This window comes from Hesperophylax consimilis, chromosome 10 (assembly GCF_061612785.1).
Source record: "Hesperophylax consimilis isolate HC1 chromosome 10, BYU_Hcon_1.0, whole genome shotgun sequence".
In the NCBI taxonomy this organism is placed as follows: Eukaryota; Metazoa; Arthropoda; class Insecta; order Trichoptera; family Limnephilidae; genus Hesperophylax; species Hesperophylax consimilis.
The window spans coordinates 25,908,713-27,036,412 of NC_142845.1; the positions used below are offsets into that span (position 1 = coordinate 25,908,713).

The following is a 1,127,700-nucleotide window of genomic DNA, read 5'->3' on the forward strand; positions in this document are numbered from 1 at the left end:
TTGCTTATTCTGTCTTGCATTTTCATGTTATAATATTTTATTTCATTTTATATTACCTAATCGTAGTCTTTTTATCCATATGTCTAAAAATGTACCGTATTTCTTATTTTTTTACACATTACATACTTTATGGCAACAAGTTTGGGGGTACGATTGATATATTTAGACTTCATTTATAGAATTAAGCGTAATCTATACCAGCACTTCGTTGAATTTTACAAATTACAGTAGCGTTGGTAATATAGTTGTAGTGATTTGTTTTAAATGTAGTATTGTTCCAGTTTCTGTATTATTTTATGTTACTGTTACATGTTGTTCTTAAAATCTATGTAAAAGCCAGGCTGGGCGTAAAATCAAATAAAATAAAAGAAAATTAATTCTTCTCCATAAATATTTATCTAAGTTTAATATTTCCGAAATATGTCAATAACATTGCAAAGAAATATTTTACTGTACACGGAGAAAAAAGAGTATTGCTAATTTGTTAAGAATCAATCAATAAATATCTAATCGGTTAAAAACGGGATTTATACATTTTTAATCTTACAAATCATAAAAAAAAGGTTTCTAATTAGTAGATATTGTGATTAATTATACGTTATCAGCATCACGCTGCAGATAACGACGGTTTTGTTGGCAGTATAAGAGATTATTTATGTTATTAGTGATATCTGATACTATACCCAAAGTTGCGAGATAAATGTAGAATTTCCAATAATCAGTAGTGTAGTGAGTCCGTCGCGTCGTGGGAGAGTTTCCCCAGCTCTGTGCTATTCGGTTCACCCGTGTTCATGTGCGCACTACGGAAATACCACGTTTATAAGTAAGATTTTATTTATTTACCGGTTATTTTTTTTTTAAACGGAAAATACTTTTCTTCATTTTGAAAAAAAAAATCCCAACTAAACGTTTTTTTGTTCTGGAAAATGGTGAAAATCGAAGAGTTGTTTCATGCAACTGATAAATTTGTTATCTTCTTTAAATAAAATGGTGGATAGATAAACCAAAAAACCTTTGTTATAATCTACATTTTGTTAAAACTTTTAATATTAACTGTATTGCTATACGTTAGCTACGACTTTTGCTACGAATCCGTGTAATTCATACTATAGTCCACAGTGTTTAAATGCTTTGGTGTAATTTCCCCAGTTTTCTATGTTATGTCAACTTTACCTTTAACCAGCTTCACCTGTGAATGAATAAGTTTGTTTCAAAGAGATATAGGGTTCTTACTTCTAGAAGACATTGTCACGAATATGTAGGTCTTTTTAACTTTACTTGATGAGTTTGATGCTGAACCTTATAGTTTTTGTTTCCTCGAAGTCATAGTCACGAATCGAGATCGCAAGGAGTTTGATGATGAGACTTATAGTTTTTGTTTTCTGTTAGTCAGGGTTTGATTCTTTGAAGACAATACAGTCACGAATGTAGATTCTGGGGAGTTTCATGATGAGACTCATATTTGGTTCATTCAAGTCATGGTCACGAATCTAGATCCTGGGGTGTTTGGTGAAGAGACTTATAGTGTTTAGTTCACGTAAGTCATGGTCACTAATCTAGATTCTGATGACGATGCGACTTTAAGTGTTTGGTTCATGCAGGTCCATAGTCTCACAAATCTAGATTCTGGTGAGTTTCATGATGGATTGGTTCTAGCAAGTCACGGTATCATGAATCTAGATTCTGACGAGTTTCATGATGAGACTTATGATTGGTTCTAGCAATTCACGGTCTCACGAATCTAGATTCTCATGAGTTTCACGATGAGACTTATATCTGGTTCATGCAAGTCACGGTCTCACGAATCTAGATTCTGACGACTTTCATGATGCGACTCGTATTTGGTTCATTCAGTCATGGTCACGAAACTAGATCCTGAGGTGTCTGGTGAAGAGACGTATACTATTTGGTTCATGTAAGACATGGTCACTAATCAAGATTCTGACGAGGATGAGACTTTAAGTGTTCGGTTCATGCAGGTCATAGCCTCACTAATCTAGATTCTGATGAGTTTCATAATGATACTTATGTTTGGTTCGTGCAAGTAACAGACTCACGAATCTAGATTATGACGAGTTTCATGATGAGACTCGTGTTTGGTTCACTCTAGTCATTGTGTTAGTTAAGAGACGAATCTACAGTTTTTGTTTCCATGAAGACATAGTTGCATAGGAAGATTGCGAGACTTTTAGTTTTGTTTCCTGAAAGTCACATTTGATGATGAGGCTTTCGTGGAAGTCATGGTCAAGAACCGATTTACTAGGAGGTATACGCATAATTGCGTAGGGTATTATCTAAGGAGTAAATTGATGAGACATAATTATGTAATTTATGATTCTAGGATATTCCATAGTAACATAATGGCTTATTCACAATACTTGATATTTACAAGTTCATCACTGATAACTTGATAACAAAGATGTATGTTATCTAGACATAGACACACTTTGTAGAGTTAGGTCATGTGTCATATAATAACATCGATATCCTCAAGTTTGTCATGTACATAGCACTCACGTTATGTTCAATACGGTAATGAATGTCATGTCATGAGTCATGGTGTGATAGTTACTACCCGGTATCCGGTACTACCCAGCTTCGCCCGAGTTTCAATACATTTACCTGTTGAACGATTGACAATGTGATCTAAACTTCTATAGGGTTTTGCCGTATTTGTTGACAGCAGAGCCTGCCCTATGCGGGGGAAATTGGAGCAGTCTGCTCCGGGCGCCAAACTGCCAAGGTCCTGATAACCTAACCTAACCTAACATCTAATTCTACGTGTAAAAAGGATAAAATTTCCGCAAACCGACCCATCATGGTTCATGCAAGCCATGAGTTTCGTGACCACGGCTTGCATAAACTAAACACTTAAATCCTCATCAGAATCTAGATTAGTGACCATGACTTACGTGAACCAAATATGTATGTATATATATTTTTTAATACTAATATTTTTCACTAGAGTTCCTTGTTCTTTAAATGAATTATTATGTAACCTTTTAAATTGAAATGGTTTATTAAATTTTCAATGAGGTATAATTAATAATTTAATTCCAATTGCTGGAGAAATGGATTTCTTAGCTTAGGTAATAGATATTAGAATCGATTTTATATTTATACCTATAAAGCGAAATGTATTGAATAAAATTAAGTTTTAATAAATATATTGTCAGTTGTAACTCTAGACATTATGCATCTATCAAATTGATTCGTATTTCAAATTGACACATCACGGAGTGATGCGTCAATTACCTAATGTAATGATTAAATTATTATTTCTTTTTAATCAATTAACCCGAAAAATATAATTAGGTACAGCACTAAAAACGCAAGGCTATACTTTTCATTAACTATATGTATTATGTAAACTATAAAACAAAAGTCTGTTTGGCAAACAAACTTTTGTTTTTGAGTAAAACTTACTCTCGGACGGTGATATCCGACAACATGGCTTTTGCGTAACTTATTGTGCCTCAAATATATGTCAAATAAGTGACTATTTTAGGCTCACAATTGTTCACAATGACATCACTTTTATCGTGAGCTATGGAAGTTATGTTTTTATTTTATTATTTGAGTATATTATAATAACTAGTTAACTGTAGGTAGGTAAAAGTAGTTAAGTAGCGTTCATTATAACTATTACGAGACTAATTTATTTGTTCCCGTTGAGGTATAATTTTAAGCGAAAAAAAGTGTAAAGATCGGTCAGTGGCTGAGTTGGCATCGCGTTTGGGTCCCACCATCATTCATTTCATCTCCTCGGCTGGTTAAGTCCTCCATCACAACACAAGCAACATTTACGCTTATTATAGTGGTATTAGGAGATTTTCAAATATTGTCAGGTTTTTCGTAACCCGGGAATGTTTGTCTAGTTAAAACAAAAGATACTCGGGTGAAGCCGGGTTATATCTAACGATCAGTTATTACTTAAAACATATTAAGCTAAATTAAAATACAAATTGGATTATTTTTCTATGAATGGTAGTGTTCTAGTGCGAAAGAACTCACGTACATTCGTTACAAATAATAAACTGCTACAAATAGCTTCAGTTAATTTATAACCTTGGGGGAGGTTATAACGTTCCTTGAAGGTATTTATTTATTTATGTATTTACCTGAAAATTTCCTTCAGTTATTATGCCATTGCCGGCAATCCGGGAGTTAATTATTTTAAGACAAGTTTTGTTTTGAAATGTGTTTACAGTTTTATTTTATTTATTTTGATGGGTTTTTTGTTATTCTGTTGGTCTAACTGTTTATTCCAAATTAAAAAATATATATTATATAGTTCACACAATTGTTCGTAAATAAGAAATATTTTACAATAATATAACACGTAGATAAACCGCGGAAATATGTTTACATTCAAGTGCCTAATGAAGCAACATTGACAGTTTGTAACCTTCGATAATAACAAAACTACGTAGAAAGTGACGTACAGTAAATTTTTACGTCTTTTCAGGAAAGAACATTCTTGAACTGCTGTCTGATTTACTATTATTTTATTTGTGTAGGTATATTTCTGTTCAACCAAATCAAACTTTGAAAGTATATTGTCACAGCACATAAAAAAATCGACTATTGAAACTACAGTTCAAATAAAATCAAAACTTAGATGTTTAAAACCTTGGATAACCCAAGGACTATCAGAAAAAAAGAAAAACTGTATAAACCAACATTAAAAAATCCCCTAGATGAAAAAACATACTTTTTTTTACAAAAAAATTAAAAATAAACTAACAACCTGTAATAAAAAAAGTAAAGAGGACTATTTCAAAAGGAAAATACTATCTGCAGACAATAACAATAAACAAATATGGAAAACAGTTAATTTAGCCATGAAAAATACTATAAAAACCCAAAACATAAAGTGCATTGAACATGAAAACAAAATCATTGATGCCAACATTAATGTTGGAAAAAATATTAATAAACCTATTGACCCAAAAAAGCAAATAATTGTAAATTTGCATACTTATAAAAAATTGACAAAGTTTGAAACAACGTCTGAGTGTGAAATCTTAAAAATAATTGAAGGCATGAAAGGAGGTTCGTCTCCCGGATTCGATAATATTACGGTACATTTTCTAAAATCCATGAAAATTCATTTGATAAAACCCATTACTCATATAATAAACTTAAGTTTAATAAAAGGAATTTTTCCAACAAACTACAAGAACACTATAATTTCACCTATTTATAAATCTGGAGATCCACAACAAAAAAACTAATTATCGCCCTATCTGGCTAATCTCAAAAATAAGAAAGATTTTTGAAAAAATCGTGAAAAAACAGTTGGTCAATTTCCTTGAAATCAATAAAATCCTACGCAAAAACCAATTTGGTTTTATAAAATCACTCAGCACACAAGATGCTATTGCTAATATAACTTCACACATTTACGAATCATTAGATAAGGGCGAAAAATGTGCAGGTATTTTTATTGATCTCAGAAAAGCTTTTGAAGAATATCCCACGAAAACTGAAAAAACTAAAAATGAGAAAATTAGAAAATATAGGTATAAAAGAAAATGCGATTAAATGGATAACCAACTATTTAAAAAATCACCCACAAGTCGTAAAAATTAATAAGGTTAATAGTGATAAAGAAATATCTGACTTTGGAATCTCGCAAGGTACGGTGCTTGGACCAATTCTTTTTACAATATACGTTAACGATATTTTCTTTCAACCATTATATGGACATATTATTCATATGCCGACGATACAGTACTAATAATAAAGGAAAAGACTTGGGAAAAAGTAACGCTAAAAGCCACAGAAGAAATAAGAATTTCTTCGACATTAATTTACTGTCACTAAATAGCGATAAAACATTTGTCATTCCATTTGCAATACAATCAAAAGACACCGCTAAACACTTTGACATTATCATATATGACAATTCCAAAACACACGATAAAAATTATTATATCACAAACTGCTCAATATTAAAAACAACAAACACCATCAAATATCTAGGAATAATTATAGATAAAAATCTGAAATGGAAAGACCAAATATGTCAAGTAGTAAAAAAGATTAGAAAACTAATATACACGGTGTCCGGAAACTCGTAGTACAAGCGGGAAACTGGAGAATCTACACCACATGGGGAACCCAAAAAAACATCGACAACAAGTTTTTTGATTTGAGCATTTTCAAAAAAAAAAAAAACCAAAAAAAAAATTTTTTCGGCTATTTTAGGGTTAAAGTTTTTTCTGGTGTTTAGGGTTGAATAACAGATGTTTTAACCCTGCAGAGCAGAAATATTTTATGATTACACCGGGTTAAATGAAGGGTGATTTCAAAATAATGCTTCAAATCCGAGTTTCTTCATTTGTTTTACTTTCAAATAGTTTTAATTAGTTGGGTACTTTGATCTTCAGTAATAATTTATAAGAATTTGATTAAAAAAAAAAAAAAAATCAACTTCAAACTCGATTTACTCGATAACGAAAGCTCAAATAAAAAAAATATATACTACAAAATCGACTCCAAATGTGATGTAGATTCACCAGTTTCCCGCTTGTACTACGAGTTTCCGGACACCCTGTATATTCTTAAGAATCAGAAATTTTTTGTCGATAAAAAACCTATATTTAATATACTATGCTTTGGTTAAATCAACTTGACAATATGCCATCATTAGTTGGGGATCCGCATATAAAACTAACCTCCTTCAAATAGAAGTCGTGCAGAGAATAATTATTAAAATCATATTAAAAAAACCTTCGGACCCCAACAGACCGCTTATTGGAAGAATTTCAAGTACCTCCTTTTAAAGATCTTTACATAAAAATTCATTATTTCAAATCATAAAAGAAAAAGAAAAGTACTAATTTTCAACTGAAAACTGCACTCGACTTAAATACATTTTTCCATGTCCAAAATTGAACACTTCCTTTGCACAAAATTACTATACATACCGAGGAAGAACCCTTTTCAATCAACTCCCTGAGGAAATCAGAATCATAAACGACAAAAGCCAAGCTTTGAGCATTTTGAAAAAATATTTTAAAGATAAATTATCAAAAAAATGAAAAGTAAATATTCTACCGAAGAAGCAACTTCTTCTCCAAATAGAGTATACATATTAATAAAAAAAAATAAAAACAATAATTGTCTGTATCCCAGAAACTAATAACATCATATTTTTATTTATATATTATAGCTACTAGTAGTACATTTTGCTTACAATATTTTTTTCCCACTTCTCTTGATTCTATATATTATGTATATCTACAAGAACATAATGTACACTCCTCTTCCAACCACAAGCGAATGCTTCTCTGGAAGAGTAGTATTAAATATTGTTATTGTAAACCTTATTACTTACATGTACTTTTTCCTTTAATAAATTTTTTTTTTTAAAAAAGCTATTTGTAAATGGGGCCAATTTCAGAAAAAAAAGTTCGCGCATGCTACCTATTCATATTGTTTCTTCTCAGCCAATCGTAGCCGAAATGTACTGTGATCTCCAAGATCACTGAGCTCAGAAAAAGGGTATCATTTCCCTTAGTCTATAGGTACTTATCTATCTATTAGTTCTTACAAGACTACTCAGAAAAAGGGCATAATTTCCCTTAGTCTGAAGCTACTTAGCTACCTATCAGTTCTTACAAGACTACTTAGAAAAAGGGTATAATTTCCCTTAGTCTGTGGGTACTTATCTACCTATCCGTTTTTACAAGACTACTCAGAAAAAGGGTATCATTTCCCTTAGTTTGTAGGTACTTAATTATCTATCAGTTCTTACAAGACTACTCAAGTTTCTGCGGATATCTGATATTTAAACCAAACATACAAAGAAGACATAAATACATTAACTTACTACGAACATTTCACACGCATTGCCTGGCATGTAAATTACATATTTTTCTTAAAATAATATTTCAAATTCAGAGGAAATGACATAACAATGGAAATATATTTACCTACAGTTACAGTAGATATTAGGATTTCATTTAGAGTTTGCAATTTTTATTATAGGTCTATGTTAGCGTTGCTCTTGTTCAAAGATCATCCTTGCAATTATTATACTTTGGCTTAGAGCTGAATGCAATAAATTTTGGGAGATTTACAAAAAATAGACAAATAACTAAAATGGCTTTGGGAAGTAGGTAGGTAATTAAGCTTACTGGTCAATGCAAACCATAAATATATGCAAACTAACCTAAGACTTAAACATAAATTTAGAATACGAAATAATTTTTAAATAAGGTATTGTCGCATTCTGGAATGAACACATTTAATTTTTTTTAAATCATGTGGTCCGTAAATATTGTGTTCAAATATATTACGCATTTTCCCCAATTTACTTAGAATAGGTACCTACCTTTTTATAAAAAAATCTTCGTGCCTACATAATTAAAACTACATAACTACACAATTAAAAATGAAACATTTTATGTCTTTTATAGGTTCTATCTGTTTATTTATTAGCTGAGTATTAAAACAATACAGTATTACATAATGTAATGATTCACAAAGAATTGCGATCGCATTATGTACCTACGCACATCGTATTATTATTTTATCATCATCGTGACAAATGATAAAATCTATCACAAATGAACAACGTCGCAGTTATTTTATCGGAAAAATAGCTATTTCTTGGCGCACGAGGGGATTATCTAAAACAGTGTTTTCCAAACTTACTTACAAAATACATATTTACTTTGTTTCACCATAATGTCCCCAGGGTTGGCCCTGAACTAAATGGCTCCTAACGCTAGTGAAAAACTCAAGTTATGAAAAAACTGAGATTTTTAAAATGTGTAAAACAATACGGTTCCAATATCGATGGTTCCGACACGAACTATGTCGAATGTGCGAAATTGGAAACTTTGCGTAAGAGCTGTTTAAAGTTTCGTTTCTACATGTTTGAAATTTTGTATCTACACTTTTACTATTTTGAGAGCAAGAAAATCGACATTGTTTTTACTTTTTCAAATACCCCCATTTTTTGGTTTTGAATAAAAACTACAGCAACTTAACAGCTTAGGGGCCGTTCAAGTATTACGTAAGCAGATTTATTACAATTATTTACCCCTTCTTCCCCCTTGTCACCAAAAGTAAGCAAAGCTCTTACCCCCCCCCCCCTCTCCCATGCTTACGTAAAAATTGGTACCTATATGCATTTTTCTGTTAATGTATTCTGTTTTTTTTAGATTTATAAGCAGCACTTATAAAATAGACTTAGGATAGAGGACTTTAAGGCACATAATATTCATTTAAACAAACTAAGCGAGTACCTAAACGTATTAATTATTTGTGGGAATCCCCGAATATGTATTCGGTTTTCAAACATATACAATGTGTGGGTTGCCAATGTGTAAAAAAAATAACTACTGCTGAGCAGTGCTGACGTAATCACTATCTCGACCCCCCCCCCACCCCCCCATGTCTTCAAAAATAAGCAAAGCAAAGATCCCCCCGCCCCCCTATAGTGCTTACATAATACTTGAACGGCCCCTTATGTGAAAAGTTGTCAAATTGCACATTTGTTGGGTCGTCGAATTATTTTAACAGCATTGTTTCCAAAATAACTGTGTAAAATATACGTAGGTACTGTTGTGAAAACATTATTTTATTTTACGGTAGGTACGCAAAAAACTCTGCATTCATCCTGATAAGACATACGTACATTTTTGTTATTTTTTTAGGTTCTAGATTTCGCGCCAACTTTACCAGTTTTGTATATCATACACTAACATTAACCATTGCAATAGCTGTCAATAGACAGTGAGCAGTTGCAGCGAGTTCAACGCTCTTTAAATATCTTTTTCCAAGTCACGAACAAAAGCAGTCAATAATAACCAAAATAACGAAAATGGAGATTAAACAAGATAATACCTATCTATGAAGATAATACCATTACTGACAGTCGATGTATTTATGCGCAAAAGATTAGATTGATGGCTGAACGCTGGACATCTATCATCACAAAAGTTCCACCGTATACAGGTGCTAAAGGTGCCACCAAATATAGGTGCCACTCTACGAAAGTACCCCACAAAAGTGCCACCTTATAATATACGTAGGTGCCAGCAAACAAAGGGCCACCCTACGAAGGTACTACCCAAAAAGTACCACCCTACGAAGGTACTACCCCACGAAAGTACCACCTTACAAATGTTCTACCGGTCCTCCAAGGTACTCCGTACAAAGTGGCGTGCAGTGACGATTTTCGCGATTTCTCATAATAAAACGTTTGCAAAACCAGATGCATTTGGCATAAAACTTTTTTTTGTGCATTTGGAAAATTTTGCGTAAATTAGAAAGCAAACATTTTTATAAATAAAATGTACTCAAATTACTTTCATAATAAAAATATTCATCGACTTTACCTGCAAATTATATGCATGTTGTGTACCTGCGGTCACAGTTAATGTTTGTAAAATTGTAATGTACCTATGCGTTAAAAAATAATATATATAAGGTATAAATAAATAAATAAAAACAATCACTTTAACAAATAAGCTAGGTAGGTACTTTCCATGAAGATTTTCCTCAATTTAATTTAAAGTGTTCCATTTTTAAACATTTTTTAAGGAGTTGGTTTTTGACAGATTTCATGGAGGGAAAACACAATTTGAAATGGGCTACTGTACCTTTTTCTTGAGTTCAATGTTTTTAAAATTTCAGGGCAGGGGATAATATGTTGTTAAAATGATGATGTAAAAAATGTAATTTAAGGATAACGAATAAGGGGAACGGAAATTCAGAAATTTAAGAGGATTTTAAATTCGAACCTACCTAAATGAGCAAAAAAAATCTAGAAAATTTTATATAACCACATTATTCGCATAGGTACCTAAGTAATAAGTACAGGATAACATATTATATATTATTATTTGTTGTTAAATTAATGTTTGTTATTTTTCAGGTTCACTGGAGAAGTCCTCAAAAGAGGAGTGTTAATAAAGCACGAAAATGTCAAATAAAATCAGCAATGACTCCTCCCTGTCAAAGGACGTCAAGGGCAAAGGACCCCTAGACGATGTGTAAGGATATTTTGGATATTTTATTGTCACAATGAAAAAATGATCATTTATTTTTCTTGCTAATTAAATACAGACTGTGTGTGCGCATGTTTTAATACGCGATACAAGATAATTTTTTTTTGTATTAAAAGGTGCAACAAATATTTTTAAGATAACAATCCCATCGCCATAAATAAACCACTTATACTCAGTAAACCACCCATCACTCAAATTATTGGATTATAAGATTTCATGCAGATGAAATATTTGTAGGACCATCTATCTACAAACACATATTCCATTAATTTGATTTGCAAGTACCTAATCTATTTTTCACAATTTTATATTATTTTTATATGGCAACTCGCTAAATTAAACTAAACATATAAACTTCAAAACACTAAAAACACTTCAAAATATGCTTCAAAATGTTCAATTCAAAATCGTGCTGTGGTTTATTTATGATCGTACTGTTTACATTTCGGTCGGGAATATCGGGAAAATCCATAATCAAATATAATTATGAGCAATGAAATATTGAAAGTCAGTTGTTTCAATAAATTTAACTATTATTGTATTCAATAAGCAGCAAAAAGTCATTGCAAAAAAAGTTTTTTTTTGCAATGACTTACGTGATACGTGAAATTGACAGAGATGTGCAAAATGGGTACCCAAAACCATTTGAAATGCAAAATGGAAATGGGTCAAAAATTTTCCATTTGAAAATGCAAAATGCAAAATGGTTTTTAGAAAAGCATTTCAAATGCAAAATGCAAAATACCTATTTTCAAAATGCATTGAAAATGCAAAATGGTTTCTCAGGTCAAACAATTAAAATAATTATAGAATTTTTAAACAGTTTTGTCATTTAATGATGGACATCAATGTAGAACAGACATATTACATGATGGTAAATCAAAAAATGCCACGACTACGGTTTATAAACCACAAAAAATTTGCGCGGGACAAATGTTGCCAACGTAAAAACATATAAACTGCTATTTAACATTTAATATTACAGCGTCATGGCCCCATGTTCAGTATTTGAATCAGTATTTTTTGTAATGTTATCACTCAATTGCCAGGGCTTCTACCAGGGAGCAACTTGACAAATGTAAATTATCTCTCATAGTGAGGTTGAGGACCGACTGATATTTGGGGCTTATGAAAAAAAGATGAGTGGAGATTGTAGGAAGAATGTTGCAAAAAGCATTTAAAATGGAAAATGCATTGAGAAAAGCATTTAAAATGCAAAATGCAAAATGGTTTTTAGAAAAGCATTTAAAATGCAAAATGGAAAATACCCATTTTGCATTTTGCATTTCCATTTGAAATGGATTTATTTCAAATAAAGTACATCTCTGGAAATTGAAAGCCTGGATAGCTAAAAATAATCGGTACCTATTAATCTTTTTTTAAATTAATTTCAATTTATATCTAATCTTACCTTAGCATTAATAACATTCCTTAAATTGCATTGGATTAATTGAATATTTCAGAAACAAATTTCAACCACCAAAGACTACTATGAGATCATTTCAATTGAAATCAATCCAAACTTATCGTCAATTCCTTTAATTTAATGTTGAATATTATTATATTCCAGAACATTTGTTCCACCATCTAAAGGCGACAATGGCAGTGATACAAGTTCTAGTGAAATTTCAGAAGTCCCCAGAGATGAACCTCCACCACTTCCGTTCTATAGATTGGTAAATAAATAAATAATAATTAAAAATATTGATAAGTTTACTTAATTACAATGGCATTCCTCACAAACTTTAAAACCTTAATGCGACGAAAAATGCTTTCTTTGAGACTTATAATAAATAAATGTACCCACTGTTACGAATTTCTTATTACAGAATTTAATATCATCGTTGTGTTGCGCCAAAGGATTGATTTTTGTAAAGAAAATCATTATTCTTAGTGCATTATACATTAATTCGTAATATAGCCTGATTTAAATTTGTTAAAATACAGTGTAACTCTGATGCGGAGATATTTTTGCTCTATTTTAAATAATTTGTGTTATATTAAAAATTCTCAAAACAGTTGCTTACGCCAATTCATTATAATCTTTTTTTTACAATACTTTTCTAATTGCAGTTTAGATTCACCACCAGAAAGGATAAGGCGATGTTGTGCGTCGCGTACGCCAGCGCCGTCCTTACAGGGTTCGTGGCTCCGCTGAACACCCTCGTTTTCTCAGATCTGACGGAGTCCTTGATCTACTACGCCCAATCCCTGATCATCCCCGGCGCAGAACCCGTCAACCTGTCCGATGCCATCACCACCTTCGCACTGAGAAATACGGGACTCGGTACCTTGTTCCTTGTCTTCAGCTATTTGGCAACTATGCTGGCTAACTACTGTGCTCATAATCAGGTGAGCTGATTTTTAACTACTTATCAATTTTAAAGTCATTGTGTTTGAAAGAGAGAGTACAAAAACAGTATGCAATTTAGATGTGAACGATGAATACTTGGAGCAGGTGGATCAGTTTATAAGTTATGTTTTTTTTTCTAGTAGGTACATAATTTTTTTGCAGATGTGAGAGAACTTTAACTGTTCAAATATAATGTATTCCTGTTTTAGGACAGTCAAATTGTCAAGCTTATTTTATACTAGCTGTATTCTGTAGTCTGTACAGATAGAGAAAAAATAGCATGAGTTGCTTTTACGTCCAACAGATGGCGCCGTTTTAAAAAAGCATGTTTGCCCAATAGATGATGCTGTTTATCAATACAATCATCTTTTAACTGTTACAGGTGACATATCTATAAAATATAGGTATATAAAAACAAATGAGAATTTGAATGCAAAATTTCAAAGCAATCGGTGAAAAACTTTGGGAGATTGAAGATTTTTAACTATTTACATTTTTATTTATATAGATAGATGGAAAGTATAATACTACGTTACACAATGTGTTATACGGCGTGATATAGTAAATTTTAAGGATAGTGATAATAACAATGAAATATCCACTTAAGAAGTTTTCATTGTTAATAAGTTTTTCAGTCCCTCGAAGATTGAATGTGAAAATGATCCAACTTATCCCCGAAAAGATTTTTTTCCCGTGTGTCGCTGTATTATATTTCACAGTATTTTCTCCAATATTATATTACACAGTATTTTCTCCAAAAACTGAGGCGTTGTATTATATTACACAGTATTTTCTCCAAAAACTGAAGCGTTGTATTATATTACACAGTATTTTCTCCAAAAACTGTCACGCCTGTGTTTAGTTTATTTTATTATCTTATAACCATTTTCTTTTTGTTTTAGATATTCACAATTCGGAAAAGGTTCATGCAGTCTGCATTGAACCAAGACATATCATATTATGATCTGAACGATTCTGGAGATTTCGCATCTAGAATGACCACGTAAGTTTTTCCGCAATCCACTATCCCAATCACAACATTTTATCAATACATACATTAACGAAATAATAAATACCTTCAGGAACGTAATTGACAAGAAAAACATTAAAAATGGATACGTATTATAATTATAATTCAGTGAAATTAACGCTTTTAAAGTGCGTAATCATTGGGTGGGGAGTGGCGTATGAATCCTCTATATACAACCATTTTACTAATCAAAAAATACTTTTGCAGTTGCTGACATTTTAAATGCAGATAAAGCTAATGAAAAAGATGATGATTTATTATGCCATAAAAAAATTCTCGTGAAATTATATCTCTCATTATATTTACATAAAGTAAAAAAGACACATCCTCTAAAAAATCTTACATTTACTTTTATGATATATATACTGATGTATGCCTTTATATTTAGCTTATGTCCCATAATGTTATTATTACATTATTTTTTTATTGAAATTCTAAACCAAATATATGTGAAAAATTTCTTAATCAAATCTATTTATTACCCAGTTAGTAGAGAACTATTCTCGGATCTAACAACTGGGGAGCTAGTCTATTTACTAATGCTTAAAAATAATAAAGGGAACCTGTAATTGCTTAAAAATAGAAGATCTACTTACCAAAACTATATTTAACGATATTGTATATTATAAAAACTATATTCTAGATATTACATAGAATATAGTTTAAAAAAAAAAATGTAAAAAAACTGTTATTAAAATTGTACCACCTACATGTAAAAGCCTGGGCGTTAAATAAATAAATAAATAAATTACAAAAGGGTAAAGTGCGCTAACTTCGGGGGGTGATTCCACATGATTTTAGAAGTAAAAAAAATAAATACTTTTTTCAAAATTCCAATGGACTGCACTACAAACCGTTGCTTTAGCGAACTTTAGTTTTCTGCGCAGGGTCTGGTTATCTCAATGTGTGCTTTTCGTCATTCAACGTACGACTGACGTCAAAAATATGGTCACTTGGTTTACGTTATGAAGTACGAAATGTTACCTGGATTTCATGTGAGGGAAGTATCAATTTGTATGTCTATGTTAATATCCGATTTCTTTTATTCAGTGATCTTGTAAAGCTTGAAGACGGAATTGGTGAGAAGACGACCACCTGTCTCCACTACTGGGTCTCCGCTATTAGTTGCATCGTGCTGGCTTTCACCAGGGGCTGGCAGCTCGCTCTCGTCTGCCTGGCATCTTTTCCTATCACCCTCATATCTGTCGGTACCGTGGGAATTGTAAGTGATCCTTCATATTTCAAATACCATAAACATTAAACAATAATTTATCAAGCTAAAACCCTTCCTCAAATCACAGGACAAATAATATTGATAAATAGGATAACATTGTATAGTTTAATTGGGGTTTTTCTTCCTTTGTATACCACTGAGAGCAACTTTAAATCAATTCAACGAAGCGTATACGAGGCACAAATGGTGCTTAAAAGACTTAGTGTGAAAGTGGACAAATACAAACTACAGAATTTTATCGTAGAAGAAAGTTCTCAGAGGCACAGATGAAGAGGTGCTGAATTAAATGACCCCCGATGCCATTGACTGCCTGAATAACCATCAACTAACTCTCCACATATACGAACAAGAACAAATTAAATATAATATTTCAATATTGCCAGCTAGGTCTTTGAACAATTCACAACCAGCTCTGTACCTACCTTCTATTATTTCTTACCTAAAAAGTACATTTTTATTTTTAATAACTATTATATTATTTAATTTTTAAAGTTTTAATTATCTTTCTTAATTATATTATGTTATTAAATTTATCATCTATGTTTATAACTATTTGTTAATTTTTACCTACATCAATGAATGAAATTTTACATCTTATAAACCATAATGACGCCCACGAGAAATAATTTCTCAATTGAGTTGGGCATTAATTAGGAAGAATTGATTTATTACAAAGTAATTAAGGCCCAGTTGTTTTGTAGAAATTCAAATGTAACATTGTCATCAAATGACCATTCAGTGCCATTTTGTTTTTTGACATTTGAAAGGTCCCTGTTAAATGCCGATTCTATGTGCATTTCACCTTTCTATCAAATTCTAAGAAGCTGAAAATCTTAACAATATGATAATTGCCCTCTTTTGATGATCATAATTTGTTCAAAAGCTAAAATGGACTTAGAATCGGCATTTAAGGGGAACCTTTCAATTGTCAAAAAAAAACAAAATGGCCAAATGGTCATTTGATGACAATGTTACATTTGAATTTGTGTGAAGCAACTGGAAACTGAGCCTTAGTATTCTTCTTCATGAGCCTTCTGGTGTCAAGCCTCGGATACAGGCTTCTCTCAAATGTCTCAAATTTTTCAGATTCTTTCTAGGTTTTTTTTATCTATGACCACTGTTTCTCTTTCCTAACCGGCTCCTCAAAAATTCATGAATAATTGACTTTGCAGCTATCTTCGAGACTCGCAAAGGAAGAGTCAGTTGCTTATGGGTTTGCTGGATCTTTGGCTGAGGAAGTCCTCAGTGGAATTCGAACGGTCATTGCTTTTGGAGGACAAGCGAAGGAAACCAAAAGGTTTGAGGAAAACCTTGTGAAAGCGAAGGACATTAACATCAAAAGAGGTAAATATGTAACTTTATATATTTGTGTTATTATTCCACTTAAACATGAGTTCATATTGCTATTTTAATTTTGTATGAAATATTATTTATGATCAAAAAATAACCACCATCTAATGATTTCTTTGCAATCTGACACCAAGTATAAAATGTTTTGCTTAAATAACAAAAATGTGTAATACAGAAAAAATAACATAGTTTTTAGAAGATATGTCTGGATTGATTTGTTTCTTATAATATATGCAGGTGTGTGTATGTTTATGTATTATTAGTAATAATTTATTGTTTCCTTCATCGCATCAGTAATAAAATGTCCGATTATGTATTGGGCTTTTGAAATATTGAATGTCGATTTACCGAGCTTATGCCTTATGCTGTACCGGTAATAATGATTCCCACAACATCCTTTCTGGGAAGCATTTCTACCCATAGCAAGTAGTTTCTTGAACCGTGTATGGGACTAAAGTGACGAAATATAACCAGAAGAAAGAATTTCTTAGAAGATTGGCCATTTTACCATAAATTATAGTACCTATTTAATTTGTAGGTTTCTTCACTGGATTGGGACTCGGCGTGTTGTGGTTCTGCATCTACTCCACCTATGCTCTCTCCTTCTGGTACGGAGTTGGTCTACTCATTGAAGACAGGGAGTTGTACAGTCCAGCTGTCATGGTTTCCGTAAGTACATCGATGATATCTTTACTATTTGAAAGCCTGGTAATTGAAATGTAGAATAGGTCCATTACAAATATATATTTTTAACTAGATGTACCCCGCCACGCCTTACTGTGACTCAGTCTTATAGCGCGTGTTGCGTTTACGACCAGCAGATGGCGCCGTTTTTAAAAAAAGCATGTTTGCCCAACAGATGATACTGTTTTTCAAAACAATCTTCTTTTAACTGTTACAGGTGACACGTCTATAAAATATAGGTATATAAAAACAAGTGAGAATTTGAATGCAAAATTTCAAAGCAATCGGTGAAGAACTTTGGGAGATTTAAGATTTTGAAAAAATGAATATTTACATTTTTATTTATATAGAAGATTATAATGATTCAATTCAATTTTGTTTATTCATTTCAAAAACATTACAAAATTGTTAATTTCAATGCGTTTTTAAAATATTTTTGTAATAAGAATTCTAAGATTAATATTAACAGTGTGTATATCAACTATACCAGTGATAATAGAGCTTGCCTTGGAATTGATGCTAAAAATGTCGACATCTGAATTGATTCTGTTCAACAGCAAGATTGCTCTCCCCACAGGCATGACCATTGGCAAGTTAGTTCTGCAGGCCAAGAGATAAAATAGTCTATGTTGTCGGTGACGTAGATAACCATCGGGAACATAGTAATGAATGCTCTCCATGATGACCGAGTTTTCAAACCATCCACGAATCAGTCTAAAGAAATGTGTAGCAATGCGCACATCCCTCCTGACCCGTAGATAGTTCATTCCGAGCATACCCAAAAGAAAGTCAGTGGGATAGAGCCACGGGTAGTAGCCATACTCCCTCAAGTAGAGAAATCTCAAGAATTTCTTCTGAACTCTCTCCAACATGAGAGAATACTTTACCTGGTGTGGACTCCAAATCACCGACCCACTTTGATCTACTTGCCACCCAATTCAATTGCTATATATCAAAATATATCGCCCATTCTTTTCTTTTACTTGTAATATTTTTGTTCTGTGATTAAATTTGGCTTTGATTCCCACTAATGCATAAAAGCAAAATTACACAGAATTTTTCATAAGACTGCATTCTGCAACCTTTTTTTTCATTTTTATTTATTGATTAGCCGAAGTCTCGGGCGTTACCCGGGCTTTTCACAGAGTTTTGAAAAATCTGATGTAGACAGTGATCTTCCTCTCGTTTTTTGGAGGTCAAGTGAGCAAAATGTCATCAGTCTCGGAATAAAACTGTAGATTTCAAAATCAAATCCACAGACACTTTTCTTTATACAAATAGACAAAATATCTTGGTATTATCAATTCAATTGAGGAAGAAACTGACTACATTACATGCAATCAATTTATCGCTTTTTATGCTTGTGCTACAAGATACATTTTTCAGTCAAAAAGTGCTTTCTAATTCCTATTTCCTACGGCTACAGTACGTTGTTTATCACAATGATGCTGCAGCTCTTTCTTACACATCAATTGTGAGAGAAACAATGTATGTATGTCTGCTTCTCCCAAAAGGAAAAATGCAATTATTATCATACATCTCCCTCACTCGTATTCATTGCCGTCGCCGTGCCGTTGCTGTGGAAATTTTAAAAGTGCCCATTAGCTGCATCTAAAAGGTATAGACAACACCATACCCCTTTTTAAAGTGTTGCATTTAGAACAATGCCTCGGTTTTAGTGTTTGACATTGACTTTGCCATAAGCTTCTTTAATTCTGACCTGAACGTAGATTATATCTGATCCAGGGTATTAAATTATATTTTATTTTAGGTTTTTTTCGGGGTGCTCACCGGCACGATGAACTTTGGTATTTCAACCCCGTTCTTTGAAGTCTTCGGCATGGCCAAGGGAGCCGGCGCAAAGATCTTTTCACTTATCGACTCCATTCCAGTCATGGATGCCCTCGCCGACAAGGGTGAGAAGCCTGACTCTTGTGAGGGAAACATCACCTTTCAGAACATTTACTTTAACTATCCATCCAGGCCTGAAGTTGATGTAAGTATTACTAACAATCTTATATTCTAAATTTTGTTGTAGATACTTTGGCACAGCCCTGATTAGAGACCACCATTCAGAACTGAAGAAAGGCTTGAAATGGTTTTAACTATGCTTAGTGACAACATCTGAATAGCCAGGTGCTTCCCAATCTTCCTGTTCCATAGTTAAATTGCTTCCCTACGCCCATCAGCCTCACAATATTCGCAAAATTGCAGATGCTATAGTGCATGATAATAAGTTTAAAAAAATACACATAAATTATGTATACATTATATTCATGATAAGGTAATTTGGCTATCTGAAATTCAGTTAATTTTCAATGTCATTAAATAAGATTGTAGCTTGTAACAAATGTTCAAAACACTTTTTATTTGACACTTAAGTCCTTCAATTTATCTGATATTTTTGACATCATATTATAAAATACATATCAACAACCGATGGATGTGTTGAGAACCTATCTATAACAATATATTTTAGCAGACAATAATAGTTGTTTTGTAATAATTGGCAATACCTCTATTAACGTACTCATTTGGCATAATTAAATGGTCCAATACAGATTTAGATAACTTAGAAAGATTAATTAGAACTACGCTAACAAAGTTTAATTGCCATCATCCAAATTCAGCTATAGAACGAATTAATTTACCTAGAAATTTAGGAGGTAGAGGTATAGTCAAAATAACTTCTTTGAAACATAATCAGGTAGAAATGCTAAGAACTTTTTTCCATAGGGAAGCTCATAGCTCAGAAATGCACAAAATAATTTGCAAGGCAGATAGAAATATTACACCTTTAAATTTATACGATGAGAATGCCAACATTTTTATAAATCCCAACCAGGAATTATTAGATTCCTGGTCAAATAAAATTTTACACGCAAAACACTTCAATTATCTCAACCAAATGTATGTTGACAAATTTTCGTCAAACAAATGTTGAGTATTGGAGAGTTGAGCGCAGAAATAGAAGGATTTATGCTTGCCATTCAGGATAGAGTCATTAATACTAAAAATTATAGGAAGCATATAATCAAAGATACAAATCAAATTGTTGATACATATATGTAGAAAATGTTTTAGGCACAATCAATTTTTTAAAATAATTCACCAAAGTTTGGTAATTAAACATAACTTGATTGACTGCCGTAATATACATAATACCATATTATGAATACGAACCAAATTCATTTTTAGAAAACGAATTTTATAAAATATATTATGATAAAACTATACTAACAGACCGAACGATTAGACATAATAGACCCGATATAGTTTTACATGACAAAATTAAAAAAATCACTTATATCATTGATGTCGCTATTCCAAATTCCTGTAATATTCAAAAATCTGTTAATGAAAAAATAAGAAAATACACATTTTAGGAAATGAGATTAAAAGAATTTGGCATTCTCAGACTATAAAAATATTACCGTTCGTTATTTCGGCTACTGGCATTATACCTAGCACTCTCATTAAAAATTTAGGCGTATTAGATCTATCAAAAAATTTATGTATAAAGATGCAAAAGTCGGTCATTTTGAATACATGTAGGATAACGAAAGATTTTTTAAATATTTATACTGAGGTATCAGTAGGATTTATAGGCCCTGTTAGAAGTTCTACCGAGCCGAACCCTCTGATATGAAAATATCTGGAGTCGGTGAATTTTTTTTCCCATTTGATCTCTGGTGAGTTGACGTGTTGTTGTTCTTGTATTGTTTTGTATTTATTTTACTTATATAATGCACTTGCATTGTGTTGATTGACTAGCTGATCATTTGTGGAAAAGTGAGTGGAAGGGTTTAGTTTTTCCTATGGGGAAGATTTAACCCGGACAACAAAATCAGAAGCATAAAAAAATAAAGGTGTTCTGGGGTAAAGTGCACAAATTTCTGGAGGTGATTCTACATAGGTTCTACGTAGAGTGATAATAAAAGTAAAGAAACCTGATAGTACAAGTAAAACAAAGATAAATAACATTTTTCTAAATATGTATCAACTTTTTAATGTAGTTTTTATGGAGAAAATAATGCTCTTCTATTAAAAAATATTTTTGTGTGGGAAAAAAACAATTGAATTTCGAAAAAAGTTATTTATCTTTTTTACTTCTATCATCATGTAGAATCCTCTCCCAAAGTGTGTGTACTTTCCCCCGGACATCCTGTATTTGTAATTTACATGCATTATGGCCTACTTTTGCAGGTCATTTTTAAAAGTAAACCCAAGTTACATTCCACATTTTTTGACGGATGTAACTAGTATTCAAATAATTTTCATGTTGATTTTAAATGGAACTTTTTTCTTCCTCTGTATTATAGATCCTGCAAGGTTTTGACTTGACCATACAACGGGGACAGACTGTGGCGGTTGTGGGTAGTTCTGGCTGTGGAAAGTCTACTTGCATTCAGTTGGTGCAGAGGTTCTACGATCCTTTAGAGGGCAAAGTAAGTACCGTCGCCTTTACCCATCAAGATCCATTCACAATCCATTGTAGCCTATTCATATTAAAGCTTGGAAACTTGGATGTGTGCACTATCATTATGCAAAGTTTGTTTTTGTTTTAATGCAGGTACCAACACAAATTTTTAAAGTACCTTAGCATCGCGTCCTAAAACGAAGCGATGTAAAATGAGCATCGCAAAACAAAGCACTGTGGAACTAAGCACTTCAAAGCATAGCACTGTAAAGAAAAAAAAGCCACAAGGCAAAGCGCTGTAAAGCACGGTACGTGCATTTAACAACTATTGAAATTTAATATTTAAGCGTTTCACAGTATGTTGTAACTTCCTACTACTAATGTACCTTTCTTCTGAACTTCCTACTGAAATGTGAAGTCTAGCAGACACAACATAGATTTTATTTTTACAGATATTAAATATTATATTATTTCTGATGATATTTTAAGCTGAAACTGGGTACGTTTGAAAAATAAAATAAGTAGAAAAAAGTTTTACATTGTTTCAATATGTCAGGATAATGTATTATTTCCTTTCAAGAAAGAACCTTTTTAACCTTTCCTTATCTGTGGTGTGTATTTACTACACATTGCTTCTAATAACTTTAATAACTCTATAAATATAATAAATTCCGGTTTCATATTTTAGGTATTCCTCTGTTATACATTTATGCACTGAATTAAAAAATAATATTTTACATAGTTTTCAAATCAATTAAAAATCAGAGATTTTTGTTAAAAATCGGAAACAAATACACCAATACAATCAACCGTGTGACAATGCTACGCGAAGAGTGTTCGAGGAAATGACACACTATTGATGTCCCGCTTTAGTTTGCAATGCGGGAACATGAGAAATCCACACATCCGCAGTTGTATTTTTATTTAGACCATCGATACTTACGACCGCATAGCTGTGTGTGTGCTAGCACTGCTAGCCGCCAGCCAGTTGGTCGCGGACCGTCGTTAGATGTGGACCCCTCACACGTTTTTTTAGCATCTGCCGATGGTTTTTTCATGTTTTCAGCAATTAAATTACAATTATTATCACTTTTGATATAAAATATAATAAACATAAGCGATTAGCTATGAATATTCATATTTTTCCGATATTAAATCGCTTATTTTGACTACACATACTCAAACTTATGAATAGTGCCTATAAATATTGAATATAAATTAGTTTAGTTTTCTACCTATTGTGAATTTTTACTAATTTAATGGATAGTTATCAAAAGGATAGTGAAATGCCCCCTAAGACGAATAAGTATACAAAGAGCATCGTCTGGCAAAGTGTCTATGAAGGTACCTTGTAACTGGAGACTCATTAATTGGCTGATTGATCTTTAAGGAGCGGGGTTCCATCTTTTATATTGAACCATCCATTGCTCTTAATGCTTTTCTTGCATCAGCAATCTTGGCCATTGCCCATGAATTCGCTGCACTACACACAAGCATCGAATAAAGTTCATCGCTCCCCATAAAAAAATAAATATCAACTTTTGACGTATTTAAGGTGATGCTGGATGGCAGAGACGTGAAGACACTGTCTGTGAACTGGCTGAGGAAGAACATCGGAGTAGTGGGACAGGAGCCAGTCCTATTCAACACGACCATCGCCGAGAACATCAGGTTCGGGCGCGACGATGCCACCAAAGAAGAAATTGAAAAGGCGGCGAGACAGTCTAACGCTCACACCTTCATTAAGACGTTACCTAAAGTATGTAGTTTTCCTTTCTGTTCTCGTTCGTCTGACTTTCAGTACTTTTATTTTAAAGAAATATGCATGTTCTTAGACTACACTATTTTTGTAGTTCCATGATAACTCAACACAATGACAATTCAACATACCTAATAACACAAAAAGTGATATTATAAAGTCTTTAAAAGCGATGAAAAAAATAGTCTTTAAATATGGCCGACATCTCTCGCTCGCTTGCACATAGGAGTTGAATGGGTGCGGAACAGAGATAAAGATTCGAATCGGGTTTCAATGTCATAAAAACCCTCATTCCAGGAATTGAATTATTACAATAACATAATATTTTATCTAATACTATCCTTTTGTTGAAATACCGATAAAAACGAAAGGCACGAAGATAAATATAAAAAGAAGAGCATTACTATTTGATAATTATGTACATATAGTTGGGACCTTTACAAAGAGATTGGCATCTAAAAACACTGAATAATTCCGTCTTTTCTGCCATTGAAATGAGGCCGGCGCAAAAGGTAGAACAACCCTTCCCACCGTTAAACATCAATCGACCGAACGGGAAAAACTACCTTTCCTGGCCGAAGTGTGTTTATTTCACAATACCTGATTTCGAAAAACAATCACACATCCCTTATCTTTAAATATTTACATTTTCTATAGTGCAATTGGCGGGAAAGCACGTGTTGTACTACATACATTAGAATTACATTCTAGAAAATAAAATGACTAATTTAAATAATTGTTATTCTCAGGGTTACGAGACACATGTCGGTGAGAGAGGAACTCAGCTTTCCGGAGGCCAAAAGCAACGCATCGCCATCGCACGAGCCCTCGTCAGAAACCCCAAAGTACTTCTACTGGACGAAGCCACCTCTGCTCTGGATAATGCCAGTGAACACAAGGTGCAGGTTGCACTTGATAAGGTAACATATAAGTTTTTACTATACATTAGAATACCGGTAAAACATCTTTATGTCACATATTCAAAGAAGTACAGTGAAACGTCTATGTATCGTTTACTGGGGAATGTTATTAGACTGAATGTAGTGGGAGGGAAAGGAGATGGAGGAGGATCTGGCTATTCAGATCTGGTCACCAAATTTTCAATTCCGAATGGTGGTCTTACCTCAGGTCGATAATGAGTGTGCGTTCCTCTCTACTGAATACTGTAGAGGAAGTGCTGTTTCCATAGAATAATGATATTTTTACCATTTCCCTGCTGAGTTTTTATTCAACATTTCAGGCCCGCGAAGGTCGCACAACCATAATCGTGGCCCATCGCCTGTCCACCATCCGCGGGGCTGACCTCATTGTGGTCATCGACCAGGGCAAGGTGGTGGAGAAGGGCTCCCACAAAGACCTGATGGCCATCAAGGGGCACTACTTCAAACTAGTAACCGCTCAAATCTACCCCGGTGATGAGGAAAAGCAGGATGAGGATGGTATGTACTTAGCAATTCAATGACAAGACAGAATATTAAAGAAAAGTGATGATTTTTTTTGAAATAACCTAACCTGATCTATTATTGAATCATATTAAACTAATTTTGGTAAGTCGAACTTGTTCCAAAACTTAAATATGTAATTTGAAACTTTTGAGCAAACTTTTATCAACAAACGGTTCTTTTTCATTTGTGACGTTTTTCTCTTGGTTCAGAAATATTATTTTATGCACAGTTAACACATCTAACCCTGTAAGATTTTTATTGAACCCCTAATTACTGTTTTCAGTACCGTGTAAACTGTAAACTTTACATTTTAATTAAAGTTTAATATATATTTTTTTAGAGTCCATTAACAAGATGAAGAGGCCCAGCATTGTCAGTGTCAACAGTTTGGACGAAGATTTAAACATCTCTACTGCTATTTCGGTGAGCTAATCTATGACATTAATATGACTACCGTGACTTATTTGACATATTTATGTAGGAGTTACACGAAGATCTGATAAGGAGTGAAAATGCTAATAGGATATTTATTTATTTATTAAAAAAATAAATAATGGAAGCCGAAATTTAAGCCACTCCTTTCACTGGGGCAGTCCTGTGTCGATTACGTGACCTTTACAATTATAGTACATGAAAAATATAAACCTATAAAATTATAAAATTATTACAAAAATAGACGACACTACGGGTTATATGAAAATGAAATGCGTTGTGTATACCACTTAATCAATAATAATCTACAATTTTCAAAGCTAATGGCTTCTTCGTCAGGATAAATGAAAATTAAGAATTTAAAAATAGACAAGGATTGACAAATAAGTACATGTAGAAAAATAATTATATAATATTATTACATAAAATAAATCAAGGCGAAAATAAATTTAAGAGATGGCTATTTAAATAAATATTTAGTTTTTTAATAATATTTCATTTACTATTAACACTTTTTCTAATTTCAAAGTTATCTAATTATAAACCCACGTATTCATATATGAAAAGAAAGTTAAAAACACAACAGTTATTCAAACTAAAAAATTTACAATTTGGTATTACATTTACATGTAGTTGACAACAATGTCATTTTATTGTAAGCCAAATAAGTATTACAAAGTACCTGTAGTGATTTGATCAGCCACAATCATAGGATGACCATACTGACAATGACAAGAGGGATAGCATGAATAACAACAAAATTAAAGTAATTAATAATAAGTAACTAAAAATAGAAAAAGTTTTTTTTTTATAAATGGAAATTTATTTATGCAAAATATAACAGAGCAATAATTCATATGTATAATAATTTATACAGTGACACTTCATAATCATGTATCGACTTTTTTTATTTAACCTTTTCTATGCGTCATTAATTTGTATCACTTCGTTCACACGCGGGGCTATTTATCATCAATCTAATTTATGACTTTAAACAATAATCACGCATGGATTTTAAAATTTGTTTTAAAAAATACGTCGCTTATGTCTTGAATTATCTTTTCAAGTATAAATAAACAATCCGAACATCAATGGGGCTTGATAAAAATTCGAAGTATATATTCATAATGTAACTGATATGGTATGCCCGGGCGGCCATGTTTATTTCAAGGATAACGATACACATGATTATAAACAAGCCGGAGTAGAGCTCTTCAACTGTGGTGCGATGTAAGTGGTTGATTTATGGGTGCGATGTCGCGTTTGACTGGATACATGAAATATTGACACACTTAAAATGGTTCATATAATAAAAAATAACTACACTTAAATTTACAAAAATAATGAAATAATTTTTCTGTTATTATGTCACCGTAAATATGTATCACTTAATATATTTTTTTATCGTGATTTTGAAACAGTTCTCAACGCATAACGGCAGAATCATGGCTTTCATGTATTTCAGCAGCTTCGCAATTATTATCGACGTCACTGTCACTAATTTCAAAATCTGAATCTATTTCTAAAGTAGCACCAAATATTTCTTCGTCATTAAGACCACGACCCGACATTTTGTATTTTGGCAATAAAAATACTTTCAAAGATTGATAAAAAGTCAAACTTGTACAACTTTACACTTGATTTTTCACTATAAAAAAGTTTTAACCACGTATCTTTATTTGAAAATAATCTAACACTGACGAAATTTTATATTTCTTCAATAGTTTGAATGAATGTATGTAACTGAACTTATTTTAAAATATGATAAATCAGATTAATGTACACTGTAATTAAAATAGTTCACAAACAATAATTCGATAAAACAATGTAATCTACACGGCGAGCGTCTCTGTTTGAGAATCTTATAAAATGCGCCTGCGCAATAACGTGTGTAAAGACGCGGGAAGAATTCAAACTGATTCATTTTTCGCTCTGATTTGGAGATCCCCTCAAATCTTTGTATCGATGATAAGGATACGTATTATGGATAAATATCGTAAGATGTCAGTAGTGTAAAGATGTGAGATTTTTTAGGAGTATAAGTTTTACCGTGCTCAAGCATGTTTCATACCCATAACGCCGAAGAAACTTTGCGTCGCACAGATGTGCCACCCGCGTACAGGGCATGTACAGTGCGTCGCAGGCGTGCGTCTCCCGCAGGGAAAGGGTTAAAGATTTTTTTTGTTTTTATTTATTAAAGGAAAAAGTACATGTAAGTAATAACGTTTACAATTTACAATGACAATCTTTAATACTACTCTTTTAGAGAAGCATTCGCTTGTGGTTGGAAGAGGAGTGTACATTATGTTATTATAGATATACGTATAGAATCAAGAGAAGTAGGGAAAAAAATATTGTAAGTAAAATGTACTACTAGTAGCTATAATATATAAATAAAAATATGATGTTATTAGTTTCTGGGATGAAGACAATTATTATTTTTATTTTATTATTAATATGTATACTATAATTGGAGAAGAAATTGCTTCTTAAGTAGAATATTTACTTTTCATTTTTTTGATAATTTATCTTTAAAATATTTTTTCAAAATGCTCAAAGCTTGGCTTTTGTCGTTTATGATTCTGATTTCCTCAGGGAGTTGATTGACAAAGGTTCTTCCTTGGTATGCATAATAATTTTGTGCAAATGAAGTGTTTAATTTTGGACATATAAAAATGTATTTAAGTCGCTATAAATTCGCCATTTCCCCCATAAAAAGCTATGCTGGTGTGCATAAGAGTGCAATACTGGCACCAGTTTCAGGACACCATACAGGACCACTCAACCTTCCCCCACACCATAGAAGAAGTGGAATCGAGTTCAAGATAAACACGTGCCTGTCTCAGCGTTAAAAGATTAACAATTATGAATAATAATTTGTGTTTGATATTACAGGGGGAATCAGAAGAAGACGCCCTGTTAGATATGCCCCCGGTGCCGATATCCACCATCCTCAGGCTCAACCTTCCCGAGTGGAAGATTCTGGCTGCGGCCATCAGCTGCTCCGTCGTCATGGGTGCCCCCATGCCGGTATTCGGAATTCTCTTTGGTAACATTATCGGCGTAAGTATAACCATAAAGTTAACTTAATTTACTCTTTTTCAAATTCCACATTAATAAAAGCCACTTTAGTTTGAGCAAAAACAAAAGACCATTCTAGATTTTTTTTTTGAATGAACTTCTAATAAATCACGCCATTTTTATGATACGATACATGCGTTGAGCAACTTCTTTTGCTTGTGGTCTAGCTATAGGATAACCACCAAATGCCTATTTTGGAATTATTAACCTACTTGTATTTGTCTGAAGTCTGTATTACGATAATAAACAATGTTTTTCTTTTTTTTCTAGTCTATATCAGACCCCAACGATGACGAAGTACGGAGAAAAACAGACTTTTACTGCATCATGTTCGTGGTAGCTGGGGTTGTAACGGGAATCGTGACCTTCCTTTCGGTAAAAAATTTATTTAGTTAATTATGTGAAATGATATATCGTTAATAAATTGCATATTAACGCTATGTAGCCTTAATAATTACATAGACATTTCAATTGAAACTGGAAATCATATAAAATGCATTTGAATTGAAACTGAAAATCATATAAAATGCAGTTCACTAAACTGATAACATAAAATTATTTTAGTGTTTGAAAATTATACTTACACTATCCATAGTTTATTTTAATGTTTTGAATAGTTATCATGCAAAAACTGTATTTTGTTACTTGTTTTATGATATTATCTATTTCCTTGTAATGTTTATTTTTTTTATAAATATACTAGCTATGGCTCAGTCTGTCTGTGCAGATAGAGAAACAATAGCGCGTCTTGCTTTTATGTCCAACAGATGGCGCTGTTTTTGAAAAAAAGCAAGTACAGATTTGTCACAGGTGACATTTACATAATAAAGGTATACAAAAACACATGCGTATTCAAATTCAATTTGTGTCAAAAAGCAATCAATGAAAAACTTTCGAAGATTTAAGATTTTGAACAAACGAACATTTCCACATTTATTTATATAGATATATGGATTGTGTAGGTACAATTACTAAATCAATAATTAAACATAATGGAACTTAATTGGTCTAGAACATATGAATAATTATTCTTTATTTTCCTATAAAAAAATCAAAATTATTTTTCTATATAGTTATAATGATATGTGATTCGCGGATTTAAATTATTGCTGCAGAAGAGACGATGGAGACTCTGTGTTCTCTAAACCTCAAAGATAACAATCAAAGAGACAATACTCAGATGTCCAACGCCCTTAAATATATTCAATTCATTTTGCACTGCAAACAAATCTCACCATCATCGACTGATTGTAATTAATTGTTAATTCCCGACAGATCTTCTTGTACGGAATAGCTGGTGAGCGGATGACCTTGCGACTGCGTGCGATGACGTTTGCGGCCATGTTGAAGCAGGAGATGGGATGGTTTGATGACAAAGCTAATGCAACCGGCGCCCTCTGCGCTCGACTCTCAGGAGAGGCCAGTGCCGTGCAAGGCGTAAGTTATTTCAAATCAATATTTTCATCGCTCTAATTCTTAAATTACAATAATATTACTATGTACAGCAAAACTCCCACTATATTTTTATATAGATAGTGTCCTGTTTTGAAGGAGATGGAAATGAAAAGGTAAAGTTGTTAATAAGCAATTGTGACAGTAAATCAAGCATGGTCCTTCCTCTGAGAGCTCCGCTGTAACCTCTGTTTCTTTTACATGTTTGTGAGAAAGGGGCAGAAATGTGGTTATGATAAAGCGTAGGTATATAATTTTTGCTTTACTACAATATTTTATTAATAAAATATTTCCTATTTTATAAAGCCTTCAATTATTTGTTTATTATGCTTTTCGATTAGCACTCCGATAATCTTAAAAAAAACTTATAATTATTGCCCTCTTTAATGTCTAATTTAATTATTACCAGGCGACAGGTCAACGTATCGGAACCATCGTGCAGTCCATCGCCACCTTGCTCATCTCCGTTGTCCTGGCCATCTACTACCAGTGGAAGCTTGGTCTGGTGGTCCTCTGTTTCACGCCGTTCACCCTCGGAGCCACCTACATGCACCGCACTGTGGCCATTTCAGAGAGCTTTGGCTCCTCTAAAGCTATGGAGAAGAGTACCAAAGTAAGACAAATCTTAACAATTTAAGATCATGTACTTGTTTCCTTCCCTCCTCTTTTCTTCTTCCTGTTTCTTTAATTACTCAATATTCTCTAAGTGTTGTTGCAATTCAACCTATAATTCTGTTTAACCTTTTGAACGCGTTAATTTGCTCCGTTTTATCTATACCCGTACGCGGTACATATTTTCAAATACCTATGCACGCAATTAAATGTCAAATTATAGCATTCTGGCATTATTTATTGGACTATATAGACAGAACAGATTATTCTCCACAATATGAAAACAAATCCTCGTGTTTCAACACTCTTAGATGTTTATAAAAACAAAAACATAAAATTTCATACAAAGACGTACCGTATCTTTTGAATGTGGTCCCGCCATTCACTCGCCGTGTGTGTACTTAGGCCACTGCGTTGATAGACATAAGTGGGACACCATGATCACTTATCATTTTTAGTTCTGAAAACTTTTTCTCAAACTCTTTTCTAAACTCAACACTTAAAAATAACACATAAATTTTATATCACTTAATAAATATTGTTTTTTAAGCACTTTAGAGGAATCTCTGTCTGTCACATTTTTTTGGAACTATGGTAAACTTTAAAACAGGGTTCGATACATAAAGACACACCACATTCTTTACATACGTATCTCGTTAACTGCATTTTTTTATTTTTCAATCGGCATACACGACATCGTCTACGCGGTTTTTTTATTTTGCCAGTTGATGGAATCAATTCGGCCATATGTTTAGCGGCATATTTAGGCAAAACCCGAAACGGGTTGAGGTGGGCTGATGTATTAGGCTCTGGTATTTGAGAAATCTCTGGTTTATATTTCTCAACTAGTTGCATAATAACCGCCAATTGAAAATCTGCTAGAGATTTTTTTATACCTGTCACTTGGGTGTACAAAATAAATGAATTCAATAAATATAGGTCAAGTATGTGAAAAAATACTTTTTTATACCATTTTATGGTCTTCCTCATACAGGATAAACTGCTCAGCATCATGTCGCTTTTGTCAACAGCTCCCATAGATTTATTGTAATCAATGACACAGGCAGGCTTGCGAATGGGTTGTTTAGTTTGGTGATTTATTTTACTGGTTTCCTTAAATGAGTTATCGTGCAAGGTAGTTAGCATATGTACATCCCTTTGATCACACCATTTTAATGCTAAAAGGGGACCGCGGCTTTTTGACTCAAATTCGCCTTTTTTCAGTTTAATAAATTTTGGCATTTCCTTCCGGTTCTTTTTTACCGTCCCACAGGCATTTGTTTTTTTCGAATGCAAAAAATTGAATAAATTTGGACTTGAGTACCAATTTTATTGTCACACCATAAATTGTGCCCTTTGCCAAAATAATCAGTTAGGAGTGTAGTAACAACAGCGCCGGTTATTCCCAAGTTTTGTTCATCTGTAATTTCCGTGCCTTCTCCGCAGTAAATTATGAAATCTAGAATGTATCCAGTTTTCACATCACACAAAACAAACATTTTGATTCCAAAGCGATGTCGTTTTGATGGAATATATTGCTTAAAAATTAGCCTACCCTTGAAAACAATGATACTTTCATCTATACATAGGTCTTCATAAGGTATCACAGACTCCTTAAATAGTGTTCGGGTGTGATTTAAAATTAACCTTATTTTATAAAGACAATCTATAGGAAGCGAATTTGAGTCACAGAAATGTAAATTTTGCAACAACAATTGATATCGGTCTCTACTCATGAGCTGGCCAAAAATAGGGGAACTTAGAAATATATTTGTACTCCAATACTCTTCAATAGTCAAATGTTCGTTTCTTGTCATAAGCATGGTTATTGCAAAAAATAGATACATTTCTTCAATACTTGTGTCCTTCCACTTATGAATTCGTGACTTCGCACCAAATTCCTTTGAAATGAGAAGAAAAGTATGGTAGTCGTTTGTTTCTCGAACAATTTCATTCATAATCGAGCGATTTAAAAAATGTTCAAAAAAATCACTTTCTGTTGAATTTTCGTTAAATTGTACAGAAACGCCGGATTGAAAATCATCAAATTCGTGTACTATTGGAATATGAGGTCCAGACACCCAGGAGTGTAGCACTTCTTCACTTACAGACTCATTCGCTTGAGTTTCTGTATCTGAATGTTCCGAAGGTTCAAATTCATCTTCGGACATTTCATAATCAGAATCCAAAACGTTCAATATATTTTCAATTTCATCATCTTCCAAACTATGGGCCATTTTTTATCCGAAAAATCAAATGAATTAAAAAACTAAAAACTTGTGAACGTTTCCTAATAAATTTTGAAATAGTATATAAAACACGAAAATAACACGCACTTTAGTAATATATAACTAATACATATATATAACAAAATATATTTAAATTAATAAAGTATATAGTAAAGTCAATAACGCAGTTTTGTAACACAGTAAAATGTTAAAAAATACGCGCAATCGGCACAATATGGTCACTCGTGGATACAGTAAAATTGAATTTGCTAGACGAAACACAAGAAATCAAATAAAAAATTGATTTCTGAAGTGAACAAATTAATTTGAATTTTTCGTAATAATTCAATATTACAGCAGAACACAGAATGTTATCGGCGCAGATTCCACAGATCAACTCGGCGCGCGCAAGCGCAGATAACATACTAGTACTAACGCCATCCGTTGACAAAATTGTGAACTAAAGCACTCAAAGGCGCGAAGAGGCGCACTTGATTATGGATCTTTTTTTATGAAATACAATTTTATTTTTGAGAAATACTTGTAGATGTCAGCATCGTGATAGTTCTACGAATGTCCAAGCGAGCAAGAAATACATTTATGACGAAAGAGCGCTGGAATATCGGCCGTCAAAGTTTCCGTATCAACTGTTGATACGGCCGCGTGTGAGTATAGACTTTTTGCCGTAACAACAGTTGATACGGCCGCGTGCAAAAGATTAAATAAGACCCTATTTGTATTATTCGAAAGCCGTTAACACTTTCCATGGTGAAAAAGTTCTTTGGTTAGTCAAGATCAATAGCTGACCAAAGTTAGATTTTACTGTATCCGAAAAGCCTCACACTATTCTGCAAATTGGGAATTGTGCAGTTCCACTTCATGGTTAAAAATATGTTAATAAAATTGATATAGCCATTATTTTAATATCAACGTTTTTAAAGTCGGTCTTTTTGTCACTGCTGGAAAGGCGCGCAAATATAACTTTCACGGAAATGGAGGTATTAACGATATCATCTTTTTATCTATTCAAAAAAATGAAAGACAAACATTTCCAGGTTATGAATAAATATTTTAAAAAGTAGTACATTATAAGTCATTAAAAGTGGAAAATTTTTCTAATGCAATGATGAACGACTTAACTAGATGGGAGTAGTATAATTTCAAAGGCGGCAATTGGAAGTTTTTGAAAAAAATGGGTATTGAATTTGGCATTTCAAACTCTAAGGACGGGTTGTTTCGGAGTATTTGAACAATTCATCAAATTTCAACGTTCGTTTTTAAGTTCTGTGAAAGATTTTTTCAAGTTCTGTTTTTATTTCAGTTTTGTCAAGCAACCAGCCTATAATGATATAATAACAGAACTTGAATTGGACTTTCACAGATCCCAGAAATGAACGTTGAAATTTGATGAATTGTTCAAATACTCCGAAACAACCCGTCCTAAATATCTGTACTAGAATTCCTAACCAAAAACTGCAGTTCGTCCTACAAATTAAATTTGTTGTTGTCTTTTATTTTATTTTAATTTACATTTGTCTTCTATCAAGTCGTTTTTATTAATATTTAATCACACTTCAAGCTGACATTTTATCATAGCATACCGATCTTTGTATAAATTGCTAGATAAGTCCCAATAAGGAAGATTTACCTCAGTACATAATAGCATGCTCTGTATAATGTTCATGTTATGACTGTACACACATAGGACTACAGGTTCATGCATTCAGTGTTGCTCTACAGCTCTTCGTTCATTCGCCTATATATTACCGTATGCAACTGACGTACACAACCGAGGTATATGTTGCACTATTTCCAACTGAAAGGTTTTTTTTAGCCTGCTGAAAAAATGACATAAAATCAGATTGCCGCCTTTGAAACTATACAATTCATTAGTTCAGTCATCTACTAATCTTTCTTATATGTGTAAAATAATTTTGTTAGTAGTGTGTTGATTATATGTACAATTTATTGATTCAACAATATTTTTACAGCTTGCAGTTGACGTAATAAGCAGCATAAGAACCGTGGCGTCATTGGGACGAGAAAAGCAGTTCCTGGGAGAGTTCACGGCCGAACTGATACCGGCTATGGTCAAGGCCAAGCGCAATACTCACTACCGAGGCCTCATTTACGGCATTGCCAACAGTATCATGTTTTACGCCTTTGCAGCGTCCATGTACTATGGAGGATACCTGATAGAATACGAAGGCGTTGAATTTACTAAAATCCTCAAGTAAGTTCAAAATACATTAACACTCCCATTCCATTAACCTACCCCAAATGACAGTTTTGTGCGATATCTTAGTTGTGTTTTATATGACATACTCTTTGGTTTAGAAATCCTAGAAAAAGTATTCGATTAGTCTGCATTTAAAAAAATTATCCTGTTACTAAGATAATATATAAATAAGATTTAAAATAATATCTATTAAATTTTGACGAAATTACTACTTTAAAAATAATTACCTCGCCGTAAACAAGCCGTGAGTCATAAAAGAGAGGTCATAAAAGATGCATTTTACTGGAAAGGGCTACAATAATATAATAAACTATGTCAGTGTTACGCTCGCTTTCGTACTATGTCAGTTTTACGCTCGCTTTCATACTAGGTGTGCCGGAATAAACCCGAGTCCTTTGCGGGAAGGGAATCCCACTCTTACTCCTTTTTCAAACCAACCACTCCCGTGAACTCGGACTCTGACCCGAATGTCTCTTCGTATGTACCCAGCGCTCGGCAGTGTCGTCCCGTTCTCGGTGAGTGGTGACACGTCGGTCTGGATGCACACTGGTGCGGGTCCTTAGTCCGGGTCGGGGACCTGTTCGGGTCCAGAACCTGCATCATACAGAACGTACCCAAGAACTTGGAACCCAGACCCACTCCTAGAGTTCGAGTTCTTTTAAAAGGAAGCACTCCTAGGAGGTCTCCGGCAAAACGTAGAACATCTATCTCTATTTCATACTATGTCTTTTTCCATTTTGCATTATTTAATGATTGACTGCTGACCGAAGATGGGGAATGTCCGATTACAATAGTAACTAACATCTAAGTATTACTGGAAAGGGCAAAAGGAATATTTTTGAGTCAAGGTAGCTTCGCGATTTTATGGGGGTGACAGTGACCCCCTTTCGCATTCAGGGCCGGACCTATGCGGGCGCAGTTGGTGCAATCCGCTCCGGACACCGAATTGCCAAGGCGCTGATCATACCTAACACCTTACACATCGCCCTTTATTATTGATTATTTGTCATAAAAATGGTGCTACACAAAAATACAAATCATCGGTTCGGTAGAGGTTAAAAAAATGTTTATTACATCATCTTCTGGTGTCATTTCCTATCGAACCTTATCTAGAGCTATCATCAGAGCAAACTTCACCCTGAAGGTAGTAGTCCAGAACTATCTTTGTTTCCGTCACTGTAGATTTCAAAGGTATGAGGTGTCGTATTTTATTCTACTATGTCTTTCATCGATCTTCCACTGATTTATAGTGTATTTATCGCTCCACATTGTGTGAATTGTAGTGTTCGTCTTTTTTCAACAAGTAATATTTTGCAATTATTTCACAAAAATTTCTTCTTCATCTTCCAGGGTGTCCCAGGTTCTCATCATGAGCACCATGTCGATTGCCAATGCCCTGGCTTTTGCACCCAATCTCCAGAAGGGCATGACAGCGGCTACCCGCATCATCTACCTTCTGAACAGAGTTCCCAAAATCAAGGATCCCGTTGAAAACAACTACGACAATTTCGTAAGTGGACATATTATTGCATTGACTTCTTCTCTAGTTGTTGCCTCATACATTGCTGAGTATAACGTTCAGGAAGCCAGAATATTTCAAATTGAAATCATCTCCATGAGGTCTAATTATAAATGACAATCTGAAGCAGCAAAACTACTTGAAAGGTGAGCTCTAGCATTGAAAATTTTCTTAGCAATTTAATTTCTATCAAGAGCTGTGGAGAATATAGTCAAAATATGTTTTTTTGACTTGTGTGACCAGATCTGAATAGCCAAGTATGTCTCCACCTTCCCCTTCCCCTCACCACTACCTTTAGTCTCACAACATACCCCAATTGGGGATGCCATAGTCTCACTGGCTCCAAACGTTTGGGACTCTTGTAAAAATAACAATTAGGTTGAATACAGCTACAAAAACATCTTTTAATGATGGGAGGAGGAAAAATTCAAATATTCCCAGCAACTACATAGATAATATGTATTTGTTTTGTTCTTCATGTTCGCTAAACAATGTTTTATATCCTTTGCAGAGAGCTGACGGAGAGGTAAAGTTTGTGGACGTAAAGTTTTCATACCCGACCAGGCAGCATATCCAGGTGTTGAAAGGGATGGGATTGACGGCTTCTGCAGGAAAAACAGTGGCACTGGTGGGAGCCAGCGGTTGCGGTAAATCCACCTGCATTCAACTGCTGGAGAGGTTCTACGATCCTACCGAGGGGCAAGTGGTAAGCACCATTCATTTATTTTTTAAAGTGTACTCACAACCTAACCTAACCATAGAAGGTAATAATTTATGCTTGAACAAGTAATCAATATAAAAATAGTGGGTTAGATAAGTAATTGAATACTGTGCGATTTTTATTTAAAAATTGGAATGAAAGTGAAATGAAATTTTTATATTAAATTATTGTTAAGCAGAAACCTCATTGTATGAAGCAACAAAAATACCTGAATGATGAGCTCTGGCTTCATGAAATTTGCGCAGATTGTGGGTCGATGAAACTATTTTCAGCACACTACATCATTTGCTATGGAATTTATAAATATTCATATTTAGTCCTTGTAACTTGTAATGCCAACGTCCAAATGGGACAAATTCGGACCGGTTAAGTTCTCAAGGGATTTTGAGCCTTAAAGTATGTTCGTACAGTACTCAAATAAATTTTGTTCCATTGGCAAAGGAATAAAAATACATTTCAAATATTCTCATTTGTCTAAATAAATAATACCTGTCACCAATATCAGTGCTCGCCGCCATTGCTGTAGGTACCTACTTATTTACAGGAAACATTGTAAAAAAAATTCGTAAAACTTCAAAAATGTTTTATTATCTCTTATTCTTTTTTTTTGTAACATGACATAATCACTTCTCTAAAACTTTGAATTTCAAAGTAAATATGATATATCGTCGGTGCATACATAATATGAACAATGTAACGTTTTTGACGAAAATGAACTAAATATACAGTTTTTTTTAGTTTTTTTTTCTCCACCTTCTACAATATGAACCATGTCCTAATAACCAATATTTATGGAGATAGAAAACGAATCATGTGCAGGCAGTCAAAATTTTGCATCTCAATAAGAACCATGTGAACTTATTTTACATGGTTCATATTAAATGTGCGCTTTTTTCCGCATCTATGGTCACATTGTTCATATTCTACATCTATGATTACACTGACAGTTGTCAAGTTGTTCCCGCATATTTTCTACCTTGTACACGCTCTAGCTGTTTTTGAAGTGAATAAATAAATAAATCCGACATAATATTATTGTTTGACGGTTCGTGGCCATTTGGTTTATAAAGTAGCGGTAAGTTATTATGTTTTATTTTATAAATTTCACGTATTTTCCTAAAAACAGTAACAAAATGTCATCCGAGGATTTATGAAAAATGGCTGCCCTTTGAAGCGTCAATAATTTGAGTCCAGTGTTGTGATAAACTTCGAATTTTGACACAATGTGGAAAAATATTAAAGTTATTTTGTTTTTATGTTTCAGGGAAAGTTTAATACTAAAATTTAACTCAAAAATAAGAGAAATACATGATTATTCTAAGCATTACATGTCATTATCATCTGACTGGCATCTGTAAGTATTTGTCTGTCTTTTAACTATATTTTACTATATTGTTGTCATATTTGTGCGTACTATGTAATGTATATTTCAATCTGTGTATCTTCTTTTACAGATAAATATATCTTTGACTATAATAAGAGAAACGTGTAGAGAAATCACTGTTGTTTGCTGACAAGTTCAAAAATTTTTATGTGAGTTCATATTTTTATTACTGTACTAGTACTGTAGCAGGAAAGATGTTGAATTATGTATTTAATTTTGATTTTGTTCCAGAATGTACCGAAACCGCACGAGGGAGATTGTACGTTTAAGTACGATACGTAGTTCTGTATCAGAGGTTATGGATGTTGGAGATCTTGAACCAGTCAATCAAATGGATGTTGAAGATCTTGAACCAGTCAATCAAATGTATGACAACATGATGTTATGTCCTGTGACTGGAGAATTTATTCCAAACCTGTCGAATAACATTGGCTCCACACGGAACGATGTTATCTCTGGAGACAAAAGTCTGTGTGAATTAACTGGAGAGTGGATCCCAGAAAATGATAATACCAATGTTTCTTTACCATTAGATTCTGATTCACTTGTTCAGAAGATTAAAAAAAATAAGAGATGTAGAGTCTTGGGCAAAGAGTATGTCGGATATAAAAAGCATTGCGGGAAATATGAGCAAAGCCAATTGAAGTCAGCAAAGTCTATGGGAATAAGATGTGAACACGAACAACCCAAATTTGCACTTAAAAATTCTTTTTATTGTCATAAAATAACGGAAGAGGATCGCCTGCACACATTCAACAGTTTTTGGAAATTGAAAACTTGGTCGGAGAAGAGAGCTTATTTCCTGGGCTTTGTAGCAGTACGTGCTATAAGACAGCGTCGTCGTGAAAGCGCAGATTGCACGAAAAAGACACAAGGACGTGATGTATATCTGTTTACCAAGGACGGGGATAAATATAAGGTGTGTCACAAAATGTTTATGAATACGTTGAGCATTACAAAAAGCACTTTCAGGAGGTGGAGCTATCATAATCAAGTTGTCAATGACGAGGATAACGTATCCCCTAACACTGTAAGTAAAAAAGTTGCCAAGCATACTAAAGCAGTGGATAGTATTAAAAAATGGCTTAATCTTCTGCCAGTTGTTCCGAGTCACTACTGCAGATCACAAACAAATAGACGATATGTGGAATTGTTCTTTTTATCGAAGCAACACATGCTTTCAGTCTTCAGTATTTGGTGCACTGAAAATAATGTGCCAAAAGTCAACAGAAACTTATTCAGTGACGTTTTAAAAGCTGAAAAGGTTTCCATTCACCACCCACGCAAAGATCAATGTGATATTTGTGTGGGTTTTAAATGCGGTACTATTGGAGGAGAAGTTTATGAGCAGCATATTATACGCAAGGATCAAGCGAAAATTGCTAAGAATGCAGCAAAAGAATCTGCCAGTGAGACTACATTAGTTGTCACTATGGACTTGCAGAGTGTACTGTTATGTCCCAAATTACTAGCGTCTGCTGTATACTACAAGCAGAAACTTCAACTCCACAACTTCACATTATACGTCCTAAACAATGCAGATGTCACTCTCTACACGTGGCATGAAGCAGATGGAGGTGTGACCGCGAATGAATTCACAAGTTGTATAATCAACTACCTGGAGAGCTTACCCCTACAGTATAAGAATGTCATCCTTATTTCCGATGGTTGCAATTACCAAAATCGGAACAGAATACTGGCAAGTGCATTGAGTGATTACTCTAAAAGGTCGTCAGTCACAATAGATCAAATTTTTCTGGAGAAGGGCCATACTATGATGGAAGCCGACAATGTCCATTCGGTGCTGGAGCATTACTTCAAGCCACCAATATATTCTCCAAGTGATTATTTATCTCGCATGCAAATGGCTCGACCCAAACAGCCATACAATATAAAAAAATGTCCACTTCGACTTTTTTTTAAATTACGAATCATTGAATACAAACCTAACATCTTTGAGACCGGGAAAGAAAGTAGGGGATCCCGTTGTCACAGATTTGAGGGCTCTTAAATACTTATCGTCGGGGGATATCCTCTATAAATTAGACCAGTCGAAGGATTGGCTGGAATTGCTCCAACGCCGCAAGACTGGCTATGTTCCCCCATTGCCTCTATACACCAAACCCCTTGCTTTATCAGATTCTAAATTCAGGCATTTGCAAGAGTTAAAACTGGTAATAGATAAGGATCATCACCCATTTTATGATTCTCTAACTTATGTGTAGAATTGTGGGAGAAAAAACAAATAATTTAAGTGTGAATTATGTTTCCTCTTTTTTAGTAATTATATTCCAATAAAAACATCATTAAAAAATATAATATTGTGTTTATTTTACTATTATGTATTTCATTGAAGTATGATTTTATGCTATTAATATTATCGAGTTATTAAATTTATTCTTAAAGAATAAACTTACTAAAACTAGTGTGAAAAATGAGAGCAATGGTCCACTCACTGAACTTGTCAGGAGGTTACTAGTTTTAATTAGCAGAGCTCTAAGAATGTGAATGGTAGAAAAGGCGAGGACGCCCAAGAAAGACATGGCACGACCAAGTGAATCAGATACTTGAGTCGGACCATGTCAAGAGTCAGAATAATAGAAGAGCATGTATGAGACGTTGTATTAATGTGAACGAGACAAGGAATGTGTGCCAAGACCGAGTTGTTTGGCGGTCCGTCCTCTCTGCCTACCCCTGCGGAGAAACGGCGTGATGGTTAGTTAGTTAGTTATCTTTAAGATATTTTAGAGATGGATTTTCTTCTGTGTAAATATGGGTGTTGTGATGACAAAGATGTGTGTCGTTAAAACTTGGGAATCTTAAAATAAAAAGTTTCATTCACATAATTTATACTTTTCCAAAATATTATACAAAAATTGATATAAATAATAAAACAAAATGTCATATCCTTTGCACACCACTACATTCACATAATATATTTTGTGATAATAGTCTCCCATTTTAAATCTCTACTTTAAACACAAGACTTGAATGAAATATTTTGACAGCTGCTATTGAAAATGAACAATGTGACGAAAACCGTGCACAGAATATGAACCATGTGAGCAAAATCGCATTAAAATGTGATTTTCTGATACAAAATAATTAATATTTGCAAATAACATTTTATTTTACTGAATAAAATGTATATTTCCTACTTTGTTCATAAATAGAACTTTCGTTTTCCGTTTCGTTATTTTTTTAAACAGTTTTTATCGATTATCTCAGAATGTACTAAAGCTTACATTGTTCATATTATGTATGCACCGACGAATGTAAAATAAATAGAAAACAATCTGAATCTAAAATATCTGGTAAATCGGTACAATTTATAATGTCAGTAATTACCAAAAACTTTCACCTGGCGCATGGCGCGGCGATTAGAGCAAACGCCCCGGTTTTCAACAATCTGTCGGCCAAAAATCTCAGCTTTCAAGAGGTTAACTGTCAAAATATAAGATAGTGCGTATAATTTTGACAGTTATTGTTCAATAAGAAAAATGTTTTTAAGAAAACGTGTTGAAGCTGGAGGGAGGCCAAGGATAGCTCCATTGTAACCTCCCTCTTTCTCATAAACAACGCAAGTAACAGAAAGAAAGATAACAACAGAGTTGTCAACGACCGGACATTGGTAAAACTGGTTCTTTAGTAAAACTTTATAATAATGTACTTATGTCAATCTAGGAATTGGACAAAGCACCGGTGAACCAACTCCTCATGGCCAACCTGAGAAGTAATTTGGGAATAGTGTCTCAAGAGCCGATACTCTTCGACCGAACCATCGGAGAGAATATCGCATATGGGGACAACAGCAGAGTTCCCACAGAGCAAGATATCATCGACGCAGCGAAGCAAGCCAACATTCACAACTTTATTTCCTCATTACCCCTGGTAAGAAAAAATATATACAAGAAAATTGAAGTCAGTTCTAAACCTGATCTATGTCCCTATCGCATACGTGATACATCGGCGGCTATCGACGTCGAATAGTTCCATGAAGCTTCACTAAAACATTTACGTTGAATGCGTTGTAATTGCTAGTATTTTAAAGGTTAACCTAATCTACACGACTGTCTCATAATATTATGTGATCCATCGGTGGCTATCCCCGTGCGCAGATATTGCATGTGCGATCCATGAACTTTCACTAAAACACCTAACCTCAACATTTCACTTTGACTTCCACCATCTGAAAAAGAAGAAATAATAAAATAATAGCGTAATTTTGAACAGACACTATTTTTAAAGTGATTTATTCTTATTTTTCGTGAGCGCCTCCTTCAAATGAATGTCTCTAGTTTTGTCAATTCATGGCGGCTCTCGCCCATCTAAAGCTGGCACGTCGCCAGATTCTGGCCATCTTATCTGTGGACGACCTATGTTTCTTCTTTTCCACCAAGAATACCATCCAATTAAATTATACATATATTGTCATCTATTAGTCGTGCTACGGAAGCAGGATAGTCCTACTGAGTCAAAGTCATTTAAGCTAAGCTAAGCTCAAGGAAAAATCATTCCATTTTGTGATTATTGTACATCCGACTTTTTACTTGATCATTGGATAATTTAGAATGTCATTTTGAATGTTGTGTTATTTCCCACAGGGCTACAACACTCGCCTAGGAAACAAGGGAGCTCAACTATCTGGTGGCCAGAAGCAGAGAGTAGCCATCGCAAGAGCTCTTCTCAGAAATCCAAGAGTTTTGCTTTTGGACGAAGCAACATCAGCTCTGGATACAGAGAGTGAAAAGGTATATTAGATATTATATATTTCATGATAGATATTATAATGTTACTCCAAAGATTGCTGTTTTCGCTCACTCAAAACTTAACTAAGCTCCAAAAATACATTGTCTCGTAGAATTAAAAGAAAACAAATCTCCCCTGGCAAAGATATTGTGTAAAATCGTTAACAAGAGAAAAAATTAAGCTGTACCCTTTGATGAATGAATGTGCAGTTTATTTAAGAATTCACATATAATATGAATAATATCACTGTGGAGCGGGAATTGTTAAAAGGCAAATGCAGTCACTTTATAACCGATAATAATCCAAGTACCAACTATGCCATATATAATAGAGACAAAAGATGAGACGCATAAGCGTGCAGAATGTCGCCGAGCTACGACAAACTGCACAGACTATAAGAGCGGCGGAGCCAATAAAGGTTATGCCTCTAGTGAGTAGATAGAAACAAAGGAAGGGAATCACTATGCATACATGCAATTTGCAGTAGAATGGGAAAACAATTTTGGCAATTCTTTTTGTTTTCCCATCTCCTTTGTATCTATTATCTATGGACTCCAATATGTACGAGAGTAAAGAAGTGGTATTTTGACTCAATCGTCTCGAAAAGTCTCCCCTAATGTCTCCAGAAAGTGTAGAGCAGGCATTATGGTTTTAAGTGTATATTTTTTTTTTTTTTTTTTTTTTTTTTTTTTTTTTTTTTTTTTTTTTTTTTTTTTTTTTTTTTTTTATGCTTTAATATATTTGTTAAACAATGGTATAGTATATTGTCCTCCACGCTAGGAGTTCACCTGTGTTGTGGAGTTATTAGAATAATTATTTTTATATTCTTTTTATCTTTCTAGGTTGTTCAAGAAGCATTAGACAAGGCCAAGTTGGGCCGTACCTGCATCACGATCGCCCATCGTCTGAGCACCATCAAGGACGCAGATCTGATCTGCGTATTCAACGAGGGAGTTGTGGCCGAATCAGGCACGCACCACGAACTCATGGACATGCGGGGCATCTACTATCGCTTGCAGCATCAAAAATCACATTGATTATCATAGATGTTCGGTAGATCTAATGTTGAGATTTTAAAATGGACGAACCAAACTGAAATTCTGGACAATTTCTTAGTTGTAAAACAAATGTAATACGGTTAAAGAAATATTTTGTGCCATTATTTTCCAGAGTCTGATTCAAATATGAGAGGGTGATAGGTGTTATTTTAGTTCAGTTTTCTGCTACACGTCATATTCGGTAAAATAATGTCTAAATAAGAAATCCATAAAAATCTCTATAGTGTAAAGTTACATTCTTTGGTTTCACGAATGGTCCGTACGTACGTATCTAAGAACTTGAAAAGACGTTTCAACCTGTAAATACTTTTTGCAATACACTTCTTGTTTTATTTTTATCTATGTATTTAAGACAAATCTATTTTTAATTATTTATGTTAGTTATTACTTTTCAAAATAATAAAAACAGTTATGTTGAAAAGATGCATTTTATTTTCTTAGCCTTTTCACTTTACCTTGGAAGACACATGTAGCTGTAGAAAATGTAAAGAGGATGAAGAAAAATAATAAATTTATTAATCTGTTCCGCTTTGATGAAGATACCTTGGATGTTGGTATTTGTGAAATCAGGAGACATTTCAACTGCAACTCTGATGAACTCTTTTAAACTCCTGGCGATTGCGTACCTTCAAATACTTCTGGCGGTCGCAGAGCGTCGAGTTTTCACATTTGACTGCATTGTTTTGTGGAAGGCCTTTTTGAGGAGAGGAAGGGATGAACATGGGTCTTGAAGAGGCTGTAAGCGCAAATCGTTCCACAGCCAAGCTGTTGAACTCAAGAACGAGTGTTAGAAGTCCTGTTCTCATGTGACAAATATTAGGCGCGCGTTTGGCTTATTTCCCGAGGGATCAATGACGCTAGTTCCTCGGAGAATCTTCCATTGTAATATCAGTAGAAAAAGGACAGTATTCCTACCTGACTGTTAAGATAGGGAATCTATCAAATGGACAATGCTTGCTCTATTTAGCGAATCAAGGTTTAACTAACGAATAGCAGGGAGATTGCTATGCTTTTATATTCTTGAAGAGCTGTCCAAACACCGCGGGTGTGCGCGCCAGAAGGATGATGGGACTGGGCTACTGTTAGAAGAATAAGGGAAAACATGGAAGATAGTGCAATGGGCCTGTGGCTCAGTGTTTGACTGGAACGTGGTGGTGATGTGAATTTGTAGCTGCAACCACAGGTATCCGTCACTTTCGTTAATTCTTTACAGAATGCTCCCCTCTAACCTTGTATTTTTGGTTACTAAATCATAGTTCGCAGATGGAAATTCAATTATTGTGAGAGGTTTATTTATGCAATTATTTCTTTAAGGAACTCGACAAGCTCCCCATATGTCTGATTTAATGTTCTTTATTTTCTATCTACTCTTCATTTTCCATAAACTCAAGTGAAAGTGCTTTAAAAACTTTGCCATCGGTAATCAGTCACGGATTGAACACTCTAAACCCAAGGTTAGTAGAAAATCTATTTAACAAGGTTCGCTAATGAAGGCACTTTTCGGAAAAAAACGCAGTGGGCCGCTTGCACGCTTGTGACGTAGCTCGAAGTCCAGTTGGAATCCGAAAGGAATGATCTCTTTCACTTTTCACTAGGTATATAATATTATTTTTTGATTAATCTAAGTTAATTTCCTCACAATTATGTTTGTACACATGACTCGATGAAATGTTTTGAACAGTAACTACATGGTGTACAGTAGTGAAAAGTAGAAAAGTCTGTAGTGAATGAAGAACAGGGTGTAAGGAGAATGTATGACGTGGAAGCGAATGGTAGAAGACGTGGAGGTTTTCCGAGGAAGACATGGCGCGATCAAGTGAAACAAATACATAAAAAAAAAAACTTTTTTCAACTCTTGAGAATAATATTATGTTTTCCACCTTAAAACTACACCCAGTTTTCAGGTACACAATAATTCACAACCACTAAACTTTGCTCCAAACCATTCATTCACGAGCACGTCAGCTATTAATTAATATTATTTTTGGTATATGTTTTCACGCACTTATATAGATTTTACATTCCACTGCATACTTTGAATCCATCACCAAAATAATTTTAATCCCTGTTGAATTTGACAGCCACCTCTGGTCTGGAGCTCCAAAATACCTGAATAAAACCTTTGACTCAGTACAGAAACGGGCGTTCCGTTTGATAGATTCCCTGTCTTGGCAAACAGATCGCATTTTTTAGAGCACAGCATCAGGTGGGAATGCTGTCCTTGTTCTACCGGTATTACAACGAAAGATGCTCCGAGGAACTGATTTCATTTATTCCGTTGGCACCGGTGCACAGTCAGGAAACACGCCAAACAATTATACTTGGTTAACATTATTTTTTCATGAGAATGGGTCGTTTCATCGACTTGTTATTGGTTCAACAGTTCAGCTGTAGAAACATTTTTGTTTTCCTTCCTCCAAAATGGGCCTCTTCAAGACTGTTAGGAAGCTTTGTAGAAGATGCATGCACAGATGGCAGTGCATAGAGCTTGCGGGGAAGTCAGCAAGATGGAGCCAGTGGCCAGTTGTCGCCATGGACTGTGCGAAGGCTCTCAGAGAATCTCACTGGCCCAAATTCCAATTAGCAAGCTTCTAGTTAGGTTGACTATCGAGTCACCATTATAATACGCGAAGTATTAACCCTTAGGAACCGGGAAGGATCTCAATGAATTGGTTGCCTGGACCGGCATGATTTTCTGAAATTTTGTGTCACTGTTTAAAAATTTATACAGCTGCACCAAACAGGTTTTAAGTTATAAATTTTATTTTATGGCATTCTTAAAGGTTGTTTTATTGTATACGTATATCGAAAATTAGGTTTTTAGTCTCTGATTTTGTGTTATGTTAAATGTAAAAGCAAATTTACCTTCAAAATGCAGCCACTCCAAATATAATCACTCATTGTTTATTTATTCATTATAATATCGAAGAATTTTTTCTTCACACATAAATAATGTACCTTTGTCAGTCATCTTATGAAAATTTATCTGCCGTTTTATTAACACATTGATTACAATTATTGATTTCTTACTACGCAGTCGCTTTTTTCCCCCCGGCTACACATACACTTACAAGACATCGTGTTCATATTAGATAGGGTAACCATAAGAGTATTAAGCGCTGCGGACACTTAAATTATTATAACTTCTGTACAGTATGATATGGAGCATAAGCATGAATTTTTAATTTTAAGCAAATTTTAAGCAAAATGGATAAATCCCGATCTCTTGACATGGTTTCTCCAAATATAGGCGATGAAATGAGCTTGTCTAGTGTCCAATATTGACGGATTTTTCCCTTCTTGCTTCTTGCCATTAGCATAGTCAGGGCAATGAACACATACATTTCCTCTGTATCAACATTTTTTCATTTATGTAAACTCGAATTTGGAGCAAATACTTTTTGTGATTTTACAGTATCAAAATATCTGTTGGTTTCGGTTGTAATGCAACCCACGACAGTTTTATTTAGGAAAAGTTCAAAAAATTCAACTTCACTACTCTCCTGATTGAGTTCACAATCTCTTAAACCAGATTGTTGATTAAAATTGTGTTCTTCAGGTTGGAAATTAATTCAATTTTCCCATATTGGCGAGAAATTCATAAAATTTATATCAGGGGAGGATTGTTCGTCCAAACCAGAAATGTCAATTTCATTATCTCCGTTTTCTGATGATTCATCTAAACTCTCCAAATCTTCTGGAATATAGTCTTCATCGTCACTCATGGAAAAGTCCGAATCACAATCTAACACAAAGTTTTCGATGTCTTCGTTATTCATTTTTAAGAATTAAAAACCCAAACTATTTATGTGAAATTATTGGAGATAATAAAAAAATGGACCATGGAAGTATATGCACCGCAACGGAATATTTTTGAAGACACCCGAAGAATAAATGTTCCTAAATAAAATGGTAAATCTAGAGTAATCACTTCACTAATGTAAATATTAACAAGATTATCTTATATTGGACAAAGGATTCCACATTTCTCAAACAGTTTATTATTAGCTATAAAGATAAAAAATTCTAATAAACAATTATGTTCACCGCAAGTAGCAATAACTCAGTCTGTAATGTAAACACACTCGCGGCAACGGGACTTCACGCATACATCGACGCGCGTTACGAGACTGTATGCGAGTGACAAAAAGTTTGATGAATTGTGAAGGGATACATGGATACAAAAAAATTAATTAAAAAATCACTGTAAGTAAAAAGGAGTTCCTCTTTAAATGGTATGATAGAAAACATTCAGTTTTAGAGTATGAAGCTTTTACTTCGAAAATTTACCGGTAAATTAACTCAATATTTGGAGATGAACATGACGAATTCTCGAAACTGCTATTGTAGTGGGTCGGCTTGTAGGAGAATTTTCCTTCAACTACAATTGTAGTTGGTCGGATCCTTCAGGTTAATAAATCCCTGATTAATATTAAAGAACCAATTATTTATAAAACTCCTTCCAAGACGAGTTGGAGACCTGTTTGTGCGAAAACAACAAAGACCTATCTTCTCAGAAAGACCCTCCACACAGCATTCCTAAAGATGACAGGCATTAATCCCTGAGGAATTAATTTTCCTTGGGGCCTCCTGCATGGAGTTGACGTTAAAAAAAATACTTTTACATTTAACCATGTTGAAATTTAGTTTACTTCGGTATAATTATGTGATGTGTACCCGGCATTGCTTGAGGTTGTGAATGATTCGGTGTAAAGTTTTGAGGTTGTGAATTCTATGATAAACATTGACTTTTCTCTACTTTTTATAAATATAATATGCAATTTTCTAAATGATGGTGAAAACCCTAACACAATCTGTTGTGTAGTTCAGAAGAACTAAGCGCCCAAACAGACAGAAGCAGATAGTGACTTTATTTTATACTAGCTGACGTTTACCCGGCGTTGCTTGGAGACTTTTCTCTACTTTCTATAAATATAATATGACTGTATTATATGTATATATAAACCTTTCAGAAGGAATTCTCTAAATGTTAAGTGAAAACCCTATCAAGATCCGTTGCGTAATTTAGAAGAACTAAGCCCACAGACGGATGCGAATAGCGACTTTGTTGTATACTATTTAGATATTATATTGTTCCGTTTATCCGTTATGAAAAGAGTTTGGGCTATTTCTGTATGGGGAAGAGGAAGGAAATGGGAAAGTACCTGGCTATTCCTAGACATTTCAAGCAACACTTAGGTTTTCACGATGTTGAGAGTATCTACCAGCATGTGTGACTCTTTGTATGAATACAATTATTCTTTCACCTTCCCTGCCATCCTTGTCATGATAGTTTGCTAAATGAGACTTACAATTTGAATGTCTTTAAAGGTAATTATATTCAAGGCTCTAATAACCTCGATTCTACATCATCGATACGCCAGTAACACTGCAAATATTCTTGGGATTTTTACCTTTTATTCTGAACATTGGTTTTAATATAATAATTAGCAACGTATTATAAATAAATCACTGCAAATGCATTCACAGTCGCTTGACTCCACTTGTGTTGCAGTAAATTCATATATCTCAGTGGAAAATGGACTTGTAGCTACGTCACGACTTTCTGCCAATAACCCATTCACATACCACCATCATACCACTCAACAACCGCTCGATGTGCTACCCTTGTTAAATACATTTTCTAGGTCTTTTACGGACCTCGCTCCAAACCGACATTTTCAGAATTCAAATAGATATTATTATTATTTTGATATCAGGGACTTAATGCTAGAAGTGCCTATGTCAAAATTGTGAATCGCTCAGGAATGAAGACTGTTTATCATAAATTAACCACTCCTATTTATCGACTTCTTGGCGTAAAAAATGCTGAATAAATAATAAATAAACCGCTCACGGTAGATGACAGACCATAGATAAAAATGTAAAAAGATGCAGGTAATAGTATAAAACATGCACTGGCAAGCGATGGGCACTAGTGATGGGCAGAATCGAAACATTTACATGATCGAAGTATTTTAATCGAAACCTATGATTTTTCACACAGCGCTTTAAAAATTATCACTTGTTATTATTAATAAACTTCTCAACCTATTATAAGTCAGAAGGCAAATTTTTACTCACACTAAATGTATAGGCGTCGTAAATCCCATCCTAAAATGTGAATGAATTTGATATGTCCCTAGGTATCTACGTGACTTGAATTCACAGAACGACCAAATTAAACACGTGCGCCCGCATATGTCTCAATGCCGCATATGTCGGTTCTTTTACATGCATAGTGTTGATATTAACTCCCTTATTTATAGTAATCACAAATTGTTCACATATTCGTAGCTTCTTCGGTTGGTGGATAGTATCTTAATTACACACCTAACATTGCCAACATTTGACAATAATTAGCATTGCTCTTAAGGCTGCTTCGAGAAAAAATAAATAATCTATGGGTAGAAATTATCTCTCAATCTATTATTTACATACTTTATATTTGAACGATTTGAACTTTGTCCGATAACATTTTGACAACCTGTTTTGTAGGTGTTGTGGTGATTATATTGTTATTATAATTATTAAGTGCAAAATGACTAGCGGTCCGGTAACAGGATTAATGCGAAGGTTCTTCGGAACAGCTTCAAGTTCCGCAAAAGCCAGGAAGTATGTCCTTGTGAAGCACTTCCAGGGGGAACCAAAAAGGAGTGACTTCAACATCGTAGAGGAAAACCTTCCCGCCCTTGAGAATGGCGGTATGTTTGAATTATGTGTTCCCTTTCCGAAACCCATTCAATAACAATAATATTTAAATACATTCTGACAAAAAATCGTTTCGTTGTGATTTCCTTTCGAATATAATTTTTTTAGGTTATAGGTACCTACCTCTTACCTTATCTTTAGTTAAAAAATCCATAAAATTACCTATTTGTAAATAATATTTTTTTAAATTATGTTATATAAATAATACATAGCTTTTATAAAAAGTATTTGAATGCGATAAGGTAGTTTATTGAAACTATTTAGTATTTACCTGTGCAATAATAATCTTTTTATTTGGTTCAATCTAACCTTCCCTCTAAATCGGATTTAGATGTTTCCATGTTTTATGCTAAACGAGTTTTTTTTTTCAGAATTCCTTTGCAAAGCCGAATACTTAAGTGTAGATCCATACATGAGGGCTTACATGATAAGATACCCAGTGGGAACTGATATGATAGGTTCCCAAGTTGCAAGGTGAATCAAGTTACGATAACATTTATGATTAATCCTTCATGATTAGGTTACACATGTTTTTAACACTTTTTATAAACATTGGATTAAACTGGATATGTATATGTAACTTCTAGAATCTAATAATCTTATTTGGTGATCATGGTGTATGCATAATGTCTTCAACGCAGGGCCAGCCTTGATCCAAACAGCGCCTGGCTCTAGTAAAAACCTCAAGGGCGCTGTTTTAGGTGTTAGTTATTATCAGCGCCTTGGCTCCTTGGCAAGTCGGCGCCAGGAGCGGACTGCTCCAATTGCGCCTGCACAGGGCCAGCCCTGCCTCCTAAATTTGTACATATTAAAACTACATTATATTGACTTTAATTCTACCCTGTATCTCATTCCAATGCGGAGATTATGTGTAATAACAAAATATACATACCTCCAAATATATTAATTAGATTTTCCGTAAATGATTTTAATAAATTTAGTTGTATTACATCACATCTCATATTAATATTGTTCTAAATCCTCTAGAGATAAACAATCTAAAGAAAATTGTCTGACAACATGATCAGAAAATCCATAATTTTTTGCATACTAATAATGAATTTGCTATAATTTATTATATCTCATAATAAATTCGTCTATACTACATCAAATACCAGCAACAAATATTAGATAAGAAAATTCCACAAGTCACAATGAATAATCACAATGATAATGTATTATTTGTTATAGAATCGTTGAGAGTAAAAACAAAGAATTTCCTGTTGGTAAGTTAGTGGTGGCCAACTATGGTTGGAGAGATTTTACCATTGACGGTGGGAAGAGATTTGAACAGGCATCTTTGACCGCACCCACTTATCTCTTGCCAGAGCTGGGAGATCTCCCTTCTTCACTGGGCCTTGGGGTCCTAGGCATGCCTGGGTAACAAATCAAAACTGTATATCTTAATAAACCATTATTAGTATGAAATTGCCAGCACAAAATTGTTCACCCATACTACTGCAATAGTAACTGCAATCATAGAATAAAGAAGAACACTAAAAATGCCTTCCTTATATTATAGATTTGAATGAAAGCAATGTCACCACTGACTTAGTACTTGATGGTTCTAGCCCACTTAGCATGGATTCTGCCTTTCTTAGGCCCTTCTTCAGCTACTGATATTGTGTATTTACATCGCAAACAACTTGTCGCGCACAGTCTGTACTAAAATCCACGAGATCTGCATCGTCACTGCCTCTCAGAAAGTCAAAACTAACATTCATAACCGCACTCACAACAGATGTAGCTGTCATTTTTTGTTGACTGTTTTGTTCCTTCCATTGATCTAAAATTGTTACAAAATGTTTGACACAAGTGATGGTGGGACTATCGTTTTTGTTCCACAATGCTTTTAGTCTCGACGATGTGAGTGGTAATTACTTTGACCGGCTGATCGTGGGAGACAGGCGTCTCCAACGAATTTACAAAATTTCGGTAACGTGTGCCTGTGTTCAAACCTCCGCACAAATGGTATGGTTGTTGTCACCAAAATACTTGGATTGTCCAGTATCGGATACTTGAATATCCCCGTGGCAGAGAGGCCTTACACTTGCCTGAAATTGTATATGGCTATCCCGTTTGAATTTCATAATGATGACACATTTCTGCTTATGAAATTTAAGCGGAGAATCCGCAGACTTTTGGAACACAAAATACGCCCATGTAACATTTCTTGTGTTCTTCTTTATTCTATGGTTTCTGCCTACATACCAAACACATATCATGCATTGGCTTTTGCCACTTGAAAGTCCATACAGTTTGATCATAGCTCGGCGACAGTCGGCAAACTTCAACGCCATATCTCCCTTTGATTCTATAATCTACGTTTTTGTAGAATTGCTTTTTTATTACATTAACTAAACATGAATACCTCCATGACTGCACGGTAAAAGGCGGACATAAGGCTGCGGGTTGTCCATCACTGGTATAAAGTGATTATGAATTTTCATTTGCAGTAACACCTCATACTTTGGTCTTTTGGAAGTATGCACACCGAAGGAAGGCGAAACAGTTGTCATATCTGGAGCAGCAGGTGCTGTAGGCTCTCATGTTGGGCAGATTGCCAAAATCAAAGGTAACCATCAGTTATAATTAAATAATAAAAATACACAATTCATAATGCAATCATCTCAATGGTGCTACATAGTATTTCCAGGCAGATCTCGTTTGCACGTCATCAAGAAGCATTCGAAAATACTTTGTTAATTGCTTTTTATAAAATTGATGTGTAACGGTGATTCTTCCATATTTAACGGGACCTTTACAATGGAATATATATTATTTTGTATTATAAAGGTAGTATTAATAAATACCTAAATCGATGATTACGATACATTATATTTTATTTGTATGTATTCATCACAGACATAGGAATTAATAGACGAGAAGATAATGGCGAGGGGTAAAATCAACTGTTGAAGAACGAAGGGAGTAAGGCTGACTGTGATTCGTCAATAAATCAATCTGACAGTAAATAGGCATCTCGCATTATAATATCACCATTTAGTTCTTAAAAGTAAAATCTGCTTTTGAATGAATAGACATTTCTACATGGGAGCGCAAATTACTCGCCACGTTATGAACTAATTTGCGAAGTTCAAATTCGGCAAAGTAAGGCAGCTTCTATTTTCAGAGTCGTAGTTAGTTTCAGAGTATTTAGTTAAGACACTTTTACAAATGTCTCATAATTTACTTACCCCAGTAAACAACGATGAGCACACTTGAGAATCGCTACATTGTGATGTGATAGTATATGTTTCTAAAACTGATCCATATAATACGGTGTGAATAAGCTTAAAATAAAGTAAAATAATGCTTACTTATGGAATGTAATACGACAATTGGGTTTATTCTCTTTTTCACATCTATTTTTACAAGTTTTCATATTACAAGTCAACATTTTGCCGTGTTATTTCGTAAAATGAACCGATGATGCCTCGACCATAGTTCGCACAAGAATGATGACGTCACGTTTTCAAATTTCACTTGAGGCCATACGCGAGCCCAGCCGGCTCAATGGAACCGGTATGGGGAGTGGGGATAATACGCTTTTAATCACTTAGGGCAGGTCTACTAATATTCATATGTCTATGGTATTCATTAATAAAATTTATGAAATCGAAATAAAAAAATCAGTCAAAAATATAGAAAGAAATAAATGAAAATATGATATCCAATTCGCATGTCGCCCATTTCATTAAAATGACATTTGAATTCAAAGTGTTACAAATACTGTAACGCCATTGGTTAAAAACTTATTCCTTCGTGGTTACGAATCTAAAAATAAGTCATCTTGGAAAGGAAATTATACACACTATAACTTTGTTACAATAATGTTGTATTAGTTTTACTGTGAAATTATTAATAATATGTAATTAATGTTAAATATCTACCTTATTCTGTGCGAATTTTATAACTACTGTATGCATTTTATGAAATGGAGCTTTTTTGTTTTGTTTATTTTTATAACTGGCAATACCGTAATAGTTATTCAGTTCGAAAGAAACGAATGTTAGCGAAATACCTATAGGAATATAATTAAAGACATTTGACATTCTAGCATCTTCCGTATTTTCTTGTGAGAAGGAGTTTTAAGTCACTAGTTAAAAGTCTTAGGACGGGTTGTTTCGGAGAATTTGAACAATTCATCAAATTTAAACGTTCATTTGCGGGTTCTGTGAAAGATTTTTTCAAGTTCTGTTTTTATTTCAGTTCTGTCAAGCAACTAGCCTATGATGATATAATAACAGAACTTGAATAGGACTTTCACAGAACCCGGAAATGAATGTTGAAATTTGATGAATTGTTCAAATCCTCCGAAACAACCCGTCCTTAGTTGTAAATCATTAGACATTAATCTTAGTTATAAGCCACTAGTTATAAGTCACTAGCTATTAAACTTAGTCTAGGAATAAATTAAATATATAAATTAAGTTTTTAAGAGACCTTGAGGTGATTTTCTCACGAAAACTCTGCCTGGTACTCGTATACATATGTAATATGTGTATGTATGCTTTTGTACTCCTAGCTTAAGCATTTTTGTGTTATCAGATATCTTATTAAAATGTGTGAACTAACCATTACATAATGCATTTCACTGATTAAATCATGCAGACATAAAAATACTAAGTAACGATAGAGACATTATAAAAATGTGTAGTCATGCATAAGCAGATTTTCAGAAATTTAAAAAAAAGCAGCAACTTTCTGTGCTGAAGAAGCTAAATCTCTCGAGCGGTAAGCTCTGACATTATTAAATTTACACAGATTTTTCTTTTTGGAGTTTCTCATTTTCATCGTGATCTTTGTAGCTTTTAAAATATCTCTTGGACTGTAAATAGATGAGTTAAATATTTACAACAAAGCAAGCTGAAACTCAGGACAGGTTGTTTTGCATAATTTGAACAATTCATTAAAATTCAATTTCTGTTATTTTTTCATCGCGGGCTGGTTGTTTCACAGTTCTTGGATAATAACAGAACTTGAATAGGATTTTCACAGAACTTGAAGTTTAACTTTGAAATTTTATGAATTGTTCAAATTCTGTGAAACAGCCCGTTCTAACACATTCTTAGGATTGTGAGTATCGGTAAATATGTATTCGCTTTTCAGTTTCAGTGCCGGCAACCCGGGAGTTTGTTTTGTTTTTTAAAAATTTTATTATTACAAGGTTTTCTTTACCCGTCTCACTAAACGAAGTCTGTTCTGAGGCAGGTTTGACATTAATGTCCTTGCCAAACATCACTGAGAAACAGCATGTTGTCTTGCTCACCTTCCTTATAGTTATCAGCGAGAAAGGGAAGAGTATATATGATTATCGAGTTTGAATACATATTTAATTAAATAAAAAACTGTTTTTTTAATTTTACCAGAATTTTCTTTTCTGACGTCGAATAACAAGTGTGAAATATACTATATGCAAGCAGTGCATCTGTTTTAGTACTGCGTACAACTCAACTTCGGTTGCAATACCTATAACTACTGGCATACGTACTATGTATATTTATTTAAATGAAATTTAATCTAAGTTATAGCGCATTACCTCCTGATTTATTCTATTTGATCTATTTCATAGAATTTATACGTCAGTGAGAACTGGCTTTCTATGCCGTAGAATGCGCGATAAAAATAGAAACCCAATTTTGTATTAACTTTAACTTTCACTCTATTCTGTATTGAATTGACCATAGAAAAGAGATTCAGATAGAGAAAGAATTCAGAAAATCGATAAAGTACCTACTATTGTAAAATATTTTTAATACAATTATTTAAATTGTCATTTTCAAAATTAGAACTGATTTTTCACGGGTCTGCTCCAGTGTATAAAATAAACAGATTTTAAGTGATATATTTTTGAAATTGGAACAGGTTGCAAGGTCATAGGATTTGCAGGGTCTGATGAAAAATGTGAATGGCTAACAAAAGAAATGGGTTTCGATCATGCCTTGAATTACAAAACTGTAAATGCCCGAAAGGCATTGAAGGAAGTTGCTCCCCAAAGAATAGATTGCTACTTCGACAATGTAAGTTTTATTCTCTTATACTTAGGTTATACTTAGTTAACCACATGTTAAAAGCAGAATTGTACAATAGTTGATTAGAGTTTCAATGTCAATAAACTGACAACCAATTTGTTCAATTATGATAAAGAGAAGAAGTAACTTGTAATCTCTGTGTTAGACCTGTAAGCTTCTTAGGTCTTGTACGAGAGGTTGCAAGTTTAAAACCCAGGCAAATAAAATTTGATATATTTTTGCTCCCGAACATTCTCATTATCTCATATTAAAGGATACTCTTATCTCCCTAGTGAGAGATTATTATTAAATAATAATAATAAAAATATCTTTATTTAGGAAAGTTTACACATTACAACTATACATACATATTATGGTGTACATTGATTTGTAACTTTTATTTTTAAGGTTATAAAATTAACAAAAATGAAGAACTATTAATACAAACATAATATTGTGAAGGTAAAAAGATAATAAAAATACAGTTGAGGTTTCTCAAATACCGCCTCACTAGGCTAGCCTGTGTTGAGGCAGAATTGTTCGTGTTAGTTCCTAATACCTTTGAACATACCTATACTTGTATTAAGATGTATTCGCTCAATAATGTGGTGACTTCAATAACTGCGAATTTGGGTGAATGCACCGGTGAAGGCCCTATTCTTATTTTTGATCCAATTTTTTTCATTATCTTTGAAATTTTTTTGTGAATCACATTGTTTGATGCTGTCTGGAAGAATGTTGTAGAGTCTTGTCGCAAAGTATTTAAAGTTTCGTTGACCAAACGTAGTATGTGTTATTGGTATTTGTAGTAAGTTTAGAATTGAAACATTACTTAACCAGTGGACTGCTGATGGGTCTCCGGAGAACATGCGAGCATTCTAATATTATCCTTGTTAGAATAATTTGTAATGCGATTTTGACCTTAATGCTTCGAAAAATGTATGAAAAACAAAATCGGCATCATTTGGGCTAGTAAAACTTTAGGTTACAATTTTGATGTAAGATTGATTTTGAAAAAATATTTTTATATTTTCTGCTCCGGCCTTCAACAGGTTCAGGTAGCTATTTATAGTAAACTAATCATAACCAGTGGAAATTTGGATATTCCATTTTTCATACATACAGGCTCGTGACTTTTGGGTGTACTAGAATGCTAATATTACAAAAAATGGCACTACTGATGTTGTTGTAGCAAAAAGTTTTCTGTTTTTTTTTTTTAAATTCGGTTTTTGTATGAAGATTTTCAAACAAACTGAAATTTCCTGATAATGTTCATATAATAAATCGAATTTTAGAAAAAAATAAACAACATCAATAATGTTGAATCTTTCAAACTTAGCACTTTATCACACTCAAAAGTTCCAAGCCGCCACTGATCATAACCCTGTATTTTGTATTTTCCTTTTATATTTAGAATTAGTAGACCCTGCAATCAATGCTTCATTATTGCTAATGTCTTTCTCGGGCGCCTCCCATTTCTTCCTCCATTCACTACTACATTTCATCGACTTCAATTCGACTCCGTATCTCATTCTGGTAGAGATATTGCGTTAAGTATTCCTCAGGCGTCCCCGACTTCTTCTAACATTCAAAGCACTCTCTAAGCACTCTTGGCTCTAATAAGAAGAGACTTTGAAATTTTCAGCGATATCGGTCGTCTACTTTTCAAGTTTTGCAAGCGCAAACATACGCTGGCTGAATTTTTATTTTTTAAGGTTTTGACAGTTCATGCTTCGCTCGTGGGGAAACTGAAACCAAACTAAAACTGGTTGGCAATTGCAGGTTGCAAAATTGTTAGCAACCAAGCTTCTCTCATGGCGCTACTCATAAATAAACCACTAGCGCTACTCAAATTTACAATTTCACTAATTATCTCAGCTTGTTTAACCTTAGAATGTAAAAGAATACTTCATCTGTCTCTGTCATATGACAGTGTCATATTTTCTTCAAAATGTCAATAGAATCAAGTGATAATAAAGACGCCATCCTTTATTATTTTTATCAACAAAGGCAAAATCCTCTAAAAATAAGATCTTGTGTAATCTAGTACAATCCATGATAACTTCAATATAATACAAATTATATTCAAGACCCAGACAAATAAAAACTGTCACAGATCTTCAAATGACTATGCAATCTTCAGAGATTAACTCAAGAAATTATTTAGCTTTTTCTTTACACTTACACCAGAAGCATCGCTCTCTAAGCTTATCCCGTGATTTGTTTATTTTGTATTTTTATCTTAAAATAGTACTTCTATCTATATAAATAAAAATGTAAATGTTTGTTTGTTCAAAATCTCAAATCTCCGAAAGTTCTTCAATAATTGCTTTGAAATTTTGACATAAGGTCGCATTCGAATATGTGTGTTTTTATATACCTATGTATAGATTTTTTAAAAACAGCGCCAATTGTTGGACGTAAAAGCAACACGCGCTATAGTTTCTCTATCTGCACAGACAGATTGAGCCATAGCAATGCGTGGTGGGGTACAGCTAGTATTATAATATATGTATATATGTCCTAATGTAAAAATCACAATATTTTATACCAATAAAGTTAAAAACTAAGTATAGTAGGTATTTATAATTATAATGTTTAATATATGTCTTTCGTGCATAATTAGGAAGCTTATAGTCATAAATGTATGGTAGATTATAGATTATTATATAGATTATTGTAGATAGATTTTCCCATATATAATTATACTAGCTGACGTGTTCCAGGCGTTGCTGGGGGTTATCCTTAAGAGATAGACATATACCATCCCGGAATTTTCTGTAGACCTTTTTAAGATATATAATTTCGTGGTATATTATTTTGATGTATCTCCTAATAGTCCAGTCAGTGGGGGATAAAAAAGGGCTCCACCTTGCAAAAGGTTAGGTAGTAGCGATTTTCACATATGTTGTTAAGATTGGGACTCTAAATAAAAAAAAAAGTTTTCGACCTTGGGGGGGTCGAGCTCGACCCGCCATCTTGGATTGAAGGTGCCAAAATTTGTTTTTTTCAAAATAATTGTGAAGTGGTCGTTTTTACAACCAAATTGTTGAAGGCAAACTTAAAGACAACTAAATTACCTACATTTTTTGTAGAAAGTTTTTTATGTAAGTCTTATAGGTAACGAGTTACAGCGGTTGAAAGAAGAAAATTTAGACAAAAAATTGTAAAACTCCAGTTTTCTTGATAAATTTTGTACGAACATATTACGCAATATCATTTTAACATATTTCTACGTTACAATATACTTATATAGCATCATCCGTGTGCTCGATGACGTTGATTTGTTATAGTGGGATCCTAGTCTACAGCTGACTTGGCAACACTGATTGAGTCCTGGTTACAGGACGTTGCCTGGATGCTCGGTCACTCAGTGTGCTCGTGCGCAAAGGTACGAAATCATCATTTTATGGTGTTTTCGAACAACTTCCAGAAGGCGTGCAACTTGAAGGTAGCTAAATTAATGTTGTGGATGGAGGATATCTTTTACATAAAGTTGTATGGAACCGGAATGATTATTTTGGGTCAATTTGCGAGAAGTACGTTCACTATGTAAGAAATCACTATGGATCACATTCAGTCATTGTTTTCGATGGATATCCGCTTGATGATAGTGAAAAAAAATACGAAAACCGCCGAAAGACTTCGCCGATCGAAGAAGCACATGTCTGCAGATGTTCTTTTCGATGAAACAATGCCAGTTCAAGTTTCACAAGAACGATTTTTAGCCAATGAAAATAACAAAGTCCGTCTGATTTCGATGCTTACAAAGCAATTTATACAGGATGATTTTACAATTAAGCAGGCTGAAGAAGATGCTGATGAGTTGATTGTCAATACTGCGATTTCCTTGTGTTCATCATATGACGCTGTTTTCATTATGGCGAAGACGTTGATCTCCTAGTTCTGCTGACAGCATTAGCACCACCCAAAAGTAGTATATATCTTCGCAAACCCGGGAGAGGCAAAACTTTTGAAAGGCTGTGTTCCGCGAATAGTGTGAAATACAAAGAGGCGGCTGAGAATATTCTGTTTCTTCATGCCTTTAGCGGCTGCGATACAACATCGTCCTTCTTCAACCAAGGAAAAACAAAATTTTGTTCGCTGGTGCAAAACGACACAAGACTCAATGCCATGATAGGAATCTTCAAACAACATGATGCAACACCAGAAGACATAGCAGTTGCAGGAATACGCTTTCTTGTTGCTTTGTACGGGGGTGACATGAATAAGGAAACCTTGGAAGAAGTCCGCTACAAATGTTTCGCAAATCGACAACAAAAAGCAAATTCAATCTTGCCTCTTTGCCACCAACGAACGACGCTGCACGGTACCATGCATTTAGAACGTACCATCAAGTCCAATAATGGTATGGAATTCAAAAAAATCCAGAAAACTGGGGCTGGAAACGTGACACCAACGGGCTTGTTCCAGTAAGAATGACAAAGAAACCAGCACCCGAGACTTTATTAAAATTTATTTCATGCAATTGTAAAAAAGGATGCGGCGTTGCATGTAGCTGCAGGAAAACTGGATTGAAGTGTTCTATTGTATGTGGGTGCTGTAATGGTCAAACATGCCGAAATTCGCCAGAGGTTCACATCGATGTCGAGGACGAAGAAGAAGAGATTTTGTCAATGGAAGCCCAGAATCTCAGTATCACAGGCAATGAGTTAGATGATGACATTGATGACGAAGACTGTTATTAAGTAACATAATTTATAGTAACATAATTCATAGTAATGTAACATAATTTCTAAATCTACCATCGCTGGTATATCTGTGGAGTAGACCTACTGGGGATACCACAATTAAAAAATGCGCCATGTTCTCTACCTCATGGTGGTGTGGAAATGAGTTTAAAATTAATATAATTATGTAATGAATAACCCGAAAAAATTACAAAGTTGGGAATCTCATCATTTTTTAGAAAAATATTCACATTTCCGCCACTGAAACTCGTTACCTATAAGACTTACATAAAAAAACTTTTTCCAAAAAATGTAGGTAATTTAGTTGTCTTTAAGTTTGCCTTCATCAATTTGGTTGTAAAAACGACCACTTCACAATTATTTTGAAAAAAACAAATTTTGACACCTTCAATCCAAGATGGCGGGTCGAGCTCGACCCTCCCAAGGTCGAAAACTTTTTTTTTTTCTTAGAGCCCCAATCTTAACAACATATATCAAAATCGCTACTACCTAACCTTTTGCAAGGTAAAACTCCCCACTGACTGGACTATAAGGTTTAGCCAGCATTAACAATGCAGTGCTTGAAAAAATATTTTAACGGCTTGATTATAAGACATTGACTTTTCTCTTATTTGTACAAATATAATATGCATGTATTATATATGTAAACCTTTCGGAAGAAATTCTCTAATTGATAGTGAAAACCCTATTAAATTCCGTTCGTTAGTTTAGGATAAATAAGCGCACAAACAGACAGACGCGGATAGCGACTTTATTTTATACTATTTAGAGATTATGTACCTTCCTTGGTGTAAAAACACCTTACATTAGGTTATTATTTCAAGGTTATTTTCATTAGGTTATTATTTTTCTTTTTCAAGGTCGGAGGTGAATTGAGTTCAGTTATCCTTAACCAGATGAATCGCTTTGGAAGAATTGCAGTTTGCGGAGCCATTTCTTCATATAATGATGATCCCTTCAAACTACCACAAGGTCACTATGCGGAAATAATTACATAACTGAAAGAATTGAAAAAAAGATTTGAATTTTAAATTATTATTGCTTGGTAGCAACATTATTTGAATTTTCTTATGAAATCATGAGATAAACTATTCAACTTTTTACCAACCCTTCCCAAAAAAATACGCAAACACTGGCAGCTAAGATGGCCGCCAATCTTGTTCAAAAATATACATAACGTAATTATAATAAAACCTGTGGCAGAACACGCTGTAAGCGCGCTATATTCTCTATTTCAGGATATCACTTGCCATACATTCCCTTTGGAAGTGTATGACGAGCGATATGCTGAAATAGGTAAACCCAATTATTTTAATTTATTTAATTTATCCACAGTTTAAAAACCTGCCCCTCAAATTTGAAGACAAATTATTGTATTTCAGTTGCCATTCTCCAGCCTACCTTTGTCTTCAATGAGCTGAAGATGGAAGGTTTCCTCGTCAACCGATGGGTTCCCCGTTGGAGCGAGGGTATTGAACAGAACCTCAAGTGGATCAGGGAAGGTAAGATCAAGTACCGGGAAACTGTCACCGATGGATTTGAGAATATGTTTGATGGATTCGTCGGAATGCTTCGAGGAGAGAATACCGGCAAAGCTATTGTTAAAGCCTAAAAATAAAATGTATTAATTATTTAACTACGAAGTCTTAAATAAGACTTACTAAGCACAAAGTGCCCTATGGATTCCAGTCGGCATTAAACCCAAAAGGTTATTGCTTAAATAATGTATATTTTCTTAAATCTTTATACCTTTATTAACAATAAAAGATTTATACAAAACACAACATCAAACAGACTGTTTTATTTTGTGTTTCTTTTTGCTGTTTACTAAATTTTTCTTTGTTCAAGGTTTTTTTTTATCTGTTTACATTATCAACACCCACAACTGCAAAAATGTAAGTACTTGTTTTCAGTATTTTTCTATATTATAGCATTGACATTCTGAATTCATGAATTTAAAATTTTTCAAAAATATTCATTTATTTCAGATAAAATTGAAAAATGATCTAAAACTACCATAAGAGTCCAAATTTTTTTTACTTTCGTGACTTTATATAATTGAGCTAGAATTTCCCCACCAAACTCAAGAGCCTCGCCTGTTTGTGGTGAGGAATGGCTATTTTAATTTTCCATTATAACATTGTATATTATAAAATGAATATTTATTGTAAATAATAAAAATATAGAATAAAAAATAACATACTTTCTATAATTATATTATATAATTTATACTTCCTGGCGTCATTCAAGTTTTAGCAAAAAGATTTTTATAAGATTCGCATCAGAATTTTTCGAACATTTTTTCTAGCCAATGGCAGCGACTAAAGAGGTCGCCATTGCTAAATGGCTCCCTTTTTAGTGTCTGTCATTGGCTAGAAAAAAGATGCAATAGTATATTGCTAATTACTATTGGTGAGATAAAAAAGGCACCTATCAAATGATAATTAATGCAGTTTTATCTATCAACAATCAACAGATGTAGGGCTATCGGGGGTGTGGTTTTATTGAATGCCATAAAAATAATTATTTTGAAGAGTCTTTTATTTTATTTTGTTATTATTTATTAACGCCCTTTTTAGGGGCTTTTACATATGAATAATATGTATAATAAATGAATATTATATTATTAATTAGTTTTGTGTAATAAATAATACATGAATGGTTTATTATTAATTTGTTATGTACAGTAAATAATATATGAATAGTATATTATTTATTAGTTACGTATTACACATTAATTACACATTACTACACATTACTACACATTAATATGTCAATAGTATATTATTAATTAGTTTTGAATAAAAAATAATATATGAATAGTTTAATAGTAATTAGTTATGTATAATAAATAATATAAATTCGGATTAAAAAAAAATACAAGTACTCACGACGCGATAGCAAAAATAACCAACTATTTATATACGGCCCTAGATTCTGATAAAAAATGTCTTGGCATATTTATAGACCTTAAAAAAGCTTTCGACAGCATGTCACATAAAAAATTAATAAGTAAATTAAAATCAGTAGGGATTAGTGGAAAAGTCTTAGCATGGATAGCTAGTTATTTCCATAAAAGACCTCAACAAGTAAAATTACTCAATCAAGTCAGCGATTCAAAATATAGCGACTTTTCAATACCCCAAGGCACGGTTTTGGGACCATTGTTATTTATTATACGAGGCATATCCAGAAAGTAAGTGTACTGAGGCTCTCACGACCTAATGAATTTTATTTTCGATATGTTGGCTACACTTACGTGTAGCCTGACTCTTCCCCTCCGCAACGAGACCTGTTCAAGGTCAGTACGTTGAGAAATGTCAACGCGACAACACGTTTCGTGAAAAATGTCAATCTAATCTCCCGCCAAATGCGAAATACGCGGCGTCATCCGTTATCTCGTTTGGAAGGAAAAACCTCCGTTTGAGGTTTATAATGAGGTTAAAACTGCATATGGTGATAAAGCTATGAATTGTACGAGTGTGTACAAGTGGTATCGCGAGTTTAAAAACGGTTCTCACCTCTTCACCCTCCACCAAAAAGTTCAAAACCACAATTTCAGCCAAGAAAATCGTGGCATCCGTGTTTTGGGACTGTCAAGGCATAATTTTGATTGAATATCTGCCTCAAGTGGAGACCATCAACTCTGCAAGATACTGTGAGACCCTAAAAAAATTGCGGAAGGCGATTCATAACAAGAGGAGAGGCATGCTGACAAAGGGAGTCAGCCTGCTGCACGACAATGCCAGACCACACACGGCCAACGCCACGAAGGAACTGCTTGCTTCGTTTAAATGGGATATCCTGAACCACCCCGCGCATTCCCTTAACCTAGCACCTTCTGATTATTATCTCTTTACCTCCCTGAAGCTGTACATGGGTGGAAAAAGGTTTTCAACCGACGAGGAGGTAAAGGAGGAGGTGGAGAAGTGGACGAAGGGGTTGGCGGGAAACTTCTTCGAGGAAGGCATCAAAAATTGATACCCCGCTTCACCACCTGCATTGAGAGGAATGGCGACTATGTCTAAAAATAGCTTACATATGTACTACGGTAATCATGTAATTTTTTTGTTTCAATAAAAAGATTTGTAACCTACAAAAATTCAGTACACTTACTTTCTGGATACGCCTCGTATATGTCAATGATATATTCAATATTTCCAAATACGGAGACTTGTCTCTTACGCTGACGATACAGTCCTACTACTAAAAGCAAACATCTGGTCTGAATTAAATAACATGGCAAATACAGATATCAATGAACTAAAATTATGGTTTGATGAAAACCTGTTAACTTTAAATTCTAAAAAAACTTATTATTTACCATTTTTCATTAAAAAACAAGAAACACCTAAAGAAATAAACATAATTATCCACTCTGTGAAAAATACAGAAAACCACAAATGCAATATTTTATGTACAAACATAGAAAGCAAGACCGATATTAAGTACCTAGGCATAACAATAGACCAGCGTTTAAAATGGTCCCCACATATAAATATTCTGAACAACAGAATAAGGAAACTAACATATATATTTAGATGTTTAAGAGATATTTTAAACGAAAAATTACTTAGAACCACATATTTTTTTATTTTTTTTTTATTATTATTTTATTTTAATTTAATTAAAATCAAATTTAATAATATAATTATTAAGTTGAAATCTATTGTCACAATTATTTTTATCAGTAAATTGGTTTAACCGGTAATAAATCATTTTAACTTGGGAGGGGGTAAAATAGAATCATATTAATAAGTCGTCAAAACGTGGCTTAACCACAGTTTGAAAATGGCCTTGAAAGCCGAAACAGCTGTAACATTAACAAAAACCAAAAAATACTTGCAGAACTTAATAATTATATTATTAAATTTGATTTTAATTAAATTTTTAAAAAATTAAATGGAGTTCTACGAATTAAACACAAAAACAATAAATAGAACCACATACTTCGCTTTCTGTCAATCAATTATACAATACGGCATTATAGGCTGGGGCGGTACATATTCGTCCGAACTTTTATTCAAACAATTTAAGGTCAGAAAATTAAGTGCATTATACTTCTACCATGCAACATTAGAAATTTATAAAAACAATATTCAAAATAAAATTGCACCCTTTAAAAATAACAGAAATCTTAGACAAACGTCAATACTTCCCACTCCTAAATGTAAAAAAACAATAGGACAGTTCAACCATGAATATCTCGGAGTTAAATTTTTTAACTCATTACCAGAAAAAATTAGAAACATGAATGCAAATATAAACGAATTCAAAAGCCAACTTAAAAAGTATTCCGAACAGTTGAACTGAATCATATCAAATATAAACCAATATAACAACACCCCCATACACACAAGTCCTGCTTATTTATGGGGGTACATCAAATACTTATATTATGTAATTAATAACTGTACTATATTTCAATATTGTGTAATGTAATTCGTGTATCTTTTTTTACTAATAAAGAAAAAAAAATGAATAGTATATTATTTATTATACATAACTAAACTGATGTTTTTAACATTACTATTTGTATTTACTACCATTATAGTTTTTGTTTTTACTAATAACCGGGCAATATTTGAAAATCTTCTAGTACCATCACGGTACGTAGAAGATGTTGCTTGTTTCGCAATGGAGGACTGAACTCACAATGCCTGGGTGGGAATCAGACGCGATGCCAACTCATCCACTGACTGGCAGTTATTTTATAGGCCTTATCTAATCTTAGAATCTTGGGAAGATTGATTTTATGATTTATGATACTAAGTTAATGTCTACCTACGTACGTAGGTAGGCAGATAGCAAACTCGAGTCTACCTTTGACTAAGGTTTAAGGATTTTTTAAATGATTTATTTTTGCCTTCACCCATTGGTTAATCTTGGTCATATAAAGTTCAGATTTTCTCTTAAAATTAATTACATTTCTTTTTTACAGGAGAAAAAGTTCAGATTTTCTCTTAAAATTAATTACATTTCTTTTTTACGAAGAAGCCAACTTGGTTATAAAAAATACAGTAAATCCGCAATTTATTATTATGAAGCGTATATGATAACAAAAATGAAGTTCAAGGTTGATAGGTACACAAAACCTACTATGTAGTCCGATAGCAATCATACAAAAACAATGCACAGCTGTGAAGATGTAGGAGGCAAAGATAGATATCTGCCAAATGTATGTAGCAGGGGGAGGCTGCAATAATGTAATTATAAAGAGACATCAGTTTAATAACCCATGTTGACACAACTCTGCAAATGTGAAGTGGTATGGCATGGCTGAAGTGAAGCAGGTGTCATGTGAAGTGGTGTGGTTAGTCATGGGTGGTGTTTTTGTTGTATTGTGTGGTCTAGTGAAATATGGTGTGAAGTAGTGTGGCATGGTACAGAACAGATATTTTCTAGTGAGTCGGATAGTGCACATGATTTGTAAATAACCATTGATGTCAATATAAGCCCGGGTTACTGGCAATAAAATAAAAATAAAATGGTTTGAAGTGGCGTGGTTAGAAATGGATGGTGTTTTTGTTGTATTGTGTTATCTAGTGTGATTCGGTGCGAAACGTGATGTGGTATGGCATTGTTTGAAGTGAAGCAGCTTGGTGTGATGTGGTGTGGTTAGACATGGGTGGTGTTTTTGTAATATTGTGTGGTATAGTGAAATATGGTGTGAAATGTCAAGTAGTGTGGCGTGGTGTGATTTAGCGCAGTTACACATGAGTGGTGTTGCATCTTGTTGCATTGTGTGGTATGGTGTGAAGTGGAGTAACGTGGTGTAGCGTGGTTTGGAGTGAAGTAGCGTGGTATGTTGTGGCATGACATGATGTGATATAAGAAAAATTAAAAATTGCTACCGCCCACACAACCAGTCCGATGGATTAACTATAGCAGGACATGTAGGTTAGCTTTTATAATTTTGTTTAGTTTAAATTTTAATGGAAGAATAACAAGTAGATACACCACTCATTGAAATATGTACGCTTTTTAAACAGTAAAGATAACTAATGAGATATAACCCAACATATTATGTTATCTTCGACAGAATGATAAAAATAAAAGCAATCCAGGGATGTATCAAGACACAAAATATACCTTTTTTTAACAAATGAAAAAAAAAAAAAAACACATGGTTGACATAATTTAGCGACTAAAAATTGACGGTGTTCGTTTTACAATTTAGCAATGCGCAATGCCACTAACGCATTAGTGGTATTGCGCGCTATTTTTTTTACATAGAATTTTAGCTACTCATTCTTACCCATATATATATTTTGAAAAGTGATTTTTGTGTTTAATCTCGACTTCCACAATCTTTAAATTGTTTTGTTTTTTAATGTAAGTTTTCTCATTAATTTTTTCGATTAATAAAGGGGAAAATACTTTAAAAAAATATTTTATTATTATTTTTTATTTAATAATAAATTTGTTACATACATAGACACATTTATTTATAGAATACAAAAAAATATCAAAACAAGCCACAAAAAAAAATTTCTATAAAATTCCCATGATGTGATCAATATTATTGTCTAAATTAATGTCAATATTTTGTCGAGACTGTCCAAAAATCCCAACTGACAAATAAATAATTAAGCTATCAAAAAGGCAAAATAAAGTACATGAAATCAGTTGTGATCTTCGACATTTGCATTAGATTGATATCTGTTGTCTCAATTATCTAGGTCGTTCGTTGTGCCTGAACGAAGTATTAACGATAATATTGACAGTTGACATTGATCGTCTCGTGGGCACTTAATACCTCAGAACTCAAAACCATGGGTCGACTGTACACTATGGAGCATTTTAATGGCATAAACAACCAATTAATTATATTCTAATACAAACCTATTATAATAATTCCTACTAACCCTTACTAATTATTACACCTATTAAGACCAATTTAAGAAATACTTTTAACAATCGATCTAAAAGAAGTATATGAATTTCAAGAAAGGACTGATAAAAATTAATTAACATAAAATATATTATTAAACAAATTTAAAAAATAGTTTCAGCCCTGCCCCTGCTTGTGTTGCCTTGGTCAATCAATATAATTCACACCACGGCTGGCGGGAAGTTTAGTTGCTCTACAGACAGTACAGACTACAGCAGCAATAAACATGGTCAAGGCAAGGAAATACATTCTCGTCAAGCACTTCCAGGGGGAACCCAAGAAGTCCGATCTCAAGATTGTGGAAGAGGAACTCCCCCCGCTACAGGATGGAGGTACTTACCTGGTTTCATTACAATTATTATTATTCATTATTAAAAATTTTGCTGTTAATGGGACATTTTTATGGGGTAAGTATTGTTTTTATTTTTTATAAGTGTGACTCTGACTGTAACTCCGGTTCAATGAACTCTAGAACTTTTGCTTTGAATTTCAGTTCATTTTCACAATTGAAAGTGTTTGTTTGGAGAATTCAACAAGCAATGTAGTACCTACCTATAATATAATATTTTAAACAGAAAATTATTTTAATTGTAATTTTAAAAATTGGAACTTCATGGGTCTGCACTGGTATTATAATATTATCATGCTCATTAACTATTTACCTATGCCCATACCGAACAAAAATAATCTGTGTAATGTAAAAGTGTAAAAATTATTTTTTATGGCTCATAAAAAAATGATATTTTTTAAATTTTATTCAAACCTAACTTTATGAAAAAGTGTTTTCTACTTTAGTTTTAATAAATAAAGTAAAAAAAAAAAAAACAGATCATGCTTATTTTCTCGATGGATGAGATTTTTGTATAGATAAGTATGTACCTACTATTTAAATTTTAATAGTTATTTTCACATTAACTTCACTAATCCTAATGACCCTGAGGAAAATAATTTCCCTAAGGGCCTATGTCATCAAGGGATGCTATGTGAGGGGTATATTTGAGGAGAGGAAGGGGTGATTTTCCTCCCCCCGTGTTGTAGGGGGGAGGAAACACAGAGGCCGGAAAATCGTTCCACAGCCGAGCTGTTAAAACGTCCCTTTCTCATGTGACAAATGTCAACCATTTACATATGTTGAGTGCGCGTTTGGCGTGTTTCCCGACTGTGCACTGGTGGTGAAGGGATCAATGACGCTAATTACCGACGACTTATTGACGTTACCCACGAACTGGCGATGCCTATGTGGGATTTTTTTGCTATCATACATTTATGCATATTATTATTTTTATGTATATGCTGTTTATGAACTCGTGTGTGTGTACGTGTATTGTGTGTGTATGATATGTATGGTGTGTAATACACTATACAGGGTGTATCGGCACTAACCCGACAAACTTTAACCAGCTATTCCTTAGCACATTTGGAGTAAAAAATGTTATGTGCACTTTGCTGTCCGGTAACGTTTTTTTTTAATAAAAAATTAATTAAACATATTTTCACCACATGTCACCACTGTTTTATCCTTTGTCAAAATTTGAAAGCAACATCGCAACTCTCGCGTGTTGCTGCGAACGAAGCCCGTATTACATAATCCAGTACCAGAAAAGAAATATTTTATTTAACAATAATGATTATTCACATTTTTCGTATGCGAATCACTGATTGTCTTCTTGTATTGTACACATCAGTTTTATTTTTGTATCTAAATTGTTTCACCTCTGGAATGCTTTGGTTTCACCTCTTACGCGTTTCACGTATTAAATAGTCTAATTTTGAAACTAAGAAACTAATTAGTAGATTTCCTGAATTTATAATCGAAGTCCAATAATTCTGAGCACTTTTAAAAACAATTTTCCTCACTTAGGTACTTATCAATAATAATAATTGGATTATTTGAACAGCGCCGTTGTTTTTTAAATCACCGTAAGTGCTCTGTCAAAATGTTACTTGCTAGGCTATCCTACAACGTATATTTTTTAATAAATTTAGTTATTTACAACTTCGCGGAATGTGATTTATGAATATTATTGCTTATGTTAAAAGCCTTCCAGAATTACCGGAATATAACGAGCAGCTTGACACACTTAAGTTTATTTCCACTAATTTGAAGGTACAAAGAATGTATAGTTTTAAAAACAATCCCGATGAATCAAAAAACGGTTCATATAAAACTGCTGCGCAACACACTGAGACAAAGGAAAGCACTCACACAAACGTCATGACTGCATTGGATTGACCACCTGCAAATGAATGCTGCCAGATTGCTAATTTATTTAAACAATAATTATTAAATTTTATTTAAAATATCGCAATTTTTTTAAAAAATCGACAATAAATTACAACTATAATTTAAAAAAAATATTCTTAACCCCACGCTTTTTCGTAATTGATTAATTAATTCAGAATTTAAACGTTGCTTGAAATGACTAGCCGTATTTGGTGACCAGATCTGAATATCCAGGTTCAGAATTTAAACGTTGCTTGAAATGACTAGCCGTATTTGGTGACCAGATCTGAATATCCAGGTTTAGAATTTAAACGTTGCTTGAAATGACTAGCCGTATTTGGTGACCAGATCTGAATATCCAGGTTCAGAATTTAAACGTTGCTTGAAATGACTAGCCGTATTTGGTGACCAGATCTGAATATCCAGGTTTAGAATTTAAACGTTGCTTGAAATGACTAGCCGTATTTGGTGACCAGATCTGAATATCCAGGTTCAGAATTTAAACGTTGCTTGAAATGACTAGCCGTATTTGGTGACCAGATCTGAATATCCAGGTTTAGAATTTAAACGTTACTTGAAATGACTAGCCGTATTTGGTGACCAGATCTGAATATCCAGGTTCAGAATTTAAACGTTGCTTGAAATGACTAGCCGTATTTGGTGACCAGATCTGAATATCCAGGTTTAGAATTTAAACGTTGCTTGAAATGACTAGCCGTATTTGGTGACCAGATCTGAATATCCAGGTACTTCCTCACCTTCCACTCCTTCCCTTAGCCATAAAACTTACCCCAATTCAACATAAAAATTGTTTAAATTATCGGATGTAATGAAATGCATAATAATTAGACCCCAAAATACTTAATTATTCAGGGAAATAAACCCCTGAGTCATCAGTTGGAAATACCAACGACATTAAGTGAAATTAACAATGCAATAATCCTATTATTGCATTGTTTAAAATTTCACTTAATTATTAGCATTAGCAAATAATATTGGGATTAGCAAATAATAATTTACGACAATTTACTCGGAAATCAATAAAGCCAGAATAATAAAAAAAGAAAGTTATCACTTACGTCGTCTGTAAGTGGCTTTACCAAAGTTTGATAATGCCGTCAGAAGGTGAAACAGCTGTCACGCGTAATAATAATTACAACTAGCAGAACTTGTTTATAAACACACTGTTTTTATAAATTTTTTAATAAGACTGTTAAAATAAAAAAAATCTCTAAATTGAAATGGAGTTCTACAAACTAAACTTAAAATCAAATAAATTTATTGCGAAGGTTCAAAGTACTGTACTGTAATATTATATTAAATAATTTTTACGTGTTTAATTATTGTTTAAAGTCAGATTAAAGCGATTAAAAAACCCACCTGGCAATTCTTATTCGAGTTTCGTTGTTTTTACGTATTGGCGCGCTTACAAGCATCAGTCGTCTCATTTTTAACCATTAATATTTAGTGTGTAGGAAAGAGAGAAGACGCTTTTCGACACACTTGTCGAAAAACTTGTTGAATGCCGACGGGCATACTCTTCTACAGATTTTATTAAATATTGATATGTAGGTAATATTGATGTGTAAATGAATGACATTGTGAGAATTTTACCAATAAATAATAAATGAAAATGCGGACATGTAGTTTATGTTAATTTTTTTATTGGAGCATTTGTTCGAAGTGACTACCATTATTTTCGATGCAAGCGTGTAGTCTTGTTATATTTTGATTATTTAAGTTTGCAGGATTTGCTTTAATTTCTGCAGCGGCTTCCATCACTCGTTCGAGCAGTTGCTCTCTTGAGGCTATTGGCTTAGCATACACTTTTTCCTTGAGAGCCCCCCACAGGTAGTAATCCAGGGGGGTCAGGTCGGGTGATCTTGGTGGCCAAGCAATGGCCGGACTTCCACGGCCTATCCAACGACCAGGAAACTCGACATCCAAGTAGTTCCGCACGGCAATCGAATAGTGTGGTGGGGCTCCATCGTGCTGGAACCACATTCTCCGTAGTAATTCGAGGTTCACATCTTCCAGAATCTCGCCCAGTTGCACTTGTAAGAACTCCAAATACATCGGTCCATTTAGTCTGGGAGGCAACTCGATTGGACCGAGTATTTGATTTCCCAGGATTCCTGCCCACATGTTGATGGAAAATCTGTCCTGGCTCGACGACTCCCGAACAAGCTTGGGGTTTTGTTCAGCCCAATGGTGCAAGTTGTGCACATTTAGCACTCCTGTTTTAGTGAACTGTGCTTCGTCGGTAAACAATATGTTTTTCATGAAGTCTGCATCTCTTATGACATTATGCAGCATTCTTCTGCAGTACACGACTCTGGAAAAGTGGTCATTCTCCATGAGGCCTTGGCAGCGCCTATAGTGAAAAGGTTTGAGCCCGTGCTTCTTCAGAACTCTCCATACCGCCATGTGTTCCCTGTGTCCTATCATCAGAGCGACCCGACGCACGGACAGCGTGGGGTCTTCGGTAATTAAGTTCAGGATTCTCTCCTCAACTGCCACAGGAACGATGTTGTGTCCTCCGCCGGCGCCTTCAATCCGTCCGATGCCACAGTCACGCAATTGTTGATACATCTGAAACAAAACAACAAATAACAACTGCTTTTATTATTCAGCTCAGTAATAATGTCAAATAAACAATCGCGGGCTTTTTCACTCATTTTATTTTTAAAGAACACTTATTTTAGGCACATATCAGAAAACTTACGTTTTCTCTTCATTTATTTCATTTTTTTATAGTAAAATGTATAACAAAGTGTTTTAAATTATAATTTTCTTAACTAGGTACGGTTGATATCTTGGATTCACAGGGGTGAAATTGAATTCAAGTAATTTAAATAATCCCATGGTGAGAAAGGGAGTGAATTCAATTGCAGTGAATGATGCATTTATTAGAGATTAAAATTAATTAACTTTTTAAAACGCCGTTTAGTGACCACTGAACACAAATCACCTAAAGTACAATTTACATTTTTAAAGTTGGTGGCCCCTTGTTATGTTTTTAATGTTCCCAGTTTAAATTTCAAAAGCGCTTTTTGGCATTATCAATGAATGTAAATAGTTTCAATAAACAATTGATAGGGTACAAACCTGGACAAAGGTAGCATGGTGTGGGACGCGTCTTCCAGGAAACCTCATGCGATACTCCCTTACGGCTGCTCGTGAATTTCCATTGCAAAATCCATAAACAAAAACAATATCTGCTTGCTCGGCAGGTGGATAATTGAGGGGCATATTTCAACAGTAAAAACTTAGATAACAAAACAAAAACGAAACTAGAAACTTGATGACATGCGAACTCCCAAAACAGCACTGACCACTGATACGAGACGGGGTGGCGGGAACCACACGGGACTTGAGACAGAATATGTGTGAAAGAGATGACAGTAGCGCGGCGTTGCCAATTATTTTACCCCTATACTGTGGGCAGTAGCGGAGTGTGGAAATTTTATTTATTTTTTGTTTTTAAAAGAAAAAAAATGTTACCGGACAGCAAAGTGTACATAACATTTTTTACTCCAAATGTGCTAAGGAATAGCTGGTTAAAGTTTGTCGGGTTAGTGCCGATACACCCTGTATATGTATACATATGTGCATGTGTACATATACTTTTCTGTAATTCGCATTGTTTCTTTCTTTTTTTTAATATGTATGTAAAAAACATAATTTGTATTTTAAAACCATGTATGTAACAAAAAAAAAAAAAAAAAAAAAAAAAAAATAAAATAAAAAATTCCTTGTAGCATATTTTGTTATGATACCAGTAGAACAAGGACAGATACCTACCTCACGTCTGTGTTTTAAAGATTGCAATCTGTTTGTCACAATAGGGGAATCTATCAAACAGACCGCCTGTTTCTGAACAGAGTCAGGGGTTTTTTCAGGTATTTTGGTAAATTCAATATTGGGGCGCAATTGCGGTTTGTACAGGGTCAGCAGTTGTTTACTATTTAAGTATCTGCGGGCCCTGTACAATACACCCAGCTTCTGGGAGGCTAACTTGACTCTGGATTCGGTGGAGCCCCCGTGCTTGAGCTGGTCACTTACAAATAATTATAAGCAATAATTAGTCGCCTGAAATATTAATACAAATTGAAATTATCTCCAGAGTAAAAATAAATGCCGCCAACGGGAATTGAACCCGTGCCTTCTGATGTCCGGTCAGGTGCTCTGTATCCACTGAGCTATGTCGGCTTATTTCCAACCCACCAAATGATTCAATATGTACTAGTACCTCAATCAACAATTACTGCTAATTATATTTTTTCACCTGTAAACAACCAACTTTATTTATTTTTTTTTTTTTTTTTTTTTTTTTTTATAGTCGGAGGCGGTTTACTTACGTTCCCCGCGAGCACTTAGGCCATAGGCCCATTGTACTATCTCCCATTTTACCTCATTCCCTTGCCAGTAACCCGGTCCCTTTTATGAAGTTCACCAGGGCTGTCATTGGATATGTGGCGATGTCTTCTGGTTCCACACTGTGTCTTCCCAGGTATCTGAGCCTTATTCCCAGCAGAGCGGGGCATTGGCACCATAGGTGAATTGGAGTCTCTTCCTCCTCTTCACATTTCCTACAGATGTTGGTGTTTTCCACTCCCAACAGTTGCATGTGTCTCCTGAGATGGCAGTGTCCCGTTAATAGTCCTACCAGTTCCCTCAGTGAGTTTCTGTCCATATCGAGTAGTTGCCTGGTTCGGTTAGGGTCCGGTCCGTTTATGAGTACTTTAGATTGCCTCATTCCGGGTGCCTTCTTCCATTCCTTCCAGTGTTGGGATTTGATCCACCTCTTGATATGTAGTTTGGTGTGGCAAGCTGCTACTCCTACGGCCGGCTCAGATCCCACAAGTGGTGCTTTCGCCCCTTTCCTTGCTAGTTCGTCAGCCCGCTCGTTGCCCTCAATACCTTTATGTCCCGGTACCCAGAGCAGGGTTACTTTATTGATGGTCGCCAGTTCTATTAGGATAGTCCTGCATTCCATCACCAGTCTGGAGTCGCATCGGTTACTTTCCAGTGCCATTAAGGCCGCCTGGCTATCAGAACATATGTTTATGTTCTTATTTCTGTACCCGATACTCATATTCTCCTGTGCGCAGACTAAGATGGCTTTCATCTCAGCTTGAAACACAGTGCAGTGCATTCCTAGAGGTATACTGAGTTCCCTCTTAGATCCCTGTAGACAGACCCCGGCCCCTGTTCCTTCCTCCATCTTGGACCCGTCTGTGAACCAGATTAGTTCCTGTTTGGAGTTTGGACCTGGGACCGTGTCCCATTCCTCCCTTGTGGGGTACGTCACTTTAAACAGCTGTCCGAAGAAGTATTCGGCTTGTTTGCCGTCCTGCTTCATCCCAGCCGTCGGACTAATTGCCCTCAGTCTTATTCCTATCTCCGTGTGACTGTTTCTGGGCAACTCTCCTCTCCATTGGCCATTGCAATGTAACCTGTAGGCTGCCGCCATCGCCGCCCCCTCTATTTCTATGTTTAGTGGGGGTAGGTTCAGCAGCACTCCCATGGCTAGTATTGGAGTGGTTCTCATGGCTCCTGTGATGCTTCTGCATGCAAGTCCCTGTATGTGATTGAGTGTGACCATCACTGTTTTCAGTGTTGTTCTCCTCCACCAGACCAGGGCTGCGTGCATGATCCTTGGTTTTACAACGGCTGTGTAAAGCCATTGCATCATTTTAGGTTTGAGACCCCACGTTCTGCCGCAGATTCGCCTAGTTGCCCACATCAGAGCACAGGCCTTTCTGCCTACAGTTTCCACCTGGTTTTTCCAGCTCAGTTTGGCATCTATGATGACTCCGAGGTACTTAACCGTGTCAGAGGGTTCTAATTCCTTTCCATAGAAGGTTGGATTGCTCCATCCTTCTAGTTTCCTTTTACGCGTAAAGATTACTAGTTCTGTCTTGTCTGGGTTGACTGACAGTCCTGTTTCTTCACACCATTCTTCCACTGTTGCCAGTGTTGACTGTATAAGGCCTCGGGTTGTGTCTGCATCCCAACACCTTATTATGGTTGCAATGTCATCCGCATACCCTTGCGTATATAGGCCCCTGTTGTTGAGTTTCCGGATGAGGTTGTCCACCACCAGGCTCCACAGCAAGGGTGATAAGACCCCTCCCTGTGGACACCCTCGTGTCACCAGCACTTTGATGCTTACCTCACCCCTTGTCACCGTAAGTATCCGGCCTGAGAGCATGTTCCTCAGCCACCTTCTGGTGGTTTTGTCGAGTCCATGTCTTTCTGCCGCTTCATCAATGGATTTAATAGTGGTGCAGTTAAATGCTCCCTCTATATCCAGGAATAGCCCTACCGCCAGTTCCCCAGTCGCTTGTGCCTGCTCCAGTTTGTACACCAACCTGTGCAGTGCCGCGTCGACTGACTTACCTGCTTGGTAAGCAAACTGTAACTCGTGGAGGGGCTTCTCTTTCAGTGCCCCGTCCCTTATGTGCCTGTCCATTAGCCTCTCCATTGTCTTCAGAAGAAATGAGGTGAGGCTAATTGGGCGGAATGCACCTGGTTGGTCGTAGTCAGCTCTCCCCGGTTTGGGTATGAACACTACCCTTGTCTTCCGCCATGGTATGGGGATGTATCCGAGGGCACAGCATGCCCTCAGGATCTTCGTCACCGGAAGTAGGATTGTATCTAGGCCCCTCTGTAGAAGTGCCGGAAAGATTCCATCCTCTCCTGCGCTTTTAAAAGGGTCAAACCCTCTGATTGCCCATTTAACTCTGGAGGGAGTAACTATTTTAGCCGCAGTGTCCCAGTCCTTACCTTCCCGTGTAACTCGGGCTGGTGGTGGACCGGTATCATCTGCTTCTAACTTTTTGTAGCCGGGAAAATGTTTCCCCAGCAGTACCTCCAACTCCTCCTCCCAACTGTTGGTATATCCTCCATCAGCTTTTTTGAATGGGCCTTTTGCTGCCCCTGGGTCTTTTGCAAGAATTTTTTGGATTCTTGCAGTCTGTGGGATGGTTTCCACCTCCCCACAGTATTTCTCCCAGGAGCATGTTTTGGCTTTCTGGATTGCCACCTTGTACTCTTTCTGGTATTGCTTGTGGGCATCCCAGTTTCCTGACTTTTTGGCCTTGTTGAAAGCTTGCCTTACTATTTTCCGTAGCTCCTGCAGTCTTCTGCTCCACCACGGTGTTTTGTCCCTGGTACTTGTCTTCAGAGGGCAGCTATTTTCGTATGCCCTTATCATTGAGTCCCTCAGTACTTCTACTGCGTCCTCAATTTCTTCGGGGCAGCCGTATTTAGCTGGGAATCTTGTCATTCCTATATTTAGTTCCTCCGAGTATCTAGTCCAGTCAGTTGCTTTTGGGTTCCTATATGTATCGGTCCCCGTTTTGCTTGTTTCTCCCTCTAGTTTAAATTGTATGTGTCGGTGGTCCGACAGGGATGGTTCGTCCGATACTCTCCATCCTGAGACTCTTAATGTTCCTAGGGTGAGGTCTATCACCTCCTGTCTGTTACTTATAACGAAGGTGGGTTCCCTACCTCTATTAAGAATCTCAAGGTTCACTGTCATCAGGTATTCCAGGAGGTCCTGTCCTCGTTTGTTGATGTCCGTACTCCCCCACACAGTGTGGTGCGAGTTAGCATCTGCTCCGAGTATCAGTTCCCTACCCTTCTCCCTGCAGTCTTGGACGAGTCTCGTTATTTCCCTTGAGGGTGGTGGTTCCACAGAGTCATAGGGCATGTATGCTGATGCCACAACTACTTCCCTGCTTCTTTGGTCCAGCGTGACCTGTAGCTTCACAGCCACTAAGTCCCTACTGCAGTGTTCGGGTAGCAGTGTGCCAGGTATCCCTCTGATGAGAATACAGGCCCTGGGTCTGTCCCCCGACTCGTTATAATAGATTAGACCTTGGTTCATGTTTAGTCCTCTGACCTTCCCCCTATAAGTCCAGGGTTCTTGGATCAGCGCGACGTCCACACTGTCCCGAGTGACTCTACTGCTAAGCACTGCAGTCGCTGCCGGACTGCGGTGCAAGTTTATTTGAATGAACTGTAAGTTTTTAGCCATTACTGCCTAATCCTTAAGTCATTCCTCCTATTTACGCTCCTCGGTGTTAGGAGAGCGCACCGTGAAAGTGGCCTTCCTTATCCCGACATGCGCCGTCATCCCCATCTCCCTCAGCACCTTCACACTTTCCTCGTCCACACTCATGATCAGGCGATACATGTTCTTATCCCTGATCGAGTCGTGGACGATCCATTTTTTTGTGTGTAGCCGGGGAGTCTGGTTCTCCAGCAGTTGTAGCAACCTATCGGTGCTTACTGCTCCATTTTCGGGGATTACTGCCATAACCTTTACGTACTTTGGCAGTTCCTGCAACCCCACCACCTCCAGGTCGCAGCCCTGCCATTTCCGTATGGTCGGCACCATCTCCCTCAGCCATGTCTCTGACTCCTTGTCGGAGCAGGTCATTTTCAGGACGCCCCTCTGAGTGAAGCATTCGTCGAATCTGGGTTTGAACTGCCCCTTTGGGATGCTCAAAATCAGATCCGCGGCCGCCTCACTCACGAGGGCCTCCTGCTCTTTTGTAAATTCTTCCTCTCTGTTCCTATGTACTACAGCCACTCGAATTTTATTTCCAGCGGCTTCCGCATAGGTAGCAGAGGTGAGAATTCCTCGGGGCTTTTTCCTGGAATTTCCCGGTGAAAGCCCCAAGGGTTTAGGTTCTGGTGAGGTTCTTCTCCTCTTCCCAGCCTTCTTTTCCCCGGGCGTTCCAGGTTGCTCCCGGTTACCTTCTGCGGTCCCCGTTAGCTTCCGGTCTGTCCCTGGTTTGCCTTGCCTGGTTCCGGCCTTCGAGGTCCCTGGTTGTCCCCAGCGGACTTTTACAATCCCTGGTTGTTCCCGGTTTCCTTCCTGCCGCCCCTGCTTCTCTCTTTTGAGTTTTCTCCTCGCAGCCCCACTGAGTTTCTTCCCACTGATGTGAATTTTCTTCACATCGTCTGACAGGGACTTTACCTTGTCTTCCTCAGCGGTGGTTGTTGGAGTGAGTCTCTTCTTTAAGTCCCCCCCTCTCCGCTGGTTCCCCGAGGGCCCCAGTTGGAGTCGGGGGTTCTTAAAGAAGTTATTTTCCAGGTCCCCTGATGGTCCCTGCATTTCCACGTCTGGATCTCCTGGGGGATCCCGCCGTGTTGCGTCCGTCGGAGGTCCTTCTTTATGGTTCCCAGAGGGCCCCTCAAGGGAAGAGTCCACTAGGGTGGTCCCATCTCTCCTCTCCACTTCCTCTTGGTTCCTCAAAGGCCCCAAGAGGGATGAGTCCACCGAGGCGGCCTCAACTCCTCCTTCCACTCCCCCTAGGTTCCTTAAAGGTCCCTCGTCAGTGTTGTTTTGGTTTTTGTTTTTACAGTCCATATTTGGTCCCACGAGTATCTAGGGAAATAAAAGGTCCACCCCAGCAGAGCCCCGAATGCTGGGGTAAGGTCTGTATACTCCGAGATGCGACCTTGTGTCTCGGAGGAACCGTTCGTGACACTGTTCCCCAGTGTCATTCAGCCCTGAGCACGGTATCTCACACCTTAGCTTGGGATGGCTATTGCAGGTCGTGTTTCCACTCCCTGAGCGATGGGTTCGCCACACTCCCTACGCTAAACTTTATTTATTACTAATTATTGCTTATCCTTTGTGCTATGCATAAAACCTTGTCTTATAAACATTAGTTTATCATTAAAAAAAATAATGGTCACTTAGAGTTACACCAAGCATCTCAATGGATGATTTCTTCTGTTGAAGGAGACTAGATTATCATTTCGATCCCTTTTAGACGTAATCATACATGATTGGGTATTTGAAACATTAATAATATTTCTAAAATATGTTTAGCCTAAATAATGTTTCGATTCCATCAAAACTGTGAAAAACAACAATGAAATATTTTAAATACAAACATAATCTGAGTTTAATCTCTATAACAAACCAGATTGAAATGTGGATATTGTGAACTGGTTCCGTGGCCCGTTAGAATTAACAGATTTAGAAGTAGATCATTTTAATGTTTTATTAATTTTTTAATGAAGATTTATAAATTCTATTTGTAATAATACAAGAAAATACTTATATATTGAGAATCGGTGTTTGTTAATCTATTATTATGTATATTTATTTTAAGCCATAATACATTTCACTGAAGTTCCTTAGGTCATTTTTATAGTGAATTTTATTTGGAAAAATTGTGTAATAGGGAATTCTCTTCACACCAAAAAATCACTTATTATTAATTATTCATATGTAGAAACACTTCAGACACAAGAGTACATAGTTTTTATAATTTTCAAAAATCATTTATTAAAGTTGTAATGACTTTAAAAACAGGCGCGAACGAAATATTTCAATGCAGCTAAGAACGCCCGGTGATTGGTCAAGCGTTCAAGGGCGAACGATGACGTCGCGGTTGACCGGCCTGAGTAGATCCTGCAAACCTATTCACTTTAGCTGTGTTTCGCCATTAGGAAATCGTACCGTCATCTTCTCGCTTTATTTTCGTTTCCCGTTTTGCTGTTAACAATCAGTCTTTATCAAGACTTCTCTTATTAGTTCCGTGTAGGTCTCTTTTTGTTATTTCATTCGTTATCATTTAGCCTAGTTTATTAGTAGAGACGATTTGTCCCGTATTATTGTTGTGCGTGCTAGCTAGATTTGCGATGCCGAAGGCCGAGCAAGGATTTCAGAATGCTACGTCTGCAAATCTTCCTCGAGTGGATATGATGATGGCGTTGAACTACACGTATTACACGCAACAAAATAGCTGTGCAGTATAGATTGACTTCGTGTTACTTCCAATACAAAACTAGGTCTTTACACACATTCTTTGCTTCATTCACATTCATACATCGTATCTCACGTTTATATGTTTTTTTTATGTAGAGTATTTTGTTCACTTGATTGTGTCATGACTTCCTCAAACGTCCCCGACTTCTTTACCATTCATATTCACGTCATATATTCGCTTTACACTCCTTTCTTTGTTCATTCGCACTACATATCTAAACTATCATATCTAAAGCATCCCTTTTTATATGCTTTCATCATCAGCCTTGCATTCTTTACAAAAAAAGTTATGGTATTTGTTGACGCTAAAATTTGTGCAAATATTCCTATCAAAATAATTACGCGACGAACCACTTTATTTTTAGTTTTAAAATTTTGAAATTTGAACCCAAGTTAATACTGCACATATATATATATATATATATATGGTTATTGGTTATGTAAGAAATTTTTCGTTTTGATAGACTCTGATAGACTTTAATCCACGCTTTCCTTCTCTTGATATCAACTGGCACATGTACAAAGTGTTTCTCTGGAGTAGATACAGTTGTATTTGTACACAATGGTACAAAACACCACCTCTTAGGAATCCGTTTATTAACATCTACATCCATTGCAAATGAATGACAGCTAACGTCATGTAAGGTAGGTTAGGTCACAACACATTTGTTTATTTACTTTTATACATATAATACAATATTTAACTGCAACTTGAGGTCAAAAAGTGGTAAAATAAATAGTAATAACTATGTGGATTGTAAATATACCACAAACACAACGAATAACACTTAAAAGGGAGAATAATGCGAGATGCAATTCATCAATACGTTGATCCCCTTGGTTTAACCAGCAACAAGCAAGACAGGCGGCGATGGCGGCAAAGGTGTGACGTAGCACTTGTGACGTAGCGGTCAAGCTGGCGCATGACCGTTTTCAGAGCCGAAATAGCACGCAATTTTTAAAACAACTACAAATAATTGAAAATGCATTTAGAAAAAAAGAAAAAAAGAGGCACATAATAAAATAATTATCTTTATTGAAATAAATTATTTACAAAATGCACGAGAATTCCCTATTCTTTTTTTGAAAAAAAAATGTTTCGAATAAAAAATGATTTTTAATTGTAGGTAGGTATTTTAGTACCTACTTACAAATGCTATGATTTCAGACGAAATTTTGGTTTTGGTTTATTAAATAAAAGAAAATTAGAAACATGTTTTATAGACGCGATGGTGAGTGGTTTATTTATGACGCGAGGTCTACTGATCACAAAAGTACCAATAACTACTTATCTTAATGTTTTTTACTGTACAGATTACAGATATTATTTAAGTGAACCGAAGCATGTAAAATTAATTATGATTGCAGAACTCTCACTTTTCTTTGGTCACCCATCACAATTCATCTCCAACTAGGTATCTTCCTAATTGTAATTGTATATTTTTCACAGAAAATATACTATTTGTGAATAACCACACTGTTTGTAAGAAGGTTTATAAGTACATTTCATAGTAAACAATGCAATGCACTTTTATTGAAGAATTTTTCATTATCTGTACTCTATATATAACCCACTTTTAATTTGAATATTTTATAGGCGATAATATTATATTTACCAGACTTAAGAGTCTGTAGGTTAACTTAAAAGTCACGAGATTTAAGCACGACATAACAGACAGAAAAAATTAGCAATTATAGATAAGCTATACTTTCTAATCAGATTATGAGAAATTATCACATCATTCACATATCTTTTTATGTAAAAAAAATTAAATCATAGTTATCTGTAATAAAAATCATTGGTAATTATTTACCTACGACTACCGTTTGAGAAAATATTCCGTACACGTTAGGTTAGGTTGGATTAGGTAGAATTAAATCACAAACCAGTCTATACAAACCTAGCGTAGCCCACAAACTACTTGAAAACTGGGATATAGCTTTAAAGGGGACGCGAGCAGGCGTTATTAAAGGGGCAATTTTTTGTAGTAGTAAAAACGGTAGTCGTAGGTAAATATTTACCAAATCATTAATCATATTACATCAAATAAGTATTAATCATAAATAAACCAATCACGTATTAATTAACAATTTGCGAAACTTATGGGTTTTGAGATAGTATTGCCGCAGGCGAACTTGTATTGGATTTTTTTTTTAATTGCTTCAAACTTTCAGTATTAAATTTAAATTTAGGTAAGTACCTACATAAACTTTGTTAAACTTCCTTCAGATCGGACACTGGACAGGGCCAAAATAATTGAATTTGAAAATAGTTAAAGCCATGAAAAAAAAAAAAAAGAATAAAGTGTGAAAATAAACACACATAATTAAATATAACATTTTCGGTTGTTGGTGGACGGGTAAGTCAGTAAGTAATGTAATATATTCCTTCCTAATAAATGTGTAACTTTATTCAAGTTCAAAGTAAATACTTATAATAATTCAAAATTAGAACTACATACTCATAAATAAGTACCAAATTAATTTGTGAATTAATAATTCTTTACTTAAAATGCGTACTTATTTCTTTTGTTCAAATGCTTCACAAAATATGCTTAGATGGATTTATAAAGTGAAAATAACATTACTGAGACAACTCGCGAGGTTTCATACTTTTGCGGCCCGTTCATATACATGTTCTTTGAACGGCTATCCTTTTCATGAAAAGCTTCACAAATCCCGCAATTATAATATCCTGTAATTTTTCACGGGTCTGCGCTAGAGATAAGTAGGTTCTGCGTTTTGCCGGTGACCTCCGAGGACTGCTTCCTTTTAAAAGAACTCGAGTTCTAGGAGTGGATCCGAGTTCTGAGTTCTTGGGTACGAACTGTGTACTGCTACTGGGTGCTGTGACAGGTAACGGGACACACGGCTTAGGCCGCGAACTCAGTCCTGGACCCGGACTAGCTGCACCAGGACTTGGACATATACACCCAAGTATTTATTTTTTAATTAAAAAAAGTATACAAAACATAGCTACACGGATTATATTTCCAAGAGTTAAGAAACTCAATTAAATTAATCAAATATTAACTGACACTGAAGATTAGTTTTTTTACAATCACTCAAATAATTTGTTGCTTGTATTAAATTCTACGTTATTATTATTATTTAACTAATTAACTCATCGGTACCGAAAAAGAAACGCACTATCACATCAATTTTATTGAACAATAAACAATATTTTCACTCACCGTAAAGTCTACCACCACTCACCAAGAACTCGAGAGGATGCGGGGGGACGCTGGTGCCGGGAATGCAGGAAGCGACAGTGCCGAACGCTGGGTACATATGAAGAGGCATTCCGGGTCCTAGTTCTCTTTAGCGGTTGATTTGAAAAAAGAATAGGAGTGAGATCCGCTTCCCGCAAAAGACTCGGGTTCAATTCTCGGAACTCACTTTCCGGCTGAACTTACACACTGCTTTGATTAATTATTTATCAATCAAAACATTTCAAGACTACAGGCTCACCCACACGTACACTTTGGAGAGGCGGTACCACTTGCCGCTCCAGGCTGCCGCGTAGAAAAGTCTCACAACGGACTGGGCTGTAAACCGTTACCTTACTTTTGAACATAACTTGTCTGCGCATCAGCCTGTAGTGGTGCGCAGTACCATCGCTCCAAAGAGGACATGTAATAGCCGCTATTTCAAATCCATAGATTCCATATTGATTAGCGGGCTTTACACATACGGTTAGGAACAAGCGTTCCGTGCGCCGCTCCAGCCCCTGCACAATCTTACAATGGACTGCGCTGTAAGCCGTTAAACCCCCTCCAGGCCACTCAATTTGGTTGGTTCAACCGTGTATCAACCGTTGAGTGTAGCACACAGACAATGTGATGGTTGATTAAATTTCGTCAGTTGCTCCTCTGGGGAAGAAGAGCAGCATGCCTCCTACTTTATAAAAAAAAAAACAAAAATTCAAAGATAAATGATTTAGAGTAAGTAGATAAACAAAATAATTATATTTTGTTTTTCAGAATTCCTTTCCAAAGCCGAGTACTTGAGCGTGGACCCATACATGAGGCCTTACATGAGAAGCTTCCCAGTGGGCGCTGATATGATTGGATCTCAGGTTGCAAGGTGAGTTTAATCAATATGTAGCTATGTTATTATACCATAATATAGTGAGTTATAAACAAATTAGTTTGAAAAAAATAACACACACAAAATGTTCTAGAAGCACCCTACAGTGGAATCTTGTTGATTCGGAACTACATACATATCTAAAACCATATAGTGCTGGATTACTGTAAATAAAAACATCAAAATGTATATGTATTGATTTGGAAAGTGCCAATGTTTAATTATAAAATGGGACGTGTGGGATTGCATCAACCTCTCCACATCCTGGATAAAAAATACAACTTATTACATATTACTATTTTTGCTATGCAATTTTCATGATGTCAAAATTCAAAGTTTGATGGTTTTTGCTTCTATATGTATATATATAAGTCATCAAAATTCTACTATCTGGTTTATGAGGGTTTTTTTCAGCTGTAGAAAGTTACCAGATTTCTGTTACTAGATCTAGTCAAGATTATTATTAGGGTTTCAGCAGCTACAGAAAGTCATAATTTATTTATTTATTTTATTATAAGAACTTGTTATCATGCTATGTAGTTAAGATTATTTTGAGCACAGACTTGAATGATTCATATATTCTGCAAATCATCGTTATGTCATTGCATACATAATTATTACCTACCTTGAAAAGTTTTTGAACAACAGTTTCTTGACTTAAAAAATATGTTTTGTTGGGCAAACGATGTACATATAACCACAAGGTTTGTCAAGAATAATAATTGTTTGTTGTTCTGTCACTAACAAGATCTATAAAACTGTGACGGTTACTACAGGGGATGTAGTAAAGATGGAAGATAGCTAACCACCAAGGCTTCTCTAAATAAGTATTAGTACTAGTACTATAAATGAGTATTAGAAGGTCTAAACTTGGTGGCCGAATGGTGTTGAGACAAACCCCACATCTTTAGGCATAAGTAACAAGAGTGGAGGCATTTCATAACGGTGGCTAGGCCGCTTTAATTTAATGCCAATAGTGATAATAATTTAACTCATTTCATCAACACCATCTGCGAATAAGAATGGTACACGAATGTTTCAAGTAATTTTAAGTAGAACATAAGTTATTGTTACGGCTTATCTGAGATAAGTAGTTATGTACCTGAAATGTCTACACATCAGGAGTTATACTATCATAATCAGTTGAACGATGGCTACCCATATTTAGGTCTCATCACTCTAGGCCTTGAGAGATGGCTGCCTAAATTTAGGTAAAAGATTTTTCAAAGTAATTTTCAATTTATTTAGAAATTCGAAATTTTTATTAAACCTACCATATAGGAAAAATGATGAAAGGTGGATTCATTAGCTTTAAACCACAGTATGGAGTTTATATGTTTCCAATTAATATTCGGAGGTATAACTTTTCGAATGAGCGCGGCCGAATACAAAACCGAATGCACAAACATTTTTTTTTTTTTTTTTAATGATTTATTGTCTTCTTTTCATTGGTAACATATAGATATAATGATATCCTCACTGGGATCTCCCGTGCTGAGGATGTCATTTACATATTATAATTTAATTATAAGAAATTAATATTACAATAAAGTAACATATGAATTTAATTATAAACATATATCATATACTTTTTTTTTTTAAATGATTTGGTTCAATGTTTGTGGTAATTTTTGTGAAAACGCATCACAGGAGACCCGCCTTAATAGGTATGTAAAATGTATGGGTTTATATTACTAAGAAACTTTTAATTTACATGCATTCGCATACCGTTATGTAAATAAAACAGTAAATAAAAAGCGTCTTTATTCAAATCTTTACATTTTGCTTCTCTGTTATGTTGTCGTGCTGTGCCATGCCGATGTCATAGTAATTATAAAAGCGCCCATTTGTCTATATTATTATGACATTCGTGAAAATGGCGTTTATATTGAGGTTAAGGACAATTCCTTATCCTTAAGTAGAACTGGAATCTCCCCTCTTTTATTTGTAAGAGATCTTCCATTAATTTGATAAATTAAACACAATCTTTTCTTTCAACAGAATCATTGAGAGTAGAAATAAAGATTATCCCGTTGGACGGCTGGTGGTGGCAAACTACGGCTGGAGGGACTACACCATCGATGGTGGCAAGCACTTCGACAAGCCTGCCCTTATCTCCCGCACCTACCTCCTTCCGGAGCTGGGGGACCTCCCCTCTTCCCTCGGCCTTGGGGTCCTCGGTATGCCAGGGTAAGATAATATTAATACACATATTCTTCTTTTTTCATAAGGTGGGGGGGCCAGAGAGGGACATCTAGGTCTGTGAGCCAGTCTAGTGCCTCAGGCGTCGCTCAGTTGACTTCATAAATCCTACAGCGGAATGAATGGAGCGGGCATTCGTTGACCGCATGTTTGGTGGTCTAAACCGTACCGGATTAACACATCGCAGACTCTTCAAAGTCTCACCTACGCATCATGAGGGCACAGCGACTGCAGAAGCACCTTATCCTACTGAATGAGGACCAGAGTTTATGAGGCAGTGAGAACGCAGGCTATCCCAGATGGATTATGTCTCAAGCAGATGGGCATTTTCTACGTCGGTCGATTGTCACTCAAGTCCCACCCATTTTCTGGAGTGAGAGATAACCAGAGAAGCCTCTCTCTTTCCGTCCAGAAGGGTTTTCGGAACTTCGGGCGGCATGCAGGGTGAGATCATTGTGCAAAGGTATTGCACTATTTTGCAGCGCCTTCTTGTATTCCCTTCCATTCTTATATACCTATAACAAAAAAACAATAACACTCAGGAACTTGGAGGACATTACACCAAGAAAAAAAACACTTGTTCACCTCAGTTAATAGGTTCTTCGCCCAGTTGTTTGACCTTTCAGTTTTGACATTGTTATCAAATCGGCCATCAGTGCCATTTAGATAATTTTTTTGTTTTCCCTGTGTTTGAGTGTTATTTCTTTATTTGGTATTTTGCCACATAAAAATTATTATTTGCCGTCCGTGAACAAAATTTAAAGTGATTTTTTGTAATAACTAAAATAAGTAAAACCTCAAATTGTAATATTTAATCATTGAAGATAATATTGGCAGGTCTCAAATGAGAATTTAAAACAGAAAAATCATAAAAAGATTCGGTTGCATCTAGGAATTGAACCCAGAACCTCAGCCTTGCTGGAGCTTTACTCTACCACTGAGCTAATTCGACCATATTTCCTTCAGTCATACTTAACTGAATCATACTTCGACTAACAACTAACAACATTAACTTCATTTTCTTAGTGCATATTTTTATTGGCAGCTATCTTTATGTATGATTGCAGGATTCTTCCCGAACTAAATGCAACCTAGAAAGTGTGTTGGATAAATACATCAAATTTTATTTTAATATGTCACATCTATTGACTTTTATACAAGTCTAGGATAAATATTTTTATTTTTGGAATAACCTAATAAGTAACAAAACCAGAAATTGTAATATTTAATCATTGAAGTCAAAATTAGTGACTCTCAAACGAAAATTTAAAACAGAAAACCAAAAAAAGATTCGCTAATATTGTCTTGAATATTACACTTAATTCTGTTTTCTAAATAGAGTAATGTATTGTTTTTGTTTATTTGTAGAAACACTTCCTATTTCGGCCTGCTAGAGCTATGCCAGCCCAAGGAAGGAGAGACTGTTGTAATAACGGGAGCCGCGGGAGCCGTTGGTTCTCACGTTGGACAGATTGCCAAAATCAAAGGTTCGTCATTATTATAGAACTAACCCGAAACCAAAAAGTTCTTATATTTGTTGCTATAATATTATATTTTATCAGTGATGCACGCACAACCCGCAGCCCAAACCTGTTTATCAAACTACAAAATCCAGTCCATACGCACCGATTATCACATTCTAATACTGGAACATGTTTCAACGAACGTAATAGCGCCTCTAATTGTATAGTTCTATGAACAAAAGTATCAACATAAATTAACTGTACTAAATATCTTCTATCATTGAAATACAAATTTAGTCAATTGTTCAAAATTTTAAATCTCCAAAAGTTCTTCACCAATTGCTTTGAAATTTTGACACAATGTTACATTCGAATATGCATGTGTTTTTATATACCTGTATTATATGAATGTCACCTGGGACAGGTAAAAACATGTTTTTTTAAAAGCGCAATCTGCTGGACAAATTATTTTACGAGCAATAATTATTCGCCTGAAACACTCATCCACATTGAAAAATCTCCTGATAAAAGATACATGACGCCAACGGGACTCGAACCCGTGTCCCTTCGATGTTGGACAAACATTATTTTTTTTAGACAGCGCCATCTGTTGGACATAAAAGCAATTATTTTTTTTTCAAATATTTTTTTCTCTATCTACACAGACAGATTAAGCCACAGCAACGCGTGACGGGGCACAGCTAGTATTATAATATTGATGTTCTAAAAAACATCAACAATATCGAAGTATTTGTTTCCGAAATTTTGAATCCGTTTTATAGGAGTATAGCATTTTGACGTTAGAGTAGAATGATTATCACAATAATATGGTTGGTACTGGCTTGTAACTCTCCTGCCGGGTACATGGGAAGAAATTAAATATAGCATTTCAGGGGGATACAACTTCGAAATAATTTTAAACAAACATTAAATCATAAATAATTCTTCATTCAGATAATTTTAATAAATTTAATTACTAAAGTAGGCAGCCGTAATATAGACATTCATAATCTAGAATGTTTACTCCACTAGTTTTCCAGAGACACATCTGTGTTGAATCAAGTGACTTCTGATGTAGTTATGCAGTCTGAATGACTTCAGCTCTCAATCATTCTGTTATGATCTCCATCAACTTTCCTCCACCATTTGAAGAAGAAGACTTTGCTCGGCAGAACTGGTTGGAACTGCAAATAATTGATTTATGTATGTTTTATAATATTTGTTTATGTGATGCAGGTTGCAAAGTCATTGGATTTGCCGGCTCTGATGCCAAATGCAAATGGCTGAAGGAAGAATTGGGTTTCGATCAAGCCTTCAATTACAAGACTGTAAATGCCGCCGCAGCACTGAAGGAGGCCGCCCCCAATGGAGTAGACTGCTACTTTGACAATGTAAACATTTTTATTTTTAAATTTCAAAATAAGATATACATAACACCTAAGATTTATAGTACACTTATATTATATACTTGGGACAGGGTGGCCACAGACCTGGAAAACCGGGAAAACCGGGAATTATCAGGGAATTTTACCTAACCGGGAATTATCAGGGAAATGTCAGGGAATTTTAAAATATTCTTAAAATATCAGGGAATTCCAAAAATAAAACGAAATTCGTTATTTACGATTTGTGAAGTCCCAAAGTTGTGTTTTATTACTTTTACTTGCGGCGTGTGTAACAAAAGATATGCCGACAAAGACAACTAGATAAGTAGGTATTTTATTATTATTATTTTCGTAAATAGCCCTTGCAACACAATCATGTCGTAAACCCCCCGCCTTGGTTTTTCCCCTATAGGTACTATGTAGGTGCGAAATCTGTAAAGAAAAAGCTAGCAAAGTTACGACAAAGTGTCAAAAGGGTCGGACAAAAACGTACGGTCGTAATAAAATTTAAAGATCATCATTATCAACATTTTTACAAAGTGTCAATATAGTAGAACCTCGTTAATTCGAAATCCACGGGACATCAAAAATCAAATTTCGAATTAACGAATTCCCACGTAATTCGAATTTTTATGAAAAAAAAAATACGCCGAAAATCGATTTTCTCGGCCGCCTCTTCAAATCCGGGTGGTATTTTAGTTGTAAATTCGTATTAATACCAATTATTTCTTTATTTTCGCGGCCGATTACCGTAGCGGCGGGCCCTTTAAATTCAGATATTTGCTATAAATTCGTAAAAATGCTATATATTCACGCTTAAATCGAGATTTCGCTGCCGATTTCGGTCGCGGCCTACCCTTTAAATTGAGATATTCGTAAAAATACGATATATTTCCGCGTAAATCGAGATTTCGCGGTAATTTTCCGTCGCAGCCGGCCCATTATTTCAAATATCTGAATTTAAATTCGTAAAAATATGATATATTTCCGCGTTAAACGAGCATTCGCGGTCGTATTACGTCGCGGCCGGCTCTTAAAATTCAGATTCGAAAAAAATTAGCAAAAATACGATATATTTCCGTGTAAATCGAGAATGCGCGGCCGATTTCCGTCGCGGCCGACCCTTTAAATTAAGATATTTGATGTAAATTCGTAAAAATATGAAATATTTCCGCGTAAATCGAATTTTATTGGCAGTTTTTCGTCGCGGCCGGCCTTTTAAGTTCAGATATTTGAAGTAAATTCGTAAAAATATGTCATATTTCGGCGTGAATCGAAATTTTTCGGCCGATTTTTTAACTCGGATATTCGAAGTAAAGTTAGTAAAAATACGATATATTTCCGCGTAAATTGAAATTTCGCGTCCGATTTCCGTCGCGGCGGGCCCTTTAAAAATCAGATATTCGAAATAAATTCGTAAATATACGTTACATTTACGCGTAAATCGAAATTTCGCGGCCGACCCTTTAAATACAGATATTTGGTGTAAACTCGTAAAACTACGACATATATCTGCGTAAAACGTATTTTCTCGGCTCTTCAAACTCGGATATTCGAAATAAATTTGAAAAAATACAACATTCCAGTGTAAATCGATTCAGATTTACAAAATAATAATACTAATTAGGACGATGTATAACTACGCAAAAATACATTTTTCGGCGTTTTACTGCCACGGCTGACTTTTAGATTCAGATTTACGAAATATTATGATTTATTTTCGCAAAAATCAATTTTTTTCGAATTTCACGAACAAATGTTCGTGCGATGACAAAAATAAAATTCCAATTACGAATTAACGAATTTCGAATTAAAAAAAATTTTGTATGAAAAAATTTTTCTGCGGAAATTTTTTTGGCGAAAATTTCGAACTATCGGGGTTCTACTGTACTTAATTTTGTTTATTTGTCTATTTTTGTCTGGTCTTTTCATTTGTACACAAATTGTCTTCAGGCGAAATATCATAAATTTGTAATAAGTGTATTTTGTTTTGAATAGATCATTGTGGTGCAAGGAAATAATAAATGCTTTAGATGAAGGAATTCCCTTTATTTATGTATCTGTTCTAATTTTCTGGCGTAGATGAAAATCGTGTTTCAAAAATAAAATTTTGAACGATATGTCCTTATACCAAATAAAACATATCAGGGAAAAATATAGAAACTGCCCTGGAAAACCTGGAATTATCAGGGAATTTTGAAATCCGTTTTTTGTGGCCACCCTGTTGGGAGGAGTTTTTTTTCTCAGAATTTGAACAATTCATGAAATTTCAAAGTTAATTTTCAAGTTCTGTTATTTCAGTTCTATGAAACAATTAGCCAATGATGAAATAATAACACAACTTGAATAGAACTTTCACAGAACTTGAATTCTAAGTCAATTAACTGCTGTGATTATCATACAATAACCAGATTATTGATAACCTCTCGATAAAAATTACAATTTAAAACCCAATGACACACAATCTTAGAGAAAAACTGAATTCCAACAAAGAAATTGAATGACACGTCTGTATATTAATTTATTCACACTTGACAGTTTTTAAAGCATTTTATATTACTTCAATGTTTACTTATAATTCAATTTCTGTTACAACAGATTTCCAAGATAAAATTATTCGCACAACTAGTTTCTCGTTGGGTTCAATTTATCATAAATTTATCTATGAGCAGTAGAGTAAAGGCATAAAGTGAAGATATCTCTCTCCCTCTTTCTTATAAAAACGATGAATTTAACAGAAAGAGATGTCACAACAGAGCTCTCAGTCACAGAACAAAAGAACAAGTTTGTTGGGGAGTAATAAATTAACTGTCACGGCTCAAATTCTGCGTCGAACGCAAAAACACACTTGAATTTGTTACATCCAAATTTTTTTGATGTAACCTAAATGTAATGGCATAATTCATAAACCGATTTCCGGCGTTTATGAATCTTAGATTCAAAACCGATTTAATGATTACTGAAGGTTTCCAGAAACATGTTGGATGAAAGCACCGGTTGTACTTAATGAATGAACCTTGGTTCTAGGTTGGAGGAGAGCTGAGTTCTATAATCCTCAACAAAATGAACCGCTTTGGAAGAATTTCAGTTTGCGGTTCCATCTCTTCCTACAATGAAGATCCCGCTAAACTACCTCAAGGTAAGAATTTATTATTTCCTATTACTAATTATAACTCCATCTTGAAAACCAATAAATTATTATTTCGACTCGTTGCTACATACTACATATATACATTAGTTTGTAGCAATGAGTCGTTCATACTACTCTATGTTTCAAATGAACTCTGAACTGTGTGAACTATAATAAAATATTATAAAGTACAGTGTGCTACTCTGAATAATACAACTCCTCTTTTGATTTTTTATGTTTTAACTAATATCCAACAAGCTTTGTAAAGGAGACCTATCAATATAATTTTTTTTTTCAGTTGCAATCCTGCAGCCCACCTTTGTCTTCAACGAGCTGAAGATGGAGGGCTTCATCGTCAGTCGTTGGATATCCCGCTGGACCGAGGGAATCCAGCAGAACCTCGAGTGGATACAGGAGGGAAAACTTAAGTACAGGGAAACCATCACCAATGGATTCGAAAACATGTTTGAAGCTTTCGTTGGCATGCTCCGCGGAGAAAACACCGGAAAGGCTATCATCAAGGTGTAATTCTTCCATATAAAGCCACATACTAACAGTGAAACTCTATTATAAGATTTAAAGGATGTATCTATTTATTAAAATCAATTATAAAAATATAAATAAATACTGAATTTGCCTTGTTGTCAATTTAATAGATCCCTACCCATTTATTCGATTAAATGACAACTAAGCAATTTTGTGCCATCAGGGCAGGCGCATCCTGAACACACCTCACCCGAAGAACCCGGGCACCGGGCTACATCACCACACGTAGCGAACAACTAGGGGTGACCTATGGCAGAGATGTTGGTTATCCAATAAATGATTGCGGGGGCAGCGGTACCTAAGCCCGCCTCCCAAATTGAATTGTTTATTTTGTAGATACGTAATATCTCAAGTATGTGACATTTCCTCCTATTGATTAAACATAAGTTGCTTGACTATCCGATTTCATTTCAACAAGACGAAGGAACCACATTGAAAAGATCGGCTGTTTGACCATCCATTCCTTAAGCCAGGGCTATTTTTTGTCTCCTTTCCGCATGCTTCATTCAAATTCACGGAAAAATCAAACAGGTCAGACAAGAAGGGCACCGTCACTATATGTACACATGTTTTTTGTTTAGTTTTTACCAGAGTCCAAATATTATGATCATTAGTTCGGAAGGACCAAATATTTATGCTATATTAATTTATTTTCTTGAAGTCTCTTTGTGGTAGACTTGACTTTATAAGAATGCAAGACAATGACAATGGGATGCTGGTGTAAGTCAGTTAGGCATTAAACTGGCAGAGGAAGGATGAAAGTAGATCTAATGCTCTAAAAATGAGATCCCTGAGGCGTACGTATGGTAAAACCATCTACCAATGACCGTGTTAAAATTGTGGAGATCCAAAAAGAATGCAAGGCTGACGTAATGGATAAAAATAATAATAGTGGCCAACTTTTTAAGCTGTTTAGTGATAAAATCATCTCAAGAGTACTTAATGGATAGGAATGGACACTGATGGATGGGACATGAAAAAGGAGAATAATTGACACGGAAGTGAATGGTAGGAGAATTTAAAGGAAGACTTGACACAATCAAGTTAATCAAATACTTCAATTGGACCATGCTAAGATTTTGAATAACAGAAGTGCAGTTAAATTATTTTAAAGAGCACACGTTATGTATTTGTGCACACCGATAGTGGTTCAAACTGGTACAAACTAGTTTGTAACACCCGCCCGCAGCCCCCTCTTACTCCGCAGTAGTTCTCTGATACAGGAAACTGCTACGCAAGCAGAAATCTATTTGTTCATATATATCTGTATGAGGCAATTGAACGGGAATGAATGTGCCGAAGCGTTCCTCTCATTATGCTTACATTATCCTTGGATTCTTTGCGAATCTATTCCACACAGGATCTAAGTTTTATAGATTATGACATGCATCAGGGTGTCTCGAGACGCCACCCAAGTAGGATAAGACCAAGAAAATGAGATAAGATTTGAGTCCTAAATAATACAGTAATCATTAGGTTAACCTCAGATTTTTTTATGTATGTGCTGGTAATATCTTTTATTGGAAAGAATGTGAGACTGACATCTTGCATGAGAGAAAACTATTTAGGTATATAAGAGCATGCAAAGTTGTCCAGTATCTCTTTGTTATCAAGATAAAAATGATGGCCTACCCTAAAACTCGCTTTCTGATTGTGATCGCAGAATTGTTACCAGATGGGCGATTCAAGTTCTACTTAAGGATAAGAAATTGTCCTTAACTGTCCTTAACCTTAAAATTAACAACTTTTTCGCTGTCATCCGGGAGAACTGGTTATCACAGTTAATGTCAAAGTCAATAATTTTGAGGCTAGCCACTGGACCTTATTTGGCCATATTTTGGCCAATTTGCGAATGCCCGCGAACTTACGCTGTCAAAAATGTGGGCAATTTTAAAGAGATATTTTAAAACATTTATTGGAATTATTTCGTAAGCTCCAGGGCATTGGAATCTTCGATTACATAAATCTAACTTAGTAGTTTCACACTCTAACAAAAGATGTCTCGCATCTCTTCCGACTTATTTGTTATTGACATTCCATGACCGAAATTTTTGATTTTTTTTTTCATTGATCATGTGTTTAAATATTAAAAAAATGAATGTTAGAATTTAAATTTATAGCAGTGCTTATGAACAAGGCCATATACAACAAACAGAAGTCATAATATTTAATATTGCTCCAAGTAAGTACCACAAACGGCAATTTTAAAGTAAATAATAAGCAGAATTCAAGCTTTATAAATTTTAAAATTTTTCATATAACAATACAATCTGCAGATTCTGTGACCGCCGCCCGCCTTGGACCAAAAACCTAATCCATTGTTTTTTTTATGATATCAAAATTGGTACGGTTATTCTGTTTGCTGTCCAGTTAATCTGGTTAATTTTTTTCTCAGAATTTCACTAGCATTTTATTTTATTTTGAGGATCCAATTCCAAAGCAGGTACTTAACTGATTAAAGAACCGGTATAACCGCTGGGATCATCACAGTAAAGTCAGAAGAAGTTTTAAAAATGCCAGAATATGAAATGCTAAGATTTTTTTTATAAACAAATGAAGATCGCCAGTTGAACGGCATTCACGCATTAATAGGCCATATTGAAGTGCGAGACGCAAGGAACGCAAGTGAAATTCGAATGATTCGAGTTTTATCAAATTTTTAAATTATGTTACCATGATTACTAATAGATAGATAAAAATACAATAAGAATAAAACAACTGCATTAAAAACAATATTTATTTATTTAACATCCCAAAAATAATATACAATTTGGATATAGTATAATATTTAAATTACAATACAACAACAATATACATCTATGATAACATACAGTAGCATTCTAGGCATCTGTCGGTCACTCCTGGACACACTGACCCCCAGATTCCTACCGACCCCTCAAACCTTTTTCTTTTCCAGAACTTCCTCCCCAAAGATGACAGGCCCTGAGGGAAATTATTTTTCCTCGGGGCCTCCTGTGTGGAACTAATGTAAAAAGGCAGGAGTACTTCAAATAGAAGATAGGTGCAAGAGGTATTTTCAGACTTTAGTCCCGTAGTGATTTAAAAACCAACATGGCAATATTAATTCCTATAATATTTTTAAATATGGGTAGCTGATATAATTCTACGGTTAAATTGGGTAAAAGAATATGCTGTTTAACTTCGATTCACACATTTTCTTGACTTCCTCTGAAAACATAAGATAAAAAAATTATTGCCAAATTATAAAAAAACTGTTAATTTAATAAATATTATTAGTACCTACCTACTTACATTTAGAAACTTGAAAACACAAGAAATCAATAAAAGTGAATGAATAATAATATTATTATCAAACTAGACCACACAGGTTATTGCTAATATTTTAACAATGAAAATAATAATATTGTAATAAATATAATATTATTTTAGATGCTGGTTTAAATTCAATAACAATATAAATTTTAAAAAGCTGGCAATCTCTTTTATTACACATCAAAGGCAAAAGGTTACAGGTCAGTAAATTATCTTAAAAATTTGAAATGAAAAATAACAGATTTTATAATATTTTTAATAAAATTATCATTCGTAATTTTTATTTATGATATCATTTAAAAACATCTCACCATTAATTTCTTTCAAATTCGCATTCTTGTGTTGAATTATGACATAAAACTCCCTTAGATTTGAAATTTTTCCTATCACCCAAAAGTCATTCATTGCCTTCATGATGATTTCTCCATATTTTTCCAAACTGTAAAGAAAAAAAGGTTATTAATTATATAAGTAATTATTAATCGCTCAATGAATTTATTTATCGAAGAAACCCAAATTTTAATATAGATAAAAATATGACTTTAACAATGACATTGCAATACATCTAGAATCGTTATTGTCTCACAAAATTGAAACAAAACGTGGCAAGTAACAAACACACTTGCGTTTCCAGTAAATTCTTAATTCAAACGTTGTTCATGTATGACAAAGATAGACATTTAAAGAAAATAGTGTGTATGAACGAAATAGGTATAAACCAGGTGGCGTTTTCATATTTAAAATTTGCGACAAATAGTACATCCTATATCACGAATGTGAATGAGATGACCCTGCACTTATTCGCTTATACTAAGACGAACACGGATCACAACATGAGACGACTTACTGCCAGTAGGCTTTTTATACTATGTGTTGCTACTTCCTTCTTCGATATGTAGCTAAATATCTTCGAGAACAATTGAAATAATTGTATTATTTATAATAATTAGTAATTTTCTTGTATTTTCGTATGAAATGTCATTCCTTGGGTGTTTGCCATGTAATAAAAACACTTCATCACACACAAGGTCATTTTGGCGCTCATTTACGCTATTTGGTTAAAGACAGCACACAACCACATGCTACGCGTGACAGTTTTACTATATCGAAATAATCAAAAGAAGAACAATCTTTCACTTGCCACTTCCAAGATCTCTACAACGTGTCTGCAGTTTGTAATGTCACTGAGTTTGACCTTATTTCGTACCACCCATTTTTTATGTGAATACCACACAAGAGTATCAACTACTACTAACCGTTTGAAGCCAGTGAGACTATGGCATCCAGAATTGAGGTACATTGTGGGGCTGAAGGTAGTAGGGAGAGGAAGGAGATGAGAATTGAAACAAAAACAAAAAATGATTGGTCATTATTCATCATAAATACCATTGTCTATCAGAATGAATGTCCGCAACTAATTTCAAAACTTCTGGAGTGACGGCAATGTTGCCAGTGTGTCTATTATCCAGATGAACCTGAAGACAAGAAAAAATATTATTGACAATAATTATGTCATGATTATCATAGGGTGGGGTTTGACCTTTACAAATGTTCTCCACAGGCCCCCATCCCTCACCATTCGTCTCCAGTACTGAGGCCTTCACACTCTGCTCCAATACACTTCTTCCGTGGCCTGCTTCCGAGTCGCTTTCATTGGACCAACCTTCTTTTCTACAAGTCTCATAATAATTTGTATCGAAGATAAAAATGCAATTGCAATTATGTACCGATAGATACAAAGTAAATTATACAGATTATGTAAAATCAGCAACATCATTTGATTTATAGATAATTTATAAATTTATAATGCGAAGATACAAACTGCTTCAATGAGATTAAAAAATGATCAAAATCGTATTAAGGCGATGCCATACATATTAATGCAAAATCATGTGTTTTTGGTTTGAAAATTTGGTCACCTAGAAATGTTTCAGATGCTTTAATTAAATACTGCGAGTAGAATAAATCTTGGCCTATGAAATGATCGAGTATTTTTTACATAAGCCTTTTTATAAGCCCAGAAAAAAATAATGTATAAGGCCTATGAAAACTGCTTTAAAGTTCAAAATCTCCTACTTACGAACCCATTTTCGGTTATGATTTTATTGTATAATGTGGCAAATTAAGTTATTTATAAACTGATCGAAAAAAAATTAAATATTTATGCCTGAACATCCACAAAATAAAATAAAAGGCAATTTTTGGCCATGTTTTTTTCTTGTATAAATCCAAACAGGCGGATGGTGTTAAGCTGGAATTTAAACCTTATCGCCATCTACGTAAGGGTTGTTATTGATACCGGCTCAATTTAAAATATTACACGACGTAGTGCATCGCCTTAATAATGACGTAATGTGGATAAAAATCATTTATGTTTAAAAAAATAATTGGTTTTTGACACTTAACGCAGGTTACAAGATTTGAACTTAAGCCATTGAAAAAGCTTCGTCATTGTCTTTTATGTGATACATCAGAGTTTACGCCAATAGGGACGCTGTGAAATGTTTACCACAGTCCTGGTGCGCCGAGGCCTTGAAAGTTAATGACAATTTCTTACCGTGCTTTTGTATGCCAGATTAAGTTGATTGAAGTAAAGGTATTTGGGACCGGCTAGATCGGACTGGTTTCCGACGGGGCTGCTCTCTTTGTCGCATTGCTCCGCTATCTCAGATGCTATGGACGACAGTTGCGGGCCAACGAATGTGTCTATACTTCGCATCAGTTGCAGAGAGAGCTTTGACTCTGCTGTAATTAAATTTTGTATAATAAATAAAATAAATAGGTGAAAAACAGCCAAACTAAACAAACAAACAAAAAACTGTTAACCTCTCAGACAAAGACATTTATATACTATGTGTTCCTTTGAGAACTGTCAAAACGTGATAATTTTTGTGTTATTTACGAGTTTTGCTAAAAGCATCATAACTCACGTCTTGGGAAACGTAGCCTCATTCTAAAAATTGTTTTGGAAAGATTATGAAATCCACTATCGAATTGTGTTGTTATAAGTAAATATTTGCGTTTCTAAATATATATTTTATGAAAACGTCAAAAATATGTAAGAATCGATAACCATTATTTCAAAGCCGTGAAAAATGTACTTTTTTCTGAGTATCATAAAGAAATAACACTTTATATATTGAAGAAATATAATTAAAAACTATTAGTCACCTCAAAATATTAACCGTCCAAACTAAAATATTTTTAATAAATTATTTAGAAACTCAATAAATTATAAACGAACAAGATGACAGATTCAATTGGCTTAGATAATGCAGTTCTACGTTCCATAGATATTGTTGAATACAGACGCGTAGCGTTATTCATTATCGATACTCTGTTTTTTAAATCATGGCAATCCGTATACTAGTGATGGAAATAAATCGATTTTTGTAATATCTCGGGGATTACGTGAAAAGACGTTCTAATGTCTTGACCGCTATTATCATATTTACGTCTTTTGACGTTCTAATGTTCTGAGTGGTTAAATAGGAAATCAACCAATGCCCCATACATAAAAGGCCTGAATGCTGATAGTCAGATAGATGCCGCCAATCTTGTTCAAACATAAATTCTTAAATTCTGATGAAAAACATATTTTTTACATTAACTCCAGGAGGCCCTAAGGAAAAGAAGTTCCCTCAGGGCCTATGTCATCTTTGGGGATGGAGGGTCTTTTAGAGGAGGGTGCGGAGTGAATATGGATCTTGAAGAGACCCATGTTGTAGGAGGGGGGAACACAGAGGCAGGCAAATTGTTCCACAGACGAGCTGTTGAACTCAAAGTCGTAGAAGCAATCCATTCTCATGTGGCAAATGCCAACCGTGTACATATGTTGGGCGAGCGTTTGGCGTGTTTCCCGACTATGCACCGGTGCCGAAGAAATCAATGACGCTAGTTTCTCAGACCATCGTCCATTGTAATTCCGATAGAACAAACAGGATACCTACCTGACTCCTGTGCTCTAAGGATTGTAAATCTGTCTGTTAAGAGAGGAGAATATATCAAACGGACCACCCTTTTCTGCACAGAGTTAATGGTTTTTTTCAGGTATTTCGGGGCTCCAGACCAGAGGCGGCTTCCAAATTTAACAGTGGAATGCATTTTAGATTTGTACAGGGTGTACAGTGCGCCCAGCTTCTGAGAGGCTAACTTGATTCTGGCTTCGATGGAGCCCCCGTGCCTGAGCTGGTCACTTATAGTTACATAAACATATAAATGAAAGGAATGTTGGGAAGATTTGTTTCCATTGAAGGAGACTAGATTGTCATTTCGGTCCCTTTAAAACATAATCAGACATGGATCATGACATGGGTCTTTGAAGCATTTGACTAGACTAAACATTCACCATTACTCCAGTTTTTATTTCTTATATAATTAATAACTAATAAGTGAAACATGCAAATATGAAAAATCATAGATTGAAAGGAGATCTAAACCTAGATCTACACAAGTCAGTTATATAAAATGAAATACAAAGGTATGAAACGCTCATCGTAACAAGATGCCTATATGCGAGACACTGTCATTGGATATAGGAAGAAGTTTAATTTATTTAATTTGTGAAAATCTCACCATCGATAAAAAAGCAAATGGTAGCCGCCAGAGCTCTATAAACGACCATATAGTAGACCTCCACGGTGGCCTCATAGTTCAGATGGACCTTGGTGACGCGGGCCAGGTCCGAGGGCTCTCTGAACCCCCCCGGTGGGCTAACGTAGCAGCCGTAGTGCTGCGCCGAAATGCGGGGGCCCCCCTGCAGCTCACGCTCCACGTGGGCAGGCAGCAGGGTGCCCACTAGGTATTTGTAGATCACTTGCATGTCATTGGGGGATATGCCGTTCCTGGTGAAAGAAATTATTAATTGAGTAAATGATGGTGATTGGTGAAGTATAATTTTTATGAAAAGGCATTTAACCTGTTGAAGGCCGAAGCATAAAACAGAAAAATATTAGAGGAACCTGAAATTTTATTAGCCCAAACGATGCTGGTTTTGTTTTTTATACATTTTTCGAAACATTAAGGTCAAAATCGCATCGCAAATTATTCTAACAAAGATCATATTAGAATGCTCGCACGTTATCCAGAGACCCATCGGCGTTCCACTGGTTAAATATAAAAAAAAACTGAGACTTTAAAAAAATATATTGTACATACATACATATTTTTTTCTAATTTTCTGTGATTTTTGACGGGTCTGTGCCAGAAACAAATAAAATTTACATTATAGAGGGTAACCCTCTCTAACGCGCAGATAAATGAAAGCATGCTGAGTCTTTTTTACTGATATAACAATGGAACTTGCTTAACCCATTTGAAGTTATTTTTACTAAAACTCCCTACAGAAAGAGATTAATTTTTTTTTGCACTTAATATATTGATCAAGTAAAAATGCCGTAACTTTTTGTTATTGTTTTTATTTTAATATAAATTTTTCACATTATGTTGATATTGAATCACTCTAAAACTCAAGAAAATAAAGTTATTTATGAGGTTTCTATGAATTAAATAATTTTGTTTGTTTTGATTATATTTTTTCGAGTCGCATTTGAAAATTAACACATTGTAAGATAGAGGGGTTAAATTGGCGCCACTTGGACTTAATGGGTTAACTAACAAGAACACCTGTTAACAGTTAATGTGTGCAACTTGAGAACAAGTTGAATTTCCGACTCGTTCTTTCAGAAAACAGGTGCCACAAAATAATTTATGTTGAATAACTCACCATATTAATTGATCATTGTAGAGAAAAGCAGTCTGTTTGATGGCGGGGAAATTAGCTTCGATAAGATTAACAAAACACTGAACTCTGAAGAAGGAGAGGCGATCGAGTGGAAGGTATTGCACTCCTTGGAACATGTCCAGCACATCGCAATGGGGCAGGTCCAGTTGCAATAAGTACTGAAAGACAAATTAAGTTATGTATTATCAAACTATTCAGAACACATTAAGTTGTCTAATTCCTTGTGTACTTTTAAAAAGAATGTTAAATTATTTGTGCTCTATTAATTTCTAGGTATAATTTAATATTGTTGGTAGTTAAACTATTTGTTTATATGATGCAATTCTCAGAATGGCAAAAGACTTTATGATTAACTTACAGGGTGAAAAAAGTTTTCCAGCTTTAGTCGCAATAAATCATTTGGCATATCTGCAAAAGCCCCCATGAATAGTCGAAATAGTCTGTGTGCTGCAGATAATATGGACTGCAACACTTTGGTCTGGACCTAAAAAAAAATAAAAAATTATATATATGAACATACATAAATTTAATCTCAGAAGATGAGAAAATTTATTGATTTTCAAAAGAATTAATGATTATGTACAAGTAACACCAAATGAATTAAACTTTTCCTTTCAAGAATTTCAACAAATAAGTCAACGCAACTATTTTCTGGTTAGGTGGGGAAGTACCTGGCTATTCAGATCTGGTCACCAAATATGTCCAAAACCATTTCAAGCAACGTTTCAATTTTTAATGGTGGTCTTACACCAGGGCAATACTGAGAGTACCTTCTGCTTTAGAATGTGCCTCAAATTTACTATATGTTATTTAAAATGAGTAAATTGTGAAATAATATGAATTAATCACATAAAATTTACTTGAGCACGCCGATATTCGAACCCGCGACCCTCATTCTTAACAGAAGATATTATTAGTGGAAAAGTTTTATATAACTAAAAAAAGTACTTCTTAAGATTATTGCTTTACATTGATGCCGAAAAATTGGAAGTTTAGGTTGGTGTTAGATCTTACCTGGTCTCCGTGATATTCAAAGTAGTGACTTCCATCCGGAGAGGTCTTTTTTATATACGGCACATTTACAGTCTGAAAAAACACAATAAATCCTAAATTATATATTGATACAAAATGGGCTCAGGCCTGTAAATATATTATGTTCTTCATACCCTGATTTTAACATTACAGGATCTTGCAAACACTTAACCAGATGTGCCAGTAATACGGTGCATGGTTAAAAGTATCTTTAAACTAACCATGACCATCCAGTAGTCTTTCTCAGGTTGGAAGAATATCTCCTTAGTCTTCTGAGTGTGCAGTGCTTCGCAATCATCAGGGGAAAAGTTTCTGAAAGAAGGGAGGTTAAATCAATTAGATAACGCATTCAGTTAGATTTGCATCTCCAAGTATGAACCCCGAGAACCGATGATATATGTACATAAATACTTTCAAACATGCTTGAAACTATGCGTAAATTGAAGCCATCAAAAGCAGTGACATTACAACAAGACTTAGGAGTTACCATATCACAGGACTTGAAATGAGAACCACACATCGCTGGAATTGTGAAAAGAGCTAATTCACTAACATATCTAATCAGGAAAACCTTCCTTGACCTAACACCGGACATGATGTTAAAAATATATAAAACATATGTGCGACCTCTCCTGGAATATGCTTTCCAAATATGGAGTCCTTACTTCGCAAAGGATATAAATCTGTTAGAGAGAGTACAGAGACGTTTCACTAAAATACCAAGAGCTCTGAAAGATCTACGATACGAAGATAGACTCAGGGAACTAAGATTACCAACCTTACAAGAAAGAAGAGAAAGGGGTGACTTGATCGAGACTTTCAAAATTTTATCTGGACATTACAGTTGCCCTAGCATCCAAGAAATCTTCACTACTAATAAAAATATAAATCTCCGTGGACACTCAAAAAAATGACCAAAACTCCTTTTGCATCTAATCCTAGAAAACACTTCCTTGCAAATAGAGTAGTGGATGCTTGGAACAAACTCCCACAACATGTCATCGATGCAACAAATATAAATCAATTCAAAGCTCTATTGGATTCACATTTGGAGAGAAGAAAGGACTTAGTTCAAACTTAAAACAACTCAATTACTGTCAAACTTGTTGTGAAATCAGATATGAGCGCATCAGCAGAATGCTGCCTGCTCATTACATAATAATAATAATAATAATCTTGGGAGGCGGAAATGGGTACCGCAGTCTCGGAAACCAGGTTGGAACGAGTCCCGGGTGCATGGGGTGAGGTTTGCCTAGGTCTTGGCGGCGGATTATATTATAGCCAATTGTGTGGTGGGCCAGATCGGGAGAGACTTGTTGAGGGAGACCTTTTCACCTCTCCAGCAGGACTCTCTCAACCCATTGCCTTGCAACACAGTGAGAGGAATGGATTCATATGTCCGTCACTTCTTGACATACAGACCCCCATATTCCTACCCACCCCTCATACCTTTTTCCTTCGTGGAACTTCCTCTCCTTCCTTTCCTTAAAAATACCCACCACACAGCATTTCCAAAGATGTCATAGGCCCTGAGGGAAATTATTTTCCTCAGGGCCTAAGAAGTGTTATTTTCCTGTGTAGCTAATGTAAATTTTTTTTTTTTATTAGATTCAATAAGTCCTTCAATGGACTATTCCAGTGGTCGGCAAACTTATTGGCCAAAGAGCCAAATGTTTTTTAATTTAGTAAACCGTTATTATAATTTTAGACCTACATTAAATTACTGGTACTCTCAAAGATATTAGAAGAACGAGATGTGCTATGAGCAGTTCGTACTGAGTGGAATTGTTTTGCCGAGTGTCGCCGGTTTTGTTCACCAATACTACTGCACACCTTCGCTTGCGCTAAGGTATCCGCACTAATACATAGAACAGATTTCTGTGCGTACACGTCCCGATACCGTTCAAAGTACCCTAATTAGGTAGTACTCCGGCTACGGTCCGGCGGCCAACATAGCATATCTCGTTCTTCTAATATCTTTGGGTACTCTGAATAAACCTTGATTTCACGTTTAATAAAGTTTTATTTGTTGATAAACAATAATATGAAAGTAAGGTATCCATAAATTTAAATCATGACTGACAAACACTTAATGCGAACACTGTCCTTGCATCTCCCTGGAAAGATTTAAGCCAGGTTTGTATGTTGTTGTTTTAATTTTAGGCATGATTCCAGGTTCTCATCAATAAAACAACTTCTCAGTTTAATCTTGATAAAGTTCATGCTTGAAAAAGATTGTTCGCATGAATGTGTAGAACCAAAAAGGGAAAGAACCGCAAACGTGAGTTTTTTCAGCTGATCGTAAGAGTCAGGAATACTATTCCAGACGTTGAAAATGATCATGTCTTCCTTTTCCAGGTCTTTCAAAGCAGACCACTTGGGTTGTGAACTAAGATCACATTTGTTGTTCTCCAATATTTCCAATTCTATACAAAGACGTTGAAATTTAGAGCTCCATGTCTCCTTTTGTCAATGCCAAAAGGAGAAAATTTCAACTCAGTTATGGTAGCATTAAGAGGATTTTTGACGAATGCGAAGGTCGCTCTGCTGTTTTTAAACTCCTGAAACCTGCTGATACCTGCTGCTTGTGGATATTTGTGCCAGAGCCGCACTCAAGGAGCCAAAGAGCCGCACTTTGCCGACCACTGGACTATTCAATCAGAAATAATGCAAGATGACAGAACACAAAATGGAAGACTGTGGAAGAAGACTGAAACATTATGCAAAAGCTCGGTAAATGGAGAAGAATGGAAAGCTTGTAGAAAACGCTTGTGGAAGAGCCGGAATTCCACCCTGGGATGTTATTAGAATTATTGCTCAGAAACAAACAAAATACCAACAGAAATTCTCTGCTCTTCATCCGCTCACCGCTAACCATAAATATATCAATGGGTTTCTCAACTTACACCATAAATTTAACAATAGCCTCACATAATCCGACCCTCATCTTCTTGGCCTCAATGTGGGTGTCATGGGGATAGTAATATAGAATTCTTTCATGTTCCTGAAACATAACAGAAAATATTAGTAGAAACATAACATAAAGTATTTAATTTTGCACTCATTTGACAGTGATTCACACCCAACATTGTTGTTCCTAACAATGTCTAACCTAACCTAACTCAACATTGTTGCTCCTAAAAATGTCTAACCTAACCCAAAATTGTTGTCCCTAAAAATGTCTGCTTTAGAAAGACACTATTTTTTCAATAAATATTTCCTGCCCATACCTAATGTTTGGGGTGTGTTTAATAATACAATACAACAGGGCAATGGCTGAGTTGGCATCGCGTTTGGGTCCGAACCAGGCGTTGTGTTCAATTCCTCAGCTGGCTAAGTCCTCCATCACATCACAAGCAACATTTTCCGCTGCAATGTGGTGGTAGTAGTAGGAAAATTTTAAAAATTGTCAGGTTATTCGTAACTCGGAAATGTTTGTATTTCTTTTTTTTAAGAAAAAAAGCTGACAGATAATTGTCGTAAATTGGGCGTATTCATAGATTGTCATTATTATTTAATATTTTACAGAATTACTCGAAATAAGGCTTTATTGAGTGATATTGTTGTTTTATCTGAGATACTTGTAGAATTGAGAATCAAACAAGAATGGAAAAACATACCTGTCCTTCCTTCGGACCTAACGTAGAATTAAATATAAAAAATCTTTTCAATTCACACTCGTTTTTAATCATATTGACATTATTTTATATCTTCAGCACGAATCAAGAATGATTTTCACAAAAGTAACACAAAGTATCAGTATTTCTATATTAGATACGATAATATATTTGAGATGATTTTATTTATTTACAAAAGATGATTTCGCCAGTTGAGTGACATTTACTTGACACTTGACGTTTCATCCATAGATAAAATAAAAATATTTCAAACCATAGATGAAAAGTGCACACAAATTATTAGTGTCGTGATTGGTATATTTGTGAACGTGTCCCTAGAAAATCGTAGACATCGAAGCCTGAAAATCTAATTGGAAAATGCATATTAGAAAAATAAAGGTTTAGAAATCGTACGATCACTGTTTCTATAACCATATGAGAACGCAATTTGTTTTTCTTTGGTATTATATAGCAATAATTTTGTAGAACCGTAAAAACAATCTATTTATGATTGTAAAAATTAAACATGTTACTTGTATGGAAAGCCCAAATAGACGATTAAAATAATCAATGAAGATTATTTTCGTTTGATATCGACGAATCAAAGGAAACGTTAAAAATAATACTTACGAAAAAACTCAATGTTTTGACTATATTTGTGCAAAATTACTTACGCTTCCGTAATAAAATTTATTCTAAAAACGCTATCGCTACAAATAATATTACAATCAACAAGTTGCGCATTATTTTCTCACGACTTCAGGCGTGGTAATCTTTTTACAGAGGACACAAAAATTGTCAAAAAATGAATTTATCCGCCATATTTGAATGCTCTTTTATTTAGCAAATTATATTATTATGTTGGGCATGATTTGAAATTTTGTTTTTGGGGTATTATACCGTTTTGCGCTACCTCCTTCTTTAGCCAACGTTTCGGACAGCATTGCAGTGACCATCATCAGGGCAAATGTGTAATCTAAGGTCGTGATGAAATGTTGTAATAGTATATAGTTTCAATAATAATATTATTGTAGTTGTGTAGTTGTTGCTTTAATATTATGTATTTTTATTATCTACTCGTGAAATAAATGTTGTGATTAATCCATTTTTTTTCAAATACAAAATTTGGATAAATGTAGTGATTTATCCAAGTTTTGTACGAAAAAAGCCGCGCGACCATTCCTTTTAACTATAATAATATGGAATTGATTTTGTGTTCAGTCCGGTTCATAGACGAACCAATCGTTGCGTCAAATTCGGAAACCGGGGGATGAAAATGAAAGGTTCTAGCTCCATCAATCTAGTCCCGCTGCGCTTTCGTGTTTTCTTCTTCCTTTCCGCAGGCTGCAGGTACGGATGCAGGGTGTGCATTTAGGTAATTATTGTTTGTCTGGGCTGATTGATTGATTTTTAAACCTTTGTGTTGGACATTTTGAACACTTACCTGATGGTATAATTGTAATTTATTGCATATATAAACACTCAACTGTTTTCATGGTATTAAACTCGCGTTTCTTTTTCAACAGGTTTCGGAAAATCGGAGCCCGACTTTTTTCACTTCGAACTTAATGCAGTGCGTAATTAATTTCAAGTGAGTTATTTTTGATTTATTTTATTCAATCTTTTAGCGATTATTATCTTTAGGAGTGGGTAGTTATTATTTGAGTTAGGTACAGCTTTCTTTTTCCTAATATTCGCGGCTTTTCACTTACAATATTAGGAGTTTTCCCACCTTTTTAACGGCGGGTTTCTACTGATTCTAGATTTCGGTCTTTTGAACCTGGGAATAATTTAGTCTATATGCGCCATCCGACATAAAGCTTTGAGAGATGTATAATATTTTTTAAATGTTCGTAATTATTACTGTTAAATATGTTATTTGTGTATCTCCAATTAGGTACGTTATACATTTATTATAATGAATAGAGTCTTTAGTTGACAGTTAGTTGGTAGGTGAGAGAGGCTGGTCTATAAATAAACCACTCACGGGCTGGACCATGGCTGAACTACCTAGTCATAAATAAACAACTCATTCCTACGCCACTACATTATATACTGTCTTCTCAATATCGCCAGAGTTACCATTGTTATTATCCTACAATTACCATTGTAATTCGTAAAGTTCGGAAATTTACGCAATGTTTACGCCCGATTACATCCGTCAGACGGTGGCGAGCAAAAAAATAATAATAATTATTAGGGGTTTTTCTAATAATTATATTTTTCACATTATTATTTTTTCATCTCCACCAACTTGGACATCACGCGCAATATTTTGTATTGCGTGGTTTTTATTATTATTGAAAACAGTTTTTCACGTCACCATTTTTATTTTTCGCGTATTGGCCAATTATGGAAATCAATATTCTGCAAAAAAAATTTTCAATAAAAATAATACTAACATTACATTGTATTATTTTGTTATTCTATTGTTACGTACATTTTACGTATGGCCGCCGAACACGGTTAATAATTTTACAAATATTTTTTCGAATTGACACTAACCCTTCAGTACCTACATTCATCACAATTGTACATTTTGCAATGTTTTCTGTGTATTTCAAATGCACTATATATGTCTTATTTTTTGATTTTCCGTAAAAACAAATACTGTTTTAAAAATTAGATAGAATTATCTTTCCGGTGCATGCATTTAAAATAAACATTACTATTTCTAAATAATTAAATTTTAATATCAAAGTGAAAAATGTTGTAAAAAACGCTAACCACAATTGAACTTAAATTTTTAATCCAATCGTGGAAAAAATTGAGCCATCAATTCCACTCAATATTTCGAAAACACATTAGTTTTGTTTAGGAAATTTGTCAGAAAACTGCAGCTTCACTTTTATCTCGTTCGATGACCGGATAAATCATCACAATGATAATTCATCACATCTTTAAAAAGTTATATAAAGTCATGGAAAGTGATGAAACAAAAACTTTATTAACTGGGTTAAGTAGGTTAGGTAAGGAGAGGTTAAAAAAAAATTGTTTCTAATGACTTTATATAACTTTTTAAAAGTGTGTTGAATTGTCACTGTGTTGAGTTATCATGGAACCATCTCGTTCATATAATAAAAAAAATAATAAAAACTTTTTAAAGTTGTTGTCGTGATAGTGGCACAAAATATGAATTATTAATTTGGCTATTTTTAGGATTTTCTTAGTGGATTTTACACTGGAATCCATTAAGAAAATCCTAAAAATGGCGTATAAATATTTTGAACAATTCTAAAAATTTTGAGGTCATCAGCAAAAAGTAAGATAAATACATCATGAAATATTTTTGCAATATCATTTATAAACTAGATTGGTCCAAGGTGTGAACCCCATGCGAAAAATGTAGGTTATTTAATTTAACTCTTAAACCCTACCACTCTGGGAATGTAATTATTCCTACCACGGGGTACTGAAGTACCCCGGGCAGAAAAAAATTAATAAAATAAAAGTATTTGATATTTTTGAAAATATTATTTGTATTATGGCAAAGTAATAAGAAAAGACAATCAAATTTATTAATAAAAACTAATAGACATTTTTGTCGTCACATGAAGGACAGATTTTGTATTGATGGTCAACACAAATATGGCGGCGACAAGTGTTACAGACAGATCGAGATTTTCTGGCCTTTGTGCGCGGACAAAAACAGCAGCGACCAGGTTTGAGATTATCAGGGACCGGTCTATGATCTTCACTATGAATATTCAAGACTGCACGTATAGTTTCTCTGATATCCCGGGCTAAACTTGGCCATTGAAATTTTGCTCTCATATGAGACTTTATGAGTGCCATTGACAAACTCTTAAGAAATTCAAGCCGCTTAGTTATTTTCTCTTTATCAATGTTAGTTGACAGCTTGAATAAGACCCAAGAGTTGACACCAACGGCATTTAGCAACCCGTAGAAGAGACACATGGGCCACCTTTTGGTCTTCCTGGACGTTGAGTACTTCTTACAAAGTTGGTCGAACACATCCACCAGGCATTTGGTTTTACTATAGAAATGTATTATTTCTGGAAGGTACACTTCATTATCCTTGTCAGGGCTGTCATGCATGGTGAACAGCATGATTACAGCTTTCTTCTTAGCTGACTTCAGAGGACAATACGACAAAAGTGTGAGAGGTTCGTCGTAGGCAAACATTGAGGTGCATCTTTCTCAATTTTTAGTGTCCAAGTAAACAGGAGGAATTTCTCGTTTATTCTTCTTTACAGTTCCAACTAATGTTATCCCTTTTTCCAGTACCTTCTTGGTGGTAGGTATAGACGTGAACCAATTGTTACATGTCAGGTTTCTGTTAAGATCTTGTACGGGAGCAGTCAGTTCCATAACATTATTATGATATTTTCTGTACAGAACTAATGGAGCATCTAGCACACGAACCAAGCGCCTATCTTTTTCATTTATACCAGCCCCATCATTGTCAGGCACTAAATACTCTTCATCTCCTTCCACTTGATCACCGTCTTCATGAGATGCGACTTCAGAATGGTCCCAGAAATCCTCGATAACACCGTCGGGCTCATCTTCTAAATCTTCTCCTAGGTTTAGCTTTTCGTCGTCATAAAAGCCAACAAAGCAGCTGCAATTTTACCCCCCCCCCCCAAGATTTCGAGTCTGGTATGCCATACCTGAAAACAATTCAGACACCTCATTACACGGCATATACTGTCATTACATTCATAACACATTATTAGTCCATGAATGTCGCGTTACTGGGCGCAGGCCCTCTCTATCAACACTGTACTCTAGCCATTATCACAAGTAAAGTAAATAATAAATAATGTGTAAACTTACCAGAGAGATGTCGAAAAACAACTTCAGTAATTCAAGTATAACTGGAAGGAAGAACTAACACTATTCCTACCACGGGGTACTGGGGTACCCCGGAACACCTGTGGACGCGACTGCACTTGCCGGGAGGTCACGGCTTACCGACGTATTTACGCGCCAATTATCGAAAGTAGATTAGCTAGAGCGATTTTTGCAACAGTGCAATATTTTCAAAATTGTGGATATTTTAAACAGCAGAGGGGTACTCCAGTACCCCAGGTAGGGTTTAAGAGTTAACCAGTAAAATTTTTGTTAATTCATATTTTACTAGTAGGTTTTTTTTTTAATAGACTTCTCACTAAATTTAATTGCATTGCACGCAATATGCATTTTTCTGTTAATGTATTCTGTTTTTTAAGCGAATATCTAAACATATTAATTATTTGTGAGAATCCCCGAATATGTATTCGGTTTTCAAACATAGACAATGTGTGGGTTGACAATGTGTAAAAAAAAAATAACTACTGCTGATCAGTGCCGACGTAATCACTATCTCGACCCCCCCACCCCCCCATGTCATCAAAAATAAGCAAAGCAAAGACCCCCCTGCCCCCCTATAGTGCTTACATAATACTTGAACGGCCCCTAGGCTAAAAGGTTTCAGATATATTAAGGTTCTTAATATGTTTCTTCAGTCACAAATCTTCATGAGTTGTATGGTGTTCCATCCTCTAATCTTACTCGCAAGCTTCGTCATAAACAAAATTTTAAGAACAAGCTTAGCTTGTTAAAAACCAGAACATAAAATACATATGTGATGGCTATGAATTTGTCTTTTTGTTATTTATGGTAACTAGTCGACCTGTACTGCTTCACTATTGCATATGTCTTTTTCAGGCGCCTCCGACATGTATACCACATCGTTGCCGTTGAAAAACTACATTACATCGACTTAATTAAACTCCGCATTCAAACTACTCTCTAAAAAACTCCCGGCGATAATTAGAACAAAATTTTCAGCGATATCGGTTGACTGCTTTTCGAATGTTGCGAGCACAAACATACGGAGACTGAATTTTCATACGATGCACTACGTCGTGTAATATTTTAAATTGAGCCGCTATCAATAACAACCCTTACGTAGATGGCGATAAGGTTTAAATTCCTTAATTAACACCTACGCCTGTTTTGATTTATGCAAGAAAAAAACACAGCCAAAAAGTTAATTTTATTTTATTTATTTAATATTTAATTTTCTTCAATCATTTTATAAATAACTTAATTTGCCACATTATACAATAAATTCATAACTGAAAATGGGTTCGTAAGTAGGAGATTTTGAACTTTAAAGCAGTTTTCATAGGCCTTATACATTATTTTTTCTGGGCTTATAAAAAGACTTATCTAAAAAATACTCGATTATTTCAAAGGCCAAGATGTATTCTACTCGCAGTATTTGATTAAAGCATCTGAAACATTTCTAGGCGACCAAATTTTCAAACCAAAAACACATGATTTTGCATTACTACGTATGGCATCGCCTTAAGATTGTTCTTCAGAGAATTAGCATGTTTGAGTTTAATGTTATTTTAATGTGTTACTTGAATCTTTTGTTTTGCTGAATATAATAAGTAGGCTAACAGAAGCAATATTCCTTTATTATGCATTGTGTATCGAATTGTGTGGAGCGAATATTTGGGGTTATGATACTTGATGTTAACATAATGGTTTTAAAACCATTGCATATGGGTATCTACGTACCTAATGTTTTATTTTTACATATATGGACCCTGTGTTCATAATGCGCCTGAGTAGTAGGAATCTCACTTCTACCTCATTAGATTAATATTTTAAAAATATTTTTAAAAATTTAAATAAATTCAGAAGAAGTTATTTTATATAAATTTTTACAGATATGGGCAAGGGTAAAAAACATCACAAGGGAAAGGGGAAAGTTATTCCCGCAGAATCTGATGACCCTCCGAAATCAGGACTTTCTTCAAAATCAGAGTCCTCTCAACCAGAGCTAACTCAACCCGGGACCTCCCAGAGTCTGCCTAGTCCCTCACAATCAGAATCCTCGCACAGCTTGCAGAGTCCCTCACAACCAGAAGCCTGTTTGAAAAGAGAAGAAGAATCTTCACAGGATTCATGGGGGCCCCCATTACAGGCTCCAAGTCGTTCTACCAGGGGTCGAGGCCGTGGGGTGGCTAAAAGCCGCGCTCCTGAACTTCCAAGCCCTTTGGGATCTCAGCACAGCTTGCCCAGTCCTTGCCAGCTGCTGTCGCCCACACAGCCAGGGTCATCGTTGACATGTGGAGCAATTCCCAAGCAGCCTGCAGGACAGAAACCGGTGGCGAGTTTTTCACGAGAGACGCCTCCAAAGCTCGAGGCGAGCTCAAGCCGTGGAACGGGTCCAGCTTCTTCAAGGGGGGGAAAAGCTGCAGATGTTGCCAAGAGAATGGAAACTGTATCCACTGGAAGAGGAAGAGGAGCACCATCATCACGTGGAGGTTAGTAACTCAATTCTATTTATGTTAAATTGTTAGTTTTTTTTTAAATCATATTTTCACACACAGTAGTTGCTGAATGATTGACCGTGACGTAATCTGGAATTGCAATTAAATCAGTGCTATAAAAATAAAATACAAGTTCCATTGGAGCCATTTTATTTTTTTATTAATGTGAATATCACAAAAGAGTCCCAACTGCTCCCCTGGAATAAGTGAAACTATTTAATTCCCAATTTGGAGGGGAAGGAGATGGGGGAGAGGAAGGTGGGGAAGTACCTGGCTATTCAGACCTGGTCACCAAACATGGCTTAAGCCATTTCAAACAATGTTTCAATTCTGAATGGTAATCTTACACCAGGTGAGAGTATCTTCCACAAATTAATCACTTTAAATTTACTCGCGCACACCAGGATTTCTAGTCGAGAGCCTAAACCCTTGACCACGGAACTCGTCAATGTCTCGGTGGTGCCACTATAGTTGGTACATTACAAGATCTACCACTAGTTTCCTTTAAAAAATTTACAACCATTCTGTCATTCGACGATAATTAACTTTTACAAACTCTCATAAGTAAGATCCATCGATAAAGACATTATTAGTCATATGTCCTCCATCCGCTTGCTGTGAGGAGATTTTTATCCATTATCAGATTATTCGTAACTATTATTTAAAAAAGGACCAGAGAGAAGAAAAAAATGCATTTCATTATAAAAGGACAAGGGTAAAAAAATATACATATTGAATCGCTCAATCTTATCTAGACTATTGCTTCAATTTGTTACCGAGCAATCTCTGTTTGTATATTAATTTATTTGTATTTATACTTATATTATACTTTATACCTACATAATGTACAAACTTTGCAATTGAAAAAAAAAAAAAAAATAAATAAAATAATTTTTTTTTTTAAAGTGGGGGCATTCCAAATTTCTACCGATTAAAAACACATCTACTACATCTACTCACCTATAGGTGAGAAAAAAATCCTGGTTTAATTTAAATGCTACTTTAGACATTTGTCGAGTGATTTTTGCTCTACTTTAAATTGACGCACTAATTTAGTGCGCACCCTCTAACATTTGTATTTATATATCTCCCTTTCAAACCATCTTCTTCTTGTTTTTGAACGCTTACTACGGAGCCTTAAGTATAGGTATATTTTGCCTGATCAAAATTGAATAGGATAATAGTTACAGTGTTCATAAATAATATTTTCGAATTGATATTAGGTACCTAAAATTGTTTTACCTGAGTTGTAATACTGTAACCGCAACCCATCTCTGAGTACTAACAAAAATGTCTGTTAACGAGGATGGAATGAGAGTCAATAAATAATAATGTAATTATTATTAAAAAAAAAACACAAAATAGTTTCTAATAAATTCTCGAAATAGCCTAAACTCACTTCGCTGTTCGCTGCAGACATTTTATTATGTAAAATTGTCATTTATCACCTTTTTGTTTTTGTTTTTATCCACTTATTAAATCCTATACGAACCTAAGTTCACACATCTAGTAAGTGGATAACATACAATATACATATTCCTTGCTGGCTTTGTACTGTGTTAAGATTGACCGGGTTGGTTTGGTCCGCCCAAATTATACTGTCAATCTCAGTGATTGGCTCTGAATGATCTAACCTAACTTATATCTATTATCAAAGCTTAGATGTTTTCAAATCCAGTGAGTATATATGTATGTATAAATTAAAATAAACCACTATGAGTGTGGCGATTGCGAGATTTCGACTTGTGACTGAGAAGAATATGGATTTGTTACATATTCAAAGTCACCTGAATGTTTTCCCATCGTAGATAATAGAAACGATGGAGATGGGCCATGAATAAGTGTTGCCAACATCGTTCCCCCAAATTACTTCAAATTGCAAATAAGTACAGCTTTGTTTCTATCCACACACTAAACGGATACCTTTCTTTGGCTCTTTGATATTCCGTGCAGTTTTATCCTAGCTTGGCAGCAGTCAGTGCAACCTCGCTACTAAGGTCAGAGCCCCAGATTTGACAGGCTGTCCAAGCTCAATTATAACTATCACAAATAAAAGTCCGCGCCGTAGTGTTTGATCCTGGAGTTTTATTGGAGAGTTTTAATCAATAGGAGTCACAATGTTTTCTTTTAACAGGAGGTAGACAGGAAAGGGTCGGCCCCGGGAAGGCTGGCAGGAAAAACATCCGAGACGTCAATCCGTACCTCAAGACCCGGTCTGAAACATTAACAACGAAGAAAGGTAACCCACAAATAACATATTACTATGGTCTTGCTACTGATAGCTCCGTTGTAATCTCTCTTTCTACTTCATATAGAAAGTATTTACTTTGGAGAGGTTGCAACACTATCAGTGGTATGCTTTTTTTATATGAGTATCGTACATGAGTCCCAACTGCTCCCAACCATCTGGAGTCAGTGAGGTTATCGTATCCCCAATTGGGGTATGTTGTAAGGCTAAAGATAGTGGGGAATGCATATCTAATCAGGAAAACCTTCCTTGACCTAACACCGGACATGATGTTAAAAATATATAAAATATATGTGCGACCTCTCCTGGAATATGCTTTCCAAATATGGAGTCCTTACTTCGCAAAGGATATAAATCTGTTATATTGCACAGAGACGTTTCACTAAAATACCAAGAGCTCTGAAAGATCTACGATACGAAGATATACTCAAGGAACTAAGATTACCAACCTTACAAGAAAGAAGAGAAAGGGGTGACTTGATCGAGACTTTCAAAATTTTATCTGGACATTACAGTTGCCCTAGCATCCAAGAAATCTTCACTACTAATAAAAATATAAATCTCCGTGGACACTCAAAAAAATGACCAAAACTCCTTTTGCATCTAATCCTAGAAAACACTTCCTTGCAAACAGAGTAGTGGATGCTTGGAACAAACTCCCACAACATGTCATCGATGCAACAAATATAAATCAATTCAAAGCTCTATTGGATTCACATTTGGAGAGAAGAAAGGACTTAGTTCAAACTTAAAACAACTCAATTACTGGCAAACTTGTTGTGAAATCAGATATGAGCGCATCAGCAGAATGCTGCCTGCCCATTACATAATAATAATAATGTTCTAGTGAGTGAAAAATCCTTTCCTTAAGCCACTCCTATATTCCAATCCCTTTCCACATGTTTGTTTCAAATCGAATGACAATAAGATCGTCCATAGACCCTTTAACACTTCAAACCATAGTGCAGCCAAAGTTTAGCCAATTCGTTTGACAATATATATTTTTTTATAATTGCAGGGGCGTTTGGAAAACAGGTCAAAATTTTGGCAAATTATTTTCCCATCACAACCCACCCGAATTGGTGTCTGTACCAGTACCGGGTCGATTGTGTCCCCGATGAGGAACGAACCTGGATGAAGCAGTCACTGATGAAAGTTCATCGGAACAAGATCGGGGGGTAGGTATCGTTGTATTTATTAATAATTTAACTTGATCTACTCAGCTGTTGCATAGGTGTACCATGAAGTTTCACTTAAACAAATAATATATTGTCAGACTGCATGATGGGACAAATGCAAGCCTTGTAAAGGTTAATTTTGACACCATTGAAGATGCTGTATTTAGAATATTATTTATTTATATATATATATATATATAAGCCTAAGAAGACTTTTACATGAAAGTGATACATGATCAGAGATGTTAAAAATGGGTACCCAAAACCATTTGAAATGCAAAATGGAAATGGGTCAAAACTTTTCCATTTGAAAATGCAAAATGCAAAATGGTTTTTAGAAAAGCATTTCAAATGCAAAATGCAAAATACCTATTTTCAAAATGCATTGAAAATGCGAAATGGTTTCTCAGGTCAAACAATTAAAATAGGTAATTATACAATTTTTTCATTTAATAATGGACATCAATGTAGAACAAACATATTACATGATGGTAAATCCAAAAACACCACGACTACAAATTATGAAACCACAAAAAATTTGCGCGGTACTAATTTTGCCAACGTAAAAACATAGAAACTGCTATCTAACATTTAATATTACAGCGTCATGGCCCCATGTTCAGTATTTTTTGTAATGGTATCACTCAATTGCCAGGGCTCCTACCAGGGAGCAACTTGACAAATGTAAATTATCTCTCATAGCGAGGTTGAGGACCGACTATTTGAGGCTTATGAAAAAAAGATTAGTGGAGATAGTAGGAAGAATGTTGCAAAAAGCATTTAAAATGGAAAATGCATTGAGAAAAGTATTTAAAATGCAAAATTCAAAATGGTTTTTAGAAAAGCATTTAAAATGCAAAATGGAAAATACCCATTTTGCATTTCCATTTGAAATGGATTTATTTTAAATAAAGCACATCTCTGTACATGATGCAGTGTACATAGGAAAATATCTGTATTATACAGGAGATACTGACAGTAAATAGATGTAATCCATTGTAAATAAGGTACAAAATACACAATTGAAAATTGTGATTACAAGTATAATGCGAAAATATAAAGAAATATTTTTTTTTTAAACTAAATATGAAGCAATATTAGTAAAACGTAAGAGTAACATAAAGTAAAAAAGAAATTACAACAACACTACATATAAGACAAAACATTAAAACTAATTTACCAATGCTACTCTAATTTGTAGGATTCGACAAAGTGTTGGTATAGATTATGCTTAGTTCTATAAATGGACTCAATAAATAAATCAATAGCACCCCCATACTTGTTGCCCAGATCATGCATCCTATTGGTCAGTGAGTGTGTCTGATAGTGTATGTATTGCAGAAGAATGTTATATTTTTTATGAATGTTATATATTGAATGTTATAATGTTTGAATGTTATATTATCAATTAAGTTGTTAATGACTCTGTGTAACACAACCAGGTCTGAAAGAATTCTCCTGTCAGACAGTGTTATTAGATGCAATCGATTCATCAAACTTAATTAATATAATTAATGTAATCAATATGAATTCTGAGCTTAAAATTTACGTACTTAAGAAATTATAATGTGTTACTTCATGGAGATTGCCACATCAGAAGTCAGAAAGATCATTTGGGTGATCAGATAACCACAGACAAAGGTTCCATGGCAACAAGACAACGGCAACTCAAAATACTTTTGATAAGTGATATAAAGTCATTAAAAGTGATAAAAAATGTCAATCCAACCTACCCAATTTAATTCACAATTTGGGAGGCAGATATGGGTACCGCCGCCCCGGGAACCATTTATTGGATAACCAACACCTCTGCCATAGGTCACCTCAAGTGGTTCGCTACGTTTGGTGAGCAGTAATGCCTGGGTTTATGGGGTGAGGTTTATATATTTGGCGGCGGATGCGTCTATCCATCAACTTAAAGAAACCTCACTCCATCGGTCCTGACAATATTCCAACATTTATACTAAAGGGTTGTTCCGACCTTTTAATACCACCATTATGTCATCTCTTCAATGTATGCCTAAAAAACGGGATTCTCCCAGACATCTGGAGATTAACTAAAATAACCCCTATCTACAAGAAGGGAGACAAACGCGATATCCGGAATTATCGACCAGTCGCCGTTCTATGTTCCATCATGAAAATATTCGAGAAAATTCTACATAAATATATACTTAATCACGTTAATCCAATTCTTGATGACCATCAATATATTCTTATTTTTGTACTATTTACTTGCTGTTATAATATGTCAAATGGATATGGTTATATGTATTTTTACTATTACTTTTGTGAACATGCAATCTTCAGAATATTATTTTTTTATCAACTATGTATGTAAAAGCCCAATGGGCGTATAAATAAATAAATAAAAAATTTAAAAAAAAAATGGTTTTAGACCCCAGATGTCAGTAACATCAAACCTCTTATGCATCTCAGATTTCTTATCACAAACTCTCGACAATCGGAGACAGGTGGATGTTGCTTATTTCGACCTGGAAAAAGCATTCGACGTTGACATCGACATTCTTCTAAATAAGCTAGCTTCATTTGGTTTTTCCAAAAGACTACTCTGTTTTTTTGCTTCATATTTTCGAAATGGTAGACAGTTTGTTTATTATAAGGGTTCCAGTTCTTATGAATTCATAGTTTTTTCTGGAGTTCCTCAGGGGTCTATCCTTGGACCACTTCTGTTTCTGATTTTTATTAACGATATTGGTTCAGTCATCACACATTCGCTGTATTTACTATTTGCAGATGACTTGAAACTATATCGCTCAATAAAAAACCATCTTGACTGTATTCTCCTTCAACGTGACATTGACTGCGTCTCAAACTGGGCCAAAATAAATGGCTTGAACTTCAGTACACCCAAGTGCAATATCGTCTCGTATACAAGATCAAAGAAACCGCATGTATTTGAATATACAATCAATGAAATTATTCTCCAACACCTAAACCAAATCAAAGATCTAGGAGTTATTTACGACAGCAAACTAACTTTTCACCAACACATCGATGATTTAATAAGCAGAGCATACAGGCTTCTCGGCTTCGTAATTAGAAACTCATATCCGTTTCGTAACACAAAAACACTGACGTTATTATATAACACACTAGTCCTAAGTGTACTTAAATCAAACTCGATCATCTGGGCTCCACATGAATTAACTAACACACTTTACGCATTGAAAGAGTCCATAAAAATTTTTTAAGGTTTTTATTCTCGCGGCTCTATGGACGTTACCCTTGGCTCTACCCATCGATTTATATATTAGGCATGACCAATTACCACTCCCTAGAGACACGTAGAGGTATTGCTTTGCTTAAATATTTTTTTCAACTAATAAACGTTCACTTATCTAATAATGAGATACTGGCCCAATTAATTTTTTTTGTACCAGAGTCTCACTCTCGAGGACGTCATCACAATCTTCTATATAGTAGAGCAAGCCGCACTAATTTATTTATGAACTCACCTGTGGGGAGAGCTACGTGCTTTTTATAACTTTTCAAGGGTCTGTTAAATTGCCACTGCCCTAAGTTGTCCGATTACCATCCACAAGACAGTTGTTTACAAGTCAATTGCTTAAAAGCCAATTATTGTACACAAGACAGGTGTAGGTACACGGTAACAAGTAAAACAGTAAACATGCAAAACCTTCACTGTGGAGTAGACGATCTTGGCTTGGTAACCAGTGATCAGGGGTTCGAAAATTGACAAGTGTGAATAAATTTATGTGCTATTTTACATATTATTGAAAGAAAATAATTTGTAGAGTGGTAGGCTCTCAGTATTGCGCTGATTTAAAGAATCAAATCGGAATCAAACTATTGCTTAAAATGGGATTAGCTGTGTTTAGTTTCTTCCCAATCTGCACTTCTCCAACTCCATCCACTTCCCATTTCCAACTTTAGCTACTTGACGTAACCCAAATTTTTGCAGATCTCATAGTCCTACTCAGTGGCACAGGGGGCCCGGGCCCCCCCAAAATATATATATATATATATATATATATATATATTGTCCTCTTCCCGTAGTATGTTGATCCAGTAAGAAGTTGTTAGACTAAGTTGATCCACCTTTAACACCATATAACTTGGCTATTATGGAATACATCTGTATGAACTGACAACAGTGGTACAATAATTATCAATGTTGCCAGTTTGCCAGAAAAACCATTTGATATACTGTTAATAAAATTTTCAAAATTTGTATGGAAATCAGATGCATAATTTATGTTGATCTACCCAAATTGGCATACTTATGTTGATCTCATAGATATTGATCTATTCCCGTAGTATGTTGATCCAGGTAAGAAGTTATTAGACAAAGTTGATCTGTGTCCCTATATATGGTTTTACTAAATGAACCAATCAAGGGGGCAATCGGTGGACTGTTCATCACAAGGTTTTATCTGATTCCGTAATCTTTTGTGATATTGAACTCAAAGTATTAGTCTCTAGAGTCGAATATCGCATGAAATGAGTGTGAGATGGTACCGTTTCAAATAAAAACGACGTGTTCATTCGACTGTTTGTTGCTTGAATTGTTTATAAGAAATGTATGCGTATTTAGATTGAATCGACACTTTCGCAAAAATCAAATCCATAAAAAATACCTACTGCGTGGCGGGCCGGATCGAAAGAGACTGGTTGAGGGATACCTTTTGACCATCAAAATCCAAAATGGCGGCAAAAGGCATAATGTTAAATGGGAAATTTTGAACTTGCATCTATTACCATCTCTCCTGATTACGCTTCGTGACTTAGTAGGGGTGGCCGGGTTCTTGGTTATAATGGGTAATTAATGGATGATTGGACGAGGTTGGAGCTAACAAAAAACTGTCCAAAGAAGCGAAGCTAGCAGTCCACAATGGAGTGCTGGTACCTACCCTAATATATGGAAGTGAGGCATGGAACTGGCAGAAGAAGGCTGAAAGTAGACTGAATTCTGTAGAAATGAGATCCCTGAGGCATATGTACGGTAAAATCATGTATGACGAAATGTGCGTATGCTGTGTCTATTCTACAGATATTTTATTAGAGCCTGTTTAAAGGAGCTAGCAGCATTGATCCCCGGTGCACCGTGCACGTGCTTGATACTCGACGGACACGATCGGAACACAGGTTCACAGTAAAGTTGATGTTATCTATATAAGAACGGGTCGTTTCTCCGACTCGTTTTACCGTAAGTCGGCTCGCATGTGGAACGAGCTATCAGCATCTGTTTTTCCTCCTCCATATAATTCACGCCTCTTTAAGACCAGCATTAATAAATTCATTCCTACAGCCCCTACCTTAACCCGGCTCATAACGCTGCCCAACCGGTTGGCGACATAGTTTCTCTGTATTTAGAGTGTAAAGACAGGGGCGCTCTAGTGAGAGGTGTCACATAAAAAAATCATACCGCTGAATTTGAATATGGAGACTTAGGACGGGTTGTTTCGGAGAATTTGAACAATTCATCAAATTTCAACATTCATTTTCAAGTTCTGCGAAAGATTTTTTCGAGTTCTGTTTTTATTTCAGTTTTGCCAAGCAACTAGCCTATAATGATATAATAACAGAACTTGAATAGGACTTTCACAGAACCCGTAATTGAACGTTGAAATTTGATGAATTGTTCAAATTCTCCGAAACAACCCGTCCCAAAATGATCTATATTATAACCAATGAATCCACCCATCTTTTATCGATTATCACATTTTGTAGGATTTAAAAAAAAATCAACTCAACTCAACTTCAAATATTAATATTCTGTATAAACGATTGTTACATCTTACCGGAGATGACCGGATAAATCATCAAAATGATCATTTTGTATGTCTTTATATTCAAATTCGCAAGTATGATTTTTTTATGTGACACCTATCACAAGAGCGCCCCTGTCTTTACACTTTAAATACAGAGAAACTATGTCGCCACCCAGTTGGGCAGCGTTATAAGGCGGGTTAAGGTAGGGGCTGTAGGGATGAATTTATTAATGCGGATCTGAAAGAGGCCCGTATTATATGGAGGAAAAAACAAACACACGAGCGGACTTACGCAAAAACGAGTTGGAAAAACGACCCGTTCTCATAAAGACAACATCAACTTTATTGTGAACGTGCGTTCCGCTCGTGTCTGTCGAGTATGAAGCACGTGCACGGTGCACCGGGGATCTATGCTGCTAGCTCGTTTTAACAGGCTCTAATAAAATACCTGTAGAATAGATTTCGTCATACATGATTTTACCGTACATATGCCTCAGGGATCTCATTTCTACAGTATTCAGTCTACTTTCAGCCTTCTTCTGCCAGTTCCATGCCTCACTTCCATATATTAGGGTAGGTACCAGCACTCCATTGTGGAGTTTCGCTTCTTTGGACAGTTTTTTGTTATCTCCAACCGCGTTCAATCATTACCCATTGATTACCCATTTTAAATAATTACCCATTATCATCAAGAACCCGGCCACCACTACTAAGTCACGAAGCGTAATCAGGAGAGGTGGTAAGAAGTTCAAAATATACCATATAATATTATTCCTTTTGCCGCCATTTTAGATTTTTATGGCCAAAAGGTATCCCTCAACCAGTCTCTTTCGATCCGGCCCGCCACGTAGTAGCTGAGCAAACGCAACAGTGTACCCCTGCTAAGTTATGATTTTTTAATGGATTTGATTTTTGCGAATGTTTCGAATAGCTCTAAAGATGATTCTTTTAAAATCATCTCATATTTAATATTATAAAACAATATGACCGGAAGTCGGCATCTTTCTATAAAGCATAAACTAAAAAAACAGCTACAAGGTGGTTACAAATGCAATTATATTTAATCAATTTGTTCGATTATATTTTATGTGAAGTTGTTTTCACAGTGGCCCAATGAATATTATATGGGGCCAATTGAACCAATTTGACTTTAAGCATTTTCTACGTCTTGCGATAAAAACTTAGGCTTACGATAAAAATACTCATAATCAACGGCAGAAAACTAGTTGTCTACCAAATTCTTATTTTTTTAATCTCATATAAATTAAGCTATATACTCATAAACCGATCGAGTGAAAAGCTGCAATGATCCCGACCCCGGGGTCATTGCAGCTTTTACGGAATGACGAGGAAAATAATATTTTTTAATTAGTTGAAAAAATTACTTTTCAAAATTTCAATTATGTTTAACGTAATACACTATCTGGCCTCAAGTAAATCAGTTTTATCACGAACCGTAACTATTTAATGTAATAAAATAACAAAACAAATTAATGTTAATATGATAGTTTGCTTTAATCTCAATAAAAAAATAAAGAGAAAAAGTTTTTTTTTTATGATTGAGATAAAACTTTCCCCCAAATAACATGTATATATATTGATTAAAATTATAATAGCACCTTCACATTAGGAAAGAGAGGACAACGAACAAATAAGTACATTGACTAAGTGTTACGGACGGACATGCACTTGAGCTTATAAAACTTGGGAGCTGTACTCACAGAAACTGGAGTTTAGTTGTAATACGGGGTCAATTGTACCGGTATAATCATCCCCCAAAAACATTAACATAGAAACCATATAAACTACTAAATGCGGTTTAAAGCTAACGAATCCACCTAGATTTAATCAATAATCCCGTATTTTTAGATTCCATAAGTACCCACTCTATTGTGTACCTAGAGGTAAAACTAAGATATTGCACAATATTGGCAAAATATGGCAGAAATGGCTCCAGTGGATAAGTAATAAAACGTATTTTATAAGCACTTTTAAAAATAAATTGTCTAAAGAAACAGATAAATTCTTAAAACAATTATGAATAAAGTACATTCTGGAATCGTTAATAAGTCGTTTTGAAATATTTCGTCGTGTTTAGTAATCAATAGTATCGCGGTGGCAAGACGCAGAATTCCATAGCCGTTGATTATCAAAGACAAAACAAATAAAATTATAATTATTATATGGGTTAAATGTATTATAATCAGGGTGTTGTCACATCCCGGCAGCTTAGAGTAATAATATTAATAATAATACTCTAAGCCCGGCAGTCGCAGCTGCATTGTTTTAACAACGAAGTTTTGGTCTGATCACATTTTCAATACAGTATTATTTTGAAACGAAAATAGTTTTCATACAGAGAATATACAAATAAACCTTTTTTGTGTATAAAAACATATCCACCTTTAAGTTAAGATGTAGTGTGATATGATTTGTATTTTTTTATTAAACACTAAAGCATGAAGCATGAAGGAATTATCAAAATTTAAATAAAATATATTGAAGTGTTTTATCTTATCTTTTAGTTGGTATTACTATAAACTGCACGTGCCATTTGTGTGCTAAAAATACTTTATTCAACTTCTCGAAGTTAGCAGCTGTGGCTTTTTGTAGGAAATATGATATCTGATTATAATATTTGTTTCATTTTTTACAAATAAAAACTTGTGTGAATACCGCACCAGAGTCATACAGTCCTAACCGCTCCCGTCTGGAGCCAGTGAGACTATGGCATCCTCAAAGGAGACCTCGAAGGAGATGAGGAGGAGGAAGGTGGGAGAGAACCTGGCTATTCAGATATGGTCACCAAACACTAATTGTAAAATAGTGCAAATTAATTTTAATAAAATTTATTTGAACCCGCGACTTTCGGATTGCTAGTCGAGAGCCACCTCAAGTAGTTTGATATGTTTGGTGACTTAGCAGGAGTGCCCGGGTTTATAGGGTGAGGTTTGTTCGGTTCTTGGCGGCGGATGCGCTTGCCTACCAAATGCGTGGTGGGCCGGATCGATTGATCCTCTTTCAACGCATCGCCTTGCAACGCAGTAGGAAGGAGAGTTGGATTTTTATGTTTATCACTCGAACACACTGACCCCCAGATTACTACCCACCCATCATACCTATTTCCTTCCCAGAACTCACTGTCCTTCCTTTCTTTCAAAATACCCCAACACAGCATTCACAAAGATGACATAGGCCTTGAGAGTTAAGATTTTCATAAGGGCCTCCTGTGTGGAGACGATGTAAAAAAATACAAAAAATAAACAACTATCTCGCTAAATTGTATTGGTTATCTAATAAATGGTTCCCGGGGCGGCGGTATACATAATTGTAATAATTCTCGAGGGCTCTGATGTACAGACATTATGGCTCCTGTTGATTGACGAACATATACTAAAACATCGTTGGTTGGAATCGGTGCTTGAAATGACTTTAGCCATGTTTAATAAAAAACAAATTGGAATAAATTTTTCAGCAATTTTAATTTAAAATTTGAAAAATTAAATTCTCACCAATCTAATCGCCGCAATTTTAATAGGCACAAATTATGGATATTACGCTTTGTTTCAACTTAATCATTACAAGAAACTTACGTTGGGAGAGATGGTAAAAGATACATTAAAATAAAATTTGATTTAATCAATGTTCAAAATTTCTCTTTTAAAATGACTCAATGAACCTCACCCCATGAACCCGGGCACCCCTGCTTAGTCAAGAAACGTAGTAAATGAAGCATTAAAGTTATATTTTTGTTTAATCAAGTTCAAAAGATTTTTTAAGCATGGATTTGACGTTTGCGAAAGTTCCATTTCAATAGAAATATGCGTGAGGCAGTCTATCCTCTTTAAGTACAAAGTCATTTTCATAGAATATGGATGTTCTAACAGAATCTAAAAAGTACCACAACGCGCGCGAAATACAAGTTACAATGCATGCAAGCCGTCAAGTTGGTCAGAAATATATAGATCAACAAAATAAATCGTGTAAAATGTATATGCGACCGAAAAATGGGCGTGGCTTACAGCTAAATCTCGATGACACAAGTTGATCTGTAGGGATTTACATATGTATGCCAGCTCGGGTAATGGATCAACATATCCGGAGTGGATCAACAAATGCAAACGGATCAACATATACCTGGCGTACCGTCGCTCGAGATCAACATAGTACGAGAGGGGATAAATATATATATATATATATATATATATCCCGCTACATTTGTTGCGTCCGACCCCTAAAAACTCCATAGCATTGCAGCGTCCACCGACTTACAGCGTCCGATATACGGACGCTACAATGTTTTGACCTCAAAATTGGCCAGAACGATGCTTACCCCATGTAGAATCGTATGGCAAAAATTTTTGTGGAAGTAAAAAATGTCTCAGAATGTCTGGAAACGAATATTGAACGTTTGACATTTTGCCGACAGGTTCGCTACACGATGTATATATCGAGCAGTGTATGTTTTTATTCATTTCTACGATCTTGCCGCGTCCACGAAGTAATATAATTTTCGATACATAACGACGATCTTGCTGCGTCTACGCATTACATCGTTAGTATTGCGTCCTCGAGACCGATTACGAGTAGATATTATTTTATATACATAACGACGGTCGTGCTGCGTCCACGCATTACGTCGATAGTACTGCGTCCCCGTAGCCGCTCATGAGAATATACTATTTTTAACTCATTATGACAATCATGATGCTTCCATGCATCACGTCGATAGTATTGCGTCCCAGTGAACGATCACGAGTAGATATTATTTTGAATATACAACGACGGTCATGCTGCATCCACGCATTACTTTGATAGTATTGCGTCCCCCTGGCCGATCACGTTGAAATATTATTATGAATACAAAACGACGGTCTTGCTGCGTCTACGCATTACGTCGATAGTACTGCGTCCTCGTGGCCATTCGGAGTACATTGTTAAATATTATTTGAGCGTTTGGTTGAGTAAATCATAAGATTTGGCAACATTTGGTTAATTTACAACGATGCCGCTTGATACTCAGAACTAAGAATCGTCTTGCGTGGTTTTTAATGCATAACGACGATTTTGCTGCGTCCACGCATTACTTCGATAGTACTGCGTCCCCATGGCCATTCACGAGTACATTTTTATAAATTATTTGAGCGTTTGGTTGAGTAAATCATCAGATTTGGCAACGTTGGGTTAATTTACAACGATTCCGCTTGACACTAAGAACTAAGAAGCATCCTGCGTAGTTTTTAATGCATAATGACGATTGTGATGCGTTTACGCATTACGTTGGTAGTATTGCGTCCGTTGTTGTTTTTTTTTAAAGAAAAAGCGTTTTTTTTGGGAGCGAAACCCGGTCGGCACAAAGTATAAAAAATAAAAGTGGTGTTTACAAAGTTATTGTTTTATTTTAAATTAAATATTGTTGTCAATTAAACAAACAATTTATAAGTTCCCGAATATTATCTGAATATAAAATAAATCTTATAGAATAAAATAAAAACCTCAAGATATGAATTGAAATCTAGCAAGAATATCGTAACACAAATTGTGAGGATTATTATTAATATATTCATAGAATTACAACTATATATTTTATCACACCTTCATAAATGCAATGAAAACTTTAACTTAAATGAAATCAACAAAAAATCAAAATATAGAAGAATACGTATGTGAAACATACAGCGAATGCACTAAAATCTAGAACAATATAATAAATCTACTAACAATCTTGTACTTAAACATAAGGAGTATAATTTGAAACATGGACGAACTTCTGGTATACCTATGTATTTAACATTATGTCCACAACCAGATTATTTAATACTATCCGAGGCACACTCGCATGCAATACATAAAAATATACCAAGTATTCCAAACTACAAACAATATGTCACAAATTATCACAAAAATAAAAGTAGTGGAATTGTAGTCTATGCTAAAGAAAAAATTACTGATATCAATGTTAACGAAATACCAATATGTAACGCAAACTGTTTGTCAATTAATGAATCTAAATAATAAGCCATTTAATATAACCGCATGTATCGAATACATAGCTCTATTATACCCTTATAGTCTTTTCCACGCGATTCTCCCATTTATTACTTTTGTTTCCTTTTCATATTATAATAGTATATATTTTATTCTTTTCATTTTCTTATAGTTTACACCTTTCTAAATTTTTTTATTTTATTTTTTACAAACTCTTATTGCCTTTCAGACATTTTATAAGCACTTCATTCTTGCTTATACTACTTTATTGTAGATTATTACATATAATGTCTTACTTTGACTTAATACTATACTACAGATTGCTACTTATATTTTATTTATGTCTCTTTTTTTCATACTTTTAACCTTACTACTATTTACTGATTATACCGTTATACTTACATTTATATTGTTGCATTCCTTATGTTGCTGTACTATTCTCTGTAATTTAGTATGTGAATGGCACATGTTGTGCCGTATATGTGAAAAAAAAAAAAAATAAAAAAAAATAAAAAAAATAATAAATAAAAATAGTCCAGTCAATGAAGGAGGTGTAGAGTGCGTGAGTAGGTACCCAAGCGATTCCTTCAGAAACTTGATCAGGGTTCTTAGGCTGTGAACATCTTGGAATAATTATCGATAATAACATCAAATGGAAAAGTCAAATAAACTCCACAGTAGACAGAATGAGAAAACTCATCTTTATGTTTTTTAGACTAGAAATACTGTATCATTAAAAATACTTAAAGGTATTTATTTTGCACTTGCACATTCTACACTACTACAATATGAAATCGTGGTTTGCGGGGGGGGGGGTGCGTGTTAATCATACCTACGTCCACTTGTGACAATTCAAAAAATATTAATAAAAATCATATTTAAAAAGCCATATAACTATCCAACAATAAATGTTTTCCAAGGTTTCCCGGTTCCCCTTCTCACAAAAATTTATGACAAAAATACTCGTACATTAAGAACTTAAATTACATAAAGATTTATTTGATAAAAATAATATTCCATAATTAATTTTAAGCTAAATAATTATTTATATTGGAGGACTAACCGTACCACTAGTTCGAACTACAACAGCAAAACATCATTATTTATTTAACGGTATAAAATTATTCAATAAATTACTCCTGGATATATCTGAGGAAAATTATGACAGTTACAAAAAAAAACAATTTAAAATTCTCTAATACCACCTAATAAATTTTCTTATTGTTTTAAATTATTTATTTTATTTCAGGGAAATCAACAGTTTACAATGTGGTTCATTTATACACGTGTAATTTACCTAACTGAGAAACCAATTACAGATTTCCGCAATATTCAATTCTATTATGTATGTAAAAATTTAAAAACTATACTTACAAGAACTAAAAAATATTAAATTTATCGAAGAAAGCAAACACTTAGTGGCTTGACATCATACAAAATGAAACAAATACTTTGTTATAAACCACTTTATTTTTATTTATATTTCGTCGACCGGTTTGGATTGAACCCAAATATTGTATAAAATAAATATAAAGTGGTTTAAAACATAGTATTGTTTCATTTTGTAAAAAATATAACGTTATTCAAGAGGGAGATTATTATAACATGAGATTACATTAACTGGAGATTATTATAACAGGAGATTATTAAAACAGAAGATTATTATAACGTAATACTACATAATATATGTCATTACATAATATAATAACATTTTATGCAGTTTGGTACACGTTTAATACATTTTTAATATAGTTTTTATATTTATTTTGGTAACATTGAAGATAGAATCAGAGAGAATGTTATTATACATATGTTGAACATATTCTTCTAAGACAAGAATTTTTATTTTACTAGATTACATGAGCGTGTGTGCCGTGTAGGTACTTTCAAATCAATTCTGCTTAATAAACTCCACATATTATGTTTCTGCTTATCATTCCTTGGTATTATTTATAACTAACCTGTTTTTATTACTTTTATTGTATTTTCTTGTAATGCTATTAATAGTTTTTGTAATAATATTTGAAATATAAATATGTAAAAATATATTGTTGTCCTCTCCTAAGCACAAGCATCTTACTTATCAGAAAAGTGATTTAAATATTATTTAATATTATGTTATAAATATTGTAACACTAAAGATGTTAAGAAATAAAAATAAAAAAATATTTTTATTTTGAACTTAATGGTATTAATAAGTTTAACTCATTAATTAAAATATTGCAATTTGAGGTTGAACTAATTAAGTTAAATATAAAAACAGATATTATTATATTGAATCCGTAACGACAGAAGTTCTGCGTCGATGGTATTGTATCCTCGTGACGAATCACGAGTAGATATTATTGTGTATACATAACGACGGCAGTGCTGCGTCCACGCATTTCGTCGATAGTATTGCGTCCCCATGGCCGTTGGCGAATTTGTACATTTTTATGTATTGTTTGAGTCCTTGGTGAAGCAAAACGCCAGATTTGGCAACATTCAGTTCATTTACAACGTTGCCACTTAGCACTCAGAACTAAAAAGCGCCTTGCGCGGGTGGACATTTTTGTAAGATGGTTTACAGTGGACGGTAAATTGATATCCCGACCTAAAAATGTCCGACCGCCCTCTGCAATGGAGCAAACTGGCGCGTTATGAAATGATACATTTTTACTAAGGATATCGTTGTAAAAAAATTGACGCACGCCTGCGCCCAGTAGGTACGTTTGTATACAAGATGCAACAAGATATTCATTCTAACTATCAATATTCAGTTTGTTGTCAGGTCTGGTGTGTTTCTGGATGTCAAAAAAATAAAACATATATTTTTTATATACCGCACAAGAGTCTCAACCGCTCCCGTCTGGAACAGCGAGACTGGCATCCCTAATCTGAGTACTAGGGTGAAGGTATTGGGGAGGGGAAGAAGATGGAAAAGAGAAATGTAGAAAAGTACCTGGCTATTTATATCTGGTCACCAAACACGGCAAAAGCTTAGAAATAACGTTTCCATTCGGAATGGTGGTCTCACACCAGGGCGATACTGAGAGTATATTTCACTCTGGAACGTGCTGCAAACACACTTTATATTATGTTTAATGTATTAATTGTGAAATAACACAAACAAATAAAAAATTATTTGCGCACGCCGGGTTTGACCGTCAGATTACGGACTTCCTCTCAACCACAGATGCTGTAATTAATTAATTAATTCACTATGAACGTGAAAACTTCACTAGAAAAGTAAGAAATATTTTGTGTTGTTTATTTATTTGTTAATTTATTTATTTCACCTAATAGACGTTTATATTCTAGTTTAATAGTTGAGTATCGCAGTTATTATAAATTCTTCAAAATTAAAACAATAGAGAAAACAAAATACAATGAAAAAAATAAAATGTTACAACATATAATAAAATAAGATACACTGGTAAAAATGGTAAGAAGTCTCAAAAAGTAGATATTCAAAATAAAGAAAAGATTGCAAAAATTATAGATATCTATTTGTCTCGATATATAAAAGAATTAAAATAAACAATATAAATATTGATTATTTTTAAGGTGAAATATATCTCCCATATCAGAATAAGTCATGTAATACTAAGGGGTTTTATAATATAAGGGGCATAACAACGGCCTAAATGTACCTTTTGAAACTCTCAAAACAAATCCAAGATTCTTAAGGGCCTTATATACGGAAGACGTAAAAATTAAATCGACCTTCAAAACGCTATGTAACAAACAAATAATATACACTCGGACGCAAGAATAAATTATTCAGTATGGACGTGAAACCTTTATTAGAATAGTCAGCAATATACGGAAGACGTAACAATTAAATTAGAGTGAACGGACGTGGAACCTATATTAAAAGGAACCTTCAATATACAAAAAATATACACCCGGACGTGAGTATGTACGTGACGCTAGAAATGTATGAAAGTGTAAAAAACATCAAAACCTGCATTATTATGAATATTAAAAAAATATGATACTAGCGATTATCGTGAGTAAAACATAGTGCAATATTCACAAAAACAATCTAAAAAAAAGAACTAGAAGTGCTGGACGCCCAAAGACGGATTTACGCACGGACGCAATAAATGTTGTGGGACCTATATATATATATATATATATATCCCGCTACATTTGTTGCGTCCGACCCCTAAAAACTCCATAGCATTGCAGCGTCCACCGACTTACAGCGTCCGATATACGGACGCTGCAATGTTTTGACCTCAAAATTGGCCAGAACGATGCTTACCCCATGTAGAATCGTATGGCAAAAATTTTTGTGGAAGCAAAAAATGTCTCAGAATGTCTGGAAACGAATATTGAACGTTTGACATTTTGCCGACAGGTTCGCTACACGATGTATATATCGAGCAGTGTATGTTTTTATTCATTTCTACGATCTTGCCGCGTCCACGAAGTAATATAATTTTAGATACATAACGACGATCATGCTGCGTCTATGCATTACATCGTTAGTATTGCGTCCTCAAGACCGATTACGAGTAGATATTATTTTATATACATAACGACGGTCGTGCTGCGTCCACGCATTACGTCGATAGTACTGCGTCCCCGTAGCCGCTCATGAGAATATACTATTTTTAACTCATAATGACAATCATGATGCTTCCATGCATCACGTCGATAGTATTGCGTCCCAGTGAACGATCACGAGTAGATATTATTTTGAATATACAACGACGGTCATGCTGCGTCTACGCATTACGTCGATAGTACTGCGTCCTCGTGGCCATTCGGAGTACATTGTTAAATATTATTTGAGCGTTTGGTTGAGTAAATCATAAGATTTGGCAACATTTGGTTAATTTACAACGATGCCGCTTGATACTCAGAACTAAGAATCGTCTTGCGTGGTTTTTAATGCATAACGACGATTTTGCTGCGTCCACGCATTACTTCGATAGTACTGCGTCCCCATGGCCATTCACGAGTACATTTTTATAAATTATTTGAGCGTTTGGTTGAGTAAATCATCAGATTTGGCAACGTTGGGTTAATTTACAACGATTCCGCTTGACACTAAGAACTAAGAAGCATCCTGCGTAGTTTTTAATGCATAATGACGATTGTGATGCGTTTACGCATTACGTTGGTAGTATTGCGTCCGTTGTTGTTTTTTTTTAAAGAAAAAGCGTTTTTTTTGGGAGCGAAACCCGGTCGGCACAAAGTATAAAAAATAAAAGTGGTGTTTACAAAGTTATTGTTTTATTTTAAATTAAATATTGTTGTCAATTAAACAAACAATTTATAAGTTCCCGAATATTATCTGAATATAAAATAAATCTTATAGAATAAAATAAAAACCTCAAGATATGAATTGAAATCTAGCAAGAATATCGTAACACAAATTGTGAGGATTATTATTAATATATTCATAGAATTACAACTATATATTTTATCACACCTTCATAAATGCAATGAAAACTTTAACTTAAATGAAATCAACAAAAAATCAAAATATAGAAGAATACGTATGTGAAACATACAGCGAATGCACTAAAATCTAGAACAATATAATAAATCTACTAACAATCTTGTACTTAAACATAAGGAGTATAATTTGAAACATGGACGAACTTCTGGTATACCTATGTATTTAACATTATGTCCACAACCAGATTATTTAATACTATCCGAGGCACACTCGCATGCAATACATAAAAATATACCAAGTATTCCAAACTACAAACAATATGTCACAAATTATCACAAAAATAAAAGTAGTGGAATTGTAGTCTATGCTAAAGAAAAAATTACTGATATCAATGTTAACGAAATACCAATATGTAACGCAAACTGTTTGTCAATTAATGAATCTAAATAATTAGCCAATTAATATAATCGCATGTATCGAATACATAGCTCGTTATACCCTTATAATCCAGTAGGTACCCAAGCGATTCCTTCAGAAACTTGATCAGGGTGCTTAGGCTGTGAACATCTTGGAATAATTATCGATAATAACATCAAATGGAAAAGTCAAATAAACTCCACAGTAGACAGAATGAGAAAACTCATCTTTATGTTTTTTATACTTAGAAATACTGTATCATTAAAAATACTTAAAGGTATTTATTTTGCACTTGCACATTCTACACTACTACAATATGTAATCGTGGTTTGCGGGGGGGGGGGTGCGTATAAATCATACCTACGTCCACTTGTGACAATTCAAAAAATATTAATAAAAATCATATTTAAAAAAGCCATATAACTATCCAACAATAAATGTTTTCCAAGGTTTCCCGGTTCCCTTTCTCACAAAAATTTATGACAAAAATACTCGTTTATTAAGAACTTCAATTACATAAAGATTTATTTGATAAAAATAATATTCCATAATTAATTTTAAGCTAAATAATTATTTATATTGGAGGACTAACCGTACCACTAGTTAGAACTACAACAGCAAAACATCATTATTTATTTAACGGTATAAAATTATTCAATAAATTACTCCTGGATATATCTGAGGAAAATTATGACAGTTACAAAAAAAAAACAATTTAAAATTCTCTAATACCACCTAATAAATTTTCTTATTGTTTTAAATTATTTATTTATTTATTTTATTTCAGGGAAATCAACAGTTTACAATGTGGTTCATTTATACACGTGTAATTTACCTAACTGAGAAACCAATTGCAGATTTCCGCAATATTCTATTCTATATGTATGTAAAAATTTAAAAACTATACTTACAAGAACTAAAAAATATTAAATTTATCGAGGAAAGCAAACACTTAGTGGCTTGACATTATACAAAATGAAACAAATACTTTGTTTTAAACCACTTTATTTTTATTTATATTTCGTCGACCGGTTTGGATTGAACCCAAATATTGTATAAAATAAATATAGAGTGGTTTAAAACATAGTATTGTTTCATTTTGTAAAAAATATAACGTTATTCAAGAGGGAGATTATTATAACATGAGATTATTTTAACTGGAGATTATTATAACAGGAGATTATTAAAACAGAAGATTATTATAACGTAATACTACATAATTACATAATATAATAACATTTTATGCAGTTTGGTACACGTTTAATACATTTTTAATATAGTTTTTATATTTATTTTGGTTACATTGAAGATAGAATCAGAGAGAATGTTATTATACATATGTTGAACATATTCTTCTAAGACAAGCATTTTTATTTTACTAGATTACATGAGCGTGTGTGCCGTGTAGGTACTTCCAAATCAATTCTGCTTAATAAACTCCACATATTATGTTTCTGCTTATCATTCCTTGGTATTATTTATAACTAACCTGTTTTTATTACTTTTATTGTATTTTCTTGTAAGGCTATTAATAGTTTTTGTAATAATATTTGCAATATAAATATGTAAAAATATATTGTTGTCCTCTCCTAAGCACAAGCATCTTACTTATCAGAAACGTGATTTAAATATTATTTAATATTATGTTGTAAATATTGTAACACTAAAGATGTTAAGAAATAAAAAAAAATATATATTTTTATTTTGAACTTAATGGTATTAATAAGTTTAACTCATTAATTAAAATATTGCAATTTGAGGTTGAAATAATTAAGTTAAATATAAAAACAGATATTATTATATTGAATACGTAACGACAGAAGTTCTGCGTCGATGGTATTGTATCCTCGTGACCAATCACGAGTAGATATTATTTTGTATACATAACGACGGCCGTGCTGCGTCCACGCATTTCGTCGATAGTATTGCGTCCCCATGGCCGTTGGCGAATTTGTACATTTTTATGTATTGTTTGAGTCCTTGGTGAAGCAAAACCCCAGATTTGGCAACATTCAGTTCATTTACAACGTTGCCACTTAGCACTCAGAACTAAAAAGCGCTTTGCGCGGGTGGACATTTTTGTAAGATGGTTTACAGTGGACGGTAAATTGATATCCCGACCTAAAAATGTCCGACCGCCCTCTGCAATGGAGCGAACTGGCGCGTTATGAAATGATACATTTTTACTAAGGATATTGTTGTAAAAAAAATTGTCGCACGCCTGCGCCCAGTAGGTACGTTTGTATACAAGGTGCAACAAGATATTCATTAAAACTTCTCACTATCAATAGACAGTTTGTTGTCAGGTCTGGTGTGTTTCTGGATGTCAAAAAAATAAAACATAAATATATATACATATATTTTTTATATACCGCACAAGAGTCTCAACCGCTCCCGTCTGGAACAGCGAGACTGTGGCATCCCCAATCTGAGTACTAGGGTGAAGGTATTGGGGAGGGGAAGAAGATGAGGAAGAGAAATGTAGAAAAGTACCTGGCTATTTATATCTGGTCACCAAACACGGCAAAAGCTTGGAAATAACGTTTCTATTCGGAATGGTGGTCACACACCAGGGCGATACTGAGAGTATATTTCACTCTGGAACGTGCTGCAAACACACTTTATATTATGTTTAATGTATTAATTGGGAAATAACACAAACAAATAAAAATTTATTTGCGCACGCCGGGTTTGACCGTCAGATTACGGGCTTCGGATTGCGAGTCGAGAGTCTTATCTCTCAACCACAGATGCTGTAATTAATTAATTAATTCACTATGAACGTGAAAACTTCACTAGAAAAGTAAAAAATATTTTGTGTTGTTTATTTATTTGTTAATTTATTTATTTCACCTAATAGACGTTTACATTCTAGTTTAATAGTTGAGTATCGCAGTTATTATAAATTCTTCAAAATTAAAACAATAGAGAAAACAAAATAGAATGAAAAAAAAAATGTTACAACAAAAGCGTATAATAAAATAAGATACATTGGTAAAAATGATAAGAAGTCTCACATAAGTAGATATTCAAAATAAAGAAAAGATTGCAAAAATTATAGATGTCTATTTGTCTCGATATATAAAAGAATTAAAATAAACAATATTTATATTGATTATTTTTAAGGTGAACTATATCTCCCATATCAGAATAAGTCATGTAATCCTAAGGGGTTTAATAATATAAGGGGCATAACAACGGCCTAAATTTACCTTTTGAAACTCTCAAAACAAATCCAAGAGTCTTAAGGGCCGTATATACGGAAGACGTAAAAATTAAATCGACCTTCAAAACGCCATGTAACAAAAAAATAATATACACTCGGACGCAAGAATATATTATTCAGTATGGACGTGAAACCTTTATTAGAATAGTCAGCAATATACGGCAGACGTAACAATTAAATTAGAGTGAACGGACGTGAAACCTATATTAAAAGGAACCTTCAATATACAAAAAATATACACCCGGACGTGAGTATGTACGTGACGCTAGAAATGTATGAGAGTGTAATAAACACCAAAACCTGCATTATTATGAATATTAAAAAAATATGATATTAGCGATTATCGTGAGTAAAACATAGTGCAATATTCACAAAAACAATCTAAAAAAAAGAACTAGAAGTGCTGGACGCCCAAAGACGGATTTACGCACGGACGCAATAAATGTTGTGGGACCTATATATATATATATATATATATAGGTTTATGATACGGCACTTTGTACATCTTAGCGTCTGCAAATAACCGGAACTATTGGATCATTTCGACTTACTTGATCATTGAGCACTTACTTGATCATCGACAAATTGAGATTTAAATGCCATTTTAATCGTCTCGGCGAGACGAGATCAGTGGCATTTTCAACTCAATTTGATGTGACAAGTGCGATTTTCGTGAGCATTAGATATGCTCCTATATGCGATTTTATCTCAGATATTCAACCTGACTTTGTTAATTATTTCTATCGTATGTTAAACTAACTTCATTGATCTCAAAAAGCGACGTTGCCATCGTTATTTGTGTCAAACGCAGGTGTACAAATAATTTTCTAAAGTAATTAAATGTTTTAACAATTGTATGCAAAAATAGCCTCTAAAGTAATATTATTTAGAGCTTATTATCGTACGACATTGCGTATTGGTCTAAACAATATTCGAAAGGAACTATAAGGCTCAAGAATTGTATGCAAAATTAACCTCTAAAGTTATATTATTTAGAGCCCATTATCGAATGATGTTGTTTGCTAGCACAAGGCTGGTTTGTTTGTATTGGTCCATTTGAAGCTAGCTTCAGGTTAGTTTTCTGAAACACTTAATGACTTGTAACTGGCTAACAGATAATATTAAATATTACCGTTATTCAATGTTCGTATATCACGAATCAGTTGACAGGTTGATTTGTTTTTGCGTTTTATTAGCTTTATTACGAAGGAGATTTAATAAAATCTTTCAGCTTTGCGAAATGGATTTTAAATACGGTAAGCTATTACATATTTCTAAATAGGTAATAACCTAAATTGTAAAATATAGAATTAATATAATAAATATAATATTAACAATTTTAATCTATGCTTATCAAATGAGTACAGAATAATTACCGTATTTTATTATATAGGTCATGATTTTTTTCTTTCTTTTTTGAGAACCCAAGCAGTAAAATTATTTTGAATAATAGATATATATTATGTATTAACAAAATTCAAAAAAGCTAACCTAACAACTTGTGGTAAAAATGTCAAATCAAACTAAAGCCATATTCCTATACTAAAATATGCATTTAAAAGCATGTTTTGTTTTCAAACAGTTGTTTCTTAAAATAATTAAGTTAAAACGAAGTTTTACACGTCGGATAATCACCCATTAATTTGTTCATATTCAAATTAAACAAATTCCTTTGTGGAAATAAAATTTGCAAAAACAGAAAACTGCAGGTACATATATGTATGTTTCAATGTGTTTGTTCTTGATATTTTATAGATGTTCCAAGAACCAGTGATTTACGTACATCAATAAACAGTACTGACGACATGATCTCGTCTTCACCCTTTTCGCTAATTTCCAAAGGACAAAGTTTAATCATCAGCAATATGCAGAGCATACTGGGCGAAGAAATTAACCATGAAACTTCCTCACATTCAGGTAATATTCACTGATAATAATCTGAAATATTACAGAGCTACCTTAGCTTATAGTAAATTGTTATAGGTAATATCAGAAATGCTGCTAATTAAATATTCCGTTGCAAATGCTTAATTAGTCTGTTGTTTTGTCATTATATTAGGTTAGGTTTCATATTTGTGCACATGACTTACTTACTACATTGAGATATTATTATTGGATAAATATATAATATATTATGCTTTATTTTAGAAACCAAAACTGAAGTAATGTTAGAAAGGAGTCCGCCGACGTCCGAAGATGATGATTCACTATACAAACCGAACAACGTTACTTCTTCGATAGAATCAGGTATCTACAGAAAACATGTTTAATACTCTTGAAACAATCAATACGTAACATATAATTTGATTATTATATGGTCAGAGGTGCGGCCCAGAAAGCCGAAGGTCCGGTGCGAGTCCCAGATGTGACCGTATCTTTTCTGTTTCAGATTTTAGATTGAGTGATGCTAATATTGTCTTCATTTAATTAAATAATTTAATTTAATTATAATTATTTTAAAAGCAATAATTATTCGCCTGAAACACTCATCCACATTGAAAAATCTCCTGATAAAAGATATTTTAATTATTTATTTATTTATTTAAACGCCCATAGGGCTTTTACAGATAATAATGTACATCTTTATTTATTTATATATTTTTTTAATTATACAGATCTTATATCTTATATGATAAATATATGTTATACAAAATAATATAAGAAAATATCCGAGTTAACAAAATATAGGTACAAATAATTGAGATTTACATAACGCCAACGGGACTCGAACCCGTGTCCCCTCGATTTCCGGTCGACAGCTCTGACCACTGAGCTATGGCGGCTTATCGCTTATCCGCGAAATAATTCAATATATACTAGTGTTTCATTCAACAATGACTGCTTTCTTATAATTTGAGGTTTTACTAATTAAGTTTAAAGAAAGCTAAATAATGTATTGTTACTTTTTAGATATGAAAATTTCCAACGCCGATGATGAGCAACATCATTTAGAGAAGCAGGAGGCAATCGAAGTGTCATCGACTACAACTCGAAGCACTATTTCTACTAGTAAATGAGCACGAGTGCATGACCGTAAAAACTCATGTCCATATTGTACTAAACTGGTAACGAACATACCTTCAATTTCAACCTTTGATTTAGCGTTTGACCCTGTGCATTTTGATGTTTTTATTAAAGCCGTACAAATAAATAGTGGTTACGATGAAATTACAGGTTCTGTAAAAAATCCTAGCATGTCTCAACGACTTTGTACAATCTTTTATAGCCGTACAAAGTCGTTGAGACATGCTAGGAATTTTTACAGAACCTGTAATTTCATCGTAACCACTATTTATTTGTACGGCTTTAATAAAAACATCAAAATGCACAGGGTCAAACGCTAAATCAAAGGTTGAAATTGAAGGTTTCTGTTCTTTAATAACTATATACACCTTGGCTAAATCCCTCATCTTCGATGTTATATGTGTATTCAAATGGTGTTCCGTGTGATTACTTAATAATAAAGACCCATATGAACATATTAATGGGTCAGACATTGCTATTTTTGCAATATTTTCATTTTTAAATACATGAAATATTTGAGTTTCTTAGAGATTCTGAAATTTCAGAATTGTCTGGGCATAATAATATAGAAGATGATTTTAGTACTCTAACACGATCATGTGGATTTTTCTCAGGTAACGTACTTTTTGTACATTTTAAAGATAATTACCTCTGTTTCTAAAGGATGAGTTGAATTTGCATTTTCTGGCTGTTCTGAAGGATGAGTTGAATTTGCATTTATTGTAGTGTCTGTAAAAGTTGGTTTTCTAAATATTTCAAAAGTATGTTTATTATTATTCTTTCCAATTGTTAGATCTAAAAAAAATATTTTACCTTTGATCTCATGTTCGACTGTGAAGCAGATTTTATTATTAACAGTGTTGGCCCAATTAATAAAGATATCTAATTGACGGTTGGTGCCTTTCCAACATATTAAGATATCGTCTACATATCTGACATAGTATATTATATATTTAGCTAAGGGAGACTTTAGAATAATATTTTCAATATGATCCATAAATATCTCCGCTAGAAGTGGGCTTAAAGGGGATCCCATGGGAAGTCCGTCCAATTGCTCAAAATATGTATCATTAAAAAGAAAATAATTTGTTTGTATGCAAATTTTATGAGCTGGAATAACTCTTTTCTTATTATTGGGTTGACATTAGATTGTTCTAGGATATTTTCAATTATTTTAAGGCATTCTTTAATGGGGATGTTGTTAAATAAGGATTTTACTAAATAAGGAAAATTAATTAGTTGAAAATGAATGCAATTTTTTTTTTAAGTGTGATTTATTTCTCTATTTTGTTAAACTCTGATAATGTCAGTTTGGTATGACGTTTTCCATATTATTTTTAACTGAAATTATGTAAAAATCATTAATTAATTATTTTTTAAGTATGTTTTATTTCAATCGATTTTGCTATTATATATTTTGTTAATATCTGATAATGTCAGTTTGGTATGACGTTTTCCATATTATTTTAAACTGAAATTATGTAAAAATCATTACTTCATTATTTTTTAAGTATGTTTTGTTTCTCTCGATTTTGCTATTATATATTTTGTTAAACTCTGATAATGGCAGTTTTGTATAACGTATTGTATATTTTATATTTTTTAAACTGCAATTATGTAAAAATCATTACTTAATTAGTTTTAAAGTTTGTTTTAGTTCTGTTGAATTTCCTAATGAAAGTTTTTAAAAATGTCTGAAAATAAATAAATTAAAATGTGAATTTTTTCAAATTTGTTTTTATTTTACCAAACAATGAATTTGTGCAAAATTTTATTAAAACACAAGACTTGTGCAATATGTGGCTATGGTAGATTATACTACAGCTACTGCCGGGTACATTCCAGAGTGGAAGACGTGACTGGTAACCCCATGGGGAATGGCGACCATTCAGGAAAGTATCTTCTAATCTATTTACAATTTGGTACTGCCACCCCGGGAACCATTTATTGGATAACTACACCTCTGCCATAGGTCACCCCAAGTGGTTTGGTGACTGTGCCCGGGTTCATGGGGTGAGGTTTGCTCGGGTCTTGGCGGTGGATGTGTCCTCCAGCTACGTGGAAGGCCGGAGAGACAGGTTGAGGGAAACCTTTCAGGCAGAACTCTTTGGGAACATCGTCTTGCACCGCAGTGGGAGGGATGGATTCATACGTCCGTCACTCCTGGACCCACAGACCCCACCCACCCACCCCTTATCCTTCCTCTCCTTCCCTTCCTTTAAAATACCCTCCACACAGCATCTTCAAAGATGACATAGGCCTGAGGGAAAATATTTTCCTCAGGGCTTCCTGTGTGGAGCTATTGTTAAACAAACAAAAAAATGGCTCAGTAACATAACTAGTTCGAAGGTCGCGGGTTCGAACCCGGCGTGCGCAAATAAATTTTATTTGATTAATTTGTGTTATTTCACAATTAATTAATTAAAATAATATATAGTATATTTGCGGCACGTTCCAGAGTGGAAGATACTACCAGTATCGCCCTGGTGTAAGACCACCATTCAGAATTGAAACGTTGCTCCAAATGGGTTTAGCCGTGTTTAGTGACTAGATCTGAATAGCCAGGTACTTCCCCACCTTCCTCTTTCCCTTCCCCACTTACCCTCAGCCACACAACATCCCCCAATTGGGGATGCCATATTCTCACTGGCTCTAGACGGGAGCAGTTGGGACTCTTGTGAGGTATTCACTATAAAACAATTCACTATAAAACAGTTCTGAATATTTCAATTAATTGAGGTTAATGAGGGCGTACTGTACAGGGCCCGCAAATACTTGAATAGTACACAACTGCTAACCCTGTACAAATCACAAGGGCGCCCCACGGTTGGATTTGGCAGCCACCTCTGGTGTGAAGCCCGAAAATACCTGAAAAAACCCTCGACTCTGTGCAGAAACGGGCGGTCTGTTTGATAGATTCTCCCATCTTAACAAACGGATTGCAATTTTTAGAGCATATGCTTGTTCTACCGGTATTTCTATGGAAGATGCTCCGAGGAACTAGCATCATTAATCCCTTCAGCACCGGAGCATAGTCGGGAAACACGCCAAATGCATGCCCAACATATGTACACGGTTAACATTAGTCGCATGAGAACGGGTCGTTTCTACGACTCGTTTCGGTGTTCAACGGCTCGGCTCTGGATCAAATTTCCGGCCTCTGTGTTTCCTCCCTCATATGACATGGGTCTCTTCAAGACACATGTTCACTCCTTCCTCTCCTCAAAAAGACCCTCCACACAGCATCTTCAAAGATGACATAGGCCCTGAGGGAAATTATTATCCTCAGGGCCTCTTGTGTGGAGTAAATGTAAAAAAAAAATCAAAGATTTATTCCACTAAAAAATAATAATAATATCTTTATTTAGGAAAGTTTACACATTACAACTATACATACATATTATGGTGTACATTGATTTGTAACTTTTATATTTAAGGTTATAAAATTAACAAAAATGAAGAACTATTAATACAAAATATGTATTAATAGTTATTATTATACACCAGCACAAATATTGTGTACAAAAATCGTTTTCTGAAAATCATATAATAGGTATTTTATAATAAAAGGAAAGAAAACAACTCAAATAAATCAGATTTTATAAAATATACTTCCAATAATACTGTAAACACAATACTAATATTATTGAACTTTGGTATTTTAATTGTAAATCAATCTACATTTTCAAATAATAAATTAATGCTATTAAAAAGATAGAATATCTTATAAAAGCCTGTTCTAAAAAACTAATTTTAAAATAATTAATTCAACTGTAAACGTAATATAAATAAGTTTTGATTGTATAACTTTACTTTTAAATAAACCCGCAATTTTAAATATTCGCGCCAAACGTTCCAATGCATTACGTATTTTCGAATATTCAACCAACAAATAAATCTGTTCAAGTCCGTCCAAACAGAAGCTCGACAGAAGGACAAAAGATTTGGCAACATTGCATATCAAGTAAGTGCTTTCATAAAAAAGATCAACATGCGTTCATGATTTAATGATGAAAATTTTGTGAGCATATGCATAAAATAGCTGTATATATAATAGCTGACCACATTTTAAATTTATTTCACAAAAAAACATGTTGCCACGTAATTTATAGCGTTATATATCACATGTGAAAGGATGATCAAGAAAGGTGGTTTACTCAAAGATGTTCCAATAAGTGTTGTCCGATATAAATATATATATATATATATATATATATATATATATATATTGTCCTCTTCCCGTATTATGTTGATCCAGTAAGAAGTTGTTAGACTAAGTTGATCCACCTTAAACACCATATAACTTGGCTATTATGGAATACATCTGAATGAATTGACAACAGTGGTACAATACTTATCAATGTTGCCAGTTTGCCAGAAAAACCATTTGATATACTGTTAGTAAAATTTTCAAAATTTGTATGGAAATCGGATGCATAATTTATGTTGATCTACCCAAATTGGCATACTTATGTTGATCTCATATATATTGATCTATTCCCGTAGTATGTTGATCTACCCAAATTGGCATACTTATGTATGTTGATCTCATATATATTGATCTATTCCCGTAGTATGTTGATCCAGGTAAGAAGTTATTAGACAAAGTTGATCTGTGTCCCTATATATGGTTTTACTAAATGAACCAATCAAGGGGCAATCGGTGGACTGTTCATCACAAGGTTTTATGTGATTCCGTAATCTTTTGTGATATTGAACTCAAAGTATTTGTCTCTAGAGTCGAATATCGCATGAAATGACTGTGAAATGGTACTGTTTCAAATCAAAATGACGTGTGTTGCTTGAATTGTTCATGCAATGTAAAATGTATGCGTATTTAGATCGAAACGAAAATTTCGCAAAAACAAATCCATAAAAAAATTATAACTTAGCAGGGGTACACGGGTTCATAGGGTGAGGTTTGTCTAGGTCCTGGCGGCGGATGCGTTTTCCCATCTACTGCGTGGCGGGCCGGATCGAAATAAACTGGTTGAGGGATACCTTTCGACCATAAAAATCCAAAATGGCGGCAAAAGGAATAATGTTATGTAGGAAATTTTGAACCTGTATCTTTTACCATATCTCCTGATTACGCTTCGTGACTTAGTAGGGGAGGCCGGGTTCTTGGTTATAATGGGTAATTAATGGATGATTGGACGCGGTTGGAGCTAACTAAAAACTGTCCAAAGAAGCGAAGCTAGCAGTCCACAATGGAGTGCTGGTACCTACCCTAATATATGTTGCTTGAATTGTTTATAAGAAATGTATGCGTATTTAGATTGAAACGAAACTTTCGCAAAAATCAAATCCATAAAAAATACCTACTGCGTGGCGGGCCGGATCGAAAGAGACTGGTTGAGGGATACCTTTCGACCATCAAAATCCAAAATGGCAGCAAAAGGCATAATCTTATATGGGAAATTTTGAACTTGCATCTATTACCATCTCTCCTGATTACGCTTCGTGACTTAGTAGGGGTGGCCGGGTTCTTGGTTATAATGGGTAATTAATGGATGATTGGACGAGGTTGGAGCTAACAAAAAACTGTCCAAAGAAGCGAAGCTAGCAGTCCACAATGGAGTGCTGGTACCTACCCTAATATACGGAAGTGAGGCATGGAACTGGCAGAAGAAGGCTGAAAGTAGACTGAATACTGTAGAAATGAGATCCCTGAGGCATATGTACGGTAAAATCATGTATGACAAAATGTGCGTATGCTGTGTCTATTCTACAGATATTTTATTAGAGCCTGTTAAAAGGAGCTAGCAGCATTGATCCCCGGTGCACCGTGCACGTGCTTGATACTCGACGGACCGAGCGGAATACACGTTCACAGTTAAGTTGATGTTATCTATACATATATGAACGGGTCGTTTCTCCGACTCGTTTTATCGTAAGTCGGCTCGCATGTGGAACGAGCTATCAATATAATCCGGGCCTTTTAAGACCCGCATTAATAAATTCATTCCTACAGCCCCTACCTTAACCCGCCTCATAACGCTGCCCAACCGGTTGGCGACATAGTTTCTATGTATTTAACGTGTAAAGACAGGGGCGCTCTAGTTAGAGGTGTCACATAAAAAAATCATACCGCCGAATTTGAATATGGAGACTTACAAAAAATTCCGTCTGGAGCCAGTGAGACTATGGCATCCTCAAAGGAGACCTCAAAGGAGATGACGAGGAGGAAGGTGGGAGAGTACCTGGCTATTCAGATATAACCAAACACTAATTGTAAAATAGTGCAAATTAATTTTAATAAAATTTATTTGAACCCGCGACCTACGGATTGCTAGTCGAGAGCCACCTCAAGTAGTTTGATATGTTTGGTGACTTAGCAGGAGTGCCCGGGTTTATGGGGTGAGGTTTGTTCGGTTCATGGCGGCGGATGCGCTTGCCTACCAAATGCGTGGTGGGCCGGATCGATTATTATTATTATTTTATTTTTTTATAGTGAATACCTCACAAGAGTCCCAACTGCTCCCGTCTGGAGCCAGTGAGACTATGGCATCCCCAATTGGGGGATGTTGTGAGGCTGAAGGTAAGTGGGGAAAGGAAAGAGGAAGGTGAGGAAGTACCTGGCTATTCAGATCTAGTCACTAAACACGGCTAAAGCCATTTGGAGCAACGTTTCAATTCTGAATGGTGGTCTTACACCAGGGCGATACTGGTATTATCTTCCACTCTGGAACGTGCCGCAAATATACTATATATTATTTTAATTAATTAATTGTGAAATAACACAAATTAATCAAATAAAATTTATTTGCGCACGCCGGGTTCGAACCCGCGACCTTCGGAATGGCAGTCCAATGCGTTACCACTGGACTATGCCGGCCGTTAAATGAAACGATTAATCCTCTTTCAACGCATCGCCTTGCAACGCAGTAGGAGAGTTGGAATCTTATGTTTATCACTCGAACACACTGACCCCCAGAATACTACCCACCCATCCATACCTATTTCCTTCCCAGAACTCACTGACCTTCCTTTCTTTCAAAATACCCCCAACACAGCATTCACAAAGATGACATAGGCCTTGAGGGTTACGATTTTCCTTAGGGCCTCCTGTGTGGAGACGATGTAAAAAAATACAAAAAATAAACAACTATCTCGCTAAAACGTTGGCGGTGACTAATGGTAGGTGTATTGGTTATCTAATATATTGGCTCCCGGGGCGGCGGTACACATAATTGTAATAATTCTCGAGGGCTCTGATGTACAGACATTATGGCTCCTGTTGATTGACGAACATATACTAAAACATCGTTGGTTGGAATCGGTGCTTGAAATGACTTTAGCCATGTTTAGTAAAAAACAAATTGGAATAAATTTTTCAGCAATTTCAATTTAAAATTTGAAAAATTAAATTCTCACCAATCTAATCACCGCAATTTTAATAGGCACATATTATGGATATTACGCTTTGTTTCAACTTAATCATTACAAGAAACTTACGTCGGGAGAGATGGTAAAAGATACATTAAAATAACATTTTATTCAATCAATGTTCAAAATTTCTCTTATAAAATGACTTAGACAAATCTCACCCCCATGAACCCGGGCAACCCTGCTAAGTCACGAAACGTAGTAAATGATGCATTAAAGTTACATTTTTGTTTAATCAAGTTCAAAAGATTTTGTTGATCTCATATATATTGATCTATTCCCGTAGTATGTTGATCCAGGTAAGAAGTTATTAGACAAAGTTGATCTGTGTCTCTATATATGGTTTTACTAAATGAACCAATCAAGGGGGCAATCGGTGGACTGTTCATCACAAGGTTTTATGTGATTCCGTAATCTTTTGTGATATTGAACTCAAAGTATTAGTCTCTAGAGTCGAATATCGCATGAAATGACTGTGAGATGGTACCGTTTCAAATCAAAATGACGTGTGTTTCTTGAATTGTTTATAAGAAATGTATGCGTATTTAGATTGAAACGAAAATTTCGCAAAAACAAATCCATAAAAAAATCATAACTTAGCAGGGGTACACGGGTTCATAGGGTGAGGTTTGTCTAGGTCCTGGCGGCGGATGCGTTTGCCCATCTACTGCGTGGCGGGCCGGTTCCCTAATATATGGAAATGAGGCATGGAATTGGCAGAAGAAGGCTGAAAGTAGACAGAATACTGTAGAAATGAGATCCCTGAGGCATATGTGCGATAAAATCATGTATGACGAAATGTGCGTATGCTGTGTCTATTCTACAGATATTTTATTAGAGCCTGTTAAAAGGAGCTAGCAGCATTGATCCCCGGTGCACCGTGCACGTGCTTGATACTCGACGGACCGAGCGGAATACACGTTCACAGTTAAGTTGATGTTATCTATACATATATGAACGGGTCGTTTCTCCGACTCGTTTTATCGTAAGTCGGCTCGCATGTGGAACGAGCTATCAATATAATCCGGGCCTTTTAAGACCCGCATTAATAAATTCTTTCCTACAGCCCCTTCCTTAACCCGCCTCATAACGCTGCCCAACCGGTTGGCGACATAGTTTCTATGTATTTAACGTGTAAAGACAGGGGCGCTCTAGTGAGAGGTGTCACATAAAAAAATCATACCGCCGAATTTGAATATGGAGACTTACAAAAAATTCCGTCTGGAGCCAGTGAGACTATGGCATCCTCAAAGGAGACCTCAAAGGAGATGACGAGGAGGAAGGTGGGAGAGTACCTGGCTATTCAGATATAACCAAACACTAATTGTAAAATAGTGCAAATTAATTTTAATAAAATTTATTTGGACCCGCGTCCTACGGATTGCTAGTCGAGAGCCTCCTCAAGTAGTTTGATATGTTTGGTGACTTAGCAGGAGTGCCCGGGTTTATGGGGTGAGGTTTGTTCGGTTCTTGGCGGCGGATGCGCTTGCCTACCAAATGCGTGGTGGGCCGGATCGATTATTATTATTATTTTTTTTTTTTATAGTGAATACCTCACAAGAGTCCCAACTGCTCCCGTCTGGAGCCAGTGAGACTATGGCATCCCCAATTGGGGGATGTTGTGAGGCTGAAGGTAAGTGGGGAAGGGAAAGAGGAAGGTGAGGAAGTACCTGGCTATTCAGATCTAGTCACTAAACACGGCTAAAGCCATTTGGAGCAACGTTTCAATTCTGAATGGTGGTCTTACACCAGGGCGATACTGGTATTATCTTCCACTCTGGAACGTGCCGCAAATATACTATATATTATTTTAATTAATTAATTGTGAAATAACACAAATTAATCAAATAAAATTTATTTGCGCACGCCGGGTTCGAACCCGCGACCTTCGGAATGGCAGTCCAATGCGTTACCACTGGACTATGCCGGCCGTCAAATGAAACGATTAATCCTCTTTCAACGCATCGCCTTGCAACGCAGTAGGAGAGTTGGAATCTTATGTTTATCACTCGAACACACTGACCCCCAGAATACTACCCACCCATCCATACCTATTTCCTTCCCAGAACTCACTGACCTTCCTTTCTTTCAAAATACCCCCAACACAGCATTCACAAAGATGACATAGGCCTTGAGGGTTACGATTTTCCTTAGGGCCTCCTGTGTGGAGACGATGTAAAAAAATACAAAAAATAAACAACTATCTCGCTAAAACGTTGGCGGTGACTAATGGTAGGTGTATTGGTTATCTAATATATTGGCTCCCGGGGCGGCGGTACACATAATTGTAATAATTCTCGAGGGCTCTGATGTACAGACATTATGGCTCCTGTTGATTGACGAACATATACTAAAACATCGTTGGTTGGAATCGGTGCTTGAAATGACTTTAGCCATGTTTAGTAAAAAACAAATTGGAATAAATTTTTCAGCAATTTCAATTTAAAATTTGAAAAATTAAATTCTCACCAATCTAATCACCGCAATTTTAATAGGCACATATTATGGATATTACGCTTTGTTTCAACTTAATCATTACAAGAAACTTACGTCGGGAGAGATGGTAAAAGATACATTAAAATAAAATTTTATTCAATCAATGTTCAAAATTTCTCTTATAAAATGACTTAGACAAATCTCACCCCATGAACCCGGGCACCCCTGCTAAGTCACGAAACGTAGTAAATGATGCATTAAAATTACATTTTTGTTTAATCAAGTTCAAAAGATTTTTTAAGCATGGATTTGACGTTTTTGAAAGTTCCATTTCAATATAAATACGCGTGAGGCAGTCTATCCTCTTTAAGTACAGAGTCATTTTCATAGAATATGGATGTTCTAACGGAATCTAAAAAGTACCACAACGCGCGCGAAATTGGCGGTTACAAGTTACAACACATGCAAGCGGTCAAGTTTGTCAGAAATATATAGATCAACAAAATAAATCGTGTAAAATGTATATGCGACCGAAAAATGGGCGTGGCTTACAGCAAAATCTCGATGACACAAGTTGATCTGTAGGGATTTACATGTGTATGCCAGCTTGGGTAGTGGATCAACATATCCGGGGTGGATCAACAAATGCAAACGGATCAACATATACCTGGCGTACCGTCGCGCGAGATCAACATAGTACGAGAGGGGATAAATATATATATATATATATATTTTTGAATTTTTCTTTATTCAGTGTCTTTTAGTTTTTTTACAATTTTCGGGTGTGTTGAGACCACCAAACTAGGCACATGTCCGTGATGTGGTGGTTGATTATACAAGAATGGTTTGAAAAGTTTCCCACTAAGTCAATATAAGCTAGTGAATGTATTTGTGCATCTTTTGACAGTTACTCACCAAAGTTTCGGCCATTTTGGACGTGCAGTTTTTAGTTGACAGTCGTTTGAGTGAGTCGATGTGTGTGATTTTGTGAAAATGGAAAAAATTGAGTATTGAGCGGTTATTAAATTTTTGTTTTTGAAAGGCAATACGCCTACGCAAATCAAAGATTAGAAGGACTCTGTGTATGGGAACTCTGCACCATCATTTACCACAGTGAAATTTTAGGCAGCTGAATTTAAATGTGGCCGTAAGAGCTTGGGAGACGATGAACGTTCGGGACATCTAAAAACTGCAACTACTGACAATAACATTGCTTAACTTCACCAAGTAGTGTTAGACGTCCGCCAAATTAAAGTGAGGTTATGAAAATGTCCAAAAAACGTGTCAGTCACATATTAAATCAAGATTTAGACATGAAAAAGCTGTCCGCGCGTTTGGTGCCGCGTTTACTCACGTTAGACCAAAACGTGTTTTAATGAACATTTCCAACGCTCTGTTGGCGCAGTTTAGGCGCAATAAATCCGAGTTTTGGCGCCGATTAATTACTGTAGATGAAACTTGGATACACCATTCATTACACGCCCGAAATAAAAATACAGTCAAAACAGGGGACTGCAAAGGGGGAACCGACTCCAAAAAAAGCAAAAACTGTTTTCTAGACTAGGAAAGTGATGGCGACTGTTTTTTTGGGATAGTCATGGAGTTATCTTAATTGATTATCTTCAAAAAGGAAAAACTAATACAGGAGCATACTATGCATCATTACTTGACAAGCTGAAGGCAGAAATTGCGGAAAAACGGCCATACTTGCAGAAAAAGAAAATCCTGTTTCACCGAGACAATGCGCCGTCTCACACCTCAGCGGTTGCCATGGCAAAAATCCACGAATTACGGTTTGAACTGCTTGACCATCCGCCTTACTCACCAGATCTAGCCCCAAGCGACTTCTTTTTGTTCCCTAATCTAAAAACTGCGCTCGGAGAGCAGAGACAGAGGAGGCAATCACCTTTGTGAAATATTATTTTGCAGAGAAAAACGCCGAGTACTATTTGGACGGGTTAGAGAGATGGGAGCATCGCTGGGAGAAGTGTGTAGAGTTACAAGGAGACTGTAGAAAAATAAATAAAAAATTTACATCGGTATTTTAACAAAAGGATAGTATTACATAACATATTCTGTTATTGTAATAATTCAATTCCTGGAATGAGGGTTTTTATGACTGTGAAACCCGATTCGAATCTTTATCTCTGTTCCACATCCACTCAACTCCTATGTGCAAGCGAGTGAGAGATGTCGACCATATGAATCCTATAATTTCTATACCCGCTATATCTGATTTTTTGACAAAATGATCTGAGTATGACATCTTGTTCACATTTTTGCGAGCAACAAGAGGAGCCTAAAATTGAGTTTCAAAACCCTCCTTATCACGACCAAAAAACATGTTAAAACTGCGAGTGAGAAACCAAATCCGCTATATCATACAGAAAGTTACTATCAAAACGCGCTATATCAGATTCAACCAATCACAAGCAGTTATTTTGCAAAAATACAATATGGCCGCCGCTCTGACGCCACGCTCGTGTGTCAAAATGATCTACGCGTGTGTTTCTAAACCCGCCATGTCGGCTCAGTTGACTTTCAAAAGCCTCTATATCACGAAGTGAGTATCAAAATCCGCTTTATCCATTTTATTTATCGAAATTACTTAATTATTGCTAGACATATATAGAAAAATAAATGCTTTTCGAAATTTTATTACTCCAATTCATTATATAAAAAAATTGTAATGCAATTACTTATGTACGCTAGAGATGTGACAGTTTTTTGCGGTTTTCTCCAAATCAATGAAAGTTGATATAGCGGGTATAGAAATTACACGACTCATATGTTTGTGTTGAAATATAAGAGAATTTAAAAAGTATAGAATGTAAGACATAGTAAAATGTAAAGAATTTAAAGAAAGAAAAAAGATTATAAATAAGAAGTTATTAAAATTATTTACATATAGCATCAAAGTGAGTATGTATTTCTAGGTAAGCAAATGTAAAAATATGGTAAACTGTTGAAAAGTATGTGCGAGTTACAGTGACATAATATGTGGATATATTATTCTTCAGCATTTTTAAAATATATATTTCAAGTGGTTGGTCCTGGCTCCAGCACTGCACATTCATGAGCAATCTGCCTCCCAGAATTATTACGGGTGAAGTCACCACCAGTCATTGGACTGCACCTCACAGTAGAAATATTTCGGAAACGGACTGCGCCTTGCAAGGATAAAATAATTTTCTTCTATGCTAATGTTTTCCAATTAAACTATGTCTGAAATATCTCGTAAAATTGGCCTATTCACACGTAACTAAGAACATCTCTAAAACCTATGTTTTATGAAATTAAAAATTACATAATATTATACATAGCATATAGCATCCAACTGGCTCGCAAGGCTCTTTGAAATATTGTGTGGTAATCACATAAAAAAATAACATAAATGTTAGCTTTACCTTGTGTGTACGACAGACAGATTATTAATTCTATGAGATTATGAATGGCAGCTAAAATATTGCTCTGTATCTTCCAGGTACCTCTTTGATGGAACAGTTCTCTATACCTGGAACCGACTCAATCCTGACCCAATGGTCCTCTACTCCCTCCGTGATGACAACGGTACCACAAAATTCACCTTGAAGGTTAGTTATCAGATATGTTGAACACTAGACCCCTAATGTCTCAATACCGCAGCTCTCTCTCTCTCAATAAATAAATAGAGAGAGAATGCAAGACTCGGTCATCAGAACGGATTTATTGGACAAGTGTAACTTTAGTAAAAAAATTCAAACTACAGGGTTTTCCAATAAGAGGTGTTATTTTGAATAGCCCGCTATTTCGGTAAATGTTACTTTTGAAGCTGTCATTTTTTGACATTTGACAAGTAGAAACTACGCCATTAATAAAAATGGAATGATACACGCTTCAACAACGCATTGAAATTATTAGAAATCACTTGAGTGAATCAAATGCAAATCATCTTGAGTGATGAGGCCCATTTCCACCTCGGTGGCTTCGTCAACGAGCAAAATTGTCGCATCTGGGGCTCGGAAAACCCAAGAGTTATTGTTGAAAAGCCTCTCTATCCTCAAAGTGTGACTGTTTGGTGCGGTTTATGGTCCGGTGGAGTCATTGGACCTTACTTTTTCGAAAATGAGGCTGGAGCAACAGTTACGGTGAATGGATTGCGCTATCGAGACATGATTAATAATTTTTTATGGCCAGAATTGGATGGTATTAATCTGGACAACGTTTACTTTCAACAAGACGGTGCTACGTGCCACACAAGCAATGAAACCATTGATCTTTTACGATTAAATATCAAAATAACACCTCTTATTAGAAAACCCTGTATTAAACCTGAGCCGTGGATAATTTTGGCATGGCATATACATATACTCGTTACATGTCGGGGTGACACACCATGCTATAATCTTCCTCAGGAAAGGGGGTCAGATTAATTGGGGAACTGCCGTAGAATATCAATTCTTTGTATGGGATCTGTCACTTTGACAGATGACAGCCGCGTAGTTACGGCGCTCCGTAAATTGTTCTGACCCCCTCTCCTGACTATCGGGGCTCATTTAATTTTCAAATATAGGTCATTTGGGAAGGAGCTGGAGGCGGGGGCGATGTGTCAAGCCACTAACGAATGAACTACTAATAAATCACGCCTTTTCTGCATACAGCAAGAGGAATACATGTGCACACCTTCTTTTGTTTGCCTTCTAATCATATCAGAGTATGTGTTGATCTTTCAGTTGGTGGGAGACGTTGCCCCGGGGGAATACACCTACATCCAGGTGTTCAATATCATCATGCGCAAGTGCTACGCCAACATGAATTTACATTTGGTGGGAAGAGACTTTTATGACCCCAAAATGAAGGTAATATTCATTCAAATAATTTAAGTTACAATTTTTACTATAGTAAAACAATACAGAATATCTCTATCTTGTGAGAGGCCAATATTAAGAACAAAAACATTGCTTGAATAGCTTTAGATATGTTTTGTGATCAGACACGAACAGCCAGGTTGTTGCCAACCTTCCTCTACCCACTTTCCTTCCTTTCAGTCTCACAATATTCCTCGAAATCGGGGATTATATCACTGATTATTTTACTGCCATGAAAGATTTTTTTTTTTTTATTTTTTTTTTTTTTATTTTTTTTTTTTATTGAAACATATAAACAAGATTTACAATTTTATAACAATATAAACACAAATATTTCAATCACTCTCCTAATAAAGCAGCTGCTTGTGTTTAGGAGAGGACAACAAAAATATTTTAACATTTGTTTAAATTAAACAAAAAGTATTAGTAATAAAACAAAAAAATAACAATAAAAAAAAGATCGTCTCGTTGATTTAATTTTTCACTAATCTTTGTTATTTAAGTATACATAACATATTCATAATACGTTTGTACCTCCTCACTTTTCAACCCCATGAACTGCCACTGCAAACTATAATAGTGTGTAAATATTTGTAGGTGGAATTGCATGGATCGAAGCTCCAAATATGGCCAGGCTACATCACCACGATCGGCCAATACGAGAACAGTATTCTCATGGTGGCAGAAATAACAAACAAAGTCATCCGAATTGACACAGTTCTGGATGTCATGCACGAGTTCATGAAGACCGCCCCCACCTGGAAAATCAGCTTTGAAGCTGAAGTCGTAGGTAAGAAAAACTGTCAAATTTAATTTCAATCGATTTATATTTTTCCTAGCATTAATAATTCAGGTAACTATGTAAATACTTACCAGGTTGGTAACCGCCCAATCTTTCTGTTTTCTGTGTAGATGTTAGATTTTATATTCTTAATGTTGTTAACTGAGGTAGAAAAAGAGAATGCATTAAATTGAAATTGACTGAATTATAATCAAGATGACCGGGTGGAGAACACTGATTTTGCAAGAAATATCAAATTTATTTTCCCGAGATTTCAAGCAGGTTCTTAAATTCATACACAATACTTAAAATTACTATTTACTCGCTCGATTCCTCCTCCGAATATTATTGATTATTATTATTAGTGATTACCTTACCTAGGCTTCTACAGGTTTTGAAAAGGGGCGCCAATATTTTACTTGCGCCAGGCAGCGTTTGGCTCAGGGCCAGCCCTGGATTACCAAACTTACTGAGAAAGTTTTTTTTTTGTTTTCTAAATATTTCCTTGACCAAAGAAAATTAAAATATGATAACGGGAAAAATTTTAACATTTATCGATACCTACTCCAACAAACTAATGCTATTATTTTAATTGTTAGGTTATATCGCGACAAGCAATAATAGTAACCTTAGCATTTGGTAAATATTTCATATTATTGGTGACTAATCAAAATTCCTGTGATTAATAAGAAATTAATTTGTGTACACAAATTACTTTGATGTACACAAATTACTTTGATGTACACAAATTACTTTGATGTACACAAATTACTCGGATGTACACAAATTACTTTGATGTACACAAATTACTTTGATGATACATAATTAAACATGTGTTTTAATCTTTCAGGCCTCTGGCATATTAACTTTTACATTTCTTAAAGATCCTGTTAGAAAGTTGAAGAATTTGTATGTATTTCTCACATATCAACAAAATCTAAATAAATAGGATATTTCTAAATGTATCTGAAAACTATTAACTGTTTTTGAAAGGTGATGAAATACGCTCACAAATATTATTGTTAGGAATATACATATAATTTTTTAAATATCAAAATTTTGAAATCAAACATAAAAAGATTTTACAATGGCTTACCTTACGTTTTATCGCCGAAACACTGAACTAAAATTACTGATACGGAAAAAAACACATATTTTGTTCGAAAAATGTATTACAAACCAGACGCGGCCCGTGACTGTAATTACCAGCAGTGCATTTCACTTTTAAAATGTACCTAGTCTGTAATTTAGGTGGAGCAAATTAATGAATGGGAACACCTACTGCAATTCATTCTATCTACTAAGTTATATTTGTAAAATAACTGATTAAATAATACAAAAATACAAAATTATCTCGAAAGTAAAGGACACTCAATTCATCGTTGAAAATATAGCGAAACCGTTTGATTTCACCGCGAACGAGTTCCAATGTGTTAATGTTGTTGCGTTAACATTGAACATTAGTTTTTCTAAGCGAATCCATTCCAGGCGCATTGGATTACACATGATCAAAGTGATGCAAAGTTCACTCGCCGTTAAAGCGTTTCGATAATGCACGGAATGGGTTATGTATCTGCACTGCTCTAACACGTAATTTGACGTTAAGAGTGTAATCTGTCTCGCTCATGTCACCGTTTCGGCTACTTCGGGCTGTCTCGATACCGCCCGATGCTGTTTTAGTAGTATGGTAAAAGTTGGTTCTGTGCATATCGGGGTATGCACGACCGCTTGCTCTTGCGCGGGTTTTTTTACTAAAAAATAGCTCAAATAATGACCTGACGGGAATTACGAATTTCTTACATCGATCACTGGGGCACAGATGTCGTTGTAATTTGTTATGTGGAGACTGAAGACAAGCAGTGCAATGCACCAATGCACGTACCAAGGAACCGCCTCTGTTACAAACATTACTGGGACCTCACTTATTTGTCATCTCTAAATAGTATAAAATAAAGTTGCTATCCGCATCTCTCTGTTTTGTGCGATTATTTCTTCTAAGCTACGCAACGGATTTTGATAGAATTTTCACTATAATTTAGAGAATTTCTTCCGGAAGGTTTATATATATAACATATGCATATTATATTTATAGAAAGTAGAGAAAAGTTGATGTTTTGTAATCAAGACGTAAAAAAAATATTTTTGGGCGCTTACATTGCTAACGCTGGCTAAACCTTATGAGATACATTAAAATAATGTACAACGGAATTGCACATCTTGAAAAGGTCTGCAGAAAAGTCCGGGATGGTATATGTCTGTCTCCTAAGGATAGTTCCCAGCAATGCCAGATACAAGTCAGCTAGTTTCATAAAAAAATAATTAGTAAAAAATTTACTAAATTTCATAAATTTTTCTCAAGTTGCGGTCAGAACCTTTGGTTTCATAGAGGTGTACATTTAAAATATTATTCTGTTAAAAAATTGAACAAATTCAGACTGAGACTCTACGGATAATAGCTGTTTGTTCAAAGAACCTTACAAATTAACCTGAGGAGAAATGTTATCGTTCTAGAGCTCATACATTATTTTTGATACAAATCCAAATATTATGTAGGTGACTGATTTGTGTCATTTATCATTTAAATAGTTTCATAATGTATTTAAGTATTTTTCTTTTTTTATGGTACAGGTTGCGTTGTCTTGACTGATTACAATAACAAGACTTATACAATCAATGATATCGCATGGGACCTAATGCCGACTTCTAAATTTAATACCAAAGGCACGGATATCAGCTTCATGGAATACTACAAAGACGTAAGTTTAAATAAATGCAATACAATTTAATACCAAAGGCACGGATATCACCTTCATGGAATATTACAAAGACGTAAGTTTAAATAAATGTAATACAATTTAATACCAAAGGCACGGAATACTACAAAGACGTAAGTTTAAATAAATGCAATACAATTTTTATAAAATCTTTTGAATGGCAAAAGAGGAATTAATAAAATAATGAGTATAAATTTTATTTACACTGGTAGCCCTTATTTCTGCAGAAATGACTTCACGGATAAATTTTTATATCTCCTTATTAGTGTTAGAATTAGAGACCACACACTTGGATAATTAAATTTGCCACAACAATTTTTATAGTACATCTCTAAATAGTATAAAATAAAGTCATTGTCCGTGTCTGTCTGTTTGTGCGCTTAGTTTTCTTCTAAACTACGTAACGGTTTGTGATAGGGTTTTCACTATCATTTAGAGATTTTTTTCCAGAAGGTTTGTATATATAATACATATAAATTATACTTATGGAAAGTAGAGAAAAGTCAATGTTTTGTAATTTGGGCGCTTACATTGCTAACGCTGGCTATACCTTATGAGATACATTAAAGTAATGTACTACGGAAGGTGGGTTAATGTAGGGGCTGTAGGAAGGGATTTATTAATGCAGGTCTTGAAGGGGGCTGGATTATATGAATTAGGAAAAACAGATGCGACAGCTCGATCCACGTACTCCGACTTATACAAAAACGAGTCGAAGAAATGAGCTGTTCTTGTGAAGCCAAAATTAACTCTGAACAGGTGTTTTGCTTGTGTCTGTCGAGTTTCATGCATATGCACCGGGGATGCAATGCGTGACGCTCCGCAGCTTGCTGTATATAGGAGCGCACACACCTTGTAAAGCCGGGAATGTTCCATGGAGTGCTTTCAAGAAGCTTCTAGATGTAATGCGCGCTGTCCATAATGAAAGTCTGGAATGTTCCGCTAAAAATGCTAACTTTAACTAATTCTCTAGGCACCTTCGGTTAAATAGAGATAAGCTTTAAAAAGGATTAACGTCATACGAACGTTACGCATAAATGCAAACACTACAAAAAAATGAGTACTTGCTTGTGAAATGAAATACCACGATTTAGATGTTTCTTTGATTTTGTTTGGAACACGAAATCACTGAACACAAAACCATTAACACTCAAAATAATAAAATACGAAAGATAACAAATTATTATGAGCAATATTATTTTTACTGGAGAATAATAAAATACGAAAGATAACAAATTTTTATAAGCAATATTATTTTTACTAAGGAGATATATTCAATTTGTATGGATATTTCAAGTGACTAATTATTGCTTATAATAATTTGTTATTCTTTGTGCTTTGCATAAAAAACCTTTGTTTTATAAACATTAGATTATCATTAAAAAAATTATAAAATTTGACAAGTCAAAATATTTCACCAACAAATGTAGATGTATATGTCCCGAAGCCATCTAGTGGGAAATTTGGCACTAACAAAGACTTTCCTACAAAGTTAAGTTGGTTGTTTACAGGTGAAAAAAATATAATAAGCAGTAATTGTTGATTGAAGTACTAGAACATATTGAATTATTTATCGTGTTGGAAATAAGCTCAGCCGCCTCAGAGCACCTGACCGGACATCGGTAGGTGCTGGTTCAATTCCCGTCAGCGTAATTTATTTTTACTCGAGAGATATTTTCAATTTGTATGGATATTTCAAGCGACTAATTATTGCTTATAAAAATAAAATACGAAAGACATCTCGAGCAATCTCTCGTTAAAACGAACTGCAAGTGAATGATGCCTGTGTGAAATATTATTTTATATTACTATATTACACTGTGTTTGATTTTACACTGCATTTTAACGATTTCAATATTCTTTTTTTAATGGAATTTGTTGAGCACGGCGAAACACAACGTAACATTACGTTTACCATAATATAAATAAATTATTGGGCATCTTGTATTGAGTCTTAGTTTTGTGTTTGAACAAACATAAAAGTTTTTTTATTTCCAGTATACTAAGCTGGGAATTATAGTAGTCTTTTGACAAGTCTTTCATAAGATAAACATAAACATTTGGTACATCTGTTACAAGATATCGCTAGATAAAGGTTCAAATTAATTTTAAGCTTCAGCTTTGCCCGTTGTACGAGACAATATACCGTCCGTACAATAACTGTAGATACGAAGGTAGCTGGGTACACTTGTCAGCGTTTTCAGTCTTGGTAGATGTTGCAGAGGTTTGTGGTGGAGTTTGTGATGTTTTGAATATCCACAAAAACAAACGATAAATAATAAACGAACGTGCTCAAAAAAATTTTTTTGTTTAGACAACGACGGAAGATTTATGGACAGACAGGCCTGGAGTAAACAGATTCCCACGGGAAAGGAGAGACCGGAGGGACAGTCGAGTTTTGAACTTGGGTGCATTGACAGCCCCGAGGAATGGATACAAATCAGAAGTGTTGTTTGAAATTACAGTTAATTATTGAATTCAAATGGTATTAGAGAATATTGCGGAATATTGAATTAAGGTGAAAGATTATTGATCCGGTGTTTGTGTGAAGTGAAAGTGGTTCGACTCAGTGGGAAAACAATTAATAATAATGACAATAATAATAATTGGATAATTTGTAGAGCGCCGTTTTGTAAAAACCCACCTCAGGGGCGCCAGGTGTTGTGCAATCGCGATTGTGTTATAAAGTTGTGTTGATTTAAACGTGATTTCGTATACAGTTCGAACTAGATTGCTTGTCTTAAAAACATGAAAATAATAAAAATAATGATTGCGTTTTTAAAATAGAGTGAATGTACTTAAAGGCAGGAAGTGTTTAATCGGGCTAAGTTATTGATTTGGCGAGATGGCATTCTATCCACGGAGACCGAAAACCAGAGAATCAAATAGATTATTAACTGTGGGTTCGAATCTTAACAGATTAGGGAGGTACAATTTTATTTACAGGAATATTTAATTACCCTTTTATAAGCGTAGGGAGGAGGTCGAAAATTAAAGTGATTTAGCTATATAGTGTAACCAGGTAAGCTTCACGCTGAGAATGAGAGGTGCCTAACTGGGTGAGTTTTTTATATTATTTATTAAATTTCAGAGGACCTTTTTAAAAGACGGATACAACCGAGGTACAGGAACTAAGTTTACGACACCTGCCGCCCAAATAATGTTATCATTAACAGGGATGTGCTAGGCGAACCGTCAATCAGCTGTGAGCGAGGGACGAGTCAACGACCTTTTCATATATAGGCCGAGAGGCGCGGAGTACAGTCAGTCAAAGGGGAAGTTTTGCTAGCGTATGCCGTCCCAAATTGAAAGCGATCGGATGCAACCAGACGGAACGAAATGAAAACTTTTCTTCTGTTATTTGACTTTCTAATTTAATACTTTTCATCTATTATTTGACTTTCTAAGTTACGAATTGGGGTGCACAAAAACAAATCTAAAGTCGAAAGAGGGAGATGGTAATCTCCGAAATAAAACTACCAACCGAACAACTTTTCTCAACAGGTATCTTTCGAGAGGTAGGCAGCCTCTTTAAATTAAATGCAAAAAATCAAACCAATTATCCGTTTATACCTTACCTGAGAGGATAGGTATTCAGTAGAAGTTACCCATACCTAATACACGAGGATGCTAGTAACCTCATAAAATAAATACTGGAACCAAATATTAAAATACAGACAGTCCTCATCCCAAATTTGGCATTTCGAGTAGACCTTACATATATCTCACATGATAATTGGCTGAATGGGTAGGCACACAACCTATCGTTAATAAGCAGGCAAAATGTCGACAAGATCGTCGTGTGTTACCTATGTATTGACCTAGAAAGGGATGTAAATCCCCGACGGCGTGGGAGTTACAACGTTTTCTGGAGGTGGCACGTAACTTAGGACCTTGCGTGTCACATTTTCGCGACTAAATTCGTGACAAGGGATGTCATGGTTTTCCCCTTCTACACTCAGTAAAGTAGATTTTCCTGGAGGTGTTTGAGATTGGGGCAATTCTGAAATTGGTGATGAGACCTGGTTTTCTTTATTCTGGCGTGAAGGTTGCCGATTTGGAACAAGGGGAGACCCGGCCGGTTGTGATATCCAGACACGCAGATATCGATCGCCTTGCTCAAATTATCATCCATCAGTTTTGTTTGGTAAGAGGAGGAGTCAATCTTAGCTTGAAAAAAATTCATTTCCTTTCCTCTCCTTCCCCTCCCAAAATATATACATGGATGGCGCCGACAACTAACACCATAAACTTATCGTATGTATATCACATATATAAAATCTAACACTTTATTATATTCACATTACCCTACGATAGGTAGAATCGAGTAGCTAGTGGGGGGGGGGGAGCAGGCGACTTAGAAGATAAGGTTTATAAAATGGTTTTGAAACACAGCGGTAATGGATTCAACTCACTCTATCTCAAAAGAACCAAGGGATACCACACATACATAAATAACTAGGTTTCTAAACCGAGAAACAAAAACCCAACACAACGTTCGGTGAAGCCTTTTTATACTGAACCGTCACGTGAAATGAGTACGTTCAAGGTCGTACGTCACGTAGACAAACTAGGATGTACACTCTTGAAGGGGTGTGTAATAAAGAAAAGACGGCAGGGAGGACCTTCCCTCCCCGGATATATATATATAACCAAAGCCTTATGGAAAAGTTACCTACGGGACTTAAGGAAAATTATCGTAGAAAGAAGAGAAGGAATAATTTGAAGTAGAAAGGGCAGATCATTACAAGTTTAAAGCCACGATCAGAGAGGAATTTATTTCCAGATCTGAGCTGACGAAAAGAATTTATTACTGGCAAAAACTGAATTTAATACTGAATAAAAACATTTGAAAATATTTCTTGAGACTTTGGAGACTTGGAGATGGTTTTTCAGGAGAGAGGATTCCCTTTCAGAGGTAGTTGTTGAACTGACTTTGTATGGAATTCGATTCTCTATTTATAGAACGTTTTCAAATCGAGCCCTCTCGGAAGAGTTCTATCCTCTTTAGTGAGGAGTAAAATGGTTAGGTATTTTTCCTCTCTGCAATTATCTTGTTGAGAGGAAAGTTATATTTTAATATGATACCTTTAACCAAGTCAGTTCTATCTACCAAAACCATCTCCCCCAGTCTCGTTTATTTATTTTATAATAAATTATACAAATTTTCATATTGGGTTTGAAGTTAAATATCTTTGGTTTGAACATTTCCCAAAGAGTAACAAACATATTTAAGTATAATTTTTTATGTCATTATATTAGAATATAATCATTTCTTGATGTTGATATTTATTCCGTGGTTGAATCTTCTATCATTTTCCTGTAAATTGAGTTTGATGTTATCACAAATAGTCGCATTGAATTTCGTTATCATTCTTTGATAAGAATCTCAATGGGATATGCTGTGCTGTGATTGGTCGAAAGTTCGGCGGCCATCATGGAATTCCATCCGGGTAGTATGGAGGGGGGTCCACGTAAATACTGGGTCGCTTCCTTAGCGGGGGTCGTTTCATGGGTTGCTCCGAGTGAGGTGGTGGATGGTTATTTTTAGATGTGTTTCAGGTTCTGATATTATATTGCTATGTAATTATCTTGATTAATCACATATAGCACATCATTTGATTGAGTAATTATGATGTAAAGATTTCCAATTGTGTCGGCGACACGGTATCAAGCGGTTTCGGGGTTTGAGTGTTCTTGCGATTTTTGCGTAAATATGAATTTTCTTGAAAAATTCTGGATGTCTGGATACGTATGATACACCCGTTCTGTCGAAATATCGTAAGACTAATTTTATATCAAGTATGCTGGCATGTGGCAGCGAAAGCTCAGAATCTATCAATCACATATATGTGCACATGGCAGCTAAAGGGTTAAAGGGAGCTTAACATAGGTTACTATAATATATATAAATTGTAGCTCTTTCTAAATAATTGTTTTTTTGGCAGAAATATAACATAAGAATCTTCGATCCGAAACAACCTTTGCTGGTCGTGAAGGCCAAGGCGCGGGACATCCGCGCTGGCATGGCGGCCTTCATCTACCTGGTGCCGGAGCTGTGCCGCATGACGGGCCTGAATAGAACCATGCGGGCGAACCAGGGTCTCATGCGTGAGCTGTCCAAGTACACCTGCCTCGCCCCCAGTCAGCGAGTGGAAAAACTACTCCAGTTCAACGCGCGCTTGAATAATACAAGTCAAGTCGTTACAGTAGGTACTCTCTTATGGTTCCACTACAAAACAGAACATTGAAGAGAACAAAAACAAAACATAACCTTTTAATTTTATTCTGTTTCGTCAACTTTCTGTTTTTTCCGACTACTCTTTCTTTTATACCTACTTCTGCTGAAAACACATTTTTTAATAATTCCTGGGTTATGAATTGACATTTCTTGAATTTTTATTTAATATTTTAATTTACTTGAATTTTCTGTAGTCTTGAAATTTGATGCGAAATATTATGTGTAAAATAAAATAGTTTTACCTACCAATAAAATTTATACATATTATGTACCTAACCTCATTTAAAACCTTTATTGAGAGAAGCATTCTCAAATTCCCTTTCGCGTGGCACTTTCCCGCTCTTTTTCAGCACCTTGTGTTGGTCAAGTGGTCACCAGATGCTACACAATTCAAAGGCATTCTTCTTCATTAGTTCTCACCAGGCAGTGATTGCCTAGGTTTTAAATGAGGTTAGGTACATAATATAAGTTTTATTGGTAGGTAAAACTATTTTATTATGTAGCCTGAACCGTCATTTAAAACCTTTATTGAGATCTATTTGTTATCGACTGGTGACCACTAACGCTAATGATACTATTATAATACGTCAAAAAACTGGAATACCTACTCACGTGTTACAGTGGGTGGAATAGGGAGGCTACAGACAATGCCCTATTTACCTCTAGGGGAGTGTTAACTTCCCTTCTGTAGAATTTGGCAAAGGTGTCCCGGCTCCTCCAGTTCCCTCGAGCCAGGATGTCATCCAGTCTAAAATTATCCAGCCAGTTAAGTGACGCCACTGCTGCCCGTACACTTCCCGGGGCAGCTGTGATCTTAGCTTCTTCTAGAATTGTTTTGACCCAACGGGCGATGACTGTTCTTGAAGCTGCCTTAACTGTTCCCGATGTAGTGATGAAGAGTTCTGTTAAATTCTGCTTTGTTTCCCTCCATTCTTTGGAGGTTTCAATCAGTTTTTTAATCCAGTATGCTGGGTCTATATTTGGCTGATTTCCGTTTCTCAACCTCCAACCTGACTGTTGGTATGTAGCAGAGTCTGTTTTGGATCCGAAAACTGGCCATAACGAGACCCCTTCCTCATTTATGGATAGTTTGTCTGGCGAACACTGTAACAAGGTCAGGTCATGCACTCTTCGTCCCGAAGCTAACAAAAGTAAAGTCGCTGCCCTTCTCGAGACTTCAAAGAGACTCAACTTTTTGGGTGGGTTGGCTTCTAACCAGGTCAACACCATTCTGGGATCCCAGATAGGAGGCTTAGACAGTTTAGGATGCCTTAATGCTGCGGCTTTGAGAACTTGTCTGACTAGAGGGTGTGAGCTTAGGTTTCCTTCTTCAGGGCTACTGAAAGTTGTTACTACCGATTTATGGAGTCGAATTGTGCTGGGAGAGAAATTGTCTTCTAAACTAAGATCTGTTAAAAATCTTGCCAGGTTACTTCCTGTAGGGACATTCGGGTTTACCCCGTGATTTAATGCCCACTTTTGCCACCTAAGCCATGCTGGTTTATATGTTTTAAGTGTGGATTCTCTCCAACCTGACTTCTTTCTGTTTGTCCGACCAATCTGTTAATGACTGACTCCACCCCGGCACTTCCACACCTCCAAAATAAAATCCTCTACTTGTGGAGGAGGTTTCAAGGTTCTGGTGTCTATCAGCACTTCTGTCAGGTTCATTATGGTGAAAGGAGGGCTCGTCGCTCGACTTTTCAAGTCTGGTCTCCAGAATACTTTCTTCCATCTCGGGGCTACAATCAGGCACACCTCAACCGGCCCTTGGCCCGGTTGAGGTGTGCGAGAACTCTCGGCATGAGGCACGGAGGGGGGAACACCCAAGCTAGAGTAAAATCCCACTCTCGAGTCCAAGCGTTGACAAAACTTGCCTCTTTGTCGAATGCATTTAGGGACACATAATCTTCTACAATGTGAACTGTCTCCGATGCAAACAGGTCTATAGTTGGTCTCCCCCATTTTGCAAAAATCAATTTTGTTGCTGCTGGTAAAAGATGCCACTCCGGAGGTTCGCGTTTTCTGGAGAGTTGATCTGCCACCTCGTTGAACCTTCCTGGTAGGTAGTGGGCAGACAGTGAAATGCGATACGTGTCTGTCATCTGAAGGACTTGACGAGTCGCTTCGAGCAATGTCTTGGATCGTGTGCCGCCTTCGTTACGAAGGTACGCGACCACCGATTTGTTGTCTGACTGGATCAGGAGACCCGAGTCTGACAGCTCTGGCCCGTGAGGAGTAAGTGCTGCCAGCACGGCGAGCATTTCCTTGACATTGCTGTGGAGAGGTTGCTGTGTTTGGGACCAAGCTCCACTCAATCTGAGGTCGTCTAGCTGCGCTCCCCATCCCCAGTCCGAGGCGTCGGTCGTGAGGGTGTGACGAATCACTGCTTGATGCATTGGTGACCACGTCTGCAGGGACCTGCTCCACCATCTCAGCTCCTCTATCGCTGTTCGAGGAATGGGATGGAGTCGTCTCGGTTTGAATGCAGGCAGCTTGCGACTGGCACACTGTAACATGAGAAGGTTAAGCCTGCCTCTATGAATGGCGAAACTAGCAAAATGGAGGGTACCCAAGAGGCTCTGGGCCTGCTCAAGTGACCACCTTCCTAGATTAATGTATTGTTTCAGTAAATTTGTTATTTTCCCTATTTTAGTTTGCGGGAGGCCTTTTAAGTCGTCCCTTGAATTCCATGAAATTCCTAAATATTCAATTTTCTGAACTGGACACAGAGTGGATTTACTGAATTGTATTATCCACCCAAGAGTTTGTAACATTGAAATAGTTTCGAATGTATGCATTTTCAATATATTTTCATTTTGATGTACTATCAAAAAATCATCTAAGTAAACAATTATTCTGAGACCTTTGTCTCTTAATTTTTGCGCTATCCAATTGGTAAGTGAAGCAAAAACCTTTGGAGCTGAGGCTAGTCCAAAAGGCAAACATGTCATTTGAAGCAGTTCTCCATTAAAAATCAGTCTCAAAAAACGGAGATGATTCTCATGAATTGGAAGATGAAAGTAGGCTTGAGAAAGGTCCACTTTAACCATCCAGTCGCCTGGTTGAATAAATGTTGCAACCTTATTAACATTAATCAGTCTGAATTTGCTAATAGCTAAGAAATTGTTCAAACGACGAAGGTTGAAAACCGGCCTAAATGACCCGTCTTGCTTCGGAATGAGAAACATCCGTGACAGAAAGGAAGGCGATATTGAAGCTGATTCCAATATCTTTTCCTTTTTCATTTTGTCTATTTGTCGTGTCATTTCTTCTGTGATTTGGGTTTTATAAGTTGAGCTTACCGTGTCTGCCACTATACTTAGAGGGGGTTTCTGCCGAAAGGGTAGCTTGTACCCTCGCAACATGGTTAGCAGTGTTGGTGGTGCTTCTAATTCTTCCCATTTGCTTATAATGTGCTGTAATTGCCCCCCCTGAAACGCCTTCCCCGGATAGTCATAGCCTATCCTTGTTGCCAAAATTCCTCTTGCATCTTGATTAGTTCGCCCTCCGCGGGGGGCTTTGTTGTCTCGGAAGGGCTTGTTGTCCCGAAACGTCCTGCTTTCCCGAAAGGGCCTGCTCTCACGAAAAGGCTTCCTCACTGGCACTTTCTTGGGCATCTGCGAGCTGGTTGATGGCTGAGGGTCGAAGCTCGAATGTGGGAAGCATTTATCAAGTCCTCCCATCCGCTGAATCTGGGATTCTAGCTTCATTGGTTCAAAAAGATAACCCGCTGCTGGAGGAATATTTTTGACTGCCTCCCGTACGTAGCGGCTCTTTATCTCGTTAAGGATTGCGTCCCTACGATGCTGGATCGCATTTGCTCTCCTTCCACAGACCATCTGCAGGACATCTTTGGTCACTGTCTGATATTGTGTATCCGGGGCAAATAGCGACTCCACTTTCTTGAAGAGGGAACCTGCTGACAATTCCTTGCCTTCCTCTGCACTCCAGTTTACCAGTTCCTGAAGAGATTTCTTGAGGCACTCATTTTGCTGCAACAGGGCATGGCTTAGTGACCCGCAAAATTTGTCAAGTGACCCCGCGTATTGCTCTGCCTTATTCAAATGCAGAAACTCTCCATTAACCTCCAACTGGTTGAACATGGGGTTGGCCAGGTATTTCCTTACGACATCCCCATACCTTACTTCGTTCCATTCAGGCGAACCGAAGTGTTGTAAATCTTCGATCTTCTTTACGCGGTTTGCGTCAGCCTTAGGAACTGTAGGTTCCTTACACGTGGTTTCCGCCATCGATAGGTTTAATTCCTTGAATTCATGATTAGGATTTACTAATCCCATCCCTAGCGAAGATGGTAAATTTCTCTCCACGTGCATCTCTTAATCTTCCGATGATGCGTCCTCGTCGGAATCCAAGTTTCTCCTATCTTCGTATGTTTTAGACGCCATAAAATCCTGAATAAACGAGCTAATGTGCTCCACTTGAGCCGTGAGTTTATCAATGCGATCTTTTTTCGTAGATTTCGTAGATTTCGACAACTTTCGTTTCGGCTCATTTTGTTTTGGCAAAATAATTTTGTTCACTTCTTCTACCGTCATCTCTACCGAATCGGATGATGACATCTCGGATCCACTCATTGTTAATTGGAAAAGAAACCAAAACACAAAACACAAGGTACACAAAACACAATGTAAATAAACAAACAACACAAAATGGCCGACGAACTTTTCCATCGTGTTCACCACGTGTTTTATCCGTTTTTAAACAGTTAAAAATTGTTTCTGTTTTAAAAAATACTTCGAACAGTCTCGCTCTTATAATATAATGTATTATTTTGAAATAATTATACACTTAAAATAATTATATACGGGAAAAATCGTTATAAATTCGGAGCTACTTCGCAACGACAACGCCAGCGACTGAATTTAAAACGCTAATGATGAAGAATGCCGTAAACAAAAGTCGCAAAGGTGGCGCTTTACTTTTGTGTAGCATCTGGTGACCACTTGACCAACACAAGGTGCTGAAAAAGAGCGGGAAGGGCCACACGAAAGGGAATTTGAGAATGCTTCTCTCAATAAAGGTTTTAAATGACGGTTCAGGCTACATAATAAGTAAGTTTTTCCATGAAATGGACTAAACTTACTTATTGAGAATCCAATACATTGGACCTTGATTAATATCCGTGCGACAATTATTCAGATAATTTGTTGTGTGAATCAGCATTCATGAGTTGTTAGTTGTAATTTTACTGTGGGTTATGCATTTGCAGGTACTATAATTTTTTCCATATTATTTCGTTAACAGTTTCCATTCTTATTTTTAAGTTCTACCTCCCTTGGCTGCATATATTTATATTTTGGAAAAGTCTTCAGTTATTTCTGGCTATTTTCAGGATTTAAAAGAATGGGATATGGGGGTTGGCAAAAATCTTGTGACAATAACGGGCAGAGAGTTACCGACGGAAACAATTCTTCAGGGCCCCAGCGGGTCTTACAAATACGCCGCGGGAATTAGCACCGAAGGATGGACCAAGGAGTTAAGGACTCGCAGCATGCTCAGCTGTGTAAAGTTGACGCGGTGGGCGGTAATAGTGCCCCAGCGGATGCGGAAAGAAATGGACGCATTTAAAGCTATCATTTTGCGTAGTGGGGCACGCATGGGTTTCATGCTGCCGCAGCCCATTGTTGTAGAAATACCCTCTGATCAAATACCCATCTATGTTGAGAAACTGGAACAGGTCATTGCTCAGCTTAACCCCGCCATTATAGTCTGCGCTGTGACCAACGACAGACCTGATAGATATGCCGCTATAAAGAAGAAATGTTACGTGGACCGTGCAGTACCCACTCAAGTGGTTACGGCCCGATCTCTAGCCCACAAGAGTGCCGAATCCATAGCCACGAAGATCGCCATTCAAATTAACTGCAAGGTGGGTGGGGCCCCCTGGAGTCTCCCCATGCCGCTATCCAACCTTATGGTAGTAGGGTATGATGTTTGCCACGATGGAAGCAATAAAAGCAAGAGCTTCGGTTCTATGGTAGCTTCTCTGGACAAGGGCATCACGCGTTTCTTTAGCACTGTCTCCCCGCACGTTAACGGCGAAGAACTGTCTAATGAATTTAGCTTGAATATGAAAAAAGCACTGCGAAGATATAAGGAAGTAAATGGAACCCTCCCAGAGCACATTATCATTTATAGGGACGGTGTAGGAGAAGGACAAATACCTCACGTGTACAATCATGAGGTAGGATTATTTATTTATCTTCCGTCGTTTTTTTATGTAAAACGCATGAATATGTTGCATAATTGAGGTACAGGTAAAATGAGGTTTAATGACGAAATTCTTGCATTCATGAATGTATGGTCATATTTTCGTCTTGGCAGTATAGACGAAGATCTGCAGAGCCACCCCAAAAAGCTTGCATTCATGAATGTATGGTCATACATTCGTCTTGGCAGTATAGATGAAGATCTGTAGAACTACCTCAAAAAGCTTGCATTCATGAATGTATGGTCATACATTCGTCTTGGCAGTATAGATGAAGATCTGTAGAACTACCTCAAAAAGCTTGCATTCATGAATGTATGGTCATACATTCGTCTTGACAGTATAGATGAAGATCTGCAGAGCCACCCCAAAAAGCTTGCATTCATGAATGTATGGTCATACATTCGTCTTGGCAGTATAGATGAAGATCTGCAGAGCCACCCCAAAAAGCTTGCATTCATGAATGTATGGTCATACATTCGTCTTGGCAGTATAGATGAAGATCTGTAGAACTACCTCAAAAAGCTTGCATTCATGAATGTATGGTCATACATTCGTCTTGGCAGTATAGATGAAGATCTGTAGAACTACCTCAAAAAGCTTGCATTCATGAATGTATGGTCATACATTCGTCTTGACAGTATAGATGAAGATCTGTAGAACTACCTCAAAAAGCTTGCATTCATGAATGTATGGTTATACATTCGTCTTGGCAGTATAGATGAAGATCTGTAGAACTACCTAAAAAGCTTGCATTCATGAATGTATGGTCATACATTCGTCTTGGCAGTATAGATGAAGATCTGTAGAACTACCTACCTCAAAAAGCTTGCATTCATGAATGTATGGTCATACATTCGTCTTGGCAGTATAGATGAAGATCTGTAGAACTACCTACCTCAAAAAGCTTGCATTCATGAATGTATGGTCATACATTCGTCTTGGCAGTATAGATGAAGATCTGTAGAACTACCTACCTCAAAAAGCTTGCATTCATGAATGTATGGTCATACATTCGTCTTGGCAGTATAGATGAAGATCTGTAGAACTACCTACCTCAAAAAGCTTGCATTCATGAATGTATGGTCATACATTCGTCTTGGCAGTATAGATGAAGATCTGTAGAACTACCTACCTCAAAAAGCTTGCATTCATGAATGTATGGTCATACATTCGTCTTGGCAGTATAGATGAAGATCTGTAGAACTACCTACCTCAAAAAGCTTGCATTCATGAATGTATGGTCATACATTCGTCTTGGCAGTATAGATGAAGATCTGTAGAACTACCTACCTCAAAAAGCTTGCATTCATGAATGTATGGTCATACATTCGTCTTGGCAGTATAGATGAAGATCTGTAGAACTACCTACCTCAAAAAGCTTGCATTCATGAATGTATGGTCATACATTCGTCTTGGCAGTATAGATGAAGATCTGTAGATCGACCCCAAAAAGTGGAAGAACCCACCTTCAGGGAGAGGGGCATTGTTTACCTACTATATTTTTACTTCTTACTGAATCGAATTAGACCAGTCCCAAGTCGATAGAATCAATATTGGGTGAGATAAGACAAGTTTTTAGTAAAGAAGTGTAAAAAGGAAATAAAATAACAAAGGAACCCCTTGGATAGATGTTTCTTCACTTTGTTTTGGGTGGACTGTGCAGATTTTCATTTATTCTGCCAAAATGAATGTTATACCAAAGTTTCATTAATGCACGAATTTTGTCATTTATTTTGTGCATTTTGATGCTATTTACGTAATATTGTTATTGAGAGACTGCCTTAACCCATGTAATACGTCTATAAATAGCATATCGTAGAATATGTAAATTAACTGAAGACCAGATATGTAAGTGATTTAGCATTGGTGTTACTTTAGAAATGGGTGAACCATTTTTTTTTATATGGCATTCTATACACGGTGTCCGGAAACTCGTAGTACAAGCGGGAAACTGGAGAATCTACACCACATGGGGAACCCAAAAAAACATAAAGTTTTTTGATTTGAGCATTTTCAAAAAAAAAAAAAAAAAAACCAAAAAAAAATATTTTTCGGCTATTTTAGGGTTAAAGTTTTTTCTGGTGTTTAGGGTTGAATAACAGATGTTTTAACCCTGCAGAGCAGAAATATTTTATGATTACACCGGGTTAAATGAAGGGTGATTTCAAAATAATGCTTCAAATCCGAGTTTCTTCATTTGTTTTACTTTCAAATAGTTTTAATTAGTTGGGTACTTTGATCTTCAGTAATAATTTATAAGAATTTGATTAAAAAAAAAAAAAACAAAAAAAAAAAATCAACTTCAAACTCGATTTACTCGATAACGAAAGCTCAAATAAAAAAAAAATATACTACAAAATCGACTCCAAATGTGATGTAGATTCACCAGTTTCCCGCTTGTACTACGAGTTTCCGGACACCCTGTATATATATTTTTTGTGTCACCAGGTGGAGGTAATAAAGGATGCCCTGGCTCAAATTTACAATGGGGCTAGAATCAAAATGGGTTTCATTATAGTTTCCAAAAGACTCAATACACGTTTCATCTTAGCGGACACGCGTTGCAACCCGCAGCCAGGAACTGTCATCGATGATGTCGTAACGAACCCCGAGCGGTAACTATTCACAAATACATACTAAACTTCTTCCCCCTTTTTCAATTCCTAGCACAAGCAACATCTTCTGCTTATAATGATGGTAGAGAGAGATTTTGAAATATTGCTAGGCTATGTATATATTGACTATAAAGAGTACAAATAAAAAGCGGGAGTCCAGAATACTATGGAATTCATTAGAATGGTTCACCTATCTAACCCTATTGAAATAGTTTTGCTTTAAGTTAGATTTTTATCTGATTTTTTTATTCAATTTAGCCGAAAAACACATCAACTCAAAAGCTCGAAAATTTTGCAAAAAAATTCGAACTCAGGTGTCATGGAATTTCCACGGCTTTTGTACTTGATATCTCTAGGCAAACGCAACTATATTAAGCTTGCAATATCATTTTCATCATTAGCAATGACACTTTGTAAATGCCATTTTACTGGAACTTGAGATACAGAATAATTTTTAAAACATTCGTTGTCTCGATAGCTCATGATTATATATATATATATATAAGGTTGATGTAATTACCTCTTATCTCATGTGCTTCTTTATAATTTTTTATGATTATTATATATGTTACAATATTTTCTATTAAACACTGCGGGCGGGAAGGGTTGTTCTACCTTTTACGCCGGTCGTACATGAACGGCGGAAATGAATTGCTGTCCAATAATTTCATATAACCATTTTATATCAATCTCTTTGTAAGGGTTACAACAATATGTACATGTATTTAAAATGTGATCAAGCCTTCCCCATTTTCTAATTCTTATCTTTTGTGTGGAAGAATATTTTATCAAAAGGAAACTGTATTTAAACCAGTAGAACAGGTAATACATCCTTATAGTTTATGGGGGTAGTATTACAAAAGTGGGTTTTAATTTCAGACAATAATTTTATAGTACTATGTAAAAAAATTATTAAAATATATGTATTGTTTTCAAAGATTTAACTGTTTTACATGTGTTAATATGAATTTATTTATTTGTTTACAGTTACGACTTCTTCCTAGTTTCTCAAGCCGTGAGAGTTGGTACCGTGGCTCCGACCTCATACAACATTATTCATGACACTCTGGGCTTGAGCCCCGACCAGATTCAACGATTGTCGTACAAATTGTGTCATTTGTACTTCAATTTCGCTGGTCAAGTACGAGTGCCCGCCCCATGCCAATACGCCCACAAGCTGGCCTTCCTAGCTGGTCAGCATCTCAAAGTTGCTCCGAACCCTGGAATGGGAGACCTGCTGTACTTTTTGTAGTCTTCTAAATCTACAGCACTTCGTTACTGATTTTTTTTAATCTGCGGTTAATCTTAATATATAAAAATCACTAAGGACGGGTTGTTTCGGAGTATTTGAACAATTCATCAAATTTCAACGTTCATTTCTGGGATCTGTGAAAGTCCAATTTAAGTTCTGTTATTATATCATTGTAGGCTAGTTGCTTGACAGAACTGAAATAAAAACAGAACTTGAAAAAATCTTTCACAGAACTTGAAAATGAACGTTGAAATTTGATGAATTTTTCAAATGCTCCGAAACAACCCGTCCTAAGTGTCACTGTGTTGGTACACGCTAATCTACGAAACCGCTCAACAAATTTAAATGAAATTTTGTGGATATGTTTGGTTGGTTCCAGCTGGAAAGATAGGATAGTTTTACTTCAAAAAAATATAAATAACACATAGATATTCTTATGTCTTTAAAGTGTATTTAAGCATAGATTTTTAGAGATATTGGTGTTTTTTCAGGTCCGTTTGTTTACTGTAGAATCCGTATTAGTAAAATATGTAACTTTTGCAATCAACCGTCTGACCTTGCTATGCGAGATATGCATTCTGCAGAAAACAGCCAAAGTTAGGAAAAACACTAAACATATGTAATTACGAGCGCCGTAATTTTTTTTCGCTGATTTGGTAAATGTCATTGTTCAAATGTTGGGTATTATGCTGAAATCAAAAGAGTGCAGTGAGCGCTTTCTGCACATTTTAAAATGATGTTTTTCGAGATCAGTAAATATTTCGAAAGACGATTACTATGAATTTTTGTAATTTTTGAACGTAGAATTGACCTTACTCTATCAGATAACAACGATCTTATTTTTGCCAAAATTGTTTACTGGCTGCTTTCTGCATAACTACGTTCAATTGTAGTCTTCTCATAATAAGAGTCAAATTAAATACGTAATGGTTAAGCGTGAACCAAACTAATATCTTACCTATTTAAATATTTAATGTATTTGGCCCAGACAGTTTTATGATCCGAGCTTTGAGACTGATATTAAAAAACAATTCCGTGACAAGTCTGACCGTAATTTGAAAAGACAGTGAGAGAAGCTCGTCCAAGTTAACGTATTCTCAATATCTTTTGTTTACATTCTATTGTGTAATATAATATTTGTTATCTTTGTGACATTGAGAGCCAAGGAACATTAACTTATAGATGTGTTTGAAATATGGTGCTAACAATGATTGTTCCGCAATGGCGGTTCACAGGGAGACGTTGGAGTATATCCAATTACCAAGGCCTACTTAAAGAAAAAAATAGTTGAAACTTTGTCTTCATCAAAATTAAAGCAATTAAAATTTGCAGAAATATAATTAAAAAATTATTTTGGATTTTTTCAAGCTTGAAATTAGAATATTTCCTACGGACGAACTGTCGTTCGCTCTGTGACCTTTCTTGTAGTTTACTAAAGCATACGTAAACCTCACCGAGCTTTTTCACTTGAAATTCGTATTAAGTGGATTGCCAAATTCCCTAACAATTATTGCGAGTTTTGTATGAAATGAAAGAGGATTGGAAGAAATAAATGACAAATGCGGGAAAACGGATATTCAAGGTACCATAATGAGGTTTCGCTGTTATACACAGGGTGACCGGGGGTAAAGTGCACAAATTTCGGGAGGTGATTCCACATGATGGTAGTAGTAAAAAAGATAAATAACTTTAATCAAAATTCTGATTTTTTTCGATTGTGTGAGAAATGTGGAAATCTGCAAATAATGCAAGGCTGATGTAAGCGTAATGAGTAAGATTAAGAAAGAAATGCTTAGATGGTTTTTGCAAGTAGAGCGAATGAACGAAGAAAGGAGTGTAAGGAGAACAGATGCTTGAGTCGGGCCATATCAAGAGTCAGAATAATAGATGAGTATATATGAAACAGTGTATGAATGTGAATGAGGCAAGGAGTGTGTGCCAAGACCGAGTTGTATGGCGGTCTGACCTCTCTGCCTACCCCTGCGGAGAAACGGCGTGATGGTTAGTTAGTTATTACAAGCAAATTACAAAAAAAAATATTTATTTTTTAATTGTACTATTATGTAGAATCACCTCCTGAAGTTTGTGAACTTTTCCCCAGGACATCCTGTACAATGATTGATGAGATTTTGCATACTTGACCTTGAAAATAAGAGGCAGGTCAGTGTCTACATGAGATTTCGGAAAACCACCATCCTCTTTTACTACCTCTTAACTTCTCGATCGTCAACAATAAATATTCGCGGTGAGCCAGCTGATCGTATTTCCGTAATAACATACTTAGTTTTTGCAAAAATATGTTGTTGTAAATTATACCGTCTTACCAGATAATGTGTTATTATATACTTAAATAAAATTGTATATAATCTACCATCGGTAGTTTCCCCAGAATGGCTTGTCATATTCAGACAAATGATTTTTTAATTTATCCTTAGAGATAAGTTGGTGAACAAGAGGTTGAAGCAGAATTATGATACTTTTTAGTAAAATTTTTAACAAATGACATTCAAAATAAGAAGAAAATTATAACTGTCCACACCTGACTTGGAAAAACTCTGCGGAAAGCCCGGTTAAACTCCGGGGAATTCACTTCAGCTAGTTATAAAATAAAATCAACATTGCAAATGTTCGTGAATAGTGTTGAACGTTAATGGCATCTAGCTATTATTTCTAATGACTAGTCATATTTTGATTCAATACTAGTGCTAGGCCACCCCTGTGAAGTCTTCCCTCATGGAGAATTCAAGGAACCAAGGGGGAGGAAAGGAGAGCTGAGGCCACCTCTGTGGATGCTCTGGGGGCTTTACAAAAAGAAACCCAAAAAAGTTGGACTTTTTATGGAAAAACCCTTACCGCTGCAGGAATCTCCAGGAGATCCATGTGCGGGAAAACATGGCCCCTCATGGGACCTGAAAACAAACTCAAAGGAATGAGGTATAATGGGAGATAGCAATATGGCTTGATTGCTCACGGGAACTATACGTATACCGTCTATGCTTTAATTAAATTAAATAAGTGCAAGCACGCAGATAAAAAAATATGCATTGCAATTGTGCTGTTTAAGTTGGTTTGGCAACCGTGTATTGTGCTCTTTTAATGAGGTTTACGGAGTGTGGATGAGAACCACAAATGCCTACAAAAAGAGCTGCACGCGGTCTGCCGACCACATCACTAGACTAATGCATTTAATGTGCCATGCTGAGGACAACTATTTATAACGTAATAAGTGCCAAAGAAAATAAGCCAAGAAAAAGACCTTCCACACAGCTTTAAATGATGAAGGGAAACATAGGGCCTACTGTGTGGAATTTATAATTTTTTTTAATTAAAAAAATACAATTTATTTTGTAATAATATTTGTCCCACTTCGAAGGCCTATAAATTTTACATTGTAACTAAATTTGTTAATTTAAAACTTTAGAATTTTATACACCCTTTTGTAGAAAATATATACATGTTTAATGTACAAATAGGTGTTACGTACTAATTTACGATTTCTGATTTAACACATTATTTAATATGAAAATTAAAATTTTACAAAATTACACATTATTTTAAATTCAAAATAATATTATTATATTTACTGTTAAAAACAGGTTGTAATATTAAACATTAGATACTTATTAATTTTTACATTGTTGCTTTTACCTGAATAGGAATTATACTCGTATATGAATGTAAAATAAAATTACATAATTAGTGTTTATAAAAAAAAGTAATGTGATATAAAAACAGGTTCAACCTTTTAATGCGAATATCGCACAAGAGTCCCAACTACCTGGATTCAGTGGGATTAAAGCATTCCCTAATGGGGTACCTGTGAAATGAATATTGTTATACCCAAGTAGAAGTTAAATATTTATTTTTTTTGGTTTTTCTTAAATTGAATTAGGTATTCCAAAAAATATGTTTGTAGAAGAACTGAGTTTACATTAATATTTTTTGTATAAACTGTTGTAAATTATAAAGGGCACAGATTAATAGGGTGATCTTTGATGTATTTACATTATTTGTGTATTTTATTATTATACAATTTTATAAGAAAACATAACCAAAAAAGTATTAGCATAAATTTTAATGTTTGTACGTAAAACTGGAAAAAAACATTTTCTGTAACTACAATAAAATATATTATTGTTCTCGGTGGTAATCTGTAACTACAATAAAATATATTATTGTTCTCGGTGGTAATCTGTAACTACAATAAAATATATTATTCTTCTCGGTGGTAATCTGTAACTAACTAACTAACTAACTAACTAACCATCACGCCGTTTCCCCGCAGGGGTAGGCAGAGAGGACGGACCGCCAAACAACTCGGTCTTGGCACACACTTCTTGCCTCATTCACATTCATACATCGTCTCATACATACTCTTCTATTATTCTGACTCTTGACATGGCCCGACTCTAGTATCTGATTCACTTGATCGTGCCATGTCTTCCTCGGGCGTCCCCGACTTCTGCTACCATTCGCATTTGCATCATATATCCTCCTTACACTCCTATCTTCGCTCATTCGCTCTACATGCCCAAACCATCTAAGCGTCCCTTTCTTAATCTTACTCATTACGCTTACATCAGCCTTGCACTCTTTGCGGATCTCCACATTCCTCACACGATCAAACATGGTTTTACCACACATACGCCTCAGGGATCTCATTTCAACAGCATTCAATCTACTTTCATCCTTTCTTTGCCAGTTCCATGCCTCACTTCCATACATCAAGGTAGGTACCAGCACTCCGTTGTGGACTGCTAACTTCGCTTCTTTGGACAGTTTTTTGTTAGCGCCAACGGCGTTCAGTCCTCCATTAACGGAATTACAATAAAATATATTATTCTTCTCGGTGGTAATCTGTAACTGCAATAAAATATATTATTGTTCTCGGTGGTAATCTGTAACTACAATAAAATATATTATTGTTCTCGGTGGTAATCTGTAACTACAATAAAATATATTATTGTTCTCGGTGGTAATCTGTAACTACAATAAAATATATTATTGTTCTCGGTGGTAATCTGTAACTACAATAAAATATATTATTCTTCTCGGTGGTAATCTGTAACTGCAATAAAATATATTATTGTTCTCGGTGGTAATCTGTAACTACAATAAAATATATTATTGTTCTCCGTGGTAATCTGTAACTACAATAAAATATATTATTGTTCTCGGTGGTAATCTGTAACTACAATAAAATATATTATTGTTCTCGGTGGTAATCTGTAACTACAATAAAATATATTATTGTTCTCGGTGGTAATCTGTAACTACAATAAAATATATTATTGTTCTCGGTGGTAATCTGTAACTAAAATAAAATATATTATTGTTCTCGGTGGTAATCTGTAACTACAATAAAATATATTATTGTTCTTCGTGGTAATCTGTAACTACAATAAAATATATTATTGTTCTCGGTGGTAATCTGTAACTACAATAAAATATATTAATATTCTCGGTGGTAATCTGTAACTACAATAAAATATATTATTGTTCTCGTTGGTAATCAGGGTTCTTTTGAAGCTTTACAATTTAAAAAATTTTCATAACTCCTATATTTTTAGTAAACTATGAGTTTCTTACGGTTGATTATTATTATTATCATAATAAAATTTTGGGTCATTATGCCGTGTTGCGCTTCCTCCTTCATTAGCAAACATTGTAGTCAGCGTTATAGCGTCCATCATCAGGCTAAATGCGTAGGTTGTGTTTATGGGTGTATAAATGATACCGTGTCGGGCACGTTAATCCCCTTATTGCTGGTATTCCAGTATAATAATTAGTGATGATCTCAAATCATATCAGTATTATTATTCATTATTTATTCTTAAGATATGTCAACGACTAAATAAAATACCCTATGTATTTTCAGTGACAAAGTTTGTCAATCTGATTTTCAAAGCAATGTAAATATTATTATGTGTAAGTATAGGCAACTCATTTTAAAGAGTGCACATTTTTATGTATTTGTGCATACCGATAGTAGTTCAAATTGGTTTGAAATAGTTTGGAATACCCACCTTCAGTCCTCTCTTACCTTGCAATAGTTGTATGATACCGTTCACCCACTACACAATCAACAAGCCCTTTAAAATGATTCTACTGTAACAGGCTGTAAATTTGTAGAACACTCCTGTATTATAATAATGTATTTATTTTGATTGTTAAAAACAATTGAATTATTTAGAAAAATATATTTGATTTGAAAAATTATATAACAGTTCTTTGGCAGATCTTGTCGAAAAATGTTTTGAAAAAACAGTGAGTGTAATTTATAAGTAAATGCAACTATTTTCCGCTCACAGCGTCATTTTTCACCGTGAGCTTTGAAATATACATTTAATTGACCAAAAATATGACCACATGCCATTTTGTTTGTTCATCATCTTTCAATTGTTCAGTAAGAAAAAATGGTAAAGTTGTCGAATACCGCCTCACGTACACTACACTTGATTTCAACTTAATTACTAATGGAAACAATAACAAAATATGATTGGGGGATATGTAAACACGAACAAAATATGTTTTTAGGTTGTTAGTTTGGGTGGTTATTTTAATAATTTATCATAGACATATGAATATTAGTAGACCTGCCCTAAGTGATTAAAAGCGTATTATCCCCACTCCCCATACCGGTTCCATTGGAGCCGGCTGTGCTCGCGTATGGCCTCAAGTGAAATTTGAAAACGTGACGTCATCATTCTTGTGCGAACTATGGTCGAGGCATCATCGGTTCATTTTACGAAATAACACGGCAAAATGTTGACTTGTACTATGAAAACTTGTAAAAATAGATGTGAAAAAGAGAATAAACCCAATTGTCGTATTACATTCCATATATAAGCATTATTTTACTTTATTTTAAGCATATTCACATCGTATAATATGAATCAGTTGTTACTATCACATCGAGAAACGTCTGGACGCGAAACACAAAGCTGGTTGGTTGCTGGGAAGTAAATTATGAACATTTATAAAAGTGTCTTAACTAAATACTTGAACGAAATATTCGACTCTGAAAATAGAAGAACTTTTTTGACGAATTTGGACTTCGCAAATTTGTTCATAACGTGGCGAATAATTTGCGCTCCCATGTAAAAATGTCTATTCATTCAAAAGCAGATTTTACTTTTAAGAAGTAAATGGTGATATTATAATGCGAGATGCCTATTTACTGTCAGATTGATTTATTGACGAATCACAGTCAGCTTCACTCCCTTCGTTCTTCAACAGTTGATTTTACCCCTCGCCATTATCTTCTCGTCTATTAATTCCTATGTCTGTGTAATTTATGCATATTTCCTAACCTTCAAACATAACATTGATTGAAAAAAAAGGAACTTTAATACATCTTTTACTATCTTCCCTGACATAAATAGTTGTTTCTTGTAGTAATTAATTCGAAACCAAGTGCTATTTATTTTGCGTATTAAGTGTGAGGCAGAATTCGAGTGAACTAGAACTTAAAAACTGTTGTTTAGTTACAATATTATGAAGAGTGATAAGTACTTCAGTGTGTGAATTATTATAAGACAATAATACTTTTCATCCAAATGTTTGAGTTTGGACGTATTTTTGGTATAAATTTTCCTGACCAACCTCTATTTTCTAAATTCATATTATATTCAATGTCAATTATACCTACCATGTACAAAAATGTTATAGGTTCGTTATACTTCAAATTCACCACACACATATTTCTTTACTACGGGAGTCAACTAGGCGACAATGGTCTTTCATCAAAAGAAGGAAAATCGGTATGGGAAACGGTATTTTATTCTTCTGGAAAGTGGCCAAATATGACTTGTGCATAGACTAATTTCCATATAGTATTGTGTATACAGTGTGTCCTTGTGTATCGAAAAAGGACTGTCAATTAGGTACTTTTGTGTTCTTTGAATAAGTGTGAAAGTTTGATGTTTCTCCATCCTGTCAGTAGAAAAGTTTACTAAGTTAAATGTTATTAAAGACCAATAATACTACATAAAGGTCTGTTAGGTATAAAAACCAAAGATCTATTCTGTGACAGACAGAGAGTTGGTATGGTAAAAATACAATCATTGAAGCACATTTTATTTGGGGATATGCTCAAAGAAGGTACTCTTTACCGGCAGTTTCTGGGGCAAGAATTGCACTGTATCCTATGCATGATCTAGACAGTAAATAATAATTGTTGTGTGTAGTAAAAAAATCGTAATCTTATTATTTTGTGAATTAATTCAAAGGGTTGTCCAAAGATAACCCAGGGATGACCAGCTGATATGCAGCAGCCCTGTAATTCTAAATAAAATAAAATTTTCATGGAGCAACTATTTTCAATTTTCGGGGACGTAACATTTTCTTCTAAAAAAATTAAAACTTCACTCCCCTTTATTAATAAAAAGATGATTGCAACGAAATAAGCATGGTTTGGCATGGCATGGTTTTTGTAGGACCGTTTACACCCACCTTTACCCAGTCGGTATGCCAAGCATTGGGCTGGAGAAGTCATCCTTTTAGTGACGGTTGTTTTCTGTGTTCGTCATTTTTGCGATGCCTGATTTTTGTGAATAGCGGGACGCAGTGAAGTTTTGCTTCCTGCTCGGGAAAACTGGCACAGGTAAAAACAGGCTACAAGAATGATGTTATGGGAAAAACTCAAATGTTTGAATGGTTTTCCTGTTTCAAAAGAGGTGAAATGTAAATTGATGTCCAACCTCACTCTAGTTATCCTTCGACTCCGTCCAAGTGCTTGAACCAATTTGCAATATGTCACCAAGTCAAAGGGAAAGCTGCAATTGCAAATTTTATTTAGTTTAACTTAACAATCAACCTAAAACCATCTCCAAACATATCAGACTCACCCCCCTTTTTAAGAAAACATGTGGGAAGGGATCGAACAATGGGTTTAACTTCACCAAGTACCAAGAAATCCACTTTTCTTTCCGAAGATTGTACCCGTCGTGTGCCGGCGAATCCACTGTGGATTGGCTAGTAGCTTACAGCAATAGCCTCAATACTATGGCATTTTTAAGCTTAAAAAAAACCCGTGTCAGCACAAGGGTTTCGTTTGAGAAAAAGCACTTTTGTTTAAAACCGCTGTCTTTGAAAATAATATAATTTTTTACATAGCAACGCACCCCAGTTAAAAAATTATTGTTTGAAATTAAAACCTACTTTGTAATACGACTTCATAAACTGAAGTTAATGCCAGTGTTGGGCCATTTGTGTAAAAATGTATGTATTTTATTACATTACAAAAAAATTGGTTTTCACTTTGGCACGAATCATTTATTACCTTACCCGCCGGAAGTGTGTTAGTACAGTAAAACTCTTACAAGATTTTCCAAGGGACTGGAAAACAACTTCTAATGTGTGAAAACCTCATATGTGGAATAAATTAGGCCATTTTTAAAATTCAGTCAAGGGACTGAAAAAATTAAACTTCTTAAGCATGAAAACTTCTGTGAGAAGTTTCAATGTTTCAGGTTGGAGCAGAATGGGATTTCAACATCTCCACTCAAATTCCTAATTGCTTTGGTACAGATTCAGTCTTTTGAACCTCTTTCTTATGAAGAAATAATGTTTTCACATCACAGGTACGGGAAAATATAACTAAAAAATGCATGTATCAGTTTTTTATACAAAAGCAATGTTTTGCATACAGAAATGTCATGGTCAGCATCATAAATTACAATTTAACTGAAATTCGTCACCATTCCTTCGCTGTCTGAATTATTTACGAAATGAAACTGAATTATAAATTGTAAACGGGCTAGCTGTATGCTGGTCATTCCTAACTAACAAATTAAATATATTGGTGTCTATTTTTATCTCATTCTATATTATAAAATCTGATAAATATAAGAATAAATTGATGTGTTTTAAACAATGTATTTTTCATTTTTCTGATCCCAAAATATGTTTTATTGATCAGGAGTATTTAGCATGGTCGATCGATAATGTCGGTAACTTGTCATCATTACCGAGCATGACTGCGGATCGCCAATGAACAAACAACAGTTCACAACCACTAAAGATGGGTTGTATCATAGAATTTGAACAATTCATCAAATTTAATAGTTCATTTTCGGGTTCTGTGAAAGTCCTATGGAAGTTCTGTTATTATGTATATCTTTATAGGTCAGTTACGTGACAGAACTAAAATAATAACAGAACTTGAAATTTGAAGAATTATTCAAATTCTCTGAAACAACCTGTCCATAGTGTTCTTAATTATTCAACGTGAACAGTCGTGCTCGGGAACGATGACAAGTTATCGATGTACCGTGCTAGATACCCAGAGCGAACAAGCTCACAGCTCTGTCACGGAGATCTTCAGAAAAGAATCACGGAGGTAACTAAATATGAAAAGTCAGAATTTTGTGAAAAATATCCACTTACATAAGGCTGGGAATACATGCATTGCTGCAAAGAGTCGTTATCAACAGCTTCAAGCGGTGACTGCATAGTTCTCCAAGAAAAAAAAGCATGGCCATATGTGTATGTATGTATTTATAATATTGTATTCCTTGCTAATTAATAATTCCTTACTAATATGCAATGTCAATCCAAAATAGATTATGTTTTATATTCATGCAAGAACACAAAATACCAAGTTGACAAGATTCAATGGTAAGTGAAGGTGGTTCATTGATACAATACTAGAAATGCAGCGGCTTCATAATAGTATGTAATATTCCCCAAAAATCGGGTTTTTTTGATTAAGGCGATGCACTACGTCATGTAATATTTTAAATTGAGCCGCTATCAATAACAACCCTTACGTAGATGGCGATAAGGTTTAAATTCCCGCTTAACACCATCCGCCTGTTTTGATTTATGCAAGAAAATAACATGGCCAAAAAGTGCCTTTTATTTTATTTTGTGGATGTTCAGGTATAAATATTTAATTTTTTCGATCATTTTATAAATAACTTAATTTGCCACATTATACAATAAAATCATAACCGAAAATGGGTTCGTAAGTAGGAGATTTTGAACTTTAAAGCAGTTTTCATAGGCCTTATACATTATTTTTTTCTGGGCTTATCTAAAAAATACTCGATTATTTCAAAGGCCAAGATGTATTCCACTCGCAGTATTTAATTAAAGCATCTGAAAGATTTCTAGGCGACCAAATTTTCAAACCAAAAACACATGATTTTGCATTACTACGTATGGCATCGCCTTAAGAAAGTTTTTCTTAATGAGGTTTTTTTTTTATGAAAAAGTATTATACATATTTGGTAATAATGACAGTAGAATAAGTTTTTCGATATCTCCAAAAATGACAAAGTTGAGCTTACAATGTGGACTTGGGTAAAACTTATACAATCAATACAATTCATCATTCAAATGGCTGCAGTACTGTTCTGCCAGTTATGGTGTGTACCTTGACACCATACGCTTATTTGCCAGATGTCATATTATCGTTTTGACGGCTTATATCTTCGTTACAATTCGGTATTTTCCGAAAATTCTAAAACTTATCTCCTCAGCATGCGGAAATTAATATGATACATTTGTAAATAACATTAAATTTGTTGTAAGAGAAAAACCCCGTGGAGATTTCATCAATTATTCCCAATTTCAGGAAGATTCTACAAAATAAATTTCATAAATTTTTCCCCATCTCAGCAAGATTCTACAAAATAAATTTCCAGGAATTTAGCCATCACTACCTCTACCTACTAACAGAGATTGCCTGTAGTAACCTTCTAACACTCCCAGAGTCGATAAATAAAACCTTAAAAATTCACATTAATATTTAATGTTCACCTGTATTTTGCGGGGGAATCAAACTGGCAATATCCCTCCACAAAGATAAATGCATAGACCACTACTCTATGGAGGCCATGACTAAACTAGCGAGCGCCTCAGTACCCCTCGTATATGTTATATGCCTATTGTACATATAGGCCAGTAAAATACTGCAGTGTGAAACAACGCTATGCTGAAAAAACAAAATCAGAGACTAGGAGCTAAACAGAGCAGAAAACATCATTGAAATATATGTTTTTCAGATTTTAAAAGGCACCAGAATATGAACTACTCTAGATTAAATCCCGGGCAGAGCAATAAGTTCTGTGGCTCAAGATTGATAATTCTTAACGGGGCGGTACTACCCCTGAGGGTATTGGTAAGATCCAGGGGGGCGGTGGTTACCTCTAGGGCTAATGGGAGGTGGTGAAAGGCTACAAGGGGGCGGTGAAGTGGATAAATGGCAGTCAGAGGAATTTAAACAAAAACAGTTTCTTAATAAATTAAGTCGTAGGCAAACCATTGCAAGAATCTTGCATTTGAACTGTTCAATTAGTCATTAGATATTATTTTTGTTATTTTGATATTGTTTTAAAAAAGAGTTTTTAAATGTAGAAAGCAACATTTACATGTTACAAATAATCTCAGAATATTGAAAATCCACCCTCTTCCATTATTATATGTGGAAAATGTGGCTTGTGCAATGATGGAGTGTCGAAACCACAACTTCCGAGTGGTAACCAATAACCAACCGGTTGGTAGCGTGATATTTGGCAACACATTGTCTTCGCTTTAAAAATTTTTTTCGTGCTTTTTCCGTATAACATGTTGTCACACTTTTTTAATAGAAAGGTGGGGGTGGGAGGGGGTGTTGAGAAAAATATACCGTGGAAGTTGGAAAACCATTGGTAAACCTTGTGAACCAGATAGGGTTGAGAACCTCTGCTCTAGACCCAGAGGATGCAGGTTCGAACCCAGGCAATGGTAAATAGAATTTTATTTATATGGGTTATATCCAGAGGCGGCTCTAGTGATCCAGGGGTGGTAGGTCATTTGAAAAAAATGTGTGACTAATCTTTATTTGATATTGTGAAAAATGCCCATACATTATTATGTACAGGTTTTTCCAATAAGAGGTGTTATTTTGATATTCAATCGTAAAAGATCAATGGTTTCGTTGCTTGTGTGGCACGTAGCGCCGTCTTGTTGAAAGTAAACGTTGTCCAGATCAATACCATCCAATTCCGGCCATAAAAAATCATTAACCATCTCTCGATAGCGCAATCCATTCACCGTAACTGTTGCTCCAGCCTCATTTTCGAAAAAGTAAGGTCCAATGAATCCGCCGGACCATAAACCGCACCAAACAGTCACACGTTGAGGATAGAGAGGCTTTTCAACAATAACTCTTGGGTTTTCCGAGCCCCAGATGTGACAATTTTGATTGTTGACGAAGCCACCGAGGTGGAAATGGGCCTCATCACTCAAGATGATTTGAATTTGATTCACTCAAGTGAATTTTAATAATTTCAATGCGTTGTTGAAGCGTGTATCGTTCCATTTTTATTAATGGCGTAGTTTCTACTTGTCAAATGTCAAAAAATGACAGCTTCAAAAGTAACATCTACCGAAATAGCGGGCTATTCAAAATAACCTCTTATTGGAAAACCCTGTATATCAATTTGTAAGTCCGCTACTCTAAATACAAAAGTAAATTGGAAATAACTGAACAATCCATTTACTTATTAAAAGCAAATTATTTTAAAGAGATTACATTTTAATGTAGTTGTGCACAACATTAAAGTAAATAAAATAACAAACGCCCGTCCGCGGTGCAAAGCAATTGAAAAACAACTAACGTCCCACACACAAGCGTGTAAAATGAAAAGCGACATATATTTATGTCACCATCTCTTTAAAATATGTAATATTCATCGTACTGTCTCCCTCACGGCCATGACCAAAGCTTTCTTCGGTACCTAATTTTTACTTCGGCGAAAGACAGTGCCGGCTCGTTTATTCTATGGCGCGCATAGGGACAGAAGATACCAAAGGGGACATTCTTTAAATTGATCCAGCGAATCGTGTGGACTTGTGAATGAAAGCTTCTATTAGAGACAACAGATGTCACTGCTCATCACTCGCCGCCGCCGTTCGTAGTTGTTTCGCGGTACATTTCAAATAAATTAAGAATGAGACCAGTTGTTTAGATGCACATAATTTATTATTATTGTTGTCTTATAATTTTGGAGGGTCAAACAATAATTGACCTAAGGAAAGAACCGCTACTGATTATATCACATGCATATACACGGTGTCTGGAAACTCGTATCACAAGCGGGAAATTGGTGGATCTTCATCATATAGAGCCCAAATTTGGATTTTTTTAATCTTTTTTTTTGGCAACTAAAGAGTTAAAAAAAACTTTTGGAGCCGGATCTATGCATTTTAATAAATTTCAGAATAATTTGTTTACTTTTGGGAACAAATTATAGGGTCTCATATCGGTATATTTCCCTTACTGTCATGGTGAGATCCACAATGACAGTAAGGGAAATCCAATCTAAATGGTGTTAAAAAGATAAAACGCCAAACTTTATATTCAAATCTAGAAGTAAACCGCAGAATAATTAAAATATGCACATTTACGAAAGCAATTTACGAAAAAAAATTTAAAAGATTGTGAATTTTTTATTTATATGTATGTAATCAGTAATTCTAGTTACAAAACAGTAGAGCAAGAGCCATTTAATTTTTTTCTTGTTTGAATTAAAAATTTTAATATGTATATCAAAAAATTCTAATAATGAAATTTGAAAGAGCATTTTAACACCTTTCCAAAAGAGTTAACTTCATCGCCGGTGCTAAATTTTAAAGTGCGCTAGCGCTAGTTTATATTTTCGTAATAACTTACTTGTTTTTTTCAAAATGATATTTTCACAAATTGCATCGTCTTACCAGATGATGTGTTTATATATTTATAAAAAAAATAAAGTTCACCTTAAGTAGTTTCCCCAGAAAAGCCAATTATATTCATAGAAATGATTTTTTAATAATACCCTCAATACGATACGCTTGTGAACAAGAGGTTAAACGGTTGATATTAAATCCCTGGTGACAGCTTTTTTGAAATTTGACCTAGAAAATACCAACTAACTTGATTTACTCGAAAACGAAAACTCAAATAAAAAAAATTGTACCACAAAATCGGCTGCAATTGTAATTCACTATTTCAAAGATAGTTTTCAAGTTCTGTGAAATATTTTTTCAAGTTCTGTTATTATTTCAGTTCTGTCACGCAACTAGCCTATACTGATAAAATAACAGAACTTGCACAGGATTTACACAGAACCCGAAAATGAACGTTGAAATTTGATGAATTGTTCAAATACCCGTCCTAAGGGTGGGTTGTTTCGGAGAATCTGAACAATTCATCAAATTTCAACGTTCATTTTCAAGTTCTGTGAAAGATTTTTTCAAGTTCTGTTTTTATTTCAGTTTTGTCAAGCAACTAGCCTACACTGATATAATAATAGAACTTGAATAGGACTTTCACAGAACCCGAAAATGAACGTTGAAATTTGATGAATTGTTCAGATTCTCCGAAACAACCCGTCCTTAGTATGTATATGTGCCTCTCATTCCAGACTGAAAAGTGCCTCTCACCGGTGAGATCACTATTCATAAAATGAAAAAGCTCAAAATGGCTTTACCTATGTTTAGTGACCAGGTCTGAATAAGGATGCCCTAGTTCCACTGATTTACCGTTTTATCCGTCAATCTCACAAGAATCCAATTATTTGCATATTGTAAATAAGGGTTATGTTAAAATAAAACAAGACCCTAGTTTTAATGTCACATATATTAGTAAGAACCTTTACACAAAAGCACTAAGACATCAAATAAATCTTATTGTCTAAATAATCTTTATCAATACACGAAAGTGTCTATAAAATGATTTTTGTTATAATATAAATGTCACTTTGATTTTAAACATAATCAAAATTTGATGGGACCTATTATTTGACTAATTCCCAACATATACTCGTTCAAAAAATAAATTACATCGCATAATTCTAGCACACATAATAATATTACCTAACCATTTCCGATCTTTGTCTCACTACTGATTTACAGGCCGGTAAGCTAATCGGTGGACCTAATCACTCGTCCATCTCAGCTCCACTAATCGGGGGAACTGTCTTTCCCGGGATTATGTTCCAAGGCTGGTCAGATCCTCAAATTAAATTATTTAGTTCGATATTCCTTTAAATACAACCGAGATATAACTAAACATGTGATTCATTTCAGTATATTCGTAAAATATGAAGGGTACAGAGGAAAAACTTATTTTATCATTTGATTAAAATGAATTTGAGTTAAACTGCCTTACTATAAGTACCTTCTCTCAAAAGATATCTCTACATAAATGAAAACCCGCTGGTAAGGTGCCGAGATAAGTAAAGCCGTTTTAAACTTGAAAAGTTTTTTTTTCGGTCACTGGTCACGGTTATTATTATTTTGTTGTTATTTTATTGGTCAACAATATAATCTTCCCAACACTGTCAAATATGAATTTATATAGACTGTTTATAATGCAATAAAATAAAATAAAATTCCACATACAAGGTTTTCTCAATTTTTTTCCCGGTCCTGTGAAAAACCTTATAAGAGAGTTTCACTATACAGACAGGTGTTATATATACATATATCATATAGATTTTAAAAACTTCAAGGTAATTATTACATTGCAGCGAAAACATGTAGTGTTACCAAGGAAAAACCATTATTGTTCCTTAGTTTCAGTGGAAAAAACATGATTTTTCCTTAGTTACAGTGAAAAAATGCATGTGGTATTAAAATGGTTAGGGGAAATTTTGAAATTAGATTTTTACATGACAATTCGTGTTTTTCCCCTGTACCCTTCCTCTGTACTTTAAATTCAAGAAAAATATATTAAAACCTAATTTATTTCAATATTAAAATAAAATTCTTACAAAATAAAATCGTAAAATACAAAGGAAAATCGACGATTTTGAAGAAGCCCACATCACACTACGTCTATATTACCATGAATGCCTTGTTATATTACGGCTGTTTCTTTATAAAATCGTGCTTACTTTCTAACCCTTGTCTTTAATATATTTAACTATGAACAAAATGTACAATTATTATTATTATTATTTTGAATCCGTGGTTATATTTATTGTGACCATATTCTATACAAATAAGAAGTGAGACCTCGCATCACTTATAAAGATAGAAGAAACTTGCAGGTATCACCAAATAAAATATTAATACTATGTATCTTACGGTGAACACAATAAAAAAACACATATATATATCATTCATGGAACTGAAATATCCAATGCAAATTAAGTAAATACTCTAATGGTAGCTTTTGTAATTTAACTAATTGAACCAGATGAAAAGAATCCTTACTTTTTAAATAAAGAACACTTGGGTTTTCATCACCTGACATCCATAAAAGTAGTCCTGTTGGATTCCAACCACCACGGGGGTATAACTCTGAACGTCTATGGAATAAACTTTCAGAGTTTTCATTGGTGTATATATTATAATAAGTAGGCTCCAAATGAGAATTTTACTGTCTATATGTTGGCATATCTATGGTTTTTTAGGACCAATTTGTTTCAAACAAAAAGCTCGAAGATATCGATCTAGTGAGTGGTTTATTTATGTCAACCACTTTGAATTGAATTATGCTAACTCAACTCAAGTTAGTCAAATATTTAGGAGACAATATTCATTTTGACTTGACTTACTACATCTAATAATCAAATTGATAACGTGTCTATAACAGCACTATCAATGTAATTATTAAATTTAGACTTAGGGTAGATAACAGATTATATGACTTATATCTCGAATTAGCGTAATTCAATTTAAAGCAGTCGATTTATAAAAATAACTCACAATGGTCAGCCGACAGTAAAATATAAGCAGTATAATGCAGTCGGTAACAAAACAAAACGGCATTTTAGATTTGATTATGAACTTTGTGCGGTTGGCAAGTTTATAAAATTACATAATGAATTCCATTTTCTGTTTAGGAAATAATAATTTAAGTTTGTAAGATAACTTTAATAAATAAGAAGATTCAAAGTAATTACAACCACAAAATATGACAAACCACATGAAAAAGATAGAATGAATGATCATAAATATAAAATACGACAAACTGTTGTGAGATTGAATTATTAGAAGGGTATACATTTGGTAATAATACATATCAATTAAAAAATTGAATTTGACTACAAAAACAATAATTGATAGCGAAATAGGGTATTTCCACTGTATTTTTTATTAAAAGTAAAAAATTACGATGGTGAAGGTATATGTTGACGAATAAACTTCTTATGATTTGAAATGTGCCATTATCAATTTGCCGCCAAAACGACATGTTCGTTTTTATTCATGAATTAGGTGGCGTTGACGTCACGCCGGGCGATGTTGGTGACAGCCGTCTTACCAGCCAGTGGCATTTTTATGTCATAATGACGTTGTAGCCAATTAGAACTGTTTCAGAATGTGCGATTCTAGATTAATAATTACATATTTTTAGTATGATAATCGTAATCAGAACTTAACTATAAACTTTAAATCTTCCACACATTTTTAACAATATTCAAAATTAGTGAAAATACCCCATTATCGAAAAATCAATTTCTATTCCGTCTTTGTAGGCTACTGGTTTTGTGCAGAAACAAAAACAATGCAATCTAAACACAATTAATATTACAAATTTAAAGTAACCCAATTAATATAGTATTATGTATTCTATGATTAGTGATTCCAAATATTACAAAAGTGGTACAAAATGTGAAATAAGCATGTGGGCTACCAAAAATAACCATCTTCCATACAGATTTAGATTTTTTTTAAATACATATAGAGATATCATTGATGGTTTGCCACTGTTTCTTCAATAAACTCTGATGTCCAATATAATTTTAGATTTGAAATAACCCTAGTGGGCCAAATAATAATCCATTGTATTCTTTGCCAAAGAATAAATAGTTTATCTCCAACAGCAGCAGATAAAATCAAATTCAAAATCAATTCGCCAGATCGGAAAACAAATGAAGGCTCAATAGCTTAGATAATTTTTTCTAAAAGAAGCGGGAGTGTACAATTATTAATATTGAACATACATACTTTCCTTAAAATATTATTGCATTATGTATGATGGAGATCACAGCGGATTATGCGTGAAATATACATGTGGATCAATACAGAGTTCACATTTCTACTAGAATCGTTTGTTGTAACTCTGAATAATTACGGTACCTTTAGTTGTATCCCAAAACAATAATTAGAGTATCATTTTGTCTGCATCTCCCAAACAATTATTTCTGCATCTACCAAACAATTATTAAAATACCATTTTTTCTGCACCTCCCAAACAATTATAATACCATTTTTGTACAATATTACCAAATTTGCTTTATGTTCTTATTCTGAATAGATAATTCTCTTCTACTTGTGTTGCCAAACTTGGGTGAATTTTCAATTAAATTGTTGAAATACTTTAAATCTACAGGAATAAACTGAGCATATTTAACCCCTCAGGCCTCTGGCATATTCTGTCAGAAGGTGGAAAAAGATGGAATATTTCTAAATGTATCCGAAAACTAAAAAACTGTTTTCGAAAGATAATGAAATAAGCTTTCAAATTGTATTATTAGAAATAAACACATATTGTTCGAAATATTAAAATTTGGAAGGAAAACATTGAAAAATAAATTAAAATGGCTCACTTTACGTTTTTTGTAACTTAAATTACTGATAGTGAAAAAATTTATAAAAACACACACTTTAGTATGACAAATGTATTACAAAACGTTATTGTCACCTCATTTTTTTTTCATCATTTTATACAAAAACAATTAGGACGAGTTGTTTCGGAGAATATGAACAAATCATCAAATTTCAACGTTCATTTTTGGGTTCTGTGAAAGTTCTATTCAAGTTCTGTTATTTTATCATTATAGGCTAGTTGCTTGACAGAACTGAAATAAAAACAGAACTCGAAAAAAATCTTTCACAGAACTTGAAAATGAACGTTGAAATTTGATGAATTGTTCAAATTCTCCGAAACAACTCGTCCTTAATGAAAAATTACAGTCGGAACCTTTGGTTTCATAAAGTGGCACATTTTAATTCTTCTGTGGTTAACTTCTAGATTTGAATATACAGTGTTATAAACAGTTGATACAAAGATTCCTATGAGACTATAAGAGATGTTCTCGAAAGCTAACAAATTAGCTTGAGGGGTTAAAAAAATTAGAGCTAATTAATTTAATTCTGTGACTTCATTGAGGTTTTTCAAAAAAACAAAATTTTGAATTGAAATGGACTTTTGATAGATATTTCAAATTAAAAAATCGAATGTAGGTACCTACTGCACATAATGGAAATATGGTGTTTATGCATATGCATGTATTGAAAAAGAATAATCCTTATTTAGACATTATAAAAAGGCAGGCCTTGAGATTTAATAATTATCAGATAGATTGTTTCCAATTGACAGATCGAGGAATCACTAATAATAATGTTGATTTATCTTATTCTCGGTTCAAATCACTAACTTTGTGAAAACATTTTGAGCAATGAGAAAAATATGTAAAACAAAGAATACATAGACTGTTTGTGTTGTGTGTAATTTCTTAGTTGTTATTGAACACCTTTGGTGTAGTACCATTTTATTTTACTTCCGTATATAAATATGGCATTCCCGAGCACAAGAATGCCGAAATTGGGTAACTTTTCTCGGGAAGGCTCGCAAACAACCTGTTTGACCTGCATTACGATAATATCATTTCAAAGGTTTAATGATCACAAATCTTCATTGTTTATTTCAAATATGTAACCGTTGAGTTTGGGTTTTCAAATTCACAATTATTTTTGCATACATAAAAATGTTCTGTAAAAAACAAAAGCAAATAAAAATAAATACACAAATCTTAAATAATTATTATTCACGATTCTATTCATACTAATGTAAAGTAATGAGCCATAAGTGTTGTTAGTTGGATAACTAGGGGCGGGCTGCTCGAGCTGCCTCCTCGAGGGCGCGCACCTTCAGTTCCCGCTCCCGCTGCTGGTGACGCAGGTAGTCCTCGGGCGGGGGCGGGTGGTGCGGATGGTGCGCCCCATGGTGGCGCTCCAGCAGCAGGTGGCGTTGCAGCTGGTCGTGTGCGGCGGCCTGGTGTGCCAGCTGTTCCGCGTACGGCCGTGCCAGCAGCTCGGGGTGCGCTAGGCGCCGTTCCCAGCTCTCCTGCTGTGCCTGCGCTGCGGCCGCCTGCTGCCCCGGGTGCAAGTGCAGGTGTGTGTGCGAGTGCGCGTGCGTGTGGGCATGCGTGTGCGCGTGGTACTCGGGGCTGATGCCCGCCATCTGCAGGCGTACCATGGGGTCGGTAGCCAGCGCCAGGCGCTCCGCTGCCTCCAGCTGGTGGTGGGGGTGGTGCGGATGGTGTGGGTGCTGGGGGCCCCCTCCCGGCCCCTGCTGCGGAGGAGGGATGCCCAGGCGCTCCAGACGTTCCCGCTCCAGCTGGGACAGGGCGGCCTGCCCGGGACCTGCTCCGTACAGCCCGAACTGGTGCAGCGGAATGCCTCCCTGCGGTGGAGGGACCCCGTACCTGCGGTGCATCTCCAGCCAGTGTGGGTCCATGCGGGCCCCTACATTGGTGTTTTTCATCAATTCCTCTTTGAGCCTGTCGTTAAGTTCTCTCTCTCTTAGTTCTCTGATTTCTCGGTCTCTTTTCTCTCTCTCTAAATGCTCTAGTTCCATCCTCTCGCGTGCCCCTCCAGGGCCATACATGGAGGTCAATTGATACTGTAGCATAGGGTCCATGCAATGCCTGGGAATGTTGCCAGGACTGAAGCCTGCATGCGGTCGTGCATACTCTGATAACTGTCTGAGAGCGGGTGTATCAGGATACCCCTGTCTCGAAAACCCATAAGGAGATGGAACATTTTCTAAGGGGCCTCTTGAAGGAGGTTTGGTGTCAGGTTTTTCAGGTGTAGATATCTTTCTAGCGTGGGCTTGCTGAGCAATCTTTTCTCTTTCTTCTCGATCTCTCTCGGCTTGTTTTCTTAACCTTTCTTCTCTTTTACGAGCTAATTTCGAATCAGGTACAGGTTTAAATATTAAGTCTGTTCGTGTACATGAATTATAATCTCCCCGGTTCCAGTGGCGTAAGAATATAGCGGATTGCGATCTATGGCACTCGGTATCTTCTACTTTAGGTTCAGGAGACGGTCCGTGGGGGATATGTGCGGGGCTGGGTATTTCTTCCTCTTCAGGGGGTTGACTAGGAGTTTCCAGCTTAAGTATTGGACCATCCATGGCGTCTTCCTGCATGGGACGACCCTGGCGATGAAGGGAGTGTCCCATGGGCAGGGAATGTGGGGAGCCCGGCTTGGGATGTTGCTGGAGACCAGCCGCCGCTTGAGCGTGCATCCTTAAGTTTTCCAAGGAGCTAGAGCCCCCGCTTGGGGGCATTCCCAAAGCCATATGATGCCCCAACGTGGGTGGTTGAATCATAAGGTGGTGTGAATTGCCCGGGTTTCCAGGCAATAGCTTAGGATGGTGTCGAACCAACATTTGGTCTGCAGGTGATAATCGTTCATGATGATGAGAATGCAGGTGGGAATGGTGATGGGCATGTTGGTTGGCCAGGTTGATACTGGAAGAAGTGCTGGTTGTTTGGGATAAGCTGGCAGATAAGTGGCCGTGAGGGGAACTGGTATGGATATTTGGCTTCTGCTGAGTAGATTGCTGTATCTTATGCTGTATAGATTGAGAAGAACTACTGGAAGTTGAATGTGATATTGTAAGAGAATGATTGGCCCCAGCTTGATTCGGTAACTTCTCTGAACTAGCATGAACTGAACTATGGTGACTTGTTGAATGGTGTTGAGTCATGGTAGTTTCGTGCATCTGATGTCTTTCTATGGAATTACTGGGATTTCGTAGGTCTTCGGTAGTTTCAGATATTTCCCTTAAGGATCTCGAGGTAACTGACGAACTGGAACTGTGGTGAGAGTGCATCATGGTGGCCGATTCCAAGGCGGATGGTTTGCTGAGTGCCATCGGAGATTCGTGTCTGCCGGGAGTGCTCACTGGGGGATTGTGAGGGTTGTGCATGGGAGGAATGGGGTGGGGCTGAGGCATAGGCCCGTAGGCATACGGATACGGAATGCCATAACCGGCATGGGGGTGTGGGTAGTAAGGGTGCATGGCGTGAGCCGCCGCAGCTGCAGCAAACAGGGAGTGCTGCAGCAGGGGGTGGTGGGGGTGGTGCAGTGGGGAGGAGAAAGAGTGGGGGTGAGGCCCGTGTTGAGAGGAGTGCATCACGGGCCCGGGTATTGTTGTAGGCAAAGACATGGGAGTAGGGTTCATCAAGTTCAAAGCAGAATGTGACACAGGAGGTTGTTGTAAGGGAGAAGGTGAAATCTGACGGGATTGGGATGGACTAGTTAGGTGTCTGGAGAATGGAGGAGTTGTGGATAGTGGATTGGAATTCATATGCAGACCAGGTTGCATTTTGATTGGAGTGGGAGTGTGAGGACTTTTGATGGGAGCGGGTGCAATGGGAGCATCCATGTTACCCTGGTTAGGCATACTTTGGTGGACATAATCAGGTTCCTTCTTGATATTATCTATTCTTGGCCCTAAGAAGGTTCCTCCATTATTGCTATGGGGCCTGCTAGGAGGTCTATTGCTGCCAGACTCATTAGCAGAGGGATTATCTGGGTTTTGAGGATTAAGAGATAATGCATTTGGTCCTCCAGAATACCCCGGCACTTTGACTTCTTTTAAAGACTGCAGAGGATCTGATAAGTTTTGGTTTGTCTCGGGAGATATCTGCGCACCCACAGCGTCCGGAACTTCCAGTTTTATTTTCAAATCTTGCGGAATCATAGTGTCTGCTGAGTTGGCTCGAGCCAAACCTGGGGAAGACCTCAGTGGAGGGATGCTAGAGTGCGATGGCCCCATAGGTTGAGATAGGGAGCCAGGATGTTTATCCATTATATGACCTGGCGGGGGGGGTCCATGGTGTCCGTACATATGACCGGGCATATATCCGTAAGGCGGAGCACCCATGGCCGCCAAAGGGCCTTGCTGCATTAGGCCTGAGAGGGACGATTGCGCCATTGACATGGGTGGCAGATGTTGGGCCAGTCCAGCGCCGGACGGGGAGCCATCCATAGCCAGCGGATGTCTGTGTTGTGATCCTTCGCCTCGAGGGGGAAGCGGTGGGGGTGCTCCTCGTGGACTGCTGCCCACCATTTCAAGTTTTTTAACTTGGCTCATATCTGGAGGCTTTGTATCCATGGAATCCAAATCTTTTACAGTATTAGGATCAGAATCCTGACACAGACTAGGAGAGGAAGGGTCAGGATTACAGCTTCTGATGCCGGGATGGCTGGCTATGGGTCCTTGCACGGGTGGAGGGGTTCTCATCTGCAGGTTGGGACTGGGGACCCTGGCGTTACCCTGCTCAGTCATCCCGCTACTGATGGTAGCAGTGTACACCGTCTCGGAGGGGGTAGGCCCTTTGGCATCAGGAGTGTCATCCCTGGGCTCTAGTTTGATGACTGTGCTCATAGTGTGTGGGATCATCTGCTTGTTCTGGTCGCTATTTAGAAGCATGCCAGAAGGACCATAAGTGTAAGGATTCAGTCCTCCAGAATAATCTTTTCCCGGTTTAAGAATGTTTTCCTTTCCGTAATGCTGACTACTTAAAGTGTTCTCAATCTTAATATTAGCTTTAGGATTAAAGAGCCCCATATCAGGATGGTAACCTGGAGGCATGTCTGGCAAGTTAGGTTTATCATTCATAGATTGGGGATGATATATTTGTGCCAGGGGATCATGGATAAATTCATCTTTAGGAATTGTGCAAATTGATTCATCTATTTCTTCCTTGATTTTAATTTTTTCTAGTGGTTCTGTACTCAATGGGGTTATTTTAGGAATGACCAATTCCACCTTATGGTCAATAGTCAGTTTCTTCGTTTCGGCACTTATTTCTTGTATATCTAATAATTCATCTGACAAAGGATCGGCTTTAACATCTTCCATTGGTGATTTAGCTTCTTTTTCGAAAAAGAAGTCGTGTCTGGAAGCACTATCTACATCTGTGTGGTTCAAGAACTCTAATTTATTATCATCCAATTTAGGAATGCTGGCTACATCCAAACTTTCACTTTTGTCACTACTATCCACTTTCACAAGTTCTACACTCTCGGGAACTGTACTCTTTACTAAACCAAACTCAGGTATGTCCACTTCAATTTCATTGTTTTCGGTATCGTCCACTAGCGAACCACTGTCATTTGTTAAGCTCTCAGTCGGACTTTCCGAACGATCGGTAGTTTTCTTCTTGAAAATTCCTACGTCATTATCAACGAGGACATTCATTTCTGTTTCATCCGGTATACGCTTCTTTACTTTGCTGGCATCTACTTTACCATTAGTTGAACCTTTCTTTTTGTCTTTCTCAGTGGAGGTGGCACTAGATGATTTGTCAGCATTGGCAGGGGTTTTGGGGGTCTTGACTTTGGCTTTAGTAGTATCATCCTGATCACTTCCTTCACGTGTGCGCTTAGAATTGGGAGTCGTCTGTTCCTTAGCTTTATTTCTCGTTCTCATTCTGGCAGGAGATCCATCTGGACTCTCGGGTGGAACGCGAACTTCAGATTTGTTCAAATCACCAGCATCACGGGAATCACTATCTTCCTCAGAGTTGTCATCTTCCGTAACTGAACTGGTCTCTCCAAGTTCTTTCTGCGGGGTGGGGGAGGGCCGCGCATCTTGTGGGGGAGCTTCGGGGGGTTCTCGCGCTCCGCCTCGAGCAGCCCTGGTGTTTCTGATTCTCCGCAGAGAACCACCTCCCTGCCTTCTTCTTCTGTGTGGTCTATTATTACTAGCGCCTGGAGTTTTCTTCCAAAGGTAATAAAACTCAACGAGTTCAGAAGTTTCTTTGTGCGGGAGCAGATCTTTTCTTATTCTAAAAAAGTTCTTTCCAAACTGTCGGATGCCTTTGACAAAGCGTTTGGTTTCCTCTTCTGACCACTTCTTGTCGATGCCCTTGGGTACGGGGCACTTGACAAGCGCCTGCAAGGCCCGGCTGGGGTCGTACCCCGAGTCGTGTAGGATGTCCAGGGCGTTGATGGTGGTGTCATCCCTGCTAGCCGCGACACAGCCGTCGTCCGGGGAGCCACCGTCACACATGCCCGCGAAGGCTGCCATGGAGCGCGCCGCTCGCAGGTACATGACGAGGTCGCGGTCGCTAGCCTGGGCTGGCATCCAGCGTAGCTCCTCGCCACCGGGGCTGGCCTCGTCCACGCCTGGCCCCCTCATGTCTGGAAGGCGGGCATATATATCTTTAGGCGGTTGATTGGGCCCGCTCACGCGGACCTCACCTTGATTTTGGGCCATTGCGGCTTCCGGCACTACATGTGAAGAGAAGAGCCAGCGAAATCGTTCACTTTATCACTTCAAATGTATATAATGTTTGCTCATTGGTAATAAAACTAACGAAAGTCACCGATTTACCAAAATCCCATCATCTTTAATCACTAAGATAAAATGTAAATGCCAAACTACAGATTTACTAATGGCCACCCCTACACCGCGACTTAATGATTCATTCATTGTTTAAAACTATATTAAAACACAACACGGAACTTGGGTCACAATTAAAATAAAGCCGAAACACAAAGTAAATAAAACATCGGATATGTTTTGTGCAATCCAATATAAACTAGACGAAATGGACTCCGACAGCCTTTTGTTTAGCTTGATTGAGTTACAAGATCATAGACAATTTACTATTTTATAAGCATAGACAACTATTGTAAGCATTGTACCAATTCAGAAAAAGATGCCAACGAATTTTGACTGGAAAATGACGTTTTCATTTCGGAAAATATTGGAGGGGGATGATTTCTATCGTTGACTTAAGTAATTAACAGATTTTTCTTCATAAATAAGATTCATATCACAACTAATAAACTATTTTTACCTATCTTTAGCCCTACAGGTAAATAAAAAGCTATTGTTTTTTATTCTGAAATTAAAAACCTCCGATACCTTTTTAATACCTGAGATACCACTCACTAACAAAATTACTGTTTTACTGCAATATTACTTTATTTTTCTCATGTTAATTATTTACTGGAAGGAGGTCAAGTTCAAACAACAATATCAGGACTGAGTCATTTAGATACTCACTTGAACCTAGAGTACATGCAGTTGGCAATAATTACTCAGAATTTGTAACGATTGCACGTAATATAGTTACAAGAAGGCTTTAGTCACATACCTTAATAATATTAATAATAAAGCTAAGCATAATAATATTCTTTTAAGTTGAATATTTATATAACTTTTAAAAAAAAATTATAAGTTTCAACTGCAAAATTTGCACATGATGTCGGTATAAAGTTTTTTTTTCACAATCCTCCTCACTAGGGTTTCCTGTTTTGATGAGGCCTGTAGTTTTTAAACTTTTGCATTTGGTTCCAAGATGTCTTTACATCGTCTTCATAATGTTTGTAAATATTACTTTGTTCTCTCGGCAATGTTTTTACTTTTGTTTTAAATATATTAATTTTCGTTATTTTTTGTTTAATTTGGTAGAGCATCGTATAATTTCGTAGCATGTAATTTAATATTTCTCTGTCCAGAAGCTGTATTCAAACTGGTAGTAACCAGTAACAAATAGAAAACTTTTATTTCTTGGTTGCACTAAACTATTATGTATTTCCAATGTTTTTAAAAACCAGAAAATATAAATATGAAATAAGGTTAAAAAGTATAGAAGGAAATTCGCAAACTTAAAAATACAAATTGAAAAAAGTGTAAGTTGATAATTTAGGTAAACGAAAAAATTAGGATTGCACGTATTATTATTTGCATTGATATAATAATATTGACGACTACATTTCTGAAATTGATTTCAGACTATCGGAAATAAGTTTGCTTACCTCATCCGGGCTTAGTTCCCTTTATGGCATTCTGGAAAGTAATTCTTTTGAAAAAATATATTGGTAGATAGTTGGACGTTCTACAAAGTTTTTTGTAAATAATGTAAGATATTAAGTCTTTAAAATTTAGAAAAGATAGCTCTATCAAAAATAAGACGATTATTTTTGTTTTTACTACTGAGCAAATTGGTTTTTGTAATTTTTGTGTTGTAAAAAGAGCGTCCGATTTTTAATTTTAAAATGTTATTTTTCACATGTATAATCAATGATTGAGTAAAGTTTATTAAAATTGACCATTCGGTAGTTACTAGTACCTACAGTACTGTCAGAATTTTATTATCGATTAGTATTTTAATATTTTCTACGGTACTGTGGTTGTCTATGAAGAACGTTTGACAGATGATGTTTATTTGTCGGATTATCATTTTGTGATAATACAATAATAGAGATAAATAATAATAATAGCGTGAATAAATTACTACACAAATGGAGGATCCTCTGAGTAACTCAAGATGCAGAGGACAAACAAATAAATTATTAACGATGTCATAGTGAATATGGGCTTGCTCTAAAATGAGTTACATTTAAATTTGATAAATTGCCATCTCAATAATGGATCCACCTTCTTTGGCCGAGTCGGAAGACTCCGACAATGAGCCTCTGTCTTTACTGGCAGAAGATAAGAATACAAAGATTTCAACAAATCATCGTGTCGAAGATAATTTACTGGAATTAAAAACTCGCCCCCTAATCACCAAAATATATGAGAAGAAGAAATTTTGGCGTAAATCTGAAGCCGTTCTTGAAAAAATTGACAACGACCGTCCTCACCCTATTATCACAGATACACATATACCTGATAGGGAAGATGTGGGATATACTAACATGTTTATATCTTACGTTTTACCACCTTTGAAGTTAGATGAGCAGTTGTCAGATGTTTGGTTGGATGTCAAAACAATAAACCAGACCGGCCCGATGTCCTGTATTCTGTGCTTCGAGTGCTTTATTAATAAAAACAAATTAATAATGCACTACGTACTTAATCATAACAAACCCTTCTGCGGCACTTGCAGGTAACTCCAACATGATTTTATTTTTGCTTTATATTAAATAATTACCAATGCAATGCAAAGCTATTTCTTTAGAGCCAACCTTAGTTATAAAAGTCTTTCCATGAATGTTTATCCCAGGGCCATGCATAACATTATTTGCACTCACTCACTTGCATCAAATAAGTACCGTATGCGAACCCAAGACACTTTTCACGATAATCATTTATTATTACATCTCTGTTAAATAGTTCAGTGGGCGTTGAAATGGCGTCTTACTGAGTTAGAAGTATTGTAATGTGGTATGATTGATTGGTTGTAGATATCTGGTAGGAGACAAGCAAGCCTGGGACATCCACTGGCGCTGCCACCTGCCACTGCGCTGCTCGCATTGCACTGATGAGTTCCTGGACGAGCCCAGCCTGCGGCTGCACTACAGCGCCATCCATCGCCTCGCACACTGTCGCATGTGCAACCTTATGCTGCCTGCCGGGGACCCCTTCAGCACCCATCTCTTCAACAAGCACGCAGTCACCATCAATCAGGACGAGGAACAAGACGAAGTCTGGACTATTGTATACCCCCAATCCTGGATATTCGCCTGTCTCCTCTGCAACAAAGACAACCTTCAAAACTTCGATTTTCTTCGTCATTTCCTCTACCATCACAAATTCTCTTTGAAATGCTTAACCACCCTGGTAAACGGAAAGAATTTAGGATTCTCTGTTCTCGGAGCGAACGTCAACACATTTACTCAGTCGGCGGAAACAGATCAGAAGACAAATTACGATGTGGAGAGTACAAATAATTACACCAATTCGGGAAAAGAGTCTAACAATCACGATGACGAGAGTTATCCGTTTATGGAAGCCTTGATTCCAGAAATCAAACAAGAGATTGTAAGCGACGATGAAAACTCAAAAGATGACGAGTTCCTCAGTGAAATAAAAAGCAAGCAAGAAGTGGAAACTCTAGATCCTGGGAATGATCTGTCACTGGCCACGGAGGATTTCCTCGTCAAGTGGTCGGGGAGAGAAGATCTTGACGTTACCTTTGTGCAGTTTATTCCCATCAGAAAAAGCGAAACCGATTACATCACCCAAAACTTTATAGATCTCAATTCGGGAGTGGTGACTTCCAACAGCTTCTTGAATTACGAGAATGATAAAAAGTATGAACCGGGAAAACTGACTTGCCCAATATGCTATCCATTAAAGTCCATGCCATCGTTTTTTGAATTGGTAGAGCATGTCACGAAGCATCACGCTTTGAGATCGACTCCCAGCTATACGTGTCGACTATGTTCGATTCATTCTCAAACCCATACTGATATGCAGAAGCATGCCAGTTTTGAGGCGAACCTTTTTGCTAAGATGTACATTTGCCAGTTTTGTGATGAAGAGTTTTCATCGAGAGAGGAGGCGCGAGGCCACCTGACAGTCCACTGGAAGGAACTGAAGGTCGTGGAATGCACCAGTCCTCAAGTGGGACTGAAGTGCAGGTATTGTTCTCTGTTGTTTTGGCACGAGATAGATCGAGAACGCCACCACTGTGAGGAGCATTATGCATCATACAAAGAACACTTCTTCAGATGCAGTTCTTGCCACATGATCTTCAGTGACAAGGTACCTATTTAAATCAATAATGCAATAATTTCTTATATTATTCATTTGAGCGCCGATGTATTCTCAAGAATACGGCATCAAAATAAAAAAAAATAAAAATTTCTCTGAAGAAACTACTTATAGTAGGTTTATACTACATATCTCTACAAATATTTATGTGTCGATGATATCAAACGTAGATAAGTCCATTGAATGACTATATAAATAATAATAAAAATTTATGCTAATATAACATAACATAACGTAATAAACATTTATTATTATATCAGTATTTAGTTACTTTAGTGGTTATAAAATCTTATTATCACTGTTTATTTCATGATAAATTTAAAAATATGTATTATTTTGAACTAAGGAATTTTGATAAAATACCTATGAACTTTCGTACATTTGTTAAAACAGTGGGCCCCCACGAAAAATAAATTAAATTTTTTCTTTCCTTTAGTTTATTAAACAACAAAGTACAATTTTTTTATAACATCTCAAAAGTTATTAGAATATACTTTAACCGTTTGAGTGCCAATCGTTGATTTTCGTCGATTCGTGTTTTAACGAAGATTGCCGATTGTCGATTTCCGTCGATTGCGTCAGTCGTGTTCTGATTCGCGCGTACGTCTGTACGTAAAATTCTCATTTTTTCGAAACGCCTGGACTTCGGGATCCTCCTCCGCGTGATTCTAAACCTAATTCTTTAATAAAACACCGAAAAAATCATCGAAATCCTTGAAAATTCAAAGAATTTATGGGGTTTTAAAAAAATATATAGTTTCATAAAAAATAATCTTTTTTTGGTGGCATTTTACACGCAACTGTATGAATTTTTTTGGCACTCAAACGGTTAGTATTTAAAAATTGCAATATATTAATTTCAAACATGAAAAAAAGCTTACCACAACATTTTCAATCAAAATTTTAAATAAATCAAAATTCAAAAGACACAATGCTTTTATTTGTTTTTATAAGAAATGTACAAGAAAGCTGTCACATCACTTATTTTATCTAGTTCATGCAATAATCAAGATATAATAATAATTCCCAGAGAATACCAAAAAATCAAACGTTTTGGATTCATTTTTGCACAATGTGATTATTTCTTGGAATTGTATTTACTTACGCATACATAAGGCATTTATTAAAAAAACATTTGTGGAATTCTTATAAAATTCATTCGGTAACAGTCACAAATAATATTTATTTATTTATTTATTGACGCCCTATTGGGCTTTTAAGTACATAAAAATTACAAATTTCATTTTTAGCAACAGTATAAAAATATAATATTATATAATATGTCCGAAATAACCTGGTTTTTTCCGATAACATGAAACTAAATTAATAATACATACTAAATTATTAACCCTTCAGTACATACATCACAATTGTACAGTTTGCAATGTTTTCTGAGTATTTCAAATGCTCTATACAGTAGTCCAGAGCACCTGACCGTACATCAGAAGGTGCGGGTTCAATTCCCGTCAGCGGCATTTATTTTTACTCGGGAGATATTTTCAATTTGTATGGATATTTCAGGCCACTAATTATTGCTTACAATAATTTGTTATCCTTTGTGCTATGCAAACCTAATATAACCTAATATAATAAAAAAACCTTGTCTTATAAACATTACTTTATCATTAAAAAATAATGTAGAATTATATTGATAAAATAAATTGTTTTTGAGGTGATAAAACTAGAAACGTAATGCAAAAACACCTAATGAATTGTGATTTTAAATATAATAGATATAATGTATTTGTTGGGGGAAAAATATAATGTTTAGTTAAATTATTTTGACTGGGCAGTTTTTTTAGGCCAATGTAGAGTTTTTAAAATATTAATTTCTTACCAAACGTTTTAAACATCAATATGTTTTTTTTTATTAAAAAAATGATAGTTGCAAAATTAGAAATAAAAATAAAAAGTGCAAACACAGCGATGGAATTCCACCACAAGTTAAGAAATGTAAAAATTACTTTAGTGAAAAGAAAACTTTATTCTCAAAAAAAAATTTTTTGCAATGTCTAACAGTCTGATTTTTGGTTCTGACCCTAAAGCTCTGTTGTAACCTCTTAACCTTTTGTGTATTAGAAAGTGAGGTTATAGATGTCAATAAGAGAATTTGCTTTCTATGTCAATCTTACCAGAAATTAGAATTGTTTGTTTCATCATTACGGTGCTACATCCCTGTGTGGGATTTGGCCTCCTTGACAAATGTTCTTCACTGGCTGCCGCTCCTTGCCATTTGCTTTCAGGCCTCCGGTCCTCCGTCCTTCCCATCCTTGTTTACTATAAAAACATCAGGAAGTAAATGTGTTTCAATTTACAGATTTGGTGGGCTTCCCACGAAAAAGACGAGCACAGTTGCGCGAGTTCGGTGGAAAAAGCGGACATGTGGTTCGCCTTCAAGTGTGTGCTCTGCTGTCGCGTGTATAGCGATCTGGTCGCCCTGAGGGAACATTTCCTGGACCTGCACCCCACGTCACGGCGGCTGTACTGCGCCGTGGCGGGCTGCGTATCGCGCCCCTTCAGAATGCCCAGATACCTGAAGCAACACTGTGAGGTAAGTTTGCCAAGTGAGCAGACATGTGGTTTGGTTTCAAGCAACATCATGAGGTAAATTTACTGACAGAGTAAACACGTGGTTTGGCTTCAACCAACATCGTGAAGTAAGTTTACTGACAGAGCAAACATGTGGTTTGGCTTCAAGCAAGATCATGAGATAGTTTACTGACAGCAAATATGTGGTTTGTCTTCGAGCAACATCTTGAGGTAAGTTTACTGACAGAGCAAACACGTGGTTTGGCTTCAAACAACATTGTGAGGTAAGTTTACCGAGAGAGCAGTATTGTGGTCTGCCTCCAAGCAACATTGTGAGATAAATTTGCTGACACAGCAGACTTGTGGTACCTTCACGGAACACTGAAGAAAGTTTACTGAAGATGCAGACATTTGAAATTATTTTTTTTTACTTTAACTCCACACAGGATGCCTGAGGAAAATAATTTCCTTCTGGGCCTGCCTCATCTTTGGGGATTCTGTGTGGAGGATCTCTTTGGGGAGTGGAAAGAGTGAATGGATGAACATGGGTCTTGAAGAGATCCAAGTTGTAGGAGGGAGGAAAGATAGAGGCTGGCAAATTGTTCCATAGCTGTGCTGTAGATCTCAAGAACGAGTTGTAGAAATAACCCGTTTTCATAGGACAAATTTCAACTATGTATAAACGTTGGGAGCGCGTTTGGCATGTTTTCCGACTATATACACTATACTACACCGATGCCAAAGGGATCAATGGCGCTAGTTCCTCGAAGCATCTTCCATTGAAATATCTTCCATCTTACAAGGACAGCATTCCCACCCGACGCCTGTGCTTTAAAGATTGCAAACCGTTTGTTACGATAGGGGAATCTATCAAACGGACCGGCCGTTTCTGTACAGAGTCAAGAACTTTTTTTTAGTATTTTGGGGCTCCAGACCAGAGGTGGCTGCTAAATTCAAGAGTAGTATGTACTTACGATTTGTACAGGGTCAGCAGTTGTATACTATTACAACATGTGGGTAACTTTCAAGCATCATTGTGAGTGTATTGTAAAAATACAAATCTAACAAACAATTGTGAATTTCCAGGTGGTGCATAATTCAGAGCGCAGCACTGAGGTCCCCGGTCTGGAGGGGCTCCGCTGCGTGGAGTGCGGGAAACAGATGAGGACCGCACGCGCAGCGGCCACCCATCGCACTGTCGCACACGGCGACAAATCCACGTCCAGATTTAAATGCAGGATATGCGGTCATGGGCTGCCTTCCATACAGGACAGGTGGGTTATTTTTAATTTTTATAAATTTTTCTAAAATTAAGAAAAAGTATAATGCAACAAAGGTGGCCAAAAGAAGATGAACTAAAGAATAAATTTTCAGTTGATTTCATAAAAGATTTTTGTGTTTATATATGGAAGATGGGGACCTCACTAAACCGCGTCCAGTGCAGTCGCAGTCGCTGGGCATGTAACGTGCACGAATGGGGCCTACAGTGTTCGGAATTATGTGAATGTAGACATTCAAATAATGGAAAACTGTCGCTTTCATCAGTTTTTTTACGGCACACATGTGCTGAACCGAGTGACTCCCGATGATGTCGACTGGCGGGATAACCTCAAGACCCCACTTTGATCTCCGCCAACTCTCCTCCATAGTACGAAGAAGAAAGACTGGGGGCTCCGTTGTAACCTTTCTCTAACTCGTAAACAATGCATGTTTAATATTGAAACGGCTTTCCGACTTATTTCCTACCCCGAGGTCCTTTCTATACTATTTTTATCTCTATCGTTACCTACACTTCTTTCCTTATTGAAGCCTTCCCCACATTCAGCAAGAAGGAAGAAGATGTCACTATACTTAATTGTGTGGTCAGAGTCAAACGACTTACTGGAAATCATATTGTCTCCAAACTCGGATCCTTGTTGTCAATCTCGCAATTTCGACATTGAAATTGAATCAAACTAGTCAAATAGTGTGGCAACCGTGATATTGTGGTGTTGTGCAATTATAAAAAATAAATTGTGGTTATATGGGGTGTACACCATAGACTAAATTAGACTAGACACGGCATATTCATGTAAAAATAACCCCAACACAATTTTGGTTTGGTTCATATGCACATTTATGAAAAGGCCCACGCATTATGTCGCAATGCGAAATGGGCACTGTGCATTGCGTTTTACCTTTTGTTGGTCTATTTTGCTTCTCAGCTATGCTGGGCAAGTTCATTTTTTCAATCACAAAAATAACCGAATTCCAAATATTTAAATTTGAATTATGTCCATATTACAACACCTCTGACAACAAATTCTCCGTGGTTTCGCTTACGAGTTTGAACGCTTGTACAAGGAGTTTAAACAGAGTTGGGTTGTTAATTTCATCTCCATATTTGTGACGTACGCTACGTGGCGTTATTTTTAAAATGAATTTAACTAGACAGGGCTAATCTAGTATAATACATCAATGGTGTACACCCATGAACTGAGAATATTTTTGACAGATACTTCACAAGAGACGGGCGGTACATATGGTAAGGTTTCAAACCCTCTACCATTTAATCCCTTTAAAAACACGTTTGAATACGCTTCATCAATTGTACGTAATTTACAGTCCGTACATCGCTGTTGAATCGCCATCGGGCATTGACAATGCATGTAGCATTTTGATGAGAAAGAGGTTGCAACGAGGCTATCAGCGGTGTGCCTATAATTAGTTTATAGTTTCTGAATGAGTCAGCATTTGAGCGTCATTAAATATTTCAGGAAACTGCATTACCTAGTGGTGCACCCGGGTGTGCCGCCCTTCAGCTGCTCCGTGTGCGGGAAGGGCTACAACAACAAGTCCGCCCTCTACACGCACCGCACACAGAGTCATTCCGTCAACGTCATCACCTACACCTGCAACTTCTGCAAGAAGATCTTTAATGTGAGTTATAATCGCGGGCATACTGGCAAAAAAAGTTAACTCTTAAATCGCTGTTTTCAGAAAACAAGCTTTTAAGTTATGTACCAACTTAAAACTTTGTTTTATCAAATTAAATTAAAGTTTGTTTTGATAAAAAATAGATATGTGTTCATTTACAAATATCTGTTTCATTTGTGTCTGTTTGAATATTAATTATAAATAGTCAGTTTTTTAGTTTATTTCCAAAACATTTTTGTCATGGCAAAAGCACTAAGTTACTAGTGCTTTTTGTTTGTCACCTGACAAACAACAATTTGAAACAAGTACCTACTTGTTTCAAACTTGACTCCTTCACTTTCTTTTCAATGCACCACACATTTACATCTCGCTATTAACAATAAGGCTGTTTCTCAGTGATGTTTGGCATTGATATCACTGTCGGAAGTGTATACAGATACTTATACACACAGTTCTACAATTGTGTTGTTTGAGTCATCTTTGCTAAACTATTAATTTTATACGAAAATACATTTTAAATTTGTTTTATGATCCTCGTTGCAGAAGCGCGACTCTTACAAGGAACACCTGCTGATCCACGTGGGCCCTAGGCACGCTTGCCCGCACTGCTCGCGTGTTTTTGTGCAGCGCTCCAATATGCTGCGCCACATCCGCCTGCACACAGGGGAGAAGCCCTACTCCTGCATCCACTGCGATAAGACCTTCAGCGACAAAGGTGCATGCAATGCTCACATAAGGTTTGTTCCATCTTCTTTTTTTATGATACTTAAATAATCAATGAACAACTACTATTGAGAGTGAGAATCTTTATTTATTTATTTATTCAAGCCTTGAAGGCTTTTAAATGTACATACACATTATTATAGGTAAGTTGTACGAAGGAGTATAATAATACGTGTATAGTACGTAACATAATAAAACTGAGTATGAATGATATACATGTGTACAATACAAGCATGTAGCAATGCAAGCATATAAAGTTGTACAAAGGAGTTCAACAAGTGTATATAATAACAAGAATACAAAAATTATGTATGTAGTTACAATGAAAGTAATTACAGAGCAATGTGTAGTAAGTTTGTTGTTATTATTATAAATATAAACATGAACAGTTTGTTGTAAAGCATGTTTGTAATTAGCAAACCTTTATTATTTCCGATTGGGTTTTTTATAGAACATAGCTAAATTAATACAACAATAAAAGGTACACACAAAAAAATTTTTAGATCTGTTACAAACATTCAAATAGACTTAATTAGGACACAGTGTTGTGGCGGTAAACATCGATTGAACTACAGCCATACATCTATCCACGTTCACAGTAAAAACCGTTTTAATATCTCAACCACAGACGGCGGCACAAGGCCTATAGTGACGGACGGTAGTACGATCTTTTCCGTACAACAGTAACGTCAAGACAAATCGGCCATTACATTGAAACTGACTCGGTGTTTGGCATATTTATCATTATTATGGTGATAAAGTTTTATATCTGCATTGCGTTACTTGCTAAACGTTGTAACACTTCTGGAATTTAAAATTTAATTTTGAAAAAATATTTAAATACGGAAAAATGGTATTTTTATTTCCATTTTACGTTTTTTGTACCCCAAAATTATGAACAAATTGATTATAATATGTAATTGTGTTTTCTGTTGAAATATCTTTTTACTTATAATCTTTTAATTTCAATGTGTATAATATTCTCACAACAGCCCATATATAAAAACTCACTTTTCACACGATGTTGTTTTTTCGCATAAGGGTTCAATTAGTGTCATTCTTCTCAACCATCTCCTTCTCCCCCTCAATTCTTTCAACCTCACAATATTCCCCCATTTGGGATGCCAAGTGGCTCTGAGCAGTTGGGAATTTTTAGCCCGTCGTCCCACAGATTGGTAAGTTTTGGGAAGTAAGAGCTTCATAGATGCACGCACAGATGGCAGTGCATAGAGCTTGCGTAGAAGTCGGCAAGGCCAGTGGGAAGGCTCCCAGAGAAACTTACTGTTTCAGATTCCAATTAGCCAGCTTCTAGTTAGGTCGACTATCGAGTCACCATTATAACATGTGGATAATATGTGGAGTATTAATAAATCCCTGATTTATCTGAAAGAACCTATTATTTATAAACTCCTTTCAAGATGAGTTGGAGATCTGTTTGTACAAACACAACAGTAAGCAATTGACATAAACTGAGTGTTGTAGGATCTTGTGCCGAAAATGAAGTTCGTTATAGTAAGGTAATGGTCTACAGCACGGTTCAGTGTGGAACTTTTCTGTACAGGATCTTACAGCACTTGTTTATGTCGTTTGCTTACTGACCCGTGGGACGATGGGCTTAGTCACATTAATTTTTTAAAAATACTATACAAATAGTTATTATTGTCTGTTTTGTGATTCAGAAGTTGATGTTTGATTGTTTTTAAGGACACATACCCGGCAAGATATCAACGCTTGTGTTTACTGTGGACAAGAGTTCCTACAAAAGCAGAAGCTAAAGTACCACATGAGGAAACACACTGGACAAGGTATGAATTGCAATCAATACATTAAACAATACCTTCCACCCTCATCATCTCCCTTAGTCAATACACTTCAAGATGAAGACCTCCTAATTTCATGTCGTTTATTTTTTATTGGCAATTTTTTTTTTGTATTTTAGTTCTCCTGTACATGGTGTTCATAGGTCAAGTGTAGTAACTTCAAAAGGTATCTACATGGTAATTCTAAATAAGTAAAAAATATAAATAACTTTTTTGAAATTACATTGCTTTTTTCCCACACAAAAAGTCATACCTACCTACTAAAAATCTGTAGTGTAAGGTTGAACTTACCCGATAAATACGCCAGGAGCAAGGTTCTTAGAAAATATATATTTAACGAGGCTTGCTCATACAGTACTTTTCTTTAAAAAGAAATCTGGCTCGTGACGTAGCTCGAAATCTTGAAACTGGAGATGGTTGGTACCCGAAATAGGTTGTCACTGCGGTACAGTTACCCAAGATCGATGGGGAGGTCGGTTAGAGTGAAGGTAAAAAAAACACTGGGTCGACGTACGCGATACACGCATTACTAAGTTCCCAGGTCAACGTGCATACTGGCTCTACGTATGCTACGTGTGTGACCACGTGACGGGTGGTCTCTTGACCAGATTTGGCAGTTTTTTTTAGGTTATATTTCACTTGTCAGTATACGCAATTCGTAGCTTTGTCATGTGTTGCAATTCAGAGAGCGAATTTGAGGATGATTTACTTAGTTTATTATTTTTAAATGAATATTGTTGTAAAAAGAAAAATAAAAAAGTGAGAAGATCACTTTGGGTTCACGAAGTAAATAAACAAAGACAAACGTTCGTAGAGTTCCATTTTCTGGTAAAGGAAATAGAATCTAATCACGAACGATTCTTCATGTACTTTCGTATGAGCAAAGTGAAATTTGACGAGCTTCACAGCATCATTGAATGTAACATAACAGAAGTAAATACACGTCTTCTGAAGTCAATTCTTGGTACCAGAGAAAGACTGGCAGTTATCTACGGTACAATTGCCGTATATTCTATGGGTACAATGGGAATAATATTGAAAATAATTATATTATAGAATTTGACGGCCACCCCCTCCATCTTACACGTCCCACGCCGATCTGCACAGCGATGGAAACGTGGGTTTGCGTTGCGTGTGACAAGTGTGTTTCTAAAGCATCTATTTCCATAGAAAATGTATGGATTGTAATTAGTCCAGATATCGTAATGCGTTGCTTATGTAGCCCACTTCGACCCAGTATGATCCTACCTTGATTCTGTAAAAAAAATTGAACAGGTTTCTCAAAATTAAAAATAATTTGTTGTTTTCCAATATAATTTTATTTTTGCAAGTATTCCACAAAGATCTGGTTCCTCGGAGAAATAATATCTACAGTTCTAGACAGCAAAGGAACCGGTTCCATGTAACCGGGACAGTAATATCGACCATCTCTACCCAAAACAAAAGTTCACTTGACAGTCGGCCATTATATATATGTATATCTGCGTCTGATAATTGTTCGTTATGATTATTATTTGATTGTTCTCAACACCCTGTTTAATCTTGGCTATGATAGTTTGTCAAATGAGACTTTCAATTTGGAAAATTGACGTTATTTGTTAGACAACAAATATTTTGATATTCAACACTACGCAAGGCGCTAATAATATCATATCAACGTTGACGCCACTCGTATGGCAGTAAATTCAAATGGCTCAAATATTTTAATGTTTAAATAATGTATTTTTAGATTTGGAGACTTGTGTGATTTGTGCAAAGAAGTTTACAAATCTTACAAATTTGCGAGAACACATGAAAACTCACGATGATTCCTCTCCCACTGGCTGTCCACAGTGCGGTAAGTTGTATTTATTGTTTGTATTTAATTAAGTTCATATTTTGAGAGTCCTTGGATTGGCTTACTGTTTCATCATCACCATCATTGAAATGTTATTTCACTTTGGACGGGTTGTTTCAGAGAATATGAACAATTCTTCAAATTTCAAAGTTAATTTTCAAATTCTGTGAAAGATTTTTTCTGTTTTATTTCAGATCTGTTAAACAACTAGCCTATAATGATATAATAACAGAACTTAAATAGGACTATCAAGGACTAGAACTGTTCAAGTTCTGTCGTTATTTCAGTTTTGTGAAATAACTGGCCAATAATGATATAATAACAGAACTTAATTAGAACTTTCACAGAACCCAAAAATTTACGTTGAAATTTGATGAATTGTTCAAATTTTGTTAAACAACCCATCCTTAGTAATAATAAAGAGCCTACTATATAATTTTTTTTATATTTCCATATTGACGGCCGGCATAGTCCAGTGGTAACGCATTGGACTGCCATTCCGAAGGTCGCGGGTTCGAACCCGGCGTGCGCAAATAAATTTTATTTGATTAATTTGTGTTATTTCACAATTAATTAATTAAAATAATATATAGTATATTTGCGGCACGTTCCAGAGTGGAAGATACTACCAGTATCGCCCTGGTGTAAGACCATCATTCAGAATTGAAATGTTGCTCCAAATGGCTTTAGCCGTGTTTAGTGACTAGATCTGAATAGCCAGGTACTTCCCCACCTTCCTCTTTCCCTTCCCCACTTACCTTCAGCCTCACAACATCCCCCAATTGGGGATGCCATAGTCTCACTGGCTCCAGACGGGAGCAGTTGGGACTCTTGTGAGGTATTCACTATAAAAAAAATAAATAAAAAATAACATTTTAACATCTTCAGTGCATATTTTAAAATGCTGGAGTTTGAGGTTTTGTGTTTATATTATTTAACTGTATGAAAGAGTGTTTTTTTAAATGTGTTATAATGTTTCCATTAAAATTGTTAGGTAAAATGTTTACGTCGAAGCGCTACATGGAGCGACACCTAAGGGACAACCACAGCGACACGGCCGAGGTACACACCTGCCCTCTCTGTGGCAGGTCGTGTCCCCGCCTCACCGCCCTCAGGAACCACCTCCTCACACATTCCCCTATCAAACATATACAGGTATGTACATACTTATTCAATAAATAGTAATTAGGGTTGTTACCCGTGAAACATCACAGGATGCAACGTAACCAGGTAGGTGATTTTTATGAAAGTGAATTTATTTTGAACTTCCACACTCAGCTAATATGTTTAGTCACTAGCTTGATTAAGCTTCTATCGAATACCAAAAGATGTCACTAATGTTTCTGTAATCTGTTTACATGTTAAAAATTGCAATTTTTAATGACTGTGACTACATATGGACATTTCCAGTAGACCAAAAATACCACACAGGAATAGAAATATTCAATATTGAACGAAATAAGTACAAGGTTTAGTGCACCCTACTGTCGAATTTGGCAGCCATCTCTGGTCCGGAGCCTAAAATACCTGAAAAAAACCCTTGACTCTGTGCAGAAACGGGCGGTCCGTTTGATAGATTCCCCAATCTTAACAAACGGACTGCAATCTTTAGAGCACAGTCGTCAGGTAGGTATGCTGTCCTTGTTCTATCGGTATTACAATGGAAGATGCTCTGAGGAACTAGCGTCACTGATCCCTTCAGCACCGGTGCGTAGTTGGGATACACGCCAAACGCGCGCCCAACATTTGTACACGGTTGACATTTGTCACATGAGAACGGGTCGCTTCTACGATTCGTTCTTAGGTTCAACAGCTCGGCTGTGGAACGAACTGCCGGCCTCTGTGTTTCCTCCCTCCTACAACTTGGGACTCTTCAAGACCCATGTTCACTCCTTCCTCTCCACAAAAAGACCCTCCACACAGCATCCCCAAAGATGACATAGGCCCTGAGGGAAATTATTTTCCTGAGGACATCCTGTGTGGGGTTAATGTAAAAGAGGCAATGTTTGTATTTAGATTTTGTGGATTTTATTTTTCTTCCTTCGTCATAATATATTATAAGAAAGAATTAAATTTGTATTAACTCAATTTTTTTTTTATGAAACAATATAATTCTTAAATTTGTTTTGTTTTCAGTGTTGCGTTTGTGGAAAGCGCTACAACGGTAAGAAGAGTGTAAACAGGCATCTGCAAAAGCGACACGGTGTACAGCTGACCGACGACGCATACAGCTCCAGCTTCCACCAACTCGACCCGCGGCAATGCAGCCTTGGGCTGGACGAAGACACGCTACTGAGAATCTTCGGCCCGGAAAAAAATGTTAAACCCTTACCTTTCCAAGTCACCAACCTCGGTACACTCAAGATTAAAATTAAAACCCCACAACCGTACGCGCCGTCCAATAACGATGATTCCGACGGGGATTATAGACCCGCGCAGAAGATTAAAATTGAAAACACGGATCACAGCACTGACGAAGCAGACGTCCCTATTTCTGGACTCGATCTCGCTTCTCTCAAGACAAGGGTCAAACGAGAGACTTCCAGAAATGTCAAATATGATTTTGACTCTGCCGACGATGATATACCATTCGGCAAAATGGCCAAGAAGAAAGGAAAAATAAAATTTAAGAGGAAATTTAAAGTGAAAAGTTTACTTGTTCAACAAAGTCAGGAGAACAGATCGGACGAGGATTATGATGAGATGCCATTGTTTCCGCTTGTGGAAATCAAAAGTGAGCCAGTAGATTATGATTAAGTAGTTATTACGTTGTAATTATTATTCGGCCCCTGTCAGCAAAAAGGCAGCTATTCAACGAAAATCACAAATTTAACAAAATTTGAACAAATGTTGTCTGATAAATTTTTAATTCATCAAGAAAATGTGAATACCTATTTCAAAATAAAAATAACATTCATTTTTTACAGCGCAGTTTTGTGATATATCAAGTTTTATTGTTAGTTATTGACAGTACTACAATACAAAATACATAAACATAGGGTGATTAAGCATAATAAACATTATAATACCAACAGGTTTTTCCTTGAACAATGAAAAACGTCATAATAAATCTTTCCTCGAATGTCTCAAAATATAATAGCTGTCTTTGCTTATGATCGTGGTATAGTGCAATTATTATTATTATAATTCTCTTTGAAAAATCAATTAATTATTTTATTATTGTTGATTTGCATATTTTATTTCGTTATTTCAATCTTGTTTATAATGTTTATTAGTTGGATGTATGTATTATAAAGCGAAATGATAATAAAAATTTGATTTTTACTATCATTTCACTAAGTAATGAGGTTGTCTCCTACACTTAAATTTCATGATATTTACAAATGTATCATATTAATTAGAGAATGCTGAAGTCCGAGCTTTTAGAATTTTTTTGGAATATACCGACTTTGTATATAGTACTAAACAAACAAACAATGCGGATTTGTACAGAAAAGATCCATAATTACCAATCTTATTCTTAATAAAGATTACTTAATTTGTTCAGTGATCATAATAAAATGGGACAGATGGATTCCTACTGACATAATGTATCTTGACTTTGAGAAAGCCTGCAATACTGTTCCAACCTGGCTGTTGGCTAAACTTAAATTTCTAAGCATGAGAGAACGACTTCTCGAATGGATCAAATCCTTCCTCACTGAGAGAAAATTACAAGGTAAAATTGGCAACCAACTATCAACTGAGCAATATGTCACCAGTGGTTTCCCTCAAGGATCAGTTCTGGGTCCAGTTCTGTTTATTTTGTACATCACAGATCTGCATACCATAATGAAATCAGCTGTTTCACAGATCAGCTCACAAATACTACTAATAATAATTATGACCAATTGCAAAGCAACTTAAATGAAATATATCAATAGACAAAGGATAGGAATTCATTGAAGAAAAATGCTCTGTCCTACACCCTAAGCTTGCATACAAACATAACAGAACGCTTAAAAGCAGTGACGTTACAACAAGATCTAGGAATTATTACAAGACTTGAAAAGGGAACTGCATAATATTTGGATTGTAAAAAGGGCAAATTCAATGACATACTTAATCAAGAAAGCATTCCTTGATCTAACACTGGATATGATGTTAAAAATATGTGCGACCTCTCCTGTAATATGTTTTCTGAATATGGAGTCCATATTTTGCGAAGGATATAGATCTAATAGAGAGTGTACAGAGACGATTTACAAAAATACCAAGAGGTTTGAAAGATCGGAATATGAAGATAGACTCAAGGAACTAAAAATACCAACGTTAAAAGATAGCAGAGAAAGAGGTGGCTTGATTGAGACTTTCAAAATTGTATCTGGAAATTATTATTGGCATTCAAGAAATCTTCACCACCAAGCAAAAAGTAAGTCTCCATGGACACTCAAAAAAAAATTAACTTACAACTTTTGCATCCAATCCTAGGAAACACTTCCTTTCAAATAGAGTAGTGTATGCATGGAACAAACTTAGACAACATGTTAACAATGCTACTAATATAAACCAATTTAAAGGTCAATTGGATGCTTATTTGGACAGAAGAAAAGATTAACCACCTTTAACTTAAATTCACTCAATTTCTGTTAAACTTATTATGAAATCAGATATGAGCGCATCAGCAGAATGCTGCCTGCTCATTAAATAATACTAGTAATAATATAAACCATCAAAATACTTGCGGCCGGCCCAAAAGCGTGTGACATCACAGTGCATGCGCGGCTGTACTGCAACATTGCCATTCGAATTATGAATTGTACTACGTGTGATATCACGAGACACTATTGCATCCATTTTACCAATGTGAAAGCTCAAAAATTTTAAATTTTTTGGAGGTATTGGAAAACTAATATTACTGATGTATTAACTCTTTGAATATAATACATTTTCATCCAAATAATAAATGAGGAGACAACCTCATTTTATAGAAAAAATAAATACATGTACCTTTATGAGATAGAAGTTAACCGTACCATTTAAAATACATCATAATATATGATATTTAATATTGTAAATAAAAACTTTTCTTCAGTTCATACACAATTTTGCTACCAAGATTGCCTATTGTACATTTATACTATTTATGCCTATTAAAAATGCTAACTACATAAACCTTTCCTAATCGATAATTCCGACAGAAAGTTATAAAAATAATTTTTAATACTATAATAGGTACAAAAAATACTTACAATAAAACTTTTATATAAAACCATTATTCGAAGTAAAAATTCACTAATGTCGGTTTTTAATAATATTTTGTACCTACGCACCAAACCAAATGTTGCCTTTATTACATAATAGAGTCGTTTTGTCCAATAATAGCCAATAAACCAAATAATATTATGGAATGTGCGGTATATGGAAGTATGCAAAATGTGTATGGAATAATGAAATTTGTATGTATGTACAAACAATTTAATTCACATAAGTGATTGGCAGTAAATGTTATAAAAAAAGTAAAGTGTACATTCCACGTTTTTAACATAAGCTACTAATAAAATACGTAGAAAGTTTGTGAATCTTTATATCCACTCGAGCGATTTTTGGCGTATTATGGCAAGTTTGTAAAAACTTTTGAGCAATCGCTTGTCATAATAATGTGCCAAATTTATAGAACCTAAAAATATGCGATAAACCGTGACATCTAGGTTGATTCATTGGCTTCGAAACCGCAGAAAGCAGTTCATATGTTTCCATATTAATATTTTGAGGAATGACATTAATTAAATAATATGGTAAATGTATGCATATATACATGGTGTCCGGAAACTCGTAGTACAAGCGGGAAACTGGTGAATCTACATCACATTTGGAGTCGATTTTGTAGTATAATTTTTTTTGATTTGAGCTTTCGTTTTCGAGTAAATCGAGTCAGAAGTTGATTTTTTTTTGATCAAATTCTTATAAATTATTACTGAAGATCAAAGTACCCAACTAATTAAAACTATTTAAAAATTTGAAAGTAAAACAAATAATGACGAAAAAATTTGAACCCTGAAATAGCCGAAAAATATATTTTTTTGTTTTTTTTTTTTTTATAAAAATGCTCAAATCAAAAAACTTTATGTTTATTTGGGTTCCCCGTGTGGTATACATTCTCCAGTTTCCGGTTTGTACTACGAGTTTCCGGACACCATGTATATATACAACCAATCGCTTGAGTGGATATACATAATATCGGTGTTTTTATGGAATAATTTTTTTGTTCTAAATAATGTTAACCCATTTTTAGGTATGTGAAAAATAAAAATCAATTTATTATATTTAACATTTATTTTAGTAAAGGAATTGTATTGATGTATTAATATTTAAATTAAATATATAGATAAATTTTTCATAGTTCGTAAAAAGTTATATTTTCTATTTGAATTATTGTAATAGTATAAAAAAGAGTTTAAATGTAAGATTTATAAATGTTAACTTAGATAAGTACCTATGGAGTTAGGTTTGTCTTTTTGCCAGTATATTTTTTAATGCAATAATCATATTATATTATTTGATATTGTTAAAGGAAATCAAAATTATTTGTGGCTGTATAAAAAGTTACCAAAAGTATATAAAAAACTCTTTTGCACTAAGTTGAGTCATTGACATTATTATTTTGTAATAGTTTTGTATAATGTTTTTTGTTAAACATACAAATTATTTGATTACGTATTATTGTACATATGTAATATTATTATTGTAGAGTGATGAAATTAATTTATTAGTAATTATTGTAATTTTTTTTAACTGTTATAAAACGGATTTTTCATATCCAATACTGCACAATGATATCTTATTTGTATAATTTCAGTAAATAGTTATATAATTTATTTCTATAACTACCTATTTGTTCAGAAATTTCTCCTAGAAAATTTTATATAGCAGAATCTCTCGGACGGGTTAGTATACACTAAACGTAGTAAAAAATAATAGCCTCACAACATTCTCCAAACTGAGGATGCCATAGTCCCACCAGCTTAGGGATGTTGGGAATCTTGTGTGGTGATCACGTAAAATACTAATTGTTTACCAGGACTGAGATCTGTGGCCTCGTGAAAGGTGCATAAATATTATGCAATGACGTTTATATTTATTTTGAATCGTTAATATTTGTACCATTAGTAATGACCCCCATTTGCCCGTAATATTCTTCCAGTGCATGCTGTAGTTACAAATAGCATATTTTTAACTGTACATGTATTTAATGTTATATTATACCCACATCCCATACATTATTCAAAATATTGAGCAACACATGTTTAAGACAACAACAGATTTCTATAAATCTTTATTTTTGAACAAAAGGTTTCCGGAAACCTTTGTAATTTCTCGTGACTTCTGTCTACTAAGTACTTTATCTTGTGTCCTTAAATGGTGTTATATATACAGGGTGTATCGGCAAGTACCTGACAAACTTTAACCAGCTATTCCTCAGCACATTTGGAGTAAAAAATGTTATGGGCGCATTGCTGTCCGGTAATATTTTTTTTCCATTAAAAACAAAAAATAAATAAAAAATCCACACTCCGTCACTGTCATTTGCATTGTTTCTCGTGTTCAACAGCTGTTATTAGCAAGTGTGTCCTCGCTCTTTCGTACACACTAAATAATAATAGTTAAAAATGAGACGAATGGTGCCGTGCCATTTCGTTGTGATTGTAAAAGCGCGCCAACGTAGGTATGTACGTACTTTATTCAACGAAACTCGAACAAAATATTGCCAGATGGGTTTTCAAACTTTGAAAAAGGATAAAACATTGGTGACATGTGGTGAAAATATGAATAATAATTGTTTTATTAAAAAAAAATATTACCGGACAGCAAAGTGCCCATAACATTTTTTACTCCAAATGTGCTAAGGAATAGCTGGTTAAAGTTTGTCGGGTACGTGCCGATACACCCTGTATATATAAATATTTTTTTTGATTCAACACAAAATTGAACAAACGTTCAGATTTTATTGAAAAATCTCAGACGAGAAAAATGATTTGATATATATTTTTTTTAAATATATTATTTTATCTTATTTAAATTTAACTAGAAATAGGGCAATGCATAATAAAGCCTTAGATAGTTACCTAATGTTCGTTACCAATTTATTCCATAATTTATTTTCTTTACAGTTATTCAATTATTACATTTGGATTAAATACTAATTATTTGTTCAGTGACATAGTTTGAAAATAAATATTTTTGTGTTTATTTTCCCTAGTCTTAAAAATCTCATAAAGAAAATAAGAATTAACCAATATTGCCAGTACCTACTACTACATATTCTATTATTTATTTATTTTTGAAGAATGTGTTTAAAATGTAATTTACATCAATTTTTCAATACCCTTGAAAGGTTGATTAGATAATAATTTATATTGTTATTCTTAATGTTGTAAAAAAAAAAAAGTACTATCACAAAATTTTCGATCAATTATTACGAGTTTACAGAATTAAAATATAGTTTTTTTTATATAAATGAAACAAGATAACTTTGTTTGAACAACTATGAATGTATTTTTCAATCAACGCCGACCGGTTTCGGAATAACTGTTCCTTCCTCAGGGCAAAATATATACTGAGGAAGGAACGGTTGTTCCGAAAATCAGTATATATTTTGCCCTGAGGAAGGAACTGTTGTTCCGAAACCAGCTAGCGTTTATTAACCTCTCAGAAAAGGACTTTTATTTACTTTGTGTTCCTTTGCGAACTGTCAAAACGCGAAAATTTTTGTGTTATTCACGAGTTTTGTTAAAAGCTTCATAACTCACGTTTTGGGAAACGTAGCCTCATTCTAAAAAATGTTTTGGAAAGATTATGAAATTCACTATCGTATTGTTTTGTTATACGTAAATATTTGCGTTTCTAAATATACATTTTCTGAAAACGTCAAAAATATGTAAAAATCGCTGACCATTATTTCAAAGCTGTGAAAAATGTACTATTTTCTGAGTATCATAAAGAAATAACACTTTATATATTGAAGAAATATAATTAAAAACTATTAGTCACCTCAAAACATTAACCGTCCAAACTAAAATATTTTTAATAAATTATTTAAAAACGCAATAAATTATGAACGAACAAGATGACAAGTCCAATCGACTTAGATAATGCACCTCGAAATTCCATAGATATTCTTGAATGCAGACGCGTAGCGTTATTCATTATCAATACTTTGTTTTTTAAATCATGGCAATCCGTATACTAGTGATGGAAATAAATCGATTTTTGTAAAATCTCGCGCGTTTACGTGAAAAGACGTACTAATGTCTTGACCGCTATTATCATATTTACGTCTTTTGACGTTCTAATGTTCCGAGTGGTTAAAATATAAATATACAGTGGTACAAACATATTTAACTTGTTTCATTTTTTATGATGGATAACCACAAAGTTATAGATATTTTCAAAAGTATTTTTTATTTATTTAATTCAATAAATTTTTATAATAAAAGTAATGATAACATAATATTTGTTTAGTGCAGTTTTGCGTTGTTTCACTTCATGGGCATGCGTAACGTTATTGGTTAAGATGCTTGGCTTCGAATCTGGAGGTAGCATTATTTTATTTGATTTATTTATGTTATTTCACAATTGAGTCGTTTAGAATCAAAGACAGAAGTATCCAGAATCAACGGAAATCTAACAGATCTGCATTTGATTCTAAATTTAAAGGCAGAAGTATCCAGAATCAGAAGAAATCTAACAGATCTGCATTTGATTCTAAATTCAAAGGCAGAAGTATACAGAATCAAAGGAATCTAACAGATCTGCATTTGATTCTAAATTTAAAGGCAGAAGTATCCAGAATCAAAAGAAATCTAACAGATCTGCATTTGATTCTAAATTCAAAGGCAGAAGTATACAGAATCAAAGGAATCTAACAGATCTGCATTTGATTCTAAATTTAAAGGCAGAAGTATCCAGAATCAAAAGAAATCTAACAGATCTGCATTTGATTCTAAATTCAAAGGCAGAAGTATACAGAATCAAAGGAATCTAACAGATCTGCATTTGATTCTAAATTTAAAGGCAGAAGTATCCAGAATCAAAAGAAATCTAACAGATCTGCATTTGATTCTAAATTCAAAGGCAGAAGTATACAGAATCAAAGGAATCTAACAGATCTGCATTTGATTCTAAATTTAAAGGCAGAAGTATCCAGAATCAAAAGAAATCTAACAGATCTGCATTTGATTCTAAATTCAAAGGCAGAAGTATACAGAATCAAAGGAATCTAACAGATCTGCATTTGATTCTAAATTTAAAGGCAGAAGTATCCAGAATCAAAAGAAATCTAACAGATCTGCATTTGATTCTAAATTCAAAGGCAGAAGTATACAGAATCAAAGGAATCTAACAGATCTGCATTTGATTCTAAATTTAAAGGCAGAAGTATCCAGAATCAAAAGAAATCTAACAGATCTGCATTTGATTCTAAATTCAAAGGCAGAAGTATACAGAATCAAAGGAATCTAACAGATCTGCATTTGATTCTAAATTTAAAGGCAGAAGTATCCAGAATCAAAAGAAATCTAACAGATCTGCATTTGATTCTAAATTCAAAGGCAGAAGTATACAGAATCAAAGGAATCTAACAGATCTGCATTTGATTCTAAATTCAAAGGCAGAAGTATCCTGAATCAAAGGAATCTAACATGTCTGCTTTTGATTCTAAATTCAAAGGCAGAAGTATTCAGAATCAAAGGAAATCTAACAGATCTGCATTTGATTCTAAATTCATACATACCCTAATCGGGGATGTCGTAGTATCTCTAGCTCCAGACTGTTGGGATCAGTTGGGACTCTTGTGTGGTACTTGCGTAAATAAAATTATTGTAATGGGTGTATAGAAATTAATTAATGTACTGATTAACCATAGTGAATTATGCATATTTTTGCACTTGGGTTCATTTGGCATAGTATTTATTCTTGCTCGGTCAATATATGTATATATTTTTCAGATATATATCGATGCTAGAAAGGACAAATGACTGAAGTTCCACACTGTTAATGGCGATTTAGCCATTTACCCTTTCCAGCATGGATATGTAATTTCTCGATTGCTCTGTTTCTTTTTTACTCCTGTAATGTATGAATAGCAAATTTAATGTTTTTGTTTCACGGTGACATATTATTGATTTCTATTTTTATGAACTGTGATGGATATAGTATATATACATTATAATAGAAATATTTAGATGTTAGGTAAGTAATAAATACTATTGTTTAGAAGAAACAATTAAAGGTTACAACGGCACCCTTGTAATTATTTATATCTGCCATCGTTATGTCATATTTTCAATAGTTTTATTATGATTTGTGATTTATAAAAAGTGATAAAAAAGTAAAGCCGACATATTAATACAAATGGAATATTTTATAATTTGTTTAATAAAAATGGTTACAAATATAATGTATGTATATAAAATAACAGAATCTTATAGAAAAAAATAATGAGTAATTTTTTTGAATTCTTTTGAAATAAATTGTCTAAACTTAAAGGTATTTTTATTGATTTAATCCCTCCAGAAACGGATCAAAAGTCTATGATAGACTTGCGTGCTAAAGGCCGGTATTTCAGTTGCTTTTTAAGCTTACTTTGAGAGGTCTTTATGTCCTTCGAGTTGCTCTCTGGAAAAAAACCCTGACAAGATAAGCTGAATGTTAACATTCCTGATTATACTGAATTACCGGCTCTCGGTCAATAATTTGATAATTTATACAGAAAACATAAGCAACTCATGAACTGTTGCCTCAATCTGTCAACTCTTTCAGTGCCGTAAGTGTCTGGAATCAGCCACGAAAAATCTGTAGCAGTTGAATGCCGCCGTGGCCAATAATTCAAAACATACTTTTTTTTCACAGAATTTCGGCGATCATAAAAAATGATTGTAGCTTACGAATCTTTGAATCTTTTTCGATTGATAAAAACAAGATTTCAAAAACAAAATAAACAATCAGACAAGAGTTTTTACTGTTCGTTTCGTTAAGAGTAGCCATTTTAAAATAATAAAAAGGTATTAATGCATCATTGTTCAAAGCGTTGTTCGCATAGTTTCTTGTATGTTTTCTTTACTGTGAAAAATGTTTTTTTTAGCTTTATGGCAAATATAAAATGAAAAGAATTATTCATCATAACTTTCAAAAAAGTATTTTTCCTAAATAAATAAAATTAGCCCAATCGGTGCAACGAACATGCAGTTTATGAACAATTTTAAGATTTCCCAAATATATGAAAGAAAACCAAGCCTCAACATGTGTCGCTAGGAGGAGCTAGTGTAGCATACAGCCATCAGAATGTATAAAAAATGTCAGAAGTTGGAGTTGGAGATATTATAAATATTATAAGTTATTTAGTATTAGGTATCGGAAGCTCGGCGTATCAAATGTTAAAAGGTTTTAAATGTACCAGAAACGTCATCCATGAATAAATGCAGGAAAAATGCTCCTTTTCTCGAAACTCCCCCCAAAAGAATCTCTATCAACGCTTTAATTCTGTGTCCATTTATGAACACACAAACGTCAAAGTAACGTGACAATTTTGACAGTCTAGTTTGACAGGTCAGACTTTGAACTTGAGAAGATAGTGGTGTTTGCTATTTATTGCAAAAATAGAAAATATGAGGGTTGTTCAGTTTGATTTTTAAATATAGTGTTATTCCATTTCTCGACCCAAGATGCAATTCAACAGAAGTTCTGTAAGAAGGTTAGACATGCTGATAAGAGTGCTGGGCAGGAAAAACATAAACATTGCTCCTAACGTGTTACGAGCTTATTCCAATGGAAAAACAGTTACCATTGGCGAAATATCCAAGGATATCGAAGATCCCACGAATGTACAATATGTCCCGAGAAAATATCGTAAGTTGTCATTTTATTCATTCCTAACCTATTTCATCTATAAAATATATGTTTTCCTCAGAAAGAAAAGTGAAAATTTTAATTAAAATAAAATTAATAAAAGTGTAATTATTTCTAGGTTAAATTTCAGATTCATTTGTAAGATTTTAAAAAAGAAATTCGAAAAACCATTACAAAAATGACATTATCATAATTATTGTGATTGATAATTATTATTTGTTTGCGTTTTGATATCATTTAATCTTCAACATAAACACTAATTAGTAGATAACATATTTTAATATGCATCCCTGCTCTCCCGAAAGTATAGAGCAGGGATGCATATTAAAATATGTTAATAATCAATAATATATAAATATGTTAACACAATGTTTGCGGGGGGTTTTTTAATCAATCTACGCCGTAAAGCGGGCAATTTTTATCATGTTCGCGTGCAAAATTCCGTTTCATGTAAAATAGCTATAACTTCTGAACTATTGATCAAATTTAAATTTCAGTATTTTACCTTATTCAAATTTTTTTATTTTGATCTGGTCACAAATTTTTATATTTTTGAAGAAACAATTACGATATATAAGTTTAAATTAAAAAAAAATTGAAAAAACTGCACTTTTGTCGTATTGTCTATTTAGTCATTTTATGCACATTCAACATAGTATATATATTTTTTTAAATACACACCACTAAACACTAATATTGTTTGAAAGTATGAAATCGTTGGAAACAATTCCCTTCATGTAAAGGTACATCATAGAATTTACACATGTACCGGGTTTCGCTAAGTATTTTGTGTACCGTGCACACACAACATCGCTTTCGCAGATTCTTATTTTTACCAGGGCCTTCAATCTTTTCCAATATATGTTTTCGCATATCCATCGATAGTCTTCCTGGAGGATCAGATTTTGAAGATTTTTTTCGGATACCAGATGTTGATGGTGTTGGTTCCGGGTCTTGACTATTATCTGACGAAATCTGATCAGCCACCCAGTGCTCTGCGATTTCCTTAAAAAATTGTTTATATTTTATTTTCCTTTCTTTTACGGAGTTGTACATAACAAATGAGTTGAATAATGCACAATTTATTATATACATCGCTAGCCTTTTTGTCCATTTGGTGGTTTGTCGTAAAATAGAATAATACGAAAGATATTGGTCTGCTAGGTCAATGCCTTTCATATATTTATTGTAATCGATTATCATTACCGTAGTCCATTTTATAGGGTATTTTTTATGAAAAAATATCCCTTTATTATGTAACAAATATGTAACAAATAAATTTTCGAGCACAGCACATGAATACTTTGTACGAAACTTTTAAAGCGGAATGTAGACAGAAAAGAAAATAGAGAACGTCTTGAACGAAACAATATCGCTTTCACTGAAGAAATATAAAGATTTAAAAAAAAAAGAAACATTTATCTTACAGTTATTTTATTTCAAGTGCATGTTTTATGACCACAGTCGGCCGGTCACCCGACCCTAATTCCACGAATTGCCTGGTACCTAGTACACGTGTCACGAGAGCTGACGCATAATTTTTACTTCACAGAGTAACCAACATCATACGTTACTCGTAATATATTGTTACTCTAAGTGTACCTACAACGCATTTTGGCGTCTCCCGCGCTTTACCAATAGTGCACAAATACGAAAAACGCTTTTAAGCTTCTCCCGCTCTCTACCAACAGTACGCAAAAGACGCTTTTAAGCGTCTCCCGCAAACAATGTGTTAATATAATATGCATCCCTGCTCTCCCGAAAGTATAATAATTGCTTTTGTAGGATTTTCAGAAGACTTTTTTGATAAATGATTTTAATGCTTTATTGCAGTGGTTCTTGACCTTTTTGGAGGTACCGAACCTCACCAGTTACATATGCGCATTCACCGAACCCCTCCTAATTTGAAAAATAAAATTAGATTTTTACAAATTCAAAACATGGTATATATTTATATACAGGTGTACAAAATGAAAAAAAAAAAATAAAAAAAAACAAAGATCAAAACATTAAATTTTAATGGTTAAATCAAAACATGAAACATATTAATTATTATTTACTTTAAATCAGTGTGAATTCTGCTGTTGCCTTTCAGAAACCAATTCAGAAATTCGCGGCTTTACCTTGGCAAGTGCCACTCTCATGTCATTTTCACAACAAAGTCTATTCCTCTTCTTCGTTTTTATATCCAGCATCTTCGATAAGGATTGCTCGCAAACATATATGTTGTAACAAACGGTACAAAAATCTCCAGAGCTGTCTTGGCAATAACAGGGTATGTTTCCATTTGTTGACACCAAAACGTTGAGAGCGATGTTGTTCTGAAGAGTTGCTGTTAAACCCATGCTGGATATGACTCTCTTGTAGGGAAGTATCCATCGAGAGAGTTTGAAAGCTCATCTAAGTGCGTGGCGCTGCGTGATCACCTGCAGCCAATGATGGACAAGCGGGGCGTGTCACCACGAATCATATAAGTCGGGGGTCTTGACCTCCACCGAACCCCCGAGACTGACTCACCGAACCCCTGGGGTTCGATCAAACCCAGGTTAAGAACCACTGCTTTATTGTGTTCACTTTTACTATGACTTTGGAACTTTCAATATCAACAATAACACTGTCGATATTAGTGTCTCGACTATGTTTAAAATTAATGGTATACTGTTTGTTTGAGTGTTGTATTTATCTTTCAGTGAACTTAAACGAGGAAACCACCGATGAACTCCCCCAGAGCAGACTGCGTCACTTGCGATGGATGCTGCAAAAGGATTTTCTTGGTCAGGATATGTTTCTTCTGGGACCCCCTGGACCCATGAGGTACTGCTATTTTAAAACAATAATATACATACAGGGTGTCCCGGGGTAAAGTGAACAAACTTCGGGAGTGGTACCACATGATGTTAGAAGTAAAAATGATACATACATTTTTTGAAATTCCAACGTTTTAAGGTAGTTTTCAGGTAAAAAAACTTGAATTGTTTGTATGGAAAAATAAATGTTCTTCTTTGGAAAAAAAATTTATGTATGGGAAAAAGAACAAGTTTGTGCACTTTACCCCCAGACATCCCTGTATATTTATTTATAAGTGTGAATTAAATTCTATGTCAGCTTATCTTTCTTTGAAAGCACGTTATTCGATTTTGTCCCTAATCTTAAATATAAATTAGAAAATATGTTTGTGTGGCTAATCTAAACCAGCAAGAACTTTTGAATGGTAAGCTCAGGTGTTATGAAAGATATACACTTTTTCTGTCTGAAATTTCTAGTCAACACACTTATTTTCACCTTCCCTCTCTCTCACATTTCCAAATGAAATTATATTAAAATCAAACATAACATATTGTAAATCTGGCAAAACTGCATAATACTGTTAGTGAAATTTATAAATTACGAACACTAAAATAAAGTTTTGATATTTTTTCAGACGCCAAGTGGCAATGCAATTTTTGGAGTTGACCCAGAGGGAAGTAGAATACGTGGCTTTGTCACGTGACACCACTGAAGCTGACCTCAAACAGAGGAGAGAAATTACTAACGGAACTGCAAAATATTTTGACCAGGTAAAATTCCTTCTTTCTCATAATAGTACTTAGTAGTGTAGGGAGTGTAGTGAACCCATTGTTCAGGGAGTGGAAACACAACCTGCAATAGATAGTAATATATTACCCCAAGCCAAGATGCAAGTTACCATGCTCAGGCGGAATGACTCTGGAGAACAGTGTCACCACGAACGGCGCCTCTGAAATTCAGGGTCGTAACTTGGAGTATTTAGACCTTACCCCACTTACTAACACTCAGGGCTCTGCTGGGGTGGATCTTCTATTTCCCTAGATACTCGTGGGACCAAAAATGAACTCTTCAAACAAAAAAACCAGGGGCCTTTGATATCCTTGGGGGAGTGGAGAGGCCACCTTGGTGGACTCTTCCCTCGTGGTTCCTTCGGGGATTCTAAGCAAAGGAGATTTCCGATTGGAAAATCCTCCAGGGGATCCATACGCAGAAAAACCAGTACCCTCACGGGACCTGAAAATAAACCCAAAGGAATGAGGTGAAAAGGGAGATCGCACAATGGGCCCATGACCTGAGTGCTCACTGGAACTATAAGTATACTCTCTCCGCTTTAATAAGTAAATAAAATAATAGTGTCTGTTGAGCACTCAAATGAGTCTATAAAACAACCATCTATGTTTGAAAAGTTATCCCAATTTTTAAAGTTCTTCTTCATAGGCTTTCCTGTTCCATCTTTGAACATAAACCTTTTGACCTTTGCAGCTCTCATCCATCCAAAGCTGACAGTTACCTCTAGGCTGTCAGCCTATTTCCCTTTATTTTTCATTCTCAGCCAAGGATGGATTTTTAATGATTTTGGAATTCCAACAGTCATCTGTTAGCTGTGCTTCAACCTAATATATGAAAATATTTAAAAAATCTAATTTTATTCTTTGTTTCCATAGAGCGCTGTTCGGGCTGCCATAGAAGGGAGGGTCTTGGTCCTAGAGGGAATGGAAAAAGCTGAAAGAAATGTCCTTCCAGTACTGAACAACCTTTTGGAAAATCGAGAAATGCACTTGGAAGATGGACGCTTCCTCATTCCCGCTGAGAGATACGATAAATTACTTAAGGTAATTATTACATTGGAGAAAAATATTGGCCCCCATAATTATCGCTCCAATATACCAATAAGCTTACAAGAAATGTAAATGTTTTATGATATCACTCTCCATTCAATATATTTCCTTTTACTTTTTCTTATGTTTTATTTGCTTTATCAAACTTACATTTTATATTTTATTTTATTTGTACTTACTTGAATATCTGTATAACATTGTAGTTATATTTTATGGAATGTGTGGGATTGCACTCACCTCCCCACATTCTGGAATAAACAATTTTTATATTTCTACTTCCGATTTTATGTCCGGGTTAAATCTTCCCAATAGGAAAAACTAAACCCTTCCACACACTTTTCCACAAATGATCATCTAGTCAATCAACACTATGCAAGTGCATTATATAAGCAAAATAAATACAAAACAATACAAGAACAACACGTCAACTCACCAGAGATCAAATTGGAAAATAATTCACCGACTCCAGATATTTACATATCAGAGGGTTCGGCTCGGTAGAACTTCTAACAGGGCCTATAAATCCTATCTTTCGTTATCCTACATGTATTCAAAATGACCGACTTTTGCATCTTTATATTTAAATTTTTTGATAGATCTAATACGCCTAAATTTTTAATTTTATTTTATTATTATTATTATTACTTTAAGAGCTTTCATTTTCGAGTAAATCGAGCATAAACTTGAAATTTTTTAGATCAAATTTGAAAAATCTAGGGTGTTAATATCAAGTGTTTAATGTCTTTTAAAATGCATCGAAGCATAGACCCGGCTCATAAAATTCTTTTAGCCCTTAAGGTGCGGGAAAAATTGGAAAAAAAAAGTTTTTTTCCGTTCTCTATGTGATGTAGATTCACTGGTTTCCCTCTTATACTATGACGACCCCTTGTACAGCTCTTAATAAGTGTAATAGAGACATAATTAGTATGAAATCATGTTATATATATTTTTTAATGTCTTACACCCACTATATTCGGGTAACAGTTGATGGATGTTCCATACCCGAATACATAAGTTTATATAGAATTTTATATTCATACATGAGTTTATATAGACTTTTGCAGATCAAGATATGCTCAGTAAAAGTCTGTATTATAAATCAGGGTCATTTTGTTTTTTTTTACATTGAAAATTCCCTGTTAAACGCTTATTTTAAGTCTTTCTTTTCAACAAATTTTGATAAGCAGAAAAGCACAACTGCTATATTGTTATGCTTGTCAACAGACCACAATTTATTCAAAAACTGAAATGGACCTAGAATCAGTGTATAAGGGTCCGTTCAAATAAAAATAAATTAGCGTTGGTTGGCTATTCGACATTGTTACATTTGAATTTCTGTGAAACACCCCAACCTTAGGACGGGTTGTTTCGGAGAATTTGAACAATTCAACAAAATTCAATGTTCATTTTCGGGTTCTGTTCGGTTCGAAATTTGAAGAATTGTTCAAATTCTCCGAAAGAACCCGTCCTTAATATCATTTTATTCAAATGCTTTCACAATATTATTTATCTTGTGGACTTACCAATACCATTACAGAAAAATATGGTTTTTGTGGTTATTTTACATTCATTTGCTGTGCGTATTCAGTAATCAGAGGGTTATATTACAACCCCCTTAAAACGCAATGTAAAATCAATGCGGCGCATAAGGTCGGAACAGTGAAAAACTTGACTTATTACCACGGCGTTCGTATGATTAAAATGGCCTTAAACCAGACTTAAAGCCAGCTTTACCATACCAACGTTAAACCGGCATATAAATTTAATTATTTAAATCATGTATTTTATAAGTAAAATGATGCAATTACCTTCAAATAGCTCAAATAATTTATGATTAACATCAATTTACCAAAAAAAGTACCTAATAAAATAAATTATCTCTCCACAGCTCCATGGTGAGGCAGAAGTGAAGAAGTGGCGTCTGGAGCGCGTTGGCGAGGGTTTCCGAGTGGTGGCGCTAGGGCTGCCGGTGCCCCACTATGCCGGCAGCTCTCTTGACCCGCCCCTGAGGTCACGTTTCCAGGCCAGACATATTCCTTCACTAACTTACGAGGTTAGACAATAAATGAATAAATATTTAATTATTGAAGATAATATTAACGATTTTTAAACGAAAATTTGAAACAGAAAATATACCTTTTTTGTTGTTTGTTTTTGGGGTGTTATGCCGTGTTGCGCTAACTCCTTCTTTAGCCAACGTTTCGGACAGCGAAGCAGCGTTGCAGTGTCCATCATGATGGACACTGCAACGCTGTCCGAAACGTAGGCTAAAGAGGGAGTTAGCGCAACACGGCATAACACCCCAAAAACAAACAACAAAAATGCTTTTGGCCGTGAGAATCTAAAAACTTACCAGAAAATATACCGTCGTATCTGGGACTTGAACCCAAGACCTTGGCCTTGCCGGGGCACCGCTCTTCCAACTGAGCTAATTAGACCCTATTTCCTTCGGTCATATTTAACTGTATCATACTTCTAATAAGAACTACCAACATTATCTTCATTTTTCTCACCGCACATTTTTATTAGATGCTTTTATGTAACAAAAATAATTTATCGATTTTGTTTTCTTGATTGAATGAATAAATAAATAAATGAAGGAAGTGGAAACTAACCAACTTCCGACATCAAGTTGAAACTCGCCAGATGGACTCATTGTTGATGATAATGCATTCTAGCAACCTTAGGCGGCATTTCCCTGAAATTGGATGACGTTATAAAAATTTACAGCAATTGAAAATTGAAATAAACCTCAGTACAATCCAATCAAGTTATGGCTTAAGTGAGAGCGCTGTTCACTCATTTTTGTCAGTCCCAGTGTAGGAGCTCAATCCTCAGTCAAACCAATTTAATTTTTAAATTTTAACCCCTCTAGTGCGGCTGGCTACATTTGCAGTCCAGTGAAATTATGACTACCTTAAGGCGATGCCATACGTAGTAATGCAAAATCATGTATTTTTGGTTTGAAAATTTGGTCGCCTAAAAATGTTTCAGATGCTTTAATTAAATACTGCGAGTAGAATACATCTTGGCCTTTGAAATAATCGACTATTTTTTATATAAGTCTTTTTATAAGCCCAGAAAAAAATAATGTATAGGCCTATGAAAACTGCTTTAAAGTTCAAAATCTCCTACTAACGAACCCATTTTCAGTTATGATTTTATTGTATAATGTGGCAAATTAAGTTATTTATAAAATGATCGGAAAAAAATTAAATATTTATGCCTGAACATCCACAAAATAAAATAAAAGGCACTTTTTGGCCATGTTTTTTTCTTGCATAAATCAAAACAGGCGGATGGTGTTAACTCCTTGAGGTACGAACTTTTTTTTCTTATTTTTTACCTTTTTTTTTTTTTAATCAATTGATGTAACTTATAATAACGAGGAAAAAATATTTAAAAAAAAATTGGACTGAAGGCTTTTCAGGAATGAGGTGGTCAAAATTTTATACCACAGTACACATGGGAAAAAAATATTAGGTTCAAATCAAAAGTTTATTAGAAATAAAAAAGGCCATTTTATATGACTAATTGTGGAAATTTTCAAAACAGTTTTTATCTTTTTTTACGCAAAAGGGTACTTTGCAAACACAACATATCCAGTTGGAACGTATGGGCCTGTCTTTTGTACTACAATTCGCACAACGACGTGAAGTAGTATGTTCTGGCCGGTGGGCGCTATTTTTCAGACGTATTTCAGGGTCCACGTAAGGCTTATGTCTCTTAATTTCCACCACCTCCGATGTGGACCCACGCTTTTTGGTGCATTTCAGCTCCTCTTCAGCCAAAAGTCCTCTGTAAACTTGCCTCCTGAAATCTTTGAGCCTCAATGGATTGTCTTTGTCAGCCTTACCCAACTTGCAGAGCTCTGTGTAAACAATGTAAGAATTTACAATTGTTGCATCTAAAAAGTGGAAAAATAAACGATGCCACCATTTTTTAGACTTTCTGTTTATCGAGTAAACCGCCTTCTTTTGATCAAACTTGTCCACATAATTCATGCAGTTGTTATAATTATTTAGAGCCAACGGACATGGCACCCTTGTGATCTCACCAGTTTTCTCTTTACGGTTGACATGCATGGCATCCTTTGGGTTGTGAAAGTTTGAAAGGAGGTGTACAGCTCTTCTATCTCTCCATTTTATCATGGAAATTCCTGTATCACTCACGTACCAGTCATATTCACCTCTTTTTAGGTTTTTATCATCCTTCATCTTAGGCAAATATTTTCTGGTTGATTGGACAGTTCCACATGAGCGAATATTCATATCTTTCAGCTGTTTTTGTAGGGGGTAGCAATTAAAATAATTATCAAAGTAAACTGTGTAGTTACGACCTTGAATAGATTGACAAAAATTTAAGACAACTCTTGGCCCTAAGTTAGACTCAGCGTAGTCACCAATTTTTCCTGTGTATATTTCAAATTTTAAGTTGTATCCATTTTCTGCACACATCATCCAGATCTTATAGCCTCTTTTAATGTGTTTTTTGGGCATGTATTGCTTCAATGTGCTGCGGCCTTTGAATTTGACCATGCTCTCGTGAATTGCCAAAGTAGGTGATGGCTTGTAATTTCGATCAAAGGTGTCTGACAAGCAGTTCAACAAAGGCCTTATTTTATATAATTTATCGAAATTAAGTTGACCTCTAGCAGGCATCAATGAATTGTCGTTGAGATGAAGGTTTGACAACAGCCAGCCAAACCTATGGACTGTCATAAATCTTGAAATATAGGGGTCGTGTAAATCAGGGGACGATAACCAATAGTCTCTATAACTGGGGGATTTTTTAATTCCCATTACTAAATTTAGTGCAATGAATTTTTTAATTTCCTGAACGGTTGTGGGTTGGTGATTTTTCCCGACTTGTTGTGCGTATAGATTGGTCTGGAAGCAGATATTTTCAATCAAACTAGGAGTCCAAAATTTCAGAAAAATTTCCAAAGGTGTGGGATTTTCCATCGTAAGAAAGTCATTATGTAGTCCTGTTTCTTCACGGAATTCACCAGGGAGGGCGGTATTGAACGTACGGCTCCATTTAGGCACGACTATAATCGCAGGTATGACAGGTGTAGATGCAGTTGTGCCTGGAACAGCAGCGGTGGATGACAAAACGGACATTGAGATATTAGGACTATACTGGGCAGATGGAGAAGACGATACTGGTCGGTTACGCGTACGCGAAAGATGAACATCAAAAGTAGATGGTGATTGTGAACCAGAAGGGCTGGATGTGCCTGCTATAGGGTGATCGAGTGTGGTAGATGAAGAAGACGCCTCGATTTGATTCCTCACACAAGATAGAGGCAGTTCATCATCATCATCGTCCGAAGAGGCGCTAACTGTGACATTTGCTAGATGCTCCTCCTATAGATCCTCTTCCTCATTGTCTGAGCACCCATAACAACTGTCATCATCAGAAGGTATCTCTTCTAAAAGTATTCCTGCGATTTCTTCTTGGCGAAGACCTTTCTTCGGCATGGTGTATCTGTAAAATTATAAAATCAGAATAACCATGTTGTAAGACTAAAAAAATTACCTCAAGTACGGTGGTCGAAAAGCAAAACCACCAAAAAATTTCGATTTTACAAAAAAATACTATATTTATAGACATTTCTTATTGATAATTCAACAAATGAAATACAAGGGCACTAGAATTCATAAGAAATGGACAAAAATTCGAAATACATACCGTTATATTTCACTTTAAAGTCGGAGATCACAAAAAACCACAATCCGCTGGCAATTGTCAAACACATAACCAAACCGTGCAAAGCCACCTATTATCGCTATTGGAAACTAAATAGTAAAGAATCTATGTCTCACATGGCATTTAAAAAACTTGTCAATAGATGGCCGTTTTAGCATAATTATTTATTTTCAAGGTGGCCGAATTTTGAAACCACAGTACTTCAAAGAGTTAAGCGGGAATTTAAACCTTATCGCCATCTACGTAAGGGGTGTTATTGATAGCGGCTCAATTTAAAATATTACACGACGTAGTGCATCGCCTTAAGGTGCACTGTAGTGTGCAGTGTGTAAAGCTAAATTTAAAATGTTTTGGGTGTTCGTTACTGTCAATGAAAATTCCAAAACTAAAAAAGTTAACACTGTAGAAGTGTGTATATTATTTCTATTAACAAAGAGCCAGTCCCCGGGGAGGAAGGCTCAATTCTCAGTCCAACCAAAAATGTATACATACACATGTATAAATATGTTCATTAATAAAAATAGAGGTATTATAAAAAGAAAATTTTTTTTTTACTGGTTGATTTTTTCCTGCGAAATCAAAAAAATATAAATTTTCAAATTAAATTATTAAAGTAAATAATAAAATTGCCCAATGAATAATACTAATAATTTTTTTCTGAAAGGTGAAAATGTATTTATTTTTTATAAGAATGAATTGATTATTTAAAAATACTTAATGATATTATTGAGAATTATTATTATAATGTCAAGCGTCATCAATCGTTAGAATACTACTTTCTTTACTATCGCAGACAACTTTAGGTAGCGACGGTATGAATATATGCAGTTGTCTTTTAGCGGTCTTTATATTGTAGTTGGCTTCACTCATCTTCTTTCTAATCATTTCGATATATTGCGACTCGAGGGAACCTTTCACAACGGTAGACTGCTTTTCGGGTTTGAAGTTATTATTATTTACCTCGTTGAGTTCATCTTCTGTACTAAATTTGTTCCTAAGAGCGAGGCTCAACGATGAAGTCGTCGAAATTCTCCTAGAATTTTTTTTACTTTTACTTGCTTTTTCGTAACTTTCTGTTGAATGATTAGAATCATCTTGGAAAGAAATGATGTTAGCCGATAATGACATCCTTGCCGGGTAATGTGCATCCATGTTTTCGTTATTCACCGAGTGTTTTGCGTAGTTTTGAAGGTTATCCGATACGTATGACGCCGGGTAGACTTGTGACTGAGAATCCTCGCTATGTTTTCCATCTTCTTCGCTATCAGTTCTGAAAGTTTTGTGAGTTCTCATTTGTTTTCTGCTAGACCGGTTTTGAAGCCTTCGTTCGTTACTTTTAGAAGTTTGTTCGATGTATTTATAATTCTTCGTTTCTTCGTCTGCAACATGACTTGTTGTATAAAGTCTTGCATCGTCTATTCCTAGATATATATGATCTCTTCCTGCGAGATCTAACCATTGCAATACCCTCTCTGACAACGGGTTTCGATCGATGATTATATCTTCAGTTTTACCAGCAGTAAAACAGTTTCTTTCTATTCTGTAGCCATCTTGGTATCCTGTGTTCATTTTTTGTTTTTCCCAATTTCTTAAATACAATGGGTTGGCGTTAAGAACTAATTTTGGAGATTCGACAGGGGAAGATGCTGGACTAGTGTGTTTGGAAGTTCGGTTGTGTATTGAGCTTGTTGAATTGATGATCTTTGCAGTAGGATCGTCTTTAGATAAAATGGCGTGCCGTCTTCCGTCAATCCAAACGGTTTTTACATAAAGTGGTTTTAAAGATGTTTCCCAATGCACAACCATTTTATTTTCTAGTGGTTATGATGTCTCTGGTAGCAGTTCTGGAAGAAAAATTACAAACTTAATATATAATTGCATATATTATTATTATTACTTTATATTACCAAAAAGACAAACTTAACCATCATACTATACAACACAATTACGAAACAAGAAACAGACATCAACACATGACCCCGAAGATAAATACCACCTATGGACAAAGACATTTTCATAATCTGGCCCCAAAAATTTTCAATTTAATGGAAAAAGATATTAAATACCTGGCAACAAGTATAAATATAAGACACAAAATCCACACATGGACAGTCAACAAAGGCATTGTATACTGCGGACAGATAACATCTACAATGCTATAAATTATAACACACTCCACGTCTGAATTTTTCTCTTTTGTTCTCATTCATTTATTTGTATTTTCATTATTTCTTATGTTTTTATCTTTTTTATTTATCTTTTCCATATATCTTTTTATTTATATCTTTGATTCTATGTAAATTCGCATTATCTAAAATTATATCAAACTCCCGCCACCTCGGAACAGGCTCAGACTATTGAAGTGGATTATACCAAAAAAAAATTATGTTAATTTATTGGTCAATAAATAATAATAAAAAAAAATTACATAGGAAGCAATCTCCGTAGTTGACAAAACATTATTTTAGAAGAGCTGAAGTTAGCAGTCTGAAAAAAACATTTAGTTAGTGTGTTTAAATATATATTTTTAAGTCAATGGGAATACTGAATATTGTGGAATTTCTAAAAAAATATAATTAAATTTTAATTCATAAAAAATATTTATTACCTATTTAAATTTTAAAAAATAATATGGATATAAAAAAATAAAGATTTAAATAAATTTATATAATGTTGCATTGACCTATTTTTATAGCATAATATCGAATTCCAACAAAATAATTTTTGCTTTTGAATATGGCAGCCTCCGTAGCGCTGGTTAACGCATTTGACCCGCATAAATGCAGAACGTATAATAGGTAAATATTTACGCCTTACGAAAACGATTCAGCAATGGTAAACATTCAACCGATTTGCATAGAACAGGAGTCCCTATTTATGTGTATTAAGGTCCTGTCGGTGGTCGAGTTGACATCGCGCTTGGGTCTCACTCGGGCGTAGTATGTTCAATTCCTCGGCTGGCTAAGTCTTCCATCACAACACAAGCAACATTTTCAGCTTACTGTGGTGGTAGTAGGAGATTTTCAAATATTGTCAGGTTATTCGTAACCCGAGAATGTTTGTCTTTCTTTTTAATTAAAAAAATAATAATACCAATTAAATACTAATTTTATTTCAAAATTTCACAATATTTTTAAAGGGTTGAGGTTTGTTCTAAAAATATTAAAATCATGTACAGCTTGGCATAATATTCTAGATATTTATTCAATTAGCACAATTATTTTTCATTACTATGGCATATCAAGCTACTCGCGTTGTATTTGAAATTTGTTCTTCACATTCGAGTTTGACACTTAAGGCTTCGTAGTAAGCGTTCAAATATGGTTTGAAAGGAAGATGTGTAAATACGAATGTTAGAGGGAGCGCGCTAATATTAAAAAAAGATAATAATTAAGCGAAAATGGTGAAAACTTCTTTAGTTGCATATAAAAATACACTGTGAATTTTTTCATGACTATAAAATATTAAATAACAGAACAAAACGTGTTTTTAATAATTTTTGGAGCTTATTTTGCGATTTTTTTTCTATCAAGGGAATTTCATATAATTAACGTTTCGGCGTAACAAATGTATAGATATTATCTTTAAAAATAAGATTGTTTTTGGAACTTAAAGATTTAAGGAGAAACTTGTTATAAATCGGTAGAAATTGGGTATGCTTTTTGGAATAAAAAACAACTCGATTTTTTTAAACTTTTTTTTTTAAATTTGTAATTTTGTTCTGTGAATTAGATTTTGTTTTATTTTGATTTAACGTCTAATAATTTGAAATTTTGAATAAAAAACATCGCCGTTCAATGTAATAATGTATTGTGTTCCTTGCAAAAAAGTTTGAACACAAAATTGTCTTAGAATATGAAGTGAATCATCTCTTTTCAGAAAGTTCCAAAGACCGTTTGCTTAAAGTCAAAAATATGCACTTGGATTGTTATGATTTTTAAAACTTACATTCATTTTTTATGACCCAACTTTGTGTCGCTATTTAATACCTTTTAAGTACCGCAGCTCCATCAATTTCTGTCTACTATATTTTCAAAATGCATTGGATGATTGTCAAATGCAAAAATGGATTGACCAAAGCTTTTTCAAATGGGGATGTAATAATGATCCCATGATCAGAACGACAAAAAATAAGAATTTTTCCATAATATATATTTTTGCCATCCCTGTTAGTCTGATCGAATTTTCGCCATTAGGTTAGCGGAGTATCGACTCCTTTTGTCCCATGGAAATGTGACCTTTTTATGTCTCTGTTGCTTTGAGTTCGCCGCCCGCGCGATGTGCACGTGGCCTGACAGTCTGACAGCCTGACACTATGAAACTGTGTATTATTTTCCGATTCGATATTTTCTCTGAGACAAGCCTGTCTCGCAACAATTTTCCTATTTCCAGTTACAAATATGCGTTCCTTTTGATTAAACTTGGGTTAAATAGGTACATTACGCGGCAAACAAAACAGTAGTATTTTTTGTAATTTATTGACTAATGTCCTAATGTATAATTTGATGACCCGATAACTTAACAAAATGACAATTCAACACACGTTTAAAGAGTGATATATAGTCACGAAAAGTGATGAAACAAAAACTATGTTGAATAGGTTAGTTATCACGGAACCGTATAATTCATTTGTTACACGCCCCAGTTGGTTTAAAATTATATTTTACAAGTTGTTTGCATTCCTGAACTAGAGTAAATACTTAAAAAAATAATAAATATAAACATAATTGAACAAAAGTAAACAACAAAAACATTGTTAAAAATACTTTGGGAAAAATGTGAACAGAAACTAGGAGTGAAAAAAAAACCTAAGAGATTACGCCGATATCACATAAGCAACACCAAATATGATTTACTTGATAACTCGTTCTGATGTTAAATATAACAAAAATAGTGGAAGGTATATACATAGGTCTATTTGTATCTAGAAATAGAGGAAAGTATATACGAGTACATAGGTCTATTTGTATCTAGAAAAGTAAAATTAATGAACGATATTTATATTGATTAGTTTTAAGGTGAAATATATCTCCCAGATCAGAATATTCAATTCCGGTACTCTGATGTCTCCGAATCGTGAAATTTTGATAAGCCAGTGTCCTGGTGTTATAGAAAAAGGATAACAAATATGGGAATATGGATATTGATTAATTTAAGCAATTCAGGACAGTTAATAACACATCTTAGCAGTGCTACAATTACGGCACACGATTCCATATATTTATTTAAGTATAAAAAATAATATTCGGACATATATAAAGTTTAAAAAACCACCCTTAACATTTTTTAATAGAAAATCGTCAGCAAATAATAGTTTATTAAATGAATAAAATGGTATTATTTACGGAAAAAATAAAAAAATATATATTTAGAACTTCAAAAACCAACATCTAAGCTTTAACAAAAAACTCAACTTTCTTGATAATAGTCAAATAAAATATCCATACGTGGTAATCAAATCAACAGGTTTATATGCGAGCAATTAAATCATGACGCTGCAATTTTCTTAAAGCAAACACCGACAAAATAACTCAACGTAAATAACGTTAACGTGGTTCTAACGCACTTAGGACAAAATCACGTCATGTTTAAATTTAAAAAAAATAAAATAATTAACAGTTACAAGCAAGACGACTAATATTTTGAATGGATACATTAAACAATCACAATAACAATAGCATAAAATACTAATCAGTTTAAAAAATGTATTTCAAAGCTTACTATTTTTATTGTTGAATTATGAAAAATACCCATTTAATTTGGTCCTTTGTGACAGTTCCTATAAACTTATCGATCTCAGAAAATTTCACGTAAAAGAGATACAGCATGCAAACCTAAATTTCCATCGCCTTGTTCGCCCGAAGCTCTCATATAATTTACATAATGCAAATCTTTTATATCGACACGACAAAACTGCATCAATGAATTCAATTTTTTTATAACAAAGACAACTGGCGTGCTTTAAAAATGGCTTCTTTACAGTTGAGATAAATTTCACGTTATTGTTTACAATTTACATCAACCATGATAGAATTGTCTATTGCCTATGGATTATTTGATCCGATTTGGCGACATCCGCCCGGTCACGTCGTCGCGGATGACTGAAGGCAGTTCCCGCTTTGCTTCCCTTATATACCTAATTTCAATACCTACAGTATGGCCGCAAAAAACTTCCTCGAATCCGAAGGCATAATGCCACCCATTCCCGATAATATATATTCCACGAGACACGCACACTGGCAATTCTAAATATAAGACAGTTTATTTTTACATCGAGGCTCGATTGTTTCTTATTAAATGGCCAAGTGATGCGTAATTTCGCGATATAGAAACAGAACAATTTATTCGCCAACTAAATTTTATTGTTTATTTTACAATATTGCAATATTTAACATAATGTGTAAACCTTGTCTGTAAATCTAAGAGTTGAATTATTGTTTACTAGTTGACTTGTACCCAGCGTTGCTCGGGGACTTATAAATGGTTTGGATGTAAGGTGTTTTGGTTGTGAGTGTTGTGAGGCTTATTGAAGATATTCAATTCCGTAGTACATTATTATGATGTATCTTATAAGGTTTATCCAGCGTTAGCAATGAAAACGCCCGAAAATATTTTTTTACGACTTGATTATAAAACATCGACTTTTCTGTACTTTCTATAAATATAATATGCATGTATTATAAACATAAACCTTTCGGAAAAAAATCTCCAAATGATAGTGAAAACCCTATTAAAATCAATTGCGTAGTTAGAAGAAAAAAGCGCACAAACAGACAGACGCGGATAGCGACTTTATTTTATACTATTTAAATATAAGAGATGAGTAATTTTTCACCACGCAATAAAAGTAATTTTTAAAAATAAAATAATTTATGAAGCCAATTCACATAAAGTAATAAAATTGATATAGGGAATTATTATAATCGCCTACTCGCAATATGCCGTGTAATATTATAATCGCCCACTCGCAATATGCCATGTAATATTATAATCGCCCACTCGCAATATGCCATGTAATATTATAATCGCCCGCTCGCAATATGCCATGTAATATTTTAATCGCCTACTCGCAATATGTCATGTAATATTATAATCGTCCGCTCGCAATATGCCATGTAATATTATAATCGCCTGCTCGCAATATGTCATGTAATATTATAATCGCCCACTCGCAATATGCCATGTAATATTATAATCGCCCGCTCGCAATATGCCATGTAATATTTTAATCGCCTACTCGCAATATGTCATGTAATATTATAATCGTCCGCTCGCAATATGCCATGTAATATTATAATCGCCTGCTCGCAATATGTCATGTAATATTATAATCGCCTACTCGCAATATGCCATGTAATATTGTAATCGCCTACTCGCAATATGCCATGTAATAGTATATTGCCTACTCGTAATATGCCATATAATAACTTATTCCATATTATGCTGTCTCAGTTAAAGTCACAAGGAGGAAATCCACAGTTGGTTTTATTTTACTATTTAATACTTACGTACAAACTGATTAAATGTAAACTGTCGATTTCCCAAAAATGAATAAATAAATAACGTTTAGTTTAAAAGCAGTTTGTCAGCAGTTAATTGGAAATTCCATATCTTTATGAGCTGAAAATATAATGCGTGAATTTCATGACGCTAGAGTTTTTCTTTGCTGAAACAAACAAATGGCTAAATTCATCTTAGAATTGTGTTCATCAGTATTCACAACTGTTCCTTACGAAAGCTGTGGAGCGATTTTTTAACGTCCATCAAACTTTACAATCCATATCAATGGCAGGTTCTGTATAAAAAGTGAAAAAATCATCTTTTAACTTCACTTGTCGTTATTTATTGTTAATAATTAATTCGAAGAAATCCATTTCATTTTAAGTGATTTGCAAATCCTGAACTATTTTAAGGAATTATATTATTTAGGATTCTTGAAAATACTTGGAGAAAATATCATTTTTCTTTGATCTTGTTAAGGTTATTTTGAATTATTATTTTTTTTGCTGTACATTTAATCTAAAAACCATTTATTTTTATAACTAATGGTTTAGGCTCGTTGTCAAACGGGACATTCATATCCGGACATATCATATCCGGGTAATAACGAATGACAAATTAACTATGGTTTTCACGTCATTACAAAATAATTAAGACAAACCTGCCACCATCAGATAATGATTGGGTGAACAATTTTTATTGGCAAGTGCCTCATGGAATAAATAATTTCAACTACCACATTTATTTTTCACTAGCTGTGCCCCGCCACGCGTTGCTATGGCTTTGTATGCCTGTGCAGATAAAGAAACAATTACGCGTTTTACTTTAAACAGATGGTGCTAAAAAAAGTATGTTTGTCCAACAGATGGCGCTGTTTTAGAAAAAGCATATTTTTATCTGTCGCAGATGACAAAAAATCATGTTTTTATATGTCATAGGCGACATCTATACAATATATGTATATAAAAACACAATTCTATTCGAATACAACGTTTTGTCAAAATGTCAAAGTAATCGTTGAAAAACTTTCGGAGATTTAAGATTTTGAACAAATGAACATTTAAAATGTTATTTTAATAGATATTAAACGTAATACAAATTAAAATGAGGAAAGGATAAATGAAATCGTACAAATACGTCGTCTTTTTTTAATGGCTCTGAACGTCGAAACAGTTGTCAAATAAAAAAAGTACAGGTAAAATACGGTTTGATAGATGACAAAATTCGTGCATTTATCAAACTTAAATAATATTTAAAAAATAATAATGTTTGATAGGTTTTGAAACAAGTAAGTACTTAAAACAAAGATCATGGTTCCCATAAAACTGGTGTCTGTTTTCATGGTCATAAGTCCTTATTTTTAAAAATACGAGTACCTACCTCCAGTACAGAAAATGTTTCTGTCGTCTTTAGTTATTGTTTTTAAACATGAAACAGTTTTTATTTGCTTTTAATACAAGACCACCTTAGTAAAATATAAGTAATTTGCTTTAAAAACGCAAGTTAAATGAATGGAAATAATTCAGAACAGAGGTATGAGGTCTACATTGTGCTGTAGCAGGTTTACTAGGATAAAAACAATGCAACGTCAACTCAATATTCTAAGCGTGTCACAACGTTTGGTCTATAATACCCTAGTATTTATATACAAGTTAAAAAATAAAATGTTACCCGACTATATGTTAAAAAGTGTTAGTATTAATAGTACAGTCCATGGTTATCGTACGAGATAAACGATTTTAGTCTTCCTAAGACAATTTTATCGGCAACACAAAACAATGTTTATTATAAAGGTTTCGAAATGTTCAATGAACACCTTTAAATGTTAAGGAAGCCAAAAGTCTTGCAGTTTTTCGTGGGTTATTCATTTATTTATTATTTACGCCCCTTTTCGGGGCTTTTACATTAGAATATTAATAACTATACATTATTTATTGAACATAACTGAATTGACAATAAAAACACGTAAATTTGTTTTTGACCACTATAGTGGTACTAGTACTATACTTTTTGACCACTATAGTGGTCAAAAACAAATTTACGTGTTTTTATTGTTAATTATGATGTGCCACAAAGTGAATGCTTTTTACAATTACATAACTGAATTGCTTCATTAACAATATTTTATATTTGTTTAAGGATAAATTGAAGATGTCCACTGACTTGGTATAATTGTTTCACTCCATTAGTATTCCGGGCAAAGAAGAATACAAAAGGTAGTTAGTCCCAGAATTTCTGCATTGAAATAGATCCTGACTTCTAGTATTACGTAGTGGAATCCGAAAGCCGTTGGGATTTATAACTAGGCTAACCAGAAATTTTAACAACATAAAATGTATTAAATTGTTATACTTTGCCTATGTAAGAAGTCAATTTGAGTAAAATTCTCCTGTGATCAGATCTGTGTGTTATTTCACAATTTACTCGTTAAAACTAATATGTAGTATATTTTAGAGTGGAAGATATTCTCAGTATCGCCCTGGTGTGAGACTAACTTCTTGAATTGAAACGTTGCTTGAAATAGCTTTGGCCGCGTTTGGTGATCAGATCTGACGAATAGCCAGGTACTTCCCCACCTTCCTCTTCCCTAATCTTACTTTCCTCCCCGCTACCTTCAGCCTCACAAAATACGCCAATTGGAGATGGCGTAGTCTCACTGGCTCCAGACGGTAGACGGCAGTTGGGACTCTTGTGCGGTTTCGCGGTAGCCTGTCTCGATACAGGATATCCCTAGTGAGACAGACGTAGTAAAATACGCGTAAACCCTACTTATGTAGATGTGCAATAAACAATAAACATTAATAAAATATAATAGGAAAGCCGGTTTTTCTCCGGAGATTTTCAGGCAATTTCAGGTTCATGAAAATTCTTACAAAATATATTTTCCTATTTGAAACAATTCAAAAACGTTATTTTGTAATGAAATACTTTTACAGAATGCAAAACTACATTTCCAAATTACTGTTGAAATTTATACGACAAGGTTAAATTCGTTAATTTCACATATTTTCTCATTACTACTGCGCTACGCCAAATGATTCCGTGTCTAGGCTACATTATCCTCTACGAAAATAATTAACACGAAATAAGTTACATCCAACGTAATGGGCTAAATGCGGCCGTTATCATCTGGCCATCTTAAATGCTTCATTTCAATTCCCAGGTTTAATTTAACTTTACAGAATTGGAATAGTTAACCGCCGCGCAGTCACCATTTGCTTTAAGCTCTGTAGCAAGCGTTGGCAGTTCGCATTTGCTAAACTTGTAGATAATTCTATAATGATATGCGTTGGTTTCCGTGGCTAAACGGCGTAATCGACATTTATTCACATTTACTCACGAAAACTAAAGGCATTATTACGTTTTCGAGCGTATTTCGCTAATGTCAAATAAATTATTCGCATTTACTCGAGGTATTTTGTATTACAATGATTGCGAACAAGATAATTAAATTATAATAAATAATAATATAAATATATCTTTTGTGTCTCTAATCTCTAAATAGTATAAAACGCTCTCCGCGTCTGTCTGTTTGTGCTCTTAGTTCTTCTAAACTCCGCAACTGATTTGGCTAGGGTTTTCACTAGCATTTAGAGAATTTATTCCGGGAAGTTTATATATAATACGTGCATATTGTATTTATAGAAAGTAGAGAAAAGTTGATTTTTTGTAATCAAGTCGTAAAAAACTTTTTTTCGGGCGCTTACATTGCTAACGCTGGCTAAACCTTATAAGATACATCAAAATAATGTAAAATACCCATTTAATTTGGTCCTTTGTGACAGTTCCTATAAACTTATCGATCTCAGAAAATTTCACGTAAAAGAGATACAGCATGCAAACCTAAATTTCCATCGCCTTGTTCGCCCGAAGCTCTCATATAATTTACATAATGCAAATCTTTTATATCGACACGACAAAACTGCATCAATGAATTCAATTTTTTTATAACAAAGACAACTGGCGTGCTTTAAAAATGGCTTCTTTACAGTTGAGATAAATTTCACGTTATTGTTTACAATTTACATCAACCATGATAGAATTGTCTATTGCCTATGGATTATTTGATCCGATTTGGCGACATCCGCCCGGTCACGTCGTCGCGGATGACTGAAGGCAGTTCCCGCTTTGCTTCCCTTATATACCTAATTTCAATACCTACAGTATGGCCGCAAAAAACTTCCTCGAATCCGAAGGCATAATGCCACCCATTCCCGATAATATATATTCCACGAGACACGCACACTGGCAATTCTAAATATAAGACAGTTTATTTTTACATCGAGGCTCGATTGTTTCTTATTAAATGGCCAAGTGATGCGTAATTTCGCGATATAGAAACAGAACAATTTATTCGCCAACTAAATTTTATTGTTTATTTTACAATATTGCAATATTTAACATAATGTGTAAACCTTGTCTGTAAATCTAAGAGTTGAATTATTGTTTACTAGTTGACTTGTACCCAGCGTTGCTCGGGGACTTATAAATGGTTTGGATGTAAGGTGTTTTGGTTGTGAGTGTTGTGAGGCTTATTGAAGATATTCAATTCCGTAGTACATTATTATGATGTATCTTATAAGGTTTATCCAGCGTTAGCAATGAAAACGCCCGAAAATATTTTTTTACGACTTGATTATAAAACATCGACTTTTCTGTACTTTCTATAAATATAATATGCATGTATTATAAACATAAACCTTTCGGAAAAAAATCTCCAAATGATAGTGAAAACCCTATTAAAATCAATTGCGTAGTTAGAAGAAAAAAGCGCACAAACAGACAGACGCGGATAGCGACTTTATTTTATACTATTTAAATATAAGAGATGAGTAATTTTTCACCACGCAATAAAAGTAATTTTTAAAAATAAAATAATTTATGAAGCCAATTCACATAAAGTAATAAAATTGATATAGGGAATTATTATAATCGCCTACTCGCAATATGCCGTGTAATATTATAATCGCCCACTCGCAATATGCCATGTAATATTATAATCGCCCACTCGCAATATGCCATGTAATATTATAATCGCCCGCTCGCAATATGCCATGTAATATTTTAATCGCCTACTCGCAATATGTCATGTAATATTATAATCGTCCGCTCGCAATATGCCATGTAATATTATAATCGCCTGCTCGCAATATGTCATGTAATATTATAATCGCCCACTCGCAATATGCCATGTAATATTATAATCGCCCGCTCGCAATATGCCATGTAATATTTTAATCGCCTACTCGCAATATGTCATGTAATATTATAATCGTCCGCTCGCAATATGCCATGTAATATTATAATCGCCTGCTCGCAATATGTCATGTAATATTATAATCGCCTACTCGCAATATGCCATGTAATATTGTAATCGCCTACTCGCAATATGCCATGTAATAGTATATTGCCTACTCGTAATATGCCATATAATAACTTATTCCATATTATGCTGTCTCAGTTAAAGTCACAAGGAGGAAATCCACAGTTGGTTTTATTTTACTATTTAATACTTACGTACAAACTGATTAAATGTAAACTGTCGATTTCCCAAAAATGAATAAATAAATAACGTTTAGTTTAAAAGCAGTTTGTCAGCAGTTAATTGGAAATTCCATATCTTTATGAGCTGAAAATATAATGCGTGAATTTCATGACGCTAGAGTTTTTCTTTGCTGAAACAAACAAATGGCTAAATTCATCTTAGAATTGTGTTCATCAGTATTCACAACTGTTCCTTACGAAAGCTGTGGAGCGATTTTTTAACGTCCATCAAACTTTACAATCCATATCAATGGCAGGTTCTGTATAAAAAGTGAAAAAATCATCTTTTAACTTCACTTGTCGTTATTTATTGTTAATAATTAATTCGAAGAAATCCATTTCATTTTAAGTGATTTGCAAATCCTGAACTATTTTAAGGAATTATATTATTTAGGATTCTTGAAAATACTTGGAGAAAATATCATTTTTCTTTGATCTTGTTAAGGTTATTTTGAATTATTATTTTTTTTGCTGTACATTTAATCTAAAAACCATTTATTTTTATAACTAATGGTTTAGGCTCGTTGTCAAACGGGACATTCATATCCGGACATATCATATCCGGGTAATAACGAATGACAAATTAACTATGGTTTTCACGTCATTACAAAATAATTAAGACAAACCTGCCACCATCAGATAATGATTGGGTGAACAATTTTTATTGGCAAGTGCCTCATGGAATAAATAATTTCAACTACCACATTTATTTTTCACTAGCTGTGCCCCGCCACGCGTTGCTATGGCTTTGTATGCCTGTGCAGATAAAGAAACAATTACGCGTTTTACTTTAAACAGATGGTGCTAAAAAAAGTATGTTTGTCCAACAGATGGCGCTGTTTTAGAAAAAGCATATTTTTATCTGTCGCAGATGACAAAAAATCATGTTTTTATATGTCATAGGCGACATCTATACAATATATGTATATAAAAACACAATTCTATTCGAATACAACGTTTTGTCAAAATGTCAAAGTAATCGTTGAAAAACTTTCGGAGATTTAAGATTTTGAACAAATGAACATTTAAAATGTTATTTTAATAGATATTAAACGTAATACAAATTAAAATGAGGAAAGGATAAATGAAATCGTACAAATACGTCGTCTTTTTTTAATGGCTCTGAACGTCGAAACAGTTGTCAAATAAAAAAAGTACAGGTAAAATACGGTTTGATAGATGACAAAATTCGTGCATTTATCAAACTTAAATAATATTTAAAAAATAATAATGTTTGATAGGTTTTGAAACAAGTAAGTACTTAAAACAAAGATCATGGTTCCCATAAAACTGGTGTCTGTTTTCATGGTCATAAGTCCTTATTTTTAAAAATACGAGTACCTACCTCCAGTACAGAAAATGTTTCTGTCGTCTTTAGTTATTGTTTTTAAACATGAAACAGTTTTTATTTGCTTTTAATACAAGACCACCTTAGTAAAATATAAGTAATTTGCTTTAAAAACGCAAGTTAAATGAATGGAAATAATTCAGAACAGAGGTATGAGGTCTACATTGTGCTGTAGCAGGTTTACTAGGATAAAAACAATGCAACGTCAACTCAATATTCTAAGCGTGTCACAACGTTTGGTCTATAATACCCTAGTATTTATATACAAGTTAAAAAATAAAATGTTACCCGACTATATGTTAAAAAGTGTTAGTATTAATAGTACAGTCCATGGTTATCGTACGAGATAAACGATTTTAGTCTTCCTAAGACAATTTTATCGGCAACACAAAACAATGTTTATTATAAAGGTTTCGAAATGTTCAATGAACACCTTTAAATGTTAAGGAAGCCAAAAGTCTTGCAGTTTTTCGTGGGTTATTCATTTATTTATTATTTACGCCCCTTTTCGGGGCTTTTACATTAGAATATTAATAACTATACATTATTTATTGAACATAACTGAATTGACAATAAAAACACGTAAATTTGTTTTTGACCACTATAGTGGTACTAGTACTATACTTTTTGACCACTATAGTGGTCAAAAACAAATTTACGTGTTTTTATTGTTAATTATGATGTGCCACAAAGTGAATGCTTTTTACAATTACATAACTGAATTGCTTCATTAACAATATTTTATATTTGTTTAAGGATAAATTGAAGATGTCCACTGACTTGGTATAATTGTTTCACTCCATTAGTATTCCGGGCAAAGAAGAATACAAAAGGTAGTTAGTCCCAGAATTTCTGCATTGAAATAGATCCTGACTTCTAGTATTACGTAGTGGAATCCGAAAGCCGTTGGGATTTATAACTAGGCTAACCAGAAATTTTAACAACATAAAATGTATTAAATTGTTATACTTTGCCTATGTAAGAAGTCAATTTGAGTAAAATTCTCCTGTGATCAGATCTGTGTGTTATTTCACAATTTACTCGTTAAAACTAATATGTAGTATATTTTAGAGTGGAAGATATTCTCAGTATCGCCCTGGTGTGAGACTAACTTCTTGAATTGAAACGTTGCTTGAAATAGCTTTGGCCGCGTTTGGTGATCAGATCTGACGAATAGCCAGGTACTTCCCCACCTTCCTCTTCCCTAATCTTACTTTCCTCCCCGCTACCTTCAGCCTCACAAAATACGCCAATTGGAGATGGCGTAGTCTCACTGGCTCCAGACGGTAGACGGCAGTTGGGACTCTTGTGCGGTTTCGCGGTAGCCTGTCTCGATACAGGATATCCCTAGTGAGACAGACGTAGTAAAATACGCGTAAACCCTACTTATGTAGATGTGCAATAAACAATAAACATTAATAAAATATAATAGGAAAGCCGGTTTTTCTCCGGAGATTTTCAGGCAATTTCAGGTTCATGAAAATTCTTACAAAATATATTTTCCTATTTGAAACAATTCAAAAACGTTATTTTGTAATGAAATACTTTTACAGAATGCAAAACTACATTTCCAAATTACTGTTGAAATTTATACGACAAGGTTAAATTCGTTAATTTCACATATTTTCTCATTACTACTGCGCTACGCCAAATGATTCCGTGTCTAGGCTACATTATCCTCTACGAAAATAATTAACACGAAATAAGTTACATCCAACGTAATGGGCTAAATGCGGCCGTTATCATCTGGCCATCTTAAATGCTTCATTTCAATTCCCAGGTTTAATTTAACTTTACAGAATTGGAATAGTTAACCGCCGCGCAGTCACCATTTGCTTTAAGCTCTGTAGCAAGCGTTGGCAGTTCGCATTTGCTAAACTTGTAGATAATTCTATAATGATATGCGTTGGTTTCCGTGGCTAAACGGCGTAATCGACATTTATTCACATTTACTCACGAAAACTAAAGGCATTATTACGTTTTCGAGCGTATTTCGCTAATGTCAAATAAATTATTCGCATTTACTCGAGGTATTTTGTATTACAATGATTGCGAACAAGATAATTAAATTATAATAAATAATAATATAAATATATCTTTTGTGTCTCTAATCTCTAAATAGTATAAAACGCTCTCCGCGTCTGTCTGTTTGTGCTCTTAGTTCTTCTAAACTCCGCAACTGATTTGGCTAGGGTTTTCACTAGCATTTAGAGAATTTATTCCGGGAAGTTTATATATAATACGTGCATATTGTATTTATAGAAAGTAGAGAAAAGTTGATTTTTTGTAATCAAGTCGTAAAAAACTTTTTTTCGGGCGCTTACATTGCTAACGCTGGCTAAACCTTATAAGATACATCAAAATAATGTACTACGGAATTGTATATTAAACAACTGGCCAATTAAAAAATATTAATGAGTTCGATAATCTTAAGCTCGCTAAAAAGAAAAACGCCATCTCATAAACCATTGCAAATAGAAGGAAAAAACCTACAAATTTCATATGGTGAAAAATATCTGGTACTTCATATTGATAAACATTTTTCATTTAAGCAGCACATACAAAAATACTACTACGTACTTAGATTTAGAATCATTTCCCGAAGTTAGCGCACTCTACCTCTGGACACCTTGTATATTCTTGTAAATTTTTGCTTTGTACCATTTGACCAGGGCGTATTTTACAAATTCACCAATAAACATTAATATTGTGCTAAATTTCCTACCCGGCATCGCCAGAGATTTGTAGACATTTTTATCGAAATATTTTTTCTTATATCGATGTGGGCAGCGTAATTTCAAATATGGCGCATTTTTTAATTGTTAAATGAATATCACAAAGCTCCATGGATCATGATGAACATTGTATGCGAGCTACAAATAGTTGCGTTAGCACAGAAATTTTACGCTAAAAACAGAAAAAAATTACGCTAAAGCTGTTTATTACCGTTTGAAAAATTTTGCTGCTTTTTTCAACTTTGTTAGAAAATTTGAGTATTAATTTCTCTTTATGACTGTACACGTTTTGAACGCAATATTTGCACTATTCCTGTCTTGTCTCTAGTGATTAGTTTCACGCGTGACTGACTAAAGCCCGGGGTCGACAAAACACTTGGAGTTGATACCAACTTAATGCGGTATTATTGTATTGTATTAACTCAAAATGATTAATAAATCAATCCAGTGTCGTGTGAGCACACTAATGTATTAATTTCAGTCACGCAATAAAGGGGAATCAGGAAATGAACTTTGTTTGTGGAAACATTTCATGTTTATCATTGAAAGATGTTTTGCGTGTTTTGAAACTTAGATACTCAAATTCATTTCTGAAGTTCTTTGAATCCTGCTTAAAATCAGGGGCGCTGCACTCTTATATGCATTAAATGCTATGCACGCGGGCGACCGAACCGAGGGGCGGCCTCTTTAATAAAAATATGATGTTATTGATGTACAAGAGCTAAGAATAAAGTTTTAAATGCGAAGTACTTTGTTGAAGATCTTGGAAATCAAATGAAATCATACCTCTTTGCGAAGATGACGATGAGGTTGAAATAACCACTTAAGCTGACCGCCTCTTTCGACTTATGCAAACATAAAACTTCCTCAAAATTCATGCGTAGGTACATGGACCAATTTGGACATATTTCCCGATGTATTCCAAAGAACTTAATTTACTACATTATACAACAAAACCACATCCGAAAAAAGTAGGATATTTAACAGTTTACAGTATATTTACAGCCATAGTGCTTTATTTTTGCTACCTATGCTTATACAAAATCTGGTTAAGTCGCCTTAGCTTGATGGGAAGTCACTGTTTTCGGTTAATCTTTTCTTAGAATCGGTTTTTTAAATATTTATTTATTTATTCATTTTTTTCCTCCGCTGCTCATCTCTCTAGGGAATTCCCGTGTCGTGATGAGCAGCTTTACAATTAAATTAATTTAATAATATTCTTTGTATAAATTTAAGCTTTTCCTATCGTTTCGCATGAGTAGAATTAAAATAAAATTGTCAATTAGTTCATTAAAAATATAATCATAAACTACTAAAAATGTATTTTTTCATTATAATTTATGAATTTAAGAAACATCTTTTAAAAAAAATTTATGGCTAAGATTTTCTGCGATAGTTTCCCTTGATTAACTTTCAAATTCTTGTAAAATTATTCACAGAATTAGTAAAAACCACTTTTGCCATGCAATTTTTATGCATGCTGTCTATTATTTATTTATTTATTTTACGCCTATTAAGGCTTTTACATACATATATAACAATATTTAAGAAATTATTCTAGTAAATAGTGCAGGAAATGACTTTAAAACACATATATAAATAAAAATTCTGTTGAATTTGATCCACACGGTATGTAGGTACAAAATATAAAAATAAAAAATCCTAAATATTTTTTTTTCTTTCAGCTGACAAAATACTGTTAACGTGCAAAATTCTGTACTACTGTCAATTTAAATAGCTTTATCAAAATGAAATTGATGTACTAAATATATCATGTATTGTTTCATAGTGCTTTCACACAAACGAAGTATTGAATTCCGTCTAATATCAGAGTATTTGTTTCCTAGCTGTTGAATCCGTCGCATAGGAGTGTGATATTGGGACTTTGATTTAGAATTGCTACAATAATATGGTAGGTACTGTCTTTTAACCGACCTGCTTGGAGTATAAAAAGAGATTACTTATAATAAATCAGGGGTATCAACAATATTCATGTTTTTCACAATCACAAAAGATAGTGTTTTCACTAGCATTTAGAGAATTTCTTCCGGAAGGCTTATATATATGCGATACCAGGACTAGATAAATATTGTTTTATTAGTAGACTATTTATCGAGGCGGCCCTGTATAAAACCCTTGGGTAAATCTTAGTTTTTTTACCCATTTGATATACTTTATTTGAACTAACTTTAATGATTTTGTGCAACCAAGTTTTTGAATTCATCGCTTATTTTATTTTAGGTAAAAACTTGCCGATGAACTTATCAAGTTCATGTTGTGGAGTCGCCCAGAATGTCGCTGGTATTTTTTGCTGAACTACTTGTCAAATTTTAGTTTATTTTTTCTAATTATCTTACATCATTTCCTAATTTAACTTATTGAAACTTTTATGATTATGTGCCTGTTTTTTAATATTCTGATTTATTTTAGATACAAACTTATCTAATTCATGTTGCGGATTTACTCATATTTTTCCTGAAGTTTTCTTTTAGACTTATCGTGTCATCTTGAAGTTTTTTTTTCAAATCTTACATGGTTACTAAAGTTAAATTATCAAACATGAACCTTTTACTAAAATTTATATAAAATTTTATACTCGCAGTTATTAGTTATAAGTTATAATTAATATTACCGATAACAGTATAAAAAGAGTGATCATATGAGTATTTACATTTATTTTTATTATCTAAGAACACGTAAAACGTATCGATTTTTGATATTCAATTATTTTTACAGACGAAACAAAATGTTATATTGTGTAAGGTATTTAAATTTATTGTTAAATGAACTACCACGGACCCGTTAAAAATCACGGGATATTGTAATTAAAATTTTTAAAGATAATAAAAAATATTTTCTATTAAAATACGTTATTTATAGGTAGGTACCTATTTTATTCCTAGTCTGAATTTTTTCTCACAATCAGTTCCAATTTTGTAAATGACACTTAAATTCAAAGTAAATCTGAGTTCTAAAGTTCATTGAACCAGACTTACAGACAGACACACAATCGAAATTAGCATTTTTTATAAAGAATGCTTCTCACTCAAGCGTCCATCAATCAATTTTACAAATCTATTTAGTTTAAAAAACAAATCAGTCAAAACAACACAATGCCTTAATTAAATAATTCCTAGGTTGATTTTCTTTATATACGTTATAAAATAAAGTGAGATTGGAAATCAGGTCGGAAGAATACAGGCGGCTGCTTTCATTGGGAATTAGGGAAAAAGGGGAAACGTTAACGTTAAGCAAGAGAAGGAAGTTGGTTCGTAGGCCGCAGCGTTGTGGCCTCTCCAATTATCAGTTTAATTATTGCGGGAAAGCTGGGGGAAGTTGCACGCACAGCCACTTGGGGGAGATTAGGCCTTGGGAGGGCGATGCATCATACCAAGTGAATTGTATACCTACGTGTGTCTAATTCCTTCACGTGCAGTCAGTTTGAGTTTTCTTTGTTTTGTTAGTTTTATGACTGAAAATTACAACCCCTGAATAGCTATTTAGTGTAAATGCAAATGGATTCAAATTTACTTGCGCAGTTGTTTTTTATTTAATTAACATGAATTTTCACTTTAAATACTTTCTCCCTCTTATGGTACGTATACATTTGCGAAACGAAACACGAACCGGGCCACGAATTACGGGAAAGGAACGAAGCAACTGCAAGCGGCGTTTCGCACCATTTGCGGTTTCATAGTTTTTTCCCCATATTATTAAGTTGAGGTTCAGTTTGGCAGTTCAGTTATATTGGGAAGTTTGAACCCCATCAAATCGAAAATTAGCGACACTTTCACGGTCCCCGTTAACCGCCAATTTTTGACCCGTTTCAGCTTTTGATCAGATTGTGATCAGCCGACAATCATTACAGTTTTGCTTTATTTTATCTAAATACACCTCAACCTTTTAAGATATGGTTGATGGTCTTTCGGTTTTTCCTGGTTTCGCTCGTGATTTTTACTTCTTGTAAAGTAATCTGACATTTAATACTTGGTAGGCAAAAATTGAGGGCGCTGCGATCGTTAAAAAGTTTTTCAATGGCAACACCAAAATGACAACGAAAATGAATGTAAGTTAAAAAAAGCATAAGTGCATATTTTTTACTTAAATCAAACGTTGTTCAGGAATTAGTGGTACTTTCTGAAAGGAAATAATTATACATCATATTCTAAGACAATTTTATGCCTAAACATTTTTAATTATTTAACGCTCTGCAAGGAAGATAATTTATATGAAACTTCGATTTTTTGTTTCTTAAATTTATGTTTAATCAAAATAAAACAACATCTTATATAGGACTCGCTTTTCAATTCGACGATGTTCTTGTTATGTTTTAAACCTGCTTTTCAATTTGACAATGTTCTTGTTATGCTTTAGACTCGCTTTTCAATTCGACAATGCTCTTGTCATATTTAGACTCGCTTTTTAACTCGACAGTGTTCTCTTTATAGACTTGCTTTTAAATTCGACGATGTTCTTGTTATGTTTTAGACTCGCTTTTCAATTCGACAGTGTTCTCTATTATAGACTTGATTTTCAATTCGACAATGTTCTTGTTATGTTTTAGACTCGCTTTTCAATATGACGATATTCTTGTTGTATTTTAGACTCGCTTTTCAATTCGACAATGTTCTCGTTATGTTTTCAATTCGACCTAGTTCTTGTTATGTTTTAGACTCGCTTTTCTTTACAACATAACAGTCTAAATTTAAATGAAATTTATAAGCGTCGTTTTGCGACCAGTGACTTTTTTTGGCATTTTCGGCCTAAGAGGGGACTACGGGCGGTTGTTGCGACTAGTTCGAAAAACTTTTTTGAAACTATCGGTATGCGCAAAGCGTCCCCTTTAAAATGGTTTGTCTGTAAATGAATACATTTTATTAAAATTAGCTAAAAAATCACTTAGGACGGGTTGTTTCACAGAATTTGAATATTTAATCAAATTTCAATGTTGATTTTCAAGTTCTTTGAAGGTTCTATTCAAATTCTGTTATTATATCATTACTGGCCAGTTGCTTCATAAAAATGAAATAATAACAGAACTTGAATAAAACCTTCTCAGAACTTGAAAATCAACTTCGATGAACAAAATTGATGAATTGTTCTAATTCTGTGAAACAACCCGTCCTTAGTTTTATCCATTTTTTATTGTTTAGGAAACCTGCTGTGTTTTAAAAAGAGAATACATTTTAAATTGAACATTAAATTGCAAAGTAAAAGCTGTGAACTTAAACGAGTTAATAGTTAATGTTTTTTATGAATTCTGTTTTTATGTGCCATAACCATATTTAATACCCGGTCGATTTTGCAACGAATACACTATTCCGGAAGTTACGACCGCGCCAAAGTGAAGATGTCACGGTTTTTAGCTCGAAATTACTTTTGTCCGTGCTCGCGTGACCGGCGCTGCAGACGGTAAAACTATATTTCACACATTTCCATACTCGGCTATAAGGATATTACAGTAATCTCTCGATTTTCGGGATGGTGTAATCTTTTCCGGTTAAACGAATTTCCCGGTTGATCTCCGCAGGAGTGGGCAGATAGGACAGACCACCACACAAAGAGACTAAACTTGGGTATTATTATATGGAACCGGATTATCCACGGTGCTTAATATGTCAAATTAAATACATTAAGAGGAAACGCGTGCGCTAAGAAATTTGAATAAAAGGTTTATTACAAAACTGTTGTTGTCGCTGTTATCATTCCCCCTCGAATACTGAACGAAAGAGACAACTGTTTTGTATTCCCCTCTTTTCTCCTCCAAAACCTCCTGAACCGATTTTTAAGATTTTTTCATGTCTTCTACGTCCATATTATTTACTTCTATGTAAATATTCTAGGTCTGAATGTCTGTTGATGGCGTTCAAACTATTTTTTTTTTTGGATGTTGTCAGGCAAAACATAACCTAAGCTAACTTAACCTAACCTAACCCAACCTTACCTTACCTGACTTCTATATAAGTAACTTTAAATAACGCAAAACTTAGGAATATGTCAGTAGTCGATATCTGTTATATATCTGCTTACTCGCAGATTTCTGTGTGTTGGGAACTCTTGATAAAGTAAAAGGTTCTTTACAATAATTACGTTTATTTACATTACAATAAATTAAGTCTGGATTTATCTACACTGTTCATTACCCGAGGGTTGGTAATTCTCTAGTTCTAGAAGCTCGAAGTCTGACAAGGATACCCCACAGGCAATTGCTACACTCTAGCGATATCTGTCGGACTCTGGAGTAAGCTTTCTGACTGGTGCCATGTATCGTTTGAATACCCAACTTATTACCATACATCACAATATCTATATTATAATTTAAAAATATTTGCAATTGTTGAAAAAATCCAGAGATGAAATAGGGGAATACGTTTGTATGGATAAAATGCCGCCCGCGTGTCCTCTTAAGACAAAAATAACTAAATTAAATTATGCACTGTATAATTTTCCCTACTGGCCACAATCAAAATCAATGTCACTTTCCATTTACGTGACGAGTCTGATTCTAAACTTCGTTGTTCTGATTGTTTATCACATCGGCACAAACCCTTCAATCGAGAGATTGCTGTATTTCATTACTCGGGCGGAAGGATAATACAAAACAGTTTTCTTTACTCATAAATTCTTATGTTACATTCTCTATGCTGTAACTTTCTTAATGTTTTTTTTTATGGCAAACATCGTGTCATATATACGTGGCAGTATCTACTTTTATTGGTGGCTAAAATATTAAAATAATGCCATCAATAAAGTGGAATAAAGAATTGTTTTTAGTAAACAATGCATATTATCTACCCAGGCAGGGCAGGTTTTTCATGACCATATATCATTTTCAAAATACAGGTTTCATAATTTAAAAAAAGTTTCTATGACTATTTTGTTTAAAATCCGTCTGTAGTCACTTCAAGCAAAGAAGATCCTATCAATTCCATTTAACTTTATACTCGCGATTCAATTCTACAGATGTTATCTTTATGTTATTTTTTGTTTCATTCTTCAACTTCCTAATAAAACTAAAATAATTATTAATTTCAACCATTTTTTGATCTATCCAGTACACAAGCTAAGGGTTCCTTTTAAATGATTTTCATGTACCACCTAACTAACATTTCGTACCACATAACCTAACGTTTGAAAACGTTAGAATATGTGACAAGTAAATTTACACAACGTATCCGTACCTAAACTTACCTTTTTCCCCCTAAAAGTACCGACTCGTGTCTTCATACATTTATTTATTTATAATATTTTGTTCCAAAGCTTTATTCCATGCTTTTTGGTTGTTTCAAATATTTTTGTTGTACCTACGAACATTCTCATTATATAACTTGTTCTTAACCCTGTAAGAAAGTCGGACAATTTGTGTGTATTTCGGCTCAGTAAAATCCAAATAAATGGGACATTTCTAAATGTATCCAAAAACTAAAAACTGTTTTTGAAAGGTGATGAAATACTCGTATGCTTTAAAATTAGAAATAAACATATAATTTATCAAATATTATATTTTTTTAAATCAAACATAAAAATGTATTATAATATTATTATGAACATTACTGCCACCTCACTTTTTTGTCGTTTCATATAAAAATGATTACCAAAAAATTCACAAAGTTTTTTTTTCAAATTGCGGCCGGAAATTTTGGTTTCATAGATATCTACATTTTAATTCTTCTGTGGTTAAAATTTAGATTTGAATACAAAGCGTGGTGTTTTCTTTTTCTAACTCCATTTATATCGTATTTCGCACCATGATAGTAAGGGAGACAGAACAATTTCTATGAGACTTATGTGAGTTGTTCCCAAAAGCGAACAAATTTAACTGAGTGGTTAAAAGGTAGTATATTGTTCCCCCGTCTGTACACGACTGCTTGCTGAGTGTTCTGTCCACCGGGCTATTGACCACCTCAACATATAATCTAACGATTATAATAGATAAAAAAATATATACAACAAACATTTTGTAAATATTATTGTGGCAGGATCGTGCGTAAAACTATGACGATTTATCAGCCCTTCTATGGGAATGTTTGCTATTAGTTCGCATGCCTTGGTGACAATCTACATATTTCCATGACTCGATATCTACCATCGGCCACTTTCAGAAGTAGGAACCCTGTCGCCGCAGCATTTCCCGCTAGATAACTATCGCCAACTTCCTGTGCGGAACAGGACATGGCAATAACTCCCAGACAATCGGAAGTTGTACAAATGTCGAGCGGCATGCACCGGCGAACTAGGGGTGGTGGTACTGTAATCCAGAACTAACCTGAGAATGAAGCTAACAGCGCCGGATTTATTTATTTTATTTTATATATATATAAATTACAAACAATACAAAAAAAAATTAACCTTTGTCTGTCCAACTGGGAAGGATTCCCGTTTCAGGACAGCCAAATTGTGTATTTAGTACACAATATTCTTACAATGGAATGGCGATGCTGTTAAAACAAATTTTGAGAACATTGTTGATTGCATTCGAAGTGACAGGATGGTTTCTTTATCCTTGTAAGAATCGCAAAGATGTAATTTATTACCAGGGTCAATTTGGATAACATTAGTAATTGCATTCAGAACAGATGAATGGTTTCATTCGGGACATCACAAGTCTGAGATTATTTCCAGGGCATTTTGGAGAACATTTAAAATTGTATAGTTAGAATTTCCACATTTATAAATCAGTATAAGACATATGAATCCTACAGTACTATATTTTTAGAATTTCTTAGGTGATGGACATTACACATTACTAGACCAGAATATATGCCGTATGACATATGAATTTCCAATTTTAAAATTTCGAATCTTTATTTATTAAATGGCTAGTCATTATTATACAGTAATCGAAATAAAACCGCGCAAAAGATTCGCAAATTTAAATTTAAATAATAACAATAATGAAGATCAAGTATTAGGAACAAAAAATGTATTAATAATTTTGTTAGATTTTTTTGTACCCTCTTATATGGCATCCATTTTTTTAAATATGTGAAACCACACAAGAGTTCCAATTGCTCCCAACCGTCTGCAGCTAGTGAGACCATGGTATCCCCAATTGGGGTATATTGTGACGCTGAAAGCAGTGGGGATGGAAAGGAGGTGGGAAAAAAAGGTAGGAAGTACCTAGCTATTTGTATCTGGTCAGCAAACACCTTCAAAACCATTTCAACGTTTCAATTCTGAATCGTGATCTTACACCAGGGTGACACTGAGAGTATCTTCCAGTCTGAAACGTTCCGCAAATATACTACAGGGTTTTCCAATAAGAGGTGTTAATTTGAATAGCCCACTATTTCGGTAGATGTTACTTTTAAAGCTGTCATTTTTTTTACATTTGACAAGTAGAAACTACGCCATTGATAAAAAATGGAACGATACACGCTTCAACAACGCATTGAAATTATTAAAATTCACTTGAGTGAATCAAATGCAAATCATCTTGAGTGATGAGGCCCATTTCCACCTCGGTGGCTTCGTCAACAAGCAAAATTGTCGCATCTGGGGCTCGGAAAACCCAAGAGTTATTGTTGAAAAGCCTCTCTATCCTCAACGTGTGACTGTTTGGTGCGGTTTATGGTCCGGCGGAGTCATTGAACCTTACTTTTTCGAAAATGAGGCTGGAGCAACAGTTACGGTGAATGGATTGCGCTATCGAGAGATGATTAATGATTTTTTATGGCCGGAATTGGATGGTATTGATCTGGACAACGTTTACTTTCAACAAGACGGCGCTATGTGCCACACAAGCAACAAAACCATTGATGTTTTACGGGAAAAGTTTCAAAATAACACCTCTTATTGGAAAACCCTGTACATATATATTATTTTTAATTAATAATTTGTGAAATTAGATAAATTAGAAAAATTTACTTGCGCGCTCCGTAATTGGAACCCTTGACCTCCAGAATGCTAGTCGAAAGCTTTACCCTCGACCACGGAAGCCGTACAATAGACTTCCGAGATATATCATTATATAGCTGTTGGTGACGACGATAAACAAACAAACGTCTACAAATAGCGCCTATTTTTTCTATGCAGTTATTTGTTTTGTGCACTTATTTTCAGTAGTATATTATATTTGTATAAAGGTACTATATTCATTATTTAAAGTGCAAGTTGAATACATACAATATCTTAATTTACATTGAATACCGACTACCTATTTCTAGTTTTCAGATATCCATCAATATGTGTATGTACTTGGTCAATGCATCTATCTTATGAAATTGGTACAAATCGATTAGTTTTTTTCGACGTTTCAGCTAACTTGATTTTTTTAGTAACGCATCAGGCTGTAGTTTACACCACTCCTCTATTTTTTAATACCCGGCTTCACCCGAGTTTTAATAACCTTTTTTAATTTGAATTCAACACCTTTAAGAAGCCCTGCAGCGAATGGTTGCTGACTGCACAGCCAAAACCGCACAATATCATAATTGATATAATTTACAATGAAAGGGATACCTACTTGTGATTGTGATTATATTGTTTAATTTACTTTAATTGGAATTTTTGTTATTTCATTTACTTTAATTTAATTTGAATTATTTATTATATTAGAGGGATTGCTGCATTCCGGAAGAAATTCAGAATGTAGCGGGATTTCTGGATACATGATTTTAGATGAATCTACGGCATTTTTTGCGAGTTAATTATAATTTAAAAAAAATAATATTGCCCTCCTTACTGCGTTAATATAACGAAAAATAAAATAAAACATTGTAAAAAAGACGTTTTTTGGGTAGAAATATTAAATTATTCATAGTAAATATGTGTTTCGGTCGTTTGAAATTTAAATTTACTCACATAAAAAAAATTTTTTTTTTTTAATACAGGGTTTTCCAATAAGAGGTGTTATTTTGATATTCAATCGTAAAAGATCAATGGTTTTGTTGCTTGTGTGGCACGTAGCGCCATCTTGTTGAAAGTAAACGTTGTCCAGATCAATACCATCCAATTCCGGCCATAAAAATCCATTCACCGTAACTGTTGCTCCAGCCTCATTTTCGAAAAAGTAAGGTCCAATGACTCCGCCGGGCCATAAACCGCACCAAACAGTCACACGTTGAGGATAGAGAGGCTTTTCAACAATAACTCTTTGGTTTTCCGAGCCCCAGATGCGACAATTTTGCTTGTTGACGAAGCCATCGAGGTGGAAATGGGTCTCATCACTCAAGATGATTTGCATTTGATTCACTCAAGTGAATTTTAATAATTTCAATGCGTTGTTGAAGCGTGTATAGTTCCATTTTTATTAATGGCGTAGTTTCTACTTGTCAAATGTCAAAAAATGACAGCTTCAAAAGTGAAATCTACCGTAATAGCGGGCTATTCAAAATAACACCTTTTATTGGAAAACCCTGTAGCTTCTGAATATATAAATTTAAAAAAATATGTTCGTTTATTTAAAATCTTAAATCTCCGAAAGTTCTTCACGATTGCTTTTAAATTTTCACACAACGTTACTTTCCAATACGCGTGTGTTTTTATATATATCTATATTATATAGATGACACCTGTGACAGGAAAAACGTGCTTTTTCGAAAAACAGCGCCATCTGTTGGACTGTTTCTCTATCTGCACAGACAGACTGAACCACATCAACGCGTGGCGGGGTATAGCTAGTATACTGAATAAACCTAAATTATTTTTAAACTATCATAATTTCACAAATAATTGCCAATTTCTAAAATCATTAAAAAATTGAATTTTCAATCCCCTATATTTAATAATTTAAAACACTTATTAATAAAGCACTACATATCACATATTAGATATTTGCTATAACTTTAGATTTAAAAAATTATAATTATTGGTTTTTTGGCCTTAAGGCGATGCACTACATCCTGTAATATTTTAAATTGAGCCGCTATCAATAACAACCCTTACGTAGATAGCGATAAGGTTTAAATTCCCGCTTAACACCATCCGCATGTTTTGATTTATGCAAGAAAAAAACATAGCCAAAAAGTGCCTTTTATTTTATTTTGTGGATGTTCAGGCATAATTTTTTTTCTATTATTTTATAAATAACTTAATTTGCCACATTATACAATAAAATCATAACCGAAAATGGGTTCGTATGTAAGAGATTTTGAACTTTAAAGCAATTTTCATAGGCCTTATACATTATTTTTTTCTGGACTTATAAAAAAGACTTATCTAAAAAATACTGAATTATTTCAAAGGCCAAGATGTATTCTACTCGCAGTATTTAATTCAAGCATCTGAAACATTTCTAGGCGACCAAATTTTCAAACCAAAAACATTATAGATTTTCATTACTACGTATGGCATCGCCTTAAATCCAAATTTATGTTTTGTATTACAGAGAACGTGCATTCGTTCCTCTTGATGTCGTAGATCCATTCCGTTGTCGTAGATTAATTCAACTCTTCATGACTCTGGTCTAAACGGGGAGGTTTACAATGTGTAATCTGGAATACATTTAGAATTGTTTCCGCCGCGTCATCCCTCGAGCGTTGCGGTACATCGCTGCTAGACAAATTAAATACACATTACAGTACATATTGTGTTCTCCGACAAAAGCCTACAGCGATTTGAAATTCCTTTGATCAACTTTGTTGACTCGGATCTACACGAAGTCGAATTGTTTTCGCAGTTTCTAGGAATTGTGTAGATCTTTTAACGATATGAATTCAACCCGGATTAGAATTATTGTTTTACTTGAATGGTAATGTAATCGAGTTAAACTGACTAACTAACTAACCGTCACGCCATTACCATCAGGGATACGCCAAAAAATCGTATTGGAAACATATTTTGCTATTCATTCATATTTATAAGATTTTTACAAAAACTTCTAACAAATTTGTAGGACGTATCAAAAGTTGTACCAAATATATTTTTGGTATGTCTACTAAACATTTTAATCTATTTATTTAAAGAAAGGTGTTTATATGTTTTTTCCGGGCAGCGTGGATTGATTTTTATACAAATCTTATTCCGATTGATAAAATTTTGCACACTTGACCTTTAAAACAAGACGAAGGTCACTGTCTAGATTAGATTTCGATAAAATCTGTCTAAAGCCCGGGCAACCCCGGGGGCTTCAGACAGCTTAACATAAAACCGACTCATGAAACCTGACTCAATTATTTGATTCACTTGATCTTGCCATGTATCCACACAGCGTCCCCAGAGATGACAGGCCCTGAGCAAAATTATTTTTCTCAGGGCCTCCTGTGTGGAGTTAATTTTAAAATATATGTTTGGGGCCTCTTCAGTTTTGTTTTTTCATTCTCTTACCCGTAGTGATGTGATTCCAAAACCTGTCACAATTTCCCCATCAGGATTTATATTTTATTTATTTAGAAAGTTATGTATTCTGATTGACATTGTCTCCTCTATTTGTTTTTGATAAAAATGTATTATAATCTGTATAATTAGTTTTCCGATATTTCCAAAAATGACCAAGTTATGAGCTTTCAAAGAGAACTTGGGTAAAACATATAGAATTATGTCTCGTGACGTGACATGAATTCAGTTACAATTATAATACGAATGAATGTGCTGCAGTAATGCTGCGTTAGTCATTTTATACGAACCATGACATCTTCGGTATTTTCAAAATTCACAAATTTCTATCCTCAGCATGCTCTAATTAAAAATACGATATATTTGTAAAGAAGGATCTGGGTATCATTTTATTTTGATGAAAATACCTCTCTTGTCTTAGTTAGACTGGTCCTTACTAACGTCTCCACGTCCCAAATTAAACATGTTGACCCGTCGGTAGCTGAGTTGATACCGCGGTTGGGTCCCACCCAGGAATAATGTGTTCAATTCCTCTTCTGGCTAAATCCTCCATCACAACACAAGAAACATTTTCCGCTTACTGCGGTGGTAGTAGGAGATTTTCAAATATTGTCAGGTTATTCGTAAACCCAGGAATGATTGTCTTTCTTTAATAATAAGATGTTTAATAATTGAATCATAATAAGAGTACGCAAGTAGGTATAGGTAGATACGTAGAAATATATTTCAGTGAATTCGGCGTTTGAAGATATTTTTTTGTTTGTTTGTTGCGTGCAAAATGGTAATATAATGCTTTATTTGGTTTTATGGGGTCTATAACACGGCTAAAGAAATGTCACAGAAACTGCGCAAATTTCCCCTTTGTTCTCACCTTTTCAATGTTCTGTTTGCAATTTGCGACAAAAGATTTCAATTTTCTTTATTTTTAGGTTTTAACAATTACGTCACACGCCAAAAGGTCGTTTTTAAAAAATCACGTAAGGAATTATCCACAAGAGCGTAGCGGCCAGTTGGGCGATTTGGGCAACGGGTGGTCCTCGAGAAAAAGAAAAAAATAATCATTGGTTATTTATCAGTTGTGTAAAATTTAATACACGTTTATTATTAAGGCCCTAACTGTACATTTTCGCTTAAATAATAAATATGTTTTAAATTTTACACAACTGATAAAAAACCATTTACCATATTTACCAAAAATACAAAAATTAAAAAAAAAACTTATTCTCTTAGAGTTTCTCGTCGGATAAGTCAGCTGAAATGAATGGTTTACATTATTTAGTTACCTATATTAATGTAACAAAACGAGGGATTAACTTTTTTTATATTTTGTTTCGCTGTGTAGGGAATGTGCCCCATTTGTAAGGGTGCCAAGGAACTGCAAGTTTTTTGTTACGCCACTAAATGAGTGATCATTATGAATCTGGTACTGTTGTGGCTTTTAAGAACATGTGTTTTTGATATTAATGTTTCGCCAATGCATATTTGTTTATAAAATAATGAGGTAATGTTTTCAGTTCTTATTTCAGAACTAATCTTTTAGATGAATATTTTGATCGGATAGGTAACAGAAGTTTAACATATTTTTTAATGAGAGGTCCTAATAGAAGTCCTAATAAGCACCTAGAAAGTATTTTTGCTCTTCCCACACTATATACTAAAACGATGCGAATAATTGTGAAATGTTGAGAATCAAACCTGCAGTTATCGATATACAATAAATTAGAAATTGTGCTGACAAAATTATTTGTACGGTATTTGAGTGAATCGTCCTCATTATAACACCCAATAACTGTACACATATAAATCTGCACTAATATATCAAAGCAGGCGAAATAACTGACTGCCTCTGTGGCCGAGGTGTAAATAACTGACAGCCTCTGTGATCGAGGTGTAAATTACTGACAGCCTCTGTGGTCGAGGTGTAAATAACTGACGGCCTCTGTGATCGAGGTGTAAATTACTGACAGCCTCTGTGGTCGAGGTGTAAATAACTGACGGCCTCTGTGGTCGAGGTGTAAATTACTGACAGCCTCTGTGGTCGAGGTGTAAATAACTAACGGCCTCTGTGGTCGAGGTGTAAATAACTGACGGCCTCTGTGGTCGAGGTGTAAATAACTGACCGCCTCTGTGGTCGAGGTGTAAATAACTAACGGCCTCTGTGGTCGAGGTGTAAATAACTGACGGCCTCTGTGGTCGAGGTGTAAATTACTAACGGCCTCTGTGGTCGAGGTGTAAATAACTAACGGCCTCTGTGGTCGAGGTGTAAATAACTGACCGCCTCTGTGGTCGAGGTGTAAATAACTAACGGCCTCTGTGGTCAAGGTGTAAATAACTGACGGCCTCTGTGGTCGAGGTGTAAATAACTGACGACCTCTGTGGTCGAGGTGTAAATAACTAACGGCCTCTGTGGTCGAGGTGTAAATAACTAACGGCCTCTGTGGTCGAGGTGTAAATAACTGACGGCCTCTGTGGTCGAGGTGTAAATAACTAACGGCCTCTGTGGTCGAGGTGTAAATAACTAACGGCCTCTGTGGTCGAGGTGTAAATAACTGACGGCCTCTGTGGTCGAGGTGTAAAGCTTTCGACTGCCAATCCGTAAGTCGCTGGTTCGAATCCCGGCGTGCGCAAGTAAATTATAATATTTGATGTACCTATCTGTATTATTTCACGATTAAATCATTTAGACTTATGTAGGGTATATTTGCAGCACGTTACAGAGTCGAATATACAATCAGTATCGCCCTGGTGTGAGACCACCATTTCGAAATTACGACCACGTTGCTTGAAATGGCTTTGACTGTGTTTGGTTACCAGATCTAAATAGCCAGATACATCTCCACCTTCCTCTTACTCATATACTTCTCTCCCCACAATCTTCAGCCGCAACATACCAGATGCTACAGTCTCACTAACTTCTGACAGTTGCGAGCAGTTGAGACTCTTGTGCGGTTTCATTATAATATATCACTGAAGAAGAAGAAGAAGAATATGAGATCTACAAATATGACGTTTAATAAATAGATCCCAATGGTCAAGTTGGTTAAGACAAGAAATCCTGGGTTCGATTCCTAGTTGTGACCATTATCTTTTTGTTTTTCCATGTCTTGTTCTGTATCATGTTTCGTTTAGATTTATTATTATTATCTTCTTCTTCAATGATATTTAGTAAAAAAACATCAATAAATATTTATCATTATTAACGGTTTTTCAACAAAAGTATTTATTTATTTGATATTATATAAACAAACAGTACATTAGTTACAGTGAAGAAACATACAAATATACAGGAATTAAATATTTCATATTGGGTACCTATGATATGTTTCCTTGTAATGCCTTAGTGTTGTGTATATTCCTTAATTACCAGGTGACGTATGTAGTGTATAGTTGTATGTGTGAGTGAGTGTACGTGTGAGTGAGTGTACGTGTTAGAGGGTGTGTGTGTGTGTGTGTGTGTGTGTGTGAGGGTGTGTGTGTGTGTGTGTGTGTGTGTGTGTGTGTGTGTGTGTGTGTGTGTGTGTGTGTGTGTGAGGGTGTGAGGGTGTGTGTGTATATGTATGTGCATTGAACAGTTTATATTATTGACATGTTGCCACGTTTGAATTTGGGCATTGAATGTTTGAGTTCAGACAAGTATTATTTACACGATGAAGAGCACGGTTAATTGGTGATTATCTGTATATTATAATAAAGTCCTGAAAGCGAAAGATAAATTACACAACATCAAAGTATACTCTACTACCTGGACATGAAAACGTTTCGTAACTCGTCCGAGGTGTGTTTTTTCGAGGACGCCATCTCCAGTTTGCATGTTTTTTGGCAAATTGAATGATTGCATGCTATAACGCAGCTTTGTTAATAGCGCGAGTACGTTAGCTATTTTGGTTCAAGGCAGAGTTAATCTATAAACGTTTATTTTGGAACTCCAGAAATGAAACCCATTTATAAAATGAACGTACTGTTAATTGAAATATCTAAAATTATATTTCTTGTGCCTACCTACTTAGTATTGTCTATGTTAGTGTTTCTGTATATACGCTTTCGGCAGTGATATCTTTGCGAAGCGTTCCTGAGAAACAGCTTTTTGTCTTACTTGGGACTGGATTTAGAAAAAATAATGACAACGTACATGCTCTAATATTACGTGTTGATTTTTTTTTTTTTTTTTTTTTTTCTTTATTCATGAAATATTAATGTGTACAGTTTTTACATGCTTTTCGACTACCACACTAGACACACGCCCGTATTATGGTAGTCGAAATTTAGATTTTAAAAAAACCAACAAAAGAAATTATAGTGATTTATTTTTGGGGTATTATGCCGTGTTGCGATACCTCCTTCTTTAGCCAACGTTTCGAACTGCAGTGTCCATCATCAGGGCGGATGTGTAATCGAAAATTGTGTACTTATTTATGTAGATGCGAAATTGTGTTTCTTGCTCCAATCCTCTATGGCAGTACAGTATAATTTTAAATGTTTTTCTGCGTTTAGTTTTGGTGTAGCCGTCAATTACCAGATACCAAGAACTATAGAGCTTAGCCCTGTCGTCTTTATTAATGTTAATGAGATTTTTGTTAATTTCAATTGCCTCCGTAATCAGTAAATAGTCGTGCTCTGTGCGTTTTGGGTGTTCCCAGGACTTCGGGAATAAATCAAAATTAATGGCCAGTTACAATTAAATGCTCTGCAATTGCAGATTTGTCAAGATGGCCGAGTTTACCTGCAAATGTAAAGAGGGAAGTTGCGCAACACGGCATAATACCCCCAAAAATAAATAACCATAATACTTTTGGCCGTGAAAATCCCAAGTCATACCCAACAAAAGAAACTTTGTTTTTTAACATAATTTTTTTTGTCAATGTTGACGATATTTTATATAATCCAATTATTATTTCAATTTTCAATTTCCTCGTGTAATGTAAATTGCCTACTAGCCGGGAGCCATTTCAACGGAAATTTCTGAAAGCATATTTCTTCATTATTTCGACTTACAAGCTAATTTTCTCCGTCCAATTAGTCTGAAAAATAAATTGCAGGTGGGCGGTTCGTTAAATTCCGAGTTAAATTACTACCTACTATAAATATTACATATTTTTTTTATTCTAGAAAAAGAAAATTACATTTACACTTATTTAACTACAGTGGTTACCTAAATAACTACATACAATTGAATACGCATCACAAGTGTGGAACCCAGGCTATGCAATACATAAAAATAGAATTGAAAGTGTTCAAAATAGATTTTTAAGGTACCTTAATTTCCGCTCTTTTCGATCTCATATCAGTAATGAAGACTCTGCAAAGTTCTTCAATATACAGACGTTAACTTTCCGAAGAAATATAGCAGATTCGGTAATGTTATTCAAAATTACACACAATTTAATCGATAGTCCTGATCTTCTTCAACGCCTATTATTCCATGTTCCCAATCGCAACAGCAGACAGTCGCTTACTTTTAATCTCCCTCATTGTAAGACGAATTCCAAACAAAACTCATTTATCTACAGATCCACACACTCTTTTAACTTAAATTATAACCATATTGACATATTTAACTCGACTTTACGCGACATAAAACAAAAACTCAACAAAACTCAAACTAGAAGTTCAATTCCTATATATTCCCGTCCTTTGCCTCTTAATCCTTATCCTATATTTCCCCCTCCTCCCCCCCACCCTCCTTTATTTTAATATTTTTAATATTTTCTAACTAAACAAGAAATTAATTTAAGAGAACATCTCTATGCCATTGTACACCATTGTAACACCATTAACTATTCATCAGTGGAAAGTTCATAATTGGCATAATTAATAATATTATTATTGTATCATTATATAATTAAAGATTTGCTGTCAACTTTTCCAAATAAATAAATAAATACAACTTGTGCCGTAAAGTTTACAAAAAATCCTCGTGGTTAATTGTTAGGATGTTCGTTTTTAGGCAACTGCTAATTTTATTTAAGCAACTACTTGACAAGTTTTCAGTATCTGTCATCAAGTTTTCAGGATCTGTCAGTGTATAATATGTTTGTTTATTTGCTACCATTAGGAGCAACTCTCCCTTCTGACCATGACGACCTCTGCGTCCCCGGAGCGCTTGAAGGGCCTGCTGTCAGCCGCCTACTCGCTGTCCAGCCCCGAGCTGGTAGCACAGTCAGGAAGCCTGAGACTCCCTGACTTTCCGCTTGACTCCTTGCCCAAAGCCGCACAAATTATGGTGAGTCACTTCAATTAATATATGCTCGTATACTTCTTTTTTGTATCATTTGAGAGTTGATTTTGGCCATATCTTAATGCTGAGTTGAAGCCATTGAAGTGATACTTATATTATATACTGGGTATTCTTCAACAGTATCTATGTGATATCTAAGATGCCTTCCTATCTGGAGCGAATAAAAATTGGCGGTTTTCATTTTCAAATTACTGGTATTACTGGTTTTGCGCGTTATTTTTTCATTGGATTTTCGCTTCGCGGTCTATCGCTAGCCAAGTTTCTACGTACTTCCGATGGTTATTTTTGTGTTTAATCTTGGCTTCTTGTTTAACCAGGTTATTTTGTGTTTAATCTTGGTTTCCGATTTAATCGGGTTATTTTTGTATTTAATCTTGGCTTCCGGTTTAATTAGGTTATTTTGTGTTTAATCTTGGTTTCTGGTTTAATCGTGTAATTTTTGTGTTTAATCTTGGCTTCCGGTTTAATCAGATTATTTTAGTGTTTAATCTTGGCTTCCGGTTTAATCAGGTTATTTTTGTGCTTAATCTTGGCGCCCGGGTTAGTCAGGTTATTTTTGTGTTTAATACATAGGCGCGGAAACCTTTTGAAAAAATTTGATGTACATTTTCTTTATTTATTTTTTTGTAATTAATAAAATGTTGATTTTTTTGTAAACTGCCTCCGTGGTCGAAGGGTAAGCCTCTCGATTAGCGAGCTGAAAGTCGCGGGTTCTAATCTCGTAAAATTATGATTAATTTGTGTTATTTTACAATTTATTAATTTAAAATATTATATTGTATACTTGCGACAGTTTCCCAAGTGGAAAATACTCTCAGTATCACCCTGGTGTAAGGCCACCATTCAGAATGCGTTGCCTGAAATGGCTTTAGCCGTGTTTTGTGACCAGATCTATATAGCCAGGTACTTCCCCATCTTCCTCTTTCCCATACCCTTCCCCTCCCTACTCCATTCAGCCTCACAACATACCCCAATTACGGATGCCATAGTCTCGCTGGCTCCAGACATTTGGGAGCAGTTCGTCCTCTTCTTCGGTATTCACATAAAAATAAAACGTTTTGTGATTTTAAATGAAGCACGCCCCTAGAGACCTAAAGTTCTTTCAAATGATTGTAGTAATTAATAACTTCAAAAATATTCAGAAAAAAATATCCACCAAAATATTTTCTAATTATTCTACAAGATCAAAAAATATATTATGGTTTTAATTCAGGTCTAAAAGAGTTAGATGACCATAAATTATTATAAAAATATATCTATAATATATACACGAGTATATAGCTATAATAATAGACGTTGCGAACTAAAAAAAATGGTATGCAAATATCACCATTCCGGGCTCTCCCCATTTTAGTGCTTCAATCAAAGTAGGATTAATTTATCACAGAGTTCTTACTTTTGCCCTTCACTTCTTCGACTTATAAAAAGTATTTTTCCGAATCTAACTACTTATATTAACGGGTGTATTACTGAAGCTGATATAATTTCTTATATTAATATTCAAAGTACACATTGTTGACTCGGAGTGTCCTTGACGTGTGAACATATACCTATTTAAAATGTAGCCCCAAACAATCATCCTGTAATACTTCCTTTGATGAATCGTATTGTAATGTCTTTATGGCCGGTATATCAGTTTTAAGCTCGGCTTGTTTGGAATGTCTAGCCTAGCGCGGTTTGAAGCACAATACGTACACAGGTCGTTAGCCTAGATATCAGCAATCTTACACGTATTGTCTATGAATTTAATAGAGGAATGTGCTTCAGTTTTCTATGTAAAACCAAATTACTGTCTACGTGAGTGGTATATCTATGCTCTCTACCGTCACCGAGAGAACGAAAGCTTTCAAAATATCATATGCTTTTGGCGGGTTTAATCAATATCCAAAGAGGGTTTAATAGACGAGTTATTTTTTTATGTTTTCCACTTTAATAAGCATGGTACAGAGGATACTAATTTTAAATCGTATTTTTTCGCTGGAATCAATGCATTATTCATAAAATTATGACGACCAAACCGTATAAAACATTGAACTGACGTTGAAAAATTTCCTTACCATGCTATTTGTCTATTTTAGATTGATTATCAATTAATACCATCAACATCCCTCATCGCTCGATGAATGTAATAGTCGATTCTGATAATATGAAGCAATTTACGTACATTTCAGTGAGATGGAATCACATAATTACTCACGTAAACGTCATATTTGACATTTATTACTGCTAGCTCCTCGTCGTCTAAGAATTGAACTATTCTGCGGCTTACCAAGGCGCATAGCGAGGATATGGATCGACTGATATACCGGGCTTAAATAAGTTGATTAATTAAACCCGAACCTTGATATACAAAATATAGGGTTCAAAATGCATTGAAACTTTTTCGATCAAATCTGCCACAAAACGCGTACATATATTTTTATTCAATCGTGTTCGAAAATAGGAAAAAGAGATAGATAGATCCAATAATGGTCTATTTTGGGCATCGCTTATACATAGATCCGTCGCAACCTCTTTCTCGTGAGCGACGCGTGTAAGAGAGAAAGGGAGGTTAGAATGGAGTTCTCGTTGGCAGGACGGTATTAATGGATATTGTAAACGAAATTGTCTGCTGGAAATAGCACCAAGGTTTTGCATGGTGTGTTTTTCTAAAATTGGTTTCTCGATTGAGGCAATCTAGAATGGTGATACCAAATTGCAGGTACTGAAACTTCTTTCTGAAACGTGCGTTCCATTTGTAGGGAATATTTATTTTTCTTTAAAAATATAACTGTCTTCTGATCCAGGGGATTTAAATAGCCCTGAAATTAAAAAAATAACAACTATTCTAGTTAAATAAATAAAAATGTATTCATTAAATAAATGTGAACAGTAGACCTCGCATACAAAAGAGTATGTTAAATAATTAGATTTGTGAGTAGGTATTTAAATACCTACCTACCTAATTAAAAACCACGACGATTTCTCATTTAAAAAAAATATTTTTAATGAAACATTAAAACGCCCACCATCTTGAAACCTGTACAGGAACGTAAAAAAAATTACAGCCAGATGAAATGCTAAATGGTCAAGTTGAAACAAAAGTAAAATTAAAATAAATATATTTCAAAAAAATTCGTGATGTGAGTCAATTTTATAAATAAATCGGAATTAAGGATTATTTCCCTTGCAATTAAATAAAATGAAAATTCTTTGCTAGAGTCGTTGAGTTTTACATTCTTCCCTTCAAGGACATCAAGGTCACAGCAACTTAGTATAAATAGTAATCATTCTTAAGCGCCCTCCTACTGAGAACGTTTAAAAGTATACCTATTTATGTTTATTCATCCTTTTTGAACTCCCTGATATTAATATTAATTTCACTCCGTATCTCCCTGGGGTTCCCCTTTCTTACAGGTTGAAGGCCGCCATTCATTTTTATGTTGACTTCCAAACTTTTCCGATTAGTATAGCTATAGAGTATAATAAAACATTTTCTGAAAAATGATTCCTTTATGAAAACATGCCATTTCTTGATTTACCAATTAATCTGGTTGCATTTGCCCTTGCTTAGAACTAAATCGTCATCAATTATAAATTACTATGTTGTAGTTTTCTTATTGAAACTTATGACGATTTGATATTGATGTACAATGTTTAAATAATTCAAACGCGTCTGTGCAAGAATTTGATTTCGGAACTTTCGTTATTTTATCTGGCTTCTATGTTTCCTCCCTCCTACAACACGGGTCTCTTATCTCCACTCCTTTTTTTCATTAAAAAGATCCCCCACATGGCACCACGAAAGGTGACCTAGACCCCGAATGAAAATATTTCTTCAGGGCCTCCTGCACGGATAAAAATGGGTATTGCTTATTTATTAAAATCCGTTTAAATTGCAGAATTGAAGACGTGTTCCTGCGTTTGTCTTAATAATATATAATGACGAAATACGAAAATGTTAGGATATTTATGTTCACTTGTCCCGACATCATGACAATTCATTGGTATTTTACTAATAATTTCAGGAAACCTATCAATTCATTCATTAAGGGTCTGAAATCCCGTTTTTAACCGGATAACAAATATTTTGATTAAGAGATTCTTAATAAATCTCTAAATAGTATAAAATAAAGTCGCTTTTCCCGTTAGTCTGTGCGCTTGGTTCTTCTAAGCTACGCAACGTATTTTGATAGGATCTTCACTATAATTTGGAGAGTTTCTCCAGGAAGGTTTATATATATAATACATGCATGTTATATTTATAAAAAGTAGAGAAAAGTCGATTTTTTCGGGAGCTTACATTGCTATAGCTGGCTTAACCTTATGAGATATATCAAAATGATGTACTACAAAAATTATATATCTTAAAAAGGTCTACGGAAAAGTTAGCCATGATATATGTCTATCTCCTAAAGATAACCCCCAGCAACGCCGTGTACACTGTACATGTCAGCTAATTATCAATATTTTATATCAGTAAATTTTCTCCCTCTATGTGGTTTTATTTAAAAAATTCATTAATTGATCAATATTAAAATTAAAGCTTCTCCCCTTTTACACTATTTCTTCGTCGGACCTTTTAACAACTGTATACGTTATTATTTTCAAGAAAATGTGAATAAGGCATATCTTAACTTTACGCCAATAAGAAAATGTGAATAAGGCATGCCTATAATTTACGCCAGTAAGAAATACACGGGGTTCAGTATTCGTCATGTTTTATTTGGTTTCTGCAAAGAATTGGAAGACGCTTCTTGGAATGTCCTAGTGACTTGGAGTTATAATAAAATGGGAGTCTGACTTCTTAGATATATTTTTAATGAATTTTGCCAACGTGTGTATGTGTTTATATCATTTTTGTTCATTCCATATCCGTTACTTTTACGTTTTACTTAAAAGATTCCACCGATACCAGATTACTACGAATCGTGATTTTTTTCAGTGTGGAAATTCTGGGACTAACTACCATTATATGTACTTCCCATTGCCCAGAATATTAATTCAGGATAATAATAATGTCGAGTCTGTGGACATCTTCAATTTATCACTTAATAAATACAAAAGATTGTTGCTGGGGCAGTTTAGTTACCCATAAAAAGAAAATAAAAACTGCATCTGTGCGGTGACGCATTACGTACGGGTTGGAAACATGGAAGTCCTTGGTTCAAATTTAGTGTGCAGTATATTTGAACATCGTTTCGTTAAAGATACTTTCAGTATCACCCTTCAGAATCGAAACCTTTCCTTGAAATGGCTGTAGGCAGGGTTAGTAACCATTCATGAATAGTCAGTACTTCTTCTTTCTAGGGTTTTCCAATGAGAGGTGTTATTTTGAAACTTTTCCCGTAAAAGATCAATGGTTCCGTTGCTTGTGTGGCACGTAGCGCCGTCTTCTTGAAAGTAAACGTTGTCCAGATCAATACCATCCAATTCTGGCCATAAAAAATCATCAATCATCTCTCGATAGCGCAATCCATTCACCGTAACTGTTGCTCCAGCCTCATTTTCGAAAAAGTAAGGTCCAATGACTCCGCCGGGCCATAAACTGCACCAAACAGTCACACGTTGAGGATAGAGGGGCTTTTCAACAATAACTCTTGGGTTTTCCGAGCCTCAGATGCGACAATTTTGCTTGTTGACGAAGCCATCGAGGTGGAAATGGGCCTCATCACTCAAGATGATTTGCATTTGATTCACTCAAGTGAATTTTAATCATTTCAATGCGTTGTTGAAGCGTGTATCGTTCCATTTTTATTAATGACGTAGTTTCTACTTGTCAAATGACAAAAAATGACAGCTCTAAAAGTAACATCTACCGAAAAAGCGGGCTATTCAAAATAACACCTCTTATTGGAAAACCCTGTGTATTTCCTCTTTTCCATTTGGCCTTACAACCTTGTCAAAAAGGCATGCGATAGTTCTATCGGTTCCGGGCAGTCGGAACTCTTGTATGGTATGGTATTACATTAATTTAAAAACCGCACCATTTGAATAAATAAATGTAAACAATGAAGGTGTCCACCTTCATCTTGCATCCCTGCATGGCGTCATCGCGTGCCATTGTGGAAGATTGAAAAAAGTTTCCCGTTTTACGGCAAATTCTTTTTACCGGTGGCAATTTTCGACTTGGATGAAATTAATAATGTTCATTGTTCATTCAACGATGTTTTTGCCGTCAAACTTTCACGCTCGCCTCAAATAATAACAATTATTTAAACTCAGATTATTTGTCAAGTTCGTAAAATAATTGCTTTTATTTTGCATGTTTTTTTAGAGGGTACCTTCTTTGGTAATTTCTTAAATCTGTTATTACGTCCAAAAGAGACATGCCATAAATTTCAAATTGCTGATTTATTAATTATTCTGTACTTAGTTCGAAACAAAGTATAAAAATAGCAGGTTTTGAAATAATCAATATTGTTTCCCGTTTCGGAAAATTATATATTTAGTTTCTCGTGGTTAGAAAGAAGATAGAAAGACACGCAATATGACATTTTTAATTTATTATAAAACAAAACATTCGCAGAACTCTCTTACAAGTAGCAGAGCTGGTAGCTAATTTCTTTCATTTTGACATTTCAATGACAACGTTATGATTTGCGATCTGTGGCTTGGTGACTTTCAATGACCTGAAGTAGCGATGGGTCATGACTAGGGCTGCCACCTCTCCGGGTTTGACCCGGAGTCTACGGGTTTGCACGGTGCATGTCCGGGCTACGGGTTTAACATCGATATCTCCGGGTCAGACCGGGCGGTGGCAGCGAAGCGACAGACGACCATCACGGCGCGAAACGCATGACTGTCTGACCGAGTGAATTTTACGGTGCCAAAATAATGAGAAACAAAGTTTTTTAGGCCTTCTGAACAGGATCAATAAAAAAAGAAGCCAATGAGGTTTACAGGAGAACTCTTGAATACATACAGAAATATTATGATTTTAAAGATTCTGTATTCAACATCTTTTCCAAATTCGATCTAACAAGTGCACTAAGAAAAATGTTGACGAAGATAAACTTTATGACGAGACCCGAAAATCAAACCAAGTATTTCCCCAGTTCGTACAATCTAGTGATTCAACATTGCCTGTTGATTTACGATGGGTTCAGTTGTTCAAAGTCTCCTCAAACTTCACCGAACTGCCAAGAATAATTGGAAAAAAAAAATCAATCCCTATAAGCAATGCTTTTGTTGAACGCCTCTTTTCTTTAATGGGAAATTTGTGGACAGACGAGCGGAAACAGCTTGTCAGTGGACATGGTGAAGGCAGAGTTAATTGTGAAGATTAATTACAATACCAATTGCCAAGAATTTTTGAAGTTTTTGAAGAAACCCGAGCAAGAAAAGATGCTTAAACAATCCCTTCAGAATGAAATATATATTTTTAAGTATCAAGCTGGTCCAAGTCAGCTTAGCACTAGCTAGGTCATTTATAATGATAATAAAAAAACACAACCAACTGTAATTTACCATAACATTTTGCCTTAATTAAATAATTCATACTAAAAAAGTTTTATTTTAATAAAAAAAACTATATTTCTAAAATCTCCGGGTCTACTGTTTTCGAAAGGTGGCAGCCCTAGTCTTGACTCATTTTTATTAAGAGCGGGAGTCACGGTACAAACCACAGCTCAGTATTTTATGGTTCAAAGATTCGACTCAATTGAACGAAGGCTTCTCTATTGAATCAGAGCTTATGAGCTATGAGAATACTGTGCTCGCCCGATACGGCTCCCCCCCTACGACTCTAATTAGTAGTTGGTAGGTACATAACATGTCCTAGTCCAGATGTCGGACTGACAAACGCCGTTCACGTATCTGGGTATGTAATTACAAGTAATAATTGAATCATTTTAATAGCGCTATTTTTCGAAAATATATTCCTGATAAAAATGAGTAACCGTTTGATTGTGCCGTGGTACGGTTTACCGGGAGTCGTACGAATGCGGCTCTTCAAAAAGAGCTAGCTCAAATTGTGCGGCTCGTTCACGAACGACTCATCGATACGTAAAGATACTTTATAGTAAAATATCTTCGAAACTATTATTATTCTATTTTTTCATTGATAACGGGGTATTTTCACAAACTATAAATACCGTTGAAAAAAAGTTAATTTTTCTGACTATGATTATCGTACTAAAAATATGTAATTTTCATTCCTAATTATTTATTTCAAAAGCGATCTAAAACCGCACATTCTTCAACGGTTCCAACTGGCTACAACCTCATTATGACATAGAAAGCGCCAATGTCTGGTACATTTTGATACACAAGAGAAAATTTATTCTTCAGCATAAAAATACCTTAGCTTTCGTTCTTTTTATTCGACAGTCAAAAAAAAGTGAAATTACATTATGAAAACCTATAATACCGACCTAGAATAAATTGATTTATTTCACAGTTCGGTATTTTTTTAACTTACGACTACCGTTTTTAATACGCATTTAAATTTAAAAAAAAAACGAACTTCTGATCCAACTTTCTGACATTAAAAAACAACTTTTTGCATTTACGATTATGGAAAAATAGCTATTTTCTTCAATTTTAAATTAATATTTTACGGATTTAGTATAGCAGCCATCTGTCATGTTGATAGAACTAAAACCTATAATTAGTAATAAAATACTTTTCTTTTATCTTTAATTATTCAAACTAAGAATCTATTTTTCAAATAAGGTTTTTATGTTCTTAGGTTAACTATCCCAAAAAGAAATATTGTCTTTGTTAATTATGCTTATTATGTGTGGTAGTCTTAAGTAAAAATTTACCCAAATTTCAAACAGTATATAGTAAAATAATCAATAAAAAATATTGATTAGTGTTTCTATAATCAAAAGTATTAATTAGTAATTATATAGTCAAAATATTACTTAGTAATTATTTAATCAAAATATTGATTAGTAATTTTTTAATCAAAATAATTTAACCGGTCGGTGAATGAGTTGACATCGCGTTTGGGTCCCATCCAGACTTAGTGTGTTCAATCCCTCGACTGGCTAAGTCCTCCATCACAACACAAGCAACATTTTTCGCTTACTGTGGTGGTAGTAGGAGATTTTCAAATATTGTCAGGGTATTCGTAACTCGGAAATGTTTGTCTTAAAAAAATATATATTTAATTAAAATATTGAATACTATAATATAGTAGTTGAATAATTAATTACCTTTGTAGCATTTAGCCTCTAATTGCTTGCCAGTTGTGAGCATGACAAGATTTTAATTTCTGTATGAAAGGATTGTTATCCTTACTGTGCTGTGGTGCCTACCAGGATTCAAAAGTTTAACTCAACATTTTAGAACAAGTTTTTTCCAGTGATACTTATCACGGTGAATTTATTTTATTTTTATTATTGTTTGTATTTCATCAAAATATATCGTTTATTTATTGAGACTGTATACTTGCCTCCACGCTAGGAGTTCACCTTTTTTGTGGAGGACACTTTGCAAGGGTAATTGGATTCAGTATAGTGGAAGACTTTATAATAATACTAAATAAAATTCCCGGCATTGCCCATGCTTTAGTTATTTTAACTCAGATATAGACAGTAACCTTCTTCTTGTTTAGAAGGTCCAGTGTGCAAAATTTCTTCAGGCTTGATATAAAACTGTTGATATGCATAAAAATCAAATCCACCCCGCCCGCCCAGCGTCCAACCTCCCGCCACAGATACTCTTCTTTACATAAAGAGACTTGTGGATGTCTTTCTCGGGCGCCTATGACATCTTCCACCATTCATTACTGTATACCACAATGTTTCTGTTAACCACTCGTACATTACATCGACTGTAATTCGACTACGTATTCCCAATCTTCTTCTACCATTTAAACATCTCTAAACACTCCTGGCACTAATAACAAATTTTAAATTTTCATCGTTGTTGGTCGACTACTTTTCGAGGTTTTTGAAGCACTCACATAATCGGGCTGAATTTTTTATGTATAACAAAAGAACTTTCCAGATTATTCCCGAACATTCCACAACATTCCAGAATGTTTCGGGATGTTCTGGAATGTTGTGGAATGTTCTCGAATACTCTTGAATGTTCTGGATTGTTCTAGAAATTTCTATAGGGCCAAACTTTCAGCCCTTATACTTTCAAAAGCACGTCCTTCAGGTAAAAACCTCCTTCATGGATGGGGGATATAGGGCTACTACATCATATAACTCGCTAGATCGTTCCGGGACTCATTTCTGAGTTTTAGCGGCACGCACATTGTACACTTACTTTTATAATATATATTGATTATAAAAGATAATAATATTAAAACAGTTATGGAGTTGCAAACAAATAATTCACATTTATAACATGTTTCTCTTTAACTCTTTTTTAAGTTCCAAAAAAAGGTTATTTTTGAAGATAATATCTATACATTGGTAACCGGATAAATCATCACAATGATAATTCATCACATCTTTAAAAAGTTATATAAAGTCATGGAAAGTCACTAAACAAAAACTTTATTAACTGGGTTATGTAAGTTAAGTTAGGTAAGGTTAGGTTAAAAAAATTTCCTCGTTTCTAATGACTTTATATCACTTTTTAAAAGTGTGTTGAATTGTCACTGTGTTGAGTTATCATGGAACCGTCTACATGTGTTATGCCGAAACGGTCATTATATGAAATTCCCTCGATAGAAAAAAATCACCAAGTAAGTTCCGAAAATTATTCAAAACAATTTTTTTTCTGTTATTTGATATGTTGTAGACATGAAAAATTTCACAGTGTATCTTTAAATGCAACTAAAGCATTTGTCGCGAGATTTTTGCTCTCTTTCAAAGGAATCGTGTTTTATTAAATATTTTCACCATTTTCGTTAATTAATTATTATTTTTTTATATATATTAGCGCACTCCCTCTAACATTCGTATATACATATATCCTATATTGAAGTTAATTATTATTCAATATTATCATATTGAAGTCACCACATTATTGAGCGAATACATCTTAATACAAGTTTAGGTATGTTCAAAGGTATTAGGAACTAACACGAAAATTTTTGCCTCAACACAGGCTAGCCTAGTGAGGCGGTATTTGAGAAACATCTACTAACTGCACTTTTATTTTCTTTTCACCTTCATAATATTATATTTGTATTTTTCTGTTAATTTTATAACCTTAAAAATAAAAGTTACAAATCAATGTACACCATAATATGTATGTATAGTTGTAATGTGTAAACTTTCCTAAATAAAGATATTATTATTATTATTATTATCCTCTTCAAATCATCTTTTAACGCTTACTACGGGACTTTAAATAAAGTTTAGAAACATTTAATTTCTCCGTCAAGTTCGTCATCATTGCAATTTTTAACGTTTTTTATATTCGCGTTTACAACAATCGAAATAGACTTTGTTTACATGGAATTGCATATTAAAAATATTATGATTGTAACCTTTTCCACCTCTGAGAACTAAATCTCTTCAGTTTATCAATAGAGTTACTTATTACTGTTCTCATAGTCGCAAAGTAATATGTCGCAATAGAGTTACTCATGTTGAAGAATCAAACAGAATTTCTTTGTTCCAGGAAAACAACCCCCACCTCCCTCTCCACACCATCCTATTCATGCTGTACCCCTACACCGCCTTCCTCTCCAAAGAGATTATCAAGAACATCATCCCCATCCTGGAGACCTTTGACGTGAGTCCAGCCGGCTCCGAGAACTGCACCCTCGCCATCCGAAGCATCGTCCCCTCTGAGGCTACCTCCACGGCCACTGTGTCCTTTACCACCAATGGGATGGACAGCAGCGCGCAGGTTCCTTGCGGGAATGTCAAGAACCGTTTCCAAGAGGCGTTTGTGGAGAACGACTATCAGACGAGGGTTCTTGCGGAGCTGATGCATTCTCACGCGGTTTCCGATGTTTGCATTATAGGTAATATATCCATTATGTTTCGCTATTTTTTCAATTGCTGATTTATTCATCTGTTTACCCCAAGATATTTTATCTTTGGTTTACCCTGTAAATTTCATTGAGCTATCTCTACGGCGTCATAAAATTTGTTCAAAAGCATAATAAGAACAAAAAAACTGTTTAAAAGGGTGAGCTAAATAAAACTAAATAATATTTGTCATTAATTGTTTATTATTAAATTACTAAAAGTTTTCTAAATGTTGACCTTCATGCTCAATACAAACACCACATCTTTTAAATTGTTTCAGTTGCATGAACGCCACTCTGTTAGTTTTTATTGTGTCTTCTGTCTGTCTCAATTTTGTTCGTAATTCCGCTAAGTTTCTAATTTCTTTGGCGTAAACTAACTACCAGACGAACCCCAAGCCCCGCACCCCCTTATGCTCCATAATGTTGCTCCATGCTATTAAAAGGGTGAGCTAAATAAGCTTCTAGCACAAGGGAATGGGGGGCGTAGGGGCGTTTCTTCATCTGGGGTTATTACAAAAAATCGTAGAACATACATGGGGTGATTTGGGTACCCCTAGGGGTGCTCTACCTCTGGACTTCCGCTTGACACTATGTTTTGGGACACCCTGCATTTACAAAGCATGGTGATGACTGTAATAGATTAGCTTTGATTTGTGCAAAATCATTTACAAATCCTATTACCATTTCAGTCAATACAAGCTTACAATACAATTTCAGAAGTACTTTCCTTGCGTTAAATAATAAAAAAGTTTAAATATAAAATTGCCTTATAATATGATGTATAATCATCTCCTTTCGAAAAAACCACTAATTTATGAACCCCGTTTGGTTAAAGTAAAAAACTTGAACCATTGTGCTCTATGAGCCATATCCAACACGAAAGTGTTGCCATTTAAAGCCTTTTAAACGATTGCAGCCCCATCAATTTTTGTCTGCTATTAAATGGAAGACTGTACTGACATTTAATAGTAGACAATAATTTTATGTTTGGTTGGTAGGTACCTACCTACCCCAAGACTCCTACGCTTCTTTATGCAATGGTCTCAAGTCTGAACTCTTATAAATTAGTATAATAATAATATTTGATTGATTGTGTGTAGGTCCCAAGGGCTGCGGCAAGAGTCGCGTCGCCTCCTCGCTAGCCCACGCTCTGGGTTATCGTGCCGAGTCACTGGCACTCTACCGAGACATGCCGGCCCGCGAGCTGCTGCAGCGCCGCGCCACGCTGCCCGGCGGCGATACGGTGTGGCTGGCCGCACCCCTGGTAAAGGCGGCACAGGCCGGCAGATTGCTTCTGCTGGACGGTCTGCACAGGCTGCACCCTTCCGCTGGAGCCGTGCTTCACAGGTTGGAATATGTCACCCTATATTCGTTAGCAGTGGCGGCTTGAACTCACTAAAATGGGTAGTGCGCTAAAAATATTGCCAATCTATCCCTATGTCAGGTCAGGTAAATCTTCAGCGGTGAAGTATACTAGCAATTATTAATTTTGAAGCTTGTAGCGACCTACTGAAATGATCGGCATGCGAACTGTAAACTAAAGTGGTGCCATCTCACCGAAGAGTTTACGAGGCATTGGCGAGCTCCTTTCATGTTTCGGAGAAATTTCAATACTATGGTCGACATACACGCTCTCGCGTATAGTTAATTGATGTTCTCGAGTGATGTTTCTCCATTTGAGATATGGAATTTGCTCGCACCATGTGACTTACGACACGTGATACAAAGAAGGAAAATTCGAGTCGTTTGAATTTAACTTAATACTTTTATTGTATTCATTTTATTACTCTTATTTGCTTTGATTTTCGATGATTTTATTGTCGGTTGATAATTATTATTTTTAGATTGAATGAAATTTTGAGAGTGCGTTGCTCCAACGCTTCTTAGAGCTATCCGCTGTTCGTTAGGGTTTCTTCTTTTTTTCTTATGGTGGTGGGTCAGAGGGGAACATCTAGGTCTGCGAGCCAGTCTAGGGCCTCAGGAGTTGCCGGGGATTCGTTGACCATGTGATGGACTCGCCCTGGGATAAATTTTTTTTATTGTTGATTTATTATGGTGGGAAAGAAATTTTCAGTTGGTCTCACGACATAGGAGATTACCAGATGTTGGACAACTGATTTTAAAACAAGTGTTTAGATTTATTAGGGTAGAGAAAAAAAAAAAGGAACATGCACTGTATCGGCAGAGACCTCCGTGATGGTGGTTGATAATAGTAAGCCGAGCTAAAATGCTGGTGGGCCAACACGCCACTGGACTGGGGGTAGTCAAGTTTCATCCTTTGAACAAAGAGTTAGACATTTCACTGGAGGAGTAACAATTTATTGGTTTTGAGACGATTTAAAATTAATGTGACAGGTTCTAGGGCCATAATTGATGTGTTCCTTTAGTGCATTTCTGTCTTTTGAAAACAAAAAGCATTCAGAATTCAAAAGAACATAAATTAGAAATCGCATATGGTGATTTGGGGGGTTGGTTTGAGAAGGGGGAGTCTGGATTTGAAAGCGCGGGGAGACGGTCAAGGCAGTCAGCGTTGAAGGGCGGAAGAAGCAAGTCGATAGTCGTGGTTAAGGAGCGCGGGCGGGTAGTCAGTTTTGATAGTCAGGTTTTGAAAACGGTGGGAGACGGTCAGGAATAATCAGGATCGGTCAGCGTTTTAAGATAGTCGAGTTAGTAAAAAACTAGGAAGCGCGTCAACAAGAATTAATCGTCGGGACGCGAACACGGCTAAAATCATTTAGTGTAGAAGGTGCGGTTTTCTAACAGCATGAGTTTTCTGCATGTGACTGTGTTTGTTTTTTTTATAATTATTTGGATTGTTGACACTAAGATGTATCGGTAAGTCTATTATAATCTAATTATTAACACTTATTTCCTTAATGTAAACCAAATAATCCAATTGTATTTTGAAGTAAGGGTATTCAACTTGAGCACTATAGGTACCCGTTAGCGAAGGAGGTCATAAATTACGAGACCTGGCCATTAAAAAAAAGGGACGAAGAACGGTTACCCTGAAACCGCTTTAGATCATCCAACAATAGACATTGTTTATGAGTTTAAAATGATTTAATAATTCTCTAGTAGTTATATTTAGCGCCAAAATTTAAAGAACACAAACCATTGTATTTATGCAGTGTTTTTATAGTAACGGATAGAACGGTAAATTAAATCTTCAATGCCTGTTATTTGAAAATGAGTTGTCGTATCCTCCTTGGGAATTCAACTTATTCTATACGGAATTCATAAAATATATTTAATTAAATATAATTTATTCAAACATCACTCTTTTAATTCATTTTTGAATCGGAATAACGCAGCGGATCGAGGCTAGTCGCCGAGAGAGTGCATCTGTCTGGCATTCCTATTCTATCAAGCGAGATTTTAATTTTTCATGGGTTTGACGGGGACGAAGTATACGAATTTTCCGTAGGCTGTCCTATCTTACCAAAGCGACAAAAGCGAAGGGAACGAAATTTGTAATTTGGCTTGCCTAATAGGGACTCTTGTGTTAGCAAAGTCGATAACCCTGGATACCGAGAACGGGGAAAACATTACAGTGATGCCGTTGGACCAGGAGGTGAGGTATCAAAATGTTTTACATTCTGTTTGGTTCAAGACAATGAAAAAAAAATATATAAAAAGCTAGGGCTAACAGTTCAGTATTTTAAATACAAAACTGCGAAAAGTAGTGAATTTCTACAATAATAGTTGAGCTATACGTGAATTTATCACTAGGGTAAAAATCAGTTTATTTAAATTCCAAATAAAAATATACGACCGAAATTTTATGATGTTATCCAACCTCCGATAGGACATAGTGAGTAAAGGTATTACATTGTGGAGGGAGAAAATAGTTCCTTCAGTAATAGACCTAAACCAGCGCATTAGTTTATTTGCTTTAAATGCTAAATATCCGAAATAAAAATATCCGTGAATTTATCAGCAGGGAATAAATTAGATTATTTAAATTTTAAATAAAATTGTAAAACAAAATTTTGTATTGTCATCCAACCTCCGATAAGACATAGCTATTAAAGGTATTACATTGTGGAGGGAGAAAATAGTTTCTTCAAGTAGTAGACACAAACCCAGTTCATTCTAGAGGCTGATGTCCAACCTCCGATAAGGACTGAATTAACAGATAAAACTTTTTTTTTATGTTTCCTTATTCATTGAAATTATTTATTAAATGCATTTAGGATTTTGTCGACCACTATGCTAGGCACATGCCCGTGTTACTTTGGGGGTAGAAAACCAGGGACAACAAAAAAAAAAAAATCACTTATGATAACAGTTTTTTTTGAAGTTCAACTTTGAAATGAGACGGAAGGGAGAGTGCAATTTAAACAAAACATTTTAAAGTCAATAATAGAAGTACGGTGAGAAAGTTAAGACGGTTCTAAAATCTAAACAAAGATGTATTGTACTACTAGACCGGAGCCTCTTCCCGGGGGGGACAAAACCAAATAATAGCTTATTACGTAACTTATTATGAACTTGACCATTTATAAGTGGTCGACGGAACAGATTTATATTATCTTGAAATGTTAGAAAAAATTCAGTGAACAATAAAAGTGTGCACTGGTAGAGTATTTATGTTTCGTTACCTAACGGGTATTCTTCCGTGAGAAGAAGGCCGTGTCCTTGTGCAGTGAATATCTACAATAAATTGATTCAATTTTGATATAACCTAACTTGCTAATTGAATAAAGTGATGATGAGGACATTACGGCGTGAATCAGTGATTAAGTTTTGTGATTAAAACAATTAAATTCTTTTCAAATTAAACAAAAAATATGTACTACAATAATAAACGGAGGGATCAACATAATTTAATAATAAAAAAATAATCTAACTCATCTTAAGCACAGTTCGAATGTAAAATCGATCGGGGCCTTCAATTCAAAACGGTTGAATAATAATAGGATTCCTGAAACGTAATAGAAACACGAGTGTTAAGATTTTAATAAAAGTTGCGTATTGAAATAAAGGGTTCGATAAAAAAAAATATGTATACATATAAACATATTTATACCTAGGGTTTCCCTGATAATTTTCAGACTCCCCATCGAATCAACATTAATTACCTCGGTAGTGTCATCAACATTACTAAACCTTTCCCTGTCCCGATTTTCGACCAACGATTAAACTTCATAATTGGAGAATTAGATAGTTTCGCTGTAATAATATCACACAAATATTAGCAAGCCGAAATGGGTTTTTTTTCCTGCGCTATCGCGTGGACGAAGACGCCAGCGTGAACTGAGCGGATCAGCGCGGCATACTGAAGGCTTCACTCTTTCGCGGTTTTATGCAATGAAAAGGGGAATGACAGACAGGGTGAGAAGACATGAGTGACTCTGGGATGAAAAGAGCGTAATTCGCTGTTGAAGGCGTCTAGCTGAAGGTAACCTGCGAGGTTCCTGCAAGGTTATGTGGAAGAGATGTTCGCGCGATATTCCGTAGGAATAAACCCGTTAAAGTTCTATCAAATACTCCAATGGCGTCGACCTGGAACCTGATGTAAGCCAACGCAATCTTGGCTTAATTACAACAGATTCTAAGAGGTGAAGTGTAGGTCTGACAGCACGTGGAAGGAGGGCTTCATCAGACGAAACTTACATGACACATTTTCGCGTCAGCATCGTGATATGGGATGCAATTACTTTCCCCATTTAGAGACAGTAAAGTAGGTTCACAGAAGTGAATACGCTGGAACAGTATCTGGAAGTGTTGGGAAGTCTCAATTCGTTTTCCTTCAGGCGTGGTGGGTTCTGGTAGGTCACGGTACCTTTGAGAAGTGGGTCGCCAGCTATTAGAGTATAGCCTAAGACACGCTGAGGTCAATGTTTGAGTTCTGATCACCATTCACCGTTATTGTTTGGCTAATGTAAGACAGCGTAGTTTGAAAGAGATTTCATTTGTATAGTTTACCCCTTTTTCCTTCCCCTCCCCCTCCACACTTCTTTTTCCTATAATACGACATAGTTGTTCAACAAAACTCTTATCAAAATATTAGTAGCTACTACAATATTAGGTTCCTTGAGTTAGCTTTTCACGAAAGCGGCGCTATATAAATTATTCAATAATAATAATTATTATTATCAGGCGTCCTGTAAGGAGGAATAGGAAATAAGGCACACGGTTTTACGAGAAATAATTTATCAAATAAATTGGTAAAGAGATTATCCACTCTAATTAGACGGAACTGAATTACCGTAAAACATATAGGTACACTAATAGATTTTTCATATAGAAGGAGTCCTATTCACATGAATTAAAACATCAAAACAAATTACCCAACGCTTAAAAATGCGAAATAACTCTCAAGATCTCGGTTACTGTATGCTCAGTCATAAAACAATTAACAACGGCAGGAACACACAAAAAGTTAACAAAAGGGCCCCATAACGGACCTACCAGAGGTTTAACTGATAGCGTGCGGCCAAGGAAAAAAAAAAAAATAAGAACGTCAAGTGAGACAGGGGCGGATTGGGAAATCTTTCGTAGAAAAAAATATATATAAAAAAATAAAATAAAAAGTAAAAGGGATTAGGAATTTTAACAATTTTAGCAACAAGAACAGGGCAGTGGGGAGCAAGTGAAACCTAGGAAGGTTTGGAAAAAAAAAAGTATTATTGGCGAGTTCAAACGTGTTCTGCTGCTAAGTTGATGGAACAATAATAGCTGACAATAGCTTATCTCCGTATCTACTCCCACTATTATTTTTCCAGAAGGGAGCTGTGATGGACTCGCCCTGGGATAAATTTTTTTTATTGTTGATTTATTATGGTGGGAAAGAAATTTTCAGTTGGTCTCACGACATAGGAGATTACCAGATGTTGGACAACTGATTTTAAAACAAGTGTTTAGATTTATTAGGGTAGAGAAAAAAAAAAAGGAACATGCACTGTATCGGCAGAGACCTCCGTGATGGTGGTTGATAATAGTAAGCCGAGCTAAAATGCTGGTGGGCCAACACGCCACTGGACTGGGGGTAGTCAAGTTTCATCCTTTGAACAAAGAGTTAGACATTTCACTGGAGGAGTAACAATTTATTGGTTTTGAGACGATTTAAAATTAATGTGACAGGTTCTAGGGCCATAATTGATGTGTTCCTTTAGTGCATTTCTGTCTTTTGAAAACAAAAAGCATTCAGAATTCAAAAGAACATAAATTAGAAATCGCATATGGTGATTTGGGGGGTTGGTTTGAGAAGGGGGAGTCTGGATTTGAAAGCGCGGGGAGACGGTCAAGGCAGTCAGCGTTGAAGGGCGGAAGAAGCAAGTCGATAGTCGTGGTTAAGGAGCGCGGGCGGGTAGTCAGTTTTGATAGTCAGGTTTTGAAAACGGTGGGAGACGGTCAGGAATAATCAGGATCGGTCAGCGTTTTAAGATAGTCGAGTTAGTAAAAAACTAGGAAGCGCGTCAACAAGAATTAATCGTCGGGACGCGAACACGGCTAAAATCATTTAGTGTAGAAGGTGCGGTTTTCTAACAGCATGAGTTTTCTGCATGTGACTGTGTTTGTTTTTTTTATAATTATTTGGATTGTTGACACTAAGATGTATCGGTAAGTCTATTATAATCTAATTATTAACACTTATTTCCTTAATGTAAACCAAATAATCCAATTGTATTTTGAAGTAAGGGTATTCAACTTGAGCACTATAGGTACCCGTTAGCGAAGGAGGTCATAAATTACGAGACCTGGCCATTAAAAAAAAGGGACGAAGAACGGTTACCCTGAAACCGCTTTAGATCATCCAACAATAGACATTGTTTATGAGTTTAAAATGATTTAATAATTCTCTAGTAGTTATATTTAGCGCCAAAATTTAAAGAACACAAACCATTGTATTTATGCAGTGTTTTTATAGTAACGGATAGAACGGTAAATTAAATCTTCAATGCCTGTTATTTGAAAATGAGTTGTCGTATCCTCCTTGGGAATTCAACTTATTCTATACGGAATTCATAAAATATATTTAATTAAATATAATTTATTCAAACATCACTCTTTTAATTCATTTTTGAATCGGAATAACGCAGCGGATCGAGGCTAGTCGCCGAGAGAGTGCATCTGTCTGGCATTCCTATTCTATCAAGCGAGATTTTAATTTTTCATGGGTTTGACGGGGACGAAGTATACGAATTTTCCGTAGGCTGTCCTATCTTACCAAAGCGACAAAAGCGAAGGGAACGAAATTTGTAATTTGGCTTGCCTAATAGGGACTCTTGTGTTAGCAAAGTCGATAACCCTGGATACCGATATAACGTCTATTTTAGTATAGCAGCGCCGGCTTTTTCCCCTGCTATTGGTGTGGTTGAGTTATTCCCGTACAAGCACCGGTTTCTGTCGAAGGTGTTGGCGGACCAACCTTAGATAGTCACCTGGAATAGACCTCTGTTTCGAGTATTTTCAGCTGGTGAGAGGACGCTTTCACTGAGTTCAGATCGAAGGGAACGAAAATTGCTAGTGGGCTTTCCTACTTGAGTTAGCTGGTAGACGAAGGAACAAAGCGGATAAGGGCTATGCTATTCTTGGCTGGCGTGTGAGGAGGATTTTCTCGCTGACAGAACGAAGGGATCGTGACGAATATGAAGTTGTCTCGGCGATTTCTGACGTCCTTCCTGTCAAATCCAATAAGTACTTACCCCACTATAGGAGGAGAAGTCATCCAGAATTAGGTTGGAAATTGACTCCGACTGAAACCGTTTGAGCTGACGGAGATCGGATGATTTCAGATTCACGACCTGATGATTCCAGTATCCCTGATCCTTAGCGCCGGAAGTCGAGGATATCAATTTCTACCATTCTTTGATATTTGAAGCGAACGGAGGGTAACAAACGATAGAGCGAATGACCATGACTTTGAAGTGGGGTAAAATCTCCCGTCTAGGAAACATTCGTTATGTCGGATGGACGCCCCGTTCAAATTAAATATTGACATGACTATTTTGAGTGTGGACGAAAGACTTGAAGTATGTTCTGTATTGTACATATGATAAATATGTGTCATTACCTCTACTGGAACGGGAAGCTGTATAGACTGGAGCCAGGAGCTATTTGGAGTAGCGTGACTGCAGAGGCGAAGTCGAACAAACTGAAGCTGAATTCATCATTATCCTTACGAGCGTAAACCAGAGGGGTGTTCACGGGACTCCCGAACTCCTGACGTTGCTGATGCAAACCACTTCAGTATATGTTTATGTTTGAGGTTAGTAGAGTGGACTCCTAATTTTCGGCATGCTGGCGAAGCTCAACTCATCATCGATTTGGGGGAGGTTGACGCGACCTAAACCTCGCGCTACCCACGTGACCCATATGGTTCCTGACACCAGGCTATCATGCCACCGGACCGGAGCAGTCCCTTGTACCTAACGGTATAAGATGAATCTTCATCATTCATCATCAACATCAACATCAACAGCTACCACCAAGGACCCACATTCCACCTTCATCACCCTCCGGCAGGAGGCAAAACATGTCATTATCTCATCTGTCGCTGAGCGATATTCAATTCATTTCTGGAGGTGTTGGGATTGGACCATCAACTTGGCTGCTCTCGAGCTGGTCACGTTGATGGGTGGGATTTGGACGGAGACCAATCGAAAGCAACACATGTTTTGTCTCTAGCTATTCCCGAAAATACCTACTCATAGAAATAACTCACAAAACTAACAATCCATAGTCAAATCATTAACTTAGAATCTTGTGCATCTTGAATTGAATTGTCTATAGTGAATTTTATGTACTTAATTTGTAATTAATTGTCTCATTATATTAGCACATTATCAACTGCAGCAACCGGAAACGTTTGGGCGAGCAAACAAGGTAGGAAAAGGTAGTTAAAATCAGGGTAGTCGGTCATTGTCTTATTTTCAAACCATACAGAATGTAACACGCCTCATCTAAAAAGAACCAAAGTTACCACAACCAATTAACAGGATCCTTCAATGAATTAATCCCTGTCGAAACAAAAAATTGACACAACGTGACATATTAATTCGTTAAGATTGAAGGGTTGATAAACCGCGAGAAGAGCCAAATCAAACGAGCAAAATGTTAATCCGTTAGTAAGAAAATAGGGGGGACGGGGAAAACATTACAACCACATGTTTGGTGGTCTGCACCTCACCGCCGACTTATCCTGTTGACGGAGGACCAAGGTTTACAAGGTAGTGAGAACCCAGACTGTCTCTCAGTGAGGTTGGATATGAGACGGGCATTTCTCACATCATCCGATTGCCACTTAAATTTCCACCTTAATTATTTAAACAGAATCGTGTCAAAGTTTTATTAATTGAAGTTAGAATATTTCACCATTTTATCCGTTGAATCTAGATATCTGTCATATTTTAGTTTAAATGATTCTTTATAAGTTTAAATGAATGTTTTGTTATCTGTTTCTAGATTGGTGCACGACCGTGAAGTTCAATTATACGATGGCACGAGACTCCTCCGCCATGACCGATACGAGGATCTGCTTAAAACTGGCCTCACTGAGCAGCAACTGACTGACTGTGGAGTGCTGAAGATACACCCGGCCTTTAGGTACCTACCTACATCAAATAGAATAAATAAATTAAAAATCTATGACCAACATACTTTTATTTGTAAATTTTAAAACCATGTGTCAATTTACAATTTTCTGAAGAATAAATTCTGATAACATATTTTTTTCAGAATAATAGCCCTAGCAGAACCTCCTTCTACTGGTCACGGCCCTGGCTGGCTTACTCCAGAACTGCTCAGTGTCTTTGCATTCCACAATATGCGGAACTTTACCAAGGCAGAGGAATCTTACTTAATTAAATCTCTGGTAATATACTATTTTTTTTATATACATAATATGCAAATAACATTATCTTGTGATTCTGATATGAAACAGACCTTAACTAGCAGAAAAGTGTTGGTTATTATGTGAAACTTTTATAATTTTACAGCACGGCGAAATATCTCAACCCCTTGCATCAATCATCGATTTGGCTCACGTCCTCCGAACATCGCAAGACTCTACCCTCAACAACCTTTCAGCATCTTTATCTACGAGACAACTCCTACGCATCTCCAACCGCATGGCCAAATACACTTCTGCATCAGCTTATGACACAGTACAAAGAACCTTCCTCGCCAAATTCTTACCAAACTTGGCCAGAAATGCACTAGAAGAAGTTTGCAAGAAACTATCAATCGTCCCAGCGGAACAAAAACGATCAATTTTTGGAACAAAACCTCACAAAGTCGATATGACCTGTAACGTTAATAATGGTATCTTAACCATCGGCAAAACTAGCGTACCAATTTACAAAACCAACGCAATCACGAAAGTACCAGATATTTTATTCTATAACGTGCCTCAACATATAGAGTTGCTAGAATGGCTGCTCCAAGATTTCATTTTAGGAAACCATTTATTGCTGGTCGGTAATCAAGGCGTTGGAAAGAATAAAATAGCCGATAGATTGCTACAATTGCTTAACAGGCCTAGAGAATACATACAACTGCACAGAGATACGACAGTTCAATCTTTGACAGTTCAACCGACCGTGAAAGATGGTCTCGTAGTTTACGAGGATTCTCCGTTAGTAAATGCTGTGAAGTTCGGTCATGTTTTGGTGGTGGATGAGGCTGATAAGGCCCCAACTCATGTGACCTGCATTTTGAAGACCCTCGTTGAAAGCGGGGAAATGATTCTCAGTGATGGACGAAGGATAGTGCCTAAACATTTGGTGGAGTCGTCGTCTTATGAAGATAATGTGTTGATCCCAATGCATGAGGACTTTAGAATGATCGTTTTGGCTAATAGGCCCGGGTTCCCTTTCTTGGGAAATGATTTCTTTGCAGCCTTAGGTTAGTTTGAAATACAATACATATTTTTCTAACTCATATTAAAATAAAATTACTATTAAACCCAACAAAACCTGAACATGAGGATCTCACGTAAGACATTTTGACTTCAGCATTTTAAATCATAAAATCGTTATTATATTGATGTATTTTTACATTTATCTTTAGGATAGTAGGTTTAGAAGACACAATATTTGAACCCAAAAAAATAATATATAGGCTATCTTTAGTACATTTCAAACTCTTTGTTGATTTTATAACTCCCACGGCAACAGCACGGCAATGATTTGGCAGTTTTGTAATTTATTTACTCATTTTCAACATTTCTTTCTTACACACTATTATTTAGTGTGTAAAAAAGAGCTGCAACATTATTATGGTAAAGAACATACGTTTATGTTTTTTTTTGTACCATTGCCGTGCCGTAGCCATAAGAAATATGAAAGCGCCCGTTTTCAACCAAAATTGGGGATACAATATTGTAACTCTAAGCCATCCAAATTAGATAATTTCTTTAATTCACTTTTAAGGGAACCAAAAAAGTACGTATGATTCTTAGGTATGGGTATTACTGTATATTTTTCATTAATATTTATTGAACTGTATTAATTTTTAGGTGATCTTTTCTCTTGCCACGCTGTTGACAATCCATCTATCGAATCGGAGCTATCTTTGCTGCGTCAGTATGGCCCCGACGTTCCTCAAGAAACAGCTGATAAGTTGGTTCGAGCCTTCGCTACCCTGAGGTCCATGGCTGATCAGGGTCTGGTGACTTACCCATACTCCACAAGGGAGGTGGTCAACATAGTCAAACATTTACAGGTAAATAATCTTATGTATATTATTGATAAACTTGTTATTAAGAGTATACTTAACATAATTCATAATCTGCTCTTTCATAGATAAGTTTTGTCCATTTGAAAAGTCAATTCTTTCAAGAAAAGCATACAAATACAATATTGGATTGAATCATCGGTACAATATTATATTAGTATGCCTTTCTCAAAAGAATTGACTTTTTAAATGGACAAAACTATTTATTCTATCATATAATTTATATTCAAAAAATTCTACTTAATATTGTAAAGCGATAACTTGCAAAAATCGTATTTTAATAAAATAAAATAATTAACGCCATGCGTGAACGCATAGATTATAACGAGCTTCGCGTTTAACCTTAATAATGAACTGCGGTCTAAAAAACTAAAATCCATGTTAAATTGTATTTGTTTGCAAAAGGTGTCAAAAAATATATTTTATCCCAATAACCATGTTAATAATTTTACATGTTTGGTAATCTTGACTTATAATCATGATTTAACCCTTGGTGTGGAAAAGCTATATTTTCGCCGTCCACCAACTGATTCTATTTTCCTAATAACTTGTTTGTTTTTTGCAAAGCAATGTTTTTGTAAATTTTACTGTCTACCAGATAATGTGCTGATATATCTGTAAAAATAGTATTTAATCTACCATAATTAGTTTCTCTAGAATAGGTAGTTATGTTCGAAGACATGATTTTTTTAACATATCCTTTTCTTTACCAATTGAGTTCTTTCCGAGAGGTAGTCATCAAACCATGCGAGTGGAATGCTTCTCACACCCATCATTTCTAATTTCCTTAATAGAATTTTTTGTGAAATTGAGTCAAACGGATAAGTCGTCACTCGAGAGGTTAATCATGATTTCTGGCTAGCCAAGTAATGGGACTTTTTATTACTTGAAGTTGGGCCGAACTATCCAATAAATGCTAATACATTCCTCGCTGCATTATTGAGGGTAGATGTAATTAACCCATCCTAGCAAAAAAAAATACAGAAAATATGTTAATTTAATAAATTTATAATTTAGGCACAAATTGCAAATTTCTCTCAAAAAAAAAAAAACAAATCATATGGTCTCATGGAAATCGTTGTCTCCCTTACTGTAATTGTTAGGAACAAGAACTAAACGGTGTTAAAAAGAGAAAACACCAAGATTTACATTCAGAAATAGAAGTTAACCATAGAATAGTTAAAATTACACCTTTATCAAACCAAAGGTTTCAACCGCAATTTATAAAAATTTATGAAATATTTTTCTAATTATTTTTATATGAAATGACAAAAAGTGAGGTTGCTATAATGTTTAGAATAATCTGTATATTAAAATATGTGTTTTTTGTTGTTGTTATCAGTAGTTTTGGTTCAATGTTTAGATGAAAAAACCTAAGGCGAGCCATTTTTAAAACATTTTTTTATGTAAACATTCAAAATTTGAAAGTGTATTTTATCACCTTTCAAAAACATTTTTTTAGTTTTCGGATACATTCAGAAATATCCCATTTATTTGGATTTTATTGAGAAGCGGAAATACACACAAATTCACCGACTTTCTGACAACTTCTTTAAGAAAAATAAAACGGACAATATATCAGAGGCCTGAAGAGTTAATGATAAAAAATATAATGTTTATTTTAGAAATATCCCGATGAAGATTTGGGCAGTGCAATCAGCAACGTGTTTGACTTTGACAAGTACAGCGCGGAGGTGGGAGAGACCCTCGTGAGGGTACTGAAGGAGAGTGGCTTGCCCGCTGCTGGAATCCTTCAAGTCAAGGACCCCCTTGCCAGCAAGATACTGCAGATGACCATCAACAGGAAAAGTGGGTAGGTAACAAAACAAAACGTGCGGTTTTGCCATCGAATTAATGTAGAAATTAAAAAAAATGGAATTTTTTTTATAATTTTACTATGTCAACACCGACTAATGATAACAAATAAATTTTAGAATATTCAGAGGTGAGGTAATGTATATTTTAATTCTTTTTAAATTCAGATGTGGTTCTAATAAAGATTTTGACGAAGCTACATTTATTTCACAGATTGGACGTGTCGAGTCCAAAGCACGGGAAAGTAGACCCTAAGGGGGACCCCCATGTGGGGGGCAACACCTGGGCCGGAGGTACCGGGGGGCGAGACACCGCAGGGCTCGGGGGCAAAGGAGGCCCCTACCGCCTTGACGCTGGGCATGCGGTGCACCAGGTTTGTTGTATTATCAAAAAAATATATATATTTCTTACTAGCTGACTTGTACCCGGCCGGTATATAAACCTTCAGGAAGAAATTCTCTAAATGATAGTGAAAACCCAATCAAAATCCGTTGTGTAGTTTAGAAGAACTAAGCACACACACACACACAAACGTGGATAGCTACTTTGTTTTATAATATTTAGAGATAATATTATAAATCTTGTTGTTTGTCTGGGTTTGCTAATCCCAGGAATTATTAACTCCATATACGTAGTGCCGCCGGCTACATTTGCAGTCCGGTGAAATAATGACTACCTTGAGGTGCACTGCAGTGTGCAGTGTGTAGAACAGGTTTTAGAAGTTGAACGTATTTCATTATTGTCTATGAAAATTCTAAAGTAAAAATGTTGATACTACAAAGTGTATCTATTATTTCAAATATAATTTTCAGTATTATATTTGGCTTTGAGATATTTACTAAATTTTACCCTTCCTACATGGATTAAAAGTCCATACACAAGGCTGTCCAATACAATATAATACGTCATAAATGAACAAGTAATCAAATATCACAATAAGTATTAATTTATTATATTTAAATATTGCAGACAATATTAGTGATTTCTAAACGAAAATCTGAAACAGAAAAATCAGAAAAGGAAACGGTCACATCTGGGACTCGAACCCAGGACCCTTGTCTTTCCGGGACAGTGCTCTACCGACTGAGCTAATGGGACCCTATTCCCTATTCTATAATGGGACCCTATTCGAGTCCCAGATGTGACCGTTTCCTTTTCTGATTTTTCTGTTTCAGATTTTCGTTTAGAAATCACTAATATTGTCTGCAATATTTAAATATTACAATTTGAGGTTTTACTCAATAAAGTTATTCCGAAAAATAAATTTACTATATTGTTTTATCTCATTCCAGTTATCTGATGCAGAGAAAGATGATATACCGGAGCACATAAAGAAGGCTGCGCGTGAAATGAACAGACGCACCTTTGAAGAACGACTAAAGGAAATCAGAATGAGCGAATATGATGCCTCGTTGTATGAACAATTCCTTGGGGCTGTGAGAACACAGGTTTGTTATATTATACATATACATTACATCTTCGTACAAACTTATTCTCTGCGTTTAACAGGGACCGTTCAAATATCACAAATAAAAATTGTGCTGATTTTCGATTTGATAAAATGATACGAGAATTTGAAACAACTAACTTTAGTGAAATTCATCATCGTCCTGCAATGTCTTCAATTTATTTTACTGCTTTGAATAGGAAACGAGTAAATCTAATCATTTTAAAGATATTTATATTTTATTATTATTATTTACTAAAGCGGAGGCGGTCTATAAATAGTTCCCGTGAGCACTCAAGCCATCGGCCCATTGTGCTATTTCTCATTTCACATCATTCCTTTGAGTTTGTTTCCAGGTCCCGTGAGGGTTCTTGTTTTCCCGCATATTCCTATCAGAAGTTACTCTTTGTTTGGGTTCCCTGAAGGCCCCACGACGGAAGAGTCCACCGAGGTGGTCTCTGTTCTCGTCTCCACTCCCCCTAGGTTCCCCAAAGGCCCCTAATCGATGTTAGTTATTTGTTGGAATGGTCCATTTTTGGTTCCTCGAGTATCTAGGGGATTAAAAGGTACACCCTAGCATTGCCCTGTGTACTGGGGTAAGGTCTAAATACTCCGAAATGGGATCCTGTATATCGGGAGCACCATTTGTGACATTGTTCTCCATTGTCATCCATCCTGAGCACAGTAGCTCACACCTTGGCTGGCGATGGCTATTATAGGTTGTGCTTTCCCTCCCTGTGCGATGGGTTCGCCACACTCCCTACACTAAGTTACCCTTTATAATAATACATTAATTTTCTAGGTCGGTTCGTTGCGAGGAGTGCTCAGTTCCTTGCAAGCTAGGGCCACGGAGCGCCACTGGGAGAGTCACCAGACATCCGGCGATTTAGATGACACTAAAATTGTTGAAGGTACAAATAATTTATATGTAATACTCAATATTTCATGTAGGCGCATCATCAAATATTATTCTTATCACCATGGTTCCACTAGCTTTGTTTCTAAAATCATCATTGATCTTTTGCATCATGAAATCAAAATGCAAAATTTTGCAGGTCTTACTGGAGAGGAGGCTATTTATAGACGCCGAATGGATCGAGCCCCTTTGCCCGGATCAACCCAAGAAAAACCCAAACTGCTGCGATTGCTTGTAGATGTTTCAGGCAGTATGTATAGGTAATGCCAACCACTATTATCATCTCGAAAAACTGACCATTTAAAATAATATCCTATTTATATTTATAGGCGTCCAGAAAACTCCCTCAAATTTATTATTTCATTTTTTCATTTATTAATTTTTTTAAAAACATGACATATTACATATTACAGTGATCTTTGGCTGTCCAACTAGGAGATTGCCTGTTTTAGGACAGTCATAAATAGGCATATTTATTAAAAGCGATTCATGTTTAGTCTAGTGTATTGACTTTTACTTAGTTATTGCACTTATATAAATAATATGAAAAGTTTTCTTGGTTGATATAAAAAGTTGCTAACTTGTATTTTAAATAATATAAACGTAGAGAATATACTTAAAGAATATTCAAATATGATAATACAAAAATAGCAATATAGTACAAAATTACTGACATATGAGTTTATAAAATTGAAATTTTACTTTTTATTTAGATGAAATTAATATTTAAAATTTAAAAGAGAGTTGAAAAATTAAAAAAAGTAAAAATAAAATAAAAAGATGTAAAGAAAGGTTAGAAGCAGATTTTAAATTTACAATGGTAACACATAAATTTACTGTAATACATATATATGTATATATATATATATATAAAATAAAATACAGGGTAGTTCGAAAAAACGACATTTAAGAAAACCAAGTTAATGACTGTTAATTAGCATATTTTCGCATTCATCTCTCCCCAAGATCAGAAGCCAATTATTTACCAGATTTCGGGGAATGTTAGCACTTTTTGATTTCCATGCATCGGGAATAAGATTAAGCAATTTAGGGCCTAAGTACGAGAATTGAGCTAAGGATGAAGAAGTGGTGGGAGGAACAACTGGGTTCCTCTTAGCATGTCTAGTATCGTGATAATGGAGTACGGAAGTGTATTGGTGACGCGTTCTTTGGGTATGTAATATGATTTTCCTCATGTATGTATAATTAATTGCCTTACATCTAGAACACCAAATTCTTCAAACAATGAATCACTAGGGTATCTGAACGGTTTTTTTAAGTATAACTTTAAGAAGTGATTTCTGCGCTTTTGCTAATGTCTTCAGTTTTGCCGATTCTCGTTTTAGGTTTCAGTCTAGCTTATATGTGACCTGTTTTGTTTTCCTCAAAGGATCCCATTCAATGATATTTCAATTCCAATGGTCATCTATTGGTCTTGCCACATGCCCAGCATGGACCTATAGTGGTTCCAGAAAGAGGCCGTATGTGACATTATCGTTCTAGTATCTTCTGTCTTTTTCGTTTTCATACAAGACGTGTGACAAAAAGATTTTTCATCAATGACGTACAAACGACCTCTCTCTAGGACTACTATATTTGAAGTTGGGTGCTGTGATGGTAATAACGGAAATATTTTACTTGCTTCTAACTACTTGATTGTCTTTCTATCTCACTAGAAGATATTTAACCCCTCAGGCATCTGGCATATTGACCATTACATTTCTTAAAGACGCTGTCAGAAGGTCAACTGTTTTCAAGTAAATGGAATATTTCTGAACATATCCGAAAATTGAAAACTGCTGAAAGATAATGAAATAAATTTCAGATTTTATTATTAGAAACAAATGTATATTTTTTTTTAATAAAAAAATTTAAGGCATACATCAAAAAGTTTATAATATTGCTAACCTTACGTTTTTTTGTCTAAACACTGAACCAAAATGACTAGTAACCAATTTTTTTAATAACATTTTTTTACAACAAATGTATTATTACTTTTGTGTTGTTTCATATAAAAATACTTAATAAAAAATTCTCTCAAATTACGTTCGCAACCTTTGGTTTCATAGAGGTGTACATTTTAATTGTTTTGTGGTTTACTTGTAGATTTGAATATAAAGCTTGGTATTTTCTCTTTCTAACACTGTTTAGTTCATATTTCTAACTACGACAGTAAGGGAGACACAACGATTTCTATGAGACCATAATATATAAGCTGTTCCTAAAACCGAACACATTAGCCTGAAGGGTTAACATGCTTCTTTCTAAAGTGGTTATGTTGTCACAAAGTTCTTAACCTTTCCTTATCTGTGGTGTGTATCTACTACACCTTGCTTCTAATAACTTTAATAACTCTATAAATATAATAAATTCTGGGTTCAGATTTTAGGTATTCCTCCGTTATACATTTATGCGCTGAATTAAAAAATAATATTTAACATAGTTTTCAAATTCAATTAAAAATCAGAGATTTTTGTTAAAAATCGGGAACAAATACACCAATACAATCAACCGTGTGATACTAATACGCGAAGAGTGTGCGAGGAAATGACACGCTTTGATGTCCCGCTTTAATTCGCTATGCGGGAACATGAGACATCCACACGTCTGCAGTTGTATTTTGATTTAGACCATCGATACCTATGACTGCACAGCTGTGTTTGTGCCAGCCGCCAGCCGCTAGCCAGTCGGCCACGAACCGTCGTTAGATGTGGACCCCTCACACGTTTCTTTAGCATCTGTCGATGGTTTTTTCATGTTTTCAGCAATTAAATTACAATTATTATCACTTTTGATATAAAATATAATGAACATATTCGATTAGCTATGAATATTCATATTTTTCCGATATTAAATCGTTTATTTTGAGATGTGTATTGACTACACAGCCTCGGAACGTGTGGATTTTTTTAGCACAGTAAGGGAAAGGTTAATGAGAGTCCTTGTTTATCCCACAAACATAAACACCTATGCTTTTATATACATACATTCATTTCTATGTATGCTTTTCTATACACATCTTTACTGTAGTTTATACATTACCAAAGCTACATATCAATTTTGTTAATTATTATTCTAGGTTCAACTCATTTGATGGGCGATTAGACCGATCTTTGGAGGCCGTGGTACTGGTGATGGAGGCCCTGCGCGGGTTTGAGTCTCGGCTAAAGTACGACATCTGGGGGCACTCGGGCGAGTCGCACAACCTAGAACTGGTTTCTCTTGACAAACCGCCACAAAATGAGAAGGAGAGACTTCAGGTATCAGACATTTTCATTAAATCATTGATTTTATTACTAGGGCAGCTTGTATGGGTTTGCTATAAATATAGCCACTAGCTTTCCATTCTAAATGCATGATAATTTTTTACTAGTGGCCATTTTGCAATCATTGATTTTCTAACGTTTATGGCTAATCACATCAAAATATACAGGCCAGTACCTACCCAGATGTGAATATTTAAAAAAGTTATTGGGTGCAATAAGGAACTCTAGTCTATTTAATTTTTTTTTATCAATAATGATCTTTTAACTTAAATACCGGTATTTTTTATTGTTATATTTAGTTTTAATAGTTAAAATAATTTTGAAAGTTTTAATTTTGCGGGTCTCCTGAAAACGCATCAAATCTATGGACGTGACCCGTAAAATGTTAGCATCTCGTCACTAATGTTATCTTATTGAACCCGAGTGCAAAAATGCGTTCATGACCGCACCTGTGGAACAATTTACCGGTGTTTAAAAACCTGCATTAAAGCATTCATTCTATCCATTCAAGGGGACCAGAGTTGCCAATGCATATGTTCTAAAATACCCACAAGAGATGAATTTGATATTTCAAATTCCCGCAAAATCCTCACAAATTCCCTTACGTCCATAATGAAACAAATTTCTATTGAAATTAGCATTTATTTTTTATTATATAGTAATTTTCTATTTAGTTCAGGCTTTAAAAATATACTTTTTATGAAAATTTTCTGCAAACAAAAACGAAATATAGTGCATTCTCACAATTATTGTAAATATTATTTTTCAATATGGTTGGAAAATCAAGAAATGACCAGAATCCCCACATTTTCCCCACAAAAAGTTTCTCCCTGCATAAAACCGGATTCCTGAAAAATCTTAAAAATTCCCCGCAATTTGGGGAACTCTCCACGAATTGGCAACTTTGGTGTGGACATTGTAGACCATAGATAATTACTCACATAGACTAGATGTAATGAATCAGCAGTTCAGTCCTACCAACCAATGGTGTGCTTTAATGGGATGGTGTTTTATTAGGTTTTAAGTGACGATTTATAAATTCTAAATATATTAAAACTAATGTATTCAGAATCAGCGTTTGTTGATCTATATAAATATATATTTTTTTAAGCCTTAATATTTTTCACTGGAGTTTCTTATTTAACAAAACGGAAACAAGTGATTTTTTTAAGTACATAATATGTGACTTAGGGCCGGTTTTATAAACGAAGTACCAAATTTCGGTTACGTAACGAACCGTTTTTCTTTAACGGGCCGCTATCCGTTTGTTATCTTATTTTGCGTTCTATAAACATATTTGAATTACTAGCGGTCATCGGTTACATTTAGTCCGAAAGTTTTTTTACTGGCAATGTTTTTTGTAAATAATTGTCTCTGATATTGTTTTCATCTATGGGTTTTAGCTTTAGCTGTCAAAATTAATTCTTTTTTTAAATGCCTGCGAGTGCTTGCTGATACGATTTTCAACGTATTTCTAAAAAATACTTAAAAAATATGTAAGTTTATATTTAATAATTATATAAATCATTATTAATCATATAAATTATCAGTGGATTGGTCACGATTATTATGTATTTTATTTTATCATACGCGTTGTGTCTTCACATAACCTAAGTTATTTTGATGAGGTTTTAATGTAATTATTGTCATTTTTCAGATACCAAAATGAACAAAAGAATTAAAAGCAAGAATTTCTCCCCAGAGGAATTATATGGATTAATATCTCTAGTTGAGAAAATACCAGGTCTGACTTCAAAAAAAACGGACGCAATAACAAATGCTTCGAAGGAAGCAACTTGGAGCCAAGTGGCGGAGAAGTTTAATTCGGAAAACGGGGGCATCCACAGGGATGTAACGAACACAATAACAAATGCTTCGAAGGAAGCAACTTGGAGCCAAGTGGCGGAGAAGTTTAATTCGGAAAACGGGGGCATCCACAGGGATGTAACGAACACAATAACAAATGCTTCGAAGGAAGCAACTTGGAGCCAAGTGGCGGAGAAGTTTAATTCGGAAAACGGGGGCATCCACAGGGATGTAACGAACACAATAACAAATGCTTCGAAGGAAGCAACTTGGAGCCAAGTGGCGGAGAAGTTTAATTCGGAAAACGGGGGCATCCACAGGGATGTAACGAACACAATAACAAATGCTTCGAAGGAAGCAACTTGGAGCCAAGTGGCGGAGAAGTTTAATTCGGAAAACGGGGGCATCCACAGGGATGTAACGAACACAATAACAAATGCTTCGAAGGAAGCAACTTGGAGCCAAGCGGCGGAGAAGTTTAATTCGGAAAACGGGGGCATCCACAGGGATGTAACGAACACAATAACAAATGCTTCGAAGGAAGCAACTTGGAGCCAAATGGCGGAGAAGTTTAATTCGGAAAACGGGGGCATCCACAGGGATGTAACGAACACAATAACAAATGCTTCGAAGGAAGCAACTTGGAGCCAAGTGGCGGAGAAGTTTAATTCGGAAAACGGGGGCATCCACAGGGATGTAACGAACACAATAACAAATACTTCGAAGGAAGCAACTTGGAGCCAAGTGGCGGAGAAGTTTAATTCGGAAAACGGGGGCATCCACAGGGATGTAACGAACACAATAACAAATGCTTCGAAGGAAGCAACTTGGAGCCAAGTGGCGGAGAAGTTTAATTCGGAAAACGGGGGCATCCACAGGGATGTAACGAACACAATAACAAATGCTTCGAAGGAAGCAACTTGGAGCCAAGTGGCGGAGAAGTTTAATTCGGAAAATGGGGGCATCCACAGGGATGTAACGAACACAATAACAAATGCTTCGAAGGAAGCAACTTGGAGCCAAGTGGCGGAGAAGTTTAATTCGGAAAACGGGGGCATCCACAGGGATGTAACGAACACAATAACAAATGCTTCGAAGGAAGCAACTTGGAGCCAAGTGGCGGAGAAGTTTAATTCGGAAAACGGGGGCATCCACAGGGATGTAACGAACACAATAACAAATGCTTCGAAGGAAGCAACTTGGAGCCAAGTGGCGGAGAAGTTTAATTCGGAAAACGGGGGCATCCACAGGGATGTAACGAACACAATAACAAATGCTTCGAAGGAAGCAACTTGGAGCCAAGTGGCGGAGAAGTTTAATTCGGAAAACGGGGGCATCCACAGGGATGTAACGAACACAATAACAAATGCTACATATATATTATGTGAGAAGTGTTTGTTATCGCCTTGGTGACAGAACTGATGTCAATAAGGAAGTTGAGTCCATTTTTTTTATTTTTTTTTATCAATGTTCGCATTCAAACTTAAATACTGGTATTTTTTTTTTTTTTTTTAAAGTTTGTTTTCATAGTTAAATTAATTCTCAAAGTTTAAATTTTATTAAGCCCGCCAAAACGAGCGGAATCCGAGCGGTAACAGGCGGGGTGTAGTGTGACGTCATTAGAACTGTGAAAACCACGTCGCTTAAGCATTATGTATGGAAAAAAAATTAATTCTTCAACAAGGAATTCCAGTAATTTTTTTACCAATGTTAACCGTCTATTATAATTGATGTTATTAAAAAAAAAAAAGAAAATTGATTAAGATTTCATAGTTAAATTAATATTTTAAGTTAGAATATTTGCTTTTCACGCCCGATACGGTACTTGTACGGTATCGCCGTCGCTACTTGTTGACGTTCCCCGCGCGAATTCAGGACCACCGCGCAGAAAAGTAAAGACCAAAAGTAAAATAACGGTTTACAGCCCAGTTCACTGTGAGACTTTTCTGAGCGGCCGGCGGCCTGAAGTGTATCACATGCTTTGTGACATGTATAATAATAAAAACATCTAAGTTATGCAATAAACAACATATTATTATAAAGCACTATACGAATATGTATCTTTAGAAATCCATTTCATATAATAATAATAACAAATACGTACATATATTTGACAAACCCAAATAAACCTTTGGCCTATACACCTCTCTCGTCTAAATCGACCATCTCTCATGTAATAGAAAGAGATGCACCATAGGTGTTCCGTTGTACGTACAAGTCACGACACATGTGACGACAGAATTCTTTCGACCAATCGTGGAGCGTATACAGTATATTGCTATTGAATGCTTTTTCAAGAACGTTTAACTAATTGTAAGAATAATAATATAGAAATATATTTATATATTTAGAATCGATATTTTTTGATCTACATGAACATATTTTTTATAAGTCAAAATATTTTTCACTCAACTTCCTTATTGTGAGAGGTTATAGGTTCAAACAGATTTGTGAGAGATGGCAATGTCAAAGAGTTACCTCCTTCCATTACCTCCCTTCTGTAATGTTTTGCAAAAGTGTTCTCGCTCTTCCAATTTCCTCTTTCCAGGATCTTTTCAATGGGGCAATTTTCTAACCAGCTCAGTGATGCTACAGCAGACCTTGTACTCCCTGCTGATTTATCAATGCCAGCACTTTTTTGTACTGTTTTCACCCATCCTCCAATTATTGTTCTTGAGGCAGGTTTTGGCGGGCCCGTTGTTGAAATAAATAAATTTGGTATGGAATTTGATTCTTGTCTTCTTACTCTAGATAAGGTGCATACTTTACGGAGCCAATATACTGGATCTGTAGCTCGGTCTGAGGAAGCTTTAAGCTTCCATCCCGACTGCTGACGAGTAGTAGAATCTGTTTTAGATCTAAAAGCTGGCCAAAGTATAATATGGTCCCCATTGTCCACGAAACTGTCTGGTGTGTATCGTAACAGAGTAAGATCGTGCACTCTTCGTCCAGATGCGAGTAAAAGAATGACAGCGCATCTTCGAGAAGCCTCAAACAGAGTAACTGTTTCTGTAAGGTTTTCTTTCAACCATACAGTAACTTGTCTAGGGTCCCAGATAGGCAATGCTTTCTTCTTTCTGGAAGTATTAACTATACCTTTCATCACTTGTTTAACTAAGGTATGGCTGCTTAGCGATTCACACTCTGGGTTGGTTAATGTTGAAATGGCTGACTTATGAAGAGCAATGGTACTAGGAGCCAAGCCTTCTTTAAGTTTTAAATTGGCTAAAAATCTTGCCAACTGGGAACCTGAAGGATCAGCTATATCCACCTTATTCTTGACACACCATTGGCCCCACCTCTTCCATGCTAATTTATATGCGGTGACCGTTGAAGATCGCCATCCAGCATTGAGGAAGCCTCTCTCGTGTTCTGACCATTCATTGAGCGCTCCTCTCCAGCCCCAATCTTCCATACTTCCATCTCCAGTTTTTGAATCTGAGGAGGATGAAGACCTGTCGAGATATCCACCAGGTTGTCGAGTAGGTTGGTTATTTGTAAAGGTGGAGCTAGTGCTCTCGACTGGAGATCTGGCAGCCAGAACACCTTGGGCCACCTCGGTACTACCAATAGGTAAATACCGACACACTTGTTTAGATGTTCCAGGACTCTCGGTATCAAGCAAGGCGGTGGAAATACCCATGCCAGTGGGAAGCACCAAATCCTGCTGAAAGCATTGTGATATAGGGCTGCTGTGTCGGTGGGGTCTATGCATACATAACTGTTTACAACATGAGCTCTCTTGGATGCAAATAGGTCCACCATGGGTCTGCCCCAAAGGCAGAATATCTGGTCGGTCGCTGTAGGTAGAAGGTGCCATTCTGGTAACAAGGTCCCTCGGGAAAGATGATTGGCGAGTCCATTGTATCGTCCCGGGAGGTAATACACTTCCATCCTTATGTTGTGCGCGTCCGCTAATTCCAGAATCTGATACGTTAACTGAAGGAGGTTCACTGATTTCGTACCTCCTTCGTTGCGTAGATATGCTAGTACCGTTCTGTTGTCCGATTGAATGAGACAAGTAAAATTGCTCAAACTGGCTCTCTGGTACTTCAATGCATGGAGAATAGCAAACATTTCTTTTAGGTTGCTGTGCCATTTGGTTTGTTGTTGTGTCCAACAGCCTGAGAGTGGGATGTCGTCTACCTGCGCCCCCCACCCACTGTCTGCTGCGTCTGTCACAATGAAGTGGCATGCTTTGGGGAAATGGATAAGGGAATGCGTACTCACGTTGTGCCTCCACCAATCTAGATCCTCCAGTACTGCAAGGTTTACAGGTACCTTCTTCCGGAGTGGGAGCTTTGTCATGGCAAGTGACTGGAGCTGCATCTGCCTGCAGTGCAAGCGACCCCTGGGAACCACAAACGCTGCAAAGTTCAGCTGTCCTAGGATGCTCTGCGCCTCCCTCAGGGACCATTCCTTCCTTGTCGTAACCTTTTGCAACGACTTCCATATTGCCCGGCACTTGTTCCTGGTTAGCATCTTCTGATTGAGGCCAGTGTTCCATAACACTCCCAGATATTCTATCGCCTGTGTCGGTAGGTGAACACATTTCTTTATGTTGATGGTCCAGCCGAGCGACTGTAAGAAATCCAACGCTACTAGTGTCTGCAGTCGGAGAGTTTCTTGACTCTGATGAGCCAGGAGAAAATCGTCCAAGTACACAATAACTCGAATGCCCTTTTTTCGAAGGATCTCTGCGATCCAATTGGTTATTGCTGCGAAAATTTGAGGGGAACTGCTCAAGCCCTGGGGCAAACATGTCATCTGCAGACATTGACCTCTGTACACGACACGCAGAAAACGTCGATGGGTCTTTGCCACTGGTATATGAAAGTACGCATGCGCCAGATCTACTTTTGTCATATAGTCTCCGGGTTGCAAAAAGTCGGGTACTTTGAAGTGGGAGATCAGGGAAAACTTTTTCCCTCGCACAAAATCGTTCAACACTTTCAGATTGATGATGGGACGATTGGTCCCGTCGCTCTTCTGCACCAGAAACATCTGGGAGAGAAAACCCCGATTCATGGGTGCTGGTTCCAGCACTCCCATCTTCAGCAACTCCTTTATTTGTATGTCCATTTCGGGTGTGTGTCTTGTGGTGAAATTGTGCAACCTCACCTGAGTGGGTCTGGACAATGGAGGTCTCAACCAAAATGGGATCCGATAGCCATTGAGGATTTTTAGGGCGAAGTCGGGGGCATTTGCGATACGCCATTGTTCTAAAGAACTTCGCAATTGCCCTCCCTGAAATCGCCTGGGCTTATTGTCAATTGTTTCGGGGACGACGGTGCGAGGTCTGCCCACGCCCCGTCGGCCTCCGAAATTTCCGTCCTCTGCTGGAAGAGGAGGAAGGGCCAGAGTGGTGACCGGGGTCTGCCCGCCGGTACTGATATGGAAATTGGGTGAAACCCAGATTTCCTGCAGAAGCACATTGAGTCTGTGTTCTGTTATTTGGCCTTGACACAGATTCCAAGTCAGATCTCGCAGACCCCAAGGGTTGCCTCGCAACCCTTGGGGTCTGCGAGATCTGAGCCCTGAAGACTTTGCTTGCCCCACCAAGTCTCTGCAACTGGGAGACAAGCTTGTCTTCATTAAAAAGGTGCGATACCGTTGGAGGAATTTTATCCAGGGCTGATTTCTCCGATGGAGTTTTGCACAACTCCAGGATACGATGGCGTCGCCGCTCAACGATTTCCGCCCGCTTCCCACAAGCTATCTGAAGGATTGCATCGTTTTTTGCAATACTTCCCCCAAGGACATCCTGAAATTTCTCCGCTAGGGTCTTCGGCGAAAGTTCGGTGTCAGGCTGACAGCTCCAGGTTAGGACGCTCTGTATAGAGTCCTGGATGACCTGCCTTTGTTGGAGCGCCACGTGAGTGATTGCTGCAAAGGCCCTTTCCATTCCTGTGAGTTGAGCGCATGCCGGCGTGAGGGAATTGAGCTCGCAATTTACTTCCAACTCTTTGAATCCCGGGTCTGCTGCATATTCTTTTAATGCCTTTGCGTAGCGTACGTTACACCAACCGGGAGTATCAAAATTTTGCAGGCGCTCCACCATCTTTAACATAGCATCTGTCGGTGCTCCCATTAACGGTTCCTTTAATGCAACTGTGGGATCCGGCACACGAAAAATCGGAGCAGCGGATGTACCACAAGCACTGGTGCCTGGCGCGTCTATAGGGTTTGACAAAGACTCGCCGTCAATTTCGGAACCCTCAAACTCACTCGCGTCAGAATTGCCGACGGCCGCGGCATCTCGCCTGAACACGAAACGCTGCAGATCGCTTAACTGGCGCGTCAATTTCTTGAGCATCTTCTTTTGCGATCTCTTTTTGCGCCTTTTGTTTTTAGGCCGCGAACAACTCGAACTCGAAGACGAATCCGAATTCTCGCTGCGACGTCTGTGTGTAGAGGAGGAATCGATATCCTCGCTACGGCGTTTGTGCGTAGATTTCGTCGGAACTACGGTAGACATTATGACGCAACAAATCTGACCGCTATACTGCGTTCTTCCCGCCAAATGCACAACGCGTAATCTACACAAAGCACTATTTTTTTTTTTTTCTTTTCACGAAAAGGAAACACTCTCAAGGAAGTTATTTCACTCGTTTTTGAGTTATCTCAGCACTTATGTATTAGAAAAAACTTAGCGCGAGATAATTCGACCACATTCGAAAGAATTTCGATGTCAATTGACAAATTAAACGACGCGAGACGCCAACTGCCGGTGACAAAACAAACAACCAATCACAGAGCGAGTAGATGATGTCATCCCAGGATTACCAAAACAGGAAAAAGGAAGTAGGATCAGACCACTATGACAAGAATCGACATGTCGTCTCTCACATAATATATATGTTCTGGATGAGGAACGGCAGTACATAATAACAAATGCTTCGAAGGAAGCAACTTGGAGCCAAGTGGCGGAGAAGTTTAATTCGGAAAATGGGGGCATCCACAGGGATGTAACGAACACAATAACAAATGCTTCGAAGGAAGCAACTTGGAGCCAAGTGGCGGAGAAGTTTAATTCGGAAAACGGGGGCATCCACAGGGATGTAACGAACACAATAACAAATGCTTCGAAGGAAGCAACTTGGAGCCAAGTGGCGGAGAAGTTTAATTCGGAAAACGGGGGCATCCACAGGGATGTAACGAACACAATAACAAATGCTTCGAAGGAAGCAACTTGGAGCCAAGTGGCGGAGAAGTTTAATTCGGAAAACGGGGGCATCCACAGGGATGTAACGAACACAATAACAAATGCTTCGAAGGAAGCAACTTGGAGCCAAGCGGCGGAGAAATTTAATTCGGAAAACGGGGGCATCCACAGGGATGTCTCCCAATTAAAATTAAAATGGGACAATCTAAAGAAGGCGGCCAAAAAACGGGCAACTTTAATAAATTCCAATAACAGGTGTGTATGTTATTTTTATATGATTTTCTTTGAATAATGTATTCAGTTTCAGTGCCGATAAACGGACTGTTTATTTTATTTAGTGTTATGTGCTCACCCACCTAAGTACGTGGTACAGATGCAGTAGAGGTGTTAGTAGATGTGAGATACACCTCGAAAGCGACCCTCTAATCCCGGGCGAGGACAATCGCTGTAAGCGGAGGGAGCGTGCCGCTTACCTGTAAAACTAGCCAGTGCGCTGACTGAATCTAGTTAATACTAGGAAAAATGGATCGGACTGCTAGTAAAAAACTCTAATACGCGGGAGAGATGTCTACGTAGACGACATCTCGATCCTCGACTTGTAAAGGATGCGTATGCTAACACAAGTACTGCGGGAGAATGGACCCCTACCGGTAACCGTATCGCTCGACATACGGTATGGCTGCTATGTAAGGCGGATAATTAACATATTGTGGAAGAAATTATGCACAAACTGTTCATTCTGTTTCCGTCTATCACATAATACCTTCTCTTCTTTCATGACTGCTAATAACAATAATTACTTTTTACCCGCCTCGCTAGACAAAGTCTGTTCCAAGGCGGATAATTAACATATTGTGGAAGAAACTATGTACAAACTGTTCATTCTGTTTCCGTCAATCACATAATACCTTCTTTTCTTTCATGACTGCTAATAACAATAATAACTTTTCCCACTATTTACATCGTCATTGTTATGCGTAGGGTTTTTTGGATCATTTAAAAGTCTCCTTTGTATTATTTATATGTTTGTTTTATTTTCTAGAGCTACTGGCGGGGGGGAAGGGGGCAAAATCGTCCCAGATCCAATACTGGATAGGGTTATTGGCATGATTAAACTATTTAATTGTGTTGGCCCTAGGAGTTAGTTGGATGACGACGCCGGCCATGTGGTGGTGGAATTAAGCGAAGATCAAGGACTTGTGTTAGATGCAGGAGTTGCATTAGACACACAACATAAAACTAAGGTAGAAACGATTCCAGTAGAAACTCTCCAGGTGGACAAACATCAAATGACGAAGCAACAACAGCAATAGCAGCGGTGGAATCGGTTGTTGGAAACAGTAAGTGGGATTGTTGGAATCCTACACTTTTAAAGACTCCGGTAAATACAAAATTGAAGTCAAAAAAGAGGAAAACCTTACAAGAACAATTAGTAGAATCTAAAATCAGAAAAAATAATTCCATTGCTTCAAAAAATAATGCCATCGCTTCATACTATCAAGATAAATTAAAGAATAAGGGTTCCAATGTATGTAATTGTAACAAACCAACAATCCCATTTAACTGTCTTGAACAAGTGCAGTCACCCCCTGTTGCTCTTGATGACTTTTCTGATGAATGAGGATCATCTTCTACTTGAAGAGTTTCTACCTTAGTTTTATGTTGTGCGTCTAATAATAGGCAATAACCCTATCCAGTATTGGATCTTGAGTTTGGTATTGCGCGTCTAATGTAACATAATCTGAATCCAACATAAGTCCATGACTTTCTGTATGATATGTAGAATTCCACCTTACTTTAGATTTATCTTGAGATTATATTTAATTTTTTTATTAGTTTCAATGACAAAGTTTTTACACATTGTAAGTATAATATACATATAAATTTTTTTTTTCGTCATCACTAAGGTTCCCTATTTTGAGGCGGTAGTTTCTTAACATTAAATTATTAATAATTAACATTTAACGTTAAGATAACTTGATACTAAGTACTAAACTAAATACAGTAGTTTTTTTAACATTTGTATTTAGTTTCAAGTTATCTTTACACCATCTTCACAATGTGTGTAATCAATATTTATATCAATTCGTTGTCTCAGCCATGTTTTTACTTTTGTTTTATATAATTATTAATTTCTGTTAATTTTTTTGTTTGAATTGGTAGAGCATTGTATAGTATTATTGCTTGCACACCTGTATTTTAAAAATAAAAATATGTTTATTGAAATGATTTATTTTAATACATAAAAATATTAGTACCTACCTCCACGAGAAGATGGGTTTGAAGTAAGTTTCAAATATAATATGTCCAATTTTTTTAAGGTTATCGACAGGGGTACTTGAGGTAGAGAATTAATAATGAATGTAGTAATGAGAAGTAATAATGTATTTTTTAAATAAAAACATGGGCTGCATAATAGTTTGCAACATGTATGTAGAGAATTTTCCTTTATGTTCTGTAATAATGTATTTTTTAAATAAAAACATGGGCTGCATAATAATTTGCAACATGTATGTAGATAAATTTTCTTTCAATAAAACTATGTTCTGTAATAATGTATTTTTTTAATAATAACATGGGATGCATAATAATTTGAAGCATGTATTGTCAAAATGAGTGGTAATAGGTAAGTATAAAATAAGATCCCTGTTATTATTGGCAGTGTTACAGCAAGTGCGAGTACACCAGTTTCAGTGCTTCGGTGTTTGGAAACATTTGGTGTCATTCATACCAACGAGACTCTCCCAGTAGTACAGGTACAGATGCACTACTAAAGTAGACTCCCAAAATATGTATTAATGAAGTTGTGTAGTTCGTTATCAACAGTCTGTGCAATGTCCTCCTCAACAATATTGACAGGAACTTGTTGGTCCGGAGGTTGGGGTGCTTCCATGGGGTAATCATCTTCATTCTCCTTCCTTGCAATGTTATGTAGTACTGCAGTAGCCACGACAACCCCCTCAACGCGGCATAAGGAAAGCCTTATTGGCAAGAATAGCACAGGGAACCTACGTTTCCACACACCAAAGCAACGCTCAATGCAATTTCGGGTTCTAATTTGGGACTCATTATACAATCGTTCCACTTCTGTAACGGGATTGCTCAATGGTTTCCTTAGATTCGTGGATAGCCGCTGTCACCTACTAAGGTCTTGTCACCAAATTCTCCTGCTTCAAATCTGCTGAAGCAGGAGAATTTGAAGTGAAGAGTTATTAAATATAGTCGAATCATGAGCAGCATGAACCTGGCCATCACATTCTTAAGTACGAGTTTAGCATCACACACAGCTTGGACATTCAAAGAAAAATAACCTTTGCGGTTGCGGTAAGTTTCTGCTTGGTCTCCTCCGGGTGACTGAATCTGACATGGGTGCAGTCAATGGCACCGATGACCTTTGGGAATCTAGCAATTCTGTAAAAGTCCTGAACTCCGTCACTGTTCATGCTTATGTAATCGTTTCTCAAGGAAGCGATTATTTTGGTAACTCTCCATACAACGATGCATGCCGTCGACTTGGAGACTCCCGTGAAGTCGCCAGCAGCTTGCAGCATTGATCCCAAAGCGTAGAATCGCAGTGTCAGTAACAACTGCTGTGCGGGCGTAACTGGTTGGTTTCGATGTGTCGCCGGCACTAATTGAGCTTCAATTCTATTTAAAATTTGAGCCACGGTTCTCTTTGACAACCGAAATCTCATTTTAAAATCGATGTCCGCATAATAATTAAAATAATCCGGTCTATGCATAAAAACACGTGGACGTCTGCGTATTCCCGCAGCTTCGTCTTCACTGCTGCTGCTATTAGATGACGACGATGGCGTGTCATCTTCAAGCATTGCCAAACGCCCATCCTCACTTTCACTGCTCGATGATGAATCCATATCACAAATGCAAATAATATAATACGGTATCTTAATTAAAATAGTGCACGGTTCCAAATAAGCGATCGTCGGGCAACAACCAAATGCAACTAACTTACTGACAGCTGTCAAAAAACATTTGAGCGCCAACAAAACGGATCGTTAACCATTAACTGGCCAAAATCACTCGGTTAAGCATTAACCGAAACTTGGCCTACGGATAACCTGACGAACGTTTATAAAACGGAAAAATCAGGCGGTTAACCAAATATTCGTTACGGTAAACCAAAAACGGTATCAAGCGTAACGAACAGACGTTTATAAAACCGGCCCTTAGTTAACTTTTGCACTACCACCCAATTATTCCTAAAGAGTGTTTTCTTAACCTAGCCTTACAAGAGGTTCTAAGGTTAATGTCTTATCACAGCTAAATTTGTAGACATGTACCCAAATACAAACATACAAAAAATTATATGTGGTAATCCTATAACTGTATGTAATAATTTTAGGTAATCCGCACGATGCACGCCCACTCCCAATTCTGCTGGTCAGGCGACACCACCGTGCAGGCCGTGCAGCACGCAGTGGAGGGGCTGTCGAGCCAACTGCAGGGGCCGAACTCGCAGTGGGATGAGGCCATACTGGTGGCGCTGTCGGACGCCAACCTTTCCCGCTACGGAGTGCCGCCCTCCAGGCTCGCAACAGCGCTGACCTGCTGCCCAGAGGTGCATGCGCACATGGTGTTCATAGGCAGTCTGGGCGATCAGGCGGAACAGTAAGTCTTTATTTTTTAATTTGAAGATAACATACCAAATGAAGCACTTTCATATAATATCAAATAATATGTATTTTTAAAAATATATACTGTAAGGACGGTTTGTTTCACAGAATTCTATTCAAGTTCTGTTATTATTTCAGTTCCGTGAAGCAAATGGCTTGTAATAATATAATAATAGAACTTAAATAGGACTTTCACAGAACTTGAAAATTAACATTGTAATTTGATTAATTGTTCAAATTCTGTAAAACAACCCATTCTAAGGTTGCGGTGTTTCACAGAAATTCAAATGTAACAATGCATCGAATAGCCGACCAACGCTATTTTATTTTTATTTGAACGGTCCCTTAAACGCTGATTCTAGGTACGTTTCAGTTTTTAACCAAATTGTGGTCTGTTAACAAGCATAACAACATAGCAGTTGTGCTTTTCTACTTATCAATATTTGTTGAGAAGTTGAGACAGACTTAGAATAGGCGTTTAACGGGGACCTTTAAGTGTAAAAAACAAAATGGCCCTGATTTATAATACAGACTTTTACTGAGCATATCTTGATCTGCAAAGTGTGTATAAACTCTAATCGGTATGGAACATCCATCCAACTGCTAACTGGACATATTATCCACCAGGCTTACTCAATATTGTTTTTTAAGAAGTATTTTTCTTTATAATAAATACATAGTGAATTATTAGTTAATATTCATGCTATATTTCAACCCTTTAACTTCTCAAGTGCCAAAAGTACCCTTCGGATATTAAAAAATTGTATCCATTGAGTGCCGGCTTATCTGATAGGTAATCTGACATTAATACAAATGTGGGATTTTTACCCTCGGCACACTAGAGGTGGTCGCGGGAGCTCGGCGTTCCAAAGGTTAAAATGTATTTCACATTATTTTGTAACTCTAAATAAATTGTTGGTACCTACCTACAATTTATTATTGTTTATGATGGCAACCCTATTTGGTGCTTATCTTGAAATTTGGATTAGAAAAGTTGGTCAATTGAAAAATGTAATTTTGACAGACTGATAATAATATTTATTATTCACAGCTATGTGGTCAGTAATTTTTACTAAAATTTTGTTTGTAAATTTCAAGATTAGTGAAAATCAAGAGAACAAGTTGGGGTTTTTAGTTTGTTAGTTTGGGTTATTTTAATAATTTATGCATATTTCCTAACCTTCAAACTTAACTTTGATTGAGAAAAAATGGAACTTTAATGCATCTTCTACCATCTCCCCCGGCATAAATAGTTGTTTCTTGTAGTAATTAAATTGAAACTAAGTGTTATAAATTTTTTGCATAGTGTGTGTAGAATTCGGAGTTTATCCAAGTTGGTGTTTTTGACAAAATGGCGGGAAAATTGTTTTCAAGAAAAGTTAATATACCTATATTATATTATTATGGAAAGCATAATCTTAATAATGTACAATTAAAATGTTTCCAGATTACTGACGTGTTTACCTGCAGGGAGGGCATTCACTTGTATGGAAGTATCAACACTGCCACAGATTCTTCAACAGATATTTGCATCTTCCATAAGCTCAACGCCAATTGAATCTTAAAATTTATCTTTTAGTATTAAAACTAGGACAATTATTTTATACACAATAATAAGGGTCATTTTTTAAACACATTCACATTATAATAATTTTAAGTAAATAAAAATGTACATAGAATTGTGAATATATGTATTTTTGTATATGTATAAATGTAATTACAATAAAACTCCAACTTACATAGATCCTTACGTGACTTGAATTTTACTAAGTCGAATGTGTTATAGTAATTGCAGACCTCCATTTTGAGGTTTATTACCGGTAAATAAATAAATAACAAATTAAACTAACCAAACATGAACACTGTAAATACTGATGGACATATAATGTATCACAGCGACACCCCCGAACGATCTTCACGGCGCTTCATTAGAGTAGCTAAATAACCCCAAACGTGGTTTAAAGTTGTCAACGAAATAATATTATATGTACATACATTATCATTCTCTATGCATACCAAGTGTAGAATTTTAAATTGAATGTAATTATTCTCATTCAGTTTATTTTTTTTGATTATCGAGATTTCCTTTTTACTTCCCTGCGAATTTACGAAAGTCGCGTGTTACGTAACTTGGAGTGTTTCTGTATGTGAAAATTGATGTTGTAGCTGAAAACGATTGTTTATTTTTTTTCGAAAATTCGATTTTTTGTGTGAAGATTTACAGGAAATTTCAGTTTGGCCGTGCGCCGCACGGCCGCTCTTTTTGTGGCAAAAGTGCTGTTATTAGTGTCTGTCATGTATTTGAATACATGACAATGTGATCAGTGGATCGAATGACGTCAGAAACTTTGCTTGCAATAAATGTAATAGTTAAATTTTTTTACATTTGTTAATACATACGCTGTCCTCAAACTTTCTGGATAGTATATAATATATATATTATGTTTTTGTTGTTTGTTTTTGGGGTGTTATGCCGTGTTGCGCTAACTCCTTCTTTAGCCGACGTTTAAACAACAAAAATGCTTTTGGCCGTGAGAATCTAAAAACTTACCTATATATTATGTTATATATATATATTTTTTTTAATTCTAATTCAGGTGATTACATTTTCAAAAAGTCCGTGATTTGCATGTACCCATCTTTTCATTATTTGGTCGATGGTTTTACCATATTATTTATCAATTTAAATAAAATTGTAACAAACTCATATTATAAGAATTATGTGTGTGTGTTTTACTTTCACATAAAAACCAAAGCACCTGTACATTATACCTCAAAGCACGGGATGTAATATTCTTATATGTATGTATGTACATATTATTTATGGAATTTTATAAATATTGTATTTTTAACTTACCGCAAAATACAGGACCGAATAATATAATTATTTATTTGCCTTCGTCATATTTTTGTAAGGTTATTTCCATTCACACCTGTAAAATGTACCATAAATGAGGTTGTTTCCTAATTTTTTTTATTTTGATGAAAATGTTACTATATTAAAGAGTTAATAATGTGGGCAAATTAGTTTTTCGATATCAAAAAATGACAAAGTTATAAGCTTTTGATACCGATGTTTTGATGGCTTATAACTTCGTTACTATTTGGAATTTTCCAAAAATTATAAATGTTCTGTTCTAAGCACGCTCTAATTAATATGATATTTATATTTTTGAATAATACGAAGTTTCCTTGTAGGAGACAACCTCATTTTGCTTGTTTGATATGTATTATGACCTGATTATTTACAACAATATTTTACACAAGTATAATAAAATTAAACGAAAAATTATATTGTATAATATATTTATTTTTTTAATAAAAATATTAGAATACTTTTTGATCTTTTTTCAGTTTTATTATGTAGGTATGTTGTGCTATAGTATATTTATTTGTATAAAATCTACAATAAATTCTAAAATGCATAAAAAATATTAACATATTTTTAAAAACACTGGTTTTGAGGAAGTTGAGACAATTATTTATGGTGTTGGGTTATCAACAAAATGGATACATGCATTTCTTCTGTATTTTTTGCTTCTATTGAGATGGAGTGAAACAACAGGTATATTATTTATCTTCCAGCACATGTTGTGTCATGCTTATTTCTCTCATTTTCAAAAGTAATCACAATATAGGTGAGAACACACTGGGCCGACGTACGCAATTAAGACTACTTAGAGTGTGTACATTTTTTATGAAAATATATACTTCAGAAAAACTCCCATCGCATCGCTGATGTGGGCTGTCCAGAAAGCGTGGGACATTTGAAAGGTGGAGGGGGGCGCACCATGCCTCCGAAGATGTTAAATTGACATCTGTCAGTGGTATAATCTACGCTTCTAAGGTTATGTTTGTTTTGATGTATTGATTTAACGGTTGATTGAATTGTAGTTGGTTTGAAATTAACTTGTGCATTTTATAGATCAAATACAAATATAAATAAATTTGCATTCAGTCATAAATGAATCGGAGCTTTTAAGCAGCTCACTATACTCACTAACTCACTATGCCTCCTACGTATTATGTTGATATTGAATTATTATTATTATGTAATGAGCAGGCAGCATTCTGCTAATGCGCTCATATCTGATTTCACAACAAGTTTGACAGTAATTGAGTTGTTTTAAGTTTGAACTAAGTCCTTTCTTCTCTCCAAATGTGAATCCAATAGAGCTTTGAATTAATTTATATTTGTTGCATCGATGACATGTTGTGGGAGTTTGTTCCAAGCATCCACTACTCTATTTGCAAGGAAGTGTTTTCTACCATACCGTCAAAAAATAAAAATAATAATTTTTTTTTTCAATATTATATCCATAGAATGAATGGCAATTGTATCATAGACAAACTGGCATTCTTTCTCTGGTACCAATTGATTCTAGTTAGAGTATGGAACTCTCCAAACATTTGTCTTTGTTTATTTATTTCGTGAATCCATAGTGTTCTTCTCACTTTTTTTATTTTTCTTTTGTAAAAATATTCCTTTAAAAAAAGAATCTTAGTAAGTTGTTCTCAAATTCACTTTCAGAATCACAAGACATGAAAAAGTTACAAATTGCATTTGCTGAGAAGTGAAACACATAAACAATATAAAAAATAAACGTCAAATCATCTGACGCGCCTGCGCGCCACGTACATAACAACTAGACACCACTTGTCACTTCAGGTCACACGCATTGCGTTCGACGGCCCAGTGTATTCTTACCTTAATTTATTCAAACACATTGGCACACACCGTCACATACATAAATATATGTTAACAAAATTAAAATTGTACATATTTTCAGTACAAAGAAAGCATTCCAATGTCATAGAGTCATCAAGATTTTTAGTTTGGATCGATTTTAAATGCTTTACCTATGCTATATAATATTTTTCATGATGCTATTATTAAAACCTCCCCCATTTAATCAGTATTCTGTAAATTTATAAATATTTTACACTTTAACAAAATAATTGAAAAGAAATACATATTACTTACACTTAGGACGGGTTGTTTCGAAGAATTTGAATAATTCATCAAATTTCAACGTTCATTTTCGGGTTCTGTGAAAGACCTATTCAAGTTCTGTTATTATATCATCAAAGGCTAGTTGCTTGACAGAACTGAAATAATAACAGAACTTAGAAATATCTTTCACAGAATTTGAAAATAAACATTGAAATTTGAACTGTTCAAATTTCAACGTTCATTTCCGGGTTCTGCGAAAGTCCTATTCAAGTTCTGTTATTATATCGTTATAGGCTAGTTGCTTGACAAAACTGAAATAAAAACAGAACTTGAAAAAATATTTCACAGAACTTGAAAATGAACTTTGAAATTTGATGAATTGTTCAAATTCTCCGAAACAACCCGTCCTTAATGTTTGTAAAGTCATTCAATCGACTTCTGCTAATTTAACTGTCATAGATTTAAATGCTAGACACAATTTCACACAGACATAATACTCTCCTAGATAGGTACTTAATAATATTATATATACACAGGTACATATTTAGAAGGCATAGTACAAATCGCTGAATCGATAGATAGATTACTCTTCTAATATTTAGAGGTTTTGGAAGACCACGATTTAATAATTAAAGAAATTGTCATAAATCGTTTAGAAAAATTTAAATATGTAGGTTCTACAAAATATGTATTTGTACTCTAGTACAAGATTTTTCATAATATGGAAATATGAAGACCACGGAGAGGGGTTATCAAATACATAATTTGAAATTGACACATCTTCTATCCAGGTATTAAAGTAGATGTTTACAGTAGAAGAATATTTCAAATGTCCATAAATAATAATAAAATCATCATAAAATAAACATGTGTACAGGGTGCCCAGGGGTAAATGCACAAACTTCAGGGGGTGATTATAACAGTACGAGTAAAATAGGTAAATAACCTTTTGTTTGTATGGAGAAAATAATATTTTTGTAAGGTAAAAAAACAATATAATTTCGAAAAAAGTTTACCTACATAGGCACTGGTGATACATATTATTTTATTGTTTTTTACACAACATAACATAGTTATTTGCAAAACATGAGACCAACATTTTCATTAATGTCATCAGAAAAGCTGCCATGATTATTACAAAAAGGGCTTAATTATAAATTTCTGAAAACATCTCTTAACATAATGTTATTGAACTTATTTATTATTATTGCACATAAATAGTGATTCCAATAGTTATGTCATGATATCTAGATATGGGAATTGATATACAGTAGAACCCCGATAATTCGAAAGAACGCGTAATTCGAAATTTTCCCCAAAAAAATTTCCGCAGAATTTTTTTTTCATACAAAATGGTTTTTTAATTCGAAATTCGTTAATTCGTAATTCAAAATTTATTTCTGTCCGCGCACGAAAATTTGTTGCGAAAATAAATCATAATATTTCGTAAATCTGAATCTAAAAGTCAGCCGTGGCGGTAAAACGCCGAAAAATGTATTTTTACGTGGTTATACATCGTCCTAATTAGTATTATTATTTTGTAAATCTGAATCGATTTACACTGGAATGTCGTATTTTTTCAAATTTATTTCGAATATCCGAGTTTAAAGGGCCGAGAAAATACGTTTTACGCGGATATGTGTCGTAGTTTTACGAGTTTACACCAAATATCTGAATTTAAAGTGTCGGCCGCGACGAAACTCGGCCGCGAAATTTCGATTTACGCGTAAATGTATCGTATATTTACGAATTTATTTCGAATATTTGAATTACAAATATCCCGCCCCGACGGAAATCAGCCGCGAAATCTCGATTTACGTGGAAATATATCGTATTTTTACTAATTTTACTTTGAATATCCGAGTTAAAAATACGGCGCGACGGAAATCGGCCGAAAAATTACGATTCACGCCGAAATATGACATATTTTTACGAATTTACTTCAAATATCTGAACTTAAAAGGCCGGCCGCGACGAAAAACTGCCGATAAAATTCGATTTACGCAGAAATATATCATATTTTTACGAATTTACATCAAATATCTGAATTTAAAGGGTCGGCCGCGACGGAAATCGGCCGCGTATTCTCGATTTACACGGAAATATATCGTATTTTTGCGAATTTATTTCGAATATCAGACGTTAAAGATCCGGCTGCGACGGAATATGGCCGCGAATTCTCGATTTACGCTGAAATATATCGTATTTTTACGAATTTAAATTCAGATATTCGAAATAAAGAGCCGACCGCGACGGAAATCTACCGCGAAATCTCGATTTACGCGAAAATATATCGTATTTTTACGAATATCTCAATTTAAAGGGTAGGCCGCGACCGAAATCGGCCGCGAAATCTCGATTTAAGCGTAAATATATAGCATTTTTACGAATTTATTGCGAATATCTGAATTTAAAGGGCCGGCCGCTAAGGTAATCGGCCGCGAAAATGAAGAAATAATTGGTAGTAATACGAATTTACTCCTAAAATACCACCCGGATTTGAAGAGGCGGCCGAGAAAATCGATTTTCGGCGTTTTTTTTTTTTTTTCATAAAATTTCGAATTACGTGGGAATTCGTTAATTCGAAATTTGATTTTTGATGTCCCGCGGATTTCGAATTAACGAGGTTTTACTGTATCCACTCCTATACATATCAAGAATTGTAAAACACTTGGTTTTACTTTATGACCAATAGTGGTGGTCATGTTATCATAAACAAAATGTTACAAAGGGCTGCCTTATGCTGCTATTTATTTATGTACAAAAATATCTTTCATTGACACCCCTTAACCCATAAATAAACCACTCACTAGATTGATATCTTCGGGCTTTTTGTATGAAACAAATTGGTCCTAAAAAACCATAGATATGCCAATATATAGACAGTACAATTCTCATTTGGAGCCTACTTATTATACTATACACCAATGAAATAGTCTGAACGTTTATTCCATAGACTTTCAGAGTTTTTCATTGGTGGATATAGTTAGGCAATCATATGACGTCACAATATTTCGGTTCTAATTTTCGATCGGCGTTATACCCTCCTGGCTTAACCTAGCAGCCAACATAACAACATGTTAACCTCTCAGGCTAATTTGTTCAGTTTTGCGAACAAACAGCTATTACATGTTGAGTCAATTTGTTCGCTTTTGGGAACAGCTCATAGAAATCATTTTATCTCCCTCACTGTCATGGTGAGAAATGTGAACTAAACTGTGTTCGAAAGAGAAAACACCACGCTTAATATTCAAATCCAGAAATAAACTACGGAAGAATTCAAATGTATACCTCTATGCAAACAATGGTTCCAACTGCAACTTGAGAAAATATTATGAAATTTTTACTAATTATTTTCATATCAACAACAAAAAGCGAGGTGGCAATAATGTTTTTAAAAAATTTATCTATTAAAATGTGTTTTTTCATTATCAGTTAGTTGAGTGTTTAGGCAAAAGAATTTAAGATGAGCCATTTTTTACATTTGATTTAAAAAATTTACATTTTGAAAATTATATGTTTATTTCTAATAAAGTGTGAAAGTGAATTTCATCAGCTTTCCAAAACAGATTTTAGTTTTCGGATACGTTCAGAAATATTCCATTTATTTGGATTTTTTTGCGAAATATACACAAATTCACCGACTTTCTGACAGCGTCTTTAAGAAATATAACGGTCAATATGCCAGAGGCCTTAGGGGTTAGTGAAAAAAAATGTATGCTTAATTTGTCCTTCTCATCCAAATCAAGGTCAAATATAAAGACAGTTACAGGCAATCTTTATGAATTTTAGTTACAAAAGAATTCTTATTGGTTTCATGTTTACCACAGTAGATGTCCAACTTAAAGTTATAACTGAATGATGAATACTTAGGAAGGGTTGTTACACAGAATTTGAATAATTCATCAAATTTCGATGTTAAAATTCAATTTCTGTGAAAGTTCTACATATTAAAGTTCTGTTATTATTTCATCATAGGCCGGTTGTTTCACAGTAATTGGACAACAACAAAACTTGATTAGAACTTTCACAGAACTTGAATATTATTTCGAAATTTTATGAATTGTTCAAATTTCATAGTTGATTTTCAAGTTCTATTCAAGTTCTACTATGATTTCAGTTTTGTGAAACAACTGGCCAATAATGATATAATAAATAGATCTTGAATAGAATCTTCACAGAACTTGAAAATTATCAATGAAATTTGATGAATTTTTTCAAATTCTCTGAAACAACCCATCCTAAGTCTTCATTGAACTTTTATGTATTTTTAATTATGTGTATATAAATATAACATGTCATAACAATAATAATATTTGCATTACGTACACACTTTATAAAATAACACTTAACCTATTGCATGGCTTATGTTGCCATATATTCATGCTAACGTATATTATTTAACTTATTTATCAACGCTGCAAAAGATAAAATGCTAAGGTACCATAGTAAACAAAACAACAACAAAAAATAGCATTACATAGTTTGAAATATTTACATTAAAAAAATCCGTTATCCTATATACGTGAATAAGGTTTAGTCGATTTTTGCATATTATTCAATTGAATTTAATTGTATTCTTAGTTGTTTTTGATCGATCTTGGTAGATTGAATTAGTTAACAATTCATAAATAATTGACATAGCTAGCAGAAGAATTGAACCCACGACGCTTGGGTTGGGTTGAACCCGATGCGTTTGTCCACTCAGATACTTACCGGTGGTGACCGGATAAATCATCACATTGATAATTCATCACATCTTTAAAAAGTTATATAAAGTCATGGAAAGTTATGAAACAAAAACTTTATTAACTGGGTTAAGTAGGTTAGGTTAAAAAAATATTTTTTTCATCGTTTCTAATGACTTCATATCACTTTTTAAAAGAGTGTTGAATTGTCACTGTGTTGAGTTATCATGGAACCCTTACCGGTATATACAATGTCGTGCACAATTTTTTTTACCGTACTTAAATTTGTTTGTACACATTATAGAAATCTGTCGCAGAATACACAAAGTCTTCCATCACACTGATAAGTTGTCCTTGGAACACATGGAAGTGCTTCCGTTTATTATACCATACAATTCTTTTCCAACGGAAGAGGTTCCAAGCGTTGGCACGGGATGCTTGATGGTGTCCCACCAGCTGTAGTGCATGATGAACTGCAGGAGTCTATTCCAGTCTTTAAACAATTTAAAGGTTTTCATAAGGCTCAATTCTTCCGGAACTTCCCTGGCATTGTGTCTATCAAATACCACATTAACGATGGGGCAGCCAATTTGGTCATTCCGCACTTTTTCTAGGAAGATCTTATGAAAGTTTCTGTAGATATCGTCACCAACGTATAATTCGGGTCTTTGGGTGATGGAGAAAGGATTTACAATGTACAGAATGATGTCAGCCCTCTTGCAGGCCTGTAAACACAACATGTAAGGATCATTGTGTTCAGTCTCCCTGATGTTCTTCTTTCCCAAAACCTTCCAGTTGAGTTCCAGCTTGAAGTATTGGCTAAGACAGTCCACAACTCTGTTGTCCAACGCGTTTCCAGGAGGGTGGACAATAAAGATAGTTGGACGAATCTTTTTGTCTGGACCTGAAATTAATGCAAAGGGTCTCAAACACACTACATGTATATTTTTTACTAATTTTGATTTCTTTGATGCGTGTTTGGGATTATTTAATTTACTTATTAAATATATTTCGCAACACGAGTGTAAAAAATAGCCAGAAATCATATGCAATTAAAATAATACTGACTTTATAAAACCCTTGAAGATGAAACTTACCTCGATATATCATCCAAAGTATGATAGGGATCCAGAATATGATGAAAATTAACCCAATCCATAGGATTGAATAGACAATTCTGTCTTTTTCTGAAAATACAAAAAAATATTTACTATACAGATTCCGGTTGACAAAGTTTGAATTCAATCAGTCTATGCACCATCTTTGGAATTTTTATTTTGAAATGTCACTGTGACTCAACACATATTCGAATGAGTATTTATACTAGAGATGCAACGGATATCCGGTTACTATCCGGTATTCAGTTGGAGGCCAGATAGTGACCTAATTTCCGGCCAAAGCCGAATACATAGTTGAAAATTAAATAAAACAGTTGGACAAAATCAAAACATTAATGAAAAATCAAGACCGGTTAGGTTCTTAGTAGGTACTTAAAAATTCTTTACATTCTATTAACACTAATAATGAATATGATGACCGAACACGGATGATTGTCATTTCGTGCCGTCAACTGTGCCATGCTGTCCGCCTCCCAAGACGCGCCGTGCGTGCACTTTCTAACGAGTTTGATCTTGAACATATCATTTCTTGTACGCATAATTCAAGCTTAGTACTGGCCAGATATCCGGTCACGGCATATGCTGGATATCCGGTGTCCGGCCAATACACTATCCGTTGCATCTCTAATTTGTACATATGTATTAATTACTTCAATTTCTTACCTTCTGGTGGTATTTTCTTGATGGGTGGACCGAAGGCCTGACCTTTACAAGGTTCTTCCAAGCACTTTTCTGGAGTAATACGGAAAGTATATAATCCAGGTTCGGACATGTGATAGTTTGAATGGACGGCTTCTTGTTCCCCGGTTCGATTCCAATCTAATTCATAGCATGGCAAGTCCGAGTTGCAAATCTCTATCTTGTAATAGTCAAAAACAACATTATCCGGAATGACTATGTGGATGTCAAAGTATTCAGGTTTTAGGAAGTTCAGATAGACAAACGGAATCCAGTTGTTATTTGTGTTTTCTGAGAATAAAAAAAAAATATATCATTAAGACAATTTTTATTTTATTTCTACCACTCTGTAATAAAATATATTTGCTGTGCGGGATTCAAATCCACTACATTTTAACTTAGTCAAATGCCTCGACCACTATACAATGGAGGTCATCAAGTTTTGTTTTTAATTTATGAGTTTAAATTATCTAGGAAAAGCATTGAAAAATGTTGATGATATCAATGTAATGTGTAATAACAAGTTTTAAATTATGATAATGAGATAAATCTCTACTTCTGAAGATACAAAATGCATTATTTATAATAATATGATAGAATATTACTCTAGCCTCAAGTCGTGATGCAATGTTAAGGTTTATTTGTGAGAACTAAGGATCACAGAGGCCTATCTCAGGTTAAATGCGTACGAGGTAGGCCACTGAGATTCAAGTCCACATTGCTTTGATGTTGAGATGTAAACACATAATTTACAATGCAACAGGCATGCAAATATAACTACAGGCAGATAATGTACATAGTAACTGGTGCTCTTTTTAGGCTGACCTTTGATTTGAACTATTCTTAAACATTTCGAGGGAATTTGGCGTAAGAAATTTCTTCATTATTTTGGGTTCCTTACTCATATTCCAATATCATTGTTGGGACCAATGACAATGGCAGTACATCTAGACCCGTTATTGTCTAGTAAATTCTTAATTTACATATTGTTTATATGTGATAAAGCAGGGCTTCCCTAACTGTGAGTCGCGACGCCCCGGGGCGCCGCGGGATCATCCCAGGGGCGTCGTGAGGCAATCTTTATAGCGAGAATATCGTTTCCATCAGCACTGCAGCGTTAAGGGTTTTATTACCGTTTGCGACATCATACTTGTGTGAGACAGGTTTCTCTGCAGTTGGAGTAATTAAGAATAAGTACAGATCTAAAATAAATTTAGAGGCAGAGACTAGAGTGGCGATTTCGAAACTTCAACCTCGTTTTGAGAAACTATGCTCAGAAAAGCAAGCACATCCTTCTCATTAATACCAAAGAAAATTCTTTTTTATCTTTTTTTGTTTGCTTCCATTTTTGTTTTTATGTTGTTTTCTTTATTTTCTAATAAAAAAATTAGATACTATTTGGAGTTTTTCTGACAAATTGTTATTAGGTAACGTACCCATACTACGTGACCCGTTCAGGGGGGGGCTTCAAAATACTACGCTTGGTACAAATGAGCGGCGGGGGGCTTAGATGCTTAGATTTTTAGTCGCCTGGGGGGGGGGGGGGGGGGGGGGGGGCGTCGCAAAAATATGGCAACTTCCCAAGGCCGTCACAGTTGAAAAAAATTTGGGAAGCCCTGTGATAAAGAATGTGTGTGTATAAAATATGCGACGAATACTACATTCTACATCACAGGTGTGATTGAGATGACAACAAACGCTTACTCGCTTACACTAAGACGAATACGGAACACTATGAGACGACCAACTGTAGGTAGGTAGTCCTTCCTATACTTATGTGTAGCTAGGTTCGCTATCTCTAATTGCGCTTAAAATCTTTGGGATACAATCGAAATAAATGCATTATTTATAATATATATATTTTTTTTAACCTTGGAGACAGTTTACACGTAGTTCCCGTGAGCACTTAGGCCATAGGCCCATTGTGCTATCTCCCATTATACCTTAATCCTTTAACAACCCAGTCCCTTTAGTAAAGTTCACCAGGGTTGTTATTGGCTTTGTCTTCTGGTTCTAGTGTATGTCTCCCCAGGTATCTGAGCCTAGTTCCCACCAGGGCGGGACATTGGCACCATAGGTGAATTGGAGTCTCTTCATCCTCTTCACATTTCCTGCATCTATTGGTGTTTTTCACTCCCAATATCTGCATGTGTCTCCTGAGATGGCAGTGTTTCGTTAGTAGTCCTACCAGTTCCCTCAGTGAGTTCTGTCCATATCGAGTAGTTTCTTGGTTCGTCAGGGTCTGGTCCTTTTATAAGTACTTTGGATTGTCTTATGCCAGGTGCCCTCTCCCATTCTTTGCAGTGCTATTTATAATAATAAGTACTTTGAAAATGAATTATTCCTTGTTTTGACTAGTGTTTGCCATGTAATGGAAACGCTTGGGAATCACACACAAGGACATTTTGGCACTCATTTACGCAATTTGGTTAGAGATAGCACACAACCTCACGTGACAGTTACAAAACAGTATAAATATATAACAGTACTAAACCCACTAAATCCAAAGTACGACAATAACCGTATCTTTCACTTGCCACTTTTGAGATTTCTACAACATGTCTATAGTTTGTAATGTCATTTGTTTGGACACAATGTTTGCATGCTTAATATTTATACATTTTCTGATAGCTAGGAAGGAAACAAAAGGAAAATAAATAGTCGGATACTTAAAAAATTAATACTTACGCAGCATTTCAAGGGGAGGAACAATAAAGAAATATTGTCCCCTGGCGACACCACCAAAATTATTTTTCGCTTCATAGTCAAAGAAATAAGTGACATTTTGATATCTAGGAGCTTGGTCCGTCCAATAGCAATCGTAGTTCAGGGCTGATGTGATGTTTAAAGGCGCGTCCGAGTGGATTGAGATTCTCCGGCAATGATTTTTTGGTTCAGTTTTGTTGTCTCTTGCCTGAAAGCGGAACTTCAAGTCTGCAATAAAAGGACATTCACGGAATTAAACAACAATTAAATATATTTTTTAAATACATTCATTCACATAATTGCTTTTTAAATAACAATTTTTTAACTTTCTGTACATATCCTGTGTTTTTTCGGGTCCAGCTAGCGTTACAGTATTTCAAAAATATGTATTTCAAACAGGGTCCAAAAATATTAGGATATTCACATTATTTTTTATTAAAACACAAATAACATTGTTTACATCACTTTATTTCGATACAAAATCTCAACATGTTTCATGAACCAAGTTCACTTCATCAGGAGCACAAGTATACTAAAGTTATAATTAAAATTAGGTCTAGAAAGAAGAGGTAGAAGGAGTGGGGAGGGGTAAGAGTGGGGGAGGGTTATTCAAAGTAGGAATTAAAATGTCATTAGACGGGAAAGACCGGGTAATTGGGAAAATATTTAAAATGGGGTTTATAAAAATTTTTTGTTTATTAATAATATCTGCTTTCATATTCACGTGTTTTCTTATTTCTAGGATTTCAAAATTATTGATTTGAGATACCTTGTAACCAGAATGCAGTATTTTAAAACCTGAATTAATATCGAAAGTATGGTCGTTATTTAATAAATGATCCGCAAATTCTGATTCACAGTTTCCCTTTAAAGCCCTAAGATGTTCTTTAATTCTGATCTCAAAGTTTCTATTAGTTTTTCCTATATATATGTGTATTTTATTTAAATTATTTAAATTATTTATTTAAATTATTTAAATTATTTATTTAAATTATTTAAAATACACAAAAATATTCAATTTACATTAGAAATAGGTATAGATAAGAGTTTAAATTTCTTAGATTTAAATTTAACAATAAAAGGTAATAAAATAGATTTTAATATTTTCCGTAAAGATACGTACACTGATATTGTCATTCATAATTCATCAAATCATCCCTTTTCTCAAAAAGTCGCAGCTTTCCATTCTATGCTTAATAGATTAATTTCGATTCCTTTGTCGGATCCTAATTATATCTCAGAATTAAATATCATAAAACAAATAGCATCTAATAACGGCTATCCTAATAAATTGACGAAATACTAAATAAAAAAATTAAACATAAATTCTTTAAACTTTATATTTATCCTATTTATAAAGATACAAACAAACAATGGCGTAGAATTCTATTTGTAGATAATGATACTTCCAAAATTATAAATAAAAACATCCCCTTCACTATTCAACCGGCGTTTTATACGAATAACAAATTAAAAAAATATATTCTTAATAATAAAGATATTGATAGTCAAACTAAAAAATCAGGTGTTTATAAACTCAACTGTAATGATTGTAATTCCTTTTATATAGGAAAAACTAATAGAAACTTTGAGATCAGAATTAAAGAACATCTTAGGGCTTTAAAGGGAAACTGTGAATCAGAATTTGCGGATCATTTATTAAATAACGACCATACTTTCGATATTAATTCAGGTTTTAAAATACTACATTCTGGTTACAAGGTATCTCAAATCAATAATTTTGAAATCCTAGAAATAAGAAAACACGTGAATATGAAAGCAGATATTATTAATAAACAAAAAATTTTTATAAACCCCATTTTAAATATTTTCCCAATTACCCGGTCTTTCCCGTCTAATGACATTTTAATTCCTACTTTGAATAACCCTCCCCCACTCTTACCCCTCCCCACTCCTTCTACCTCTTCTTTCTAGACCTAATTTTAATTATAACTTTAGTATACTTGTGCTCCTGATGAAGTGAACTTGGTTCATGAAACATGTTGAGATTTTGTATCGAAATAAAGTGATGTAAACAATGTTATTTGTGTTTTAATAAAAAATAAATAATGCCATCACAAAGTGAAAAGCAGTTAGAAGAAGTTTTCTTCGAAAAATTATTCACATTATCTTTAAATATCTCATTTATAACAATAATAAACAAAACAAAATCTCAGTGATATTTATTTTTATTTTAAAATACAGTTTTACCTGTTTTGTTTACCATCGCATCCTATTAAAGGATAATATTAAAAAAACCTTTGAATATAAGTAGCTATTCAGGGAAAACTACTTGTGATAGATTATTTACTATTTTTTTTTAAATATATAGACACATCATCTGGTAAGATGCAATACAAATTTACAAAAAGATAATTTTGCAAACAACAAGTAAGTTATTATGAAAATAGAATCAGCTTGAAATTTTGAAAAAAATTTTGCGTCGGCAATCGAGAAGTTAAGAGGTGGGAAAAAGGTATGGGGTTCAAGAAGTCCAATAAGGATGAAAAATATTTATTCAGAGTGAAACCGAGGTGGTTTTTTTCTGATGACCAACAGTTGTTTTCAATGGTCAGAGATTTCCACCATACCAAGGGCAATATATGTTTAAAATGAGTTTCTAGTTGGGATGTGGTAAGTAACTATGCAATTTTTTTTATTAAAATCGTGTATTACTTTCAAAGATATAGCTGTTTGAAACAAAGTCCATTTTCTCGAATGTAAACCTTGTTTTCGCCTGCATGAAGTGTGTAAATAAATCATGTAATATATAATGTAAATTTGAATATTTTTAAATAACCAATTATACAATTTGTCCAAAGAAACGACACTAACTCAATGACAATTCCTCTATCAAACTTTTTTCAGGCAGGTAGGTACCATAATATTGAAAAACTCAATTGAAGTTAGCCTTAAGTAGGTGCAGCAGATTTTCGAAAACGGAAACAACACTTGCAAACAAATTTACAGACAGACGAAATTCCAAACAGTGGAGTCGAAACAGGACTTCGCTACACTCAGTCAATTAAGTGAGTGTTAAGGTGCATGTTGGAGAAACCGCAATTTTACTCTATGTGTTTATTATTAACCTTTTGAACGCGTTAATTTGCTCCGTTTTATCTATACCCGTACGCGGTACATATTTTCAAATACCTATGCATGCAATTAAATGTCAAATTATAGCATTCTGGCATGATTTATTGGACCATATAGACAGAACAGATTATTCTCCACAATATGAAAACAAATCCTCGTGTGTCAACACTCTTAGATGTTTATAAAAACAAAAACATAAAATTTCATACAAAGACGTACCGTATCTTTTGAATGTGGTCCCGCCATTCACTCGGCGTCATAAATAAACCACTCTCGGTGTGTGTGTACTTAGGCCACTGTGTTTATAGACACAAGTGGGACACCATGATCACTTATCATTCTTAGTTATGAAAAGTTGTGAATGACAAACTAGTACTAACGCCATCCGTTGAAAAAAATGTAAACAAAAGGACTAAAAGGCGCGAAGAGGCGCACTTGGTTATCGATCTTTTTTTATGAAATACAATTTTATTTTTGAGAAATTCTTGTAGATGTCAGCATCGTGATAGTTCTACAAATGTCCAAGTGAGCAAGAAATGCATTTATGACGAAAGAGAGCGGGAATATCGGCCGTCAAAGTTGCCGTATCAACTGTTGATACAGCCGCGTGTGAGTATAGACTTTTTGCCGTAACAACAGTTGATACGGCCGCGTGCAAAGAGTTAAAATTGATACATTTGCCATTGAATTTCCATTTCATAAATAGAACAAAAATTATCATTTATTTGTCATATCCCGACTTAGTCACTCTAATTCTAACGCGTATATTTAATTGAGTTATCACTTTATATTATTTATTGCAGAATAAGATATTTGTTAGTTCATGAAATTCTTTAAACAAAATTCATTTAATACATATACAAAACCTTAAGAGGAACAGCTATGTGGTCTTTGTCATACAAAACATAAATTTAGATTTGAGGCCAAATATCCAAGAAAACTGAATAATAATTTTTTTTAATCAAAAGTGGAAGATACTCTGAATGGTGTAAGACCACCATCCAAAATTGAAATGTTGCTTGAAATGATTTTGGCCGTGTTTGGTGACCAGATCTGAATAGACAGGTACTTCGCAACCTTTATCATTCCCATCTCCTTCCTCTCCCCATTACCTCCATCCTCAAAACATACCCCAATTCGGGATCGGTTGGAGACAGTTGAGAGCAGTTGGGACTCTTGTGCAGTTTGATTTTTTTTAAAGGTGTAGCAATATCTAGTACGGAAATGCACTACTTTATTTTATTTTTTTTTCAAATTATAAAGTGTAGGCCATTAAAGAAATCGATTTTTCACGGTTTTAGAGGCAATTTGGCAATTATTTGCGAGTTAATGATAATTATTTAAGAAAATAATTTTGCCCTACCTTCTATGTAAATATATTAAAATATTAACTATTAAAAAAAGCTTAAAAATGGGCTTTTAATTTTAAATTACAAACTGATTTACGTTGGAAAGTTTATTGTACATAAATTTAAAATTTAGAGCCAAAAATCGTGTAGGGTAAATTATAGGTAGTTTACATCTCTCGAAAATAAGGACAACATTATTTTTACCCACATTCTTGTGAGGCTGGCATCACTGTAAGCCTGCGTGCGATACCTCGCGCGGAAAATATTTTATTCTGTCTCTAGCAGTCTAGTCGTCGGTTTAGCCCTAAAGCTCCTCTAGCGTACGCGATTTATTTGTTCATAAATTATTGTAACGTGAGTTTTGTTAAAATAAAAAACTAAATTGGATTTATCCGAATTCTCATTATTACACACCGAGAGTAATCAAGCAACCTTGGATTCTGCAGATTGGAGAACCACAGAATCATTTAGCCAACAACCCATTTAAATTGGCGATGATCACAATCCTCCAAAAACGCTTCTATTACAATGTTTTATTTTATATTTCATTATTTTACAAAGTAGGTTGGGCAAGAATGGTCTGCATTTTATAATTTATAACACAATGAAATGAAAAGTAACAAAGTACTAGACATTTGCTACCTTTTGATTAAAAAAATAATTATTCAGTTAGGTCAAGTATTTTGCATCAAATCTAAATTTACTTTAGTATGAAAAAGGTCGTGCAGCCATTCCTATTAAGTATGCGTGCAAGCGTTTGTATGGTGACAAGCATTTTAATTAGAACCGTTGGAGTAATGCCTAAGAATATTTGGCTGGACGGTAAATAGATTAGTAGGTGATAAGGTTAAGCAGGTATACGAGACAATTTATGAATGTGAATGAAGAAAAGAAGTGTGCCAAGACCGAGTTGTGTAGAAGTCAATTCTCTCTGCCTACTTGTGGGGAAATTGCGTGATAGTTACATAATTTAAATAGTGAAAATAAAAATTATTATGTCAGAGCTTCTTGATAGAAATGTATGACTCGGGCATTCCTAACTTGTGTTGTCACTTTGTTTGAATTAACTGATATGTATAAAAAGATTTTAATGATAGCATCAAGTGATATATTTTTGCCACACATTTCTCGGAACACATTGAAGTTAGCCACTACAAAAACATGTTCAAATAGGTGAAATTATGAATTAATGAGCAACATTAATGTCACCATTGAAAATATAAAAGGTGTTTACCACATTACAACCACAACCGATGGGCTTAAAAATACATACATGCATGTCACAAGTTATCTTGCAGTCATTAATAATTTACATTTGATAGTTTTGTTATGAATTACTTTTGCTGACTACTAATAGCAAGGAAACATAGTTTCGATACATTATAGATACTTCAAGTCACTATAACAGAAGGAAATGCGTGAGACAGTATGTATGAATGTTAATGAAGTTAATTAGCAAGGAACCTACTCCTGAAGAAAATGCGCACAATTTCATTTCGTTGTATCTTAGTGAAAAATAACAGTAACATTTTCATTAATTAAATTTTTATAAATTTATGCAGTTACTACCAATATACTGTTAAAAAAAGGGTGAAAATATTTTATCTAAGAAAACAATAACAGAATTGATGCATCATATTTCCTCCCTCTTTCAACCTGGGTATCTTTAAGACTCGTGTTCACTCTTCCTTTTCAGCGGACCCAAAGATAACATCAGCCCTAAGGGGAATAATTTCCCTCAGAGCCCCCCTTTTGTGGAGTTTACAATTTTTAAATCAGTCAATACTAATTAATACAAAACACCAATGTGATGTGAAAGAATGTATTAAAGATGTTGCATGAAATATGAACAACAAAGAATGATAATATTGATGACCTCATAATGAATTAAGCATAATCTATACCAACACTTTGTCAAATCCTACAAATTAGAGTAGCGTTGGTAAATTAGTTTTAATGTTTTAACCTGGTTGTGTTACACAGAGTCATTAACAAATTAATTGATAGACCTGCCATCGTTGCCACTATTAAACTCTATGTGCCGACTAGGAATACAAGACAAAATATAACATTCTTCTGCAATACATACACGACCAACTATCAGACACACTCACTAACCAATATGATGCATGATCTGGGCAACAAGTATGGGGGTGCTATTGATTTATTTATTGACTTCATTTATAGAATTAAGCATAATCTATACCAACAATTTGTCGAATCCTACAAATTAGAGTAGCGTTGATAAATTAGTTTCAATGATTTGTCTTATATGTAGTGTTGTTGTAATTTCTTTTTTACTTTATGTTACTCTTACGTTTTACTAATATTGCTTCATATTTTTTTTTTTTTAAATTATTTCTTAATATTTTCTCATTATACTTGTAATCACAATTTTACAATTGTGTATTTTGTACCTACTTTACAATGGATTACATCTATTTACTGTAAGTATCTCCTGTATAATACAGATATTCTCCTATGTACACTGCATCATGTATCACTTTTATGTAAAAACCTTTTTAGGCGTATATATACATATAAATAAATAAATAAATATTAAGAATAATCATTGGTTAGATCATGTAAATGGGAAAATATTTGAAAGTCTATTCTTACATAAAGTACTGCATTCTTTTTAAAGATAGTATAAAGACAATGTATTAAATATTCTAATTTAAAAACAGAAGACGCAAAAAAATATTTAAAACAATAAATTTGAAAGAAATATCATAGTTGCAATAATTTTGACAGAGCTCACAGTATTCAATTTTACCTACATAGTTCAAAGGAGTTTAATATAATATATTTAAATATTTACACATTATCTAGATAAGACAAGCTTATCTGGCACTTGAAACATCATGACAAATATGCAAGGATTACTGATAACATTTAGACATTTATTGATAATGACATCATGCAGCAACAACAATCTTTGTCAATAAAATTTTTTTTTTTTTGCTTATTTCGACTAGTACAAATGCATGTGTCTTGAACCCCTGGTGCCCATGTCCAGCTTTGCACACACGTTTACTATCCTCATTCTTGTGGAAAATTAAAATTTATTTATTTCATTGCAAACAAATCAGGTTCAGCCATACTTAACTTGCAGATTGATAACCAAAAGAAACACAAATTTTTATTGACATTGTTGATTATTATCAAATGAAAGATCTTAAGAAGGAATGTGGTTTGATTAATACCTGATACAAATTTTATCCTTACACTTTAACCTGACTTGTCAAATGGTGACAAGGAATAATAAATTATTAATATTATAACAATTTTACTGTAACGAAATCAGCGACCATTTTTTACTATGTGAATTAACACTACAAATACATGGTGAAAAAAGCAGTAAGTATTGTATTTTGTTTTTTTTTTAATTATTTATATCCACCCAGATGTTCGGCGTCAGTGACGGGTAGGGCTATTAAGCGGAGTTAGTTTGCAAAATACCCTTTCCACCCCGCATAACAACCAGATCTGAATATCCAGGTACTTCACCTCTGTATCCCCACCCCCTTCCCCTTCCCGCTAATTGGGAATGCCATAAATAATGGCCGAAACATCTGAATTTTTCCATTAATTAAAAAAAAATAATATATTTAGTGAGTTAATTTTTATAACATTTTACCTATGTAAACTAGTGTACATTTTTTTAAAATTTATTGTTACAGCTGTTTCGACTTTCAAGGCCATTTTCAAACTGTGCTTAGAACCACGTGTATCTTCCAGAATGCGACTATTACATATTGCTCAGTAAAATTTAACCTTCAAGCCAGTTCCCACAGTTCGTATTTTCAAGTTTAGTGTAGTTTCCCACATTTGCAGATTCGACCCTACAATAAAACAATTCATTGGCCTGGTATTTTTATAAAGATATTGTCTTGTTTGTGTATCATTTATGATTTAAGAATTAGTGACATTTTACTGCAAGCGGCGGCAGCTTTCAAATAGGGCTGTTCGCTTTATATTTTATGATCACCCTAGTTAAACCATTATGCCTAAAAATATTTGCCAATACCTTTCCCACCCCTGTCCCATAGTAATAAAAACCCCAAATAAAGTTTCATGTCCCTTAAAATAATCCCTTTAAAATATTTGTATTGTTTAAGTCACGTTTGTATCATTAAGAATAGTTTAGTGCATTTTATTTTATGTTAAGAATGTTGTTTGCCAACGAGCGGGTGGAACATCTTTATTTTGGTAAAATGTCCTTCAGAATTTAGTTTAAATACAGATACCTCCCAGAAAAAGGACAGTATTGCAGTGTTGCTATAACTGGTAGGTACAGACGTACCTACGCAGGAGCGAGTGTTGAAATAACTGGTAGGTACATGCGTACCTAGGCAGTCAGTCGTGAGATAATTACTAGGTTTATGTAAACCTAGGGAAAACTGAAGAATAGAGGAAACTAGACCTTTATTTCTTTCAGTTTAAGTTTTAGCAGAGGAAAATAAGATCCTCTGCAATTATATATTGTGAATTAATAAATTTATATGTCAAGAAGAAGAAGTGTTTTCCTGCATTCCATCTGACGGCGTGTTCTCGTACCACGATAGCAGAAACACCACGTTTAGAGGACTTATTAATATGATTCAATTTTACCCACTTCCAATTTAAAATGATTTATTTACCGATTAAACTGATTTACTAATAAAATAAATGTGACAATAGATTTCATATTCTGTGGGGGTATTTTGAAGTCTGTTTTCCGCACATTAATGTTATCTTAATTGTTTAATAATGATGTAGCAGCTATTAATTTATTTAAATGTGATATATTGTTTAGGTTTTGTGAACATACTTAGAAGCGGGAAGAAATAATTTTCCTTACTTTATTAATTAATATTATATTAGGGTCATTGGTTGTTTTATTGATTTCTAATTGTTCAAGTAAATTTAATCTAAGGCCCTTTCTTTCTATATGTAAGGGTTTAAGTTCATTATAGTCAAGAGGGACGTGATTATTCTCTAAGAGATGTTCTGCGAATTTTGAAAAAGAGTTTTTATTATTATAACAACTTATATGTTCTTTGAATCTCGTTGAGAAAGCTCTTCCCGTCTGTCCGATGTAAGTAGCATTGCAGTCGGCGTGGTCACATTTTAATTCATATATGCCACTATTATTAAGTTTAGGATTTCTACTTTTAGAGTTTTTCAGGTTTGTTCCTATGTTATTATTGGTTTTGAAAGCTATATTTAGACCGAATTTTTTGATTTCTTTTGCTATGTTTATGGATTTGAAGACATGCAAATTTTTCTATGTTTTTATTATTTGAAATCATAAAGGTTTAAAAAATCATGGTTTTCAGATCCGGTCATTAAACATAGCTAAGCCCATTTCAAACGTTCAACTCTGGCAGAGTTTCACCAAGCAATACTGAAAGAATCTTATATCATTGTATGTTTGTATTTATATTCAAAATAAAAATTAACTAAATGCAGAGAGGATATTAAATGCACAGATCTCATATTTATCATAAAGCCTAATATGATAATTGCAAAAGCAATGACCATGCAAAATATTTATATTAAATATTCCCTTTCAAGGTTTATGAAATAATATTTTCCTTATAATTTTGTTTTCCCCAAACATTTGTAAATATGTACATAGATTTTCTGTCATTTTACATCGATAATTACGAACTTGAGATAAATCAACTTTATACTGGTGAAGTCTTGAATACAAAACTGATGCATCGTAACAGCAGGTTATAAGAACCTATTAGGTTACCGTAATCGCTCATCATTAGCTGATAAATTTAACCCAAGACATTAGTCATTGTTGAAGTCAAAGATTGATTTTGATTTCATCAAGACAACATCAAACAGAAATAAATCACTCTTATTATCTTTTGACGTGGAATACATGCGCGCGGCTAGATGTTAGCAAAGTATTTTGTACTTGTAAATCTATTTAAACTACTCATAAGTACAGGGTCACGTTAATATACGTCTTAAGACTTTCATACGTATGTAATTGCAATGTATAATAGAATAGCGAATCTACGTTGGGCATTCTTTTTGACCCACACAGATCAGATCGAGATTATTTGTGCATTATACTATGCAAATTGGTTTAGAAAATTGTTAGATTGTCAATAAGGTCTTTGAAACTAACACCGGTGGTATTTGGAAGCGTATTATTAACAACTAGTTGACGAGTACCCGGCCTTGCTGGGGGTTTTCCTTAGAAAATAGACATGTACCATCGCGTACTTTTCTGTAGGCCTTTTTAAGATGTACAATTCTATAGTACATCATTTTAATGTATCTCATAAGGTTTAGCCAGCGTTAGCAATGTAAGCGCCAGAAAAAATATTTTTTACGATGATTACAAAATGTCAACTTTTCTCTACATTCTATAATCATAATAAACCTTCTCGAATAAAATTCTAGAAGAAGAACTAAGCGCACAAACAGACAGATGCAGATAGCGACTTTGTTTTATACTATTTAGAGATGATAATTGTTGGGAACGGAAAAGCACCGAGAAGAATGAAGAATGGAAAGTTCGGATATGCCGACTTACCTTTTTCTATTCTTCCACGTTTTCTATCCTTTGCGCTGGTTCATACACAATATAACAAAATTTTTTCATCAAAATGAGCGAGCTCACGATGGCGTTTAAGTTTCGACACGGTCGATAAAGGGGGCTCAGTAATCAAACTTTGTTGACAGGACGATTTTTTCAACTCAACTAAAGTTCAACTAAGTCGGCATAGGAAAGGTAGGAATTGGGTCGGTGGGCAACAATAATATTCATAAAGGAGATCAAAAGGAAAGGTGTAGGTAATACGATGCCAGGTACTAACATTTGGTAGAATGAAAATAGGAATAGATGAAGGTGTTAAGTTACATTTTATCAAAAACTGCAATTTTTTTTTACATTTCTTAATTAGAACCATCGAAAATTTCAGATATTACCTTTCATAACTTTAATCTATTCCCAATGTATCATAGAATAGCGAATTTACATTCGGCATTCTTTTTAACCTACGACCAGACCGAGATTATTCGTGCATGATATTATGCAAATTGGTTTATAAAATTGTTACAATATCAATAACATCTTTGAAATGTAACACCGATGATATTAGGAAACGTATTATGTATTAGTAATGATACTTGAAGATTTGAGTAGATGAAGGTGTTGTTAGTTAAGTTACAATTTATCAAAAACTGCTATTTTTTTACATTTCTCAATTAGCACCATCAAAAATTTCAGATATTGTTTGTATGACCATGAATAACCACTTTGAATAACTATTGGATATACATGTATTTTATGACAGAAAAACATCAATTTAACCATAACATTGATTTTGTAACATAACACCTTCATTAATCTTTTGCACGCGGCCGTATCAACTGTTGTTACGGCAAAAAGTCTATACTCACACGCGGCCGTATCAACAGTTGATACGGAAACTTTGACGGCCGATATTCCAGCGCTCTTTCGTCATAAATGTATTTCTTGCTCGCTTGGACATTCGTAGAACTATCACGATGCTGACATCTACAAGTATTTCTCAAAAATAAAATTGTATTTCATAAAAAAAGATCCATAATCAAGTGCGCCTCTTCGCGCCTTTGAGTGCTTTAGTTCACAATTTTGTCACCGGATGGCGTTAGTACTAGTATGTTATCTGCGCTTGCGCGCGCCGAGTTGATTTTATGGAATCTGCGCCGATAACATTCTGTGTTCTGCTGTAATATTGAATTATTACGAAAAATTCAAATTAATTTGTTCACTTCAGAAATCAATTTTTTTTTTGATTTCTTGTGTTTCGTCTAGCAAATTCAATTTTACTGTATCCACGAGTGACCATATTGTGCCGATTGCGCATATTTTTTAACATTTTACTGTGTTACAAAACTGAGTTATTGACTTTACTATATACTTTATTAATTTAAATATATTTTGTTATATATATGTATTAGTTATATATTACTAAAGTGCGTGTTATTTTCGTGTTTTATATACTATTTCAAAATTTATTAGGAAACGTTCACAAGTTTTTAGTTTTTTTAATTCATTTGATTTTTCGGATAAAAAATGGCCCATAGTTTGGAAGATGATGAAATTGAAAATATATTGAACGTTTTGGATTCTGATTATGAAATGTCTGAAGATGAATTTGAACCTTCGGAACTTTCAGATACAGAAACTCAAGCGAATGAGTCTGTAAGTGAAGAAGTGCTACACTCCTGGGTGTCTGGACCTCATATTCCAATAGTACACGAATTTGATGATTTTCAATCCGGCGTTTCTGTACAATTTAAAGAAAATTCAACAATGGCGGTTAGTTGAGAAATATAAACCAGAGATTTCTCAAATACCAGAGCCTAATACATCAGCCCACCTCAACCCGTTTCGGGTTTTGCCTAAATATGCCGCTAAGCATATGGCCGAATTGATTCCATCAACTGGCAAAATAAAAAAACCGCGTAGACGATGTCGTGTATGCCGATTGAAAAATAAAAAAATGCAGTTAACGAGATACGTATGTAAAGAATGTGGTGTGTCTTTATGTATCGAACCCTGTTTTAAAGTTTACCATAGTTCCAAAAAAATGTGACAGACAGAGATTCCTCTAAAGTGCTTAAAAAACAATATTTATTAAGTGATATAAAATTTATGTGTAATTTTTAAGTGTTGAGTTTAGAAAAGAGTTTGAGAAAAAGTTTTCAGAACTAAAAATGATAAGTGATCATGGTGTTCCACTTATGTCTATCAACGCAGTGGCCTAATTACACACACGGCGAGTGAATGGCGGGACCACATTCAAAAGATACGGTACGTCTTTGTATGAAATTTTATGTTTTTGTTTTTATAAACATCTAAGAGTGTTGACACACGAGGATTTGTTTTCATATTGTGGAGAATAATCTGTTCTGTCTATATAGTCCAATAAATAATGCCAGAATGCTATAATTTGACATTTAATTGCGTGCATAGGTATTTGAAAATATGTACCGCGTACGGGTATAGATAAAACGGAGCAAATTAACGCGTTCAAAAGGTTAAATTGAATAATAATATCTTTAAACAGTATATAACAAAGTGACTATCCGCGTCTGTCTGTTTATGCGCTTAATTCTTCTAAACTATGCAACGGAGTATGATGGGGTTTAGAGAATTTCTTCCAGAAGGTTTATATATATAATACATGGATTTTATATTTATTGAAAGTAGAGAAACGCCGGGTACATGTCAGCTAATTGTAACATAAAATATTATTGATTCATTCATCAAATTTCTTTTATGTTCTGCCTAAAGTTTTATTCAATAATTGCAATTGTACAAATTTATTTGCACAATTAAATAATAATTAAATAACGATTATGATATTAATTATTGATTGGATAATCAAACAATAAATATTGATTGATTAATTTTACTGCAATCATACACTTATGGATTGAAGATGTAATTGTAATCATACAATAATTTATTGAATAATTGTGATCATACAATTATTGATTGTCCCCAGCATTGCCCGGGCAGATGTATACAGTGACCTTTCTCTTGTTTTGAAGGTCAAGTGTGCAAAATTTCATCAAAAATTGTAGATTTGGGTAGTCTGCCACTCTTCTTTATATAATTTTATTTTATTTTATAAATATTAAAATTTCGGTGATGATCTCAACTACCATACTAGGCTCATGCCCGTATTAGAAAGAAGATTATTAAAGTTAACTTACCATTCCAACGAATGTCAGCGAAAGTAACATTGAAGACGGTGTATTGTCTATGGCCTTGGTAGGTCCACACAAATGGTTTGATTTGTACATTTCCCAGGTCAACTAAGGCGTCCACTGTATCATTGAATGTCCAGTTGAAGCATTCCTCCGTGCTTGATGGGTAGAATTTTACTTCGCATCCACCTCCATTTTGGTAGCCTTGCCACAACTAAAATTTAAAAAATTCGAAAATGATTCTTTCATATAACGGAAATGTGGTAAATAGAAGGTACCTACCTATCTGCATATTTTTAAATAAAATCAAACCAATAATAAAATTTGAAAGAAGAATCTTTAGTATGTAGGGTATCACCGACATGGGGGTATAATTCCAATCGAAATTTGAAACCATGAATGTTGTGATGTCATATTATTGCCTAATCCACCAATGAAAAACTCTGAAAGTCTATGGAATAAACTGTTGAAAGGTGAGTGCTGGCTGAGTGGAACATTTATGGTTGTTTGTGATTTTGATCTCGAACTATGCCGTTGTCGTTTAGCTTTGACGGATTTGAATATATTGTTTATCGAATATTAGTGAGATGTCCGTCAGTTTGTGGCTCTTATTTCTCAATCGGAAGCAAAAGGTCAAGTAGTTCATTATGAAATTACGCACTGCACAACGCTTAATCTTGACATCTCAAACACAAAATAGAACACGTGTTTGTATATCTATGGATAAATAGAGGACCAATTTGTTTCATACAAAAAGCCTGAAGATATCCATCTAGTGAGTGGTTCATTTATGGTATAGGCTATTTTTAGTACCTACCTAAACCTACTGTAAAAATCCGAAAACAGGTCTCTTTCTATCAGTTCATTTTCTACACCACGGCCTGTATGAGTAAAGATGGCGGTGAGGGTATACATAAAGCCAAGGTACCTACTTATCCACATTTATGATTTAACTGCTCAACAAACTTTATATGGGAATATTGACTTGTTAAAATTCAACACAAAATGTCTTCTTTACTTCTATAAATACCATAAAATTTTTGAAGAATTGAAACAAATTTAATAATGATGTACCGCTAATCATTGCACAATTCTTCACCAAATAAAAATAGATTATTTATTAATGCTAATCATTTTCATACATATTGTTTCGACTATTTAGCACTCAAAGTGTTAAAATTCATGACAATGCTTCTGCTTCTGCACAAGGTCAATATATATGGCTAACATAAGCTGTCTATTTGGTTAAAAATTATCATATATTATCAATAAGCTTGCAAAATTTTACAATATTTTAACATGAAAATATCGTAAAATTCTGATTTTATCACCCTGTTTTTTATAGTAACTTTTCTCTAGGTCTGCCTGTTATGAGTAGCCAATAGGCAAATTCAATGGCAAATACTAAATACATAATATAAACCATAGACAAATGAATATTAGTAGACCTGCCCTAAGTGATTAAAAGCGTATTATTCCCCACTCCCCATACCGGTTCCATTGGAGCCGGCTGGGCTCGCGTATGGCCTCCCGTGAGTCTAGAATATGTGACGTCATCACTCTTGTTCGAACTAGCGTCGAGCTATGGTCGAGGCATTTTACGAAATAACACGGCAAAATGGTGGCTTGCATCTGGACGCAAAATACAAAGCCGTTTGCATAAGAATCAGGGATGTGCCTTCGCCTTTTGCGCTTTGATAAAATCTATAATCGTATCATTTGGAACTTATATTTTTTCATTTGTTATATCTTGCTGGAACTCCGTTGTATTAATAAAGGATAATAAACCAATCATTTTTAAATTTATTCCATTTTAATGGCGTTATTACTAAACGAGTTTTGAATTTTACACAACTCATAAACAACACTTAACGTAGGATAAATGGTTGGTTATCAATTGTGAAAAATTGGTATGTTTGGAAGTAAAATGTAGATACAGTGAGCATGTTTGGAATGAAAAATGTATGTGTCATTTTGCTGTCCGATGATATTTTTTTATTAAAATTATTATATTTTTCTATCGCACGTCGCCACCGATCACATATTATCTTTACTCGCAACGGACCACGTGTTAGGTACGCGCTTGTTTCGTATGTACGGTACTGCTGGAACGAGAAGGAGTGCATATCACGTAATGCGCTAGGTTATACCGAGGGGCGATGTGTGATAGAAAAACATGTTTTTTGTTTTTAATTGAAAAATTGTCATCGGAAGGCAAAATGATGTCCAAATTTTTACTCCAAATACTCTTAGGAATCGCTGGTAAAAGCTGTGTGTATATAATTTCATTTGTTTTTTTAGTTGTTTTACTTTTCTATTATCTTCTTAAAGGTGAAATGTTATATATTTTCTTAAAGATTTCAATAATTTATTATTAATAGGTACAGAGCGGTTGTGACAACCCTCCAACATTGGTCGAATGTAGCGATTCTCAAGTGTGCGCATCGTTGTTACTGGGAAGTAAATTATGAACATTTATAGAAGTGTCTTAACTAAATACGTAAACAAAATATTCGACTCTGAAAATAGAAGAAATTTTTTTTGCCGAATTTGGAATTCGCAAATTTGTTTATAACGTGGCGAGTAATTTGCGCTCCCATGTAAAAATGTCTATTCATTCAAAAGCAGATTTTACTTTTAAGAACTAAATGGTGATATTATAATGCGAGATGCCTATATACTGTCAGATTGATTTATTGACAAATCACAGTCAGCTTTACCCTCTTCGTTCTTCAACAGTTGATTTTACCCCTCACCCTTAAGTTCTAGTCTTATTAATATTCATATGTCTGTGATATAAACTAACTATGTAACTAACCATTGCGCCATTTCCTAGGAGAGATAGGCAGCAAATGGACCGCCCACCACACGACTGTCTCCGCCTTAACATTTACTTTTTGTTTCATTTTCATTCATACATCGTCTCATAATACTCTACTGTTATTCTTACTATTCACATGGTCGTGCTATGTTTTCCTCGGGCGTCCTCAACTTCTTTCACTTTCCTGACAATCCATGTTTAAACTAAGTGTCGATTTCTTAATCTTGTTCATTGTGCCTAAATTAGCTTTGCATTCTTTCCTGATTTCCACCTTTGTAATATGGTCATACATAGTTCTACCACACATATGCCTCAGTTTACAGCATTACAAGTGTACATATTCAATAAATATATATTGTATAAAAATAAGTGTACAATGTGCGTGTCGCTAAAACTCAGAAACGAGTCCCGGTACTATCAAGGGAGTCATATGGTGTGGAAGCCCTCTATCCCCCATCCATGAAAAAGGATCCTGTTTTTAACCGACGGGCGTGCTTTTGAAGATATAAGGGCTGAAAGTTTCGCCATTAGAAATTTCTAGAACAGTCCAGAACATTCAAGAGTATTCTAGAGTATACCACAACATTCCAGAACATACCGGAACATTCTGGAATGTTGTGGAATGACAATACATTGGTATCTCTAAATAGTATAAAATAAAGTCACTATTCGTGTCTGTCTGTTTGTACGCTTATTTCTTCTAAACTATGCAACAGAGTTTGATAGGGGTTTCACTCTCATTTAGAGAATTTATTTTGGAAGGTTTATATATATAATACATGGATATTAAATTTATTGAAAGTAGAGAAAAGTCGAGCAACACTGGGTAAACGTCAGCTATTATATAATAAATATCAAAATTTTCAAATATCACCAACTAATAAAGTGAGTATAATAAGCATTTATATTATACCTTTTTATCACTCTTCGGTATTTACAATTGAACATAATCAACTGTAAACAAGTGCATATTATAGATGATATAAATCAGTCTTTTGGATTTGCGGGTTATCAATTTAATCAATTTATAACTACGCAATTAATTTACTATCCAAAATAATAACTTTTAATAGTCAACAGTCACTGGTGGCTCGTGAAATTTGAATGTGCTAGAATGTTAACCTTTATGTAGCACGCCAGGTTAATGGCTGGGTTGGCATCGCGTTTGGGTCCCACCCAGACGTCGTGCGTTCAATTCCTCGGCTGGCTAAGTCCTCCATCACTACACAAACCACAAGCAACATTTTCCGCTTACTGTGGTGGTAGTAGGAGATTTTCAAATATTGTCAGGTTATTCGTAACCTGGGAATGTTTGTGTTTCTTTACAAAAAAACAAAAAAAACTTTTTGACACAATGTATGTGTTTTAGCGAAACATAATGGATTACATACGCGAGAGCCGCAAGAATCAGGTAAAGATTTAAAAATATGAAATTATTGGTAATGTAGCTAAAAAGGAATCTATTTTTGTGAATTAAAAAAAAAATCAGCAAAATTTGGGTAGGGTTGCCCAAGATTCCTGAAAAAACATTTTTGACTCTGGCATACTCAAAAGTCATGAGTCACCACTGTCTTTAACTCGTAAGTAAGTTTAACCCTTGAGACTGTGTAAATTACATGAAGTCGTCTGATTTTCTTTCGATGAGTAAATCAACTATTATCCACAGTCAGTATTAACACAATTACCGTTTTATGCATAAATTTATTTAAGTTATCCAAGACTAAACTAGAAGAGTTGGGGGGATTTAGTTTTAGTTCAATCCAATTTTGCATGTACCGGAATGGTGATGAATTGATATGATTTAAACAAAATCTGAGATGATTTTTAGCATAAGCTCATGTGCATAAAACGCAATTGTCACAAGTAGACCGTATTTTCCTTGCCAAATTTGGTTTTTTACCTTGTATATATTCATGTAAAAATCAATTGTGTAGTCGGTCAAATTCAACGAAAACAGTTGGAAGGAAAAATGCTAAACTTGTTTATTATTCAGGTATATCAGAAAGGTTCAGTGAGAAACTAAGGTCAAGGGGACAGTGGGGACATTCACACTAAAATTATTTCATTAAACCAATGACACTACTGAATATTAAAAAAGAAACTAAAAATTCTATAAACAAAACCATATAATCGTCTTATTAGACGTTATTAAGGCGTAATAGACGAATAAAATGATTATTTATTGCAGTTAAATCATCAAACTGGAAGGAAAGAAATATTTATATTTACATTGTTACAACTTTTTATGTTCAGTTCAATTGGGCAGGTTGTTAAGACATGTAAAATCTTGTCTAAAGTTATACTAAAGCAAAAAGCAACAGAATAAAACGTATTGACAAACCTGTTTACTGCAATTAACATCTCTAACATGGTTTTTTAGATTTGCACAATTCTCATTGAGGGATTCAACGTAACATAAGTACAGAAGCAGAATATAACTTAAGTTAATTAAACTCATTTTGATGAATGCACTGTGTTTGTAATATCGAACTTAAAACATTTCTTTATAGGCACACCATCTCGTACACACAAATATTATCTGTCCATAAAAGGCGTTGAATGACATTATCATAAATAAACCACTCGCATTGACATTATTTTGTCAACAAGAACTCGCCAAAGATTTCTGCGTGTTTCTGCGTAAAAATGACGTAAATATAACAACCATAAACTATAGTCATAGACAATAGTATTACGACAACACAAAATATATTCCTGGAGTTCAGCCATTAAAATTTTCCTCTTTCATGGGCTAAAAATGTTTCGCCGATCTAATAGACACTACTTAGAATAGGAAGAAAAATGATCACTCCACTATTTCCCCGGAACTAAATCTGTGTTGAACCAAGTGACTCTCGATGTAGTCGATTACTTAAATAACCTCAGGACATCTTAGTACCTTGACCTGTGCTAAAGTTCTGTCACCGTACGCTAGAAAAAGTATATTTTATATTAAGTAGTGATTATGGCAAAGCAATGCAAATAATGCGAAGACATTTTGTGTTTTTGGTTTTAGAATTTGTTTGCTTAGATATGATCTAAGTAGATGCTTTCATACATTATAAATACATTTTGCTTTTTGTTAACCGGTTATTTTTAAATATAGTTTTTCTTCTCAGATCTTCTAGCGAAATTCCCTCCACTCAATATGTAACTGAAAGAGTTTTGAAATACATGGGTACATTGATGTTTAATTTAGTCTATGCATGGGAAGTATATTTTTTCTTCCTCTTTATTATCTCTATACTAATAGCAAGTAGCAACACTATGGCAACACTTTTCTTAAGAATTTTATTGTCTATTGTTTGAAAATATTTGAAATTTCGAAACTTACAACGGATATGTGACAATGGAATATTTCATCGGCTTGAGTTTAGTGTTTTGACTTTGTTATTCGTACATATTTTTTGACAATGACGGATTTTGAGTTCGTAATACCTTTACAAAAGGACGAACTTCTGGAATCTCATGTCGGCCAGTATCACGTGGAAGATGTTGTCCAACAGAGAGTTTTAGCTGCTAAACTTCAAGGTTGTTTATCTTATGCATTATAATATTTTGTTAATTTCATGACAACTAAAATGTTTTCAATTTTTATTACTGTATTCCCCATAATTATTTAACTAAACATTACAATATCGGATGTTTTATTATAAAAATTGTCAGTTTTGTGCAATCCATACAGGCCCAAATGACAATATTTTGTTATGATGTTATTATTATGAACGATCGTTATTGAGACGAACAGCAAGTAAAATGTTACCAAAACTTATTTCAGAGGGAGTTCGAGCATACACTAACCAAGGAGTTGACTTTATATTTGAACATTTCGACACTTACTTTTCAATTCTGGTTCATGGAAACAAACTTGAATGGATCTCCATAAATAAAGGTAAGAGAAATCTCTTGGTTATGTGAAATATTTTTAATGACTTATTTTGAACTCACAGATTGCGTGGTTTCATAAAGATTTCCTCATATCTGTGATCGAAAGGCTGATATTACAGGAAACTCCAAATGGAGGCTGATTGGCGATAACAAATAATTGTCCAAAGGAGCGAAACTATCAGTCCACAATGGAGTGCTGGTACCTACCCTAATGTATGGCAGTGTGGCATGGAACTAGCAGAGGAAGTATGACTGATGAAATGAGATCCCTGAAGCATATGTGTGATAAAACCAAGTATGATCGTGTGAGAAATGTGAAAATTCGCAAATAATTCGCAAAGCTGAGCGTAAAGAGTAAGATTAAGGAAAAGGACGCTTAGATGGTTTGGGCATATAGAGCAAATGAATGAAGAAAGGAGTTAAATGAGAATATATGATGCGAATGTGAATAGTAGAAGAAGTCAGGGACACCCGACAAAGACATGGCACGATCAAGTGACCCAAATACTTTAGTCGGGGCATGTCAAGAGTCGGAATAACAGAAGAGTATGTATGAATGTGAATGAGGTAAGGAGTGTATGCCAAGAACGAGTTGTTTGGCAGTCTGTCCTCTCTGCCTACCCCTGCTGATAGGGCATAATGGTTAGTTAGTGAGATCAGCAAACAGTTATATAGAATGAATTTGTAGTATATTATCTAACGTCAAATGAATATTTTCTGATTTTTTATGTAATTTTGGGTGGCAGGATTTGAGTATGTAGAGAGAGCGTGCCAGCAGCTATGCGGCACTTTGGAAGCCATCTTCCAGGAGAAGGATATAGACCCGGAGACGAGGGCCCGAACCCTCAACTGCCTCAAAATGCTCCTGTATCTCCACACGAGCCTGATGAAGGTTAAAGACTCCAAACTTCAGGCAGAGGTATTTATATATTTTACTATATGCATGAAATTAAGGAAGTTTTTTACACCCGTCATGTTGGGGATATTCATTTTATGAAACAAGATTCAAATCTTGAGATAGTTTTAATATGGATACAATCTTGAAATTCTGAGAATGAAGTAGCGCTTAGAATTCAGGTCTGGAAGTTCTTTGCCGAAGTGATGGGTCCCCGATCCAAATAGAACTAGGGGAAGAAGAGGATGGTGTTTCGAACTTTTTGAAAATTCAAATTTGATGATCGTCTAGCTAACAATAAGAAGGTGTAATAAAAAAAAGGCTCTTTCTCAAAGACGTTTGGCTCGGATATCACTATCGGAAATGCAAACATAATTATATGTACACATAATCCTAAAGGCAAGACCAAACCGCCGCGATCATTTTGCGTCCGCGATGGCGTGCACGGTGAGCGTCCTGTGTGCGTGCAGAACCATTCACACCAAACTAGCGATCAACTAGCGATCAGCTGGCGTCCGTGGCACTCGTACGTTCGTGTCGGTTGTGTGGTAGGTATAGCTCGGAGCGGGAACCATTTAAATCAAGTCTGATGCGTCCATTTCCATACAGGCAATCAAGAGATAACCCGAGATTATCTAATTACAATTATAGATTATGTAAAGCAAGGCGTGTGGTGGAAAATGCTTTCGGCATATTGGCTCAAAAATGGCGATTTTTTTTAGACCCTCGGAGGCAAAACCATCTACTATTACATCGATAGTAAAAGCTTCATGTGTGTTACATAATTTTTTGAGGTCGAATAGCAGAAATGTGCATTACGATAATATACTACCACCGTTGGATGAGAGCGCAAATGGTTTTCACAATATGGAAAACAATAATCGTAGAAGTACAAACTATGCATTCAGTGTACGTGAACACTTTGTTAATTACCTTAATTTGTATAATAAAACTGTAAATTAAATCTAATATATAAAAATTAATGTTTGTTTGTTCGTATGTTATGCGCGGCCATACCGTTCATCCTATTTTTATTTTTATTTTTTTTTTATTACTTTATTTATTTTCATTTCTTTACACATATTAATAGATAGTATATAATAACACAATATATAATACCAAATAGTATACACAAGAAATGAAAACCCACTAAGGCACTGCCTGAGTGTGGGTAATATAAAACGATTACTATATTTCAAGTACCTAAAGTATAATATACATTAGTAGAAAAGTTTTTTTTTGTTTATAGTTATTATAAAAAGTAAAGAGAAAACATTATGTACAATAGTTTATAAAGTTTCAGCAAGTGAGTTGTAGAAAGGATCAATAAATTTATAGTAAAAGCGTTTCAATATCTGCCTCATTTAGCCATAATTTTACCTCTTTATTATATTCTATCTTTTTATTTATCATTTGAGTTTGTAGTGGTAGAAGGTTAAATGTACGAGGACCAATGAAACTGCTATGTGTCTGCATTAATTTAGTATTGGTTTGGGGGGTGTAAAATATATTATTTGTTCTTTTGCTCATTCTGTTTTCATTTATTTTGAAATTACTTTTGTTTTTAAATAAATATTTCATAGTTTGTAATATAAATAATTTACGAATGTTAAATAATTTAAATTCCTTGTATAATAGGTCGGTTGAGAATGTTTTATTTTTGTTATATATGACTTTAATTATGTGTTTTTGAATTATTTGTAGAGGCTTAATAAATGTATCAGGTGCACCACCCCATCCTATTATGCCATAAGTGATTGCAGATTGCACCAGAGAGAAGTAGATCATTTTCAATTTTTCAGCGTTTAAAATTTCCTTGAGTCTATAAAATATGTAGGTAAGATATCTTAGTTTAGAAGTGGTTTGATTAATATGTGATTTCCAATTAAGATTAATATCTATTGATACTCCTAAATATTTCATATTTTTGACATTAGCGAGTTCGTTGCACAGGAAGCACAATTCTTGATTGCAAGTTGTATTATGGATTCTAATTTTAAGGTTGTCTTTTGGTTTGTTTTTCATGTTTTTATAAAAAGGTAAGTAAAATGTGATGAAACTTTGGGAATATGATGTGCGCATACCCGGGATTATAGGATAGTGAGCTCTGGCATTTTGAAATTATTTCATAGTACCTATTCATACGATTGCGATTAAAATTTCATCCGACTATGAAAAAATTACTGATACAATTTTTTAAGAGAAAATAATTTCTAAAAGAGGCGTGTTTTTAATGTTTTTTGTAGTTTTGTTCACTGATATAATATTGATATTTACTCAAGTATAAACAAATATCGCTAGGTGATAACAGAAGATGTTAATTCGTGAAAATATTAATTCATAAAAATGTATGTCCTATAAAAATAAATATATTTTTTCTAAAACTTACCACTTAATCCCAATAATTCTCCTATTTATTTCCAACCTTGATACTTCTTTCTATTATTTTTATATTCTGGATGCGAAGTGTCATAAAGTAAACGATGCTTGCTAATTTCGTTGATCATTCTCTCTGTATTTGTATCCGACATCATGAGAAATACCACAAACTCAGAGATAATTAGGTTGCGTGCAGCGTGCAGATCCTGCAAGCAGCAACTGATCGCGGACGCGAGCGATCTCCGCGTCCAGACGCTGCACAGGACGCCGCGGCCAATCAGAGAACGCTTCGATGTGAACACGTTGCTACAAGTTCATACACAACATCTGATCGCCACCGTGCACGGGATCGCGGACGCGCTTTGATCGCGGCGGTTTGTTCGGGCCTTAAGTGTGCATTATTTGGGCTAACTCTAAAGCCCTTTGCTCACGAGGAAACCAAAACCAAACTAAAATTAGTTTAATTTTTCATTTGTAGCAAACACTTTGTGGGTATAAAATAATTATAATAATTAAAATAAAATAACTTTGTTTGAATACCACTTTATTATATAAATTTCTAACCAACCGGTTTCAGTTCAACCCGAACCTTCATCAGGGTTTATAAAAACATACTGTATGTATGGTACATACAGTTTATGCGGTATATACAGTAGCATACATACAGTATGTTTTTATAAACCCTAATGAAGGTTCGCATAAACTGTATGTACCATACATATAGTATGTTTTTATAAACCCTGATGAAGGTTCGGGTTGAACTGAAACCGGTTAGTTAGAAATATATATATATAAATATAATAAAGTGGTATTCAAACAAAGTTATTTTATTTTAATTATTATAAAATTAGTTTTACTGACTCTCACAATGCTATTCAAGTTTACGATTTCAACCATTAACACTTCATATGTAGTCTGTCATTGTCATATTGCATTAAAAAATGTCTACATAAACAAGTGGTGATGAAGACACCATTCTTTATTATTATTATTATCAAAGAAAGTGGAATTGTCTAAAAAGAAGATCCTGGGTTATCCAGTACAATCCACTACAATTTCAATACACAAATTGTAGTTCAGACCCAGGACACATTACCACCTCACAAGATCATCAAATAACTATGCAATCTTCAGCGATTTAACTACATAATTACAGTGGTACCTCAACATACGAGTTTTTCGAGATAAGAGCCGGCGAGCGAGTGATTTTTTGCTTTGAGTTACGAGCGAAATTCGAGATACGAGTTCGGTTTAGCAGGTCGGCCGGTAGCGCGCGTGCGCGGCCTGGGGAAATCCATGGATATAGAGGTTGAAGAGAGAGACGTGAACGAACTCGTCGAGGAGCACACCCAGGAACTGACGACTGAGGAGATACAAGAGTTACAGTCACAGCAGCATACGGATGTTATGCAAGAAATTGATTTCGAGGAGTCAGAGGAGGAGGTTATTTCTAAAGCGAGAAAAATGTAGCGAAAAAGGCAAAGACCAGTAAGGATATCTAATTTATTTATTTACATTCTCTTTTTTGTTTATGTACAATAAATATTTGTCATTTATAAATACGTTTTTATTATTCAAAACCACGTAACAAAAATAACTGGGGTGACATTTTGGGGGTTGGAACGGATTAATGGTAGTCTAATTGCAGGGTGGCCACAGACCTGGAAAACCGGGAAAACCGGGAATTATCAGGGAATTTTACCGAACCGGGAATTATCAGGGAAATGTCAGGGAATTTTAAAATATTCTTAAAATATCAGGGAATTCCAAAAATAAAACGAAATTCGTTATTTACGATTTGTGAAGTCCCAAAGTTGTGTTTTATTACTTTTACTTGCGGCGTGTGTAACAAAAGATATGCCGACAAAGACAAACTAGATAAGTAGGTATTTTATTATTATTTTCTTAAATAGCCCTTGCAACGCAATCATGTCGTAAGCCACCCGCCTTGGTTTTTCCCCTATAGGTAGGTGCGAAATCTGTAAAGAAAAAGCTAGCAAAGTTACAACAAAGTGTCAAAAGGGTCGGACACCCAGTACGGTCGTAATAAAATTTAAAGATCATCATTATCAACATTTTTACAAAGCGTCAATACAGTAGAACCTCGTAAATTCGAAATCCACGGGACATCAAAAATCAAATTTCGAATTAACGAATTCCCACGTAATTCGAATTTTTATGAAAAAAAAAAAAAAAAATACGCCGAAAATCGATTTTCTCGGCCGCCTCTTCAAATCCGGGTGGTATTTTAGCTGTAAATTCGTATTAATACCAATTATTTCTTTATTTTCGCGGCCGATTACCGTAGCGGCGGGCCCTATAAATTCAGATATTCGCAATAAATTCGTAAAAATGCTATATATTTACGCGTAAATCGAGATTTCGCTGCCGATTTCGGTCGCGGCCTACCCTTTAAATTGAGATATTCGTAAAAATACGATATATTTCCGCGTAAATCGAGATTTCGCGCTAATTTTCCGTCGCAGCCGGCTCATTATTTCAAATATCTGAATTTAAATTCGTAAAAATACGATATATTTCTGCGTTAAACGAGAATTCGCGGCCGTATTACGTCGCGGCCGGCTCTTAAAATTCAGATTCGAAAAAAATTCGCAAAAATACGATATATTTCCGTGTAAATCGAGAATGCGCGGCTGATTTCCGTCGCGGCCGACCCTTTAAATTAAGATATTTGATGTAAATTCGTAAAAATATGAAATATTTCCGCGTAAATCGAATTTTATCGGCAGTTTTTCGTCGCGGACGGCCTTTTAAGTTCAAATATTTGAAGTAAATTCATAAAAATATGTCATATTTCGGCGTGAATCGAAATTTTTCGGCCGATTTCCGTCGCGCCGTATTTTGTAACTCGGATATTCGAAGTAACGTTAGTAAAAATACGATATATTTCCGCGTAAATTGAAATTTCGCGTCCGATTTCCGTCGCGGCGGGCCCTTTAAAATTCAGATATTCGAAATCAATTCGTAAAAATACGATATATTTACGCGTAAATCGAGATTTCGCGGCCGATTTCCGTAGCAGCGGGCCATTTAAATTCAAATATTCGAAATAAATTCGTAAATTTACGATACATTTACGCGTAAATCGAAATTTCGCGGCCGAGTTTCGTCGCGGCCGACCCTTTAAATACAGATATTTGGTCTAAACTCGTAAAAATACGACATATATCCGCGTAAAACGTATTTTCTCGGCCCTTCAAACTCGGATATTCGAAATAAATTTGAAAAAATACAACATTCCAGTGTAAATCGATTCAGATTTACAAAATAATAATACTAATTAGGACGATGTATAACCACGTAAAAATATATTTTCGGCGTTTTACCGCCACGGCTGACTTTTAGATTCAGATTTACGAAATATTATGATTTATTTTCGCAAAAATCAAATTTTTTCGAATTTCACGAACAAATTTTCGTGCGCGGACAAAAATAATTTTCGAATTACGAATTAACGAAATCGAATTTAAAAAAATTTTCTGCGGAAATTTTTTTGGCGAAAATTTCGAATTACGCGTTTTTTCGAATTATCGGGGTTCTACTGTACTTAATTTTGTTTATTTGTCTATTTTTGTCTGGTCTTTTCATTTGTACACAAATTGTCTTCAGGCGAAATATCATAAAATTGTAATAAGTGTATTTTGTTTTGAATAGATCATTGTGGTGCAAGGAAATAATAAATGTTTTAGATGACGGAATTCCCTTTATTTATGTATCTGTTCTAATTTTCTGGCGTAGATGAAAATCGTGTTTCAAAAATAAAATTTTGAACGATATGTCCTTCTACCAAATAAAACATATCAGGGAAAAATATAGAAACTGCCCTGGAAAACCTGGAATTATCAGGGAATTTTGAAATCCGTTTTTTGTGGCCACCCTGAATTGTTTTGTATGGGGAAATCTGCATCGATATACGAGTAATTCAAGATACGAGCAAGGTTGCGGAACGAATTAAACTCGTATGTCGAGGTACCACTGTACTTTATAACACCACAAGCAACACTTTCTTGGCAGTGGAATCATAATGTACAATAATAATATAAAAATAAACATGTAGATTTATAATAATGTAATGTATAATCAGGAAGTCTTTGGTCAGACATATTGCAAATTTCCTGAAAACTGACGGCTTGTGAGGTGTAACTGGCGATTTGCACGGCGAGCTGTGAGAGACTGGTTGCGTCGGCGTTGAAAACTGGTCTATGAGAAGTTGTGTAGTGTGCAGCCCGCTATTCAAGTGAACAGAACAGGGACTTGAGTTGCCAAATGATTTCTTTTCAGTTGCCCCGTGAGCAGAGTTTTAATACGGGCTTCACTAATTTATCCAACAGATGGCAGCCACGCTGACTTTGGGCAAGCGGGCGAGGAAGGGGGTTAATGCTGACAACCTGGAAAAGGAAGGGGAGTGGAGGGAGGGGGATAGACGGACGGCACTCGACGTTATATACAACCTTCTTCAGCTGCCATTGCACAGGCTTTGGGACCCTCCACTCGCAGATGACACTTTTGTCGAGTGAGTACATACGTCATTTAATTATATTGTATTATATGTTTGTACAGCGCCCTTGAAGTGATTTATCGCAAAAACGGCGCTATACAAATCATCCAAATATTATTAATATGTATTTTAATTTTCTCTATTCAGCATACAGAGTTTATTACAGGTGTATTTGGAATTTACAACCACCAGTCATGTACATGCTCTTGTTGTGGCGGTCGATTCATTCCAACTGGATAGGTAAACCGATACATGCATGTTGTGTGCCAGAAGTCAATTTCTCTTTGTGAACATCTGCAAGGCGCTGCATTGCCAAGGGAGGTTGAACAGTGCTCTTTATGCTTGGATAACCAAAAACAGTATAAACTGTACTCTGAGTGTATTCATGATGCCTTGTGTGTACCTTGTCCATAGTTCGCTATTCTAAAAGCTCATGCAGTGGACTCTCCTGGTGAGTATGTTGGCTCGCACGCTCAGTACTCTTCTTTGGCGTTCTATGTCATTTTTATCATTTAGGTCATCAGCGACGACATGGCTAAAATGTTTTATTTCTCTGCAGTTTTTGAGGTTGGCTCCGCCGAGACGTATGGGCCAAATGACAGCAGGACCAGTATTTGCCTTAATATCAGCAGCGATGAGTTTTTAGCATTGTACATAATATAACTGATTTTATAATATAGTTTATTTTCAGCATGGTGGCTCAGCCTTGCTACCGTGCAATGGAGGATGCCTCCATAAAGAACAAGACCACCCGAGAGACAGTCTTCCAGGTCCTGGGAGTGCTCAACAAGAAGTACAATCATGGTCTGTCTTGCACTATCAAATTGGTTCAGGTTGGTATTATTTGTGTTGTTAAATAAGTTCTTCTTCTTCCTCTGGTGCGTCTCCTGTGGAAGGCTGGCTATCACCAGGGCAATCTTCACAACTATGTGGAACTGCACTCGTGCCATGTACTGATACAAATGTCACTTTAACCATTCTGATTTATCCCCTATGAGACAGCAAAGTTTGTAAATATCTCAAAGCCAAATAAAATATTGAACATTATAATTGTATTAACACACTTCGGACGGGAAAGGTATTTCTACCCCTTCGGTCGATTGTTGCTTAAGGACGGGAAGGGTATTTTTACCTTTTGCGCCGGCTTCATTTCAATGGTAGAAAAGAATAAATTATCCAATGTTTTTGTTTGAATATTATTTGCTAATCTCTTTCTAAAGGTCCCAACTATATGTACATAATTATCAAATTGTAATACAATTCTTCTTCTTGTATTTATATTCGAGTCTTTCGTGAACATCGGTATTTCAACAAAGGGACCTTTTATTATTGAATGCCTGACGCTTGATAAGCAATGCGTTTGAAGATTTGTGGTGCGGATAGCATTTCTAGGGTTCAACTGTTACAGGCTACAATTTAGCCGTAGACAGCTGGTTAGTAGCTGGATTGACAAATGCATAAGGTTCCCACCCAGACGTCGTGGGTTCAATTCCTCTGCTGGCTAAGTCCTTTATCATTACACAAGCAACATCTTCCGCTTATAATGTTGGTAGTAGGAGGTTTTTAAATATTATTATTATTCCTAATCCGGGAATGATTGTCTTTCTTTTAGACATTGTAATGATAACGACAAACTACAAATCATTATTACATATTTAACTCTTCCAGATGGTCCAACTGTACGAGCATTCCGTGGTAGCAATCTGCGCCGGCATCACGCAGCTGGTGACTTCGTGGGGCCTGGTGGGGCTGGTAGCGCGCCTGGTGCGCGAGGTGGGCGACGCACTGGGGGCGGGCGGTGCCGGCGAGGGGGCTGACTCGGCGCCAGCGCAGCGAAACTGTGCCGCGCTGCTGGCTGAGCTAACGCAACTGATGCCGGCGCACATGATTCCGGCAGCGCAGGCCATGCGCGGCTATCTGGACAACGATGAGGTAAATTTTATTGTTCAGGCTCACAAGTAGTTAGATTTCTAATAATTTAGTGATTAAATCACATTTATGCTTTGAAAACTTTACAGAGGACAAAATCAGAATATCTTGCGTTAATGTCACTGTAGATTCTACTATTTATTTCATTAATTTAGCCTCTATGACCGCTTTCGAAATACTTTATTTGTGAGTGTCATAGTTCGTTTACGTAAAAAGGCTTCGCAAAAATGAAATTATTTGAGTTTTCAAAGTTGTATAAAGTTTTTTTTTTTTTAAAACACCCTTTGATTGTTGTTTTTCATGTAGGGTATAATATTCTGGTTTAGGTAAAAATAATATAATATCCAAATAAATATATATTTTGGACAGTTGTCTATTTTTTTTTTTTAGATAAATTTAGCTTTTCTGGGGAAATGTCTTTCGATATAAACATGAAATATATATTTACAAATAATACGGTACATTATCTGGTAAACAGAAAACAATTGCAAAAAAACATAAATAATAGCTTTTATTCCTACATTTGATCAAAACTCATCAAGGTAATTTCTGGAGATTCTACTCTAATTTTTGTTGATCCACGTAAAATGTCATTGTTTTCCAGTGCTACCCACTCCGCTGCAGCGTGCTGGGTATGATGACGGAGATCCTGTGCAAGGAACTGAAGGGGGAAGGGCAGTCGGATGAGAGGCGCGCCATGAGGGATGACTTTCTGGATGACCTGGAGGAACACTTGCATGACCTCTCAGCTTACGTCCGCTCCAGGGTGAGTTGTCATTTAAGCTAGTATTGTATGAAATATTTTCTATTTTATGCAATTCTTGTTTACAGCATATATCGTCGGTGCATACATAATATGAACAATGTAAGCTTTAGTACATTCTGAGATAATCGATAAAAACTGTTTAAAAAAATAACGAAACGGAAAACGAAAGTTCTATTTATGAACAAAGTAGGAAATATACATTTTATTCAGTAAAATAAAATGTTATTTGCAAATATTAATTATTTTGTATCAGAAAATCACATTTTAATGCGATTTTGCTCACATGGTTCATATTCTGTGCACGGTTTTCGTCACATTGTTCATTTTCAATAGCAGCTGTCAAAATATTTCATTCAAGTCTTGTGTTTAAAGTAGAGATTTAAAATGGGAGACTATTATCACAAAATATATTATGTGAATGTAGTGGTGTGCAAAGGATATGACATTTTGTTTTATTATTTATATCAATTTTTGTATAATATTTTGGAAAAGTATAAATTATGTGAATGAAACTTTTTATTTTAAGATTCCCAAGTTTTAACGACACACATCTTTGTCATCACAACACCCATATTTACACAGAAGAAAATCCATCTCTAAAATATCTTAAAGATAACTAACTAACTAACCATCTCGCCGTTTCTCCGCAGGGGTAGGCAGAGAGGACGGACCGCCAAACAACTCGGTCTTGGCACACATTCCTTGCCTCGTTCACATTAATACAACGTCTCATACATGCTCTTCTATTATTCTGACTCTTGACATGGTCCGACTCAAGTATCTGATTCACTTGGTCGTGCCATGTCTTTCTTGGGCGTCCTCGCCTTCTTCTACCATTCACATTCTTAGAGCTCTGCTAATTAAAACTAGTAACCTCCTGACAAGTTCAGTGAGTGGACCATTGCTCTCATTTTTCACACTAGTTTTAGTAAGTTTATTCTTTAAGAATAAATTTAATAACTCGATAATATTAATAGCATAAAATCATACTTCAATGAAATACATAATAGTAAAATAAACACAATATTATATTTTTTAATGATGTTTTTATTGGAATATAATTACTAAAAAAGAGGAAACATAATTCACACTTAAATTATTTGTTTTTTCTCCCACAATTCTACACATAAGTTAGAGAATCATAAAATGGGTGATGATCCTTATCTATTACCAGTTTTAACTCTTGCAAATGCCTGAATTTAGAATCTGATAAAGCAAGGGGTTTGGTGTATAGAGGCAATGGGGGAACATAGCCAGTCTTGCGGCGTTGGAGCAATTCCAGCCAATCCTTCGACTGGTCTAATTTATAGAGGATATCCCCCGACGATAAGTATTTAAGAGCCCTCAAATCTGTGACAACGGGATCCCCTACTTTCTTTCCCGGTCTCAAAGATGTTAGGTTTGTATTCAATGATTCGTAATTTAAAAAAAAGTCGAAGTGGACATTTTTTATATTGTATGGCTGTTTGGGTCGAGCCATTTGCATGCGAGATAAATAATCACTTGGAGAATATATTGGTGGCTTGAAGTAATGCTCCAGCACCGAATGGACATTGTCGGCTTCCATCATAGTATGGCCCTTCTCCAGAAAAATTTGATCTATTGTGACTGACGACCTTTTAGAGTAATCACTCAATGCACTTGCCAGTATTCTGTTCCGATTTTGGTAATTGCAACCATCGGAAATAAGGATGACATTCTTATACTGTAGGGGTAAGCTCTCCAGGTAGTTGATTATACAACTTGTGAATTCATTCGCGGTCACACCTCCATCTGCTTCATGCCACGTGTAGAGAGTGACATCTGCATTGTTTAGGACGTATAATGTGAAGTTGTGGAGTTGAAGTTTCTGCTTGTAGTATACAGCAGACGCTAGTAATTTGGGACATAACAGTACACTCTGCAAGTCCATAGTGACAACTAATGTAGTCTCACTGGCAGATTCTTTTGCTGCATTCTTAGCAATTTTCGCTTGATCCTTGCGTATAATATGCTGCTCATAAACTTCTCCTCCAATAGTACCGCATTTAAAACCCACACAAATATCACATTGATCTTTGCGTGGGTGGTGAATGGAAACCTTTTCAGCTTTTAAAACGTCACTGAATAAGTTTCTGTTGACTTTTGGCACATTATTTTCAGTGCACCAAATACTGAAGACTGAAAGCATGTGTTGCTTCGATAAAAAGAACGATTCCACATATCGTCTATTTGTTTGTGATCTGCAGTAGTGACTCGGAACAACTGGCAGAAGATTAAGCCATTTTTTAATACTATCCACTGCTTTAGTATGCTTGGCAACTTTTTTACTTACAGTGTTAGGGGATACGTTATCCTCGTCATTGACAACTTGATTATGATAGCTCCACCTCCTGAAAGTGCTTTTTGTAATGCTCAACGTATTCATAAACATTTTGTGACACACCTTATATTTATCCCCGTCCTTGGTAAACAGATATACATCACGTCCTTGTGTCTTTTTCGTGCAATCTGCGCTTTCACGACGACGCTGTCTTATAGCACGTACTGCTACAAAGCCCAGGAAATAAGCTCTCTTCTCCGACCAAGTTTTCAATTTCCAAAAACTGTTGAATGTGTGCAGGCGATCCTCTTCTGTTATTTTATGACAATAAAAAGAATTTTTAAGTGCAAATTTGGGTTGTTCGTGTTCACATCTTATTCCCATAGACTTTGCTGACTTCAATTGGCTTTGCTCATATTTCCCGCAATGCTTTTTATATCCGACATACTCTTTGCCCAAGACTCTACATCTCTTATTTTTTTTAATCTTCTGAACAAGTGAATCAGAATCTAATGGTAAAGAAACATTTGTATTATCATTTTCTGGGATCCACTCTCCAGTTAATTCACACAGACTTTTGTCTCCAGAGATAACATCGTTCCGTGTGGAGCCAATGTTATTCGACAGGTTTGGAATAAATTCTCCAGTCACAGGACATAACATCATGTTGTCATACATTTGATTGACTGGTTCAAGATCTTCAACATCCATTTGATTGACTGGTTCAAGATCTCCAACATCCATAACCTCTGATACAGAACTACGTATCGTACTTAAACGTACAATCTCCCTCGTGCGGTTTCGGTACATTCTGGAACAAAATCTAAATTAAATACATAATTCAACATCTTTCCTGCTACAGTACTAGTACAGTAATAAAAATATGAACTCACATAAAAATTTTTGAACTGGTCAGCAAACAACAGTGATTTCTCTACACGTTTCTCTTATTATAGTCAAAGATATATTTATCTGTAAAAGAAGATACACAGATTAAAATATACATTACATAGTACGCACAAATATGACAACAATATAGTAAAATATAGTTAAAAGACAGACAAATACTTACAGATGCCAGTCAGATGATAATGACATGTAATGCTTAGAATAATCATGTATTTCTCTTATTTTTGAGTTAAATTTTAGTATTAAACTTTCCCTGAAACATAAAAACAAAATAACTTTAATATTTTTCCACATTGTGTCAAAATTCGAAGTTTATCACAACACTGGACTCAAATTATTGACGCTTCAAAGGGCAGCCATTTTTCATAAATCCTCGGATGACATTTTGTTACTGTTTTTAGGAAAATACGTGAAATTTATAAAATAAAACATAATAACTTACCGCTACTTTATAAACCAAATGGCCACGAACCGTCAAACAATAATATTATGTCGGATTTATTTATTTATTCACTTCAAAAACAGCTAGAGCGTGTACAAGGTAGAAAATATGCGGGAACAACTTGACAACTGTCAGTGTAATCATAGATGTAGAATATGAACAATGTGACCATAGATGCGGAAAAAAGCGCACATTTAATATGAACCATGTAAAATAAGTTCACATGGTTCTTATTGAGATGCAAAATTTTGACTGCCTGCACATGATTCGTTTTCTATCTCCATAAATATTGGTTATTAGGACATGGTTCATATTGTAGAAGGTGGAGAAAAAAAAACTAAAAAAAACTGTATATTTAGTTCATTTTCGTCAAAAACGTTACATTGTTCATATTATGTATGCACCGACGATATGCATAATTTATTAAATTTACTCTAATTTAGAAGATGGTTTATTAGGCATGTAATCGTTACAGTCCAATACCACATTATTTATGTTGTATCATAAATAGATTTTTTTGTTTTAAATTTCAAGTTTTTGTGAAGATTTTTTTTTTATTTTGGGGAGGCTGTGCTATCAATCATGTTGTATTTTTTAATCTTAGCATTGTAGTTCACTGAAAAGTCACGGACCATCCCTGGTATGTATAATACATTACATTTACCAATTCAAGCGCCCGGAGAAGGTCAATATACATTTCAATACAGTGAAAACAGTTGTTTAACAATTTCTACACAAAAAAAAAAGTTTTTTGTAGACGAAGCTTGGTAAATTTATTTCAGATGATATGTGAGAAGGGACTCCTGTTTTGATAAAGTACATTGTTGAACAGGTGCTTCAGAACTGGTGTCGTCTCCATCGCGAGGGTTGCGTCCCAATCACCCGGCAGCAGCGAGTCCTGGCTCGAGCCATTGGAAGGCTGCAGGACAGAGCTACTCTGGTGCGAAAGAATGCAGTACAGCTGGTTAAGGTTTGTCTAACATTGTTCTCCAAGCATCTTTATAATTGCCGACTCAAAAATAGGAACTAACTATATACATCCAAATTACCATATACATCCAAATTGATAAGCGTGGTGTTTTGCCTTTCTAACACCATTAAGATCAGATTGCTCACCATGAGAGTAAGGGAGACATAACGATTTCTATGAGACCATACAAGCTGTTCACAATAGCCAACAAATTGACTCTGGCTTGTTTCTAGCTGTTTGTTTGCAAAAACAAAAAGAAAATAAAAAAATTTAAATATTGAAGACAATATTAGTGATTTTTAAACGAAAATCTGAAACAGAAAAATCAGAAAAGGAAACGGTCACATCTGGGACACGAACCCAGGGCCCTTGTCTTTCCGGAACAATGCTCTACCAACTGCGCTAATGGGACCCTATCCTACTCGGTCACTTTTAACTGTATCATACTTCGAATAAGAACTACCAACATTGTCTTCCTTTTTTTTTCACCGCACATTTTTATTGGCAACTATCTTTATGTATGATCGCAAGATTCAACCCGAACTAAATGCAATCCAGACAGCGTCTTTTTAGATAAACCTATCTTATTTTTTTATTTTTAATGTGCGACATCTGTTGACTTTTCTGCAAGTCTAGAATGAATATTAAGTTTTTCGGAATAACTTTATTGAGTAAAACCTCAAATTGTAATATTTAAATATTGAAGACAATATTAGTGATTTTTAAACGAAAATCTGAAACAGAAAAATCAGAAAAGGAAACGGTCACATCTGGGACCGATGTGACCGTTTCCTTTTCTGATTTTTCTGTTTCAGATTTTCGTTTAAAAATCACTAATATTGTCTTCAATATTTAAATATTACAATTTGAGGTTTTACTCAATAAAGTTATTCCGAAAAACTTAAAAAGAAAATAGCCTGGGGTGTTGACAGTTTACATATTATATGTAGAATTGTATCTGATTTTCGTGAATTGATTATTAGAATCCCTTTGTGCATAATTAAATTTTCAAATTTAGCATCAGTTATGTAATTATATACTAAAATCTACTTTTTTTCCACAGGTCTTCATCGAACACAATCCCTTCGCTGCTCAGATAAAAAATAACCTTCTCGAGGAAGAATTAAAGAAGGAAAAAGCTGCACTGGAGACACTTCACCAAAAGCTGAATCCTGGACCAAACACGGAGTTAGAAAAGGCTTGGGACGCCATTAAAGACGAACTGAAAAATGTTGTTCAGGACAAAATTGACCAGTTGACCCAGGACGACCCTCCACTGTCACAAGGAACTGTTAATGATGCCTACGCAAACATAAGAAGACTGCTTCATGATGGACAGTATTTTGAAGCATTCATGGTCATCAGACATGCAGAGAGAATGTATCCAGAGGCCAAGCTGCTCAGGACCGAAATGGACAAAAAAAATCAGGTAAGGTCTTTTAACCCTCATGTATGTATGGAGTGGTTCCATGAAAAACAAACAACAAACCTAACCTAACCTAAGCCTAACTTCTATTCTATGTTCTGTTTTATCCATTTACTATATGGGATGTGACAGTATGACGTATGGGATTGACGGAGGAAGGATAGAGGTTATTGGTCAGGGGAAGCAATATGTTAAGTTAAGGTTTAGGAGCATGGGTAGAGCATGAGACAGGCCCCGCTTTGGGCACCAAAAGTAATTATAAGAGATGAGGGCTTGGTACAGATTGTTTAGGTATTTTATAATCTCAGGTGTGGACCTTATGTAGGCGGCAGGAATACTTTGAATGCTGGATTGAATAAAATATTGAATAAAACAAGGGTGTGCAACATTGAGAAGTTACACTAACAACACTGAGAACTTAGTTAACTATTGAAATTACTGGGCATTCATAATGGAGCGGTTTTACCATGAACGTAGTTTTGTGGATCTGGTGAGTTGATCGATCACGTGAACTAAATAAGCTATCCAGGTTGCCTTCGAAGGTGCTGCAAGAGCATACAGCTCCTTCTGCTGGGGTATTTTGACTTTTTCCTACTCCGATGTTTTATAGGAAAAAAATACAAAAAATCATGCCCCAAAAATTCAATATAGATTTATAAACAAAACACAAAATGGTTTTACGGAGTGGTTTGATATCACAAAAGGTGTTAAACAAGACTGCGTAATGTCACCGTGGTTATTCAATCTGTATATGGATAATTGTATGCAAGAATTGAAATAGTATGGAAGATCTATAGATCTATAGTGAAACAACCCATCCTAATGTCTGAATTACACCTGCCGAGTGCTCGGCCGAGACAGTACATTCGGCTGATGTGAACAGACAGTCGGTACTCAGCATAGTAGCGGGAGAGTGATTCAGGCGAGAATGTGGATAGAAGCAAGGCCCCGTCCACCTGCATAATACTAACTCAGTCATTGTAATCAGTCAGTGAAAGAAACAAAATTCAACATTTTAAATTTTTTAGGATGGTGACGTTTGTTGTTGTAAAACTCTTTTAATTTTATCTTTTTCCTCCATCGCGAAACCATGTCAACAGCACTTAAAACTAATCTCAATGAACTGACTCACCCACCGTCTGTCTCTTCTGCATGTGATCACCTCTACTTTCCAATAAGTTTTTCTGTCGGTTACAAAGCGAGTGACTCGGCTCGGCAGGTGTAATTCGTCTTTAAGAGAAAGATAAAATTATCGGCAAAACTAATAATAATTTTTCATTTCAGATCTCCTACTTCATTGCACTTCTTCACAATGTATATGTCACCGAGAACAAGGGAATATCCTCAGACATAGAGGAGGCGGAGCTGATCACCGCCCACCAGGAGAAGGAGAACATAGTGGCCTTCCTGGAGGAGTCGGTGGCCTTCAGCAACCTGATCCAGCAGGCAGTCCCTCTCGTTTACACGCTGCTCATGTCCAAGCAGGCCACCGACGTCTATGAGGCCATCGACTTCTTCACCACGGCGCACTTTTTTAATATCGAGTCGGCCAGTTTGGGCATCATGGGAATGCTGCAGTTGGTTTGGTCTCCGGATCAGGTATTTTAAAATTTTATTTTTATTGTATGTATCTTGGTACATGGCAATCCCAATGTTATAAAATATATTATGATTGATACAGTCTGTCAAGACGTGTAGAGTTTAAAAAAGGGCCTCTTGTGTACATTTCAAAACTACAAAAAAAAACTTTACCACGCAATTATCTCGCTAAGATTTCTAGTCTCGCGATTGTGCAGTTGCAAAAATAAAACTCATTGTTTTAAATACACGTGCGACTAAACAACTCGCACTAGATTTTTTGTCGCAATGATTAAAAGCACAACTAGAAATCCAAGTGGAGTCCTAGCCCAGGTGTTAAATAATAAAATGTTTGAATATTAAATTTCCTCAGAATATGATACAGAATCATCTCCTCTCATAACACAGTTGATATTGATGTGTAAAATATTTACGTTAAGCGTAGTGCTTTTTAAAAGTTGCGATATTTTTCCTTTGAACCATCTCGGTGCCACTGTTTAAAACCATTGAAACGATCACTGCGCCCTTCATTTTTGTCTACTATTTTTTGATAGACTGATCACTTTCGGAGTTCAATCATAATCTTACATTTGAATAACAGTTTTTGACAACGTCCAAAGTTTTCGTGATACTATGTAGAACCAAAGGGCATAATCTCTTTCGCTAAAACAACTTTTGGCCAAAGAAATTTTAGAATTTTAAATTTTATTTTGCAACAAAGCGATTCAATGCACTCCCACTGGCCATTAGATATCTGCACAGACAGACCGAGCCACAACTACGCATGGCGGGGTACAGCTAGTTATTCTAAATATAAATTATAATTTTTCCAAAGTAAAAAATTTTTTTTGTCCATTTTATAAATTTCTACTCTTTCTTGACCGTGTAGGGTACAGGTACTATCATATTACAAGATTAATTTCTTAATAATATGTTATAAATATTTGCAGGAAAAGAAAGATGCTGTGGAAAAGGCTTACCGCCAGATGTACCTGACCTGCGAGGGGGCCACAGAGCGCGCCAGGGCGGGGGCATCTGCCAGCCGGCTGCTGCGCCTAGTGCGCGGGGCCAACCGGGGCCATGCCGCCGCGCTGCAGGCTCTGCTGGCGCGATGGCTGACGCAGGGAGACGTGGGGCCCGCTATCATACAGGTGACTTATAACATGTGATTTTTTTTTATGTTTCTCTTGGTTTGTTATTTTTAGAAATTTTGATTTATTTTTCATCAGTTGCTAAGCAGTTTGTTACTTTTACGTTGAACGTTATTTTGGATTATTGTAAGTCAGGTTTATTTTGTAGTTGCAATATTTACCATTACATATTATATTTTATTTTTAAACGTGGGATACGCTTCACAGATTAATATGTAAAAAAAAATAGCTGACACAAGACGTCTGGCAGAAGTGAGACATCGAAATTGATTTTTACTGAAGGAAGTTAAAATGGAAGTAACAATTCTTTTATTATTATTAAAATATGCACAAATAAAAAATTCATCATCATTTAGAATAGATCCATTGCCAATTTTAGTAAGAATAGGAGCAAATATACCGCACAGAGTTTTAGCGGTCGGGCGGAAAGAGTCACAAGGCTGGCCGAATAAGGCGTCGTTTTGTGTAAAAGCGTTGTCCCGTCTTGCTACACAAGAGTCGGATTGACACACAAAGATAATTCACATAAAAAAAAAACATGTTAAATATTTCAGTACATTTTGTACAGTGAAACTTGCATAACAACTATTCAAGAAATCTGCCGTGGATTTGCTAGTAAGTCACCGCACTTGCCTCGATATTATGGTATTTTCAACCTCAAAAAATTCTCCTGGCATACTTAAATAAATTTTATTCGCTTAGCAAGGAAATAATGAATCTTAATATTATTTCATATAGCTTTCATCATTTGTAAATATGTTTATTTAATATGTGAAAACGCATTTTGCCAAATTCCATGTCAAATGTCGTAATTCCAATTTTCAAGACATGGTACTGAATTTTCTTACATGAATGCCTCATATGACTTATTTTTATTACTACTACAGCTGGAAAATATATTAAAAGTCAAGAGTATATTCGTATGTCATTATATTATATTAATATTAATATAGAGAGGAAAAACATTTTTCTGAATATACCAAACCAGAAATATAACTAAACGACACTACAATGTACCTAAACCTCATACTATATCAGTACACACCAGTACAGCAGACCTACCTAGCTCCCAAAACCTTCAACCTTCTCCCTGATATCCTAATAAAAGAAACTTTACTCCATACTTTCAAAACCCAAATAACTTTATGGATCCTAACATCTGCAATATATTTCAACTACAACACCCACACATTCTACACTTTAACCCCCTAATCTCCCCCCACACATCTTTCACATTCCTCAATTGACTTAATTTATATAAAAAAATAGCACTTGTCAATGTTTAATTTATCACATAAAATATTGACTGAATCGGAATTGTATAATTTACTAACTGTTATGAATATTATTAAATTCTTCAATCTGTAAACATCACCCGCCATAACACAGAGGAATCCCTATCATAACAGTTGAAATAACATTCAAAATGTATCATCCAATGTAAATTTTTTTTTAAATAAAAAAAAAATTAGCTAACCTGGGGAAAACCGATATGACAGATATATTTAATTTTTATAAATATGTAAACACATTATAATATTTATGTACTTTCAGGTCCTTTGGGAAATGTTCACTAAGAAGCATGAGGAAGCTACTGATGAAGACAGTGTTGCCGCCCTCAGCCTCCTGGTGATGATGGCAAAGGCTAAACCTTCCGTAGCCACCGCCAACATTGAGGTCATCCAAACCATCGGCCTCAAGGGAAGCTACAGAATCAGAGTCCTCTCCTTGAGAATGCTCCTCACCATAGGACAGGCTCAAAAACGAATGTCCGTAGAAGCTCCTCTTCTCCAAAGCATCCTTGAAACAGTCACCAGTTCCTTCTTCAAGATGGAGGACTTTGCATCGCTCGGAACTACCGCCGTGGACGTTTTCTACGTTCTCTGCGATACTCCAGATTTGATCTGCATTGATCTTTTGAAAGACATCACTAACAAGATGGACGAAATGGTCGGTGGAGTCGATGATGATCTAGTTTCGTATCCTGTGGAGTATCTGAGCAGATTGATTGTGCTTCTTGGACATATCGCACTTCAACAACTTATTTACTTAGACGTTACGGTCTACGGAGAGTTGCGACGAAGGAATGAGGTAAAGAAGTGTCCCTAATAACCTCGGAGTTCATAGTTTTTTTACTGGTGCAATTATTAGATATTGATAGTTTTTGTTGTATTTTTTTAGATTCGTGATCAGCGGAAGGTGGCCGGTGTGAAGAACATAGCTGCTGTGTTGAATCGCAAGAGTGGACGCATTGGGGAAATAACCCTCAACAGCAGTTCTGCAAGTGCTTCTAGCAGACTGCGCGCACACAACATGTCACAACAGGTAACAATTACATCACAAGTGAAGTAGCAATGTGTGTCTGATGTGAGACTCAAAAACACTTCAAGACTGTCTAAAACATTGGCTAAAGGATGAACACGGCATAATGCCACAAAACATCAATCACAATAGGTAAATTTACAGAAAAGTGAGGTACGGTTCATACGCACTTTAAAAAACACAGTTAGATCATAATGAGAAGTAAGTATTTGAGTTAGGTATTTCATTCAAATTAAAATTGATTGTTGGTGGCCATTGTTATTGAAGTGAAAGAACCTAAAATAGGCTTTTAGTTTGGGTTTAGTTAAAAAATAAATTTTAAAAACTATTTTAACCCTTAGCACCCGCTATGGCAGCAAGAAAATAAAGTCTTATTTCTCAATATTTTTAATATGTTTTTATTTAATTTTTAATATAATTTAACCAGAATCATATTATGTACTACAATTAAATATTAATAAGTTTTTTTTATTTCTATTTTACTAAAACAAATAATTTTTTTTTTTTTTTTAATTTAAAATTTAATTACAATTAAAATCATTTATTTTCTGAAAAAATGCTTGGAGTTGGCGGTATGCACATACCAAAAAACTTTGCAGTGCAAAGGGTTAGTATTATTATGTCTAACCAGGCGTGAAGAAAAGACGTTAAATTATGGTTTTATTTTTTAACAAAATAGCTATCAAAATTAATTATTTTCCGTTTTCGGTAACTGAAATAGTTGTTTCTCATTGTTATCCAACTGATTCAAAGTGTTAATAAAATAAATAAAATGTGCCTATTTACCGTGTCCCACTTTTCTATATATTTACCTCACAATAATACTTTGAACCATGAAAATCATTGTTTCCAACCTTAAACTAAGTCTAACTTCTTGGCAGGACGGAGCCGAAGGGGCAGAAGAAGACGAAGCAGGCCTCGAGGGTGCAGTGGCCGACGACGCCGACGCAGAGCTAGTTCGCGCCGTCTGCGAGGCGGAGGTGGTGGGTGGGGGTGCCGGGGGCTCCATGGCGCAGGACGCGCTGCTGGCCGGCGTGGCGCCCCTGCTGCGTGCCCTGCTCGCCCCCAACACCACCAACACCACGCCCGAGAAGCTGCGAGCGGCGGCTTGTCTGGCCCTTGGCAGGTAACAATACTAAAATTAACTTCAATTAGCGAGGTTAGCTTAACCCTTGGGATGCTAGGGGTAAAATGCCAATCGCCCACCCTATGCCCGCTGACCAACTCTCCCCCGGAGAGCTACTTATATTTGGAGTAGTGTTTTTTCTCTGATCATAAAAAAAAATTACATTTTGAAGACATATTCATTCTCGAGTTCTATTATATTTTCCAGCTTAATAAGCGTTCTTCACAATAAAATAAGTCTTATGAGGACTTTCTGTAAATAAATACAGTACTATGATTTTGAAAATCGGAATTATGACATTTTACATAGGAATTTTTTCACAGATAAAATAACATATAACATATTTGCAAGTGACGAAACGACAAGCTAGAATAATTTATCATTATTATTAGTAGATGCATTATATCCTTGCAAAGTGAATAAAATATATTTTAGTGGTTCAAAATATCATAAAATCGAGGCAAGTGCCGTGAGCTCCTAGTCAATCCACCAATTTCTTTGAACACTAGGGGTTAATTTGAATCAGTCTGTTAGCTACCTGTGGAAGAATATAAAGCTATGAAAACGTTAATCGATGGACAAGTGCACTCGTTTAGAGCATGTCTTGTGAAAGTAATTAGTTTTTTTTAAATCTGTAACTATACTATTGGCTATGAGTTTTTGCTTTTAATAAATGTAAATAAATTTATAAAATGTTGAGTATGAAATGAACATGTATCATGTATTATAAGTTTGATGTAAGACCTAGTGGGTATCATTGCTTTAGTGCTGGTTTAGAATGCAAGCAGTTTTACGAATTACTTTTGAATTCTGAACTTTGAATTATGAACTCTTTACAATGGTGGCTTTGTCTGTTGGATAAGGCAACTCGAAATCCTAAACAAATATGGATAAGAATGATTGTCTGATGTGATTGCCACGGGAGGAATTAATTGTTTATATTTGATTTTGTAACAATATATCGTCACCTTAAAGCAATAGTGGGATATCTTCGAAAAATACACTTTTGAGATAAGTATGCAGTTCGATGTAAAATTTTGAGTTCTACATGATGCATTACTGGGATATTTTGTAAAAAAAAAATTGCCAGTGTTACAAGTAAAATCTCAGTATTGAAATGTTCGGTCACTTAGAGCAACACTGAGATATTGATGTTGTCCCACTGTTGCTTTCAAATGGTCGTTTAAAATACTGAAATAAATTTATTGTCTCATTGTAGCTCTATAGTTTTCAACATGTTGGGTGATCTTGGAAGAGAAACATAAATAAACTGAAGGTGAATACTGGTCGGGAGTATGTAGCAAAGTCAGGAAAAATACGCAGAGCAAAACAAATTAAGCCTGTACTGTGTACTAATTGTAAATACAAATGTTCTGAATCTGTTTTGGAAGTTGATCGATTAAAATATTTTAATATTTATGATTCCATGAATCCTAGCTAATAGTGGTTATTATTTTGAGAGAGATGGACATAACATACGTATGTGTAAGATTTTTTTATGGCAACCTTAGATATAAGCAATAATACCATAAGCACTGCATTAAAAAAGAAAACAGACAGCTTCCTGCAAAAGGATGATTTAGTTGATGGTGTTATGAATCACATCAACAGCTTTAGTAGAGTGTAATCGCACTATTATCGTGCAGGATCATCTTGGATCTCCAAATATCCAAAAGATGTACAATTTGTACAAATAGAAGTGTGTCTCGGTAGGTAATCTCTATGTTACACACTACATACAATTCAATACCAAATTCAATATATTTTTAACCAAAAAAGAACCTTTGTGGATTTTGTGTATAATACAACTATAGTACTGCAAATGAGATATTAGAAAAAATAATAATATTCTGAACAAATTCAGAATGTAAAGCTATCTCGACAAGAAAAAGATAAAAACATTACCAAGACCACTGATGATACTGTAGTTGCCATTTATGACTTTCGAGCTGTTATGCCGTTGCCAAATGGCAATATATCTATTTTTTTATAAGAGCAAGTTAAACGTTATAACTTCTGTATTTACAATACCAAACACGACAGGGCCATTGTTACATGCGGCATGAGGGTGTAGCTAAGAGATGCGCAATTGAAATATCTACCTGCGTGTACACATTTTTAAAAGACCTTTGCCAAGGGAAACGGGAAGTGATCTTTTATTCTGATAACTGTGTGGCACAGAATGAAAACAATTTTATTTATTTTCTATGTACATGCATGCACTATGGACACTTGATATTCAAATCATTACCCATATATACCTAATTGTTGGGCACTCAGAGAACAAAGGAGACTCCATTCATTATTGCATCGACAGAGAAAAGGTCAGGGTTTTAAAAAAAGGCCTAATATTTATTCCAACGGAGTTAGCGATGATCATAAAGTGTTCCAAGAAGAATGAACCTCGTTATAAGTTAACAGAAATGGAAACAACGGACTTCATTGACTGGAAGAAGGTATGTGAGAAGACTGGAAAAAAATTCTCAATAAACATGGATTAAAATAAATGTATTTGGAATAAAGTTAAGATTTTACAGATCACTAAAGACGAATCGTTAGTTATCAAATACAAAAGCACCTACACCGACGATCCATTTAATCAGAGCATTAATGTGAGAGAGCGACTAAAGAATGTTCGGAATGAGAATAGTATAATTCTAGGACCAGCTTATACAGTTCCACCTACAATTCCACCGAATAAAAATCGTGATTTCTTATTTGTTTGCCAAAGTGGTGTTATACCAAAAAAACCTCATAATTTGTTTTGAATTAATTAATACTGCTAATACATACTGCGATGTACAAGAAGAAAATAACGATGAAGGTTCATTGTAGGTTTCCAGGGAATCAACACATATTTGTTTTATTTTTTTGTTCTTAAAGTTTTCTGTAAAAAAAATTACATACTTTTTATTCTAAAGGTTTTCTGTTATTTTTGATACATACCTACTTTTTATTCTTGGTTTTCTGTTAATTTTGTTACATACTTTTATCCTTAAGGTTTTTCTGTTATTTTTGTTACATACATTACATTACATACATACATTACATACATTATAACGCTTCTCATAAATAAATTTATAAGCACAAATATATATTTTTTCATTTTTATTCCACCTTACTATCGTCAATTGTCGTATTGACAAACTATAGGAGTGAGTGGAAGTGTACTGTTGAAAATGTATTTATGATTATAAACATCATGGAAAAACATGCAGAAATAAGAATTATTAATTATTTTGAGCAATTATTAATTATTTAAAGCAATTATTAGCCTGAAACAGTCGTACACATTGAAAAAATCTCCCGAGGAACAATTATTAATTCAATTATCCATCTAAACTCGTAATATTATTACTATGCTACACTGAGATAATTTGAGATGATTACCAAACACTCCACGCAACAGTGAGATATTTCCAGATTTACGTATACTTTGTCAAAATTAGTATTTTTTTTTTTTTTTTTTTACAGTATTACCGCACAAGAGTCCCAACTGCTCCCGTCTGGAGCCAGTGAGACTATGGCATCCCCAATTGGGGTATGATGTGAGGCTGAGGGTATTGGGGAGGGGAGGGAGATGGGGAAGAGGAAGGTGGGGAAGTACCTGGCTATTCAGATCTGGTCACCAAACACGGCTAAAGCCATTTCAAGCAACGTTTCAATTCTGAATGGTGGTCTTACACCAGGGCGATACTGAGAGTATCTTCCACTCTGGAACGTGCCGCAAATATACTATATATTATTTTTAAATTAATTAATTGTGAAATAACACAAATTAATCAAATAAAATTTATTTGCGCACGCCGGGTTCGAACCCGCGACCTTCGGATCTGTAGTCAAAAGCGTATACCACTAGACCACGCCGGCCGTATGAAAAAATTAATTATTTTTCTATTATTACAATTTTGTGTTGATGTTAAATAATTTACCTCTCTTATACTATATCATTAATCTGCAAGATTAGTTAATTTGATGCTGCTAGAGCTCACGCAAACCTAAAAGTCCTATTATCTCAGAACAGCATTTTTCAAGATATCCCACTATTGCTTTAAGGTGACGATATTTTTGTCCACAGGTTCATGCTGGTGTCATCCACCTTCTGTGAAGACAACATGCAGCTGTTGATGACCACCTTGAAGAACTCTACCAGCAGTAGTGTGCGCTGCAACATCGTCATGACGTTGGCCGACCTCACGCTGCGCTTTCCCAACGTTATTCAGCCATGGACACATTATATTTACGAAAGGTAAATAAACATCTTCAATTTATAAAATATGTAGAGCAAAAGTCCCAAAAAACTGAAAAACAACACATTTTTCACAGTAAGTTGTTTAAAGTTTGGTATTATTAGTATGTATTTGCTTAGTAATGTGTTTTACTTAGTTTTGGTGTTTCTTGAAATCTTTTAATATGTTACGATTCAATATACGTAACGTAATGTACGTCAAACTTTTTTGAAAAAAAAAAAAATTTTGCTTACTTTTTGTTCTCACAACAATAAAAAAATATATTTCCTCATTTTGTTCCAACTGTGGCATTGCAGGTACAATCCTCTGCTAACTAATTACTTCACCATTGCACAAGCAACATTTTCCGCTTATAATGTAGAAGTACGAGAAATTCAAATATTGTGATGTTATTCGTTAACCCAGAATGTTTGTGTCTTTTTTAAACAAACAAAAAAGTGTCTATAAAAATATCAAAATTTGTGAAAAGGAGTGGGAGAGGTGTGTCTATTTATCATCATATACAATTGATGACATTTTAACTGTATTTAAGGTTGGAAGACTCGTGCGTGGAGGTCCGCCAATGCACGGTGAAGATGCTCTCCTATCTCATCCTGCAGGAGATGGTGCGCGTGCGCGGTCAGGTGGCCACACTGGCACGCCGTTGCGTGGACCCCGACCCCAGTACGCGCACCATGGCGCGACTCTTCTTCAAACAGCTGGCACAGAAAGGCAACTCGCTCTACAACGTCATACCGGATATCATATCGCGGCTGAGCGACCCCGACTTAGAGCTACCTGAAGATGATTTTAGGACTATTATCAAGTGAGTTGCCTATTCCATGTTATATACACATCTTCAAAAACAGGCCCAGTTGTTTCCCTGAAATTTACATGTTACAAAGTCATCAAATGGCCATTCAACGCCTTTTTGTTTTATTGGCAGTTGAAAGGTTCCCGCTAAATGCCGACTCTGTGTCTGTTTCAACTTTTGAACAAATTGTGATCAGCAGAAGAGGGCAACAACTATCATGTTGTTAAGCTTTTCAGCTTATTATAATGTGATTGAACGCTGAAACACACCTAGAATCAGCGTTTAACAGGGTCTTTTCGAATGACAAAAAACAATGGATAATAACTGTGGTAAAGGGGGCGATTCTTTCAATACGGTTGAGAAACACTGGTATAAAACAATGTCGCTATCCGCGTCTGTCTTTTTCTCATTCCTCCAAAGGTTTCAGATTCAAACCAACTCTAATATAATATATCGTATATGTAAGTTTAATTCCGCTTATGACCCAATAATTTCAAAATACATTTTTTTGGCGCTTTGAGTTGAACAGCACAAGCCGCATTGATTTCAAATTTTTAAATTGACCAATAGACTACCTGTACTGATTAAAGTCAATACCGTGAATGAACCATCCCCAGTACATAATCAAGCAAAGCACTTATACCCCTAGAAAGTTTTTTGTCCCTCCTGAACATTTTTGCAAATGGTTCTTCCACGGTATTGGATTTAACTGATGAAATTGTTTTTAGAAATTATTTAAACTACCTAGCACAATTTTCAAAGACCATCATTCAGAATTAAAACTTAGTAATGCTTAGTAACTAGGTCTGAATAATAAAAAAAATTCTCTGTATGTCCTTTCCGTATCAATTCTTCAGGTTGTGATAATCTGCTTTTTCACATCTGCTCAGTTAAACTAGCTGAAACTATTTTAACACTGACTGCTCGGCGAGAGTTCAGTGTGGTGTATAATCATATCAAGTAAAATGTCCATAGTGAGCGCGTGTGCCCGGAATCCGCGGGCCTTTCTCTGGCCGAGCTCTCAATGGTGATGTTTCTGGTCTAGTTATACCTAATTTTATTATTATGTAATAAGAAATGTTTGCTTTCTTTGTCCTATTTTTTTGCAACATAATATTCGCCTAGAACAAATAAAGCAAAAAATATATGTAAAACCCTCTACATTACAGATACGTCATGTCATTGATTCAAAAAGACCGTCAGATGGAAGCGCTTGTGGAGAAGCTCTGCCTGCGCTTCAAGCTGTCCAGCATAGAACGGCAGTGGCGCGACCTCGCCTACTGCCTCTCCATCTTCACGTACAACGAGCGCTCCGTCAAGAAGCTCATTGAGAACATAGACTGCTACAAGGACAAGCTCTTCCATAAGGAAGTGTACGAGTGCTTCAAGACCATCATTGCTAATGCGGGCAAGATGGCCAAGGCTGACGTCAAGGTATACTTACTTCTATTATTCCACTGTCTCATGAATTGGTGAAGAGAATCAGAGGTCATCCACAGGTCATGACAAAGCCGATGCGGAAAAACTAGAGAGACCTGCCCTATACTGGATGCCACAATAACATTGTGGATACAAAACTACCATCATCTTTATGTATCACATCTTTTTCAAGTATAAAATTAAACCTTTACATGATAATTTATTGTAAAGAGATTATTATTTATGATTGATTGCTAAAAGTAAAAAATTTGAGATAGATAAAGGACTTACCAATGCTATTACTTATTACCAGTTGATTTTTTGTCAATAACATATTATGTTAGGAATGAAGGATTTTTTTTTTGTACTTTTGCAGCTTCTAATAACTCGAGTTGGTGTTGTCTGCGGACCATTCTTCCCTCTCGTGTGCTATCATATGCTCTGCGGTCGGAGACGGCCACGCGCTGTTTATCCTCTCTTTCGGCGTATGAATGCACTTTGGCCCCAAGTATTTTTGGAGAGATTTTCCATATCAGTTGATTGTAGCTCTCATTGTTGTTTTGGGTGAAACCACCCACACATCTTTTTAATAATTTCTCATTGCTGAGATTTGTATAAATGGGAAGTATAGTCTCAACAAAATCTTGTGGTAATGACGGATTACCATGCTTGAAAGTGGGTAATTCATTGGCAGTTACTGCCCGTTGCCAACTGCACCATGACTCTGGTCTGATGGGGCACTTCTCGTGTTGAGGTTTTTGTCCGATGAGCAATAATGATAATATGTGGCCCAGATAACATTATACATTTTTTCGACGGGATCCCAATTTCTCCTAATTGCTAAGCCATAATAAAATGTCAACTTGTCGATAATTTTACCACAAAGTTTTCCTTTTCCACCAAAAGTTTTTTTTTTGTATTTTTTTCATTTTTATTATCAACTGTTTCCACATTTTTATTTGCACAATCTCGGTGTCACGTGCCCATTCTCTTCTGTACGTGTCCAATACATTCTTTCATCATAACATCTTGATCGCCGTCAGGTGCAACTTTTAAAACCCCCGAATACGTTTTGGAGTCACCGTCTCCGCTCTGACACATATTTACAAATATGCGTGTATATTTTTTCAACATTTTTATTTTGTCCCCAAAATGGCAGGTAGCAAAAAATTTTTCCTTAGCTCGGGGGTTAAGGGAACCAAGGAGGATTTGAGAGGAGTAACGGGCCCTCTTCCCTCGTGGGGCCCTCAGGGAACCAAGGGGGAGTGGACTCTTCCCCCATGGGGCCTTCGGGGAACCAAGGAGGAATGGAGAAGAGAGATGAGACCCTCTTCCCTCGTGAACTTTTAGGAAACCAAGGAGGAGTGGAGAGGGGAGATGAGGCCACCTCCGTGAACTCTTCCCTCGTGGGGCCTTCACGGAACCAAGGGGGGTTGGAGAGGAGAGATGAGACCTGGGAAGACACATTGTGGAACCAGAAGACATAGCCACATATCCAATAACAACCCTGGTGAACTTTACAAAAGGGACCGGGAGACTGTTAAAGGAATGAGGTAAAATAGGAGATGGGCCTATGGCCTAAGTCCTCACGGGAACTATATGTAAACCGTCTCCGCTCTATAAATAAATAAATAACCCCTTGTATGCGGATGTCACTGCAGTTGGTTTGCGAGTAGCCGTGCCTGTAGGCGGACGTCACAACAGTTGTCTTGCAAACACTACAAATGGAATGCTTTTTACAGGGACTCCCTAGCGTTGACACATCACATGTTTAAAGATATACAAGTCTATATCAATTTTTAATATTTTCAGGCCGTAGTTGCTGAGCTCAGCGACAAGATCGAGGAGTGTTTCTCTGTGCAGGAAGCGGGAGCCGTGTGCCCCACTGAGAATGGAGAGGGAGAGGGCGGGGAAGGGTCTCAGGGGGCGGAGCCTCCCACCCCTCGCAGGAAGGCCAGGAGCAAGCCTAACAACAGGCGCCCTCGACAGAAGAAGCAGTTCAGCGATAGTGAGGATGATATGTCCAGTGATCCAGAGGTAAAATAATCATGGGAAGGGTTCCATCATATTTTCAAAACGATCCATGAATTTTCACTAAAACATATTCACTGTGTCAAAACATGCTGCATTATGGGATAGATTGCATTGAAATGGCTAGTATCATTCCTTTTAGACCCAAAGACGAAAAAAAGGTTTTTTTTCCAGAATTTTAATATTTTTAAAATAATTAGATCCCATAAATGCACAGAAAAATTGGTTAAATTCAATTTTCCGAGTTAACTCACCCGCACGATCGTGATGGTCGGGACTATCTTCATAAAAACCAAAATTAATTTATTCGTAAAAATTACATAAAAATATTAATATTTATTAATTTTTTTTTCATTTAATATAGATATAAGTGGGTAGGTACAGTGAAATAAATAAAAATATTTATCTATGCAAAATTAAAATTTATTATGGAAGAGTACCAAAACATTTAAAAAGTACTCAGATTTAGTGTGAAATAATTAAAACTGTGTTTTTTTCGTGAAAGATACATGTGGGTTTTACATTTTTCACACAAAATTTTCATTCTGATTTCACAATTTTCCATTGCCAAATGGTCATAACCGTCATATCTCTTATCTGTTATGGCAGATTCACAGCCTGTTCACACTCTTCTACGTTCTGATTTTAGATGATTTTCCTTTTCATTTTGGAGTTATGGTAAGCGCTTCACCAACCATCAAATGAAATCTGATCAAAGAGATAAGATCCAAAGGCTTTTTATTTGCAGTTTTTTTTTTGCTTTTTCACGGTACAGCATGTATTATGGTTTTTAGGGTCCATTTTTTTGTATTTGATCCAAACGCAATCCAAAGTGCTCCATTTGCTGGTCACAAATATCTATACCTATCAGCAACAGGGTCCTAATCTTCAACTCGAATATTCTTCTATTCCCGAAACGTTTCCGTTTCTAATAGAATTATTGTCGCATCCTTCATCATCTGGTGATATTTCAGTAACCTTTAAAAATTGACAAATTAATATAAGCAATAATTAGTCACCCGAAATATCCATACAAATTTCAAATATCTCCCGAGTAAAAATAAATGCTGCCGACAGGAATTGAACCCGCGCCTTCTGATATCCGGTCAGGTGCTCTGGACCACTGAGCTAAGTCGGCTTATTCCCAACACACCAAATAATTCAATATGTACTAGTACTTCAATCGACAATTACTGCTTATTATATTTTTTTACCTGTAAACAACCAACTTTATTTTGTAGGAAAAGCTTTGTTAGTGCTAAATTTCCCACTAGATGGTGTCGAGACATATTATATCTACATTTGTTGGTGAAATATTTTGACTTGTTAAATATTTTTTTTTTTTTTCAATTTGTATGGATATTTCAGGCGACTAATTATTGCTTATAATAATTTGTTATCCTTTGTGCTATGCATAAAAAACCATGTCTTATAAACATTAGTTTATCATAAAAAATATCAAAATTGTTTAAAAACTTTTACATGTACTCCAACACAATTTCATTACTTGCTCAGACGTATCACATAAAATTGGTATGAAACGTGCAGTGTATAGAGCTAGGTATTAGAAGTTTTGAACGCATTTCAATATTGTCCATGAAAATTCCCAAGTAAAACGTTGACATTGTAGATATGCCTGTGAATTATTTCAAATATAATTTTCAATATTATATATGGCTTTGAGATATTTACAAAATGTTAGCCATCTTCTAAGGGTTAAAGCTCCATTGGATTCTTATTTGGAGAGAAGAAAGGATTAACTAATTTTAAATTTAAAACAACTCGGTTACCTGCTCAATTAAATAAAAATAATTATAAATGTCAATTCAAAATGGCGCTAATTATCGATCGAAAGCGGTGAGAAATGAAACATCCCAAACTGAGTTGCTTTTCAATTTTGTTATTTTTTTTTGATGACTTGTTTGTTTCCTATGGGAAATTTATTTTTACATGTTTTTGTTTTTACAGAGTCGAACTCCAGTTAAGAGTAAGGGTAGATCAGATGATAATGTGCGTTCCTCTGCAAGAAAACGTGCCACACAGAAATACCTACAGGAAGAAGATTCGGAGGAGTCAGGTAAATAAAAAAGACTATTTGAGTATCGAGATAATTCAAAATTCTTATATTAATTTTTTTTTTGTTTTTAACACAGATAAAGAGAATATTGCATGATAATACTCTCTTTTACGGTTTTTTTTACAAGGGACAGGAACAAAAACTTGTGGCAAATCCTTGTTTGTTATTGTGGTTTCCAAACAAGTAAATTTTTAATTTCGGTTTCAAATGTCCATCAAAACAAAATTTCTTACTTATAAATAAGTGAGAAACGGTTCCATATCAAAATAGAGAAGTGAAGAAAAAGAAAAAACATATCTTACCTATTCTTTTTCATGTTCAGGAGAAACTTATGCATGCATTTACTTACTTTAACCTCTCAGACAAACACTTTTATTTACTTTGTGTTCCTTTGCGAATTGTCAAAACGTGAAAATTTTTGTGTTATTCACGAGTTTTGTTAAAAGCTTCATAACTCACGTTTTGGGAAACGTAGCCTCATTCTAAAAAATGTTTTGGAAAGATTATGAAATTCACTATCGTATTGTTTTGTTATACGTAAATATTTGCGTTTCTAAATATACATTTTCTGAAAACGTCAAAAATATGTAAAAATCGCTGACCATTATTTCAAAGCTGTGAAAAATGTACTTTTTTCTGAGTATCATAAAGAAATAACACTTTATATATTGAAGAAACATAATTAAAAACTATTAGTCACCTCAAAATATTAACCGTCGAATAAAATAATTATTTTCTAAATAATTTATTAAAATATTTTTAATAAATTATTTAGAAACGCAATAAATTATGAACGAACAAGATGACAGATCCAATCGACTTAGATAATGCACCTCTACATTCCATAGATATTCTTGAATACAGACGCGTAGCGTTATTCATTATCGATACTCTGTTTTTTAAATCATGGCAATCCGTATACTAGTGATGGAAATAAATCGATTTTTGTAAAATCTCGCGCGTTTACGTGAAAAGACATTCTAATGTCTTGACCGCTATTATCATATTTACGTCTTTTGACGTTCTAATGTTCTGAGTGGTTAATGATATCTTTTTTGTTTGTTTTCAGATGATGATGATTTTCAAGAGAAAAAAGCCCCCGAAAAGAAAGAATTATTTAAAAAGCCTGTTGCCAGGCCCGGACGTAGGCGAAAATGATTTTTATATTTGCCTTGTACATAACATGTACCTCATTAGCAAAGCTTTTATTTAATTTTTAAGTTCTAATTGTTAGCAGATTGTTAGCAGTCCATAAGATGAATGCTGATATAAAATTTTATTTATTGTATTACGGACAAAGCTAATCCAAAATAATAATAGTATTGTGACAATTCTATGAACTTGTCTTACCTGATATGCCCATGTAATATTGTATTAAAAATTTGAATAAATTCCTACCTACAAATTATTTTATAAGTTTTTCCCCTTTTTTATTTCCAACTCCTAAAATAGTACTATGTACCTATATTTAAAGCTCAAATAATATTCCAAATAAAGCAGTTCTATATCAATTATTTTACAAGCAATAATTATTAGCCTGAAACACTCATCCACATTGAAAAATCTCCTGATAAAAGATACATGACGCCAACGGGACTCGAACCCGTGTCCCTTCGATTTCCGGTCGACAGCTCTGACCACTGAGCTATGGCGGCTTATCTCTTATCCGCGAAATAATTCAATATATACTAGTGTTTCATTCAACAATTACTGCTTGTTACATTTTTTCACCTGAAACAACCAACTTTATTTTATTTGACACAGTTCTATATCATTTGACGTTACAATACAGAGTGTCCCGAAAAATAATGTCACAGAGAAGTTCAGAGGTAGACCACCTTAGGGCTACCCGATTTACCCCCATGTATGTTCCGTGATTTTTTATAGTTTTCGAGATATTATTTTTTTTCCTATTTTTTTTTGTGATACCTTGACTTACAATAGATTATTGGTCAGAGACATGAATTATTGAGATAAATGCTTGATTTTTTTTTCTAATTGTAGATACAAAAACAATTGTGGGCAAAACTGAGATAATTGCGCCGTAAAAAATGTTGAATCACAAAGTTAGTTGAAATTCTAAATATTTAAAAATTTTCGAGGCGTCATATTTAAAAATTGTTTGAAAGCATACAAGTCCAATAAAAAGGTGAGATAAATAAATTTCAATCATTGTTCACAGACATACTAGTTTATTGTCATTATGTGCCAGACCGAACAGGAAAGAAACAAAGGATTTCTCGATTTCATTTGATTCTAGGTAAAAATGAAATATATAAAGGAGAGGGCCGAGGAAGTCAGGGAGAGGGCGGAGGGAGAATTCTTCGATTCGAAAGAGGTTCAAAAATCTAAGCCGCTTCGCCTACTTGACGGCTTCAGACTTTTCAATTTCAGTTGATCAACTCGGCACTTGAAAGCATATTGACAAGTGTGAACAACAACCAAGTTTTTAGTTAGAAATCTTGTCATTCAATAAAAGTTGATCAACTGAAATTGACTGCTGTTGTGGAAGTTGATCGATATGAGATTTGATAAGTAGGTACTATGTACCTACATAAAAAAAAAAATTAAATTAACCAGGGGCTGTAAACGCAGAGACCCTACTTCGAAATTGGGTACGAAAATCTAAAAATAATTGATTGTTAAATTAGCAAACTCTAAGCAAAATCACTGTCAAATTATGTAAATAAAAAACTGGACGAAATCAATAGATTATACATAAATATTACATATAATGAAAAAAAACCCTGGCTTTTGTTATCTTAAGACCATTCCTTAAAATATTAATATGGAAACATGAAACTGCTTTTTTTATTATTTTTTTGATTTTTTTTTTATAGTGAATACCTCACAAGAGTCCCAACTGCTCCCGTCTGGAGCCAGTGAGACTATGGCATCCCCAATTGGGGGATGTTGTGAGGCTGAAGGTAAGTGGGGAAGGGAAAGAGGAAGGTGGGGAAGTACCTGGCTATTCAGATCTAGTCACTAAACACGGCTAAAGCCATTTGGAGCAACGTTTCAATTCTGAATGGTGGTCTTACACCAGGGCGATACTGGTAGTATCTTCCACTCTGGCTTACTGTGGTTTAAAGCCAATGAATCCACATTTCACCGTTTCTCCCATATTTTTAGGTTCTTTAAATTTGGCACATTATGACGAGCGATTTGCAAAACATTTTTGCAAACTTGGCATAATATGCCAAACATATTAAAATCTCGACTTTGTATTATTTATACATTATATGAAATAGCCGTTTCATATAATTGTCATTAGGTTGAATCAAAGGTTTGTTTTTAAAAAAATGCATATTAAAAATGATAGTTGTAGCTAGAAGTATTTCAAATTACCCAAGCCAGAAAAAAAAGAGCAATGTGGGCTTGCTAAGTCTGTTCTACATATATTTTAATGAAGCCTGCTCTAAGAAGCTAGCTCCCCGGTGCACGTGTGTGAAACTCGACATGTTCGAGTGGAACACCTGTTCACGATTGATGTTCATGAGAATGGGTTTTTGTTTAAGACGGCTTGTATGTTTAACGAGTAACAGGCATTTGTTTTTCCTCTTTCATATAATTCAGACTTCTTCAAGACCAGCATTAATAAATTCCTTCCTACAGCCCATATATTAACCCACCTCACAACGCTGCTCAACATGCTCCCCTGCCTTTACACTTACAGCCAAGGGCGCTTTTGTGAAGTGTCACATAAAAAAGCAATTCTGCTCATAAATTATTTCATTGTTTCGGAATAAGGAAGTTGAGTGAAAAATATTTTGACTTATAAAAAATATGTTCATGTAGATCAAAAAATATCGATTCTAAATATATAAATATATTTCTATATTATTATTCTTAGAATTAGTTAAACGTTCTTGAAAAAGCATTCAATAGCAATAGACTGTAGACGCTCCACGATTGGTCGAAAGAATTCTGACGTCACATGTGTCGTGACTAGTACGTACAACGGAACACCTATGGTGCATCTCTTTCTATTACATGAGAGATGGTCGGTTTAGATGAGAGAGGTGTATAGGCCAAAGGTTTATTTGGGTTTGTCAAATATATGTACGTATTTGTTATTATTATTATATGAAATGGATTTCTAAAGATACATATTCGTATAGTGCTTTATAATAATATGTTGTTTATTGCATAACTTAGATGTTTTTATTATTATACATGTCACATAGCATGTGATACACTTCAGGCCGCCGGCCGCTCAGTAAAGTCTCACAGTGAACTGGTCTGTAAACCGTTATTTTACTTTTGGTCTCTACTTTTCTGCGCGGTGGTCCTGAATTCGCGCGGGGAACGTCAACAAGTAGCGACGGCAATACCGTACCGGGCGTGAAAAGCAAATATTCTAACTTAAAATATTAATTTAACTATGAAATCTTAATCAATTTTCTTTTTTTTTAATAACATCAATTATAATAGACGGTTAACATTGGTAAAAAAATTACTGGAATTCCTTGTTGAAGAATTAAAATTTTTTCCATACATAATGCTTAAGCGACGTGGTTTTCACAGTTCTAATGACGTCACACTACACCCCGCCTGTTACCGCTCGGATTCCGCTCGTTTTGGCGGGCTTAATAAAATTTAAACTTTGAGAATTAATTTAACTATGAAAACAAACTTTAAAAAAAAAAAAAAAATACCAGTATTTAAGTTTGAATGCGAACATTGATAAAAAAAAATAAAAAAAATGGACTCAACTTCCTTATTGGATATTTCGATTATGAACAACACTACTTAAATAAGTACCGATAAAATTTTATTCGTGGCAACTTGAAACTGGTGTGGAAACTGGCAACATCGAAAGTAGATGTCATGTAATACGTCAAAATTCAAACAAAATACTATGTACTGACATAATATTCGTGTTATTTTGTTTATATTTTTTGTGATACGGTAAACAAGACTTTCTATTACTTCAATTTCTAGTCAAGAGTCAGTGAACTGTTCAAAAATCACTCTTTATCAAATATCTTATGTGCCAATGCGGCCAATGTCAATTAAATGACCTTTTCTTGTTTATCAATAATTTAATTCGTAATAGGTGTTAATTAATCGAATGATGTTTAGATATAGGTCTCAACTCAGTTAAATTGACCATATGCTTCGAATCTCCAATATTTATAAATTTAAAATGGTCAACAATTTAGTATGCTTGTCTTTGATTTTTATGAGTTTTGTTTTATTTTGGGGTGCAGATTCGTGTAATTTTTATATGCGGGCAGTGATGAAAGCGCACTCCATTTGTCGAGGAGGGCTATATCCTCGCTCGCAAGTGCAGAGGTTCGACGTTCCTGACACTAAGGTAGCCTGGAAAGTAGACTTCCCGGAATATAAGCCGCCCTTTTACAGCTCGCTTACATTAGAGGGTAAATCATACGCAGACCCAAAATTAGGTAAGTTTACAATAATTATTGATAAAGTTGCCAAATTCCGCATCATGCTTAATATGCAAAAACATAAAAAAATAACACTTGGTTTCAACCTAATTACTACAATAAGAAACTACTAATTATGTCTATTTTTCCTCAATCAATGTTATGTTTGAAGGTTAGGAATACGCATAAATTATTAAAATAACCCAAACTATCAACATAAAAACCTATTTTGTGCATGTTTTCCATCTCCCCGACTTAAATAGTTATTTCCAGAAGTGGTAAATATTCAGGATCGCTGGCCACGCTTTATACGAATTTAAAAAAAAAAAACCTTTTGATTCAACTTAATTACTATAAAAGACAACTATCTGCATTTGGGAAATTTTTAATTTTATCAATCTAATTTTTAATTACTTAATTGTATGGGATGACAACCAAAATAATTTCTGTTGCCGACATTCTCTTATGTTGGTATTCTTGATACTATACAAGTGGCTATAAGAGATGTTATGTATTACCATTTACTCTATGCAAATTAAGTAGGTACTATTTTGGCAGTTTTATTTAAAAAAAAGTGGTATGGCCAGTGATCCCGAATAATTACCCCAAAAGTAATTAACATATTTCTGGCAGGTATTTTTTGCACTGGCGCTACGCTGTCTCCGGGCGAAAATAAAGGTCCCGCGTAAATTTCTTTAATTTGTTTTAAATCGCTATATCTTCGTAAATAATCAAAATATTTCAGTAAAAATTTCTACGTAGTAACTCAGCATTCCCAAACTATAAAAATACTAAACGAAAATCGAATATTATTTGAAATGCAACTCAATTAACCTTGTAATATGTTTATTACGGTCCGCCTATCGTTATTTGCCCATACCTGCTTTCTTTAAATACGCCCGATATCTCTCACTCGCATGCACATAGGAGTTTAGTGGGGTGGAACAGAGATAGAGATTTGAATATTACAATAACAAATGATATGCTATCCTTTTATTGAAATACCGATGTAAACGAAAAGCTTGAAGATAAATATAAAAAGAAGACTTGCATTACGATTCGATAATTGTGTACATATAGCTGCGACCTTTACAAAGAGATTGTTAAATAATATTCATATAAAAACATTGACTAATTCCGTCTTTTCTGCTATTGAAATGAAGCCGGCGCGAAAGGTAGAACTACCCTTCCCGGCGTTAAACATCAATCGACCGAACGGGTAGAACTACCTTTCCTGGCCGAAGTGGGTTAAGTGTTATGTATTTAAGAAAATGCATGCATGAGGTGGAATTCGGAAACTTAACACCCGCTGACACTGTTTTATTAATTATGTTTTTGTAAATTGTACTGTCATACCAGATAATGTGTTCATATATTTGTAAAAATTAAATATATCTATCTTATGTAGTTTCCCCAGGATAGTTAATTATATTCAGAGAAAATTATAAAAAAATATAATATAACGAAGAAATAACAAAACATTCTTAGGTTTTATTATATTTTTTGGCTAAATAAGCATTCTTCACAGTAAAGATAAGTCATATGAGGCTTTCCTGTAAATATATATTCAGTACTATGACTTTTTAAAATCGTAAACATAATATTTGACATGGAATTTGCAATACGCTTTTTTACAGGTAAAATAAATATGTTTGCAAGTGACGAAACGACAAGCTTGAATAATATTAAGATACATTATTTCCTTGTCAAGTCAATTGCTAGCAGACTGCGGCCGATTTGTTTAGTCATTCAATCACTTTATTCATCTTAACGCTTCCGTTGCCAACAGGCGTACCCAAATTCTCTAATATCACTATCCTTCAAGCATAAATATTTGTAGGTATCATTCCTTGCCGCAAATAATACTCATTGCTCGCTGGAACCGTACCCACTGCAGATTACGTAGTCAAAAAATTCTCCATCTCACTCGCGTATTAGTTCGCTTATGCGCTAATCTACTTGCACAGTATCTTTTGGGTGACTCGTGCCTTCTCACTCGCTTGAGAGGCTTAAATTATGGCACTTTTAAAAATTGTAATCACCTGTAATAATACCATCAGGCACACCCGGATTCACCCCGAAATGGAACAGCCTGGACAATGACGTGAACAGGGCCAGCTATGAGGGGGTGTACTCCTTGGACACAGAGGGTTACCCGCTGAACCCACAGGGCCGCACGGGACTGCGGGGTCACGGGCTGCTGGGGCGATGGGGGCCCAATCACGCTGCGGACCCCATTGTCACTCGCTGGAAGAGGAACAAGGAAGGAGAGATCATGAATAATTCTACTTCTAATAAGTATGATGCTATTGAATTGCTTTTTATTAACTTCATGTTTACTACTTACTTTATTTTTGATGGGTCATGAACCGTTAATAGTATGACACCACGCTCAACCTCTACTGGCTGTGCCCTGATTTTGTTTCTAACTATACACCAAATGCATAACTTTAGTTGACTCCATCGCTTTGATAGTACGTGCAGTTTGGTCGTAGCTCGGTGATAGTCTGAACTCTTTCATGTTATATCTCCTTTTGTTTCTAAAATCTATGTGTCGACCTCTTTAGATCTGGCTATCATGAATGGTAGAGATTATCAATAGCCCAGTGAATAGGATGCTCGAAGTTTCTGCAAATGTTGCCATCTTACCAGATAATGTGTTATCACAATGTATATCTAAATGATAATCTAGTCTCCTTCAGCGGAAGCAATCTTCCAAACAGGCCTTCCATTGATATGCTTGGTGTAACTATAAGTGACCAGCTCAGGTACGGGGGCTCCATCGAAGCCAGAGTAAAGTTGGCCTCTCAGAAGCTGGGCGTACTGTACAGGGCCCGCAGATACTTTAATAGTACACAACTGCTGACCCTGTACAAATCGCAAGTGCGGCCTACTGTCGAATTTGGCAGCCATCTCTGGTCCGGAGCCCCTAAATACCTGAAAAAAACCCTTGACTCTGTGCAAAAACGGGCGGTCCGTTTGATAGATTCCCCAATCTTTAGAGCACAGGCGTCAGGTAGGTATGCTGTCCTTGTTCTATCGGTATTACAATGGAAGATGCTCTGAGGAACTAGCGTCATTGATCCCTTCGGCACCGGTGCGTAGTCGGGAAACAGGCCAAACGCGCGCCCAACATTTGTACACGGTTGACATTTGTCACATGAGAACGGGTCGCTTCTACGATTTGTTCTTAAGTTCAACAGCTCGGCTGTGGAACGAACTGCCGGCCTCTGTGTTTCCTCCCTCCTACAACATGGGACTCTTCAAGACCCATGTTCACTCCTTCCTCTCCACAAAAAAACCCTCCACACAGCATCCTCAAAGATGACATAGGCCCTGAGGGAAATTATTTTCTTCAGGGCCTCCTGTGTGGAGTTAATATAAAAAAAAAAATATATATATATATATAAAATGTTTCCTATCCCACGCATGCTATAATTATTAGGTTATGTTTATAGGTTTTCAATAAGTTCACTATTTCTGCAGGATATAATTTGAGAGTTTGGTTACCTCTGTTGGCAACGGAAAGATTAATGTTGTAAATCTTTTTTACTACAGGCCAATCCTGCAGCTGGTTGTGGTACAGAGGAGGGACAACAAGGAGTGGGCTCTGCCAGGGGGCATGGTGGACCCCGGAGAGAAGGTGTCTGCCACGGCTGTCCGGGAGTTCCTGGAGGAAGCCACCAACTCTCTGCACATGACTGATGGTATTACCTAACTAACAGTGACAGCATTAAATCTCTAAGGTCCAGGGGAGGGACTACAAGGAGTGGGCTCTGCCGGGGGGGATGCTGGACCCCGGGGAGAATGTGTCTGCCACATCTCTCCGGGAAGCCACCAGGAAACTCTCAACTCTCTGCACATGACTGATGGTATTACCTAACTAACAGTGACAGTAACAGCATTAAATCTTACACACTTTAAAATAGATGGGAAAGAAATTATAATTAACTTTTTTTTTCATAATGCATCATGCATTTTCAATAACATTTTTATTTCCAGATGAAAAACTGATGGCGGACCTCTCCCTCAAGGAATTCTTCTCCAAAGGTGAAGAGGTCCTCTGCACTTATGTTGACGACCCCAGGAACACAGACAACTCCTGGATGGAGACGACAGCATTCAGTTTTCACGACGAGACGGGCGACACTTTAAAGTATGTGGCTCTCAACGCAGGCGACGATGCAGTCGGCGTTAAGTGGATTGACATTCACCGGGAGTTGGCGCTCTACGCTACTCATAGAGATTTTGTTGAAAAAGTGGCTCAGGTTAAATATTGCCACTGGTAAAAATATAATGGATATAAACAAAAACACCTGAAAAATATACCGAACAGATAATCCCGAGAAGTGTAATCTATACAGATTTCAACCTTCCACTGCCAACAGGGATAATCTAAATCTCTATCTTCCTTGCATAAACAATAGTGAATTTATTACATATGTATTGGTATTTTGTATTCCTACAAAACCTACGAACAATAACCCTCGTGGTAACAAAATTTTTGTTTTGCATCTTAGCGTGGCGAAGGTCAAAGAATACTAATGTACCCATTTAACAAAAGACCGTTCACATACTGAAATGGTTTGTGTGTGCAAGAAGGAATTTCAATCATATTTTTTGTAAAATACTTAAACAATTTCAGTAGATGTTGGGAAAAGCTGAGTTGAGTCGGGGAACAGCCCACAATACATTTCTATTGGTTTATCTCTTCAGTGTTCTTTACCCGTGCTACCAATAATTAAACTAAAAAATACCAATAATTAAACTAAATAATAATTTGTTAGATTTTTTTGTAGTTTCTCAATTTATTGCACATTTGAAAGGATCACTAAAAGTAAGTTTTTAAATTGTATTGATCAATAAGACACATTACACGCATTAGGAAATATCACTGAAACTGAGTTTTTAGATGGTGTTGATCAATAAGACACATTGCACACATTTGAAATAATCACTAAAAAGTGATTTTTCAGATTGTATTGATAAGATGCATTACACACATTTTGAAAGAATCACTAAAAAGTTAGTTTTTAGATTGTATTGATCAATAAGACACATTACACGCATTTTGAAAGAATCACTAAAAAAATAGTTTTTGTATTGTATTGATCAATAAGACGCATTACACACATTTTATAAGAATCACTAAAAAGTTAGTTTTTAGATTGTATTGATCAATAAGACACATTAAACACGTTTTGTAAGAATCACTGAAACTGAGTTTTTAGATGGTGTTGATCAATAAGACGTATTACACACATTTTGAAAGAATCACTAAAAAGTTAGTTTTTAGATTGTATTGATCAATAAGACGCATTACACACATTTTGAAAAAATCACTAAAAAGTTATTTTTTAGATTGTATTGATCAATAAGACGCATTATACTCATTTTGAAAGAATCACTAAAAAAATAGTTTTTATATTGTATTGATCAATAAGACGCATTACACACATTTTGAAAGAATCACTAAAAAAATAGTTTTTGTATTGTATTGATCAATAAGACGCATTACACACATTTTATAAGAATCACTAAAAAGTTAGTTTTTAGATTGTATTGATCAATAAGACACATTAAACACATTTTGTAAGAATCACTGAAACTGAGTTTTTAGATGGTGTTGATCAATAAGACGCATTACACACATTTTGAAAGAATCACTAAAAAGTTAGTTTTTAGATTGTATTGATCAATAAGACGCATTACGGCACAATCTCGTTGGATGACCTGTGCAAACAAAGTATACTTGGCAATAAAGTTCCCATATCTCAAGTTGAGTTTGCTACGTACGCGATAAAAGTGTACACGCCAACATGGTTTAGCATAAAATCGAAACCTTCACGCAAATATGGTCCAAAACTTGTATTAAGGTGATGCAAATATGCCCCTAATGATATTTAAAAGCTGAGCTGATAACAATTTAGTAGCTTCTTCCTTCTCGCATTCCGAAATAATGTTATTAATATATAATTACGTACAGTTTGATATGCTTAACCTTGCAGTTTAATTTTGGGATGCCCTAGGAAAATACTTAAGTCAGTGCCTGGGCATGTCAAGAGTCAGACTAACTGAAGAGTGTTTATGAGACGGTGGATTAATGTGAACTAACACTTTTGCAAACACTACTTTCTTATGCTGTGTTAACACTTGCGAGCCGAACCCAAACCGTTTGATTCGTTCCTTTACCATGATTCATGGTTCGGCGCACGCTTCTCCTTCCATCCTCCTCATTTTCTATATCAATGAAGAAATGTTAATTGCCGTCGTAGAGTAAAGAAGAAAACTAGAATTTCCTTTCATACAAATTTGAGTGGAAACAAATATGTTCCATTTTGCCCAGAAGTTTTAGATCTCCATCACAATTATTTTGAAATATGTCCACAAACATTTCTTGTGTTCTTCTTTATTCTATGCTTAATGCTTTCTGCAAATATGTCGGGCATAGTTTTTCATCACTGCCGTGGCCGCCGTAATATTCTCTTACTTATAAAATGCTATAACTGTCGAAGATATGTAAATAACTAATAAAAGAATATGTAAGTATTTTTATTTGAATTTTTATAATATAAAAATGAAAATTATGATCCAATTTTTATTTCTGTTTGTTATCCATGTATTACACCTTATGGCAGTTAGCAAGTCAGTATTAGTTGTGATTATTGGACTGCCCACACTTTATAACTATTACCACTTTTCCCATGGAAACTTATAATAGAATTTATAAAATGAAATAAACAAGTAAATCATGGGTTTGACAATAATTAGTGCCTGTATAACAATCTTCCACAAAACAGTAAAGACTCATCCAATGATAGTCCTGACTAGTTCCGCACAGGATCCACCATCTCAGATCTTGTTTTAGATTCAGTCGATAAGCTATTAAAACATGGCAATATTTGTTCAAAGCGGCGTCCGTACATTGAACGACCAAACACTGGGTGGTAATATAATTGACGAGTGGAAAATAGCAGCTGAATGGTTGGGCAATTTATTTGGCCGTGTAGCAAACACAGTCTCGAATATTTGCAAATGTACTGTCAGTTTCGTTTCAGTTTGATTAGTTGTCTCATAATCAAGTGACGGATTACTGAGCAAGTAATGTAGTTCATTCGTCAGTTCCTCTTTTGGATGGGAGAAAAGTTAACAGCTTTACACTGTAATGTTATAGGCGGTTCCCTCATGAAGTCATGAGCCACTAAGGAATCGGCGTAAAGCGAGGACCTCCTATAGCAAGTAATTTGCATAGCGAGCAAAATAGATTGTGAAAAAAATGCTCTCTTAATGAGCAACATTTCGCATAACGAGTGGCGCAGAGCCCAATCTTCATGTCACTCACTTGTGAGCCGGGACTTCCGCGCCAGTGCGTTAGTCTCTGATCAGCACTCGTTCCGCTAGCACGTTAGTGTTGCATGACACACGTTTTCCCGAACTTGTGTTCGGGAAAACACATGTTCGCAAAACAAGCAAAATTTCATCAACCTCTGGATAAAACTGTAGATTTGAATAAAAACCAAATCACAATATTTGCCCGCCACAGACATTCTCTTCATCTTTTGGTCGCTTGCAGAGATGTACTGGTCCCAGTGAGAAATTGTATGCGATGTCATCATTCTAGTATCTTCTGTCTTTTTCGTTTTCAAATAAGACAAGTGAGAAGGAAGAGGACAAACATTCATATAAGCATTCGCTGGGACTAGTTTAGAGTACAACTGCTTCATTGCTTGGATTTCTTTTATTTTATGTTAATATTTTCCGAGGAAGGACATACAAAATAAATAATTCCATTTTAAATAGTTTAAATGTTAATTTATTATCAATACAGACATATTAATATTCATGTAATAAAAATGCATCTTCTCTTAGTTTAATGAGTTGTGTAGATTTGATTACGCTATTATAATAATATAAATCTATGTACAAATAAAACGACTAACATCCATTGTGCAACAATACGGTAAAACTATTAAATAAATTAAGGAGAACACAATCAATAACACATCCTCGCAGAATGCATAAGTCTTTATAATACACAATACATATTTATAGAATAATATAAAGTAGGTATATGTACGAGCTAATCATTATTATTCTACTTTACTGTCACAGTAACTTTAATATAAAATCACATAAAATTCAAACATCTATAACGCTATCGTGCTTCTTATCGGAGGCTTTCAGCTTTTGCTGCATCTGCGTCAGCATATCTTGCATTCTTCGAATCTGAAAAGGATAAATACATTATTAATCTCTTCTAAAATGAAAGAGCGAGCGAGAAGAAAGGATTATAGAGTGTGAACGGTTGTCCAATATCTCTTCATATAAATATGCTGTTAATGTTTTCTAGTGTAAAAGAGAGAGTGGCTTGTGAGAGAGAGATGAAATGACTATAATACAAAGTGTGAATGATTGGCCAATGTTTCTTCTTCATCACCTGTAACTCTAATATATGATCGGTCTGTGGCTGAGTTGGCATTTTGTCTGGATCCCACCCATGCAAAGTGAGTTCAATTCCTCGGCTGACTAAGTCCTCCATCACGACGCAAGCAACATTTTCCGCTTATTGTGATGGTAGTATCAGATTTTTAAATATTGTCAGGTTATTCATAACCTAGGAAAGTTTCTCTTTCTTTAAAAAAAATTAAATATGCTATTAATCTCTTCTGGAAAATCCACGGCTTTCATAAATATAACTTCCACGCAATTGTAGTATGGTATGAAAGAGACAGCATGAGAGAGTGAGAACAAAGGGTTATAAAAGAGTATGAATGGTTGTCAAGATTATACATTGTGTTAATTAATTAAAGTCTATTGACTATTATTCTGCCATCCCAATTCGTAGTATAATTTTCGAGCGGCGTTACACTACATGTCTTACCTCTTCATCCTTCTGTAGCAAAAGTCGGTCTGTTTCTGTGATATTACTAACATCGCCGTTGTTGCCCATGGAGTCGCGTTTTAGTTTTCTGTTAAACAAAATAAATAAAAAGTCAGGTTAAAAGAACACGTTATGTTGACGATTCTGCAGAGCTACACCAAATATAATATACTGGCGGACCCCACAATGCTTCGCTTTTGCTAATATCTTCCTCGGACATCTCCTACTTCTTCCACCATTCAGTATTGTATACCACAATGTTACTGTTAAAAAACTACATTACATCGACTTTAATTCCACTCTGTATCTCAATTCAGTCCAGAGATATTGCGTTAAGTATTCAAACGGTAACCGACATTTTGATCGTAAGCAAAAGATCGTATTCTTAAGATCAAATGTAAAAAGATCGTAATTTTCATTTGATCATAAATGATAGTGAATTACCATTTGATCTTAAACAGTACATTAACTTATAAAATTAATGATTACACGTAAATTACATCGAATCTTTTTACTTTAACATGACACATAGATCTATTATTTGCTTATTATTTGCCTACAATCATTTTCCTTACGATCATTTGATTACAATTTATTTATTTATTTATTTATTTATTTATTTATTTATTAAACGCCATAAAAGGCTTTTACAGTAATGTGATACATTATATTATAAGTTCACAGTGATACGTAGGCGAATATTAGTATTAAATTGAAGAACACAACAATATGTATATAAAACGACATTGAATGTGATACAGCTGAAATTTTCTTAAGGCATAGAATGCTACAATAATAGAAAACACTTCATTTACACAGGATAAAATATACAGTAAAGGTGACTTGCCAACAGATATAATCTAGCAAAGTATTATAGTAGCGCAAATAGTAGTGAGTTTATTGTTACAATCAAATTTATATCTCAACTTGGCCACTATGGCCGGAGTGTATGGCAAAGTAGCTTCAACAATTCAGGGCTGTCAGAGACTTGACAATTAAAAATATTTTTTTATTATTAAAATAATACATCCGTTAGCCAACACTGTAAGAAATCTCAAGCAGTTTATATTGATGCTATACATATACATTTCACATATATGTATATATGTGGAATGTATATGTATAAGAACACCATACATATGTTACACATAAAGAAGAACATGTCAGTATGATGCAGTACAAACAGACATTTAACATTTCACAAACATATCAGTTACATTCACAACCAAGTATTTTTGCCTTGATGCAAGACGGTGAGGTTTTGAAAATATCAAAAAGGTCTATTTATTGTTATTAAGTTTAATTTGTAGAACTCCATTTTATTTTTTTATTTTTTATATATACAATAATATTATTATTGGGTTTATAAAAACAGTTTATTTTTAAACAAGTTCTGCTGTGTAATTATTATTACGCGTGACAGCTGTTTCGCCCTCTGAAGGCATTATCAAACTGTGGGTAGCCCACTTACAGACGATAAATTTATATTATTTCTAGGTAGGTATTTTAATTTCATTTACTGATTTCTTAATTGATTTCTAAGTAAAATATCAAAAATTATTAATGGTTATTACCCCAGCAAAGTTTCCCCAATTAGTGTAATGTTTAAATTTGACTGAATGTCTTTATGTTAGTTATTCCCAAACGATGACTCATAGGGTTATTTTAATAGCATAATTAAGTACTTCATAGTGCACTCATATTTGCATTAGGTTTGAAGATATCTAGTAGGGGTGAACGAATTATATTTGTTTGTTCATTAATTAGAATAGCTTTTGGATTATTAGAGTTTTTGTTAATTTCTAACTGCTCTAAAAGATTCAGTTTACGGCCTTTATTTTGTATGTGTAACGGAGTTGGTTTATTATTATCATTAAGTGAGTGATTTTCATCTAGGAGATGTTTGGCAAATTGAGATTGTATTTTATTATTATTTTTAAAAGATCTTATATGTTCTTTAAACCTAGTGTTAAAGGACCGGCCCGTTTGTCCAACATAAACAGCGTTGCATTCGTCACACTGGAGTTTATAAATGCCACTATTTTGTAATTTGAGTACCTTACTTTTTGAGTTTTTAAGAGATGATCCTAAGTTGTTATTTGTGCGGAAGGCAACATCTAAACCACACTTTTTGAGGACTTTGGCAATTTTATTAGATGTCTGTCCGATGAATTCTAAACACCCGAATTTATTATTCGTCTTATTATTAGTCGTTGGGTAAATTAATTTAAGGTTATTTTTGTGTTTGTTATTATTAATTATTTTTTCAATGTCTCTACCCTTGAAGCCATTATTTTTAGCAATAGTTAGGATTGTATTTTTTTCCTTCTCGTATGCTTTCTTGTCAAGTGGGATATTAGTAAGCCTATGTACCATTGAGTGGTAGGCAGATAATTTATGTGACCATGGGTGTAAAGATTTATAATTAATGGTCGTATCTGTAAACGTAGGCTTACGGAAAATTTCAAACGTATGTTTATTATTTTCTCTACCGATAGTTAGGTCTAAAAAATTAATTTTATTATTACACTCTCTTTCAACCGTAAAGCAGATTTTACGGTTGATGGAGTTAGCAAATGTGACAAAAAGATCTAATTGTCTGTTGGTACCTTTCCAACAGACCAAAATGTCGTCAACATAACGAACATAGTATATTATGTGTTTGCTAAAGATTGAATTTAAAATTTGTTTTTCAATGTAATCCATGAATATTTCTGCAAGAAGTGGACTGAGGGGCGATCCCATTGGTAATCCGTCGTTTTGTTGATAGAATTTATCATTAAACTCAAAGTAGTTAGTTTCAACACAAATTTTAAATAGATCGAATAAGTCTTTTTTAGTAACTGGGTTTATATTAGATTCGTCTAAAATATCTTCAATGATTTTAAGGCATTCTTGAATAGGGATATTGCTAAAGAGACTGACCACGTCTAAAGATATGAACTGGCAATTGTGCGGTAGATTAATGTTTTTTATTTTATTTACAAGTTCGAGAGAATTTTTAACGCTATGTTTTGGGTAGAATTTAGTATGTTGTTTGAAAAGAAAGTTAAGTTTTTTGGCGAGTATTGTCGTTGGGGCGTTTATAAAAGAAACCACGGGACGTATGGGGATATTATCCTTGTGAATTTTAGGTTGTCCGTATAATGCAGGAGCCCTTGGATTCATCACCATTGCACTTCTTCTAGCGAATTTATTTGGGAATATTGATTGGCAATTATTTATTAGGTTGCGCACGTTTACTGAAATTTTGTCCGTTGGGTCCTTTTTTAAGATTTCAAAGTCTTCTGGTTTTAGGAATGCTTCTACTTTATTTAAGTAATCAATTTTGTTTAATATAACGACGGAATTTCCCTTATCCGCTTTAGTAATTGTGAGGTCGCTATTTTTAATTTTGGCTTTAATATCATTTAAAATTTCCGTTTCTTTTATATTGAATTTATTTTTATTTTTACTGGTTGATTTCAAAGTTTTTCTCAATATATCCGCTGTTATTTGTTTAGGTAAGCCGTTATTTTTTATTTTAGACAGAGAAATTTCTGTGTCGATTGCCAAACATTCAATTTGTTTTTTAGTGATATCTGAATTTATTTTATATTTGAAGCCTTTATCTAGTAAATTTATTTCATCTTCTTCAAAAGTTTCACCTGATAGGTTAATAGTTTTTATATAAAACTCCGTGTTTGTATTACTTTGATATTCATTGACTTTTACATTTTTATTTTTAGATTCGACAAGTTTTTTAAGTTTATTTTCCTGAGTTTTGAATTTATCAGATATAATTCCGCCGATGTGTTCACGAGTATCGTAATCCAGGGTATCAAATTCCCATGGATGCAGTTTAAAAGTTAATTCCGAATGCAATACCTTGATGTAGTGAAGTATTGTGTCCCTTTTCCGACAACATTCCTTAGTCTCCTCCTTCAACCATATCCTCTGCGCTCGATGCACAGTTTTTATGGCTGCCGAGGATTTGCTTTTGGTAGAAATATGCACGTACTTGGGGATCACGTTTAACTTCAAACACTCTTGGTTAAACCAAAGGTTTTGCACTATTTTCCGATGTTTTAATTTTAATCGTCTGTAAAAAATCACTTGGGTAGCTATATCAGCAACCTTCAATTTATTTATTGTTATTAAGTTTAATTTGTAGAACTCCATTTTATTTTTTTATTTTTTATATATACAATAATATTATTATTGGGTTTATAAAAACAGTTTATTTTTAAACAAGTTCTGCTGTGTAATTATTATTACGCGTGACAGCTGTTTCGCCCTCTGAAGGCATTATCAAACTGTGGGTAGCCCACTTACAGACGATAAATTTATATTATTTCTAGGTAGGTATTTTAATTTCATTTACTGATTTCTTAATTGATTTCTAAGTAAAATATCAAAAATTATTAATGGTTATTACCCCAGCAAAGTTTCCCCAATTAGTGTAATGTTTAAATTTGACTGAATGTCTTTATGTTAGTTATTCCCAAACGATGACTCATAGGGTTATTTTAATAGCATAATTAAGTACTTCATAGTGCACTCATATTTGCATTAGGTTTGAAGATATCTAGTAGGGGTGAACGAATTATATTTGTTTGTTCATTAATTAGAATAGCTTTTGGATTATTAGAGTTTTTGTTAATTTCTAACTGCTCTAAAAGATTCAGTTTACGGCCTTTATTTTGTATGTGTAACGGAGTTGGTTTATTATTATCATTAAGTGAGTGATTTTCATCTAGGAGATGTTTGGCAAATTGAGATTGTATTTTATTATTATTTTTAAAAGATCTTATATGTTCTTTAAACCTAGTGTTAAAGGACCGGCCCGTTTGTCCAACATAAACAGCGTTGCATTCGTCACACTGGAGTTTATAAATGCCACTATTTTGTAATTTGAGTACCTTACTTTTTGAGTTTTTAAGAGATGATCCTAAGTTGTTATTTGTGCGGAAGGCAACATCTAAACCACACTTTTTGAGGACTTTGGCAATTTTATTAGATGTCTGTCCGATGAATTCTAAACACCCGAATTTATTATTCGTCTTATTATTAGTCGTTGGGTAAATTAATTTAAGGTTATTTTTGTGTTTGTTATTATTAATTATTTTTTCAATGTCTCTACCCTTGAAGCCATTATTTTTAGCAATAGTTAGGATTGTATTTTTTTCCTTCTCGTATGCTTTCTTGTCAAGTGGGATATTAGTAAGCCTATGTACCATTGAGTGGTAGGCAGATAATTTATGTGACCATGGGTGTAAAGATTTATAATTAATGGTCGTATCTGTAAACGTAGGCTTACGGAAAATTTCAAACGTATGTTTATTATTTTCTCTACCGATAGTTAGGTCTAAAAAATTAATTTTATTATTACACTCTCTTTCAACCGTAAAGCAGATTTTACGGTTGATGGAGTTAGCAAATGTGACAAAAAGATCTAATTGTCTGTTGGTACCTTTCCAACAGACCAAAATGTCGTCAACATAACGAACATAGTATATTATGTGTTTGCTAAAGATTGAATTTAAAATTTGTTTTTCAATGTAATCCATGAATATTTCTGCAAGAAGTGGACTGAGGGGCGATCCCATTGGTAATCCGTCGTTTTGTTGATAGAATTTATCATTAAACTCAAAGTAGTTAGTTTCAACACAAATTTTAAATAGATCGAATAAGTCTTTTTTAGTAACTGGGTTTATATTAGATTCGTCTAAAATATCTTCAATGATTTTAAGGCATTCTTGAATAGGGATATTGCTAAAGAGACTGACCACGTCTAAAGATATGAACTGGCAATTGTGCGGTAGATTAATGTTTTTTATTTTATTTACAAGTTCGAGAGAATTTTTAACGCTATGTTTTGGGTAGAATTTAGTATGTTGTTTGAAAAGAAAGTTAAGTTTTTTGGCGAGTATTGTCGTTGGGGCGTTTATAAAAGAAACCACGGGACGTATGGGGATATTATCCTTGTGAATTTTAGGTTGTCCGTATAATGCAGGAGCCCTTGGATTCATCACCATTGCACTTCTTCTAGCGAATTTATTTGGGAATATTGATTGGCAATTATTTATTAGGTTGCGCACGTTTACTGAAATTTTGTCCGTTGGGTCCTTTTTTAAGATTTCAAAGTCTTCTGGTTTTAGGAATGCTTCTACTTTATTTAAGTAATCAATTTTGTTTAATATAACGACGGAATTTCCCTTATCCGCTTTAGTAATTGTGAGGTCGCTATTTTTAATTTTGGCTTTAATATCATTTAAAATTTCCGTTTCTTTTATATTGAATTTATTTTTATTTTTACTGGTTGATTTCAAAGTTTTTCTCAATATATCCGCTGTTATTTGTTTAGGTAAGCCGTTATTTTTTATTTTAGACAGAGAAATTTCTGTGTCGATTGCCAAACATTCAATTTGTTTTTTAGTGATATCTGAATTTATTTTATATTTGAAGCCTTTATCTAGTAAATTTATTTCATCTTCTTCAAAAGTTTCACCTGATAGGTTAATAGTTTTTATATAAAACTCCGTGTTTGTATTACTTTGATATTCATTGACTTTTACATTTTTATTTTTAGATTCGACAAGTTTTTTAAGTTTATTTTCCTGAGTTTTGAATTTATCAGATATAATTCCGCCGATGTGTTCACTAGTATCGTAATCCAGGGTATCAAATTCCCATGGATGCAGTTTAAAAGTTAATTCCGAATGCAATACCTTGATGTAGTGAAGTATTGTGTCCCTTTTCCGACAACATTCCTTAGTCTCCTCCTTCAACCATATCCTCTGCGCTCGATGCACAGTTTTTATGGCTGCCGAGGATTTGCTTTTGGTAGAAATATGCACGTACTTGGGGATCACGTTTAACTTCAAACACTCTTGGTTAAACCAAAGGTTTTGCACTATTTTCCGATGTTTTAATTTTAATCGTCTGTAAAAAATCACTTGGGTAGCTATATCAGCAACCTTCAATTTATTTATTGTTATTAAGTTTAATTTGTAGAACTCCATTTTATTTTTTTATTTTTTATATATACAATAATATTATTATTGGGTTTATAAAAACAGTTTATTTTTAAACAAGTTCTGCTGTGTAATTATTATTACGCGTGACAGCTGTTTCGCCCTCTGAAGGCATTATCAAACTGTGGGTAGCCCACTTACAGACGATAAATTTATATTATTTCTAGGTAGGTATTTTAATTTCATTTACTGATTTCTTAATTGATTTCTAAGTAAAATATCAAAAATTATTAATGGTTATTACCCCAGCAAAGTTTCCCCAATTAGTGTAATGTTTAAATTTGACTGAATGTCTTTATGTTAGTTATTCCCAAACGATGACTCATAGGGTTATTTTAATAGCATAATTAAGTACTTCATAGTGCACTCATATTTGCATTAGGTTTGAAGATATCTAGTAGGGGTGAACGAATTATATTTGTTTGTTCATTAATTAGAATAGCTTTTGGATTATTAGAGTTTTTGTTAATTTCTAACTGCTCTAAAAGATTCAGTTTACGGCCTTTATTTTGTATGTGTAACGGAGTTGGTTTATTATTATCATTAAGTGAGTGATTTTCATCTAGGAGATGTTTGGCAAATTGAGATTGTATTTTATTATTATTTTTAAAAGATCTTATATGTTCTTTAAACCTAGTGTTAAAGGACCGGCCCGTTTGTCCAACATAAACAGCGTTGCATTCGTCACACTGGAGTTTATAAATGCCACTATTTTGTAATTTGAGTACCTTACTTTTTGAGTTTTTAAGAGATGATCCTAAGTTGTTATTTGTGCGGAAGGCAACATCTAAACCACACTTTTTGAGGACTTTGGCAATTTTATTAGATGTCTGTCCGATGAATTCTAAACACCCGAATTTATTATTCGTCTTATTATTAGTCGTTGGGTAAATTAATTTAAGGTTATTTTTGTGTTTGTTATTATTAATTATTTTTTCAATGTCTCTACCCTTGAAGCCATTATTTTTAGCAATAGTTAGGATTGTATTTTTTTCCTTCTCGTATGCTTTCTTGTCAAGTGGGATATTAGTAAGCCTATGTACCATTGAGTGGTAGGCAGATAATTTATGTGACCATGGGTGTAAAGATTTATAATTAATGGTCGTATCTGTAAACGTAGGCTTACGGAAAATTTCAAACGTATGTTTATTATTTTCTCTACCGATAGTTAGGTCTAAAAAATTAATTTTATTATTACACTCTCTTTCAACCGTAAAGCAGATTTTACGGTTGATGGAGTTAGCAAATGTGACAAAAAGATCTAATTGTCTGTTGGTACCTTTCCAACAGACCAAAATGTCGTCAACATAACGAACATAGTATATTATGTGTTTGCTAAAGATTGAATTTAAAATTTGTTTTTCAATGTAATCCATGAATATTTCTGCAAGAAGTGGACTGAGGGGCGATCCCATTGGTAATCCGTCGTTTTGTTGATAGAATTTATCATTAAACTCAAAGTAGTTAGTTTCAACACAAATTTTAAATAGATCGAATAAGTCTTTTTTAGTAACTGGGTTTATATTAGATTCGTCTAAAATATCTTCAATGATTTTAAGGCATTCTTGAATAGGGATATTGCTAAAGAGACTGACCACGTCTAAAGATATGAACTGGCAATTGTGCGGTAGATTAATGTTTTTTATTTTATTTACAAGTTCGAGAGAATTTTTAACGCTATGTTTTGGGTAGAATTTAGTATGTTGTTTGAAAAGAAAGTTAAGTTTTTTGGCGAGTATTGTCGTTGGGGCGTTTATAAAAGAAACCACGGGACGTATGGGGATATTATCCTTGTGAATTTTAGGTTGTCCGTATAATGCAGGAGCCCTTGGATTCATCACCATTGCACTTCTTCTAGCGAATTTATTTGGGAATATTGATTGGCAATTATTTATTAGGTTGCGCACGTTTACTGAAATTTTGTCCGTTGGGTCCTTTTTTAAGATTTCAAAGTCTTCTGGTTTTAGGAATGCTTCTACTTTATTTAAGTAATCAATTTTGTTTAATATAACGACGGAATTTCCCTTATCCGCTTTAGTAATTGTGAGGTCGCTATTTTTAATTTTGGCTTTAATATCATTTAAAATTTCCGTTTCTTTTATATTGAATTTATTTTTATTTTTACTGGTTGATTTCAAAGTTTTTCTCAATATATCCGCTGTTATTTGTTTAGGTAAGCCGTTATTTTTTATTTTAGACAGAGAAATTTCTGTGTCGATTGCCAAACATTCAATTTGTTTTTTAGTGATATCTGAATTTATTTTATATCCATGGGAATTTGATACCCTGGATTACGATACTCGTGAACACATCGGCGGAATTATATCTGATAAATTCAAAACTCAGGAAAATAAACTTAAAAAACTTGTCGAATCTAAAAATAAAAATGTAAAAGTCAATGAATATCAAAGTAATACAAACACGGAGTTTTATATAAAAACTATTAACCTATCAGGTGAAACTTTTGAAGAAGATGAAATAAATTTACTAGATAAAGGCTTCAAATATAAAATAAATTCAGATATCACTAAAAAACAAATTGAATGTTTGGCAATCGACACAGAAATTTCTCTGTCTAAAATAAAAAATAACGGCTTACCTAAACAAATAACAGCGGATATATTGAGAAAAACTTTGAAATCAACCAGTAAAAATAAAAATAAATTCAATATAAAAGAAACGGAAATTTTAAATGATATTAAAGCCAAAATTAAAAATAGCGACCTCACAATTACTAAAGCGGATAAGGGAAATTCCGTCGTTATATTAAACAAAATTGATTACTTAAATAAAGTAGAAGCATTCCTAAAACCAGAAGACTTTGAAATCTTAAAAAAGGACCCAACGGACAAAATTTCAGTAAACGTGCGCAACCTAATAAATAATTGCCAATCAATATTCCCAAATAAATTCGCTAGAAGAAGTGCAATGGTGATGAATCCAAGGGCTCCTGCATTATACGGACAACCTAAAATTCACAAGGATAATATCCCCATACGTCCCGTGGTTTCTTTTATAAACGCCCCAACGACAATACTCGCCAAAAAACTTAACTTTCTTTTCAAACAACATACTAAATTCTACCCAAAACATAGCGTTAAAAATTCTCTCGAACTTGTAAATAAAATAAAAAACATTAATCTACCGCACAATTGCCAGTTCATATCTTTAGACGTGGTCAGTCTCTTTAGCAATATCCCTATTCAAGAATGCCTTAAAATCATTGAAGATATTTTAGACGAATCTAATATAAACCCAGTTACTAAAAAAGACTTATTCGATCTATTTAAAATTTGTGTTGAAACTAACTACTTTGAGTTTAATGATAAATTCTATCAACAAAACGACGGATTACCAATGGGATCGCCCCTCAGTCCACTTCTTGCAGAAATATTCATGGATTACATTGAAAAACAAATTTTAAATTCAATCTTTAGCAAACACATAATATACTATGTTCGTTATGTTGACGACATTTTGGTCTGTTGGAAAGGTACCAACAGACAATTAGATCTTTTTGTCACATTTGCTAACTCCATCAACCGTAAAATCTGCTTTACGGTTGAAAGAGAGTGTAATAATAAAATTAATTTTTTAGACCTAACTATCGGTAGAGAAAATAATAAACATACGTTTGAAATTTTCCGTAAGCCTACGTTTACAGATACGACCATTAATTATAAATCTTTACACCCATGGTCACATAAATTATCTGCCTACCACTCAATGGTACATAGGCTTACTAATATCCCACTTGACAAGAAAGCATACGAGAAGGAAAAAAATACAATCCTAACTATTGCTAAAAATAATGGCTTCAAGGGTAGAGACATTGAAAAAATAATTAATAATAACAAACACAAAAATAACCTTAAATTAATTTACCCAACGACTAATAATAAGACGAATAATAAATTCGGGTGTTTAGAATTCATCGGACAGACATCTAATAAAATTGCCAAAGTCCTCAAAAAGTGTGGTTTAGATGTTGCCTTCCGCACAAATAACAACTTAGGATCATCTCTTAAAAACTCAAAAAGTAAGGTACTCAAATTACAAAATAGTGGCATTTATAAACTCCAGTGTGACGAATGCAACGCTGTTTATGTTGGACAAACGGGCCGGTCCTTTAACACTAGGTTTAAAGAACATATAAGATCTTTTAAAAATAATAATAAAATACAATCTCAATTTGCCAAACATCTCCTAGATGAAAATCACTCACTTAATGATAATAATAAACCAACTCCGTTACACATACAAAATAAAGGCCGTAAACTGAATCTTTTAGAGCAGTTAGAAATTAACAAAAACTCTAATAATCCAAAAGCTATTCTAATTAATGAACAAACAAATATAATTCGTTCACCCCTACTAGATATCTTCAAACCTAATGCAAATATGAGTGCACTATGAAGTACTTAATTATGCTATTAAAATAACCCTATGAGTCATCGTTTGGGAATAACTAACATAAAGACATTCAGTCAAATTTAAACATTACACTAATTGGGGAAACTTTGCTGGGGTAATAACCATTAATAATTTTTGATATTTTACTTAGAAATCAATTAAGAAATCAGTAAATGAAATTAAAATACCTACCTAGAAATAATATAAATTTATCGTCTGTAAGTGGGCTACCCACAGTTTGATAATGCCTTCAGAGGGCGAAACAGCTGTCACGCGTAATAATAATTACACAGCAGAACTTGTTTAAAAATAAACTGTTTTTATAAACCCAATAATAATATTATTGTATATATAAAAAATAAAAAAATAAAATGGAGTTCTACAAATTAAACTTAATAACAATAAATAAATTGAAGGTTGCTGATATAGCTACCCAAGTGATTTTTTACAGACGATTAAAATTAAAACATCGGAAAATAGTGCAAAACCTTTGGTTTAACCAAGAGTGTTTGAAGTTAAACGTGATCCCCAAGTACGTGCATATTTCTACCAAAAGCAAATCCTCGGCAGCCATAAAAACTGTGCATCGAGCGCAGAGGATATGGTTGAAGGAGGAGACTAAGGAATGTTGTCGGAAAAGGGACACAATACTTCACTACATCAAGGTATTGCATTCGGAATTAACTTTTAAACTGCATCCATGGGAATTTGATACCCTGGATTACGATACTAGTGAACACATCGGCGGAATTATATCTGATAAATTCAAAACTCAGGAAAATAAACTTAAAAAACTTGTCGAATCTAAAAATAAAAATGTAAAAGTCAATGAATATCAAAGTAATACAAACACGGAGTTTTATATAAAAACTATTAACCTATCAGGTGAAACTTTTGAAGAAGATGAAATAAATTTACTAGATAAAGGCTTCAAATATAAAATAAATTCAGATATCACTAAAAAACAAATTGAATGTTTGGCAATCGACACAGAAATTTCTCTGTCTAAAATAAAAAATAACGGCTTACCTAAACAAATAACAGCGGATATATTGAGAAAAACTTTGAAATCAACCAGTAAAAATAAAAATAAATTCAATATAAAAGAAACGGAAATTTTAAATGATATTAAAGCCAAAATTAAAAATAGCGACCTCACAATTACTAAAGCGGATAAGGGAAATTCCGTCGTTATATTAAACAAAATTGATTACTTAAATAAAGTAGAAGCATTCCTAAAACCAGAAGACTTTGAAATCTTAAAAAAGGACCCAACGGACAAAATTTCAGTAAACGTGCGCAACCTAATAAATAATTGCCAATCAATATTCCCAAATAAATTCGCTAGAAGAAGTGCAATGGTGATGAATCCAAGGGCTCCTGCATTATACGGACAACCTAAAATTCACAAGGATAATATCCCCATACGTCCCGTGGTTTCTTTTATAAACGCCCCAACGACAATACTCGCCAAAAAACTTAACTTTCTTTTCAAACAACATACTAAATTCTACCCAAAACATAGCGTTAAAAATTCTCTCGAACTTGTAAATAAAATAAAAAACATTAATCTACCGCACAATTGCCAGTTCATATCTTTAGACGTGGTCAGTCTCTTTAGCAATATCCCTATTCAAGAATGCCTTAAAATCATTGAAGATATTTTAGACGAATCTAATATAAACCCAGTTACTAAAAAAGACTTATTCGATCTATTTAAAATTTGTGTTGAAACTAACTACTTTGAGTTTAATGATAAATTCTATCAACAAAACGACGGATTACCAATGGGATCGCCCCTCAGTCCACTTCTTGCAGAAATATTCATGGATTACATTGAAAAACAAATTTTAAATTCAATCTTTAGCAAACACATAATATACTATGTTCGTTATGTTGACGACATTTTGGTCTGTTGGAAAGGTACCAACAGACAATTAGATCTTTTTGTCACATTTGCTAACTCCATCAACCGTAAAATCTGCTTTACGGTTGAAAGAGAGTGTAATAATAAAATTAATTTTTTAGACCTAACTATCGGTAGAGAAAATAATAAACATACGTTTGAAATTTTCCGTAAGCCTACGTTTACAGATACGACCATTAATTATAAATCTTTACACCCATGGTCACATAAATTATCTGCCTACCACTCAATGGTACATAGGCTTACTAATATCCCACTTGACAAGAAAGCATACGAGAAGGAAAAAAATACAATCCTAACTATTGCTAAAAATAATGGCTTCAAGGGTAGAGACATTGAAAAAATAATTAATAATAACAAACACAAAAATAACCTTAAATTAATTTACCCAACGACTAATAATAAGACGAATAATAAATTCGGGTGTTTAGAATTCATCGGACAGACATCTAATAAAATTGCCAAAGTCCTCAAAAAGTGTGGTTTAGATGTTGCCTTCCGCACAAATAACAACTTAGGATCATCTCTTAAAAACTCAAAAAGTAAGGTACTCAAATTACAAAATAGTGGCATTTATAAACTCCAGTGTGACGAATGCAACGCTGTTTATGTTGGACAAACGGACCGGTCCTTTAACACTAGGTTTAAAGAACATATAAGATCTTTTAAAAATAATAATAAAATACAATCTCAATTTGCCAAACATCTCCTAGATGAAAATCACTCACTTAATGATAATAATAAACCAACTCCGTTACACATACAAAATAAAGGCCGTAAACTGAATCTTTTAGAGCAGTTAGAAATTAACAAAAACTCTAATAATCCAAAAGCTATTCTAATTAATGAACAAACAAATATAATTCGTTCACCCCTACTAGATATCTTCAAACCTAATGCAAATATGAGTGCACTATGAAGTACTTAATTATGCTATTAAAATAACCCTATGAGTCATCGTTTGGGAATAACTAACATAAAGACATTCAGTCAAATTTAAACATTACACTAATTGGGGAAACTTTGCTGGGGTAATAACCATTAATAATTTTTGATATTTTACTTAGAAATCAATTAAGAAATCAGTAAATGAAATTAAAATACCTACCTAGAAATAATATAAATTTATCGTCTGTAAGTGGGCTACCCACAGTTTGATAATGCCTTCAGAGGGCGAAACAGCTGTCACGCGTAATAATAATTACACAGCAGAACTTGTTTAAAAATAAACTGTTTTTATAAACCCAATAATAATATTATTGTATATATAAAAAATAAAAAAAAAAAAAAAAAAAAAAAAAAAAAAAAAAAAAAAAAAAAAAAAAAAAAAAAAAAAAAATCAAAAAGGTCTGTATACGTGTTGGCAGTGCGGTGAAAACGCGCCAACGGTGAATGATACAAATAGTTAGTGCTATGATTGTCACTGTGGAAAAGATGGTGGAGTCTAGTTGATTTAACAGGGACACGAAAATTTATCAGACTTAACATTTGAGGGCAGTCTATGAGATTGTTCAGTAATTTAAAAAGTATAAGAATATCATTAATAGTTCGCCGGGTAGAAAGAAGTGGTAGATTTAGACCAGACATTAATGTTTTGTAGCAGATTTTCTTTGTACTTTCTCCAAGCGGTGTAAGTTACAGGTATAAATCGGAGACCATACAGGAGATGCATATTCTAGGTGTGATCTCACAAGAGAGCAGTAGAGTAATTTAAGTGACTCAATGTTTTGAAAAGTCCTTGTGTTACGCATTACAAAACCTAGAATTTGCATGGCCTTATTGGAAATTGTTTCACAGTGACGATCAAAGGTAAGTTTACTGTCAAAAATAACACCAAGGTCTTTGATAAATGGTACTAATGCAATTTCATTATTGTTAATTGAATACGATATGGTTATTGGAGTCCGTGAACGGTAAAAACACATGTGGAAACACTTTTTCACGTTTAGGAATAATTTGTTTATTTCACACCAGCTAGCAAGTCTATCTATATTATGCTGAAGGATAAGTGCATCATTTAAACATTTTATAATCTTAAAAAGCTTTAGGTCATCTGCAAATAGAATGAAATTGACATTTTCGAAACATAAAGATAAATCATTTATAAACAATACGAAGAGAAGTGGGCCCAGATGAGAGCCTTGAGGAACTCCCGATGTTACTTTAAATTTATATGAGACTTTATTATTTAATTTTACCATCAGTTCGCGGTTACAGAGGTAACTATTCAACCATTTTAGGAATGATCCATGTATACCAAGGGCTTGCAGTTTCGCGAGAAGGATACTAATATTTACTTTATCAAAGGCTTTTGAAAAGTCAGTATATATTGAATCTACTTGTGCACGAGACGTGAAAGCTTCACAGATATAGTGTTCATACAATAGAAGATTGGTTGTGGTAGACCGACCGGTAACAAAACCATGCTGTTCTGGAGTAATAATATGTCTAAACTTAACAGCAATTTTATCTAAGACAATACTTTCAAAAATTTTCGGGGTGGCAGACAGTATGCAAATTGGTCTATAATTTAAAACACAATTTTTATCACCTGATTTAAATACAGGTGTCAAGTGATTAAGTTTCCAAGGATCAGGATATATTCCAGTTTGAAGTGACAGATTGAATATGTGTTGAAGTGGAGCTGCTATAAACTGAGCGCATTTCTTTATGAATACCGGTGGAATTTTGTCAGAACCTGACCCCTTCTTACAATCTAGAGATCTGATCTTGGTATTAACATCATCCAGAGAAATGTGGCATGTTAATATGTCAGTTACATTGGTGTATTTAAATTCAGGTATAGTTACATTATCATAATTGTTTTAACAATTGTTTGATTACGATCATTTGATTACGATCATTTGATTACAATTATTTGAATACGATCATTTGATTATGATCATTTTGTTTACAATCATTTTGTTGACAATAATTTAAAATATAACCGTTTTACACACATGCACCGGTGCACAGGGGATCAATTCTGCTAGCTCCTTAGAGCAGGTCCCATTAAAACACCCGTAGAATAAACTCAGCATGCCCACATTGCGTCTGTGTTTAGGGAAGGCACAACTTGTTAATCAAACAAACTGCCCTCCTTTGTACTGAATCAAGTAGTTTTATCAAGTATTTTGGGGATAGAGCCCAGAGGTGACTCCCAGCTTCCAGATACTGAGAATATCTATGGTTAATATTTAAAATGGACTACAAAATAACACTGAATTGTTATATGGTTGATGGAATGGAAATGACACTAATGACTAATGAAAAATCAATATTAAGAGAAACGGTTGCATGGGCTTTTTCAAACAAAACTTAAATTTGGATTTGAAGCTAAAATTCCCAACCAAACTGAAAAAAAAAAAATGATCAAAGGGTGTAGCAAAACTCTAGTACGAATATGTGCTATTTTATTTATTTGTGTTTTAAATTATACAATATGGGCAATTAAAGAAATTGATTTTTCACGATTTTAGAGACAAGTTTTAAAATTATTTGTGATTATGGTAATTACTAAAATTAAATTATTGACTTTTTTATTATTCAAATAAAATAAAATAAAAAATATGAACTATGAAAAAACTATTTTGATGGGTTTAAATTTATTTTTCAAACAACCGATTTACGTTGAAACACACATTTGTTTTACATAAATTTTTAATTCCGACACAAAAAACCTAATTTTTAAGATGTTTTAATTTATATACATTGTATTAGATTGGGAGTGATGGCCTATTTATTATAATTTAAAACACAAATAAATAAAGCAGCACATATAGATACTAGATATTTGCTATACCTTTAGATTAAAAAAAAATATTTATTAAGTTTTGTATGAAGAAGGCCGCACAACCGTTCCTCTTAACAAAAAGACACATAACAAAATAATAGGAAAGATGATTAATTTAATGTATGAAAATGATGTTGATGGTTGTTAAGATATCATCATTACTAACGTACCCTCGTTCTCTGAGTGCGTGCTGAGATATCTGCGAGATGCACTGCGCCCTGAAATTTTCATAGTGCACGTCCTGCGTCACGTCTTTCAGGTCCTGCATGTGCGTGGAGATCAGCATTGTGCGCAGCTTCACAAAGTCACTGTGGCGAGGGTTTTCCACTGTAGATCAGAAAGTAAATGTTATTTTGAATAAAATTGTTTATTCGTAGAAGATAAAATTTAAGTATTATTTTATCCAATAACAATATTATTCCCCCCCTGTGGTGGCCATGCCTGTCGTCTGTCATCGGCACTCATCTTCAGCTTTATATTTACACAGATTTTTATATTTTAAAACCCATGGGTAGGATATTTAAATGAAACGTAATCAATCGCTTGTCGCACGGATAAGCCACCCAGTGAGGCCAACATTACTGGATAACTATGAAATGTAAAAAATATTGTACCAAAATAAAAAATAAATAATCTGATGATGGGTTTTCTTTTGCTTGAATTTCGGCCCAAGTTAGAACGGCGGGTCAAAGGTCAGCACAATTGAACTCTTCTCTATCGCTATTACATTCCGGGCATTGCCTGATGATTAATTAAGAAGTAATATGGCAACACTAACCATCCACAATCCCCCATGGGTACTGGCGCCCCCGCACCCTCTTCCCCGCCACCTCCAGCATGGTGTTGCTGCCCACCACAGCGAAGGGGACGCACGCCTTCAGCTCCCGGTCCTGCTGCTTAAACTCTTCGTCTTCGTCGCTGTCGCATTCTGGGAATTGGTAGATCTGGAAACATTGTGAGATATTTTTTAGTCATTGATTGAGAAATCAAGTTGGTTCATTCTTTAGATGCCGTTCAATCAGTTTCAGCTGCGTGCTCTTTTTCTCTATCTAAAAATGAAAAAGCTTTTGGACAATGGGTGCTAAAATGATTTTTTGGATGGCAGGAAAATTAAATGATTAATTTACCTAATCTGTCATTATTCTTAGAGTGTCAGTTATTAACCACTTAAGTGTCATTAATCTTTGAAAGTGTCAGCTATTAACCACATAAGCCTGGTTCCCGTCTCATACTGGTGAGGGAATCTCAAACCTGCACTCATAAGGATTCGGGATTTCATAAGAAGGCTTCCAACTGTTGGATGTAAATGTGATTTGGGATTGTAAAGTCGGCTGTGAGGACCTAAATCTCCCTCTTCTCTCTTCCCTGAGTTTGGTTGCAACGGATCATGACATGATTTTGTAGTGTAAATTAAAAAAGTATCTATTTAGGTTGTGAAATGGTTAATGACTTTAATTTTATACAAAGGGTAAGGAGAACTAAATGTAACTTTGTATTGGCTCACACTCCTTGCTTGATTTAAATTTATACATTATATTCTGATAATGACACTTGCCATGATCCAATTCAAGTATTTTATACACTATACGAAGCCATGTCTTCCTTTCATCCTCTCGACAAAATAAAACAAACCACTGACTAATAATAATAATAAATTAAATAGATGTTTTAAATATTTATGTTGAGGGATCAGTAGGATTTATAGGCCCTGTTAGGAGTTCTACCGAGCCGAACCCTCTGATATGAAAATATCTGGAGTTGGTGAATTATTTTCCCATTTGATGGTGAGTTGACGTGTTTTTTTTGTATTGTTTTGTATTTATTTTGCTTGCATAATGCACTTGCATAATGTTGATTGACTAGATGATCATTTGTGGAAAAGTGTGTGGAAGGGTTTAGTTTTTCCTATGGGGAAGATTTAACCTGGACATAAAATCGGAAGTTTTAAAAATATTTGGCTAATTTGTATAGCTCCATTTTCGTGAAAAATCACATCAAGTGCGCTGTACAAATATATTTATTAAACAATAAATACAGCTTGCTTACAACTACCATTCATAATAACTAGTGACTTACATCTAGGTCCTATATCTAGTGACTTATGACCAAGGTTCATAACTAATCGCTTAAAGTTGGTGACTTAAATCTAAGAGATTTATATCTAGTGACTTACGGCTAAGGCAGTATTTCACCACATCTGAATAAACTGTTGAGTAACTATATACGTATCAGGTAAAATTAATCGTAGAATTAAGATGACGGTAGAAACAAGAAACTAACGTTACTCAGTGGTAGCGAAATAGGTAATATGCACTATTCTTGGAGGAGCACTAATCGACAGTTTGATCAGAGATGGTGGAATACCTTAGGTAGATTATAATACTAACCAATATTTGATTGTCATCTATGTCTTTCAGTATTCGTTGTTTCAATTTCCTCACTTCGGCTGTGGTAAGAGTATCGGCTTTCGCTATGACGACAACAATGTTAACTTTTCTATGAAGCCGCCTCATTAATTCCAGGTCCATTTGCCGCAAACTAAAACAAATGGAATAAAACTAAATTTGTTAATAGTACAACAGATTTTAATACACTGGGTGATCATGAAACATTTGTATACAAAATCAGAAACCTGTTTAACCCTTTCAACACAGTTGGATGGATTGTACGTTCAGGAAAAAATATTTGCAAAGGTATAACACAGCCCTAAAGCTGAAAAGAAAGGGTCATTAATTTTTTAATTTTCCCGGTCCCATAGAAATTCAAAAGTAAGGCCTGACCAATGAATGTAAAATTTTGATTTCAAATTCAAGTAAACGAGCCACTTGCAAGCATTTTTTATTGGCTTAGAAAAATTCATGTGAATAGATTTTAGAAGATGTTAAGGGCTCTGCTCCCAGTTCAACTATGCCAATGCTGAACCGGTGCGTAAAAATTTAATAAATAATATAATATTTCCTTAAAAAAAAAGGAAAATTCCTTATAATTTCCCCGAAGTGTGTTTTTGTGCACTTTCTCTGGAATGAATTTCACAACGTTTGATTTTAAGGTAAAATAATTTTTTTGAGTCACTTTAGATTGGGATTTAATCATGCCAAGAAATAGATCATTACTTATATTCATCGTGGCTTATATATATAGACAAAACGACCTTACCCCCTAGTTTAACTATACCAACGCTGAACTGGCTCTTATGAATCTAAAAAGTAGACATACCTGTGTCCGTAGGGCGGCACAAAGTACAGACAGCAGTGAACCCTGTTGTCCTGTATGTTACGCCTGTTGAGGCCACTCTCGTCGGTGAAGTACTGGCGGAACTGCTCATCGATGTAGGCGGTGCACACGCGCCACGAGTCCTCGCAGTTGATTGCGTCTCCGAAGCCGGGCGTGTCCACAACGGTTAGACGCAGCTTCACGCCGCGCTCCTCGATGTCCATCGTCTTCTTCTCGATGGTGGTGGTCTTCTCTAGGCGGTCTGGAATTATTATACATCAATAAGTTGATTGGTAATCTAACGGCATATCCGCTTATATCTGCTTCATTGCAACCAACCTTTTCGCCTTTCTGATTCAATTTTTTTTTACGTTAGCTCCACTTGCCCTGAGGAATATAATTTCCCTCATGGTCTAAGTCATCTTTGGGGAGATGAAGGAGTGAACATGAGCCTTGTAAAGCTCATGTTGTAGGAGGGAGGAAACACAGAAGCGGACAAATCATTCCACGGCCGAGCTGTAGTCATAGAAATGACCCTTTCTGATGCGACAAACGTCAACAGTCTTCTTTCGTATGGTGGGGGGTCAGAGGGGGACATCTAGATCTGCGAGCCATTTTAGGGCCTCAGGCGTCGCCATGTGGACCTCATCAATCCCGCCGGGGAATGAATGGAGCGGGCATTCGTTGACCACATGTTCGGTAGTCTGCACCGCACCACATTCACACATCGCCGACTCTTTAAGGCCCCATCTGTGCATCATGTGGGCACAGCGGCTATGGGAGCACCTTAACCTATTGATGGCGGACCAGGTTTTGCGAGGCAGTGAGAACCCAGGCTGTCTCTCGGTGGGGTCCTGTATGAGATGGGCATTTCCCACGTTAACAGTGTACAAATGTTAACGACCATGTGGCGGAAAGAGAGCTTATAACGTAGCTATCATTGCCACCATCATGGTGAAGTTGACGTACATGTAGGAGTGGAACTCACCACAGACTTCCGCCATCTTCCTATTCTTGTAGAGGTCCCCAAGGAAGAGACTGTTGATGAGCGTGGACTTGCCGAGTCCTGACTCGCCGACCACCATCATGGTGAAGTCGAAGCCTCTCTTCACAGACTTGCGGTGCATCTGCTCGGGAAGGGTAGCGAACCCGATGTAGTCTCGCTCCCTGTCCTTGTCTGGGGACAAAACAAAATGTCGTTAAAATATGCAATCAGATAAAAAAGAAACATTATTTTACATAATATTTTTGGATAATTTTAATTTCACTAAATTCAGCTATTTTTAACACCGAAGCGACCTTTGAATTTTACATTACTTAAGCATTGCACTTGCACACACTGCAATCTTCCATGTTCCACTGAATTAAACAAAAATAATATTAATCATCGATGCTGTGTTGACTGTTGACATTTTTAACGACACTCACCTACACACAGTTTAGCTACTATCTTTTGACCCGTATCACAAAATAGTTATTGTAAAACTGTTCCCATGATCTTTACATCTCTACTTTGTTGAATTTTGTCAGATTCCAATAATAATAAAATTGAATATTTATTTCCTTTAAAATCAACTTACAATCATTGAGTTTTATTTGCAATATCGGTGAGAAATATTGTTCTCGTGCGGGTAGTAGGAACGGGGGTGTGACGACTGTCGATGTCGACTGTCGCCCGAATCCTTACGACCACACTTTCACTCTCGAGGACATCATCACAATCTTCTATACAGGGTGTCCGGAAACTCGTAGTACAAGCGGGAAACTGGTGAATCTACATCACATTTGGAGTCGATTTTGTAGTATATTTTTTTTTTATTTGAGCTTTCGTTATCGAGTAAATCGAGTTTGAAGTTGATTTTTTTTTTTTTTTTTAATCAAATTCTTATAAATTATTACTGAAGATCAAAGTACCCAACTAATTAAAACTATTTGAAAGTAAAACAAATGAAGAAACTCGGATTTGAAGCATTATTTTGAAATCACCCTTCATTTAACCCGGTGTAATCATAAAATATTTCTGCTCTGCAGGGTTAAAACATCTGTTATTCAACCCTAAACACCAGAAAAAACTTTAACCCTAAAATAGCCGAAAAATATTTTTTTTTGGTTTTTTTTTTTTTTTTTTTGAAAATGCTCAAATCAAAAAACTTTATGTTTTTTTGGGTTCCCCATGTGGTGTAGATTCTCCAGTTTCCCGCTTGTACTACGAGTTTCCGGACACCGTGTATAGTAGAGCAAGCCGCACTAATTTATTTTTGAACTCACCTGTGGGGAGAGCTACGTGCTTTTTGAATGCAGTAGATAAAAAAATAGATTTATTTTTTGTGTCCTATAGCGCATTTGCGAGATTTTTGGCATTGCATATACACTGCATAAATGGTACAATTATAACGTCTTAGGCTATATTACCTGTAATTGTTATAAATAAATGTACAAATTATATATATATATATATAAATAAACATGTGTCGAATGCTCCACGAGTGTTTAACAATAATAAGTCAATTAACACGACTACCGATTATGGTAAAACCCTACTTACAGATGAAAGGTATTGCTTTCTCCATATTTTCCAGTATGACTTGTGCAATATCTCAGCGTGCATGTCGGCATTTTGAAGTTATCACCGGATACCTGTTCCCGGCGAGCACTTGTAACCGATGATGCCTGTGATATCTCCATTGGACAATGATCCGATATGCGTGGACCATACTTCGAACGCCAAAGCTGACTCTATTTATATACCACATTGGTTGTATGAGATGATATGAATGATAGACCAAGTTTACCACCATAGCTTATTGTCTACAAAAAAGTAAGTCATACGAAATTGACAGTTAAAATTTTGAAATCTATTAAGAAAAATTACAACAGTTTTAGTATTAAGATCTAAATAAATAAAATACATATAATGAAACCTCGTAGTTAAGTGATAGTTTTTGTATTCAAGCTATATACCTAAACTAGAAGATATAAACCCGCTACAGCCCCCTTGAGGTGATTTTCACAAAAATGGCGCCATACAATTATTATTTTTTTCGAAATTTTCCGTGTTGGGAAATTAATGATCCATGAAAATTTTTCTTTCATGAAAAAATTTCTTTTGGGAGAATGTCGGGATTTTTTTTAAAGGACATTTATCTTTTCGATACTATGTGGGAATTTTCCATATTGGGAAATTTTTATTTTTTTGAAAAAAAATCTTCCGGAAAAAGGTAAAATTTTAGATCGGAAAATGGATCGGGTAATTTTTTTGAAAGAAGAAAGTCTTCTAATAAATTGGAAAAAAATTTCTTGGTCGGGAAATTTTAATAAAATCTTTTATCTTTTTGATTTTGGTATGCGAAGTTTGGATATTTTTTTTAATGTTGGAAAATTTGAAAGCAGAAAAATATTTTCTGATTTTTTTTTCCTAAAACATTGGAAATAGCCCGGAAAATGGGTACGGAAATTGTGTAAAGTTTTTGAAACTGAGAAATTCCAAGTTATGTAAATTTCCTTTTTGACAGTTTTTTTTTTTAATAACGAGGGCGCTTTACAGCAACCCTCAACTGTCTACTGTCAGATGGTCTGTCTAAACGTGGTTAGAACACAGTCCTAGTAAAGGTTTTGATACGATATCATCATTTCAGGAACTAATCCAATTATTGCGAAATTGAAAGTAGCATAGCTAACCACAAATTACATTAAAAATGAATTATTTCAAGTCAAATTATAACATATCAATTTTAGATCTATTATTATTTAGATTGTTTTAGAATGGTAATGAACGTTTGCGGTTGCAGAATGTTGCGGGAAAATAAAACCCGATAGAAGTGTCTTGGGGCGTGTTCGTGTGCCCGAATAAAGCTCATATGTGAAATACAGTGCTTATCTAAAGAGCGGAAAAATACAACGAAAAAAATCAAGAAATGTGCTGAATTCGAAAAAATAATTAATATCTATGTTATTTTAGAAATTGTGAGTTTTAGCGAAGGTAATTTCAATAAAGGAAACATTCATTGCATTTTAAAAAGTAGTTTATTCATTTAAATTATACCTTTATTTTTATTATAAAACTAGCTGGACCCCGCCACGCGTATCGGCTGCTCAGGCTGTCTGTGCAGATAGATAAATAAATAGCGCGTGTTGTTTTTACGTCCAACAGATGGCACTGTTTAAAAAAAGCATGTTTGTCCAACAGATGGCACTGTTTAAAAAAAGCATGTTTGTCCAACAGATAGCGCTGTTTCTTAAAAAAATGTTTTCACCCGTCACAGGTTTAAAATTTCCAAAATTGGAACTGATTTGTCGAGAATTCAGACTATCCGTGATTATTCACGGGTCTGCGCTAGGTATAAATAATAAACGTCATAACGTGAACCTATCGACAGGAACAAAATACCATGAGCACAGAAATGTTATAAGGTAATTTGTGTTAATTATACATAAATATACAAAATAATAAAGGCCACAAGGTGAATCTGCCGCCAAGAACAAAATACCAGGATTACCTACAGATATTTGATTGGGTATTTCCATGTAGTTATCATTATAATGTGAAAAAAATTATTGCTCAGTGACAGTAGTTAAAAAAAACGTTTATTTTATTTTGAATTTCTCTTGGTTTTTTACGTGTCCTACATAATAACTTTGATTGAAATAATAAAACCAAGTACTTACCTACCACTTGTTTGCGAATCTACATAAACTATTTATTAATTTAATTAAAAAATATTTTCTAACCCCACTGCTAGCTTACTCATCTTTCATCCAAAAGGTTGTTTTCCCTCTAATAAAGTAAAATTAATTTCTTTACTTTGGTTCGTTACTCATTATACTTTAAAAATGATCACGATAATCTACAAAAAAAAGTACCTACCTCAATAATTTATTCTTACTACCCATATTAATTTAAAAGTGCGTACTGATAGGTAGATAGTTATCTGCCTACTTACTAATGATATTAAATGGTTATAAAATGGAACAAATGTTTTCATAATATTGACAAAAAATTCAAAAGTATCTATCTGCCTACAGTACCTACCCCAATTTAATTTTACGAACAAAATGTACTATTATTGTTAATAATTAATAACTACATTAACTAACAGCATTAATTAACTCAGTTATTTAATATTATAGTAGTGTTATTTCACTTCAAGTGCGCTTTATGATATATTCTAAAAGTGCGTACTGTGTAGGTACCTATTGCACCCATGTGACTAATTGATTTCAATTTCTGTCCGGGCAATGCTTCGAATTTGATTGAGGAAAACTAACATCCTGCAGTCAGCTCCTAGATAATAAAAATAGAGGGCGCTGCAATCGTTTTAGGGTCATATTATATGACCGGGCGTCCAGATTTTATAAATATATTTTAATATATTTTCTATCATGCGGAAATACGTAATTCTTTTGATGTTATAAATATAAATAATAATTATTTCCAGTTTGCTTCATTTATACTGAATAATTCATATTTCACGCCGCAGTCGTAACAATCGGTTTATCTTTAAAAATTATTTCTTATTTTTTATTATACTAACGAGATAATAGTGAAGTTATAGTTTTCTTACAAATTCCAAGTAAAAATGTGATTACTATTTTTGAAAACATTTTTCATTTTTGATATAATTGAAAAAAAAAAAAATTATCAAACGCTGGAAGGGTTAAGTGAAAGCTTTTAAAATCAATATCATACGGCGTTTGTTTCGAAATTAGTGGTAATTCCTGAAAGGTGATGTTCCTACATTATCATATTCTATGTAACTTTAATACACGAACTTGGGGTTATCTTTTAAGACTTTTGAGACATTGGTTCGATTTTTTTTAATGTTTTTGAACTGTTTCATTTCATTTCATTTTTTGGACTTTATTAATATCCTGTACTCGATAATTTAGTATGTACATCGAAAAAAGTGCATTCGCAGAATCAAAGCACTGAAAAGTAATGGCGGATGTTTAACTGCTTACAAAGGAGTAAAGAGTTACATAAAAATAAATACATTTTCAAGCAAAAATCGTTTCACCAAAATTTGACACCCTATTCTTCTAAGGTTACCTAAATATTTAGTCAAATGTGCCTGAAAACAAAAATAATACCGTTTTCTCGCAAGTAGTAAATGTTTATCAAAACTTGAATCCCAACTTATTCTGAAATGTTATTTAAATATGACCTTTTTGTTACTCTAATAAAATATTTGCTTCTAAAAAAAAATTGCTTTCCTCAAAAAAAGTTCAGTTGCCTAAATTTTTTATAGCATTTTGTATCAATTCATTTGATATCACGAATAGGGGCCATTGTATTTTTTTTTCCATCGAACTGAACACAAGAGTTTGGCGGTTTTGGCAAAGCGCATTACTCTGGTGCTATTTTACACACGGATTTGCTCGGCGGATTTGTCCACCGAGCCGATCCGCTGATGGCAACACACACAGATAGTATGTTTAGGGAAAAGGGAAAAGCACAAAATCTAGGGAAAATTTCAAAATATTCTGGGGACATTTCTGGAATCATTGAAATTCTCTAGAACCTGAAACTAACCGCCCCTGGGATATAGATAAATATTCAGGGGAAATTCAGTACTTGAGTACCACTAACAAAATCATTCTGAAATGTAGGTAAATTTTGATTTTTAATAAACACAACCACTCTGCAGAACAACCAATTTCGAAGGCATGATCGGCTCGCCGATCTGTCCCTCCCAGGAATACATGGATGTATGTCCGCCGAGTCCATGAGTGAAATCTGCGCAGGGCCGGCCCTAAGCCAAACGGCGCCTGGCGCCAGTAAAATGTTGGCGCCCCCTGTCAAAACCAGTGAACGCCTAGATAGATGATCACTGTAATCAATAATATTCGGATGATTTGTATGTTTGTGTAGCGCCGTTTTTATGACAAATAATCGGCAAGGGCGATATGTTAGGACTGTTGTGTGTTAGGTATTATCAGCGCCTTGGCAATTCGGCGCCCAGGGCGGACTGCTCCAATTGCGCCTGCGTAGGGCCGGCCCTGAATCTGGGCATACGATGGAAAGATGTCGCAACAACTGTTTTCGACCCATTCGGCTTCAGTTTCCAATTGAGGAAATATTGTTCCACAGCCCTTAGGTCAGAATTAATTAATTTATATTATGAGTTTTTGTGTACGAAGAGCGTATCATTTCATACCAGACCTCAAACCTTCGTATTTTATAAATGCCTATGGAGAAGCAGTAAACTAAAACTTAGCTAACTTAAAATTTGAAACTTAAAATTAAAAATAGTGGACAGGATAGACCTCTCTAGGAATTCTCGCATAGATTTTGCTCTGCAGGTAAAGTGATAATGAATTACAGTCATCTTTGCATTAATCAGCTGGATTCATCCGAATTATATTGTTTGACAAAAGAGGGCACCACTATTCCTGTTTGGTCGATTTAAGACTAAAGGATTAAAATATTTTTTTCACAATAAATTGGCAGTACTTTAGAATTACAATGTGTTAATTTTTTTTGATTCTAAATTCTACTCTCTTGAGAGCTTGTCGTGACAGATCATAATTTCATGCTGCGAATGCTGTGCTGATTGCCGTCCGCTGCCGAATTTGGAGATTAAGGAATCGCTGCTAAACTCAATGCGAGTGATATATTCGGTGAGTCCTCTGTTTTTATGTGTTTGGTGACTGGATGATTTGTTACATCTCCTGCAGAGTGAATTTTGTAATCAACCCATTTTTTCATAGGGAATTAATTATTCCCTGATGGTCTGTGTGGCTTACAAGCCAGATCATCATCAACCTACAAGTGTTTTTGAGTTGAGCACGTTCTCGTGGTATCAAATTAATAATAATGATCGTTGTGGAGGATTAGATTATAAAACTGCACAATCTGCAGGATGAAGAACTATGACGAGTGTAAATATTACGTATGCTAAATCGGCAAAGTAAACTCTTCAGTCGAAGACGTCGCTGGTGTAGATATTGGAGATACCTACCAGTGCAAATAAATCTCTGGACTTTGGACATTCTATTAAAAAAATAATAATTATGTTCTGAATAGGTACCTTCTCTAATTACATCATAATTTTAAAAGCCTAGTAATTTTAAATAAGTGAGTTTATTCATCATAGACCAAAAATGTGTTCTACATTTTTTACTCCAAATAAGCTCTGGAATAACTGAATAAAGGTTTTCGGGTACATCATGATACGCCCTGTGTATGTATATATATTTCTGTTTATGTGAATACTGCAAATGCCCCAGTGGAACGGAGCCAGTGGAACTATTGCATAGGGAATCGGGGTATATTGTGAAGCTGAAGAGATTAGAAAGGGGAAAGAGATGTGGAAGAGGCCGGTTGGGAATAACCGGCTATTCAGATCTGGTTACCAGACAAAGTTAAAGCCATTTCAAGCAACTTTTTGATTATGAATTGTGGTATTTCACCAAAGCGATGCTGAGAGTAAGTATCTACCTCTCTACCAAATCCTCTTTTATTCAAATATCACTGACGGACGCACAGCAATGGCATTCTGACTTCTGACGAATGCTTGTGAAGGAATGCTCTGAATGGTGGGTATAATACTACACCACACTATACACAAAAGAAGTATACCATACGTGTCAATATTCTTTCACCTGAATACAACACATAGAAATTAATTTTATTAACATTCCCGGCGCATTACAAACACGTGGATATTTTTTTAATGATAACATAATAGTTAACGCATATTTTGGTTACTGACGTGAGCTATTTATAAATACTTGTCCCATGGTTCTAAACAAAGGTAAGTACAGATTATGACAAAGATCAATGAATCATTTGAAAATTATGCGATGTGTGATTCTGGCAATGCAACACTTGACGGTCGAGTTCGAGGGATAAAGCTCTCGACTAGCAATCCGAAGGTCGCGGGTGCAAATACCAAGTAAATTAATTATTTAAGTGATTTCTGGTATTTTACAATTTAATCATTTAAATATTTATTTATTTTTCATTAACGGCCTATCGGGCTTTTACAGAGGAAATTGACAATTTATGAATGCAAGTGTAACATAATACATCGATAATAGCATAACTATACACAAACATAAAAATCAAATGCTAATACTAAGATTAACATCAAATCCAAATAATAACACCTGATATTGTAGATAAAGCAAAGTTTCAAATATAAAGTAAGTATGTACATTGTACATTGTGCATTCGTATATGCATACAATTATTCATGTTTGTTGCAATCCAGTAAGACTGAAAACAGGAAAATAATTTACTCGTAAGGTATATAAAAAATAAATATAAATATAATATTCTGATATGTATTATAAAACAGAAGATTTAAAAAAAGAAGAAAAATAATGTCTATTTATAGAAAAAAAAAACTAATAAGTAATATACCAACAAAGGCAAAATACCAACATAATTTAAATAGGTAGGTAAAAGTACTTGAAATGGTAACTAAATCAAAGTATAATATACATATCAAGTGTGTCCATCCATACAGTCATGCATGTACATGTGTATAGGTATATTTGCAGCACGTTCCAGAGTGTGGTATTTCGTCATATACTGCGTTTAAAAACGTACGAAAAAAAATCGCGAGCCGAGACACTAATTATGGGAAAGGAACGAAGCAACCGAGAGCGGAGTTTCGCGCCGATACCTTTGTATTTGATTGTACCTTTCCCGTAATTCGTGGCTCGCCTCATGATTTTTCGTACGTGTATAAGCAGCATACTACAGATTAAATATATAAATACCCGGTAAGTAAGCACCCAATTATTAAATCATCACCACACTGTCAGTCTATTGTAAGCCCTGAAAAGATAACTACTTAAAAAAAGCAAAGAGAAACTAAAATTTTCCCGGAAGCGAGAGTAGATACTTACGCTAACCGGCGCAGGAAATGAGCTTCAAATTAACAGGAAACTGTATTTATTGTAGAGAAGGACATACGTTTTAATAACAGCCAGTAAACATTAACTTAGGAACGTTACAATGTGTTACACAATGTATCTAATAGCATGATATCATTTTTTTTAGAAATAATTTTTGTTCTGGTGTTATTTTTGTCAGAGAAAATATTATTTCACACAGGTTTGTTCAATCTTCAATCCAAATTCTAGCATAAATAATAGCAGATTGACAAACTTATCTGTAGAAAGCGATTAAAAGAGCATCCAACGATTGAAATTTCGAAATTATCGTCTTAAAATATTATCCACACACAAGCGGGAAAAAATCTACAACTTATATACATGAAGTTGGAAGATTTTTAGGGTTTTAAAAAAAATGATCGCTAGTTGTTAATATTGGGTATTTAATTTCTTTTAAAATACTTCGAAGCGTAAACCCGGCTTCAAAAGTTTTTTTTTATCCCTTTAGCTGCCGAAAAATAGGAAAAAAGCAAAAAAATATATTTTTGTCGAAATGCTTAGATCGATTTAAAGTTTTTTTGGGTTCTCCATTACGATGTAGATTTACCAGTTTACCACTTGTACTACGGACACCGTGTTTAGGTAAGCGGTAGATAAGTAATGACAGTATCAATCACACTGAAATATCACCATTAATAATATAAATGTTTCTTGAAATGGATTTAGCCGTGTTTCGTGAACAGATCTAAATATCCAGTTACTTTCAAACCGTCATTCAGCCTGCAATATACCCCCTACTAGGGATACCATAGACCCACTGGCTTCGGAGAAAGGTGAGTGACGCTATCGTTGCTATAGATAACTGCATAGGTCTGTATTTGCCTTTAAAAAACTATTCTTTTATCAATTTTCTTAACTAATCAAATGTATAAAAATATTTTTAGTACGTCTTAGAAAACGAGTTTAAAAAATATTGTTTTTCGTTTGTTACTCTTACCACCAGCCTGGGCAAGTTCGTAAATCTTTACCATACTTTTACCATGATCAGGTTTGAAAAAACCTATTCTTACCTTACTAAGGACGGGTTGTTTCGGAGAATTTGAACAATTCATCAAATTTCAACGTTCATTTCCGGGTTCTGTGAAAGTCCTATTCAAGTTCTGTTATTATATCATTATAGGCTAGTTGCTTGACAGAACTGAAATAAAAATAGAACTTGAAAAAATCTTCCACAGAACCTGAAAATGAACGTTGAAATTTGATGAATTGTTCAAATTCTCCGAAACAACCCGTCCTAACAGTTTTTAGTTTTTTTTATATCGTATAATATACATAATCTAGAAAATTTGGGTCTTGAATTTCTGATCGGAAAATGTTTGAATTTGACTGAGGCTAAAAAAGTCAACACAACGAAACTATTTCAAAATTATCGCAACCACCTATTTGTTATTTATTTATTAACGCCCTTTTTAGGTAATTTTACATGTGAACAGTGTTTATTATACATAACAAAATTGTCTCAGTAACAATATTTTGTATTTGTTAAGTGATAAATTGAAGATATCCACTGACTCGGTATAACAAATTCCCTCCATAAGTATTCTAGACAATGAAGAATACAAATGGTAGTTAGTCCCAGAATTTCTGCACTGATTTAAATCCCGACTTCTAGTATTACGTAGCGGAATCCGTAAGCTTATCAATGCAAACTATCAAATGCATCATTTACAATTTTACATAGAAATACCACGTTACTGAAAATCATTCTGTCAAATTAAATAGTGTTGTAGTTCAACAAAATTGCTGGAATACCCAACGATATCAACAAAAATATAATGACCTATTTAATAATGATCATTCCAAAAAATCAAGGTCATTTTAGAAATATTATAAATTAATTCTATTTTCATATTTATGTACATAAGTTACATTGCAATTGACTCGCAATGCATCTGATACGAATGATGTCATTACTGCAAATATAATGTACGAATGCCATCTGTACAAATATGGAGACGCATTGGATTGTGGATTGATATTATGTGACTGTAATATTGTGATCCGCTTCGTTTTAGCATGCATTTAAGGATAGAAAAAAATATTCTGCAGTCATGAAGATTCACCAGTGGAGTACGATGAAAGCGCTAAAGAGAATTAGTTCGAAATAAATCAATTTACATATCTAGGTGAGTACAGGATTTTCCAATAAGAGGTGTTATTTTGAATAGCCCGCTATTTTAGTAGATGCTACTTTTGAAGCTGTCATTTTTTGACATTTGACAAGTAAAAACTACGCCATTAATAAAAATGGAACGATACACGCTTCAAAAACGCATTAAAATTATTAAAATTCACTTGAGTGAATCAAATGCAAATCATCTTGAGTGATGAGGCCCATTTCCACCTCGGTGGCTTCGTCAACAAGCAAAATTGTCACATCTGCGGCTCGGAAAACCCAAGAGTTATTGTTGAAAAGCCTCTCTATTCTCAACGTGTGACTGTTTGGTGCGGTTTATGGTCAAGCGGAGTCACTGGACCTTACTTTTTCGAAAATGAGGCTGGAGCAACAGTTACCGTGAATGGATTGCGCTATCGAGAGATGATTAATGATTTTTCATGGCCGGAATTGGATGGTATTGATCTGGACAACGTTTACTTTCAACAAGACGGCGCTACGTGCCACACAAGCAACGAAACCATTGATCTTTTACGATAGAATATCAAAATAACACCTCTTATTGGAAAACACTGTACATACGCGTATCTTATAGACTATTTTTTTTAAAGTTTTACGACGTTTCAATTCGGTACGGGCAAACTCTTTAAAGAACGCATGTTCGAATGTATTTGTGCACACCCACAGTGGTTCAAATTCGTTCGAAATAGTTGAAACACACGCCCGCAGTCACACCCTCTTGCCCGAAGCAGTTCTTTAATCTAAAATGATTCTAGTACCTTATCTACCTACTTAACGAAGTACATTCTGACATTTAATAGTAGACGCAAATTGAAGGTTCTACAATAATTTAAAATGTTTTTAATGGAAACATCAAGATGGCTGATAGGAAAAGGAATGTAAGTTAAACCCATCGGCGCACAGTGGGCTGAAAATCGCCTTTCATAGACATAGAGACTTGAATTTTCAAGGGTATTTTTTTTGGCTAGAAATGGATTCTGCTGATCATTACTATGCTATAAAATTTCGTACGAAGCAATTGCGTGTACAAATGAAGGAGTTATCATTTTTTTAAGAAAAAATTGTATGGCACTGACATTAAAAATGAGGCTATCTCTGATATCATAGGGTTGGCCATTCTATCCTTACACACAGAAGATATACTACTATTTAATTGTATTTTTTTGACATACTTGCGATTTTTTTTTTAAATCCTCAAAGTTGAAAAAAACACTTTTTAATGTTGATGATTCATTTTAATGCTTAAATGCTTTACATATTTTTTATATCATGCTTTATGATCAGCAGAATCCATTTCTAGCCAAAAATAATACCCTTGAAAATTCAAGTCTCTATGTCTATGAAAGGCGATTTTTAGCCCACTGTGCGGCATACTAACTTTTATTTGTGACATCATTGGTGTATACTTGAAAAAGATTCTTACTGTGAAGTATTGCACCCCATATTACTCCAAATGAAACACTTTTTGTGCATTTATATAGCCTACTAGTTGGCCCAGCCACAGGTCTTGCCACAGACCGCCATCTATGTAGGGAGGTTAAAATTTGTGGTTGTATGTATTTTTAGATGAGATCTCGACAACACCTATCGGGTCCAAAACTATACTATATTTTAAGCTAGAAACAACCATACATATTCACAAAATTTCATTGAATTCGATTAGGAGGTTTAGAGTGTACGAACACAGTGACACGCATAGACATATGAATATTAGTAGACCTGCCCTAAGTGATTAAAAGCGTATTATCCCCACTCCCCATACCGGTTCCATTGGAGCCGGCTGTGCTCGCGTATGGCCTCAAGTGAAATTTGAAAACGTGACGTCATCATTCTTGTGCGAACTATGGTCGAGGCATCATCGGTTCATTTTACGAAATAACACGGCAAAATGTTGACCTATAATGCTATGAAAACTTGTAAAAATAGATGTGAAAAAGAGAATAAACCCAATTGTCGTATTACATTCCATATATAAGCATTATTTTACTTTATTTTAAGCATATTCACATTGTATAATATGGATTAGATGTAGAAACATGTCTGGACGCGAAACACAAAGCTGGTTGGTTGTTGGGAAGTAAATTATGAACATTTATAAAAGTGTCTTAACTAAATACTTAAATGAAATATTCGACTCTGAAAAGAGAACCGAATTTTTTGGCCGAATTTGGACTTCGCAAATTAGTTCATAACGTGGCGAGTAATTTGCGCTCCCATGTAAAAATGTCTATTCATTCAAAAGCAGATTTTACTTTTAAGAAGTAAAGGGTGATATTATAATGCGAGATGCCTATTTACTGTCAGATTGATTTATTGACGAATCACAGTCAGCTTCACTCCCTTCGTTCTTCAACAGTTGATTTTACCCCTCGCCATTATCTTCTCGTCTATTAATTCCTATGTCTGTGGTGACACGTGATTTGTATATTTTATTGGCCGATGTGTACCCGGCGTTGCTAGGGGTTATCCTTAGGAGATAGACACGTATTTAGACTTGATTAAAAAACATCGACTTTTCTCTACGTTCTATAAATAAAAATCGGATATGATTCCACATCATATTTGAAGACAAATTTTATGTTTTAAAAATTTTATATTTTTTTATTATTTAACGTTTTGCAAGCAAGGTGATACAGTGAGCCAATTTTTTATATTTTTATGAAATTTACGTATTAAAATACCAATTTATTAAATGCTAAATCAAAATCTGATAAACAGGATCGAAATCAAAAATTTAAAAAAAATGGGAATATTTACCTCTGCTGTTTTCCCTCGTTTGTTTAAAACGAACTGTCGAATATGAAGAAATTTGAATGTGAAGAACAACATCTCAAAGACAAAGTGAGTAGCTCAGTGTTGCAATGGTACTTAAGAGGAAGCTACAAGCCAAAAATGTGTATATTCTTGGTATACCTTATATCGTAGGTAATAGGCATTAAAATCGCTTGACAAACGGAGTTTAGAAACGTTCAATTTCAAGCAAAAAACTGGTTTTTATTTATTTTGTAAATAATTTTATAAGAAAGCAAAAAGTTAATCAAGTGAAACTGTCACAGATAATCTTAGCTATACTACTATATTTTTTAAAAGTTGTTTCCTTTATGCGTTCATACATTTCTATTGAAAAAAATATTTTTTAGTAGTTTGCATTTATATTTTTTATTGAGTAATTTAGTTTTGTATTTTTTATTCTACTCAAGCGAAGCGATAGGAATACTTTCAATTTATCTAAAGCATATTTTTTGGTATTCATAATGTACACCAATTCGTTATAAAGATTAATCAAAATATTGATTGGGCATTAAGCTTCGCCTTAATGAAAGTTTTTAGCAACAATTTAATACATTTCTACATTTTATTGCCAAACTGTATGTTGTCATGTTTCCGATTTACGTGAAAATTCTGTATTTACCTGCGCTGTAAAATTAAAGTATTATAAGATACGGTAACAGTTAAAGCATATCATTATTTATACAATAGGTAAATAATGATTTAACAAAAGTTTATACTTTATATACAATTTAGTAGATACCCAGTTAAAAAAATCAACTTTTGAAGTGAAACTTCTTTAGGCGCGTAATGGATTTTCGGGGACGGAGTAAAACCGAGTCAGGATCGACACGAAAATGCGGGTACCCCCACCACCGCTCACCGTTCACTGTCCCTCTCTCACCATATGCGCTTGTTGAGGTGGGGGAGCCGCTCACGAACGTTCTCTCTCTTCTCTTCTTTCCTCTCTCTCAGACACCAGCGAACTGCGCCACGCCAAGCATCAGCTGCTTGGTTAGTATACTGCGTCGTGAGTGTAATACGAGTGAAATACGTAATTGATTGTGGTTCATACGGTTTGGTACAGAATTTCAGTGTTAAAAATGAGTAGTGACGAGATAGAGGTGATGAACACATCAGTGGCACAAGAGGAAATATCCCCTGAGAATCACCAAAGAAGAGGAGAGTCTGATTCACACAGTGATGACATTAACATAAGGTAAATATAACCTATAAGAGTTGATAAATATTTCACAATATAGTAGTATTGTTGGAATAGGATTGTTTAATATATTGGCGAGATTATATTAACAGTGAAATATGATGTAGGAATGTCGTTACAATCAAAGCAATGGCCAACAGGCGGTACAGACAGCGGAAAAAAGAATTAAAGCCTCCCAAACCTCAAGCTAAAACGGCAGCAGAACGTTGTAAAGCATACAGAGACCGTCAAAAACTTCGGCAATCTGCGGTAGCTGAAGCTATAACACCTGCTCCAGTTCCATCAAAAAAACGGAAAATCGTTCCAAATTCTACGTGTACTGCGAATTTATTGAGTCCCAATGATGGTCCAGAATACGTCCTACATGCAGCACAAATACATAACCAACATTCCATGCCAAAACCCGACAATATTCACCAGAATTCAATAAGGCAGCAGCAAAATAAAAATTTGCAAAAAAAAACTAATGCCTCCGAAATTGTAAGTTGATATGCCATGATTACATTGTTCGAATAAATTTATTTATTAATTAACATTGAATTAAATTTGGAAATTTACATTCAATATGTATTAATTTTTCCAGGATTTTGATGAGATACAAGAGGCTCCTGTCCAAGAAGCCATAACTACACAACCGAATGATGATGATGCGAATAATGCCAATATTGTACGTATCAATTTCTGAAAAATTGCATTATAGATGAAAAAATTGATTTCGAATGAGTTTTCCAGTAAATTATATTTTCTGTTAACAGAATGTACACGATGACCATGAACTCCCGAATAGAGAATCACTGAGTGATGTTGATTCCGACATGGATATTGGAGAGCATTTCGATGGGCCACCGATAGAATTTGATAATGACTTTGTGCCTCCCTATAGTGGCTATGTGAATCACAAATTTGCACATAAACAATTTCAAAAAATGTTTGTGGAAAATCCTTTCGGCTATGCTTGTAGCGTTTGCGATCGGCTTTGGTTCGAAAAGGATTTAAAAAAGGCGACATCCGCTGATGAAACGATGCTTAAAAAAATAACGGTATGTTTAAAGCATAATGTGGATATTATCATAATTTTCTTAATGTCGTAACTCTTATCAATGTTTGAAATTAATGGTTAACATATTTTCCAGGCTCTTGCGAACATTGCTGATGCAAAACTATGTACTACATGCAAAAGGAGTATGCAGAATAAGAAAATTCCAACGCTAGCGACCTTCAATGGCTTCAAATATCCGGAAAGACCAGCCTATTTGCCTCAACTCAACCTCATTGCTGAAAGATTAATTTCGCCTAGACTACCATTCATGCAAATACGGCGAATAAGACACGTTAACGGTCAGTTCTGCATAAGTGGCCAGATCATCAATGTTCCTGTCTCGGTAGATAATATGGTGAGCGTTTTGCCAAGACATGTGGATGACGATTTTTGCATCAACGTACACATTAAAAAGAAATTAATCCATAAGTCGAGTTATTTGCAAGGGTTGGTGAAAAAAGGTGAAATTAAAGCTTGGTTACGGTATCTAGTTGATCAACCAATGTATAAATTTTATAAAATATCCATAAATAACTCTTTTCTCGGGAATATTGAGCAAGATATTCAAATAGACTACACGCCTGTACGAGAATCTAGCAATACAACGTTTAACAGTGATGAGAATGTCTCTCCTCAGATGTTTGATCATAGGAATGCTCCTCAAGTGGTTAACATTGAGGAATTGAGCGAACATATCCCAATCGAAGAAAGTCTTGTCGCGCAGCAGCATACTTTGCTCTGGAACGAAGACAAATTCTTACAAATCGCACCGGGTGAAAGAAACGTACCGAAAAGTTTGTTATTCGATAAACACGCAGAAGAACTTTCTTTCCCTTCGATCTACCTCGGACAATTTAGAGAGTTCAACCCAGAGATTAGTGTTACGCCTTTCATGATTGCCACGAGTGAATTACGGCGTTCTGACAGGAGAGGAGTTACGCCTAATAAACTTCTTTACGTTGCGGCAAAAATTATGCGTTTGAGGGTCAGCGAGTCTCTAAAGATTACTTTCAAACACATTGGGACAAATACAAATATAAGTAAAGAGACTATTATGTCTCCGGACTACATTAACAACTGCTTAGATAAGAACTTAGCTTTTTTAAAACCGATTCCAAATTCAGCTGCATATTGGTCTGAGCGCAAGCGGAATCTATTTGCAATGATGCGTCAGTTAGGGAGACCTACAATGTTTTTAACAATGAGTGCAAATGAAATCGGTTGGAAAAAATTGTTACAGACTTTGCATTTCTTGAAAGAACGTGTAAAATTGACAGAAGAGCAACTAGAAAATTTAAATTACTTTGATAAAACAACTTTGATTAATGAAGATGCAGTTAGTTGCGCACTCCATTTCGATAAATTAATTAACGTTATCTTTTCAATTTTACAATCGAAAAAATGTAGTCCATTTGGAAAATATAGAGTCATCAATTTCTTCAAGCGCATCGAATTTCAGCACCGAGGTAGTCCACATGTTCATTCACTTATATGGTTAGACAATGCTCCGAACGATCCACTAGGCGCAGATTACGAGGCTACTGTATCCCTCATAGATACTCTAATGTCAGTCTCTCCAGCTGAAGCTTCAGAAAATATTAGACTTCAAACTCACAAACATACATTTACGTGCTACAAAAATAACCAACCGAATCACTCTCCCACTTGCCGCTTTGATGCACCTTTTATGCCCATGCGTAAAACTGTCATTCTCACACCATTGGAGATAGATCATCCACAAATTCGAGAGCTAAAGAATCGTTATAAATTAATCAGGAAAAATCTAGAAGACATTGATTATGACAGCATTAATCATTTTTATGACTGCAACTTAATTACTTCGGATGAAGAGTACATTAACATTATACGAGCCGGCATAATGAGACCACGAGTATTTGTTAAACGACTTCCTTCGGAAAAATGGTATAATTTCTTCAATCCTTTCTTGTTAAATGTATTAGGATCTAACATGGACTTTCAATATATTATTGAAGAGTATTCGTGCGCACAATACGTTGTAGAATATGTCAACAAAACTAATAGAGGCATCAGCAATTTGCAGCGACAAATTGTAGAGGTTATTGACGAAAATCCGGACTTTGATATCGTTGAGGCACTCAGAAAACTTAGTGTTAACGTGCTCAATAGTGTTGAAATGACAAGTCAAGAGGCCGCTTGGTTTTTATTGCGGTTGCCAATGTCTAAAACGTCAGTAGCAGTCGTTTACATACCAACACTCTGGCCACAAGAGCGTGAACGAATTAGGAAAACAAATAAAGAACTTGAAGAACTTGGTTACGATTGCACTGACATTTGGAAACAAAATTGGTTTGACAAATATGAGAAGAGGCCGGAAGAACTCGAAGACGTAACGTTAGCACAATTTGTTTCGAAATATAATGTAGGTCCCAAAGGAAAAATTTCTGAAAGGAGAATACCACGAATAATTAGGTATAGAAATTACGACATGGGAAAAGACTTGGCAGACTATAAGAGGGAGATGGTTACTTTACACCTCAAGTTTAGAGTTAAAGAAACAGATGTTTTAGCAGACATGCAATTTCTACAATTATTTGAACAGAATGAGGCATTAATAATGGAACGTAGAAAAGAATTCGAGTCAAATTTAGACATTGCTAAAACTATGGAAATATGCGCTCAGTTATGTCGTGAAGAACTTCTTTATGATGACGACCGAAATCAAGTGAATGTCCATCAAGAGCCTGATTCGTATGAACAACTCCTGAATGATCCCCATTCAATTGCCAATCTTGATTTGCGGCAAGCATCATTGAACAAACTTGGTGCAATTGCCAGGAAAAAAGATAACATTATGGAGAATGACAAGTTTAATGATTTAATGAGATTAACAAATGAGAAGCAATTCGAATTGTTACAACACTGTATACATTTAAATCAAACAGAAAACGCATTACCCTTACACTTATTCTTAACCGGGCCAGCAGGATGTGGAAAAACATTCACCATCAAATTATTAATGGAGATTTTCAACCGATTTTCTAATACTGATGGGTATTTAAACGCTTATATTGCTTGCGCATCAACAGGAAAGGCAGCAGTAGCTATTGGGGGCACAACAGTTCATACGGCTTTCAAAATATCACCGGCGAATCGAATTCCACTATCAAATGAACTGAAATTTTTATATCGAACACTTTTCAAGTACGTGAAAGTAATAGTTATCGATGAAGTGAGTATGATTGGTGCTGAGATGTTAGAACGAATAGATTTAAGACTGAGAGAGATAACAGGTCATTATGATTCCTTATTCGGTGGTATGAATATGATCTTTATCGGAGATTTGAGACAATTGCCACCAGTGAGAGCAACTCCTATTTATAAGCAAAAAATACAAAGAATAGGTGGTAATCAGTTATGGAGGAGTATTAAATTTTATGAACTGACAGAGGTTATGAGACAAGAAAATGAATGTTTCTCATCAGCCTTAACGAAAATTGGTAACGGGGAAATTTTGACCAGACAACAACTGGAACTCATTGAATCAAGGTTCGTTACGAATGAGGATGCCCATAATCTTTGTCCCAATGGAGTTAGATTATACTATGATAATTATTCTGCCGATACTTACAATCTTTCTGTATTGAACTCATGTGAGAATAAGAAAGATTCTATCGCTGACGACGAAATAATCGGTTGGGGTAATGATTTTCAAAAAGAACGAGATGCAAGACTCAAACTACATCAACTGTCATCAATTGATACTGGTGGCCTCCCGTACCAAATCGTTTTTGCTTTGAACAAACCATATTTAATCACAACGAATATCGATGTAACAGATGGATTAGCAAATGGAGCAGTCGGTAAATTGGTCTATGTTGAGTTAGATGATCAAAGCCACAAAATTATCAGAGTTTGGCTAATTTTTCCAAAAGGTGTAGGAAGACGGACACGTAGTAAAACAGCTCAATATGCTACTCGACTAGGAATAAGTAATGACGCAACTCCGATAAGTCGTAGGTCAGCGACTTTCCCATTATACAAAACTAAATCACACAGTAAAATCCAAGCAAAGAGAAACCATTTTCCACTTAAGCCAGCATGCGCAATGACTATTCACAAGTCGCAAGGAGGAACGTACGATAGTGTTGTGTATACGTATAGCAAGAAACATTCGCAATCCTTGGTTTATGTAGCTTTATCAAGAGTTACAAGTCCTCAAGGTCTCTATATTGTGCCTGCAGAAAATCAGGTTTTATTCCATCACGGACGACGCGAAGACACATCAGTAGCTCAATTGAGAAGAGAATTTGACAGACTTTCTACGGTTCGTTTAAAAACTCTCGATCTAGTACTGTTAGAAAATATTGAGAAAGGAGATATGACGATATTCTCATTCAATTGTCAAAGTATTAACAAACATGCAACAGATTTACGAGGTAATGTTCTAAAAAATTCGGACATATTGATGCTTTCCGAAACTTGGCTTGACGATGACAGGCATGTTAATGTTGAAAATTTTGATTGCATTGTACAATACAAGAGACCCAGTGTTAGAGCGGGTGGTGTCGGTATATATCAAAATGTAAATAGACTCCAACATGTTGTGGTAAAACATAATGACGTTCATGCCCGTAACCATGAATTCGTTTCTAGTCATACATCCTCCGTTGGGGATTTGTGTGCTGCAGAATGCTCTCTGGCTAATGGGGAAAAAATTATTATGGTGTCAATTTATATCTCACCAGGTAAATCGATTACTGATATCAAAGATTTTATCCACCATGTGCTTCTGCCATACACAGAGGGTGGTTCGAGGCTATTGAATAAGAATTATCACGAAATTCCTATGATCATTTCGGGAGATTTTAATGTTAATTTTGCGAGGGAAGAATCTGTAGAGTTATTGAACTTTTTCAAAAACACCCTCAATTTGGATATTGTTAATGATAGGAACACTAGCACGACTAGACACGGGACAACAATCGATGCAGTTTTTGCACGATTCATTAAGGATTTAAGTGCTCATGTATATATCTCGCACTTTAGTTACCATAACCCAATTATCACGACATTAGGAAATGATATTCATGAAATTGACAATGAAAATGGCACATGATTGGTAAATTGTCATTGTAATTTCTTTGTAATTTTTAATTGTAATATTGTTATTTATGTAATATTGTATACTTGTGAATAAATTGAAAATTTTTGGAACTATACATTAATCGAACGTCATTCATCTATAAGAAAATATTAGAAAAAGCAAATCCATGCTTCGTCGTTGAATTATTTAACCTCTAATTTTCAAACTAACCTAAGAGAGAAAATAGAGATGATGAAATGAAAATAGAGAGAGAGGAATACTAGAAGTTTCACTTCTGTCTTGCGTAGGCTTGACACACCCACTTTTTTTTACCTGATTCCGAAGTAATATGGCTATATAAGGGATTAAAAATGGAATAATATTTAGTCACTTTAAAGTTACATCATAAAAGATAAGTTATTTTTAGAAAAAACTTCATATCTTGTTTTGCGTATACATAAAGTGTAATATTAAACCACTCCTTAACCACTTAGAGATTTTGTCCATAATAATAACGATAATACCCAGTTTAAGGCGAAGCACTACAAAGTAATGCAAAATCATGTGTTTTTGGTTTGAAAATTTGATTGCTTAGAAATATTTTTTCAGTAGAACCCATATTTTGTCAAAAAAAGATTCAGGCCTCTAAAACTGCTTTAAAGTTCAAATCTCCTACTTACGAACCCATTTTCGGTTATGGTTTTATTGTATAATGTGGCAAATTATGTTCTTTACAAAATAATATTAAAATACATATTCTAAAAATAAAATCAAACTCGTTTTTTGTCAGTGTTTTTTTTAGAAAACGGGGAGCTGGTGTTATCCACTCGAGAGTTTTAGGTATATTATGCCGAGTTTGAAAAACATCTTGAGTGATCACACGCCATAATATGCCATTTTTCGAATTCGAATTCGAAAATTACGATTTTTTTTTTGTAAATCCTAAAAATATACGAAAAACGGTAAAATATAGCTGAATTCATTGGCTATATAGCACTATAATCAGTTTATATGTCTCCGTAATAAAATTCGATTGAATGATTTTTTTTTAAATGAGGGTGAGAAATGTCCAACTTGAAAGCCAAACACTCAACTCATATTCCAGTTGTTGACGCGAGCAATCGAGTGGTTTAAGCGGGAATTTAAACCTTATCGCCATCTACATAAGAAGTGTTATTGTTAGCGGCCAGATTCCTAATGTTTATTTATTTATTTATATATATATATATAATATATATACGCCTAAAAAGGCTTTTACATAGAAGTGATACATGATGCAGTACAATAAGAGAATATGTATTATACAGGAGATATTGACAGTAAATAGATGTAATCCATTTTAAAGAAGGTAAAAAATACACACTTGTAAAATTGTGATTACAAGTATAATGAGAAAATATTAAAAAATATAAAGCAATATTAGTAAAACGTAAGAGTAACATAAAGTAAAAAAGAAATTACAACAACACTACATATAAAACAAATCATTAAAACTAATTTACCAAAGCTACTCTAATTTGTAGGATTCAACAAAGTGTTGGTGTAGATTATGCTTAATTCTATATATGGAGTCAATAAATAAATCAATAACACCCCCATACTTGTTGCCCAGATCATGCATTCTATTGGTCAGTGAGTGTGTCTGATAGTTGGTCGAGTATGTATTACAGAAGAATGTTATATTTTGTCTTGTATTCCTAGTCGGCACATGTAGTTTAATAGTGGCAAGGATGGCAGGACTATCAATTAAGTTGTTAATGACTCTGTGTAACACAACCAGGTCTGAAATAATTCTCCTGTCAGACAGTGTTATTAGATGCAATTGATTCATCAAACTGACATAATTAATGTAATCAATAGGAATTCCGAGCTTAAAATTTACGTACTTAAGAAATTTGTGCTGAACTCTTTCTATATTATTGGAGTGAACTTTATATAAAGGGGACCAAATAGGTGAATTATACTCCAATTGACTTCTGACTAATGAAATATAGAGGGTTCTCATACAATCTATGGACTTAAAATCGGTTAAAGTTCTGCAAAGGAAGCCAAGCATCTTTAAAGCCTTATTTTATTAGTTATATAGTTGATGTGTTCAATGAATGACAAGTTTTCAACGAATATTACACCCAAGTCACGAATATGTGATACTGGTATTAATTTAATATTATTTAATGTATATTCATGTAATATATTATAACGAGTTTTGGAAAATCGTATTACTTGACATTTCTGAATGTTCAAAAATAAAGCATTTTGATCACACCATTGATGAAGTTGTTCTAAATTGCTCTGTAAAATTTGACAATCGTATACATTTCGTATTCTTTTATATTTTTTAAGTCGTCAGCAAATAGCAGAATTTCTACATCATTAAATTGGTCAACAATGTCATTGATGAATAATAAGAAAAATATTGGGCCGAGGTGGGACCCTTGAGGAACCCCACTTGTGGCCTCGAATATATAAGATTGTACAGAATTAATCTTTACACTAAGCACCCTATGGCTAAGATAACTAACAATCCAACTCAATAATTTACCTTTGATGCCCAACAATCGAAGTTTATAAATAAGTATGTGATGTCGAACCTTATCAAAAGCTTTACTAAAGTCAGTGTATATACTGTCCACTTGTTGTTTGAGACCCAGTGATTCAGATATGTAATTTTCATAAATCATTAAATTACTTAAGGTAGAGCGACCTGTGATGAAGCCATGTTGGTTAGGAACAATAATGTTGTTGATAGGTTTTACAATGATATCTAGGACTAATTTCTCAAAAACTTTCGGTAAAGCAGACATTATACAAATTGGTCTATAGTTTGATATATCGCTTTTATCTCCTTTTTTATGGATAGGGGTTAAATAACTCTTTTTCCACTGAGCTGGAAAAGAACCAGAACTTAAAGAATTGTTAAAGAGTTTATAAAGAGGATATATCAGACTACTAACACAGGTTTTGAAAAATATTGGAGGAATACCATCCGGTCCAGCAGATTTATTGCTATCTAATTCTTTTATGACTTTTTCTATAGATTCTTTTTTGATGAAACATTGGCTTAGATTTAATACCTCTTCCACTGAAATATCGGGAATCGTATTGACACGAATATCTGTGTCGTAAACACTTTTAAATGAATCAGCAAATAGATTAACTATACCTTCGATACTGTCGGCACATTTTTCTTTTAAGTACATGTTATTGGGAAATCCACAATCATTTTTTTGTTGACTTTTAGAAAAACTCCATAATTTTTTAACATTTTGGTGAACCTCTTTTTCAATTAGGCTTACATAATCACTATAGCATTTTATTGATAATTCCTTACACTGCTTACGTAATTTAGTAAAAGTTATGTAATCATTAGGATTTCTGGTATGTTTATATATTCTATGGATATGTTTTTTTATAATTAATATGTTTTTTTAATTCCCTCGTAAACCATTTGGGATAGTTAGATGGTGTGAAGTTGACCCTAGGAACAAAGCGCTCTATCGAGGTATTTAAAATTGAGTAAAATTGTTCTAATGTTACAGGACATTTAAAAAGGTAATCATGTCGTTGCACGGGTGCGTGATTTGAAATTGTAGTTAAAATTATCCAAGTTTGTAAGTATAAACCATAAGCGTTAAAGTAGGTAGCAAAATAGTTCTCTATTCGGAATGTGTATTTCTTTTGTATAAATGTTTGAAAGATGCGGTAGATGTCGTAATTTTTCAAGTTTAATAACATGCAAAAGCTTAATTCTTCATTTGAAAGGCAATCAATGAGGCAAATACTTTTTTCAATAAATACTTTCACAAATCCTAAAATTATAAGATCATTTTATAATTACATTGGGCCTTAAATTATGCGAACGATTCAGTTTACAAAGGTTTGTACGTACGGGATTCAGGTGGTCACAAGTCAGTATAATATCCTCTATATTTTTGAAGAGTACCCAGTGTTCAGTAGACACGGTCCGCAGATGCTAAACAGACGTGATAACCAGTTTTCTACACACCTGTTAATTTGTCCAGATGGAAATCTTTGTTGCTTCACGCCTTTGTATTTGGGTAAACTAGGCAACTGGGCAATGCAGCGAATTATCTACTCCAGAGGTACCCAACCTTTCTGGGCCCATTGCTCACATTTAAGTTACGTTTTATTCAAGCCCCCCCCACCCTATATACACACATTATTAGAAGCACATGAGACGAATAAAATAAATCAAATAAGACGTCCATTTAGAAAAAAACCCTGAGTCAAAATCATCGAAGCACTGAAGATATTTAGCGAATTACCAGAGGAAATGAAATTAAACGAAAACTTCTAGTTTAATTACGAAAACGTGTGATTAATCTACAGTAAAAAAATGTTTTTTAAATAATGTACAAAGTGTGTATTAGGACATGGGTAACGATGTAACTATTAAAAAAAATCAGAAATAAATAAATAAAATAGAAACAACATTTGGTCGCGTTTCCTTATAAAGGAACTCAAAAGGAAGCGCCGCAGGTGAAAATTTTAATAGGCTGAACAAACCAATAAATGATGTTGATTCTTATCATTCGGAAAACCACAATCTAAAGAAAAATTTTGTGAAGAAATCTTTCAGAATTATATTAAAAAGAAACCACCAAACTCAGACCTCAACTATATCTCCACAGTATTTTTAACAAAGTAAGTGAATAAAATATGCTTATCGCCCAAATCATATTGAAATCACCCCCAAAACACTTAATCGCCCTAAAAGCGACATAAGCTTGTGACAGACCACGCTATATTCTCGTGGCTTGGCATATTTCAGTATTTCGCTCGCCATACATTCCTGTTGGATTGTATGGCGAGCAATATGATGAAATAGACCAAGCCATGATGCGTATAGCGTTATCTGTCAGCCGCTTTAATCGCCCACTGGTTGGCTTGGTATAGCCCATGTTGGGAATCGCTGATCCACGCATTTGAATGGTGAATGATCCTACTAATATATGATTTAATTTAAGCTATAAATCGACAAAAATGTTATATGCAGTCTAAAATTTTTTTTTTAAATTTCGAATAATTTTCACATTGGATACATTTTTAATGTTGTTTAAACCGCCACACTATGACCCTGGATACACCTGTGGTATGACGGGTGAAGTGAAAATTGGTATGGACTTTTCTATACATAGGCACTTGGGTATGGATCGATCAGGAAGTTTCGATGTTCGATGGATTGTGATTTTGTAATGAAATCACAAAAAAATAGAATAATTTATTTTGATATATAAAGTGACTGGCAGGACGGGCACCGGGCGAGACGCGTGTATTTGATGTTTATACAAATCTACAGTTTTATTCCGATATTGATGAAATTTTGCATAGTTCACCTTCAAAACAAGAGGAAGGTCACTGCCTACATGCGAATGTATTTTTGTAATTTTTCCATGTAAAATTAATTAATTACATAATTATTTAATTGCATTGAACAAGATGTTTCTGAAATTACTAAAAGTTGGAGTAAAGTGTATATATATATATATATAATTTATACAGGTCAATAATTGTCTGAAAAGATAACATTTTCGAAATAGAAAATGTTTGACTATGGATTTATTTATTAATATTTCTCATTGTTATCCAACTGATATAAAGTGTTTTCAAAATAAAATGTGCCTATGAACCTTGTCTAACTTTTTTGTATATTTACCGATAATTTTTTACCACTACGCATAAAAAAACCTAGTATTCTATGTAAGTTATAATAGGAGTCTCCAATGCAACAACAAAACAAACATATTATTATAAATGAAAGTTGGATTACCCAGAGAATCTTTATAAAGAAACAAAATTGTTAAATTGCATTTTAAAATAAGAATCTAACCAATAAAGAATGGAATGTTCCCTGATTGAGTGATTAACAATTACCTACATATAAACAGTTTTTTTCATAAATTGAGCTTGATTGTTAGATTCAAATATTTGTTAGATAATCAAATTAAGGAAAACACTCAAGATATAATTGCACTTATCAACGGAACTAATCCACTGATAATTGGATTTCGTGTTGTGTTATTATGATTTTACATTTTAATGTTATGTTATTAACGAGAAAATTTATCAGAATGGTAGGTACCTACCTGATATATTGTTGAACCATCGCCTTGTAACGCTATAGCCCTTTTCCGTTTCCGTTAGACTTTCCATGTTAGCGGGGAAAACGCCAAAACACCAAAAAAATTACACGCCAAACATGTATAAATCAAAAATCGAAACCACTAATATTCAAAATGGGAAAACATGAGGAGTGAATTTTCTTCGACGAACTGAACGAACGACTTATAAGCATTTTCCAAGAACATGTTACGTTTTGTGACCTAATTTCCCACCAAAAACGATAGCCCGTTCAAAGTTAGGCTCCATTACTTTTCGATCAAGAGTTGTTAAAAAAGTAACTGCTCAAATCGTGTTCGATTTTAGAATAACAACTCAAATAATGGAGATAGTTTTTTTTTTACAAACACTGGCTCACATAAAATATAGTTCGTTACTTTCAAACACTGCTAAAATAAAATGGTTCTTTTTTCAAACACTGATCAGATAACGGGGTTCGTTATTTCAAACACTACTCAAATAGAAGAGATCGATGAAACTTTTCATATAATCGAGTTCGAATTTCAAATAAACACGGCTCGTTTGTTTATGAAATACCGCGCGCTCTACGTTCCTTTTTCAAATGATCGCGTCAAAGAGCTCGAGCGGAATGATGGACCGCCAGAGCCGGTGGGTGCTCGGCGCAGCGTTTAACCATTTGTTGGTCGAGTGCGTCTATTAGCGCGTGTGTTCGTCTAATTTTACACGCGTCTTCTTCCGGAGTCGGTTTTGAAGTGCAGTGATGCACCGACTCATTGACTATGCTATGCCACAAAGCGGTCCAGTCTTGGCGGCAAACCGTTTCACACTATTCGCAATCGCCTTCTGATTGGAAATTACACAACGGATGATTAGCACGCGACACGCTGTTATCTTTACGATAATGGCAAAGAAAACATAGATTTGTTTACGTTTGTACCAATCGTACCTCAGGTCAGGTATTTTTTTGTATCAACATTCCTCAAGTGAAAAAAAAACAAAGATGGTGGAGTCGTTTTCTTGCGGTTTTAGGCTGTGGTACGATTGGATTATAATGATCAAAGAATTAACTCCCAAGTCGGATTATCTTGTCAAGGCTTCTATCAGATATCAACTTCTTTCAAGGCGAAGACATCAGTGAAATCGCGGTTTTCGATTAAGGCGATGCACTACGTCGTGTAATATTTTGAATCGAGCCGCTATCAATAACACACCTTATGTAGATGGCGATAAGGCTTAAATTCCCGCTTCACACCATCCACCTGTTTTGATTTATGCAAGAAAAAAACATGGCCAAAAAGTGCCTTTTATTTTATTTTGTGGATTTTCAGGCACAAATATTTAATATATTTTATAAATAACTTAATTTTCCATATTATACAATAAAACCATAACCGAAAATGGGTTTGTAAGTAGGAGATTTTGAACTTTAAAGCAGTTTTCATAGGCCTATACATTATTTTTTTCTGGGCTTATAAAAATACTTATAAAAAATACTCGATTATTTCAAAGGCCAGGATGTATTCTACTCGCAGTATTTAATTAAAGCATCTGAAACATTTCTAGGCGACCAAATTTTCAAACCAATAACACATGATTTTAAATTACTACGTAGTGCATCGCCTTAACCTTTGTTACGAATCGGTTTAACTAAGTTTTCCGACAGTTTTGCTTGAGTAGAAATACAAACAAAAATTATTATAAATAAAATAATTAAATAAATATTATAAAAAACAAAATATTATTAACTTATTTTTTAATTAGAATTTTTTAAAGAAACAACTTAAATTAATACTATTTTATGCAATCACGTTACAATATACGACTCGTTCTTGTCTCACAAACGCAGTATTAAATGTGGAAAGCAAGAAACACTCTAAAATTTTTTAATTCAAACGTTGTTCATGTATGAAAAAGGTAAACATCCAAAGAATATGTGAGCGTATATATGGCGAAAATATAAATAGCGGGCGGCGTTTTCGTATTTGCGTCGAACCATTCTACATCACGGGTGTTACTCGCTTACACTATAAGACAAACACGGAATACTGTATGAGACGACCTACTGCTATTAAGTTGTTTTTCTTATACTTATGCTGTGTTCACTTTCAATCTTCGAGAAACAATCGAAATAATTGTATTTTATATAATGATGAAATAATTTGTGTATTTTTACGAATGAAAACTTATTTCTTGGCTTTTACTAGCATTTTCCAAGCAATGAAAACAAAATGGGTTATTTTTTTAGAGGTAGCACACGATCTTACGTGACGCCTGGTTTACAAAATCTGAGTATAGATTTGAGATTTCTACAGCACGTCTATAATATATTTTAACGTCATCGATTTTATGGTTCAGATTATTTGTGACAGTTTTTCTTGATTAACTTTATTTTGGTTATATAACATTATTCACAAAATAAATAAAAAAAACCCATTTGAGCTCAAAACGGCCATTTTTAGTTCGGGTTGCAAATAGAGCAACTGAAATTTCTGGCATATGTGCATTTAACCAATTTATGGCAATTTCAAATCAAATAAATTTTAAGTACCTATGAATATTATATATATTCACAGGTCAATAATTTATAATGAAAAACATAAAGCTCATAGGATTTATAAAATGTTGTAATAAAGCCGAACATTATTATTTATTATTATAGCTGGAATACGAATCCTTAAATATAATATTTTTTTAATTAAATAAACGACAGTGGCGTCGTTAGCTTCCAAGCTATAGCAGCTCATTTTTGTGTATAGAGCTTACAGAGAAGAAACAAGTAGTCATAATAAACATGAAATATTTACATAGAAGCTGACTTGTACCCGGGTTCGCTCGATTTTTTTCCATGGTATCCCCAAATGGAGTAGGTACCTGGTGTGAGCGGAACATGAATTTGCATTCACAAACACACGGAAAAAGCGCCGCAGTTTCAAACCAATGCCAGGGAAATCCTCCATCATTGCACAAGCAACATTTTCCAAAAAATGTGAAATATATTTTTTTAAGTTCTGTGTTCTCAATGTGTATCATTTTTGGAACCTAGCCGGGCCCTCTTCAATGTTGGGCTTCATTGGAAAATTTGATGTATTATTTTCCAATTCTATTTTCATAGTATCGCCAAAGATGATTTTTGCCTTAAAATGAACTTATTTCTTATCAAGATCTCCTGTGTGGAGATCTTGTTCAAAATATAATTAAAATTGGACCCTGGGCGGTTCCCCAACTCCAGGTTGGAACCCTAGAATGGAACTGGAACTCAAAATGTGTCATAAAATTTGTAAATTTATTATAAAAAAAACAAAATTTTGTGGTTTTGGCTCCGGTTATAAATGTCCTTTTTTTTAGGTACTTGGTACATAATATTATGTCAGTAGATCAATGACTAAATAAAAGTTTATTCTCTAATCACTGAAGTAGAAGAAACATATTAAAAAAAATGCAGATATATTCGGATTTTTTTGTGTTTTTCTAGATGTTCATAGTTATTATTAATTTAATTCATTGTCAAAACATTTGATATTAACTGTAATAATGCCTCCCATTCTTTTAGCTATCCATTTTAATGATGGGAATTACATAATTCTTGGAATGGGTGACCCTTCAATTACGGCATCGTTAATCTAAATCGTGGTAATCGTCAGACTACATTTTTAATTTGTTCTGAAAACGCAATCTTTAATTAAAAACTGATATTTTGTAGATAATGGCTACTGGTTAGTGACACGAAGGCCTATAGCGCACGCCGTGCTAACGACCTACCCTTATGTTATAATATTTAGAAATTTTATCGTAATTAGTAGAGTATTAAGAATCTCAGGAATCATTACTCTGAAAATGGAATGTCACAAAAAGACGGAAAGCTAAAAGTTCCATAAATATTATTTTGAGAAATTACGAAACACGGAATGTTAATAAAAAGAAAAAAAAGCTAAAATCCAATTAATATTTATTACTTAATAGTCAACACGCCATTCGCAGGGGTAAGAAGAGAGGGTTAAACGCTACATAACTTTGCCTTGGCACATTCCATGCTTCATTAATTTCCGGCCGCACAACGCACTTGGACCGCTCACAACTAGCACGTAAGTTAACTCTTAGGACAATATTGGGTGATATTCTTTACAGACAACAAACAACCGTAGAGTCTTTAGAAGATAATTATGCAGAGGCAGCTACATACTTTAAAATTGATTCACTGAGTGTACGGATGCATCATAAGGATGCACTATTCCCGTATAAAGTAGTTAACGATAATATTCAATGCCCAGAGTTGCTAAATAAGATTCAATTCAATGTACTTGCGCGTTCAACACGTTCTTCTGTCCTGTTCAGGGTGGATCAGTGCAAACCGAACTCTAAGCAGAATTCTCGCCTGAACAGACTATGCAATAATTATAATAGCGTATTATCCAAGGTGGATACTTTCAGTTGCGATGTTACCAAATGCAAGAGGTCCATAAAATAATATTTCTCTGATGGTTTGTGAATAATGTTTTGTCTCTATTGTTTATATTTCTATTATGATTTATCTACAACCTCTCTCCATGGCTATAAATGTATTTTCAAATCAAATCAAATCAAAAATTATTTATTGTAAAATTAAAATTACAAAAGGTATAGCTTATGGGTAGACCCCATTTCTTCCAGCTAACCAAATTTATTTAATTACAATGTTTATACAGAAAAAATAACAATATACCAATGTAAAAATAAAAAAATACAAATATATATACCAATAAAAATAGGTGTTTCATTTACGTGAGGTATTCACTCAACGTGTAGTGACATTTATTAACAAGGAAAGTGTTTAGTAACGATTTGAATTTGTGTGTATCTTGTATTTGTTTAATGTTATGTGGAAGGTTGTTATATACTTTAATGGCCATGTAGTATGGTCCTTTTTGGAATATTGTTTTGTTTGCTTTTGGTATTAGTAAGTTTTCTGTGAGCCTTGTAGCGTATTTATGTGTTGAGTTTTTTAGTGGGAACTTGTCTGTAGATGATCGCACTAACATGCATAACTCCAATATATATATGTCTGTGACTGTCAGAATTTTCAGATTTTTAAACATAGGTCTACATGAATCTAAACGATCAGAGTTTGTAATTTTTCTTATGCATCTCTTTTGTATGATGAAAACATCTTTAGCGTTTACCGAGTTTCCCCAAAAAATAATACCGTATTTTATTATTGAGTATACATAACCATAGTATGCGGCTATTACTGATTCGGTGTTTAATATTTTTCTTAAGGTACCCAGAACATAAGAAAAACTACTGATTTTTGCTACAATTTTTGAGACATGTTCTTTCCAGTTTATGTTTATATCTAATTCCATTCCCAGTAGTGAACAGGTTTGGGAAGGTTCGATAATATTATTATTAATGTTTACATTTATATTTATAGGTGTAGCTTGCACTGGACAAAATTTTAAAATTTGGGTTTTGTTTGTGTTGAGTGATAGATGTTGCGATAACAGCCAGTTTGCTATTAATTGGCAAGTCTCGTTAACTTGTTTGTTAAATTCGTCAACGTCTCCATTACATTCAAACAACAAAGCGGTGTCATCAGCAAACATTGAACATTCTGTGCCAGCAATTATTGGAAGTTCGTTTATATAGATAAGGAAGAGGAGAGGCCCAAGAATGCTTCCTTGTGGCACACCCTTGTTTATTGTTCTCCATTTGGATTCTACCATGTACTGGACCATTTTTTCATTGATATTTGAAATTTGAACTTTCTGCTGACGATTTTTTAAGTACGATTCAAACCATTTTAATGCTAGACCTCTAATACCCACATGTTCAAGTTTAGTTAGAAGAAGCTCATGATCAACATTGTCGAATGCTTTTGAGAGGTCGAGAAAGATACCTACAGTTTTTTTACTAATATTAATATTTTCTAGAATTTTGTTCAAAAAATTGAAAACTGCCTGTGTTGTTGAACGGCCTTTACGGAATCCAAATTGTTGTGGACATATTATCTCAAAGTTTTCGAGAAAGTTATAAATGCGATTGTACATGGCTCTTTCAAATATTTTTGAAAAGTTTGGTAATAAGGATATCGGTCTGTAGTTTGAGATTTCCTGTTTAGGACCCTTCTTATACAAAGGTACAATAATAGATTGTTTTAATTGTTCTGGGAAGGTTCCTGATTCAAAAGATTTGTTAATTAATATTTCCAACGGGTAACTTAACGCTTCTGCACATGCTTTTATAATTTTTATAGGGATTTTGTCAGTGCCGACACTGCTTTTATTTTTCAGTTTTACGATGATTTTAATAATTTCCTCCCTGTTTACAGGCGTTATAAAGAATGATCGCGACTGTTTGTTTTTGACTGTTTTGGCAGATTGTGGATGTAGAGATGTATTTTGTGGTGGTGGCGGTGGTGCAAAGAAAATGTTAAATTCATTTGCAATGTTTTTTGGTTCTGATACCAGGTTATCATTTATTTTAAGACAGATTTTTGGTTTAATTTTAGAATTAGAATTATTTGAGTTCTCTTTTATTATGTTCCACGATGTTTTGGTTTTATTTTGCGCGTTTTGAATTCGTTTACTATTGTAATTCCGTTTAGCTACCTGTTTTACTTTACTGAGAATTTTTTTGTATTGTTTGTAATTGTTTATGATTGTGAGGTCATTTGTGTTTTTTTGTTTCATGTATAGATGTCGTTTTTGTTTAATAGATATCTTAATACCAGTCGTTACCCAATTTATTTTGCGTTTTTGGGGATATTTATACTGTTTAAAGGGGAAACAAAGCTTCATACCATTATTTATTTCATTAATGAAGTATTCGTAGCTGTCATTAATGGATTCAAAGGATTTCAGTGGTTCCCAACATATACACGATATGTAATTGTTAAAAATGTTTGTGTTTTCTGTGTTAAATAATTGTTTTTTTGTATACCACGTTTGGTTTATATTATATTCTGTTTTTACGTGCATTAACTGTGCCATATGATCTGATACAGCTAATTCTGTGACTTCCCATGTGTAAGAGCTTTTTGATATATTTGTACCTATATGATCAATTATACTTTTTTTATTTCCTTGTATACGAGTAGGCTTATCAATAATCAAGCGTATGTTGTGAGATTTTAGTGTGTTTTTGAGTGAATCTGCGTTTTTGTTCTTGTAGCTTGTATCAATATTTAAGTCACCGCAGAGTATTATTTGTTTTTTGTTGTTTTTGCAAATTTTGTTTAATAATAGTTCAAGTTGTTCAAAAAAAAATATTTATATCAGAGTCATTATAGTAAACTGTACAAATTATCATTTTAAGCTTTGGGATTTCAATACCAACACATTCAAATACAAATTCTTTCGTTATTTGTTTAACACTTTCTAGTTCTGTAAAAGCAATGTTTTCGTTTAGGTAAATGCAGACACCTCCATGAATATGGCTCTGTCGACAAAAAATTGAACCTAATTTATAGCCCTTAAAATTGATAGATGTCGCTTCACCCTTTTGTAACCAGTGTTCGCTAGCACAAAAAACGTCGATATTTTTTTCACACAAAATATTTTCTAATTCTAAGATTTTATTTCGAATGCATTGTACATTTTGATGCATTATATTGATGGTTTTTCCGGCTCTGGCGGATAACTCTTCATGGTGAGCAGGCGAACTTTGTATGTTATGGATGTAAAAACTCTCTTCGTTATCTGATTGGTTGTCCGAAGATAATTTTATGTTACTGTTTACCATAGAGCAGGTCTTTAGTGACATAAAAAATCAATTTTCTTTTTTTCCGCTTCAATTTTTCTCATGTGCACAGAACATTCATCACTCCAAGCAAAATGTTCAGTTGGCAGTTGTAATTTTAGTCGATCATTCATTTTCTTGCAGTTAATGCATTGGATGTCGTTTTGACAGTTTTCATTGTCGTCGTCATGTGTTCCGGAACAACGAGTGCATGCTTTTTCATTTCTGCAATCTTGTGATTTGTGCATGTAGCCATTGCACTTGTAACACTTTAAAAGTGAAATGTTGTCGAATACTCGACATCTATCCCATCCAATATTTACTCTGCCTTCTTGTAACATTCTATGGTATGTTTTTCCGTCAACTTCCGCGAAAATGATGTAGTTAACGTCACCTCGTTTCGTTTTGACTTCTTTTATAAATTTTATTTCAATTTTTGATTCAATTGTTTCGAGGTAATCATTTTGCATTTTAATTTTCGATACAATTTCTTCCGGAGTGAATTTATCTGTTAAACCAATGATTTTTAGTTTAGGATTCTTAGGTTTAGGTGTATTCACGACATATTTTCCTCCCATCTTTGAGATTATTTGCTCCTCCATCTTCTTTGTTGCAGCTGTATTTTTGCATTCTACGATTACTGCTCCTTGTTTAAAATTTCTTATTCCGGTGACACCGAAATTAACTGGATCTATATTTTGTTTTATTTCATCCTTTGTAACTGTATTTTTTTGTTGTTTATCTTTCGGCTTAACAATGACTATTGGTTCATGTTTTTTGCAGTTTGGTGGTTCCACATTATTTTTGTCATTTCTTGTTATTTCCGCATACGATTTTATTTCCGCATTTATTTTAATATCTTCAATGTTTTTGTCAATTTTAGTTGTGACAGCTTTATTTTCTTTAATAATTAATTCTTTGATCTCACAAATATGCTTGGCCAGTGGTCGTAAATTTTTTAACTCTCCCCTCATTTCAGACATTTCCGTGTTCATATGGCCGACCAAATCAAATAAGTTTTCCATAACAAGATAAATAGTTTCTTTTTGTATTACAGATATCTTTCCTTTACATTCAATAATCGTTGTTTTTATTGTATTAAGATATTTTCTTACTGTTGTCATTGCATTTCTGTTGTTAGTAAATATAGGATCCAATTGTAATGAATCATCACTAATTTCCCCTGATTTGTTCGGGCTTGTAGTGTAATCTTCAGGATCAGACGCAACCTCAGATGTTGTGCGTACGGCACGATTCCTTCTTTTACTTTGATTAGGCGATCTTGGCGTTAGACTAGATGTCCCAAATGGGTTGGCTTCATTCATTGGAGAATCGACGTTAGGCATTTTTTTGGTGTGAAATATTCAAATTTAAAATAAAAATAGTCTTTGCCGGTCTGCACCTCCCATAGAAATATGTTTCTCAATAATTATTATTGAATGGCACTAGGATTAATTGACAGATGGCGTAAGTATGATTATTGTTGTTAGCTTTGAGTTTGTGTCAATAGATGTCACTGGAGTGCTTTTATTTTTATTTTTTTAAAGTTTTTATTATTTCAAAGTTATAAATGATAATAATTTCTTTTTATTTTTTATTATAGTTTTATTTAAGTTTGGTTTAAGTTTAATTGTTTTTTCACAGTAACTTTCGTTTCCGTTGGTGTTGTTGGTATCAATGATTTGACAATTTAATCTGGCAAAAAGACACAGCGTAACGGCGATTTGCACTAATCTAACTGTGTTTAGTTATTTAAAACTTTTGCGCACTGTATTTAGACGATAGTTGTTATTTAAATTTGATTTTTACGTGGGATTTCACAGATATCACATTTAACACCTAGTTTTTTCACGATATCGAAGTGTCACGGCGATTACCAGAAGTGGTGTTTATTTTAGTTTTTTATCACTTTTAGGCACTGTTTTAGGCAAAATTATCCATGAAACTGATATTGTATGTTCAAATTTGATATTAGAAGTCGGATTTCGCTAATATCACGCTTTACACATAGTTTTCTGGGTTTTTATAGGAGCTAAAATTTTGACATATTCACTGTTTGACGTTTAAGTAGTATTCTAAATTTTTATTGTTTTCTAAATTTTTCGTTTTATATAATCTTTGTTTTGTATAAATTTTTGATTTCATATTCCTTTCTTAGAAATTTAAATTTCTTATTCCTTATTATGCTGTCTCGATAGAGGTAAAGTCACAAGGAGGAAATCCATAATTGGTTTTATTTTGGCCATATAATACTTATGTACAAACTGAAATAAATGTAAACTGTCGATTTCCCGAAAATTAATAAATAAGATATTTATATCCCAGCCTGACACAGTCTCATACAAGTTATTCTGTCTCATTTTGTATTATGGTGAGAAATAATATTTAAACAGTATTAGAAAGAGAGAATACTGTGCTTTCCACTCCCGAAAAATTATAAATAATTCTCAGAACTAACATTTAGCACTTGAAAAATGTTTGGTAAGGTTAAATTTTAAAATACAATTCTCTCATTAAAGATATATTTTTTTTTTTTTTTAATTTTGAGAAAACTTAGTTTACCTTAAAAACTTGCGTTAAAATTTTTAATACCAAAGTTTTATTTGCTTTCAAAAAAAGTATTTTATTTTGAAATACGTTCAGAAACAGTGAATTTATCTGGAATCAAAAAATATAATGCGAAAATATATTATATACACGTCTTATTATACGATGCAAAATGTCAGAGGCTTAAGGGTTAATACATACTTGAATAGTGATGGGAAGGCCCGAATTCACTAATATAGTGAAATTGATTTCATGCACTTTTTTTTGCCTTTTTATTTTTATTTTTTTTTTATTTATTTTTTTAGTTAGTTACATTTTTTTTTTGATCGCTTAATATCTTTTTTGTTAGCTGCGAGCGGCACTCGTGCGTTGTGCGGCCCGTCTGAAGACAACTATTTAAGTATCTATCCGTACACACATATCTTGTACATTTCAATTGGTTGTTTTTCTTTTGACGTCCCCGAATCAAAGAATCATATAATATTCGACTGCCACAACTTTCTCTGTCCATCAGCTCTACAAGTTCAAACTCCGTCTTATTCATTAAGCCTTCATCCCCTTGCATGATTTTCTGATCTCTTCATTCACCATACGGTCGTAAATGATTTTATTCCAATGTACCTAATTTCTACTGCATACCACTCGAGCGACTGGTGTCATATGTATACATTTACCATATTATTTAATTAATACTATTCCTCAAAATATTAATACGAAACACATATAACTGCTTACTGCGGTTTAAATCCAAAGAATCCAACTAGAATTCACCGTTTATCCCATATTATTAGGTTCTTTAAATTTGGCACATTATGGCAAGTGATTTCTCAAAATGTTTTTTGCAAACTTGTCATAACATGCCAAGTATAAATAAACCACTCACTAGATCGTTATCTTCGGGCTTTTTGAGTGAAACAAATTGGCCCTAAAAAACATAGATATGCCAATATAGACAGTAAAATTCTCATTCAGAGCCTACTTATTATATTATACACCAATGAAAGACTCTGAAAGTTTATTCCATAGACTTTCAGAGTTTTTCATTGGTGGATATAGTTAGGCAATCATATGACGTCACAATATTTCGGTACCCATTTTCGAATATGATGCCAAGTGAGTGGTCAATATACTTTTTTATATGAATCTTCCAAAACAAATACGCGTATATTCATAAGTATATGAAGTTTGAGTAGAATTCTTTTGTTTAGCCGATATATCATCCACTTAGTATTCGATAACAATAACTTTACCCTATTGTTTGATAACAGAGCGGCCTGTTAGTGTAGATAGATAGACAGACACACCTAACACCTGCCCAAAGTAAATACATTATCTTGTAATGTAGGTTCACAGGAAGTGTTGTCTTTAATTTCTACAATACATACTCGAATACCCCAATGACTAAAATGCTCAGGCCACCGCACAGAGGTCTGGATCGCTATACTTCAAAATACGACAGCCACTCGAGCAATGGCTATTCAAATTTAGGTAAGTGATTTTTATGAATTATACTCTATAAATATCTCGATGTATTTTTCTATAAACCCTAAACATGTGATATAAACGGTGAAATCTATGTCGATTCATTGGTTTTGAATATTTCATACGTTTCCGTATTAATATTTGGAGGTTTGTTTGGCTTAATCGAAAACCGAACACAAATTTCCATCGCTCGAGTGGTTTAGACAAGAGTCATGATTATACCTTGAGAAAAGGAGACATACGGCCGTTGTTCCCAACTTTTCAAACAATCAATCTCTGGCTCCGATCAGTGAAGTGATTTGTTCAATGACGTTCGATTAACCTGTTTCCAAACATCTTCACCATTGATTATCTTAAGTGGCCTCACTCACTTTCATAGACAAAAAAATAACATCAAAGTAAAAACATTCAATGTTAAATGAACATTGACGAAATAATAATAGTAATTATTTTTAATTCATTTGTATTTTTTTAAATACTGTTATACATACACTGATATTTTATATTTCTTAAACAAACGTGTGTAATATGCTAAAAATAAAGTGTTAGCTTGACTTTAATGCCACCGCGTCTTGGCGTCGCAAATATATTTCACTCTGTTGACACTTTTTATAAATAGTCATTTACTGAGTCAAGCTTAATCCAGTAGTTTGGCTTCCTTAAATTGATCGATTGCTCAGTCGTCACCTTTTGTTGGAAAGAGCGTGGTTGTGCGTTTGAGCAGTGTTGAGCCAAAATTACGGTTCAATAGTTGATCAGTGGGTTTGGGAACAACGGCCTTCACTCTTCGGCCACAGACGGCCTCCGTAGTCGAGGGGTAAGGCTATCGACTAGCAATCCGAAGGTCGCGGGTTCAAATCCCGGTTTGCGCAAATTTTATTCTATTTTTTCAAAATTTATTAATTAAAAATAATATATAGTATACTTGCGGCACGTTCCAAAGTGGAAGATACCCCCAGTATCACCCTGGTGTAATACCACCATTCAGAGAGAAGTTGCTTGATTGGCTTTAGCTGAGCTGGTGACCAGACCTGAATAGCCAAGTACTACCCAACTTCCTCTTCCACATCTCCTTCCCCTCTCCACTACCTCCAGCCTCACAACATAACCCAATTGGTGATTGAGAAAAATGAGAATGGCTTTTTAATAAAAAAAATTGTCATTCGAAATATATGTTCAACGCAGGTGGCCTTGTCCGAATAAATATAATGGACGAGATGCGAAAATATTATTATTTTGAAGAACACGTGTTCCGACTTCCTTATAACATATTCGTGTTTTACTGATAAATTGTCATTAAATTTGTCAAATAAATTGTTATAGGCCTCTAGTCCCGTTTTTAACAGGAAAAAAAATAAATTGACTAGATTTTTAATAAATCAACAATATTTCATATCAGTAAGTAGTATCCGTGTATGTGTGGCTCCAGATTGTTGGGACCAGTTGGGATATTTGTGCGGTATTGAAATTTAAAAAAAGCACTACAAAAACACATCATAATGTATTTTTGTCCAGCTAAAGATTCTCTTCGGACCTATGTGCACCGCCGAAATAATATGTTGATTGGTGGCCTACTAGCACATAAGGGGGTCAATGGACAACTTGTAAACCTAATATTCGTGGTTCGTGATTCGTGCCTACTGGCCAATGGGACCGTAGGCATGTACTATGTAATTAAGTAACATGAATAATAATCACATACATTTCCTCTAAACAACGTAGTAAGCCTGGAAGCTGGTAGAAAAAAAGGAGTTTTTACAACACGATATTAAGATATAATTCAATCTCCATATATTACAGTCATGTTTGGTTGGATTGGTAAAATACAGGGTTTTCCAATAAGAGGTGTTATTTTGAATAGCCCGCTATTTCTGTAGATGTTACTGTTGAAGTTGTCATTTTTCGACATTTGACAAGTAGAAACTACGCCATTAATAAAAAATGGAACGATACACGCTTCAAAAACGCATTGAAATTATTAAAATTCACTTGAGTGAATCAAATGCAAATCATCTTGAGTGATGAGGCCCATTTCCACCTCGGTGGCTTCGTCAACAAGCAAAATTGTCGCATCTGGGGCTCGGAAAACCCAAGAATTATTGTTGAAAAGCCTCTCTATCCTCAACGTGTGACTGTTTGGTGCGCTTTATGGTCCGACGGAGTCATTGGATCTTACTTTTTCGAAAATGAGGCTGGAGCAACTGTTACGGTGAATGGATTGCGCTATCGAGAGATGATTAATGATTTTTTTATGGTCAAAATTGGATGGTATTGATTTGGACAACGTTTACTTTCATCGAGACGGCGCTACGTGCTACACAAGCAACGATACCATTGATCTTTTACGATTAAATATCAAAATAACACGTCTTATTGGAAAACCCTGTACAATGATTGCGATGACAACAAACACAATTATGAATTTTTGGTTAGAGTAGAAAAGGGGAAATTAGGGTGAGGAGAATGGGATAGTGGGGAAGTGACGAGGGTGGAACATCTGGTATTAAACATCCTTTTCGTTTCAGAAAGCAACAAAATCGACCGGTTGGTAGCCGAGTGGATGAGTGCGTCGGGTTCCCACCCAGGGGTCGAAAGTTCAATAGGTTTGTTAAAAAATAACTAATTTTAAGAAAAATCTGTTTTAGTAAATTCATGGCCAAGTTCGCCCTTAAGAGGAACAGCTGCGCGGCCTTTTCATGCAAAACTTAAATTTTATTTGTGGACAAAATACCGAACCAAACTGAATAATAATGTTATTAATCAACACGTATAGAAAATATCTAGTGCGGTTGTTAGCTTTTGTTTTATTTGTTTGTGTTGTAACTTATAAAATATCGGCCATTAAATAATGCGATTATTCGTGATTTTTGAGATAACTTTAGCAATTTTTTGATTAGTAATTAACTAATTAGTGATTATTAAAAAAAATCTTACCCAACCAATTTAGGTAATATAATCAAATTAAATAAAAAGATTAATAAAACATTTAAGAAATTTATACACAACAAATTTGTGTTGCAACGTAAATCGTTCTAATTAAAATTTATACCTATCAAAATGCTATTTTAAATAGACGTACAGACGTCTCTCTTAATGGGTGAAAGCTAAAAAGTAATAAAAAACAATGTCAAGAAAATGTTAAGCTTTCTAGTATTGAAGTTATATTTTACTGTATTTTTTTACAACTTAATGTACTCATGAATGGAGAAACATTAATAGCTAATGTTAATGTACGGCACAACGATGAAAATCAATATAAAAAAATAAAAATATTATATGTATTTAATAATTTATATTTTTACTTAAATATATGATACGATCATTAGATATCGTTTATTCCCACGATATACTTTTGTACTGATACGGGAATCTAACTTGCAACCTATAAATCATCGATCAGATACCTATCATTTCAACCTCAGATACGTAGATCACTCGTACATATCGGTAATAGAATGACACTTAAAATAAATCTTCGTAATTATTTAATTTAGTCAAAGTGTATGAGTTTTTTGGATAATAACATACACTATAGGTTTTTTGAAATTCGATACAACAGTGATCAAAATGTACCTACCATTAGAATAAATGTAATAACAAAACTTGTTTTAAACTTGTAACATCGTCATTGTATTTTCACCTTCCGAAAGCGATTTAGGCATTCGGGAATAAAACAAAAATAATCGTTGAATAACTCCCAAATCAAAAACGTGAAACAGAAATAGATGCGATCACAACATTTTTGAACTTTCTTTTTCACATTTTTCAGTGAGATCTTATATATATATATTTTATTTTTATTTTTTTTTATTATTTTTATTTTTTATATATTCAATAATATTGTTATTGGGTTTATAAAAACAGTTTATTTTTAAACAAGTTCTGCTGTGTAATTATTATTATGCGTGACAGCTGTTTCGCCCTCTGAAGGCATTATCAAACTGCTTGATTAGCAAACATTAGCAAATAGTTTGATAATGCCTTCAGAGGGCGAAACAGCTGTCACGCGTAATAATAATTACACAGCAGAACTTGTTTAAAAATAAACTGTTTTTATAAACCCAATAACAATATTATTGAATATATAAAAAATTAAAATTAAAATGGAGTTCAACAAATTAAACTTAATAACAATAAATAGATCGTATATTTATATTTAAATGAGAAATTATAATATTTAATCTTCCATTATATCAGGCTGTATTGGGCAGAACGGACATGTAACATAGCTCCACTATGGTGGCCAGTGTTAGGAATATGTTTTATAGTTAAAAAAATGTCTGAAAAATAATATACAGCATCCGCAGCGAAATGATAAAGCCCTGAAGAGGAAGGTGGGGAAGCACCTGGCTATTTAAATCTAGTCACAAAACATGGCCAAAGAATGATTAAATATTATAATTTTGGGGTTTAACTCAATAATTTACTCCACTATAAAAAGAAAAAGAAAATAATCCTGGTTTAAATGTTAAAAACCTTATCGTTGGCCTTATTTACTGACCTAAATTTCTTGGTCTATGGTAGCAACTCTGTCACGATTATTTAGTAAATGTTCTACTGGCCCTCTTTACGAAGAATGGAATCCACCAGCAGGGAACAGGGCCACAGAAGTCAGAAGTGGGCGAGTGTAATTTGTTCAATTAACCTCCAGCGGCCAGTGACTAGTCGGTACTCACTGCTCGATGCGCCACTATAAATTACTATCATTGTTATGGTCCATCCGATGTCATCGCCGCAGCCAATTGCTTTCACGGCCGGTTACGTGGTATTCTGACCAGTGTCAGATTGAGAGTAGAATAAGGAAAATTTAGCCATCAACAAAAGTAAGAATAGTGAAAGTACAAAAACTCAAACAAAAGTATTAAGTAACAAGCATAAAATGTAAAAGTTCAACAACTCAAAGAAAGGTATAAAATGTAAAAGTACAACAACTCAAAGAAAAGTATAAAATGTAAAAGTTCAACAACTCAAAGAAAGGTATACAATGTAAAAGTTCAACAACTCAAAGAAAAGTATAAAATGTAAAAGTACAACAACTCAAAGAAAAGTATAAAATGTAAAAGTACAACAACTCAAAGAAAAGTATAAAGTAACAAATATAAAATGTAAAAGTGCAACAACTGAAAGTAAAGTATAAAATGTAAATGTAGAACAACTGAAAGAAAAGTATAAAATTTAAAAGAACAACAACTCAAAGAAAAGTAGCAAGTATAAAATGTTAAAATAATAAAATATCTAAAAGTATAAAATGTAAAAAAAAATTAAAAAGGTTTTAATAAGTGAGTACTGCTAAGTATGAGCAATGAAGAAGAAAATAATTAACAGGAGAAGAAAATCTTCGATAAATATAACTATTTATTGAAAAAGTTCAATATCAAGTATCCAGTTGTGAAATTTTCTAGGCCATTTAAGTTCTAGATTAGGCAAGAAACGGGTAAGTATTTGAGCGATCAATGAGAGAAAATATTTTTTTTGACGAGATTCGATGTCCTCGCCGTGGAACAAATTACGATAATCCATTACGAATTACGTGGTACACTAATCAATAGCAGATCTTAGCCAAGTAGCATTTATTCTCCAGTAACCAGGCGTAGATTAAAAGGAGGGTAAGACAAATTTAAGCTGTATTGAGAGAAATGGATTGATGGATTGATTCCATCTGTCAAACAATTCATATTCCAGTTGCTTGCAGGGCAATTCACATAAAATTTGTACAGGGCAGTTGGGCGGTTTTTTACTTCATATACAAGTCACTTCATATAATATAGTAGTGAGTGTGTACGTCCTCGTGAAGGTGAAAATGGCAAAGTGAGGCCTCAGATAGAGAGTAGAAGAAGGACAATTTACAACGAGAGGAAAGAAATTGACTCTAAGAAAGTTTATGCCAGCTATCAAACATTTCGTATTTTAGTTGCCTTAAATAATTTCCGGGCCGTTCAAATTTTATCGACTATGTAATGGGAAAAACGATTCAGGTAAGGTACCATGGCATTAGCGACGAGTCGTTCGTGAACGAGCCGCACAATTGAGCTGACTCTTTTTGACGAGCCATATTCGTACGACTCCCGGGAAACCACGGCTCAATTGAACGGTTACTCTTTTTAACACAAAAATATTTTTTTAAAATTAAAACTTAAATGCATTTATCAAGATACAATACATACTCAATTAATATCAATTAATAAATTAAAGTTAATTATTAGAAAAAAAAAAAATAATGATAATATCTTTAATATTGAAAAATTGTAAAAATGAGAGATTTCTTACAATCAAAGTGAATACTACTCAGTTTTGTAAAACACTATGTAAAATAAAAATGTAAACAACGGAATAAATAAATCATTTAAAAAATTAAAAAAAAAAATAAAAATCAGGAGATATTTTTGAAAAATAGCGTCAATAAAATTATCCCATTATTCATTTTACTCAGACATGAACCGCGTCTGACAGCTGACATCTGGACTTGGACATATGTACCTAAACCTACTAAATACCTTGCAACTTATTTTTCTTGTGGTACGTGGCGACGCAGGTACCTGTACCAATGGTCGTACGATCATTCATACGCTTACGCTAGGAGCTGAAATACAAATCGGGGGAGCCGTAACGGGCGAGTCATATTGGAGTACTCTCATACGCTCTGAGCTCGACTCCCGTTCAATTGAGTCAACTCTTTGAGCCGTACGAAAATATTGAGCGGGTACCGTGGCCTCCTCTCTAAAATGAGTCTTTATCGCTACATCGCTACGTGGCATGTTGTTATCGTTTTCTTTGATGGCGCATGGAGCACGTTGCATGTATTTTCAGAGTTTGTTGAAAAGCTGAAAATTTGTAATGAAATTAATCGACAAAAAGCATATTTCTAACTAGCAGGATAGGAGAAATAATAAATGCTCACTGACGTCAGAATAATCAGTGTAAATGCTATAAATTAATAAATTGCATACTTTGAAGGCCAGGTAGAAGTCCCAACTGTCTGAAACCAGCGGGACTATGTAATCCTCAATTACTGTGACATGTTCATTTCAAATAAGGAGATGAGGGATAAGGAGGTGTAGAAAAGGAAGGTTGAAAGTATCTGCTTATTCAGATTTTGTCGCTATACATGGCAATAGCCATTTCAAGCAACGTTTTGATTCTTATGGGGGTTCTGGCAATACTGAAAGTTTCCACCATAAAGTAAACATTTAACTAAAATGACTAATACCGACATACAATTCATAATATAATAACACTTGTACTTATTTTTATTATACTTATACAGTTATTGAAATATTATAATCTTTTTCCATATATATGTATCTAATGCAATGTAATAATTAAAAATAAAATAACTAAGTGCCTACTGAGTGGCGGTTAATGAATACTCTATATCTATACTACAGTACTAATATTTAACAAAAAACGTAGTTACGTATATTATTAAAACAGAATAAAGTTTATTTATCCAAGTCAAAATTCTGTGAAGATTTTTTGGAATTTGGTGCGGTGCTTAAAATATCAAATAGCAAATGCCAATCCAGCGCCCTTGAGGTGATTTTGCACAAAAATGGCGCTATAGAAATCATTCAAATAGTATTATTATTCTTGATGTCCAGTGTTTTTAATATAGTGTCATACAGCTTAAGGCGATGCACTACGTCGTGTAATATTTTAAATTGAGCCGCTATCAATAACAAACCTTACGTAGATGGCGATAAGGTTTAAATTCCCGCTTAACACCATCCGTCTGTTTTGATTTATGCAAGAAAAAAACTTGGCCAAAAAGTGTCTTATTTTATTCTGTAGATGTTCAGGCATAAATATATTTTATTTTCGATCATTTTATAAATAACTTAATTTGCCACATTGTACAATAAAATAATAACCGAAAATTGGTTCGTAAGTAGATTTTGAACTTTAAAGCAGTTTTCATAGGCCGTTACATTACTTTTTCTGGGCTTATAAAAAGACTTATCTAAAAAATACTAGATTATTTCAAAGACCAAGATGTATTCTACTCGCAGTATTTAATTAAAGCATCTGAAACATTTCTAGGCGACCAAATTTTCAAACCAAAAACCCATGATTTTGCATTACTACGTATGGCATCGCCTTAAGATAGCTATAAAGATAAGAGTAAAAAATGTAATTTGGTCATTTTGTAATCATCCGAGTGGAACTAGAAGTCCATTAAACTGGAACAACAGACAGAATATAAGTTGACCTTAAAATGACGTTGCCGACGGTGGAAATAATTTATTTTCGTTGGAAAAACTATTAAATTTGTTATAAAAGCTTAGATTTTTAACTTACCAGCAAATTTATCACCTTTGTGTGACGAAGCAATAAATAGATGATTCATTTATTTGTGTCGAAAGATTTTAAAACCGATTTCATCTAAAACTACAATGCAGAAAATCTATTTGCGCGACATCAGAAGCAGAAAAACACTGGAAAGTTGAGATCTGGTATTATTAAACTTGGATAAATACAAAAATGTCTCGTTCAGAACGAAAATCGCATCTTTATCAATTAAATTTAAAAATATTAAATTGTACAAAATAATAACTAGTTCAGCCTAGAGCTCTTTGTCTCAAAAGATCATATCTAGTTTGTTGTTAAGATTATTTCAGACTAGATTCTAATAAGAAAATCAAAAGATTATAATAAGAATCTGACTTAACTGTTATATTTTTAAAGGTTCGGTTAGAGCGTTCATAGATAATATTTTAATTGGAATGATGAAAGATTTACTAAGCCGAATAAATCTAAGAATAAAGAATATGATCAAATCAACGCTAAGATGTAGAAATGCAGTAAAACATTGTCGTTTTCCTTCTGTATATTCAAATTAAATAGCTACATTTTAAAAGAAAGAATGAGTGCATTTCTTTCACATCGCTCACATTATTTACTTTGTAAAATGAAACAACTCTGTTTAAATAAAATGAGTATTGTATAAAAACATTGTTTTCAAACAAGCGACCGTGACATGTGAACTTTACATTTCATGAAGCTGAAGTTTCATAAGTGCAATAGCATCTCATTCCCGACAATGCAACGCGAAGAGCTATTGTTATATTGCACCATTGTGCAAAAGCACCGAGGCATCAGGCAGGAAAATTCAAAGAACTATCTGCATCGAATTAGGCTTACTTAGGATCTTTTAGGTTTTATCTCGGTGGCAAGCTTTCTCATTGATGAAATGTTGAAATGAAATTTGAAAATAAGTGCGAAAAATGGAACAAAATGAATTTTAACTGCCTTGATTATAATGATGTTACATTTTAAATTTAGAATTTTATCACAGTTTGTTTTGATTATACTCGTAAATATGTTGCTTTTTAAATTTAGAATTTCATCACCTCATTATAATGATATTGTATATTAAATTTAGAATGTTTTCAGTTTTGTTTTACATTCCACTTAATATAGATGACAAACATAGATTAAGGTTTGTTTTGATTATGTTGAATTTTAAATTAATAAATTTTAGGTTTTTTTCACGTAAAAACCTTATTTGAAACGTTTTTGAATACAGAAAGATGAAAACTCAACATAAAGGATTAAGAGAATATAGAGAAAAAAATGTTTTAATTAGCTATTAAAATGATTTATTTTGGGGGTATTATGCCGTGTTGCCTCCTTCTTTAGCTTAAGTTTCGGACAGCATTTCAGTGTCTATTATCAGGGCAGATGTGTAAAAGTTAAATCACTATATTTGGCCGTGAAAATCTCAAATCATTTCGATTTTCATTAGGTTTAGGTATAAGTATACAAAATTACATAGAATAAAGCAGAAAACTAGAAGTGCCTTCCATACATATTTGAATGGAAATAAATATCGCCACTGACTAAGTATATTTTTATTCTAGATAATTTAGCATGCATTCTGTCTCTCTTATACTTGCCTGACATTGTATATCGCCATTTAAATTTTGTAATCATGGTGAAACACAGTTGTGTATTGAAGATTTATGCCTCGATTAGGCAAATAATTGGATCACAAAACAAGGCCTCAAGGCACTTCTTGATAATATTATAATGATGTTGCATTTTATTTTATTTGTTTCTTTTATTAGTGAGTATTATTTATTACTGAGAAATTTACGAAAAGAAAATTAAAAAATAATAATACAAATCTTGGATCTCCATTATTTTGCTTGTTTAGCAGACCAGACTTTTATCAGTTTTCTTTGTGAGGGGTTTACCTCTCTACTATTTTATGATATAATGTCAAGACGATCCCTAAGGAAAATTTTAACGAAGTAACTCTTGTGATATTTAAAGATTTTTGTTTTCGGAGGTCACAGCACGCTACGAAGAAAATCAATCCATTCTCCTAAAAATAGACACACCAAGTATTGGAAATTCTAAATTAATATCTTAGAACAAATCTTCCAGTAAAAGTATTGAAATTAGCATTAACTACGTAAAAAAATATAATTTTTATGATACAATATAAAGTAGGTAAGTAAGTACTATCACCGATATAAAATATGATATATACCTGGGTTTGTAGATATACATTTATGGAACATGTTATCTATGAATACTTAATAAAAATAAATCCATAATTCACTGAGTGTTCTTGCCTTTGCTTTTCAGAACAAGCATGCTTACTAACAGTACCTACTTTCCCAGAAATGATTTTGATACTTAGGCCTTAGCAAACAAATTTTCTAAATAGGTACTATACCACGGAACGTAGGTACTGGAAAAAATATTAAATGATTTATTATTTAGTGGTATAAATTCCTTGGGCATACTTAAATTATATTTTAAAAATTGGAACTCATGCATGAGTTAATAAAATGATTAAATTACAGAAATAATATTTCCTAACCATATAACAACACATTTTACCAAACGATTATTTGTATTCTTTTTTTTAAATGTGTAATATTTTTTTTCTGTTAAAATATGTATATCTAAGTTTTCTACTTGGCAAGACAAGTTGTTCAGTAATTTTTCACGAATAACAACACGCTAATAGTAGTATGAAATAATTACATATTTGACAAAATTATCGTCTTTAATTTGTATTTTTTGAAACACTCTTTTTTTATGCCGTAAAAAAGTTTTGCGTTTTTCAAGTAGGTAAACACGGTGGGAGCTGATAAAAAAGAATTAACGCCTATTTGATACGAGATAACCAAAACAAATAGTGTGGGAGACCTAGTCATTTACGTGATATCACGGAATATTAAAAACAGGCACGGTTTTTCACATAACTAAATATATCAATGTTATTGTATATTAGCAAAACCACGTCTGACTTACCGATAGACATTTTGTTTGATAGTCCCGTTCGATAATCACAAATCTTCACAATTGATAAAGAATGGAGGGCAGAATCGGCGTATCCTCGCCGTCATCTATTTGAATTACCTCACTGAATCAAACATTCACTCACTTCTCGATGCTCAATGTCTCGACAAATAACAATTACAATAAAATTCTGCTAATACGACAAACGTTTGACAGATAAAACAACACAATTTCCCGCCCAACGAACCGATCGCCACTAGTTATTTTTCAAATGATTCGTTCGCAAATGCCTGTGGTTCGTTTAAATTTGGAATCACACCCTCGCTCCAACAAGATGTCTGCATAGAGAAATAGTTTGACCACAACGAACAATGAAACAGAACAATGCACCGAGTAAAAGGAGCCATACACAATGCACAAAATTCACAAAAAATTCTGTGACTTTCGAAATTTTCTTGTGCGGTGCCGTTTTTTTGCTTGCTGTAATTCGACGTGGGTAGTTCGCTGGTCCTGAGAGGGAGTCATCCCTCCCCTGTTGGTTGAGAGGATCGATATTTTCGTGGTGGTTCCGCGTAACGTTGCACGGACGTCAACCAAAGGGGAACATAAAATTCATACTAACGTGCAATGTTGACTATCAAATAAATAAAAGATAGAGGGGGATTATAGATGATCAAATGTTGCGATTGCGCAAACTCATATTCGATAAATTATTTTGTGTCAACCCTAAAACGTATATAATACATATTATATGCTGAACTTTTCTACTTGTTATTAAGTGCCTACCACATTTTTGCATGTTTTTAATTTATGCTAACTCTGTAATCTCCGCTGTCCGCCATTTATAGTTAGTTTTATTTATGGGTATGCATTTCGTATTTGGCAATGCAACTAGCAGTAAAGTTAGGTTAAATAATAATTGAATGGAATCCGTGCAACAAAGCCACGTTTTGATGCTATTGATATTATTTATGTGGCTTGCTTCTTAAAGGGCCAATGTCATTTTATCGATATATGTATATAATTTTGGGATTTCGCCTCAAATTTGTGTTTTCTTCTGAGCACTAAAATTACCTCTTGATTTGGAGATCTGATTTTTCGTTTTTCGGGGGCCAATGTTACACTAGAAATTCGTTTTTCTTAAAATTAAATCTTGCTAAAAAGAGCAACTACATAGGCCACGTGAAATTTAAAAAACTGGCATTTCAACAAGCAAGCCACAAAATTTCAGTGCCAAAATTCCGAATCTATCCTACATTCCTGCTTCTATCGTGTGTAGTATCTTTACGTAGAAATGTCTTCATTGCGACAGTAAAATTTGAATGATAGGCAAGTTTCTACTTGAAGTTGTGTCTTCGTTTGCCATTGTAAAAGCCCAGCTACACTACTCGCGAAGTTGAACGAAGTTGACCGAATACGATAGTGTGGGCACGAACTTCACTTCGCTTCGGGCAACTTCGCTTCGCTTCGCCCGACTTCCGATTGTTGTCGGTAAATGCGCCCGAGTCAAAGGACTCGAATGAGTTGGACTGAGTTACTCGCGAAGTTGCACGAGTGTGTGGGCACGCACTTCGAACTTCGGCTAACTTCGTCGAGGACTTCGTCGAAGCGTCGAAGCGAGTAGTGTAGCTGACACTTAAGAAAATAGGTGCGAGTGGCATCAGTCATCGTCATTAATTAAGACCAATTTCCGGAGATAACGACCAAAATTCATGGGCCCCAAATTATAAAAAAAATAAAGCCCATTCTTTACTTATGATTTTTGTTTCCTGTTTTAAGTACTTATTTATTTAATTATTGTATAATAGTTTTAACCACTAACACAGTACATAGTTACTTTGTAAAACCCTCACGTAAATTCGTCTCATCTTGAAATATGAGTATTTTACGTGCAGCGAAAAAATATTGTTCGTTATTATTTTACCGCCAAATGAATGATTATGAAATGAATATTTGAAAATCTCCTACTACCACCATAGTAAGCGGAAAATGTTGCTTGTGTTGTTTTGAGGGACTTAGCCAGCCGAGAAATTGAACACACTACACCTGGGTGGGACCCAAACGTGATGCCAACTCAGCCACTGACCGAAGCTTGAAGCGCGCTTTCAAGAAGTTGCAAGCTGCTAACAATTTGACCACGTATTTTATTTAAGTTTTATTTTTTATAGATACATAATTACCTATGTCACAATTCAATCAATCGATATCAATATATTTTACAATAACATTTTTTTAAATAAATTTAAATTTAATGTCTTCATTGCTCCGCATATCAATGAATTTTGATTGAGGTTTTTTTTTTCAAAAGAGTCTTATTAATTTGTTTTATTTTCCTTGTCTCAATTGTGTGGTTGTGCTGCAGGTTTTCATTTTTTTCTTAGAAATTAAATTGATTTATGGCCATTGTTTGAATTATTTACTATTGTGATCAACACGTTTTATTAAAAATAGCATGTAAAAGATTTGTTATAAGTAATCGCTCACTATTGGCGCACGCCATTTGATAAAATAAGGCCAAGTCATTGTTGTTTCCGCGTTCCGCCCCTTGCATAATCTTTTTTTTTATATCAGTGTAAAAGTGCGCCAGTTTTTTCATCCCTGTTGTAGTATGGACTCCCTCTTTCCATGCCTATCTAGGGTACCTACATACCCGGGAGTACCTACATACCTCGGGGTACCTACTCGTGTCTAATTCAGTAGGAATAAGGGCGAGTGGCGCCTGTAGCCATCTTATATATTACAGAAAATAGGCGCCCTTCTATCCCCCTCAATATTTTATTCAATCCACTAAGCAAAAAAACTCCACTCGACTGGTAGACTTTTACCAACTATGGTTGAATTACAAATGTCCCTTTTTAATGTGTGCATTTTCTGGGGTATTATGCATTATCTACATCTGTTATTGCAATGTTGGTATATGTTTGGGGGAAACTGGGAATTTTAATAATATTATGTTTAGTACCTACCTGTTTGTTGTTGTTTTTATCATCAACTTGCAAACGAAGAGGTTTTTAAAAGGGGTGGTTAAAATTGGAAGAAACCCATTTGGATTGGAAATTGGAAAAAATATATAAAAATACCATTATGCCATATGATAAATGAAAACTTGAAAAATCACGGGATATTATAATAAGAAAATCTAGTCAATATTTTTATTATGAAAGTTTACCTTCATAACCTTCTAACTTAAATACGAGTATTTTTTTTTACAAATGCAAATTTCATAGTTAAAATATTTAAAGCCCGCAAAAACGATCAACATCCGATGGGGTACGCGTGACGTCGGTTGGTATGAAAAAAAACAGTTTTAATATTTAGCTAGAATTCCAAAAAAAAAAAGTGGGTGTGTCAAGCCTACGCAAGACAGAAGTGAAACTTCTAGTATTCCTCTCTCTCTATTTTCATTTCATCATCTCTATTTTCTCTCTTAGGTTAGTTTGAAAATTAGAGGTTAAATAATTCAACGACGAAGCATGGATTTGCTTTTTCTAATATTTTCTTATAGATGAATGACGTTCGATTAATGTATAGTTCCAAAAATTTTCAATTTATTCACAAGTATACAATATTACATAAATAACAATATTACAATTAAAAATTACAAAGAAATTACAATGACAATTTACCAATCATGTGCCATTTTCATTGTCAATTTCATGAATATCATTTCCTAATGTCGTGATAATTGGGTTATGGTAACTAAAGTGCGAGATATATACATGAGCACTTAAATCCTTAATGAATCGTGCAAAAACTGCATCGATTGTTGTCCCGTGTCGGGAGAGAACGTTCGTGAGCGGCTCCCCCACCTCAACAAGCGCATATGGTGAGAGAGGGACAGTGAACGGTGAGCGGTGGTGGGGGTACCCGCATTTTCGTGTCGATCCTGACTCGGTTTTACTCCGTCCCCGAATTACGCGCCTAAAGAAGTTTCACTTCAAAAAAATTTTGAAGTAATTTATGTGAGAGTCGACGCAGCGCAGCTTGACACAAAATTGTCCGCATTATTAATACACTCGGCCGGCCGACCCGCGAGGTAGCCACTTATAATACTACTCATAGTTTATAGCTTAATAGTTTTTAAATGACGATTTGTTGATTCTACGTGTATATATAATAAAACTTGTACAAGCATATTCAGAATTACGTTTGTTGATTTATACCTATATGCAGGGCTTTTTTTTTTAAAAAAAGGTGCCGGAACTCACTTCATGTCAAGCTTTTTACTAAATAAAATTATATTCAAATGTCACTTAAATGAAATAAAGGAGCCATGCCACGAAGCGAACAAAAAAAGGTTGATTTTTACGATAATTTTTTATTTTAGTCAAGACTAAGCTACAGAAACAATAAAATACATACATTATATTTGAAATATATTGTACAAATAAGACTAAATTTAAAATATAATTGTAAATACACATATGTAATGTATTTATTTATGAACTTGAATAAAAGTTTAGAGTGATTTCCAAAGTTTTTTCCAATTCTCGTCTGATACATCATCTCGATTCCTTTTCTTAGTGTTAGAGTCTAAGGCCGAATGTCTTCCTTTAAGTAACCACCTATCAACATATTTTGAAGGATCGAAAAGTGTCAAGGGTGGTCCCACGAGTTTGATGAACAAGAGTGCCGAAACTGTTTTAGTGTTTAACGAAGCTCTTGTTGGGGTAATAATAAGATTCATTTGCGAAAACCCCCGTTCACATTCACTTGAAGAAATGGGAATAGAATTCAGAGCATATACCAAACGCAAGAGTTTTTCAGAATATGTCTTTTCGAGAATGTATTCGCGAAATCCACGAATCATTTCTCGTTCATCTAGTTGTAGCCTGATCGAAATGTTTCTAATTTCCATCTCTCCAAATGTCAACCGATTATCAATGTCTTCAGGCCAATATTTTTGGTCAAGTACGTGAGCCCAAAGTGCAAACTCGACATCTTTATTATCTAGCAGCCTTTTTTCAATTGACGTTTTCAACGTGGAATAAAATATTTTCGGATCAATAGGAGGATCATTTTTAGAAACTTTTTCGTGAAGTAAAACTCCACGAAAATGCAGATTGCTTATAGCAGCTGCAGCACATTTATAATAGGGTCCAAAATTCTGTTTTCTTTCTTCAAAAACTTGAACGAGTTCATTTATTTTTCGATTTGCAATGTAAAGGTTCACATTGCGATTTTGTAGGTCCAAACTAAGTTCCGACAATTCTTGGAGAGCGTCGCACATCAATGCTAGATCCAATAAAAATGCTGTTGATGTTATTTTGTTCTTTAAGCCACTGTAAGTACACTTGTCATTTTTATCTCTTGTAGGGTCATTCATCGCTTCTTCAAAAAGACGCACAAGGGATTCATAATTATTCCACACAGCCGAAACTGAACGAAAACTAGATGCCACCCATCGGGTACTCAAAACTCTTCCGATTTTCAGTACCTCAACGCCTAGTGATTCTGCACATAAATGCAACTCTCTATTATTTTTCGGCGACGATAAAACATAAAGTTTATCAATAAATGATTTGAATCTATTGATCCCTGAAATTTTCTTTACAACATCACTTACTGATAATTCTAATCTGTGATTAGCACAATGCCAAACTATAATTGAAGGAAATTTTTCCGTCAGCAATTTTTTCACTCCATTTTTAGAACCTAACATCACAGCAGCGCCGTCGCATGCAACCGAAACTAAATATTTTTTTAAATATTCTTCTGTCATCCCATATAAATCAAGAGATTGGAGTAATGATTCAAATATTCCTTTTGCCGTTACGTCTTTAAGTTCAATCAAATCCAAAAACAAATTAATTGGTGAATTCATTCCAACACTTTCGACACAGCATCGAACATACACAATGAGGGTGGTTTTTTGGCTTATGGTGGTAGACTCATCAATTATCAAAGAAATTATATTTTTCGATTGAACAATTTCTTTGAAAACATTTTTTCTCATTTCATCACATATATGATTTACAATGTTGATACATGCGTTAGTGGAATGGAGAATATGACCCATTTCGATCCCATTTAGCTCTTGGAGATTAATTTCACTTTCAAACATATTGAATGATTGATTTTCCTTAGCTACTTTATAAATATGCAGTTCGAAAATTTTTTGGAGTTATTACTTTTTCGCGAGATAACGATTTTATAAAAGTATTTTCAATCCGCTTATTTTTGGCTTCAGAAATGATTTTTAACGCTGCTTTGTGTGCAATAGATCCTCTGTGATCGAAATTTTTTTTTCGAAGTGACCCCAATTGTAGCTTCCTCTCTTTCCCAGAATACGTAATTTCATTATTGGCCCATTCTTTGGATATTTTCATTCCCATTGTCGTTTCAGTTCCAAGAGTTCCAACGTTTCTGCAAATTGTGCAGCCAAGTTTCATTTTGTGTACGTTCAACCATTCGTTTTTTGAGCAAAAATCGTTTTTTTGATCTAATGACCAGCAGTCTGGCCAATCGTTTTGAGTTCAACCTTGATCCCCGAGATCAGCTCGAGATAATTCAGGAACATCTACATGTACCGATAATTCCATATCTTCTGTCATCGTTTCTGTTACTGTTTTGAGCTTTTTATTTACGGAATCGGCGCCGCTGCCGGTGGTTGAGAAGTAATAGGAAATTTTTTTCATACTTAAACTTGGAGTTGCACTAAATAATATATAAAATAGTTGCACAACACGTAATCGTAACACAAACTGACTAAACAAACGTAAATAACAATATACGCAGATGCCGCCATGCGATAAACGTCAAACTGTCAAAATCATAATACGCAAAGACATACGTATGAAGCTAGTTACATACGCAGGTTTGCTATTTAAACTATACGGTTACTTCACTAACACTAACACGCCAACATTCAAAATGGCTTCCACCTGTACCTTATTTTATCATTTTAGCGAATTATTATTGTAATTACTTAAGCGCAAATATTTTTTCGTTTAATAGATTTTGAAATAAAACCGTGAAAAAAGGTGCCGGAACGCCGTTCCACCGCGTTAAATGGAAAAAAAGCACTGCCTATATGAATATATCGTGGGGTTACTGCCAAAAGTGGCTAATTTCGATAAACATATTTTTGTAGTAAACCCAATTTTAAAGTTTGATCTTCATTATACAATCAAAGTTTTGGGAAATAATGTTAATTTTATTTAAAAAAATATCTTTTTAATGTTTTTTTTAAACAAACATTCTTATTTTTAAATTAAAAAATTGCTTTTATAATATTTTTCTTGATTATCACCTAATTGTAAAAAAAAAATAAGTTACAAAGTTATGAAAAAAAGTTCTAGCTAAGCACCTACGTACCAACATAAGGGGCCCACACTTATTTCATACGTTGATTCTAATGCATAAACATTAAAATCATCGCTAACTTAAAAAAACAAAATATTTAATTTTGGCAGTAACCCCACGATATGTCACTTTAGTTTCTTATTGTAGGATTTGTGAAGCTGAATTCATTTAATTTGCCTCAGGATTACAGCAAAAATCAAAACATGATACGAATAATCAGAAATTTATCATTGGAATGAACACTATTGTTAAACTTTATTGTAGAATTAGTACAATTATCACTATAAAAAAATATAGGTAGGTACTGCATCGCTTCTCTGATATGATATAATACTTATCAGTTCCATCCATTTTTGAAGTTCATTGAACTTGAATAATTTTACGCATTATCCAAAAATATTTAAAATCACGCGCGCAAGCACACATCTCCAACCGAAATTAGTATGTCTAGTTGCTCTAGCAGATTGGTTTCTGAGAAGTGAAATATTTGTTTTTTCCTCCATTTTTTTTTGGTTTTACTTTCTTACGCGGCTACCCACCTATACATAACCTCAATAGTGGTTCTTTATCCCGTTCATTTAACGGAAGATAGACTTTATTCGATCAATCACAGTGCGTGGGAAGTAGAAATTTCGACGCGGGTTCAAAATCATTGTGATTGAGTTTGTTCGGAATCGAAATCAATCTACCTTGCACCGATTTTCCGGTTAATTAACTTTTATAACGTCAACCAAGAAGAAATTAGACCTTGCAAGCTGGAAGGTACCTGTAATCAAAGTAAAATAATAAATTTAACAGGTAACTAAGGTACTATGTATAGTCGGATAGTATAAATATTATGTAAATAGAATTTAAGAAATTGCGGTTTTTTTTGTATTGCAATGGTAAACTGAAGGTTTATTACAAGATATTGAACAATTATATTTTATGGTATATTAAATAGTATGTTAAAAAAACAAATCACAAGTCGTACAACAAACTTATCTATGATTACCATTTTACAATTTATCCACCACGTTGAGTAAAATTCCCCGTTATAAATTGCGATGCCAGCGCCATCTACATAAATAACTTCAAGTTGTAACGTGATATTGATTTATTTTTATTACAAAGATGGCGTTATAGCAAATATTCAGTTGGAAACTGATAAGAATTATTTTACAACTAATAAACTTACGACAAGATTCCACTTAGATAAACACAAATTAGACACAAAATTAATAAAAGTAGGTGATGTGTTTGTTTCGTCGTTGAAGAATCACTCGATTTGTTTATCACAGTTACGTCATCCAGCAGGTTTTGCTTAGAAACTTTTAATTTAAGTACCTAATTTAATTTAATTTTTTTTTATTAAAAAAAACTTGTAAATAGCAAAATGTGTTCAAAAATAAACTAGCAATGAAGCTCTTGTAAAGAAAAATGCTAGAATAGTTGCATGTTCTTCGACAAAATCTGGATAATGATTATTCACTTGTTCATTATTCATATCAGCTTATGCTGTGGCAATATTTTATATAAATCCCTAATAAATAATAAACTAATGAGAGAATTTAACCCCGTGACCAGCGGTTAGATGCCTACCACCACGTGACACCACTGCTTCTCTTATAACATTTTTAATTTTTTTTCTTTATTCAGTGCATTGTTTTTTGCAGTCATTGAGAATGTTTAGACCACCAAGCCAGGATCATGCCCGTGTTGTGGTGGTTGATTTTATAACTAACTAACCATCACGCCGTTTTCCGCAGGGGTAGGCAGAGAGGACGGACCGCCAAACAACTCGGTCTTGAAACACACTCTAGCCTCATTCACATTTATACATCGTCTCATTTATACTCTTCTATTATTCTGACTCTTGACATGACTCTGATTCACTTGATCATGCCATGTCTTCCTCGAGCGTCCCCGACTTCTGCTACCAGTACATTAAAAGAATATATGAAGTTTGAAATATAAAAGAAATTAAAAGAAATATAGAAAGTATACAATATAAAAGAAAAGAAAATAAAATAATATAACAACATCAAATTAATATTTTTCTTATGGGAGTACCGATTTGGAGAGGTTATAAAATTATTTATTTATTTATTCAAACGCCCATTGGTCTTTAACGTATTACGTATAAAAATATATGTAAATATCTGCATACTAATATGGTCTAATAATCTTATAATCATAATAAATAATAATATTATATACACAGATTTAGGAAATGAAATTAAAATAATTTGGCATTCTCAGACTATGAAAATATTAGGACCATTTGTTATTGCATTCTCTCTTATTCAAAATTTAGGCGTATTAAATCTGTCAACGAATTTATACATAAAAATGCAAAAATCAGTCATTTTAAATACATGTAGGATTACGAAAGTTTTTTAAATATTTATATTGAGTGATCGGTAGGATTTATAGGTCCAATTAGAAGTTCTACCGAGCCGAACCCTCTGATATGAAAATATCTGGAGTCGATGAATTATTTTCCCATTTGATCTCTGGTGATTTGACGTGTTGTTTTTGTATTTATTATGCTTATATAATGCACTTACATTATGTGGATTGAATATGATGATCATTTGTGGCAAAGTGTGTGGAAGGGTTTAGTTTTTCCTGTGGGGAAGATTTAACCTGGACAAAAAGTCGGAAAAAATAAAAAGTTAAGGATTACTGCATATATGCTTGTATATTTGTTTTTTTTTTTAAAAACAACGTTTTTAAATATATTTTTTTTTTATTATTTTAATTTCTAGCTAGAGCAATCCCGGTGAGTTACAAAACTCATTGTAAGACAAGAGGAACTTACAATACATAAGTGGGAGTTAATAGGTGCAGTTTTACATGTGTATTTTGATATCAAAATTAAAAGTTTCGTCCTAATAATTTATTTTTTTTTCGTTCATTATACATTATAAGTAATTATATGTCGACAGAGTGTGTTTAATTCCTCACGCTATGCAATCTCAAGGAACTACTTAAATCAAATGTAGTATATTCTATTGTTGTATTTTTAATTTATCATAATAATGTTTGTCTTAATTTTTCACGAGAAAAAGTGTCGTATAAGATGTATTATAAAATAATGAATCAATGGATGAATTCGAAATACAAAAAAGTATAAAGATGGCGTCGATGAGACTACGTAGTACAAGTTATTCAGGCATGCTAAAGAAAATATGTAATGATTGATTCGTGTGATCGAGGGATGCGGTTTAGGATGAAGATGGATGAACCTGTCATCTCCTTATCCCTTCTCAAATATAGGACAGGGCTCATTTGTACTGAATAATATACCACAACCTTCATCTACTCATCCCTCTTTATCTCTATCGACAAACAATATTGGTACTCTTTCTTACCGGGGAAATATAAAGGAATTTCTATGGAATATTATATACCTACTTACTGTAGTGATTTTCTTTGAAATAGCTTAAAATTATTTTATTTATTTATTAACACTCCTTTTAGGTGCTTCTATTAAATCATACATTATTTATCACACACAACTAAACTGCCTCAGAAACAATCTTTTGTATTTGTGAAATTGAAGAATTTGAAAAAGTGACTTGAAGATGTCAACTGACTCGGTATAATTATTTTTCTGCGTAAGTATTTTGGGCAATGACGAATATATATTAGATGGAGTGAATTAGAAATCGGCATAGTTGGAAAAGATGCTCTGTATATTAACAATTATAACTGTATAATTTTCATTTTGATATTTTCTAATCTTGTAGGTACTCCCACAAGAGTTCTATTTTTTAATCTTAGTTTGTGCAATTTTATCTATGGCCCATGAATGCGAATGCGCATTTTGTATTTGTGTTTACCATTTATTTTACAGATAATACATTTATTGACTGTGAAGAGGATGAAGAGACTTCAATTCACATATGGTGCCAATGTCCTGCCCTGGTGGGAACTAGGCTCAGATACCTGGGGTGACACAGTAGAACAAGAAGAAGATACAGTAGAACAAGAAGACATAGCCACATACCCAATAACAATCCTGGTGAACTTTATTAAAGGGACTGGGTTGTTGTTAAAGGATTAAGGTATAATGGGAGATAGCACAATGGGCCTATGGCCTAAGTGCTCACGGAAACTACGTGTAAACCGTCTCCGCCCTTAAATAAAAGATAAAATAGAACCAAAGTGAGAAAAAAACTTGTCGGTAATAATATTAACGACTTCTGTGCAATGAAAACAACATCTTGTAGTAAGTACATAGACTAATTACATCAATGAGTAAGTACCTATAGAAGTAACGATGGCAGTTCTTGTTTTATCCGAAATATTTCGTGTGGAGTACACAGGAGGCCCTGAGGAGACGAATTTCTCTCAGGGCCTGCTGTGTGGAGAGTTATTTTACTAGAGTAAGGTCTCTTCAAGACCCATCTTGTAGGAGGGAGGAAACACAGAAACCGGCAAATCGTTCCACAGTCGAGCTTTTGAACTCAAGAACGAGTCGTAGAAACGTTCAGCATATTTTTTTCACTTGGTATTGCTTCTTGAACAATTGCATATGAAGTACATTTTTCGGTCGTTTTTGTGTTTAAAGTATAAACTTCACGAAGGAATAGCTTCAGTTAGTCTGTTTTTAATATTTTTTATTTGAAATAATTAAATAACAGAGCAACAATCCAGCGCATGCCAAATTCGATATCACTAAAAAAATCTCCACACGAGACCGCTCCACCCTAAAACACATGGTAGTTAGTCCCAGAACTGCTGCACTGAAAGTATATCTAGTATAACGAAGTGGAACCAGGGGCGTCACTAGCCTTCAAGCCAGGGGGGGGAGCGAAGGGAGTAGAAAAAAATATTTAACTAATATTATACGAGTATATGGTATTCACATTTTTATTAATTTTTTAAAATATATTTTATTTAACCCACGAAAAACTGAAAGATTTTTGGCTTCCTTAACATTTAAAGGAAGTTCATTGAACATTTTGAAACCTTTCTAACAAATATTATTTTGTGTTGCTGAAATTTGTCTTAGGAAGCCTACAATAGTTGCATACCGACATACTGTACTATTAATATTAACACTTTTTAACTACAGTACATACTAGTCCATACTGTACTATTAATACTAACATTTTTACACCTGGTAACGTTTTATTTTTTTATATTATATATAAATACTAAGGTATTATATACTAAACGTTGCCATACACTTGAATGACTATTGAATTATTTTTTATCCTAGTATATCTGCTACAGCCCAATATAGACCTCATACCTCTGTTCTGAATTATTTCTATTCTTTTAACTTGCGTTTAGCTTTAACTTTTGCGTTTGCTTTTAACTTGGAGGTAAAGGAAGTGAAATATGTATTATAACATTTACAATGGTAGGAACGTCGAAAAAGCGCCGCAGGCGAGACATTTCTAGGTTGAAGCGCAGACAAATAAATATTTCAATTTTTAATTTACGGATAGTCAGTACCTCCGTAAATTTTGAGCTGAATGTATGTTTGATATTTCTGAATACACGTACCTACCGATTAGGTGTGTACATATAAATTGACAACCATAAAATTACTGAAACAGTATCAGCAGTCAGAACTACGCAGACCTAAAATTATTTTATTAATTCAGTACGGCATTCCGGTAAGAATTAAGCATATTGTCATTTCAAAACCAAACAATCTACATATTATTAATTTATTACTCGTTAGATTATTTTCAACTTTGAATCTGGCAACACCCGCCTTCTATGTTGAGCGAAATGGTAACAATAATATTGATGTAAATTTTGGACAAGGTGTTGAAATTATTTGCATGCATTCATTATTTTTACTACATAACCAGTCAACATGATACAAAAATTCTAAGAAATGACAGACGTAAAGAATAATGAGTATACAAATTACGTATCTGTAAGATCTACCTACATATATAATCACTGTCGATTATATTAATGAAATATTGCTCGAGCAAGACTATGTTGTTTCCAGTTTATATTATTATGATGGCGTCTCATTATAATCATATCATTATTAATGCTTCTGAGAATGTCACAGCTGGTTTATTAATAATAATATGGTAATTATAATGATTGAATAATTTTATATTATGGCGATTGATCTCAAGAGGGCTTTGCGTGGTTATTATTTTGCATTGTAGTTTGTTTTCTTCATAAACGAGTTATTTTTTTAGAACATCTTCATTGGCGTGTGGCCACGTGCATATATCAAATGCTATGTGTACACTTGGCGGTTTGCGTTTGCGGTTGGTTTGTTCCTTTCCCTCGATTCGTGGTTCGGCTCGCAAGTGTATACGCGCCATAAAGTGACTTAGATCACATGGCAGTTCATTTCGCTAATGTGTAGATGTGAAACTAACACGTCAACCACAAACCAAACTCTTGTAAAGTGCTGGGAAATAAAAGATTCTATCGAAGATGCAATGGAGGCAAAAAATAAAATAATAAAAAACCCACACAGCTCTGCTACACTCATTTAATACTTATATTATTTTTATGTGAGAACCGCACTAGGTCTCAACCGCACCCAATCGTCTAGAGCCAGTGAGACTATGGCATCCAATATTGAGGAATGTTGTGGGGCCGAAGGTGGTGGGAAGGGATGGGAGATGGGGAAGACGAATGTGAGGAAGTAGCGGGCTATACATACCTGGCCACCAAACACGGCTAAAGCCATTCCAAGCAAGTTTCGATTATGAATTGTGACTCTGGAATGTGTCGCAAATATACTATATAATATTATTTTCAATTAATGACATTGTGAAATAATACAAATTCATCAAATAAAATTTGATGAATTTGACACCCCGACTTTCATGTTTTAATTTATCATTTATACAAAGATACCTAAAAAATAATATCTTAATTCTGTCGGCTGTCCGGTAGGTGGGAGATAAATTCGATAAAATACAAGGTGTAGGTATTAGGTATATAAATAATAATTAGATATTTACACGCCGGTTCAACGTCGGCGAGGTAAAGCCGGCCTTGAGCCTGAATTAAGACCGTTATTCACAAGACGTCGATATTGGTCAAATCTACAATATTATTCTATGTAATGGTGACGTAAAAATATGGCAGACTGTATTGTAAATTTCCAATCAAAGGCGTCAAAATACATTCCGCTCCAGGTGCCATTTGGATGGAGCCTGGGACTGGCGCCAACAAATTAATGTGACATAATATGACTCTAATAGCGGGAGTTTGATTGACGCTGACATCTCAACTATTTCTGATGAACGTATTAATAAAATCTTAAATGTTTCTAGAGGAATCCGTCGGGAAGTTACTGATTCACCGTCTAGAAAAATGTACGCCAATGAATGTACGCAAATGTGCGTCTATGCAAAATGTAGCAACGTACGCCACTGCTCGTCATTTTTGATTGTTCTAGTTCTAGTGGACTATCCGGCCCGTTTCAAATTATGATCAAATTTTCATCAACAGTCGAGCATAGCGGTCATTGTTGCCATTCTGAGAGCGTTCAAATGTTAGTGATTCAAAATGGCGCAAATCGTCGTACCATCAAACGTGTCGGAGGTTGAATCAACCCAACCAAAGCAATGTACGTTCGCACCTAATGGATTATAATTATATTTGATTACTGGGTTATGTAATGTGAATATAGCACTGACATGCAACAATTTAATAAGACTCGAACAAACTTTCTATATCATTAATGTTATTAGTTATTAGAACCTCTAAAGGTACGTCCACACCGGTAACGAAATAGCAAAGTTGTATAACAATTGTTTTAAAACATGTATATATGTTGTATAAACTTTGTTGTACAACTTTTATAATTTTGTTATATAACAAGTTACAACTAGCAAACGCGTCCACACCTCATGAAACAAGAAATGCAACACTTTCAATCATTTGAGGATTCAGTAGTAATCATGGCTTCGGAGGAAGAGGTTTTGCTGGCCGCCGCGGCCTGTGTAATTATATCAACTCACCGTCAACCAACTCAGCGCAGATGGTGGGTGCGACCTTCGCTGGAAGCTCGACATCGTTACAGTGGAACTCACCTGATGGAGGATCTGATGGAAGACGGTAGAGATCCCCTTAGTGGGGAAATCAGGGATGATGGGAGTTTTCGGAATTTCGCTCGAATGAGCAGTTCTGACTTTGAATATCTCTTGATCAATGTTGCCCCAACTATTGCAAAGCAGGACACCAATTATCGATGGGCTATACCTGCAAGAGAAAGGCTTGCAGTTACTCTGAGATTTTTGGCGAGTGGTGATTCCTATCAAAGCTTGAGTTACTTATTCAAGATCTCAAAGCAGAGTATTTCCAAGATTGTTCCTGAAGTCTGTAGGGCCCTTATTGTCTTCTTGAAGGATGTAATCAAGGTATGTATATCAATAATTATATTCAAACAAATATTTTATTATGCAAACTTTAATATATATTATGCAAACTTATATACTATTACTTTCAATAATGCTAAATAAAATGAAGAAAAAAAAAACAATTAAAAAGCCAATTACATATCCAGTAAATTCAACGAGTCAGTCGTTGCTTGGTCAACGGGGCTAGGTTCGGCAGATGTGCTAGCTGCAGAGTAAGCATCTGGGCTGATAGCAGAGTAGACTTGCTGGGTACTAGGGTGCAACTGTGGGCTTACGTCACCGTAGAATTGTGGGCTTCCTTGACCGTAGACTTGTGGGCTTCCTTGACCGTAGACTTGTGGGCTTCCATGACCGTAGACTTGTGGTCTTCCGCGTAGATCTTGCCTTTCTGCGTGGTACAAAATGTTAGTAAGTTGATGTTTCGTGTCCACCACCAACATTTTATCTTTCAAATTTCTCAGGGCAATAGCTACTTGTTCCCCAAATACATCAAACTCGTCCCTGGTCCTGGCGCTAAGCTTTTTCATTACATCGTATGCTTCCCTGGCCATACTGTCGTTGTGGGATCTCTTTTTGCTGGGTCTTTTCATTTGAGATGGCGGAAGGAAAGTAGACTGTTCTTGCTCTGTCTGTGTCTCTTCTGGCCCCTATAAAGAAAAACAAATTTCATTAATTCAAAGAAATGAAGTGGGTTGTCAACAATAAGTATATGATGAAATATTTTCTTTTTTTGCAGACCCCAAGCAGTCAAGGAGAATGGCTTGATTTAGCTGCTGACTTTGACCAAAAATGGAATTATCCTCACTGCTGTGGCAGCATTGATGGGAAACATATTACGTTGCAAGCTCCCAAACACAGCGGTAGTGATTATTTCAACTACAAAGGGTATTTCAGTATTGTACTTATGGCCATCGTCAACGCAAACTACTGTTTTACTTATGTCAGCATTGGATGCCAAGGGCGAATATCTGATGGTGGCGTGTTTGGCAGTACAGAGTTCAAGAGGCTTCTTGAAACATCACATTTACATTTGCCAGCGGCAACACCTCTGCCTGGGAGAACACTGCCAACTCCTTACGTTTTTGTGTGTGACGACGCTTTTCAGTTACTGCCAAACATGATGAAACCGTATCCGGGGGCACAAGCAAAAGGTTCGCCACAGAGAATATATAATGGCAGACATAGCAGAGCAAGGCGCACTGTGGAAAATGTATTTGGTATAATGTCAGCTGTATTCAGAGTCCTCAGAAAACCCCTGCTTCTTGAGCCCCTAACTGCAGAAAATGTTGTCCTAACTTGTTGCCTCCTCCACAACTTTCTTCGAAAAAGTCAATCAGCATCATCGTACACCCCCCCTGGGACCTTCGATGATGAAGATACCTCCTCCGGTGAAGTTACACCTGGACATTGGAGAATCGTGGGTGAACCAACAGATACCTTTCTGCGGCTCAGAAGGATCCCGAGAAAACCCTCCGACGTCGGCAGAATGGTTCGTAATGAAATCAGCGCTTTTTTTCAATCTGAAGAGGGATCAGTGCCGTGGCAAAACAGATACTGAATGCGAGGGATTAAGTAGGTACCTACCTACATTGTTTTTCTCCTCCCACTTTCTTCTTAGTGACAAATAATTATTATGTAGGTACCTACTAAATAGGTAGTTAACTACTAAATTAAAGTTGAAAAATTAAACTGTATAAAATGTAATTAAAATTAATTAAAGTTTAATTAAAACTGAAGTGTGTTTACCTGTGCCTGATCTGACGCCTGTGTGGACTCATCTGGTTGCTGCAGTTCACCCGTGAGCTGCTGTCCGACTTCTTGTTGGTGCCTCGGTGTGTTTTTATCTTTTAGAAAAAGCAGAGAGTGGAAATATATCCATTTGGTCTTGTAAGGGGCATCAGCTCCGTCTCCACTCTTCCCTTTTTTCAATTCGCGCTGGAATTGTCCAATTAGCATCCGAACTTTCTTCTCCACCTCATCCACGTTTCCTTCAAAATCGGAAGCTAGATCAGCCCAACCATCTTGCTTTTTATTACGGTTTTTGTATTCATTGTGTTGTGGATCCCAAAGTACTGCTTTCTCACGATACTGCTCAATCAATCTTTCGGTATTCTCCTTCGTCCACTCCATCTCCAAAAGACCTCAAAAAATACCTCACAAAATACACAAAACAAAGAACGCCAGTCAAATTAAAAAAAACTCCACGCACTCAGACACACTCACTTACAGATAGTTCTCCATCAACTGATGGGAGGACACTGAAAGGTGGGTTGTTTGTTTTTTGTGTTTTTTTTTTTTGTTTTGTTGTGTGTGTGGACGAGCTTGCAACTTGTTATACAACCAAGTTATCTAATTCCTTTGATCTTTACCGACAACCTCTGGGTAACATGTAACCTGCTATAAAAACAGAAAAAAAGTTACACAACATCGTGTTATACAACATTTTTCAGTTGAATTTCTAACAAGTTACATAACATTGGTTATATAACTCTTTGTAACACGTTTTGTTACTGGTGTGGACGCACCTTAAAAGCGTAGTCAATGTATATGGTGGGTAGCCGTCAAAAATTATACCTGTCAAATCTGAGGTTGATCAGCTTTGATTATCTGCACAATGGTGCACCAGCAGTTGATGTCGGCAGCATGAGAACGAATAGTTTTTTTTCGAATCTCAGGTAATCCAACAAGCAATTCATTGTTACAGTTCATCCCCTAAGGCCCCGTAGTAAACGTTCAAAAATGGTTTGAAAGGGAGATATGTTAATTACGAATGTTAGATTGAGTGCGCTAATATTGAAAAACAAAAAAATATTTAAGCGAAAATTTTGAAAATATTTAATAAAACACGACTCGTTTGAAATAAAGTAAAAATCTCTAGAAAAAATTTTAAGTTGCATTTAAAGATACAGTGTGAAACGTGTTTTTAATAATGGAAAAAAAATCGGTTTTCGGAGTCACTCGAATAACCGAAATTGAACTTGATTTAGACTAATTTAGGGCTGGGGAATCCGAATCTGTAAGAATTATTATTAACTGAGTTATAGGGTTTTGAAATTTCGTACGCGATACATAGAAACCATGTTTTATTTATCAATTATGACATAAGAAAATCAAATTAGTGACTATTTATTAGTCTCACATTTCAGAAGTGCCAACCAAAAAATAAAAAGTGTTGCCATATAATAATAATATCAATGCATGGAAAATTCAGAAAATTAAATATCATTTGCCAGATTTGTAGTTTATTATTTAAAATCTTGTAAATATTAAATTTATATATATATAACCTAACCTAACTGTGATTTTCTATAACAAAAAAATGACCCTTTAATAACGCCCACTCGCGTCCCCTTTAGAGTTATATCCCAGTTTTCAAGTAGTTTGTGGGCTACGCTAGGTTTGTATAGACTGGTTTGTGATTTGATTCTAATACCCTTTTTCCATGTTATTTCCTGTTACAAAAAATTGCCCCTTTAATAACGCCTGCTCGCGTCCCCTTTAGAGTTACATCCCAGTTTTCAAATAGTTTGTGGGCTACGCTAGGTTTGTATAGACTGGTTTGTGATTTAATTCTAATACCTTTTTTCCATGTTATTTCCTGTTACAAAAAATTGCCCCTTTAATAACGCCTGCTCGCGTCCCCTTTAGAGTTACATCCCAGTTTTCAAATAGTTTGTGGGCTACGCTAGGTTTGTATAGACTGGTTTGTGATTTAATTCTAATACCTTTTTCCCATGTTCTTCTGCCTACTCTAACCCAAACTAAAAACCTAACCTATTTTGTAAAAAAATATTATTATTATATGGCAACACTTTTTATTTTTTGGTTGGCACTTCTGAAATGTGAGACTAATAAATAGTCACTAATTTGATTTTCTTATGTCATAATTGATAAATAAAACATGGCTTCTATGTATCGCGTACGAAATTTCAAAACCCTATAACTCAGTTAATAGTGCCGACTCCCACCTAATTCTTACAGATTCCGATTCCCCAGCCCTAAATTAGTCTAAATCAAGTTCAATTTCGGTTATTCGAGTGACTCCCATAAACCGAATTTTACCCTTAATAATTTTCGGAGATTACTTTGCGAATTTTTTGTATCAAGGGAATTTCAAATAATTAACGTTTCAATATAAAATGTTTATTATTATTAAAATCTCTAAATCATGGTGAAAACCCTATCAAGCTCCTTTGAATAGTTTAGAAGAACTAAGCGCACAAACATACAGACTTTGTTTTATACTATTTAGAGATACCAATGTATTGCCACGATTACGAATTTACCGGCCTGATAACCCGTTTTTTTTTCACTATGTTCTGGAGTGTTCCCAAACATTCCAGTCTATTCCCGAACATTCCAGAATGTTCCTGGATATTCTGGGAATGCTCTCGAATGTTCTGGGCTGTTCTAGAAATCTTTTAGAGGGTGAAACTTCCAGTCCTTATATCTTCAAAAGCGCGCCCTTCAGGTAAAAACGGGAAACTTCTTCATGGATGAGGGATAGAGGGCTACCACACCATATAACTCCCTTGATCATACCAGGACTCGTTTCTGAGTTTTAACAGCACGTACATTGTACACTTACTTTTATAATATATATTGATGATTATAAGTCATTTATAAGAATAGTAATTAGTCGAGAATTTTATTTATTTATTTACGCCTTGAAGGCTTAAATGTATACAGTGTTATAGGTAAGTTGTTCATTAGTACAATAATAAGTGTATAGTTCAAATCATAATAAACACAATATGAATGATATAAGCAAGTACAATACAAGTTTAATAGAGTTCTGTTGTACAAAATAGTTCAATTAGCAATATGTAAAAACAAGAATACAAATTAAAGTAGTTACAAAGCAATGTGTTGTAACTTTCTTGATATTTATTAAAATTAACATGAACAGTTTGTTGTTAAGCATGTTTGTATTTAGAAAACCTTTATTAGTTGATTTACAGAACATGGCTAAATTAATACGGATATAAAAGGTGCACATGAAGAAGTATGGAAGATAATATAATGATATTAGATCTAAAATTGTGCATACAACGTTTATAAAAAATATTCTATGTGTACCCAAGTAATATTATTAAAACGATGATCGTTTTCCCACTAGATTCTAAATAGATTGTCGTTTTGAACTATTTAACTCTTTTTTTTATATATTTAATTTATTTTAACCCCATTCATCTCTCACTATAAAATAAAATACTAATATCTACTAAAGAATAAAAATAAAATACTATATAAAAATATCTCATCCTGCAAAAAGGTTTCACTTTAAAAATCACCCGAAATAGCTGGTGTTGCCATGCAAACATTTCCCACCCAATCGCAGTACGTAGGTACCTATTTACTTCTATTTGTGTTCGTCCCATAAACTTGCACAGCGGTGGTACTGGAGCAAAAGGCTTGTGCCATTTGCGAGATAATGGCTTTGAACTTCAGTAGGGTTCATCTGCCAACAGAAGTAAAGGGTACCCACACACAGGTGATCTCCATCTGCGTCATCGGGAGATATTGGCGTCACGGGGAGAAATTATTCAGCACACCTCCAAGTCTTGGTATCCGTTACAGTATAAGTTACAATCAAGTGGCACAAGGGAATATCACCTCTACGACCTGTGCCTAGAGGTCTCTTTGCTGAAACAATGGCGGGAGAAAGTTCTTTCTGTGCGCATCGGTGAGATGCTCTAGATACGCAGTGAAAGGGGGGGCTGCGAAAGTAAGCACCTTTATAGAAAAGTTTAAATGTTTTCATTTTTATTTTTGAGAAAAATTTGTCATGGTTAGTAATTTTGTTCCAACGAAACAAAGCGCACAAAGGAAAATTAAAATTATGTTTGCATGGTAAAAGATTATAAAATTACCCTCATTCATAATGTTGTCATTGCGCTTTATTTTTATGTTCCGTGTATTTATGTAATTGATTTTCGTAGAAAGCAACACTTTTAAGAAATGTAGCACAGTTTGACACAATTAACTTTGCAGACCGCGAAAGGAGGAACGGATGAACTATATTTTTATTCCATTAATTTTTTGTATCCGTAAATTTTCAAACCAGCTTTACATCAATTGCACAGTTAAGTGTGTCGATTTGTGACTCTGTTTAACCTCTTTTCCGCCAGCATATAATATCCTTAAGGATAAACACTTTACAAAAAAATCACTTCTCTGAATCTACCTCGCTTTTCTGGGGAAACTACTTATGGTAGAATATAATATCTTAAAATTTATTTAAATGTTTCAATTTTTTTTACATATTCAAAAACAAAAAAACAATTCACAAACAAATTAAGAAAGGGATTAAAGAATAAAGAGGCTATATTGCAAAAAAAATATCTTAAAGATTAAAAATATACCTACATATTATACAAAACCGGACCAGTTATTATGAAAACAGAATCAGCTGTAGCACGGCAAAAATGTAGCATCGGCGATCAAGAAGTTAAAAAACCATATATAATTATTGTGAAAAATAGAGGCACTCCATTAAAAAAATCATATATAATTATTTTATGCTTTCTTAGGTAAATATTTTAAGTCGTCCAGTCTGCAATAAGAAAAGGCTAAAAAAACAAAATCAGTATTTCTCAATAAAATACTTCTCTATATTTTCGTTACTAAGCAGAATTCTTGCCTGAACAGACTATGCAATAATTACAGTAGCGTATTATCCATGGTTGATATTTTCAGTTGCGAACTTACCAAATACAAGAGGTCCATAAAATAATATTTCTCTGATGGTTTGTGAATAATGTTTATGTCTCTATTGTGATTTGATTTATATGTACAACCTCTCTCCATGGCTATAAATGTATTATTTAAAAAAAAATCGCTTTACATAATCTTTTGTTTCGTATAAATTTTTAAATTCATATTCCTTTCTCACAAATTCAATTTACTTATTCCATATTATGCTGTCTCAGTAGAGCTAAAGTCACAAGGAGGAAATCCATAATTGGTTTTTACTATACATGGTATCCGGAAACTCGTAGTACAAACGGGAAACTGGTGAATATACATCACATTTGGAGTCGATTTTGTGGTATAATTTTTTTTGATTTGAGCTTTCGTTTTCGAGTAAATCGAGTCAGAAGTTGATTTTTTTTGATCAAATTCTTATAAATTATTACTGAAGATCAAAGTACCCAACTAATTAAAACTATTTAAAAATTTAAAAGTAAAACAAATAATGACGAAAAAATTTGAACCCTGAAATAGCCGAAAAATATATTTTTTTTTGTTTTTTTTTTTTTTTTTTAAATGCTCAAATCAAAAAACTTTATGTTAATTTGGGTTCCCCGTGTGGTATACATTCTCCAGTTTCCGGCTTGTACTACGAGTTTCCGGACACCATGTATAACAAGATATTACTATATATATACGTATGTACAAACTGATTAAATGTAAACTGTCGATTTTCCGAAAATGAATAAATAAATAAATTATCAGATTTTTTTTCATTTTCAAAAAAAATAATTTTCCTGCACCAATAAAAACAAATTTGACATTCCATTACAGAAAATCTTTTTTACTATGTAGGAAATTACTATGTTTTTGTTGTTATATTTCTTTCATACAGTTATTTTAATTCGTCGATCATTTTACCCTTTTGAGATGCCCCCCGTTTGCTTATCAAGTGCATCTGTAGACGGGGTGGCTGCCACCTCCCGCTCCTCGTACATTATTTGTCTCTGGTCTCATGAGGTTCGAGAGTACGAGCTCAGCGCGGCCAGTGAGGTTCAGTTCGCGCCTGAAAGAGCGCGCGTGCGGGCAACACCAGAAGCGCGTGAATGTCAAAGCTGCTCTTTGACAAGAATGGAACACTTTTCAAATAATAATTATTTTTAATTTAACCAAAGACAAACAATATAACATAATATAAGGCAGTGGGTGCGAGACGTTTTCAGCCAGAATTTTCTTGATTTGATGGGGATTTGAGCGAGGATTTTTGACAAATTCGCCGTGCAATTTTTGAAGGTGAGATTCTCTTTTACTAATAACTTATCTTTGCACATTTGGTGACCTTCAGAAGTTACCCCTTTGTTATTTAAAAATGTTTCAGAATGCAACTCTGATATTGTGTATTTTTTGCAATATGTCATTCATTTATTTTTATGTCAGGTTAACAAGTTTACAGATGTACCTACTAACAAATTTTTCCAGCGCTATACCTGTTGGTAACAAACTATTTTAATTATTTGCTTAACTGTAAGCTTTAAAATATAGTTATTTATTAAATACCCGTACGATTTTCCATATTCGTATGTAATTTTTTTCAGTCAAATTTCGTCCCTGTAATACAAAAATACATAGATCCCAAATTTATAAATTTTATAATTCTTTAACCGACAACTACCTACTGTAATTTGAAAGTATTTTGATTTGAATAGCTGAACAGCATATTGTATTATTAAATACGGCTTTTATTTACATTACGTAGGTATATCACTTTCTTTTGAAACTTTTGAACGTCATCGTCACTTTTGAAAGTTTTTTTTTTTAAAAAGCTACTTTCACGAAAAATCTCAGCTCATCTCAATCCGAGATAAAATACAATATATTGTATCGTTTAAACACTCAAGAGAGGCAAATATAACGAACAAAGAGATTCACCCAGTTTCCGAAAGCTCCAAAGGGTGTGAGATTTGAAACGTGCCGTATAGTCAGTCTCCTGCGCAAACCCCCATTGTTTCGTTTCTGAACTTTGCCATTTGTGTGTTAACTTCTAGCCGTGGAATAGCAAATGTCAGAGGGCATCCAAAAATATAAATGTATCTCTCCTTTAACGTTTTGACTTCTCTGAGAAGACATATTTTTCGATTTAGACTCTGTATTATGAGAGTTATTAACTGAAGATATTAGAAGGTTGTCGGGGGAAAACAAAGAGATTAAAAAAGAAATTGTTGAGATAATCGGGTTTCAAAGTTTAGAATATAATAAATAGATTGGGATTAATTTAAAAATCACGTGTCACTGTGTTTGCACACGCTAATCTCCGAAACCGCCCAGCCGATTTCAATGAAATTTGTTAATGTGTATGGTTGGTTTCAGCTTGAAACATAGGATAGTTGGACCCGATAGTTGGCGCTGCTGTCGATATAATATTTTTTTTCAACGAATTTTTTGTAAATTTTTATGATCCACACATTTTAACTTCTCCTCACCCCTCCCCCCTTTATGTATTCATATTGGCAAAAGACGGATTGACAAAAAAAATTGTTCACAAAATAAAATTAAATAAAAATTCATTACTTTAATTTAAAACAACATTATTGTTAGTGTTTTTTTTTTTTGAAAAAAAAAGTTACCGGACAGCAAAGTGCACTTAACATTTTTACTCCAAATGTGCTAAGGAATAGCTGGTTAAAGTTTGTCGGGTACGTGCCGATACACCCTGTATATTTCAGATTATTAAACAAATTATAATTAAAGTATTTAAATATTTGGGAGAAAACAGTGAAAAGGTTTTGCTGGTACAAATTTTTTCACCTTTGGATTTCCTTTGCTTTTTCTTTCCATGAGAAATTACAGCATATTACATAAATATTTCAATATATTTTGTAGCTAGAGCCTTTCAATGTCACTCCAGTACAAATTTATTTCACTGTAAACGCATGCAGTAACAAAAAAATCTAAAACCGTGAGACTGCAGTCTCAATTTCTTATTATTAAACTAATTTTTATTGATAACAAACATAGAACAATAGACGCATTCGTATTCACCATTCAAAGTAAAAAAAAACGACAAGTTATTGTGTCGGATAAAAACTAAAGCAGTACTGAGAATGTGCGTACATTGTTCTTTCCCACAATGCATTAGGCAATTAGTGTTTTCTGATAATGGTAATTTTTGTATTAACATTTAAATGCACATCTCATCGTTTTCACCCAGTCTATAATGCACAACAAAACTATATATCTATGGCTAAAAGATTGCATAGATAAATCAATAATGAAAAACGTGTAACTTTCATTGTTTTCTTCCGATATCCTTTATCTAGTGTGTGCATTATAAATTATTTTATTTTATTTATTTTAATTGAAATAGTACCACTTTATGAGACCTAATATAAAAAATCATTTCAATTTTTTAATTTACACTTCGCTGATTTTTAATATGTATTCTAAATGAATATGTTACGTGACTGTTATTAAATGACGCAAAATAGAATAGAAAAAAATTTAGTTTTTGCGTGACTGTGTTGACATGCTAACGTTCGCGTTGTGCATGCCCTTTTCTGACCCAATAACGTTCACCTTATGTTTGTATTGCTTCAATTGACTGATCCCCACATACGCTCTATTTGTTGGGATAGGTTAGATTAGGTTAAGAAGGGTATGCACAATGCGATCGTGAACATGTCGATAAGGTCACATGGCAACTCAGGACGGTGGCGATTCAACACACTCTTGAAGAATGATATAAACTCATGAACAGTGATGGAAATCATTTTTCAAAAGTGCGTTTAATTGCCACTATCCTGAGTTGCCAAGGGAACAACCACGCAAAAATCTAACGTTCATTGAATTTTTAGCATAACTTTACAACGAGTCATGTACCTTAATTATTATCACATAATTACTAATTGAAATTGTATAGTTTTGTATACATCTCTAAATAGTATAAAACATAGTCGCTATCCGCGTCTGTCTGTTTGTGTGCTTAGTTCTTCTAAACTACTCAACGGATTTTGATAGGGTTTTCACTATCATTTATAGATTTTCTTCCGGAAGGTTTATATATATATAAAATATTCACATTATATTTATAGAAAGTAGAGAAAAGTCGAAAATTTTTTTTTTGCAATCAAGACGTAAAGCTTACGTCTTCTGGAGCTTATATTGCTAACTCTGGCTAAACCTTATGAGATACATCAAAATAATGAACTACGGAACGGAAAGTTCGCGTTGGTATATGTCTATCTCCTAAGGATAATCCCCAGCCACAGACATAGGAATTAATAGACGAGAAGCTAATGGCGAGGGGTAAAATCAACTGTTGAAGAACGAAGGGAGTAAGGCTGACTGTGATTCGTCAATAAATCAATCTGACAGTAAATAGGCATCTCGCATTATAATATCACCATTTAGTTCTTAAAAGTAAAATCTGCTTTTGAATGAATAGACATTTCTACATAGGAGCGCAAATTACTCGCCACGTTATGAACTAATTTGCGAAGTCCAAATTCGGCAAAGTAAGGCAGCTTCTATTTTCAGAGTCGTAGTTAGTTTCAGAGTATTTAGTTAAGACACTTTTATAAATGTTCATAATTTACTTCCCAGCAACCAACCAGCTTTGTGTTTCGCGTCCAGACGTTTCTCGATGTGATAGTATAATATGTTTCTAAAACTGATCTATATTATACGATGTGAATATGCTTAAAATAAAGTAAAATAATGCGTATATATGGAATGTAATACGACAATTGGGTTTATTCTCTTTTTCACATCTATTTTTACAAGTTTTCATATCACAAGTCAACATTTTGCCGTTTTATTTCGTAAAATGAACCGATGATGCCTCGACCATAGTTCGCACAAGAATGATGACGTCACGTTTTCAAATTTCACTTGAGGCCATATGCGAGCCTAGCCGGCTCAATGGAACCGGTATGGGGAGTGGGGATAATGCGCTTTTAATCACTTAGGGCAGGTCTACTAATATTCATATGTCTATGTCCCCAGCAAATAATGCAGCACAATATTGGTGTTATATACCTATGTTGCATTACGTGTATTATACCTCTGTTATATTCCATCACAAAATGAAGTTATTAATTTAATAAAATGATATTAGTTTAGTGACAAATTTTCCTTGTTCTTAGAAGCAGCAGAGAAAATTAGAAATTGAGAATGCGCCGTATCCATGTTGCATAACGGGTGTTATTAAGTTTTGAATTGTTTGAGTCAGAATTGAATATAATTGCTTCAGAGTAGTCCTATTAGAAAGTTCTATTCAATATTGTTCTAAGAAAAATAATTTATGGTCGGTGTGGTGAGGAATATACATTAATTTGTTGAGAACTAGCTTCATTTTGAAATGTTATCAGATTATTTGAGGATAATTATAGAGGATAATTACACAGTATAATTTTTGGAAATGGTTACTTTTTTCTTTGCTTGGCCGCCTGCAAAGTTATCTATGTCAAGGAGTTAAAAAGATTTCTGATAATTTGGGCTTTATATGAGAATTATAGTGTAATATATAAGTTGTAAACAACAGGAAAAGTAAAGTAAATTGTATTTTATCTTCTTACATGAATAATACTATTGATTGACATTACGTACATACATCATATATACTTATGTCTTACGTTTATGTACAAAGGAAAACATTACAAATTTAAAAATGTTATTAAACAATAAAATTCCAGCTGTGCATACGTCGAATTCTAAAATGTTTATGTAATTCTAAAATTTTTATGTATTTTTAAAATGTTTATGTAATTTTGAAATGTTTATGTAAAACTAAAATGTTTATATAATTATAAAATGTTTACGTAAATTTAAAATGTTTATGTAATTCTAAAATGTTCTAAAATTCAAATATATAGAATTCTTATATTTTCAGTAGGTACATGCACGATGAATTTATTCCACCGGTCTATTTTTAATTTTAGAGTACTTATTACTTATTTTATTTTAATTTTGAAAATACTTTTTTAAAAATTTTTATGTCCTGTTGTTTTTGAATGTTGGGGTCGATTTTATTTGCTTTTTAAAAATGGTTAATTTTTAAATGCTAAAAATGTCGACAAATTAACCGATTAATTCCATAGCCGATGAATTCTGATGACTAATAAATACAGTAATTGGATATACTACTACATCACATAGCATAACCGAGAAACTCTCGTATCTATATTAAATTAATAATAAGAATAAGTCAGCTAAGAGCTCCTTTGTAATCCTACTTTCTTTTACAATGGTCGTTTTTGGGTTTGAGAAAGTCAACAATGTCAAGCCTTTATTTCCTCTGCGTAAGAATAATTTATTATCAAGAATACCTGTTTCTCTGTATGACTATTCCTACTGATAGTGTCGCCAGGTGTAAGTTAATCACACAAATAATGAGGATTCGTTGAAAAAATCAATTGGTGTCTCTGATAAAAGATACAGAATTCACGCAACATTTCAAGGAAATATTTGTATTTCTAGTCACTGCATGCCAAAGTCTGCATTATTTATATACTGTGTGAGGATTCATCATTGCGACACAAGTCGGTTTTCTCGTTATGACGACCATAACTTGTGAATAAGCCAAATAATATTGTCAGCAGTAGCAAGATAAGCACACATGTGATACTGATTCATTGAACTGATGACAAATATTTGTAAATATTTGAACGGAACGAACTCACCTAAAAATTCGAATACACATAATACGTGTAGGTAATAGGCACTTATACTGTTTCATGAAATTACTAATTGTACGAACCAATCTTTAGATATTGTTGAGTTATTAACTAAAAAATAAAATAAAATACGTCGTTTTCTACGATTTAAACACGGAGAAAAATGACTATTGTTAATTTATAAAAAATCTCTTAATTTTTTTTTGTAATTCCGGTTAAAAACGGGACCTCACGAATAAATTAACAGGTTTCCTGATAAAATTTTAGTAAATTACGAATATATTAGTATGATATCAGAACGCGTTCATGAAAATCCAATTATTTTTAAATTACAACTAAAATTATTTGTATCGTCGTGATGTCGTTTGATCAAGGCAAATATATTCTGAAATTAATGATTTATTAATAATGCCTGTTAATTTTTAGTGAGGGCAAAAATAGATTTCTCTCCGTGGACAGCCTGTTATTTGACAACTTTATTAAAATTATAAAACTCAAAATATGGAGATATTTGGCCAAGTTGTTAAGGCAACAACGGATGCCATGGGCATAAAATATTCGAAATTAGTTAGTTGTATATGTACAAACTTAAAGATTTTAAAAAGTTAATGTTTAAAAAAATTATATCTAAAACAGATTTAAAAATTATATTAGAGATGGGATTTCCATGCCTTGATATATGAAACTGTAGACACTCATTATCAAAGTATCTTTCGAAAACAGGATCATCAAGGAGTTCACAAAGTGCCAATACAAACGCTCACAACCGGATTTTAACTTATCTGAGACACGTAGTATGTGAATGAAATAATCCAAACAGGTTTCGCAGGCCAAGCGCAAGGATCTCGAAAACTTGAAAATACCTTGGATTATATTTTATAGTTAAATTTAACCACGAGGTGAATGTAATACATAATAACTTAACTACGAAGTTCTAGTATTTATGAGCAATTACATAAATTATGTTATGCATATTTGAACTCTTGTAAGCCTAATAACAAATAGTAACATTATCTACAGTGTTATCAATGTTGTCTTTCTTCAAACTTCATAAATTATTATTATTATTATTATTACTACGCGTGACAACTCTTTCGCCTTTCGAAGATAATTTATTTATGTTTATTTTATTTTATTAAATTGAATTTTTGAACTTTTCCATTTTTAAGACTGTTCAAATATTCATCTTCCCTCCGGGGAAAAGGAAAGTCGGGAATTACCTGGAATACCTAGTCACTAAACGTAGCTAAAGCCGTTTTAAACTGTACCTATATTCAGAATTGTGTTCACTCACCAGGGTGGTATTGATAGTAGGTCTTCTTCTCTTTGCTTGAAAAAATAAATTCATTCCAACTTGAATAGAATTTCTAATGAGAAAAACTGAAGAAATCTTATCTTACTTTTTACATTCTGGAAAACACTTGCATGTTTGATAAAATAATCTAATTTCTGAGAAACTCCTGATGAGAAAGAATCTATCTTTTTCTCAAGATAATTCTTTGATAATACAATAAAACCTAAAAGGGTTTGGATTGTTTAAAAGTAGTGTTTCTAAAAATGTATTGTTTCAGAGTGTTTAACATTCCATCAGTTACCATCCAGTGATTTATACAATGTTAAATGTTAACAAAAACTTTAAATATTGGCATTGAGTTTGGTGTTTCGGCCATCAAACCCCTCATTCGTATTCAAATTAGCGTCCTTTTATGTGTCTGGCATTCCGTGGGAAACATTGTCATTGTAAAATGCTACATACTAATGATATGTTATAAGCATTGGGTAGGTAATGTAGGTATCCAACAACCTTATCACGTAAATCTCTGTTCGTGTATTTAGTATTTACTTGATTTTGATATATTTTTGTGTGCTGATTGGGTATTTCAATGCCATTTCAAACTAAACTAAGTAACAATTTGTTTACTTCTTATTTTGGTGTGCTCAAATTTTTAATTTAATCCATCAATTATCGTTAACTATTATTATTGGTATTGATCGATAGAATACTGTCGGCGTAGCTTCTGTCTTGCTCAGAGCATAGGCAAATTAAATGTTACGTCTTATTCTCTTGACGGTAGCCTAGTCCCTATAACCTTAGATAGCTAACGATGGTTTTGTACCCTACTGAAGCCAATCAATCTGTTTACTGTTATTATTAGTATTAATTGGTTGACTGTCTGCATAGTTTCTGTATTACTCAGGACACAATTGTTTCGTCTTATTCTCTTAACGCCCAGTCCCTTTAACCGTAGATACCTAACGTTGTTTTTGTAGCTCAAAAAACTAACCATTCGACTTTTTGACAAAGATTTTTTGAAGTCCCCTTTTTCTAAATTAGATTTGATTCAGACACACAAACACTCACACATACATTACTTACGTCACACACACACCTATATACTACACACGTCACCTGGTAATTAAGGAATAAACATACCACTTAGAAGACATTACAAGGAAACATATCACAGGTACACAACATGAAGTATCTAATTCCTGTGTATTGTTTCATCACTGTAAATCATGTACCGTTTGTTTGTATAATATAAAATAAAATAAATAAATTAAATATCCTTTTAAGAAAAACATATCTTTATTCAAGTTTTAAGTACATGCTAAAGCACGTATCTAAAATGACACTATTTTTTTTTAGATAAATTTCACCTTTTAACCTAACTTTACTTTTCATCATTATGTAAATACAGAACTATAGTTTGTTTAGTTTAAGTTAGTTCTCGTTTTCTTTGACATCACTGAGAGAAAATATATATACGTTTTTGGCACAAGTTGGACAAAACTATTAAAACCACCAAAATAATTGATCAAACCATTTGACAAAATGACGAGTAGTCGGTAGGTTATCTCAATAACAAAATAACTTACTAAGTTGACACATGAAGGCTATATTCTCGGTAGAAACATTCAAAAGAGATTAGATTAGACGAGGTAGGTTTGAATTTGATACTCGTCATTTTGATGAACGTTATCTATGTAGGGTTAATGACGCTCACCAGGGTTGTCGTTGGGTGTTTTGCGATGACAACCAAATTTTTTCCACAACTTAAATGGTACTTAACTCATGTCTGAGCTTTCTACCCACCAAGGCTGGACATTAACACCCGCTTCCAGGTAATAATGTTCCATCGTTCCCTGTCAAAATGTTCCCAGTAAAAATGTCCCAAGTTAAAATTTTCCCGGTCAAAATGTTCCCAATTAGAAACAAGTAAATTGTCACTATATTGGCAAAATCATTCTACAGACTTACCATGTCCTAAAACCTAACCTAACCGACTGTGCGACTATTCACTATATTGGAGCATTACGACAAGGAACGTTTTGACCGGGAATATTTTGAATGGATACATTTTTATAAGGAACATTTGACAGGAAACATTATTACCAGGAAGTGTTTCTTGCTGTTTTCAATCTTCATCATTTTCACATTTCTCAGAGCTATTGGTGCTTTCCTTTCCACTTCCAACAACCGCTTATTTGTCCTGACTATAGTTAATAATAAGTTCAAGCAACCAGTGGGTTCTTACAAATTTCGCTATAACTTCAGATTTCTGCATCTGACTACCCTAAAATAAAAGGCATATTATAAAGAACCCACAACGCTGTAGACCCCTATCTTAAGTTGTTCATAGAAACAGATAATACATGAGCATTTAATTGCAAAGTGTATTTTTGGGAGACCATACAGGGCAGGAGTTCTAGAGGCTTTTACAAAAAGCTTAGACCAATCCTCTTTCCTGATGCTAGAAGCTTTCACTAGTTCCCTTGTCTTTATGTCAATCTTGTTGGTGGGGTTGTTTTTAATCTTCTTATAGGTGCCTGAATCGCACAAGAGGTCTTCCATCTTCTTTGTGTAGTCTGCCGTATTAATCACGACAGTGGCATTTCCTTTATCGGCTGGCAGAACCAAGATTTCCTCATTGGCGCGTAATTCTTTTAGGGCCGTAAACTCTCCTTTCGTGATATTGGGGCGGGGTATTTCAGCCCTTTTCAAAATATGGCAAGTCTCTTGCCGGATGTCCTCTGCTTGCACCTCTGACATTTTGTGTACTTTCATCATTGTATGTAGTGCAGTCTCTACACCACATACGATGGATTCCACAGGTATCTTTTTGGGGGCCACTGCAAAATTCATCCCCTTTGCCAGTACAGAAGTTGCGTCTGGGCTCAACGAAAGGGTCAACGAAAGGGATTACGGAGGCCATTGAAATTCATAAAAATCCCGTAAACATTAATAGAGACGATGGAGCTAAGCTTAATAGTTCTTGGTATCCGGTAATTGACGGATACACCAGAACTAAACGAAGAAAACCACTTTAAATAAAAAATGATACGTTAATGTTAGCTCAGAGGGTTGGAGCTGGCAACACGGTATCACAACCTCATACTTAAGCTCACATTTTAACACAACCTCAAATAAGACATCTGCCCTGATGATGGACACTGCAATGCTGTCCGAAACGTTGGCTAAAGAAGGAGTTAGCGCAACACGGCATAATACCCCAAAAACAAATAACAAAAATACTTTTGGCCGTGAAAATCTTAAATCATAAAGAACACCCTATTTAAAAATACAAAATATTTCATATACACCTTAATAATTACATATTTAAATTGAATTGAATATCCTGAAAACCCAGCAATGTTTGGAGATCTCCACTTTACTGACAAAATAAATCTTTTCTGTCATTTCAATGGATCCTTTTTATGATTTTTATTTGTTTATGGCTAATGATAATACTCATTAGCGGAAAAAATGCGCTACACAAATAGAGCTCAATATTTGGGAATACCTAAATTAGATAAACACTTTTTTACTACCATAAACCTTTGTTCTTCTCTTCAAACATTACGCAGTTTCAATTCTTGTTCAAACAATAAGCAGTTCATGCAAATATTTTTCTACACAAAGTAGAATACGCAGTCAATCAGTGTTAAAAATAGCATTAATACTAGCGCTGAACCGTGAAAATCACGGGATATTATAATTTAAATTTTGAAATAGACAATTAAGATAATTTTTTTAAAAATATTTTGTTTGGTAGCTTGTCTGAATAATAATTATTCTTCGCAGAAGCCGTTCCATATTGAGTTCATTGAACGTGAATAGTTTCACGTAGGAATAATAATTATGGTATATACCAATACTTACATGGAATTGGTACAGGTAGATACGTATTGGGGATATATTATATTATGTCTTCCACAAATTATTAACTATCTCAATAGAATATCATATATACATATAAAGTCATTTTATTACGGTCATAAAAATTAGTAATTTATATGTAATAGAGACGTATTGTAAGAATTAGCGTCAAGACTAAAAATGTAAATTTTTACACGTGCGGAGAGAGAAGTTATCCAATAATTATGTAAATAAAATTATGTATTAATTAATTCATATTTAATTAATCGACAATATTATATTTTACGATCTCTACGTAATTTATTATTAAAATACTGAAAAATATTCGTAAAAAGAAAAAAACAACAGCAAAAATAGGCGGGAATCTAAATCAGATTAGCACAAAGCTAATTTTAAGATAGATTGTGTGATTTTTTTTATATATATATCTATTTGAATTTTGATTTTGGTTTCTTGGTGAATGAATGATTGATTGAAGTGGAATTTTGGAATCTGAAATTATTAATTAAAAATTAGTGTCAGCGAGTTCATGTGTAACATTGCGAAACAACCGACTGCGAATATTCGAAATTAGATCGTCATTTAATTAGTTACCACGAGACTTGTCGCACAACGCACGTGAGCCGCTCCCAACTTGCAAATATGTGTATTAATTGGTAGGTACTTGAACATTGATGGGAAAGTCCAAATACACTATTATAGTCCCTATCGAATTCAAACATTGAAGAAGAAGATAATACTAATTAATGTAGACGAAACACGAAACAGAATAAGACACAGAAAAATTTAAACGTAATCTTCGAAACTGGGAAGTGAACCCAGGAGTCCTGTCTTACTGGGACAAAGCCTCAACTAATTGGGCCATAGAGACGTAATTAACAATGGTGAACCTGGGTTCGATTCCCTGTAGCGACAGTTACCTTTTTATTTTTCTGTGTTTTGTTCTGTTTCATGTTCCGTTTATATTTGTTGGTATTATGTTCTACTTCAATGATAAATTAGATTGATGTATGTAACATTAAAAAAATATTGCAATAACATTTAATTCTTACAATTTATTATTTATTTATTTACAAGCTGGAAGCGGATCACGTGCGTTGTATGGCCCGTCTGTAGGCAACTATTTAGAATATACTGTGTTGTACTATAATGTATAATACATTTAATGTCAATATTGGAATTCCCTCCGAGCATATTAAAAACAGGTTTAAATAAAACCTGAAATAATTGTTTTTTTATTGCAAATTAATATCTTCTTCATAAATTAAATGTGTCTTAAAATAATAACAAGAATAAGTTTTTTTTCCTTACTTCTGGTGAATTTGATGAAATTTATTTTTTAACGATTTATTTCATAAAATTTTAATTATTCATCAAATTTCAAAGTTAATTTTCAAGTTCTGTGAAAATAAAATATAATGATATAACAACACAACTTGAATAGAACTTTCACAGAACTTGAAAATTAATTTTGAAACTAATGATTTTAGATTTTTGCTAAGTAATTTTAAATAAAACAAAAAAAATTATATTGTTTTATAGTTCGTATGATAATTATAATATTGTGTTTTAGTGTAACAAAATCAAATTTAACAAAAATTTCCTATTGTACAAAAACCAAACAATTCAATATCAGAAGACAAAAAGTTTTTCTCCACTGTCACATAAAATAATATTTTTTTACTGGTCTTATGTCCGTCTCGTTAATCCTTCTGGTAACTCACCAAGTAACGGGATTCTTCCCACATCACCACACCAAACTACCGTTTTCAATTAGTGAGAAATAAAATAACTACACCTCCTCAAGAAGGTTGCACCATATCCTTTCTGGTCTATTAATCACCTCTCCCAGATGTTACATTTTTACTTATTGCCTATTTACTTTGGCTTTACTGTTACCGTGAGAAGTATCAAGTGATCTGATAAGAAACTGGTTGGGGAACAAAATCAAAGGTTCTCGTATGTATTAAATTACTGTAAAATTTACAGTAAACCTTTCTCACTTCTTGTCTTAGGCTCAACGAACGTTTCCTAAACTTTTTTATAATCTGGCTATTTTTTTATTTCTCTTTACGTAACTCACTCATTTTTGCATCGCGTATTTCTGGCTTATGTGTAAAATAAAATAGATTTATATATTGTCAACTAGCTTAAGTCCCCGTCATTACCCGGGCTTTATGCAGAGTTTTTCGAAATCAGATGTAGACAATAATTTTCCTCTTATTTTGAACATCAAGTGTGCAAAATTTCATCAATAAGTATCAACATTTTTCTATATAAGGGGTTGGGAAAAGGGGGGTGGGGTGGTTTTTCGAAATCTCGTGTAGACAGTGATGTTTCTTTTATTTTGAAGGTCAAGTGTGCACAATTTCATCAATCTTGGAATAAAACTCAGATCCCGCTACAGACATTCTTCTTTACATAAATACATATATTTAGACAGAAGAAGAATACATGTTTTTCCCACGAAGAGATAAAGCAGAAAAAGCGTGTTGTGGGTGTATCCGTGTGCCAAAGAAAGCTCAATCTTCTAGACTAAAATTATTTCTTGCTGTTATTGATTAAATATTACAAATGTCGAAATTCTATCTTTGGCAGTTGAACAATTTCAATGGCCTGTCTGGGGCCTAGGAGAAGTCTCGAGAGGTCTATGTAAAATTTTGATAGAAGAATCAAGAAGAGAAATGAAGAGACAAGAAGAGCTAAGAAGGGTCAAGAATAACCAAGAAAAGGGAAGAAGAAACATAAAGAGTCATGAAGAACCAGCAAGAATTATGAAGAGCCAAGAAGAGCGAGAAGATTCAAGAAGAGCCAAGACGATTCAAGAAGAGCCAAGACGATCCAAGAGAGTCAAGAAGAGCCATAAAGAGACTATAAGAGCCAAGAAAAGAAAATAAGAACCACGAAGAGCCAAGAAGAGCGAGAAGATGAAAGAAGAGACAAGACGATCCGAGAAGAGTCAAGAAGAGCCATAAAGAGACTATAAGAGCCAAGAAGAGAAAAGAAGGACCAAGAAGAACCGTGAAGAGCCAAGAAGAGGCAAGAAGAAGAAAGATATGAAGAAAAAAACAAGGCTCAATCAAATCCTTTCTACCTGCCTGTCCTAAATTCCAATATTGGCTTATTAGGTTGCCATTTATACGTACCGGTAAATTGAACTCGAACCTCCTGCCCATCCTCAGAGCACGTATTAAGTCATATCTTAACAAATCATTGCCCCCCGGAGTACCGGTCTCATAGGGACAGGAGTACGTACGAGTAAGTGTGATATTGTTAACAAGTGAAAGCCTACAATGAACATTTAAAAAAATAAACTTCACGTATAGAGAAGACATTTCGTACCGTATGTATGAGATACAACATGAGATATCGTATAATGAAGTCTCTATCACGAGATACAATTCTTTTCTTGTATTTCATAGTTTTATGAAAAAATAACAACCCTAACCGAAACACTAAGTTTTCAAGGAGCCCGCTGCCGGGTAGGGAACCACCGTTTATGAAATGCTGGTCTAAAACATTGGACTATTGGGTCAATTCGTCAACTGTCATTATTTTTTATTGGTTCAAAATATAATCAAATTTACATAATATATTATACTATATGTCGGCGTGGTTCCTAAAAAAGATTTTATCGGTTTTTCTGCATCACCATTTTGAGGCCACTTTTCAAAGATTTATATGATTAATGACGGAGGGTATAGATTCACTTCTAGCACCGAGGGCTTCTCAGTCGGAATGATAAAAACACCGTGCTATGTGTTGACATTTGGTACCAAATGAAGTAATTATTTTATTATTTTTAACAACAGATATCATGACGATAAAAAACGGCAGTTCCACAGATCCGTGTATTATCTATATATTTTAAACGAAAAAAATCGTTTAAAATAATTTTTAACGCTTTAAACTATAGATTTAGTTGTAAATGTGGGTTTTACTGTATAATAGTGTTTTGTTTATTATGGTCGTATGTCTACATTCATAACAAATAGTCCATTATTATTTTATTTGTATTCCATAATCCGCGTACAGAAGTACACTGGAATATGCTTCGCCAATTTGGAATCCACATTATAAACTTTACATAGATAGTATAGAACGTATCGAAAACAAATTTATAAAATATATTACCTACAGATTCAACAATAACATTGAATGTACATTTGAAACTTTGCAGCGAAGACGAGCAGTAGCTGACTCAATATTTATACACAGAATTTTAAACAATAACATCGACTCTACCGAACTTATGTCCCTTATTAACTTTAACATATCTTCGAGACGTAAACGACATACAGTGCTATTCCACACGCTTAATTATAAAACAAATGCAGCATCTAATTCTTCATATAAATAATATTTGGATTCACTGCCCAAATTCAAACGTGGCATCATGTCAATAATTTAAACTGTTCAATGCGCATACATACAGACACACACACGCAAACACTCACACATACTTTACACACACACCTATATACTACACACGTCACTTGGTAAAAGGAATAAACACACCACTTAGCAGACATTACAAAGAAACATATCATAGGTACCCAACATGAAGTGTCTTATTCCTGTATAATGTTTCATCTCTGTAAATCATGTACTGTTTGTTTCTATAGTAAAAAAATGGTAATAAAAAATATTCAGCCTAGGAATGGCATACGAAAGGTAGTTTTAGACGTGTTTGTTAGCATTTTTCCGTCAAATCACACCATTTTGCCTATCATAATATGATACTGTTAAGGTATGAAGATAAAATGCAGCACGAAATTCCAACATATTGAGGTTATTACCAAAAAGTCAAAGAAACTTTCATCTGCGATTATTTTTCCAAGGTCAGTTCGCTGAGTAAGTGTGTCAGAAAATGTCAACATTATACATTTATAAACTTTCGATTCGATTCACAACAATGCACAGTAATGAATAAACGGAATGCTAAATAATAGATACATTTCTATGTTGTCACGATCACAGTGGTGGTATACCATAACATTTATTTTTGACAGGTTTTCGAAAAAATGAAAGAAAACTATTTTTCTTTTGTAATTTTTAGTTGTTTTTTTTTTGTTTCACGTTAAAACTCTTTAATAACTCTTTAACTCTTTTGGTTTCTCCATCTAAATGAAAAAAACTTTTTGATTTTTATGCTTACACATATTTAGAGCCTAAAGCTAGACCTACGAGAGATACATGGTGTCCGGGGGTAAAGTGCGCTAATTTCGGGAGGTGATTCTACATAATGGTAGAAGTAATAAAAATAAAAAAAACTTGTTTCGAAATTTCAATGTTTATTTTCTTATTTACTAGGCAAATTTTTTTTCAATGGAAGAATATTTATTTTATCATATAAACAATCAACGTATTAACCTAAAAACCACATTAAAACCTTGGAATTTCGAAAAAAAGTTGTTTTTATTTTTTACTTGTACTATCATGTAGAATCACCCCCCGAAGGACACCTTGTATCATACAATCCTAGATTAATCATTAACGCCATCTATGAACGCGAAGATTATAACCTACGTTACGTTCAACCTTAAGGCGACACACTAACGGGGTTCGCTTGAAGCTCACATTACATAACAACATAAAAATATTTTTTGTAAAACGGTTTGAAAATTTTATAAAATGTTTTTCAACTATAAAATTAGCTTTAAGATCACTCTAGAAACATTTGAGATTTTAGTAATACGTTCATCAGAAATAATTAAAATAAACCCCACGGAAAGATCGATTTCTAGGCCTGCCAGGGCAAAGTCGACCGTAGGTCCGTTCATTACACCGGGCCGCCAGCTGAATATTGTTTTTACACTCCTTTATCACTTATGTCGTTTAGATTCCCACTTTATTTTAGAGAAGTACCAAGGTAAATTCAACCGTAGGTCTGTCGAATACATCAGGGCGCGCGTAGCATATTTCTGTGCATGGCTTCTTCAATACGTCGTTTTATTTTAAAGTATTGTCTCGTCTTTAGTCAAATCAAAAAAACATAATTAGTGTTTCTTGCAGTTTTATTGCAATGAACACATGCAACTGCCATTGAACATGATATAACCTACAATTACAGAAATATAATAATATAATCATTCATTCAGACACTTTACATGCAGCATCCGGAGCGTATCGACTCTTCGGTCCGCTGCCTCCGTATCGATTGACTGTACGTGCAGTGTTTTCAGGGTCAGTGTGTCACACGGCCGCGCGGGTACAGTAGCTAGAATCGGCGGTGCCGTACCGCTTTGGTTTTTCGAGTTTAGTTCAATATCAAATTTGCAATGTGTACTTAATGCTATGAAACAAAGCAATAATTTAATATTAAATTCAATACAGAATAAACAAAAAGTCTTATTTAAAATTGCATCACTATTAATTTGTTAAAATTGCTATATTATTGTGATAATTTATCTCACAGCACATCGCCTATTGATAAATAAAAGGCATAAAAATAAAATTACCCCTTCCAGCGTTTTAGGGTCATATTTTAAAAAAGTGTCCATATTTTATTTTTAAGTATTTTTTATCTTTTTTTTTGTATCATGCGGAAATACGTATTTTTTAAGTTAGAAAGGGAAATAATAATTCTTTCCAGTTTGCCTCAAACATTTATACTGGATGCCATTAAAATCCTTAAAATAGCCAAATTGAATGAATTACATTTCGATCCGCTATTGTAACAATCGGCTTAAATTAAAAAATAATCTTATTTTTTATTATATGAACGAGATAAAAGTGAAGTTACAGTTTTATTACAAATTTCCCAAACAAAACGAATGTGTTTTCGAAATATCGAGATATTAAGTAAAAACGTGATTTGCGTTTTTGACAACATTTTCACGTTTGATATTAAAATTTTATTATTTAGAAATAGTGAAGTTTATTTTAAATACATATACCGGAAAGATAATTTTATTTAGTATATAAAACAGTATTTGTTTTCACGGAAAATTAATTAATCAAGATGTATATAGCGCATTTGAAATACTCAGAAAATATTGCAAACTTAACAAATGTATCGAAAGTACTTGAGGGTTTAGGCAAAACACTAAAAAGTAATTAATGCAAAATCAGGATTTTCGGTTTGAAAGTTTAATCGTTTAGACATATTTTTGATGCTTTAACTAAAAACTGCGAATAAAACACATCTTAACCCTATATAATAGAGTTTTATTTTTAAACAAAAAAAAGTTTTATTCCAATAAGAGGTGTTATTTTGATATTCAATCGTAAAAGATCAATGGTTTCGTTGCTTGTATGGCACGTAGCGCCGCCGTCTTATTGAAAGTAAACGTTGTCCAGATCAATACCATCCAATTCCGGCCATAAAAAATCATTAATCATCTCTCCATAGCGCAATCCATTCACCGTAACTGTTGCTCTAGCCTCATTTTCGAAAACGTAAGGTCCAATGAATTCGCCGGACCATAAACCGCACCAAACAGTCACACGTTGAGGATAGAGAGGCTTTTCAACAATAACTCTTGGGTTTTTCGAGCCCCAGATGCGACAATTTTGCTTGTTGACGAAGCCACCGAGGTGGAAATGGGCCTCATCACTCAAGATGATTTGCATTTGATTCACTCAAGTGAATTTTAATAATTTCAATGCATTGTTGAAGCGTGTATCGTTCCATTTTTATTAATGGCGTAGTTTCTACTTGTTAAATGTCAAAAAATGACAGCTACAAAAGTAACATCTACCGAAATAGCGGGCTATTCGAAATAACACCTCTTATTGGAAAACCCTGTATAAAACCTGCTTTAAAGATAAAAATATCCTACTTAGGAACCTCTTTTCATTTTTGGTTTTATTTTGTAATGTGGCAAATTAAGTTATTTAAAAAATGATCGGAAAACATTTTCATGTTTTTTGTCGATGTTTTTTTTGCATTAATCAATACAAACGGCTTGTGTTAAGCGAAAAAAACTCGATCATTTTCGTATGAGTTCAAAATGGATAGTAAACCGCAGAAATTTCTCGTAAACTAAATGATTGGCGTGGGTCACAGACATATGGCGTGGGTATTGTTTTATAAAAGAAAAATACCTTGTGAAACAGGTTTCATAAACTTACGTGACAATAATATCTCAGAGAAGGCACGATTAAACTTATCGTCATACCGTCATAACTCAGAAAGTAAACATATAATTCCTCCTAAACCTTATCTATTTTAATGAAGGTTCACATTATTTAATAATTAACAGGTATCTGCACCTTCCGTGTATTGTATGAAGGTATGGTATGTAAGCATGTACCTACATATGTAACAATAAAGTGGGTTCTCCGGAAAACATCCATTTCCACAGTTTATTAAATCAGATAAACAGTTGTGCTTTTTGGGTACAGATGGTGTCAAGTTTATCGAGCGTGACCAACATTTACAACGTAATATCATTTTAAATAGATCTTTGCAGGGCCGCCACAAGAGGTGCCCCCGTCTGAGTGCAAAAGTAAATAAATCTAATTAATTTTTTATACTAAACTATATATAGAAGATTAACTAAAAATGTTAATCGTATCGTTATGAAAACTGGGGGTTAATAATGCATCGCAGGGAAACCTAAAAAAAATAATTATATTTTGGTAAAAAGCAGTCACTTTGTGGTTTGACATATTATTAAATAAAAATAAAATAATTTGTTTAAAAACCACGAATTTTTGTAAATTATATTAAGACCGACCGGTTTTGCTTCGTAGAAGCATCTTCAGGGTTCAAAATTTAACAAAATAAATTTTAGGGTTATGTATGTATATTATTTTTACGAAGCGAAACCGGTCGGTCTTAATAAAATTTACAATAATTCGTGTTCTTTAAACAGAGTGTTATATGTTTATTTACAAAATAATTATTTGAAGAGTAAGAATTAAATTACCTTTTTAAAATTGGTATTGACGGGCAAACATAATACATATTATGCAACTTACAGAATTTTCCGTATAACATTTATTTACATTTGACAGATTTGTCGGGTTTCGTTATTTTGCAGTTAATTTGCTTTCGCAATTATTAAGGACAATTACTAAGGCAACAACTATTTCGCTTTTTCATTATGGGATAAGGGATAACAACCCCTTAGGCTAATTTGTTTGCTTTTGGGAAGAGATCATATTGATTTCATAGAAATTCTTACTGTCATGGTGAGAAATATGATATTAGAACGGTATTAGAAATGAAAACACCATGCTTTATATTAAAATCTATTAGTTAACCACAGAAGAATTAAAATGTTCACTCCCATGTGACAAAAACTTCCGATCGCAATTTGAGAAAAACTTATGAAACTTCGTAAATTTGTTTTTAAAAAAAGAGTGAGGTGACAATAAAGTTTTAATAATACATTTGTCTAATAAAATGTGTTGTGGGTTTTTTCTTTTTTTTTTCGTTATACGTATTATAAGTTAGAAAAATAGTAAGGTGAACCATTTTTACAACTTTTTAAGATTGAATTAAATAATAATAATACATATGTATATTTCTAATAATAAAATTTGAAAGCCTATTTTAAAAACATTCTTTAGTTTTCGGAGATGTTCAGAAATCTTCCGTTTATTTGGTTTTTATTGTTCTATTGTACAAAAATATGTATATCTATATGGGACGTGTGGGATTGCACTAACCTCCTCACATCCTGGGATAAAAATTATTATTATAAGAAGAAATTATTATTACAAATTAATACAAGAACAACACGTCAAATCACCAGAGATCAAATGGGAAAATAATTCACCGACTCCAGATATTTTCAAATCAGAGGGTTCGGCTCGGTAGAACATCTAATTGGACCTATAAATCCTACTGATCCCTACGTATAAATATTTAACATGTATTTTAAATATCTGACTTTTGCATTTTTATGTATAAATTCTTTGACGGATCTAATATAAGATTTATTTAGACAGATTTATTATTATTATTATTGCAAAGCGGAAATACACTGACCATCTCGCCCCTAAGATTGGCCGCCCGAGTGCGCCGCGCACACTGCTCTTGTGAATACTGCGGCCCTTGTGTGTTTATTTGCTATCTTTTTAAACACGTAAACAGTGTTGTTAAAACCATCAACCTCATCCGTGACACTTGGTTCGTGTGGAGGCAATACCTACGTATTATTTTATCTGTTTTTAGTATTTTTCCCGAAATCACGTTTCCGGTTAGAAGACCGCCATTGTGGTTGATGATCACGATGTGTTAAATTTCGAAACTTCGTGCATTTAGTTCCAGATACTTGCGTCTCTATTGTAATTTACTTTCCGTGCGATAATGGGGTCAATCACAGGAAAAAGTAGATTAATGTTTCCACTAATTTGCAAATTTCTCCACGATTTAGCTATTTTTAAATAGGGAGGCTCATTTTTATTGTAGTTCTAATTCAAATCCATAAAAAATTCTATGAATAATAAATTGATGGTCAAAGAATATTATACATTTTTTAATAATCAAACATTTATATTAAAGCGAAGCTTAATGCCAAATCACTATTTTGATTAATCTTTATAACGAATTGGTGTACATTATGAACATGCTTTCGATAAATTGAAGGTTTTCCTATCGTTTCGCTTGAGTAGAATACAAATAAAAAAATAAATTTCTCAGTAAAAAATATATATGTAAACTACTAATTTTTTTTTTCAATAGAAATGTATGAACGCGTAAAGGAAACCACTTTAAAAAATACAGTATTATAGCTAAGATTATCTGTGATAGTTTAACTTGACTAACTTTTTTGCTTTCTTATAAAATTATTTACAAATTAAATAAAAACCAGTTTTGTAGTTGAAATCGAACGTTTATAGACTCCGTTTGTCAAGCAACTTTAATGCCTATTACCTACAATATAAGGTTTACCAAAAATATACACATGTTTGGCTTGTAGCTTCCTCTTAAATGAAAAAAAAAATACACCTTTAATTTGAATTAATAATGACAGCCAACCGGGTTTCGCTTATCTCAAGCTTCGTCAGGGCTTATTATATTAACTAAAAGACTTGTTTTCACAAAGTGTGTTTTTTTATTTAATATATAATGTCACACACCAAAGTGTTTGCTTCCTTCGAAAAAAAATTAAACATTTAGCTAAAAGTGTTAAGTACCTACCTAGCTAACTTTTTAACTATATTAAACTGAAACCTTTTTACTTTGGTACCTTTTTTTCTTCAGAAAAGAACTGTTGCAATTCCCACGGGGATCAAAAGTAATCTCTGACAAGCACTCTTCCTTCGGCAGTCGAATCCCACTTCAAAAGTCGTAATATTATGTTTGCCCACGACTCGGAAACTCAATATCTTTCTTTATATGAACCCCTAAAACCTTTGACATTTTGCAATATACTTATCACATGAGAACTGTCAGATGCAGATTGCGCGGAAAATATTTTCATATTACATACGATTTCAGATAAATTCGCTGTTTTTGAACGTATTTCAAATTATTATACAGTTCTTTAAACCAATGAGACTTTAGTGTTACAAATCGACGTATACAATAAAAATATTAACATTTTGAACACTAACAAAGGTAATGTTTTTAAATTCACTTACCGATGGTTTTTATACCACATAACCTAATAAGGTATTATGAAAATGATTACCACACATTTTTTATCGTTTAATTAAAAAATAAATAAATTTGCAAACCTTCACAAATATTTTTCAAATTCTAAATGTTGTTTCATAGAATTACTTAATTTTTTCGGAATCGTCTGTGGTAAACTTTTAAATGATAATGCAAAGCGTGGTGTTCTCTCTTTCTAACACATTGGGAAATCATATTTTTCGGTAAAAGCAAGGATACGCCGGTAGGTAGGTGTACAGCGAAAACTAAAATTTACAGGCTTTTATCATACTCCAAAAAGTTGGCAAATTAAAATTACCTAAGGAAAAACCCACTTAGTGCCTTTCGCAGGAGATTTTCGCTTCTAATGTTCCTCCATCGTTGCATTAGCAACATTTTCTGCTTGTTATAATAGCAGTAGGAGTAATTAAAATACGTTATTTAGAAAAAAACATGAATTATTCTTAAAAAATGAGAACATTCTGTACCTAAAAATGATTAAAAAGCTTACAATATTATTGAAGTTTTTTTGAGATTTCTATAAGTTATGTTTTAACTCGACCGTTTTGCATTTCGTCTGTCTGTAAATTTTTTTGTACGTTCCGTTTCCGTTTCAAGATGGTGGTCGTTTTAATCATTAAGTAAAGATTCTCTATTCAAATGTGAAATTGTCGTGTTAATTTGGTCTTCTTATTCTCTGTTTTTCAATATAACTGTAGGTACCTGCTTGAAGAAAGTTGAAAAAGGAATTGTCATTGAGATAGTGACGTTTCGTTGGACTAATTAATTGAACAATTTCTTATAAGAAATTTTAAAAATGTCACATAGGTAGGTAAGCATTTAATTACCTACTTACAAATTTCATGATTTTAGAGGAAATTTTGGTTTTAATTTATTAAACAAGAGAACATTATAGATATTCACTTTTGGACGCGAGGTCCACTATTGTTCACAAAACTACTAGGTAAATACATTTTTCCTCTTAGGAGCTCACAAATACTTCCAAGCACCGGAATTTACAAGCTAAAACCAACGCATCTAACTGTAAAATTCGGCCCGACCGTGACCCAGTGACTGTTCTAGATAACTAGAAGATATAATACGTATGTAAAGAAACCCACACTGCACAGTTCACGGCTTACAGCAGAGCTTATCCTTGCTCTGAATTCCAAAATACAATATCCACTTCAGTGGAGAAGATCGGAGAGAGGAATAACCACGAAAACGAACGACTTGTTTTTTTTCCTTTCTTCCTTGTCTTGTTATTTTTCGTGTTTATGTTTAAAACCCCGAGTCTTTTTGGGAGATATTTCTTCCAGTCGGACAAAGAAATCATGGTATCTCATTTTGTATTACTTCGTACGGTGATAAATATGATTTAAGCAGTGTTAAAAAGAGAGAACACCACGCTTTGTATTTGCATTATAAAAGTACATGAAAGTTAACCATAGACGCTCCTGAAATTTTTTAAATAATTCTACGAAACAACATTTGAAAAATGTTTGTCATTTGAAAATTTTATAATAAATATTTTTAAATAAAACGAAAATAGAAGTTATAATCACTCTTATAATAACTTTATCTAATTAAATGTACACATATATTAATTCATTTTATGTAAGGTGAATTACGGTTTACATAATAAAAATGGGTCTTTAATATCTTTATCTATGTTTGGGTTCAAAATTTTAATATTTTTAATTACATATGTCGATTAATAATACTATTATCTGAAAGAATCTTTTATATGCTTTCAAAAATAATATTTCATTTTGAAATTCGTTCAAAAACATCGAATCTATTTGAAATTGAATGATAATATTGTTTTGTCGAGGCCCGAGGGGTTACACAGTGAAAGCAGATGAGATAATCGAATGAGACAAGAGTACACTTTCAACAGATTCTAGATTTCCCTTTGTCGGTTTATCCGGGACCTTTCAAAGACCCGTTAAGAGTTATTTGTTTGTGTTAGTTGAAGTACGTTAGCTTTGTACTAAATGTTGTGTGAGGTGTTATTTAAAATAATCTGTCAATTTTTATTTGTCTAATTTTAGGTTGGGTGGTTTGATCGGCCGTTAAGCTTAACAGTTATCAACTAAACGCCGATAAACAGGGACTGTTAAAATTAAATAAAAAATCTTAATGGTTTTGATAACCGATATGTCAAATATGACGACAATTCAAACAACTACCGAAGAAAATCACGAAATCATACTTAAATAAGTCGAAAAATGGTTTATGTATTAAGGCGATGCACTACGTCGTGTAATATTTTAAATTGAGCCGCTATCAATAACAACCCTTACGTAGATGGCGATAAGGTTTAAATTCCCGCTTAACACCATCCGCATGTTTTGATTTATGCAAGAAAAAAACATGGCCAAAAAGTGCCTTTTATTTTATTTTGTGGATGTTCAGGCATAAATATTTAATTTTTTTCGATAATTTTATAAATAATTTAATTTGAAACATTATACAATAAAATCGTAACCGAAAATGAGTTCGTAAGTAGGAGATTTTGAACTTTAAAGCAGTTTTCATAGGCCTTATACATTATTTTTTTCTGGGCTTATAAAAAGACTTATCTAAAAAATACTCGATTATTTCAAAGGCCAAGATGTATTCTACTCGCAGTATTTAATTAAAGTATCTGAAACATTTCAAGGCGATCAAATTTTCAAACCAAAACCACATGATTTTGCATTACTGCGTATGGCATGGTACCTTTTTTATGTGAAATTTTAAATTGGTGAACTTACTGAAGACTTGGCTTACTGAAAGAATCAATTTGTATTAGCTTACAATGATATATTATTCTAAAGACTTTTAAAATTGTTATTTTTGTTTTTCATAATTTTCTTATGCTAAATTTCTGTAATTTTTTAAATTTTTTGTTTTATACATATAATTGTAAAAATGTAACTTTAAATTCAATATAATTAGATTTATAATGTAAAGAATCCGTTAGACAAACTGCTAAAAAGCAGGATTTTTTGCCTTATATTTGTAAAGTGTGTAATACATATATAATAGTAAAAAAATGTTCGTAATCAAAATACATGTGTATTATATTCATTATACATTTGTTTAGATTACATATATATTGTATACACTGTGCCCAGAAACTCGTAGTGTAAGCGGAAAATTGGTGAATGTACTTTGATTTAATTTGAAGTCGATTTTGTAGTATAGCTTTTTTTTATTTGAGCTTTCGTTTTTGAGTAAATCGAACCCGAAGTTGGAATTTTTTACGTTAAATTTAAAAAAAATAATCCGCTGCTAAGGGGTAAATATTAGCGGTCTAATATCTTTGAAAAAAAAAACGGAAAAATGTTTTGAAAAAAAATAATCGAAATGCTCAAATTGAAAAAAAAAATTTTTTTTGGTTTCTCGGACACCGTCTTATATTTATTTATTTATTTATTTTATTTTATTAACGCCTAGAAGGCTTTTACATATACATGTTATGGGTTTTGTTGTTCAGTAGCATTATAAAATATTTTAATTACATAGCATAATAAATTGAGTATGAACTTACATAACAATGTGTAGGGTTATTGTTATGGTGTTATTATTTTATAAACATAAGCAAGCAAAGTTTATTGTACAAAGTACGTCGGTTGAATATTTTACAGAACATAGGTTAAACTAATACATAAACTTGAGAAAAATATAACAGATATAGGTAGGTAGTTAAGTAGATACAATTCAAGTATATAGTTACGGTGTTATTGGAATTTGGACAATGAGTTCGATAAGTTTATATAAATATAGTGTAGTTACAAGAGTACAATAATGTAAGTAGGTAATACACACAAGACAAGTAAGTTTGTTATTATTATTATAAAGATAAACACTACAGTTTGTTGTAAACCATCTTTGTAATCATCAATCTTTATTTTGCCCGATTGGGAATTTTACAAAACAAAGCTTAGTTAATGAAACAATAAAATATGCGTTTGAAAAAAAAATATGAATCTGTTACAAACATTCTAGTATACTGTATTTTAGTTTGTATACTGATTGGTGATGATAAACATCAATTGAGCTATACTTATTACCGAGTATTTGAAGTCTTTGAATAGGTGAGTTTTGAAAATAATTGTTAGCAGATATGGGAACATTATATAGAGCGGTCTGTCGAGTGTCGCGCGTAGGTACACGGAGCGATATAAGACTCGTCAAATCAATGGCGTCCAGTCTGCCATTCGAAATTTTGAAAAGAGATACTAAGTCGCACACTGTGCGTCTCAATGATAAATCGGTTAAATTTAGTAAGTTCATGAGGAAAGTGTAATTAAGATATTCGTTTGGAATTCCTAATTTATAATTAATAAATCGCAGAAATTTATGTTGCACTCTTTCAATTTTTAATTGGTGAATCTTATAAAATGGAGACCAGATTGTTGAGTTATACTCTAGATTACTTCTAACTAAACCAGTGAATAGCAGTTTGAAGGAATTTATTAATTTAAAATCTTTCGTTGTCCTTAATATAAAACCCAAACATTTCATGGCCTTGTTGGTTATTTCGTTTATATGAGGAACAAATGTTAGTTGCCTGTCAAAAATAATATCAAGATCCTTAATATTCTCAACTCTTTTTAGGAAAATGTTGTTGATGCTATATTGATGCGTAATGGGATTTTTGATTCGGGAAAAAGTTATCGTTTGACATTTATCAATATTGAGAAATAGTTCATTGTGGGTGCACCACTCTTGTAGCCTCACAAGATTAAATTGTAGTACGTAACAGTCATGAATATTTGTAATGGTTTTATAAATTTTGAGATCATCTGCAAATAAGAGAATCATGACTCCATCAAAAACCGTAGTTATATCATTGATAAACAATAAAAATAGTACTGGTCCTAAATGAGACCCCTGTGGGACGCCGGTAAAGACTTCGAACTGGTGTGAATAGTGTGAGTTGAGTTTAACACATATTTTTCTTTTATGCAGATAACTCTCAAACCATCTCAAAATATTCCCTGTTATTCCAAGGGCACTAAGTTTATGTATGAGAATTTTATGTGAGACTTTGTCGAATGCCTTACTAAAGTCAGTATACACTACGTCTGTTTGAAGACGCTTTTGCATTGTATTAAATAGGTATTCCTGATAGATCATCAAGTTTGTAAAAGTAGATCTTTTTGCCATGAAACCATGTTGACGATGTGAAATAACTTTGTTAATCTCAGGCGAGAGTTTAGAAAGCAGAGCAGATTCAAATAGTTTAGGGATTGACGATTGGATACATATAGGTCTATAGTTAGAGATATCTGATCTATTTCCTTTCTTAAAGATTGGAAATAGAAAACTGGTTTTCCATTTTTGTGGAAAGGTACCAATTTTTAGAGACAAGTTAAAAAGTTTAGTTAGAGGTAATGTTAAAACTGATAAGCATTTTGATAAGAAAATTGGAGGAATGTTATCGGGACCAGCCGATTTATTAATATCAAGGGATTTTAATTTAGTTCTAATATCGCTTTCTTTGAATATACATTGGCTAAAATCGATCTTGTTGTCATTGTTAGCTGTAGTTGTATCGAATAATGGAGAGTTGTTTGCAGTATCATAGACTTTGCTGAAAAATTCAGCAAACAGATTGACGACTTCTTGGGGGGTATCGGCCATTTTATTATCTAAGTACATGTTTGACGGAATACTAGAGTCATTATTATTGAGCATGTTCGCAAATTTATAAATATTCTGAGGATTAGCTGCTGCCAATTCTTCGCAGTTTTCGATACACCTTTTGTAACATAACTTGGACATATTTTTAGTTGTCTTTCTTAGTTCACAAAATTTAACATAATCTTTAGGATCACGTGACGATTTATAAACTTTATGAGCAATTTTTTTGTCTCTAATTATTTTAATAAGGTCGTTGCTAAACCATTTTGGGTAGTTGTGCACAGTGATTTTAGTGACGGGTACAAACAATTCAATTGCATTATTTAAAATTAAGTAAAATTTGTCTACCATTACATTTAGGTTTTCTTCAAAGTCAAGAAAGTTCCAGTCAGTAGACAATAGAAGATTTGTGATTTGCTTAAAATCAGCTTTGAAAAAGTTTAATTTTGTTGATGGAGATGGATTTTTTTCTATTTTTGAACTGTAGCATTCGATCGTTAAAGGAGGGTGATACTTGTCGATTGGGAGAATATCTTCAGCAGATGCGGATACTTTTACAGAAGAAGAATTGGAAAACACTAGATCGAGAAGACGAGCGTTAACATTGTAGACATAGTTTAACTGCCGGAGACTTAAAAAATTTGACATCTCGATTATATCATGGGAACCATGATTGATGTTGTCCGTGCATGAAGTTTTATTGTTTTCTGTGTCCCACGTTACATTAGGTAGATTGTAGTCTCCTGTTAATATCAAAGTGGCATCTGGAAATTTTCTTCGTATTGTTTCAGCTTCGAGGTAGTGGTCTTTGTATAATTGAGCATCAGAAGAAGGGGGTATATATAAGCAGCCAACAATAATTTTTTCCTTATTGGTAGACACCATGATGAATAGTTGTTCCAGATGAGTGTAGATGCATTTGAGTTTTCTTGAGTTGAATTTCTTATTTACGGATATTAACACACCACCTCCTCTAGTTTTATTGCTATTGCTTCTATCTTGTCTGTACACTGTGTGTTCAAAGAAACCCAATTCCGTAGTATCAATGTTTTTGTTCAGCCATGTCTCAGTGAAAGCGTAAGAATCGTAATCCAGAGTAGGTAAGGTTGATTTCAGGTCCTGTAATTTTGTTCTTAGTCCACGTACGTTTTGATAAAATATTTTTATTTTAGAATTTAGTTTTTTGGGTTCGATTTGACTATCGACGGATTATTATTTATGTATTTTATCGTGATATCCGTTTCACCAGAAGATTTTCTATTTTCCAATTCTTTTCTTAGGTCACTCAATTGTTTCCGCTGCATAAATGACTGATCTTGGTAAATACGTATATTATTTTTTAATGCGTGTTTCTTGCTTAATAGTATTTTCGGCCATTTAGCTTCCGGAAACTCGATTTTAATTCCTCTTGGTTTATCGGCACGCCTTTGACCCAATCTGTAGATTTTCAAGTCAAGATTTAATGTTGACATATCTAAATCTGAAATTATTTTTTTCACTGACACTATGTCGCTATTTATTGATTCAGTCTGAGATAACGATGAATTCTCCGGAATATTATGAATAATCAAATTTTTATCTCTGTAACTTTGTTCTTTGATTTCGGCGAGGATATCACAGACACTCTGAGTTTGTGAAACTGAGGGGGTGCACACATTAGGGGTTGCAGTTTTAAGAGCTGTTAATTCACCCTCAAGATTCGCCATTTTAACAGCCATTTGGCCAATTGTTCCTAATATGTCATTGGTTCTAGGAATAATTTTAGCGATATGTTCTTTCGTGAATTTATTATTGGGATCCATAATCATGTTGGTCAGTAAGTTCACTGCGTCCTTTGCGAGACAAATATATGCCTGAGCATCCATATTAAGAATGGTTTTTGGAAAGAAAAAGTTGTAATTATTTACTTGCAGATGTGGCTAATGGGACAGCCTAGATATCTCAGCGCACTCGGAACCAATATGTTAGTAGGTACTATACTGGCCAATACACTACTCACTGCGGCTTCGGTATAGGTAGATACCCACAAAGTTAACAATAAAAATACTAAATTGTTTGACACTTGGCGTATTCAAATATTAGTTTTGGATTATTATGAGTTGGTTAAGTGTGAATTAAATAATGCACAATGCAAGCTCTTACACTTCGCCACTTCGAGGTACCAAAATTTTACAGTGAATTTCGGTAAAACTCTTTAAATTTAAATATCTTTGTAATGACATTTTTTTGCGTCTGAACAGCAATAATAAAAACTATAAAAAATTATATGTCTTGTGGACAATTATTTAATATTTTCTGACTAACCGGAAAATTTGTTTTTCTTCGATTATATCTCCCGGTGAATCGAGTGTCTACTATATTTTCAAACAGTAAACAGCGGCTTAAAGATTAATATAGCAAAAACAATAGAAAACTTAAATGACTGGAGAGTGGAGAGTTGGAGAGCTACCATCCGCGAAATTAAACTTTTCCCGAGGATTATGATAACTTTTATCGGTTCACGTTTACGCTGCTTTCATATTTTGTTTTCATTTTCTTTTGTACACGCATCTGATGATCTCTTGAGGAAAATTATACAATTTTAAAACGCCTGTGAGAATAATTTCATTATATCTTAACTGGAGAAAATTGTACTTTTCTATTCTTGTTTTAAAGAAATACAAACATTTTTAAGTTACGAATAATATATTTTTTTAAATTCATCCTACGACCATTAATCAAAGGAAACCCAACGTTATGATGTGTATTACCGTTTGGAATTTCATCTGTCCGTAAATTTGTTTGTGTGTTCCGTTTCCATTTCAAGATGGTGGCCGTGTTAGATACTACCTTTTTATCACGCCGGAGTTCGCATGAGCGTCGATCCTGCTACGATCTGTCAAATTGGAATAATGAATATGATGGTACCTACCTCTTTGAAGAATATTTAAAAAAAACATTTGTAATAACTAATGTTTATGAAATAAAGTTTTTTATACACAACACAAAGGATAAAAAATAATTATAAGCAATAAACATTCACCTGAAATACCCATACCCGTAAAAATATGTTTTAAAATGAAACATTTATCTTTACTTGGGAGATATTTTTAATTTGAATAATTATTGCTTTTATTTGTTACTGTGGTAAAGGATAACAAATAATTATAAGCAATAAACATTCACCTGAAATACCCATACCCGTAAAAATAAATGTTTTAAAATTAAACATTTATCTTTACTTGGGAGATATTTTTAATTTGAATAATTATTGCTTTTAATTGTTATTGTGGTAGTGAAATTTCTTTGAACAAATTGTTTAATTACTTATTTGAAATAAAACAAGTTAAATACACGTATTCAACTATCGAGGGACAGAAATACAGTTTAATATCCGGATCAAAATAGTTACACAGGTACCTACAAACATCCATAGGATAATGAAATAGAGTAACAATGGAACCTCTTAAATGTAACAATGTCTCAAGACCTGCTACTCTACTTTCCACCACTAATGGCGGTTAACAAGATGTTTTTTCCGTACCGATCCCTACGGACTATATTGGGACTCAAATAAATAAATAAACGAACTGAAATAAAATTTATTTCGATTTTGTTATCTTGAATGACTGAATTAATGTCTATGGAATGAATTAATGAAGTTGAATCTTGGAAGTGGAAATTAACAAACTTCCCGACATCCGATCGAGCTGCAACTTGGAAGTCATACTCGTTGTCGATGATGATGTATTCTATATGTAATGGGACTCGTTACTGTTACAGCGGTACCATTCTACCAGGAATGCGCTTAAGTGATTAACTCCCCTTAGACATTGGGAGGCAGGTTAAATCCTCAAAGAAACCATTTTTTTTAAGTTTTAAAAGACATTTTAAAAGTTCACAGCAGTTGAGAAGCAGCAGGGAAGAAGGATCATACCAAAGGAGTCAAAAATACATAAAAAATAGATGTATTATGGTAAAAAAAAATTTTTTTACACTAAACAATTATAAAACCATCATAAAATTAATGATGTCCGCTATCTTATACGATACGAAAATCGGAACCAAAATAGAACTTGTTTTTTCATCACGATAAGTCGTCCCAATGGAAACTGAACGGAAAGAAGCGTCGTGTAAAACGCCTACTACGATGACAATAATGAACTATTTATATTAACTGTACAAATGATAAAAAAAACAGAAATGTTGTTTTCTTATCTCTGCTACTTCCTCAACGTAATTTTTTTGTTGGTAATACATTTTTTCTTTATAATATGATATCCTAGAGAAGGGTAGGTACTACCTACCGAATAAGTTAACTGATGTATTTCTAGCAATGTACGTATGTAATAAAACTATATATTATTCTTTTAGTGTTAGTTTAGTGGTTGAAGCGTCGGGTTCTCACGAAGGCGGCGATGATTCAATACTCTGCTAACGAAGTACTCCATTATTGCAAAAGCAGCATTTTCCACTGTAATTACATACAGGGTTTTCCAATAAGAGGTGTTATTTTTAATAGCCCGCTATTTCGGTAGACGTTACTTTTGAAGCTGTCATTTTTTGACATTTGACAAGTAGAAATACGCTTCAACAACGCATTGAAATTATTAAAATTCACTTGAGTGAATCAAATGCAAATCATCTTGAGTGATGAGGCCCATTTCCACCTCGGTGGCTTCGTCAACAAGCAAAATTGTCGCATCTCGGGTTTCCGAAAACCCGAGAGTTATTGTTGAAAAGCTTCTCTATCCTCAACGTGTGACTGTTTGGTGCTGTTTATGGACCGGTGGAGTCATTGGACCTTACTTTTTCGAAAATTAGGCTGGAGCAACAGTTACGGTGAATGGATTGGGCTATCGAGAGATGATTAATGATTTTTTATGGCCGGAATTGGATGGTATTGATCTGGACAACGTTTACTTTCAACAAGACGGCGCTACGTGCCACACAAGCAACGAAACCATTGATCTTTTACGATCGAATATCAAAATAACACCTCTTATTGGAAAACCCTGTAGAACTTGAACTTTTCAGGTTATTCATAATTAGGGAATTTGATTATCATTTTAACGGTAACCGGGCAAATCAGAACACTTTTGAAAATTGATAATATGTGTATTAAAATATTTTAGATTTTTTTTCACCACGCTTTAAAATATTCGGATGAATAATTGTTTGTTTGCGTAATTTGAATTAGAATAAATAGTTTTGCTCGTATAAAACTGTTTTCTTAAGAAACATACAAAAATACATACTTTATTATGCAATAAAATATTGCAATTTTATAAATAATTTAAAGTTTACCCGGTGGTTAGGTTTTTAGGCTAGTTTTTTTCATCGCTTTTATTGACTAGGTTAACTATGTTAGGTTAGGTTTTTTGACTACTTTTTATCCATACTTTTATCGACTAGGTTAACTAGATTAGATTATCATTTCTTTTAACGACTAGGTTAACTAGGTTAGATTCTACCTTTTTATCCATAATTTTAACGACTAGGTTAACTAGATTAAATTATCATTACTTTTGTCGACTAGGTTAACTAGATTAGATTATCATTACTTTTAACGACTCGGTAAACTAGGTTAGATTAGGTTAGGTTTTCAGGCCGTTTTTTTTCATTTTGAATGACTGAATATACCAAGGTACATTACTTTCATTAACTCTACAAAAGTTGTCCTAGTATTATAATTTCCCTCTTTGGGGGTGCTGTGTGGAGGGTGTTTTTAATGATATGAATGAGAGTTCTGGGAAAAAAAGTATGGGGGGTGGATAGGAATCTGAGGTAAGTGAATCCAGGTTTGATGGACGTATGAATGCACATCTCTCACTGTGGAGTAAGGCAATGGATCAGGAGAGTCCAGCTGAAGAGGCCAAAGAGCCTCCCTCAACCGACCTTTGTCATCGAACCCTCTTTAATAAATACGAACTTCTGAGTCTGGTCAATTTAAGATTACCTACTCGACACACTAGGCATAAGGACCTATTTCAATGTCATCATTTACGAACAAATTGTGTAGCAAATTCGCCAATTCCTCTCCTGCATAGTTTAGCAAATAAATATACAAATGTTAAACCACATTTTTAACGCAAATAATTCGATGTTTTAAATAGTTTTTATGCCAAGACATTACTTTTTCAAAAATTTCAGTTTATACCTAATTGTTATTTTTTTAATGTAGCCAATTGTAAACCTCTGTAATGTAACACATTATTTTTTGCAACATAAATCTACCTAGTTTGATTATATAATATGTGATTTGTTCCAAACTGATGGTTCGATGTTCATGCTAATTTGTCCTTCAATTATTTGTTCCAGCTAGCCATGATAGGCGGCAGCAGAAGGACGCCCTGGCTGGGCCTGGGTGTGATGAGTCTGGTGGTATTCCTGTGTAGGGCCCAGGAGTACCCGGTGTCCTCCAGGGGAGACCTTCCCTCGTCGAGGATTGGATCTGGTAAGTTCATTTGATAATATCTTTATTAAATCTGCGTTTGTCTGTGTTCAACTAGTACTTCTTTTACTTAAAAATCTTCAATAAATTTGGTTACTTATCAAAAAACTTCTGCGTGAAATTATTCACGTTCAATGAACTGTTTTAATTTTTTTACAAATTGGAACTGATTATTTGAATGCAGACAGGTGATATAGTAGGTATCTACCTATGATAAGAAAATTATTTTATTTTTATTAATTAATGGTTCTATATTTAAAATGTGTATTTATTTTGTTTATATTTTTGACAGATTTCGTGTGATTTTAAGTTTACTGAGGATGTTAATTTGGAAGATAAATTTCTGATCGATTCTGACAATATTTGAGGCAAATATTTTATAAATACTTTCAGCTTCACAAATCCTACAATTATATTATATCCCATGATTTTTCACGTGTCCGCGCTAGTCAAATATGAACTTATGTGATAAATGAAAGAAAATTAGTTTTATCTCTGAAAATAATTACCTTTTTTGATGCATTAATTCATTTTAAAAACTAAAAAAAAAGAAATTTGCTTGTTCAGCGGAAGCAGCAAATACTCTTGAACAACGTGCTCTAGCGTCATGAAATTTTCACAGCTTTTTCTGTATAGAGTTTACAGGTCACTGGAAATATTTTCAGCTTGCAACGTCATTTAAATCATGAGTTATTGAGCTATCTAATATCACTTTTAAATTTATATAAAATGACACAGCATAATCAAAGTGTTATACATTTTTTAGTAATTTACGTAATTACAAAACAACATACGACTAAATCTTAATTGTCATAGAATAAAGAATAAGACAAGATGTGCCTCGTGGGCGTGTTCCGTGATCCAAATATTTGCGAGGCTCAAATTTCCAATACGTTAACTTCCACTGGGTTAACGGAATTCAAATGCGATGGAGATCTACGATGTCAGGCGAGTGTAAGGGAGAAGGAAGAATAGATGGAAGGCAATTCTAGTGTTATTCTATATTCTATGTTAATAATTTACTATTGTTTGGCTCTGTTCAAAATCCATAGAAAGTAAGTTCTCAGTGAACGAACTCAAAATGTCCCTAAACATCACTTTGTATCCTGTTAACCCAAGCTATATTACAACAATTCATCTGTAAATTGTGTGAGATATAACCATAAAATATGTTAAAGGTTTAAAATGACAAAATCCTCAAACTGAAATATATTAAATTCTCTGAAAAAAATTGTGTACTAAAAGTCTCAGTAAAAGGTGCAGTTTTGGAAAGCAGTGAATGCATTTTCGAAGTATTATCTAATATGCCAGTGTGTATTTCTTATAGAACATTGTGGCGGACTTTCGTGTAGGCCTTTTTAAGATACAAAATTACCTAGTACATTATTTGTATGTATCTGATATGGTTTCAACAGCGTTAGCAATGTGAGCGCCCGAATTTTTTTTTACGATTTTTTACAAAATATTGATTTTTTTATACTTTCTATAAACATTATATGCATGCATTATAAATAAACCTTTCAGAAGAAATTATCTAAATGATAGTGAAAACCCTATCAAAATTCGTTGCGTAGTTTAGAAGAACTAAGCGCACAAACAGACAGACGCGGATAGCAACTTTGTTTTATATATATATATATTTTTGATTTTATGGATTCTTTCGTAATCCTCTAACTAGCTAGGGCTTATAACAATACCCTTCATGTTTCTAACTAACTAGTACTGCGGCTGATTGGCCTTATTACTATCACCATCTGATGGTTGTATTTACTTGACTGATTTTATATTACCTACATTAATGAGTTTTATGAGGAAAAATTCTTAACTGGATAAAAAACCTCATACAAATTATAGTATGTAGAGATTAGGGATATTATATACGCTCACTGTCTTAACTTATTCACTTTCGTAACTAAGAATTGTGACTTTAGAATCACATACAAATCATTTGTAGTATTTATTGCGTTAGCAGAATACAAAGTATCAATTTTAGGTAATGACCAAATCACGGCGCATTTAGAAATTATTTTTTACTAGCTAAGTGTACCCGTCGTTACTGGGGGTTATCCTTAGTAGATAGACATATACCTTCCCGGACTTTTCTGTAGGCTTGTTCAAGATATATAATTCCGTAGTACATTATTGAAGTGAAACTTCTTTACGCGCGTCATGCAATTTCGAGGACCGGAGTAAAACCGACTCATGACCGAAACGAAAATGCGGGTACCCCCACCACCGATTAAAGTTCATTTGATCTAGTCAAAGTTTTGAAGTAACATATAAATGCTTCTTAGCTCATCCCGACAACTGGCGTTGGTGGTGTAATGGTCAGCATAGTTGCCTTCCAAGCAGTTGATCCGAGTTCGATTCTCGGCCATCGCACATTATTTTTTTGTTTTTAACGCCTTTTTCATTCAATATCTTATTTTTTAGTAGGTCAGAACATTTTTTAAAAGAAAATAATATTGCAAAATAATAAAAACACTTATCTCACTGTGATAAAACATTACTCCGCTAGAGCGCGCTTTGCGTTATTGTGTTGGATTAAAATTATTATCTAATCCGTATATTATGATAATTGTATTACATTTATTTAATTAATTTATTTATTTTGATAATATGTAATAATTTACAGAAAAAAAAATTAAAACTATCTCCCTCTGATAAAATATCCGTTCGCTAGAGCGCACTACGCGATCTTGTGTGGGATTCTATTTCTGTACATTGTACATTATTTTTAAAAATATATTATATTTTGGGTGTGATGTAGGTAACATTATAAAACATAACAAGCTCTCATATTTTCAGAACCTACATAATATAATCAATTTATGCGGCTTTGCTTACAGTTGGTGCTCAGCGTGGTTGGCTTTCAATCAGTTAAGCGAGGTTCGATTCTCGGCTGTGGCATTTTTGAAGTGAAACCTTGTTGAGGTGGGGGAGCCGCTCACGAACGTTCTCTCTCTTCTCTTCTTTCCTCTCTCTCAGACACCAGCGAACTGCGCCACGCCAAGCATCAGCTGAAACTAGAAGTTTCACTTCTGTCTTGCGTAGGCTTGACACACCCACTTTTTTTTGATGTATCTCGTAAGGTTAAGCCAGCGTTAGCGATGTAAACGCCCGAAAATATTTTGTTTACGACTTGATTACAAAACATCGACTTTTCTGTATTTTCTATAAATATAATTTACATGAATTATATATATAACCTTCCGGAAAAAATTCTCTAAATGATAATGAAAACTCCATCAAAATCCGTTGCGTAGTTTAGAAGAACTAAGCGCAGAAACAGACTTTATATTTAGAGATTTAACGCAACTTTACTGCCTGTCATTCAAGGTAGTCAATCACGAGATTAAAAAAATAAAATTATCGTCATCCTTCACGACTCGATAAATAAATAATTATACTTCTTATTGTCTCCATTTCACGAAGGAATAATGTAATTACTAACTATTACAGTAAATGACCCACGCAATAAGATTATTATTTACATTCATATGTAATTTATCTATTGTTTTATCTGCCCACGTCTACTGAAACATGAAATTTGTATTCTTTTTCAAGTCACATAATTTTTATTCCAGTTCACAACGTCATTTTTGTATTGATCTATCATAGGACCTTCGATATATTCACATTTAGATCAGCGAAGATCTACACAAAACATGAAATAATAATAACACATTTTATACAAAATTCTAAGGTTGTTTAAACCTCAGTCTTATTTGATTCAAAATATCGATGATTTTGCTTTTTTGTCAGTTGAACGGTTCCTATAAAACGTCAATTCTTGAAACGTTACAGCGATTGAAATGTATTTTTTAATCAGCTTAAACTGCTGTTATACATGCATGCTGGTTACAAATTGATCGAAAGCTAAAACGGGTTGAGAATCAAGAGTCAACGGGAGTCATTCAAATGAGAGAATAATCAAAATGGCACTTATTTGTTTGTACGCTCCGTTGATGGTGGCCGTTTGAATGGTTCAGTAATTTATTGTTTCATCGAAATTTTCGTATTTATTTGGTACCTGTCTGCCTGAAAAAAATTTGAAATAAAAATAATTCTCTTTGAGCTAGTGACGTGCTTTAGCCAAATTGTATAATTCCTTATTTAAAATATTAAAAAAAATGGTTTCTTAATAATTAAGAAGGTAGGTATTTAAGTACCTACTTACAAATTAGCTGTCAGAGGAGATTTTGGTTTTGATGTACAGTGTTTTCTAATAAGAGTTGTTATTTTGAATAGCCCGCTATTTCGGTAGATGTTACTTTTGTAGCTGTCATTTTTTGACATTTCACAAGTAGAAACTACGCCATTGATAAAAATGGAACGAGACACGCTTCAACAACGCATTAAAATTATTAAAATTCACTTGAGTGAATCAAATGCAAATCATCTTGAGTAATGAGGCCCATTTCCACCTCGGTGGCTTCGTCAACAAACAAAATTGTCGCATCTGGGGCTCGGAAAACCCAAGAATTATTGTTGAAAAGCCTCTCTATCCTCAACGTGTGACTGTTTGGTGCGGTTTATGGTCCGGCGGAGTCATTGGACCTTACTTTTTATTAAATGAGGCTGGAGCAACAGTTACGGTGAATGGATTGCGCTATCGAGAGATGATTAATGATTTTTTATGTCCGGAATTGGATGGTATTGATGTGGACAACGTTTACTTTCAACTAGACGGCGGCGCTACATGCCACACAAGCAACGAAACCATTGATCTTTTACGATTGAATATCAAAATAACACCTCTTATTGGAAAACCCTGTATTATATAATTATTTAGAAACAGACGGTTTTAGACGCAAGGTCTAATGCTCACGTAATTACTAGGTAGACACTAACTGAATTATTCGCAGTTAGCTAAGCACCCAATATGTAGAACTAGTAATTAGTATTCCAACGATGCAATGAAGGACTGCTTAGTTGTCAATGGTTCATCCGTTTGACTATAAGGAAGATCGTTTATAAGGATAAGTGTGCATTAATGTCAATGTCCTGCAAGCAATAAAAAGAGGTAAATAGATTCAATGTCACATCCCACAAGTTGAAATGATCGGCAAATCAAGGATTTTTTATGATCACATTAGCGCAGACCCTTGAAAAATTACGGGATATTATAATAATTGTAGTATGTTTATGAGAGATCGAATGATGATAGGTAACTCCATTAATGGAGGAGTGAACGCTGTTTGCGGTAATCCACCGTTTAGCTAAAAGAAGCGAAATTAGCAGTCCACAATGGAGTGCTGATACCTACCCTGATATGTGGCAGAGGGGTACAGAATCGGCAGAGGAAGGATGGAAGTAGAATAAATGCTGTGGACCGATCAAGTGAACCAAATACTTGAGTCGGGCTATGTCAAGAGTCAGAATAAAATAAGATTATGTATGAGACTATGTATGAATGTAAATGAGGCAAGGAGTGTGTGCCAAGACCCAGTTGTTTGGCGGTCTGTACTTCCTGCCTACCCCTCAAGGAAATGGAGTGATGATTAGTATTATTACCTTTTAAAATAAATGTTGACACAAAACACATCTGCCCTGATGATGGACACGATGAAATACTACCCGAAAAGTTGGTTAAAGAATGAGGTAAACACACAACACGGCATAATACCCGAAAAATAAATCACTGCAAAATAAAAACGCGTTTCAGATACAGAATTATTAATTCAAATGAAATAATTTTGGTACCCAGTTTATCGCTTGCTTGAATTGTTCTCATAATCAGTTCCAATTTTGAAAATGAATAGTTCGTTAAGTGTGAATAATTTCGAGCAGGAATAAGTTAAATCACAAACAACCGAAATTATTAGGTTTGATTTCTGCGCCTTAGATAACAAAAATATTCTAAATATCCGAAAAACATTCAAGTGTAGTTATTCTACCCCAAAAATATAAAATTGCGATGCAAAAAAGCTAGACAACATACCATTAGCATTATTTTATTATTACTGTAAAATAATAAGCAAATTATTGTAAGCAAAAAATACGATCAAATGGTAAATTAGGATCAATTACAATTAAATTCACTTACGATCATATGATAATTACGATCTTTTGCATACGATATTTTTGCTTACGATCATTTCATCAGATACCAGCTTTAAGTTAGGCAATACATATTTTAAAAATACAGTAAAACGTTTGAAAATGCCTTCACTGGTTTTCAAACTGCACCTTTAAAAAATATTTTTGTTTGTATTTTATCACAGAATATAAAATGTTACAGTTTGAAGATATTTGTCATTGGAAACCTTAACATTTTCCTAACTACTCGTACAGAATTTACAAATAAATCATTTATATTATCGCTTGAGTTGACAGACTACAAAATGATGCAGATATTGCAGATGCATAATGTCCTTCAATATTTTGAAATAAGTGCTATTTGTATTTCACAAAGAGTATGTCTCGATGACTAAAGCGATACTTAAAAATACATATACTTATGTATATTTGAACAGTCAGTGTCACCAATGAGTAAACATAATGCTCAACTACCTCTGTTCTTCTCTTTTTGTTCTAAATGTACATCGATGTTTAAGTAGGTTCTTGTACGAGTTTTAGTCATCGTTAGACCAACTGTTTGTTTAGATTTCACAAAAGAAAAAGGTTTTCATTTTTCTTCTCTAAACTCTTTCTTGATAGGAATCTCATCTGTGAATCTCATTCAATCTACTTTTGTCCTTTTTGTCTCCATCTTAAGCTAGATTTATAATTAGGACATTGGCTAGATTTATTATTATGATGAAATGTGCTAATTCAATTAATGCAGTAGTCGTTGATAAAAAGTTGTCAAAGGATGCCAAGCTAGTCGTTCACAATAGAGTTTTGGTACCAATACTGCTGCATGATAGTACAGTTTCTGTCAACTGTGTATTGTATTCAGACCTCCATTAATTAAGTATGTATTGCATTTCAGTGTCAATTTCCTAATTAGTCTTTCAAGTCTCTCTTTACCGAGACAACTAATCATATTATCAAGAATCTATACACACCGGTTACAATATGTATAATTTGTGTCTACCACCAATTAAAAATCTTGTTATAATGACGTTAGAGTGTTTTGTTTGACCGCTCAAAAGGTCAATGTTTACTCAAAGCTTATTAAATTTCTATCATCGATAATGACAGTGAAAGTAGTGAAAATAATCACAACGTCGATTGCGGATAAACTGGTAATTTTATAATGTCTAGTTATTGCCCGTTCATTAATAAGCCGGTTTGCATTTCTCGTGAAACTTCGATAAACTATTTACAAAAATGCATTCTTACATTAACTATGAGTCCGTCTATTATTAGCCCAGTCAATGAAGGTTTTGTGTCGGAACTAATTCCCCGGAAGCTGAATTTTTCACAGATGTTAGAAGACCTTTAGACATGTATTTTTACAAAAGTCCCCGACTTTCCCCCTTGTGCTTCCTTCCCCACCCCCCCTTGAATATATTTTTCAAAGCCTTTCGGAATACGCTAATATCTCCTTAATGGTTTTATAAAATCAGATTATTTATTTTTTGTTTAGTTTCTTATTAGTTAGTCTAAAAAATTGTATTCTTTCATTTTTGCAAGAAAAGCTATACAATCTCTACAAATTATTAGTAGAGGAAAAATATCAGTTTTTAAAATAGTATTTCAGAATATATTTGGACATAACTTTTTTCTGAGCCTGTTAACGAAAAAAAAAAGTCAACAAAACTTGTAGACAATATTTCTAGCTATAAAATAATGTATATAATGATGGGTTTTAATTTATAATAAGGCACGTAGGCTGTTAATAAGGAGCACGGCGCGCGGCGGCTCGAACGCGCAGCGGTTCGCGGCGCAGCGAGAAATTACAAAAACCTTAGGAAAGTAATGATTAATTCATGTGTTTGCTTTTTTTATAACAAATTCATCTAACGTTGAAGAGTTTTATTGTTATTTACCAGTTTTAGTTCGGAGGGGAGGGGGGGAATATAAATATTTCCCCCTGCCCAATGAAGCGCTTTCATTATCAGCCAACCGCCGTGCCCCGGTCTGGCTAAACGGTCATATTATGTTGTATGATTGTTTGTAACTTATTATTTAAATAAGCCAAAAATACCTACAACAGCGTAGGACTATCATTTTCAGCCAACCGCCGTGCCCCGGTCTGGCTAAACGGTCATATTATGTTGTATGATTGTTTGTAACTTATTATTTAAATAAGCCAAAAATACCTACAACAGCGGTATCTTAATACTACAACATTAAAATATTGCAGACCTTATATTATTGCGAAGTTCTGAAAAATCTTTTGTGGAGATTCTCACTTGTTTTATTATGTGCACCTATCAACAATAAAATACCGAAACAACAAATCACTTAAAATAGTGCATAGATCTAAAATGGTTTACTTTCAAACAAGCTTTTTAAAATATACCTCAAAAATATTATAATGAAAAAACGGTTTGTAAATTATATTATATACTTATAAATATTATCTATGACAAAATTAGGCAAATATTTAAATAATTTTCTAGTCAAGAGAGTCTACCATTTATTCGTCATACTGGGGTGTGTTCAGACATGATAATCCGTTACGGTTGTAGCACATGGCAGAGCAGGTAAATCCAGATTTTCTGCAGCCACAGTAATTTCCACATCCAGACTTGCAGGAACAGTACACCATAGAAAGAAGGTCAACAGGAGCAAATTATTTCAAAAATTTCTTCTTTCCACCATTTTCATTTACATTTTCATACCTCCATCCCCAGTTTATAGGGTTTAGTTTGTTTCCTAACCAAAACTGTACTTGCAAATAAACTCTCAACAAATGTTGATGACACGATTCTGAAGTCGGTGGTAGTTTTGCCAAGTCAAATTTAGTTTTAAAAGCTGATTTTGTCGTTAGTCTGGTAAACTTATAGTATCGAGCTTCGTTTCAATTACAGTAGCTACCGAGACCATACATGGCGAGAGCGAATTTTTCTCCATTTTGCAACAAGTTCTCTTCAGTTGCATCTTTTTCCAGAAATGCCTCAGCTGCGTGTTTTGCTTCGGGATTGTTTTTCATCATGTCAACAACTTTTATCTTTCCTAACCCATATAAAGATAGGGTCGTATCACAGCCCGTAATGGCATGGGTAAATAGCATGTGTTTTCGAATATCTTTATGTAACATTATAGGTTTCTCTATGACGTAGAAAGTTCTGGAAGGGAGCTTTCCACCAACATCTTTACAGAAAAAAATAGATTTTCCTTCAGGAGCAAGACTTACAAGTAATACCAAAAGATCACTATCCGTGCCAACAACAATCACTTTTGAGAAGATGTTGAGTTGTTCGATGCCGGTTAGTACAATGTCAATATCGGCATCACCTGCGGCCGTGACTGTTTACAAACCAGATTCACTAAATTCATGGCACAGTGCTTCAATCATTATTTTTGTTGTTTTTCTTATTAGATAAGAAAGCTTCCTTCTTAGTCAAACAACGTGTAGTGCAGTTTAATTCAATATCGCACGATGAGTTGTTAGCCGACCTTCGTCTTTGCTCTTCATATTTTACAGTTGGTTCTTCAGGGTATCCATCGAAAACGACAATAGAATGTTTGCCAAATTTAGCATGGACGAAACGTGAGTATGATTTAATGATGTCTCCGTAAGTAGTTTAAGTTTGCCAAATAACAGAGTGTAGGAGGTATCCCCCATCGATGACTATTGCAGCATTTTCCAAATCAACTTCGTCATGAATACTTTTGATAAATACTTTCGCCATACATGATTTTGTTCCTTTACGAAGGGAGACTTCATCAAAAATAGAAGGGGTCTTGAAGCCAATTCATTTCCTAAGTAGGTCTAAAGCTTGCTAGGACTATCACTAATGCACAGTATTCTGTTAAATAGCTGCTGGGGGTTTACTGCAACTTGTCTCGTCCTAACAGTTGCGGATTTGAATCTTGCTGGGTAGTCACCATGTCTTTCCTTTTCAGTCGTTTATCTCCAAAATTACATTCTTTGCATAGCTGCCAGGCCCACCTCATAAGCGTTATCACAATTGACACTATTATCCGAAATAAACCCTGAAGATAAAGACACCAGCTCCCCCAAGAGCTTGGTGAACGGGCTGTGCTGTCTTAGCCATTATATATATTTTCCTATATCTAGCTAATCCCTTATCTTTCGCGATTCGCGCAGGTCAACATGCTGTTCAGTAGAATGAAATTCTATACCAATGAATTCTTCGATGCTCTCTTGCACTTTCACGCAGTAAGTGGTTCCAAGTTTCCACTTTGACAAAGCGCTATCAGTGATTCCGCGCCCAAGTGTCAAACCTCCTACTGACTTCATTGGTCACATGAGACACTGCTCGATGATCATGTCCGTCCACGTACCGGACCAATATCTGTCGCTTCTTCTTAATGTAAAGTACCCATTTTCAGTGAATAGTTTATATTCTTCTTTAGTTATTCTTGATTCGAGTTGCAACATACTTTGAACGTACATATGTGCTGATTTTGCGTATGGTAAATGTCCTGCCGGGTGGAAAAATGGAAGCATATCAACAATAGTATTTAAGTGCATTTTCCGAATCTCGGACTTCTCTGCAAATATAAATCTAAGCATGAGGTCGATACAATGTAGAAGGTAAAGCCACAACTTGGCAGTCCTACTCGATGATTCCTTAATCTTGTCTTCACTTGCTTCAGTATATGAAATCGTCTCTTTTAGATTGTTATCATTATTAACCTCCTCCATATCTTTTTTCTACGTAACACGTAAAATCTTGATACATATTTTCTATTTGTCTTAATTTCCCATCAATATCTCGGTATTCCTCTCTGATTACGTGGACAAGAGACGCTGCTGTTAAAGTGTAGGCTCTGTTTGCCCGAGAATATTCATGTCCCTGGAGCATCTGGGTTACTGTTGAGGACGCGTAAACTGATTCCCATAAATTTCCCACATACCTTTATTTAAATAATAAGTTACAAACAATCATACAACATAATACGACTGTTTAGCCAGACCGGGGCACGGCGGTTGGCTGATAATGAAAGCGCTTCATTGGGCAGGGGAAAATATTTATATTCCCCCCCTCCCCTCCGAACTAAAACTGGTAAATAACAATAAAACTCTTCAAAGTTAGATGAATTTGTTATAAAAAAAGCAAACACATGAATTAATCATGACTTTCCTAAGGTATTTGTAATTTCTCGCTGCGCCGCGAACCGCTGCGCGTTCGAGCCGCCGCGCGCCGTGCTCCTTATTAACAGCCTACGTGCCTTATTATAAATTAAAACCCATCATTATATACATTATTTTATAGCTAGAAATATTGTCTACAAGTTTTGTTGATTTATTTTTTTTCGTTAACAGGCTCAGAAAAAAGTTATGTGCAAATATATTCTGAAATACTATTTTAAAAACTGATATTTTTCCTTTACTAATAAATAGTAGAGATTGTATAGCTTTTCTTGCAAAAATGAAAGAATACAATTTTTTAGATTAACTAATAAGAAACTAAACAAAAAATAAATAATCTGATTTTATAAAACCATTAAGGAAATATTAGCGTATTCCGAAAGGCTTTGAAGAATATATTCAAGGGGGGGTGGGGAAGGAAGCACAAGGGGGAAAGTCGGGGACTTTTGTAAAAATACATTTCTAAAGGTCTTCTAACATCTGTGAAAAATTCAGCTTCCGGGGAATTAGTTCCGACATTGGGTCTTTTTTTCCCTTCATTGACTGGGCTATATTGAGAAAATTGCAAATAACATTGTTGCTCAGATTCTGTGCAAACCGAGCTCGCCTAATAACTGCAAATAATACTCGTATATAAACAAGTACTAAATGCTAATAACACGTTCAAAGATAAAAGTAGTTGATCGTATAAATTAACACAAGACTGGAATCGATTTTCTTCTCTAAATACAGGGTTTTCCAATAAGAGGTGTTATTTTGATATTCAATCGTAAAAGATCAATGGTTTTGTTGCTTGTGTGGCACGTAGCGCCGTCTTGTTGAAAGTAAACGCCGTCCAGATCAATACCATCCAATTCCGGCCATAAAAAATCATTATTCATCTCTCGATAGGGCAATCCATTCACCGTAACTGTTGCTCCAGCCTCATTTTCGAAAAAGTAACGTCCAATGACTCCGCCGGACCATAAACCGCACTAAACAGTCACATGTGTTGAGGATAGAGAGGCTTTTCAACAATAACTCTTGGGTTTTCCGAGCCCCAGATGCGACAATTTTGCTTGTTGACGAAGCCAAGAGGTGGAAATGGGCCTCATCACTCAAGATGATTTGCATTTGATTCACTCAAGTGAATTTTAATAATTTCAATGCGTTGTTGAAGCGTGTATCGTTCCGTTTTTATTAATGGCGTAGTTTCTACTTAAGTAACATCTACCGAAATAGCGGGCTATTCAAAATAACACCTCTTATTGGAAAACACTGTAGTATAAAATAAAGTCGCCATCCGTGTCTGGCTGTTTGTGAGCTGAGTTTTTCTAAACTACGAAACGGATTTTGATGGAGTTTTCACTGTCATTTACAGATTTTTTCCATAGATAGAAAGTAGACAAAAGTCAATGCTTATCCTAGAATTTAAAAACCTTACTTCAAATCATTTATAACCACAACCCCGTGCAGCGTCGGGTGCACGTCAGCTAGTCTATTATAATTTGCAGCAGTTTCAAAGGTGTTTACGAAGTAGACTGGTAATTATAGATTTTTCACGACAGAAGACTTCGAAGGGACTTTCACGGCGCTTTCACTGGCTTCGGTAAATGATTATGTCGAGGTATCGTCAGCAGTTAGCAGCATAGTTATTTATTATACAAATTCTTTGATGTTTTGGGTGTGCTAATTATATTATTGAATATTTACACGAAACTCCTAGCCAAATTTGTGGTGTAAACAAAAACATCAATGAAAAATAATAGTGATGGCAGTTGGGCATTATCGAAGCGCGTTTACAATCGATGTTTCGAATTATTTGCTCATTTTTAAAAATGATATATCTCACCGTATAGCATTAGCATATATTTTAATTATTAATTTAATAATACGCTTTTTAACATTTTTAAAACTTTTTTCTATTCAAATTTTATATTCCCGAATTGTATAAAGTTAAAATCAGGATTTCGGAATCTACGAAAAATCTACATTTATTAAAATAGTACGTACTTATTTAGGCCCATAATACTGATGTATAGGTACAATAATAAAATCCATAAAGAATTTAAAGTATTCAATATATCCGTGGAGAACTTAGGATTTCAGATGCGCGGAATATATCCAGTATAACCGGTTAGTGGATGAGTTGAAAAATGCGTCGGGTTCCTAACCTAACGTCATGGGTTCAATTCCTCTGCTTGTCTTCCATCATTGCGCAAGCAGCATTTTCTGCTTTTAACTGATGGCAGTAGGAGTGTTTCAAATATTGTCAGGTTATTCGTCTTCCTCTGATAAAAAAACAACAGTTCCTAAATATTTTGTTATTTTTGCCGAAAATTCAAAGAAAATAAAATGGCCAAATTAATGAAAATTACTAAACCAAATGTGGATATTTTATGGCTCCGTTATAAGCATTCAAAAAGAAGAAGAAGATTACTGAAGATACGAATGATAAAGGGAGCGCGCTAATATTTAAAAAATATAATAATTAATAGGCGTAAGGGACTGTTGCAAAAATATTTAATTAAATACGACTTTTAAAAAATAGAGCAAAGACATTTGAGTTGAGTAGCATTTAAAGAAACAGTGTTTTTTATACCTATAGCATGTTAAATAACAGAACTGCTGTGTTTTCACAATTTTCTGAGCATGCTTTGCATGTTTTTTGAAGAGCTTAAAACATAGAAGTGTTCAAGGAAGTATGTCGGTAGAAATTTGGAATGCGGTTATGTTAACTAATTTATTTTGTTGTTTTTGTTTCCAGGACCCGTAGTGCCTTTCAACGCAGACTTTAAGGACCAAAAGACTGGGCTGGAGTTCGTTTATCATGACCACGAGGAGATGACGAGGTTCCTCAGGGCCACCAGCGCCAGGTATCCCAACCTGACTGCCCTCTACTCCATCGGGAAATCTGTGCAGGGTACGTTATTGACTTCATATTTTAGGAATTAATAAAAATAACGCTTTTTAGAGTCCTATTATGTTTTAAAAAAAAAAAATTTAATTATGATGAACGACCAAATTCGAAAAATGTTTCGAAGTTCATTTAGTTGTGCCCATCACTAAAATGGATAAAACAGAGTCATGGATAAAACACAATCCTTCTGTTCTGATTAATATATAATAAAAGATATTACTTAACGAAAAATTCTCGTCATGTAACTTATGAATTTAATATTATAAATCAATTAAATTTATTTAAAAAAAACATTGACCTTTCTCTTACATAGGTATTTATAAAAAAGAATCATGCTAAAAGTTCGACAGTCTGAGAAAAATCGACTAAAATTGTTTAAAGGATAGAGATTTTAAAATATTTGTAAATATATTGTTGTCCGATGACCTTCATTTAGCAGAGTAATGATTGACGCGTTTGACCTTTAATTTTTGGTTCCGGAATCGATTACACCCGAAGCGCAAATATATATTGACACAGATTTCATTGGAACGTGGTATTCTGTGGGTAATTTGTGTGTGTTATTATATTGAAATGTCGAGTTTGTTGAACCTCACAAAAGAAAGTTATTTTTATATACAAGGTTAAATAAATTATACTGTAGGTAAGTTATCTATATTCAATTTTTATGTTGACAAATCGCGAGTGTCAAAATCAATCTATCGGGGATTAGCAAATATGTGACAAATTTAAAAGTGATTTAGAAATCAATCATAAAATTTTATGGGTTTCAATAACATAAATATCACAATTACCAAGTTGCACATTATCGTTGATAGAAATAATGGCATCCTATAATACTTGCGCGTTAACCTGTAGGCAGGGCCAGCTCTTACTCAAACGGCGCCTGGCGCAAGTAAAATTTTGGCGCCCCTTGTAAAAACCACACGGAGAAAAATTACTGACATAAAATACTAGTTGACCCCGCAATTCTCGGCTATTGCTAATGTCTTTCTTTGGCGTATCCGACTTCTTCCAGCATTCACTACTTCATTCACTAATTCCTATTCCTCGGACGTCCCCGATTTCTCCTTTCAATCAAACCACTCTCTAAACACTCCAGGCACTAATAAGAACAAACTTGGAAATTTTCATCGACATCGATCGATTACTTTTCGAATTTTGCGAGAAAATACAAATGCTGGCTGAATTTTCAAATATTAAGATTGCTGATTTATTAAAAATCTGGACATAATTATTCATATTCCTGTTGAAAATGAATTAATTGACAGATTTACTAACAAAGTACCTATCAGTAAAGCGCGAATGTGTTATAAGTACGGAGGAACACGTGTTCGTAAAAAACCTAATATTGTGGGATTTTGTCTTAATATTTATCACGAAAATGACACCTGCATGAATATGTGTTTTGATATATTCTGAATGGACTGATGTTTTATCAGGAAATGGATTAGCATCACGTTTTTAACAGGATTTAAATAAATCAGCTATGCTCATTTTTCTCCGTGCAGTTGACGCCTAGCTAGGTAGGTGATTACTCTAATCAATAAGATTTGGAAGATTTGTATTTTTGTGTACTGCCGTTTTAATGAAAAATAATCTTAAGGGAGATATGTTAGGACTGTTAGGTGTTAGGGTAGGTTATCATCAGTAGCTTGGGGCCTTGGCAATTCGGCGCCCGGAGCGGACTGCTCCAATTGCTCCCGCATTGGGCCGGCCTTTCCTGCAGGTTGGTGTGTTCAACCAAACATCTCCTAGATCACGCAGCCGTCACTCATTTAAAAAAGCCTTCTAAGTTGTATGGAATTTTACAAAAAAAAAAAAATCAATTTATTCTTATTTATTAAAACATCTTAAAATGTTTTAGTTAATTGAAAAAAAATATATATATACATTTTTAGAGGTTCCCATACAAGTTAGGAGGCTGATTTTCATTGATTCAGTGTCCCGGACTTGTGATCTAGGAGGTTTTGGTTCAACTCCAAAAATGGATACCTTTATTAATTATCAGTGGAGTTGCGATTGTCAGTGCGATTTGGGCAGCCATCTGAAAAACCGTCTTCAAGACATTCATAGTACAGAAATAATATAATTCCACGACGACTCGACGCCCAAAGTTTAGTTCTGCGAAGAAAATCTTAATACTTTTCTCGGTTAAAAAAATGTATAAATTGCGAATTTTCGCATTGCATTATTTGCCAATAAAACCCGAAATTGTCATTTGTAGTGCATCATCGTTATTCAACTGTTAAAAATCTATACCTATAAATAAAAATATGAATGTTCGTTAGTTCAAAATCTTAAATCTTCGAAAGTTCTTTACCAATTGCTTTGAAATTTTGACACAACGTTGCATTCGGATAAGCGTGTGTTTTAATATATTTTTTTGTTGGACGTAAAGGCAACACTCTCATCTGTTTCTCTATCTGCATAGATAGACTGAGCCACAACAACGCGTGGCGGGGTACAGCTAGTAAACCAATAAGTAGACACAGTAAATACCATAGACATATGAATATTAGTAGACCTGCCCTAAGTGATTAAAAGCGTATTATCCCCACTCCCCATACCGGTTCCATTGGAGCCGGCTGGGCTCGCGTATGGCCTCAAGTGAAATTTGAAAACGTGACGTCATCATTCTTGTGCGAACTATGGTCGAGGCATCATCGGTTCATTTTACGAAATAACACGGCAAAATGTTGACTTGTGATATGAAAACTTGTAAAAATAGGTGTGAAAAAGAGAATAAACCCAATTGTCGTATTACATTCCATAAGTAAGCATTATTTTACTCTATTTTAAGCTTATTCACACCGTATTATATGGATCAGTTTTAGAAACATATACTATCACATCACAATGTAGCGATTCTCAAGTGTGCTCATCGTTGTTTACTGGGGTAAGTAAATTATGAAACATTTGTAAAAGTGTCTTAACTAAATACTCTGAAACTAACTACGACTCTGCAAACAGAAGAAATTTACTTTGCCGAATTTGGACTTCGCAAATTAGTTCATAACGTGGCGAGTAATTTGCGCTCCCATGTAAAAATGTCTACTCATTCAAAAGCAGATTTTACTTTTAAGAAGTAAATGGTGATATTATAATGCGAGATGCCTATTTACTGTCAGATTGATTTATTGACGAATCACAGTCAGCTTCACCCCCTTCGTTCTTCAACAGTTGATTTTACCCCTCGCCATTATCTTCTCGTCTATTAATTCCTATGTCTGTGGTAAATACCTATTTTTTTCCGGTCTTCTGTTATATTTTGCGGAGTAATATATGGACATACGAGTGATATATCGTCAATTATCGGTACGATTAGATTTACGATTTGGACTTTAGTAATTAGTTATTAGACATATTTTTATTTTTATTTCATCAAGCGGACTCCTTATTTTTACTAGTCGCAAAATTGTACAGTTTTAGGCATGTTTTTGGGGAGATTAAAAGTTGTCCGCTAATCAATTATACATTTGAAACAAGGTGTTTCATATATTTTTATTTGATAAATTTAACCCTTAAATGCATGACTTTTTTAATTTAAAAAAAATATATATTTTTGCAATCTTTTTATAAATTAAAAATAGGGAAAAATAATAAAAAAAATATTTTTCTATAAATTCTGTTTATTTTGAGAAAAACGTTATTAAATCATATGTGAAACACTATGCATCCATGCCTTAAAAATGTTCTTACCTAATGTTACAACAATAATTATCAGTGAATAAAGCAAACTAATTTATGACTTATACGTAAAAATTAAGACAAATAAAAACAGGGGAAAGTATTAATTTAAATGAAATGCCGTAAAACAGTTTTTGTTCTTATTAAAACATAGAGGGACTTTGCATTTTTGGCAGTGGCAGTACGTCAGACCATTGCAGGTAGGAAGTCGACACCTCTGCCTCTTCAAGGGCGGATCCAGCTTTGGCGCCAGGGGGGGGTCACGTAGTCGTGGTCAAGTTTTTTTTTTTTTTTTTTAAAGAAAGACAAACATTCCCGGGTTACGAATAACCCAACAATAACTCCTACCACCACCACAGAAAGCCGAAAATGCTTGCTTGTGTTGTGATGGAGGACTTAGGTCCGGTCAGTTACAGTTACAAGAAGTTATAATTTAATTTTGATAATAATATATACAAGTAAAAAGTAGGTATTGTTGGATATGGTAACACTAGGTATATCATTAAGATTGTCTTTTGCTCCGCAAGCCCGGGCGGCGTAGGCTGGTGTAATGTCAATTGTCAACCAATTCAGTACAGATTACAATAATAAATCGTGTTCTTATTTCACCACAATATAACATGTTGTCAGGTGTGTCTTCAACATAGTATTGTGTGTAGGAATCTTGCAACTTTTTGAATTTCCTTTTCCTCGTTGTAGTTATTCGCCATCATATATAAAAGAAATGATTGCTTAAAACGTTTCCACTCGCCAACCATATCCGTAGCATTCTGCATTTGCAGAATTTGACTCGACATTATTATTGTAACACTTTGCTTGTCACGACAAAATAGACAAATAATAACAGCTTGTTGACCGTTATTTCTTTGCTTCCTGGTAAAGAATTTGAATCGTTCCACTGTAATATTCACTGTAGGTATGAAGTGTCTATCCAGTCTATCGAAGAGTAGAATAAAAAGGGTAATTAACTAGCCGAAAGTCATTTAAAAAAGAACGTTTTCAACACGAATGTCACAAAAATGGCATGAAATTGTACGGAGTTCTGTTCATAACATCTGTCAAAACACCGCCATCTTTAGCAAAAAGCATAAATATACCAAACCACCTACTCATGCAAAAAGTCAAATCAAAGGTTAAGTGGTTAAGTTCGCAGAGAACAAACAATAAATCTAGTGAACGTTAAACGTCAAATTCAAAAATTCGCCGGATATCAAAGTGTTGCCGTATAAAAAAAATAATCAGTGTGGAATTTTACAAAATTAAGGGAACATAATCGGAGACGGAACATTTTCATGTAAATCATTCAAAATCCATCATTAAAAATAATACTATGCATTTCTAAAAAAAATTACTAACGTTTTCGTAATCTTAGTAAAAAAATCTATCCACACTTTTAGCCTTCATTTTAATTGATTCTGAAGAATTTGTTACAAATATTAAAAATGTGTCCACTTCCGAAGTTATTAATTCATCATCTAGAAAAATAAAATCTGGTACTTACCGCTAAGTCCGCTAACTTTATAGTTATACACGGGTTATAAAGTTTTAAAATCGTTGAACGTAAAATATATTAATTGTAAGGTATTGTTTTATTAATCTAAAATATAAATAACTTGCATCCCTCGTGCGGCATAATTTTATTTTTTTTAAATTCAATTATAATTTCGCCGAAATAAATTAAAATGTTAGCCTTGGGCAAAACCTCGATGAACGAGGTTGTGTCTCGCCTTAAGAATTGCTTTAGGAAGTATAGGAAGGCTGGTAATTCGCGCGGGCGCGTTAGACCTGTCCAGACCTGTCAAAAAACTTCCGAAAGAATAAGTTCTGTAACTTACTAAAATTACGTTAAGTGACTTTTGGTGTCGTTTACATTGGGAATTTGGCCAAACTCGCCTTCAAGAGCGATTTACAGGAAAAAAACTTACGAGTCTAACCCCAGCCTTAGAACATTAACAAATAACATTTGAGTTTAAACACACATACACTGGCATAATGAAGAAACTGATTAGATTACTTACCATTTCTTGTAATGAATTGAATTTGCAGCAACAATTTTTAAGAACACTATTACTTATATTGGAACTTATTTTTTTTAACTTAGTAAACAAATAAAAGTAAACACTTTATTAATAAAGTTTAGTCGTTCCGATTGAGGTTAGGTTTTGCTAGACGCTAGACGTTAGTCGAAACAAAGCGCGCGCAAGCGTCACACGTGGTTACACGAAATGTGTCATAATAATATGAAAGGTGGCGGCCGAAGCGCGCGCCGGTGGCGGTGCGCGGTGACGCGGTAACATTCGAATTTTCGATGCGTTCGTTCCCGAATAATGCTTTTGCCGTCAAACAAAGTATTATATTAAATTAATTAAATATTGAAAGTACTTAAATAAAATTTATATTGTGACAAAAAATATATAAAAACATTATGTTTAACAATTTTAATTAGTGGTCCACCTAGGTCCTGGATGGGCCCAGGACATAGGTAGTCATGACCCCCCCCTGGGCTGGGGCCCAGGGGGGGGGTCATGACCACCGTGACCCCCCCCCTGGATCCGCCACTGTGCCTCTTTTCGTGCCATGTTGGCCAATGAGATACCTCATCTCTCCTTATGTCTTTTGGGGGGACATTTACTTTTGGGCCTTTTTTCTTCTTTTGTAAAACGGGCTCTAAACTTCCACTTGGCCGACCAGTTCGTTTGTTGGTACACTTAGAGTCAACGGTGCATAAAGAGTCAGACCATTGCAGGTAGGAAGTCGACACCTCTGCCTCTTTTCGTGCCATGTTGGCCAATGAGATACCTCATCTCTCCTTATGTCTTTTGGTGGGACATTTACTTTTGGGCCTTTTTTCTTCTTTTGTGAAACGGGTCTAAACTTCCACTTGGCCGACCAGTTCGTTTGTTGGTACACTTAGAGTCAACGGTGCATAAAGATCGAGCAATTAGGGTTTTAAATTGGGCAAGGCGCATAGTATTTTTTGTATGGCATTTTTTTGATCTTGTACTTTATAGAAACCAATAATTTACTATAGTCATATCAACTAAGTGGTATAGCACCCTCATATACCATCTATTGCTTCTCATCGCAATTTTATATCTTCCCATGACACTGTCTAGTAAGTCAACTCCTCCCATATGTCTGTTGTACTCTGTTATAGCAAATGGGCAGTTAACTGTGACCTTAGTTTTCTTTTTTTTTTGTCATAACGTTCAACAGTTTTCATTGGAAGTTCCCCTGCAAAAGACAATATTAATGTGACCACCTTGTTATTCTTCCAAACAACATTAGACATTTCAACGCCTTGATAATTCCATTAAATTCCGAGCTTGTTCCTCGTGGAGCATTTTTCATTATTTTTTCATCTGGTAGCTTACATCCAGGAATTCTATTCCTCCTATTTGTCCCAAAACATTGAATGCCTGAGCAAGCCAAATAGGAATCATCTGAATCGTAATTTGATGGCGCAATAATTTTCATCATCCGTAAAATCCATTAGATCGTCACTGTTAGATGAGCGATTAATTATTTCGTCCAACTCCTTTTCGGATAAACCCCTCTTTGCCATTCTCAAACAACATTATGCTATGATTAGTAATGACTAAATACAAATGTCAAAATATGGTCTCAGTGCATAGTGTTACATATATGATATAATAACGTTTTGTCAAATTTAGAATGTCAAAATACATAATACACATTAAATTTATATTTAAAACACATAAACCTACCTTATTATTTGTGAAATAATATAATTACGATCCAACACGTAGAAAAAACACTATATTTTGATATAATACTGGACATCAAAATGCAAACAATCTGTAACCTCCAACTGTCAAGTTTAAAATCAAAATTTCAAATTGTTGTGTTTCATCTATTCTAATTTTTCGACAACATTATTATGCAGAAATAATGTAAAAACAATACTGTAATACCAAAACCCACCAACAGATGTCAAAATGAATAAGAAATAAAAAAAGCAAATTATATCAGATGTGTTACACTATGCAGTTAAGGGTTAAAAAATTATAATTTCGGTGATTTTCTCAACTACCATACTAGACTTATGCCCGTATTATGGTAGTCGTACATGATGTATGTAAGAATAACAATAATAAAACAAAGGAAAAAGATATTTTTATGGTAAAATAAAAACATTAAAAAAATTATTATAGAAACCGTATTAGAAATAAAAATAAACATAAAACTGATTGATAAAAAGATATTTTAAAGAAAATAGAAATAAAAATATTGAAAGTAAATACATGCAAAATTTTACCAAATTATTTTAATATCATAATTTTTTTTAAACTTGTTAATCTTGGTACGTACTTATCTAGAAATGTACCTATTTACGGTCACATAGTCACATTGAATTTAGCGATACAAAAAATAAATAAATGATAAGAGTTAAAACTTTTTTTTAAACAGTGTTAGGAACTCATGTATTCTTTAAAGAAAGCTCGTCTCCTGTCAAATAGCCAATGTTGAACACGGATAGTAAAAGGGATATAGATTTAATTGACTTTATATCGGTGTTTAAGGCATTGTATATTTTAGGAGCGATGAACCAGAATTGTCGTTGATCGAATGTAGTTCTAGTTTTAGGGAGCACGCGTCACAGGTTTGATAAAAATCGGGTGTGTGCTTGATGTTGTGGAGGCACCAGCAAGTTATTATTTAATATGTAGCACAAGCTTGTCTTAGTAAATAACTGGCGAATATCTAAGACCCTAATTTTAGCCAATAGTTCGTTACCATAATATAATATACAGGGTTTTCCAATAAGAGGTGTTATTTTGATATTCAATCGTAAAAGATCAATGGTTTCGTTGCTTGTGTGGCAAGTAGAGCCGTCTTGTTGAAAGTAAACGTTGTCCAGATCAATACCATCCAATTCCGGCCATAAAAAATCATTTATCATCTTTCGATAGCGCAATCCATTCACCGTAACTGTTGCTCCAGCCTCATTTTCGAAAAAGTAAGGTCCAATGACTCCGCCGGACCATAAAACGCACCAAACAGTCACACCTTGAGGATAGAGAGGCTTTTCAACAATATCTCTTGGGTTTTCCGAGCCCCAGATGCGACAATTTTGCTTGTTGACGAAGCCACCGAGGTAGAAATGGGCCTCATCGCTCAAGATGATTTGCATTTGATTCACTCAAGTGAATTTTAATAATTTCAATGCGTTTTTGAAGCGTGTATCGTTCCATTTTTATTAATGGCGTAGTTTCTACTTGTCAAATGTCAAAAAATGACAGCTTCAAAAGTAACATCTACCGAAATAGCGGGCTATTCAAAATAACACCACTTATTGGGAAACCCTTTACAACATATAATACTGCTATAAATATGTCGTAATGACAATGCGGAAAAATTTTATCACAGATAAAATGAACGAAACGTGACAAAACTTTATAAAACGTCACACAAATCACAAAACTACCATTTTTGCACTCATCGATACTAACCACAGAATACATCAAGTATCACTATGTAATATTTGTTATGATTAATGAATAATCGTAATTGTCCACATAATCGTTACATCATAAGTGAAATGATGTATCCGGGAGTTTTTAAATATTGTTTTTTTTTTTTAAACCCGCCTCTCAAATTGCCTGCCTGTATAAAATATATATCGGAAACATTAGGTTTTGCTCATTCTTTTGATTGGATGTTCCTCCGGCTAGTGTGCAATAAGTCGGTGGTATTTTAAAGTTTGTGTAAGTAATGTAATGTGTAACTGTAATTATTGTGTTGTGTTTGTTTGAGCAGGTCGCGAGTTGTGGGTCATGGTAGTGTCGGCATCCCCGTACGAGCACATGATCGGCAAACCTGACGTGAAGTATGTGGGGAACATACATGGAAATGAGGCCGTCGGAAAAGAACTGCTTCTTCACATGATTCAGGTACCTACTAACTACCATTCTTTACTTGCTCCCATTATAGTTTAGTACCTATTGTTAATTTATGTACACGGTATCAGAAAACTCGTAGTTCAAGAGGAAAACTGATGAATCTACATCAAAATTGGAGTCGATTTTCTAATAAAACATTTTTTGATTTAAGCTATCGTTTTCGAGTAAATCGAGTTAAAAGTTGGAATTTTTTAGGTAAAATTAAAAAAAAAACAGTCGCTGGGGGGCTAATTTCAGCTGTTTACAATGCGTCGAAGCGTAGACCTGGCTCCAGTTTTTTTTAACCCTTTAGTTGCCGAAAATAAAGAAAAAAAGTTTAAAAAAAAACGAAATGAAAAAGTTTTTTTTTGGATTACATTGGAGTTTCATTGTGTACCTACTTTGTACAAAGCGCTCATGAGTTTTTATGCTAAACACAGATTGCCTAATAATTCGTTTGCTAGTAAGCAATTTGCAATTTGATAATATAATAACCTGTTTTATGTTGACAATTTACGTATTTTTGAATAAGTCTTCAATTAATTTTACGTTACGTAAAAAAACCGAAAATTTAATCTTTAAAAATGTGCATCTAAACAGGCTAATTTAATGTCGCGGAGTGCGAGACATGGAACCTTTTAGTGGAAATATATTTGTCTCGCATTGTGCGCCATTGGAGCGGTAAGGGTTAATTATTAAAATTAAAATATATATATAATACTCACTGTCTGTTTCCAGTATTTGGTGACTTCATATGAGACAGACAGCTATATCAAGTGGCTGCTGGATAACACTCGCATTCACATTCTACCGTCTCTTAACCCTGATGGATATGCTGTCAGCAAGGAGGGCCAGTGCGACGGAGGACTTGGAAGGTTAAACTACAAATTAATCATAATATTATGTTTCTCATTAAAACAAATAAAGCATTTGATGTAGAAATTCTAGATAACCTTTGAGTAGGTACGCAATTCCATTGAGTAGGTATGTAGCGTCAAGAGAACATCCAGAATGTCTCATTAATAATAGACAGCTCGACGCTACTTAGGTACGTACTTGCAGGTACGTACTTGCAGCCGAAATAAAAAAAAGCAACCTACCTACGTCGCAGTCGGTCTGGCACACTACGACAACTCGCCAGAAGGTTCGAGTCTACCGCCTGTGCATAATTGCCGCGCCGCCGAAACTTCGCGAAAGGCCCAGACTGAGCGAGTGGCTTCGATTTAGTTGCCATTCATCTACCTACTGTTGCCACCGGCCGAACAGTATAAATAAGCCCGACGCAGCGAGTCAGGCAGTCAGTCATCAACCTGCCGTCAACGATTTACAAATCTTGCGAGTGACGATCGGAGCGTCCCGCGCCCCTCGCGAAGGACAATATACCCGGCTTCGCACGTACACATCACGGACTCCATCGGGACATCATCATAGCGCTTTGGCCCAGATCGCCGTCCCTGGCCAGCGCTACACGGATTACAGCGCCCTGGTTCCAGCGTCTCTGACCAGCGCTTCATCCACGCCACCATGACCTTCACCGACACCGCCTTTTCATTTCGTGCCTTTCACTACCTGATCCCCAAAGTGGTGACCCCGACGTGATTGTGTTACCCCGACTCACCGGTAACCCCGTCTCAAAATGGGTGATCAGTTAAGGCACCACGGAGAAAATAATTACTTTGTATAAAAACGTTAAAGAAGCGGTAACTTTAAGTGATTTTTTAAAAAGATTATCAATGTTTTGAATACCGATTAAGTACGGTCACACCAAGTGGTTTGCTACGTTTGGTGACTGAGCAGGGGTGCCCGGGTACGTTTCCTGCTGGACTCTCTAGACCCATTGCAAAGAAAAGAGTTCTCATGTTACGTTGTTCTTGAGACCGTTAGGTGATATTTCCTGAATACACCTTTACATCTTTGTTGTTTGGTGACCAGATCTGAATACTTTCACCTTCCTATTCCCCATCTAATTCCCCTTCCTACTATCTTCAGCCTCACAACATAGCCCAATTGGGGATGCCATAGTCTTACTGGCTTCAGAGGCTTGGGACTCTTGTGTGTTTTCACATTAAAAAAAAAATCTTACAGCTACACAATAAAATCAGAAAGGTTGCAATAAATTTGGGTGTCGTATTGTCTAGTCAAGTTTAGTTGAGTAGGTCGGCACATAATGGTACGTATACATTATTAGTAAACCTGAACGTGAACCGAGCCACAAATTACGGGAAATGAACGAAGCAACCGCAAGCAGCGTTTCGCGCCCTTTACAGTTGCTTTGTTCCTTTCCCATAAGTTGAGTTTCAGTTCGGCAGTTCGGCTCGCGTATGTATACGTAGCATCACACACTAACAGAGTTATAATGTTTCCTACAGATACAATGCCCGAGGGTTCGACCTGAACCGCAACTTCCCCGACTACTTCAAGCAGAACAACAAGCGAGCCCAACCAGAGACAGAGGCCGTCAAGGAGTGGATCAGTAAGATACAGTTCGTGCTGTCGGGTTCTCTGCATGGAGGCGCGCTGGTGGCCAGCTACCCATTCGACAACACCCCCAACTCCAGTAGGTTTAAATTCCGCCATTACTCGATCATTATATTCACTAACTAACTATGTATATCTAGAACACGCTGCCAATGAATGCAAGCTCCATTAATTTCTTGTTGGAATACATTGATTAGTTCCACAGGGCGATGTCTGACGACCTAGACTGCCTCATAGACCTTGATTTATTGATTAGCTCCACAGGGAACAGTCTGAGGACCTAGACTGCCTCATAGACCTTGTTTTATTGATTAGTTCCACAGGGTGATGTCTGACGACCTAGACTGCCTCATAGACCTTGATTTATTGATTAGTTCCACAGGGTGATGTCTGACGACCTAGACTGCCTCATAGACCTTGATTTATTGATTAGTTCCACAGGGTGATGTATGAGGACCTAGGCTGCCTCATAGACCTTGATTTATTATACTACTTAGAAAAATGTATAAAGAACAAAATCAACATCATTTGGGCTAATAAAACTTCAGGTTCCACTTTAGATTTTTATCAATGGCGTCGCTCTGAAAGCTGAAAAAATATTTTTCTGTTCTATGCTCTGGCCTTCAACAGGTTAAATGCCGATTCCAAGTCCGTTTCAGCTTCTGAACAAATTGTAATCAGCAGAAGTGGATAACTATCATGTTGTTAAGCTTGTCAGCTTATTAAAATTTGACAGAAAGATGAAATGTACGTTATATTTGAATTTCTGCAAAACAACTGGGCCTTAATGAGCATATATTTAACAATAATCTTTAAACATGTATTATAATATGAATTTTACGATGGCTTGCCATTTCATTATAATTTGCTAACACATAATAATTATTATTATAAAATATTTATGTATTAACCTCTTGAACGCCAGCATATCCTTGAGAAAATCATTTCTCTGAATATAACTAGCTATTCCGGGGAGACTACAATAGTCGAATATAATATACTAGTTTTGTAAATATACAAACACATTCTCTGGTAAGACAGTACAATCTAAAATAACATTTTGCAAAACACAAATGAACTATAATGAAAATAGAATCAGCTGGCGCGCGGTGAAAATTTAGTGTTTGAGAAGTTATTATTATTTTCTGGTACTTATATAAAATAAAAATCTTTATTACTTTCCATGCAACTCTTTATCAAAGGGATTTGTCGTTCGTCTGCATTATGCTCGGGTAAGTTGGTATTTAAATCGTGTTTCTATAAATTTAAATACTTTTAAAAAAATACAATTATCGCGTATGTCGCGCATAATTTCTTTAGTTTCATGCCAAATGTACTTTTAATTATTCATTTAGAACACATAAACAGCCATATTATGTAAATTCAAATAAATGGAGTTGGAGTAGAACAATTCTATTGTATTTAGAAAAAACGTTATTAGATTGTTTTCCTTTACTTGTCCCCTCGGTGCAGTCTTCCAAAGCTACTCTTCGTCTCCCTCCCTAACCCCGGACGATGATATCTTCAAGCACCTGTCCCTCATCTACTCCAACAACCACGCCAAGATGTCACGCGGCGTATCCTGCAAGTCCGGCTCGCAGAACTTCGAACACGGCATCACAAATGGGGCGGCTTGGTATCCTCTGACAGGTAAAAACATTTAGGGGGTATTTCACTATCTCTGATTATGTTCTGACTAAGCACTAATCCGCGGATTAGTCATTTTTTCGTTTTCACTATATCTGAATAACGCTAACGCTCGGGTTAAAGTTCGATTTGACTAATCAGTGCTCGAACCTCACGTTAGGCGCTATTCCTCGAATCAAAGATGGCGTCAAAACATTCCGAGTTTGACAGCGGAGAAGTGAGTCGAATTTTGTTGCGAATTATTATGGATACCGAGGTTTTTGATTTACAGAAGCAGGTGAAAGGGCGGCGATGCGAAGGCCGCGAGTTTTAAGAGCTCGAATGAATTTGAATGCTTGTATGATCCATCCTGAATTATTTGATTGTGTTCAAAATAAGAAACAATGTATTAATTCGACACGAATCTATCTAAAATGACCTGATAATCAACATAACATAATCAAAAAATGCACACTTTGCGGTGTGCGGAATGTAGCGGGAAACTTGTCAACTGGCGTTGACGTTAGCATTCCATAGACATTGCAGCAAAACATGACAGCCGTTAGTAGATTGGGTAACTGCAAACATTTTGCGATGTTGCCAGACTATTTCGAGTGTTATCTATCCGGAAGCTCGGCAACAATGGTGAAACGGTCGCTGTTGAATAACGAAGTTATTCTGATCTTTAAAGCCAGCCAATGGCTAGCTAGTCAGATATTTAGCCCGACATAGTGAAATACCCCCTTAGTATGTATCAGTTACGATTATTCAATAACTTTATTTGGTTTTGTCACCGAGAGCTCTTTCTATGACATCGCCATTTAAGATAAAGAAGGGGAGTTTACAATGGATCTATCAACCATATTACCCTTTAAGAATCTAGTACAAACTTCTAACAGTTGTGAGTAGTCACTTAAAAATAGGAACAAAGAACTTTAAAAAGTCTCAAACTCCAAGTCTCTTCATTTGCACAGCTTCTCTTTAGAATTTCTCGGTTGACACAAATATGTTTTGCTCACAACATTGTCTCAATTTGAAATTGACATTTAACACAATGAAGGCAAGACAGAAACTTTGGGTCAACAGAATTACAAATACCCAGGAACAAAAAAATATAAATTTCCTCAAAAGAATTCAAAACAAAATAAAAGAATTAACTGAAAACTTAAACTAAAAAAATATATCATTAAAGAAGAAGATAATACTTGTAAATCTAAACGTAACATGAATCAACAAGACAAACAAAAATAAGAAGGTAACATTCTCAACTGGGAATCGAACCCAGGATCTCTGTCTTACCGGGACAATGCTTCTAACCACTCAGCCATTAGGATCTAATTATTTTACGCCATATTTGTCAATCTCATCTTTCAAATTCATAATTAAGGCGATGCACTACGTCATGTAATATTTTAAATTGAGCCGCTATCAATAACACCCCTTACGTAGATGGCGATAAGGTTTAAATTCCCGCTTAACACCATCCGCCTATTTTGATTTATGCAAGAAAAAAACATGGCCGAAAAGTGCCTTTTATTTTATTTTGTGGATGTTCAGGCATAAATATTTAATCTTTTTCCGATCATTTTATAAATAACTTAATTTGCCACATTATACAATAAAATCATAACCGAAAATAGGTACGCAAGTAGGAGATTTTGAACTTTAAAGCAGTTTTCATAGGCCGTATACATTATTTTTTTCTGGGCTTATAAAAACACTTATCTAAAAAATACTCGATTATTTCAAAGGCCAAGATGTATTCTACTCGCAGTATTTAATTAAAGCATCTGAAACATTTTTAAGTGACCAAATTTTCAAACCAAAAACACAGGATTTTGCATTATTACGTAGTGCATCGTCTTAACAATACTATTTCAACTAATTTTTCCCATATATTTGGCTGCTATCTTATTACGATTACAAAGCTTTAAAGAATTTATTTGTAATGTAGATAGTGTCTCCGATAATCATATCCGATTTTTATTTATATGGGACACCTATGATATAAAAAAGACAATAAGGAAGAAAGGAAAAAAGAAATTTAATAAGAATAAAATGTATTTTTCTGCTCCAAACATTACGATTGCATTATTATCAGCATTTTGGTGTTTCAGGTGGAATGCAAGACTACAATTACGTATGGTATGGGTGTATGGAAGTCACTTTGGAATTATCGTGCTGCAAATTCCCGCCAGCGCATGAACTGCCTAAATATTGGCAAGATAATAAAGCAGTAAGTATTGTCATTCTAAAAACTTCAATATGTTTCAATAGAGCATTAGTTTACTATGGTCAACCATGACAATAATTATTTTCTCATTACCTTTTGTAAACATAGTACTTATGTACTTCCTATTTACAATAGTAAGTAGAAAAGTTTGTTTTAATTTATGGAATAAAATAGCAATTACATTTTATTGAATTTTAGTAGAACATTTTTTAGAAAGTTTTTTGGGATATCTACTTAACTCAATTAATTATTTGCATCACATTGGTAAGATATAAGGGCAAATAATTTTAAAAAATACTAATTTCGATTGTGGGTCTGTCTGTCCGGTTCAATGAACTCGAATGTGGTTTGAATTTAAGTCTCATTTTCTAAATAGGTACTGATTGTGTCAAGTACCTACCTACAATGTAATGTTTTAATAGAAAATTATTTCCATTGCCACATTAAAAATTGGAACTGATATATAGAATTCGGACTATCCAGTGATTTTTCACAGGTCTGCTCTAACATTATTGTATTTTCAAGGAATGTAATCTACTAGTAGGTACTATTGTCTTTTTCCAAAGGAATGTGAAGCCAATGGGGGGTGTTTGAATCCCCCAAACCCCTCTAATATACATCATTGTCCACTCCGATGGAGAAACGGTGTGATGGTTAGTTATTAAAAATATATTTTTGTTTTCAGTCCCTCATCAAGTTTCTGTCGGAGGCACATAGAGGTGCCCATGGATTTGTGATGGACGAAAATGGCAACCCCATTGAGAAAGCCTACCTGAACATCAAGGGAAGGGATGTCAGATTTCAGACCACCAAGTACGGAGAATTCTGGAGGATCCTGTTGCCAGGAGTGTATAAATTAGAGGTAGGAAGTTTGCATAAAAACAGAATTTTTTTTGGCATCTTGAATTTTGCACAAAAATTTTATGTCTTGAATTTCTAGATTAATGCAATTTCATTTTACATTTAGCAATGGTATTTTTATCATGTGCTGTGGAGCTTTAAAATATATCCATATATCTGTCGAAAAATAAGGTAAGACACCACGCTGTTCTGTATTTTTGAATAGTTCAATTAACTAACCAGTGGAGAGCTAGTCGCCCACAAAGGGGTTAGATAGCTTTCACACTTGTACACCAGGCGATCACAATGTGGGCGCTTACTTTTCAAAATTAATTACAATATATTTGAACCTTCCCACAGCTCTCGTTTTCCAGTTGTAAGCTGAGAGAATGCTTTCACTGATAGTCAAGAGTTGGCAGAAATCAATTTTCAATGAAATTAGATATAATTTTATAAAGGTAGAGATGTCAACAGTAATGAGATACTTTTATTATGGTGGTGTATTGTCATGTCAAAAATGAGAATTTATGTGTATTTCCGCTTTGCAATGAAATCCAAATAAATGGAATATTTCTGAATGTATCCGAAAACTAAAAACTGTTTTTGAAAGATGATAAAATACGTTTTCAAATTTTATTATTACAAATAAACATATAATTTTTTTTATATATTAAATCTTGTAAAAAACATAAAAGTTTTTAAATCAAACATGAAAAATGGCCCACCTTAACTGATAATGAAAATAAACACATATCTAAACAAATAAACATCTGCCACCTTACTTTTTTGTCATCTCTAAATAGTATAAAATAATGTCGCTATCCGCATCTGTCTGTTTGTGCGCTTTGTTATTATAAATTATGCAACAGATTTTTAAAGGGTTTTCATTACCATTTAGAGAATTTATTCCACAAGGTTTATATCAGAGATGTGCAAAATGGGTACCCAAAACCATTTGAAATGCAAAATGCAAATGGGTCAAAAATTTTCCATTTGAAAATGCAAAATGCAAAATGGTTTTTAGAAAAGCATTTCAAATGCAAAATGCAAAATACCTATTTTCAAAATGCATTGAAAATGCAAAATGGTTTCTCAGGTCAAGCAATTAAAATAATTATAGAATTTTTAAACAATTTTGTCATTTAATAATGGACATCAATGTAGAACAAACATATTAATTACATGATGGTAAATCCAAAAACACCACGACTACATATTATGAAATCACAACAAATTTGCGCGGGACTAATTTTGCCAACGTAAAAACATAGAAACTTTTTATTTTTTTTTATTTTTTTTTTATTTTTTATTTTAGCGACTATATAAAATAATTGTTACATACAAAATATAATGGTGAAATTAAGTATAAAATATTGTATTTCTTAGTCCTCCTCACTAGGGGGTCCTGTGCCGAGGCGGACTAAAGTTATTTAAATATGGTTTATTTGTCTTCTATGTCGTTTTTAGTGTCTTCTATGTCGTTTTTAGTGTCTTCTATATCGTTTTTAGTGTTTTCATTAGGGTTTTTTCATTGACCTCTTTCAGCCATATTTTTATTAATGATTTGTATTCATTAGGATTTTTTATTAGTTTTATGTCTTGGGGAAGGATGTTATGGAGTTTTGTTGCAAAGTATGTATAGTTTCTTTGTCCGAATGTGGTTTTATAACTTGGAATATTTTTTATATCATTTTTGTTCGATGCATACACAGTCTAGTAGAGGATTTGTTATTTTTGAAGAGCTTCAATAATATATTTTTGGCATATATTTGCTGTACATTTGGTACGTCAAAGGAATTGAATATTTCAATTGAAGGCGTTCTAATTGGTACTTTCAATATGGTCTTTATGATTCCTTTTTGAATCGTATTCAGGTTATGTAGGTACGTATGTGTAGCAGATCCCCATCCTATGATTCCATATTCAATTCGAGAATGACATAATGCGTAGTAGACCTTTTTCATATCCTTTTTATTTTATACGTTTCTTAGATTTTTAAAGAAATATATAAGGCTTGTGAGTTTTTCCGTAATACCTTTGATGTGTAGGTCCCATCTAAGATTTTCGTCGATTATTACTCCGAGATATTCTATGAATAAAGCCAAACACTTTTTCCCTTCATCTATGTTTTTTATGGCTATGCTTGTTAGATTTTCTATGGCATCATTGGTGCTTAGATTTTCCCTAAAGCCATATTGGGATGGTGATAATAATTTGTTTTGTTCAAGAAAATGAACAATTTGCTTCTTCATTACAGTTTCCAAGATTTTTGAAAAGGAGCTTAAGAGACTTATGGGTCGGTAGTTATATATATCCTTTTTGTTACCACTTTTATGTATAGGTATAACTGTTGCTTTTTTAAGGCATGAGGGGAATACATTTGTAGATATAGACAGATTGACCAAGTATGTCAAAGGGAAGGTCAGTTCATTTTGGAGTTGTTTTATTGTTTTATTTGAGATTATATCATTTCCCGATGATTTATTAACATTGAGGGATACAATTGCGTTTCTGATTTCAGTATTGGTTACATTAGTTAACTTTAATTTATCTATCTGGTTCATATTTTCCTTTTCTTCTGGTAAAATGCTAGTTTTTGGATGTCTGATTTGCTTTGCCAAATTTGACCCTATATTTGTAAAAAATTCGTTTACGTATTCGAGAATTTTGTCCGGATGCTTTTCGAAAGAGATTTGGGTATTTTCAATTGTTAGTTCATCTATGCTTTTGTTATGGGATGATTTTGCACTTGTAATTTCATTAATGATCTTCCATAATTTGCGTGGGTCATTGTTACATTCGTCTATTTTTTTCTTATAATAATTTTCTTTGACATTGCGTACAACATTATTGCAAATATTTCTGTATCTTTTATAATATCGTTGTATAAAAATATCACAAGGATTTAAACTAACTTTCCTGTGTAGTTCATCTCTTTTTCTAATGCAATTTATAACGCTTTGGGTTATCCATGGTTTAAGATGTTGATTTTTATGTGAAATCTTTTTTTCTATTGATTTGGTATTTGACATGATGGTATGAGTTATATATTCAATGAATTTACTCCAGGCACTATTTGTATCAAGGTTCTCCAGTAGGTTTATCCAGTTTGTATTTAGTAATTACTACTACTATCTAACTACTATCTAACATTTAATATTACAGCGTCATGGCCCCATGTTCAGTATTTGAATCAGTATTTTTTGTAATGGTATCACTCAATTGCCAGGGCTTCTACCGGGGAGCAACTTGACAAATGTAAATTATCTCTCATAGCGAGGTTGAGGACCGACTGATATTTGGGGCTTATGAAAAAAAGATGAGTGGAGATAGTAGGAAGAATGTTGCAAAAAAGCATTTAAAATGGAAAATGCATTGAGAAAAGCATTTAAAATGCAAAATGGAAAATACCCATTTTGCATTTCCATTTGAAATGGATTTATTTGAAATAAAGCACATCTCTGGTTTATATATATATATATAATACATGCATATTATATTTATAGAAAGTAGAGAAACGTCGATTTTTATTCTAGAATTCACAACCTCAAAAGATTACTCCAAATCATTCACAATTCACAGCTAGTTTCACATAAAAATAATTAATAAAAAATTCCCAAACCTAATAATTTTTTCTCAATTTGCTTTCGGAACTTTTGGTTTCATAGAGGTGTACATTGTAAATTATCTGTGGTTAACTTCAGGATTTGAATATAATGCTTAGTGTTATCTTTTGTAACTGCGTCAATTGGGCTAATAATAATTTAGACACGATTGGTCGCCAGTGTAATGCAATAATCTCTCAACCACTCTAAGGCCATTGTAACATGATTAGTAAAAGACAATGAGGATTGCTTTGTTATTGAATAAAAGAGGTACGATGATTAATATTATATTTATTCAAATAACAAATAGAGCTAGAGACTCTCAAATAACAAGATTAGCATGAACTCAAGGGGTGTGCGACAATTCGAAGAATTGATCGCATGGAAGAAATTTTAAAGTAGCAATAATAGTTAAAAGTGTGACAATGTGTTTAACATAAATATCTGACCTGATTCACCGAAATAGGCGCCATACAACTCTTAGGAAAGAATTGTAAATAAGAGAGAGATTGACATGATGACCAGCGTTTAAATATATCCAGCTATGTCCGCCATCAGCGTCTCCTGTGAAACACGTCGACTGGAGCAGTTGCCCGTATCACATCTGTTGGCGCGACCTCTCCGTAAGGCTGTCCGATTGGTACTTGCTTTAGGAAATTATCTCTTGTGCTTCCTTCTAGAAAAGCCCATAGAGCACGAGTCCCATAGACGAAGGCGGTCTTGGATGAAGTTTGTTAAAACGGTAGCGGGGAAAAAGTGAACTGCTACACTCTTTCTAAAGCCGTTTAGTTCATATTTCTCACCATGACCGTAAGGAGATAGAATGATTTCTACGAGACCATATTAACTGATCCTAAAAGCGAACAAATTAACTCTACAGGTAATAGCTATTTGTTCGCAAGACTGAATAAATTAGCCCGAGGGGTTAAAGAGCCAATTTTACATTTTAGAATATTACTAATGGTTATATTTGTTTTTCTTTATAGATTAATGCCAATGGTTTTGCACCAAAGGAAGTGGAGTTTATGGTTGTTGAATCTCACCCAACACTATTGAATGTCACTCTTCACTCCGCTAAGGTAAGAAACGTGAGACAAATGTTTTCTTTTTTTAGGTGTGTGGGAATAAATTATTGCATTGTGTTTATCCGTTTAAAAAATAAATAAATTGTGAATTCTTATGTATTTGCAAGTTCACTGTAAGATATGTGATGCAAGGGTATGGTATCGCATAGAAAAATAAAACAATATGAACTTAATAAATTATTTCTTCCTGTACAAATAATGTGCGGCTGTACATAAATATTTCGGAATAAAAATGCATCCTTTCTTTAGACTCACTTTTCAGTAATTTGTGAACTCCTTTTCAACTAAGTTAAACCCCTCATATTTCTTAACTTATACGCCACTACACTTGCACACATAAATGCCCGAACAAAACATGCCTCCAGCACTATGTGCATATATTAAAGCGTTCGAATTTAGCGGCTGTATACTATATAAATATGTGACGAATTTAGCAGATAAATGAACAAAAAAATAGTTTGAAACTTTATCTTACAGACACCAGGCATTCACAGGTTAAAATATTCATATATGTTTACATAAAATCGTTTGAGGGCAATAATGGTGTAACAATATGGTAGTGTGCGTGAGCGACGCTGAGGTGATGCATGATGTTTATTATGCCTCACTGTTTATAATATTATAGCAGTATTGTGCGTCTTATTCTCTATTTATGTTTAACATAATTCAGGAAAATTAATAAACCTTTTAAGGCGATGCCATATGTAGTAATGCAAAATCATGTGTTTTTGGTTTGAAAATTTGGTCGCCTAGAAATGATTCAGATGCTTTAATTAAATACTGCGAGTAGAATACATCTTGGCCTTTGAAATAATCTTTTAATAAGTCTTTTTATAAGCCCAGAAAAAATAATGTATAAGGCCTATGAAAACTCCTTTAAAGTTCAAAATCTCCTACTTATGAACCCATTTTCGGTTATGATTTTATTGTATAATGTGGCAAATTAAGTTATTTATAAAATGATCGAAAATTTTTTTAATATTTATGCCCGAACATCCACAAAATAAAATAAAAGGCACTTTGTGGCCATGTTTTTTTCTTGCATAAATCAAAACAGGCGGATGGTGTTAAGCAGGAATTTAAACCTTATCGCCATCTACGTAAGAGTTGTTATTGATAGCGTCTCAATTTAAAATATTACACGATGTAGTGCATCGCCTTAAGATAAGCAGTTTATAAATCTGTCGAGAAATAAGAGGGTTGTATCAGTTTAATAAAAGAGCTATTATTATCAAAAAGAGTGCCACGTATGAGTGATATTTTATGTACATCAATAAAGCGTAAAAATATTAAGAAGGGGTTTTGACCGCTAACATAGGCATAATAAAGTTATGTAAATTTTTCACACCTCCCTTTTTTGTAACAGCCTCAACTTAGGAATATTGGGAAGCAGAAAAGTGGGTAGGGGAAGGAAATATTCACAGATATTAAATTGCTAAAGCTATTTCAAGCAACATTTTTGTACCGAATGGTGCAATATTACGAGTATGTTCCACACTTTACAAAGTGGAAATATAATATGTCATTGTTATTTGCACTTCAACCGATTCCAACCTACAAACTTACTTCCTAGAGTCAGTGCTCTCACATCTCTATCACGGAGATATGCTTCGATCCAAAGCTTTTTTGATATATATATTATTATCCCCATATTATCTATGCATGCCGACCATAGACAACATAACAATTCCCCTCAATATGTACATATATATTATATTTGTTTTACATGTAAATGTTGCCTGTTATTACCTGCAGGGTTACTTCGTGAAACATAACTCCCGAACAAGGAAGCCCTACCAGCCCAGCAGGAAAACCTCTTACTCGGCGGCTGGCACCGGAGACATCCTGTTCCCCAGTAACTAACTATCCTTCCAACATTCCTCATCCATCAATATACTCTTATTTCTGATGTTTGTTTTCTGTGCAACACAATTATTATTGCTACATAAATTCCTGGCACGGTAAATATTTATTACTTAACTTGCTTGTAAAAATAAATGAACGAATCTAGTGATCTATGAATTGCACAACATCAACAATTGAAAGGTTTCAAAACCCATTGAGTTTGAATCACGTCTGATTAGATTTGAAGTAATTTTAAAATGTTAACATATTTTGTGCCGTTCTATAGCTCTAAGACAAATTTATCTTGTTCTATGAGTGGTTGTAGCAAAATTCTAAGTAATTCTTTACTTTTAGCATACACCACAACAGAATTAATTCGGTATTTACTATTTGGTATTATTTCTAAACAATACAGTGGGGTTACTCAATGGGTTAAGTGAGACAATGTAGCGATGGGCGCGATTACAATATGTCAATATTGAGATTATTGTGAACTAGATGTATTTCTTATTTCATATAAATAATGCCAGTGCTATTAAATGCAAGGCACGACGTACATAAATATTACACATGGAATAAAGAAGAGCGCAAGAAATGCCCTGTGGACGTGTTTCGTGATCCAAATATTCGCCCAATCAGAGCTTAAATTTCCAATACAACACTGGGCTTACGAAATTCAAATGGGATGGATTTCAGGCAAGTGTAAGTGAGACAGCGCTAATGGATAATGAATCATTTGTTTCAATTCAAATTTGTATGGAAGGCACTTCTAGTTCTATGATATTGCAAGTAAAGCAAATCAATGATCCCGATTCCATTTCAAATGTTGGAATTTACCGATTCAATTTCTTGCCATTATTTATGTTAACATTGCTTTTGTCATATATTATTTTTCATAGTTTAATATTAAATTGAATTTTTAATCACATGGGTATTTATTCAAATCTGCTAGTTTTTTTGCTATATTATCTTGCATAGCAGCCATTTTGCCTCTTACAGGCATTATCAGTATTAACTAAACATGTTTTATGGTACCAGCATAATACATACTCAGCATAAATAAACCACTCACTAGATCGATATCTTCGGGCTTTTTGTATGAAACAAATTGGTCCTTAAAAACCATAGATATGCCAATATATAGACAGAAAAACTTTCATTCGGAGCCTTCTTATTATATTATACACCAATGAAAAACTCTGAAAGTGTATTCCATAGATTTTCAGAGTTTTTCATTGGTGGATATATTATGACGACACAATATTTTGGTTCCAATTTTTGATAAGAGTTATACCCCCCTGATACTCAGTAATGCATTAGTTTTGGTGTTTCAATTAAATCTGTTGTTATGGTGTTGGAACAATAAAATATAAAATTTATTTATAAAACGAAACTACTGTAAAGGGCGAAATAGCTGTCAAGATAAATAATACATTGAAAAAACTAGTGGAACTTGATAAAATTACGAAATCAAAATTTGTTGAATTATAAAAAAAAGATGGAGTTTCATAAATTGATATATTAAATTATTTATTATTTTTACATTTGAAAATATTAAGGGGAGTGTTTGTAGAAGCTGGTAAAGATTGGAATAGGTAAAGTAAAGAAAATAGCTCAGATAATAAAAGTAGTTTGTAAACGAGTAATTTAGAAAAAGATTAGTAATTTATTAATTATATTCAAGTCAACATCACACAGTACCTACTTAAAAAATATTTCTTAAATGTGAGAGTAGTTTAGGAATAGAAAACTTGATAAAAAATTCATCACAGAAATACCTCGAAAAATATAATATCAACATAGTATTTTTGTGCAAATAACATATTACGTAGAGAAACATTATTTATATTTAAATAACAAGTCAGAGAATGAAAATGGTTGGTGTTCTCCAACACGTGGAATTATGTAAGCTTATTAAATCTACAGTAGTTATGTTATAATATATTTAGAATGTAGATAACATTATATTGTACTAATTAGTAAGTTATGTAATTATGTATTCTGTAATTCACCTAACATCCCACCCATCCCTAAGTGTACAAAGAACAACTATATTGGTGGCAGGTCTACTTATGTATCTCTTGATGTGAGTATTCAAACCTTTGTATTTATATATATATTATTATCCTTTCAATGTTTATTACCTATATATTGTATTATGGTTTTAATAAGATTTTGTTTGCCAATTTGTTTTTATATGTAAGTACAATTAACAATACTGTATCATATTATGTTAATTTTCCAAATTTTGTACGGCTACCCTAGTAAAGCTCGTAGTTATGATCCCATAGGACCGGGCGACTTACTGGTTGAAAAAGGTGCGCGTAAAGGTACCCTATACAAGCACGTTCTATCGACACCAGTTCCGTTCCCTAAAACAGATTTATTTGCAGTTCAAACGCTTGTATGATACCGGTTGTAAAGGGATATACACCATGTTCTTACTGCGAAATTCCAGGGGCGATTTCATTTATGATAAAACATTAAAATATCCCTATAAAGTTTTTGAAACAGAGTCGCTTTTGAGAGAATGTCAAAAAAAGTAATGTTTGTTTAGCTTTTACTTTTTATTTACTAAGTTTATGCCTGTCAACCTTAGGGGTATGATTTTCTTTTACAAAACAACCACTTTATATAACAGCGGTTAGGAATTTCTCAAAACTTTTGTATTTGGACCTTAACTTCCTGATTGCCAATGCTAAATTTTCGCCATCCGCCACTTGATTCTGTTTTCATAATAACTTTAAAAAAAATTTATATATTTACAAAAATAGTATGTAATTTACCAAGAGTAGTTTCCCCAGAATGACAAAAAGATTAACATTTTTTCCTTAAATTCATATAAATAATCACCCCTCAAAGTTTCCAAGAACATAAAACATGGTGTATAAATCAGAAATCAGTATTCGTTAGCCGAATTGTCCAATGTTTTTCAGAGTTAGAATGAGAGTGTTAAAAAAATTGTATTATAGTACCGGTGAAGGAAAGACTATCAAATTGTAACTTTGAACTGGTTTTGATTATTGTTTTAACTTTCCAGCGCGTTGACGGAGGCCCATTCTACCGACCGATTTCACCTTCTCAGTACTTGCCCCGTCCCCAGCAGGTCAACGCCCCCGAGTCTAGCGGGATACTGTCTTCATTCACCAATGGCCTCAACAATCTCGTTAACAATATCTTCGGTTAGGCTGGACTTATCACTCACCCGATAATTACTTTAAGGAATGCTTAAACTCTTTTAAGATGCTAACTAAAAGTACAAAATATGAAAGAAAAGAGATTTATTGTTATCGTCAAATATCAGATTATTATTCATTGAAATTTTTTTATGGCAATAGACTGCCAATTATTTATGTCAATGTTTTTATGCCAAAAATACTCTTTCGACATTATTAGTACACTCAGTTTAAAGCACAAAACTTTGTTCTGGCGTGACATCAGAGACTTATTATCTTTAGCTCAGGGTTCTCAAAATGCATATACATATTATACTTCGATGACAGATAATCATATTATAGTTTGGAATATTCTACAACTTGAATGAAGCATTGCTGAGATGAGAAATCTTAAAAGAGTTCGCAATATGTTAACAAATGTAGGATAATTAACGTAGGCATAGAAGATAAAAATTGCTTAATTTTAATATTTCAGAAGTACCTACTTATTAATTAACTTGACTTCTCATATTATTTATAGGCAGACATATTTGCATTAACACAAACAAATTCTATGTGGTTCGAAATTATAAACACTGTGAATATTCAGGGTTGCCGTGTTTAAAAAAAAAAACAGTGTTTGCGACTTATAAAAGAGACCGAGCAGGTACCTAAGAAAGTACTTAACCACTTAATAAAGATGATTTATTAATTGCTGATAAAATATCCCTTTTTGAGACTTGTATCATCACACTGTTCATAACCTGTTGACTGTAATGACGCCTGTGATGTTGAGAAAAAATAACATGCTGAAAAATCATTTATTCTAAAGCCGTCAGAGAAGCTGCATACATCAAATAAAAAGCATTCTCTAAAGCAATATTTGGCGTAAGCCATTCTGAACTTATTCTTCATACAGTTCCTCTGTAGGCTTAAAATCGCTTAGTTTTTTTTATGGAGGACACCGGTGTCCCATTCACAGTAAACAGGTCAACAAAGCAATTTATTTAATTTATAGTACCACTCCCCATAAAATGTTTGTATTCTAGACAAAAATAAAAGACACCAATCCTACAAACGTACAATGCTTAATGTGATAGTTATTTTTAGACGAGAATCAAAATGGTTGTTTTAATCTGAATTATCAAATTGTTTCCATCCACAGGTGATAAGCAAACATCACATAGCTTTACTAGTGTTAAGGATATATTTTCTGAAACCACATTTTATATTATTTTAATTGTTCTTTTAAGATTGACAAAATAACATACATTATTAGTTAAGAATGATAATATGTTTTATTTTGAAGTACTGATTGTATTAGCTAATTAAGAGTATTATTTTAAGTTCATTAAATGAGTGAACGTCTCGCAAAGGCTATTAAAAGACTTGATTATAATTTTTGAGTAAATTTGTTTTTTGGATCTCATAATAAAAGATTTAAACAATTCTTGAGATTATAATGCTTGTTATTTGAATTTTAAAATGGGTTTATTGTAGCGTTTGACCATGCCTGACAAATAAATTATATTTAAATCTTCAATAATAATATTTATCTAATAAATTCAAAATTAGATTAGGTGTTGTGTAAAATGTGGTAGTTTAGTGTTTCAAATTTAATTTGTTTATATTGTTAGAATGAATTTTGAATTGGATATTGTATTGTGATAATTGGTCATTGTCTTCCCATCATATTTTTGTAATTATCGAAGATGATAATAATACGCAGGCGGGTTCTTTCGAAAAATCGGAATAAAATGTTGGACGAAATAAAGTATTACATAATATCGGCAATAAATTTATTAAGATAGCTGCAATATCATCAGTAATATTCCTATTTGTGAGTAACGTAGTGATCTGTCATTTTAATTCTAAGAATATGTCAGACAGTGTAAATTGTAGACGCAATAGAAAGACGGCGAATTAATATTGCCGCTGATCATTGTTTCAATAAAAATATTTATTTTATTATTTGTGTTTTACTACCTTCCAAGATTCGTAGAAAATTCCTGTTACATATGAAACAATCCAAATTTTACAACTTTAAATGAACTTGTAAAGTGGACTGTAAATAATAATTTAACGACAATGATGTTTGTTGGAATTGGGTGACAGTGAATGCAGGATAAAAAACAGGGAATGCAAGGAAAAGGATAACCTTACCACTTCTTACATACAAGAACATCTGCTGTAGGAATTCAGGAACAAAAAACAATCACAATACACTTATCAGAAACAGTTGCGAGGCAATAATTCCGAGACTGGTACCTCGAGGTAATTACCATGAAATTAAAAAGAAAAAGATATTTTTTTCACAACAAACAACACCAGCTTCGAAGACAATTGAAGAAAATTGGAACAGTAGAAAAGACAAGTAATCTCCTTGGCTTGTGACGTCATATTATTGCCTAACTATATCCACCAATGAAAAACTCTGAATGTCAAAGACATTTTTGACACATTGTTGACAGCTGAGTATCTGAGTACTGGCTGAGTGGTACATCTATAGTTGTTTGATATTTTGATCTCAAACTACGCCGTTGTTGTATACTTTTGGCATATTTTAATATATTGTTTATCCAATATTAGCAAGATGTCCGTCAGTTTGTGGCTCTCATTTCTCAAGCTGAAGCAAAAGGCTGAGTGGTTTCTTATGAAATTACGGGTTGCCAACGCTTAATCTTGACATCTCGAACACAAAATAGAACACGTGATTGTAACCAAAAAACAGATGAGAATCTCTCTTCGTTTTGTTCCTAATTTGATAAATTATAATAGTCTTAATTTAACTTCACCGCAGAAATGAATCTGTTTTCTTTTAAATGAAAATGCGTGTTTTGGTGAAGAACATGGTGAAAAAATCTAAACAATACAGTGTGAATGACTAGTTATTAACACCAAACTACAGAAGGGGGGATTCTCAGTGTTACAACTTGATAAAAATACAATTGCTTAAAAATGATGACAGTGAATTTTAGGTTTTGTTCCTACTTTCCACATTCAAGATAAACTCGTTTTAAGCTTTATTAATTTCTTATGCTAACCTCTTGAGTGCCGCCGTATCCACATGGATCAATCAAAAGAATTATTTCTCCGAGCTATTCTGGAGAAACTACTTATGGTAGATTATATACTATTCTTACAAAAATATGAACACATTATCTGGTAAGACGGTGCAATTTACAAAAATACCATTTTGCAAACAATAAATAAGTTATTGTGAAGACGGAAGCAGCTGGCGGGCGGCGAAAATTTTGCATCAGCACTCCAAGAGTTTAAGGCTAGGTCACACAGCGATTACAACACTGTATTTTACCAAGGTGGTGATCGCTACTGGTTGTATCTGTTAGTAGACAGTCAGACGGAGCAACTGTTTCCTTGTTCTATCGGTATTACAATGGAAGATGCTCTGAGGAACTAGCGTCATTGATCCCTTCGGCACCGGTGCGTAGTCGGGATACACGCCTAACGCGCGCTCAACATTTGTACACAGTTGACACTTGTCACATGAGAACGGGTCGCTTCTACGATTCGTTCTTAAGTTCAACAGCTCGGCTGTGGAACGAACTGCCGGCCTCTATGTTTCCTCCCTCCTACAACATGGGACTCTTCAAGACCCATGTTCACTCCTTCCTCTCCACAAAAAGACCCTCCACACAGCATCCCCAAAGATGACATAGGCCCTGAGGGAAATTATTTTCTTCAGGGCCTCCTGTGTGGAGTAAATATAAAAAAAAAAAAAAACTGACTGCAAAGTGAGTGAAATGTCTTATATGTCGAAAAATACATGAAACAAACCAAATTCAACAACTAGCGACTAGCAATTTGAAATATCACGACGATGAGATGCAATGCCGCATAGCAGCGAAGACAGGCAAGTAGGCCATGTGACCGCCAAATCACACGTTTATCATAGTCAGAATTAAACATGTCCTAATTGAATGTTTAAAAGCTTCCATTCGAGTAGTTACTCGTCAAATATTGTCAAGCTATTCGTAACCCGGGAATATTTGTATTTCTTTAGAAAAAAACAAAACCATTTTTATAGAAAATACTTTAATCATACAAACTAATTATAATTATATTAAGAGCGAGGAGTTTACAAGAGATTCAATCAATGGTGATGTTATTCATTATCCTCTGGCCGCACAAGGTCTCTGGCTATCTGGAAGGCGGCAATTAGCGAGGCCAGCTGGATGTTCTCATTGCACCCGGTGGAAAGGTACATCTCCATATCCGACATCTTCATCAGCAGGGTGACTAGCACGTTGGAGGGGAGTTCGGCTGGAAGAAAAACCAACCCATTAAAGCTGATATTTGAAAAATTTATTTGTACTGGGTTTTACAGATGTTCTCACTGATGTGAGTTATAAAAACTCACTTAATATACAAACAGATACACAAAATTACAAAAATCTACTCAGTTAAAGGATACACAGTATCTAATTAAAAATACAAAATTATATAAAGGCTCACTCAAATGACAAATAAAATAAAAAGGGAGGCAAGATACACAATTGACACAAAGAGAGACACAAGTGATATGTGTAATATAATTAGCTCAACACGTTTTTGAGCAATAGCAGAACATTTTTTCTCAATCCATATAAATTGTCGGCGAAAATGTCTAGTTCAGCACACTCTACCTTATTATATTATAAACGACACATTTGGGTTAGAGGGCTGAAATAGGCGACATTACCTTTAATGTATTCATCTTAATTCTTCAGGTCTCAGCCACATTTTGTCAGAGGGTTGGAGTATTTCCGCTTTGCAATAAAATCCAAATAAATAGAATATTACTGAACATATCCGAAAACTAAAAACTGTTTTTGAAATGTTATGAAATATGCTCTCAAATTTTATTATTAGAAATAAACATATATGTTTTGAAATATAAATTTTTTTAATGCGAAATTAAAAAAATATTAAAATAGATCACTTTACGTTTTTTGTAACTAAAATTACTGATAACGAAAAAATATATTAAAAAAACATTTTTTTATAAGACAAACGTATTACTAACGTTATTTTTGCTTCACTTTTTTTGTCGTTTCATATAAAAATAATTAATAAAAAAATTCACTAAGTTTCATAACTTTTTTTCAAATTGCAGTTGGTTTCAAAAACCTTTGGTTTTGTAAAGTTGCACATATGAATTATTCTGTAGTTAACTTCTAGATTTGAATATAAAGGTATTTTCTCTTTCTAACACTCTCTTTCAGTATAAATAAATAAATAAAAATAATAATGGTTCATTCATTTGCATAACGCCGTTTTTGTGAAATTATTATTATCGATGGTAAATATTGTGTGTATGTGTGTATTATATGTCTATTGGGAAAGAGGGAATAAATTATTAATCTTTGATAAATTAAAAAGTATAATTAATGAAGAGGTACTTACTGCGTTGAATGAAGTGATGGATTTCTGTCAAGATATCACCGAGAGCCAAGCCTTTGGCATTTTTTAGATCTCTTATTTCTGTTGGTAATTTGCATTAAGGAAAACATAACCCACAATAAAAGTTATGGACTAGAAATCTTGGGATTTATAGAATCTTAAAAAAAAAAAAGGTAGTTTCTAATCAATGTAATAATTCGGTCATACACGGTTTGGGCATACAAACGCCTCAGGGATCTCTTTTATATTCCTCATGGTAGAGGGTTGAGGCTATCGACTAACACTTCAAAATCCCAGTGTGCGCAAGTAAATTTTACTTGATCGATTTGTGTAATTTCACAAATTAAAAATAATATTTAGTATATTTGAGGCATATTCTAGTGTCGAAAATACTCTCAGTATCACCTGCCTCTTCCCCATCTCCTTCCCCTCCCCATTACCTCGAGCCTCACAACGTAACCCAATCGGGCATGCCATAGTCTCACTGGCTACAGGTGGTTGGTACTCTTATACGGTATTCATATGAAAATCAATTCATATCAAAAAAAATCTACTTCACCAATGGCAGGTATTCTGAAACATCAATCAAAAAATCCTTGTTTATTTCTATGCAGTTGCTACTCTCATAGTTTTCTAAAAGTTAATTATTAATTATAATTAAAATGAAACATTCCAACCACCTTCTTTATCTTTATTGCATGATGTGAACATTGGTTATTGGGTTGTAACCTAATTCTTTTACTTATTTTTTCTCTCTCTCTATGCATGTTATTTTATAAACCTGTTAATGTTCCTAATAAAATAAAATAAAATAAAAACCATATTTATGAACCATTTTTTAAATCCTTTTACATTCTAAAAATCTATTAAATATCTTTTAATGTATATCACAGCTGTCAAATGATTGTTAACCACACTAGCGCCATCTGCTTCGAGCTTTCCAGATTACCTGCCGTTCATGCCTGACTGTCACAAATTAGGGATGGTACTAGATCTCTGACGTTGAATGCTGTTCATATCAAGATATTACTTGTCTAGTTTAGCCCATACAATCACCCCAGGAAGTCAATGCACCTCTTATATTGACATTTTTAAAAGGATACTTTTATTGCACAAGGCGAAATCATCTTCATTGAGGAGCCAATTGACAATGCTTGAGATATCGTTCCTCAGAGGATGTCCCACGCAGGTGTAGACATTATCTTCAGTGACGTCTTTGTAAGCCATCCAGGTGCTCTGGAGCGTGTTCAGCACCTTTCTCATGTCACCTCCAGATAGGGTTAGTAATGCCTTTAAGCCATCTTCAGACACCTTTAAACTGAAAGATGTTACATTATTATTAATTATTGTTAGTGCACTTTTTAGTAAATAAGTCATCAATAGGATTGTTTCCAACCATACTTTTATTTGAAAAATTATTTATGATATTTTAGACAGCCCTAATTTACTTAGCGTAATTGCCTAGTTGTAACAATAATATCAGGAGTAAGTCATTTGGATATTTGGTTATATATACATACATACGTACTTTTCTGTTATTCTGACTCTTCACAAGGCCCGACTCAAGTATTTGTTTCACTTGATCGTGCCATGTCTTCCTCAGGCGTCCCCGACTTCTTCTACAATTCACATTTGCATCATATATTCTCCTTAAACTCCTTTCTCTCAAGCTGCATAATCAGCTCTTTTTAATCAACCATTACGCTTAAATCAACCTTGCATTGATTGCACATGATTCTACCACACATAAGCCTCGGGGATCTAATTTTTACAGTATTATATTATAATAACATACTCATTGGTTGGATAATGATACACAACAACAATAGCAAGTGTCACAGTGAACACATACTTTTTTTGCTCCACAAAATTTAACAGTAAACATTAATTTAAGGACTCTATGTAGTGATTTTTATTACGAAAACTCAATTAAAATCTAAACTTAAACAGTGTAATAATAGTTGCAGCTGCCTAACTGGTAACTCTTTATTTATAACTTAATATCTCAAAACTCAACTGTCACCAGAGCGCATTAGACACACACAAACAAACACCATACAGAAGGAAGTACTACTGACATACACATTCAGAGTATCGAAGTGTGCAAGTGAATAGCCCATCTAACTTGTCACAGACAACTCAAGTGCAGGGTTGTCACCGCATATTATATAAAATAAAATAAAAATAATTTTATAAATTCCAACTTACAAGATGAGTGCCACAGATGCTCTTTCTTATATCAATAAAGCGAAAGAAGAAATTAGTGCTCTATACAGTAACATAACGGATCCCGCTTTAAAACTAACTAAAGATCAGATGACCAAACTACTCAATAAACTGTCCAACCTCTCTGGCACTATGTTGGATGTAGGTGTAAAAGTTGGAATTCTCGAGGGACAGATCAAGTCGTACGAGCACATGGTCTCTTCAAAATTGATAGATTCAAACTCATCACAAGAATCCACAAACTCATCAACTGTATCAATGTGTGAAGCTGCCGATGAGCTCGAAGAGAGGAAAAAACAGTCAAAAAACATAATTATTTTTAACTTCCCTGAAAGCTCAGCCAGTTCCCAAATAGAAAAAAATACTGATGATACAACGAGAATCTTAACCACACTAACAACTCTTAACTCATCCATCACCCGAGCCAACATAACAACTTTTCGTCTGGGAATCACAAAACCTGACAAACCTCGACCTCTTAAAGTCATCCTTGACAGTTCCATCCAAGCCATAGACATACTGAAGAAAAAGAACAACATAACCGAATACCCCGGTATTAAAATTTATTCAGACCAAACCCCAGGTCAAAGAAACTATCTCACCAAGCTACGTTTAACACTAGACCAAAGAACCAAAGACGGTGAGATTGGACTCACAATAAAATACAAAAATAATAAACCTGTTATTGTAAATAGTAACCCAAAAAGCTAAAACCTATCATGGCTTACTATCAGAATATCAGAGGCTGCCGCACAAAACTTAATGAGCTAAGATCATCGATTCCAATCCATCCCTTTCATATATATTTCCTGACTGAAACTTGGTTGGATCCGTCCTTTAACACAGAAGAACTAGGCTTCACTTCACACAACACCTACCGCTTAGATAGAAGTACCGCCACCAGCACCAAATCAAGAGGAGGAGGTGTATTAATATCAGTCACCAAATCTATAACTTCATCCAGGCTAAAATGCAAACACAAAAATATAGAACAAATTTTCCTACTACTCAAGACGAACCTAGGAAAAATCATTCTTGGATGTGTTTATATTCCTCCCGGATCAATTACACAAATTTACGTAAACCACATTGAAGATGTAGAGGCCCTCAAGCTCAAATATCCGGAAGCTAGAATGCTGCTAATCGGCGACTACATTACTCCCAATACAGACTGGATTACCCATAGTGATAACTCAACAACTCATTTTAATACATCTGCTAATGCTCGTGAAATTATAAATATGTCAAATTTCCTAGGTCTTAAACAAATTAATAACGTATACAATTCTAATCACCACTTACTAGATCTTGCATTTAGTAGCGATCCTTCAGTAAAATTATGTAAATCCATAGACCCCCTTCTTCCCGAAGATTCCCACCATCCTCCCTTAAACATCACCATTACTAACAACTTCCTAAACATTTACTCTAATAGTGTTCCTAAATATTCATACAATTTTGCAAGGGCAGATTATACACTGATAACAAAATACTTAGAAAGTACAGACTGGTCCTTTTTATACAAAACACAAATGTTAACCAAAATCTTGAATCTTTTTACTCCATCATCAACACGGCTATTGAAAAATATGTTCCCTTAATTCAATTCAAACCATCAAAGTTCCCCAAATGGTTTAATAATGACTTAAAACACTTAATAATTAACAAAAAAATCTGGCACAAAAATTTCAAAGAGAACAACTCTATCTCAGACTACAAAATATTTCATAAATATAGAACTGACTGTAAAAAGCTCTCCAAAAAATTATATGAATCATAGATACTCAACACAGAAAAGTCTATTCCTTCAAATACCAAAAACTTTTTTACACATGTAAACTCACTAAGAAAAAACAAACCTAGCCTACCAACATACATGTATTTCAAGGGGAAAAGTAGTAGTGATACTAATGACATCGTTAATTTGTTTGCCGACTTCTTCAAAAATGTTTACGATAATGATATCCCAAATGTTCAACTTCCACCCTTTCATCCAAAGGAATCGGTCCACATTCCCGCTTTACATATAAATGTTCCTGATGTTATACACAAAATAAAAACACTCGACTTAAAGAAAAAAGCGGGTCCTGACAAAATTAGTCCTGCCTTTCTAATTAACTGTGCATCAATAATAGCCAATCCACTATGTCATATATTTAACCAATCATTAAATTCTGGCTGCTTCCCCGACCTATGGAAAAATTGCTATCTAACACCTGTATTTAAAAAAGGCGATATTCATGATGTCACTAATTACCGACCCATTTGCATGCTCTCAACTATCCCCAAACTGTTTGAAAAACTTATCCTCGATAAAATCTCCATACATATTAACAACATCATTGTAACTAATCAACATGGATTTATGCCAGGCAGATCCACACTAACAAATCTCTCCTTATATGAAAATTTTATAGTATGTTCACTCGAAAACAAAACCCAAGTCGAATCAATATATACAGACTTTGTAAAAGCGTTTGACAAAGTTAACCACAAAATTCTTCTCAATAAACTTAGTCAAATCGGAATTGAGGGTAAACTATTGGAATGGATAAATAGCTACTTAACAAATAGAAATCTTCAAGTAAAAAATAATTCTAACCTTTCACACAAATTCATAGCTACTAGCGGTGTACCCCAAGGGTCACATATAGGCCCAATACTGTTTCTCCTTTTCATAAACGATATTGTTACGGTATTTGATAAAAATGTTGAAGTGCTACTTTTTGCCGATGACCTTAAACTATTTAAAATTATAAAAACAATAAATGACTGTATTCACATTCAAATAAATTTAAATAAACTTCAAGATTGGTGCAAAACTAACAAACTTTATCTCAATATTAGTAAATGCCACATTATAAGATTTTTCAGAACAAAACAACCCCTTAACTATCAATACAAAATTAACAATGTTTCTCTCGCCTCTGTAAGTGAAATTAAAGATCTCGGCATAATTTTCGATTCAAAATTTAACTTTCTTTCACATGTAGAAACAGTCACCAACAAAGGATTAAAAATGCTCGGCTTCATTCTCCGAAATGGCAGAGACTTTAAAAATATTTCTACACTAAAAATCTTATATTCCTCACTTGTTCGAAGTCAAATCGAATATAATTCTCCTATTTGGTGTCCTTACTTTAAAATCCACTCCGATTCTATTGAAAAAATTCAGCATAAATTCCTAAGATACATTAACTATAAACTCGGTCTACCTATAGAATCAATAAATTACAATCACTTGATGAAAGAATTAAACTTACTTAAACTATCAGATAGAAGACTTATTTCCGATTTGACTTTTATTTTTAAAATTGTCAATGGTATTATAGACAGCCCTGATATATTAAGCCTAATTACCTTCCATATACCCACTAGAACCACTCGATCCAAAATTCTTTTTAATTTTAATAACAATATCAGGACTGCGTCATTTAGAAACTCGCTTACACCTAGATTGCATGCAGTTGGCAATGCTTTCTCAGAAGTAGTAGATGTGTTCAACTGCACGGAATATAGTTATAAGAAGGCTATAATAACATACCTCTGTCGTAATTATCAATGTTATTAGGCATAATACCATTCTATTCATAAGTTATCACAGAACCTAAACTATGCACTTACATCAGATAGCAGACAGAAGAGTGTTATCTAATAATTTTATATACTTAATCAAAACTATAATTTTTCCCAAAATTGTTATGAGATGTCTTACTGACAGCCCTGATTCAATAGAGCTAACTCTTAGTTCTCAGCAAATTCAACCAAATTCAATATTGAAGGTAACAATAACCTCAATACTAAACTACTGTACGGATTGAAAATAAAAATGCTAATGTACCTATGTATACCAGATGTTATTTTTGTTTAATTTTCAACATAATTTCTCAGTAATTATTCTGTTTAACATAATACTGTTTCGCTCCTGTGAACCACTGTAAACATAAATCATGTATATTGTAAAAGCCTTTTACGGCGTCTAAATAAATAAATAAATAATTAAGAAATACCCAGAATACCCGCATTTTCCCCACAAAAAGTTTATCTAGAAAAACTCTCAATAGTTGAAAAATCTTTGAAATTCCCTGCAATTTGGAGAATTCTCCAAGAATTGGCAACACTGATGCAGAAAATTTATGCCATAGATTATTACTGACGTAGACTGGTTGTTATTATTGAGCAGATTAGTCATACCAACCAAACGGTGTTTGGTTGGTTGCTTTAATGACATTAGTTTTTAAATGACGATTTATAAATTCTACATATATATTTATAAAAAACTCTGTTAATCTACATGAACACATATTTTTTACTGTAGTCCCTGATTGCAAATGATGAGGTCAGTAAATGGAACGGATTAATCATACCCGTCATGCTTTGTGACATGCTCCACTCCAGGCACGATTTGGCTGGGCTGCAGGGGGGCGTACCTAAAGCGGGTGCAGCGACACTGCAAGGCGGGGATGATCTTGCTGAGGTAATTGCAAATGATGCAGTCAGTAAGTAGAATGGATTAATCATACCCTTCCTGCTTTATGACATGCTCCACTCTGGGCACGATCTGGCTGGGCTGCAGGGGGGCGTACCTAAAGCGGGTGCAGCGACACTGCAAGGCGGGGATGATCTTGCTGAGGTAATTGCAAATGATGCAGTCAGTAAGTAGAATGGATTAATCATACCCTTCCTGCTTTATGACATGCTCCACTCTGGGCACGATCTGGCTGGGCTGCAGGGGGGCGAACCTAAAACGGGTGCAGCGGGACTGCAAGGCGGGGATGATCTTGCTGAGGTAATTGCAGATGATGCAGAATCGTACATTCTCCGTGTACTTTTCTATGACTGGAAGAAAATGATATGTAAATCGTGTTAGAAATGTTTGATGCTTATTTACATTTTTACAAATGTGATTAACAGAATAGTTTCAATAATTATAGACCGGTCGGTGGCCGAGTTGACATCGCGCTTGGGTCCCACTCGGGCGTAGTGTGTTCAATTCCTCGGCTGGCTAAGTCCTCCATCACAATACAAGCAACATTTTCAGCTTACTGTGGTGGTAGTAGGAGATTTTCAAATATTGTCAGGTTATTCGTAACCCGGGAATATTTGTCTTTCTTTTTAAAAAAAAAAAAAAATAAAAAATTTATATTTAACAGAAAATGCTTTATGATGAAAATTATTATCATAAGCAATAATTAGTCGCCTGAAATATCAATACAAATTGAAAATATCTCCAGAGTAAAAATAAATGCCGCCAACGGGAAATGAACCCGCGCCTTCTGATGTCCGGTCAGGTGCTCTGGACCACTGAGCACTTCGGTCATTTTTACTTGGGAGATATTTTCAATTTGTATTGATATTTCGGGTGACTAATTAAATCTTATAATAATTTGTTATCCTTTGTGCTATGCATAAAATCTTGTCTTATAAACATTAGTTTACCATTAAAAAAATAATATTGTTATCATTTGGTTTTATTTGTGAATACAACGTTTGGTTGAGGTGCCTACTATTACCAAGGCTAATCAAAATAATAATTTTTGATTAAAAATAAGTAGTTACAAATGGAAAAGGATAGTCAGGAATGAAGTTAAACACTCTCATACAACGTACATTTGGATTACTGAAAGCACCCTACCCAATAAAGACTCAATTGAAATGGTTGGAGCAAGTATATCAGACCGGTTCAAGTACCAGGGCTCTATAGAAACCCAAGTAAATCTGGCTTCTAAGAAACTGGACGTCTTGTATAGGGCTAGCAGGTTCTTCAATAGTAACCAGCTTCTAACCCTGTATAAACCTCAAGAACGCCCAGCAATTAAAGTTGGGAGCACCTCTGGGCTGGAACCCCACAATACTTGATAAATCTATTTGATTCTGTGCAAAGGAGGGCGGCCAGTCTGGTTGACAATTCATTGTTAACAGACCGATTGCCATCTCTAATGCACAGACGCAATGTGGGCATGCTGAGTCTGTTCTACAGGTATTTTAATGGAGCCTGTTTTAAGGAGCTAGCAGCATTGATCCCCGGTGCACGTGCGTGAAACTCGACATACTCAAGCGGAACACCTGTTCACAGTTGATTTAGGCTTCATGAGAACGGGCCGCTTCTTCGACTCATTTTTGTGTGGGGGCTTAACTTCTGGCATCTGTTTTTCCTCCATCATATAAACTGGGCCTTTTCAAGACCCGCATTAATCAATCCCTTTCTACAGCCCTTATCTTAATCCGCCTCACGACATAGCTCCCCTAACTTTACACTGTACAGACAGGGGCGTTCTTGTGAGGTGTCATATAAAAAATTAAAATAACAAAAAAAAACACATCCCCGTTTCGTAGGAGCTTTTATGAATATCTTCTATCTTTCATCCTAATAAGAAATGAATATAAAATTGTTGATTTTTCTTTTATTTGTGAATGGAGGTTTGCGATATTTTGTATTTATTATTTGGATTACGTACAAGTTTTGTGTAACATAGTTCTAAAAATGGGAATTGTATATTGTGACACTATAAACATAAGTGTCACATCATCTTTCTTAAAAGAAACGGCGTAGTTATAATAAAACACACATGAAAATCAAGTAAATAGTTTATTATTTGTACAAAATATACCCCACATGTCACAATGAACTTCTGTGTAAATAATCTTTTCAATCACACACCTCTTTGTGCAAAAAATCTCTGAAAATGATCAAAACACAAACCAAATCAGGGGTCTAGCACAGTGAAATCGATAACTTTACAATATACTTTTTAATTTTTACTTCAATAACACCAGGACACTAGCTTACCAAAATTCTCCGATTCCGAGACTTCACAATCTCGGAAACAAATATTCTGATCTGGGTGATATATTTCATTTGAAAACTAATCAGTATAAATGTTTTATATTCTATCACTTTTATTCTTCTAGACACAAATAGACCTATGTACCCATATAACTTCTCCGCTTCTACTATTTTGTTTTGTTGAATCTTTTAAATTCAATTATATGCGTGAGGATTCATTTTTGCCATTATGTTTACATTCTTCTTTATTGTATTAATTTTTAAGTGTTTACTCTGATACAAAATGCTTGTATTTTTTTTAAAGAAAAGCCCACTAGGGCGTGTAATAAATAAATAAATATCAGATTGATAGGCGTAACTACCAATGATTTTATAACAATTTCCCGAGCATGGTGTCGCACTGTTGATACCCAGACCCATGTTGATAATGCAATAAATCAGAATTCGATAAATACGCTGGAAAACTGGCGCATTTGTATATGAATTGACATTCCTAAACATCAAACGGCTACGTAAAAGTTGAAAATACTAATAAATTGACAATGTTGAATTGAAATATGAACATCGGCAGTCCGCGTGTACTTTTAGACACTAAAAATGGAGTTCATTAGTTCATGAGGTCATTATTCATAACTAACAACTTTTATTTCTCGAAGCTGGAACGAATCAATTGATTACGTCTTAGATAAATCAATTACGTCTATGGATCATGTAAACAATTTTTTTCTAAGAGCTTAGTTAGTTCACCCCCATTCATTAATAAGCCAGTTATTTTGCATAAAAATTGAAATCATTTTCTGACAATGATGACGGATTTTGTCAATATCGTCCATACTAGACCTCCAGACTCTGTAAACACAATGAAATACAATAATGACATACATAGAGTCCTTTGAAGAAACTGTCAAATCCTTTAAAAATACATAAAACACTCATATTAAATTGTTACATATTATTATTGTAAATTGCAAACTGCAGAAGTTGCTTTCCATTTAAGTTCCTTCAGGACTTTTTTATTGTGTTTGATTGTATCTTTTTTTATCCTTTTTGATTTTTGTTTTCCGCGAACTATTTTGTCATTCTCGTTGGTTTGTTTGTCGGTTTCTTTGATTTTATCGCTGATGAGTTGTGTGTTGTTGGGTACATTCCTCAATGGCCGGTTGTGGGGCGCTAATTCAGCCTTCAGTATTGAAGAGTTCACAAGGTGTGACTTGTTGATAGGCACCCCCAGGACGTGCGATACCAGTGATATGATTGTTGCATTAATCTGAAATGAAGAAATTAGTATAAAGGTTGTTTCAGCATTGAATTGCTGATTTCAGTGGATTGAAAGTTAAATGTGAAATCTGTGATCCTATCCATGATTGTCAGTTGGGTACTCTTGAATGTGATGAAGTGACAAATATATTGGTAACTAAAGGCTTATCGCTGATACCACTGTTGTAACTTCTCCCCCATTTTTTAAAAACGATGTACGTAACGGCAACCTCTCCAACCATAGATATAAAAACAAAGATATAAAAAATAGTGAAAAATAATATAATAGAATAATATCCAATACCTTGCATACATTATTTCGCCTAGTACTGCAACTTATAATTTTTCTGTATCAGATGTACAACTAACTAACAAACTAACTAACCATCATTCCGTTTCATGCCTCATTCACATACATACTCTTCTATTATTCTGAATCTTGACATGACCCGACTCGAGTATCTGATTCACTCGATCGTGCCATGTCTTACTCGGGCGTCCCCGACTTCTGCTACCATTCGCATGTGCATCATATAACCTCCTTACATTCCTTTCTTCGCTCATTCGCTCTACATGCCCAAACCATCAAAGCGTCCCTTTCTTAATCTTACTCATTACGCTTACATTAGCCTTGCACTCTTTGGGATCTCCACATTTCTCACACGATCATACATGGTTTTACATATATATAAACAAAATAAATTATTACGTTTTCTAAGGTTTAAAATGGGAATTCCAGCAACTTTGTTGAACTACAACACTCTTGTAAATGATCTGAATATGTTTAAATTGTCAGACAGGAGGATTTTCACTGACTTGGCATTTCTATATAAAATTCTAAATTATGCATTTGGTGTTCCAGAATTGCTTGGTAAGCTTTTGGATTCCACTAAATAATAACAGCAGTTGGGATTTATTTCAGGGTAGAAATTCTGGGATTAACTACCATATGTATCCCTCATTGCCCAGAATACTTGTGAAGGGAAATAATTATACCGAGTCAGTGGACATCTTTAATTTATCACTTAACACATTGTAATCGGATCACGTATTAATACGTTTTTAGCAAATTAATGCTAGAGAGCGGATCACGTATTTATACGTTTTTGATAGATTGTTAGTGGAGCGCGGGTCACATTAAAATACGGGTTGCAATATACTTGAGTTTTCGCTATATAGCGTCTGTAGGGTTGTAGCCATGCAATAATAATTTTTATTTTAGATTTAGAAATAATTTTTGTGTATAATTTGTAAAATAAAGGATGTTATGTAAAAAAAAATATTATTTTTTTCAAAACTTTCCTACTTTATGTGAAATTCTGCACTAGTTTAACGATGAAGAATACATTTCTAAATATAATAAAATAAAATGAAATAAAATAAATAATTTGCAAAAAGAATTATTGAAATCAAACAAATATTTTTGAAGTTATCGCAATTTTTCTAGAGGGCTATGTTAGCGCGAAATTACGCGAAAAATCACCCGTTACCAGCACTAGTACGCGGCCGAAAACTGCCCGATCAAAATGTGTTAACAAATACAAAAGATTGACACTGACGCAGTTTAGTTATGTATAATAAATATGGTATGGAGGCGTGCCGACAGTTGCCGAGTTACGAAGCGGCTAAGCCAATGAAAACTATGCACTTGATGTGTAGGTAGAAACAAAAGCGGGGCGCCACTGTGTTTAGATGTGATTTGTATGGGTTGAAACCAACGATGTTGGCGACACTTTTGTGCATGTGATTTCATACCCTTGTGTCCTTGTACATCTCCCTTGTGTCTGTTATCAATGTCAAAAAGTTATTAATCGTTCTTTCCATGTACATGCTTTGTTTTTGAGAGAGAGGGAGAGGTTACAACGGAGTGTTAAGCGGAATGACCATTCTAATACGCTGTAAAAAAGATTGTAAGATTTTATGTTTCAAACATATAAAACTAACATTCTCCCCGGTCCTGGCAGACCCGCTGAAGTTCAGGCACCCGAACTCGGTGGCAAAGTCATTGACACATCCGAGCCGCACAGCGCGCTGGTGCTCCAGGTCGCTTTTGTTTCCAAACACGGCCAGCAGCGGCACGGGCTCCGATCCCGCCAGGATGTCCGAGACGCTCTCCAGCCAGAGTCCAAGGCGCTCAAAGGTCTGCAGATTGGTGATATCGTACACTAGGAGTATTATCTGGAAGCAAAATGCATTGGATTTTTTTGTATGAAAATGTTAAATAATAGAGAAATATCTATGATTTATTTCATTCACTATCAGTTAGATTGTGAATGAAATAAATCGTCCCGGAGGGTCTGATGTCTGTCGGCTTAAAAACGAAAAAGGGATACATTATTGACATCTGTGTTTAAAATTTTAAATGCCAATCGCTCTGTAGATAATTAAGCATTCGTTTCGTAGTCATTGTCAGGACTCCTTTGGTACAGTTTTTTCCTGAAATTTACGATTGAAATTTTGTTATATTTCAGCATAATTGAATTTTTTCAAAATGGCGTGTGGTTCGGGAATTGACAAGCTTGTTCGTAAAACGCGTGGTGGGCGGCTAACATCAGCCCAAATTGAAAAAATATATATTATGGTAATAAGTATGATTAATGTACAACGTTTCTTAATCCGATTATAAAAAAAAGAAAAAAAAAAAGGTTTTTATAAAAAAAATATTTTTATATCCTCGTTTAATCATGTTATTATTATTTTTTTAAACACTGCATATATTTTTTACATACCTTGATTCAATGCACAAGGAAATGAAAAAAAATTGTTTCGTTTGCATGTTTAGTTTAAAAGTTATGTAAGATTTAGTACACCACTGCAGATTTAAAACTTTTGGTACAAAATTAATTCGGATGTGAAGGACAAGTTTTTAGCTAAACAATTCGGAGGCCAATGGGTTAAATGACGATTTATTAATTCTATGTGTAATTATACTAATTATATACAATAAAACTTGTATATTCAGAATCAGCGTTCCACACAGAATTACTCAAGTCCCTTTTAGTGACAGACAAAATCCCACTAACCACAGGAAACTAAAACCCAAAATGAATGGAGAGAGGCATAAGATACCAGGAGTACATCTTGGCAAAGAGTGAAAGTTCACTCCCGATTTTTCCTTTTGACGAGTTAAAATGAATACTAACGTGCGATGCGTATATATAGTTAGCCAGCATGGGCGAGTCTCGGCCCGTGCCGGCCACGTCGCACAGCTTGAGAGGCACGGGGGGGCGTGCGGGGCGTGGGGGGGGACACTCCCCCAACAACACATCGGCCCCCTGCGTTAGCCCGCCCCACTGGAGGCCTAGGTAACGCGCGCATAGCATACTCTGGAAACAAATCATTGATGACAGTTTTGTTAATTAATTGAATTTTGTAAGGAAAAAAGTTTAATAAAAATATTAATCCTCTGAGAAACTATTATTTTTTTATTGTAGTTGATGCATCTCAATAATTAGTGGAATAAGAAATTAACCCTTTCAAAGGAAATGTTAACTAAATTAAGATTGGATAAGTTCTTTTTCAAATACAGGGTGCAGCAAAACAGACGGTGCAGTTTTGAAGGGCCGGTACATCCTGTTTGGTGGGGGTAGAAAGCTGGGATTGGTCTCATCGCGAGTTTGGTCCGGACAATACCGGGGGTTCGCCGTCCTCACGTTTCTTGAAAATGGCCGTTCTTTCTTCGCCACCCAGCGAGCCTTACAGATGCACTTCGGTTAAAAAATTTCCGTACTGGGCTGAAAATAACCCATGACCTCTTCAATCCCGAAAAGTGACCGTTTGGTGTGCAATTTCCAAATTTGGGGTGATTGGGCCTTATTTTTTCGAAGGAGAATGGACGAACCCTGACTGTCGATCAATACTATGTTTCCATCTTGGATTTTTTTTTGATCATCTTTGAAACAGATCTGGGAGGCTTCTGGTTTCAACAGGACGGTGCTGCGGCCCATACTGCTTGAGTTTCAATGACGAAACTGCGACAGATGTTCCCTGCGCGCCTCATCTCTCTGAGGGTTGATGTGGGTGGCCCGTGTGCTCTCCTGATTTGAGCATTTGCGACTTCTTCCTGTGGAGCTACCTGAAAATGTTTTTAAACATCGGCCTCATACCTTGGAAGAACTCAAGGATCGATTCGGGAGTACCATACCCGTCGAGATGTGCAAAAATGCGGCCAAAAACTTCAGAAATCGAATGTATCGCCGCTGATGGGGGCCATCATTTTTCTGATCCATCATCTTCAGGACTTGAATAACACAAATTAAAGTTCATTTTAAAAGTTGCACTTTTTTTTTTTTAATAGTCCTTCAAAACTGCATTAAAGTTTTGCTGCATCCTGTAATTCTCTGAAGCATAATTTTTTTAAATCTATTTTGAATTTTTTAGATTAAATCCACACAGGAGGCCAATAAAAAAATATCTTTCAGGTCCTAGACCATCTTTGGGGATGCTGTGTGGAGGGTATTTTAGCATTATTGGTGTCGAATTTATTCAAGACATGACAGAAACAGACATGTTAATAATCACAAGGAATCGTCGCTCGATAATGATTACGATGGCGCAATGCAATAATTCAGTTTAATATTTGGGATGGATTTATATACATCACCGGACTGAAATGATTCATTGAATTCATTCGGTCTTAGTCGCACTTATGGATGATTCAATATTAATGATTAGATATTTAGGGAATTTTTTTTTTTTGAAAATAAATAATATAAATGCAAGAATAACTATAAGAAAAGCCACCAGTCTACTTAAACATGCATGAATTTGTAAAAAAAAAAAATATTATTAACTTACTTTTCCTGTGGACGGCTCGCCAACCAGCGAAATTTTAATTTGTCTCTCCAAATCAACATCTTCTTCCGAATCAGACATTGTCCATCATACTTGATCACCTTCTCCAAACTCATCTGGCACCCAGTTCTAGCCCAGGGGGCGGTGCGCAATACTTTTACCCTTCTGCCAACCTAAACACTTGTCACGCCACTGGACGAATTTATGTATCAGTATGAATAAATTAAGCGATTCTGATTTTATCACTTGTTCAATGTTGTGGGTATTTTGATGTGATTTTATGAGCTCCGCATTTGGGTATTTTTAATTATATCGCAGTTGATTTCGATCGCGAAATACTTTGTAATATAATATGTGGCGAAGTTTCATGTGAAAGTTGAGAGCAAAATGATAAAATCTGTTATGAAATTATTACGACTTATATTTCAGTTGATTTGGAAGATGTGGAATTAACAAAGGGTTAAATTATATTGCAGTAGATTACGAAAAGCAATTATTCAGTATTATATTGCAGTAGATTATTTATTTATTTATTTAATATCAACGGTATAAATATACCATAAACAATGATAACATGTCACAGTTAAAATCGTAGAAATATTTTAAAAAAAGAATTACAAATATATGTGGCATTTGATTGTGAAATGACATTAGAGAGTAAGTAAGTAAGTAAACAAGAGATACAAGTACATAAGTTAATTAGATTACGAAAAGCAATTATTCAATATATTGAATATATTGCAGTAGATTACGAAAAGCAATTATTCAATATTATATTGCAGTAGATTAGGAAAAGCAATTATTCAATAATTTACTGCAGTTGATTACGAAAATGTGAAGTTAAGTATAGTAATTGTTCAATTTACATTGCAGTAGATTACTAAAAGCAATCATGCAATATTATATTGCAGTCATTGACTAATTATTACAACAATGATTGCAATAGATTACGAAAAGCAATAATTATTCAATATTATATTGCAGTTGATTACGAAGAGCAATTATGCAATATTATATTGCAGTCATTGACTAATTATTCCAACAATGATTACAGTAGATTACGAAAAGCAATTATTCAATATTATATTGCAGTTGATTACGAAAAGCAATTATGCAATATTATATTGCAGTTGATTACGAAAAGCAATTATGCAATATTATATTGCAGTCATTGACTAATTATTACATCAATGATTGTAGTAGATTACGAAAAGCAATAATTCAATATTATATTGCAGTTGATTACAGTTTGAAAATGTAAAGTCAAGTTTAGTAAATTATTCAATATTATATAGCCGTTGATTAGGAAAATGCATAGTTAAGTAGAGCAATTATTCAATATTATATTGCAGTTGATTTCGAAAATGTCGAGTTGTGTAATTAGAATGTGGAGTTTAGAATTTGATTGCAAAATATTATTAATATTATGACGAAATTTTAATTTCGATTTATCGCACTTAATTTTTTTAATGTGAAACCGCACAAGAATTTCTAACTGCTTTCGACCGTCTGGAGCCAGTGAGACTATGGCATCTCCAATTGAGGCTCCAATGTTGTGAGGCTGAAGGTAGTGGGGAGAAGGAGATGGAGAAGAGGAAGGTGGAAGTACCTGGCTATTCAGATATGGTCACCAAACACGGCCAAAGCCATTTCAAGAAATATTTCAAATCTGAATGGTGGTCTTACACCGGGGTACAAGAGTAATTTGTGAAATAACACGAAAGAATCAAATAAAATTTAGTTGTGCACGCCGGGATTTGAACCCACGACCTCCAACTTGCAAGTCTAAAGCCTTACCCCTCAACCACGGAGGTCGTCGAATTTATTTGCAGGATTATCATGGATCGTCATTTTGAGGATAATTGAGGTTATGGAGAAGTCAACCACACAATACTAATATGCGGAGAAAATATTATAAATTATATTACAGTTGATTTTTACCCGAAATTCTAAAAATCAATGGCAAAAATATTTTGAATTCTTCATACAGATTATCTGTGGTTGCATAATGGAGAGTTAAAAAAACACATAACAACATTGTAAAATTTCAAAACCGTATTAATCAATTTCAATCAAAGGCGCCCGTTATGGATTAACCGTCCGACGACTAACTGAACTGTATAATTTACTAACTGTAAGGTTACTAGAAAAACTTTTTTATGAAAAATATAATAAGAAATATAAAAAACTAAAGTGGTAAATTCTAAAACGCCAGTAGTCGCTATATTTAAGTGATACAAGAATTTTCTCTTTTTTTGTAATGAACGTAGCAAAGTTCTGTTTTAACTCGACCGTTTTGCATTTCGTCTGTCTGTAATTTTTTTTTGTATGCACCGTTTTCGTTTCAGAATGATGGCCGTTTTAACGGCTCAGTAAAGATTATTTTTTCAAAAGTGAGATCGTCGTGTTTATTTTGACTTTCTTTTCGCATTTATTCAATATTACGGTTTCTACCTGCCTGTAGAAAGTATGAAAACAAAAGAATTGTCATTGATATAGTGACGTTTCTTTGGATAAATTGTATAACATAGGTATTTAACTACTTACAAATCTTATGATTTCAGAGGAAATTTTGTTGTGATTTATTAAATAAGAGAAATCAGAAACATACATTTTTCATGATCGTCAAGAAGTATTTCAAGGAATATCACAAATTAAAATTGAAATTCTAAATTAGTTAAAACACACAAATTATTTTATTTAATTTAGCCAGTTTGAAAGGGTAAAACGGCTGTCATGTGATTTTTATTTAATCTGTAAGAACTTGTTACGAAAAGCGAAAAAAAAATTTAAATAATTTATTTTTAAAAAAACTGCCCAAATACTTGAATTACGAAAATTACGAAGGAATGAAAAAATAACAACATATTCACACAACTTTAAATAAAAAATAAAATAATTTTAAAATATTATAATGTTTTTTTTGGGGTATTATGCCGTCTACCTCCTTCTTTAGTCAACGTTTCGAACAGCATTACAGTGTCCATCGTCATCGTCACCTGATGATGGTAACTGTAATGCTGTACGAAAAGTTAAATACCCCAAAAATAAACCACTATAATTCTATTGACTATAAAAATCTCAAATCAAATTTGTAAGTACATGGGCAAAATGAGTACGGTTTTTTTTATCAAGATAAAAATTTTACTGCATGACCATGAACACGTGTTCACGCAGATGGCCTTGTCCGAATGGGCGAGATGCGATAGTATTATTATGTTTAAGAACACGTGTTCCGACATCCTTATAACATATTCATATTTTACTGATATTTTTTTATGAAATTTATCAAATCTTTCGTTGTATGCCTCCAATCATATTTTTAACAGGAAAACGAATAATTTGACTAGATTTTTAATAAATTAACAATATTTCACATCTGGGAGAATGGGTTAATATTTAGCACCACCGTTTATGGAATCAAACTCCGTTAATTGTGTCACAATTTTCATGAATTAGGAATCTAATAAACAATTAAAATCAAATTTTATTGTTTTCGAATATAAGTCCGAATAAAACGCAATACCGAGCTTAAAATAACCACAAGTCTCTAAATTATAGCAAATTTTTTTGGTTACAGTTGAATCTATTCAGGGAGCTTTTAAATATCACAAGAAAATCAACGCTGACAACACTTTTTGAAGATAATTCTTTACCGTCACAGTCAAGTTATAAAAGAGCTATTGCTTGGGACTGAATGAAGTGTAAGTTATTTTCTCTTATCGAAAGTTTGGTGAGAACCGTAGCGCAACTTTTCATAGGAACGACTGAAAAAGGACGGGCTCTACGGTCACTTCCATTACTAACGGTCCGTCCTCACTGTGTTCTTTAAAAGTAAACACTTTTTGACGATAAATAAAACAATAAAATGAAAATATCAGTATATCACTTTGTTGGCTGATTGAGAATAACAGACAAAGTTGATGTTAGAATTCCTTATACATGGTGTCTGGAAACATGGTAGTGGAACAAGCGGGAATCTATATCATTTTTGGAGTCGTTTTTGTGTTTAATAGCTTTTGGGAATAGCTTTTTTTTATTTGAGCTTTCGTTTTCGAATAAATCGAGTTCGGAGATCAAATTAACTATCAGCGGTTTACTGTCTTTTAAAATGCCGAAATTAGGACGTCAGTATCGCCTTGGTGAAAGACCGACAATCGAAACGATGCTTGAAATGACTTTAGCCGTGTTTGGTGACCTGTATAGCCTAGTAATTCCCCACCTTCCTCTTTCGATCTCATTTCACTCCCCACAATCTTCAGTCTCACAACAATTGGATATGCCATGGTGTCACTGACTCCAGACGGTTGGGAGCAATTGGGACTCTTGTGCGGTTCTCACATCAAAAACCTACAGATAAACTGAAGGTAACTAAGCAGATTATCTGAGCCGTGTTTGAAACAGTAAAAACTCTTCACGGTAAGCTCTGCACGGAATGAAATCGAATCTTGCCCTCATGACAAATTAACAGGCCTCATTAATAAAACATCAATTGAAGAATGTTTAATCGATTTGCCTTGATAATATCATAACGAAACAAATAACTTTCGTTGTAACGCAAAAATATTCGGAATTTCGTGAACACACGAACATCATGATAAAATATTCGTAATTTACTAAAAGTTTATCAGGAAAACAATAATTTGAAAGTATTACTAATAAATCAGCAATAGTAATTTTTCTCCGTGTGCTTCATGAAACTTGCACAGTTTTTTCTTCTGTGGAATTTGCGTCAACGTGACTATTTCCAAGACAACGCGACTATTTCCATGTCAACGCGACTATTTCTAAGTCAACGTGACTATTTCCAATTCAATGTGACTATTTCCAAGTCATCGCGAATATTTCCAAGTCAACGTGAATATTTCCAAATCAAAGCGACTATTTCCAAATCAAAAGTATAATGAAACGAAAATAAAATTGCCGGTGATAAAAAGGCAAGGAGAAGGAAATTTTCTTGTGTGAAGGAGCCCTAACCCGGCGACCGCGGGGTTTACGATATATTATCAGATAGATATCCACAACTACAGCCCTATACTATGGAATAGGTATATTCAAGTGGAGCAATACAAACGTAACTAAGGTTAATTTATTCAGAAGCCTCGCAGAACGTTCTTGAATTATAATTATAATTAAAAATAAGTGAAATTGCCAGAAAACAGTGGCCGAAAATTAAATCAATAAAAGTTTACACTTACCGTCTATAAGGTGTAGTTTTTAGCTTAAAAATATATATACCTACCTTCTAGAAGGTGTAGTTTTTAGCTTATAAATATACATATATATACGTACCTTCTACAAGGTGTAGTTTTTAGCTTATAAATATTTATAACTACCTTCAAGAAGGTGTAGTTTTTAGTATATTAATATTTATACCTACCTTCTAGAAAGTGTAGTTTTAGCTAATAAATATTTATACCTACCTTCTAGAAGGTGTAGTTTTTAACTTATAAATATATATACCTGCCTCCTAGAAGGTGTAGTTTTTAGCTTATAAATATATATATACCTACTTAGTTGAAATTTGAATGGAGTACAAAAAATAACAAAAATAAAATACAGTGATTAATAACACGGTAAAAATGTATGTTTTCGAAATAATTTAGTTCACAACCAGAGATGTGCAAAATGGGTACCCAAAACCATTTGAAATGCAAAATGGAAATGGGTAAAAACTTTTCCATTTGAAAATGCAAAATGCAAAATGGTTTTTAGAAAAGCATTTGAAATGCAAAATGCAAAATACCTATTTTCAAAATGCATTGAAAATGCAAAATGGTTTCTCAGGTCAAACAATTAGAATAATTATAGAATTTTTAAACAATTTTGTCATTTAATGGACATCAATGTAGAACAAACATATTACATGATGGTAAATCCAATAACACCACGACTACAGATTATAAAACCATAAAAAATTTGCGCGGGATTAATGTTGCCAACGTAAAAACATAGAAACTAATATCTAACATTTAATATTACATCGTCATGGCCCCATTTTCAGTATTTGAATCAGTATTTTTTTAATGGTATCACTCAATTGTCAGGGCTCCTACCAGGGAGCAACTTGACAAATGTAAATTATCTCTCATAGCGAGGTTGAGGACCGAGTGATATTTGGGGCTTATGAAAAACAGATGAATGGAGATAGTAGGAAGAATGTTGCAAAAAAGCATTTAAAATGGAAATGCATTGAGAAAAGCATTTAAAATGCAAAATGCAAAATGGTTTTTAGAAAAGCATTTAAAATGCAAAATGGAAAATACCCATTTTGCATTTCCATTTGAAATGGATTTATTTGAAATAAAGCACATCTCTGTTCACAACAAAATGACCCCTTACTGAAAATGATACAAATTTAGGAAGGCACAATGAGAAAAATGAGTATTGATAATTTATTAAGAATCTCTTCAAATTATTCGTAATCTGTTTAAAAAGGGATTGCAGGCCTTAATAAATGAATGAATAGATTTCCTGTTAAACTTTATTATATTATCATATATATACTATATATAATGTCGGAACACGTGTTAGTGAAAATCCTAATATTTTCGCATTTCGTCATTATATATTTTCAAGACAATGCACCTGCATGAACACGTGTTCAGATATATTAGGGATTTATTAAGAGTTTATCAACAATTTGACAAAATTCGAAATACTGATTTTGCAGTATTAATTGCGAAACGTACGTAAGTCTCATATTAGTAAAGATCCCTAAGAATGGATATCTGAAGTACTGGTGTGCAACTCTCGAATCTCTCAACAAATATCTAACAGGAATACTCGTTATACTCGACCTACTCGAAATACTCGAAATTTCCAACCGCTATTTGTATTATTACTGTAATCCGTCGTAGAATAGAACTAGTAGTTCTGTGAACTGTGAAAGTATAATATTCATGTAACATTTAAAAAAAAAATTAAATGAGGCATTCAATTTGTCACAAGAAAAGTCATTATCTCAATAAAAATTCGTTGTATTGTCGACTAGCTTATCACATAAGGCATCAACGTATAATATACAAGAGTCTTGTTCTGTACATGTACAAGGATTCAATACCAATAACATAAGTTCAATAACAATAACGTAATGACCAAATTGAACCAATCGTTGTATTGTCGACTAGCTTATCACATAAGGCATCAACGTATAATATACAAGAGTCTTGTTCTGTACATGTACAAGGATTCAATACCAATAACATAAGTTCAATAACAATAACGTAAGGACCACATTGAACCATTCGTTGTATTGTCGACTAGCAAAATACAAGAATCTTGTACGCTTTTTGCAAAAAGCGTATACGAATTAAACTAATTGTCTTTCAAGAATAGACGCCAAAACTTTTAAGGCTATATATAATATAACTCAATGGGGCCTCTACCTACCACTTGCATCGAGTTCATATAATATGTGCTTTATAAACGGCTGATAAAGCCTTAAACACATTACGCTATATTATGCGCGCATAAATTGGGCGTGGCATAAACGTATTATTGTTGGGGTGACACACTACTCTATAATCTTACTCAAAGGAGGGGGTGAAATCAATTGGGGAACTGCCGTCGAATATCATTTCTTTGTATGGGATTTTTCACTTTGACAGATAACAGCCGCGTAATTACGGCGCTCCGTAAATTGTTCTGACCTCTTCTCCTGCCGTAGGTAGGAGAGGGGGTCGCATAATTTTCAAATATAGCCTGGCTAGCAGATCACAGCGCATGCCACGCCCACACTTATAACACATCGTCTTTTTAGGTGTGACAGGTCTGTATGGGATTGTATGGCGAGCAATAAGGAGTTATACATATAAAACGCTTTGAAGTTATAGCGTAATCTGTCAGCCCTTTTTATGAACAACGTGCACTATTTAACATGAACTAGGTTATACAAACACTAGATACATATTTATCTTTCTGTTTGGTTTTCGCTTTGTATTTCCAGTAGCACGTAAGTAATTATTGCAACGTAGATGTTGAATTTGTATCTGACAATGTTGTTTTTGTCACGTCATGTTTTGGAAAGGCCGTTGTTTGTCTTTTAAGCCGATGTTTGTTTATATGCCCGTAAAAGACAACTGAAAACAAAGGATATTATTCGACGCATCGGAATACAAAACACCGCGGTTTAACGTAATTGGATCACTGTAAAATACGCGGCTTTCAAAGAAATCAAATTCAAAGTTGGGATTGACCCAAAAAATATTCCACCGCGAAAACTTTCCCAATAATGTGTAGAGTTCGGTACAGGAGAAAAATGTCAATAATGTGAAGCAAATCGATTTATTGGCTAACGAAACATTTTACAAATTATTGTTTTTTCTTCATGCTAATACGGCACAAGTGTCTCAACTGTTTGCAGCCAGACAGACCATGGCATCACCAATTCGGGTTGTTGTGTTGTGAGACGGAAGGAAGTACACGGAGAAAAATCAATAGCTGATATATATATATCCCGCTACATTTGTTGCGTCCGACCCCTAAAAACTCCATAGCATTGCAGCGTCCACCGACTTACAGCGTCCGATATACGGACGCTACAATGTTTTGACCTCAAAATTGGCCAGAACGATGCTTACCCCATGTAGAATCGTATGGCAAAAATTTTTGTGGAAGCAAAAAATGTCTCAGAATGTCTGGAAACGAATATTGAACGTTTGACATTTTGCCGACAGGTTTGCTACACGATGTATATATCGAGCAGTGTATGTTTTTATTCATTTCTACGATCTTGCCGCGTCCAAGAAGTAATATAATTTTCGATACATAACGACGATCATGCTGCGTCTACGCATTACATCGTTAGTATTGCGTCCTCAAGACCGATTGCGAGTAGATATTATTTTATATACATAACGACGGTCGTGCTGCGTCCACGCATTACGTCGATAGTACTGCGTCCCCGTAGCCGCTCATGAGAATATACTATTTTTAACTCATAATGACAATCATGATGCTTCCATGCATCACGTCGATAGTATTGCGTCCCAGTGAACGATCACGAGTAGATATTATTTTGAATATACAACGACAGTTATGCTGCATCCACGCATTACTTTGATAGTATTGCGTCCCCTGGCCGATCACGTTGAAATATTATTATGAAAACATAACGACGGTCTTGCTGCGTCTACGCATTACGTCGATAGTACTGCGTCCTCGTGGCCATTCGGAGTACATTGTTAAATATTATTTGAGCGTTTGGTTGAGTAAATCATCAGATTTGGCAACATTTGGTTAATTTACAACGATGCCGCTTGATACTCAGAACTAAGAATCGTCTTGCGTGGTTTTTAATGCATAACGACGATTTTGCTGCGTCCACGCATTACTTCGATAGTACTGCGTCCCCATGGCCATTCACGAGTACATTTTTATAAATTATTTGAGCGTTTGGTTGAGTAAATCATCAGATTTGGCAACGTTGGGTTAATTTACAACGATGCCGCTTGACACTAAGAACTAAGAAGCATCCTGCGTAGTTTTTAATGCATAACGACGATCGTGATGCGTTTACGCATTACGTTGGTAGTATTGCGTCCGTTGTTGTTTATTTTTAAAGAAAAAGCGTTTTTTTTTGGGAGCGAAACCCGGTCGGCACAAAGTATAAAAAATAAAAGTGGTGTTTACAAAGTTATTGTTTTATTTTAAATTAAATATTGTTGTTAATTAAACAAACAATTTATAAGTTCCCGAATATTATCTGAATATAAAATAAATCTTATAGAATAAAATAAAAACCTCAAGATATGAATTGAAATCTAGCAAGAATATCGTAACACAAATTGTGAGGATTATTATTAATATATTTATAGAATTATAACTATATATTTTATCACACCTTCATAAATGCAATGAAAACTTTAACTTAAATGAAATCAACAAAAAATCAAAATATAGAAGAATACGTATGTGAAACATACAGCGAATGCACTAAAATCTAGAACAATATAATAAATCTACTAACAATCTTGCACTTAAACATAAGGAGTATAATTTGAAACATGGACGAACTTCTGGTATACCTATGTATTTAACATTATGTCCACAACCAGATTTTTTAATACTATCCGAGGCACACTCGCATGCAATACATAAAAATATACCAAGTATTCCAAACTACAAACAATATGTCACAAATTATCACAAAAATAAAAGTAGTGGAATTGTAGTCTATGCTAAAGAAAAATTTACTGATATCAATGTTAACGAAATACCAATATGTAACGCAAACTGTTTGTCAATTAATGAATCTAAATAATTAGCCAATTAATATAATCGCATGTATCGAATACATAGCTCTATTATACCCTTATAGTCCAGTAGGTACCCAAGCGATTCTTTCAGAAACTTGATCAGGGTGCTTAGGCTGTGAACATCTTGGAATAATTATCGATAATAACATCAAATGGAAAAGTCAAATAAACTCCACAGTAGACAGAATGAGAAAACTCATCTTTGTGTTTTTTAGACTTAGAAATACTGTATCATTAAAAATACTTAAAGGTATTTATTTTGCACTTGCACATTCTACACTACTACAATATGAAATCGTGGTTTGCGGGGGGGGTGCGTATAAATCATACCTACGTCCACTTGTGACAATTCAAAAAATATTAATAAAAATCATATTTAAAAAACTATCCAACAATAAATGTTTTCCAAGGTTTCCCGGTTCCCCTTCTCACAAAAATTTATGACAAAAATACTCGTACATTAAGAACTTCAATTACATAAAGATTTATTTGATAAAAATAATATTCCATAATTAATTTTAAGCTAAATAATTATTTATATTGGAGGACTAACCGTACCACTTGTTCGAACTACAACAGCAAAACATCATTATTTATTTAACGGTATAAAATTATTCAATAAATTACTCCTGGATATATCTGAGGAAAATTATGACAGTTACAAAAAAAAAACAATTTAAAATTCTCTAATACCACCTAATAAATTTTCTTATTGTTTTAAATTATTTATTTATTTATTTTATTTCAGGGAAATCAATAGTTTATAATGTGGTTCATTTATACACGTGTAATTTACCTAACTGAGAAACCAATTGCAGATTTCCGCAATATTCTATTCTATTATGTATGTAAAAATTTAAAAACTATACTTACAAGAACTAAAAAATATTAAATTTATCGAAGAAAGCAAACACTTAGTGGCTTGACATTATACAAAATGAAACAAATACTTTGTTTTAAACCACTTTATTTTAATTTATATTTCGTCGACCGGTTTGGATTGAACCCAAATATTGTATAAAATAAATATAAAGTGGTTTAAAACATAGTATTGTTTCATTTTGTAAAAAATATAACGTTATTCAAGAGGGAGATTATTATAACATGAGATTATTTTAACTGGAGATTATTATAACAGGAGATTATTAAAACAGAAAATTATTATAACGTAATACTACATAATATATGTCATTACATAATATAATAACATTTTATGCAGTTTGGTACACGTTTAATACATTTTTAATATAGTTTTTATATTTATTTTGGTTACATTGAAGATAGAATCAGAGAGAATGTTATTATACATATGTTGAACATATTCTTCTAAGAAAAGCATTTTTATTTTACTAGATTACATGAGCGTGTGTGCCGTGTAGGTACTTTCAAATCAATTCTGCTTAATAAACTCCACATATTATGTTTCTGCTTATCATTCCTTGGTATTATTTATAACTAACCTGTTTTTATTACTTTTATTGTATTTTCTTGTAACGCTATTAATAGTTTTTGTAATAATATTTGCAATATAAATATGTAAAAATATATTGTTGTCCTCTCCTAAGCACAAGCATCTTACTTATCAGAAAAGTGATTTAAATATTATTTAATATTATGTTGTAAATATTGTAACACTAAGATGTTAAGAAATAAAAATAAAAAAAATATTTTTATTTTGAACTTAATGGTATTAATATGTTTAACTCATTAGTTAAAATATTGCAATTTGAGGTTGAACTAATTAAGTTAAATATAAAAACAGATATTATTATATTGAATACGTAACGACAGAAGTTCTGCGTCGATGGTATTGTATCCTCGTGACCAATCACGAGTAGATATTATTTTGTATACATAACGACGGCCGTGCTGCGTCCACGCATTTCGTCGATAGTATTGCGTCCTCATGGCCGTTGGCAAATTTGTACATTTTTATGTATTGTTTGAGTCCTTGGTGAAGCAAAACGCCAGATTTGGCAACATTCAGTTCATTTACAACGTTGCCACTTAGCACTCAGAACTAAAAAGCGCCTTGCGCGGGTGGACATTTTTGTAAGATGGTTTACAGTGGACGGTAAATTGATATCCCGACCTAAAAATGTCCAACCGCCCTCTGCAATGGAGCGAACTGGCGCGTTATGAAATGATACATTTTTACTAAGGATATCGTTGTAAAAAAATTGTCGCACGCCTGCGCCCAGTAGGTACGTTTGTATACAAGGTGCAACAAGATATTCATTCAAACTTCTCACTATCAATAGACAGTTTGTTGTCAGGTCTGGTGTGTTTCTGGATGTCAAAAAAATAAAACATAAATATATATATACATATATTTTTTATATACCGCACAAGAGTCTCAACCGCTCCCGTCTGGAACAGCGAGACTGTGGCATCCCCAATCTGAGTACTAGGGTGAAGGTATTGGGGAGGGGAAGAAGATGAGGAAGAGAAATGTAGAAAAGTACCTGGCTATTTATATCTGGTCACCAAACACGGCAAAAGCTTGGAAATAACGTTTCCATTCGGAATGGTGGTCACACACCAGGGCGATACTGAGAGTATATTTCACTCTGGAACGTGCTGCAAACACACTTTATATTATGTTTAATGTATTAATTGTGAAATAACACAAACAAATAAAAATTTATTTGCGCACGCCGGGTTTGACCGTCAGATTACGGGCTTCGGATTGCGAGTCGAGAGTCTTATCTCTAAACCACAGATGCTGTAATTAATTAATTAATTCACTATGAACGTAGAAACTTCACTAGAAAAGTAAGAAATATTTTGTGTTGTTTATTTATTTGTTAATTTATTTATTACACCTAATAGACGTTTACATTCTAGTTTAATAGTTGAGTATCGCAGTTATTATAAATTCTTCAAAATTAAAACAATAGAAAAAACAAAATAGAATGAAAAAAAATAAAATGTTACAACAAAAGCGTATAATAAAATAAGATACATTGGTAAAAATGATAAGAAGTCTCACATAAGTAGATATTCAAAATAAACAAAAGATTGCAAAAATTATAGATGTCTATTTGTGTCGATATATAAAAGAATTAAAATAAACAATATTTATATTGATTATTTTTAAGGTGAAATATATCTCCCATATCAGAATAAGTTATGTAATCCTAAGGGGTTTAATAATATAAGGGGCATAACAACGGCCTAAATTTACCTTTTGAAACTCTCAAAACAAATCCAAGAGTCTTAAGGGCTTTATATACGGAAGACGTAAAAATTAAATCGACCTTCAAAACGCCATGTAACAAACAAATAATATACACTCGGACGCAAGAATATATTATTCAGTATGGACGTGAAACCTTTATTAGAATAGTCAGCAATATACGGCAGACGTAACAAATAAATTAGAGTGAACGGACGTGAAATCTATATTAAACGGAACCTTCAATATACAAAAAATATACACCCGGACGTGAGTATGTACGTGACGCTAGAAATGTATGAAAGTGTAATAAACATCAAAACCTGCATTATTATGAATATTAAAAAAATATGATATTAGCGATTATCGTGAGTAAAACATAGTGCAATATTCACAAAAACAATCTAAAAAAAAGAACTAGAAGTGCTGGACGCCCAAAGACGGATTTACGCACGGACGCAATAAATGTTGTGGGACCTATATATATATATTTTAAACTTTTTTTATATACATACATATGACAGATTTACAGAAGAAAAACATATGGTTCTAAAAACTTGTTACAATAAAATGTTTTCTTTTTAACGTAACTACCCAATTCAATACAGAAAAACGTTTCTCGTATTTGAGTTGGGGAGTAGTGCCATCACAATATATTATATTGGGTAAAGAAAAGAAAGAAAGTTTTTATTTATAAAGTAAGAATGTTAAACAATCTCTTCAAATTATTGGTAATCCGGTTAAAAATGGGACTGGAACTTTTAATAAATTCCCAATAATATCAGAACACGTGTTCATACACCTGCGTATAATGACGAAATCGAAATTGTTAGGATTTTTATCAACATTCTGTTCTGACATCGTGATATTCATTGGTTATTAATTTGTTAATTCATGCGTTAACGGCCTGCAATCCAGTTTTTAACCGGATAATGAATAATTTTAAGAGATTCTTAATAAATTAGCGGTATTTTTATCACCATTGTCTTATATCTATCTGTCTATATATTGTATGTCTTTGTATTTTAGTCCCTTAAAATGTTATTCTTCTGTGTCTATTTGATTGTGGCTTCTCGGTATATAATAAATATTGTGAACATGACCTGCTGACATTATTGAAGAATAAAAAAATAAACAAGTTTTCTCCTTGTGGGATGGGATGGGGTTGGGGAGAGGATGGTTGGGACGTACCTGGCTATTCAGATTTGGTCACTAAACACGTCTATTACCATTTAAAGCAAAGTTTCGATACGGAATGGTGGTCTTTTACAGGGCGTGAGGGTAGGTATGCGATGTAAAGCGTAAGAACGTAATGTGAATAGGGCGTCCAAAAATAATGTAATGCTGAACAAAAAGGAACTTTAGAGAAAAATGGTATGGATAAAAAAAAACATATTTTCATATAGATCAAGAACGAACGCAGATTCTGTATTTATATATATTTAAATGTATTATTATTATATGGCGCGAAGAATTAATAAATCGTCATTTAAAAACGATTGAAACCGTAAGAGACACAAACGCTCTGTGATTGGTCGACAGTTCTTAGACAGATACCTCACGGGTCGGTCGGCCGCGCGCATTATAATGCAGACAATTTTTGTACAAAGTAGCACTGCGTAGACTCGCACACGGGTTACCACTGTGGCATACAAATTATTTCAAAAGTATTCATATTTTTTGGAAATCTCTTTGTTATTTGTTGATTTCACACCGATTCGAGTGGGATTGTCCTTACTGTCAATCGACAAGACCGAGGTAAACATGACGTCACGCGAATCCTGTCAGATTTTGATCTCGATTCTTTTGCGAAAACATGAGAAGTGGGGCATATCTGTACACAATTTTGTATGCAGACCAGTGGCGGCCAGCTAATATGTGCTCCCGAGCGCCGAACAACCAGAAGATTTCCGACATGACTAATCACAATACGAAACTCGGTTCGGTTATAATATCTCATTCAAAAGGTACCTACTTATTAAGCGCGCTTAACTTGCAGACCGACTTTGACTTGTGCCTATGTTCGTAGCAGTTCGTTTTCGATTGCGATCCAAAATTTAACTGCTTTGTCGCATATTCTGTGGAACAGTCGAAAGCGTGGGTCCATACCATTACATACTATTCTTTGCAAATAATACCATATCAAGAACGGCGTTCGGAGTTTTACCACCACATCAGAAGGAACGGTTTATTCAGTAGAAAGTTAAACTAAAACGCGTATGTTTAATGTTATTGTCGATATCGTGGTTTCAATTTACCATCTGCTATTTTCAGCGAATGTTTCGCTTCTTGGATACAAGCATTTAAGATAAAATTTGTCATTAAGAGATGAGTGATGGTCAGATTACTTATTATCAGTTTAGTCAGTACTCGCCGTTGCCGGGCACGGTCTGTTGAATTAAAAAATGTTCTTACTCTGCGAAAGTTTTAAAGTTTAATTGCAGGTTATATCGATCTTGTATATCAATTATTAATAGGGTTATCAATTGCAGGTTATACTAATTTATGATTACTTTTGTGTTTGTTCAAAGTATAAATTAAGAATGAGTTTGAATGTGGAATACATTAAGAACAATAGGTCGAGTTTTGAAAACAAAGTGATAATAAAAAATGCCTGTCCACCTAAAATCTGAACTGATAATAAAACAAGAGTGAAAATCTGGATCGAAGAAGTTTACTCGATCATTTAACAAAACAATGTATAACAAAGCTTCGTAGCTCTGTGCATGTGATCAATTGAATAGTTTATTTTGTTTTACGTGTTTAATTTACGATGTTGATTCAGTTTGGACAATCAGCGGTGTTACTGATGTAACTCACCTTTCTGAAAAAATCAAAAAACATAATTCTTGTCATTTACATTTACAAAAAGTTTTGAGCTTAAAGGTTTTAGGAAAAGTTGACATCAGAATGCAATTGGATTCTGGCTACCGTGCCTAAGTTAAACACCATAATGAGCTATTTAATAAAAATCGATACAGGTCAAATTTCCCAGAACATGATTTCAATGTTACGTTTAAAACGTATGACTTCCTAAATAAAGTTCAGAAAAAGTGAACTCTGTAGAATTTACGCCCGCGACGATTTTTCAAAAGCTAACGGCCCTTTATCAATTTTACAAATTTTTTATAGTACTTGTTTATTAGAAGACTTTCCCGAGACTGTGAAATTACTAAAACTTTTGTGCACCATTCATGACCTTTGGAATGACCTCAGTTGAAAGCTAAAGATGTTTCTCAACGTTAAAAAGAATAAAATCTTTTTAAACACGTTGAGCCAGGACAGACTGAACGCACTATCAGTGTTGCATTGATAGAGGTCTTCGCTAAACAAAAGGAGCAGAGAATAGAACTTCTTTATAAATAGGTATGTACCTTTATTTAATTTATTTTATGACTTAATGTTGTAATCCGGTGAACCCCCATATATTTTGACCACCGGCCGCCACTGATGCAGACGCAATTTGGTTCAATGTTTGCGGTGTTTGTGGAAACGCTTCGCAAGAGACCCGCCTTTAGGAGAACATAATATGACGAACAAGTAGATGGAATAAGAAGTTGATGACACGGGAAGAAATGGCATGATCCATTGAATCAAATACTTAAGCATGACACTTTGATATTTAGCACAAAGCATGTGAATAATACAACGAGGACACTACGAGTGCACCTTCTTGCTACACGACACGAATTCGAATCCTGTACTTGCAATTTACAATGCAACAAAAAATCTTCTCCTTTTCAAGTGTGGGTAAGGCTGTTTTTAAGGAAGGAAATGGATAGTAGGTATGACAGTAGGTATATGATGGGAAAAATGGTAGATATTATAATAACAATACTAAACAAAGCTATTTATAATCTAAAGGAATTGGATAAATCAATACATCCTACAAATTATTAATATGGCATTATTTATTCAAATCAATTTGTAGACGAGGAAAATTACAGAGTAGAAATATTGCTTAAAGACTTATGTACTGATCGTTTGGGATTCTTGTGAGAATACCACACAAGAGTCCCAATTGTTCACACTGTCCGGTGCTTGAGGTGTTGTGAGGCTGTTGGGTGTATTTTTTTTAAGGGCGGAGACGGTTTACACATAGTTCCCGTGAGCACTTAGGCCATAGACCCATTGTTCTATCTCCCATTTTACCTCAATCCTTTAACAACAACCCAGTCCCTTTAATAAAGTTCACCAGGGTTGTCATTAGGTATGTGGCTATGTCTTCTGGTTCTACTGTATGTCTTCCCAGGTATCTGAGCCTAGTTCCCACCAGGGCAGGACATTGGCACCATAGGTGAATTGGAGTCTCTTCATCCTCTTCACATTTCCTGTATCTATTGGTGTTTTCCACTCCCAATATCTGAATGTGTCTCCTGAGATGACAGTGTCCCGTTAGTAGTCCTACCAGTTCCCTCAGTGAGTTTCTGTCCATATCGAGTAGTTTCTTGGTTCGTCTAGGGTCTTGTCCCTGTTGGGTATAGGTAGGGGAGAAGGAGAAGGAGATGGAAAAGAGAAAGGTTGGGAAAAAGTTGATTGTTCAGATCTGGTCGTCAAATTAACATTTCAAGCAATGTTTCGATTCTGAATGGCGGTATTTTTCCAGGGCAATACTGATAGTATAAACCACTCTGATATATATGATGCACGCCGGCGACCTCTGGATTCGTAGTCGGTCGTCAAATCTGGTGAAGTATTTTAAATCTTTTATATATTACGAACATACATTTATGCTTTTAATATAAAGCTTTGGTATTGATACAAAGAAAACTCGTGAAAGCACATTTCCATCAAATCGATTTGTTGGTTAGTATACGTGTATTATATTATTTTTGTGATGTTCCACAAAAACAACGCTATACAAATCATCCAAATATACTGAAAATTGTAGATTAGGATTATCGCTAAGTGACTCATACTAATCAGGTAAAGGAGATTAAAAAGCTACTATTTTATACACGGTGTCCGGAAACATGTTTACACAGGGTGTTAAGGTACGTACTTGACTTACATTAACCAATTATTCCTGACATTATTTGTAATGAAAAAATTAAATAAATTTTGGTCTCCGGTGACATTTTTTTTTTCTCTTCGAAACCGGACAGCAAAAAATGTGGTATATATTGTGTTGACGCAACTATTAATCTTCCATTAACATTGTCCTTGCAAGTTTTCCCATCCTATTTTACCTACAAGTTCCTGTCATTATCTGACTATACCCACGTGTGTGTTTGACATTTTACAACAATATAAGCGACTGTCAAACCAGTTTATTGATGGAGCCGGTTTCATAAACATCAATTTGTTATTAATATCAACTCATGGTAGAAGGCCTGTGCAGTGAACATATTCGGATCCCTCAGTGTGTTTCGTAGCCAACTTGGATGTTATGGAAGCTTGTGCGTGAAATAAATCATATCAAAACATTCATAATGAAACCAACCATCAACATCTTTGAAGAACATCAAAGGGGTAAATCGGATTCCTTCCTTACTCCATGTTCACCATCTCCATCCATAGTTGTGTCAACTTCCAAGTTCACAATTAATATTTTACAGTCCACTCTTGATTCGCGTATTGCGATCACATGGTGGTTCAAACAATTTTATCTACAGGGTTTTCCAATAAGAGGTGTTATTTTGAATAGCCCGCTATTTCGGTAGATGTTACTTTTGAAGCTGTCATTTTTTGACATTTGACAAGTAGAAACTACTGAAAATGGATCGATACACGCTTCAACAACGCATTAAAATTATTAAAATTCACTTGAGTGAATCAAATGCAAATCATCTTGAGTGATGAGGCCCATTTCCACCTCGGTGGCTTTGTCAACAAGCAAAATTGTCGCATCTGGGGCTCTGAAAACCCAAGAGTTATTGTTGAAAAGCCTCTATATCTTCAACGTGTGACTGTTTGGTGCGGTTTATGGTCCGGCGGAGTCATTGGACCTTACTTTTTCGAAAATGAGGCTGGAGCAACAGTTACGATGAATGGATTGCGCTATCGAGAGATGATTAATGATTTTTATGGCCGGAATTGGATGGTATTGATCTGGACAACGTTTACTTTCAACAAGACGGCGCTATGTGCCACACAAGCAACGAAACCATTGATATTTTACGATTGAATATCAAAATAACACCTCTTATTGGAAAACCCTGTAGTTTCATTTTTAAAAAATTTCTTCCACATGGCATCACTGGCAACTTAGCCGAGAAACCACCCAAACCCTCACCCCGCCCCTAACTGTCCAATACCTACAGATTATTTATGTGTTTCAAATTTTTTTAAATCAAAAAAGTCACCGGAAATCAAAATTTTGTTAAATTTTTTTTTACTCCAAAAATCATCAGGAATCACTGGTTAAAGTAAGTCAAGAACGTCCCTTAACACCCTGTATATTTGGAGAACAAAAAACACAATTTTGTCCTCTTTTATAAACATTGATCATCAGAAATTCTCAATATTCCAAACATTTACTTTAAAGTTTCCATGTTTTATATACATTAGTGAATATACAACACAATTGTAGTCGAATTTGTGGTATGACTTTTTTTGATTTGAGCTTTCGTTTTCGAGTAAATCCAGTCAAATTTTAAAAAAAAGGGTCGCTAGGGGGAATATCAGAATTTGTCATTTAAATTTCCGGACACCGTGTATATACGAATCTAAGCTTATGTTATGAAGCTTTGGCCTTTAGTGCTAAGGTGGGTAAAGCTCGCGAAGCACTCAACTGATTGGTCATTTCGATCGAAATAATACTACATGCTGCAGCGAAAAGTCTGAAATATTAAATAAGTCCATGTTTAGACGGCTTACGTGCTTGGGAAAAGTTACAATATAGGATTGGCTTTGCTTCTAACTTGGTTGTTTGCATTATGCAAATGGTGCAGGGTTCAATCTTATAAAATTAAAACAGTTTTGATTTATTGACAACTTTATGGATGACTGTGTATGATAACAAATTATTATAAGCAATAATTAGTCGCATGAAATATAAATACAAATTGAAAATATCTCCCGAGTAAAAATAAATGCAGCCGACGGGAATTGAACCCTCACCTTCTGATGTCCGGTCAGGTGCTCTGGACCACTTAGCTACGTCGGCTTATTTCCCACAAACCAAATAATTCAATATGTACTAGTCATAGACTAAATAAGACTAGACACGGCATAACCATTGAAAAATAACCCCAACACAATTTTGGTTTGGTTCACGTGCACATTTATGAAAAGGCGCACGCATTGTGTCGCAATGCGAAATGGGCACTGTGCATTGCGTTTTACCTTTTGTTGGTCTAGAGTTAAGCTATTTTGCTTGTCAGCTATTTTTGCTGGTAAAATTCCTGACGTCACATGAATAACACACCCACAAGGAATCCACCAATAGGGTGATTCATGTTAATTATTACCACGTGCGGATATACAAATATCACGCAACCAATGCGTGATAATTATTGATGTATTAGGGCCCGTTCCCACTTCCGTTTTCAAATCGGAGGCGGGTCCCGTTTTAAAAACGGATGCCCTAGTGGCTGTAGTGGATGTATGGAGCTGTTCACACTTGTCCGACACGATTTGAAAACGGATCCGACATTTTTTGTCGGATGGCTCGCCTACGCAGCGCGTCCGTTTTCAAATCGTGTCGGAACACGCTCGCTCATAGTGTTGTATGGAGCTGTTCACACTTGTCGTCCAGTCGTTCCGACAGAGTCCCCGCCAAACCCCGACCCCTCCCCGCCCGCTCCCTGTCGCAAGGAAGCAGGCACGCTGCGTGCTTGTATTTGGTTATTTTGTTAAGTAAATAAATCAAAACTACAATAATGGATAAGGAAATAAATCCCGAAAATTTAATACCACTGGTCGAAGAAAGATTATGGTAATATTTTATCTTTAACCAAATAAAAACAAAACACTTGGTGTACACAACTTTTGTACATCAAAATTTTTATTTTTATTTTTTTAAGTTTACTTTTTTTAAATTTTAAAGCTTTAATGAGATGCACGGAAGAGCTTATTATTTTAATAAACACATAATAAAAAATATTTGAGTTGTTATTGTTTTCTTACTTTAAAATATCGATAGCCTTTCTTCAGGACAAATGCACTTTCTCAATTTTGTATTTTGATATGTTAAGTTCTCTGAAACTCATTCCAGTAGATGGTTAAAGGAAGTGATAGACATTCTCTTAAGCCATTAAGCGCCCTTGAGGTGATTTTTCATGGTGGAAACGGCGCTATATAAATAATCCAATCATTATTATTCTAAAATAATTAAAGAACTTTAGTTCATCACTTCTCAACTCACCAATTAACACTTGGAAAATTCCTACAGAAAATCATTCGGCTATGATTGGGTGTACCCAAAATTTTCTTTTCACTTTTTTCCTTCTTTTTAATAAGTACAACATGACAACAAGAGCTTCGTCGTCGTCCATTGCGCACCATTACTGAAGAATGAGCAAATAACATGTTTTTGTTGAATCGACAATTATTTTTTTTCGTAGAGTATGGTCCGTTTTTAAAACGGTAGTGTGAACAGGGCCATTGGCCATCCGTTTTTAAAACGGGACCCGCCTCCGATTTGAAAACGGAAGTGGGAACGGGCCCTCATAGTGTTGTATGGAGCTGTTCACACTTGTCGTCCAGTCGTTCCGGCAGAGTCCCCGCCAAACCCCGACCTCTCCCCGCCCGCTCCCTGTCGCAAGGAAGCAGGCACGCAGCGTGCTTGTATTTGGTTATTTTGTTAAGTAAATAAATCAAAACTACAATAATGGATAAGGAAATAAATCCCGAAAATTTAATAAATACCACTGGTCGACGAAAGAGTATGGTAATATTTTATCTTTAACTAAATAAAAAACAAAACACTCGGTGTACACAACTTTTTTACATCAAAATTTTTATTTTTATTTTTTTAAGTTAACTTTTTTAAAATTTTAAAGCTTTAATGAGATGCACGGAAGAGCGTATTAGTAAAATAAACACATAATAAAAAATATTTGAGTGTTTATTGTTTTCTTACTTTAAAATATCGATAGCCTTTCTTCAGGACAAATGCACTTTCTCAATTTTGTATTTTGATATGTTAAGCTCTCTGAAACTCATTCCAGTAGATGGTTAAAGGAAGTGATAGACATTCTCTTAATCCATTAAGCGCCCTTGAGGTGATTTTTCATGGTGAAAACGGCGCTATATAAATAATCCAATCATTATTATTCTAAAATAATTAAAGAAAAGTTCTTTAATTATTTTTCATCAATTAGTTCATCACTTCTCAACTCACCAATTAACACTTGGAAAATTCCTACAGAAAATCATTCGGCTATGATTGAGTGTACCCAAAATTTTCTTTTCACTTTTTTCCTTCTATTTAATAAGTACCACATGACAACAAGAGCTTCATCGTCGTCCATTGCCCACCATTACTGAATAATGAGCAAATAACATGTTTTTGTTGAATCGACAATTATTTTTTTTCGTAGAGTATGGTCCGTTTTTAAAACGGTAGTGTGAACAGGGCCATTGGGCCCTTAGGGCCCGTTCCCACTTCCGTTTTCAAATCGGAGGCGTGTCCCGTTTTAAAAACGGATGGCCAATGGCCCTGTTCACACTACCGTTTTAAAAACGGACCATACTCTACGAAAAAAAATAATTGTCGATTCAACAAAAACATGTTATTTGCTCATTCTTCAGCAATGGTGCGCAATGAACGACGATGAAGCTCTTGTTGTCATGTTGTACTTATTAAAAAGAAGGAAAAAAGTGAAAAGAAAATTTTGGGTACACCCAATCATAGCCGAATGATTTTCTGTAGGAATTTTCCAAGTGTTAATTGGTGAGTTGAGAAGTGATGAACTAAAGTTCTTTAATTATTTTAGAATAATAATGATTGGATTATTTATATAGCGCCGTTTTCACCATGAAAAATCACCTCAAGGGCGCTTAATGGCTTAAGAGAATGTCTATCACTTCCTTTAACCATCTACTGGAATGAGTTTCAGAGAACTTAACATATCAAAATACAAAATTGAGAAAGTGCATTTGTCCTGAAGAAAGGCTATCGATATTTTAAAGTAAGAAAACAATAACAACTCAAATATTTTTTATTATGTGTTTATTAAAATAATAAGCTCTTCCGTGCATCTCATTAAAGCTTTAAAATTTAAAAAAATAAAAATAAAAATTTTGATGTACAAAAGTTGTGTACACCAAGTGTTTTGTTTTTATTTGGTTAAAGATAAAATATTACCATACTCTTTCTTCGACCAGTGGTATTAAATTTTCGGGATTTATTTCCTTATCCATTATTGTAGTTTTGATTTATTTACTTAACAAAATAACCAAATACAAGCACGCAGCGTGCCTGCTTCCTTGCGACAGGGAGCGGGCGGGGAGGGGTCGGGGTTTGGCGGGGACTCTGCCGGAACGACTGGACGACAAGTGTGAACAGCTCCATACAACACTATGAGCGAGCGTGTTCCGACACGATTTGAAAACGGACGCGCTGCGTAGGCGAGCCATCCGACAAAAAATGTCGGATCCGTTTTCAAATCGTGTCGGACAAGTGTGAACAGCTCCATACATCCACTACAGCCACTAGGGCATCCGTTTTTAAAACGGGACCCGCCTCCGATTTGAAAACGGAAGTGGGAACGGGCCCTTAGTCGTCTAGCGTTGACACGCGTGACAGCTCAAGTGTGTGTGAATTATTTGGTCCGTGCATTTTGCCAATCAGGGTTGTATTAAGTCGTTATTGCCTTTCGGGTAATATCTGCTTCGCCTTTTCGATTTTTTGTAGAAGAATTGATAGAAATAAATTTGCGTCATTTAATGAATTCATTTTTTTAATGGGTATTTTCGCTTAGCTTTCCTCACAAAACCGGAAAAAATGGAGAAATGGTTAGAAATAATCCGAATTCAATTATGTGACAATAACTGGGTACCATCAGCAGGAAACCGCGTTTGCTCTAATAATTTTCAAACATATTTATCTCACTGCAAGCGGCCTCCGACGTGTAGACTGCAAAACTTTGCCTGTTTTTCCGGTAATTATAAAAAACTTTATAAAGTTTATTATGGATTGATCAGGTTTTAATTGATAATGTCGGTGTTTTCAGGCTGATATCGGACAGTCGCTGTCCACTATGGGCACAGGTCCTGCGAAAAGAGATACCGTCATTGTTTTTTCTCGAACAGGACTGGTTCTCGATCCAGCTGAAACTTTTTTTGTAATCGAAAAGCCGGTTGTTCCTCTATCAGAATTGCAACAACCGATGTGCGTGAATGCCGTAAATAATACGTAAAATCCTATTTAACGGGCGTAAATAAATAAATAAGTATATATTGTAATCATGTAATCTCCACCCCCCTTAACCCTTACCCATACGCTCTCTGAAGCTCTGTCATAATCATTGTTGCTTATTCAATTAGGTTGCTTCGTTCCTTTCCCATAATTCGTGGTTCAGCTCGCTTGTGAACCCGCAATATTTTATGATTTATCTCTCTCTTTAGGTTAATCTTACATTATGTTTAATGTAAAGTCGTTAGGTTAGTTTTAGTACTTAGGTTAGTTTTCAATAATGCTATCTTGAAGAAGGTTGAGAAACTAGCTGACCAAAACTAGTTGACACAATGTCTTAATTCTAACAAAGTGGTTGAAGACAAAATAACTTTTAATTGAATGATAGTAGTATAATTATTAAATGATACGTAGTGTTGTTCTAGTCTCTATAATTTTATGTTACTGTTAAATTTTTAACTAATATTATTTTATATTCATCAGTTTTAATTATTTTGTATCACTTTCGACAGCTTACAAGATATATTCTGTTTTAAAATGCATGCAAAAGCCAGACTGGGCATAAAACCAAATTAAATTAAATGATTTCAAGTCACAAAGTGATTGCTTTCTTCAATAATTATATATCATTCTTTATAAATACTGTGGTAAATTAAAAAAAAACCTATTCACAATAGTAAAAATATATACGTTTTTGGTTCTATAGGACCTGTATAGAATTCAAAAACAAAATATAAATTAAATTAAAATCATTTTGTATTATTTATCAATTCTTTCCTGATTCAGCCCTTATTCAGCACATAAAATTTGCTGTAAGTGTTAGTTTCTTTTTGGCTTTATGTCCATATTACAACACCTCTGACAACAAATTCTCCGTGGTTTTGCTTACGAGTTTGAACGCTTGTACAAGGAGTTTAAACAGAGTTGGGTTGTTAAGTTCATCTCCATATTTTTGACGTACGCTAAAGTCATTTTAAAAATGAATTTAGCTAGACAGGGCTAATCTAGTATAATACATCAATGGTACTAGTACTTCAATCAACAATTTCTGCTTATACTATTTTTTTCACCTGTAAACAACCAACTTTATTTTTGTAGGAAAGGCTTTGTTAGTGCTAAATTTTCCACTAGATGGCGTCGAGACATATTATATCTACATTTGTTAGTGAAGACTGATCAAATATTATTATTTTTTAAATGATAAACTAATGTTTATAAGACAAGGTTTTTTTATGCATAGCACAAAGGATAATGGTAAATATTTATCTACGACTACCGTTTTTACTACTACAAAAAATTGCCCCTTTAATAACGCCTGCTCGCGTCCCCTTTAGAGTTATATCCCAGTTTTCAAGTAGTTTGTGGGCTACGCTAGGTTTGTATAGACTGGTTTGTGATTTAATTCTACCTAATCCAACCTAACCCAACATGTACGGAATATTTTCTCAAACGGTAGTCGTAGGTAAATAATTACCAGGATAATTTATTCGTAGTCCGATTAAAAACGGGATTGCAGGTACGTAACGAATGAATTTATAGGTTTCCTGATAAACTTTGAATAAAACACGGATGTATTATCACGATATAAGAACACGTGTTCATAAAAATCCTAATATTTTTGCATTTCGTCATCATATATTATCAAGGAAAATGTAGCTGCATGAACACGTGTTCCGATGTATTACGAATTTACTAAAAGTTTATCAAGAAATGGCCTGCATTCCAGTTTTGAACCGAATTACCAACAATTTTAGGAGATTCTTAATAAATTAGCAATATTAATTTTCCTCCTTATGGATGTGCTTAATATCAATTTATTTCTAGAATAAATAAAGTTGACTTAATTACGAAGTTTTTCCAACATAAATTAGTAAAAGCAGCATTATTACGCCGATAATAATCGAATTCCTGATAAGAATTCCAACACTAAGCGCTTCAGGGTTATAGGGGCAAACGTTTGGAAATGTGTCATGGTTTTTTCAGTACAATTTCAATTGAACCTATTGTATACCCACAACCCCAAATATACATATTGTATATCACGTCCTGGTTAATCGGAAGTAAAAGAAAGTTCCTACAAGCCACGTGAACTGTTTTACGTTTTCATATTTTGCTAGCCCCAATGAAATATTCCGCTTTATTATATAGCTTCCCGTTAGGCGGCCTGAAAAAGTGAATAGAGAATTGTATGAACAGAAATTGACATGATTAAATTAATAATTCCTTCAAAACGTAGGTTAATATTGCATAGAATGAGGTCATGTCCTAATTTTTTTTTATGATAATGTGTTAGGTTTTAGAAATAGCTTCATTAAAATTAGTTTTCCGATATCTCCAAAAATGGCGAAGTTAAGAGGAAGCTACAAGTCAAAAATGTGGCATTAAAATCGCTTGACAAACTGACAAACGTTCGATCTCAAGAACAATTTTATACTAAATCAAAAAAGTTAATCAAGTGAAACTGTCACAGATAATCTTAGCTAGTGTATTTTTTTAAAGTTGTTTCTTTTACGCGTTCATACATTTCTATTGAAATTTTTTTTTTTTTGTAGTTTACATTTTTTTTTGTGTAATTTATTATTTTATTTGTATTCTACTCAAGCGAAACGATAGGAAAAACTTCAATTTATCTAAAAAATATTTTTTGGTATTCATAATGTACACCAATTCGTTATAAAGATTAATCAAAATAGTGATTTAGCATTAAGCTTCGCCTTAAGAGTTTTCAAAGAGAACATTGGTAAAATGTTTCCAATATTGTGCCCTGAAAGCACAAGCAGTAAAGTGACTAAGTTATTTGCTTTAAAGTGAACATTGATGTAATGCATGCAATAGTGTCCGGTGAAGTCACAAGCAGTAAAATAACGAAGTTACGATCTATCAAGTTACGAGCTTTCAAAATGAACATTGGTGAAATGAATGCAATAGTGTCCCGTGAAGTCACACGTAGTAAAATAACGAAGTTATGTAGCCAGCATGCTATAATTGATATGATACAATTGTAAAAAAACTGAATTTTTGGTGTAGGTGACGACCTCATTTTTCAAAATATATTTTCATATTATATCATGATATTTTTAGTACTGTTGATAGAACGCCAATTATGTGCAGTAGGTACAGCAGCACTCATAAACAAACAAAAAAATATCTATCTATATAAATAAAAATGTTCGTTTGTTCAAAATTCTTCGAAAGTTCTTCGCCGATTGCTTTGATATTTTGACACAACATTGCATTCGAATACATATACAAAACAGTGCCATCTATTGGACAAACGTGCTTTTTTGAAAAACAACGCCATCTGTTGGACGTAAAAGCAACACGCGCTATTGTTTCTCTATATGCACAGACAAGCTGGGCCTCAGCAACGCGTGGGGGGGTACCTCCCCCCCCACGCGTTGCTGGTAAATAGATAAATATTGTGATTGTTACACATATAGGAAAAATTCGTCATAGCAAGGAATATAGGCACCGATTGGGTAAACCTTCACCTAGAAGTGGATTAACAAAAGATGATATTTTTTTAAATACTAAATAGCAACCAATATTATGCAGAATAAGCATGACAAAGCAAAAAAGCTCGTAAAAGAATTTGATACCTTCATAAAACAACGCGACACATGACCAGCATTTAAATAACGTATAATATTCCTAATGGTTAGCGTGTCGTATATTTTTGTGACTTGTGTTGTTTCGTGATTCTAAAATAATAAATCCCAGAAATTAAAACGTAATTTGTTGACGTACAATTAAATTGAGGGAAGGGGATTCGCCGACCGGACTCGTCGGTAATTTGGTATTGACCGAGAGATATTATAAAACGCTTAGCGGCGCACCCCAAAAAGAAAATAGTTGTTTCGACGCTCCCAAATTTATGTTCTATGTAAAACGTACATAACAATTAACTGAGAGAAAATACGGGCAAAGGTTAAACGAACGCGTAACTTTATGTTCTATGTAATAGGTACATAACAATTAACTGATAGGAAATACAGGCAAGGGTTAAACGAACGCGTAACTTTATGTTCTATGTAATAGGTACATAACGATTAACTGGTAGAAAATACAGGCAAGGGTGAAACGAAAACGTAACTTTATGTTCTATGTAATAGGTACATAACGATTAACTGGTAGAAAATACAGGCAAGGGTGAAACGAAAACGTAACTTTATGTTCTATGTAATAGGTACATAACGATTAACTGATAGAAAATACAGGCAAGGGTGAAACGAAAACGTAACTTTATGTTGTATGTATTAGGTACATAATGATCAACTGATAGAAAATACAGGCAAGGGTGAAACGAAAAAGTAACTTTATGTTCTACGATTAAGGTACACAATGATTAACTGGTAGAAAATACAGGCAAGGGTGAAACGAAAACGTAACTTTATGTTCTATGTAATAGGTACATAACGATTAACTGATAAAAAATACAGGCAAGGGTTAAACGAAAACGTAACTTTATGTTCTACGATTAAGGTACACAATGATTAACTGGTAGAAAATACAGGCAAGGGTGAAACGAAAACGTAACTTTATGTTCTATGTAATAGGTACATAACGATTAACTGATAAAAAATACAGGCAAGGGTTAAACGAAAACGTAAATTTATGTTCTATGAATTAGGTACATAATGATTAACTGATGGAAAATACAGGCAAGGGTTAAATAACTTTATGTTCTATGTAATAGGTACATAACAATTAACTGATAGAAAATACAGACAAGGGTTAGACAAAAACTTTTAAAGTTTATCGGACCAGTAAATAATAGATATGTATTGTGTCTATCATGTATGACGTAATAGGAATACGCCAATTATACATTAAAAAAACATTTGCGATCAAAAAAAAATTCAACAAACATAAACTATCATTAATAGACCAATAAGATAAGCCTTGTCTAAAGCGTGCAAAAAAACTCCGACGGCAAACACAAGCTTTGGACAAAGACACCACAAATGCCAGGCAATAAAAGTATTCAACAATCTTTCACTCGATACAAAAAAATAAGAGAAACAAAAAAAAACATGTCAGTTTCAAAATTATAAGATGGATCAAAAAATCGATATTTCAAAAAATTTATAACGTTAAAGTATAAAATGTATATTTGTAATACACACTACCATTACAATACAGACATCATTATATATATACATCCGGGTTCCATGATAACTCAACACAGTGAAAATTCAACACACTTTTAAAAAGTGATATAAAGTCATTAGAAACGATGATTTTTTTTTAACCTAACCTAACCTAACCTACATAACCAAGTTAATAAAGTTTTTGTTTCATCACTTTCCATGACTTTATATAACTTTTTAAAGATATGATGAATTATCATTGTGATGATTTATCCGGTTACCATACAACCGTACCTCATAATGTGTGCCTATTTAAAAAAAAATCATTACCATTATTGAATATTATTAAATTTTAAAATGGGAGCCTCAGCACGAGTTAAGTACCCAGTGAGGCCCACATTTTAATGTATACACGGTGTCTGGAAACGAAGATCCACACACACAATTGAAAAACTTTTTTTTCCATCTGAGAATTTTGATTTTGTTTTTTTTTTGAAGGGTTATAAAATTTTGGAGCTGGATTCTTCGACGCATTTTAAAAGACATTAAACAGCAGGTATTAACCCCCTGGTTACGGTAATTTTTCAAATTCGACCTAAAAAATCTAAATTCGGACTCCATTCACTCGAAAACGAGACCTCGGATAAAAAAAGTTGTACCACAAATTCCACTTTAAAATGTGATAACACGAGTTTCCGGACACCGTGTAAAATATATACGATGTCCGTAAACTCGTGTAGAGAAAAAAAATGATTCAATATCAGCAGCACAGAGAACCAAAATAAACACAAATTATTTGATTTGAGCATTATACTTAAAAAAAAAAAAATTTTCAATTTTTTTCAATTTTGGGTTACAGCCGGGTCTAAGTTTCGACGCATTTTAAAAGACAATAATTAACATGTGATACTGACATTTTTAAATCTGAACGAACAACTTCGGATTCGAATTACAAAGATAGAAATCAATTTTTGCCTTCACGATAAATTTACAGGCATTATTAATAAAAATAATTTTAAGAATGTTTTATCGATTTGCCGTTCCATCGTTGTAATGCAAAAAGCTGCCTATTTTCAAGAACACGTGTTCCGAAAACATATATTCGTAATTTACTAAAAGTTTATCAGGAAACCTGTTAATTCATTCGTAAGGCTTGCAATCCCGTTATTAACCGGAATTACCAATGATTTGAAGAGATTATTAATAAATTAGAAATAGTAGTTTTTCTCTGTGTATAAAAAAAAGATTAAAAAAAACAATATCGACTCCAAATGTGATAAAGATTCACCAATTTCCCGTTTGTACCACAATATTTTGAACACCGTGTATATTTATTGAATAAAGAGAACGGTTTTCCGAGATTTCTGTATTTTACAAATGTTACTGACTTTTGGAAAAAAATAAGAGTTGATATGCATGGAAAAAATTGTAATTGAATAGTGATAGAAATTTGCAAGACAAATCAGTTTTTTGTTGTTTGTTTTTGGGGTGTTATGCCGTGTTGCGCTAACTCCTTTAGCCGACGTTTCGGACAGCGTTGCAGTGTCCATCATCAGGGCAGATCCGGTAGATCCGAAGATGTGTGATGATCTACCGGATCTGCCCTGATGATGGACACTGCAACGCTGTCCGAAACGTCGGCTAAAGAAGGAGTTAGCGCAACACGGCATAACACCCCAAAAACAAACAACAAAAATGCTTTTGGCCGTGAGAATCTAAAAACTTACAAGACAAATCAGGTTTCAATTTACCCTCATTCCGGAGTAGAAAATACACTCGGTACCGGGTTTGCGAGGAGCCACTATTAAAGATTGAAAAATTCGCTGAAACGGCTTGAAGTATGTTTAGTGACAAGATCTAAAAATCCAGATACTTCCCAATCTTCCCCGTTTAAACGAGCATTATAATATTCATAAATTGGGAATGTCACAATCCCTCTAGCTCCGGGCAGGGACTCGACATAAAACAGGCAAAACAAAAATGAATCTCATGTATGTTGCTGTAGTGCTAATAAAATGCGAGACATTTCACCTGAAACATTCAGGTGTTTAATCTAAGATTGGCGCACGCTCGTTGTCAAGAGTTTCCTTGAACCCAGCGCGGAGAAGGCTGTGGAAATATACAGGTAATATACGGTATTATAGAAAGCGGCCAAAGATGCGAGACCCTTTTGTACGACTTCCTTGAGGTGATTTTCCACGAAAATGGTGCAATACAAATTATCCAAATATAATTATTACTGGTGAACAGTACAAGTAGACCTTGCGTATAAAATGTTTATTATTACTAGTTAACAGCACAAGAAGACCTTGCGTCCAAAAATTTTATTATTACTAGTGAACAGTACAAGTAGACCTTGCGTCCAAAATGTTTATTATTACTATTGAATAGTACAAGTAGACCTTGCGTCCAAAATGTTTATTATTACTAGTGAACAGTAGAAGTAGACCTTGCGTACAAAATGTTTATTATTACTAGTGAACAGTACAAGTAGACCTTGCGTCTAAAATGTTTATTATTACTATTGAATAGTACAAGTAGACCTTGCGTCCAAAATGTTTATTATTACTAGTGAACAGTAGAAGTAGACCTTGCGTACAAAATGTTTATTATTACTATTGAATAGTACAAGTAGACCTTGCGTCCAAAATGTTTATAATTACTAGTGAAAAGTACAGGTAGACCTTGCGTACAAAATGTTTATTATTACTAGTGAACAGTACAAGTAGACCTTGCGTCCAAAATGTTTATTATTACTAGTGAACAGTACAAGTAGACCTTGCGTCCAAAATGTTTATTATTACTAGTGAACAGTACAAGAGACCTTGCTTCCAAAATGTTTATTATTACTAGTGAAAAGTAAAAGTAGACTTTGCGCACAAAATGTTTATTATTACTAGTGAACAGTACAAGTAGACCTTGCGTACAAAATGTTTATTATTACTAGTGAAAAGTAAAAGTAGACCTTGCGCCCAAAATGTTTAATAAATTAAAAATCTAAATTTCCTCTGAAATCATAAGATTTGTAAGTAAGTACCTACTTAAATACCCACTGTATAGATATATTTAGCAGTTATGTAGGTACGCATTTAGTAATTAAACAATACACGTTTTAATGTTGTCCAATCAAAGAGCTTGTTAAATAAATCCCCTGATGATGGCATGATACCCAAAATATAATAAAAAATAAATTTATTTATATTTTCTTATTCTCAGGGCTGTTTGAATAAATGAAAGAGTTGTCTCTCTTCCGACCATGGTGAGAAATATGATCTTGATCTTTATAGCGTTAGAAAGAGAAAACCTCACGCTTTATATTCAAATCTAAAAGATAACCACAGAAGATTGAAATGTACATCTCTATGAAACCAAAGGTTCCAACCGCAATTTGAGAAAACATTAAGAAACTTGATGAATTATTTTAATATAAAACGAAAAAAAATGAGATGACAATAATGTTTATAATATATATGTATATTTCTCTCATAAAACGTTTGTTCTTGAAATATCAGTATTTTTAGTTAAGCGTTTAGACGAAAAAACGTAAGGTGAACCATTTTATGTTTGCATTCAAAATTTTAATATTTGAAAAAATAGTTACGTTTATTTTTAATGATAAAGTCTATGTAAACAAAAATGTAAATGTTCGTTTGTTTAAATTCTTAAATCTCCGAAAGTATTTCACCAATTGCTTTGAAATTTTGACACAACGTTGAATTCAAATACGCGTGTGTTTTTATATACCTTATTATATGGATGTCACCTATGAGAGGTAAAAACATTATTATTTTGAACAGCGGCATCTGTTGGACAAACATGTTTTTTTTTAAACAGCGCCATCTGTTGGATGTAAAAGCAACACGTGTTATTGTTTCTCTGTCTGCACAAACAGACTGAGCTACAGCAACGCGTGGCGGGGTACAGCTAGTTTATAAGAAAATTTCATGACCTTTCAAGGGCAGTTTTTAGTCTTCGCATACTTTCAGAATGATTCAATTTATTTGGATTTTGTTGCAAATCGGAAATATTACGACCTTCGGATAGAATATAAAATTTTAAGTCAGGGGCCAACAAATAATGGTCGTACCACCTACGGTTAATACGGCATACCATAAAACCATATTGGCCACAAATTTCCATTCCATTGTCCGCCGCTTATTGATTGGCCGTTGAGGGGGATGTTAATGAGGGAGGTATGTCGGGTCATGTTGGTGGTCGCAGGTTGCCACGGTGACCAGCCCGACAACAAGCATGGTGTGACGTCAGACCAAACCACCACGGGTCAGCTGGTCACGTAGTAATGACCACTGACCGGATAAATTCTAGAACTGCATTTTTTTGTAACGGCTCTTGTTCCGTCACGCCGATTTGCTTTTGACAGGCCGTGTGCTGACCAATAGTACGGTCAGATTTTGAACTGTACAGTTTGAAATCACACACGTCAACTATAATCACGGAGGGCCGTGAGCCGAACAATCGCATCAAAACGTTCATCTTGTCAAAACCAATGTGTGTACTATCGCCGGTTATTTATCGGAATAATTCCTTAAACCTATTTTATCGCAATCCAATTCAACATAACGAGTGCTACCGTACAACGATCACCGTTCCAGTGCTGACAGATGATTCTCGAAAATAAGCTGACTGTGAATTAACCTTACAAATTGTGAAATCGCATTCGCATGTCATAAGCCATAGGCGTTATCCATGCTTTATCTGTGTGGAATAGCCCATTAAAATACGGCTATCCCAACCCTTGTTCGTTCCTCGAACAGCTCTTTATACTACGTTCGAACATGGACTCGATATACTACGAAAGCTCAAACAAATGTTTTGTAGATTCACCAGTTTCCTTGTTCTTACTTCTTAGCTTGTACTACGAGTTTCCGGACACGGTGTATAGATATTAATATAACATTTTTTAGTTCAATTATCTGTCGGCTAAGTCCTTTGTCATTAATTTCTCCGCTTATAATAATGGTAGAGTAGGAGGAATTAAAATATTGTAAGGTTTTCGTAAACTGAGAATGTTTATCTTTCTTTTTAAAAACAAAAATAAACCTCTCAATAGTCCTAACTGCCCAATGGGACTGACATCCGCAATTGGAGTATGTTGTGAGGCTGGAGGTGGCTGAAGAAGATGGGAAAGATGAAGAAATGTCTTTTAAAATCTTTGACGTGATTACGGCAGAATAGTCCCAACTGCCATTGGGAATATGATATCCCTAATGTCGATGTCGTGAGGCTGAAGGTGGAGAGGGGGGAAGGAGATGACGGAGAGTAAGATTGGTAATTGCCGGGAAATGGTGATACTGAGAGTATCTACCTCTCTATAGATTTGAAAGAAACTGATGTTGTTTACTCAAGTAAGACCTCACGAATCCTATACCCAGACAGTAAATTAATTTAATTATCTGTTCAAAAACGGATTTCGATTTGGACTTTGAGTAAGGAAGATTGAGTTTACTTTGGGAACACGGACACGCCCACAACATACTTCTTTGGTTTATGTCTTCAGTGGTCCTGCCACTGAGAGCTCGTTTGTAAGCTCTCTTTCTGTTACATGCGGCGTTTAGGAGCAAGAGTGAGAGATTCGAACGAAGCTATCAACGGTACGCCTTCAGCGCTGGTCACGGAGAAATATTTACCGTTCTGGCGAAATTAGTTCGATTGGGAAAACCAGCCTATCGTAGATTTAATTTACAATTTGGGGGACGGTTCGGGTACCGCCGTCCCTAGAACCATTCATTGGATAACCAAAACCTATGTAATACTTTTGGTGACTTCGCAAGTATGCCCGGGTTTGTGGGGTGAGGTTTTTCCAGTGGCGGTGGATGCGTCTGTCCACTGACTGCGTGGCGGGCCGGATCGGGAGACTCTGATTGAGGGAGACCCTTTTCCCTCTCCAGCCGGATTCTCTCGACCCATCGCCTTGCACCGCAGCTGGAGGGATGGGTCGAGAGAGTAATTGAGTAGATTCATACGTCTGTCACTGCTGGACACACTGACCCCCAGATTCGTACCACTCCTTCTCAGAAACCTTTTCCTCAAAATGACCATCCCCAAAGATGACTTAGGCCTCAAGGGAAATTATTATTCTCTGGGCTTACCAGAGGCCTCCCCTAGCTATGAAAAAAATTACGACACGGAAATTGACATTTAAGATATTTTTTTCCGATTTACAATAGAGATAGTCGATATTCCTGTCCCGGTTATCTGGAACCGATTCCTTTGCTGTCACTGGAACTGTATATATTATTTTGGTTCCTTTTGAAAAATTTATCAAAAATCAAAAGATATTAGAAAAAATTCAAAAAGCAACAAAATATAAAAAAATTCGGGAATCTGTTCTTTTTTCTTGGAAAATCTCTAGCCACCCACCACAGGATACGAAATGTTCTGAGGAACCGGTTACTTTTTTATCAGAATTTCTCTAACCACCCTACCCCCCAGGGGAGGGAATTTTTCTGTTCTCCAAAATTCTTTAACAACCCTCCCCCCCCTCAATGCTTTATTTTTTTGAGGAACCAGTTCCAAATGTAACTGGATAAATAACCAGTTCCATATTGGTCACCGAACGCAACCGCGGTGACAACTCAATTCAGGTATCAACCATCTTTTATTTATAGCTTAAATTTAATATATCGCGCAATAATTTTACGTGGATTTCGTAGCCAGTAAGGTAAAATAAATTATTGAATAATTAAAAAATAACATTAATTTAGAAATTGGCCAAAAAACATCATTAAAATATCGAGTTAAAAAGAGCTACATAATACTGGGTTTTCCAATAAGAGGTGTTATTTTGAATAGCCCGCTATTTCGGTAGATGTTACTTTTGAAGCTGTCATTTTTTGACATTTGACAAGTAGAAACTACGCCATGAATAAAAATGGAACGATACACGCTTCGACAACGCAATAAAATTATTAAAATTCACTTGAGTGAATCAAATGCAAATCATCTTGAGTGATGAAGCCCATTTCCACCTCGGTGGCTTCGTCAAAAAGCAAAATTGTCGCATCTGGGGCTCGGAAAACCAAAGAGTTATTGTTGAAAAGCCTCTCTATCTTCAACGTGTGACTGTTTGGTACAGTTTATGGTCCGGCGGAGTCATTGGACCTTACTTTTTCGAAAATGAGGCTGGAGCAACAGTTACGGTGAATGGATTGCGCTACCGAGAGATGATTAATGATTTTTTATGGCCGGAATTGGATGGTATTGATCTGGATAACGTTTACTTTCAACAAGACGGCGCTACATGCCACACAAGCAACGAAACAATTGATCTTTTACGATTGAATATCAAAATAACACCTCTTATTGGAAAACCCTATAAATGGCGTATTGGTTCTGCAGCAAGGCATTGTTTCGTAATGCGATTCAAGATTCAAATAATAATATTATTGAACCTAGAAAGTACCTCTTGCAGGTCACGAGAGCCGTGAACACAGGTAATACTTATATAAGTCAGAACTCGGAATGGCAATGGACTGGACGAAAATAGACCATAAAGCAAAAGTAAAGTACCTACTCAACGAGATTAAATGATTTTCTAGATTGAATTTCAGAAATTCGTGTAGCATTTACCAGTTAATACCATTAAACAATATTTATAGATTTGAACAGTTAATACCATTAAACCTTATTAATAAATTTTAACAGTTAATACAATTAAACCATATTAATACATTTTAACAGTTAATAGGTACCATTAAACCATATTAATACATTTTAACAGTTAATACCATTAAACCATAATAATACAATTTAACAGTTAATACCATTAAATCATATTAATACATTTTAACAGTTAAATACCACTAAAACATGTTAATACATTTTAACAGTTAAATACCATTAAAACATATTAATACATTTTAACAGTTAAATATCATTAAAACATATTAAGGCGATGCACTACGTCGTGTAATATTTTAAATTGAGCCGCTATCAATAACAACCCTTACGTAGATCGCGATAAGGTTTAAATTCCCGCTTAACACCATCCGCCCGTTTTGATTTATGCAACAAAAAAACATGGCCAAAAAGTGCTTTTTATTTTATTTTGTGGATGTTCAGACAAAAATATTTAATTTTTTTCCGATCATTTTATAAAAAACTTAATTTTCCACATTATACAATAAAATCATAACCGAAAATGGGTTCGTAAGTAGGAGATTTTGAACTTTAAAGCAGTTTTCATAGGCCTTATACATTATTTTTTTCTGGGCTTATAAAAAGACTTATCTAAAAAATACTCGATTATTTCAAAGGCCAAGATGTATTCTACTCGCAGTATTTAATTCAAGCATCTGAAGCATTTCTAGGCGGCCACATTTTCAAATCAAAATCACATGATTTTGCATTACTATGTATGGCATCGCCTTAATACATTTTAATAGTTAATACCATTAAATAAATTGACCTAGCTTTAAAGTCGTTTACATTCAAAACTTTAGAGCATCAATCAGGTTTCTTAGTTTCCAGTTATTTAAAGATTTTCATAACCTTTCTCTGTCCCATCCCCTTCCATTCCCCACTCTATTTACCCACACAACATACCCGAATTTGGGATGCCGAAATCCCACTGGCTCCGGACAATGAGAACTCTTGTGTGGTATTTATAAAAAAAAAAATATATATATATATATATATATATACAGGATGTCCGGAAACTCGTAGTACAAGCGGGAAACTGGTGAATCTACATCACATTTGGAGTCGATTTTGTAGTATTTTTTTTTTTATTTGAGCTTTCGTTATCGAGTAAATCGAGTTAGAAGTTGATTTTTTTTTTTTGTTTTTAATCAAATTCTTATAAATTATTACTGAAGATCAAAGTACCCAACTAATTAAAACTATTTGAAAGTAAAACAAATGAAGAAACTCGGATTTGAAGCATTATTTTGAAATCACCCTTCATTTAACCCGGTGTAATCATAAAATATTTCTGCTCTGCAGAGTTAAAACATCTGTTGTTCAATCCTAAACACCAGAAAAAACTTTAACCCTAAAATAGCCGAAAAATATTTTTTTTTGGTTTTTTTTTTTTGTGAAAATGCTCAAAAAAAAACTTTATGTTTTTTTGGGTTTTCCATGTGGTGTAGATTCTCCAGTTTCTCGCTTGTACTACGAGTTTCCGGACACCGTGTATATATATATCACCTTTCCATTTTTTTATAGTTAAGTGGATATTACAAAGGTAATATATATAGCTTATGACGAAAATGATAATATTAAATAGTTAGGTTGACATTAATATTCCAGGCATAAAAAGCTGCGAAACTTTCATAATACCAGAGCTCACCATTCGAGATAAGTGGATATTTCAAAGCTCATGATAGAAATGATGATTTTTATTCAAACAGTTGCGTTGATATAAATATTTTAGACAGAAAGAGCTGCGAAAGTTTCATAACGCCTGAACTCACTATTCTAGATAAGTGGATATTTTAAAGCTGCATATCTCGTGATGGAAATTATGTTAAATACTTGCGTTGACATAAATGTTCCAAACAGAAAAGCTGCGAAAATTTCACAATGCCAGAGCTCACCCAACAGAGAGTTTTGCTGCTAAACATGGATTATCTGACATAATGGTTAAGAGTGTATTTGAAAGCATTCATAATCTGTTCGTACAAATACAATATTGAATTGAATCGACGACACAATATTGTATTTGTATGCCTTTTTTGAAAAAATTGTAGGGACAATTCTATTTATTCATATTCATTTACTCGTGTGTATGTACGGGTGAAAAAAAAAATTCATCTTAACACTTAAAAACTTACTTGCTAAAAGTGTTTTTTTTCTATGCATGCAAAAGAAAATAAGTCAGTGGCAAAATTGGTTTCCATTCAAATCTACATGAAAAGCATTTCTGATATGTATTATCTATTCTGTTCGCACACGAAAATACAGACTTTTAGTAAATTCATAGTTATGGGTTATTTCTCATAATTTTTAATAATATGTGGACCTGGGAGGCATATGACATTTTTATTATTTAATTTTACAGGAGAGCAGAAAGTTTTGTTGTAATGGAATTTTAGGATTATTTCAACAACCAAAAACATTTTTATTATTTGTTGTTTCTTAGAGTAGAAACAAAATGACAAAAAAAAAACATTTATTTGACTATCCCAATAATTTTTTAAGGGACAAAGTGTTGTTTTCATCTCAATATTTTTTTCCAATTAGGGGATATGGTGTTGGTATATTACTGATATTTGAATGTTATTTTATTCATTTGGGAGGCGGGTATGTAACCAATCTTTTAGCCTCTGCCATAGGTCACAAAATACTCTCAGTATCGCCCTTGTGGAAGACCACCATTCAGATTTTAAACGTTGCTTGAAATGGCTTTAGTCGTGTTTGGTGACCAGATCTGAATAGCCAGATACTTCCCCACCTTCCTCCTCTCCATCTCCTTCCCCTTCTAACTAATTTCACATAGTTGTTTTGTGGACATAGTGTTGTATGCTTCGTGCTCATAGATATATGGGATATGGTGTTTTTGAAATCACTGCTTTTTTATTTATTGCGTAAAATTTTTATTTTTGTCTTATGGTCCATATCGGAAACAACTGCAGATGATTTTATATTCTACCCAGGTTCAGATATATATATGTAGTACTTATCAATAATTTCCACGTCATTCTAAAGTCGAGTATAATTATTGCCATCTATGGTTTGTTTGAGGAAGTTTTCGACCCATATTAGGAGTAATCTCCTATGCAGAATCCTGCCTTACTAACAAACAACACAATATTATTTCTTTATTTTCATATATCGAAGGTATGTTTTATCTATTCAGTGCATAGAAGCAAAAGTAAATAAAACATTGTTGTGGCTGCCAATGTAAATATCCGTTGATATAAAAACAAGCACAAATTTTAATAACACATCCTGTTTTGAAACCAAACAATAAACATCAGAGAATTATAAAGAATAACAATAACATTATTATTGTTTTACAAAATAATGTTTTTGTTGTTTTATAAACAACAGAGCATACTTAAATATACAGGGTGTAACAGCACATACCAGCGATTTGTGAGAATATTTGTTCGATGCAATTTTTTTTGCAATTAAAAACAAAAAGTATATTTTTCTATCACATGTCGCAACTGAGTAGTTGGGTTCAGCCTAGCAGGTCATGTGATACGCACTCCGTCTCGTTCCGGCAGCACGGTAACAGGGAGAGAATGCGTATCACATGGTCCCGTCGTGACGCTAACAGTGTGGACGTGTGATAGAAACATATTATATTAGTTTTAAATTGGAAAGAAATATAATCAGACAGTAAAACGACATATACGATTTTTACTCCAAATATGATCAGCAATCGCTGGTTAAAAATCGTACATACTGTTACACCTGTATACAGATAAAGAGCAATACAAGTGTTGCGGGAGACGGTACCGCTAACGAGTTTCCAAATGTCGGCAACATGTTGCTGTCTACGAACTTACGTGCAGATGTATGGCAATAGTCGCCAAGATACTCGAGACATCGCGTAACTGATACTTGCATATCCCTGTGGAAGGGCCTGATACAAGTATCACTTGCCAATGACGAAATGATGATCTTTCGTAAAGTTATATAGGAAAAATAATTACATACACAATAATTGTAAATACCATTTCATGATAGTAGATTCAGCAATATTTTTAAAAGATTTTGATAAAACCCGGAACACAGTCAACTAAGCGTAATCCATTCTTATTAGAATTTCAGATTTTTTGTACTCCAGCCCATCGAATAAAATACCCAGTAACAGTACACGAATAACAATAATGTGTTGTTTTCGACATACTGGTGTCACTTTTATACACTAGAACCTATCTCCCAATTAAACATTTTATTACGTGGCATTCTGTGGAACATATCCCCCGTATAAAAAGAATTAAGTGTATTATTTAAAGAAAGGACTTACTTCTTCGCAGAGCATTCTGTGCATCATTAGTCATGGCATCTGCTTCGTCGAGGATGACAAGTTTGAAGCCGGCCTTGAAGATGGTTCGGGTGGAAGCAAAATTCAAAATCTGGCCTCGTACTATGCCAATACCTCGGTCATCTGAGGCGTTCAGTTCTAGAACCTGAAAATAAATATTAGTTAGGATTTGGTGGAAAATTACAATTGATTTTGTTATATAATACCCAAACCATTTTACTATCTTCTTACATATTGAAAGAATTAAAACAATGATAAAAACAATGCAACACCAACTAAATATTTTGGTGTGGCAACATTTTTTGTTCTGTAATACCCTAGTAGTTACATACAAGTTAAAAAATAAAATGTTACCAGATTATATGTTGAAAAGTGTTAGTATTAATACAGTCCATGGCTATCCTACGAGAAGCTGCAACGATTTTAAGCTTCCTAAGACAAATTAATCGGCAACACAAAGCAATATTTATTGTAAAGGTTTCAAAATGTTCAATTAACTTTCTTTAAATGTTAAGGAAGCCAAAAGTCTTGCAGTTTTTCGTGGGTTATGTCTCAATGTTGTGAAGTCCAAATATTAATACGTAGGTAACAGAATATTTTTAAAGTAGTTTTAAAATAGATTTACACTAGATATAAAATGTAAAATTTTATAACTAAATAATATATACTGAAATTTTTATTTTTTATATTTGGGGATGCTGTGTGGAGGATCTTTTTGGGTAAAGGAAGAGCTAAATCTGGGTATTCAAGAGGCTCGTGTTACAGGAGGAAGGAAATACAGAAGCCAATATACCACAGCCGAGCTGTTTGACATAAGAACAAGTCGTATAAACGAACCTTCTTAAGTGGTAATTGTATGATCCTCGTTCAGAACAAGTTATGCTCAGTGAAAAGGTCTGTATTGTAAGTATTTGCATTTATAGCTTATCAGTTGGCAGTTGAATTAAAGTACTTACAATAATAAACATTCTTACCATAGAATTGAACTGCTGCGGAGTATACATCTGTCTGGCACAAGCGAGGATTGTCGAGGTTTTACCAGTTCCGGGCGGTCCATAGAACAACAAGTGAGGTAGCTGGTCTTCCTTCATGAACTTGCTGACTAAATAAAATAAGAGAAAAATACATTAAAAAAAATAAGGTTATTTAAAAAAACATATATTAGGATATCAAATACTTATATAGTTAAATATGATGCATTCTTACTTGTTTTAATGATATCATCATGCGATACAAGCTCGTCTAATTTCGCCGGACGATATTTCTCGACCCTGTAAACATAACCTATAATTCATAATCCGCACACAAATTAAATACAGTTAGATTAATAATACAAAACATTTAATTGTGTTTGAAGAATTATTTCTTACCATGGGAGATTACTTTTTACTTCGCCTAAAATCATGATTACTTATGAAGTGTTTACGAAATTAAATGCAAACTGGGATAGTATTCCTAACAAATTTGACAACTGACATAAGAAATGGCGCCAATATAATTGTTGCCAGTAAATAAATTGTTTCGCTATAGTTCGAATTCTCGATACAACAGGCAGATTTTTTTTACAAATGCTGTTTTCTGCAAAAAATTAAAGTATTGGTACAATGGGTGGTACTTATATATATATTGTCCAATAATGGTCCAATTTGGGTACAACTTACCACAAAATGAATATTGTGTCAAAAATTTAAGAACGAAACGAAAATATTTGAACATATTTTATTTATCTATAAAGATATATATTTGTTTATATCATCTCCCCACAAGGAAACCTGAGTAAAATAATTTACCTCAGGGCTTATGTCACTTTTAGGATTGCAATGGTCTTTTCGAGGAAAGGAAGGAGTGAGCACGGGTCTCTTCAAAACTCATGTTGCTGGAGGGAGTTTATCAAATGAAAAATCCATCAATTGGACCGCCCTTTTCTGCACAGATGGTAGGCTCTTTCCAACTATTTTGGAGTTCCAGACTGGAAGTGACTGCCAATTTTAACAGTGGGGCGCACTTGAAATTTGTACAGGGTTAGCTGTTGTGCATTTTTAAAGTATCTGCGGGCCCTGTACAGTATGTTCAGCTTCTTGTGATTAACCGTTGAAGTAAAATTTATTTGATTAGTTTGTGTTATTTTACAATTAAAATAATATTAGCTGATGTACACATACACCGTTTCTGTACTTTTTAAATGATATGCATGTATTATAATTGGCCAATTTCAAAATGCAACTCATCATCGTTTGTTAATATGGTTAATTCTTTGTCGAATTGGCAAATTCCAAATTGCAACTCATCGTCATTTGTCCATTTGGATAATTATTTTTTATACTTTTGTTTGTAGTTAGTACATGGAGCATGTGTACAACAGACCATGAACAGATCTTTGGGGAGCATGGACGGCAGACATTAGGGTAATAATTAATAATTAGAATAGAATAGATAGATCTATAGATAGCTAGATAGCAGGGAAAATGGAATTAAAGTAAGAAAGACAAATATTTACTATTCTGCCACACTCTTAATATGCATAATTACCAAAAATGATTCTTCGTTTGACGTTTCAGCAATTGCTGTAAAAAAAAAATTAAATCACCTGAAATTGAAAATAATGCATTTAAGCTGCAAACGATCCATTACTATTGATTATACTAGCTGAAGAAGATTTTCGCAGAGTATTTCAAAATATAGTAATTATCCTCTCATTTATAACATCATGTGTGCAACATTTCATCAAGAAGTGTCAAAATTCCACTTTAACCTGTTGAAGGCCGGAGCAAAAAACAGAAAAATATTTGTGGAACTTAAAGTTAATTTTATTAGCCTAAATGAGGCTGATTTTGTTTTTCATACATTTTTCGAAGCATTAAGATCAAAACCAATCATTCTAACAAGAATCAAATTGGAAGTGATTCATCGGCCTTCCACTGGTTAAGGGTTGGGAAAAGGGGATGGATGTTATTGGAAATCTCGTGTAGACTGTGACCTTTCTCTTGTTTTGAAGTTCAAGTCTGCAAATTTTCAACAATTTCAGAATAAAACTGAGGGTACATTTGTATAAAAATCAAACCCACGCCGCCTGCCACAGTCATTTTTCTTTTTAATTGATTATGATTTTTTCTTTATAAATTACATTTTATTATCATCACCAGGCAGTGGGGCACAACTTTATTGATGCTCGAACTTCGGTGGTTTGGGCAAGGGCAGATTGATTTCTTTTTTGGATAGTTAGTCATAACTGCTGAGCCAATGAGACTATAGCATCCTCAATTGGAATATGTTGTGAGCAGTGGCAGTTCTTCCCTTAGGTCAATTGGTGTTTGACCCCACAAAATTATAAGTCAATAATAATAATAAATTATGTGCATCAAAACAACTGGTCTTATTCTTAATTTAACTGAAATGTACTGCGAAACAGCCGAGCTGCGAGCGGCGACAGTGAATTGCGAGTAGTGACATCTGTTGTCTCTAATAGAAGCTTTCATTCTCAAGTCCACACGATTCGCTGGATCAATTTAAAGACTGTCGCAACTTTGGCATCTTCCGTCCCTATGCGCGTCATAGAATAAACGAAATGGCACTATGTCTTTCATCGAAGTAAATATTAGGTGCCGAAGAAAGCTTAGGGACGTTTAGGTTATGGCCATGTGGGAGACAGCACGATGAATATTATATGTTTTAAAGAGATGGCGACATAAACATTATGTCAGTTTTTCATTTTACACCCTTGTTATGTGTGTAACATTGGTTATTTTTGAATTGCTTCGCACTCAGTATCTTTGGATACTGCGGACAGACATTTCAAACTTTTATTTTATTTACTTTAATGTTGTGAACAACTACATTAAAACATAATCTCTTAAAAATAGTTTGCCATAAGTATATGCATTGTGTAATTATTTCCAATTACCTATATTAACATAATATGTGTTTAGAGTCGCAGACTTACAAATTGATACATTGATATATGGGCATTTTTCACAATATCTTATAAAGATTAGTCACACATTTTTTTCAAATGATCTACCACGCCTGGAACCCTAGAGCCGCCTCTGATTGTGAGGTTGAAGAGTACGGAAAGGGGGAGGAAATGGGTAACAGTGGAGTGGGGAGGTACCTGACCAGGTGGTGACCTGGTCATGGCTAAAATGTTCAGAAAGGTCTTAATCTTAAAATAATAAAAATTTCAGGTACTTTTCTAAATGGTTTGTATTTAATATTTGTACACATTTATCTTCTACAACAAACAAAATAAAGCAAAGCTTAAATAACTGTTATTTCTTATGGCATGATTAGGTTAGCTTAAACCTACGACAACAACATTTGAATAAAAGTTATCTGATTTTGTAAAAGAAAAATAAAGGGAGTCTCAGAATGTTTTACCAATGAAAGGAAAGTTTTCAATCAGTTACCACCCAACTTGAATAAAGAATTACTGACAAAATCAATCCAATTAAAAAAGTAATGCTCCAGCGAGTAATTAAAAATTTTAGTCCCAGGCTAAATCAGAACTTAGAAGTGGATGATGCTTATTTACAAATTGTTGTTCATAAATAAAAATTAAAAAACTTCTCTGTAATTTAACAGTAACTAACCTTTTGAATGCGTATCGTCGATATTTCACTTCTTTAGTGCGCGTTGGGAGTTCGGTGTGCGAGGTAGTGCGTGTGGTGTGCGTTATTTAAAAAAAATCGCTTTTTTCAATTACAAAAAACAGTGAATTGTGAGCTGCGATTTCACAGCAAAAATACGTTCACCAAGAATACTTAGGATTGTAATAATTCTTTCCCTGTTTTTTAACACGCAATTTTAGTACATACATATTATGAAAAAAGACCCAGCACACAAACGGTTAAAACGAGTTTGAACCCATTATGGTGTTTTGTTTTTAAGTTTCAAAAACGAAAAACATTCTGAGACACCCTTTAATTTCTTGAGATAGTTCCTAATACATACATCTTATTAATGTTGAACCATAGAATACATAACTAGAAGTGCCTTCCATACAAATTAGAATGGAAACAAATGAATTTCGTCACTCACTTAGTACCTCTTGGTTCTAGATCATTTAGCATGCGATCTGTCTCACTTACACTCGCCTAACATCATAGATCTCCATCCCATTTGATTTTCATAATCATAGGGAAACACAGTTTTGTATTGGAAATTGAAGGCCAGATTGGCCAAATATTTGGATCACAAAACACATGCACATGGCATTTCATATGTTCTTTTTAATTCTATGTGTTGAACCTACGTTATACATAATATTCAGTTAGAAATATCTTTTTTACCTAAGTTAAATTGATTTCAGCACACTTTTTAATCATGTGCCTTCATAGATGATGGAAACAATGGGAGATATAACGACATTGAAGAGTGCAATTCCGATCTGATAGCTCGTAGGATCCATTCACATGTGAATTGAATGGTAGTATCAAACACGGCCAACATTTTGAGCCGGAAATGGAACCAATCCACAAATTTACAGGCAGATAAAATGCCAAAGGGTCGAGTTAAAACCATACTTTGCTACCCTCAGTCAATAAATATTGAGGTTCCCACCTTATCAATTTTATGATCTATTTCTTAGAATCTATGAAATAGATCTACGAGAACAGGCTTTCTATGAGGTGGACTTCAACTTTCATTCTATGAAATAGTCCATAAAATAATTGATTAAGTTGGAACCCATCATTACAAATTGTTATTTTCTTCACATTTTTGTTCACTTTGTGCAAGTACCTACTTCCTTATGAAAATATTTTTCCAAAATATTATAGCTATAGTGCGTTGGTGGGTACCTAAATACCGGCATGCAATGACTAATGTAAAGCTGATAAAATTAAAAATAATTAATATTAAGGTTGTATCATTCACTTAGTTTGTTTTTTGATTCAATAAATAATAATAGGAAACATTTTATGAACCTACCCTAAATCACTTTTCTCTTCATTCGAGGCTTGGGTCACTTAATATCACATTCACTACATATAAAATAATATAATAATAATAATAATTAGTCAAAATCTAGTTATAAATAGTCTCCAGATAATTTATTCCGTTGAAAAAATTTATGAAACCAAACGCCAACGGTCCGATAATCGTTATTTGATGTGGCTAATTTAAAAAAAATCAAAATGGCGTTGATTGCCGATTTGTGGCGAACGTGAAATAAATTAAATTGGCTTTGATTGCCGATCTGTAGCAAATTTAATGTCAAAGAAAACAAAATAGTGTTGATTGCCGATTTGTGGCAAATGTCAATGAAATCAAATTGGCTTTGATTGCCGATCTGTGACAAATTTAATGTCAAAGAAAACAAAATGGTGTTGATTGCCGATTTATGGCAAATGTCAATGAAATCAAAATGGCTTTTATTGTCGATTTGTGGCAAATGTTAAAATAATCAAAATAGCTTTGATAACCAATTTGATGACGATGGCAAATTAATGTGACGGGGGTTTGAAATACTATGAATGGGTTGTTTGGAGAATATGAGCAATTCATCAAATTTCAACATTCATTTTCAGGTTCTGTTGTATTCAAGTTCTGTTATTATATCATTACAGGCTAGTTGCTTGATAGAACTGAAATAAAAACAGAACTTGAAAAAATCTTTCACAGAACTTGAAAATGAACGTTGAAATTGGATGAATTGTTCAAATACTCCTAAACAACCCGTCCTAATGTAAAAACATACATCTAAAGCTTAAATTATCGATTCTTGGTTTAAATTTCAGATTTCTAGGTAAAAGGATTTAATATTTTTGTATTGCATATCAGAATGAAAAATTTGAAGTCCTTTTATAAAATATCTGCATTATTATCAAACTGTACTTGCCGGAACTGTCTAGGTCGATAAATTAAATACAAAGTATCCTAAAATTTGGTCATTTGCTTAGCGTCTGGTGTTGCCGTATTCTCATTTTCTGCAGAATACGAATAGTCAGGCAGAGGCGTTGTAGCCGCACTGTTGTTGGCCGCTTTCTTGGAATCAGAAGCTGATTTGTCGCACTCCTTCCGGTAAGCCCCCTCCGAACTGTTTCGTATTCCGTAGGTGAAGTAAATCAGGTATCCTGTAAAGAAAAACAAAATAATACTATGTAGCATACATTACATACTGCGTTTAATTTTGTAGAACTCCATTTAATTTTTGAAATAAAATTTAATAATGTTATTATTAAGTTCTGCAAGCATTTTAGTTTTTATAATTGTAACAGCCTGCTGTTTGGGCCTTCAGGGCTGTTATCAAATTACGGCTAAGCCACGTTGAGACGACTTATGATTTATATAATTTTATTTACATCAACATCATCAAATAAACATCATGCAAAAATAGTGTAGTGGTAAATAAAAATCAAACACATAATAATGACCTTGAATGCCAAAATAGCTGTTATAATAATAAATACTGAAAGACTTGCAGAACTTAACAATAAACATTACTAAATTAGATTTAGTTTATATCTCAACCACCACAACACGCGCACGTGCCTAGCTTGGTGGTCTTAAGAGGAAGCTACAAGCCAAAAATGTGTATATTCTTGGTATACCTTTTTTTAAATTTTTTTTTTTTATTTACAAAATTTTTGATACATATACAATTCAGGTACATACATAGTAATATAGAATGAAAGAGTAACAAAAAAATCCCACAAAGGCGAAGCCTGAGCGTGGGTATTATAGTGTAAGGATAAAACAGTGGTGTAAATATATATTTTTTTAAACTTGTTAAATGTATCTATAGAGATTAATGTGATTGGTTTTTTTTTTTAGGGAAGTTTTTATTTTTTCTTATTTTTTTTAAATTTACAAACATATACACACACACACACAGCCACACACCCTCACACACACACACATCCACACACACACATAAGACATAGATGCATGTATATATTTCTTTGATTTAAAGAAATTAATCTTTAATTTACAGAAAGACATGTGGTTGTTTAGTTATTTAGAAACAGATGGCTTAAATTATAGAAAAAAGTTACTCGCTTCGAAATTATTTCTTATCCAACTTTTAACATTTTTCTTATATAAGTTCAGGTTTTGACACATGTTGATGGAATTGGGTAAAGAATTGAACAATTTTGGGGCAATATAGTTGATGTGCCTTTGGCCCAGCCTAGTTTTGCAGTGAGGGACTGTGAAAACGCATGTGGTATGTCTCTGGCTCGAGCGATTTGTGTTTTTGGTGAAATTGATAGGACGCGTAAATATAAATTTGAGACATTGAATACAATAGATCCGTCTTAGTTCCATGATTTCTGTTTCTTGAAATAACTGGTTGGTGGGATATGTCTTGGTCCTTTGGTACATTATTTTAATGATGGATTTCTGAGCGATTTCTAAGGGTTTTACGTGATTATTGTAAGTTCCTCCCCAGGCAATTATTCCATAGGAAATAGATGAAAGCACTAACGCATCATAAACAAGTTTCATGGTTCTTATATTGACAATCTTGCTCATTATATCTTAGGTAATAGGCATTAAAATCGCGTGACAAATGGAGTCTAGAAACGTTCGATTTCAAGCAAAAAACTGGTTTTTACTTATTTTGTAAATAATTTTATAAGAAAGCAAAAAAGTTAATCAAGTGAAACTGTCACAGATAATCTTAGCTATAAAACTGTATTTTTTAAAAGTTGTTCCCTTTATGCTTTCATACATTTCTATTGAAAAAATATTTTTTGTAGTAGTTTGCATTTATATTTTTTATTGGGTAATTTATTTTTTTATTTGTATTATACTCAAGGGAATTTAACTAATTAAATTTAACCAAAGCATATTTTTTTGTTTTTATAGTATACACCAATTCGTTATAAAGATTAATCAAAATAGTAATTTGGCATTAAGCTTCGCCTTAACATACCCAATAATTGTAATAAGCAAAAAAACACTGAAAAAAAAAAATTAATAAAAATGACAACACTGTATCCAGTAGCTAAGTCCTTTTGGTTGTTAAAACAAACATAACTAGTGTTAAGAACGTTGATCGGAGATTATTATTATTATATTATTGTTAAAAGAAAGACAAACATTCCCGGGTTATGGATAACCTGACAGTATTTGAAAATCTCCTACTACCACCACAGAAAGCGGAAAATCTTTGCTTGTGTTGTGATGGAGTATTTAGCCAGCTGAGGAATTGACCACACTACGCCTGGGTGGCACCCAAACGCGATGTAAAGTCATCCACCGACCGGTAGACTATCGAATAACAGTGAAACCAAGTCTATGATGAATGTACGACGTGAATGGAGGGTATAAAAGGCTCGTTTGCGTGTCAGTTTGACCGTCATACCTACATAAAATATAATATACTTATAATATAGAATCTACAAAAACAATCATTTTAGATACCAGCTGTCTTTCAAACTCCACTAGTCTAACTGCTAGCCACTTATCTACAGGGCTACCGGCCACTTCAATGAGAAGTTCTACTATTTTATAGGTTCTCATATTTTTATTTAAGCTCACAGTTTTTTAAGCATGCTTTCATGGAATCTTCGACATGGCAAGATGCGAAAAAAAATTTATATTACCTTGTGGACACCCAAGTATTTATTGTCATCAATTTCAATTTGTAAAACTCCATTTTAATGTTTATTTTATTATATTATTCAAATTCAATTTATTAAAAAAAACAGTTAAGAGCATGGTCTGCTAAATAATAAAACTTTTAATATAATAGATCTGCGATTGGTTTAAGTTTAAATGTTCCAGTGTACCACACTACGCTTTTTCACAGAGAAGCCAACAAAACTTATGTAGCAAATAACTCACTAATTACTTGAGCAATCTCAACTTATACCCACTACAAAAAATGACTACACTACTAACAAACATAACTTAAATTTCTTAGCGTGATTAATCATTTTAAAACTATTTTCACTCATAGTCAGTTACAATTTATGAACTTTGTATACTTATTGACTTAATTTTTTTTTTTTTTATCTCTCGACCCAAATTCTTTCTGATTTAAAATTTTTCTCTTCACACACTTTCTTCCTATTTTGTATTTTATTGCATTTTAAGGTTATACCTAATAGGTACATTAACTATGTGTAATTTAAAATCAAGTACCTCATAACTTGTAGTAAAATGTTTTGTGAATGAACAAATAAAAAAAATAATAAAAATTCGGGCATCTTGTGAGACTGCATAAAGGAAGGGAGTTGCAAAAAAAACATCTAAAACAAATCTTTATGTTTAAAAATTTCAGGTTTGATAGGAATACAAAAAATACTTCAGGGAATAGTTTTTTGAGATTTAGGTTGACAACGAGAAAGTTAAACAATTTTTTAAAGGTAGTTTTTAACATCTGTCCAAACGGCTCAATTTTCCCAAGGAGGGTCCAAATGCAACCTGGTCAGCACTGAAACTATGTCGAAAACAATTTACTGTTTTATTTTTATATTTATAGGTTATGTCACCAGAAGGCGTTTGTTTGCCTCACACGAAAGTATGATAAAAGTTTTTTTCACTAGAAGTAAAGAAAATGTTATAATTTGTTTTCTAACCTAAAACCAGCCAAATGATGAAACGAATCCACGTAGGGCTGTCCAATTGAGCCATTAAGTACATGTTCATGAAGATGCTGACGCAGGGCAAAAGGGGCACCAAAGGTACCTGCAATTTAAACATTTTGGTTAATCATCACAATTCCTTTTTTTCAAGATTCTGAGATCCCAAGATTCCTGGATTTTAAAATTTGTAGATTCAAGATTAAATGATTCTACAATTGCAAGATTCTGAGATTCTAAGATTCCTGGATTTTAAAATTTGTAGATTCAAGATTAAATGATTCTACAATTGCAAGATTCTGAGATTCTAAGATTCCTGGATTTTAAAATTTGTAGATTCAAGATTAAATGATTCTACAATTGCAAGATTCTGAGATTCTAAGATTCCTGGATTTTAAAATTTGTAGATTCAAGATTCAATGATTCCACAATTGCAAGATTCTGAGATTCCAAGATTCCTGGATTTTAAAATTTGTAGATTCAAGATTAAATGATTCTACAATTGCAAGATTCTGAGATTCTAAGATTCCTGGATTTTAAAATTTGTAGATTCAAGATTCAATGATTCCACAATTGCAAGATTCTGAGATTCTAAGATTACTGGATTTTAAAATTTGTAGATTCAAGATTCAATGATTCCACAATTGCAAGATTCTGAGATTCCAAGATTCCTGGATTTTAAAATTTGTCGATTCAAGATTGAATGATTTCACGATTGCAAGATTCCAAGATTCCAAAATAATCCAAGTCTCCAATATTACAAGTTTCTAAGATTCCAAAATTCCGAAATTCCAGGATTCCAAGATATCAATGTTCTGAAATTATAAAAAGCGTAAATTTAAGTTTGCAAGATTCCACGAATGCAAGAATTCATGTTTCCAAGTATTCAAGATTACAAGTTTACAACATTCCAAAATTCAAGAATTCCAGGATTCCAAGATTTTAGATTCCTAAATAACTAGATTACAAGTTAACTAGATACCTCAATTTATATATCCTTAGATTCCTCGTTTTCTAGACCCCAATTTTCTCAGATTCTTAGAGAAATTTGTAGTCACCGGGAAAAAATAGTAATTTATCAGGGTGAGTGTATATTATTTTTAAAAACAATTAGAAAACTTTACCTTAAATGTCAATTCGACTTCTTGCATTGGCTGGCGAAATATAACAATGAAGCAAAGCAGAAGAAGTGTACTAAACAGGGCAATGGTTACAGTCCAGGCGGGTCCAGTAGCGAAGTTGAGGCAGATGCAGAAAAATGTGGCGAACACGACTGAAAAGAGTTAAAAAAGAGTTCCATGTCAAAACAGAAGAGTGGGTAAACAGAACATTAAAGATCCGTGTTAGTATAAACTCCGTCACATTTGATAACAATTAAATCGGCGTTCAGAGGAATTGTGAATTTTTGACACTTGAATAGTTCGTTTAAAACATCCGTTCTCAGTCAGTTTTAACTTTTGATGAAATTATAATCGGTGATCAGTTGACAAGTGTAACAACATGAGCGTTATACTTGATAGCTGATCACGATTTGATCAAACTCTCAGCTGTTTGAACACCCTTCGCATTTGACATCGTCATAAAATTAACTTCTAATGCCATTTTCACATTTGCCACTTCAAATATAGCAAAGGACCGGTACTCATCGATTCGGTCAGTCATCGTGCATAAAGTTCCTATGAAGTATTTCAATAGGAATTGAAGTATTAATACCACGCTATGGCATTTAGCAAACGCATGATAAAACACCAGAACCCCTGCACAAAGTGAAGTGTATCCCTCATGTTGGAGAAGGTTCAGAAGAAGTTTCTGCCTTTGGGAGTATGGCTACTACCCTGACTATCTCCGTCACTGATAGCATACAAGGCTAACTTGCCAATGGTCATGTCGGTGGGGAGAACTGTCTTGTAGTTAAATAGAATCACTATGGATAGTGAAGAACATAAATGAAGCAAAGTTTAAACGACAAACTTTAATGCGACTTTCCCGAGAACCTGATTTTTATGTCTTAAATATTATATAATCGGCCACAGTGGTCGAGGAAAAAGTATTTCAACTAGCCCAAGCCAGAGGTTGCGGGTTCCAATCCCGACGTGCGAAATTAAATTTTATTTGATTAATTTGGTTATGGCTTTGGTCGTGTTTGGTGACTAGATCTGAAAAGCCAGGTACTTCTCCACCTTCCTCTTCCCCATCTCATTCCCCTACTCTTCCTCACTATCTTTAGCATCATAATATACCACAATTGCAGATGCCATAGTCTCACTGGCTCCAGATGGTTGGTCGCAGTTGGGACATTTGTGCGGTTTTAGATTTAAAAAAAGTATATATTATCTTTAAAAACTAATTAAAAATGTAATTTAGTAATATTTTTATAATTAATATTAGTGAATTGAAAAAAAATACTTAAGGTGAACTATTTAAAAACCGAACTGCGTAAATAATTCATTGTTATTATGATACTTACAGAAACACAGAATAGTGACTTTGGTAATGGCATATGACAGAACAGTTGGGTGTTTTATTCCGTTGAGGTTCCAGCTCTGCTTGCAGACACTCCACAAGGATTCGTTATAGAAGTTCGATTCACCGGTGGGAGAAATGTATTTTCCGCTCTCGTCCTCTTTAAATCTAAAACCAATTTTTGTTATGCAATTAGTTCGGTTAAGTTCTTCTTGAATCGTTGCGTTGCTTTATTGCTAAGGATTGTGACTTGCGACCCCCACTCTATTTACCCTGATGAACCATAACTTACCAACTAACTAATCATAGTGCCGTTTCTCCGTAGGGTTAGCCAGAGAGGACGGACCGCCAAACAACTCAGTCTTGGCACACACTCCTTGCCTCATTCACATTCACACATCGTCTCATGCATACTCTTCTATTATTCTGGCTGTATCTTCTGAAGCATCTTATTCACTTGAGCGTGCCATGTCTTCCTCGGGCGTCCCCGATTTCTGCTACCATTCACATTTGCGTCATATATTCCCCTTACACATTTACAATCGCTCTACATGCCCAAACCATCTAAGCTTCTCTTTCTTAATCTTACTCACTACGCTTATATTAGCCTCGCATTCTCTATGGATCTCTATATTTCTCACACATGGTTTCATGGTTTGTTTATCTCACACACGATCATACATGGTTTTACCACACATACGCCTCAGGGATCTCATTTCTACAGCATTCAGTCTACTTTCATCCTTCCTCTGCCAGTTCTATAGCCTCAATGCCATACATCAGGTTAGGTACCAGCACTCCATTGTGGACTGCTAGCTTTGCTTCTTTGGAAATGTTTTGTCCATTAATGGAATTATCTTCGCTGGAAGGGAGGGGTTAGGGGGTGAGGTGAGAGAAGTCTAAGAATAAAAAATACGACATTATTGTTATTTGTATCGTTATGTTGTTGAAGCTGAAAATGATTTTTTTTCAAAATTTCAAGTTTTTGTATGTGGATTTTATTTTGGGGAGGCCGTGCCTTCCCATCAATGGTCATATTTTGCAATCTTAGTACTCTGGCTCAATGAAAAGTCTGCCCCCGGTTAGACGGGTTGTCTTATTATTTATGTTGGTTGAGTGAAATCTTACCTCAGAAGAAGCACACTGATTGCAACTATGGTATATGCCATGAGGGTTCCAATAGACATCATGTCGATGAGTTGGGACAGATTAAAAACAGTCGCCATGACACCTGTAAATATTATTAACATATAAGATCTATATCTAGCGATATATAGCGATGCTACTAGAATATTCAGAAACGTTCGCCAATGCAAAACGTATCGTAGCTAGAACTTTCTAGACATAATGCTAGAATTCGGCGCACGCCTACCTACAATATTCTCGATGTCCCGGCGGCTATAAAAATGGGGCGCATCACGACGTACTCAGTCAGTAATTAATTAGCAGTTTTTCAGTGACCAACCTGCGAGCCCTGCGAACGCCCGCTACCTATTGAGCGGCAATTTGGCCGGTGCCCCCCGCTTTGCGCCCTGCCGTTACTCCACCGCGCCGCTACAGGATCTTACCTACGACGCCCAGCTTTATACGGACTTTTAAGAGATTAATCCTCGGGATTACATCAGCGCCCTGGCCCCGGATATCATCCAGTTCGAGTTTCAATCAAGTATACGTACCCTTAGGTTTTAAACAAACCCGGTATTTTCTACAAATTACACCAAAAAGGGGAAGTTTTCAAATGGACCAGTTTGCAAGCAAGGGCAGTTTTCAAGATGACGGTTCCATATGCATAGATAAATTAAAATCCATTAACCTTGGGAACACCAGACCCCTTTTGAGGGAAATCTAAAATAGAATAAAAAATGAACCCTGAAGTGTTTCAAGTGCAAGCGATTCTGTTAAAAAGTTGTATGCACTTTCTCATGGTATACAGGTTTAAATCGCACATTAAAAATTCCAGCTAGGGCGAAATTCAAATACCAATAGTGCATGAAAAAAATCTTGTCACTGGTGCACGAACGGTTTCCCAGAGGTTAAAAACATGCGAGTTTTCTAATAAATCAGAGAACTTAGTAAATAAAAACAGAATACATAGAAAGAATTCAGAATTACAAAGCTTATAATAAAAACAGACATAGGTATCATCAGTGAAAATTTTGAGAAAAACCTAAAATTCTGTAATTTGTGCTGTTTGATAATCGGCGAAGGCATTTATGAACTTTGCACCTTTAGTTTTAATTTGTATTAAATTTCATACAGAATTTAAAAACTTTACGGAATTTGCCTGCTTAGAAAATATTGATAAATCATTTATAGTAAGTTTGTAGTATTGCATGTATTAGCAATTCACAAAGTGTGTATTTTTGTGTGCTGACCCTGAGGAGAGGGCATAATTGTTCTACTATGAAAATTTTCTGTAAAATTAGTCTGGTGTAAATTGAGGAAACTGTTAGTTTTACCTGCCAGTAATCCCGCGATTACCGTGCCAATGAGGGGTGTTAAAGTCCATGGGTTGACAATGGCGAGGAAGCGGAACAGAACCCCGTCGAATCCCATGGCGTACAAGACCCTGGGCAGGGGGAATAGCGCCCCCAAGAGGGTGGTGCACAGGGCAAAAATGGCACCTATCGTCACCACCCACTTGATCACATACATGTGGACCATTTCGAACACATGGGGGAAAGGCGCATCGGCATCCTGAAAAAAACACATATTAATTTTTTCACCAACTGAAAATACTAACTTCGCTTGTGTTTATAACTCCAGTTCAAGGAATTGTAGAACTCGAATTTGTTTTAAATTTAAGTGTTACCATTTTCAAAATATTAAGGACGGGTTGTTTCGGAGAATTTCAACAATTCATCAAATTTAAACGTTAATTTTCGGGTTCTGTGAAAGACTTATTCGAGTTCTGTTATTATATCATTGTAGGCTAGTTTCTTGACAAAACTGAAATAAAAACAAAACTTGAAAAAATCTTTCACAGAGCTTGAAAATGAATGTTGAAATTTGATGAATTGTTCAAATTCTCCGAAACAACCCGTCTTAAGTGTTTGTTTGGAGGATTCAAATCACACAACTATTATTACTATCTATGATTTTTCACTAGTTAAACATATTTTCACTATGTAGTAAAATAATGTTGTTGGTACACAGCATTGACTATAGTTAGGTGGTAGGTATTTTTGGCTACTGGTACTGTAAATTTATGTTCTGAAGAAAATTATAGATGGCAACACCACCGTTCGTGGACTGCAGCAACGCCTCACTCGGAGACTATAGGAAGTGTATACAGTAGATTAACAAAAAATTAAGTAACCTGCAAATAGTAGGGCCACATTAGCGTCAACACAGTCGAGATGCTGAAGTACGCTATGAAGATGATGATCAGCGAGATGACGATGGACCGGGGGATGTTCTTCTTGGGGTTCTTGGCCTCCTCACCAGTGGTGGCAACGCAGTCGAAGCCAACGAAACCGAAAAAGCACTTGGACGCCCCTGCCATGACCCCGGCCATGCCGAATGGAAGGAAGCCGCCCGTTCCAGCGTACGGCTTGTATTCTTCTGGGATCTCATCTTCGGTGATGTACCAATTCTTGATGTCGGCTGAGAATTAAATTAAATAAAAAATTAAAGTCAAGTTGATAAGTAAATGTAGCGTACAAGGAAACTAAAAAGGCAGTGGTTCATAGACAATAAATGAGTAAGTACATATTATTGTTCGCTTATTCGAAAACCGATGAAAGCGTGCATTGGATGTTTCTCTGGAAGTAGGAATACTAATTAAAGAGTTCATGTATCAGTTAAATAAATCAATTATTTTATTTTTTATTAATTAAAGTACTGAACATAATTTTACAATTCAGGTTTTACATAGCTTCTGTTTTCTATTTATACTACTCTTCCATTAAAAGCATTTGTTTGTGGATGGATAAATAATGCATTATTTGGTGAAATAATTAACCTATTTTAAATTAAAGATTTATATTACATTAAGGTTATGGTCTAAGTAAAAAATAATTACGAAATGAAATTCCAAACAAATTTTTGTATTTGGAAAGAAGAAAAATAAAATATTGTAGGATAATTTTTGAAATTTTCAAGTGAAACTAGGTGAAGCAGTTTTTTTGTTAACAATTTCCCTAAAATAGTTTTTATCGAGTTCAATATTTGTTTTTTTTATCATTAATGCTTCTGATTTTTTCTGGTAATTTATTAAAATAAAATATATAAGTTAGTTTTTATCAAACGCAACAGAAAAAAATGATTTGTCGAAAATTCGGCGAAAATTTTTAATTTATGTATGTCTGTGTGCTTTGATGGGAATAGGGTGGTACATAGTTTCGCTCGCTCATCAGTAGTAGCCGGCGATCTGCCGGCTGTAATGGATGTATAGTGCGTTTCGAATGTGATTTTTCCTTGTTTTCAGCACTAATAAATTATATATTACTTATATTCATGTGCCCATGTATACTATGAATGAAATGATTAACATAAGTAATGAAATAATAAATCTATTCATTTTTATCCGGCTTAAAAATGACAAGATTTTAACCGTCCACTAATTGTAAGAAATACACTATTTATAAATTTGAATATTTTTATTTCAAACATGAAAAAGTTGAAAAACCAAAAAAACACAAATATTTTTACTCAAAGTGTCGAAAAATTGTAGAGATATACAGTGAAACCTCTATCTATTGGTTTTAAAGGGACCTATTGAAATAAACGATGAATGCGGGAAAACAATGAATGCGGGATTAAGAGGACAGAACACAAGGAGATACGATCCAGTAAAGATACCTTCCTCCCAATCTGCATAACCGTTGGTAGATTAAAATTATAAGAAGAAAATAAGTTTTAGATGTAAATAAATGTATTTATTTAAAAAAATACAAAGCTAAACAGAACCAAATTTTTTTTGAGTTTATTGCATTGTAAATACATAATTTTTCATCGACATTTGTTTTTTTACAGTTTTATTTCCGCAAGTCAACAGTATATTTTCAGCTTTGCAAATGATATTATTTTCGGCATCAATTATTGAGTGTGGTAGTAGAAAGTTTTCAATCTTTCAAAGAGTGTTCATGCTTCTGAAAATGAAGGTACAGGCAGCGGCTCCTCTTCATCAATATCGACCTCTTTTGTTGTCTCCGTCAATCTTGCGTCACACAAGCTTTCGATAGTTTCTATCCCACAAGTTGGAATAATGTCGTCGAAAGTAACAAAATTGTTAAAATTTGTCAAATTTGGTACCAAGAGATAAGAATTTTCTCCAGTTCGCTAAACTTTGATTCTTTACTGGTTTTTCTAGTTTTCGAAGATTTTCCGCACTTTTGAATTTGCTCCCGAATTTCGTTTTTTTTTTCAAGAAAATAGAATTTAACGTGGATGCCGCGATTCCTAAACGCTTGGCTATATCGACGCGTTTTTCAGCGGGGTTTTTTTCCACCTCTTCGATAATTTTCAATCTTTCTTGAAGAGTACGTACTTTTTTCATCGAACGGCTCATTTTGAAGATAGTTTAAAAGCTCAAAAAATGGATAACTCTAAACACTCCACTAAGTTCGGGTATCTAGCGACAACTGACGACAACTGTTATTCTTTCTCTTTCTCTCTCAAAAGTTTCGCGCATCGTAACGAGTGCCGTCTGGCGCCGTTTTAACACAGACAAAATATATCAAATACATGACGTAATTTCTACGATGAATGCGGGAAAATAGTGGACATAGAAACGATCGATGCGATCTATTTTTGTATGAAATGAATTCGGACTAGAAGAAATAAATGATACATCCGGGAAAACGATTATTCGAGGAACGATAGATAGAGGTTTCACTGTAAATTAAAATAAATTGTAATAATAAGTCTCAGAGAATAAGAAAAAAATGGCACTTTGAATTCATTGTTTGCGCAACATAAACATTGATTTCTCGGATTTATATTTACTTACACATGCATAAGGAATTTATGTTATTAAAAAATGTCACTTTCAAGGAGTTCTTATTAAATTCAAGCGATAACAGTCAATTAAAATATAATATGTCAGAAACAACTTTACTTTTTCAAGGCGGAAATCTCGTGCGTCAGTCTGCCAAAATGCGACATTGCCAGCTCTTTCGGAGCTGTCAAAGAATGTCAAAGACATTTTTTATTAGTTAGAATTCAAATCAGAGCTTGTACACATTTGATTCAATGTTTAATTAAAACACAGTTTAACGGTTGTGAAGTGTTCTTATTTATCAGTAAGGCTGTTAATGAATACATTGTACCACTATTGCACCACATTGCAGCACCGCAGCTCAAGGGATTTTTTGGACAATAAGAGAAGGGTTAACCTTTCTGAATTATTGAAATTGAAAAGTGTTATGTTGACGGCCTCTGCGGTGGAGAGGTAAGGCTCTCGACTAGCAAGCCGGAGGTCGCGAGTTACATAATTTACTCATTAAAAATAATAAGTTGTATATTTGCGGCACGTTCCGGAGTGGAAGATACTCTCAGTATCGCCCTTGTGTAAGACCACCGTTCAGAATTGAAACGTTGCTTGAAATAGATTTTACCAGGTTTGGTGACAAAATCTGAATAACCAGGTACTTTCATACCTTCCGCTTCCCCATCTCCTTTCCTTCCTCACTACCTTCCCCTTCACAACATACCCCAATTGGTAATACCATAGTCCCACTGGCTCCAGACAGATGGGAGCAGTTGGGACTCTTGTGCAGTTTCACATTAAATAGACGACATGAGTTTAAAATCGTCATAGATCGCATTTACAAGGATTATCCGTTTATTGGTTTAAGGCGATGCACTACGTCGTGTAATATTTTAAATTGAGCCGCTATCAATAACAGCCCTTACATAGATGGCGATAAGGTTTAAATTCCCGCTTAACACCATCCGTCTGTTTTGATTTATGCAAGAAAAAATCATGGCCAAAAAGTGCCTTTTATTTTATTTTGTGTATGTTCAGGCATAAATATTTAATTCTTTTTCCATAATTTTATAAATAACTTAATTTTCCACATTATACAATAAAATCATAACCGAAAATGGGTTCGTAAGTAGGAGATTTTTAACTTTAAAGCAGTTTTCATAGGCCTTTACATTATTTTTTTCTGGGCTTATAAAAAGACTTATCTAAAAAATACTCGATTATTTCAAAGGTCAAGATGTATTCTACTCGCAGTATTTAATTAAAGCATCTGAAACATTTCTAGGCGACCAAATTTTCGTACCAAAAACACATGATTTTGCATTACTACGTATGGCATCGCCTTAATAAGAAAATTTATAAAAAGCAATGGTTCACACACTCTTCATGTACGCCTTAAAAGGCGGTAGTGTAGTTTAGCATAGCAGTGCCAACAGCAAGATATTAGCTTGACAGTGATTGGTTTATTTATGCTTGACAGGCTGCCAATGGTGGAACAAAAAAGTACCTAGGAACCTACATTTTTTTGTATCTACAGATTTTTGTATTCACGAAATCCACAGTAGAGACGACAGCGACTCAATGTATGACAATCTGTATTCACGAAATCCACAGTAGAGACGTCAGCGACTCAATGTATGACAATCTGTATTCACGAAATCCACAGTAGAGACGTCAGCGACTCAATGTATGACAATCTGTAAAACTTTGTTATGAAAACATTTTACCTTTTAATGATCCCGCTACGACCACAACGACAACTGTAACAATATTCAGAGCCGTCAACCCGTTGTTCATGGTTGTTGACTCCTTCACACCGTATGCTAGCAGAGCTGAAACAATAAAATAAATATATTATTATTGGGCAAGATATCAAAGCAATGACCTATTTCTAAACGGGGTAAAGTTGTCGAATTCCGCCTCATGCAAAGGCTCTTTAAAAAACTAACACATAATTTCAGCAAAAATATCTAAAAGTGATAACAATTTAAGCCTGGGATTTAAGTAAACATACACAAAATAGGTATTTAATAGGTAGGTATACTTATTTCCTAACTATTTTTTGAATGTTAAACTAATGTTTATAATACAAGGTTTTTTATGCATAGCACAAAGGATAACAAATTATTATAAGCAATAATTAGTCGCTTGAAATATCCGTACAAATTGACAATAAATCCCGAGTAAAAATAAATGCATTTCAATTTGTATGGATATTTCAAGCGACTAATTATGGCTTATAATAATTTGTTATCCTTTTTGTTATCCACAAAAAACCTTGTCTTATAAACATTAGTTTATCATTAACAAATAATAATATTTGACAAGTCAAAATATTTCACCAACAAATGTAGATATAATTTGTCTCGACGCCATCTAGTGGGAAATCTAGCACTAACAAAGCCTTTCCTACAAAAATAAATTTTGTTGTTTACAGGTGAAAAAATATAATAAGGAATAATTGTTGATTGAAGTACTAGTAAATATTGAATTATTTGGCGTGTTGGGAATAAACCGACGTAGCTCAATGGTCTCATAGCACCTGACTGGACATCAGAAGGCGCGGGTTCAATACCCGTCGGCGGCATTTATGTTTACTGAATTGCTATGGATATTTCAAGCGACTAATTATTGCTTATAATAATTTGTTATTTCTTAATCTTAAAATATATTGTTGATTGAGAAAAAATTAAATTAAAAACTTTAATGCATCTTTTACCACTTACATAAATGGTTGTTTTTGTATTAATTAAGTTGAAACCAAATGCTATTACAGAATACTACGGAAATATATAAAATAATGTTATCCGATTAAACTTTATTTTATTAAAAAACAAATAACTTTGTAAACATCACTTTATTCTATACAACCTCTACATGTTTCATGAACGAAGTTCACCTCATCAGGAGTATACACTGAAGTCAAAAATTAAATATAGATTACAATTGGAAAGAAGAAGTGGTAGGAGGGAGGAATTACCCTCCTTTTATTCATAAACACGGGCACAATTAATCAATATGCAATAATCTATTATTTCTGTCAAATTTGTTATAATTATCTTTAATTGTTGTGACAAACTGTACGATATTGATTCAACATATAGATATTGACGGTTGTAACACATATTTAAGCACTGCAAGTCTCCTATGAACAAATTATATTAGATACGATAACAGTTAATATCAGTTGTAGACATGTAGTCAATAATAGCGTTTCATTTGAAATAATCCACCACAAAAACGTAAAATTTCATTTATTCAAACAACTGTCATTCTTATTATGCCTAAGTTGAGCATGTTATTATTCATTAACTCCTCCCTGTTACGTGTTTTAACAATATATACTCACCCTCTCTCTGTGAATGACCTAATATCTACCTATTAAATGTAACTGTTGTTAATATCACTTAAACTGGGCGAAGCCCAACCAAGTGTCGCCCGCAGGGCCTAGCAGAAAAAACCCGCGGAACCCTTGTGTATTATAATCTTCGTGCAACATATTTGAAATCTCCGTGAAGTTTGTTACCAATGTTTTATGAGACAAACTTGATATGTTTATGTTTACAATGAAATCCATACCGTCTAAACTAACTTAGTCGTAAATGGAAAGGTGAGATTTCCCCCTTCAATAATGCATTACGTTTACTCCGTGTGCAATTCCACGTGTCGAATCTATTAGGATAAGTGGTGCATATATTTACTATGCAATTGTAATAAAATCGGTTGATAAACAATAAGTAAACTACATATTTATTACTTTCTACGAAAAATAGAAGCAAACTGTCTTGTAAAGATAAAACTGATCAATATTTGTTTTATAAGGATAATTGACATACAGGATGTTAAGGGACGTACTTAAATTATTTCAACCAGTGATTTCTAAAATATGAAATTTTGGAATGTGGTAACATTTTTGATGTTTTTTTTAAAACATCAAATTTTTTTTAACTTAAAACATAAAAAACAGCAGGTATTGGACAGTTAGGGTTCAGTGGTTAGTCGGTTACTAGATTGAGACGACATGTGAAGAGATTCTTATTGCTTGGTTTTGAAAAAAAAAAACAAAAATAGCCACCGTATAAAAAAAATCCATTTTGCACTCCAAATAATGTCACGAATCGCTGGTTAAAGTAAGTCAAATACATCTCTTAACATCCTGTATGATATCAGCAGTTTGAAAACGACTCCTTTTTCCAACTGGTTCGTATGAAAAATGATAGGCAAGTAAATTGATTTATTTTTAATACCTAAATCACCATTATTGTAGCAATCAAGGAACGTCCGAAAAAAAATATTTTTGTCTTGTGAATGCCAAATTTTAAATTGAAATAATTGGTAGGTAGGTAACTATATAATACGGCCACTGATAATACCTAATAATTAAGGTTAAACGCATATTACACCTACGGATTTATTTCCGGGTTTTCAATCTGTAGGTATGATAATTATAATCTATGAAAGGGCTTCCAAGGTAAGGCCAGGGCCCCAAGGGCAAATAAAGTTAAATCCCTACATCATAATGTATTACTTATTAACCGGTTAGATAATATTCATTTGAACACAATACGGTCATGGCCATATTTAATGGCATAAGAGTTATTATTTATCTTTGCTGTATCTGGGACTTCGCCTCAAAGAACCTGCAGGTGGTCCAAAACCGAGCTCTCAGAATTGTTCTTGATCTTCCATGGGACACACATGTCAAGGACACCTATTTAATTGTCGGTATCCTTCCAATCACAAAGTCCTTCCCAAACATGAAATCACGACCACCATCCTACAAATTACACAACAATCAACCCACACTAACATCAAGCTATTTTACAATCAAGACATCCACAACCACAATACTCGGAATAAAAACAAAATCCGCATTCTTCCGACACACACTACGAAATATGGAATAAAATCTCCTAACTTTATTGCCTAAACACTCTATAACTCTTTTCCAGAAATGTATAAAAACAGCCAGCATAATCTAAAAATTCAAAGTAAGGCTTTAAAATAATATTTTTTTTAAAACATATAAAAACGAAAATACGTCATTCTTGTCGTATTGCACTTTGTTTTGTTTTTCGTTCTCTCTCCTTATCTATCCCCTGTATTTGTAATCGAGCCTAATCTATTTTTACCAATGCATTAGTGGGTAAGTACCTTATTCTAAATTTCTACCATGGCTCTGTGCTTATTTATTTATTTATTATTAATTAACTGACTTCGTTCAATATATGTATAACAAAGCGACGCGAGATTTAGGACAATGTACAATGCAAGAGTAAAGGATGGTATATAAAAGCAGAGACAAACAGGGAAAACATAAGAAAATAGAAATGAAATAGAAGTCAATTCAATTCAAGGCCTTGCTAAAACTAAAGTGATACAAAATATAGTGAGAGAGTGACAGTGAGCGACAAAAAACATTCTGACTTATACGAAAAAATCAAGGTCTTGACGTGAGTTGACCATTCTACATATTCTGGACAATTGTGAATTATAAGCATAATTAGTCAAGTGTTGATTGAGGAAGAGCAGTTCGAGTACGAGTAGGTATATTGTGTATATGTGTATATCCCTGTCTTTTTCCTATTTTGTTTCTTCTTGTTTGTTCTACTTAACCTCCCCTTTTCTATTTGTGTACTGTTTTGCATGTGAAACTTATAATATTGTGATATTTTTTCTATTTTTGTACTGTTTGTGAACTTATAATTTTGATATCAAAATTACAATGTAAAATTGTACCTATTAACTCCCATCTATGTATTGTAAGTTTCTCTAGTCCTACATTGAGTGTTGTAACTCATCGGGATTGCTCTAGCAAGAAATAAAAATAATTTTAAAAAAGCCATACTATATTTTAGGTAGAGATCATATTTGTATACTTACAAGTAACACACATCACCAAGAGGAATGCGAAAAAGTCAGGATAGTCGGATAAGAAGCTGACGTCGATTGGCATATGTTCGGTGAAGTAATCTCTCATCGTGTAATTGGTCAAGGCGTCTATGTAGTTGCTCATTCCTTTGGCAACGCTCGCCGTTCCTGAAAATAATATTTAATATTTAGATAAAAACAATAAATTGCATGACCACTCTAAAATTACACCCCTGTTAAAAACGGGACTACAGGCCTTTAACGAATGAATTGACAGGCTTCCTAAGAAAGTAAAACACGAATGGATTATGGGGATGTCAGAACATGAACAGAACAGAACAGAACAGAAGTGTATATAAAATTTCTAATATTTTCGCATTTCGTCATTATATTTATAAATATAAACCCAGCTGCATGAACACGTGTTCCAATATATTTTGAATGTACTAATAATTTGTTAGGAAATAACCTGCCATCACGTTTTTAACAGGATTTTAATAAATCAACAAAACTTCATTTTCCGTGAATTTGCTGTTTTATTTCATAAATATGTTAAGTCACAAAGCGAGTGCTTTCCACCAAAAAATAAATTAAATGTTTTTTTTATGGTACGTATACATTTTCGAACCGAAACGCGAGCCGAGCCACGAATTACGGGAAAGCAACGAAACAACTGCCAGCGGCGATTCGCGCCATTTACGGTTGCATTGTTCCTTTCCTATAAGTCGCGGTTTAGCCCGCCAGTTCGGCTCGCGTATTTATACGTAGCATTGTTAAAAAAATAATAAACAAAAAAGGAAACGAACGTTTTTGTATTCATAAAAAGTACCTATCAAACTTTTAAGGCATTGGGGTACGTAAGATTTCGTGAACAAACTGTTATTCAAAGTTACCTTTATTTTCTTTTTCGTTTATGGTGGTATCATTTATAGGCAGATCGGGTAACGCCGCCCGTTTGCTACGTTTGCTGACTTAGCAGGGGTGCCCAGCTACACGGGCTTAGGTTTGTCTAGATCTTGTCGGATGCGTCTGCCCGCCAACTGCGTGGAGGGTCAAATTGCGAGAGGCCAGTTGACGGAGACCCTTTGACCTCTCCACCTCCTTCTCGACCCCAGTAGATGGGATGGATACATACGTCTGTCATTCTTGGACACGTTAACCTCCAAATTCGTACTTAAGTCTCACACCTTTTTCCTACAATACCCTATACATGCAGCACCCCGAAGATGACATAGACCCACTAATCACATGAATGCCCAGATGTCACGTAAGTTAAAAAATAAAAAATCATTCATCATCTCTCGATAGCGCAATCCATTCACCGTAACTGTTGCTCCAGCCTCATTTTCGAAGAAGTAAGGTCCAATGACTCCGCCGGACCATAAACACCACCAAACAGTCACACGTTGAGGATAGAGAGACTTTTCAACAATAACTCTTGGGTTTTCCGAGCCCCAGATGCGACAATTTTACTTGTTGACGAAGCCACCTAGGTGGAAATGGGCCTCATCACTCAAGATGATTTGCATTTGATTCACTCAAGTGAATTTTAATAATTTCAATGCGTTGTTGAAGCGTGTATTGTTCCATTTTTATTCATGGCGTAGTTTCTACTTGTCAAATGTTAAAAAATTACAGCTTCAAAAGTAACATTTACCGAAATAGCGGGCTATTCAAAATAACACCTCTTATTAGAAAACCCTGTACAAAAAGAAGGCTCAATGAAAAACTCTGATAGTTTATTCCATAGACTCTCAGAGTTTTTCATTGGTGAATATATTTAGGCAATCATATGAGGTCACAATATTTCGTTCTTATTTTCGATGCGAGTTAACTCCCAACTTGTATTGCACATAAATTGCAAATTGTATAAAGAATTACACAAACTGTACAGTTTTGTTAATTATTTATTGTCTCCAAGGTCGTATATAAAGGGGGTTTTAGAGAAAGAAGAAAAAGAGAATAGTACCTACATTCATGGAAAAAGCAACAATACTATTTTCACTATTTCTTTTATCAATGTGATATGAATAACAAGTAGTGAAAGTCTCTAAGATTCATAACATTAAAGTTGTCTCTATCAAATGAAACACTTTATTTTTACGATTTTTTTCTTGTAATAATTGTCGCTCTTGAACATGATTATACTATTTGCTCAGCTAATAAGAATGTTATCATGAACGAAAATACTAATTTAAAATTTGTTTTTTTTTTCGTACAAAAATGGTTTTCTAATGAACATATCTCTACGACTTACCTATGACATATTCCAATATTAAGTTCCATCCAATGGTGAATGCAATGAATTCTCCAACACTGACGTAGCTGTAAATGTAGGCTGAACCTGCTTTAGGGACTCTGGCAGCAAATTCCGCGTAGCATGCCCCTGGAACAATGGAGTTATGCCTGTTAGTTCGATCATCTCCAGAAAAGTTCCCATAAAAAAACTCAACACATAAACACGCTACAAGGTTCAAACTTATTAATCCCAAAAGCAAACAAAACTATATTTCAAAAAGAACCACACTAAATGGCCATTAAAGTATATAACAACCTTCCACGTAGCATCAAACAAATAACCGACATACTCAAATTTAAATCATCACTAAAAACATTTATTTTAAACAAATGTCACTACACTTTAAATGAATACCTTACATAAATTAAATATCTCTGCTTTTTAAAAATATTTTATTTATATATATTTGTTAACATGTAATTGTTGGGTTTTATAATATAATGTGTATTTGTTGGGTTAGCTGGAAGAAATAGGATTAAAACCTATAATCCATACCCTTTGTACTCTGTATTTTTGTGCAATAAATGTTTTTTGAATTTGAATTTGAATTGCAAAATAACATCGGAATAGTTTTTATATTAGATCAATGGCAATTATTATTAAACATGCTATTTTCGGTAATTGATGGTGAGTAAGTTAGTAATGTGAAATACTCCGTAATTAGCAACATGATTTAAGTTCAATAAACTATTACAAACTTGAAATACTAAATAAATCGATAATACGAATAATATGGTACGAATTAATGATTATTTACTATAATCAATAGTTATCAGTCTGAAATAACATGTGAATTGAAAATTCTTCCGAGAAAAAATCGATGCCGCCGACAGGACTCGAACCCGCAGCCTTCTGATTGCAGGCTAATAAGCTTTTAACACGTTGTTTTCCTTTGTGATTTGTATAAAAACCTTGTCGTGTTGTCATAAGTTTGTCATACCTTGTCATAAGTTTTTCTTTAACAAAATCTTTATTCGAAATGCATATTTGTTTTGTAAAAATGCTTGACAGATCTGATGCTAAGATAAATTTCTTGGTTCATTGAATTTGAACAATTCATCAAATTTCAACGTTCATTTGCGGGTTTTGTTAATGACCTATTCAAGTTCGGTTATAATATTATTATAGGGCAGTTACTTGACAGAACTGAAATAATAAGAGAACTTGAAAAGAATTTTTACAGAACTTGAAAATTAACTTCGAAATTTGAAGAATTGTTCTAATTCTCTGAAACAGCCCGTCCTGAGCATGCGCGTGGTTTCACTGCAGTGGCTTATTCATATTATACATATAATTTGCTTGGCTTTTTTATTCATAAGCGGTGCAACATGTTTTGTTCGATTACTATCGATGTAACGTGTTTGTATTTTTATAATGTCATTGGGCAGATGTCGTAACTTTTCAGGTTTACGAACATTTGCTGGTTTTGTTTATAAAATCTAATCTTTATTTTTTTATCTGTATGTAAAACGAAAATCTAAACGTAATTTTCTTTTTTTCATGTTTTTCAAAGGTTATTCTATGCACCTATGCAAAAATTATGTTTCCAGAAAACAGTGACCAGAATTTTTCTGAAAAGTTATCGAGTTACAGGAAAGATAAAGATGTTTTTAGGAGTAAAAAATATATTGATGGCCCAGTGTTAAACTGCAACAAGTCCAAATCCGGTGTTTTGAGATGAACAATATTTTGTTTTTCGCAGGTCTCTAAATATGTATGCAAAAATGTCAAATGTCAACAGCTATCACTGAAATTTCTACATTTTAATGAAATATACAGACACAATCTCAGTTTTAAATGGAAACAATTTGAAATAAATTTGTATAAAACTGGGTACCTACTTCTAAATATTGGGATATTTACAAAAAGTTTTTTCGTCTTTTAAGGAGTCAACCATTTTTATTGATTTTGTTGCTGTTTAAAACTGGGAAGAGCTCCTTTTGGCAAATCTTTTGATACCCCATATCGTAATTAATTGTTTTCCCGTCTTGTTTCCGCTTAATACTGGGCCATCGAATAAGTTTATTATATATTTATCTTATTTATTTATTACACACCCTAGTGGGCTTTTCTTTAAAAAAAAATACAAGCCTTTTGTATCAGAGTAAACACTTAAAAATTAATACAATAAAAAATAATGTAAACATAATGGCAAAAATGAATCCTCACGCATATAATTGAATTTAAAAGATTCAACAAAACAAAATAGTAGAAGCGGAGAAGTTATATGGGTACATAGGTCTATTTGTGTCTAGAAGAATAAAAGTGATAGAATATACAACATTTATACTGATTAGTTTTCAAATGAAATATATCACCCAGATCAGAATATTTGTTTCCGAGATTGTGAAGTCTCGGAATCGGAGAATTTTGGTAAGCTAGTGTCCTGGTGTTATTGAAGTAAAAAGGTAAGAAATGTCGGCATGATTTTTTGGGAACATGGATATTGATACATTGAAGTAATTCGGGACAGTCAATTTTAAAATTTAGTATTCTTTGTAACAGTATTAAATCTGTGCTTATTCTTCTTTCTGAAAGTTTCAATAGAGACATTTTATCCAAGAGGTAATTGTAATTTATGTTTTGTATAGGAATATGCAATTTATAATTTATAAACCTTAGAAACTTCCGTTGAATCTTTTTAATGTTAACTGAATGAATATTACTTATAGTAGCTATCTTATACAGGTTGTTTAATTTCATGTAGTATTGAATAAGTGCACTTTCTATAAATAGATTATGCATCTTAATGATATATATTTTATAAATACACTGTGAAATGAAAGATTTATAACTAGGAAACGAATGTGAGTTTTCGAAGATTATGCAATTAATGCAGAATACACTGCAACTGGTATTTTTATGCAAAATTTATACTCCGGTGCGTAGGTACTAGTATTTTGATTAATGTAAGAAATATATTAAGAAAGCTGAAAAATATAATATTGCTGATCTGAACGTATGTAAAATTTTAAACTGATCTTGAACTTATGTAATTATGTAAAAAAACAGTTGGGTAAATAACTTCTTACCTTCTATAATTACATAATTTCAGGAAGCAAACAATTTGTTGTTCCAAACAAACAATGAAACAGCTGAACATTAAAAATATGAAGACAAATCAAATTGACCCAGGTGTGCGATTTCTTTATTAACCCCCGAGCATTTTAGGGTCATTTATGACCGGGCGTCCATATTTTATAAAATTATTTTTACGTAATTTTTTCGACGTTAGAAAGAGAAATAATAATAATCCTTCTCAGTAAAGATCAAATCTATAAACTGGATGTCATGAATAAAATACTGAAAATAGTCAAAGTGGATAATTCATATTTCGCGACGATAACACAACATTCTGTTTTTCTTTAAAACAAATTTTATATTTTATAGTATGAACAAGATAAAAGTTAAATTACAATTTAATTTAATTTCAATTAATTTTCTTAGAAACTATGGCGTTCTTACATCACTAAAAAAAATAATGTTTAAAAAAAATCTACATTTGGAGTAAAAAATAAAGTGAAAATGTGGTATATAATCGTTTTCGAAAAAAAAATCGTTTTCGATATTTTAATTTTATCATTTGTAATTAGTTATGTTTATTTTAAATAAATACACCAGAAAGATAATTTTATCTAGTCCCAAAATAATATCTATTTGTTTTTACGGGAAAAAAACAACATGTTTGTAAAATATCGAAAAGCCTGAAGGGTTAAAAAAACTGTACAGCAAAAAAAAATTGCTCCATGAGCCTCTTGCGTGAGTTTTTTTTTTGTTCTGGAAGGATTCCTAAGGCATTCAATATCTTTAAAACTATTCATTTAACAATTCTTATTAAAAAATCTTAATCTGTAAGTGAAGCATTTTGTATTAACTTTGTGTTCTTTATTGTCGTTTGATCAGATAAAATGGAGTTCACATGATCACAGCTGATGTCAGATACTCGTGAAATTATGTAACTTAAATCGAGAATATAACCTAAAAAAACCGCATTCTGAATTTCTACCGACATATTATAACATACTTCCCTTGAAAGCTTTGTTTGAATCTCTAATTTTTATTTATTTTTAAGATAATCTCTGTTCGGATGCAGCTGAAAAAGTAATTATTTTGAAATTCCCTCTACAGAAAAAATCGTAAAGTGTGCTCCGAAAATTATAAAAAAATACAACTTGTTGTTTAACGCGTAATTAGGTAGAAAAAAAACACAGTGTTTCAAGAGGTTTTTACTCTATTTTACATATGTCATGTTTTATTTAATATTTTTTGTTAATGCCTATTAATAATAATTGCTTTTAATATTTCACATTTAATTGATTTATTAAATCACATTTACTTATATCCCTATCGAAACATCTTCAGTAATCAATGTACTACTTTAGAAAAGTACGCAATTTACTAAATAAAAATAATCTATATAAAGTCTACTATGCTCTTTGCCAATCACGCATAGAATATGGAATTTTTGGATGGGTATCTGCCTTAAACCTTCACATGAAGCAGCTCGTTAAAACACAAAAAGTAATAATAAAAATAATCCTGATAGTACCCATAAAAACTCCACCAAAAGAAATTTAAAAAAAATTTAACGTGTTCAGCATTATAAAACTGTACTAAAAAAATGAAATACTCAATCAGAAAACCCACTATTTATAAAATTATATAATGCCCTTCCTATTGAAATTAAAAAAACCGTGGATATTGAAAAGTTTAAAAAAGACATCAAATTATGGCTAACTAAACATGAAGATGAGGAAATCATTAAATTTCTGAAGTAACCCCAACGCAACCTACAGACAACAAACATAAATACTTTTTGCTTAATTTATTTTATATTTTGTGGGAACCAACAAATTAGAAGATGAGGAAATCATAATCAACACAAATACAACAACCTATAGTCCGCCTCGGAACAGGAATACCTAGTGAGGAGGACTGAGAACAAACTACAACACTTTATATTTTTATTTTACTTAATATTGTATCTTTTTTACTTTACTTTCTATTGCCGTTAAATAAAAAAAATCTTCTTCTTTTTGAACGTTTATAACTGAATGATGATTTGTTATTAATATCATTCAAAAATTTTGCTGAACTTTAAATTTACTAGCGTATACAAAATTTTATGTCATATTTCATTAGATATTTTCGCTTACGTCTATTAATTATAATCTGTTTTTGTTTTGTTTTTTATACTATCGCGCTCCTTTTATAATTCATATTTACATATCTCCGTTTCAAATCATCTTCAGTAATATTCTTCTTCCTTTTATAAGAAATGTACCTGCGAAAGCCGAAGCAATGGCGGCGACAAGGAAAGAGAGGCACACGGCCGGGCCCGCCACTGTCTTGGCTACGGCACCGGCCAGCACGTACACTCCCAGGCCGAGCGTGCTGCCCACGCCCAGCGCGGTCAGGTCCATCAGCGTCAGCACCCGCGCCAGCTTGGGCTCGCCCTCTGTCAGTTCCTCGTCAAGGTGTGTCTTCGTGCGCCCGAGCGCGTTGAAGAATGACCTTAACGCCATTTTGGGTAGCTGCAAAAATATTACAAAAAATTCAATTAGTACAGTTCAGTGACAAATGGTTACTCCTCCATGGCGCATTACAAGGACTTTACAGGTTGTCCGGGGTAAAGTGCGCTAATTTCTGGAGGTGATTCTACATGATGGTAGAAGTAAAGAAGTTAAATAATCTAATACAAACAATTGTACTCGTTTACTTAAAAACTATAAAAGTTGGGTTTTAGAAAAAAAATTCTTTGTCATTTTTACTTGTACTATCACGTAGAATCACCCCCCCCCCCCGAAGCTAGCACACTTTACCCCATGATACCCTGTATATAATTAATCCTTGACTCTGTGCAAAAACGGGCGGTACGTTTGATAGATTCCCCAATCTTAACAAACGGACTGCAATCTTTAGAGAACAGGCGTCAAGTAGGTATGCTGTCCTTGTTCTATCGGTATTACAATGGAAGATGCTCTGAGGAACTAGCGTCATTGATCCCTTCGGCCCCGGTGCGTAGTCGGGATACACGCCAAACGCGCGCCCAACATTTGTACACAGTTGACATTTGTCACATGAGAACGGTTCGCTTCTACGATTCGTTCTTAAGTTCAACAGCTCGGCTGTGGAACGAACTGCCGGCCTCTGTGTTTCCTCCCTCCTACAACATGGGACTCTTCAAGACCCATGTTCACTCCTTCCTCCCCCCAAAAATACCCTCCACACAGCATCCCCAAAGATGACATAGGCCCTGAGGGAAATTATTTTCTTCAGGGCCTCCTGTGTGGAGTTAATATAAAAAAAAATAATTATATATATAAATAAAATATTGAAGACAATATTAGAGATTTTTAAACGAAAATGTGAAACAGAAAAATCAGAAAAGGAAACGGTCACATCTGGGACTCGAACCCAGGACCCTTGTCTTTCCGGGACAATGCTCTACCAACTGCGCTAATGGGACCCTATTCCCCTCGGTCACTTTTAACTGTATCATACTTCGAATAAGAACTACCAACATTGTCTTCATTTTTTTCACCGCACATTTTTATTGGCAACTATCTTTATGTAGACAATGTTGGTAGTTCTTATTCGAAGTATGATACAGTTAAAAGTGACCGAGGGGAATAGGGTCCCATTAGCGCAGTTGGTAGAGCATTGTCCCGGAAAGACAAGGGTCCTGGGTTCGAGTCCCAGATGTGACCGTTTCCTTTTCTGATTTTTCTGTTTCAGATTTTCGTTTAAAAATCTCTAATATTGTCTTCAATATTTAAATATTACAATTTGAGGTTTTACTCAATAAAGTTATTCCGAAAAATAAATTATATATATATTTTTAAAATTAAACGTAGCTACATTTATTAAAAAAAACGACTCTAAATCCTCAAGTGTCCTTGCAAAGCATGAATATTTAATATTATGTTTATGTATGTGGCTGGCAGATTAGTATTTATATATTAGTGAAAAGTAACGAAATTTCTGCAGATAAAATTTATTTTTAACAAAATCACATCAATACTCATAGTTGGAATATGGTACAAAAACGAAAGCATCGATATTTTATAAATTTAAAGTAAAACGTAAAGTCGCCTGTGTTGGAGCAGAGACGAGGTCTAACCACCCCCCTTTTGAGGGGGAGGTTGATCACGCTGAAAATAGTTCATCAAGGTAACTGTCAAAATTCTTACAAATGAAAACCCGATACATTATTAGTAACTGTATGAACATTGGAGGATTGAACCTCAATTAGTTCACTAAGGCAATCAACTGTCTGCTTAAAAGGGTGCAAAATATGAACACACACGACGGAGTCAACGAGGCAAATGGCCCCGCTCTGAGCCGAAACACATTGTTTGTGGGGAAAATCAGATGACTCGGTGTGGGTCGGCAGGATCCGCTTGATTTTCACTTAAATAATACAATACCAATATTTACCATCAATACCGTATTTATCAATATTATTTTATTAATTAATAAATGTGTATTTGAAATGTGTATTTGTTCTCTTGTTTGTTTTTTTATAGATGTAGTGATGTTTTCAAGTTTACTAACGGTTCATTCGAAATGTCTGATATCTCTAAAAATTAACAATGTTTGTTTTTGAAAGACAATGAGGCAAATATTTTTTTGTAAATTCTTTCAGCTTATATCCTTTAAAGAATTCACATCGCATTAAAACAATATGTCCTATCAACTGTTTTTGGCATATACTCGTACAGACTAAACGGGTAAAGTAATTTGAAAATGGCCTTGAACGCCGAAACAGCGCGGCGGTCACAATAATAAAAACCTAAAATACTCGCAGAACTTAATAATAACATTATTAAATTTGATTAACATTACATTTTTGTAAAAATTAAATGGAGTTCTACGAATTAAACACAAACACAATCAATAAAACAATAAATTAAAATAATGACTGGTTATGTTAGAAAATTCGTGATCAAATAATTATACGAACTGAAATCTGCATTATAACAACAAAACTCAAATCTGCATTGAAAAACAAAATGACGTTTTCTTGATAATTGAATTGAGACCAGGGAGCTAAAATGGTGCATGTTTTACAGTACGATAGGCATAACCAACAAAAATTGGTTATATACTAAACCTCATGTAAAAAAAACTGTTACCATTTTATGTACCCAATGCACTTTCTTTAGTACCTTCTGTTGTTATTGAAATCATTTTTTTCAGAATTGGGATGTATCGTTTAGATCAGGGATGAGCAACATGAGCCTATTTCGCACGGACCGCTTGACCTTTTGCACGTCCTCCATCTTCGCTAAATAAATATCGTTAACGGTTTTTTGTTTTGTAAAACGGTTTAGCGAAAAACTTTAGTCATCACTTCTTTATATTTTGCGTGGGTTCCATTTTATTAAGGTAGGTAGGTACACTTCCAACTTATATTTCTGTAAATATAAACAACAGAAGAGCGTTTTGATATTTCTTATTCAATATCAACTTGGCAAGTTTTGTGGATCATTTAACACATTTATTTCAACAATACTCCTAAACACATCATGTAAACCAACAAATAGCTGTAATTTTCTGTTTTTGTTTCTTGTGTTTGTATAACTTGTTACATAGCTTTTATCAAATGTAATTTTATTCTTATTTTTTATGTTTGAAAGTATTTGTCAAATTAAAATTATACTACCAACCATGTAAAAGCCCTCTGGGCGTTAAATAAATAAGTAAATAAATAATAGCAATCACTGGGATTTCCGGGTGCTATGATAAAATAGTTTTCAATTTCCTATTGTAACTGTTGATTTTGAATCAGCCGTCCAAAATAGCATTTAGTTTTTACCTTGCGACACCACCGACTGTAAAGTTAACCACTTAAGAAGTATGTACCCTATTTCCTGCGGCCGACGAATACATTGAAAATTATGATGGTATGTAGTAATTAGTCAATGTTGAAAATGGATAAATTGGTCCGTTTACTTATAAATTGATGAAATATTTATTGCTTATTAATTATTGCTTATAATTATTTGTTATCCTTTATGCTATGCATAAAACCTTGTCTTACAAACATTACTTTATCATTAAAAAATAATAATATTTGACGAGTCAAAAAATATTTCACCGATAAATGAAGATATCATATGTCTCGACGCCATCTAGTGAGAAATTTAGCACTAACAAAGCCTTTCCTACAAAAATAAAGTTGTTTGTTTACAGGTGGAAAAATATAATTAGCAGTAATTGTTGATTGAGGTACTAGTACATATTGAATCATTTGGTGGGTTGGAAATAAGCCGAGATAGCTCAGTGGATACAGAGACCGGACATCAGAAGGCACGGGTTCAATTCCCGTTGGCGGCATTTATTTTTACTCGGGAGATGTTTTCAATATGTATTAGTATTTCGGATGATTAATTATTGCTTATAATTATTTGTTATCCTTTATGCTATGCATTAAACCTTGTCTTATAAACGTTAGTTTATCATTAAAAAATAATAATATAATCCAATATTGAAATTTTCATCGATATCGGTCGAATACTTGAATACTCGAGTTTTTTCGAGAACAAACATACGCAAGCTGATATATATTTAGATTAGAAACCAGTTAGAATTTAACTCAACCATTTGGAATGCATTTCATAATATAAGACGAATTACTTAAATAAAACACGGTCTTTTATACAAGGAGACAGAATGAACTGGCGTTTATTTAATAAATACCGTACACACTGATGGCGTTAGTAGTATTTTGATGTAACTAAAACAACAAGACGTTGTCCTGCCACAGACAACCTTCTATGTAGGGAAGTTAAAATTTGAGGTCGTATGTATTTTTGATGAGAAATGTGTAAAAAATTATTATTTAAAAAAAAAAATCCAAAATTTTGTTTGTTCAAAACTATCCTATTATTCAAGCAGGAACCAACCATACACATTCACAAAATTTCACTGAAATCGGTTAGGCGGTTTCGGAGATTGTCGTGTACGAACGCAGTGACACGTGATTTTTATATTTTAAGATTATCAGAAAAGATATTAAACAGAAAGGAAAAACAGGTAACAAGTTTTTAAATTGCAGCTAGCATAAAATATAATACAAAATAGTAATTTGTAAGATCGTAATACATGATTTAGAAGTGTATAATACATAAGAAAGTGGGTAGGTACCTAATTTATCTTTGATAAGAGCACCTCTAACAAAAATGCCAACGTTTTATTAAACACACTTAACTTATTTACACACGTGTCTGTGTGATTATATTTTATCAAGTTATGCTAATTTACGCCGAGTCGCTTGCACATAAGTTTCCTTGATACTAAAGTTGGTATTTTAGATCGTTAGGAGAAAAATCTACATTATATATATTTATTAGCGGTGTGGTATTTATTAACATTATACATGCTTTTTACTCATATTGGCCAAAGGGTAGGATTTTATTTGATTAATGATCTATTTCTAAGCCGGGCGGTATGTCAGTTGTTTTATAATATATCCTAGCTTTGTTGTTATGATGAGCTTAGCACGTAATCCGTATTTAGCATAGAAATCACCAATATTATAAGTTTGTCTTTAATTTTATTATAGGAAAGTATTTCTTTGCAAAACCAAACTGTCATCGGGGTGTTTCAAAGTGTCAACGACCGCCATTTTTATATCTAAGGATTAAGAGTAATTTACGAATTGATTTTTTATTAAGTCTCCTACAGTCATTGAAGCGTGGTGTTAGGTATATGCGAGAAAACTAATTTTAAATAGTCTTTCATTATAGGAAGCCATAGTGGTCAAGACTTTTGGCGACTTAGCAAACTTGTCCCCAAGATTCCCATCCACCCCTCATTCCTTATTCTTTTCCAGAATTTCCTCTCCTTCCATCCAAAAACCCCCCACTTGGCATGCTCTGAGGGAAATTTTCCTCAGGGCCTCTTGTAATTCCAGCAATAATTGTTTTGCTGGAGTCAGTGCATTAATCATGAACTTATTATGACGTACTAACCGTTGAAAACACGTTGTTTATCATACTGAAACTTTTAACATCCCTTTTATGCTTACCAGATTTTTTAAGATGAATATCAACCTTTTTATCAATGAACCCTTCAGTATTTTCTTCACGTTTGTTCAGTTTGCAATGTTTTCTGTGTATTTCAAATGCGCTATATCACATCTTATTTTTTAATTTTCCGTAAAAAAAATACTGTTTTAGAAACTGCATAAAATTATCTTTCCGATATATACATTTAAAATAAACATTACTATTTCTAAATTATTAAATTTTAATTTAAAACTTACTTATTTTTTTACTCCAATCATAGAAAAATTGAGACCATTCGATATTTAGAAAACAAATTCGCTTTGTTTGGGGAATTTTTATTAAAACTGTAACTTCACTTTTGACTCGTTCGTATAGTAAAATCACAGAAATAATTAAGTTAAGGCGATGCCATACGTAGTAATGCAAAATCATGTGTTTTTGGTTTGAAAATTTGATCGCCTTGAAATGTTTCAGATGCTTTAATTAAATACTGCGAGTAGAATACATCTTGGACTTTGAAATAATCGAGTATTTTTTAGATAAGTCTTTTTATAAGCCCAGAAAAAATAATGTAAAGGCTTATGAAAACTGCTTTAAAGTTCAAAATCTCCTACTTACGAACTAATTTTCGGTTATGATTTTATTGTATAATGTGGAAAATTAAGTTATTTATAAAATTATGGAAAAAGAATTAAATATTTATGCCTGAACATCCACAAAATAAAATAAAAGGCACTTTTTGGCCATGATTTTTTCTTGCATAAATCAAAACAGGCGGATGGTGTTAAGCGGGAATTTAAACCTTATCGCCATCTACGTAAGGGTTGTTATTGATAGCGGCTCAATTTAAAATATTACACGACGTAGTGCGTCGCCTTAAACCGATTGTTCCGATATCGGCGTAAAATATGAATTATTCATTTTGGCAATTTTATGATTTTATTAATGGATTTCAGTATAAATTGTAAAGAATTTTCATTTTAAAATTATGTATTTCCGCATGACAGAAAAAAATATAAAAAATACTTTTATAAAATATGGACGTCCGGTCATTTATGACCCTCAAACGCTGAAGGGGTTAACATCATTTACTTAACTAATCGCTCGAATTATCGAACTTAAAAGTAGCCAATTATTTAACTAAATTTTGCTAGACAAAAATGTGCAATTATTAACGTGTGCAAATTTATCTTTTAAATTCTTCTATATAAATAATTATCTGTGCCTTATTTGTTTGTGCAAATTTATCTTGTCCACCTATTAGCCGGTATTCTCATAATGTACAATTTCTCCCTCGATTACTTCTTCCCCATAACTTACACTAAATTATTGGTGATGCCATGGGCCCACTCGCTCAGGGCAGTAAGGAGTCTCGTGCATTAAACATACTGTACCTATTTCCAGCACAAGTCACCATGAATATAATTACCATCATCTATCTATCTATCTATATAAATAAAAATGTTCGTTTGTTCAAAATCTTAAGTCTCCGAAAGTTCTTCAACGATTGCTTTGAAATTTTGACACAACGCGTGTGTTTTGATATATCTATATTATTTAGATGTCATCTGTTGGATGTAAAAGCAACAAGCGTTATTTTTCCTCTATCTGCACAGACAGACTGATCCACAGCAACGGGTGGTGGGGTACAGCTAGTATTATAATAATATTTATTTTTCCAATCAGTAAATTATGGAGTTATTATATAATCATTTTAAATCGCACAATTACTCCCACACAGGTAACATGTTGGGAAAGCTAAATCGCTAAATGCTGTGTTATATAGGTATTATTGAAAATTAGATAACGGAGGTCGATGCATTCATATAGGGGGAAACCCACACTCAGTTACCTTACTGATTATATGATACACTTTTTAGAAATGCGCATTAAATGCTAAACCGACCAATAATTATGAAAGTATAATTAATGTAAATATAAATTTAAAAAATGTACATGTGAGTCCATGTGAATAGTCAGGTATCTCCCAAACATCATTTACACTACCTTCTTCATTTCTTCACTCCCCTTCAGCCTCGCAAGGTACCTATCCCTAATTGGGATGCTACTCCCCCCATCGTCATCTTCCCCATCTCCTGCCTCTCCCAACTACCAAGAGCCTAACAGCATACCCCAATTGGGGATGCCATAGGCTCACTGGCTCCAGACTGTTTGGGGGCAGTTGGGACTCTTGTGCGGTATTCACATTTAAAAAAATATGTACAATATATTCGTCCTAAGCAGTATGGGAAGAAATCTAAATATTTATTATTTTTATTTATTATTATTATTACACGCCCTAATGGGCTTTTACACACTACAAAGTTTAATAGTAGAGTATCACAGTTATTATAGATTCTACAAAATTAAAACAATAATAATAATAATACTTGGATGACTTGTATAGCGCCGTTTAACAATAAAGGAAACATAATACAACGAAAAAAGAAAAATATTAAATGTTACAACAAAAGCATATAATAAAATAAGATACATTAGTAAAAATGACACATAAATAGATATTCAAAATAAAAATATATATATTGCGGAAATTATAGATGTCTGTTTGTGTCTCGATCTATAAAAGAATTGAAATAAACAATATTTATATTGATTATTTTTAAGATGAAATATATCTCCCAGATCAGAGTATTTATTTCCGAGACTGTGAAGTCTTGGAATTGGGGAATTTTGATAAGACAGTGTCCTGGTGTTGTAAAAATAAAAGGGTAGTAAATTTCGGCAAGATATTTTGGGTATGTGGATGCTGATTAATTGGAGTAACTCAGGACAGTCAATTTTGTAATGAAGTATTTTATGTAGTACTATTAAATCTGTGTATATGAAATGTGAAAATAAAAACAAAATAAAAATAATTTAAATATTTAATATGAAACATTCAGAAATTGTATTTATGTTGTCATTGTATTCAACTGTTTATGTTGGCAGTTTTGAATAAATATGTATGAGGAAAAGCTTACACAGAAACCTGTTGGCATTATTGATAGTCACTGATGGGGAATCCCTACCACACAGATTTACCAATGAGACATTAAGCGATACTCAAACAATCTCTTCACCTAGTCATTACATAGTTCTAACGTTTTAATGAAAATGTTACAGATATTTGTTGAATTATGTCGTGTATGTCACGTAGGCACCTTCGTTGGTGTAATTGGTAAATCTTAATTAGTAATAATTAACTTCTAAATAGCATAAATATTAACAAAAGAAAAAAGTCAAAATTAAGACTTTTTAGAGGTTTGAACATTCGAAAAGGAATTAATCTTATACAGGCATGCCCATTCGGGGTCATTGAGTTACCCCAAATACACGTCTAGTAGAATTAAGGCAAAAATCTGGGTTTTTTTGTATTCCCTGCGGAAATCGGACTCGTACCTCTAAACCCAAATATTAATCTCTATACCACTACGTTATACGCATCCTGAAAAAACAGGCAGCCGCACTATCGAGCACCTCAGCGCTTTTCGTATATACTGAATATGCGAAAAGAATACGAATAATTGGACAACGATAGAGTCATATCAGTATTCAGATGCCACCTTACCCAGGTTTTGCCAAATTTACCCATTATGAGATACACATGTCCTTACAAATTTTTTTAGTAGTTTGAGTTATAAAGATATTTGTGATGGTGAGGTAAGTGGGGTTACAAATACACCCCTCGTGGATACGAGAGAGTTAAGTTTCAGAATGTTAATTTACATCCCATGAAGAATTTTTTTGAAAAGAGTGATTTTTTTGTGAGCAAAGTTTACCTACGATTTAAGCTGGTAGGTTAAGTTAAATCACCTTGAATAAATGTCAGTTTGATCAGCCGAGTAAAGAAGGAACTCTTGGCCTTTTACAGGACAAAAACAAGGATAATCCGTGTCCTGTCGTAGTCACCTAACCTTTATACAGAATTATTATATTATTATAGAAAAGTCACGATTATTCATTTTTTACATTGGAATTTTGCGGTTATGACCTCAAGTGAAATTTATGCAAATACTTGTGTTCTATAATAATGTTGAACTTAAAAATAATAAAATGAGGCGTAGTAAATGAAGACGCCGCATTTCGACTGGTACGAGTGCAGTTCCAGGCTGCAGCCTATATGGTGAAGATTGGGCTATCGATAAACCATTTCTGAAAGGAGGGACACCAAAATGAAAATTCAATATGTTAAATAATTTATTATTTCAAATCTGAGATGCTCTGACCTTCTGATAGAATATGCCACAAGCCTGACAGGAAAACTTGTAATTGCAAAAGGTCATACAACAAAATATAAATACGGGGTGTCCGGGGGTAAAGTGCGCTAACTTCGGGGGTGATTTTACATGATACCTAGTTCTAATAAAAAAATTTAAAAAAACTTTTTCCAAATTCCAAGGTTAAGAAGCTGAACAGTTTGTATGGGAAAATAAATATTATTCTATACTAAAAATATATTTGTATGGGAAAATAAACATTGGAATTTTGAAAAATCTTTTTTTTTTTTACTTCTACCATCATGTAGAATCGCCTTTCAAAGTTAGCGCACTTTACCCCCGGAAACCCTGTATATAATATTGTTGTAACACCATTATCATGAAGGTATTCAGTAATCAAGTTGTTTTATTAAAGTATTATCTGAGATCTAATAAAAATGTGAAATAGATTTGAAAGTTATTTTAATGTAAATATTTACTAATAGATTAAAGATTAATATCTTTTATAAAATGCAGTTGCTTTGTAATAATAATAATAATATAAATACGGCATAAAAGATTAAAAATAAACACGAGTGTTAATAAAATATGTGATATTATCAATTTATGGCGGAAATCTGATGTAATACTGTCACATAACTTATATGTGAAAAATGGAGGTATCAGGTAAGTTACACCGGTATTAAGTACACGATAATAATGATTATTGTTTTCAAGAAACTATGTGCAGTAATTAACGATCCACGTGCATCAGAATTACAAAATTGTAAAATTTACATACAAAGGCTTCAAGTAGAATTTCTTCTATGAAACTTATCAGGAGAAATAGAGTGTTGTAATACTTTTATTACATAAAAATTCATCCTGCGTATGTTTAAACTAACTAACTAACCATCACGCCGTTTCCCCGCAGGGGTAGGCAGAGAGGACGGACCGCCAAACAACTCGGTCTTGGCGCACACTTCTTGCCTCATTCACATTCATAAATCGTCTCATACATATATTTATTTTTCTTATATTATTCTGACTCTTATATATACTCTTCTATTATTCTTAATCTTGACATGGCCCGAATCGAGTATCTGATTCACTTGATCGAATTTACACCGATTCGTTATAAAGATTATTCAAAATAGTGTTTTAGCATTAAGCTTCGCCTTAACTAAAACATATTTCTAAACAAAGGTATTATAAAAATTATCGTCACTTCACATATTATTAAAAACAGTAACAAAACTAAAATAGTAATAAAACTAAAATAGTGAAAAAGTTAAAATATTGACAAAACTAAAACAGTAACAAAACTAAAATATTAAAAAAACTAAAATGGTAAAAAAACTAAAATTCGCATAACTAGGTTCGCGTGCGAATAGCATGTTGAGATAATCAATCAGGACAGGTACATAGAAATATACAATGTTACTATCTTTTGACAGAACTACATTAATCATAATTTGTATCATTTTTAATCCACCATGCAAAAAAATTACAGCATTTTTTGCACACAACATTATATATAATTAGAAATGGCAACCAACTACTTGGAGAATGGAGAATGTATGTCAGAAAAGATGCAGGTCAGAGATTTTATATTTTGATTTTTGAAGAGGAGAATGATTAGCCTGTTTGATGCTCAGTACGTTGTATGTGACCTCATCACAGTTATTATTTGCAGTCATGAGTGACTTGTGTTATTTTAATCATCTGTTGATATGTTTTTCACAATTATGGTGAAGCCACATTATACAGAGCCAAAACGAGTTTGTTTGTATTATATTTCTCCTACGTTGAATGTGCTATTTTATAGTACCATCTACAGTATTTTTTGCCGGGTTTTTATCAATTTTTATCCTACATATAGTCTTTAAAACTATTACAGTTAGTATAGTTCCTATAATTCTAACAATTAAATCCAAGCCTGTTTTTAGATTGCTGGAATCTACAAATATTTTAGAGTGTGGCATTTTGCGAGACTTTTCGGTTGAAAAAGTTTTTTTTTAACCTTTTATGTTCCCTCGCTAACTTCGTACAACTTTCTTTACATTCAATATTCTTAAAAATTACACATATTCATCAATGGTTTTCGTCTCGTGTATTCCGCCCACCCACCCGCTACCGTCACTAAATGGTTTGGATTATTTTGGTTACAGAGACCGTAAATACTGTGGTTGATATGTTTTTCTAAAAATGTGAATACCTCCAAATAGATCAAAATGCTACCAAATGTACAGAGCCTGTGTGACATCCCCAGTTGGCCAGTTATATATTTTGAGGATGAAGAGAATGGGGAACGAAAGGAAATGGGAAACATGACGGTTAGGAAGTAATAATAATATTGGACAATTTGCATATCGCCGCTTTTGTGAGATATCACCTCAGGGGCGCCTTAAAAAGAAGCGAAGTTAAGTTAAGTAAAATGAAGAACAGGAACAGGTGACATGAAGATAGAAGATGGAGACTCTGCAGTAAGAATCCTAGGTGATGAAGAAACTGGACCAGCTGCTGCAGCGAGAGAGTCCACCAACAGTGCCAACACGAGGTTCGTCATCCGCCCAGGTATGTGCCTGCTGCTAATAAAGCGCTTACACAATATCCTCACATAGATACCAGACTTTGGCAGCACCGCTGTGACGTTCAATAAAGATAGAAGATGGAGACTCTGCAGCAGAGTCTACCGCGTCTACCAATAGTACCAGAACGAGGTTCATCATCCGTCCAGGTATGTGTCACAATATCCTCACATAGATAACAGAACTTGGAAGCACCGCTGTAACGTTTGACGAAGATAGAAGATGGAGACTCTGCAGCAGAGTCTACCGCGTCCACCAATAGTACCAGCACGAGGTTCATCATCCGTCCAGGTATGTGTCACAATATCCTCACATAGATAACAGAACTTGGAAGCACCGCTGTAACGTTTGACGAAGATAGAAGATGGAGACTCTGCAGCAGAGTCTACCGCGTCCACCAATAGTACCAGCCCGAGGTTCATCATCCGTCCAGGTATGTGTCACAATATCCTCACATAGATAACAGAACTTGGAAGCACCGCTGTAACGTTTGACGAAGATAGAAGATGGAGACTCTGCAGCAGAGTCTACCGCGTCCACCAATAGTACCAGCCCGAGGTTCATCATCCGTCCAGGTATGTGTCACAATATCCTCACATAGATAACAGAACTTGGAAGCACCGCTGTAACGTTTGACGAAGATAGAAGATGGAGACTCTGCAGCAGAGTCTACCGCGTCCACCAATAGTACCAGCCCGAGGTTCATCATCCGTCCAGGTATGTGTCACAATATCCTCACATAGATAACAGAACTTGGAAGCACCGCTGTAACGTTTGACGAAGATAGAAGATGGAGACTCTGCAGCAGAGTCTACCGCGTCCACCAATAGTACCAGCCCGAGGTTCATCATCCGTCCAGGTATGTGTCACAATATCCTCACATAGATAACAGAACTTGGAAGCACCGCTGTAACGTTTGACGAAGATAGAAGATGGAGACTCTGCAGCAGAGTCTACCGCGTCCACCAATAGTACCAGCACGAGGTTCATCATCCGTCCAGGTATGTGTCACAATATCCTCACATAGATAACAGAACTTGGAAGCACCGCTGTAACGTTTGACGAAGATAGAAGATGGAGACTCTGCAGCAAGAATCCTAGGTGGTTCCTCGCTATTCAGATGTACTTCCTAAACACGGCTAAAGACATTTTAAGAAACTTTTCGCTTTTGAGTGGTGGTCTATTTCCAATGTGATTCTGACAGTATCTAACACTTGAACTGACAAAAAAACATATTTTGTGAAATACCTACCATAAGTACGTTCTGTGTGTCTTTTTATTACAATCCCGTTGAAATAGAAAGTATTCACAATTGCTGATTGACGCTTACCCACTTCGAGAAAAACACAATATATCAATTCCATCATTAATAATTGACATTAATCCTTTTAGCAATGAGCTACGGAATTACTAATAATATTTGTTTACAACAATTTTATGTACAAAGATTTTTTAGGATTAGGTAACTGTAAAACTAGTTCTCGAGAGTTCGTTTTTTGCAAGCACGTTTGATTTCAACGCACCTAATCATTCATCAACATACATTTATTTATTTGTGTTAGTTAGTTTTTGATAGTACTTATAATCTTTGAAGTAATTAATCATGATCTATGACAAGAGAAAACAAATCGGCAACGAAGAAATTGAAGGTGGCGAAATCAGGAACTAAAATTTATTTTGGTACTAAATTTGCACTAACATCATATTTGTACTTTCTGATATAATCACAACGGTTCCATGATAATAATAATAATAACATGGAATTTATATAGCGCAGTTTAGTGTCATTTCACTTCAAGATAACTTAACACAATTACAATTCAACACACCTTTAAAGTGATATAAATAAAAATAATGATAGTAACCTATTGAACCTAGTTTTTGTTTCATCACTTATCACGACTTTATATAATTTTTTAAATGTGTGTTGAATTGTCATTTTGATAATTTATCCGGTCACCAATCATGACCAATCTCAAGTTTGTGGTAACATCATATCAAATACTTGGGGATTCATCTCATTATTTCTCCATTCTTGAAATTATCATTGAAAAAGAAGACTTTGTCGAACTCGTATATCAAATGCAGAATCATCTTCAATTATTTTTTTCTCATATTGTTTGCTGCTATCTTTTCAAATGATTACAAAATTTCTAGTGAATTTATCTGTAACCTAGATAGTGTATGAGATAAACTATTAGATTTTTATTTATTAACTTTTTCTTAAAGTCTAAATGAATATTGAACTCTAATGAGGAATAACTTTTGAAGATTATACCCACTAAAGTAACGAAAAGGAAAATAACGAATTTAGGATTAATTTCGAATTTTCGTTTGATTCTCAAATATTGTCTTCAATGATTAAATATTACAATTTATGGTTTTACAAAGAAAATGTTATTTAAAAAAATAAATATATTTTTTTTTTTAAATCTATGTTAGGCAAATACAACGTAACTGCCTAAATACTAAACAACTAACTTATTGTCCCTAAAGCCGCGTTTACACCAAAGTTGACAAAAGATTGTTTGGTCAACTTAAAAGTTGTCAACTAAAAGTTGCTCTTCTCAAATTTAGAACAACAAATGGAAAAATTGTTGCCAAAGAATTGGCGCGAAAGGCAGTAATGTCAAGAATTAGGCATTATCTCCGAGAAGATGGCGTAGATCCGTTGAGTGGTGAGCTGAGGTGCGACGGGAGAGGCAAAAACTTTCTGAGAATGTCCAGTAGTGACTTTGATTTCAAGAAACTCAAGAAACGTGACACAAACTACAGGAAATCAGTACCTGTCCAAGAAAAGCTAGCAGTTACATTACGTTTTTTGGCTACTGGTGATTCGTACACAAGTCGCGGTTATTTGTTTAAAATCTCAAAATCAACAATTTCACTGTTTGTTATTGAAGTTTGTAAGTTTGCGTGGAGGGGGAACAGTTATCCACTAGTTTCCTACAAGTTGCTAGCGCAAAGCGCGCAGCAACAAATCTTCCACTTTTAGTTGTCAACTTTCTTTGATCTTTACCGACACTCCACGAGAAACCAAAATTTAGTGGAAGATTTGTCTCTCAACCAGTGGAAGACAGACAAAGTTTCTGATTTTGTAGAAAAAGCAACAAATTGCCGCAACTTGTGGAAAACTTAGTGGAAGACTTTGTTGTAAACGCAGCTTTAGGATTGCAACAAAAAGTTATTTTGCATAATGATTTATTAGAAGGTAAAACCACAATACTTTCGATTAACAATGTTGTGGCTAATTAGCTTCTGTGCACGCCACACACCTCGTTGGAAGTATCAAATATAATCTCTAAATATAGGTAAACCTAACGTTTAGTAAAAATAAACATAGCTTAAAAAAATTATTTTTATTTACATTTTGGGAGGCGGGTATAGGTACCGTCGCCTGGGGTACCATTAATTGTATAACCCCTCTGCTACAGGTTATCCCAAGTTGTTCTCTACGTTTGGTGAGTTAGCTGGGTTAATTTACGTAATTTTTGTCCATGTTTTGGTGGCGGATGCGTCTGCCCACCAACTGGGTGGCGGGCCGGACCGAGGGAGGACTAACCTCTCTAGCCGGACTCTCTACTCCAACGAATCGCAGTGGGAGGAATGGTTTCATACAGCACTCCTGGTCACACTGATCCCACTTTTTTCCTTCCAAGAACTTCCTCCCTTCCTTCACTCAAAAATACCATTCGTACAGCATCCCGAAAGATGACATAACCTTCGAAGGAAATAAATTTCCTTACGGCCTCCTGTGTGAAGTTGATGTAAAAAAAATAAAATAAATAAAAAGAACCCTCCATAACACCGAACAACGCCGGATAGACGACAGTTAATACGGTTCCTTGATTACTCAATACAATACAATAACAATTCAATTCAATACCATAACAATTCAATTCATCTTTTAAAAAGTAATATAAAGTCATTAAAAGCCATGAAAAAAATTAACCTATTTAACCTGGTTTTGTTTCATCACTTTTCATGACTGTATTTGTATAACTTTTTGAAGGTGTGTTGTAGAGGTGAGGCGTATTTATCTTAACCAGTTTAACTACCGGGTATTTTCATGCGATACTTTGTACTTGTGACAAATCTCCAAAATACCTGGTTCCAAAACACTAGGCTAAATATTTTTAATAGGTACTTTTTTTTACCAGGTATTTATGAAAGGTATTTTTGATGGGTATTTTGAATTGGTAGCTTTGATATGTATTTTGAATCGGTATTTTTGATGGGTATTTTGAATAGGTATTTTTAATGGGTTTTTTTAATAGGTACTTTTGATGGGTATTTTTAATAGGTACTTTTAGGAGGTATTTGTACTAAGTATTTGTAACAGCTACTTTTATGTATTTTGAAGAGAAATTTACTTTTGATCGGAAAAATGTGGATCATCCCCCCGTGGATTTGAAAAATTACTCTTGTGAGGAATATGTGGGCAGATTTTATTTGAGTATAGTTTAGAAATAACTTATTCTTATTCAATCCTAAGGTAGGTATTAAATACTTTTGAGTATTTTATCACCGGTATTTTTACCAGGTATTTCTTTGTACGTGTACTCATTGTAGCCAGTAACGAAAAGTACTCACAGGACCCAACTCTAGTGTGTTGAGTTTTCCGGTTACTAGTTAATCAATATATATCATAAAAGTAATTGTACAATGTGCGTACCGGTAAAACTCAGAAACGAGTCCAGGTACGATCAAAGGAGTTATATGGTGTGGTAGCCCTCTATCCCCCATCCATGAAGAAGGTCATGCTTTTAAAAATATAAGGACTGGAAGTTTCGCCCTCTTGAAATTTCTAGAACAGTCCAGAACATTTGAGAGTATTCGAAAGCATTACATAACATTTCGGAAAATTCCGGAATATTGTGGAATGTTCGGGAATAGTCTGAAACGTTCGGGAACATCCCAGGATCATAATGAACTAAACAAATAAATTTGTAATTGTAACAATACATAGGTATCACTAAATAGTATAAATACAAAGCCGCTATCCGCGTCTGTCTGTTTGTGTGCTTAGTTCTTCTAAACTATGCAACGTAGTTTGATAGGGTTTTCAGTATCATTTAGAGCAGGGGTCTCCAAACTTTTCAGCCGGAGGGCCACATTGACTACTCCAGTGAGTTCAGATGGTCAAAACCGTTTTAATTTCTAGACACCCATATTTTCTGTCCTATGGAGGGGGGGGGGGGTAGACAATAGAATTTTCAGGGATGAAAATATAGCTTTAGATAACGTAGCTTTGAAGATTATTTATTGATACTCGTTTCTCAGACCTTGATATCATTGCGAATCAAATAAAGATTTTTCAAAAAAATCCTCTCGATATATTCGCGCGATACTTGTGGACGCAATGTATTGGTGCCAAGTACCTCGCCAACGAGCATATTTATTTATTCGCACGAAAAAATTCGCGGAGTTTTCGCCCCTTCTGAGCAAGGTCTTAGCCATTAGCTGTCGCGGGTCCTTGATGACACTGGTCATAAGATGTCGCGGGCCGGATGGATGACACTGGCGGGCCGGATACGGCCCGCGGGCCGTAGTTTGGAGACCCCTGATTTAGAGAATTTCTTCCGAAAGATTAATATATATAATACATGGTTATTATATTTATTTAAAGTGGAGAAAAGTCGAGAAACGCCGGGTACCCGTCAGCTAGTGCATAATAAAAGAGATCCATATTTTCAATGACACAACCATAACTATAAAAACAGAAAATATTATTGAATAAAATAATCCAGTTACGGTATGAAAACCTTTGCCTGGCTGACCTCAAGCTATTTTATTACCTAACATTTAGCGATCTCAATCTCATTGGAGGCCATACACGAGAGTTGACCTGAAATCCAAAAGTTATCATTCCATAGTATAATTTTTGATATCTCTGCATATAATAATATATTATTATCACGGAGAACAACGGAATTCATAATGGAATATCTGCATTATTGCAAAATAGTTATTTCTCACTGAACAGATTAATTGATAGAAGTGTGTTGTGGGCGTGTCCGTATGTTTCCAATTAAGCTCCATTTTCATTTATTTAATTTATATTTTATTTTCCACAACTCTGGACAAAAACGATATAATTTATGTATTAATTTAAACGCCCTGATGGGCTTTACATTATACATATTTTACATAATTTATTGCATAATACAGTGACAACAGAAGGTTTTTATTTTTAAAACATCAACACAAAAGTAACAATTTTTTTAAACTTCACAACATGTCTAAAAGAAAACAACAAATATACACGATCGCCCTTAAAATATGCTATATAAAAATGTCATTCAGGTATCTCTTGAACACAGGCTAACTTATATTAAATATGTCGACATTTGAGGTGAATTTGTTTCCAAGTGTGTGAAAACGAGAAATAGGTGCATGTATGTGATAGTTGGTACTAAAGTTATTGTTGCAGAATAATATATTTTGCCCAGTTGCTTGAGTAGGTACTCTAAAATCTACGAATTGCAGGAGTTCACAACAGTCTAGTTTGGAGTTAATAATCTTAAATAAAAAAGTTAGGTCATTTTTTATTTTTCTGTTTTCTAGGGAATGTATTTTAAGTCTATTTAGTAAGAATGTATAGTTTGTTTGTTAAATAGGTATGTGTAATTTGAAGTTCATAAATAATACATAGTATAAATCAAAGTCACTATTCGAGTCTGTCTATGCGCTTAGTTCTACTAAACTACACAGCAGATTTTGATAGGGTTTATATTTCCATTTAGAAAATTTCTTTCGGACGGTTAATATATATATAATATATGCATATTATTTATGGAAAGTAGAGAAAAGCCTCCGAGCAAAGCCGGGTAAATGTCAGCTAGTTATAAATAACACAACATCTCGTTTGGTTATGAAACAATTCAGAAATAAATTAGCTTCAGTTTTCTTTCGTATTAAAATAGATCACCGTTCTAGGCATTTTTTGTTCAGTGTTGTCCTCAAACACCTTACGACTGTTAATTTCCGATCATTGCCCTGGCGGCCTTGACACAGTTAACTAAACAGCTATCATTCCAACAAGCTACCACATCACGCCCGCACACTCTTACATACTTAATTAATTATCTGCTTGCTTGTTTTAAATCCATTTTTTGCTATTGAATATTATGAAATTATGCAAATTTGGATGAAATGTGCACATTATGTGTCGCCATTTTCCGTTAACGTTTGATGCAATTTCGTTATATATAAATAATATAATAAAACAACAATAAATATCATATAGAAAAAGGTGTGCAAGATAACAACTCATGAGCTCATCGTTTGAGTGTTATTGCTGCTTTAGACCAGAGGTTCCCAAACTTATTTGCCCCGAAGACCACTTGTCATTTTTTTTTGTAGACCCATTCCTGCCGAAAATTTAATTTTTCTAAAACTATTAACGTCCCATGTGATAATCATTTATTTTTTTCGTAAAAAGATTCCCTTCCCTCGCCTGTCTAACAACCGGGTGACGGTATAGTTCCTCTCTCTTTACACTGTGCAGACGGGCGCCCTTGTGAGGTATTACACTAAATGAAAATGAAGCAGGATAAGCAACGGGATTTTTTTTGTGTAGCTGGCCCTACAGAACTACCCCTTAAGTTCTTTCTCAGTGCTTATTCCGGTCAGCTCTTCTTGTCACATGATATCCGATTCTTCAACGTTCCATTTCCATAGTCAAAATATCCTCAAACTTAGTTTTGAAGTCTGTGTGAAGTGCATTTAAATTTAAACGTCATTATTACCCTGGACGTTTTTCAAAATCAAGTTGGGGAACTAGGAAAATTCGCAATGTGCAATGTTTTGCTTGAATATATTAATTCTGACGAGAAAAAGAACGTAGACTCTATTTATATACATCAATTAATAACTTTACGAAATATAAAAATACAAATATCAAATAAGTAATTTCTCAGTCTATTATATTTGTGTTAGGTCTATTGTGTCATTTACGGAACTCCTAAATGTTGACTTGAGGTAAATGGGGGTCCGCTCGTATGTACCCCGACATAGACCCCCAGTAAGCCGATATCGACCCCTGGGGGTCCATATAGACCACTTTGGGAACCTTTGCTTTAGACAAACAAAGAGATTTCTTTTTCATAGCTCAGATAATTCGGCGGGGATAAGGACAGGTTGTTTTACAGAATTTTAACAATTTATCAAGACCTTGAAACAATTATATTTAATGTGTGCATCTAAAATGAAATAGTAAAAGATAAGGTATTTTACCGTTTACCATAACATAGGACAGGAAAACAGAGGCTATGTAGTACCTATATTTTCTAACCTTCATGCATTATTTAAAATTACTTAAAATTACTTAAAATTACTAGTATGTGTTACATGTTGACTCAACATAGAACTAATTATAAATAATATGTTGTACTAGTAGCTAGTACAAGATAAACATCAGATTAGTCACAATAATTTATAAAAAGATAATGTTTTCTCATTATAAACTTATTATCTGCTCAGTTATTATAATGAGTCTAACAACGAGATAAATAAAATGTTTCGTTGTGCATTGTTCGCGTATAATTCGGAAATAAAGTGATTAGTTATGGTACGTGGTACAATACCGATATTAGCACATGAGCTGAATCTTTTGTTGACAGAATTGACAGGTTTATAATCTAACCTAACCGAATGGGTTCATATCCTAACCGTGTGATAAAAAAAATGTTCCGACGTGTCCACAAAAAAATCAATAATAAATTAATAAGCTATTTATGTAACTTTCAGAGGGTTATTACATAAATATAGATCTGTAGTATGACATTAATGTGAGAAATAATTTTGAATATTAGAAAGAAATAATAAAATAAGCATGAATACAATAAAGAAAAATTTTAAAAAAATACAGTGATTTGATAGGTTTACAACGAGACAACACAAGGTTTAAGAATTGCGTTGGAAATTATTTACAATAAAAATTGTAGACATAATCGACGGGATTATAGTCTAACCTAACCTAATCTAATAGGTTCATATCCTAAACGTATGATAAAAAAATGTTCTAACGTTTATTTTACTTTCAGAGGGCTATTACATAAAAAATAGATATGTTGGAAAACTTTAATATTATAAATAATTTTGAATATGAGAAAGAAATAGTAAAAATATAAATAATTTGGAATATGAGAAAGAAATAAAAAAAATATAAATAATTTTGAATATGAAAAACAAAAAAATAAAAATATAAAATAATTTTGAATATGAGAAAGAAATAATAAAAATATAAAATATTTTTGAATACGAGAAAGAAAAAATAATAATAATTAAATACGCATGAATACAATGAACAGAATTGAAAAAAAATTCAGTGATCGGAGAGATTTACAAAGAGACAACACAAGATGTAAGAATTGGGATGAATATGATTTACAAAAAAAAAATTGTAGACAGAATCGTCGGGTTTATAATCTAACCTAACCCTGTGATAAATAAATTAGTTTAATGTACATTGTCAGGAAATAAAATTCGGTAATAAAGTAAAAAGCTCAGGTACATTACGACATTAGCACCTGATAATGAGTTAGGTTTTTTGTTGACAGATTCGACAAGCAATCTGGCAGTTCACAAGCGTGGGTAATCAATGTTCAGAATGACATCAGTCAAACAATCATTTTTTATCAGTAGAATTAGATAAAGCATTTTTGCGTTGTCCACTAGTCAATAATGTTGCCATTTTTATTAGACGGTTACTCGTAAATAAACTAATAACCATATTTCGATTTATATGTTTTTGTAAAACATTACCTCAAATGCGTTGAAAAACGCTAGAAAGTTATTTAAAAGCATTTAGAAATCTTATATTTATGAATATATAAAGAATAGTTTATACAAGTCATAGAGCCGTATAGAGTTTATAGAGCCGTACGGAATATATATATATATATATATATATATATATATATTCGGAATATATAATCTACCATGGGATACACATGTAAAAGATATATACTCACAGATACAAATATTTCCTTTTACGATTCTACCAGTCTTTAATTCCGACATACACCAGAACAAAACACGATCACAAAATCAAATACACTTATCGTCATCTACTTACACGACTAAATTTGGAATTAACTCCTTACAATACATTGCACATAAGCAATATAACGCATTAAATAGTTCTAAAACTTCCGACAATGAACAAAAAAACATTGGCAAAAGCTTTCAAAGGCTGTTTCCTCAGCAGTTTTATTAATGAATGAAACATTCTTTGGAACTCCAAAATGACTTCTGCGTTTATTTATTCTAATGTACGAGTATTTATGTTGTCTTGTCTTTAATCTAATGTTGTTTTTCCCGAATTGAGTTTTGTAAACTCACTTGGACTAATGTATTATAAAGTTTTTATCATTTTGTAATGTATTATCTTGTAATAAAAAAAAAAAAAAGTTATTCAAAATAGAGCAATGAGATGTATACCAAGGAAAGGCAAATATGAAAAGGATAAACAAATGAGAGATTGCAAGCTGATTTGGATTCCAATAAAAAAAGACTTCAATATAATGTGTGAATTTTCATACATAAAATTATGAATAGCCAAATGCCTAAAAACTTACGATGAAATAGTATTTAGTATAAATATACATATTTGTGAAACCAGATATGTTAATATAATTACTTTGCCGCATACGAGAAAAAAAAAACAAAATTCCTTTGTAACACCAGACCTTTTTGAGGGAAATCAAATAAAATAAAATGGAATTAAAAATGAATCAACTCTAAAGTGTTGCAAATGCAAGCGATTCTGTTAAAAAAATGTATGCACTTTCTCATAGCATACAAGTTTAAATCGCATATCAAAAAACTCCAGCTAGGGCGAAATTCCAATGCCAATAGGAAAAAAAACTGTCACTGGTGCACGAACGGTTTTTCAGAGGTTAATGTATAAGGGATTAAAGATGTATGATAAGATGCCTGAATGTGTTAAAAAAAAGTTACATAAAAAATAAATTTTAATAAATAACGAACAAAAAAAAATCCCGCTTTAAATAATATAGTTTTTCAAATATAGTCTGGTTATTTGTAATCCAATAATGTTTGTCTTTCTTTATTAAAAAATGTTTAAAACTTTGATACTAGTTACACATTAGTTAAACGAGACGATATTAGATAAACAAAGACAGGTTTATTGTTTGTATGGTGCATATTTAACAACACAAAGTTTGCAGCGTTTTTGGTTGGTTTGGAAAGACATTTTGTTGGTGTAAATATGTCAATGTCATTTTAATGCCATAGTTTTGCTTCATTGAATGCTTTTTGAATTTGGAAAAGGTTAAGTTGATTGTTGGCTAAGGAAAAGAGTGTCATGTGCATTCAAAACATCTCTTTATGTCGCCTACCTTAACTTGGGAATGAAGGCATCAGAGGTCACTAAAACAATTTGCATCATTTATGGGGAGAACGTCAACAGGCAGCAAAGTTGCTTCTATAGTGAGAAGTTACCCAACACCGCATTTTTCATTTTCCGATCTACATAATAATATTCAACAATATCTTTTAAGGCCCCGTAGTAAGCGTTCAAAAATGGTTTGAAAGAGAGATATGTAAATACGAATGTTAGAGGGAGCGCGATAATATAAAAAAAGATAACATTTAAGCGAAAATTGTTAAAATATTTAATAAATATAATGGATAATTTAATAAAACACGACTGGTTTAAAATAGAGCAAAGACTTCTCGACAAATGCTTTAGTTGCATTCAAAGATACACTGTGCATTTTTTCATGCCTACCTTTAACATATAAAATAACAACAAAACATGAAGAATATTATACTACCGGAGATAAGTTTAAGGTCAATTTTTGCATAGAATTTGAACAATTCACCAAATTTCAAAGTGAATATTCCAGTTCTGTGGAAGTTCTTTACAAGTACTTTAAAACAAGTGGCACATGATGTAATAATAACAGAATTTGGATATTTACTTAAATTCAATATACATACTCAATTAATAATGAATTGTTGAAGTTATGTGAAACAACTGGCCCTAAATGTTTGAAATTAGTGTTATTTATAAAAAATGTACCTATTTAGGTAAAATTAAAACCGATTCGTACGTATGCATCATCAATCAACTATGTAAATATTTTCGGAATTTAATTGACGTAATTGAATAGAGGAAGATAATCAAAATTTGCCTAAGAGTGGAAATTTTGAGTGTAGCTAAGTCTTGCTTTAACTCGACTATTTTGAATTTCTTCTCTCCTTTTAAATAGTTCAGTAAAGATATTTTTTTCAAATGTGAAAATACATGTTTATTTGGACTTACTTATTCGCATTTTTGCAATATTACCTACTTGGCTGCAGAAAGTTTGAAAAAAGAATTCATCATAGTGACGTTTCTTTGCAAAAAATTGTGTAGTTCTATATTTGAAATAATAAAATATGTAACCTTAAATAAACAGTTTATTATTAAGTAGGTAGGTATTTAAGACCCTACTTACAAATCCTATGATTTCACGGGAAATTATCGTTTTGATTTATCAATGAGAGAAAATTATAGGCATATTTTTATGGATGTGAGTTCTATTGTCCACGTTATAACTACTAGACCAAATACGAAAGCAAACAGGACTGGTAGATCTACGGAATTAAATTACTAAAACTGTGCAGTGCTGGAAATAAAACCACAATGTATGCAATTATTTACCTTCCCATGTTTAAGGCGATGCCATACGTAGTAATGCAAAATCATGTGTTTTTGGTTTGAAAATTTGGTGGCCTAGAAATGTTTCAGATGCTTTAATTAAATTGTTAGTAGAATACATCATTGGCCTTTGAAACAATCGAGTATTTTTTAGATAAGTTTTTTTATAAGCCAAGAAAAAAATAGTGTAAAGGCCTATGAAAACTGCTTTAATGTTCAAAATCTCCTACTTACGAACCCATTCTCGGTTATTATTTTATTGTATAATGTGGATAATTAAGTCATTTATAAAATGATCGAAAAAAAATTAAATATTTATGCCTGAACATCCACAAAATAAATTAAAAGGCACTTTTTGGCCATGTTTTTTTTCTTGCATAAATCAAAACAGGCGGATGATGTTAAGCGGGAATTCAAACCTTATCGCCATCTACGTAAGGGTTGTTATTGATAGCGGCTCAATTTAAAATATTACACGACGTAGTGCATCGCCTTAAGAGAGTAACACTAACGAATGGTACTGGTGTTATAAATATTATTCTGTGATAAACGAGGAAATAACCTCCAGATAAGATGTGTTCAAGCAAGTAAGTGCAGATAAGTGTAATAGATTGTAAATTATTCGGTTAACTGAGTGCAATTGTCTACTGTCACAGTAAAGTGCAGTGATTCAAACTGCTTTGTACTGAATATATTCATTTCTAGTCTCCTACTTGACTAATTACGTAAATACATTAAATCCTTTGGCTTTATTAACAGTTAAAACTGATTCAAATGATTTATATTATTCCAGGAATCAACCTGATTTAATTACAGGTACCAATTTTAAAACGGAAAACTTTTTTTAACAGGGCGTCTCTTATTAAGTACCTGGATAAAGTCATAGTTATCGACGGCATTCAGTGGTATTTACAAAAAAAAACACAAATCTACGCATATAATACGGGTTGTTAAGGGATGTACTTGACTTACTACCAGTGATTCATGACATGATTTGAAGAAAAAAATGTCAATGATATTTTAGTCTACGGTGATTTAAAAAAAAAAAAATTTATATCGGCCAAGTAAGCGCTCAACCCGTCACATCAACCCCAGCAGTCCAATTCCTACTGATTTTCTATATTTAAAAAAAAAAATACATGAAAAATGTCACCGGAGACCAAAATTTAATGTACATTTTTTACTCCAAATAATGTCAGGAATCACTGCTTAAAGTAAGTTAATGAACACCCTGTGTATGTTTATACGGTTATGGTTTGGCGTCTACTCTCACGTTAACATATTTGTATTTTTGACAATTTTGAAATAAATAACACTTCTAATTTATGCGGCAAATCACAGGAAACACATGAAACAGTTGGAAAGGTGGGTGTGGCGTTATTTAAAAAAAAAAACATATATATGCTTGCATAACCCGTTCGCGGTGCGGCAATTTTCTTAGAAATAATAATAAAATTATAGTGATTTAATACTTTTGGCCGTGAAAATCTCAAATCATAAGCAATCATAAAATTAATTAAATGTATTTGTTTATATTATAAAGAAGATTGTTGAGTGTTCATTTAATTTTTGTACAAATCTACAGTTTTATTCCGAGATTGAAGACATTTTGCACACTTGATTTTCAAAATAAGAGAAAGGCCAATTAATAATTTTAATGTTTATAAGACAAGGTTTTATGCATAGGATAAAGGATAACAAATAATTATAGGCAATAATTAGTCGCCTGAAATATCAATACAAATTGAAAATATCTCCCGAGTAAAAATAAATGCCTCCAACGGGAATTGAACCCTCACCATCTGATGTTCGGTCAGGTGCTCTGAACCACTAAGATATGTCGACTTATTTCCAACCCGCCAAATAATTCAATATGTACCTACTAGTATCTCAATCACCAATTACTGCTTATCATATTTTTATATTTATTTTCCGGATATTTCAGGAGACTAATCATTGCTTATAATTATTTAGAAAGGCCACTGTTTAAAGCCTGAGACAGACCGCGCTATATACTGAAATAGGCCAAGCCATAATGGGTATAGCGTAATCTGTCAGCCCCATAAGTCTGACTTAAAAAAATACTTTATGAAAAGCATGGACAACGCCAGGGATTGAATCTAGTTAAAATATTAAATATTTGTAAAATTAATTAAAACCCATTTTTTATTATATTTTTAAAGTCAAATATTCGCAGGATACGAATAATCTGACAATATTTGATAATCTCTTACTACCACTATATTACACTAAGCAGTTATTTTGTTAAGCTGGTCAGTTGTAATGGAGGCTTAGTCCGCCGAGGAAATGAACTTACAACGGCCTTGGTGGGAACTGAGAATTCAGCCACCAATAAGTGTAAAGTTTCAATTTCCTTTTAAATTCTCTATAAACCAAACGTTATGTCACGATGGCGGACAATAAATACCTACTCTGCACTGCAATATCATCAATAGCATAGTGACACGGATGGCTATGTCCATTGCAAAAGGATAATAACTCTCAACGTAATCCAATTATTATTCAATTACCGGTCCATTTGCTATCACGTTTTATGCCATCGGACAGGACGCCAGAGAGGTGCCATGACGTAATAATAATATACTCAAAAAAATATTACTGCCATGTTATTTTAAATTTTATTCCTAAAAGGTATATAACATTGATTTATGACATCATTCATGTCCTTTGGTACATAATAATACTAACATTTTACTGTTATTTTAAATAGTAATAATTAAAAGGATAATAACACTCAACGTAATCCAATTATTATTCAATTACCGGTCCATTCGCTATCACGTTTTATGCCATCGGACAGGACGCCAGAGAGGTGCCATGACGTAATAGTAATATACTCAAAAAAATATTACTTATTACATAATTATAATACTAACATTTTACTGTTATTTTAAATTGTAATAATCATTTTACCTATTCATTTATTTCAAACAATAATAGGCAGGTAATAGACAGTGACGGTTTGTGGCTTATCTCATTGGGAGTTCAATCGTAGAATAAAAGAGGGAGAAAAAAATTCTGTGTTATCTTTTCGATGAAATATTATATTTTTCCCTAGATCTGATGGAATCTCATCATACCAATGCATAATAGATTAGCGACCTACAATACTGATATATTTCTGCGATTCTTTGTGGCTAAATAATAACATAATTTTGTAGATGACAAAATATGTTTATGCAATTTACGGAAAAGTCTGTCGTTGGAAAAAAAGAAACAAGAATTGAAAATGGAAGACCGACGCTATTAATAGTGTTGTTAATTTGTCATTAATACACATTATGTCACTTGTTTACGATTAGAATTGTCGTCACAGTTGAGAGTGGTATTATTTCGCTGCTCGTATCAACAATCTCGTGAAAAGTGCATTAAATAGTGAAAAAAGCATCCCCGAGTTCATTATTGTCGTGCAGTGAATGTAAACAGAGTTCGTGTTGTGAAAATCTAATAAAATATTTGAATGGCAAGGTCGTGTTTTTATTAATATTAAATATAAATAACTTACATCCATAGGGATCCCTCTAGAAACATTTGAGATTTTAGTATAAAGGTTCAACAGAAATAATCAACACGTGAGCGTCGAGCAAACCCTCGTTATTAGAGTCATTATGTAGTTTTCAGCGTGTGTTGTAGTTGTTTGTTTAGGTGTTTTTAAAGGTATTCAATGCCAATTACGGACCACAGATTATGCATGTGTCAATTTATTCCAAGAATGTGGACCCAATTATATTTTTTTAAAGAAACGCAAACATCCCCGAGTAGAAAAACTCATACTACCATCTTGATATACATACCAACGAAAAAATTTTTTTTTGAAATTTTGATGATTTATATGCCAAACGGCAGAACAACTAGCTAGTTCTAGCACAATATTGTGTTACAAGAAGATGTGGGTATATTTAATTACTCTTTAAATACCCTTAAAACTATTTTGTGTATGTTTCTTCCCAAATGATAATAATTTTAAAATAAGAAATCTTGTACTGTAAATGAATAAATAATCTGTCCTACAATAACAAAAAAATAAAGCGAGACATCCGACTCATTTGCCCAGTCAGCTACTAACCAGCACGTTACTTTAAATGCAAGATGTGACGAATTCATTATATATGTACTTGACTAGATTTATCGGCCGTTTAAAAAAAGCTTTACTTTCGTAGACTGCTGAATTACTAGATGATAGGTAAATATGCTTTAAAGGTAAGAATCACACTGATTCAACTCTAATTAAAAGGAGGGGTTCTAAAAATAATGGTCGGTGAAACGCAAAAGGCAGAAATAAAATTAATTTAGTTAAAAAATATAGTTATCACTTCTTCAATAATAGCAAAATCACCGTGTGACGTCATTTTAATGAATAAATAACGAACTTTTCATCAATGTGTTTGAAAGCCAATATTTAAAAAAGTTTGTTCTTATTTTAGCATAATTGTTTCAGATGTGACAAAGTCATCAAATGACAAGTCAGTGCAATTTTGTTTTTTGATAGTCGAAGGGTTACCGTCAAATTCCGATTCTAAGTTCGTTTGAGATTTTGGACAAATTGTGATCAGTCGAAAAAACAAAATGGCGCTGTATGGACATTTGATGACAATGTTAAATTTGCATTTCTGCGATACAACTGGAAATTTCTAAGTGGAAAGAATAGTTATTTTTTCAACATTTCAACAATATTTTACTGGTTTATTGGTTTATTTATGGTATTGGTACCATAAATGAATACATTTGATCAAAATAACATTATCTGTGTCTCTTCGTCTTAGCTTTATTAGTTGTTATGTTCTACCAATCTGTTTTTCTGCATATATTATTATATTAAACGGTGGAACATTTCAAATAAAGACAAAATGCTATAGTCCGACCGAAACAGGTTATTCTTATTTTCAGCCGAAACGGAAAAAAATTTCTCGTTAAAATGTTCAAATCCTGATATGGCAAATGATCCTAGTTTTAAAACAGGTTATGAATAGATACTGTATTAGTATTACTGGGTAGACAATCAACATTGAAGACACGGATGTGTGGATTTAATTCCCGTTGAAGAGGTAACATTTTCTACGGTCATTTCAATAGATAAATAAACTTTAATGACCACACAACAAGGTGTTGGCTACCTAAGTACTGTAATCTATATATAGTTAGGTATCTACATACAGTGTTATCGTCACTTTACATAAGTATGTTCCATAAAAAACTCTTTAACGCGAAAACAATTTAAAAAAACGTCGCATACTAAGGGTCAGAGTAAGCGATGAACAGCTTTTGCTGTAGCCAAATATTTAAACATATCTCGTGGCCCAAGGGTTGTGGTGCAGAGCGGCGTATTTATTCTAAAAATAGACCATGCATCGTCATATAGATCTCGGGGTGTTCTAAAAAGAACTATAAGCAGAAAAGCATAAATTACACTAATCACCCATGGGCGCCCGCAGAAAATCTTCTAGGGGGGGGGGGGGGGGAACAAAATATTTTTAGTAACGCTTGACGCTCACGTCACACTGGTGCGTCGCCAACCTGGCGATGATGTTGCTCCAGACTGGCCAACGTTCTGGCAATGTGATCGATGCAATTTCACATTTACCAGAGTCAGATCTAACATATTGTATATGAAGGTTCAGATGTAAATAGATTTTTGGTTTAACGCCCAGCCGGGCTTTTACATGGATTTTAAGAACAGAATATATCTATTGATCTATCAAATATTATACGCCATCTTTTTAAAGCATGAAAAGATAACGTTAACCCTAAACTGAATGTGAAGCAATATTAGTAAGACCTGCAACATTAATATTAAAATAAAATAATGTACGTGCAGGTGCAATTTCTACCGATTTATAACAAGTTTCTCTTTAAGTTGTTAAGTCCCAAAAAATATTATTAAAGGCGAAGCTTAGTGCTAAATCACTATTTTGAGGAAGCTACAAGCCAAAAAATGTGTATATTCTTGGTATACATTATATTGTAGGTAATAGGCATTAAAATCGCTTGACAAACAGAGTATAGAAACGTTCGATTTCAAGCACAAAACTGGTTTTTATTTATTTTGTAAAAAAATGTATAAGAAAGTAAAAAAAGTTAATCAAATAATCAAGTGAAACTGTCACAAATAAATTTAGCTATAATATTGTATTTTTTTAAAGTTGTTTCTTTTATGCTATCATATATTTCTATTGAAAAAACATATATTTTAGTGTATTATATTTTTTATTGAGTTATTTTTTATTATTATTATTCCAATTATTTTTATAAGCAATAATTATTAGCCTGAAACACTCATCCACATTGAAAAATCTCCTGATAAAAGATAAATGACGCCAACGGGACTTGAACCCGTGTCCTTTCGATTTCCGGTCGACAGCTCTGACCACTGAGCTATGACGGCTTATCTCTTATCCGCGAAATAATTCAATATATCTATACTAGTGATTCATTCAACAATTACTGCTTATTACATTTTTTCACCTGAAAACAACCACCACCAAAAAATGTGGACAATTTGTCTCGACGCCATCTAGTGAGAGAGTTAGCACTTACAATGCCTTTCTCATATAAAATAAATTCGTTATAAAGATTAATCAAAATAGTACTTTGAAAATTATTGGCAATTATCTGTTTGCAATCGTTACATATTCTACTTTATTTTTATTTTTTGCAAAAATAATATACATCAGTAAACTTACAATCGGCAATATTTTTTTAAATATAATCCGTTGTATTATTTTTTTAATGAAGAGTTGAAATGTGACAATTTGTATCAACTTATATCTTGAAAAATAGCACGGTGCTCTATAAATGGCAATAATATTAATGAAACGCGGTAGTGCTTTCAATTTTAACTGCAAACCAAACTTAAAAACCAAAACAGATTATTCGATCTAATTCTACTAAATAAGTATTTGAACAAACGATGTGTAGCCAACCAGATTGTTCGTTAATTATCGAATTTGCTATGCAAAGAAAAAAACATGTCTTCAAATAATACATCATGTTCAAGCATTGCAATAATAATGTATGCATTATTAAATGAATATTAACCATTTTTATATTAGCATATTTTTTCAACCATATTTTTGTATTTTGTTAGATATATACCTACCTACCTACGTGGTTTTTTGCTGTTAGGTAAGTTAGTGTTATACGAATTTTATAAAGGTAAAAAAAATCTCGTTGTACTTATGGAGGATTAAATACAGGGTTTTCCAATAAGAGGTGTTATTTTGAATAGCCTACTTTTTCGGTAGATGTTACTTTTAAAGCTGTCATTTTTTGACATTTCACAAGTAGAAACTACGCCATTAATAAAAATGGAACAATACACGCTTCAACAACGCATTGAAATTATTAAAATTCACTTGAGTGAATCAAATGCAAATCATCTTTAGTGATGAGGCCCATTTCCACCTCGGTGGCTTCGTCAACAAGTAAAATTGTAGCATCTGGGGCTCGGAAAAATCCAAGAGTTATTGTTGAAAAGCCTTTCTATCCTCAACGTGTGACTGTATGGTGCGGTTTATGGTCCGGCGGAGTCATTGGACCTTAATTTTTCGAAAATGAGGCTGGAGCAACAGTTACGGTGAATGGATTGCGCTATCGAGAGATGATTAATGATTTTTATGGCTGGAATTGGATGGTTTTGATCTAGACAACGTTTATTTTCAACAAAACGGCGCTACGTGCCACACAAGCAACGAAACCATTGATCTTTTACGATTGAATATCAAAATTACACCTCTTATTGCAAAACCCTGTACATATTGATTTAGAATATGTTTTATTTAAACCGGTAACGCAACAAATCTAACAATGTTTTTATAGATACAAATTGGTTCACATTTTTTTATTTAAACTTTGAAGAATTATAAAAGTAATTTATAAAAATAAGATTTTTTTGCCTAAAAGTAGGCATATTTAGATTAGTTTTTTTTTTTTAATTTTTCTCTATATCCGCACTCAAAATAAATTGAAATATACGAAAATACCAACAAGGCACATAATGAAGCATATTCTTATAATTATTTATTTTTTATGTGAACACCACACAATAGTCCCAACTGCTCCCAACCGTCTGGAGCCAGTGAGAGCATGGCATCAGCAAATAGGGTATGTTGTGTGGCTAAATTGGGGAGGGGGAGGAGATGGGGAAGAGGAAGATGGGGGTGTACCTGGCTATTCAAATCTGGTCACCAAACACAGCTAAAGCCATTCAAGCAACGTTTCAGTTGTGAATGGTAGACTTACACTATGGCGATACTGAAAGTATCTTCCACTCTGGAACGTGCCACAAGTATACTATATATTATTATACATGAATTAATTGTATTGTGAGAAAACTTATTGATATATAATTAATTATAATTTTTATTCTTTGTCTCCTTTTCGTTTCTTTGAACTTGAGAATTGATGAAAATATGTTTGTCAGTTTATCTAAATTTTTCCTGTTCTAAAATTGGATTTTCTCTTAGTTGGACAGACAAAACCTCTTTAAAATGTATGCATCTATTAACCGTACTAAATGAAATAAATAAATATTGCTAATTTATTAATAATCCCTTAAAATTATTCGTAATAATAGTTTAGTACTTTAATACATATCAGTATATTGTATTTATATATATTTATTTTTTATTTACGTTACGAATAAATTATTTTCCTGTCTTACTGGTTTGCAACAAACATGAATAATTATATGCATATACGAATGTACAATGTAGATACTTTGCTTTATTTACAATATCAGGTGTTATTATTTGGATTTGATATTAACCTGTTAACCGGGCGGGACGTATAAATACGTCAAACGTAAACAGTATCGGGTACGGGTAGGACGTATAAATACGTCCTTGAAATGTATGTTGCGCCCTGGAACGAGCGGGACGTATATTTCTGAACATATCACACGGAAATTGAGTTTTTAATGTTTACATATTTTATTTTTTTAAACTCAATGCTTCTCTTTTATCTGCGTGCTTTTATTTATTGTTCTGTAATTATAACCTTTTTTATATTTTTTGTAATCTTTATGATTTTTGTAAATATTCTATTTTTTAATTCGATGTTTTCACTATTTTGATGCATAAATAAAAAAAAAATAAAAATAAAATTAACGTCCACCGGGCGTGACGTATTGATACGTCGTAGTGAAGGAGTTCGCGCCCGTTATATGCTGCGTAATTCAAAACTGAACTCCCCGGTTAACAGGTTAATCTTAGTATTAGCGTTTGATTTTTTTTGTATATAGTTATGCTATTATCCACTTACACTTGTTACACTTACATACATAAATTGTCAATTTCCTCTGTAAAAGCCCTATAGGGCGAAGGAATAATAAATAAATAAGTAATGCAGGCCCTTAACAAATGAATTGATAAGTGTCATGTTAAACTTTTAAAAAAAAAAGTTTAATTATTGAAGACAATATTAGCGATTTCTAAACGAAAATCTGAAACAGAAAAATCAGAAAAGGATACGGTCACATCTAGGACTCGAACCCAGGACCCTTGTCTTTCCAGGACACCGCTCTTGTTTCAGATTTTCATTTAGAAATCGCTAATATTGTCTTCAATAATTAAATATTACAATTTGAGGTTTTACTCAATAAAGTTTTTCCGAAAAATAAATATTCATTCTAGACTTGCAGAAAAGTCAATAGATGTCGCACATTAAAAGTAAAAAATAAAAATAAGATAGGTTTATCTAAAAAGACGCTGTCTAGATTGCATTTAGTTCGGGTTGAATCTTGCGATCATACATAAAGATAGTTGCCAATAAAAATGTGCGGTGAAAAAATGATGACAGTGTTGGTAGTTCTTATTCGAAGTATGATACCGTTAAAAAAGTGACCGAGGGGGATAGGGTCCCATTAGCTCAGTTGGTAGAGCGGTGTCCCGGAAAGACAAGGGTCCTGGGTTCGAGTCCTAGATGTGACCGTATCCTTTTCTGATTTTTCTGTTTCAGATTTTCGTTTAGAAATCGCTAATATTGTCTTCAATAGTTAAATATTACCTACAATTTGAGGTTTTATTCAATAAAGTTATTCCAAAAATTAAAAATAATGTATTATCGCGAAGTCGGAACACGTTTTCATAAATATCATATATCATATATTATCAGGGCAAATGGAGGTACTTGAAAAAATGTTCCGATATATTAGGAATGTGCTAAAAGTTCAACAGGAAACGTTGTGCAATCCCGTTTTTAACAGGATTTTAACAACTCAGCAATGTGAAATAACACAAATTCATCAAGTAAAAATTAATTGCGTACGCCGGGATTTGAACTGGACCATGGAGGTCGTCATGCAATGAACAGAAACTCGTATTCCCTAGAAACCTTTTTCGTCGATTTACACAAAATCTTTCGACTGGACCCTTTGAATGACCTGTTAAATTGTTCGAAATTTATAATTTTGATCGATTTCACCAGAAGTAAGGAAAAATTGAGCTAACTTTAGTCTTACGTACACGCCCACACCACATTTCTATCTGTTTATCTCTTACGTGAATTAGTAGGGTACCTATTATTGAATCAGGTAATTCCATAATACTAAAGTAAAATTGTTTACATTAATATTTTAAATGGCATGTGAATTTAGAATTGAATGTATCAGTTACGGAAGTTGTTGGGATAATTATTTCGAAATCAAAATTACACTTCAATACTTAACTAGTAGGTACTTCAAACAATGGTTAGCATTAATCTCTTTATAATTTTATAATATGAGTTTGTCACATTTTTAATCTTGTATCACAGCACAATTTCGTTCAGACGCGGTGAGTCGAATAAATGGCAAATTTATTATTGTTATTTTACGACATTATAAGCTGTGCGAATTAAGTCAGATATTTGATTTGTTTGTAGTTTAGTATTTTTTTTCTTTTATATTTATTCTAGAACATTAAGAGGATAAGTAATAAGGTTTATTAAACTATGATAAAATACTTTGTTACACTAACTAACCTTCCAGGAGGGGTAGGCAGTGAGGATAGACCTCCACATAGAGAAAAATGAGTATTGCTAATTTAATAAGAATCTACTAACACTATTGGTTATCCGGTTAAAATTAATTCTGAAAATAGCGTAAACATCATGCACCATGGAAGTAAGAAGATTCTTATTTCCATGTCATGTATCAATTAATAACGGTCACATAATACAGAATGTTAAAATGACGTAAACATCGTGCACCATGGAAGTAAGAAGATTCTTTATTTCCCTGTAATGTATCAATTAATAACGGTCACATAATACAGAATGTGAAAATAACGTAAACATCATGCACCATGGAAGTAAGAAGATTCTTTATTTCCATGTCATTCATCAATTAATAACGGTCACATAATACAGAATGTGAAAATAACGTAAACATCATGCACCATGGAAGTAAGAAGATTCTTTATTTCAATGTCATGTATCAATTAATAACGGTCACATAATACATAATGTTAAAATTTCGTAAACATCACGCACCATGGAAGTAAGAAGATTCTTTATTTCCATGTAATGTATCAATTAATAACGGTCACATAATACAAAATGTGAAAACCCAAAATAGTAGTTCTGTGAACATTACACGCCAGTGGTGTAGCTATAGAATTCACATGGGGGGGTGGGATCGATCCTAGGGGGAAACTTGTACCACTTACTACTTACATCATAAGGATAAAAAGAGATGTTGCAAATAATATGGTTTTTTTCAAGAATCTAATTTGCGAGTACTATTTTATTTTTATCCAACAAAATACTGCGGTATAATGAAGGGAGAGGGGAGTTAAACCCCCTAAACCCATTCCTTATATATTTTTGTAGTTTTCTCTTATTTAATAAATTAATATTAATTAGCCATGATTTTAATATTAAAGAGAATTTACTAATGGAGCAATTTTCTTTTAATTCATATGGCAATTTGTTAAAAATTAAAGGTATTGTGTATTCAAGAGTTCTTTGACCATATTTGTTTTGAAACACAGGTACTTTCATTCCTTTATTTTGTATGAAACGTGTATTGTGTACATGATCCACCATTGTTTTATACGGACTGTCAGATATATGCTGTAATACAATTTTTTGCCACATAAGGGCACGAATCGGTAATACATTTATTGATTTATACATAATACTAATGTCTCTCCTCTAAGGAGTAACCTCATGTATTAAGACTGTTTTTTTCCCCACAAAACTGTTTCTGTATTTTCAAATTTAAGGTATTACACAATTTTTTATTTATTTTTTTGTTTTTTTTTTTGTAGAAATGTATGTATTACTACGCTAAAGCGTTGATGATTATTTTAATTGTATGTACTATACTATTATTATAGGTGCAACTAATCTCCTGCTGACAAGCTACTTGCAGTAGCTTAGCGGGTATAAATAATATTGTATGTAATCTTTATACAAATAAAAAAAAAAAAAATAATAAATAAAAAAATAAAATAAAAAAAAAATCCAAAATTCTCTGAAATCACAAGATTTGCAAGTAGGTAATAAAATACCCACCTACTTGATTATAATATTTTACGTAACCTACAAAGAAATGTCACCAACTCAAGGACAATTCCTTTAAAAATACTCTTCGGGCCGGTAGGTACCATAATATTGATTATTCCGATTTAACAACTCATAGTAGATCGTGAGTCTGGTGGGAAGTCTTGAACCAGAACCAGAACATAAAAAATACACACAGATGAAATTCCAAATGGTGGAGTCAAAACAGGACTACGCCCAGTCGATGATCATTGAGAGAGCCCAGTAGCAAGCATTCTGAGGTCTCTTTTAATCATGTTTTATAGAAATTAAATCTTAAATTTGTTGTGAATAGGGAATTTTTAATTGGCTAATGACAACGCATTGCTACAAGAATATACTTCAGATGTCAACGACTTTAGTAATCGTCAACGAGGCGCGCAATCATGAGCAAACTGGTTATTATCGCAAATATTGACACATTGTACAAACAGATAAAAAATAGACCCTCGAATTAAAGTCGTTACAGTCGTTACAGGCATAAGTCAGAATGGTATAAACCTAAACAGTATGTGCGGAGGAAAATTCAATGGCTTTATCCAGCCATTGAATTTTCTCCTTTTGCAGAAGCATTTACGAGTAGTTGCGAATTTTAACTGACGGAAACATACTTGTTGACTAAATCAATGAAATTTTAATTGCAGGTGTTTTTTTTATTGTACGTAACTGGCTTCACTAGATCTGTTCTGAGTAAAGTATTTGGTAAACCTTTATATCTAGGTGATCTACATTTGATTACCACGGCCACATCACATATCCTTAGCAGTGAATGACACTTCAAGGCTGCCCGAAACGTACACTTAAGAAGAAGGAAGAAGCGCTATATAAGTTTTCTAGTATATCGAGTCTGAAGTTGAAATCATTTAGGTCTCAATTTAAAATAAAATCGGCTACATGGAACTTAATTTTTTTTTATTATCAATATAAAATTGTTTTACAGGTTTTTTCGATATCTTTCTCACCAGGATATACATGTGTCGAGACAGACGTATTGGATGCATAAATTAGTATTCAAATATTAATTTATACATGCATAAATATAAATAAAATATAAATTATAAAGTTGTTTATATTTTAAACCGTGAAGACATAATAGAACATGTTGGTTATTCTATTATTATACATGTACAAGGAAAAGTTAAGATAAAATAGTCAATGAAAAAATAAATGGTAGTTAATATAAGCAGTATAAACAAAGATAACATATATCGTTTACACGAAAAAGGCCGAAGTGTCAATAAAATTACTATCAGCGGTATACCTATAAATGTGTACTATTCTAGACGGCAAGGACTTGTACTTGAAGGTCATACACCTAAAGACAAGTGAAGTTTCAAAGGTAAAGCAAACAGTCAACTTCCTAGTAATAGTCAGAGGTACGTGAACGGAATCCGTGTAGCAAGTACACCCATCACTACTTGCTCGGGGTAACCCCGTTTACAAATAGAAAGATTTATGCAAGTGCGGTGTTTGTCCTTCATACCGGATGACTGGAACTGGTAATTACTATAATAAACAGTGATACATTACACTTTTTTTTTTCAATTAAATTTTTCAAAGGCGTTTTTATAAGATATTAAAAAAGTATGTCTGTCCTATACGCCTAGTATTTGCTAGAGCAAATTCGACGGTAGCTCACATTAAAAATTTAAAAAAAAATTGACTGTATTTTACGTCTACATAAGAGTTAAGTGTAAAATAAACTATTAACCTTAAGTTGACCATTCGCCTATCGAAAGAGAATACGTCGGTTTTCTGTAAGAATCACACTCGATCCGTTCGATTGATAGCTGAGCGTCTTACCCAAAAAGCTATAGAATACTTAAGTTATACTTGAATATAATATATGTCTTATTATTTACAAAATAAATAATAAACTCATACATACAAATACAGAACTCATTAAAACGTCCCAAGTACACACACACTTTACACGGCAACACGATAAAATACATTTAAACACCATACATACTCATTATGGCAAGCAATCCATTGGTTACGAGGGAAGCAACATATACAATTGCCTCCGAGACGAAATTAAAAATGAAAAAAGTATAGGTACATTTAAAAAAAAATTGTTCAGTTTTATGCTCAATCAACAAAACAATGAAAGTGAATAATATCAGTGTGTAATATATTTATTTGTAATATATATATATATATATATATGTTATTTCTAGTTAAATAAGTGAAAAATGTTATTTTATTTTATCTAGAATAAAAATATTAAAAAAAAAAAAAAAAAAAAGTTCATTCAAAAATGATGACTAACAAACATGAATGAAAGTAAGATCTATTTACTTTCTTTGCGCTAGTTAGTTCCGTAGAATACTAATAATTTTGAATTTAGCCTCATTATAATTTATTTAATATCAACGGTATAAATATACCATAAACAATGATAACATGTCACAGTTAAAAACGTAGAAATATTAAAAAAAAAGAATTACAAATATATGTGGCATTTGATTGTGAAATGACATTAGAGAGTAAGTAAGTAAACAAGAGATACAAGTACATAAGTTTCTATAGTGCAAATAAGGTAGAATTAGATTAAATTAATATTGATTGAAAAGATTTGATAGCATAGCCCTCTTGTACCTACCTTGCGTGCAGTTAAATAGATCTGCCACATCTGCGTATCTATTAATAATCGATTATATTAGTGGTGAATGGTAGATACTCTAACGGCCGTTGTTCCCAACTTTTCGAACGATCAATCTCAGACTCCGGATCAACCAAATGATTTGTTTAGTAACGTGCGATTCGCCTCTTTCCAAACATGTTTACCGTTGATTATCTTCAGTGGCCTCGCCCACTTTCATACACAATAAAATGACATCAAAGTAAAAACTTTCAATGTTAAATTAATATTGACGAAATAATTATTGTATTTATTATTAATGCATATTTTTTTTAAATACTGCAATACATAAACCGATATTTTATAGTTTTATAAATACACTTATGTAACATGTTAAAAATAAAGCGTTAGATTGACTTTAATGCCACCGTGTCATTTACTGAGGCAAGCATAATCCAGTAGTTTGACTCCCTTAAATTGGTTGATCGCTCAGTCCGTCACCTTTCCGTTTTAGAAGTGTTGAGCCAAAATTTCAGCTCAACAGTTGATTAGTAGGATTGGGAACAACGGCCGTCAGTGTCGCCTGGTGAGAGATGATCGAAGGATAAAGCTCTCGAGTAGCAAGTCAGAGATCGCGGATTCAAATCCCGGTATTCATAAGTAAATTTTATTTCACAATTTACTAATTTAAAATAATACTTGTCGTATATTTGCGGCACGTTGTAGAGTGCAAGATACTCTCAGATTCGCCCTGGTGTAAGACAGCCATTCACAATTTAAACGTTACTTAAAATGGCTTTGGTCGTGTATGGTGACCAGATTCAAACAGCCAGGTACTTCCTCATCTACTTCTCTTGCTTCCTCTCTACACTACCCACCTTCAGCCTCACAGCATGCACAAATTAGGGATGCCATAGTCTCACTGATTCCAGACAGTTGGGAGCAGTTGGGACTCTTATCCGATTTCACATTGAACAAGAAATAAAGACATATCTCTTTTGAGCTGCAGGGAGTGGAATCCGATCTTTCCAAATCTTTCATTAGCCATTCCAAAACACTAACAACATTCCAAAAAAGAAGGTTCCATTTGCTTTGAACAGTTCAAATTCATGGCTTTTGCTGTGGTTAGTGACTGGAATCTTTCTTCCCCCTTCTGCCCAGTAAAATTCTTCAAATTAGGTTACCATTGCTCCACTGACAGCACGAGATATTGAATGATTTGAATAGTCGGGTATTTCCCAACAATTCTTTACCTCCCCAACTATTTATAAGTTCAACAACATTTTGTAAATGAGGATGTTATTGTGCAACTAGTTCCACGAAGTTGATTTTTAGAATAAAGAATATCAGCGACCAGTGTTGTCCGACATCACAAAAATATATTCACAAAATAAAAGTATTGGCGGGTTTTCTCCATATAACAAGCCTAAAAAATCAGATTCTAAGTTATTGCTTCTCATGTTAAATAATTATTGTCTGGGACAAGCAAATTAATATAAATTATTGTAATTAAAATAAGACAGGCAAAATAACTTTAGATTTTATTATAGTAAGTAACTACATAGAATACACTTGAACCATTTTTGGCATATTATGGCAAGTTTGCAAAACGTCTTGAGTGATCGTTTGCCATAATGTGCCAAAATTGCCAGGGTGAAATCTAAGTGGATGTTGTGTTCGTACAAACATGTCTCCAACTCGTCTTGGAAGGAGTTTATAAATAATAGATTCTTTTAGATTAATCAGGGATTTATTATTACTCCGCGTATTATAAAGGTGACTCGATAGTCGACCTAACTAGTAGCTGGCTAATTGGAATCTGAAGCAGTAAGTTTCTCTGGGAGCCTTCCCACTGGCCCTGGCGACTACTGCTACTGACTCCATCTTGCGGACTTCCACGCAAGCTCTATGCACTGCCATCTGTGCGTGCATCTATGAAGCTCTTACTTCTCAACAGCGGATTAGTTGGCTTTAAGCCGCAGTAAGCAGTTCTTATGTTCCCATATTAATATTTTGAGGAATTATATCAATTACCAAATCGAAAACCAACCCAGGGCCGGTCTTATTCGGCCGCAATTACACGGAGAAAACTTACTGAAATAAAATATTGCTAATTTATTAAGAATCTTTTCAAATTATTTGCATTCCGGTTAAAAACGGGATTTCAGGCCATTAACAAATGAATTGGTAGGTTTCTGTCATGATGTCGGAACATGTGTTCCTAATCCTAACATCCTGACAAATACGATAATATGTGATTGCCCTTATTTAGAACAGGTAACTAAAATTAAATACTTAGGTATTATTTTTGACAGCAATTTAAAGTGGAAACAACATATAACCACTACAGCAAACAAACTTAGAAAATTCATTTACTTTTTTAGACAAACTCGCAACTTTCTCAACCTAAGCCAGCTCAAAACAATCTACTATGCACTTTGTCAATCTTTAATAGAATATTGTATCATAGCATGGGGAGAAGCAAACGCTGCCGCCATTGATCCAATATCTAAAGCTCAGAAACTTATAATAAAGATTATCCTCAAACTACCAATCACAAGCAGTTCGGATGAAATCTTTAGGAAAATCTGTGTTATGGACATTAGGCAACTTTATGCCAAAAACATACTAACATACCTCTTCAAACACAAAACTACTTTTGACAATATCCAAACTGCTCGTGATACTAGAACCAAAGGACATAATTTCTTACAAATCCCTTTCGCTAAAACAACTTTTGGCCAGAGAAATTTTAGATATTTTGCAACAAGGCTATATAATGCTCTCCCACTAGCCATTAGACTGAACGATTTTTTTTTGAAATATGAAACAGACATCAAGTCTTGGATCATCAGCCAAGACAGATCCATGATCAAAAATTTTATAAAAATCCCAACATAAGTATGTACTCCAACTAGATGCTGATTAACAAATTTATCATTTATTATTTTTTTTATTATTTTGTATCTTTTTCACAATGTCATTTAATGTAATGAAATATTTTATGTATCAAAAAATATGTAAACATTAATTCATGTATCAAATACGTCTGTCTCGACACAGGTTTATCGTAGTGAGACAGACATCGAAAAAAAAAATTTGTAAAAAAACTTTTTATTGATAATAAAAATAAAAAAATTTCGCATTTCGTCACTATGCAAACGGCCTGCATTCCCGATTTTAACCGGATTATCAATATTTTGAAGAGATTCTTAATATATTAACGATATTCATTTTTCTCCGTGTGGAGCAGTCCACTCCGAGCGGCGAATTGTCAGGAGCCAAAGCGCTGATACACACAACAGTCGATTGTAGTAACACATAGAAGCATTATAAATAGATCCTCTATAAGTGTCCTCACCACAGTTTTATAACGAAACAGCTGTCGCTTGTAGTAATAATTACACAGCCAACAGAACCTGTTTTGTAAACTAAATGGTTTTTTTCATAAATTTAATAATAATATTATTGAATACATTAAATAAAAATAAAATGGAATTCTACATTAACTGTATTTTGTTAATATTATTTTTATGGACATTTGAAATGCTTTTTGAAATGTTTGAAATACCACCGCAGAGTTAAAATAAAAGCAATTATACTATGAGTATTGTCACGAATATCGAACAATAAATAACACTATCCCAATGAAAATTTCCATCGTTATTTTTTAATGAGACATATTAATTTCTGTTAATACGTCGCCGACGTGCTAAGGAGCATGTAATTTCACTATTTTTCCACCAACGACATAGAGTAATTGTCTCAAAAACAATTATATTATGTCCGTCTTGGAATTATTCATTTTTGGGTATTTAATACATTCTAATAAATTAATTTACAGTGGATCTCCAAATTATCAGTTACAGGTGTAAAAAATTATTTATTCATTAGTTTGAAGCTGTATAAAATTTTTAAAAGCTGATAATTTAAACTTTTTAGATAAATTAGACATTTCTTATACAATCTATCTATATAAAATATTGTACCAAATAAAAATAAAAAATAAAAATAAATAAAAAAATTAATGTTCGTCTGTTCAATATCTTTGGACGGGTTGTTTCGGAGAATTTGAACAATTCATCAAATTTCAACGTTTATTTTCGGGTTCTGTGAGAGTCTTAATCGAGTTCTGTTATTATATCATTATGGGCTAGTTACTTAACAGAACTGAAATAAAAACAAAACATGAAAAAATCTTTCACAGAACGTGAAAATGAACTTTGAAATTTGATGAATTGTTCAAATTCTCTGACAAACCCGTCCTTAAATTTCCGAAACTTCTTCACCGATTTCTTTGAAATTTTGATACAACTTTGCATTTGAATTTGTGTGTGTTTTTAAATACCTATATTATATAGATGTCACCCGTTACAGGGGAAAACATGGTATTTTTGAAAATCAGCGCAATCTGTTAGACAAACATGCCTTTTTTTAAACAGCGCTTTATGTTGGACAAAAAGGGTTTTTTTTTAAACGGCTCCATATTTTGAACGTAAAAGCAACACGCGCTACTGTTTCTCTATCTTCACAGACAGACTGATACACAGCAACGTGTGGCGGGGTACAGCTAGTTAAAAATAAATTATAAGCATTTCATAAAATCACAATACAGGATGATCAGAAATATCTCTTAATATTTAGTGGGATTTCCCTTGGCGTCTCTATCAATTAATTCTAGCGGAAATATAACTCCGGCTTTATTTGTAATTTTCGTCCGTCACACTCCTAACTAGCGTAACTCCTTCAAGCATTTTCTCATGTTTTCCAGGCATATGTCACGAATGTTTCTTTCACTTCAAGCGTAGTGAATCGCTTTCCTCCTTGTTTTCCGGTTTTCTGACTTACTATTTGTATTTTTCTATCAAATTCATTAATAAAATTAGCATTTGTGCATTAAAAGAAAATTCTTAAATAATAATAAAAAACTCTAGTGAAACTGATTATTTGGACACCCACTGTATGTTTAGCGCTACAGAATACATATTTTTGTTATACAGGATACAGATATCTAGTGTGATAAAAAAGGGTTAAGAAATACCTGGATATTCCGATCTAGTCACTAAACACGACAACCACCGATTATTGCAACGCTTTGATGCTGACTGGCGGTCTGTCAACAGGCCAATATTGAAAGTTTTCAAGTGTTTTTCCTCATCACATGAGTTAGTTTGTTAAGTACTATAATCTTTAAATATGCACTTTAAGTCAATTTACACTTCGATTAGTAGTAACAAGTAATTAGTGATTAGAGAGACACCACCATTAAACCAATCGTGTATTTGTGATAATTGAGTGACGTTACTCCTGGTTTTACCCTAACACTAATCAAAGTGTAATTCGGGTCCGATTATCGTCCGTGGTAATAGGGTATTATCACTGTTTTTTTAATTTTTTTTTAATTCTGATAAATTATGATAATGAAGGTATTTTTATTTTTTGTAAACGTATAAATTTTCTATAACGATTTAAAATGTGAGATTTTCGTTTAGCCGCCAAAATGACATGTTCGTTTTAATTCGCGAATTCAGCGGGGTTGACGTCACGCCGGGCGACGTTGGTGACAGTCGTCTACCAGACATTGGCGGTTTCTTCATCTTTCATCATAATGACGTTGTAGCCAGTTGGAACCATTTCAGAATATGCGGTTTTAGATCGCTTTTAAATCAATAAATTAGGAATGAAAATATTAAAAAATAACATATTTTTAGCGACAATCATAATCAGAAAAATAAACTTTGAATCTTGCACGCATTTTTCGACCGTATTCATAGTTTGTGAAAATAATTTTTTAAATATATTTTTTACTAGTTTTAACCCTATGTAGGTACTAGTTACACAAGTAGATTAGGTACCTACCCACCTCCAATCACTTTTTTTCAATTTGCTCTTAATGAATATTACGTTACCTAAGATTCAAAGCTGGCCTATTTTCAATAAAAATAAAAATAATAATTGTAATGCTTGTAACTTTCGAATCTCCTTTCGAAGTCGCATTGCTTATTTGATTGACGTGTGTATTCATTCATGCCTGTTTGGAAATTAGCTCCTAAAGTAGAAAGTCATGAATGTAAAAAATTCGCACTACCATTGGTATTCCACGTAAGTACCTACCTACCAATTAAATATGGCGTGAAGTGAAATAAATGTGTTTGTGGCGTGTTGAAATTTTTTCCTCATTTTTCAGAAGAAGAAAAATATCCTCCGTTGACTTCTGTTTTTTTTTCTAGAATTATAAATGGCGGAAATGAAAGAAAAAAAAATCTATACAGGCGATTTTGTTACGTATAAAGGTATCAATCTTTAAATTGTTTTGCTATAAATTTCACTGTAGGTTTTCCTTCTTTCGAGTTAGTTCGGATTCATGTCACTGTAATGTGTATTACAAATGTCATTTGACATTTCACGCAGTCAATGTAATGTGTATTACAAACGTCATTTAACATTTCACGCAGTCAATGTAATGTGTGTTACAAACGTCATTTAACATTTCACGCAGTCAATGTAATGTGTATTACAAACGTCATTTAAAATTTCACGCAGTCAATGTAATGTGTATTACAAACGTCATTTAACATTTCACGCAGTCAATGTAATGTTTATTACAAACGTCATTTAACATTTCACGCAAGGGTAATTTAGTTGAAATATGTATTTTGTATTTTTCTCCCGACCAATTCAAGTAAACAGAGCAATAATTGCTGAGCTATAATTGCTGAGCAAGATAATAATATAATAAGAATGGTAGATAATTTCTCGCTTGAAATGGCTGTCTGACATTGGAGATCAGATCTGCATAGTCAGGTAATTCCTCGTCATCCTCTTCCCCCCCCCCTCACTACTATACTCCTCACAACATACCACAATGAGGGATACCATAGTATCACTGGCTCATGTAGCAGTTGGGACTCATGTAAAAAATTACAATGAGGTATAGATCTGACATACGATGTATAAAAGGCAGATTTCTGTAGAAATGAGTAAAAAATAATTAAATTAACACTATCTATGAACGCACAGATTATAACGTTTACGTAATTGCGTATCTTATGCTACGTATACATATGCGAGCCGCACTGCCGAACTTGAACCACAACTTATTGGAAAGAAACGAAGCAACCGCAAATGGCTCGAAACGCCGCTTCCAGTTGATTCGTTCCTTTCCCGTAATTCGTGGTACGGTTCGCGTTTCGGTTCGCAAATGTATACGTACCCCTATACCAGCTGCGTAACCACTAAATATGTATTAGCCACCTAATTATATATTATCTAATAGGAAAAACCATCATGTATCATTGGCTTTTTTATTATCATTCGAAACTGCTACGAATATAGGGTTTTCCAATAAGAGGTGTTATTTTATTATGTATATAAATTGAATTTTTATTTATTTTATATACATAAACACACACTTGCCACAAACTACACATCAGTTCTTATCACCTATTACTTTCTTATCACTTATTTTATTTTATTATGTATATAAATTAAAAATGACAGCTTCAAAAGTAACATCTACCGAAATAGCGGGATATTCAAAATAACACCTCTTATTGGAAAACCCTTTACATTACGTATTACCTATCTATTATTTGTTAAAAAGAGAAAACACCGCACTTAAACATCTAGAAATTAACCAGAAAAATATTATAATATACACCACTAACATAACAAATTTTCGATATATCCCTCCCTAAAAACGAGTTATTCTCAATTCTCTAGGTGTTAATTAAATTTAATGAATTCCTATATATTCTGTAAATTATATTAATTTCTGTAAGTTATGTTACATTATTTTTTGTGCATAAATAATTATAAAATATATTTATATAAATTTATTTGATTTAATATAGTTATTTTTATGTGAAACAAAAAAAGTGAGGTAACGATAATATTTCTAATACTTCTAATACATTACGATAATATTTCTAATACATCTAATACATGTCTAATGTCTAGTAAAACGTCTGTATTTTTCGTTATCAGTAATTTTAGTAGAATTCTTACACGAAAAAAACATAAGGTGAGCCATTTAAAAAATATATATTTTTGCGTTCGAAATTTTTATGTTTAAAAAATTATATGTTTATTTTTAATAATAAAATTTGAAAGCGTATTTCAACACCTTTTTGCTGTAGGATACGGTCAGATTCAATTCAATTTACTTGTTTTTTTATTATTTCAAAGCTGAGATACTCAGACCTTCAAGTCATGCCATAAGCCTGAAGGGAAAATTTGTACTTTCAAAAGGTCATTCAGATTGCAATATTAACGCGTAATACTAAAGAAAACTGCTAATGTACCTACTAACTTATGTTACTGAGAAACTTTCAAGAAACAGCCAAAAACTAAGTGCAGTTTCTGGATAAGGCTTTGATACATAGGTACTGGCTTTCAGGCTTAAATGAAAACAACTGTATAAGGACAAGAATTTTATTAATACTACAGGGTTTTCCAATAAGAGGTGTTATTTTGATATTCAATGAAACTTTTCCCGTAAAAGATCAATGGTTTCGTTGCTTGTGTGGCACGTAGCGCCGTCTTGTTGAAAGTAAACGTTGTCCAGATCAATACCATCCAATTCCGGCCATTCATTAATCATCCCTCGATAGCGCAATCCATTCACCGTAACTGTTGCTCCAGCCTCATTTTCGAAAAAGTAAGGTCCAATGACTCCGCCGGACCATAAACCGCACCAAACAGTCACACGTTGAGGATAAAGAGGCTTTTCAACAATAACTCTCGGGTTTTCCGAGCCCTGGATGCGACAATTTTACTTGTTGACGAAGCCACCGAGGTGGAAATGGGCCTCATCACTAAAGATGATTTTTCGATGGAATTCTAATAATTAATAATAGTGAATTTTAATAATTTCAATGCGTTGTTGAAGCGTGTATCGTTCCATTTTTTATTAATGGCGTAGCTTCTACTTGTCAAATGTCAAAAATGACAGCTTCAAAAGTAACGTCTACCGAAATAGCGGGCTATTCAAAATAACACCTCTTATTGGAAAACCCTATAGTTTCAGACTTTCAAGTAATGAACAGTTTTCTGAACAAGATTTCGATACATGACTACTGGCTACAGGTTTTCGAGAAAACAATACTTTCTGAACTAGCCTGACTCATTCTTCTTCAGACTTCATTGGGAAACTTCCAAGAAAACAATTGTCTATATTTTAGGCGCTATCTGTATATACAAAAATGAATGTTTCTTTGTTTGTCTTAAAAACTACTAAATTTAAGCAGCTTATTTTTATTAATGCCATGAGTGTTTAGAGAATGGTAGATAAATTCGCGGACGATCGAGAAAGACCTAAAGAATTATCTATGCAATGGAATGAGATACGCAGTCGAATTAAAGTCGATATAATGTAAATTTTCAAAAATAACAATGAAGTATACAGTAGTAGAAAATGTCAGGGACGCCCGAGGAAGAGTTAACTCTTATTGTTGCACTGGAATGAGGTCAAATTATAGCCAATATTTAATATAGTTTTTAACACTAAAAATGTGAACTTCATCATATTACATGGAGTGAATCGGAGAAAGACACGAATCAAATAATTATTTGTAAAACAATCAAATAATCATTTGTAGAAAAAGCAAAAAAATCAATTGTAAAAAAAATAAAAAAAATCATTTGTAAAAATATCAATTGTAAAAAAAAATCATTTGTAAAAAAATCAATTGTAAAAAAAAAATCGTTTGCAAAAGAATCAAATAATCATTTGTAAAAAATAGAGAGGAATGAAGACAATATATTACTTGAAATCGAATGGTTGAAGAAGACGAGGACAAAGTGAAACAAATACTTATTTTAGCACAATAATAGCATTTCCACATTTAAAATGCACCCAGTTGACAGGTACACTAGAATACACAACCTCAAAACTTTACGCCAAGCCATACATAAGTTTCCGAGCAACGCCGGGTGAACGTCATTTAGTCATTTTATAAATTAGAAACTGCATTCTTTAAGTTAAGCAATAATTGCATATCGACAGCGACGTAAATAACATTTTAAAAGTTATTTAGATAAGAAACCATAAACTTTGCTACATTTGCACATAAATATTTCAAGTAAAACACGAACGAAGAAAAACACCATTCTAAAAAGGTAATTTAGTAATAACTTTACGATGTTTTGTTTAAATTACTGACAAATTTAATAGTTTCGGTGTTTACACAACTAAAAACCACCAAAACAGTAGTTGCGAATGCGATATAATATTTTAAGTAAACCCACAAAACTGAATGAGCAATTAAAAACATATATTTTTATCAGTCGAAAGGATTATCAGAAGAATGTTAAATAACAAAAAATGTTAAACATCACACACTTAAAAATAAAATCAACATAACCAAATTGGCGTTATTCAAAATAAACATAATGTTTTAAAACGAATTGATTAAATTTATGGGAAGCCACAATGTAATTCTATCTAAGTATCTATTAAAATATTTGAAGTAACTTACATTTCAGTTGTACTTTTTCCCTTTCACTGAACTTTCGGGTTCACTTGGGAAAAGTTTGTAAAAATCAGTGAAGTTAGAATTGAAAACTCTTCACGAGTCGGAGCGCGGTGACGAGCGACACTGGCCGATATTTACATTCGACTGACGAGGTAGGATTTCCTGCAGGCCTGCCGGCCATATATCAACTGAAGGCTGTATAGCTGTGTACCCACATAATGCATATTAAATTGTAATGAAAAGACTTGTAATACCGGCCTGAATCTTTTTGTAGTTTTCATCTTGTGACGAGCGTTGAAATCAGCTGTTCGCAACGTATTTAACAGCTAAATATTTGCGTCGTGATTTTAACGTTCCGCAGGAAAAGTTTTCGTATCTACACGAACATACTCTTTCCATTGATATTTCTGAGATTTCAGGTTTATAAGAGTGGCTGTAATGTCTTAATTTTCACGCTGGGTATATCTTACAGGTAATTATAATTACGTGAGGACAATTAACGCGACGCAAGCAAAGTTTTTATATCGAACCTTCAAATTCGGAATTGTATCAAATATTCGTTATGAGGGTTTTTTTACATTAACCCTACAAAGGAGCTGTGTGGAGGTCTTTTTTAAGGAAAGGAAGGATAGGAAGTTCTGGGAAGGAAAAGGGTATGACAGGTAGGTAGGAATCCAAGGATCAGTGTGTCTAGGAGTGACGGACGTTAGAATATATCCTTCCCGCTAGGCGCAAGGTCAAAAGACCAGTTGGAGAGGTCAAAGGGTCTTCCCAAACTAGCTTCTCCTATGGCAAAGGTGTTGGTTATCTAATAAATGGTTCCCGGCCCCATTCCCAAATTTAAAAAAGGTAACGATAAGTCTAGTGCGCAGTCAATATATTTTATTTTATTCACTTGCCAAAAGTATCCATCTGTAAAGTCAAGAAATGAAATCGCGCCGCAAGCGAATTCTTTTTCTCCGGGTCTTAACAAATGCGTTTGTGATTCCATCGAAGTTTTTTCTTACATTTCTGGAGAAGTAGGCAGGGATAACAGAATGTTTGAGAGATTTTCACACCAATGGCAATGTTTCTTGTACGGGTAAGTGTAATGAGCACCCTTGTGCGAAAGTCTTTTGTAAAGTCCACAATCCACTGGAATCTCCCGGGATGTAAGACGATACGAAAATAATAAGTTTTGTATCATTGAAGAAGCAGATAATTCTAATAAATCTTAACGAAACATGAAATAGAACAAGACACAGAAAAATAAAAAGATAACGGTCACCACAAGGAATCGAACCCATGATCTATTGTCTATTGTCTTACCGGGACAGGCGTCTTAAAACGACTCGACCATTGGGACCTATTTACTAAACGTCATATTTGTCGATATCATATTTCAAATTCAGAATTGACAATATCATCTTGCAACTAATTTTTCCCATATTTATAGCAGCCATTTTCCCATTTTTAAATGATTATGAAGTCAATGTAATTGGTCTGTAACCTAGATAGTGTCTCGCATAGACATATTCGACTTTTATTTATATAGTTATGTAAGTTTTGATTTTTTCTTTAATGTTCACATTTCTCGTGTTGACGTTTTCCAAAGTAGGTACGTTGGCTTTCAGTAAACAATGAAGCAGGTACGTTGGCTTGCAGTAAACAATGAAGACAAAATAATTTAAAAAAAAAACATGTTCTCTTTTTAACAATGTTTATTGGAATATCACGGTGGGTCTGAAGTTGCCTCAAAAGGTCAGCGATTTAAAACTAAGGTCGGGTTGTTTTGGAGAATTTGAACAATTCATCAAATTTCAACGTTCTTTTTCGGGTTCTGTGAAAATCCTATTCAAGTTCTGTTACTATATCATTGTAGGCTAGTTGCTTGACAAAACTGAAACAAAAACAGAACTTAAAAAATCTTTCACAGAACTTGAAAATGAACGTTGAAGATCGCCTAATAAAGAAAATGATTTGAGAAGAGTATGAGGACCTTGTTTTTCAGATCAGTAGGTACTGGCATTATGGTGAGTAATAACAGCACCTATTTACACTCAGGAACTTTGGATAAGTTAATTCAAGTTGTAACGCCTACTCAGCTATTCCGAGTACAATTAATTTTGTGGGTAACAATAAACTCACTACTGACTATACAGACAGGTCTTTTACAAACCAAGTATAAAGTAGTTCAACTATTGTTACACTGGTTTTTCTTTTGAATTATGCATTGTCTTACTGCACTTATATTAATAACTGCATCACTTGCAATAGTGTTTTTGTTCACACATTAATTGTTCTTTAATTAATTGCTATTATTATCCTGTTTATCACTGTACGCTTGTAATTCGATTATCACTGTTTTGTAAAAGCCATTACATGGCGTTTGAATAAAAAGATAAATAATTGCTTTATACTAGTCCCAGCAATAAATCGTAGGTGACATCACCGTTCTAGTATCTTCCGTCTTTTTCAAACAAGACGCGAGAAGGAAGAGAAGAATGTCTATGATGTCCGTACGAGCTCTTGCTGGGACTATTTTAGCACCTAGTTACACTTAGGAACTTAGGATAATTGCGATAGCACCTAGTGAATATTGAAAGCACATAGTTACACTCAGGAGCATTTACCTACATACATTTTAAGATCAATCCTATTCAGCTACGGATGCTGTAGGTAAACATTCAGCTAGATTGTAAATAAATGCCATATATTATTGACATGTGAGTTAGTTTATTGAGAAATTCGAGAATTTGTATTAGGAATGCAGTGGACGTGTATGTACTCAGCACTGGCGGAAATGTTCAACAGCAGACGTCCTATAAGTCCATTCAATGATTGGGACGTGCTGATCTTAACTGGTCGGAAGATACTACACTAGTTTATCCAGTGCTTCGATTCAACAATGTTAACAACCGGAACGCTGCAATATAACCTAACTGCCGTCGTACCCCTAATGTAAACACTTCCCCTTTTTCGTAATCGCAGGGCTGGTCCTCTGCAGGGGAAAATTGGAGCAGATAACCCCGCTCGCCGACTTGCTAAGGGAGCCCTGATAATAACCTAAGAAGCACTGATAATAACCTCACACAATACAGCTTGACGTTTTTACTAGCGCCAGGCCCCGTTTGGCTTACGACGATGTAACTGAAATAAATGGTTCACTAGACCTCTCAGTGGCAGGACCATGGAACTCTCAATGCCAATTTAACAGCAAGACATAAAATACATTTTAATACGAAACATCGTGAACCAAAAAAGATACTTACGCCAAATTAGGACGATATTTTTTATAATTTTACAATGCCCTGTTCACCTTTAAGGTGGAGAATTTCTCGGGATCTTTTTGTAGCCAATTCGCAAATTCCTCAATCTTCTAACCAATTTCTCATAAGGCTAGGGTCACCAACAATTAATATTGTTGCCATTGACGAGAAAAATAACCCGGGAACTTTTTAGATCCAAATTGAACAGAAAATTATAGTTTTCAGGTAGGTGACAACCCGTGATTTAAAAAAAAAAAAATTACGACATGAACAACGTTTTAGAACTGGAGTGGATTTTTTGTTAATTTTCACGGATTTTCAATGATCAGTGGGGTCAATAGATTTCATGATCCGGAACCGCGTTCCGGTATGCCCCTGTTAAAAGCTTGCACTGATTTTACTTGCACATAAAAACAACAAATAAACATGATTACACACAAAAACGCGACCTTGGCGGAGTACCGGTAAACCATGACCTTGGATCCGAAGGTGTTAGTTTACATCCAGTCGAGGTGCGTTATTATGAATGCAAAGTATACCATAGACAAACTTATTGCTATTTACCCAGGTATGTGAATTCATCTAGAAAATGTAGTTATACCTGTTAAGCCGGTTGTGTTTGTTGTCAGTTTTTTTTTTATATATTATTAATAGAGTTAACATATTATAAAATTATCAACCAGTTTGATGCATAAATCAATCCACAGTGTCTTCAATAAATAGATAATAATTAGAATTTAGAATAAGTTTCGCATTTCGCAAATACAGGTTTTATATTTTAAGACATGGTAGAGCACAGGGCGTACTGTAACGTGGCCCATCCTTTCACCATCTATAAACAATAATTAAAAATAATACTTTCGGTGGAGTGTCTTTGCAACTACGGTTCAATGACCAGAACCTAGAACTGGAATTTTGCTTTTGATTTTCAACTGGAACTAATTGTGGGAACGATTCAGAGAAGTGATGAAATGGGTACAATTTTTTTTTTATTAATTAATAATTCTGTATTTGAAATGTGTATTTTTTGTTTAAATTTTTGGTACATGTCGTAATTTTTCATGTTTACTAACGGTGTAATTCGAAAGGTAAATTTCTGGTTGTCTTTTGAAAGACGATGATCTTGAGGCAAATATGTTTCATATAAATGCTTTCAACTTCACAAATCGAAGAATTATGATATCCCGTGATTTTTCAGGGGTCTGCTCTAGTAAAAAAAAATCACAATGAGTATCAGCTAATTCAAAAATAGAAGCCAATGACAATGTCCAAAACCGTTTCTTGGGATTATTTAAAATACAATATAGGTAAATCATGTTATACTATCATATAAATGTATACGTGATAAAAACACAACGTAACCTATCGTTGATATTTAAAAAAATATATAGATATAAAAAGGTATTATATTATTAAATCCAAAATTAGTAAATATTTAAAATAATTTTAAAACAAAACTGATTAATATAATTAAATTATTGTTTACCACCCCTGATTCCCACTCCCAAAAGTTGTGTTAACCCTAGTTTAAAGTCATTAAATAAATGAAAATGGAAAAAGTTTCAATAATATCAGAATTATGTATTTATCAGATTCATCTTATGGCTTCTTACGCGGTGTCCGGAAACTCGTAGTACAAACGAAAAACTGGTGAATTTACATTACATTTGCAGTCGATTTTGTAGTAGGTAAAACTTTTTTGAATTGAACTTTCGTTTTCGTGTAAATCGAGTAGGGTTTTTTTTAGTCAAATTTGACCAGGATCTAAAAGTTTTTTTAACCCTTTAGCTCCCGAAAAAATAGAAAAATTTAAAAAAAGAAAAATCAATATTTTTTTTGGGTTCTCTTTGCTTTGTAGATTCATCAGTTTCCCGCTTGTATTATGAGTTTCCAGAAAACGTGTATTTATACCGCAAGAAAAGAATGAGGAAAAAATCTTAAAACTTAAAAAATTCTTTATAAAACTTAAACAGTAATTTTTTCCCCCTTTTCTTGAGGCATTCACTGTACCTACAGTATTAATTAACAGCTTGGAAAATTGATTATATACTTACCCTTATGCAGATCATTTGAAATAACATATTGTTGTACGCAGTTATTGGACTGGTATATATACTTTGTAATTTTCTTAATATTATCCCTCTGTCTGCTGTAAACTTACTGATGTTCTTACTTACTTCTATCAATATGTATTATTCGTTATCAGAATAAAATATTCTGTGGATAAAATATTTTTTTTAAAACATAGTGAAAAAAAAGAGCACTCAAGTGCTCAAAAAATAGTAATATATACATAATATTCAATAATTATGCAAAGCTCTATTGTCGTTAATTTTTAAATGGTTGGAATTCATGGATAATTTTACAGTGTCTGTCTGTAGATAAAATACCAGAATTGATAAAAAATATTTTATGATGATACCTTTTCATCAGAAGAAACTTCTTGTATTTAATAAAAATGTGTATTAGAATCATTTCAATGAGATTCTTGTTTGTGTAATGGTATACTGTACTTGTAGGACTACTGCGGGGTAAAAGGGTACTGCATGCAGATATTCCAAACAATTTCGAATCACTATCGATGTGTACACACAGGTTTAAACTTGTACTCTTTAAAACTATTTACCTGTCCCAATTTAATGTTTATTGTACTAATAAAGAAATCATTTTACCTTGGATTACCTTACTTCATATATCCTGTTTAATTAAGAGTGGGTTATAAGGCAGAATGGTGATTTGCTGGAAAACGGCTTAATACTACCTTTCGTATGTCATTCTCAGACTTCATATTTTTTGATACCAATTAATGGACTCTTATTTTTCAGTCTGCCTATTTTTGTTTGTAGTTGTTGTAGGCATTCGACTATAAAAAATAAAAACATTGATACACCATACAACCCACTTTTAAAACATCAATCCATGATTATCGCATTAATAACGGTTTTACACAATATTTGAAATTTAAAATATGTATATAATACACACATCTGTAGAAGTACGGCCTCTTATTATCGTTATGATATCTGTGGATATTAACAATTAAATAAATACTTCATCTTGCACCAAATTTTCAACAAATTTCACAGTCTTTTACTTATTACGGGAGAGAAGCCCCCGAGAACGGTGGTGAAACTATCGCTCCCTGTTTCACGGCGTATATATTTCTAAAATGCCATCAAAATGTTTCATTTCTGGGTCTAAAAGTAGAATACCGACTCACTTGAAGCATTGCAATAATTTTAGGAAGCTACAAAAACGCTAAGTACTCACAAATATTCTTTTTTCACGTAAATTTGTCGCATTGTATTTTTTGAACTGTCATATTCTTTGAAACGAATAAAATACAATATTCAATGTGCGTTGTGCGTTCCTTTTCCTAACGGTTAGCACTAACGTCACGATGTTGATTTGCGTGCCATTTATGCAAGTGTGTGTGAGAGAATTCATTGTCGCTCCGACTCAGTTGTGAGCGCGTTTGGTAATCAAACCAAAAATTACCATCTCACGCCAAATCATTTTTAGTTTGGTAAAATCGGCAATTTTAAGTGATAACAAGTCAAGTTTTTCACTATTCCGACCTTACATGGTAAGGCGTATTCATATAAGGAGTAAACAAGTTTATTACCGTTTTTTTATCTTTAGATTAAACAGACAAAAAAAACTTTTTAAGTCAATTTACGATTATATCACCTTTCTGCGTATACACACGTAACCATTCACACTTTGTCAAATCAAAGATATTCTATCTATGTATTGTGTTGTAAAGTTCCAAATAATAAGGGTTTTTTAGGAAACAATTTTTTCCCTACCGAGAAAACACAAGGCCTCTAAGTCTATAATAGCCAGGTAACATTTTAAACACCCAAATGAGGCAAAAATTGTGAGGCGCATATGTCGCCGTTCTATTTGTATAAAGAACAGTAACTTTAAATTCAGTAAATTTAAATGATTCACCATTTCATATATTTATTACGCGTCAATACATCTTAAACAATAGGTCGAATCGTGGATTCGTTGAATAATATTTGTATTTAGGTATTATATTTCAACCCATTGACGTAATTTTTTTCAATAGCTTTGGTCGTTAAATGAATATAACTATTATTTCCAACGGCTAGTTATATTTTGATACAGTACTAGTATGCCTTGCACGATAGCTACTGCCATGGTTAAAACAGATTATTGTTCAGCTAACACTGAATAATTTAACAAATATATAAATTTAAAAAAAACTTTCTTTTATTTTTCGAGGTCAATATTATTAATATGTATAGATATTCTATCAAATATAAAATTTTTCAATCTACCAAATAAATCCGCCTTCGATTTTCTCGAAAACGAAAGCTCAAATAAAAAAAAATCATAACCCAAAATTGACTTTAAATGAAAGGTAGATTCATTCACAAGTTATACCGTTTATACCGCGAGTTTCCGAATACCGTGCAAAACAACCTTTCTTTGTATTGGAAATGTTTCTGAAATGCGATTCGTAAAGCCAAAAGCCGTTCAAATCTAATTAGATTTAACAACAGCAAGTGAATGATAAACATTTATAAAAAATGTCAAAGTAAATGCTTTACCAAAATAGTAGGTTCTGCAAATAAGTCATACCTTTTTACTAAGCTGTTTGTTTTACTTAATATTTCCGATTTCCGATTGCGTACGTGATGATGCGCGACATGATCATAACGCACATTTGACGTTGTATTTTGACAAGTTCATTAATGTACAACTACCGCCCTCTAGCGACAAAAAAATGAAGAGATTTTGACAGTTTGAGAAAATCCGCTGGCATATAACAAGCGCTTAAGTTTAAAAATCATTTATCCGATGCATCAATCTTTAGTACTAGATGTCAAATGAGATTAAAAAAGTTTTAAAAAACATCTATAAATGTGATAAAAAATATTACAATTTTATAAGGACTGTAATCAAACGTTAAACCACACTATTAAAAATATAATTAAAAAATTCCCCACTAGTAACACATTTCTCAGATAATAAAATACAACTTTTTTACTATAACTAGTAACTACACAATGCAATCATCAATTTTATGAGTAACCAACCAGTTATTACTGTGCACTTCTAACCTGAAGTCGTCCAAGATTCAAGAATATTTTTTTCTTTTTCAACGATTGAAAAATACAGAAAAAATAATTTATTATAGGTACATCGCCTTGTCTTATTTTTGGCAGTTAAATGGATATTCCAGAGCTCCGTATCTGTGGATAATGAATATAATATTGTAGGTTATAAAAAGTTTGTTTTAAATTCGAAAGATCTAAATTTTCACAAGAAACTGTTAGATTTTTAATATAAAAAATCTAACAATACTTAACTTATTATTTTTAAAACACAATAATTAAAGAAAAGAAAATGATTATAGTAAAACACTATTCTCTTCAAATTTGGTGTTAACCAATCTCATATTCACCCGTGCAGCTTCCTAAGGTTTGCACACTCGCAAAGTTTACCTCTGAAGCGCCACGAGCATAGAATAAATGTATTTCTTCTTTATTCTGTGGCCATGACTATGGTTTGTGTGAACTATTTCTTCGAACTATAGAAGAGTTATTTTTGACCGGTCGGTGGCCGAGTTGACATAGCGCTTGGGTCTCACCCAGGCATAGTGTGTTCAATACCTCGGCCGGTAAGTCCTCCATCACAACACAAGCAACATTTTCCGCTTACTGTGGTGGTAGTAGGAGATTTTCAAATATTCTCAGGTTATTCCTAACCCGGGAATGTTTGTCTTTCTTTAAAAAAAAAATAAAAAACATTTCCAACTCCCAATAATTTAAAATTTGCTTGAAATGGTGGGGTGAAAAATAAAATAAATGCTCCATACTCACTTGTGTGTTTATTGATCTCTAAACTATCAAGTTAACAACATAAATAATAATGCAACTTTAGCTGGTCTGAGGCTTGTCAAGAAGTGACGCTCCGCCCCGCATCTTTCCCCACCTTTGGTCGCCTAGATGGTGGCAGTATCAACACTCCACAGAGCAGAAAGTCCCATAGTCGCTGATTTTGAAAAGCAGTATTAATACAGACAGGTGGATTTTTTAGCATGAAATTTAAAGAACATGCTGATTAAGCCCGTCATCCCGCCAATCAACAAACACCAGAGACACTGCGCAGAAAAGTCCCACAATCACTGCGCTGCAAACCGTACTTTACTTTTCTGCACTGGGTAACCTTTTATGTCGATTCTGTACCGACTCAGTGGGATGACGGGCTAAGTGTGGTAAAATTATAATACTACCTAGTTTGTCTTTACAGAAAACCGCCAGTGCCTACCTACATACAAAATATTTAACAGACAATTATTTTAATTCTTCATTTTTAGAAATGTGTGTTCATACAGCATACTTTTGTAAGCCATTTTTAAAGTGGAACTACGCAAGTCAAGTTACATCCTGTGATTTTTCATGGATATAAATTAGTATAGTAAAGGTGGCATATAGTATAGCAACATGTCACAATTACAATAATTAATAATGAAAATAAATTAAGTAAACACTCAGCTCGTTAGCATCAACATGAGTTATTAATTAAAAATTTATAAAGCCTAGCCACAAAGTGATGGATTTCTAAGAAAAAAATATGAATCAAATTGACAACGAAGCCTATGTATTATGTACATATTTATATTAATTACAGTACTCAGAATTTTTAATAAGGCAGTTCCGTCAAGGGTCGGTAAGAAATCAACAATGAATGCGTGCAACAAAATGCAGGTTATATTCAGTGGCGGCTTGTACTCATAAAAATGGGTGGTGCACTAAAAATATTATATTATCTATCCGTACGTCAGGTCAGGTAAACCATCAGCGGTGAAGGACAAATAGCAAAACGTATCTATTGGTTTTTTTAGCAAGTTACAGGGGTAACTTAACCCCTTTGTCTTGCAAACTGTAGTAATGTAATCTGATGGATTTTTTTACCAGATGCACTTGGGAAAGATGAAAGGAATTATTGCGAATAGCAATTTTAAACTTATAAGCTTGCTTAGACCTGCTGGAGTGATCAGTGAACGAGCTGGAAACTAAAGTGGCGCCATCTAGCCGAAGAGTTCGAGGCATTGGCTAGCGCCGTTCATGTTTCGGAGAAATTTCAATACAAAGGTCAGCATCCACGCTCTGCGCGTATAAATAATTGTTTCTCAATGAGCGATTGGAATTTGCTCGCACCTCGTGACTTACGACACATGATCATGGCGGGTCCTGAGACGTAGACGTCCAGATAGGTAATCAATGTAATCAATAATATTTGGATGATATGATATATTTACGTGTTGCACCGTTTATTTGAAAAATGATCTCACGGGCAGTGTGTTGAAACTGTTAGGTGTCAAGTATTATAAGCGCCTTGACAATCCGGAGCAGACTGCACCAATTGCGTCCACACAGTGCCGGTCCTGCACGTAATACAAAGAACGAGAAACCACAGCCTGTTGAATTTAACTTAATTCTTATGTTATTCTTAGAGTAACAATATAGTATTACTGTTATTTGATTTGATTGTCGGTGATATTATTATCGGTTGATAATTATTATTTTTAGATTGACCGATATGTTGGGAGTGCGTTGCTCCAACGCTCCTTAGAGCTAGCAGCCGCCACTGGTTATGTTGCACAATGTCTCATTGCATGGACTCGCACACGGGTCTACGGATATCAGTATATTTTTCTTACGCCCGACATAAAGAAGATTTCACTAATTATTATTATTGTTTTTTTTAAGATCGTCACATTCTTCTGGTATGACATCTGAATCTTGCTATTCCAAATTGCTCTGTCCCATAATAATAATAATGTGAAATTTTATAGGGCCGTTTTTGTGAAAAATCACCAACTATACAAATAGATATATACGCCTTATAACCATGTTCTGTAACTATATAGTGACTTACAACTAAGTAAGCAATAAGAGTAATTTTGGTTATACATACTGTATTTAATTAAAAGGGATTTAAAAACAGAGAATTGTAATTAACAATAATTTATTTTCTAGTTATTCTACAAAATATTTAAAAAATTGATAACAATCTCAAAAGTGAATATTTTGAATAAATACATGAAATAAAAGAGAAAGAAACGGAAAAGAGAAAAAAAAAATAGCGTTTAGTTATGTACATTTTGACTAAAATCTTTCAAATCATGATTTTGCGGATACATGATTTAATCGGTACCATTCAGGAATTTGGAAAGGAAGTCGGTTGGTTTGGGTTCGTGGGTTTCCTTGAAGTATGACATAATGTGACCCTTCTGCTTCCAGATTTTGGCTGTTTCCTTCAGTTCCATTTGCCCCTGTAATAAACACAAAATTAAAATTAATACTCTATACACATTATAAAGCAAGCAACTGGTACATCAAGACTCATTGACGGAAGTATCGAATCCGTAGACAAGGGAAATTATGAACCATTAATAGTATGAAATTATACAGACAAAAGTGTCGCCAACATCGTTCACCCAAACTACTGCAATTCACATCTACGCACAGCGGCGCTCCATCTTTGTTTCTACCTACACACCAAATGCATAGTTTTAATTGGTTCCGCCACTTAGATAATCCATGTAGTTTGATTGTAGGTCAGCAACAGTGGGCATGCTTAAATGCCATATCTCTCCATTCGTTTCTATTATCTATGAGCGAGCCAATGATAAACAATGGACTAAAGTGAGTTATGATCATGTTAATTTATTAATTTAGTTAAATCACATCATTGTGAGCTATAATTTACAATCTTACACGCACGTAAATTGATGTTTATTACTTAAAAATTATTGCGATGATTCTGGTTGTAATGAATCCCTTCACAACAAGCACTGTGTCATTTTATTAGAATGAAATATTCCTTATATAATGGTGACGAGTATTTTGGATAGCCAGAAGGCTAATGTCTCATCTCTAGTAATGTAAAAGTCTATCTGACCTTGAGATAGCACCGTATGCCTATTTCAACTGAAGAACTAGCAATTTACTTTACCGACCAGTTACTTACTACGTCACCAGAGCCATCTATGCACAATGACGGAAACTATGATCTCAAATACCACAAAAAAAATATCACTTCTTTTTAAATCTGATAGTATTATTGTCCCAGCGTCTGGACGGTGTAGGCCCTCTGATTGGTCAAATTAAAATTGTCTGTTTCGGGTAACTTGAATATTAAGACACTATTCCATACTAAAATAGGATCGCCTCATAATAATACGAGATTTCTTCAAAAGCATCGTTTCTGCTCATATAATTTTTGGATAATATCGAAGAAAATATGTTTTAGAAAGTTCATAATCCATTGGATTAATTACATTACAGTGAAAATTCTCCACAGTTACGTGATTATGTTTGACGTTTATAAAAATTCACGCGTTTCTTCAAGATGGCCGACAGAGCGCACCTCTGGCGGTTTAAAAACGAACCAAATGCCTGGCGCGAATATTTAAATATGCAGCTCACAATACTTGCCTTGCTTGACTACTTACCATTAACAAGCGTTTTATAAGAAGATTTCTTCTGGAAGCTTATCACTTTGTAATGGCATTTATCATTATTTTTTATATTTTTTTTTCTTATTAATTATATCTGATTTTATATTGGCATGTTTTCTTATTTCTAAAATTTCAAAATTATTTATTTGCGATGCTTTATATCCTGAGTGAAGTATTTTAAGACCTGAATTTTTATCGAAAGTGTGATCATTATTTAAAAGATTATTTGCAAACTCAGATTCACTATTTCCATTTATAGACCTGCGATATTTTTTAGTTCTGACTTCAAAGTTTCTATTGGTTCTACCTTTGTAAAAGAAATTACAATCATCTCAATTGAGTTTTAAAACTACTGATTTTTTTGTTTGAATTTTGCTACCATTATTATTAAGAATATATTTCTTTATTGTTATTAGTGTAAAACGCCAGTTGAATGGTACCAGGATTGTTTATATATATAATTTTAGAAGTATCGTTATCCACAAACAGAATTCTACGCCATTGTTTATTTCTATCTTTAGAAAGACCGTTTGAAGAGAATGTGTTTAATTTTTTTATTTGGTATTTCAACTATCAATTTATTAGAATAACCGTTATTAAATGCTATTTGTCTTATGAATATATTGTTTTATGGTTATATGCTATTTGTTTTTTTCAGGTCTTAAAATACTTCACTATAAATAATTTTGAAATTTTAGAAATGAGGAAACATATTAATATAAAAGCAGATATAATTAACAAGAATTTTTTTATAAACTCTCTTTTAAATATTTTCCCACTCAACTGGTCTTTCCCGTCTAACGATATTGTAATTCCTAATTATTATAAACTCAGCCTACTCTTACCCCTCCCCCCTCCTTCCACTTCTTCTTTCCCAATTGCAATCTATACATAATTTTTGACTTCGGTGTATACACAATAAAATGTAAACATTATATTTATTTATTTATTGGACAATTTGCATAGCGCCGCTTTTGTGAGATATCACCTCAGGGGCGCTATATTGTAATAATCTACCTTTATATATAGATTTTTACTCTCCTGATGAAGGTGTATATATAATCTAGCTTTAAACTTTATTAGATACAGTAACAGTTGTAGGTAAAGAATTACCACCAGTTGGAGTAAAATTAACACCTTTTAATTAAACCGACTGCTAATGTCATCGCACAATTACCCTCCTTTTATTCATAAACACGGGTACAATTAATCAATATGTAATAATCTATTATTTAAGTCAACTTTGTTAAAACTATCTTTAATTGTGACAAACTAAACGATATTGATTCAACTTATAGACATTGACGGTTGTAACACATATTTAAGCACTGCAAGTCTCCTATGAGCTAATTATATTAGGTACGATAACAGTTAATATCAGTTGTAGACATGTAGTCAATAAAAGTGTTTCATTTGAAATAATCCATCACAAATACGTAAAATTTCATTTATTCAAACAACTGTCATTCTTATTATGCGTAAATTTAGAATGTTATTATTAATTAACTCCTTCCTGTTCCGTGTTTTAACAATATATATACTCACCCTCTCTCTGTGAATGTTCTAATATATATCTATTAAATGTAACTGTTGTTAATATCACTTAAAATGGGCGAAGCCCAAGTATGAGCCGCCCGAAGGGCCTAGCAGAAAAAAACCCGCGGAGCGGGTTTTTAACTGCTAGTCTATAATAATTATGGGATCGAGTGAGAAACCAGATGATCCAAGATCACCATTGAACTCCTGCTACTCTTCACAGAAAAGATCAGGTAGCTTGGACACGTTCTCAGAATGCCAAAAAAGAGACATTCTTAAAAAATACTGGCGGATATTCCATAGGGAAGATGTCTAGTTGGCTGCCCCAAACAAGTTGGGGAAAGCAACTCCAGAGACTGTATGAGAGACTGGGCCAGCTAATGACCGAAGCCACTAAAACTTTCCAGTGTAATTAACCTCTTACGACCACACTCGCAGCTTGTTTGCATTGAGGATTTTTTCTTTACCCCCTCCGGTGGGGGATAGTTAAGAAGAAATAACGGTGCCAGGAAAATGACGAACAACCACGAGCTATACCAACTTTTTATAGAGCCTTCCAAAACTATATTTCAAAAATCAGAACATCCTTACAAGGTAGAACATGTAGGAAGGATGAAAGATAGCTGGCAGCTGCAAAGGATTCTTTGTAATGATTCTGCAGGACAAAGGAGTGTTGGGATATCTAAAAGTTTAAAGCGTCTACAGACGGCCGGCCGGCCCAGGTACTTAATAACTGAAGCCACCGCCTAGAAAGTCAAACCTTTTGTTCGTTACCTACACATATATCTTTAGCGGCCTTTAGAAAGTGTTGCTATCTTGACGGATTTTCCGTCATATCTGGTGGATTGGAGTGCTCTCGAAATGGGAGAATTTTGTGTACGGGATTTATACATGACAGATTTCCTGACGGAATCGAATAAAAGCACAAAGTGATTCCCGAAGCAGTAATTATTGAAGAGGAGAACAAAGTTACTGCCAGAATTACTGAAGAATCCGTAGTTGGATAATTTTATCGGCTAAAATAGCCTATATCTCTTAGGAACTAACGATACCAAAATATTCTAGGGAAATTTGGCCATCGAGTGCTTGATGGATTTCACTACTTTCAGTACTGACGAAAATTAATTAAGTAATGTAAAGGTTGGAATTAGTTGTAAATGAAAGGATTAATCAAATATTTTACAAAATTAAATCTATTCAAGGTTTTGATATTGAATAAGACAAAGTGAACTTTCAAAATATCCAAATAGTAAGTACGATAGCCTTTCCAAATAGATTTATCTTGAAAATTAATTTCAGATGGTTTCAGAAAATATAATAGGAAGTGAGGCTGTTTGCCTTTTTGACATAAAATTCAAAGTATTAATTCTTATCAATATCTTCTTCTTACTTCAATGATATTTTACACAGGTATAACCTTCAAAATAAGTTGTTCCTAAATAATTAAATATGTCAATTTGAATCATAGTAAATAAAAAAGGGCACCAAAAGTAATATATACTTGCTTCCGGCTGTCCACCTAATGTGAAATAAATGCTAAATGCAGCCATGTTTGAAATGAGAATGTTCAATTTTATCAGAAATGGCGGCAATCCACAATACAATACTATCTTTGTTCTATTTAGAATCACAACAGTGGGAAATACCAACATAATGAACAATTTAAGAGCAGTAATTATGAATAAACAAATGGTTTAAAGTACCTTGATGACAAGCATGTCAATTACTCTGATGTCTGATACATCTTTGTTCTTATAAAACATCTCTCGGAGTTTTTCATGCACTTGCTTCTCATTCTTGGGGATGGCATATTGCATCACTAGAAAATAAAAACATTTTATACATTTTTATTGAAATGCTTTAAGTTCAAGGCAGATAGGGATACTTGATATGGTACAATTTTCAGTAGATACAAATACAACACTAATTTGGGTAATGTTTCCTTTCTCCGCTTACTTCTGAATATGTACAAATTATTTTAATAACACTTCGATTCAACTTCATTGAAACAAGAAATTTACGGTCGCAAAGATGCATTAAAGTTCCATTTTTTTCAATCAAAGTTAAAAATTTACAATACAAGATCTATGACATCCGCCATATTTGATTTTATAAGTATGATGTGACATTTGCCGAAATGTTCCGCGTCAATCTAAATACACTCTAATTATTTAAATAACCCAAACTAAGAACTAAATAACCTATTTTGTCAGTGTTATTCATCTCCCTGAAGTAAATAGTTGGTTCTTGTACTAATTAAGTTGAAATGAAGGGTAAACTTGTTAATTTTGCTACATGCAAAAGCTCTTTAAAAAACAACACTTGATTTCAACATAAATATCTAATGGAGTAAATAGGTTATTAGGGTGTTAGTCTGGGATATTTTAATTTTAATAATTTATATGTGTTACCTAACCTTCTAACTAAACTTTAATGCATCTTTTACCATCTCCCACGACATAAATAGTTATTTTCTGTAGTAAGTAACTTGAAACCAAGTGTTATTTATATATTTTTTGATTCGAAAAATTTATCAAAATAAGAATTTTACTTTCATGTAAAACGGTATTAAAGTAGGAGAAAGTACAAAAACAGATTAGGTACTACTGATGAAGAATAACTAATGAGTACAATTTTCATATTTTCGACAAAACAACAATTTATAAAATAACCTAAGCAGCGACCTCTGAAACGAATTGGCTAACCTAAGGATTTGAACAATATTTTAAGTTTAGTAAGCTTTCAAATGGCGATTTATTTCTTGTGTTTACTAATTTGACATTAGCCTATAAACTTAAATGACATTTGATGTTATTACATCTCTTCAAAATACTTTTAACAGAATGAAAATGCAACGAAACAGGGTAATCATAAGTGGTTATTCATTTTATACTGATATTTAATCGTTTATAAGGTAAAAACTTATTTTGATGACATAACCATAACACAACTAAGAATTTAATAATGAAGATATGTACATACTAACCTATGTAAGGAATTTGCCTGTACCATACTCGATACAAACTCAAAACTCTTCGGCGAGCCTCTGCGGCATTTAAAGATAAAACTGGCTTTACAGTTTTTTGGGCCAATTTCATAGCCTCCCGAGCCGCCATGTTTTTCGATTTTTGTCTAAATGTGAAGTGTTGCCAGTACGCCCGGACCAGACGTCAACACAAAAAAATAATCAAATGTAGCGAAAAATAATATTACAAAAGAGTAGGTACTATCAAAATGTTACAAGTCTTTGAATAATTAAAAGAGTGAGGTTTTCTTTTAGTTTAGGTAGTTTATGGCGTTTTATTCATATTTCCATAGCAATGGATGTTTGCCGAAAAGTTACTGTTGTTAATACTTACATACAAAGTACTTACAGATAATATTTCAGAACTTAATCTTTGAACTTACGAAAAACCATGATGCGGATGATTTTCATTTGTCATGTAATGAGACAGCGTTTGTTAAATCCTTTAGATTATAACTTTGCTAGGAATATTCAGAGATCAATAAAAATGAACCGACAAGTTCACAATCATAAATCATTTAAACTTTTGTTGACTAAGCGTAGCGAAACCCTCCTTGTTTTGCATTTCGTCTCTCTGTAAATTTGTTTGTAGGCTCCGTTTCCGTTTCAATATGGTTGTCGTTTTAATGGTTCATTAAAGTTTTCTTTTTTTAAATGCGAAATCGTCGTGTTTATTTGGATATTTTTTAGCTTTTTTTTAAATATTTCTTATACCTTCTTGCCTGAAGAAAGTTTACAAATTGTGGTTATTCATGTTTGGTAGGTACACGCCTAGATATGGTGTGTAGCTACTTATTATTGTTGAAATATATTTTGTATACTAACCATATATTAACCCACTTATGACAGTGTGAAAAGAATAACGTCGGTGTAGCGCAATAAGTCATTAAGTCACATTTTTGATAAAACCGAGACAGAAAACATTATGAAGTATTTTTTCTATTAAAACTATAAGGTCAAGAAGACATCAATTCGCTTTTTTCTAAATAACGGCTACTTGGGGGGGGGTAATTAATTGTATAAAATGTACTTTTATTAAAAAGGGAAAACAGCAGGTCGCTTAATGACTTCATATTTTCTTTGATTGTTATTTAATGTCTTCTTGCCCTTCACCGACGATAAATTTGCAGTCAGTGGGTCGCTGATGTGGACAAACAAATAAAAAAAAATAGATTGCGTTAGTTCCCACTGTTCCTCCTTTGGCCACCAGCAAAGTATTCTAAATAAAAAAATAACAATTTTTATTTAATTTTCTATACCTACTGTTCTTTTTCATTATTTTGGAAAGTTTGTGGTAGATGAAAAGAACTGCCAGAAAAAAAACATTTTCATTTCATCAATAATTTATAAATTTGTTTGGATTAGATTCTAGGTCCCTGCATAAATATTCCTTCATATTTTTTCCTCGAAATAATAATTGAATATTATTCTAGGTGGCAAGAGTGCTCTGAATCATTATTCATTCTATCTCAGTCGTTCAAGTAAAGTTGCCACGTATATCGGTATTTTTTGTAATGGTATCACTTGCCAGGGCTCCTACCAGGCAGCGTTGCCAGGTCTAGGGAAATTTCCCTAGATCTAGGGTAGAAAAAAAATCCTAGGGAAAAGGGAAATTTTCACGAAATCAGCACAAATCTAGGGAAATTTCGTACTTTTTGGCAAAACATTTTTTTTACATGACAATATTATTGGGATTGCCAGTGAACATAAATGTATTTTCATTTTTTTATTTTTGGGATTTCCAGGAATCTTAAATAATGTTGATGTACATAAATGAAGCAATGTTATTTTTAACACTGACAACTCAAAATTATATGTATGTTCCTAAAAATATTAAAACCGGGGACTTCTTAAAAGTTTCAGATTACGACTTTGTCTATGATCATTACAATAAGAAATTATCTTCTCTCAGCTTTTCACTTTTGGCTTTCCACTTTTGGCAATTTCGGTTGGTTTACAGTGATTTTTATTAAGATTTCTGTTTTGAATTCAGTGGTAAGTACTTTGAAATTATTATTATCTCTTTCCAATTAATTAACATGTAAAACAGGGTTAGTGTAACACAAAGTTCAGCGTTCAGCTACTAAGGACGGGTTGTTTCGGAGAACTTGAACAATTCTTCAAATTTCAAAGTTAATTTTCAAGTTCTGTGAAAGATATTTTTAAGTTCTGTTTTTATTTCAGTTCTTTCAAGCAACTAGCCTATAATGATATAATAACAGAATTTGAATAGGACTTACACAGAACCCGTAAATGAACGTTGAAATTTGATGAATTGTTCAAATTCTCCGAAACAACCCGTCCTAAGTTTAAAATTTTTATAAGCTACTTTCCAATATATTCAGTGTTTAGTTTAACACAACTTATACTATTATGTGTTTGGTATAAGTACACCCTGAATTTATAATATTTATTATAGATCAACACGATGGAATATCAATGAATACAGCCCATCGATGCCTTAATCTGCAAAGCGTACATTTCCAAAGTTTGGAGGTGTTTTTTCACAAAAGCAGCGCCTTACAAATATTATTATCATTAAAATATGTTATTTGACAAATTATTATTAACGTTGTAATCTTCTACTTACCCGGTAAAACACAAAATTTCAGATTAAGGCATCGCTATGTTATGTATTGCTATTATTTGACCTTAACAATTTACTCCATGCACATGTATTTTCGTAAATATTGCCTTTTCCGTCACACTTATCGAAAACAATACTTCGATTCAATTGAATCAAGAAATAATGAATATGTGAATGGGATAATAAATAAATTCATGTTAAATAGTATGTATTTTGTGTGTCGGAATAGTTCATAATTACCTGATCTTTGTAAATATCATGTAAATGTTATGTATTTTATAATCATCATTTGAAATGATAAGTATTTTATAATTATCATTTGAAATGTCAATGTCAAATTTCTTGTGTCAGTGTTGCCACTGTCGGCCACTGTTGCCATATAAGAAAAATAATTGCCATATAAGAAAGAGTATAAAAAAAAACAGTGACTACGTACTGGTGTATAAGTGGCGTATTTGGGTATTCGTGTATTATTATTACTACAAATAATATATGAAAGTTATCAACAAAAACCAAGTACTTTTTTTTCAAAACGAAATTTGAAAACGTGACGTCATCATTCTTGTGCGAACTATGGTCGAGGCATCATCGGTTCATTTTACGAAATAACACGGCAAAATGTTGACTTGTACTATGAAAACTTGTAAAAATAGATGTGAAAAAGAGAATAAACCCAATTGTCGTATTACATTCCATATATAAGCATTATTTTACTTTATTTTAAGCATATTCACATCGTTTAATATGAATCAGTTGTTACTATCACATCGAGAAACGTCTGGACGCGAAACACAAAGCTGGTTGGTTGCTGGGAAGTAAATTATGAACATTTATAAAAGTGTCTTAACTAAATACTTAAACGAAATATTCGACTCTGAAAATGGAACCGAATTTTTTTGCCGAATTTGGACTTCGCAAATTTGTTCATAATGTGGCGAGTAATTTGCGCTCCCATGTAAAAATGTCTATTCATTCAAAAGCAGATTTTACTTTTAAGAAGTAATTGGTGATATTATAATGCGAGATGCCTATTTACTGTCAGATTGATTTATTGACGAATCACAGTCAGCTTCACTCCCTTCGTTCTTCAACAGTTGATTTTACCCCTCGCCATTATCTTCTCGTCTATTAATTCCTATGTCTGTGGGTCTACCAGACAAGCAAAAATAACATAAAGGAAGGAATAAATATCTATATAAATAAAAATGAAAAGTCCGTGTGTGCCCTATTTATCAAATAAACTACGGTAGGTTTGGTCTGATTAGTGCCAGGAGTGTTTAAGAAGTTGTTTGAATGGTAGAAAGTGTCGGTGATACTCGAGAAAGACTTAACGCTATATCTCTGCACTTAATTGAGATACGATTAAGTATTAAAGTCGAAATATTGTATTTTTTAACAGCAATAATATGATAAGTTATGTACAAGAAATAAAATCAGATATCCTACACAGTTACTTTATAAGGAATGTAATATCTTATTTATCACACAAACGCTTTGCAGATTTTTTAACAATATTAGTTTTGCGAAAAGAACGCAGCAAATTTGTACTACAAGAATTGGCTCTGGTCTGAACTTAATGGCAATTCACACTAATCTTGATGTGGGCAAAGAGATTATTTGTACCAGTCTGCACTTCTATTTAATGGCCTCCCAGAACACCTTAAGTCGTCAAATTCCTTGTGTACTTTTAAAAAGAATGTTAAATTATTTGTGCTAGCCGAGGATTTCCAACATTTTTTCATCTTTGTCCTTTTTATGGCATAATGTGTATATTTTTTCATCCTTTTCCTTTTATAATGTAATTTTTTTCTTCTCTCCTTTTTAAAATAATAGTTTATTATATTTTTCTTGCAATTAAATATCAATGTCATGGTCACCCTACATGTTTACTACATTATACTGTAATGATATTGGCTGGAATTAGATTAATCATTAGTACCATGTGGCATGTAGGTACCCAATTCGACGTTCAACGTTAATGTAACAATATTGTTCTCTTAAGGCAATGCACTACGTCGTGTAATATTTTAAATTGAGCCGCTATCAACAATTACGTAAATGGCGATAAGGTTTAAACATGAAACATGGCCAAAAAGTGCCTTTTATTTTATTTTGTGGATGTTCAGGCATAAATATTTATTTTTTTCGATCATTTTATAAATAACTTAATTTTCCACATTATACAATAAAATCATAACCGAAAATGGGTTCGTAAGTAGGAGATTTTGAACTTTAAAGCAGTTTTCATAGGCATTTACATTATTTTTTTCTGGGCTTATAAAAAGACTTATCTAAAAAATACTCGATTATTTCAAAGGCCGAGATGTATTCTACTCGCAGTATTTAATTAAAGCATCTGAAACATTTCTAGACGACCAAATTATCAAACCAAAAACACATGATTTTGCATCGCCTTAATGTATAATATTTGTGTTATTTTTATTATTTTGATAAAATTATTAACCTCAACATAAGCTTGTCCTAGTGAGGTTAAAAATTCTAACATAAAAAAGATACAATGTAAAGAAACAATATACAGTAAAAAAAAATAATGATATACGTCCAATGATGACGCCCAATGAATCAAATTCTTAAGTGTGATAAAATGTGGCGTATGTTATGAACGAAGAAAGGGTTGTAAGGAGAATGAAGTATGACGTGAAAGTGAATGGTAGATAAAATCACGGATTCCCGAGGAAGACATGACATGATCTTGTGAAACAAATTTTGTGAAAAGTTATCTTTTTAAATTCTTTGCAATAATTTTATTTGTACCTTAAAATGCAGCCATTAGTAAAAACTTGTCATAACCCCAACAAACATAAATAAAATATCAATGTTTATTTTATAATATATTTTATTTTATTCAACAATCAATACAAATAATATTGTGATCAATGTTAGAATTAAAACTAGATAAATAAGTACTGACTTCCTTAGACAGGTATGCCTGCAATACGTGTTAGTCAATAATGCAGAACATTATTAAAATATGTTTTTCACAGTAAAGAAAAAATAACCATTTATAATAAAATGTTTTTAATACTATTGACTAGTTCTGCTTTACAAACTTTTTAAAAATTCGCTGTCTTAGCGCAATGTTTATCAGTTTTACAATAAAAAGAAACAGTTTTGTAGATGTTTATTATTAATTTGCGATTTAAAATAACAAAATAGTTGTGACAATTTTGCAGATCTTTTCAACATGTTATTTATATTTTTGCTAATCGTCATCAATAAAAATTATTTGTGATTTTTTTGTTTTTCATACTTATATATTAACAATAATTTTCCTTACCAATAATAATTATTGGCGATAAAATTATTCGAACATGACTTGAAAGCGCCATATTTTAAAAGCGTTATTTCGCTCAGTTATTATTTGATAACTACGCTTTAAAATATTGAAAAATTATCACACATTATACAAAACAACATATTAATTACATTATATTCATTTTAAATACATAAATTATGTCTGAAACATATAATTTTATATTTACAAAAAAAATTATCTGGACAAAATATGTTTACAAAATCATTTTTTACGTACAAATCTAACAGGAACTAATAATTTGCTCGAAGCAAAAACTTTAAAATTTGATATAGAAAAATATGTAAAATATCAGTACTTACTGAAAAAAAGTGTCCACGTCTTTTACAAAAATATCATATTATTATTTTTTAATTATATAAATTCAACCGTTTTTCGACTAATTGTTACAATTAAAATATGGGTAAAACAACCACAATAATCTCTTTGATATTACAAATTATTTATATTAATGTTTTCTATATTTGTCTTTATAAAAAGCTCATACGATTAAATTGATAGCGTGGCATGAAAATATATTCTATATCTTCTAGTCTACCAAATTAATGTGCGCCTTCCGATATATGTAGATAAAGGTAGGTTTACACACAAGAAACTGTGGATAGTGTAATCTTTATAAAATTACTATAAACATAATATGTAGGTAGATATAATTCACTTCTGGGATAAACTAACAGCGGGAGGCGGGAAGACGTCTAGAGAAGCAGCCTAACGAACTCTGAAAGAACAAAACAATAATTTAATTAATTCATTATTTTTATCAACACTGAAACTGGTCTCAATAAATAAACTTTTTTCATGGAAATTTTGATACATAGATTCGTATTTTTTGTTTTCGCACACAGGCAGTGGTACCCCTCGCAGCGCCCCACAGTGGGCTGAAAATTGCCATTCATAGACATAGAGACTTGAATTTTGCGCCACAATACGAAGTATGTCAAAAAAATACAAATAAATAGTAGTATATCTGTGTGTAAGGATATAATGGCCAACCTTATGATTCCAGATATAACCTCATTTTTAATGTCAGTCCCATACAAATTTTTCTTTAAAAAATGATAACTCCGTCATTTGTACACGCAATTGCTTCATACGAAATTTTATAGCATAGTAATAATCAGCAGAATCCATTTCTAGCCAAAAAAATACCCTTGAAAATTCAAGTCTCTATGTCTATGAATGGCGATTTTCAGCCCACTGTGCGTCCCCATAAATGCGCACAGAAATGTACCTGCGTTAGTAGTTAATTAGTTTTTCTAAAAGTGGGAAATTGTTGTTTCTTATTTCATTTAAATTAATTTTTATTGAATAACCTAGTGAGTACCTCAAATTGTAATATTTAATTATTGAAGATAATATTAGCGATTCCTACACGAAAATCTGAAACAGAAAAAGATAAGGGCACATCCAGGACTCGAACCCAGAACCCTTCCCTTGCTAACTAAAGATAGTTGCCAATAAAAATGTGCGGTGAGAAAATGAAGACAATGTTTGTAGTTCTTATTCGTAGTAATCATACAGTTAAATAAGACCGAATGAGATAGGGTCCCATTAGCTCAATAGTAGAGCGGTGCCCCGGTGAGGTAAGGGTCCGAATCCTAGATGTGGCAGTATCTTTTTATGTTTCAGATTTTCGTGTTGGAATCGCTAATACTGTCTTCAATAATTAAAAATTATTATTATTCTACCCTCATTATAGACACTTCAACAGCGCCGGATCTACGGCAGATGCAGAGGGAATGTAAAACCAGTGCCGAACACTAAAAAAAGGCCCTGGAATATTTTTAAAAGTAAATAATTGCCATTTGAGGTTAACATATGTTGTATTAATTAACGCTTCAATCAATTTGAGAGGCAGGTATGGTTACTGCCGCCTCGAGAATCATTTATTGGATTACCCAAATTGTTTCGCTACGTTTGGTGACTTAGCAGGGATGCCAGGGTTAATGGGGTAAGGTTTATTCTGGTCTTGGCGGTGGATGAGTCTGTCCTAATGCGTGGCGGGCCTGATCGGGAGAGGCTATTTGAGGGTGAGGCCTATGTTGACTTTGGGGATGCTGTGTGGAGGATCTTTTCGATAAAAGACCCTCCACACGGCAAAACCTGTAGGGGGATAAATGGGAGTAAATAGGCACTGAGGGTAGTTGTTTTTCTCATGGCCTCATGTGTGTTAAAGGATCTAGCGCAGTGGACTTCTAGCCGACTGATATTGCGTGTGTTGAATTTCTTTACATCTCCATCTCAAGGTCTTATTTTTCTCTTAGTTTAAGGCGATGCCATACGTCGTGTAATATTTTGAATCGAGCCGCCATCGATAACACTCCTTAATTAGATGGCAATAAGGCTTAAATTCCCGCTTAACACCATCCAGCTGCGTTGATTTAGGCAAGAAAACAACATGGCCAAAAAATGCCTTTTATTTTATTTTGTGGATGTTCAGGCATAAATATTTTTTTTTCGATCTTTTTATAAATAAATTCATTTGCCAAATTATACAATAAAACCATAACCGAAAATGGGTTCGTAATTAGGAAATTTTTGAACTTTAGAGCAGTTTTCATAGGCCTTATAAATTATTTTTTTCTGGGCTTATAAAAAGACGTATGTAAAAAAATACTCGATTATTTCAAAGGCCAAGATGTATTATACCCGCGGTATTTATTTAAAGCATCTGAAATATTTCTAGGCGACCTAATTTTCAAACCAAAAACACATGATTTTGCATTACTACGTATGGCATCGCCTTAATAATCATTTTTGTAATATCCTTGATATTAGTGTAAGCGCGCACCCATAGATGGAGCTAGACGTTAGTCTTAGGTTGCCACAGATGGCGTTTAGCTGTCGAGTATTGTAGAGACCGAGTGTATTATAAATAATGCGGGAATCTCAAGGTCGGGGTCCATATTATTCCAACCGCCTGCTTATTCATAAATCAGAGCCCATTGTCAATCTATATCAGATTAATGTTCAGTTTGTACGGTCCCCATTCCTATTTTAAAGCGAGCACCTAACTAAATTGGAAGCCTGCCATCTTGAAGACCTGAAGAATTGCCTCCACGGGAAATTAGCCTTTAAAGACATTGGAGATTCAATAGCCAGCTAGTACCTTCGTAGTTGATTTTGCCATCTTTGTCCACATCCCCCAGAGTGAGAACCTGGGAGAGCTGCGCATCTGTCACAGGTTCTCCGATCATCTCCAGTGCGCTGCGGAGCTCGTCCTTGGTGATATAGCCATTGCAGTCCCTGTCGAACACCCTGCAACGGAAAAAATACTATTAACTAAATAAATACATAAATATCATATTTTTTGATGAGTAAATAAGTAAAGTTGATGATAAGTAGTCCGTGGAATCACAACCGGAATTAGTTTTTAATGATGATTTACTTTTACGTTTTACACAGATTACCTGCTTAATAACAACCCTTACAGTTTATTGATTATTCCACATTCCAGTTCCTACTCAAGTTCTTTTTATTCTTTTTTAAAAGTCTTATAAAAGAGTCTTCTCTAAAAGTCTTATCTTGAAAGAAAGAAGATTTGAAAAAATAAGACAGACTTTTCGTCGTCGAATTAACTAACTAACTAACTAACCATCACACCGTTTCTCCGAGGGGTAGGCAGAGAGGACGGACCCTCAAAAAACTCGGTATTGGCACACACTCCTTGCCTCATTCACATTCATACATTTTATACGTTGCATATAATCTCGTGAGAAGTCATTGAAATAGTGCAACTTATCATCCCCAATTAAAAAAATTTTTCGTTGTGGAAATCTCTAACATTGACGGTGCTTATAAGATGTGAATTGTAATTGACTACCGAATCTTCCAGGAACCAGCAGAATAACCATCGTCCACATGTAAAGGCTTTCTTTCCTCACTCCTAGTATTGCTAGTGATAAATAAACACGATCGCTTGAACTTTTGTTCTTGTTAAAATACAGTACATTTCAAGTACCAATCATCGGTATTAAACACTTAGGAAGGGTTGATTAAGAGAATTCAAACAATTCTTCAAATTTCAACGTTCATTTTCGGGTCCCTGTGAAAGTCCCATTCAAGTTCTGTTATTATATCATCATGGGCTAGCTGTTTGACAACACTGAAAAAAATCTCTCACAGAACTTTAAAATTGAAATTTGAAGAGTCGTTCAAATTCTCCGAAACAATTAATAGTAATTTAAACGACACAATCAAAGGATTTTCTTTGAAATTCAGTAGTTCAATGTATTTATCAACCTGTGCCAACTTCGCAAGTTAATTTACGTTCGCTGATAATATCTAGAACAACCCAATTACGTGTAATATATTGTGCTGTAATCATGCCGTGAGGTCGAAGGGATTAATGATTTCGCGATAAATCCATCGCTGTATTGTGTGTCGTGACGATGCGGGTATAAATTAGGTTAATCGAGTTGTTTATTCTGATTCTTGGTCATGATCACTGACCTTCGCAATTTATTCCACTTTGAAAAGAAAAAAACTGCACTCCACTGAACAAGACGTATTCGCAACAATTCTTAGCTTTACTTTTCATTCTTACCTTCAATCGATCTTCACCATTTAATTCTTAATTCGATTACACAAGAAATAGAATTCACAAACAGGTTTTAAACAGATTTTTATTGAACTTTGTTCAATAAAGTAGCTTCGTCCAGTTATTTTATCAACAATTTTTTTTTCAAGTACTATTAATATTTTCCTAATATTAGCGCTGTTCTCTGTCATCATAAATCGTTTACAGTTAAAATACGAAACCTGGTAATTTTTAATGAAAATTAAAATAAATACACAGTGTCCTAAAACGCATAGTAGGTACCTATGTACAATCGGGAAACTGGTAAATCGACATCACATTTGGAATCGATTGTGTAGCATATTTTTTTTACTTGAGCTTTTTGTTTTCGAGTAAATCGAATCAGAAGTTGGAATTTTTTTGCTATTTTTTTTAAATCGGTAGCTGGAGGGTTAATGTCAGCCTTTTAATGTATTTTATAATGTGTCGAAGCGTAAACCTGGGTTCAAAAGTTTATTTAACCGTTTAGTTATCGAAAGAAAAAATAAAAAAACGAATTGCTGTGTGATGTAGATTCACCAGTTTTCCGGTTGTACTACTTGTTGTACTTGTACTAGTTTCAAGACACCTCCCAGGCGTGGCAAGTTCAATTCTTCTGCTAGATAAGTCCTCGATCACGACACGATTGTGTTAATATGGGAATTATCATCGTTCTTTAAAAAAACACTTTTTTAACAGAGCTGTTTTCAAATTTAGATTAAATTTAAATTAACACAGGTGCAACTACAGGTTTTCCAATAAGAGGTGTTATTTTGATATTCAATCGTAAAAGATCAATGGTTTTGTTGCTTGTGTGGCACGTAGCGTCGTCTTGTTGAAAGTAAACGTTGTCCAGATCAATATAATCCAATTCCAGCCATAAAAAATCATTAATCATTTCTCGATAGCGCAATCCATTCACCGTAACTGTTGCTCCAGCCTCATTTTCAAAAAAGTAAGGTCCAATGACTCCGCCGGACCATAAACCGCACCAAACAGTCACACGTTGAGGAAAGAGAGGCTTTTCAACAATTTTCATGTATTTTCCGGCATGCGACAATTTTGATTGTTGACGAAGCCACCGAGGTGGAAATGGGCCTCATCACTCAAGATGATTTGCATTTGATTCACTCAAGTGAATTTTAATAATTTCAATGCGTTGTTGAAGCGTGTATCGTTCCATTTTTATTAATAGCGTAGTTTCTACTGGTCAAATGTCAAAAAACGACAGCTTCAAAAGTAACATCTACCGAAATAGCGGGCTATTCAAAATAACTCCTCTTATTGGAAAACCCTGTAGTTAATTTATACTAGCATTTGTATTTTATATTTTAATTGATTGTTTTAAAATATAATGTAGTTGTAGCATTTTGTACCTAAAAGCGGCCAGGAGATCTCTGGTGATCTCGTCCTCTGTATCCCCCGCCTCTCCCGTCAAGGTGCCCTGCAAGGCCTGTATCTTCGTCACCCACTGCAAGAACTCCGCTTCGTCTATCAGACCGTTACCTGGAACACAAAACAAAATCATGTTGTAGCACAAAACGCAATAAAGTTTATTACATGTTAATTAATTGTTCTGTGAACATCTAATTTACTAACCCAAAATTTTGTCTTAAGATTTGTAAATGGATACTTAAATTTCTACCTACTTATAAACCAAACATTTTGAATAAATCAAATTTCTAATAAGGAATTACAAAATAAATTTGTCCGTAGAAACGTATCTCATTGAAAATTATTTTTTTAAACTTTTTTTCAGGCAGGTAAGTACCATAATATTGAAAAAAAATACAAATAAGAAAGTCGGAAGATTTCACATTTAAAAAAATAATCTTTTCTGAATAATAGTCAAAGTTAGCCACCTAACCAAAGTTAGCCATCAAGTCAAAGTAAGGATTGCTTTAATAATAGACAGGATGCAGCAGATTTTAGAAATTAGATTTACAGATAGATGAAATTCGAAATGGTCGAGATAACTTAATTATTGCACATTGTCTCTCAATTGGAAATGCTACTTTGCAGAGAAGGCTAGGTGGATTTAGGAGGTGATTGAAGAAATGTGGAATGCTGCCTGCTGATTCATCGCAAATATGTGTTTTGTGGATAATACAATCTACTTTAAGCCACTAATTTATTTTATTTACCCTACCACAAAACCATAAAAGTGATTTCTTAAAATTTTTGATGTATATATGATATTAGTATATGAGCTCGCCCATAAATGACACTTGAAAATTCTATTAGGTTATCCATAGATGGCGTTAGCTGTCGAGAATAAAAGGATAATAAATAAGGGAAGAAACTCAAGGTAGGGGTCCAGATTATTCCAACAGCCTGCTTGGAACCATTGTTAATCTATCAAAATAGGGGTGTTGGAAATAAGCCGACGTAACTCAGTGGTCTCAAAACACTTGACCGGACATCAGAAGGTGCGGGTTCAATTCCCGTCGGCGGAATTTATTTTTACTCGGGAGATATTTTAAATTTGTATGGATATTTCGGGCGACTAATTATTGCTTATAATCATTTGTTATCCTTTGTGCTATGCATTAAAAACCTTGTCTTATGAACATTAGTTTATCATAAAAAAAATAATACTATTTTTGGTAGCTAAATAAAAGACTTTTTCAGATTTTCTTATTACAAAATCTATTATCTTTCTAAATCTACTTATATTATATGTCTGACCACAAGGGAAAAGGAGATAGAACGAGTTTTATGAGGACGTATCATTTTGTGACAGATATAGCACTGTGTGGTCCAAGTGGAAGTGTAAGTAGGTACGATTCGATTATTTTATTGCTCGCTACAGCTGCTATTTACTTCCTACATTTCTAGAAATTTAATCTATCAAATCGGTTTTGTAGGATACGGGTGCTTTTGAAGTCAATAAAACTAGTAATCTTCCTGGAAACTCTATGCGCTCGGGCATCGTAAATTTAAGCACCTACAAGAAATTTTTTATTTTTCCAATACCTTTATAAACCTGCAAAGAACTTACAATCTATGAACTGTACAGGTGCAATTGGAGTAGTCCGCTCCGGGCGCCGACTAGCCAAGGCGTCAAGCAACTTATAATATCTAACACCACAGCGCCCTTTCAATACTCTACAAGAATGTCGGAATGTTAATGACGTAAGTGCAGAAGGCGTGTATAAAAATATGCGACGCACGGCCCGGCGTATTGCACGGACCTACGGTCGAATTTACCCTAACAGGCCTATAAAATCCGTCTCCGTTGATTGTAATTAATTCTGATAAGCGTATTACTAAAATCTCAGATGTTTCTATTTTAATGCCTTGGAAAATTTAATTCATTTTCTAGAAAAATAAAATCTGGTGCTTACCGTTAATGTTTTAGTATGAAAAACGTTTCATTAAATTTTCAAATCGTTTTACATATAATATTTAAATGGTAACGTACTGTGTTATTAATCTTACATATAAATAACTTAAATGTGTGGGTATCTGTCTGAAAAAACTTATAATAATAAGGAATTAAATAAAATGTGAACCTCAGGCAAACCATCATTATTAGAGTAATTGGTTTTTGGCAGCGTCAGGCGCTGTTTGGCTCAGAACCGGCCCTGCTTATTAGAAGAGAGGCAAATTTATCGTACGCAGTAAAAGTACCGGGTATTTTCATGCGGTACTTTGTACCTGTGACAAGTCTCTAAAATAACTGGTTCCAAAATACCCACAAGTATTTTATACTGGGACTGAGTATTTATTACTTTCTATCCCCAGTTCCCAGATAGGTATAAAATACTTCTGAGTATTTTGTAACCGGTGTTTTGGATAGGTTGTGCGATAATCGCGTAGACCATCGACACATGGGTTAGATTGTAATGGTTATAATTTAGGCAGGTATGTGCCTATGTAAATTAACGCTCCGTTCGCTGAACCAAAAATATAGGTATTCGCAAATGTGACTTACGGAAGAGTTGGTTATGATGTTGATGATATGGTTCTTATGGTAGCGCTCGTATGGTGGAGGAATTCACCGGCACTCGTATAAGATTGAACTAATTATAACTCCGGCTAAAAATCAAATTAACACATCGGTTGTTTTCTCGGTACGGTGTTTTTGTCAACTGTCATTAGATGAAGTTTTCGCTACGGAGCGGGCGGCTTGATTCAAATCAAAGCAACACTGCGCAGATTCAAACAAGTAAAATTTGAATCCTAGCCTCCTTGTTGGTTGGAGCGGAAAAAGCGTTAAAACAATGCAGCGTCACGAAACACAGGTATTTTCTGTACCTGTACACACTGTACCTAGTAACGACCAGAAAACACACACACACAGAAATCACCTCTAATATGCAATTCTCGGCAACCGCTAGCCGCTAGTGTTCCTCCAATCCAATTACGGATAATCCGCAAAAGCAAAAATACCAGAGGACACGAATAAAAGATTACAAAATTTGTGGGGAATCGTTGTAGGCAGAAATTATCTGAGTACAGTTACAAAAAAATACCTGTTAAAAATAGCCGTTACAAAATACTCAAGTGTTTATTACTTTCTGTCCCCAGATACTATAATCTTCAGGTCGGTATAGAAAACATATTAAATAAAATATTTTCTTGTACCTGTACTCAGTGTACCCAGTATCAAAAAGTACTCACAGAACCTCTACTGCCTATGCATTCAAAGGATGATAAGCTTTTAGGTATATCTAAAGGGTTTTCCAATAAGAGGTGTTACTTTGAATAGCCCGCTATTTGGGTAGATATTACTTTTGAAGCTGTCATTTTTTGACATTTGACAATTAAAAACTACGCCATTAATAAAAATGAAACGATACACGCTTCAACAATGCATTGAAATTATTAAAATTCACTTGAGTGAATCAAATGCAAATCATCTTGAGTGATGAGGCCTATTTCCACCTCGGTGGCTTTGTCGACAAGCAAAATTGTCGCATCTGGGGCTCGGAAAACCCAGTTTAGGGGATTTATTATTGAAAAGCCTCTCTATTCTCAACGTGTGATTGTTTTGTGCGGTTTATGGTCCGACGGAGTCATTGGACCTTACTTTTTCGAAAATGAGGCTGGAGCAACAGTTACGGTAAATGGATTGGGCTATCAAGAGATGATTAATGATTTTTTATGGCCAAAATTGGATGGTATTAATTTAGACAACGTTTACTTTCAACAAAACCACACTACGTGCCACACAAGCAACGAAACCATTGATCTTTTACGATTGAATATCAAAATAACACCTCTTATTGGAAAACCCGTACAATAATTATAATACAACATACGTTTACTAATTACTACCCTGTGCTGTTTGAAAGTCAACATACTTTTGAACGAATGAATAAAATGTAATATTAAAACTGGTTAGCGGAACTAATTTTTTTGGCATTGCAATGAAAATTCAATGAAATCTCAATATAATAAATTATTATAAACAGAAATAGGGTTTGCATTGAGCTAAAGATTAGAAAAATAAAATGCTGTGCATATTTAATGACGCCAGAGCTCACCGTTTTGTAATTTTAGTTGGGTAAAAAATATATAGCCACTGAACAAAAAGTATGATTATACTTTTGCTCAAAATCGGTAGATTTCGTACCCTTTTCCAAAAAATTCCCTTTCTCCCTTTAAAATTCAAAACCCCCCGATCTGGGGACTTCTTCTAGCCACCTACAAGAAAATTTTTATCATCGGTATCCGTGATCGATGGGTAAGGCTCTCGACTAGCAATCCGAAGGTCTAGATTTTAAATCCTGGCGTGCGCAATAAAATTTTATTTAATGATTTTTTGTTATTTCGCAATTTATTTACTCCCCACCTTCCTCTTCCCTATTTACTTTCCCTCCACACTACCTTCAGCGTGACAACATAACTCAATTCTTACTGGCTTCTGAGGGTTGGAAGCAGTTGGGACTCTTGTGCGGTATGCACATTAAAAAAAATCAAACCTTCCTATGTTACCTTTCTTCTTTCCCCGTTTAAAGCTTAGCAAATAGAAAATAGAAAGATAATAAAATGTATTATGCATGAATTAAAAATTAAAATAAAAAGCCATGTTTCTGAGAAACTAACTAACTAACGTAAATGATTAAACGAATCAACACCACGACATTATTTCGCGAATTTTTTATTCTAGATAAATTAACAAAATTTGTTTAATCAAAACCAAATAAATTAGCATGCTAACGAGGTATTATGCCGCATGACCTGATTTTCTTTGAAAGGTAGTTCACACCTTTCCGCCGCAGACCCAATCGCCCAATATCTCAAGGTAAGAAAAACCCAACCACTAAAGCAGCCAAGCATGGCGGAATATGAAATTATTGTCATTTCAATGACCCAAATACTGTGAAAAGGGTTGTTTTATAGAGAGAATACAAAATACAGTATAACAAAGGGCTGGTCAACGAACGGCCCGTGGGTTATAATGGAAACTAGTTGGCTCTCTATGCGAATTCACGGTATCGCATATTACGGTCAGTTTGTTATAACTATCAGTTTTTCTCAACTCTTAAATAAAAACTCTGGAATCAACGACAAATTTCAGACTTTCATTAGTGATAGTTTACAATCAGTAATCAGTACACCTAACTATACCTAAAAAATGCCAAATATTTCCTACGTCAAACTATAATAATTATAAAAACAATGTGCACACTTGAACAAGTTTATTACTAGACAGAAACTTAATTGATCCAAACATTGCCTTACTCCGTAGACACTGCCGCGTACATCACAAAACGAAACAAATATTTGATACTAAAACTAATCGTAAATGATCGGTTCTACTTCGGAAGGGATCGTTATTTGAGTCGCGCCTCAAATTAAACAACGCGCGACCACGTCAGCTACCATTCCATGTGACTTCCCCACCCCTTCCGCCTACTTGAAATCGGCGGTGCTCAGAGGCGGGCCTTACCTCTACCTCACTATTATATTATTGTACACAGTTAAATAATACGCTAGTGATCGGAAATCAAATAATATTTATTGCGCACATCGGGATTTGAACCCGCTACCTATGGCTTGCTAGTTGTGAGCCTTACCCTCCACCATGAAGGCTGTCAATTGATATGAGAAAAATATATTAAGAGGTAATGTTTTCATTTATTTAATGCTTAGGTATACATTCTACAAAATATATAAATTGATCATTTATATATTGTGTAGAATCCAACCGGTCAGTGGCTAAGTTGATATCGCGTTTGGGTCCCACCCAAGCATAGATTTAGAGCATTTCACCCAGGCATTTTTAGATTCTCAACAGTTATTTAAGAACTTTTCTGTACTGAACAAACAGGAATATAAACTATTTTTTTACATATAACAATTACGAAACAAGACTAGACATCAACACGTGACTCCCAAGACAAATAACACGTACGAAAACATTACCATAATCTAGCTCCAAGTTGGTTTAAATTTAATTGATAAAGACATTATAAATAAATAATATACATCTCAAACACAACATTCTTACATGCATAGCCAGCAAATGCATTATCTAATTCGGACAGATATTCAGAATTTCTACAATATAACAACAAGTTTTAGGCATATATTTTTCATTTTTTCTCATTTAATTCAACTATTCTTTTTTTATGTAATGACAGAGAACAAAATACGTTGCAAATTCTCCAAAATAGATAATAAATAGGCGAAACATATTTTTAAAAGTAACTATATACACAGGACATTCACAGACACGTAATACAAGAACGTGCAATTAAAGTAGGCTACCAAAAAAAGCCATTAAAAAATTGTTTTCTTTACAAAGGAAGGCATTGTTATAATGCACTGCCGGAAATCATAACAATATCTACACCATTTGATAGATTCAAGCTGGATTGTAGAAATCATATCATTTAATCGAAATAATAAAAATGAAAAATTTCTGTATATAATTATTAATAAATTAGACATTTGTAAACTTGGATGTACAATGGATAAAATAAAATTTATAAATCAAAATAAAATTTGTCAATTTGTCCAAAAATCTTAATTAGGGGAATATAATCTTACTCAATAGGCCTAGTTAACAAAGTGTGATTAAGAATTCCTTTAAAAATAGCGAGTGGGTGTATTATGCTCACAGCGAACTGTTCAAATCATCCCACCAACCAATCATGTTTGAAACCCCTGGTATAGTCGAAGCGATGCCTCCTCAACGTGGGAGGCACTAGGCTCTACAAAGTAAGCTCAAGGCCTTACCCGAATGCCATTCATTCGGCAAAGTTCGCTTGAATGCTGCCCCTATACTTGATTATAAGCCCCCTTATACATATAGGCAATATCAGAAAAGGTTCCATGACAAAACAGAACATTGAAGAAAAGTGAAGGAAAAAAATCTAACCTAATATAACTCAACCATCTTGTATTCGAAATACTTAAACCAGCGCTTCCCTATCTTATTTGGGGTACCTAGTAAAAGTAAATGGCATTTTTCTACACGATAACATTTAAAAAAAAATTATTTATTTATTTATTTAGAGATAATATAGCATGAAAGCGTGTTGACTGTCGCCGAGCTGTAGTAGTTAGGAAATTGGTGGGACCCTCCAAAATGTTCTTCTTTAATCAATGCTTGTACTAGACTGGATGTGTCAATCAAAGTTGCTTTGGGTTAGGTTAGGTTTTTTTCTCTTCCTTTGATGTTCTGTTTTATCACTGCGCTATTTTGTCATGGATCCATAAACACATCTCCTGGCCCTGATTGTCCTTACACTGACTGGATGTGTCAAATAAAATTGCTCCGAGTTAGGTTTGATCAGTTTGGGATTGGTTAGGTGAGATTTTTTAAATTCACTTTTCTTCAATGTTATGTTTTATCACTATTCTGTTATGTCACGAAACTACCCTAAATAACCGTCACACTCCGGCCCCGGAGCATGCTTGTACTAGACTGGATGTTTCAACTAATAAATAAGAATATAAGAACCTCATCTTTTCAGTTTTTCAACGAAATGAGTATGTTCGAATCGAGAAGTTGTTGGCTTCGTTGTTTTATAACTAGCTAACATTTACCCGGCGTTGCTCGACGTTATGAATGGTTTGGAGTGAAGTTTTGAGGTTGCTAATTATAGTGTATTTCTTAAAAATATTTTTAAGGTGGAAATAATATTCTCTTAAAGAATTCAAAAGTTAACTTTTCATTTCACTTTATCGTCCCACGTCTTCCTCAGCTGTGCCCGACTTACACCATTTACTACGGTATACCACATTATTACTACAAAAAAGCTGCATTATATCGACTTTTATTCTACTCCGTATCTCATTCCATTGCAGAGATAATGGGTTAAGTCTTCCTCGGACGTGCCCGATTTTTTTCTACCATTTAAACCACTATCTAAATACGCCTAATGAAGAAACAAACTTTTAAATCTTCAGTAAAATCGGTCCAGTAGTTTTTGGGTCTATAGGGGACAAACAAAAAAACAAACATTCATTTTTATAATATACTACGGTTAAAAAGATTGTTTTCTTTTAAAATTATGGTGTTTTTTATCGGTTCTGTTTATCAACAAAATAAATCAAAATAACAAGCATGTGAAAATTTAAATACATAATGGATATACCAATTTGAACATAGAAGTCCTAAAAATAGAGACAATTGATAATTATGACTCGCTGTTGCAATAAGCGTTTAAAATCTAAATAAAACTAAAATAATATACATTTTTCTAGAGCGTAACTACTTCAAATTATCACTTTTGTCTTATTTGGAGGCTAATTATTCATTTTTCAGAGAAAAACCATGCCAGTTTCAAACGGCTAGAACGGGTCAAGTATCCAGTAAAAAGAATGTTTTCAAATAAAGTTACTGTATCAAATAATAAAAAAAGATAACCTAACCTAAACTAACCTGACTGCGGCAGTAGCAAAATTTGTGAATGTTTCAGTATACATTTAAAAATAAGTTAGTGCACAGTAAAATTACCATAAAACAATACATGTATTTATTTATTGCATCTCACTATACATAAATCTTGTTTTTTCTCTTAGAAATCAACCTCATTGAGACTAAGCTTGTATCGAGGTTTAAAATTTACATTTAAGTGAAGCAAACATAGAGTAATCACAAACATAAATTAATACTACATACAACAATAAAATATTTCAAAAATAAAGAAAAAACATAATGTATTTGATGGGTTACCAGATGGGTAATTTAACAGTATATTATAACAATATTTGAACCATAACTACTTATTAATCATTATTCCCAAGAAGAAACAAATAGATAATAAAGACAGCTAGGGTGACATTTAATTTTAAGCTAATGGGACTTATATACATATTTATATATTTAACATAACATGACATTTGCATGTGGAGAGTATAAGTTTTTGACACAATATTGTTTTTGTGATCAAAACTTACACCGTGAAAGCTCAACAAAGTTTCCCGTTTATGAGGTGCCTTCTCCGCGATAAGACCGGGTTATGTGTGTCAGGGAAGGGGGAAAGAGATGGGGTGTTAATAGCCCCCCAGGAGATAGCGGGAAGCCTGCAGGAAGTGGTGGCGGAAGGAAGAATGGAGAGAGGAAAGAGGAAGGGAATCCCAGTGCTCCAGTTTTAACAAAGCTCCTGTCATTGATATGTGAAGATTCTGACGATGAAAGAACTAGAAACTACCGAGTAAATAAGTGGAAACTAATTATTATATCTAACTTCTGTTATTATAGGTAAAAATTGTCAGGAAATAGTTAAAATTAGATAGATAGGTACCTACTGTTTATAACTAGTTTAAAATATTGCAACTTTTCTTAAATTTAACAACAACAAAAATCTTTTTAATAATTCTTAGCTTACGTGGATGTCATTTATTTATGTACTGGCTGACTTGTACCCGGATTGCTGGAGGTTATCCTTAGGAGATAGATATATAGGTATCACTCTTTTCTGTAGACCTTTTTAAGATATACATTTCTGTACTACATTATTTTAACGTATAAGGTTTAGCCAGCGTTAGCAATGGAAGCGTCCGAAAATATTTTTTTACGACTTAATTTCAACGCATCGACTTTTCTCTACTTTCAGTAAATATAATATGCACGGATTATATATATAAAACTTCCGGAAGAAATTTTCTAAATGATAGTAAAACTCCTATCAAAATTAGTTTATGAGAACTAAGCGCACAAACAGACAGACACGGATGGCGACTAAAGAAAGAAGAAAAAAAATAATAATATGTGTAAACAAACAAAAGGAAAAAGAATAGTCGTGTTAGTAAAGAAGAAACAAAAAGAAAAAACATAGGTACCTCGTTAAATACGCATTGCTAAAATGTTTAATTATTTCAGCTATGCACTTCAATAGAGCCATATTAAAAACAACAGCTAACAAAGCATAAGAGTTACCAATGGTTTGTAATCTATTTATAAGAGAATTGTAGCCTGAAACTACAGTACATTTGTCACAAAGATACATACTAGGGAGCTTTGATCTAATGGCAGGAACATTATTATTATTATTAGAACAAATTCAAAAAAAAATCTAAGGACGGGTTGTTTCGGAGAATTTGAACAATTCATCAAATTTCAACGTTCATTTACGGGTTCTGTGAAAGTCCTATTCAAATTCTGTTATTATATAATTATAGGCTAGTTTCTTGACAGAACTGAAATAATAACAGAACTTAAAAATATCTTTCACAGAACTTGAAAATTAACTTTGAAATTTGAAGAATTATTCAAGTTCTCCGAAACAACCCGTCCTTAGACATCTTTATATGAGAACGCGTGGTGAATACCCACGATTTATGCATCACATAGATTTGCTCTCTGAAACGCACTACGAATGTCTCCAATCTAGGAGAAAAGGGACGCTTAAAGTAACAGTTTTTAAAATCATGAACTATTAAATTGACAGCTGTAATGATCTGCCCTTTCTACTTCAAACTTTTCCTTCAGTCCCGTAGGTAACTTTTCCATAAGGCTTTGGTTATATATATATCCGGGGTAGGAAGGTCCTCCCTGCCGTCTTTTCTTTATTACACACCCCTTCAAGTGTGTACATCCTAGTTTGTCTACGTGACGTACGACCTTGAACGTACTCATTTCACGTGACGGTTCAGTATAAAAAGGCTTCACCGAACGTTGTGTTGGGTTTTTGTTTCTCGGTTTAGAAACCTAGTTATTTATGTATGTGTGGTATCCCTTGGTTCTTTTGAGATAGAGTGAGTTGAATCCATTACCGCTGTGTTTTAAAACCATTTTATAAACCTTATCTTCTAAGTCGCCTGCTCCCCCCCCACTAGCTACTCGATTCTACCTATCGTAGGGTAATGTGAATATAATAAAGTGTTAGATTTTATATATGTGATATACATACGATAAGTTTATGGTGTTAGTTGTCGGCGCCATCCATGTATATATTTTGGGAGGGGAAGGAGAGGAAAGGAAATGAATTTTTTTCAAGTTAAGATTGACTCCTCCTCTTACCAAACAAAACTGATGGATGATAATTTGAGCAAGGCGATCGATATCTGCGTGTCTGGATATCACAACCGGCCGGGTCTCCCCTTGTTCCAAATCGGCAACCTTCACGCCAGAATAAAGAAAACCAGGTCTCATCACCAATTTCAGAATTGCCCCAATCTCAAACACCTCCAGGAAAATCTACTTTACTGAGTGTAGAAGGGGAAAACCATGACATCCCTTGTCACGAATCTAGTCGCGAAAATGTGACACGCAAGGTCCTAAGTTACGTGCCACCTCCAGAAAACGTTGTAACTCCCACGCCGTCGGGGATTTACATCCCTTTCTAGGTCAATACATAGGTAACACACGACGATCTTGTCGACATTTTGCCTGCTTATTAACGATAGGTTGTGTGCCTACCCATTCAGCCAATTATCATGTGAGATATATGTAAGGTCTACTCGAAATGCCAAATTTGGGATGAGGACTGTCTGTATTTTAATATTTGGTTCCAGTATTTATTTTATGAGGTTACTAGCATCCTCGTGTATTAGGTATGGGTAACTTCTACTGAATACCTATCCTCTCAGGTAAGGTATAAACGGATAATTGGTTTGATTTTTTGCATTTAATTTAAAGAGGCTGCCTACCTCTCGAAAGATACCTGTTGAGAAAAGTTGTTCGGTTGGTAGTTTTATTTCGGAGATTACCATCTCCCTCTTTCGACTTTAGATTTGTTTTTGTGCATCCCAATTCGTAACTTAGAAAGTCAAATAATAGATGAAAAGTATTAAATTAGAAAGTCAAATAACAGAAGAAAAGTTTTCATTTCGTTCCGTCTGGTTGCATCCGATCGCTTTCAATTTGGGACGGCATACGCTAGCAAAACTTCCCCTTTGACTGACTGTACTCCGCGCCTCTCGGCCTATATATGAAAAGGTCGTTGACTCGTCTCTCACTCACAGCTGATTGACGGTTCGCCTAGCACATCCCTGTTAATGATAACATTATTTGGGCGGCAGGTGTCGTAAACTTAATTCCTGTACCTCGGTTGTATCCGTCTTTTAAAAAGGTCCTCTGAAATTTAATAAATAATATAAAAAACTCACCCAGTTAGGCACCTCTCATTCTCAGCGTGAAGCTTACCTGGTTACACTATATAGCTAAATCACTTTAATTTTCGACCTCCTCCCTACGCTTATAAAAGGGTAATTAAATATTCCTGTAAATAAAATTGTACCTCCCTAATCTGTTAGGATTCGAACCCACAGTTAATAATCTATTTGATTCTCTGGTTTTCGGTCTCCGTGGATAGAATGCCATCTCGCCAAATCAACAACTTAGCCCGATTAAACACTTCCTGCCTTTAAGTACATTCACTCTATTTTAAAAACGCAATCATTATTTTTATTATTTTCATGTTTTTAAGACAAGCAATCTAGTTCGAACTGTATACGAAATCGCGTTTAAATCAACACAACTTTATAACACAATCGCGATTGCACAACACCTGGCGCCCCTGAGGTGGGTTTTTACAAAACGGCGCTCTACAAATTATCCAATTATTATTATTGTCATTATTATTAATTGTTCTCTCACTGAGTCGAACCACTTTCACTTCACACAAACACCGGATCAATAATCTTTCACTTTAATTCAATATTCCGCAATATTCTCTAATACCATTTGAATTCAATAATTAACTGCAATTTCAAACAACACTTCTGATTTGTATCTATTTCTCGGGGCTGTCAATCCACCCAAGTTCAAAACTCGACTGTCGCTCCGGTCTCTCCTTTCCCGTGGGAATCTGTTTACTCCAGGCCTGTCTGTCCATAAATCTTCCGTCGTTGTCTAAACAAAAAATTTTTTTGAGCACGTTCGTTTATTATTTATCGTTTATTTTCGTGGATATTCAAAACATCACACAGCCCATACCTCTTGGAATGCTATAAATTGTTTGAACCGAACAACTACCGTCAGGGTCGACGCCACGACTTGCTCTGTATTCCACACGGAAGAACGTACGTTATGGCCCAGCATAGCATGACAAGAGGTATGGTGCTGCTAAATGATACCTCTAGGTCTCTTGACATTTTCAACATTGGCCTTGAAGATTTCAAAAGTCATTTTAGGCAAGAACTCTAAAATATCGGTTATTGGAAAATGTTTCATTTAGAGCTTTGTATATTTCATGTGTATTGTAATAGGATAACATCAATCACAAAATGCACAAAAAAAATCAAAAAACATGAAAGTGAATCTACGTCATGGCTGTGCGACCTTTTTCATATAAAACTTAAATTTGGATTTGATGCCAAAATACCGAACAAAATGCTTTTTGTAATCAATGATTGTAGGTATAGATACAATAAGCTTTGAATAGTGTCATCAATGTCTCGAATTCCATACAGCTTCGGTGGATTCATGCAATGCCGCTTTTGCCTGCTTTGCCCCCTTTATCGCCTCCAAGCCCAACCCGAGAGGTGGAAGGGGGTTCGGCATCCGAAGACTGCCTCTTTCTTTTCTGCCTCAAAGCGGGAATGTCTACTTCCGCTGAATCGGACACATCGGATCAGTCAAAAGAACAAATTGTATAACAACAACCACGCCAGGCGTACAGCGCCATTTCAGTCGAGAAGCTTTTAAAAATGTATTCATCGGATAACATGCAAATCTTTCATGTGATGGTAAACATAACTGAAGAAGAAAGAAACATGGATGAGTCGGTAGAAATAAGAACTTGTCTACAAAGGATGTTAACGTCATATTAGAAAATATTCGTTTCTGGTCAATTTTTATATTTTTAACGCTCTAATAAATATCCTTGATGCAAAGAGAGGAATAGCTTCAAACGTATGTCTGTCCTGAACACACTGTTCCCCGTATTCCTTCCCACCCATCATACCTCTTTACTTACCAAAACTTCCTTCTTTACTTAAAAATACATTCCACGCAGCATTTCCGAAGATGACATAGGAGCTGCAAATTATTTTTCTCAAGGCCTATTGTGTGGAGTTAGTCTTTATTTATATTGAACTATTCGTATTGTATTGGCCGTGTGTATCTTATTTAATACTACATTGAGCTGATTGAGCTGCCAACTGCATGTACCGGAGTAAACATATCATTTTTACTATATATTATTTTATTTTTGTTACAAACTAGGTACTTACCTACCTACATTTTTTTAACGTCAACCTTACAAAAGAGGCTCTGAGAAAAATAATTTCCCTCGAGACTCTCAGTTATCTTTGAGGATGCTGTGTTGAGGGTCCTTTTTAAAGAAAGGAAGGATAGGAAATTATGGTTCCCGGGGCAGTGGTACCCAAACCCGCCTCCCAAATTACCTGTAATATAATATTTGATTAAGGACGGGTTGTTTCACAGAATTTTAAAATCCTTACCATTAGATTTACCGTCAATTTTATTAAATCCCTTATTTTAAAATGCATTTGGATCTTCTACAGATAAAGTAACACGTCAGAAAATCAATCAAGTAAATCAAAAAAATTCATGTTACCAATATTATTTTAAGAATGATTTCATATGACATAAAAATAAAGGAGATTTGTAATATGGCTTTATATCGTTCCATTAGGCAAATTTTCCTCAAAATATGCGGTATGAGAGCCGAAATGCTCTCCGTAATGGATTTTCAATGAAATCTAGCTTCCGGTGTGCCTATCTAACTTTCGAAGCACAACTTACGTAACATATCGGTTGTTGACTTTCACGCTTATTTGAAGGTTGATTTTTCACTTTAAAATTCGCTATTTGCAACACAGAAAATATCGAGTATACATTCAAAACGTATCTAAAAACCTAACTGACTATTTAAAATACCGAATAAAAACGTATTTAAAACTAGCTATTTAATATTCGCGGTGAGTAGAAACCTACTGCAGTGGTGGGAGGGGATGAAAAGCATACAACTCGCACACTTGTAAGAGGAATGGCTGCGCGGCCTTTTTCATACAAAACTTAAATTTGGATTTGAGGTATAAATACATATTTTCTAAATCAATAGGCATAGCAAGTATCTACATTCCACTTGAACATAATATTATTTTCTCCCAACATATTTTTCTCCGTCCACCTGCTCTACACGCTCAAGCCATCTAAGCGTCACTGTCTATTTTATTTTACATTATAGAAACGAACAGTTCATGATTTACAGAGATAAAACAATATACAGGAATAAGATACTTCATGTTGGGTACCTATTATATGTTTCCTTGTAATGTCTGCTAAGTGGTATGTTTATTCCTTAATTACCAGGTGGCGTGTGTGGTATATAGGAGTGTGAGTGACGTTTGTAATGTATGTATGAGTGTTTGTGTGCGTGTGTGTGTCTGTATGTATGCGCATTGAACAGTTTACATTATTGACATGATGCCACGTTTGAATTTGGGCAGTGAATCCGAAAAAATGTTAATTTTAAAACAAATATTTTTTAGAGTAGGAAGAGCTCGGTTAATTGTCAAATTAGATGCTGCATTTGTTTTATAATTAAGCGTGTGGAATAGCACTGTATGTCGTGTATGTCTCAAAGGTATATTAAAGTTAATAAGAAACAGAAGTTCGGTACAGTCATTGTAATTGTTTAAAATTCTGTGTATATTTATTGAGTCAGCTACTGCTCTTCTTTGCTGCAAAGTTTCAAATGTACAATCAAAGTTATTGTTGAATTTGGAGGTAATATATTGTATAAATTTGTTTTGGATATGTTCTATACTACCTATGTAAATTTTATATTGTGGATTCCAAATTGGCAATGCATATTCCAGTGTACTTCTGACTAATGCGAAATATAACAATATTATTTAAAATGTACGAAATACGGTTCCATGGCATCTCAGTGGCAAGTGAAAAGTGATACAAAGTCATTTAAAGTGATGAAAAAGGGCCTTTACACCTAACCAAAGTAACCTATTTAATGTAGTTTTTCGTTCATCCCTTTTCATGACTTTACTTCACTTTAAAGAGTGTGAGGAATTTTCACTGTCCTGAGTTGTTCGGTTACTCCAAATAAAGAGGGTTGGTATAAAACAGGAGAAGAAATTATATAGAATAAATACCAACCCTCCGAGAAAGGTATAAATAATATGTAAAATTTAAAACATGTTGATTTAGGTCATAAGTAGTAAGACAACAACAACATAAACAAGAGACAACACAGTTTGGGTCAAGTGAAGTCGAGTGAAGTCGAGTGAAAACAAGAGATTCGAGACATTTAAAGACAATCGCTTAATATGTCCATAATCTTGCCACTACAGTTCGTGTTACATAGTCGACACATTCAAACAAAAGATTTTGGTTCTTTGGAAAGGAATATGGAAAGTTTCAGCAATATTTGAAGAAATTGTGTTACGTGAACGGGCAAGGAATGTGCGCCCAGACAGAGTAGCTTCGCGACACATTATATACGCCTACCTCTGCGGGGAAACGGCTTAATAGTTATTCAGGTTATTAAAATGAAATGCTGAAATTCATCCGGAACCTATGTTTAATAATAACCCTTCACGTGCCATGCTTTATACCGAGGCTTTAGCCGGTTGTTAGTTTGTTATGCGTAATGTCAATGTGTGGGTTGAATACATGCCCTGTATTGACATATTTTGTAAATAAAAAAAATAAGTGCACTAGTCGCGATAACTACGTTCAAAAATCAACTTTTATACGAAATAAAAGTTTTACACCCACGCTTAATATGGATAGACACACAAGATACACTCCGTATATGCACAGCGTGGGAGTACACATTTGATTTCTTTTCTAAAATTAGCAATGCAATCTATTGCGCTTCATTTAATTATAAAAAGCTCTAAAAGAGATAAATTAAATTAAAAAAATTTGTGAGAAGTTTTTGAATTGTAACAACCTCCATTTATTCATACAGTTTGCTCAATTTGATGTATAACACGTAATATTAAATTCCTAACATATCCATGTATGAAAACGAGCTACGGGTGTTCAGTTATCGATTTGGCAATTCGACTTAATTAATATCATTCCATTTGAATTGCTTACTGCGGTTTAAAGTCAATGAATCCACCTAGATTTGAGCGGATATCCCATATTTTTAGGTTATATTTAAATTTGGCATATTAAAACGTTTCGCAAACTTGCCATAATAGGCCAAAAATCGTTTGAGGAGCTAAAGAAAATCTATTTACGCCGCGTAGTGGTAAAATTGTATGAATCTCGATCCAAAGATTGTGGGGTTGATCTGTATTAGGAATTCTTTGATTTGCCTTTAAATGTTGTCATTATTTCAATGGGATTTCATGTTTTGTGCTAACTTATCTCTTTATTACCGCGAATTCTTAATACTGTTTTACTTTTTAGTAAAAAGGTTTCCGTAAATCACTTGTTTTCCACCATACAGTTTCATGAAACCTACTGTTAAAAATGTCTTCGTAAATAAATTTTCTATTTTTAGGTTTTGTTTTATGTTATGTGATGAAAATACTGCATAATTTATGTATAATGACGAAAATATTTACTAAAACGCATAAATTAGGTTATTAAAAACGTAGAATGGTTGGTAAATTCATCAATTTTACTAACATAAAGAAAGATTTTCTTTTGGGAAACCCGTTTTTGCATAAATTGGATACCACACTATATCTATACCTACACTGGTGCTAAGAAAAACATTGTTTTAATCGTTAAGTTAGATGTAAAAATATAGACTAACAGAGTAAGTAACACGATGGAAGAATATTAAATTTATTTGGATACCCGTTGTTGCATAAATTGGATGCCACACTGTATCTATACCCACACTGTATCTATACCCACACTGTATCTATACCCAAACTGTATCTACACCCACACTGTATCTATAGACACACTGTATCTATACCCACACTCTAAATGAAGAAAAACATTGTTATAATCGTTGAGTTAGATGTAATAATATAGACTTACAGAGTGACACGATGGAAGATTATTTATTCGGATACCCGTTGTTGCATAAATTGGTTGACACCACTCTATACATTAATGCAAATTAAAGGCACCGTTGTTATAATGACTAATTGAGTAAGATAAAGTAAATATATTAAGTTCTTAGCTCGGATTACCATCCGAAGGGTGAGAATTTAGCAGCCGGTTTGGTCTCACTCCATTTTGATACGATCTGAAATATAGAATTTTCAACCCAACATCGGAAAATTATACAAAAAATGGAATTGATCGTGACAACAACTTGTTTTGTAAAAAGTGAACGGAAAGCACTTAGCGGTCATTTCCGGACTACAACTGTTCTGACATTGATTTGTGACTCGTTTCTCTGAAAAACAAAATGTCGATTGCTTTGATAAAAAAAAGAAGAAAAAAACATTAGTCAGTGACAGTTATATTTGTAGAAATTCACACTCGTAAATACCAATAATAACATATAGGTGGTGTTCTAAATAACTGTAGGAGTTTGATATTTCAAACTATTATTATTATAACAGTGTTATTTTATATCTATTTAGGTGAGTACTACACTTAGATGATACAAGTAGGTTAAGAATAATACCACAGGGGATGACAGTTGATAGATACTAATGGTATTTTAATATGAAAAACGAGAAAAATTGGATTTTTATGAGTCATGTTGTGGTAATAAGGAACACGTGAAAATGTTTTGCGAAGAATAAAGAGTTTCGGATGAATCAAAAATCGTTTTCTGAGAAATTATCTTTTCGTGTTACAGCTAAATAGTCCCAACTGCTCCTAACCCTGGAGCTAGAGCGACTGCGACATCCCCAACGGTGGATGTTGTGAAACTGAAGGGATGCAGAGGGGGAAGAGACGGGAAGAGGATATAGGTGGGGAAGTACTCTAATTTGAGTTTTTTTAAGATAATAACGGTTTATTCAAATCATTTTCCCACTTTGAATTTTGGGTTTTTCGAAATGGATATCTCTTAATAAATATATATAACAACACAAAAAAGGCTACTTAATCATGAATTCTAAATCTTCAATCATAATTGTACAGAAAACATCTGGGTACAATGATAAAACAATCACGTTGAATATTTTTAATTCGTGAAATGCTTTTTTTTATGCGACTACATTTTTATGTAAACAGGTCAACAAAATACCTCTCGCAAGATTTAATTAAATCAATGTTTTATTATTATTTCTTGACCTTTTTTATAAATGTGTGCTAAGAAAGGGTTTTGTCTACGCGGCATAAAGTGAAATAATCATGGTATTTTTCCTTCTATGTACCTACACATTTATCGGTAAGGTGGGGTGACTGATTCTGAGCTTATAACTAAACACCCTGGTAAGGTAGAATGACTAATTCTGAGCTTATTACTAAACAATATTAAATTACTAAACATCCTGGTAAGGTAAGGTGGCTGATTCTGGTACCCAGGTAAGGTAGGGTGACTGATTCTGAGCTTATAACTAAACACCCTGGTAAAGTAACGTGACTGATTCTGAGCTAATTACTAAATACTCTGTTAAGGTAGAGTGACTGATTCTGAGCTTATAACTAAACACCCCGGTAAAATAGCGTGACTGATTCTGAGCTAATTACTAAATACTCTGGTAAGGTAGGGTGACTGATTCTGAGCTTATAACTAAATACCCTGGTAAAGTAGTGTGACTGATTCTGAGCTAATTACTAAATACTCTGGTAAGGTAGGGTGACTGATTTTGAGCTTATAACTCAACACCCAGGTAAAGTAGGGTGACTAATTCTGAGCTAATTACTAAATACCCTGGTAAGGTAGGGTGACTGATTCTGAGTTTATAACTAAACACCCTGGTAAAGTAGGGTGACTGATTCTGAGCTAATTAATAAATAACATGGTAAGGTAGGGTGACTGATTCTGAGCTTATTACTTAACACCCTGGTAAGGTAGGATGACTGATTCTGAGCTTATTACTAAACACCCTGGTAAGTTAGGGTGAATGATTCTGAGCTTATTACTAAATACCCTGGTAAGGTAGGGTGACTGATTATGAACTTAATACTAAAAATGTATAAGATACTACGAAAATAAGACAACTCCAATATCTAAATTAAATTATTTAAGATTCGAACTAGTTTGTTATATTATAAAAGTTATTTTTCGTGTCCTCCAACGTGTATTATACAGAATCACGTACCTAGCAATAAACCCCAGTAGACCTGTGTTAATCCATCGATCTCGCGTGCTCTAGAAACATTCAAGTTAATTTCTCGAAGGCGAAGTGTTCAATATAAGGGTGGGCTTACTGATTTTGAGATCTCGACTGATTTATGCTTTCAGAAAATAATATTGCTCATTTATACACCTTGTACATTCTTCACTACCATTTTTTATCCCTTTTATAAGTTTTGTCGGGCCAAACCATTTGATAGGAACCACGGAGTCTAGCACAGTGAAATCGATATAACTACTAATGATTTTGTACCGATTTCTCGAGCACGGTCGCGCTGTTGATAGCCAGACCGATATTGATAATGCAATAAATTAGAAATCGACATACGCTGACAAAACTATATGTATTTTCAACAAATTGGCATTCTCAAGCATCGTTATTTAAGTTACGTAAAAGTTCAAAATACTAATAAATTGACAGTGTCGAATTGAAATAACATAACTTTAATGTGCATTGGCAGTTTGCATGTACTTTTTGACACTATAAAGGGAGTCAATTGGTTCAAGAGTTCTTCAGTAATAACTAACAGAATCTGAATTACTGGAATTGATCGCGTCTTAGATGAATTAATTAAGTCTATGGATAATAATAATTAAGTCTATGGATGGTGTTTACGATTTATTTGATTTCTAAGAAATTAAAATATAAGTTTTAGTTCTCCTGCGTTCATTAATAAGCCAGTCATTTTGCGTAATGAACGACGTTATTAAAAAAGTTGTGCATATTGAAAACTTATCCGACTCCCTTGAGGCTGCGCTAAAGGCAGCGGCTTTTGTGTACCGACTGTCGGAATTATATTCTTGCCGTGCTCGCAAATATCGCTAATTGACCATGATGACGAGTAACTGAGATTACGGATTTTTTCAATATATTAAGGCGACATAAGTCTCTAATAACGGGGGTTTGCTCGACGCTCACAATTTAATCATTTTTAATAAACGTTTATTAATATCTCAAATGTTTCTAGAGGGATTTCTCCGGGTGATATATTTAAGATTAATAAAAACACTACCTTACCATTAAAATATTTTATTTAAAAAGGTTTTAAAATTTTATTAAACGATTTTAAACTATTAAATTAGTTTAAAGCATCAGATTTTATTTTTCTAGACGATGACTTAGTAACTTTCCGAGAGATTCCTCTAGAAACATCTGAGATTTTAGTAATACGTTCATCAGAAATAATTAAAAGTAAACCCCCCGGAAAGATCGATTTTCTAGGCCTGCTAGAGTAAAGTCGACCTTAGGTCCGTCCATTACCCCTTACGTCTTATGTTTCCTACTTTATTTTAGAGATTTGATGGGAATGTTTTTGTGCACGGCTTCTTCACTTACGTCGTTATGATTCTGGCTTTATTTTAGAGTATTTTCTCGTCTTAATAAAGAGATTTATTGATCGTCCATGCTAGAACTCCACTCCATATGTTATTCATCCGATATACATTTGCTCACATCTGGATTAACAGAGTAAGGACGGGTTGTTTCGGAGAATTTGAACAATTCATCAAATTTCACCGTTCATTTTCGGGTTCTGTGAAAGTCTTATTCATGTTCTGTTATTGTGTCATTATAGGCTAGTTGCTTGACAGAACTGAAATAAAAACAAAACTTGAAAAAATCTTTCACAGAACTTGAAAATGAACGTTGAAATTTGACGAATTGTTCAAATTCTCCGAAACAACCCGTCCTAAGTCTAAAATGCACAATTTGAACAAGCAAATCGGTTGGTTGGACAAATGCCCCATAGCAGGAAATTGATGATGATAAATATGTAATTATTAAATACTTGCCTGTTGTTGTATTTAAAATACATTTATTTTAATTTCACTTTTAACCCACTTCCCGACATCCGATCGAGATGAACTCGGTAGATAGAATTTTATCAACTTTTTGTAGCAACCATGCACACGCACACATTTCTCAGAAATGTGTGCGTGTGCATGTATGCGTGAAATACATGCAATAATTTTCATTTTTATCCAATCGGTATGTGGCTCGATTGGTAGAGTTTTCGACTCCAGTTTTAGTTGAATCCTCATACAAACCAAATTTTACTTTCGTTTTTAAAATTTTTAAAGACTTTAGAAAATGGATGTATTTTAGTAAAAAAACTTAGTTTTATGGGTTAATTTAAAAAATATATTAAATCATGATTTATGCATATTATTTACTATTTACTATTATCAATATATTTAATTTGTATTTTAGCCTAACTACTTTAACTCTATTTATAGGTAGGTATATTAACTCGTATAATTATTATAACTTAAAAACTTATAATTCCAACAACTTGCTAATGTTGATAAAAAATACTTCTACCCATGCAGCGCCTTTGTAGGTTCCCATTACTTGATTTTACTATATATTTTTATGTCCGTGTCAAAAAAACTACATTAATTATATTCATAAATGACCTTGGCTCGAAATTAAACTGTGATTATGCTTTTTTCGCCGATGATCTTAAAATTATTCGTAAAATTTTAGTCTGTTACCGATCATCTAGTCACTAGATGATCGGTCTTGCACTAGATTCTAGTGCAAGGCTGCCCAACCTTTTTAACAGTTGGGCCAAATTGACGATTTTGAATCACTGGCGGGCCACTGAATACCTGACGGTTCCTATTTCCATGGGGGGGGGGGGGGTTGTTAGAGAATTTCTATAAAACATAATTCCTCACAAAAAAAAATCAAAATTATTGCTCCCCACAAAATCCATGGGGGGGTTGTTACGGAACTTCGCTGGGCCTGGGGTTGGGCAGCCTTGATCTACAGTCTCTCGTATCTAGGATGAACGAAGTATGCATGAATAATGAATTAATGATGAATGTAAGTCTAAAGTAATGGTGTTTGAAAGAGAGTATGAAAACAGTGTGCAATGCAGTTGTGAATGAGGAATACTTGGAATAGGTGGATGAGTTTGCGTATTTAGGAAGTATGTTTACGAGAGATGGGAAGGTTGACATTGAAAGAAGGGTAAATGCAGGTAACTTCATTAATGGAGGACTGAACGCAGTTGGCGCTAGCAAAAATTGTTAGAGAATTTCTATAAAACATAATTCCTCACAAAAAAAATTCAAAATGAGTGCTCCCCACCAAATATTTGAAATCCATGGGGGGGGTGGGGTTGTTACGGAACTTCGCTGAGAAAAAATTCCGCGCACCCAAAAACATCATATGTGATTCCCCACAGCAATTTTTCGAATTCCATGGGGGGGGGGGGTGGCTACAAGATTCCATTTCGGACGCAAAAAATACTATATCAGAACCGGTGTATTTTTGTTCAAAAAGTAAGTTCAACAGGTTAGATTTTTTCGTCACTGATTCTCGTTCTGAGTAGCCTAAATAGCGATAAATCGCCTTCGTCGGCAACACTGGTAACCGCGCGCAAGCGGCATTGTTTGTTTTACCGCAGGCCCGCGACACTTTTTCAAATTGGCGGATTGGCGGGTTTTTTGAAAATGGTTCACGCGGGCCACTTATAATTCGTTCGCGGGCCACATTATGGCCCGCGGGCCTGGGGTTGGGCAGCCTTGATCTAGTGCTTCAAAAGGATCTAGATACACTAAATAACTGGTGTGCTGTCAATGATATGAACTTAAATGTTACATTTTAAACTTTACTCGAAATAAGGTTATAAAGAATTTTTCCAATTTCATTAATAAGATTATTCTTAAGAAAGTGTATTCTATAAGAGATCTTGAAATTACTCTTGATTCTAAATTCATATTTGATTTACACATTAATGACATTAAGTCCAGATCACTTAAAATGATGAGATTTATTCACAGAATAACTAAACCTTTCAAAGATCTTCAATCAATTCTAACCCTTTACTATGCCTTAATTAGAAGTAAACTTAAATATGGAAGCACGATTTGGAATCCACATTATTGCAAGTATGAAAACATTATAGAATCGGTTAAAAAAAATGCTTAGACTATTATTTTTCAAATATTATGGACTTCATGACCATCTTAGATCATACGACGCACGTCGTGAATACTTTAAGATTAATACACTTTAAATAAGAAGGCAATTGACTGACCTAATATGTTTGCATAAAATTATCCACGGCCATCTTGATACCTCATTATGTCTTAGCAATATTGAAATAAATGTCCCCAATTCCCATTGTTTAAAACATCATAGCATTTTTACTTGAATATTTAAAAAAATAATATCGCCTATTTTAGCCCTCTGACCCAAATGTGTAGACTGTACAATAAGATTGAGTGTGCTGAAGTAGATATTTTTGTCAATAATTTATATGGATTCAGAAAAAAACTGCTATTGTTAAATAATATCTTGCACTGATTATATTATGTTATACTTGCGTCTCTTACTTTTCTGCAATATTTGTATTTCATATTTATTTTTGAATTTTTATTTTTATTTGTTTTATATTTTAATCTTTATTTAGGTATATGAAAATTAATGTGCCTTTGTATGTGTGTTTGTATGTTAACTGAGTTTTTATACCTGGATTTTTCTCACGTAAGTGAGATCGTCTGTAAAAACCCAGTATAAATAAATAAAAAAGGAATGGGAAAATTAAAGACTTTGTTAAAAGTTAGGACTTGTGAACAAAGGGGTAGATTCCTCATTTAAAATAAAAACACTTTGGAGAAGAAGAATTCCACCGATTTATTGTTATGTTTTTTCCAAAGTTTATATTACTACCGACACTCTGAAGAGATCACTAAACCAACGGACAGCGAATATAATAATTACTTTGTGTTTATTTAGCTAGAAATATCGAAGAGAAGTGAGGTTCTTTAATTAAATTCAGACCTAAAATAACACAGTTTCACTGCCTGTAGTAAAGGGATAAACTAGCGCCATTTAGGATCTAAATCAGCTAATCTAAATTAACTCAGAGCAAATTTCAACAGACTTAAAAAAATCGAATAAATAAATTTGAGAGAACCTATGTTCACCTAAAATGTGAACTGTGTATTTAATCAATTTACGGAAATTTTTAAATAATTAGAGACCGTGTCTACCCACTTTACAGCACCGTGAGTAAAGGCTAAAATTGAGTAATCGTTAGGGTGCGTATAAAAAGCAAAAGAATTGCGATAGCCGAACCACGTACTATGGGAAAGGAACGAAGCAACAATGCGCCATTTGCGGTTGCTTCGTTTCTTTTCCATAATTTGTGGTTTGGCTCCCGCAATTTTTGTCACCATACAAGCAATAAATATTAAATATTAGGGTTTAAGTTCATTGTTGTCAAGCGGTTGAACTTAAACCCTTGCACATAGAAAGAAAGTGCCTTAGATTAAATTTACATGAACAATTAAAAATCAATAAAAGAACCAATGACCCTAATATAACATTAATTAATAAAGTAAGGAAAATTATTTATTCCCCGCTTCTAAGTGTGTTAACAAAACTTAAACAATATAACACATTTAAATAAATTAATAACTGCTACATCATTATTAAACAATTAAGATAACATTAATGTGGGGAAAACAGACTTCAAAATACCCCCACAGAATAAATTGGTTTAACATGTAATAAATCATTTTAAATTGGGAGGGGGTAAAATAGAATCATATTAATAAGTCGTCTAAACGTGGCTAAAACCACAGTTTGAAAATGGCCTTGAAAGCCGAAACAGCTGTAACAATAACAAAAACCAAAAATACTTTCATAACTTAATAATTATATTATTAAATTTGATTTTAATTAAATAAAATAAAAAATAATAATAATTACTTTTGGCTTATAACTAAGTTTCATAGCTAGAGACTCCTACTGATCCCAACCATCTGGAGCTAGTGAGATTAAGGCAAACTCAATAATTGTGGTATGTTGTGAGGCTGCAGGTAGTGGGGAAGGGAAGGAGATGGGGAAGAGAAGTGTAGGGGAAGCATCAATACCATGTGATCAATATTTGACTGAATTGCCCAGCGCAGTAGCTCCGTAAAAATATTTTCGCAATAAACCTGTTTTACGATCACAATAACTCCACAGAAGTATATAGTTTTAGATTGAATGCATACACATTGACGTCAAATATCAGTAAATTTCCTGGGGAACATAAATTATTTTAACTGCGATTTTGATGAATTTAAAAGTGTGGGTTTTATTATTTTTCAGACCAGCTGCGAAAATGTTCATATAAAATGTTCACATAAAATTTTCACAAATTTAAAACAGAAACAAGGGTGGAACGTGTCATATTTTATTCGTAAAAAGTTAACCGAATCGCATCCAAGATGCAGTGTCATGAAACTATTGACAATTTTTGTAATTAAGGCGATGCCATACGTAGTAATGCAAAATCATGTGTTTTTGGTTTAAAATTTTGGTCGCCTAGAAATGTTTCAGATGATTTCATTAAATACTGCGAGTAGAATACATCTTGGCCTTTGAAATAATCGAGTATTTTTCACATAGGTATTTTTATAAGCCCAGAAAAAATAATGTATAAGGCCTATAAAAACTGCTTTGAAGTTCAAAATCTCTTACTTACAAACCCATTTTCGGTTATAATTTTATTGTATAATGTGGCAAATTAAGTTATTCATAAAATGATCGAAAAAAATTTAAATATTTATTCCTGAACATCCACAAAATAAAATAAAAGCCAATTTTTGGCCATGTTTTTTTCTTGCATAAATCAAAACAGGCGGATGGTGTTAAGCGAGAATTTAAACCTTATCGCCATCTACGTAAGGGTTGTTATTGATAGCGGCTCAATTTAAAATATTACACGACGTAGTGCATCGCCTTAATAATACACAACACAACCCATTTATGACCAAGTTTCAACTAAACAACACGACGTACGACTATACCTCATCTACATAACTTTATTTTCTGACTTAATGTCCGGGTTAAATCTTCCCCACAGGAAAAACTAAAGCCTTCCACACACTTTTCCACAAATGATCATCTAGTCAATCCACATAAAATTAATCTATTATTATTTTTATTATGATTCTAAAAACAACTGTGCTACTCAATATGCATTATTTTTCGAACCTTAGAAGCAAAAAATTTAAAAAAATACTAATACTAAGCAGCACAATAAAATATATTAATGTTTTTGGTACATGGGTAAGTAATGCGAGATATTGCTGCGTATAACGTGTTCTATTACACGGACGTGAACTGTAAATCAAATCCACAAAAAACGACAATGTAAAGCTCATTCAATTGGTTTTGAAAAATCACGGGAAAAGTGGAATGAAGGAACAGCCTACCTTGAATTCCCATGAATCCGAGAAGTAGGGCTCTAGACGAAACTTGCACTGTTCACAGGATGAAATTTCCTCCAAAACGAGATAATCTTTATATGATTTCGATATTTGCAAACACAGCACAAAGCATGTGAATATACGACGAGGACGCGACGATTACACCTTCTTGCTACACGACACGAATACGAATGCTGTACTTGTGACAATTTACAATGCAACAAATCATTTTCTTCTCTCCAAGTGTGGGTAAGGCTGTTTTTAAGGAAGAAAATGCATAGTAGGTATGATAGAAAAATGGTAGATATTATCCAAAACTGTTTCAATACTAAACACTGCGTATTGCGTATTTCTTATCAGATTATTATTTATATAAGTATTATACAATCATCATTCTTTAATCGAAGTGCGTATTTTAATCATTATTTTTTATAATTAAATAAATATACATAAATATATTTCGCTTTCTAACTAACTACATGAATAAAAGCTATACATATAATCGGAAAGGAAATTGTAAATGTGTATACCTATGGTCTATGCTTTTTTATCACTTTCAGTCATTAGTGTATTAGTGAACAATTTATTATGTTGTTGTTGTTTATTTTGTTCAAATCTTTAACAGATGCTTAAATGATTATAAATTAGTATATTTAGTTACATTACTGAGATAATTCGCATAGTTTCTGTCCAGTGGACATACTTTAGCGGTCCGTTCATGTACATATTCGGTGAATTGCTATAATTTTTAATTTAATATAACGCGTCTTGTATTTTTATAATTTCCATGGATATAAATATGTCTTAATTTTTTCTATTAATACATCAAATATTTTTGTTTTATAAATTCTTTCAACTTCGCGAATTACAATATCCAATGAATTTGCGGGAAGTTTATCACTCCATAAAAACTTCTAAGTTGTTCACCTCAAAACTACTATACTACGAGTACACTAATATAGGTAAACTATGCAATTCCTAATAATTTACCGGGAATATCTCAGAAATTAGAACCATGTTTTTGGACGACAAAGGACAGTTTGGGTGGCATAAACCAGTAGTAAAAATACCATTCTTAGGCATTGATGAATTATATTTAGATGAGACATGAAGCGAAAAAATGGTTTCTACTCTTTTACCTCCAACGCTGAACTCAAACTACCAAATTCAATCTACGCGCACTGCTTATCGCGTTCTATTAGTGGAACACAATAGCGCCTCTCATTGTATAGCTCTATGTTCGTAGGCGTTAGAAACTAGAGATATAATAGTCATTAATACTCGTAAATATCTTCAACTACTTGGCTATATCAATATAATTCTCCTCTTAACCTCTGACTTGTTTAATATAATAACCCTAAAAACTCTTCACTGTTCGTTGGTTAGCCCTGGTCTAGAATATATCTGCGTTATTTGGTCTCCATTGTATGATGTTCACTTTAATCATAACGAATCCGTATAACATCACTTCTTAAAGGGAATTGCGTGGAGGTTAGGGCTATAAAGAGGCGATTACTCATACGATGAACTTTAAGTCAAATCAATTCTATCTTATAAAACGCAGGAAGGACTTTGATGTCATCTTCATTTTAAAAATTATCAACAATATGATTGAATCGCCCACTTTTTTCAACTCATCCCTTTCCGTAGACTCTGAAATAATTAATTGCTTTTCCTCAATCACCCCTCCACTAAGTATCAATACCACCAATGTCCAGAATGGCCAGACTTGTCAACTCAAGTCAGGACCTTGATTTTTTTGGTGTAAATCTTAATGATTTTTGTCAGTGATGCAAGTAATATTTTATTTCTCTTGATGTGGCAGAAGTCGTGAACTCCATCAAAACCTTGTTCCTATCTTGACTTGACATTTTTAAGTTTTTTTTTTTTAATTCATTTATTTATTCAAAAAACAGTTTTTAACATAAAAAACATACTATGCACATCTCACTAGGGCATTCCTGTATCAATATGTGAGCTTTACAATTACATCATTTAAAAAAATACATATATGTAAACTTAATATAATAATAATAACATTAAATTTAAACCTAAAAAAGAAAATTTAATGACACGGTTGTTTTGAGACCGGTAGACAAAAATAAACAAAATTTTAGTAACAAATGTACGAAAAATAAAACAAAAATGTCAACAATAGAAGCATTGGGCAGTACGTTTATAGTAAGTTGGCAACAATAATATTCTTCTGTTAACTAAAGTACAAGGTACCTGTGCTGGCTTATCAGACACATTATCTTTATTGTTTTTGTGCCCTATTTTTGTTATAGCTGTAATTTTTTTAATTAACCCGTATTGTAATTTCTTCTTGTAATCTTTCCTTTTCTTCGTGGAAAAGTGGTAATTGGGCATGGTCCGTTAATAAATATTATTTGTTGATTTATTGACGTCATAGGTAGGAGATATAGTTAATCCTGGTATGAGCAGTACATGGCCATCAACGTATTTACCCATCAGCCTAACAGGAACACCAGCAACAGCTTTTTTTCATTGATTTATAAGTTTCTGTTTTCAAGTTCGCCCGTCAGCGAAACACGGCCATTTGTTCCCAGCATTTCTTCCGAATGTTTCAACTTATTTATTTATGTTTCTTCGTCATAATATCAACTTTAAACTTTATTGGCTAATTCTTTAATCTTAAATTCCTCAACTTATCCATACACAGATTTTAAATCTTTCAATAACTAACTAACGAAGTATTGGAAGTATATGACACATGGGTTCACAGCTTTGATAGGCAGCCACAACACTCTTGTTCAGGTTGTAGTCCAGTGGTCGAGGGGTAAGGCTCTCGTATAGCAAGCTGGTGGTCGCAGGTTCTAATCCTGGCGTGCGCAAGTAAATTTTATTTCATTAATTTGTGTTACTTCACACATTATTCGAATCAAATAATATACGGTATGTTTGCGGCTCATTCAGGAGCGGAATATACTCTCAGTATCGCCCTGTTGTAAGACCACCATTCAGAATTGAAATGGCTTACTACTTCCCTACCTTCCTCTTTCCCAACTCCTTCTCCTCCCCACTACCTTCAGCCTCACAGCATACCCGATTGGGGATGTCATGGTATCAATGGTTCCAGACGGTCGTGCTAAATGTTCAGTACACGTACATGCAATTTCCTTATTTCTGTTACTATTTTATGTCATGATATTATTTTTTAGAAACTAAAAAATACAATGACAGAATAGTCAAAATGACTGTCCAACTGAGAAGGTTTCCCGTTTCAGGACATTCAATTTTTTTTTTTATGATTTTTTTATTTAGTTGTTTTTACATTTGTATTTTACAATGTCTTGCATAACTGAGTAGTATTCAGTTTAATTGTAAGAAATCTCTCATTTTTAGAATTTTTCAATATATAAAGGTATAATCATTGATTTTTTTTCTAACTAATTTAATTATAATCTTTTTTAAGCAGGTACCTCTTTCCCGTATTCGCATTTCCCGCGGTTACGTATTGCAATATGATCAATGCATGATTTAACATTATTTCCATTCAATATTTCTTCACGAGTCACATCTAATATTACAATTTCTAAAACATTTTCACTGAGTGGATTTTGATTTTCTGTAATTATACTATTTTTACTATCCAATATGATTATGTTAATGTCACCATAGTACAAGAAATTGGGTTCAGTCGAGGTCAATTGCTTGATGTATCCATTTATCAAAATTTGATAATTGTAACTAACTAAGTAACAAACCATCACGCCGTTTCTCCGCAGGGGAAGCAGAGAGGACGGACCGCAAAACAACTCGGTCTTAGCACACACTCTTTGCCTCATTCACATTCATACATACTCTTCTATTATTCTGACTCTTGACATGGCCCGACTCGAGTATCTGATTCACTCGATCGTGCCATGTCTTCCTCGGGCGTCCCCGACTTCTGCTACTATTCGCATTAGCATCATATATCCTCCTTACACCCCTTTTTTCGCTCATTCGCTCTACATGCCCAAACCATCAAAGCGTCCCTTTCTTAATCTTACTAATTACGCTTACATCAGCCTTGCACTCTTTTTTCGGATTTCCACATTCCTCACACGATCATACATGGTTTTACCACACATACGCCTCAGAGATTTCATTTCAACAACATTCAATCTACTTTCATCCTTTCTTTGCCAGTTCCATGCCTGACTTCCATACATCAGGGTAGGTACCAGCACTCCATTGTGGACTGCTAACTTCGCTTCTTTGGACAATTTTTGCTAGCGCCAACTGCGTTCAGTCCTCCATTAATGAAGTTACCTGCATTTACCCTTCTTTCAATGTCAACCTTCCCATCTCTCGTAAACATACTTCCTAAATACGCAAACTCATCCACCTATTCCAAGTATTCCTCATTCACAACTGCATTGCACACTGTTTTCATACTCTCTTTCAAACACCATTACTTTAGACTTACATTCATCATTAATTCATTATTCATGCATACTTCGTTCATCCTAGATACGAGAGACTGTAGATCAAGGCTGCCCAACCCCAGGCCCAGCGAAGTTCCGTAACAACCCCCCCATGGATTTTGTGGGGAGCAATAATTTTGATTTTTTTTTGTGGGGAATTATGTTTTATAGAAATTCTCTAACAACCCCCCCCCCCCCCATGGAAATAGGAACCGTCAGGTATTCAGTGGCCCGCCAGTGATTCGAAATCGTCAATTTCGCCCAACTGTTAAAAAGGTTGGGCAGCCTTGCTGTAGATCATCCATACTATTAGCAATCAGCACCGCATCATCAGCATACAACAGGCAACATACTTTCAGATTATTCAAATTCGTGCCCAATCCCACCTCTTTCAATAATTGCATACAATTATCCACGTATAGATTGAATAACCACGGTGATATTTTGGAGCCTTGTTTAACACCTTTTGTGATATCAAACCAACCCGTAAAACCACCGTTCACCCTAACACATGCAACGCTTCCCTCATACAGAGACGCAATTGCCTGAGTCAGATTTGTATTCACTCCATACTTGGACAACACCTTCCATGGCTTAATCCTGTCGACTCGGTCGTGTGCTTTTCGTAGATCTACAAAGGCACAGAGAAGTTGAATAGATAATTGTATGTGTTTCAAATAATGATGAATCTTCCTTGGCGTGGATTTAATAACTGATAAAATAAATTCTTGATAGGCTTAGTTCATGTGAAGTAGTTAATGTAACACAAGAACATAACAATAAATTCAATCATTGGAGAAATAAATTTTTACATAACATTGTGGAAATTACTTTCATGTTTACAATATAAGAGATAAGTTAGGTAAGCATCTTGTTTTTTTCATTGTTTCTATGATGTGTTATAATATATGTGTAAGAATTATTATTTTAAATTGTACATATTATTTGAGTTTGTGAAGTGTGGTGAGAATGATATATCTCAATTCTTTCATTTTGTATTTCTTATAATAATTTTCATTGTTCTTTTTATGACAGACAGAGTAATGCACACATCGCTCTGTTTCACTGAATTAAACAAAAAAATAACACATCTACATATATAATGATATCAGATAAGTAAGCATTTAAATAAATTAAAGTATAAATAGGTATATAACTGAAAAAAAGATAACATATTTTTGATAAGCAAGTAAAAATTATCAAAGCACTGATCGATCTATTTTTAATCGAGAAGTATTTAAAAACCTCGAATCGTCATCTGCCTTTATCGCCGATTATTTATAAGTACGAAAAAATTATAAGCAATAATCAAACGATTTGTTTTAATCTTTATGTTTATTGTTTGTTACAATGACATCATTTTAATTGCAAAACACGTTATCAGTTCATTGCTAAAATACAATTATCTCTTTGTCTACTAATTTGTTATCGTTGGAATTAGTATAAGGAGAACATGAGAGCATAGAAGTATTTTAGAGTTATTGATCATTCAAGCGTAAAATTCGTAATGACGCATGATGTAGGTATGCATTGTGTACATCAGTGGCGGTTTTCTCTGGTGCGTTTGTGCAGTGAACCCCCAATAAGGAGATGAGAAAATAATATAAACTTGCATTACAATAATATTATAACACTATAAACGGCGCGTCATTAAAATTCCGCTTTTTTTAAATCCACGCGACGGAAAAATACGGTCGAAAAATACCCAATATTCCCATGTTGTGCGTTATAGAATCAGAACAAAATACTTTATAGTAAAAACAAACAATGCAATACTCCTGATGGTAGAATCCAATAACTTATGCTAAAACAAGACTATCTTTGTGCGCCGCGATTGGTATATTGATGGCAGCGATAAAGTAGTAGAATGTTTGATGCTACTTGATGTCTGGAGTTTGACGAGGGTCACGGATATTGGCCGATCCCTCCTAGTTAGTACATTTTTTGACGTTTTAATTTTCTTGTTCCTGCATTTCTACAACTTGCTTGCTTTTAAAGACATTTGTATATCTTGCAACTGCTCCAAACCGTCTGCAGCCAGTGAGACTATGGCATCCCCATTGGGGTATGTTGTGAGGCTGAAAGCAGTGGAGACGGGAAGGAGATGGGAAAAGGAATGTGGGGATTACCTGGCTATTCAGAGCTGGTCACCAAATACGACTAAAGCCCGTTCTGAATGGTGATTTACTTGCGCACGCTGGGGTTTGAACCCACGACCTTCGGATTGCTAGTCGAAAGTCTTATCCCTCGACCTCTGAGGCCGTCAAATCTACTAGAAAACGGATCTTAACGTAGTATGCTTTCGTTTTCGTAATCGAAATTCAATTATTTTTAAGATTAAAGATAATCTTCTTTAACTGTGGAAGTTTTGGCAAACGCCATATTGTCTGTATTGCGCGTTCTCTAATTTCTTTTCTGATTTCAACTAGATTGCTAGATATTGTATTTTTTTGGTTTGTCACAGTTATTTTCGTTAGGTATACCTACTACTGTATAATAGATAAATATAGTGTTGTTTACATAAAAAAACAAAAAAAAAAATCAGTAAAATTTGATGAAATAGGTATATAAATAATATATAATCCATCAATTTTCTGAACCCCCAGTGAAAAATACCATGCGCCGCCACTGATTGTATGTACTTTGTATAAAAATATAATGCATGAATGGAATTATTGTTCGAACCGAAGCACTGCTCTGAAATATAAATTCATTTCAGGATATCTTTGTTTTCAGCAATAAATTATGGGTTTGCGCTTAATTCCTCTGAAGCATTCATTGCAATAAATTAAATGATTATCACATAATTTATTGCTCATAAATGTTTGCTCATAAAAAGAAATTCCCAATTAGCGATATCAATTATAATAATCTAATCATCATAAATTGAATTGAGAAAAACGCCCTGGGGATGACCTAAATTTAGACTTCGACTTTGCTATATTTAGTAACCGAGTATATAGTTTCTATATTTTTTCTAACGCATATTCTTAAAAAAAACGAGTAAGTCACAATCCTATTTAGACCTGTCACACCTATGTGTTCTATATAAGTGTGAGCGTGACGAGGATATGCGCTGTGATCTGCTATCCAGGCTATATTTGAAAATTATGCTACCTTCTCTCCTTTCTACGGCATTAGAAGCGGTCAGAAAAAATTACGGAGCGCCGCAATTACGCGGTTGTCATCTGTCAAAGTGACAGATCCCCTACATAGAAATGATATTCCGCGGCAGTCCCCCAATTGATCTGACCTCCTCTCCTGAGGACGATTATAGCGTAATGTGTCAACCCATCATATAATACGTACATGCCACCCCCAATTTATGCGCGAATAATAATAGAAGACACATTTTTAAGTGGTTTACACATATATTTTTATTTTATAAGCAATAATTATAAGCCTGAAACACTCATCCACATTGAAAAATCTCCTGATAAAAGATACATGACGCCAACGGGACATGAACCCGTGTCCTTTCGATTTCCGGTCGACAGCTCTGACCACTGAGCTATGGCGGCTTATCTCTTATCCTCGAAATAATTCAATATATACTAGTGTTTCATTCAACAATTACTGCTTGTTACATTTTTTCACCTGAAACAACCAACTTTATTTTATATGAGAAAGGCATTGTAAGTGCTAACTCTCTCACTAGATGGCGTCGAGACAAATTGTCTACATTTTTTGGTGAAAATACTAGAACTTGTGAAATATTAATTATAAAATAATTGTTACCCTTTGTGCTATGCATAAAAAATCTTGTCTTAAACATTAGTTTACCAAAAAAATAACTTATATTTTTGCTAAAACATTTAACAAGTTTATTTAATTATTTGTGAAAGTTTCCCGTGATCAAACTTTTCCTTGTGGAATTATTCACAAAATAAATAAAAACCAATATTATGCTGAAATCTAGCGTTTTTAAAGCTCGTTTGCCAAGCGATTTGTAAGCCCATTATCAATATTCGTGGTGATATAAGGCACACTCACGTGTTCCTCTTAAATCTTCATTTCTTATACTTCTCCGCATTGGTTCCATCTCGAAGTTTTATCCCTACCTCACTTGAAACTTTGTTCTACTTGCCAACTGTTCGGTTATATTTACAGCCATCATAAAATTTCCGTACTTAGTTGTTTGTAAACAAGAAGAACATTCTCTTCAAATGCTTTACTGTTGCTCTTCACAACTTTGAACGTGAATAAACATGTGGTTTTGATAAGTTGCCCCACTGTAATCTGCAGTGCCCACTCCATTTAAGTTTAAAATATCGTATTACGTACTTTCATGTGTTATTATTTATCTTAATTCTTTGAAAGTTATCATAATCTTTAAGCAAAATATAAGTTTTACTCTATCAGTTGATTTTAAGCTTGGCTTGGTTGGAATGTCGAGCTAATGGCGGCTTAGAGCGTAATCCGTATAGGTCGAGAGCCTCAGATATCCATGATTTTAATCGAGGAATGTTCTTCATTTTCTATGTGAAACAAATGACTCTTTACGTGAGTGGTATATCTGTGCTCTCTACTGTCGTCTACTGGATCGAAAGCTCTCAAAATGTCAAATGTCTTAGGCGGGTTTAATTTACAAATTGATTTTTTGATAAGGTTACCCACTTCACTCGGCGTGGATACGAAGATACTAATTTTAAATAGTATTTGTTTTGCTAGAGTCAATGCACTATTCATGAAATTATTACGAACAAACCACTGAAATCACTATCCTGACATTAAAAAATCACTCTTATAGACTATTTATCTACTTTAGATTGATTGTCAATTAATAATATCAACATCCTTCATCGATCCATGAATATATTCGTCCATACTGATAAAATTTGACAATTTGCAGACATTTTAGTAAGATAATTTTTACTGCTAGCACCTCGACGTCTAAAAGGAAACTATTCTGCAATTTACCATGGCTTGAGCAGCCGATTGAGCCAGATTAAATTTTAACTAGGAATTTCGCACATCTACTGATACACCTGGCCTATCAAGCATAAAATTAAATTAAAAAATAAATAAACAAAACATAAATTACAACTACCTGATGAAAGAATTAAATTTATTAAAACCCTCACATCGAAAAATTATATCCAACTTGTTGTAAATGGTTGTATAGACATTAGGGCGGAACGAATTTTTTTTTTCAAATATTTATTTGGAATAGTTGTATTAAGTTGCCAATTGCCATCAATTACCTCAATTAAAAATATAAAAAAATATCTGACAACGGTAAGAGCCCCCGCCAAGACATCGAACATTTTCAAAAACGACAGCTTAGGGGCTATTTGCGAGGCCTACAAAATAGTACAGAATTTATTAAAATAGGTTTATTTTATTTTATAACATATTCAAATATAGTTAACTAGCTATTGCAATCAAATATTTCTTTTTTAATATACTTTGGCCCTGTTACCCACTCGTCCCAAAATCTTGTTTAAATGTAACAATACCAGTTCTGAGCACGAACAAGTATGACGTATTAAAACATGCACGTGTGGTTGATAATTTTTTGTTTTGTTGTTTTTAATTGAAAGAAATCATTATAGAACAGTAAAATCATTTTACTTGCTGGTTTTTGGTTTTTCTTGGTTTTTGACTACAAATTTGCTAAAAATCGATTGTTAAAATTCTCCTGGTACGTGCTGTTACACCAATGGGGCTCTTTACCAAACCACAAAATACTTATACACTATGAACTAACAGTATAAACATACGTAAAAAGAGATTTCAATTAGTGGGTAAAAATAACAGTGAAAAAAGAGAGTTACTTTTGTTAAGAGATAATCATATTTCATTCTATATTACGAAAGAGCTGATCTTTCCGGAGTTTTCATTTAAATTTTTTAGTTATTTTCAGACATATTTTTATGCACGGGTGAGTGAATCCGATCATGGGTGAGTGAATCCGCTAGGAGGGTTTCTTCAAGAATTATATAATAATATAATTTATTTACTTATTCCACAAATATAATACTACAATAAAAATCATAAGCCCATCAACTCACTAGTGTATCTAGATGTGCGTCTTTACAACTATAGAAATAAAAAGAAACATGTAAACTCAAAAATATGTATCTAGATGTGCGTCTTTACAACTATAGAAATAAAAAGAAACATGTAAACTCAAAAATATATAAATTACAAAATTAAACACTAAATAAAATCATTTAAAAAACATTATAGTTGGAAACAATAACATTCTACTGTAAACTAAATAAGTATTACAAAGTACCTGTGGTGGCTTGTCAGCCACAATAATAGGGTGACCATACTTAAAATGACAAGAGGGATGGTTCGAATTATTATTAGCAAACTTAACAATAAGTAAATTAAAATTAAAATACGTAAATTCTATCTGGTAAGTAATAAAACATGAATATACATAGTAATTTAAAGAAAATTAAGTTTATAATATTACCTAAATTTAGTATTGTAAGTTAATATTAAAATCAAAATTAAATTGATTGAAAAGTAAGTTTTTCTTTAAAATATTGGCGCTTCTTGGATTATCCGGGAAGTGTGGGCACGTGCTTGGGACTTAGTTAGTTTATATTAGTTTGGTTTATTGTTGGATTTAAAGACTAACTACGAACATAACATTACTTTCGTTGTATGAACATACTAAATATATTGAAATGTAAGTGATGGTGCAGAGTCCAACTCATCTTTGATTTGCGTAGGCGTATTGCATTTCAAAAAGAAAAATTTAATAACAGCTCGATACTAACTTTTTTTTTCCTTCTCACAAAAACACATACATCGACTAACTCAAACGACTGTCAACTAAAAACTGCGCTTCCGAAATGGCCGAAACTTTGGTGAGTAACTGTCAAAAGATGCAAAACTATTCACTAGCTTTTATTGACAAGTACCGCCATCTTTGCGTTGAGCTCGGAAACTTTTCAGACAAAACTCGTATATTCAAAGCAGCAAAGACGGAACAAAAAAGTGCCCACTTAAGCTTCGCTCCCTGCCATCATGAAATTGTATTGTCTGGTGTCTTGAAATTTGCACAACTCTTTCTATCTGGAATTTCTTTGTTACCCCCGTGAGGCCATTTTCTGTGTAATATCTTTGCATACATCGTTGAAATTGAAGAAAATCATCGTTTTTAAACGAAATATAAAGAAATTTTAAATTAATATATTCATAAATCCAAATCACGAACGAAGCCGGGTGTTAAACTAGCAGATATAACATAAAATATAAGTATGTTAGAAGAAGAATCACGTCAAAAGTAAGAAACTCAATTTAAAAATGCAAATATGAAACCTTTTCAAATATGAAACCTTTTAAAAATAAATTGCTAATTACGAGACTTCCTCCATTTGCAATTTATTGAAAACCATAAAATAAAGACATTAATTTGATCGTTAAAATTTTCCATCAAAAATTAATGGAAGTCTTATTTTTCACATTGTTTCTCATCCCTTTAAAATTTCCTAATCACCATAAATCAATGACCAAAACTTACAAGAAAAGGTTCTCTAAATGCCCTTTGACCCTTCGGAAAAATGAAAAAGATAAATGAATACCTAATTTATTTTAATTTTCATGTCAATGTCATTTTGTAAGTCCTAACGAAGTTACCCGGCAGACAGGGAAGCGATGAAAATGTAAAAGTTGATAAAGTTAAAATGTTACAGACCATTCAACGCGGAGTGGATTGGACGGATAATTTACAGTGGTAGCAGCGGTTTTACGCTACTTTCATAATATCATTACATTTTTCACTTGCTGCGTTAAATTTATAAAATAGAATTTTCTTCCATCAGAATGTTACCGCACATGAGTCACAACTAATCCCAACCGTTTAAAGCCAGTGAGTCTATGCCCTATGGCAACCCAAAATATTGGGGAATTTTCTAAGATTGAAGTAGGGGAAGTTGGGAAATGTCACCTGTCTGTTTGCGTGTTATGTTTCAATTATATAAAATCTTCTGTATCGACTTTATTGTTCAAGCATGTTTTACTTTCACTTTAAAATTCATCAAATTTCAAAGTTGATTTTCAAGTTCTATGAAGGTTCTATTCAAGTTCTGTTATTTTATCATTATTGGCCAATTGCTTCACAAAACTGAAACAATAACACAAATTAAAAATTAACTTTGAAATTTCAAGAATTGTTCAAATTCTCTGAAACAACCCGTCCTCAGGGCTTCGAATTTCAAAATTAATTTTCAAGTTCTGTGAAAGGTTTTTTTCGAGTTCTGTTATTGTTTCAGTTTTTTCAAGCTACTAGCCTATAATGATATAATAACAAATCTTGAATAGGACTGTCGAGAAACCCGAAATTGAACGTTGAAAATTGATGAATTGTTCACATTCTCTGAAACAACCCGAGCAGCGTCTAACATAACTGTCGATCAGTAAAGATTCTTTTTCAAATTTTAAATCGTCGTGATTACTTTAACTTTCTTATTTGTATTGTTTTTTTCAATAAAATGGTAGGTACCTACCTGCCTGAAGAAAGCTTAAAAAAACAATATATAATTCCTTATTTGAAATTTAAAATATGTTTCGTAAAATACAGGGTTTTCCAATAAGAGGTGTTATATTGAATAGCCCGCTATTTCGGTAGATGTTACTTTTGAAGCTGACATTTTTTAACATTTGACAAGTAGAAACTACGTCATTAATAAAAATGGAACAATTTATGCTTCAACAATGCATTAAAATTATTAAAATTCACTTGAGTGAATCAAATGCAAATCAGCTTGAGTGATGAGGCCCATTTCCACCTCGGTGGCTTCGTCAACAAGCAAAATTGTCGCATCTGGGGCTCGGAAAACCCATAAATTATTGTTTGAAAGCCTTTTTATCCTCAACTTGTTACTGTTTGGTGCGGTTTATGGTCTGGCGGAGTCATTGGACCTTACTTTTTTGAAAATGAGGCTAGAGCAACAGTTACTGTGAATGGATTGCGCTATCGAGAGATGATTAATGATTTTTCATAGCCAGAATTGGATGGTATTAATTTGGACAACGTTTACTTTCAACAAGACGGCGCTACGTGCCACACAAACAACGAAACCATTGATTTTTTACGATTGAATATGAAAATAACACCTCTTATTGGAAAACCCTGTACTATGACCATTATAAATAATCTTGAAATAGTTATATAGTTTGGACTCATGTTAAATACTGAACATATGTGGATGAGTTATGCCATGAAGTGGTTGCACAAAGTAGGTTTGTGTATAGAGAATAAGTAATGGAGTGGGTGGGTGGGTGGTGGCTTAGGACGTTAGGGTGGACATGACAGGGTCTCAAATAATGAAAGATGCCAGACAGCACTGGCATTTGAATATTTTATTCTGCCCATCTTGGACTTTTCTTCACGTAAATTTCCATGGTTAACAATTTCTTAAAAGCTAACACTGCTTTATTCAAAACTTTCAAATAATACAAGCTTAATACTGGTAAATTCGGAGTTCTAAGTTAATAGATTAATGTATTGATGTATAAAAATAAAATAATTTCGGTTGTCGGAGCGTGAAGTAAACATGAAAGTTTTTTACACGAAACAATTCATCTCGTGGATTCCTTTAACATAAACGTTTTTTTACACGTAATAATTCATCCCAGCATACGTGGATTCACAGTGGAAAAAAATCACAGTGTATTTGTGGAGAGATTTTTGCTCTATTTCAAACGAATGTTTTATTAAATATTTTCACCATTTTCGCTTAATTATTATCGATTTTTTTATATTAAGGCGATGCACTACGTCGTGTAATATTTTAAATTGAGCCGCTATCAATAACAACCCATACGTAGATGGCGAGAAGGTTTAAATTCCCGCTAAACATCATCCGCCTGTTTTGATTTATGCAAGAAAAAAACATGGCCAAAAAGTGCCTTTTATTTTTTTTTGTGGATGTTCAGGCATAAATATTTAATTTTTTTCGATCATTTTATAAATAACTTAATTTTCCACATTATACAATAAAATCATAACCGAAAATGGGTTCGTAAGTAGGAGATTTTGAACTTTAAAGCAGTTTTCATAGGCCTTTACATTATTTTTTTCTGGGCTTATAAAAAGACTAATCTAAAAAATACTCGAATTTTTCAAAGGCCAAGATGTATTCTACTCGCAATATTTAATTAAAGCATCTGAAACATTTCTAGGGGACCAAATTTTCAAACCAAAAACACATGATTTTGCATTACTACGTATGGCATCGCCTTAACGCACTTTCTCTAACATTCACATTTACATATCTCCCTTTCAAACCATCTTTGAACGCTTACTACGGGGCGTTCACGAACATATAAGTAAAAATATTCGTCGATCAGCGGAAATGACAAGATTCATTCAACAACAAAAAATATATATATTAACATGCTTTGTGAAATGATAAAAACGGTGATCAAAATATAAAATATTAGAGTGAACAATAAATATATACAGATTCCTAATTCTAGAAATTAAATATAAATAGCTGAAACGCAATAACAAGAACATTAATGTTATAACACCTGTATATTTAACGAAATAATCACAGTGACATGTTTTAGAGCTTTTCTACTGTCAATTAAAAATGAAATATTTACAGTGGAAATCAAAATCATTTCTTTGGTTGCAACGAAATTTCGGGAAAATCGGTACATGTTTTCACGATTAAAAAAAATCCTGTTGGTAATTTTTACCGTACTTGATTATTAAGGGGATTGCAAGAATAATAGTTTAAAATTATAATATATTATTTTACAATATTATGTAGGTGTAATGAACGGTTCCATGATAACTCAACACAGTGACAATTCAACACACCTTTAAAAAGTGATATAAAGTCATTAACCTAACCTAACTTACTTAACCCAGTTAATAAAGTTTTTGTTTCATCACTTTCCATGACTTTATATAACTTTTTAAAGATGTGATGAATTATCATTGTGATAATTTATCCGGTCACCGTAATTAACGTATGGATTCATGTATGAAATATATTCCGTAGAAAGAGCGAGACAAAAGTAAGTATAAAAGACTTGTTCACTGAGAAAACTAACTTAAGCCTATTAAAAACGAAAAAAATTACATATTTCTTAGTAAATGACCAGAAGCTAATGTTTTATGAGGACGTCGGAACACGTGTTCATATAAATATCTATATACTGTTATTGTCGCAACACGTGTTCTCGATAATCTCGATATATGTATATTTTTTACATTAACCCTATTCAGAAGGCCCTGAGGAAGATAATTTCCCTTCAGGGATATCATCTTTGGGGATGCTGTGTGGAGTATTTTTTTAAGGAAATGAAGGAGGGTAAGTTCTGAAAAGGAAAAAAAAGCTGATGGGTAGGCGCATCCTGATTACGTCTTATCCGATGAATCCGGGCATCTCTACTAAGTCACCAAACGTAGCGAACCACTTGGGGTGTCTTACGGCAAAGGTTTGGTTTTCCAATAAACGGTACCCAAACCCGCCTCCCAAATTGTAATATATTCAGAATTACTAATATTTAATCAGGATATTGGCATGCTATCACTTTGTAACATGATCATTTGTTTTCCATTCCAGCCAGTAATCTCTACGTCTGATACTAAATTAATGCGATCCTTTCGATTTCATCATAGCCATTTAAACTGTAATTAAAAATAGAAGAATTTCTCATATTAAATCTGTCATGTTGGTCATACACCACAAGCTGTTAAGCATTTCGGAGTCCGACGGTAGCGCCACGCGGCGGGAAACGGCGGAGACTTGGAGCTAGAAAAGGTCATTGCGGGAATAAATCAAGATGGCTTTTGGCAATGGTCCATTCGCAGTTTGAACGAGATTGCAACGGCCCCCACGTCGTAGTGAAATTACTGAAAAATATTTTATTTTAATTTCAGGGATATGTTTAACACATTTAACACGGAAATGAACCAGAGTTTGCAACAATATTTAATAATGTAGATATTTAGTGGAGGCTAATTTCCTTTACATTGATCTTTTAGCTAGTCTTTGAGCTAAAAATAAACATAACCGAAAAATGTACAAGCTAGTTATCACTATAATTGTGTGTAACTGCGTTTTTTTGTTTTCTTTACAAAGCTTTAGAATTTGAGAATACATTTATCGCATTTTGTTTTGGAAATGTAAACTGAAGGCTGTAACTTTATATTTTTGATGAATCAAAAATGACTAGTAATTCTGTAAACAGTAGACATCGCGTCAAAAAGTATGTTTCTAATTTTCTCATGTTTAATAATTCAAAACCAAAATTTCCTCAATCGTAAGTAGGTACTTAAATACCTACCTAATCAATCAATAAACTTGATTCAATAAACTTGAAATTGAACGTGACAAATTTACAGAAAGACGAAATGCAAAACGCTCAAGTAGTCCCAGTTTAAATAAGGCTTCGCTTTCACGTAGGTACTGTTTATTTCGTAAAAATTTTAGCAAAAAGGTTCGCCATTATTTTCCCTGAAAAAACTATTCTTTGATAATACCATAAACAGATTTTATCATCCAAGTCTTCAATATTTGGACAGCAGTTTACCCATGGTGCAAACTGTAATCGCTTTGTTTCGTTGTACTTCTAGAATCTAGGCCATACAGCGAGTTCCTCAGTGTTACCCCGTTATAGCGCTACTGTACTGCCCTACTACAGTGGTACCCGCCTATTACGCGATGTTTATGATAATGTTTCTCGCTGTCCCGCGTCGCGCCCTGCAGAAAACATGGCAACAGAAAGTGCTTCTTTGTTGGATACACTCTTATTTTTATGCTTGATAAACATCACGATTAAAGCACCCAGTGAGGCCCAAATCAAATAATGTGCAAAAATTTATTGTATTAAAAAAATCATAATTACTAACTGAAAGGACTGAATTTAAAAAACATAAACAAAACACTGAATGTCTATTGTAATAAAGAAAGTTTAAATTAAACTCGGAAGCATCTTTATAAGTGATAAATACAATACAAAAGTGGAACACGGTTAATAAGCACGTTTTGTTTTAAAAAAAATTTGTATCAGTTAGATGACAATGTGAAACAAATACATTTTAGTAACTTAAATTCGTTAAAACGCTATGTTTGTTAGGGTGACCGGATAAATCATCAAAATAGAGTCATGGAAAGTGATGAAACAAAAACTTTATTAACTGGGTTAAGTAGGTTAGGTTAGGTTTAAATTTTTTTTCATCGTTTCTAATGACTTTATATAACTTTTTAAAGGTGTGTTGAATTGTCACTGTGTTGAGTTATCATGCAACCGTTTGTTAGGGTTAATCTAGGGTCTGTAGGAAGGGATTGATTAATGGGGGTCTTAAAAAGGCTCGAATTATATGGAGGAGGAAAAACAGATGCCGTTAGCTTGTTCCACATACAGCCGACTTTCACAAAAACGAGTCAAAGAAACGACTCATTATCATGAAGTCTCAACTGTTCCACTCGTGGCCGAGTTTCATACTGGTGCACTTGGGATCAATGCTGCTAGCTCCTTAGAGCAGGCTCCACTAAAATACTCGTAGAACAGACTCAGCATGCACAAATGGCGTCAGTGAATTAGAGATGGTAATCGGTCTGTTAACAATGGATTGTCAATCCAAGCCAGCTTTACTCGGGCTTCTTGTAGTCCCGATACCAGAGCCGGTGTGATATACTTAGTCCAAGCATCTCAATGGAGTCTTTATTGTGGTTAAATAAGAGAAAGAAATTAACCTTAAAACATAATAACTATTGAAATGCATTATTCTCCAAAATTGTATTCGAATAGGGTCTCGTTAATTCAGTTGGTAGAGCAGTGTCCCGGCAAGGCGAAGGTCCTGGGTTCCAGTCCTAGATGCGACCGTACCCTTTTCTGTTTCAAATTTTTGTTTAAAAGTCACTAATATTGTCTTCAATAATTAAGCATTACATTCCATTTATGGACACTGGAAACTTATTACAATCTGAAACAAATGTTTTTTTCTTAAGTGCGTATTTATCCTTGTCCCACCTTTGTGTACCTCTACCTAATTATACGTTTTATTAAACTAATTAATTACACAATTTACATGAATTTTATGTGGGTAATTATGCTAATATAGGATTTCAAGAGAGCGGGAAAGTGCCTTGTAATAGGAGCCCACTCGGTGGAGAAATGCCACGAGCTGTCCACTCGCAGTTTTTAAAGTATCGTTTTAGGTAAATAATGACATTAAATTGTGCTTTTAGTTGAGGTTACACAATATTTTTATGCGATAAAAAATATTGAGACGAAAATGTGTGTTTATAATAAAAGTGTCGGTAAAGCGTGCGTTTATTTGAAACATTGGAAATAAAAAGAACAAGGATTATGAAAAATAGTTTTGACACGCCAAATATGTAGCGTGACCGCTGAGCGTTATAACTTTCTTTTCTGAAAACATTAAATGAATTTAAGAAAGTAAAATGGTGAATGTCGATTGCCAAATTCTATTACTTTGAACACGTTTACGAAACTTCAATAATATATATATTATATATATATTACATAATATTAGCTATAGTATTATTTTTTTTTTGTACTTTATTTACTACGTTCTTTACATAAGTATTGGACAGTAAAATAGCAGTTGTAAATTGTACAAAATAATATTGATGGAAGGCTAAAACATTCCCAATACGTTTGTTTAGATTATTCAACTGTAAAGGTCAGGCGACGAGATCACTTACCTGAATTTTGTCCTTTCATATGCACCCACAGATATTGAATGGCGGAAGCATATTTTACCCAAATTTAATTTCATTTATATTTTATATCACAAGGCTAAGAAGGCTTTTTAAGGCTAATAGCTGCTTCTGCTTATTTTTTCTTGAATGGAATGAAAATTTATTTTGCATTTCAAAAGGTCAGGTTAATTAGCCGAAAAATATAAAAAAATACTTATGAAATTGCGCATACCGCAAATTAGTCCCAGTTCCTCAATAATCTCGAAGCTAGTGGGAACTATGGCATCCCCAACTGGAATATGTAAGCGATAAAAGCAAAGAGAGTGGAAAACTTGCTATAATTTTCACAAAAACACGGAAAAGCGCCGCAGGTGAAAATGTTTACATGGTGTCCCCAAGAGAAGGGAGTGAAATATGAATTATTAAATTCACAAAGAAACAGAAAAAGCGAAGCAGACACATTTTTTTCTGGGTCGAAGGGCAAGACCAAAAATGCTTTCAATTTTCGTTCGGAAAGTCAGTATACCAACAATATTTCGATGCAAATGTTTCAGTATTTTCTCAAATGGAAATCTTTCAGTACTGCTTTAAACGGAAGCCTTTCAAACATGTCAGCTTAACTGACTAGCAGCCGAGTGAACAAATGTGTCTAAATACGAATATATTCCACACATAACGTTGTCATTTTAAACGTCTGGTAAAAAATATTCGTGAACTTGTTTCTTTAGCTTGCTTTTCTCGGTAGTTCTTTCACCCCTCATAAGTATAACCTTTTCTAAGTTAGAAGGGTTCGTGTAACATTGTAAGGGGTGTACAATCTTCACTTCAATCACTTATACGTGTATTCAGTGAAACCAAATTATCGGTTTCTTTGGGTGATAAATTCGTTTTCACGTAACATGAAAGGTAGACTTTGACCTTTTGGGAGGAATTCGGTATAATGAAATAATACTAAATAATATTTGGTTGAACGCTTCAATATTTACGCTGGGAAATCAGAAATATATCTCAGTATTTCGTAGGTATTATGTAATTTATCACGAAAACAAAATGCTTTAAAAATTTCAATATTTGTTATAGTTCCCTTAGCATGTGCGCCTACTCAGATAAACAAAGTTTTTATGTGAATATTTGCACTAATGTTGTGAATAAAACTTAACTCCTAGAGACTTTTTGGGAGACATTTCTCCCAGCCTGATTCGAACTCATAAAATTCATGAAAGAACATTTAGAATATCAGAAATATTTGTCAAGGTTTGCAAATTTTTTAGTAAATATTTTTATGTGAAATGAAAAATGTGAAGTAACAATAATACCTTTGACTAATTAATATTTTTCCAGTTTTGTGTAAAGTAGCCAATAAGAGTTTACACGATAAAAACCATTGGTAGATGACTTTAAACACTTTATCTATGTTTGCGTACTAAAATTTAATATTGTTTATTATAACCTAATATTTTTTGTCAATTGGTAATACTAAAATCTGAAAGAGTCTTTCATCTGCTTTAAATACAGTATTTTATTTTGATATTAGTCAAAAGACGGATTTTATCTGGAATCGCATGCAATGCGAAAAACAGGGAATTTATCTGGAATCGAATGCATTGCTAAAAACAGGGAATTTATCTGGAATCGAATGCAATGCGAAGAACATGCAAATTCCTATCCTAAAACTACGTAGGATAGGAATACTGAAAAAGGACTTATTTTTTACTTGAAACCATGGAGTTAATCGGAGAAGTGTGAGGAAGAGAGGAGTGTTGTAGCCAATAACAACATCTGGTCAATAACAATATCTACAGCCATTTCAAACAACTTTACAATTTACAATGCTATTTTCTCATCGGGGCTATATAAAGACAGCATATTCCACTTTGGTATGAGTTGCAAATACACATTATATTGACGGGTTAGTGTCTGATTTGTCCAAAGCGTTGGGATTCCACCCAGGCGTTGCAGGTAAAAACAATTTTAGCTAAGTCTTCCATCATTGCACATGCAACATTTGCGCCTTTATACAAAGTGAGTTGGAAGAAATGGAAATGTTGTCAAACCATTTATAACCCCGAAATGTTTGACTTTCGTATTTTGATATCATCACAATCTAAATTGTGAAAAAGTCCCCATGGTATCCGCAAACACCGAAGGTACGAGTTGGCAAAATCTACATCATATTTGGGATCGATTTTGTGGTATAACTTTTTTTGATTTGAGCTTTCGTTTACGAGTAAATCGAATCCAAAGTTGAAATTTTTATGTCATATTTGAAAAAAAAAATGGTTGTCAAGGGGTTAATATCAGCTGTTTATTGTATATTAAAATGCGTCAAATTCCAGACCCAGCTCCAGAAAATGTTTAACTCTGCAGTTGCCGAAAAAAATTGAAAAAAAAGTTTGAATAAAAATCGGAATGTTACATCGAAAAAAAATGTTCTTTTGAGTTCTTTATGACATGTAGGTTCACAAGTTTCCCATTTGTATTACAAGTTTCCGGACACCGTGTATTGGTTAATTTTTTTATTTGCTAGTATCAGATTTTTAACCTGCTATCTATGGTATCAAAGACAACGATTTTACTACTCTGTCACTGCGTTTATATTTCTTAATATAACTGTTATATTCTAGTACACGTTTTCTCAACATGCTTTTTCAGTTTCGTCCCGTGAAAGTACTCTAAGCGCTGTGAATTCGGTGTGCATAAAATTGGCTAGCCCTTTTGCAGTACTGCTGTGAATAAAACATTTAACGTAAATAAAACTTTACAGAGAATAAAAAAGTTGAGTTCCTGACATCCACAGTTGAGTGCCAATATACTTGTATGCCAATCAGACTTGACAATAACAGACAATGTCAAAGCTCCAAGAACAAGGAAAGTCTGCTATGAAAAATTCCGTAGAAACAACAATACGTTGTTCTTTGAATCAGAATTACAGTATTTGAATTTAGAACTAGTAGACATTTTTTTTTCACTTCGCATTTCTTTTAATAGTGTTCATGGATTCCATACAAATGTTAATTTGTGATAGCCCAATTATTTTTAAGACTTTTAGTACGTATAGACAAGCATTTCCCAAAGTGGTCTATGATAATGAAAAAATTATGCGTGTAGATGAGATGTAAATGATGGTCCACGAGAGTTGATCCCATTTAGGCACAGCAAAAATAAAAACGATTCGGCTGAGAATTGAACCACCCTTCCCAGGGACCGAAATCAACTACGTTATCGAGCTTGCCAGATGCCGATCGTGTAAAACTGGCATGTAAGTCGTATATTAAATGCTGTAATCCGATTTCAAAGAAATGATTGTAAGTCCCCGTATATACACGCGATTGACACCAAAAGTTGACAGAATACATTGTCATTGACAGCGAGCCTATCCGCCGAGTTTCAGTTCGGTCAGATATTGGGAAGTAGGTAAATTTTCCCTCCCAAGATTCCACTTCATTCAATTAAGAAAACGAAACCGAAATTCAAATGGACGCAATGTAAAAATAGGAGCATATCTCTCATTACCCACTACAATAAAAAAATATTGTCAAATTAAGTTATTAATACCAATCATGAATGTAGAAAACGTTAAGTCCATATTTTCCCAAATCTCACGCAAATACGAAAATCTTTTTTTATTATGCGAAACTTTACTGAAACTCATTTAGTTAATAATATTTAATGGGTCCGCTGTCGCCGCTGTAATCCCAGAAGTGGCAACGAACACGCGCGACATAATCTCCATCTAGAAATTTTATCGTTCATGTTATGTGCGGAACATTTTACATATAACTAAATATTAAAAAGCATACTTATTTCAGTTGTTGGTGCGTGGGTAAGTTATAGTAATGTGAAATATTCCTGCGTAATGCGTAACATTGTTCGAGTTCCATAAACTTTTAATTCATAATAGGAACTATTTATCATATCAGAAAAGCGATAAAGTAGATACCAAAATTATTTTGTGAATTAATATTTTTTCATTCTTATCAGATGCTTAGATTTATGCTTAGATATATTTTATTGCTTGTAATGCTTTGTCTGCTAATTCACTTTTTAAGATGTCTTCTTTAAAAACTAGTATTTACCTTATTTTTTGTGTTATTTTAAAACTTTTACATATTTCATGATTTAGTTACGTGTATTGCAAAGATATTAGAAGAACGAGATATGCTATGTTGGCCGCCGGACCGTAGGCGGAGTACTACCTAATTAGGGTACTTTGAATACTATCGGGACGTGTACGCACAGAAATCTGTTATATGTATTAGTGCGGATACCTTAGCGTAAGCGAAGGTGTGCAGTAGTATTGGTGAACAAAACCGGCGACACTGGGCAAAACAATTCCACACAGTATGAACTGCTCATAGCACATCTCGTTCTTCTAATATCTTTGGTGTAATGCATCTCTACAGTAACTCTTTTAAAATAACTTAAATTTATATTAGATATTGTATCTCCACTTAAACCATGGAAATAAGATAAAAATACTTATAATACCCACACTCAGGCTTCGCCTTCGTGGGATTTTTTTTTTTTAATTATGTACATTTATTTCAATATTTTATGTAACTATCCATGTATGTATAAAAAAATCAATAAATAAAAAAATTTTAAAATTTAAATTATTTAGAAAAAATAATAATAATATAATTTGACAATTCCAAATATTTAACCAACAAATGTAGATATACTATGTCTCGACGCCATCTAGTGGGAAATTTAGCACTAACAAAGCCTTCCCTACAAAAATAAAGTTGGTTGTTTACAGGTGAAAAAAATATAATAATCAGTAATTGTTGATTGAAGTACTAGTACATATTGGATTATTTGGCGTGTTGGAAATAAGCCGATGTGGCTCAGTGGTAAAGAGCGTATGACCGGACATCAGAAGCACGCTGTCAAAATCACACATAATGTATTACATCAACCACGATAATTCTATCTTTTATCTATTGCGTTTTATGTTGTCTTCGGCCAGCGTTTGTTACAAAAGCTAATTCATTTAACAACCCTCAAGTGTTGGCATTAAATTATGTGTCCAAGCGACTGCAAGCCTCCACTACAGAAGTATAAATCAGCAGTTTACTTAATACTGTGGTAATCTTCTGGAATCCATTTAATCCAATTTCACCAAATTCGAGCCGGGCTTGGTCGCTAAGCTTAAATTCAGAATTATATACTGCGCAGTTGGAAGACATGAACACTTGGACACGTGACAAATTAACAATTATTCTAGTATTGGTTTCTAGTTTGAAAAGCATTTATAATACCTTCGTTATAAATGAATCGCGTATTTATCAAACTACGTCAAATCACAATGATATAAAAAATATTCCAAGTCACAAAACCACGTTCGGACAAAGGAATTATATTTATTTTGTGACAAAATTCCACAACATCCTTCCCCTTGATATAAAGCGAATGGAAAATTTGAATGATTACAAATCTAGAATAAAAATTTGGCTGAAAGATATTAATGAAAATACGTTAAAAATGACATAGAAAACTAATAAAACAGAAATGAATAACTTTAGTCCGCCTCAGCACAGGTCACCCTAGTGAGGAAGACTAAGAAATACAATTTACTATACATATATTTAATTTCATATTTTGAATGTACAATGTTTAAATAGTGACTAACGAACTATCTCAATAAGGAGGCAGGTATGGGTACCGCCGCCCCGGGAACCATTCCCATATTCCAATCTCCCATATTCCAATCTCATACATCTTTCCTTCTCAGAACTTCAAAAAAAACCCTCCTCACAGCTTCCCCTGAGGGAAATTTATCTTCCTCGTGGCCGTGTGGAGTCAATGTAAAAAATACGATAAAGCCATTTCTCCCTCGGAGCAGGCGAGATGGTTGTACCGCCATAACTCACCCTGGGACAAAACCTTGATTCATTCTCATCCACACAAACAATTTTTTTGTACTGACTCTTGACATGACCCGAGCTGAAGTATTTAATTCACTTGATCATGTAACATCATTTTCTCTATCCGGCTACCCTAGATGTCCAAATCAAGTCTCTTTATTAACGTAGATGTCCAAATCAAGTCTCACTATTAACCTAGATGTCCAAATCAAGTATCTTTATTAACCTAGATGTACAAATCAATCTCTTTATTAACCTAGATGTCCAAATCAAGTCTCATTATTAACCTAGATGTCCAAATCAAGTCTCATTATTAACCTAGATGTCCAAATCAAGTCTCTTTATTAACCTAGATGTACAAATCAATCTCTTTATTAACCTAGATGTCCAATTCAAGTCTCTTTATTTACCTTTTTTATTATGCTTACTACAGTCTATCGATAACGTGTTTATTTTAATAGTCCCCAAAATCAAAATAAGCGGCCGCAACCAGTAGTTATTAAATTCAAGTACAAGTAATACTTTAATGCATAAATGTATAATATGACGATGGAGCCTGTGAAACAGACGTAAACATGAAAATTTCCATGACAAAAGACGTTACTGGCAAAATGAAAAAGTTGAGAGTGACAGGAGCATAGCGAATCATATATTAGACCTGTCCGAGCGCTGGTCTCCTGAATATTTATGTACGGCGCGTGGAAACTTGAACTAGCTCTGAATACAAATGGAAAGAAAATGAAAGATGCAAAACAATAAGGATGGAAAATGATTCCTTTTTAAACATGTTTAATTTATTTATTTTACTCAATTTATGTCATTTATTGTATTTGTTTAAATAATTTAATTTTTTTAAATATATATATTTTTTTATTTCGACGTTTCCGAAGAACAATGTCGGAAGTGCACATTTTTACTGTGTTTGAGATCAAGAAATATATCGTTGTTTGATATCGTGCATTAAGCCCTATTTATTTGATTGGAAAATGTATCACCAAAAACATTAAAAATGTAGAAACTAAACTTTTAACAGCTCTACTGCAAAACCAAAAATTTGCACATCTGACATTGTTCTTCAGGACCGTTGATTTATTTAATTTATTTTCACCCTTTGGGCTTTTACAAATATAGATATAAAAGTAAGTAAAGAATGTAAGCAGTTACATAATAATTACAATAAATAATAACATAAATTGCATATCCGTATGTGTAGGTATTTGCCTTTTAAAGGGAGCAATTTTATTGAAATGAAATGTGTTGACAGAGCAAGTATCATTCCCTACACTGTGAATGAAATTGAATAAATAATAAAATAAAAATCTGTGAACATGAATTAGTATACGAATTTTGGACAAACGAACAGTTTTATTTATATAGATTACACAAACTTTGTTTTTTTCGCGTATTTTGGAAGTATACAGTGTTAGAACGCAGACTTTATACTTTCTAAAAAAAATATTTTTTCATACTTCTTTAGTAAACTTTGGGTGCGTTTTGCCACTGTATACATTCAATATATGAACGCACTAATCGAGGGTGGGAAGTAAACGTAATTACTACGCAAAATTTGTGTGTACTTTTAAATAATTTATTTCTTAACACTTCTGACACCTTACAGCGTAACTACACTATGGGTGCGTTATTGGCATTTTATACATTCGAAATACGCGTCCTAGCCAGCAGTGATCAAAACCCGTGGCTACTAACCAGAAATCTGCACTGTACTTTTAAATTGACAGAATTCAGTAGATATAGCGTAGGATGGATTATTTCATAAAAATTACTTATTTTTATGAGCTCTAAGTAATATGAGATTAATTAATTAATACAACGTGGTATATTATGAAACAACAAGATCATTTTCCGACCTTTCATATCTACATAATCTTACAAATAATCCAAAATACATTATGTGCAAATCTCCACGATAAAATGTAAATTCCTTTTGTACATAAATATGTTCTAACTCTGATCGAGATCTGCCAGATTAAAGAAAGCCGTTTGAAACTTAACGTTCCCCGTTTCCATCGATATTATTATTGGGAACTTAATCCAATTACCAACAATACAAACACAGCGATATCCGCTTCTCGAGCGATAGCCGCCTATATTGGTGCTTCGTGTCATACTAATTGGTTTTAGTTAAAGCGACAACTTAACCCAACAAAATACTAACCCCACTAAGCCTGACTTATTTTACAAAAATGTAAACGAAAAAAAAAATAATACAAAAGGATAAAATAATGTATTTCCTTAAACTACATTAATATTGGATATGATTTGAGATTTTCACGGCCAAAAGTATTTTAGTGATTTATTTTATCATCAGGGCAGATGTGTATGACGGACACTATAATGCTGTACGAAACGTTGATAAAAGAAGGAGGTAGCGAAACAGGGCATAATACCTCAAACATAAATCACTATAATGCATTATTATTACTTACGCTGTTGTATTTTTCTCACAACCCACTGATAATGTGCGAAAAGTTTGTTTGTTTGTTTGTCTGCTTTTATAAGAGGCCCCGTAGTAAACGTTCAAAGATGGTTTTAAAGGGAAATATGTAAATACGAATGTTAGAGGGAGCGCGCTGATATTAAAAAACGATAATAATTAACCGAAAATGGTGAATATATGTAATAAAACACGACTCTTTTGAAATGATGTGATATTCCCTTGATACAAAAAAATTGCATAGCATGCTCCGAAATTATAAAAAAACATATATTAAAAATGTTAATTGTAATAGGTATGAAAACATTCACGGCGTTGGCCAGCGCCACACTTGACGGAAATTCCGTCGCGGAACTTCCGCGGGAGTCAATCCGTTACCATACGTTGCAGCCACACTGAATATTCAGTGGCGGATTATCAGTCGACTCTATTTTGCACTTCGATAATAAATCGTTCTGTGTCGAACATCCTGTGCGTGCTTCATCGCCGCGTGTTATCCGCCGAATGTGGCGCGATGCATACAAATACTTGAAATGCGACGTTGCCGATCTTCCGCCGACGGAAGATCGGTGCGCGGAGGACGGAGCAGACGCGAGAGTCGGCGGTCCGACACGGAGCGACCGATCGTCCGCGACGGAACGACCGATCGTCCGCGTAGTGTGCCCGCTATTTGTAATTTATATGCAATTACATGTATTGGCGTTCCGTCGCGAAAGATCCGCGACGGAATTTCCGTCAAGTGTGGCGCTGGCCTATTACGACTATTCATTTTTGCTCTCTACGATTCATATTAATATGTGTATCTATCTACCTTTCAAATTATCTTCAGTAATCTTATTCTTCTTTGAAACCCTAAGGATAAATTTTTTTTTTTTTTTTTATATATTTACTCCACACAGGAGGCCCTGAAGAAAATAATTTCCCTTAGGGCCTATGTCATCTTTGGGGATGCTGTGTGGAGGGTCTTTTTGTGGAGAGGAAGGAGTGAACATGGGTCTTGAAGAGTCCCATGTTGTAGGAGGGAGGAAACACAGAGGCCGGCAGTTCGTTCCACAGCCGAGCTGTTGAACTTAAGAACGAATCGTAGAAGCGACCCGTTCTCATGTGACAAGTGTCAACTGTGTACAAATGTTGGGCGCGCGTTTGGCGTGTATCCCGACTACGCACCGGTGCCGAAGGGATCAATGACGCTAGTTCCTCAGAGCATCTTCCATTGTAATACCGATAGAACAAGGACAGCATACTAGCAAAACGGCAATAACATTTTACTATCAAAATGTACGTGGTTTAAAAAGCAAATTAAATGATTTGCACTGCGAAGTGCTCAGTTGCAATTATGATTTAATTTGTCTTACAGAAACATGGTTAGACTCCTCAATCTATGACCATGAAATAGTAGATGATCGATATAATATTTACAGACGAGATAGGGACACATCGAGTTCTTTTAAAAAATCAGGTGGTGGAGTTCTAATAGCCATAAAAAAAGAAATGACATCTATCACAGTCCCAACACACAACTCAAAATTTACAGAAGATTTATGGATTAAATTTAAATTGTATGAAACATCTAGGCAAACCATCAACTTATGTTTGGCGTATTTGCCTCCAGATATTCCAATCGAAAATCTCAGAGATTTTTTCGAAAAGTGTCAAACAACATATAATAATTTATCATCAGAGGATGTAACAATAATAATGGGCGATTTTAATGTACCATCTATTCAATGCCCACTAAATGTCAATGAAATTCACACCAGACCAGTCATATATAATAGCCAAAAATCAATATCCCTACTAGAATTTCAAAATTTGACTGGACTTAATCAGTTCAATCACGTCTCTAATAATATAGATCGAATTTTAGATTTAGTGTTTTCCAACAATCACCTTGAAATTCAAATTGCTTCACATGTGCTATCTAAAGTTGACTCCTATCATCCTCCCATTGAATTCGAGTTTCTAATGTCTAAATACAGACTCCTACCCACCAACCCAGATCACATCAAATATAACTTCAATAAAACGGACTACACTAAATGCAATGAAATGCTATCACTAAATAACTGGAACGATCTTAATACTCTGAATTGTAATGACTCCCTACTACATTTTTATAACCTATTATGGCTATCAATTGAAAAACATACTCCGCGCTTAAGAAACAGCAACAAAAGGTTTCCAATTTGGTTCAGCAGTGCTTTGATCCACCAACTCAGAGAAAAAGAAAAGTTTAGAAAAAAGTGGAAAAAATACAAAAATCAATGTGACTATGACAGTTTTTCCATCTTGAGGGCTAGAGTAAAATTATCCATACGTTCTTGCCTTAAAGCTTATGTAGATTCCATAGAAAATTCTCTCCCTAACAGTATCAAAAATCTGTCAACCCTCATTAAATCGAAAAGAGTTTCTAATTCTCTCCCAAAAATCATGCATCTCCACGACAAATCAGCAACAAATGGCAAAGAAACATGCGAACTCTTTTCTACTTACTTCTCTTCTGTATTTAGCTCACCATCTAATTCTAAAAGTGACTCTAAACATTCTTTCCCACTCTATAATTATCCACTATCTCATATCAAAATAACCCTAGACGAGGTCAAGGTGAAGTTGAACACTCTCGATATCAATAAAGGTTCCGGTCCAGATGGTATTCCTCCACTATTCATTCGAAATTGTGCAGATCAACTTGCAGCACCTTTACACAAATTATTTGTCAAAAGTCTGAACGACGGGGTATTTCCAGATCTGTGGAAAGTTGCCCACGTCATTCCGATCCATAAGTCTGGCAGTAAAAACGATGTAAAGAACTACCGTCCTATCAGCCTTTTATCTTGTTTTGGCAAAATATTTGAGTCCATTGTATATAAAGAAATATTTAATCATGTAACACACATACTTAGCCCTTTTCAACATGGCTTTGTAGCTAAACGATCCACAAACACTAATTTAATCGAGTATATGGAATTTCTGTGTAAATCAATGAATAAAAAAACACAAGTAGATGCCGTATACACCGATTTCAGTAAGGCTTTCGACAAAGTTAGTCACCCTATCTTAATGAATAAACTGGATAAAATCGGCATACACGGAAATCTGCTTCGTTGGTTAGAATCATATTTATCAAATAGAAGTCAATTGGTAACTGTTAACGGTTTTAACTCTTCCCCAATTTTAGTCACGTCGGGCGTTCCACAAGGATCACACCTTGGACCCTTGCTTTTCTTAATCTTCATCAACGACCTTACATGTAAACTCCACTGTAATTTTTCTCTATACGCTGACGACCTCAAGATATATAAAGCAATTAAATCTATGGAAGATTGTGAACTCTTACAACAAGACCTTAACACATTATCTGCCTGGTGTATTGACAATGAAATGGAATTGAATATAGCTAAGTGCAAAGTTATAAATTTCACCAAGAACACCAACAAAACTCTATACTCATATAGCATATGTGGTCACAATCTGGAAACAGTTGAATCGATCAAAGATTTAGGAATTATATTCGACAACAAACTAACGTTCAACCAACACATAGAATACATTGTAAATAAATCAAATAAAGTACTAGGTTTTATTGTAAGATCAACTAAACTGTTCAAGAACTCTAATAGCCTAATAATTCTATTCAATTCGTTAATCCGCAGTGTTCTTGAGTACGGGTCAACAGTCTGGAATCCACATTACATTACACAAGTATCCAGACTTGAATCTGTCCAAAGAAAATTTACACGGATTTTGTCTTATCGATCAGGTGTCTACCATCTTCTAAATGGGTATGAACAAAGACTTACATATTTCAAATTAGAGAGTTTAGTTAAAAGACGAAATATAAATGACCTCTTAATGCTTTACAAAATTCTGAATAATCGTGTTAATAGTAACTTAGTCAATCAAATCAATTTTTACGCCAGGCCCAAATATACTAGAAATATGAACATATTTTGGACCGAAATTTTTGCCAATAACACTGGATATTTTAATCCTATGTCTAGAATGTCTCGATCATACAATGATCTTGCTAAAATACACACTGTCATAGATATTTTTGCAAATAATATAACGTGTTTCAAGAAATATCTCCACGATTTCTGTACTTAAAAAAAAAGAAAAATAAATAAATAAAAAAAATGTTTAGTGGTTTAGAATTTTTTTTAATATGTACTCTTTAAATTTTTCTACTTATTATGTGCTTAAATCTTTGTAATTAAGTTTTAAGTTTTGTATTTAAATACTGTCATTATTTTACATGTTTGCTTATGTGAATGTGCAAATGTGATTGCTGCAGACACATTAGTCTAGGGATATTTATAATTGTACTTTTTTATTTTGTAATCCATTATTAATGTTTTTATAAATATCCTGTTTGTGTCTCGAATAAATAAATAAATACCTACCTGACGCCTGTGCTCTAAAGATTGCAGTCCGTTTGTTAAGATTGGGGAATCTATCAAACGGACCGCCCGTTTCTGCACAGAGTCAAGGGTTTTTTTCAGGTATTTTGGGGCTCCAGACCAGAGATGGCTGCCAAATTCGACAGTAGGGCGCACTTGCGATTTGTACAGGGTGAGCAGTTGTGTACTATTAAAGTATCTGCGGGCCCTGTACAGTACGCCCAGCTTCTGAGAGGCCAACTTTACTCTGGCTTCGATGGAGCCCCCGTACCTGAGCTGGTCACTTATAGTTACACCAAGCATATCAATGGAAGGCCTGTTCGGAAGATTGCTTCCGTTGAAGGAGACTAGATTATCATTTGGATCCCTTTTAGACGTAATCAGACAGGATTGGGTCTTTGAAACATTAAATTCGACGAGATTATTTTTACCCCAGGAGGAAATACTCTCGAGATAACCGTCCATTCTCTGCTTCAAAGCCCTCCGAGCCGTTGGAGTTTGTGTGCCCTTTGGGGGCTTGTCAAACAAAAAGTTATCATGAACTGTACTGTCATCCGCGTAACAATGAATCGGTGCACATGTCAAAAGGTCATTGATGTGCAACAAAAACAAAGTCGGAGACAGAACCGATCCCTGTGAGACGCCAGCATTTATGGAGTGCGAGGAAGAGGTGAAACCGTCAGCAACCGCCTGAATCGACCTATCCCTTAAAAAGTCAGCAATCCACGTACACAGGGATGCGGGAAGTCCGTAAGAATGCAATTTGTTGACAAGTCCTCGGTGCCAGACCCGGTCAAAGGCCTTGGATATGTCTAGTGCGACCGTTTGGGTCTCACCGTGACGTTCCAGGCACCGCCCCCAAACATGCGTCACATACGCGAGAAGATCACCGCACGAGCGGTTCCGCCGGAATCCGTATTGACGGTCGTTGATAATTTTGTTCTTCTCGAGGTATGTGAGCAGTTTGTCGTTGATCACTCGTTCCATCACTTTGGACAGAACTGATGTGATCGCTATGGGGCGGTAGTTGGCCGGGTTGGAGCGGTCACCTTTCTTGGGAATAGGGTGAATTACCGCTTTTTTCCAACCAGAGGGCACAGTGCCACACTTCAGGGACATTTTGAAGAGCTTTGTCAAAACTGGAACTATTTCCGCAGCACACCTCTGCAATACCAGGGCAGGTATTCCATCAGGTCCACTAGCTTTGTTAACGTCGAGCCCCCGTATGACGTGGAGTACATCCCGATGCCGGATCCTCAGCTTTTTCATATAGAAGCCGCAGTGAGGAACCGACGGCGGAACAGCACCCCCGTCGTCGAGGGTCGAGTTTTCCGCAAACATTTTCCCTAATAAGTTAGCCTTTTCGGTGGCGGTGTTTGCTAGTGAGCCGTCAGGTCTGGTAAGAGGTGGCAAACTGGGTTTGCAAAAATTTCGACCTATTGAGCCCGCAAGCGACCAGAATGCTCTGCTGCCATGCGGGCAGGCAGCCAGCTTTTTGCTGATCTGCAGGTCGTGTTCGAATTTTGACCTATTGATGATTCTCTTGCATTCCTTTGCCGATTTGTTGTATGCTGATCTGCTTTCGGGCGTTCGAGATGTGTTGTAGGCTCGGTAAGCCGCGTTTTTTCGTCGAACTGCTTCGGAGCATTGTCGACTGAACCACGGCTTTGAGCCCACACCAGTTTCTTTAGTAGTCGATTGTATGAAGCCATCCATCGCCGAATTGATGACTTCACCAATCTCCTGGGCACATCTTGAAGGGTCCGAAGTCCGAAAACAAACAGCTGACCACGGAAAAGCATTGAAATGGGCCCGCATACCGAACCAATCTGCTGACCTATAGTGCCACACTTTTCTCCTCAGCCTCTCATTGGTTGGTCTGAGGCTAACGGGGATTGATGTCGTCACTAGGCAGTGGTCAGATGATCCCAGAGGCGCTGTGACGTCAATCTTATAACCGTGTGGCACAGTAGTTAAGAATAGGTCTAACAGATTGGAGCGGTGAGTCTGGACATCAGGAAACCTTGTGGGCTCCTGAACCAATTGCTCTAATCCGTAGCAAATGGCAAAGGATTCCGCCTGTCGGCCAGCCGAGTCCGTTGGGCCTGAGAACTTCAACCATGGTTCGTTATGAACGTTGAAGTCCCCCAGAACAACAAACTCGGCCGAAGGGTAGCGGGGCAAGAGATCATCAATAGTATCGCTCAAATGTTTGAAGAGCTCGGAAGTGTCTGATTCGCTATGGTTCGGTGAGCGGTATAGACATGCGTAGAATCTTGCCGTACTGGCAAGATTGACGCGCACCCACATTACGTCGAATCTGGAGTTTTCCAGACTCAATAGTCGCACACAGTTGACGTCAGCTCGACTATAGAGGCAGACTCCTCCTTTCAGTCGGAATTTGCTTGCCAGGGTAAAGCCCGGGCAGTCCAGATAGGAGGAGTCTGGCGGCTCGGATATCTGAGTTTCGGATAGTGTGATGTTTTGGACATCCACAAAAAAAAACGATAAATAATAAAATAACGTGCTCTAAAAATTTTTTGTTTAAACAACGACGGAAGATTTATTGACAGACAGGCCTTGAGTAAACAGATTCCCACGGGAAAGGAGAGACCGGAGGACAGTCGAGTTTGGAACTTGGGTGGATTGACAGCCCCGAGAAAGGGATACAAATCAGAAGTGTTGTTTGAAATTGCAGTTAATTATTGAATTCAAATGGTATTAGAGAATATTGCGGAATATTGAATTAAAGTGAAAGATTATTGATCCGGTGTTTGTGTGAAGTGAAAGTGATTCGACTCAGTGGGAAAACAATTAATAATAATGACAATAAGGAATAATTGGATAATTTGTAGAGCGCCGTTTTGTAAATACCCACCTCAGGGGCGCCCGGTGTTGTGCAATCGCGATTGTGTTATAAAGTTGTGTTGATTTAAATGTGTAGTTCAAACTAAATTACTTGTCTTAAAAACATGAAAATAATAATAATAATGATCGCGTTTTTAAAACAGAGTGACCGTATATAAAGGCAGCAAGTTTTAATCGGGCTAGGTTATTGATTTGGCGAGATGGCATTCTATCCACGGAGACCGAAAAACCAGAGAATCAAATAGATTATTAACTGTGGGTTCGAATCCTAACAGATTAGGGAGGTACAATTTTATTTACAGGAATATTTAATTACCCTTTTATAAGCGTAGGGAGGAGGTCGAAAATTAAAGTGATTTAGCTATATAGTGTAACCAGGTAAGCTTCACGCTGAGAATGAGAGGTGCCTAACTGGGTGAGTTTTTTATATTATTTATTAAATTCCAGAGGACCCCCTTTAAAAGACGGATACAACTAAGTTTACGACACCTGCCGCCCAAATAATGTTATCATTAAAAGGAATACCCTAGACGGATTGTCAATCAGCTGTGAGTGAGAGACAGGCCAATGACTTTTCATATATAGGCCGAGAGGCGCGGAGTACAGTCAGTCAAAGGGGAAGTTTTGCTAGCGTATGCCGTCCCAAATTGAAAGCGTTCGGATGCAACCAGACGGAACAAAATGAAAACTTTTCTTCTGTTATTTGACTTTTCTAATTTAATACTTTTCATCTATTGTTTGACTTTCTAAGTTACGAATTGGGATGCACAAAAACAAATCTAAAGTCGGAAGAGGGAGATGGTAATCTCCGAAATAAAACTACCAACCGAACAACTTTTCTCAACAGGTACCTTTCGAGAGGTAGGCAGCCTCTTTAAATTAAATGCAAAAATCAAACCAATTATCCGTTTATACCTTACCTGAGAGGATAGGTATTCAGTAGGAGTTACCCATACCTAATACACGAGGATGCTAGTAACCTCATAAAATAAATACTGGAACCAAATACTAAAATACAGACAGTCCTCATCCCAAATTTGGCATATCGAGTAGACCTTACATATATCTCACATGATAATTGGCTGAATGGGTAGGCACACAACCTATCGTTAATAAGCGGGCAAAATGTCGACAAGATCGTCGTGTGTTATATATGTATTGACCTAGAAAGGGATGTAAATCCCCGACGACGTGGGAGTTACAACGTTTTCTAGAGGTGGCACGTAACTTAGGACCTTACGTGTCACATTTTCGCGACTAGATTCGTGATAAAGGGATGTTATGGTTTTCCCCTTCTACACTCAGTAAAGTAGTTTATCCTGGAGGTGTTTGAGATTGGGGCAATTCTGAAATTGGTGAAGAGACCTGGTTTTCTTTATTCTGGCATGAAGGTTGCCGATTTGGAACAAGGGGAGACCCGGCCGGTTGTGATATCCAGACACGCAGATATCGATTGCCTTGTTCGAATTATCATCCATCAGTTTTGTTTGGTAAGCGGAGGAGCCAATCTTAACTTGAAAAAAATTCATTTCCTTTCCTCTCCTTCCCCTCCCAAAATATATACATGGATGGCGCCGACAACTAACACCATAAATTTATCGTATGTATATCACATATATAAAATCTAACACTTTATTATATTCACATTACCCTACGATAGGTAGAATCGAGTAGCTAGGGGGGGGTGAGCAGGCGACTTAGAAGATAAGGTTTATGAAATGGTTTTGAAAAACAGCGGTAATGGATTCAACTCACTCTATCTCAAAAGAACCAAGGGATACCACACAAAACATAAATAACTAGGTTTCTAAACCGAGAAACAAAAACCCAACACAACGTTCGGTGAAGCCTTTTTATACTGAACCGTCACGTGAAATGAGTACGTTCAAGGTCGTACGTCACGTAGACAAACTAGGATGTACACACTTGAAGGGGTGTGTAATAAAGAAAAGACGGCAGGGAGGACCTTCCTACCCCGGATATATATATAACCAAAGCCTTATGGAAAAGTTACCTACGGGACTTAAGGAAAATGTATCGTAGAAAGAAGAGAAGGAAAAGTTTGAAGTAGAAAGGGCAGATCATTACAATAGGAAAAGAAGGTTGGGACGTTGGGACAAAAGATGGTGATGGACGGAATTTAAATTTGTGTGCAGGCCGCGAATGTTGGCAAAATTTACCAACAGTTTTGGCCCGCACCGGGGACGCCTGCTACTCGCCGCTGTAAAGATGTTAAGTTTGTTTTTATGTATATTCATGATTTTAATTTTTTTTTTTTTTGTTTTTTTTTTTTTTTAAGGGTATGAAGTGAAAGGAAGGTCTGGAATGGAAAGGTATGAGGGGTGGGTAGGAATATGGGGTTCAGGCTGTCCAGGAGTGATGAGCGTTTGGTTCCAGCCCACCCACTGCGGTGCTAGGCGATAGGCTGGGAGAGTCCGGCTGGAGAGGGCATCCAATGCGCCCCAAACGCTGCTGCTGGGTCCCCTCCGGTCACGAACCGGCACAACAGCAGTGGCGGGGTTTTTTCACTCGCTGATGGGGCAGCCCACCCTTAGTCGTGAGCCTGAGGGTCGGGCCCCTGTACTATCGAGCGGCCCGGACAGCGGTAACCGGTTGTAAAGGGTCTCCCTCAACCAGCATCTCCCAACCGGCCCGCCACGCAGAAGGTGGGCCGACGCACCCGCCACCAAGACCTGGGCAAACCTTAACCCATGAACCCGGGCACCCCTGCTAAGTCACCAAACGTAGCGAACCACTTGGGGTGACCTGTGGCAGAGGTGTTGGTCATCCAATAAATGGTTCCCAGGGCGGCGGTACCCATTCCCGCCTACCAAATTGATAATAATTTATCTATGGCTATAAGGGCTACTATATAGAGACATACTTAACATTGCGATCTGTGGCATCCTTAAGATTGATTTTGAGAAATCAAAAATTCTACTGATTTACAGAACAGTTCCTAGCTTGTTAGTTATTCATTTGCCGCCTGCATTTTTGTTTTGTGACGAAGTGAGCACCAGTTGTTTTGGGGTAAAATGAAGTATATAATTTGAATCATAGACGAAATTCAACATAGATATATAGAATAGGAATAGAAAAGAATGAACAGAAAAAGGAATAAATTAATTACACATACTCGGATTTTACAATAAGAGGTGTTATTTTGAAATTCAATTGTAAAATATCAATGGTTTCGTTGCTTGTGTGGCACGTAGCGCCGTCTTGTCGAAAAAAACGTTGTCCAAATCAATACCATCCAATTCTGGCCATAAAAAATCATTAATCATCTCTCGATAGCGCAATCCATTCACCGTAACTGTTGCTCCAGCCTCATTTTCAAAAAAGTAAGGTCCAATGACTCCGCTGGACTATAAACTGCACCAAACAGTACACGTCGAGAAAAGAGAGGCTTTTCAACAATAACTCTTGGGTTTTCCGAGCTCCAGATGCGACAATTTTGCTTGTGGACGAAGCCACCGAGGTGGAAATGGGCCTTATCACTCAAGATGATTTGCATTTGATTCACTCAAGTGAATTTTAATAATTTCAATGCGTTTTTGAACGTGTATCGTTCCATTTTTATTAATGGCGTAGTTTTTACTTGTCAAATGTCAAAAAATTACAGCTTTAAAAGTAACATCTACCGAAATATCGTACTATTCAAAATAACACCTCTTATTGGAAAACCCTGTATATAACATACTCTTCCTCATAGTTATAACCTACATATTTATAGAGATATGTCGCAACTGGGATTTCAATGGAAGAACATCAATTCGTAGCACTTTTATTCAAAAACAATTCTTTATATTAGGTATAACAAATGCATCACACATAAAATACGATAAGCTTCTAGAGTGGGAATATACGCCTAGAAAGCGTACTATCTCTGGAAGGGTTAAATTCAGATTTTCTGGCTGACAGCAATCTGATATGAAAGTAACGCACGAATTCGACAGTCGGAATCTCCGCATACTTGGTGAAATTTATCAATACAGTAGTTTCCAGATTTATGGGATGAATGTGCTAAAAAATCCGGCTAATCGAACATACCGGTTAAGCCAAATATATTTTTAAATGCTTTAAAATAAGGTGAAATATTTATAAACATATAAATAGTTCAACATACCCAAAAATACATCCATAACACTAATGTATCGCGTATTGATTAGTTACCAACATTAAAACGCTTAATTAATTTAACAAATGATAACTTAATAGTCGTCGATGACTCTGGACTGCAGAGATGAGAGGTCGCAGATTCGAAACCCGATGTCCTTTCAGTATCATCCTAAAGAGAGACCACCATTCTGCATTGAAACCTTGTTTGAAAAGCTAGTTTAGTGACCAGAAATGTACAGCTAGGTACTACACAATCTTCCTTTTAAAATCTTCCACCTTAATCGTATACCTTAACCTCAATACATATGTCAGATTCCCACTGGCCCCGAGCCTTTGAGACTACTTTGCGCGGTAATCACACAAATTAAAAATTATAACTGTGTTGGCTTATTTTTTTTACTTTTGTGTCTTTGAAACGTTCACGTCAAGCGGAATTTAAACCGAAAATCGAAAGTCTGCTGTATGCGATTTGCCGCCAAAACAGCGTCCTCAAACATTGAAATGTGTTCCTAGAAATAAATTGAACTGTCAACTTTGTTTTGAAATAACCCATCAATAATGTTTGTGATTGTTGTTTTTGACACCCTAAACTTTAAATTATTAAACAGATGACAGCACCAGATGAGTACAGACATATCAGAATAGAATAATTTAAAATATATAATATAATATAATCATTTAAGGATGTGACTAAGGGGGTGCGGGTGGTTTTTATCCTTTGATTAGAGCGCGTGCTAATTTGATGTTTAGTACAGCTGAGCGACCGATCGAAAAACTTGAATCCTTTGAGATGAATAGTGTAGAATCACTTTAAGATGGTTTATTAGATTTTGAAAGGTCACAAAAATTACGTTTGGACTAGAGATGATTTTATTTTTTTTTAATACATATATTAAATTTTCACGTACTAAATTTTTTGTCATAATTTAACTCCGGTAACTTACACGGAGAAAATAAGTTTTGCCAATTTAATAAGAATCTCTTCAAAGTATTGTTAATCAGGTTAAAAACGGGATTGAAGGCCCTAAAGAATGAATTCACGGGTTTCCTGATGATAAACTTTTAGTAAATTACGAATATATTTTTACGATGTGGAATATCCGTGTTCATTAATATCCGGATATTTTTGCATTTCGTCATGATATTTATTATAAAAGTACGCGCACAAATTCTGTGAAAGAACCCGTCCTTAATAAATTAGCAAAACTTTTTTTTTCTCCGTATACTTGAGTAATGATAAATACTTAAAAAATAAAGAGAACTATTCCCGGGTTACAAATAATATGAAAACATTAGAAAAACTCCCATTATTTTTATTAAAAGTGGAAAATATTGCTTATGCAATGATGGAGGACGAAACTTGCAGAATAATTTAACTGAAAACCCGAAGCACTTGTTAACTCAGCCACTAACTGGTATAAACTAACTGACAATAAATTAGGAATTTGCTTTTTGAAGAAAAAAAACAATTTGTGATATCTACAGGGTTTTCCAATAAGAGGTGTTATTTTGATATTCAATCGTAAAAAATCAATGGTTTCGTTGCTTGTGTGGCACGTAGCGCCGTTTTATTGAAATTAAACGTTGTTCAGATTAATACCATCCAATTCCGGCCATAAAAAATCATTAATCATCTCTCGATAGCGCAATTCATTCACCGTAACTGTTGCTCCAGCCTCATTTTCGAAAAAGTAAGGTCCAATGACTCCGCCGGACCATAAACCGCACCAAACAGTCACACGTTGAGGATAGAAAGACTTTTCAACAATAATTCTTGGGTTTTCCGAGCCCCAGATGCAACAATTTTGCTTGTTGACGAAGCCACCGAGGTGGAAATGGGCCTCATCACTCAAGATGATTTGCATTTGATTCACTCAAGTGAATTTTAATAATTTCATTGCGTTGTTAAAGCGTGTATCGTTTCATTTTTATTAATGACGTAGATTCTACTTGTCAAATGTCAAAAAATGACAGCTTCAAAAGTAACATCTACCGAAATAGCGAGCTATTTAAAATAACACCTCTTATTGGAAAAATCCTATAGCATAACGAAACATGCACAGTTTTTTGTTTGAATTTTCAAGTCAACGCAAGTAATTTTAGCACGTTACATCATTTCCATAATTATTTATGTAGGTATATTTTGTATTGTTTGCTCCATAATCTTATTTCTAGTAACCAATATAAAAAAAAATCAACAATGTTTTATGAAACCTCAACAAGGCAATGTAAAGCGTTAGATTAACTTGAAATATGATGAACTTTTGGAAAGCATTTCACGTTAAAAAATTGAGTACATTAACAGATATGTAGGTAATATTTAACGATGAGCAAAAACAACGAATTCCGACATTTATTTGTAGATAAGATTAAATCATAACTATCGATATACGAATCGTCTACTATAGGCACGCTTTTTAACCAGTTGGAACCAGTTTACTTTTGTGAAATACTTTTTGTAATCTTAATATTTATAAATATAATCTAATCGATACATATAATCTAATTTATTAAGTGGTGGACACCGGGCGGGTGGTATGGATTCGATTCTTATTAAATCTGTAGTTTTATCCAGAGATTGATGTAATTTCGCACACTTAACTTTCAAAACAAGAGGAGTTCACGGTCTACAAGAGAAACCACCCACCTCCCATCCTGTTTTCCCACCCCTTAAAGTAAAATTTTGGTACCTCCTGAATTGTGATTCTTCCTAAATTACGATACTTCCTAAATTGTGATATTACCAAATTGTGATGCTTCCTAAATTTTGATACTTCCTAAATTGTAATACTTCCTAAATTACGATATTTCCTAAATTGAGATACTTCCTACATTGTAATACTTCCTAAATTGTGATATTTCCTAAATTGTGATATTTCCTAAATTGTGATACTTTCTAAATTGTGATTCTTCCTAAATTGTAATACTTCCTGAATTGTGATACTTCCTAAATTGTGATACTTCCTAAATTGTGATACTTCCGAAATTGTGATACTTCCTAAATTGTGATACTCTCTAAATTTTGTACTTTGACATTCTGATTTTGAAAAACTCTGCGTAAAGCAAGGTCACTGCAATGAACAAATTGAACAAATAAATCTCTAGACCTTATAAATAGTTGTTTGAACCCCTTCATATAAACGGCCATTGGAATAATTCATAGCGTTTTTTTACATTTTTTATTTCGAACGATAATCCCTATTCTTGGCCCGTCAGCTTTTATTCAATTTGTTAGTTGCATTTTAAAAAATGCGTTAATTTGATTTTGTATTTAAATACAATAATATTTCTGAGTACTACAAAGTAATGTGCCTTACAGACTTCTCAATTTGGTTGGTTCAACCGTTAAATAGTGCAGATGTATTGAACTTACCGGCTCTACTGGCATCTTTCATCAGATCCTGCAGCAGCTCGTCCTTGACCTCGATGCCCAGATTCCTCAGCATGAACTGCAGCTCGCTGAAGGTCACCTGGCCGTCGCTATCGCGGTCCAGCAGACCAAAGGCTGTGCGGAGGTCTGGAACAAAACATAACAGATTAGGAGCTGACCTTTGAGTCTGTGACACACCCTGTTCATCGAGAAGGTTATTCCTGGCTGGGCCTCCACATAATACAATGTGTTATTACTAATGGTAAATGGTTGACTAAAGAGCTGTGTTGAGATCTGGAACAAGGTATTCGCGATTATAAATTGACCTACAAGTCAGTAAGACCCCCTGTTCACTGTGAAGATTATTCCTGGTTTGACCTGTACCTAATACGTGCTCATGAATTACAATACAATAATGGTATATTATGTTTGAGCAATGAGGTTTGGACCAAGGTATACCCGATTTAAACCTAATCTATGTTCATATGAAGCAGATACTTTGTGATTTAATTCGAGTGCATCTAAGTTTTACTGGATAATTACGGAAGTTACGTAATTACGGAATGCCGTAAACATCAATAGCAAAGTCATCATCAACCAAATCAACATAAATAAATCAAAGTCCAATACTTAGGATGTTTCCCATTGACAAAGAACACTCTCTTCCTAATCCTCTGCCTTGCAACCCAATGTGAATGCTTTATATATTTGTTCCACATGCCACTTGTTGATTTTAGATTTTAGTATTGTGCTGCCCTGAAGAAGCTACGGTTTCAGCAGTGAAACCCGGTCGGCATTAAGTATGAAAAATAAAAGTACTGTTTATCAATTTATTGTTTTATTTTAAATCCCTATCTTTGTATTTGTGGAAAATCCGACGTTAACTGATAATATATTTCCTGTCTTCCCAATATATGTTTATATTGAATACTTGGTTGTAGATTACAATGATTGTTTGATTATTTCGTCCAATAGACCGAAGGCTGTGCGGAAGTTTGATACGATTATGTATTATACTGTCTTTCACTCGATACTCTTTTTTAGGACCTGACCTATGTGTCTGTGAGACACCCAATGTTCATCAAGAAGGTTATTCCTGACAACCAAATAGATCCATTTACTAAAATTTTGATTGTACTGTTTATATAATTGTGTCAGAGTGGTTGGCACTAAATGTAATTCCTTGAAGGTAACCTGACCGTCACTGCTACGGTTCAGAAAACCAAAGACTGTGCAGAGGGTTGGAACAAAGCATAGCGCATTAGGCATTAGTACCCGACCGCTGTGTCTGCTGGATGCCCAATGTTTATTGGTTAGGCTATTTCTGACTGTATACACGCTTATATTGACATATTGTTTGTAACGTCATGAAAATGGTCAAGGTTATACCTTATTCCTTTTATTGGAAAGGTCGAGGAACCGTAAGATGACTGAAAATCGTTTAAGATTAAAATAAATTCTTGAAATTATATATTTTAATAAGTATAAAGAGATGACCCAATGTAAACGTGCTCATTTTTCCAAGTAGGTCGTCAATATAAGTTAAATTATGTTATAATAACAAAGACATAACTGTACATCATATTATTAGATCAATACTTTTAGTATACAACTCAGCATACAACAAATCGGCAAAGGAATGCAAGAGAATCATCAATAGGTCAAAATTCGAACACGACCTGCAGATCAGCAAAAAGCTGGCTGCCTGCCCGCATGGCAGCAGAGCATTCTGGTCGCTTGCGGGCTCAATAGGTCGAAATTTTTGCAAACCCAGTTTGCCACCTCTTACCAGACCTGACGGCTCACTAGCAAACACCGCCACCGAAAAGACAAACCTTTTAGGGATAATGTTTGCGGAAAACTCGACCCTCGACGACGGGGGTGCTGTTCCGCCGTCGGTTCCTCACTGCGGCTTCTATATGAAAAAGCTGAGGATCCGGCATCGGGATGTACTCCACGTCATACGGGGGCTCGATGTTAACAAAGCTAGTGGACCTGATGGAATACCTGCCCTGGTATTGCAGAGGTGTGCTGCGGAAATAGTTCCAGTTTTGACAAAGCTCTTCAAAATGTCCCTGAAGTGTGGCACTGTGCCCTCTGGTTGGAAAAAAGCGGTAATTCACCCTATTCCCAAGAAAGGTGACCGCTCCAACCCGGCCAACTACCGCCCCATAGCGATCACATCAGTTCTGTCCAAAGTGATGGAACGTGTGATCAACGACAAACTGCTCACATACCTCGAGAAGAACAAAATTATCAACGACCGTCAATACGGATTCCGGCGGAACCGCTCGTGCGGTGATCTTCTCGCGTATGTGACGCATGTTTGGGGGCGGTGCCTGGAACGTCACGGTGAGACCCAAACGGTCGCACTAGACATATCCAAGGCCTTTGACCGGGTCTGGCACCGAGGACTTGTCAACAAATTGCATTCTTACGGACTTCCCGCATCCCTGTGTACGTGGATTGCTGACTTTTTAAGGGATAGGTCGATTCAGGCGGTTGCTGACGGTTTCACCTCTTCCTCGCACTCCATAAATGCTGGCGTCCCACAGGGATCGGTTCTGTCTCCGACTTTGTTTTTGTTGCACATCAATGACCTTTTGACATGTGCACCGATTCATTGTTACGCGGATGACAGTACAGTTCATGATAGCTTTTTGTTTGACAAGCCCCCAAACGGCACACAAACTCCAACGGCTCGGAGGGCTTTGAAGCAGAGAATGGACGGTTATCTCGAGAGTATTTCCTCCTGGGGTAAAAATAATCTCATTGAATTTAATGTTTCAAAGACCCAATCCTGTCTGATTACGTCTAAAAGGGATCCAAATGATAATCTAGTCTCCTTCAACGGAAGCAATCTTCCGAACAGGCCTTCCATTGATATGCTTGGTGTAACTATAAGTGACCAGCTCAGGTACGGGGGCTCCATCGAAGCCAGAGTAAAGTTGGCCTCTCAGAAGCTGGGCGTACTTTACAGGGCCCGCAGATACTTTAATAGTACACAACTGCTCACCCTGTACAAATCGCAAGTGCGCCCTACTGTCGAATTTGGCAGCCGTCTCTGGTCTGGAGCCCCAAAATACCTGAAAAAAACCCTTGACTCTGTGCAGAAACGGGCGGTCCGTTTGATAGATTCCCCAATCTTAACAAACGGACTGCAATCTTTAGAGCACAGGCGTCAGGTAGGTATGCTGTCCTTGTTCTATCGGTATTACAATGGAAGATGCTCTGAGGAACTAGCGTCATTGATCCCTTCGGCACCGGTGCGTAGTCGGGATACACGCCAAACGCGCGCCCAACATTTGTACACAGTTGACACTTGTCACATGAGAACGGGTCGCTTCTACGATTCGTTCTTAAGTTCAACAGCTCGGCTGTGGAACGAACTGCCGGCCTCTGTGTTTCCTCCCTCCTACAACATGGGACTCTTCAAGACCCATGTTCACTCCTTCCTCTCCACAAAAAGACCCTCCTCACAGCATCCCCAAAGATGACATAGGCCCTGAGGGAAATTATTTTCTTCAGGGCCTCCTGTGTGGAGTAAATATAAAAAAATTAAAAAAAAGTAGCATGGAGAAAGCTAGCAACTATGTATATGGTAAGAAAAAAGCTGGCAACTATGTGCATGGTATGGAAAAAGCTAGCAACTATGTACATAGTATGGAAAAATCTAGAAACTATGTAGGTATATAGTATGGAAAAAGCTAGCAACTATGTACATACGTGTTATCGAGCCGTCAAAAACAAACCTTATAAAAATTGAACGACGACGCTAATGGGTAATGCGTATTTCATTTGGTAAAGACGGAGTAGACATTCTTAAAGAAAAATCAGGAAGATGAAAGAATATTAATAGACCTAAACTTAAGTTATTAAAAGAGCTAAACATCACAGCTTTGAGCATAAGGAATTAAATGGAAGCATTTTGTAGAGATAAGGTGGCCAAAATTCTCTGAAGATCTCCAAGAAAAGAAACTAATAATAAACTAGCGCAATACCGAATATCTATGTTCTATGTGTCTATTTTTATAAAGGAGAGGATTATGTCTGTGCCCTGTGGTGGGTGAGCGGGCGGCATGAATTTGATTTGTATACAAATCTACAGTTTTATTCCGAGACTGACGAAATTTTGCAAAATTGACCTTCAAAACTAGAGGAAGGTCACCGTCTACATTAGATTTCGAAAAACTCGTAAAATCCAGCCAACGCCAGAGACTTCAGCTAGTACTTAATTAAAATAATATTTCCACTCCTTAACTTAACATCCTGACAATCTGATTAATTAATAAGGCATTGATTAGGTAATCTCTCCCAATTGACCTAAATCGAAGTAGTTAGGTACTAGGAACACGATACAACGTGAAATTGATAACATGTGAAAATAATTTAAATTATTACTAATAAACAGATGACTTTTTTTTCTTTGATCGTGATATTATTATTTTGACGAACTGTTTGTTACTCAAAATATTTGTAAGGTATTGGTCAAGAATCATTGATTGCAATTATTTACAGTGACCTTCTGAAAGAGCTGGTGCTAAAACAATTAAATCGGAATAATTACCGATTCGCTGAATTTAATTCTAATTGTATTTTTAATGATAAAAGTATTCAAAGAACCAACATTCGTTTAGCAAATTAAAATCAGAATCAAATGCATTAAAATAAACTACAATTATTTTTGAAAACACTTCAAGAATAAAATTTATAACAGTAGTGGCTAAAAATTACAAAATATAAAATATTTAAAAAAACACGCACTAATTATTTAAAAATTAAAATTTCTCGACATGCGTCAGGCTCAACGTGTAAGAATAGTATATCTCGTTCTATTTGTGTTGGAACAAACTGTTTTCATAAGAATATAAATTTTTGTTTTTTTCTTCGGACCCTGTAATACCAAAACTCCTAGATGTCCCAGATTCCGGGACACTGAATCAAATTAGCCTCGGAAGTTGTATGGGAACCTCCAAAAATGTATTTTTATTTATTTTTTGAATTAATCAAAACATTTTAAATAATAATTTTTTTTTTAAATTGAATGTAATTTTTTGTGAAATCCTATACAAGTTAGGAGGCTGCTTTGAATGAGTGTCCCGGCCTTGTGATCTAGGAGGTTTTGGTTATACCCTGTTGTCATTCCAGACTCCTTTGAGAGGTTTCCCTGGTTAAAATAAGAATCGCCCTCAATTTTTCAAAAGTTATGTTCAAAACACCGAAAACGAGTGGACCTCGAGTTCGAAAGAGGAATTTCAATTGAGTTGCTCTCAGAATTAATCTTACTTTGTGATTCTTAGGACGTTGAATGAGAAATAAAAAGGAAATATAATTAATTTCATGTCCTAAAAGACAAGAAGAGATCCTTGATACGAAAAAGGATGAGTTGAGATAGCATATATATTTAAAACAACGAAGCCAACAACTTCTCGATTCGAATACTATCAGACTTCTGTCGTTGAAAAACTGAAAAGGTGAGATTCTTATTGGTTATTAACTCAGTTATCAACTGGTTTAGCAAAAATTTTCATAACAGGAATTTAACTAATCCAGAGCAACTAATGTAGTTTTTTACAATAAAAATAAAGTGTACCGCAGTGAATGGTCTTGTTGTATTGTTCAGTCATTGCCTACGAATTAAAAAAAAATACTTACAAAAACTATTCTTCCTTACAGTATTCGGAGGGGGTGAATTATTCATGATTAATTCAATAAAAGCACTTCAGTTCTCAACATTAAACTAATCAATTCACATTATTACTACGAATTATTAATCACTACAATAACTTCACATTAAACAATCAATACATTTTTTCACATTGAAAAAATCAGTACCACGAACTTTTAACTTATTTAAATAATTTTAACATCAAATTCATTAAAATTAATTCTTCTTTTAAAATTACTTTGATAAACATGTATTAAAAATTTATTACACGTGTTAACAAGTCGATTAGAATCAGACAACCGGCGTTCCGGAGCGGATCAAATGGTACTGAATTGAATATAAGAAAACAGTCTCAATAATCAGGTGTTTTTTGTTCGTGTCAATGTTGACTGCCTCAATTAATTCATCAGAGATAATGAGAAAATAAGGTGCAATTTTATTATTATTTCCATTACTAAACCAACAATTCCAGATTAGATAATAGCGTTTCGTTGTTTCGACAGTGTACAGTACTTTTATCAGAGTAATTATTGTATTAATTTGTTTTATGCTTGGCTAATGCAATTACTCTGCCTGTTTTTAATCATAAAAAAACCTTGTAAAAAGTTAGCAAAGGCTTTAAATTACTGGTTGGAAAGCCAAGGTCTTGCCTAGCAAATATTGGTTTTGCAATAAAATAATTTATTTACTTACCTGATAGTGAAATAGAATTCTTAAATGTAAGTTATACTGCGGAAATCTGTTTGTCTTGGAAAAACTATCAATCTGTCAGCTCTGGAGTCATTGAATTATGACAGTTTTTTTTACAAAATATTCAAATTTTTGTTGAAATTGATAGTCGAAGTTCAATATTTCATAAACGTAATGACGTTGTGGTATGAAAACGGTCTGTCCAGAAATCTATTCAGAAATTGCGATGCAATTTTCATGATGCTAGAGCTCACAGTTTGAAAGTGTTTATTGCTTCAGCACACGTATTTTCTGCTTCACATCATGAGGACGACATTGTTTTCACTGAATAGGATATTTGTAACAAACTGTAATCTACATAATCAGGGCCGGCTTTGTGTAAAAAATATCTCATACATACCTAACACCACTATTTTCGCGAACAAAAAAAAATATTCGTCTCATTCATATCTAACATCACTACTATCGCAAAAGTATTAAAAAATATATTCGTCTCATACATAACTAACACCAACTCTTTTGTATCTCTTCTGGCGCCTTGAGGGAGCTAAATCTGTACCTTTCGGGTTAAGGCGAAGCTTAATGCTAAATCACTATTTTGATTAATCTTTATAACGAATTGGTGCACATTATGAATACCAAAAATTATGCTTTAGATAAATTGAAGGTTTTCCTATCGTTTCGTTTGAGTAAAATACAAATAAAAATATAAATTACTTAGTAAAAAATATAAATGTAAGCTACTAAATTTTTTTTTTCAATAGAAATGTATGAACGCGTAAAGGAAACAATTTTTTAAAAATACATTATTATAGCTAAGATTATCTGTGACAGTTTAATTTGATTAACTTTTTTGCTTTCTTTTAAAATTATTTTCAAAATAAATAAAAATAAGTTTTGTGGTTGAAATCGAACGTTTCTAGACTCCGTTTGTCAAGCGATTTTAATGCCTATTACCTACAATACAAGGTATACCAAGAATATACACATTTTTGGCTTGTAGCTTCCTCTTAACAAACCAGTAAGTTCGTGGTTCAATACGGGTACACTACAGCTAAACCCGCGGTACGTATATTTTGAAAGGTAAAAAGATAAACCGACTAACGTATTAGATTTACGTCAACAACTTCTTCTAGCGTTCACTTTTGCAAAATTATAATAAAAAATAAACAACTTTAGTTTACCTTATTTTAAGGCATGTTTCGTGCGTCTTTAAGAATGTTGTCAACGAATAATAAATAATATTTCTTATAAGTAAGTATGAATGATTTGAGTCAATATTGAAACAACTGCTTATATGTTGCTTGGTACGAATAAGACAAACACAACCATAAAATGATAAAATATTCTGCGTCTGTGACTTTGTAAAACGCGTCATTATAAATAATATAGACCGCACTATGTGTATATCATGACATATATTTTTAAAACAGATTTTATGATATATTTAATGAAAAGTGCGTTAATCATATTTGCCTTTTGTTTATTGTTGCTGGACAAAGTGTCATAAAAATAGTGCAAATAATATATAATATTATCTGTATGATTTTGAAAAGCAAGTAGACGGCCTCCATGCTCGAGGGGTAAGTCTCTCATCTGCATATCCGCAGCTCGCGGGTTCTAAACCCGGCGTGCGCAAGTAAATTTTATTTTATTAATTTGTAGTAATAATATGTAGTATATTTGAGGCATGTTCCAAAGTGGAAAATACTGCCTGTATCGCCCAAGAATGTGTACTACTGAACTGGCTTTAGACGTGTTTGGTGACCAGATCTAAATATCCAAGTACTACCCCACCTTCCTCTTTCTATCTCGTTCACTCTCTCACTACCTTTAGCCTAACCATATCGCAATAGGAGATGCCATAGTCGCACTGGCTCCAACAGTTGGGACTCTTATGTGGTATTCACCTAAAAAAAAACTTTGCTTCCAGAGCTTCCAGAGTTTTCTAGAGTTATGCGTTTTGTAATACCTGCTTTTTTAAAGAAACAATCCATTTATGTAAAGAAGGGTGTCTGTGATGTTTTTGATTTGTATACAAATCTACTGTTTTATTCCTAAACTGATGCCACTTTTCACAATTTACCTTCAAAACAAGAGTAAGCTCACTGTCTTCATTAGAGTTCAAAAAACTATGTGTGAAAAGCCCTAGCAACACCGGGGACTTCGGGAAGTTAAGCTTAGGTTAAGCAATTGCTACCGATTTATAACAAGTTCCATAAAAAATATCTCATTATCTCTTCAAGATTTTAAGTTCCATAAAAAATATATGTTATTTTTTACGATAATATCTGTACATTTTTTATGCCCAAACGTTAATTGTATGAAATTCCCTCGATAGAAAAAAACGCATAGTAAGTTGTAAAATTATCAAAAACACGTTTTTTTCTGTTGTTTAATATTTTATAGACATGAATAAATTTACAGCGTAACTTTAGATGCAACTAAAGCATTTGTCGAAAGATTTTGGCTTAATTTTTTTAACTGTCGTAAATAAAGTGATGATAATTTGATGTTAAATCTTTCTTTTTACATCTTTTGAGAGTAAAATATACTGCTTCAAGTCTCCTCATCATAAAATCTTCATAAATTTTCCATTAGTTACTGCGTTATTGCTGCTTTGCGAGAAAAATGCATAATGCAAATATAATGGGTTTTCTTCACGTCCTACGCCCAAGTTTTAACCTTCGGACGATCGCGTCTTTCGGGATACCACTGGCGCTCGCGCAGCGGTGTTTACACCGCACTTCAATTTGACTTGATTTTTGTAGAAATTGTCCGGTCAGTGGTTGAGTTGGCATCGCGCCTGGAGTTTAATTCCTAGGCTGGCTCCACCTTCTCCACCACGATGCAGGATACATTTTCCTCTTACTCTATTAGTAATAGGAGATTTTCAAATATTATAGGTTATTCGCAACCCGGGAATGTTTGTCTTTATTTTTAAAAAAATTAACATTTCTTATGTAAATTTTGGAATTCAATAAAACGTCGTTACATTTTTAACCCATAATTTCATTAGTAAACCCAGAAATTAAGCTATCGGCTATTAAAATAACAAAGCCAATGCGCAAAATAGTTACAAAAATACAAAAGAATAAAATATTTTAATTCGCTGCCGGGAGCTATTAAATCTTCACCAATCGGTTAATTCAAAACAAAATGTTTAAGTGATAATAAATTAGTAATTTTTAAACATAAATGTGCAAATAACTAAAATAAGCTTGAGATAATAATACTACTAATTCATACAAATTACGCTAAAAATACTGAAGTCGATGAAGGCGAAATTCTTTATAGTCAATTAATTACAGGGGTCTCTGTCTTCGCCTTCATCAATTTGGTGATAGATTTTCCTGCAATTTTCACAGATAACAGACGAAAAAAATTCTTAATAACAAAACTTGATGGCTGCCATTTTACGACTGAATACCGACGTACGCTACGCTAATAGCGTACGCTAATTAACGAATAGCAGTCTTAAATATTAAAGGTGTTTTTAACAAGTATTTATGTATCGTTAACTGTTGTTTATCAGTTGTGTAAAATTTAAAACACGTTTATTAGTGTGTAAATAACTATAAGCAGAGAGACTGAGTTCGATAATGATTTCTTATAGATCGATATGCTTGTGTATTCTAGTGCTGTCCAAACACCGCAGATGCGATCCCTAAAAGGTTAAACAAGGCTTCCTACAGGCGAACATTGTTATGTCAGGATCTACAAGGCAAAGAGATAAGGTCTTTAGCTCTGGGTCCTTGTGAGAAAAGGGCCAACAGGAAATAAAATCAGATCTAATTTTTTAATCGATAATGTGGTTACATATAGGCAAGGAAATTTAATTTTATTAATTTGTGCCATTTTACAATTTATTAATCACTAATGATATGGTTCCACACTTATGAAAAGTGATGTAGTCATTAAAAGCGATGAAGTGAAAAAATAGATTTTAAATCTAACCTAACGTAACCTGTTTTTTTTCATGACTTTATATCACTTTAAAGAGTGCGTTGAATTGCCACTGTCCTGGGTTGCATGGTTACCAAATAATATGTATTATATATTTGCGGCACGTTCCAGAGAGGTAGATACTTTCAGTATTGCCCTGATGAAAGACAACCACTAATAATCGAAGTATTGCTTGAAATGACTTTAACCGTGTTTGGTGACCAGATCTGAATTGCCAGGTACTTACCTACCTCCTCCTTTTTCAATCTCATTCCCCTTCTCACTACGTTCAGCCTCACAACATACCACAATTGGGGATCCCATACTCACCGACTTCAGATGGTGGGGAGCAGTTGGGACTCTTGTGTGGTACTCACATAAAAATAGGTTATTGAACGAATGAAGTCAGAGTGTGTGTGAGTCGATATATGAATGTGGATGAAACAAGGAGTCTGTACCGATACAGAGTTGTGCGAGTGTCTATCATCTCTGCCTACCCATGCCACGAAACAGGGTGATGATACCGCACGCAGGAGTCCCAACTGCTCGCAAGACCAAGGGAGTGAAGAGGGGAAGGAGACTGGAAAAAGGTACCTGGCTTTTCAGGTCTGGTCGCCAAACTCAGCTAAAGTCATTTCAATCAATGCGGGCGACGTTGGTGACAACTGCAGTCCTACCAGACATTGCCGTTTTATATGTCATAATTACGTTGTAGCCAGTTGGAACCGTTTCGGAATGTACGGTTTTAGATGGTTTTTGAAATCAATAATTATGAATGAACAAATTAAAATGACATGTTTTTAGTACGATTATCAGAATCAGAAACATAAACTTTAACACATATTTAACGGTATTCATGGTTTATGAAAATAAGCTACATCACTCGCTGTATATTATTAGCACTTTGCATTAATATGTTTATAATAGTCAACAATAATAGATAACACAGATCCAACATTGTTTTATAACACAACTCGTGTTTCTGTACAAAATATATGGATTATAATATGTAGCATACTAAAAACAAATGGTTTACGCGACGCCATGACACATAGCTTTAATGATTTTATATGCTGTGAGCTTATGATGTTATTTGTGACACACGATAGACTTTATACAGCGCTATATATCATGTTTTCCAGAGAATTAACAGTGCAAATGGCGTATGTGTGTGTATTTTATTAATTATCCGGATGTTCTGACAATATTCAGAAACGTGAGATTAAGCCAGGTGTAAATATTCTGTCATACCGTAATCCCAAGTTAATTTGCTCCATTTTCTCAAGCCCGTTTAATAAATGAAAAAAAAATATTACCGGAGTTTTTTTAAATACTTTTTAGTGGAATTTTATATTTAAATATTTGGTTAGGAAAAATGAAGATAAAAAATAAAGCGAAGCAAATAAAGATAAAAAAATATAATGATAAAAAATAAAGATATAAAGTGAAGATAAAAATAAAGATGAAAACATTAAGATTAAAAAAATAACGATAAATAAATTAAAAAAGATAAAATAAAGACAAAAAATTAAGATAAAAAATAAAGATATAAAAATAATTAAAAAAAATAATTTAAAAAATAAAATTTTTAATATTTTTTAGCATATTTTGCTCCTAAGGCATCTCTACTATTTAAATAGTGTAATTTCACATTTAAATTCCTATTTGCAGATTACTTTGCACCAAAATTTAAAAAAATCATAATTTTCAATGAAAACCGGTGATATCACACTATATTACTGTGGTGAACGTATGTCTGTCGGTATGAAAGAGACAGGCATATCTAAGTGAGACAGCATGACCAAGACGTATAAAAAGGCATGTCTGTTGTAACTCATCCTCTTTTCAATATCAAGCTCTTAAATTGTTCACTTGTACCAATACTTGTAGCTACCTGAATAAAAACGTATAGTAACGGAGTACCCACATTATTTTATTACGAAGAAATCTGGATGATCGGCACGGAAGATCACCACAATTACATAGCAACAGTTAAATGTATTATTTGAAACAAAATGACATGAATTATCATAGACAAAATGTTTGGAAAATGTAAAACTATATTCAAATTTTGAATATTTCCAGTGATGAAATAAAAATTGATGCGAAAATGTTGCAAAGCTTTAAAATACATTTGTTTAAATTTAAACACTTTCTGTTTTTGGAACAAAGTAATTTATTCGGGAGCAGAGTAACCGTGGATTACGGCAAAGTATTCTAATTGACTAAGTTGTTTCGGAAAATATAAAACTGGATTTAAATAAAATAAAACAAATCAAAAAAACTTTTTCCACCCCAAAAGCGTTTGAATAAAATCAAAAGTAACTATTTAGTAATAATTTTTTTTTAATAGTTATATCCCTACTTTGAAGAAAGATAATTTAAAAGCCGCGATTTTCATAATAATATTTTTATGTTTTTTTTGTACCTTTATTTTTCACGTGAACACAATACAAGGGTTTCAACTGCTTGGATCTAATGGGATTATGTCATTCCCAATTTGGAGTACGCTGTGGGTCAGGAGGGATGGGGGGAAAGGAATTAGATCGGTAAGAGGAAGGTTGTGATGTGCCTGGCTGTTCAGATCTGGTCACTTAACACGGATGACGCCGTTGCAATCAACTTTTCGATTCTCAATGACGGTCTTTCACCATAGCGATACTGAGAGTATCTACACCCTGAATTTTAAATAAAATGCAATTCGGTCAGGTATTGTATATAAGTCGAGAGGTTACGATTTTACAGATTTGGGCAAAAAAAAGCTTCTTATACTATGGTACTAAACTCTTACAAAAGCTTAATACAAATACAGACTCAAACTAAAACCACTCGATTGAAAAAAAAAACACCATGCAATATATTTAAAATCATTTCAGAAAAAATACTACTTAATATTTTTACAATTACTTCATATTATCCATGCTATTAAATTTGAATAATACGTAGAAGTCCTCAGCACGGGAGATCCCTGTGAGGAAACCATAATTTAACTTCTTAACACTCATTAATACAATTTTACTGATTTTCAAGAAAAATAAGTTTTTGTTGGCATAAAGAGTTTATCAAAAACTATATTTGGTTTTGAAAAAACTTTAAATGTACTGTAGTTAGAAGAATAAGTCATAATTAATAGCAATATTTGAAAAGTATGCTCGTATTTTTAGGTATGTAAATTAGAGATAAATAATATAACACGGTCAAGCTTAAATATTCAAATTATTTCTGGAACTAACGCGGAGATAAAAAAAATATGGGCTAAAATTTACATAACAGTGGATTCTTCCATGAATATTAATTTTATAAGATTGTCTTTAGCGATTCCGGAATATATAGCGGATATATGTAGTCCAATATAGGCCAAAGTCAATTTCCTATCTTTACAGCCTTTCCATGTAGATATGTAAATCGTGAACATAATATCATGTAATAAGCTATGGAAATAAAAATTTATTAAAATAAATTAGTTTGTTTGAAAAGCAAGTTCCTACAGGTACCTAAAATACTTACATACACCTCATGGGATTTATCATCATTATCGTGACTCTCGGAGTAGCTTACCCGTTTACCTCTAGGTAAATATCTCGATCCATTTTGCTGTCCTCCAAACTTCTGTTCACACTAGGACAATAGATCCGAAGCTGGGACAATACAATATTGTCCTATCCTCGTGTGAACTTGGCATTAGGTGTACTTATTGTTATTGGGGAAAAGGGGACAGCGAGCGTGTTTATACATTAACCAAAGATTAAAATACCGAAATATTTAATATTTTATTAATATGTTTTACTTGTGGATTTTTACTCAAATTAAAACAATAAATTTTACAATTTCTCTAGTATTTTTTTTCTGTCATCATTTGCAAACAATGCAAAGTATGCTCAGAAAATTATTAAATACACATGTTGTTCTCTTATTTAATATGTAGTAGGTATGAACAAATTCACAGTGTATCTTAAAATGCAACTTTGACAACGAATCCTGTTTCATTAAATATTTTTTCTTAATTATTATTGCACTCCCTCAAACCATCATCTTTTTCTTTTTGAACGCTTACTACGGAGCCTTAAATAAAGTTTTCCAATAAGAGAATTCACAAACAACCATTTTTTCAATAATGTGACTCAATGTATATGCATAATCTATTAAAAACTATTTGTTACATAAAATTGTCCGATGTACATAATTTTCTTCAGGTAGGGAATTAGAGAACCGAGACGCAGTGCACCACGTGACGCGTGATATAAAAATATTTCTTAATTTTTAATTGAAAAAATGTCACCGAACAGCAAAAGAATATCTGCATTTTTAACTCCGAAAAAGTTCATGATTTAAATGGAACAATAACCTCAATACTAACTTCTCTATTTACTCACCAAATCCAAGAATTCTTCAACTTCCAAACAAACGCTGTGAACTTATTGATATATTTAGTGGTAATAATTTTGTGGGTTTCAAAAGGTAACTAATTTCAGACCTATTTGCTCGTTATTAATTTTTATCATTTCTTGTCTTTTGTTTTAAATCGTATCTCGGTTTTTTGTTTTAACTCATATATTTTTGACTGTATGCATGTAAGAACATATTTGATTTATATATTATACTTTGATCGATTTACCATTTCAGGTCCCATTATTTATAATCGATATTAATTACAGCATTGGTATTTTGCCATTACTTATTAGTTTTTTCTATAGATACAACTGATATTATTTTTCTTTTTTTTTAATTCTTCTCTTTTATAATATCAGTATATACCTTAGTCGGAAATTATTTTCATGATTTCAGTTTTACTGGTTTGCAACAAACATGAATAATTGTATGCCTATACGAATTGTACAATGTACGTATTTGATTTATATTAGAATCTTTGCTTTATTTAATCATTGCCTCCATCACAACACAAGCAACATTTTCAGCTTACTGTGGTGGTAGTAGGAGATTTTCAAATAATGTCAGGTTATTCATAACCTGGGAAGTTTGACTTTGTTTTTAAAAAAAATTAAAATTAATTTACAATATCAGGTGTTATTATTTTGATTTGATGTTTATCATAGTATTATTAATATTTGATATTTTTTATGTATTTATGCTATTATCCATGTATTCTGTTACACTTACATATCTACATAAATTGTCATTTTTACTTGTTAAAGCCCGATAAGGCATTAATGAATAATAAAAAAAAAATATAAGGTCTGCCGGGTACGTCCTGATAAAGTAATATAGATTATGTGCATCAGCGCCCTTTGGAATACGGATTACATTGATGTTGTGTTCGTACAAACAGGTCTCCAACTCGTCTTGGAAGGAGTTAATAAATAAGTGGTTCTTTTAGATTAACCAGGGATTTATTGATACTCCGCGTATTATAAAGGTCACTCGATAGTCGACCTAACTAGTAGCTGGCTAATTGGAATCTGAAACAGTAAGTTTCTCTGAGAGCCTTACCACTGGCCCTGGCGACTACTGGCCACTGGCTCCATCCTGCGGACTTCCACGCAAGCTCTATGCACTGCCATCTGTGCGTCCATCTATGAAGCTCTTACTTCCCAATAATTGATATGTAGCCTTCGTGGCCTTCTAGTTCTGTAATGAGCAAACCCTAGATCTAAAAGATCAATTGGCTCTCTTCTTATATCTCCAACCGTAGTCAAATAGTAGTGGTTGCTGGATTTAAATCCGACTCTGTTGCTGTAACATCGGGAGTTCCTCAAGGCAGCCTGTTAGGACCGTTACTATTTAATATCTATATCAATGATATTGGTCACTGCTTTTTACACTCGCAGACCATCCTATATGCAGATGACATGAAAATCTTCTCACCTATAAAATCAATCGAAGACTGTCACAAGCTGCAAAAGGATTTACAACGTTTAAACGCGTATGTTAATGCCCATTGTCTGGAATTAAATATATCCAAATGCTTCATCGTACGCTTTACTAGAAACAAAAACATATTTATACACGAATACTCAATTAATCATCAACCTTTATCTACCAAATCAGAAATTAAGGACCTTGGGGTTATACTTGATAGTAAACTGAATTTCAATAAACATATTGACCACGTAGTCACTAACGCATCTTCTATGCTGGGTTTCATAATCCGTTCCTGTAAACAATTCAAAGACATTGCTACTTTCAAAACACTGTATTTCTCATACGCTCGTAGTATCCTTGAATACGCATCACAAGTGTGGAACCCAGGCTATGCAATACATAAAAATAGAATTGAAAGTGTTCAAAATAGATTTTTAAGGTACCTTAATTTCCGCTCTTTTCGATCTCATATCAGTAATGAAGACTCTGCAAAGTTCTTCAATATACAGACGTTAACTTTCCGAAGAAATGTAGCAGATTTGGTAATGTTATTCAAAATTACACACAATTTAATCGATAGTCCTGATCTTCTTCAACGCCTATTATTCCATGTTCCCAATCGCAACAGCAGACAGTCGCTTACTTTTAATCTCCCTCATTGTAAGACAAATTCCAAACAAAACTCATTTATCTACAGATCCACACACTTTTTTAACTTAAATTATAACCATATTGACATATTTAACTCGACTTTACGCGACATAAAACAAAAACTCAATAATCAACAAAACTCAAACTAGTTCAATTCCTATATATTCCCGTCCTTTGCCTCTTAATCCTTATCCTATATTTCCCCCTCCTCCCCCCACCCTCCTTTATTTTAATATTTTTAATATTTCCTAACTAAACAAGAAATTAATTTAAGAGAACATCTCTATGCCATTGTACACCATTGTAACACCATTAACTATTCATCAGTGGAAAGTTCATAATTGGCATAATTAATAATATTATTATTGTATCATTATATAATTACAGATTTGCTGTCAACTTTTCCAAATAAATAAATAAATGTTCAATTTATCATCAATTTAACAAGATTTATATTAAATCTTTAAAAATATCTTATATTCAAATGTTTAAGGACCTTTTGTCCTTTATTTCCACAGATTCCTTTGTCTCCCACCGCACGTCTGACACGATACAATAATAAAGGTCTCCTTAGCGGAAGATCTGGCTTGGTTCATAATAATTCTTGCGACGTGTTCTGACTGCAGAGTACCTACTTTACCGGTAACAAATGAATATCCAAGATTCTAAAAGCTGGAACTATGAAGCTACTCCCGAAATGAATATACTGCAAGCTTTCAGAAAAACAAGAAATTACTTGAAATTCCGAATTATTATGAAATAATTTTTTTAAAGATTTTGTTGTAAAAGCGGTTAGATCTATGTCATTGTAGAATCATGATGTATAAATTAGACGTTTTACACAATGCTAAACCAAGTAATGCACTTAAATGCAGGGCCGGATTAAGATCTTTACTAACCCGATTTCGGTTTCCACAAATGGACCAAATTTACGTATTACGGACAGATGAAATACAAAACGGTCGAGTTAAAACACGACTTCTCAATAAGCTTGGTTGTGTACATGGATGGTGCCACTGAGCCTTTGAGATAAATTGTATTAGTTTAGCCTGCAGGACAAAGAAGTTTGGAGAGACTTGAACTTACGCAAGATGCATAAGATGGAAAACGAACATAAGAAGATAAAGGGAGAAGATAATAGGAGCCCGGAAGGATTCGAGGAATCTCCTAAGTAGGTTAGAACTATTCAAGGATTGTAACACTAATAGCTTTTTTATACACCTCATCAATAATGCTCTACTTATATGTATGTTTAAATTTCAATGGCGCAACGTTTTAAAATGTTCTTCTAACTGTGAAAGATCTAAGGTTTGGTTTTTAAAAGTTGTTTGAAGGATTAAAAACATACTACATAATCTAAGGTAGGTACTTTATTTAGACATTGGTAGGTAACACCCGAAACACAATCATGAACGAGATTGACAACTATGAGACGTCAAGCTGATTTGAAAAAAACAAAAATCAAAGAAAAAAAATATGCCGGATTTATTCCTCATTACATTTCATATTGTTCATTTCTTCATTCATATAACGAAACCTCACAAACAGATGAAAACGGTGTCCGGAAACTCATAGTACCTACCTACAAGCAGGGAAATTGGTGAATCACATATAGAACTCAAAAAAAATTGTCAAAGCACATTGATTTTTTTCTGTTTTTTTCGACAGCTAAAGTATTAAAAAAAACTTTTAGAGATACGATTCGACGCATTTTAAATGACATTAAACAGCTGATATCAACTCCTTAGAGATTTTTTTCCAAAATCAACCTAAAAAATACAACTTTTGACTGGATTTCCTCGAAAAAGAAATTCAAATCAAAAAAAATTATTCATGAAAATTGACTCCAAATATAATGTAGATCAATCTCCCGCTTGCACTACAAGTTTCCGGACACCGTGTATAATTTTGTAACAATAATTATTTTTAATTATTCCAAAATCATAAAGGGGTAAGTAACATTGACCTTAATAGAAAATAAAAAAAATAACTGTAGAGGATACAGCAAGACAAATGAAATACATATAAGTTTCACACCTACCTAAAAAAAATTATAAGAGTAGTTCTTTTCCTAGTTCTATAATTTTTTTCTAAGTTTAAATATATTTGTGCTACCATAATTACATTAATGTATTAAAATAGCTTTTTTATAATTAATCTTCCGAAACACATTACCTGTACTATAAATTCTATTAACTTTCTTGTCACTGCTGTATAGACTTGCTCAGTGAAGTTATACAAGATATAAATTAGTTATTCCTTTTTATTGATGGCTTTATTTCTTATAAATTTACTGCTACCAACGATGTACCCCAAGGGTCATATTTGGGACCAATTTTATTTTTGATATTTGTGAACAATGTGCTCACTATATTCAACAATGTCGTGTTTGCCGACGATATGAAAATATAAAAAGCTATAAGAAATATGAATGACTGTCGAACATTGTCAAATAACTTGTTTAAACTATTTGTTTGGTGCCAAGATATACAACTAAATATAAACAAATGTCTAATTATGAGATTTCATAGTATAAAAAATCTAATTATTTATGATTTCTCGATAAATGATGTAGTTCTAACCGATGTAACCGAGGTGAATGATTTAGGTGTAAACTTTGGCCAAAAACTGAATTTTATAAACCATATTGAAATAACATCAAATAAAGCTTTGAAAATGTTGGGTTTTGTTATAAGAATTTGCAGCCAATTTAAAAATATTCAAACCTATAAAAAAAATTATATGTCATTGGTTAGGAGTCAAATTTAGTACAACTCGACAGTGTGGGCACCTAGTTACGCTAGTCATTCACTGGGAATGTGTCAACTATGATTATCTACTATGTCAACTCAATTTATTAAAATGATCTAAACGTAGAATAGTTAATGACCTAAAATTTTTATATAAAATCATAAATTCAATCATTGACATCCCTGAACTATTTTATTTCTTTACATATTTCTCGCAAACCAACATCGAGGCATTATCTACCGTTCTATTGTGATAACTCCAACATAGAATCTCAATTCTATACCCCCGTTCGCCGTATACAAAATTTGGGTAGTGACTATAAAGATGTTGTTGATATATTCAACACATCATTCACCAAATATAAACAAGTCATTACCCAATTTGTTTCAGAAAGAAGAATATCAAATATAATATAATTTAACTATAGAAACTACGTAGCTCTGTTTATCTTACCAAAGTTTTGTAATTTTCCTAGTATTATACTTTTTCCATCTTGCATGGTGGAGTGTCTAGTTTCCACTTTATTTCGTTTTGACGTTGTTTTTGTTTTAGAGGTTGTGTTTTAATGTCTTCTTTTTGATTTTGTTTTTTGATTTTGTTTTTTTTCTATTTTGTTGTTTATTTAGATGTTCTTTGTAAAAAAATAAGAAAATAACATGTAAAGGCCCAGCCGGGGGTGAATTTATAAATAAATCAATTAACATAGAAATAAAACAGAAAAACCATCTTCTGAACGATTAATTAAAAAACTTAGAAAAACAATAACGCGTCTCTTCTTATTTTTGACAGCAGAATATACATTTCAAAACCCCTCTGTTTGCTTAAAAGAGTTATGCTGTCCAGAATTTCCTTACGAAAAAAACGAGAGGTGGAGAGCTTTTGCTGCTTCAGCAAATATATATTTTGCTTCATAGTAAAAATCCGAGAAGTAGTGACGTGGAGTAATTCTTTCCGAGAAGGTTCGTATTTTAAATGCACGATAATTTCTCGGTTTTTATTTTTAAAAGGGTTGGCATCTACTATTCCACTTTCTATAAAATATCTTTACTGACTTAATAAACAAAATCAAATTTAAAAAAAAAAACAGTGTTCGACAATTAACAGTAGACAATACTGATCGTAGATGATAGAGAAAGAACGGTAATATACGGTATGGAAGGGTGAAGAGTGTATATACCACCAAACTGCATGAACTAAAAGCGGTGTAGCTAATGATAATTATACGTTTGGTTTTTAGGTAGAAGCAAAGGCGAGGCATCGCTGTGCGTAGATGCGATTAGCAGTGGTATGGAAGAACGATATTGGTGACACTTTTTATGCATGCGGTTTCATTCTAATATCTACACGGAGAAAAATAATCCTGTTAAAAAAGTGATACCATGCCTATTTCCTAAAATTATTCATTCAGAATATATCGAGAACACGTGCTCTTTTCCTAATATATATCATGACGGAATGCGATAACATCAGTATGTTAATATCAATATCAGTATTTGTATGAACACGTGTTCTTCCGTCCTCATGATACTTTGTTATGAATTCTTTCAATTCATTCGTTAAAAGCCTGCAGTCCCAATGAGTTTTTAATGAGAAAACTAATAATTTTACCAGACTTTTAATAATTTAACAGAAAGTAATCTCCTCGTACGCCCAAATTGAAGTTCTTTTGCCCTTTGACCAATGTCCTTTTTCCTTAAAATCTGCTTTTATTCATTTGGTTGTCACCAAGCGTTTCTCAACGTTCGGCGTAATTTTGGAAGCCTCGAAGTGAGGCATGGAACAAATAAGGTTGAGAAGCACTGCTCTAAAGGTCAGATTTCACAGAGGTCGGGTAAAAACACTTTGTAGACCCGACTTGTGGGTGTTCGGTCTGCGAACTTTCTCACTTATACGAGTACACAAACTTACACACAAACTATTACATAAATATACAAAGTGAACTCTCGATGTTTCGGGACAGATGGTGGAAAAAAAGTGTTTTTTACCAGATAATACAAATGCATACATTGAGATATTTTCCTTATAATAGGCAGATAAAAAAAATCAAGACAAACTTTCGTAATACCAAATTATTGTGTCTAAAAAATTTTTTATTTATACTCTCACTATCGTCCAGGTGAAACATAAAGAAGGAAAACGTCGACCATTTCACTTGAAATTACTTAATTATATTTAGTGACCATATCTGAAACTAATTTACCAATCTTTACCTAATTTTACAATATCTTTTCCCTCACCATTGACTCAGCCTTGAAATGGCTTTAGCTATATTTATGTTAAGTAACTAGATAATAGGCAATATATTCGCAACCTTCTTCTGCACCATTTCCTCCCTGGTTGAGAGGTTAGACTCTCGACTAGCAATCTGGTGGTCACGAGTTCAAATGTCGGTGTGCGAAAGTAAATTTAATTTCAATAAATGAAACGAAAATACTTGTTTTAATTCACTTTATTGATATATTTTATTGTCTACCGGTTTCGGTACCTCCGTTCCATCATCAGGACTGTTATAAAAAATATGCTATTACATACAGAAGTACACATATATATATAAACATATTATCTAAAAACAAAGAGACAGTATACTAGAGTGGGACAGTGCGTCAGTTGTGGGTGAGAGAGAGAGTATATCAATAGAGTATTTAAGGCGATGCCATACGTAGTAATTCAAAATCATGTGTTTTTGGTTTGAAAATTTGGTCGCCTAGAAATGTTTCAGATGCTTTAATTAAATACTCCGAGTAGAATACATCTTGGCCTTTGAAATAATCGAATATTTTTTAGATAAGTCTTTTTATAAGCCCAGAAAAAATAATGTAAGGGCCTATGAAAACTGCTTTAAAGTTCAAAATCTCCTACTTACGAAACCATGTTCGATTATAATTTTATTGTATAATGTGGCAAATTAAGTTATTTATAAAATGATCGAAAAAATTTATAATATATATGCCTGAACATCCACAAAATAAAATAAAAGGCACTTTTTGGCCATGTTTTTTTCTTGCATCAATCAAAACAGGCGGATGGTGTTAAGCGGAAATTTAAACCTTATCGCCATCTACGTAAGGGTTGTTATTGATAGCGGCTCAAATTAAAATATTGCATGACGTAGTGCATCGCCTTAAAATGTCAAGTCACAATGTGTTTGCTTTTTTTGAAAAATGAATTTTATATTTTGATTTATGTTATTTAATCGTATAAAATAATATTGCGTCACGTTCTGGGGTGGAAAATACTCTCAGTATCGCCCTGGTGGTACTCTCAGACCACCATTGAGAATTGAAAAGTTGCTTGAAATGGTTTTGTTCGTATTTTGTGACCGATCTGAATAGTCAGGTCTTAACTTTCCCTCATTCCTCTTCCCTATATCCTTTCCCTCCAAACTACCTTCAGCTTCACAACATACCACAATTGGAGATGCCATGGTCTCAATGGCTCCAGGCGGTTGGGAGCAGTTGTTGACTCTGGTGAGGTATTCACATAAAAAATAAATAATTTAAACAAATTCTTCAATATAACCTGTTTTCGTTAGTCCAGTGTTTATACTGACTTTACATGACACTTATTTTCATATAGATTCCATACGGATCGCGTTTCCATATTATGGATTCGATCTGAAAAATAGAGAGTACTCTATTTTAGTACCGATTTTCGTCCAGTTTAAACGCGGTTAAGGAAAAGGTTAAGGAAAATAATGGCTGTCATTATTTTGCGGAAATGTTGAATGATATTTCGGTATGTATTTAAATATATATTTTTTTAAACTACAGGTAGACTGAACTATTTTTTACTGATTGTGAACAAGCATTTTAGTAATATTATGAATTTTACGCGTGATTATTATTTGTTTTTTTACATTTTGCGACAGAAACTTTCATATGATATATTATGGTTACGTTAAAGGTGTTGCTATTGGTTGTCTATTGAGTACCTACCGTTTCAAAATATTATTGTTAATATGGCAAATATAAATATTTATATAAAATACCTGGGAGTCGTGATTTATCAACATCTTCGTTGAGATAAGTACATAGTGAGCCATACTCCCCGCATTCGCAAGATATCTTATGTGTTTCTATCTCTCAGAACTCCTTACTCCTGCAACACGTAAATCTGTATACTATGCTCTCTTCCATTTCATATTAGCATACGGTATCATCATTTGGAGTGACTGTGCTCAAACCATTATTTCTCCTCTGCAAAAAGCTCAAAAATGGTAATACGTCTTATCAATAAGCGACCGACAAGATATTAAAAGTGTAAAGATTTTTGTTTAATACGATTCCCGAAATGGTTTCCCTATAGGAATTGGTACGGAAATAAATAATATTGTGTATAGCTAGATTTAATCTGGTACGGAAACATGTCCATATGCTTTAAAAAACGGTTATAATTCCATTATCAATTCTTTTGCAATTAGTTCATCTACCTAATTATTATTAACGGAAAATAATGTTTTATGTCTTCTTTTTATCGATAAACGTTCCGATTTTTTATCGGATTCCCGGTTAAATCAAACCAGAAAATCGAGTGTGTGTTCTATAGTAATATATTAAAAGCCTTATTGGTATTGTTGTATGTGAAGAGTGTCCCAATTAATGGCTGGCTGACTTTAATTAACTTACTAGGCATTCAAACGGACAGCCAATAATATTTATGATTCTGATTACCTTCAAACTGTCCATTGAGGATCATAATGGTAAATTCACTAGATTTTCGAGCTGGAATTACTCGATTTAATCTCTAGTCCGGAGTGTAAGGTTCTAGGCGGGTGCATTGATCATTCACGATTTCTTTATCAGATCAGTTAGCTCCTTATCTTGGGTAAGAAACCGGGCGTAAGTAAATCAACATTCGTTCACCATTATTACTCAAATATTTTGTACGGATTCTAAATGAAAAACTTTTGTTTATCTTTTAGAGGAAGTTTCTCCCAGAATCCCGCTGAGGTAGATTATAACTACACTCTTAAACGATAAACCACCTCTCTTCTGAGGTAGACATGATCGTGCCTTCGTATGACTACACTCTTAAACGATAAACCACCTCTCTTCTGAGGTAGACATGATCGTGCCTTCGAATGACTACACTCTTAAACGATAAACCTCCTCGCTTCTGAGGTAGACATGATCGTGCCTTCGAATGACTACACTCTTAAACGATAAACCTCCTCGCTTCTGAGGTAGACATGATCGTGCCTTCGAATGACTACACTCTTAAACGATAAACCACCTCTCTTCTGAGGTAGACATGATCAATATGCCTTCGAATGACTACACTGTCTTCGGATATAGACATTTTTCTCTTAATCTTCAGTGACTTCAAGATTGCAATAATTATGTTTTGTAACACGAAACTGCGTCTCAGCTAATGTATTTAATGTAATGTTATTAATTTCAAATTGTGTGAAAGATGTATTTAATGTAATGTTATTAATTTCAAATTGTGTGAAAGATGTATTTAATGTAATGTTATTAATTGCAAATTGTGTGAAAGATGTATTTAATTTAATGTTATTAATTGCAAATTGTGTGAAAGATGTATTTAATGTAATGTTATTAATTCCAAATTGTGTGAAAGATGTATTCAATGTAATCTTATCAATTGCAAATTGTGTGAATTTTAATTGGATTAACTGTTTTCATTGTTTATTGTTTCACAAAAAATAAACAAAAATACATCTATTGCACTATTTGTGTTAAAAATAAAATCACCAATCCGAGAATCTTTTCGTCGTATTCTTTGATGGGATGAACACAGGGATATTTATTCTACTCAGCACACGCGAAACACAAACACAAACCAACTTTTTTTCATTTTGACATCTTAATATTATTTGTTTTCCATTTGGTAAAGAGACATTTATATGTTTTTTCTCAGAGTTCACGATGTGTTTTTTATGAAACGTCAACATAAGTCGGTTCAGAAAGAAGAATGAAATTGAATATTTATTCAGCTTCAGGCTGGAGCAAAGATATTAGAAGAACGAGATGTGCTATGCGCAGTTCGTACTGAGTGGAATTGTTTTGCCGAGTGTCGCCGGTTTTGTTCACCAATACTACTGCACACTTTCGCTTCCGCTAAGGTATCCGCACTAATACATAGAACAGATTTCTGTGCGTACACGTCCCGATACCGTTCAAAGTACCCTAATTAGGTAGTACTCCGGCTACGGTCCGGCGGCCAACATAGCATATCTCGTTCTTCTAATATCTTTAGGCTGGAGCTTTATTAAATCGGTTTGCCTAGTAAATATGTTACCTTCAAAATTATTTTCGATACTGAGAGATTTATTTCGCGGATTTTAATTTCTTTCTTCTATTCATAGAAAAATAAAACTTTGTCAATATTAAGAAAATTCTTTAGTTTCAGATATATTTTTTACAATATTTTGTGACTGTTTGAACAAAGGTATATTTGTTTAAGGTCAAAGTTCGTTGATCTGTTTTTTTTTATTTTATAAGCCCGTAAATCGGACAAATGTGGCATTTTCTTGGAGAGGAATAATTTGACTCTAAATCTTCAACTGCGTGAACTTTTTGAATTAAGGGAAATAAAAAGTTAGTTGGGTACTCGCTTTCCGAATTTCTATCGACATACAATATACTTCCCTTGAAGAATGATTTTTAAAATATTCAAAAATATATGTTATTTTTTTAAATAATTTCTATATATTTTCCGAGTTGAAAAGTAATTATGTGAAATTCCCTCGGTAGAAAAAATTGCATAGTATGCTGCAAAAATTATACAAAACACATCTGGTTCTGTTATTTAATACGCCAAATGTACGAAAAAATTCTGTGTTTTTTTAAACACTATTTAACTCAGAAGTCGAAAGATTTTTGCTACAATTTAAATAACACGTGTTTTATTAAATATTATTACGACTGTCGCTTACGCCTCTCTTAAGAACCCGTAGTATGCATTCAAATTTGGTTTGAAAGGGAGATATGTAATTACGAATGTTAGAGGGAGCGCGCTAATATTAAAAAACGATAATAATTAAGCGAAGATGGTGAAAATATTTAATAAACCACGACTAGTTTGAAATAGAGCAAAAATCTCTTGAAAAATACTTTAGTTGCATTTAAAGAAACACTGCGATTTTTTTCATGCCTATAACATATTAAATAAAATAACAAAACGTGTTTTTAATAATTTTTGCATCTTCTTTTGTGATTTTTTTCTATCGAAGGAATTTAATATACTCGCTTTACGTTTCGTCAAAAAAAATCTATACATATTATCTTGTAATGTTTTTTGGAAATTAAAGACTTTAAGGACGGGTTGTTTCGGAGAATTTGAACAATTCATCAAATTTCTACGTTCATTTTCAAGTTCTGTGAAAAAAATTTTCAAGTTCTGTTTTTATTTCAGTTTTGTCAAGCAACTAGCCTACAATGATATTATAATAACAGAACTTGAATAGGACTTTCACAGAACCCGAAAATGAACGTTGAAATTTGATGAATTGTTCAAATTCTCCGAAACAACCGGTCCTAAGAGTTATAGACAAACTTACTATAAATCGGTGGAAATTGGAAATGCTTAATTATAAGTGTCTTTTAATATTACCTCTAAAATTCGTATTTACATTGCTTTTTTTATATTATTGTTTTTTAATATTATCTCTAACATTTTTTTTATATTAGTGTCTTTTAATATTACCTCTAACATTCGTATTTACAGTGTTTTTTATAGTAGTGTTTTTTTTTAATATTACCTTTAACATTCGTATCTACAATGTTTTTTTGTGTTTTTTTTATATTACCTCTAACATTCGTATTTACAATGTTTTTTTTTATATTGGTGTTTTTTTATAAATATTATTTCTAACATTCTTACTTCTATATCTCCCTTTCACAACAGGTTATTCTTCTTTGTGAACGCTTACTACGGTGCCTTATGAATTCCTTTCGAAATAATTCGAGTTAAATGTATTAAAACTCTCAGATAGAAGACATATTTCCAATGGATCTTTATTGGGGACGGCCTCCGTGGTCGAGGGGTAAGGCTCTCGACTAGTAAGCCAAAGGTCGCGGGTTCAAATCCTGGCGTGCGCAAGTAAATTTTATTCGATTAATTTGTGTTATTTCACAATATATTCATTTAAAATAATATATAGTATACTTGCGGCACGTTCCAGAATGGAAGATACTCTCAGTATCGTCCTGGTGTAAGACGACCATTCAGTATTGTGACGTTGCTTGAAATGGCTTCACCCGTGTTTGGTGACAAGATCTGAATAGCCAGGTACTCCCCCACCTTCCTCTTACCCATCTGCTTCCCCTCCCCACTACCTTCAGCCTCACAACATACACCAGTTGGGAATGCCATAGTCTCACTGGCTTCAGACGGTTCGGAGCAGTTGAGACATTTAGGGAAAAAAAATAGGAACTAGAGGTAAACAGTTCCTACCGGCAGAAGTTGATTCATTTCCTAGAGAATGCCAGAAGACGCGTGGGTTATATTATAGTAATACTATTAACACACTTTAATCGGGAAGAGTAGTTCTACCCGTTCGGTCGATTGATGCTTAACGTCGGGAAGGGTAGTTCTACCTTCTGCGCCCGCCTCATTTCAATGGCAGAAAAGAAGAAATTATCCGATGTTTTTATATGAATATTATATACCAATCTCTTTGTAAAGGTCCCAACTATACGTACATAATTATCAAATTGTAATGCAAGTCTTTATTTAGTATTTATCTTGGAGTCTTTTGTGTACATCGATATTTCAACTAAAATGACCTATATTTTATGAAAACCTGACACTTGATAGGTATTGCTTTGAAGATCAACGAAATAAGTAATTTAGATAACATATTCTGTTATTCTAATAATTCAATTCTTGGAATGAGGGTTTTTATGACCATGAAACCCGAAACAAATCTCTCTATCTCTGTTCCGCACCCACTCAACTCCTAGGTGCGAGCGAGCGCAGAGTGTCTGACGCGTCTAACAAAAGCAGGTATCGGCAAACACAGTTAGGCGGACCATAATAAATATTTACAAGTGCATGGCAGTTTTTAAAACGCAAATTGTCGTACGGTTGTGTTCTGAGGAGATAATATTTATATTAGCCTTTTCAAACCTTTCAAAATGGATTCTGAAAATTACGAAAGTGATGACGAAATCGTTGCAGATAATTTATCTGCCTGTTCTAGTAATTATTTGCCTGAATTCGATAGTGAAAGTGAAGAATCTAGTGAAAGTGAAGAAATTTCTTGTAGGAGAAGAATGTCAGTGATGCCATTACAGTTCAGTGATTCTGAAAAAAGTGATATGGAGGAAGAAGGAGAAGAGTGGTCTCGAATAGACAATCCGCCAAATATCGAATCATTTTTAGGTCATCCTGGTGTTTGCGTAACACCAGCTGATTCCAAAAGTATTATGCAAGTAGTAGAACTATTTATTGGAAATGATTTGTTTGAAATGATGGTAGAAGAAAGCAATCGTTACCATGCTCAAAATGAATCAAGATTCAAACAAACGAACAAATCCATCAAGTGGAAGCCTATAAATATTCCAGATATGAAAAAAATGTTAGGATTGATTCTGCTTATGGGTCAAGTGCAAAAAACTACGAGACAAGATTATTGGTCTTCAGACCAATGTATCGAGACGCCCATATTTTCAAAAACAATGAGCCGTGATCGTTTCAATCAAATTTGGAGATCTTGGCACTTTTCAAATAACCAAAACATTACCGATTCCAGCGACCGCCTTGAAAAAATTCGACCTGTTTTGACATATCTCATCCCAAAATTTAATTCTGTTTACAAGACTCAAAGGGAGCTTTCTCTAGATGAAAGCATCATACCGTGGCGGGGAAGGCTAGCATTTAAAGTATACAATGCGTCAAAAATAATTAGATATGGTATTCTCGTGCGAATGGTTAGTGAAGCCCCTACGGGATACATTTGCAATTTAGAAATATACTGTGGGCAAGGAAAGCGACTAATAGATACAGTTGAAACATTGCTTAATCCATACCTAAATTTGTGGCATCATGTATATATGGACAATTACTATAATAGCGTTAAAACTAGTGAAGTGTTGTTGAAACATAAAATAAGAACGTGCGGAACAATGCGAATTAATCGAGGTTTTCCCGAATGCCTTAAAAACGTAAAGCTCAATCCAGGCCAAAGTATTTTCCGTCGAAAAAATGATGTGTTATTGCAAATTTGGAAATCTAAGAGGGACGTCAGAATGATTTCAACTATACATTCTTCGATCATACTTGAAAGCGGCAATATCGATTGGAAGACGAAACTACGAATCTGGAAACCACAGAGTATTATTGAGTATAACAAATATATGAAAGGAGTTGATCGTGCAGATCAGTATCTTTCGTATTACTCAATAATAAGAAGAACCAAAAAATGGACTAAGAGAGCTGTGATGTATTTATTGAATTGTGCTCTGTTTAATTCCTACAAAGTTTACAAGGCCTTGAATGCAACCAAAAGACTGACTTATAAACAATTTTTACTCAATGTTGCCAAATATTGGATAATGACCGAGATTTCTGAAACTGATGCAAATTTTGAGGAACCGAGACCATCCACATCACAATTACAAAGGAAAGTCTTGAAAAAAGATCCTCCAGGGAGATTATCAATGGACACAAAAAAACATAAAGCGATAAAAATTGTCACCGGCGGTAAAAAGAAATATCCCCAGAGACAATGTCGCGTGTGTTCTGCGCACAAAACGAAAGGTCTGACGAGTTATATGTGTCAATTTTGCGACGTCCCTCTTCATAGGGGGGAATGTTTCACTAAGTATCACACTGTATCCAAATATTAGATGAACAATTTTTAGACGTGAACTGAAACTGATTACATAAAAGTGGTTAGAAACTAAAACCTAATTGTGTATGGTGAAAAACAATAAACAATATTACGTGAGCAATACGAGAAGCATTCTACCGTAAGTGATTATTTTAAATTTCATTTGAAAAAATAACCAATATTATTAGCACGTTCCGATGGTTTTGGTCCGCTGTACCGTGCGAGGAGCAATTGCACACGTGGTATTTCAATGGGTAATAATGTGTTACTCTGACGATACTAGAGAAGTCGCAATTGTTTTTGTTTTTATAATGATTTGGGCTTGGTGAAAATATAATAATTTGTAATTTTATAAAATTGAAACCTAGTTTATACTTAAAAAATTTAGCCCTAATGACTCAACAATGACTTTGTTTTCGATTTATTATGTTGCATTAAAAATAATACTTGGTTTTCGGCTAGAAATTTTATAGCTTGGGTATGCTGAATTAGTATGTAGAAAATTTTATTGAAATATTTCCATTATTTTCGAAGATATAGCGATTTAAAACAAATTAAACAAATTCGCGCGGGACCTTTATTTTCGCCCGTTTTCAGCGGTCAGCCGGCGAAAAAATAACCCGATCAAAGTGTGTTAAGAAATGTGTTAATATTTCTCTTGCAGTAGTAATCAAATCGAAAACAGAATCCACAGAAAATTCTCTTTTCAATAATTGTGTAATAACGTCTTTGAAAAGTTGCTTACACGTGGAACTGAAGCGGAATTTGATTATTACTGGGGAATTAGATTCGCGGGGGATGGGAAGGCTGCTAAGAACAACACAAGAGAGAATGGTTCACTTGAAAATAATATTAAAATTGCACCTTTATTGGTTTAGTGTGCCGTAGAAGTAATTTTTCTGAGAAGAGCGAATTGCACGAGTTTGCCTTTTTTTATGTGAATACCGCATAAGAGTCCTAATAGCTCCCACACGTCTGAGCAATTTGAGAATTTGTGCGGTATTCACATAAAAAAGAAAAAGAAGTGTAAGATAACCAATGTTAAGTTAAGACCCAATTTTCATAATGGTGCATTGCTTGTATACAGCATTTAATATTCGACTTCAGAAATGAAAATTCCAGTGAAAATGATAAGTTTTTTTTCTATAACAAAAACACACACTTTTGAAACAACTGTAGTTATTGACCCAACAAGTTATCAAGTATTCAAATTAGATGATCGTGTATAATCAATTTCCCTTTCTCGCTAAAAATACCCAATTGATAGACGTAAGCAAGACAAAAGAGTTGCTGACTTGCATAACCCGCTCCGGAAATATCTGCTGATTCATATACATCCACAAAAAGTGATTGAAGTAAATAATTTATTAATTTTAAAAGAATAATCTATAATAAGGAAGTTGAGTGAAAAATATTTTGACTTATAAAAAATATGTTCATGTAGATCAAAAAATATCGATTCTAAATATATAAATATATTTCTATATTATTATTCTTAGAATTAGTTAAACTTTCTTGAAAAAGCATTCAATAGCAATAGACTGTCACATGTGTCGTGACTTGTACGTACAACGGATCACCTATGGTGCATCTCTTTCTATTACATGAGAGATGGTCGGTTTAGATGAGAGAGGTGTATAGGCCAAAGGTTTATTTGGATTTGTCAAATATATGTACGTATTTGTTGTTATTATTATATGAAATGGATTTCTAAAGATACATATTCGTATAGTGCTTTATAATAATATGTTGTTTATTGCATAACTTAGAAGTTTTTATTATTATACATGTCACATAGCATGTGATACACTTCAGGCCGCCGGCCGCCCAGAAAAGTCTCACAGTGAACTGGGCTGTAAACCGTTATTTTACTTTTGGTCTTTACTTTTCTGCGCGGTGGTCCTGAATTCGCGCGGGGAACGTCAACAAGTAGCGACGGCAATACCGTACAAGTACCGTAACGGGCGGGAAAAGCAAATATTCTAACTTAAAATATTAATTTAACTATGAAATCTTAATCAATTTTCTTTTTTATTAATAACATCAATTCTCATAGACGGTTAACATTGGTAAAAAATTTACTGGAATTCCTTGTTGAAGAATTAAAAAATTTTCCATACAAAATGCTTAAGCGACGTGGTTTTCACGGTTCGAATGACGTCACACCACACCCCGCCTCTTACCGCTCGGATTCCGCTCGTTTTGGCGGGCTTAATAAAATTTAAACTTTCAGAATTAATATTATGAAAACAAACTTAAAAAAAAAAAAAAAATACCAGTATTTAAGTTTGAATGCGAACATTGATAAAAAAAAATAAAAAAAATGGACTCAACTTCCTTATTGTGTTGATAATTACTATAAGGGAAATATTATTTTTATATTACGTGACATCTACAGATTTCCGAAAAATTCCGAAGCTTGTTTTGCAAGTCGACGACTCAAAAGGCTGTTTCTTAGGCAAAGAAATTAATTGTGCAACAATATACTCAATTCTATGTTTGTGTTATTTGCATCAACACCTATAATCTACTCTCTTCGATTACAAATACGTTTGGGGACAGACACGACCCCCTGATTTAGCTGATCAATCCTATACTTCACACATCATAAATACAAAACTAAAATAATTGATAGTGTTTACGGATTAGATGCTGCAATTCAAGTATTTTACAGATTTTTCACTGATTGCCAACTACGTAGTACATACTTAAATGCCGATGATTTTGGCAATCACCCTCGAATAGCTTGATAATCAGGTGTGCTTTGCGCTGTCAACAGCTCTGGCAGAGTTATGAGCGCTGATTGAAGAGATTCTTACTCAGGTCGCTAATGAGAGCCGCGGGAAGATATATCCACATTCAATATTTATTTTCAACTACTAATAACTTTATTTCAGTGCTGAACTTTAAATTTTACTATAATTCCAAGAATAATTTGTTCAAATATTGTATTTATAGCTTATCTAGATTTTGGTTCGAACAACAGTTACATTTTTTAAAATGAGGTTTGAATTCAAAGTAAATCTAGAGTTCATTGAACCGGAGTTACAAACACACATCTGAAATTAATATGTTTAATCGTGTTTTTAATGTTGTTTCCGACCTAACTAAACTAACATGTTATGTAGGTACTATGGTCACTAGAGGATTAGAGACCAGCTGTTAAGGCGAAGCTTAATGCTGAATCACTATTTTGATTTATCTTTTATATTTATATAACGAATTGGTGTACATTATGATTACCAAAAAATATGCTTTAGATAAATTGAAGGTTTTCCTATCGTTTCGTTAGAGTAGAATACAAATAAAATAATAAAATACTAAAAAAAAAAAAAAAATTCAATAGAAATGTATGAACGCGTAAAGGAAACAACTTCAAAAAAATACAGTTCTATATCTAAGATTATCTGTAACAGTTTCACTTGATTAACTTTTTTGATTTCTTATAAAATTATTTACAAAATAAATAAAAACCAGTTTTTTGCTTGAAATCGAACGCTTCTAGACTCCGTTTTTCAAGCGAATTTAATGCCTATTACCTACAGTATAAGGTATACCAAGAATAAACACATTTTTGGCTTGTAGCTTCCTCTTAAGGTGAACGATTACATACCAGTAACATGGTGTTCAACTTGACCTAAACTAACCTAACTTATACAAACTTACCTTACCCATCTTACCTAATTTAACTTAACCTTTCCAAATAACAAGATACCTATATATTTGTAAAATTATTTCATGTTGGTGAAATGTATATTTGTAGAAAAACAATAAAACTGTTTCAATCACAATATTAAATGGAAGTCAATGAAGTCTTATCGATTTAGAAAATATACATATTTGTAAAACGTCTAGAACATTACTATATTTAATTCCGGTAAGTTGGTACTGAACTCTACAAAAAAATCCCACTATCATTCAAAAATGACAACCATATACGTGACATTTAAATCTTAAATGAAAAACTCGATACAAAAGATAGGGAGACCATGAATAAAAAATATTTGCACTACAAAACACCATGACATATATTTATAATTATTTCAGAAAAAACACTAAATAATATATTTCTAACTACTTCATGCTATCCATACTACTAAATTTTAATAATATGTAAATGTAATCCTCACCACGGGATATCCCAGTGAGGTTATCATTATCTCCATTTGTTCCAAAAAAGGATGAAAATAAAACACTCACTATTTATTTATTAGTAAAAAATAAAAATTCGACTTTTATCTATTATAATTTTTCAATGTTCAAACTGAATCACCAATGACTCATTTATAATTGTTTACTCTGAAGGTTGAAATGTTGATATAAATTGACTATAATTGTCATAATCATGAAATGATATTGACCTCCTACAATTACTCATTGTTACGTTTTATGGTGAGTGTTCTTGTGTAATAATTTATTATCATCTATTATATAAATAAAAAAATAATATTTAAATTTTTTTAAATAACTAAATGAGTAAAACCTCAAATTGTAATATTTAATTATTGAAGACAATATGAGTAATTTCTAAACGAATATTTCAAACAGAAAAAGATAGGTCACATCTAGGACTCGAACCCATGACCCTTGCCTTGCCGGGGCGACCCTCTACCAATTGAGCTAATGGGACCCTATCTCCTTCTGTAATATTTAACATGTATGATACAGTTAAATATGACTGAAGGAGATAGGGTCACATAAGCTCAGTTGGTAGAACGGTGCCCCTGGAAGGCAAGGGTCCTGGGGTCGACTCCGAGATGTGACCTATCTTTTTCTGTTCCAAATATTCGTTTATAAATTACTAATATTGTCTTCAATAATTAAAAGTGTAAGAGTTCGTTTGTACAAAATCTTAAATCTCCGATAGTTCTTCACCGGTTGCTTTGAAATTTTGACACAACTTTGCATTGGAATACGCGTGTGTTTTCATATACTTAGATTTTATAGATCTTACCCGTGACAAGTATAAACATGTTATTTTTATGAACAGCGCAATCTCTTGGACAAATATGCTTTTTTTTAAAAACAGCGCCATCTGTTGGACTTAGAAGCAACACGCGTAGTTATTTATCTATCTGCACAGATAGACTGAGTCACAGCAATTCGTGACTACATTTAACATACATTTTTTCAACAACCTTAAACATTAGTTTACCAAAAAATAATGATTAATATTTGACAAGTTCAAGTATCTCCACCAAAAAAATGTAGACAATTTGTCTCGACGCCATCTAGTGAGAGAGTTAGCAATGCCTTTCTCATATAAAATAAAGTTGGTTGTTTCAGATGAAAAAATGTAATAAGCAGTAATTGTTGAATGAAACACTAGTACATATTGAATTATTTTGCGGATAAGAGATAAGCCGCCATAGCTCAGTGGTCAGAGCTGTCGACCGAAAATCGAAAGGACACGGGTTCAAGTCTCGTTGGCGTCATGTATCTTTTATCAGGAGATTTTTCAATGTGGATGAGTGTTTCAGGCTAATAATTATTGCTTATAAAAATAATTGAAATATTTAATAATCTGTTAACTAGTTGGATAAACTAATATTACGGTAACATTTATCAATACAATCATTTTGTTTCCCAATACTGAAAATAATCAGAGGATAGCTAAAAATAGTTAAGAGCCAATATATATAATGAAATAAGCAGTGTATTGTTATTTTCGGATACGTCCTAAAAATAAATACACGTTTAATATGCATCCAATAATAAAAAAATATCCATTTCTTTCTGAATGTTTGTATGCAGGTTGAAATATACCTACAATGTGTGCAAATAAGTTTTAATACAATATGGAATAGCAATATGAGAAGTTACTTTTCTAAAGTATTTTATCGTATTTTTGCCAGTCTTCATGGTCGAAGGCTAAAGCTCTCGACTATCAAGCTGGAGGTCGCGAGTTCAAATCCCGGCGTGCGCAAGTAAATTTTATTTGATTAACTTGTGTTATTTCACAAATAAAAAAATGTATGGTTGTGGATATACTCTCAGTATTGCCGTGGTGTAAGACCACCATTTAGAATTGAGAATGGCTTTGGTCATGTTTGGTGACCAGATCTGAATAGTCAGGTACTTCCTCACCTTCATCTACACCATCTCCTCACTTCCCATTAACTTCACCCTCACAACATACCTCAATTGAGAATGCCATAGTCTCACTAGCTCCAGACGGTTTGGAGTAGTATAGACTATAATATACATCTACTTTCAAAATGAATAATATAATATGTGATGACGTCATTATTAATTTTATCTTTGGTATGATCAAAATGAGTTGCGTTATTTTTATTTTTACTATAAGGTTACACACTCTTAAACCTACTTCACTTCTTCTAATTCTTTGTACTTAATACTTTGTAAATAATACTTAATTCATAGAACTTAATAGTTAGTACATAATATTTTGTAATTAATACAAAGTACTTTATATTTAGTACATAATACTTTATACAATAGTTAATTCATTGTTCTTAAAATGTAATACTTTGTACTTAATAGTTAGTACATAATACAGGGTTTTCCAATAAGAGGTGTTATTTTGAATAGCACACTATTTCGGTAGATGTTACTTTTGAAGCTGTTATTTTTTGACATTTAGAAACACAAGTAGAAACTACGCCATTAATAAAAATTGAACGATTCACACTTCAACAACGCATTGAAATTATTAAAATTTACTTGAATGAATCAAATCTTCTTGAGTGATGAGGCCCATTTCCACCTCGGTGCCTTCGTCAACAAGCAAAATTGTCGCATCTGGGGCTCGGAAAACCCAAGAGTTATTGTTGAAAAGCCTCTCTATCCTCAACGTGTGACTGTTTGGTGCGGTTTATGGTCCGGCAAGTAGAGCAACAGTTACGGTGAATAGATTGCGCTATCGAGAAATGATAATGATTTTTTTTATGTCCGGAATTGAATGGTATTGATCGAGACAACGTTTAATTTCAACAAGATGACGCTACTTGCCACACAAGTAACGAAACCATTGATCTTTTACGATTGAATATCAAAATAACACCTCTTATTGAAAAACCCTGTACTTTGTTCTCAATACATTGTTCCTGTAGATAAGGTAAATACTTAGACATAATTTGAATGCTGTACAAATATCACCTCTGCTCAAAGTCAAATAAAACTTCGTAGTTATTAGTAATTCGTTCACGGTGGAGGTAAAAAAACTACGATGCCAAGCTATATTCATAAGATGGACTTTTAGCTACACTTGATCTTTACGTTTTTTTAACTAACAGGCGAAAAGTTGCCTAGTACAAGTTCAAAAAGACTATTTTTATAGTTGCGGTATGTCAAATAAGTTTGAGAAACTTCGTGGAATCCCATTTCCCACAACTGTCAGAAATGTTGGTACAGATCAGGGCCAAAGTTATGCTGTAATTCCCTGAAAGTTCTTGGTAAGGATTTATGAATTACAGCTTCTTCTCATGCTGTACGTTTCACATCACGGTCATAAATATGTATACTTGCAGGGGCGAATTTAACACGGCGGTAACCTGAGTGTGCGGGAGTAGGGTTCCAGACTGAGAAGCTGGCCCGAATTATAAGATTAAGGTACTTTGTAAATCTGATGAATTATTCAAAATGCCAGGCCTTCATTTGATATAAATACCGCAGGGTAAATACTACAACTAAGTAACTTCGAAATCAGATTTTTAGAATTGTGCACTGACACAGCGCCAATTATCATCAAAAACTAAGTTAAAATTACATACGAAATATGGAAAGGCACATCGTTGACTGCTTCAATATAATCTCTCCCTATCTGTAAGAATATACGACGCAAGTAACAAATATAAGTTCTAACAGAGCTCTCAGCAGCAGGACCGTACACTTAAAAAATTCTGTTTCCATTTTTTTAGGAAAGAAGTGTGTGAAGATTTAAAAAATCATAGTTTATATATTAATTTTTCCATTTACTATTATTATTATAAATCTCCAAATTTCGACTCAAGAATTCCCTAGTAAGATGAGCGGCTTATTTAATTGTGCTATACTATTTTTTTAATAAATAAATATATTACCTATTGATCATTCTGATTGGATCAATATAGTATGCTGAGATAGACGCTTACCTCATCGTTCTCGCATACTATTGGGGTGTCATGTTGAATGAAGTAAAGGTGGTTATGTTTCACGGAATCTATTGTTTATTGAATTTATTGTAACATTATTAACACGACACTAAGTCAGAAGATATATAGGCGAATCAGCTAGCCGAACCAGTTCCCAGCAGTGAATGGCGGCCGGTCAAAACTCCGCTCAGAAGGTACGTAGAACGCTGCTTTCGTTGGGGATACCATACGGGAAAAATATTGTGACTACAGAATGCGCGCGTGGTGACTGCTTGTACATTATTATTTAAATGCTATTTTCGTTTAATTTTATGTAAAAACCGCACAACCGTCCCAATTGCTCCCGACGGGGCCAGCGGGGCTATAAATTCCCCAATGGGGTATTTTGTAAGACTGGAAGGGGGTAGGGGAGGATGTAATTGAAGAGAATGGTAGAGGAGTTCCTTGCTATTCAAATCTGTTCATTAAACCGGCTTTTGCCATTTCAAGAAGGACTTTCAAAAAGGTAATACTGAGAGAACCTACCATTCTTCATTAATAACTTCATTCATAATTTAGAGTAACTAAGTAACCATTACGCTGTTTCGCCGCAGGGGTAGGCAGAGAGGTCGGACCGAAAAACAACTCGGTCTTGGCACACACTCCTTGCCTCATTCACATTCATACATCGTCTCATACATACTTTTATATTATTCTGACTCGCTTTCTTAATTTATCGAAGGAAGCAAACACTTTGTGGCTTGACATTATTACACAAATTAAAGAATAACTTTGTTTTAAACCACTTTATTACATTTATAGACGTCGACCGGTTTCGGTTGAACTCAACCTTCATCAGGACAGTACAAATATAAACTAAAATATAATACAGAGGAAGATTATTAGGTAAACAATAAAGAAAGAGAAAGTATATAAATGTGAGGGAGAGAGCATCAGGGCAGCGGAGTAGGTAGTGGGGTCGGGGAGGGGTAGGGATTACCCAGGGAGAAAGGAAACATCTTTAAAATAGGGCTTTTAGTGAGTTCTATCTGTTTGTTTAAAATTGGGTAATTATTTTTATTTTTACTTGCTCTTGAGATTTCCAATGATTCTAGATTATTGAGACGTATTCCTATTTTATTTTTATGTAGTATTTGAACTCCTGTCGTTCTATTAAATGTATGATTAGTGTTAATTAGGTGTTCGGCGAATTCTGAAAAACCGGTATTGTTTAAACACCTGACATGTTCTTTTACTCGAATATTTACATTACGCGCGGTTTTACCAATATATATTGCCGGGCAATCGTTGCAATTAAGTTTGTAGATCCCAGAGTGGCTAAACGTATCTTCTTTATCTTTACAATTATTTAAAAATTTGGCTAAGTTATTATTAGTATAGAAGGCCGGCCTAATTTCTGATGGAAGTTTAGATGTGCAAAGGGAAGAGAATTTACTTATGAACAAAATTCTACGCCATTGGGTAGTTAAATTATTATTATTAATAGTTGGTAGAGCATTATATAGAAATTTATTTGTTGCGATTCGGCGAAGTTTTTTTGAAAGGATTTTATCAATAAGATCAGAGTGATAACCGTTGTTATTAGCTATTTGTTTTATTGTAAGGAGTTCGTTAGAAAAATTATTATTAGATAATGGGATGGTGACTAGCCGGTGGATCATGCTGTGAAAGGAGGAATGTTTATGTGAGATAGGGTGGTTGGAGGTGTTATGGATTACGGTGTCCGTAAATGTAGGTTTTCTAAAAATGTTGAAGTTAATTCTATTTTTAACGATAGACAAAGAAAGATCTTTCGTCCACACAGTTTCACCCACAGGAGATGTCTCTCTTGGCAAAGGGATTGAAATACAACCTTCACTATACCAAACGTGACTATAATGACGCCATTGAAAATGTTGCAATAGATGTTGAAACCACGCTACATAAGGCTCCAAGTACATTCCTATACAAAAGTGCAGAAAGGCTAAAGGAATTGATACCCACAAATCTCCCTTCTTTTAATTCGGAAACCCTCCACGCAAGAGCTGTTCGAAATAAGTTAAAGAATGATAACCTAGTGATAACAAGGGCAGATAAAGGCAATACTGTAATAATTATGCCCAGAGCAGAATATAACTGCAAAATTGAAGATTTTTTAAATAATGATGCTTTTGAAATATTGCCTTCTGACCCCACTAATAAATTCCAACAAAATGTGAAAAATGCTTTAAAAGACTGTAAAAACCCAATATTCGTGGATTCATCATATGATCAAGTTAAATTTCAGACTAAAAATCCTAAAATACCTAGACTATATGGATTCCTAAAAATTCATAAACACAATAGCCCCATTAGACCCGTTGTTTCCTGCTGTAATTCCCCTACTTTTAAATTAGCCTCATTTGTAACCAATGTATTCAATAATGCCAATGTGTTTTTCCCCACATACACAATTAAGAACTGTATGGAACTAGTGAACGATTTGAAGGATCTAGTACTCCCAGCTAATTCTAAACTTATTTCTTTTGATGTTGTCAATTTGTTCCCTAATATACCTATAATAGAATGTAAATCTTTAATAGCTAACTTACTAAATAGTTCCAATTTACCTAATGACTTCTCTAACGATCTTACTCGCCTTTTTAACCTGTGTTTAAACCAAAATTACTTTAAATTTAATGATGTTGTTTTCCAACAACGATCTGGTCTACCAATGGGCGCTCCTACTAGCCCTGTACTAGCTGATATCTTTATGGATAATATAGAAAATAAAATATTTGCATGTAAATCCCCATTATTAAAAAATATTCGCTTGTGGAAACGTTATGTGGATGACATTTTTTGTATTTGGACGGGCACAGAGCGCCAGTTAAACACTTTCCTGACACTCCTTAATTCCTTCCACTCACAAATCCAGTTCACATTAGAGATGGGCATAAATTCCAGCTTAAACTTTCTAGATCTTTCTTTGTCTATCGTTAAAAATAGAATTAACTTCAACATTTTTAGAAAACCTACATTTACGGACACCGTAATCCATAACACCTCCAACCACCCTATCTCACATAAACATTCCTCCTTTCACAGCATGATCCACCGGCTAGTCACCATCCCATTATCTAATAATAATTTTTCTAACGAACTCCTTACAATAAAACAAATAGCTAATAACAACGGTTATCACTCTGATCTTATTGATAAAATCCTTTCAAAAAAACTTCGCCGAATCGCAACAAATAAATTTCTATATAATGCTCTACCAACTATTAATAATAATAATTTAACTACCCAATGGCGTAGAATTTTGTTCATAAGTAAATTCTCTTCCCTTTGCACATCTAAACTTCCATCAGAAATTAGGCCGGCCTTCTATACTAATAATAACTTAGCCAAATTTTTAAATAATTGTAAAGATAAAGAAGATACGTTTAGCCACTCTGGGATCTACAAACTTAATTGCAACGATTGCCCGGCAATATATATTGGTAAAACCGCGCGTAATGTAAATATTCGAGTAAAAGAACATGTCAGGTGTTTAAAAAATACCGGTTTTTCAGAATTCGCCGAACACCTAATTAACACTAATCATACATTTAATAGAACGACAGGAGTTCAAATACTACATAAAAATAAAATAGGAATACGTCTCAATAATCTAGAATCATTGGAAATCTCAAAAGCAAGTAAAAATAAAAATAATAACCCAATTTTAAACAAACAGATAGAACTCACTAAAAGCCCTATTTTAAAGATGTTTCCTTTCTCCCTGGGTAATCCCTACCCCTCCCCGACCCCACTACCTACTCCGCTGCCCTGATGCTGTCTCCCTCACATTTATATACTTTCTCTTTCTTTATTGTTTACCTAATAATCTTCCTCTGTATTATATTTTAGTTTATATTTGTACTGTCCTGATGAAGGTTGAGTTCAACCGAAACCGGTCGACGTCTATAAATGTAATAAAGTGGTTTAAAACAAAGTTATTCTTTAATTTGTGCGCTTTCTTAATTTTACGCTTACATCAGCCTTGTATTATTTGCGGACCTCCACGTATTATCACGGATTTACCACACATACGCATCAGGGATCTCATTTCTACAGCATTCAGTCTAGTTTCCTACCTTCCTCTGCCAGTCAAAAAAAACAAAAACCAAAAAAATATGGATATGAATTCAAACAGTCTTACATATAAAGATTCCATAATACGCCGCTGCAGCGCTGGTATAGCAATACGCTGACGAGGGCCGTATACTGCTCTGGTTAAAATATTAAATTTTTTTTAGACTGGCACCACTTTGTTTCAATCCTCAAAAACACTATCATTTTTACATTTCGCGTTTAATTGCTAACTTAACGTTTATTCAGATGATATTTGCGATGTCATTGACCCGGTCTGCTTTGAATTGCTTCGTAATTTGATAAATTTGATTATGCTTTCCATATTTGCTTTGGTAAATCGATATTTCGATTTAAAATATTCCTCTGATAGTGCTGCTAATGGGTATAACTGCTTTTTTACATTTTCTATTGCGCGACCGATCAAATCGATGTCAAAAATCAACCAGATTTTTAACATAGTCCGCGATCTCCATTTTAAAACCATAGTAATACGTCCCTAATCCGGGGGTCGGACAGTACATATACTATACATACTGCAGTATACGTAGTACGCTTGCGTGTGATTATATGTAACGTTTTATATTAACCTGTTCTTAACCCTCCGTATGATCTAATATGATGGGAAAAACTTTAAATCCACCCCTGCTGGTTATTGCACAATACATTGTTACCAACTACGTATATGAAATCTCTACATCTCGGATTATAAGGGATCCCACGCGCTGTGAAGCTGTATGTACACAATGCATCCCACACCTATATGGAAGATCTCAGATTAATATTTGCTACTCTGAGCGGATTTCATACTCCGGTGTGCGCTAAGCCGACGCGACGGCTGAGAGATGAGAGCCCCGTGCTTGCTCAGCGATATGGATTAAAAAATTTCTTGCTTAGTTGGAGATGCGACACTTACATGAAGATGATAACAAAATAAAGGGTCGGTTATTATACGTAGTAAAAAAAATCAACATTTATGTTAAATACGAGTTTTATACGTATTTATATATATAATTCAAATGAATAGACCAACAAATTAGGGAAAAGTGAACAAACCAAGTTCACAGAGCGCGGGAGGTGGCGTGACTGTCTCCCTTTCTGTGATTTTTCAATAAATAAATCTAACAGTATACAGGCAACTCGCATTGTAATATCATTCAGTCCTCGAAAATAAAATCTGATTACAAATTACGACTCCTTTTTACAATAGCGCGCAAATTGCTGGCTGCGTTAAACTACAAATTCCAAATCGGGTAAACAAAAGTTTGGTCTTTTTTTTTTCATTTATTAACTTTCAAAATACATTTTTTTACTATTGAGTCCCGTTAAACTGATTGATATCAGTTTGTCAACGGGTTCTTTTAACAATTACTTTTTAAATACATATACAATTTTAACAAGTACATAAAATATACAAATAATTACATTAGTACAAAAAAATTCTTTCACATAACCATTTTTTTAACATACATTTCCTTCTGTGAGTCAATTCACAGCTTTTTAATGAGTTTGGTAACATGTTGTAAATTATTGGAACGAGGTATTCTAGAGTTCTTTGACCGTATTTATTCAGGTATCTGGGAACTACAAGTCCATCGTTTGCAATTAGTCTTGTATTATGAACATGTGTCACTATTTTATTATTTTCAGATTGAGATGTATGCTGACTCGCAATTTTAAGCCAAAATATAGCACGAACAGATAATAAATTTACAGAATTGTATAGTAATGACTTTGGTACGTCATTTCTTTGTTCGTATTTAGTTCTGTTTAATAATAATTTTACCAAAGAATATTTTACATTTTGGACTGAAAGAAGATTTGTTTTTGTTGAATGTCCCCATGAAGTTATTCCATATCTTATTAGGGATTCCGCCAATGACAGGTATACTATTCTAAGGGTATTTGGTGGAACAAAAAACTTCAATCTATAAAGTTTGCTCACTATAGCTCTAAGCCGTGTGCAGACTTTTTGTATATGTATATCCCATTTAAAATTACAATCAATTGTTAAGCCTAGATATACGTATTTTGAAACAAGTTCAATATTTTTACATGAGCATGGTTGTATTACAAAGTTATGGAAGCAATTAAAATCATAAGAAATAATTTTAGGAGTTATGGGGATGTTATTATGAGGAGATCTGATGTGCATAAGCTTAGTTTTTTTAGCATTGATTATTAAACCTACATCATGTGACCATTTTTGAAGAGTGACAAAGTCAATTTACAGTAAAGTACTCGCTATTAATAAATTCTCATGTGAAATAACTAATGCAGTGTCGTCAGCATAAACATAATGTTTTATATGAGAAAAAATATATTTCATTGCAGTAACATATATTATATACAAGGTAGGGCCTAGTACGGACCCTTGTGGTACGCCTGCGAAAACAATTTTTTTTTTTTGCTAAAATGACCAAAAATTTTTACACAAATCTTTCTATTTTGAAAGTAGTTAACAAATAATTTATGTAGGTTTCTTGTAATTCCAATTGTTTCTAGAGTTTTAAGTAATTTACTATGATCAATCGTATCAAAAGCCTTTGAATTATCAATAAATAATACAAGTACATGTTTTCTTTTGTTAAGATCATTATTAATTTTATTTGAAAATTCTTGAAGTTGTAGATCTGTGCTTTTTTTTTGGAAACCATATTGATGGGTATCAATAATAGAAAAATTTTCAAGGTACTTTATTAGTTTTACAGATATATATTTTTTCTAGGATCTTTTCAATTGCAGGTAAAATACTGATCGGTCTATAGTTTTCAATTTCACTGTGTTTACCACCTTTGTAGATGGGTCGGATTATGCTACATTTGAGATCTTCGGGTATAATTGCCTCCGATAAAATCATATTAATTAATAGAGTTAAAATAGGTCCTAAGATATTAAAGTGTTTTTTAATGTCAGACATTCTAATTTTATCTCTCCCCGGCGATTGACTATTTTTTAAACTTCTGACTACTTTTTCGATTGTCTTGTTTCCAGAATTGAATATTTTATTACACTATTTAGTTTGACAGAATTGAATATTTTATTACTTTTACAAAAGTGTTATAATTTACCCAACTCACTCATGTTTAGCGTCGATACGCCATTAGGAATAGGAGTTGTAACAAAAGTGTTATTTTTCATGGATTAGGTAACATTGATTAGTAACTAAATTCCAATTATATACGTATATTAAAGTATCAACACAAAAGAACAAAAAAAAAATACGTAATGCAATAAAAATCTGATATTTTGAAACTTCAAATGCGGCCTCAGATTCGTATATATTTGCGTACCGAAGTGCGAGCTGAGCCACGAATTGCAATAGAAGCAACTGCAAACGGCGTTTGCGCCATTTACGGTTGCTATTTTCCCACCATCCCAAACAAACCGCCCGGATTCCACGATACTGATCTTAAAACCTCGTAGAAATCCCCTAGATTTACTCAGCGCTGCCTTTCGAATTCTAAATTTGCCAGCTCCTAATAATAGTTTATGTATCTCCTACTGGAATTAAGTCCTCGATCAATAGTTCGACAGTAGACAGACATCTTTTCTTCGACTGATTTTGACATGTCAGCAACCATTGAGATTATTGTCATTTTGTTCAAAAACCCAAAATTCAACAGTAAGTCTAAATTGATTTCTGCCTAATCTTGATTTCTTGTGTGCAAAAAATGGAACAAAGAAGATACACGAATCTGACGTTCATTCATTAGAGTGAATAATCTTTCAAATCTACCTAACTCTCTCTCTTATTAAAATTGATTAAAAGGGAAGTTTTATTTAAAATCTGGAGATTTTCTGCTCAGCAATAAGAATATACATTATCGATCGCTCTCACTAACTGAATCTGAGCGAACGCTAAGTTACTTAGTTAGTTAAGTACAAAATTACGAAGGATGACCGCAAACAATTTCAAAACGGTCAAATCTTAATTTAGCATTCACTCAGTTTGATTGGTGAAATCCACTGTGAGATTCAGGAATAGCGCTCACCATTTAAGCTGGCGTCTGAAGGGTCGGGCACCCTGGCCAGTTCCTCGGGCTGTGGAGCTGGGGGGCTTCCCGCCTTCCTCTTGGACTTCTTCTCGTCATCCTGGAACCATAAACACAAGTCTAAGTGCTAGAAGGGTTTTGTATACACATATTTGAGGAAAATAAAATACTTTAGGTCTGTAGAAGCCATAGATAGTGGAAACAATGGAAGCGTGCCAGCTGTAGCAGATCTACGACCAGAATGCACGGACTATCAAAGCGGCGGATCTAATGAAAGTTAAGCATTTGGTGTGTAGTTGTAAGAAAGGGAAGTGCGATTTGCAGTACTATTTTGTGAACGATGTTGGCGACACTTTCGTGTGCGGTTTCATACTAATAATGGTTAATGGCTCCCTTTTTAAATACATCCATTTCAATTTCACTTTTGTTTTCGTGAATAAATTAATGCAAATCTTGGAAATGGTAACTAACCCACTTCCCGATATCCGATCGGGCTGAAAATTAGCAAAAAGACTTGTTGTCGACAGCAATGCATTTTATCAAATTTTGGTGACAATCACGCATACACACGTGAACATATACGCATTTCTTTGAAATTGGATAACATTAGAGCAGTTAATATACGAAATAAATGTCATTCCTACCCGATTGATAATATACGCAGAGTCAAGGCAGTTCGTTAAATCTGCAGGACGAATAGAGTATTGGGATCCTTTAGCTTAGATGGTTGGATGTTGTTTAAACTCAACCGTTTTGCATTTCGTCTGTCTGTAAATTTGTTTTGTACGCTCCGTTTCCGTTTTAAGATGGTGGCCATTTTAATGGTTCAGTAAAGATTATTTATACAAAACAATGTGAAATCGTCGTGTATATTTGGACTTTTTCCTGCCTGAAGAAAGTTTGAAAAAAGAATGATCATTGACATAGTGACGGTTCTATGTACAAATCATGTAGCTCTTTATTTGAAATAAAACAACGTTCCATAAAAATATGATTTCAGTAGGTATTTAAGTACTTACTTACAAATCTTATGATTTCAGATGAAACTTTGGTTTAAATTTAAAAGAAGAGAAAAATGCAAACATACTTTTTGGACGGGAGTTCTAATGTTAACAGATATCTTAGTATATTCTATATTGATTACCGATGTGTATAAAAATAGTACGTACCTATCCCATTGAAATGTATTGTACAACCTGACAAAAGCTTGGGTACAAAGTGAAGCATGGTAGATGTTTTTTTTAAGGCCGTTTATTAAAACACGTTTTTCTCCTTTCGTGCACGTTTTAAAAAATGTTTTTTTCATAAAATGTCGTCTATAAATAAATCGATCAATGTTATTTACGGCTTCGATTACACAATGGTGCTTTTATTTTACAAATTTGACTTACTTTCAGATATAGATACAATAATTATAAAGTCATAATTTTAATTAACTATACCCAAAACTATATATTACAAATAATTAAAAAAAGTTTATATCACTGAAAATAAAAAATCGCATTAAACTTGTACATTGAAAAATGAGTACTGCTAATTTATTAAGAATCTCTTCAAATTGGTAATCCGGTTAAAAACAGGATTGCGTGCAACTTTAACAAATGAATTAACGGATTTCCTGATAAATTTTTAGTTCATTTCGAATATATTATTACGATAGTAAATAATGTTGGAACATGAACATGAACATCTTCCATTAATGCACAACAGATAACCCAACACAGTGACAATTCAGCACACGTTTAAAAAGTTATATAAAGTCATTAGAAACGATGAAAAAAATTTTTTAACCTAACCTACTTAACCCAGTTAACAAAGTTTTTGTTTCATCACTTTCCATGACTTTATATAACTTTTTAAAGATGTGATGATTTATCCGGTCACCACTGGAGTGGTGTGGTTTAATCAACTAACGACAGAGATAAGGTAGAACCGGACAGTAATAAATTCAAAAATAAAATAAACTTCAGTACCTTAAATAATTTAGCGAATTAGAATGACGATAACATCTCACTATATTACTTTATATATTATTATATAAAAAAAAAAACAAAAATCTTTTCACTTTATATGATTTACGATTTTTTTTTCTTCTATTTACATTTTTTTTTTATTAGTATAAAAAAGATACACGAATTAAATAATATAACAATTACATAATATAATTACACAATATAGTTCAGTTATTAATTACATAATATTAGTATTTGATGTACCCCCATAAATAAGCAGGGCTTGTGTGTATGGGGGTGTTGTTATATTGGTTTATATTTGGTACGATTCAGTTCAACTGTTCGGAATACTTTTTAAGGTGGCTTTTGAATTCGTTTATATTTGCATTCATGTTTCTAATTTTTTCTGGTAATGAGTTAAAAAATTTAACTTATATGTTTGTTAAGTTTTGATTTTGTTCCCTTTACACACGAGTTTTTGACTCTTGTAAAGGAAAACATGTTAACTTTTATTTGAAATATGTTCTTATTATGTAAATTTAAATAAATAAAAATAAAAAAAAATTAAAAATGTGTTCTGACATTGTGACATGTTGGGAGCAGTGTGGACTCTATTGCAGTATTCAAAAATGCTTTTTTTAGGAGGTTTTATATATTTAATAATATATTTCATTATATTTACATAATAGGTTGGCAAGATTATTTTTGAATAATTACAATAAACTCATAAAAAGTTGCCCCCAAAAACATGAAAAAAGTAATTCTTTAATGTTTTATAATTTAAAGCACAAATAAATAAAATAGCTTATGGCCGCTATACATATTTCGATTCCTTTTGATTAAAAAACTAATTTTCAGTTTGGTCAAGAATCCTCAAATCTAAATATGAGTTTTGTATGAAAAGGGCTGTTCTTCTCCGTTTCTCTTAAACGACACCCCTTAAAAATATATCAGACAAATAACAAGAAAAAGGAACGACTGGTTCTCATGTCAAAAGAACACAGAACTATTTCCCAGGTAGCAAAAATGTGGCGAATGTCAAGGTAAATTAAAGTCGAAATAAATTTTCTTCTTCATTGGTCTTCCCAGGGATTGTTGTGCACGCGACCATTCATAAACTGTTTTGACTCTGATAAGTTAGAATTTGTAATTTGTATTCGTGTTACGTCTCAGACAATCACGGTTACTTCATTTGTGCTACCTCTCAGACAAAAACCTTTTCTTCATTCGCGATATTTTCAAAAAGAAACGGGTGTAATTTAATCACCGCACAAATTAATTCACAGACTTGAGAAATATCTTCGAAATGAAAGCTGACAGAGTTTTTTTTAGTAAAATGTCTATAATATTAGACAACAATTTGGTACACGCAATGTAAAAATAAGCTTGTTGATCGTACATTAGCATTCCCAGAAAGTTGCAAACATTTTTACGTTTCAGTTTAACTGTTTCGCCCTGGTGAGAACCACCGAGACATATTATATCTACATTTGTTGGTGAAATATTTTATGAGAAAAAGTTTAAAGACAAGGTTTTAATGTATAGCACAAAAGATAACAAATTATAAGCAATAATTTTTTGCCTGAAATACCCAAACAAATTGAAAATATCTCCGGAGTAAAAATAAACGCCGCCGACGGGAATTAAACCCGCACCCTTCTGATTTTTATTTTTACTTGGGAGATATTTTTATTTTTTAGGGGTACTTCAGGCGAATAATTATTGCTTGTAATAATTTGCTGAAGATTTTTCTCTTACTTATATAATATAAAATTAAAAATATAGGTATAAGAAAGAGTATTTTTGTTTAGCTTCTGGATTGCATCCATTTGTCAAAACGCCTGACCGAAATGCCGAAGTGTGTTGGAACACTGGCCAAGAGAAACAAAATGTCACAACGTGTTAACTTGGACAGGATAATATCTCTCATTGTTCGTGAAATGCGCTGCCAGAAAATTACATTTATTTTATATATTATTCCGACCGCTGATTCATCTTAGACATGTGTACAAATATTTCTAGCGTAGATAATTTGTTTAAAGCGACTATAAAACATACAAAATTTTATGGTTGAGATAAGTTTAGAATTTGTTTTTCTTAGTCGACCTCACTAGGGCTTGTTCTGAAGCGGACTAAAGTTATTTTATTAATTTATTTAATCTATGTATTTTTACTGATTTATATCGGGGTGAAGGATGTTGTTGAGTTTTGTGGCCAAATATATATGCTTTCTTTATCCGAATGCGATTCTAATTTTTTTTTATATAATTTTGATTCGATCATGTTTGATGGGTATGCGGTTAAGTAGAGGGTTTTAATAGTTTCAATAGTATATTTTGGCATTTATTTGTTATACATTTGATACGTCAAACTAAAAACCATTAATTACATTAACTAATGATTGATTACCAGAATATTTGAAATTGTTCAGTTGGCTTCTAAAGGTATTTTGAGTTTTAGCAGTTTTCTCCTAACAGGTGGCGCCGGGAGTTATTTAGTACGGAATCTCTCATTTTTCATATTTACAACTCCCATCACTTCCGACGGGCCAAATCTTTGGCAAGTCTTTCAAGTTTTTCACGCTGAAATAATAAGACACGCCGAAAGAAATCACGCTGAAAGATCATATGCGTACATCCTACTGGTACAAAACTGTTTGATTTACAGACTAACATAACGCTTTGAAATTCTGTTTGGTTGAAATTATGTAAAAACTTTTAATTTATGCTTTCAATGGGGTCGTAGCGTTGGTTTTAAAAACCTCTGCACAGACTATTCTATTACGTAAGTTTACGTGGGCGATGTTGCACAGAAGACCGTGTAGAACAAGCAAACACGACAAATATTTACACGATATTTACAAATCGATTATTGAAACACATTAAAGCCTCGCAGTAAGCGTTCAAGGATGATTTTAAAAGGAGATTTGCAAAACGAATTTTAAAGGAAGCGCGCTAATATTTAAAAACTTTAATAAGCAAAAATGATGAAAATATTTAATAAAACACGCTTCGTTTGAAAAAGAACAAAAATCGCTCGAAAAATACTTTAATTGCATTAAAAGATACACTGTGATTTTTTTCATGCCTATAACATATTAAATAACAAAACAAAACATGTTTGTAATAATTTCGGAGCTTACTTTGCGACTTTTTTCTATCGAGGGAATTTCATATAATTAACGTTTCTCCATAAAAATTTATAGATATTACCTTAAAAAATAACATTTATTTTTATGATATTTTGATTCACTTAGAATTTCACATTTGATACACTTAGAGCTATTTAAATAATAACATTAAAAAACTAAATTATTTCTTCAAAACCATCAGGAATTTCTTTAGTAAAAATGACTTAATAAAGATCTACATGGCTCTTTGCCAATCGCTCTTAGATATTATATTATCGGATGGCGAAGTGCAAATGACAATATCCTAAAATCACTCATTAAAACTCAAAAAGCACATTGAAAATTATTATGAAAGTCTCTGAAATAACTAGCACTGATGAAATTTTGAACAAACTTAACATAGTGTCACTTAAACAAATATACTAAAAAACAATACTCCTTTACGTTCGTAAATACAAAACATAAGAAATAAACTAACACCCTATATTAGAAACACTAGATCTCAAGGTCAAAAACATATCCAACAAGCAACTACTAAAAAAATATTTAATAAAATATTTCAACATTTAAATCTCAAATAATTATAATAACATTATAATTATTTGAGATTATTATTGTTATTGTTATTATTATAACAATTTTTATATTATTATTGTTATTGTTATTATTATTATAACCCATAATTTTCAAAGCAGTATTTGTTGTATAACCTAACAATGGGGAAATAAAGGCCAGAGAACAATAAAATCAACTGGCTCAACACTTCTCCTAACCTTGGTTTATAATTATTATTCTAGCAAAGTCAAACTCATGTTTATTTTGGTGAAAATTAAAATATCAGCTGAACGCCCACTGTTCTGGTTTGGCCGCCATTATTTAATGATCCGCGACAAACAAAATTAATGTGCCACTTTTCTGCCACTGACACTTCTTTTCAGTTTTCTTGGCGATGCGCGATGCGCTGAGAATGCGGGGAAATTTTACAAAAAATACTTTTGATCGCCCACATTCGTAATGCCAACTTGAATAAAGGAACTGAAAAAATGTGAATCAAACGAAGATTAAAAATCTGCATTTTTTATATCTTCCCACTGTTTTTTAAATAGCAAAATTATCGATGCATGTTGACGAGACGATTTTTTTTAAATTACTTTACAGCTTTCATTATAAACATTTTTTTATAATTTTTTTATTCCAGTTGAAAGAAAATTACATTTTCACTTATTTAATTAAAAATAACAATAGTAAATACAATTTTAAAATTACATTACACATAAATACATAACAATATTATTCACTTTTAGTGTTTTGCTTTAAATGTATTTACACTTTTTCATTTTTAATGTTGTCTGGAAGGCAATTATATATGTTGCCCTCCTCGTAACCAATGGATTGCTTGCCATAATGAGTATGTATGGTGTTTAAATGTATGTTATAGTGTTGCAAAGTGTGTGTGTGCTTGGGACGTTCTATGAATTCTGTATTTGTAAGTATGAGTTTATTATTTATTTTGTATATAAGGAGACGTGTATTACATTCGTATAGTTTTCTTAATGTTAACAGTTTTGTTTTCATATATCTGTACCTCAGAAGTCAAAGGTCGGTTGTCCAGTTTTTTTTGTAAAAATGAGTTATGCATGAGACCTTTTTAGTTTTTTTCACAATGTTCAAAGGAAAAATTTTACTATTTCCTCTCTGCTGAACAATTTAAAAAATGTGACAAACGACCTTTGACTTCTGAGGTACAGATATAATTTTTTTGTGGATATTCTGGGTTTGGTGTGAAATAGCTTTTTGATTAAACTAAGTTAAATTAAAAACCAACCTAATGTAAATTTTTACTGTTTGTCGATAATAGTATTAATTATTTGAGCATATTTTCAAAAATACTAATTTCAATTGTGTGTCTGTGCGATAGAAACTATAGTTCCATAAACTTGAATTATTTTTGAATTAAAGTGTCATTAGTACCTATAATATAATATCTTAACATGAAATTATTTTAAATGTCATATTTTTATATAGAAACAGTCATATTTTTAAATAGAAACTTTGTCAAAAATTCAGATAAGCGCTTAAGTACAAACTTCTAATATAATATTTTTTACCAGAAAATTAATTTTATTCTAAATTTAAAATGTTTTTTTCTTTTGTTTAAATTTCTTGGTGTTAATCTTGACAAGAAAAGTGTATGTTTCAGGTTTCCATTTTCAATAAAGCGGTATTACTAACACAATATACCGTGATTTTTTACGGGTCTACGGTATTCAAACATACAAATTAAGATTGTAAGTCTGTCTGTGAGTGATTGTAACTCTGGTTCAGTGTTCTTAAATTTTCTTTGTATTTAAGTATTATTTTCAAAATTGCAACTGATAGTTTGAAGAATTAACACATGCTATTTAGTACTTACCTATAATATAATATTGAATCAAATTATTTCCAACGTACAGAATGCCTATATATAAAATATATTTAAGTTATAGATGTTTACTTTATGTTACTCTATCTAACTTCTCTAGACATTATGAATAATGTCTGCATTTTTAACAGTCGGATCATATTATATTTTTATTTTTTCGATTCTGTTATATTAACTTAACCGCGTTATATTAACTTAACCGTGTTATATTAACTTAACCGTGTTATATTAACTTAACCGTGTTATATTAACTTAACCGCGTTATATTAACTTAACCGCGTTATATTAACTTAACCGCGTTATATTAACTTAACCGCGTTATATTAACTTAACCGTGTTATATTAACTTAACCGTGTTATATTAATTTAACTGTGTTATATTAACTTAACCGTGTTATATTAACTTAACCGTGTAATATTAACTTAACCGTGTTGTATTCACTTAACCGTGTTATATTAACTTAACCGCGTCATATTAACTTAACTGTGTTATATTAACTTAACCGCGTTATATTAACTTAACCGTGTTGTATTAACTAAACCGTGTTATATTAACTTAACCGCGTCATATTAACTTAACCGTGTTATATTAACTTAACCGTGTTATATTAACTTAACCGTGTTTTATTAACTTAACCGTGTCATTGTATGTAATATTGTCTGTATTTACCTGCTGACACACTGCAAAAGCAGTTTAGCAGGTTTAAGTTGTAAAATAAAAAATTTAAAAAATACTAAACAAATAAAAATTACATGTAAATTCAATGTTTAATATTACTGGACTTGAAAGTTCACAATTAAGAAAATAACAAACCTAACCAATTGAATTGTACGATTTTGGATCAGTTTCCTAGAAAATATTAGAAATAAATAATCAAATTGTAAACACACAGTTTCAGAGAATCACGGGGCAAGTTACAAACATAATGCAAAAGTATTATACATACATTCCTGTGACGAACCGCATTGTTTGTTATGCAATTCGATCAGGGAGTTCCGACTCACCCCGTTTTCTCCACAGTCCTGGCTGATCCTAACCTTGGTGCGGAGTTGCCCCACTTTCCTCGCTCCTCTGACTATCGATTCAAACACTTCACTTCTACACACCCCACTCTCCCCCGCTGATAGACAGAACACAGAAAATTTTGATTTTAAAATCTCATTTTTGTTCTTGCGTGTTGTGGGGGGGTCAGGGGGAGGGACATCCAGCTCTGCGGGCCACTCTAAGGCCTCAATTATCACCCTGTAGGCTTCATCTAATCCGCCGGGGAATTAATGTAGCGGGCATTCCTTGACCAGTGGTCTGCACCCCACTGTATTCACTCATCGCGGTCTCTATGTATCATTCGGACACAACGGCTGTTCGAGCACCTTATTCTTATTGATGGACGACTAGAGTTTACTAAACACTGAGCGAATGCAACACCCTAACACCCAACATAAATGAAAAGTTAGTGTATAACATCTTACATTGGATTATTAATTTTTTTTTAGTGCCCAGTAAAAATGACTTTTTTAATTGGAGTTCGAAACCCGGCGTTTAAAAAATTGTATATTTTTACTTCGTTCAGTAGTTGAAGTTGAAGATATTACCCTCAGTATTGTCCAAATAACACGTCATCATTAAGAATTGATTAGTGACTAGATCGTAAGAGTTTTGGTGTACTTTTTTATGTTAACCCCTGAGGAAAATAATTTCCCTCAGAGCCATGTCATCTTTTGGGATACCATATGGAGGGTCTTTTTTAAGGAAAGTAGGAGAGGAAATTCTAGGAAGGTAAAATGTATGCATAGAAATCTAAGGATTAGTGTGTCCAGGAGTGACGGATATATGAATATATCTCTCCCACAGTGGGGCAAGGCGATGGGTCGAGAGACCAGTTCGATAGATCAAAAGGTCTCCACAAATCAGCCCGATTTGGCACGCCACGCATCTGGAGGGTAGACGCATCCTGAACACACCTCACCCGATGCACCCGGGCACCCCTGCTAAATCAAAAAACGTATCGAAACACTTGGGATGACCTATGGCAGAGGTGTTGAGTATCCACTAAACAGTACCAAAGCCCGCCTCCCAAATTAACTGTATGAATAAAAAAATAACACGTCATTTTGTTTTTGTTATGAAGCTGAAATAAAACAAAAAACATGAAATGAACATTGTAGAATTAAATCGCGAGTCTAAATTTGAACAGAATAGATTAACGTTACTACGCATCAGTGGCGTAGATATAGCATTCACATGGGAGGGGGTTGGCCCTAAGGGGTGGAGGGATTCGACGCTGGTGGGTGGGTAAGGGAAAAAGGGGTTGACAAATTTATCACAAAGTTTTTTGGGAAATCTATTTCACATAACTTATTATTTAAATGACATTGATAATAAAAGATGGCGCTATTAAAATTGTTGTATGTAACATAATCTATGACTACTATTCAATTTTTTCCTACGCAATACTAAGGCCGATGGGGGGAGGGAGTTTTGACCCCCGATTTCCCCCTCCCCACTTATATACGCATTTGCGACGCATTAAGTATCTTTGGGCATTTGCGGTTAAAAGGGGGCTGCAAGCGGGTTTTATAAATTCAAAAGTATCCTCTTGAAAAATATTTCCCTGTACTATAGGTGCCACGAAGGACTTCCGTCAACATACGCAAAAAGGTTCGAGATAGGTTCGCGATTTTCCATTCAAAGAGATATTGGTTAAATTTTGCATTTTCGAAAAAAATATATTTTTCAATAGGAAATGCCAAAAAGAGGTATTGTTAGATAAAACATGTCACTATTTGAATATAATTAATGTTTATGAAATTTTCGAATTTTTATGATCGAGTTGCTTCGATTTTTAAGGCGCTTATGTATGAGATATATGTATAATTCGTTTTAATAATTGGGAATAATTTTACACAGATAAAACAGAAAATGATTTGGTCGCGTATAGAAATTGAGTGACTACTGAGCTGGATTCAATTTCTAGATGCGACCAAATCATTTTCTGATTTTTTGATTTCACATTTTTTCATTTGATAGTTTTGTTAATACAAACATCAATGATTATATACATTAAAGGTAAACATTTGTTTGCAAGACAAGGTTTTATGCAAAGCACAAAGGATAACAAATTATAAAAAGCAATAATTGATAGCCTGACACATTAATATGAATTGAAAAAATAAATACCGCCGACGGGAATTGGACCCGCACCTTCTAATTGCCGGTCAGATGCACAGAAACACTGTGCTACGTCTGCTCATTTTTAACAGCCAAATAATTAAACAAATACTAATATTTCATTAAAAAATTATTGCTTTTTGATTTTTTTCACCTGAAAACAAGCAACTTTTTGTTTGCATGAAAGGTATTCTTAAAATCTTAAATTTTCAGTAGGTGCTGTCGAGATATACTATATCTTTATTTAATGTTGAAATATTATGACTTTTATTAAATACTGAATAAGTTAAGGCAAATAATTATTGCTTATAAAAATTGATTATGTATTTTTTGCAATTTGAGGTTTTACTCGATAATTTATTCCACTACTAATATATTGATTGTTCGTTTTGTTCTTGTGAAAATATAAGGATTTAAAATAATCCTACAAAAAACTCACTTTGTAAACCTTTTGTGGAAATTTTTAATCTAACATTCGTTTGACTTTAACTCTTAAGCATTCTGAGCTATCAAAGAAATCCCTCTGCTTATTGCACTGAATTCTCCATTCCTTCTTGTCTTACTTCTCCCACGCAAAAGAACATAATAATATCGTGTTAAAACGTTCCTTTTAAAAATAATTTATCTTGATAGCCTCTCACTGAAAAACCGAGAAAAATATAAATAACTTCGTAATGGTTATTTTAAATGCTTAGTGCAAATTCTTATGGCATTTCCACCAGATGTTCTATGTTGGACACTATCGATGGCCTAGCGAACACATGTGTTAAGTGCAGTTTTAAGAGAAAACGTATGATTGCGTGCATTGCAAATAGATGTTTCGTGTAGAGTTTACACGACTTATATCATCTAGAAGCGGATATTCACTTTAGTTTTGTTGCAATATGGAGTATTTTTTATTATTTAAATTTGCAAATTGCACTTAACACACGTGTGCGCTAGACCATCGACTTATAAAACTGTGGATAGTGTGTCAAATTTAGATCGCTTTGTCGGGCTTTTAAATACCCAAATTTTAAAAATTATTTTAACTATAAAATCGACATTAAAAAAATATCCTTTTTTAATTTAGAAAGTAAACTTTCAAACAAAAAAAATCACTGGAATTCCATATTATTTTTTCGAAATGAGTATTCACTTTTTTCAAATGATTATTAACAGTGATTATTTATCAGCCTAAATGAATTAACAGAATTAAAATACGTGAGACAACGTTCATGGTTTCACTGAACTAGGGGCCCAGTGGACATTATATAGCCTCCCGTTCATATACATATTATTTCAATTTCTATCCTTTTCAAAAGCGGTGTTTCATTTGTTGTTCGATTGGTATGAATATGACGTGTCTTGTACATTTTCGATTGGTATGAATATAACGTGTCTTGTACATTTTCGATTGGTATGAATATAACGTGTCTTGTACATTTTCGATTGGTATGAATATAACGTGTCTTGTACATTTTCGATTGGTATGAATATAACGTGTCTTGTACATTTTCGATTGGTATGAATATAACGTGTCTTGTACATTTTCGATTGGTATGAATATAACGTGTCTTGTACATTTTCGATTGGTATGAATATAACGTGTCTTGTACATTTTCGATTGGTATGAATATAACGTGTCTTGTACATTTTCGATTGGTATGAATATAACGTGTCTTGTACATTTTCGATTGGTATGAATATAACGTGTCTTGTACATTTTCGATTGGTATGAATATAACGTGTCTTGTATATTTTTCATTGGTATGAATATAACGTGTCTTGTACATTTTTCATTGGTACGAATAAAACATGTCTTATACATTTTCGATTGATATGAAAATAACGTATGTTGTACATTTTTGATAGGTAAATTTCTTCTTTTGAAAGACATGATTCTGAGACTTTTTTTTAATAAATGTTTTCAGCTTCATAAATCGTAAAATTATAATATCCCATGATTTTTCACGGGTCTGCTTTAGTGGGATATAAAACAGGGAAGTCGTTGATCAAAGTCTGCACGCGGATACACATCCAAATAATTCAAACTCAGACATTACTATTATGTATCATCATTAAAAGTTGATGGGATGCGAATTTACAATTGAATACCGATATATGCATTGGAGAGTATAGAATGAATTGTGTACTTAAGGTTTAATTAATGATCGAAATTGATTTGTAGATTAGCGTTCTCAAGAATTTAACTGCAGGTATTTAGCGTAATGTGTGTTTAATTGGTACCCACTTAAAAAAATGTTTAAATAAGTTATTATTAGTGTTTCGGGTTTTGATCTTAAGATAAAAAATACTATTTCTGTCTTTTACTTATATTTTTAATATGATTTTCAGTTGTAAACAGTTTTAATTCAAGAAAATCGCTTGCCAAATGTACTCTAATCAGTTTTATTATAAGAAAATTGATTGTATACTGAAAAATAAACCATTAATTATCAAATATCATCATTTGGTGGTACCAAAGGCTTAATACCTCTATAAAAGCTTATCAGAGAGAAAAAATTGGGAAATACATTAATCCATAGGAGGTACATCTTTATAACTAAGATTACTTATAACATAGGACATATACAGGAGCTGACGTAGATCACTAAAACTCCGAAGGCGAACTTCATTAGATTCTAGGGACGGGTTTTTTCACAGAATTTGAACAATTCATCATATTTCAAAGTTAATTTCCAAGCTAAAAGTTAAGTTCTATCATTATGGGCCAATTGCGTCACAAAACTGAAATAATAACAGAATTTGAACAGATCTTAGACAGAACTCAATAGATCTTAGACAAAATGGAAAGCTTTTTTGAATTTTTGTTTGTAAGTCAGTCAAACAATAGTGTGAATACCCTTAATGTGAATAAAAATGGCTTTTTGACTAATGGTTCTGTTGACGATCTGTAAAATATTTTATCGCTAAGAAATAGATTTCATAAACTTTATTATCTCTTTTAACTGCTTAATTATTTATTTGCTAGATGGGATCGACTCAATGCGTTGTGCGAGTGACAGTGGACGGAACTATTCAAAGAAATCAGTCTAATCCAGCTATGATTTTACGCGCACCAAAAAAATGTCACGGTCACGAAAAAATATTGATTGTGACCTGATTATGAGGTTATTCGAAAAATTCTGCATTCTTCAGAAATACTTGAAGAAAATGTATATTTCCTTGCCTCCAACCAAATGACTTTATGATTTACACCGCAGCGAATCAAATATACATAAGTACAATGTATATTGTGCGTGCCAGAAATAAGTATTCAAGGGTACGATAAATGTGTCAGGCACTAGTTACGTAAATAACATATCTTGGATTGAAAAACGGTCACATGACTTATCGTCTGGTCGTTTCATAAATGTTTATCGCTGTTGCAGACAAACTTGACACTTGTCAGATCACGACTTGTAATTGAATTTAAAAAGAATTGGAGACTTGTAATTGTAAATTAAGATTTGTTTATATTTTCGATATCTTGATAGACGCGTACAGGTATTTTTCACTGGCATCAATATGTTCAATGGTAATTTAATTAGATATAATAATAATAAGAGTTTATTCCACAATGTATGTAGGGGTAGTGCAATGCAATACATTCCAAATTATAAAATAGCATACAAATAAAAAGAATACACAGATGGGCAACGCGGAATATAAATGAAAAATGTGTGCAAGCAGCCGTTTATGGAGGATATTTGAACATCTCCCATCTCCAGAAAGCCATCAGGGGACTCCATCCCGGCAACCATTGCAGTGGTGATAGTGTTATTTGATTGGAGAAGTCTGCGCCATAAGCTTCCCATGTGGTGGCGGAGATATAAATAGAAGATTATAAATAAGTGTTTTTCTTATAGAAATAGTTTGTTATTTTGTGGTATACACATATGTATACGTACATATGATGTCCTCCGTGATCGAGGGGTAAGGCTCTCCACTAGCAATCCGGAGGTCGCGCGTTCAAATCCTTGCGTGCGCAAGTAAATTTTATTTTTTTATTCATTTAAAATAAAATACAGTGAACTTGCAGCACGTTCCGGAATAGAAGATACTCTCAGTATCGCCCTGATGAAAGACCACCACTCAGAATTGAAATGTTGCTTTCAATGGCTGTAGCCGTATTCGGTGACCAAATCTGAATATCAAGGTACATCTCTAATTTCCGCTTTCCCATTTATTTTCTCTCCCTACTACTTTCAGCCTCACAACTTACCCCAATTGGTGATGCCATAGTCTCACTGGCTCCAGACGGTTGGTAGCAGTTGGGTCTCACATAAAAAATGTTAAAAATAGATGCATATTAAAAAATCTCGTATCTTTCGTGTTGACGCCAAGATTTAGTACAATAACAATAACAATCTGACAAATATTGTCCTGTTTTTACTCGACCAATTTGTCAAATTCGGTTTCAATTCAAGATGGTGGCCTTGTTGAATACCACTTTTTTATCCAGCCAGAGTTCGCACGATCGTGATTTCTACGACTGTCAAATTTGAATAATCAATATTATGGTACTTACCGGCCTGAAGAAAGTTTGAAAAAAGAATTGTCATTGAGATGGTTGCCATTTCTTTGGACAAATTGTATAATTCCTTTTTTGAAATAAAAAAAATATTACGTTAAAAATATTTATGGTTTATTTACGTGGGTAGATATTTGGGTACCTATTTACATATCTTATGATTTCAGAAGAAATGTTGGTTTTGATTTATTAAATAAGAGAAAATAAGAAACATGATTTTTCGGACTGAGGTCTGCTGTTCACAGAACTACTCGTTTTAATAACCTATAAATATTCCATGAATACCAATCATTTATGTAATACTTAACAACAAACGAGTGAAAAGGATTGTTTAGAATAAAACAGTTTCAGAGTTGCAATATCTAATAAATTACAAAAGTATTTTTGCTAGGAAAGCAATGACAATAATTCCATCTCGCGAGTCTTAGCTTTTGCAGAAAGCAGGTGGTTATGACAATCTTCTTGTGAACAATTGAATAAATAACTTCATAGTGAATTTAAAACAATGTTGGCAACACGCTTTAGTAGCTATTTTATTGTTATTACATTAAGTAAACTGTCAACGACTACCATTATTTATTATGTTTTACCAAACATAATAGAACACAAGGACGGCATCTTCTCTACACCTTCTTCATCAATCTTGATTTAGATTAACATTTGGGTGGACACAATTTGGGTTAAGAAGGTGTGGTTAAGAATTTGTAATAATCGGAAATAGCAGCAGGAAAATTGCTTAGGTACAAATGTACATCACATCACGATATTACATCATTACCAGAAATTGCCGATTTTTTAGCGTGTGTAAATACGGGGTGTAAGAGGTGTTATTTTGATATTCAATCGTATAATAACCAATAAGAGGTGTTATTTTGATATTCAATCGTATAATAACCAATAAGAGGTGTTATTTTGATATTCAATCGTATAATAACCAATAAGAGGTGTTATTTTGATATTCAATCGTATAATAACCAATAAGAGGTGTTATTTTGATATTCAATCGTAAAAGATCAATGGTTTCGTTGCTTGAGTTGCATGTAGTGCCGTCTTGTTGAAAGTCAACGTTGTCCAGATCAATATCATCCAATTCCGGCCATAAAAAATCATTAATCATCTCTCGATAGCGCAATCCATTCACCGTAACTGTTGCTTCAGCCTCATTTTCAAAAAAGTAAGGTCCAATAACCCCACCGGACCATAAACCGCACCAAACAGCCACACGTTGAGGATAAAGAAGCTTTTTTAACAATAACTCTTGGGTTTTCCGAGCCCCAGATGCGACAATTTTGCTTGTTGACGAAGTCACCGAGGTGGAAATGGGCCCCATCACTCAAGATGATTTGCATTTGATTCACTCAAGTCAATTTTAATAATTTCAATGCATTGTTGAAGCATGTATCGTTCTATTTTTATTAATGGCGTAGTTTCTACTTGTCAAATGTCAAAAAATAACAGCTTCAAAAGTAACATCTACCGAAAAAACGGGCTATTCAAAATAACACCTCTTATTGGAAAACCCTGTATATGCCAAAATCGATAAATAATTATTTCTCAGGAAGGTTGTAAAAAAACTCCAAGTAGTTAGGTGTTTGTTAGATCAGGTTTCTTTTATAAATTCATTACATCATACAGGGTATCTCAAAATTCTCCAATTCTCATCTATTTTGTAGGACATTTCTCAGCATACAATAAAAAAATATGGGAGGATTGCAACTTTCGAGCTCAGGCGTTGGGTGGGAATTCTGTCCTTGTTCTATCAGAAGATGCTCCTAGGAACTAGCTTCATTGATCACTTGGGCACCGGTGCACAATGGGAAACACACCAAATGCATGCCCAACATGTTTACAAGTGTCACATGAGAACACGTCGTTTCTACGAGTCGTTTTTGAGTTCAACACCTTGCCTGTTGAATGATTTTCCGGCCTCTGAGTTTTCTCGTTAATCTCTTCAAGACCCAAGTTTATTCTTTCATTTTCTCAATAAGACCCTCCACACATAAATCAAATACTTGGGGCATCTCATCAATCACCTATCGGACGATGGCGATATTGAACGATATAGGAGAAATATCACCATAGTGTCTAATATGTTTGCCCAAAGATTATTTATAAGTACATGTTACATGATTAATACATTTATTTAGAGAAGATACATTAGAGCCCCATACTAGGCAGCTGCCTGTTTGCTGAGGAATGGTTAGTTTGAATTTAAGTCTAGTGTAAACATATTTTGGTAGAATTATAAAAAAAAATTGAAAATTGGTAAATAGATGTTTTCAATAACTCACAAAAATTGCCAAAGTTTTCCATAAAATAAACACAAATATATAAAGTAGTATACATATGTACATACATACATACACATACAAACGCAAATATATACATACACACAACATACATGTATATTCTTCTTCACACATGTAAACAATATATACCCCTCTATCTGAGTACGACAAGCAGGTTACCAACAATATCCCTCTCACTCATCAAGAAATCCCCAAGCGCCTTCCTGAAACTGTCGTATTTGGGAATTGACTTTATTTTTATTGGTAAATTATTGAAGATTTTAGGAGCAAGAAAATCAAATTGTGACTGAGCCATTTTGGTTCTTGTTGTCGGAATAGTGTAGTTGGGTTGGTTGGAATATCTCGTGTTATAGGTTGTTTCAAAAATGTTTTTTTTCACATGTTTGAATATTTGCAATGATTTTTAAAAAACTTTGTTCAATGCATTTTCTACTAGCTTATATACGTGTAAGACATGAAGTCACTACCGAACTTGCTCGACACGGAAGATACTGCAGCGCATCGACAATGTTAACGGAACTAGGACTGAATGGATTCGCCAGCCTGATGAGACACCGGGTCACTGGAGCCAGGATGCGGCTAATGGCCTCCGACAACACGGTGGTGACCGTATCCTACCAGCACCAGAGTGAGCGCTGCGCCCGAGCTTACTCAAGACCACGCCCGTCATAATCTTCTTAAAATATAAAAATTCAGCAAATTCGCAAAACTCAAAAAGTGGTCGATTTATATCGCTGAAAATTTCACAGTATGTTCTTATTAGTTCCAGGAATGTTAAGAGTAGTTTTAATGGTAACTTTAACGTAATATCTGTGCACTGGATTGAGATAAGGTGTCGAATTAAAGTCGTAGTAATACAGTTTTTTAATAGTAGTGTGGTATACAGTAGTGAATGGTGGAAGAAGTCAGAGACGCCCGAGAAGGACATTAGCAATAGCTAAGCTTTGCGGGGTCAATTAGTTATTCATAAATGTTTATTTTTAGATTTACTAGCTTATCTCTTAAAATTCATTGCTTTTATATTTCTTAAAAATTAATTATATCACTATGTAAAACTTACCGTTGGCCGGGTGGTTATAGCGCAATACATTGGTCCTAGGGCCTGGACCGACATAGCTTCTCCCACCCTCGCTTCTCATACCTCCACGCGGTGACCAACGGGCAACGGACTGGAGGGTGAAGTTGATGGTAACCAATCCGTCGGGGGACCCCAAAAGTACGGCTAAAGTGAGAAGCAGTGAGCGTCTGTTCCGCATGTTAGTGGCGGCTCACAAATGGTGGGTGCGGCAACTCGACATATTCGGGTACTAGTCGCATACACCATATCTAATGGGTATCCAGGCTCATTAGTTTAATCCGATAATTGACCGTAAACGGGCAATGATAGCGGATCCAGCCCTAGTTAGTTGGGTCACTCTGGTTCCACGTCTGACGACCATCGGTGGATAAAAACCATAGTCAATCAACCAAAGCTTCATGGATAAATTAAAAGCTCACGCATTCGTGGTAGCCTGGGTGTCACTGACATAAACAGTAAGCTATAGGAACGACAGTTAAGATGGTATGGGCACATAAGACGGAGACCACCAGACCACACAGTGAAGCAGGCAATGTATATAGAGCTTCAACGACAGTCATCCAGAGGTAGACCAAAGAACTCCTGGATGACCCAATGCTCCAAAATCCTACAAAGAAACGGCCTAGATGAAAGCGACACTCAGAACCGAAGAAGCTATAACCTGAGAACGAGAAGAGCCGACCCCAACAGCCTACCTAGGCAATGAGTTGGGATAGTGCTAGGAAGAAGAAGAAGAAGACTATGTAAAACTTATATATATATCATTATATCACCATCTAAAAGTCGCTTACAATAATGCTTATCGCCAACTATTCCGCCTACCGAGATACTGCAGCGCCCCGGAAATGTTCCTGGAGGGACGAGTACACGCGCTTCTCCACCATCACATGGGAAGCTTATGGTACAGACTACGCCAATCAAGTAACAAAATCATCACTGCCATGGTTGCCTGGATGGAGTTCCCTCAAATATCCCCCATAAACTGCTGTTCACACTCATATTTGTGTTTATAGTTTATCTTTTTTCACTTAAATTCCGCTTTTTTGTGCCTGCCGGAATCACCTATGTTATTAACTACCTTATTATTATTTTTTATTACGTATTTTGTATATTATTTCAAATATGGAATGTATTGTATTACACTACCCCTGCATACATTCTGGAATAAGTTCTTATTATTATTATTAAAACTACATGGGATTACACTAACCTCCCTTCAGGAAGGGAAGATTCTCTCAATCCTCGAATTAAAAATTATTATTATTTAAATTTCACCTTCTGTACAGTATACTTTATCCAAATTTCAAAAATAGCCACTAAAACTGCGATAAGTGAACTGTAAATGTGAAGAAGTACATAGTACGTATTACCTACATATATGTAATATCGACAAAGAACATGTTTTAAACTACAAAGCAATTTCCCACAGACTAGATAGATCTGTCAGTGGGGTTTTGATCCTGTAAAAACATTGGCCAGACTCTGGAGTCGGAAAAGATAAATATTCGGTCTTTGGCACGATCCAAATGTTATTTACACTGAAATCTCATTTCTGCTAATCGACGGGAGACGTGGGCATTGACTGACAATAGTCTGTAAACAAACAGCTTATCGATTATTGATCGCCCTGTTTACAAAATGCTTGCATTACTTCTGCGAACCGCTTCAAAATAGCGCGGACAAATATATAAATTTATTTATTTTACATTTAGAAAAGATTTAATAAATAATCGATATAAGCGGAACTCTTCCCAAAAAATCGTTAAAGATACTTCAATATCCCAGAAACGAAACATTGCAATCCAAGAATTAAACTATGCTTCTTCTTTATGGTATGATTTAGAAGAATTCGTGAAGGTGAAAGTTGTATGGTGAGGTCACTTAATTCAACACAGATGTGCCACCGATGAGCTAGTGAGGAGGACATTATTCTACAATAAGTTTTGTAGTTTTTATTTGTACAATTAACTAACTATCAATCCGTTTTCCGCAGGGGTAGGCAGAGAGGACGGACCGCCAAACAACTCGGTCTTGAGACATACTCTTGCCTCATTCACATTCATAGAACGTCTCATTCTTCGCTCATTCACTCTACATGTCGAAACCATTTAAGCGTCCCTTTCTAAAAAAAGGCATGGAACTGACAAAGGAAGGATAAAAGTAGACTGAATGCAGTAGAAATGAGGCGTACGTACGGTTAAACCGTGTATGATTGTGTGGAAAATGTAAAAATCCTCAAAGTATGCGAATGCAAAGAAAGACGACTGATGTGAAGCGTAATGAGTAAGTTATTCATTACGCTTCACATCAGTCTTGCATTCATTACGGATTTTTACATTTCTCACACGATCATACATGTTTTTAACACACGTATGCCTCAGGGATCTCATTTCTACTGCATTCAGTTTACTTTTATCCTTCAACTGACATTTCCATGCCTCACTGCTATACATCAGGGTATTGGTTGACATTCGCATTTTGTATTTGTCGACATTCATAAAGTCATTAGGGCCCCATATATGCACCGTACTCGCACAGCTCTATGACTGCCCGATACATATTAGTGAGGTTCACGTAAAGTACCTACACGTAAAATATGGTTTGATGAATGAAAAAATTCATGGATCCATGAAACATTGCTCATACCAGTACATCCTTCCTGGCAGTATAAATGGAGATTTGCCTAGAATGAAATCCGTCCAAAACAAGTACGTGACGTCATCTTTCTAGTATCTTCTGTCTTTTGACGAACAACTGCCATAGTTGTTCGTCATGATCGTACCAGCTATCGATGGAACCAGTTTATCAATATTTGGTGATATAAGACAAGTTTTTAGTATAGAAACATAAATGATGGATGATAATAAATAATAATAAAATTTAACTAATTTTTGTAGAGCGGTTTTCGTGAAAAATCACCTTAAGTGCGCTGTACAAATATACTTATTAAATAATTAAAACTAGAACTACTAAAATCTAGTGACTTACGACCAAGGCCTATAACTACTATATTAATGACATATATATTTACATGTGTAGAAACTTACAACTAACATTAACAATCTAATTTTACTAGCGCTAGAAGAAGAAGGAAGTTCTATTATATTAGGGTATTTTTATAATTAATTTTATAACAAAATTTAGGTTCAAAATGCGCCGAACGGGTTAGCTGGATATATATCACAAATGAAATTAATCGTTGATCTTTGCCGCATTTGGATGATTCATCTGACAACAATTAAACCGATCGACGTGTTATGTTCCCACTGATATTTTCCATTATCCATTGGTAGGCAAGTCAATAGCATTTTGACTTTATCATAAGTAGTTGAAAGGAATCGCTAGAGAATTTATGTGTGTGCATCAACAATTACAGTATATCAAAAAGGAAAAAAAATGCAATTTTTGGATAGAATGGCGGATTTACGGAAATGAGTGTCTGAAAAAGTAAGTTTTTAGTTTGGATCTAAATTCTGTTGGGCTGGTTATACAAAAGGGATAAGTCTGCATGTCTAATAGTAATCTATTCGCGGAGAGACGCATGAATAAAAGTATTCATTTAAAGGCATTTAGGAAATATAAATGATAAATGTAATTAAAAATGTAAGCCTTGTCAAATGTGTATTTTACTATCACACTGTCCGAAGTAGCGAAGCATCAATTTAATATTTATCCATAAAAAATCGCTCAAGAGGAGTAGTTTACTGCTGAAAGCTTTGTCGATGGTAATATCACCCATTTTTATAGATTTAACACCTTTTCACACATAAAATTACTCTCCTCTTGTATATTTGTCATTAAAAAGTGAATCGTTAAAATCATCATTCAAAAGACCATAAAAATCTCATCAAATTGATAATAAATAATAAGAAAATGGTATTATCAAAATTCATTCTGTAGTTGCAGGCTTGAAAATTCGGGGGAAAGAAGGAGATGGGGAAGATGAAGTTTGGGAAGTATCCTCTATTCTTGTTGATCTGGTCACTAAGAACGGGTTGTTTCGGAAAATTTGAACAATTCATTAATTTCAACGTTCATTTTCGGGTTCTGTAAAAGTCCTATTCAGGTTTTGTTACTATACCATTATAGAGTAGGTACTGGACGTAACTGAAATAAAAACAGAACTTCAAAAAATCTTTCGCAGAACAGAAAATTCTTCGAAACGACCCGTCCGTGTAAGCAAAGGCATTTTAACGTATCATATCCGAATGGTCGTATCTCTCCAGTCCACCAGGGCAACAACGATAGAGTAAAGAGCTCATTTATGACCACATCATTTAAGAAAAGAGGTAAAGGTTACAGTGGAGCTATCAATTGAATGTATACAGTATCTTCTTCTCTGGAACAAGATGGAAATACGTATCATTTTTGGGATTGTTTTCTTTCGGAATTCGAACCTGCAACCTCTAATTAAGAAAGCTTTGAAATTACAGTCACATTGTGTTCAACCTAAACAAACCATCTCTAATATTCACAATCTCATCGTGTCGGAATAAAACATTAAATTTTATGCTATGTGGAAACTGGCAAAGACTTTGATAAGCGGCCAAAAATGTGTCCATTATTAAGCGAACCGTTCATTTAACATGTTTCCTGGCAAAATTTACCTCGCATCATTCCCGAGTTTATTTCGGTGTCATTAAATCACGCGAAAGTTATTTTACTCGTGTTTTGATTCGTTTTTTGTGTCATCGAGCCTAACCAATTTCTGACCAGAATTTAGAATAAATGGGAGAAACAACAGTGCGACAAAGATTTTAAATTAGTTTTCGTGTTATTCGGCTTATGCATATCTTAGAACCTGTCATAATAAATCGAGATTTATGATTTGACAGAAGTTTTGAAGCTCCTCTCACATTAATTATGAGACAGAAATAGTTGGAATGAAGACATGTGATTTTTTCATGTGTAAATAGTGTGTTCTTGCCTTGTACCACTGATTGACAAAGTAGAGAACATAATTGTAAGAATTTAAGATGGTAAAAACTGTACCAATGTTTTCGTCTATTGTTCAAAAATCTGATCTCTTTCTCTAGCCTATTTTGCTGGTCTGAACTAACTTACTTCTACTTCTCCTGGTACCCTCTCCTTTCCATGTTAAGCTATCATCAAGACTATAGATTATTCCTTTTTCTACGATCAGGACTATCTTCTACCTTCTTGCAGTCTGAACAAATATTTTCAAATGCTTTTTGGGCTTTTTGTGTACCGTTACCAAGGTGGAGGTTTTCTACGTAGGTTACTCGCATGTATGCAATACAAAAGACTTTTATAGTATCAGATCATATTGTTTCAATAACTTTGTGTGCAACTGTAATCTTGATATAGTTTAGATTTGTAGCGTCGAGAGAACAATCCAGAATTGTCTCATTAATAATAAACAGCTCGACCTACGTAGGTACTTTCAAAATACCGAGAACCAAGAACCACAGATTTATATCGAAACGAAATGAGGTGTTGCTCTGTAGGAGCCCTTATTAAGAGATCTCACTTCTTTGTTGCAATTTAATTATATTGCAAGAGGGTGGTTTTCTGAAATTAACCATTACGAAGTCCAAATCTCTGGTTCGTCGTCGGTAATACAGTAAGTTAATTAATATCTGTTGTAAAAATCTGTATTTTGGTAAAACTGCTAAATTAAAGATCATCTGGTACTTAAAAAATAGCATAATTTCTTACCGTACTTTATTTAATTTATTGCCGATATTTGAAGACTACTGTGGAATATGTTGTTCCGCTTAGAACTTTGTAGGTTCTTTTTAATTTTATATTTAACTTGATGACTGCTTTAATGGTAACTAACCATGGGGAAATAATGGGTCAATGACATTGAAGATTGTTGTGATTAAAATTCAAACTAGTAGGAGAAAGAAGATCAAACCTAGCTGTTCATATATAGTTACTAAACAAACTAATGACATTTCAGGCAACTGATAACAAGTGATACTGAGTAGAAATTTTCTAAAATGTATTTTACGAAATATATTACTTTTAATTAATTTTACGATCATATTTTCAAAATAATTACGAAGGTCAAACAAGTACAATTATGTATTACCGATGGACCTCTAGACACGAATACGTTCTTTGTACTCTACCGCTAAGCTCTTTAAGTTAAATACGTCGCTTATAAGAAATAGCTTATAAAGGAGCTACCAGCGGTACGACCTACCGGTACATAATATACATACATCCCCTTCGTCTCCTTGATATGTCCTTAAAGGTTAAGTTCAAGCTCGACCGTGCGAAATGCAATACGATGCCATACCATGCATTCCATTGTGAATCTAAAATGTAAAGGCTTCTTCTTTCACCGATAAATTCCATGGCATTTAAGCCCGTCGGAACGTTTAGCTACGTCGCACCGTTTAGAAGGGTCTACGCCATATTACAATCGAACCAAATCGCCCGTTAAAGGGCGCAGTAAGTCTTTCGGCGCTACGGCGTAGTACCGTAGAACTACGACGTATTAAATATCAGTTGGTACCCACACTCTGTACCAATAAAAAGTTTAGACTGTGCAAAAAAAGTGTTTTTTAAACTATGATACTAGGAAAATTTTTACACAATATACATATCAAATAACACGATTTTTAACAGATATAGACAAAAACAATAGACTTTACTCCCACAGACATACCAAAATGTAAAACGCAATTTATCGAATTTTTTGCGTAGCAGTATTTAAACACTTTCAGTAAAATAATTGTAAATTAGTTAGTTGTGGTTTTTAAATATATTCGTGATATTAAACGTTTTAATGTAATATCGTACATTAGTCTCAACTCCCTGGAACCAGTGGAACTACGGCAACCCCAATTTTGACGAACTTTAGCGAGACCGAAGGATGTGCAATGGGAACAATTAGAGAATATTTTGGAAGATGTACCTGGCTATTCAATTATTGATACTTGACATAGCTGTATCCATATAAAGGGCAAAGCATTATTTGTCTCTCATCAAAGACTAGCTAATAGTGCAAGTGCTTTTCTTGATATAGATCGATTCTGCAATTTTTTTTTAAATACATTCGTACATTTTATTTGCCCTCACCAGAATTATAACCAGCGACCTCTGGGCTCACAGCCAAGGTTCTTATTGCTTCACCATTGCCAAATGAATCACATAAGTGTTTATTTTTTTTTTCTAAATTAAACTAATACTTGCAAACAATTCAATAACATAGAAGCAATGACCGCCATGTTCAACGGAGTGGTCAGAAGCAAGCTGGAGTACGCCAGTACTGTCTGGATACCTTATCAACTTAAATACATAAATATGATTAAACAAATTCAAAAAAAATTCCTAAGGTATGTTTACATGCGATCATACGGAATATATCCGAAATTCATGCATTACATGGAACTGCTAAAGGAGACAAATTACCATAGCCTGGAGACCAGGCGTAATGCCGGACTCATGGTATTTTATTGTCCATATCTCCTGTCATGCTGTGGCTTATTCGTTCCAGATAAATACTGTTGAAATCGTAGCCACGACCAATTTTGCATACCGCAGGGTCGGACAGATGTCATTGCCCAACATAGCATGACAAGAGATATGACCTTGCTAAATGCCCTACCAACGGAAATGGATGTGTTTAATATCACTATACCATGTTTAAAAAAAATTATGTACATGTATTATTAGTTATAATAAAATTGTACCATAATTGGACTTACCTGTCTATCATCTATGTACAATGCATAAAAAAAATAATCCATTTCCAGGCGAAAACTTAAATACTTTTCAAAATCATATATTTACTTTATTATCACATCTAATTACAACGAATAATAATATTTTTTACTCTGCAGCAAATAATTATAGGCGTCCTTATGCCTACATGTAATTTGTAAAATCATTTCTTCCCAACTAATCTTCATCGGTTCCAAAATTAGTTCCAAAATAAGATTAGATGAATTTATATGTCGGCCCCCGCTATACGGTTTTCAACTAATCTATAGGATTAAAGGTAGGCACTATGTTGTAGGTAGTTCCACCAATAAGGTTTGATAATAAAGCAAGTCGGAGAATACTAAAACCCGTAGTAACGACGAATTATTGGAAATTCTCGATAACTCTCCGCTTGGGAAATCTTAAGAAAGATCTCTGGGTTTCTCAATAAATACGGAGACTTAATCAACTAATTAAACACTTCACACATTAATTATTATCTAATGAACTTACACTCCCAGCAGCAAAATTAATACGCTTTAAAAGAATATCAAAAAAGGAAGGCTAAAAACATTTTAATCGTATATTATGTTAACTAACTAACTAACTAACCACATGCAGTTTCCTTGCAGGAGTGGGCAGAGGAGACGGACCGCCCAACAACTCGGTCTTGGCACACACTTCTTGCCTCATTCACATTCACATCTCGCACATACTCTTCTATTATTCTGACTCTTGACATGGCCCGACTCAAGTATCTGATTCACTTGATCGTGCCAAGTGTTCCTCAGGCGTCCCCTACTTCTACTACCATTCACTTTTATTCCCCTTGCACTCCTTTCTTCGCTCATTCGCTCTACATGCCCAAACCTTCTAAGCGTTCCTTTCTTAATCTTACTCATTACACTTACATCAGCCTTTCACTTCTTGGTATAATTATTTAAATGAAGTATTCTGGGAAATACATATGTAGTTAGTCTAAGAATTTCTGCACTCAAATAAATCCAGATTTCTAGAATTTCATAGTGGAATCGGAAAGTTTATAAATGCCAACAAATTCTGTACTGTCAAATGTATAATTTATAATCTTTCTTAGAAATACAAAGTCAACAAAGAAAATCCTTCTGCCCAACAATTTTAGCATATTCATGTAATTTAAAAGAGTGTTGTAGTTCAACAAAATTGCTGGAATACCCATTTCAAAACATAGAATATGTAAGCATTTGTTTTGTGGTCTTTCAATGGCTTGTACATGAATATTGTAATGTGGTTTCCTGACGGGAGAATTGTACTCCAGTTGACTTCTAACGAAGGCAAAATATAAAGTTGAGAGCTTATACTTGATTAATTGGAAACGAACTTATGGCGTCTTGCGTTAATTATGTCAGTTTTATGTTAATCTCGAGCCGAAGACGCCAAAACTCACCACTCTTATATTTTTGATGCGACAACATCAACCATCTTAGATCATACGACGCACGTCGTGAATACTTTAAGATTAATACACTTAAAATAAGAAAGCTATTGCCTGACCTAATATGTCAGCATAAAATTATTCACGGCCATCTTGATACCTCATTATATCTCAGCAATATTGAAATAAATGTCCCCAATTCCCATTGTTTTAGTCACCATAGCATTTTTCACCTGAATATTTTCAAAAATAATATCGCCTATTTTAGCCCTCTGACCCAAATGTATCGACTGTATAATAAGATTGAGTGTGTTGAAGTAGATATTTTTGTCGATAATTTATATGGATTCAGAAAAAAAAATTCTGCTATTGTTAAAAAATATGTTGCACTGATTATATTATGTTTTACTTGCGTCTCTTACTTTTCTGAAATATTTGTGTTTCATATATATTTTTAATTTAGAATTTTTATTTTATTTTTTTATATTTTAATCTTTATTTAGGTATATGAAAATTAATGAATGCTATGGCTGAGTAGATTTTGGTAATTGTTTTACCTATCTGGATTGTTCTCACGTAAGTGAGATCGTCTGTAAAAACCCAGTATAAATAAATAAATAAACAAAAAGACACTAAAATTAATGCCACGTTATAAACTGACTTCAAAATGTTGTTTGTTATAAGTAAACACATTTATTTGCAAATTCTAGATCGTACTATCAAAAGATCTGCGTGGTGTAATTTACCACAATATTATGAGATTATTTTTAACAAGTTCAAAAATACCTAAATATTTTTAGAATGCCAGATCGTAATTCTAATAAAAGACATGATATCTACGGTTCACATATTTGGCAGACGTTTTGACATGCATTTAGATCATAAACGGTTATGAGGAGCCATTCGGAAAATATTCGAAGTGTCGTGAATGTCGGATATAACTTCAACAAATACGACTTTTGAGACGCCTATTTAATATAACGTTCATAATATTATCGTTAATAATATTCAAGAACATACATATTTGAATCTGAGTGATTGATGCGACTCAGTTAAAATTGTTGCATATTTCTCCAAGTATTTATGATTTATCGGGCGAATTGGTGTCCCGAATCATCGCGTAATTAGCAAACATTTGCATTTCACATTTCGCGGTAGGTATGGTAGTAATCAAAATAATAATTTCGGTTGTGTGTTTCTGTGTAACTACGGCACTGGGATTTGCTCTGATTTTCAAAATTGGAACTGATTGTGAGTACGATTCAGACAAGCGTTAAAGTAGTTTCAAATTATGTTATTAATCAATAATTTCATGTTTCAAATGTGTACTTAATTTGTTTAAAACACGAAATTTTAATAATACTGTCATAATTATTATTTATGATGATCTTCTCTCAAAACGCACACTACATTATTTCTTACGTAGGTATTGGACATAAGAAATTATAGATCCTGTTTTCATGTCATCGTGTCATCAAGTCATCATGTCATCATGTCATCATGTCATCATGTCATCATGTCATCATGTCATCATGTCATCATGTCATTATTTCAGCATGTCATCATGTCACCATTAATATTAAAGATTTTTCATATAATTAGGGAGGTATGAGAAATACAAAAAACTATTGCTAAACCCAAGTCAGAATATTCTTATCTTCTTCCAAAAGAGGCACAAATTTTCAGAATATGGAAACTTTTAACTTGTTAAAATTAACCCTTCTTATCTCTTACCAAACGCAAAAATGAGTTTAGATAATGAGCATACCGCTCATAAATATATTCGTTGTAACCTCTCCCTCTTTCTCATAAATGGAAGATGTAAAAATAAAGGAAAAAAATGAGCTTACATAATATTATTTTTGCAAGCAGCGCCACAGTGAAAAAAACTACAAAAAATAAAATGTATTTATATTTTATTATTTTTAATATCTACTACGCTTTACGAATGTCCAGCATGCACCACTATACCTTTTCTCGAATAGAATTTTGATAAATTATTTTGTTAGCTTATTTATTACCGTCGCGAATTCCATTGAAATCTTTATGATTTCCATTCGCATGAATTGATCACCTGTTGGTTCATAATTATTTTGTTTACAAATATAATATGAAGAAAAATTGCTTTAATAATTTTCTTAACGAGAGTAATATATTTATGGAGTCATCTTTGTTAGGTTCATCAATCTTTTGAAATCAGCATGACCTTGCAAAGGTCTTCTATACCTACAAATAAATATTTTATTTTATCAAATGAAAAATTGATGTTAAGGTACAAGGTACAAGTGAACGGCTGCGCGGCCTTTTTGGTAGAATACAAATAAATAAATAAATTACTCCATAAAAAATAATAATGTAAACTTCTAAAAAAAAAAATTTTTAATTGAAATTTATGAACGCTTAAAGGAAACCACTTTTAAAAAATACAGTATTATAGCTAAGATTATCTGTGATAGTTACATTTGATTTATTTTTTTGCTTTCTCATAAAATTATTTACAAAATAAATAATAACCAGTTTTGTACTTGAAATCAAACGTTTCTAGACTCCGTTTGTGAAGCGATTTTACTGCGTTTAATATATAAAATTTATTGGTAAAAACATGGTAAAAAAACATGGTATTTACATGGTAAAAACACGTTTTTGGGGAAAAATTTTAAATTATGTTTCCCAAACGTAAATCGGTTGTTTGTAATTTAATTTGCGTTCATCAAAATGCTTATTTCAACAGTTTTTATTTTATATTTATAGATTAAAAGAGCAAAATTACTTGTTTTTATAATTATCATTTTTTTTTTTTTTTTTTTTATTGAAACATATAAACAAGGTTACAATTTTTTTAACAATATAAACACCAATATATCAATCACTCTCCTAATAAAGCAGCTGCTTGTGTTTAGGAGAGGACAACAAAAATATTTTTACATTTGTTTAAATCAAACAAAAAATATTAGTAATAAAACAAAAAATAACACAAAAAATAACAATAAAAGTAATAAAAATATAGGTTAGTTAATAAATGATTCAAAGAATTTAAAAGGCAAAAACATATTTCTAAACAATAAGTAAAGTTATGAGGTGGTACAAGAGTATTTTAATTTAATTTTTTTTTATATTTTTCGTAGTTTTCTTCCGATCGTATATCAAGGGGTAATTTATTAAATAATTTTACACCCTTGAATATATAGTGATGTTGTGCTGTTGTGGTTCGTGCTAGTGGCACGGTTAGTCCTCCAACAGATATTATTCTTTTGCTAATATTCAATTGTGGTAAATTATTTTTACTAAAGAAATCTTTATGTATTTGTAGAAGTGCAATTTTGTCATAAATTTTTGTAAGTGGGGGAACCGGGAAATCTTGAAAAACATTTATAGTTGGGTAGTAATATGGCTTTTTTAAGATGATTTTTATTAGTATTTTTTTAATTTAACTCATTAACTCAATACTAATAATAATAGTAATATTAATACTCATGATTTCACGATCAAAAATACTTTTCTTTGTTATGTTATCTGGGAAATAGAAAAAGTTTTCCTGTGAGTCAATAAAACTAACTGCCGACTCTGAGTTCTTTCTCAAAATCGTTTTTTCTTTTGGCATGAGGCACAATGCTAATCGCCAACGACCACACTTACTGAAAGAAAACTAATAATGAATATCTCTGATAAAAATAGTTAATTTCCTGAATAACTTAAAATATCTCGGGAAAGAAAGAAACAAAGACATGACGAGATACAAAACCTAGTATCCACCTATGTGCTGTTTTTCTATGTATTTTCCTTTTTCCTATTACTCGTATGTGTACAACTTTTTTATAGAAATAGAAAGATATAATATTACATTTATTATTGAACTTATTAAATACTATCATTCGTTCTTCATTATCATACGAGAAAGCTTAAGTTCTTGAATTTATTTTCGGGTTTGAAATATGGCCATATTGACTTACGATCGGGTTGAAAATTCAATAGTGTATAATGCATCCCTGTGTGTGATAAGATTATGCAATTTATCGAAATTGAAATAATCTTATCTATCTAATCTTTTAAATTATCTAGATAAATAATATCACTTACTTTAGCCCAAGTGTGTCGACTATATAATAAATCAGATTGTGCTGAAGTAGACATTTTTGTCGATAATTTATACAGATTCAGAAAAAATGTGCAACTATTGCTAAAAAATATGACAGATAGGCATATTATTTTTTCATTTTTACGTCAAATGATCAGAAGTTGTGATTTATAAAGTGGTAGTCGTAAAGGCCACAGTCATCACCATGTCTTGTTCAAGATAACACACGACAGAACAGATGTTCTAGCAAAGCATAGCACAACAAGACAAATTGGTGCATTTGAATGAAATTTCTAAATAAGTAAATATATTTAACCAACTAACTAACTAACTAGCCATCACGCCGTTTCCCCGCAGGGGTAGGCAGAGAGGACGGACCGCCAAACAACTCGGTCTTTGCACACACTCCTTGCCTCATTCACATTCATAAATCATCTTATACATACTCTTCTATTGTTCTGACTCTTGACATGGCCCGACTCAAGTATCTGATTCACTTGGTCGTGCCATGTCTTCCTCGGGCATCCCCGACTTCTGCTACCATTCACATTTGCATCGTATATTCTCCTTACACTCCTTTCTTCACTCATTCGCTCTACATGCCCAAACCATCTAAGCGTCCCTTTCTTGATCTTACTCATTACGCTTACATCAGCCTTGCACTCTTTGCGGATATCCACATTCCTCACACGATCATACATGGTTTTACCACACATACGCCTCAGGGATCTCATTTCAACAGCATTCAATCTACTTTCATCCTTTCTTTGCCAGTTCCATGCCTCACTTCCATACATCAGGGTAGGTACCAGCACTCCATTGTGGACTGCTAACTTCGCTTCTTTGGACAATTTTTTGTTAGCGCCAACTGCGTTCAGTCCTCCATTAATGGAGTTACCTGCATTTACTCTTCTTTCAATATCTCTGTCAGCCTTCCCATCTCTTGTAAACATGCTTCCTAAATACACAAACTCATCCACCTGCTCCAAGTATTCCTCATTCACAGCTATATTGCACACTGTTTTTGTAGTCTCCCTTTCAAACACCATTACTTTAGACTTAATAACTATTTAAATAAATTCCCTATTAAATAGTTATTAAATATATTTACTTCATTATTTATTTATTAACAAAATGTATACTTATCTTTCGATATAAAGGTTTTTAATATAAGAAATCTTGTACTGTAAATTGGTGATTAATCTGTCATATTTAAATAAAAATAATAAACTCAAATATCTCTGGCATATGATTAACGACAAATAATACCACATTACCAATCTGATAATCTATTTTAGGAGAAGATTGATTGAAAACATTCTAGAAAAAACATCGTAATTCACGTTTCGGGCTGTAACCAGAGGGGTGAATATTGCCCTGATTATAGCCAACCTCCGATGGGAAAAGCCACCAAAAGAAGAAGACTATTTAAACTAAAACGTACGAGACGTTATTTACGCTATCAATCACACGAGCACTCACAGTGAAAACAGATATACACAGTAATTGTCCATTTATTTTGAACGTCAAAAGTGAAATTTTTCATCACGGAGCATCAATATTCTGCTTTTAGGGGTAGGAAAATGGGGCAGGTTTTTCGAAAAGCTCATTCAGAATATCTGAATAAAACCACTGATTTGTGTAAAAATAGACAATTATATTGTGTTACTGATCCCGAACTTTAACGCCTGAATTTGCTTTGTTACATTTTCCTATGCCAAATTTCCTGAATGCGCTAGTTTTCTTTTTAAAAATAATGATTTTATGTAATATAATATAATTCAAATCGCCATACCTACCTACGGTTGAAATTGTTTTTTAAGTATCCCGTTTCTTTCTTCGTATTGGCAAAAAGACAAGAATAATATTTATTAGCTTCGCAAGAATTTTTAAGCGTATTTTTCAACCAATGTTTATTTATTTCCTAGAAGTATTACGAATCCAATTAAGTAATTCAATATTCTTTTAAAATTGTGTGAATCTATTATTACAGTTAAATCGTATATTATCAAGGTTACTTACTATTTGGTAAAAGATTAAAATATGATAGTGGACTTCTCGTTTTATATTAAAATACACAAAACAGTATTCTGTATATCCAAAAATATATGTGAATGAGAAGATAAGTGATTGTTTGCACTTACAACAGCAACTTACATTTAAAATATTACATCGCCTTGCAAACAAAATTACTTAAATACACAAATTATATTTAAGAAATGTTTTCACACTTTCAATTTATTACCTTACTTACAAAATAAATCGTTAAAACTGTATAAAAGTCCATTTTATATATTAGTTTTAAATATTTATCTTTCTAGTATTCTATAGTCTTTAGTCTACTTGTACGTATAGGTAATATAAATAAGTCCACTCTTATTGTTAAGTAATTTACCATTGAAAATGTCCTCTACAACACTCCTAGCGTGGAGAACAATATAAAACATCTTTGTATTATTGATAATATATTAAGAATAACAAATGTAATTTCAGTCGATGTCAATACACATCAATAGGAAATACAAGATGCAATACGGTGTGATACACATCGATATTAAAAAAGACAAGATGCAATGCAGATAATAAAATATAACTTTTTTTCGTTGCTACTTATCAATAAATTTACCGGTAATAGGTATTCAAACTCTTAGCCAAAATATTAATAATAAATTTAATTATTGAAGACAATATTAGCGATTTCTAAACAACAATCTGAGACAGAAAAATCAGAAAAGGATACGATCACATCTAGAACTCAAACCCAGGACCCTTGTCTTTCCGGGACACCGCTCTACCAACTGAGCTAATGGGACCCTATCCCCCTCGGTCACTTTTAATTGTATCATACTTCGAATAAAAACTACCAACATTATCTTAATTTTTTCACCGCACATTTTTATTGGCAACTTTATGTATGATCGCAAGATCCTTTTCTGATTTTTCTGTATCCGATTTTCTGATTTCCGATTTTCTGATTTTTCTGTATCCTTTTCTGATTTTTCTGTTTCAGATTTTCGTTTAGAAATCGCTAATATTGTCTTCAATAATTAAATATTACAATTTTGAGGTTTTACTCGATAAAGCTATTCCGAAAAATAAATATTCATTCTAGACTTGCAGAAAAGTCAATAGATGTCGCACATTAAAAATAAAAAAAAATAAGATAGGTTTATCTAAAAAAGACGCTGTAAAAGATTGCATTTAGTTCGGGTTGGATCTTGCGATCATACATAAAGATAGTTGCCAATAAAAATGTGCGGTGAAAAAATGAAGACAATGTTGGTAGTTCTTATTCGAAGTATGATACAGTTAAAAGTGACCGAGGGGGATAGGGTCCCATTAGCTCAGTTGGTAGAGCGGTGTCCCGGAAAGACAAGGGTCCTGGGTTCGAGTCCTAGATGTGACCGCATCCTTTTCTGATTTTTCTGTTTCAGATATTCGTTTAGAAATCGCTAATTATGATCGATATTGTCTTCAAAAATTAAATATTAAAATTTTGAGGTTTTACTCAATAAAGTTATTCCGAAAAATAAAAATTAATAATAAATCTTCGAATCCACAATCTATTATTACACAACTTATACCACGAGTAGTGTCGAATAATAACTTAATAAAGAACAGCGTGTAGAATATTCTCGTATCATTTCGATTACAGCATTAAGTGGGTTGTTCAAGGATGAGGAAAACAAGCCTCCCTGGAGGATTGGGAGAGGGAAATAGTAGTGGTCAACTTTTTCAGAGCCGGATTTACCCTTTATGAGACTAGAAGGTAAGTTTTACCTTTCGTGAGACCGAAAACAATTTGAGCTGTTTTTTACCTTTCAAGATACTCGAAGCCATTTGAGGTATTTTTTAGTTTCATGAGACCTGAAGCTATTTGGGGTGCTTTTTACCTTTCATGAGACCGGAAGCTATCTGAGTTATTTTACTTTTCATGATACCGGAAGCTTATTAAGGTGTTTTCTTTTAACTTTTATCATACCGGAAGTTATTTCAGGAGTTTTTTTACCTTTCGTGAGACAGAAAGCTTTTTAAGGTGTTTTTTTTTTACTTTTATCATACCGGAAGTTATTTCGGGAGTTTTTTACCTTTCATGAGACAGAAAGTTTTTTAAGGTATTTTGTTTTTACTTTTACCAAACCGGAAGTTAATTAATGTATTTTTTACCTTTCATGAGACCGGAAACTATATGAGCTATTTTATTTTTCATGATACCGAAAGCTATTTGGGGTATTTTTTACCTTTCATGAGAGCGGAAGTTATTTGAGGTGTTTTACCTTGCATGATACCGAAAGGTACTTGGGGTGTTTTTTACCTTTCATGAGAGCGGAAGTTATTTGAGGTGTTTTACCTTTCATGATACCGGAAGGTATTTGGGGTATTTTTTACCTTTTGTGAGACGCTATTTGAGGTATTTTACCATTTATGAGATTGGAAGCATTTAGCGTTTTATAAGGTTTGAAACCAAAGAGTATGGATACTATTTTGAAACACTTGTTACGAGTATAAGGACGGAAAGGTCAATGACAAAACTATGGTGATAACAGTGTAAATAATTTCACTGAGACGTCAGTGTGATAAAACTGTAAACGAACGAATTACCAATGAAAATATTGGATATGACAACCAACAACAAAATACAAAATGTTTGATATTGTATAGCGGAGAGCGTCAGTAGGACATTTGAAAAGCAATAGAATGGAAGACGAAGTCCCCCAAGACGCCCCAGAACGACTCGTGATGACATAATGTACAAAATGCACAGTTAATTGTGGGGCGATACATCCTATCTGGTTACTCCTGAGGGGATATGGCATGACAGTGACTTCATATTTTAAATTTTTTCCGTTGGAAAAAAAGAATCATAAAGAATTTGCCATTTTTACTTTTTTATACAGTGACTTAATTTTAAAACTTTTTCAAAACATTATTTTTTAATGTGGGCCACACTGGGTGCCATGCCCGGATCTGTGGCCCCCATTTCACAATTTTATAAAATCCAAAAAAATATATACTATCAAATGAAATATAATAGAGGTTATAAAATATTAGGCAAACTATAATCAGATACCTTTGTTTATATTTTTATATTGTGTACATGTATTATTCTTAAAATACAATATTTGTGTAATATCGCCTAGTTCTTAATTTAGTAGTATAAGTGTATACTGTTTTCTCAATTTTTTGTATCGAGTGTAGTATTGATAATTTCTTGTATTGCCTAGTATTTATGGTGTCTTTTTCAACGGAATTTTAATGTTTTTTTAGTAGGTTTGTGTAAATGGACTGATTTTAAATGGCTTTAATCACAATACCGAAAACTGAAAAGTCAGGTTCTCTCCAGATTTCTCGTTCCCCTACCACCAACCCCTTATCACTTCCTATCAACTTACAGTCTCTAAACATTCCCCAGGAAAAGATACCATCTTTCCACTGGTACACCATTTTTTTGAGTGAAAAATGAACTTACATATTTTCCAAAAGAGTAACCTTCAGACAGCTGTTTCCATGCTCAAAGTATAAAAACAGAAGAAAAAAAAAAACAAACAAAAAATATTTCTCTAGTTTATTAGTAAATTCGGCACTGATTCCTCCGTCCCTTGAATAGCAATTTTGATGAAAGAGCGGAATAAAGGAGACGACTTACAAAAGTAACCATGGAAACAACCCTTAGCTTAGATTATAAGGCGGCCGAAAATTGGAGCCCAGCTTTGGGATAATTGCTACAACAGGGAAATTTTGAAAAGAAAAACTATGGTTTGTAATAAACGTGCAACTGAAGTATTATATGGGAGAGACTTCACGAAAGCTAATCAACTGTAGGTATTTAAAGAATATTCATGGTTGTTTATCCGTTACGGTCTATTGACTATTAATGCTTCGGGCTTATTATAGGCGGGGCGCCGCTATGCGTAGACGCGACATGAAGTAGTGTGGGTGTATTATCTATATATGTTATGTATGTGGCGCTCAACGAAAGAGTTGCCCCACTAACAAAAAATTTAATCTGCGAATGACATCAGATTGTTAAAGATTTTTGTTATATCTATGAAACCACAGTGGCTCAATTTTAGTTTTCACTGAAGAATGGTGCTATATATATATATTTTTTTATATATACAATAATATTGTTATTGGGTTTATAAAAACAGTTTATTTTTAAACATGTTCTGCTGTGTAATTATTATTACGCGTGACAGCATTAGGCATTATCAAACAGTTTGATAATGCCTTCAGAGGGCGAAACAGCTGTCACGCGTAGTAATAATTACACAGCAGAACTTGTTTAAAAATAAACTGTTTTTATAAACCCAATAACAGTATTACTGAATATATAAAAAATTAAAATTAAAATGGAGTTCTACAAATTAAACTTAATAACAATAAAAAATAAAAATAAAAACTATATAATTTCGTTTATCCATTGCTAAATTTGGTACTTATCCTTGACAATCTGATGTTTTCGCCGAGTACGTTTTTTTGTTGGTTGGGTCACTCTTTCGCTGAGCTCTTCGTATATGCTTTCTCAACTAGATTCAAAGAACATATAAGATGTTAAAATAATAAAGGTACTTTTTCAAAATTCGCAGAACATCTCTAAGTGAATAGTCACGTTCCGCATGACAAAAACGAGCTTAAACCCTTACATACAGAAAAAAGTGCCTTGGATTAAATTTATTTGAACAATTGGAAATCAATTTAATGACTCAAATATAACATTAATTAATTAATTAATTAATTAAGGAAAATAATTTATTCCCCACCTCTAAGCATATTCACAAAACCTAAGCAATATAACACATTTAAATAAGTTAATAACAATCACCTCATTATTAAACAATGAAGATTACATTATGTGGGAAAACAGACTTCAAAATACTCCACAGAAAATCTATCGTCACAATTATCAGTAAATCGGTTTAACTGGCAATAAATCATTTTATACACCATCAAATTTAAATTGGGAGGGGGTAAAATAGAATCATATAAATAAGTCGTCTAAACGTGGTATGACCACAGTTTCAAAATGGCCTTGGAAACCGAATCAGCTGTAACAATAATAAAAATCAAAATACTAGGAGAACTTCATAATAATAATATTATTGAATTTGATTAACGTTAATTTGTTTTAAATTAAATGGAGTTCTACGAATTAAACACAAAACATTATCCATAGACGACAAAATAAATAACGTGCGACTTGTCACGTTTACCATCCATCGCCGTTCACTCTAATATCCTCGCATTTTGATAATCCCAAGCATTGCGTGGCTGGAATTCAATTGTTTCCACATTTTCGTGATTGAAGAAGCCGAAAAAGGCTGTAGGGGAGAACTCTCCCAACCACGTGCAAGAAATATAAAGTATGTTGTATTACGTAAGAGTCGGAGATTGAAAAGGGTCTAGCCTTTGTTTAAACAATATTATAATACGGAATATAGTATTTTGTCAAGACAATCAATAAATTAACGAGGAAAAATAAAATCATTTCAAACAACGCAGTGCGTTTTTATTTTTTATTTGAATCCAATACATCAGTTACGCTGATCAGATTACGCTTCAATGGAACTATTTCAACCCTATTACATGATGTGATGATGCTTATGAAGCTTAAAAAGTAAAACGCGACGTTCGTTATAATCTACGTGTTCATCATAGATGGTGTTAACTTATTTATTGTATTAAAATATGCTTTTTGCAAGTAATGCTTTACAATATTAAAATGATAAGGCATACAAATAAAATAATGAATCAGTGATTTAATCCAATATTGTATTTGTATGCATCTCTTGAAAGAACTAACTAGCCATCACACCGTTTCTCCGCAGGGGTAGGCAGAGAGGACGGACCGCCAAACGACTCAGTCTTGGCACACACTCCTTGCCTCATTCACATTCATACATCGTCTCAAATATACTATTCTATTATTCTGACTCTTGACATGGCCCGACTCAAGTATCTGATTTACTTGGTCGTGCCATGTCTTTCTCGGACGTCCCCGACTTCTGCTACCTTGCAGACTACCCTGTACTTGAAAGAACTGAGTTTTTATATGGATAAAACTATTTATTCATATTCATATTGCATATGTACGGGCGCACGCAAAAAAAAACATCTTATTATTGTAAAACATAAATTAAAAATGGCGTATTTTAATAAAATAATTAAAGTAATGCCATCTATGAACGCGTAGATTAAAACGAACCTTAAGAAAAGTTTAGTAAAAACAAGTTAAAATGTTTAAAGCTCTGTGTGAAGCTTCCATGTAATGATTTTGCTCTGAATAGTGTGTTAATTAGAGCGATAAAAAAAGTAAAATAATAATTCAGGGAAAGATTTATATGAATCAAAATGTTTTCATGTAACATTTTAATTGCTCAATTCCAATAGATATAAAAATGGTGTCAGCAATTTAGTTGGTATTTATTTAGCAAAAATGATCTGCGAGAAATGTGGTAATTGTAAACAAGTATTACTTTTTACACTTTGAAATGCTTAAACAATTTTTAATGCGCGTGGTAATAATGTGCAAAATAAATCCCAGCGAATGCGCCAATTTCTGAAAAAATCCGAGACGTTGTGCAGCTATTTACTTTTGTATTACTGTTCTAATTTACATTTTCAATCATGTACTTTAAATATTCATGTAATAATAATCTCAGATCATCAGAAGTAATAAACCGTTCATTTATTAGTCAATTACATATCAATGGATTTGGTAGCCAACCAATTTCCAGGGTTAGCAGGTATTCCCCAGGGTTCAAACCTTGGTCCTCTGTTGTTCGTCATAAATTTGTAGACGACATACAGTTCAAGGTTCCACGCGGCATAGAACAGAAGTTCTAGCACAGCACAGCGTGATAAGAGTAACGGTTCTATTGAATGAAATTTCTCCAAACAGTAGACGCCCATATTTAATTACTCTATAAATAACCAAAAAACTTTTTTTAATACTTATCTAGAGTGTTAAAACAATAAAACTTGTGCTGTAAATGGAAGATTAATCAATCAAATAGTTTTTTTTTTTAATACCTCTAATAAAAATGTGAAAAATTGTAAGCTCACAACAAGGTCGAAGGAATGTGTTACTTTTTTTTCATAGATTTCTGTCGAATCACATTAGGAAATAATCCAAAACCACGAAATTACCTTTAAAATATTTCTTATTTCTAAAAGTGGGTAAATCGGAAATGTTAATGCGATTTTAATGTGTATACCGTTTTCAACCAAATAAAGTTAATTCCAATTCAGAATCACTCACGCATCATGATTTAGCTAATTAAGTATCCCTAATAAGCGGTTACGGTGGACTGAGCATTTTGTTGGTAGAAACCCAAAAATGGAGTTTGTACTCTCACATAAATACATACATATAAATGGGTATACAAGATAGTAGATCAGTCTGATTTATGTGAATTACACTCATTGATATATTATATTTAGATGAGACAGGAAGCGAAAAAACGGATTTCATCTTTTCACCTCAAATTGGCCTCCAACCCTCTTAACGCATTAACTAAAACTACCGACTTAGGTTTATTTTGTAGTGGAACACGTTTCGACGAGATATTATTACATAATAGCTCCACTAATTGTACAAGGTGTCCGGGGATAAAGTGCGCTAACTCCAGGGGGTAATTCTACATGATAGTATCGTAAACAAGATAAATAACTTCTTTCGAAATTCCGACGTTTCAAGGTTAAAAAGTTGAATTTTTTGTATGGGAAAATAAGTATTCTTCTATGGAATAATATTTTTGTATGGGAAAATAAAAATTGTTTTTTTTTTACTTCCACCATCATGTAGAATCAACTCCCGAAGTTAGCGCACTTTACCCCCGGTCTCTCCGAATAGCTCTATGGATACAAGCTGTTTTTACTAGGTTATAATAATGTCGAACAACTAGTCTTGTGATACTATTATTCGTTTGTACTGAATATTTTTTGCCATTGCACTCACAACAATGTTTCAATTTTAACCAAAACTCACCGTCGTGAATGAAACTTGTTAATTACTAATGGGCTCCTATCTAAGCCAAGATTAATTCTAAATTAATGTTGAAAAAAACAATCACTGTGTTATTTGTGGAGGTAATTTCTTTAAATGATACATTTTTTTTACCTGTTTCAAGTTTTTGTTAATTAATCATATTCTCATCTACCATCCCTAAGAATAATATGTTTGTGCAACAATAAGCACCTACACTAGACTTTTTTGTACAAAATTAAAATACTTTCCAAAGTTACGAACAACCTGGCAATGTTTGAATAAATCCTTCTACGATCATAATAAGTTGAAAATGTTGTTTTTTAAAAAATGATGCAGGATTTAACTGGGAGATAAATTAACCTGCAATGCATGGGTGGCAACCCGACGCTTTGGATCGCTCGATTAACTAACGATCATCATTTTTTTTAAATAAAGGGTATAACCTCCGTACACCGACACGTGTAACACGTTAAATGCACACTGTCAGTAGGTACTTTCCTAACCACTCACGTTTGCAGCGCGGATAATACTGACCCAATAATGTTGTGACAAAAATTTCCTTGCACAAAAGCAATGCTACATTCTCTTTACGAGATAGAAATGCTATTTACATATTTATTTATTTACTAACGGGACATGCCCAATTACAACACATTACATATTACACGAAGTTAATACAATGAGAAATGTTATGATACAGGTTAATTTAAAAAAATACAGCTAAGACAAAAATACAAGAGTACATGTCAAGTCAAGACAGGAACAAGGTTTTGATGGAGTTTACGACTTCTGCCATATCCATAAAAAATATTACTTGAGTAAGGACTGGCAAAAATCATTTAGGCTCACGCCAAAACATTCAAGGTCCTGACTTGAGTTGACAAGTCTGGCCATTCTGGACATTGGTGAATGGTATCCATAATTTTTCGAGTATTAAATGAGGAAAAGCAAACCTTTATTTATGAGTTTACGGGAAGGGATATTGAAAGAGATGAGTTGCAACAAAGTAGATGAGTCAATCATACTATTAATAATTTTGAAAATGCAGATGAGATCAAAGTCCTTCCTACGTTTTTTTCTAAAGAATAAAGATTTACTTTTACTTCAAGTTCGTCATATGAGTGATTGCATCTTTCTAGCCCCAACCTCCAAGCAATTCCTCTTAAGAAGCAATGCTGTCCGGATTCGATATGATTTAAGGCGGCGATACACATGCCTGTAAAATGGAACAGTAGCTTGCATGCATGTTAATGGCATGTACAAGTTACTGGCGCAATGAGAATACACATGCAAGTTAAACTTGCATGCAAGTTAAACTTGCATGCAAGTTAAACTTGCATGCAAGTTGCGTCCTTGCATGCCTGTATTTGCAAGACGTATACACATGCCAGTCACTAGACAGTACGTGTCTCAAATCACTCTGAGACTCAGTAGTCTCAAGCTTTTTGGCAATGGAAAACATTCGAAGTGAATTAAATATCATCGTATTGCAATTGGCAGTACAATGTGTGGCTAATTTAATGAGAGACTGAGCTACTGGCATGCCCGTACCTGTCGCGACGTTCACACATGCCGGTTTCATAGCCCCCCTCGTCCCCTCCCTCAACTTGCATGCCAGTAAATCAAATGTTGTGCAATCTACTTGCAAGGCAGGTACAGGCATGCAAGTTAGCGTATACACATGATAGTAGCTGGCATGTGCAAGGAGCTTGCATGCAAGTGTGCCAGCTACAGGCATGTGTATTCCCGGCTTAATGCGAACATCAGAGAATGGAGACCAAATTAACGCAGGCATATTCTAGATTAGAGCGAACCAACAAACAGTAAAGAGTTTTTAGGGTATTATTTACATTGTTATCAAGTTTAATTTGTTAAGTTTTTCTTTTAATTGCGTTCATGAATATTATTAATCCTTTTTTAAGTTTATTAAAAACACAAGTTCTGTTGTGTAAGTATTACTACAAATGACAGCTGTTTCGCCTTCTGAAGGAATTATCAAGAGTTAGATATGATGATTGGATTAGGATAAAAAGGAACCGTTGTTGATTGTACTAACACAAACATATGTGAGATAATCCATAAAACGACTAAGCCCCAGTTGTTTGAAACCCAGTCACATTATACTTTATCATTATATCGTTTAAGGTGAGGTTATTTCAACTTCTGTAATACTTGACCATTGGCGTCATTTTGATTTTTTTTAATTTCTATCAGCCATCAAGCATCACAGTCATGCCTGTATGCCCTACGTGTGTTCTAAACTTGATCTCACACTGACGGGCCGAGAGTAGAGGGTTAACATGGGCCATTTTTGAAGTAGCAAAATGCAGATTACCGTAAGGATTTCATTTCGATTTTCTGTTAAAAATATCGTAGGTGGGTACTTTAACACTAGCAGATCATATATTGAAAAAACCGAGTTCTAGCGTTCATTGAACCAGAGTTACAGACACACAACCGAATTTGGTAATTTAAATTATTTACTTAAACTTTATTTGTAATTATAATTATTCAGTACAAGATTTCTTATTTCTTATTCTTAACATAAAGGAAGATAAGGATACAAAATAATTTAAGGTTATTTAAAGAGTTATTAAATATATCTACCGTTTAAGAAATTAATTTTGATAGCACAATTCTTCTTGTCATGATATGATGCTGTGCTGGAATATCTGTTCGGCGGGGTGGTATCTTTAACAAGTCGTGGTGATGACTACGGTAAAGTTTTCAGGCACTAAAATTCAACTTGTCCTTCAAAACGTATTACATCATGCTTTTATAACATTATTTGATTTTAAAAATATTGCTGAACGATCCGCGAAAGATTGCAACTCTTTTGGCTTCATCGGATTGTTTTGGATTGGTATCCGTTCTGTTAATAGGGACTATTAATTCCTTACCTATTATATTTTCAGTCATTGGTAGAATATAAAAATAAAATCCATTGTTTTCTATATCCCCGTAACCTGTAGGCAAACTTTCCGTGGCGTTACCCAACCCGCAACGTGATGCGTTATGGCAATCTGACCTTTCAGCCAGCCTCATTCCATCCGAATTAACTAACAACGTGTGCCAGGTAAATACCTCATTAAACTTTACCACAATAAATAACCCTAAAATAGTTTTTAAAAAAATACTTAAAAGGATTTCGTTGCATTTAGGGAAGTTTTTTTTTTTCCATTATTTCTGGCTTTCACCCTTCAAGGGTGTTCTTGGCCATCATTTAAAATTATTGAGAAAGGTGTATTGAAAGGTGAATTTAAATATTAATTTTATTTAAATAGGCAAATTTCAAAATTATAATGAAAATTGGAGTCGAGTTCAGACTTAAAAGAGATGAAATGTTGAATGGAGGGGAGGCAATTTTAGTTAAGGCTTGATAGAAGAGAGGATATTTGTTTAGAGAGGGACAACCAAAAAATATGTGATCTAAAGTTCCCACTTCTAGACCACAGAATGTACAATCTGGGGAGTCAAGGACGTGAATTTTAAAAAGATGGGAAGGAACGGAACAATGACCGATCCTCATTCGAATGAGTGAAGAAATTTCTTTTTTGGAAAAATGAGGGAATTGCTGAAACCACGGTTTTGATGGTATAGTCCTTTGTATTGAGGCATAGCAGGCTCCCTTGGATTGACTAGCAATGTGCCAATACTCTGACCAAACATTGCGGGATCTTTCTTTGATGATGGAAAAAATGTCAGATAAGGGAATGTGGTTTACGAGGGTAACAACAGGGTTGGACGCTCCTTGTTTTGCCAAGGCATCCGCAATATCATTACCCATGATACCAACATGTCCAGGAATCCAAATCAGAGTTACAGATTTACCAGAGCTTTGAATGGATGCTATCATCACTCGAATAAGGCATACAAAATGATCATCAGGATGAAGAAGAGGACTGGATTTAAGTTTTTGGAGGGAACTGAGAGAGTCAGAGAGAACGAGGGAATGTTCAAAATTATTTTTGATTATATATTTGAGAGATTCTATTATTGCAATGCACTCAGCTGAAAATATTGAAAATTGATTTGAAATTGAATGAAATATTCTATCATTAGAATTATTGTGGTAAACGTTAATACCTATACCACAGTTAGGAGAGTCGGGAGATTTGGATCCATCAGTAAATAAAAGAGAAAAGTTGGGCCATTTAGATAAAATAATGTCATTGAACATATTATTGACAGTTCGGGCCGGGAGATTGGAATGACTTTTAAAGATTCCGATCCCTTCTAATATTGTTGGGGATAGGGTGACGTGACTATATTTTAGTTTGTATAAGGGAAGTAGATCATTTTGGATGATTTGGAGCTCTGAGAGAGACTTAAAATTTTTACAGATGTCAGGAATAGGTTTAGTTGAAGCTCTGATTGTAGATGAATGGTTTGAGTCAATGAACAACGAGACGCTGGGGATAACCTGATGACATTTAGAATTTAAACATTTAAGAACAAATTTGTCAGCAAATATTTGACGCCTTAAATAAAGAGGAGGATCAGAACATTCTACTTGAAGGGAATTGATGGGTGACGATTGCATCGCTCCAGTTATTATTCGCAAAGATTTAGATTGAATTTTGTCTAATTTATTAAGTACATTTTTTGAGGCAGTACTAAAAAGTGGGCAGGCATAGTCGAGATGGCTTCGAATAAGTGCATTGTAAAGCAACTTAATGCAAGTAGGGTGAGCTCCCCACCAAACGCCAGATAATGATCTGATGGTATTTAAATTTTTTTCGCATTTAGTAACTAAATTATTAATATGGGAAGACCATTTAAGTTTCCTATCAAATGTTACTCCCAAAAATTTTACTTCAGAAGCGTTGGAGATTGGAGAATTTTTAAATAAAATTTGAACGGGGGGGTTTTTATGGCGGTTTGAGAAGGTGACACACTGAGTCTTTTGGATTGAAAGTTCAAGACCATGTAACGTGAGCCATGTGCAAAGGGCATTCATGGCTTCGTTAAGATATTTGACGGCAAGAGGGATGATTTTGGATGATAAGAAGAAAGCTATGTCATCTGCGAATTCGATAATTTTTATTTGTGGAGGAATAGTGGCATGCATATCATATGTGTATATATTATACAGTAAGGGGGACAATACATCGCCTTGTGGTAAACCCTTCCAAATAGACCTACTTTGAGGAGAAATATCTGGAAGTTCAATGAAAATTTTTCTATCTAGAAATAGATTAATAATTGATTGGACAAACATGGGGGGAAGGCCAAGGCCTAGAAGTTTTTTTTTCAGGATTGGGATGGAAACATTGTCAAAGGCGCCTTCTATATCTATAAAGACGGCAAGACAAACTTCCTGTTTGGAAATTGATAAATTAATATCAGTGCTGATGATGGCAAGGTTATCCTGAGTGGATTTTTTTTTCCTAAACCCAAATTGAGATGGAGAGAGAAGCTGTTTACTCTCGACAAAAAATTCTAATCGGTTTTTAATTAATTTTTCATAAAGTTTACTGAGGGTGGATGAAAGAGCGATTGGCCTGTAGTTGGATCCAAAATTTGGAGATTTGTTTGTTTTTAAAATAGGGATGATTATTTGAGAACTCCAGTCATCAGGCATTATACCAGTCTGGAAGATTTTATTTAAGATGCTTAAGAAGTGGTTTAGAACATTATCATTACTATTTTTGATTATGCTGTAAGGTATACCATCTCTGCCTGGAGATGAGTCCTTGACTGTTGATAAACCATTTTTTAGCTCAATTAAGGTGAATGGAGAGTCTAGCCAATGATTAGACATGGGAGTATTATAGATGGGCGTTATTTCATCTAAGTTAGGAACAGAAGGGGGGGCAATTTTGTCCAAGAATTCATCTATCCATTTAGAATGGGACGCTCGAGGAGATGGTGAACTGAAGGAGGATCGAAATCTTCGGATCATAGACCAAACTTCCGAAATTGGAGTGTTCGGAGATACTGAACTGCAAAAGTTGTACCACCCGGATCTTTTTTTTGACCTCAATACCCTTTTGGCATTGGATTCAGCGTTTTTGTATATAAGATAGTTCTCCATAGTCATATTGTAACGATAGGAAAGAGATTTAGCTTTCCGAATTCTTACTACTTTGGAACATTCCTCATCCCACCAGGGAGTTGGAGGGAGTTTTTTGAGAGATTTAGTTTTAGGGGGAGGATTTGATTTATTTATTGCAGTTATGAGCATTGATTTGAAGTTATTATAATCATCTTTGACGGAAAATATATCGGTGGCGGGTGAATTTAGTAGGAACTTGTCCATATGAGAGTTAAATTCATCCCATTTGGTGTGTTTCGTTTTAATCTTTGTCGAAATATGAGACTTGTCCGATTGGAAAGAAGTTTGATAAGTAATGATGATCGGGAAATGATCACTGGAGCAAGGGTCGGGGGACACCACCCACGAGGAGAGAGAAGCCAGACTAGTAGAACATATCGAGAGATCCACTGCACTGGGGTTTGTGCTGGGGCGTGAGATCCTAGTAGGAGATCCGTCATTCAAAAGGAAAAGGTTGGATTGATCTAGGAAATCCATCACACTTCGACCATCTCGGTCAGAGAAAGCAGAACCCCAGACGGGGGAATGGGCATTAAAATCGCCTAATATAAAGAAAGGAGGGCTTAGTTGACTTACAATTTGCAACCAAGTTTGTTTATTGAAGTGGGCTGTTGGGGGAAGATAGACTGAAATAAAGGATGTGTCCTTTATTTTAGCTGCAACCATTTGGAAGTCAGCATTGGGGGGTTTGATATTATTTATTGGGGAAAATGATATGGATTTTTTAATAAAAAGGGCAGCACCGCCGCCCGAACCTTCCGGGCGATCGTCGCGGAGACAGGAATACCCTCCCACATTAAAGTGGGTGGATGGAGTAAACCAAGTCTCCGAGATAGCAGCCAAAGAAATAAAGTTGGAATTTAATAGGTTAAGGAGATCAGATTTGTTAGAAATAGCACTTCGGCTATTCCACTGAAGTATTCTGACATCCTGAAGAGCCATTTTGAATAAATGATTTTAATGTGGAAATAATAGTAGCAGCGTTGGACGGTAGATTAGTTTGAGAAGAAATAAGGTCAATTAGAAGAATAATAAGAGTTTGGATAAATGAAGAATTGTCTTGGGAGAGTTTTTCAGAAAGTTTAAGAGAGTTCATTGAGGACGGATTATAATTATTTGCACACCCATTTGTGGCATTTGAAAGAGGTGAACCATTGGGATTTAAGAGCAGTGAGTTGTGTTGTTGCTGATCGTATCCAGGAGCCGGTTTAGAGATAGCGTTTTTGTATGTGAATTTAGTTGAACGAGAAGAAGTTGTTGTAGTGGAGGGAAGAGGGTTGGATGAGGAGTTGCTGGATAAAGCCTCAGCAAATGATTTTTTGACAGGCGGGAATAATTTAGAAGCCTGCAGAAAAGACAAGTTCTGAGAGGCCATAGAAATTTTAATATTTTTTTGGCGAGATTGTTCTGGGCAAGATGTGTTGATAGCTGTATGTGAGCCTGAGCAGTTAAAACATTTAGGTGAGGAGGAAGAAGGACATTGGTCAGCTGCGTGGTTTTCTCCACATTTAAAACATCTGGGTTGAGATCTGCATGCAGCTTTGGTATGACCAAAACGGCAGCAATTGAAACATTGAGTGGTGGGATATGTATACATTTCAACTGGTAATGAGTTGAAGAATAAATATATATGGGAGGGAAGAGATTGACCTTCAAAGGTGATAACAACAGATTGGGAGGGCTTCCAGGTAATTATACCCTCAGAGGAGTCCTTGTAATTTAGCCTCCTGGCTTTTATGGGATTGCCAATGTGTTGGGGGGTTGAAAGTGAAGACAGAATTTCTTCGATGGACAGATCGGTCGAGATACCTCTGACCAGGCCCATGCGAGTGACATTGGAAGTAGGGATATATGCCTTGAACTTTGAATTAGATGAAATGAAGATATTTTTGATGAAACTGTTGGCAGCTGGCCCTGAGAGGAATTCGACGGAGATTCGGAAGCGACCCTCGGCTTTTACACCTCCAGGTTTGATTGAAAGATTCTTGCTATTTGATAGGAATTTGCCAAATTCAAGAGGGTGGATGGTTTTTCCTTGCTCAGTTTTTTGGGCTTATGCTATGAATGGGCCACGGGAATGAGGAGAATAAAAGTTTGTTGGAGGAAGTTGAGAAAGTGCTGGTGGGGACAGTGAAGTCGAAGGCGAGTCAAGTTTTATTGGGGAAGAAGGAGTAAATTTCCTTTTTTTGGTAGAAGTCAAGATGACAGAATCACTGTCAGAAATTTCTACATTTTCCCCGTCTGGGGGGTCTGGAGAGGGATCTGGGGGCTTTGTAGGGGGTCCAGGAGGGAAATCTTCCTCCATTATTCACAACAGTAAACAACTACAATAATAGTATGAAAAATGACAGAAGTAAAAAAGTTTATAAATATCTGGAAATCAGCAGCGAAAAGTGACTCCTGGAAGATCAGGAGGGAGAAGAAACCTCAAGGCACAACACACTAGACTTTTTTTTTGCCAGAAAACAAAAAAGAATGGTAAAAAATTAATTTTAGATGGAGCAAAACAAAACAACTGATGACAGCCAAATGTTATTGTTGCAATCATTTAGGGAAGTTCGATCTTTAAAAAATTTTTAGTCATAACTTATCATAAATTTGTTCAAATTACTTTATTTCATAAATAAATTGACTAATGTCTCTTGGCTCTTTTTTTCCTTTGAGCACCGGAAATTTTTGCACCTTTCTTGTTTGTCTTTTTAAAATTTTGTTTCTACAGCTCCACAGAGAGTGATGAAAATAGCTTATCTAGATGAAATTTGGGTAAGATTATCAAGTCTAAAATTTTAGATTTTTTTCTAATAGGTACTATTTTCAAAATACCAATACATGTTTTGGTAAATTACCGATGTTTTACATTGACCACCTAAAATCGTTTTATTTATTCAATGGTACTATAAAAGAATACCACCCATTTCACATGAAAATATTTTCAAATCAAAACAAAACTTTGAAACTTATTTTTCTCACCCTTATAAAGAACGCTGAAAACATATTATGTATTTTTTCAGCGAACTTTCTTTTGTAGAAGGCTTCCCTTATATAGTAATAGTGAGGTGAATAGGTTTATTGTAATATGAAGCAATTGTAGGATTTGTAAAACTCATTGCCTTTCAAAATATAATACAATTATGTTGATCAATAGTAGTGGAGGACAAAAAAGTAACTCTAAATCATGCTATGTGCATATTCTTTGTATAGTGTCCTCTTCAAGTCTATCTTCTCCAAGCCTTAACTTTCTTATAAAAGTGCGTTTAAATCTGTCAAATATTTAAACAACACAAATGCACATTTCAAATACAGAAGTATTATCATTTACTAAAAAAATAAAATAAATATAATTAGGAACTTATCTTATCGATTGTCTAAATTTTACAATTTTGAAAATTATCGTTGAATTTAAAAAAAAAAATTAGTGCAATCATCGGGATTTTTTCATATAATGCACAACGTTACAGACAACCTAAATTAATACGTTGGGATAAAGGAAGTTTTTATTTCAAATACAATTTATTGCACCTAGATTTTTTTTTATCTTTTTCGTTTTGAGTTTTTATTTTTTTGTGTAAGAGAAATCTCTAGGTCATGAACTTTGAACATCACTCTATTAGGGAGAAGATTGATGGGTTGTACGCTGTACTTATATTGTGATGGAATTTTCAAAGATCTTGATTATATACCAACGTTAGTTGGAACAAACAATTTCGGATGGGAGAAACGAGAATATTATACTAAAATAAAACAGATTTTTTTTATAACCTGAAAAGATGAACGACTTGAGTGTGGTCGATAATCGAACTTACAATCTCCCGTTAGACGGACAGATGTGACAAAGAAGCAATCTAGGGTGAAATTCATCACTGCCCGATATTCACTTCGATTGCAGGAGGGAGGTATTTAAGTTTCTAATTTAGTTTGGGTTAGAATCAGACCTTTCAAAATAAAGCTAGAGGAAGGAGTTAACATGGGTCTTGAAGAAACCCATGTTGTAGGAGGGAGGATATACAGAGGCCGGCAAATCGTTCCTCGACTCAAGAATGAATCGTACAAGCGACCCGTTCTCATGTGAAAAATGTCAACCATGTACATTTATGTTTGGCGTTATACGCGCGTTTGGCGTGTTTCCCGATATGCACCGGTACCGAAAGGATCAATGACGCTAGTTCTTTGGAGCATCTCCATTGAAATACCGTTAGAACAATGGCAGCATTCCTACCTGACGCCTGTGCTCTAAAAATTGCAATCCATTTGTTACGATAAGGGAGTCAGGGTTTTTGTTCAGGTATTTTGGGGCTCCGGACCAGAGGTGGCTGCCAAACAGTGGGGCGCAATTTCAATTTGTACAGGGTCAGTAGTTGTGTACCATTAAAGTATCTGTGAGGCTAACTTGGCTCTGGCTTCGAAGGAGCCTCCGTGGCGGTGGATTAAAACGGCAGTTTTGGACGGGGTTTGGTAGCAGAATTGGTAACATTTCACTCACGTTTCGTGCAGTTGTTACTTAGATTTTTATTGGTTCTTAGAAATGTCTAGCGTTATTGGGACTGCAATGTTTGTGAACAGATTAAAGGATATAACTTTAATGGTAGAGTGATAAAAACAAACGATATAATTCTACTTGTCTACACGTTTTCAACACAGAAATAAAATAATATCTTCATTGGAAATGCTAAAATGGAGGGTTAAATATTTATGAAAAGAGTTGTTCTAAGCACATATAACTCTAGAGAAGAAAGGTGTGTCTGATTTATTTAAAAAAATTAAAGTTATGTAGTCGGCTTTGCGATATTATAAATATGCGTTAAAATTTAATTTAGTACATACCTACTTTTAAAATACTTTGTGGCTTTATAGGATGTTGGACAATGTATATAAATATGTATTATTCGCATGACAGCCGTTACCTGTGGACAGTGTAATAGGTGTATACAAATATGTATTAATCGCATGACAGCCATTTTCCGTGAACAATTTAATAAGGTGTATACAAATATGTAATATTCGCATGACAGCGTTTCCCGCGGATAATGTAATCGGTGTATACAAATATGTATTATTCGCACGACAGCCGTTTACCGTGGACAATGTAATAGGTGTATACAAATATGTATTAATCGCATGACAGCCATTTCCCTTGAACAATTTAATAAGGTGTACACAAATATGTAATATTCGCACGACAGCCGTTTCCCGCGTATAATGTAATCGGTGTATACAAATATGTATTATTCGCATGACAGGGCCGATTCGCTATTTGTAAACTTTAAACAAAATGAAAAATGTATTTATTTACAGAAAAACTTTTACAATTTAACCAAAACGAAATAAATTATTTCTATTGTACATAATTTTGCGTATTTCTCGATAGTTCATTCGTACTACGCACGTGATTCGCCCCCAACAATGTTCAATTAATTTACTTGTTAGTTTGGAGCGGGTTAACCTGTATGTAAAAATAACTAATTAAATAAAAAATAAATTATTTTTTATGTTTTTTTTTAAATAAAATCACGCTTGTAAATAAAGAAAACGTTTGATTTACTTTGAGTAAAAAAGCTTAGTGGTATTTTAAATTGTTTTTCATTAACTTGAAGCGAGAAATTTCCATTTTTAGTGGGAAGAAATGATTTTAGGATGGTGGTTTCTTTCATCTCTAAATCTTTTCACCCCTCCCCCTTCCCTAGTCCACCCTTCACCAAAACCACCCTTACTTTACTTCATCCCCGTCCCCTACCTAATCATTACCATTCTAGTTCCGGCGTTCAGAGGTTTTACTTCTATTTTACAGTGCAAGAAAAATTTAAAACCAGTCAAAAAATCGTTTGAAGTTCGTCGTATTTGGCCTCCGTGGGTGAGGAATACAGAGGTCTCCGGTTCAAATATAATTAATAATATGTGTTATTTCACAACTTAATAATGTAAAATAATACTGGAAGATACTTTTAGTATCGCCCTAGTGTAAGACTATCATATCCGTGTTTGGTGACCAGCTCTGAATAGCCAGGTACTTCGCCACCTTTTTCTGCTCCATCCTCTTCCCCTCTTCATTACATTCAGCCTCACAACATACTTCAATCAGGGATGCCATAGCCTGACTGGCTTCAGACGGTTGGAAGCAGTTGGGGTATTCAAATGTGTATATATGAATCAATATCGTCGTTCAGACGAGCCGCACAACGCACGTGGGCCTCTGTCAACTTGAAAATAAATAAATAAATACTTTTACATTGATGAGAATGCCTAAATACACTATTATAGTAACAATAGATTTTATACACTTAATTTTGCCTTTTTGACTGCATTATTAATAACTTGCTAGTTAGGAGCGGCTCACGTGCATTGTGCGGGCAGTCTGTACGAAGCTAATTACTACATGTATTTGTTGCGTAATTACGAATTGTGCATATTTCTATTGATAACATCTCTTACTGGAGGTTGACTATTATCAGGGCGGTCAGGTTACTCAGACTGTGTGCATTTATTAGGGTAAGATATTGGGGAAACACATGTGAAAAATACATAATTCGTTACTTATATTTTGACCGTCTGTTCAGATATGTTTGTAGATATAGATTTTTGTTCATAACTATCATTTTGACGTACATAAGTAAAAAATATTCTAAAATTGTCCTTATGTGAAATTATAGTTATTAACTTACCATTTTAACAAAGCGGCTTCTATTAATAAACAATATCACAAAAAAATATATAAAAAATCAAGAAGCCAAAAAATTTAAAAAAGCATTGCATGCAAATCAAAAAACCATAATTTAATTTAAAACAGTCATAAAAACAATAAAATTGGTGAGAAGCTTTCATATCATTTTACGGCTCATTTATACAAAATCATTTAGGAAAGTTTTTTTATTTATAAACACCATTATTTAACACGTGAATGTATCACTTTTTTTAAATTATTTTCGTTTCTTCTTCTATTGTAATTCCAGCTTAAGAATATTATTTATATAACTGTGAGGTGGCAACATTCAACATTCCGTTTGTAAAATCACTGTATTTATTTGTAATAAAACGTCCCCGGCAGCCAAATTTATCACAAAATTTATGTTGTTCAAATTACGTAAGATTTACACTTTGTAAAAATGTCACATTTAATAATTATTTGGAGATATTTATGGCGATTTTTGAATGATTCTCTTGATTTAAGTTGACATCTATAAAACGAAAAAAGACCCCGTGTTAAAGCGTGATATTAATTTCCATGAAATAATTCAAGAGTAATAATCAGATAATAATATTTCAAGGCGTTTATTATCAACAAAGATTCAAGAAACGGTATAAAATTGATTTATCGACTGCCGACGAGCAATTTTAAAATACGGCTTTATAAACAAGACATCCCGTAATGAATTTCTTTTTGGCACTATTTTTAACATTAAGTATGAAATTGCTTATTTTTTTACATAATTTATGTCCGTAATCCTGAAAAGGTGTAATTTTAATATGTGTTGTGCTTGCGCTATACAATTATAATACTCAAGGTGTCCGGGGGTAAAGGACGCTAACTTCGGGAGGTGATCCTACCATATTTAAGGAAAAGTATTTATGTAAAATATAGATAAGTTTAGACTTTTTTGTAAAAAAATGTCTACAATCATTGTTCCTTGTCGTTTTATTCAAATACTGAATCAAATAACGTGATATATATTGGCGTCGTGAAAGCAATATACATGTTTTTAATAATTGCATAATTACTTTGTAGTGGGCTTATACTTAAAATATAAAATGATGAGTTTGTTCTCAGTCCTCCTCACTAGGTATTCCTGTTCCGAGGCGGACTGTAGGTTGAAGTATGTGTGTTGATCATGATTTCCTCAATATAAAAAATAAATTAAGCAAAAAGTATTTATGTTTGTTTTCTGTAGGTTGCGTTGGGGTTACTTCATAATTCTATAGATTTCTTCATCTTCATGATTAGTTAGCAATAATTTGATGTCTTTTTTAAACTTTTCTATTTCCATGGTGTTTTTAATTTCAATAGGAAGGGCATTATATAATTTTACAGTATGGAAATACTGGTTTTTCTGGCCGAAAGATGTATTTAATTTTGGAGTGTTTAGTAGATTTGAGGATTTCGTCCTTATACTATTTGATATCTTTGAGAGAAATTAACGAAATTTTGCGTGAAAGGAAAAAGATTTGAGTCGAAATTGTAACAATGTTTCGTGTTCGTGTTTTCTATATATATATTGTATATAGCGACACGGATATGCAATTTCTTTTTGCAAATTTCTTTAAAGATTTGTAATTAAGAGGCATTTATGAACACTTTATGATTCGACTCATCTCTTTATTTTCCTTTCGCACACAGAAATATAGTATGATGATTACTAACCTTCCGCCTACTCCTGGAGGTGGTGGCCATTTTCTGAAAATTATCAAATAATTATTTGTCACGTCCCCGGCTAAATATTTACACATCTGAATGTCCTGGCTTCAAGATTCTTCAAAATTCTTCTGGATTCTTTTATCACACAATATGCTGGCTCCGTCACGTTTCTCAGGACAAAAGAATCTACGCGAAAAAATGCCGATTCATAAAATAATCCGGAATATCTTAAATATGTCTGAATCGAAAGAATTTGAATAAGAACGTAATAAAAATAAAAACTAATACCACTCAACTATATTATGATTACGTTTGGGGGGTCAAATTGTTTTAAGTCCATAAGTTTTTAAAGTTCGGTGGCAAAGTATAAAAAGCCGATGGAGTATGTTTTCAGAGCACCATTTAATACCCCGATGATGAAAAATCTAGGTGCAACCTCGCCAAGTCTGACAACCTGAGACAGGTCAACACGATTAAATTTACAATGATGTTGCCATTGAAGACATTAGGGATATCAGTGTTAAATAAATCCCTAGACTTTTATGCGAATACCGCAAAAGAGTCCCAACTGCTCTCGACTATCCGTAGTCAGTGATGTCAATCCATCCCCAATTGGGGAATGATGTGAGGATGACCGGAGTAGAGAAAGGGAGGAGATAAAGGTGGTGAGGTACCTGGCTGTGGTTTTTTTAATAAACACACGCAGAGTTTGGTAACGCCTTGAGAAGGTGAAAAGCTGTCACACGAAGTAATAATAACACAACAGAACTTTTTTATAAATAAACTCGGTAATTTTTGTAAATTGAATAATATTATTATTGAATGCATAAAAGAAGAGTACAAATTAAACATGAAAAAAAAAACCGAATGGTAATTTTCACTAGAGCGATACTAAAAGTATTACTCCTTGGACCAAGTAATTGTATTCTTAATTATAGTAAGCAATAATTTTTAGCCGGAAACACCTCTAAAAATTGAAAAAATCTTACGATAATAAATACATGTCGCCGGCGGGAATTGAACCCGCAGTCTTCTGATATCCTGTCAGTTGCTCTACCATTAAGCTACGTCGGCTTCTAAACCTGCCAAATAATAATTGAATATTTATAATAATTTGTTATCCTTTGTGTAACGCATAAAGAGCTTGTCTTGTAAACATTAGTTTATCATTAAAAATATTTTTCTTATTTATATTGAGAATCATTTTGACTACAAAATTCATTCATATTGTAACCAATCAACCATGGGTCATCATGGGTACAATTCTTCGGCTGGCTAAGTCCTCCATTACGACACAAGCAACGTTTTCCGCTTACTGTGGTGGTAGTAGAAGATTTTCAAATATTGTCAGGTTATTCATAATCCGGGAAAGTTTGTCTTTTTTTGAAAAAAAATATTGGTTTTCTTTGTGTTTTTTATAATATTATAATTTAACCTTTAGAATAATGCTTCGTGGATCACTTTTTATAGATTATCCCAATTTCATCGAGTTATAACCATAAAAAAAAAAAAAAAAACTTTGGTGAAACCAATTTTACATGAAAATAATTTTACAGTTCAAACGCGTTTTCATCTTTTGACGGCGTAATTATATCAAGTTGTGTAATCAACTTAACATTCCCAGTTTTATTTTAAAAGGTTAAAAGAAGTCTGCGCTTGAAAGGTGGTTTTCTGTTTAGTTTTAAATTGTAGTTCTGTCTTTGTTCGTGATTCTCTCATCACCATTTTTGATTGAGATTTGTTCCGTTATGAGGTCTTGTATTTGAAATGAGTTCAAAAATTAGCATTTTTTAAGAAATACCTAACATTTTCTGGTTAGAAAAGATCCTAAAAACCAGTATTTTATTTCATTAAACAGTATTTTAACATACGTATTTCTACAGGTGTCCTGGGGTATAGTGCGCTAACTTCGGGGTGATTCTACACGATAGTACAAATAAAAGTAAAAACATTTTTTTTAAATTCCAACGATTTGTGGTAGTTTCTAGGTTAAAAAGTTGAATTGTTTCTATGGAATTTCTAAAAAGTAACTATACATTTTTACTGCTATCAACATGTAGATCTCCTCTCGAATTTAGCACCCCCGGAAACCCTGTGTAATATCATATTATATTATACCGAGGTATTCCGATAGTTTTATTCTTTTTGCGATTGTTGAGCATAATTTTTTTGAATTTGCACACGAAATTTAACGGTTGTCACCCGGCTTTGCCCTAGTTTCCAAACCTTTTAGTTTTTGTTCAAAAACATAGATCAAATAAAATGGTTTGACTTAAAAGTTTTGTTCAAAAAATAAATACAAAATAAACGGTAACAAACGGAGTCAAACTCTGAAATTAACTGTGTTTTCCTACATGAATGAGTATCTCGGTTTCATAATGAGAATTGCCAAAGACTCTTGTAATATATATCTACTTGTTTGTATACTTCATTAGTTCGGAGCCAAAATAGTATAACTCACATTTGGTCACCGTATTATAAGGTTCACTCAGATTCTATTGAAAAAAATACAGCACAAATTTTACGACATAAATTACAAACTTTCTACTCCTATCAAAAATGTAAACTGTGTAATGAAAAAACTAAAATTAATAAATTTTCCAGATCTGATATCATTTTTCTTTTTAATATCATTAAGTCCCTGCATTATTACAATTGATTTCATTTCGTGTTCCTAATAGAGTCACTCGAACTAAAACCATATTTCACTGCAAAAATAATGTCAATACCAATTTGTTTACATACTCCCTTAAACCGCACATACACAGCTTAGATATCCAATTTGCATATGTAGTAAATATTTTTAATAGCACCGAAAACTTATAAAAAAGCATTTTACATATCTTTTGCGAAATGTTTTAATTTTGGAAATAAATGTACTTTTCTATAAATAAAAAAATAATTTGTTTACATACACAATTTGTCTTACTCGTAAACAAAATTGTTTTAGCAAAGTATTATAAGCAATAATTATAAGATGAAACACAAATATAAATTGAAAAAATCTTCCGAGAAAAAATAAATGCCGCGGACGGGAATTGAACCCGCACCTTCTGACTGCCGGTCAGGTGCACAGAACTACTGTTTTTTTCCATTTATATTTGTTTTTATTGTTTATAATACTTTGTTATCCTTTGATAAACTTTGTCTTGTAAAAATAATATTTATTTTACTTTTCGGGCACAAAAATAAATAGTGAATACACATATTAATGTTTAAAAGTAAGTTTTAAGTTTTCATAAAGGTTACGACAATATTTTAACTATACTAAATCAAAGAAATAATTGTTTTGGTCAAGCCAACGAGGAAAACAGTAGTAAAAAAACTTTCAGACACCGGATTATATTGTAAGTACAAGTAATTTAGGATTTATAACTATTTGTGTTATTCTAGTTATAAATATAACGAGCGTATTAATTGGCACGTGGTAATTTATCGGATAGAAAGGTGACAAAGAACATTAAGCAAGTTGTTTCAGCGGCCAAATAAAACTTTTAAAAGCAGCTTTTGGCGTAGAGATGTGATGTTAAAAAGCGGCGGTTGGCGTAGTATTTATTGTAGTCATTGTGTATTCTGGGCCACAGCCAACAACAACTTCAGTAATACTTGTCTGCTTCGTATCATGGTCGAGCTTTGGTTGAAATGTGGATGGTGTACTTCTGAACTTGGAAATTGGCTCACAGAATTAGTATATTGTATTAGATATGTAACAGGCTGGGGTGTCGGAGGCTTGTGAGATATGCGTGCGGTGTACACGGGCGGCAGAAACAGAGGGCGGCCTGATTGATTCTACCTCAGCACAAGTAGTAAAACGTACACATATCTTCGAAAACAGTATCAATTGTAGCGATGGTTGCAACTTATACCTGCATTCTCGAAGACTAATTTATTCGTTCCTGTTTCTTTCAAGTAAATAATAGATCGAAATACATTCAATCGTGTTTATCTTATGTAATATAATAGGCATCGGTAGTTATGCAAGTATTATTAATTTAAATCAGAAAAATATTTTTTTATCATTCGTTTTCAGTTTTATTTTTCTTTTATTATTATAGTTGTTACATGACATAACCATTCTACGACTACTATGATATAGGCAAGAGAATACAAATAAGTTGTAATATATAAAAAAAAATACTATATCTTAAATAAAAATAGAAATAAATTCAAAAAACATAGCCGAATTACAACATACATAACAATGTAGCGAGTAAGAAAAAAACGCATGCTTCAGTAAACTTTTAGAAGTTGACGTTCATATTTGATTCAAATTAAAAATGAAAAATCGTATCATATTGTTGGTAGGTATGTACCTCTTTCAAATAAAGGCATTGTTACAGTGAAATTGATAACTTTATAATATCAGATAGATAGGCGTAAATACCGATAAGATTTTCCGAACACGGTCGCGTTGTTGATAGCCAGACCGTCATTGGTAATGCAAAATATGAGAAATCTAAATGGGCTATACTGGCGCACTTGTCTAAGAATTGACATTCCTAAACGTCAAACCGCTACGTAAAATTAATAATACCAATAAATTGACAATTTCGAATTAAAATATGTACTTTAATGTATATTAGCGGTCAGCATGCACTTTTTGACACTAAAAAGGGAATAAATTATCTAATGACGTCTTTAATCAAAACTAACAACTTTTGTTTCTACATGCTTGAACATAATTAATTGATTGCGTCTTAGATGAATTAATTGCGTGTATCGATCGTGTATACGATTTCTTTCAATTCTAAGAGCTTATTTAGTTCATCTTCATTCGTTAATAAGCCAGTTATTTTGCATAACGAACGACACTGTTCCAAAAGATGTGTATATTGACATCTTATATCCTTGGGGGCCGCGCTAAATACAGCGGCTTTTGTCTACCGACTGTCAAAATCATATTCTGACCGTGCTCGCAAATATCACTAAATAACCATAGATGAATTTACGCAATGAATGGTATTTTATTCATTTATGGATTCCCGATAAAGCGGCGCGTCGCGGTCCCTTTGAAAGGTCGAAATAACGTTTGGACGCTTTAATATCCACATAGTATATTTCTCAATATTGTTTACTAACTAACCAACTACTTTACAGAGATACTAGACTGGCACATAGCTCACATACTTCATCTTGGCACAGACTTCTTGTTTCATTCACATTCATAGATTGTCTCACTTCATCGTGCCATGTCTATTACTAAATTTGAAAAACAGGAACAAAACTTATTTTTATTAATAAAAATATTTGGAGCAAAGTAGATATGTGACACTTTAGAATTTTTCGTGAAATATCGTAAAACAAAATAAATTGGGGGCCTAAATGGCAAAGGCAAATATTTGTGCTAATGATAAGAAATGGATTATTTTTTTAATGATAAACTAATGTTTATAAGACAAGGTTTTATGCATAGCACGTCTCGATGCCATCTAGTGAGAAATTTAGCACTAACAAAGCCTTTCCTACGAAAATATAATTGGTTGTTTACAGATGGAAAAAATATAATAAGCAGTAATTGTTGATTGAGGTACTAGTACATATTGAATCATTTGGAGGGTTGGAAATAAGCCGACATAGCTCAGTGGTTTCAGAGCACCTGACCGGACATCAGAAGGCACGGGTTCAATTCCCGTTGGCGGCACTTATTTTTACTTAGGAGATATTTTCAATTTGTATTTATATTTCAGGCGACTAATTATTGCTTATAATTATTTGTTATAAGAAATTGTGTTGAGAAATATCAACTAATGGAGGTTTTCGAAGAATTGAAGAACAAAATAATAACTTGGTGAAGTCCCCGAAGTTGCCCAGGCTTCACGCAGAGTTTTTCAAAATCAGATGTAGACAGTAATTTTCCTATTTTTTGTGCAAAAAAAGTGTGCAAAATTTCATCAAAAGTACCGAAATTCTGCCTTAAGGAATGAGAAAGAGGGGGTGGGTGGTTTTTAGAAATCTCATAAAAACATTAATCTCTTCTTTTGAAGGTCAAATGTGCAAAATTTCATTAATCTCAGAATAAAACTCTAGGTTCGTATAAATATTAAATTCACGCCGCTCGCCACAAACACTCTTCTTTATATAAATAGATAATTTATAAAATGCAAAATTTGATCTGCGTTGGTCTTGAATATGGTCTCCGTAATAAAACCTCAATTTCAAAATATTCTAGCAAGACATATAAAAAGATTTTTTTTTTAAAACACACAAAAACTATACGATTCTGCGATTTAAAAAAATGGTACACGGGTAAGACTTCTACTCTTAGTATTTGCTGCCGTCAGACGGTCGATCGATAATTTCGGTAATTTACCATCGTTCCCGAGCATGACTGCAGATCGCCAACGAACGAACAACATTTCACAACGGCTAAGTGCACTCAATTTATTCGATGTGAACTATGTTTGTACGATAACGTTTGAAGTTGTGCTCGGGAGCGAGTTAACGAGGAACAAGTTATCGACATTTAATTCTTTATCCCCGATTTATACCCGATTTCGCTTACCCAACCCAGAAGTCTAATTCATTTCTATTTTTTTCTGTACTAACGACTAATTGTAGTTTTACGATTAAGAAGACTATCAAACATCGTATGCCCCGATACAAAATACCTAAGCTTATCAATTAGTAGAAAACGATGAAAATTGAAGCACCGTGAGCAAGCGATATCCCCTATTCATAAGGTGTACATTTAACTGAGTATTTATTCATGCAAATTGAAAATGTTAATTCTTCGTTAGCGGAATAAATAAAGCCATTGAATGTGTTCAAATACAAATAACGTCAATACTAATTTATGTTTACGTTGAAATTTGTAATTGTGCTGAATTGTGAGGAATTTCAACAAACAATGTAGTTGAATGTTATTGAACTTTCTTGTTACAGACACGAAAAATATACGCATTTCATGGTGCTTTCGACAACTACGAAGTAAACTTTATAGTCGCTATCAAATTTACAATAACAATCAACATTACAACACGCAGACTGGCAACAAATTTATCTTTATATTTTCATGTTACATCGACCTGGCCCGAAATCAATAACTTTACAATAACGAATCGAGAGGCGTAACTACCGATGATTTTATACAGATTTTCCGAGCCAAGTGGCGATTATTGATATTCAGAACAATGTTGGTAATGCAATAAATCAGAATTAATATCGACTGGCAACTCTATGCATTGACATTCCTAAAGGTCTGACGTTTAAATTGTTTTCCTGCGTAATGCGTAAAATTATTTAAGTTAGATGAACTTTAAATTTTAAAATTTCTAACTGATACGCATAAATAACATCAGACAAGCGATAAAAAAGGTACCAAAATTTTTTTATTAATTAACACGTGGATTTATTTCCGAAATGTGTATTTCCTTCGTTTAAATATTTAACAGGTGCTTAGATAAATTAATAATGTGAATTAAGAAGTGGTTTCTCTGAACTAGGTCCAGTGGGCGTACTTTAATGGCCCGTTCATTAAAAGTTCCTTTTAAAGAAAGACAAACATTCCCGGGTTACGAATAACCTGACAATATTTAAAAGTCTCTTACTACCACAACATTAAGCGGAAAATTTTGCTTGTGTTGTGATGGAGGACTTAGCCAACCGAGGAATTGAACACACTACGCCTGGGTGAGACCCAAACGCGGTGTTAACTCAGCAATGAATACATATATTCTATTCTATAGTTCATATTCTATGAAAAGTTATCTTTTTCATAAGCGGTGCTACATTTTTTTTTGATTATTACGAATATAACGTGTCTTGTATTTTTGTAGTGTCATTGGAGAGATGTCATAATTTTTCAAGTTTGCTAGCATACAAAAGGACAATTTCTTCTTTCGAAAGGCAATGATTCTGAAGAAAATATTTTTTTATAAATGTGTACTTTCAGCTTCACAAATCCTACATTTATAATATCCATTTATTTAAGTAATAAATATATTAAATTTTCTGAATTGAAATTATAATTGAAAAGGTAGTATTATTACACTTTTTTGATAAATACAGAATAATTATAAACTAACTTATGGATATTCTGAAAGGAGTGAGATCATTTTATTAAATTAAATCAGAAGTAGATATTTACTAGCCATATTTTAAATAAATATAACTTTATTCCTATTTCAAATATGGGTTGTTAAAATAAATACGACAGTAAGTATATATTTCTACATGAATTTGTTTTTATTAATTTATTTTTAGCACTCTCAGGTTTTATATTTGCTTATATTTTAACAATAAAACTCTTTTTTTTTATTTTCTACACGCTAAAATATAAAAATATTCAAATATTATAACAAAATTTGGACACCTGGAAGAACTCGTTCAAAAAGAGTTCAATATTCCTTTCTACTCGCTAAATGATAAAAAATATATATTTATTATAATATAGGAATATTCACGTGTTAATTCTCTTAGGACGAGTTTTTCTTATAATTTGAACAAATCTTCAAATTTCAAAGTTAATTTTCAAGTTCTGTGAAATATTTTTTCAAGTTTCTTTCATCTCAGTTCTGTCAAGCAACTAGCCAATAATGATATAAAACAGAACTTTCACAGAACCCGAAAACGAAGGTTGAATTTTGATGAATTATTCAAATTCTCTGAAACAACCCGTCCTTAGTGTCCTTTGAAAACAATATCCGTACAAAAAGTATCATTTTTGAATATCAGGCTGATGAATGCTCCAAAGGCTTTAGGTTTAGACCTGGTATAGTTGAACAATGCTATAGAAATGTAATTTGACCTTTGAGTTACAGACGCGTTTTTTTCAGACGGAATATTGAAATGACGAAAGCGATTAAAGAGTTACAACGCTTTGATATTTAAAGTTCAACGAATAAAGAAAGAAATTCAAACAGTTGTGATAAATTAAACACAAAACAAATCGGTTTTTAAGAAAAACAGTTCCGCGACCTTCTTCATGCAAAACTTAGTTTTGGAAATGAGGCCAAAATACTTAAACAAACTGAATTTTTTTTTTTTATTAAAATATCTAACAGGTTTGTGAGCTATTTTTATTTAATCGTATTTTTTATTATTATCTATTGGTAAATTAATAATTCCTACTTTAAGGACAGTTTATATTTTAAAAAAAATATTTTTTACCATAGAAATCTGATGAATATAAAATTAAAAATAAAATGTATTGAAAACATCATTTACTTTGGAACACTTTTAGTTCATAAAAATTTTAATTTGGACCCAAAAAAATGGACGCAAAATTATTTTTCTAATAATTACCACTAACATAAAATTTTCCAAATTAGCCTACAAAATCATGAAATATCGACTTATTTAATGGCCTGCATATTAAAATTTAAAAATAGATATTTGCAAAACCTTATGATTTAAAAAATAACTTTTCGGTTTGGTTAAGTGCTTTGGTTTCAAATCTAAATTTAAGTTTTGTATCAAAAAAGCCGATCAACCATTCCTCTTAATACTGATCGAATGTTAAAAATTAATGTTTGTTTTGCAAAACATTTTTTTTCTATGGTAGAAAGCGCTCCAATAATTAAGCACCTTTGGCGTGTTTCTCGACTATGCACCGGTGACGAAGGATTCAATGGCGCTAATTCCTCGGAATATCTTCAATTGAAATAGTGGTAGAACAATGACAGCTTTCCCACCTGACGCCAGTGCTCGAAAAATTGCAATCCATTTATTAAGTTAGAGGAATTTATCAATCTATCGTTTATGCATAGAGTCAAGGGTTAGGTTACATTTTTTACGCCTAATTCCAGTAGGTGCACAGGTAATTCTCTCCATGTGTAATTTAATCCATGAATAATTCTGGCAATGTGTGTAATTTCGTCCTAACGTAATAACATACTGCCGGAAGGTATATAATAAGTTATTAGTTTCAATCTATTTGAAATGTGACAGAACTTAATTACATTGGCAGCTTCTATGTATTAGGGAGTCATGGTTAAAATTAGACGTGTTTTAAGTTCGAAAACAAGACGACATAATGTCATTTTCTGGGCAGAAGGTCTCGGGTGCGCCGCTTTCCCGCCAATCAGCCGGAAACGGAAATCAAGGTCGCCCAAAACGGAAGTCCGGCCGTTTAAACCGAGCTCGGATACATATTTTGCAATTAGCAATAAGCCTCTTGCATCGTGATTTATTTTATCTTCAATTTTTTTAATCAGGTTGGTACTCAATACCTTTAAAATGCTTTGCCAAGGTTTTTACACTTTTTGATCGCATTGTTTATTGTTTCGTAAATATACATATTTTAATCTCCTGATATTATTTGAATATTTCATTAACAAAACGGCATTAGAAAGAGTCACAGAAATGAGAGAGCTTGGTATCATTTTAGATGAAAACTAAACTTTGATAGTCACATCCACCGACTTGCGACCAATAACTTTAATTCCGTACAATCCATAAAACTGTTAGACGTGTCTCTAGTCAAAAGCTTAATCGAATAAAACTCAGTAGTTTCCCTTTTACATAATTCATATTAATTACATTGAACGAATACAAAAAAGAATTACGTTTCATAAATTTTAAAATAAATACCCGCTAGAATACAAAAATTATCCTTTCCTCCAAAAATTCATACATTAGAAGACAGAGGCAAAATAAATGATTTAACTTTCTTATTTGAAATACTTAACGCTAAACTAAACGTTCCGAACTCTTGCGACTTATAATCTTACACATACCTGCAAAAACAACTGCATTGCTAATTTTCCGATACAGAGGTTTCACAGAGTGGGAAATCAATAAATTCTTAGATGATATTGATATGTTTAATGGTAACTTTGTGAATTTTTTGGATCATTTAAAAAACCTTTTCTTGAACCTTTGCTTGTCTCTTTGTAATTCTATCTGATTACTTAAACCTTTGCTTGTCTCTTTGTTAACCCATCTGATTACTTGAATCTTTGCTTGTCTCTTTGTAAACCTATCTGATTACTTGAACCTTTGCTTGTCTCTTTGTAAACCTATCTGATTAATTGAACCTTTACTTGTCTCTTAATTAAAAGCTATCCAAATACAGCGTGGCAGACACTTTCAGAATCTGAAAGTTGCTTGAAATGGATTTAGCCGTATGTAAGTGACCAAATCTGAACAACCAGGTACTTTTCAACCTTCCTCTTCCACAACATACCCCGATTAATCAGTCTCACTGGCTCTAAGCATTTGAGCCTCAAAAAAAATTTATGTAAAAAAATTTTATAATAAGTAATTTTATAATTCGTGCAAGTGGCTCATTAGCAATTAGCAATTACAGCCCCGTCGACAGATAAGGGAAAATATATTACCTCGAAGGGTGTTTCAATTTGTCATTCGTCGATTAGATCAACATCGCGGGGGTTGGAAAGGTGAAGGTGTTATTGTGGTTCGTTCAAATGCATCACTTATCGATTTTTGTAAAACCCGTGGACTTTCACGTGAATACTTATCGTAAACAACTGTATTTGGAATATTCTGTGTAAATAAAATAGTGTAGGTAAATTAAATAACTTACAGTTTAATATATCAGCCAGATATCAGAATAATATTAAAATCCCAAAACTGAATATTAAGCACCTTAAAAATACCCGCCTATATCGAAGAATAACTTATTTACAATTCACTTTAATCCAAAAAAATGTCGACATTTTTCATGAATTTCAGCATAATTTATAGAAAAATTCATTAATTTCAGCATAATGTATAAAAATATTCATGAATTTCAGCATAATTCATTAAAAAAATTCATGAATTTCAGAATAATTTATAAAAATATTCAAGAAATTCAGCTAAATTTATAAAAATTACCTAAAACTACTGAGTGCAATTTGTTATTTTTTTTAAATCTAATTTTTCTATTATTGGAAAATCTCGCGTTCTTTTTATGTTTTTTTTATTATTTATTTACGAAAACTTTTAAAATATTATGTTATTATTGACTTACATGTCTTTATATAACTGAGCTAGATGAAAATAAAACTTATTTTCCTCCATAACACTATATAACATGTAAAAATTTTACATCTATTATAAAAAATACAATATCAAATAATAATAAAAACTTAGTTTGAAAATTTTTATCATTTCCCTACAACCCACGCTTTTTGAATTCACCTTTACATACTGTGCTTTCGTCGTCTGCTTTATTACGCAGTCTGTTTTGAGACAAGTAACTACTTTCTACTACGGATACAACTTTATAGAATTGATATTTCACATGTTATTTAGATTATATACCTAAATGCGCACTTTAGGTGAAATATCACAAAACTACGCAGTAGAAAGCAGGACGATTATAATTATTTAGAAGTTTTACATGTAATTATTTTATATTCTACTTATACGTGTAATTTACGTTGCCAATATGGCTACATTATCTTCGATGGAAATTACCTACTTTAAAGTTCAATATAAATTGAAAATAGTTTGATTGATACAAAAAAAATAATTAAGAAAAGCTGTGCATATTTCATTTTTTGCTTATTTTAATCTTACACTTTGCAAGAGCGTCCCTGTCAGCACGGTGTTAGGAAAGGGGAACTACATCGCCACCCGGTTGGGCTGCTTTGTGAGACGGGTTAAGGTAGGGGCTATGGGAAGGGATTTATTAATGCAGGTATTGAAGAGGCCCGGATTATACGAAGGTGGAAAAACAGATGCCGGTAGCACTTTACTGCCTTAAACATCAATAAACGGTGTTTCTGTAGCCGTTTGACCGATAATTATAATTGTTTCCAATAAGTACAAATATTCACATTAATCTATTAGATTTCTTTAATACACAACCTAGCGATGTTTTAACAATATAATTGAGCAGGCACAATGGGTTCAAACCAATTCCACTATGAATATTTGTGTAAAAACTAGACTGAAACGTTATTATGAATATTTAATTCACTAAATTCCACCCAATATTCTTAGATCAATTAATATAAATATATGTGTGCATCTCAATTTATTTTTACCTTAATTTAAATTTACCTTCATTTATAGTTTTACAATATTACATTTGTAAATGATTTTAATTTCTGATAAAGCTAAAACACGTGAATGTATTTCTAACGAAATCATAAGAAGAATGTCAACAAGAAAAAATAATATACTCATAAGTAAAATGTACATTGTTTATTTTCATAAAAGATAACATAAATTTAAGACGATACCCTAATATAAATTTACGGGTCTTTTATAACAAGGCCAAATTCAAGTAATTAACAATCATGACAGAAACATTGTATATGGCGCTACTGTTTGTCTAGTTAATTAATTAATGTATTATGTGTAGATGAAACATGAAGCTAAAAAATAGGTTCCGCATTTTTATCTCCGACTGACCTCCAAATATCCCAACGTTCTAACTAAAACTACTGGGTCTACGCGCGCCGCTTATATCGCGTTCTAATAGTGGAACAAGATTCGACGACATATTAGTACGCAGTATGGCCTCTAATTGCAGCTCTATGGTCCTGTTAACATATTACATTGTACACTCTCGTATAACCGGGACGGTGATATTTTAAATTGCACGTGATGATATATAAATGAGAAGTCCCGTGTTACTTTTCTAGGGTGATTCATCTAAAAAATTTGTAGCGGATTAAATCTGGTTTCCAATAAACAAAAAACTTGGGATGGAACCAAATATTCAACACGTTTTATATCATTTCCTTGACCTCCCGACTCTCCTTGAATGAAAATTAGTGTCGGGAAATCTAGCAATATCTTCCGTATTGGCGCCTTCGTATTTTGAACACTGTACGCGACGTATATAATTAAATAAAACTGGATTATTATTAGTTTTGTTACAATATCTATGCATTTAATCAACACCTTCTTATATAAATGTTAGCACGCTGTCAGCTAAGATGGCTGCAGATCTTGTTGATTATTAAATTCGTACATTCCTACAACCTTGTGGGTGCCACCATAGTGAGATATTATTTATTTATTTATTCGTTTTCGGGAAATCGACAGTTTACATTTAATCAGTTTGTACATGAGTATTATATAGTAAAAAAAACAATTATGGCTTTTCTCCTTGTGATTTTACCTCTACTGAGACAGCATAATAAAGAATAAGTAAATTAAATTTTAATTTTTGAAAAGAAATATGAATTAAAAAATGTATGTAAAACACAAGATTATATAAAATGAAACATTTACAAAACAATACATTTATTACCATGGAGAGAGGTTGTAGATATAAATCAAATCATAATAGAGATATAAACAATAGAGATATAAACATTATTCACAAACCATCAGAGAAATATTCTTTCATGGACCTCTTGTATTTGGTAAGTTTGCAACTAAAAATATCAACCTTGGATAATACGCTACTGTAATTATTGCATAGTCTGTTCAGAGTTATTTTATTTATAGAACCAAAAAAAATCATAGTAAAAAAAAAATCAAAGTTTTTGGTGTGGCAGCCTGCGTACCTATATATACCTTGGAATGACGATCTTTATTTATCAAAAAAAATCTTTCAAATACGAAATTTCAGAAAATAATTACACTTTTGACATGACTGACGATTGAACCTTCCTACCCAGGAACTGAACTCGACACCTCTACCGACTTTGCCAGAAGTACGATCGCGTAGGACCGAAATTTATTTAGTATAATAATTGCTGTGATGTCATCACAGAAAAATGCGTATATGTGGTTGTGTGGTTGATAGAATGTGGTTGTGTGGTTGATAGAATGTGGTTGTCTGGTTGATAGAATGTGGTTGTGTGGTTGATAGAATGTGGTTGTGTGGTTGATAGAATGTGGTTGTGTGGTTGATAGAATGTGGTTGTGTGGTTGATAGAATGTGGTTGTGTGATTGATAGAATGCATTGTCATTGTCAACGAGTCTACTTGCCGAGTTTCAGCTAGATGATGATAAAAAGATGTATTTTTACAAAAATTTTGTAAAAAAATAATATGTGTATGTATGCATCTACCGCTGTCAGCGTACGAACATTTTTGTAAGAATGTTTTACCTATTTAAATCTGTCTTCATAATCGAGCAGATTATTTCATTGAAAACTTCTCAAGAGATTTTAGGGATTAACAGTATTTTTTAATTTGACCTTAAGATGTAAACAACATCTATGAGTATTATAAAATATGTTTAAAAAAATTAATTTACGATCAAGAAATTTAAAACAATGTTCATAACAACTTTTAAAAGTACAAAATTGTCAAAATACAAGATTCGATCATAAACGTATAGATTTGTAGCTACATTTAATTGAGTTGTGAACATGCAAATAGGCATTTTTCCAAGATTGTTTTTAAGAAATTTATATTTTGAAACGTGTTATTTTAATGCAATGGAGTTGTTTTCATAGTTGAATTGGCGCTATTAAACTTTCAGACGGTCGCGAAAACAATTCTGATCAGCATTAAAGTAATGGATTTTTCTCCGATATTTTACCAATAAATCCATTTTAGAAGCAAACAAAAGCTTTGAAAGTATTTCTGTCAGAAACACTGCTACGCGTATTGCCTATATTCAGGGGCTTACCGGCTTTAAAAAGGTTTCACATAACAAAAAACATATTGTTGGAAACGAGCTTTGAAGTATTGACATTAAAAAAAGAAGATTAAAAGCACAAATATTTATGTTTATAGGAAAAAGAATTCTTGTAATTCTACTACGTATTTGCGAACAATTTAAGGGAATTTTTGTGTTTTGAACAACGTTAAATTTATAACGCAACATTTTCAATCTGTTGTTATTTAGGCTACGAATTAGAAAGATAAATTTTATCGCTGTTATTGAATTTTCCTACTTAAACATAAATTTTGAGCGAGGCCGGGAAACGAATGAGAAATAATGATATATAAAATTTTCGTTCATAAAGATAAAATTAACAAATCTATTAATATATAATGTATATTCCTTTCAAAAATCGTGAAAAACTTAGCCAAGACTTAGTTATATGAGAGAATTGGTCGTAAATATTTTTAAAGAACCTTTAATAAATTTTATTTTAGACATTAAAATGTGCATTCATCGAATATTTTCAAAACTCTACCCTAATATTGTTTATCTCGTCCTCTACCAAAAAAATCCTCAATAATTTCAATATTTGTTGTGTGACCGAGCCAAAATATTGTTGATTATCAATACCCTAACTTTTTCTATATTTAAAAATTTGAAAAAAAAAATTCGGAAGTTAAAAATAACGAGTTTAAAATGTGTATTATCTACTTTCAGTGGAGAAAAATCAAGCTTTTAAAAATTATTTTGTTTCACGTTATCACGTGTTCATTTAATAATAAACATTTAAAAATCCAGAATTTAATTTAATTAAAATAAGGCAAACTAAACAATACTCACTCTCAAACTATGCACAAAATTCACTGAACCGGTACAAGAACAAAGCGCACTGAAAAACTTGGAAATTTTCTGGTTCGAAATTTTAAATTCGAATTACGCACCACGGTTAAATCCCGCCTCAGGAAACTAGCTGACTGCAGAGCGCTCTGGCGGCACTCCGCGCACTGACTAGTTACTCGTTACTCGAGCAGAGTCGAAGCCCTTCCCGCGGGGCTTCCCACGTAGCGACCGTTGCGCCTGCCGGGGGAAACTGGAAGCTTTCCACAAAGCAAACAGGAGCATGTTGGGGCATGCGCTTTTCACTGGTTTATGTATTTTGATGGGGGCTCGGCCTATAATAACCTTGTTTACATCATTATAAAAAGACGCTCTGTGATGACAGTTAAGTCAACGTTTCTATTATGAGATTTTAGAAATATCTCTTATTTAAGAAAGTTATAAAGGAGTTTTAATACACAAAAAGTCATATTCGAAATATCTGTTAAATTTTAAAATAATAGAAAGATGTTAGACCATTTTGTAAACTTCAAAATGAGAAAAATTCCATTAAAAAGGTATTGAAATCAGGGTTGATTAGTCCCTAGTGTCCCAAGAATAACTCGAATAGAAGTCATCATTCCAGTGAGACGTATGTCGTATCTGGATTTGTGTAATACTGATGGGTGACAGTAACCACTTTTGTACAATTAACGGAACCATTACAATAGGAAAATATTAAGATATTTTTATAGTGCAATTTGTCTTTAATAAAAGCATCTATAACTAAAGTAATAACTTCGATTTCAAATTCATTCCGTGGATTATTGTTTCAATAAATACGTAAAATACAAGAATCTTGGACAGGAACCTTAAAAAATATTATTTCTTTAGACGAGAACTCTTGATATTAACATGGTCACACCACAGCTAGAAATAAATTCATTATATTACTGCATTGGGTGCCCAAACAGATGTGCATCGATGAATCAAATCAGATAATTGACTTATCATGCACATATGTATCTATGACACGATTTCTGTCAAATACTTTGCCAATTGGCATTTAATTTAGGCACTTGAATTATCTATCTTTATGTTTTCGGTAATAAATTAATACAAGCACTCCATTTGATCAAAAATAATCTAATATAGGTTCACAGATAATATATCCAATATGATTTCGCAATATTTATTTATGGGGGACACAGCTCTAAAGAGAACCAACCCCATTAAAATTAATTTTCAGATAATGATATCTAAAGATATATCTGCTTTACCAAATACTCAGATCATGAAATATAATAATATAAATTAGGTGAAAAGAGTTTTGATCAAATCGTGAAAATCTTTAATACTTGCGAAGCTTTGATGATTTTAAAATAGATTTCACCAATGATATTATTAGACTAGGATCACTTTAAAAATGAATATTATGATTTCCTCGACAATAATAATCTAACTTTATGTAACACGGACTTATTTCAATCTTTTTTTTTTAAATTACTAACTGAATTAGTCTTGGAATAGTACAGAAACTTCTACTTTTGAAGTCCCATGAAGAAAAATATGGTAGACTTAGATGTACCAGGCCGTATTACTTATAGAAATATTTATTTATTTATTTTACGTTTATTAAGGCTTTAACATACATTTATAACAATATTCAAGAAATTATACTGGTATATAACAGTGCAGGAAATGACTTTTTAAAACACATATATAAAAAAAATATTGTTGAATTTGATCCACACAGTATGTAGGTACAAAATATAAATATAAAATATCCAAAATATTTTTTTTTTCACCCGACAAAATACTGTTAACGTGCAAAAACTGTAATACTGTCAATTTAAATAGCTTCATCAAAATATTCCCCTGCTTGAGGAAAAAAACTTCAATAAGGTATGCTTATATAAAGAAATTGATGTACTAAATATATCAACAATATCGTAGTATTTGTTTCCTAGCTGTTGAATCCGTCGCATAGGAGTGTGATATTGGGACGTTGATATAGAATTGCTACAATAATATGGTAGTTCTTGTAACTGACCTGCTTGGAGTATGAAAAGAGATTACATATAATAAATCAGGGGTATCAAACATTGAATTAATGATTTTATACAAACAGGTTAAATCGGAAATGATTCTACGATCAGATAATTTTATTAAATTTAATTAACAAAGTACGTTGTCGTAATTTAAGTTTTCTCTAGGAATGCCCATTTTAAAATTTACATATCTTAAAAATTTATTTTGGATTCTTTCAATCGCATGTTACTTATATTATTATTATACTAGGTACCTACATATATATAACATTTATGGTATGATTGCTGATGTTGAGGGCATCTCTACGAATATATATTATGAACGTGATGCTAAAATGCTTTATTTCCCATATATAAAAACATATGCAATAGGTTCGTTTACTTCTTGTAATGCAACATTACTATTTCAATTCAAACGGAACTGGCGCCCTCGCATTTTTTCTCTAGTAAGTATTAATCATAAAAAATACTAATTTCAGTTGTGTGACTGTAATCCTGGTTCTATTGGAGTTATAATATCCAGTGATTTTTTGACGCGTCTGCACTAGGAATTTTATAAATAAAATAAACGTCAAAACGTGAACGTGCACGGAGAAAAATGAGTATTACTGATTTATCAAAAATCTCTTCAAATTATTATAATAAACGGGACTGCAGGCCGTTTCCTGATAAACTTTTAATAAATTCGTAATTATATCGGAACACGTGTTCATGCACCTGTGGAGAAGCAGTCGATTTAAATTTTAAAATTAGTGTTAATTAATTTTTAAAATATAAACATATGAATTAATTAATTTTTAATATATATAATGGACAAAAGAGACATCTCTGATCAGTTTTGAATAGATTTTGCTCTGCAGGTGAGTGATAAACGAATTACCGACACCTTTTCATTGATCAGATGGATTCATCCAGTTTGTATCATTTGTCAAAAGAGGTCTATTGAAGACTAAAATGTTTGAAATATTTTTTGACAATAATGTGCAGTGCGTATTATTACAATGTGCTGATTCATCTTCATTAATAATTCTACTCTCTTGAGAGCTGGTTGATCTTATAATCTCATAGTGCGAATTCAAATATATTTTGTGCTGAGTTGCCGTTTGCCGCAGAATTGAAGATCAAGGAACAAAACTCATTGCAAGTGGGATTCTCTGGTGAGTCTTTCTGTTTATATGTATTTGGTGGCTGGTTATAAGTTGTCTTCTCCTGCAGAGTGAATTCATTGATCAATCCATTTTTTTATAGGGGATTAAAATATTCCCTGATGATCTGTGCTATTTACAAGCCAGATTATCACCAGCCTGCGTTTGATTTAGAAATATATAATGACGAATTGCGAAAATGTTAGGATTTTTATGGGCACGTGTTATATCGTGACAATACAATGATATTCTACTAAAAGTTTATCAGGAAACCCATCAATTTATTCGTTAATGGTCTACAATCCTGTTTTTAACAGAATAACGAATAATTTGAAGAGGTTCTTAATAAATTGACAGTATTTTTTATCAGTAAGTTTTCTCCGTGTGTCGACGGGAACAAAATACCAGGAGCACATATAAGTCATAAGGTAATTTGTGTTAATTTTCGCAGTGTGATTGGCACTAATGTCACACATAAAACATTTATAAAATAATGATAAAAATCAAAACGTGAACCTGCCAACAAGAACAAAATACCAGTAGCACTGAATAATATGATTGGTATTTCCATTTGGTTATTATTTTAAACATTTATTATGCCCAGTGATAGCAGTTGTTAAAAAACGAGGGGATCATATATATTTAAAAAAAACAAACTTTTTTTTCCCGTGTATTTTTACTGGTATGCGCTATTATTAAATCAATTGTTTTCTTTCTAACAGTGTTTTCATGGTATGACCCATAATATTTACAAAATGTTAGGGGTCCCTACCGTAATTTAAAGTTGTGCAATGCACGTAGGACATGTAGGTAATGAAGGTTCATGGAATAATGCAACACCGCTAAAATTTACAGGTGCCACCGAATATTGACATACAGGAATACCATTGCATTTTGATATTCTCGTCAGAAACTAATCAGTGCAAATAGCGGCGTGCGGTAAAATAGGTCAAAAAATTTGCGGACAAAGATATATTTATAACAGATTTTACTTTACACATTTTTTTTTATCACAGCCCCGCTTTGGGCTTTTATGTAACACTTATAACTTATATAACACACTTCGCGGAAGAAGCAACATGGCGCGCTATCTCCGGTGTATGTAAAAGGTAAAGAAATCCTCTAGGCTATCTTTAACCACACTGAAAGGGATCTCTTTATCAGTATCAAATATTCGGCCTAGAACTTATTCAAAACTTTGCTGGAAGGGACGACACATCTCTATACCAGTATCAGATCTTGAGCCTTCGGCCAGCTCAGGATCTCTGTAAGGTTCAAGGCCTTGCGCTCGCTTTTATAGGCTGCCTGCACTACATTCTTTGATAGGTAGCGGAAGGGCAACTGATTGGTAAACTGAGCTGCATGTCCAATGGGACATCTACGGTGATCTCTTGTAGGTAAGAATGATGTGTTAAATGAGAGTGTGAAATTATTCGAGCTCGCGCGGTTTCTTCTAGTTATGTATTTTATATATTTTAACTGACATTCATATTTTTGTTTTCTACATGAGGAAATGTTGTATTTCCAGTTAAACGATTTTACTGATAAAATTAAAACAATTCATATAAAAATAATCTTACTGCATGCCACTGGAAAATACTTACCGGAAAACCTTGAAGCGTTTGTATGCTTTTCAATAATCGTCAACAGTAGACATGTCAGTAATGGATAGGAAATGCCTATTTTTTGTACAAAACTACATTACGTTATGTATGAAAGTACAGGTAAATTTCATACTTTCTGTCAAAAAAATCTAGATCATTCTTAACATAAAATTAATACCGTGATTCAAAGTAACTAGCAACTGCCATTTAACATTTTTTAGGTTCTTTTATTGTGTACAAACTTGAACCAATACAAAAATCAATCGTCTATAAAAAGTAAGTTTGTGAATATTTAGAAAAAAACATTACTGACCAAATGCACTTAACAGAGAAAACTTTTTAATTTAATTGGTTACATGCAATATATTATGTAGATAGGAACTATTATATTTACATTAAGGCGATGCCATACGTAGTAATGCAAAATCATGTGGTTTTGGTTTGAAAATTTAGTGGCCTAGAAATGTTTCAGATGCTTTAACTTTTACTGCGAGTAGAATACATCTTGGACTTTGAAATAATCGAGTATTTTTTACATAAGTCTTTTTATAATCCCAGAAAAAAATAATGTATAAGGCCTATGAAAACTGTTTTAAAGTTCGAAATCTCCTACTTCAGTTATTTATAAAATGATCGGAATAAAATTAAATATTTTTGCCTGAACATCCACAAAATAAAATAAAAGGCACTTTTTGGCCATGTTTTTTTCTTGCATAAATCAAAACAGGCGGATGGTGTTAAGCGGGAATTTAAACCTTATCGCCATCTACGTAAGGGTTGTTATTGATAGCGGCTCAATTTAAAATATTACACGACGTAGTGCATCGCCTTAATCTGATCTACATTGTATTAATTGGTTACATGCAATATGTTATGTGGATAGATACTCTTATATTTATATTAATCTGATCTACATTGTATTAGTTGGTTACATGCAATATGTTATGTAGGGAGGTACTTTTAATATTTATATTAATCTGATCTACATTGTATTCATTGGTTATATGCAATATGTTATTTAGAGAATGACTCTTATATTTATATTAATCCGATCTACATTGTATTAAGTTTAGAGCCAGCGCAGGAACCACATATTGTTTACATACGATGTACTTAATCCCATAGTTCTAAAATTAAACTTTAAGTGCACAGTTTACACCCGCGCACAGCAATGAACGCTACCTATAAAATGGGAATCTAAACTGGGTAACTTTATTTCATGGGAAACCGGACAAGAGTCTCAACTACTCTCAACAGTTCTGTTATTATTTCATCATCGGCCGGTTGCTTCACAGTACTATTATTTTTTTTATATAAAGCCGCGCAAGAGTCCCAACTGCTCCCAACCGTCAGGTGCCAGTGAGTCTACGTCATTCCCAATAAGGGTACGTTGTGAGGCTGAAGATAATAGGGACGGGAAGAAAATGTGGAAGGGGGAGGTCGGGGAGTATCGGGCTATTCAGATTTGGTCACCAAACACGATCAAAGTAATTTCAAGCAACTTTTCAATTCTGAATTGTTGTATATATTACACCGGAGTGATTCTGAGAGTATCTGCCACTCTGGAACGTGCCGCAAATATACTATACATTATTTTAAGTGAGTAAATTGTGAAATAATTACTCAAATAAAATTTACTAGCGAACGCCGGGATTTTAACCCGCGAACTCTGGATTGCTAGACAAGAGCCTTGCCCTTCGACCTCGGAGGCCTATTCACACTATATTATTTATTTACTACCCGTGAAAAATCATAACACATTTTATTTTTAGGATTTGTGAAGGATTTTGGAATTGTTAAAAAAATATATATGCATTTCAAAAGATGATCAGAAAATTACCTTTCGAATGAACACCTAGTTACCGTTAGTAAAATTGAAAAAATACGATATCTCTGTCAAAAATTTAAACAAAAGAAAAACACATTTAAAATACAGAATAACTGATTAAATCAAACTTTTTTTCAAAAAAAACTTATATTAAAAAAATATATGGATATATTATATTTATATTTTACACATAACATTGAATCACTGAAGTAAGAATCGTGGCTCCCTTATCAGGCACAAGAGCTCCTCTTTTCTGATAAGGTATACATGACCAATTATGTACCTAAATATTATATTTTGCAAAAAAATGTATGTATTAATGTAACTATGATCTATATTAAAATAATAAAAAAATAAATAAAAAAAAAAAAATAATAAAAATAAAATATTTTTGGTGCCTACTTTTGAACTTGTCTCATTCGTTCTTACAATAAATTTTGAAAATCAAAGCATATCCCAGTTGTTAAGTTCGTTGAACACATAGAAACAGAGACACAACACCTAAATTATTATTTTAATGACGTTGATGTTGACCCTTTTTGAACTGAGTTATATTTGTTACATTATTAAATTTTATTTTGTTTTATTTGGAAAACCAACAGTTATAATATTTTATAAAGTGTAGCAGTATAAGTAATATAAAATACAACCAATAATAGGTTTCCATTGATGGATCTTAATTATTTAGTGAACATAAGAGAAAAGTTACATTGGCCTATGGGGATGGGATGGGATGGAGGAAGGGAAGGGTATGGGATAGATCTAGTCTATGTGATGAGTAACATGCTAATGTAAATGTTATTTTATGATTTTACATTTAAAAATGCGAGGTGTTGTGTCCATATCCATAGTACCTAATGAGGAAAATCTCAAATTGTAATATTTAATTGTTGAAGACAAATTAGCTATTTTTAAACGAAAAATTGAAACAGAATAAGACACGGTCGCATCTCGGACTTGAACCTAGGACCTGCGCCTTGCTGGGGCGCTGCCCTACCTCCTGCATCCCGCATAAAGATAGCAGCCAATAAAATGTGCGACAAGAAAATGAATGCAGTCAAATATGACCCAAGGAAATAGGGTCCCATTAGCTCAGTTGGCAGAGCAGTTACGTTCGAACTACGATTCTCAACGATTTTTCTGAATTCAAGTAATCATTTAGTTTTTCAAATGTGTTTAAAAATATTCAATGTTTTTGTTTAATGTATTAGACGTACGATCTTTAAGAGGGAAGTCATATTTATATTTTTATTTTGTGTATCCTTCATGTAGGATGTAGGTATTATGTAGGCCTTTGATTTCCTTAAATAAATTAATTGTTAAACCTGAATATAATTATTCAAATGGTTTAGGGTCATCAGTGAAACCACACCATTAAAATATCAGACGGCTGCAAAAACACTTCGGTTAGCAATATATTGGTTTATTTTTCTTACAACAAAGAAAATTTACCAATATAATTCATTATAGACGTAAACAAAATCTCTGGGGATAATTCAAACAGAAAATTCACTACGTGTATTGTATCTATCCTGTATTATTTAAGTTTTTCGTGGTTTTCTGAGATGTCAATATTTTTCTAACGAAGATTAGATCGCAGATTGAGATCGAATTGGACTAATCGAAGGTAAAAATAGTGGAACCAATTTTTTCGCTTACTATCTCATTAAAACATAAATATTAATGGGAATATTCTGAATTCTCGACAAATCAGTTCCAATTTTAAAAATAGTCAATTAAATAATTTCCTGTTAAAAATATTAAAGTGTCCTCATAGAGTTTTAGGTCTTAAACATACGACAACTCCACCTAAAATTTTCGCTAGTATATTTCCTGTTCAAATATAAAAACAAAACTCTCTTACAACACAACTACAACACCAGAACAATAACCAACGGTCACTACAAAGTACCTTCACTACATACCACGTCAGCTCAAAGACTTCTTCCTAGCTCCTAAAATCTTTAACCTTATCCCTGAAAACCTAAAAACCGTGAGTCAACCCCATTCCTTTAAAAAACAAATTACGAAATGGATCCTTACACACGGAATACATTACAACTACAATACCCATTCATTCTACACTCTATCAATTTAATCACCTTTCAGACAAAACATAATATATCCTTATTCCCTTAGTTAGCGGTTTAGTATGTACATAATTGATTAGTATAATCGATTTACTAATAATTTCTCAAATTTTTCATCTTCTTATAATTCTCTAACTTCTCCATCCTCTTCTTGCAACCCAAACTAGCTATACATCATTTTTCTTTTTCATATTATAGTAATGTATAGATTCTATGTCCGCACACTGTAAAATTCACCCGCCATAACACAAGGTCATCCCTAGCATGGAGGGTGAAATATCACAAAAAAACCTCATGTACTCTCTAAATCATGTATCAATAAAAAAAAAAAAATAGGTCCGAAGTTTATCGCTCGTCTGAACTCTCCAAACAAACACTTCGCAATTTTATTTATACTTTCAAATTGTGATGCACATCATGTTTGGAGCATCTTTATACAACCGTACATTTATAGGTACATGCATAGAATAAAAAAAAGCTAGAAGTGCCTTCTATGCAAATTTGAATGGAATCAAAGGTTCCATTTAGACCAACAGCTAAGCGCTCCGTCTCACTTACACTCGTCTGACATCGTAGATCTCCATCCCATTGAAGGCAAATATTTGGAACATGGAACAAATCACAAGGCACTCCTTGTGTAATTCATTATTCCATGAGTACAAAGTAAAGAATCAATTTCAGTAACGTTTTCTCAATTTGACATGTTTTGTTTTAAGTCAGTTTATTTGCTGTTAATGTGTATTTATATAAGTGGAACTATAGCGGAGTTCTCATTGGCTTATTTCCTAATGTATTCTTAAAGAGTACGGCAAAGGGAATGCATAAATTTAATGCAATATTTAATTAATTTTCACAACGCAGTAAAATTATCATAATCTTTTCTAATCTAAAAATATACTTTAATTTGTCATGTTGAAAATATGAAAGGTTAGCAATTGTTATTTACTATTTATTGAATTTTAATCCAACAAAACACTTCACATTACAACGATTAAAAATAGTAAAACAGGGAAACACAAGATGCATTAATTTATACATAATGCAGGAATAAAATAATATTTATCTAAAATTTATCAACAACAACACTTGCATAATAAGGTGGTTCGCTAAACTATGTATTGACTTAAGTGATGTATTTATTTACCATATCGCTATCTCCCTTTAGGGGTAAGCAGAAAAAAGCACCCATCATCGCGTTAACCATTACAGCATGGCCAGACATGACTGATTACGTTGCGTCAACTGCATGGTAGTTCATATTAGAGGAATGAGAGTGAGTGTGGAAGTTGAAAACCTAGAAAGCAAAAATAAAACGAATGACAAACTCATAAAACTAGCAAACCTTATTAATGTACGGAATTTAAAAGTAAAAATTTTGAGGTATTATTCAGTATTGTACTACATCCTTCTTTAGCAAACGTTTCGGATAGCATTACAAAGTCTATAATCAAGGCAGATGTGTAATCGAAAGTTATTTTTTAAATTTTCTGTATTCTTATTTGCCAAATGGTGAATCGTTTAAATTTATTGAATTCTAAGCTCGTGTTCTTTATACAAATAGAACGGCGTCATATGCGCCTCACAATAATAGTGAGTTTATGTATGTACATGCGATACCGTGCTGCCAGCTCCAACCTCTAATAGTATAGTATAATTAAATTGGTTTTCTGCGTTTAGTTTTGATGTAGCCAATAATTTCCGGCTGGCAATAACTGATAGCTTATCATCGTCGTCTTTAATAATTCATTAATATTAATGAATTTCAATTGCCTAATTAGATGTGTTCTATGTTTTTTGGGTCTAATGAAAAAAAAATGCCCGGTTTAAATTAAATGATCGGCAATTGCTGATTTGTCAGAATGACTGAGTTTACATGCTGACATATTTTTGAAGATCGTTCATTATGTCTGGCCTACATAAACCTTTTCACATCCAGAACAGCCGAGTTTATAAATTCCATCTGTCTCGGTTTTTAAACTTGTTTTTTTCAGGCCTCGATAATTCTTGTATTTTTTATCGTGGTTCCGACAGTTAAGACACTTTCACTGTTTAGAACGTTGGCTTAAAATGGAGGCAGCACGGCATAATACCCCAAAAATAAATCACTGTAATACTTTTTGCCGTGAAAATCTCAAATCATATCAGTTAAGCTCTGTTCACATTGGGTGTCAAAAGTTCTGAATCCGAATTCCCATGTTCGTAAATTCACAATCTGACTCGGGGATAAATGCTCAGACAGGTGTCATTTGTGACGGTTAGAAACAAATCCGAAATCTCAGTTTTTTATTCTAAGTAAATGACTACATAATATAATATACTCTCAAAGTTTAACGTATCAAAGTATTACAAATTTTACAGATTTTCATATGAAAACCCGATTTAATTTAACCCGTATGTTAGATTTCTTTCAGACATTTCCCTAGAGAATTCTGATATATTGATAATTAATACACAAGTATTTTCATGCACTTCTCATATCAACAAAATTAACACATCTGAGATTGATTCGAGTATGAAATTTACAGTAGGTAATCACGACACCTTAGTCGTGGATGTAATGAATTTTGACGTTTGCAAATTATTTGAGAAAATTCATGTTTGCAAATATTACATACGTTAATTATTTTTCATTTTCAACCATTAGTATTAAATAATATGAACAATGACATACGTTGAAGTAGCAACTAAATTTGATTGCATTTAACTGGTTTCTGCAACTTGTGCTTTTTATTCCAGATCAGAAATTTGCCGGGCTGCAACTCTTATAACAACACTCTTGTCAGATTACATCTAAAACGTATTTTGAAGAGTCCCAATGTGATCAGCGCTTTATTGCGCTTCCAAAACAACATATTCAGTGTCTATTTACATCTTGTCGATGCAGCGCAATAAAAACTATTTACGAAGACGTTCTAGCTGTCCTATGCCCGCCCGCCGTCAAATCTAATTCGGTTTCATTGTGTCCAAAAGATTAATATTCCTCCGTTTCTATTTGTAAACACGAAAACGTAGCAGAACACTGGACCCGAATGGCGCATTTCATGTCAAACTCCCGTCGAGCTTCGGGAAAACCCCGCTAGATGGTGGTGACACCTCGAATATTAGTACATTTTCATGGTGATAAATGAAATTATTTATCAACAAACAAAAAAATGTTTTTTCGACAGTTTCTAACAACATATTAGTTGTTAAAGACAGCAATCAATTGATCCACCATGATATTCGTTCAATTAATCATGTTCCATCATTGTAATTAGACTGATTTGTACATTTGATTATTACATAAATAAATTTACTTAGTATTTACTTTAATTTCACTGTTATAACGTCCTACATTTACTGTGGGCATAATGAAATGATTTCATAAAATAATATTGCATAATTAGTCGTATATATAAGTAAATGCAGTAGTAACTGTCAAGGTAACTTAACTTCCAGGGTATATTAGAATATTTTACATTTGATTTATGTTGAAACACTTTTCTTGGAGTACCATGACCTGTTGCTTTGTAGTTCGATGGTGAAATCACTTCCCAACACGCAAACTGTACCTCAGTCACTTTAATGCCGGTAATTTTAACATAAAATTATGATATTTGTATTATGATAATAAATATTAATGTAGACTTCTCAATCGGCGAGTTGACACTCGACAGATGTACCTATAAATTAATTAATAATTAAATCTTGCAAAAAAAACTCGCCTAAAACTACCGTTAACTACAGAGGCAGAGCGATGATGATAGTGAAATCTACATAAATATATACATGAAATAGTAATTAATAAATCATTAGGTTGTACGGCTATTAAGATGAGAATAAGCAAAGCCTTACTTTGGGCTTGTACAGATGAAAGCACCAGCATACGCACATGCTAGCCGACACTAGATCAGAACATGTTCAAGTCGCACGTGCTAAATACAATCGGAAAAGCACACACAGTTAACTGTTACGTACTTCGAACTTGGAGAAGAGCGCGGAATAGATCATTCGTGACGGAAAAGCAGATATTACTGCAGGAACAGAACTGGGAACAAACGACGGAAAGCGCGTGTAAGTAACCGGCGAGCGGGTCTGGGCGCTGACTGAGGACTAGCAAGCACAAATCGTGTTTGGCAACAACATTGAAACGCCTCCCACGCAGCTCGTTCAGTCCGTACGAACTCTCCGTACGCTCAGTATAGTCCGTGTAATCCGTTTTCACCATTGTTCCTCTTCTTCCCTCATCGCCCATTCTCTGTCCCTCCTTGTTGTCGTCATGTGACCGGGGCCAGCTCGCAGCGTGCCTCTATATTCTATTATTGATAGGACTGCCGCCGAACTGGGTCTAATTCGGATGCGACGATTGAGCGGCATCGAGTTGATTGCGTTCAAAATAGTTTCGACGCAATCCGCAAGAGAGCCAAATATAACTCGCATTCTCTCCAAGCACATTTGGCAAATCTGCGATGAGAGAAAGCGTATCGATAAGTTGTTAAAACATGAGAACCGGAGTGGGAAGGGCATCGAATTAACTCTTTATAAACTACTAAACGGTTGTCAGTTTCTTTCTCGTACACGACCCCACTGAGAGACTGTCTGGATTCTCCCTGCCTCGTAAACTCCATAACAAAATAAGGTGCTCCAACAGCCGCTGTGCCTGCATGATGCATAGATGGGGGCAGAGTCGGTGATGTGTGAATGCGGTGCTGTGCAGACCACCAAATGTAAGGTCAACGAATACCCGCTTCATTCATTCACCACAGGAATTTATGATGTCCACAGGGCAAAGCTTGAGGCCCTAGATTGGCACTCAGACTCCCCATCCATGAGTGCCCACCATCTATCACTTTGTCACCTTGTCAGCTTTGAGGACATTCCTCTAAAAATCACTTGTCAGCATCTATATATCTCTTCACAGTTTTATAAATAAACACACCAATATTTCACACTTTCATACTAACGAGAATCTAGTCGATGCGTTGGGATGACTTGTCCGCCAAGCTAAAAATACTGGGTTAAATCCGGTCTTATATTTTGTCATTTGCTTTGTTTGCAAGTCGTTAAAGACCACGATCGGTGACCCGAACTAGCAGAGTGCAGTGGGCAGCTGTTTATTATTTACTTATATTATTTTTTGGCAACTGTATGACATTCCTAATCCATTACAACGGTTTTTCACAACTTTGAGAATACAATAAATATAGTATTTTTTTACTACCGTTATTCAGAATTTTTACACTTCGTACTTGAAAAAAAAAATTAATACGTGGTATCTTGTATGACATCGTAATGATGACTAAGGGTGGGTTGTTTCACAGAATTTGAAAAATGTATGAAATTTTAAAGTTAACGTTCAAGTCCTATGAAAGTTGTTTTCAAGTTCTGTTATTATTTCATCATGGTCCTGTTTGTTTCACCATACTTGGTTGGTAACAGAACTGTAATAGGACTTTCACAGAACTTGAATATTAACTTCGGTGACTGAGTTGATATCGCGTTTGGGTCTCACCTAGGCTTAATGTGTTCAATTCCTCGGCTGGCTAAGTCCTCTATCACAACACAAGCAACATTTTCCGCTTACTGTGGTGGTAGTAGAAGATTTTCAAATATTGTTAGGTTATTTGTAATCCGGGAATGTTTGTCTTTCTTTAAAAAAAAATGTTAAACAATCTGTCCTAAAAACATATATACAACAGTAAAGTTATAGTTTTTTTTCAAAACCAAGTTTACCAAGTTCACGTATACTGTATTTTTTTACGTTTTTGCGTTCGAACTGTACGTTAAAATTATCACGCTTCTTGTATTTATGTTCGATTAAAATTTGTATTAATTTTTATTATTTTTACTTAGATACAAAGCAATTTAAAAGTGACAAATGCTCCCAGAAAATTTTAACCTCGAATAATGTTGAGTTTTTAAAAAAATACCTATAAAACGTAGTCTCATTTATTTAGATTTCATAGCCCTGTATTTCTACATAATGCTGCAAATTAAAAATGGCTGTGTTTACTATGAAATTCCAGAAAAAACCTTGTGAAAAATTCATGACGCTAGAGCTCACTATTCTGAGTTTTCGCTGCTTCAGCCCGAGCACTCCGGTTTTCTGTTAGATTATTAAAACAACATGTATTAAAATGTACTTACTGCAACCCGTGAGTATTATTAATTAAAATAATATAGTATATTGAGTAAGTAGGTATAATGCAAATCTGGTAATAATAATCCCTACATCCGTGGTCGAGGGAAAAGACTCTCGACTAATAAACTAAAGGTCACAGGTTCGAATTCCGGCGTGCGCCAGTAAATTTTATGTTTAATTATTGATTAATTTGCGTTATTTCACCGTTTATTCATTTGAAATAATATATAGTATAGTTGCGTTACATTCCGAGTTCAAATTCCGGCGTGCGCAAGAAAATTTTATTTGATTAATATGTATTATCTAACAAATTACTGTTTTCGGCACGTTTCAGCGTGGAAGATACTCTCAGTATCGCCATGGTGTAAGACCACCATTCAGAATTTAAACGTTGCTTAAATGGCTTTAGCCGTGTTTTTTGACCAAATATGAAGAGCCAGGTATTCCCCACCTCGCTCTTCTCCGTTTCCTTCCATCTTGCTACATTCAGCTTCACAACCAGAGATGTGCAAAATGGGTACCGAAAACCATTTGAAATGCAAAATGGAAATGGGTCAAAACTTTTCCATTTGAAAATACAAAATGCAAAATGGTTTTTAGAAAAGCATTTCAAATGCAAAATGCAAAATACCTATTTTCAAAATGCATTGAAAATGCAAAATGGTTTCTCAGATCAAACAATTAAAATAATTATAGAATTTTTATACTATTTTGTCATTTAGTAATGGACATCAATGTAGAACAAACATATTACATGATGGTAAATCCAAAAACACCACGACTACAGATTATGAAAAAATTTGCGCGGGACTAATGTTGCCAACGTAAAAACATAGAAACTGCTATCTAACATTTAATATTACAGCGCCATGGCCCCATGTTCAGTATTTAAATCAGTATTTTTTGTAATGGTATCACTCGATTGCCAGGGCTCCTACAAGGGAGCAACTTGACAAATGTAAATTTTCTCTCATAGCGAGCTTGAGGACCGACTGATATTTGGGGCTTATGAAAAAAAGATGAATGGAGATAGTAGGAAGAATGTTGCAAATAAGCATTTAAAATGCAAAATGGAAAATAACCATTTTGCATTTCGATTTGAAATAAGGCACATCTCTGCTCACAACATACCCCAATTGGGGATGCCATATTTCAAGGCTGCATAGTTCATGACTCAGATGAAATTACGCGCCGAAAATAGTTAATTCCAGTCGGAAAAAACTGAGAATTGATAATACCTATAATATTTGTATTATGTTAATAAATTGTTTGCAGAAATATGCTATATAATTTGCCTATACGCTAGGAGACAATAAATCTAACATATTAAAAAATAGTATTATTATCGCATCAAATTATTTTTTCTCATATTGCTCATATAGATTGAGCACTCGTAGCCATATCATTTATAAATGATGTGAAGGGTATTTTTATCAACCACTCGTGCATTCGATTGAATGAGTTACTTGAAAACTAATTACTGAGGTGATCAACCCATATTTCGTAATATTAGATTATAAAATAAATTATCACATTTTTACTAACATACGTTTTTTCAGACTCGTGTTTCCAAAAATACACAAATGGGTATGACGTTTTGAAGATGTCAATATTATGTTTATGATAAATTGATGCTAAGTCAGTTATTTTTATACACCTAGACTGTCGACTGTTTAATAGTTATCTAGGTAGGTTATTATATGATTGGGGACAGAGCAAGCGCAGTCTTGCCAAGACGCTGATGATACAGTCATAATGCCTTACACATCACCCTTTGAGATTATTTTTCATAAAAACGGCGCTATCCAAAAATACAAATCATTCGAGTATAATTGATTACAATGATCACCTACCTACTACCTACTACCTACTACCTACTACCTACTACCTACTACCTACTACCTACTACCTACTACCTACTACCTACTACCTACTACCTACTACCTACTACCTACTACCTACTACCTACTACCTACTACCTACTACCTACTACCTACTACCTACTACCTACTACCTACTATCTACTACCTACTTCCTACTCCCTACTATCTACTACCTACTACCTACTACCTACTACCTACTCCCTACTATCTACTACCTACTTCCTACTACCTACTACCTACTACCTACTACCTACTACCTACTACCTACTACCTACTACCTACTACCTACTACCTACTACCTACTACCTACTACCTACTACCTACTACCTACTACCTACTACCTACTACCTACTACCTACTACCTACTACCTACTACCTACTACCTACTACCTACTACCTACTACCTACTACCTACTACCTACTACCTACTACCTACTCCCTACTATCTACTACCTACTTCCTACTCCCTACTACCTACTACCTACTACCTACTACCTACTACCTACTACCTACTACCTACTACCTACTACCTACTACCTACTACCTACTACCTACTACCTACTACCTACTACCTACTACCTACTACCTACTACCTACTACCTACTACCTACTACCTACTACCTACTACCTACTACCTACTACCTACTACCTACTACCTACTACCTACTCCCTACTATCTACTACCTACTTCCTACTCCCTACTACCTACTACCTACTACCTACTACCTACTACCTACTACCTACTACCTACTATCTACTACCTACTACCTACTACCTACTACCTACTACCTACTACCTACTATCTACTACCTACTACCTACTACCTACTACCTACTACCTACTACCTACTATCTACTATCTACTACCTACTACCTACTACCTACTATCTACTATCTACTACCTACTACCTATTGATTATTTAGATTTGACAGCTCGCAATTCTCATGCGCTCTGGCCTAGTAAAAAAGTAGTATTAAACATGGCTCCCATCTCGATAGGATTGACTGGAAACGGAACACACAAAGAAATATACAAACAGAAAATCTACTTTATATCGACTTTAGTATCTCACTCCCGTGCAGAGATAATGAGTAATGTCTTCCTCGGGCGTCCCCGACTTCTCCTACAATTCAAACTTCTCTCTAAACACTCCTGGCGCTAATAAGAACATTTTTTTAAATATTCAGAGAAATCGGTCCAGTAGTTTTGGTAATAGGGGACAAATAAAGAAATGTTAATTTTTGTATTTAAAAATGTTGTGTTGTAAATGGGTGAAAACTCTGTAATACGCCCTAAACAAAATAATGCAAGGGCTGTCTGAGTTTTCTTTGAGAATATGTGCCATTTAAGTTTTCTGCGCCAGTTTCCAAATGTTATAAGTCCGACCCTGTCGTCTCTAAATGGCGTAATAAAATAAAACAATTTTCCTTAAAGTAAGTAGGTACCTAAGCAATTGGCTGTCTGGGTAGATAATTCGTTAATAGCTTATTCGTTTAGCTGACCCTGGATAATTTTCACGGGCAATTAGGTATGTATCTTACACATATTATAACTATTATGAAGTATAAACCGATTGTGATTAAAATACATCATCAATATTATCGATGTACTTTTTTGCTTGATTATAAAAACAATGCGAACCTACTTCAAATATAAACCGTATGCACTGCATAAATGAACCGCACGGTTAGATAAGGATTATGTGGATCCCGGTTGTACACAACAAACAAAGCACGATTATCGCACCAATTTCAACAAAAATATAAATTAAGATTGTAACAATAGGTGCGTTTATTTTTTGTTCATAAGAAGTGTCAATAATTCATGGAAACATAGTAATAATATTAATTATTTTTACAAAACTGATTCCCGTAATGTTTGGACAAAATTATGCTAAATAAAAAAAAACAATAATTGCTAATATTTCCAAATTTCAAATATCAAATTAGCATGTGACAGATGCGCATGATCTCTTGGAGGAACTATATACACATGTTCCATGTGTTGTGACCAAGTTAAAGGAAGACATTTTAAATGACCCAGCCTCTACAGGGTGTCCGGAAACTCGTACTACAAGCGTTATATCACGGAGATTAAAAAAAACATTATCAGCTATTTATTTATTTTTTTTAATTCGTCGAAGCGCAAATCCGGCTCCAAAAGTTTTTTTAACCCTTTATTTACCGAAAAAAATGGAAAGACAGTTTTAAAAAATATGTGTACTATAGATTCTTAATTAATAAATAATGGAAAATTGTTAGCAAAATGACTAGAGTTCCCTATTGTCCATAAATACATCACGAAAAGTTTATTATACGTAAAGATTATTTATCATGGAAAGACTCCATTTTCTGTTCAATTTCTCTGCAGGAAAAGCTCGTTCTCGAAAGAGTTAATGTCTACAATTCAACCATTTTTGTAGGCAACGGTAAAATAGCATAATGCTTCATATTACACAATATGTCATACAATTAGTTAAATGGCGAACGTGGGAGTCATGAAATTGGGCCAACAATAAAATCTTACATCAAAACTTGGTAGAAGAGTCATTATATTACATTTCTAACTACATAACCCACCTTCATGACATTACATCCACAGGTGTAGGTAGAGAGGATGGAATGCTACGCAACTAGACTTTTACTAATTCTGACTCTTGGTCAGTAGCGACTCATGAAATTAAAGTGTACTCGATTGCTAAGATTGAAATGTAAAATCATTTTCTTGCCTGAACAGACTATGCAATAATTACAATAGCGTATTATCCAAGGTTGATATTTTCAGTTGCGAACTTACAAAATAGAAGAGGTCCATAAAAGAATATTTCTCTGATGGTTTGTGAATAATGTTATGTCTCTATTGTTTATATTTCGATTATGATTTGATTTATATCTACAACCTCTCTCCATGGCTATAAATGTATTGTTTTGTAAATTTTTCGTTTTATGTTTTATATAATTTTTTAATTCATATTCCTTTCTTACAAATTTAATTTACTTATTCCATATTATGCTGTCTCAGTAGAGGTAAAGTCACAAGGAGGAAATCCATAATTGGTTTTATTTTGACTATATAATATTTATGTACAAACTGATTAAATGTAAACTGTCGATTTCCCGAAAATTAATAAATAAATCATTTTGTTTATGGTTATCGTTTAGTACTTCTTCGATAAGCGGATAACTTTTTTAAACTGGCCTGGTAATTTATGTGATAGGAACCCTATGGAGAATTTTTGAGCCATATGTAAGGATAGGATACGTAAATTAGATTACACGACCAGGAGAAAGATGATAGAATGAGAAATTCAGGTCTGGTTTAAGGATGAGAAGATCAAGAAAAATCGCCAAAAATTAATAGATTCTACGCCGAAACGAGTGCAAGCTGTCATTGAAGTCAAGGGAAGATAATACCTATTAAATTCAAAATGAAAATTCAACACACCTTTAAAAAATGATATAGAATCATTTAAAGTGATGAAACAAAAACTAGGTTTAATAGTTACGTATGTAACCTATTTAACCTAGTTTTTGTTTCATCACTTTTCATGACTTTATATCACTTTTTGTAGGTGTGTTGAATTGTCATTTTGATGAGATACCCGGTCGCCGTTTGGACGTTATTTGTGACTTAATGGTAATTATTGAAAAAATAATCTGGCTATTTTTACTATGCATATATAAAATAAATATATAATAAAAAAATGTTAAAGTTTTAAAAAACTATTTCAATAGATTTAAATTTAATTTTTAAACAACCGATTTACGCTGGAACACAAATTTGTCACATATAAATTTTAAATTCATACCAAAAAACGCCTCTTTTATGTTTTATTTTTTAATTATATTTCATTGTGTTTACATAGTAGGTTGAAAAAGATTTTAGTTTAATAATTACCATTCTCACAAAAAATTGTTAAAAGTTTCCTATAAAATTGTGAAAAATTGAATTCTTTAATGGCCTATAGTAAGTTAAAACACAAATATATAAAACAGAAGATATCTGTACTAGATATTTAATACACCCTTTTGATTGAAAATATTATTATTTAGTTTGGTCAAGTATTTTGACCTCAAATCCAAATTTAAGTTTTGTATGAAGAAGGCCGCGCTGCCATTCCTCTTAAATATCATTTTTAACTGTATAATGTATATATCTCTAAATAGTATAAAACAAAGTCGCTATCCGCGTCTGTCTGTTTGTGCGCTTAGTTCTTCTAAACTAAACAACGGAGTTTGATAGGCTTTTCACTATCATTTAGAGAATTTCTTCCAGAAGGTTTATATATACATATAATGCATGCATACTTTATTTATAGAAAGTAGAGAAAAGATGTTTTGTTTTCAAGTCGTAAAAATATATTGTTGGGCGTTTACATTGCTAACGCTGGCTGGACCTTATGAGATACCTACATCAAAATAATATACTACGGAATTGTATATCTTAAAAAGGCCTCACAAACTCAAAACTTTACCCCTAAATATTTATAAGTCCTCGAGTAACACAGGGTACGCGTCAGCTAGTTGATAATAATTGAGCTCTTACGCGAAAAATGGTGTTACATTGATAAAATTGTTTTTCTAACACAAATTCCATTAAAATTACATGCTATTTATGTTCACAACAGATGGCAATACAAGTCCTAGAATTTTCAGCACATCAGTCAAGTCATTTTGAAACCGACGGCTTGTGCAGCGGAGTTTGAAATGTATGTCATTATTTGAACTTTTTTGGAAGCCTAATATGTAGTGCTGATTATGTATTGCAGGTTTGTCCAATGACTAATTAAAACGATTCTGATAAACCCAGCAGTAAAACTGACACTGAATAAAGCGATCTTATTTAAACACAAGATTAAAAAATCGCAAATTAATGTTGGTTTATGGAAATATGGCTTTTTTTTTCTTTTACATTTAATGTACTCTATTTATTGTCTATTAATTGAAATACTTTATTGCATATAAATTTATTTGACTTTCAATGTGTATATGCGCACTGTAGTCAAATGATATATTCAACAGCCAATATCTCAGAAGACACTTTTTCACATAAAGACCTATTCAGATATAAGTGATATTCACCACCGCTGAGTAGAGAAAACATCAAGCGGGATTCCGTCATACCGTCTGGGTGGGCAATATCTTTTCGCTTGTTTTGCGAAACAGGCACTATCGCTGTCCATTATTCCAAAAACAAGTTGCTTTTATTCACTGGTCACGCACAATTACAGTGTATGTATTTATTAAAGGATGGCACGAACATGACTGACCCGAGAGGTGAAAACCGACAACGTTTTGTTACCTATATCAGAAGCGAAATCCCCCTAGGGTTGAACAGCGAGAATACCGTCTACCACCCGATTTTCATTACCCACAGCTGCAGCGAATATCACCTATATGTGAATGGACCTTAATGCTGTTTTTCCGCAAAAGGGCTCAATGAATATTTATAACTAAATGATGTGTATTCACATTAATTAGTCCAATACAGTATATTCTTCTTACAATCCTTTCTACATCAATTAATTCCTTCAATCAATTTAAAAGGAGTGAAGAAATAGTTATCTTGTGGGGGTGTAATACTAAGGAAAATACAAAACACAAATAATTTTTTAAATCTTATTTTAACTAAAAATATTTAATCCATGTAACATACATAATTTAAAAGACACAAAATAAGGACAATAATCATAGGGCATAATACTTTTGACATTTTAACCAAAAATAAAATATTAATCTCATATTATCTTAATTAATTTTTCATAAATCACATAATTTTCACGTATAAATTTTGGATTCATCCACAGAACTTTATAAAAGTATTACATATTGAGAAAACCAAAATATGTGACTTCTAACAGTTTCTGCGCATTAATAGAATCCATAGATTAGCCCTGTTACTAACCGATGCAATGGTATAAAAATATGCCACTTGTATACACATTTTCAGAAAGTTCACTCTAGCTTGGCACTGTGAGAACCAATTAATGGAATCCAAGTACACTTTTCTATTCTGATTTTAGAAAGAAATACAATGCAATATTAGCAGAAGAAAAAATAAGAAAAATATCAAATTTAAAAAAAAAAAAAAATTAACCCCTAGAGCCTTTTTGGGAGATAATTCTCCCAGCCCGACACGGACTCAAAAGTCATGCTATCTCATCTTGTATTACAGTGAGAAATATGATTTCAACAGTGTCAGAAAGAGAGAACACCAGACTTTGTATAGGCATTTAAAAGTTTATCTTATGATAAACTTCCATACGCTCCCGAAAAAAAATTATAATTATATATGAAACAAAATTTAGTATTTAAAAATATTTGTCAAGATTTGCAAAATTTTTTAATAAATATTTTTATATAAAACGAAAAAAGTGATTTAGTATAACTTTTAAAATACCTTTGTCTAATTATATGTTTTTAGTTTTGTGTAAGTGGTAGTTACAGTTTACACGATAAAAACAGTATGCGGTTTTAAAAACTTTATAGATGTTTGCATTCAAAATTTTTATATTTTTAATCGCTTATGTCGAATTTCAATTTCAATGTTAATTTTCAAGTTCAGAGAAAGATTTTTTCAAGTTCTGTTATTATTTCAGTTCTGTCAAGCAACTAGCCTATAATGATATAATAACAGAACTTGAATAGGACTTTCAAAGAAACCCAAAAAAGAATGTTTAAATTTGATGAATTGTTCATTTTCAAGTTGTGTGAAAGATTTTTCAAATTCTGTTTTTATTTCAGTTCTGTCAAACAACTAGCCTACAATTATATAATAACAGAACTTGAATAGGACTTTCACAGAACCTGAAAATGAATGTTGAAATTTTATGAATTGTCAAATTCTCCGAAACAACCCGTCCTAAGAGACTGCTTTCAAAGAGTATTTTATTTTGAAATATGTTCAAAAACAGCTAATGTATTTGAAATTGAATGTGAAGCGGGAATATTTGATAACAAAATATTATTTTGTCGTGGCACAAGGGGTCAAAGTAAAGATGTGAAGCTAAGACGCTTCTTAGCTTCAGACTTTGACTGCTTTGGTATTTTTCTGTAGAATATACACAGAACATTGCAGTGCACCGTAAGATGCGTGTAATTTACTTGTATGTACTACTCTTTGAAATGCACTGTAATATGGGTACAATATATTTGCACAACGCCAGGGGGATATAAATCCGATCGAAAATTGGAACCGAAAAAAAGACAGTAATCTCTGTGGTCTGAAACGTCACCATTTCAGCTATCCAACGTAAAACTCCGAATTTCAACAGCCGAGTACTGGCTGATTGGATATCTGTGGTGGTTTTATGCCTTGAAATTGAAGCATGCCATTGTAGAGATTTGGCAGATTTGAGACTCGGAATAAAAATTATACCGTCTACGATTGCGGCATTTTTTTTGAGTTTCCTCTATCAATCTAGTTAGTGGTTTATTTATACACAATACGTTGCAATAAACTGTAAGGTTGTTTTCTTGAATTACCCATGTAATTGACCTCAGTACAGGGGTTTAAGCATGCACGTCGAAAGATATTAAAGCTACGATTTAACAGTGCGACCAAGAAAAATATTTCTTACGTGGGAAAACCTTACTTTGCTATCAATTAGGCCAATTTTATATATCACTGTTCAAGAGATCGAAATAAATCAAACTTCTTTTCTTGATCTACACGGCTGTCATCGACAGTTACACCTCAACGCAAATGTCACATATGTGATTCATGAAGTATCACTTAAACATGTACATATTGTCAAAGCATACTGCGTGATGGGGTAGATTGTGTTGTAACGGTCAGCATTGTAAAGGTTTAGTGTGAAAACTACCAATGTGGAAATCTTGTGTGCAGGTTTACTGTATCAATAAATAGCTATGTAACACCTCACAAGAGCACCCCTGTTGGTAGAGTGCATAAAGACAAAGGGAACTATGTCGCCAACTGCATGGGCAGCGTTGTGAGGCAAGGCTTACGGTACGGGCTGTAGGGATTTATTAATGCGGGGGAGAGGCTAGATTATATGAAGGAGGAAAAACAGTTGCCGGTAACTCGTTCCACGTACGAGCTGACTTACACAAAAACGAGTCGAAGAAACAACCCATTCTCATGAAGCCAACGTCAACTTTGAACAAGTGTTCCGCTCGTGTAGAGCAGGCTCCATTAAGATAACTGTAGAAAAATCTCAGCGTGTCTACATCGCATCTGCTTTAGAGATAGCAATCAGTCTGTTAATAACGGATTGTCAATCAGACGGACCCCCCTCCTTCAAAGTAAAACTGAATGGAACTTAGAACTATATTAAAAATTTTACATGTTTCCGTTAGCGAGGGCTGATCTATGAATTCTCCATTAACGCTGAAATGGTTTGGCTTTCGAGATCGATCAAAGTGAATCATCTTCATCCTCGTCGGCTTTCCGTTTGCTAGCGCCGTGCCTCTTCTGGCCGTGTGCGCACGGCGGCAGGTACTTCTCCCACTTCTTGTGGTTGAGCTCGTCGAAGTCCCCACAGTGGCGGGCGATGTCCCGCAGGTAGGTGGCGAGGTAAAGCAGCTCTCGGTCCTTATCCCGGTTGAGGTGAGCCTGGCGGAAGGGCCTGATCTTGAGGCCCGTCTTGGGGTTCATGATGAAATTGCGCCGGATGTCGTCGAACATGATAGTGTTGCTAGGACTGTACTGATCGAATTTGCCCCAGATTACGCCTAAAGGTTTTACCTGAAAGAAAAACAACCAATATTATATTAATAGAAATATATTTTTAAAAGAAATTTTTCTTGTGTTACAAATAAAATTCCTTTATAAAAAGCAGAAATTGTAGTTTGTGCAATGATGGGGGACACCAGTGAGTGAGCCGTCTTACAACACTACATTTTACTGATCGGCACGCATAGTTTACAAAGAAATGCCCCAGTAATGCCTGGAACAATGAATTCGATGCTTTGGACCACTTGGCTGGAAACTGGGCTTATGGTTTCGACGGTGGGGATAGTGAAACTGTTGCTCAGTAAAATCATTTCTGATATCAATATATTGTACATCAGTGAGGAGAGATTGAAATGGCAAACCTATTCGATTTTTTTAAGAATCTCTCCTCATTTAAGCAAACTCCACCATTTATTTTTTTACATACTATGTACTATGTAGAATTAATAACATATATTGCCCATGATTGATGCATTATCATTACAATCAAAGAAAGAAATTTCGATTCATTAAAGGAAACATGCCTTCCAATCACATTAACACATTTTCAAACTTTTCTCTTATCCTAACTTTTCAACGTTTCTCTGATTGGTGATGCTAATTCCACTGGCTCCAGACAGTGCGACTCATACTATCTGCGTATGTGGATAGCTGCTGATGGATCATACTGCGACATTTGCATTAGGAGAAAGCCACTGACGTCGGCATCCGCATACGGCGAGAACTGCCATATTCATAGTTCACTTACATCAATGGTGCCGTATTTGGGAGTGTGAACGGTGATCATGGCTAGGTTGTCCAGGTAAAACATTATCTTGTAGTCTTGGTGTGTGGATATCCCCAGTAATTTCATCTTCTCCTCAATCCACTTCATGCCGGTGGCGGACCAGATGACGATATCATAGTCTCTGTATGCAGACGTCAGGAATTCGTGGAGGAAGGGGCGCATCAGTTCATATCCTGGAATTAAATATTTTATAGTTCTATTAAATAAGTCATCATAATAATAAAATGTTATTTATTAGACTAGGTCGACTAGTAGGCAGGAAGCAGTAAACATTCATAGACAAGTAAGGCATTGACAATATACAGAGTAATCAACTCATAGACACTCATACCAACAATCATGAATCAAATTTACGTGAGTTTAAATTTACGTTTTTAGTTATGTAACTCAGATCATGCATAAATTAAATTTGTAGATTGCATAAGCGTAACTTTAACAGTTAAACTGTTTCACGGCTCAACCATGTGCAACTTTCGTATGGGGTCTACCATAGCCCTGTGTGAACTTAGCCTAAGACTATCACATGGAGGTATCTGGCATCAGAAAAGAGGGCAGAGGGAGCGGCTCAGAAAGAATCACAATTGAAACATCCACAACTGCAAACTGTCAACGATAAACAAGCATCGCATTGTGTCATATCACCGTGTATCAGTCATCCCGAAATACGATTCGACAGGGGCAATAAACATACATTGGTAGAATTTTTTTCAATGTAAGTGAAATGTCATATCTGTCAATCTCAAATGCCTTACATTTGCTTAAAATTACTGCCAGTTTTGTCTGTCCAATAAAATGGCCAAATATGATTAATGCAGCAATAGAATGCAGTCGAAAATATTATAATGGCGAAGGGGGGGGGGGGGGGGGGTTAGAAAATCGAGTGACTCAGGACAATTTCTCTGAGACCCTGGTCTCATCTCGCTATGATAAAGAGGAATGTAGGTCCTCACCAGTTTCTGCGGCTGACCGGTGATCAAAGAGAGTGTAGTCGATATCCAGAACTAGAAGGTGCTTATTTTGTCTGGGTTCATTCAACATATTGATTTTATATTCCTTTATTCTCTTCTCAATCTTTTGGAGGTATACCTGGAAATGTATAAACAAACATTATCTATGTTCACAAAGATATCATAAGCCCGGAGGGAAATTATTTTCCTCAAGGCCTCCTGTGTGGATATAACCTTTCCTTATCTGTGGTGTGAATTTACTACACATTGCTTCTAATAACTTTAATAACTCTATAAATATCATAAATTCTGGGTTCAGATTTTAGGTATTCCTCGGTTATACATTTATGCACTGAATTAAAAAATAAAATTTTACATAGTTTTCAAATTCAATTAAAAATCAGAGATTTTTGTTAAAATACGGAAACAAATACACCAATACAATCAACCGTGTGACACTGCTACGCGAAGAGTGTGCGAGGAAATGATACGCAATTGATGTTCCGCTTTAGTTCGCTATGAGGGAACATGAGAAATCCACACGTCCACAGTTTTATTTTGATTTAGACCATCGATACCTACGACCGCATGGCTGTGTCTGTGCTAGCCGCCAGCCGGCACAGTCGGTCGCGGACCGTCGTTAGATGTGGACCACTCTCACGTTTTTTTAGCATCTGCCGATGGTTTTTTCATGTTTTCAGCAATTAAATTACAATTATTATCACTTTTGATATAAAATATAATAAACATAAGCGATCAGCTATGAATATTCATATTTTTCCGATATTAAATCGCTTATTTTGAAATGTGTATTGACTACACAGCACCGGAACGCGTGGATTTTTTTAGCACAGTAAGGGAAAGGTTAATGTAAAAAAAAATTACATATGTGATTAAAATTAACAACATTAATATGTAAGATGCGTTAACACTTAACACTTTTTGGTCAGGCTTTGGAGGGAATTTCCAGAAGAAACTGCCGTTGTCCATATTAACTACCGTGACACGGTATGACAGTAAAATAAGCTAACATTTTTCTATACTCTACACATTATCTCCACTGATAATGAACACTGCAAGGTGGTTCAAAACATTGGCTGAAGACGGAGAAAGAAGCGCAGCACAGTTCAATACCCCAAAAGTGAAATAAAATTAAAAGATCTTAAAACCTCAAAACGGTCTTTTCTGTCAAAATTGGAATGACAGAATCACAAGTGATCTCGTATCTAGTTATTTTGCGGAGAGTAAAAACCATAACACATTAATTGTAGTAAGAAAAGCGGAGTTTAAAAAATAAAACATTTTTACAGCCTCCGATTTAAAGTGTGTACTGAGAGCTAGGCACTTACCAAGCCCGACCCAGATGTTAAAATGTTACATTAGACAGAAGTTCATTGAATTTTCAATGTAAATATGCTGGTGGCCAACATAATGAATCAGACAAGCTAATAAAATCCAAATTGCTTATGACAAGTATTTGAAAGTGTATTCACGAGTGTTTAGACAGGTTGTTTCAAAGAATTTGAATAATTCATCAAACTTCAAATTTAATATTCAAGTTCTGTTACTATCCAACTACTGTCCAACAATCGGCTCATGATGAAATAGTAACAGAACTTCAATAGAACTTTCACAGAACTTGAAATTTAAAAATTTGTTGAATTTCAAAGTTAAAATTCACATTTTGTTATTATAAAGGGGTTTGGTTATTATTTAACGAGCTCCGTGGTCGAGAGGTAAGGCTTTCGACTAGCAAGCTGGAGGCGAGGGATTCAAATCTTGGCATGCGCATGTAAATTTTATTTGATTAATTTTACAAATTACTCATTTGAAATAATATATAGTATATGTGAGGCATATTCTAGAGGGGAAGACACTCCCTGGTAGAAGGCCATTCAGAATTGAAACTTTACTTGAAATGGCTTTAGCCATGTTTGGTGACCAGATCCGAATAGCCAGGTACTTCCCCATCTCCTTCTCCTCCCCACTACCTTCAGCCTCACAACATATCCCAATTAGGGATACGAGTCTCACTTGCTCCAGACAGTTGGGAGTAGTTTGAACTCTTGTGTGATATAATAACAGAACTTGAATCGAACTTTCACAGAACATAAGTTTTAACTTTGAAATATGTTGAAATGTTCAAATTCTGTGAAACAACCTGTCGTTAGTCTTCCAGGTAGAATTCAAAAAAATGATTACGTGGGCATTCTCAATGGCTATTTCTTCATCTTCGATATCCAGATCGTTGATGACATCCTCAGATCCAGTCGGCTTACTGCAGGCGTCCTGTATGGCCTCCTCCAGGGATCCCATCATCATTATCTTAAAGTTTGGCTTCAGGTTTATATCTCCCAGAGTGCAATCGTCTTCGGCAGATTTACCTAAGAGACAAAAATTATTATTTCAGAATTTAATTTAAATCTGATAGTAGGTATTCAGATTGAGTCAATGTTATAATGAGCGTATCAGTCGGGGTTTGTATTTTTCTTGGCATAGAGAACACGTGCAGCTAGCTAATATGAAAGCAAAAATTGACATACGATATTAAGTTCCCCTTGTGTCATTGTACTCTATGAAATAACCAGGCACAGCTGGGATAAATGAAACATAAAAATATTGCGTATTTACCTTTAAATTTTAGATTTAGTAATTTCTGCCTGGCACACCGGACTCCAGTCTGAACTTCTATTAATTCTTTGAGCTTGATGACGGTGTCATTAGTACTCAACTCTTGGATTTCGTACTCCTTCCCACTCCATTTCACCACAACGTTAATTTTATCAGTTATGTTAGGTTCCATCTCGTTATGTTTTATATTATTTCAGACAACCGTACAAACAACAAAGCTAACAATGGATGCTGATGACAACAACGTTTTTTGTATATGTCAAACTTCAGTTACGGCAACTTGACGACAAAAAGAGTGTCAATAAACCATTACTATTGAGAAAAGGTAGGAACTGAGCAGCATGCTGCAAGTAGGTACGCGTTGACGTTTGCCAAATTGTAGTATTTTTCTACAGCAACATTGTATTTATGTCACTATGGCAGACGAAAATTCTCCTGTTGACAAACGAGATACTGTTTCGAAAAGGAATACAAAATCACCTCCTAGAGATTACTCCTTAAAAAAGAGAGTACCATCTAAACCGATTAATAGAGAAAATGATATATACATTACCAAGAAAACCAGTTTTAAGGTAAAGTTTGTATCCTCCATACCTTTTTTGTCACATGTTCGCACATTTGAAATACCTGCGACTTATTTTTATTATTGTTCAATTTACAGATCCAGTTAGAAAAATGTTCAAGCCTACTGCTGGCAGGAGAGAAAGAAATTATTCTACATGGTTTAGGTGCTGCGATATGCCAGTGTGTTAATTTGGCATTGCAATTACAAACGGCCTTTCATGGAACTTGCCAAATAGAAGTCAACACTTCTACTGTAGATCTTATAGGTAAATACGGACTCATATTAACAAAATCTGTTCATTGTGCTCAATTAGGTAATGAGTGATCAATTTTTTACCCCTGTGTGTGTGTTTCTCCATGTGTTTTGTAGTTCCAATAACGATACATTATTTTTCAATTATTGCTTTGGTGAAAAATGAGTGCACGAGTTTTTAACCACAACATATGATACTAATTGATATTTAATATTCCTTAAATATTCACCATGTTTCTTAAATTATTTCAGATGATTTGGAACCAAATACAGATGAAGGGGACTTTGGATCTCAAATAAGACAAAACTCTGCTGTTCACATAAGGGTTTATCGAACAGCCTGCTTAGAAACCCAATAGAACTCACTCACATCGAAATGTTTTTTACGTTGAAAGAAATTGTTTCATGGATTGGACTGACTGTGTTTGAAATATGGATAAATTTGTTTTCCATAACAATTTTCTCAGTTTTATTTGCTTTAAAAGTGGACGGAGTACTGTCAGAATCATGGTGGATAATATTTGCACCGCTTTTCATCAGTGATGGTTTAAATGCCTATTTCTGTGTAATTATTTTCATTCGTTTGAATCTTTACACAACATTAAAAGCGTCTCTCTATCGGGCTTCCTGGAGTGCAATATTCCTGGGATTGACGTTTGTTTTTAAATTCCTCCTGTGTAAGAAATTGACTGGACAGTCTTTGATAGAATACAGTGAAGTGTTTGCTCCCCTGTTTATATTGCTGCAATTAATCGCCGTCCGGGCTTGCCAACTGCATCAGTGACCATTTCTGGAAGAGTCCAAATGATCGGAAAATCTGTGTACATTACTCTATTTTAAGTCAGCTCTGTTAAATCCTCTACGTATGTTATCATTAAATGAAAAAACCATTTCCTGTATAAAATAAAAATGTAATTTAATGTTTAGAATTTGCATAATACTAATGAATTTATGTGTTTATATGTCTTGTGTCGATGATTGATGAAGAATATTTTTTGGGAAAATGTAATGGAGATGGGTTATACAGTTAAAACATTATGAGCAGCAAAATTCCTTTTAATAACAATAATAATATGACAACTATCAAGTACCTATTAAAAATATAAAAAAATCTAACTGTCAATTTGAAATAATAATTTGGCAAGAACATTAAAGATCTATTAAAAATAAGGACTTATAATATTTTCAGTAGGCACCCTTGAAAATATACCTATTAAAAATAAAAAATAAATCTAATTATCCATTTGAAATAATAATTTGGCTAGAACATCAAAGATCTAATTAATTAATTCCACTAAAATATTATAATTATAAGTTATCTATTTATATTTTGTCTTAAAACCAGACCAGTTTCACCGTGCTACAAGCATATCTGAATCACTCTGAAAATGCCTGTAAAAGGGTGAAACCATCCAGTCTAAAATGTACTAATGGAAAAAAAAAATTGTACATTGTTTAATTTTTTTATGGCAAAATTGAATGCCTAAACAGCTGTTACAATAATATCAACTAAAATATGTACTTGAACTTTTTATTTAAATTGAGATGAATTAACACTAACAATAAACTACACTCGGCGGGACAAAAATCGCACAATCTTATGAGACAATAAAGCGATCGTCTCTTTTGGATATGCAGCGTCATCGCCCTGATCCACGCCTCCGGATGAAGCCACCAGTCTCTTGAAACCGTTAGAAAACCCGTATCGGAAAATTTGTATCGTTTATGAAATTAAAGTGCTGTCTGATAGAGGTTGTTAAAATGTACTTTCAATTGAAATCAATATTGTTTGGGTAATATGTATTGGCTTAGGGCTCCGGGAAACTTACGTTTGAAACTTATTGTCGAAGATGTGCAACTTTTGTGACACCGAGTAGGTAGTTTTTACATTTTATACTTAATGGTAATTGTGGCGCTTTCAGTCGAATAAATTGAAGAAGCTGCCTTTGTTTGTTTTGCCTGAAGACTTCCTGCCAAACAAGAAACTAAAGCCACTTCCTTGAGGCTTTTCTTCAACTGGGCTTTTATCTTTTTCAGTGCTTTTTCCTTCAGCAAATAGATTAAAAGCCTTATTTTCCGAATCTCCTGGGTCAGCAAACAAAAACACATCCTTTTATCCATCATAAAAAGAAACTTCTCTTAAAAAATATTAAGTTTGATCCAACAAAGCAGCTTTTGTTTTAACTAGTAATGTGCAAAATGGAGAAAACCAATGCCAAATATGTAAGCATTCAAATTAGTAACTGAAATATTGTTTCAAAGTAAATTGTTGGGTGAAGTACAATGGCCAGTATTTTGGAAAGCGGTAGATTTGTGACATTGCAACATTATTAAAAATAATGGAAACGATAGATTATGTTTTAAATTCATTGTTCTAGTTATATATACAACTGAGATTTTATTTTGTACTAGCTGTACCCCGCCACGCGTTACTCAGTCTGTTTGTGCAGATAAAGAAACAATAGCGCATATTGCTTTTACGTCCAACAGAAAGCGCTGTTTTAGAAAATAAAACTATTTTTGTGGCCTCTATACATGGTGTCCGGAAACTCGTAGTACAAGCGGGAAACTGGTGAATCTACATTACATTTGGAGTCGATTTTGTAGTATAATTTTTTTTGATTTGAGCTTTCGTTTTCGAGTAAATCGAATCAGAAGTTGATTTTTTTTTCGATCAAATTCTTATAAATTATTACTGAAGATCAAAGTACCCAACTAATTAAAACTATTTAAAAATTTAAAAGTAAAACAAATAATGACGAAAAAATTTGAACCCTGAAATAGCCGAAAAATATATTTTTTTGGTTTTTTTTTATTATAAAAATGTTCAAATCAAAAAACTTTATGTTTATTTGGGTTCCCCGTGTGGTATACATTCTCCAGTTTCCGGCTTGTACTACGAGTTTCCGGACACCATGTATAATGTAGGAATATAAAAACACACGCGTATTAGAATGCACCGTAGTGTCAAACTTTCAAAGCAATCGGTGAAGAAATTTCGGATATTTAAGATTTTGAACAAACAAACATTTTTATTTATATAGATCATATTACACCCTTTTTGGGAGACAAAAAGTAACTTTAAAAAAAAATAGGGCACATTCAAATCAGTGTTATCTGTACCCAAGCGAATTATTTCATAAACGCCATTCGTCTAACGGTGCTTTTACCTTTAAATTCCACAACTCAGTAACTTGACTATGAATACATACATTGACTTCTTAATCGCTGATTTTCAAAAATATTTATTCTATTCGCCTATTTATTCTATTTTCATGATAACTTTGCTTGTTTTTTTGTAAATTATACCGTCTTACCAGATAATCTGTTTATATATCTTAAAAAAACGCATATAAAATCTACCATAAGTAGTTACAACAAAAGAGCTAGTTGTATTCTGAGAAATGATTTTAGAATAGTATCCATAAGGATTTGCTGGCGAACAAGAGGTTAATCACGCCATAATGGATTTATTATATTAGACTTACCAAAAGCATCAGGATCAGGGGGGGAGTGGAATTGTTTATCAACGATGTGGCCTCCTTCCAGACAATCCATGAATTTGTATTTGGTTGAAGTTGGGAAATTCATTCCTGTATCTAAATGTTTAAGTATTTGTGAGTTAAGGCATAAAATGAATATTTTAGGTTTTTCTTTTAGAAATGATTTCTGGATTTGTGCTTGGAGTACAACTAATAGTTTTAAAAAATATATTATAGTCAGATTTCCTAGTTTTATAATAATAATAAAGAGAATCAATTCTTACTCGACAAGCTGCAATCATCATCAGAGTGCGAGTCGGAAAACCTCATCATCGAGGAAGAGTAATCGCTAGTAAATGTGTTTTGGGTACCATAATGTTTAGTCGACGTTTCCATCCTATGTTGGGCTAAACTGCCATACTGCTTAAAAATACCCAGTAAAGCAAAAAAAAAAAATCAAATACTATCCAAATAAGCCATAAAATATATTTTTAGTACATATTTTTGTATTTCGTCAAATTACCAGTAAAATCTTCTCAGATTTGGGCCAGCGCCACACTTGACGGAAATTCCGTTGCGGATCTTTCGCGACGGAACGCCAATACATGTAATTGCATATAAATTACAAATAGCGGGCACACTACGCGGAAGATCGGTCGTTCCGTCGCGGACGATCGGTCGCTCCGTGTCGGACCGCCGACTCTCACGTCTGCTCCGTCCTCCGCGCACCGATCTTCCGTCGGCGGAAGTTCGGTATCGTCGCATTCCAAGTATTTGTATGCATCGCGCCACATTCGGCGGATAACACGCGGCGACGACGCACGCACAGGATGTTCGACACTGAACGATTTATTATGGAAGTGCAAAATAAAGTCGACTGATAATCCGCCATTGAATATTCAATGTGGCTGCAACGTATGGTAACGGATTGACTCCTGCGGAAGTTACGCGACGGAATTTCCATCAAGTGTGGCGCTGGCCTTAGAGTGAAAAATTTATATCACCAAAATAAAATGACAAAACATATTTTGCAAGCAACTGAACATATTTTCATGAAGTGCACATTCGGAACAATTTTTTTGAGTTAATATATAGGGTATTAAGGGACGTACTTGACTTACTCCAGTGATTCCTGACATTATTTGTAGTAAAAAATGTAAAAGGAATTTTGGTCTCCGGTGACTTTTTGGAAGTAATTTTTTTACAAAAACATTTTTTTTTAAATTCTTCCACATGGTCCCTCAACTGAGTAACAGCTCAACCCCTCGCATCAAACCTAGCTGTCCAATTCCTACTAGTCACCCAAGACCAAAATTTCATTTATCTTTTTTACTGTATGAAAGTACAGTTTCATATAGGTTATATGAAAGCAAAATCACATTTACATTATATGATATGTTTTACATTACTTGTTCCTACCGGCATAACAATAGAAAAAAAATTAAAAGCATTCAAATGAGCAAAATTTCCTAACATTCAACTTTCCACACCACCAAGCCTGTGTGTGATACAATGACTTGCCTGGACGTGAGAGATAATATAATTCTATAGCGACAATAATTGTTTCCCAATAAGTTAAAATGGCCTTACATTATCGATTTGCATTGCGAAAATCCCGCCATCAACAGGTTTTAGAAATCCTTGAGTTTGTTTATTCGGAGCATCTGCCGGTTCGGGTGTCGCATTATCAGTCTCCTTGTTAGTTGGACCCTCGATTAACCCCGTACAAATACTATCACCCTGGCCGATTTCAAGATTCGAAAAAAACTTCGATACTGATGTATTTCCACTTTGGGAGAAATTCTGAAAACAAAAATAACAAACAAAATGAAAAGTCATGTTTTTTGGTAGTCTAATGTGTAGTATTTTGAGCAAATCTGAATATAAATGTCCTAAAACTCCGTGCAACACTGGAGTAATGGAGTGATTTAAGATGGCTTTGAAGGGTTTTTTTTATTTTCTGTATTAGTTTGAAAGATAGTAACCTGCTTCGGTTTCACAGTCAATCCATGTGTAAATTCTGGCGACTCTAAAAGGTTATACTTTTCGTCAAGTTCCTTCAATAGTGTATTATTTTCTTGAACATATTTAGTTCTCTTGGCTTCAGTTGCAATATTTTCCGAATTATCAACCTTATCAGGGAAAAGTTTAGTTGGTAACATTTTTAATGTAGTAATCTCTTCCTTCTCAACAGTTCTTTGCACAGTACATTGTGGATTAACATCATTTTTAATAATAAGATCGTCGTCTAGTTTGGCCTTCTGAAAATAATGATTATTTGCAAAATAATATATTTTTTTTTTTAAATTGCCGGAAACCCGGGCGTTTATTGCAATTACATGTTTAATATAAGAAATGTGAAAGTAACCCGCCTCACTAGAAGGTTTCTGTTCTGAGGCGGGTACATATATTTGTTTACACATACACATACATTTTTTATACAAATATAGACATATATCAATATATACATGGAGCATTCCATAAATAGTTACATTCATATATAATTTAAAAAAAAGAAAACAGGAGTTTCGTAGGAACTCTAAATCTTAATCTCATAATAATAACATATCAAAGAATAGTTTTAAACAACAGTATTAGGTATTAGGCATGCGTAAAACATAAGCAGTTTATAAGAAAGAGTAAATCACTATAAATGTACATAACACATGTTTGTAAATAAGGAATGAGAATTAGACGAAGAAGGGATTGCTAGTAATTTGCTGATGCAAATACATATAAAGTGTTAATAAAACCGATTTTTGAGTTAATTAATCGAGGGGGGTTTCCTCCACCCACAGCCAACGTTCCAAACAGTCTTGCATTGTCCATCATCGAGGCAGACGTGCATTGAAATAATATAAAAGTGTTTATTCGTGTAGGTGATATTATCCAGTTGCCTTCCTTATTCTTCAGCAAATGGATAAGTACATATAATTAGCATATAAATATATTATGAATTTATGTTACAATACCTTTGCTTTTTGTTGACAACTTTCTATTTCTTCAACCTCACTAATGCTTTTATCCTCCACTGGGATGGTTTCCAGCATCAAAGGAACATTTGTATTTTTATCTCCAGCAACATTAGGTTGAACCTGGAATCAAAAATGCCTTTGATCATCAATGCACTTATATTTTAACAAGAAAGAATCTCAGGAAGCGACCAGCTTCCAGAGGCAAACCAAGGTGTGGATGAGGATTGGAACGGGACGGGAGGTGAATGGCGAGGGATTGAAGGCTGTGGAGAACATTTTTAAAGGAGGCAAAATCCCACCTGCAGTTGTAGAGCCATAATATTGAAATAGCGTAGGACACTGCTTGAGAGAAGATATTACAATCGGCTATGGTCAGGACTCGCAGCAGCCCGTCTATTCTAATTATCCACAAGTTAATCGAAAAATTAAACAAACAAATTGAGCACCTACCATTGAAGAACCAGACATTTGCTGAATGACGACTAAACCATCTCCCTCATTATTTTTACTGTCCATCTTTACAGAATTTCCATCAAATGGCTTATTCATTTGCATATTGTTCAAAATTACAGATGTTTCCTCAGAGTTAAGAACAATTGATTGCAATATTTTTATTTTTTTTTCCTTACTAATACCAGTTTCTTTTGGCTGAGTGAGTTTCTTCGACTTTTCACCCCCACTGGACAGTTTTAGTTGCGAAATAAATGAATCTTTCTTGGGAATAGTTTGGCTGGATGGTTTATCAAGCTGACTCTCTTTATGACATGCAAATTTGTCATTACGGATGTTTGCTGGCTGTGGCTCGGGCATAACATTCTTACAAACAGTATTATTTGAACTCAAATTCTTTGTTTGACCTTCTAGAACTTCCAGAGGAGGTATCTGATATTTCTAGAATGTAAAAAAAAAATATATTTATATTATCATATTTATTTATTTTCGGCAAATAGTTGCCACTAACAGTGTAATTTTAATATTTTATACACATAAGACATGACATAACCGATTATAAAGAAGGTAAGTAAGGATAGATAGTAACGCTGATTAGAGTATCGAAGATCTACAGTCTCAAATCTAGAATGAACCAAGTATGTGTGAAGAATGAGTTGATGATGAATGTATTTAAGTCTGAAGTCACGGTGTTTGAAATGGGAGAGGATGTAGGAAGAAATGTAATGAGAATATATAACATGGAACTTAATGGTAGAAGCCAGGGATGTCCAAGTAGGACGTCTCACAATCAAGTTAAGCAAAACCTTGAGTCAGGTCAAGACAAACACATGAGATGATATATGAATGAGATTAAAACGCGCAGTGTGTGCTTAGACAGTTGTGTTGCAGACTATAATCCCTGCCGGCGTGATTGTGAGTTAGTTAAAAAGATTGCATATTGTTAATAATGTGCATAAAAATGGTGTCTTACCTGTGGGTCAGAGAGATTATACTCTGTGAATTTCAATTTTACTGGTAAGTTACAGTCTGGCTTTTTCTCTTCTGTGGATGGTGTCTTCATTTCGACATTTATCAGTTTCATTTTCAGCTTTTCTGATAAAACTTTGTACTTCAATTTATTTTCCTCAATACTCTCCTGCAGAGAGTCAATATCATTCTGATTTTTCGCAGAATTAACCATCTTCTGAGCAAAACCAATAATAATATTTTGACACCTTTGAATGTTAATACTGTGGTATTGTTGAGCAGCCATTTTGAGGTCATTAAGAGTATGAGTCGCTTGCATTTCTTTGAATTCTAAGACCTTTAATTCGGCTTTCGCCTTTGTTCGTTCAACGGCAAGTTCCGAAGAGTCATACTCTAATTTACATTGAATCCATTTATCTTCATATTTTTTCATAATCTTTTCAGTATACTCTTGATATCTCCTGTTCTTCTCTTTCTGCTCATTAAGAGATCTATTCTTTTCAATCACGTTATTCTCCAAAGAGCGATTCATGGAGCGCAGACTTAAAATGAAGAAAAAAACTGTTATTAGTTCGCTTAATAATTTTAAGAGATTTGATTTGAGAAATTTAAAATTAAATGTTCAAGTCTTGTACAGATATACATAACACAACGTGCAATTCAACAAATACGCTTTTTGTGCGCACAGCAATGTACACACTATGGTTATTTGTTGCATTGATTATTGTATTTCTTAATATCTGTAGGTACGCGACTTCATGTTCCGAGTTTAATAAAAAAATTCAAACTTTTAAATGTTTAAAAAACTGTTGAATAATTTACTCTTCCAAGTGTTTCATCAGTTGAATTCGCTTTTCTTTTCGTTGAACGATTGCTTCTTGAGCAGCAATATTTTCTTGTTCTTTCTTTTCGCATACAGATCGGTAATGGTTGATTAATTTCATTTTAACTGAAAGAAAAAAGTCTATAATTTTTCTGTTACCGTTTTTGTTAGAAAATCATTACAGGTTTTGAAAACTGCTTACCTTTGAAAGAAGCTGTCTTGAAGATTATTTCTAGTTTCGACGCGTTTATCTCTTCAGAAATAGATTGTAATACTTGATCCTCATTTTGTTCATCCATATTGTGGTCCATTGTGATCGGAAAGAAAAATTTAGAAAAAGCAAGTGAATTTGTAATGGCGGGCATAATATTAATATTATCGTTTTGTTGTACATCCTGCAGTGCGTTTTCAGAGGGATGTAGCATTCAATCGTTATTTTCAATGAACGTAAGAACTTTTAACATTGGGCAACTCAAATGAAAAACAAGTTGCATACGGGCTTTGATTATATAAATGTCAAAGCATACGGGCCGGTACTTCATTAAACTCAGGAACGCCATCAGTCGACTTTTCTGCTCAGGACAATAGAAAACAACTTGACGTACGTCAATATCTTTCAAGCCGATATTAAAATGCAATTTAATTTCCGGCCAAGAATAAAACAGGGATGAACATTGAACATACTGTAAGGCCTGAACAGTGTGCACTGCATGTACAGCCCGTTTGAAAACGATGTCAATTTTAAATCCCGCCAGAGTTCACACGAGCGCGGGATCTTTTTATCTATGTACTAAATCACAATTACATCGCATAAGAAAGCAGAGCTGCCGAGTTTGATGATTTATTTACGACTACGTATGTTGCTGTCAATCACAATTTATTGACAGGTATACATTCCCAAAGCAGCAAATTCTAAAACGATACAACTTGCATTAAAGTTGAGTCGCTACCACTTTTGGAAACCACCCCCCACCATTCATCGCTTTAAATTTTAAGAAATGACAGTTTATGGAAAAAAAAATATTTATCAATCTGGTGCTAGTTGTAGATAAAATGAATATTATTGATAATAAAATATTTGAATATCACAATTAATGAGTGAAGATAGGAGTGTAAGGAGGATATATGATGCAAATGCGAATGGTAGCAGAAGTCGGGGACGCCCGAGGAAGACATGTCACGATTAAGTGAATCAGATACTCGAGTCGGGCCATGTCAAGAGTCAGAATAATAGAAGAGTATGTATGAATGTGAATGAGGCAAGAAGTGTGTGCTAAGACCGAGTTGTTTGGCGGTCCGTCCTCTCTGCCTACCCCTGCGGAAAACGGCGTGATGGTTAGTTAGTTAGTTAATTATTTGAAATTGCCAGTATCCTCAGTTGCGAGTCGTCATGTTGGTAAATTGACAATTTTGACACCACTAGTACCAGAGAGTGGTTTATTTATGACTAATACCAACTACCAACATACCAACTAGTACATATACTACATAAATATATCTATGGCAGGGGGGTATAACTCCGATACTTTTTTGGTTTTTGATGACGTCAGTTCCAGACTATCCAATGAAAAGCCATCCTGGTTTGATCTCTCACTCTCTCCCGTGTAACAGAGAGAGAGAGGCTACGCTCCATTTCCCCCGGAAACAATGTGACCAATGTGACGCCATTATTGCGTCATGGTTGCGTCCTTCTGACAGATTCAGATTGTATGCGTGGTTTATTTATGTTGTTTGCTTTCGTGAATTCATGAGTTGTTGTTGTGTGAAAATGTCTAAAATTATGAAGCTGTGTTGTGTGTACAGACAGACAGACCACTCGTCATAAATACCCGAAATACGGAAGTTACAAAAGTACAAAAGAAACAAAAATGCCAAATGGATCCCTTCGAAGATGCGCACTGCTGACTTTAAATCTACCCGGCATCGGTAGTTATGCAGATTTAAGACAGTATCGGACCCGTTATGACGAAAATACAGGTGTGAATATCCCTTTGTTTGTCTTCAGTGTTCCATGTAATGTGTAACTTAATTTCACCTAAGAATTGAATAACTTCATGACTAAATCCTCAAATTGAAATATTTAATAATTTAAAACAATATTAGCGACTCAAATGAATATTTAAACCAGAAAAAGCTTCAGTCGCAGACTTCGTAAACATTTAAAATGTGTTTTGTGCTTATAAATTTATTTGTTTCTTTCTGTTATCTTACTGAAATAAAATAAAAAATACTTTACAACATCTAACAAAGTTTTTCATTTTTCTGATTAACAGAGAAATGTTAACATTCAATGCTGTCGTAGAAAAACACAATCATTGTTTGAAAATGTTTTTCCTTAGTGGAATTCAAATTTCAAGTAATTTTGAGTTATTTTACGACGGCCTCGGGACGACAGATTTTCAACTTACAAAGCGCCGTCCTGAGAAAATGTGCCGTAAGGAAAGATACCTTATAAGTTTTTAGATTCTCACGGCCAAAAGCATTTTTGTTGTTTGTTTTTGGGGTGTTATGCCGTGTTGCGCTAACTCCTTCTTTAGCCGACGTTTCGGACAGCGTTGCAGTGTCCATCATCAGGGCAGATCCGGTAGATCCGAAGATGTGTAAATTTTGGTTGTCGAGTTTGTGCTTATTTATTTGTGGCCTGGGCCCGTCCAAGTGCGAAATGCCAACGGAAGTGGCGACATCTTGTGGCGAATTCTGAAAGCACAGTATTTATGATAGCCTGGGGCCCATCCAAGTGCGAAATGCCAACGGAAGTGGCGTTTGCGTTTCAGGGTGAACTTTTTGAGCAAGTGGAGGGAGTTGCAATGGGCAGTCCGTTATCGCCAGTAATAGCCAACTTCTTTATGGAGAAGTTTGAGGAAGCGGCACTTGATACAGCTTCAGCTGTCCCTAAAGTATGGTGGCGCTACGTCGACGATGTCTTCGCCATTTGGCCTCATGGAACGGAGAAACTTAACGAATTCCTGGACCATCTTAATTCTCTCCACAGCAAAATTAAGTTCACAATGGAGCTGGAAAACCAAGATAAAATCCTGCCTTTTCTAGATGTGGAGGTGATGCGAAAACACGATGGTAGCCTAGGACATACCGTATATAGGAAAGCAACTCATACGAATCGATACTTACACGCTGATTCGCACCACCACCCAGCGCAGAAGAGAGGACTTATCCGTACGTTGGTGACCCGAGCGACCAGAATATGTGAAGAAACAAAACTTGGAGCAGAACTTATAAAACTGACCGATGCACTGGAGCGCAACGGTTACCCGGCAAGTCAGACTAGGCAAATTTTAAGAGCCAAAATCTACAACAAACGAAGACAGAGTTGAACAAGACTCAAAAGGCTGTGCTTTCCTGCCTTTCGTTCACAATGTGACAGACAGAATTGCCAGGCTGTTGAGAAAAGAAAACATCAAAACTGTCTTCGGAACCACCACCAAAATCCAAGACCTACTGAGGTCTGCAAAGACTAAGTTTCCTCTGGAAGCAGATGGAGTGTACAAACTCAGCTGCTCTGGTTGTGACAAAGTTTATATAGGCCAGACAGAGCGGACGATTTCCAAAAGGATAGCAGAACATTTTCGTGCTTGTAAACTTGGCCACCCTGATAAATCGGCAATCGCCGAACACTTAATTGAAACCGGCCATTACTTTGGATTTGCTCCCGAGGTCCTGGGAAGACCCAAAACTTATAGATCACGCCTGATTATGGAGGCAATTGAAATCTACAAAAATCCATTTAATATCAATAGAGACGACGGAGCTAAGCTCAACAGCTCTTGATATCCGGTAATTGACGGCTACACCAAAGCTAAACGCAAATAACATGTCTAAGTCTACTCCAATACCATATAATAATACAATATAAAACCATTGCATTTATACCTTGATACTGGGTACATCTACTCTAGCCGCTGTCAATCGGTTTTCTAATTCTAGAATTCACCACAAGATGGCGCCACTTCCGTTGGCATTTCGCACTTGGATGGGCCCCAGGCTATCATAAATACTGTGCTTTCAGAATTCACCACAAGATGTCGCCACTTCCGTTGGCATTTCGCACTTGGACGGGCCCAGGCCACAAATAAATAAGCACAAACTCGACAACCAAAATTTACACATCTTCGGATCTACCGGATCTGCCCTGATGATGGACACTGCAACGCTGTCCGAAACGTCGGCTAAAGAAGGAGTTAGCGCAACACGGCATAACACCCCAAAAACAAACAACAAAAAAGATACCTTATAGCTCATTTTCGCAGGACCGCACTTTGTGAGTTAGAGCCTTGTCGTCCTGAGAGAATCTGTTAACATTTCTAAAATTTATTTTTAAAATAATATTTTAGGCTGATTAATAGCACAATATTATCTATCCTAGGTGCCTACCTAGGGAAGATCATATTGTCTATGGCCGCGCTTTTTTTTTTTGTTTCCTCTACTTTGCTGAGTGGTTTGTTTATGCCTCAATTCTGGATGTGACGTCATTAGTGGACAAAATTTCTCCCTACTAAAGGCCGAAGTTATCAATCTAGTGATTGGTTTATTTATGATCTATGGTGACAAACTTCAATCTTCAATATGAGAGTGGTTTATTTATGATTTAAATCGAGCAATCAAAATAATAATAATTGTTTAGCTGTATTATTCATAGTAACATCACATCTGTAAATAATCAGTTTATCGGCCTAAGAATCATTGAATCAATAGAATGCCAAAAAAACGAAGAAATCTAAACACAAGCTCCGATATGTATTATAGCCCCGATAAAAAGAATAAGGACAATGTCAAAGACAGTAAGCGACCATTGTATTGGATTAACGGAAATATTGTTTCAGTAATTATATTCTAATACAGGATTTAATGTTTAGATGATGTGGTCTGGATGGCACGGGGGAGGCTTAAAGGAGCCCTTCAGGATGCACTGGATCCTAACCTCGATGCAGACTCTTCAAATGAAAACATTCCAGTAAAAATAGAGAAGTGTGTTTGTTTTTTACCATTGAGATTTGTTTATATAAATTTTTGTAATGTTCTGGTGGCCTTTGCAATTTATTTTATTTTAAATGTTTATCTCTGTTACCAGGAATACGGATTTGAGGGATGGGAAACTATCGAGTGTCAAGAAAGATTTTAGTGAATTTTCTGGAGATAACGATGATGATGTATCAGACAAGAGTGACAAAAAAGTCTCATGCAGGAAAAGGCTATTATCCCCAAACAGATCAAATTCTTATGTGATGAAATTGTTTGACCGAAGTGTGGATCTCGCTCAGTTCAAGGAAGACACCCCTCTATATCCTATCTGTCGAGCTTGGATGGCTAATCAACCCAGGAATTCTTTTAGGTTTGTAATCAACTTCTATTTTGCTTGGCGTTGCACTCCTTTTCTTTACTTTCAATAAATATAACATCCATAGACCTTCTGGGAGAAATTCTCTAAATGATAATGAAAACCCATTGCATAGATATTAATGGCGAATTTTCACAAATGAATTTCGGTTCTGTATCGTGCCTGTACGCATATACAGCGAGGTCTCAAACAGAGAAATAATTATAGTTGGCTCCCGCGTGAGAGGGAAGCGTGATGAAATGACTATAGATGCTTCTCGCCGGTTTTTGAGTTGAAAAAAAATCATTAAAATACAAACATTATTTTCAAAGACAAAGCGGTTTAAAGCAAGAAAACATTATTTTCAAAGGCAAAGCGGTTTAAAGCAAGAAAACATTATTTTCAAATACAAAGCGGTTTAAAGCAAAAAAACATTATTTTCAAGACAAAGCGGTTTAAAGCAAAATAATTTTTTTTGAACTGTACTCTAATTCGCCTAATTAATAAAGTTTGAAGCTTATATGTCTACCAAGCAGAGGCGGCTCTAGGGATCCATTCGTGGTAGGTCATTAGAAAAAAATGTGTGACTAATCTTTATTTGATATTGTGAAAAATGCCCATATATTATTATCTATATCAATTTGTTATAGTATCAGAGTCCGCGACTCTAAATACATATTATGTTAAAATAGTAAATTGGAAATAAATACACAATCCATGTACTTACGGCAAATTATTTTTAAGATATTAAATTTTAATGTAGCTGTGCACAACATTAAAGTAAATAAAATAAGTAGAGATGTGCCGATTATGACTTTCGCCGACTAGCCGACTAGCCGATTAGTCGGTTGTAATAAGACCGACTAGTCGGCCGACTAGTCGGCTAAGCCGATTACGGTTTCGGGGATAGTTCTAGGTACCCTGAAATGTCGCGCATGGCCAAAGTGTACCTCTGCTGTCCCGCAAGTTCTGTTTACAGTGAGAAGCTGTTCTCAGAGGCCGGAAACATATATGAAACAAAAAGAAATCGATTGCTACCAGAAAGGCAGAAGCTTTAGTCTCCTTACATCATAATTTACCCTTAATTAAAAAATATAAGTTATAAAAAATATAAGGAGATTATTATATTTTTGGTTGTCACAATTGTGACTTTGATTTGATTAGATTATGTAGGTATGGTTATAAGAAATGTGTTTTTTTCATTTTTTTTTTGTTTTTATCAAACAGTTCATGTTTAGAATTTTTGGATATGTATATATAATATATATACATACATTACTGTGCATCTTGTACATACAATCTTGATTTAATACATATAACTGAGTTTGTTAATTGAAAAAATCTACTTTTTATTTTAATAATAAGAAATACTTATAAATGTTCATTGAAGATAAGAAGATATTATGTTGTTTTTTATGTTAATTAGGATATATACTAATTTTGTTCAATAAATGTCATAATTATGTTTTCTTTACAAGCAAGTAATTTTAAAAAGTGATTACCAAAGGAAAGATTGCTTTACATTTTTTTAATGTATAAGACTGATTATAAAAGAAAATATATATAATCAAGGTTTTTATTTCATGTAGTTCCCCCGCATTCATATTATTGAGAAATACATACAACGTAAGAAGCCGGATAGTCGGCGCTCTTTGCCGATTAGTCGCCGACTAATCGCCGACTACAATAGTGGCCGGATAGTCGGCTTTACCGACTAGTCGCCGACTAGTCGGAACATCTCTAAAAATAAGAGTTTGATTCTATTTTTTTATTTTTTTTATTTATTGTTTTTATTTTAGTAATTTGTACATTTAAGTTTACAAATGACTAATTAATTATTACATACAAATATACTATGTTTTTTTTTTCTTGCTTGATGTGGCTCCTACACAACATCTTGAACTTTTCAATTGGGGCAGACTTAAGGTTTTCCGGCAGTGCGTTATAGTATTTCATCCCTTTATATAATATACTATTCTGGGTATTCGCTTTGTCCTTCTTTGGTAGCCTAATTTGATTGTACGTCCTAGTTTTATGTTTGTGTATGTCCTTGTTGTATACAATTTTATTCGAAAAATATTTGGGTAGCAGGTTGTTTACAATTTTGTGTAAAAATATCATCGTGTTCAAGACAATGTTGTTGTGTTATTTGACAATGATCTTTTACTTTTTTGTTTTGTTTCATTCTTCAGCTTCATTCCAAATCGATAAAAACATAAATAATTATTTCAAACCTTTCCCGAACTATCCAATTGAAAAACAACCATTGTTACACACACTACAAGCGTGTAAAATGAAAAACCGACATTTGTTTATGTCACCATCTCTGTAAAACATATAATATTCATCGTGTTGTCTCCCCCACGGTCATAACCTAAGCGTCCCTAAGCTTTCTTTGGTACCTAATTTTTACTTCTACGAAAAATATAGTGCCATCTCGTTTATTCTATGGCGCGCATAGGGACAGAAGATGCCAGAGTGGACATTCTTTAAATTGACCCAGCGAATCGTGTACAATGTACAATGGCTGATCAAAGTTTCAACACAATATACAGACAGCCAACCTAAATTTACACTTATCTTTTTTTCAGACCCAAATCTCCAGAACCCGAGTTTGATGACAACTCTTTCTGTAAAATAGACCTCCCGCCTCCGGAGGGCCCCCTCGTCCCCCGAGTGCCGCCTCTTCTACCTGACCAACTCCACTGTGGAAAACTCAATATCAACTTCAATTATGTAAGTATATTTAACTAGTTAATGAAGTTAAAAAATTGACCCTCACCTCCGAATTAATTTTGTAACAAATAATTTGTTCATCTGCTGTGGTGTACTAAATCTAATGTAACTGCTAAACCATAGGCATAAAAAAAAAATAATCATCTGCTTGAATACAAAAATATGCATCTAAAACTGCGCGTCAAAAATGGCCTTAACTTTGGTGAGTAACTGTCAAAAGATGCACAGCTACATTCACTAGTTTTCACTGACGAGTACCGCCATCTTTGCGTTGAGGTCGGAAACTTTTCAGACCACCCTCGTATATACTTAGATACAGCAGTTCCCCATCCTATAATTCCATATTCAATACGAGAATTACGTAAAGCGTAATAGATTTTTTTCATGTCCTTTTTATTTACAACATTTCTAAGATTTTTAAAGAAATATATAAGTTTTGTAATTTTTCCATGATACCTTTGATATGTAGGTCCCATCTAAGATTTTCATCTATTACTATCCCGATATATTTTATGCTTTGTGATTTTTCTATAATTGGACATTTACATTGAACATTGTTTTTATGGTATTCGTGTAATTTTAGTTTGAGTGATTTTACTAGTTGGACCCTTGAGTTCATTGAAAATGTTAAATACTTAGTTTTGCTTATATTAACTCTTAAACCCTACCTGGGGTACTGGAGTACCCCCCTGGTGTTTAAAATATCAACAATTTTAACAATATTGCACTGTTGCAAAAATTGCTCTAGCTAATCTACTCTCAATAATTGGCGCGTAAGTTCATCAGTAAGCCGTGACCGCCTGGCAAGTGCAGTCGCGTCCACAGGTGTTCCGGGGTACCCCAGTACCCCGTGGTAGGAATAGTGTTAGTGTGAAATCGAGGATTTCCGGGACCATTCTGAAGTCGCATCTCACGAAGACGGTGATCTAGATAGTGTGAAAGGAGATGAAGAGTATTTAGGTGGGCGCTTGGTTTGTGTGCTAGATTCTCCATTAGTTCTGTACGGAAAAGGTCATAATAATCGACATAAGTGGACTGCTGTTAAGCCTTCTCGCTCAAGAATGCCTCGCCGCAATATTTTGTTGCACCCAACTGGTAACGTTTTAACAGAAACTTGAAATGTGACAATTGGTTCACGTCTATACCCACAGCCAAGAAGTTACTGGAAAAAGGTATAACATTAGTTGGAACTGTAAAGAAGAATAAACGACAAATTCCTCCTGTTTTCATGGACACTAAAAATCGAGAAAGATGCACATCACACTTTTGTCGTATTGTCCTCTGAAGCCAGCTAAGAAGAAAGTTGTAACCATGCTGTCCACCATGCATGACAGCCCTGATAAGTATAATGAAGTGTACCTTCCAGAAATAATACATTTCTATAATAAAACCAAATGCGGGGTGGATTTGTTCGACCAACTTTGTAAGAAGTACTCGACGTCCAGGAAGATCAAAAGGTGGCCCATGTGTCTCTTCTACGGGATGCTAAATGCCGTTGGTGTCAACTCTTGGGTCTTATTTAAGCTGTCAACTAAGATTGATAAACAGAAAATAACCAAGCGGCGTGAATTTTTTTAAGAGTTTGTCAATGGCACTCATAAACCCTCATATGAGAGCAAAATTACAATGGCCAATTTTACCCCGGGATGTCAGAGAAACTATACGTGCAGTCTTGAATATTCATAGTGAAGATCATAGGCCGGTTCCTGATAATCCCAAACCTGGTCGCTGCTGCTTTTGTCCGCGCACAAAGGACAGAAAATCTCGATCTGTCTGTAACACTTGTCGCCGCCATATTTGTGTTGACCATCAATACAAAATCTCTCCTCCATGTAACGACAAAAATGTCTATTACTTTTTATTAATAAATTTTATTGTCTTTTCTTATTACTTTGCCATAATAAAACAATATTTAAAAATATATCTAAGGCTTTTATTTTATTCAATTTTTTTGTGCGGGGTACTTCAGTACCCCGTGGTAAGAATAATTACATTCCCAGAGTGGTAGGGTTTAAGAGTTAAGGGTAAGTGAGATAATTCTCAGCCAAATTACTAAGCCCCTGTTCAGCCACATAAAATGTTTCCGTCTAGTTTTCTTCTTGAAATAATAAAACGGTATTTTGAAGCCCCCCCCCCCCCTGAACGGGTCACCTAGTATGGGTACGTTACCTAATAACAATTTTTCAGAAAAACTCCAAATAGTATCTAAATTTTTTATTAGAAAATAAAGAACACAACATAAACACACAAATGGAAGCAAACAAAAAAGATAAAAAAACAAATTTTTTCTTTGGTATTAATGAGAAGGATGTGCTTGCTTTTCTGAGCATAGTTTCTCAAAACGAGGTTGAAGTTTCGAAATCGCCACTCTCGTCTCTGCCTCTAGATTTATTTTTGATCTATTCTTAATTACTGCAACTGCAGAGAAACCTGTCTCACACAAGTATGATGTCGCAAACGTTAATAAAACCCTTAACGCTGCAGTGCTGATGGAACGATATTCTCGCTATAAAGATTGCCTCACGACGCCCCTGGAATGATCCCGCGGCGCACCGGGGCGTCGCGACTCACAGTTAGGGAAGCCCTGATATAGATATTAAATAGAATCGGTCCCAGTGCGCTTCCTTGGGGGATGCCATAGTTTGATGGCAATAGTTTACACTTTTGTTTGCCAATCTGTACTTGTTGTTCTCGCTCTGTTATACACGGTGTCCGGAAACTCGTAGTACAAGCGGGAAACTGGAGAATCTACACCACATGGGGAACCCAAAAAATCATAAAGTTTTTTGATTTAAGCATTTTCAAAAAAAAAAAAAAAACCAAAAAAAAATATTTTTCGGCTATTTTAGGGTTAAAGTTTTTTCTGGTGTTTAGAGTTGAATAACGGATGTTTTAACCCTGCAGAGCAGAAATATTTTATGATTACACCGGGTTAAATGAAGGGTGATTTCAAAATAATGCTTCAAATCCGAGTTTCTTCATTTGTTTTACTTTCAAATAGTTTTAATTAGTTGGGTACTTTGATCTTCAGTAATAATTTATAAGAATTTGATTAAAAAAAAAAAAAAAAAAAAAAAATCAACTTCAAACTCGATTTACTCGATAACGAAAGCTCAAATAAAAAAAAAATATACTACAAAATCGACTCCAAATGTGATGTAGATTCACCAGTTTCCCGCTTGTACTACGAGTTTCCGGACACCCTGTATATTGAAACAGGTTTATTGGTTTCGGTCATTCCTATTTTTTTTAGCTTAGATAGTAATATTTATGGTCTATTGTGTCAAAAGCTTTCTGGAGATCTATGAATAAAGCCAAACATTTTTTCCCATCATCTATATTCCTTATGGCTATTCTTGTTAAATTTTCTATGGCATCAGTGGTACTTAGATTTTCCCGAAAGCTATAAAGTAAGGCAAAGGTTTGCAGAGCTGGCTATAAATTTTTTGCAAAGGATCTGTAGCGGTAATAACTAGAAGGTTAGGGAACATTCATACGTGCAACCCGCATCGCCTTAGAACCTACAAGCGAAACATGGTAGGTGCTGCCCATCTACCTACTTGTGATTGCACAGATTACTCTCGAATGCATTTGCGCCGATATAAACGGCCATGTCAAAGTACTTTGCTCAGTCAATAGTCAGTCAGTCTTACAAGTGAATACGCAGCAAGAGCGCTCGTCGCTTACTTTTTGGCCGCTCTCGCGTCGCACCCCACCATTACCTCACCGCGCCGCAGTCCTACTACGCCGAGCTTTACACAACCATAATTGAGAGGCTACTAAATATCACTCCTGGACACATTGACTCTCAGAATCCTACCCACCTTTTTCTTTCCCGAACTTCCTTTCCCTAAAAAGACTCTCCACACAGCATCCCCAAAGATGACATATGCCCTGAGGGAACATTTTTGCCCTCAGGGTCTCACATTATAATATTGGTATGAAGAAGATACAAAGTTTCATGATTAAATGTTTTTTTTTTTTTTTAGATACAATAACAAGTAAAATGTACGCATAATATTAAATAATCGATTTAATATAAATTTTGAAGTTATAGTAATACTATGTAATGCTCTGTTTGAATTTTCGAATCAATTTAAACAATAATGTTTGAAATGTGTGCATTCTAGAATGAAATGACTCCACCATCCATCGATGTGCTGCTCGACATGCACAAGACTCGCTGGTCGGCCATCCGGAGGAACTGGTTTGAGCAGTCTGTTAAATACGAGGGGAGGTATGCCGAGACCCAGGAGATGCTGAAAGAAATGGACACCAAGTGAGTTAAACAATCATTTAGAGTGAATCCAATGACAATAATGTTAATAGACATCGGATTATGAAATGTTTGTTTGTTGTTTCAGAGAATTTGAACAATTCTTCAAATTTCCAAGGTTTATTTTATTTTTCATTGTAATATTAGGAATATAGATACATAAATATTTAACAATATTACATTTTAGATCATCATTGGATATGTATACCTTATCAGAAATGAGGAGTTCTTGTGCCTGATAAGGGAGCCACGATTCTTACACAAGTTTTATGTTAAAATAATATTTTTGTATACAAAATTGACTTTTCAATGTAATGTTTAATTTAAGTTTTTTTTATTTAATTTATTTGTTCTGATTGGTTGACAATACAGCGCAGTTCAGAAGGGAGATTATTGTAGTTTTTTATGACTTCAATAATTAATTAGTTAATTTTCAAGTTCTGTTATTACTTGAATTCTGTCAAGTAACTACCTATAACGATAATACCGGAACTTTAATAAGACTTTAACAACAAAATCAACATTTAAATAATGAATTGTTCAAATTCTATGAAACAACCCATCCTTAGTGTGCCAAGAAATCTGTAGCAGATTTCTAAAATTTGTACCTGTCATGTGCCAGCGATTTGTTAGTAGCTCACCGCACTTGCCCTGATTTTATGGTATTTTGAGCCTTTAAAAAGCGACTAGCATACGAAAATATATTTTATTCGCTTGGCAAGAAAATAATGTATCTTAATATTATTCTAGCTTGTCGTTTCGTCACTTGCAAATATATTTATTTTATCAGAGAAAGAGGGCGTAACAAAATTCCTTCTCAAATATCATAATTCTGATTTTCAAGAGTCTTATTACTTACTGTATTTATTTTCAAAAAAGCCTTCTATGACTTACTCTTATTGTAAAGAATGCTTGTTTAACTGGAAAATATAATAAAACCTTTTTACTGTTTTCGTATATCTTCATTATGCATTTAATATTTTTTTATTGTACCGCTGCATCATAAAATTTTAATAGAGTTTTCTGTCTTGATTTTCTAGACCACGCAAATATTCTCATAATGAGCTGTGTAGTTTTAAAATATCCATACTATATATGTCAAAAAATAGAAGACATTTAATAAGAGTGTAGAGAAACTAGAACGAAGCCAGGTAGTAACTACTAGTTAGGACAGAAAAATTCAAAAGTAGAATGTTATTTTCCATCTTTGATATAAATTACTCATGTTTATATAAATTAAATCATAAATTAATTAAATTAATAAATTACTCATGTTTGATATAAATTACTCATGTTATCTTTGATATAATTTACTCATGTTTTGCCATGATTTTCTTTTATTTTGACTATTCTTTACGTTATTTTTAATTTATTTTTCAGTTCCTGATCGCTGAGTGATGGTAAACAGTGTGAAATCATTCATTTACATTTATTTTTTATTGTTATATAAGTATAATATGGAATAATTATATTATAAAATAATTATAGTTTGGGATGGATTCTTAATTTTTCTGAACTCGATATACGAGGGAACCTTTTAAAGTTCGCTGAATGGGGGGTAAGGAGTGGAAATAAAAATCCAAATTTATTTTTCCTTTTCAATATATTCACCAGCTACCCTAATGCATTTTTAGGATCTTTCAATTAACTTATGTACACCCTCAAAAAAAAGATTTGTCTTTGTCTAAAAAATACGCCGAAACTACATCCTTCACTTTTTCATCACTTGAGAATTTTTTCCCACGAAGTTCTTTTTTCAAGTTTGGAAAAAGATAATAATCACTGGGAGCCAGGTCAGGACTGTAGGGTGGATGTGGCAAAATTTCGAAGCCCATCTTCTGCAGGGCAGCCATCTTAACACGGCTTTTGTGAACAGGCGCGTTGTCGTGCAGAAGGAGGACACCTTTGGTCAATTTTCCCTTTCTTTTCTCCTTGATGGCTTCCTTTAATTGCTCTAGAATTGAAGCTTAGTAAACTCCGGTTATGGAAACACCTTTATCTTTGTAATCGATCAACAGGATTCCTTCTGAGTTCCTAAAGACTATCGCCATGATTTTCCCAGCCGATTGTGACACCTTAAACTTTTTGGGTGGTGGTGTGCCTTTCTTAGTGCCACTGCATAGAGTCCTGTTTAGACTCAGGTTCATAATGATGAACCCAAGTTTCATCACCAGTAACAATTTTGAGCCAACACTCCATCTTTGTATTCCCTACAGAGGACCAAAAATGCACGACAACACTCCATCTTGCGCTGACTTTAGTCATGCCAAGATGGTCGTGAAAAATTTTGAAAATGGTTGTATCTGATACTCCAACCATTTCTGCGAGCTGTTTCTTCTTTAGTCGGGCATCTTCTATTATTAATATTTCGACTTTTTGAATAATTTCCGGAGTGGTCACCTCGATAGGCCTTCCTGGCCGTGGGTCGTCTTCAAGCGACTTCCTTTGTTTAAAGAGGGTATGCCACTTGTAACCCATAGTTTTACTTGGACAAGAGTCCCGTAAATGGATGACATCTCTTCCAGTATGATCTGAACTGATTTTCCTTGCTTGGTAAGGAATTTTATAACGGCGGGGAACTCGATTTTCTCTATATTCACAATTCTCCCATTGATTGACTTGTTTGGTCGACGACAGCTCATAGACTATTGACCTAATTACGATAAACCCGGTATTTATACTAATAATGAGTTGCTCAATTAGTACCCAATTCAGCGACACCCCCACTAATCACCTACCTACCCATTCCGCGAACTTAATGACGCCCCCTCGTAGTTTCTACCTCATGAAATCTGTAGAACATCTTATGACGCGTATACCAAGCCGAACCGCTGATCAAACCTGTAAACTGTTTTATGAAATTATGTTTTCCTTCCCATGGATCGTGGTTCATTGAAAAAATAATTTCAAAGAATGGTTCACAGCTTCGGCTCGGCAGTGTATGCGCACCGTTAGGTTAGAGTGTTTAGCAGAAATTCAAATGTTCAAAATCTGAAACGGATCTAAATCGAAGATCTTTTAAATGTCAAAAAAACAGAATGGCGCTGATTGGTCATTTGATGACAATGTTACATTTGTATTTATTTCCTTAAAAAACCCCAACGTAATAGACTCAGAATCATTGAATTTTCAATTTAATGTTAAATCATTTTAACACTTAGGACGGGTTGTTTCGGAGAATTTGAACAATTCATCAAATTTCAACGTTCATTTTCGGGTTCTGTGAAAGACTTATTCAAGTTCTGTTTTTATATCATTGTAGGCTAGTTGCTCGACAAAACTGAAATAAAAACAGAACTTGAAAAAATCTTTCACAGAACTTGAAAATGAACGTTGAAATTTGATGAATTGTTCAGATTCTCCGAAACAACCCGTCCTTAGTCAATAAAAATACATAATATATATTATTTATCAACTTTCTATATTGTAAATGAAATTGTGTTATTTTCAAAAGATCTATACATATAAACGAAATAAATAAATCAAGGAAAATGATCAAGAATTTTTATGTAGGTATACATTCAGAAATCATTTTATCAATTATGTTTGTTTAAAATTTCTACGTCATTTTGAAAATCACGAATAAATATATTTTTCCTAAACCTTCAGTACATTTCTCTTTACTTATATTAATGTAAAGGTTTCTTTTTGAAGTTTTTTTGTTTGTGTAAGTTATAATTTATATTTTAAGCATACATTTAAATCACTTTCTACTATATCAATCATTTACTATTTTATGTTATATTTTGTTTTATTGTCCTTTTTGTGAAGTCTCCACAAATAATTTGCATTAAAAACTTGTTATGAATTTTTCTGTACAATTAATTATGTAAGAATATATTAATAAAGTATATACCAATCAATCCAATTTATTGTTATTACTGAAACTTAAGATATCATTATAATAATTAAAAATAGGGTTGTATCTTAAATTTCTTTTAAACAAATATCACTACACCTTAAATGAATACCTTACATAAATTAAATACCTCTGTTTTTTATTTACATACATTTGTCAACATGTAATTGTTGGGTTATGTAATATAATGTGTATTTGGTGGGTTAGCTGGAAGAAATAGGATGTAACCTATAAGCTATACCCTTTTTACTCTGTATTTTTGTGTAATAAATATATTTTTGAATTTTGCTATGTACGGTGTGACCTGTGTATATTTTTCTTTACATAAGTTTTGCATGAGTTTTTAGTTGAATTGTGAGATCTGCCTTAAATTCGAGTTAATGTAAAGCCTAAAGTTAAGCAACAAAGTTGAATCAACATCGGGCGAGAGCTTGTCAACATGCCATTACCCCCCCCCATGTTGCGGGGTTGCTGTCAACATGTTGCGGAGTTGATAATGGCATGTTGACAAGCTCTCGCCCGACGAGCGTAAACATCAGTTTAGCAACAAATGTTGACGTGTGTGAACGTGTTTGCAACAGTTTATAAACATGGCAGTAGTGTAGAGCAATGATAAAATAATGCAATTAATAGAATTGTTTCAATCTATACCATTATTATGGGATTCTTCTATAAAAGAATATAAAGATAGAAACAAAAAGAACGATGCATTTGAAGGAATTTCTCAAGCCCTAAATGTACCCAAAAAAGACGTGGAAACTAAAATACATGTACTGCATACTCGTACTGGCTGACGAATATTTGTTTCCCTTTTGGCTATTGACGAACCAATCATTTCCAGAAGATGTTCGAAATCACTTTACGACATTCTCGTAAATAAAGACGTAAATAAATCTCGACATTCAAGTTAATAAATGATCCATCTGTCATTCTGAGGTCACTCATCAAATTTTGTATTTGCAGAAGATAGTTTCGAATCCACCATCTTTTTCTCTTTTTTTAATTGAAATCCTATTAATCAGATACAGAGAACCAACAACACTACTTCCTCGGGCAACATTTTAACGCAGACTGGTGTGTGGACAACCTGTATTTATTTCAACAAAGTTTCCAGCAACATTCTCTCCGCTCATCAACAATGTAGATCAAATGTTGCTAAACTAATGTTTACCATGAATACGGGGCTTTAGAGATCTGAATGAATACATATTGAATTTATTTAAAAGAACTGCATCACAATTGAGTTAATGTAAGAAAACTGCATGAATTTTGAGTTGATGTAAGAGATCTGCATGAATATTGAATTTATGTAATAGAACTGCATCACTATTCAATTAATGTAAGAAAACTGCATGAATTTTGAGTTGATATAAAAGACCTGCATGAATATTGAGTTATGTGAGAGATCTGCATGAATACATGTTGGGTTTGTGTATCTGCTTTTAACATAGTTAATCTAGGAAATAACAAATTCTGTTTATATAAGTTTAATATTCTTTAATGTTCTGTGTATCATTTAATTACATAGATTATTTATGTACTGACTACACTTGCAGTTTTCCTATTCAACTTCAATCTGGCTTTCCGTTCCTTCTTTTTATTCCTCTTCGGTTTAGCAGGTTCAGGTTTGCCGGTATCCTTTTGGAAATCAACCGGTTTCTTTTTTTCCATGCGTGCCATTTTTTTGGGACTCTCCGCTTTTATTCCTTTTTCATGCTTTCTCTTCTTGGGTTGTACCACCTCCGCTTTGGGACAATCTGCCTTCTTGTGTCCAACTTCCTTGCAGTTGAAACAAGCCTACAACAAAATATTACATAATTGTAAACAGTACTTTTTTAAATGTTTTTCTTCCAAACCAGCGATATGTGTATACATACAACACATTGGGTTCTTCACAAAAAAAAACTTATATGTTTTCAAATTTGTTGGCACTACACAAATGTTGTGAAACGATTTGATATTACTTGGATTCAGAGCAAAATAAACCACATTGCTAATTAGGCAAAGCAATGTCGAAATGGCCATGGAGGGGATTAGTTAGGTACTTTTTCCACAAGGATACGCTAGTATCCGATACTCGACGATTCAAATATCCTAACGACTACCGCTGATGTTACTGACATTTTGTAAACTATTTTGTAAACTCCCGCGACAAGCTTAGCGAGGTTGTTCCGACTCGCATCGTCTAAACATGGTGTCACTTGTGGCAAACATTTTGTAATAATGCATGAGCTTTAGATCAATGCTATGAACAAAACAGTCAACAAAGAATGACAGGATATAAAAATGACAGCTGCAGCAACTGTTTGGTTGTGAATGAGGTTATGTAAGCATCCATAGTTTGATGTTTAGAGAATTCAACAATGATTGATGACTCTGCGGACAAGTTGTTTACGAGGTAAGTACACAACAACAGTATTGGATACTTGAGTATCCCTGTAGACAAAGAGCCTCGCATACACACTATGGTAATTACTAAAGTTTGTTACCTGTGAAAAATCACAGGTGGTAATGTGATTTGCATAGTTCCACTTTTAAATGGCCTTCTAAAATTTTTTATTAACTATATTTAAAAAAACATTACAGAGGTAGGTACCTACTTAATTGCTTGTCCAGATTTAAAAAAAAATAATCTTTTTTTAAATTTTATGATAATAATTCTCTCAACACATCCATCAGTTCCAAAGGAAATAATGCTGTTTAAGGGTTACGAGAAAATCCAGACAATAAAACGCACCTGTTCTTTCAATACGACTCCACAATAATGGGCCTTCAAAGTGCATCTGTTACAGTATTCGCAATGCTCCCACGAAGGTTTAACACATCGCTGACACATGTTACAGTGGACATAAGTACTCCCATTCTTGCTGGTGCAGCTCTTGCATTTGTTACAATGGATGTTCCAGTCACCAATCCATTTCAGACAGGGCCTGCAGAATGTATATCCGTCTTCGGTGGGCAGCTTGAAGTTCTTAAGGGGGATGTTGGTGAACAGTCTCACGGGTGAGCCGTGCTTTGACACTTTTTGCTCTTTGAAGTTGAGGTGAGAGTCGTAGGTGATCTAAAAATATTACATAATATATTTATTTTGAGGCAAGAGTAGCCAAAATCACCAAAATTTGAGACATTTGGAAGAGGCCTATATCCAAAGATGAATGCCAGAAGGCTTATGATGAGATATGTATTGATTTTCACATTAACAAACAAACAAATTAAACCAACATTTTTCATATGACATAGCAGTATCAGAACGATATTATGAAGTTCTGCATTTTCTAAGACACCACTGACGATCTGATGGTGAGAAAATTGTAGGATTCTCATAATAATGTGTGTAAATTGTCACCACACTGTGACCACAAAAACCAATATTTTGACAAAACTTTAAATTTGTTCAATTAGGTACCTGATAATCGCACATCTCTAGGAACGGAGCATGATTTTTTATCTGTGGCTCCATGAAGTACGGCAACACCAGTATCATAGGGACGAGTGCATCATCTTTTCTACCATTTTTGATTTTATTTACTTCCCTGTGACGTTTAGAAATCTCACGCAATGTCTGTGCCAATGGCTCAACGCGACCACCAAATGGAGGATCCATGATAAGTACCATGTTTTTTCCGCTAAAAGAAAAAAACAAAACATGATCATAATAATAATAATGATTTATTGTCTTCTTTTCTTAGTAACATAAAGAGATAATGATATTCTCACTGGGATCTCCCGTGGTGAGGATGTCATTTACATATTATAATTTAACTATAAGAAATTAATATTACAACAAAGTAACATATGAATTTAATTATAAACATATTTCATGTAGTATAATTTTTTTTAAATAATTTTAAAATAAGTAAGATAGTGTTTTTTTGTATGGTTCAGTTTAGTAGATTCAGTTTTAGTCTGTGTTTGATATCAGTATATTTTAAATTTTATATATACATATATATATTTTTTTTATTATAAAACAATATTTTCTATTTAATTACTAGCTGTACCCCGCCACGCGTTTCTGTGGCTCAGTCGGTCTGTGCAGATAGAGAAACAATGATGAGTGTTGCTTTTACGTCCAACAGATAACACAATGTTTTTCTAAAAAAGCATATTTGTCCAACAGATGGCGCTGTTTTTAAAAAATAAGTATTTTTTACCTGTCACATGTGACATCTATATAATATAGGTTTATAAAAACACACACGTATTCAAATGAAACATTGTGTCAAAATTTCAAAGCAATGGGTGAAGAACTTTCAGAGATTTAAGATTTTTAACAAACAAACATTAACATTTTTATTTATAGAGATATACATAGTATGAACGGGGCTGATTTGCTCAATGGGGTAATTAAATATAAAATGTTTTAACCCACCCATTTTGCTGTAGGAACTCATCAAAAATTGTTGTAGCCTGCTCGCCATTGAAAAAGTAGTTGTTGAAAATATTGTAATGGCAAAACTTATTGGCTTTGTAGAAAGCTCCATGGCGACTGTCAATATCCAGCAATAAGGATGTCATTCCATCTCCTAGACAATTCTCCTGGATGTGTTCATGAATGCTTGGTGTCCCGAGACATACAACATTTCTAAAAGAAAAAGAAATTGATTAACTTTGGCCAGATATACTATGTACATTAATTCAGGCATGGTTTGTATACAATTCTGTTAGATATATGTAATACAGTTTGGTTGAATTTATGTAGACGGGAATACAACCTATCTTGATAGCAACCATGATCATCTAAATAGGTGGTCGATAGTACGGTGGGGGGATGCTCGGCTAACAATTGGTGTGATCGAGTTTGTACTCGAAGTGATGTGTTTACTGAAAAAGTCTGTACTATATATCTTATCTGATCCAAGTATCACAGGTGCCAGTTGACAGTGCAGGACCCTGGAGAGTCTGGTTCAGGACTATTGGAGAGGGGGTCACGCTCCTTAGCAATGACTCCAGAAGAAACTTATGGTTTATAGCTATTATTTTCGATTAGAAATGCCGGTGGTAGTGACCTATTAGTAGTTCAACTAGAAAGAAAGTGTAATGTCTCACGTGAGTTTATTGTACGTCAGTACATCAATCATGGTGCTGATGGCTTGAGGAGAGAAGAGGTACTGAGCTTCTTTCTTATCATTCTCCAGAGTCTTGAGTATCCTGGACGGCTTTGAAAGTAAAGTTGAATCGATGTTGGGCTTAACATCGTGTTTGTGATGCTTTTCACTGGTCTCGGATATCAGGAACAGCGTGGAGCAAGTGTGACAGTACGCCCTATCAAGTTGCGGCGCAAGCTTCACCTGTTCACAAAAAAATCAATCTTAAATACAAATTTGTATAAATAAAAATGTTCCAGAACTCACATCGATGTGATGGACTCTGTAAGTGAACTGAGGGGATGGGGTAAAAAGTTGAGGTAAATATTTACTTTTCAGCTCATCGTCCCATGGTTCGGTAAGTGTAAGGAAAGGGTAAGGAATCGACATAAATCATAAGACCCTACGCAGAAAAGTCTTACAATGGCTGCGCTGCGAACCGTTACCTCACTTAGCAAACTTTACCTTCCTGCACAGCATCATAAGACCCATTCTAATCTATTACGTCGATACCTTACAGGACCGTGAGACAGCAGGCTTAGATAAAATCATTTCAGCTAAATTACTGTAGGAAAAAATTATTAAAATTACCGGAAAAGGAATATTTTTAATAGCAATTTTCTTCAAATTTATTTGGATAATTTTCCTTAAAGTTTGCGGCCATCTTGAATTTTTAAAATTAGTACTATTCCTTTCCTTAAACAAAAAAACCCTCCACGATATAGGCATAGGACCAGAGGGAAATTATTTTCTTCGGGGCAACCTGTGTGGAGTGGTAATATTAGTTGAAGTGAAGTATTGTTTTTGGTAATTAGGAGTAAGAATGTCTAAATAGTAAACATTTCCTAAAGTTGATAACCAACGAAATGCCTAAATCTAAATTTATTGCAATTAACTCGAAACTGTCTCGTAGGTTACCTTCTATTATGTAACACCCCTCATATAGTGAAGTGATTAAAACCTGAAGCAAATTAATATATGTGCTATCGTAATATTAAAATCAATGGTAAATATGCAGAGGTGCGCCTCATCCAAAATGTATAAATTATTTTTAAAAAAACACCCACTAAAACATATAAATATTATTTTTTAATTAAACTGAAACTAAGACCTACGTTAGAAAGTAGGTTCTTAATTTCGGTTTTTTTTTTGTATGGTAAAGAGTGACATTTGCGAAAGGTTTCGTGGTAAATATTCGGGATCACTGGCAACCATAGTTAAATGATTGTAAATGGTTGCCATCCCATACAACGAAAGCGAATTTTCATTTTACTAAATTGAAAATTAGAATGTTAAAATTAAAATTTCCCAAATGCAGATAGTTGCCTTTTATAGTAATTAAGGTGGGTCAAAAGTTTTTATTAAAAAAATCCCAATTAATTACCGGTTTCGTTTTAATCTAATAAACTAAGAACTTATTTTTACCACCTCTTCCGATGTAGGTAAATAGTTGTTTCATAAAGTAATTAAGTTGAAACGAAACGTGAACCCCACAATTGGTGCCCATTCAAATTGCGGCCGTTAGGTGAATATTTAACATAACATATATCAAAATTCATTCAGTTTATTATACCTTTTCAACCGTTTGTGCCGATAGTATCAAATCCTCTTTGGGAATCGTGAATGTATATCTGTTGGGTCTGGAAAGATCTTCAGCCGCACTGGTACTCTTCTTCTTGCGTATCCATTCATCTTCGTGCATGAAGAACTGACAATCCTTTCGATTCCGGCAGGCTGAGCATGCAAAGAAACGAGTGCTTTGACGACGGAATAAAAGAGCAGGTCCATGAGGACATGAAGGATGACCGGAGAGATCTTCCATAATAACCTCCACGCCACTTCCCAAATTATTCTTCGCCATGATTAATCAATAAAACCAAAACGTACTTTTGGTTAAATCAGAACACGCTGGTAAAATATTGACAATCCGAAAGCACATGAATGTGACGTTCAGACCATAGATATAGTTCAGACGTTTATCATTTTCTGTGGAACAATCGTATCTGCCATATGTGCTGTTGACCCTAATTTCAGACATGGCGATTTTAGTTGATCAACCCTCTGTTGAATGACACTTGAATCGACAAGTGTGAACACCCTTTGAACTGATTTGATCAAGTTTTTAGTTGAGCGACTAAAGTTGAAAGCCTTTTACTAACTTAAGTTGATTACTTTTGCGACTAAAGTTGAAAACCATTTTAGTGACTAAAGTTAATTACTTTTGCTGTTCAAGTGTGAGTCATCGTTCAAGTTTGACACCGAATCGATACGTCCGAACATATGTTCCTACTCACTTGAGATTTTTATTTCCTTGCGTCCTCTAGCGAAAGAAGACGTTTACATTTAGGAACATTGCATCTTCGTGGAAAAAATGTCTGTGATGGTCGGATGACGTAATGTGCAGGATTATTGATCTCAACCAAAGCGATGGGATCAAAAACAAGAAATATTTAAAAATAAAAGTGCAAATAATGTAATATTATTATAATTTGCAATTTTTATAAAAATAACACTTGGTTTCAACTTAATTACCTACAAACAGATATTTATTTAGGGTGAGATGGTAAAGATGCATTAAAATTCCATTTTTCCTCAATCGCGTTCCGAGTTAATTTTGAAGGTTATGAAATACGCATAAATGCGTTCAATAAACCAAACAAATAACCGAATAACCTATTTCGTTCATGTATTTCCATCTCCTCCGACTTAAATTGCTGTTTCCACTAATAATTAAGTTGAAATTAAATTATGTTATTTTTATATAAATGCGTATTATGCGTGCAGCGGAATTCGGCAACTTTACCAAATTGTTTATCCGATTTTCGTTAACGATTTCGATACCCTTCAATATATTTTAACATTGTAATTCTATCTTTGCCAAAATAGTATAACATGCACCTTATTCAATTCTTCTTAGAATCTATTTTCTAACCCAAATATGACGTTTTTGTGCTTTTTCGACGACATGTTCTCAAGTTCATTTCTAAAAATGTCAGAAATTATAGAGATGCAAGCAAGAATAATTTCAGTTGACGCCATCTTGATTATCAATATTGGTTCAAGTTAAACTGAAACGTCTGAACTAAATCTTGTTCAATTTTTGTCGTTCAATAAAAGTCGTTCAACTAAAATCGCACCGTATGAATCGCCATGAGAAGTTGAGCATGGCGAAGCATAGATAAAGACACAAGTAGAGATGGTGATACCTGAAATTGGTTGTCATTGCAATTCCAGTTAACGGAGACCGATGTGAAACCCGCTTACTCCAGTTACTCTTTGAGCCGGTTCCTCAAAAATAAAGACACGGAGGGGTGACTAGAAAAAATTGAAAAATATCGAACCGGTTCCTCAAAATTTTTAAAATAGTGTGTGTCCTTTTTTTCAATTTTTCTAATACCCTTTTTCATTTTTTTATAACTCAAGGGAGTTCTAAATCTTATTTATGAATTAAAAAATAAACACATTATGTAGTTAATAAAAACAAAGATACAAAGTTGAGAGGTTCATTCTAAAGTTTGTGATAATCTTAACTTGGTACTTAAGTCATAAATTCTTAAAATCAGACTCTCATTTCAATTCTACAAAATAGTCCTTACTATATTAAAAGTCTTGAATCACTATCGATGGTTACGGAGTTAAAATTTCTTAAGGCATTTCTCTTTTTGATTCTATTGTTCGGCAAAGTAAGTTATTGTTGTTGTAAGTCAACAGTCTTCACGTTCACATTAATTCACTGTACGTCTTGATCGGATCACTGACGTTGCATTAATAAGAAACTATGGCAATCTCTTGCCTTTGTTGAACTTCTGTTGACTTTAAATTAATGTAAATATTCTAGCTTTCATATTTTTGTTAGGGTTTTCGCCCCATTCGTAAAAACTAACTTTTTACATCATTTTTTACGTAAGCTTCACACAGTACGCCCTGAAGAAAATAATTCCCTGTGGCCCTATATCATCTTTGAGGATGCTGTGTAAAGACTCTTTTTAGGGAAAAGAAGGAGAAAAAGTTATGGGAAGGAAAAGGTATCAGGGGTGGGCAGGAATCTCAGAGTCAATCTGTCCAGGAGTGACGGACATATGAATCCATCCCTCCCACTGCGGTGCAAGGCGACGGGTAGAGTGTCCAGCTGGAGAGGTCAAAAGGTCTCCCTCAAACAATTTCTTCTAATCTGGCCCACCAATCAGTAGGTGGCAAACGCTTCCACCGCCAAGATCTAGACAAACCTCACCCATGAACCCTGGCACTCCTGCTAAGTCACCAAACGTAGCTTACCTTTTGGTGTGACCTATGGCAGGAGTGTTGGTTATCCAATAAATGGTTCCCGGGGCGGTAGTACCCACACCCACCTTTCAAATACATATGGTCATTGATAGCCACCGCATTCCTCTGCTGCCAAATTTACTAGGAAATAAGATAGCACATGTTTTAAGTAAGGTTGTTCTGTGAATTTTAGCCACTGTCAATACCTAAGGGCGTGTCAATTTTTTTATAAATATCCCACAAGGAAATTGTTCCCCGGAGACATAATATCGACGGTTCCAGCGACCGCAAAGGAACCGGTTCCATGTAATCGGGACAGGAATATGAATATCGAACATCTCCACATTTCTAGACACACGGATTATTTTTTTTCTCTGGTATAAAGAAAGTGATTTCAATTTGCACAGTCGGGAAAACGTGAGATTTTGGGATTTGTCTAAATATTAAGAGATTTGAAACGGTTTTGTGTACATATTAAAGTCAGAACAAATTAGAATTTTCAAAATGAACGGAATCGTGAGAACTACTTTCCGTCAGGTCCCAACCATCAAGAACTTCATTATTAATCCCTTGGTAAACCGGCCTCTTATCCCGGTGAAACGTGATTTCACTAGGAGTTTCTGGCACATGTGCGCTGGAACCAAGGGAGGAAATCTTGCTTCACTGTCGATGCTCCACAAAAATTCCACTGCGTGCTCTTGCGGCTGTGGAATCAAACGCATTCACACCAAAGGTATATTTAAATTTATCCATTCAACAAGTGAGGTTATGTAATTTCCTAAACCGCCCAAATGTTCATCTCATTTGTTTTACCCTTTTCAAATAATATTCTTTTATTGACAAAATTATACAACTTTTCACCAAATTTCATACAACAAATGTGTAGAGAAATTCTGATTAGAATCGTGCAAGAATATATATTTTTACGACAATCCATTCTAAAATTTTATACCTTATTTTTCCTGAAGATAGTGAGGTTTCATCATCCAAAATCCTGGTTCTCCCCGGTAAGACCACCTTCCTTATTCCATTCCCCATTTCCTTACTACCTACCTGCTAACTTGTTAATACTATTGAGTTCCTTGTTCCTTAAAGATGGTCTCTTGTATATTTATCTCTACTTTTAGTATATATGCATAAAAAAGCTCTGTCAAGAAGATATATGTTGTAGCCAGGTACACTTATTGACTATTAGGTTTCACAGAAAAATTAGTGACGGCTTGTATGATATGAATAATTGTGTATCGATGGCTACGACTGATACTTTTTTCACAGCGCGTTCGTGACCTTATATGTACTCTCAGTAAACTGCCACTCTATTATCTGACAATTACTGTAATCTGCTGTAATTTTTTTTAATTAATTTGAGTAGTTATGAGTTGGCAACATAATGCATGAGAGCCCATATTAATCAGTTTCCTAATCCTAAACTTAAGTTTTGCCCGGGAGGGAATAATTGTCACCATTGTTTTTGTCACAATTTTAATATTTTTTTTGTAATATAGGTGAAAGGGAACTGGTAGAATTCTTAACTGAAGAAATCTTGGCAGAGAAAAAGGCCCAAAAAATCAAGACCATTCCTAGCGTATTTGAGGGATTCAGTGTTAAACTTAATGGAGCTGAAGTCTCACTCTCAAAAAAAGCTGGAGATGAAATGTAAGCATTCTTTTCAGTACTAGTTATTACCTGTAATAACTTGACGAACCTTCGAATGTAACTTGCGTAGCTCCACTTTTAACTGATTCATTTGTGAATCCTGATAATAGTTGGATTATGTATCTTTACCGTAAGTGTGTGTCCGAAACAAAGCCGTTGTTCATCATTATAGCACTGTACAGACATGTAAAATCCATTCTGCAATCACAGTATAAATATTTTAGGAAAGAGGTATTTTATGGATTGGTGTATTTAAATCATTTCATATTAGTAGTTATTATTACTTAGTATAACACTTAATTCAACAGAACTGTACACGCTGATTATAATATAGTTAAAGTAATTAAATTGAATGCTGGATGGAGCGAGGAGAAAGAAGTTAGACATTACTGATCAGTACATGAGAAAATTAATTCATTTCTCAGTATGTAAGAGTGACATTGACTTTCTTATGTTTCCTGACTTGTGGAGAATCTTTTGAATTATTTGTTAGCGGTTGCCTGGCTGAAGTGGCTGGTAGGTACTGTGGTAGGCAGCTGCATTAAAATCAAGTGAACAGGTTAAAAATGGCTTACAAAAGTAAGTCTACGCAAGCGTATTTTTCAAATATAGTATTAAAATAATTGTCGCCTAAAATATATATGTATTACAGGTAGGTAGGTACTTTTAAAAAGACCATTCTTGGGTAACAAATAATCTAACAATATTTTAAAACTCCTACTGCCATCTTCATAAGCAGAAAATTTTGGTTGGATAATGATGGGGGGTTTAACTAGCAGAGGAATTGAAACCACAAAACCTGACGCATTTGTTCACTCAGCCACTAACCAGTCTAATTCAGACTAATTGTAATTAATAGTTAATTGAATTACCAAACAGAAAATCAGTAATATTTAACTCTTTAAATTTACAATTTTTTTTATTTATTTATTTTATTTTATTGATACATGATTTAGAGAGTACATGTGGTTTTTTGTAATATTTACACCCTCAATGCTAGGGATGACCGTGTGTTATGGTGGGTGAATTTTACAGTTTGCGGACATAGAATCTATACATTACAATAATATAAAAAACAAAAATGATGTAAAGTTAGTTTGGATTGCAAGAAGAGGATGATATAACTTCAAATTGACTCGTTACTTAAGAATTTCATCACGGTTTTAAAACCGCCAGTCATAAATGACTATATTGGCATTTTAATAATAGAAAATTCTCGAGATGCTAAACTTAATTTATTTTAATTTTTCAGAATTAATATTTCTTTCAATGTCAACCACACAGTTGACTCTGAGCCCACAGACGTGGATGAGGGAAACAGCGAGAAGCAAGAGTTCACGGAGATGAGGTCTAAACCCCAGTTTGAGGTGGATATTGTCCGCGGAACGTCTACTCTTAGCTTCACCTGCAGCTTCCTCCAAGACTCGGAGCCAGGACAAGATGGTAATGGTTACAGTATGTACATGAAGAACTAATCCCACTGCATGCATTCGTAGACGCATTTACTAACAAATAGATGTTGTGAGATGACTCCGAAAATGCTAGTGGAAATTGAAATACTGTACGTAATTCTGTTTTTACACGGGGGATGCGTTCCATTGAATACCGTGTAAAAAATACAGTACAATCACAAATTAAAGAAACAACAGATGGCCATTAAGGGTGAGGAGGGGAACAAACTAACATGAGCGGGGGACTGTTGGGTGGTCATAGGCGTCTACCTTTTTGTGATTTGAGAATATATGTTTCTGGCAGTCTGCAGGCAACTCACAATGTATTTAAAGTATTTTTGTCTTCGATAATGAATTCTGTTTACGGACAAGACACTCTTTTTTGTTATGGTGCACGAATTCTAATTAAATCCCAGATCTCGTGGAAAAGGTTTTTAAAAAATTGAATATTTTGTGAGAGTAGTTTTCTCTTTTGCAATTGTTGTATACATAATTTACTCACTGCACCAAACTTTCACTTTGTATTTTGTGTCGCTATACTTACAACATTTAAAAATGTTGTAGTTTGTAGTTAGTTACACAGCCAAGCATTTATTTGCGCGCCATTGTCAAAAGGACTAGTAATTTATAAGCAAATTTTATTCTGAAGGACTAAATATTGATATTATTTACAATGCGCGTTGGCTGTATATACTGTCAGATTCATGTATTGAGAAATCACAGAAAGGGAGGTGGTCACGCTGCCTTCCCACTTTGCGCAATTTGGTTTATTCCCCTTTCTCTGATGGGCTGATCTATCGATTTGGATGTCTGTGATGTTCCTACCCCATTTTTGGGCAACATATGCATGGGGATGGGAAAAATGTAGGATTCTAGAAAGGAATATTTCCACTACATTATGTTGCGTTTATATCAAAACCTGTAAAAACAGAAATTACCGCAAATCTGTCACTGTTAGGAATTTAACTTAAAAGTTGATGGACCAGATCTTCTCATTGCGTATGCTCACTGAGAAGTTTCTGGCAAAAAACCAGAAACTTTTCTGTGCTGTTTTAGATCTACAAAAAGCATATAACCGAGTCGAAAGGAAAAAGCTATGGAGGGTGTTGTCCAAGTATGGAGTGAATACGAATCTCACTTAGGGATTTGCGTCTCTGTATGAGGGAAGCGTTGCATGTGTTAGGGTGAACGGTGGTTTGATATCACAAAAGGTGTTAAACAAGGCTGCGTAATGTCACGGTGGTTATTCAATCTATATTTGGATAATTGTATGCAAGAATTGAAAGAGGTGGGATTGGGTGTGAATTTGAGTAATCTGGAAGTATGTTGCCTGTTGCATGCTGATTGCTATCAGTATGGAAAATCTACAGTTTCTTGTGTCTAGGATGAACGAAGTATGTATGAAGAATGAGTTAATGATGAATGTAAGTAAGTCTAAAATAATAGTGTTTGAAAGAGAGAGTTAGAAAACAGTGTGCAATGTAGTTGTGAATGAAGAATACTTGGAGCAGGTGGATGAGTTTGTATATTTAGGATGTATGTTTACGAGAGATGAGAATGCTGACAGAGATATTGAAAGAAGGGTAAATGCAGGTAACTCCATTAATGGAGGACTGAACGCAGTTGGCGCTAACAGTTGTCCAAAGAAGCAAAGTTAGCAGTCCACAATCGAGTGCTGGTCCCTACCCTGATGTATGGAAGTAAGGCATGGAACTGGCAGAGAATGGATGAAAGTAGACTGAATGCTGTTGAAATGAGTTCCCTGAGGCGTATGTGTGGTAAAACCTTGTATAATTGTGTGAGAAATGTGGAGATCCACAAAGAGTGCAAGGCTGATGTATACTCTTCAGTAATGAGTAAGATTAAGAAAAGGACCCTTAGATGGTTTGGACATGTAGAGCGAATGAGCGAAGAAAGGAGTGTAAGGAGAATATGACGCGAATGCGAAAGGTAGTAGAAGTCGGGGACGCCCGAGGAAGACATGGCACGATCAAGTGAATCAGATACTTGAGTCAGGCCATGTCGAGTTAGAATAATATGTATGAATGTGAATGAGGCAAGGAGTGTGTGCCAAGACTGAGTTGTTTGGTAGTCCATCCTCTCTGCATACCCCTGCGGAGAAACGTGATGTTTAGTTACTATGTAGATACAATAAATATGTAGATATAATCTTCTTCAGAAGGTTTTGTAATTTCTGGACATTAGTTTTGTGCTTTTTTTGGTTGCATCTTGCCAAATAGAGTAGATTATTTTTAGTTCCAAATAGAGTAGATTTTTTTTTGTTCAAAATAGAGATATGTATCATTAACTCAATTTATTTTAGTATGTGTCTACTTTGGTTAAGATTAATGAAAAAATATTGTTAAGAAAACACTGAATGAAAAGTTGTTTAACTATTATCTTAATCTGCCATTATCGAGAGATATTTTATTACCGACTCGCTAAATAATTTTACTGCAAATTTCGGGGTCATTTGCATAATACGCAATAATAAATAAATCTTTTCTATTTCAGATGATGTCTTTGGAATTGATGAGATCACCATGTACGAAGGAGAATGGAATGATAAGATTTACGCCGTTGCCGGAGACGTTCTTGATGGGGTAATTAATTTGCTTAGGCCCGGAATGCACTAACCTGCTAGACGCGTGCTTTTCCTATTTACATTAAGTTGTCTCACAAGTCATACCCAAGTCACTGGATATTGTTAAATGTAACTTCATTTAAATAGAAATTGCGCGCATCTAGCAGGTTAGGGAATCAGAGTCCTACTTTTATCAAATCACAGTAAAATAAAAAACCAATTTTGATCTTGCATAAATATCTGAGCTCCAAACCTCACCGTTGAAAATGAATTAGGAAGGGTTGTTTCAAAGAATTTGAACAATTCATCAAATTTCGATGTTGATTTTCAAGTTCTGTGAAGGTTCTACTCAAGTTTTGTTATTATATCATTATTGGCCAATTGTTTCACAAAACTGAAAAATAACATAACTTGAATAGAACCTTCACAGAACTTTGAAAATCAACTTGAAATTTGATGAATTGTTTAAACTCGGTGAAACAACTCATCCTCATTCTTTATGCATGATGGGGATACATATACAGGATGTATCAGCAGGGCATACCCAACAAACTTTAACCAGAGATCGTGAGTTATTTGGAGTAAAAATGTAGATGGCATTTTGGACTCCTGAGAACTTTTTTGATTAAAAAAAAAAAATTCTTTGACATGTTGCCACAGGTCACTCAGCCCAGTAAAGCGTCCACGAGATGATAAATCTTATTGTCAATATCTCGTCCAGACAGTCTAAAGAAAGCAAAACACACCTTTCCAACTAGGAAATAAATAATGAAGTCATCAAAAGGGCAAAATAGAGCCTGGACGAAATATTGACAATGATTGTCTTGTGGGCACTTAACCTTCCGACCCGACCCTAACTATCCAATACTGTAATAATAAATGGAAAAAAAAATCATCGCAAACAAATAGACATCTAGTTTTTTCTAAAAATAAATTCAGGAATCACTGCTTAAAGCTTATCGGGTACATCCTGAACATTCTGCATAAGTGCCACCGCCAACATTGTAGTAAAGTCTCTTCTCAATGGGATTCAATCAACAGCCATCTTCATTTCCAGCTTAACTTGATGCTATTGTCTTCAATCTTGTGGAATATTTAAAGTTTTAGGGAGTAAATAGAACCTCCTTATGATAAGAGAATGACCAGAATCTTAACTATTAACTTTGATTAAGCATCCGTTACTAAATCCTAATGAATGTATTTACTTTCTAGTATCTGTACGACCTGCTGATGAACCTGCTCGAGGAGAAGGGTATCAGCAATGACTTTGCAGAGAAACTGTCAGACTTTAGTACTGGCTACGAGCACTCGGCTTACATCGGCCTTTTGGAAAGTGTATCAAAGTTCACCGTAGGAAAGGCGTGAATCTCCTAATAATAATCTGTTGTTAAAGGATTCCACAATAAAGTAAAGTTGGTAGTTGGTAGTAAAGCTGTAATTTTAAATTAGTTGATTATTCTATGTTAATTTTTTCTGTTATGCAAAATGAAGGTGTTGTTATTATTATAGACTTATAAAATGGGTGAGAAAATAAATATGAATGTATGATTGCTTAGTTTACGCGCTTTATTTCATTATTTAACCTCATCTATGCTGCTGTCGCATATGTGATCCATTTACTAAAATACATACATTGCGCCATTTATATGTGCTGTGTGTTGTGATAGATTGCGTTAAAACAGTTAACGTTGTAAACTACCATAATACGGGCATGAGCCTAGTATGGTAGTTGAGAAAATCACCAAAAATGTAAATTTTTAAAATTTATAAAATAAAAAAAAGGTAAAGGCAAAATGCGAAAGTGCAACACTTTGTCGCTGTGTTCCTACAAACTGTGTTATGGTGAAATTTTAATTTTGCAGGAGTGTGAAAACTTTAGTGTTTTTATGATAGTTGATCTATATAAATAAAAATGTAAATGTTCGTTTGTTCAAAGACTTAAATCTCCAAAAGTTCTTCAACTATTGCTTTGAAATTTCGACAGAATGTTGCATTCTAATATGCGTGTTTTTATATACCTATATTATGTATATGTCACCCGCAACTGATGAAACTTTTTTAAAAACAGCGCCATCTGTTGGACGTAAAAGCATCACGCGCTATGTTTCTCTATCTGCACACAGACTGAGCCACAGCAATGCGTGGCGGGGTGCAGCTAGTTTTAAAGTATTTTGAATTTTTGAATATAGTATAAAAAAACAAACTAGCTATCCGCGTCTGTCTGTTTGTGCGCTTAGATCTTCTAAACTACGCGACGGATTTTGATGGGGGTTTCACTGTCATTTGAAGAATTTCTTTCGGAATGTTTATATATATATGTATAACGTGCATTTTATATTTATAGAAAGTAGAGAAAAGTTGATGTTTGGTAATTAAGTTGTAAAAAAAAAACGCTGGCCAAACCTTATGAGATAAATCAAAATTTCGACATATCTAATGAATTGTATATATGTATCTACGAAATTGTATATTGCCTACAGAGGAGTCCGTGATGATATATGTCTATCTCCCAAGAATAACTCCACAGCAACGCTGGGTCACTATGTATCTGCATCTGCCTGTTGGTGCGCTTAGTTCTTCTAAACTATTTCACTATTCCACGCCATCTAGTGGGAAATTCAGCACTAACAAAGCCTTTCCTACAAAAATAAAGTTGGTTGTTTACAGGTGTAAAAATATAATAAGCAGTAATTGTTGATTGAAGTATTAGTACAATTGAATTATTTGGCGGGTTGGGAATAAGCCGACGTAGCTCTGTGGTCCACAACACCTGACCGGACATACCGCAGAAGGTGCGGGCTCAATTCCCGTCGGCGGCATTTATTTTTACTCTGGAGATATTCATATTCATTTTGTATGGATATTTCAGGCGAGTAATTATTGCTTTTAATAATTTGTTATGCAACAGAGTTTGATAGGGTTTTCACTATCATTTAGAGAATTTATTCCGGAAGGTTTATATATATATAATAAATGCATATTATATTTATAGAAAAGTCAAGCAACACCGGGTACACGTCAGCTCACACATAACATATATTCACTGGATTGTATTTGGCCATATCTTGGCCAATTAGCAACCTCCATGAATATCACATCTTAAAACCTGTGGGTGTTTATTTTAGGCAAATTATGTCATGTGTTATACAGGGTGCCGGGGTTAAAGTGCACAAACTTTGGGAGGTGATTCTCTAAGATGGTAGAAGTAAAAAATACATATAACTTTTTCGAAATTCCATCGTTTTTTTTCATGCAAAAATTCAATTTTTTTACCTGAAAACTGTATTTCGAAAAAAGTTATTATCTTTTTACTTCTACCATCATGTAGAATCACCTCCCGAAGTTGTGCACTTTACCTCCGTACACCCTCCCTATCGATGGGTTCCGTATTGATATCTCTGCTTATTAAAGTTATTCAAAGTCCTGGAATTAAAAATAAGGTGCGAAAGTAAAGTTTATACCTGTCGGAGAATTGCCGTTTTCAGGGTGGCATGTACTTTATCATTAAAATCAGAGGTATAAAATCATAATCTGTGTGTTTTTTAAATATTTCAGTTAACACGTTGGGTGCTGAAAACGCGCCTAGCGCGTATTACGTAATTTCGCGTGGTGCTGAGAACGCGCCTAGCGCGTACGGATTACATAATACGGTAAATGATAAGAAAACTTCATGAGCATCGTTAGTTAGTTAGGAAAAGATGAATTTGTATCAGTTTTATACTTTATTTAAATTTGGTGTAATTTGCAGCATCCAGTGAATGTTTTAGAAAATACGTCGCAGTGAATGTGTTAAGAGTGATTCATAACAAAGAAATATCGTTTTTATTATTCAAGGATAATTTTAAGTCTGATTTGAAAATTGGTATGTCAAGTGAAGTTGTAAAATTTTCTATGTGAAAATAGTAATGTTTAATTTTATATACAGGGTGTCCGGAAACTCGTAGTACAAGCGGGAAACTGGTGAATCTACATCACATTTGGAGTCGATTTTGTAGTATATTTTTTTTTTATTTGAGCTTTCGTTATCGAGTAAATCGAGTTTGAAGTTGATTTTATTTTTATTTTTTTTTAATCAAATTCTTATAAATTATTACTGAAGATCAAAGTACCCAACTAATTAAAACTATTTGAAAGTAAAACAAATGAAGAAACTCGGATTTGAAGCATTATTTTGAAATCACCCTTCATTTAACCCGGTGTAATCATAAAATATTTCTGCTCTGCAGGGTTAAAACATCTGTTATTCAACCCTAAACACCAGAAAAAACTTTAACCCTAAAATAGCCGAAAAATATATTTTTTTGGTTTTTTTTTTTTTTTGAAAATGCTCAAATCAAAAAACTTTGTTTTTTTGGGTTCCCCATGTGGTGTAGATTCTCCAGTTTCCCGCTTGTACTACGAGTTTCCGGACACCGTGTATATATATCATTTTAAACCTTGTTTTGTGTTCTATTACGAACTGTAAAAACACGTTACGATATTGTGTAATAAGTGCAATTTGAAATGATTTCTGATAAGAAACACAAATTTCACATATTAACCTTTTAAATGCCATTAGGTAGAAGTGTAGCTGTGCACAGCAGGCCGTGAATTTTTAATCAAAATAAATCATTTTAAAATCTTATTTTTAAAAATTAAAAACATTACACCTTGAAAGGATATTTAAATGACTTACCAAATTTATTCAATATTCGACGTTTTTGCTTCCCTTCACTTAGATAAACATATTTTTAAAAAAAAACGGGACATATGTATGATACAGAGGCTCAAAAAAGAGCGAGTTAACTCGCTCTTTTTTTATGGCTGGCCTGCTGGGCACGGACAAGGATGCGAGTTAACTCGCTCTTGGCACAGAAGCGGTTAATAAATTTACCGATTTTTATTTTTTTATAAACCTACAAACATAAGATAAACGATCATATATAAGTAAATTCATTAGCTTTAAATGACAAAATAAAAACCAAATGTTTGGTAATCTCCAGCTCTCGAGGTATTTTTCGTGCAAACGTTGTGTCACTCCAGTGGATAAAATATATGTGGTTGGCATTAGTGACTTGGCAATTAAAATTATGAATGAGACGAATTTTAACATCATACATAGATTTATTCCAATATATTTAAGACAAGTAATAAAATAAGAGTAGAAATTCACTAAATAAAATCAACAAATAATAATAAAGATTTGAAAGATAATTTTGATGATAAAACAATAATTATTATTATTTTAAGTGTTATCCAATACATGAAGTGGGCCTCTAAAAACTATCGCAGCCAGTTGAACATCAGCTAACTGCACAGCGGGTATAAATGTGAGGTAAGATGGCAGTGTCTTAAGTCTCATTACGTCAATAAATTTATAACGAGCGCTACAGAATTGAAAATATGAATACAGTAATTATTATTCACAATACTCCTCAAATTCATGAATGTAAAATCACAATTTTTCTCTCCGTATTTACATACAAAAGAATGAATATCAAGGAAGATGGTTGTGTCCATCTTTGTTTATACTACGTTATCGTGGTAAATTAAAACCCTATAACAAAAAAATATTGAATATCGAAAGGAATTTAAAGTTCCCGGGAACATAAGTTAATCGTCTTCTTGTCCAGCCTTGCTCATTTGCCACATCTCTTCAAACTCGTCCCTAAGGCCAGCATGACGAACATTCCTTTCATTGACCTTGGCAGAACGTGAAGGCTTCTTGTCATAATTAGTTTCGTAATCTTTAGAGGATCTTGAAGGTTTTCTTTCTTGTTTGGTTTCAGGGTCTTTCAAGAACTGCAGTGACTTTTCATCTTGTTTAGAATCTTTTTCAATGTCGATCGGGGATTTTGGAGGACTGTTTTCTGGTTGCTGACTCTCGTCCCAAGCAAATTCAAAGGGATATTGCGGGGTCTTTCCCACCTCACTTTCGTCCTCAAGTTGAATGACCTGACGCCCCGCTGATCCTTTACAAAGAAGACGCTCTCGTATATCCAGCTCCTCTCCTTCCACTCCTGTTATACTTTCAAAAAGTTCTTGGGGCGATTTAGCCTCGGTAACGCCTCTCTTTTGGAAGAAGGATGAAATGTTGGTGCAGTCCCTCAGCATGAACTGCAAGCCGTTGGGATGCTCTGGCTCCACAGATTGCGACACATCTATAAACCAGCAGTGTTGATTGTGCCACAGAATGTTGTACTCTGAGAGATCTGCGTGGACAAGCCGTCCTGTATTGTACAAAGTGTCCATGAAGTGGACAACTTGCCTGTATGCCGACTTCCACTCGGAAGGGCTCAATGTAGCTTCCCTCAACTGCGGGGCTGGCCTATGGTTTTCACCGATAAAGGACATTACAAGAATGTGTTTCTTCAGGCAGATGACTTCGGGGCACTTTAGGCCTAGTTTTTGAATCCTCATCATGTTATGCATCTCCTTTTCAGCCCACATATGTATCACTTTCCTGTGATTAAGCTTTGAGAATCGTTGTTTGAATCTGTAATCGTCCTTGATGTACTTTTCCCTGGTTTTAAACTCATTGAGTGTGGTTTTGAAGATCTTAATAGCGCACTCTTTGGGAAGAACCATGGCGATGTAAGTGGGATCACTATCTGCATGCACAACAACTGATTCCTTCCCTGTAGCGATGACACCATTGACCTTCTCCAGCATGCCATTATTGACAAACTTGTAAAGAAGCAGTCTTGTGGGCTCATCCACCCCGAGCACAGCAGTAGCGTGACTCTCTTTCCTGTCCAGCATTTTGTTCCTCTTGGATTGTTGTGACCTTGAGTGCGCCTTCAAACTGTTGAACACTTTGTTAGGAAGTTGCATGTCAAAAGATCCAGGGTCACCTGTCTGGAACTCCGGAGGGAACTCCATGACCTTGCTGGCATTCCTCCTCGCAGATATGGTCTTGTCATGTTTAGTGACAACTTTACCATTTTGAAACTTGTATCCGCAAGCAGGCATACTGGCATATTCTTTGTCGTTTGATTCGAAGTGGTCAAACTCTTCACGTTGATCAGTTTCTTCTTCGGGCTCGTGAAGAAGCTGATCGGGAAACAACTCATATTTGTACAAACCATTTCTCTTCATCTCATTGATTTTGATCTGCTCGGAGTATTCCTGGTCAAACTGAGCCTGAAGCAACATCGCTATGGTAACATCCGAATCGCAGAACTCCGGTAGAGCTTCTGGTTCCAACGGTGGAAGTTCAGGGGGTATTTCACCATCATTTGACACGTGCCTGTCTGCCACAATCTGGGCGTACAACATAGTTTTCTTAGGTTCGATAACTAATACTTCTTCCGACATTGTTGCAGACGTTGACGACAACCTCCTAGATTTTATAATTGTTCCGACAAAAAATACAGAAAAATTGACAGCAGAAAATGAAAAGTCAATACAACTTTGCGCAAATCTACCGTCCGCAGCTGTCAACAGTCAATAAAAAACTATTTTTTACTGAAAAATGAACGCCGAACGTTGCCTACCCTGTTTGCTATTTCACAACATTAATTGCACAACATATTGCAATTTTAGAGATGTATATTTGGAATCGATATTAAATGATTTTTTCGTTAGTCATAAAAATATTTTCTAACATAAAATAATATTTTGGGCAGACCAGAAACCAGAGACAATACAAGTCTATGGTTGGCTTCGAGTTTCGACATATTTTTATTTTTCCATGGTTGGTAAAACGTCTGTCAAAATTTAGCAGCGGCCAGCGGAGCGCAAGTGTCGGCTAATATTCTTTATATTTATAATTTACAAGGATTTGCCATTTCTTATCATTAAAATGTTAACTCAATTATAGTTGGATATAATATGAAATACCTTTATTTGTTTCTCTAATACAATGTCTTCAAATAACGATGGTAAATAAATATTATTTTTTTGCAGTTTCCATGTTGTGTTTTTTAAAATTAATGCCATCTTTTGCATTACAAAATCACATCGTTATTTGTTTATTAACAGCTTTAAAAATATATTGTTATTTAAGTAACCTTTATTATTTAAAAAAAAAACGATTTAGTTTATTGATACTTGTATTGTTATTAATTATACAAATAAATCATTATTGTGCATCTATATTTCTTAGCACAAGATAAATATTAGGGTATAGTTATACTATTAGTAACCTTCAGTGTGAACTAAATAAGATAATTAAAAAATATATAAGTGATGTCTAGACATTGGAATAATACAATATAAATAATTTCTCGAACTTGCATATATTATGCATAAGAATATTGGTCATTATTGTATATTTGGGCTTTTTCGTCACCAACCCATTGTACGCGGATGCCACAGTGGTTGGATTGTGAGCGGCTGTAACAGCAGTTGTCTTGCGAACATATGTAAATTTAAAAAAATGCTGCATATAGTGCACCAAGCGTCGAAATGTTTAAAGAGTCAATGCGTATTTCAGCCTTTTTAATCCTTAAGTTTAATTTTTCCTATGTCCTGAGGATTACTAGCTAATAAAATGAAAATATATGATTATAAGCTGAAAATATAATTACGGTTACTTTGTGGTCATGGGAACGCACAATAGGATTGTTCTATGTTCGCCTCCCTCTCTATGGAATCAAATAATCCCAGAAATGCCAGAAATTCTTCAGATTTCAGTTGTTAACCAATATTCTCGAAATATAAACTTCTTCATTTAAACCTGCATACTTATTTTCAAGCAATTTCTATTTGTACGACTCTTTAAAGTAGCTACTGCTTTTGTTTCAATTAATTATCAATTTATTTTTTAAAGGGGGCTCTTTTATCCCTGCTTCTCAGCGTCCAGATGGAACCTGGAGGAAACCTCGCAGGGTGAGGGATGGCTACGTGCCTCAGGAGGAAGTTCCCCTCTATGAAAGTAAAGGCAGGCAGTTATCTGCCAAGATCAACAACAATTGCCCCGTCGGGCTGCCACCAGAAATAATTGCCGAGGCTAAAGCCAAGAGGGAGGCTAAGGAAAAGTCACAAAAGAATTCCAACACCCCGGGACTAGTCCATAAACCTGATGAGAAGAAGAAGAAAAAAAAGAGCGGTAATTATTTTATATGCAGTGAAATGTAATTTTAAATGAATGATTTTGAACAAATAAGTGGGAAAACCTTAAAAGCAGACTCGAAATAAGGCTGTTTTTTTATTTTAGTTTTCTTGGAACCGAAAACAAAACTTCTTTTGTGAGAATTTTGTATGCGAGTTTTAAGACAATGGATGAAAGTGAATTAAGCAGGGAATGTGTGTCAAGACAGAGTTGTGTGGTGCCATAATCTGCTTGCCCCTGTGGTGAACGGCGTTATGGCTAATTAGTTACCATAATTGATTTAGTGGTTTTAACACTAAAACCGTTGTTATTGGTTATTCTTATTCTTTTGCCAAACTGTTGTTAAATAATCACTTTTTAATACAATGATAAGACACATCTCTTAGCCTTTACAATGCTTGCTGTGTCAACCCATTCCCATCCCATCCCATCAGTGGCACGTTTTGAGATAATGTATTTATTTTAGTGAAAATCATAGATCATACGTACATGACATCCGCCTAGGGGGATAGCTGTCGATGAATCACACATGCGACAGGTTCAATATTTAGTTTTAGGATGGATACATTCTAATTTGTTTTAATTGTTTTCAACAGTTGCAGACGAGATATCCGAATCCTTTGCCAGAGCTTCTGTGAGCTCCTCAAATAGCGTTAAGAAAACTCTCCAAGCACACGTGCCTGCTGATCCTGCCAAGAGATTAAAGAATCTCAAGAAAAAGCTTCGCGAGATTGAAGTCCTTGAAATTAAACTTAATAACGGCGAAATAGAAAATCCCGAAAAGGACCAATTGGAGAAAGTCAAGAATAAACACCAAGTTGTCGATGAAATTACTAAGCTTGAAGAGCTGGTCATAGAAAACTAAATGTCGACTTCAATTGGTGTGTTTCATACAACTTTCACATGTAACATTGTCGTCAAAGTTCAATCACCATTTTTTTTTTTTAAATTTAAAAGGTCCCCATTAAATGCCAATTCTAGGTCCATTTTAACTTTTGATAAGCAGAAAGGCACAACAGTCATGTTGTTATGCTTGTTAGCTGATCACAATTTGATAGAAAGCTGAGTGGACCTCCAATCGGTGTTTTAAACCTTCCAAATATACAAAAAAAAACCAAAATGGTGCTCATTGGCCATTTGATGACGATGATGTGTTACATTTGAATTTCTGCTAAACGACCAACCTTATATTTTAGTCAATTGTTTGAATATAACCCATGTTAAAATACTTATTACCAGGTTTTTCAAGATAACTCTTATGTACATCACTATTATAATATTATTATGTATTTGAAACTCTTCTAGCCTTAACAAGCCTTGGACAAAATCAAAGAGATTATTCTGTTCCGCAGGATATATTACTGTACAAAATCGAATTAAGTGCAAATGTTCATTGTAATTTGTCATTAATTAATAATTAATTTGTCATAATCATGTCATGTTTTTTCATTTTATTTTCAAAATGTGTAACATGACTAGTGCTTAGTAAAACACTTTCGTTAGTTTGAAAGTCGTTAATGTGGAGAGATGGTTATAAATAATATAAATCAAATTTTACTTATACGTACACCTGTGAAATCTTCGCATTCATAAAAGTTTGTACAGGTAAATAGTTTTAACGAGACCCTTGCTTCTTTGTGGAGTGGCTGCATCAGGAAACTAAATTTGAACGGAATTGGGTATCTATGAGCATTTGCGTGGTGAGAGAGGACTGCGGGCAGGTGTTTTGTGTTTTGGTGAAAAACTTTTTTTTCACAAAATACATTAAAATGTGTCCTCTTTAAAATTTGCCTGTACACGGTGTCTTACTGAAAGACACAAATATATATCACAAGCATGTATTGATTTATGTGTAGTAATTCTGTTAAAATATGATTGAACCAGGGAAACTTTTATCGAAACATTTCACTTGAATTAGTATGAAAACATGACAGGCTGATGTTTAAAACCTAATTAAATTGAAGTGTGAAGCTTTGTTTCATATTGAGTGTAATATTTGTTTAATATTGAGTGTAATATTTGTTCAATTTTGTTGTATTTAAATTTTATTTACAGAAATAGAAATGATTTTAACCATTGAAATAAACTTTAAAAATCAGATGGTTGTTTTTATTTCTTCTATGGAGAAATATATATTTGTAGAAAAATATCTTCTATACATACCTGGGAAGGATTTGGATGAATTGAAATTAGATGGCTGTCTGGAATTAAATATATTTTTATTTACGCTGACCGGTTTTAGAATTCATAAAAAATATAGAGATGCAAACAAATTTGTTTAAATGGATAGCTACATTAAATAGTAAATAACTTTTAATTTATCATTTTACGTTCTGAGTTCTGTATAAAATAAAGAGATAATATAATGCATAATATCTGAGGAAAAAAAAAGTAGTTCTAATAGAGCTCAGTTGGCAACACTGAATTGCTGTTTGAGTCAAAGTTCGTTCGGCGGCTCCATTTCATAAAGATCGTTGAGTTGAGGCGGAATTATTCATGTCTGAAGAGCTGCAAACTCCTACGTGAAGAGACGTGGTCTGCCGACCCCCGGGTAGTCGAATAAACTCACTCAATAAGAATCAGTCATTTAAAATCTACCGAAAGCTTAACCTCAAGGACTAAAAGAACCAAAAAAAAGTTACCGCACATTCTGAATTAATTCCCGATGGCTAAACAAAAACTTCATTACCAAACCCAACTGACCGAGTGTCTTGAAGATTTAAGTTATGCAAATTTTTGATTGAATTTACTAGAAGTATGGAAACATTGAACTTCGGGCACAACGACACGCCCTTAACGCAATTCTATTGGCTAATCTCTTCAGTGCTCTAAACTAACATCTTTGCCCACTATAAATTAAGAAAATGGCAAAATGTTTATTATGTTGCAAATTCCTTTATGACTATTTGTCAGTGGAATTTTTTCACAATGATTTTGGTAAGTATGTTTGCGCTCCAAACTTCAGTACTGCATGCATTTATTGAATACGCTTGAGATATCTTCTTATTTTTTAGGGTTTTTCTTCATGGATTTACCTAGGATACATTTAGGAAGGGACAATAATAACTTTATCCAGAAATGAAGTTGACATTTTGAATTGTTTGGCATTTATTTTGAATTTCAGTTACATGGTATCACAATGACGATATAAATTTTAATTAATATGTTCGCAAGCAATGTCAATTATTTTTTGAAGTCTTTATAGTTATTTATGATATAATAATAAATATAGTAGATGTTTTACAATAATATTTATTACAGAATATAATTTTAAGAAAAAGGTACCTACACAGTTTGTATTTTAATAAAATTTGCTATACATACATTCATTGAGAAATTATACAATTACATACCCTAAAAATAATCATTATTGGCTGACCTGAACAAAGACAATTATTCTGTAATTTGGTCGATAAAAAAATAATTATATTTATACTGACTGACCTAAACATCAAAGATTATTATTTTATAATTTGGTTGATAAAAAATATACATATATTATTCCGACCTGAACATAAAAGACAATAAATTATTCTGTAATTTGGTTGATATAAAAAATACATATTGACTGACCTAAACTTAAAGACATTCTGTTATTTTTGTCAGTAAAAGAAATAATTATGCATACATCGACTGAACTAAACAAAAAAGACAATTATTCTGTAATTTGGTCAATAAACAAAAAAAAATAGGTATTACAAAGTTTTTGTGCTTACATAAAATATTTAATTAAAACAATATGAATATTTGTATGGTTTCATGGAAGGCATGTTTATCTGAAGTGACCTGCCAGGTAAGTATGTTTTTCTGTGATAAAATTAGATAGAGCCTAGGAACTCATAATAAATTGTACAGCGCCTTCAGGTGATTTTTCACAAAAAACAGCGCTATACAAATTATCCAATTATTATACGTATATTCACTTTTATTACACTGAATTGAAGTCAAACACAAATATGTATGTAGTGTATAAATATCAAATGTATGTAATTATTCTAAAACTAGCTGTACCCCACCACGCGTTTCTGTGGTTCAGTCGTTCTGTGCAGATAAAGAAAAACAATAGCGTGTTTTGCTTTTTTACGTCCAACAGATGGCACTTGTTTCAAAAGTATCTTTTTACCTGTCACAGGTGACATCTATATGATATAGGTAAATAAATGTAAATGTTCATTTCTTCAAACGGTCTTCACCGATTTGCTTTGAAATTTTAACAGAATGTTGCATTCGAATAAGCATGTGTTTCACAGGTAAAAACATGTTTTTTTTAAAACCAGTGCCACCTGTTGGACGTAAAAGCAACATGCGCTGTTGTTTCTCCATCTGCACAGACAGACTGAGACATAGCAACGCGTGGCGGGGTACAGCTAGTGAAGAATATAATTGACTGCAAAAATTAACCCGTAGGGGCTGGCAAGAAACTTCAATAAATAAAAATATATTTTTGTTAAAGCTAACATGTAGACAATACCATACTTCATAAAGTGACATTTTTATTTAATTTTTTAACTAAAAACGAATGTATAAGGTCTACACTGCATTTGCAGTGCTTCGTACGATGCATCGGCATGAATCTTCAACACTGCAAATGCAGTGCTCGGGCCCGCAGGGGTTAAATAGATTACGGAATAAAAATTGATTGTGAAATTGTAAAGTGAATTGAGCATAAAACCATTATCAGTTTCTAGTATCGAATGGATGCCAACGACAGGTCACCAAAGTTGAGTGAACAGATTACAGATGCATATCAAGATAGATCGAAAATGGAGCAATATGAAATGACATCTAGGGACAGGAGAGCACTTATGGAATAAGTCACAATGTCACATAATAAAGTACACAACCTTTATTTTTTGAATGAATAGCGCTTACTCGAAATAAACATACATTATTAAATCGATCTTGTAATTTTCAAAATTTACCTAATTTTTTTACTTCTTCAAGAACTTCTAAATTTATTTTTCAAAGAACATTTTTTTCTTCTAAAGGTAGGTTTATTCTTTGAGATGACCTAATTAATGAATTGTCAAATTACTTTGTTCACACCACTAATTAGACACAAAATCTATATGTTACGAGAACAATGTTATCTTTGTCAGAATATGAGTCGTTTACTAAAACCATTTTTCTCATTCCAACGACCATATATTTCAGCATTTGTAAGCAAAGTAATTTGACTTTAATTCACATAGGCCAGGTATATCAGTTAGTCCGTATCCTCAATGTTTATGAGATTCCTCGCTCAAATTTAAGCAGGCTAAATCGGCCGCTTAAGCCTTGATAAGCCACAGAATAGTTGCTTTTTTAGACACCGAGGTGCAAGTACATGTCAAACTTGACGTTTACGTAAATAATATTGCATATTTCCATCTCACGGAAATTTATGTAAATTACCTAATTTCATCAGCTTTGACATATTCAGGGAGAGATGAGGAAGGAAGATTTTATTAATTCACTCAATTTAAAATAGTCTGGAAAGGGATTTTAATTGTTTTCAGAGGTTAGTTTGTCATAATTTCATGACTACTGCACTGACTCCAGCAAAACAAATATGTACTATTTAAAATTAGTATTCTCGCGTTTAGCACTATGTCGATTGAAGTGGGAAACTTTATCAAAAATCAACTGTTTGTGTTGACATTTTGAAAGATCGCGATCTCCCGATGACAATAGAGAACATAGATATACCACTCACAAAGACAGTACTTTGGTTTTACAAAGAAAAAAGAAACACATTCTTCTATTGAAATCATAGACAATACGCGTAATATCTAGGCTTACAACTTATTTTCGGATTATGTTCCAAGCCCCGCTAAGTTCGACATTTCAACCAAGCCGAGCTTAAAATTAACTGATATACCGGGCCATAATAATTATTCCAGACTAGTCTTACATTAAGATGTCGCTTGTCATAATAATAATAATAATTTTGCTTCAAATTTGTTTCTCAATAAATACACAATTCAGGTCATTACAACAATAATAATTATGTTTATTCTATTGCTCTTCTGTTTCCATCTGATTGTTTTTCTATTCCCATCGGCTTTTCTTTCCCCCCTTTCTTTTCCTCTCCGGAGGGGGAGGTCCCGGGGGAGGTTGGGAGGGCCGGGAGTTTGGGGGGGGGAGGGGGACGGCGAAACAACTGTCATCATCAGGAACCTTGGTGGGTTCGGTCTCTGTGTTTTCGCCCTGTGTCTTGTGCCAGGAATGATCCTCCGCAGCTGTGAACTGAATAGAAATTTTAAAATGAAATGTGCCGTAATTTATAAATAATTAACACTTTCCAGGCCGCGTCTTTGGACACAAACTAAGTGTATCACCTCACCAACAGGGCACATAGTTTAGATAGGAAATAGATGCAAATCAAACACGAATACAGTTCGGACTCGGCTGATAGTCGAAAATATCTACACAAACGTAGTTCGTACTCGGCCGGATGAGGATAGAATGTGAGTAAAGTGTCAGCCAACTGGAAGAAAAATCGGCACCAAACAGGGTCCGGGCATGGCCAGGGTATCTATTCCCCAGTCTCGATCGCTCGCAATTTCCACCGAAAGTACATACACTGGTAGAGTTTGTTATTCTTGAGTCTCACCGAAAGTACATACTACACGCCATACGTCAAAATTCATTCGACTTAAACAACGAGTGGGTCGAAGCAGTAGAGATCGGCAAAACTGTCAAAATCTCATTGCATCCTGGTGAATTGCCTTATACGAAAAAAAAAAAAAGATCGTTTCCCGCGCGCTTTTCGAAGTTGGTATCGGATTCGTTTAGTTTTGCAAAGTTGTTTTAACCATTTTTCTGGCATTCCGATATGTATCCACCACCGGCATTCATTTCAGAAAAAGTGCGGTAGCAAATAATAATAGTACAAGGTAAAACATGGGAAGATACAATAAGTAAAGCCAACAAATGCATTGCAATAGTCAAAGATTGGCTAGATAGAAATCTTCTTAGTCTAAATTATGAGAAAACCGTTTTTATTCCCTTCTATAATTCCCAAAAGGCATCCCCTAAAAATAATCCTAACCTGAAGTTCCATAATGTTAATTGTAAACCTGAGACATGCTCAAACTGCGAAGATGTAAAATTAGGAAATTATATCAAATACCTAGGTGTAACTATTGACTGTCAACTCAAATGGACTTATCACATAGAAAAAACTGTTAATAAACTGAGGCACCTAATTTACATATTCAAAAGCATGAGCAATATCGTTAACATAAGAACTATGAGGCTAGAAATTATTCAGAAGTCTATCATTAAGATAATGCACCAGAAGACCAAGACATATCCCACCGATAAATTGTTTAAGGAAACTGACATTATGGAACTAACGGGGTATTTCACCATCCTGCTCATAAACTGTCAGAAGCACTATGCATAGGATAAAGTATTATTTCGATTTCACCAACGCTCAAAAACGCCTATATGTAAGATAAAGTCCCTCTTCACTATAGGGTACTTGAAGCAGCTAATAGTGGTTATATGTCGGATATATTAGCCGAGTTTTCTACCTATTGCCTTTCAGTACGTTTTGATTTGACACTTGATACTTTTGACAGCTGTGAAGTTTACATTATTTTACTTAAATGTGGATTTAATTGAGTATTTTGCCAGAATTGAAGATGCAGAAGCATATGACGGGTCGCGGGCGTCAGTAATGCGAATGCCAAGAGTGAACAGTAAGTGACAATATAAGCTTATGAAAAAAATTTGGAAGTCTTGAATGATGTAGATTTCATTTCGCGCTTTCGACTGATGAAACATGCTGTTATGTAATCCATAACCGAATCATCGACAAAATGTCTCGGAGAACCACCACCAGGTATGTTATTTTAATACAAATACATAACGAAATAGCTGTACTCAAATAATAACAGTGTATGTACCCAGTGACGTTAGTTACTGTGTGTAATGTTATTTTGTGTGCCCACATAATATATTATTATATCCTGCTACAAGCATTGTACATAGATACACCATAATATAATTGTTTTCAGGATTAACGCTGCACCAAAAAGAAGTGCTAGGAGGCTATTGTACACCTCCGTCCAGTGTACGTTCACTTCCCTTAGGACCTGGCTCCCAAAAGAGGTTTATTTATAATTTGGATCAGTTCCTTAAGGCTATCCTGCAAACATGTTACAAATCGCAATGTCACCAAGTAAGAATCTTTGCTACTTCAATAACACACTACAGTAGTACATACTATAGTGATAAATAGTCATTAGAATCAATGAAGACTATTAAAATGATGAAAGCGCAAGCCAACTTCATTCACAAGACTCATCGGGCAAGTGACAAGCACAGTGTTGTCGCCTGATGGCATTGCCATTGCACTGAAATAATAATGTTGATTACTGAAATTACTTTCTCTTATTTCAGGTGAAAAAATGCTGAAGTACGCCTAAACAGAAATGGTGTGTTCTGCATGAACACGCAAGTAACTGCTATGTTATATACATAGTTATATATTATACTGCACATCTTCGGATCTACCGGATCTGCCCTGATGATGGACACTGCAACGCTGTCCGAAACGTCGGCTAAAGAAGGAGTTAGCGCAACACGGCATAACACCCCAAAAACAAACAACAAAAATGCTTTTGGCCGTGAGAATCTAAAAAACTTACCTAACTGCTATGCCAATTTAATTATTAGATACAACTGCTTCCAGGAGAGGTAGCTTGGGTCCAGTCACGAGATCATTGAATAATGTTTATTGTTTAATAATCTATTATAATTTAAGTTCTATATTTGTAAATAATTATGTATTAAAAATATATATTTGTTAAAAGGGAATGGAATTAAAAAAACATTAATTTATTATTGCAATTTTTAATTGTGCTTTTCAGTTTCAATTGCCTCTTATCATCTTCCTCCTATTTCCTCAACTGTCTTCAAGTATCAGGACCCTCTGGAGTCTGGGGAATTCTGTTTAACGAGACAGCGGCTTATTTGAGGCAGTGGCCGCCTCACAGCAGACACCGGCTGCGGCTGCTTGATCGTCGAGGCGTGCGAAGCAGGGGGATGGTCCAACTATCCCACGGCATAAGGTCTGAGGCGGGGGCTTCTGGATCGGAGACTGCATATCCAAAAATAGCCCTGGAAGTGGACGGTTATCGAGGAATGCTTCGTCTTCATCTTCTTCTATGGAGAATACCTCCATGAGTACCTCTTCTGCAATGGCATTCGGGTTATCTGGAAGTATAAGAGAGAATAGTGCGTTTTTAGTAATTTACTATAAACGCTCCCGAAAGAATTCAAATAATTCTATGAAAAAACATTTAGCGTTTGATAAATATTTGTCGAGGTTTGCAAATTTTCATATTAAATTAAAAAAAGTTAAGGGACAATAACTTTTATAACATCTTTGTCTAATTAAATACATTTTTGTTTCGTGTAAAGTAGTAATTACAGTTTTCATGATGAAAAAACCATTTGTAAGTGACTTTATCAATGTTTGAGTTCAAAAATTTTATATTTTTAAGTCGATTTGTACTGCACAAAACTGAGAGTCTTTAATCCACATTCAAGAACAGTATTTTATTTTGAAATATATTAAAAAATAGCGAATTTATATGGAATCTGAATTCTGACAGTTCGAGATGCACGTTGCAAGGCTTTAGGGATTAACAGGAAGAACAATAATTCAAAAGAATCAGTGCGTGACATTGTGTGACTTTGAACATCCTCATTTGTAATATTATAATACCTGATGCCGTTATCTCCTAAGGACTTCACCGCGTCGCTATATTCAAGTAGTTTGTTTACACTGTCACTCGTCTTTCGTAAAATTAATGCTTCGATCTCGTTTATTCATCCTGAAAAATAAGACAAATCTTTTAATTCGACTCAAATCTCTAGTAAGATCGCATAATAATTAACAATACCAAAAACTATTGTACTTACCAAGAATGAATTGGTCAGAAATGTCGCCTGCATAAATAAACCACGTCTGTTTACCGTTTTGACGTTTGCAATTCCATAGAAACAATCGCATTTTAAAGACAGGCGTTGCATTAGACATTATAAAAGCGCTGTTGCCAGAAAGATTCGTCTAATAGCTGCGTGGGACCTTGTTTTCTGTGGTGAAACGCACCTAGGTTTATGAGCAACTTTATCGTATGCATAATTTTATGTGACATATAGTTATGATAAACTTTATAAGGGTTTGGTGAAAAAGCCCGTAAGGCAGATCTACTGTGTCCATTGTCTTAAATTTGTATACACTCGTCCTTATAATTTCTGTAAAAATCCAAATCGTTCTAGCCAGAGACACAACATATGCGTGTACACAGTGCCTCACTGCAAAACTAGGCTAGCCCAAAGACACATTAACTATATTGGCCCAAAATTGTTTAATTCCTTGCCGAGTTCCATCAAGATGTGCCAAAACCTAAACTCGTATAAAATAAATGTCAAAAGCTGGGTAAAAAAGTATCTGGAAGTGAGAGAATTTTTTCTATAAGTTATACAAATATGACACCTATATATGATAATATGTTACCATCTAAATTAAAAAAAAAAAAAGTTTAACTTCTTTTAAACTGTTTTTTTATTAAAATAACCAAATGTACTATATGATTTATTTTTTATTCTTTATTCATATCTCTTTTTTCATTTAAACCATAGATAATATAACCACCACTATTTTGATTTTCACCTTATAATGCCCACGCACAGGCTTCGCCTTTGTGGGATTTTTTTGTTACTCTTTATATTTTGTATAATTATATATATACCTGTATGTATCAAAAAAATTGACAATAAATAAAAAAAAATAAAAATAAAAACGTTGACAGAACGACGCGGCAACGGTTTGTTTTTGACATTTCAAATTAACTCCATAGAAACCTCAAACACATCAGAAACATAGACAATATTCACAGGGTTGCCAACACAGTCATCTTCAACCGTGCAACACTCAAGAATGTATAAATATAGAACTTATGACAAAAGTCGTAGAGATTTTCGTTCGTAGATGGCGCATAGCGAGTAATTCGTGGTAGAGACTCTGGAATAGATACCCTGAAATATGTTAATGTTGATGATAAGAGTGAAGAATGCGAAAGCTGGTCACCAGAAGGCTTCTGAGGAAGAATAATGATTAAGTCCTTTATTATCATTTTAGAGTGACAAGTGGTCAAGATCCCCGACTACGAATCCAAGTCTCATGCTTGAGCAAATTAATTTAATTAATCAATATGTTTTATTTGATATTTAGTTAACATACAATAATATATGGTTAGATTTGTGGCATGCTCCAGATTGGTAGATTCTCTCAATATCGCCCTGGCGAAAGACTACCATTCAGGATCGAAATGCTACTTGAAATGACTTTAGCCATATTTTGTTACCAGATCTGAATATCCAGGTACTTCTCAACCTTCTTATTTTCCATCTACTTCCCCTCCCCACTCTCTTCAGGTTCACAACATACCTCAATTGGGGATATTGACACGTCCCACTGGCTCAGGGCAGTTGGACTTTTATGGTACTTCCTCCATCTCCAGTTCCCTACATCTTCTTTTATTAGTTTATTCAGATAACAGGTTGTGCAAACAAAATAATGCAGAATAGGGATTATAGTAAGTTAGTTAGCAACGGAAAATATGCAGTTAATTAAATGTGTTTACCTGTCCATACTGCATCTTGAAGGCGGCCTTCATTGCGGACAGCCTATCGGTGGCCGGGCCCCCTTTCTTGGTGTCTGCATACGCCAGGGCTCCGTCATCCTCCTCACTGACGGGGACGGGGGCCCTAAGGCCAGGGCGCTCCTTGAAGCCGAGCCCCGCCCCGCTAATGTTCAGGTTCTTGCCCTTGCCTGACTTGAAGCGGGACTTGCGGAACCAGCCGTTCTGCATGGCCATCTCCAGCAGGCTCTGCGGTACCTCCTGGAATTCAAAAATAAGTACTAATCTTGTTATATAAGTTATAGGCATGGGGGCTCCAAAAAATAAGTACTAATCTTGTTATATAAGTTATAGGCACGGGGGCTCCAAAAAAAGGTGGAGTTAAGAAGGCTTCTTAGAAGTTGGGCGTACTGTACAGTCTGCGGATACTTTAATAGTACATAACTGCTGACCATGTACAAATCGCTCCCCATTGTTCAGCACAAAACAACAGAAAAACAACCTTGATTCTGTGCAGAGGCCGTTTGATAGATTACCCTATCTTTACAAACAGTTTGCAAGTCTTTGGAGCACAGACTTAAGGTGAGAATGCTGTCCTTGTTCTGTCGGTACTTCAAAGAAAGATACTCCGAGAAACTATCGTCATTGAGTCCTTTGGTGCACAATCAGGAAACACGCTAAATTTAATACCCAACATTTGTACACGGTTCACATTTGTCACATAAGAACTCACTCACTCTGGGTTTCATCCCTCCTACACCATCGGTCGCTTCAAAACTCCTTTATTTCTTCAAATACTGTCCACAAATCTAGAGATTAGTTGGGTGAAGATGTCTTCAGTCATATTGATCTTTATTGGACATCATCTGACAAGCTGTTACATATATATCTGACCTGACTAGCCCCCTCCAGGTTCCTGACGAGGTGTCCGGCAAAGTCCTTATCTTTATCGCCGAGCAGCAGCGTAATGGCGTCCCCCCGCACTCCAGCGCGCCCCGTCCTCCCCACACGGTGCGTGTGCGTGTCGATGTCTCGTGCCACATCGTAGTTAATCACTGTGCGTATGTGGGGGAAGTCCAGACCACGAGCTAAACACCAAAAATAACACAAATATTATGTATTGCTAAGAGGAACAGCTGCGCTGCCTTTTTCATACAAAACTTAATTTTGGATTATTTAATTATTTTTTTAAATTAAAAGATATAGCAAATATCTAGTAGGAAAGGTGCCACTTTATTTATTTGTGTTTCAAAAAAAAAAAATATATATATATATAAGCCATTGAAGAAATCGATTTTAACGGCACCTTAACTTTGTAACTATTGAACAAACAAATAAATATGTAAAACATCACCCAAAAAAATCAAGTTTTTTTTTTACTATAATATAACTATTTTTGACCAATTTTTTTCAAAACATAAAGAAGTAAAAAATTCCAACTTCAGACTCGAAAATGAAAGCTCAAATCAATAAAAGTAATACAGCAAAATCGATTCCAAATGTGATGAATATTATAAAAACGAAAAGTGACAAATTGGATATATCTCACCTGCCACATCTGTGGCTACCAAAATTTTGGATTCCTGTTTCTTAAAAGCTGTGATGACCTTGTTCCTCTCAGATTGGTCCATATCTCCATGAAGCAACAAGGCATTGTATTCCTGTACCGTCAGATTCCCTGCAACTTGTTCAGCGTCCACCTATATTTTAAAAATGTGGTTTAGATTGATGTTTATATATGTGAGTATTTCTCAAAATAAATGTACGTAACGAAAATGTAGTTACGAAATAGTGTTACGAAATAGTCATAAGACGTAACTAAATAGTAAACATAAGGCTTGTTTACACAATGGCAAATTTTATTTTACTTTTTTTATTATTTATTCAATTTAATTAGTTGTCGTCTTTTTTAAATGTAAGTAATTATCCTTTACTTTTTTTTATTTGTTGTACATACTACAAACATACATAAACTCACGACCCAAATATTTGTATTTTGTTATACCAAAGGGGTTTAAAAAAAAACAAGGGAGTATAAATAAATGTTTTTTAATCAAATTATCAGCTCCCAAATTGAAGTACCTAACACAATATTCAACAAATCTTAAGAAATTAAAGAACAGGCACTGTTTAAACTATTAAAAAATTAATAACATACAATTATTTAGTTTGAATCACTATCCATTAGCGTTTTATAAATTTCTTCCTCATCTTTATAATAATTGAAATCTTTCCGAGACACATTTGGTCAGTTTTTCAGTCTTTGGTTTATCACTCCGCTTTGGCGCATGAATATAGTCATTTAGTGATAGAGATTTAGAGATAAGGCCCTTACAAACCACTTTCTTTTTTGTATGGATATTTTCCAGTTTTTCGTTTTTAAGATAGTCACTCCACATGGTTTATCTTTGATTTTGTTAGAATCTTCATTTTCACTATATTTTCACATATTTTCAATATCAGTGTTATTTTCTATGGCATTATTATTTCCTATTATAACATCTCCGATTTATTATATAATCCAGTTTCGATGGGAATAGCATCATTATTAGTCTTAGTTTGTTTATGCAATAATATTTTCAGAATATTCACTTGCCTTTTCATCCGATTACAGCACTGTCTTAAATTCTTATTTCGACTTTTTAATCGAGTATTTTCTTCAGTCAGCTTTTGTAGTCTTTCCTTTAGGATTTTTTTATTATTTTTTCTACGTTCAAATGTATTATTGTCTTGTGTCGTAGGATTAGCCTTTTTCTTTCTTTCAGCTCTTTTATCATTGGCTTGTCTCCACTTTGCCCGTAGCTCTTCTTTTTCTTCTTCTGTAAGAATTTATTTTTTTATTTTTGATATTTTCTATAACTTTTGTTAAATGCTTAATTCGGATTTCCTCATATTTATTTGTATTTTCCTTTTTCAGTCTTTCTCTGTAAGCGTTTTGCTTTTTGGCATTGGTTTTTGGGGGCATTCCTTTAAAAAAATTATGCTGTAGTTATGGTTTTATCAGAGTAAATAAAAATAAATTTATATTTAAATAAGCTTTTATAAAAAACTTAAGGCACTTATAAATATTGTATAGAGCGCCTGTAGAACGGATAGTGTGTATGAGTGCCTCACGCTTATTTAAAATAAAACCAGTATTGGACGGCTCAGCTTGATCTTCAAGTACTTGTCATTATGTATAATGCCATATAATCGCGATGATAAAACATACAAGTCCGACGACACCTGCTCTGCCATTGACCATCAGGAATTTCCAGCGCATCCTATGTATTACAACCTACCTACTTTCCAGCGCCATCAACAGATCTGCTCTATGGTATAATAATATTTATTTTTTTCCTATTATATCTAAATACATATGTATATTTGTGCATTGTGCATAATATATTACATTATTACTAAACTTACATAAGACTTTCATAAAAATGCTAGACACACTTACAATATACTTACTTTTCTTAATCACGTTGTAACTGTGTACACTCAGCTTTACATTGAACTTTTTCGTTACGTTACGAAATTCATAACAAACGTTACGAAATTGTAATAAGAATTTATGTTATAAAAAGTCAATGGTTTGATAAAATTTAAAAGTGTTAATATGTAAGCTTAGCAATGTTCGTACCGCACATGTTACAAAAAGATGAGTAGAAAAAGACTTACCGTTTTGTGAAAAAAGGCTAAAATATTTTCTGTTACGAAATAGTGGTCCCACTAAAGAAACACGTTATTACTGATTTTAACAATTAATGTTATGGCGGAGAAGTCAGACCAACAATTAATCAGAAAGAGGCTAGTGTTGCCCATGTTAAATTTTACAAATGGGTTAAAAAATTACGGTGGAAGTACTAATAAAACGTAACTAAAGAGTAGTTACTAAAAAGTAAATAGTGATGTCTCATTTTGTTTTTTGTGCATAAATTATTAATTTATTATGAAACCCCATAGAAAATTACCTTTTTACAGAAACTACATTTAATTAAGAACCTAAAACTTACAAAAAATCACATATTATAACGTTATTATCGCATTTTATGAAGTATAAACAAATGAAGTGGGTAGGGTGGCAATTTTATTTTGTATGGAAGGTAAAAATCGATATTTAAAAAAAAATTAAAATGTTTGCGAATTGATACGATTGTAATGTTTATTTTTCGATATTTTAAAGCCTAATATTTATTCTACAAAATGGTGCATATTTTTTTTGTATGATTAATTAAAAACATGTGAAATTTTTGAACTGTTTGTAGGCACACTTTATTTTTCCAAAATGTACACTTTTTTTGAGAAATACTCATGTAATGTGTAAAAAAATTCGAGTAAAGTGTAAAAAATTTTTTAATGACAAACCTTTTTTGTAACGAATATTAAGACACTCCCGGCAGATGTGTATTCCACTAACGATTTCATAAGCCAGTTCCATTTTTGCTGTTGATTTTTAAATATCCTGCAATGAAACAAATATTATGTACATTTTTTGGAACATATTTCGAAGTTACGAGCTTCACGCTTGAATTTTTGAGCTTTTTTACATTTTAAATGCGCTTGAGGTGAACACAATCACAAAACTGCGCTATATAAATGGTTATCATTACTATAATTACACTAATTTTTAAACTTTTATGGCCTTTTTGAAGTTTAAGCTGGCAGCTATTTAAACTTTTGAAATTTAGACCTAACAATCTTTTCTTGGAGCTTCAAGTTTTGGGATTTAGAACTTTTGAGCATAAAAAATTCTAAAGCTTTTCGAACATATCGGAGCCATGTGAACTTTTGTAGTTAAGGCACGAAGCTTTGGAGCTATAAGCTTTATTAGCTTTTCGAATGTGGTGAGTTTTTGGAGCTTTGTGAGCTTTAGGCTTTAAGCTTTTAGAGGTTAAAGCTCTGGGTTTTTTGTCTTTGATCTAGGGGTTTAGGAGCTTTAAGCTTGGGACTTAACTTGGGAGTTCAGTCAGCGAAAATATGGATAAATGGACGGTTATAATGTAATATTAGAGTACTATAGAAATATTATTTTCCCAACTCCAAAATGTGATAAAGTAATGGGGCAATACAACCATAACCATTAAAGAGTAAAGTTTTTTAATACATTCCCAGAAAGTATCGGAAATTTAAATAAAAATTTAAAATTTCATCTTAAACAAACTGAATACTTTAACATATAAATAAAGAAATAACAAACATAATAACACATCCCCCATACACATAAGCCTGGCTTTATTATGATGGTACATCTTATATATAAAGTAGAACCTAGTTAATTCGAAATCCACGGGACATCAAAAATCAAATTTTGAATTAACGAATTCCAACGTAATTCTAAATTTTAGGAATAAAAAAAGACTCCGAAAATCGAATTTTGGTCGCCCCTTCAAATCCAGGTAGTCATTAGGAATAAATTCGTATTAATATTGATTATTCCTTTATTTTCGCAGCCGATTACCACAGCAGCCGGCCCTTTAAAATTCAGATATACGAAATAAATTCGTAAAAATGCGATGTATTTATGTGTAAATCGAGATTTCGCGGCCGATTTCGTCCGTGGCCTACCCTTTAAATTAAGGTATTCGTAAAAATGCGGTATATTTCCGCATAAATCGAGAATTCGCGGCCGATCTCCGATTTCCGTCGCGCCGGATCTTTAACTCAGATATTCGAAGTAAATTTAGTAAAAATACGATATATTTCCCCGTAAATTGAAATTTCGCGTCCGATTTCAGTCAGGGCGGGCCCTTTAAAATTCAGATATTCGAATAAATTCATAAAAATGCTACATATTTCGAGATTTTGCGGCCGATTCTTTACGCGGCCGGCTCTTTATTTCGAATACCTGAATTAAAATTCATAAAACTACGATATATCTCCACGTAAATCGAGAATTCGCGGCCGATTTCGACAAAAATTAATTTCGAATTACAAATTAAAAAAACATTTTGTATGAAAAAAAATTTCTGTGGATATTTTTTTGGCGAAAATTACGCGTTTTTTCAAATTATCGGGGTTCTACTGTATAACAATATGTGAAATGATTATCTACATTGTAACATATTTTTTGTAAATGATGTAACATTTTAATTTTTAAATAAACATATTAAAAAAAGATAAATTATTATTTATTACCTGACGGTCTGCGTGACATCAGCGCTAGCCTCTCCAACGTCCCCCTGTTGCACTCGAACGGGGTCTCTGAGGGCATCGCGTGTCAGACGCTCCACCCGCCGGGGAAAGGTGGCAGAGAAGAGGAGAGTCTGACGGTCGGGGCGAACATGATTGCATATGGAGCGCACCTGACTCTCTGGAATTAAGAATAATTCAAATTTATCATTAGCGTCACAAAAGACGGTGTGGGGGTCAGATTTTTTTTGAAAAATCACCTCTTCTTGCCGAGATTTGACTATTAGTCAAAACCATTTTGAGGGCTTAAAAGTCAAACAAAAAACAGAAAAAGACACACCAAAAATTGTAATGGTATGTTTTTTGTGGAACATTGTTTGACTTTAAGCCATCGAATTATTGGTAAGTTTTTTTGTAAATGACTTTTTTGACTTCAAGATCTAGAATTATTTGTATGTATTTTGTAGAAAACATTGTTGTTTTCTCCTATGCGAAAACTGCACAAGAGCCCCAACTACTCCAAACTGAAGTATTTGATTGAATAAATAAATTAAATTATAATATTTATGCCGAAATTTTCATAATTTGATTATTCCTACCGAATCCCATGTTGAACATGCGGTCCGCCTCGTCGATGACCAGATAAGTGACCCTCCGCAGGTTGGTGGCCTTGATCTTGACCATGTCGATCATACGGCCAGGAGTAGCCACCACAATCTCGGCGCCCGCCTCCAGCGCCTTGGACTGCTCCCACTTGGAGCCGCCCCCGTAGCAGCACACCACCTGGATGTTGTACACCTTTCCAAATCTCTTAGCCTCCATGTAGATCTGATAAATAATGGACGAGTGTTATGACATTAAAATAAATCTAGACACGTTACGCCTCACTAAATTAAAACAAAATGTGGCAAGTAACAAACGCACTTGCATTTCCTGTAAATATATAATTCAATTGTTCATGTATGACAAATATAGACATTCAAATAACATGTTTGTTTGAACGAAAAAGAATTAAGACTGGGCGGCGTTTTTGTATTTAAAAGTTGCATCGAATAGTACATCCTATATCACGGGTGTGAATGAGATGCCCCTGCGCTTACTCGCTACGACGAATACGAAATACTATGAGAAGGCCTACTGTCTTTTGGCTTATACTTATGTGTTTCAACGCACGCTATCTTACTTTCTCTAATGGCGCTTAAAATCTTCGTGAAACAATAGAAATAATTGTATTATTTACAATAATAAGTAATTTACATCTACATTAGTTTGCCACGTAATGAAAACACTTTCTCATCATACACAAGGGCATTTTAGCACATATTTAAGTTACGCAATTTGTTTACAGATAGCACATAACCTCAAGCGACGCGTGACGGTTAAATACAACATACATTGTAAAAATTGAAAGTACGACAATTACCATATTTTTCACTTGCCACTTTTGAGATCTCTACAACGGGTCTTTGGTTAATGTCACTGTATGTGTGCCATTAATCTATTTTTTATTAAGTGTCACAGTATAGCTTTGATTTCATACAAAAGTACAGTTTTATTCTAAACGAAATTTTGCACACTTGGTTTTCAAAACAAGGAAGGTCACTGACTAGATGAGATTTCGAAAAACCACTCCCATCCCATTTTAACACCCCAATTTTTCTTTTTGATAAAATTTTGAACACTTGACGTTCAAAATAAGAGGAAAATTATTACCTGTATATCTATATATGTAGATGATTTCTAAAAACTCTGTGTGAAGCACGCTGTCTCGGGAAATGCCCAGGATTTCAGCTAGTTATAATCTCACTGTTGTAAAAAGTTCTTTATATCGATTTGATGGTCACAGTAACGTACAGTCCGTCAAGAAAGCGTAGACAATAATTGAGGGTAATGCGATCTTTAACACCAAGATAGTTTATAGGAAAAATAAGGAAACATGAAAAGCACCATGGTCCAAGAGAATACTTTTCGTATCAACATCAATGGTGTTCAGAAATTAGTAGTACTTCCTGAAAGAATATGATTCTATTTATAGTTCAAGGTCATTAATTTTCCAAAATGTAATCCTTGCTAAATAAAACCCTTTGTGTAAGAAACAATGAAATCATATACAAAAGTCCGTAACCTAACGCCTTGTGTAAGAAACTATTTTTTTATTTTTATTTTTTTTATTTATTCTTTAATATATTTGTTAAACAATGGTATAGTATATTGTCCTCCACGCTAGGAGTTCACCTGTGTTGTGGAGGACTTTTTCAATTGTAAAGTTATATAATTCTAAAACAATACAGTGGAGTTGGTTACACAGAGAAACATTAAAAATTAAAATATAAAATCGATTTTTCCATAGTTATAACAGTAGTTTTTCCATAGTCACTAACGCATCTTAGTCACTAACGCATCTATTAAATCATATACAAAAGTCCATAATCTAACCCCTTGTGTAAGAAACTTTAAATCATATACAAAAGTCCGTAACCTAACGCCTTGTGTAAGAAACTATTAAATCATATACAAAAGTCCATAATCTAACCCCTTGTGTAAGAAACTTTAAATCATATACAAAAGTCCGTAACCTAACCCCTTGTGTAAGAAACTATTAAATCATATACAAAAGTCAGTAACCTAGCGACGTTCGGAAAGAAGCACAGTGCGGGAGATGAGCTTGGAGTGGCAAGCTACCAATGAATGTTAGGGAACTACTTTCTGCGGATGGCAGGAGAAGTGCATCTGCGCACCTTATTTTGCTTGCGGTTAGCTATAGATGTGAAATGATTAAGTACCTGCTGCGCTAACTCTCTGGTGGGTGCCAAGATAAGTCCAATGGGACCATCTCCCTCCACCAGCTCCTTCTGATCCATGATGTGAACCAAGAGGGGCAGCAAGTAAGCTGCCGTCTTTCCTGAACCCGTTCGAGCGATACCTGCAAATTGATACATAATACAGTCAATAAATTATAACACTGATAAGACGTGTGTGCATCTGTGTATTTGCAAATCAATTTACTGATTTTATGTGGTTAAATGTGATTACTGGCTAAATTAATTGAATCGTTAAATGGAAAATAATTTGACTTAATCTGTCACTGTTGACTTGGCTAGCAGTACACTTGGCTAGCTGAGACCGACCCTCATGTATGGCAATGAGGCAAGGAATTGGCAGAGGAAGGTTGAAAGTAGACGGACTGCTGAGAAATGAGATCCCTCAGGCGCATGTGTGAAAACCATGTTTGAACGTGTTACAAATATAGAAGTCTGCAAGGCTGATGTAAGCGTAATAAATAAGATTAAGGCATCCCCCTGAGAAAGACTTGGCATGACTAAGTGAGCCAACTACTTGAGTGTATATGAGACAATGTATGAGTGTGAGGCGTGTGGCAGTCCTGTGTACTGCCCATTTCTGTGGAGAAGCTTACGAAGGTTAGACAGATAGAACTACAGATTATTACCGACTAAGTCCCTCCCGGAGAGGGCGCAAGGAATTCCGGCAGACTGGATTGGAGTGGGCTGGGAGTACTCTGCCCTTCGGATGCTTTTCATCAAGTTCTCGTCAAAGCCAAAATGCATGAAGCTGGCCACAGGCTGTGGAGGTTGGGCACCAGTTAACTAAAAAAAAAAAAATACATATTTAGTGGTAATAATTCATAAGAGGTCATTTGACATAAAGTTTTCTGCACAATTTTATTAACCCATTGTACAAACTCATCATATAAGATTGTCCCCTTGCAACCAAATAAGCTTACGCTTGGGAGAAGACTCTATTTAAACTTATTAAAGTGGCAGAACGAAACCAACAGAAACACATGCAACAGTTGCCGAATCAATTGTGAAGTAAAAATACCAGAGCATATTCGAGCGGCAGATTACCGAGAGTTCTGTAATTCAGTTACATACCTTAATTCCTAACGCCTTTTTCAGATCTTCATTTTGATCTTTGGAGAGTGCCTGAATGTCCACGTGAGGCGTATAGAAGTTTCTTTCGAAGGGCGGATAGACTATTTCAGTGTGGTCAATGGGGGGCAGGGGGTCGATGAATTTCTTCTTAGCCGGCGCTATGGGGTTGCCGTCCTCATCGTACTCTATTTCGCAGTCAGAACCATCCTCGTTGCCAGTGAGAGGATTTTCTTCCATATATCTGAGACGTAAAATGATTGCTATTAGTTTTAACACCACATAGCACTAATTTCAATCAGATAATCAGATTTAAAAAAATATATTTTTAACAATTATTGATGAACATTTCAGCAAATTTAAAAGTTAAAATTCAAGTTCTATTTAAGGTCTATTATTATTTCATAATGAGCCAGTTGTTTCATAGTACTTGGATAATAACAGAACTTGAAATTTGATGAAATGTTCAAATTCTGTGAATAACACCTCAGTTGTCAACAGTTTTCATAATACAGGGTTTCCCAATAAGAGGTGTTATTTTGAATAGCCCGTTATTTCGGTAGATGTTACTTTTGAAGCTGTCATTTTTTGTCATTTGACAAGTAGAAACTACACCATTAATAAAAAAGGAACGATACACGCTTCAACAACGCATTGAAATTATTAAAATTCACTATAAAAATGGTGAAAATTTGGCAGAGACGGTTCGTAAAATTCAAACATTTTTGGGTCGTCGTGAAGCACCTTGTCGGACCGCAATACAGAAATTGGTGGAAAAATTCGAGCTGTTGGGACAACTTAGTGATGTGAAGAATAAAACCCGTGCATGTCGCTCAAGAACAGCCGAGAATATTGCTGCTGTTTTTTCGAAAGTGTTGAAGAAAACCCAGGTTTGTCCATTCCTCGTCGTTCTTTGGAATTAGGTATTCCACAAACGTCATTACACCGTATTTTGCATAAAGATTTGTGTCTTAAGGCTTATAAAGTTCAGTTAGCACAAGAACTCAAGGCGGCCGATCATCATCAACGTCGTGTCTTTGCTAATTGGGTCCTTGAAATGCGTGAAAATGATCCGGAATTCCATCGAAAAATCATCTTGAGTGATGGGGCCCATTTCCACCTCGGTGGCTTCGTCAACAAGCAAAATTGTCGCATCTGGGGCTCGGAAAACTCAAGAGTTATTGTTGAAAAGCCTCTCTATCCTCAACGTGTGACTGTTTGGTGCGGTTTATGGTCCGGCAGAGTCATTGGACCTTACTTTTTCGAAAATGAGGCTGGAGCAACAGTTACCGTGAATGGACTGCGCTATCGAGAGATGATTAATGATTTTTTTATGGCCGGAATTGGATGGTATTGATCTGGACAACGTTATTTTCAACAAGATGGCGCTACGTGCCACACAAGCAACGAAACCATTGATCTTTTACGATTGAATATCAAAATAACACCTCTTATTGGAAAACCCTGTATATCTCAGTTAGAATCTCTCTAATCACTAATACTCCAGTGAAGATCTGAGTCATATCTGAGTTAACGATCTACAATAAGAGATTATTTTGGAAAACAATGGAAAAGGTCACATTTTGCTACTGCCCATAAAACTTAACTGATTTTTAAATACACACAGAAAAAAATATTATTCTTGTTTTTAATTTTCACATTTTTCATAGATTCCATCCTCAATCCTGCACCATCAGGCTTTATCAATAAACCACACACTTTTGTATGAAACGAATTGTTCCTAAAAAGCATACATATCCCAATATATATACAGTAAAATTCTCATTCGGAGCCTACTTGTTATACGATACACCAATGAAAAACTCTGAAAGTTTATTCCATAGACTTTCAGAGTTTTTCATTGGTGGATATAGTTAGGCAATTATTTGACGTCACAATATTTCGGTTCCAATTTTTGATCGGAGTTATACCCCCCTGGGTTTTATATATTGCTGAATTACGGAGGTTCTTTTGCAGTCGTATGCATAGATAAATAATCAAACTTTAAATTATTGTAATCGACAAAACTTACCTATAGTAGCTCTCTTCATTGTCCTCTTCTTCAATATCACCCCTTGTGCCCCTTCCGCTGACTGCCTTTCCCTTTCCTTTTGGCGGAGGGGCCTTATCACCCCTCCCGCTGTGTTCTTGCAGTCCCGCCATGAAGGCATCCAGAGGATCCTCTTCATCCGAACTTGCCTGCTTGTTGGCGGGTTCTCGGTATGAAGGGCTGCCGGGGGCGGGGATGTACTCCAAGGCCGGGGCTGCAGGCTCTTCTTCTTCTTCGAAATATCTGAAATTGTTTTAAATAGGTATTTATTTGGTTGAGTAGGTAGGTACTGCTAGCTACACTTTAAAACAATTATTTAATTGTCTATAGGAAAAAGAAAAATAATTGAAAATTATATGAATCGTTACCGAATGCATTACAAAAAATGTAAGATATGTACAACATTAATAATAATAATAATAGTTGGATAATTCATACAGCACCATTTTTATGAAAAATCACCTCAATTATTATTTAAAATTAAAAATATAGTATGCATCTAAACGTATATCGAAGATTTCAATCAATTACATACTTTAGATATGGTCCTGCCACTAGGAGCTCCGTTGTAACCTATTTCTCTGTTACATTAGTTGTTTATGATAAAAGGGGCTTCATTTTTTATCAGTTCACAGTCCTCCTCACTAGGGTTTCCTGTTCTGTAGTTTTTTAAACTTTTGTATTTAGTTTCAAGTTGTCTTTACATCGTCTTCATAATGTTTGTAAGTTGATTATTACTTTGTTCTCTCAGCCATGTTTTTACTTTTGTTTTAAATATATTGATTATAACCAGAGATGTGCTTTATTTCAAATGGAAATGCAAAATGGGTATTTTCCATTTTGCATTTTAAATGCTTTTCTAAAAACCATTTTGCATTTTAAATGATTTTCTCAATGCATTTTCCATTTTAAATGCTTTTTTGCAACATTCTTCCTACTATCTCCACTCATCTTTTTTTCATAAGCCCCAAATATCAGTCGGTCCTCAACCTCGCTATGAGAGATAATTTACATTTGTCAAGTTGCTCCCTGGTAGGAGCCCTTGCAATTGAGTGATACCATTACAAAAAATACTGATTCAAATACTGAACATGGGGCCATGACGCTGTAATATTAAATGTTAGATAGCAGTTTCTATGTTTTTACGTTGGCAACATTAGTCCCGCGCAAATTTTTTGTGGTTTCATAATCTGTAGTTGTGGTGTTTTTGGATTTACCATCATGTAATATGTTTGTTCTACATTGATGTCCATTATTAAATGACAAAATTGTTTAAAAATTCTATAATTATTTTAATTGTTTGACCTGAGAAACCATTTTGCATTTTCAAAATAGGTATTTTGCATTTTGCATTTGAAATGTTTTTCTAAAAACCATTTTGCATTTTCAAATGGAAAAGTTTTGACCCATTTCCATTTTGCATTTCAAATGGTTTTGGGTACCCATTTTGCACATCTCTGATTATAACCAATCTTTCTGTTACATGCGTTGTTTACGAGAAAGAGGGAGAGTTTACAGCGGAATTCTCAATGGCAGGACCTACTTAATGGTGGCACTTCACTTGGCTATTTGTATTCGCATATTCGGTATATATGACGAACTATTCACATCAAAGGAGTCAGTGAGGCAAATAAACCATCTACATATTTGTCAGCATCCACCAGCGCCTTGCTTGTCATGGTCTTTTGAGGGCTTTGTATTTTTTCATAAATAGCATGTAATAGTAACATATATTTAAATAATAAAATCCTGCTGCAAGTACAAAAAAGTTAATTGATATACTGTTAAGTTACTCTCTGATAGCAAATATATTTGTGTTAACTATTTGGCTCCACGTGTGGACGGTCGTAGTTGCTTTTATTTGCATGTTTGTCTGTATGTCGACTATTTTGCCATATAGAACTAACACACAACCACAAATACGCAACGCCAAGTAAAGTTCCTTCATGAAGTATGAAATTGGTTTATGATTATTATTACCTAAAATAGTAGAAGTTGGTAAGTACCAAAAGGTTGTAAATTGCCCAAATATAATAATTATAAATAATCGAGAATAAGATACGAGCTGTAATTGCACATAATATTATTAACACAAATTGAAATATAGGAGTGAAGATAAAGCAGTAAATGATAAAATTGAACTCACTCGTCCTCAGTTTTAGTCCTCTTCCGACTAAGCCCTCCCCAGCTGGCCGTCATGGCATTCTGGCTAATAGACGACATTGTGGAGTAGCCCTGTTTAGAGAGTCCTGTCGATGGTGGAGGAACAGCATTCATGGAATTAGCACTTGGCTGTCTCTTCGGCAGTTGGAAACCCATAAACTTCTTGTAACCAGAGTCACTATCTCCATCTCTGCCCCCACTTCCCTTTCCCCGGTTATAACTCATATTTTAAAAGAAAAACTGCGGTTCTATCGAAGAATAACAATCACCACCGGATAACCTTAGTTTATTATTAATATCATATTTGTATCAGTTTAAAAGAGAAACTGCATAATCAACACCGTGAAACTGTAAAAATGTGCAAAAACAATATACGAAGGTTCTGTCAATAACTTTTTGTGCTTTTGTTAGACAAAATTGTCGATATTTTGAAAGATTTGCTTGACAAACGAGCGAAGCGGTCTTTACATGAATTCGGCATTACACATTTACTCGGTAGGTAAGAAGGGAGTTGTACAAACGTCAAAAAGTTGATATTTTAATCCGACAGGGTAACCGCCAAAAGTTTTGGCGGTAAATTTAATCGGGAAAAACTGAGCAACATTACAGTGGTTTTCACTGACTTATTGTGATCTACATCTTTCATGTAACAATTGTTTAACATTTAACAATTACATTTCAGCTAAAGCTTTATTGCCCTAAATTACGAAACAAAAAAATATGGCGTCTTGTCTTCTACACGACGTCCGGGGTAATGTGAGAAGTAAAAAAATAAAATAATTTTTTTACGAAAATTCCTTATTTTTTTCCAATTAAAAATATTTTTCCACAGAAGAATATTTATTTTTCCATGCAAACAATTTTACCTGAAAACCATCTTAAAATTATAGAATTCCGAAAAAAGTTTTTTTTTAATCCTTTTTACTTGTATTATCATGTAGAATCACTTCCCGAAGTTAGTGCACTTTAACCCCGAACACCTTGTATTTTGACATATTTCAAGGATTGGTGAGGACGTTGTGAGTTGAAAATATATTACTGACAGAAGAATTTGAAAACATTTTTGACGTCATAGCTCACTGCGTTAAAGAGCTTCTGAGGCTTCAGAAAAGAGCAAATAGTTGTACGAGGTTGAGCGTTATTTAATTGAAGGGAAAAGTAGTTTTTTTCTTTACTTTTTTTCTAAAAAGAGAGACGAACATTCACCGGTCGTGAACTTATTAAATATATATGCATTATAAACAGCTGTAAGAAATACCAATGTACCTAAATCATTTTAAAATGGCATAAAAATATTATTTTCGAGGTTTTCATAATTTTTTTAGGGTCCATAAATAAACATTGAAAAAAATATTATAAATTACATACGCTTTTAAGGCAAGCTTGAACAAGCATTAGTAAATAAAAACACACAGATTATAGATAAACTTGAAGAACATTAAACAAATTGTATCATTATTCCACCGTTGAGGCTAGAATGAATGGCGCCTAAATGCGTTTTATCACGCGAGATGTGTAGGTACCTACATTAGACATCAATTGCTTTTCCTTTTACCCCGAACGCAATACTGTTCTATTTTTGAACTTAAACACCCACGATGATTTGAGAACATTATAACTTCTTTTATAACTGGAATATTTATTTAGTAGTTAATTGTATCAGTGATTATTTTGTATATATGTATACCTGAGATTCCACCGTATCTATTCCTGAAAATGGAAAAAAATGTTGCGCGTTCATAACGTGCAGCGTCTGGCGCTAGTAACATTCTCAAAGGCGCTTTACTAGGTGCTGGGTACTATCGGTGCCTTGGTTGATGTGAAATGGAACGAAAGTTGAAGATGATAGCGGACGTTCTATGGTATAGAAAGCCTATACTAACTGATCCATTTCATATATTCTATGAAATAGATCAAAGAATCTATGAGGTGGAAACGCGCCATAAGTTTATTATTTAACCCTACAATTTATTAATCCAGATACACCACGCAAGTTATTATATCTCTAATAATTCTCCCAGATCCCTTCTTGACTATTCTATGATTTATTTCATAGAACGAACTGTTTAAAAATGAAAAGGAAATTGAAAAGAGGTGTTGTTCAATCTCTCTATATAAATAGTGCACGATAAAGTTTTTGATCGATTCACGTAAATTTGAAAGTTTTACATATCTATCTTTTGATAAGATAATGTAAGTACCTCTACTAAATAAAAAGAAAAAATAAATTGTTATCAGAAGAACACCATGTCGTTAGTTGAGATATGTAAATGAGAGGCAAAATTATGAACAAAGAATAGATTGGATATTTGTTCAATGCAATTTACAGTAAGTAGTATTAACATAATTCTTCAATACTACATACATATATCTATAGTAACGGCATAGCTCTCTTAATCCACAAATAGTTAGTAAAGGTACAAATACATTATTCTATTTGTGAAATCTACAGTAAAACCGCATGTCGCGAAGTGCATGCATGCAATAAATTATTAGAAAAGTCTTGCTGGTAAAAAGACATGTGCATTTAATTATGTAAGCATAATTTACCAACAATTTGTGTCACGTTGCATGTGTATCGTGTTTTTGCTCTTAGGTATTTCAGAAAACATTCAGGAAATGCTGTAAACAAGAGGAAATATGTCAAAGTTCACAGTTGTGGTGACCTTTGGAAGCAAAATGACCTAATTAATATGCAGCTCTGGAAACTATCTCTAACTCTAACTAACTCAACATGCGACATGTCATGTATCTACCTAAATGTTGCGAGCCACTGAATAGACTAGAAATGACTTCAATGTAGATTTGAATGGAAACAAAATTGGTTGTTGGACATGGAATGTCACCACTGACTCAATACATTTTGGTTCCAACCCATTTAGCATGTGCTCTGTCTTTCTTACACTTGCCCGGAAGGCGTATAGCTATCCCATTTGAATTTCATAATGATGATGAAGCACCGTTTTGTATTGTAAATTATTGGACTATTGGACCACGAAACACGCCCACATGGCATCTCTTCTTCTTTGTTTTATGGCACCAAGTATTGTATAGGAAGTTCCAACGCAATGTAATACCTACATCTACAATGAAACTATTAGAGGGATGTGTTATTTTGGAGGGTTGCTAAGAACACGCCATAGTCACCTAATAAAAGGGTTTAATTCAATTAGGATATTAATTCGAGAGAAACCTAATGTTTTATGACGTCTAAATGGATATATCAAAGCTCTTCACGGAATTTATGTTACGAATTAAAAAAGAATTGTGAATATAGAAAATTCAGAGAGAAAAAGATGATAAAATTTTATGAAGCCGGTGATAACCATTCCAATCCGATTTTATTGATTCCGATACAACGTTGCAATTTTTTATTAGTCGGTTGGTAGCCCAGCTATTTAACATTTTATTTACAACGAGAGACCCGTGAAAATAACGGGATATGAAAATAAAGTATTTATGAAAAATATATTTGCCTGATTTGTCATAATTTATGATTTAATAATTATCAGTTCCAATTATGAAAATTAAAAGTTTCATTGAAATACGCATTATACAGGATGTAGAAATACGTCACATTACGTTTGCGCCGAAAGCCGAATTTACTGTGATTATAATAATTTTTAAGAACAACTTTTTCTTTCAACTTATAAAAAATATTTGCAAGATGATATTGTTAATTCTGACTTTGAAATACGATATCGACAAATATGACGTTTAATAAATTGGTCCCAATGGTAGAGTGGTGGCGCCTGTCCCGATTATTTTATTTTTCTGTGTTTTGTTCTATTTCAAGTTTCGTTTAGACTTATTGGTATTATTTTCTCCTTCAATAATTTGTATTCAGGTACTTTGATTTCTTACTATAGGCTTATTCAGGTACTTTGATTTTTTATAATGCATTAACGAACAGTAGGACAAAATTATTTTTTAAGAATGGTCAAATAATTTTCTGTTTTAGTTGGTCAGTACCTACCTACCTGTGTATCTACTTAGTTCACAAATTCCGCATCTTGGGAAAATTAGAGGGAAAAATTAGAAAAGCTCCGCTTCACCTCTGTAAATATGTATTACAACACCTTCGACCAAAGCTGAGTTTGTGTGTAAGTAGGTATTGCAGTAGGTCTTTATTGCCTTTGTCTAATATTGCGTGACTTCTTTTTAATTAAACATGTTGCTAGGCACCTATCCAAGGATCGCGAAAACGTGTGGGGGTACTTACCCACCTAGTTCGACACGTCTTTGACACGGTATCTACTCAGATTTATTTAATAACAGTATTAGTGATTTATTTAAAGGGTTCAAGATTGAGAGGAAATCTTTAACATTCTTGTAAGGTTTTTAAAGACAAATAATTATTTCAAGAGATTATTTGCAACCCCGAACGACTAATGGTAAACATATTCGTAGAAAAAATTTATTCGATATATCCTAATCTTTGGGGTAGAAAAACTGTAATTCGTTTATATTCTATAAGTAATATTAAGTACGGAGGACGCTCCAATCTGATAACCCCCGTGACCGAGGGTCAGGATCTTTATCTTTGAGCGAGAGGTATTTTGTCCAAACCTCTGTAATTTCAGCATTATTTGCAGCAGGTAGTGAGATATACCCGCAGTATTAGTAGGGCTATATTATCGTTTAGAGTGAAAACTTTGTTTTAAATTATTTCAGCTACGTTTATTGACCTTATATTATTCCCTTTATCTTTCCCTCCTCTACTCTATTTCCTCCAGCCTAACAACATGGCTTCTTGTGTCATTGGCTCAAGGAGTTCGCTTTCAGCTTCTCTAACTTGACAGAATTTGTCTTTCCCCTTCCTAAAATATGGGTCCCACCAAGTTCAAGGTTCAGCCATTCTAACTAAAATATGGGTCCCACCAAGATACGCAGGTTAAGCCCTTCTAACTAACATATGGGTCCCACCAAGAAACAGGTTAAGCCCTTCTTAACAAAATATGGGTCCCTCCAAGATTCAGGTTAAGCCCTTCGTACCAAAATATGGGTCCCTCCAAGATACAGGTTAAGCCCTTCATCCTAAAATATGGTCCCAAGATACAGGTTAAGCCCTTCATCTATAAAATATCCCTCCAAGAGACGGGTTAACCCTTTTTTCCCAAAATATGGGTCCCTCCAAATCACGGGTGACCTCTTTTTCCAAAATATGGGTACCTTCAAGACACGGGTTACTCTTCTTCCTAAAAATAACTTATGTACAGTATTCCTAGAAAATGTATCCCCCAGAGCTTTCTGTACTTAATTCTGGAAGGAAAATACCAGATGAAGTTTTGTCGATGCTTTAAAAACGCAGTCATTCGACGATGGTCTTCATTATAATGATATGATGATATTTGTTTTTTGTTCTACCAACAACACAGGTTTCTTCAAGACAAGACATCAATAAACAATACATAATAAAAATATCGTATTTTCCAAAGCCGACTGCATATTAAAGTATGTCGTCTTTTGTTATTCGGCGGTATATCTTCTCTATATACAGATATAAGTTCATACCCATATATCGATTTTTGCTATACGGCCGTATAATATCCTCTCTGGGGGATCAAGTGTCCGAGGGATCAACTGGAAAAGGGATCATTCTCGTCGGGACTGTCCCGTGATAATGGGACAAATGGCTTGTGTATTCTCTTGTGGTTTACTCATACTTACACCTGTTAATATTGTTTTATTTCTTTATTATTTCACTTTTGACGCTGAACCATCAGGGGAACACACATCTGATGTATATTTATTTTCAGTTACTATAAATGTAAGTCTGCATTGATTTCCCTTTCTTACTAATAACCACGCAGGGACTCTTTAGGGTCTAGAATTGTTTTTAAAATAAATGTAGCTTTCTTTTTACAAAAAAGAGTCCCTACGTTAGCGGCTAAGGAGGTTAAACAATCAGTTTCCTCACACAGCTGTTAGGAAAGTGGTGGGTCCCCTCCAATTGCATATGGATCAACTGGCAGAGGGATCAACTGGCAGAGGGATCAACTGGCAGAGGGATCAACTGTCCAGGTCACCAAGAAAAACACGTAAAATACGTGTTTCTTCACAACCATCGACAATAATTTATTATAGTTTATCATGGCACATCGAAAGCAAATTAGCGTAAACAATCACGCGCCAAGGATTGGCGTAAACATTGTTTAAACACCAGATTGGCGCAATAAACGTTCGGGAATAGCGTGATAATGAGCGCTCATTATTTGGAAATAAGGCAAGTTTATTGTATTATTTGTGCGCTGCGGTTTGCCTGATAATACACCGCCCAAGATTACCCTTGGCTGTGAGAAATAACTTGGCGAACTTGGCTCACACGGCAACACGGTGTTCGGAAAATAGCCATCAAAGATGAAAGTAAAAGTGCTGTCTATACATTCATTAGACAGGTTTCAATTAAGGGTTGATTGATTTAGGTAAAGGTGCAACAGTTTTGTTTCATAGGGGACTATTATAAGCCCCCGCATTTCGAATATCTACCAATTTCTAACATATTTTCCAAAACTCTAAAAATATACGAGAATATGTTATTTTTGAAGATTATATGAAAATTATTAAAACTTACACACTTTGTTCGGTTATTTAACATGTTATTAAATATTATGAGAAAATTCGCAGTTATTTTAGACGTTTGATTAATTATATATTCTTCTTTGATTATCTATTGACGTTATCCCAACGACAGCGTTTTTTAAATCACCAGCTTATCACATCTGTGGATGACCTTTGTTTTCTTTCTCAAACAAGCTATATATTTTATTGTTTTATATTATTTATAATGTACACAAAAGTCAGGGTTAGCATAGAAAACCGTCCAATAATGGCGTAGCACAATATGAAAGAATAAAACTTTTTTTTAATATATATTTTTTTAAATTATACAGGGTGTCCGGAAACTCGTAGTACAAGCGGGAAACTGGTGAATCTACATCACATTTGGAGTCGATTTTGTAGTATATTTTTTTTATTTGAGCTTTCGTTATCGAGTAAATCGAGTTTGAAGTTGATTTTATTTATTTATTTATTTATTTTTTTAATTAAATTCTTATAAATTATTACTGAAGATCAAAGTACCCAACTAATTAAAACTATTTGAAAGTAAAACAAATGAAGAAACTCGGATTTGAAGCATTATTTTGAAATCACCCTTCATTTAACCCGGTGTAATCATAAAATATTTCTACTCTGCAGGGTTAAAACATCTGTTATTCAACCCTAAACACCAGAAAAAACTTTAACCCTAAAATAGTCGAAAAATATTTTTTTTTGTTTTTTTTTTTTTTTGAAAATGCTCAAATCAAAAAACTTTATGTTTTTTTGGGTTCCCCATGTGGTGTAGATTCTCCAGTTTCCCGCTTGTACTACGAGTTTCCGGACACCGTGTATAAGTAGATTTTTGTTTATTTGTTACAATATATGATCAAATATTTCAAGACCCCTCTTCCATAGAAGCATTAGCTTGTGGCTGGAAGAGGAGTGTACATCGTTTTATTACATTAAGTAAGTAATTAAAAATAAAATGATTTTAAACTTATTTGAAAAATGGAATGTTACTTAAGGAAACTAATTGAGATGAGTTATTCTTAAGATTATTTCAATTGGAAACATTTTTATTTTTTGTAAGTTTGTCTTTAAAATATTTTTTCACAGTGTTTATTATTTGGATTTTATCATTAATGTTTCTAATTTCTTCAGGTAGTCGATTGAAAAACATTCTTGCCTGGTAAGTGTAATAACAATAAATAAAAGAATAACAACAAAAAAACAAGAGACAATGAAGGGGTGAAGTAAAAACCAGAGGTAAACGGAGATTAAGATGCTGTTAAAATGTAGCTGCATGACCATTTCCTGGTAAAATATTCGTCATTCGTAATATATCCGAATACGTGTTCACGAAGAATAAATATAATGGACAAGATGCGAAAATATTATTTTTTTTCCGAACACGTGTTCGGACATCCTCATAACATATTCGTGCTTGATAATTTGTTATGAAATTTGTGAATTCATTGGTTTTAGGCCTCCAGTCCCGTTTTTAACAGGAAAACGAATAAATTGACTAGTTTTATAAATTAACAATATTTCATATCAGTTAATTTTCTCCGTGTAGGTTCCAGAAATTTAGTAAAGTTCTGGGAGCTGTCACTAAACATGTCTGCTATCTTGCCACTACAGTGGACGTTAGTCGACATATTTGCACAGAAGGTAGAGGGTAGAGGGGTAGAGAAGTAGGTTACGTTGGTTATTTGGAAAGGAATATGGAAAGTTTCGGGGTTTCTTAGTAGACGGTGATTGATATATTATCTATTTTGATTGTGGCCATCAGGGAAGATTCCACATGGCTTTTTAAAATTTTGATAAAAAATGTCATTTTTGTCAAGACGTTCATTTAATGATTTTTTTTAAATATTATCAGAACAATAGATACTCACGTAAATGAAAACTAATTTCCAACTGTCACCTGTCAGCCGTGATATGTGCAGAAATTAATTTTATATTGTGTCACGAACGTGCGACTGAAGACTCGAAAGATAATGATAATGATAATGAATGACACATGAAAGCAGTCAACTGTTAGTATGTGCAGAGAATTGTTGTCCGGTTACTCTTCCCTATCACCTCTCATCCGAGATAATATATTTGAAAAATTGAGTTCAGCACCAATGTGCTGAAATCAATGTAACTTGAAACATTTAGCACAGAGCTAAGTATGATGGCATGTGAAGATTGTGACTGTAATATCGGCAATCTCACCTGTGTCATTTTAAAATTGATGTTACCAATTTTAATTTATTATCTCTACTGAATAATTAACTTTACAAGATAACGCAAGTTCCAAATGTTTGTATCGCTTTGCAGTCCGAATCGGGGCCGATCCGTATCAAAGACAAATGCATGGTTCTGTGGACAAACGAGGCACACCGGAAATAGTTTAATCAGAGATACCATTCTGCGTAATGTTCACTGTTTCCGACTGTCTGCAAACTTTGTTTTCAATTTGATCTAAATTTCAGATATAGCCCAGCTGGGAATTGATGTCTACGGTGAGCGAAGGGTGAATCAATATAAAACTTTTTTTTAATATGGAAAGCTCGGTAGAAGAGTGGTTGGAGCTTTAAGCATGGGCCAAGTGGTGGCTGCTCCAAAAACAAAAGAATTGAAAATAGTTTTATCTTTTATAGATGCCATAGGCCCATTGTGCTATATCCCATTTTACCTCAATCCTTTAACAGTCATCCGGTCCCAGTTCACCGGGGTTGTCAGTGTATATGTAGCTAAATTTTCTGGTTCCACAATGTGTCTTCCCAGGTCTTATCTCTCCTCTTCAATCCCCCTTGGTTCCCTGAAGGCCTCACGAGGAAAGAAGGCCTCGTATCTCTTCTCCACTCCTCCTTGGTTCCCTGAAGGCCCCACAACGGAGGAGTCCACTCCCCCTTGCTTTCCTGAAGGCCCCACGAGGGAAGAGGAACTCATCTCCACTGCTCCTTGGTTCCCCGAAGGCCCCACGAAGGAAGAAGGATTTTTCGAATGGTCCAATTTTTGTCCCACAAGTATCTACGGAAATAGAAGGTCCACGCCAGCAGAGCCCCGAGTGCTGGGGCAAGGTCTAAATACTACGAGATACGACCCTGTTTCTCGGTTGCACCGTTGGTTACACTGTTCTATTAATAATATTAATTTGTTGTATGTTAAATCCTCCACTGGGAGTGCTTCCAGAACATCTCACAATATATTGCTGATCTAATGCAAAAGAACCACTTGTGCGAAAATCACGACTTTAAGTTAAAATGCAGAAATATCTTTGAATTAACAAACTTTGAGGTGTAAAAAGACCACGTCTGCTATTTACCTACTAATTTCACCGTTAAAGTAAGATTTCTTTGCAATTATTAATTGGAATAAAAATCGAACCATTTTAACAATTTTCAACAGACAGAATTCAAATCTCCATTTAATAGTCACCGACTTGACTACCTTTTTTGTTTCTTTTTTAATTGGTACAAAAAACGAAAATTCAAATTTTTTGATTTTCAGAGAAATAGATGGATAATAAAAGGGATACCTATAAGAGAACTCAAATCACGAACGGAGCCTCGTCGTGTAGTTAAACAAAGTTTCTCGTACATTATATGGCTATCCCACTATTTTACAACAGTAATAATGTTTGTCGGTAAAGTGCTAAATAAATAATTAGCGATAAGTTAATAAGAAAACAACTTTTCGACACGATCAGAAAATCGCACCACCCTTACAATTTTATCTCAACATCTGCGAGTAAAACGTTCAGTGATCCAGCATTCAGCCAAAGAGAGGTATTCATATTCAGATACCATAAAACATTTAGAAGAAATAAAATATTCCTTTTGCAAAGTTGTCTTTGTTTTACTTGTCGACGTAAATTAACGGGGTAAAATAGTAGGTAATCCCAGAGGGCGTGAGATCACACTTTCTGGGGTTCAGTTCTGAAGAAACAAGGCTGGCGAGTGTCGACTCCGTAGAATATAGAAAAGAGTCAATTTTGTGTCAAAGAAGTGTCAAATTAACATAATTGTGGATGTGTCGCTAATGATACTTGTAAGACTAGTGAATAGTAAAGAATGTGTTTTTGAAAAAGTTTATTTTATTTTAGTTCAAGATATTTTGTAAGATTTTTTTAACATAAAAAGTAACATTAAAAATTGTATATTCAAAACACACTTATCAGATTTTTATGTGGTTGTGAAATACAAATTCATAAAATAAAAAATGCAACAAATTAACATTTAAATGCAGTTTTTTAAACTAACACTGCAAGTGCATAATTAATAATTTAAAAAAATAAACAATTAATTCGAAAGGCACATAGCGATTGCTTAGAATAACAAAAAAACATGTTGATCAGTAATGCTGTGATGGTAGGTATATATTTCCATTTTATTTTTTAAAAACATTATTAGTTACACTAAAATTTAGTTAATTATAAATGGACGATTATTTTTTTTTTAAATATATCCATACAGGGCCCCAATAGCACTAATTTACCTAAGGGCCTATGTCATCTTTGGGGGTGTTGTGTGAAGGTCTTCTTTATGAAAGGAAGCAGAGGAAATTCTGAAAAAGGAAAAGGTATGAGAAGTGGGAAGGAATCTGGGGATCGGTGTATCCTGGAGTGACAGACGTATGAATCCATTCCTCCCACTGTGATGTGTTGAGGAGATGAATCGAGGTAGTCAAAGGTCTTCCTCAACTAGTCTCTCCAGATCCAGCCAATCACACAGTTGGTGGATCCTCTTTTGAAATCTTATTTATTAGTTACTATAGCATTTGATTGCACATACGTACATGAAATATATTCAGTATATTAAAAACTAACTCATTTTTATTATTTTCTCTGCCTACCCTGATAGACCAGGCCTGGAATCCAAAGCACCTGCATGGTGGTAAGTATAGCAAATATTATAAAATTAAATAAAAATGTTTATTTTAATTATGTTTTAGTTCTAGTGTATTACGTACATTCTCGTAGTAGTAACTTTCTTTAACAAGGCTCTCCGATTACAGTAATCATTCTGATATTTTTTGTCACCAATTTATAAAAAAATATTGTAAAAAGATATATATAAATAAATAAATAAGTAAACAAATGAACCCAGTATTTAAATACACAACAAAGTTTTTTTTACAATAATACATCTATTTTAAAATGTCATTTCCTACCTAGGAACTGCTGTCGACAATTCTACTAACCTTGCCAAAATTTTGCCGTACATTAACTGCCCTAATGCCATCCGATTTATATGTACTCCACCAAAATATGATGCCATTTGATATAATGCATTATCATCGACAGTGAGTGCATCTGCCGAGTTTCAACTCGATCGGATATCGGGAAGTGTGTTTATTTCCGCTTCCAAGATTTGCATTAATTTATTATCGAAAACTACAATGATATTCAAATGGGTGTATTTAAAAATATAGAAAATGAATCACTTATGTTTTACAAAAAGGTGTAATGATCTGTCCCGAAGAATGCAATCATAGCTGCTTTTAAATTCAAATAAAGAGTTGAATAAAATCTAAATATATTTGGTCTGTCTTTCAAAATTTACGCATTTGAAAGACGTAATAAGTAATAATAATTATCAAAATCAGGATTGCATGCCCACTCCTATATCACATGTTTGCTAAATATGTGTAAATACCTACACATGCATACGTTGCATATATTGCATACACATTACTTCACTACACACCTGTGTACAATTGCGGTAATACATCCTGCCATTATGTATGACTTGTATAGTATAGGTATAATTTCATCTGTACGACAGTTACTGTACAGATACGAAATGGACTATTCAATAAACCGGAAGTCCTATGTCCAATCTCCCATACTGAAAGCAGTGAACAATGTCAATTATTAGGTCATTGTTATTACCATTATTGTATCGCGAGAACCAGCTTTCATATTGTACGTTGAATTTACAATACGAACATTCGACAATAATACATTTTCATATTGTACCTATGCCTGAGTTTTCGTTACAAACTTCTACCAAACTTTTTTTCCAAAACTCTTAAGTAGGAAACTTTTTTTACTTGAATTAAAGATGTTTCTTTTTTGTGATTTTTTGCAAATCGAGCAATTTTATTGCTGTTGGGAATTTCGTTAATTTTTATTATGTATAGCATGTTAGCTCAGCGTATTAAGTGCAAAGCACAAACGCCAAAAAAAAAACCGGGGGGGTTGTGATCACATTAATAAAAGAGATGGTGCAAATAATATTGTTGTATTCTCTTTTTTCCTACGCAATACTGTATTGGTGTTTGTCAGAAACGTGTCATAAAATTTGGACAGATTTTTGTCAGAAATTTCTAGGACATTTTCAGGTCAATTTTCAGATCGCAACATTATTTAGATCACCAACTTGCATAATATATTAGTCAAAATATAAGATATTTTTTGAAAGATAATGGTAAAAAATTGTGTTTATACTCGGTTAACGATGGTACCTATTTGCCTATATATTAGTATATATCTAATTATAATCAAACTGTCAAACGGCGAGATCTGGTAAAATTAAATTTGTAAAGCTTTTTGCCTATAATTTCTAGGTATCTTCAGCCAAAACCACCTAAAGCCAAATCAAGAGACTGGAGGTTCAAAAGAAAATAAGAAACTTTTTCGATTCAGTATCTGCCTTGCTTGAGGTGGTTTTGGTTCATGATTAAAATTGCAAAACAAAATAGAACAAAATATTCGTAATATTCATCTGGTTCTTTTTTCGAATATTCAATAAGAAAAATCAAAGAAAAAGGGTGTTCGAATTCTAAGGAAGACGGGGAGTAGGTACCCACAGCTAAAAATATCATATTCCGTAAAACATTGGTAATTCCGACCCCTTTGTTGTTTGATGTTTGTATAGAAAATTGAAATAGTTTGGTAATAAAATAGCGGGAGGGACTAACGCACCTCCCATCGGCGTTCATTTAACTTTTATAAAGGAACAATGCAAAATAGCATCGCGTGTGACTCCTGATGGAAAATTGATACACACTATTTACAGATTCGCTGACAGAAAAAAATAATACAGGTTAAAAAAATGGTAATACATGGGCTAAAGGATGGAAGTTTTGTTTAGAAAATTGATGATTTATTGAAAATAGTAGGGTGTATTAAAAGTTCACGCAATTGGCAGAAACGATATTTAGGACGGGTTGTTTCAGAGATTTTGAAAACTTCTTCAAATATTATTTTTCAAGTTTTTAAAATTATTTCTTGCTAAGTAGCGTGTAATAATTTAATAACATAACTTAAATAGGACATTTACAGAACCCAGAATAACAGAACGGTGAAACAACCCTTCCTAAGTGGTTTAAAAAAAAAAAACTCTACAATTTGTTTAAGATCGATTGAGATAGTAATCTTAATCTTGAGATAGAGGACGGAATGCTGTAAAAATTGCGATAGTAATCTTAGAGGACTGAATGCTGTAGAAATTGCGATAATAATCTTAGAGGACTGAATGTTGTCGAAATTGCGATAGTAATCTTAGAGTACTGAATGCTATAGAAATTGCGATAGTAATCTTAGAGGATTGAATGCTGTAGAAATTGCGATAGTAGTCTTAGAGGACTGAATGTTGTAGAAATTGCGATTATAATCTTAGAGGACTGAATGCTATAGAAATTGCGATAATAATCTTAGAGGACTGAATGTTGTCGAGATTGCGATAGGAATCTTATAGGACTGAATCTTGTAGAAATAGCGATAGTAATCTTAGAGGATTGGATGCTGTAGAAATTGCGATAGTAGTCATAGAGGACTGAATGTTGTAGAAATTGCGATAATAATCTTAGAGGACTGAATGTTGTAGAAATTGCGATAGGAATCTTATAGGACTGAATCTTGTAGAAATTGCGATAGTAATCTTAGAGTACTGAATGCTATAGAAATTGCGACAGTAGTCGTAGAGGACTGAATGTTGTAGAAATTGCGATAGTAATCTCAGAGGACTGAATGTTGTAAAAATTGCGATAATAATCTTATAGGACTGAATGTTGTAGAAATTGCGATAGTAATCTTAGAGGATTGGATGCTGTAGAAATTGCGATAGTAGTCTTAGAGGACTGAATGTTGTAGAAATTGCGATAATGATCTTAGAGGACTGAATGTTGTAGAAATTGCGATAATAATCTTAGAGGACTGAATGTTGTAGAAATTACGATAGTAAACAAACAAACCAAAACTTTATTTAAAAATAAAATCATTGATTACCTCCAATAAAAATATACATTAGAAGAATTTCATAACATACTAAATAGGGTGCCTACTGTATATATGTATATATATGTATAATATGCCTCTTTGTCAAACTGAAACTTTATCAATTAATTACCTAAAATTATTATCGCTTCACCCTCATCCAAAGATATTTGCCCTCATCTTTTACATTCCTTCTTGAATTGTATAATTTAAAAATAAACAAAAAAAACTGATTTTATTTTATCTGGCATTTTCACAATATTGTATAATCTAAAACCGAGTTAACAACCACTATGTAAATTGCCATCTCAACACAGGCGTTACAAACCTAGTGAGATGGGCAATACGTCACTATTGTAACTAAATGTAATATTAAAATAAAATAAACAAATAAATCTTAGAGGACTGAATGCTGTAGAAATGAGATCCATGAAACGTACCTGTCTATGTGCGGTAAAATCATGTACGGCAATGCAGAATGTTGAGACATACTTTTTGGATAGCTTTAAAAATATATAATATTAATGCAATGATTGAGGAGTCAGCAGAGGATTGAAACGTTAACTTGAATGTCAACTCCGCTCCCAACCTTTAAGTGCAAAGATATGTATTATCTAAAATACCAGTATAAGCGAATTTTTATCTACTCTTGTCAAAAAAAATACATACTGAAAGGTAAAATTCTAAAAAATTCCGATAATACGAGAAATAAACAAATTTTTTAATACATTTTTTAAATTGTACTTTGACTCACATACTTAGCGTAGTCATAGAAATAGTTTCCCGACATTGAAAAAATGCCCATAACTATGCATATTATTAATAATGTTGGACCAGAGATAATAATATGATATTGCATTATAATGATTGAAATGTACATACCACAACGTACGTATATATTTCAAACACACAAGCTTAACTAAACATTATACAGGATTACATACGCAGAAGAGTCTCATTTTGTAAAAAATATCGTATCTATACTGTTGGATGAGTAAGTGATTTCAACACGAATGCATTCATTACAACGGTGTGTTCACAAAACATCAACAAAGGTTCGTGTAATTACCATTAACAAAAGTATCTCCCATTCCAAACCGACACAACAAACGGCAATGCTTTAGTTGACATCCAATTTTGGTTCCGATTAGTGGTTTATCGTATAGGAATGTACAAATATCAGAAATAATGTTGTTATTTGAAAAATTCTGGGATTTCGAGAATCGCAAATAGTTTATCTTTACGACTCGATAAGTGAAGTGTTGTGTGAATTTGTGAGAGTTCATTAAATTGTTGTTTTTGTGTGATTTTGGTGTATTTTACGTTCTTTTTAAAAAGTGCATGTGTTAAAGTTTTAACGAAGCTCTAAACCGGTAAATCCTTCTGGTAAGTTGTTTGATTTTTATACAGGTAAGTACTAGACTTAGGACGGGTTGTTTATGAGAATTTGAATAATTCATCAAATTTCAACGTTCATTTTCGGGTTCTGTGAAAGTCCTATTCAAGTTCTGTTATTATATCATTGTAGGCTAGTTGCTTGACAAAACTGAAATAAAAACAGAACTTGAAAAAATCTTTCACAGAACTTGAAAATGAACTTTGAAATTTGATGAAATTTTCCGAAACCACACGTCCTTAGTATCTGATTGAAAGTTGAAAAAATATTTCAAAGCTAACCCGTAGTACCTACCTACATTGTAAAATATAATTTTTCCTTTGCTCTCTTTTTAAGTTTTTTTTTTTATTCTGGCAATCTATCTCACAAATTTGAACCCTTTCTCACTGACGACAAATGTATAGATAGGGAGAAACCTATTCTCGTTCGTTTAACATATTTAACCCTCCGAGTTTTTTGAGCTTTTGGATTTATTTAGAAATATTTCCCGATGACATTAATTTTCAAATGGATTCGCTGTTTTTAAATGAATTAAAAATGAAATACTGTTTTTAAAACCAGACGAAAGACTTTTTCAATTTTCGTAATACAACATTCAATTTATTGCGATTGCGAATCGAAAATGTTCACCAAAAAATATTTAAATTTTGAACTAAAAAATAAATTTAAAGTTTTCAAAGTGGCCTAAGTCAGTTCATTCAACCACTGAGGCCGTCAGGCTTGCTGTTGAAGAATATAGATTTTCTGCCATATATCTAGATACATATTTTGATGAGTTTTATTTTAATTTTGTTTTTCTGCGAGTTTCTTCTCATCCACATACAGGTAACATACAGTTCGACCGTTATCTTATACTAACGCAGACCCATACAAAGGTATATTATGATAAATTGTAGGATAAGTAATATTTACATTTTAGCTAAAAAATTAAGTCTGATATTACATGTCAAGATGAACCCTGAGAAATTTGAACAAAAGAGAAGAATATTTTCAAATATAGAATTAAAATAATTTTCTGGTAAAAAAATATAGTTTGGTATTTATTACTTTATCGCTGATTTCTTGATATATCAGTTCCGAGTATAAATAAAATAGTTTTAAAAATAACTACAGTCCATGAAAACTTGGCTTAAGGAATTATTGGTAAAAGAACTGACTTGTATTTTAAAAACATCGCCATCGTCGTAACTGAAAAAAGCCTCCCAAAACTATGAAGTTAAACCATGGAAGTCGCTGTAAATCTTCTATCTAAAACCTAGTTCCCCTCGGCACAGGATTTTCTACTGAAGGGACCAACAAAATGATCTACAAGTTTTTTTATTTTAAAATAAAACAATAACTTGGTGAACACACCACTTGGTCGTGTTTATTACATTGTAACGTGATGTTTACTAAGTTATTGTTTTATTTTGCACTAGCTGCCGTGTACCCAGCGTTGCTTGACATTATATACATATAAACCTTCCCGAACAAATTCTCTAAATGATAGTGAAAACCCTATCAAACTCCGTTGCATGGTTTAGAAGAACTAAGCGCACAAACAGACAGACGCGGATAGTGACTTTGTTATGTGATTCCATTTAGAGGGTGACCGGATAAATCTTCAAAAAGATAATTTATCACATCTTTAAAAAGTTATGTAAAGTCATGGAAAGTGATAAAACAAAAACTTTATTAACTGGGTTAAGTAGGTTAGGTTAGGTTAGGTCAGGTTAGGTTAATTTTTTTTTCATCGTTTCTAATGACTTTATATCACTTTTTAAAGGTGTGTTGAATTGTCACTGTGTTGAGTTATCAGTAATGCCTTTTTTAGTTCATTAAGATCTGGGATGTTCTTAGATGTTCCCAAACGTTCCAGACTATTTCCGAACATTCCAGAATGTTCCGGTATGTTCTGGAATGTCGTGGAATGCTCTCGAATGTTCTTGACTGTTCTAGATATTTTTAAAATTAAAAGCAAATTCACAGGCACACAAAGAAAATGAGTATTTTTGAAATTTTTATCCATGCATACATGAAGAGTGATTTCAGACATCGAAGTGTTGAATTCAGTAAGTTTGGAAGTAATTTTGAGTATTTTCCCTACAGAAGGTCGAGGAGTCGGAACCGGATATGGGATGCACGGCCAGCGCAGCGCAGCCGCCGGATGTGGCCGGGTCCACTCTCTTCCTGCCGCACTCCAAACTCAAGTTCTCGCTCAAGCAGCTCAGGAGTCTCAACACCAAATTGACGAAGCTTGTTGACGACGAAAAGGAAGGTGAGGTATATTATTAAGTTTATGTTTTGCAGACGTACCGGTGAAAGCTATGTTGGAAGCCCTCCATCGTTTTCACGAACGATGTTTGTGACAGTTTGTAGCAGAGATTTCAACTGTAGGGGCGTAGATAGATCAACCTCGCACAACTATTGGTATATTTAGTTCCACATTTTTTAGTAAACTCAATTACTCGTAAAAAAATTATTTTTGAACCGCACAAGATTCCCAATTGCTCCCAACCGTCTGGAGCCAGTGAGACTACGGCATCCCCAATTGGGGTATGTTGTGAGGCTGAATATAGTGGGGAGGGGAAGGAGATGTGGAAATGGAAGGTGAGGAAGTACCTGGCTTTTCAGATCTGGTCACCAAACATAGCCAAAACCATTTCAAGCAACTTTTGAATCCTGAAGGGTGGTCTTAAACCAGGGCGATCTGAGAGTATCTTCCATGCTGAAACGTACCGAAAACATACCATATATTATTTTAAATGACTAATTTGTGAAATAACACATATGAATCAAATAAAATTTACTTGCGCACGCCGGGATTCAAACCCACGACCTCCGGCTTGCTAGTCGAGAGCCTTACCCCTCGACCACAGAGGCGATCATTATTATTATTATTACTGTATGAGCAGGCAGCATTTTACTGATCCGATCATATCTATTTTCACAATAAGTATAAATCCACTGGCACTGGAGCGTTCTGCTATATAATCAATTTCACCCTTGAGCGCACGGAAATTTTAAAGTGTTTGACTTGGAAATTTCCCGCCCCTTTAAAAAATTATGTCTCCAAATTTTAATATGGAGACATATAAAATGCTTAAAATGATAGAGAGCCATTGAATGCACACACATTTGATCGTTTACGGCATCTTTTTAGGATTTATGAAAAAAATCCTTAAATTTATAAAGCGTGAATAATGCTTATTATTTACTTTAAAATTGCCGTTTGTGGTACCTACTTGGAGCAATATTAAATATTATGACTTATGTGTGTTGTATATGGCCTATTTGATAAATTATATTCGAACATGCATTTTTAAATATGTAAACACATAATCATTGATTTGAAAGAAAAAAATTCGGTTCAAGGAATGTCAATAACAAATAAGTCGGAAGAGATGCGAAAAATCTTTTATTAGAATAGGAAACTGATGTGTTAGATTTATGATTTATTCAAGATTCCAGCGCGCTGTAGTTTACGAAATAATTCCAATAAATGTTTTAAAATATCTCTTCAAATTGCCCATATTTTAGCCAGCGTGTGCTAGGAGCGTTTGAAAATCGGCCAAAATGTGGCTATATAAGGTCCGGTGGTTAACATTAATGGAGTAGGTTTAAAAAAAACTATATATAATTAAAACTGAAACACAACAGCAGCAATGAAAATCCTTCTTAATGACTAAATAAATAACATCCTTTTCCTATACACACAAGCATAGGTTTTAATGGGGTACATCTTTAAATAAAAATAAAGATACGTAATTGTGAAAATGATATGTTACTGTTTATTATACACATGAATTAGTACTCTCTTATCATTTATGCTTAAATTTTGTACAAATGAATTTCTATAAAAAAGTCATCTTTACTTTTCTTCAAATAAGAATCCAACCGAGCTTTAAACATATTTATAGCATATTAGACTTGTTATGGAAGTTCGTTCAAAGCTTACTACTGCACTGCTCTATTTGCAAAGGAAGTTAAGAGTCTCCTAGGTGTGGAATCCCGATATAATATCAGGGTGAATTAATGATAAATCGAGCTTCACTTTATAATATATTTAACATATCACGATTCACAATGTAAGGCCTAAATATAAGACTCGTTACTCGTAACCCCAATGTAACAATGTTGGTTTATTAGAACTGGTGCACTCGAGCTCTCATTCTTGCATCCCTATCTCACTTTACCAAACTCACATATACTACGCCAGGATTGGAACCAAAAGGTGTTTTATTTTATAAGCAATAATTTTTAGCCTGAAACACTCATCCACATAAAAAATTTTCCTGATAAAAGATACATGACGCCAACGGGACATGAACCCGTGTCATTTTGATTTCCGGTCGACAACTCTGACCACTGAGCTATGGCGGCTTATCTCTTATCCGCGAAATAATTCAATATATACTAGTGTTTCATTCAACAATTACTGCTTGTTACATTTTTTTTTCACCTGAAACAACCAACTTTATTTTATATGAGATTTTTATATGACCGGAAATCGAAAGGACACGGGTCTTTTATCAGGAGATTTTTCAATGTGGATGAGTGTTTCAGGCTAATAATTATGGCTTATAAAATAATTGTTACCCTTTGTGCTATGCATAAAAAATCTTGTCTTAAACATTAGTTAACCAAAAAAATAATAATTAAAAGGTGTTTTGTTAATTTATTTGTGTTCACGGAGATTTATATTAATTTGTGTTGATGGTAAAGATTTCTTTAATATCAGGGTAACTATAATGTCCAGTTAAAAAATTAAATGTCTGAATCAAGTCACCCCTTTCTCTTCTTTATTTTAATGTTGGTAATATTAGTTCCTTGAGTCATCTTCATATACCATTTTTTTTTAACTACTTCCGTTTTTATGTCCGGGTTAAATCTTCCCCATAGGAAAAACTAAACCCTTCCACTCACTTTTCCACAAATGATCATCTAGTCAATCAACACTATGCAAGTGCATTATTTAAGCAAAATAAATACAAAACAATACAAGAACAACACGTCAACTCACCAGAGATCAAATGGGAAAATAATTCACCGACTCCAGATATTTTCATATCAGAGGGTTCGGCTCGGTAGAACTTCTAACAGGGCCTATAAATCCTACTGATCCCTCAACATAAATATTTAAAAAATCTTTCGTTATCCTACATGTATTCAAAATGACCGACTAAATTTAACATTAATAACTTTACTTTAACATTACAAATTACATTATTATTTCGCCAACCCTTTCTCCACACTTCTAAGATCAAAAATACCCCCGGAGAGCGTTTGACCCAAATGCGATTACTAAAATTCACTTTTTTTTTCGATCTTCGTCCATTTTAAATTAATGTCATAATAAGTTGTATAATTTTTTTTTCTATTTTTCATCCTTGTCCTTTTTAAAGTAATAGTAAAACATGTTATTTCCAATCAAACATTAAAACATAGTCACCCCACATGTTTACTACATTATTGAATTGGTTTCCTTCAGCTTAGTAGGTAATTTGTAATATTATTTTTAAGATACAGTAATGTAACAATATTGTTCTTTCAATATGTTATGTTGTGTTATTTTGATTTTTTTTTAAATTATTCACTTTAATAAACCTAAAAATTAGCCTTATACTAGGTCTACTTAGTGAGGTTAAAAATTTAAATGTTTACAATACTACCACGTGAAGAAACAATAAACGATGTTAAAACTCGTATTAAAACACACATTAAAAGCCTTTGAAGATGTTCCGTAGAAAAAGTTTGTCAGAGTTACCTAATATTTTTAATAACAAAAAACTAATATTTAGATCGATTTGAACGTCTGTCAAACAACTAATCGTCAAATTATAATTGCTTATAACTTTACGATTTTTCGGTTAAGATGCCCTTTTTGTGCACCTACCTACTAAAAATCAGTTCGTTCTTTCTAAAAAAATGGATATATCTCTTTATGCAAAAACATTAAACGAAAGTTGATGCATAATAGCCAAAACTTCTGCGTTATGAATATTGTAATATTGCTACGAGTGTACATTGTACATTATGGTCCATTGATGAAAAACTCATCGAAATGGTATTTAATTCTTCACATCTCCCGTGAAGTGTTGCCTCACTTCCGTTCGTCTCTCCGCTCCGGCCTACTTCCGGTTCCGAGGGTCAACATTATTATGGCTCGACAATAACAGCATGTGAGGTACCTACCGTACTGACATTATTAAAAAAAATTGCCCTTTTATAATTTTTTTCTGATCGAACGCAGGAAAAAAACACTAAGCTACTATTTGTCATAAAAAATACCAAATTACCTTTGTCTTGAATTGAACTATTGAAAATAAAAAAAAACACAAAATAACTATTTATCATAAAAACACCAAATTACTGTTTGTCATAAAAGCACTAAAATACTTTTTTTCATAAAAACACCAATTTAGCATTTGTCATAAAAACTGAAAAAAAACTATTGTCATAAAAACACCAAATTAATATTTACATAAAAGCACAAAAATACTATTTTTCATAAAACACCAAATTAGTATTTGTCATAAATACACCCAATTACCATTTGTCATAAAAACACCAAATTACAATTTGACATAAAAAAAATATTTGTCATAAAAACAATAATTATCCAAATAACCCCAACCGATGTCGTGAAGCGAAACATTGGAGCTCCACTGGAGCTCCACTTATTGGCGAAATAAGTTATGAATTAGAAGCTTCAGAAAAGAAGCCGAATTATTGGGTAAAAATATGAGCTACCGGCATCTGTTTTTCCTACTTGATTTAACCCGGGCCTCTTTATACCTGCATTTATAAATCTCCAACTACTTTAATCTGCTTTACAACGCTGCACAACCGAGTGGCGACATAGTTCCCTTATAATTACACTGTCCAGACAGGAGCGCACTTGGCAGGTATAACATAAGAATGGCATCTCTAACTGACACCATTCCAAAGATATAATTAGTTAATATATGTTTAATGGACAGACCATATTAATCTCACTGTTGAAAAATAAGAAAACTTATCTATATTTTCTATAATATACGAAATATTTTAAATAAGAAAACTATCAAAATTGTCTATTATGCATTAATTCAGTCCATATTGCAGTACGGGATTATTGGGTGGGCAGGGGCTTTTAAGGCTTCTTTACAGCCCATAATTACAATTCAAAGAATAATTATAAAAATCATCCTTAGGAAACCATATGACTCCCCTACATACTTTAGAGATATTTCGGGAACTTATTGTACCATCTATCACAGAATTGTATAAGAGAATCGCATTATATCAAATTTATAAAGAATATTTTATTTATAAAATTCACCCCTCAGATAGCATAAGCAATAGATTCAAAACTAATGGCTTACTAACCATTTCTATGCTTAGAACGACCACAGCTCAGCACCACTATTCGTATTTAGGTGTGAGATGGTATACTATATTATTGTCCAAAAATAAAATCAGTGTAACCGAAACTGTGAATTATGAACAATTCAAAAAGTTAATTAAGTCCCTAAAATTGGATAATGATATATTGTGCCCCTAATTTTCTTACACTTACTCTGTAATCTGTAAAAAATATATATTAATTTAATGGTCTTTAAAAAAATATTTTTCTAATTAGTTTACCTGATATATTGTACCCTTAATTTCCTCACGCTTACTTAATCTGTAAAAAGATATTTTATTTTAATTATCTTTAAAAACACACTTTTCTAATTTGTGTACCTATGTTAATATTATGTTTGTATTTATATCAAAAGTTTTTTATTATTGTTTAAAAAATCATTAGAACTAAAGGACTAATCATTAGAACTCCTCCCATAAACACGAGCTCCTGGAGCTCAACTTATGGAGTAGTAGAATAATAACGAAAAAATTATATATATATAAGTCTGCATGTTGTTATCATTTATAATGTTAAATAATTTACAAGAAATAAAACAAAAAAATATATATATATATATGTTTGTATATTTATTTATTTTTATTTATATATATATAATTATTCTCCACAACACAGGTGAACTCCTAGAGTGGAGGACAATATACTATACCTTTGTAATACTAATTTATTTAAGAATAAATTTAAAAAAATAGAACGATATTTCTAAACGCCAAAATTAAATTTTCCGACATTAAAATTTCTAATTAGTTTTTCTCGAAATAATGGTTTACGGATGTAAAATATTTTGACTTTAAGCCGTCGGTATAGTCTTTGACATTAAATCAATCTTTACCTATCTTGTTTTCGGTGAAATGCTGGAATTAGTTGGTAGATATTAAAAAGTTTATTAACTCCTAATTTTGTCCGTATCTTATGTGTAAATCATAAACCTACCATTATTATATTGTGTTATATGATTATAAAAATGTAGATATTTAATTCCAGAACCTCTTTCTGAAGACATGGAGATAATCGCAGAGAGGCTCGTGCAAGGAATAGTGGCTGGCGCTGCTAAGAAGGACGCCCGATTCAAATCTAAATATATGGTTTTTCTAAACAAACACAGAATGGTAAAGATAACATCTCTAATTTTAACACTAAAGATTTTTTTTTTAAATTCCAAGGCTGAGAATTGAATCCCCATCAACTGGTATGATTGAATAAATTGTAAAATGACACAGAATTCATCACCTAAAATTATTACATTTACTTGCGCAAACCGGGATTTAAGCCCGTGACCTTCGGATTGCTAGTTGAGTCTTACCCCTCGACATGAGCACATTTGCGCAACCACCTCTTTATTCATTTTATATCTTGCATAGATAAGTTGATTGGTCGCACAATGAAAACATTATGAGGAACAATGATTACAACTTTTCGTATGAAAAATGCTAATTTACGAGTTTTATTCTACACGAAATGTGGGATTTTGGAAAGAAAAGGTCATCAAAGGTTTCTTTCATTTCTCAGTAACTACTTAACTTCGCTAGCTGATTATATGATCACCAAACTAGGAATATGCCATACTAGGTAGACGAAATACTGTAAATATTACCAGCATTAAAAGCATACAATTGTTACATCCGTTGAAACGTTGCTCTCTCATATAATAGTAGTTTCCTTATATGTTTTTGTAGTTTCCTTACATTCTATGAATTTATTACAGCTGCAGTCCCGTTCTCTGGAATACCTGGTGATAATGGAGGGGCTGAGGGGGCACTGCGCCGTGGCAGAGGGCCCCCCGGGATGCGCGCGCCTCCGCCCCGAGGACAGCGAGCTCTGGGAGGATTTCCTCACTGCCAGCGGCTTTCTCAGGAGGTTAGTTGAGACTAATATGTAGTAAAACCTTTATCGAATATGGCTAAAAGGTGCATCTTTAAATTTTTTATTTGAGAAGATACCACTGAGTATGACCCGCACATAAACGACAAGGGAACATTCTTGAAAATGAACAGATGCTTGGGTCAAGTTCTTCAATTATAACATTAATTCAAAACAAGAGAAATTGAGAGAAGAAGGATATTAGGTTTAGTGAAAATATCCTTCGTCATCTTTATTAGGTACTTTCCCACTACCTCCAGCCTCACAAAAAAGTAACAATCGGATTCCATAGTTTCTCTGACTTCAGACGGTTGGAACCAGTTGGGATTTTTTTTTCAAACATTTCTGGCTATCATCCTTCAAGGGTTGTCTAGGCAATCACTCAAAATTATTTCTAGAGGGAAGGTCAATTTATATATTAATTTTGTTTCAAAATTATATGGACGATTGGATTCGAATTCAGACTAAGAAGAGATGAGATGTAGAATGGAGGGGAGGCAATTTTAGATAAGCATTGATAGAAGAGAGAGGATTTATGTTTAGAGAGGGACAACCAAAAAATATGTGATCAAAAGTTCCCACTTCTAGAACACAGAGTGTACAAGTCAAGCACGTGCATTTTAAAAAGGTGAGAATAAACAGAACAATGTCCAATCCTTATTCGAATAAGTGAGGAAATTTATTTTTTGGATAAATGGGAATTGTTGAATCCACAGTTTTCTTGGAATAGTCCTTTGTATTGAGACATAATATTATCTACAATAAATAATTTTATGAAAACCTTAATCTAAAAAATTAACCTATTCATTGTGTGTCGGAAAATGAAAACAAATCGTTTATTGTGCCTTTAAAAAGTGTATGTTTATAATTTTTACATAATTATATCATTTTATGATTAGATCAGGAACTCGAGGAATATAAATTTATGGCCTGTGTTTGTGTTTCTGTTTATCAGGAAATGATGAGAGAACTAAATTACAATCGGATAATGCGTTTATGGCTTTTTGTTCCGTTTCTCCGGATTTGATAACTTTATTGACATTTCAAAGTAATTACAGTTTTATTAGTCGATTCTATCGTTGAACAATCTCTATTTAATTATGACTTCAAACAAATTTGTTTTTATAACATTGATTCGAAAGCGTAAATCTGGGTTTCCACCTGATTTATTCTGTGATCTATTTTAAAGAACAAACCGTTTGAAAATGGAAAGGACTTGTTTTGCGTTCACATTTGCTATATTCTATTTCTGAAAGCTGATTCAACATTTGGTTTCCAGTTCTCATAGATTATTTCATAGATTCTATGAAATACATCATAAAATAGTTGAGGTAGGAACTCGCAATAGGCAATATGTGTCACAATATAATAATTTCGGGAAAACAATACAAAATTTAACAAAAATCATTAAAAATCTAGATTACAAAACAATGAAAACTCTCAAACTGTGAGTTTTGGGGTCGTGAGATTTGCACAAGTAACTATTATGAAAAATATGATATATTGTCTTACTTATTTTCGGCTTCTTCTAAAATTAAAGATTTATAGCTCATGATGAAATAACATTGCAAGCTTTACGATACGTTGCAAAAGTTGACTTTTAAGTTTTTTGGTCTTTTTCATTTGGACTTATTAAATATATTTATTTTATTTATTTAACTTAAAATATTACATTATACTTTGTACAGTGGTTATATAAATATGTGCTACTATAAAAATCACATATAGCAATAATTGTACTGTAAGATTTAATAATATGAGTAGGTACATAATTTAACTGTGAGATAAGAATAATATTAAAAATAATATATTCGACATTGTCTTGGTAAAAACCTTCACGTAGAATAGTCTTCAAAGTATAACATGGTAAAGCATTTTAATTGATAATAAATTTGGTTTTTAATATTTTCATGGTAAAATATTAAAAACCAAATTTATGCGTACAATTATTTTTAGGTTATTTCGAGAAAACTGTAGATGAAATTTCTTAACCCTCAAATTTATCTTAGTTATAAATTTCGAAAATTACTAAAATAAATCAAAAAAATTACATAAACTTTAAGATATTTAAATAGTTTTACGCATTTGTAAATAAATATTCGTTTTTATCGTCTCCTGAAAAGTTTTCTTTTTGTGGATTGAAGGGATTTAACATACCACAATATACATATATTGATGATAATAGCAGTAAATTATATAGTTAGAAAGTGAAACATGTATTTATTTTTTTAAATAAATAATTACCTAAATGTAAAAAAACCTACATTTGAAAACCACATTTAATTTTTTTTTATTTATTATCTTTGTTTTGATATTAAAATGAATGTGTTGTTTTTGCAGGGATAAAGTGGTAGAGAGATGGGTGGAGGTGTTGGCTTGGGCCGCAGGAGGGGAGGCCTGCTCGGGGGGCGGAGCGCCGGGGCTGCTCGTGCCCTCCACCGCCTACCCCCACGTAAGGGACCTACCCTTCGAACAGCAGTGCTACTATGGCGACGGTAAATATGTTTATAGCAACCTATCTTTCGTACATGAAATGGTTACAATTTTTTACATAAGGGTTAGTAATAAATAATGGTTACATACTAATATAATAACTTACATTACAATGGTTTACAATTGAATAAAAAAAATATTTACAATTTTCAGATATATTATTTTGACGTGAAGAAATTTTATGTATTTTTTAAACATCAAATTTGTAACGTTAAAAATGTTGATATCACTTGTACATCCGTTTTCTAAACTTTGTGGGAATTGGTGAATTTGCTTCATAATTTGTTTGTTAACGGTGACATTGAAATTGATCCTTAAGAGGAAGCTACAAGCTAAAAATGTGTATATTCTTGGTATACCTTATATCGTAGGTAATAGGCATTAAAATCGCTTGACAAACAGAGTCTAGAAACGTTCGATTTCAAGCAAATAACTGGTTTTTGCTTATTTTGTAAATAATTTTATAAGAAAGGAAAAAAGTTAATCAAATGAAACTGTCACAGATAATCTTTGAAAAGTTGTTTCCTTTATGTGTTCAGACAATTCTATTGAAAAAATATTTTTTTTAGTAGTTTGCATTTATATTTTTTTATTGAATGATTTATTTTTTTATTTGTATTCTACTCAAGCGAAGCGATAGAAAAACCTTCAACTTTAACTAGAGCATATTTTTGATTTTCATAATGTACACCAATTCGTTATAACGATTAATCAAAATAGTGATTTGGTATTAAGCTTCGCCTTATGCCTAGTGTGTCGAGTAGGTACTCCAATGTTGACTAGATTCAGGAGTTTGCAAAAATCGAGCTCCGAATTTACAAAAAAATTCAGTCAGTAAAATAAAGGGTAGGTCGCATATCTTAAAGTGAAGGTATTTAATAAACAAGTGTAGTTTTTTGTTCTAAAATAATTAAATCATAAAAAAATCGCTGAATTCTTTGGACATTTTTAATGAGACTTTAGTTATATTATGGCACTTAATTATTGAAAAACATAAGAGTAAAAATTTGAAAAACTGATTAATTTTGTACAGAAATTTTTATTTGTGAATTGTTGTAACCTTTATATTTATTTCAGTTCACGAAGACATTGAGCCCTCTCACCACGGTTACCGCGTGGCCATCGTGGAGGGAGCCCCCTGGGTGCGCGTTCGTATGGCCGGGGGCGCTCTGGGGGCCCGCGGGGTGCAGGCCAAGCTCGCCCTGGCCGTGCCCTACAGCGGCTGGCCTCAGGGCAGCGACTTTCCCAACAGGGCTCCCCTCGGGCACCCAGATGCTCTCATGTTCTACAGCGCTGCACAGACGGTAAAATAGATGAATTAGTATGGAATGCCTGAAACCATGGCTGAATTAGTTTTGTATATTTTCTGGTTTATGGACTTTACTGGAAACACTTGAGCGTATTTTAACTTTTTTATTTGAATCACAAAACATGCTTTTTATAATATCTACGTTGACAATAACAATTTATTGATAACGGGCCCGACCCTTGTACAGATAAACACTGTTTACTGTAATAAATTTCTGAAGGTAAGAACACTTTTTTACTGGGAACAGGCCCTTTATAGATTAAAAATACTAATCCATTGACACTATATTGACAGATTCGGACATAAACAATGAAAAAGAAGCAACTGCTTATCGACATGTTAGAGCTCTAGAATGTTAGTGCAGATTCACACCATTTCTAATAATCAACTATTCAAACAATCCATAGATGGCGACTGTATCCAGAATTATTAAAAACTTATCAATTACAAAATTAAACAAGTTTGGAATTCCTAAAATGGTCACTGAATTCGTTAAAAATGCCCAAATTATAAGAGATAAAATAGCTTGGAATGATGAAAATAAAACAGATTAAGCACATCTGGCAAGACTGAGGCACATGGTTCAATTCCTATATCGCACAGTAAAATAAAAATGGATATATTTATCTCAGACACTATCTAGATCGCATTGATCATTAAGTTTGCAAAAAGATAAATTATTTTTGCAGGGTTTCTACATAGTGGGGGGCGCCCCTGCGGCTGGCGTGCAATGGTCGGAGCGCTGCGCCGGCTGGCAGCTGTGGGCGGAGGGGGCTCGCGCCATGCTGGGGGCTCGGGGAGAGGGCGCAGCCAGGGTGGCCGAGGCTCTGGGGGCGGTACTCAAACACCTGAGGGAGCAGGGGCAGGTGAGCAGCTATTTTTAAATTTATGCGTTATGTTACGAAAAAACCCACGCTAAAAAATCTACAGAAGCGTGATTTTGACGGATTGGAATTTCCACCAGGAATCTGTGGTCTGTGGAAAGAGCCTTTCATTGAATTTAAACCAACTATATATTTTTTTCTTGTAGCCTCCCCTGAGAGCAGTGAGCCGATTCATGGTGGAGGAAGCCCTGCTCTGGAGGCTTGAGAGGCCCGTGGCTAGGGGACCCGCTGGGGACCTGAGGGCCTGGTCTTCCTCAAATCTGGCTCATCATGTGCTGTGCGTCCTGGATACGTAAGTCTTACACAAAATCAATGTGTGGAATTTCTTAATATCCTTGCATTGTGATGGCTGATCCAAAATTTAACGCAGCGGTTTGAAAAAGGAATTCCATTTGGCACGAACCATCTGCCATAGGTCGCTTAAAGTAGTTCACTACGTTTGATGACTTGGCAGGGTTACCCGGGTACATGGACAGAAGTTTGTCGAGGTCGTGGAGCTGGATGCATCTGACCACCGGCTGCGTAGCGGGACAGATCGGGAGAGTCCAGTTGAGGGAAGACCCCTAGACCTCTCCAACCGGACCCTCTCAAGCCATCACTTTTCACCACAGTGGGAGGGATGTATTTATACGTCCGTCACTTCCTGACTCTCTGACCCCCAGATTCCTACTTAGATACCCAATCCTCATACTTTTTTCCTTCCCAGAACTTCCCCTTCTTCCTTTACTTAAAAATACCCTCGACACAGCATCCTCATGTCATAGGCCCCAATTTTTTTCTCTTATGGCTTCTTGTGTGGATTTAATGTTGTACGAGACAATATACCGTCCGTACAATAACTGTAGATACGAAGGTAGCTGGGTACACTTTTTCAGCGTTTTCAGTCTTAGTAGATGTTGTAGAGGTGTTGCGGTGGAGTTTAAAGCCACGATCAGAGAGGAATTTATTTCCAGATCTGAACTGACGAAAAGAATTTATTACTGGTAAAAAACTGAATTTACTACTGAATAAAACACTTAAAATATTTCTTGAGACTTTGGAGACTTGGAGATGGTTTTTCAGCAGAGAGGATTCCCTCTCAGAGGTAGTTGTTGAACTGACTTTGTATGGAATTCGGTTCTCTATTTATAGAACGTTTTCAAATCGAACCCTCTCGGAGGCGTTCTATCCTCTTTCGTGAGGAGTAAAGTGGTTAGGTATTTTTCCTCTCTACAATTATCTTGTTGAGAGGAAAATTATATTTTAATATGATACCTTTAACCAAGTCAGTTCAATCTACCAAAACCATCTCCCGCAGTCCCGTTTATTTATTTTATAAATATTTATACAAATTTTCATATTGGGTTTGAAGTTAAATATCTTTGGTTTGAACATTTCCCAAAGAGTAACAAATATAGTTAGATATAATTATTCATGTTGATATTTATTTCGTAGTTATATCTTGCATCATTTTTCCGTAAATCCAGTCTGATGATATCACAATTAATCACATTTGAATCTGTTATCAGTGTTTGATAAGAAAGTCAAGGTGACATGCTGGGCTGTGATTGGTTGGAGACGGCGGCCATCATGGAATTCCATCCGGGGAGTAGTGGAGGGGGTCCTACGTAAATACTGAGTAGCCTTCCTAGCCGCGGTCACTTCGTGGGTTGGTGTGTCCGAGGGAGGTGATGGATGATTATTTTCAGATGTGTTTCAGGTTCTGCTATTATATTGCTTTGTAATTATCTTGATTAATCACATATAACACATCATTTGATTGAGTTATTTTGATGTAAAGCTTTCCAAATGTGTCGGCGACACGGTATCAAGCGGTTTCGGGGTTCGAGTGTTCTTGTGGTTTTTGCGTAAATATGAATTCTCTTGCAAAATTCTGGAGGTCGGGATACGTATGATACACTCCCCCCGTTCAGTCTCGCCTGTACTTAGCTATTTGATCAGACGTGTCTTCTTTTGATGTTTTCTCAGGTTGTAGGTAGAGGGATGAGGAGAGGGGGTGCTGTCCAGATTTAGCCTTAGTCAGTGAGGAGAAACGGCTCCACAATGGCAGCACCATCCGGGGTCAGCAGGAGAGGTGGAGTCGATTTTGCCATGTCAGTGAGGGATAGCCGCTCAGTGCCAGCGCCATCGAGAGGGGGTGCTGTCCAGATTTAGCCTTAGTCAGTGAGGAGCAACGGCTCCACAATGGCAGCACCATCCGGGGTCAGCAGGAGAGGTGGATTCGATTTTGCCATGTCAGTGAGGGATAGCCGCTCAGTGCCAGCGCCATCGTGGGGGTGCTGTCCAGACTGCCGTGTTAGTGAGGGATAGCCGCTCAGTGCCGGCGTTGTCTGGCGCCCCCTGCAGGAGTAGGAAGTGGTTAATAGTTGTCCAGGGATGTCGATGTAGATAAGTTCTGTTGGTTGTGTAGATCCCTACTTGTTGGTATTGCAGGGAATGTCCGGTATTGTAGGAGCAGGGAGGATGACGGCGACTTTTACTGCCGGTCTGATGTAGACTCCAGTGCTTGTTTGGATCCGAACAGTTCGGACTTGACCATCGGTTGCAGGTACTGCTTCGATGACACGGCCTCGTGGCCAGCTGTTCCGGGGTAGTGCTGGATCCATGATGATTACTAGGTCGTCTTTTTTGATTGGTGTAGTCGGATGGTGCCATTTTTGACGGGCAGCCATAGCGGGAAGGTACTCGCGCAGCCATCTTCTCCAAAAGGCGTCTGCGAGTTGTTGTCCAATGCGCCACTGACGGCGTAGGCATACTTCTTCTTCTGTCTTGTTGTAGAATGATAATTGAGGGCGTTTCCCGGCTGACCCCAGTAAGAAGTGGTTGGGGGTCAGGGGTTCTTCGTCTCGTGGGTCGACCGAGATATGGGTTAGTGGGCGGTTGTTCACAATGAATTCGGCCTCCGCAAGGGCTGTGTGTAGAGTTTCTTCTTTAGGCGTTCTTTCCCTTAAGCGTGGCGTTTAAGGCCTTTTTAACCGATCTCACTAATCTCTCCCAGGCTCCCCCCATGTGGGGACTCATTGGTGGTATGAAGTGCCACTCTATGCCTTGGGTGGCTACTGTGTCGATCATCTTGGTATCCTGGCTCAGTGACATCAGGGCGTCTCTCATCTCAGCGTCGTCTTCATGAAGTTTGTGCCGTTGTCAGAGTATATTGCAGTTGGTTGTCCTCTCTTTCTGGATGGTTTGGGCGAGTCTTGCTGCAATGAGGCCAGCCTGCAATTCGAGGCGGGAATGGAGAGAGGTTTCAGTGGTGCGACTTTTCATTTACTTGCAAGGAATGTCGTCTGTATTTTCCCTTCTATGTCTTCGGTGAAGTAGGCTACGGCGCAGCAGGCTTGTTCTGATGCGTCACAGAAGAGATGTAGGGTTACGTTGCTTTGTTTGTTGTAGAGGCAACGTCTCGGGATTGATATGCTGTTCGTGTGCAGTAAGTTCAACCAGCTTTTCCATTTCTGGGCGTGTTCGGGTGTGATGGACTCGTCCCAGCCGACGTTTGATCGCCATACTTCTTGCAAAGGTACTTTTGTCCTGATGGTAAGGCAGCCGATGAAGCCCACGGGGTCGAAAATTTTCGTAACTGTTGACAGCAAGTGTCGTTTTGTTGGTAATGTAGTCGCTTCGGATGGAGTTCTCTCGTGAAATGAGTATAGGAAGTGATCCGTGGAAGGGTCCCAGATTAGTCCGAGTACTCGTTCTGTTTCTGGACTCCCGTTGCTGATGGCTATGGTGGTATTGGTGGTATTGTGGTTTTTGCGTAAATATGAATTCTCTTGCAAAATTCTGGAGGTCGGTATACGTATGATACAAATGTAAAACAAGTTTGTGCATCAGAACAAGGTTCTACACAATAATGTTATACAACTAAGGACGGGTTATTTTACAGAATTTGAACGATTCATAAAAAATTAAAGTTGATTTTAAAGTTCTATGAAGAATCTATCCAACTTCTTTTATTATTTCAGTTTTGAGAAACAACCGGCCAATAATGATACAGGGTTTTCCAATAAGAGGTGTTATTTTGAATAGCCCGCTATTTCGGTAGATGTTACTTTTAAAGCTGTCATTTTTTGACATTTGACAAGTAGAAACTACGCCATTAATACAAATGGAACGGTACACGCTTCAACAACGCATTGAAATTATTAAAATTCACTTGAGTGAATCAAATGCAAATCATTTTGAGTGATGATGCCCATTTCCACCTCGGTGGCTTCGTCAACAAGCAAAATTGTCGCATCTGGGGCTCGGAAAACCAAAGAGTTACTGTTGAAAAGCCTCTTTATCCTCAACGTGTGACTGTTTGGTGCGGTTTATGGTCCGGCGGAGTCATTGGACCTTACTTTTTCGAAAATGCGGCTAGAGCAACAGTTACGGTGAATGGATCGCTATCGAGAGATGATTAATGATTTTTTATGGCCGGAATTGGATGGTATTGATCTGGACAGCGTTTACTTTCAACAAGACGGCGCTACGTGCCACACAAGCAATGAAACCATTGATATTTTACGATTGAATATCAAAATAACACCTCTTATTGAAAAACCCTGTATAATAACAGGACTTGAAAAAAACCTTCATAAAACTTGAAACTAGCCGTCCTTAATTTTTGTTAAAAAAATGTTTTTTCTAGAGTCTTGGGTCAGTTGACCGCCAAAACCGGTCGGCACTACTTCTTCCCCGGATGTGACGTCATTAAGATGGCGGTATGGCGGGGAGCACGTGTGGGGGAAAGGGACTGGAGGGGTGATACAACCTGCATGGCGGGCTTTCTGAGCAAATTGCATATAGACGGAGCTCAAATGGCTACAGGTAGGAAATTTATTTCTGCCTCTATCATTTTAATTGGTCATTTTCGCTACCAACGGCAATTCTAACATTTTAAATTATAAAATCTGAAAATAATTGGCTGTAACAAGGTCACAGGTTAATTGAAACCGTCGAAGTCTTAACAAAGAAAACCAAACCATGTGGATTCAAGGTTTCGAACTACGGCCTGGGATAAAAGAAAATTATTTTAGATTATTACACGGTAATAAACTTCACATTATTTCTCTTTTTTTATTAATCTACTATTTTTTACGTCTAGCCTCAATAATCAAGAACAAACCTAAAATGGCAGTTTTCATATATATTTTTTTAAAGAAAGACAAACATTCCTTGGTTACGAATAACCAAATAATATTTGAAAATCCTTACTACCACCACAGTAGGCGGAAAATGTTGCTTGTGTTGTGATGGAAGACTTAGCCAGCCGAGGAATTAAACACACTACGCCTGGGTGAGACCCAAACGCGATGTCAACTCAGCCACCGCCCGGTCATCAGCGGTCGCGTCGGAAACAGCATGTTTCTCTTATTTAAGAAATCAAAACAAAAATTTAACTGGAATTCACAAGATTTGTAAGGTACTTGCATACCTACCTACTTAAAAACCATATATTTTATATTTAGAAATAAAAATACAATTAAGGAATTACACAATTATCCAAGGAAAAGTAACCTTTGATAATAATTATTTTTTTAACTTTCTTCATGCAATAGGTACCATACTATTGAAAAATGCGAATAAAATAGTCCAAATAAACACGACGATTTAGAATTTGAAAATAGAATTTTTACTGAATCATTAACAGAAACGAAACTTACAAAGAAATTAACAGACAGAAAAAATGACAAAGGGTTGAGTTAAAACATGATTTCCATTCGATTAGTCAAAGATTTAAACTTAAACGGTTCAGCAAAGTAATATTTGATAGAGTGCTTCCAAAGAAAACATCACGTTATCCTGATATGTTGTCGGATAATTTCTGAACATATGATCAACAGTGTAATTAATTTTTGAACATATAATGAACAGCGTAATTAATTTCTGAACATATGATCAATAGTGTAATTAATTTCTGAACATATGATCAACGGTGTAATTAACTTCTAAATATACGATCGAGAGTGTAATTAATTTCTCTGTCTTCTCAGCAGACGAAGAGCCATCATGGGGAAGGTCCCGTCTCGAGGGCGCTCTGGTGACCCGCTGGGGGCTCCTGCTGCAGGAGATGACTCCAGCCGGGGGTACACGGGGCGGGCGCATGACGGGCTCGGGGGCGGCGCCCTACTCACCCCGTCAGCTAGCGTACCTGGCCGCAGCCGCCAGGGGACTACTGACTGCGAGACAGGTGGTGATTCAGGTACCGAATTGATTCATCTAGCTGAAGTCCCACCGTTGCCCAGGCTTTACGCAGATTTTTCGAGATAATAATAATAACAACATAATATTTTTATATCGCAGTTATGTGCCAAATCATTTCAAGTGGGCTTCACTATAGTAATAAACTCTTACATAATAATGTATAAATCATTGGTCATATTCTTAAAATTACTCCTCTTGATCAAGTAACATGATATAAAAATGTATTGTTTTTACAAAGTTACAAGAAAACAAATAATTAACAATAACAGTGCTAATATAGTACAGGACAAAGTTATAAGCAAACTAATAATTAACAATAACAGTGCTAATATAGTACAGGACAAAGTTATAAGCAAACTAATAATTAACAATAACAGTGCCAATATAGTACAGGACAAAAAATAATGAGTAAACTAATATTTATTGTTATTAAGTTTAATTTGTAGAACTCCATTTTATTTTTTTTTTATATATTCAATAATATTGTTATTGGGTTTATAAAAACAGTTTATTTTTAAACAAGTTCTGCTGTGTAATTATTATTACGCGTGACAGCTGTTTCGCCTTCTGTTTCGTCTTCTCCTTTAATACTAGGTTCAAAGAACATATAAGATCTTTTAAAAATAATAATAAAATACAATCTCAATTTGCCAAACATCTCCTAGATGAAAATCACTCACTTAGTGATAATAATAAACCAACTCCGTTACACGTACAAAATAAAGGCCGTAAACTAAATCTTTTAGAACAGTTAGAAATTAACAAAAACTCTAATAATCCGAGAGCTATTCTAATTAATGAACAAACAAATATAATTCGTTCACCCCTACTAGATATCTTCAAACCTAGTGCAAATATGAGTGCACTAAGAAGTACTTAATTATACTATTAAAATAACCCTATGAGTCATCGTTTGGGAATAACTAACATAAAGACATTCAGTCAAATTTAAACATTACAGTAATTGGGGTAATAACCATTAATACTTTCTAACATTTTACTCAGAAATCAATCAGAGAAATCAGAAATTGAAATTAAAATACATATCTACAAATAATATAAATGTATCGTCTGTAAGTGGGCTACCCACAGTTTGATAATGCCTTCAGAAGGCGAAACAGCTGTCACGCGTAATAATAATTACACAGCCGAACTTGTTTAAAAATAAACTGTTTTTATAAACCCAATAACAATATTATTGAATATATAAAAAAAAGTAAACTAATAATTAACAATAACAGTGCTAATATAGTACAAGACAAAGTTATAAGCAAACTAATAATTCACAATAACAGTGCTAATATAGTACAGGAAAAAGTTATAAGCAAATTAATAATTAACAATAACAGTGCTAATATAGTACAGGACAAAATTATAAGCAAACTAATAATTCACAATAACAGTGCTAATATAGTACAGGACAAAGTTATAAGCAAACTAATAATTCACAATAACAGTGCTAATATAGTACAGGACAAAAAAGAATATTAAAATTAAAATCTTAGTATGTTAAATATGTTTGTGTTCACAAAACATATTTAAGTTTTACCACAGTAACATTGTGGTATACAGTATTGAATGGTGGAAGAAGTCATAGGCGCCCGAGAAAGACATTAGCAATAGCTTAGCATTGCGGGGTCCACTAATACAATATAATACAGGAGGTAGTTATAAATAAAAACAAGATCACTCTGATTAGACATTAAACATAAAAAGTACAATAAGGAGGATACCGAAACAACACAATTACTGGAAGCTTGAGAATATGGCTTATAATGGTACATTGAAAAGAATGCACATCTTGATACAAAAAAATGCCCTAGTGAGATGTGCATAGTATGTTTTTTTATTTTTAAAACTGTTTTATGAATGAATAAATAAATAAAAAAATGTAAGATTTATGAATTCAGGTTTTTATAAATATATTTTTTTACAGCCCGTTTAAATTCAGCCAAATTATGGATATCAGTAAGAACTAATTATTAATTACACGAAAATCAAATGTAGACAGCAATTTTCCTCATATATTGAACTCAAAGTTTACGAAATTTCATCAAGTATTAAATTTTGCTTTTTCGTAGGTTTAGCGGATGGGTTGGCGCTTCGAAATCTCTTGTAGACAGTGACCTTTCTTTGGTTTTGAAGCTCATGTGTGCAAAATTTCATCAGACTTAATAAAACTGTACATTTTCACCCAAAAACAAAGTAACCCACTGACACTCTTTTTTAAAATATATATTTATTATAAACCATATATTGTTTTTATATATATAACAAAGTTATAATATATAACATATATATATATATATATATATATATATATATATATATATATATATATATATATATATATATATATATATATATATATATATATATATAGGTCCCACAACATTTATTGCGTCCGTGCGTAAATCCGTCTTTGGGCGTCCAGCACTTCTAGTTCTTTTTTTTAGATTGTTTTTGTGAATATTGCACTATGTTTTACTCACAATAATCGCTAATATCATATTTTTTTAATATTCATAATAATGCAGGTTTTGATGTTTATTACACTTTCATACATTTCTAGCGTCACGTACATACTCACGTCCGGGTGTATATTTTTTATATATTGAAGATTCCTTTTAATATAGGTTTCACGTCCGTTCACTCTAATTCAATTGTTACGTCTTCCGTATATTGCTGACTATTCTTATAAAGGTTTCACGTCCATACTGAATAATTTATTCTGGCGTCCGAGTGTATATTATTTGTTTGTTACATGGCGTTTTGAAGGTCGATTTCATTTTTACGTCTTCCGTATATAAAGATTAATTATTATTATCAAAAGACTCTTGGATTTGTTTTGAGAGTTTCAAAAGGTACATTTAGGCCGTTGTTATGCCCCTTATATTATAAAACCCCTTAGGATTGAATGAATTATTCTGATATGGGAGATATATTTCACCATAAAAATAATCAATATAAATATTGTTTATTTTAATTCTTTTATATATCGAGACAAATAGACATCTATAGTTTTTGCAATCTTTTCTTTATTTTGAATATCTACTTATGTGAGACTTCTTATCATTTTTACCAATGTATCTTATTTTATTATACGCTTTTGTTGTAACATTTTTTTTTCATTCTATTTTGTTTTCTCTATTGTTTTAATTTTGAAGAATTTATAATAACTGCGATACTCAACTATTAAACTAGAATGTAAAAGTCTATTAGGTGTAATAAATAAATTAACAAATAAATAAACAACATCAAATATTTCTTACTCTTCTAGTGAACTTTTCACGTTCATAGTGAATTAATTAATTAAATACAGCATCTGTGGTTGAGAGGTAAGACTCTCGACTCGCAATCCGAATCCCGTAATCTGACGGTCAAACCCGGCGTGCCCAAATAATTTTTTATTTGTTTGTGTGATTTCACAATTAATACATTTAACACAATATAAAGTGTTTTTGCAACACGTTCCAGAGTGAAATATACTCTCAGTATCGCCCTGGTGTGAGACAACCATTCCGAATGGAAACGTTATTTCTAAGCTTTTGCCGTGTTTGGTGACCAGATATGAATATCCAGGTACTTTTCTATATTTCTCTTCCCCATCTTCTTCCCCTCGCCAATACCTTCACCCTTGTACTCAGATTGGGGATGCCACAGTCTCGCTGTTCCAGACGGGAGCGGTTGAGACTCTTGTGCGGTATTTAAAAAATATATGTATATATATTTGTTTTATTTTTTTGGCATCCAGAAACACACCAGACCTGACAACAAACAGTCTACTGATAGTGAGAAGTTTGAATGAATATCTTGTTGCATCTTGTATACAAACGTACCTACTGGGTGCAGGCGTGTGACATTTTTTTTTACAACGATATCCTTAGTAAAAATGTATCATTTCATAACGCGCCAGTTCGCTCGATTACAGAGGGCGGTCGGACCTTTTTAGGTCAGGTCGTCAATTTACCGTCTACTGTAATCCATCTTACAAAAATTTCCACCCGCGCAGGGTGATTTTTAGTTCTGAGTGCTACGTGGCATCGTTGTAAATGAACTAAATGTTGCCAAATCTAGCGTTTTGCTTCACTAAGGGCTCAAACAATACATAAAAATGTACAAATTCACAAACGGCCATGGGGACGCAGCACCGCCGTCGTTATGTATACAAAATAATATCTACTCGTGATCGGTTACGAGGATACAATACCATCGACGCAGCACTTCCGTCGTTACGTATTCAATATAATAATATCTGTTTTTATATTTAACTTAATTAGTTCAACCTCAAATTGTAATATTTCAATTAATGAGCTAAATTTATTATTATCATTATGTTTAAAATAAAAATATTTTTATTTATATTTCTTAACATCTTTAGTGTTACAATATTTACAACATAATATTTCAATCACTTTTCTGATAAATCAGATGCTTGTAAAAACTATTAATAACCTTACAAGAAAATACAATAAAAGTAATAAAAACAGGTTATTTATAAATAATACCTAAGAATGATAAGCAGAAACATAATATGTGGAGTTTATTAAACATAATTGAAAAGTACCTACACGGCACACACGCTCATGTAATCTATTTAAAGAAAAACACTGTAAAACCATTTCAAATAAAAATTCTTGTCTTAGAAGAATATGTTCAACATATGTATAATAACATTCTCTCTGATTCTATCTTCAATGTCACCAAAATAAATATAAAACTCAATTAAAAATGTATTAAACGTGTACCAAACTGCATAAAATGTAATGAAATATATTATGTAGTATTATTTTATAATAATCTTCTGTTTTAACAATCTCCTGTTATAATAATCTCCCTCTTGAATAACGTTATATTTTTTACAAAAAAGCAAACAATACTTCTTTTTAAACCACTTTATATTTATTTAACACAATATTTGGGTTCAATCCAAACCGCTAGACGAAATACAAATTAAAATAAAGTGGTTTAAAACAAAGTATTTGTTTCATTTGTATAATGTCAAGCCACAAAGTGTTTGCTTATTTCGATAAATTTAACATTTTTTAGATAAATTTAAGTATAGTGTTTAAATTTTTAGATACATTATAGAATAGTATATTGAGGAAATCTGTAATTGATTTCCCAGTTAGGTAAATTACACATGTATAAATGAACCACATTGTAAACTGTTGATTTCCCTGAAATAAAATAAATAAATAAATAATATCAAACAATAAGAAAAGTTATGAGGTGGTATTAGAGAATTTTAAATTGATTTTTTTTGTAACTGTTATAATTTTTCTCTGATATATCTAGGAGTAATTTAAAAAAAATAAATTATACCGTTAAATAGTGATGTTGTGCTGTTGTAGTTCAAACTAGTGGTACGGTTAGTCCTCCAATATAAATAATTATTTTGCTTAAAATTAATTGTGGAATATTATTTTTATCAAAGAAATCTTTATCTAATTGAAGTATTTAGTGTACGAGTATTTTTCATAAATTTTTGTGAGAGGGGAAACCTTGGAAAACATGTATTGTTGGATAGTAATATGGCTTGTTTAAGATAATTTTTATTAATATTTTTTGAATTGTCACAAATGGAAGTAGGCATGATTTATATGCACCCTCCCCCCCCACCACAAGCCACGATTCCATATATTGTAGTAGTGTAGAATGTGCAAGTGCAAAATAAATATCTTTATGTATTTTTAATGATACAGAATTTCTAAGTCGAAAAAATATAAAGATGAGTTTTCTCATTCTGTCTACTGTAGAGTTAATTTGACTTTTCGATTTGATGTTATTATCGATAATTATTCCAAGATGTTCACACCCTAAGCACCCTGATCAAGTTTCTGAAGGAATCGCTTAGGTACCTGCTCACGCATTTAGTTCGAGTTGAATCCTGCAATCATACATAAAAATAGCAGCCAATAAAAATATGCGTTAAGAAGATTATGTTTTATTTTAATTTTTATAGTGAATTCCTCACAAGAGTCCCAACTGCTCCAGTCTGGAGCCAGTGAGACTATAGCATCCCTAATTGGGGTATATTGTGAGGCTGTAGGTAAGTGGGGAAGGGGAAGCGATGGGGAAGAGAAAGGTGGGGAAGACAAAGGTGGGAAAGTACCTGACTATAGTCACTAAACACGGCTAAAGCCACTTGAAGCAAAGTTTAAATTCTGAATGGTGGTCTTACACCAGGGCAATACTGGGAGTAACTTCCACTCTGTTAATTAAAAATAATACCTAATCTAGATCGGCCACGGGTTCGCAATACTATCGATGTAATGTGTGGATACAGCACTACCATCGATATGTATTAAAAATAATATCTATTCGTGAACGGACGCAATACTACCAACATAATGCGTACACCCAGCACGATCGTCGTTATGCATTAAAAACCACGCAGGATGCTTCTTAGTTCTGAGAGTCAAGCGGCATCGTTGTAAATTAACCCAATGTTGCCAAATCTGATGATTTACTCAACCAAACGCTCAAATAATGTACAACAATGTACTTGCCAATGGCCACGGGGACGCAGTAATATCGAAGTAATGCGTGGACGCAGCACGATCGTCGTTATGCATTAAAAACCACGCAGGAAGCTTCTTAGTTCTGAGTGTCAAGCGGCAACGTTGTAAATTAACCCAATGTTGCCAAATCTGATGATTTACTCAACCAAACGCTCAAATAATACATAACAATGCACTCGTGAATGGCCACGGGGACGCAGTACTATCGAAGTAATGCGTGGACGCAGCAAAACCGTCGTTATGTATTCATAATAATATTTCAGCGTTATCGGCCATGGGGACGCAATACTATCAAAGTAATGCGTGGATGCAGCACGACCATCGTTATGTATATTAAATAATATCTACTCGTAATCGGTCTCGAGGACGCAATACTATCGACGTAATGCGTAGACGCAGTACGATCGTCGTTATGTATCGAAAATTATATCGACCGTCGTCGTATATTCAAAATAATATCTACTCGAGATCGTTCACTGGGACGCAATACTTTCGACGTGATGCATGTAAGCAGCACGATTGTCATTATGTGTTAAAAATAGTATATTCTCATGAGCGGCTACGGGGACGCAGTACTATCGACGTAATGCGTGGACGCAGCACGACCGTCGTTATGTATATAAAATAATATCTACTCGTAATCCGTCTCGAGGACGCAATACTATCGACGTAATGCGTAGACGCAGCACGATCGTCGTTATGTATCGAAAATTGTATTACTTCGTGGACGCGGCAAGGTCGTAGAAATGAATAAAAACATACACTGCTCAATATATACATCGTGTAGCGAACCTGTCGGCAAAATGTCAAACGTTCAATATTCGTTTCCAGACATTCTGAGAGATTTTTTGCTTCCACAAAAATTTTTGCCATACGATTCTACATGGGGTAAGCATCGTTCTGGCCAATTTTGAGCTCAAAACATTGTAGCGTCCGTATATCGGACGCTGTAAGTCGGTGGACGCTGCAATGCTATGGAGTTTTTAGGGGTCGGACGCAACAAATGTAGCGGGATATATATATATATATATATATATATATATATATATATATATATATATGTGGGAAGCATAGAATGAGGACAGTTTTTCGAGCGCGCCCATACTTCGGGGACATTTGTATAGTTTGGGGACAGGCCCAAAGTATCTGTCCCCAAACTAACACTTTGCATTATATACGCAACGCATAGATTGAAGCCAATTTTAAAATTATGCAGAAGGCATGCTTTGAGCCATACATTACTAAAATATCCATAGATGCCACTATCGTATCGTTCTCAGATTTTTGAAATTTTCTATTGTGAATTTTCGAATTAGCAAAGGCTCGGTACCTATTTACCTAATTTATGTTTGTATTCTTTTTCGCTTGCTTTTGTCGGAGAATGTCGCATTTTTAAACCCGGTGTCCGCATTGTTGGTATTATTTTTTCTCATTAGATAATAATAAAATTAATATGCTCGTACATAATATGATGGTGTATTAAAAACTGATTTTAAAATAATCTAATAAAAATAATTACACATATTACGTTTGTGCAAACATTAAAAAAAAAGTTTTTTTTTTTGGTTTTAGGCATTCCACCCTGAAAAGAGTGCTTTGTGAAAAAAAAAATACTTCCATAATTTTTAATCATATTACAGATACCTGTATTTTCAAAATAAATTTATTTTCATACTTTGACAATGTGGGCTTCACTACCCGTACTGAGTTTTATACTTTTTATTTTTATAGTTTTTTTTTCTAGGTACCTATTCAAAAGTATAAATGTATGTAAAATAATAATGAGAGGTACATACTTCCTACTCTCATGTTACGTGAATAATGCAATAATAATATAACTATAAAAAAAGAATTCAGAAATCGCGGGTTCAAATTACGGCGTGCAATTTGCATAATTTCACAATATTTATTTGTTGAAATAATACGTTAGTACCTACCTATATGGTATAGGTATTTGCGGCAAATTCAAGAATGGTAGATAGGTACTTTCAGTATCGCCATGTTACTTGAATAATGCAATATTTTAAATAACTACAAAATAGTTGTTAAATTTTTCGCTGTGGAGATTGAGATTACGATCCTTGGCTACGAATTCGCAGGTCGCGAGTTCAAATTACGTTGTGCGCAAGTAAATTTTATCTGATAAATTTGTATAATTTCACAATATTTATTTGTTTAAATAATCCGTTAGTACCTACATGGTATATTTGCGGCAATTTCAAGAATGGTGGATAGGTACTTTCAGTATCGCCCTGTTACTTGAATAATGCAATATTTTTAATAACTAGAAAATAGTTAATAACTACAAATAACTACAAAATAGTTGTTCATTGTTTCGCCGTTGAGATTGAGATTACGATCCTTGGCTACGAATTCGGAGGTCGCGAGTTCAAATTACGTTGTGCACAAGTAAATTTTATTTGATGAATTTGTATAATTTCACAATACTTATTAGTTTTAAATAATTCGTTCGTACCTATATGGTATATTTGCGGCAAGTTTAAGAATGGTGGATAGGTACTTTCAGTATCGCTATGTTACGTGAATAATGCAATATTTTAAATAACTACAAAATAGTTGTTCATTGTTTCGCCGTTGAGATTGAGATTACGATCCTTGGCTATGAATTCGGAGGTCGCGGGTTCATATTACGTCGTGCGCAAGTAAATTTTATTTGATAAATTTCTATAATTTCACAATACTTATTAGTTTTAAATAATTCGTTCGTACCTATATGGTATATTTGCGGCAAGTTCAAGAATGGTAGATAGGTACTTTCAGTATCGCCATGTTACGTGAATAATGCAATATTTTAAATAACTACAAAATAGTTGTTAAATTTTTCGCCGTTGAGATTGAGATCACGATCCTTGGCTACGAATTCGCAGGTCGCGGGTTCAAATTACGTTGTGCGCAAGTAAATTTTATCTGATAAATTTGTATAATTTCACAATATTTATTTGTTTAAATAATACGTTAGTACCTACATGGTATATTTGCGGCAATTTCAAGAATGGTGGGTAGGTACTTTCAGTATCGCCCTGTTACTTGAAGAATGCAATATTTTTAATAACTAGAAAATAGTTAATAACTACAAATAACTACAAAATAGTTGTTCATTGTTTCGCCGTTGAGATTGAGATTACGATCCTTGGCTATGAATTCGGAGGTCGCGGGTTCAAATTACGTCGTGCGCAAGTAAATTTTATTTGATAAATTTGTATAATTTCACGATATTTATTTGTTTAAATAATACGTTACTACCTATATGGTATATTTGCGGCAATTTCAAGAATGGTAGATAGGTACTTTCAGTATCGCCATGTTACGTAAAAAATGCAATATTTTAAATAACTACAAAATAGTTTGTTAAATTTTTCGCCGTTGAGATTGAGATGACGATCCTTGACTACGAATTAGGAGGTCGCAGGTTCAAATTAGGGCGTGCGCAAGTAAATTTTATTTGATAAATTATACCAAATAATTCGTTCGTACCTATATGGTATATTTGCGGCAAGTTCAAGAATGGTAGATAGGTACTTTCAGTATCGCCATGTTACGTGAATAATGCAATATTTTAAATAACTAGAAAATAGTTGTTCATTGTTTCGCCGTTGAGATTGAGATTACGATCCTTGGCTATGAATTCGGAGGTCGCGGGTTCAAATTACGGCGTGCGCAAGAAAAAAATATTTATTATTTTTTTGGTAAACTATCTTGTATATCTTATATCTTGCGTCATGTATCTTTTATCAGGAGATTTTTCAATGTGGATGAGTGTTTCAGGCGAATAATTATTGCTTGTAAAATAAAAAAAATATTTGATAAATAGGTGTAATTAACAGTTTATTAAGTTTACTTAATACATTGGTACCTATACTATAGTATATTTTCGGCATTTTCACTTTGCACTGGCACTTTCGGAACATTTGTAAATGTGTACTTTCACTGTCGCCAGACGGTTAGGAGCAGACACTTGAGTGATAGTAGTGGTGTTGATGTAATGGTAGATACTGCTACCCGGCTCAGAACATTAAAATCCTTTAAAGACCTCTTTAAAATCGAAAAACTTTTAATTTCATTAATTTTGTCTAAATAAATTGATTGCATTTTTCAGAAAACTTATTGTTCATAGATATGTACCTAGGTACCTAGGTAACTGGGCTAAATATTGGTCGGTTACAAGATTAATTTTAATTTAATTGAAAAACATCATAGGTAGGTGGTTAATAAGTTCAAAACTTAATTCATAACAAAGTTCTCAAACGATTAGCTACGAATTCACTCCGCGATCACGTGAACATATTAACACGTGTTACTGACGTGCTCCTGCCACCGCGCAGAAAAGAGACAGCTACCCAAAAGTTTGTTCCGTAATTTGATTGAACCCTTTCCACATATTCTCGACCGGATATATCCCAGACAGCTATCGGATTACATTGAACAAATATATTTCTTTTAGGAAAGGGTTGTCACAACCAATGATAATTAAAATACATTTTTAATATTATTTTCAGTTAGTGGCCATATAAGATTATCGGTATTATCATTCTGTGAACCATCATTTCTATTTGTTGTATTTCACGGAAATCAACAGGCATAAACCAGTTTTAAAATGAAAATGTTATCCTTATCAAAACCGTAATAATTACTAGTGTTTAATTTTTTATCAAATCTTGTATTATAAAATTCTAAATAATGGCCGAGACTCGCCAGAGCTTACCAATTTAATAAAAATTCCAATTCCATCAAGATCAACCCGCCAATCCAATTTATTCCATTTGCCCACATGTAGAACAAACATTAGAAAAAAAATCCCAATTCCTGGAATATGTACGCAATATAACAAAAAAATTCACAGCATAGACATTTTTAAAAAAATCTTCAGAAATATCGAATAGAAGAAACGCGTACGATAAATTAATACGAAAGTATGAAATGTATCGGGAGCATCTTATATCCTTATCCTATATTCCTCTCCTTTTTCTATAACCAAACATTAATTTTAAGATATAATAAAACTCCATCTCCAAACCAATATTAGCATAAGAAACTTTTTTGGCTTGACTGCAATTCACTTGTGTGAATGGATTGCAGTCGTATTGTAGGTATTTATCTCTGTATTATATATTATGTATACCGTAAGCTGTTTGTTTCTTACAAATAAATACATATTAATTCCTTATCTCACTTATTTAAGTATCGAATAAAATAGTTAATATTTATTCAGTTGTTAGTTTTGAAGAGGTTTTAATTAGGACGTTTACACAGTAATTAACTAGGTTTGAACAGCTAGGATTCGATTGTATTCTCTTTACACTCTATTCTCCATTAATCCGTGCAATATGCCTAATCCATATAAAGCGTCCACTTCTTTATCGTGTTCATTATAATAACTTTAGTCTTGCTTGGTGACCAGATATAAATACCTATGCGGTCTATCTTCTTTGATCTCACGAATTCGAATCAATTTACAGAATGCAACATAATTACATTCCTACCTACTTTGTACATATCTTTTCATAAATTATCGTAAAGTCCAAGTAAGTAGTGACCTAGGTAGGTACCTGCCTACCGAAGTCTAAAACATCAAGATTTGATTTAACTATCGATATCAAGCATGAAACTAAATTGTTTGTTTTGTGTATCCCTTGCCGCTGTATCTTTCTTGTGGCGTGATACATTTTAGCTATCATTGGTTAGTGGTGTTATGTCACACTATCGCGTAGGGATATATAATAGTGCTATTCCATGTGAGTTCGATTTATATGCACCACTTCAAAATTTTCAACACTCCTGATGGAGAAAATTAATAATGTTTGTGGTAAGGTTTGGTCGAGGGGTAAGGCTCTCAACTAGCAATCCGGAGTTGCGAGTAAATTTTATTCAATTAATTTGTCTTATTTCACAATCAATTCATTTAAATAATCTGTTGTGCACTTGCGGCGCATCGCATAGTGAAAGGCGCTCTGAGTAAAACCACCGCTCAAAATTGAAACGTTGCTTTAAATAGTTTTAGCTATATTTAGTAACAAGATCTGAATAGCCAGTTATTTTTTTTTAAGTTTTCTTGAGAAACTGTTTTTTACCTTCCATACAAATTAAATTGGTGTGGCATGGAGTTATCTAAATCACAAATAGTTATCACAAATAAATATATTTTCTTTTAAGCTATAATATAATAAAGCATTGTATTGGGTTTTGGACATTTTGAAGTCCGTTTCTACATTAAAAAATATATTATGTTGCCCTACGAAAAGTTTCGGTTTCGGAATTCGGTTTTGTTACCGAAATATACGAACATTCTTATAATATCATATCGATTGTAACATTTCGATATTTATGATATTGTGATATTTCTACAAACCATAAAAAGTGTTTTAAGGGGCGCCCACATACTTGTCTCGGCTCGGCAAGCGTCCGCAAGCGTTTGGCTTGGCTTGAATAGGCTTGCGATAGCTTGCTGCCGATCAGGCCGGGGTCCGGTTGGTATTCTGTCCACAAGGCGCGGCAAGCGTTGCTAACTTGCGCCTTGAGTACAACTCCGAGCTGTTTATAGTAAATATCGTAAAAAAGTATAGCTGGACAAACGATAATCATTTTTTTTAAATTATATCAAGCAGGGTCCTATGTATGGATTTATTAATTTAAAAACATATATAATTAATTCAAGTAAATTAGTTAATTTTTATATGAAAAGGAACAAGTCACAGAAAAATAAATAAAGTAACGGTTGAAACTGGGTCTCTCGTATATCCGGGACGAATGCATTATACCACTCTTTTTGTGTGTGAATACCGCACAAGAGTCTCAACAGCTCCAAGCCATCTGGAGCCAGTGAGACTATGGCATCCCCAATTGGGGTATGTTGTGATGCTGGAGGTAGTGGAGGAGGGGAAGTAAATGGGGAAGAGGAAGGTAGGGAAGTACATAGCTATTTAGATCTGATCACTAATCACGGCTACAGCCATTTCAAGCAACTTTTCTGCTAGCGAGAGCACTTATTTTTAAGTTGTTTCTGACGATTTCAAATTTCAAAATTAACATAATTATCTTCAACTATTTTTTCCCATAGTTTTGGCAGCAATCTTTTTACATTATTTTCAAATTTCTTCTCAAATTATCAATAAAATTAATTTGTCTTTTTTTTGGGCAATTTCTTCGTTTAGCTTTTAAATAGAAATAGGAAAAATGACATCTGTCACAGCTGATGTAGTTGCCTCGACGTCCGCCAAGAGCGTAGATGCCAACGTTTGGCTTGCCTACGCTTACCTAGGCTTGCGTTGCCACAAGTGTCAAGTGGCAAGTGTCTGGGCGTAGCATTCACTTTTCGTCGGGACAGTTTTTTTTTCGAGCTTGTTGCCGTGAATTCAAGGTAAAATACTTTATTATTTTAGGTGATTTTTAAATTACTAAGAAAGCGGTGTAAGTGGTGTAAACAAAGTGATTTGTTTTTATTTAATTTGTTATTATTATTAGAAGTGAGTGCATATAATAAAGGCTTCGCATTTATCGTTCTCGATGGTTGTCAACGCGCATGGACTTGGCACGCGTGAATCGAATGTTACCTACAGGCTGTTTCAAAGTTCGTTCGTCGCTCAACAATATTAAAATATTTAGGTACTTACTACTATTTCGGATTTTCGTCGCTCAACAATATTAAAATATTTAGGTACTACTATTTCGGATTTCTTTCGGAAACTGCTTCCTTGAACCCATTATTAGAACCATTTAGCGCCCTTGAGGTGATCTTTCACAAAAACGGCGCTCTACAAATTATCCAATTATTATTTTTTTATTTATTTGCCTGTGATTAATTAAGATCGTTAATTAAGCTAGTGTGTGTCGGAGTAATGTAAGCTGAATCGATAAATACTGAAAGCATGTCTTCCGTTCGATGTTTCCTGCTTTAATTAAGACAGTTACTATTGGCAAACTGCGTTAATTGTATCATTTTGTGGAACAATAAAAGAAATCAGTTTTAATCGAATACTAAATGTTGTTTTATTAATTTAAAACCAGGAATATTTCTGTGTCATTTATGAAAATGAGATGTAGTATATGCAGTTCTATTATAAAAGGTAAACAAAGTGTTTTTATTTTATTTAATGGTGTTACTAAGGTTAGGTAAAGAGATGCAACTCGGTAAAAAAACTTAAGTATTTAGAAAATAAAATTGGTATAAATAGGTATTCATCAAAATTAAAAAGTAATTATGGGAATAGAGGTAAAATCTTTTTTGTTATTTGTTTTTGGGGTGTTATGCCGTGTTGCGCTAACTCATTCTTTAGCCAACGTTTCGGACAGCATTGCAGTGTCCATCATCAGGGCAGAACCAAGAATCAAGGGCAATAAATAACACATCTACCCTGATGATGGACACTACAATGCTGTCCGAAACGTTGGCTAAAGAAGGAGTTAGCGCAACACGGCATAACACCCCAAAAGCAAATAACAAAAATACTTTTGGCCGTGAAAATCTTAAATCATATTTGAGGTATAATCTGATTACTATAACATGACGGCCACTTTTGTCTAAATATTGACGTAAATAAACTAACGTGAAGTTGACAACACGCCGAAAATGTTAAATGCTAATGAGTATTGCCACGCTAAAAAAATCGTCACCAATATAATTCATCAAATCTTCTTGTAAAAAATTTACAATCCGGCAGCATCAGTCCCCTCCCCAGAATAGCTAGTACGATGTTGAAGCGTCGTTTTAGGGAATATTTATGAGTAGGGCCGTAGATATATTTATTTTCAAATGTATTGACTTAATATTTAATAAACGTAATAAGTGTGCAAGGACATTTTGAGAAATAAAGGAAGTGAGAAATTAACTTTATATCTCCTAATGGAGAATTGTGATAAAAATTATTCATCTAAATGTTACAGATTTAAAATTTAATGTGTTTTTGTTGCTGAAGGTAAATGCTTAATTTTTTTCTGAATGTTTAGTTGAATTACACATTTTTTGTCGAAATCATAAAAATATATATTTTCAATTCATAAACGTTTCCACTTCTTTAGTAAATCCTTTTTTGGTTTGCGAAGGATTACCACGCACAAGTTTCATCATGAAAAAGATTTACGCAAAAAAATTACTTTGCGAACTCCATATATTATACTTTTGCATCAAATATGCACTCACTCATTCAAGGCTTCAGCCAATAGTGTTATACGAAAGAACTCACACAATCACAGACCAAGTTTTACTCCCCACACGATGCAATCTCTGAGAACAGGAATTGCGTAGAAAATTAGTGCGAGAAGCAACTACATTAAATGGAGCATGGGGTCTAGTATTGTATTTATTGGTTACGTACTAGGTCAGGGCTGCCTGACCAGATCTGAATAGCCAGGTACTTTCCTCTTCCCCATATCCTTCCCATCCCCACTACCTTCAGCCGCAGAACATAACCCAATTGTGGACGCCATAGCCTCACTGGCTCCAGATGGCTGGGAGTTGAGACTCTTGTGCGGCATTCAAATATCAACTGAAAACAATACAAATAACTCCTCGATTAATATTTTTTTATGTGAATACATCACAAGAGTCCCGAGTGCTCCCAACCGCCTGGAGCCATTGAGACTATGGCATCCCAAATAATTGGGGTATGTTTTTATATACATATATGTGACACCTCACAAGAGCGTCCCTGCCTGTGCAGTGTACCGACAGGGGAACTATGTCACCACCCGGTTGGGCGGCGTTGTGAGGCGGATTAAGGTAGGGGCTGTAGGAAGGGATTTATTAATGCGGGCCTTGAAGAGGCTCGGATTATAGGAGGGAGGAAAAACAGATGCCGGTAGCTCAAAATTGCTCGTTGATAAGCTAAAAGTATTGGAGAGAGGAAGGAGATGTGGAAGAGAAAGGTGGGGAAGTACCTGGTCACCAAACACGGCTAAAGCCATTTCAATCAAATTTTCAATTCTGGATGATGGTATTACACCAGGGCAATACTGAGAGTACCCTCCAATCTGGAACGTATCGCAAATATACCTTATATTATTTTTAAAGATAAATTGTGAAATAATACAATGCCATATCTGATTTGTTTCTATTATCTATGGGTAAAACCATGTAGGTGCCTACCTAACACAAAAATTTAAATTTGTAACGGAATAAGGAAGATAGGCCATTAATCGTTGTTAGTTTGTGTGTAGTGTCGCCAACATCATTTAACCTAACAATGCCCTGCATCTACACTCCTACATAGTCACCAAACGTACAACCCGTGCAGTATGGTCTAAGCTCGATGGCAGTTGGCAAACTTCCATGCCATATCCACTTTGTTTCTATTATCTATGGGTAAAACCTTCTAGGTACCTACCTAACACATAAGTTAAAATGTGTACCGGAACAGGGAAGATAGGCCATTAATTGTTTTTAGTTTATGTGTAGTGTCGCCAACATCATATAACCTTACAATGCCCTGCATCTACACTCCTACATAGTCACCAAACGTACAACCCGTGCAGTATGGTCTAAGCTCGATGACAATTGGCAAACTTCCATGCCATATCCGCTTTGTTTCTATTATCTATGGGTAAAACCATCTAGGTACCTACCTAACACATAAGTTAAAATGTGTACCGGAACAGGGAAGATAGGCCATTAATTGTTTTCAGTTTGTGTGTAGTGTCGCCAACATCATATAACCTTACAATGCCCTGCATCTACACTCCTACATAGTCACCAAACGTACAACCCGTGCAGTATGGTCTAAGCTCGATGATAGTTGGCAAGCTTCCATGCCATATCTGCTTTGTTTCTATTATCTATGGGTAAAGCCATGTAGGCACCTACCTAACACATAAGTTAAAATGTGTACCGGAACAGGGAAGATAGGCCATTAATTGTTTTCAGTTTGTGTGTAGTGTCGCCAACATTATATAACCTTACAATGCCCTGCATCTACACTCCTACATAGTCACCAAACGTACAACCCGTGCAGTATGGTCTAAGCTCGATGATAGTTGGCAAGCTTCCATGCCATATCTGCTTTGTTTCTATTATCTATGGGTAAAGCCATGTAGGCACCTACCTAACACATAAGTTAAAATGTGTAACGGAACAGGGAAGATAGGCCATTAATCGTTGATAGTTTGTGTGTAGTGTCGCCAACATCATATAACCTAACAATGCCCTGCATCTACACTCCTACATAGTCACCAAACGTACAACCCGTGCAGTATGGTTTAAGCTCGATGACAGTTGGCACGCTTCCATGCCATATCCGCTTTGTTTCTATTATCTATGGGTAAAAGTTTGTTGGTACCTACAAAAAAGCTAAAATTAACAATAAGTATTAAAAATGTTTTTTTTCGAGATGGATGAAATTTTTCACTCTTACCTTTCGAAAAACTCAACGAAAAAGTTTCATAAAGGATTTGACTTGAAGACGAAACATTACTTTATCATAATGTACCAAATTCACAGCGCGTAAATATCTACATATTTGATATTATTATTTGTGCCATCTGGCGTCAAAAATATTAATAATTACACATTATTCCAATGGAAGTTTCCTACTTACCATAGGTCGAAAGTATGCTTTATGTACACGAAACACCTCTCTGTGAAAAGCATTGTTTGAGACCACAACGGGAAATTATATATAACGCATACATTGAGGACTGTCTTCAAACTATCGTCTGTACAGAATAAAAATATGTCTTCAAAGTATGCTCTAGATGTATGTATCGATATATATATTAAACGGTACATCATAGACGTATATAGCTGTGAGGGGGTAGTTTTTAAGGGTTGATTAAACAAAATGGCATTAAAAAAAAAGTGTATATAATGTGGCTCAAAGTATGCTTTATACAAATATATATATATATATATATATATATCCCGCTACATTTGTTGCGTCCGACCCCTAAAAACTCCATAGCATTGCAGCGTCCACCGACTTACAGCGTCCGATATACGGACGCTGCAATGTTTTGACCTCAAAATTGGCCAGAACGATGCTTACCCCATGTAGAATCGTATGGCAAAAATTTTTGTGGAAGCAAAAAATGTCTCAGAATATCTGGAAACGAATATTGAACGTTTGACATTTTGCCGACAGGTTCGCTACACGATGTATATATCGAGCAGTGTATGTTTTTATTCATTTCTACGATCTTGCCGCGTCCACGAAGTAATATAATTTTCGATACATAACGAAGATCATGCTGCGTCTACGCATTACATCGTTAGTATTGCGTCCTCAAGACCGATTACGAGTAGATATTATTTTATATACATAACGACGGTCGTGCTGCGTCCACGCATTACGTCGATAGTACTGCGTCCCCGTAGCCGCTCATGAGAATATACTATTTTTAACTCATAATGACAATCATGATGCTTCCATGCATCACGTCGATAGTATTGCGTCCCAGTGAACGATCACGAGTAGATATTATTTTGAATATACAACGACGGTCATGCTGCGTCTACGCATTACGTCGATAGTACTGCGTCCTCGTGGCCATTCGGAGTACATTGTTAAATATTATTTGAGCGTTTGGTTGAGTAAATCATCAGATTTGGCAACATTTGGTTAATTTACAACGATGCCGCTTGATACTCAGAACTAAGAATCGTCTTGCGTGGTTTTTAATGCATAACGACGATTTTGCTGCGTCCACGCATAACTTCGATAGTACTGCGTCCCCATGGCCATTCACGAGTACATTTTTATAAATTATTTGAGCGTTTGGTTGAGTAAATCATCAGATTTGGCAACGTTGGGTTAATTTACAACGATGCCGCTTGACACTAAGAACTAAGAAGCATCCTGCGTAGTTTTTAATGCATAACGACGATCGTGATGCGTTTACGCATTACGTTGGTAGTATTGCGTCCGTTGTTGTTTTTTTTTAAAGAAAAAGCGTTTTTTTTGGGAGCGAAACCCGGTCGGCACAAAGTATAAAAAATAAAAGTGGTGTTTACAAAGTTATTGTTTTATTTTAAATTAAATATTGTTGTCAATTAAACAAACAATTTATAAGTTCCCGAATATTATCTGAATATAAAATAAATCTTATAGAATAAAATAAAAACCTCAAAATATGAATTGAAATCTAGCAAGAATATCGTAACACAAATTGTGAGGATTATTATTAATATATTCATAGAATTATAACTATATATTTTATCACACCTTCATAAATGCAATGAAAACTTTAACTTAAATGAAATCAACAAAAAATCAAAATATAGAAGAATACGTATGTGAAACATACAGCCAATGCACTAAAATCTAGAACAATATAATAAATCTACTAACAATCTTGCACTTAAACATAAGGAGTATAATTTGAAACATGGACGAACTTCTGGTATACCTATGTATTTAACATTATGTCCACAACCAGATTTTTTAATACTATCCGAGGCACACTCGCATGCAATACATAAAAATATACCAAGTATTCCAAACTACAAACAATATGTCACAAATTATCACAAAAATAAAAGTAGTGGAATTGTAGTCTATGCTAAAGAAAAATTTACTGATATCAATGTTAACGAAATACCAATATGTAACGCAAACTGTTTGTCAATTAATGAATCTAAATAATTAGCCAATTAATATAATCGCATGTATCGAATACATAGCTCGTTATACCCTTATAATCCAGTAGGTACCCAAGCGATTCCTTCAGAAACTTGATCAGGGTGCTTAGGCTGTGAACATCTTGGAATAATTATCGATAATAACATCAAATGGAAAAGTCAAATAAACTCCACAGTAGACAGAATGAGAAAACTCATCTTTATGTTTTTTAGACTTAGAAATACTGTATCATTAAAAATACTTAAAGGTATTTATTTTGCACTTGCACATTCTACACTACTACAATATGAAATCGTGGTTTGCGGGAGGGGGGTGCGTATAAATCATACCTACGTCCACTTGTGACAATTCAAAAAATATTAATAAAAATCATATTTAAAAAAGCCATATAACTATCCAACAATAAATGTTTTCCAAGGTTTCCCGGTTCCCATTCTCACAAAAATTTATGACAAAAATACTCGTACATTAAGAACTTCAATTACATAAAGATTTATTTGATAAAAATAATATTCCATAATTAATTTTAAGCTAAATAATTATTTATATTGGAGGACTAACCGTACCACTAGTTCGAACTACAACAGCAAAACATCATTATTTATTTAACGGTATAAAATTATTCAATAAATTACTCCTGGATATATCTGAGGAAAATTATGACAGTTACAAAAAAAAACAATTTAAAATTCTCTAATACCACCTAATAAATTTTCTTATTGTTTTAAATTATTTTATTTCAGGGAAATCAACAGTTTACAATGTGGTTCATTTATACACGTGTAATTTACCTAACTGAGAAACCAATTGCAGATTTCCGCAATATTCTATTCTATTATGTATGTAAAAATTTAAAAACTATACTTACAAGAACTAAAAAATATTAAATTTATCGAAGAAAGCAAACACTTAGTGGCTTGACATTATACAAAATGAAACAAATACTTTGTTTTAAACCATTTTATTTTTATTTATATTTCGTCGACCGGTTTGGATTGAACCCAAATATTGTATAAAATAAATATAAAGTGGTTTAAAACATAGTATTGTTTCATTTTGTAAAAAATATAACGTTATTCAAGAGGGAGATTATTATAACATGATATTATTTTAACTGGAGATTATTATAACAGGAGATTATTAAAACAGAAGATTATTATAACGTAATACTACATAATATATGTCATTACATAATATAATAACATTTTATGCAGTTTGGTACACGTTTAATACATTTTTAATATAGTTTTTATATTTATTTTGGTTACATTGAAGATAGAATCAGAGAGAATGTTATTATACATATGTTGAACATATTCTTCTAAGACAAGCATTTTTATTTTACTAGATTACATGAGCGTGTGTGCCGTGTAGGTACTTTCAAATCAATTCTGCTTAATAAACTCCACATATTATGTTTCTGCTTATCATTCCTTGGTATTATTTATAACTAACCTGTTTTTATTACTTTTATTGTATTTTCTTGTAAGGCTATTAATAGTTTTTGTAATAATATTTGCAATATAAATATGTAAAAATATATTGTTGTCCTCTCCTAAGCACAAGCATCTTACTTATCAGAAAAGTGATTTAAATATTATTTAATATTATGTTATAAATATTGTAACACTAAAGATGTTAAGAAATAAAAATAAAAAAAATATTTTTATTTTGAACTTAATGGTATTAATAAGTTTAACTCATTAATTAAAATATTGCAATTTGAGGTTGAACTAATTAAGTTAAATATAAAAACAGATATTATTATATTGAATACGTAACGACAGAAGTTCTGCGTCGATGGTATTGTATCCTCGTGACCAATCACGAGTAGATATTATTTTGTATACATAACGACGGCCGTGCTGCGTCCACGCATTTCGTCGATAGTATTGCGTCCCCATGGCCGTTGGCGAATTTGTACATTTTTATGTATTGTTTGAGTCCTTGGTGAAGCAAAACCCCAGATTTGGCAACATTCAGTTCATTTACAACGTTGCCACTTAGCACTCAGAACTAAAAAGCGCCTTGCGCGGGTGGACATTTTTGTAAGATGGTTTACAGTGGACGGTAAATTGAGATCCCGACCTAAATATGTCCGACCGCCCTCTGCAATGGAGCGAACTGGCGCGTTATGAAATGATACATTTTTACTAAGGATATCGTTGTAAAAAAAATTGTCGCACGCCTGCGCCCAGTAGGTACGTTTGTATACAAGGTGCAACAAGATATTCATTAAAACTTCTCACTATCAATAGACAGTTTGTTGTCAGGTCTGGTGTGTTTCTGGATGTCAAAAAAATAAAACATAAATATATATACATATATTTTTTATATACCGCACAAGAGTCTCAACCGCTCCCGTCTGGAACAGCGAGACTGTGGCATCCCCAATCTGAGTACTAGGGTGAAGGTATTGGGGAGGGGAAGAAGATGAGGAAGAGAAATGTAGAAAAGTACCTGGCTATTTATATCTGGTCACCAAACACGGCAAAAGCTTGGAAATAACGTTTCCATTCGGAATGGTGGTCACACACCAGGGCGATACTGAGAGTATATTTCACTCTGGAACGTGCTGCAAACACACTTTATATTATGTTTAATGTATTAATTGTGAAATACCACAAACAAATAAAAATTTATTTGCGCACGCCGGGTTTGACCGTCAGATTACGGGCTTCGGATTGCGAGTCGAGAGTCTTATTTCTCAACCACAGATGCTGTAATTAATTAATTAATTCACTATGAACGTGAAAACTTCACTAGAAAAGTAAGAAATATTTTGTGTTGTTTATTTATTTGTTAATTTATTTATTACACCTAATAGACGTTTACATTCTAGTTTAATAGTTGAGTATCGCAGTTATTATAAATTCTTCAAAATTAAAACAATAGAGAAAACAAAATAGAACAAAACAAAATTGAAAGTGACCATAATATACTTATTGTTGATTATAAGAACAACTTAAAAAAAATGTTTTAATAATAGAACCAAATCCCGGATTACGAGACCTATCATCAACAGTATGTCAGTAAAATCCTATCTTCTTGATAACAATTTCACGATCAACTTAAGCAACTCAGAAGACCCTTTTAAAAGTTTCAATTATCACATTAAAAAGGCAATAGAATCAGGTACAACTACACCAAAAACAGGATTAAGAAGTCGGGTACAACTGAATACTCCGTGGTTTGATTCCAAATTAAATACATTAATCAAAGAACGAAACCAGATTCACAAGCAGTGGAAACAAGACCCTGGTAATCTTACTCTTGTAACACTTAAAAAGAGATTGAGAAATACCATTACTAATTATAGGCGAAATCTAAAACACAAATATTATGCGAACAGCTTTCAACAAAACCAAAATAACCCCACTAAAACCTGGAAAATCATAAACTCTATTCTTTCAAACCGAACACATAAACCAACTAACGAAATAGAATCCCTCGTGGTAAATGACTGCGTAATTAAGGATCCGAGCCAAATAGCATCCGCATTTAATGAGTTTTTTCTCTCAATAGGAAAAAAGCTAGCAGCTACCATTCCGTCATTCCCGGATGACTGTAATACCGTTTTTGTGGAACCGAAGGCTTGCCAATCCTTGTACATGGCTAGGACAAACAAAGATGAGGTACTGAGGATCATCTCTAAAACTAAGCTGAAAGCAGCACCGGGACTCGATGGAGTAACACCATCAGTTCTTAAGACTTGTAAAGAAGAATTAGCGGGTCACCTTACAGAACTTTTTAATTGGTCACTGTCCTCGGGAAAGTTTCCAAATGAATTAAAGTTAGCGAAGATAATACCTATACACAAAGGAGACTGTAAAACATGTATCTCTAACTACCGTCCTATATCACTTCTATCGGTTTTTTCAAAAGTATTTGAGACCATAATCAAAGATAGACTCCTAAAATACATATCTGCGAATAATATCCTTACACCACAACAATATGGCTTTCGGAAAAATTCTAGTACTCAATGTGCCGCTTTTGATTTTATCTCCAACCTTCAACAGTATATAGACCAGGGTGAATATGTGGCAGCCATATTTATAGATCTCAAAAAAGCCTTTGATACGGTCGATCATGAAATACTCTTAAAGAAATTGGAATATTTGGGAATTGTTGGGAAGCCCCTAAATCTCCTCCGAAGCTACTTAGATGATAGATTTTGTCTTGTTGAAGTCAAAGGTGTCTCGAGTGGCTTAGGTAAAATCACATGTGGAGTGCCACAGGGATCAATTCTTGGGCCTCTGCTTTTCTTGCTATATGTCAATGACATAACTAAATGTGGTATCTCTGGAAACCTCCAACTTTATGCGGATGACACTGTAATCTATTATCACAGTACAAGCCTGAGTGACCTGGAGTCTCAAATGAATGTAGATGTCTCAATTCTAGCTAATTGGCTGCGTATTAATAAATTGAGCCTCAATATAAAAAAAACGCACTACCTAACTTTCGGTAATAAGTATTATGTGCCAATGAATATCACACTTGGAACTGAGAAGCTCCAAAATATAGAAGTCACAAAATATTTAGGGCTATTAATAGACTCTAAACTTTCGTGGAATTCCCATGTTGAGCATGTGAAATCTAAAATATCCCCAATAACCGGCGTACTGTACCGACTCCAAGGTCTTCTCTCTACATCTCTACTAAGGGCCACATACTATGCGATGATTCACTCCCATCTGAGTTATTTAGTTAGTATCTGGGGCACTATTACTAAAAAACAAATATCAGAAATACAAGTGATTCAAAATCGAGCAATAAGGAATATCTACCGTCTACCGTGGGATATACATATCAAAGATATATATTTAAAGACAAACATACTTCCTTTTACGGTTCTACCTAAATACAATATCACTTGTACAATATTACAAATCATACATAGATCCTCACACACTAACATCAAACCAGCATTTAATTCAGACATACACCAGCACAAAACACGGTCCCAAAATCTAATACACCTAGCATCGTCTACCCACACAACAAAATTTGGTATTAACTCATTACAATATATTGCATATAGACAATACAATGCATTACCTAATGAAATAAAGCAATCAGTAACTAACAAAAAAATATTAGTTAAAACGCTTAAAGATTATTTCCTGAAAATGTTTTTAAACCAGTGAATTTTCGCTCGCTTTCATATGTTGGTTTACTATGTTTCATGTGTATAGATGTCTCTCAGTATTTCTAAAATCTCTATTCTTAACAATGTATTTTTCCTTTTTTATTTATTTTTCTTTTCCTTTTCAATATGTTGTATTTTTTTAAAAGTGTAATATCCTTGTAAAATGTATTTTATGTGTCTGTACTTCCCGTAATGAGTTTTATCTCAACTCATTGGGAATAATGTGTTACTTACCATGTTTTTTGTAATACATTATAAATAAAAAAAAAAAAAAAAAAAAAAAAAGAATGAAAAAAAAATGTTACAACAAAAGCGTATAATAAAATAAGATACATTGGTAAAAATGATAAGAAGTCTCACATAAGTAGATATTCAAAATAAAGAAAAGATTGCAAAAATTATAGATATCTATTTGTCTCGATATATAAAAGAATTAAAATAAACAATATTTATATTGATTATTTTTAAGGTGAAATATATCTCCCATATCAGAATAAGTCATGTAATTCTAAGGGGTTTAATAATATAAGGGGCATAACAACGGCCTAAATTTACCTTTTGAAACTCTCAAAACAAATCCAAGAGTCTTAAGGGCCGTATATACGGAAGACGTAAAAATTAAATCGACCTTCAAAACGCCATGTAACAAACAAATAATATACACTCGGACGCAAGAATATATTATTCAGTATGGACGTGAAACCTTTATTAGAATAGTCAGCAATATACGGCAGACGTAACAATTAAATTAGAGTGAACGGACGTGAAACCTATATTAAAAGGAACCTTCAATATACAAAAAATATACACCCGGACGTGAGTATGTACGTGACGCTAGAAATGTATGAGAGTGTAATAAACATCAAAACCTGCATTATTATGAATATTAAAAAAATATGATATTAGCGATTATCGTGAGTAAAACATAGTGCAATATTCACAAAAACAATCTAAAAAAAAGAACTAGAAGTGCTGGACGCCCAAAGACGGATTTACGCACGGACGCAATAAATGTTGTGGGACCTATATATATATATTTATATATATATATATATATATATATATATATATATATATATATATATATATATATATATATATAGGGCAGGTAAAGCGGATGAGTGGGTGTTTAGAAATCTGGTGTAGACAGTGACCTTCTTCTGGTTTTGAAAAATTTCATTAATATAACAAAAAAAAAACAAAAAAGTAATCCACGAACACTCTTGTTTTAATATATAGGTATGTAATAGTGATTGAATTAACACCTGAATATTTAAAAAAAAATTGTAAACAAAGAGCTGATTTTGCTGAAACTATACAAGGTAGTATGAATAAAGCATTGGTTTTTCGCTTGGTCAATTAATATATGCGAATAATTAACACGTTTACAAATTATTATTTTTTTGATAAATTAATATTTTTAAGACAAGATTTTATTTATGCATAGCACAAAGGATAACAATTATTTTTATAAGCAATAATTGTTCGCCTGAAACACTCATCCACATTGAAAAATCTCCTGATAAAAAAATACATGACGCCAACGGGACTCGAACCCGTGTCTATTCGATTTCCGTTAATTAATTAATTTGAACAATTATTGCTTATAAAATAACGTTTACAAATCTTAATCAACACATAGCTTGTTTAGAACACAGACGTATGAGAATGTTGTCGATGTTCTACAGGTAGCCAGAGAACTAGCGTCATTAATCCTATTAGCACCAGTGCTCAGTTGAGAGACAACAACAAGTTTGACCAACACGGTTGATATATCCCCCATGGAGGACGGGTCGTTTTTACGGCTCGTTCTTATACTGAATTGTTGGGTTTTATATTTTCTTGGTTCTCTTTATAATCCAGTTTTATTCGCTCTTTCCCCTAAAAACAGAGATTCTCATCATAATGGTTTCCTTTCAAACAAGCTATTTTAATAACTGTTTCGTTGTTAATTTATTATTTCCGTAGAACAAGTAAACAAACATTTACTGAAATTTGATTTCAGGATTCCAACGAATGGTTTCAAGGAGGTTTATCTACCACCATAACTCAACCCCAAGACCCGATTGAAGACTTGATTCACCTTCTGGCAATCATATTAGACCAAGCGAGAGATTATTTCCTGAAGACCCACGTCTCCAATGGAATATTCGACGATGTTCAAACTAAAGATATCAAAAAAACTTCAACAGCCACCAAAAAGACTTCTTCAAAAGACACTTTAAAACGACACAAATTAAAGAATTGTTACGATGCTTCCGCCGCGTATTTAATCGACGCTGTTCGAAGAGATTCTGATACACAAAAAGAGGATTTGACTGACGACAGTATTCTTATGAGGACATTACTCAAATGGTTGTACAAAGCCGTGGACGATGACAAAAAATACCTATCTCCCGTACTAAAGCCTTATTTGGAATTGTTATTCGTAACCTCGCATGAAAACAGTTGGCATCTTGAAGAGTTCAATTCCAGGATTTGCACTAAGGAATTTGATGCTTTGACTTCGTTTTCGAAGTTGGTGCATGATGGTCACGTGAGTCCAGGTCAAGGACTTGTTGATGCTGCTGCCAAGGGTTGGAAGTGGGCCGAAAAAATGCTGGAAATATTGGAGATTATTACGAATTCTGGAACAGGTAAGGAGGTTATCTGTCCTTAAACTATTCATCTACTTTTGTATTTGTTTAAATATACTTTTATATTTCATGCCATTATAATGAGATGCATTAAAAAAAATATTTAGAAGTTGAAAAACCTAATCACTCAACTCCTCAGGGTAATTTGTTCGGTTTTGGGAACAAACAGCTATTTCTCGTGGAGTCAATTTGTTCGCTTTTCGGAACAGCTCATATGCTCTCATAGAAATCATTGCATCCCTTACCGTCATATTTAGAAATGCTACCTAAACGTTGTTAGAGAGAGAAAACACCAAGCTTTATATTAAAATATAGAAGTTAACCACATAATAATAAAATGTACACCTCTATCACACAAAAATGATCACAATTAGATGAAACATTATGAAACTTTCTGAAATTTTTATTAATTATTTTTATTTGAAACAACGTAAAAGGAAGCGGTAGTAATGTTTACAATATACATATGTCATTATCGCTACCAGTAATTTTAGTCCAGTGTTTAGATGATAAAAGGCGAGTCATTTGAAAAAATATTACAATCAATTTCAACATTTTAATGTTTAAAAATTTTACGTTTATTTCCAATAATAAAATAAAGCAAATTTCATCACTTTTTAGTATTTGGATACATTCACTCATTCGTCCACAAACGAAATACACACAATTTGTCCGAATTTCGTACAGCATCTTCAAGAAATATTATGGTCAATTTAACAGAGGCTTGAAGAGTAAAATTGATGAGATTATGATTACATTTTTCATCTATGAAGGTTGAAATCGCTTGGCCACATAGACCACCTGCTTTGAAGATAATCACAATATATTATTATTTTATAAAACCGTGCTAAAATAAATTAATTGGCTCTTTTGTACGTAAGAAATCCGATAGTTCGAAGCCTTGATTAATAAATCTGAAAACGATTGTCTGTCAAACTATACGCTTCAAGTACCTGCGATCTTAATAATGATTCCACTGTCAACATACTCGTATTTTCAATGGCCTAGTTTTCTCGAGAATATGTTTTATATTTTATATTAGTCATATTTTGCTTTATTAAGACATAAATAAAACAATTGTTGATTTGGTAATGTTTTCAGTACTACGATTAGTTTTCCCTAAACATGATGGACCAGACATGAGGTTTGATTTGAGTTTACCAGCAGACGCGCGGGAGAGAGATAAATGGAACAGCTTCCATGCAAACAAGAAGAACAGGCTTGTGGCCAAACTGAACATGGCGGAACAGTGCGTGGTAGAAGCCTTCATCTGCAGTTTGGATAATGAAGCGATGGGGTAAGATACAAGTATTATGGCATTAATTAAATCACTCACTTACACTCGGACGACGTATACATATAGTGACTTACATAAGAACATAACGCAACTGACGATTTTTTATTGCCATGCTAAAAGACCACCATTCATAGTAATTTACTCATTTCCGTCCCCTCTCCCATTACCTATAGCCTCATCTATTGGCTTCGAGCACCTTTCCCAATTTACCCTGCATTGAAATGCTTGGGTAAGTAACTCAGACCGGCTCAAGTATCGTGGCTCAATAAAAGCCCGAATAAATCTGGCTTCCAAGGCGTCTTTTATAGGGCTACCATATTTTTCAACAGTGACCAGCTGTTAACCCTGTACAAACTCTCGAATAGAAGACTCGTTTCCGAATGACTTTTATTTCAAAAATATTTAGTGAAATTATAGACAGCCCCGATTTATTGAGTTTAATTACCTTCAACATATCAACTATAAAAAAACGATCGAAAATTCTTTTTAATTACAACAACCAAATCAAGACTGAGTTATCTAAATACTCACTTAACATATAGTTGGAAATAATTTCGCAGAAATAATATAAAAATATATAAATATATGTATATCGCTTATTGTTTGAATAAAAATGTAAACAAATATGTAAATAGATAAATAAATGTATGTAAATAGGAACCGTAATTTGTGAATCGAGTAGATTCTCATTTTTTTCATCAATATGTTTTCTAACTACCAAACGAATTGAAGAGTAATGCCAGCTTTGAATGAATATGGAGGTGGTGTGAAAAAATGTCTAATTTTTATTTTGAATTGTTTAATACAAAAAAAGGTTAATTTTTAGTTACGAAGGAGTCGTCCAAAACAGCAAAAGCGAAGAAATCCTTTCCACTGGAAAAGTAGACCACACCATATCCAACGGAGACATCTCAAAGACCCATACATTGAGAAGTAACACCGGGACCATAGACACCATGGCCACATCAGACAGCAAATATCACACTATGAGGAGCATCTCGTCCAAGTACAGTACCTTGCGGAACTCTGAAAGCCTGTTTGGGTCGTGTTGGTCGGCCGGAGATACTCTTAGACTGAGGCATGGGGTGCAGAGACCTACGGTGCTGGAGGAAGTTAATCACAATGGCGAGAAGAGATTTACTGGATATGGTAAGTTTCAATTGTTATATATCCATGGCCACATCAGACAGCAAATATAACACCACGAGGAGTATCTCGCCCAAGTGCAGTACTTACAGTAAATCCAAGAGCCTATTCAGGTCCTGTTAGCCAGCCGGGATTGGAAACTGAGACTGAGGCATGAGAGATCTCCGGTGTTGGAGCAGGTTAATCATAATAGAGGGAAAAAGATATACTAGATACGGCATGTGTTCATTTGTATAATACTAGCGCAGACCCGTGAAAAATCATTGGTTATTATTTTTGTGAAGCTAAAAGTATTTATTTTAAGAATATTTTCATCAGGATCGTTGTCTTCAAAAAGACTATCATAGTTACGAAATCGGAAAAAAAATTGATTCTAACGAAATACACATTTCAAATACAGAAATCTTCCTTTTATTTGTTTTGTCTTATAGATGACATCGAAACAAGTTTGCACTGCTGTCTGCGAGATGCCACTCCTCTGAGCGTAGTCCTGGAGAAGAGGCAAGCCTTAGCTCCTCATCGGGAATATAAAGGAATCATCCAGGCACTCATCAACATGCAACGCTACAGCGTAAGTTTTTAACGGCGGCATTTATTTTTATGCCAACTTATTTCGAAAATTTATTTGGCTTGTTGGAAATAAGCCGACGTAGCTCAGTGGTCCAGAGCATCTGACCGGACATCAGAAGGTGCGGGTTCAATTCCTGTCGGCGGCATTTATTTTTACTCGGAAGATATTTTGAATAAATATAATAAAAAATAAAAAAATAAAACAATTTGGATGGATATTTCAGGCGACTAATTATTTCATTTAATAATTTGTTATCCTTTGTGCTATGCATAAGAAACCTTGTCTTATAAACATAAGTTTATTATGAAAAAAAAAATCTTGTTGTGGTTTTCCATCCCACTCGCCCTTCGTCCCACATTGCGCCCACACATTTTACAAACCTACGTCATGAAGATTAACTCTGTATGAACTTTTGGGTACTTTCACCTTATTGATTCGGTTTATACACACTGAAAGTTCACGGCTAAACAGTATATTTTTAGACTTAGTAGGTAAATTTGTACACATTTCGTAAAATCTATTTTTATTCTGTATGAGTACAGCATAGTAGTTCCAACTGCTCCCAACCGTCTGGAGCCAGTGAGACTATGGCATATCCCAAATAGCCATTAGGGGTGTGTTGTGAGGCTAAAGGTAGCCGAAAGTGGAAGAAGATGGGAAAGAGGAAGGTGGAGAAGTACCCGGCTATTTAGATTTAGTCGCCAAACACGGCTAAAGCCATTTCAAGAAATGTTTAGATTCCGAATGGCGGTCTTTCACCAGGGCGATTCTGAAAGTATTTACCACTCAATATAATATATCTATCTACTTCGAGTGTAGTGAAGTCTTGTTTTAACTTGATCATTTGAAATTTCATCTGTCTGTAGATGTTTGTATGTTCCTTTTGCGGTAAAAGATGGTGGCCGTTTTGGATACTACCTTTTTATCCCGCCAGAGTTTGCGTAATTGTCGATCCTACTACGAATCTTAATAATCAATATAATAGTACCTACCTGCCTGAAAATGGACTAATAGGTAAGAATATATAAATAGCACTTGGTTTCAACTTGATTACTACAAGAAATAACTAATTATGTGGTGGGAGATGGTAAAACGTGCATTAAAGTTCCATTTTTTCTCAGCCAAAGTAAAGATTTCAGGTTAGGAAATACGCATAGATTTTAAAAATAACCTAAACTAAACTCTAAAAGTTATTTAGTATTTGTGCGACTTAAACAAAAACCTCCTAGATCACAAGGCCGAGACGCTGTATTAAATCAGCCTGCTAACTTGTATGGAAATTTTTTTTTATAAATTTATTAATTTGTTAATAGGCCAGTGCAATTAGCGCCAAAAAGGGGGTCGCGACCGTAATTATTCCGGCAGTCCCAATTTTTTTAATATGTTATATAAACTGTTCCCCTGATGTAAAATCTGAGTTTCCGAACTTGGCGCATCTGTGCTCGCGCCGCCATTTTGAAAAAACCGGCCGAAATCGCGCCAAAATAGAGTTTTTCCCAAATATCTCATTTTGAATGCGAATTTCGGCTAAAATAGTTAACAAGTATAATAGAACATAAAATTACCTACAACTTTTGTAAAAACTAAAAAACAAAACAAAATAACGCGCAAAAAATACGCACCTTTACGACTTTCTACCTCGGTACCTATTAAAAAAAATTTACAGCAAATAAGTTCTAGGTAATTTTATGTTTTACTATACTTGTTAAGCTACTTTAGCCAAAATTTGCTTTGGAAATGGGATATTTGGGAAAAACTAGATTTTGGCACGATTTCGGCCGGATTTTTCAAAATGGCGGCGCGAGCACAGATGCGCCAAGGTCGGAAACTCAGATTTTACATCAGGGGACCAGTTTATAAAATATATAAAAAAATTGGGACTACCGGAATAATTACGATTGCATAAGTTAGTAAAACATTTTAAAATGATTTAAAAAATAAGAATAAATATAGAACGAAAATTTTTCTAAAATCCCACACAAGTAAGAAGGATGCTTTGAATGAGTGTTCCGGTCTTGTGATCTGGGAGTTTTTGCTAAACCCCCTGACTTAAAAAATACAACATATAAAAACATTAAATAGATAACTTCAAATCAAGTGTTGTTCTGTAAAGAGCAAAGGCATGCAGCGGAATTCTAAAAGTTTACCAAAATTATAACTGAGATAGTAACGTTTCTTTGGACAAATTGTATGATTCCTTAATTGAAATATTTGTATGGTTTATTATTAAGAAGGTAAGTTCTTAAGTGCCTTCTTACAAATATAATGATTTCATAGGAAATTTTGGGTTTGATTTATTAAATTAGAGATACGTGCTGTTTTGGATGCGAGGTCTATTGTTCGCAGAACTATTAAATTGTATTTAATTAATTTTTGTTTTTATGTTAAAATATTATTTTTGTCCCCTTACTCCTCCTCTTCATGTGGCTTCCCCACAAGAGTCCCAAATGCTCTGTAGCAACCGGAGCCAGTGCTGCAGTGGGACTACGTCATTCACAATAATTGTTGTGGCTGAAGAGAGTGAGGAGGGGAAGTAGATGAGTAGATAAGACGAAGATGTGGAAGTACTTGACTATTTAGATCTGGTTACAAACAAGCCATTTCAAACAACGTTTTGATTCGTGATTATTTACCAGAGAATTACTGAGAGTAAACGCTCTGAATTAATAAATGACTCTTACCCGTGCCAAGATCAAGTACAAAGGATTCCATTTTCTCTTTATACTGATGTCACAAGCAAAAAGACAGCTAGGAATTTGCAAAAGCTACCTTTTTGTTTATGACGGCAGTATACCCCTTTGGAGAAAAGATACGGTTATAAACCAGTTAATTAATACTCAATTATACTATGAAACAAGTAATGTTGTACTTGTAGCGATGGGTATCAATGATGATAATGGCAGTCTCATTACAAAATATAATGTATTCACGTTTCATTGCTAATTTTATGTAAACGATTCGGGGTACGAAACCGACGAAGACTACACACATCTCATACACCTCAGTACGACCGTCTATCTCAGAGTTGTGACACGAAGGCTGCATTCGTTGCTTTTTAACTCGTCGATATTAATTTACTCTATTCGGTTTAAAATAATAAAGAGAGAAGCCCACAGGAGGAAAACCCATGGAAGTGTAAGTAATACCAAATAATTTACTTTAAAACTTTAAAATACCTTACTTTGTAGAATATTCGCTCTTGACCGCAATCAAAGTCAATATCAATCACCGTTTATTAAGAAACTCTAAAACTTTCCATATTTCTTTCCAAAGAATCAACTTAACCTTCTTCCAACTTCCGTGAGTTGTGCGAATGTGTCCATTATATAAAATCCACTGTGGTGGAAAGATACCGGACATATGTAGAGATGGATTGATAGAAATTTCTCGAATCTTTTGTTTGCACGTCACATTAATATCTCTTGTTATTGTTGTTGTTGTTATTGTTTTATTCGAACATATTGTTGTACAACGTTATTGAAAGGTTTGTATCCATAAACTAGTTCCAGAGTGCAACAAGTCCGAATCGGCGATATTGAGGTATGAGAAGTAATCCAGAATATATACATTTATCAGATGCCAAGACGTCAATGTGCAGCGTTAGCTGTAGGTCCCTTGAAATATCTTTTTGGAATAAAATATTTAAACTTGCTATTCTCAAACTGCAACAAATCAAGATGATGCAATTGGTAACACAGTTTATTTAATGATTACATTATGATCACGAATAGAATAATTACTTAAATCCATAATTTTAAGCCAATTCACTAAAGTAGTAGTGAGGATTTCATTAAAATTTAACCTGCCAATTATCTCAAAACATTTTTTGAACTAGTGGATCGGTATTTATTATTTATTTTGTATTTTTTTTATTTTAGTAAAAGTTATTGTATATTTATAAAAAATAATAAAATGTAACAAAATATATATATAAAATGAAAACAAATAAAAAAGAAATAAAAAGATAAATTATAATAGTAAAATATAATAAAATCCATTTATAATAACATAAAAAAGAACAGTAGTTTATCATTCTTATTTTTAAATTGATCTATAAATTGATGTATTTACGCAGGTGCTGCAAGAGCTCTCTGGGTGGTTGTCAGGAAAGGAAGAGAGGGCTGGCGCCTTGAAAGCTCTGCACCGCTTGGCTCGAGGAGGCAGAAGGGCGTCTGGTCCACTTCCCCACGCACCACCTTCGGCTCACAGACACAACTATACACTTAGGTGACCAAATACATGATAAGTGGCTATGGCGAAATTTTCAATATTTGTGTGAAGGATCATGTTTGAAACATTAAAAGAATAATTTTTCTTCTAAAAGCAGGTTTTTAATTTTTGGATGACATAAATTATTTTCCAACAATTATGTTTTTCCTTGTATCGAGCACTTCTTTATCAATTATTCTTCTGCCGATTTGGGTTTGCTTCCCTCGCTTTCTAACCGCTCTCCCAATTTTAATCTATTTTAACGTATAAGAAATTTTTTGTAAATATTAAAGGGATATAAGCTAAGTGCGTAATTTGACCGTAATTCAAAAAAAATAACTGTTGGTTAAATCTATTTGAAAACACTTTCATTGAAAAACACAAATATTTTCGAGGTGCATACTGTAGATACAAGGAACTTTTTTGAAAACATTTTTATCCAGATAATGTAATGAATAACTGTTTTTGTTAAATACTTCTTTGATAATTTTTTAACGCAATTAACCTCTGCGTCTAACTATAATAGCAGGGTAAGGAAAATATGCATCATGAAATAAATGTTGTTCAATCATTGTCTATATTTTTTGTATTCATCGAAAAAGAATAATATATTTTTATTTCCTAGCCCAAAAAGAACCAATCTACAACACAAGATAAGGGCGTCAGTGAGGCAGTACTACCGACGAAGAAACATTGATGCCATGTCCGGGGACGAGAGCAGCAGTAGAAAATCAGAAAAGAAACCACTTTGCAGTCCAGAAAACTCCACAGAGAGTGGGGTGAGATTTTCTACATTAAACCATATATTTAAAAAAGACATAAGAAATATATTTCTTCATTTGACAACATTTTTCTCTTTGATTTAAAGTGCCAAAGCCCCTCCTCATCCATCATAAGGGACGACGAGCTCAATTTAGAAGTCCAACGGGAATACCTACATTCTTCAACCCTCCACGACATAGAACAAAACACAACATTATCAGACCACTACATGAACCTATGCAGAGAGGCAATCAGAGACTCTAACATGAAACGCTCTCATGCTGCATTCCAAGAATTCAACAAGGACATAGGCAGCAAAAGCAATAAAGGCGCCATAAAGGACAAACACAGGGCTTCATCACTTGGCAGAAAGACTGGATCAGAAAGCAAAAAGAACATGAATATTGATAAATACGGAATGGTGAACACAGTCGGAAGGAATTCTGTAAAGGAGTTAAAGGTTTCCACAGATTCCTTATTAGGGACCTGTAGAGAAGCGAGATTACATCATGCTGCGAAGAGATCAGCGCTGCCTGGAGTCAGTTCTTCAGATGTATCTTTTGGAGATGCTTTTAAAGTTTCTCCACTTTATGCAACTGAGACGTCACAGTACGAAGTGGTAAGTTATGAACACTTTAATTTTTAATATTTGGGTTGCCAATTTGATTATAAAGACAAAAAGTTATTTGATTTTTGAGAAGAGCTTTGAATGAATGTTTCGTACAGCTTTTATCACAAGGTTAGATTTGTTTATTTAATAATTTTAAGTGGATTCATTAAAAGGAGGAAACGAAATATGATTTACGTTGGGGTGTTATAATTTCCGTCTCATTACACGATGGTCATATCAACGATTAGCGCCATTTTTATTTTTCACATTTGAAACTTCTCCGTTATGAGTTGTCAAGCATTATCTAAGGTCATGCTATTATGCTTGATCAAAAAATTGTGTAAACTGGGACCGTTCAGATGTTAAATATTTAATTTCTCGCTAATCGTCGATAAATACAACTCAACCTAAATGAAACAAATATTTTTTTGTAACCTGTCCAGGGGTTTGGAAAAAACAATCGTTTTGTCAGGACCAAACTACGAAAAATCGCTTTTACTCCAGAATCCATTTTTCCTGTTATTTATTTTCCATTTCAATCTCTGATGATTATTTATTTGCGTACTTTTTGTATTTTTACTTTTTCCTGACAAATGAAGGGTTGTTCTGAATCGCAATCTAAGTAAGTTAAAAAAAATCATGACCGAAACAAAGAAAAAATATGCGTAAAACATAAAATAAATTATATCATCTGATAAGACTGTGCTTTGACTTGGGGTGTGTTTAATGGAGGTATAATTCAGGACCTAAGTAATTTGTGGGACATTTAATATTATGTCAGGAATAATTATAATTAATGTCTCGGCATTCAGTAAATTAGAATTAATTTTCAGATGACGCAATCTATTTTGCAAGGAGCGGTGCCTCAGCCGGGACGCGACAGGCAACGACATCTGACGGCTCCCAGAGACAAGCTTTATCCATGACGCAAACCCAATGTTCGACTGATAGCTCGATAAGCTATTAAAAGAAAACTACGGATAGACAAACTATCTACTTTTCTATGATGAACTAACGTTTATATTGTATTACCAGCTGTACCCCGCTGCATTGCTGTGGCTCTATCTGTCAGTGCAGATAGAAAAACAATAGGGCATGTTACGTTAACATCCAACAGATGGGCGCTCTTACAAAAATCAAGTTTGTCCATTATTCGAATGCAAAGTTGTGTCAAGAAGAAATTTCGGAGATTTGAGATTTTGAACAAGCGAACATTTGGGTGAAATGCAGATCACGCCAAACTCTGGGAATTGAATAAAAATGCATTTTCTAGATGAGAAAAGTGTGTAGAAACTCATTAAAAAAAGAATTAAGGCGCGGAAGAATAAATTGAGGGAGATACAGCCGATCAAAGTTTAATAAAATTGCACTTCGCGATCTGAGGGTAATATTCGGTTTATGGGAGTATAACCGAAATTGAACTTGATTTAGACTAATTTAGGGCTGGGGAATCCGAATCTGAAAGAATTAGGTGGGGGTCGGCACTATTAACTGAGTTATAGGGTTTTGAAACTTCGTACGCGATACATAGGAACCATGTTTTATTTATCAATTATGACTTAAGAAAATCAAATTAGCAACTATTTACTTTTGAAATTTCAGTAGTGCCAACCAAAAAAAGAAAAGTGTTGCCATATAATAATAATATTTTTTTACAAAATAGGTTAGGTGTTTAGTTTGGGTTAGAGTAGGCAGAAGAACATGGGAAAAAGGTATTAGAATTAAATCACAAACCAGTCTATACAAACCTAGCGTAGCCCACAAACTACTTGAAAACTGGGATATAACTCTAAAGGGGACGCGAGCAGGCGTTATTAAAGGGGCAATTTTGTGTAACAGGAAATAACATGGAAAAAAGGTATTAGTATTAAATCACAAACCGTCTATACAAACCTAGCGTAGCCCACAAACTACTTGAAAACTGGGATAAAACTCTAAAGGGGACGCGAGTGGGCGTTATTAAAGGGTCATTTTTTTGTTATAGAAAATCACAGTTAGGTTAGGTTATATATATACATAAATTAAGTATTTACAAGATTTTAAATAATAAACTACCAATCTGGCAAATGATATTTAATTTTCAGAATTTTCCATGCATTGATATTATTATATGGCAACACTTTTTATTTTTTGGATGGCACTACTGAAATTTCAAAAGTATTAAAAGTTTTTAATTTGATTTTCGTGACAAAATATGGCGGCGGACTGTCCGAATATGGTGATAATATCAGATCGCGAAGTGCAATTTATTAAATTTTGATCGGCTGTATCTCCCTCAATTTATTCTTCCGCGCCTTAATTATTTTTTTAATGAATTTCTACACACTTTTTTCATCTAGAAAGTGCATTTTTATTCAATTCCCAGAGTTTGGCGTGATCTGCATTCCTCCCGAACATTTTCATTTATATAGATTATTTTAAAACTTGTTTTTTTCATCTCCACAATATCCACAACAGTGACGCAATCGACTGTACAATAAGTATGTCAATATGATAGCTGTAAGAAACTTGAAGTAACGTTCAGAAAAAATATATTTATAGAGTTTAATTGAAAGAAGTTTTTCCATTTATTTGTAAAGTTTTTGGCTGTAATTTTATATATATGTAATATGTATACATTTTTAATGATTTTTTGCACGATTGCTTTAAGTAAGGTTATGGTTTGATATTATAAAATTCTGTAAATATTTGATAAGTGTGAAGATTTTTTGACAATTTTTCGTGACACGTGTAATAAACACTACAAAGCGAAATTTTTTTGGGTTGTTTGAATTTTGCCATTTCTTGTCGTTCTTGCCAACATTTCGGATAGCCAACAATTTCCATCACCAGGGCAGATGTTTATAATTTAGAAAATGCCTGTTGGTTTAGGAGTATATACAACGGTTACATTTGAAAATACATTATAATGCTGGGTATCAAAAAATGTCGAGAGTTCATGCATCTTCATTAATGTTTTTTTAAAAAAGCATAAAAAGATTAGATTTTGTAATACCTACATACGTAAACAACTTTCCACTAATTCAAGAATGTGTTGAAAGCAGTGGCGGCTCGTGACTTACATTAATTCATTTTTCAGAAGGATATGCACAAAATACAATAATATGTTTTCAGACGCCAATACTTTCCATTTGTCCTTAGTTTTGTTTACTAAATGCGTATTGGAGAAAATTAAATCAAATTCTAAATTACGTACTCTCTCCCCCTGCTGTGTGTAAGAAACCTAAGATATCTCAGTTATTTTCATGTAAGTAACATGAATTTTATGTGGAAACTTCACTGTTTAATGCAAGATGTAATTATTTATACATAATTGTAAAACTGATTGCTTCCTCAATAAACTAAAATAAAATTCCATTGATTTTCAGTTTTGAAAAATTGACAACATTTGTGGGAGCACGGGAAGTTTTCAGACTATTCAATCTTTCCCCAGACAAGATAATCTTCGTTATTCTACCCTAGGGTAACAATATTTATATAATCGAGTAAAACGCAGCAAAATGATGAAAAAATAGTACTTATTACTATCGGATTTGTAGCTTTCTTTCGATGTTGTCAGTCAAGATTTCACAACAACAAAAACAAAATACAATTTTCGAATTTCGTCCGGTCTAGATAACTGTGCAGTTTACTTGACTGTCTGGAGCCGGCATTCATGATTTGAATGGCTAACCTTTTTATAAACGCTGCTACATTTTTGTTCTATGAGTGTGAATAGAGCGTTTCTTGTATTTTTATAATGTCACTGGATAGATATTATAATTTATTTTAAATTTAATAAAGTCCTATTATAATGTTCATTAATATTTCTGCACCAGTTTTTAACGTTTTTCTAACAAGCAAACCAAACATTACGTAATTTCCCTGTTGGAAATATTTAATTGACTAGATCGTGGCAGGTATTTCTGAGAAGTTCCCCATTTATTATATTGTGTGCACGTCCTTCTAAAAAATGAATGTTTTGTGTAGTTTGTGTGTGAAATATAGAATAATTGGTTTGATCGTGTGTTTTTCTCATTGGACAATGATAATTAATGTTTTCATCAACTCGTACGCCACTTATTCATTTTTAGTGAAGAGCACGAGCCATGGAGTAAAAACCTACCACTGTTTTTCAACAATAAATGAATTGTAGAAATAAATGTTGTTAGAACACCTCTAAAATTCTTTCATCTCAAAGATTTCTATAGGCAAATCTACATCTTAACCCGATCCTCTCACGAATTTATCACCCGAAGCAAAACGTCCAAATCATCATTATGTAAATAAAACCACAATACGCTATGCCTCTTCACCTATTTAGAGCGGCTTCATAATTTATAGATCGGGTTAGAGAATACTAGCAAAGTGCTTCAGAAATGAAGAAGAATTGACTTCGCCAAATAATAATGACTTCATTTTGACCTAATAAATCTTAAAAATACACGGTGTTCTACTTAGAATGGACCATAATAATATTATGCTTCGTCCCCTGAATGTTTTCATAGGCCATTAAGCAATCTGTATTCGGGAATTATTACAGCGTTGTTTTTCTACCGTTTATTTTTATCTGCGTTAAGTTATGAGGAGATGATGCAACAAAAAAAGGAAAGAGGAAAAATAAAAATGATTTTGTAAAGATACCATTAAGCGCCTATTCATATAGATTAATGTGATGCATGTTTTTGATCGTTTATACTGAACTAATGTTGTGGTGACATTTTCTTTAGAGGTTGGTATGTTTAATGTTTTGGATCCAGAGGTAGTGGGCTAAAATCCTAGTGAGGTACAAAAAATGTATTTATATAGGTTTGTTAGTGATCTTTTCTCAAAATATATTTCAAATGAAAGAACTCAATTTGTTCTTCGACTCAAAAATTCCTAAATCTAGGGGTGTCATAGATTCCGATTCAGTCGGTGGGACTCTTATATGTTACGCACATAAAAAAGACGTACATAGTTTTTATGAAAATAAAAAAAATATATATTATACACATAGATCAAAAAAATATAAAGTTTAGTACGTAAATATTTGTAAGAATATCATGATCTTAACAGTACAACAGAAGAAAAAAATATATTTATATCGCAGAAAATATTCCAGAATTTTCAGAAATACAATCATGAAATATGTGGACATCGCAGAACCTGTGTTTTACAGGCAAACCACTCTAACCTAACTTAACCTAACCTCTCTTTTATTCTCAAAATTTAATTGAAAATGAGTTAGAACTATGTTCAAAATGATCAATTAACTAAACATACTAATTTTGCTTGTCAGTGCATGGGTGCGTGATTTGAAATTGTATTCCCGCGTAGTGAGTGAAATTATTCAAGTTCGATGAATTTTAAATTTTTAAAATTAGAACCGCAAAGTATAAATCATAAAAGACAAGCGATATTGTAGGTCCCAATTATAATTGTGTTAATAAATAATTCTTTATTTTCAATAAGTATTTATTTTTCTTAAATGTTTGACAGATGTCAGTTTACTAACATTCGAAAGTTAAATTACTAATTTTTGAAGGCGATAATCCTCGGGAAAATATTTTATTTATAAATTCTTTCAGCTTGTCAAATCCAAATATAATAATATCCCGTGATTTTTTACGGGTTTGCGTTAGTCATTAAAATAAAATGCAATGAATAACCGATACATTTTTTTCATCGTATTTTTAAACTGAGCTTTTTCTTCTCTGAAAGTGATCAGACTTCAAAGAAATAACCAGGACATCGTAAAGGACCAAATTTTTGCACTTCCTGAAAATGAAATTGCCCCATCCACAAGCTGACACGACAAAGGAGAAGAATAAAACGAGAAATCTAATACTTAGCAGACTACCTTTATTGGAAAAGTAAGAAGAGTTTCCATCGCATTAGATATTAACTTTCATTTCTTGAAGAGAAGCAGATGTCCAACTATATGACTAAATTTATGAAAGACAGCGTATTGCATTGTTCTGAAATTATTAGTTCTTCGTGTAGCCAAAATACAAGTTTTCCAATAACACGTACAATATCTTTAACAGATTAGTGACTTACAACAATACTCTTTGACAGTGCAAACGTCACAAAATCGTCTCCAGTCTAAATAATAAAAAAATCTGCTCACAGTTAATCTGAACACTGAATCAACAAATAATATTACATTGGTTTAACAAACAGTACTAGTTAAACTTAGTTAAATAAAGTGTACCTGTGTCAACAGATTAAATACCAAATCATTAAATACATTAAAACTCGCGACAATGAAGTTAAATCGATGGTTCTAAACTAAAGTTTAACTATTTTTTTAACAAAAATATAATTAAGGCGATGCACTACGTCGTGTAATATTTTAAATTGAGCCGCTTTCAATAACAACCCTTACGTAGATGGCGATAAGGTTTAAATTCCCGCTAAACACCATCCGCCTGTTTTGATTTATGCATGAAAAAAACATGGCCAAAAGTGCCTTTTATTTTATTTTGTGGATGTTCAGGCAAAAATATTTAATTTTTTTCCAATCATTTTATAAATAACTTAATTCACCACATTATACAATAAAATGATAACCGAAAATGGGTTCGTAAGTAGGAGATTTTGAACTTCAAAGCAGTTTTCATAGGCGTTATACATTATTTTTTTCTGGGCTTATAAAAAGACTTATCTAAAAAATACTGGATAATTTCAAAGGCCAAGATGTATTCTACTCGCAGTATTTAATTAAAGCATCTGAAACATTTCTAGGCGACCAAATTTTCAAACCAAAAACACATGATTTTGCATTACTACGTATGGCATCGCCTTAACAATTAAAATTTAATCGCTTATCTCAAACGCAAAAAAGGCAGTCAACGCTATTGACAAGTTACTTTTTGACTCTGGAAATAAATTTAACAAAGACCAAATTGCAAAAATTTCCCGGATAGCATGTGAAATGTTAGCCTCAAAACTGGCTCCTGAGAACTGCGGATATTAAAAAACATTCCATCTCAAAACAATGTTAATATTTATGAGGAAATTGGAGAAATGAATGAAATTACTGAGAGGTCAAGAATCATAATTTTGTGCAACCTACCTCAAAGTACGAAGTTAACCGTCACGGACAAAATACTGGAACACCAAACTATAGTAACTGGAATAATTTCCAAACTAGTCATACGTGCAAAAAACAACAATTTCAAAATGTACAGATTCGGTAAATACAATGACAAACCAAGACCTCTAAAAATACATTTTGATAGCTCACAGACAGCCACAACACTGAAATGAAAAAATACTTCTAAACGACAACTTTCGCAATTACTCTGGCACGACCCCAGCACAACAAAAGCACCTCATGGATTTAAGGGCTGAACTAGAAAAACTAAAATATGACAGAGAAACGAACGCAACTATAAAATTACATTAATTCGTCACAGAGAATAGTCAACGTCCTTTCAAATAACGGTGTGGCGCGAAAATGAAATTTTACTACCAAAACGTCCGTGGACTACGAACAAACCTACACGAACTACAAACAGCTCTACCCTCTCATCACCACGACATATACCTGTTTACGTAAACCTGGCTTGACATTGAAAAAGAGAAGAGATAACTACTGTCAATTCCTTTCAAGGCTGCTGTACCAGAATTATCAGAACAAAAAAACTTCGTAGGGTTGACTATTCTTGAAAAACTAAGATGAGTCTTTTTTTTATTAGTTTCAAATAAAAAAAAAATTATGATAAATCTCTTATTTTATATGGTTTACAAAGCGTTAGTATTAACACACCATTATAATTGTAATTATTTAATGCAGTCGGTCGGTAATGTACCAATTAAGATTTAAATTGAGTACTGCCGCCTCGGAAACCATTTATTGGATAATTAACACCTCTTCCATAGGTCACCTCGAGTGGTTTGCTACGTTTGGAGATTTAGCAGGGATGCCCGGATTCATCGGGTAAGGTGTGTTCAGATCTTGGCGGCGGATGCGCATGTCCACCAGCTACGTGGCGGTCCGCATAGGGAGAGGCTGGTTTGGGAAGACCTTTTGTCCTCTCCGGCTCGTCTCTCTCGACCCATCGTCGTGCACCGCAGCAGGAGGGATGAATTCATGCGTCCGTCACTCGTGGTACCAATCCTTAGATTCCTACCCACCCCTCATACCTTTTTCTTTCCGAAAACTTTCTCTACTTCCTTTCCTTAAAAATATCCTCCACAAAGTGTTCCCAAAGATGACATATAAATAGGGCCTCGTGTGTAGGGTTAGTTTAAATAAATATATTACAAAACTTAAAACGCTAAATTTAAAGGTACGATCTTGGAAGAAATACAGGGTGTCCGGGAGTAAAGAGCGCTAACTTCGGGAGTTGATTCTACATGATGGTAGAAGTACAAAAGATAAAAAAAACTTTTTTTGTGATTTAAATGTTTATTTAACCATACAAAAATATTTTTCCCTAGAATATATTTTCACTTACAAATAATTCAACTTTTTAACCTTAAAACTACGTTAGAATTTCGAAAAAAGTTACGCTTGTATTTTACTTTACACTTTACCCCCGGACACCCTGTATATTAGTGTATACGATTTAAGTAGATAATTTTTATTTCAAACTTTATTAGTATTTTTTCTAAGAAAAAAGTTTCACAGCATTTACATGGGACACAGTAAATTATTTACGAAATATAAAAAGAACATTAGGTAGAAACTGGCAAGAAATTGCTACTCGTGTTTTCACTGTTGTCAGTTTTCAAGAACTCCCAATAAAGAGGGAATGAGAAAGTAAAACAAACTAAGCTGCTTCTCTAAAGCTCATTTATGTCAAAATAAACCCAGTTGTCGTTGTACACGTTTAATTTAACTCCGCCATTAAATTGTCGCCCCTTTGTTCTGAACACTCGCAAACGAAAATTTAAGTAATAATTATTGCTCGCTTAAGTCTTGATCATGTCATAAATTTCACCAATTATGAAAGGAAAATTTCATACCGCAACTAAATTAGCATTATTACATTAGTATATGTACATATAATTTTTGTAGAATTATGCAGCAAAACAAAGAATCATGTATAAGTAGGGACTATTTTCGAGAATCCCAACTGCTCCCAACCGTCTGGAGCCAGTGAGACTAAGGCATCCCCAGTCGTGAGGCTGAAGGTAGTGGGGAGGGGAAAGAGATGAGAAGAGGAAGGTGGGGGTGTCACCAAATACGGCTAAAGCCATTTCAAGCGACGTTTCAATATTGAATGATGGTCTTACCCTTGAACCCTTGACCTTCGGCTCTAGTGGAGAGTGTTACCCCTCGACCACAGAGGACGTCTGTTTATTTATTTAGAGATATAAACCTTCGGGAGAAATTTTCTGAATGATAGTGAAAATCCTATCAAAGTGCGTTACGTAGTTTCTAAGAACTAAGCGCCCAAACAGACAGACGCGGAGTGTATTTATTTTATACTTTTCAGAGATTACAAAGTTTTCCCGTGTTTTTCCACTGGTAAAAGTTTGTAAATAAACAATTAAAAGTGAG

The 1,127,700-nt window shown here is 34.2% G+C and overlaps 32 protein-coding genes, 2 long non-coding RNA genes and 1 pseudogene across 49 annotated transcripts; 18 read left to right on the plus strand and 17 right to left on the minus strand.

Moving 5' to 3' along the window:
• Positions 1-731: 731 nt before the first annotated feature.
• On the plus strand, positions 732-44,763 carry LOC149420525 (ATP-dependent translocase ABCB1-like). 3 transcript variants are annotated; one of them, XM_089636759.1, is made up of 24 exons: positions 732-819; positions 10,898-11,015; positions 12,601-12,706; positions 13,104-13,382; positions 14,286-14,386; positions 15,464-15,635; positions 16,820-16,991; positions 17,536-17,666; positions 19,453-19,677; positions 22,004-22,129; positions 23,657-23,860; positions 24,610-24,780; positions 25,101-25,299; positions 25,646-25,728; positions 28,633-28,800; positions 29,089-29,193; positions 30,094-30,255; positions 30,680-30,883; positions 35,102-35,343; positions 36,700-36,859; positions 37,380-37,574; positions 42,658-42,864; positions 43,578-43,724; positions 44,565-44,763. In XM_089636759.1, the coding sequence occupies exons 2-24, from the start codon at positions 10,945-10,947 to the stop codon at positions 44,757-44,759; spliced, it is 3,825 nt and encodes a 1,274-aa protein (XP_089492885.1). In that variant the 5' UTR covers positions 732-819; positions 10,898-10,944; the 3' UTR covers positions 44,760-44,763. The 3 variants fall into 3 exon arrangements, with proteins under 3 accessions (XP_089492885.1, XP_089492886.1, XP_089492887.1); XM_089636760.1 differs by having other exon boundaries at positions 734-823; XM_089636761.1 differs by lacking the exons at positions 732-819; positions 10,898-11,015 and adding an exon at positions 11,487-11,537.
• Positions 38,266-41,292, plus strand: LOC149420526 (uncharacterized). Of its 2 annotated transcripts, XR_016302731.1 has the most exons (3): positions 38,266-38,943; positions 39,044-39,122; positions 39,205-41,292. It is a non-coding gene; the product is annotated as an uncharacterized LOC149420526 (long non-coding RNA). The 2 variants fall into 2 exon arrangements; XR_016302730.1 differs by having other exon boundaries at positions 39,044-41,292.
• A 6,464-nt stretch (positions 44,764-51,227) lies between the features above and the next one.
• Positions 51,228-64,085, plus strand: LOC149420527 (prostaglandin reductase 1-like). Its single transcript, XM_089636191.1, has 7 exons — positions 51,228-51,484; positions 51,863-51,965; positions 52,683-52,871; positions 53,948-54,066; positions 57,360-57,514; positions 63,078-63,189; positions 63,600-64,085. The coding sequence occupies exons 1-7, from the start codon at positions 51,322-51,324 to the stop codon at positions 63,827-63,829; spliced, it is 1,071 nt and encodes a 356-aa protein (XP_089492317.1). The 5' UTR covers positions 51,228-51,321; the 3' UTR covers positions 63,830-64,085.
• A 3,943-nt stretch (positions 64,086-68,028) lies between these two features.
• LOC149420528 (prostaglandin reductase 1-like) lies at positions 68,029-96,026 on the plus strand. Of its 3 annotated transcripts, XM_089636764.1 has the most exons (8): positions 68,029-69,113; positions 70,227-70,443; positions 87,120-87,222; positions 89,227-89,415; positions 90,796-90,914; positions 92,127-92,281; positions 95,303-95,414; positions 95,704-96,026. In XM_089636764.1, the coding sequence occupies exons 2-8, from the start codon at positions 70,338-70,340 to the stop codon at positions 95,931-95,933; spliced, it is 1,014 nt and encodes a 337-aa protein (XP_089492890.1). In that variant the 5' UTR covers positions 68,029-69,113; positions 70,227-70,337; the 3' UTR covers positions 95,934-96,026. The 3 variants fall into 3 exon arrangements, with proteins under 3 accessions (XP_089492890.1, XP_089492889.1, XP_089492891.1); XM_089636763.1 differs by lacking the exon at positions 68,029-69,113 and having other exon boundaries at positions 69,962-70,443; XM_089636765.1 differs by lacking the exons at positions 68,029-69,113; positions 70,227-70,443 and adding an exon at positions 83,608-83,781.
• Positions 96,027-98,674: 2,648 nt separating this feature from the next.
• On the minus strand, positions 98,675-109,875 carry Ccz1 (vacuolar fusion protein CCZ1). The gene is made up of 11 exons (XM_089636192.1): positions 109,641-109,875; positions 108,927-109,024; positions 106,242-106,332; positions 106,003-106,074; positions 105,347-105,472; positions 104,971-105,146; positions 103,821-104,089; positions 101,803-101,990; positions 100,632-100,720; positions 99,557-99,684; positions 98,675-99,140 (listed from the first exon to the last, which is right to left on the minus strand). Exons 1-11 carry the CDS (start codon positions 109,710-109,712, stop codon positions 99,082-99,084), a joined length of 1,368 nt encoding a protein of 455 aa, XP_089492318.1. The 5' UTR covers positions 109,713-109,875; the 3' UTR covers positions 98,675-99,081.
• A 1,110-nt stretch (positions 109,876-110,985) lies between these two features.
• Positions 110,986-180,654, plus strand: LOC149420530 (piwi-like protein Siwi). The gene is made up of 13 exons (XM_089636766.1): positions 110,986-111,012; positions 111,164-111,228; positions 116,327-116,926; positions 119,067-119,171; positions 120,199-120,358; positions 157,474-157,582; positions 158,702-158,827; positions 159,434-159,626; positions 162,246-162,373; positions 168,340-168,600; positions 173,989-174,840; positions 177,316-177,482; positions 178,470-180,654. Exons 3-13 carry the CDS (start codon positions 116,329-116,331, stop codon positions 178,732-178,734), a joined length of 2,964 nt encoding a protein of 987 aa, XP_089492892.1. The 5' UTR covers positions 110,986-111,012; positions 111,164-111,228; positions 116,327-116,328; the 3' UTR covers positions 178,735-180,654.
• Positions 142,791-144,273, plus strand: LOC149420531 (uncharacterized). Its single transcript, XM_089636767.1, has 3 exons — positions 142,791-143,057; positions 143,289-143,387; positions 144,051-144,273. Exons 1-3 carry the CDS (start codon positions 142,946-142,948, stop codon positions 144,155-144,157), a joined length of 318 nt encoding a protein of 105 aa, XP_089492893.1. The 5' UTR covers positions 142,791-142,945; the 3' UTR covers positions 144,158-144,273.
• Positions 180,655-194,331: 13,677 nt separating the features above from the next.
• Gug (arginine-glutamic acid dipeptide repeats grunge) lies at positions 194,332-205,310 on the minus strand. Its single transcript, XM_089636768.1, has one exon. It carries the CDS (start codon positions 204,953-204,955, stop codon positions 199,544-199,546), a length of 5,412 nt encoding a protein of 1,803 aa, XP_089492894.1. The 5' UTR covers positions 204,956-205,310; the 3' UTR covers positions 194,332-199,543.
• Positions 205,311-206,908: 1,598 nt separating this feature from the next.
• LOC149420533 (uncharacterized) lies at positions 206,909-221,773 on the plus strand. Its single transcript, XM_089636379.1, has 10 exons — positions 206,909-207,581; positions 207,880-209,182; positions 211,509-211,742; positions 212,807-212,994; positions 214,477-214,639; positions 215,180-215,373; positions 217,064-217,164; positions 218,909-219,016; positions 220,011-220,171; positions 221,153-221,773. The coding sequence occupies exons 1-10, from the start codon at positions 207,118-207,120 to the stop codon at positions 221,771-221,773; spliced, it is 3,537 nt and encodes a 1,178-aa protein (XP_089492505.1). The 5' UTR covers positions 206,909-207,117.
• A 9,789-nt stretch (positions 221,774-231,562) lies between these two features.
• On the plus strand, positions 231,563-326,968 carry c12.2 (von Willebrand factor A domain-containing protein c12.2). The gene is made up of 20 exons (XM_089636769.1): positions 231,563-231,862; positions 234,553-234,676; positions 235,284-235,419; positions 236,314-236,481; positions 238,376-238,540; positions 278,654-278,821; positions 290,351-290,699; positions 291,809-292,055; positions 301,122-301,262; positions 301,395-301,530; positions 301,655-302,561; positions 303,175-303,380; positions 305,018-305,205; positions 305,421-305,580; positions 306,500-306,655; positions 307,457-307,565; positions 307,710-307,830; positions 310,650-310,830; positions 324,174-324,439; positions 325,892-326,968. Exons 1-20 carry the CDS (start codon positions 231,679-231,681, stop codon positions 326,007-326,009), a joined length of 4,230 nt encoding a protein of 1,409 aa, XP_089492895.1. The 5' UTR covers positions 231,563-231,678; the 3' UTR covers positions 326,010-326,968.
• On the minus strand, positions 242,947-244,005 carry LOC149420535 (uncharacterized). Its single transcript, XM_089636300.1, has one exon. The coding sequence runs from the start codon at positions 244,003-244,005 to the stop codon at positions 242,947-242,949; it is 1,059 nt and encodes a 352-aa protein (XP_089492426.1).
• Positions 326,969-327,733: 765 nt separating the features above from the next.
• Positions 327,734-358,198, minus strand: LOC149420536 (uncharacterized). Its single transcript, XM_089636770.1, has 6 exons — positions 357,907-358,198; positions 352,751-352,958; positions 338,571-338,816; positions 335,868-336,173; positions 335,184-335,273; positions 327,734-334,990 (listed from the first exon to the last, which is right to left on the minus strand). Exons 1-6 carry the CDS (start codon positions 358,021-358,023, stop codon positions 334,422-334,424), a joined length of 1,536 nt encoding a protein of 511 aa, XP_089492896.1. The 5' UTR covers positions 358,024-358,198; the 3' UTR covers positions 327,734-334,421.
• Positions 358,199-358,874: 676 nt separating this feature from the next.
• Positions 358,875-394,121, plus strand: Cap-D2 (CAP-D2 condensin subunit). The gene is made up of 20 exons (XM_089636771.1): positions 358,875-359,096; positions 359,344-359,457; positions 360,200-360,372; positions 367,080-367,261; positions 367,938-368,079; positions 368,915-369,178; positions 369,780-369,941; positions 374,427-374,564; positions 375,628-375,993; positions 377,275-377,589; positions 378,519-378,719; positions 380,274-380,810; positions 380,901-381,044; positions 381,923-382,167; positions 386,246-386,416; positions 386,950-387,222; positions 388,380-388,644; positions 390,442-390,666; positions 392,629-392,737; positions 393,807-394,121. The coding sequence occupies exons 1-20, from the start codon at positions 358,979-358,981 to the stop codon at positions 393,893-393,895; spliced, it is 4,233 nt and encodes a 1,410-aa protein (XP_089492897.1). The 5' UTR covers positions 358,875-358,978; the 3' UTR covers positions 393,896-394,121.
• Positions 394,122-397,671: 3,550 nt separating this feature from the next.
• LOC149420538 (ADP-ribose pyrophosphatase) lies at positions 397,672-404,675 on the plus strand. The gene is made up of 5 exons (XM_089636193.1): positions 397,672-397,687; positions 397,951-398,148; positions 400,191-400,428; positions 401,689-401,837; positions 402,133-404,675. Exons 2-5 carry the CDS (start codon positions 397,968-397,970, stop codon positions 402,417-402,419), a joined length of 855 nt encoding a protein of 284 aa, XP_089492319.1. The 5' UTR covers positions 397,672-397,687; positions 397,951-397,967; the 3' UTR covers positions 402,420-404,675.
• Positions 404,676-405,991: 1,316 nt separating this feature from the next.
• On the minus strand, positions 405,992-478,935 carry Septin4 (septin 4). 2 transcript variants are annotated; one of them, XM_089636195.1, is made up of 8 exons: positions 478,618-478,935; positions 428,362-428,550; positions 427,377-427,635; positions 426,548-426,698; positions 424,939-425,104; positions 424,331-424,487; positions 407,012-407,099; positions 405,992-406,356 (listed from the first exon to the last, which is right to left on the minus strand). In XM_089636195.1, the coding sequence occupies exons 1-8, from the start codon at positions 478,625-478,627 to the stop codon at positions 406,270-406,272; spliced, it is 1,107 nt and encodes a 368-aa protein (XP_089492321.1). In that variant the 5' UTR covers positions 478,628-478,935; the 3' UTR covers positions 405,992-406,269. The 2 variants fall into 2 exon arrangements, with proteins under 2 accessions (XP_089492321.1, XP_089492320.1); XM_089636194.1 differs by lacking the exon at positions 478,618-478,935 and adding an exon at positions 455,616-456,360.
• LOC149420540 (uncharacterized) lies at positions 443,276-447,526 on the plus strand. The gene is made up of 8 exons (XM_089636301.1): positions 443,276-443,401; positions 443,512-443,884; positions 443,988-444,071; positions 444,160-444,444; positions 444,538-444,998; positions 445,095-445,857; positions 446,014-447,147; positions 447,512-447,526. Exons 1-8 carry the CDS (start codon positions 443,286-443,288, stop codon positions 447,524-447,526), a joined length of 3,231 nt encoding a protein of 1,076 aa, XP_089492427.1. The 5' UTR covers positions 443,276-443,285.
• A 17,048-nt stretch (positions 478,936-495,983) lies between the features above and the next one.
• On the minus strand, positions 495,984-496,388 carry LOC149420541 (uncharacterized). The gene has a single exon (XM_089636380.1). It carries the CDS (start codon positions 496,386-496,388, stop codon positions 495,984-495,986), a length of 405 nt encoding a protein of 134 aa, XP_089492506.1.
• Positions 496,389-501,988: 5,600 nt separating this feature from the next.
• LOC149420542 (carboxypeptidase D) lies at positions 501,989-577,890 on the plus strand. Of its 3 annotated transcripts, XR_016302732.1 has the most exons (13): positions 501,989-502,244; positions 536,275-536,410; positions 550,333-550,488; positions 559,957-560,090; positions 560,817-560,953; positions 562,448-562,635; positions 563,759-563,788; positions 564,030-564,206; positions 566,300-566,418; positions 567,101-567,277; positions 571,847-571,939; positions 573,701-575,876; positions 576,831-576,965. XR_016302732.1 is itself a non-coding variant. In XM_089636772.1 (12 exons), the coding sequence occupies exons 2-12, from the start codon at positions 536,281-536,283 to the stop codon at positions 576,975-576,977; spliced, it is 1,488 nt and encodes a 495-aa protein (XP_089492898.1). In that variant the 5' UTR covers positions 501,989-502,244; positions 536,275-536,280; the 3' UTR covers positions 576,978-577,890. The 3 variants fall into 3 exon arrangements, 2 of the variants coding, with proteins under 2 accessions (XP_089492898.1, XP_089492899.1); XM_089636772.1 differs by lacking the exon at positions 573,701-575,876 and having other exon boundaries at positions 576,831-577,890; XM_089636773.1 differs by lacking the exons at positions 563,759-563,788; positions 573,701-575,876 and having other exon boundaries at positions 576,831-577,890.
• A 3,124-nt stretch (positions 577,891-581,014) lies between these two features.
• RfC3 (replication factor C subunit RfC3) lies at positions 581,015-640,688 on the minus strand. Its single transcript, XM_089636196.1, has 8 exons — positions 640,571-640,688; positions 640,407-640,471; positions 640,175-640,302; positions 639,183-639,345; positions 589,254-589,413; positions 583,452-583,666; positions 582,352-582,429; positions 581,015-581,229 (listed from the first exon to the last, which is right to left on the minus strand). The coding sequence occupies exons 1-8, from the start codon at positions 640,603-640,605 to the stop codon at positions 581,072-581,074; spliced, it is 1,002 nt and encodes a 333-aa protein (XP_089492322.1). The 5' UTR covers positions 640,606-640,688; the 3' UTR covers positions 581,015-581,071.
• On the minus strand, positions 591,192-601,867 carry LOC149420544 (ras-related protein Rab-28-like). Its single transcript, XM_089636197.1, has 5 exons — positions 601,069-601,867; positions 597,416-597,604; positions 595,762-595,944; positions 594,563-594,796; positions 591,192-592,628 (listed from the first exon to the last, which is right to left on the minus strand). The coding sequence occupies exons 2-5, from the start codon at positions 597,491-597,493 to the stop codon at positions 592,317-592,319; spliced, it is 807 nt and encodes a 268-aa protein (XP_089492323.1). The 5' UTR covers positions 597,494-597,604; positions 601,069-601,867; the 3' UTR covers positions 591,192-592,316.
• A 2,714-nt stretch (positions 640,689-643,402) lies between the features above and the next one.
• On the minus strand, positions 643,403-722,501 carry slif (cationic amino acid transporter slimfast). Its single transcript, XM_089636198.1, has 12 exons — positions 722,369-722,501; positions 671,576-671,825; positions 666,250-666,378; positions 664,005-664,160; positions 659,849-659,953; positions 655,509-655,795; positions 654,649-654,886; positions 653,318-653,420; positions 652,194-652,357; positions 650,851-650,999; positions 649,724-649,832; positions 643,403-646,270 (listed from the first exon to the last, which is right to left on the minus strand). The coding sequence occupies exons 2-12, from the start codon at positions 671,814-671,816 to the stop codon at positions 646,074-646,076; spliced, it is 1,878 nt and encodes a 625-aa protein (XP_089492324.1). The 5' UTR covers positions 671,817-671,825; positions 722,369-722,501; the 3' UTR covers positions 643,403-646,073.
• Positions 722,502-733,603: 11,102 nt separating this feature from the next.
• ND-B14 (NADH dehydrogenase (ubiquinone) B14 subunit) lies at positions 733,604-739,789 on the minus strand. The gene is made up of 3 exons (XM_089636199.1): positions 739,638-739,789; positions 738,355-738,470; positions 733,604-733,927 (listed from the first exon to the last, which is right to left on the minus strand). The coding sequence occupies exons 1-3, from the start codon at positions 739,765-739,767 to the stop codon at positions 733,799-733,801; spliced, it is 375 nt and encodes a 124-aa protein (XP_089492325.1). The 5' UTR covers positions 739,768-739,789; the 3' UTR covers positions 733,604-733,798.
• A 5,326-nt stretch (positions 739,790-745,115) lies between these two features.
• Eip63F-1 (Ecdysone-induced protein 63F 1) lies at positions 745,116-952,861 on the minus strand. Of its 8 annotated transcripts, XM_089636775.1 has the most exons (8): positions 952,575-952,711; positions 949,885-950,034; positions 923,747-923,779; positions 867,606-867,705; positions 821,103-821,246; positions 751,532-751,661; positions 748,707-748,855; positions 745,117-746,315 (listed from the first exon to the last, which is right to left on the minus strand). In XM_089636775.1, the coding sequence occupies exons 2-8, from the start codon at positions 949,960-949,962 to the stop codon at positions 746,293-746,295; spliced, it is 657 nt and encodes a 218-aa protein (XP_089492901.1). In that variant the 5' UTR covers positions 949,963-950,034; positions 952,575-952,711; the 3' UTR covers positions 745,117-746,292. The 8 variants fall into 8 exon arrangements, with proteins under 8 accessions (XP_089492908.1, XP_089492901.1, XP_089492904.1 ...); XM_089636778.1 differs by lacking the exon at positions 949,885-950,034 and having other exon boundaries at positions 952,698-952,861; XM_089636776.1 differs by lacking the exon at positions 923,747-923,779.
• Positions 952,862-962,247: 9,386 nt separating this feature from the next.
• Positions 962,248-970,053, minus strand: Ublcp1 (Ubiquitin-like domain-containing C-terminal domain phosphatase 1). The gene is made up of 5 exons (XM_089636783.1): positions 969,807-970,053; positions 969,378-969,559; positions 967,179-967,314; positions 966,190-966,401; positions 962,248-965,453 (listed from the first exon to the last, which is right to left on the minus strand). Exons 1-5 carry the CDS (start codon positions 969,976-969,978, stop codon positions 965,124-965,126), a joined length of 1,032 nt encoding a protein of 343 aa, XP_089492909.1. The 5' UTR covers positions 969,979-970,053; the 3' UTR covers positions 962,248-965,123.
• Positions 970,054-970,176: 123 nt separating this feature from the next.
• Rpp20 (ribonuclease P protein subunit p20) lies at positions 970,177-971,014 on the plus strand. The gene is made up of 3 exons (XM_089636200.1): positions 970,177-970,378; positions 970,468-970,636; positions 970,876-971,014. Exons 1-3 carry the CDS (start codon positions 970,223-970,225, stop codon positions 970,980-970,982), a joined length of 432 nt encoding a protein of 143 aa, XP_089492326.1. The 5' UTR covers positions 970,177-970,222; the 3' UTR covers positions 970,983-971,014.
• On the plus strand, positions 971,000-972,682 carry LOC149420550 (transmembrane protein 203). Its single transcript, XM_089636202.1, has one exon. It carries the CDS (start codon positions 971,000-971,002, stop codon positions 971,405-971,407), a length of 408 nt encoding a protein of 135 aa, XP_089492328.1. The 3' UTR covers positions 971,408-972,682.
• Positions 972,683-975,680: 2,998 nt separating this feature from the next.
• Positions 975,681-979,703, minus strand: LOC149420551 (uncharacterized). Its single transcript, XM_089636381.1, has 7 exons — positions 979,525-979,703; positions 979,322-979,448; positions 978,504-979,041; positions 977,531-977,971; positions 977,078-977,200; positions 976,091-976,366; positions 975,681-975,908 (listed from the first exon to the last, which is right to left on the minus strand). The coding sequence occupies exons 1-7, from the start codon at positions 979,685-979,687 to the stop codon at positions 975,681-975,683; spliced, it is 1,896 nt and encodes a 631-aa protein (XP_089492507.1). The 5' UTR covers positions 979,688-979,703.
• Positions 979,704-983,868: 4,165 nt separating this feature from the next.
• On the plus strand, positions 983,869-995,362 carry mip40 (Myb-interacting protein 40). Its single transcript, XM_089636784.1, has 6 exons — positions 983,869-984,118; positions 984,194-984,305; positions 984,409-984,669; positions 987,246-987,390; positions 991,521-991,669; positions 993,047-995,362. The coding sequence occupies exons 1-6, from the start codon at positions 984,034-984,036 to the stop codon at positions 993,051-993,053; spliced, it is 759 nt and encodes a 252-aa protein (XP_089492910.1). The 5' UTR covers positions 983,869-984,033; the 3' UTR covers positions 993,054-995,362.
• A 1,667-nt stretch (positions 995,363-997,029) lies between these two features.
• LOC149420553 (rRNA N(6)-adenosine-methyltransferase ZCCHC4) lies at positions 997,030-1,002,569 on the minus strand. The gene is made up of 6 exons (XM_089636203.1): positions 1,002,186-1,002,569; positions 1,000,575-1,000,816; positions 999,898-1,000,110; positions 998,932-999,151; positions 998,263-998,586; positions 997,030-997,322 (listed from the first exon to the last, which is right to left on the minus strand). The coding sequence occupies exons 1-6, from the start codon at positions 1,002,471-1,002,473 to the stop codon at positions 997,059-997,061; spliced, it is 1,551 nt and encodes a 516-aa protein (XP_089492329.1). The 5' UTR covers positions 1,002,474-1,002,569; the 3' UTR covers positions 997,030-997,058.
• Positions 1,002,570-1,005,234: 2,665 nt separating this feature from the next.
• P32 (complement C1q binding protein P32) lies at positions 1,005,235-1,012,121 on the plus strand. The gene is made up of 5 exons (XM_089636204.1): positions 1,005,235-1,005,608; positions 1,006,381-1,006,531; positions 1,007,784-1,007,974; positions 1,010,497-1,010,585; positions 1,011,779-1,012,121. The coding sequence occupies exons 1-5, from the start codon at positions 1,005,380-1,005,382 to the stop codon at positions 1,011,929-1,011,931; spliced, it is 813 nt and encodes a 270-aa protein (XP_089492330.1). The 5' UTR covers positions 1,005,235-1,005,379; the 3' UTR covers positions 1,011,932-1,012,121.
• Positions 1,012,122-1,015,662: 3,541 nt separating this feature from the next.
• On the minus strand, positions 1,015,663-1,018,035 carry LOC149420555 (serine/threonine-protein kinase RIO3). Its single transcript, XM_089636205.1, has one exon. It carries the CDS (start codon positions 1,017,860-1,017,862, stop codon positions 1,016,159-1,016,161), a length of 1,704 nt encoding a protein of 567 aa, XP_089492331.1. The 5' UTR covers positions 1,017,863-1,018,035; the 3' UTR covers positions 1,015,663-1,016,158.
• Positions 1,018,036-1,018,253: 218 nt separating this feature from the next.
• Pym (partner of Y14 and mago) lies at positions 1,018,254-1,021,669 on the plus strand. The gene is made up of 3 exons (XM_089636206.1): positions 1,018,254-1,018,428; positions 1,019,319-1,019,597; positions 1,020,197-1,021,669. The coding sequence occupies exons 1-3, from the start codon at positions 1,018,410-1,018,412 to the stop codon at positions 1,020,463-1,020,465; spliced, it is 567 nt and encodes a 188-aa protein (XP_089492332.1). The 5' UTR covers positions 1,018,254-1,018,409; the 3' UTR covers positions 1,020,466-1,021,669.
• A 1,298-nt stretch (positions 1,021,670-1,022,967) lies between these two features.
• On the minus strand, positions 1,022,968-1,045,932 carry LOC149420557 (ATP-dependent RNA helicase DDX42). Its single transcript, XM_089636785.1, has 12 exons — positions 1,045,443-1,045,932; positions 1,043,279-1,043,539; positions 1,041,250-1,041,490; positions 1,040,805-1,040,961; positions 1,040,140-1,040,279; positions 1,037,956-1,038,184; positions 1,037,363-1,037,537; positions 1,035,593-1,035,689; positions 1,032,792-1,032,942; positions 1,032,137-1,032,330; positions 1,031,246-1,031,503; positions 1,022,968-1,025,828 (listed from the first exon to the last, which is right to left on the minus strand). Exons 1-12 carry the CDS (start codon positions 1,045,682-1,045,684, stop codon positions 1,025,631-1,025,633), a joined length of 2,343 nt encoding a protein of 780 aa, XP_089492911.1. The 5' UTR covers positions 1,045,685-1,045,932; the 3' UTR covers positions 1,022,968-1,025,630.
• Positions 1,028,499-1,029,602, minus strand: LOC149420558 (uncharacterized). Its single transcript, XR_016302709.1, has 3 exons — positions 1,029,519-1,029,602; positions 1,029,322-1,029,430; positions 1,028,499-1,028,807 (listed from the first exon to the last, which is right to left on the minus strand). It is a non-coding gene; the product is annotated as an uncharacterized LOC149420558 (long non-coding RNA).
• Positions 1,045,933-1,080,243: 34,311 nt separating the features above from the next.
• On the plus strand, positions 1,080,244-1,119,151 carry LOC149420559 (uncharacterized; annotated as a pseudogene).
• The last annotated feature ends 8,549 nt before the right edge of the window (positions 1,119,152-1,127,700 follow it).

What these genes read in the sequence shown, in the direction of transcription:
- Eip63F-1 (XM_089636775.1), bottom strand. Translation starts at nt 949,962, where the DNA reads ATGTCTGGCCATGCTGTAATGGTTAACGCGATGATGGGTGCTTTTTTC. An exon ending in CCTCCAGGAGTAGGCGGAAG is followed by an intron (nt 867,706 to 923,746) that starts GTTAGTAATCAT and finishes TTATGGTTCCAG; the next exon opens with GATGACGAGAAGAAGTCCAA. An exon ending in GAAAGATGCCAGTAGAGCCG is followed by an intron (nt 751,662 to 821,102) that starts GTAAGTTCAATA and finishes TTTGTGTTCCAG; the next exon opens with GTAACGGTCTGATAGACGAA.
- Cap-D2 (XM_089636771.1), top strand. Translation starts at nt 358,979, where the DNA reads ATGACGGATTTTGAGTTCGTAATACCTTTACAAAAGGACGAACTTCTG. An exon ending in AGTTGCGACGAAGGAATGAG is followed by an intron (nt 380,811 to 380,900) that starts GTAAAGAAGTGT and finishes GTATTTTTTTAG; the next exon opens with ATTCGTGATCAGCGGAAGGT. An exon ending in CACACAACATGTCACAACAG is followed by an intron (nt 381,045 to 381,922) that starts GTAACAATTACA and finishes ACTTCTTGGCAG; the next exon opens with GACGGAGCCGAAGGGGCAGA.
- Rpp20 (XM_089636200.1), top strand. Translation starts at nt 970,223, where the DNA reads ATGGCAGACGAAAATTCTCCTGTTGACAAACGAGATACTGTTTCGAAA. An exon ending in CCAAGAAAACCAGTTTTAAG is followed by an intron (nt 970,379 to 970,467) that starts GTAAAGTTTGTA and finishes TTCAATTTACAG; the next exon opens with ATCCAGTTAGAAAAATGTTC. An exon ending in TTCTACTGTAGATCTTATAG is followed by an intron (nt 970,637 to 970,875) that starts GTAAATACGGAC and finishes AAATTATTTCAG; the next exon opens with ATGATTTGGAACCAAATACA.
- LOC149420550 (XM_089636202.1), top strand. Translation starts at nt 971,000, where the DNA reads ATGTTTTTTACGTTGAAAGAAATTGTTTCATGGATTGGACTGACTGTG.
- LOC149420528 (XM_089636764.1), top strand. Translation starts at nt 70,338, where the DNA reads ATGGTCAAGGCAAGGAAATACATTCTCGTCAAGCACTTCCAGGGGGAA. An exon ending in GGGGTCCTCGGTATGCCAGG is followed by an intron (nt 89,416 to 90,795) that starts GTAAGATAATAT and finishes GTTTATTTGTAG; the next exon opens with AAACACTTCCTATTTCGGCC. An exon ending in ACAGATTGCCAAAATCAAAG is followed by an intron (nt 90,915 to 92,126) that starts GTTCGTCATTAT and finishes TATGTGATGCAG; the next exon opens with GTTGCAAAGTCATTGGATTT.
- LOC149420553 (XM_089636203.1), bottom strand. Translation starts at nt 1,002,473, where the DNA reads ATGGCGAAGAATAATTTGGGAAGTGGCGTGGAGGTTATTATGGAAGAT. An exon ending in GAGTTCCTACAGCAAAATGG is followed by an intron (nt 999,152 to 999,897) that starts GTGGGTTAAAAC and finishes TTTTTCTTTTAG; the next exon opens with CGGAAAAAACATGGTACTTA. An exon ending in TAGAGATGTGCGATTATCAG is followed by an intron (nt 998,587 to 998,931) that starts GTACCTAATTGA and finishes TAATATTTTTAG; the next exon opens with ATCACCTACGACTCTCACCT.
- slif (XM_089636198.1), bottom strand. Translation starts at nt 671,816, where the DNA reads ATGGCGTTAAGGTCATTCTTCAACGCGCTCGGGCGCACGAAGACACAC. An exon ending in CGTAGCGGGATCATTAAAAG is followed by an intron (nt 655,796 to 659,848) that starts GTAAAATGTTTT and finishes TTTAATTCTCAG; the next exon opens with CCGACATCAAGAATTGGTAC. An exon ending in TGTGGCCCTACTATTTGCAG is followed by an intron (nt 654,887 to 655,508) that starts GTTACTTAATTT and finishes TGTTTTTTTCAG; the next exon opens with GATGCCGATGCGCCTTTCCC.
- LOC149420531 (XM_089636767.1), top strand. Translation starts at nt 142,946, where the DNA reads ATGATCTCGTCTTCACCCTTTTCGCTAATTTCCAAAGGACAAAGTTTA. An exon ending in TGAAACTTCCTCACATTCAG is followed by an intron (nt 143,058 to 143,288) that starts GTAATATTCACT and finishes GCTTTATTTTAG; the next exon opens with AAACCAAAACTGAAGTAATG. An exon ending in TACTTCTTCGATAGAATCAG is followed by an intron (nt 143,388 to 144,050) that starts GTATCTACAGAA and finishes GTTACTTTTTAG; the next exon opens with ATATGAAAATTTCCAACGCC.
- Septin4 (XM_089636194.1), bottom strand. Translation starts at nt 455,682, where the DNA reads ATGGAAAGTCTAACGGAAACGGAAAAGGGCTATAGCGTTACAAGGCGA. An exon ending in ATGGTTCAACAATATATCAG is followed by an intron (nt 428,551 to 455,615) that starts GTAGGTACCTAC and finishes TTTTGTCCCCAG; the next exon opens with ACAAGGACAGGGAGCGAGAC. An exon ending in CCCATGGGGGATTGTGGATG is followed by an intron (nt 424,488 to 424,938) that starts GTTAGTGTTGCC and finishes TCTGATCTACAG; the next exon opens with TGGAAAACCCTCGCCACAGT.
- LOC149420544 (XM_089636197.1), bottom strand. Translation starts at nt 597,493, where the DNA reads ATGTCTGATTCGGAAGAAGATGTTGATTTGGAGAGACAAATTAAAATT. An exon ending in GCGAGCCGTCCACAGGAAAA is followed by an intron (nt 595,945 to 597,415) that starts GTAAGTTAATAA and finishes ATTTGTTTCCAG; the next exon opens with AGTATGCTATGCGCGCGTTA. An exon ending in CTGCCAGGACCGGGGAGAAT is followed by an intron (nt 592,629 to 594,562) that starts GTTAGTTTTATA and finishes TCTTCATTTCAG; the next exon opens with ATTAATGCAACAATCATATC.
- LOC149420527 (XM_089636191.1), top strand. Translation starts at nt 51,322, where the DNA reads ATGACTAGCGGTCCGGTAACAGGATTAATGCGAAGGTTCTTCGGAACA. An exon ending in GCAGATTGCCAAAATCAAAG is followed by an intron (nt 54,067 to 57,359) that starts GTAACCATCAGT and finishes AAATTGGAACAG; the next exon opens with GTTGCAAGGTCATAGGATTT. An exon ending in TAGATTGCTACTTCGACAAT is followed by an intron (nt 57,515 to 63,077) that starts GTAAGTTTTATT and finishes TTCTTTTTCAAG; the next exon opens with GTCGGAGGTGAATTGAGTTC.
- LOC149420530 (XM_089636766.1), top strand. Translation starts at nt 116,329, where the DNA reads ATGGGCAAGGGTAAAAAACATCACAAGGGAAAGGGGAAAGTTATTCCC. An exon ending in CATCGGAACAAGATCGGGGG is followed by an intron (nt 120,359 to 157,473) that starts GTAGGTATCGTT and finishes TGTATCTTCCAG; the next exon opens with GTACCTCTTTGATGGAACAG. An exon ending in CCACAAAATTCACCTTGAAG is followed by an intron (nt 157,583 to 158,701) that starts GTTAGTTATCAG and finishes TTGATCTTTCAG; the next exon opens with TTGGTGGGAGACGTTGCCCC.
- c12.2 (XM_089636769.1), top strand. Translation starts at nt 231,679, where the DNA reads ATGCAATTCAACAGAAGTTCTGTAAGAAGGTTAGACATGCTGATAAGA. An exon ending in GATACGATAAATTACTTAAG is followed by an intron (nt 236,482 to 238,375) that starts GTAATTATTACA and finishes ATCTCTCCACAG; the next exon opens with CTCCATGGTGAGGCAGAAGT. An exon ending in CTGGGCGATCAGGCGGAACA is followed by an intron (nt 324,440 to 325,891) that starts GTAAGTCTTTAT and finishes AAATGTTTCCAG; the next exon opens with ATTACTGACGTGTTTACCTG.
- Gug (XM_089636768.1), bottom strand. Translation starts at nt 204,955, where the DNA reads ATGGCCCAAAATCAAGGTGAGGTCCGCGTGAGCGGGCCCAATCAACCG.
- ND-B14 (XM_089636199.1), bottom strand. Translation starts at nt 739,767, where the DNA reads ATGGCGGCTCGGGAGGCTATGAAATTGGCCCAAAAAACTGTAAAGCCA. An exon ending in CAGGCAAATTCCTTACATAG is followed by an intron (nt 738,471 to 739,637) that starts GTTAGTATGTAC and finishes TTTATTTTCTAG; the next exon opens with TGATGCAATATGCCATCCCC. An exon ending in TTGACATGCTTGTCATCAAG is followed by an intron (nt 733,928 to 738,354) that starts GTACTTTAAACC and finishes TGTTTATTACAG; the next exon opens with GGGCAAATGGAACTGAAGGA.
- LOC149420533 (XM_089636379.1), top strand. Translation starts at nt 207,118, where the DNA reads ATGGATCCACCTTCTTTGGCCGAGTCGGAAGACTCCGACAATGAGCCT. An exon ending in CCCTTCTGCGGCACTTGCAG is followed by an intron (nt 207,582 to 207,879) that starts GTAACTCCAACA and finishes GATTGGTTGTAG; the next exon opens with ATATCTGGTAGGAGACAAGC. An exon ending in GAGGAAACACACTGGACAAG is followed by an intron (nt 217,165 to 218,908) that starts GTATGAATTGCA and finishes ATGTATTTTTAG; the next exon opens with ATTTGGAGACTTGTGTGATT.
- LOC149420551 (XM_089636381.1), bottom strand. Translation starts at nt 979,687, where the DNA reads ATGCCCGCCATTACAAATTCACTTGCTTTTTCTAAATTTTTCTTTCCG. An exon ending in ATAATCTCTCTGACCCACAG is followed by an intron (nt 977,972 to 978,503) that starts GTAAGACACCAT and finishes TTTACATTCTAG; the next exon opens with AAATATCAGATACCTCCTCT. An exon ending in TGACTGTGAAACCGAAGCAG is followed by an intron (nt 975,909 to 976,090) that starts GTTACTATCTTT and finishes TTTTGTTTTCAG; the next exon opens with AATTTCTCCCAAAGTGGAAA.
- Ublcp1 (XM_089636783.1), bottom strand. Translation starts at nt 969,978, where the DNA reads ATGGAACCTAACATAACTGATAAAATTAACGTTGTGGTGAAATGGAGT. An exon ending in ACTAAATCTAAAATTTAAAG is followed by an intron (nt 969,560 to 969,806) that starts GTAAATACGCAA and finishes TTTGTCTCTTAG; the next exon opens with GTAAATCTGCCGAAGACGAT. An exon ending in CCGGTCAGCCGCAGAAACTG is followed by an intron (nt 966,402 to 967,178) that starts GTGAGGACCTAC and finishes ATTTAATTCCAG; the next exon opens with GATATGAACTGATGCGCCCC.
- LOC149420535 (XM_089636300.1), bottom strand. Translation starts at nt 244,005, where the DNA reads ATGGTTGTGCATTGGGAAACATCTTTAAAACCACTTTATGTAAAAACC.
- LOC149420538 (XM_089636193.1), top strand. Translation starts at nt 397,968, where the DNA reads ATGCGGGCAGTGATGAAAGCGCACTCCATTTGTCGAGGAGGGCTATAT. An exon ending in AATAATTCTACTTCTAATAA is followed by an intron (nt 400,429 to 401,688) that starts GTATGATGCTAT and finishes TTTTTACTACAG; the next exon opens with GCCAATCCTGCAGCTGGTTG. An exon ending in CTCTCTGCACATGACTGATG is followed by an intron (nt 401,838 to 402,132) that starts GTATTACCTAAC and finishes TTTTATTTCCAG; the next exon opens with ATGAAAAACTGATGGCGGAC.
- LOC149420555 (XM_089636205.1), bottom strand. Translation starts at nt 1,017,862, where the DNA reads ATGTCGGAAGAAGTATTAGTTATCGAACCTAAGAAAACTATGTTGTAC.
- LOC149420557 (XM_089636785.1), bottom strand. Translation starts at nt 1,045,684, where the DNA reads ATGAGTTATAACCGGGGAAAGGGAAGTGGGGGCAGAGATGGAGATAGT. An exon ending in CTCCGGGAGGGACTTAGTCG is followed by an intron (nt 1,040,280 to 1,040,804) that starts GTAATAATCTGT and finishes ATCAATTTGCAG; the next exon opens with GTATCGCTCGAACGGGTTCA. An exon ending in GGTAGCCACAGATGTGGCAG is followed by an intron (nt 1,032,331 to 1,032,791) that starts GTGAGATATATC and finishes TTTGGTGTTTAG; the next exon opens with CTCGTGGTCTGGACTTCCCC.
- Ccz1 (XM_089636192.1), bottom strand. Translation starts at nt 109,712, where the DNA reads ATGATTAAAAACGAGTGTGAATTGAAAAGATTTTTTATATTTAATTCT. An exon ending in TAGGTCCGAAGGAAGGACAG is followed by an intron (nt 109,025 to 109,640) that starts GTATGTTTTTCC and finishes GTTATGTTTCAG; the next exon opens with GAACATGAAAGAATTCTATA. An exon ending in TTGAATATCACGGAGACCAG is followed by an intron (nt 105,473 to 106,002) that starts GTAAGATCTAAC and finishes ATTTTTTTTTAG; the next exon opens with GTCCAGACCAAAGTGTTGCA.
- LOC149420525 (XM_089636759.1), top strand. Translation starts at nt 10,945, where the DNA reads ATGTCAAATAAAATCAGCAATGACTCCTCCCTGTCAAAGGACGTCAAG. An exon ending in ACATCTCTACTGCTATTTCG is followed by an intron (nt 25,729 to 28,632) that starts GTGAGCTAATCT and finishes TTGATATTACAG; the next exon opens with GGGGAATCAGAAGAAGACGC. An exon ending in GAATTTACTAAAATCCTCAA is followed by an intron (nt 35,344 to 36,699) that starts GTAAGTTCAAAA and finishes TTCATCTTCCAG; the next exon opens with GGTGTCCCAGGTTCTCATCA.
- LOC149420541 (XM_089636380.1), bottom strand. Translation starts at nt 496,388, where the DNA reads ATGGAGTGGACGAAGGAGAATACCGAAAGATTGATTGAGCAGTATCGT.
- LOC149420536 (XM_089636770.1), bottom strand. Translation starts at nt 358,023, where the DNA reads ATGAGTTTAATTAACTTAAGTTATATTCTGCTTCTGTACTTATGTTAC. An exon ending in ATGTTAATTGCAGTAAACAG is followed by an intron (nt 352,959 to 357,906) that starts GTTTGTCAATAC and finishes TTTAAATTTTAG; the next exon opens with TTGTGGCAAGGCTACCAAAA. An exon ending in TCCTCCCCTTGAAATGCTGC is followed by an intron (nt 336,174 to 338,570) that starts GTAAGTATTAAT and finishes TTTTATTCTCAG; the next exon opens with AAAACACAAATAACAACTGG.
- RfC3 (XM_089636196.1), bottom strand. Translation starts at nt 640,605, where the DNA reads ATGATTTTAGGCGAAGTAAAAAGTAATCTCCCATG. An exon ending in CGCAGCAGTTCAATTCTATG is followed by an intron (nt 639,346 to 640,174) that starts GTAAGAATGTTT and finishes ATTTATTTTCAG; the next exon opens with GTTCTAGAACTGAACGCCTC. An exon ending in TTTCGCCTTGTGCAATAAAA is followed by an intron (nt 582,430 to 583,451) that starts GTATCCTTTTAA and finishes AATTACCAACAG; the next exon opens with AAATAAGAGATCTAAAAAAT.
- LOC149420540 (XM_089636301.1), top strand. Translation starts at nt 443,286, where the DNA reads ATGAGTAGTGACGAGATAGAGGTGATGAACACATCAGTGGCACAAGAG. An exon ending in AAACTAATGCCTCCGAAATT is followed by an intron (nt 443,885 to 443,987) that starts GTAAGTTGATAT and finishes TAATTTTTCCAG; the next exon opens with GATTTTGATGAGATACAAGA. An exon ending in CGAAAAAATGTAGTCCATTT is followed by an intron (nt 445,858 to 446,013) that starts GGAAAATATAGA and finishes ACTCTAATGTCA; the next exon opens with GTCTCTCCAGCTGAAGCTTC.
- LOC149420542 (XM_089636772.1), top strand. Translation starts at nt 536,281, where the DNA reads ATGATAGGCGGCAGCAGAAGGACGCCCTGGCTGGGCCTGGGTGTGATG. An exon ending in CATCGGGAAATCTGTGCAGG is followed by an intron (nt 550,489 to 559,956) that starts GTACGTTATTGA and finishes TTGTTTGAGCAG; the next exon opens with GTCGCGAGTTGTGGGTCATG. An exon ending in TGCGACGGAGGACTTGGAAG is followed by an intron (nt 560,954 to 562,447) that starts GTTAAACTACAA and finishes TGTTTCCTACAG; the next exon opens with ATACAATGCCCGAGGGTTCG.
- Pym (XM_089636206.1), top strand. An exon ending in GAAGAAGAAAAAAAAGAGCG is followed by an intron (nt 1,019,598 to 1,020,196) that starts GTAATTATTTTA and finishes TGTTTTCAACAG; the next exon opens with TTGCAGACGAGATATCCGAA.
- mip40 (XM_089636784.1), top strand. Translation starts at nt 984,034, where the DNA reads ATGCCAAAAAAACGAAGAAATCTAAACACAAGCTCCGATATGTATTAT. An exon ending in ATTCCAGTAAAAATAGAGAA is followed by an intron (nt 984,306 to 984,408) that starts GTGTGTTTGTTT and finishes CTCTGTTACCAG; the next exon opens with GAATACGGATTTGAGGGATG. An exon ending in CAACCCAGGAATTCTTTTAG is followed by an intron (nt 984,670 to 987,245) that starts GTTTGTAATCAA and finishes TCTTTTTTTCAG; the next exon opens with ACCCAAATCTCCAGAACCCG.
- P32 (XM_089636204.1), top strand. Translation starts at nt 1,005,380, where the DNA reads ATGAACGGAATCGTGAGAACTACTTTCCGTCAGGTCCCAACCATCAAG. An exon ending in CAAACGCATTCACACCAAAG is followed by an intron (nt 1,005,609 to 1,006,380) that starts GTATATTTAAAT and finishes TTTGTAATATAG; the next exon opens with GTGAAAGGGAACTGGTAGAA. An exon ending in AAAAAAGCTGGAGATGAAAT is followed by an intron (nt 1,006,532 to 1,007,783) that starts GTAAGCATTCTT and finishes TTAATTTTTCAG; the next exon opens with AATTAATATTTCTTTCAATG.